General features: G+C 41.0%; 8 protein-coding genes and 2 long non-coding RNA genes across 46 annotated transcripts; 5 read left to right on the forward strand and 5 right to left on the reverse strand.

Moving 5' to 3' along the window:
- Positions 1 to 42,919: 42,919 nt before the first annotated feature.
- MSRA (methionine sulfoxide reductase A) lies at positions 42,920 to 590,688 on the forward strand. Of its 17 annotated transcripts, none has more exons than XR_006708415.1 (9): positions 42,924 to 43,436; positions 221,380 to 221,448; positions 267,652 to 267,771; positions 343,891 to 343,995; positions 386,912 to 387,018; positions 578,602 to 578,654; positions 583,082 to 583,160; positions 584,541 to 584,692; positions 585,935 to 590,688. XR_006708415.1 is itself a non-coding variant. In XM_045462022.1 (9 exons), exons 3-9 carry the CDS (start codon positions 221,436 to 221,438, stop codon positions 584,546 to 584,548), a joined length of 582 nt encoding a protein of 193 aa, XP_045317978.1. In that variant the 5' UTR covers positions 43,331 to 43,436; positions 90,059 to 90,289; positions 221,380 to 221,435; the 3' UTR covers positions 584,549 to 584,563. The 17 variants fall into 17 exon arrangements, 16 of the variants coding, with proteins under 16 accessions (XP_045317914.1, XP_045317883.1, XP_045317897.1 ...); XM_045462022.1 differs by lacking the exon at positions 585,935 to 590,688 and adding an exon at positions 90,059 to 90,289 and having other exon boundaries at positions 43,331 to 43,436; positions 583,082 to 583,257; positions 584,541 to 584,563; XM_045462033.1 differs by lacking the exons at positions 42,924 to 43,436; positions 585,935 to 590,688 and adding exons at positions 43,767 to 43,784; positions 90,059 to 90,289 and having other exon boundaries at positions 583,082 to 583,257; positions 584,541 to 584,563.
- LOC123589654 (serine protease 52-like) lies at positions 562,093 to 570,819 on the reverse strand. Of its 2 annotated transcripts, none has more exons than XM_045462083.1 (3): positions 569,899 to 570,819; positions 568,432 to 568,574; positions 562,093 to 564,085 (listed from the first exon to the last, which is right to left on the reverse strand). In XM_045462083.1, the coding sequence occupies exons 1-3, from the start codon at positions 570,080 to 570,082 to the stop codon at positions 563,960 to 563,962; spliced, it is 453 nt and encodes a 150-aa protein (XP_045318039.1). In that variant the 5' UTR covers positions 570,083 to 570,819; the 3' UTR covers positions 562,093 to 563,959. The 2 variants fall into 2 exon arrangements, with proteins under 2 accessions (XP_045318039.1, XP_045318033.1); XM_045462077.1 differs by lacking the exon at positions 562,093 to 564,085 and adding an exon at positions 564,624 to 565,007.
- On the reverse strand, positions 581,287 to 649,151 carry LOC123589567 (serine protease-like protein 51). Of its 6 annotated transcripts, none has more exons than XR_006708401.1 (8): positions 649,037 to 649,151; positions 620,474 to 620,678; positions 611,053 to 611,245; positions 610,160 to 610,419; positions 609,026 to 609,168; positions 582,164 to 582,210; positions 581,519 to 581,640; positions 581,287 to 581,412 (listed from the first exon to the last, which is right to left on the reverse strand). XR_006708401.1 is itself a non-coding variant. In XM_045461880.1 (6 exons), the coding sequence occupies exons 2-6, from the start codon at positions 620,655 to 620,657 to the stop codon at positions 582,184 to 582,186; spliced, it is 807 nt and encodes a 268-aa protein (XP_045317836.1). In that variant the 5' UTR covers positions 620,658 to 620,678; positions 649,037 to 649,151; the 3' UTR covers positions 581,946 to 582,183. The 6 variants fall into 6 exon arrangements, 4 of the variants coding, with proteins under 4 accessions (XP_045317836.1, XP_045317807.1, XP_045317799.1 ...); XR_006708399.1 differs by having other exon boundaries at positions 582,109 to 582,210; positions 649,037 to 649,150; XM_045461880.1 differs by lacking the exons at positions 581,287 to 581,412; positions 581,519 to 581,640 and having other exon boundaries at positions 581,946 to 582,210.
- On the forward strand, positions 619,925 to 625,344 carry LOC123589671. The gene is made up of 2 exons (XR_006708429.1): positions 619,925 to 620,177; positions 625,230 to 625,344. It is a non-coding gene; the product is annotated as an uncharacterized LOC123589671 (long non-coding RNA).
- Positions 646,958 to 669,293, forward strand: PRSS55 (serine protease 55). Of its 4 annotated transcripts, none has more exons than XM_045461916.1 (6): positions 646,958 to 647,111; positions 651,210 to 651,402; positions 652,707 to 652,957; positions 654,353 to 654,495; positions 663,823 to 663,879; positions 669,144 to 669,293. In XM_045461916.1, exons 1-6 carry the CDS (start codon positions 647,033 to 647,035, stop codon positions 669,147 to 669,149), a joined length of 729 nt encoding a protein of 242 aa, XP_045317872.1. In that variant the 5' UTR covers positions 646,958 to 647,032; the 3' UTR covers positions 669,150 to 669,293. The 4 variants fall into 4 exon arrangements, with proteins under 4 accessions (XP_045317872.1, XP_045317865.1, XP_045317846.1 ...); XM_045461909.1 differs by lacking the exon at positions 669,144 to 669,293 and adding an exon at positions 667,731 to 668,005; XM_045461890.1 differs by lacking the exon at positions 669,144 to 669,293 and having other exon boundaries at positions 646,959 to 647,111; positions 663,823 to 664,172.
- Positions 669,294 to 748,852: 79,559 nt separating this feature from the next.
- RP1L1 (RP1 like 1) lies at positions 748,853 to 815,113 on the reverse strand. 7 transcript variants are annotated; one of them, XM_045462102.1, is made up of 7 exons: positions 815,014 to 815,113; positions 814,628 to 814,919; positions 800,146 to 800,257; positions 765,233 to 765,348; positions 761,884 to 762,511; positions 756,059 to 756,200; positions 748,853 to 754,819 (listed from the first exon to the last, which is right to left on the reverse strand). In XM_045462102.1, exons 5-7 carry the CDS (start codon positions 762,490 to 762,492, stop codon positions 749,664 to 749,666), a joined length of 5,907 nt encoding a protein of 1,968 aa, XP_045318058.1. In that variant the 5' UTR covers positions 762,493 to 762,511; positions 765,233 to 765,348; positions 800,146 to 800,257; positions 814,628 to 814,919; positions 815,014 to 815,113; the 3' UTR covers positions 748,853 to 749,663. The 7 variants fall into 7 exon arrangements, with proteins under 7 accessions (XP_045318058.1, XP_045318076.1, XP_045318067.1 ...); XM_045462120.1 differs by lacking the exons at positions 814,628 to 814,919; positions 815,014 to 815,113 and adding an exon at positions 784,737 to 784,750 and having other exon boundaries at positions 799,917 to 800,149; XM_045462111.1 differs by lacking the exons at positions 814,628 to 814,919; positions 815,014 to 815,113 and having other exon boundaries at positions 799,917 to 800,149.
- An 80-nt stretch (positions 815,114 to 815,193) lies between these two features.
- Positions 815,194 to 843,056, forward strand: CB1H8orf74 (chromosome B1 C8orf74 homolog). The gene is made up of 4 exons (XM_045462156.1): positions 815,194 to 815,291; positions 816,835 to 817,027; positions 839,763 to 840,166; positions 842,682 to 843,056. Exons 1-4 carry the CDS (start codon positions 815,244 to 815,246, stop codon positions 842,916 to 842,918), a joined length of 882 nt encoding a protein of 293 aa, XP_045318112.1. The 5' UTR covers positions 815,194 to 815,243; the 3' UTR covers positions 842,919 to 843,056.
- Positions 843,057 to 868,527: 25,471 nt separating this feature from the next.
- On the reverse strand, positions 868,528 to 875,713 carry SOX7 (SRY-box transcription factor 7). The gene is made up of 2 exons (XM_045462170.1): positions 875,259 to 875,713; positions 868,528 to 871,343 (listed from the first exon to the last, which is right to left on the reverse strand). The coding sequence occupies exons 1-2, from the start codon at positions 875,494 to 875,496 to the stop codon at positions 870,421 to 870,423; spliced, it is 1,161 nt and encodes a 386-aa protein (XP_045318126.1). The 5' UTR covers positions 875,497 to 875,713; the 3' UTR covers positions 868,528 to 870,420.
- Positions 875,714 to 913,389: 37,676 nt separating this feature from the next.
- On the reverse strand, positions 913,390 to 1,001,101 carry PINX1 (PIN2 (TERF1) interacting telomerase inhibitor 1). Of its 4 annotated transcripts, XM_045462207.1 has the most exons (9): positions 1,000,952 to 1,001,083; positions 1,000,295 to 1,000,401; positions 996,867 to 996,972; positions 994,860 to 994,969; positions 993,100 to 993,192; positions 991,211 to 991,289; positions 976,690 to 976,782; positions 969,837 to 969,913; positions 913,390 to 914,081 (listed from the first exon to the last, which is right to left on the reverse strand). In XM_045462207.1, the coding sequence occupies exons 4-9, from the start codon at positions 994,890 to 994,892 to the stop codon at positions 913,614 to 913,616; spliced, it is 843 nt and encodes a 280-aa protein (XP_045318163.1). In that variant the 5' UTR covers positions 994,893 to 994,969; positions 996,867 to 996,972; positions 1,000,295 to 1,000,401; positions 1,000,952 to 1,001,083; the 3' UTR covers positions 913,390 to 913,613. The 4 variants fall into 4 exon arrangements, with proteins under 4 accessions (XP_045318163.1, XP_045318173.1, XP_045318140.1 ...); XM_045462217.1 differs by lacking the exon at positions 996,867 to 996,972; XM_045462184.1 differs by lacking the exons at positions 996,867 to 996,972; positions 1,000,295 to 1,000,401 and having other exon boundaries at positions 1,000,952 to 1,001,101.
- On the forward strand, positions 985,621 to 1,050,922 carry LOC123589718. Of its 3 annotated transcripts, XR_006708440.1 has the most exons (5): positions 985,621 to 986,202; positions 991,177 to 991,317; positions 1,003,191 to 1,003,297; positions 1,037,104 to 1,037,225; positions 1,046,001 to 1,050,922. It is a non-coding gene; the product is annotated as an uncharacterized LOC123589718 (long non-coding RNA). The 3 variants fall into 3 exon arrangements; XR_006708439.1 differs by lacking the exons at positions 985,621 to 986,202; positions 991,177 to 991,317 and adding an exon at positions 1,001,184 to 1,001,602 and having other exon boundaries at positions 1,003,188 to 1,003,297; XR_006708441.1 differs by lacking the exons at positions 985,621 to 986,202; positions 991,177 to 991,317 and adding an exon at positions 1,001,191 to 1,001,602.
- Positions 1,050,923 to 1,052,846: the final 1,924 nt, after the last annotated feature.

The raw sequence follows: 1,052,846 nt of genomic DNA on the forward strand, positions 1-1,052,846 counted from the left end.
CAGACAGAGAGAGAGCATGAATAGGGGAGGGTCACAGAAAGAGGGAGACACAGAATCTGAAACAGGCTCCAGGCTCTGAGCTGTCAGCACAGAGCCCGACGCGGGGCTCGAACTCACAGACCGTGAGATCATGACCTGAGCTGAAGTCAGACGCTCAACCGACTGAGCCACCCAGGCGCCCCTGAACAAGAGTATTTCTTAAACCACATCTTTATCTGCTATGAAGAATGTGCTTTTCTTTCTAGCAGAATCCATGTTGTTATCCATGATGATGACATCATAATGGAGGAATTCATGAATAAAGTTTCTTAAACTGTTAAAAAAACTCATCAGAAAATTTTACCTTCTTCAAAATCTCAAACATTGAAATATAATGTGTTATTAATTATTTTGTATAATCACTAAGTAGTACTAATATTTGGCCACTTGAAAGAATTTCCTGAAAATTCTAGTTTTCAGAAAGTAATTTTTCAATTCCAGTGAATTCTTCAGATAGTTAGTATATAGTAAGACCATACACCTATTATATACCCATATGCAAATAAAGTTCACCTGAACAAATGGGTTAGACTCTTGTGCAAACTTTCTGATGCATTGTGTGGCATTAGTAAATGAGCAGGAAAAACTGTAGATCTGACAAGGGGTTAACATCTGAACTATATAAGAGACTCCTACAACTCAATATCAAAAAACAAACAACCCAATTAAAACATGGCAAAGGAACTGAATAGATATTTTTTCCACAGAAGGCATACAAATGGCCAACAAGTACATGAAAAGGCGCTCAACATCACTAATCATCTGGGAAAAGGAAGTGAAAACCACAATGAGATATCACCTTGCACCTGTTAGAATGGCTGTCATCACAAAGAGAAGAGCTGGGAAGTGTTGAGAATGTGGAGAAAAGGGAACCCTTGTGCACAGTTGGTGGCAATGTGAATTGGTACAGCTATTATGGAAAACAGCATGGAGGTTCCTCAAAAACTAAAAATAGAACTACCATATAATCCAGCAATCTCCTGTCTGGATACTCAACAGAACTGAAATCAGCACCTTAGAGAGGTATCTGTGCTCTCATGTTCATTGCAGCATTATTTGCAGTAGCCAACATATGGAAACAACCTAAACATATGTTGATGGATGAATGGACAAAGAAACTGTGGTATGTATATAGAATATTTTTCATCCTTAAAGAAAAAAGATCTTACCCTTTGTGACAACATGAATGAAACTGGAGGGTGTTATGCTAAGTGAAATAAGGCAGATACAGAAAGGAAGAAACTATGTGATCTCACCGATATGTGGAATCTAAAAAAGTCAAATGAATATAAAACAGAGAGTAGAATAGTGATTACTAGTGTCAAGGAGTGAGAGGTAATGGGGAGATTTTGATTAAAGGACATAAAGTTGTAGTTATATAGGAAGAATAAGTCTAGAGATCTAATGTATAGCACGGTGACTATAGTTAATAATATTGTACTGAATACTGCAAATTTTCTAAAAGAATAGATTTCAGATTCTTTCACCATAAACAAAATCATGGAGACTATGAAAAGGAGATACATTCATTAGCTAGACTGTAGTAATAATTTCACCATATAGATGTAGGTCAAATCATCATGTTTTACACCTTAAATATATATAGTTTGTATTTTAAAATGTACAGGAAATAGAATTTCCAAATTCATGACAGATATGAGTATTTAGAATTAAAGAATGAGAAGTTAGAATCCCTGGGGATTTCCAGGAATTCCCAAAGCCAAACCTTATATTGTACTTTTTCACAGTTTATTTATGAGTTTAAAAATAATAAGCAACCATAATAATAAATAGTGAATTTCTGTGATGGTGTTATATATAGAGAGGTTTTCTATACAGAAAATATACCCCATGTAATAAATGACTGTTTTATGTAAACTGATATATTATTAACAGATTATACATTTCAATAACACACAGAACAATGTTTTCTTGATATGAACATTTGATAGTAGAAAACACCAAAAGAAGGGACCATTGACACCAAATAAAGGCCAAAAAAACCCCTCTAACAGTTTGAAAGATACTACAAATATTTAATATTTAAAAGCTATCATCCTAAAATAAAAATTTTAAAGCACACTACACATGAATGTCCTTTCCAGTAGTTTTGATCTCTGTTTTAGGACAAATATTTTAGACGTAGAGAAATTTCTTTCATTTTACATCAATATTGGTAGGAATATTTAAGGGTGCATCCAAAAGCATCTCCAAGTTGGATATCAGGGTTTGTGCTGCTTCATTTAAACTCATTTCCTTTTTTAATGTTAAAAAATAATTTGTTTTTCCCTATTTTGGTATTGCCATTGAAATCAATATTACTTTTGCGAATTTGGATTTGAGATCAATTTCTAATTTCATACTTAAATATTCTATGACAATTTTCACATCTTATTCTCTTTGCATTTTTTTTGTAAAATATTTATAAAAAACTGTAGTCTGGGGGTGTCGATTAAGCATTGGACTCTTGATTTCTACTCAGGTCATGATCTCACAGTTCTTGTGAGATCAAGCCCCAAATCTCCTTCCTGACAGTGCTGAGGCTGCTTGGGATTTTCTTGCACCTCTCTCTCTCTTTCTCTCTGCCCCTCTCTTACTCTTGCTCTCTCAAAAATAAAATAAAATAAAATAAAATAAAATAAAATAAAATAAAATAACTTAAAAAGAAGAAAAAAACTATAGTCTGTAGATAATATTCAACTGTTGGAAAACATCAGTCAATATTATTGGGGAGTGTTTGAATAGTATAACATTTGGATATCCTAGTAAGTTTAATAGCACTACACAGAATCATGTGTTGGTATTGCCAATTTAAGGACTTATTTGGGTTTCAAAACTTGTTATTTCTTAGAACATCACTCATAGGATATTTATAATGTATTCTATGTGTTAAAATTTAGTAATATCAATTTTATTTGCAAGAATGATTTACCTACCATTAAGAGCAGCAGCAGAAAAAGAGGCTGTGCATGTGATCACTGATCATCTCGAGACTGATTTAGCTTAAGAAAATAGGTGTCATCATAGAAATGTGTGTATCAAGAAACTGAAAAGAACAAAACCATGCATTTTAAATGACTATGACCCTTGGCATACAGGGCTCTTCTCTCCCTTTATGAACAGAAGACTTTACCATCTCCATGTTATCACAAGTGCTGGGTATAGAAATGCTGGGAGAGTCCCCTCATACTACTCTTCATGGCCAGGAAAGATCTACTGTTTCCCTCAAGGTTTTGAGATGGGACTAGTAGTATTTTGAGTTATCACAAGAAATCTCTGATAATCTTGAAAGACTTCTCAGGTGAGACTGTAAAATACCTGGGCACATTTGGCCAAGATTTTGGTATAACTTCTCAAAAAAAAAGTTGATCCCCATCATGGATTATGCTGAGCAGACTACCATGTTTTACCCTTACATGTAGTCTTTGGCTGTAAAAGTCTGTTTCAGAGCACATGGCATAGTCTGTACCCTCTTTGTTAAAACTATTTTCAGCACTAACTATTGCTTAGTATAAGCAAGGTTAATAGGGAACTGTTTTTTTAGGAATGACAGTGTGATTGCCTCATACAAGGCGATGTGTAAGTAGTCATGTTGAAGTCTTGTGTATGGTTTCATCGCCTTAAGCAGTTTCTTGTAAGGCATTTCAATATAGCATTCCTTCCCATTAATCCTTCAGGCTTGATCAACATGGAAAACAAAATGACCTATGGAAGTGACACCTTATAAGCCAGTGTATTCAATAGCAGATGATTCAATCCATTCATATTCATAATACTGTAGACAGGCATATAGATCTAAGTACCAAGCTGCATATGTAACCCACACATGTAAGAAGGCATGAAAGAGTAAAGTAGTTAAATCCCATGGGGCAGCAGGTGGCTGCTTTTAACTCTAGCTGCAGTGAGGGAAGGGGGCGGGGTGATGAGTGAGGGAAGTTTCATGGTGGGAGAGACAGGGCATAATCATAGAAAAACTGGCTGCTGTGTGATGGGGCAGTCCTTCAGGCTGCACTTGGAATTAAAGGCCATTACACCTGAGGACATTTGGAGGCTGGGCAGAGTGAGGGCCAGTAATGGAGTCCTCTGGCATTGGAGGGGAATTACCTCCACAACATTTGTGGCATTTCTTGGCTTTTTTGAAAGGCAACAGAGAAATTACTGGAGCAATAAAAATGCCCTTAATGTTTTTGAGGCACAAGCAGGTAGAGTGATTTTTGAGCAGTTGCAGACAGCAACCAAGAGCACTTCAAAACCAAAAAGCAAATGGACTCTTGTGGGACCTGCAGGGAAAGCAGGTGGCTAGGCAACCCTGTGCACCCAGCTGCCCCAGCCCAACCTGGATAAGTCATTCTTGACCCTTTCAGTTTCCACCTCTCACCTTCCAATGAGTTGTTTCTAGTTTTTTTCCTCTTAAGAACCATATTGCTATGGACATTTTATACATATTTCCTGGTCCATTTGTGCAAGAGTTTTATCAGGTAATGCTAAATTGTTTTTATTAAAAAATTTTTTTTATTATGTTTTTGAGGCAGGGGAGGGGCAGAGACAGAAGGAGAGAGAATCCTAACCAGGTTCCTCACTGTCAGCCCAGAACCTCATGTGGGGCTCAAACCCATGAACCATGAGATTATGACTTGTGCTGAAAGCAAGAGTCCGACACTTAACTGACTGAGCCACCCAGGTGCCCCTGACTTTTAAACTTTTTAATCTGGTGGGAGTTTTCTTTATTTTTTTAATGAAAAAATTTTAAAGTTTGTTTATTTTTGAGAGAGGGAGAGAGACAGAGCACAAGCAGGGGAGGAGCAGAGAGAGAGGGAGACACAGAATCTGAAGCAGGCCCCAAGCTGTCAGCACAGAGCCCGATGTGAGGCTTGAACTCATGAACTGTGAGATCATGACCTGAGCTGAAGTCAGACGCTTAACCAACTGAGCCACCCAGGTGCCCCTGGTAGGAGTTTTAATATGCATTTCTACTCAGCCTTCATGGCGAGCTTACGTGTTTCTTCCTTGGAGATGCTATCTCCAACCCTAAATCAGCGTCTCCTGCTATACTCTTTGTATTCCAGATTTCTCCTGCATTGCACTCCTCACAATTAATAATTATATATTCATTTGTGAGATTATTTGATTAACATCAGTCTACTGTGCCGTTGTGTAAATCCACCAGGTGGGATACAGCTTTGTTTTCTGCTGTATTTCTAGTGCCCAGCACATTGCCACACACATAGTAAGCACTCAATTTACAGACTGAATGGATGGATGAAGAAGGATCATATATGACACCAATCCTAAGCATATAAGAAGACCTGGGTAGGACTGAGAAGTCATTTCTGGGTGAGAGCTACGTCAGCCACAGTGGTGGTAGGGGTTCATGCCAGAACCCCAAGAATTGTGCCATATTTTTGTAATTTGTTCTATATATTTTTACAATTTCTTATAAATATTAACTGTTAATAAACTGCATGTAATTCCTTCTGAGGTAGTGATTCATTCACAATCAATGGGTTATGAAATCCAGAATAAGAAGTCCTCTAGTTGGGGTTCCATACAAAGAACTAGTAGCTAAACTAACTGGGGCCACATGCATGGTGACTGCCAATTCTGAAATTTTCAAGGACTTGGGAATTTCGGTGCTAAAGTAATGAAACTCCTGGGCAAATCCAGGGTTGGATTGCAAAATATCATTTGCAGTTACCACCCTGGGTCCCCACTGGGAAGTCCTAAAAGCATCAGCCTTTAAAGGACAGGATCTAACGTCATAGGAACACATTAAGTCTTAAACCAGAGATGTTGCTTAATTTTAAGAGGCCTGTGTTCACAGGCCTATGTTTGTGCATGCATGCATTTTGGAGGGATTTTTATTTATTGTTTGTATCTTCTAATATGTATGCATGATGTGACTGAAACAATCAATAATTTCCAATGGAAAATGTTAAATATTTAATGGGAAATGATAAAAACTCCCCTGAAGAAAGAAACCAGGCCAATGGTAAAGGTACAGCCATAGGAGCAGGGAAGGTTTTGGTCAATTTGTGCATGGGTGACCCTGTAGTTGTATAATAAGCAATGGACAGTGTAGAGGTCTATCATTTAGGGGCCACACCCATTTATAACACCAGAAAGGAGAGCTATTGCTTATGAGACACAGCACTTGTGTTCATTGACATAGACTGTCATGGACCAAGAAGTCAGCAACTGAGTTTCCAGAAAGCGTCTTCAGGCTGTAGAGTCAACCAACTCTATTGGATGATGAAGTGGTTCAGTAATGGCTGCATTTTGTGGGGGGTAAACTCAAGGGCTTTGTGAAACAATTTTGTGAAGTTGCATTTACGGATTATATATTGAATATCCAGTTGATTCCATGGATGACCATTTACTGGTGTGGTGGCAAACATTGCCATGTTGAGAAACCTCTCCCTTCTTTATGAAATTCTTACCTCTACTGACTTCTGTTAATACCCTTCCCTCCTGGTTTTAGTTCTGCTTCTCTGGTTCCTTCCTTCCTTCCTTCCTTCCTTCCTTCCTTCCTTCCTTCCTTCCCTTCTTCTTCCCTTCTTACTTTCTTTATCATATATATATATATATATATATACATATATATATATATTTTTTTTTATTGTGCTAAAAAACACACAACATGAGATCTGCCCTCTTAATAAAACAATGTCGTACATCAGATCTTTAGAACTTTATCTTGCATGGCTGAAACACTATACCCTTTGAACACCAGTTCCCCATCCACCCCCCCCCCCACACACACCCCCCAAGCCCTTGGCAACCACCATTCTACTCTGTTTTCTAACTGCTCTTTCTTGTCCTTTGGGCTCCATTTCATCCCAAGGGGCCTATCCTTGCCATCAGGGCCATTTTGTCCCTGCTTGTCCTCTTCTCATGGAACACACTCTTCCCAGGGTGACCTCATTATAGTATCATTTCTAATAGCAAAACCATGATTTTGAAACAACTCAATAGTTCAACAGTACAGGATTGGATAAATATGGGTTGTTATTTAAGTGGAATACTATGCACCATTTGTTGACAATTGCACTGTACAAGTACATTTATTGACATAGATGTTCATGCTACTGCTTAGTTAATAAACCATGTTATAATATTGCATGTGTAATGTGATCCCATTTGTGTAAAAAATAGGTAAATATACAGTGACACTTGAATGAACATTCACCAAATATATTAACAGTATTTATCTCTGGGTGGCAGGATTATGCATGATTTAAGCATTATTTCTGCTTGTCAGCAGTTTCTAGTTTTTCTACAAGGAACATATATTTCTAGCATAATGAAAAAGAAATATATGTTTTATGAAAAAATTCTCTTAGGATCTGAATCCTGGTCAGCCAGTTGACTGCATAAAACTCTGCAATAAATACTCAAGCAATCACTTCAGGTGCAGAGCCAGCCCCGCTCAGGGAAGGAGGCCATGCTCAGTTACTTACCAGTCCTTTGTAAAGACACACTTTTCTTATTGTAATAGAGGCCCAATTCTTTTTTTTTTTTTTTTCCTAGAAACTCATTGTGCTACAGAGCAGTAATGAACATATAAGAAATGATCAGGACTTGAATATGGCATTATTTTATTGTTGCAACTATTGTAAGAGCCAACCTCACTGCAAAGTGTGGGAATGCATTCAACCCACTGGAATGCAGAAGACACCAAAGCATTCACTTGGAACTGCTTGTCCTGCCCCTGGACCCGTGTAACAGGTACCAGAGCTTAAACACCTAGATGAATGTTCTGGAGTCTATATCTTCAATTGTGTTATTATTATTCAAAAAAATTTTAGAAGCCTTTTTAAAAAAATGTTTATTTATTTTTGAGGGCAGGGGAGGGGCAGAGAGGGAGGGAGACACAGAATCCGAAGCATGCTCCAGGCTCTGTCAGCCCAGAGCCCGACGTGGGGCTCAAACCCATGAACTGTGAGACCACGACCTGAGCCAAAGTCAGATGTCTAACCAACTGAGCCACCCAGGCGCCCCTAGAAGTCTTTTTTGATCCATAATAATAATAATGATCATATTCCTTCTGCCTGGCTCCAAATCCGGTGCAGATACTTGTCCATGCTGTCTCCAGATCCAGCCTGAAATCCTGTATCTTTATAGCCAACCACATTTTTGACTGAAGACATTAATGACTAGTTTAATCATCTGCTCAGAAAGACTTCAGAGTTAAAGATTAGGCACCAGAAATCATACTTAAAAGGATGTCCCTCAGGTTCTGAAGCCCCGAATCTTCAAAGAAGCGTTCCCCAAATGAAATGAAGAGCCACAAATCATCAGAACTGCTATTTAATTTTCCAAGGGATGGCTGTGAAGAACACCACCCATTTGAACAAGTGATTCCAAGTCTTCTTGGGAAAACCAGTTGGTTATTTCCTTTAGAATTCTGTCACTTTGAGAGTCTGAATGCAGCTTTTAGAAAAAACCATGGCTTTTAGTCAGAGACATTGGGCTCCATCCCTTAGCAGCTATGTGACCTTGGGCTTGTCACTTAACCTTGTTGAGTCTCAGTTTCACCATCTTTGAGGTGAGTCTTATACTAACTTCATTAAGTTGTTTTGAGGATTAATGATCAGACACCCATCTCTCTCACCTGGCCTGCAGTCATTCTTCATAGGATATGAGCTCTGAGAGTCCTTTGTACTATAGTTTTGATCTTTATATGACTGATTAACTCACAGAGGTAGTATCTTTCAATGCAAGTTTTATACATGAAATGAGGTGCCAAGTTAACAGCCCAGGAAAACAGAAGGCTTATGTTTTTCCACATAATAAACTGTGAAGAAATGAATTGGGCCAGCTCTCTGGCCTCTCTGTGAGTGCAGCGTGCCTATAAAACACACTACGTACACACAAAATCCTCTTTGAGACCCTGGGTGGCTCTAAAGAATGGAATGCTATGATTATCCAGAAATTTTCTAGAATCTGTAGCCAGAATAGAATAGCCAGGTTTGTTTAGTGCAGCACTTGCACAGAAATCCTATTATTTACCAGACACTGGGTATTGGGAGTTCAGAAATAAGACCACCCCCACCAGGATCCTCAGTCTTGGGGGATGAGAGAAGCACAAGCCAGTCACTTCAATAGCCTGGGGCAGAGCCAAGAGTGAAGTTTTCCCAGGGTGCTCTGGGAGCACAGAAGAGACATGTTCAGCTCATTCCCTTAGAGAAGATTGGGACTGACACATTTCGATATCATCAGTAGCAATACAAGCCCCAATGAGGCTCCCAAGTGGCCTTCGAGAATATAACACAGACATAGAGGGAGCAAAAGACTCTTAATTTCCCAGGGAAATGGAACCCCATTTCCTACCTAACACTTGTATGTCAAAGGAGTTGCTTAGTCAACACAGGGCTGGGGCACAGCTTTGGGGAACTTGTGAGTAGAATAAGTGCTTCACTTCCTCTGGCTCAGCGCCTTCCATAAACAGACATTGAGGGGGAAAGTGAGCAAGGTATCGCCTGATTGCCAGGAACGTATAGTCTAGTGGAACGGATTAGTTCCCCAGGGCCGCCATGACAAATTACCACAAGCTGGATGGCTTAAAATAGCAGAAATGTATTCCCTCACAGTCCTGGAGGCGAGAAGTCCCAAATCAAGGTGTCAGTAGGGCTATGCTCCACCTGAAATGATGGGTAGAATTTTTCTTGCCCCTTTTAGCTCCTAGAGGTGACCAGCAAGCCTTCCCATTCCTTGGGTTACAGCTACATAACTCCAGTGTGCCTCCACCATCACATGGCATTCTCCCCCTGTGTCTCCACTTCATGTTCCCATGTGGACACTAGTCATGTTGGATCAAGAGTCCACCCTACTCTGGCATGCCCTTGTCTTAACTAGTTATATCTACAATACTCTATTTCCAAAGGAGGTCACATTCTGAAGTACTGGGGATTCTGACCCCAGCATATCCTTTTGGGGAATACAGTTCAACCCGGGAGATAAGGTGAATGCACCAATGTGAGGCCATGTCAGCAATCCTCCAGAGCTCTCCAGAGCCCTCCCGTCTCTGTTCCCTCTCCAGCTTCTGTGTGCCTACAGGTACTCTGCCTACATTTGCAGAGCTCCTTGCCTGGGATTTCACATCTCTCAGAGCAGCCCTTAACCTCTTGCCCCAAGAAGAACAAATTTAGGTATAATTTAGACTCCAAAGGTCCCTGGGGATGAGGCTGAGCCTGGGTCTTTGCCTGAAGCTACGCATTGATTGGCTTCTTATGCTTTCCTCTCCTATCCCCAACCCCACCCATTCCTTCCTTTAATAAATGAATTGTACCTGAGTCATCCTCTAGGGGGTGTGCCTCTGGGGAACCAAATCTATGACAACAAATTACTGTAATACAAGGCAGAATAGAGCAAGGCCAGACAAAGTATGTGGGGACTTTAGAGGAGGAAGGGTAAGAGCATACTTGGATGAAAGAATCAGGAAACTGGCTGGCAAACAATTTTTAAAAAGGTGGAGGAAGAGGGAGCATGGAGGGGATTATGTGCTTTTCAGAAGAGAAGCAGCCTACTGTGAGGCATCTGGCAGCCTCTAGCATTTGGAAGAGCCACCGAACAGTTTCCAATGATTCTCTAAATGCACGTCTCTGGTTCAGCTCTAAGAAGCCAGAGATGAGAATATAGGAGCTGGGGATTTTCCAGTCTTTTTGCAGGGGACAGTTCCCGAAGCCTGTGCTGTTGGGACCCATCATACTGTATGGTAAAAGGAATGTGGATATAGAGATGGAAAAGCCTGGGATCCTGCCTCACTCCCTTGTGCTGCTTACCTCTTGGGCCTGTGTCTTGCATCAGTGAAATGAGATGGTGGGGCCACCTGCCTCCTAGCACGTTCTGAGAACTTTGGTGAGCTCCATTCCCATGACCGAGTTGGGCCTCAGCACGCACAGTAGAAATATTGCAGTGCATAGTCTTTGTGTCTAGTGGAGAGCACTGTGCCTACTTTTTGAGAAGTTATTAAGTTTTATCAGGTTTGTCTCCCAACTCTTACTGCCCCCCCCCACCCCCAGCTTTTGGCACCTCTTCTCTAATTGCTTCCAGTTAGAACCAAGAAGAATAATTTAGAATTGTCCATCAACTGTTAATTACTCTTTAGGGTGAAGGAATTACCTATCCTAAACATTTGAAAATAAAACCTTCTGACTCAGTGTCTTAAAGGAATTGAAAACACCTGCAAGCAGGCAGGCACGTTCTTTGTTTCAATTCAGGAGATTTGCCATCATTTCTGAAATCACACTTTGAGGGGCGCCTGGGTGGCCCAGTCAGCTGGGCATCTGATTTCTGCTCAAGTCGTGATCTCGCAGTTCATAAATGAGTACAAGCCCCACATCAGGCTCGCTGCTGTTAGCACGGAGCCTGCTTCGGATCTTCTTCTTCCTCTGTCTCTGCCCCTCTCCCACTTGTGCTCTCTCTCTCGAAAATAAATAAACCTTAAAAAAATCACACTCTGATGATCATCAGAGAAACCTGAGGTTAACCTACTGAAACCTCCTGGGATAGCCAGAGTTGGGTGGGGCGGGATGGCCTCCATCCACCCCTTCTCCTCTTTATAGAGGCTGATTTGCTGCACCTTTGGGGGTCTGGGGCTCAGACACCTGCAGGTGTGAGGAGCAAGTTTTCCAGCTCCAGGACCTGGTTCCTAGCTTGGCTGCACTTGGGATGGCTGGGCAGGCCTCTCTCTCTGAAGCCTCCCTGGCCAAGTCCCTGCTTTTTGTCTGAGCTTAGGGACAGACCATGTCCTTTTTCACTGTCTCTTGACTCTGATTCTGGGAATGCAGACAGAGCCTTTCTGGAAGTGCTCGCTGAAGTTGGGGAAGGGTGCTCTTGATTTCTGGGGAGGCCCCACACACAGCCTCAGGGTTCTAAGTTTCTGTTGTCCCAAGTCCCCTGCTACTCAGGACATCACAGACAAAAAGCAGAGAGTGACTGACTCTGCTGCTTGTCGACATCTCAGGTACGAGGGAGGCCATGGGATGTGCAGAAAGAGGCTTCTTTCTGAGCAGCCAGGAGACTGCGTTTGTGGGAGCTGAATCCTTTACCTCATGTGAGAAAAGGTTCTCAATATTGATGCTGACTGTTGTTACAGTAAAGTAAGGAGATGCTAAGTAGAAACATGTGCTAACTGGAAAAGCAAGCCTGCTCATGCCATTTACGTTGATATCATTCCAGTTGCACCAAAATGCCCATCATACTTATAATAATACTGATGTGTATTTTTTAAGGTTTATTTATTTTGAGAGAGAGAGAGAGAGAGAGAGAGAGAGAGAGAAAATCCCAAGCAGGTCCCACACCATCAGCACAGAGCCCAACTCAGGGCTTGAACTCACAAACCATGAGATCATGACCTGAAACCAAGAGTAGGATGCTTAACTGACTGAGCCACCCAGGCACCCAATACTTATGTGTATTTTTACGTGTTTTGGATTAATGTGATTTATACTTTATATATACTCCCAGCTTTCTGTTGCTATTTATTATTCCCCCTTGCTTCATTGAAGTATAATTTACATACAAAAACATTCCCCAAGATATAGAACATTTTAGTTATGCAAAAATGTTTCCTCCTATCTTTTCATGGTCAGGCCAGTTCCCCAATGCCTGGCCTAAGGCAACCATGATCTGCTTTCTGTCACAATTCGTCATTTCTAGAATTCCATGTAATTAGGATCATACAGTATTTAGCGTGTCTCACTTACTTAGTGGAAAGTTTTTGAGACTCACCCATGTTGTATGACTTAGTATTATGTTCCTTTTAATTGCTAAGTAGTAGTCCATTTCATGGATGTATCACAATGTATTTAAGCTATGTATCATTGATGGATATTTGGGTTGCTTCAAGTCTGGGGGGCAGATAGACACATTCAGGTACAAATCTTTGTGTGGGCATGTGTTTTCATTTCTGTTGGGTAAATACAGGGCTGTACTCATGGGTGTGTAACATGAGTAGTGGCAGTTAGAAAGGTCTTGTGCTTGGTTGGACGTTCTCCTTTGTGTCTTGAGCAGTTGTGCCATTTTTGCTTCCCCATCGGCAATGTACAAGAGTTCCAGTTGTTCTATACCTTCATCGGTTTCTGTTACTTTCTACTGTAGTTATCTCTTCCCGTCTCTAAAACTAGAGAAGGGATTGGTATGTTGTGAAAATGTTGATGCTTATCCATGAACACCTTTACCACCTTCCCACCCTTTGCCATCTCTCCTTTGGACTTTGGCTTCCATGAGTTAATAAGAGGCTAAATAAACTGGTGGAGAAACTAATAGAATTCATGGAATCATGAAGTTACACAACTGTGGGTCTCTCTTTGTTCTCAAGCTGACACTGTCATGTTGTCTAATATCTACAGTTTATGGAATTTAGGCATACGAATGTTTTCCAAGCAAAGAGACCAAGAGAATTAAACTGCTTTTTTGTCTGTGACCAATAGCAACTCTGAAAAATGCAAATTGAATTGTCCTATAAGAATAATGTGTGTTTGCCATGGGCTGGTTGTCTTTCAATTTAATAAAGACACATAGAGTTAAAAAGATAGCTCCCTTTCAAGTACAACTTCTCCTCCAACAACGTAGCCAGCACCAAACAGTTCACTACATTCTTTGTGATAGAATCATATTTGTTAGAATAAAGGCTTCCTGAAATCCAGACACTTTACATATAATTCTTTGCCCTTATCTAAAAGTCAGTTACCCTGCTCTAGAAGAAATCAGATTCATCTGACATGTTGTGCTCTTCAAAAAACCACATTTGCTGCAGTCACATTGTGATTTTATAGGCATTTCCTTAAAGCAACCAAAATATAACTTGTAAGATGAGCCATTTCTTCACAACCAAAGATGACTGTGATATTTTCCTCTATTTCCTGTGATTTCTTAAAATGTCATAACAGAAACATTTTGTTATCTTTTTCAAAAAAATTTTTAAACATTTATTTATTTTTGAGAGACAGAGAAAGAGCATGAGCAAGGGAGGGGTGGAGAGAGGGAGACACAGGATCTGAAGCAGGATCCAGGCTTTGAGCTGTCAGCACAGAGCCGGATGTGGGGCTCAAACTCACAAACTGCAAGATCATGACCTGAGCTGAAGTCGGATGCTTAACCAACTGAGCCACCCAACTGAGCCACCCAGGCAACCCTAAGCATTTCAGTTTCTCAAACATTCTGGTAAATATGACACTCTGGATTGCACTTCTGGACACATTTTGTTGCAAGTTGTTATAAAGTAATAATGAATCCATTTAAGAATTAGGTAGACCTATGTGAAGAAAATGCTAAAATTCACTGAGGCAGAAATTTAAAAAAAGAAATGGGGAGACCTATCACTTTAATGGATACAAAGACTAAAGATGTCTGTTTTCTCCACCTTATGACATAGGTATAAAAAGATTCCAATCAATGGAGCGCCTGGGGGGCTCAGTCGGTTAAGCGTCCGACTTCGGCTCAGGTCGTGATCTCGCGGTCCATGAGTTCGAGCCCCGCGTCGGGCTCTGTGCTGACAGCTCAGAGCCTGCAGCCTGTTTCAGATTCTGTGTCTCCCTCTCTCTGACCCTCCCCCGTTCATGCTCTGTCTCTCTCTGTCTCAAAAATAAATAAACATTAAAAAAAATTAAAAAGATTCTAATCAAAACCCCAAAAGATTTGGGAGGCAATTGACAACTTATTCAAAATCAGTCAACAAGAATGAATAGGAAGTAAAATGATGACATTTTTAACAAGAATATTAACAAAGAAATACCTCACTAGATGTCAAAGCATTTTATTTTATTTTTATTTTTAAAGTTTATTTATTTATTTTGAGGGAGGGAGGAGAGAGGGAGGGAGAGAGAATCCCAAGCAGCTCCTTGCTGACATAAAGCTCGATGTGGGGCTCAATCCCATGAACCATGAGATCATAACTTGAGCTGAAACCAAGAGTTGGATGCTTAACTGACTGAGCCACTCAGGTATTCCAGATGTTGAAACACTTTATAGAAAGTGCTTGGTGTCACTGAGAAATCTTTATTTTCTTGTTTATCTGACCATGCAGGGTTTGGTAAAGACAATAGTAAATATTTCAGCATAAATGTGGTAAAATAGGTTTATATTTTTTACTTTTTTAATGTTATTTTTTCATTTGAGAAAGAGAGAACATGTGTGTGTGGGAGAGGGACAGAGAGAGGGAGGGAGAGAGAAAAAGAGAGAGAGAGAGACAGAGAGAGAGAGAGAGAGAGAGAGAGAGAGAGAGAGAGAGAGAGAATCTTAAGCAGCCTCCACACCCAGGTGGGAGACTGATACAGGGCTCAATTCCACAATCCTGGGATCATGACCTGAGCCGAAATGAAGCAACTCAACCAACTAATCCCTAGTTTTTTTTTTTAAGATTTATTTATTTAAGTAATCTTTATACCCAGTGTGGGGCTCGAACTCATGACTCTTGAGATTAAGAGTTGCATGCTCTATCAACTGAGCCAGCCAGGTGCCCCTATATGTTTTACTTTTGAACATTTCTATAAGGGAAAACTGAACAATAGCTTGCTCTGGTTGGGCTGAGGGTTTTTCCCACAAGGGTCAAATTCATTCCAATACTATCCTTGTGTGGATGTCATGCTTTCCTTTAAGATGGTCCCTGCTGATTGCCTGAAGGTGACATGGTGCTTTTAATATTAGTAAAGGGGCACAGTAGCTTTCCATTAGTGCATTCCTCATAATGCTAGGATGTTCTGATTGGTTCCAAGAACAGATGGATACTGAGAGCATTTAAATGAGAGAAAAATAAGCATATTATTGATACCTAGATTAACAGACAGACTTAGTGAATTGCTGGAGCTGCATCCGTAAGCATCCTTCATAACTCTGGCTTCTCATTTTCATATTAACTGGCATGAATTTCTTCTAAAATATGATAAGTGGGAAGATGAGAGGGGGGAAATGGACTTATTAATGGAAGGGGAAATAATCCCCTCCCCCAAGAATTAGGTAGCTTTTTAATTTCAAATTCCAGTAGATGAATAACACTGATATTTCCCCAGGGTGACCTTGATTGGAATTCTCACCCAGTCTGAGATAGCCGAGGGAAAAGACAGAGGTGGATTTTGTAGCGCTGCATGCCAGGGGGAGTCTCCCATTCCTCCCCACTTCCCATCCATAGCACTGATCAGGTCCAGAGCTCAGTGCTCCAATCAAGGCTGAAGATAATGAGTGATGGCTTGCCCTGGACAAGAATGACTCAGCACGGTGACTTCAAGTGCAGGATGTTAATGCAGCGAGATACATACTTGGTGGAAATAATTATTTTTGAAACTATCCATAACATCTTCACAAAACCAGCCCTTCACCTGGCTCTGGGTCTGCGACCCCCTCAACTCCAACCTCATTTCAAGGCACTGGTTTGCAGAGTATGTTAGGTCAGTGTCTTCCTATTTGGCCTGCCAGGTTATCTGTAAATACTCAGGTGGATGTAAGGACGCATATTTAGTCATCTGACATTTATTTAACACATCTCTTCCAAATGTGAGTACTATAATATCGTGGTCTGGAATAATCTCTTTCTTTCCCATAGCACTGATGCTGATCAGTTCCAAATTTATATCTCTGGCCCTGACATCTTATCGTATTTCAGACCTGTATTTTGTGCTGCCGATGGAACATAGGTTTATAAGCCAGATATCTGGCAATCATCCCAAACTCCTCTATGTATCTAATCTCTTATATCTAAGTCACAAAGACCTGTTCATTATAACCTCTAAATATTTATCAAGTCCATCTCCACTTGTCCCTCTTTTGGGTCACTAACTTCATCTAGAAACCCTCATAATGTCTTGCGTGGAACATATTAGCAGCCACCTAACTGGCCTTGCTGTGTGTCCTTTCAAGCTAATATCCATCACGCTTCCAGGGCAGTCTCCCTAAAATGCAAATGATTTTATTATCACCCCATTTAAAGTCCTTCGGTGGCCCCATTAGCAGCGGGGCTAGAGGCCCATCTCCTGAGCATGCCATGTTCCACCCTCGGGAGTGGGCACTTGCTTACTTCCCCAGCTGCAGCGTTCACCATCCCTGTTCACAGTGGCCTTTCGGGCCCCACCAAATTACCTGCAGATCCCCAAATAAGCCTTGCGTTTTTAATCCTTTGCATTTCTGCACATGTCTCCATCAAATGGAATGGCTTTACCCCTGTATCTGTCCGGTGAATTCCTATGCATTCTGCCACATTCAGCTCAAACTTAATAGCCTCTCAGGAACCTTCTCTGACCTTGCAAGGCAGAATGTGCTCCAATAACACTTTGTTGCTCAGGGGTAATGAGATAGAGCTAGAGGGGCACACCTGCAGTCTGGAACACAGGCTCAGACTCCTTTTTGCTGTCTTACCTCTTCCGAAAGCTGAAGGTCGGGAGGTGGTGTTTAAGTTAGGTGGGCACCTGGAGCTTATCTACTGACCCTGGGGTCCCTGGATCTGCAACTGTGATCCCATTTAGGGTAACATGGCTTTAAGGTTATACATTATGCAGAAATATGAACATTTTTGGCTTTTGAGGAAGGTAGGATACAAACTTACACAATACACGTATAACTCCATTATTTTCTTTTTTTCAACGTTTATTTATTTTTGGGACAGAGAGAGACAGAGCATGAACGGGGGAGGGGCAGAGAGAGAGGGAGACAAAGAATCGGAAACAGGCTCCAGGCTCTGAGCCATCAGCCCAGAGCCCGACGCGGGGCTCGAACTCACGGACCGCGAGATCGTGACCTGGCTGAAGTCGGACGCTTAACCGACTGCGCCACCCAGGCGCCCCTAACTCCATTATTTTCTTAATCATTATTTTCAGTTGATTCCAGAAAAGAATTTTTATTTTCTTTTCTGGTGTTTTGCCTATTCCATGAGGGGATAGAGTCCATTCCCTCGTGTTCAGTGTGGGATAAAAGAGCCTCTGTCAGGGTTTTTCCAATCTCCACCTCAGCAAGCTGATTATAATACTGTTCTATTTGTTCAGATATCAATCACTTTGCCTGTATTCCCTGAGAACATTAGCCTCTCGTATTGGTTTTCATCACCTAGGCACACTGGCACGTGGTAGGTGCTCAGTAAAGCTTGTCTTAGCATACAATTACAATAAAATAATATAGGTTTTCTTATTTCATCACTCATAGACTTTACTATGTTGCTCTTGATATTAAAGTGGCCCCGAGGTTAGAATTATGAAGATTTCTCGTGGATTTTTAATATTCTCATATCACGTACGTAGCACTTCATCGTAACACATCTTGTAAGACACACAGGAAGAAAAGGACAGTCCTGGCGTTTGTTGAGGAACGCAGAATAATTTCCATGTTTGGCCTTTCACTGATGTTGTAGTTACAAGTGAAAGCCACCAGATGGCTTAAGGAAATGAATTTATTTCCAATCGAGGTTTTAGCTTAGAAATCTGGGACCAATAAAAGCATGAGTGGAGGGAGATCAAAAGGCTCTCCATAGTGAACCCCAGATAACTGACTAGTACCCGCTGACTAGTATCACCTGATACAGAAGTGGGGTGGGTGTGTAGGGGTTTTGCAAACTTCACCAGTGAAAAACGCTAAACTGTATCATCCATCCAGTGTCCACGTTTTAAGAATTACCGAATAATTACCGAAATTCAGTTCAATTCCACCTATATTTATTGAGTGCCTAAGTTCCAATTAAATCTTATGAAAGGCCTATTGAAGCATATGCCACATGGAGCATAGCTTCCTACACATGGAAAAATGTACGGCTGACTAGGAGAGACAGACATCTTTTTCTCATGAGTGCACTGGTGATGGTTAGGTTTTCAGGGAGAAATGCTGATGGAAAAAATAATTATGACTTGGAAAATTTTTGCGTATTATCTACAAACAGAAGAGGTAAAAGACAAAACAAAACAAAGCAAAAATCTAAATGACTATAGCATTTATAAATCAAAACGTACTGTATATGGTATTTGCATATGAAAACCAGAGTTGAAATTAGATTAGATTAAAACATTTTAATGAGGTAATTAAAAGCAAACCCATATATAAAAATATCTGGGAGGATATACATCATTGGTAGAATATGTTCAAGTGGCTCTTTTACCGTATCCTCCAGATGCTCTGTACTGCATGAAGGTTTTGGAATGAGCACATGTTTATTTATAATTTTGAAATGTAAAGAGTGAAATATCAGCCTAGTTAAAGATAATTCCATTCATTTATTTGACAAATATGCTATGGGGTAGGCACCGTGAAGGAAGCATAGCTCAAAGATAGAGTCGTGAATTAGAGATACTAATTTCTATTTACACTAACAGATAGTAGGCTTCATTAACCTTTGCAGACAATTAAAAAATTATGTCAACCTTCAGGGGCATCTGGGTGGCTCAGTCAGTTAAGTGTCTGACTTCGGCTCAGGTCATGATCCCACGATTTGTGGGTTCAAGTCCCACTTTGAGCCCCTGGAACCTTCTTCAGATTGTGTGTGTGTGTGTGTGTGTGTGTGTGTGTGTGTGTGTGTGTGTGTGTCTGCCCCTCCCCCTTCATGTTCTGTCTCTGTCTCTCTTTCTCTCTCAAAAATAAATAAATAAACATTAGAAATAAATAAATAAAATAAAAAATTACGTCAACCTTCAAGTCTGCTTTTTAACATATACATTAAATATATATTTAAATGTGTTAAATATATGGGGCACCTGGCTCACTCAGTCAGTGAAGCATGTAACTCTTGATCTCAGGTTGGTGGGAATGCAAACTGGTGCAGCTGCTCTGGAAAACAGCATGGAGGGTCCTCAAAAAGTTAAAAATAGATCTACCCTATGACCCAGCAATAGCACTGCTAGGAATTTACCCAAGGGATACAGGAGTGCTGATGCATAGAGGTATTGTACCCCAATGTTTATAGCAGCACTTTCAACAATAGCCAAAGTATGGAAAGAGCCTAAATGTCCATCAACTCATGAATGTGTAAAGAAATTGTGGTTTATATACACAATGGAATACTACGTGGCAATGAGAAAGAATGAAATATGGCCTTTTGTAGCAACGTGGATTGAACTAGAGAGTGTTATGCTAAGTGAAATAAGCCATACAGAGAAAGACAGATACCATATGTTTTCACTCCTATGTGGATCCTGAGAAACTTAACAGAAGACCATGGAGGAGGGGAAGGGAAAAAAAAGTTAGAGAGGGAGGGATCCAAAGCATAAGAGACTCTTAAAAACTGAGAACAAACTGAGGGTTGATGGAGGGTGGGAGGGAGGGGGGTGGGTGATGGGTATTGCGGAAGGCACCTGTTGGGATGAGCACTGGGTGTTGTACGGAAACCAATTTGACAATAAATTTCATATTAAAAAAAAATTTTTTAAATAAATAAATAAAATAACTGGGTAAATAAATAAATAAACATTAAAAAAATAAAAAAAATAAAAAATAATTTAAATAAAAGAAAAATAAAAGCCCTTCAGAAATATTCACTATCAGGAGCACCTGGGTGGCTCAGTAGGTTAAGCATCCAACTTTGGCTTAGGTCATGAACTCACGATTTGTGAGTTCGAGCTCTACATCAGGCTCTGTGCTAACAGTTCAGAGCCCTCTTTAAATTCTGTGTCTCCCTCTGTCTCTCTCTGCCCCTCCCCTGCTCATGCTCTGTCTCCCTCTCTCTCAAATATGGATAATAAAATATTTTTAAAAATTAAAAAAAAAGAAGTATCCACTATCAGATCATTGTTAAACTTCTGAGCAAAGTTTGAAGTGGGTACAAAGGAATTCAGCAAAGACCTCTGAGGGTATAACAATTTTGTAATTGTTGGTTAGCGATTTAAAAATATTTATTTGCTAGTGAGAATTTCATAAAAGAAACCCAATAAATACCCTGTTTTCAAACATGACCTAAAAGTGGACAGTTAACTAAAGCACTAATTTCTTCTGAAGGTGCAGAAAGAAAAAAAAACCAGCTTATTTTCTTTAGACATCTTATCTTTCTATTCTATTCAGGCCATGAATAAACCAAAGGAGAAAATAGCCTACATTAATGAGGTAACCCAGTTGAGATTAAAGGAATAAAGTTGAATTGGTTATGATAATTTACTTGCGTTTTCATTTTACCAATCTACGAGTCATCATTGCACTGATACTTTTTGGTTAAATAAGTTGCTTGCTTCCTCATTACAAAAGTGATGTATGTTCATTCTAGAAAACTTTTAAATAGAAAAATGTGAAGAAAAAAAATAAAAATTATCCATCCACATTTTCATTACAGAGTAAAAACGGCTATTGGCATTTTGGGTTATTTCCTTTCATTCTTTTTCCTATGAAACTAAAATGACATTTATGTAACTGGATGTTGAGGGAAATCTCACCTGTTTCCCAGGAGGTGGCAAAGAGGACCCAAAACTTCAAAAAGAGAGCATCAAGTACTCCATCAAGTACTCCATTTAGACATCTTGAAAAAGATCTTCAAGCAGTAAGGGTCTCACTGCTCTCCCAAAGTTTATTAAGAAGTGGTCAAACTTCTCCAATGTCTATAAGCAAAAGGCTGATGGGGGGGGGGGGGGAAGATGCATCAGAGTCTAGAATGGACTGCCCCATGCAGAGGACTCCTCCACTCCTCCCACCAAAGCTAAAGGGACTCTTGGCACTTCTCCCTGGGGAAATGCTGCTAGCACCCTATCTTTGTAGACCCACTCTGTACTCTTGCTAGTAGGGAAAAGGAGAATGAAAAGGTGAGACAGGATTGAGAGATAAGTGGTCCCACTCTTCAGTAAGAAGAGCTTGAATAGGCTCCTCTGGGACAAAAGGACAGCTTTGCAAGGCAGTTTAGCCTGATTCAACTTGCTTCTAAAACACCCAAGAGGGTTTCCTAAGGGAGCGGGGGTTGGGGGGAGAGACAGGTCCTAGGAGCCAGACACCATGGAGTGTACCTCCAGGCCAGGAACTAGAGTGTGTTTCCTGTCTGTGGAGCCCCCATATTAAGGTGCCATGCTAAGGTGCCAAGGAGGCTCACTTGGCCATCCAATCAAAGCATCTGCAAGTGACACTGCTACATGGGAGCTTCTATGCCAATGGGTGTGACCTGAGAAGCCAGTAGAGAAACCCCCAGAGAATCACACTGATGGTCCACTTGAGGAAAGGTGCGTCCCGTTTTTCCCATCCTTCTTCTCAGTTCCCAGTCCTAAAGAAAAGCTTGATCCTAGGAAAAGGGAGACGATAGAACAAAAGTGATCCCTTCCCTCTTCATAGCTTTTGGGATGGAAGCCAGGTTTGAGACTGGGAAAGGGAGTAAGGGGGAATTAAAATAGATATGAGTGAAATCTCCAAATATGGACTGAACTGGACTGAATTTTTAATAACTGGAAATGAGCAGAAAGTTTGGGGAATCCTCTAGACATCCATAAGGGTTGGGAAGGGAGATTTGGCCTAGTACTTTATGAGTAATTTGTTTTCTCCTTTACATTTGAAATTTTCTTTAAGAAACTATACTCTTTTTATAATTAGAAAGTAAAGGCAGTTAGTTAACCATGTTTATATCCCCTATGTTCAGAATATTCAATAATTACAAGACAGAATTAAAAAAATACACATGCAAACACCTTCAACAAAATATTAACAAACTGAATTCAATAGCACATTAAAAGGATCATACATCATGATCAAGTGGGATTTAGTCCAGGGATGCAAAGATGGTTTGACATCTACAAATCAATCAACATGGTACACCACCTTAACAAAATGAAGGGGGATGGGAGGGAGAGGAGGGTGGGTGATGAGTATTGAGGAGAGCACCTTTTGGGATGAGCACTGGGTGTTGTATGGAAATCAATCTGACAATAAATTTCATATATTGAAAAAAAAATGAAGGGGGAAAATGATATAATCATCTCAGTAATAGATGCTGAAAAAGGATTTGATAAAATTCACTATCCGTTTACAGTAAAAACTCTCAACAAAGTGGGTATGGAAAAAAGCACCTCAACATAATAAAGCCCATAAATGACAAACCCAAAACTAGCATCATACCCACTGTTGAAAAGTTGAAAGCTTTTCCTCTAACATCAAGAACAAGACAAGGATGTCCACTCTCACCTCTTTTAGTCAACACAGTATTGAAAGTCCTAGTCAGAGCAATTAGACAAGCAAAAAAATAAATAAATAAAAGGCATCTAAATTGAAAAGGAAGAAAGAAAACTGTCACTATTTGTAGATGATTTGATACTATATATATATATATATATATATATATATATATATATATATATTCCACCAAAAAGCCTGTTGGAACCAATAAAGGAATTCAGTAAACTAACAGGATACAAAATCTGGTGTGCTTCTTTACATTAATAATGAGCTACCAGAAAGACAAATTAAGAAAATAATCTCACAGTTGCATCAAAAAGGGTAAAATAGCTAGGAGTAAATTTAATCAAGCAGGGAAAAGACCTCAACTTCAAAAGTTTGTGAGTCAGTGAATTTAGAGAAATTGTGTCTTCTCTCCCTTTCCCTTCTACTTTACAGATGAGAAAAACTGATACATTAAAATACTAGGCAAAGGTCACAGAACTCATTAACCCAGAGCTGGTTAATCCTAAACTAGTACTACAATCCAGACCTCCTCTTTTTTTTTTACTCATTCCCTTTGCCACCTATTCATTTAATTATCAAATGTTTATTAAGTCTCTCCAATGGAAGTCCAGGGCCAGGCTTCTCATGTCTTACCATAAAACCAAAAATAATAAAATTAAAGCTGTTAGGCATTTGGCACTATATGAAGTATTTTCACTAGCATTCTTTTGTTTATTGGTCCCATAATGTTAGCAAGCACTTAGAGAAAAAAACATAACGTTGACAAATTGTAGTATTCTCAAAAAACATTCTGGGGTCAAGGGGAGAGATGAATTGGCAGAGTATGGAGTTAATTTTTAGGGCAGTAAAAGTACTCTGTATGATAATATTAGATACATGTCATTATACATTTTCCCACATTCATAGAATGTACAACACTAAGAGTGAATCCTAAGGTAAACTATGGACTTTGTGTGATTATGATGTATTAATGTAGATTTATCCTGTAGCATTCTGCAGAATGATGTTGATAATGGGGGGGGGGTTGCTATTCATATGTGGGAACAGAGGGTATATGGGAAATCTTGGTACTTCCCTCTTAATTTGTTGTAAGCCTTAAAACTGCTCTAAAAAATAAAGTCTTAAAAAAATTCTAAAGCGGTATCTATACTCCCGTATTCACTGAAGCACTATTCTCAATAGCTAGGACATGGAAACAATCTAAGTGTCCATCAATGGATGAATGGATAAAGAAAATGTGCCATATACGACACCTGAAACTAATATTACACTGTATGTTAACTAACTAGAAGTTAAATAAAATCTTGAGAAGGGGTGCCTGGGTGGCTTAGTTGGTTAAGCATCTGACTCTTGATTTTGGCTCAGGCCAGGATCTCATGGTTTCTGAGATCAAACCCCTAGTTGGGCTCTGTGCTGACAGGACAGAGCCTGCGTGGGATCCTCTCTCTCCTTCTCTCTCTCTGCCCCTCCCTCCCCTCAAAATAAATAAATAAACTTAAAAAAAAATCTAAGGGAAAAAAAAGAAAAAAGAAAATGTGGCATATACATACAATGGGATATTAGCCAGTCTTGTAAAAGAGGGAAATCCTTTAATTTGCTACAGTGTGGATGAAACTGGAAGACATTATGCCAAGTGAAATAAGTCACAGAAGGACAAATACTGCATGATTCCACTTACATGGGGTATCTAAAATAGTTAAACCATAGAAGCAGACAGTAGAATGGTAGTTGCCCAGGGCTGAGATGAGGGGAAAATGAGCAGTTGTGCTTCAGTGGGAACAAAGTTTCAGTTATGCAAGATGAATAAATTCTAGAGAGATCTGCTGTACAACACAGTGCCTATAGTTAACAATATTGCATTGCGCACTTAAAATTTTATGAAGAGGGTAGATTTCACGTTAAGTGTTCTTGCCCTACAAGAACAAAACAAAAGGGACACAGGATTTTTTTTGAGTTTTTTATCAAGTTTTTTTTAATTAAAAAATGTTTATTTATTTTGAGAGAGAGAGAGAGAGAGAGAGAGAGCAAGCTCAAGTGGGAGAGGGGCAGAGAGAGAGAAGGAGACAGAGAATCCCAAGCAGACTCCATGCTGTCAGTGCAGAGTCTAACTGGGGGCTTGATCACAAGAACTGTGAGATCATGACCTGAGCTGAAACCAAGAGTTGGATGCTTAACTGACTGAGCCAGCCAGGTACTCTAAGTTTTTCTAATTTTAATTTCAGTATACTTAACATACAGTGTTATATTAGTTTCAGGTATACAATATAGTAATTCTTTTTTTTTAATTAACGTTTATTTTTGAGAAAGAGAGAGAAAGAGTGCAAGTGGGGTAGAGGCAGAGAGAGAATCTGACACAGGCCCTGGGCTCTAAGCTGTCAGCACAGAGCCCGACATGGCACTTGAACCTACCACCCATGAGATCATGACCTGAGCTGAAGTCGGACACTTAACTGACTGAGCCACCCAGGTGCCCCTACAATATAGTAATTCTAATCCAATACATTGTTTAGTGCTCATCATGATAAGTGTACTTTTTAAGTCCCATTCCCTATTTCACCCTTCCCTCCACCCACTTCCCCTCTGGTTACCATTAGTTCTCTAAGAGTATGTTTCTTCATTTGTGTGTGTCTCTCTTTTTTCTCTCTTAATTTGTTTTGTTTCTTAACTTCCACATATGAGTGAGATAATATGGTATTTTTCTTTCTCTGATTTATTTTGCTTCACATTAGCTCCATCCATGTTGTTGCAAATGGCAAGATTTCGTTCTTTTTTATGGCTAAATACTATTCCAGTGTGTGTGTGTGTGTGTGTGTGTGTGTGTGTGTGTGTGTATCACCTCCTCTTTATTCATTCATCTATCAATGGACACTTGAGCTGCATTCATGGGCTGTATCCATAGATTGGCTGTTGTCAATATGCTACAATAAACATAGGGATGCATCTATCTTTTTTTTTAATGTTTGTTCATTTTTGAGAGACAGAGAGAGACAGAGCGTGAGCAGGGGAGGGTCAGAAAGAGAGGAAGACACAGAATCGGAAGCAGGCTTTACGCTCTGTGCTGACAGCACAGAGTCTGATGCGGAGCTCGAACTCACAAACTGGGATCATGACCTAAGCAGAAGTCGGACGCTTAACCACCTGAGCCACCCAGGCTCCCCTGATGCATGTATCCTTTTGAATCAGCGTTTTCATTTGTTGGAGGTAAATACCCAGGGTATTTCTACTTAGAACTTAGGGTAGAACTTAGGGTAGTTCTACTTTTAAATTTGCTAGGAACCTCCATACTCTTTGCCACAGTGATGCATCAGTTTGCATTCCTACCAACAATGCATGAGGGTTCCTTTTTCTCCACATCCTCGTCAACACTTGTTGTTGCTTGTGTGTTTGAGCTTAGCCATTCTGACAGGTATGTGATATCTCATTTCAGTTTTGATTTGCATTTCCCTGATGATGAGTGACATTGGGCATCTTTAATGTGTCTGTTTGCCATCTAGGTATCTTCTTTAGAGCAATATTTGTTCATGTCTTCTGTCCATTTTTAAGTTGGATTATTTGCCTTTTGGATATTGAGTTATATCAGTTCTTTACGTATTTTGGATACTAACCCTTTATTGAGTATGTCATTTGCAAATATCTTCTCCCATTCAGTATGCTGCCTTCTAGTTTTGTTGATTGTTTCCTTCACTGTGCAGAAACTTTTTGATGTAATCCCTCAATATCATTTCTTTACCAGAAAATGAGTTGGCTAGATGTTACTTAGACAAATTCCTCTGCTCTTAATCTATTACTTAGAGGGATTTTTTAAAATCTAAATGTAGGGGCGCCTGGGTGGCTCAGTCGGTTAAGCGGCCGACTTCGGCTCAGGTCATGATCTCGCGGTCCGTGAGTTCGAGCCCCGCGTCGGGCTCTGTGCTGACAGCTCAGAGCCTGGAGCCTGTTTCAGATTCTGTGTCTCCCTCTCTCTCTGCCCCTCCCCTGTTCATGCTCTGTCTCTCTCTGTCTTAAAAAAAAATAAATAAGCGTTAAAAAAAATTTTTTTTAATTAAAAAAAAAATCTAAATGTAAAACAGAATGGAATGATTTGGGCAGAAGGTAAAAGTTTCCTTTAGGGTCTTTCCTAAAAGATTACCAGTTATCTCCCAATATCCATTACCCACTTCTTCAGTCAATAACTCCACCTCCACCCAAAGTTGTAATTAGGCCCAAGATATAAGGTAAAGATGACCAGGTATGGTCATGTGACTAGGTGGATGTCAACAAGATTGGAGTGGAAGTAATATGTGCAACTCTTAGGTCATGACCCTAGAAGGAAGAAGAATAATCTCTTTTTACCCTCCTTTCCCACTGGCTAAAACTCAGGTGTAAGAGCCAGACTTGAGTAACCACTGCAGACCAGGAGATCGGAGCTGCATATTGAAAGGAACAGAGTGACCCTAGGTCGCCAACCTCATGGAACTGCCAATTCATTCCTAGACTAATGTATTAGTCTAGGAATGAACTTCTATTTTATTCAAGCTACTGTGGTTTTTCATAGCTTAGTGGTTCTGAAGTTCAGCATATATCAGAATCACTTAGAGGGCTTGTTAAAACATAAATTTGTGAGTCCCACCAGAGAGTGTCTGATTCAGTAGTTTTCTGAGGGGGGTGTTGAGGCTAGCATTTCTAACAAATTCTCAGGTGATGCTGACACTGATGGTCTAGGCACCAAATTTCTAGAACCACTGTACTAGGAGGTACTATACTTCCCACTACCTAACTACCTCAACCCTCCATAAACATGCCTCTGGTACCCCCAGAGTCTAATGATATTCTCAACTGCTTTCACCCACATCAGATCACACACTGAACCCTAGATCAGTATTAATTTCTCTACAGCTATCATTGCTAAATCTAAAGAGATTTGTAACATACCAGAAATCACACAAAGAGCTAGAAAACACAGTATATCCAATGGCATCTAAGAGAATCTGTTGGACCTCATAATCTGCATTCTAGAATCTAGATAATTTCAAACTTCTCTTTGTCATAATCCATCATTGTCATGAATTACAACTGGAACTTCAAAAACAAAAATTTTAAATTCACTTTTTGTTTCCTATCAAATTAAATAAGGCTCTGATTTTCAGTAGTTCATCTTCCTACACCAAGCACATCTTGAATAGGATCAGAAGCTACAGAGAGGGTAGAGCATATGAAGCAACAGCCCAGTGATTGAATATGAAAAATGAGAATCCCCAGGGGAGATTCTTAAAGTTGTAAGTGGCAAGAGTGCTCAGCAGACAATACAGGCAGTGACAAGCTGAATGCTTGGGAAACAAAGTATCAAAAGATGCTATAAGAGACTATGCAGGGAAACATTTAGGTGTGTAACAAACATGTAACTCAACCTTCCACCAAGCCACACTGGCCTTTAGAAGCATCTGATGAGAGGGGCGCCTGGGTGGCGCAGTCGGTTGAGCGTCCGACTTCAGCCAGGTCACGATCTCGCGGTCTGTCAGTTCGAGTCCCGCGTCAGGCTCTCAGCTGATGGCTCAGAGACTGGAGCCTGTTAACGATTCTGTGTCTCCCTCTCTCTCTGCCCCTCCCCCGTTCATGCTCTGTCTCTCTCTGTCCCCCAAAAAATAAATAAACGTTGAAAAAAAAATTAAAAAATAAAAAAAAAGAAGCATCTGATGAGAGATATCTCTGAGCTTTTTCCCTGGCAGCATCCCAGGTGACTTGTGAGCTTGCCTCAGCTGTCACTGGTGTCCCCCCACTGCCACCACAGATGCCACTCTCGTACTGCCACCATCAGAGCATCTGACACTGCCAACTCCATGCTGCTGCCACTCCTTAGGGTTCAGGGGTCACCTCATTTTAATTAGATACCCCTATGGGTAGCCTGATGCACTTTGTCTCTGAACCCCCCTCTTTAAAGAACTCAGGATCAGAACTTTCAAGTGAGGTCAGAGAATAATTCAGGAATAAGGTTCGGTACTGCACAGACTCCGGCATATAGGAAGCAGTATGTAACAAATAAATGTTCATTTCCCACTATCTTGCCTCCTACTAACAATTCACTAATACCCCCAAAAGAGCATGCTTCCAGCACTCCCCTACTGCTTGTGGGATACCTTGCCCACCTCAGGAGGTGAGGCAGCCCCGATAGTCTTTTCTCAGCCTTCCTTGTCCCCCGGCTAGGTTAGTTCTCTCAGAGAATGATTTCATCTCACCATAAACCTTTCCTTCATAGCTTTTATCAGATATACAACTGGGGACAATAATAGTAACACCGAGCTCACAGGTCTTTTGGTTTTGTTTCAGTTTTTTCTTGGTGATGATTAAATAAGTTAATACAGGAATAGTGCCTGAAATTATGTCTGACACATAGGAAGCCCTCAATAAATATTAGCCGTGATTATTATATACATTTATTTGTGTGATCATTTGAAATACGTCTCCTCCACTAGATGTAACTATAGGAAGGCACGGATTGTGTCCATTTTTCGTTTTTTATTGTATCCCATCTGCTTACTCAGTGCCAAGGGACATAACAAACACCCAGCCAATATTTGTTGAAGGACTTCATGAATCACTCATAGTTTCTCTTGAGCCAGCCACATAAGTCCCTGTAAAAGTCTTTCCTTACCCCTTCTCCTGGGTGTCTGCTGGGTCTCTATTCAAATAGGACTTCTTGTTTTGTTAGCTAAGTGTTCTCTGGTTACTATATAAATTAAATCCCTTCATATACACACATGTGCGTGCACACACACACACACACACACACACACATGCCACAAAAGCCCCCCCCAAAGCATGTAAGTGGATTTTTTTTGTATATTTGTTTGTTTTAATAACTTTACTGAGAAATACTTGATAAGCTGCACATATTTAATGGATAAATCTGATGAGTTTGGACATACGCAATCACCTATGAAACCATTACCACAACTGAGGTAATACACATATCCACCACCTACAAATATTTCTTGGGTCCAAAGAAGGCATCTAGATGGAAAACAGACACATTAAAGATGCCCAACGTCACTCATCATCAGGGAAATGCAAATCAAAACTGAAATGAGATATCACATCATACCTGTCAGAATAGCTAAGCTCAAACATACAAGAAACAACAAATGTTGACGAGGATGTGGAGAAAAAAGAACACTCATGCATTGTCGGTAGGAATGCAAACTGGTGCATCACTGTGGCAAAGAGTATGGAGGTTTCTAGCAAATTTAAAATTAGAACCACCCTAAGATCTAGTAATCACACTACTGGGTATTTACCTCCAACATATGAAAACACTGATTCAAAAGGATACATGCACCCCTATGTTTATTGCAGCATTATTTATGATAGCCAAGATATGGATGCAGACCATGAGATGAATTGATAAAGAGGTGATACATATACATGTACGTATATATATGTGCGTATAATCTACAATGGAATAGTATTTAGCCATATAAAAGAAAGAAATCTTGACATTTGCAACAACATGGATGGAACTAGAGAGTATAATGCTAAGCAAAATAAATCAGTCAGAGCCCAAATACCATTTATTTCTCACTCATATGTAGAATTTAAGAAACAAAACAAATGAGCAAAGGAAAGAGAGAGAGAGAGAAAGAGAGAGCAACCAAGAAACAGAGTCTCAACCACAGAGAACAATCTATAACTATAACTTAACTATAAAGATAGCTACCAGAGGGGAGGTGGGTGGGTGGATGGATGAAATAGGTGATGGGGATAAAAGAGTGCAACTATTATGATAAAAGATAAAATTACTTTAAAAAGATTAAAGGTACATACCCAAACACACAAAAAGAAAAAAATGACCTTGAACTTGAGAGTTAAGAAAACTCAGGTTTGAATCCAAGTTCTTCTTAGTAGCTCTCTTTGCTTGGGTTTCTTCATGTATAAAACTGACAATAGGTCAGAGTGAAGGTTAGAATAGTGTATGTAAAGCTCCTAAATGGTAACTGGAGGTTAACAGGTGCTCAACACCTGTTCCTCTTAAAACTCAGTGAAATAATCCATGTAATTAATTAAAATGCTTAAGATAGCTTTGTATCTTCTACAAATACACTGTAAATAAGGCCACATGGTTTTTAGTATGCTAATGTAAAGTGTCATACTAAGCTTTCATTTATTCACTTATAAAGGTGTCTGTACCTAGTTAAGTGGATTTTTATCCAAAAAGCCTGATTTCATTTTGAGTATGCCAGGGTATCCCCGCAGTTTTTCAGGGTTTTAAAAGAGCATGGAAATAAGATCTGAACTGTCTCTTGGAGGGGACAAAGACTTGCCTTTTGCACAAGCTGTCCTTGACTTCATTTCCTGCACCTGTGACAGCTCCTTTTTTTTCAGTCCTGATGCATGGCCCTCCTTATCTACTACGACCTGCAACTTCACAAGTTGAGGGTCTGATCTTCTCTCTCGAAAACCCCCACAGCTCTTTGTCCAGGGCTATGCTACGGAGCACTCGTTGGTCTGCCTTGTGGGGTCCTGTGGCTGGCTGGGCGTGGGATGTCTCCCCACCACACTGTGCACCCTTGGAGTCCTGGAAAGGCCTTACTCTTTGATGTTGTGTGCCATCCGCTTGGTGCTTTGCATATGGCATGAGTTCAATAGTTTTTACTAAACAAATGAGGGTTTCAGCAGGATCTGCATGTAGGAGCAATACAAAAAACACTCTTAAAGACTACCTCAAAAAAAATAGTAATAACATTTGTCCGAGAAGCAGACATGTTCTCTATAATTTAGTTAATGGCATTCTGCTACCTTACATAACAATTGATTTCCCAATTCTTACTAAATGAAAATGTCTTCGTGTATTATCTGACTTTTCAGGGAGTATGTTTTTCTTCCTTATTTTTTTAGTAACCCTGGCACATAGATGGTTTTATAAAAGAAAATTAATTGACAAAATCACTTGGCACTGAAGTTTCTAAGTTTCTAGAAGGGTGTCAGTATGTAATTAGGCTCATTTTGTCAGTGCACAATTAGTATCAGGAGGGAGCTTAGAAACTGGGTAGTGACACAATTTTATAGATGCTTCTGGGCTGGCACCTCTTCTTGCCCTCCTCTTTGCCGAGCACTAGCAATCCTCAGCTTCTTCCCCATTCCTATGGATCTTTCTAGGATTCCATCCCCAGGTTCATGCAAGGGCAGGAGGAGGCTTGGCCTTCTCTCTCATCCCTTAAGCCCTATCTTTTATAACCTTTCTAGTCCACCTGGGGAGAGATGGCTCAGAAGAATGTGTGGTTAGGAAAGCTGAGAGGGAGAAAGAGATGGAGCCCGTGAGAAAAAGAGCAACAGCTATGTGTTAGGAAGTGGGATGAAGTTGGGAGGGTGGATGGTAAAGACTGGACAAGGGAGGAAGAGAACTTTTGTTAACGGAATACCTATTCTGTGCCAGGGACTGTTATACACAGTACTTCAGTGAGTGCTATGCTTGCATTTCAAGAGTCAGTAAAATGGGACCAAACCTTTTGGAAGCCAGCATAGGTTGTCCATTAAAAAAAATTTTTTTTAATGTTTTGTTACCCATTTTTGAGAAAGAGAGAGAGAGAGAGGCAGGCATGAGCGGGGGAGGGACAGAAGGAGAGGCAGACATAGAATCCGAAGCAGGCTCCAGGCTCTGAGCTGTCAGCACAGAGCCCCATGTGGGGCTGGAACTCATGAACCATGAGATCATGAGCTGAGCTAAAGTTGGACGCTTAACTGACTGAGCCACCCAGGTGCCCCATGGGTGCTCATTTTTGACTTTGCCAAAAAAGGGCCTTAAGAGAACAACTGCTGTCTCTCACTACCACAATATAAGAAGGGTGTTTTGACAGCAGAAAAGTCAGAGGTATATTACTTTAGAATAAAGGATAGCTTTTCAAATTGAATACATTTAGCATTATGAAAAGAGTTGTCACATTATCTTTTCGCCCTCTAATTTGGCCATTTTGTTGTAGACTGTTACCATACAATATTTCATTTGTTTACAAGATATTCTAGGAAGTAGAGAGCATCCCTTACTCGTAGCCAGGGGTAAATACCCCTTCCGTATGCTTTGATAGATCACATGTAACAATGCCAAAATATAAACGACATAACTCAGATGTATGAAAAAATGTTAATTGCCCTGTTTGCTATAACTGATCTCATCTTGCTCTCATTATTCCTAATGATAGAGGAAAACACTTGATCTTGCCAAACAAAAGTGGCTTTTTGGTGGTTTTTAGTTTTAAATTGCCTATTTGGGCAACTGCTCAGTCCTTCAGGAGGAAGGACTCCTTTTCTCCTCTCTTTTCTCCTTTTCAAGATGACATCTGGGTACTGGGAGAGCTTATGTGTCCTCCTGGCCTAGTCGCCTCCCATTGAGGTGTCTCTTGGCCTTGGCCTCTGTCCTAGTGTATCTGCCTTGGTGTGGTTTGGACTCCTGGCCACTGATCTGCTGTACTGCTGAGACACAGCTGCTCTTGCTCCCATCCTTTGGGCATCATGCTGGCTCCTGCTACTGAGGACTGAGGTCTTTGTTTTTGCATCCCATCACAAGGTCTGAATACTTGGGTCTCCTTGTATATAAAGTCTCCAACTCCAGACTTTATTGGGGTCATTGGTTCTCTCAGTCCTTCCATATCCCCAACCCTCTTGTGGGACCTGGGAATATTCTCCTGATTTCTCCACAGTCATGTGCAAGATCCTGTGAGGTTGCCCTCAGGTCCATTAACTTTGGCCCCTGCTCTCAGCCATTGCTTTGCCTCTGCGCACACATCACGTTGCATGCCCTCCCAAATGCAAGACTCTTCTGAGAGATTTATAGTCTCTCCAGACCATGGATTTCCAAAAATTTTTTTTTTATCAGAGGCTACACTAAGAAATATATTTTATATCTAGGTACAGTGCATATATAGTACACACACACACACACACATATATATATATATATATATATATATATATATATATATATGCCAGAGAAATATAAATTTCCCCAAATTATATTTATCCTCACTACTTATGGATGCACTCTGATATCTTCTAATCTAGGCTACTCTAAGTCATTTAAAAACATGCTAATCCAATCCATTAGACTGATTTATTTATGCACCAGTGGGCCACTTTCTGAGGATACGCCCTAGGAAATGAAACACTAGCTCCCAAATCATCAGATTCTTCCCCAACTCATACAGGATGTTTTGAAGTTTCCATCCCCAAGTTCATCACAGGGTAGGAGACTGAGATAAAGATGTTTGATATTCTTTCTTATCTCTTAAGTCATGTCCTTTATCCTTTCTAGTCTAGGGTTTATTTTAAAGTCAGTTCTGTATACTTTGGTTCTTATGTATAGTCAGTTAAGAAAAACCCGTTAACTCTGATAAGCCTGATTTTTAAGAATGTTGTCTCCTTATCTCACCATGTCTTTAAAAAAGAGTTAAAAAAAAAACAAATATTTTTCATCTCATGGTTTCTGTGGGTCAGGAATTTGGAGGCACCATGGAAGATGGCTGGTTGTGGCTCAGGGTCTCTTATGAGGTTGCAGACAAGATGTCATCTGAAAGCTTGACTAGGGCTGAAGAACCTGCTTCCAAGATTGCTTACTCACCTGGTTGTTGGCAGGAGAACTCAATTCCTCCCCATGTGAACTTCTTCATAGGGCTGATTAAAGATCTTCATGATGTGACAGCTGGCTTCCCCTCCAGGGGGTGATCCAAAAGCAAGGAAGAAGGAAGCTGCATTGCCTTTTATGACTTAGTCTCAGAGGCCACACACCATCGCTTCTGTCTTATTCTATTCATTAGAAGCAAACACTAAGTCCAACTAAAATGTAAGGGGAGGGGAATTAGGCCCCACTTATTTAATTTATTTATTGACTTTATTTTATTTTATTTTTTTATTTTTGCATTACCAGGGTATTGTTAGAAGTTTTTTTTTTTTTTTAATATAATTTATTGTCCAGTTAGCTAACATAGAGTATACAGTGTGCTCTTGGCTTTGGGAGTAGATTGCCACGATTCATCACTTACATACAAGACCCAGTGCTCATCCCAACAAGTGCCCTTCTCAATGCCCATCACCCATTTTCCCCTCCACCACACCAACCTTCAGTTTATTCTCTGTATTTAAGAGGCTCTTACAGTTTGACTCCCTCTCAGTTTATAAGGGAGTGTCAAATAATTCATATACATATTTTAAACCTCCACAGTAACTTGCGTATCTTTTCAGATAATTATTAGCACAAGGCAGTATACGCTATGCGCTGAGTGGTGTAAATAGTGAGTTTTATGGGAGAACCCAGACTGCATGAACAATCATTGTTTTCTTGTGCAATCAGGGTAGGTTGCACAGAGAAGATGAATCTTGAATTGAATGGTGAAGAATAAGGTCAGAAAACTAGAGAGAAACAGGCAGGGATTCCAGTTGGTATAAACAGAATGAGTAAAGTTGTGGAGGAAGGTTCGAGAGCCCTGAGAGTGATCCATATTACTCACTCTGGTTTCCCATCCACCACAGTAGACTCTTAACAGCAATTCACACTCCTGGCATCCAACACTCTCTTTAACAAAGCTTGACTGTCCTATGTCTCATGACTTCTGGGCTGCTTTCTGAAGAACAAGAGGCAGTTATGTAGGTGGATCTGGGCTTAAGCATTAATGTATTCACTCCATCCACATAATAGAAACACACTTTTAAAAAGTGTGTATAATTCAACAGTGTTCTAAACAGGGATACACTTGGGAAACCATCACCACAATCAAGCTAATGAGCATATCCATAACTCTCAAAAGTTTCCCTGTAAACCTTTTTATCCCTCCCTCCCATCCCTTACCCAAATTCTCAGGCAACCACAGATCTGCTTTCTATTACTACAGATTAATTTGTATTATTTTAGGATTTTAAATAAATGGAATCACACAATTCTTATTCTTTTTTTTACTTTGGTTCCTTTCACTCAATATAATGGATCATCTGTGTTATTGAGGGTATCAATAGTTCATTTACCCTTACTGATGAATTCCATTGTAAGGATATACCACAATTTGCGTACCCCTTCACCTGTTGATAGTCTTTTGGTTATTTCCAGTTTTTGCCTATTACAACAAGACTGGTGAGGGGGGTGTGGGTGGTGCAGTCCATTAATCGTTTGACTCTTGACATTGGCTCAGGTCATGATCTCACAGTTTGTGAGATCCAGCCCCACGTCAGGCTCCACACAGTGCTGAGCCTGCTTAGGATTCTCTCTCCTTTGCTCTCTGCCCCTCCCCCACTCTCCATCTCTCTAAATAAATAAATAAATAAATAAATAAATAAATAAATAAACTTAAAAAATTAGACTGCTATGAACATTTGAGTGCAAGACTTTATATGGACACATACTTTCATATGAAATTGTTGGGTCATGTGGATGATGAGTGCTTAACTACTTAAGAAATTGATAAACTGTTTTCCAAAATGGTTGTATAATTTTGGATTATTACCAGCAGTGTATAAGAGTTCCAGTTCCTCCACATCCTCATCAACACTTGGTATGATCAGTCTTTTAAATTATAGCTATCCTGATGGGTGTGTAGTGGCATTTATAGTAGTTTTTATTTGCATTTCCCTAATGGCTAATGTTGTTGAGTAGTTTTTTTTTTTTTTTAAATGCATGTTTGATGGGCGCCTGGGTGGCTCAGTCAGTAGAGCAACCGACTTCAGCTCAGGTCATGATCTCACGGTCCGTGAGTTCGAGCCCCACGTCAGGTTCTGTGCTGACAGCTCAGAGCCTGGAGCCTGCTTCGTATTCTGTGTCTCCCTCTCTCTCTGTCCCTCCCCTGCTCATGCTCTGTCTCTCTCGGTCTCAAAAATAAATAAATGTGCATGTTTGAAATCCATATATTTTTCTTGGTGAAGTGCCTGTTTTTGTTCATTTTGCTCATTTGAAAAATGTGCTGTTGATTTCTTATTATTGAATTTTGAGGGTTGTATATTCTGGAGATAAGGCCTTTATCAGAAATATGATTTGTAAGTATTTTCTGCCCATCTGGAGCTATCTTTCTATTCCCTTAAGAGTATCTTTTGAAAAACCAGAAGTTCTTAATAAAATATAATTAATCACTTTTCTTCTTTTATGGATCATGCATTTTGTGTTATATCTAAGAAATTATTCCTACTCTAAGGTCACAAAGATTTTCACCTATGTTTTCTTTTATAAGTTTAGAAGTCACTGTTTTAGAAGTCTCAGGCTTTGTACCTTGATTGAAAATTAATTGAACACATGTGTGTGGGTTTCTTTTGGGACTATTTTGTTCCATTAATCTGTTTGTTTCTTGTGGTCAATATCACACTTTTTTTGGCTATTGTAGCTCTGTAATAGGTCTTGAACTCAGGTAGTGAAAGTCTTCTAATTTTGTTCTATTTCATATTTTTTGGGGTCAAATTGTCAGGTGTTGGGGTGGTCAGCAAAGAAAACAAGCAAAACTGAAAGTTACAATCAAGTCTTTATTCACTTACTGTGATAGTGTAGGCAGGAGGCCCAAATGGAAAGTGCTGGCTCCTTCTGTTCCATTTTTCCCCCATGGAATAACATTGGGTGCAAGGATCAATCATATGACTGCAGAAAAAGTGGGTGAAATTGTCTCTCTGCTGAAGAGCATTGGACAGAAGTCTCTTATATGGAGGGTAAGGTAGGGTATGGAGAGAGAAACCTCTCAAGGAGGCTTCCAAATGAAGATGCCTGGGCTAGAAAAACAGTTCTGATTATGAGCATGGCTGGTGTGGGGTAGGTCCTAAGTCCTTGACTGCAATTCCCTCCAGGAGACTGCAATTCATTGCCTGTGCACCAAGTTTGGTGTGAGGACGGCAGTTTTCCCTTATGAGGCCTGTCAGGAAAAGCTTTTGTAATTGCCTGTTGTTAGCCCTAAAAGATGACATGTAGGATTATGGCCTGGAGCTGGACTCCTCAATTTTTGCTACTATAGGTCCTCTATCTTTGCACTTGAGTTTTAGAATCGGCTTGCCAATTTCTAGAAAAATATCTGTTGAGATTTTCATTGGGATTTCATTGAATCTATACATCAATTTTAGGAGAAGTGGCATCTTAACAATACTGAGATGTTGAATCTTCTGATCCATGAACATGGTATATCTCTGTATTCATTTAGATCTTTAAATATTTCTCTTAGCAGTGTTTTGCGGTTTTTGGCATAAAGGTCTAACACATATTTAGTTAGGTTTATCTCTAGATACTTACTATTTTTTGAATGCTACTTTAAATGGTGTTTTTAAAATTTCCATTTCCATTTTTTCTTCACATAGTAATACAATAAATTTTTGTGGATAGGTCTTGTATCCTGAAGTGTTGCTAACAACATATTAGTTCTAGCAGTTTTTCTGTAGAAGCCATAACATTCAACTAAACTATAATGAATTGGTTTAATGGCAGGCAGCAGACAACGACACAGATATTACAGGCTGAAGAGTTGGCGTTCCTTTTTATGCTGCCATAAAACATTTGATAAAACTGTCAACTCAATACCTTGGAAGGCAGACCACATGCTCTTTGAATCTGTAACTTTAGGGAAAATGGTGAGAAGGATGATTCTCCGACCAATGAGAGAGTATTGGCTATTGCCTGCCTCCTTCAGCAAAGTCCTTTGAGAAAGATGGACTCAGGTAGATGCTAGCCATTTTGTTAACAGAGATGAAAGGAAACAAAACTCTACTAGGACTGGAATTCTCTGTCTGTAGCCTGCAATACAAATTGACTGAGGGTGGTTATTTAGGGCCTTCTAGTTTTGATTAAGCCAAAAGCTATTATACTCCCAATAGCAGAAGATAAAACTGCAACCCAAAGCCCTTCTCAAGGGCCATTAGCAAAGTGTTGTCTGCCAGATGATGGAAGCCAAGCATGGGAGGCAAGCGGTGAAGATCATATTAAGGGGATTGCCTTTCCAACCAAACCTGCTGTTTTTGCTGGCTGCAAGGGCACTGTAATTAAGTTAATAGATACAGGATAGATGGGACAAACAGAGCCTAGTAAATAAAAATGAAGAGTAATTAGGCATAAGAAATATGACTAGCTGAGATCTTTAGCTGTGGTTATTTGTATAAGGAATTGTAAAAGGAATAAACCAGAAATATATCCTGTATTTTTTCAAATGGAATTGACAAAAAAGCTACAAGTTTAGCTTGCTGATACCTGTGTATATTTGACCCTGAAGTAATGCATAGTCCCTAAAAACTGCACCAGTAAGAAACCGGGCACAAAAAGATGTGTAGCCTCCTAGGAGGGCATACTTTTCAATATACCCTTTAAATGCAATCACGGAGGATCATGAATAAGAACCTCCCAGAGGTAAAGCCAGTAACTTCAAATGCAACAAGCAGGAGAGTTCCTTCTGGAAAGCAGAAATGGGGTCTAAGAATTTACTTGACTTCTTGGGCAGTCTTTGAAGTTTCCCTTTTGCAACATTTTGGTAGGCTGCAGACCAGTGATTACTTTTTCCACGACCATTTTTTTTTCCCCAAATAGTTTTCCATATTCCTACCTCACCAGGTGTGTGAGGGACGACGTGGGAGTGGGGAGCAGATACCTCATCTTTTAGCAAATAGATCACTGTGTCATAAGGAATTACATCCAAACTTGTAAAGGACTTTACATCATCTCCAGATCATGGACTTAGAGCTGGATTCAAATACTGTTGGAACTTAGGCTTTTCTCCCTTTGGAATACGGTGTGTTCTATGTTAGAAGAGGGGCATATATATTTAGATGGCCAGAAAAGTGGACTGTGATGGAGTTGTCCGCCAATGTACATTCTCACCTTCTTCCTTTATTACTAGAACTGCTAATTATTAGCGGTATCCATGATTGCCCAGCTAGAGAATTTTATTTCCCACCTTCCAGTTATATGTGGCCATGTCTTAAATCAGGTCAATGGAATTAGTAGAAACAAGTGCTACTTCTGGGACACATCCCCAGGACTACTGAGATGTACACCTCTTTCCTTTTTGCTGGGTTAAGATACAGATATGATAGGGGCGCCTGGCTCAGTCAGTTAAGCATCTTGACTTTTGCTCAGGTCATAATCATCACGGTTCGTGAGTTCAAGTCCTGCATTGGGCTCTGTGCTGACATCTCAGAGCCTGAAGCCTACTTTGGATTCTGTCTGTCTCTCTATTTGTCCCTCCCACACTCACACTCGGTCTCTCGAAAATAAATGTTTTTTTAAACAAAGATACATATATAATGGGGGTGCCTGAGTGGCTCAGTTAAGTGTCCGACTTTGGCTCAAGTCATGATCTCAAGGGTCCGTGAGTTCAAGCCCCACACTTGGCTCTGTGCTGACAGCTCAGAGCCTGGAGCCTGCTTCAGATTCTGTGTCTTCCTCTGTCCCTCCCCCATTTGTGCACTCTCTCTCTCTCTCTCTCTCAAAAATAAACATTAAAAAAAAAAAGATAGATATGATGGAGATTATGTAGGAGGATAGCAACACTGCCCTACTAGTCCTGGACCACTTACCTCTGGACCAGTATGTGACAGAAAAACCCTAAAACTGTTGTCTTGTTTCAGACCCATAAATACACAGAACAAACTGATGGTTTTGAGGGGAAGCAGGTGGGGATGGGTAAAATGGGTAAAGGGGAGTGGGAGATACAGGCTTCTAGGTATGGAATGAATAAGTCACAACATGGGGAATATAGTCAATGGTACTGTCATAACATTGTATGGTGACAGATGATAACTACATTTGTGATGAGAATAACTATAGATTTGTTTAGTCACTAGATTGTAGATCTGAAATGAATGTAATATTGTGTCAACTATACTTTAATTAAAAAACCTATCTTATTTCAGATACAATATTTTCAGGTCTCTGTTAAAGCAACCTAATCTATATCCCAACTAAAACCTAGGCCTAGATTTGGGATAGAGTATTAAGTATTCTTGTCTCCAAGGGTCAAGGCAGAGCTGTTCTTAAACAAATGGGAAATAAACTTTTGTTAATCTAAATCAGGATTTTGGCCCAATTAAACCAATACTAACCACTGGGCACTAATGTAAGCTAATTCAGTATGAGATAGAAGAAAATACATGGTCCTGTCAGTACTTAACTACTAGTTACTTACTAGATTGTATGTAAAAGAGAAATAAACTTCTATTTTGTTTAAACTGCTGTATTTTGAGTCTTTGTCTTATCAAAAAGGATGCTTAGGCTGCAGCCGAAGAACATACATGGTTAGAATTGTTGGAAAACCAGTGCATAATCACACACACACACACACACACACAAACAAAAACAAATTAAAGCAGTGTGTGCCCAACATGGACAAAAAAAAAAAAAAAAAAAAAAAAAAAAAAAGTGTGGAGCTCAGAAGGGATTAGGAGAGTCTGAAGAAAAGGAAGTCCTGGTGGTGAAAATGGCATCACTGAAGGCAGGAATTTTTAATTTTCTCCTCCAACCAACCAACCAACCAACCAACCAACCAACCAACCTCCCTGCGTGTAACTTTTCTTGCAACTATTCTGGTAAATGAGATAAGAAGCCCCTGCTTTATGGGAGGGAGAAAGCTTTGAAATAAATCAAGGTATTTTTCCTTTAAAAATATTTTTTTTTGTAATTTAAGTATCAGGCATTGGAACACTTGAGAACACTGTAACAATACAGACCATTTTAAGAAAGTGACAATCAGCAGACCATTACCTTGAACAACAACAAATCTACAATCATTATTTAAATTTTTTTCTAGTCTTTCCTTTGCGGGTATAACAAGTGGAAGTATATGCATTTTTGTATGTACTACATAGTACATATACACATACTGTAGCTCTGCAGTGCTTTTTAACTTAACATTATATAAGTACTTTGCAACATGAAAAACTCTTCAGTTCTTGGTTTATTTCTAATGTTTAATTTCACACAATCAACCACAAGACATAAAAACAGAAAATCAGTATGTATTAAAAGGCAATAATTGAAAAAATACACATACACAAAATATTTCCTCTGACAGAAAAGTGATCTTAATTTTTCAAGTGCTTAGCAGTGACCAAACATGGAAGGGATTACCTTGGAGTGTTTTCAGGAGGCCTGTAGAAACTACTTTGTATAATCTCATAGGATAAACAAAAGTAAAAACTGAGGCAAATTGCCCAGACGAAATCTAAATTACAAACTAAAGAATTTAAGCTTAATGTTACATGTCTGACTTTATTCTACAATACTGTAGGGCCAGTTCTCCTGTCCTTGTTTCAGTCCAGACCACATTAAAACAAAAAGGTAACTCACTCACAGGGGAGGTCAAGTCAAAGCCTTCTCATTTCTGTGAGTGCTAATCTGAAGTTCCTTCCCTCGTGAGACTATCTGCCCATTCTGGCAGAACATTTGTGTGAAACCAAAATTTCACATATGGAACTCCCAAGTCACCCATCTGGCTTCACCCACCTTATTTTTTGGGTTGAAAATTTGTCAAAGAAACAAATGTTATCTCCCACGATTTGAGAAACAAGAATGATCCAACAGCAGCGTTAAATTCACGCAAACTGCGTTAATGGTGGTATTAGCGCCGAGCGTCTCTATTTTCTTCCTCGCAAAATGGGCTTATCACTGTATATGTATGTGTGTATATACATAAAACATTATTTTGAATTATCTTCCCTATACTGAGCTTTTTGAAAGTTGTGCTTAGTTTTTATTTTGGATCCTCATCTTTTTGATAATTTACCATTACAATGGCTCCAGTGGAAATACACATACGTCCTCGTTGCTTGTAAAGTAGGTCGTCTTATGCCTTATTGGGCATACTGAACAACTGCTAAGGTTTTTAAGGAGGGAACGAACTTTAAAATCAAAGGCTAGGCATTATTTGTTTTTGACCTATGCCGCTTCACGTACTTCGTATCTCAATTAGTACATTTGTTCTCTCCCCGGGAAGTTTGTACTGAAGCCGAAGCCGAACCAGAAACACTAGCTGATGGCCTCCTAGGACCAGGCCCCCCGCAGACGCCTACCCCACCCCCTACCCCCGGGCGGAACACGCCCTCAGTTACAGCCCTTCGGCCAGAGCCTTAGGTAACCTTGATTCCGGGTCGGCAGCGGCCACAGCCCGCAGCGCTAGCGGCCTCGGCGGACCTCCTGCCGGCAGCGCGGCCCAGTGCACGCCGGTCCCACTGCCGGGCGCCAGCCGCCCACTCCGCAGCAGCCGCTCCGCTCTCGACCGCGCCGTTCCGCCCGTCGGCCAGCGGCCCGCCCATGCTCTTGGCCACCAGGAGAGCTAGCCAGCTTTTCCACAGCCTCTTTCCTGTCCCGAGAATGGGCGACTCCGCCTCTAAGATCGTCAGCCCCCAGGAGGCATTGCCGGGCCGGAAGGAGCCGATCCCCGTCGCGGGTAAGGACTCAGGCACGCGCAGACGGCACGGTCTTCGTCGCTGCGCATGCGCGTCAGCGCCCTGTGGCTCCGCGTCCTCCGCCCTCCCGGAAGAGAGCGGAGGGCCGGCTTCGGGCGGATTAGCTAGGTTGGGGTCTGCGCAAGCGCGAATAGGATTCGCTAGGGAAGGGGGGGCGGAGGGGTGTTCGGTCCTCTTTCTTTGTTTGGCTTCTCACTCTCTTAAACAGCATGTGTAGCACGTTGATGGAATCTAGTATGTTGGTAAAACTCACCTAGAGTGCAAATACCCCGGTGGCTCCCAACTTTGGGTAGGAAAAGCGCTGACCCGATTTCCGATCTTGCTCACAGGTGCGTGTGCCCTCAGTGCCGGCTTCTGTGCCTCCTTTTCTTTTGTGCACGGTTCGCTGGAATAGTGGCCACTTGCAGCAATGGTGCCGTGTTGTCACTAGAAGCAATGGAATGATACAGAACGATGAAAATTGCAGTTTTGAAATTGTATCTCAGTCCACTGTACTGGTTGCAAGAATTACCCTCGGGCTTCTGTTATTCTCTATGACTGCTCGGTTTCTCCTAATTGGCGGAAGCTGCCCCTAGCCCCGTCCTCGCGAGTCTGCCCGTGTTTGAGTCAGTAGTGCGGAGGTGTCCGCTTTAGAGCTGTGCCTTACAAAGTTAAACATTTTCCAATCTCATACCAATACTTTTGGAAAATACAGTAAGAAAAAAAAAGTCAGAAAAATGCTTGGGTGCCCAGTAATGTTAAACTACTCTAAAGGTTCTTTTCGTAAAGCTTAAGCCTCATTTTCTGTTGCAGAAGGGGACCATACTTTAAGTAGAATTACCTTGGTGCAGTGCTTCTCAGAGTGTGGCCCTGGCAATTTATACTTTAAACAAACACGTCATAGTTTGTAAACCACTGTCTTAAGAGTTGTTGAAGGATTAAAGGGTGATTAGTCCTTTACATATGGCTCAATGCCAAGATAAATCCTGCATTTAAAAATTTTTAGGAATTCTGTTTTTCTTTCCCTTAAAGAATTATTGGGTATATATAGGAGGAGGTCACAGCGAGGCTCTGCGTATAGTACACACTAATCAGTATGAGAGGGGGAGAGGTAGAGTTTTTTTGGATTTGAGGCGGTTTGGAAACTGACACTGTGTGACTTGTTTCTCCATCTACATTAGCAGTTCTACTTCTTAGGCTTCCCTCACTTCAACCCCAACTCATAGCCAGCCCTAAAAATTTGTTTGTTTTTTGGCTCAGAGAATTAATTTTAAACTTTTATTTTAAAAATAATATTTTTTACAATTTACAATTTTTTTTACAATTTTATTTTTAAAAATAAATTATAATTTTTTTTACAAACCAGTATTCATAAATGGATACTTAAAGGCAGTGCTTTTTCAATGTTGCACGTCCTCAGCTTGTCCTGAACTTACTCTTTACACACTATGGGTGTTTTGGTATGCCCTCCCAGAAATCTAAAAAACAAACAAATGAACACCAACATCTTGTTCAGAGCTCCAAACTGGTTCAAGAATAGCTTTGACCAAAATTTAGTTCTGCTTAATCTTAACCAAAGTGTTCCCAATCAATTACCTGGTACATAAATGACACTTTTGGCAAAAGATTAACCAACATGACGGAAATGAGCCAATGATTTATTTGTCATATCCTCCTAATAAATCTAACAGAAAACCTCAGGGCCTGGTTCTGTTCCAGGCTCTTCCATCTTGTCTTTTTATATAATCATGCATATACCTCTGTATCTAGACCAGTGAACTGCTTTTTTTGGGTGTAGGGCTAAGCCTACAATGCATATGTATATGCAGTGCATATGTCCTTATTGCTTTGCTGTTGTAACTCTTCCCCCCCGCCCCAATATTTCAGTTTTAGATTGCAGCCGGTCCAATCCCCACTTCTTGTACAACTCCTGCTTTGACAGATTTTTGAAGGTTCTCGGATTGGCCCCAGAAATGGGCAGGATAGTATTACCTCCTTGGTAGGTTTTGGTGGCTGTAAGCTTGAAGCTTATGGATTTAATAATATTGTTTTGAAAGTCAAATTCATCTCTGCTCCAGCCTCCAATCTGTTTAACAGCCCTTCACTTCTCTTTGTTGTTTTTGTGTCTGTTATTTGTGCCCTGACTCTCAAAATTTCTGTGATAAAAGCATCACCTTTTGATTTTAGAAGATAAGTCTTATTTAGTGTCTTTGGTTCAGCTTAGTACTAGGCTCTGTCTTTGTGCACTATTACCAAATATTTTTCGTGTGAAGAGTTACATCTTAGCCTTAATCCTACCTTTTTTTGATATTCGTAGGGAAACTTAACACTTTTTTTTTTTTTAAATAAACTGTGGCCTAATAGTAGATTTCTACTTTGCAAGAAGGTTAAGATTCAATCCTTCAAACTTCTTTAATGCTTAGTTTCTCCCAGGCGACCTGTAGTGGATCAAAACATGAGTCGTACTATTTTGGGTGATTGGTTACAACTAAACTTGGACTGGACTGCCTCATTTGAAGCACACTCTGTTCAGATTAGTGGTGGGTCCTGGACAGCACTGGCTGGCTGGCAGGGCATGTGAGCAGTTTGCCTGATCTTCTATGTGGAGGCAGTCTCTCTCTGTTTTAGTGCCTGACTAGACAGCAATACTCAGAGAACTTTGGGGAAAAGTGGAATTCATGCTTGTTGAACTGAAATGGTGGGCAATTAATTGCTAGAGACAGGCAGAGGTGGAAGGCTTATAATTAAAACCTCAGAGTGTCTCCTATGTTGTTAAAATGTGAATTTATTATAGTTAGAACTAATCTTATTTCCAGTGAATTAATTACTCTAAAAGCCCAGTTTTTTTTTTTTTTTTTTTTTTTTTAATGGCACTTTGTTTTTGGTTTGTTTTGCCTATTGGAGATATTGCTAATCTGTTTTTTTGATCAGATGTTTGGGATTTGGCGATATCATTCAGGATAACATTGACAGCTCCTATGTGATCTCTACTTTCTTGCCTTTATATTCTTAGTGTTCACTAGGTGAACACTGTTCTATAGTCTTCACTATATTACTGTGGTTTTTTTTGGAGAGAGGAAGAGATGTAGAACACCTGCCCATGGTGTCCTCTTTTAAGAACTTTAAATATAAATAGAAAAACAGTAGAACAATATGAGTAGTCCAAAAGGCGCCTCTTTGAAAAACAGTTGAACTATGACAATGAAATTTATGAGCTGTAGCTGTCTAATAAAGAAAAAAGGGAGAAAGTACAAATATACAAAATTAACAACTGAAAGGGGGGAGTAATAGAAATTGAAAATTTAAAGACTCATGAGAGACCGTTTGTTTAACTCTTTGAAAATAAATTTGAAAACTTGGATGGGGGGCGCCTGGGTGGCGCAGTCGGTTAAGCGTCCGACTTCAGCCAGGTCACGATCTCGCGGTCCGGGAGTTCGAGCCCCGCGTCAGGCTCTGGGCTGATGGCTCAGAGCCTGGAGCCTGTTTCCGATTCTGTGTCTCCCTCTCTCTCTGCCCCTCCCCCGTTCATGCTCTGTCTCTCTCTGTCCCAAAAATAAATAAACGTTGAAAAAAAAATTTAAAAAAAAAAAAAAAAAAAAAAAGAAAACTTGGATGGAATAGATAATTTTTAGGAAAATATAACTGACCCAAACTAAAACCAGAAACATTTAGGAAATCTAAACACAATGATTTTTCTAGCAGAAATGAAGTTGTCAGAGTTGCCTCCTCTCAAAGCATCATGTTCAGACAGTTTTACACTGACATTTCTACTAAATATTTAAAGAGCAGGTAATTCCAATAGTATTTAAACTAAAAGAATTGTCAGATTCTTTTTAAGCAGTAAGTATAATATTAAAACCAAACCTGATAAAGATTGCACAAAAAAAGAAAACTGCAGACCTGTCCCACTTATGAATATTGATGAAAAACTGCTAAATAAATATGAGTGAACAGAGCCCAGCAATGGGAGTTAGTTCCAGAATGTAAGGATGGGTCAGTATTAGGAAATCTATTAATATAATTCATCATTTAATTGATCTATGAAGAAAAATGATATAACTGTCATCTAGATGCTGAAAAGTCATTTGACTACCTTTAACAACTATTCTTGATAATAACAGAGATGGCTACTTCCATAACATGATATAATAAATCTATTTCTGCTCAAAGGCCAACATCATGCTTAATGAAGAAACATAGAAATTCCCACTGAAGTCGTAATCAGGGAAAAATGTGGAGATGGTCCACTCTTGCTCAGCCTAGTAGCTGGTATGCCCCATTACTAAATGCTTTTGTTGTTAAGGTTATCATGTTAGCTTTAATCTCTATAAAATTTTTTTTTAACATTTTATTTATTTTTGAGAGACAGAGCAAGACAGAGCACGAGCAGGGGAGGGGCAGAGAGAGTGCAGGGGGACACAGATTCTGAAGCAGGCTCCAGGCTCCGAGCTGTCAGCGCAGAGCTTGGTGCGGGGCTCAAACTCATGGACCATGAGATTATGACCTGAGCTGAAGTCAGATGCTTAACCACTGAGCCACCCAACTGAGCCACCCAGGCATCCCTATCTTAGCTTTAATCTTAACTTTTTGTGTTAAGAAAATTTTCATGTTTAAAAATTTTTTATTTAAAATTTATTTTAATTCTAGTGCAGTTAACATCTAGTATTATATTAGTTTCAGGTGTACAATATAGTGATTCAATAATTTAGTACTTCACTCAGCGCTCATCTTAATTGCCTTCACCTATTTTATCTCCCCCGCCCACCTTCTCTCTGGTAACCATCAGTTTGTTCTTTACATTTAAGACTCTGTTTTTTGATTTGTCACTTATTTTCTTTGTTTTGTTTCTTAAATTCCACATATTAGTGAAATCATATGGTATTTACCTTTCCTTGACTTACTTCACTTAGCACTATACTCTCTAGATCCATCCATGTTGTTGCAAATGGCAAGATCTCATTTATTTTTTAAATTTTCTTTTTTTTATTTTATTTTTATTTTTATTTTTATTTTTTTTTTAATTTTTTTTTTCAACGTTTATTTATTTTTGGGACAGAGAGAGACAGAGCATGAACGGGGGAGGGGCAGAGAGAGAGGGAGACACAGAATCGGAAACAGGCTCCAGGCTCTGAGCCATCAGCCCAGAGCCTGACGCGGGGCTCGAACTCCCGGACCGCGAGATCGTGACCTGGCTGAAGTCGGACGCTTAACCGACTGCGCCACCCAGGCGCCCCTAAATTTTCTTTTTTTTAAAGTTTATTTATTTTGAGAGAGAGAGAGAAAGAGAGAGAGAGAATGAATATGAGTGGGGGAGGGGCAGAGAGGGTGGGGGGAGAGAGAATCCGAAGCAGGCTCTGTGCTGTCAGCATGGAGTCCGATGTGGGACTTGATCCCACAAACCCTGAGATCGTGACCTAAGCTGAAATCACAAGTCAGATGCTTAACCGACTGAGCCACCCAGGTGCCTTGATCTCATTTTTTTTTTGTGGTTGAATACTATTCCGTTGTGTATATGTGTGTATATATATAAAACCACATCCTCTTTATCCATTCACCTATTGATGGATACTTGGATTGGTTCCATAATTTGGCTATTATAAATAATGCTGCAATAAACAGAGGACTGCATATATCTTTTTGAATTAGTGTTTTTGTTTTCTTTGGATAAATACCTAGTAGTAGAATTACTGGATAATATGGTAATTCTATTTTAATTTTTTGAGGGATCTCCATATGGTTTTCTCTAGTAGCTGTACCAGTTTGCATTTCTATCAACAGTACTTGAGGGTTCCTTTTTCACCACATCCTCACCAACACTTGTTTCTTGCATTTTTGATTTTAGCCATTCTAACAGATGTGAGGTGGTATCTCATTGCAATTTTGATTTGCATTTCCCTGATGAGTGATGTTGAGCATTTTTCCATGTGTCTGTTGCTATCTGTATGCCTTCTTTGGAGAAAAGTCTGTTCATGTCTTGTACCCAATTTTTAATTGGATTATTGTAATTTTTTTTGAAGTTGAGAAAATTTTCATCTTTTTATAGGCTACTACTGTGGCCTAATAGGTGAGATTCACATCTTCAAACTTCTTTACTGTGCAACTTTTCCAAGGCTGCCTAAAGTGGGTTAAAGCATGACTAGGCCTACTCTGGGTGATTGGTGTTATTATTTAGCATTGTTTTGTAAGTGGTAGCTAATGCATTTATATAGGAGAAGGCAATTATAAATGTACAAATTGGAAAAGAAAAGGTAAAACGGACACTAACTTGCAGATGATGAGATTATATACCTGGAAAATCTAAGAGAATTAATAGTATGGTATCAGGATATATACTAGACAACAACCAAGAGTTTTACTCTGTGTAAACAACTTGTTAGAAAATATATGGAAGAAAACACTCCATGTATAATAGCAACCAAAAAAGTTAAAATTTATGAATAAACGTAGCAAGAGCTGAGGGTTCCGAGTTCAAGCCCAGTGTGGGGGTTCTGTGCTCGGTGTGAAGCCTACTTAAAAAAAATTAATAAAAATTCATAGGGAAAAATAAACAGGAAGAGTTACAGTAACTGTTAAAGAAGAGCAAAGAGGGGCAACTAGCCCTACCATATAGTAAAAGTAAAGTTCAATAATTAAATCAGTGTGATACTTGTCCATGAATAGGTAGGTCAATGGAGCAGAATAGAAAGACGAGAAATTCTTAAATACCTATGGGGATGTAGTATATCATAAAGGAGATATCTTAAATCAGTGGGAAAAAGATGGAATATTCAAAAAATGGCTATGGGACAACTGGGTAGCCATATGGAAGAAGAAAGTTGGATCTGTATTTCACATCTTAAACCAGGATAAGTTTTTTTTAATTTTTTTTTTTCAACGTTTATTTATTTTTGGGACAGAGAGAGACAGAGCATGAACGGGGGAGGGGCGGAGAGAGAGGGAGACACAGAATCAGAAGCAGGCTCCAGGCTCTGAGCCATCAGCCCAGAGCCCGACGCGGGGCTCGAACTCGCAGACCGCGAGATCGTGACCTGGCTGAAGTCGGACGCTTAACCGACTGCGCCACCCAGGCGCCCCAAACCAGGATAAGTTTTAAAGAGATATTTGATAATAGCTCATGCTTATTGAGTGCTTACTGTATGTCAGACACTCTAGTAATTACTTTTACCAAGACATTTAATCCTCACAATAACCCCCCCCCCACCATGTGGTAATTATTATTATCCTCATTTGTTGATCTGGAAACAGGCCCATAGAGATAGGTGACTTATCCCAGGTCACATAGCTAATAAATGGTGGATCTGGAACAAGAATGTGGGCGATTTGGCTCTAGAGTTTGTGATGTTATCTACTCTACTGTTTCTCCATTTAGTTACATGTAAAAATGAAACAGGGATGCCTGGGTGGCTCAGTTGGTAAGTGTCCGACTTCAGCTCAGGTCATGATCTCACAGTCTGTGAGTTCGAGCCCCATGTGGGCTCTGTGCTGACAGCTCAGAGCCTGGAGCCTGCTTCAGATTCTGTGTCTCCCTCTCTCTCTGCCCCTCCCCTGCTCATGCTCTGTCTCTTTCTGTCTCAAAAATAAATAAAAATTTAAAAAGAAATGAAACAAGTAAATGTTAGAAATGGAGAATTCCTATAAAATTCCTTTATAATCTTGGGGTAAGGAAAGCCTTTCTAACTATGACTTGAAAATCAGAAGACTTAAGAAATTGATAAGTTAGATCACATCAAAATAAAAATCTTCTCATGGCAAAAATTACCATAAACAAATTCAAAAGAAAGACTGGGGTAAATATTTGCAACTTATAAGAGAAGGACTATTCTCCCTAATATGTAAGAAGCTCCTAGAAATGAATAAGAAAACACCAACATCCATTATAAAAATAGGCGGAGGTTATGAAAAGATAGTTTATAGAAAAGGAGGTACAATTGGCTCTTAAACATATAAAAGAGTGAGCAACTTCTCTCATAATGAGGAGAATGCAAACACCATTTTTCATTTTTCAGATTGGCAAAAATCCAGAACTTTGATGGTACACTCTGTTGGTAAATCCTTAAGGAAAAAGGCACTCTTGTACATTGCTGGCGAGAGTGTAAATTGGCTCAACTCTTACAGAAGGCAATTTGGCAATATCTGTAAAAAATTTAAATGCATATACCTTTTGACCCAGGAATTCAATTCTGGGAATTTATCCTACAGATACACTTGCACGCATGCCAAATGATGACTATACCAGGTTATTCACTGCAGCTTTGTTTGCAGTAGCCAAAGATTGGAAACAACCCAAATGCCCATCAATAGGGGCTAGTTAAATAAATTGTGGTTCGTCTTCACAATGGAATATGCAGCTGTAAAAAAGAACGTGGAAAATCTATATGAATGGGTGTGGAGCGATTGCCAAGATATAGTGTTAAGTGAGAAAAGCAAGGTCAGAACAGTGTTGTATGGTATGCTAATTTTTGTGTGAACAGGGAGGAAAATAATAAGATGTATGCACAAAGAAACTTTGAAAGGATAGCTAAGAAACTAAAAGCTGGGGAGAGGGCTGTGCAGTGAGCTGAAGATGGATGGGACACACAAGTGGGAGATTTTCCTTCAGGCTTTCGTGTAACTTGATTCTTGATAAGTGACTGCTTATTGAGTTAAAGAACTCTACTATGAGGATGATCCTTTTCTGCGGTTTTTAGTTTAATTGACCACCTTTCTGTCATCTTTTGTCATCCCTATTTCAAATTCTGTTTTTTAAATTTTGTTCTCTTTTTCTTGTCAAGTAAGTCTTTTTTTTTTTTTTTTCTTTTCCTTCCCAACTTGCTTTTGTAATCAAAATCTACATTTTGGCGTGATTTAAAAATCTAAATTTAGAGGGTGAAATTGGAATAAGTTAATCCAAGTCATTTTACATTTCATAAATATTCATTTTTATTGAAGCATCAATTGTGGTGGCATCATTTATACAAAGAAAAGATCTTTGGGGACAAATTCCTTCCACTATTATGTAGAAGGCATTATGTGTATTTCTTTTATTTTGAGTGATGTACATAGACTTTTAAAAGAAAATGATAGAAAACAATTTTCCTTTTAGAAAAATTTTCCCCAATGTGTGATTAATTTCTAAATTGTAGGACACAGAGCTATTATTTCTCCTCTTTGCATCTTGTCTACAGCTCTTTATTTTACCCTCTGTTTCAGAACCCTCAGTGTTTCCCTGAAGTCCCTGGCATAAGGGTATTCCATAACTCTCCTGATCTGATCCTTACTGTCCCAGCCTTTCTTCCCACCCTGCCTCTGGCTAACATGTGTTTCAGTGTTTTGTCTTTCGAGCTGCTCATGTGATTCTACCCAAGTGGGTTTCATATACCAGTGTTTTCATTTAGCCATTCATTAAATGTTTGTTAAATGCTTGCCCAGGTGAAATATTGTTTTCCATATATCCTTATGCTACCTCTTCCTCAAAACTTGCCCTGGTTCCCTTTTCTTTACAACCTAAGTGATCCCTTTCTTTTCTTCTGGACAGATAATTATGCACTATTTCATGAATCCTCCTCTTGGATTTCACATTGTTACTTAGATATTGTTCTACTACCCAGGTTGTTAAATCAATATCTTTTCTCCTCATATGAGGGAGAGCTACCTCGAAAGATGGCTGTTCTGGGGTGCTTGGGTGGCTCAGTTGGTTAAGTGTCCAACTTTGGCTCAGGTCATGGTCTTGCAGTTTGTGGGTTCAAGTCCCATAGCAGGCTCTCTATTGTCAGTGCAGAGCCCGCTTCAGATCTTCTGTCCCCTTCTCTCTGTGCCCCTTCCCCACTCTCTCTCACTCTCACTCAAAAATAAACTTTAAAAAAAAAAAAAAAAAAAAAAAAAAAAAAAAAAAAGAAGGCTGTCCAGAGGGAGGAGCCATGTTTCACTCCTTAAAGGGAGGCACTGGCCATGGTTGATCCTGTTTTATTCCTTAGTCTGTAACGGTTCACAGAGGACACTACCCACATCAGGCACTCAGTTATGGTGTATGGATATCAGGTAAAGTATGGTTAATGTTGGCTAAAGGTGGTCTTTTTGTGTGAACGTTGTGTGACCAGGATGACACAGAGAAGCTAACATAGCTGATCTTTTGTCCCTGCGGTATATACTCTAAATAATTTTTTCACTAGCGGTGATAGACTTGGGCTGATTTCAGACTGTCTTACCAATCATTCTTGTGACCAGTAGTAAACTCTTCTACTTGCCAGGATAAATGATGAGGAGCCCCCTCATCTTTAAATCTCTAAGCTGGGATTTGTTAGGAATCTGCAGCAATGGTTGGGAAAGATGCTCTGGGGAGGGGAGGAGAGTGAGGACAGCTGAGGCAAGGAATGGGGAGCTAGTTGGGTGAGGAGACATCAGTTTGTGACATGGGCCCCAAGAGTGCCAGAGGCCTCCAGGCCTTCAGCAAGGACCAGAGTGGAGGTCTCTTTGCTAGGCTTGGTCTGCCCCTTCATAGACCCCAGTGTCCTGCCAACCCGGCAGATGGCCGGATCCCTTCCCATGCCACAGCAGCTGGCCGACCCTGTCATCTTGTGCCAGCCAAAATCTTCGAACTCTGATGAAGTATGAGAGACTGAATTCTGCAAAAGATGGGTTCAGAGTGTAAATGCATGATGAGTGAAAGTCGTGGGGCCTCTATCCTATTCTTTCGTCTCTTTTCCATCATAAATTCCCAGTTTGAGAGCATCAGACACACCCATAAAGAAGATTTTACTCATCATCTGGGTATCCCTTAGCCAGGTCAAGTTGACACATAAAATAACCATCACACTTTCCTTGGTCTCTGCCTTTATCCTTCTCAGTTTACTGTGAGCACCGCTATTAGACATCTGTTTAAACCTCAAATTTCATACTACCACTGGGTAGGAAATAACAGTGACTATGTGATCGGTGTGATTGTCACTGAACTCAAGGCAAGTTCAGTTGCACTTTGGCTGCATCAAGTTGAACACAACCCAAAGAAGTGTTGAAAGCAGAGAACTTTTTATTGTTATAAGTAAGGAGACAGAGTCATAGCTCTCAAAGTACTTTCTCCCCATGGGGTTAGCACAGGAAGCTTTTATTTGGTGTATTGGGAATGGGGGCAGGGAGCTAACATATACATAAGGAACTTACACATATTTTATTAATTAGGCACTTCGGTTCGATTGCACATGCCTAGCATGTCAGTATGGTAGTGCATACAATGTATGTTCAAAAAATGGCAGGAAACTCCACCCACAGGAGGAGGTCTTAGTAGTATAATGAACTAAAAGGTAACTTCAGGATAACTCAGGGGCTTCTGCACAGGTCATTAGCTCCAACCCACTCAAGCTGGCTCACGTGAGGAGCAATTGGGCAAATGCGTATCTGGGCATCTCCTTGGCAGGAACTGCTGATTTTCAAAAAACGGAACACATTCCTTCCTTGCTTTTTTCTTTTCCCTCTCCTCCCTTCTACTGATAGCTTGCAGCCATCTGATTTGAGTAATTTCTGTTGCGTCCTAGCTAACGTGATGACACTTTTCATCCTGGAGTTAGAAACTTCCTGTAACTTGTTAACCTCAGTGTTCCTGAGCTCCGCACCGCCCCTGTCCCACACCCTCAGCTGACTCTCCTCTTAGTTCCTTTCTTCCAGGACGTTTGCTTTCTTCCTCACAGCCCATCTAAATCTTCCTGGGTCTTTCAAGGCTCAACTCACTTCTTCCCCTTCCATGTTGCCTTTTGGGAGCAGTTTCAACTTTGATTGTTCTTGGAGTTTGTGGTGGAGCTAGGGCTTTGGGGCCTTGTTTTGCACTTTCATTCCACTGTGTCTCCCTAGGGAGGTGAAAGTTGAGTTCATGTAATATATGTGGAGCTCAGTGATTGCTATTTTTCTCCCTGGTGGTTCCTGAACTCTTAGTCTGCTTATGGTGCCCTGCTGGCATGGCCAGAGGTCTTGCTTAGATTACAGTGGCTAAGCTGCTTGGTTTTCTGGTATCTTTCCCCCAGATGTCCTATCAAAATGTTCTTCCCATTTGATGAGATACTTGACTACTTTGACTCATGATCCTGTTAGAAGATAAACTGAGACATATTAATTTTTTTAAGAGTTTATTTGAGCAAAAGTTGACTCAAGTTGGGCAGCATCTGACCTAGCAGATAGAAAGGAGCTCCAAGGAGCTTGTACACAAATGAAGGGCTTTTACAGGCGAAGGGAATGGGAACAAGGAAGTTATACTAGGCAAAAGAGCGGGTTAGTTATTGCAAGGATATGTTCCTCTAGGCAATGGCAAACTAGTTAACTAGTGCTGATCAGGCAATTCCTGATTGACTGGTTTAAGATTTCATTTCTGGGACAGCCATAACTGTAGGTTAAGTCTTGGATTGGTGGTGTGGGGCTTTGCATAAGCGACTCCATTTTGAGCCAAATGTCTTATTTTTTTAACAATGCCAAATGCTTGATTTTACCTTGACCAAAGATCACCATATCCTCTGGGTTAGCTGGGATCTCTTCTGTAAGCTGGGTCTTTTATGAGAGGTCAAATAAGGTTATTGTCCTTCATAAAGAAAGACATGATTCCTTAGTATGAGCATATCTGCAGTGTTTCTCAGCAGGGTATATTTCTAATCTACTAGCTTGTTGTTGAGTAAGTGTATTAAATTTGCATTATAATATAAGAAAGATTGGTAATAGTGAAACTGGAAGAAATGCAGAGTTACAGTATGTTCCAATGAATGTATTATCATTACATTTTTATAAAATGAAGAATAACATTTAGAAACATTGAATGTCTTCCCCGAGCATATATAGAAAATGAATTCTTTTCACCATGTTACCATGGTAAAGTAATAACATTAGTGTTGAATTTTCTTCTGTAACTTTTTCCTATTTTACCTTTGATTATTTTTGTTAGTAGTTTACGGTTAGGTAATTTATACTTTGCTTAGGTCAAATGCACTGTGAAGAATTAAAAAGCATTGTTCACATGAGACCAAAACTTACTCTTTGGCCAACTAAAAAAATAAAAAAGATATTTTAACAGATTTTACCCAAAAGGCAAGAGTCATGAAAATGAAATACTGTGAGGGAATGCATAACTTTCCAGCTGGAGAAAATGAAAACTAAAGTGAAAAAATCCTGAATGTACTGTAGTTAGCAGATGAAAAGAAAACCACGTTAGGGTTTGCAGAATGGAGTAGCCAGCTGTCAAATAGAGCCCCGGAGAAAACACTGCATTGCCGAAAACCTCCATTTCCTTATCTCTTTTTGAGAGCCAATTCATAAGGAGCTACGTCATCTAGCAGTAAGCCCTCTGCAGCAACTCCTGCTGGTCCCCAGAGTTCCTAGCTAACCACTTAGCATTCCTTGCACACCGAGACGTGTGCACTGGCATGAAGAAGCGCTGCGCAGAGCTCCCGACTCCCCCCACCGAGGACTGCAGCGGGCCTGATAACAGCCCCGGCTCAGGCGGGGTCTCTCCCTGACAACGGGAGCCAGGTTGCTGGGAGACCGCAGACCTCCAAGAGTAGAAACTGCACCCAGCTGCCTCTGCATGTAAAAGGAGGGCTGAGGAGCCCCTTGCAGATAACTTTTTATTTTAAGAAACTGAAAAAACCCTCAAAAACCAAAAACATTTCTTCTTCTTCTTCAGGATTAGGCTGATACTACGAAGCTCTGTGGATTTATTTTGTTAAGTGGAATAAAAGGGAGTAATTATTTTCTGGTGAAAATTAGGAGTTGGACGAATAAGATTAGGTCGCTCTCTGCTGCAGTACTTACGGGGCAATGCACGCCCGATTTAAGGAATGAGCTGCATAAATTTAAATATGCATTTCCAGGGGCAAGATATGAACCAAGGGATTTCTATTAATATAATGCTGGAACCTAAGCCTGAACTATTTTGGTTCATTAAAAACCAGACAATTTTTTTTTTTTTTTCCGGGCTAAGGGGATTCGTTAAAGAGCTGAAATCTAGGCTTCATTTTATGTATATGTTTGCTTTGGAACTTGTAGGATGGTTGACAAACAAAATTGATAGAATTTAAAAAATGAGGATTCTCTATGGTTATCTCCATATGGTTATATTAAACTAATTAATAAGGAAACAAGTGGTCTTTGCTCTGTCTCTGGTTTCTCCAGCCAGTGGGTCTGGTACCAGGTTCTTCTTACTGCTCCAGAGTGGGCTGGTCCTACCCAATCTATGCTGAGATGGCTTCTCCTTGCTTCAGGGGCTTTTTTATTACTTCAATCTCAGATTTTTATTTATAGTTTCGCTTAAGGTTTGATCTGTCAGTGAGTTTTTTCTTTTTTTTTTTTTTTAACATTTATTTAATTTTGAGAGACACAGAGAGACAGAGCACAAGTAGGGGAGGGGCAGAGAGAGAATGAGACACAGAACCCGAAGGAGGCTTCAGGCTCTGAGCTGTCAGCACAGAGCCCAACGGGGGGCTGGAGCCCACAAACTGTGAGATCATGACCTGAGCCGAAGTTGGGACGCTCACCCAGGTGCCCCTGTCAGTAAGTTTTTAATTATTTTCATTCTCTTCTCCCAACTTCCCAAGTAACCAGTGTCCAAAATGTTGGTGTGATTATAAAAATGAATCAGCTTATAGTCTGCATCTTATTCTTCTCACTTATTAGTACATCATGGAAATATCTCCAAGTAGCTGATATATCTTAAAATATTCTTTAAAAAAATTAATATACTTTATTTCTTTGAGCAGTTTTAGGTTTATGGGAAAATTGAGTGGGAAGTACAGAGGATTCCCATATATATACATGCGCCCTACTCTCCAGGTTTACCCTGTTGTTAACTTTTGGTATTAGTACGGCACATTTGTTGTAATCAATGAGCCAGTATAGATAACCAAAGTCCATACTTTACATCAGGATTCATTTTCTTGTACATTCTATGGGTTTTGAGAAATCTGTAATGTGTGTTTGCAACAGTTATAGTATCTTACAGAATAGTTTCACTGCTCTAAAAGTCCCCAGTGTTCTGCCTGTTTATCTCTTCCTCCCTCCTGAACCCCTAACAGCCACTTATCTTTTTAGTGTCTTCATAGTTTTGCTTTCCCAAGAATGTCATATACAGTATGTATATGGAATGGGATTATACAGTATGTATCCTTTTCAAATTCTCTTCTTTCACTTAGCAGTATGCACCTAGGGTCCCTCCATTTCTGGATAGCTCATTTCTTTTCAGTGCTGAATAATATTCAATTGCATGGGTGTACAACAGTTTGTTTAACCATTCACCTATTGAAGAATAACTTGGTTGCTTCCAAGGTTTGGTAATTATTAATAAAGCTATTATAAACATTCTTGTACCAGTTTTGTGTAGACCTGCTTTTAACTTTGGGTAAATATCAAGAGCCATGATTGTTGGATCATGTGGTACGAGTATGTTTCATCTTATAAGAAACTGAAAAACTATTCCAAAGTGGTTGTACCATTTTGCATTCTTACCAACAGTGAATGGGAGCTCCTGTTGCTTTACATCCTTGTCAGCATTTGGTGCTGTCAGTGTTTTGGATTTTAGCCTTTCTAGTAGGTATATAGTGCTATCTTGTTGTTACAAATTTTTTTTTTTTTTTACATTTTTTTATTTTTGAGAGACAGAGTGAGACAGAGCACAAGCAAGGGAGGAGCAGAAAGAGAAGGAGACACAGAATCTGAAGCAGGCTCCAGGCTCTGAGCAAGCATTCAGCACAGAGCCCGACATGGGCTTGAACCCATGAACCATGAGATCCTGACCTGAGCTGAAGTTGGTCACTTAACTGACTAAGCCACCCAGGCGCCGCAAAACATTTCTTTTAACATTTCTTTATTTTTTGCGAGAGAGAGACAGAGCATGAGTGGGGGAGTGTCAGAGAGAGAGGGCATCACAGAATCTGAAGCAGGCTCCAGGCTCTATCTAGGCTCTGAGCTGTCAGAACAGAGCCCAATGTGGGGCTTGAACTCAGGACTGCGAGATTATGAACTGAACTGAAATCGAACGCTTAACTGACTGAGCCACCCAGGCACCCCTGTCCATTTTTAAATTGGATTTTTTTTTCTTGTTGAGGTTTTTAAAGTATTTATTTTTTATTGTTCAGAGAGAGAGAGAGAGAGAGAGAGAGAGTTAGCTGGGGGAGGGGCAGAGAGAGAGAGAGAGAGAGAGAGAGAGAGAATCTTTTTTTTTTTTTTTTTAAATTTTTTTTTCAACGTTTATTTATTTTTGGGACAGAGAGAGACAGAGCATGAATGGGGGAGGTGCAGAGAGAGAGGGAGACACAGAATCGGAAACAGGCTCCACAGCCCAGAGCCCGACGCGGGGCTTGAACTCACGGACCGCGAGATCGTGACCTGGCTGAAGTCGGACGCTTAACCGACTGCGCCACCCAGGCGCCCCAAGAGAGAGAGAGAATCTTAAGCAGGCTCCAATTCCTGGTGTGGAGCCCAACATGGGGCTCGGTCTCATGACCATCAGATCATGACCTGAGCTGAAATCAAGAGTTAGACAATTAACCCACTGAGTCACCCAGGTGCCCCTTGTTGAATTTTAAGAGTCCTTTGTGTATTTGGGATAGCAGTCCCTTATCAGATGTCTTTTATAAATATTTTCTCCCAGTCTGTGGCTTGTCTTCTTATATGCTCTTTACAGTGTCTTTTGCAGAGCAGACGTTTTTAATTGTAATGAAGTTCAAGTTACCAGTTTTTTCTTTTATGGATTGCACTTTGAGGTAGTATCTAAAAAGCCATTGCCAAACCTAAGGTCACCTAAATTTTCTCCTGTGGTACTTTGTAGAAGTTTTATGGGTTTACCTTTAAAAGTTTGAGTTATTTTTTGTGAAAGATTAAGATCTGGGTCTAGATTTTTTTTTCTTTTGCATGTGAATGTCTGATTGTTCCAGCACCATTTGTTAAAAGGCTATTTTTCTTCATTGCATGGCTTTTGCTCCTTTGTCAAAGATTAGTTAACTATATTTGTATGTGTCTGTTTCTGGGCTCCCTACTTATTTCCGTTGGTCCATTTGTCTATTTTTTTTTTAACCAATACTACACTGTCTCAATTATAGTAGCTTTATAATAAGTCTTGAAGTTGGGTAGTTTCAGTCATCCAACTTTGTTCTCAATTGCATTGGCAACTCTGGCCTTTTTTCCCACTCTAAATATAAACCTTAATATCAGCTTATCAGTATCCACAAAATAATGGGATTTTGATTGGGATTGTGTGGAATCTATAGATCAAGTTGAGAAGACCTAACATCTTGACAATATTGAGTCTTTTTACTCATGTACATGGAATAATTCTCCATTTATTTAGATACTCTTTAATTTCTTTCATGAGAATTTTATAGTTTTCCTCATATAGATCTTCTGCATATTTGGTTAGATTTATACCTCAATATTTAATTTCTTTTGGTGCTAATGTAAATGGTATGTATTTTTTAAAATTTCAAATTCCAGTTGGTCATCACTGGCATGTAAGATAGAGTTAATTTTTGTATATTAACCTTGTATCCTGTAATCTTCCTGTAATCACTTTAGTTCTAGGATTTTTTTTGTTTATTTATTGATTCTTTGGGGTTTTCTACATAGACAGTCCTGTCCTCTGTGAACAAAGACAGTTTTATTTCTTTCTTCCCCATATGTATATCATGTTTTTCCTTTTCTTATTGCATTAGCTAGTACTTCTAGTATGATGTTGAATAGGAGTAGTGAGAGGGTACACCCTTGCCTTGTTCTGATCTTAGTGGAAAAGCATCAAGTTTCTCATCATTAATTATGTTAGCTGCAGGTTTTTTGTACATATTCTTTTATCAGGTGGAGGAAGTTCCCCTCTATCCCTAGTTTGCTGAAGGTTTATATGTTTTTTTTTTAATGGCTGCATACTATCCCATAGTATGTATGTACTATAGCTTATTAGAATAAAACAAAATAAAGGTGACCTCTATATCAGTTATTAAATATTTGGCTCCAGTAGTACAATAGATATGTTTAGTAATCATGGTATGTGGTATATGTATGGTAATAACTTATGAATACTTTCCTTGTAAAATCTAGCCAAAGGAGATAAAGTTTGTGTTAGGTTATGCAATGCCTTGAAATCATCCGAAGTAAGGAGTTTGGATCAGAATGGAGAATGAAAAGAATGTAGCTTCTGTGATGATGCATGCTTTGGGGGGAATCAGAGGTTCAGGCAGGCAGATGATGAGTATCTTGTCCATAAAGTATAAACATCCTATGAGTCTTTGATGCTTGCCAGTGCATTTGGATTGCACTAGGTACAGCTTGGCAGCCAGTTATGGTATTGTTTGTTCTGAGAACTTAAAGGTCAGTTTGCATCTAGAGTTATGACCCAATTACATTCGATGAACTGGACTAAAAAGTTTTAGCACCTTTGCTATAAACCAGAGGTTGGCCAAATAGGCCTGTGGGCTAAATTTGACCTGCAGCCTGTTTTTGTTTTTTAATAGCAGTGCTGCATTAGGGGAAAATTTTAATTTATCTTTTAATTGAAGATGATAAAGGACTCTTAAACCTGATGAATTTTAAGTTATACCAGTAGTCAATCTAGTTCATTATGGCAAAATGTCATGTAACAACAATGATGTAACAATATAATAAAAACAATGACAAAACCCCCACATTATCTGAATAATCCTCACTGTTAGTATGAACAGGCACCCAAGTTATTGGATTGTTGTGAAACTCTCTGCTTTGCTTTGGCAGGGTGGGTGTAACATTTTGCAACATTTGGTTTCCCTTTCTGATTAGAAAGCATTAATAATAGGGGCACCTGGGTGGTTTAGTCAGTTGGATGGCTGACTCTTGATTTCAGCCCCCATCATGATCCCAAGGTCATGGAATTGAGCCCTGCATTGAACTCTACACTGAGTGTGGAGCCTGATTAGGGTTTTCTCTCTCTCCACCTCTGCCCCTCTCCCTTACTTGGTGTTCTCTCTCTCTCCCTCTGCCTCTCTGTCTGTAAAAAATAAAAAAATTAAAAAATATATAAAAGAAATCATTAATAGTATAGTATACTTATCTTGACAGTAGAGAAGTGATTTCATTGGGAATTATTAGAGTTTACTTATCAACCCATGAACTAATTTTACATGATCCTGAGTCCAAAATTAATCATTACTACCTCTGCAATCTTGTGTTTTATTTATATCTTCTCCTAATACTTATATTTTGCATCATAATTACATGTGCTCATGTCTATCACTGCCACTAAATTATGAACCCCTCAAGAGCTGAATCTAGATTTTATTTATCTTTGTGTTCTTGTCAGGGTATAAGGTAGAGTTTTGTGAATACTAGATGTAATAAATGTTGAGTGAATGAACCAATTGTCCAGAAATACTAATAACAGCCCTACATACTGTCTGTATAGAATGTGTTCCAATTGACACATAGAACACATAGAATGTGTTCCAATTGGATTCCATGTGGATCAAAGGAAACCAACCATGATCTAAGAGTCCTTCAGTATTTTATTTATTTATTTAGTGTTTATTTATTTTGAGAGAGTGAGAGAGAGCACAAGTGAGGGAGGGGCAGAAGGAGAAGGTGACAGAGGAGCTGAAGCAGTATACTGACAGCAGAGAGCCCGATGTGGGGCTTGAACTCAAGAACCGTGAGATCATGACCTGAGCCAAAGTCGGACACTTAACAGACTGAGCCACCCAGGTGCCCCAGAGTCCTTTAGTATTTTAAATCTGTTGTAACAATTTTATTTCTCTCCAGTCTACCCCCGCTCCCAAACTCCTGTGAATGGCATATTTGATTATTGTGAATAACTTTTCAACAGAAACATCCATTTACGTAAAAACTGGCAAATTAGTAAAAGATGCAAAGTAAATATAATACAATATTAAGTATCATAAAGAAGATACAACAGAATTTGCTCATTTTTTTAAATACTTTATAGCATTTTTCTTTTTGTGAAATATAGTTTGTGTTAATCTCTTTAAGAGAGGATGTAGGGTGGTAAATTTTCTGCCTGAAAGTTTGTATGTCTGAAAAATTCCTTTATTTCACCTTCACATTTGAATGCTAATTTGGCTAGATCCAGAAATCTCCATTAAAAGCCCTGTTTTGTTTTGTTCTGGTTTGTTTTTCAGCACTAGAGGTTCCTGTTTCCAGAGAGGTTGATGAGAAAGAATTATGCTTTAAATCAGATTCTTTTTTAAAAAATATTATATATTGGGGCACCTGGGTGGCTCAGTCAGTTGAGCATCTGACTTTGGCTTAGGTCATGATCTGCGGTTTGTGGGTTCGAGCCCCGTGTCAGGCTCTGTGCTGACAGCTCAGAGCCTGAAGCCTGCTTTGGATTCTGTGTGTCTGTCTCTCTGTCCCTCCTCTGCTCGTGCTCTTTCTCTCTCTCTCAAAAATAAATAAACATTAAAAAAGTTTTATTTATTTATTTTGGGGGGTGGAGGGGCAGAGAGAGAGGGAGAGAGAGAATCCCAAGCAGGCTCTGTGCTATTAGCACAGAGCCCGACACGGGGCTTGATCCACGAAGCATGAGATAATGACCTGAGCTGTAATTGAGTGTTGGACGCCCTACCGACTGAGCCACCCAGGTGTCTCTAAATCAATCAGATTTTTGATTGTTAATAATATTTTTCTTCTCTGATAACTTTTGGGATTCTTTTCTATGTTTTAAGTTTCTAAAAATTATTATACAGCTTAGCATATGGTAACCCTTTCATTCTGAAGTTTATGTCCTTTTTTTTTTCAGTTCTAAGAAATTCTTAGATATTATTTCCTTAACCATTGGCTCCTCTGCATTGTCTCCAATTCTCCTTTATAAACATCTGTTTGTTAGATAGTGGTAAGTCTAGAGCTATTTTCTCTGATTCTTTTAAACTTTCTATCTCTTTATCCTTTCATCTTACATTCTGGAAGAATTCCTTAGTCTCGCTCTCTTAGCTGACTGATTTTGCTGTTTTTTTCATTCTGCTCTGGAGCCATTTTATGAAGTTCTTAACGGCCACAATTCCATTCCTTCATTTTTCAGGTCTCGAGTCTGTTTTATAAAAATGAAGATCCTGTTGTTTCATGAATGCAATACTATCTTTTACATATGTGAAGATATTAATCACTCTTCTAAACTTTGGTTGTGAAGCCCTCCAAGCTGGAAAGCTTCTTATTCTGGTCTTTCTCCAACTTGGCAGTCCACATATTTCTAGTTGTTCCCGACTGTGAGCTCATCTTTTCTAGACTCTCAGCCATGGGCAGCTGGTCCTGGAACAGGGACTGAGCAGCTGTGGGTTCTTGTGTTCCTTATTGTTCTCAGGGAGAACAGGGGTGGGCACAGCTGAGGACAGCAGCTGGCCTTCAGAGCTTGTCTGGTCCCCAATTTGTCCTGGATATCATCAGCTACCTGGGGCCCTTCCCTGTTTCTCTATACCAAACACTCACCTAAACATTGGCTGGAGAAGGGAAGAAGGAGCACGTAGGGATTCACCGGCCAAGCTGTGCCCACTTCCACATCTCTGCCAAATCCTGGCAGGCTGTTCCTAGCTACCACCCATGGTCACGGAACTTTCATGGCACTACACTCCTGTCTTGGTCTGTCTTTTCCTCTTGCTCATCTCAACCACACCTTTCTGTCTGCTAGGGATTCCTTGAAGCCTCTAGTCTCTTGAGAAGTTTACGTCTTATTCTTGAGTGTGGCTAGAGGCCTTCAGCCTGTTTAAAAATTTTTTAAATTAAATTTCTTATTTTGAGGTCATTGTAGATTTACTTGTAGCTGTAAAAAAAATAATACCCTTCAATCAGTTTCCCCAGTGGGGGATCTTGCAAATCTGTGGTACATCACATCCAGGATATAGATGGTGATAGAGCCAACGTATGGGACAGTTCTATCACCACAAGGACCCCCTGTGTTGCCCTCTTATCACCATGCCCCACCTCCTTCCCCACTCTCAGCTGATCCCTAACACCTGACAACCGCCAGTCTCTTCTCCATTTCTGTAATTTTGTCACATCATTGTTATATAAATGGAATCATACAGCATGTAACCTTTTGGGATTAGCTTTTCTCAATCAACGTAATTCCCGGGAGAGTCACTGAAAGTGTCATATATGTTAATTCTTTGTTCCCTTTAATTGCAGAGTAGTATTCCATGGTATGGCTCTACCACACTTTGTTTAGCCATTCACCCATTGAAAGACATCTGGATTATTCCCAATTTTTGACTATTATGAATAAATATGCTATGAATTTGTGTGCAGGTTTTGAACGTAGTTTACATTCTCTGGGATAAATGGCCAAGAGTGTAACTGCTGGGTCACATGGTAGCTGCATGTTTAGTTTTATAAGAAAGTGCCAGAATGTTTACTGAGTCGTCCCATTTTTACATTCCCATCAGCAGTGTATGAGCAATTCAGTCTCTGCATCCTTGTCAGCATTTGATGTTGTCACTCTTATTTTTTAGCCATTCTGATAGGTGTGTAATGATATCTTATCATGGCTTAAATTATTATTTCCCTAATGGTTAATGATTTGAACATCCTTTCATGTTCTTTCATGTCATTTATATGTCCTCAATGAAATGTCTTTGATAAAATGTTAGACATTTCTAATTGGATTTTTCATTTTTTTTTTTGTTTTTACTGTTCAGTTTTGTGAGTTCTTTGTATGTTCTGAATACTAGTTCTTTGCCAGATACATGGCTTAGAAATGCTTTCTTCTTGACTGTAGTTTTTTTTTTTTAATCTTCATAATAGGGTCTTTTGCAGAGTAAAAGTTTTCAGAATTGATGAGTTTATATTTATCGTTTTTTTTCTTTCATGGTTTGTGCTTTTTGTGTGAAGTCTAAGAACTCTTTGCCTAGCCTTGATTCTGAAGATTTCTCCTGTTTTTTTTTCCCTAAAAGTTATATATTTTTACGTTTAAGTCCACAATCCATTTTGAGTTAAATGCTTGAAGTTTGAGATTTGGTTTGAGGTTCATTTTTCTTAAGCCTATGGATATCCAGTTGCTAAAGCACCATTTGTTGAAACCTTTCCTCCACTGAATTGCTTCTGCACCTTTGTCATAAATCAGTTGGACATATTGTGGGTCTACTTCTGGGTTCTTATTTTCTTCCATTGATCTATGTGTCCATCTCTCCATCACACTATCTTGGTTACTATAGCTTTATAGTAGTCCTTAATATTGGGCAGAGTCATCCTTCACATTTTGTTCTTTTTCAAGATTGCTTTTAGTTCAGGATTGTTTTTAGCTATTCTAAAGCCTGTGCTTTTCCATATAAATTTTAGAATAAACTTGTCTGTATTATGCTTCTATTTATATAAGGTATTGAGAGTAGTCAGAATCATAAAGTGAGAAAGCAGAATGGTGGTTGCCAGGGGCTTGTTGGGGAGGAGAGAATGGGGAGTTGGTATTTAATGGGTATAGAGTTTCAGTTTTACAAGGTGAAAAGAGTTATAGGAATGGATGGTGGTAATGGTTGTAGAACATGTAAATGAATGTATTTAATGCTATTGAACTGTGCACTTAAAAATGGCCAAGATAGCACATTTTATGTTATATGTATTTTACAATAGTAAAAAAGAATAAGTACACAGAAGAAACTTATCTATGTTTACAGAAAAATCTTGCTAGGATTTGATAGGGAATGTACTAAAATTATAGATCAATTTGGGGAGAATTGTCTTTACTGTGTTGAGTCTTTCAATCTATGAGCATTTATTTCAGTTTTCTTTGATTTATAAGTGCTTTATACTTTTTAGTGTATAGATATTGTACATGTTTGTTAAGGTCATACCTAAGTTTTTGAGTTTTGTTGGAGTGATTGTAAGTGGTATCATGTCTTTAATTTTGGTTTCCATATGTTCATCGTTGGTATATAGAAATGTGGTTGATTTTTTGTGTGTTCATCTTGTATCTTCCAATATTGATGAACCCACATATTAGTTCTAGGAGAAGTGTGTGTGTGTGTGTGTGTGTGTGTGTGTGTGTTATGTGTACATATTACTTAGGATTTTTTACATAGACAACCATATCATCTGGAATTAGACAGTTTTATAACTCATACGCCTTTTATTTCTTTCTCTTGACTTATTGCAGTGGCTATATCTTCCAGTACTATGTTAAATAAGAGTGGTGAGAGTAGACATCTTTACCCGGTTCCCTATCTGAAACCCTTCAGTCTTTTCACGATTAATTGTGAGGTTAAGTGTGTGTAGGTTTTTTGCAGATGTTCTTTATTGAGTTGAGGTAATTCTCCTCTTTTCTTAATTTGCTGAGAGTTTTATCATGAACAGGTCTTCCACCACCTGTTTTTATAAGTAAAGTTTTATTGGGACACAGGCACACTTAATTGCTTCATTTATTGTCTCTGTCTGCTTATGCATTATAACATAGGACCTGAGTAGTTGTGACAGGGATCCTATGACCCTCAGAGCCTTTTTATAGAAAAAAGGTTTTCTGACTCCTGTTGTAGTTTCATGAAGTCTTTCTTTTGGTTTGCCTTTTTGCTTTTTTCTGTTAGAGTTACTCCTATCCCTTGATATCATAAGATGATTGCAAACTCTTAATCACTCCAGATGTGCATCTTCAATTAACTGAGACCTAGACCCCGAGTTGTTGGCCAGTGTCCATCTCAAAAGAAGGCAAAGTATGGATGTGTGTAGATCTAGCTGACTTCCAAAGGCCCTTCCTACTCAAACCTGCCTGTGTTTCTATCAGTGGTGGTATTTGGGTAGTTCTTAGCCTGATAACTGCTGTTAACTCCTTACCTTGATCATCAGCCTGAACAAAGTACTTGAACTGACTTACTTCACAGCCTGACCTTTCCTGTCCAGATTCCCTGACTTTTACCGTAGTCTGCATTGCTGTGTTTCAGAATGTTTACATGATGGCAAGATACATGCTTTTAGTGATTTCTAAAGTGTCCAGTGGAGTGTAGCATTCTAAAGTTGATGACTCTTTACACTGTGGTTACATATTTATTGTATTTTGTCTTTCTGAGGGAGTTTTCAAGTCTTTCACTTTGACAAGTTTGTTGTTTTGGCTGAAATGAGCTGGATAAATGGTGGCCTCAGTCCTTAAGTTAAGAAATAAGCATATGTGCTCCTTTGATCTCTGAAAGGTAAACTTATTGTGGTTTTGTGCTTATTGATTATTAATTGTTAGAGATATTATGTCCTGAATCTCTCTACATACACATTTTGTTCTAGCTTGCTTGATCTACACTCTCCAGGGCCTGGCTTTACTAATAATATCCCTTTGTCTTCTCTTTGTGGAGCTTCCTTTTACCCAACTGCTTCCTCCTTTCTCAGTGATGCCTTTCCTTACTCTCCAACACATTTTGACCCTCCTCTCTTATAAACTTCTAGCTATTTCTTTTCTTTGCTCTACTCATTTGGCACATAATGAGACTGTTTGAAGACATCTTGCATTGTTGTCTTATCATTGTTTAACTTTACAGCAGTGATCTAATTTAATATATGCATCTATTTTCTTTATAACAGCATTTAAAGCTTCACGAGGGCTTATTTGTATACCCCCATGCCTATGCATGTTGATTTTGCACAGTAATTATTAGATGAATGAGAGAGTGATTGAGCGTGTACTCTGTGTAATATTGTGTTTGGAAGTTGTCTGTTCAATAAAATCCTTTTAGTAGTGCAGGTCAATAGATATTAATATTAATGAATTTCGATAAGTGGACATTCTGTTTTTAACTTTTCTTCCAGCCCAAACTATCTGTCTTTAGAAATTTGATTATGACTGCTTGTGTGAGCCCAATGTCTGACTTTTCAAATAGTTATTAGAGGAGATCGGAGCTTTTACATACGATTTGTGTTTAATATTTATGGAAGAGAAGTCTTTCTCCAAATATGTAAAAATATTGGTGAGTGAAGGAAATGGCTCCCGGAGTGACAGAAGAAAATACCTTAAAAAGATCTGCAGTTACCTGCAGTTTCCCCAAGGTTGTATTTACATAAAAAAGATACTGTTTTATGTTCTAGAATCCAGAAATGATTTTATGATTTAACAAGTTCCACAAAGAACCTTTGTAAGGTTATCAGTACCAGCATAACTACTATAGAGATCACACAGCAATACTAGTCTCTGGATTTATTGACTTTTCCGCGTTCCTTTAGTATCAGTCATATTTTTCTCCCGAGGGTACCACTTTCCTCTCTTGACTTAATACCAAGATATGGAGACCTATTTGTGCTGCCGTGTGTGATCCTGGGAAATGGATGCGTGTTTATCATCTCTCTCTACAGGACCTTTCGTGACCATAGGTATATGTTTGCTGCTTCAGTATAAACAGGCAGCATTCAGAAATGTATTCTCTAGAGAGGGACAAGTTGGTTTGGTGGAAAGCACAGACATTTCATGTTTGGACAGTGATCATTGAACTTCAACTTCATATGGTTACTGGCTATGTGACCTTGAACAGATTTACCTCAATTTTCTCATTTGTAAAATGGAAACAGTGGCACCTGCCTCAAATGGATGTTTCTGGGAATAGATGAGACGATGAAGAAGGAGCCTTGCATGGTACCTGGCTCCTGGCTTATGTGCAGAATGTTTTTTTGCAGTATGGTGTGTTCAACGGGGACGTTTAGGGGACAGTTTGCTGTGTCATTGACCCCTGTTCTGTAAAATTGGCTGATGGCTGTGTCATAACATCACACCCACCAAAAGAGCTGCAGTGTGGGACAGGGAGGCAACCAAGCCACAGGCTCATTGTAGCCTTAATTTCCTTTCCTGGGCCAGCCTTCCTTTCAGAAGGATTGGCTGCTGGATCCAGCTATGTGGCAGGGCAGCCGATCATTATTTAAGTCCATATTCTTCTCAGCTCTTGGGAAAACAGGGTCTCTCAGATGACTTTGAGTGGCCATCATGGGTGATGGGTGTGCATTTACTGAGTCTCCATTTTTCCCCCTTCCCAGAGATGGCATCCTTCCTGATTAGCCAACACCAGTTTCTCACAATTGAACTGTGGGTCATCGCACCCTCGGTCAATAGAGGAGTTCAGGTAGAGCTTGGGTAATTCTTTTTTTTTTTTTTCCTTTTCTAATTAAAAAAAATTATTTTTAACTTCATTTTTTATTTTTTAAAATTTACATCCAAATTAGTTAGTATATAGTGAAGCAATGATTTCAGGAGTAGATTCCTTAATGCCCCTTACCCATTTAGCCCATCCCCCCTCCCACAACCCCTCCAGCAACCCTCAGTTAGTTCTCCAAATTTATGAGTCTCTTTTGTTTTGTCCCCCTCCCTGTTTTTATATTATTTTTGTTTCCTTTCCCTTATATTCATCTGTTTTGTCTCTTAAAGTCCTCATATGAATGAAGTCATATGATTTTTGTCTTTCTCTGACTAATTTCACTTAGCATACCACCCTCCAGTTCCATCCATGTAGTTGCAAATGGCAAGATTTCATTCTTTCTGATTGCTGAGTAATACTTCATTGTATATATCTACCACATTTTCTTTATCCATTCATCCATCGAGGGACATTTGGGCTCTTTCCATACTTTGGCTATTGTTGATAGTGCTGCTATAAACAGAGGGGTGCATGTGTCCCTTTGAAACAGCACACCTATATCCCTTGGGTAAATGCCTAGTAGTGCAATTGCTGGGTCATAGGGTAGTTCTATTTTTAGTTTTTTGAGGAACCTCCATACTGTTTTCCAGAGTGGCGGCACCAGTTTGCATTCCCACCAACAATGCAAAAGAGATCCTCTTTCTCCGCATCCTCGCCAACATCTGTTGTTGCCTGAGTTGTTTATGTTAGCCATTCTGACAGGTGTGATGTGATATCTTATTGTGGTCTTGATTTGTATTTCCCTGATGATGAGTGATGTTGAGCATTTTTTCATGTGTTGGTTGGCCGTCTGGATGTCTTCTTTGGAGAAGTGTCTATGCATGTCTTTTGCCCATTTCTTCACTGGATTATTTGTTTTTTGGTGTTGAGTTTGATAAGTTTTGGATACTAACCCTTTATCTGATATGTCATTTACAAATATCTTCTCCCATTCTGTTGGTTGCCTTTTAGTTTTGCTGATTGTTTCCTTCGCTGTGCAGAAGCTTTTTATTTTGATGAGGTCCCAGTAGTTCATTTTTGCTTTTGTTTCCCTTGCCTCCGGAGACGTGTTGAGTAAGAAATTGCTCAAATTTCTTTGAGGTTTTTGCCTGCTTTCTCCTCGAGGATTTTGATGGCTTCCTGTCTTACATTGAGGTCTTTCATCCACTTTGAGTTTATTTTTGTGTCTGGTGTAAGAAAGTGGTCCAGGTTCATTCTTCTGCATGTCGCTGTCCAGTTTTCCCAGCATCACTTGCTGAAAAGACTGTATTCCATTGGATATTCTTTCCTGCTTTGTCAAAGATTAGTTGCCCATACATTTGTGGGTCCATTTCTGGGTTCTCTATTCTATTCCATTGATCTGAGTGTCTGTTCTTGTGCCAGGAGATTCTTTATCAGGGTGTTTATAGAGCCGCAGTGGTGGCTGCAGTTGTTGGCATTGAGAGTGGCTGCCGTCTCTGTGTTCCATTTTTCTTGAGTCCAGTGTCTTTTCCCCGATGTCTCATCACAGGTCCAACAAAGCATATAGCATCGGAAGAGGAGAGGAGGGCCGAGGGATGAAGTGTGGAATCCCAGTACCTAAGAGCAGAGGAAGAAGAGCCACTAGGGAGATCTAGAAAAAATAGTCAGAAAGGAGTACTCACGAAACCAAGAGAGGAGAGAATATCAAGAAGAAAGGGAGAATAGGCTGTAACTATTAGATTTGGTGAGTGTAGAGATGAGAGGCCAGAGGCCAGTGAAATATGGGCTATGTGGTGAGAAAGTGGACACCAGAATAGATTACATTTCTTTCAACAAGCTTGACTGGAAAAGAAGGGAAATAGGGCAATAGTTAATGTTCAAAAGGGATATAGTGTTTAAAGATGGGCGATATTAAAAAAATGTGTGTATTTTGAAGGGGGAAGATATGGGAGGATGTTGGAGAAGATAAATCCATTTAAATTTGTACTACTTTTGTCATTTTGCATGTGGATTCTGATCTTCTTTACTGCCTGTCCTCTTTTGTGTTTTTAAAATTCATTCATGGTTTTTTTCTTGGTCTGTCTGCCTTCCTTGCTCTCTCCCTGCCTCCATCCTTCCTTTTCCCTCTCTCCTCCTTCCTTCCTCTCCTCCTCTCCCCCCTTTTGAGATTTCTGACAATTTGTGTATTCGATCCTGTTTCTTACTCTCCTGTCCTTCTGGATGCCATCAGTACCACATGGGATCTGGGTATGGCAACTTCTTACTGTACTTTTAGGAGGAGACTCATGTAGTCATTTTGTCCCCATTCATCCATCCTCAGCAATATGTTAATCCTTCCTAATTATCTTTAAATTGTTACTGCATGATTTCTGTGTCACAGAGTATCTCAGAACATTGTATTCACCCTCAATTATTTACTAATTTTTCCACCTTCATGCTTAATTCTTTCAAGGTTTTGGGATGTAAGCCTATCCAGTTTCTGTCGAGAATTGTGGCATGGGAAATGAAACACACGAAACAGTTTCTTGATTTAGAGATGATACAAAGCCAGTGTAGGAAAATTTAGTTACTGTTCCCTAATAAGTATATTGTAACTGGTTTTTAGAGGGGGAGAGGTGAGTGCACTGAAGATGTCTGCGGTTCTGAAACTTCCTTTTTGTTCCTCTGTTCCCTCCCTCCTCCTCCTCCCCACCCTCTTCTCCCTCCCCCTTGTCTCAGCCAGTTTGGTACTGAGTGTCTTAAGCCATGTTGGAGATAAGAATGGAAGCTGAAATATGAGATTATATGCACCGGCAGTTCACATAGGCATATGCTTATGAACAAACCTGCTACCCTGGGGAATACATAGAGATGGGGGTAGCTGCTTCATGCTCACACAGGCTTCGCTACCAGGACTCTTGTCTGGGAGCCCTTTCAGTCCCCTTCACGTGGCTCCTGTGAGAGCCAGACTGTCTGCTGTGGCTGCCCTGGCTCTGCTGGTTCCTGCAGTGGGGTCTGACCCATCTGGGCTGGGCCTTCCTCCCAGGGCCTCTTCTCTGGAGTGAGGAGCTGTAAACTGTACAAGTCTGGAGCTGACTTAGGACGGCTGACGGAGATGCTGTGAAGCTGCTTCTTTGGAGAAGGTCTGTTTTCACTAGGAGAGGAGGAAATTCCACGCTGAAGGAGGCAGAAATGGCAGGCAGACCTGGTTCCCACTCTGCTTGCTTCTGAGGTCTAACTGCCTTCCCGCCCTTCCTGCGGTGTCACTGTTCAACATTTCTTTGGGCTCCTTGAACCAAAAACCAGGTTCTCTATCTTTCTCTCCCTGTCTCTCTTTTTGTCTCAGCCTGTTCAAGTTGGATGTTGTCACTTGTCACCAACTGATAATAGGTGCCTTTCTTACACTTAACTCCAGATTTGGTTTTAATGGGAAATGAATGAGAGTTGCCTGTCTCAAGGCAGTGGCCTCTAGCTAGCCCTTCCCAAGAGCCATAGTTGGAAGGCTCTGATAGAGCTACATGTGTGCTAAACATTTAGACTGTTCCAGTTTTCCCTGTTGTTTTCAAACATCCTGCCACTGGTGGGGATTCCTGCCTAATGCGTCACTGGGAAGCCCACCCCACAGTGGTGCCTGTGGAAGCTGTGGATTTGCTTCTTCATGGCGTTGCCCACAGATTGAGCATTTCCCTCCAGGCCGTAGCATGTAACATATTTAGGTTGCCAGAACCACATGAGTGCTAGAACCTCGCTCATCAATGTGATTCGGTTACTTCCTTTTTTTTTCCCTAGAAAAATAAAACACTCTATTAAAGTAGCATTACTGGGGCACCCTGGGTGGCTCAGTTGGTTAAGTGGCCAACTCTTGATTTTGGCTCAGGTAATGATCTCATGGTTGTGGGATTGAGCTGCATGTTGGGCTCTGTGCTGGCCGTGGGGCCTGCTTAACATTCTCTCCCTCTTCCTCTGCCCCACCCCTGCTCATGCTCTTGCACTGTCTCAAAAAAAATAAATAAAAAAGCATTACCAATGATTGCCATTCTTCCTCACTGCAGGAGGTAACATTTATAGATAGGCAAACTCCCAGTATAAACTAATAGCTTTGTTGTTAAGCACAACTGTTAGCAAGTATTATATCATAAAAGCTTGGCTCTTCCCCTTCACCTCTACTTTAAAGAAAACTTTTTACTAGTCTTCCACATTCAGCATTTCAGAAATTAATGATCACAGAGTTCATGCCCTATACAATGACTCCCATAAGCCATGTAAATCTTTTCTCCAATGGCCAATCTCCAATGGCCAAACAAGGTGAGAAGTTGTTGTGGCCCAGTGGGATGGCCACTCAGGGTGGGCTCATGAGTTCTGGGTTTTGCCTGTGCTGCTGTGCTCTGAGCAACTTTGTGCAATTTACTTATCTCCTCTGGCTTTTTGTTTAATTTTAAAAGAATGCTTGCAAGCCAAGTTCCTATAGGTTCTTTTTCCATTCATGCAATGATTTTAAGTGGTTTCTTCGTATTATGCTTAACACTTCCTCTCTTCCCTTCACAATGAATCTCCTTTCCTCAGAAACTTGTTAACTTGAGCCCTAAGCCCTTCATCTTTCTTGCATTGTCGCACTTGCTTTTTCTTTTTTTTCTCCTCTCCTCTTCTGTTCTTTTTCTCCCTTGAGGAAAAGGCTGAGAAAGAGAAAGAAAATGGAGGCATGCAACATAGATGCAAATATAGTTACAACTTTTCCGGATAGTCTCATTCTCAGTCTGGAGGAAGTTGCTTTGGCAACAGTGAATCTCTCTTTCTCTCTGCCTCTGAACTAAGTTTATCCTTCCTTATTATTATTTCATTTCCATGGAATATGGCTACTTACAGTTTTCTTTTAAATTACAGTTTTCTTCTTGAAATTTCTTAGAGACCATTTTTTTTAATATATCTGAATGTTTGAAAGTACAATTGAAGCAAATCCATGGGCTGTTTAAGAGTAGAACCCCACCATGATTTCCCCAATGAGCAAAAATTCTTTCCACCAGACCACATGTGGACCTTGTTCTTTGCAGACTGTTAGGTCCTATCAGCCTGCAACTCTGTCTCCTAAAAGTGAAATTTGTGTACAATTTTGACTAGTGTCCTCCTAATTACTGCAAACCAGGTCTTGCACACTGGCCATGTAGCAAGCCATTGTCCTATAAACTGTGAGTCAAGAAAGAGAAATGGCAAACAGAATGCACAGGCAGGTTGAGGTTGGTGCTGGGGAAATGCTTGGGCAAGATGTCACAACAAAGTTTGAAGCAGAAGTAGTTCTGGGGGCAGAAGTAGTCAGGAGAGGGCCTGACACCAGAAGGAGGTAGCAGACCTGGTCAGACCTGCCCACAAGGTCTAGTCTTAGGGAAGTCTCAGATTGCCATCAGGAAGGGGTTGATCAGGAGAGACCCATACATGGGTGGTCTCTGATCCAGAGACCATACATGGCCAGCCTGGATGAGGTGAAGTGCAGGAGTCCTCCTGTGAAGCTGCTGGCACCCAGTTGCCACTTGAGGCCTTCTGCTCTTGGCTTAAGCCCCAGGGCCTAATTAGGGAAGTCCAAAGCCATCCTTAAGATTGGAGTGTGTGTGTGTGTGTGTGTGTGTGTGTGTGTGTGTGTGTGTGTTGTGTGTATAGGATGCTTATGTTCACTTGGTTACCTCTGCCTCTAGGTTCCTGCATCCCCAAACACTCTTTTTTTTTTTTGCACTGAATTGACCCCTTTAGCATTGTATCGACCAAACCCCCATTCATGATAAAGGTGGGAATGTTCTAGATTTCACTGAAGACTGGGGAGTGACAGAGGAGTGACTGAGTGCATATGGCACAGCACAGAGGTGCGATCCAGCCTTGGATACACCTGATCCCAAGTGCTGCTGGCTGGCCCTCCAGTCGCAGTTCCCCGCAGCCTGTTTCAACGTGCAGGGCGAACCTCGAACCTCGTACCTCTCAGGATCCAACCTCTCACCTATCCCCGTCCTCATTTTTTTTGCCCCCACCCCCTTCCTGAGAAAATGTAAATCTTTTCTTACGCAGAACAGATTTAGCACTTCTCTTTGACATGGGTTCTAGTTAATACCCATGCTTTAAGGGCCTCACCTTCTATTTTAAAAAACATAGCAAGTTATTTTCCCAGAGATGGTGGACTTTTCCTACATTGACCTAGGATTACATTTTGTGATGTTGGAGCTTGAACTGGATGCCAAACTAAGTAGGAGAGAGAATGGGGAGACTGAATGGTAATGAGTGATTTGGTTTGGAGGGCCCTTTTTTCCACTAAGGGGTATGTGTGAGCTCCCTTTGTCTTGTCACGTGTATTACATTTTAGTGGATGATTATGTATGTACGTATGTATTTTTAATGTTTATTTTATTTTTTGAGAGAGAGAGAGAGAGCGAGAGAGAGAGAGAGAGAGAGAGCACAATGGGGGGAGGGGCAGAGATAGAGGGAGACACAGAATCTGAAGCAGGCTTCAGTCTCCAAGCTGTCAGCACAGAGCCCAATGTGGAATTCAAATCCACAGGCCATGAGATCATGACCTGAGCTGAAGCTGGACGCTTAACTGACTGAGCCACCCAGGCACCCCTGAATGATTTAAAAAGTTAATAATCTCTTAAGGAGTTTATAGTTTTGTCAGGAAGGCAGACATAACATAGATGAGCATAATTAAGCCATGAACTTTGTGGCACTGTTGAGGGGGTGAATTTATCAAGAATTTGGAAATGGTTAACTGAATTTATGTTGTGTACACAGTATTTAAATGAAATTTGGACTCCCATCTAACTTATCACTAATTCAGATACAGTTATTTTTCCAGATTAAAAACAAAAATGTAAAGGGATATTTTCAGAGATTTTTAAAAGGCACCAAAGATGACTTAATTTCATTTTAGCATCAGCAAATGACAATCCAGTTTTAATAGTTATTTTGAATTTAGTACCTCTAAAACTCAGGGTGGTTTTGTTTTCTGGCTAATTATTCTACCGGGGAAACATTGCCAGGTTAGGATAAAATATTGTTTTTGGACATTTTGTTTTGTGACATATTTCCTTGTATTTTAAAAATCTCTTGGGTATTTTAAGGGAAATTTAATCCATCTGCTTTTGATCTAAATGTAATTCACTCAGAATAATGGAAAAATATTTGATATGCAGAGAAATCTATTGATGCTCTTAAAGCTTTTCTCCTGGGGAATAAGAAATCATAGTTTTTCCACGAGTAAATCACAAACTTATAATGTCTAATTTTTCTGTTTATTTAATGAAACCTGAGTTAAGCATCAATTGGGCAGTCCAGATCAGTTTTTAATTTTTTAAAACTTCCTTTTCAAACCATGCATAGGATATTTTCTTCAAGGAGGTTTTCTTTTTCTCTTATCCTGACAGTTTTATCTACTACCCTATTTTTTTTTTCAATGATTTTGGAAGATTTAAGGTAATAAAATGATTTTGATGTCTGTGGATTAATAGTGTCTGCATTTAAGATGTTTCAGACCTGTCAGAAGCCTGGAAATGGCATTTGAATATATTTCTTAATTTTAATTTTAAAACACTTCCTCTGAGATTTAGCTACCAGTCCTCAGGGAATATTTTGAATTTGAAAGAGGAAGTTCAGGCCAAGGTACAGCCAAACTCTGTACTCTTGGAAGACCTGAAATCCAATTACAAATAATAAAAGAGGTCATGATATCACTATTATGGTTTGTAAGTGCCATGTGAAAGAACTCAGTGGGGAATTAGATCATAAGAGGGTCTTGGGTGGCCACTAATTGAAGGGCAGGGCCTGGTGTTTTAGCCACTTGGCTGCTCCAACACACTGTTCTTTCCGTATCTGTTTTCAGGGGTGGGGGGTGGGGGCCTTCATCCCACTTTCCAGGACTGACTTCTTCTGACCCCCTAAGGACAGTGGCTCTCACAGCTCTAATCTTCCAAGGGTAGGCTCTGCATCTCTGATTTGGGCCTTGGCCTTTTGCCTTCATATTCCCTTTCTCCACTGGAAGCCAACCTGCCGGAAGTCTGGGCAGGAGCCTCTCTCCTGCTCCACAGCCCTCTGCTGCCCTCTGCTGCCCACAGCAAATGGCAGTAAACCCTCCTGTCTCAGGGGGCCTGTGGGATCTGATGCCTGGGTGGTTGCAGTAGTCTTCTGGCCTCTTTCCTGTAGTTCAGCAAGCAGATCATAGCCAGACAAGTCTTCCTCAAATATCACTTCACATGAGAATCAGCTCAGTTATAGCGATTAGGTGCACAGACTGGATATAGACTGCCTGGGTGAAGCTCCAGCTCTGCCCTTTATTGCCTGTTTGACCTTGAGTAAGTTGTGCGACCTTGGGCAAGTTTAGTTGAAGTCTGTATGCCTCAGATTCCTGGCCTGAAAAATGGGTTGATAATGCTCGTATGAGGTAAGTATTATTTTACGAGGGATAAATGAAAAAAGTGTTTAGAGCAGTGGCACATAGTAAGTTCTAAATAAATATTAGTTATTGTTATACTTATCACCCTGCCCCCCTTTATTTAGGATTTACTGTAGACCAGCATTTCCCAAAATGTGGGGGCCCTAACACAAGACGATATTAGATGGTTCAAGGGTATGGCATTGAATGACATGGACCACAGTGAGAAAACCATTCCTTTTTTTTCTACTATCTTTCAGTTCTTCTGATTGTATCAAGGTACGAATGTCAGTTTGGTGCTAGAATGCTTTTAATCCTCCAACACTTGTTAGAGGCCTCATGCTTACAGATTGCTATAAGCATTGACAATTTAATAGCACCCATTTTAACAGTATTTTTTATTTCTGGCAAATGATACTGGTTTTCATTTTACAGTTGTATTATAAAATTTCCTTTATAAAGTTAATAATAAATTATAAATTTTCTTCAAAAACTAACATAGGTTATAAAGAAGTTAGTTTAGGGGTGCCTGGCTGGCTCAGTCAGGGGAGCATGTGACTCTTGATCTTGGGGTTGTGAATTCGAGCCCCACATTGAGTGTAGTAGAGATTACTAAAAAAAATAAATAAACTTTAAGAAGAAGTTAGTTTAAAGAATGTTAAGTAAATAATAAATCATGCTATGATTTCAAATATGGCAAAAATCATGAACATGGTGCCTGAAGTTGAGGAAACCCCATGAAAGAGCATATGACTTGGGACTTTGTAGTTGGTCCTCAGCTGGCCTGGGGCCCTTCCTGCTCCCCTTGTGGACCCTCTGCTTTGTCCACACTCTTTTGCTAATTGCTGCCATGTCTAGAGAATTCCTGCCCTTGATTTTTTTCTCAAGAATGCCCCCCAGGTTCTGCTTTTTGGATTTTCAGTCGTCCTTCAAGGCCCCATTAAAAGTAATATCCTCTGTAAGGCCTCCTTGAACCGCTGGCTTTAGTCTTCTCTCCTTCCTTCAAACTCTCATTCTTTGTTCCATTTATTGGCAGTCATTTTTTGGCATATGATATTTGTTATTTCCATTTCCCTGTCCTGTTTCTGCAACTGGAAGAAAAGGACTGGAAGCTCCTTGAGGGTGGGGACAGTGTCTTAGTCATCTCGTATCTCCTTTAGGCTTGATACAGTGCCTTGGATGCAGTAAATGTTGCTTAATGCTCTAATTGTTGTGTGTGCACATTGAGGTGTCATTTATATAGCATAAAATTCACCTTTTCTGGGTGTGCAGTTTGATGATTTTAATACTGTATGCAGTTGTGAAGCCATTGACACAGTCCCATCTAAAACACTAAGATTCCCTCCAAAGTTCTCTCCTGCCTATTTGCAGCCCTCTCCTACCCCAGTCCCAGACAACAAGCAGTCTCCCTTCTCTATATATACTTTTATCCTTTTATCGAAATGGAATCATACAATATGTAGTCTTTTCTGTCTAGCTTCTTTCACTTAGCGCAGTGTTTCTGAGGTTCACCCATGTTGCTGCATGTATTAGTAATCTGTGCCTTTTTGTCCTGTAGCAGCAATAGACTATAATTTGTTTATCCATTTACCATGTTGTGAACTTTGGGACTGTATTGAGTTTTTGGCTATTAAGGATTGTGTTTTGACGAATGTTCACATGCAGGTCTTTGTGTAGACATATGTTTTCTCAAAGATAGACTATGGTGAGTATAAGTTGAACTTTTAAAGATCCTGCCAGACTGTTTACCATTCTGTATTCCCACCAGCAGTGTGTGAGGGTTCCAGTTTCTAGCAGCCTCACCAACACTTTATATTATCTCATTCTTTCCTTTTAGCCTTTTTAGTGGGTGGTGAAGGATGAATCAAGGATGACTCTTGGATTTTCAGGTTGAGCAGCTAAGTGTTTGGTGCTACTATTAAATGGAGGCTGAAAGAGGAATGAAATTTTTTTTTTAATATTTTAATTATTTTTGAGAGTCAGAGAGCATGAAGGAAAGGGGAAAAGGGAAAGGGAAAGGACAGAGAGGGGGACAGAGGATCCAAAGCAGGCTCTGCACTGACAGCAGTGAGTCTGATATGGGGCTTAAACCCACGAACGGTGAGATCATGACCTGAGCTGAAGTTGGACACACAACCGACTGAGCTACCCAGGTGCCCCCCAGAATGAACTTCTGTGAGAAAATCATGAGTTCTGGTTTGACAAGGTAGATTTTGAGGTATCTATTAATCATTCAAAGGGAATGTTAAGTAGGTAGTGGGATGTATGAAGCTACCTGTGTTCATTCTGTTTTCCTGAACTCATTAAATAATGGAATCTGGAATAGTTGCTTCAATTACCTGTACTCTAAACATGTGTTTAATGGTCTGGACAAGTCACATAACTTCTCCTGATGTCAGTTTCTCATCTATAGAGTAAAATAACACCTGTCTTCCTCCAAAGATTGGGTGAGGAGTGAATGAATTAAGGAATGTGAAAGTGCTTATTAGCATAATTATTATTAATGCATGATTACCTTTTTATTTCATTGCTGTGTTCATTGTGCCTTCTAACCCTACTTTTTGTACATAAGCACATACTCAGTAAACACTGGCTTAGTAAATCAGTAAATGCAGATAATGACTAAGTGCATAATGGGGAGAAGGAAGAGAGGAGAAAGAAGAAAGAAAGAGGAGACTGAGGAGAGGGAGGCGGGGGAGGAGAGGAGAGCAGAAAGAGAGAATGGGTAGGATTTGGATGGGCCTCAGAAGGGATGGTCATCAAAATTCCACATTTGAGCTTTGTGGAAACACAATGTTCTTTTATTTTATGACATCAGGAAGGAACATGAAAGAGTTAGGAATTGGGGAGCTATTTAAATAATAACACTTATTATGTAAAGTGTGGTATTTCTTAAGTGTCTTTATATTAGACTTTAAGCTTCTTGAGGGCTGGGGTGATTTCTGATATGCCTCTGGATTTTCTAGAACCTCAGCTTACTGCTTTAAGCATAAATGAACACGTGTAAATGTGTATAAAATGAATGAATAAACCTTTTAAACTTCTCTCTTTGTTCTATCTAAAGTGACATGTATTTGATATTTGGTTGGTCAGTAGATGACCCTTCAGCTTACTTCCTTCTTGTGTTCCTAGGATGTTGTGAACGTGCTTCTGCCATAGCTGATGGGTGACCTGTAGTTGTAATTACTTGTTTACAAACCTGCTCCATGGTGGCAGTGGTTCCTTATTCCCGTCATATGCCTGGCATGTGGTGGTTGTTTAGATAATGTTTGAGAGAATTATCCCTGAGTGGATATCAGTATTCAAAACTTAATGAATATCTGGGAAAGAAGACCAGATCCATGCCCTTTGAGGTTTCAGATTATAGACCTAACAATCTAAATCTAAGGAGGGAAAGAGGGTGGGGAAATGGTTCAATAATTCTATTTTCCCTCATTAAAAAAAAAAAAAAAAACATTTAAAAAAGTTTATTTAGAGAGAGAGAGACGGAGAGAGAGAGAGAATCCCAAGCCCCACATGGGACTTGATCTCACGACTGTGAGATCATGACCTGAGCTGAAATCCAGAGTCACATGCTTAACTGACTGAGCCACCCAGGTGCCCCTATTTTCTCTCATTTCTTATTTTAAAAAAATGTTTATTTTCGAAGAGAGCGAGAGACACAGTGCGAGCAGGGGAGGGGCAGAGAGGGAAGGAGAGACAGAATCTTTTTTTTTTTTTTTTAATATATGAAATTTATTGTCAAATTGGTTTCCATACAACACCCAGTGCTCATCCCAAAAGGTGCCCTCCTCAATACCCATCACCCACCCTCTCCTCCCTCCCACCCCCCATCAACCCTCAGTTTGTTCTCAGTTTTTAACAGTCTCTTATGCTTTGGCTCTCTCCCACTCTAACCTCTTTTTTTTTTTTTTTTTCTTTTTTCCTCCCCCTCCCCCATGGGTTCCTTTTAAGTTTCTCAGGATCCACATAAGACTGAAACCATATGGTATCTGTCTTTCTTTGTATGGCTTATTTCACTTAGCATCACACTCTCCAGTTCCATCCACTTTGCTACAAAAGGCCATATTTCATTTTTTCTCATTGCCACGTAGTATTCCATTGTGTATATAAACCACAATTTCTTTATCCATTCATGAGTTGATGGACATTTAGGCTCTTTCCATAATTTGGCTATTGTTGAGAGTGCTGCTATGAACATTGGGGTACAAGTGCCCCTGTGCATCAGTACTCCTGTATCCCTTGGATAAATTCCTAGCAGTGCTATTGCTGGGTCATAGGGTAGGTCTATTTTTAATTTTCTGAGGAACCTCCACACTGCTTTCCAGAGCGGCTGCACCAATTTGCATTCCCACCAACAGTGCAAGAGGGTTCCCGTTTCTCCACATCCAGGAGAGACAGAATCTGAAGCAGGCTTCATGCTCTGAGCTGTCAGCATAGAGCCCAATGCGGGGCTCGAACTTACGAACCGTGAAATCATGACCTTAGCCGAAGTCGTATGCTTGACTGACTGAGCCAACCAAGTGCCCACCCATCATTTTCTGTCTAATGGACGAAGTAGATATATTCTTAGTATGGTTAGGGAGTACCTTCCCACTACCATCTCACATTTTAGGTGACAATATTAGCTCATGTTGTAAATATTCTGAGAGAGTCACAACCTCAAAAGTTCTTGTTAGTTTAGCTCATTAGGAAGTATTTTTCTGGACTGGCCTAAAACAAAGTATTTTAAACATTATTTTTTAATAAAAACATTTGTTTGTTAAAATCTGGTATGAACCTCGTACCTATACATCATAAAAAAAGAGCTACTGTGGTTGCTGCAGGTGGTGATGTCCTAGAACCTTGCCTACTTATTCTTTCTTTGTCTAGTTTGAACGCCCTGCAGCCTCTGGGGAGCTCCAGGGCTCCCTGGAAGAAAGTTTGAAAATCCATAGGTTTACACGAAGTTTGTACATTTTGACCCCCTATTTCTTCTCTTACTCACATAGATTGTGCTAAGTCGGTAGGAACACTTAACCATGCTACCATCAGCAACCACTAACTTACAGGCTATGTAAAACTTTTAAGAATCAGCCTTTTCTGGTTGTATTTTCTGTCTGAGAGCTTGAATCAAAAGAAGGTTTTGAGGCTCCAATAAATCATAAACAGTACACACTGGGAAGAAAATTCCCCGTGTCTGTGAATTTACCATAGTGAGTTTACAGTCTGGGGTCGGTGTCCTGTGTAGGTACAGAGTGTGCCCTGTCCAAATAGGTGGCTGGGAGAGGGAACCACAGAGGGGTGGAAGAGAGACTCGGATTAAAGTGGAGTCAGATCCTGGGTTAGTATTGGGGAGGCCTCCCTAAGCCTGCTGGGCTCAGGGTGCCTGTGAAGAGCTACCCGAGTTGTGGGAAGAGAAGATTTGCTAACATGTAGCCTAGGTGTCCGTCAAAAGTTTGAACTCCCTAGGGCCCGGCAGTTAGGGAAAGAGGACAGAGTGACTGCGTGCTTCAAGGAGGGCCTGGAAATCCAAGAGGGTGCACAGAAGGGAGTATTTGGAGAGGCCAGGAATGCTGGTGTTGACTAAGTATATCCAAGAAGTCAGAACGAAGTAAGGCACTAGAATGTGCTGAGTGGATTCCTGAAGCAGATTCACATGGTCAAGGTTTTAGGTAATGTGTAGTATTTTTTATAAGAAGGACTTTGGTAGGCTTACCTTGGGCTGTAATCATTCACAACAATGAAAAATACTGGAGAGATGGATTGCAACTTTATTTTTATTGAGATATAATTCATGTACCATAAAATTCATCTTTTCATAGTAAACAGTTGAACAGCTTTTAGTATATTTACGAAGCTGTGCAACCATCACCACTAGTTCTAGAACATTTTCATCACGCCAGAAGGAAACCCCGTACCCAGGAGCCCCTCCCCATTCTTCTCTCTGCCCTGGCATCCACTAGTCTGTTTTCTGTGCCTATGGGTTTGTCTATTCTGGACCTTTCATGTAAATAGGAATATACAATATGTGGCTTTTGTGTCTGGCTTCTTTCACTTAGCATGTTTTTTTTTTCAGAGATTCATCCATGTTAAAGCATTGTATCAGTGTTTAATCCCTTTTTATGGCTGAATAATATTCCATTGCATGTTTACACCACTTTTTGTTTACCTGTTCAACTGTTGATGGATATTTGGGTCACTTTCACTTTTTGGCTGCTATAAATAACACTGTTAGGAACATTTGTGTACACGTTTTTGATCCACTCTGACAATCTCTGTCTTCCTAGGAACATTTAGACCATTGATGTTCAAGATGATTATTGATATGGTTGGATAACTATCTACCATATTCATTACTGTTTTCTATTTGTTGCCATTGTATATTTGTTCCTATTTTTGTCTTCTACTTTTTTCTGCCTTTTGTGGTTTTGAGAATTTTATATGAACTCATTTTTTCTCTTTTCTCAGTATATCAGTTACAGTTTTTTAAAAGACTTTTTTTAGGGGCACCTAGGTGGCTTAGTTGGTTAAGTGTCCAACTTCGGCTCAGGTTATGATCTCATGGTTTGCAAGTTCAAGCCCTGCATCAGGCTCTGTGCTGACAGCTTAGAGCCTGGAGTCTGCTTTGGATTCTGTGTCTCCTCTCCCTGCCCTTCCCTCACTCACACTCTATGTCTCTCTCTCTCTCTCTCTATCTCAAAAATAAATAAGCATTAAAAATATAGAAAAAACCTTTGTTTAGTGATTGCCTTAGAGTTTACAGTATACATTTACAACGAATCCAAATCCACTTTCACCTAACACTGTACTACTTCAGGGGGTATCTTATAATAACAAGATAATCCTGATAACTCTCTTCCACCCTCAAATCATCACTGTCTTTCATTTCACTTATAAATAAGCATATACTTATACACACAGACACAGACATACACACATATGTATACACATAAGCATAAATAAGTACATTGCTGTTATCTTGAACAAACTCTTATCTGTTAGATCAATTAAAAATAAGAAAAATAAAAGTTCTTATTTTACTTTCACTTTTTCCATCTTCAGTGCTCTTCCTTTATGTAAATACAGCTTTCTAATCATGAAAAGGTATTAGGTTATTTACCATAAAAGGTAAAAGGTAGTATCATCTCAATAGACACACATGCTTTCTGTGTGTCTATTGAGATGATCGAGTAGTTTCTGTCCCTTCTTTTATTAATATGCTATAGTACATTGATTTTTTTCTGTGTTGAACCAACCTTATATTTCTGGTTAAATCCCACTTGGTCATAGTTTATAATCCTTTGTATATGTTGCCAGATTCAGTTTGGTAATACTTTGTTGAGAATTTTTGCATCTATATCCATAAGAGATATTGCTCTGTAGTTTTCCTGTAATATCTTTGTCTGATTTAAAAAAAATAGTTTTTTCTGTTCTCAATTTCATTTATTTCCACTCTAGTCTTTATTGTTTTTCATTGGTTATTTAGGAGCATTTTTCCCCTTGTATTTGTGATTTTCCCAATCTTTTTATGTTGTTATTGATTTCTACTTTTCTTCCATTGTGGTTGGAGAAATACTTTGTATGATTTGAATCCTTTTAAATTTATTGAGGCTTGTTTTATGGTTTAATATATTGTCTGTCTTCGAGAATGGTCCATGTGCACTTGAGAAGAATTGCATTCTGCTGTTGTTGAGTGGATTATTCTGTAGTTGTCTCTTTGGTCTAGTTGCTTTACAGTGTTGTTCAAGTCTTCTGTTCCTTGCTGATTGTCTATATTGTTGTTCTATTATTGAAAGTAGAGTCTTGAAGTTACCACCTATTATTGAAGAATTGTCTATTTGTTGAATTGTCTGTTTCTTCCTTCAATTATTTTGTATTTTATTTATATATTTTAGAGCTCTTTTGTCGTGTATATATGTTTATAATGCTGCATCTTCTTGATAAATTAACCCTTTTATGACTAAAAACATTTTTATTTGTCTTTATTTAAAATTTTTTTAAATGTGTATTTATTTTTGAGAAAGAGAGACACAGAGTGTGAGTGGGGAAGGAGCAGAGAGAGAAGGAGACACAGAATCTGAAGCAGGCTCCAGGCTCCGAGCTGTCAGCACAGAGCCTGATGTGGGGCTTGAACTCACAAACTGCGAGGTCATGAGCCGAGCGAAAGTTGGATGCTTTACCAACTGTGCCACATAGGCACCCCTATTTGTCTTTAGTAACAATTTTTTTCTTAAAATTTATTTTGTCTGATATTAATATAACCATTTCAGCTTTCTTTTGGTTGATGTTTGCATGGTGTATATTTTTTCATTCTTTTACTTTCAACCTCTTTGTGTCTTTGAATCTAAAGTGTGTCTCTTGTAGACAGCACATAGTTGGATTATGTATTTTAAATCCATTCTTCCAGTCTCTGTCTTTTAATTGGAGTCTTTAGTTCATTTAAGTTTAATGTAAATATTGATGAGACTGTATTTATTTTTGCCATTTGGCTGTTTTCTGTATGTCTTTTGTCTTTTTTGTCTCTCTCTCTTCCATTACAGTCTTCTTTTGTGTTAGATATTTTTGTATGATAACTTTATAATTCCCCTGTTTTCTTAGTGGTTGCTCTTAAGTTTATGTCTTTTTTTAAGTTTATTTATTTATTTTGAGAGAGAGAGAGAGAGGAGAGAGGAGAGAGAATGAGTGGAAGAGGGGCAGAGAGAGAGAGGGAGAGAGAGAATTCCAAGCAGGCTCCACAGTGTCAGTCCAAAGCAGGAGTCCAACACAGGTCTTGATCCCATGAACTGTGAGATCATTAACTGAGCCAATGACAAGGGTTGGATGCTTAACCAACTGAGCCACCCAGGCTCAGCCCCTGAGCCCCAGCCCCTCTTTAGTATTCCTTATAGGGCAGATCTACTAGCAATAAGTGTTCTGGTTTTGTTTATCTAGGGATGTCTTAGGGTGTCTGATTTTTGAAGGAGATTTTTGCTGATGTAGAATTCTTGGTGGATGGTTTCTTTCTTTCAGCACTTTGAATATGTCATCCCACTGCTTTCTGGCCTCCATGGCTTCCGGTGAGCAATCGGCTGTTAATCTTCTTAAGGTCCCTGATATGTGAGGAGTCACTTTTCTCTTGCTGCTTTTAAGACTCTTTCTTCGTCTTTCATTTACAATCAAACTGTTTATTATAAATTGCAAATCCACCATCATCCTGCTCATGTTTCATCACTCTTATTTGGAAGGATTGCACAGAACACTTGTTAGTGCTTTAATTCAACACTTACAATATCTTGTAGCATTTCTTTGATTTATCAATTTGTGATTTAGTAATATGTGATTTTGTTTTTCATGATCATATATCATAGTTTTATGGAACTTTAGAATAATATTTATGTGATCCATAGCCATAATTTATTCTCCTTATAGATTCATTGAGCACCTGCATAATATGGAAGCCTTATGCAAGACTTTCAGTTTTCTTAGATTAGTGACACAGCATGGCACAGCCTGAGAATGACACATCTGGTTGATAAAAGACATACTCAACTAAGTCCTGTACAATTAGAATGAAGGTGTATTGGGTTTAGACAGAATATTTTGGGACCACAGAAGAGGAAGTTACTGATTTTTATATTTGCTAGATGAGCAAACTGAGGAATGTATAGATTAAGCAATTTGGGACCTTGAGGTTAAATACCTTAGAGCCAAGGACTAGAACTTGCTGTTCTGGGCTCTTTCTATGAAACCATGGGGATTCTAGAGTATAGCTACCCTGTACTTTCAAGCATCAAAGGTCACAATGATATCTTAAATGAAATAGCAGAAAATGGTTTATCAGAAGTCAATGCTGTTGGTGCGAGGACTTGGGTACCATACCGTGGCTTCTTGTTTTCGCATGTATTAACTGGGCTGCAGAGGATGAGGCTTTAAAAGATGTGCATGCTATAAATAAAAATAAACAGTATTTATTTATACTTACTAAATTGTAGTGGTATGAATTTAGTAAACAAGTGACTGTGTTGAAACTTGAGGTTCAAAATATGAAAATATACTTAATTTTACTAAATCCACCCCTGAGTTTGTTCTTTCCCTTTTAATTGATATTTATGTTTGCAAAGAATTCTCTCCCCCCCTTCATATCCAGGAAAATTTTGCATGGGTACAGCTTACATTAGAATTTCCTTAATAATAGGATTCGCTGTTCAATCAGAACTATGTTCTTTTCCCATAGGGTAAAGCATGACTTATTTGGGCATACAGTTTTAATTTTAATCTGCATGCCTCCTTTTCTATCCTCCCATGATTCTTTGCAGCAGGGCAAGGAAAAGCAAGTCTTATAAAAAGAAATACAGTATGTGGTGCTTATTAAAGTTACATACATCTCTTCTCACAGGAGAATTTTGATTTACTGCAGGTTGTGCATATGTCGCATATGGACATTTCTAGGGAACAGATTCCTTATCGCTGAACAGTGAATGGCTTCTAGTACTCCATTATTGCTCCGGGAACATGTTAGTAATGATTATGAAAGGTAGGATACCATGAAATCTGTAAGGTGATTTGGCAGAAGTCGATGCTGTTGGTGCCAGGATTTGGGTACCGTACCACAGTTTCCTGTTTTCAAATGTATTAATTGATCCGCAAAGGACATCTTTTGGAGACAAGGATTCAGACAGACTGGCACAGGCTGGACCTCCGCCAAGACTGCTCGGAAGGTTGCCATACTGGGAGCAAAAGAGTGAGAGAGAAAGAGAGAGAGAGGGAGAGGGAGAGAGAGAGAGGCAGAGGGAGAGCTGAGGAAAGAAAAAAAGGCAAGACTTGGCACAGCTCAGTCAAATCAGCTTCTTTTGTCTGCTTTCTCGGCTTGAGCTTCAGGAAAGAAAACCGTCCTGGGGTACAGAAAAACTCAGAACTTTTTGGTTTTCAAACTTAGAAGGCTTTTTAAGTCTCTTGGGCTATTTGAAAGTGTTGGTACATAACAATGACGTTTAGTCACCAGTATTAAGGGAAATAAAAGCCTTTTTCAAAATGAAGCTTCCACAGTGTCCATGCATTTGGGAAATATTGTATTTGATTTTTTGCATGTATGATTATACCATGAGAGACAGGATTAATATAGAAGATGGCAAGGCAAATTTCTAATTAGAGAGAATATTAATTTTCTACAAAATAAAGTTTGTTCATCAGTACAAACCTGCTTTCAAATCAAATCAGACATCCTTCGGAATGTGTTCAGAACGTAAGTTTTTAGATTTTATTTTATTTTATTTTTTCCCATTTGTAGACATTCACGTTTCAAGGAGCCTTTCTAAGATTTTATGCAACCCAGCCAGGAAGTCAGAGTAAAAGTTGTTTTATCCATGTGTTTAAGAAAACGTTTTCTTAAAGCAACAGCTTTTATTTCTGCTGCTTCATGCTGTCCTAAACTACATCCCCCAGCAAATGAGTGACAACACTGAAGACCAGAAAGGCAAGCTGAAGACACCAGACTTCGTTTGAAGGGCAAACAAGAAATGTGAGCTTGGTCATTATTTTTGTGTGTGTCTTTGCTCTGAACCAGTTTTTGGAGGTGGGTGGGGAGGTGGGTGGGGAGGTGTCTATGTCTAAAAGATGTGTGCGATTAGGGAATTCTCATTGTGAGAAGAAAATGATAAAAGGTAATTTTTATGATGTTGGCAGAAATGGCTGGGAATGGTTGAGAATAGAAATTTAATCTTTTAGATAAGAAGTAGCAAGCTGTGTTTGCAATACTTGGAGAAAAATTCCATTATTTTTAGTTGATTAGATTGTATAATTAAACGATTACTGTAGCTTGGCTTTCTCAAAATGTTTTAAGTAGAAGGAAAATCTAGAAAGTTCATGGATTTGCTTTTCAGCACTACCCAGTATTTTACTTAGATGTACACTTTGTATCTAATTTCTTAATAATAAAGTTTCTATTAGGCCTGCTTATAGTTGGATTGTGATAGTTCTGCTCTTAAAAATCAGCATTATTGTAGGAGAGGGTAACTGTAAGGCACGTATTTTTGTGGACCACCCTCATTGTCAGTAAGTAATCTGTTTCTAAAGAAGAGAGTTTGAGTTATAGCATTAGGTTATAACTTACTGTGATAATATGTGTTCTTTTTATTTTATATACTAAAAGAATACAGGGAAATCGTATATTCACATAAGTACTAACCATTTTGGGTAATATAAAAGACTGCTCCATGATCTTTTCTTTTGTTTTGAGTATGTAATCATGGATTTCTTAATCCTTTCACAATTTTTTTTTTTTTGTTTATAGCTTTATATTACCGCGCGCCTTAAATGATCAATTGTTTGAAGTGGTTTTTATGGTATTATAATGACACACATCAGCAATTCTGAGAATGGCATTTAATATACAAATACGAGTTAAAAATATGTGAAATCTAATACAGGTGTTTGCAGAGTTGAGCTTAAGTATTTTCTTCAACTTTTTTACTAATCAACATTTTGATCTCCAATAAAATGAAATCACTTAATGTTCACGTGGGTTGCCAAAGTGACAACCTTTGTTTTATAAGCTTCTTTATACACCACCTCGCTGATATTCCTAAAATGGACGCCAAGACATAAAAGACATGCTGATAGGCACTGGAAAGGAGATGCTTGCATGGCTACAGTCTTCTTGTTGAACTGCTCACGGGATCATTCACGCCTATGCTAGCAACCAACAATATATGACACAAAAAGAAAGTTCAGCAAATAAATTTAAATTAGAGCTACGTTTTCATTCTGACCGTCTTATTACCGATTTATATTTACTTTCATTTACTTTTTAAACCTTTAACATAACCCCGTGTCATTTTTAGGTTGCCTAAATATGTGACTTCTTTAGTTTCTCTAAGACCATCTCCCTTAAAGTTAAAAGGATCATTTGCTAGCTTATTTCATAACTTCTTTGCAGCGAACTCAGTGAGAATAAACTGATCTTCAATCCAGACTATTTTATGTCCAATTTTTTCTGACAGGATAATAAAAAATAAGCGAATTAGAAAACAGAGATCTCAGAACATACCTTAAGAAATATTAAATTTTTTGATACTGCTAAAGCTCCATTTTATGGTGTTTAGTAGACTTAAGATTTGATAATAAATATTAGCTGTTACACCCAGTAAAAGTTTCTTACTAATATATTCTCTCCGGCCTACTTGTTACATATCTTAAAATGAAAAAAGTCCCATATTAAAATGTCCCTTGTTGACTGAGTGTCACAGACACTCCTTTGTACAACCTTTTAAAAAGTTAGGTTTAAAATTATTGATTACATTTTCAAACACATACATTTAGACTTAACTTAGGCACTTTGCTTTGCTTCTAGACCTTATATTTTACAAACACACTGACATTTAGGCTGTGAATTATTTCCATATCAGTATTAATATTTCAGATCTTATTTTGAAGTGTGTAAATACTAGTAGTACGATTGTAAATGAACTCTATCTCAGCGTATATCACCATGGTTTGAATTATATATTTTGAAGTAGAATTATTAAGATAGAAATGGATTAATATTTAACTGCTGCTTGATACCTATTATTTAGTCCCATTTAGGTATGTATACCTGAACATGCAAGCACGTAATTCTGTAAACTAATGGAAACCTCTTAGGGGGCCTTCGTCCAGGGTTTTATAATTATTCAGTCATTTCTTCATTCATTGAACAAATGTTGATTGAGTACCCACTTAAGCATGCTAATATTTTATTGACGAAGTTATTTTGGGTGACAGGGAAGGATACCACATGCATAGATGGAAGAGAGAATAGATTTAAGATAGAAGTACAAAAGCTTAGAAAAGAGCAGCACTGTAATGAGATTTATTTCAGCAGATTAAAGTATGTTAACTTTTATTGCACAATGTACGTATTCTAGAGTGTTGTTATGAAAACTCAGGAGATTAGTTGTAGTCCATACAGCTATAGGAACTTTGTTTTACCATTATTTAGGTTGCCGTATCTTATTGGCCAGAAAGCTTCAGTTGTTCAAGTCTTCTGATGGACGTGTACAAAAAGCAATTCAAATGTTGTGAGAAATAAATTAAATAGGGAAGATTGAACCACTGCTCACGTGCTAGATTTTACAGGTATCAAAATAGATGTCATTGAACCTTTGAAGATATGGCTGCAACATGAAACAGTGGCCTGTTTATGAGGGATTTTTTTTCCTTTTTTTTTTTTTTCTGACAAAGAGAAGAGGAGGTCAACCTCACATCAGTAGCCCTTAGGAAGTAAGTTTGCTGGGGGGTGGTGTATTTTAAGTGCACCAATCAGCCCACTCTCCGTGCTGTCTGGTGTTTTGTTTCCTTAGTTTTGTTCACTAACATAAAGACTCATAGGCATAATACATCTCTTGACTCTAGACATTAGTGAGCATTTAACTTAGTGGGCTAACTTTATTCCATGTGGTTGTTCTGTCATCTGAAAAGAAGGTTCATATTCTTTTTCTTAAAATTTTTTAATGTTTATTTATTTTTGAGAGAGAGAGAGAGAGAAAATGCAAGTGGGGGAGGGGCAGAGAGAGAAGGAGAGACAGAATCTGAATCAGGCTCCAGGCTCTGAGCTGTCAGCACAGAGCCCGACGTGGGGCTCGAACTCACGAGCTATGAGATCATGACCTGAGCCAAAGTCGGACGCCTAACTGACTGAGCCACCCATGTGTCTGTAGAGGGTTCATATTCTTAAGAGGAAATAAAAGTCACATGAACCAGGGAGGTGAGCTTGGAGGTTTCTCTGGTGGCCAAGACCTGTGTCAGGGCTGGTGGCAGATAGAATGAGACGAGAAATGTTTCAGCTGCAGGTATGCGCTGCTGAGATACTCAACAAATATTCCCAGAGGGCCTGCTATGTGCCAGGCCCCATGCTGGATGTAGGGGAGACAGAGTTATAATTTCTGCCCATTAGGAATTCAGAGTTGCAGGGAGAGGAAGGATAAGAATAACCAATGTGTATCTCTCTACAGTTTGCCAGTGCTTTCACCTGCATCTCATTAATTCCAGCAACAGTGCCTCGCACTGGTACATTCACATTGGATGAATCCACCCAATAAGGACTCATTGAAGGAATAAACCAAGTTGTGAGGCAGATTATTATCTTCTTGAGTCTTATTTGATTAAGAAAACTTTTCCCCTAATGGTTGAGGAACAGAAAGTACTATGTTTACTTTTAATCTGAGTCTGTGTTGCTGGTTATGAGTTTAGAGGGAGTAGCATGTAGGGCCACAGTCTTTGTCACTTTGTCGCAGGTTAGAATCCCCTGAGGTAACCATTGGAGACAATATAAAATAAGGACTCGACTGGCATACAATGGCGCCAACTGCTCATTCCTCCCATGCCAGCCCTTCATTGTCTTACATTCTCCCTCTCCTCATTTCCCCAAAGGATCCCAGAGCTGTTGGCATTGGTGGTGTGGCCTAGGCCAACTGATTGTCTAACAAGTTGAAAGTCTTCCTTATGTGCTCCTGTGGGAAGAAGGCTGAGGGGATCGTGGTGAGAGAAAATTGTGGAGAGCTGAGGGTGCTGCTCAATAGCTGGTTTAGTCCTGCCAATAACTTCTCTGAGAGTGTGAGAGTTGATGTGGGATCTTGAGGCTAGACTGGACTATCCAAAACAGTCAACACTGAGAGTGTGATAAGACGTTATGAAGGTTTGCTCTGGCCAGTTCAAAGGTCTTTCTGTAGAGGTGTTTTGAGGCCCAGGAGAGGGCGGGGCAGAGTCAGGACTGTTGTGTACAGTTATGAGGGGGTTGACATTGAGGCCCAACTTTCCTGCTTTAGGAAGGTACAAAGTCACCCCAGATGAAGTGGTGGCACTGAAGAGAGAGAGAGCATGGGGAGTGAATCCAGGCTTGGAATCAGGACAGCAAGAACCAAAGAAAGTCTGAGGGTCTGGGGCAAAGGAGGGCAGCATTCCAGTGTTTGCCTGTAGGATCAGGTCAGATAGGAGATGTGATCAGCAGGGTTCCAGAGAACATAGTGAAATGGGGTGAGATGGATATGTAGAAATTCTGGTAAGGTGAAAAAAAGGTTCAAAAAATACTGAAGTTAGGAATTTATTCTGAGACCAAGCAGGTCATGAGTAATAGCACCAACTACAAGGCTTGACTTAATTTGGTCATTGGTTGTGCCAAGGTTATTTTATTTCCCTAAAAGCAATTGTAGAAAAGGAAAGAAGTTACCTGTTTGTGTTCTGTATTTCACAATGTTCTAAGAATTAAAATTTTCTTTTCTGTTTTATAGTTAAGAATCTCTTGCTTCAGTATAATTATAATGTCTCTAATGTATGGATCTTGAGGTTTTGTGGAAAATATGGTATTAAAGTTTGGGGTTTTGTTTTTTGTTTTTTTTTGTTTTTTTGAGAGAGCGAGCAAGCGAGCAGGAGAGGGGCAGAGGAAGAGGGAGAGAGAATCTTTTTTGTTTTTTAATTTTTTTTTAACGTTTATTTATTTAAAAAAAAATTTTTTTTTCAACGTTTTTATTTATTTTTGGGACAGAGAGAGACAGAGCATGAACGGGGGAGGGGCAGAGAGAGAGGGAGACACAGAATTGGAAACAGGCTCCAGGCTCTGAGCCATCAGTCCAGAGCCTGACGCGGGGCTCCAACTCACAGACCGCGAGATCGTGACCTGGCTGAAGTCGGATGCTCAACCGACTGCGCCATCCAGGCGCCCCAACGTTTATTTATTTTTGAAGGAGAGAGAGACGGAGTGTGAGCAGGAGACAGAGAAGGGCAGAGAGGGAGACTCAGAATCCAAAGCAGGCTCCAGGCTCTGAGCTGTCAGCACAGAGCCCGACGTGGGACTTGAATTCACAAACTGTGAGATCATGACTTGAGCTGAAGTCAGACACTTAACTGATTGAGCCACCCAGGTGCCCTGAGGGAGAGAAAATCTTAAGCAGGCTCCACACCCTGCACAGAACCCAATGTGGGGCTCAGTCTCCTGACCTGGAGATCGTGACCTGAGCTGAAATCAAGAGTTGGCTTCCTAACCAACTAAGCCATCCAGGTGCCTGTAAAGTTTGGGTTTTGAAGAATTAGCCCTTCTGTAGTGATGCCATCCTTTTCATTTCAGATGCCTAGTGACATTCATATCTCCTTTTTTGCTAGGCACTGTAAGTTACTTTCCCTTACTTAGAAAGGTTGAATTGTTCCCCGGGACTCAGGAATACTTTATCCTGGTCCTTTGAAACAAATAGTCCTCCTCATGATGGGTTAGAGAAAATGGGTTTCAGAGTCTCACCAACCTCAGTTTGAATTTTGACTCCATTTTTTACTTGTTGAACTTTGGTCAAGTTATGTAAACCTAGTTTCTTCATGTGGAAAACGGAGATCATGCTATCTTCCTCCAAGTTTGTTGGGAAGAGACATAAGGAAATATATGCAAAGCTCTTAGTGTACTCCATGATCCAAAGTAAGTGCTCAATAAATGATAGATACTGTTCTTTTTTTAGTTAAAATTTAACAAAAACTGTAGTAAAAATACATAACATAAACTTTACCATCTTAATCATTTTTCAGTGCACAGTTCGGTGGCATTGAGCATATTCACACTGTCGTGCAGTCATCACCACCATCCATCCATAGAACTCTTTTCTTCTTGTGAAACTGAAACTCTGTACCCATTAAACAGCAGCTTCTATTCCCCCTCCCCCTAGTCCCTGTCAGCCACCATCCTACTTTCTGTCTCTATGAATTTGACTGCTCTGGGTACTTGATGTAAGTGGAACCATATAGTATTTGTCCTTTTGTGACTGGGTGTTTTACTCAGCCACGATATAGTCTGTGTCAACATTTCCTCACTTTTTAAGGCTGAATGATACTTTGTTATATATATATGTAAAATCATGTTTTATTTACCTGTTATTCTGTCCATGGACACTTGGGTTGTTTCTACCTTTGGCTGTTGTGAATGATGCTGCTTTGAGCATGGGTGTGCAAATAATCTGTATGAGTCTTTGCTTTCAGTTCTTTTGGGTCTGTACCCCAGAGTGGGATTGCTGGATCAATAGGCAGTATTAGCACTCATCATAGGATACATTTTTGAAAAAGTTGTAAACTACAATGATATGAGTTGAATTTGACTTTTCAGTATAGATAATGATAGAAGGTTATAGACTTGACTATGAGCTCATAATGTCTACCTTTTTTTTTTTTGTAGAAATAACCCAAATATTACATTCATCATCTTTAAATTATTTTACAGTATAGAATTTTTCATGGTATGTTAATCAGGGCAATATTCTAATTACTCACATAAAATAGTATTTATACAATGTCATGGGATGTAATAGTCGTATTTCATTTTTAATACAAAGTTGTTTCTTAGCCTTCTTACCATTTCTGTTTAGAAAACTTCCTTTTGCCATTCTAATAGGGTCAGTCTGCTAGTAACAAGTCTTTTAGTTTTCCTTCAGCTGAGAATGTCTTGATTTCCCTTTTTCCTGGAGGATATTTTTGTTGGATATAGAATTCCAGGCTGATAGTTCCTTTTTTTTTTTTTTTTTTTAAGCACTTGAAAAATGTGCCATTTCCTTCTGCCTCTGTGGTTTCTGGTGAGAAATCTGCAGTTATTCAAATTGTTTTTCCCTTCTAGGTAAGATTATGTCTCTCCCCCACTACTTTATTTTTTATTATTTAAATTTATTTATTTAAATTCAAGCTAGCATACAGTGTAGTATTGGTTTCAGGAGTAAAACCCAGTTATTCATCACTTACATATAACACCCAGTGCTCATCCCAACAAGTGCCCTCCTTAACACCCATCACCCATTTAGCCCTTCCCCACAACCACCTCCCCTCCAGCAACTCTCAGTTTGTTCTCTGTATTTAAGAGTCTCTTATGGTTTGTTTCCCTCTCTGTTTCTATATTATTTTTCCTTCCCTTCTACATATGAGTGAAATCATATAATTTGTTTTTCTTTGACTGACTTATTTCACTTAGCATAGTACTACACTCTAGTTCCATCCATGTTGTTGCAAATGGCAAGATTTCATTCTTTTTGATGGCAGAGTAGCATTCCATTGTATATATATAAATACACCATATCTTTTTTATCCATTTGTCAGTTGATGGACATTTGGGCTTTAACCACACTTTGGTTATTGTCAGTAGTGCTTCTACAAACATTGGGGTGCATGTGCCCCTTTGAATCAGCACTCCTGTATCCTTTGGATAAATACCTAGTAGTGCAATTGCTGGGTTGTAGTGTAGTTCTATTTTTAATTCTTATGAGGAACCTCCATACTGTTTTCCATAGTGGCTGCACCAGTTTGCATTCCCACCAACAATTCAAAAGGATTCCCTTTTCTCTGCATCCTTGCCAACATCTCTTGTTTCCTGAGTTATTAATTTTAGCCATTCTGACAGGTGTGATGTGATATCTCATTGTGGTTTTGATTTACCTTTCCCTCATGATAAGCGATATTGAGCATCTTTTCATGTGTCTTTTAGCCATTTGGATGTCTTCTTTGGAAAAGTATCTATTCATGTCTTTTGCCCATTTCTTCACTGTATTATTTCTTTTTTGGGTGTTGAGTTTGATAAGTTCTTTATAGATTTTGGATACTAACCCTTTATCTGATATATCATTTGTAAATATCTTCTCCCATTCCATTGGTTGCCTTTTAATTTTGCTGATTGTTCCCTTTGCTATGCAAAAACTTTTTATCTTGAGGTGCCTGGGTGGCTCAGGTGGTTAAGTGTCTCACTCTTGGCTTTTGGCTCAGGTCACAATCTCACGGTTCGGGAGTTCAAGCCCCATGTCAGGCTCTGTACTGATAGCACGGAGTCTGCTTGGGATTCTTTCTGTCCCTCTCTCTCCGCCATTCCACTCCCTCATAAATGTAAATAAATAAACATTTTAAAAAAGAAACTTTTTATCTTGACAAGGTCCCGATAGTTATTTTTTCCTTTATTTCCCTTGCCTTCAGAAACAAGTCTAGTAGAAGTTACTGTGGCCAAGGTGAAAGAGGATGCTGCCTGTTTTCTTCTTTAGGATTTTGATGGTTTCCTGTCTCACACTTAGACCTTTCATCCGTTTTGAATTTATTTTTGTGTATGGTGTAAGGAAGTGGTCCAGTTTCATTCTTCTGAATGTCGCTGTCTAGTTTTCCCAGCACCATTTGCTGAAGAGATGGCCTTTTTCCATCGAATACTCTGTCAGGGGTTCTTTATTCTGTTCCATTGATCTATGTGTCTGTTTTTGTGCCGGTATCATACTGTCTTGATGATTACAGCTTTGTAATACAGCTTGAAGTATGGAATTGTGATCCCTTCAGCTTTGGTTTTCCTTTCAACTTTGCTTTGGCTAATTGGGGTCTTTTCTGGTTCCATACATATTTTAGGATTATTTGTTCTAGCTCTGTGAATAATGCTGGTGTTATTTTGATAGGGATTGCATTGAATGTATAGATTGCTTTGGGTACCATAGACATTTTAACTATATTTGGTCTTCCAACCCATGAGCATGGAATGTTTCTCCATTTCTTTTCGTCTTCGATTTCTTTCATAAGCTTTCTATAGTTTTCAGCATACAGATCTGTTATCTCTTTAGGTTTATTCCTAGGTATCTTATGGTTTTTGGTGCAATTGTAAATGGGATCAATTCCTTGATTTCTTTTTCTACTGCTGCATTATTAGCGTATAAAAATGCAACTGATTTCTGTACATTGGTTTTGTATCTTGTGACTTTGCTGAATTCATGTATCAGTTACAGCAGTGTTTTTGGTGGAGTCTCTTGGGTTTCCTATGTAATGTATCATGTCATCTGCAAAGAGTGAAAGTTTGACTTCTTTGACAATTTGTATGCCTTTTGTTTCTTTTTGCTGTCTGAATCCTGAGGCTGCAACTTCCAGTACTATGTTGAGCAACAGTGGTGGGTCTCTCTCACAACTTTCAAAATTTTTTCTTTCTTTAGTTTTTTAAGAGTTTGATTATGATGTGGCCTTGGCATGGATTTTTTTGGATTTATCCTGGGTTCACTCAGCTTCTTGAATATGTAGGTATATGTCTTTTGCCAGATTTTTAAAAAAAGTTTGTTGGTGTGTTTATATATTTATTTATTTTAAAGTTTATTTATTTATCTTGAGAGAGAGAAAGTGAGAGAGAGCACGAGCAGGGGAGGGGTAGAGAGAGAGAGAGAATCCTAAGCAGGATCTGCACTGTCAATGCAGAGTCTGATGTGGGGCTCGAACCCACAAACCCATGATATCATGACCTGGGCTGAAATCAAGAGTCACCTAACCAACTGAGCCACCCAGGCACCCCAAAAGTTTATTTATTTTTTTGGTAATCTCCACACCCAGCATAGGGCACATGCAACTCATGACTACGAGATCAAGAGTCGCATGCTGTACTGACTGAACCAGACAGGTACCCCTGTCTTTTGCCAGATTTGCAAATTTTTCAGCCATAATTTCTTTAAGTAATTTTTTAGGTTTTCCCTCTATTTTCTTTTCTTCCAGGACTTGGGATGACATAAATGATAGATCTTTTGTTATAGTCCTATGGGCGCTTGACACTGATGCCTTTTATTTTTTTTATTTTTTTATTTTTGTTCTGTTTCTTTCTTTGTTTTTCAGACTGGGTAATTCCTGTAGTTTCTATCTTCAGGGATACTGATTCTTTCCTCTGTCATCTTCATTTTGCTATTAAGCCCACCTAGTGAGTTTTAATTTCAGTTAATGTATTTTATCTGTTGTTTCTTTGCTGAGACTTTCTAATTTTTCATTTATTTCATGTCTGTTCATAACTGTGGAAACATTTTTATGATGGCTGCTTTAAAAATTGTTCTCAGGTGATTCCAACATCTTGGTGTGGGCATCAGTTGATTGTCTTTTCTCTTTCAAGTTGAGATTTTCCTTGTTCTTGGTATGATAAGTAATTGTGATTATATCCTGGACATTTTGCTATTACGTTATGAAACTCTGGATCTTATTTAAATCTTCTTTTTTAATAGACCTCTCTCTCTGACACCATGCCTGTAGGGGAAAGGGGGCACTTCGTCATTACTGCAAGGTGGGATTGGAAGTCTAGGTTCCTTATTGGCTTTTATTTACAGCCCGGAGTGAGAGGAGTGCCTGGTTACTGCCTTGTGAGATTCAAGTTCCCTATAGGTGATACTGTTATTTAGATTGTCAGTTTTGTACTTGGTGAAATAACCTGAACAGTCCCTGGAATGTGTATTCCTTATAGTTAGCTTCTATTGTTTGTGCTCTTTGTGTTTGATAACTTATTTCATGATGTGTATGTTCTCACTAGCCCTTTCTAATCACCAACTTCTATATGATTAGTGTTTACCCTTAGCACAGTGAATAAAAGATTGGAAGCGAAGAAACAAGATTATAGTTTCTACTTTATTAACTTTGAAAATTTATTTTTTAAAGGAGGGAAAAGCCTGTCTGTGCAAGGTTTCCATTTTTCCCACTAATAATATGTAACATATTGTAACTTATTTTTAGAAGAGGTCGGTGTATTAAAAATAGAAGAAATGGATTTGATGGGGGACTTGAAACATTTCAGTGATAAAATATTTCATTTGCTAACTCACACCTATGGTTTCAAGTTTATAACACTGATCTTAAAGATGATGCATATGACTTTAAAATAATAGATTTTTGGGATTCTTAATGGTCATCTGTGCAATAGTAATGACAGTACCAGATCCCAGGACCGAATCACTTACTAACTGGTTGATCTTAGGGAAAAACTCCGCAACTCTAAACATTGACTTTTCCTCTCAGAAGAATGGGTGTCATAATACCTAAATCGGAGGTTGTTAGGAATATTAAATGAGGTAGTACACCTGAAGCCATTTAACTGAGAGCTATTACACAAATATGAGAGATAATTATCTAGTCTAGCTACTTCAAGCATATGACTGTGATGGGTAAAGATAATGCACCTGATTCTGTATGATTTGCAGGGCTGTGTACCCATAGAGTAGGGGTTATATACATATACCTTTAAAATGCTTTAAAAGGTCTTAATTATGAAAACTTTCAAACATATCGTGAGGTACTGAATAAAACAGAGTAAATACTCAGGTACTCATTATCCCAAATTAACAAATGCCATATTTATTTGCTCCAGATCTTTTTTTTTTTTTTTTTTAAAGAAAATGAAACATTAGGAATATAAATAAAGCCCCATTCTTTCAACCCTGAATTGGTGTAGAACATTTCTATGCACATTTTTGTAGTATTACTATGTATATATGTAACTATGTTTTGCATAATTTAAAATGCATGTAAAATGATCTTCTGCAGCTGTCTTTTTCCTGGATAGAATTAGATATTTCTGAGATTGGTCCATGTTGTTACTACAGGTCTGATGCTGCAGAGCATTTCATTTTAGTTTATCCATTCTTCTGTTGTGGCCATTTCACATTTGTCTTGTGCTAACCATGCGATGATGGACACCCTGCACATGTCTTCTGTACATATTTGTGGTCTCAAGGGGAATTACCTAGAAATGGAGCTCAGTTGCCAAATATGTCAACTTTACTCAATAATACCAAATTATTCTCCAAAGCATTTGTACCAGTTAACATTCCTGCACTATTGTATCTCTGTATCTCCTATACCTTTGCCAGTACTGGTGGTATCAGACTTAGATATTTTGGCAATCTGATGTGCAAGAAATATTTTGCTGTTATTTTTGTTCATTGATTACTTAGTGAGTTTACCCATCCTTTTTTTTTTAATTTAATGTTTATTTATTTTTGAGAGAGAGACAGAGTTTGAGTGGGGTAGGTGCAGAGAGAGAGGGAGACACAGAATCTGAAGCAGGCTCCAGGCTCTGAGCTGTCAGCAGAGAGCCTGACGTGGGACTCCAACTCACGGACCATGAGATCATGACTTGAGCCAAAGTCGGATGGTTAACTGACTGAGCCACCCAAGTGCCCTTTACCCATCCTTTAAAAAAAAAATGTTTATTTATTTTGAGAAAGAGAGAGTTTGTGCGCCCACATGAGTTGGGGAGGGGCAGAGAGAGAGAGAGAGAGAGAGAGAGAGAGCATCCCAAGCATTCTCCGTGCTGTCAGAGCAGAGCCTGACACAGGTTTCATTCCACGAACCATGAGATCATAACCTGAGCCAAAATCAAGAGTTGGACGCTGGATGCTTAACCAACTGAGCCACCCAGGTCCCTGCACATCCTTTTATATCCATAATTTAGGTTTCCTTTTCTTTATAGTCTCTATTCATACTCTTGGCACGTTTTTCTTTTAGTTTCATTCTTACTAATTTGTAATATATTTATTACAAATATATTACAGTTCTTTATTACACGAGTTAAAATATCTTCTTCAATCTTTGACTTGTTAATTTTCCTTATGGCAGCTTTTGAAATCAGCCATGGTATATGTTTGACAAATTAGAATAGTTCCATTTTTTATTTTCAGAGATGATTTTAGTGGTACTACTTACAATCCATGCTTTTGGATGTGGCAGGGAGGGCTAATGAGACTAACATTTCTTTTAATGTACCAGAATTGTATCTCCTTAGTTAACATCTGGAGGATAAAATTTCTTAATTTCCACATAGACTGTTGGTCAGGTGAAGTCATGGGACAGTTTCTGAGCTTCTGAGCACCAATCATTGAATTAATGACTATTGTGAAGTTTTATTTTGTTATTTGCATAGCCTCTTATAGCACACCGATAACATGGGCACATTCCCATTGCATCAGCAGCCTTAGCAGATAGGAGTTCTCGAGTCTTTAGAATGTTCTGTTGATCTTATTACAGTGATTTCTATACAGTGAATAATCGCGGTGCAGTAAGCACTTTCTCCTTTCTCTAACCAGTCATCTTGCCAACAAAATAACTTAATTGAGAAATGCAAACTGTTGGGGCAAGTGGAATTGAGTTGTGGCTGAGGCTCTTTGGGTATCTTTTGTTGTGCAATCAAGTAGCACTTATTCACCAACTTCCCTTGCTGTCCTGCCTAAAAAAATCCTACCTAATCTCCCAAATCATTTTGTAAAACAAAAGAACACACAGAAGATTGAGAAACCAGGAGGACTGGGGGAGTGCTGGGTAGTAGGGCCCTCCCTCTTCTTTCCTTGCTAGTTACTATTTATATGTGAACTGCTTTGATAACTATATATAATCATATCTCTGTTTTAAAATCTGAGTGTGAAAGTATGCTCTCTTCACTATACTGGCAGGCATTTTGCTTATTCAGGCCATTTGGCACCCATGCCCATAAGATGATAGTTTGTCGTAACCAAGGGTCAAGTTCTAGGTAGAAATGAACAACTGATGGAAAACTGGCCTGCAATCCAAATCTTCTTTTCTTTTTTAATTTTATTTACGTTTATTTATTTATTTTGAATGAGAAAGAGAGCTAAAGTAAGGTAAGGGCAGAGAGAGAGGAAGGGAGAAAGAGAATCCCAAGTAGGCTCTGTCCTATCAGCAAGGAGCCCGATGTAGGGCTTGACCCCACAAACCATGAGATCATGACCTGAGCCGAAATCAAGAGTTGGTCACTTAACTGACTGAACCACCCAGGTGCCCTGCAAGTCCAAATCTTAAGGAAAAGCTCCTGGTCTGGATTTTGCAGATTTGCCTTTCTTAAGGGCAGTGGCCTTGTGCTTCCCTCAATGCATGTTCGCTTTCTTATACTTGCTTGCTATTTAGTGCAGTGAATGAGCCTCAGACAACACAGAAGGAAACCAGCTGAATGTCCTGTCACTGGCTGAACTTTGATCAAAGTCTTCCTTCTTCCATTTACTGAATTCTTCCCTGGAATCAGCAGTTGGCACCAGTCACCATCTCTGTACAACTCCTTCACTATTTAAAAGTTTTATGGAAAACTTCAATAAAGAATGTGTGAAAAGATTATCCTTTGTTTAATTGCAAACTCTGTTTTTTCTATGTTACTTATGTTACTATAATCCTCTGAGACACACACACACACACACACACACACACACACACACACACACCATATTTCAGGTGTGAGAAAGTTGAGGCTCAGCGAAGTCAAGTGCCTGGCTTAGTGACAACCTCAGGGCTCAAATCAAGTCTTCTGCCTCCAAATTCCTTGTTCATTCCATCATATGGCATTTGTTCACCCTGTGATGGGCTCGCTAGGAGAAGAGCAAGTTGCTACTATTATTAGCCCTTCCCATATACCACTTGGGACTGTGTGCTTAGGTCAATCCCCTGCCCTCCGTTCATTTGTTCAAGTGGTCAATCCATTTATGTAATATCTGAGTGTCTGTTAGAGCTAAGTGATGAGGATACAGTGATGGACCTACACACTGCCTTCATGGGGCTTCTTTACTGGTGAAGAAAGACCACACATAAATTCAATCAAGTGTAATGACAGGTATGACAGGAAAAGAAGAGGATCCTAGTTTAAAAAGCCTCTTTTCCTTCTTCAACATAAAGAGAGAATAAAAATTCAAGTATTTTAGAGAACATGGACCTCTTGGAATGTGAGAGACTCTTTTGCAGTTTTTTAATATGACACTGACTAGAAAGCCAGAGAATAAACAAAGAGTCCAGAATTTTAGAATGCTAGATATCATGTAGTTTGCTTCTTTGTAGCTGAACCAATGGGAGTCTCCTTTTTTAGCCTTCTGAGAAGCAGACCTAGAATTTCTGGGCAGCTGTTTCCCATACCAAATAGCACCTAGCAAAGAGGTGCATAATAAATTATTCTGTGGGTCTCTGACTCAGAATATTCTCCTCACTTAATCTTCCACCTGGATTCCTTTTAATGCTTTGGAATAACAGATCAGTGGAGATGAGCTTTGTTTGGCTATTTCTGGATGTGAGTGTTAGGAAAGAAAAAGAAAAAGAAAACCACAAAAACCCAATGTGCAGTTTAAATAAAGAAAAATGAGTTTTATTTCCAAGAGAGCTTTTGCCATTTTATTAATGCTTATTCTCCTTTAGAGAGCTCATTATTGAACGGAGTGTGACAGTAGTTTACCATGGTGAATGTGTCTTGTCTGGGCCAGGGGATGAATTAGAGCGTTGATAAAGGCCAGAGGAGGGGGCGGAACTGTACCTAAATTACCCCTAGATAGTTGCCAAGCTATTCTACTTTTTTAAAGACCTCTAGAGAGCATCCTTAATCGCCTCCAGTTTCCCTTTTCAGTGTTTAATACCTTTGCTGTCAGGAAATTCTTCCTCATATTTAACCCAATTTTCCCTTGCCACAGCTCGATCCCATTTCTCTTGTTGTCCTTGGCGGTGACAGGATAGCAGGTCATTATCTTGTTGGTAATATCCTTAATGTCCTTGAAGGGCATCAGGAAGTTTCTCCTAAGCATACACGATCCCCAGTGAAATGAAACATGTTCCTTTTCTCTCCCCCCCTCCCCCTTCTCAAGGGTCCTATTTGGAAATATAATCTTTGGCATTTTGCACTTAAGTATCTGGTCTAAATATTCACACCAGGCCTGTCTTGAGACATCCATTGGTTCCATTCTTATTGCAAGAGCAAGATTGTTTGGTCGCTTCCCTTGCTATTGGTTCATTCCACTGGCTGATCTTTGCTGCCTGCCTTCTAGGTGTGAGGTGCCATTCTGGAGGCTGAAGGGGGTGTGACAAGGAGTTTCTGTCTCTGACTTACAAAGAGGGACTGTGGTGCTTCTCACCATTCATAATCTCACTGCAGACTGACAGTTCATGGATTGGGCCTGCTCTTTTCTCTTTTCCATGAAAATATTTTATTCCAATTCACATTTTGGTACATTTAGTACCTTTTCCTCAGAAATATACGGCGTGTCAATGAAGTTGGCAGTATCAGGCTATTAGTGTGCTCCTCCCTCTTGATTTAATTTTATGAATGCCACAAGGGAAGTTGGAACATACAAACTTTGCTTCACAAGTGATGGGTGAACATGTGTGTTTCCCATGGGATTTCTGAACCATCCTCACAAGGGGGTGTGATTGATCTTTTATCTCCCCAGCACTTCTCAGAAACATGTGACATGTTTTAAGCAAACTTCATGACCGTTGGTTGGTTGTCAAGTGAGTTGTTGGGAAATTTACTTTATTTTGTGGTTGTTGGTTTCTGTCTCCTTATTCCTTTCACCTAAACACAAAAGCAGCTCAGAGCTTTTGCCTGGCTGCCAGTGTGGGCAGCCCTCCCACCTCGGCTGCCAAGCTTTTAGCAGATGAAATAAAAATCTATTTATAACTGGTCTCTGATGGGTTTCCTCCCTACCTGTGGTAGTGCTCCATCAGCAGGTGTACTGAACAGATGGAGAAAGGTTTTAATTTTTTCAGTTCAATTAGATCAACTCTCCAGGTTCAGACCAGCACATTCCCTTTTCTTACTTAGTTTCTTCCTCTTGGCATTAAAATTGTTGAGCATAGCAAAACACAAATTAAGACCAGGAGATGAAATGCGTATAGTGCCTGCCTTTAAAATAAATACTCTGGCAAAGGAACCACATTTGACACTGGACAATATATCAGTTTTAACCCTTCTCTCCCTAGCACCTAATTTTAATGTTATTTCAATTAATATTTGGAGTACGAAAATGCTGAAGTGTACACATGCTTTCTGTTTCCTTATCATGTGCTTTTAGCGTTTGAATTTACACATTTTGAAAATCTATCATGCTGTTTTTGAAGAACAGTTTGTCTCTGATGATAATTCAGTAAATATTGCGTAGAATTGAAATGAGGAGCTGAAGTCATTAATTTCATGACGTTCACTTGACATCTTTTTTCGCTGATGGTTGAGTTGTCCAGGATGTGATGAAATGGTAGCACGTCTGAACGTGACCTTACCTAGCTCTGGATTTTACCGTCACTGGCCAGTGTAAGATAGGTTGCCGTCATTTCAGACTTCAGCATACTTCTAGGAATGTTCTGCTTACCACATTTGCCCTTAGTAGGTTCTATCATCTCTTATTCACAAGATCCTAGATTGCAGTTAATCCCTGGCCCTCGGATGTGAGGCCAAGGCTGACTGCCTCACTGAATGACTCACGCATTCAGCAGACATTTACTAAGCTCCTGCCCAGTGTTATGACATTGCTGTCCCTGAGGCCCACATTTGGGCCACACTGTTTCCTCCAGCACCATCCCAATTATTTAGTTAATATGTATTTGTAGCTGGGTTTGAAACAAGCAAGATTCAGCCTATTTCAGTATATTTTTTATTTAGATATTAATAGAAACAGGCTCCTCTCCCCCACCCCCTTTATTTTGCTCAGTTCTTAATTGTTTTTGGGTAATTTTTTTTCATGGATGTGGATTGCCCAGATTTATGGCTTGCTCCCTAGCCTCTTTTCCCATCTTCTTGAAGGCCCAGTAAGATTCATATCAGGGGTGTCTGGAGCGAAGAGAAATTCAAATAAGTTACTGCTGGCTAGAAATAGGGTGAACAGTTTAGTTAGGAGAGACAGTGTGAATGAGAACCACCACCGTTCACTCATGTCATTGTCGGATGAGTGTATTTGAAGATTCTCTTTAGTTGTTTCCTGTACTTTTTAAAATGCCTCTCGTATTTGGACAATAACTTAAATATTATCCAGCAAAACCACTCCTCTGATCCTTCTATCTCCTTTGCAGAATCTGTGTCAAGTGACTGTCTTGGTTTTCACAATAGAGATCTCGCTTTCTTCAAGGCTGGCTGACCTGTGCTATCTTTGGTAGGTTTTTCTATTAAGCTGTGATGCTGTGATCTTTCTTCCTATTACTTTCATGTGCTGATCCTCCTTGTACCTTTTGGGGTCACACAGAACAAAATCTAATTCCAACATGTGGCAGCCTTTCACACATTTGAAAAATATCCCTCTGTATTCAACCATTTATATATGACATGATTTAGTTGCGTGGCTTTCCTCTTACCCGCTCCAGTTTAGTGACTTCTTTATTACGGAGTGGCGTGCAGAACAGGGGGCAACATTTTAGCCAGGTGCAGTCTGACAGGTGCCGGGAAAAGCCAGATCATCACTGTCCCAGTCGGAGGTCAAACAAGGCTGAAAGTTTCTTATTTGCTTGATTTGACTAAATAGAGCATCTTACTCCCCCAGTAGGACAACAGAGTTTCTCTCATATCCAGGGACAGGAGGAGTGTTTCTGGGCTGTGATGGATTCACTTTGATCATCTGGACCTGGCTTCTGTCATGCCTTGGTACCTGCTTACATGGCTGTATGATCATGGTATGCGGATGTGTGGTGAATGATGTTAAATGGGTGCTGAATGACAAATTTGGGGCCATCCGGAATGCTTCTGTGGCCTGTGAACATAAATCATTCCACCTCCCTCTGGCTCCTTCCTTCATTGCAATGCTACACCACTGCATAGTTTCTTTCTCACAGGGCCACTTAATCTTGTCTCTTTTTTTAAATACTTTGTAAAAACCAAAGCAATGGGATGCTAGGCTCTCAAAGTATATAAAATAGGTTCCCAGGTTAACTCTATCCATCTCTTCTCCTGTAGCAAGAAGAAACCTCATAGGGAGGGACCATCAGACAGGCTTCTTGGTAATTTCTTTCTTTTTTTTTTTTTGCTTAGCATTAACATATCATGCATCATTTCCAAGGGGAAGGCAATATGACTGGGATGGGAGTATCTTAATGTGGAAATGGTCAGCCTTTCCAGAGGTACCTGGCACAAGGTAGGCACTCTAAATGTTTGCTGAAGGAGTGAATGAGGCAGAAGCTTTTGTTCCATGTCATGGATACTATTGTTTCAAAAGCTACTGTGCCACGAAAATAGCAGAGTGTCCTTCAGCCTCCTTATGGGTCCTCACCTAATTACCACATTTGGGTGGCTCTAGAATAAAGATGTCTCAAATCTCTATTAAATATGTCAAATCCCCAAGCTGCCGTAGATTAATACCATTTCTCTTTCAAATAGTTGCCTAATGGAGATTCAGCCATACCTAGTTTCCTTTAAACAGTACTCATTTAACAGATAGGTTTTGAATATTTTCCATGTGCTAGGTGCTATGCTGAGAACTGGATGCGGTGGAGAGCAAAAAATTCAGATCTCTGTCCTCAACACAGTGGGGGGAAAGACCAAATATCTATTACATAGGTGTGTGTGTGTGTGTGTGTGTGTGTGTGTGTGTGTGTATGTGTGTGTGTGTAATATATCACCACAAATTGTAAAGCACAAGTGCCAGGAGCTATGAGAATATATATATGTATATATATATATATATATATATATATATATGTATATATATGTATATATATATTTTATGTATGTATATATATATATTTTTTAATTTTTACTTTTTGTATTTCAGAGAGAGAGAGAGCGAGCACCTGAGTGGGGGAGAGGGACAGAAGGAGAGAGAGAATCCTAAGCAGGCTCCACACTCAGCATGGAGCCTAACGGGGGGCTTGATCCCATGACCCTGGGATCATGACCTGAGCCAAAAACAAGAGTTGGACCCTCAGCCAAATGAGTCACCCAGGTTCCCCAGGGAAGATTGAGAACATATTTTTGAGCTACTACTATGTGCCAGGCATTTTGCTAAGTACTAGGATTAGATAGAGCAAGGATGTTAAAAAGGAAAAGAAATCTAACTAGGTAGAGTCTATCATAAGGAAACTAAAAATCCAGGTGCAGAGAAATAGAAACCATTATGGCACAATATGAGAAGTCCCATGAGAAGTATTATGAGAAAAGGGCTATCCAATTACAGAGGTAGGAATGACCAATTCTGTGCTTCAATGAACTTGACATTTGAATCAGATCTTAAGTGATGAGTAGAATTGTATCAAGTGTAGAAACCAGAAAAATATATTCCAGGTTCCAGGCAGGGAAAAGCGTAAGTGAAGACAGAGCCAAAACTATATGGGATACCTGGGGCCTGGCAAATAGTTCTGGGGGCTAGAGCATAGAGTGATGGGTGGAGTTCTAGAAGGTAAAGTGGGAAGGAGGTGGTGTACTTTGTTGAAGACCTAGAAAGTTAGGTCCTTGCTGTAGAGGTAAACCTCAGATGCACAACCTCAGATACAGAGGACATAACAAGGAGAGTGCTATGTCAAACTCTGTAATTTGAAAATACTAGGTTAAATGGATGATTTTCTAAGAAAATAGAAAGTACCAAAATCTCCTTTAAAATAGGTAGGAGAGGGGCGCCTGGGTGACTCAGTCGGTTGAGCGTCCGGCTTCGGCTCAGGTCATGATCTCATGGTTTGTGAGTTCGAGCCCCGCGTCGGGCTCTGTGCTGACAGCTCAGAGCCTGGAGCCTGTTTCAGATTCTGTGTCTCCTTCTCTCTCTGTTCCTCCCCTGCTAATGCTCTGTCTCTCTCTCAAAAATAAATAAACATTAAAAAAAAATTAAAAAAAGAATAAAATAGGTAGGAGAACATAAGTAGGTAAAGAATAATGAAAGGCATAGAGAAAGCTGTTAAGAAATTAGGATCTAAAATGCCATTGGGATTATGTAGGTTATGAAAATCTTCCAGAACACAGGGAAAGAAGGAACATGTTCTTACTCATGTTATTAGATTGGAATAGCCTGTTAAGGACAGTCAGGATAAAAGCCCAAATGTAAGATGTTAGGAGTTTTAAAAAGAGAACTTTTAGTTTCTTGGTGGAGCCAGCACTGTGCTCCGTGTGCTATGTCCTTTGAACACACCATCTCATTTAAGCCTCACACGGCCCTCAGTGACTGCATATTCTGTGATTACTGGGGGAAACTGAGGCTTTAGTGAAGACTGGCTGGGCTCATTTCATCTGAGCATACAGCCTTTATTCCTCTTGTTGTATTTTTGTGGTTGTTCTTTTTTCTTGGTCAGATTTGTCGGCAATTGGTCTACTTTATTATTCTTTTCAAAGACTCAGTCCGTAGGTTTATTTATTAATCCTGATAGATTTTTTCTTCTTTATTTGCATTTTGTTTGTTCTCTAATTCATCAGTCAGTTCTGATACCTAAGTCCCAGCTTTTATCAACATTCCTAGACTGCCTACTTATTTGAAAAGAGTAATTTGCCACTATCAGGTAGAGTTTACTCCAGAAACACAAGGATAGTTCAATATCAGGAAAGCTAGTATTGTAATGAATCATATTCATTCGTTAGAGGGAAAATGCTCTATGATCATCCTGATAGTTACTCAAAACCATTTGATTTAATCCAACATCTACTTTTCCTTACAAATAAAGAAACAAAAGCTCTTTGTAAATGAGATCTAGAAAGTGACTTTCTTCACACAATAGAGTATCTATAAAAAGTCATTAGCAATGTCAATTCCTTGGTGAAAAAAAACATTCCTACTAAAGTCATGACCAGATAAAATGCCTGGTATCTTCATAGTTATTCAACCTTATTTTAGAAATTTTAGCCTATGCCATAAACAATAAAAAGAAGTAAATACAAATATTGGAAAGGAAGCAAACCTTTATTTTCAGTTATAACTACCTGGAAAGTTTCTGAAAAGATACTTGTTGAGTGTCTATTGTGTGCTAAGCTCCCTCTTGCAAAACTTACAGTGTGTTGGGGAAGACATTCAACTAAATGCAATTCCAATTGCATTACATTAATTAAATGCAATTAATTATTAAATTTGGAAGTAATATTACATTTAAATTATTAAATAATTAATTAAATTCCAATGAAATGCAATTCTAGTATAGTGTTATAAATTCCATGATGGAGAAAACAAAGTGCTATGGGAACTACCATTTAGTTGGGGCTTTCTTACCTTTGGAAGATTGGGGAAATTTTTCTGTTCTTCAAATTTGCCAAGTTCATTATTGCTTTTCACTGGTACCATTTCCTCTGTCTGGAAACTATTGTCCTTGAACTTTTATGGCTGACTTCTTGGAATCCCCCAGGTCTCAGCCCAGGAGTCTCCTTTTCAGAGAGGTCCACCTTATTATCTAAAGCAGCCCCTCACCTCTACCAGTCACTCCTTCACGTCACTTTTTTTTTTTTTTTTTTATTCACAACAAAGTCACTCTCTGTAGTGGTCTCATCTATTTGTTACTTGTTTATTGTCTTTTTCTACTCCCATCACTTAGAATGTAGGAACAGCACAAGAGTTTAGGAACCTTGTTGGTCTTGCTCACTGTTGTATCCTGAGTGGAGAACTGTGTCTTCACCTAGTAGGTACTCACTAAATATTTGCTAGGTGAATGTTCTGGAAGACAGGAGGTGGAGATAGAGATGCCAGTTGGCAAAGAGAGCAGGGCCTGGGCTGGGTTGGACTGAATGTTTGTGTCCCCTCGACCCCCACCAAATTCATATGTGGAAGCCAAATCCCCAATGTGATGGTATTAGAAGGTAGGGCAGTAACCTTTGGGAAGTAATTAGGTCATGAGAGTAGAACACTATATCCTTATAGGAAGAGACACGAGAGAGCTTGCTTCCTCTTCCTCTACTCTTCACCACGTGAGGATACAACAAAAAGATAGCTATCAGAAAAGTGGGCTAGACTCACCAGACAGCAGATCAACTAGCATCTTGATTTTGGACTTCCTAGCCTCCAGAACTGTGAGAAATGAATGTTTGTTGTTGAAGCCACCCAGTCTGTGGTATATTTGTTATAGCAGCCTGAGCTGGCTAATAACACAGAATATATGGCATTGATGAGGATAGTTTTTTTTTTTTTTTAACAGCTCTGTTGAGATATAATTAACATATAATATTGTATAAGTTTAAGATATACAAAATGATGTTACATGTTAGTTAACACACATAAGGCTAATTAACACATTCATCACCTCACATAGTTACCATTTTTTTTGTGTGTGGTGAGAACTTTTAAGTTCTATCTTAGCAACTTTCAAATATACAACACAGTACTGTAAACTATAGTCATCATGCTGTACATTACATCCCTGGAACTTATTTTAAAACTGGAAATTTGTACCCTCTTACCTCCTTTGCCCTCTCAACCACTCCCCTCACCCTGTAACTACCAGTTTGCTCTCTGTTGCTATGAGGATTGTTTGTTTGTTTGTTTGTTTTAGAGTCTCCATGTAAGTGAGATCATACATACTTCGTCTCTCTCTGTCTGACTTATTTTACTTGGCATAATGCCCTTAAGGTCCATTTATATTGTTTTAAGTGGCAGAATTTCCTTTTTTAAATGGCTGACTAATGTTCTGTTGTGAGATAGATATATAGATATTTTCTGTCCATTGATAGACACATAGGTTGTTTCCATATTTTGGCTATTGTAAATAATACTACAATAAACATGGAAGTGCAGATATCTCTTTGAGATAGTGATCTCCTTTCCTTCAGGTATATACCCAGAAGTGAAATTGCTGGATCATACAGTAGTCCTATTTTTATTTTTTTTTGAAGAGCCTTCATATTGTTTTTCATAGTCACTGTACCAGTTTGCATTCCTACTCACAGTGTGTTAGGGTTCCTTTTTCTTCACATCCTCATCAACACTTGTTATAGCTTGTCTTTTTGATGACAGCCATTCTAACAGGTGCAAGGTGATATCTCATGGTGGTTTTCATTTTCATTTCCCTGACGATAGTGATGTTGAACACCTTTTCATATACCTGTTGGCCATTTGTTTATCTTCTTTGGAAAGATGTCACTGGCTGTTTTTAATCGAGTTATTCCCTCATTCATTCATTTATTCGTTCATGCATGCATGCTATTATGTGAGTTCTTTATATATTTTGGATATTAACTCCTTATCAGATATGTAGTTTGCAAATATTTTCTCTCATTCCATAGGTAGGTTTTCATTTTGTCGATGGTCTCCTTTGCTGTGTAGAAGCTTTTTAGTTTGATCTAGTCCCATTTGTTTATTTTTGCTTCTGTTGCTTCTGCTTTTGGTGTCATATCCAGAAAAATCATTGCCAAGACCAATGTCAAGGAGCTTTTTCCCTGTGTTTTCCTCTAGGATTTTTATGGTTTCAGGTCTCACATTTAGTCTTTAGTCCATTTCAAGTTAATTTTTGTGAATAGTATAAGATGGGGTCCAGTTTCATTCTTCTGAGCGTGTTGTTTTGGTGCCATGTGTTTGTGAGTTTTCCAGCTTTTCTCTTCTACTCATTTTTAGTTTCATACCATTGTGGTCAGAAAAGATACTTTATATAATCTTTTTTTGTCTTCTTGAAAATGTTGAGACTTGTTTTGGGACTTAACATATGATCTATCCTAGAAAATGTCCCATGTACGTTTGGGAAGAATGTGTATTCTGCTATTATTGGGTGGAATGTTCTGTATGTGTCTGTTACATACATTTGGTCTGTAGTGCTGTTTAAATCTGCAGTTTCCTTATTGATTCTCTGTCTGGATGATTTATCCATTGTTGAGAGTGGGGTATTAAAGCTCCCACTATTGTTGTGTTGCTGTTTATTTCTCCTTTTACTTCTTTTAGTATTTTGCCTCTTATAATTAGGTACTCTAATGTTGTGTATATAAATATTTATAATTGTTATATTTTCTTGATGGGTTGACCCCTTTATAATTATATAATGATCTTCTTTGTCTCTTTTGATCATTTTAAGATTAAAGTCTATTTTGTCTATATAAGTATAACTATCACTGCTTTTTTTTGGATACCATTTGTTTGAAATATCTTATTCCATCCCTTTGCTCTCAGTCTATGTCCTTAAAGTGAGTCTCTTGTAGGCAGCATATCATTGGGTGTGTTTTTTTAATCCATTCAGCCATTCTGTGTCTTTTGATTGGAGAATTTGCTCCATTTGCATTTAAAGTAATTATTGATGGGTAAGGAATTACCACTGCCATTTTACTAACTGTTTTCTGTTTTGTAGATCCTTTGTTCCTTGCTTCTTCTCTTGCTATGTTTTGTGTTTGTGTGTGTGTGTGTTTTGATGACTTTTTGTGGCTGTATGCTTTGATTCCTTTATCATATTCTTTTGCGTATTTACTATAGGTTTTTCCTTTGTGGTTACCATGAGGCTTACATAAAATATAGCATCCTATTTTAATCTTATAACAGGTTAACTTCAATGGTTTCTGGTCTGCAGAAACATTATACTTTTATTTCTCCCCGTCCCCCCCCCCACTCCCACATTTTAGGTTATTGATGTTACCATTTACATCTCTTTTATGTTGTGTATCCAATAACAAATTATTGTAGTTGTGGTTATTTTTAATATGGTTGGCTTTTAACTTTTAAACTGAGCTGTAAGTAAATTACGTACCAGCATTACAATATTAGGGAATCTGACTTTGACTATGTATTTACCTTTACCAGTAAATTATACAAATTCCTATGTTTTTAAGATGTTAATTAGCATATTTTATTCCCATACAAAGAATGCTTTTTAGCATTTCCTGAAAGGCTGATCTGGTAGTGATGAACTACCTTAGCTTTTGTTGGTTTGGGAAAGTATCTCTTCTTCATTTCTGAAGAACTGCTTTTCTGGGATAGTATTTTTGGATGATAGGTTTTTTTCTTTCAATATTTTGAATATATCATTCTACTGTCTTCTGGCCTGCAAAGATTTTATTGAGAAATCTGCTTATAGTCTTATTGGGGCTCCCTAATATGACAAATCACTTTTTCTTGCTGCTTTCAACATTCTCTCTTTGTTTTTGACTTTTGAAAATTTAATTATGTGTCTAATTGTAGCCCTTTTTGGTTCAATAAATTTGGAATCCTTTGGGCTGCACGAACCTGCATCTCCATTTTGCATCCCAAGTTTGGGAAGTTTTCAGCCATTATTGCTTTAAATAGTTGTTCTGTCCCTTTCTCTCCCTTTTTGCCCTCTGGATTCTTATAATGTGTATATTGTTTCTTTTGGTGGTATCTCCAAATCCTATAAGGTTTCTTCATTCTTTTTCATTCCTTTTTGTTTTTGCTTCTCTACTGGGTCATTTCAAATGACCTACCTTCCAGTTCAGTAATTCTTTTTCTACCTGGTCGAGTCTGATATTGAAGCTTTCCATTGAATTCTTTAGTTCTGTCATTGTATTATTCAGGACTAGGATTTTCTTTCTTTCTTTCTTTCTTTCTTTCTTTCTTTCTTTCTTTCTTTCTTTCATGGTTTCTATTTCTTTGTTGAACTTCTCATTTTGTTCTTGTGTTATTTTCCTAACTTCGTTTAGTTGTCTGTGTGTTCTTGTAGTTCACCAAACTTATTTAAAAGGATTATTCTGTTTGTTTATTTGTTTATTTAAGTTTTTGATTTTAATTCCTGTATAGTTAACATGCAGTGTTATATTAGTTTCCGGTGTACAATAATAGTGATTCAACAATTTTATACGTCACCCAGTGCTCATCATGATAAGTGTATTCTTAATCCCCTTCACCTATTTCACCCATCCCCCCACACACTTCCCCTCTGGCAACCATCAGATTGTTCTCTATAGTCAAGAGTCTGTTGGGGTGCCTGGGTGGCTCAGTTGGTTAAGCATCCTACTTCTGCTCAGGTCATGATCTCACAATTTGTGGCTTCAAGCCCTGCATAAGGCTCTATGTCAAGAGCTCAGAGCCTGGAGCCTGCTTCAGATTCTGTGTCTCCCTCTGTCTCTGCCTCTCCTCCACTCTCTCTCTCTCTCTCTCTCTCTCAAAAATAAATAAACATTAAAAATAAATAAATGAAAGTATTCTGTAAAAAAAAGAGTCTGTTTCTTGGTTTCTCTCTCTCTCTCTAAAGGATTATTCTGAATTCTTTGGTAGACAGTTCATAGATCTCCATTTCTTTTGGGTCAGTCATTGAAGCTTTATTAGTTTCCTCTGGTGGTATCATGTTTATCTGATTCCTTGTGATCCTTGATCCCTTCCATGGGTATCTACACGTTTGAATAAGTAGTCTCCACTTTCAGACTTTACAGGTTTGCTTCAGCAGGGAAAAACCTTCATCAGTTAGCTCAGCTTGGGGTACTGAACAGGTCAGCTGGTAACGTTCATAGCAGGTGGAGCTTGCTGTTTTGGTCTCTGCCTGTGTTCTCAGGGTGACACTGGCTGGGCTATGTGGTTAGATAGGCCTGTTGGCTTGCCTTCACACTCAGGCAGGGGCCACTGGGTGGGCTTCCTGATCTGGCAGAGCTGCTGGCTGCTGTCAGGTGAGATAGCTAGATAACTAGTTATACTCTGCAGTTACTTCTGGTTGAGCAAGGTCACAGACTTTGTTCCATGGCAGGGTAGTTCCACTGGTTGAATTGTGTGATTGGGTAGATATCAGCTCAAGTACAAGGAAGTGTGTGCTGCCTGGAGGATTCATTTACTCACTCAACATTTGGGAGCACCTCTATGTGTCAGAGGTGGGGAAACAAAATGAACAGAGCACAGCGTACACCCCCATCCTGCAGCAGAACAGAGCCTACAGCCTTACTCAACTGCTTAGCATAGCCTATCGCCTCACCTAGGCAGGCAGTCCAGCTAGAGACCCTGCACATTCTCGGATCATAGCCTGCAGCCCCATGCAGTAAAGGAGCCTGGACAGTTTCCCTGCTTGACTGTGAAGCCCAGCCTCTAGACCCACCCAATTTCAGGATATAACTGAGGGCTCCTCCAATCAAGGAGCTCAGCCAGTGACCTTGCCCAACAGCAGAGCATGGCCAGCAACCTACCTGGCCATCCCCAGCCTATAACCCACCCAACTTTGGGGCATAGTCTGCAACCCCACCTGATTGCAGAGAAGAGCTTGACTTCCCTTCCAACCGGAAAGCCCTGCTGTAGCCCTGCTTAAAGATGGAGTCCAGCCAGTGGCACTCTCCAGTCATGTTGCACAGCCTAGTACCCCACTCAGCCAGAAGTGACTGTAGAAACCAAACTAGTGCACATGAAATGGTATCTCATTTCAAGCTGAAGAACTTGGACTGAAGCTGAGAACTTGTATTGATCCATAGTTGGGATTTTTCTAGGAGGATCCATGGAAAAAGAAAGCCCTTATGCATGAGAGTGATGGCAAGTATCACTTGAATGAAGTGATGGGCCAGGGAATGAGTTAAAGAAATTAAAGAAAGGACATATATGAAGGAACTATAAAACTCCACTAAGGGGCATAAGGGAAACCTTAAATTAATGAAAGAATCAATATTGTAAAGGTGTCAATTCTTTCAAAATCTCATATGCAAAGGAAATATAAATCCAGTAAAAATCCCAATGAAAATTTTTTTGAAGGATTTACTAAAAGAATTACAAAGTTCAGATGAAATAATAAATGCATGAGAACACGCAATGAAGATGAGGACTTATACAGGAGTTATTAAAACTTACTATAAACTTAGTAAACAGTGTGGTTTTAGTAATGGGATAAGCCAGTGGGCTGTTGGAAAAGATGACCCAGTTTAGATAGGAATTTATTTTAAGATAAAGATGACATTGTATCCTCAGAGTTGAAAGCATGGATAATTTCATTAATGGTGATAAGGCGATTGGCTAACTATATTAAGAAAGTGAGGTTATGTTCTTGTCTCACACCTTCTAGCAAAATAGAGATGGATTAAGTATTTATGAGGAAAAACATATCCATAGAACATTAGAAAAGAGACTTTGCAATCATGTGGGGTTTAGATTTTGTGGGAGGGGAGGGAGATCAGAGATCCAGAGAAAGCCATGCAAAGACACATGGGACAGAAGGCCATGTGGAGAGACACAAGGAAGACAGATCATGTGAAGATACCCAGAGAAGGAAGACTATGTGAAGATGGAGGCAGAGACTAGAGTGATGCAGCTATAAATAGAGGGATAGCAAGAATTACCGGGACACCAGAAGGTAGTATGCAGGAAGGAATAATATTTTCTCAAAGCCTTCAGGGGAGCATGGCCCTACTGAGACCCTGATTTTGGACTTCTGGCCCCCAGAAGTGCAAGAGAATAAATTTCTGTGTTGAGGCCACCAAATTTGTGGTAATTTGTTATCACAGCCCTAGGAAATGCATGCAGTGACTAATCCGGTTTGATTTGATAGAGGGAGTAGTCAGAAACATTACTGAGTTTTCTAAAAAATTGATACCATAACCTGTATTCGATTATTCAGTTCTTGGGAAGACAAGAGGTTCAATTTCATGGTTAGGGGAATCCTCATAGATCTGTATGATGAATTTGAGATATCTGGACTGGTCCCACGGGGACAGGAATTTTGTCTTAGTCACCCCTGATTCCCCAGCATTTAGAACACTTAGAGCAGAACATAGCCTACACCCGGTACCTCCTTAAGGAATGAATTAATAAATAGAGAATATACAAAGATACAAACTGTGTCAGTTTTTAAAACGATGGAGTCTTTGGTTTTGGAAAAAAAAAATCAACATGTGGTGGGGACAGGAGGACCAGAATAGCTGCAATTCCCTAGGTCCTGCACATGTCTTTAGTCTATAACCCATGGTGGCTTAGAGGGGAAGGAAGTGTCAGTTCATAGTTAGAGCCACTGCTACAATTCAGTGCTGCTGAAATAGTACCTTTGCTCTCTACTGTCCTGACATATGGCTTAAAGCTGCATGTCAAAGAGGGAAAGAACCATCCTTGCAACTAATGACATTAAAACACCAGTTCGATCACAGTGTTAATGCACCAAATAATAGTTCCTGAATTTTACACATTGAGTAAAAATGTATTCATCTGGCAGTTATTGGAAAACATACTTATTGTATGCTGAGCACTGTGCTAGGCTCTAGGGTACAGAGACTAAAAATGTATCTACAGGTTGTTGGGGGCAAGAGTCTAGACAGATACATAATTTTGATATAGTGTGATAACATGCCATTGTTATAAGCTTAGGATCCTGAAGGAGACTGGAGCAAGGTCTGCTTAGGTGGAAGTAGGCATCTTAGAGTTTAAAATAAGAATAAGTTCTATTTGGGCTGTATTTTGTATTAGCAAAATAGTTGGTTTACCTCATGAAATAATTTGAGGGTGCTGAATATTCACAGCTGCCCAAAATAACTCTGGCTGAATAATGCCTGAACTTCTATCTTGGAATTTGTCTTGTATATTCCAGGAGTTCTCTTAAAAAAAATTTTTTTTTACACTTACTTATTTTTGAGAGACAGAGATAGAGCACAAGTGGGGGAGGGGCAGAGAGAAGGAGACACAGAATCCAAAGCGGGCTCCAGGCTCTGGGCTGACAGCTTAGAGCCTGACGTGGGGCTCGAACCCACAAACCGTGAGATCATGACTGAAGCCGAAGTTGGACGCTTAACCGACTGAGCCACCCAGGTGCCTTTCAGGAGTTCTCTTTTAGAACCGGATCGTTCTGTAGGACTTTATGAGGCGTCTAATTAGGCGTCTCTACTTTGTTGGGGATTGATTTCCCAAGTTGGTCTTGAAGGGAAGAGCAATGACAAAGGATGGAACAGAGGATAGGTAAGTGTAGAGGGAGAGGTTAGAGAAGAGGACTCTCTGGGACCAGAGAGAGCACTGGGCATTTAAAGAGAAGGATTGCAAAGAAAGAGAGGACAGAGTCCCTAGAAGAAGCACCAAAGATAGTTGGGGAAAATCCACAGCTTTCCCTTGGGCTGGGTCTGCACAGTGCTCTCACCCAGCATGCTGGCCAGCCACAATGTACATAGAAAGGGGACCGTGGGCTATGCTGTCCTGAATAACTGAACTCTTGGCTCTTCTCTTTGGGAGTGGAGAAAGAGACTAGATTTCTATAAATGTAAGTTTCTATATTCTGGGTATTAGAATGCATTTTAGTTGTTGGGACAATATCTTTGTTAATTCAGTGAAGTGTCTTATACATATGGATAATCAATAATTTGATGGTGTGATGGGAGTACAATCAATACATGTGCTTGCCCATTTACTCTTTGTTGATAGCTGTGAATGTTACTTGCTAGTATTAAAATATTTTAATTTTTGATAACTTGGACTCTCTTTGCTCTGATGAACCAGTTAGAAGTATTGTCAGAGAAAACCCAAATTTGCTGTCATTTTCAGTCATGAATGAATCTCTGATTGCCACAATAAAGAAAAATCCTGGGTCCCTGCCTTCTTGCTTGAATTCACACAAATATAACATTCCGTCTTGATCAGAAGATACCAAAGGTTGAACATAAACAAAAACGTACAAAGCACTTCATCACTCTGAGGAGATACTTAATTTTCATCAGTCAGGAAAGACACAGACACCAAATCAAAAGTGTTTACAGGATTTTAGTGAGTTTCTGGTTATTTTATTTGTACTGGCTTTTAACTATATCCCCCGAGCTACTGTTGGTTGGCAGATCTCGAATATTAGCTTTAGCTTTTCTTATTCCTCACTCCTGCTTTGGAGTAATGTCTTCACTTCATTGCCTATATAGCTTTGGTAGGTACAATTAGTCATGGGTATGCATTCTTGATTATAGGAAAAACTTCATAGTAATGACACTGTTATTCATTTATTCAGCAAACATCAACTGAGTATTAGCTACATGCAGAGAACTATGGGAAATGCTAAGGGGAAACAAAGATATGTAAGTCATGGTTCCAACTATGTGTAAAGGCCCTTGGATGGCATAAATAAATCATAGAATACCTGTCTTTACCTCAAGATGTTATAATCCTACTGATTAATACTATGGGCCTAATCATCACTTCTCTTTTCAAAGACCTCCAGTGGCTCTCCATTTTCCCCACAGTTAAGTCCATATTCCTCAGCGGGATACTCACATTTCTTCATACTCTAGTTCTATGCCACCTTGATATACTCATCTCCCAGGTCTTCCCATATACTGTGTTTGAATTTTTTTTTTTCCCTTTTCCCAAATTCCATGTTCTTCGCTACATTTGTGCTTTTAGTACTTTGTTTTCTCTGCTTAGACTTACCTCCCTTATTTTCACTGACTGGTAAACTTGTACACATTCTTTGAAACCAGCTCCTCTGTTACCCTTTTTGTAAGACTTTAATCCAATCTTCTCCCTTCCCCCAGGGGCAGAGTTGGCATCTGGGCTTGTGCTATAACAGCAGGGATGCAGGACCATTTTGGGGAAAAGTCATTGGTGCCCAGAGTATTGGCTTTTCTGGCTTAGCCCAGGCTGGCTTGGCCCTCTCTAAAACGATGTTAGTATTCATAAAGGTGAATTTTAGAGACCCTTAAGGAAAACTCCCCCTATTTCTGAGGCCTCTGGAATCCCCTGTGAATGTGAAGGACTTGGAGTGTGGCTTTTAGCTCTTGTACACCTGGGTAGGCTCTTGTTCTGGCTCCTTATATTTCATAGTTCGTATCTATACAAACACTCTCTGAGAGCATGATAGTGAATTGTAGCTATTAACTCCATGGAAATGCATTGTCCTGGATATTATTTCTGGTATGTTTTAATATTGCTATGTAATTTGTCCATAAAATGCACGTGTTCATAATAAAATATGAATGGGTGTCTGTTGAAGGAAAATGATTGTTGGTGAACAAGATGACGACGGGACACTGTAGGAGCTTGTTGTTTAAGTCTTCATTGGGTCACCTTCTTTAGGATCTAGAGGAGATAATGAAGTCGATTTGGTTAAGGTGTTTTCTGTTGCAACCCCAGAGAACAGTGATTAAGTTAGAACCACTTAAGTGGTTTGTAGTGGACTAAATGATTGAAGTGTGGAGTTACTCTAGCATGGAAAAGCAATCATGGCAAGGTATTTCTTTTTTTTTTAATTTTTTTTTAACGTTTATTTATTATTGAGAGACAGAGACAGAGCATGAGCATGGGAGAGCAGAGAGAGGAGGAGACACAGAATCCAAAGCAGGCTCCAGGCTTTGAGCTGTCAGCACAGAGCCCGAAGCAGGGCTCGAACTCACGAACTGCGGGATCATGACCTGAGCCAAAGTTGGCTGCTTAACCAACTGAGCCACCCAGGCGCCCCTGGCAAGGTATTTCTATATGTATATGGTTCTCTGATAAGCACTCGGGTACTGAGGTGATTAATATACAACTTTGTCCTTTTGGAGAGAAAAAAATTCAAAGAAATATGTGATAAAAGTGTTGAGTGCTCTAATAGAGGCTTGTGTTTGATTCTTGGGTAGTACCAGGTTGTCAGTGGAGAACAGCATTAGGGTATGAGAAGAGGTGGGGTTGAGTGAAGACTTTTTAGAATTTGGGCCTGGAGTAGAGTACTGAGAGCAGTAGAGCCTTGGAATTATCTCTCTGCATAGTGGACAAAGGGACTGTTTTGGTCAGGGTCAAGAGGGATAATTGGAGAGTTGAATGAAGGCCTGGTTACAAAGGTGGTGGGCAGGGCTAAAAGAAACCAATGGGAGATGGCAGAGCACCCAGGAGCTGGAAACAACTTTACTGCTACTAAATCCAAAGAGGGGCAAGAGGAGGGGGCTTTATGAGAATGGAACTGTGGCTGTAGGAGAGAGGATCACCCCACAGCAATTGTGCCCTTCAGTAGAGGAACACAACCACTGCCAAATTCTGGCCTGGAAAGGAGATAGAGCCAGAGGAATACACTTCTAGACAGTTTCTCTATTGTACCTTCTTCTGCTAGTGTCTCTCATTGGCCCAACCCAATCAGAAGCCTGAAATCAAGGGAGCCCTTAATGCATGGTCCATACAGGACAAAAATAGGGCAGAGAATGGTGGATAGTGATTCTGAAAGAGCAAGTAGAGTATCCAGCACAGGAACTGATTAGGCATAAGTGAACATAGTATTTAGAAACATTGAGAGTTCTAAACAATGGAACAATGAATTTGCAATTGTACCAGATAGGAGGGAGATAGACTTTACAGTGTGTCAGCAAGAAGAGCTTTCTCTGCTAATTGGAAGAGATGCCTCGCTCTCTAAGACCTGTTACCTGCCAATCAGTGTATGGTTTGTTAGCATTATGGAATGTGTACAAAGGGGAAAGTGACACCAAGCTTTAAGGATTTACTTCTCTCTGTATGACTTAGTCATACAAAACATGCATCTACAACTTTTTGGGTGTTTATATATTTTAGCCAGTATTACCTCAATTAAATTCATTTCGATTCAAGTCAAAACATTTGCTGAAAATCTGTAATTTCCTTGGAACTGTACTAGATTTGCTTAGGATACCAAGAAGGCACAGAACCTTTCTTCAGAGAGATTATAGTGGAAAAGATGGTTATGTAAAAAAAAAAAATTGTATAATTAAAGGACAGAATATGACAGTGGAAGCTCTCTTGACTGATTTTCACCTAATAGACTCACTGTACTAATTGATAAGCCTTATTCTCTCCTTAACTGTTGTGGCTGATGTGTTGCTAGATGGAGTGTTTTTAGCTAGTAGGCTATGTCTCTGTATATTGGTGTACTTCTGTAATTTTTATGCTTTACCAAGAGTCTGTTGTGTTTGTTCTCAAATGTTTTTTATGTCAGTTGGGCTTGTTACTAAATTTACACAATTTAATTATATATACAGTATTGGGCAAACCAATGAAATGGAAGTACAAAACAGTAAGATGTTGTTTGCATTAAAATCAGATCAAACATTTTGGAAAAACATAATAAAAATTAGTCACTTAAAAAATGCCATTGAAGGGGCTCCTGGGTGGCTCAGTTGGTCAGGTGTCCATGGTTCAGGTCATGATCTCATGTTTCCTGAGTTCGAGCCCTGTGCCGGGCCCTCTGTTGTCAGCACAGAGCCTGCTTCAGATCCTCTGTCCCCCTCTCTCACTTCCCCTTCCCCGCTCATGGTTGGTCTCTCTCTCTCTCTCTCTCTCTCTCTCTCTCCCTTAAATGTTTAAATAAACATTTTTTTAAAAATGCCATTGAAATAGTTATAGATAAGACAGTCCCTTATCCTTTGAACCTGGCTGTAAGGATGATCTTGACACAGATAATTTTGTTGATAGTGGGCAAGATTAAGACAGTATCTTCTTGATGGTTTCTAGATTTTTCTGTGAGGTACCAGTGGACACTGAAATGAGGAGGGGGGTGCTTGAGGAGGGTGAAGAAGGTTTGAAATAGATAATGTGGAGAGTAGAGAGGGAGCTCACTGTAGGCATATAGAAGGACTTCTGGGTGGGACTGATGGTGTGCCTGAGGCTGAAGACCATGACTTTTTCATGGCACCAACCGAAATGACTATGTGACTTCCTCTTCCTCTAGGTGTGGGATTTTGTGGGGCAGGTATGGAAGAAGTTTAAAGGAGAGTTGGAGGTTGGGACAAAAAGTGATTTAAGCCTTTTGTTTGGAATCACCATATTCTAGTAATTTGCCAAAATGATGAACATAAAGGAAAAACAGACAGGTATTTGCTGTACGTTCTCTAGGCTTTTTAAAAACAGAGTTGTTCCTTTGGCCACATACATGTGAATACACAATAAAGGTGATATTGTAGATAACCAAAACGTGGCCCACAAGTGTTACTATGGCATTGTTGTAAACAAACAAGTTAAGGAAAAGGTTGTTGCCAAGAATTTTGATAGAGAGACGGCATGTGTGCCAGAGCAAGAGGCAGCCTATTAAACACTCTAGGAGCCAGGATAGCTTCCTGAAATGCATGGAAAAAAAATCAGAAAAAGAAGAAAGCCAAAGGGAAAGGTACCTGGGTTCAACTAAAGCACCTGCCTCCCTTGCACGCAGAAGCATGGTGTGTATTACCAGAAAAGAACTTGAGCTGCTGGAGCTTATTCCTTATGAATACATTGTGTGATACATATGTGAGAAAAACGTACATCCAGATTGTTAAAGAAAAAAACTGACTTTCATGATGAGTTGTGATGTGTAGTCTTATTAGGAATGTTAGTGGATCCGGAGAACATAGTGATGCCAAGGGGATGGAAGTCTTGATGAAGTTAGAGAGTAAGTGTGATGAGAGAGAGAGAAAGTTCTGTGAAGGTGTGGTCAGAGAATGGTTCATTGACATTTGGGATTGCAGGGACAGGATTTCTTGGCTTAGGTGTGGCTGCAGATGTGTGTGGTATAAGTGGTGGTGAAGGTCAATAGAATTGAAGACATTTATGAACTTAGAGGCAAGCGGGTTCCAATGTCTTCTTTGGGGACATTGAGACCACTCTTAAATAATGCCAGGATTTGGGATGGAGAAGTGGGTGGTAAAAACACGGAAAAAGTGGGAACACTTCCAAGGAGGTCAGTAGGTAAGGTGCATGACCCTCAAAGGGTTTTTCACTAAGGAAGGAAATGATGGTGTCCCCCTTCTGATTTCTGTTTCCTTTAAAAAAAATTTTTTTTAATTGAAGCATAGTTGACACACAATGTTACATCAGTTTCCGGTATACAACATTAGTGATTCAACAACTCTATATGTTATGCTGTGCTCGCCACAAGTGGAGCTACCATCTGTCACCATACGACACTATTACAGTACCACTGACTATATTCCCTCTGCTGTGTCTTTCATCCCCATGACTTATTCATTTCGCACCTGGGAGCCTGTACCTCCCAGTCCCCTTCACCCATTTTGCCCATTCCTCCCGGCTTTGGCAGCCACCAGTTTGTTCCCTATATTTATGGGTCTGTTTCTTCTTCTTTTTTTTTTTTTGTTTGTTTGTCTATTCCTTTTTAAATTAAAAAAAAAGTGTTATTTATTTTTGAGAGAGAGAGCACAAGTGGGGGAGGGCAGAGAGAGGGGGACAGAATATCCGAAGCAAGCTCTGTGCTGGCAGCAGAGAGCATGATGCAGGGCTCTAACTCATTGAACTGTGAGAGATCATGACCTGAGTGGAAGTGGGACATTTAACTGACTGAGCCACCCAGGTGCCCCCTATTCCTTTTTTTTTTTAAAGATTCCACATATTAGTGGAATTATGGTATTTATCCAAAGAAAATGGAAACACAAATTCAAAAAGATATATGCACCTCTATGTTTGTTGCAGCATTATTTACAATAGCCAAGATATAGAAGCAACCTCAGTGTCCATCAATAGATGATTGGATAAAGGAGATGTGTGTGTGTGTGTGTGTGTGTGTGCACATGTATGTGTGCGTGTGCGTGTGTGTGCACATGTATGTGTGTGTGTGTGTGTGTGTGTGAGAGAGAGAGAGAGAGAGAGAGAGAGAGAGAGAGAGATGGAATATTAGCCATAAAGAGAATGCAATCTCACCATTTACAACAGGGATGGATTTACTTATGCTAAGTAAGTCAGACGGAGAAAGACAAATACCCCTTTCTGATTTCTTTGTGACAAACAGATCTTTTCTTTAGGCACAAAATGTATGCTTTTAGTTGGGCAAGGTATCTGCTCCCATTTAAGAGGGCATCTGCCTGCTATATTTGTGAATCCTAGGGAAAATCCAAATGTGACTTTGGTGCCATAATTGGAACTAAGACTCATTTCTTGCTTCTGTGATTCTACTTTGGTACTAAAAAAGTTTTCCTTTATGAGACATCAGTTAGTAGATAGAACAGAATGTATGGTTAAATAATTAAAATTTTTTTCATCATTACAATTATAATATGCCTTGCCATTTCAAATACCAAATACATGCTTATCTTTCCTGAAATTTTGCAAGAAATCTGTTACTCAAGGGTGAAGAGATGATTTTTTCAGTTGAGTTAAACATTTTTATGGATTAGATATGAATTCAATAAAAATAATTGAATTAAATTGGATGACATGAATAATTCATGACATGTAATATCACATCAATTCTAGCATAAAAATAAAGCTATTGGTTTATGTGCTGGGAAAATATATTTTATTATTTAGAAAGGTAGTGAATGTTTATTATTTTGGAAGATAATTCACTTTATGATTAAATTGAGATACTAAATTATAAGATTGAAAGAAAGTATAAAATTGAACTAAGAGCCTTTGATGCAAATCACCACTTCCATCTACTTGATGAACCACTTGTTGATATGTCTTAGTCGTTAATAATTTTAGATGGTTTACCATGATAGTCTTCCAGGTCTTGAGGACAAGTCCAGTCATTGTGCCAGAACATTCTAGAGTGTGTGAAGGCTGCCAGGTGTTGCCTTTGAAGAGCAGAGGGCAGCTTTCTGGCTAGGTCTGTCCTCCGGGGCTGGGCTCTCAGGTCCTTGACTACCTGGGAGACTTCCTTGCTCCTTCATCCTACTTCCTTATGTGTGGGCCAGGTGCCCCTTTTTTCCTGGTTAAACTTTAAATCCTTGCTAGGAGAGAGCATACAACTGGGCTGTTGGGCTTACTTCTGATGTAGGTGGAGAACTGGCCTTTTCACACCTCTCATTTGATCTGAATCTAGTACTACTTGGGACAGCTTGTTAGAAAACCTGACTCTGTGGGAGTTGTCATTCTTCTTAACATTAGTTCCATGATATCACTCATTCATTCAAAAAAGTTTACTGTATGCTCACTCTGTATAGCCCAGGATCCTGGGACATTTGGGTGAGTAAGGCTCAGTCAGAGGGTTTCTCACAGGGTTGGCAGGGTTGGCATGGTGGGGCTGAGGGTCAGGAGCAGGGAGGCCCAGGTAAAAATTTTAATAGAAAAGTGAACTTGGAGAGTCAAAGACTTGGCCTGAGTCTTGTAGGGGGAGTAGGAGTTAGCTAAACAGAGAGGGGTGAGAAGTGGGGAGATTCCAAGGGTGGGAATAACCTGTACTGTGGTACTAAGGTGAGAGGCAAACAGTCTAGAACTGCTGGCTGTTGCTGGAGGGAAGTAAAATGGTGGGAGATGAGGCTGGAGAACCAGGTCATAAAGGCCCCCAGCTACCAGGCTAACAAGCCTGAACTTGATTCTGAAGGCAAAGCAGGGAACCGTTGAGTGACACTGAATGATACATAACATTCTGTGGGCTTCAAAGTCATCTGAATGTCTCTAATGAAAGTTCTTCCTCCTAAACATTTTTGGTTGTTCAAAATATCAATTGATCCACAAAGGTATTATATAATAGATGATGCAGTATCTTTAACCTCTGCCATCATTTAATGAGGACAAGAAGTTCATTCTCAGAAATAGATACCAATACATGTTACTACTTACAGCAATGTTTCAACCTCCATTAGGCTACTAGAGCCTTTTGGCCACTTTATAGTAAGATAACTATATTTCTTTTCAAAATGCCTTTGCCAAAGCTTTTATGATTTGAGATTAATCAAAGGAACGAAGGGTCAGGTTTTTTACAGAACTCAGCCAGATTTTGGAGGAAAGCTCCGTATTTATCCATCTTTAAATGGAAAGAAAGGAAACCGTGGAAATTATGCTACTTTTTGTCTTGGAAGATTATCTCCTGGGTAGGAGTCTAAAGTTCCTATAATTAATAAGTTAATAAATACTGCCTGATGAGTGGGATTGTGTCTCAGGTCAAAGTTGTTGAAGCCAGATAAAATGGAGGAAGACGACAGACAAAATGGACTCCATTGCACAATGTTTTAGTTTTTCTTTGTGAAATAACTATATTTATATTGCCTAAGTTTTTAGTTTAGTTCCAGTTAGTTAACATACAATGTTGTATTAGTTCCAGGTATACAATGTAGTGATTCAACATTTCCATACATCACATGGTGCCCATCACAACAAGTGTGCTCCTTAATCTCCATCACCTCTTTAACCCATCCCCCCCACCCCCTTCCCTGTGATAACCATTAGTTTGTTTTCTCTATAATTAAAAGTCTGTTTCTTGATTTGTCTCTTTCTCTCTCTTTTTTCCCCTTTGGTCATTTGTTTCTTAAATTCCACATATGAGTGAAATCATATGGTATTTTTCTTTGACTGACTTATTTTGCTTAGCGTTATACTCTCTGGCTCTATCCATGTCATTGTAAATGGCAAGATTTCATTCTTTTTTATGGCTGAATAATATCCCATTGTATATATACATACTACATCTTCTTTATCCATTCATCAGTCAGTGGACATTTGAGCTGCTTCCATATCTTGACTGTTGTAAATAATGCTGCTATAAACATAGGGGTGCATGTATCCTTTTGAATTAGTGCTTTCATATTCTTTGGATAAATACCCAGTAGTTGCATTTACTGGATCTTGGGGTAGTTCTATTTTTAGCTTTTTGAGGACCCTCCATACTGTTTTCCACAGTGGCTGCACCAGTTTGCATTCCTACCAGCAGTGCATGAGTGTCCCTTTTTTCCCATATCCTCACCAATACTTGTCATTTCTTGTTTTGTTGCTTTTAGCCATTCTGACAGGTGTGAGGTGTTATCTCATTGTAGTTTTGATTTTCATTTCCCTGATGGTAAATGATGATGAATGTCTTTTCATGTGTTTGTTGGCTATCTGTATGTCTTCTTTGGAGAAATGTCTGTTCATGTCTTCTGCCCATTAAAATTGGATTATTTGTTTTTTTTGGGGGGGGGTGTTGTATCAGTTCTTGGATACATATTTTGAATGCTTTTTATTGGGTATGGCATTTGCAAATATCTTCTCCCATTCAGTAGATTGTCTTTTAGTTTTATTGGTTGTTTCCTTTGCTGTACAGAAGCTTTTAAATTTGTTGTAGTCCAGTAGTTTATTTTGCTCTTGTTTCCCTTGCCTCAGGAGACATATCTAGAAAAAAGTTGCTACAGCCAATATCAAAGAGGTTACCGCCTGTGTTCTCTTCTAGGATTTTTATGATTTTAGGTTTCACATTTAGGTCTTTAGTCCATTTTGAATTTATTTTTGTGCGGTGTAATAAAGTGGTCCAGTTTCTTTCTTTTGCATGTTGCTGTCCAGTTTTCCCAGCACCATTGTTGAAGAGACTGTCCTTTTCCTTTTTTTTTTTTAATGTTTATTTATTTTTGAGGCAGGGGGAGTAGGGGCAGAGAGAGAGAGACACAATCCAAAGCAGGCTCCAGGCTCTGAGCTGTCAGCACAGAGCCTGATGCCAGGCTTGAACTCACAAGCTGTGAGACATGACCTGAGCCCAAGTCAGACGCTTAATTGACTGAGCCACCCAGGCGCCCCTCCACTATCCATTTCTAGAACTTTTTCATCATTCCAAATAGAAACTGTATCCATTAAGCAATAAGTCCCCATTTTCCCCTTCCCCGAGCCCCTGGTAACTTCTATTTTACTTTCTCTATGACTGCCTATTCCATGTATCTCATGTAGGTGGAATTATACAGTGTGTGTCCTTTTGTCTCTGACTTACTTATTTCATTTAGCATAGTATTCTCAAGGTTTATCCCTGCTGTAGGATATATCAGAATCTCATTCCTTTTTAAGGGTGAATAACATTTATTTGAATGTATGTACCACATTTTGTTGGATAACTCACTTTTTGAATTTGGTTTAGAGTTCATATTTGTGTTTGGTGGTCATTTTACAAGATAGATTTATTTCACAAGAGTAGATGTCACTAGAGACATCACCCAGAAGGAATAAACAGAGGATGATATATTAAATGATATTGTCTAGGGATCTGTCCTGAAGCTTACTATTTAGCATTAAAACAATCACTGAATATTTGATACTGGGGTTAAGGACATTTGTTATATTTACGATAAAAGAGAATTGAGTAAATTAGCAAGTACTTTAGCTGACTTGATTAAAATTCAAAAGGTTGTTGTTAAGTAGAATAAATACATAATTAAAAAATGCCAGAGTTTGAATAAGTACAAGTAGAGAAGTTCAGATATGAAAACCAAACATTATTATCTCTATGGTGTTGTAGGAATTTAAATCTTATTTAATTCCATATTTTTTCTCAGACATTTAAGAAGAATGGGTTTTTGTATTGTCCACGTGTGGAATGATGTCTCTTTGCAGGCAGGCATGCTGTCAGCTGTCTTTTCATCAAAGGGCAGTGTTTCTCAGACTGGAGTGAGTCATGGCCGCTCCTGTGGACTGTGGTGCCCTGGGGGAGAACAGATCTATTCTCCCTGTGTGTTCTTCAGGAGATCTTTAAGAATGTTCTGTTTTAGTTCCAATGATAATAAAGCATTAACATAAACATATTAAAGATCATGTGGCATTACTGGGTTTGCCATTTCTGACTTTGACTGTCTTTTAGTCTATGTGCACTTCGTTGACTCATATTAATTTACAGTTCTCCCGAGGCATCTCTGTTGAGGCTGGTGTGGCTCCCTTAGCTAGTAGCTGAGCCCAGAAAATGAGATACTCAGCATTCACCTCTCAGCCTGGCTTTGTTGTCTGTGCAAGTACATTTACGAGGGAAATTCTGCCTGTGGTGGTATTCCAAATTTAGGCCAGTCCCCAGAAAGGGAAGGGGCCTGTATTGTATCTTATTCCTTTAGATAGTGCTAAAGACCCACTGAAAAGTTCTTTGCTGTTTAACTCCTTATGTTTTATTAGCGGTACTATTCATTACCTCATTTATTCATCCATCTCACAAATATTTACTAAATGTTTACTATGAGATGGACATGTTATAATGAATCGTATCAAATGCTTGTTATGTTAATTATATTTAAATTGATTTTTCTTCCAGGACAGGAGTTGAGGAAGACATTCAAGTCTCCTTGGTAAATTTTCAAATGCTTTTACTGTCAGCCTTGCTTAGGCGGCAACATCGCATAATATGCTCTGTCTGTAAGTCTTCATTTTCTCACTAGTTTGCAAACCCCTTGAGGGGAGAAGACTCTATCTAACACTATCCCAATTTTGTTCTGCACAAACAGAGGTACTTTGGGGCTAATTGATGGATTCTATCAACCAGAACATCCTATTCCTCTAGCTTCTGATTGCCTGAAACTTACTTTTAAACAGGCAGACACAAATTTGCTGCATGTTCTTTCCTGCCATGGACACTCAACAACAACAATTGGCATTATTGTTATTATTGTTATTATTATTAGTGGTAATGATGTTAGTGGGGTATTGTAGAGGCAGGATGTAAAGAGAAGTGAGCATAGCTTTAGAGTGAACAGATTGGCTACCCTACTTGGAAAATTCATTTGACCTTAGAAATGAGAATTAAAATATGCATCCTTCAGGGTTGTTGAGAAAATCAAACAAAACAGGTGTATATAAAATGACGAGGTGAAGAAATTGCTGTGGCGGTCACTTGGAACAATGATTTCTCTTCTCTTGCCCTTAAGCAGATTCCTATATCCACCTCCCCCACCCCCCCGCCCCCCAGCCTTGGGTCCAGGGGAACCAGAAAGCAGGACTTCGAGTAGGGGAAGGAGAAAGGCCAGTTGAGAGAAGGAAGCCTGATTGTAGTAACAATTAGAACACAGTATTCACTGGATAGGACCGCATGGGTCAGAAAAGGTAGAAATATTGTTAATTGGTGTATTTGGGTTTTCTTTTCCCATTCTGCTATCCTTGAGTCCCAGGAAGGTAACAAATGCAGAGATACCAGTGACTAGGAAATATAAAGACGTTCTGTGTTTGTAAATAGTCATGTTGAATCTGTGTCCAAACCTGCTTGTGCTTGTGAAAGAGTGCACATCTGGCTTGCTCACATTTGGCATTTGGCAAATGTTAGTTCCACTCTCTACATTCCCTTTTCCTTATTTCTCTCTCTCTCTAGTGATACATGTATACATATAACCCATAACATACGTAGTAGCAATATGGATTATAAAACGTGTATGCATGTGTGTGTCCCCATCGGTTTAAGCACTAGCAATACTTACTTGCCTTAGCAGTAGCTGGGTACCGGGATGTGTTGGCAGGTCCATTGCTGGTAATCGTATTGACTGGGGATGGGTACTGGTGTTCTCAGGGATGTAAAATATTCAGCAGAGTTAGGGATGATCCCCCACAACAGAGAATTGCCCTGCCCCAAAGTGCCAGCAGAACCCCCATTGAAAAACGCTGTGCGTTTGCAGTGTGGAGGAATCCTCAGCAACTTTGAGAATTAGAGACTCTTTATAATTCTGTCATAAAAGATAGCTGCTTTGCCTTAACAAATGGTGTTACTTGATGAGAATAGTGACTGTATCTTGATTCTTGTGAAATTCTAGGTATGTTACATTCTTCCCTGTATGTGAATATTATTTTGAATTTTAGAGCATTGCTTTCACTGTTCTCTTAATACAGGTATATGGCGAAACAAAGGTGGTTACTGTTTGGATTCCTCCCCCGCCACCCCAGACATTCTTTCTTTGGGAAGCTATTAGATAAAAATTGGGTAGGCTTTGCGGACAAGGCATTTCACCAGAAAAATAATCTTAGCATCACTGTGCACACACACAGAGGCTACACACACAAAGAAACTTGCAGGGCTCTTTTGATATGACATAGGGAAACTGACAGTGCCAATAATAGCACAGGGCTGTATCTCTCACGGTGCTTTTGAAGGCATAGAGAGCAAATGGCAATTCCAGCGGTAGCTGAGATATATTTTGCAGTGGCTAGAAAGAAACTGGCATTCTTATAGGAGTCCAGGAAATTGTCTTTGAGCCTTTGAAGGCACACAGAAAGCTAATGACACCTCAGAGGAATAGTGTTCTCAGGTTTTAGATGCCACAGATGCCAGCAATGCTAAAGCCAGGATATAAAACCTTTCTTATAGGGCCTTTAAGAATCCTCAGTGTGCTTTTATTAGCAGGCTGAGTGTGTATATAGAAATGTTAATGGTCTGTGGAGCAAGCTCAGCTTGTTTTTGCAAACTACAGAACTATAAAAGTTATCAGAAAGGACACACATTCTCCTTCCTTCCTTTGTTCCTTCGTGTTTTCTGTTTGTTTGTTTCCTTTTCTGTATAATAGAGCACCTATCATGTGCTGGGTTCTGTGGATACAAAGGTGAATCCCATGCGGATTCTTCTGTCTAGAAGCCGACCACCTAATATGGGAAGAAATGTGTGCTCTAATATCTACAGTGCAAGGTAGAAGATGATAATGATGCAAGTAAAGTGCAAATTAAATGGAAATTTAGCCACAGAAGAAATTACTTCTGGCTGATAGGATCACAGGAAGCGACATAGAGGAGAGAGTGGAAATGGTATTGAACTGTTTTCAAGAATGTGTAGGCTTTGGGCAGGTAGCAATTAGCTTGTAAGGAAAAAGAAGTGAGCATTGTAAGGGAGGACACTGCACGCTGGTGAAACAGCATTGTACAGGTTAGGGCAGGAGTGGTACAGAGTGGGGAACAGGGAACGGTTAGGAGGTTCTTGGTATGTACTTCTGATTATTCAGACAATGAACCTCCCTTTATTCCTCGTTAATTAATGATCTGGAATTCTGGTCCTTTACATTTTGATGTGCTATAGAAATTCCTATGGAGCTTATTAAAGGGAGCCCTTCTGCACACCTTTGTTTAGAAGATCTGAGATCCTCGTTGTCCCTTACTGCCCGTGGCCAGTGTGGGCCCAGCAGCAGCCATTGGGCACTCTAGCCACGTGTGTCTCCGAGCTGGGACACAACGCTGGAATGCGGGGGGGGGGGGCAGGAGGGAAATGGAAATTATTTTTCTAAGAAGTAAAATCCCCAAATCTCCTCTTAAGCAACTGCAATAACACCTCATCTTTTATTTAATTTTCTTTTAATGGAAAAGCCAGTAATGCTAAATGAAAGCAGATGACTGGTAAAGATTTGGATGTTGTTTATAAGTCTTTTCTATGATTTTTTTATTGAGTTTTTTGGTTTCCTAATTGATTAATAAAGGGAAGAAGGGGGAAGACTGACGTGTGTTATATTCTATCAGGGTTCAGATAGAGTGAAATTATTCCCACCTTGCCAATAAAATTCTCAAGGTTGATTGCTATTTTTAATTTATCTGAGCAGTGTTTTTCAGTGAAGGGACATTGATCCTGATCATTCTGTCAATAGGGAGTTTACCCAAGGAAGTGAAGTTTCCCCTTTTCCAAATTTGAGCTTTCAGATTGCTTATGTGACATGAATGATGTCAGACCCATACTCCACTGCGGTCCTGCCCAGGCCTGTTGTTTTTGTCAGTAGATTCCCTGAAGTGGTTTTGGCCCTAACTGGGTGCCCTGTCCCTAAGTGCAGGGTCTGGCTGTCATGGTGTACCCTCTGTGACCCACCGAGAGGCGTGAAGAGCATTCTGCCAACAAATAAGCCCCACAGGCACATCTGAAACATCAGGGGCTGCTGCAGTAGCTTGCCTTACAAGTTCCCTGCTGTCCCGCTCACTCTAGCCCACTTTGCTCTCTCCTGACATTTCTATACAAGGCAGTTGCCCACACATTTAAAAGCCCAACCCACAATCCTAGGAGGTATGTAATAGTATTAAGCATACTGGTTACTATTTACCAAGTGCCTGTTGTATCTCCACAGCAGGGCTGGCCTCACGTCAATTGTACTTTACTCAGAAGAGGTGCAATATGGGATCCTGGGTCACAGCTGAGTCCTACAGGAGTGGCTTTTAAAGGCCTGGAACTGTCCAACTCTCAGAGAAGCAAAGCCATATTGGGTGTGGATGTTCTGGGAAGTTGCCAATGATCCCTGCATCCATTGTCAATGAGACCTACATTTTTCATCCTGTTTTTCATGAACTGTGTGGGGAGGCGGTGAGGGTGGTTGGAGGGGAGAGACTACCGTTGACTGAGCCTCAGCCACATGGTGCTAAGTGTGGTACATTCTCTTCTAGCTCATTGGGTCCTCACGACCACTCTGTAAGATTCATATTATTGACATGTATTAGAAATGAGGACAGTCCTGTGGGGCACTCTGGCTCCTGTGTTCCCCAACTCAGGGAGGTGTGTGGTCCACAGTGAGGCCCTGCTTTGCTCTTGCCTCTGTGTTTCAGTGCTTCAGACAAGGTCCTGGTCATGAGCAAGACTGGATTGTAGGGTTCTCCCTTCTGGCCCTCCAGGGAAGATGTTTTAGAGGCAGTCTACATTAGGGTCAACTAGCCTAGTAGGTGGGCTTTGCTGCCCACTAGCCGTGTGGCCTTTCCAGCCTGAAAAGATCCAGACGTTAGTTTTATTATCCCTAAGTTAGGGGGGGAAAAAAACCCAAGTCAAAGAATTATCATTAGGTTTAAATGAGAAAATTGATATAAAGTACTAAGCACATGGCCTGGCATGTGGTGAGTGCTCAAGAAATGGTAGCAGCTATTGTTATTGTGATTCTTTGAGGCTGATTCTTAACTGGATACATATCCACACCCCTAAATCTACCTCTTTAGATCCTGTCTTAAAAGAGTTTATGTCATGTTAAGTTATAAAATGTCTTTTCCATGCTGTCTGTTTTCTGCATTCACTCTTCCATCCCCTACTACCTTTCCATGGTTCTGTTGAGGTGAGTTTCACACTCCCAGGTGCTCATCAGTAGCTATTACCATATAAGAAAATGAGAAAATAGCTTACTGCTTCCTGGTATTGTTCGTCAATTGGAAAACACAGTATAACACTTTAAATCTTTTTCTTTTAATTTTTTTTTTAATTTACATCCAAATTATTTAGCATATAGTGCAACAATGATTTCAGGAGTAGATTCCTTAGTGCCCCTTACCCATTTAGTCCATCCCCCCTCCCACAACCCCTCCAGTAACCCTTTGTTTGTTCTCCATATTTAAGAGTTTCTTATATTTTGCTCCCCTCCCTGTTTTTATGTTATTTTTGCTTCTCTTCCCTTATTTCATCTGTTTTGTATCTTAAAGTCCTCATATGAGTGAAGTCATATGATATTTGTCATTCTCTGACTAATTTCACTTAGCATAATACCCTCTAGTTCCATCCACGTAGTTGCAAATGGCAAGATTTCATTCTTTTTGATTGCTGAGTAATACTCCATTGTATATAGATACCACATCTTCTTTATCCATTCATCCATCGATGGACATTTGGGCTCTTTCCATACTTTGGCTATTGTTGATAGTGCTGCTATAAACATGGGGATGCATGTGTCCCTTTGAAACAGCACACCTGTATCCCTTGGATAAATACCTAGTAGTGCAATTGCTGGGTCGTGGGGTAGTTCTAGTTTTAGTTTTTTGAAGAACCTCCATACTGTTTTCCAGAGTGTCTGCACCAGGTTGCATTCCCAACACTTTAAATCTTTTAATGTTGAACTTGCGTGGAGTTTGCATTCAAACTGGAGATGAATTCTTTTCATGCCTATCTAGGTGGTACAAATGGAGATTGTAATTAATACCTTGTCTGTGTTGTTCTCCAATACCCATGACAGTAGGACATATCCATGCCTGTGTCACACACACACCAAGTCACTGTCAGTGCTTGTTCTGGCTTGGTGACCCTTTGCTAAGAGGTTCATTTTCTTGCACAATCTCTGGTCTAATTTTACCTGCGGCCCATTGATAATTTCATGGCCAGCACTCCAGGCCAGACTGCGTGTGCCATGTTGGATCCCTGAAGCCAGGTGGTGGCAGAAACAGCCCAACTGCTTTAGAATGAAATGTTTAGGAGGGAAGTCGTTTCCTATGGCAGAACAGAGCAACTAAACTGAATGTTTGGTTGAAATGTGTCTGCCATGAACCCACTTTAATTTTGGTTGAAAAATGTCATTCATTACATTTTTCTGTTCAACTGTTTTACAAGCTGTGTTCTGACACAGGCTTTCTAAGAAATCAATCCCCAAGAACTCTTGCTGGAGTGTTCTGTATCCAAGGTAGGCTATACAAGTTAAAGCTGTTGCTAAGGGAATGAGCTGAGGAATTTGAATGTATAAATCTTGCTATTATATTTAAATTTTATGTACCATCTTACCCAAGCTTTACTTTAGGGTGACTAGGGGAACGGAGTGGGATTTATAGCTGGCGAAGACTAACGAGATAGGCACCATCTTGTCAGAACTCTCTACCAGTAGTGTTTACATTGCACTCTCTCCATAAACAAAACATTCTATTTTTCTTTTTGAAATGGTCCTCGATAATCTCTACCTGCAAAGCTACTCTCCATTTCAGGCCATGCCCTCGAAGATACAGTTTCCATCACTAGGGGCTGCTTACTTCAGTGAGAGGAAAGTGATGGGGGAGGAAATAGTTTTCTTAATGTTTTAACCACTGAAACAGATCTCTAGAGTGACAAAAGAAATTACACAGTTTACTGGGTGTGATTTTTTTTTTTTTTTGGCCAGTTCTTTTCTACCTGAGTCTTGCCTATTCCATTCTACCTAAAATGCTTTTTTGACTCTTTTATATTCGATAGAGAGAAAGAATTTTCTTATACTGAAAAACAGTTAAAGCAATTCCAATGGGTAATATGACTGATTTTATTTGTAATATTGATATATGACTAATGTGCCAGGTATTGTGTTAGGAGTTTAATATACATTATCACACTTAAGTTTATACTGTGGCAGACAAAGGTGTGGTTCATGATCCCAAGCATATGAAATGCCTAGCAGCTGAATATAAGATGACAACAATATTCTCTGCATTTGTGTGCCCCTGTGCTAAATATATTTAGATTGAACCACATGACATTGCTCTTTCGTGAGCAAAAAGAGCCAAATGTTGGCAGTGTCTTACGGTTCAACCCAACACGTGTGTGTATACTCCTGCCAGACATAGTTCTAGAATTTCTTTGGGACATACCTGACATGTTTCACAGGCATAAAAATGTGGGATTTTTGACAAACCTATAACTAACAATGCAGAGAAGTAAAATTCTTCAATGCTTTCTCTATTCGTCCCAGAACCGAAGAGCCATGAGGTTGTGTGGTGGCCCTGCCTTGTTTTACAGAAGTGAGGCCCCGAGAGGTGAGGGGACTTGCTTGTGGTCATGGGGTGAGTTAGTGCCGGGTGTGAGGCTGGAACTTAGGCCTTTGTGGCTTCTGGAACAATGTTTGACCTTCCTCTATTGATTTTCAATTATAGGCCTTCAAAGCCCATTTTGCATGTGATGTCTCTAACTTAGAAGTAAAGTAACTGGTATAGTCCTGCGGCTCTGCTAGGCACAGGCGTTCCAGAGGGTAGGGCATTCTGTGGTGCAGAGAAGAGCGATGGGAAAGAGTAAGACATTCCATGTGGAGGTGACAGAGAATGTTGGGTAGTCAGGTGGGAAGGGATGGGCAGCACAGAGCAGGGGCCTGCATGTGCACTCGGGAGGGCCACAGGAGAGACCGTTTGCAGATGAGGACCAGGCCTGGCTGGCTGAAGTGACTGCCTTGGGCCCTTTGGTGGTTCCTTCCTGCTGCCCTATTAGAAGTGCTCTGGGTTCCTTCACATGGCCTCTTGGCCAGACACAGGCCTGTGCTGCATTGTTGGTCAGGAGTGGCCCCGCAGTTCTCTTTTTCATCTCTTGGGGGTTTTACCTCAGGGGGGGTCTTACTGTCCTTCCCTGCTCCTGGCACCATCTTTGTCCATCTCAACAGGCTTCAGTAATTTTGAATTTTGGGGAGAAAAGGTTCAGTGCCCAAGGCCTAACATTTCCTTTTCTCTCAGAAGGGCCTCTGCACTGCAAATTTGCTCAGCCTGTGTCAAGCAACTTCCAAGTTCCTCACGTCCATCCTGATGCTCACACGTACAAGAATAAAGTTCCACTGCATTAGACCACTAAATTAAAATGTGTAGAGAGTAAGTAGACGTGTGGAATATGTATATCTCGGCTGGGACAATGGGCTTGTGATTTTTAAAAGTATAAACAAATTTAAAAATTGAGACAAAGGTAAACCTGTGCATTATATGAGCATGTTTCTTTTTACATAGTAGAAACCAGTGCCTATCAAGTCTAGGGGCTCAAACAGACACTGGCACACATTTTTCTGGAATTCTGTGGCTGGGGCAAGAGAGCGCAAAGAGTTTAATACTGGATCACCTCTCCTTGTCATACCTTCAATTGCCTCTGGAGGTTTACCTGTGACTCTGTCTTTGCCTTTGTCCTTCACCATTCTCTGTATGTCTTTCTCAAGATTAGGAATTGCCTCTTCTTTTCTCCCCCACTGGATTTCCATCCGTGGTGGAAGGCATACTGTCATATCAGAAACACCGCTAAGTCATTGTTCCCAGGGATCTGAGAAGACTGTTTTCCTCTTTCCTCAGATAAATCAAATATACATTTCTCTTGAATTCTCCAATAACCTGTGATGTGTGCTGGTCTGAGAAAATCTGCTTCCATCTCGAATCTTTGTTGTATACTGAAGAGGGTATACATTTAACAATACAACCAAGGTCATTCTCCTCCCTGGGTTTATGGGTATCTCAATAAATTATTATTGGGGTCTCCCTTACTCTGACAGCAGCTTCAGAAAATAGCATTTCTGCCTTTATTTCCTAAGTTTACTTAAAAGTACATTTTTAAAAAATTGGCTTTTAGTATTTGTGTATAAAGAAGTTGTTTTCTGGCTTTATCTAATTGAGGAACTTTGAGGTGCCTGCCATTTTTCGTGGCAGATCCTTTTGACATTCAGAAATTAAGTGCTCTTTTCTGACAGCAGAAAGGGCTGTCTCAAATACACACTTGGAATTGGCATTTATTATTATTATTTTTTTATTCTGTGCCTGTTTCATTGTAAGGGGATATTGTGGTACTCTGGGAAATAAAAAAGTCCCATGAAAACTCATTTCATAGTAAATGAGCTAAGCCATTAGGAAAAATTGACCATGAGCTTAATAGGAACCAGTCATGTGATATTGGAACGAAAACAGTTAGTGCAGTAGGTTTCAATCTTTTATAAAGTAGAACTCTTTTGTCAACGGAAAGTCTGGAACCCTATGCTTAAAACAGACAGAGGCACTGAGTGGTGGTGGTGCAGCTGTGAGGAGCCCAGTGCTATCTGCTCTAACCTTTTCTGCCTTTAGTAATTTCCTTCTCAGAAACTGGAAAACCATTTTGCTAATACATTAATTATACAGGTAGAGTAATCCTTTATGTAAATAAAGTGTTACAATTTTAGAGGCATGTTTTTATACATCATTTTATTTCCATTGTCCTCATTTCTTATAAAAGGAAACTGAGTATCAGAGAGGGTAGTAACAGGTCCAGGGCCACACAGCTAATCTGTAAAGCAGCAGGATTGGAATGTAGTTCTTCTGACTCTGAGTTTAGGGCTCACTTCACTGAATCCTAGGGTTGTCTGTTAATGACGTAAAAGTCCAGGCTTCTTTGAACTGGTGAAACTCTTTCTGGAATGTTTTGTTCAGTGATGGATGGTAAATGGAAAGATGTCCAGAGCAGGGTGACTGGGGTACAGCTTTTCACATTACAGATAGAAGCAAAAGACTGTAAAAATGGAAATCTCTTTGGGAGTTCATTCACTGGTGTGACTTGGCTTTTAGTAAGTGCATGAGATGCTATGCAAGGAGGGGCTAAAGGCTCTGAAGGCTTGCAAGGTTTTGGATACTGGGTGTAGATGTCATAGCAAAGGAAGGGAAAGTAAGAGGACAGGAAGGCTTAAACTTCCTGTAACTTCAGAGATAAGCAGTCTGTGGCTCAGGGGACACATGTAGCCCACGAATTTTCAAAATACAGCCTTTGTTCTTTTTTTCAGGGTAAAAATTAGAAGGCTGCTTTCATGTTTCTACTTCTCAAATATGTCAGTTTTTTCAATGACAGTCTTTTATTCAATATAGTAGGTAATCTGAATTGTAAAGAATATTGTATGTTTCCCCATGGGACTAAATTAAGCTATTTGCATTTTGAATGGAATAAAAAGCTCTAAAAACATTTTCTTTCCCCCTTCTGAATCATCTTTGGAAAAAGAGGTTGCTCACCACTGATTTATTTCATAATTTTATCTGGGTAAAAGCTGCTTTGCAGAAAAAAAAAAAACACCTATGTGAGTGCAATGATGCTAGCATGGAATTAAGCCCAAAGGGTGGAAAATTCAGTGAGGGAGATTTGGGTTCAACCTGTCAGCAGCAGCAGCAAAATCACAAGAGCAGAGCTAGTCACCCGGAGCAGGTGGCCTAGAGGTGCCAGGCTCCCCATCACTGGAAATGTGCAGAGGCTGAGACTGAGAACCGCATCTCTAGGTCAGGGCTACCTTAGACCACTCTGTTCTTTTGAGATCCAAGATTGTGTTATGTTAAAGGTTTTCACTGAGCCATCACTTCAGTATGAGTCATTTGACTTTCTTGCATTTGAGTAGATGATGCCGAAGAATGCTTAGGTTTGAACACTCTATTCGAGTTTCAAATGGTTAGGTTTCTTATGTTGAGTTAGGTTTCTTATGTTTTGTGAATTTCTCACTCTTGAAATGTTCTCAGAAGCAGTCCGAGAATGTTACAATGTTCACTGGGCCAGATTTGTTAATATATTTTAAGAGTTTGTGATCCGTGAATAAAAACTGATCTGAATATTGTATGGTAAAACAGTAGTCTACGTACTTTTTATTTTAAAAATACCACCTGTGAGTCTTGGGATGACCCTGCGGTTGGTAAATGTGTCCCCAGTGCAAAACATACAGAGCTGTGTTCCTGAAAGTTGTGTATTAAGTGACCATATTTTCCATTTATTTGCATAGGTTCTCAAAGATTTCCCATTTTTATTTTTGATTCATCTTCAGATTTCAGGTAGTTTTTCATAACTGTTTATTTAGCTTTACCTTTCTCTATCAGCCTTAGGACTTAATGGTCTGTAATAAATTCATGTTTTAGTGTACTAAGGGCATGATATTACAAATGAAAAAAATGAACAAACCAAAAAAAAAAAAAAAAACCTAAGTGAACTCTTTTGTAATACACATAATTTCCCAATTTGCCTATTTTATAGGTGCTCACTTTTTCTATCATAAGTCACTGATCCACAGGAAGAATGAATCAAGGTCTGCTAAGCAAAGAAAACTTAATTTCTTTGAGAAAAATATATCCTACTTCTCTGCCTTAAAAAAAATAAGAACAGGGAACATAAAAACTGTATTTAATAAAAGGGGTAAAAATTAAGAGAGTCTGAGGATGAAAATAAAGAGGTAAGAGAGCTCACAGAAAGAAACACCCACACCGACCCACACCCAAACACACACACACACACACACAGGAAAAAATGAGGACCTGGAGTAAGAGGTAGAGACAAAATGAAGCAGACGCCCAAAGATGAATCTATAGGAACATGTGCAAGGTTGTAAGCTGAAACCCTTTTTGAGGGCCAGGCAGGTAATAATGTAACATCATGAGAAGTGGAGGCAGATATGAATTGTGGAGTGCCTGGCCCGCCTAAAAGCACCCAAATCCAACAAAACAAAACACTGTGCTGACCAAAGGAAATCCATTCGTCACCTGCTGGCCACCAGGGTAGACCCCTAGGTTATGACCACCCACGGAAATAAGAGCTAACATTTACTGAGTGCCAGTAATGTACACTATGTGCCAGGCCTCGTTCTCTGTGCCTTACCTATAATGACTCCAATCCTCATAGGGTCCTTGGAAGCACATACTGCTGTCATTATCCTCACTTCAAAGATGAGGTAAGTGAGGCTTTCAGTATTCAACTGAGGTTATCGTACTTCCACAACTGGTAAATGGTGTAGCCAAGGGTTGAACAGTAGATACCCTTGCAATTGTCAGGATGTATTTACATGCGGTATTTTACTGATCATCTTGGAACCTTCTTGCGGTAAGCAAGGTAGATATTGTTATTCCCATTTTACAAATGAGGAAACTAAGACTCGGAGGGCTGCTTTGACTGAGGGCTTCCAGCTGGCAAGTGATGGACCTGGTACCCAAGGGCTTCTGCCTTTAAATCCAGGTTTTTTCTACTAGACTGCACCACCCTGCAATGATTTAAACCGAAAGCCCCGGGTCAATCTTGAGGAGTGGTAGCATTTCTGAAAAACATGGAGCTCTGACTTATTTTTTCTACCTTGGGGGAGGAATATTAAATATTTGCAGTGTTTAAATTCCCTTCACCCCCTTTCAGGCCTTGAACCCCTCTCAGAGGATGTTTAGGGCTATCATTTTCCTATTTACTTTTTAATGTCACACTTTTTGTTCCTCTGCAATTGAAAGAGGACGTGGAGTATGATATTTTCGTGCAGAGTTTTCCTAGGCTATTTGATAAGATCTGCTTTCTAAAGAAAGGTTCACCGCCAAAGTCAGTTACAATAGTAACTGTAAGAGTTTTTAAGTGATATTTACCAATGCACATTTTCCTGTTGCACAGTTTTTGAAATTATTTTGAGTAGACATTGGAAAATAGCACTATTTTAAAACTGTGTTCTCATTTTTTAAAATCTTAATTGAAAATTAAACATCATTGGGAACAAAGGAAATACTTTCCTTTTCCTGATCCCCGTTCCACTCTTCCATTTTGTGCCTCCGTCCTGTAAATTCAGAGAACTTTGTTATATGGAGTGAGAGCTGGAATATTTTACTGGGACATGCTTCGACTTCCCTCTCACCCTACATCAAGAAACTAAGCATGATTTTATCCAAAGAATGATATGAAAAGAAGATTCCCTTTCCCATAATTTTGTTTTGTCCTTTCCTTACAGGGGAGAGAGGGGCCAAAATGTGCTTAATTATTTGCTACATTTCCTGTGCCTACATATTTATCCCTCATATTATCTGAGACCAACTGAAGAGGGAGTGTTTAGAAAAGAGAGGAAAGCTAATACAAGTTGAAAGTAAGATGCTTGCATCTTAATTTTAAGAGAACACAGAAAGCCAAATGCTTTCAGAAAAGGGCCCCTTCATGGAGTAATTTGCCTGGTATGGCATCACAGTTTGCTGTATAATTTCAGCCCTGTTACTATGGAAACCTGCTTTAGTGTAGCAGTGATTGTTAATCAGGATTTGTCGTTATTCCCCTTTCATCACGAGGCTCTATATCCTTATGGATTAAATCACAGTTCTCATTGACAATGGCATAGATCAAACATTATTGCCACACATAAAACCCTGGGCCGCTCCCTGTCATTTCCCCCCATTACCGGCAGCCGTGAATGCCAGCTGAAGTCTAACTCTTACAAGGAAATCAAGGCTCCTCTTGGCTCCTCTGCTCTCTACCCTCATGACAGAATGCCAAGTAGGGGAGGAAGAGGGCTACTTTCATTTGAACTCAGCCTGTGCCTATGGGAAAGGCAAGCATCGTTTCATGTCATTGCCAAACTGAGTCTGTAGCTACAAATCCAGGCAGGAAGTTGGTTTCAGTGTGACCTCTGACTTCTTCTTCAATACTTTATCTGTGTTTGCACATCAGGCATTTAACAGAACTCTTTTTTCTTGGTGCAACCGTCTTTCCCTTTCTTTCCAGTCGGTCTTCTGGATTCCTAGCTGCTGCTTTTCCATAGGAAGGCTGTCAAGGTGGGGAGGGCAAGCTGCTACCCCAGGAGTTGTGGCTGTCCTGCCATAAACCAGACAGTGCTGTGGGGCTCATAGGGAAATGGCTTCCTCTTCCCACTTGGGAGAGTTGGGTGATGACAGTAGCTGGATTTAGTAGTGCCAGATCGTCCCCATATTCAGGGAAATCAGCTTTAAGGAATATGGGAATGGCCATGCTCTAGTTACACAGTGTTATGGTTTAGGGCCCATCACCAATCATGGCCTGCCTTCGGATTGCTGACAGGTTTGTTTGGGAGCAAGAACCTTTAACAGCCTCTGCAGCCAGTCTACCTGGATTCCATTTCTGGCTCTCCTGCTTACTAGCTGTGTGACCTTGGTAAGACTTCTAACCTCTCTGAGCTTCTGTATGTAAAGCAAGGATAATAATAGTACCTACCTCATGGTCTTGAGGATTAAATAAGCCAATATTCCTGACGTGCTCAGACTGACGAATGGCACATTCATTGTGAGTGCTGTATAGGTGTTTGTAAATAAATGAAAAAGAAACAACATTGTGCTTACATGTATTCAAAATATATTCCAGATTGGATTACCCAAATATTAGTGAGGTGTTGAAAACAGCACTCCCCTCCCCCTCTCATCTCATCCCCCCTTCTACTCCCTGCTTTCTCTTCTTCATCTCTGCAATGTGCCCAACCCCCAAGTATAATTCTGATTGGCTAAATTAATTCTGCAGCATCCTGCTGTGAATAATTATGTTGATCCAGTGTGTATTCTGATGCCTTTTTTTTTCCCTTTGCCTAAATTATAATGTGACAATTGCGGCTCACAGCTGGCTCATCAGAGGTGGGCAGTTTGGGAATTGGCGCATCTGAATGTGCTTCTCTGTTAACCCTCTGCCTTGATTGCTTAAGACAAGACATATGTAAACCCCATGATTATTGTCATTTGTTTGGACTTTGCAAAGACTCTGCCTTCAAACATAAAGCTGCTGGGTTTGTTTTGGGGGAGGGGGGCCATATAGAAGTCCCCTCCCCCTCTCCCTTCCCCCCCTCTTCCCTTTCAGACAATAAATAGCTGTCAGGCTTATGTCAAGGATGAAATTATAGGTGCACATGAGGCCTTGATTACATTGTTTTGGAGAGATTGCTATTAGCATACTGAAATGAAGTCTAATTTTTCACTGACGGGGCTGAGTCAAAACTCAAGTGACAGAGGCTGGGCATCTATGGTATAAGGGAAGAAAGGTCCGAAAAGAGCCTCTGTTTTATACCGAATGGGCTTTCTCCTTATTTAAAACAAACGACGAGAACAAAATAACTAATGTGAAGAATATCGTGTTGGAAAAGAAAGGCCAGCTGATCAAGGATGAAATAAGACATTTGGGTTAGATAAGGCTCTTTGTGAAATTACTGTGTGTGATTTTCAAGTGTATTTAATCCATTTGGAGGCAGCATCTCGATTCTTAAGCGTATGTTTTAGCTGAAGAATGCACCGTCTTGATTTTTTATTTTGCTTGCTGCCTGCATAATTCATTTCATACCGCCACATCCCCCATGCACGCACCCTCTGAAGATGCATGCTTATGATCACCCCATCTGCAGGGTGAGTGCCCTTGTTGTACTTCTGCTGTTTACACATTCTGAGGATGTGAACATGTGGCTTGTTCATTTTCAAAATCCTTCATTTAAAGAAAAGTTCTTTGCATGTGGTTCCCCTGCAATGTTTTATGGAGTGGTGTCTCATATGATGGTAGGTTGATAATTATACGTGTTTTATTATAACTGTCCCTGCTCGCTGTGATGGAAATTTAAAAACTATAGACACACATACACATACACAGGCACATACACCCACCCACGTAGGGTGCATATTCATGTGTATGTATATAAAGGTTTTGGCAATGTAATTAACTTGAAAGGTTATTCCATACCATTGTTTCATTATGATTGTTATTAGAGGAGAAACATGAAGATTTAGTGTGGAGGGGGAGAAAAGAGGGTGTCCTCCAATTTGAAATCTTGTAACAGTGGAGAAAATTTGTAGACAGATCCTATTTTTATTTATTTGGGATATCTATTTTCAGAACTTACTGAGTAGAAGACACTGTACTGTGGTTATTGTGGGGATTCAGAGGTGGATTAGTGATGGTGCCTGCAGTTCAGGAATGTGTGGTGTAGAATGCAAGAGAACACATGCCCACGTAGCTCTAGTAGAGCAAAGGATAGTGGGACTGTGGAGGAAGAACTGATGTTTGCTTTGCTGTTCTGCTGTTACATGGTGCAAAGGTAAATTGAGGAAGAGGAGGGATCGGTGAAGGTTTAATGGAGGAAGTTGTATTCGAAGTGCAAGGAAAATTTAAACTTGGAAATGGAAGAAAAAACATCCCAAGCAGCCTGAAAAACATAGAAGCCAAAGCTGGGAGCTAAACTAGTGAGGGCTCTGGCTTGGTCAGAGCTAATCACCCCTGGCTGTGCTTTGGCATTGCCTACCTGGTAATAAAAGTGCCTGCTGCGTGGGGTGTCTGGGTGGCTCAGTCTGTTAAGCAGCCAACTCTTGATTTCGGCTCCAGTCATGATCTCATGGTTCGTGGGTTTGAGCCCTTCATCTGGCTCTGTACTGACAGCATGGATCCTGCTTGGGATTCTTTCTCTCCCTCTATCTGCCCCTCTCCAACTCACACTCACCGTTTCTCTCTTAAAATAAATAAATAAACTAAAAAAAAAAATGCCTGGTGCCTGAAATCTCTAGAGACAAAATTAGTCACTTCCTAGGGCGGGGAGCTGCTAATGGGTATGGGGGTTCCTTTTGGGGTGATGAAAAATGTTCTACAATTGAATGTGGTGATGGCTGCATGATTCTGGATATGCTAAAAACCACTGCATTATATACTTAAAAAATTTTTTTAAATGTTTATTTATTTTTGAGAAAGAGACAGAGCGTGAGTGGGGGAGGAGCAGAGAGAGAGGGAGACACAGAATCTGAAGCAGGCTCCAGGCTCTGAGCTGTCAGCACAGAGCTCGATGCGGGGCTTGAACTCACAGACCGCGAGATCATGACCCGAGCTGAAGTCAGACGCTTACCAACTGAGCCACCCAGGTGCCCCTGCATTATATACTTTAAGTGGATCAGTTGTATGGAATGTGCTGCCTGGCTCCCACATCAGACCAACGAGATCAGAATCTTGGGCCTTCTGTGACAGGTCCTCAGGTGACTAAGCTGTGTCAGGTGCCCCTGGACTGCAGCATGGGCTAGATAGGGGAGACAGTGGGAGTGCAGGCTGGAAGGAAAGAGAGTCTGTTTATCTTAGAGACTCTCGAAGGTCATGCTGCAAAGTTTGTGCTTCTCCCAGCTCAAAGGAACCATTGTAAATTTTAAAGTAGGGGCTTGGTACATTTAGACTGTTTTAAAAAGCTGCTCACAGACATATGGAGGATGGTTTCTGAAAGCTGGGATGCCAGCTGAGGCTATTTTGGGCTACCAGCGGAGAGGCAAAGTGGCCCTCATCAGAGCCAATGGGGGAGAGGTTGCAGTGAGAATGGAAAGGAAGGAGCAATCGAAGAGATGCTGAGGAAGCAGAAGCCAGGCCCAGTGACTATGTGGGCAAACGGGAGAGGCTCTGAGTTGGTTTTCCAGACTGTGTTTTGGGGAGGATGGGGGAGCGAGACCAGATGAGGAGCAGAGATGCAGAGAAGGGCAGGTTTATAAGAAATGACGTGTAGTTTTGCATCTGCTGGACTCAAGGGACCAGTGGTCCGTCCACAAGCAGATGTCTGGCAGAGAGTTGGAAATGTGGCAGTGGTCCCAGTTTTCTGAGGCAGGTCACAGAGGCTTGGGAGTCCATGTACAGGAGGTATGGACAACCTGCTTCCACAATGCCTTACTCACCTGGCTGTTGGCAGGAGGGCCCAGACTCTCATGATGTGAGTCTTGCCGTTGGCTGCCCGAGTATCCTTACAACATGGCAGCTGGCTCCCCTGGAGTGAGTTACCCAAAAATGGGCAAGTGAGAGGGTGGAACAGAAGTCTGTATCTTTTGTGAAAGCCTGGGGAGTGACATCACTTCTGTGGGATGCTCTCGGTCACACAGAGCCGGGTGGTGCAGGGTCAGGGAGGGAATGCAGGAGGTGTGAGAACCCAGGCCCACAGGGGGGCATTCTGGAGCCTAGCTACCACACTTGATTCCTGACACTACAGAATAGTAACAATAAATGCTGTGTCCACTGACACTGCAGTGTCTGTGAAGGGAAGGACTCTGAGATGCAAGGTAGCTACAAGCTCAAGGGCAAGGAAGCATGTGTTACCTGGAGGATTCGTTCACTCAGTGTCTGAGGGCAGCCCTGTGTGTCAGAGGCAAGGAAACAAAATGAACAAGGCCTTGTCTCTTGGGATTGTCCCTCCTGGGAGTTTCTTGTCCCCGGACTCTGAGGGGCCAGAGGGGTGGGGCAGAGATTCCTAGACCCCCCCACACTGTCCCCAGTGCCAGGCCATGGAGCAAATCTCCAGAAAGGAAGGAAACATAATTTGGAGGGAACTGGAGAAGAAGTAAGTTTCTTCATCATCTGAAACATGCTAAAAAGTGCCCATCCATCTAGGCCCATTGCCAAGTGACTTCACTAAGGACACTGCTATAGAGGGTATCTGAAAGGGCTGCACGAATGATCCCAGGCCAACTTCAGATCTAAGCCCAGGTAAGTCAAGAACTAGGGTGGGAATGGACATAAATGAATCTTTTCAGTTCTGTAGTGTATTTGACTTTATTCCATGAAGCTGGAAAGGAAAGTTCTTTTTAGAATAAGGGTTATAGATAATATTCTATTTCTGGGAACACAGGGATGAGATGAACCTTCTCAAATAATGTGGCTTCTGATCCATTAACAAGTGTGTTAAAATTTATTCCCTAAAGAAATTCATCCTATTTTATATTTTATTTTAGAGAGAGAGAGTGAGCAGGGAAGGGGCAGAGGGAGAAAGAGAGAATCTTAAGCAGGCTCTATACTCAGTGTGGAGCTTGACGCAGAGCTCGATCCCATGACCCTGAGATCATGATATGAGCCAAAATCAAGAGTCGGATGCTCAGCTGACTGATCCATCCAGGCACCCTGAAATTTATCCTATTTTAACTTTGCGGTTGGGACTGAAGAATTTGTTTTTTTCAGAAATGGAAAATGTTGCTTTTAAAATTAAGAATAACGGGGCGCCTGGGTGGCGCAGTCGGTTAAGCGTCCGACTTCAACCAGGTCACGATCTCACAGTCCGTGAGTTCGAGCCCCGCGTCGGGCTCTGGGCTGATGGCTCGGAGCCTGGAGCCTGTTTCTGATTCTGTGTCTCCCTCTCTCTCTGCCCCTCCCTCGTTCATGCTCTGTCTCTCTCTGTCCCAAAAATAAATAAACGTTGAAAAAAAAAATTTAAAATTAAGAATAAGGAATTTAATTGTATTTTTAAAAATAACAAATTCTAGATCTTTAGTTTGATTATAATTTATTAAGATGAGGAGAGGTAATTAAGGAAAAGCAGGAGTGGAGAAGCAGAAAGACTAAGAGTGAGTCTCAGAGAGAGGACTTTGCATGTGTGAGGAGGGTGGGAGCAGGTGATCCATGAATGCGTTAGTTGGTGGTAAATTCTGTTTACATCAATTTCTGTTTGCCTGGTCTAGATCTCCAGGTCTCCTTAGTCCTTCTGCTCAATGAAAGGAGGTCACCTTAGCTGCCCCATCAACACTTCTCTATTACTTGTGAATTCCCCCACCTTTTTTTTTTTTTTTTAAACAAAGAGAGAGGAAGCCTTCACTAGGCCAAATTTTAATGACACTGTTTGGTTTTTATGGTATTTATTATGCAGCTACCTTCTGTTTGTGGGCAGTGATACTTGGCTTTCCATTTATGATGGTGGTATCTCTTTGGAAAATAAATGAATGTACATCTAACCAGTGGTTTACATGAAAGATACTATGTAAATAATATTTCAACTGGCAGAAATCATGAACTGTGGTAGTGAAATGACTAACAATTAGGAAACACTACCAGAGGGCATGCTAGTTTGGCTTTGATTTATTTAGTCAAAATCTGGTTGTCTTAGACATGTGGGCTGCTGTAACAAAGTAACACAGACTGGGTGGCTTAAACAACTGACATTAATTTCTCTCCCTTTTGGAGGCTGGGAAGTCTAAGATCAAGGGACTGGCATGGTCTGGTTCCTGGTGAGGACCCTCTTCTGGTTCACAAATGGCCACCTCTGTGTCCTCACATGGCGGAGAGAGCTCTGGTCTCTTCCTCTTCCTGAAAGGATGCTCATCCCATCATGGACACCCTGCCACATGACATCATCTAAACCTAATCATCTCCCAGAGCCCCACCAACTAATACCATCACATTGGGGGCTAGGGCCTCAAACATGTTTTTTTGGGGGGGGGTGGAATGCAAACGTTCAGGCCATAGCATGGATGTTGTGATATCTTTGTGTCATGAGAAATGTCATTCTGTCAGCAGTGCTGAAGTTGGCATCATCACATCTTGGGTGTGTGGCTACTGGCAGATCATTTAGCCTCAGTTTCCACATCCCTAAGGTGGGATCGTAACCCCTGTTCCCCTTACATCACAGGACTATGGTGAGACCCAAGTGAGATAATATTTGTGCAGCTTGTGTCACTTAAGGCTGGTAAACTGCCCTTCTGTTAAACTGTCTTTTCATTATGCCAGATGACTGCTGAGTAAGCTGTTTTATGTTGTTATAGATATTTGGAAAATATTTAAAAACACATTTTAGAATAAGATCAAGTGTTACAGTTTAGTTTTGTCATCTTGATTTTCAGATGATAATACTGATCTCCAGGACTAACTCCTTTTCATGTAAATGAAGGAAGAGTTATGGCCTCCTCTCCCTCACACCCCTGGCTTTTTCTATGGTTCTGTGATTGCTTTCTGGCCAATCATATTCTTGTTCTCCAGTCTTTAAGTTTATTAAATTAGGATTTTACTCATGCTTGCTCATTCATTTTATTTTTACCTTGTGAAGACAGTGAGTTCTGGATTGTGGGGGGATGTCTCTAAAATATGGATTATGTGCAACCTGGGATGCTGTGGCCAGGGAGAGCTGGGATGCTGTGGCCAGAGAGGCTACCTCTCTTCCTCTAAAGAGGGTGAGGAGTGGAGACATCCACATTTGTTGATGGAGTCACATCTTTATTCCACCACAGGTGCCTTTTTAGTTCCCACCCTGTGCTGAGAGACAGGAGCAATGAAGGCAGAGGAAAGGATCCAGAAGGGCAAGCACAGGGCCTTTTTTTCTGGCAGCATCTGGCTGCCCTTTGGGAGATACAGGAACAACCTCTTCTGTGCCCACAATTTGGGGGAGCCCTAGACCAGTATGTTTGCTGGGACATACCAGGTGTTTCTGGAACCCAGTGGGTGGAGGAGACCTAGGTCTATAATAGCAATTTTGTTGATGGACAGACAGGTAGCACTTTAAAACTGAGCCCGTAGTATTCGTGATTACTTCTTATGAGTTTTTTTGTTTGTTTTTCTTTCTTTTTTTTTTTTTTTTGTAAGGAAAGCAGTTTAAAAAAAAAAAACACAACACTGAGTTTTTTGCCACCTTCCTCTGTCAATTTACAAGTAGTGATAACTCAGTCCATTGGTGAAGTGCTATGATTTTCTAGCAGATGTAGTTAAATCATGATGGGAGGCTTTACCACTCTTGGATTATGACTACTCTGCTGGGCTGGGGTAAAGAGTACCCTAATAATACAGGAATGTTTTAATAAAAAGGTTCAATTTAATACTGAGGGAATACTTTGAGCTGACTAAAAATGCAGAAGAGCTCTCTCTGTGAGCAATCTGCAAAGAGGCAAAAATGGAGCTCGATGTGGCTTTTAGGATGTCCTTTGTCCTTATGGCTTCTCAAAGCTCTTTTCAGATGAAGCAAGTGGCTGACACAGAGATGTTGCTAATTACATCTGTGAAGGAAGTGAAACAGTGTGACCAGCTCAGAGCAAAGACCAGAGCAACTTTAGAGAGAAAATCACTCTGTCATATTTGTACAAATATGTGCACTTCAATGATAATTATCATCATCATTGTTTACTATTGCTACACTATATTAATTATCTATTCAATGATAATTAAATACATAATTCTAAACATCATCCCCAAACAAATTACCTTTTATCAATTGAAACAAACCAATTAAAAATTTCAAAATGCAACCATGTAATCAACAGCTTAATACATGTTAATTATGACCAAAATTTCAATTAATGTGTTAATATATGACCTCAAATCTCCAGAAACAAACAACGAAAAAAGCAGCCTCACATAGCAATTATGGCCTCATTTGATTGACAGATATCTGTGAGTTTGTTTTGGTGTCTGACTTGGTAATTTGACTTATATCAAAAGAGCCAGCCTATTCTCTCTGCTGTTGGAAGTGGCCACGTAAAAAGCGTGCAGGGTTTTGAAACAGCTCTCTCTTCTCTTCAGCTCCTGCGTCGTCTCTTCCCTGCACTGTGCTGTCAGTTGTGTTTCTTTAGAGCGTCATCTCAGCTGCCCCAGGAGCCTGTGGAGTGGGTAGCACAGGCTGTGATCCCTTCATTTTATAGGTAGGGAAGGCGTGGAATGGACAGGTTCATGCAGCTGCCTGAGCCAGTGCAAGTGATTTCAGGGAGCTCAAGGCAGCTTGGACATGGGTGTGCTTGGAGGGCAGAGGGGACAAGACGTGGTGGTAATCCATCACATTTCCTTTGTTCCAGTTGGGAGCCATAATGAGGAAGATTAGAGCAGGGAGGAATCATGCTGTGTATGGAGGTGTCAGAAAGGGTCTCATGGAGGCTGGTGGATGGAAAAGATTCAGACAGGAAGAGATTGGGGGTGGAGAACACTCTAGCAGAAGGAAGGGATTAGAGTTTTTCACGGGGTCAGGACACAAGTTTGGCTAGAACTTAAGAGTCGCTGTAGAAAAGCAATGGGGAGATAAGTTAGGCTGGGGAAATGAATCTATCAACCTTGTTTCTTTTTTAATGTTTATTTATTTTTGAAAAAGAGAGAGAGAGTGAGTGAGAGAGAGCACATGCACGTGCGTGCACAGGTTGGGGAGGGGCAGAGACAGAGAGGGCGATAGAGAATCCAAAGCAGGCTCCAGGCTCTGAGCTGTCAGCACAGAGCCCAACACAGGGAGTGAACTCATGAACTGGGAATTCATGACCTGAGCCGAAGTCAGATGCTTAACCAACTGAGAGCCACCCGGGTGCCTCTGTCAATCTTATTTCCTATTCTAAATTGTGCTGCTTGGCCAGAAGGCCACGTTCAACCTGAACTCAAGGACAAGGTCATTTATAAAGGTTGCCTCACCTTCTTATCTGACTTAAAATGTGTAACACAAATTTACAATCTTGGTGTCCTATCACTTGACCCTTATTTCCTTGGTTTCTTATGACCAATTCATCAAGAGACTGTGTTTTATTCAAAAGGGAGCTGGATGTGCTTCTAAAATAGTTCTTTTAAAAAATATGTACATACCTCTACTCTGAAACACGGCTCACTTAATCGCACTGGCAATTTTATTATGTGCAGTTAAGTTGTGAGTGTATTTTTTTGTGTATTGAAGTGGAAATCCCCTTGAAAATTCAGCAGATTGGACTTGAGTTTGAAAAGGATAGATGAAGAATAGAAGTCTCTGTGTGTAAATAAATGTATGTGTGTGTATAAAAATAAGATATACATACACATATATAAACACGTATGCATATGTATGTGTATATAAATAAATAAAATTGGATTGAGTCATAAAAGTATAAATATGTCAAATGTAAAATCTATTAGAGAAGGAGTTTGTTTTTATGACTCAGAGGGAAGGTGTAATACAGAGGTATTTTTAAGACCAAGAACTAATGCGTGTCGATTTCTTTTTGCCCAATTCCTCATCTTCTTGACAGGAAGATGAGTCACTGGATTTGAATCATAAGGCTGTAAAGAATCCTGGGGCAAACTTATTTCAGGCTGGATATTTAGAAACATTGGCTAAAGCAGTGATTGGATATCTGGGTGGATTGAGGAATCATCAGAACAAATCTTTCTCTTCAATTTTTTAGATTCTGTAGATCTCCTGCTAAGGACAGAAGTATCTATTTAAAAAAAACATATATATATTTTAGAGAGAGAGAGAGAGAGAGCATGAGTTGCGGACAGGGGCAGAGGGAGAGAGAGAGAATCTTAAGCAGTCTCCTTGCTCAGCATGGAGCCTGACATGGGGCTCAATCCCACAACCCTGGGATCATGAGTTGAGCCTAAATCAAGAGTTGGATGCTCAACCTACTAAGCCACCCAGGCACCTCTGAAAGTATATTTATAAAGAGGTAATAATGCTGTATGTACATTTTGAAGGAGGTTGTTAAAATCTATTAGAGGTGGAGGAGCCTGAACACCCATGTTTGTGCATTATTCACAATAACCAAAAGGTGGAAACAGCCAGATCCACTGATGCATGAGTGAATAAAAAAGTGTGGTCTGGGGGCGCCTGGGTGGCGCAGTCGGTTATGCGTCCGACTTCAGCCAGGTCACGATCTCGCGGTCTGTGAGTTCGAGCCCCGCGTCAGGCTCTGGGCTGATGGCTCAGAGCCTGGAGCCTGTTTCCGATTCTGTGTCTCCCTCTCTCTCTGCCCCTCCCCCGTTCATGCTCTATCTCTCTCTGTCCCAAAAATAAATAAACGTTGAAAAAAAAAAAAGTGTGGTCTGGGAGCCTGGGTGGCTTAGTCAGTTAAGCATCCAACTCTTGGTTTCGGCTTAGGTCGTGACCTCATGGTTCATGAGTTCAAGCCCCACATCAAGCTTTGTGCTGGTAGTGTGGAGCCTGTTTGGGATTCTCTGTCTCCCTCTCTCTCTTTGCCCTCCCACTCTCTTTCTCTCTCTCAAAATAAATAAACTTAAAAAAAAAGTGGTCTGTACACACAGTGGAATATTATTCAGCCTTAAAAAGAAGGAAATTCTGACACATGTTACAACATGGAAGAAAGTTGAGGACATTATGTTAAGTGAAATAAGCCAGTCACAAAAGCATAAATACTCTATGACCCACTTATATGAGGTACCTAGAGTAGTCCAATTCAAAGAGGCAGAAAGTAGAATGGTGGTTGCCAGGGGCTGGGAGGAAGGGGGAATGGAGAGTTAGTGTTTACTGGGGGCAGATTTATAATTTGGGAAGATGAAAAAGTTCTGGAGATGGATGGTTGTGATGGTTTCACAACAGTGAATGTACTTAATGCCACTGCTTCACACTTAGACGTGGTTACGATGTAAATTTTATGTTATGTGCATTTTACCACAATTTAAAAAATGAGTGGAAGATTTTATTCAGAACATGAGGAAGCAGAAGCCTGGTGAAGCTGTTGTGGCCAGATTCTTGTCTGGTATGGAAGCACTGATGAGCAATGAGGTGAGGAAAGAAGGCAACTAGGCTTTCTTCCAACTGAATCATTCTTCCCTCCCTGTCTTCCACCTTCACTTCCCTCCTTTTAATGTTTATCTATTTTTGAGAAAGAGGCAGGGGGAGGGGCAGAGAGAGAGGGGATTCCAAGCTGAGCTTTGTGCTGATAGACAGAGCCCGATGTGGGGCTCAAACTCACGAACTGTGAGATCATGACCGGAGCCAAAGTCGGATGCTTAACCTACTGAACCACCCAGGCGCCCCTTCATTTCCCTCCTAATAATTAATCTTGTCTTCCTTACTTTCCCACTGTGTACATTTTCTCTTTTCACCTCTTCATTCACCTAGGCTATTTTTACCCCCTCACTTTTACTCTTCTTTACCCTGGGAGAATACTCACACCAGCTTCTTTCTTCTGCTCCAGCCTTCTAGGCTCTTTTTCTCTTTTTAATTTTTTTCAATGTTTATTTATTTTTGAGAGAGAGAGAAAGAGCACGAGCGGGGGAGGGGCAGAGAGAGGGAGACACAGAATCTGAAGCAGGCTCCAGGCTCAGAGCTGTCAGCACACAGCCTGACAAGGGCTTGAACTCACAAACTGTGAGATCATGACCTGAGCTGAAGTCGGATGCTTAACCGACTGAGCCACCCTAGTGCCCCTCTTCTTCTCTTTTTAATGCATAAGATCAACATAGGGGTAGCGATCTAGTGAGGACCATTTTTGACTAAAAGTTAGGTTTTCACTTTGGTCACTTCCCAAAGCCACAGCAGTTGATAGCACAAGTGAAGATGTTGCTGATCATCAGAAAAACATATGCATTGGATGCTTTTCCATAATGAGGAGTGTGCTATGGTGTTACTAAATATTCTTCTGGAAGAAACACGTGAAACAGATTTAGAAGAAATTTGAGAACGAGGACATGAAATTAGTTTTGAATCTTGTATTCTCAACTTCAGTCTAAAATTCATTTTCATTTAGGATCAAGGTCTTAGGATGCTTCTTGTTGACTTCATTAATTAAAAATTATTGAGATGTTTAACCTTGTACAGAAGGAAACACAACAATGGTGTTTTGACCATTTTCATGTGGGTAGTCAAAACCACTCAGTCTGCACTTTCAGAGATAGTCATGGAGGAGAGCAAATACTAGTCTGGGATCCTCAATACATAATGTAGGTTTTATCTATTGAAAGTAGAATGCAAGGAATAGTAAGACCTGATTTTCTTGAGGGATGAGAAATGGTCAAAACACATTTACTAATGAAATCTGTATGGGTGGGGACACTTGCTTTCAAGTCTTGGAGAAGAGTAGCCATCTTACCAAGGTTATAGCAGATGTGATAACCCAATTAAAAGCACTAACTAACAAGATACTAGCAAAATCCCTCAAGGCCATATTTATGTTTTATAGGAACAATAAATTCCATTTTAAATAGAACAATTTCACTTATTTCTTGTGAAATAACGTTAAAGCATGGGTCAGACCTGTTAATTGTTGGGGGGTCATCTTAAGAAAATTACTTATGTATTGAAAATATTTTAATTTTTTTTTCTTGGAAATAGTGATCTATTGTTTCTATGGAAATTGGGACCATGGTCTTTAAATGCTCTGCAATGTTGATTCACAAAAGCTAACATTATCTATTTAAATACCACAGGTACTGTAAAGCTTAGTGTGAAGGCTAATTTTAATACAAAGAGGTTGATTTTCATATGTACATGTATTGATATTATCTTAAATTCATATTGGAACAAGCTAATTTTATAATCAATGGAATTATTAAAAAGATCTCTTTATTCTAAGCTTGCCAAAGGGTCCTGTATTTAAAAAATTATACCCACACTGGATATAGTCTAATGACAAAAAGAAGTATAAAGAAACATTGAAGTTTTTTTTCTTAAGTTTCTTTATTTATTTTGAGAACAAGATAAAATAAAGTTACAGCAGTAACCTTATAGTGCAGAGCCTGACACAGGGCTTGATCCCATGAACCCCTGAGATCATGACCTGAGCCAAAATCAAGAGTCCGATGCTTAACCGACTGAATCACCCAGGTGCCTTGAAGTTTTTTTTAGTAGACTTGTGTTGGTAGAGATATTGGTGGTGAAAATCAGAATGTATTTTGTTCCTATTTAAGAGAGAGCAAATAAGTACATATAATGATGTGTTGGAACCAGAATTTTTACTGCAAATGAGGGTGGGGCACAAATATGGAAAAGGGGAATGTAAGGAAGGATCTCAGGGTATTAGTTTTGAGTGAAAAGTATCAGTATCAGCTGATGTTATGTATATTCACACACACCCCCTAGCTGTGATTACTGTAAGAGCCTAGAAGCTATGTCATGCCACTAGTAATGAGCATCTCCAATGCCCAGATCTTGGCTTCTAAATCCCATATTTCAATAGAAGAAACCATTGGAGAAATTGTGAGCCTGAGGTATTTGTGCCAGAAGCAAGGAGGTGCTGAAAGACTGATGAGGTCAGGTCAGTGGACCAGCTGAAAGAGACTCTCATTAGCCAAACTTGGAACCATTGCAGCATCAAAAAGAATATTGAAGATTATGGATTATGACATATTAAAAATTTAAAAACTTATGAACCCACAGTGATGAGAGAGGGTCAGGCAGGTGTAAGTAGGGAGAAGCTCTGCTTTGGAGAGGAAAGTAAGATAACAAATACACAAGGAATTATGGCATTAAAAAATCATCACTTTGTAACACCAGTGTAAGCATGGACTCATGGATGCTAAAACTCTTGGGAGATAGGTTATTGATGGTCAAGAACAGAATATTCTCATGTTCTCTAGGTATCACTCCACAGATTACTTAAGAGAAAGATGTGCCTTTGACAAGGAAAGATTGACTCTCAACGCATTAGCTAAATGGTCAGGTTTGGCATCCCAAACAGTGAGAGTCTTGATGTGATGGAATGGGGGGTACCTGACTTCTGCAGGATTGGTCTGGACCCCTTAAATGATTTAATGTCATAAAGAAGAAGTGCAGAAACTGTTTCAGATTAGGGGAGCCTAAGGAGAAATACCAGCCAACTGCAATGAGTGGAACTTGGTTGGATTCTGGAGCAAAACAAACAAAATAAAGGACATTTGTGAAACAAGTGGGGGAAATTTGAGCATAGGCTTCATGTTGGGTGATAATATTGAATTAATGTTCACTTTTTAAAAAGGCATGGTTAGACAGGAGAAAGTCCTTGTTTTTGAAGGATGCTTGTTAAAGTAATTAGGGTGAAATTTTATCATGTCTTAAGTCCACTTTTGTATAGTGTAGCAAAAGGAAAATTTGTGTATGTATACATGTGTGTGCATGTGAGAGATTTGTCGAGATGTTAATAGTTGATGAACCTGGGTGAGGAGTATGTAAGTGTTCAGTGTACTGTTGTTTCAACATATCTGTAGGTTTGAAGTTTTTCAATTTTGAAAATGAAAAGTAATGAAAAATAAGTAAAAAAGATAACCCATTAGTCCTCCCCTGCCACAGAAACATAAAGATATGGTGCTAACATGGTGTCTGGAAAATACTTTCCAATAAGACAAATATGTTCTTTCTGTACTACCCTTCACCATAGAAACATGAATGCTGATGGATTTTTTAAAGTGTTTATTTATTTTGAGAGAGAGAGAGAGAAAGAGAGACAGCATGCATGCACATGCCCAACCCTCCCCCCCCCATGTGTGTACATGTGAGGTGGGGGGGGCAGAGAGAGAGAGGAGAGGGAGAATCCCAAGCAGGTTCTGCACTGTCAGCAGATGCTGACCACCTGTTGTGGGGCTCGAACCCTTGAACCTTGAGATCATGACTTGAGCCAAAGTCAAGAGTTGGAGGTTAACTGACTGAGCCACCCAGGCACCCCACTGGTGGATTTCTATTGACTAGTGGTAATGGAGTAGAATTTTCCAGTAGTGCAGTTGTACTTATTTTCTTCTGGTTCTGTAGCAGTAAATTTAATTCTTTATAAAATTAGTAGATTATTTATATATTAGATCAAAATAGATATTTTTTTGCATTTGTTCCAGTGAATTATGGCAAGTAATAAAGGAATTACTCAGAATGCTATCATTGGTGGAATGCCTACTATGTGCTTGGGGATGTGCTATGCTTTTTACTGAAGTTGTCTCCATTCTTCATTATCTCCATATTATGTGGAAATAGGCTCAGCGTGTTTAGTGCCTTTCACAAGGTCACATGGTGAATAAGGTGTTCAAGTTGAGATTTAAGCCCAACTCTGTCTGATTCTTTTTTTTTTTTTTAACATATTCATCTTACAACATCAGCCTGCTAATACCTGAAAGTAAATGGTTTCAAATGGTCTCCAAAGTGATGACATTTTTTGAGAAAATTCATGGTAGTAAAGATCAAGTTAATACTTCTTGAATTATGTGGTATTTAAGTAAGCAGACAATGGAAATGGAGTTGTACTAGGATTAAGAAGCCCTGCTCTAGTTCCAATTCTGTGCCTGTCTAACAGTGTGACCTGAGGGCCTTAGTCTTCTTGGATATAATCACTGGTTGGCCTAGTTGATATCTCTATTGATTTGAGGAATTAAAATACCATGACACTTGCAAAGGATTTCTAAAAAGATCATTGTGGCTGAAATAAGGTTTACAGGTGGGGCTGATAAAGAGGGCTTGGGAGTATACAGTGGTGGGAAATGGCTGCAGAGAGACGCAGGGCTCAGCTGTTAGGGGTCTGGTACCCATCTTTAGGAGTTATAATTAATTATGGGGCAAATGATGGTTCTTGTAGGGGTTTTTTTTTCTCACTCCAAAAATTTAATAGTTATTCTCTAATTTTAATATCATTAAATATTAGAGTCAGAATCAAATTTTCTTCACTTTGTTCAAGTCAGGATCTTAAAGAAGGGCCATTTGTTGCAATTGCTTGGTAAATCTCTCTCTCTTTCTTTCCTTCCCTCCCTTTAATAACAGTTTTATTGAGATATAATTCATATACCATGTGGTTCACCTATTTAAAGTATACAATGTAGTGCCCTACAGTTGTTCAGTCATCACCACAATCAATTTTAGAACATTTTCATCAACCCCCAAAGAAACCCTGTACTTGTTAATAGTCATTCCTCATTTCCTCTCACCTCATCCCTAGCCCTAGGGAAATACTAATATGTTTTCTGTTTCTGTGGATTTGTCTGCTGGGGAAATTTCATATAAATGAAATAAAATCATGTAATATGTGGTCTTCTGGCATCTTTCACTTAGTGTAAAATTTCAGGGCTCATCCATGTTGTGGCATATATTGGTACTTCACTCCTTTTTATTGCTGAATAATATTCCATTGATGGACATTTGAGTTGTTTCTACTTTTTGTCTATTATGAATAAAGCTGCTCTGGTCATTTGTGTATGAGTTTTTGTGTGGACATTTGTTTCTCTTGGGTATATTTCTAGGAATAGAATTTCTGGGTCATATAGTAACTCTGTGTTTAACATTTTGAGGAACCATCAGACTGTTTTCCTGTACCATTTTACAATCCCACCAGCAATGCGTTCCATCAACAGAGGGGTACAATGTCTTCACATCCTACCCAACATTTCTTTTTATCTGTCTTTTTTATTATAGCCATTCTAGAGGGTGTGAAGTAGTACTTAATTATACTTTTGATTTATTTAATTATACTTTTGATTTGCATTTTCCTGATGGTCCTTGGAGGGTTTTAAGCAGTGGAGTGATATTATCTGGTGTGGATTTTACAATGATTACTCTTACTGCATTGTAGAAAGTGGATTAGATGGGGATAGGAGATAAGCAGGTGAAAGATGACAGTGGACGGACCAACGTGGCAGTAGTGAGGGTGGTGAGAAGCAGATGGATCACAGGGGTGTCTAAGAAGTATAGGCTATAAGGATTTGTGATTGGTTGGATGTGGGGATTGCGGGGTGCTTGTGGCTGGATTTCCTGCATGGGCAGCTGGGTGTAGGGGTAATGCCATTCATTGATATAAGGGTCAGAGCTGGGTGGAGGAGGAGAGTGATGTATTCAGATTTGGATAGGTAGAGTTTGAGGTGAAGTGCCTATTGTCAAGAGAGGACATCTGGAGAGATCTCTGGGCTGGACATACACTTTTGAGAATTGTTGTTTTTTAGAAATAACTCAGGATGTGGGAATGGGTGAGACTGGGAGAGTGAGAGATCAGGATTTGGACAGAGTGTGTTCTGGAAATGCAGAGGGGAGGGATAGAACACTTCAAGATGGAACCAGTGCCTGGCGCCATTAATAAATGGTTGAATAAAAGAAATCACCATTAAGTTTCACTGGATTTAGCATCAAGAAGGTCGAATTAAGGAGAGATGAGGCAGGGAGTGGCCTAGTCAAGTGCAAGTCAAGTAGTGAATGTAGCAAGATAAACTCTTTTGGGACAGTGGCTTTGAAGAGAAAACAGAGTGGTAGCTGAAAGGAGATGTGTTAATTTCTTCTTAAATTGGGGATTTGTTGGAGCATCAGTTTACATGTTGATAGGAAGAATCTAGCAGTGAGGGAGCCACGGAAGGTACAGGAGAGAGATGGCAGCATCCATTGAGTTGGGTCCGTGGGAGGGGAAAGGGATGGGTTGACATCTGGTACCCAGATATTCATAGGCAGCAGGAAGGTGGCTTTCATTGTTATGGTTTAACCAGCCACCACAAAATTTTTGCTTTGGGTTATGGAGATGAACTAGTAATATAAACCACTAACTCAGTGTTCCAAATGGTGAGCTTCAAAAGTATGCTAAGAGCCACTGCCTTGACAACTTGGATTAGCTGACTTAATCTGGTGAAGCAGATTAATCTTTCCAACTAGCTTGATCTAGTGCATCACTATTTAACTAAATGCTTTTGTAATAGTGGAAGAATGAATAGAGGCTCTTCATTAGATACTGAAGTGAAATCTAAAATATGAACTCAAATTGGAGTTGTTGTTTTTTTTTTCCTACTCCAAAAAATTGGTCCTGTCTGGAACATTTCAAATTAATTTGACAAAATTTGTGGTGTGTCTGCTATATGGTTAAAAAGTACAAAGGAAACTAGTGGTATAACACCTTTTTCCTACCCTCAAGGAGGAGAGATGTGGAAAGGGAGGCATGGCATTGTCTGTGCCAGGCTGTAGTAATTGGTGCTAGAGCACAGAGATGGGGAGGACAGGATGCCTGCCCTCTGGGTTCCATAGCATCCTAGTGGGAGGGGGAGAAAGCAGGAAGAGTGAGGAGGGAAGGAGGAGAGGATGAAGAGAGATATGGTATAGGTAACTCAGCATCTACCAAAATCCACTCATTCAGTTAATATTTACTGAGTGTCTTCTGTGTGCCAGGTGCTGTTCTAGGCACTGGGGATCCAGCAGAGAACAAAAGATAAAAAAAAATTTTGCCATCATGGATTTTAAATTCAGTTGGGGAGGGTGGGGGTGCCAGACTATAAACATTAAGTAAATTACATATTATATGAGAAGGTTATAAAACAAGGAAAACCTAAAACTGTAAGGGGGTGGGAATGTGATACAGTAAGGTGGGGGGTGGTGGTGGTGTAGTTTTAAATAGGATGACCAGGTGTGAAGGTGAGTCATTCCGGCAAAGGCTTGAAGGTAGCAGGGGAGACTGCCATATAAATGTGTGGGGGAAGAGCATTCCACGCAGGGAAAGTTGGTGCAAAGATCCCAAGGCAGGACTGTGCCTAGAAAGTTCAAGGAACAGCTGAAGGCCAGTGTGGCCAGAGTAGAGTCAATGGAAGGTAGAGTAGTTGGAGATGAGTTCAAGGAGGAGGCTCAAGGGGGTGGGTGGGGGAGAAGGGGAGGCACGGGATTATGCAGGTTATCTGGGCCATTTTAAGGATTTTGTCTTCTACTGTGAGATTGGAATTTACTGGATCAGAGGGGCAACAGGATATGGCTTAATGGCTTGAAAGCATCATGCTGGCTATTGTACTGAGAGTTCATTGAGATATGATGGCCAAGGTGGAATCAGAGAGGCCAGTGGGGGACATTAGTGCAGTAATTCTGATGGGAGATGGTGATGGCTAGGGCCATCATGGTGAGTAGTGGTTGGATTTTGGATTTACTGGGAAGGTACAGCCAATGGGATTATGCAAAAGATTGGTTGTGGGCTTTGTGACGTAAATGAGGAGTCAAGGACGACCCCTGGGGAAGGAGAAGGGATGGTACTGAGTGAGTGAGGAGAAAGTTTGGGCAGAAGGCTTGCCGGCTCCAGTTGCCATGTCTGTTACAGGTCTAAGTGCAGATGCTGGACGGGTTGGGGTGGATTGAGCAGTCAGCCCACAGGAGCGAGGATTTCTGAGGAGCCAGAGGTATAGATGTGGTGCACGTTCCCACCCCTGCAGGCAGGGGCACGGAACCCACACAGATCATGCTCCCTACAGGAAAAGAGGGTTGTGAGACCGCAATCTCTGCAGCCTGTTTCTCTACCACTCTGTCACCAAATCAGAGACGGTTCAGGCTGGATGTGATGAACTCTAAATCCTTGCCAGGTCTCAGATACAAGGATCGGGGTGGGACTTCAGACCCTCGGTTCTGGGGTGCATGTGGAAGGATCTTAACTCTCATTTCTGGAGCCTTGTGATGCCTTGTCCTTTAACCCTTTTGAAAAATACACAGAAGAACTATTCTCGCTCCATACAGAATTCAGTAAGAATTGCAGTTCCTTCAATTCACAGAAATTTGTTCGGGGATAACATCTCAATCAAAGCTGTCTAGTAAAGTATGTGGTGAGGAAACTGGAGAGAGGTTGTCTCTTCTAAGGCAGAATTTGATTGGCATTGCCTCTTAAAATCGTTATTTCTAGCAAAAACCTTGTTAACATGCTATTTGATATAAATGATGGGGGAACTGTATTTCATGAAAAGGTACACTGGCAGAAAATTGTCTCTGAATATGTAACTAATTGTTTTTTTAGGAGATGCATTTGTAATTTTAGAATATTAATTCTTAATGGACATTTCACTGTTAAATTTGGCAGAAAATGCTCATAAAGTTTCCCTTGGTTTTTCCCAGGAAGATACCTTTATAGCTTGAAATCTTTAAAAAAAAATTTTTTTTTCAACGTTTATTTATTTTTGGGACAGAGAGAGACAGAGCATGAACAGGGGAGGGGCAGAGAGAGAGGGAGACACAGAATCGGAAACAGGCTCCAGGCTCTGAGCCATCAGCCCAGAGCCTGACGCAGGGCTCGAACTCACAGACCGCGAGATCGTGACCTGGCTGAAGTCGGACGCTTAACCGACTGCACCACCCAGGTGCCCCTGCTTGAAATCTTTTAAAACCCTTTAGAAACACTAGTCAGTATAATGCCGTGCAGGGTGTTAAAATCAAATGCTTTCCTTTGTGTTCTTTGCATTTTGTCAATTGCAAATGTGCAAAAAAGACCACTTGAAATTCTCCTTGGACCACTTAATTCAGCTTTCATTACAGTGGGAGTGAGATAAAAACAATATCAAACAAACCTAACAGGTGACTAGAAATATAGTTGGGGGTGAATCAGTGGCTCATCCTTAAAATATCTTTATTTTTCCATGTCATGAATTTAGCCTGAGGACCATTTTAGCTAAAACTCTAGACAATGCAGGGGCGCCTGGGTGGCTTAGTTGGTTGAGCGTCCAACTCTTGACTTTGGCTCAGGTGATGATCTTGCAGTTCCTGAGTTGGAGCCCTGCATCGGGATTCGTGCTGTTGGTGTGGGGCCTGCTTGGGATGCTCTCTCTCTCCCTTGGTCTCTATGCACCTCTCCTGCTCTCTCTCTCAAAATAAATAAATAAACTAAAAAAAAAAAACAACAACAAAAACCAAACTTTAGACTCTGTAGGCTTGGTTAGAGAGGATGGGCAAATAGATTTTAGTTTTTAAAAATGTGAATCCAATAAGTCACTCAACTTCCAAATAGATAAATTTATAAATTCACTTATGTTCTAGAATAAATGAAAGTAATTATGACTGCATTAGTACATCATTAATTAACATTGCTAATTCTTTTGTATGTAATTATGTCAAATAATAACACTAATAAAATGTAAATATCAAATGACTGGGAGAGGAGCCTCCCTCCTCTTTTTAACACTACCATATTACAGCGTCAGATTATGAACACACAATATCATCAAGCTTCCAGACACCTACTTCCTAAATACAGGCTGCATGAATTCTAATGAAAACATGAAGTCTGTAGTATAAATCTCTGATGCCTGGTTCAATGAGGGGCTGCCCAGCAAACCAATAATTCCATTCCTCAGAGCATTGCTGAGAATATTTATATAATTAAATATCATCTGTTTCCCCATTTAATTCCTGGTGGCTTTTTTTTCTTCCCCCTGGCTGTTTTTGCGATTTCCTTGGGTGGGAACGGCCCAATAATGTTGCACAGCTCTGATGGATTATCTTCATTAGCTACTTGGGGTGATGAGTCCCTGAATAATGCTGAATTTGATTTACCACGCACAAAAGCCAAACCTTACGTGGAAGTTCTAAGTAGGGCAGGTTTTATGTAGCTTTAAACTAGTTTCTTTGAAGAAGAGAGAAAAAAAATAAAGTTCTCTTAGGAGACAATTTTGGGGACACACAAAATCATTTTTGATGAAGAAAAGGTGAACGAAGAACACCATGTGCCAAAAAGAACGCAGGCGGCCTGGGCCCTGAATCTAGGGGTACTGCTGACGTCAGCACCGATTCTTCGGTCTTGGTTTCTGTGTGTGGGAAGCAAGGGAAATGGATGGGCAGCTCTCCAAGGCCCCCTCCAGCCAGAACCAGGTTAGAGTGGACAGACCTGTGTGTGAATCCTGCTCTTGGCCTCTTACTGTGTCTCCTGGGCAGGGCACCCAGTGTCTCAAATCCTCCAGTTCTGCCTCTTTAAAATGGAACATGTTACTCACTTGGTACAAGGTACTTGTGCAGATTAAATAGGAGAGACTCTGAGAGCAACTGCACAGAGTCTGGCTTCCAGCAGGTACTCACAGAACGCTGGTTCCTTGCCCTTCCCTCCTGTCCCAGAGTCTAGAAGGCACAGTGTGTACGACTTTAAAGCAGGGTCTTAGGACTTCTGACATGAAGTGATTCAATAATCAAGTGACGGATGTGGGCCTGAGATGGGGAAGGGTCTGCAATGGAACAATGCTTGAAATATTCCTGTTAACTCTGAGCCAAAGCTCTTATGTATATTTTTGGAAGGGGTGCTGGCAGAATTGAGGCTCTGCATCCTGCTATCATTTTGAGTATTTGAAACACCCATTGAGTGCCAACAATGCTTCTCCTTTAATTCACAAGTATTTGCTTTCTGTGAGTGCCCTGGTTCTGAAGGTGCTGGAAGGAGCCTCCTGCTGAGCTGGCTGTGTGATAAATGGAGGGTCAGCTACCACGGAATGGGTGGGGGAGGAGGGTTGAAGGGCTTTTATTGCAGAGCTCCTTAAACTATGGCAAAGGGGAAATCTGTAGCAAGATGGTTGCCCTAATGAATCAAGTACAAGACAAGACCAACTAAGAGAACAATTTTCTTTTATATTCCCAGGCTGGATCCAGCATTATTAGCCTCCCTTGTGGGTTCAGAATACACGGTATATTCTAGCATGTGAATATATCTGTTCCTCACCCCAAGGCCATTGCTCCAGAAAGAGTCACTTTGTTGGTGCTGCTGTCATTTTTTTTTTTGCTGCAGGACATCCTCCATTATTTCCATAGTTATGCCCTGCCCTTCTTTCCTCAGAGACCTTGGAGAAGGGAGGGAGAAGGAAGGCAGTGGCCTGGAGGTGGGATTTGGAGGGTGGGAGGCAGTGGTGCAGCGGTTTCTAAAGAACAGAAAAGAAGGAATGCAGAATTCAGCAGTCCCCTCAGTGAATGGCCTTGTAAAAGGCATTCGTGCAGACGGCAAGAAAAATCTCCAGAGCCTGACTGAGAACCATATGTGTGAGTACATATACTCCCAGATATACACATAAAGGTAATAATAACAATAGTAGCTTATATTTATTGACTGATTTCTGTGTTTTAGACATTATACTGAGGACTTTATATATACCATTTTATTTAATCTCACAACCTATAGAGTAGGTATTAATATCATTCCCATTTGTAGCTTAGGGATTTTAGGTGGCTTGACCAAGGTCATCTAGGGAAGGGGGGACTGGGATTCAAAAACAGGCATAACTGGAGTCATGTGCAGTGGGAGTTCAAAAGGTCTCCCAGAGCCTTAGAATCAGTAGACTGGTACAGTAAGTACCTAGGGTGGATCCTTAGCTGTTACTTGACCTCTCCAAGGTAATCTGTTTTATCTTCAGCAAAGTGGTACTTACCTTTTGGGCCTCTGTAGAAGAAACTGAGTCCAGGTGAATGAAACTGTTGTGTGTACTGTTAAAGGAGCTATAAATGTTTGTTCCATTTAAACTATCATGAGGCTGTTGATCATTGACCATAGCTTCTGCCATTTCCCTTGGGGGTGTGGTGTTAATACCTGTGGAGTTGGAGAGAAAAATTCCTGTTTTGGTGTTACACTAGAAAGTCAGATTAAGTCAGCACATATCCTGAAGTTGCAAGGATAAGTGTGAAATCAGTATGGTGTTGGGTAGAAACAGAAGTCTCTGGCATCCTGGTGTACTCTGAGATCAGAGGACCATGTGTCCATTGGATGGATGATGTGGGAGCCAAAGGCATCATGAAGAGGAAGGTGGGCCTGGGCAAAAACCTCATCAGGGACCACAGACCCTGCTGAGACGGACACTGGATGTGGTGTGGCAGCAGATGGCCCATTGAGACAGAACAGGTGGAGGATTGCCATTACCAACATAGCATCCTCTGCCATTTTGCCTTGAGTCAATGTTGTCCGCTGCCACTTTTTAAAATATGAATACTTGAAGTATTTTATAGAACTAGCTTTTCCATTTTCTGTGTTCTGAATCCATAGGGGAGATTCATATTTCCAGATCTACTCCTAGAAATATAAAAGGAAATCATTCTCTTAGTCTGTCTTATCTTGTACTTGATTCTTTAGGTCCTTAAGGTTTTTGTTTCTTGCTTTTTTCCACTATTCTCCTCTTAAGAAATCGGGCTTTTCTTTTTAAAACCATATACGTACCACAGCTAAACTTCTATATCACGGAGTAGTACTTTTACTGGAATATAAAGAGAAAATAAGTCTAAGGTTTAGTAGTATTTTTTTCACTAGTCCTGAACTATTATCATTCATAGTTTAAGGTAATCCTTCCTGACCTCATTTTCCCATTAGAATGTTTCCATTAAATTTTCTTCTTTTTTAATTAAAATTTTTTTCTATTAAATTTTCTGTAAATACTTTCTGGGCGAAAAGATCCCTCTGTGGCCTGTTTACAGCCTTGGGGCTTCAGTGTATTCGGCACCAGATCCCTTCTCTTAGCTGCTGCTCCAGGTTCCCTATCTCACTGCTGTTTAGGGCAACCAAAGAGATGGCCCTGGTTGGCTTCTTGAGTTTTGTGGAAATTTTATGCTGTGCTGGTTCTGACCATTCCCCTCTTTTATAGGACTCCTCCATAGGCCAAATAAAAGTGAAATACATTTTCTTCCACTTTATTTTATTTTATTTTATTTTATTTTATTTTATTTTATTTTATGTGTGTATTTCACTGAAGTATCGTTGACATATAGTGTAATGTTAGTTTCAGGTGTACAACATAGTGATTTGACAATTCGGTACATTATGCGGTGCTCACCACAATAAGTGTAGTTGCCATCTGTCACCATACAGTTATTAATGGTATTATTGACTATATTCCCTATATACTGTACTTTTGATCCCTGTGACTTACTTAATTTTAAACTAGAAATTTGTACCTGTTAATCCCCCTTACCTGTTTTACCTGTTCTACTTTTTCCCCTCTGGCAACTACAAGTTCTCTGTACTTATGAGTCTGCTTCTGTTGTTTGTTTGTTTGTTTGTTTTAGATTCCACATTTAAGTGAAATTATATGGTATTTGTCTCTCTCTGTCTGGCTTATTTCACTTAGTATAATACCTACCAGGTCCATCCATGTTCTTACGAATGGCAAGATTTCATTTTTTTTTTTGTGGCTGAGTAATACTCCATTGTATGTATGTATGTGTGTACATACACACATATATACATATATATATACCATATATATACCTTATCTTCTTTATATATATATGTATATATATATATATTTATATATATATTCCATATCTTCTTTACCCATTTATCTATCAATAGACACTTAGGTTGCTTCCATATCTTGACTATTGTCAATAATACTGCAATAAACATATGGGTGCATAAATTTTTTGAGTTAGTGTTTTTTGTTTTCTTTGGGTAAATACTCAGCAGTGGAATTACTGGATCATATGGTGTTTCTATTTTTAATTTTCTGAGGCACCTCCACATTGTTTTCCATAGTGACTACAACAGTTTACATTCCTAACCAACACTGCATGAGTGTTCCCATTTCTCCACTTCCTCTCCAACACTTGTTTTCTTTGTCTTTTTGATACTAACCATTCTGACTGGTGTGAGGTAATATCTCCATTGTGGTTTTGATTTGCATTTCCCTGATGATGAGTGATGTTGAGCATCCTTTCATGTGTCTGTTGGCCATCTGTATGTCTTATTTGGAAAAAATGACTATTCATATCTTATGCCCACTTTTAAATTGGTGTTGAATTGTATGTGTTCTATGTATATTTTGGATATTAACCCCTTGTTGGATATATCATTTGTAAATATCTTCTCCCATTCAGTAGGTTGCTTTTTTGCTTTGTTGATAGTTCACATTGCTGTTCAGAAGTTTTTTATTTTGATGCAGTCCCAATCATTTAATTTTTATTTTTTAATTTTTTTTTAAAGTTTATTTATTTTGAGAGAGACAACAGGGAAGAGAGTGAGTGCAAGCAGGGGAGGGGCAGAGAGAAAGGGAGAGAGATGATCCTAAGCAGGTTCTGTGCTGGCAACACAGAGCCTGATGCAGGGTGAGATCACGATCTGAGCCAAGATCAAGAGTTGGATGCTTAACTGACTGAGCCACCCAGACTCCCTCCAGTAGTTTATTTTTCCTTTTGTTTCCCTTGCCTGAGGATTCATATCCAGAAAATGTTGCTAAGGCGAGTGTTGAAAGAGCTTGTTTTCTTTTAGGAATTTTATGGTTTCAGGTATTACATTTAGGTAATCCACTTTGAGTTTATTTTTGTGGTGTAAGAAAGTCCAGTTTTATTCTTTTGCATTGTATATTTTTGCTTCCTTTGTCATAGATAAGTTGACCGTATACACATGGGTTTATTTCTGGACTATTATTCTGTCCCATTGATCTATTTGTCTGTTTTTGTGCCAGTACCGTACTGTAGTTTTGATTACTAGAGTTTTGTGGTATAGCTCGAAATCTGGGATTGTAATACCTCCAGCTTTGTTCATCTTTCTCAAGATTGTTTTTGGCTATTTGAGATCTTTTATGATTCCATATAAATTTTAGAATTATTTGTTCTAGTTATGTGGAAAATTAAAAAATATTTTTAATGTTTATTTTTGAGAGAGAGAGAGAGAGACAGACAGAGACAGAGTGCAAGCAGGGGAGGGGCAGAGAGAAAGAAACAGAATCTGAAGCCTGCTTCAGATTCTGAGCCATCAGCACAGAGCCTGACACAGGGCTTGAACTCATGAACTATGAGATCATGACCTGAGCCAAAGTCAGGCACTTAACTGACTGGCCACCCAGGCACCCATAGTTGTGTGGAAAATTCTGTTGGTATTTTGATAGGGATTGTATTGAATCTGTAGGTTGCTTTTGGTAGCATAGACATTTTAACAATATCAATTCTTCCAATCCATGAGCGTGGTGTATCATTCCATTTGTGCCGTTTTCACTTTCTTTTATTAATGTTTTATAGTTTTCAGAGTATAGATCCTTTGACCTCCTTGGTTTACTTTATTCTTAGGCATTTTATTCTTTTTGATGCAATTATAAATGGGATTGTTTTCCTAGTTTTTCTTTCTGCTACTTTATTATTAGGGTATAGAAATGCTACAGATTACTGTATGTTAACTTTTATATCCTGCAACTTTATTGAATTCATTTATTAGTTCAGTTTTTTTGGTGGTCTTTAGGATTTTCTATATATATGTCATGCCATCTGCAAATAGTGACATCTTTACTTCTTCCTTACTAGTTTGGATACTTTTTATTTCTTTTTGTTGTCTGCTTTCTTCAGGTGGGACTTCAGTACTATGTTGAATACAGGTGGTGAGAGTGGGCTTCCTTGTCTTTTCCTTATCCTAGAGGAAGAACGTTCAGGTTTTCAACATTGAGTAATGTATGTTTGTCATATATGGCCTTTACTATGTGAAGTTATGTTCCCCCTAAACCCACCTCTTTAAGAGTTCTTATCATGAACAGCTATTGAATTATGTCAAGAATTCTCTGCATGTATTGAAATTATTATGTTTTTTTAATCTTTCATTTTGTTAATGTGGTGTATCACAGTGATAGATTTGCAGATACTGAACCATCCCTGCATCCCTGGAATAAATCCCACTTGGTCATAGTGAATGATTCTTTTAATGTATTGTTGAATTTGGTTTGCTAATATTTTGTTGAGGATTTTTGCATCTATGTTCATTAGGGATATTGGCCTGTAATTAACTTTTTTTGTAGTGTCTTTGTCTGATTTTGGTATTGTGGTAATGCTGCCCTCGTAGAATAAATTTTGAAGCTTTCCTTCCTCTTCTGTTTTTTTGGACTAGTTTGAGAGAGATGCTCTTTTTACATGTTTGTAGAATTCACCTGTGAAGCTATCTGGTCCTGGACTTTTGTTTATTGGGAATTTTTTGATTACTGATACACTTTTGTTACTGATAATCAGTCTGTTCAGATTTTCTATTTCTTCCTCATTTATTCTTGGAGGATTGTATGTTTCTAGGAATTTACCCTTTTTTTTCTAGGTTGTCCAAATTTGTTGGCATATAATTTTTCATAGCAATCTCATATAACCCTTTCTATTTCTGTGGTGTCAGTTGTTCTCCTATTTTATTTCTGATTTTATTTTAGTCCTTTCTCTTTGAAAAAGCAAAATATTTAATAAACAACCCCATGTCACAGAGAATGGAGTAACTCTTGGGATTACATGCTTGTACCCAAACATTAATACAATTCTTATTTTTAAAGAAATACATTTTGATTGTTTTTAATGTTTATTTATATTTGAGAGAGAGAGAAGTGCGAGCAGAGGAGGAACAAAGAGAGAGGGAGACACAGAATCTGAAGTAGGCTGCATCTAGGCTCTGAGCTGTCAGTACAGAGCCTGACACAGGGCTTGAACCCACAAACTGTGAGATCATGACCTGAGCCGAAGTCGGACACTTAACCAAGTGAGCCACCCAGGTGCCCCTAGAATTCTTTTTTTTTTTTTATTTAAAAAAATTTTTTTTAACGTTTATTTATTTTTGAGACAGAGAGAGACAGAGCATGAACGGGGGAGGGGCAGAGAGAGAGGGAGACACAGAACCGGAAGCAGGCTCCAGGCTCTGAGCCATCAGCCCAGAGCCCGACGCGGGGCTCCAACTCAGAGTCCGTGAGATCATGACCTGAGCTGAAGTCGGACGCTTAACCGACTGAGCCACCCAGGCGCCCCTAGAATTCTTATTTTTAAAGTTAATAATATATTTGAAAACAAAATGCAGTACCTGGAACATAGAAGGACTTAAAAAAAATATTAGTTTCCCTTCCCTTCAGAATGTGATCCTCAACCCTGGCTGCTCATAAAAATTGAGAAACTTTAAAGAAAATACTGATGGCTGGGCTCCATCCTAGACCAATTAAATCAGAGTCCCAGGGGGTGAGGTATAGGTGTAAATATGTTTAAAAGCATCCCAGATAATTCTAATGTGCAGCCTAGGTGGAGAAATGCAGCTCTTAGAACAATGCAACTGGCCTTTTTTTTTTTTTTTTTTTTTTTTTTTTTTTTACCCTCTTTATACTTCTCAAGCTGCTGGTTTCTAATTAGAATTGATATTATTACAATACATAATGCAGTTGTTTTGCATTAAACTTATTGAGAACTAGTGCCCCTCTTTCCAGCTTTCCAGTAACATCTCCCCTTACTCTGGCTTAAGCACTCATTTAAAAAAAACAAAAAAACAACTGGGTTTCTTTTTTTTTTTTTTTAATTTTTTTTTAATGTTTATTTTTGAGAGAGAGAGAGAGAGAGAGAGAGAGAGAGAGAGAGAGAGACAGAGCATGAGTGGGGGAGGGGCAGAGAGAGAGAGGTAGACACTGAATCTGAAGCAGGCTCCAGGCTCTGAGCTGTCAGCACAGAGCCTGATGGGGGCTCGAACTCACAAACTGTGAGATCATGACCTGAATCAAAGTCAGATGCTTAACCGACTGAGCCACTCAAGGTGCCCCAAATAACTGGGTTTCTAATTAAAAAAATCTAAGCTCATACCAGAACAGAACCTTTGAACTGCATTCAAATAAGACTTTAGATTGTGGGTTTCAAATGGCTTTCTGGCAAAACCAGCCTGAAGACAGGAAAGGGGGTAAGAGAAGGGTGGAGAGAGGAGGATAGGCTGGCAGTGAATTCACCCCTGGATTATTTGCCAGGAAATGAGGGGCAGTTTATGTAGGTGGCTTTAGTTTCCTAATGATACTTTATAAGGATTTTTAGGTTTTTGTAGGCTCATTCAACTTTCTAACCCCCAAATCAGGGCACACTGTCTTGTAAGTGAGAGAGGACATATGAGGACATTGTCATTGGAATCTGAACTTCAGTTTTCTTATTTGTAAATTGGAGGCATTGAGGAGTCCCTTAGGGGACTGCAAAAAGATTAAATAATTGCTAACATTTACTGAGTGCTTACTATATGTCAAAGGCCATTGTAACTTAAAAAAATGTATGAAATTATTTAATTCTCAAAACAACTTTGAAAAGGTATCATCATCACCTCTCTTTTACAGATGGAGAAATGAAAGCATAGAGGTGCTAAGCAACTTGCCTGAGATTGCAGGGCTGGTCTGTTGGGTACTGGGATTTGAATCTATCAGTGTGATTCTGGAATCTGTGCACATAAAACTCTCTGCTGCTTTGCCTAGGACACATGAGTTTGCCTGAGATAATGCCTGGCACAGGATAGGCCCTTGAATGAATCTGGGGCTGGTAAAATTGGAAGGAGCAGAAGTGATTTTGTCTACACTCAAAAGAGCCAAGGCAGAGAATTGGCACCTGGTGGGGGGTAGTCTGGTTGTAGGCTTTTTAAGAAGTTTTGGGGGGTTTGGTTACCTAAGTTGCAGGGGAGGGTGAACTTGGAATGTTATTAATTAATGAAACCGTCAAAGGTTGACATGCATAGGAGATGCATTTTAGCATAATGGTATGTGTGTGCGCATGTGTATATATGTTTGTACATCTGTGTATGTGCCCTTGTATTTGTGTGTGTGTTTGTCAGCATTTATGTATGTGCATGTGTGTTTATGCACATGTGTGTTTGTGTGTGGGAGAGTTACCTGACAAGTGACCTGGCCTCCGTTGTAAACTTCTCATTATCTGAGCTGGGGCTCTATGTTTTATCTTCTGGCATCTTGTATTACCCCAGCCCAGTTACTCACTTGCTCATACTTTCAGAACTGGATGCTAGTTTTGCTGACTCAGCCTTGCCCACACTGTGGTATAAAGGGTTCAGCCCACATCCTGAGGTTGTGAGTAGCCCAGATTGCCAGCTGTGTGGCCTACCTGGCTCTCAGTTATCTGCAGAACCCACGGACTTGCCTCCAAACCACAACCACAACCCTAGGTGCATGTTAGCATCCTCTGGGACCGGTGTCCAAGTTGTTCACAGTCTCCCTGCCAACTGTGTACCCCCTTACCCCCCACATTAAATCAGGCTCTCTGTAGGAGGGACCTGCATAAATCTAGTGTATTCCTAGGGTTGAGAAATCCTGGTTGTATTTACCTCACCTATGTGAAGACGACATGGCTGTGTGGAGGAGTTAGTTTTCTAATCACTATAGAAAAGCAGTAGGGCCAAATACCTTAACTCCAAGTCATTATACCTTTTCCATTCTCCCCTTTCTCCTCCTCCTCTCCTTTCTATCCTCTTCCAACATTGCCCTTGCCCCGAAGCCCCCCTCTCCCTCACAAGGAATTAAAATGTTTTGTCTGGAAATAAGCGGACTTGGCAAACACAGCCGGGGCTCCCACTGCAGCTGTGTTCAGCATGTTTGGATGCCAGCGACGTGAGCTTTAACATGGAGATTGGTGTCCAAAGGCACCCGATATCGCTGTGTCCATTTCCATTGTGCTGAGCATCACGTGGTCAGCAATCAAATAATGATCTTGGGAATGAAATATTCAATATACAATGTTATTAACATATAAAAGACTTATGGACAAATCACTTTTAAGTATGACAGGGCTTCAAAATGTGTTTCATTTGAGTATAGGGAAAAAAGATTTTTGGGGGTTGTTTATCAGCAGTGCCATGAGGGAGGCTTATTTTTCCCTTTAAATCTGGATGAATATGCATGTGTGCACTGCATGATAATAACAATCATGCCAGCCAGGAGATTAGCCGAGCTTTTGCTGGAGTAATTCTAGCATGCAAATTCAAAGTATGCAGAGCAGGCAGAGGAGGCACGTGTGGCATCTTTTGCTTGTCTACTTCCCAACCTTTGTGCTGTGTCCTAGGGGTGCATCGGGGACAGCTGAATATGGAGCTTTCCCAGTGTTAGAAGCCTGCGTCATTGGGTCCTTGAGTGGATGCCGATCCATTTTCCCTTCTTGGGAGATACACACACAAAAAAGTACATGGAACTTAATGACTAGTTACAGAGATCTATGTAACTAGCCCTCTCCCAAGGAAAAGAATATTGCTGATACACTAGAAGGCCCCTCACGTACTTGAGGTCGTTTAGGAGAACCAGGCATATTGAGCAGGCAGATGGGTTGCCAGGAATGGAAAAACTCTTTTAGGATGTGGCAATTGACACTTCTTGACCAGAAGACAGTTCGTTTCCTTTCTGATCTTTCGGAGACAGTAGGGATTCTGGAACCCAACTGTGGATTTGCATCTCATCTTTGTGACTAGTTTTATGACTTCGGGCAAGACCCTATTCACCCTGTGGCTTAGTTTTTCTATCTGTGAAATGGGGATAATAGAAGTACCTACCTCATAGGATTGTTGGGAGGATCAAGTGTGTAAATACAGGGAAAACACTACAGTGTCAGGCACTTATGTATTTACTGCTACTACTTTTATTATTATTAATACTCTTGAGTCTCTATATTTGTCTGATTTTATGTCTGGAATTCTCATTTTGGCAAATACCATTAACATATGTAGATTTCTGGATTATTCTGGTCCATCTTCATCATCCCACGCTAGCTCAGATGTCACTGGGTAGGTCTCAAGCATCTGCAATTTCTCCCTCCACTTTCATGCAAAACATTTCAGCTTCACACAAAAATAATTTTTGAAAGAATTCTAGACTATGAATTGTTGAGAGGTAGGGAGGAGAGATCCAGCATTGACTGAGTATCTAAACAGTTCCATTTAACCCCAGAGAAGAAACCCTGTATGATAAGGACCTTTTAGTTCATTTTACAGACCAGGAAAATGAGGCTCAGAGAAGTGAATCAACTCGTTGATGTCATGTAGCTGGTAAGTAGTTCAGCTGAGATTCGAACATGCATCTGTTTTCAGGGAGGACTTTAAGCTCACTCAGTTCAACCTCCCACCCATGCAGGAATACTTTTTTCCACATACCCGCAAAGTGATAACCCAGACCTTGCTTTAATAAATCATAAATTTGGAAGAGCGTGACATCTCAAATATGCTAAGTACCCATCAGTATACCCGATTAATTGTTTCTAGTCACTGGTAACGCTAATTGACTTCAAGGCATGTGTAGATATTCATGATCAAAAGACAGACAAATTATTGGTGATTAATCACCATGTGGTATGGGCAGGATTATAGGTCAACCCTAATAAAGGGCATGTTATAAGGACTTTGGCATTTGTAAACTTTTTATCATAACCTTCTCTCATGGGGGCGGGAGATAGCTTTCTTATCCAGTTACTTAAATTGAGACATCAGCTGTGACAACCTGCTAAGGCTTCAACGTGACAATGTAGTAAAGACAGTGGTAGAATTCTGAGTCTGTGGCTTTGCATAGGGACTGCTGTGCTCTCTTACTTTATCTGTCTAACTGTCCAACTGAAGAATTTATACAACAGGAAAACTGGTGAAAACTTGAGCCTATTCATCAAGCTGCATTAGTACGTAAATAAAGCACAACTCTTTGCCTCAACTAAGGGAAATTAGCAGAAAGGGTTATTCTGAGTTTTGTCTGTGTCTCAGTTTCCTGTGTTCTTGCCACTTTATTAGTATTTGTTTATTTCAGAACTACGTACCTTTCACTCCATATGAAATGAACTCAAAATGGAGCATAAACCTCACTGTAAAACAAAAAACCCATCAGATTTCCTGAAGAAAACATTGGAGATATTTGTGACCTTGAGTTAGAGAAATAATTCTTAGGACACAAAAACCCCAAATCATAAAAGAAAAAAAAAAACAACCTTGTAAGTTGGGACTTTATAAAAACAATTTAAAAAGTATTCTTCAAAAGACATTGAGAAAATGAAAAGACCAATCTTGCACATATTAATTTCTAATGATTTCATTTTGTTTGATGCTGTTATAGGTGGTATCTTAAAAACATTTCAGTTTCTAACTGCTCGTTGTTAGTACATAAAAATTAACTTAATTTTTGTATATTGACCTTGTATTCTGAGACCTGTTAAATTCACTTATTAATTCTAGTAACTTTTTTTGCCCATTCCTTGGTATTTTCTATGTGGCCTGTCCTGTCATCTGTGAATAATGATGGTTTGATTTCTTCCTTGCCAATCCAAATGCATTTTATTTCCTTTTCTTAATCTTATTGGGCTGGCAAGGATTTCCAGCATTATGTTGAACAGAAATGGTAGAGAGGCGCCAGGGTGGCTCAGTCGGTTAAGTGTCCGACTTTGGCTTTAGGTCATGATCTCGGTGGTTCACGGATTCGAGCCCTGCATTGGGCTCTGTGCTGTCAGCTCAGAGCCTGGAGCCTGCTTCAGATTCCATATCTCCCTCTCTCTCTGCCCCTTCCCCGCTCATGCTCTATCTCTGTCTCAAAAATAAATAAACATTAAAAAAAAAAAAAAAAAAGAAATGGTAGATAGAATAGAGTGGATAGCCTCACCTGATCCTTGATCTTAGGGGACAAGTATTCAGTCATTTATCATTGAGAACAATTCTGGCTATTTGCTCCCAAGCATCTAGCTAGCTTTTCTGCCATTCACTTTTACTTTAGGCATATTGATGAGAAGGCTGTGCCTCCCCACTGACTTTTTCTCTGTATCTTTAACATTCTGCTGAAGGGTAGAGAAAGAGAAAGGCTGGGGCAGATGTAGTCTAGTTAGAAAAAGCTGCTATATGGGAGTCAGTTTTAATTTGTTTTAGAAATATTTGATCTTTCTTTCCTGTGGACCAGTTCGGGCAGATACGCACCCCCCTGCTCCCCCTGCCCAGTGTGTCCTTGTTCTTTTGTCCCTCTACTCCTTAGCCTGTGAAAAAGTGTCAGGGGTAACATGTTGTGAGGGTTACTCCAATTTAAACCTTCCTTTTTGAAAACAGAACTTTATGAAAATGAATTGCTCTCTGTATTTCCTTGTATTTGCAACAAGAATTCTTATCAACTTTCACCCTCTAATTTCTGTGAGTGAAAACAAGGGCCTTAGATCTTCGTTGATAAGACATCAAATAAATGTTGTTAATGAGCAAAACTATAAGAAGAAATATACTGTTTAATTTGTCAGCGTTGTACTACCCCCAGTGACTAAATTGCAGCACATTCGATAGCACTGGCAGCAACCACAAACTCCTGATATGGAATCACCCAGTTAATTAAATAAAGATTATATTACTGGAAAAAGCTAAATCATCAACTCAACCCTGTGAAAAACACTTTTAAAATTATCTTTAAAATGTCTTTGCAATTTGTTTGGCTGGTAGTGGAATTTGTGCAAAGTATCAATCATTGTAAGAGTGTCCTAGTTCTAGCAATAACTACTTGAAATCAGAAAGTAGTATATCTGTTGTTTAAATTTGCCGAAGTATTTCTTTTATAATGCTGTGAGGTGCGTATGTGTCTCTTATTAAAAAAGATAGCAGAGTATCTGAAGTCTGAAGTAGGCAATGGAGTCAGAAGAATTTAGGTTATGGGACAGGGCGTGTATAGGTAATACCCCATACACAGCGATAGCGATAATGATGATAGTAGTGGTAGTAGTTGTAACAATAATAATAAGTAATAATAATAAAACTAGCAAACTTCCTCCTAGATTTCCACCTGGACTAGTTAGGGAATACCCTCCGAGGTTGGTGGGATCAGAGGGACAGAAGTGTCACAGGACTGTGGACATACTCTTCTTCCATGCCAGTGTCTGAAAGGGAGGTGACAGGGACAAAGGCAGTGGGATCTGGGGAGGAGGGGTGGCTGGGGTGGTGGCCACTCTGCATGGGAGATGATGCGGGGCTACTGGAGGAGTCATGCATTTCAGGATAGCAAAGGAATGGCATTTTAGAAGACCCAAGGAGGTGTCGAATGAGGTTGGAGGGACAGAATAGGCAAGAAGTGGAGCTAGTTGGAAGCTCATGGCTGCTAGAGTTACTTCTGGGGTTGACTCTGAAGCTTGAGCAGAAAATGTTCCAGTTGCAGTCAGTTGAGGGGATGGGCAGGGAAAGAGGGAAGAGACAAAGAGGACACAAGGCTTCTACTTGGAACACTAGCCAAATGGCAGACTATTAACTGAGAGGCAGAGGTTAGAGAGTATGCCAGTCAAAGAACTAGTTGATGGAATGTTATCATTGACCTGAAACAGAGGAGGAACAAGAACTCAGGCCAAGGAAGCAAAATAGCCCAACTCAGTATTGGGAACGGATGTTAGGATGAACTGCTAAGAGAGAAGCTGCAACCAAAAGTGTTTTCTTGGGATACGAGGAACTGGCTCACTGGAGAGGGGGAACCAAGGAGCCTTGAAGGAATAGAGTCGTGCTCTACTCAGAGGCAAAGTCATCAAGCAGCCAGAGACTTCGTGCCTGCAGCTCACTTTCTCCTTAAGTAGAATTTTTTTTTTTTTTTTATTAACTGACCATACATATCAAGCACTTATCATGTTCCAGGCATGGTTGCTGTGTCACAAAGATGAATGAACGCATCTTGAGGTTATGTGTGGGAAGGGGACAGACAGAACAGCTGCTTACAAATATTTCCAAGTGGAAATTAACACAACAAAAATAGGAGTAAAGGAAGCTAACATTTGAGTTGGGTCTTTAAAGAGTTTAGAAGGTGGCTGGGGGCAGGGGTGGGGGAGGGGAGGAAAGGGAAGAAGAACATTCCAGGCAGAAAGAAAGCATGTAGAAAGGCCTTCTAAAATAGTGCACTACTTGTGCAAATAGATGAACGTGGAGGGAGAGTTGCTTGTTTTCCCACAGCAATCTCTGTCCCTTATGAGCCCTTTTTCTGTTCAGAGTCTTCCCCAATACAAGCTACTTTATTTAAAATCTTAGTACCTTTGGTTCATATATGTGGGTTTTCGCTTTTCAGTTAAATGCCAGGGCAGCTATGAGCTGAAGGTTCTCTGTGTTTGACTCCATTTAGTCTTTGTTCTCTGCCACATGAGAGATTAGAAATGGTAGCAGCGCTGTCACACCCAGTTATTTGGAAATCAGGAAATCTGGTGAAGAATGTGAGACCAGTAGAACCCGCCTACCTTTATGGTTTAACTTTGTTAAACCTCTCTGAGAGAGAGGTGTCTGGTCTCAGGGGTTGGGTTCCCTGCCTTCTGCCCTGGGCCAAGCAGCCTCTCTCCATCCCTGCATCTGAAAGAGTCCACCCCCTCTGCACCCTTTTGCAGGCACTGCCCACAAACTGAGGCTCCAGCGGCCCTCCAGGCGTCTCCCTGACACCTCAGGCTGAGCTCTCCTTGGGCTCCATGCCCAGCAGTCTTTCCGCTTGTCTCCTTCCTGGGCTCGCAGCCAGGCTCAACTTTTCAAGATGTTGTCATCCAAATCCCGCCTTGATTAACTCAATCTGCAGCCCCTTCTTTGTCACTGTTTTCTTGTCACTCTTTTAGTTTTGCCTGCAGTCATCTGTGTTCCTAGTCTGTCCCGTCTCAGGCATTTGCATTTGCAAATAACTACATTTACATTTAACTCCCAGGAGGCAGCTTGGGTCTGCCATAGAAAGGAACACACCTGGACTGCACAGCATACTGAGGAATTGGGTCGCAGTCCTAGGGTGCTGTGGGTTTGATCGACGGGGCTCAACCTCCAAACCAAAGAGGATTAGCCCGGGCACATTTCCAAAACAAGAGCTAAGACGGAGGGCTCCATGGTATGGAGCCACATGGTTAACCCAGCCACGTGGTTATCTGCAAAAGGTTTTGGGGAAGGGAGTAGGAGCAGTCTTAACTCTCCATGCATCACAAAAAGGGATGCTGGTGCTTGTTAACAGCTATCTCAGTGAGGGTGTGGAGAGGTAAAGTAGGGAGCTTGTACCCAACCCAGTAAAAGGGGAGAAGGTGTGAGAGAACACAGATGGAAGAGTTTATGTGGCAGCTAGAAAAAAGAAAGTGGGCCAAGCAGTCCCAAGTAGCGCATGGGGCAGGTAGGTGATGACCAGAGGTGGACTCCGGATGGGGGACCCCAAATTGACCAGTAGCAAACCAGTATGTTTGTATTGTGCAACTGTTCTTTCCCATAGATTTTCCTTCCTGGATCTTAGGATGTTATTCTGGCTCTTGTCCTGCCCCCTCACGGTTTCTTCTTTAGCTCACCTCGCCTCTTGCTTCCTTTCTCAAAATCAGACCCCAGCCCAAAGTCCTGCATTCTTCTGTTTCTCCTCTGGAGCTCATCCACACTCCTGGATTCAGTTATTACTTCTGTGGCGAGACTCCCATACCTATGTCTGTCTGCTTGACCTCTTATTTAATCCTGATCCTGTTTTTTATTGCTTGTTGGACGTTTCCAATGGCTGCCCCACTGTCACTTCAGACTGAGTGTGGTATACTGACATCTAGTTGGATGAGTCTAATTGAATGACTTCTAAGATCTCTTCCATTTCTGAATTTCTGTGGCTTATTGTCAAAAAGCAAACTCACCATCTTCATGTCCTTAAATAGCATTTTCTTCTGTTTTCTTATATCTGTCAGTGGAGTAGCGCCTCAGCCTGGTAGGCTTCAACTGTCTCTGGTGTTTCCTCTCCCTTCTCTGCCTTGTTGATCTTGCATCTAGCTCTTCCCCTTGGTCTGTGCAGTCACCACCAATTCTGAGTTTTATTCCTAAATGTCTGATCTCTGACTCACTTTCTATGATCCACCCTTTCAGCCCCTGTGGCCTTTCAACACAGCTTTTGCCATCTGCATGACTTGGTCTTCTCTACCTACTGAACACTTTTCCCAACAACTTTTATGCACTTATCTTCTTACACTCCAGCCATGCCAGAGTTCCTCCAACACTCTAGAGACCCTTCCCTGCGACATGCACGAGAGGCCATGATGCTCACAACCTCACTGCCTCCTGGAAACCTTTCCAGCCTGTTATCGATCATTCTAGCTTTTCCTTTGCTCCTCTAGAACTGATAATCTCTACTACACAATTTAACATGTAGTCATATATATTTAGCATTTGCTGTTTCAAGTGTATCAGCCTTAGTTCCCTAACTTAAACATCTACTGTTATCAGATTACAGCGATCATTATTTTCGTATTCTCCCAAGTGCCAAGAATGTGAAGAGTGCTCAACAAATGTTGGTTAATTGATAACTGAGATTCTGGATTAAGGAAAAATTTTAATCTAATGAGCTTAAAACTGGGAAGTCTAAGTGGAAAATACCCTTAGTTTGTGTATGGTTAAAATGACTATCTTGAATCTTTCTTCCCCTTTCCTTCCTCACGCCCTTTCCATATTACTGTAGATACCAGACAGTCTCCTTATTGTCAATTTCATGTCTCCTCACTCAATTGGTAGATGTTTCTATCAATTATGTTATGTTGCTTAAAAACCAAATGATTATAGGATACAATCTAAACTTTTTTTTTTTTTTTTTTTTTTTTTTTTGAGAGAGAGACAGAGAGAGAGAGAGAACATGAGAACTGGGAGAGGAGCAGAGGGAGAGAAAGAGAATCTTAAGCAGGCTCCACGCTTTGTGTGGAGTCTGATGCGGGGCTGGATCCCATGACCCTGGGATCATGACCTGAGCTGGTATCAAGAGTCTGCCTACTCCGGAATCATAGGTCTTCAAGACTCCCTACCCTTTTCCAGTCCAGGCTCATACTTCTTGCCCATCCATAGGTAATGGTAACACTCCTTCCATGCTCTGTCTTATCATTGTGTCCATGTTGTATCCTCTCCCTGGAATGTTGGTAGCCCCTTTCTTTACCTGGCTTAATGACCCTTCCTTTCAAGGCTCATCTTTGGCAGGCATTCCTTCCAGAATCTTTCCATGACTTCATCTGCTGTGGGTTAGATGCTACAGTACTATGATCCAGTTCTGCCCTGTGTATATTTCTTTTTTTTTTTTTCCAATATATGAAGTTTATTGTCAAATTGGTTTCCATACAACACCCAGTGCTCATCCCAAAAGGTGCCCTCCTCAATACCCATCACCCACCCTCCCCACCCTCCCACCCTGCCCTGTGTATATTTCTATCAAACATGTATCACATTGTGTTGTAATAGTTGGTATATATATATATATATATATATATATATATATATATATATGTGCTTAATTGTCCTAAAGCTCTTTTCTTTGCTGGCAAGGATAGTGTCTCATTAACATTTGTACCCTCAATACCTAGTATGGAGCCTGGTTTATTAGCAGAAGTTTATTAAATGAATACTTGACTAACTTATTTCAGCTTTTCACATTGAAGATATTTGGCACCACTTGGATCCAGTCCTTGTAGTACTTATGTAGCATTGTAAGTGATGATTGAAGGTCCTTCAAACCTGTGATGTATTGAAGGAGGCATTTTGCTTTCCTTTTTTTTATCTAGGTAGATACAACTCTTTTATATTTTTAATATTTACTTCTGGACTTATCATTCTATCAAGTTTGTTTTATTTTATTCATTCCTTACAACTGATGTAGCAGAATGGATAAGGCGGCAGCATTTTGTTCCATTCCATTTTATCTTTTATCAGCATTTTGTTCTTCATGTGTAGCTTTGCCTGAGTCATCAGTATTGGGCTAATGGACTGGAACGGCCCAAGTTGAATGGTAATTACTTACTCTGTTGCTGATAGCTCAGATGAGAATAGGACTTATTAGATCTGTAATAATGGAAATCTGTGTTTAAGGCAGATCTTTGAAGCAGTTTGAAACGATCTCAAATTCATCTCTCTTTGCCATATGTTAAAATGTCACATTATGGTTTTAAAATTCAGGATAAGAACTGAAGTTTCAGAAGAAGTCTGCCTGTGGAAAAGTTCTCAAATCTGTCCTTTCTAAAATCAGAAGCATTTGCTCATCTCAAATCAAGTCTTCTCAGAGAAGCAGGCGTAGCTGAGCAGTTGCCCCAAGGGTGGGGTGATTCCTGGAAGAATAGGGCCTCAGTTCACAAGGACCCAGGACAGTCCGGGATAAAGAGGAACTGGCTATGGAGGCCTGGAGGTGGTGCCTGGAGGCCTTCCTAGAGATTTAGGCCAGAATCTAGTGAATGTATCCCTGTGGGGAGTTCCTTTGTCTCCGTTGTCAAGCTGGGCCCCAGAAGGGGTGCTCATACTTGTGTATCATCAGCCCATGTGGAAGACTTCAGCTTCTCCACAAATACTGTTTTCTTCTATCTCCTTTTTATGTGAAGAATAAAGATAGAAGAACTCTGACTTCAGAAACTTCTGTGAAAAGGTGTCCCATAATCATAGTCCATCCTCTTCATTTTGCAGAGCTGAAGACAGATTAGTGAAGTTACATGGCTTACCTGAGGTCATATGACATTAATGTTGCAGCAAGAGCTGGAGGCAGAAACTAGTCCCTCCCCAGGGCTCCTGCCATCTCTAGAAGTATGTTCCAACAGGGCCTGTGACCAGCCCAACAGCTGTTTTCAAGTTATTTCCACTAACCTGTATCCTTCTTCTTGACTGGAAATGGCCCTAAATAATTTAGCGTCCTCTCTTAGAATAGAGTCTTGTCTAGAGACTTATGAATGGGGGCTATAACCTCACCATATTTCATAAATGACACTGGGTCATGACGGAGCCCTTGTTTCCCAATAAAGACCTTAAGGTGAGAAACGGTTCTGCACACTTGTCCAGTTTATTATGTGCTGCTCTTCTCTTTGGTTCAGTGAGCCTCATGTGTCTTTGTAAATGGTGGATGTCCGGAGTGGTGTCATTATGGTGCTAAAGAACTTGATACTAGTGAAATGCACCAAGTATGTACCTCTTCTGGTTTTGAAAACTTCACAGCATTCATAGGCAGATTGATGCTGATTCATTGGTGAGGGATTGATTTGGATCTTCTGACTCTAAATTATTAGGTACTTCAACAACTCAATGGACCTTGCCAGGTACTCTGATGGATATAGTAGAGGATAACATATATGATTCTCTGAATTCAAGGTGCTTATATTGTATTTCCTTGTATAATGCTTTTAAAAAATTTATTCTTGAGCTTTGATACTTTTTGTTGATAGATTTCTCTGGTTTCAGTGAGCTTGGTAGGTGCACAGTGCTTTACAAGTATGTTTTTAGCAACCCTTACTTTGGGAGCAAATGCTCGCATTTCAGTACTTACCATAATGGCTGTAGAAATAATGGTTTTATGTGGTATATCAGCATTGACTTAAAAGATGCTTATAGTTATTTGGCACGTGTTTTAGTGATACAGTGTGCACCATTAGAGAAATTTAAGATCGTTTTTGGTAACAAAGTTCTCAGCTTATTATCTGGTATTTATAAATTGGTGAACTTTTTCTAACAGTGATCTATGAATAGCCTTGAAATTTCTTGTAACCAGTCTCAGAAAGGAGAAAAGCTATGGACACCTTGGATGCTTGGTTGAAAATCACCTGCATAGTATCGTTTCCATTCGAGGATAAGTCTATATATAGCTGAGGTAGACTGAGATTTTTAAGAACTAGAGGGAGTCTTCTGGTTCCCAGTAGAGAAAACTCAAATAAAGAGGCAAAGTGACTTCTCCAGAATCACTTAGAATTAGGTCCAGAATCTGGGTCTCTTCACTTCTAGGCCTGTGCCCTTTCCACCATGTGTCACCCATTTATTTTATTTTAGAAACATAAACAAATATTTTACATCTGATCATTTCCTAATGAGTACATGTATTCCCGAGACTGGCAAACTTTGTGATTCTATCAGAGCAAGCAATCTTATTTGTAAAGATGCTGGCTAATTATCCATGACATTTCTAATGTCTGCATTGTGCTTGAGCTAAGAGTGTGAAAATCAGAAGACTCAGGGGTGCATACACTTCCTGGTAGATTTCACTTAGTTTAACACACTCTGACAGCAAAAACGAAATGAATCTTAGCTGTTCAAAAACAATAACATTCTAAGTGGGAATGCAATTTTAAAAACCTGTTAACTGTAATATTGCTAATTTTCTATCATAGAAACTACCACAGAGTTAAAAGTGTAGCAACAAAGGTGTAAAAGCCATATTTTGTCTCAGAAAAATGAAAAAGACATATATTCACTTTGCATAGATATCAGTGACAATAACGGTCATTTTACTACCTCAGGTTTTCTTTCATCAGTTGAAATTTGAAGTAACCCAGGAGGATGGGAAGGCTATGTAGGTGGAGGATTGGAAGCTCTTGATTTTATCAAGGATTGGAACCAAGTTGAGCTGCTGAGATGTTTTACTAGAGAAAGAGGCAGGGGAAGGAGGTGCTGTTGTGTGTGATTTGGGAACCACAGATGGCACCAGTATCTGGACTGATTGCTCAGACCTGCTGCCCAATGAAGAGATTCCTTCAACAAGGCTTTTGTTTCCTGGTAATTCTGTTTTTAATGTTTTACTAGAGGGACATGACTCAGTACTTATTAACCTGGTTGCAAGTTTCTGGATATCCTGTTGATTCAGGGACATTAGAGAGAGTTAAAACACGCTCTTCATCACAAGTCCCACTTGGTGTTTCTGGTTAACTTTGAGAACTGTGGTAAGTCCATGCCCCATCCCTTGTCAATGCTTCCCCATGGCTCAGTGGTATCTTTTAATAATTGAAACAAGTATTAATATTTGCATTATTTTTTGGCCCCTCTAGTATTTATATACTTATAAAATTATTATTTTTGCCTATATGGTAATGTGATGACAAGACAGAATCATCATCTATTTTTAAATAGGAAAATTTTCACGTTTTGAATCAATCAAGTTTTTTTTTAATTTTCTTTTTTATTTTTAAAAATTTACATGCAAATTAGTTAGCATATAGTGAAACAATGATTTCAGGAGTAGATTCCTTAATGCCCCTGACCCATTTAGCCCATCCCCCCTCCCACAAGCCCTCCAGTAACCCTCAGTTTGTTCTCCATATTTATGAGTCTCTTCCGTTTTGTTCCTCTCTCTATTTTTATATTATTTTTATTTCCCTTCCCTTATGTTCATTTGTTTTGTCTCTTAAAGTCCTCATATGAGTGAAATCATATGATATTTGTCTTTCTCTTACTAATTTCACTTAGCATAATACCCTTCAGTTCCATCCACATAATTGCAAATGGCAAGATTTCATTCTTTTTGATTGCTGAGTAGTGCTCCATTGTATATATCTACCACATTTTCTTTATCCATTCATCCATCGATGGACATTTGGGCTCTTTCCATACTTTGTTGTTAATAGTGCTGCTATGAACAGAGGGGTGCATGTGTCCCTTTGAAACAGCATCTGTATCCCTTGGATAAATGCCTAGTAGTGCAATTGCTGGGTTGTAGGCTAGTGCTATTTTTAGTTTTTTGAGGAACCTTCATACTGTTTTCCAGAGTGGCTGCACCAGCTTGCATTGCCACCAACAATGCAAAAGAGATCCTCTTTCTCCGCATCCTCACCAACATCTGTTGTTGCCTGAGTTGTTCATATTAGCCATTCTGACAGGCGTCAGGTGGTATCTCATTTTGGTTTTGATTCATATTTCCCTGATGATGAGTGATGTTGAGCATTTTTTCATGTGTCAGTTGGCCATCTGGATCTCTTCTTTGGAGAAGTGTCTATTCATGTCTTTTGTCCATTTCTTCACTGGATTATTTGTTTTTTGGGTGTTGAGTTTGATAAGTTCTTTATAGATTTTGGATACTAACCCTTTATCTAATATGTCATTTGCAAATATCTTCTCCCATTCTGTCGGTTGCCTTTTAGTTTTGCTGATTGTTTCCTTCACTGTGCAGAAGCTTTTTATTTTGATGAGGTCCCAGTAGTTCATTTTTGCTTTTGTTTCCCTTGCCTCCGGAGATGTGTTGAATAAGAAGTTGCTGAGGGCAAGATCAAAGAGGTTTTTGCCTGCTTTCTCCTCGAGGATTTTGATGGCTTCCTGTCTTACATTTAGGTATTTCATCCATTTTGAGTTTAGTTTTGTGTATGGTGTAAGAAAGTGGTCCAGGTTCATTCTTCTGCATGTCGCTGTCCAGTTTTCCCCGCATGAATCAATCAAGTTTCTTATAGGAACTGCAAATGTTTGGATCTGTACACTGAATAGGTACCAAGGACAGAAGACAAAGGGTTCAGTTGCTGTCTCCAACTGTGGGACCCTGGGAGTTGGCCTCTTCATCTTTCAGGTAAAGGAATGGGACTGAGTAATCTCTCTGGTTCCTTTCAGCTCTAACAATCCATCATTTATAATTTTAATGCACACTGCATCTGGACATTTCAGTCCTTCTGAAACAAAGAAGGTTTTTGTCTTGCATTTGTTTTGTTTTGAAATGGCACATATATTTTTGTTGAGTGGATGCTTTCTGCCTCGTTCTGGCATGGTCTTGTCTTGCTTTCTTCTGTGTTGACATTCCTGGTTTCCAGTCCAAGCCTGAATACACTACTCAGCTGATGGGGCACATTAGTTAGCGATGCTGCCTTTGGAGTTAGACATACCTGGGTTCAAGTCTTGGTTCTAAATCCCAGTTGAGCTAGTTTACTCCTATGTGAAATGGAGGTGATGCTGACTTTGTGGATTGAAGTGAGCCTCACACCGGACATGCCGGCTGAGTACCCTGGACCCTCCTCCCCAGGAAAGATTTTTATAAGCAGAAGTGTGAGCCCCCAAGTTGTATACTATTTATTTGTTTAGTATCAGACACTGTTTGAAATTGTTTTGTAGCTTTCTTCAGTTGACTGCATTGAAGAAATGGACAGGAAATCATATGTTATCAAAAGGCACTGGATCAAGAGCTGTGCTAATATGCTCTGCTTGCTTCTTTACTACCTCCAAATATTGCTGTCATTTTGAACCTACCATATCCCTTCACTTTGGCTGGCTTCCTGAACTTGACCTCTCGTCTATGATGTCTATCTTGCTATCTTTCCCTTCCAGTTTTTCTCTAGACTTCCCTATCAAACCCACAGTCAATCCAGTAAATATTTATTAAACAGTAGGCACTGCCCTAGCACTGGTGATAAGTGAGAACAAGATGAATAGTATCTACACTCACAATAAACTTGCATTCAAATGGAGGAGGGAACAGAACATAACCAGTGAACAAATATATAATTTCATATAGTGCTAAATGTTATAAAGTAAAATAAAGCAGGGTGGGTATGAGTAGGGAGCAGAGGGGTTGCTGTTGTAGAAAGGCTGGCCAGGAAAGGCCTCTCTGTAGAGGTTATGTTTGAGTAGAAACCTGAACAGGATGAGGTAGTGAGTAAAATAGGTATCTGCAAGAATATTCCTGGAAAGACCTTGTGGGGGCAACAGTCTTGACATGTTCAAAAGACAGAGTGCAATGTGGCTGTGGAAGAGTATGTAATGGGAGATGAGATGAGGCTGAAACTGGTCATGGACAGATTCCAGGGGGGCCTTTACGCCCAGGCCAAGACTTTGGAATATATCCTGACTGTGATGGACAGCCTCCAGAAACTGAAACTGGGGAAGATACGATTGTATTTACTTTTTTCTTTAAGCTGAGATATAATTGACATATAGTATTGTAGGAGTTTAAAGTTTACAGCCATTGATTTGATACATTTATCATCATCACAGTAGTTTGTTAGCTAACACTTCTATCATATCACATAATCATCATTTTTTTTTGTGGTGAGAACAATTAGAAACTAGTGTCTTAGCAGCTTTGAAGTTTATAATACCATATTGTTAACTATAATCTCTATACTGTGCATTAGATCTCCAGGAGTTATTTATGGACTGGTTGCAAGTCTGTACCCTTAAACAACATCTCCCCAATTTCCCTTTCCATCCCCCACCCTCTGGTAGCCACTATTCTACCTTCTGTTTTTACAAGTTCAACTCTTTTGGATTCCACTTGTAAGTGATACCAAGATTGTTTTTACATTTAAGACAATTGCTGTCTTAGTTTGGGATTTTATAACAAAGTACCATAGACTGGGTGGCCTAAATAATAGACATTTATTTTTCACAGTTCTGGAGTCTGGGAAGTTCAAGATCAGGTGCTGGCAGATTTGGTTCCTGATGGGAATCTTTTCCTGGCTTATAGATGGCTGCCTTCCCATTTTGTCTTCATGTGGAAGACAGAGAGCCAGCTCTGGACTCTTCTAAGAACACTAATCCCGGGACACCTGGGTGGCTCAGTAGGTTAAGCATCTGACTGTTGATTTCAGCTCAGGTGCTGATCTCATGGTTGGTGGGTTCAAGCCCTGAATCAGGCTCCAGGCTATCTGATAGTGCAGAGCCTGCTTGGGAGTCTCTTTGCCCTCTCGGGCCTCCATGCTCTCTCTCAAAATAAAATAAAATAAAATAAAATAAACAAAACAAAACAAAACAAAACAAAACAGAACACTAATCCTACCATGGGGGTTCTACCCTTGTGACCTCATCTAAACTTAATTAACTCCCAAAGGTCCTACCTCCAAATGCCATCATGGGAGAAGGAGAGGAAGAAGGGAACAGGACACAAACATTCAGTCCATAACTACTTCAATTGCTTAGTAGAGGGTAGACTAGGGTGGAGGGAGCCCACGGGGAGGGTAGTAGTGGAATGGGTAGGTGTTTATTACTAGAGAAGAAAATTAGATGAATTAGTTGAGTAGTGATGGAACTGCTGAGAGATGGTCATACTTCAGATATATTTTGAAAGTTAAGCCACTGGGACTTCTTGATGTCAGGTAGAGGTAGTCCGACAAGAGCATTAGTGCCCTGGAGGCCTTACTTCTAACCTGTGTTTATGCTCCTGCATGTGAATTGCCTTTCCTCCATGCTTCCTGTTCCTTGGCCTGACAATGTGATTGGTGTACATTTTGGATAAAGGGGTGGCTGGGGAGAGATTGAGAATATATTTTCTCTTCTCCTTAAACTATGGACATGTAGGTGAAATATAAAGTTGGTTGGGGAGAAGAGATAGAATTATCTTGGCACATGACCTCGCCTACAGCTTTGGAGCTATTTTCTTAACCCTACCCCCAAAGTTTTTGCAGCTGGGGAGTGGATAGGGAGGTGGTTGAGGGGCTTCCATGACTTGCCTGGTTTATTTATGAAGCTGCAGAAACTAAGTCAGGTTTTCTGATTCTTGACCCCAAATCCAGGTGATCCTTCATTTGATTTATAGGATGCTATAAGAAGATCTTTTTTTTTTAATTTTATTTTGTATTTTTATAAATTTACATCCAAATTAGTTAGCATATAGTGAAACAATGATTTCAGGAGTAGGTTCCCTAATGCCCCTTACCCATTTAGCCCATCCCCTGTCCCACAACCCCTCCAGTAACCCTCAGTTTGTTCTCCATATTTATGAGTCTCTTATATTTTGTCCCCCTCCCTGTTTTTATATTATTTTTGTTTCCCTTCCCTTATGTTCATTTGTTTTGTGTCTTAAAGTCCTCTTATGAGTGAAGTCATATGATTTTTGTCTTTCTCTGACTAGTTTCACTTAGCATAATACCCTCCAGTTCCATCCACGTAGTTGCAAATGGCAAGATTTCATTCTTTTTGATTGCCGAGTAATACTCCATTGTATATATATGCCACATCTTTATCCATTCATAGGATGCTATAAGAATATCTTAAGTGAGAGGCAGAGGTGCAGTCTGTCAAAGCCATGGGTACAAACAAAGCTGAGTGTATTAGTTACCTATTGTTTTGTAATAAATGATTCCCAAACTTGAGTGGCTTAAAACAACACACATTTATTATCAGAGTTTCTGTGGGTTAGGAATCTAGAGACACAGCTTTGCTTTGTCTTTTGCTTTAGGATCTCTCACAGGATGCACTCAAGATGTTGGCCTAGATTGAGGTCTTTTCTGAAGACCCAACTGAGGAAGGATCTGCCACCTAGTTCACTTATGTGGTAGTTGGTAGGATTTAGTTCCTCAGCAGTTGTTGGGCTGAGGGACTCACTTTTTGCCTAGAGGCTGCCCTTGGTTCTTTCCCACAGTGTCCTGTCCATGTTTTATTAGTTAGAAGTAAGGTACTCAAGAATAAGGGATTCCACAAAGCCATAAAGAACAAGAGGTGAGGATATTTGGGGACCATCCTGGAGACTGCCTGCCACAGCTGTGTATCACAGATTCACTCATAGACTATTAGAGCAGAAAAGACCTCAGTGATCACCCTTGACCCTTCTCATTTTTTATAGATGAGGAACCTAAAACTCAAAGAGGTGATATGATTTACTCAGGGCCATTGCTCCTCTGACATAGAGCTGGGACTTCTGAGTTTCAACCCAGTGGACTATAAGATGATTATATTTAGCCTGCCACAGGCTGGCAGATTGTGGTTTTTAGGTCTGCAGTATCCGTTTCAAGTAGTTTTCTTCTTCTGTACATTTTTAAATGCATTGCTACTGTGTGGTGATCTCAGGCCTGGATGTGAACAGTATTTAAATGGTCCACCTTGGGCTTTGTGTGGGATCCAAGGTATAAAGCCTCTGCCTAACTTCATCCAACTTAAATCATGTGTTTTCTTTTTTTTTTTTTTTAATTTTTTTTTTTTTCAACGTTTATTTACTTTTGGGACAGAGAGAGGCAGAGCATGAACGGGGGAGGGGCAGAGAGAGAGGGAGACACAGAATCGGAAACAGGCTCCAGGCTCTGAGCCATCAGCCCAGAGCCCGACGCGGGGCTCGAACTCACGGACCGCGAGATCGTGACCTGGCTGAAGTCGGACGCTTAACCGACTGCGCCATCCAGGCGCCCCAAATCATGTGTTTTCTATCCTATTTCTTCCCTTTACATTAACACGTCTTTAAAGCATCTAATATAGTTTACAGCATGTCTTTGAAATAACCACACTCCATGATCCAATTAGCCATCTCACTTATTTCTGACCTTTCCTTTATAATCTTTTCCAATGCTATAGATTGACATGTTCAAAATTCTCAATACTATAGTTTATCTTAAATCTTAACTGTACATTTACTCTTAGCTCTTGAGACCAGCTTGGTTCTCTAGAGTTGGTACTACCGTCCTTTTTGTCCTGGCCTGTTGTTTTAGACTGTTGTCACACCAGGATGTAGGACGTGATAGAGATAGATTATTTATGCTCAGGACTGGAACTGTGTGAGGACTAACACAAGACAGACCTGCAGCATGTCACCTGGTAATTACAGGGCCAAATGTGAATAATGGGTCAGGAAGTGGGAGGTTTAGAATATGGCTGTGATGCCTCCTGGGATCTATTGGTCAAAGATCCTAGAGTGAAGAAGCAGATCAGCAGGAGTCTACTGAAGCCTCAGTCAACGGCAGACCGAAAGTTCGAAGCAGTGGAAGTCAAGGAAGAAATGGTTTAAATATAGAAATTCAGATCCCACACTGATGAGCACAGAGTAGGAGGCAGGCCAATCCATGGCAAGAATATTTGTCCCCAGAGTTTCTTTTTTTTTTTTTTTTTATTCTTCAGTGGAAGCCTAGGCCCGGATGTAGAGGCTGTGTCCTTTCTGCTAAATGGGGAGAAGGTGTGGCAGTAGAGGAGGCAAAGCTGAGGCTGGCACTGTCAGAACTGGTAGTGTTATTGTCGTGTGTTGTTGTTGGTGGTGGTGGTGGTGGTGTTGGTGCCATTTTAGTACCCTCACTGCTCTCCGACACTGTCAGACTCTGAAATAATTCCTAACCTCTAAGGTCTCCCCTTCTCCCTTGGAGATTTATAGACACCAAACCTCTTCCCACTGAAGTAGAAAGAATCAGTTCCCTGTTCCTGGGAACAGTGCATGTTAATAACTATACTTCTAGATGTAGAAGGCTTGTCTAGCACGTTATATTCAGTGAAAAACTCTCCACCCCGGGATTAAATGGTTTAGTTTAACATTGGATTCTCTTCTGGTTTACAGTGTGTTTGTGTGTGTGTGTGTGTGTGTGTGTGTGTGAGAGAGAGAGAGAGAGAGAGAGTATGAGAGAGAGAGAGAGAGAGAGCATTTTTAAATACTTCCTTGATCAGCTGTTTTAGAAACTGGCAAGAAATCTTGAAGGATGAAGACACATTTATCCCTTAGATTTGTCTGATGCTTTAAACTTACTCCACCCATCTTCTCATATATTTTCACCTGCTCCACTTAAATACCTTGGTGGGCTGGTGGAGCAGGCATGGACCAGATTTGATGGATGAAGAGATCTAGACTCAGGAAAGTTAGTAACAAAAAGTTAGGAGTCAAAGTACACACAGATGTATGTAGTCAAGTTTCCTACCTCAGTCTTCCCTCTCCAAATCCAACACTCAAACTGAACAGAAATTGCCAGATTTTATTAACCAGCCTATGAAAGAAGAGAGAGCAAGGGTAAACGAAGGGAAAGGCAGCAAATGATTTTGAATAAAACATGAGAATAAATAGTTCGCGTATGTAGCCTTATGATTTTTATTGCAGGGCTGAGACCTGTATCTTAACTGTTCTTTCCTTGTGCCTTCTGCTTTTTTGTAAACATTCCCAACATTTACCATGAAATCCTCTATCTGAAGGCCAAAGGGCTGCCGTTCTCTTTTGCACAACCCCTGCTGCTCTCTCATCTCTGGAGATTGTCTGTGCCCTTAGTGAATAGGAATCCCCCTGTGGACAATTGGTGATTGAGGGACAGCTGGCTGCAAGGGACAGTTCATCAATATGCATCATGACTGGGGCCTGGCAGTCATTAGAACTCATTATAAATTACTCAAAGTCCCAGGAACCTCATTTAGTTCTCATTCAGCAGCTGGAAGATGCTACCAGCTGTGGATCTAGGGTTTCCCCCAAAGATTTCACCTAAGTGTGGGGGGCAAATAGGTCAAATGATCTGGTGACGAGTAGGTGGGTATAAAACAGAAAAGCCTGTTTCTGCCTCAGAATAGATGCTCTAAAGATGCCACTGGGGGAGTGAATGGATCTGTGGGCACAGATTAACCCTTGGTGCCTGTGATGAGCCAAGGAAGACTCAGCAGTATCTTTGGGAGTCATTGGGAAGAGGGCTATGAACAGAGAAAGGACATGAATAACCAAAGGGAGAGTGGAGGAGAGAGTTGTACTTTGGTACTTTATGATCTTCAAGATCTGGCCTCTGCCTTTTCTGCTTCAGCTACTTTGACATGTTTCACTGAATCTCAGTGGCGGCCACCTAACCAAACACTTGATCCTCTGGACCTTTGAGTCCTGTGTTCTCTCCATGTCAGATGTCTTCCTTCCTTCCCATTTTCTACCCGTGGGAACCTATGTTCTTTCAAGGCTCAGCGCTAACGTGGATCAGGTATTGTTGTGTGGGTGACCCCTCACAATTCACACAGCAGCGCTCTCAGATAGATACTTCCATTCTTTTTTTTTTTTTTTCCCAGATGAGGAATTTGAGGCTCAGAGAGGTTATGTGACTTGCTCAAAGGCACAGTCTTGGTGGTAGGACGTGGAGCCCTCCAGCCATAGCTCTTTCCACATTATACTGCACCAATATCTTACTGGTGCTCCCTTCCCTCATAGTATCCTGTAGTGGCCCCTACGCTGTGGCAGGGTTAAGCCACATTTGACTTCTGTGCCCAGATGTTTCATCATGTAGCCCTTCTCCTGTCATATATCTGTCTTCTTACTGAAGAGGAGGCTTCCCCATGACTGCACATTCTTATCCCCTTATACTCTGCCTCTTGGAGCTTTGTTCTGGGACAGGGGTTGGAAAATTTTCCTATAAAGGTGCAGATGGTAAATATTATAGGCCCTGCAAGCCATACGGTGTCTGTCACAACTAAGCAACCCTGCTGTGGTAGAGTGAAAGCAGCCACAGACAATAAATAAATGAATGAGTGTGGCAGTGTTCCAATAAAACTTTATTTAGTGACACTGAAATTTGAATTTCATATAATTTGTAGATGTCATGAAATATTTTTCTCCTTGTGATTTTTTTCTATGATTAAAAAAATGTATATATAGAAATCACTTTTAGCTCAAGTGCCATATGTACAAAAAGAAGTGGCAGGCTTTGGCTCGCGGGCTGTAGTACACCAACCCCTGCTCTAGAGCTAACTGGGTAGTAATCATTCACTTCTGGTAAAATTGTCGCTGTGTTGGTTCTCTTGGAAGCATTGACAATTTAAGCCTTTTACTGCAGGTGAAAGGCTTTGTCACCTCCTAAAGGGATTTGGGGCAACTGTTGCCATGATGGCAGCGGGGTGGGCGAGGTGACACCAGGGGGATAGCTGCCTCTGTGTAAAATAAGGTCAGTCCTGCTGTGCTCCTATTGTCTTTTCAGTGAAAATGTTAGATTTAAATCCTATATGTCATTTATCTTTGAGCTCTGTCTAGAGAAAAAGGTCTTGCTTTGGTTTTGTAAAAATACCACGCTTAGATCTTTTTGTGTGAGCTGTCATCAGCCATTCCGATTGTTGATCTTGTAAATTCATGCCTTTTAGTGCTGGCAGAGGGATTGCTTTTGTTTCTGAACAATTTCATGAAGTGTTTCTTTCAATAGGGACTTACATTGAATTTCAACTTGAGCTATATTTTTTCATCTCAACTAGATTTTAAAAAGACACAGGCAACTGCCATTATACTGTTGAGGAGTGCTTTGGAATACTTTCACGTGAGAGCTTGAGCAAAGGGTACGGTTAGCCACGGCTATCTGCTTTTGGCCGTGAAGATCACACAGTTGAGCCCTCTCCACATTTGGTCTCCACGTGACCCACAGTGACCATGCATTTTCTGAAGTCTGGCCAGTGATCTCTGGAGTGTCTTGAAGGATTTGTTTTTTATCAACTCTTGGGTACATCCTACAAAAAGAGCTTTCGTAAAATGTTAAGCCTATTTGTGGAATTTGGAAAGAAGCATAGAGAAGGAAATAGAGACTTACTGAGGAACTCAATTCTCAGTAGTACCCACCCCTGCCCTGTGTTGTGTGTTAGGACGTATACATGCAATGTTGCACCCAGGATAATAGGTAGGTGTCTTGACTTATATGTGCACCCCTCCAAAAGACCAAAAGGCCATTTACAGCCCAATGGAACATCTGTTTAGATTTCTGTACAAATGAGGACATGGTAATTTGAGAAATAAAAAATTAGGTGGATTATCCATTATAATAACAGGACACAACTTCTTCCTCTGTATTTGTGCCTAAAATGTTTTGATTATACTATTCATAGCACGTAGTCATCGCTTACTATTATTTTTAAATTAAGGTTCCTAATGAGATGAGGTTCTTCAAGTGTGTTAGGTATAAATCATGTTGCCTGTCAGCATGGAGCTTATACTCTCAATTTCTGTTCAGAGACCATTCTAAGTAGTCCTATTGTACTAAAGAAGTAGCACTATCATTATTCAAACACTCGAAATGATTACCCAAGTGAACTTCAGACACTTGGAATTTAATGTAAATGAGTGGTTAGTACCCTGGAACTTTGAAAATTATGTTCTGGGAAGGACAATCTTTTCAATTTGCTTTGCAAGCCCTGAGTATTCCTAATTTTTCCTTTCAGATAATTAAGGAATATTGATGTGTCTAGTATTTCTCATAAGATTAAAAAATACTTTAGAATAGTTTAAGAGTCATGGGAAGTTGCAAAAATAGTACAGAGTTCTGATGTGCCCTTCAGCTTGCTTTCCACAATGATAACATCTTACATAATCATAGTACATTGTCATAACCAGGAAACTGACATTGGTATAATGTTATTAACTCAAACATAGACCTTATTTGGATTTCATGTTATTGCATGTACTATTTTGGGTGTTTAGTTCTAAGAAATTTTATCATGCATTTAGATTTGTGTAGCTATCACCATAGTCAGGATATAGAATATTCCATCACTACAGAGAAACTCCCTTGAGTCCCACTTTAATAATCACTTGCCCCTCATAAGGATTGTTCAGAAAGCTTTCTTAGGATGTGAAATGAGCAATGAAAGCAGAGGTAGATTTTGGGAAAGTGTTTACTTTCCAATTGACTTCCACAGTGGTATATTTCAAACAAAGGAGATAAAAATGGGGAACCATATCCAGGTTTTGAGCACTCCTACATTTACGTCTACAACCCATTTCAAGCTAAATGTTGCGTAAGGTATGAGGTAAGGGTTGAAGTTTATTTTGTCTCATATAGATGTCAAGTTGTTCCAGCACCATTTGTTGAAAAGTCTATCCTTTTCTGATTGAATTACCTCAGGACCTTTGTCAAAATGCAGTTCTACACTCCCCATTCTGTTCCACTTATTTATAGGACTCTCCTTATGCCAACACCACATTGTCTTGATTACTATAACTTAGAATAAGTCTTAAAATTAGGCAGTGGAAGTCTTCCAACTTGGATTTCAAACTTGTTTTGGTTATTTTATTTACTTTTTCCAGTTTTGTTGAAATGTAATTGACTTATAACACTGAACTAGTTTAAGGTGTACGACATAATGATTTGATATATGTATATATTAGGAAGTGATTACCACAATAAGTTTAGTTAGCATCTATGACTTTACATAGTTACACTTTTTTTCTTGTAATGAGAACTTTTAAGATTTACTTTCTTAGCAACTTTCAAATATATAATACAATATTGTAAACTGTAGACACCATGCTATATATTATATCCCCAGAAGTTACTTATCTTATAACTGGAAGCTAATACCTTTTGACCACCTTCACCCATTTCCCAACTCCTTACCCCTTGCCTCTGGCAACCATCAATCTGTTCTCTGTTTTATATGAGTTGGTTTTTTTTTGGGAGGGGGTGGGGGGTTCCACATATCAGATCATACAGTATTTGTCTTTCTCTGTCTGACTTATTTCACTTAGCATAATGCCCTCAAGGTCCATCCATATCACAAATGGCAGACTTTCCTTCTTTTTTATGTATGGCTGAAAAATATTCCAATTTATATATACTCTATCTTCTTTATCTGTTTATCCACCAATGGACAAATTATTTCCACATCTTATCTATTGTAAATGATACTGCAGTGAATATGGGGATGCAGATATCTATTCAACATAGTACTTTCACTTCTTTTGGATATGTCCCCAGGAAGTGGATTGTTAGATTATGTCATATTCATATTTTAAAAAAATTTACATTAAAGTATTTTTAATATTTTGAAGAACCTCTGTACCATTTTTCACAAGGCTGTACCAATTTATATTCCCATCAACAATGCACAAGATTTCTTCTTTCTCCACATCCTATCAACACTTGTTATCTCTTGTCTTTTTGATGACAGTCATTCTAACACATGTAAAGTAGTATCTCATAGTGGTTTTCTTTTTAACTTTTTATTAATTTCAATTCCAGTATGGGTAACATACAGTGTTATCTTAGTTTTAGGTGTACAGTGATTCAACAATTCTGTATATTACTAGTTCTAATCATTTTAAGTGTACTCCTTAATCCCCATCCTCCCCGCCCCCCATCTCCCCTGTGGTAACCATTAGTTCATTCTCTGTAGATGAGAGTCTGTTTCTGGGTTTGTCTGTCTTTTTTCCCCCCTTTTTCATTTGTTTTGTTTCTTAAATTTCATATATGAGTGAAATCATATGGTATTTGTCTTTCTCTGAGTGACTTATTTTGCGTAGTATTATACTCTGTAGCTCCATCTATGTCATTGCAAATGGCAAGATTTCATTCTTTTTTATGGCTGAATAATATTCTGTAGTATGTATGTATCTATTATCAATTGATGGACACTTGGGCTGCTCCCATAATTTGGCTACTATAAATAATGCTTCCAGAAACATAGGGGTGCATATCTCCTTTCAAGTTAGTGTTTTTGTATTATTCTTTGGGTAAATACCCAGCAGTGTGATTACGGGATTGTAGGGCAGTTGTATGTTTAATTTTTTGAGGAACCTCCATACTGTTTTCCAGAGTGGCTGCATCAGTTTGCTCCCACTATTCAACTACTATTGCAGTATTCCCACCAATAGTGTACGAGGGTTTCTTTTTCTCCACTTCCTCTTCACTTGTTGTTTCTTGTTCATTGTGGTTTTGATTGCATTTTCCTGATGATTAGTGATATTGAGCACCTTTTCATGACCTGTTAGCAGTATGCATGTCTTTTTTGGAAAAATGTCTGTTCAGGTCCTCTGCCTATTTTTAAATAAGATTGTTTTTTGCTGTTGAGTTTTATGAGTTCTTTATATATTTTGGATATTAACCTCTTGTCAGGTATATATGATTTGCAGATATTTTCTCCCATTGCTTTTCATTTTGTTGATGGTTTTTTTTTTGCTGTATGGAAGCTTGTTAGTTTGATGTAGTCCCACTTATTTATTTTTGCTTTTGTTGCCTTTGCTTTTGGACTCAGATCCAAAAATTCAACTCAAAAATCGATGTCAGGTAGCTTACCACCTATGTATTCTAGGAGTTTTATGCTCTGAGGTCTTACATTCAAGTCTTTAATCTATCTTTAGTTAATTTTTGCATTTGGTATAGGTAGGTAGGGGTCCAGCTTTATTCTCTTGCGTGGGGGTCTCCAGTTTTTCTAGCACTGTTTATTGAAGAGACTATCCTTTACTCATTAAAGACTCCTTTATTTTAAATTATTTGACCATCTATGTGTGGGTTTATTTCTAGGCTCTCTATTCTGTTCCATTGATTTTTGCATCTTTTTTATGCCCACACCTTGCTGTTTTGATTGCTGTATGTTTATAATATAGTTTGAAATCAGGAAGTGTGATGCTTTTAGCTTTGTTCTTTCTCAAGATGGCTTTGGCTATTTGGGGTCTTTTGTGGTTCCATACAAATTTTAGGATTATTTATTCTACTTCTATGAAAAATGCCTTTGGAATTTTGACTAAGATTGCATTGAATCTTTAGATTTCCTTGGATTATATAGACATTTAACAATATTAATTTTTCTACTCCATGAGCATGGAATATCTTTTCATTTATTTGTGTCTTTTTAAATTTCTTTCATCAATGTCTTAAAGTTCTTGGTATACAGATCTTGTTTGGCTATTTTAAGTCTTTTGATTTTCTATTTACATTTTAGAATCAACTTCCTGGAGTTTTTATTTGCATTATATTAAACTCTAGATTTATTTGGGGAGAATTGACATCTTAAGGATACCAAGTCTTCCAATCCATGGACATGGTATATCTCTCCATTTATTTAAGTATTTTAAAATTCTGTCAGCAGTGTTTTCAGGCTACGGGTTTTATACATATTTTTATTTATTTTTTTTTTTAAATTTTTTTTTTTCAACGTTTATTTATTTTTGGGACAGAGAGAGACAGAGCATGAACGGGGGAGGGGCAGAGAGAGAGGGAGACACAGAATCGGAAACAGGCTCCAGGCTCTGAGCCATCAGCCCAGAGCCCGACGCGGGGCTCGAACTCCCGGACCGCGAGATCGTGACCTGGCTGAAGTCGGACGCTTAACCGACTGCGCCACCCAGGCGCCCCTATACATATTTTTAAAAAATCTCCCTAAGTATTTCATGTTATTTGATGCTATTACAAGTAATACTACTTAAATATTTTTTCAGTTTCCATTTATTTGTTGCAACTATATAGAAATATAGTTTATTTTTGTATATTGACCTAGTAGTCTGTGATGTTGATAAACTTACTTATTAACACAAGTAACTTCTTGATAAATTCCTTAGGATTTTTTATATTCACAATGATGTTGTTTACATATAAAGATAGTTTTTATCTTTCCTTTTTATATATTAGCTGTAGGATTTTGGTAGATTTTCATTATCAAACTCTTTCTAGTCTACTGAGAATTAAAAAAATTCATGAATAGGTGCTGAATTCTATCAAATGCTTTTTTAGCAGTTGTTGAGCTGATCATGTATTTACTTCTTTTTTAGTCTTTTAGTATGGTAAATTACATTGATTGCATTTTTTGAATATTGAAACAATTTTGAATTCCATTGGTAACCCCACTTGGCCATCATTTCTATACTTTTAAAATATATTCCTTCATTTAATACTTATTAAAGGATTTTTGTGTTCATAAGGGGGATTTGCCTATAGTTTTCTTGTGTCTTTGTCTGGTTTTGTTATCATCATAATGCTGGTCTCATAAATGAGCTGGGAAAAATTCCCTCCTTTATTTTTGAAGGAATTTGTGGAAATTTGGTATTATCTCTTTCTAAAATGTATGTAGAATTTCCCAGTGAATGAGTCCAGAGTGTTCTACTTCAGGTTTTCTGTTCAGATTTTAACATTTCTATTGTCAGTTTTTGTAATTTGTGTCTTGTATGGTATATTATTAATTTATTGCCTCTCAGCTCTGAATACATCATTCTGAATATGTTCTGTGATGAACAGGAATTTCTTTTGTATTTTTCTTTAATTATTTTTAATGTTTATTTATCTTTGAGAGAGAGAAAGAGAGAGAGAGAGAGAGAGAGAGCGAGAGAGAGGGAGAGGGAGAGAGAGATACAGAATCTGAAGCAGGCTCCAGGCTCTGAGCTGTCAGTATGGAGCCCGAAGCAGGGCTTGAACTCATGAACCATAAGATCATGACGTGAGCCAAAGTCAGACACTTAAACCAACTGAACCCCTCAGGTGCTCAGCATTTTTCTTTTAATGTGAACATGGTGTTAAGCTTTCTCAGTAGAGGGTACCTGGGGAGACTTTGTGAGAGGAAGAGGCTTTCCTGCCATTTCTGGTGTGGGCCAGGGTTGACTGGGGGAATGTGAGGACCTCTGGTGGAGCCTGTCCCAGCCACTGGCCCAGAGCTTTAGTCCTTGTGTGACTTTACAGCCTTTGCCAGGTGATAACTTTTCTGCATCTCTCTTGATAAGGAAACCAGGGCTCCCGTGCTGTCCATGGCACTCTAAAGGCCTCCTGGGCTGCCTGGACCTTCACTGCACACACACCATTGGTTTCTGATTGCCTGCATTCTGGAAAGTGGCCTGTTGCTTGCTTAGCATCTCCAGATCAGCTCCGGTCTGGCCCAACCAGTGAACTTCTCTGCTATCCATTGGTTTAACTGCAACTTCTCCAGTGAGGTTTGAGCATTTCAAGTTTGTCATTCCTTGGGTAACCCCAGCCACAGAGTACCATAGAGAATTACCTTAGATTGTATAGTTGCTTTTTAATCGTAATTAATATTCTTTATGTTAGACTTTTCCTGCTCAACCTACTGTGTGGTTTCTATCTCCTGATTGGACACAGACTTCTGCATAGGAACTTTCTGAGTTGAGACTTTTGTGACCTGTGGATTTTGTAGGAGACATTGCTATATATTTAACTGGTACTTTTTCATCTCCTCTCACTCACACTACTGCCCATGTGTTTTAACCTGGGTATTAACTAAAATGAGGGAAGGGAAGACCAGAATGTGATGAGTGATATTTCTGTAAGAACTGAAATTTGGCAAACAATGAGCCAGGGACATGGTTTCCTGCACCACTGAAATGATCAGTTTCAGCTTGACTCTTCCAGTGTTTTGTGGTTGTTGGCAGAGATGTTTAAAGAATTTCTTGAAGTACAGTAAGCACAGGATACAATAGGATCTTACTATTTTTCTGTTTAGAATAGAAGTACTATGACCTTAAGCTATTTTGGATGAAGTATCCAGGCCAATAAAAATCCTAGTTTAATATCAGCAACAATTTTGATTTTTAGAGTTGATTTTTATTCTCATAGAAAAGAGGAAAACCTGAATTTCTTATAGGTGCCATGGTGAATAGAAATGATCCAGCCATCTTCTTACTTCCATGCAGTCAGAGAAAAAAGCACCCAGACTCAACCAACCAAACAAAACTGCATCAAAATACAGAACACTTTCTCCATTGCAGTTAGGGCCTTTGGCATGAATTTAAATTTAGCTTTCCTGGGAATTTTGGAAAAACATTTTTCTTCATTGTGTTTGTAAGCCCTATGAGGCAGAGATATAACTTCTCCAAACAAAACAGCAGGAAAAGCAACTAGCAGTTCTCTGGATAATGCAAATGAATAAAAATTGCCAGAGTTATTTCAGAAGTGCTAAGAGCCTTACTCCGATACTTTATACACTATTCCTAGGCTTTAGTAGTTCAAGAATGCCTGTTTTAGCAATCCCAGCACACTAGGGAATAAAGTTTGTGGAGAAAATAAATTACATAGAAATTGTCTCCAACTTAGAAATGGATCACATGCCAAGAGTTGACTTGGAAATCAGCTACTGGAAATATCTTTGCTGTGTGTAGAAAACAGCTCTATGAAAGATGGTTTGATTTCCTGGTTTATGTCATTAGTTGTCAGTTGCTACAATTTATGTTATTTTTTCTTTATTAGAACATATTAGTGTATTAGTTATCTACGGCTATATAATCAATTGTCCCCAAGCATAGCAGCGTAAAAGAACAATCGTGTATTATCTCACAGTTTCTTTGGGTCAGGAATATGGGTATGGTTTATCTGGATACCCCTGGATAAGGGTCTCTCATAAGGTTGTGATCAAGATGTCAGCTGTGCTGCATCTTCTGAAGGCCCAACCAGGGTGGGGGATCTGCTCTCAAGCTCACTGAGGCCTGCATACAAATGAGCTTGAGAATAGTCCTGGCCTGGTTGAGCTTTTGGGTGAGAGTGCAGCCCCAGCCAACACTTTGATTCCAGCCTGTGGGAGACCTTGAGTCAGAACTACCCAGCTTTACACTGTTATCTGAAATAAGACCACTGCATTTAGAATGTATTTTGCATTTGAAAGTGATTCTTGTGCAACAAGGGACTTATATCCTCTTCTCCTTGGGAGGAAACTTCCTCTCCATAGTGATGAATAAAGTGGAGATTTTTTTCTATGGTTGAGATAGCAGTTGGGCAGCTTGGGAAAGTAGGAAAATGTTTTCTTTTCTCTGTTTGTGGCCTGTAACCAACTTGGCCAGTATAAAAGGGTGTGTTCTTGATGTTTGTGGGGTAGAATGTAGAGTATATTTTCACATGGAGACAGTATCCCATAAATGGGTGGTTAGAATCCTAGGAAAGAGTTCTACTTGCGACTCATTATAAGTTGAGTAGGCCCTTGTGGGCTAGCTTACCACCATTTATAGCAGCGTGTTCATAAGAAAATGGATTCTATATCCCAGATGTCCATCTTATAAACACGCTTTTGAAATGTGACTCATTTTTAAGTTGGAGACTTGCCTGTGTTTCACTGCGTCCTCTCAGCTACCTTTCCCAAAGTAGTTTACATTTTGAACTATCAGCCTTTTGGGGAGATAAAGTGACAGAAAATAGAGATTACTATAATTCACTCTTAGCATTAAGAGCCTGGCAGACCTATCAAGACATATCTAATACAGATTTCCTGCAGGGCCTGCACTGAAGTTCCTTTACAGTTGAGTTATGCCAAGCCATAGTCATCTCCTTTTATAGGATTCTGGAGTCTCAATCAGTTATTTCCAAAAACAGATTGATTTAGTACATGGGAAACAGTTTTGGCCTTACACCTCCTTTAGCCCATATATATAGAGAAGCTGATGGCCTTCCACCATTCAGACCTCTGCTTGCTTTGGCCTCCCACATTCTTGACATTTTCAGACATGGCTCTTGTTGGACTCAGCAGTACTGCAGTCAATCATTAGAGAATTCATCTAGAAATCAACCCATCACTTGAATATCCAAGGGGCTGCTTGAGCATATATTCAAGGCAGATAACTAAATAGGGCTCTGCACTGCCAGCTCTAAATCTCTATCCCTTTATTAAGTCAGATGACCAAAGGCATGTTTTAAGAGCCACTCTTATTTCCACTTAACTCCCCTAAGTTAAGATGTTCTGTTTTGCATCACTCTTTAATGGGAGACAAGTATTAAAAAGAAGTCATAAAATGCCTTTCTGTGTCATTTGTAGAACCATAGTTGAAGATTGTGTCTACCATGTTTCTTAATGTGAATATGTACTTGGTTATTCAGTTTCCCTTAATCAGCCATGTGACCAGGCCTGCTCTTTCCCAATGACAGATCCTTCAGTGAAATTTTCACAGTAGATAAGTTTCATGTACTGTTTATCTAATAAGAGCTGGTTTAAAAAAAATTCACTGACTTATTGAAAATCAGTTGAAGGCTTCATAGTAAAAACTTCATTTCCCTTTTTTGAGGGCAATGTAAAATGTTTCAACCACATTTAAAATTAGGAATAGTGAGCATAATCTCTATTCAGTAAATCTAAGATAGATTTTAAAATACCCTTATCTTCTATTGTGAAGGAAAATTACAAGGGAAGGAGAAACAGGATGAGAAGCAGGAAGCACAGAGAAATGATTAAAATATGTACCAAATTCCAGAAAGGCAAAATACTGGCTGTTGTGTTGGTCTTCCTCCCTCCTTCCCTCCTTCCCTCAGTCTCTCCTTCCCTTTCTGGAAACACCTTGTATTTTATTTTTAAGTAAATAATGTTTAAATTTCATCCAAACTTTGAAATGATTGATCCTCTTAAAATCCTTTCCCTCTTAAAAAGAGGACATTTAACATATTGCTTTGGAGAATGCTGATCAACTTTAAGGAGGAAATGGAGTGATATCTCTATCTTGAGGCCTTTTGGGATGCTGTAAACTACTGAGAATTTTAAAGCTGGTGCAAACAGTTCTGCTGAGATTCAGGTGAGATTGTCTTTGACATTTGTCCTGGGTCTAGATAAAATGTAAGTGTCACGCTGATCCAAGCCCAGGGGCTGCTAGCCTGCCACTGGCCACCGTGTGTCTCAGCATGGCACCTCTGCCCTGGGAAGAGGTTCTTGGGTTGCAGGGCTAATCACCGAGTAGCAAAGACTGGGGACATTTAAAATACTTTTCTATTTCTATTTTTGAAAATGTATTACATCACATGGACCAAAGTTCAGAAAGTAAAGATAGAATGTTGGAAACAAAAATAAACTGTAGCGCATTATACACGTTACCCTACTTGTTGATTTATTCCCCCCCAATGAATGGTGTGTCTTATAGGTCCATGTCCTTACCTGTAGAGCTGCCTTATTCTTTATAATGGGTGCATATTATTCCATGGCAGAGATGATTTTATGCAAAAGTTGGTGCCAATCTGTTTATAGACAATCCTGAAATGACTTTGTACATGAGCTAAATGTACTATAGAAGCTAATCTCTGATGAATCTTGCTAATGTTCAGTGTCAATGTTCGGTCTCTTTCTCAATATTTTATTCCCCTTAGAATCTTTTGTCTCCTTCTCCTTACCCCCACCAACAGATAATAATTTAATAAGTGGAAAGCTTATTGATTTGAATGGAAGTTAAGTTGACATTTATGTTTACATCTATGACTATTCCTCTTTCTTCTTAAAGTTCCATATTTAGCTGTATCTCCTTCCTTTTTAATGTAAGGAGAGAGTTGAGACAGGTTTCCTGTAAGGTTTACAACAACATATTCCATTTTTGATTAGGAGCTTCCATTTAGAAATAAAGTCATAATTCCTTTTCCTGAAAGAACAGCAATAAGAAAGCAAACAGATCTGACCTTAACCCTGTAGCAGGCCCCTTTGTAGTGCTGATGGGGGTTGTTGGGGGGAAAGGTTGGTGTTGGTCTGGAACAGATTGCAAGGGGAGGTCTGGGCCCGTCAGGCTCAGCTGAGCAGAGGGCCTGATCATTTATCACTGTCAGAGGGGGTGGGGGTGGAGGGAAGGGGGAGGTACTGGACTGTTCCTGCCCATTGGCTGACTGACAGCTGACTGTGCCTCTTGCAACCTTCAGGCAGCCTATGTGCCATTAAGGGGCAATGTGCTTCCTGCTGAAGGCTGCTGACACATTCACAAGGAAGAAGAAAGAAGGTCTGCTGCATGCTGTGGCTGCTGCATTTCCATGTGGTGTACACAACCATTTGTAAAAGCCGACTTAATAGTATTAGAGGCATACAGTTGGGCCCCAAAGTGATCCTAGCACTCTGATGATGGGTTGAGAAAACATCTCTGTGGTCTCTTGCCAGAATTACATTCATAGGACTTGGATACTCTGCACAACATTGATTATTTTAATGTGGCAGAATTGACATTGACAAATGCTGGGGAAATTGTAAATAATTTTGCTTCATCTATGAGTAAGGGACCAAAGCAATAGCAGCCAGGGAAGCCAGGGTCCCCTACAGGTCTTTGAAGGGCAAAGTTTTTAAAACAATACTAAAAAGTACGATTTCTATGTGATCCTTTATAGTTATGTTTAACACTCATCTTATAAATCCAAACATGTTTTAGGATCAGTAAGAAGCATGTACTTTAGAATAAAATAAGATCATTTTGGTGTACAGTCCCATTTTTTAGTACAACTGTTTTCAACTGTCCTATTCACAGAGATGTCACATTCATCAGGATGGCATATAGATTTTAATCCTTAAAATAACTTTATTTTAAATGGAATTTCAGTTCTCAAAATTATCTAATTTTGGTAGTCACTAGGAATTACATGGCTTAAGAGGGGGCGGGGAAATTTTTATAAAAGTCAGGTGGAAATTTTCCATCAGTTAATATTATATACATATCACAGATGCCTAAGTTAGACATGGTTCCTAAATGTGGTAACTAATAACACCATTACAAAGGTAAAAACGGAATTCTTCTAAAAATGAAATGAACGATAATGGAATGCTTTTTTGGGATAATGTAGTGTGGGAACTCATGTAGTCTGATAACAGGATGGATGCATTAAGAGCTGTAGGCAGTGCTGCTAACACAGAAGCCTTGTCTAGGTAAACCTGATCAGCAGCCCTAAGAAGGGGGCTGGTTGGTGGTCAGTGAAGGATAAGGAGAAGGCAGGCATTGTCTTACCATGTTTGTTAAAGATTTAAAAAAAAATCTTTTAAGTAGGCTCCATGCCCAACGTGGGGCTTGAGCTCACAACCCTGAGATCAAGAGTCACATGCTTTACTGAGCCAGCCAGGCACCCCTTGTCTTACTATTTTTGTGACACCGACGGTAAACCCAGTGCCTGGCACATGACTGGTGTTCAGTAGTTGTCTTCTGAACTGTGATGTTAATGGGGCAGGATGTAGATCCCTGTGCCTTGACTTACTGGGGTGGATATACCCGCCCTGCCCCCCGTTCCTCTGTCAACCTTCATTCACCTTTTCTCGCATGCCTTCCTATGATTTCAGTAGCTCATGAGCCCTACCCAAGTGAGGGACAACGTCTGAGATGGCCCTCATCAGAGAGAATCTAACAGGCCTGAGATACAGCTGACTTGAATTAGTCTGGTAGCCCCAGGACAGCTCCAGCGATAATCACTTAGGGGGCAGTGTCTTCAGGAGCAAGCCAGAGAATTCAAGGTATTTAAAACTGCAGTGAAAAGGGCCCTTTGATGAGGCCTTATGTGATTAATCAGGAAATAATCTGCTCATTGGCTATTTTCATTTAAGAAGATTTTATGCTTTCTCTTGCTGTTTCCACTCAGAGAAAACGTTTAGATTGTTATAACTTGAAAGTATACCTGATAGGATCTCGATTTCTTCTTTATCAAGTTTCCCTTTTAGTTTTTTTCTACTTTTTATGGTTTACTGATTGTCAAAGAAGTATTTTCTCAAGAAAAATTTGGAAGCATAAAGACGGAAGAAAAATCAGCCATAACTCAGCATATAGAGGTAGCCACTTTTACCTTTGTATTCTGTTTCCTTCTGATCATTTTTCTGTGCCTTTATTCTTGATTAAGATCCTTTTTTGTATCTTGCTTTTTTTCCCACTTAACTTTACCTTATTACTCTTCTGATGCCATGAACAAAACCTATTTATGATCATACTTTTAAAATTAGTATGCAGTATTCTACCTTAGAACTGTGTCTGATAATTTACTTCATTATCTCCCTTTTGTTGGGCCACTTAGGTTGCTTTACAATTTCTCATTATTATAAGCAGTTCTGTTGTCAGCATGTTTGGAAACCTTTGTCTCAGTTCTGATTTCCTAAGGTAGGTACCTACACTTAGAATTACTAGGTTGGGGATCTAAATGCCTTTGACGCTCTTGGCATGTATTGCCAGATTGCTTTCCAAATAGATTGTATTTTGTATTGTGTCAAATTCTCACTTCAGTGAGTAGTGCGTGAGAAGGCCCATCTCCCTACACCTTCACTGGTACCTAGCATTGCTTTGTAAGGGTCACTACTTTCATGAATTAAAAATAGTATCTCGTATGGTTGAGCATCTATTAATGTATTTTACTTGTTGTTTACATATTTAGAATTTTTTATGTGTGATGCGTGTTCTGTCATTCTCCACTTTCTCTAAGGCAGTGAGATGGCTGTCTTTTACAGAATTGTGGTAGCCTGCTTGGGACATGTGCAAAAATCTTTCTGATGCTGGTTTCTGGGGCCTCTGGCTTGCCTCCTGAACTCTAGTTGCAGGTACCTCTGTGTTCACTTTCCTTCACTCTCCAGGACACTCTTGTGGCCCCAGGGGACACAGGAACACAGTAGGACCATTCTAGGCCAGTTTTTCTAAGGAACAGAAAAGGGCTCGTGTCTGAGGGTGCATGCATTTGGTGTGTCTGTTCCAGGTTTGTAGTCACACTTGTGGTCTTGTGCACTGAGCAGACCTCAGAAAATACAGCAGGCACTTCGTGAAAAATAAAAATGTCCCATGCTTGCATAAGGCCTTACTCTTCTTAAAACACAGCCCTATCCTCACTGCCTCGTTCTTTCAACTGGAAATCTCCCCTTAGGGCTCTCTCAACAAGTTTGTTGGTTAAATGGAGATCCTTAGTGTAGGATCTATGAAATTTTCTTTGTTCCCACAACACCTAGTATCCTGCACATACTAAACACTCAAGATGTAATTGCCTGTGGATACGAGCCAAAGACCCCAGCCATAAGTATTAGCTTATGCTTCAAAATGTGTTATTGCGTGGGCTGGGGTTTAGGCCCTGCCTTGTGCTGCCCTGTTCTGCTCTGACATTGTGAAGTTCAACCTTTAGCAGAGGTACACTGGGAGGTGCAAGAGCTGCTTGACCTGGGGTGTCAGCTCCTTTCCTGGCTAAGACATGCAGCTTAGGTTTGCAGCATGTGGAGTGAAAGGAGAAGGGAGACTGGAGTTGTGTTGGTAGATTGGATTCAACTGAAGGAAGGACAGCAGTCAGGGCATGAGGATAAAATCCTGAATGATAAATGAATTTTTTCCTTAGAGCTACAATCATAAACTGTTGCATCTGATTTTCTTCTGCTTTTTGTGCAGCTTATCTTTTGTTTTTAGAACAGCTCCCATTCATACATAGTTGTTGGTCACCATGTGAGGAAGACATTGAGGGCTGGCTTCCCCTCCTCCTAGAGCAACGAGAGGAAAGTTCACCTCTTGTTGCCCATGTCAGTTGAGGACTTTTGTCTCATTCCCACCATTGCCTTTACTGGGGGCTCCTTGCTAGCCTCTCCTAGCCACAGATTCCATCTGCCTCTAGTAGTACACCTCACCAGTCGATATGAAAGACACAGACTTCTTTGGACACAGGATGCATGGAGAGCAGAGGCTGGCCCTCAGGCTGAGCAGTGTCTCAGTAGCATTCCCACTGCCACCTCACTTCCCAGTCTTTCTCTCCTCACATACAGAGTACATTGTTGGGGCCAAAACCCACTCTGGCTTGACTTTCACCTTAAAACACCATAGCTAAAAATTATAGCAAGTGTAAAGGACCACAATGTATAGGAACAATACAGAACCACAGTGCCTCTGGGCATAGGTGACTAGAAGCATCATTACCTCTCTTTTTCTAGTGCACCTGTCCTATATTTCAGTGACCTGGTGACAGGCACACCCTCAGGACTCCCAACTCCTCTTTCTTTAAAAACCAACAGTCACAGTTGTCAGATCATCCTTAAAATGCTATAGAAGGCAGCTTGGCAGGACGTAGGGCCCTGAATCCTCCGTCAATGTGATCCAGGGCCCCTTTACTGGAGACAGGAGAGGCTGGTCCAAAGCTAGGACTTGGGGGCCAAATATGAACCCTGCTTAATTCCAGCCTGACTTGTACCTTGAGAACCCCAGGAATTTGTGACCTGGCGAAAGAGCCACAAAGAAACAATGAGAGGGAATGTGAGACCATATATTGCTTTGGGGCTTGACAGATTTTTATTACCATATGAATGAAATAAAGGTACTCTTACTCTGGGCCCCAGCTGAAGCTAATCATCACCAATAGGTTTTGTCTCGGCATGAATGATTGATAGTAACACTTGACAAGTATGGGTTGGGTTTTTGCAGGATTAATAATGTGACTGGGACACAAGGCTGTTCCAGTCCTGGGATGGTTCTGGGTCCAGTAGCTGACCAGGACTCCCAGGATAGCAGAAACAGTTCCTGGAGTCTCGAATTCGGGAGTGTAACCATGGTCACCCGGAATGGAGGGGATTGGCCCTACAGGAGATAGGGAGGGTCTGGGGGCCCACCCTGCAGTCCCCCACTTCCTACCATTTACCTCTCGTCTCTGCACTCTCCCCCTCACCCAGAAGATACAAATTTTAGCTCTCTCGCTTTGAGCACAAGACATGGAGCTAATCACTGTTGGTTTATGTCTGAATTTGTATTATTGCAGGTATATTATTGAACAGTTTCATTGTATTATTTTCAAGGAAGAAAACAGTCACAAAGTTTGAAGTGCATTAGATATTCATAAAACAAAAGAAAAAATTGTGTTAGTATCATCTTCTGAAGCTTTTAAACGTGTCCCCCAGATCCCCTTCAAAATCTCTCTGATAGTTGACTTTGACCCAGTCTTGCTCTAATTAACCTCGCTGTTCCACAAGCACTGGGCTTTCAAGATAAATGAAAATCTATTCCTTGTCCTCATATACCCTTGACTGAGGACACGTCATGGCCATCAGCAGAGGTTGTCTTCCTGGAGCATGTGGCTTTGGAACGTGCCCCCATGGAGTGGGGGCAGGGACATCTGCCCATCTAGCCAGATTGGAAGCATCCACCCTGCTGTGGCTGTGCAACAGATGTCCCTGTCAGTGACCCTCTCCCGTCTCCATTTCATGCTCTGCTGGTAATCAATAGTTAGTACCCAATCAATGAATGACTTTTCTTTTTAGTCAGTGTGATTGTTTCAGTGGTGACATGTGCCACCAATTTTGGAAAAAAAAAAAATAATAAATGCTCATTAGGTCCCCAAGTTAGCCCTTCTCCCCCCCAATCTTATTTGACCTATCTAGTGTGTTTAAAGGATCTCTGGTTCTTTGTCCCCCAAATACTTGCCTCAGCAGAGCTTCAATAGGAAAGTGCCCTTGGGAGCTAAGCCTCGGTTTCCAGGAGTAGAACTGCCATTGCTTGGTTTTTAAGAACTCACCATTCTCGCATTATGGAATGGAAAGTAGCAGTCAGATTTCCCCCTGTTCTTTTATCCCTAAAGCTGTATATAGAATTTTGGAGATTTTCAAAGGATCTTTTTTTTCTTAATTGCATTTTTTCATATAGAAACGAGAAGGAAAATGGCTTCTTTTTTGGTCCATTTTTCTGTTTTATTCACTTAGACCAGGAATGACAAAAGAATTTCATCATACATACACATATATCTAAATAATAAGAGACTCTATGGGATGCTAGGTTGAGAAAAGATTCTGTGGTCACATTTGGGGACCAAGAAAGTATGCTTTGATTGATTGGTGATGTCTTCCATGAGCATGGAAATGGAGGCGAGGTACATCACGTGTCATGTACTTGTCATTCCTGACTTGGATCTTGTGAAAAATAAAGTTCACACATATGATAATACTAGTGTAACAGTTAAGAGGTGTTTACCAAGTGCCAGGCACTGATCTAAGTGCTTTAAATATATTAACTAATTTAATTCTCAAAGCAGCCCACAAGGTAGTACAAATGAGGAAACTTACAATGAGGAAACTCTTACAAATGAGGAAACTGAGGCACAAAGAGGTTAAGTAACTAAGCCATATTCCAACAGCTAGGAAGTGGGAGCACTGAGGCTCAAAGTCAAGGCAGTCTTGCTTCAGAGCCTATGGCCTTAGCTGCTGATACTGTGCTATGTCTTTTTGGCTGATGCTGTGTCTTTGCTGTCTAGTAACTGACTCAGCTGCAGTTCAGAAGAAAATATAAAATCAGGGACACCTGGGTGGCTCGGTTGAGCGTCCAACTTTGGCTTGGGTCATGATCTCATAGTTTGTGAGTTTGAGCCCCCTGTCAGGCTCCATGCTGATAGCTCGGAGCCTGGAGCCTGCTTCGAATTCTGTGTATGTCTCTCTCTCTCTTTCTCTCTCTCTGTCCCTCCCTTGCTTGTACTCTCTCTCAAAAATAAATAAATATTTAAAAAAATTCAAAATCAGGTTTATGGACCCTGTTATCTTTGGGCCTCAGGCGCTAGAATAAAAGACAGGGCCCAAGGGAACCTTAGCATTGAGGTGAGAGTTGCATATGAACTTCCTCCTTCCTCTCCAGTTCAAGTAGCATTTCTAGTCTTCCTGCCTCTACCGGCACTGTCGCCTTGTCAGATGGGAGAAGATGAATGGGGAGGGAAGAGGGGCAGACATTTATAGAGTAGAACAGAGAGGAGTTCCTTGGACTCTGGGCCACCTGGCTGGGTAAACTATTTTTGAATGGCCATTTTCAATGATCATTTTTGTGTAAAGGACATGTACGTATAAAGAGAACTACATCATTACTATAGCAAATAATAAAGCTTTCATAATGGCTGAAGAAAGACTTTTTAGTCTCTCTTTTTATACTGTTTCTTTCTTCCTTCATTAATGTAACAGCTATTTATTGAACACCTATGCTGTGTCCTTGTTGGACTAGAATTATAGAAATGGTGAACCAAAGGAGCTATGAGCCCTGTCCTCCTTGTGCTTATAGTCTGCTTGTCCAGGTAATGACTAAATGTGAGGTGCAGCTCTGGTGAGTGTTGCAGAAGAAGGCCTTTGGTCCCAGGAAAGCAACGTGACTGTGGTAGAAGGAATGAGGGACTGAGGTGGTCATACCACATGGGTCCTTGAAGGCCATGTTAGAGTTTTCACTTTAGCATAAGAGCATGGGGAAGCCATGGAAGGTGGGAGAAGGTTGGGGAGTTTGTGTCATGCAATCAGAATTTTTCTTTCTTTTTTGAAAGGTAATTGTGACTGCACTGGGAAGAGTGAATTGGAGAGGGGACATAGATGAACTAGAGGCATTCATAGGAGTCTGGGCAAAGAGGCCATGATAGTTTGGATTGGAATAATTTGGATGGTGAAGGGAAGAAGTAGAAGGATTCTGGATATCTGGAAGGTGAAACTAACTAGATTTGGTGATAGACTAGATGTGGGTAGTGAGGGCTAGAGAATGGGCAAGGATGCCTAGAAAGTAGAATGGCAGTCTTATTCCCAGGGTTGGGGATGCTGGAAGAGCACCATGTTTAGAGTGGAAGGTCATCTTTTGTTGGAGGTGCTTTTGAGCTGTCTGAGAAGAGATGTCAAATAGGGTACGCTTTTCATTGTAAATGTGTAGCATTTCAACTGGCTATAAATAAGCTTTGTCCTGGGAAACCAAGTACTTACTGTGGCAAAAAAAATTTTTTTTAATGTATAATTTCATTGATTTTTAAAATTCCAAACGTATTTTCATTTAGAAAATAAGAATCTAACAGTAACAAAGGAAAATACTAAAGGTAAATATCGTGCATAATCACCCTGGTCATTTTTATTTTTGTATGTTTCTCTGCCAGAGGAGCATTTCTCTATTCCTATAAGCATTCATATTTTAATTAGTTGTCATTATAATCTACCTCCAGTGTTGTAATAGGATTGTATTCAATTACCATTATCCCAAGTATTTTTTTCACATTTCTCTATATATTTCTATATAACTCTCAAATGCTGTATTTAAAATATGTTACATCAACCCTGGTGGCTTGATCAATTAAGTGTCTGACTTCGACTCAGGTCATGATCTCACATTTGTGAGTTCAAGCCCCATGTCGGGCTCTGTGCTGACAGACAGCTCAGAACCTGGAGCCTGCTTTGGATTCTGTGTGTCCCTCTCTGCCTCTCCTCCTGTTCACACTCTGTCTCTCTCTCTCAAAAATAAACAAACGTTAAAAAAGTAAAATATGTTGCATAATATTCCATGGTTTTTTTCCATGCTTTTGATAAATCACAAATTACAATTTTCTAAGCAATTTTAGTACTTTTAGATATTAAGTTGATTTTAAGATTTCATTATTGTAAGTAATAAATATTGCTACGTGTGTCACCTTCCCCCCCCTCCATGTTTCTTTAGAGTGAGAGTTTCTTATGAGTGAGATGAGTGGATTAAAGAGTTTGAATGGGTTTAAAGCTCTTGATTTGTGTAGAGGCAAACACTTTTAGAACCGTTGGCAGGGACTGTGGGGAGCTGACCATAGAACAGAACTCTGACCTCGACATCAAGCCTCATCACACTTCTTTGGATTTAGCAACCAATGGGTGCTAATATTAATGAGTGCTTGACAAGGTCCCATGGCTACCTGGGACTTGGGCTAGCCTCTTGCCTTCCTCCAGGTTTTCTGTTCCTAGGATAGTGCCACCATTACTTAGGAACCAGTGAGAGCCCCTGAATTGATGGTATGCTGAAGGGATTGTCTAAACTTGGCTGAGCCTCCAGATTCCAAAAGACTTTCAGTGTGCTGCAGGGTCTGCCTTGGGTTCCTTTGAGCTTAGATGGGGTTCTCAACACCTTCCATGACCTGGTCCCTGCCTACCAATCTGTCCTTCTTTGCCACTGCCTCCCAACATATCACCTCGGCAATGCCCAGGCTAGACTTTATTCTGGCCCTGGATGATGCCTTGGTTACATCCACACTCCTGGCTTTCATTCAAGGTGCTTCCTCACCCTCTGCCTTTCCAAACCCTGCCTCTCCTTTAAGATTCTGCACTAGTTATAATTCCTCCAGGTTGCTGGCTCCCACTTCCCAGCTTGCTGTTCCTCTGCCATGAACTTTTACAGTACCTTTAGTCTCCATTCCAAGACTTAGCACATAATTGTAAGCTTTCTGGTAAAGTTTGACATTTATACCTCTTGAGGATAATTATACTCTCCAAGAGGGCCGTGTCTTACTCTCCCCAGTCCCCTCAGAGCCTAGCTGTGGTGCTAAGCCCTTGCCAGTGCTCCATAAATCTAATGTGACCCATGAAATCAAAATATATGTGCTATGTGATGCGGTGTCAAAGCTTCTGAGCCATTCTTATGTATTTTCAACATAAATACCCACATGCAAAAATTGCTGAGGATATTTTAAAAATACTCATAGCTGGACATACTCAGATTTTCTCTACCTGAATGCATTTTGGGACGTTTTGAGAACAAGTTAGTGCTGGAAAACCAATACCTGGTCACATTTTATTTCTAAGTCCTTGATATGCACAGGGTGGGAAGGATGATTGGTGGAGGGAACCAGGGTGGATGAAGGGTAGGTAGTAAGAAGCACTGGGACATCCATCTTATCTTTAAGAAGCCAAGTGTCTGTGGCTCCTGGAAATAGTACCAGAATTGTAGTGCAGTGATGTGTTCTGCTATTCTATTTTTTTGAAAATTGGCCCTGATGTTATCCTGCTGTCTTCACGGCTCACTTCCTTGACTGGGTCAATATTGTGATCATCAAGAGTCTTCAGACGAAGCCTCCCCAATTTTCCCTGGAACCTGGAGCTTCCTTGTTCTTTAGGACCTGGCCTGGTGCAGTGGGGCCCTGTGGCTAGGAGTTGGGAGCTTTGGGGCTGGGCTGGCTCTGTGGCCACTAGCTGTATGGCTCTGCACGAGCTTGGGCCCTGGCACCCTTCTTTGTAAAGCCACACGCTCAAACTAGATCATTTCTAGGCTCTTCAGTCACTGAGACTAAAAACAAAATTATTGGAGCTCTCTTAAAAAGGGTAAGCTTTGGTGCCACTTCTAACTAAAAATGAGAAATAGACTCTTTGACACATTTAATGACATGTGTTAGTATGTGTGTGGAACTTTACACTTAACTTGTATTTCTTTCTTTCCTTCTCTCCCTCTTTTTTTTTTTTCTAGCCAAACATCATGTCAATGGCAATAGAACAGTTGAACCTTTCCCAGAGGGAACACAGATGGCTGTATTTGGTAAGATATCAACTCTGAAAGAAAACCCAAATTGTGTGCAATGACTAGTGCCAAATTTCTGAGTTTTAGCAAGTGTCCTCAGGGCTTCAAAATCTGGGCTCTTGTAGATATTTACAAGTCATTGGAGCCAAAAAAAAAAAAAAAAAAAAAAAAACAACTATTGAGTTCCTAGTATTTCTGGGATCAGAAAAGATTATTCTATAGAATTTAATATGCTTTCTTTTCTCACTTTGCAAACCAAATATCAAACTGTGTCTTTGCTGTTTCTTATGTCCACACTGTGAATTAACCTGATAATTTACAGTTTGAGTTTTTCTTTCCTTGAAGGCTCCCCCCACCCGCCACATTGATACGTAACTTTGTCAAAGGCTGGGATTCAAGTAGTTTTGAGTTGTTATTCCACAAAAATCAATCTAACTGAATAATCTCTTTCTCCTCCATTATGAATTCAGCATATTCCTTAGAAAAGAAGTTGATTAAAATGTTTTAAACAGAATAAAATCTAATCTCTGAGTATATATTTACCATATACAATTATGTGGTTGAGCAGAACTTCTCTGTTAGCTTCCAAACCTTTTGGTGATGAGGTCCTTTTTAATTCATTATTCCTTACCTCCATATTTAATGTCACCTAAACTTCCTTTAAAATGTCCCTACACTTGGCACTTTCTTGGCCTACCTTCCTCCTTTTCTCCCGCCTTCCCTTTTCTTGCTGACGTCCTCTTTCCTCTTGTTTTTGCCTTCCCCCCTCACTCTTCCCTCCAGCAATGCCCTGGGGTCCATCCCTTATCATCCTCTCTGGGGTCACTACCTCTGTCCCCTGAATTTTCGTTTTCTTGTAGCTTCTGGATCCTTCCCCTCAGCCTTTAGACAGGTTTTATGATCTTTCCCATCCTAAAAACCTGAAGTCCCTGATTTTATGCCTTCTTCTAGCTCCCATTCTACCCTGGTCTTGATGATCCTCTTCTGTAAGGCTTTTGATGTAAAGCTGCTTTAAAGCATGGAGTTCTCCTTGAGCTGCAAATTAGCTTCAGGATCACCCACCTCTAAATTAGCCTATTCAGCATAAAATATTAACTTATTCACAGAGATGGAACCAGAATTAGTAATCAATAATGATTAACGGTTGGAGAGTTATGAAATAGGGAACTAATTCTGCCTGGGTATTTGTAAATCTTGCTCCATATGGGCTAGCACCCTTTAAAATGTACTTATCAGTGGTTAGAAGTTATTATGCTCAGAAATTTAAACAGAGAATTTGAATTTTGTAGAAAAAAGCATAATGGACACTCTAAAAATGTGTGCTAAATATTTGCTTTGTTACTTTTCTTCTGTGTACTTATGCTCACACGATGCCATTTTTCTGGAGTTGTAGGTTTGAAACTATCAGGGGACAGTTACCAGGGGACAGCAAATGTCACATCAGTGTGCAATGGGTTATTTTGATAATTTTTTTTTTTGTATTTCAGATTTTTCACCCCCCAGACATGTTAGACACTCAGTTCCATGTCATATTGGGCAATATAAAATAAGGCTAACCTATCTTAGCAGGGTTTCCTCTGTTTTGCTATTAGAGGAGAGCTTCCTTCCCAAGGGACAGACCCAGCACCAGGCAGGTATGGATGTTGTTTGGCCACAGAATTGGAAATATCAGTGAATAAAGCTCTGTGATGAGATTGTTATTATAATTTGTCACAGTTTTGGTTTGTAGTGGCTTTCCTAAAAATCCTAACCCGTGGCCTTCATTGCTTGGCTTTGGGCAAGCACCTTTCCCTTTCCAAGCTTTAGCATTTTTCACCAATAGGATGAGAATTGACTGCTCTGAGACACTTGCCTTTGCTTCTCCATCTTACATATTCAAGACCCAAAGCTCATCTGGCGGTAGGCAGTCCTCAGGAAACCCTCTGTGAGTGGCCAAGGTGTGTGGTTTTAAGAGGTGAATCGTGTATCATTTCTGCAAGTGCAGAAATATACAGATTGTAAACTAGAATATCTTTTGACATCTAAGAATGTTTACATTATTAGAACTTCAGTTTGACTCTTCCAGATGCTTAAATTAAGGCCCTATTTGGGTTAAGTAGGTGCAAGCATTTTATATTAATGTTTTAAAAACTGTTCTCATTTTATATAACTTGTCCACCTGGCCTGCAGTGAAGAGAAGGAGCAGATGGCTTTTGGGGTGGGCTTCTCTCATTCTGGGTTGTTTATAGCTCTACTGAAAAGGTTAAACCAAGTATATAGCACTTGGCTCTTTGACATATGTTGGACATTTAATCCTCCTGGCACCTTGCAAGCCTGGTATGAGTATGTAATCCTCTTCTCAGAGAGCTCATGTGACTTACCCGAAGTCACTCAGCCAGTGATATAGTGGAGGGAGAATTAGAGTCCAAGTGTAACTAACCCTGAAGCCCACGCTCTTCTTATGACGTCCCCTGACTCTTAGCACTGGTTGAAGAAGCCGTGGGCAAGTCTGGTAGATTCAGAAATGGCTTTCAGCTGGATCCATGCACAAATGCACGATTTCCAGCCAAGCCAATTTAGCAAATTGATTTGTGAATTTCTATGCATTCCCAGAGTGTGCTGAAGGACTCTTGACATATAACTTTTGCTGGGAAAATACTGCTTGGAATGACATCTCCTACTACTTATCACTTTTACCCATTTGATTTTAGTAGCATGTGTTAATATACAGGGGAATGTCTTACATCTACTTGACTGTGAGCTCACCAAACACCAGTGGCACTTTCTAGTTGTCCCAACTTACTCTTCAGCCTTGGAGGTGTTAATATTTTATGACAAAATAGTATCACCAGTTGCAATTTTATTATCTATTGGTTAATCATTTGAAGATGCTTTACAGAATGCTATCTACAGAGGAACTTTTAAATTAAATCCACTCTGAAAGTGGTCGTTGAACTGCCATTAGGCATTTAGAGTGGATAATGTAAGGAAGTATAAAGGACAGGGTACGCTCCATTGTAAAAAATACACAAGTGCGTCATTGTGTCACGTGACCAAAGAATATATAGGTGTTCCTTAATTTCTGGCATGTAATCTTCACAGATTATTTTTAAACTAAGATGTTTATTTTTTCAGATTTTCTTTCGTAGCCCATTTGTTAGTCCTCGTCTTGTTTTTGTGTGGCCACAGTTCTTAAGCTTCTTTGTTGCTCTTTCTCTCCTCTGTACTTTAGGACAATGATAATGAAGGTAATAGGCTCTGCTCTCCCAGTGGGCTTCTCCTCGTCTGTGTATGATGCTGTCTTTCAAGTCAGTGGGAGCCCTTTTTCCACAAGCTGGAGAAGCAGAACCGAACATTTTGCAATTACTTCATGCCTTTGTTCCCGGTGGCTGACAGTGCCCTATGGCTATCATCCCTTTAATCCTACAACAGCCCTGTGAAGTGGGCATTATTGTGCTCTGTTAGAGACAGAGAAACTGAGGCACCCAAAGATGAAAGAAATCTGGTCAAGTGGAGGGAATGCTTTCTCGGGCATGAGGACACATCCACATTACATTTGCCAGCATGCTGTGCCTGACTTAGAAAGGTTCTCTCCAGCTCTCAATAACTTAATGAAAGTGACATCCCATTGGCAGTGAGCCACTCCATCCATGCAGAGAGCACAGAGGCTCCAGCCATTCTGTGGTGTTTTTTTTTTTTTTAAAGCACAGAACAAAAAAATAAATAAATAAATAAAGCACAGAACAGCTATTCATTTTATTAAATATACTCTGTAGTCAAGAAGATTTATCATTTTCAAATAAAATAAAAACTTATTAATTGAGGAAAATGCAGAGAAGCTGGGGGTTGGGAAGATGTGTGAATTTGCGAAGGTTTTTAGTACAACTTGAAAAAATGAAATACAACTTTTAAAAACTTTAAAATACAGTACTGTGCCATAAAATTTGTCATCCAAAGTAGTACACTTTTGAGAGTGAAAGGGTGCTGTTAAAAATTACATTAGATAATGAGGTACAAACCTGAAGGGTTTCAGGCAATTGGGATATAATGTTACCCTATAACAAGAGTGTATATTGTAAAATATTGTGCCAAGAGTAATAAATACACATTGAGTCAAGTTGAAATTGAACTTAGATATATAAAATGAAGTAAACAAGTGAAAAAAAAAAAAACAATGCAGACTATACTATATTATATATAATGTAGTATCAGCACCAATAGTTTCACTAACTGCCAAGATTTTCCTCAGTAAATATTGTTATATCTTTCTGAATGACTTGAAATTAAAAGCTAATTCATATTTATAAAACCAGGTTCACAGCTCTTTCATAAGAGATGGAGAATTGATCATCACAGGTTATGCCTTTGCAATTTTAATATTGTACTTGTAGTATCCAATAACGTAGGGTGGTGAGTTCTCCACCACTAGAGGTATTTAAATGATAGAGTGGTCATTCCTAACAAATTGGAAAATGGGACTAAATAGCATATAAGAGTCTTTCTTCTCAATTAGTGAGCATTTACTTTATTTCAGAATGTTAAACCCTTTTGAAAAAATTCCTTCTAGCAAGAAATTCTTTGATCCTATCATTTAGAAACCCACACCAAGCCTGTCTGCAGAAGGGTAAGGTTCTGTAGCAAGGAATCTTAATGTATAGGAATTGATATCAGTGACAACACTAGAAGTATCTCCATGAATTCTTAGGGTGGGTTTTTAGGCTCTCAGTATCCTGACAGCAATGGCTCTGTGATCTCAAACATGTTTTCTTTGTCAGGTTCTCTTAGGGCTTATCAAATGAGAGGGAGCAAAAGACAATCCAAGACATCATGAAAATGTGCTGATGACCTTGTTTATCTCTGTTTATAGCCAAGGTGCCAAGAATTTACCAGACTGTTTCTCAAATAGGTGTGTGGAAGGGCTGATTCCAGAGCAAGGGCTAGTGACTGTTTCAGGGCCACAGATGCACCCCAGTCCAAGTAACTCACCTTGAGCACTCCAAAGGAGAATGAGATCCATGTCTGTAAGATGAACCAATCATAAGACATTTTTTCCCCCTGACTTCAATTGGAGGTGAATTTTGAAACAGCCACAGTTATTTTGTCTGCTAGCCAAGAAAACAGCATTGAAAGCAGCAGGCAATATGTCAGACTTCAAAGGAAAATATATTGGTGGCTCATTGGCTTGAATCCAACATTATGTTGGTAAATAATCAAATCCCGGTGTGGCATATTTCTCCCTGAACCTTGACTGAAAACCATTGAAGACCATTCTGTGAGCTGTAGAGTGGCAGTCACTCATTCTAGGAAAAAGGCCAGAAAGAATGACTTTGAAATGTGTTTATAATTAACTAAACAATCTAAATTCACAAGACTGTTAGAACAGCAGGCTGCTAACTGGTGCAAACTTCTTAAGTGATGAGGCACTTGGGGAAACAAAAATAGGCCTTCCTCCCATGATAATCTGAAGCACCTTCAAGGGACAATAATTGGTCATTTAGGGACATGTTTTAAGATATATTTTATTTTATTTATCTTTTGTGTGTGTGTGTGATGTTCTCAATTTTTATTTCCTTTTTGAGCGTGGAGAGGTCAGATAATACAGGGAGAGGGGAAGAGACCTCCCTGAAAATCCCATTTGGATTGTATGACATTGCTTGTTATGGCACAGCACACCTGGTCCCAGTCTGGAAGAGCACAGGTGTGGAGTTGGAGAGGGTATCCTGGGGGCGGGGAGGGTGTGAGAGGAGGATATATTTAGAATAGGGAAGCTGGAGTGTGGGTGGGGATTTTTGTGCTTAGAGAATGGAACTGAACCCATTGTAGAAAGGAGTAAATCCAAATCCAGTAATGTTTGATAATCGTGTATCCACCAATCTCAATCATTTGGAATGCATGTGAGAACCAGAAAATAAGCTCTACCCCCCACCTCCCACCACACACACGAAAGTTGTGGAGGAGTCTATAAATAATTCTGAACTCACAGAGGCCTTTGCAGTCAGATAAACCTTGGTACATGACTCTAGACAAGTACCTTACCTGCTCTAAGCCCCATTCCTCATCTGTAAAATGAGGTGAAGAATGTCTGCCTCACAGGGTTGTTTTCAGAATGTCATGAGCTAATGCCTCAAGGCATTTAGGGTATGGGGGACAGATGGGACAGATCTCAGGCACTGCTGCTCATAGGACAGCCTGTGCAGTGTTCCCCGGGAGGCCACCTGCTCTCCTCAGCCAGAATGCGCTGTGATCCAGGCCCCAGGCGATTGACCCCAACATTAGTCAGTTCCATTTGATCCATAATCTCTCTTGCATAATACCTGATGAGCCCTGTAACTCAGGGATTTTGAAGGATAACAGATTGCATTAGTGGAGAACTCAACTAATACTGGCCCAGTACTGACCAGCCCTTGTTAAAACTTTCTAGTAGGCCACTCTCATTATGGGTCTCAATGAGACTGGTTGCTTCCTTATGAATCAACACAGAGCTCTCAGAAAATGCCATGATTTCTCTTTTGGCCTCACCTATTGAGTTGATCAGTTGTGGCTAATTATTTCACTGTTCTTGCTAGTATATAGTGACCATCCAATTGACCAACTTTTTGTAAACTTTTGAAAATGAAGAAGATTTATAGAATTCATTTTACCTATATGGCAGTAATTTCTTAAATTTCTACCGAGAAAATATGCTCAAGAGGATGTGCTAGAGAAACAATTATGTATCTACTGCTTCTCTGTGATTTAGCTTTTTTAGAAGAAAAATGTAGATATGGAGAATGACAAAAACTGAAGTTAATCGTTATTCAGTTTAGCTCAACTAGCATTTTTAAGAAAAATACTGAGCCCCATGTTGCAGATGATATAAGACAGCTAATATATTCTCTCTTGCTCTTACTCTTCCCAATCATTTATCTTTGGCCTTGTTATAAAACAAAATAAAGGAAAATTAAAATAGATACAAGACATGGAAAAATTGCACACTTTAGAATTAGCTAAATGTTAGACCAAAGAAAAATATGAGAAATGAAATACAAATAGTACGTGCCATGATACAATATAATTTGTTAAAGTTGGCCACAGATTTGGCTCTATATTTTCTAGCAGCATTGTGAAGACCAGTTAGTTGTATGATTGGTTTCCATTTTTAAAAACTGTGGTAAAACACATAATATAAAATTTTCCGTTTTAACCATCTTTAAATGTAAAGTTCAGTGGCATTAAGTACATTCGCATGGCTATGCAACCATCACCACCAACCATCTCCTGAACTTTTTCATCTTCCCAACTAAAATTCTGTATACCTTAAATAATTATTCTCCATTCTGTCTCCACCAAGCCCCAGCAACCCTCATTATACTCTCTGTCTCTGTGAGTTTCACTACTCTAGATATCTCCAATAAGTGGAATCATTCAATATTTATTCTTTTGTGACTGGCTTATTTCACTTGGCATACTGTCTTCAGGGTTCATCCATGTTGTGATGTGTATCGGAATTTATTTATTTTTATTTATTTTTGAGAGAGAGAGAGAGTGCGAGTGAGCAAGGGGCAGGGGGAGGGGGAGAGAGAGGGAGGGAAAGAGAATCCCAAGCATGCTCTGCACTGTCAGCATGGAGCCTGAGGTGGGGTTCGAGCTCACCCAGTGAGGGGCTTGAACTCATGAACTGTGAGATCATGACCTGAGCCAAAGTCGGATGCTTAACCATCTAAGCCCCAGAATTCAGGTGCCCCAGAATTTCCCTCCTTTTCTAAGGCTGAGTAGTATTCCACCAAATATATATACCACATTTTGTTTATCCATTCATCTATCACAGGACATTGGGGTTGCTTCCACCTTTTGGCTATTGTGGATAATACTGGTATGAACATGGAAGTGCCAGTATCTCTTGAAGACCCTACTTTCAAGTCTTTTAATGAGTATACCTAGAAGTGGAATTGCTGGATCAAATGGTAATCCTCTGTTGTACTTTTTGAGGAACTGCCAACCCATTTTCTACAATGGTTGAGCCATTTTACAGTCCCACTGGCAAAGCACAAGGATTCCAATTTCTTCACCTCCCTGCCAACACTTGTTATTTTGTTTGTCCATAGCCATCCCGATGTGTGAAGTGGTGATGGGTTTCAATGTTTTACTTAATGATATTGAAAATCTTCATGCTTGGGGGAATCTTAAAATTTCCTGATTCTAGAACCAGAAAGAAATTTCTTTTAAGGGTAGGTGTAAGGAGAACACTGTAATGTGAGACAGTCAACAGTACTACTGCTAACCCTTTAGGGTGAGCAGCATGAGGAGATTTGTGAGCTGTTGGTCACACTGCTCTTTTCTTTGGACTGCTGACACACACCAGGGAATATTTAGGCCACACACTGTGACGGGTTGCACAGTATGCTTCTCTGGCTTAACCCATAAATTACTTGTAATGCATCTAAAGCAATCAATAGACTGGTTATCTTATAAGGAATTTTCTATCAATATTATTTCTTTAATGGATTTTTAAAAATATTTACCTTTTAGTTTTTTATTGTGAAAAATTTCAAACATACTAAAAATAAACTGATATAAGGAAGCCTCCCTTATTCAGCTTCAGGTTATCAGTTAGGGCTGAGTGTTTTTCATGTATATTCTCAGTTGCTCTCCACCATCTCAGGTTATTTCAAAGCAAATCTCACATATCATCTAATTTTTTAAATTTAATTTTGTTTTGTTTTGTTTTGTTTTATTTTGTTTATTTTATTTTATTTTCTTTTATAGAAAGAGAGAGAGAGAGAGAGAGAGAGAGAGAGCATGAGCTGGGGAAGGGCAGATGGAGAGGGAGAAAGATAATCTCAAGCAGGCTTCACGCTCAGTGTGGAGCCCTATGCAGGGCTCAATTCCACAAACGTGAGACATTATGACCTGAGCTGAAATCAAGAGTCAGACCCTCAACTGACTGAGCCACCCAGGTGTCCAACATATCATCTCAGTTTATCCGTGAATATTTGGGTACATATCTCTAAAAAGAGCAGCTGTATGGAAAACATACCATAATGCCATTATCACACCAAAAAAATACAATTATTTAATATCATCAAGTATGTCATGAGTCCATATTTCCACTATTGTCTCATAAATGTTTTTTCAAACCATTTGTTTGAGTCAAGATCCAAATGAGTCCATACATTGTAATTGGTTGATATAAATATTTAGTCTCTTTTAACCTGTAAGTTCATCTCTCTTTTTTTCCTTGTAATTTATTTGTTGAATAAATTAGATAATTTATTCTGCACTATCTCCTTCAGTCTAGTTTGAATGGCCATATTTGTCAATCCTCTGTACTTCCTAAAAATTGGGAGTTAGAGTCCTGATCCGAATCCATAGGTGGGGTGTGTAAGCCATTCAGGAGGCATTTAATAACTGAATCATTAAATTAGCAGCCCTTAATGATCATTGCCTAGGTCCATTATTTTATCCAAGGCTATAGGATGGTGCTATTTTAATTCTAACATTTCCTTTTACTTATGAACTAGCCCTTTTATTAACTACTTGGTTATCTTGACATCCAGTTTGATTAAGAAAGATGTGTCATTCCCCGCCCCCCCCCAATCTATCACTTTGCTCCATGGATCTGAACATGGGTTAAAAGTATATTCATGAGTTAGAAGCATATATAAATACAGTTGCTTAAGTCAAAAGTGATTTAACAAATGATGGAAACCTCTTTAATTTGAATGACCATTTTCACTTGGGCATTTAACCAAATTATTGAAATTTGTGACCATTTGGCTAAACTTGAAAATGCAATCACAATAGACAGATTGCCTCAACAGATTTGGGCAAAACAAAGTAGCAGACACATACATAGTCAGGTGGCAGAAGGTATGTCTCCGGCAAGGCTGGATCTGGGGAGCAGCCATCTTCTCTGCTGTTCTCACCCAGGTCTTGTGACCAGGGGACATGTTGCCTTGTGGGTTCTAGTCCTGAGCCTCAGCAACCCAGGATGAAAAAGCCAACTCCAGAGAGGGGGCCATCTTGTTTCTAGATGTGGAATGCTGTGAAAATATTGCAATGATGAGAATGGATAAGCAGCCAGGAAATGACAAAGCCTCCTCAGGAATGCTGCCCACTGTGAAGACTAACAGCTGAGCTATCTCACCTGCAGCGCTTTTTCATGCTTTGGTTTAATATTGTGAATGCGTTTGAGGGTAGCAGAAGACATATTTTTCAGAGTGCTTTTCCCTTGTCTCTGCCTTCCAGTTTTCACAGATAGAACAGGTAGGACTATCTGCAGTTTCACTACCAAGTATTTTGGGAACTGTCTACTGACTCACTTATTTTTTTAATCTCATTTTGTCTTTATTATTTATTATCTTATGTATATATAGATTTTTTTTTTTTTTTGGTGAGTTGTCTCAAATTTTCCTTTTGGAATGATGCTGTGTATAAATAAATAAGAGTAAAATAATTCCTATGAATGAAATTTCTTAGGCCTAGTACAACATACAGTTTTCTTTTTAAGGCATTAAAAATCAAAAATGCCAGATCTGTTTTTTTCAGAAATAACTGGAATGTTATCACCAAACCCTAAGAAGTGGGATTCTGTTGAAGCAACATGTTTGGTTCACACTGAGAAATGATCGTTTAGCTTTGCCTGCCTTTGGCCAAAATAGCGTGAATGATGATGAAAGAGCCCCTGTGAACTTTTCATGAATTCTTGTGTGTAAGTGTCAGCAACATCCCAGGTGTCCTTATATACCAGGAGTTACTACACGGAATATCTTTCATCTTCCTCTTATGTCATTGGTACCCCAGGATTTAGACAAAGGATTATAGTTGGTCAAGACCAATCACATTGGGACCAAAGGTGGTGCTTGCCAGATGGCTATCTTTCTGGTACAAGTCTGACCATAGATTCTTCCAAGCCCCAGCTGGGATGCCAAGACTCATGATAATATGGTGACGATTAATGATAGTTCATGATAGGCCTTATCGTGAATGAATTCAAAAAGATATTTTAAAAATATACTTACTTTAAGATGATTGAGGGGCACCTGGGTGGCTCAGTCAGTTAAGTGTCTGACTTCAGCTCAGGTCATGATCTCATGGTTCATGGGTTCAAGTCCCACATCGGGCTCTGTGCTGATAGCTCAGAGCCTGGAGTCTGCTTCTGATTCTGTCTGTCTGTCTGTCAGTCTCACTCTCTCTGCCCCTCCCCCGTTTGCCCTCTGTCTTTCTCTGTGTCTCAAAAATAAATAAACGTTAAAAAAAAAAAAGGTGATTGAAAACACTTTCAGGGGCGCCTGGGTGGCTCAGTCGGTTGAACATCCGACTTCGGCTCAGGTCATGATCTCACGGTCCGTGAGTTCGAGCCCCATGTCGGGCTCTGTGGTGACAGCTCAGAGCCTGGAGCCTGCTTCAGATTCTGTGTCTCCCTCTCTCTCTTTGACCCTCCCCCGTTCATGCTTTGTCTCTCTCTGTCTCAAAAATAAATAAACATTAAAAAAGAAAAAGAAAAAGAAAACACTTTCAGATGTGGCTTTCCAGAATCAAGCTTACTTAGTGGGAATCAGTGCCGTCTGTTTTGTGGGAAAATAAAGTTTAAGTTTTTTGGCCGTATCTCTGGACTCCCCTGAAACCCCCTCTTGCAGTCATTTGAATCTCAAATGTCTTTCTGTGATGGTCCTTTCCCAGTTTCTTAGTTTCCATCATATTGTCACTTAGGTCAAGATGAATCCCCTGTGGAAGCCTGGCATTCATCTTGCTTCTAACACTCATGCATTCATTTAGTACTTGGGAGAATTTCTTGTCACCCTCTTTGCCACCAGCCTTCCCTTTCCTTACCATAAAAGTTGTCCAGGTGGCATTGACATTTGCATTGAGAGGAGTGGAAGAGTTTGTATTCACCTCATAGGGAATATTAAGAAGGAGGAAGGTTTGGGGAAGGTCACCTGGGAAAATTCAGGAATATGATGATACTAGGAGCTTAGAGTGAAAACAACCTGTGTATCAAATGAACTGTCAGGAATGCATAGGAACTGCTTCTTAGCATTCCTTTTGGCCGAAGAGCTCATGTTTGGCAAGTACATCCTTTGACCAGGCCTCCCCTTAACAGCTTTGTTGTAGAAATGTACACTAGCATGACCATAAGATGGAGAAGGCCCAATACGCATGGGTTCAGCATTGGCCTTGCTTTCAAACCACCTGTAAAAGTAAGAGCTGGATTCCCAAGCAAATCATATGTGCTTTAATCCTGGTGCCAATACATGGGTCTTCAGTGACACATAATAAATAGGTGGGCAGGTGTACCGGCTGAATGACAAATAGCTTCTCAGTTGCTGTTGATGCATTCGTAACTGGACTGAAAGTCTTTTTTTTTTTTTTTTTAATTTTTTAATGTTTCTTTTTGAGAGAGAGAGAAAGCCAAAGCGTTGGTGGGGGGGGGTGGGCGGGAAGGGGCAGAGAGAGAGGGAGATGCAGAATCTGAAGCAGGGTTCAGGCTTTGAGCTGTCAGTACAGAGCCCGACGTGAGGTAATGGACCATGAGAGGTAATGACCTGATCCGAAGTTGGGGGCTTAACTGACTGAGCCATCCAGGTGCCCCTGGACTAAAAGTTTTGTCCCTGTTTTTTTTCCTTCCATGTAGAACATTTTTATTCTACCTAGCAATGAAGTGACTGTAAAAACACCACCACTTATAACTAGTTAGTTATAAACTAACTTTTATATTGAATTGTAATTTTTATACTTTAAAGTATTTTTAGGTATATTATGTTACTTGTTCTTTGTATTTAGCTCTGAGATGAGAAAACTGAGGCCTAGAGAGATTAAGGGACTTTCCTGGAGTCAGGCTACTAGTTAATGGTAGAACTAAGTCTAGGACTCAGATAATTTATTCACTTATTTATCAAGTTGTTTATTGCAGCAGGAAACAGGAAAAATATCTCCCCTCAAAGAGTTGATAAGGTAAAAAATAAGATAAATATCTAAAGTGTATGGTACAGAATATCAGATTGTGATAAGTGCTGTGGATTTATATAAAGCAAGGGAAGAGAATAGGGAATGCCAGGTTGGGATTGGGGTGAGGGCTTGCAATTTAAAATGATAGTCAAGGGACACCTGGGTGGCTTAGTCGGTTAAGCCTCCAACTTCTGCTCAGGTCATGATCTTATAGCACGTGAGCTCAAGCCCCACATCCGGATCTCTGCTTTCAGCATGGAGCCTGCTTGGGATCCTCTGTCTCCCTCTCTCTGCCCCTCCCCACCCTAAAAAAAAACACATTAAAAATTGTTTTAATAAAAAAAATAAAATGATGGTCCAGGAAGGCATCAATGAAGTAATATTTAAACAAAGCTCTTAAAGAGGTAAGGGGGTTGTTATACAGAGATCTGTGGAAAAACCATTCTAGGCAGAAGGAATACAAGTGCAGAGTCCCTGAGGCAGGAGTGCGTGTGACACAAGGTCCATATGCTGGAGTGTAATAAGCAAAGAGGGGAGGAACAGGAGCTGAGGTCAGAGATTAAGAAGGAGTTAAATCATGAAGGGCCTTGTGGTTACTGTGGGGACTTTGACTTTTATTTTGCATGTTATGGGAAGCCTTTAGAGGATTTTGGGCAAAGAAATGAGATAATATGACTCATTTTTTAAAACAATCACTTTGGCTCTGATAGTAAGAAAAGAAGCAGAGATACCATTTAGGAGGCTGTCTTCTCTCTGCCCAGTACTTGTTGTGTGAACACACACTGCCTTTAATTGATAATAATAATAAAAAGCCTATACCTTTGTGTATCTTTCCCAAATGCAATATCTTCATAGTTTTAGAATATTTTCTTTCCCTGGGTATTAAGCATTTAAGTGCCCCCCCCCCTTTTTTTTAAAGAGGGGAAGATTTAAAAAATTTTCTTTCTTTTTTTTAACATTTATTCATCTTTGAGAGACAGAGAGAGACAGCATGAGTGGGGAAGGGGCAGAGAGAGGGAGACACAGAACCCGAAGCAGGTTTCAGGCTCTGAGCTGTCAGCACAGAGCCTGACACGGGGCTCGAACTCAAGAACTGCGAGATCATGCCCTGAGCCAAAGTCAGACGCTCAACTGACTGAGCCACCCAGGCACCCCTAAGTGGCCCTTTTATTTATTTATTTTTTTTTAATTTTTTTTTTTCAATGTTTATTTATTTTTGGGACAGAGAGAGACAGAGCATGAACGGGGGAGGGGCAGAGAGAGAGGGAGACACAGAATCAGAAACAGGCTCCAGGCTCTGAGCCATCAGCCCAGAGCCGGACGTGGGGCTCGAACTCACGGACCGCGAGATCGTGACCTGAGCTGAAGTCGGACGCCTAACCAACTGCGCCACCCAGGCGCCCCCCTAAGTGGCCCTTTTAAATGACACATTAGCTAAGAACAGATACAAATCCTTTGTAGAGAGTACAGTTGACACTGGAATAATATAGATTTGAACTGCGTGGGTCCACTTGTATGTGGATTGTTTTCAATAAATTTATTGGAAAGTTTTTTCGAGATTTGTGAAAATTTGAAAGGACTTACAGATGAATGATGTTGCCTGGAAATATTGGAGAAATTAAGAAAAAGGTATGTCATGAATATGCATAAAATATATGTAGATACTAGTCTGTTTTTATCATTTACTACCATAAAATACAGACAATTCTATTTTGAAAAGTTAAACTTTATCAAAACTTGGACACACACTTAATGGGCCATGCATGGTGCCATTTGCAGTTGAGAGAAATGTAAACAAGCATAAAGATGCAGTATTAGATCATAACTGAATAAAATTATAGTAATACTGTACAATTGTCATAATTTTGTAGCAACCTCCTGTTGGCATTGTGGTGAGCTCAAGGGTTGGGAGTATCCGCTTAAAATGCCACTTGATACTAATCATCTCTACATGAACAACTCATCTGTTTTTTAAATTGCATATCCCGGTTAAGAGTGATCTCTCATGGTTCTTGCGTATTTTTCATCGTGTTTAGTGCAATACCATAAGCCTTGAATAACACCACAGGACTCCTACAAAGTGCCGCTGGTGATGCTGGAAGTGCTCCCAAGAAGCAGAGAAAAGTCATGACATCACAAGAAAAAGTTGAATCGCTTCATATGTGCCATAGATTGAGGTCTATAGCTGAGGTTGTCCCGTCATTTCAAGATGAATGTGTCCAGTGTTAGGACCACTGTAAAAAAAAGAAAAAGAAAGATGTGAAGCCAGCAGGTACAAAAATCTTGCACTTTTTGTGAAATACCTATTTATCTCATATTGAAAAGGCACTTTTGGCTGTAAGAAAGGCCTCCCATTAGATTCAAATATGATTCGAGAAAAAGCGAAGTCATTAAACTTAAAGCAGAAAGATGGTGAAGGATCTAAAGGTGGAGAATGTAATGCCAGAAAAGGATGGTTTGATAATTTTAGAAAGAGGTTTGTGTTTAAAATGTCAAGATAACTGGAGAAGCAACTTCTACAGACCAAGAGGCAGCAGATAGGTTCTCTGATGCCATTAAGAAAATCATTGCAGACTGTTGGTGGGAATGCAAACTGGTGCAGCCGCTCTGGAAAACAGTGTGGAGGTTTCTCAAAAGATTAAAAATAGATCTACCCTATGACCCAACAATAGCACTGCTAGGAATTTACCCAAAGGATACAGGAGTGCTGATGCATAGGGACACTTGTACCCCAATGTTTATAGCGGCACTTTCAACAATAGCCAAATTATGGAAAGAGCCTAAATGTCCATCAACTGATGAATGGATAAAGAAATTGTGGTTTATATACACAATGGAATACTATGTGGCAATGAGAAAGAATGAAATATGGCCTTTTGTAGCAACATGGATTCAACTGGAGAGTGTTATTCTAAGTGAAATAAGTCATACAGAGAAAGACAGATACCATATGTTTTCACTCCTGTGTGGATCCTGAGAAACTTAATGGAAGACCATGGGGGAAGGGAAGGACAAAAAAAGGGTTAGGGAGGGAGGGAGCCAAACCGTAAGAGACTCTTTAAAACTGAGAACAAACTGAGGGTTGATGGAGGGTGGGAGGGAGGGGAGGGTGGGTGAAGGGTATTGAGGAGAGCACCTGCTGGGATGAGCACTGGGTGTTGTATGGAAACCAATTTGTCAATAAATTTCATATTAAAAAAAAAATAAAAAAAAAAAAAGAAAAAGAAAATCATTGCAGAGAAAGAGTATCTGCCTGAATAGATTTTTAATGCAGACAAAAGTGCCCTATTCTGGGTGGGGGGGGGGGGGCGGCAAGACACAAAGGACTTTTATTAGTAGGAAAAAGAAGCAAGCACCAAGATTTAAGGCAGGAAGGGATAGATTAACTCTACTGTTTTGTAGAAATACAGTTTGGTTTATGATCAGTATCTATAAATCTGCTAATCCCTGAGTCTTGAAGGGAAAGGTAAGCACCAACTGCCTTGTTTTGGTTTTACAATAAGAAGGCCTGGACAATGAGAACCCTTTTTCTGGATTGGTTCCATTGATGTTTTGTCCCTGAAGTCAGGAAGTAATTGCTGGTAAGGGACTGCCTTTTAAAGTTCTTTTGGTACTGGAAATGCTCCTGGCCCTGCAGAGCCCCATGAGTTCAACACTGAAGGCCTCAAAGTGGTCTGCTTGTCCCCAGACACAATGTAATTCAGCCTCTAGATCAGGGGGTCATAAGGACCTTTAAGGCTCATTATGCATGACACTCTGTGTAAAGGATTGCCAATGCAGTGGAAGAGAACCCTCATGGAGAGAACATCATGAAAGTCTGGGGGGATTACATCATTGAAGATGCCATCATTGTTACAGGAAACGCCATGAAAGCCGTCAAGCCCGAAACAATAAATTCCTGCTGGAGAAAACTGTGTCCACATGTTGTGCATGACTTTACAGGATTTACAACAGAGCCAATCAAGGAATATCATGGCAAAGATTGTGGATATGACAAAAAAGGTGGGGTGTGAAGGGTTTCAAGATATGGATATTGGAGAAATTCAAGAGCTAACAGGGACACACTGGAGGAATTAATAGAAAATGACTTGATGTAGACATGTGGTTCAGAAACAGTATGCAATGACGAGGAAGATGTAGAAGAAGCAGAGAGAGAAAACAAACTGACGTTGGAAAATCTGATGGAAGGTTCCAATTATTCAAAGGTGTTTTTGACTTTTTTTTTAAATGACTTCGACCCTTCCATAATATGAGCACTGAAACCAAAGTGAACAGTGGAAGAAGGCTTGGTACTGTATAGAAACATTTCTAGAGAAAAAAGAAGCAAAGTCAGAAATTACAGTATGTTTCTGTAGGGTTACATGGAGTGTGCCTGCCTCTTTTGCCTCCCCTTAACCTCTTCTATCTCCTCCACCTCTTCCACCCCTGGAACAGCAAGACCAACAACTCCTCCTGCACCACCCCCTCCTCCTCTTCCTCCTCATCCTCCTCCTCCTCTGCCTACTCAATGTGAAGACAATGAGGATAGAGACCTTTATGATGATCCACTTCCACTTAGTATTAAATAATCATCATGCTGTACAGTTAATAAGCTCATCTGTGTGTGAGTGAATTTGTGTGAAGATCTAATCACTGTAGGCAAGAACTGCATGAGATGTTTTTGTGTCATAGTCACCTAAGTATTCATCATGTAGAATATCGTGCGAAAGACTTGCATGGAAATGGATAGCCTATCTTTACAGAGGCATAAGATGAATGATATATAATGTAAAGTTAATGTGCCAGCTTTCTTACTGTTATAACTATGCTTTCAAAGAGTTATATTGCCATATAGTATGCTTCTCTCTCTCATAATTGGAGACACTGCATATCAGCCTATCATCACAGGGAAGTGGTTTTTTTAAAGGTAACAATATTTCCAATAGTATATTATGAAGACTGTAATACTGTATGCCATAAAAATTTTATAATAATTAACTCATTAGTGTGTAGTCTAGGCTACCATGAAGCAATCATACTGCTGCTTCTTTGTTATCAGTGCATGAATTGTTTTACCTGTAAATAAATATGCATTTATTTTTCACATTATCTTTTCCTTTTTGATATCTAGTGTTAGTAATATGTGTAACATCAACAGTGTTTTGTATCATATAATACCATATTGATATAAGTACTGGTAGACAATTTATTTTATAAACAGACAGTGTAAACAGATAGTTACGGTATCGATAAATACAGCAGTACTGTTTTTTGTTCCTTATGATTTTCTTAATAACATTTTCTTCTCTGTAGCTTACTTTATTGTAAGAATATATACATATAACATATGTATACATATAATATATATACATACATATATAATATATAATATATATATATTATACATATAATACATATAATATAATACATATAACATATAAAATATGTGATAGTCAACTGCCTATATTATTGATAAGGCTTCCAGTAGACTATTAACAGTTAAATTTGGGAGAGTCCAAAGTGATACCTGGATTTTTTTTTTTAATTTTTTTTTAACGTTTATTTATTTTTGAGACAGAGAGAGACAGAGCATGAACGGGGGAGGTCAGAGAGAGGGAGACACAGAATCTGAAACAGGCTCCAGGCTCTGAGTTGTCAGCACAGAGCCTGACGCGGGGCTTGAACTCACGGACCGCGAGATCATGACCTGAGCTGAAGTCGGACGCTTAACCGACTGAGCCACCCAGGCGCCCCATGGATTTTCAATTGTACAGGGGCTTGGTGCCCAAACCCCTGTGTTTTTTAAGAGTCAACTGTATGTAGGTATTATTATCACTCTACTTACAGATTGATGTTCTTGCATCTTTAGATGTAATTGAATTAAACCACTTAGAATCAAGTTGAACGAGTGCATAGGAGTCCTTTCAAAATGATTGTTCTACAATACATTAAACAGTGTAGAAGTACTTCAAATTGTACTTCTGGTATACACAGAATACGGAATGGAGCACAGGTCAAAGGAATGTGGTGATGTGATTTAAAATATGATATCACAGGATTGTGCATTCAAGCCCCATGTTGGGTGTAGAGACTACTAAAAATAAATAAAATCTTAAAATAAAGTAAAATAAAATAAAATAAAATAAAATAAAATAAAATAAAATAAAATAAAATATGAAATCAATGCTTACAATAAGATTAAGATTTATCAGTAAAATAAATCGGTATTTCCCTAAACCTCTTAACTCTTCCAGCTCCAAAAAATGTTGGGATGGAATGTCAGATATGTTATCATCCAAATTTGGGTTTAAATTCTAAGTAAGCTGATTTCTGAACTTGAATACGTTTCTGAAGCTCCATCTGATAACAGCTTTGACTGTGGACAAAACCAAACAAACAAAACCAAAAAACAGTTACTTGAAGGAACTGGTGAACAACAAAATGTTGTTGTCTGGGCAGAATCTGGAGGGAACATAGCTCTTAAAATAAGGGAAACAAACCTGAGAAGCACCACATTTAACCAGGTTTTTCCTTGAGGGTGCTTTCCAGTAGTCAGTTGCTTAGGAACTGCTTAGTCAGTTGCTTAGGGAATAAAGAGAGTACAAATAGAAAGTAACTATCTTACCAGGCTGAATAAAAAGAGGTCAAATCCAGGGCCTGCAAGACTAGCTAGAAATCAATGCAAAACATTCTGGAAGGAAGGAGCAGTAGAGGGAGAGCCCCCACAATCTCTTACCAATTCCCCTTCAAATCTGTGGCTGCCTCTGTCTGTACATGCACAGAGTGAGATTCCAAAGAAATTCCAGCAGAAAGCAGCTGCTAGAAGGGTGAGTCAGTGGCAGCTTGGTTCTGGGAGAGAATTGGAGTTCAAGGCTTGCTAGGTTAAAGAGACTTTTAAAAACTTTGGGCTTTTATTTTAAACTCTAGGAGGGCCATGTCTTAGAAGTAAACCCAGGATAAAGGGTTACATCCTAGGGCTAAGGAGAAAAAGCAAAATAAACCTATTCTTATAACTCTAAATCTAAGCCTTTATAGGATCAAGATGACCCATAAATAATTTACTTGCTTGTTGGGACAAAATTCAACATTCTTTGGAGAAGAATCACAAAATCTAGCACATATCATCCACAGGGTTTAGTATGCAATAAAAAAATGATCAGATATGTGAAGAAACAAGAACATATGGTTAAAGAAGAAAAAAAGTAAATAGAAGCAGGACCAGAGATGAGTCAGACATTGAAATTAGCAGACAAGGACCCAAAACATATTATAAATACCTTAAAGAATTTATGGTAAAGGATGGACTGAATGAGTTAATAGATAGGGAAATATCAGCAAAGAAATGGAAATTATAAAAAAGAATAAAATGGAATTTCTAGGACTGAAGAATACAGCATCTGAAATTTAAAAACCCCACAACTATTCAATAGACTTAACAGGAGATTCAATATTGCTTAAGAAGGGATGAGTGAACTTGAAGACAGGTCAATAAAAATTATACAAATTTGAGAAATTTTTTTTTAAATGAACAGAATCTTGGTGATTATGAGATAATGTCAGTTGGTCTAATATACATGTAATGGAGTGTCAGAAGGATCCCAGAGAGAGAGACTGGGACAGAAATATATATAATAACCATAAATTTGATGAAATGTTTTTTGGGGTTAGTCAAACTGAGTGCCAAATCTAGAGAGTCAAAGGTAGGGATCTAATGAGGACAATGGAATAAAGAGTTTTGAGTGGGAGTAAAGATTAAATAAAAATGACTGTAAAACAGGGAAGGTCCATCTTGCCCAAAGACCACCCCTATTCCCACATCTGTACTCAACTCCTGTACCCAACTCCTTTTAGAACACTTTGTTTCTTCTCCTCTGGTTCCATGGTGACATTGTTTTGAAATGGACTCACTCTTGGGTTCAAACCCTAGCTACCCTAGCTTTGCCTCACCAACATATCCTTACGGTCTTCATCCTGGGATCATCCCTTATCAAATGAAAATAATGATAACTTTCTCAGAAGGATTCCAGATCCCTCTGGAATAGACTATGTACATTTTATAGGGTAGTGCTGGCCATATCATAGTCAGACCCTTGGTAGTTAGTAATTTCCTTTTCCTACTTAACTTGTTCCTATTGTGGTTTTCTAACATCACTACCTATCCAGTTAGCCCCGTGAAGGAAATTGTACCTTATCTTAAGAGCAAGAAGAACCATAGAAATGATGGGATCATGGTTGAATTTTAGAAAGATCACACAGGCTTCAGTGTGAAGAATGGACTAGAAAGATGTGAGATAAGATTTGAAAAGATCAGATTGGATGCTATTGAAGGCCATTTCTCATGCCTTCTTTTTGTACTCTTTTTAAAACAGCTGCATTATCCTCTTTTCTTTCACAAGAGACCCTACTTTGCCCATATTACAGCTTCTATCATTACCAGTAAAAATAAAATCAGGTTCCCCTTTCCTCAAGGACAGGGATGCTCTGTCTTTAAATGGTGTGAGATGATGGTTATCTGAACCAGGGTGGTGGCAGTGGGCATGCAGTCCAGTGGACACATCTGAGGTTCTCTCTGCAAATCTGTCATTGTCTTTTTGTCTTTTTGTCTTTTTTTCCCCAAGAGATTTGATCACATACCTGACAGAAATACTTCTCAAAGTACAAGTATGATTATACCATTCCTTTACGGGGGGATCTTTGTCTCTAGGAAGATGTGTCCCTTCCTTAGTGTAGCATTTAAGGCCTTGTAAAACCTACTTCCAATCTGCTCAATAAGCTTTCATTTTTAATGTGACTTTTCACCCAAATTGTGAGGGGCCTCCTCCTAGTTCTCTAACCGCTCCGTATATTTCTACACCTTCAGTTTAAACCCTACTCTTCTTGGAAGTCTTGGCAACTTTTCCCCAGTTTTCCCCCCCAGATCTTTGTGCCTTTGTACATCACATAAGATTTGTCATCTTGCATTATGATGAGACATTGAATTGACAATCTCCCTCTGTCTACCTGCTTTCTGATGAAAGGGAGCATGTCTAGGTATCTTTGTGTTACCAGGCCCTAGTCTTTAATATAGACTTTCAGTAAAAATAGTTGTTAGATGAAAGAATGAATAATAGCAGAAGGTACTTGCAAGGCAGAAAAATAGCAGAGGGATAGGAAACTGAAGGAGGGAGTAATATAACCATGCCCACCCTGCTCCCTGCCCTCCCCAAAAAGAAGAAAAAGTGTAAATGACGGTGAAACGCCAGAGGAAAGATGGAATGTCTTAAATTCCTCAGATTCACTGTACAGGCAACCTGGGGAGTAGCCTAGGATGCCATTCAAGTTATCTAGTTGCACCTGGATCCTGTGGATACTGTCATGAGATCTGGTGTAATGTGGTGGCAGAGACCCATGCTTCTAGTGTGTTTTCACACCTATTCATAGAGCAAAAAAGTACCTGACCAAGTCACTAAGGGTCACTTTAATACTGCTTAGTCTAGGGGTGCCTGGGTGGCTCAGTCAGTTAAGTGTCCAACTTCGGCTCAAGTCATGATCTCCTGGTTCATGAGTTTGAGCCCCCCATCAGGCTCTGTGCTGATAGCTCAGACCCTGGAGCCTGCTTCGGATTCTCTCTCTCTCTCTCTCTCTCTCTCTCTCTCTTCCTCTGCCCCTCCCCCACTCATGCTCTGTCTCTCAAAAACAAAACAAAACATTAAATGCTGCTTAGTCTAATGAAATCACTTAGTATCTCAAACTAGTTGTCTTGTCTAATCCTCACTTTCATACTGGTACAATGAAAGCCTTGGTTTTCACTAACATCCATCCCAGCTACACCGTTTCTTCTTGATAAAGTGGAATGATCCAGGTTGACCCTGGCCTCTCTTTATTGTCTTTCTGCTTCTCAAGAAAAATAAGAAGAGGGTCACATTGTGGTTGCAGATTGTTTTGGAAGTTTTCTTCATCTGGGACCTCTTTCCACATCCATATGTCTTCTGTTTTCTCTTAGGATTGAGCTGGAACTGAAAACATTCTACTGTGTTAGTCAACACCCACTGGTAAATGTCATGGTCATTTATTCGTTAAAACTCTAGAACTCTCCTACCCATTTTAAAAAGGGAAATACAATTTCAGGCACCTTAGAGAAGGCAGGGACCATGAACAGACAAATCTGGGAAATTAAAAAAATACTTTGCCTCTTGGGAAAACTGAATGCTATTTTTTTTTCTTCATGGCTTTCTTTTCTTTGCCCCAGCCAAACTGTTAAACATATTTGTCAGGTTTTGATAAAAATCCCATAGCTCACTCTTACCATGCCTTATCTCTAGCCTCATCCTCATCCTCAGGAGAAGTATGGTTCTCTTGGATCAAGGTGCTATTCTCTTTAATTATGATCCCCTAGTCTAGCTAGCAACCACTTTCTTTCCAGTAGCTGAAAGAACTGTGCTGTTTCTAGCAAGCTCGGTTTTCAAAGCCTGGTGTTTCACAGTGCAGACACATCCAATGGTCATCCTTCACAGAGGAATCCACTGCCTCATCAGCGTGTACCTGGGGAACAGTTGTGGCTTCACGGTCCTTAAGGGATACAGACACACTTGTGCACATTCTGATGAGAGCAGTTAGTGAGTGAATTCAAATATATGTCTAATGAATGGATGAAGGAACTTGTACTCAGCTTGGACAAGAGGAACTCAGTGGAACTGTCTTCAAATGGCCAAAGTGTTGTAGGGTTGTCATGCAGAAGAGGGGCTAAATTTGTTCTTTTATAGCCTCAAGGTAGAGGATCAGAACAAAGGAGGGGCTCTAGGGTTTCTATTCAATGTAGGGAAGACCTAGCTATCATTAGAGGTAGACTGGACTGCTTCAAGAGGTTGAGGGCAATTCAGGCTTTGACTGGACAACTATTTGCTGTGATACTAAGGGATTTTTTACTCTTCTCAGGGCATTTAAGCTAGATGAGAGGTAAGGTCCATTCCAACTTTGCAATTCTGGTTCCTGAACTCTCTAGGTGAATAAAGATCTAGTGCTCTTTAGAGACTATGCCAAGGTTAAATGCTAAACTACAGCAATGTGTAGAAAGGTTGCAGGATGGTATCAATCACAGCACAGAGGTAGAATGGCAGATGCATGTGTCCATATGGGCATATTTTAAGTTAGGGAAGAAACTGCAAAAAATAATCAAATTAGAGAAGCATTAGGAATTGATGTGGTAATTAATTGTCATCAAATAATGAAAATATTAATCAGAATCTAATTGCCATATGATTTCTCTTTTAACAGAAATTACTTTGAAATTTTTTTAGTTTTCTTTTTTTTTATTTTATTTTTTATTTTTTAAATTTTACATCCAAATTAGTTAGCATATAGTGAAACAATGATTTCAGGAGTAGATTCCTTAATGCCCCTGACCCATTTAGCCCATCCCCCCTCCCACAACCCCTCCAGTAACCCTCAGTTTGTTCTCCATATTTATGAGTCTCTTCTGTTTTGTCCCCCTCCCTGTTTTTATATTATTTTTGTTTCCCTTCCCTTATGTTCATCTGTTTTTGTCTCTTAAAGTCCTCATATGAGTGAAGCATATGATATTTGTCTTTCTCTGATTGACTAATTTTGCTTAGCGTAATACCCTCCAGTTCTATTCATGTAGTTGCAAATGGCAAGATTTCATTCTTTTTGATTGCCGAGTAATACTCCATTGTATATACATACCACATTGTCTTTATCCATTCATCCATCGATGGATATTTGGGCTATTTCAATACTTTGGCTATTGTTGATAGTGCTGCTATAAACATGGGGGTGCATGTGTCCCTTGGAAACAGCACACCTGTATCCCTTGGATAAATGCCTAGTAGTGCAATTGCTGGGTCATAGGGTAGTTTTATTTTTACTTTTTTGAGGAACCTCCATACTGTTTTGCAGAGTGGCTGCACCAGCTTGCATTGCCACCAACAATGCAAAAGAGATCCTCTTTCTCTGCATCCTCACCAACATCTGTTGTTGCCTGAGTTGTTAATGTTAGCCATTCTGACAGGTGTAAGGTGGTATCTCATTGTGGTTTTGATTCATATTTCCCTGATGATGAGTGATGTTGAGCATTTTTTCATGTGTCGGTTGGCCATCTGGATGTCTTCCTTGGAGAAGTGTCTATTCATGTCTTTTGCCCATTCCTTCACTGGATTATTTGTTTTTTGGTGTTGAGTTTGATAAGTTCTTTGTAGATTTTGGATACTAACCCTTTATCTGATATGTCATTTGCAAATATCTTCTCCCATTCTGTTGGTTACCTTTTAGTTTTGCTGATTGTTTCCTTCACTGTGCAGAAGCTTTTTATTTTGATGAGGTCCCAGTAGTTCATTTTTGCTTTTGTTTCTCTTGCCTCCGGAGACGTGTTGAGTAAGAAGTTGCTGGGGGCAAGATCAAAGAGGTTTTTGCCTGCTCTCTCCTCGAGGATTTTGATGGCTTCCTGTCTTACGTTTAGGTCTTTCATCCATTTTGAGTTTAGTTTTGTGTATGGTGTCAGAAAGTGACACCATACACAAGATCATTCTACATGTCGCTGTCCAGTTTTCCCAGCACCACTTGCTGAAGAGACTGTCTTTATTCCATTGGATATTCATTCCTGCTTTGTCAAAGATTAGTTGGCCATACATTTGTGGGTCCATTTCTGGGTTCTCTGTTCTGTTCTATTGATCTGAGTGTCTGTTCTTATGCCAGAAATTTTGTAGTTTTCAAGTAAGAGAGTGATAAGGAAAGTATCTTGTTGAGTTATTTAACATGATATAGGTTTGCTAAAAAGTAAAACTAGGAAAGAAAATATACTGAGGCCCCGTTTACATTTCTAACACCTCTTTTCATCTTTGGGAGATAGTCATAGCATTTTAGAACTGAAACTGTCTTCAAATCCCTCTTCTCCACCTTCCCCTCTGCTGGATAGCTGACCAGTGGTGATTTGCCCCAGCCAACACACAGCCAAGGTTTGTAAATGTGTGTCGGTGACCAGTGCCTGGCCACCTCTTGTCTTAGGTCTGCTGAGTTACCTTTCTAGAATGTAGTCTAGGACATTCCCCATCTCTGCCCAGGTTGTCATATTGTGGTTGGAACCTGGGTTTGTTTATTGCCCTGGTTTGAGCACTCATCTAGACCAGAGCGACAACATTTAGGTGTCATCCCTGTGCTTTATAAAGGATAGGGACCCATGGAAAGGAGTGCCTTGGAAATGTGTGAATAGTGCACTGTGTCTTTGCCATTGACTCTTTAGATACTTTATTTATATCTAGTAAAATCCCATTACAGAAAATGCAGTTCCAGCAGAGTGCTCCATAAAATCACGCTGCTTTTACAAGATTCACATGAACTGCCTTTTATTTACCAGGTGCCACTGAATACCCTGTAATGAATAGTGTGGTAGATCAGAAGCATCCTTCAAACCCTGTAACTGTAATAGGGAGGATCTTAATTCAGCTTGCTTACAGGTCTACACAGTTTTCTACAAAGATAAGCTTGTGATGTTGTTTCTAGGAAAGCAGCATAGCATAATGGAAAGAACACCAGCTTTGAATTCCAGGTATACCCAGGTTGGAATCCTGAGTGTGCCTTGGTTCTGTGTTTTTGGGCAAGTGACCTACCCTTTCTGAATCTCCATCTTCTCATTGCTAAAGGGGGGCTGATTCTGCCTTCCCTGAACAGTTATTGGGGGATTCCATGTGTACAAAGATACTGGTACAGTGTGTGGCTCACACCAGGAATGTGGCCTCCTTAATTCTTTCCCTTTCCTTCCTTTTCTTCCAGGCATGTAAGGAAAAGGATACCAGGTTATGTGCTGTTTGTAGGAAAGATTTTATTTGCCCACTGATCACAGTCGTAAAATCACAGTTAAAGTTAAGAAGAGGAATATAGATTTCAGTTCTGCCTCTTATTCTCTCTACAGAGCCATCAGATCATTCAGTGATCAAGCTGGATGTTAAAAATAACTTAACTCATTTTTCAGATGACAAATGGATGCTTAAAACATCCCAGTGAATGGCCCAGAGGCACACAGCTCTGTGCCCCTGGTTGAGGCTAGCCTTCTTTGTTGCTGTGGCATGATGAAGACCTGGCTGATAACATTGGGCAGGAAGGAATCAGTGAGCAGGCAGAGATGTGAAGAGATGTTAAGCTTAAAAAAAAAAAAAAAAAAAGAAAGAAAGAAAGAAAAAAGTGATGCCTTCAGAAGTAGCTGTTAGAGAAGGGATGTCTGAGTTGAGTAGTAACTAGAGAGTTATATGCTCAGGAAATGGGGAAGCTAGCTTAGAGAATTCTGTGGGCAGAAATCCAGAGAGGCTACTTAGGAGACCATAATGCAGTCTGTTTCATTTGAGATCAGAGGGGATGGTTCTCACATTTCACCATGGGACAGTGTGACACCTCAGGGACCAAGGGTGTCAGGAAAAGTAGCTCTCACCTTGGGTGAACTGAGAGAGGGAATTTTGAATGTGTGCACACATTGGTACCATACTACCATACTATCCACTACCATACCCCACATTGGTAGTGGGACATGGAACAAGCAGGGAAAATGAGAGAAGAGAATGGAAATGAACACTTATTGAGGACCTACCATATGCTTGTTGACATGTTTTATATGTTATCTATGCACTTTTTTCGATGACTCTGTGATTAGTACTGTTAATCTTCCTACTTTATAGATGAGGAAACTAAAACTTAAAAGTATAAGGAGCTTTCCTGAGTCCACCAAGGTGGTGAATGTTTCAGCATACAGGCCTGGTTGAAATATCCACCTTTGATGATTCTGAATCTGTCTACAAAAATACAGGAATTTGGTAGAGGAAAGAGAAAGTGAAATGAGAACTTTTTTTCTTTCTATGTTAATGCTCTATTTTTCTCCATATAATCACTGAGTTTCCACTTTAGAAGCCTCAAAGGAAGATCTGAGTAGTCCATAACCTGGCACTGTGATTTCTAGGAATACCTCCTTTATAAACACCATGATAATGATCAAAGATGGTCCGTTAAATTTCAGTGAATTCCAGTTCCATTCAAAAGATTACTCCCCTGAGGGGCCCACCATGCTAGGTGATAGGAGGAAAACCAACTCCAGAGAGATAGGCCCATCTTCTTAGTTCATAGTGTAGGGAGGAGGTCACAGCACAGAAGTCAATAGTCATTACATAGGGCAGACTATATAAATGCCTGAGGTAGGAGGGTGGAAATAGTTTGGGTTCTAAAAAGAGATACTTTATATCTGAATGGCCTTCTGGAAATACTTAAGGGAGGAGATGATATCTGAAATTATTCTGGATAGATAGGATTTCCAAAGGTGGAGTGGGGGTGAAGGATGTGGAGCACGAGCAGGTAACATGGTAGTCGAGGACAATGGTATTGAATGGTATTCCAGTTTGGCTGAGGATAGGGTATGAGTATTAGAACTTTAACAATTACCTTAGTTTTCTTGGTTATAAAAGTGTCACAGGGGCACCTGGGTGGCTCAGTTGGTCAAGTGTCACCCTTTGGCTCAGGTCGTCATCACATAGTACGTGGGTTCCTGTCCCACATTAAGCTCCATGCTGACAATGCAGAGCCTGCTTGGAATTCTCTCTCTCTCTCCCTCTATCTCTCTGCCCCTCTTCGATTCACAGTTTCTCTCTCAACATAAATTAACTTAGAAAAAAAAAGTGTTAGAGAGAATTTGGAAAATATATAAAAACACAAAAGAGAACATGAAAATGCAACTATTATTCCAACATTTTGTTGTATTTCCTTACATATTATCTGTCAATCTATATAAACACCTAAAAAAACCCCTCTAGTTTTTGATTATGACACTTGGAGTACATATTTCTTTAAAAAAATTTTTTTTTTTATGTTTTTATTTTATTTTTTAGAGAGACAGAGTGCGAGTGGGGGAGGGGCAGAGAGAGACGGAGACACAGAATCCGAAGCAGGCTCCAGGCTCTGAGCTGTCAGCACAGAGCCTGGTGTGGAGCTCCAACTCATGAGCCATGAGATCACAACCTGAGCCAAAGTCTGATGCTTACCCAACTGAGTCACCCAGGCACCCCTGGAGTACATATTTCTTATAGAAATTTGGAGAATACCAAAGAGTATAAGAAGAAAATGAAAATCACTTGTAATCTTGCTATTAATATTTTGGTTTATTCCCCTTGAGTCTGTTTTTCAAAGTGTATACATTAAACCAAATGTGAACCCATTCTTCATGTAGCTTAATACCCTGAATTTTCTTCCTTAACATTACATTTTGAATATTTCCATGCAATTAAATAATCTTAGAAAAATGGATGAGTAGTACTCCAAATTATGGGTGGACCATCATTAAATACTTTCTCTAATATTGATTATTTAGGTTGTTTCAAATACTTAATGGTTATAAATAATGTTGTTAAAAACATTTCTGAAAAATCAGTATTTGTTAATTAAAAGGACTTCCTTAGGACTTCCTTAGGACTGCTTCTCAGGAGTGGAAGCATAGGATAAAAGAGTGTTATGACTTTTAAGATTTATGCATATTACCTACTTGTGGTTTTAAAGAAGACAAATAACATGTTGGAAAGTATAGGTGAGGAAGATCAACCTGAAAGCAATGTGAAATATACATGTCAGTGAGGGAGCTGAGGTGGGATGACAGTTGAGGGGGTTGTTGTCATCATCTAGCTGGTGAGTTACTGGACCAGGGTGATGGTGATGGGAAGGGAGTGAGAGTATGAAGGACTGACTACCAGGAAACTGGTTAGGTTGAGAAAAGTAAAAGTGAAGAAACAATGGGGACTCTCAGTTTTCTTACTATGGTTTTAGGAAGAGGCTGATGCAGTTAAAACAAATAGAGACATCAGAAGAAGATGCTGGCTTGGTTGGTCTATTAGACATTAGATATACTGAATTCAAGGCATCAGGGAATCTTCCAGGTGGACATACCAAGCAGGGAGTTGGAAATGCATGTCTTTCTAAAGCTTTCTTAGGTGGATGGTCAGGGGTTAGACCTATGGATTAAGAGCCATTTTCAAATCGGTGATATGTGGTTTGAACAATATAGAAAAGGGCTGTTTAGGGGCGCCTGGGTGGCGCAGTCGGTTAAGCGTCCGACTTCAGCCAGGTCACGATCTCGCGGTCCGTGAGTTCGAGCCCCGCGTCGGGCTCTGGGCTGATGGCTCGGAGCCTGGAGCCTGTTTCCGATTCTGTGTCTCCCTCTCTCTCTGCCCCTCCCCCGTTCATGCTCTGTCTCTCTCTGTCCCAAAAATAAATAAACGTTGAAAAAAAAAAAAAAAAGAAAAGAAAAGGGCTGTTTAAAAGTGCAAACAGGAAAGTATAAATGTGTACCTCACAGTAAGCTGAACCAGGCAAAGTGATCTGGGGACACTGAATTGTCAGAAACTATAAGTTGTTGCGGGGAGAAGTATGCAGTCTCAGAAGTGGGATGGCTGTGTCAGTCTTCTTATTCTCTCTAACTTTCTGGGATTCTAGTAGTGGAGGTAGCCTTGGAAGTGATTGTGAGCACAGCTGTTTTCTGTGTGAAGTCTAGAAGTTGGGAAAAGAGCTGGAAGAGAGGGAACATTTGGATAAAATGCTAAAGGAACATGTGATGACTGCACATGTTCTATTGAAAGCCTGGCCTCCCTGTTGGTTTCCACTCTGACAGGACAGACCGCTCTTCCTATCCCATCTGTTGTCTGAAGGTTTGCTATTAAGTGACACCCCTTGCAGGCAGAATTAGGAGAGTGGGGTATGCTAGTTAACAGAGCATGGAATGCACTGGTGAGCAGAATTTGCCCTAGCCACTCTGTGCAGGGTCCCAAGGCAGACAAGTGAGAGCACCCTTCAGGAGTGCCCAAGTTGTAGTGGTCAGCCTCTCACTTGCTTTTAGAAAAATACCATTTCAACAATCACATATCTTTACTAATCAGGTCAGAAGTTGCAGTGTGAATGTATAGGGCTTTATGAAATTTTGAGCTTTCTTTAAAGTTCTTTCTGAAGATTTTAGCTGAGGTATCATAAATCTTAAGGGAAGATAATGTAATTCCCACAAATATAAAAAAATCCTGTAGCCACAGATAATATTCATGAGAAATGACAGATAAAAAGTTTGACCAAAAATGCAGGAGTATCAAAGTAATTCTTAACAAACAAAACAAAAAAATTTTTGAAAAAATTTTTAATGATAGTGTAAAAAATGTAAATCTGATCCAATGACACAGTTGTAATTTTGATATGATCTTTAAATCTCTTAGATGCTTAAATTATGATATAAATTGGAATCTTCATTTCCCTTCTGTTCAAAATTTATTTCTACTGAATGCAGAATAGATGTCTTTCAGAAGTTCTGGAGTGATGGTGGTGGTGACAAATAAATTCACTGAATTCATGACTTCCAAAGATCAGTCTGCAAACCACGGGCATCACTATTGCTTTAGGATAAAATATTATTGTTTTATATAACTAAAGAACCATTTGGTTATATTCTTTAAAAGAAAGGTGTTGCACTCCAGGAATCTAGGATTTACCTTTCTCTTATAGCAGGTCACTCTCAACAGGTTTCAACAGAGTATAAGAAAGATCACATAGTCTAAGCACAGTGCAACAAAATTGCATCAAAATGAGAAGATAGTCTAAAAAACATACCATATGTTTGAAAACTAAAATGTACACCCTTGAATAACTTATGGGTTAAAAAGAAAATAACATGGAAATCATAAAATATTTAGAAACAAAAGACAAGGAGAATACTACATATCTAAACATGTCTAAATATGTGGATATATCTAAAGCAAAACTTAGAGGTAAATGTATAGCCTTAAATGCATTTATCAGAAAACAAGAGAACTTGAAAATAAATAAGCTAACTATTCAAATTCAGAAGAAAGGAAGGAACAGATCAAGAGTAAACTGCACAACATAATAGTAAAGAAAGGACAGAAATAGAAAACAACAACAGAAAAGAGGATCAATCAAAGTCAAGGTTTGTTCTGTGACTGAAACCTCAAAGAACAGAAATAGAAGTAAGAAAACCTGAATAAACAAGTAACAGTGAAATCATCTCCCCCATTTCTTCCTTTCTCTCTAAAGACACAAGGTCCAAGTAGCTCAGAAAGTTTTATTTAACTTCAAGGAACAAATAATCCTTTTCTAATGCAATGTTATGTAAGAGGGGGGAAAAGTTAGCTAATCCATTTTATGAGGCCAATATAACCTTGAAACTAATTCTTGACAAGACAGTACAAGAAAATAAAATTATGACAAATCTTCCTTAACATAAATGAAAGAATTTGAAGTAAAATATTAACAAAAGTAATTTTTCAGTATCAAAATGCATTGTAAGTAGGTAAGGTTTATTGAAGGATGGCTCAGGAAAATATATAAATGTAATATACCACTTTAAGAGATGAAAGGAGGGAAACCATATGATCACCTCTAAAGAATGGAGTTTTGTTAAAACTCAAAACTCATACATGAAAAAAAGCTATTTACAAACTAGGAACTGAAGGAAACGTTTCTAATCTGATAAAGAGTGTCTAACCAAGAACCTACAGCAAAACTCACTGGATCATTCTCACTAAAATTAGGATGAGACAAAGATTCCCACCATCACCCTTATTATTCAGCATTGTGTGGGAGGTCCTAGCTGATGGAATAAAGTAAAATAAGAGAAGAATAATTGGACAGGGAAATATGAAACTGTCATTTGTACGTAATATGATTCTCCGTAAAGGAAGTGGAAGAGAACATGGAGACAAGCCGTTAGAACTAATGAGAGAATTATCTGAGTTTTCTGACCATATGGAAAGCATACTAAGATCAATGGTGTTTTTGTATCACAACTATAAGCAGTAAATAAGTGTGATAAGAAAAGTAGTGTTTATAACAGCAGCACAAATCATAGGATACATAAAACTCTATGCAATACAAATGTACAATACCTTGATGGAGGAAATGACAATGTAGTATTAAAGGATGTATACATGGAATATTTATATATGGACATATATATTTGGACAGCTGAATAATGGACAGCTGTAATTGTGTTCATTGACAGACTCGTTATTAATATGACAACATATTTTTTTCAAATTAATCTATAAGTTCAATGTAATTCTAATCAAATTCTGAACAGGATATGTCATAGAACTTGACAAGCTAATACTAAACTAAATTTAGAATAGAAATGGGCCAAGAATAGCAAAGAAAATTTTGAAAAACTGTAAGTTAGGAAGACTTGCTAGACTGGATATTATGACTCATTAAAACTAGAGTAATTGCAACCCTTGATTTTCCCCTACAAACCTGCTCCATCCACAATTCTCCACTCAAGCCAACAATTTTAGAGTCAACTTTGACTGTTTCTTTCAAACCCTGCTTCTAAATCGGTCAGGAAGTCCTTTTGGCTGTATCTTCAAAATGTATCCAAAACCTGACTTCTTCTGCTACCACCTGGTCTAAATAAACCATCATTATCTCGCATTTGGATTACAGCAATAGTTTCCTAACCATTCCCTGCTTCTGTGCTTGGTCTACTCCAGTCACTTCTCAGCAGAGGACAGCCAGAGAGATCCCTGTAAAATGGAAGATCCTGGTAAAACATGGCATTCCCTTTCCCGCTCAAAACTCAACAATGGCTACCCACTTCAGTCAGCGTAAAATTCATAGCCCTTCAGTAGCCCAAAAGGCCCTACACAATCTGGCTTTCTTGATTTATGTTCAGATTTATCTTCAGTCAAGCCATGTGCTTCTTTCCTGCCCCTTAAACATAGGAGGCATGTTGTTAGTGCCTTTGTAGTGACTGTTTCCTCTGCCTGAAACACCCATACCCTGCTTGTCCTTGGACATAAGAAGTCCAGAGTACCTAGAAAACAGCTTCAGCATATAGTTCAATGGATTATTGCTATGTCTCCTGATGAAAGTTTACTATTCTGGGGGATCAGGACCTCTAACTTTGCAGAGCCAAGAGTTGTGGGGACAGAAGTACAAAGTTCCCCAGTGGTCATTGGGAATGGTAGTAAGTAGAGCCAATTCTGTTTCTACCTTTTGTTTTTTTAATGTATACATTCATTTTTGGGGTCTCTCATTCAGTGCATATTCAGTTTTCTGAAAGATAGCTCCCCAGTCTCCCAGAGTATTATCTCTAAACTGGTGTTGCAGCTTTGCCTCTGGGCTGTTCCAGTGCTGTATTGGGATGGCAGCTTCTGGGTGGTGTGGTATTCATGGGTTTGTTGCTGCATCTTCTACACTGTAAACTTGGTTCTCTGGTCTGATGCAGTGTTATATGGGACAGAAGCTGACTGAATTCTGAAGGCAGGAAAGTGAAACCCATACATGGAATATGTGTCTGTTACTGTGAGAACACACCAGTGGCCCTTTCAGCATGGAAGGAGCCCAGTATTTCCCCCTTGGCACCTAGTGGTTGCTTGGACCCCTAGAGAAATGGTAGTATATAAGGTGCTTGGAGACTGTCTCTGTTGCTGGCAGGTTAGACATCGGTGGTGGCAAAAGTGGATAAGATTTGGTAAGTGGGAGTCCATTGTTGTGCCCATGTATGTCCTCCATCTTTGTCACCATGGCCATTTTGTTCCTGTACCCGTGATACTAGTACTGGGGTGGCCAATGAAACAGGCTGACTGATGTTCATCAGCCAGGTCATTTGGTCAGTTTTGTATTTAGTGCCCATTTCTTGTCAGATGCTCTCTACCTGGCATTAATATTAACATGTGATGTAAATATGCTTCTACCTTAGATTTCCTTATTTTTAATCTTTCAGGGTTTTTGTTTATTTGTTTGTTTCTGGATTCTCACTAGTCAGCCAAGCCATTTGCTACTGCCTATGAATTTATGTATGTTATAAACTTGGGCTTTTCCTTACACATTAAGTGGATAACTGGTACACTTCTTGAAGTGTCCTCACCAGTTGGGAGAAATTATCTTTTATGGCCACTCCTGAGTGAGACCACAGTGTGACTGCTATGCATTTTTGACTTGCATCTGTACACAGTAAGCCAACTATCCATAAACAAAAATCTAGCCTTTTTCTTGTCCTTCAGCTGGTTGTATAGAAGCTCCACTCAGACATAGGTTTGAACTGAGGGAGTGGTGTTGGTGCAATCCTGGTGGATGCTGTGGAGGTCTGACTACCTATTCATGGAGCTTATGCCCTGTTGTCCTGCTAGTGTATGATTCCAGATGTATAACTCCTATCCTATGATGGATTGTTGTTGCACTCTATTGACCTTATGATTTGGTAGGTCTGACAGGGCTTAGATTTTGATGGACTGTTCCAGCCACATGGTTTCTTGGTGTCCCATAGCTGGCTGTCTTTGATAAGCATCACTAGTACCCAGGTCATGGTGTTGAAATCCCTTTCCTCATTTAAAGAAATCAGGCTTCTTAGAGAAATGGCTGATGGCAGATATGGGGTAAGAAATGTACAAGATGAGCCTGGAACATCCTGTCATACCAGATAGCAAGAAAGCAATAGAAGACTATGGAGGATGTTTCAAAGGAACTCCCAATTTGAAGTTCAAAGGAACTTCAAAACAATTTGAAGATAATTTTTCTTGCCAAAGATATGTCAAGTGGAGTTTATGTGAAAGGAGTGATGAAAATGGTGAAACACAGCAAATATGTTTAAATAAATGATATAAATATATTATTAAAAATTGGTCAACCTTGGAATGGAGAAGTTCATCATCTTAAAGACTGCTAAATAAATGGACATAATTAAATACTTATTTTCCCTTTCTTTTATGAACTATATCACTGAGTAACAAAGAGTAGTTGAGAAAAAGTATTCTCTCTCTCTCTCTATATATATATGTATATATATATATATATATATATATATTCTCATTATAAAGACATTTCAACTAATAAATGTAAAAGAAGTGATAGAATTAGAAGGTCACCATTTCACAATTAACATATCTGCTAAGCATTGAGTATCAATGGATGTTAACATCACCAAATGAGAGACAACTAGACATTATGTGCTTCATGATCAAAGAACATGGAAACCAGTCTGTAAAGGCTAGAAGAGGTAAGTGCTTCTTCAAATGCACAGACACCAATGCAAGGCTATGTGAATTTTGAAGAATCAGGCAAATATGAGACCACCAAAGGAAGCTAATAAAGTTCTGACTGCAAATGGAGATCTATAATTTGCCTGACAAAGAATTCAAGATAATTATCATAAAGAAATTGAATGAAATTCAAGAGAACATTCATTAAAAAACTAAATGAAATTGGGAAAAAATGCATGAACAAAATAAGAAGTTTAATAAAGAAAGAAAACCATAAAAGAGAATTAAGCAGAAATCCTGGAGCTGGAGAATACAATGACAGAACTGGGAAATTCAGCAGAGAGCTAAATGACCAATTTGTTCATGGATAGGAAAAATCAGCAAACTCAAAGACAGATCATTTGGAATTAGCCATCTAGAGGAACAAAAAGCAAAAAGAGAGGGATGTAGAAAACCTCTGTGAATTATGGACACCCTCAAGTGAATGAACATTTGTATCATGGTAGTCCCAGAAGGAGAAGACAGAGAGAAAGGGGCAGAAAGATTATTTAAAGAAATAATTGCTGAAAACTGCCCAAATCTTGGGAAAGATAGGGACATCCAAGTACAGGAAGCTCAAAAAACTGCAAGCAGGATCAACCCAAAGAAGATTAATCTGAGCCACATTATAATTAAAATGTTGAAATTCAAAGACAAGGAGAGAATTTTGAAAGTAGCAAGAGAAAAAATGACTCATCACACACAAGGGAAGCCCCATTAGGCAATTAGTGGATTCTTTTGCAGAAGCCTTGCAGACCAGTAGGCAGTGGGATGATATATTCAAAGTGCTGGAAAAAACCCACAAACCTATCAACCAAGAATACTATACCGATCAATACTGCCTTTCGGAAATGAAGAAGAAATAAAGGCATTCCCAGACAAACAAAAGCTGAGGGAGTTCATTACCATTAGACTTGCCTTGCAAGAAATTCTAAGGGGAGTTCTTTACATTGCAATGAAAGAATACTAAATAACAACATGAAAACATATAAGAGTATAAAACTGACTGGTAAAGGTAACTATGTAGTCAAATGCAGAATAATCTAATACTGAAATGTAGGTGTGTAAATAACTTTAACTCTGGTATATAAATTAAAAACCAATAATAAAAATATAGCTATAATAATTTATTAACAGGTACACGATATAAAAAGTGTGACATCAATAAAATGTGAACATAAAATATGAGGGGAGGAGAAATCAAGTGCAGAGTTTTTGTAAGTAATGTAAAGTAAGTTATTATCAGCTTAAGATATTTTGTGTAAGCCTCATGATAACCACAAAGAAAAAAAAACCTATAGTGGATACACGAAAGATAAAAAGAAATGTATTATAATATACCACTACAAAATACAAATAAGGAAGACAGTAAGGGAAAAGAATAAAGGAATTAAAAAAAATAGCAAACAATGAACAAAATGGCATCAGTAAGTCTTTACCTATTAATAATAATTACTTTAAATATAAATAAACTGAATTCTTTATTCAAAAGACCTAAAGTGGTTGAATGGAGAAGAACACAAGATCCAACAATATGCTGCTTTTAAGAGACTCACTTTAGCTCTAAGTACACACATAGGTAGAAAGTGAAGGGATAGAGATATACCACATAGATGGTAACCAACAGATAGCAGGAGTGGCTATACTTATATCAGATAAAATAGTCTTTCATTCAGAATTGATCACAAGAGACAAAGAGGGTCACTAAATGTTGATAAAGAGACTAATTCATCAAGAGGATATAACAATTATAAATACACATATACCCAACATTGGAGCACATAAACATTTAAAGCAAATAACAACAACCGAAAGGAGAAATAAACAGTAATACAATAATAGTATGAAACTTCAGTGCCTCACTTTAAACATTGGATAGATCACCCAGACAACAGGTGAAAAAGTAAACAGCAGATCTGAATAACACTCTAAACCAAATGTACCTGACAGACATAGAACATTACATCCAACAGCTTCAAAATACACATTCTTTGCAAGTGTACATGGAACACTCTCCAGGATGGGTCAAATGTTGGACCACAAAACAACCTTAACAAATTTGAGAAAATTAAAATCATATCTGATATATTTTCTAAAAATAATAGTATGAAAATAGAAATAAATAACAGGAGGAAAATTGAAAAATTAAAAAAATATATATGGAATTTAAACTACAGACTCCTGAGTTAAAGAAGGAATCAAAAGGGAAATCAAAAGTATTTTGAGACAAATTAAAATGAAAACACACATACCCAAACTTATAGGATGCAGCAAAAACAGTTCTAAGAGAGAAGTTTATAGAGATAAATATCTCAAATAAACAACCTTACTTTACACCTGAAGCATTTAGAAAAAGAACAGACTAAGCTCAAAGTTAGCAGAAGGAAGGAAATAATAGGAATCAGAGCAGAAATGAATGGAATGGAAACTAGAAAGATAATAGGAGAAAAATAAATGAGACTAAAAGTTGTGTTTTTTTAAAGATAAATAAAATTGCCAAACGTTTAGCTAGGGTAATGAAGAAAAAAGAGAGGGATCAAATGAAGGTATAAATGAAAGAGGGGACATTACAATTGATACCACAGAAATACAAAGGATCATAAGAAACTACTATGAAAAATTGTATGGCAACAAGTCAGATAACCTAGAAGAAATGCATAAATTCCTAAAAACATACAGCATCCCAAGACTGAATCATGAAAAAGTAGACAATCTGAACAAATCAATATGACTAAGGAGATTGTGGCAGTAATAAAAAATTTTCCAACAAGAAAAGCCCAAGATCAGATGGCTTCACTGGTGAATTCTACCAAACATTAAAGAAGAGTAATGCTGATCCTTCTCAAATTCTCCCAAAAAATTAAAGAAGGAATACTCGAAAACTCATTTAATAAGGATAACATTACCCTGATACCAAAGCCAGGTAAAGATGCTATAAGAAAACTAGAGGCCAGCATTTCTGAAGAATATAAATGCAAAAATTTTCAACAAAATATTAGCAAGCAAAACTCAATAGCACATAAAAGGATCATACACTGTGATCAAGTGGGACCTATTCCTGGTATGCAAGGATGGTTCAACATATGTAAAGCAATAAATGTGATATATCACATAAATGTCCTGAAGGATAAAAATCATATGACTCAAAGATGCAGAAAAACGGTGTGCCAAAATTCAACACCCTTTCATGACAAGAGCTCTCAACATATTTGAGAAGTTATAGAGGGAACATACCTCAACATAATAAAGACCATACATGACAGACCCATAGTTAACATTGTACTCAGTGGTGAAAAAGCTGAAAGTTTTTCTGCTCAGATCAGAAATAAGACAAGAGTGCTCACTCAAAAGTCCTATTTAACATAGTACTGGAAGTTTTAGCCAGAATAATTAGGCAAGGAAAAGAAGTAAAAGGCATCCAATCAGAAAGGAAGAAGTAAAATTTTCTCTGTCTACAGACCACATTATTTTATATGGAAAAAACTCTAAAATCTTCACCAAAACAACCTGTTAGAACTAATCAGTGAATTCAGTAAAGTTTCAGTATATAAAATCAACATACAAAAATCAGTTGCATTTGTATACACTAACAATGAAATATCTGAAAGAGAAATAAAGAAACTCCCACTCACAATGACATCAAAACCAATAAAATGCTTAGGAGTAAATTTACGTGAGGTAATGGAATAATCTGTGCACTAAAAACTATAAGATATTGATGAAAGAAATTGAAGAAGACAGAAATGGAAGATATTCCATGTTCATAAATTGGAAGAATTAATATTGTTAAGATATTTATACTCCATAAAGCAATCTATATATTTACAAACCTAATATCAAAATTCCAATGGCATTTTTCACAGAAATAGAAAAACAATTTTAAAATTTGAATGGAACCACAAAGGACCCCAGATAGCAATTCTGAGAAAGAAGAACAAAGCTCTAGGCATCACGTTTTATGATTTCAAGTTGTACTACAAAGCTATAGTAATCAAAACCGTAGGGGACTGCCATAAAAACAGACACATAGACCAATGGAATAGAATAGAAGGCCCAGAAATAAGCTCACACATATGTGGTTAACTAATAATTGAAAATCAAGCCAAGAATACCCTATGGGGAAAAGATAGCCTTTTAAATAAATGATGTTGAGAAAATTGGATATTCACATGTTGAAGAATGAATCTGGACCCCTATCTTACACCATTCACACACACACACAAATAACTTGAAATGAATTGAAGATTTCAGCATAAGACCTGAAATAATAAAACTTTTAGAAGAAAACTTACAGGAAAAACTCCTGGACACTGGTATTGGCAATAATATTTCGGATACCAAAAACACAAACAACAAAAGCAAAATCAAGTAAGTGGGATTACATCAAAATATGAAGTTTCTGCACAGCCATAGAAACAATCAGCACAATAAAGAGGCAATTGAATGGAGAAAATATTCACAAACCATGTATCAGATAAGAGGTTAATATCCAAAATGTATGAGGAACTCATACAACTCAATATCAAAAAAAAAATAATTTGATTGAAAATGGCAGAGGACCTGAATAGACATTTTCCCAAAGAAGGCATGCAAATGGCCAACAGGAACATGAAAAGGCAGTCAGAATCACTAATGACCAGAGAAATGCAAATCAAAACTGCATTAAGTATCACCTCACACCTGTGGGAATGGTGGTTACCAAAAAGACATAAGGTCACAGGTGCTGGCTAGGGCGAGGAATAAAGGAGACCCCAGTGTGCTGTTGATAGGAATGTAAATTGGCACAGCCATTATGGAAAACAATATGGAAATTCCTCTAAAATTAAAAATGGAACTAGCATGTGATCAAGTGTACTACTTCTGGGTATATATCTGAGGAAAATGAAATGACTATCTTGAAGAGATATCTACACCCCCATGTTCATTCCAACATTATTCATAGTAACCAGGAAACAACCTAAGTGTTCTTTGACAGACTAAAGAAAATGTGGTATGTATACAGTGAAATAATATTCAGCCATAAAAAGAAGGAAATCCTGCCATTTGTAACAACATGGACAGACGTTGAGGGCATTATGCTAAGTGAAATAAGTCAGACCAAGAAAGTCAAATACTGTATAATCTCACTAACATTGGAATCTTAAAAAAAAAAGCAAACCAAATTTGTAGGAATGGAGAGTAGAATGGTAGTTTCTGGGGGTTGGGAGGGGTGGGGGAAATGGACAGATATTGGTCAAAGGGTACAAACTTCTGATTATAAGATGAATGGGTTCTGGAGATCTAATATTTATTATAATTACTATAGTTAATAATACTGTATACCTGAAGGTTGCTAATAGATCTTACATATTCTTACTACAAAAAATAAATTGTAATTATGTGAGGTGATGGTTGTGTTAACTAACTTTATTGTTGTAGTTATTCATAATATGTATGTATGTATGCCAAATCATGTTGCATACCTTAAACTTACACAATGTCATAGGCCAATTGTATCTCAATAAAACTGGGGAAAAATTCAAAGTTACATAAAAAGGAACATAGTACCACCAGTAGTTTTTTCAAAAGGATGAAATCTGAGCCTGATCATGGTTCTTGATCCAGCTGCAAATTTTCAGGAAATACTGAGGATAGAGGAACAGGTTGAATTGCACTATGAGAATGCAGTTGGCAAGATCTACATTGTGGGAAGCTCTGCAGGTCAGTGACCCTTGTTTTCTTCAATGGATAAATTAGAAGGAAAGAAAGGAGAGGGCACATGTTGATTAGAAGAACTTAAGGATGTATCAAATTTTTTAAATATGAGCACCACCAAACTATAGAATTGGGATGGACACCTTGAGTGATAAAAATATTAAAGAAACACAAGGAAGTGAATATTGTAAAAGTCAGATAGCAGTTACTTTTAGAGGGAGGAAGGGAGTTGTGATTGGGTTGTGACATGAGGAAGGATATCTGAGGGCAATGGCAAACTTCTATTACTTGACCTGGGTGGTGGTTACAAGGATGCTTGCCTAATAATAATGCATTGAGATATGTATCTGTTCTGTGTGGCTTTTCTCTACCTATGTTTTCCTTTATAATAAAAAGTTAAAGTATAAAATATCTTAAAGAATATAGCACGTATTCTGTCTTTTTTGTTATTTATGTTTTTTGCTAGATTATGTTTACTAAAGTTAGTCTAGTAATGTATTACTAGATTGTGTCTACTGAATTCTGAGAAATTCTGCCATACACTTGTTTTCTTTAAGTGCATGCACACACGCACACACACACACACACACACACACACACACACACACTCAAAACCAAATAATTGAATGCTTAGGTTATACTGGAAGCCACCAGAAAATATCTGATTGCTTCAAGGAGGAGTTTTATTCTTATAATAACCCTTATTCTAAGCTAAGTACCTCTCCAGAAATTTTGACATTGATTACACACCAGGCCCCTGAGGCATTCTTTCAGCCACACATGACCACCCCCTGCAGGCCTTTGCCCAGCTGGAGTTGGGTCATCCTCCCTCTAGCAGGGGGTCTCTTCTTGATCCCTATTAAACATCAAAAGGAGGTTAAATAACTTGCCACAAAGATTTTGTTTGGTTTGGCCAAGATCCATTTTAAGTGTTATAAATCTATAAAGCATGAGGATATAGGGAAGATATAGGGTCTGGGCCATCAGTATGAGACTATAGACAATGGTCAGGTTAGGCTGATTGCTAAAATGGCCCATCATTTACATTGTACAGAAAATGCCGAAAGCTTGAAGTACCCTTTTGTACCATTAATGTTAGTCATTGTGCATGAAAGAAGTATTTTATTCAGTGAACTTAGCAGATTTCTGAACTTCAGGGTCTAGAGTGCCTTCAGCGTATCACACTACTCAACTCCTGGGTGTGTTTGAGCTCAGTAATGCTTCCCAGCTTACTTTTTATTTATCCTCCAGAGGTTCACTGTCGTCATTCCTGTGATGGTTAATTTTATGTGTCAATTTGACATGGCTAAGGGATGCCCAGGTAACTGTTTCTGGATGTGTCTGTGAGGATGTTTCTGGAAGAGATCAGCATTTGAATTGGTAGATTGAGGAAAGAAGGTCACCCTCACCAGTGGGGTCATCATCCAATCTGTCAAGGGCCCAGATAGAATAAAATGCTAGAGGAAGAGTGAACTTACTCAATCTTTGAGCTGGGACATCCATCTTCCCCCGCCCTCATACTTCATTGTTCCTGATTATCTGGCCTTCAGACTTTGGACTGGGACTTACATCATTGAGCCTCTTGGTTCTCAGACCTTTGGGTTTCAACTGGGGTTATGGTACCAACTTTCCTGGGTCTCTGGCTTGCAGACTATGCATCATGGACTCCTCAGCCTCCACAATTGCAGGAGCTAATCCTCATAATAAATGTCTCTCACTCACCCTTTCTGTATATCCTATTGGTTCTGTTTCTCTGGAAAATCTTGACTAATATAATTCCTTCATCCCAGAAATGCAATGAATAAAATTAATAGTGAATTCTTGTTCCAGAGATTTGAGGATAGTCAATTTTTCAGTAAATATTTAACTATATTCTCTAGCAGCAAACAACTTGCAAACAGGGAAGATGGTCTAGCAGTTGTAACTCAAACAATGCATATGGTTATGTTTTTCTTTGAATTTTTTCTTTTTTAAAAATGTGTATACATTTTTCATTTTTAAAATAATATGAATCTATTACAGAAAAACTTGAAAAATGAAAAAATTTCCTGTATTCTCCTATAAAACAATCATGGTTATAACTTTTGTATATTTCTTTCTAGTCTATTTTGGTATGGATGTTTTTTTCATAGTTGTAATAAGAACGTGCATATATGTATGTTTTTTTCCTTTTAAATTTAGCCTTAATTATAATGTAATCATATACATATTTCCATGTTGTATTGTTATCACAACAGTAATTTTTTACTGCATTAATTTTTATCACTTGGCTCTATCATATTGTTTAACTGTTAATCTATTCTTAGTGTATTTCCCCTCACATTGGAGCAAATATATTTTTGTATAATGTATAGCATTATGCACAATGTGTTTTGGTTATTACTGCTCTGAATTTTTAAAGTAGATTATTAACAAATGTCAAAAATTTCAGTAGACTTCCATCTAATTTTTCTTTCAGCTCTGTCATCAAGTCTAACAAATCCAGTGATTGTAGGAGTAGGAGGCATATATTAATTTGCCAACTGTTAGTCTACCCAAGATCTTAATTATATATGACTTAATAAAGCCATATAAAACTTGAGCGAGGCAGTAATCTTGTTTACATCTAGATATTGGTCACAGAATAGTAGTTGTGGATGGTTTAGAAACTTCTGGTAGAAAATTAGGGTTCTTTATTTGAAGCCCAGGGAGATGGAAAGCAACATTTTGGAAGTGTGTAAATATGTGCATTCTTGGGAGATTGGTCTTCATTTTTACCATATGTTCAAAGGAATCCAATAACTAGTGATATGAGCACAGTGTTTGCTAGTTGAATAGAATACTATTTTTTTGTGAGTTTCTTTGTATATTTGTCATCTCTTTTTTCTGCCTTTCCCCTTCTCTCTCTTTCTTCATTCATTGTATTTTGTAATAGAACTCAGAAAAATATTCCCTTTCGTGAGCACTGATTTATCACAGGAAAGTTTATAGCGACTTAAATATTTTTGAAGAAACTGAACGTGTGTAAAATTGTTAATTGAAAACTGCATCAGTCTGTGTTGATTTTGCTAAGTTTTCCTACTGAAGTCAGTAAGTTAGTGTTACCTTTATTTTTTTGTTTGTTTGTTTTGAGAGAGAGAGAGAAAGAGAGTGCATGTGCACATGCACACATGTGCATTGGGGGGGGGGGGTTGGGGAGGGACAGAGAGTGAGAGAGAAAGAGAGAGAATCCCAAGCAGGCTCCACAGTCAGCACAGAGCCCCACACCGGGCTGGAACACACAAACCATGAGATCATGATCTGAGTCAAAATTAAGAGTTGGACGCTTAAGTGACTGAGCCACCCAGTTGCCTCAGTGTTACCTGTCTTTGCTAGAATTAAAAAAAAAAAAAAAAACATAACCATAACATAACTCAGTCAGTAAAGCATCAGACTCTTGATTTCAGCTCAGGTCATGATCTCATGGTTTTGTGAGTTCGAGCCCCGAGTTGAGCTCTGTGCTGACAGCTCAGAGCCTGGAGCCTGCTTGGGATTCTGTGTCTCCTTCTCTCTTGTGCTCACTCTCTTTCTCTCTTTCAAAGTAAAGTAATAAACTTAAAAAAATAAAAATAAAAAAGCATAACTAGGATGCTGATCATTAAATAAATTTATGCTATTAATATAGGTTATTATGTTTTGGGAAGTCCAAAATGAATTGAGTGTTGAAATCATTCATCAAATGCAGTTATCTTTTTACTCAGTTATTTGGAAAGGTATGCTTTACTAACTTCATTAAAATTTGAGGCTTCCTAGGTTTTTGCACAACTAAAGCAAATAGGCATTCTATGCAAATAACCTTAAATAAAATTATTTTTAGGCGTTAAAAATTCTTCTTAATTAATTTTTTTACTCTTCTAACATGTTTCATTTTTAATTTGAGTATAGTTGACACACATGATACAATAGTTTTAGGTGTACAGCATAGCAGTTCAGCAAGTTTAGACGTTATGCTGTGTTCACCACAAGCACAGCTGCCATCTGTTCTGAAACATTGCTGTTACAATATCGTTGACTATATTCCTTATGCTGCACCCTTTATTTCTATGACTTATTCATGACATAACTGGGAGCCTGTATCTCCTACTCCCCTTCACCCATTTTGCCCAACCCCCTTCCCCCTTCCCCTCTGGCAACCATCAGTTTTCTGTATTTATAGATCTGATTCTATTTTTTGTTGTTTGTTCATTTGTTGTTGTTGTTATTAGTTTTTTGATTCCACTTATGAGTGAAATCACATGGTATTAGTCTTTCTGACTTATTTCACTTAACATAATACCCTCTAGGTACATTCATTTTGTCTCAAATGGTAAGATCTCATCCTTTTTTTGTGGTTGCATAATATTCCTGTGTGTGTGTGTGTGTGTGTGTGTGTGTGTGTGTGTGTGTGTGTACCACATCTTCCTTATTCATTGTCAATAGACAGATACTTAGGTTGCTTCCATGAAGCTTTCCTTCTTTAAAAGATAACATCTTAGTTATTTTTGATTACCAAATGACATGAACAACTTCTCTTTTCTAGGATAACAGAGTTTCTAATATGCAATTACTAGTTGTTTTTGACAAAGGACTAATCAGTATCTTATGTTTTTCTTAGGAATGGGCTGTTTCTGGGGAGCTGAGAGGAAATTCTGGACTATGAAAGGAGTATATTCAACTCAAGTTGGTTATGCTGGAGGCTACACTTCCAATCCTACTTATAAAGAAGTTTGTTCAGGTACGAAGAATTTTTTCCAACTTCTATTATAAGGAGCAAGAAAGGGCTTGTCTCTTCTGGCAGGTGACAGGATCTTTAAAATGCAAATATCATTTTTTGTGTTTCCTCAGTCTTTTCTTTCCCATTTCTATAAATATGTTTGTTGGCCTCTCACTTTATATTTAAGAAGATAATAGATTTCTTATGGAATGTATCGTTTGGCTATTGTTGCATAATAATCACCATAAAAATTCTAAAGCAATCATTTATCAGCTTATGATTATGTGGGTCAGCAATTTTAGCTGGGCTAATCTTGGTGGTTCTTCTGCTGGTCTTGTCTGAATTCACTCATGTGACTCCAGTCAACTGGTGGGCTGCCTGGGGACTAATTGGTCTAGGATGGCTTCACTGATAGGTCTGCATTTGGTGCTGGCTGTTGTTTTTTGTTGGCTGGGGTAATGGGAATGATGGACCATGTCTTCAGCACATTCGCTCCGGGCAAATTCACATGGCGGGTACAGAGATTCCCAGGAACAGCAAGAGAGGATAAGCCCCATTCTGTTAGCACCTTTTAAGTGTCTGTTTATATCACATTTACTGTTTCCATTGGCCAAAGCAAGTCACATGTTCTAGCCTAGAGAAAATGTGGGAGGGATCCCCTAAAGGCAGGACTGCAATAGTCTATTACATGGGACAGACATATTACACACCATAATTGTTTGTCTGTGGGTAAGACATTAAAATTTAGGCTATAATGAAGGGATAGCAAACTGGCTTATAAGCTGCCTACTGCCAGTTTGTGTAAATAAAGTCTTATAGAAATACAGCCACACCCATTTATTTATATATTATGTGTCAGTGTTTTCATGGCACAATGGCAGAGTTGAGTGGATATGACAGAGATGGTATGGTGAAAAGCCTAAAATATTTATGATCTAGCCCTTGTCAGAAAACTATTTGGCTACCAGGATAGGCAGATGCCCCATGGCAAATTCTAGCTCAAGTACCAGGTAACCATTCTGGATTTGGTTTTTGTTCTGGCCTTCAAGGATTTCCTTTACTTCTCTGCCAGCTCAGTTAGCATTTATTTATTTATTTTGAGGGTGTGGGGCAGGGTGGGGGGAGCAGAGAGAGAAGGAGAGAATCTCATGCAGGCTTTGCACTGTCAGCACAGAGCTGGATGCAGGGCTTGAACTCATGAACTGTGAGGTCATGACCTGAGCTGAAATCAAGAGTCAGACACTTAGCCAATGGAGCCACCCAGGAGCCCTATCAGGTAGCATTTAAAGCATAGTTTTTTCTTTTAAACACTTTTTCTCATTTTTCAAAAAAAAATGGTATATGTTTAAGGAGTATGACATAATGTTTTGCTATACATAGTGAAATGATTACTAATAGTCAAGCTAATTAACATTAGCTTAACTAATGTTCATCTCATTATCATCTCCTCATCCTCCTCATTATCATCTCCATCATCCTAACACTATTATTCCGCATACTTTTCTTTTTGTAGCAAGAGTGCCTGTGTTCTACTCTCTTACCAAATTTCAAGTGAACGATACAGTATTATTAACTACCATCACCATGCTGTACATTAGATCTCTAGAACTAATTCATCCTACATAAGAGAAAGTTTGTACCCTTCAACCAACATTTCCCTGTTTCCTTCTACTCTTGTCCTGGTAACCACCTTTTTATTCTCTGCTTCTATGATTTTTTTTTTTTTATTTAGATTCTACATACAAGTGAGAACATGCAGTATACATTTTTTTTTCTGTGTCTGGATTAATTTCACCTAGGATACTTTCTTTCAGTTTCATCCATGTTGTTGCAAATGGCAGAACTTCCTTCTTGTGTAAGGCTGAATAATATTCCTTTGCCTATATGCCATGATATCTTTATCCATTCTTCTGCTGATGGACACTTAGATTGTTTCCAAACTGTGGCTATCGTGAATAATGCTGAGGTGAACGTGGGGAATAGCTCTCTTTGAGTTCCTGATTTCATTTCACTAGGATATACAGCCAAAAGAGAGATGGCTAGATCATTTGATAGTTTTATCTTTAATTTTTTGAGGAACATCCACACTGTAAAACACATTTTTTTGAAAAGAATATTTCATTCAATATTTTAAGAGTTCTTGATAGGGAACATTTATTATCTAGATGTGTAGTATAGATAATATTGATAAAAATTGGATTTTAAAAATACATAAATAGTTTTATCTTTTAAAAATAAAGGGTTGAATTGGTGTAATTTGGGGAGGGCCCTCTCAACTCTCCAAGGGTACCGTGGATGCAGGTCAGGGAGGAGTTGGAGTACGGGAGTTTGTTCAACAATGAGCATGTTGGTTTGTTTGCTACAATATTAATTCTGATTTGGAAATGAAATTTGAGCTGTGCAATATTGAAAATATCATGAAAACATGCATTTTCTTGCTTTACTTGCCTTTACAGAAGAATTGAAATATATTCATTAGTGTTGAGAATGTGGAAGATCGAACCAATACTTTCATGGTTCATCCAGTTTTTTTCCTTGCATCTGTTTCAAAATTAAACAAATGCTTATGCAGAGCTATAAATAGATTCAGACGAACCCTGGAGACTGCCCAGGTGTATCCTCTTAAGTCTCAGGAATGGAAATGAAGAGATTCCTTCCATGATTGCAGACATGACTTAATAACCTAAGAGAAAAGGTTGCTAAGAAAACCTCCAAATATCTACTGCTTATGCTATTATTCTCCACCAGCAAAATGTTAATAATCAATTAGAATACTGTGGTTGCTTATTTGCTCAGACTTGGTCCCATTCAACTCTTTATGTTAATAAGAAAAGCATTCTAATTGCCCTTTGTTGAACTCCTACTATGTGCCACTGTAATAAGCACTTTTTGCATTTTTCCTTTCATCTAATCTTCCAAAGAATTCCATGAAATGTCTCAGTTTCTGTCTGTTACAGAGGGAGTGTTGAGGCTCAGAGAGGAAAAGTAACTTTCCCAAGGCCATGTATAGCAGGAATTCCAAGCTCATCAGCTCTCAGCTCTAAGTTTGTGCCACTGACCAAGGTGTCAGTCACCCACTTGTCATATCCCAGTGATTCTCCATTCATTCATTCATTCATACTTTCCTCCACCAAGTCACACAGTCTCGTCATGTCAACCCTTCTGCTATACTTTTGAAAAATTGGTGTGCTTTTTAATGATTACAGTAAAGAAAATACCAAGCAAAATTTTTTTTTTGTCTTTCTGATGTTTAGAATGACACAGAACAAAACTCTTTTAAGATACAGTTCATGCAAACAGCTGGTATCTTAGAGTCTTATACAGAAGCCACGGAGGTTGGTAAAGAACTCTATTTGATATGAACACTACCTGCTAAGTTAGTGGTGGCATTGGGAAACATGGTTGTCATGGAAACTTGTTCCTGATTGGGAAAAGATGGTTATGGGGTCTTATCCAGACACAGAAAGAGATGATTTCTTTCCTTGGGCTTTTTTTTTTTTTTTTCGTCCTGATCATGAAAGGAAAGGACCCGCTGGCACAGAAGTAGTAGAGCCTTCAGATCCCTGGAAATAGCAGGGAAGGAGAACAAACAAGGTCCTCAGCTAGAGTAATTATGGCAGCCAGCTAATTAAAGATTTTTGACCGAGGAGAGGATGGGGGAGACAGAAAGCAGGTTATACCGGCAGGGCTTCCCTGCTGAAGCCGTGGGTCCTCAAAGCCTTATTGAAGGAGTCAGCCCTGGAGAGGTCTGACTTGCAAGGAAGAAAAACCAAGGCTCCACTAAGATGCATAATAATTGCTGAGGTTTCATATGAGAGAAACACTAGTCTGTGCTCCAATATTTGGATTTATTTCAAAATGGCTTACTCTTGTGTTTGTAATTAAGTTTGTAAAATTTTGGTCACAACAAAAAGTATTTTGTAAACATATTCATTCATTCATTCATTCTTTCATTCTTTCATTCATTCATTCATTCATTCATTCATTCAAGATATGAAGCCTAAGGACCTGGACTGTCTGCCAAATTCCTTCTCTCATATAGCAAGTACACTTGAGCCTAAGATACCATTTGGTTTCTTGGGGCAGGTGCTAGAATTAGAGGGGTAGCACTTGCAGTGGGGGTGGGAAGCAATTTTCAAAATCCAAAAGAGGTAGAGCTAGCCATTCCCCTCTATCACTTCCCCTCCCCCCAGCCCAATTCATGACTAATGGCAGAGCTTCCACATCACTGTCTTGGCGCACAGATTGGTGATCACAAGCCATGGAACCAGAAACTTTGGCTGAAGTTTGTCATGACCACATGCTGGTGGGTAGGCACTGCCTCAGGGGATGAGTGAACAAGCTAGGGTGTGTGTGAGTGTAAAAGCTGGTGTGTATCCAGGTAGGATGCATATTAATGTTGGAATGGTATTTCTTTGAAGCTATTGATGCCCCTGTGATTCTGAAACCCGAGCTTTAGGCACATAGAAAAGCTGTATGACTTCTAGTAACAACCAGGAAAAGAGGTGATCCCATGGTGACACATGAATAGAGTTGACTCTGACCTGTCAGTAGAACATTCATTGATGGCTCACTAATAGGTATGTTACATGCCGGGTGATCTGTGTGATACTTGAGCCTGACATCTATACAAGATACAAGGGACAGCAATTCCTCAAGGCAATAAAGTTGCCCTTTGGGAATAAAGTATAAAATAAGCCTGCAATGCCTCAGAGTGGAGGCAGGAAGTCGCTTAGAAGAGAGCTTTACTTCCTGGTCTGTAGGACCTCTAAGTAACCCAATGGAATGCTCTGCCCTACGTAAAAAAGGATAAAAAAGAGGGCCTCTGCAGGGAGGCTGTTCAGCCAGGCCAGCCTGGGAAAGGGGAAGTCTGGCGGGCACCCTCCAGGTTGTTCTGTAAGGTTTGGCTGCTGGACAGACTCACAGAGCCTGATACCTGAGGCTTTTAAGTTTTATCAGTAACTCCTCTTATTCTGATCCACACTCTGTAGAAGCTCCTCATCTTTTGTCCTCCTGTGGAGATTATTTACAGAAAGAAAATGCAATGAGACCAGGTTGGTCAGCCAGACAGTCCTAATTCTCATTTCAAATTCAATTAAATGCTATTCTAAGATGTATATCTCAGTTTATTGTGAGTTTAGTCTACACAGGTCATTCTCTCCATATCACATTAACCTTGGGTTAAATTAAATGATAAAAATGGAATTTTGGCCTTCAAAGCTGAGAGAAGGCAAACCACAGTGATTTTCCAAAGGCTGTGACTGCCTCCTTGCATTTCCTTGGAGATTCCTGCCCCTCCCATGTGTCCATCATTTCAATTAAACCTGTTTTAAAAGTGACCTTTCTCCTGGAGCAGGTACTTAAACTTCCCTTCCTTGGATTCATCAATTAGCACTGAACCCAGAGCCACAGGCTAAGAAACTTGCATCTCCTATAGCTGTTCCAGGACTGAATTCTGAGCCCTTGGAGAGCTGCCTACCACCAGCTCCTGCACTGGGAACCCCAGTCATAGCTTGGATATGAGGTGGCATTGTTCATGGCCGCTGCTCAGCCACTATTTCTTGTGGTGTTTCAGATCTGTTTCTAATAGTGTGCTGAGAAGTAATCTAAGTCCTAGTGGCCACCATTCTAATCCTAAAATGACTTCCAAGGAGTTATTCATTCATTTGGTGTTCCTTAAAAGCTCAGTATATGCCTAGTACTAGAGAACCCATAGAAACCTAGAATGGCGTAACCACGAGGAGCCTAGATTTCATGTAGCCTTTCTTGAATGAATTAAATAGTACCTGTCTTCCAGAATTCTTTCTCTGAAGTCAAATGGAGGCTTGATCTTTCACATTTGTTTTAAAGTGTTGTGCTGACCCTGGATTTCTCTTTACACACACGCATGTGTGTGTGTGCGTGCACGCACACACACACGCACACACACACACACAGCAACTCCCCCAAACATTTGTTATGCAAACCGACTGATTAACTGGCATGCTGTTGCTTTACTACATTGATTTTAGAAGTAATTGAGCTATTCAGATTCCTGAATACCCTGATAGAGAATTATTCTTACATTTCATAATAATGACTACACAGATGAAAATATGAAAAGACATTCTGCAATGGGTAAGCATTCTGGGTTAATTTCAGTGCATTAGCCTAATACACAAATAACCCCATTTCTGGCTAGAAAACCCAGGATGTTCATTCACTGGGTAATATCTTTTCGTATTTTGCTTACAGATGTTCAGAACAATTCCATGTTTATTAGTCTATTCAAAAGCTTTTAGAAATCTGCACAGCCAAGTAGCACCAAAACCAGAAGCATGAAAGGGGCTGCATAACTTTTTCTCAGAAGTGACATTTACACAATCACCACTCAGAAGCTGAGGCCCAGATACTTTCTTTCAGTGGAACACTCCAGTGGATTTTCGGGCATCATGTCCAAATGCAGTCCTGAGCTGGAGCCTAGTCTGGGAGGAACAGAGTGTGGGAGTCCTCATTTTACCTTCCAGTGGTGTCGGTGTTGAGACAGTTTTGCTTTCTGGACTGTTTCCTCTCTTGTAAAATGGAGGCAGTGCTATTTTAGGAAGCCAGTATTGTTGTGGTGAGGTTCTTATTTGAAATTAAAATTATTTCAAATTGGAAATGTTCTAGAAAACTGAGGATAACATATGCTTTCTACCACTCTAGCTCTTGGGCATTACACATCAAAGTGAAGGAGCGCCAGAGTGGCTCAGTTGATTAAACATCTGACTTCGGCTCAGGTCATGATCTCATGGTTCGTGGGTTTGAGCCACGTGTCGGGCTCTGTGTTGACACCTCAGAGCCTGGAGCCTGCTTCCGATTCTGTGTCTCCCTCTTTCTCTGCCCCTCCCCCCCCAAAAATAAGTGAAAACATTAAAAAAAATCAAAGTGAAGGATCATGAAGCATCGCTTGATAGTGGACTGGGGTCCGCCCACAGAATGTGCACACGACATAACAATGGAAGCCGTTTGCTCCTTTTCCTCTTCTGTGTTCGTTGTAGGTCATAGCCACCCCCTCTCCAAATGCAGATCCTTATTTCCTTGAGCTGGAGAGCTCTAACAAAGCATTGAATAATTTCCTCATTAATATAAAGCAACTCAGTATACTTTTTTAGTTTGACTTAATTTCTGAAGTGTTTGGGTGGATGTACATGTCTATGTATCTTGCATGAGATTAATGATCCCATTTTTCTTTGAAGTAGTGATGAGTTCTGTTATTAGCAGATTTTACCAAGCAATGTAAAACTCTTTCTAAATTCCTTGCAGACTACATTAAATCTCTTTTTAGTGTGTAGTCAGTCTTATTGTACTCATTTCAATGTCAGTCAAGGTAAATTACTAAGTTATTGGCATATCCCTAAAAATTCAAGAATTCCGGTGTTCAGTTCTTGCTATAAGCGATTTGATCACTTTTTGTTCCTCAGATGTCAGACATAAAATTGACCTTGAACTTGTAACAGGCAGGATGAAGATGCTTGTCTGTCTCAAACCACCTGGCAGAAACCAAGCCCCGAGGTCAGGGGTCCTGTGACTCAGAGTTATAATTCCTGGGACCAAATATAGCCCCTCCATCCAACCCATCCACAGAGCTGTTCAAGACAGATTAGTTCGGTGAATGGACCCACTGCCTGAATGGACAAAGTATAGGTCATGAGAAAACTACTGTTTTTATTTATTTTCTAAGCCTCGATCACTAGAAAAGACAAGCGTGGCTTCTTGACAAGAAGGGCTACCCCTCTGAAATGCTGACATCAGTTCTGAGGCATAGGTCATGGGGGGCATTTCAGGCCTGTAAGAGACCATCTTCTAGTCCTGTGGCTTTCAAAGTGGGTGACTGTAGAACACTTGGGCTCCAGGAAGGTGCTTCACGGTTCCACCAATAATGAAGAATTTTCTAACTAAATAACAACGACTTAAGCTGCTCAGAGAACTCATTCACCCTTTTAGTTATATTATATGTTGCAGTCTTGACTAATGTTTTATTGCTTTAAAAAGTTTTTGAGAATTTTTGAAAACCACTGAGACTACTTTGTCAGATAAGGAAACTGAGGCCGAGAAAAAATGATTGGGGAGATAGATTTGAGAAGGGTTGAAAATTTGTCTTGCCAGGTCACTGTGTTGCTGGAATCCTAAAAGGAAGTTGAAATCTGTGTCCATTATGTTTTTTAAGTGAGAATGGGGATCAAGAATTCAGAATGGAGGCAGCTTTTCAGTTTGAAATGTTGAGATTTCAAGATATCAGTATTTTGTCAACTAGATCCTGGTTATCTTTTTAGTTAGGCTGGAATTCTTTTTTTTTTTTTTTTTTTTTTTTCTAAAAACTGAATACTGGGATTTTCTAGTAGACCATTCTAATGTCTGCTAGATGTGCTAAGTGCTGACTGCTACAGCCAGGAGCAGAGCTGAGGGTGTGACAGTGGAGCCTGCAGGAGCCTCTCTTGTTAACCACTGTGTTGGTACCTTGTTTCCCCTAGACCTACAAATGAGAAAAGAAATCATTCAACAAGAGGACATTGTGGACTCACTCTCTTTCCAAGCTTCTACAAATTTGGTTTCCAGCCTGGGCTGTGGACCTGCAGGGTCTGCAGCGTTAGGACACGGAATCTGCAAATTGATTTGTCCACTGAGCGTGGCCTCATGATCTGAATAATCACCTCGCTCATGTCTACTTCCACTTTTCAATCTGTAAGGGAGCTGACACTGTGATAAATAAAATCTACAGTCATCCAGCATTACTGACCTCAGAACAGCTCTTTGTCATCAGAGATGCTCTTCATCCCTGGATTCTAAAATAAGAGCGACTATCCTGGGAGCTCTCATGCAGAATCTTGACCAAATCACTTGGTCTCTCATGCTGATATAGTGATGGGATCACCATGCTAAAGGGTTGTCCTAAGTTCCCAATGTGAAATGAAATACACACAGGTACACTTTGCTAGAGACATTTTGAGCTTGACAGAATACTTCAATCCAGCATTAGACATCACAGAAGATAGGTATTTTCTATAGATCAAAGGATTGCTAGCTGCAAACACCAACAGATGAGGCAACACAAGACCTCTGTCCTCACATGGTCAAGGAAGTGTTGGTGCCTTTCCTTCATGTTGGATTTATTGGCCAAAGATCCTGGTTGTGTCAGGGTCTATTCTTTGTCATTTAAGGGAAGGGGTAGTGAATACATTTTGATGGTTTATGGATCCTCTGAAGACTAGAGCATGTTCCATATATTCTTCGTATGACCTTGATATTTTCATGTTCTCTAGCTTATTTCGCTGTTCAATCCATCTTTCTCCTTGAGCAGCTTAAACCACTGCTGGGAACAGGTGTGGTGGTCAAAGGTCAACAGACCGACAGACTTTAACTAGTTAAATGTGCCAGTATTTCAGCATATCTGATAGTAAAATTCTCATAGGCTCTTCACATGGAAAATAAATTAAATGAAAAGGAACAATAATAAAAACATTCTTTACATTCACCCAGCAGTAGAAATAGGTTCTTCTTTCATTGTTTCAGGATTATATTCTCAAAGATTTAGGAGGGAGATTAAAAGGAATTTGCCATAGCAAGCAGTTCTTAAAACATAATTGCAAAAGCAATTGATGAATGTGCCTACACTGATATTTTCAAATCACATAAAATGGAGCCATAATGTAATATGAGAAAATAACCTTATAGGGGGTTGAGCTTCTCTAGGAATTTTATGTGATACTCTGGGTCTTAATCACTTCATAATGATGGACAATTTTTAGAGCCTTCGAATGAGCTTTCTTTCTTTTTTTCTTTTTTCCTAAGTTACATTAAAAATAAATATCTGGGTCAATTACTGCCCCATCTGCCAGTTACAATTTAAACAAGAGGGACCCATATGAAAACACGGTCACCCATCCTGTGAGCTACTGGTCTAGTAGGAACAGAGCAGCTTCAGAAGAGTTCACTGCTGTTTTGCCACGCGGACACCTCTGATTCGCCCAGGCCTCATCGGCATGTGACTCAGCTACAAACCACTGAGTCCCTTCAGCTGTGAGCTAGGCTTTGCTTAATAAATCCTGGCCTCTGATGGTAGTATTGCAGTCTATCAGGGAGCACTGAGGGACCAAAGTGATCTCAGCGCCTTTACTCTTTGCAAATGGGAGCTAGTGTGGTTTCTGTGTGGCGGAAGCTTTATCAGGAGGACTGCTTACCCACAGTGGGGCGGGACCCTGTTATGTGTTGCTGTCCCCTTCCTCTTCTTTTCGGTGATTTCCTCTTCCCCTCCTCCTCCCCTTCCCTTTCTTTCTCCTTCTTTCCTCCAGTTAAGGATACCTTGCCTTTATACTCCAGTACTGTTATTATTACAATAGTCCTAAAAAAAAATCACAACAAGTAGTGACTTACACAGTGCCCATCTTAGGTTTAGAACTGTTTGTAACTTAATATTGTCCACAGGTGTTCTAGTAGCTCATATTAATCACTAAATTTATAAAATCTACAAAACATTTTCCTGGGATGATCTTTGTCATGGGCCTATGAAACAGTTGCATTGTCGCTCGCACTTACAACAATGCCAAGTACTCAGAAACAGTGAGTTGCTCAGTGTGACACCTGATAATTAGAGGTACCCACAGGCTCTTCTGATAGCATTTCTTTTGAAAAGGAAACAGAGGTTGTATTTCAGACTGTCTCCTTCTAAGCTTTTTCTTTATCCATTTCCAATAAATGCTTTGTCACATGTCCTTCTTGAGCATTTTACGATACTTTGAAAGAAATTAAGCTTGTGAAGTTGTTGTAGGAATAAACTAGAATTTTGAAAATGGTTTGTAAAAAGTGTCTGGGACTTTAGGTGAACCTGATCTATAGAAACGTAGATTTCTTTTTCTTTTTTTATTGAAATACAATTAACGAAGTTCTATTAGTTTCAGGTGTACAACATAGGGATCCGACAATTCTATGCGTTACTCAGTGTTCACCATGGTAAGTGTAGTCGCTATGCAATGTAATTATAATATTATTGGCTATATTCCCTATGCTGTACTTTTCATCTCCATGACTTAATCTGTTTTATAATGGGAAGTCTATACATCTTAATTCCATCCCCCTACCCATTTCTCCTCTGGTAGCCACCAGTTTGTTCTCTGTATTTAAGAGTCTTTTTTTTTTTTTTTCAAATTTTCTTTTTAAGTTGATAGATCTTAAAGGTCATCTGTTCCAGTAAGTTTTGAAGCTTCTAATAAGCATTAAGTATTTTCTCCAGATAAAAAATTTGCACAGGTGTCTAATATTGAAACCATGTCCAAGATACTCTGAATGAAAGAGGGGGCTTCCCCCTACAGAATCCTCATTCTTTAGACCAAGGAGCTGCATCTCTGGAACGAAGTCTAGAAGCAGTTGAGGATCAGGGACAACTTCACTCTGGGCTGGAACACATGGAGGAGGAGGAGACCTCCCTCACCTCGTTAAATCCTCAGGCCTGCTTTAAGCCTGCACACTGGAAGTTATGAAAATCCCCAGGATTTTGAGGGGGTCCATCCAGAGAAAAGTGCCGGAAGGCATGAGAAGGGGGCCTTTCCATTCTCCAGAGTCTCAGAGCTATATCTGGGCACCTAGCTGTATCTAGGTTCCGAAAGCATAGATGTTTTTACATGAGTTTCAGGTCGCAAAGCAGAAGGGCCCAGAGCATCCAGTTTCTTCCAATCCACTTGTGTTCCTTTCGTCTTCAGTTTCAGTTCTGGCTCCTTGAACATGTTTATTTGAAAGCGCTCCCTCCCCTCCTTAGTTCTGGAGATGAGGAACTGTTAGCTACCGTAACACCCATGCCCCTGTCAGCAGACCTGCTTTGCTCCTGAAGGGTGGGTTGACAAAAAGTCATAGGTGCCTGAACTTGCGTATCTTTGTACACAAGAAAAAAAAATCTGTCACCTTGTTTAAGGCTTGTTAGGTTGTGTTTGATAGTTTGAAAATGCTCCAGGGAAAACCATCTGTCTACTTTTGAGAGTCAGGTTGTAAAATGGCTAAGCCACATACTGGGGGTGGGGGGGGGGGCGGTGACATCAGGAAGAAGCCATCTTTTTTTGGATCTTCAACAACATTTTTAAATTAATACATTTTTTTTAGGGCAGTTTTAACCTCACAACAAAATTAAGAGTAAGGTACAGAGATTTCCCATATATCCCCTGTCCCCCCTCCCCAGTATGCTTCCCCCCTCACCACATAGACTCCCCTACTATCAACATCCCCCTTTATAGTGGTACATTTGTTACAACTGATGGACCTACTTTGACACACAATTATCACCCAAAGCTCACAGTTTACATTAGCGTTCACTCTTGGTGTGCATTCTACAGGTTTGGGCAAATGTATAATGACAGGTATCCACCATTATACTATCATACAGAGTAGTTGCACTGCCCTAAAACTCCTGTGCTCTGCCTATTCAACTCTTCCTCCCACCCCCACCCCAGCAACCACTGATCTTTTTACTGTCTCTATAGTTTTGCCTTTTCCAGAATGTCCCATAATTGGAATAACACAGTAGATAGCCTTTTCAGATTGGCTTCTTTCACTTAATGATACACATTTAAGTTTTTTCCCGTCTTTCCATGGCTTGACAGCTCATTTCTTTTTGGTGCTGAATAATATTCTGTTCTCTGGATGCACCACATTTATAAAGCCGTTCATCTCTTGAAGGGCATTGTGGTTGCTTCCAGGTCTTGGCAATGATGCATAAAGCTGCTATAAACTTAGGAAGCTGGTTTTTTAACCACACGGCACAGGGATTAACTCTGGGGTGAGGGCATCCTGGAAGGCTGGACTAAAGGGACACTCTGCCAGAGAGGATTGCTATTAGATAACTTTAGGCACTTGGGGGCTTTATCCACCAGAAACACACCTTTTGTTAAATTCTCTACTTAAATTTGTGTGTGTGTGTGTGTGTGTGTGTGTGTGTGTGTGTGTGTGTACCACATAGGTAGCAAGAATTTGGACATTGTGCCTGTGTCTGGGTGGCTGGTGGTTATAAGATCTCAGAGGAAGTAGCTTTCCTCTCTCCTCAGAGTACCCAAATTCAGATAGTCCTGTTTTCATGCTGCACTTTTGATGGGCCCAGTGTCTTTCTCTGTTCACCTGTACATTGAGGATGTTGTTCCATGAAGTTCCACCTCTATGGGGGTGGTTCCTATTAGAGTCTTCATCTGGGGGAGGTCCCTAGGCCTCACCTCCTGCCCTCCTTCCCCCACCCCAGGTAGCTACCAAAGTAGGTTCAGAAGAAACTCCCAAGTGCTTTTGAGCTTGTGCCCCTTCTGGGATTCTTATTTCACCTTGTTTTTAGCTCCTACATGCTTCTTTCTTTCATAGCAGCTTTGTGAAGAGTTTTTAGTATTTTATTGTTAAATGTAACATTTTTTTATATATGTTTTAAATATGGATTTTACCCAAAGTTTTAGTTTTACCAAATAGGGAGGTTGCATAAGATGTTCATCTGCTGTATTCTTGGCCAGGGCATTCTGAGGACTGGTTAGTGGTCAGAGACAAATGGGGGTTGTTGGAAGTGGGAACACCATTGCTTGTTGGTGTGGCTAGGCACCTGTCTGAACAGATGGAAGGAGTGACCTGGAAGGGTCCTTGGGCAGCCTGGAGGTAAAGAGGAAGATGATAGGCCTTTTCCAGCTATAAGCAGAAACAGTGTCCTTAAACATGGAATACCTTACATCGGTGGAATTGAGCTTAGGGGTGTTGGGCATCTGGCCCACTTAGAGAGTGCATCAGGCAACTGAGGTCCTCCATCAGCCCATGTATTCTATTCAGTATGTGTCCAAGAGCCTTTTTCATTTATTTTAAATTGTTGTACCCCTATGATCTTCCATTTGAGTATAGTCAAAGGAACCTATAAAAATGGTCGGAACAAGGTTCATAATCATCCAGATGGTAAAGTACAGACTTCATGGTGAAACCAGGTCCTTAGGGACTCATGTCATTCTCAAGTCTGTAGTAATGTTTCTCTCTCTTCCCTCCTGTCACGAGATACATAAGTCATGTTCCCTTTTCTTTCCCTTCCTATATGTATCGAGTCTCCACTAGCTGAACAGCATTCTTCTGGGCATCTGAGAAAGTTAATAAAGAGTATATTGAATATTCTTCTCTAGGAATATATACTGTGGTAGGGGATATAGGACTCAAGGTAAGTGATCTGGGCATATGCTGAGGAGAGAAGCCAGGTGTGGTGTTTTCCATTTTCCTGGATCTTATCTTCCACATCCCTGACTTTGTCTTTGCAGATTGTGACAGCTGCTCTCCCGGGCTTTTCCCTTTAGATTTGTAGCTTTGGTCTGCTCATTGGTGTTCTGGGCATTGGTTCCTTTAGGTTCTGCCTGCCTCACCCCAGAGGCCCTCATGACAGGTGGTGGTGTTGCTAGTGGTCCTGCTGTGATGTATGCCCTCAGAAAACCTCGACACAGCAACTCCAGGAAAGGGGCCTGGCCCTGTTGCCCTGAGATTCGATAACCTACAGACATTCCATAAAAGAAAATACAACCTAGTTATTTAGGTCGGTTTCCAAATGTGGATTGGAAGCAAACACTGCCGAGACGAAACAGACAAAACAACTATAAGATCTGTCAGAACGAATGGTGAGTAGATAGGAGAAATCAGCGGCTGTGTGTAGGTGAGCCACTGATGAATGAGGCTCACCCTGTAATTTAGACCAGTTGCAGCAGAATGAAAGCGCCACTTCTAGATGAGGAGTCACACATGACAAGCAAGTGAAAGCAATTTAACACCACCATGCCTGGCTAGTTGTATGGGGCACAGAGTTCAGGTTAGTGATGCAACTGCAGCAAAAAAGCCACAGGTAGCCCACGGTATCAGTGGAACAGAGAAGGAACAAAGTTTCCACAGGTGTGTGTGTGTGTGTGTGTGTGTGTGTGAAGGAGAGAGAGAAACAGAATGTGTGTGTGTGTGTGTGTGAGAGAGTGTGAATGTGTGTGTGTGTGAAAGAGAGAGAGAATGAGTGTGTGTGTGTGTGTGAGAGAGAGAGAGAGAGGGAGAGAGAGAGAATATGAATGTGTGTGTGTGAGAGACAGAGGAGAGAATGAATGTGTGTGTGTGTGAGAGAGAGAGGAGAGAATATATGTGTGTGTGTGAATGATAGAATGTGTGTGTGTGTGTGTGTGTGTGTATGTGTGAGAGAGAGAATGTGTGTGCATATGAGAGACAGGAGAAAATGAATGTGTGTGTATGTGCGTGTGTGTGAAGGATATAGAGAGAATGAATGTGTGTGTGTGTGAAAGAGAGAGAATGAATGTGTATACGTGTGTGTGAGAGAGAGAGAATGAATGTGTGTGTGTGAAAGAGAGAGAATGAATGTGTATGTGTATGAGAGAGAGAGAGAATGAATGTGTATGTGTGTGAGAGAGAGAGGAGAGAATGTGTGTGTGTGTGTAAGTGACAGAGAGAGAGAGAATATGAATGTGTGTGTGAGAGACAGAGGAGAGAATGAATGAATGTGTGTGTGTGTGTGTGAAAGAAAGAGATTGAGTGTGTGTGTGTGTGTGTGTGTGTGTGTGTGAAGGAGAGAAACAGAATGTGTGTGTGTGTGAGAGAGAGTGTGAATGTGTGTGTGAAAGAGAGAATGAATGTGTGTGTGTGTGTGTGAGAGAGAGAGAATGAATGTGTATGTGTGTGTGAGAGAGGAGAGAATATGTGTGTGTGTGTGTGTGTGAATGATAGAATGAATGTGTGTGTGTGTGTGTGTATGTTTGAGAGAGAGAATGAATGTGTGTACGTATGAGAGACAGGAGAGAATGAATGTGTGTGTATGTGCGTGTGTGTGTGTGTGAAGGATATAGAGAGAATGAATGTGTATGTGTGTGTGTGTGTGTGAAAGAGAGAGAATGAATGTGTATGTGTGTGTGTGAGAGAGAGAGAATGAATGTGTGTGTGTGAAAGAGAGAGAATGAATGTGTATGTGTATGAGAGAGAGAGAGAATGAATGTGTATGTGTGTGTGAGAGAGAGGAGAGAATGTGTGTGTGTGTAAGTGAGAGAGAGAGAGAGAGAGAGAATATGAATGTGTGTGTGAGAGACAGAGGAGAGAATGAATGTGTGTGTGTGTGTGTGTGTGTGTGTGTGTGAAAGAAAGAGATTGAGTGTGTGTGTGTGTGTGTGTGTGTGTGTATGTGAGAGAGAGAGAGAGAGAGAGAAAACACGTCACAACAGCACATGCACATGAGCAGGGCAGCCCATGCTGTCAGGAAGCACAGATGGACTGGTCACATGGCCTGGAGGTAGGGCAGCAGATGGATGATTGATTGCGTAAAGTGGACACCCACAGACTACAGCGCCTGCTAGGAAATCCAAGGACGGATCAGGTTGACCCAGTAACAACAACATACCTGGGCAGAGATAGAACCAGGGTGCCCATGATCTGAGAGGGAAGTGTACAGTAATTTACACTGATGGGGAGAGAAACAAATGAAATTCACTAAGGGAATAAAGGAAGCCCTAACATCTGTATATGAGTGTTTTAAAATGGTTTTTTTGTCTCTTCATAAGAGGACTCATTGTCTTTCATTCATCTTTAGAAGACTTCACATTATGATATCGCTTCTGAGTACTGTAGTCATATGACATTCAGTTCTGGAGGAGGAACTAACATTTAGGTATTTCACATATATATTTGAAATAAATTTCCTTGGTGCTGAATTTTACTCTAAAAATAAAGTGCAAAATAATAGCTTTCTTGAAAATAATTACAGAATATGGTTTGGTTTTTAAAATACACCATAAAATGCAAGATGAAGCCTTCATTTAAAGCCAAATAGTATTAAACTAAAACAAAAATCATTGTGTCTGTCATATTTGAGTCATTTTAATAGTGTACCACAAAACCTGTAGTCTGTGCTGATAGTACTGATAACGTCTCTCTTAATTTGATGAAAAAAAAAAAGAGTGAATTGGCATGTTTTTAAGTGGCCTCACACTCAATAATACATTTGGTATATACATACATTCATGTTAGGAGTTCTCTTTTGAAAAGTTTTCTAAAATTTAGTACCTATTCTGTGAAAGTAACTGTGTGAAGTGTCAGATACAGTGGTAGGCAGGGCAGATTTCTTTTCATTTTCATGAAGGTTTGCATCCATTAGGTTTTTTGTGTTTTTTTTTTTTTTTCTCTTTAGGCTTAGAGAAACATGAGCAGGAAGTACAAAGAGCTCTTGTGTCATTATCCCTGACCCCAATCCCACACACAGATTTTTGCCTTTTATTAACACCTTGCGTTGTGTGATACATTTGTTATACTTGATGAGTTAATATTGATACATTATTTTCTGCTGAATCCAGAAATTTACATTAAGGTTCATTCTTTGTGTTGTACCTTCTATGGGTTTGGACAAATGTATACTGACGTGTAGCCACCATTATGGTATCATACAGAAGAATTTCACTTAAAAATTCCCTATGCTCCACCTCTTTATCCCTTCCTTTCTGCCTCTGAATCCCAGGCAACCACTGACTTCTTACTGTCTGTATTTTTACCTTTTCCAGAATATACTTGGGAGTATATGCTACACAGCCTTTTCAGACTGGTGTTTCACTTAGCGATATGCATTTAAGGTTATTCCATGCCTTTTTGTGGCTTGATAGCTGATCTCTGTTTATCACTGAATAATATTCCATTGTATGGATGTATAATAGTTTATTCCTCTATGGAAAGGCATTCCAGATTTTTGCAATTATGGGGAAAGCTTTTATAATCATTTGCATGCAGGTTTTTGCATGCACGTGAGTTTTCAACTCTTTTGGGTATGAGCCTAGGAGCGTGATTGCTGGATCACACGGTAAGATGATGTTAGCTTTGTAAGAAACTGCCAAAGTTCTTCCCAAGTGGCTGTGCCATCTCTCTTTCCCACCAGCGGTGAATGAGAGCCTCTGTTGTTCCACATGTTCACCAGAATTTGGTGTTGTCAGTGTGTGGGGTTTCTGTCATTCTAATATATGTGTAGTGGTATCTCATTGTTTTAATTTTCAATTTCCTGATGATATATAATGCTGAGCATCTTCTCATTTGCGTTTTCAATTTGCATATCTTCAGTGAAGTGTCTACATATATCTTTCATCCATTTTTGTATTTGGGTTTTTTGTTTTCTTACTAAGTTTTAAGAGTTGTATCCATTTTCGGATATATGACTTGAAAACATGTCCTACTCTGTGTCTAGTCTTTTCATTCTCTAACAGTTTGTTTTACAGATCATCCATTAAGTTTCCAGTGCTTGGGTCAGGCACTGGTAGACCAGAGCTGGTTTTGGTGTGGAGTGGGGGTGGCGTGAGAGTTGGGACTTCAGATCAGGCTCTGTTATTCCAGGCTATTCTTCCAGAAAAGCGCTTTGGGCTGTACCATACCTGAATCCTGGTACTCTTATCTTTCCTTTTCACTTGGGTCTATTGACCTTGACACTGGGTTGTACTGAAGTTTCCATCTCTCATGTTTTGCTCTCTCGGACATGTTGTCCTTCTGCTGATTATGGTAGCTGACCCTGGCTATGCTCCCTGATGTCACGCTCATTCTGTTACCTGACTGTGACTGCCCACCTACCCTTGGCTGGTGCTGATAGTTTTGTCTGCTGATGGTTTTGGCTTTGTTGATACAGCTCATCATGTCCAACACTGATACCTAGTGTCTAGAGCAGTTATCGTAGTTTCAGTGGTTGATTATGAAACCACTTTTCAGCAGCATATTTATTGTTTTACATGCTAAACCCAAACCTTTTATCACTCTCACTCCCAAATTAACTTCTCTTTCTGACATTCCCATTTTCCCCCCTGTCAATGGCCTCACTTTTCTAGCAGTCACTCAAACTGTAAACATCACAGGGTTATCTTTGATTTATGCTTTGCCTTTATCACATGTAGACAATCAATGGTCTTGTTCTCCAGCCTGAGTCCTTTAATGCCTACTATTTACTACGTCAAAGGACCTGGCTTCTACTGCAATAAAGAAAAAAAGGTTACATTGTCCCAGAAAGATATTTATGTCCAGACATTCTGTTAATGCTGTATACATTTTTATAAAACACTGTGTATCTTCTTTTCTGTGACAACCTCCAAGAGCCTTTTTTGAAAACTTTTTTAAAGTTTATTTATTTATTTTGAGAGAGAAAGAGAGGGAGGAGGGGCAGAGAGAGAAGGAGAGGGAGAATCCCAAACAGGCTTCACACTGTCAGCACAGAGCCTGATGTAGGGCTTGAACTTTTGAGTTGCGAGACCATAACCTGAGCTGAAATCAAGAGTCAGATGCTCAGCCAACGGAGCCACACAGGCACCCCTCCAAAAGCCTTTTCAGTGCTACATTCTGGAAGGATTCTTTGGCTTTTTTTTTTTTTAAACCTAAAATGTTTCCAAGTCTTATCTTCTCTTTTTTTATTCCAGCTCCCACCAGTGTGGAAGTCGCTCCGGTTTTAAGACTGGCCCATTGAAGGGAGCCTGTCCAGTGGCAGGAATAGAGATGGATGGAGCTGAGTAGGAGAATAAGACAGAGAGGACCAGATACATTTTCAACCCATCTTATAGTGATGAGTTTGCATGCCTTTACAGCATGATTTTGTTACTCTATTTGAAGTGACTATCCAGTGCTTTTAGAAATCAAATATAGATAGAAAACACATTATAAAACTAAGCTTTAATAGTTTTAAAGCCTTTGTCATTTGCTTATTCATACTGTGGTTGCCTCCTTTTTGTTCAGACAAATGATGATTTGACTTTATGTATTTTTTTTTACTTTAAAAAATATTTCCTTAAAACTTCAGGTCTCTGTGTCTACTTTTCATGAAAGTCTTTTTTTCCTTTAATGGGCTAATGTTTATTACAACTTTGTACTAAAGGATGACTTCACAGTTTTGACTAAAGAGCTACCTTTCTAAAAGCCAATCTTTTAGAAATCCACCCTTAAACTTTCCCTGTGTCATTAAGTCACAGCTAAAATGATCTTCTCATTTCCACTAGCTTATGAAACTATAGCTATTAGCATGTAGCATTTTCACATCATGTGATGTTAGGACATTTGGTGTCCTTAAATGTCCAAAACAATCTTATCACTGAATATAGCTATTACAAATTATATGCACCTAGTTTAAAATAATTACAAGATCTATTTGGTTCCAAGTTTGTTTTAGTTTTTTTCAGAAACTCAACATTGAATGTTTTCAAATTTTTTGATTCTGCAACTTTTCCAGATACATTTCAACTTGTTTGTTGGAACTGTGGTTGTTTGGGCTAATGCTAGAATTGCCAGGCAAAACTGCTCCCGGTTGGGACCAGGTGGGTACAGCAGGATGATGGCTGTTGGGCTGGGCCTAAGCTGCTTGGATAAGCAGGAGTGAACAGGTGGGCATGACTAAGGGCATGGCTGGAGTGTCCAAGGTGAAGAAGGGGTACCTTCTAGAGTACATGGTTATTAAGTTGACTAATTGTGAGGAACCTTTTACCTTGATGAATGGACCGAAGATACAGTCCTATATGTCAGGTACAAGGAAGTAACCTGGGAATAAAGTGCACAGCCAATGAGGAGGGTCCTAGGAAGTCAGTGGAATAGATAGATAGGCTAGTATGTGGAGGAGGTTGAATGAGAGGCCAGTGGGGGAAATGGGGGCCAGGTCACCCCATAGGGGGAAAAGAAGCTTTAAATTCACTTCTGACAAAGTGCTGCCACAGGAGCTGGAGTAAGGTTGAGGGTTTGGTGGAGTCATAGGTGGCCACTCGGATTAATCCTGACAAACTGAGGTTTTTGACTTTGATTCGAGGAAGCAAGAACCTTGAGGGTTATTACTCACTTTTCACCTGTGGCTGATTTGATGCTTTGACTATCCTGGTGGTGTTTACCCAATTAAGTCCTGGATGTAGGAGAAGCCAATCCGTATTCCAGAAATCAGACCAGATGCTAAGGTACCAAGTGGCCGGCTGGAGGAAAGTCTGCTCAAACACCAAGGGCCGGGGGAGCTGGGGTGGGGGGGGGGCGGGGAGAGAAGAGAGGAGCAAAGGAAATAGGCTGGTCTGGAGCAGCCGCACGGAATCAAGGTTGACTTTTGGTTCCTGGAAGAGGTATATGCTTGTGTACATTACACAAGATGCCAACCAATGGGTGTTTCAGGCAAGACAGATATGTCACTGGGGCTTCCACGCAGCGGGCAGCTTGGGGCACTCCCTCTATGTTGGGTCTTTAGGCTGACTGAAAGCGCCTGAGGTTGTCACAGACTGTGATGACTGCTGGAACAAGTGACCCATGCCTCAACCAAATTAACAGAGCTGGAGGGGACTTTGGAATCATTTCTTTTCACTCAGTGGGAAATAGAAACTCAAATAAAGTTAATGACTTACCATTGTCAGACAGCTAGACTATAGCAGAGACTAGAGCAGGACCCTGGTCTTTTAAAAAATATATTAATTTTTTAGAAACCGCTCTCTTGAGATGTAATTGACATATAGTGAAATACACATATTTGAAGTATATAATTTGACAGGTTTTAACATATGAATATACACTGTAAAACTATCACTGCAATCAAAACATTGAACCTATCCATCACCCCCAAGGTTTTCTCACGTACCTTTATAATCTCTTATCCTGCCTCCCTCATCCGCCTCACCCCCTGCCATGCCTACCACTGGTTCCCCACCCCCCATGCCTAGGCAACGTCTGATCTGCTTTCTGTCACTATAGATAAGTTTGTGTTTTGTAGAATCTTATACGGTATCATACAATATGTGCTCTCTTATCTCTGGCTTCTTTCATTCAACATAATTGTTTTGAGGCATCCATGTTCTTGGATGACTTTTTATTGCTGAATCATATTCCATTGTGTAGATACATTATTCATTTACCCGTTGGTGAACATTTGGATTATTTTTGTTCTTGCCAATTACAAATAACACCACCACAAACATTCATGTACAAGTCTTTGTGTGGATATATATATCTTCATTTATTTTAGAAAGACACCTAGAAATGGAATGACTAAGTCACATGGTAGGTACATGTTTAACTTTTTCAGAAACTTCCAAGCTGTATTCCAGTGGGAGTTCCAGTTCCTCTACATCTTCACCAACACTTGGTATGGTCAATCTTTTTAGTTTTAGCCATTCTAATAGATGTAGAAGATACCCCTTTGGTGATTTTCACTTGTATTTATTTAATGAATAAATGATATCAAGTATTTTTTATGTGCTTACTTGCCATCTATGTACCTTCTTTCATAAAAATGTCTGTTCAACTCTTTTGTACATTTCTATGGGATTTTCTTATTTTAGAGTTTTGAGAGTTCTATATGTATTAAGATTACAAGTCCTTTAGCAGTTACATACTTTGCAAGTAAGTTTTCCAAGTCTGTGGCTTGTCTTTGCGTTCTTTTAACAGTATCTTTTGAAGAGTAGAAATTTAAATTTTGATGAAGTTCAGCCTATCAATTTATTCTTTTAGATCATCCTTCTAGATATAGTATCATGTCTAAGAGATCTTTGCCTAACCCACATTCACAAAGATTTTCTCCAGTTTTTTTTTTTTCTAGAGGTTGTATAGTTTACCATATGCATTTGTACGTGGGCCTGTGACCCATTTTGAATTAATTTTTGTTTATGGTGCAAGAACCCCATACTCTTATGACATACGTGCAATATAGTAAAAGACACGTGGAGTCTTTATTCACACACGATGACAGGAATCTTCTACCAGCACTGTCATATGTAAATGCAGAGGTCAACCATACATTAAATATATACATCACTCAAAAAACCCACTAAAATACATTGCCCAGTTTTCATAATACATTTAATGAAAGAATAATAAGGTCATTAAGGGCAATCAGTGTTCTGTTATATTCTTGATTATATTCTTGATTATAGTTTGTTCTATTTCTTGATATGAACATAGTTGTAGTAAGAAGTGTGCCTCTTCCCTTTTAATGGGGACCAACATAGTTCTGGATTGAAGTTTAAAACCTTGTCAACATCTATGATTGCACGTTGTTTACCTCCACCTCCTCCTGTTGTGGTAATTATGGCACTTTAGAATTCCTGGAGAGGATGCGGTGCTTAATCAATCATATAATTATGTCCCAAGCAATGTGGGGCATTCTCTTTGCCATTCATAGGAACAGCCAAAAGAGAAGTTTGTTTTGGTTCTTATTGTGAAGACCCAGCAGGAGGGGAGCCGCCAGTGGCTCATGAGAACAGCTCATGGACAGAGAAGGAGTTGATTTGGAGAGAATGAATAGGGCCATGTAGGGATATCTGGGGTTTTATCCGTGCTTGTCTTTGTAATTATGAAAGGAGGAGGAGGAGTTCTTAGCACCATCTTCTTGACCATAACATACAGTGTATGACTCAAGTCCCATGACACAGGTAATTGGTATTGGAGCTAGTCATTTCATCCCTGGGGATTCTTTATAGTCTCTAGTATTCAGTCTTCCACTGCTCTCTGGCCATCGGGGTGTGCTTGCTTTCTGAAAGGCAATAGAGATGTACAGAAAGGGGGAGTAGGATAGGTGTCAGAAGATGGAAATGCTTGTGTTCTGACCTTACACCTATGCACGACCATGAGTAAGTCCTTTAGCCTCTCCCAACACCAATTTCTTTATCTGCTAAATGAGAATATCTTTTTAGTGCATGCATGGGCATGCTAGGAGAATGTGTTCTATACATGTACAGTGTTACTGTTAATGGGTCGGGGCCATGCATCCTTTCATTTGGACAAAAATGCTTGCATGTATTCTTTAGGAAGGCATCATGAAAATGTCCTTACCTCCTCCGGGGGTCTTTCCTAACCTCACCCCCAGAACTCGAGGCCAGGTTAGGTCTGTCTCCTTCTCATTACTTATTGTATATCTTCCTCTACATCTCAAAGATTATCTTCCTCCTTATGTGGAGCAGGAGTTCCTTCAGAGCCAGGACATTAAATTTATCTTTATAATCTGAGTGCCATTTAATAAATGTTTGATGAATAAACAACTGAGTGAATAAATGTAGAGATGAGAAGGGCATTCCTTGTATTAAAGGAATTCATAGGAGAGATGGGAGAGATGGATGTGTATATGAATACCTGTATCACACTGTTCCAACTATAACAAGCCATTCATTTATTCATTGTTAAACAGAATAGGAGCACTCCATTTCTTATCTAACAAAATAGCTTTTATTGGCACTCAAGACATTTGGGTGGAAAGTATGCTGCTGAAAAATGATTTCTAAAGAGAGTAGAAGAGATGAGGAGAGACATTATTCCATTATTCCAGGCATTACTCTTAAGTGTTTGATTTGTGTGGCACCTCCCCATCTACTCCCTAGATTAGATTAGGTGCCCCCCCATTGTGCATTCTCACAGCACCGTCCTTCTCTTTTCTGACAAATTATTTGTTTAATATCTACCTTAGTAACTGCTTTGTTCACCACTCTGTCCTTATCATCTAGAACAGTGCCTGACATATAACTAAGATCTCTGTAAATTGATGTTGAATAAGATTAGTAGACATGCAGACACGTTCTGACCATAAAGTATTTTAAACAAATGACATTTCTTCAAAACTGTTAAGGCCTTGAGTTCTTTTACATCATCATGGGATTTTAATATGGCTGTGACCCAGTATTCCTTTTGAGCAAGACTACTGGCTGATTTTCTCAGTAGACCACACTAAGCCATTAAATGGATCTCCATATACCTAGTTGAGCTAACCTATGGAAGAGAATTATTTCATGTTATCCTCCTGAAATTTAGGTACAATTTAACTTCTTGCTGTTGTCACACAACTTTATAGTAGTAACCTTTTCCCACCTCTTGGGACCCTTATTTTTAGTTTTTCTGGAAAAGATGCAGATTTGAACACAATTGCTACAAATAGATAAGGCATACCCCACAAACCCTTTTGCAGGTGCTCCCTGTGTTTCCTCACACAGCCATTTGTCTCCAGGTTTGAATGCTTCTCCTGCTCCTTTATTGGCAGTGGAAAATAGAGTTCTAGCCAATGTAGATGCATTGTTACCACAAAATGCAATTTGCTGCCACACGTTGTGTTCAGATAATGGGAAAGAGTAGAATTCATCCAAACAATTGTGCTCAAACAATTGTGCTCAAAGAAATGATACCACAGAGTGAGCCATTCTCAGTTTTTCTGAATCATTTAAATGGTTTCATTGTAAGATATCCCTTTGTCAACTATTTTTCAGTGGGAAAATAAAGGCTTAAAGGAATTTCTTTTCTTAAAGAAACAGAACTTACAGCAGAATCAGAAATATGTCATGACATATACCCATTTATGAAAAAAAAAAGTTACCAACGATTACAGGATCACTTTTGTGAGGCTAGGACTGCACTGTTAATTCTTTGAGTTCTCTGGATGCATCAGGCATAGGCTTGTGTGGAAAACAGAGGACTGTTACCTAGGGGGAACCAGGAGGCACAGTGACCATAGCATGGGGTTTACAGGTGGAAAACTTGGCTGTCAGCCTTGTGGCTCCCACTTGTTCTCTCTGTGATCATGGAAAAATGAGCCTCTTGGTCACCATTATGAGTTTGTTATGAGTGTCAAAGAAAACAATGCAGATGTACATAGTATTGTTTGGAGGATGAAGGAGGAAATTTTTTTCATTGCTATAAAAGTAATATATTCTTCTGTGAAATGAAAAACTCATTGAACTTTCACATCGGAGGCTTGGTCTTTCCTTAATGCAATACTATTAGAAAAATTAGTTTTGTTATGTATCTATATCTGGGCATTTCACTATACCAGATTCTGTTCTAACTAGTAAACTAAAGGCCTTTCTATCACTAGCTATTTTTGTTTCAGGGTAATGCACCCAGCTGCAAGATTCCATATAAAAGGCAACCTGATATCCTTTGGGAGGCCACATTTCTTTTCTTTTTTTTTTTTTTCTTTTTTTTTTTTAATTTTTTTTTTCAACGTTTATTTATTTTTGGGACAGAGAGAGACAGAGCATGAACGGGGGAGGGGCAGAGAGAGAGGGAGACACAGAATCGGAAACAGGCTCCAGGCTCTGAGCCATCAGCCCAGAGCCTGACGCGGGGCTCGAACTCACGGACCGCGAGATCGTGACCTGGCTGAAGTCGGACGCTTAACTGACTGCGCCACCCAGGCGCCCCGAATTTCTATTTGTTTTTCACAGAAATGATGAGTGTGGCTTTTTTGGAAGAAAATCCATAGAAAAAATAATGTATGATCTACTAGTTGCCTTATTCATGTAATAGAAATTTTGAATCCAGGTTTAATTATAAAAAGTAATAAAGAGAATTTTGCAAAGTGGCAGCTACCAAAAGTCATATGTAAGATTTTCATGGACTGCTAGCAGGGTCACTGCTAGCATAAAGTCACTAAAACCATGTCACCCGGCTTTAGTTCCAAACACTTGTGAGGGATGCTGTCCAGGCGAATCAAGAGTCACGTGGGAGGGTGTGTCTGAAATTGTCTGATTTTATGAGCACTTATATAAAGTATTGACACAATATATATCATTAGTTCATTTGTATATGATCTAACCCCATGAAGAATTTAGGAAAAGTTTGCTTTCATGGTGTATGGGTTTTTCTTCAAAAGGAGAAAATTGTTAAGCCAAGCTGAAGGTACTGCAGTGTGGGAATCCGTGAAGCAGGAGACGGGCATCCAAACAGAATAGAAAGCCAGGCGTCTTTCCCCACCACTTGGCTTTACCACTACAGAAACACTGAGTTGGCAGAGATCTCATTTCATCCCTGGAAGAGGGCTTTATTTTATTTCAAACCCCCAGCTGCCTGGTGCACATTTTTGTTCTGGCAGTAAATAGCTTTAAGCTCATTTATGAGTTCTCTCTCTTTTTCTATTCCATAAAGAATAAAAGTTTTTATATAAAGAATAAGGAAACAAACAACTTTTAAAAAGTAGGCAAGAGATTTGAATAGACATGTCACCAAAAAAGACATACAGATGGCATATAAAAAACATTTAAAGGTTCTCAACATGATTAGTCATCAGGGAAATGTGAATTAAAACAACACTGAGGTACTATAACTTAGTAGAGCGATTAAATCAAAAGTACTGACAATACCAAGTACTAGCGAGGATGCAGATCAACTGGAATTCTTCATATGTGGCTGGTGGGAATGTCAAACGGCACAACCACTTTGGAAAACCATTTGGAAGTTTATCGTAAAGTTTAATATACATTTCCCATATGAACTGGCATTCTCACTCCTGCGCATTTACCCAAGAGAGATGAAAACTTACATTTATACTAAAACCTATACAGGAATGGTTATAGCAGCCTTATTCATAATAGCCCCAAATGAGAAGTATCTCAAATGCCCATAACAGGTGAATGTATAAACAAATTTTGGTACCTGCATTCAATGGAATATTACTCAGCAATAAAAAGGAATAAACAACTGATCCACATAATAACATGGGAGAATCTCAAAACAATTTTGCAGAGTGAAAGAAACCAGACAAAAATAATATAGACAGTATGCTTCAATGTATATAAAACTCTGGATATACAAACTAATGTACAGTAACAGAAATGTTTGGTTGGGGCCAGTGAGGGATGGGAAGGAAGAATTACAAAGGTGAATGGGGAAAAACATTTGCGAGGGATGGGGATATGTTCATTATCTAGATTGTGGTGATGGTTTTAAGAGTGGATATATATGTTAAAACTTCTCATGTACATTTTAAGTATGTGCAATTTATTGTATGCTAATTATAGTAATTCCTATTTTAGATATTTTTAATTCTTCTACTTTATGACTGAAAGTCATTTCTATAGAAGAATTTGAGCTATTAATGTAGAGGTAATTGGAGAACTAGCAAAATCACCTCTAATGAAGTAGTTTCTTTTGGCAACGTTCACCCTGCTGAAACCATTAGGATAAACATTTCTGGGAACAGGTTAGATGGCTCTCACACCCTGAATCCTCTGATCAGTTTCAGCATTACTGGAAGTGGAACAGCCACACATTATACATCTCCTGATTTGGTGCAAGATGAACTACACAGTACCATCTATGAAGAATTCTTGCTAAGATAGTTGAACCTAAAAAAAACCAAAACCTTAGATCTGGCATCTATTTAACATGAAATAAGAGGCGATAAAGAAACAGCTTGCATGATACACATACCATTCATTAGGAAGCAATGTTGCAAATATAGAACGTAGGATATGCTAAGGACAACTGACCTGATTTCTTAAATATATAAGTAAGTTAAAAAAGCATTGTCAATTACATAATATTTAAGAGACATAACAATCAAATAGGATGTGTGGACCATGGATGGAAATTGATTTGAAGAAAACAACTCAAAAAGGACATGTTTTGAGGGCAAACATGTTTTGAGGGCATGTTTTCAGGGAAATTTGGATACAGACTGGAAATTAGATGATGCTAAGAAGTAACTAAGTGCACTAAGTACACTATCTAATTTTGTTAGATTAGATAATGAGTTATGAACAAAAATATCCTTATTTTTCTTAGAAATTATATAGGAAAGTATCTAGGTGTGAAACAATGTGAGAAAATTTGCTTTAACATACTACAAAATAAAGGAAAAAGGAAGGGAGAAAGAAAAAGTATGTATGTATGCTCAAGTAAGTATGCTCAAATGTTGGCAATTTTTGCATCTGTAGGATAGGTGGGTAAATGGGGTTTATTTTACTATTATTTTCACTTTTGTATATGTTTGAAAACTTTGATAATAAAAATTCTTTATAACCATTTTTCTAGGAATTATGCAGAGTATAAAATATGAGTAAATAGGCACATAATTTTTGGAATAGATTACTGTTCATTTTACATACAAGAAACACCTGCCCGTAAATTCAATTAAAAATGGTTTTATCTCTATTAAAAAACTCAGATTTATCAACTGTCTATTAGCATTACAAAGGGGATTTTTTCTTTTATAGAGTGGTTAACCATGGAACTCCATTACATGATTTATTTAATTTCCATGAATATTCTCTTCTAAATCCTCACAATTTAACCTTTCTCTTTCCTCAGTTTCTTCTACTCGCTAGCCAAACATACCGAGTCTCTCATGTCTCCAAAACTTGATGAAATCTTGTTTCCTTTATCTGAAATTATTTTCTTCACTTTGTACTTCATGAAGGCTTATTTTATTTATCAGGGTTTCCCAAAGAAACAGAACCAATAGGATGGTGATCAATCGATTGATCTAACTATCTATCTAACTAAGAAATTTATTATAAGCAATTGGCTCACAGGATGATGGTGGCCGACAAGTACTAAGATCTGCAGTGGGCAAATTGGAGACCAGGAAAGCTGATGTTGTGAGTTCCAGTCTAAAAGCTGGCAGACTCTAGACCCAGGAAGAGTTGATGTTTGAGTGTAAGATTGAAAGCAGGAAAAAACTGATGTCCCAGCTTGAAGGTAATCAGACAGGAGGTGTTCCCTCTTAACTCAGACTTTTTGTACTACTCAGGTCTTCAACTGATAGGATGAGGCCCACCTGAATTAGAGAGGGCAATCTATTTTACTTGGTCTACTGAATCAAATGTTCCTATCATCTAAAAACACCTTTACGGATACACCCAGAATCATGTTTGACCAAATATCTGGACACCCTGTGGCCCATTCAAGCTGATACATACAATTAACTGTCACACTTCTGCATGTTTTTAGATCTAGCTCAAATACAAATTGTGTAGTAAAGGCTCCCAATGTCTATAGTGTATAGATTTGCACATCTGTATTTTGTTCTAGGCTATACATTCCTTAATGCAGAGGTTGTGTCTTACTCATCTTTCAGTCACTAGAGACTAGATGAGGGCAAGGCATAGAATAGCTGTCAAATAAATGTTTGTCGAGTGAATGAATGGATGAATGATTGCATATGCAGTAGATTTAGGAGAAACTCCATAGGTTAGCAAATATCAAATTTTAATCTTCTGAATTTGAATACGACTTTCTTTTTAAAAAAAATTTTTTTTAACGTTTATTTATTTTTGAGACAGAGACAGAGCATGAATGGGGGAGGGTCAGAGAGAGGGAGACACAGAATCTGAAACAGGCTCCAGGCTCTGGGCTGTCAGCACAGAGCCCGACGCGGGACTCGAACTCATGGATCGCGAGATCATGACCTGAGCTGAAGTCGGCCACTTAACCGACTGAGCCACCCGGGAGTCCCTAAATATGACTTTCATAAGTGGATGGGTTAGGGGATTGATAGAAGTAACCCTGAAGGATGATGGTCTATTCAAATGTAGACAAAATACTTGTTCAGTTATATTGCTTATATAGAGGAGAAAGCAGGCCACAACCTCTTTGACCTCAGCTGCAGCAATTTCTTACTCGACACATCTCCAAAGGCAAGGGAATTAAAAGCAAAAATGAACTATTGGGACCTCATCAAGATAAAAAGCTTCTGCACTGCAAAGGAAACAATCAACACAACTAAAAGGCAACCGACAAAATGGGAAAAGATATTTGCAAATGATATATCAGATAAAGGGCTAGTATCCAAAATCTATAAAGAACTCACCAAACTCCACACCCAAAAACCAAATAATTCAGTGAAGAAATGGGAAGAAGACATGAATAGACACTTTTCCAAAGAAGACATCCAGATGGCCAACAGACACATGAAATGATGCTCATTGTCACTCATCATCCGGGAAATACAAATCAAAGCCACACTGAGATACCACCTCACGCCAGTCAGAGTGGCTAAAATGAACAAATCAGGAGACTATAGATGCTGGCGAGGATGTGGAGAAACACTGTTGGTGGGAATGCAAACTGGTGCAGCTGCTCTGGAAAACAGTGTGGAGGTTCCTCAAAAAATTAAAAATAGATCTACCCTATGACCCAGCAATAGTACTGCTAAGAATTTACCTAAGGGATACAAGAGTGCTGATGCATAGGGGCACATATACCCCAATGTTTAGAGCAGCACTTTTAACAATAGCCAAATTATGGAAAGAGCCTAAATGTCCATCTACTGATGAATGGATAAAGAATATGTGGTTTATATACACAATGGAATACTACTTGGCAATGAGAAAGAATGAAATCCTGCCATTTGCGGCAACGTGGTTGGAACTGGAAAGTATTATGCTAAGTGAAATAAGTCAGTCAGAGAAAGACAAATACCATATGTTTTCACTTATATGTGGATCTTGAGAAACTTAACAGAAGACCATGGGGGAAGGGAAGTAGAAAAAATAGTTACAAACAGAGAGGGAGAGAGGGAGGCAAACCGTAAGAGACTCTTGAATACAGAGAACAAACTGAGGGTTGATGGCGGAGAGGGGAAAGTGGGTGATGGGCATTGAGGAGGGCACTTGTTGGGATGAGTACTGGGTGTTGTATGGAAGCCAATTTGACAATAAATTATATAAAAAAAGTAGATGAAATAAAAGCAAAATAAATTCATGAAGTTCATTCTTAAAATAAATACAATTCCTGTATAGATTTGAGGTTATAGGTATGATCAGGTTATCACTCAATTGAATGTATTTGAATTTGTTTTAGTCTTACAGTGAGTTATTTTATATTTATATACAAATGGATAAAAATCAATTATCATTTAAAGTAAAAGCAATATTCATCTTCCTTATTCTACTCTACCTTAAATCCTGCTCCCCAGAAGTCTGTACTTTATTTTAGCTGTTTCTTCTACTAGTGACCTCCATGTCTTAAAATAATACGTTTACACTGCTGTTTGTTAGTTTACCATTTTAGACATTAATTCCACTCCCTAGTAGGTATAAAGCTTTGGACAGGTTATTTGACTTTGTTATGCCTCAATTTCAAGTTTTGTAAAGGAGGGAAAATAATATTACTGTATCTGCCAACATTCTTGTAAGGATTAAATGAGTTACCATATGTAAATTGCTTGATATATGGTAAGAATCATGTAGGCTTTAACTATGATAATAATGGTAATTATTATAGTTGCTAATAATAGATGGAAACTTAGATTTCTTATATCAGCCTCCCACCATCTCATCCCCTCTCATTCTTCCTATATAACTATAGCAGAGTTTATCAACAAATCAATACAAAATGTTATTATGATTATGTAAATGTGTTGTCAACTGAAATAGATAATATATTCTATATGTTAGGGTTCATTTGCATTAACAAAATGATTCACATTACCTTAAGTAAAACCTGATGAAGTTAACTGGGGGCTGACAGTGTGATCACAGCCAACAGTTGGGTTTAGCAGCTTTCTATGGGTAGATGAGGTGGCAGTTTCCCTAATAACCTTGAGAGCAAACCCTTATATAGGAGGTGAAGACTGGAGAGAGTCCTGTCCTGTCCGAGGAGGGAAGCACAGGGGAATCTGGTAGAGAAAAACTCTTTCCTCCTCTAGGGCCCCTCTGACACCCTCTAGTGACAAGGTTGAACATCACGGCATCTGGCAAAATAGAATATTTTTTACAAAGCCCACCTCCATTATCACAGAGCAGGAAAGAAGGGTGGATTTGGAGCTAAGAGGCCATGACTTAATAACTGCCACTTCTATTATTCTTCTATTATTATTATATTATATATATTATAATTCTTCTATATTCTTCTGTAATTCTTCCATATTCTTCTTCTTCTATTATTCAGAAACCTTTTAACATATTATTAGGGTTAAGTTCCAAATACTAAGTCAAAGGCTTGGGTATGTATGGTGGGAGATGGGGAGTTAGTTGTTTTCAAATATTTGAAGAACTGCCACATGAGGGAGGAAATCATTACTGTGTGTTGTTCAGAGGGAACAAGACTAGTGAAAGGTATTGGAGGGGGATTTTGGCAGATTCCCTGAGGAATTTGGACACTTCTTGCCACATGTTGTAATTATCCTGACACTAAGAATGATCCAACAGAAGGTAGGGTGACTCTCCACATTTGGGAGAACAGCTGGGGTAGGACGTTGAGATAGGTGATTTCCAAGCCCATTCCAATGTGGAGAAACTATGGACTTTTCAGGAATACCTCTTTTCCTAAAGTGAGTGTGCACGTATATCCATCCATCAGTCTCCCTGTTTTATCTTTCTATGCATTATGCCCACCCATCCATTCTCTTTTGAGTTGTCCTAAAAGCCAATGAAGTAATTTCACTCAGAACTAATGTCATATGGACCAGTGTTTATTGTTTGGCTTCCCAGAGCTATTATATTAACAGTGGAATTGACATTACACACAAAGGCATTATTTTTCTCGGTTTAAATATTAGAATAGGTTTCATTGTTGTCTTTTATATTCCAGGTGTACTTTTTATATTTTTTATTTATTTATTTTTTAAAGTAAGCTGTAGGCCCAACAGGGCTCAAACTCACAACCCTAGGATCAGGAGTTGCATCCTCTACTGACAGCCAGCCGAGTGCCCCACAGGTGTCCTTTTTCTAAAAATTTCTTTTATTTATTTATTTGTTTATTGATTTATTCAGAGAGCAAGCACGAGCAGGGGAGGCACAGAGAGAGATGATCCCAAGCAGTCTCCACTGTGTCACTACAGAGTCCAGTGCAGGACTCGATCCCATGAATCGTGAGATCATAACCTGAGCCAAAATCAAGAGCCAGATGCTTAACTGACTGAGTCACTCAGGCACCCCAGAAATTTCTTGTAATATGCCAAAAAGATAGGAGCAATATCAGCAAAGAGACTGAATAAACCATATATAACCAGCGGCTCAGTCGGGTAAGCATCCAACTCTTGATTTCAGCTCATGATCTCACAGTTTATGAGACTGAGCCCTGCATTGGGCTCTGTGCTGACAGTGGGAGCCTGCTTGGGATTCTCTCTCTCCCTCTCTCTTTCTCTCTCTACCCCACCCCCCACTCGTATGCTCTCTCTCAAAATAAATAAACATTAAAAACAACAGCAACAAAAAACCGCATACAACCAAAGCAATAAAATGAGAAAACAGCATATTGTACAATAAATTAAGGGGCTCCAAGGTAATTCCCCCTTACAAGTTTCAGGAATGTAGTCCACAGTTTTCTCAGCAGAAGAGCTGGGCCTACGATCTTGGATCTTCTATGTCTCTCATGGCTTATTTTCTGAGTTCAAGCTTGGTCTGAGAGAGTTAACAGGATGATTTTACTTTTGGAAACTGGATGTGTTTTCTTTTCTGACACGTGGGAATTTTAGAGAATTGGGTTGCTAAAACAAATGAGATCATTCAAAGCAGTTCCTTGGTAGGGCCCCTTTATTGCTCCGTGTCGAAACGCGTACTAATGATGCCCCGCTCTTTGCCGCTGTGCGGTAGTATCTCCCGATATGTTAGAAAAGATGGAAGTGTAAGGGGTGCGATGGCAAATACGCAGTTGGTCAACTCTGTTGCTCACAGAGCCATGTAACATGAAGCCAGAACCGTGGCTTGATTCAATGAAGAAAGTAGGGCCCAGAGAAAAAAGTGGACTGCCTAACATCACACGACAGAGTTGCACATCTGGGATTAGAAATTAGATCTCTTGATTCACAGCCTGGAACTTTTTTTTTTTTTGACCTACTTTTAGTTTTGTTGCATAGAAAATCATTAAGATAATTGCTCGGGAAAATAACAATCCTCCTGCTGAAAACCTGTTCTCTGGTACTCAGGGGTCGGTCCCTTCTGTCCCTCAAATGCTTTGGCATCATTTCCTTGCTGTTGCCTATCCAGCCCCTCTGTCCCTGTCTGGATCAGCGCAGCCGCCATCTCAATGGAGGAGACAGGCGGCATGTGTGAGCTGGGCTCCACAGTCGTGCTTCCTCCGCTTCTCTATGGACAGGCCTTTTTCTAATCAGTAACCCAAAGTAGTGGCTCCCCGACGATGCTTCCTGCGGCAGCTGTCTGGGGCTCACCGTCTGGGGGCACGGTCGCAATAGTGCATACCACCCCGTCCTGACAGTGAGAGCTGGTTAATCACATACAATCCACCAACAGTGGGCCGCCTTGTAATTGTTACAGAGCCCTTTCAATTTCTTGCAATTTCTTTTGTCTCAGCAGTTTTGGTTGCATCCTGAAAACTGTCAGGCTTCCTTGTTTCTGTAAGGACCTGACAATTCCGGCCTCACAATGCAGCTTAAATTGGACCAGCTGCTGCCTCAATGGAGCAGTCTGCCCATCTCCAAGGCATTAAGCCCAAAATTATTTCGAAAATTGAAGCCTTTGACTCGCTCTGGATTAATGTGATTAAGCAGGGCTTGCTTTAATTTGTAGCCATCTCTTCCTTTATTAATAACATCTCATCAATCGGAGCAGCATGTATGTATGCGAGACAACAGAAAGTTAGGTTGATTGCAATTTGTCTGTAAGAAGTCTTTAATGTTTCAGTAGCAACTGTTACAAGGCTTCAGTTGTGGGCAGATTTAGATCTGCTTGTTATTCTTAATTTTTTTATGGAAACCTAATAAGCAAATGAGTCTTCCCTCCTTCTCTTTGTCCCCACCCCCCCTGAGGTCTACATTTGATTTACAGCTCTCTTTAAGTAATAAAGAAAGGATCTTTTTTTCATCTGAATTGTATCAGCTGGTGAAATCTGGAAGAAATATCATTCAGGGTTAAGAAAGGTAGAATTAAAAGAGATTTGATTTTTTTCCCTCTGTGTAATTGAAAGTGTATAACCATTATGATGATTAAAAATAATCTGTTAGCTTTTCTAAATAAGAAAGTACATACCTCACTACTTGAGACCTAGATTTTAATAATAATAATGGTGGCTTATAGTGGAAGGAATAAGGGCAATGTTTAAAAAATGTCTTTAATAATTTCTTTAAGCTCAACTAAGTTATTCTTACAAAATGTATCTTGGCCAACATCCGATAGTTCTAATTTTAGGTCGTACCTCTTTTCCCCTTAGTATAGTTTTACTAATTGGAAGTATAGTTCAAGTCTTTTTTTGAAGTTGTGTGATCTTCCTTTTATACTAACAGAGACAAAGAACCCAGGTCTGTGAGTCAGCAAATCTGGAGTTACTCTACTTTATTTTTTCCCCCCACCAAAAAGCTGTGCCACCTTGGGAAAGTGAGTCAACTTCTCTGTGCCTAAATTTCCTTGTGTGTGTGTGAGAGAGAGAGAGAGAGAATGAGAGAGAGAGAGAGAGAGAGAGAGAGAGAGAGACTGCACTCATGCATGCATACAAGTTGGGGAGGGGCAGAGGGAAAGGGAGAATCCCAAGCAGGCTCCATGCCCAGCTCAGAGCCCTGTGTGGGGCTCGATCTCACAACCATGAGATCACGACCTGAGCCAAAATCAAGAGTCGGACACTCAGGTGCCCCTCCTCATGTTTAATTAGGATATCTAGGAGGAAGCTTTCTAAGATCCCATCTAGTCCTATTCTTCTATAGATCCAACTTTAAGATTTCTTACCCTGTTTAAAAAATACAGTTCATGGGTCTGATTCCAATGTAGTGTTCTTGCCTTTCCCTTTCAAAGTATAAAGTATAAATGATCAAATTTACTGATATTTGGGTCACATCCTCAATTTGGTAATTTCTGGAAGTCAAAGAGTCTCAAGTAACTCAATATCATTCATATACTTACAGTTTTATCTAAAGCCCCAGACATGTGTCTTCCCTACAGTTTTCATTACATGTACACATAAATCAAGCTTTTTATTCCTTCATCCTGTTTCACTTGAAGGTGTATATCTAACAATCCTCACTTAGGAAACCTAAAAAGGAACTTAATACTTAGAGCTATCCCTGCTATAAATCAATGGTCATCTGAATTATAGTTTCTTGGCTCCTTATTGACATAAATTTGATTTGTATTATGAACTGTTTAGACGGGCAATAAAAACCCATATCAAAGAGCAATACATATTTTGCCAAGAAGCTCTAAAAACATTCTTCATTTCTTCCTCTTATGTTGCCCAGTATTTTGATATATCTTATAACTCAGATGTTCACTGTCCTATTCAACACTTTATAATCTGCTGAATTGTTCTTTTACTTATTCTTTAGATCTCACTTCCACAGATGCTATGCAGTAGTACCCCTGGACTGAGGGAGGCTGGCCCTGGGCTCCAGGCACAGCAGCAGGTAGCACCTTGGAAGAATTCACAAGTTGTGCTGTGGAGTTTCCGTGTGGTCAGTCACAGTCATCTGTTTTGTAAATCTCTTTAGTATATGAGAGGCCTCATACCTGTTTCTTGACCTGGTTATGCCACCGTCTATGGGATTGGACTCCCTTTGTGACAGATAAACCCTAAAAATGTGCAGTGGCTCAGACACAATACATATTTAGTTTTTGTTCATGTAACAGCCCAAAGCAGGCATTCTTAGTCGGTGGGCAGCTTTTCTCACATGGTGATTCAGAGAATCAGGTAGCTTCCATTTTGTGACTCTGCTGCCCACTCCGTGCTTGTTGTCATTTACTTCTGGTCTACCAGATGGGCAGAGAGAGCATGGCAAGGGCGAACATGTTGCTGAAAGGCCGTGGCTCCAAAATGGTCCACATCGCTCCTGCTCATGTTCTTGGTAGAACTCCATCGCATGGCCACACTAACTCCAAGGAAAGCTAAGAAATGCAGTTAAGATGGGCTTCCCAAGATGCAGAAGTAGATTTCTGGAGCAGACCTGGCAGAATCTGCTGCAATCTTTAAGTCATTTTCATCTCCACCTTCCTGCAATTTCATGGTAACTCCTGGAAGAAAATGCCAAAATGGTTATCATTTGTGAATGGAGCTCTTTATGGAACTTTAGACAATTCTGGTGCTCTTCTTGAGTTGATTTCAAAGGACCTAAGCATCTTTTTTTTTTTTTTTTTTATTAAAGCATTTAAAAAAAATTTTTTTTTTCAATGTTTATTTATTTTTGGGACAGAGAGAGAGACAGAGCATGAACAGGGGAGGGGCAGAGAGAGAGGGAGACACAGAATCAGAAACAGGCTCCAGGCTCTGAGCCATCAGCCCAGAGCCCGACGCGGGGCTCGAACTCACGGACCGCGAGATCGTGACCTGGCTGAAGTCGGACGCTCAACCGACTGCGCCACCCAGGCGCCCCCAAAGGACCTAAGCATCTTAAGCCCCCTTCTGACTAATTTGACCTCTGGCTTGGTCCTTTGAAGTTCATCAGAGCTTTAAGCCTTATTGGTACCATTTAGGTGGCAGTCAGGTAGTCTTCATTGAATGCCCAGAGTGGATTTTTGCATTCAAGTAGAATTAAATTTTCCCCACTTTGTTGTTGTTGTTGTTGTTGTTTTAACAAAGAGCATGTAGGTCATTGATTATATGGGGGTCATGCTGTTGTTTTCTTCTTCTTTCCTACCGTATTGTTTTCCAGTCTCTGTTGCTAAATGGCTACATAATTTTGGGTATCTGTTTGAACCTTTACGTCTTCATTAGTAAAAGTGGGAATACTAATTCTCACCTTGATGGATGTTGTGATTATTAAAGCATGCATTACATGTTTTCTGTGTAGCTACTCAACATAGCCCTGTTAAGAGAACTAATTAAAATAAAATAGCTGGCTCTACAGACATGTGTAATGGGTGAAAATGGCCAGGGATCGAAGTGGAGGAGTATGAACACTCATTTAGAAATACACGTTCTTAGAGGTTTAAGAAATCAGTTATATTAAAGCTATTCCCACTGAGAACTCACTTTAGCCATTTCCTCTTTAGGGCAATCTGCCTTGACTTCACAAGTTGGGGTTCAGTGTCTCCCGTGTGCTGATACCTCACTCTGTACACAAACCCCTATGGAACACTCATCCATTGTATTGCTCTTGCCAGTTCATGTTCCTACTCTTCATAACATCGAAAGCTTTTTATTTTCTGCTTTATCTCTGGGTCTAGCAAGGTTGAAATGCACAGAATTGCCATTTTTTTTATAGTAGAATAATGTTGGATGTTAGCAATTTCATATGGCTGAAGCTACTAATACATAAGTAGCATGAGATGTTTTGTTGGCTGTTTAGTGACATTTGATACCTAAAAGTGGGATCCATGCTACTTTTGAGTTTCGTGCTGTTTAATATTATGGCATCATCGACATCATATGGGCTAATATATGATGTAATTCTTAGTGTGTTTCTTCAGCTATTTCAAGTACTTATGACTCAGATTCTCAGGTGAACAACTTCCTTAAGAACAAGCTAGTGTCTGGTTTATTGTGTAGCTCCCACAGTGCCAAACAGTTGTAAGCGAATGGTTGGCACTTTAATATTTTCACATTTGTCTTGAATTCACTTGTTTTAAATTTTAGTTGAAGAACAAGAGTCTCCTAATTGAGAAATGTTAAGTGATTCAACCATAATACCAGAGTCTTTGACAGAACTAGTGTTTACACTCAGTGGCTAGTCTGTTTCCATGATGGCTGCCTTAGACTTACTTGTTAAGGATGTCAGGATGATTTGACAGTATGTTTTCTTGCTCTAGGCTTTTTTGTGTGTGTCATCAGGTTTCATGGGAAGAAACACCAAATTTGGAATCAGACCTGGTTTCAGATCCAGTTATGCCATTTATAGACATGTGACCTTGGCATAGCCATTTACATATTTGCTATTTTATTTGCTTCATTTGTAAAGTGCCTGCTTCACACCATTGTTGTGAGAATTTAATGAGATCCAATATGTAGATACTTTTGGCAGGGAGTAACAGAAATCTCAACTAAAATTGGCTTAAAAATAGGAACATGTACTGTTTTTTTACATAACTGGAAGTCAAGAAGTTCCAGGGTAGTTAATTTAGTGATTCAAAAAAGAAAAATCATCAAGAATTCAGGTTCTTCCTATCTTTCTATTCTGCTATTCTCAGCTTTGGCAGCATCCCTCACTGGCCCTGGATGGCTGCCACCGTTTCAGGCATCCAGGTCCTCAACTTCAATATCCACTGTCAAGAAAAGGGAGTTAATGCTTCATTTTTGTGTCCTTTTTTTGTAAGAAGGGGAGGAGTTTCTTAGAAATCCATCAGAAGACATCCCTTTATGTGTCTAGAGCTAGAATCATTTCATGTGCCTGGGCCTAGACCAGTCACTGGAAAGTGGAATGCAGTGGCCATGAAGAGTAAAAACCGTCAAAACTTACCCCTGGTGTGTCAGAAGGGCCCAGCCTGCCCACTGTTGCCTGACCGCCTGCCATTATCGATATTCTGTAAGCAAAGAAAACATGGGGAGTTGTTGGACAGCTGACAATGTGTGCCATCCCATGTGACAGTGCTTGGCTAACCATAAAGTATGATGTAAATGTAGGTTTAGGATTATAATATTTAACTGCATGGTTATTGGTGTGTGTCTAAAACCCCAGAGGCATTCCTTCCCTGTGTTTTCATTTCATACACACAAGTTGAAGTTCTTGTTCATTAATCCTGTTTTTTCATTTGAAGGTATATGTCTAAGAACAATCTCCATAAGAAAATAGAACTTCAAAAATGTAACAAGATTTGAATACTTAGAGACGTCAATTTGATAAAACGTGTGCTTTCTGAGACTTTGCCAGAAGAATAAACAAGTAGCTGTATAGGTCTTCAGACATTTCATCCAATTACCATACAAAAGTAAAAACAAATTAAAAACAAAACCAAACACTTGTCATAATAAAGGCTGGGCTCACAAGAGAAGTGTTGCCATAAGATGATCACATTTATCTTACTCATTGTTGTAGACTTGATATAAGATATGATTTGCTAATGGGAGAATAGCAGATTTGCAAAAACGTTTGTAAGCATTTATCTGCATATTTTTACTTTCCAAAAAAAAAAAAATCATGACTTTGTTTTACTGTTCAGCAACTGGGACCAAATGTATAAATCAAAGGTATGAGTTAACCTTCTTTGTCAGTGTCTTCCATCACTGAAGAATAACGTATGTACATTGTTAAAACATACACGTATACAAAAATTCTTTCAATGCTTGTTAAGTGCTATTCTACATATGTGTCAGTGTGGGTGCTGTGAGGGATACAAAGGTTCAGAAGATAGAACTTTATGGTAATTCAGGTAGCAACAATGATTTCAGGAGTAGATTCCTTAATGCCCCTTACCCACTTAGCCCATCCCCCCCACAACCCCTCCAGTAACCCTCTGTTTGTTCTCCATACTTAAGAGTCTCTTATGTTTTGTCCCCCTCCCTGTTTTTATATTATTTTTGCTTACCTTCCCTTATGTTCATCTGTTTTGTCTCTTAAAGTCCTCATATGAGTGAAGTCATATGATATTTGTCTTCCTCTGACTGACTAATTTCGCTTAGCATAATACTCTCCAGTTCCATCCACGTAGTTGCAAATGGCAAGATTTCATTCTTTTTGATTGCTGAGTAATACTTCATTGAATATACATACCATGTCTTCTTTATCCATTCATCCATCGATGGACATTTGGGCTCTTTCCATACTTTGGCTATTTTTGATAGTACTGCTGTAAACATTGGGGTGCATGTGCCCCTTTGAAACAGCATGCCTGTATCCCTTGGATAAATACCTAGTAGTGCAATTGTTGGGCTGTAGGGTAGTTCTATTTTTAGTTTTTTGAGGAACCTCCATACTGTTTTCCAGAGTGGCTGCACCAGCCTGCGTTCCCACCAGCAGTTCAAAAGAGATCCTCTTCCCCTGCATCCTCATCAACATCTTGCTATTGCCTGAGTTGTTAATGCTAGCCATTCTGACAGGTGTGAGGTGGTATCTCATTGTGGTTTTGATTTGTATTTCCCTGATGATGAGTGATGTTGAGCATTTTTTCATGTGTTTGTTGGCCATCTGGATGTCTTCTTTGGAGAAGTGTCTATTCATGTCTTTGCTCATTTCTTCACTGGATTATTTGTTTTTTGGGTGTTGAGTTTGATAAGTTCTTTATAGATTTTGGATACTAACCCTTCATCTGATATGTCTTTTGCAAATAGAGGAGATAATTCTAATTGAAGGTAGAAAGTGCTGAGAGCTACAGGGCAGACCCAGGTGGATAGCTCTGAGAACTCAGAAGATTTCAGTGAGAAAGGTGTCATGTAGGGGCTGACACTGGACAGGTTGAGGATGATGGGGAGGAAGTGGTCAGGGTAGAAGTGTGTGAGGGACAGTGTCAGGAAAGTGGTGGGAAAGGCTGGCAGGAAAGGGAGATTGAGGCAAAATCCTGTGGCTCACACACAGCATAGAGTAATATTATGACATTGAATAATTTCCCATGGATACCAAAATGCGTTTTAAATAGTCAAAAAGATAATGAAAATTCATCAGTTGCCTTCTATTTTCACTAGTTTCTCCACAAACCCCAGGGTAGTCAGACTCTTAATGGCTCATATTTAGAATTCCATTAAAGGAATGTTCATTTGCTCCATGGAAGGCACTGACCTTAGATGCTTGGAGCTCAAAGGCAGAATGTGATTTAGCTCCTACCCTTGAGAAGTTAGGCTCCAGGTTTCTTCCATCACCTAATCCCAGGCTTCATCATTCCTTGGCCTCTATGATTATTCTAAAATTTCTCTCTTTGAGAAACAGGCTAGTTCTTCTACCTTGTTACATGGGGAGTTGGGAACAGCTACACTCCCTAGGGGTAAATCATCCAGCCGAACTGCAGGGGCTAAAACTTCAGAGAGGAAAAACTGTGGAGAACCAGCCTGCACACCCCTGTGTCAGCCTGTATCTGGCTTCTGCCTTTCAGTCACTTCTACTAATGGATTCCTTCATAGCATCCAGGCAGGGAGGCAGAGCAAAAGTCAAGTGGAACCGGATGTTAAATTCTACTCACCAAGGTCAACAGACCCCCCAGAACCTAGAGCAATGGAGGTGGCACCAAGCCCCACATTCTGCAGAGAGGTTTTAGACCACCTCTATAGGACATTCTAGGAAATTGCTAAAATGCTTTATACCAGCATTATACCAGCTTTATATCAGGCTTTTGGAGAGTTGAGAGTGAGGATTTCTTTGGAGGATGTGTTGGAAAATGAGGCATTCTCTCCCACTCAGTACCTAAGAAGAGCCAGTAAAGTGGATACCTTGTTGTTACCTCAAGCCAAGTGAAGGAGGACTCAAGGAGATGACCTGAGGAATTTCACATCTGCTCCTAGAATTTGGGAAGTGTAAGGATTGATGTATAATTCCTGCCCATGGAGGGCAAAGGCTAAGGCTGCGGCAAGAGCTGGCTGGCTGGCAATGGAAAGAAGACACAACCAGGGATATCATGGGATGGAATCTGTTGTGCTTCTCCCATCATGGTGGGGCAAAGGTGTGTGTGTTTTCCAGAATTGGACCTTGTGATAAGAAGCCAGTCTGGGATCTTTTACAAAGTATATCTCCCAAGAAGACCACACAGAGGTGCAAAAGGAGTCCTCCAGAGAAATCTATGGGGTGGATTGCTGGAAGCCCAGAGGTTAGGAGCAGGTAGGGGCAGTAGTAAGCAGCTGGATGGAGCAGTGGTCACCTCCAGGGAGCAGTGATCAGAGGTTCTTAGAGGGAGGATCCCTGGAAACCTACAAAATTACCCAGTGAGGAAAAGAAGTTTAAGTTACCCATTTACCATATATAGAGGGAAACTCAATACCAGATGTATTTTATAATTTCATAGGACTGCTATAGCAAATTCCACAGACTGGGTGGCTTAAACAATAGCAATTCATTATCTCACAGTTCTGGAGGCTGGAAGACCAAGATCAAGGTTTCTTCTGAGGCTTCTCTCTATAGCTTGTAGATGACCACATTCTCACTGTGTCTTCACTTGGTCTGCCCTTGGATGTGTCTGTGTCCTAATCTCCTGGTTTTATAAAGATTCCAGGCATATTTAGGGGCTTCCCCAATGACCTCATTTTAACTTAATTACCTCTTTAAAGACCTACTTTCAAATATAATCACATTCTGAGGACTTGGGGGTTAGGACTTCAGCATAGGAGTTATGAGGGGACACAATTCAGTCCATAACACAGATTACAAATACCACCTACCATATATGGCTGAGTTCTTTCTCCCTTATCCTCTCTCTCTCTGGGCTCAACCATGGAAAGGTCAGGGTGACAGAGAAAGGGGATAAAGCAGAGCATGAAGAAGCTAACCATGTCCTCCCCATCCAACTCCAAGGTTCCTGGCCTGAAGCTGCCCAAATGAGGAAAAGAAGTTAGAGTGTCCTCAGAAGGCTATCATCAGGAAGCCTTTGAACCTTGCAAGCTATGAACAATACAGCCCTCCTCTCAGATCCTGATTTTTAAATTAACCCAATCATTCCACGAAGGCATCGTCTGTGGTAGGAAAACACCTAGTTTATTTTAAAGTTTATTTCAAAAGGCAACCATATTTAACATCCTAGAAGAGACCTCCCAAGAATCATTGAACATTGTCCAAGCCACTTTTTGAGTTTTATCATTTACAAGGCTTCTGAAGAGTAGCTTTTAATAGAATAGGAAAAAGAGTTTTGAATCCTGGCCTTTCTAATGAAAATGATTATTTTCAGTTCTAGATTGACACAGTACAAGTTAAAAAAAATTAGTAGACTAGTAATTAACTTGTGTGCTTGTATGTATAATTAAAGTTAAATACTCAGATGAGGTATTCAGAATAACTTGCTCTTAAAATGAAAAATAAAGGTTAATATCCATAGGCTTTTTTTTCTTCAATAAAAACAGATGTAAGTCTGATGTAAGGGACATTACAGATATTCCTTTTAAAATAAAATTAAGTATTTGATCCATGAAAGGTATTATATAAAGTGAATTTAATTTGTAAAGCTTAATAGAATGAACCCATCATTCAACTTAAGAACTAGAACTTTACCAGTAACATCCAAGCCCTTGGCATGACCCTCCCTAATTTTATCCCCAAGCCTTCTTCCCAGCATTGTCTACTATCTGAATATGGTTTTGATTGTTCCTTTGCTTTTCTTTGTAGTTTTGTCACATGTTTGTGTATCCCAAAGCAATATATTATTTAGTTTTGCCTGTTTGGACCATTTCATAAGTGGTGTCCTATTGTATGGATTCTTGCATGAATTACTTTTCTCAGTCAGCATTTTATTCCTGAGATTCATCCATATTGAGCCACATAGCTGTAGTTCATCACCTCTTTTCTGCTGATGGCGTATTATTATATGGCCATGCTGTTATTTATTTTTTCATTTTTCTATAGATGGACATTGAGTTGTTTCCATTTTTTCCTCCTATTATAAAAGATGCTGCTTTGTGCATCCTTACATATTTCGTGGTATCCTTGTGTTAGAGTTACCTACAGGTCATTCTGGAATTTTGAGTTGTAGAGTATTGGTAGCTTTTGATTTACAACGTAGGCTAGACCTTTCTCAATGTATGATTTTTTTTTTTTTGCCAAATCTATTGATATGAAATAGTATCTTGTGGTTTTAATTTGTGTTTTGTTAATTACTAATGAGTTGTAAGTCATTTTCATATATTTATTGACAATTTGTATTTCTCTTCTATGAAATGCCTATTTTGATCTATTGCTAATTATCCTATTGAGATTTTTGTCTTTTTTCTTCCTCATATAAAGTTGTTTTGTGTGTGTGTGTGTGTATTCTTGATGCTAATCTTTTGATACTTAGATGTATAGCAAATATTTTTCTTATCTTTGGTACCTTTTCTTTTAAAAAGTCTTTATCTTTTGATGAGAAGTTCTTAGTCTTAATGTGGTTGAATTTATTAATCTTTTTCTTTATGGTTTATGAATTTTGTGTCTTGCATAGATTCCTTAACCCAGGATCATAAATATCTTTCCCACTGTTGGTTTCTAAAAGGAAATAAAGGAGTTTTGCCTTTTACATGAAAAGTTTTAATGTAAATACAATTGATTTTTGTTTTTTATGTGAGGATCTGATTTTATTTTTGTCTTTATGAATAATCAGTTGTTCTGGGGGTTCCATAATGTAACCATTATCGTATAGTAAGTTTACATACTTGCATGGGTCTCTATCTGGGCTCATTGTTTTCTTCTTTAGCTTTATTTATTGTTCAGTGTGCCAATGTATCACCTTAATTATTAATTATATATTTGGTAAGACAGGTTTTTGTCCACTAGTTTTTAAGGAGAGTCTTGGCCATTCTAGCCTTTGCTCTTCCATTCTGACTTTATCAACCTAATGAAAAATTCCTGGTCATGATTATGATTACATTTTTGTGATAAACCTAATAAGTTGGCCATGAAGTTTAGCTTTTAAATGTATCATTGGGTTCAGTTGCTATTAATTTTGGTTTGGAGTTTGCAGTCAGGTTTGCATTTTGGTTCATAAATGAGATTGGCCTATAATTTTCTTTTTTAAAATACTGTTCTTATCTGATTTTAGTATAGAATTATACCAACATCCTAGACTGTTCTGGAGAGCATTCTCCCTTTTGTCTAATATTTTAAGAGATTGTATAAGATTTGGATAATCCATTTCTTGATTGTTCTATTCGAATTTACTTGTAAAGCTCTCTAGGCCTTATGTTTTCCTTTTGGAAAGATTTAACTAACAATATACATATTTTAAAGGCTATTAAAGAGAATCCAGCCTTTCTTTTTATTTATGGGCCAGTTTTTTTAGTTACATTTTTCAAAGAAATTTGCTGGCATGAATTTTAGTGTTTTTCTCATCTTTTGAATCTTTGTTGCATCGGTAGTTTTGGCCACATCTTACTTGTAATAAATTTATTTGTGCTTTCTCCTTTTTCCCTGATCAGTTTTTGGCTTCAGGATTCTTTACATTGAAAATTTGTTTTATGTTTCATTAGTTTAGGCTTCTATCTTGTAGTTCCTTCCTTCAAATATTTTTGTTATTCTATTGTTCTCTAACTTGTTCCTTTGTTCATTGGTTTTTAAAATTTTTGCTCCTTCCTCATAATGAAAGTTATTACTATCCAACAAAGAACCAGTTTTACTGCTTCCCAATAGTTTATTTACTTTTTTAAGTTTATTTATTTTGGGAGAGAGAGAAAGAGCATGAGAAGGGTTGGGGCAGAGAGAGAGGGAGAGAGAGGATTCCAAGTAGGCTCCATGATGTCAGCACAGAGCCTGACATGGAGTTCAAACTCATGAACCATGAGATCATGATCTGAGCTGAAATCAAGTCAGAGGCTTAAACTGACTGAGCCACCCAGGTGCCCCCCGATAGTTTTGATACTACAGTTGACCGTTGAAGAACGCAGAGGTTAGGGGCACCGACCCCCCATGTATAACTCTTGACTCCCTCAAAAGTTAACTAATAACATAGTGTTGATCAGAAGCTTTTTTGGTAACATAGTTAACACATTTTGTATGTTATGTGTATTATATACTGTGTTCTTACAATAAAGCAAGCGAGAGAAAATTAATTTTAATTTTTTTTCAACGTTTATTTATTTTTGGGACAGAGAGAGACAGAGCATGAACGGGGGAGGGGCAGAGAGAGAGGGAGACACAGAATCGGAAACAGGCTCCAGGCTCTGAGCCATCAGCCCAGAGCCTGACGCGGGGCTCGAACTCACAGACCGCGAGATCGTGACCTGGCTGAAGTCGGACGCTTAACCGACTGCGCCACCCAGGCGCCCCGAGAAAATTAATTTTATTAAGAAACTCATAAGGAAGAGAAAATACATTTACTGTATGCATGTAAAAAATTTGCATGTAAGTGGACCCATGCTGTTCAATCCCATGTTGTTCAAGGGTCAATGGTAGTATTTTCATTGTAATTTGGCTTTAAGTATTTAAAAAATTTTATTGTGATTTCTTCTTTTTGACTTGTTTAATTTTCAATTTTTTTTATACTGATAACCTAATAGTCTTAAGTCAAAAAAGCATTTGTAACCCTCATACCTTGCTGGGGGGAAGGGGAAGTGGTGCAGTTACTTTATATTTTTGTTATTCTGTAAACAATATTTTGTTATGCTGGAAACTTTGGAAAGCAGTCTGGCAGCTCCTTGGAATGTTAAACGTAGATTTACTGTATGACCTAGCAGCCCCACTCCTAGGGATATGACAACCTATGTCCACCCAAAAGGCTATGCATGAATGTTCATACCAGCATTGTTTGGCTATTCAGCATAGCTAAAAAGTGGAAACAACTCAAATGTCTAGCAACTGGAGAATGGATAAATAAAGTTGTGGTGTATACATAAAATGGACTATTATTTGGCAATAAAAAAGAATGAAATACTGATACATGCAACAACATGGTTGACCTTGAAAAGATTATCTCAAGTGAAAGGAGCCAGACACAAAAGACTGCATAATGTATGATTCCTTGTATTTGAAATGTATGTATTTTCAAAGTATGGAAATCCATAAGGACAGAAATTAGATTAGTGGTTGCCTGGGACTAGAGGAAATGGATGATTTGGAGGATAAGAATGAAAGGGTATGGGATTTTTCTTTAGAGCTATGAAAATGTTTTAAAATTGATTGTGGTGATGGTTGCCCAATTCTTTGAATATACTAAAAACTGTTGAATGGTACACTTTAAATGGATAAATTGTATAGTGTATGAATTTTATCTCAACAAAGCTGCCACCAAACAAAATTGTCAATGCAAGAGTTTTCTTTCTTTCCCTTTTTAAAAAATGCTTATTTATTTATTTTTTTGAGAGAGCGCGAATGCACGCATGCACGCATGCACGCACGCACACACACAAGTGTAGGGAAGGGGCAGACAGAGAGGGAGAGAGGGAATCCCAAGCAGGTTTCATTAGCTCAGAGCCCAACGCAGGGCTCAATCTCATGACTACAAGGTCACAACCTGAGCTGATATCCAAAGTCGGATACTTAACCAATTGAGCCACCCAGGTGCCCCAAGAAAGCATTTTTCTATCAAAATTGCCAATAAATTATAATAGGTCTAAGCTACTAAGTTTAAATTTGTATGTGCCAATTCTTATTCTTTCTCCTTTCCCTTTACCAGTCCCCCTTATTCTTCCTCCTTACCCTCCTCACCCCCACCTTCTTTCCCTCTCTGTCACTGGAAATGTTGAATAACAAAATTTAACTTATTTATCAAAAAGGATTGATTTAACAAAAATTAATGGAGAACACTGACGTGAACATAATTTTCCAATTTCCACCCTCATGGATAATTGTATACAAACAGACTGAGATGACTCAAACATGGGGATATGAGTACTTACTAACTAGCACACAAGGCTTAGACTCAATGGTTTTGAGAAAACAGAGTCCTGAAACGATACAAGCACAGTGAATGTAGGAACAAGTAGGCCATATATAACATACCTTAGAAAGTGCTATAGATAAGAAATGATCTTTAAGGGATGATTTCCGGCGTGTGCCACAGGGGAAAATGGTATCAAATCTACACAATGACCGGGTTCTATGGAGTGACTCCTCTGTGGAGAATTTTACTTTATTCTCTGTGTCAGAGACCTTGACCCCACCCTGTCTGTGAAGTAGGAGCCTGCTTTGTAAAGGGGCCTGATCAAGACGATGGCCATTATCGAGCTGGGATCCGAACATCTGAAGCATATAGCCAAGCACAATAGTGAAGGCTTCTTATCCACGTTTCTAATTATATTTTTTCTGCTTTTTAGATAAAGGGACAAAGAAATATGGGACTTACTTTTCAGGGTTTTCAGGCTGCTCTGAAGTGTTCTTTTTAAGGTAGAGGGATGTAGTTCTGTTTAATAGCGGTGCTGTGAACAGGGTGTGTTCTTCCAGACTGTCCCCTTGTGTATAATAGCACGTGGATGTCCGAGATGCATTAGGAGTTGAAATAGTTCATTTGTTCTTTCTAATGAATAGTAATAATTTACAATTTGTCCTAATCAGAAACCTTTCATCCACAAAACCCAACAAGCTTTCCAAACATTATCCTCTCACGAACCTCGAAGTAAGTGTCTGGCAAGTACAATTATCCCTAATTTGCAGAAGGGCTAAGATGGAGAACACAGTACAGAAATAGTTATTGATGTATCTGCAGCTTGAAATTTATATTTTGAAAGTCACTTTGGCTTCTTTTCATCAGTTATTTTGGTGCTTAAGGAATATAATTTATACTGACCTTACATAATGGCTATGTACCAAGGTGAAAACTATAAAATTCATTTATCCCAGGTGTTTTTAATATTAACAGACCTAGAGAAGCTCACATTTGCCAACACCATTTCCATTCGGGGGATGGGTGTCTATTCTGTGCTCCACTCCTGTCCGGTCCAATTGTCTGCGCAGTCCCAGACAACAGAAGCAGCCATGGGGGTGCTTGCATCACAAACAGCCTTCAGCACATTCTAGTCTATTCTCTGAGCAGTGAGTGATGGTGACATGGGTGAGGGTAAACCCAGAAGAGTGGAGATGCCTTTTTAATCACAATCTTTGCCTCTAGACCCCATTCCCACCAGAATAGCCCACACGGGGTTGAATATAATCTTTTTTTTAATGTTTATTTATTTTTGAGAGAGAGAGAAAGAGAGAGAGAGCAAGCAGGGTAGGGGCAGAGAGAGAAGCAGACAGAATCTGAATCAGGATACCGGCTCTGAGCTATCAGCACAGAGCCTGATGTAGGGCTTGAACTTGTGAACTGTGAGATCATGACCTGAGCTAAAGTTGGACACTTAACCAACTAAGCCACCTAAGTGCCCCTGAAGTTAATTCTTTAGTGCAGCTCTCACCAACTCACTTTCTTGCCACCAAATCTGTACTTTTGATCCTGGAATTCAGAACTCTCCATCAAAAACATAGAAAAACATACTGGTTCCATTGCTCTGATCAACTCCTCTCTATAGTTTGTTAAGGAAAAGACTTGGATTTGATTTAACTAACATGCTTCCACTCCCTCTCCTGCAAAAGAAGAAGAAGAAGAAGAAGAAGAAGAAGAAGAAGAAGAAGAAGAAGAAGAAGAAAAAGAAAAAGAAATTAAGTCAGTGCTGACCCTCATAAAATTCATAGCACTTGCAGACTGCTTTTGAAGACAAAGGATGGAAAATCCCATTCTTGGTTCCAGGAGCTTCCTTAAACCTAGCCCAGAAGGCTTCTCTGAAAGTCCAGCCAATTCAAATGATAGATGCAGACATATTGTAGATGCATATATTCACACCACACACACACACACACACAGACACACACACACACACACACAGCTTTCTTCTTGCTTGGAAAAGGTTTCTTACAGGAGTTTCTATTCTTATAAACCATGTGAGATGCACCCAGATGTTCTCTTAGGTTCCAGTGGCACACAATGAATCTAAATTTTGTCATATAAAAAGTACACATCATTATCAGCTGACTTCAGAGCTGTCTCTGTAGTCTCTGTGTTTGTCAGGAAGACTACTGGCTCCTGTCATGCTCAAGCAGCTGAAGCCATTCCTTCCTGTGGATTACCAGTGTGGGCTGACTGCTTGCCTCCTGGGCTGCATTAGTATCTGAGACTTGAGTTAGGATGAATATAGCAGAAATGTCTTAGCCACTGCTTTTTGGGGGATGATAATTGTTTAAGTAGGAAAATTGATTAAAGGGAGGGTGAATCATTTAAAAAAAGGTTTATAGAAACCTTAACTTTTTAGACTTAAATAGACATAATTCTTGTGCCGACCTTTGGTTGTGGGGTCAGTGTCTTTCCTTTCATGGTAAGTCTCTTTCTGGAGTGCCTCCTTATCTTCCTTACCTAGCCCGGTGGGGATGGGGGTGGGTAAGAGTGCATACTCTGGAGCTAGACTCTAGTCTGCACTGTGACTCTGTCCATTATTGATGCTGTGATCCTGGCCATGCCATTTAACCTCTTGTGCCTATCTGTCCTCATCTCTAAAATGGGTATCATAACAGCCCCACTCTGATTGGCTTGTTGGGAGGATTAAAGAAGTCATATGTAAACTGTCTAGAACTGTCTTTCATACAGAATAAGCCCTGTTTGCCATTATTATTATTATTATCTACAATTTCTAGTTTTGTCTTCTTTCAAATTAAGACACATGTCTATGTGAAGCAACTCTATGTGAAGCAATCTGAACATAGAGTTTATCTAGATTTTTATGATTTCCTCCCTATTTTTTTTCTTTTTTGTTTTTAATTGTGGTAAAATACACATAACATAAAATTTACCAATGTAACCATTTTTAAAATTTTCTTTTTTCTTCTTTAAAATTTACATCCAAATTAGTTAGCATATAGTGAAACAATGATTTCAGGAGTAGATTCCTTAGTGCGCCTTACCCATTTAGTCCAGCCCCCCCTCCCACAACCCCTCCAGTAACCCTCAGTTTGTTCTCCATATTTATGGGTCTCTTCTGTTTTGTCCCCCTCCCTGTTTTTATATTATTTTTGTTTCCCTTCCCTTATGTTCATCTGTTTTGTCTCTTAAAGTCCTCATATGAGTGAAGTCATAGGATTTTTGTCTTTCTCTAATTTCACTTAGCATAATACCCTCCAGTTCCATCCTCGTAGTTGAAAATGGCGAGATTTCATTCTTTTTTATTGCCAAGTAATACTCCATTGTGTGTGTGTATGTCATATATATATGACATACACACACCACATTTTCTTTATCCATTCATCCATCAATGGACATTTGGGTTCTTTCCATACTTTGGCTATTGTTGATAGTGCTGCTATAAACATGGGGGTGCATGTATCCCTTCGAAACAGCACACCTGTATCCTGTGGATAAATGCCTAGTAGTGCAATCGCTGGATCGTAGGGTAGTTCTATTTTTAGTTTTTTGAGGAACCTCCATACTGTTTTCCAGAGTGGCTGCACCAGCTTGCATTGCCACCAATAATGCAAAAGAAATCCTCTTTCTCCACATCCTCACCAACATCTGTTGTTGCCCGAGTTGTTCATGTTAGCCATTCTGACAGGTGTAAGGTGGTATTTTGTTGTGGTTTTGATTCATATTTCCCTGGTGATGAGTGATGTTGAGCATTTTTTCATGTGTCGGTTGGCCATCTGGATGTCTTGCTTGGAGAAGTGTCTATTCATACCTTTGCCCTTTTCTTCACAGGATTATTTGTTTTTTGGGTGTTGAGTTTGATAAGTTCTTTATGGATTTTGGATATTAACCCTTAATCTGATATGTTATTTGCAAAGATCTTCTCCCATTCTGTCAGTTCCTTTTAGTTTTGCTGATTGTTTCCTTCACTATGCAGAAGCTTTTTATTTTGATGAGGTCCCAGTAGTTCATTTTTGCTTTTGTTTCCCTTGCCTCCGGAGACGTGTTAAGTAAGGAGTTGCTGCGGGCAAGATCAAAGAGGTTTTTGCCTGCTTTCTCCTCGAGGATTTTGATGGCTTCCTGTCTTACATTGAGGTCTTTCATCCATTTTGAGTTTATTTTTGTGTATGGTGTCAGCAAGTGGTCCAAGTTCATTCTTCTACATGTCGCTGTCCAGTTTTCCCAGCACCACTTGCTGAAAAGACTGTCTTTATTCCACTGGATATTCTTTCCTGCTCTGTCAAAGATTAGTTGTCCATACGTTTGTGGGTCCATTTCTGGGTTCTCTGTTCTGTTCCATTGATCTGAGTGTCTGTTCTTGTGCCAGTACCATACTGTCTTGATGATTATGCTTTGTAGTATAGCTTGAAGTCTGGGATTGTGATGCCTCCCGCTTTGGTTTTCTTTTTCAAGATTGCTTTGGCTATTCGGGGTCTTTTCTTGTTCCATACAATTTTTAGGATTATTTGTTCTAGCTCTGTGAAGAATGCTGGTGTTACTTTGATCGGGTTTGCATTGAATATGTAGATTGCTTTGGGTAGTATCAACATTTTAACAATATTTGTTTTTCCTATCCAGGAGCATGGAATCTTTTTTCCAATTTTTTGTGTCTTCTTCAATTTCTTTCATAAGCTTTCTATAGTTTTCAGTGTGTAGATTTTTCACCTCTTTGGTTAGATTTATTCCTAGGTATTTTATGGTTTTGGTACAACTGTAACTGGGATCAATTCCTTGATTTCTCTTTCTGTTGCTTCATTGTTGGTGTATAGGAATGCAACCGATTTCTGTGCATTGATTTTATATCCTGCAACTTTGCTGAATTCATGAATCAATTCTAGCAGTCTTTTGGTGGAATCTTTTGGGTTTTTCATATAGAGTATCATGTCATCTGTGAAGAGTGAAAGTTTGACCTCCTCTTGGCCAATCTGGATGTCTTTTATTTCCTTGTGTTGTCTGATTGCAGAGGCTAAGACTTCCACTACTATGTTGAATAACAGTGGCGAGTGTGGACATCCCCATCTTGTTCCTGATCTTAGGGGGAAAGCTTTCAGTTTTTCCCCATTGAGGATGATATTAGCATTGGGTCGTTCATATATGGCTTTTCTGATCTCGAGGTATGCTCCTTCTATCCCTAATTTCTTGAGGGTTTTTATCAAGAAATGATGCTGTATTTTGTCAAATGCTTTCTCTGCATCTTTGGAAAAGATCATATGGTTCTTGTCCTTTCTTTTATTGATGTGATGAATCACGTTTTGCAGCTATTGAACCAGCCCTGCATCCCAGGTATAAATCCCGCTAGGTCATGGTGAGTAATTTTTTTAGTGTATTGTCGGATCTAGTTGGCTATCTTGTTGAGGATTTTTGCATCCATGTTCATCAGGGAAATTGGTCTATAGTTCTCCTTTAGTGGAGTCTCTGTCTGGTTTTGGAATCAAGGTAATGCTGGCTTCATAGAAAGAGTTTGGAAGTTTTCCTTTCATTTCTATGTTTTGGAACAGTTTCAAGAGAATAGGTGTTAACTCTTCCTTAAATGTTTGGTAGAATTCCCTTGGAAAGCCATCTGGCCCTGGACTCTTGTTTTTTGGCAGATTTTTGATTACTAATTCAATTTCCTTACTGGTTATGGTTCTGTTCAAATTTTCTACTTCTTCCTGTTTCAGCTTTGGTAGTGTATATGTATCTAGGAATCTGTTCATTTCTTCCATATTGGTAGCGTATTTGTTTCTAGGAATTTATCCATTTCTTCCAATTACCCATTTTACTGGCATATAATTGTTCATAATATTCTCTTATTATTGTTTTTATTTCTGTTGTGTTGGTGGTGATCTCTCCTCTTTCATTCTTGATTTTATTTTTATTTTTATTTTTATTTTTATTTTTTTTTATTTTTTATTTTTATTTTTATTTTTTTTTTCAACGTTTATTTATTTTTGGGACAGAGAGAGACAGAGCATGAACGGGGGAGGGGCAGAGAGAGAGGGAGACACAGAATCGGAAACAGGCTCCAGGCTCCGAGCCATCAGCCCAGAGCCCGACGCGGGGCTCGAACTCACGGACCGCGAGATCATGACCTGGCTGAAGTCAGACGCTTAACCGACTGCGCCACCCAGGTGCCCCACATTCTTGATTTTATTTATTTGGGTCCTTTCCTTTTTCTTTTTGATCAAACTGACTAGTGGTTCATCAATTTTGTTAATTCTTTCAAAGAACCAGCTTCTGGTTTCAATGATGTGTTCTACTGTTTTTTGTTTGTTTGTTTTTGGTTTCTATAGCATTAATTTCTGCTCTAATCTTTATTATTTCCTGTCTTCTGCTGTTTTTGGGTTTTATTTGCTGTTCTTTTTCCAGCTTCTTAAGGTGTAAGGTTAGGTTGTGTATCTGAGATCTTTCTTCCTTCTTTAGGAAGGCCTGGATTGCTACATACTTTCCTCTTATGACCGCCTTTGCTGTGTCCCAGAGGTTTTGGTCTGTGTTGTTATCATTTTCATTGGTTTCCATATACTTTTTAATTTTCTCTTTAACTGCTTGGTTACCCCATTCATTCTTTAATAGGATGTTCTTCAGTCTCCAAGTATTTTTTACCTCTCCAAATTTTTTCTTGTGGTTGATTTTGAGTTTCATGGTGTTGTGGTCTGAAAATATGCACGGTATTATCTCGATCTTTTTGTACCTCCTTAGGGCTGATTTGTGTCTCAGTATATGGTCTATTCTGGAGAACATCCTGTGTTCACTGGAGAAGAATGTATATTCTGCTGCTTTAGGATGAAATATTCTGAATATATCTCTTAAGTCCATCTAGTCCAGTGTGTCATTCCAAGCCATTGTTTCCTTGTTGATTTTTTGATTAGATGATCTGTCCATTGCTGTGAGTGGGGTGTTGAAGTCTCCTACTATTATGGTGTTACTATTGATGAGTTTCTTTATGTTTGTGATTATTGATTTATATATTTGGGTGTTTTAACATTTGGCACATAAATGTTTGCGATTGTTAGGTCTTCTTGGTGGATAGACCTCTTGATTATGATACAATGCCCTTCTGCATCTCTTGATACAGTCTTTATTTTAAAGTGTAGATTGTCTGATGTAAGTATGGCTATTCCAGCTTTCTTTTGTTGACCATTAGCATGATAGATGGTTTTCCATCCCCTTATTTTCAATCTGAAGTTGTCTAGGTCTAAAGTGGGTCTCTTGTAAACAACATATACATGAATTTTGTTTTCTTATCCATTCTGTTACCCTATGTCTTTTGAGTGGAGCATTGAGTCCATTGACGTTTAGAGTGAGTACTGAAAGATTTGAATTTATTGCCATTATGATGCTTGTAGAGTTGGAGTTTCTGGTGGTGTTCTCTGGTCCTTTCTAATCCTTGTTGCTATATATATATTTTTTTCATCTTTTCTCCCCTCAGAGAGTCCCCCTTAAAATTTCTTGCAGGTCTGTTTAGTGGTCACAAACTCCTTTAATTTTTGTTTGTCTGGGAAACTTTTTATCTCTCCTTCTATTTTAATGACAGCCTTACTGGATGAAGGATTCTTGGCTGCATATTTTTCTGATTCAGCACACTGAATATATCCTGCCACTCCTTTCTGGCCTGCCAAGTTTCTGTGGATAGGTCTGCTGCAAACCTGATCTGTCTTCCCTTGTAGGTTAGGGACTTTTTTTCCCTTGTTGCTTTCATGATTCTCTCCTTGCCTGAATATTTTGTGAATTTGACTATGATATGCCTTGTTGATAGTCTGTTTTTGTTGAATCTAATGGGGGTCCTCTGTGCTTCCTGGATTTTGATGTCTGTATCTTTCCCCAGGTTAGGAAAGTTTCCTGCTATGATTTGCTCACATAACACTTTTACCCCTATTTCTGTCTCTTCCTCTTCTGGGACCCCTGTGATTCTGATGTTGTTCCTTTTTAATGAGTCACTGATTTCTCTAATTCTTAAATCGTGCTCTTTTGCCTTAATCTCCCTCTTTTTTTTTGCCTCATTATTCTCTATAAGTTTGTCCTCTATATGGCTGATTCTCTGTTCTCCCACATCCATACTTGCTGCCGTGGCATCCATCCGTGATTGCAGCTCAGTTATAGCATTTTTAATTTCATTCTGGCTACTCTTTACTTCTTTTATCTCTGCAGAAGAGATTCTAATCTGTTTTCGACTCCAGCTAGTATTCTTATTCTTGTGATTCCAAAATTCTGGTTCAGACATCTTGCTTGTATCTGTGTTGGTTAAATCCCTGGCTGTTGTTTCTTCGTGCTCTTTTTTGGGGGGTGAATTCCTTCATTTTGTCATTTTGAAAGGAGAAAAGGAATTAATGAGGTACAAAAATTGAAATTAAAAAAAATTAAAATAAAAAATATTAAAATTAAAAATTAAACACACACACACACACACAAAATCAAATAGATGGTGCTAGATCCTAGGTGTGTTTTGGTGTAGGTGTTGAAAGTGGCTTGACAGATTAGAGGAAAAAAAGGTGGGGGGAGGAAAAAAAAAGAAATTGTCTGAGAATTTGAAAAAATGAATACACTGAAGTAGACTAAAATGAGATGATGGGGGTAAAATAGAATTTGAAAAAATATACACAAAACAAAGAATATAGTAGAAAAAATTAAGGAAAAATAGTTTTAATAAAAATTAAAAATAAATATGAATTTTTTTCTTTTACTGTATTTAAGAAAAAAGAAACAAAAAAGAAAAAAGAGAAAAAAGAAAAAAAGGAATCGTTTGAAAATTTGAAAAAGTGAATACACTGTAGTAGACTAAAATAAAATAATGGAAGTAAAATAGAATTTTTAAAAAATTTACATAAAAGCAAAAAATATAGCAATAAAAATTAAATAAAAATATTTTAATAGAAATTGAAAGTACAAATGAAGTTTTTCTCTTTCTGAATTCAAGAAAGAGAACAATGAAAAAGAGTAAAAAAATAAAAAAAGAAATTGTTTGAAAATTTGAAAAGGTGAATACACTGAAGTAGACTAAAATAAAATGATGGAAGTATAATAGAATTTGAAAAAATTGACACAAAAGTAAAAAATATAGTTATAAAAAATAAAAATATTTTTAATAAAAATTGAAAATAAAAATGATTTTTTTCTTTCTGTATTCAAGAAAAAGAAAAGAATTGGAAAAGAGAAGAAGAAAAAAAAAGAAAGAAAATTGAATAGATGAACCTGCTAGGAGATTGAAGTAGGACTGAAATTGCTTCGTTTACTCCTAGAATCAGTCTATGTAGCTCTTTATAGTCCATAAAGTAAGCCAGTGGTGAGACTTGTGTTCTTGAAGAGCGAAGTTGGCCCAGTTGGGCGGGCGTCAATGTAACAGCTCTGCTCTCCACTAGATGGCGCTGCTAGCCTACTGGGGTGGATTGTGAGCTCGTAGGTGCGCATGCGCATGTGTGGGAGCGGTGAAAATGGCACCACCCAGCTACCCAGTCTGTTCTCTCTGATCAGCAGTCATGCACCTGTCCTCTGTCTTCAGCTTTTGTCCACTCCCTGCTTCTTCACTGTCTGTGACCAAGCCCCAGGCAGTACCTCTCTCCTGAGTTTTGTCTTACATGCGGCTGTTTTCCCTGGCCCCTTACTTCTGAAGCACTGTGGCTTTGACCTGTTCTGCCCCTCTGGGGGAGGGTCTCCCCGAGAAATGGCCAAATGTCAGCTGCACCCAGGAACGCTTGCGGGACCCTGCTGCTGCTGATGCCCTGAGGCTGCAGCCAGGTGCCAGCCCGCCCCAGGAAAAGTTCACGAGATAGTGTAGCAGCAGCATTTTAGGGATTATGGAAAATCACAACACATGTCTGGCACCAGGCTTCACCCTTAACGACCTTGTTCCAGCACCAGCAAATGTGGCCGTTTTCTGGGGTGTTCTGGGACTAGGTGGCTTCAACAGTCTCTACCAAATGTCCTTCCAGCAGTGGAACCGCTTTTCCCCATGTGGCCCGAGACCCTCCTGGACCCCACTCTGTTCCTGGGGATGCTCCCTTCTCACCAGAGCGCTGCCAGGCATCGAGCTGTGGAGTTGCAGCCTTTGAGCTCCCTTTGTTTACAGTCTTAATGGAATTTAAACCCTCTCCTTTCTCCTCTCTCCCTTTTTAGTTTAGTCCCTGCGGTTGTTTCCAATTTTCCACTTTCTCTCCAGCTCCTTTTGGGGAGGGTTGCTTTTCCCATATTCTCCCCCGCCCCGTCTCCATCCTGTCTCCACTGCAAAAGCGGTGCCCTACTGTCCGTGGCTTCTCGCTCCCCAAATTCACCTCTCCACGCCACATGTACCTGCTGAATTCTGTGGTTCAGGTTGTGCAGATTGTTGTGTTAATCCTCCAATCAGTGTTCTAGGTGTGCGGGATGGTTTAGTGTTGGTCTGGCTGTATTACATGGACGCGAGACACACAGAAAACTTCCATGCTGTTCCGCCATCTTGGCTCCTCCTCCCCAACTTAACCATTTTGAAGCGTACAGTTTTGTAGTATTAAGTTCATTCACATTGCTGTGCAACCATCACCACCATCCATCTCCAGGACTCTTCATCTTGCAGAACTGAAACTCTGTCCCCATTAAGCATAACGCCCCATTTTTCCCTTCCCCCAGCCCCTGGCAACCACTCTTCCCAATCTTATGTAGTAGTCTTTCCCACACTTAATTTCATAGTGTTTTTTTTTTTAAAGAGACCCAGTGTGGGGCTGAAACGTACAACTCTGAGATTGAGAGTGGCATGCTCTACTGATTGAGCTGGACAGGTGTCCCTTAATTTCATTGTATTTTTGAATAATTTTCTTTTATTGCCTTTTTCTAAAGCCTTCAACTTAATTCTTAATAGAAGCAAAACTCTTTCTTCTGTATGTAATATTTAATTAAATTTGTAAGTACAACAAAGAGTAAATTGGTCTAAACAGGTTTGGGAACAAACATAACCAACTTGGTAAGGCTTCCTTCAATTGATGGGAGCAGAAGGGTGCAGGTGTACCAGAGAGAGTCGCACGTATTCTGGTGCTGTGGTCTTTGGCCACCATGTTTGCCAGAAGGAATGATGTGGATCAGTTCATTGGAGACTTTGTGTCAATTCTGTGGTTTACCTTCTCTGCTGTATAGTGCTTGTCATTTTCATCATCTGAAATACCTACATACCCAGTTCTGTATGTCTAAATCGTACCCACTTTTCAATGTCTAGTTCAGATGCACCTCCTATATGAAAACTTCCCTGTTCTTTCCTTTCAAACTTCTTTCTTTTAATGTTTATTCTTGAGAGAGAGAGAGCAAGAGAGAGACAGAGCGTGAGTGGGGGATGGGGAAGAGAGAGAGACACACACACACAGAATCTGAAGCAGGCTCCAGGCTCTGAGCTGTCAGCACAGAGCCAAGTGTGGGGCTTGAACTCACGAACCCTTGAGATCATGACTTGAGCCAAAGTCGGACACTTAACTGACTCAGCCGCCCAGGTGCCCCAAACTTACATCAGGGGCACCTAGGTGGTTTAATCTCCTAGTGGAGAGTGGCCGACTCTTTTAATTTTTATTTCTTTTCTTTTCTTTTTTTTTTTACTTTGAGAGAGAGAGAGAGTGCAGTCAGGGGAGGGGCAGAGAGAGAGGGAGGGAGAATCCCAAGTAGGCTCCACAGTGTCAGCACGAAGCCCGACACCAGGCTTGAACTCATGAACCGTGAGATCATGACTTAAGCCGAAACCAAGCATCAGACACTTAACCAACTGAGCCACCCGGGCACCCCTTTCCTTTCAAACTTCAAAGGCACTGACTTGTACCTCTACAATGACATCTAACACTTTCTACCTTGCATTGTTAGTATTTCTGTGAGTTCCCCAAGAGCAGGCTCTGTGTCACATTTCTTTGGATTTCTCATATCATTGGCTTAGTGCTGTGCATGTAGTCATATCTCAGGCTCACATTTATTAAATTACTGCCTTGCCAGGATGGGACAGAGAGAATGAGAAGGGGTAACTAACTATTGGAGCACTTTTAGTTAACAAAACCTGTGTGGGTGTGTGTAATACAGTGTATTTTTTGACACTTTTATTGTAACTGTTTTGTAGATGAGGAACCTGAGACTCAGAGAAGTTAAATAATTCATCCAAATCAAATATTCTGACTGCACTATCAATGCCCTTGGCATAGTGTCTCAGCACTTCATTGTTGAAACCATTTGGTTGTATTTAGGGTAGTTCTCTGGGTTCATAAATTAATTACTAACTGTCATCAAAGAACTGCTAGTCAAGACTAAAAGATTCCCAGTATCAATCAAATTCCAGCTGAATTGGATCTGTAGGCAGTCATAGGCAATAATCATTTGGTGGTTACCCTTAGGATCAGTGTTTATGGGCAAAGAGCAAAAGGCTATGGAATCAATAACTGGGTTGGAGCCTTGGCTCTGACCTATGTTCTGGGGCACCTGGGTAGCTCAGTTGGTTAAGCTTCCGACTTTTGATTTTAGCTCAAGTCATGATCTCATGGTTCATGAGTTACAGCCCCATGTCAGCCTCTGTGCTGATAGCACGGAGCCTGCTTGAGATTCTTTCTCTCCCTCTTTCTCTGTCCTTCCCCTGTTCACACTCTATCTCTCTCAAAATAAATAAATAAACTGTAAAAAGCAAACAAACAAAAAAACCCTACTAAGTTCTGCTACCTACTGAGTGACTTTAATTCAAATAATGTGACCTCCTTGAGTCTTGGTTTTCTTATCTATAAAGTGGATGTGATAATACATGGAGTTACCATGAAGATTTAGTTAATGCATATGAAAATATTTTGTGCTCTATGAGGGTATTACACAAATCCAAAGTATTGTTGTCATTAACCTATACTTACTGAGTACCATTGATCTCAAGGTACAAAAAGTCCAGTGCAGAGTTTGGGTTAATATGGAACAAAGTACCTTCAGTCCAAAATCAGGACTCTGGTGTTAGTTACTGTAGGACCCCTATGGGGACATATACCCATCTAATATGGTGTGGCTAGTATTAGTATCCTGTACTGATGGATTTTTTTGCTCAGGGACTTGTTTCCCTTCACAGGCTAAAATAACTATAAGCAAAGGCATGTAGTCTAAGGAAATGCTCCCCATTTGTGTTTTGGATTGCCGGGATATCCAACAAGTATGAGGTTGCCAAGAATGAGAGAGGCCTAGGGGTCAAGTTTGGCTATGGTAGAGCTTAGTATTAAGAGCACTGGAGTGATCCTCTCCACTGAGAAATCTTTCCTGAATCTTCAAGGCTGACCTTGGTACTCCTCCTGTGTGCTCCCATAGAACTCTGAGCACACCCTTCTCCAAACAGCAGTTGCTTTATCCTGTACATTTCCATTTACACATTTCTCTTCCCTCTTGGACTGTGTGCTCCTGTAGGCTGGCAACTGTCTTATTCATTGTTGTCTTAGTTGCACCCAAAAGAGTGCTCAGAGTTCAGGCTAGCTGTGCAGTAAGTACTTGTTGAATGAATCCCTCCTCTGGCAGTCGTGTTCTATTACAAGCCCCATCCAGAAGTGAAAGTGAGGTGGGAGTTATGGTAAATTGCTTCACCATTTTGATTGTACTGTTGTATTAATTAAATTAATTAGATCAGTGTTTCTCAATCTTTTAAAAATTATAGGCACCCTTTGGCCCCATTTTAGCCATTTCTTTTTAAATTTTCTCCCCCTATTCCCCATTAAAATTTAATCTCACAGATATACTATATGTTAGTTTATATACTGTGGCCCTTTGAAAGGCCACAACATTTTGATATGTAGATGGTTTTGTCCCTTAAGAGACAACTTTTTTTCCCCTAGGAGTGATATCACCCCATTAAGAATGTCTGAATTAGATTCTATGTGACTAAATGTGTAGAATCAGCTGGTTTGGTATTGTGCAGATATTTTCTACTTGGTATTTACATAGTTATAACATTAAGATTAAGCCTTGGTTGCTCATATTATTGATATGCTTTCAAGGTAAGGCTGTGGGATTGATTTTTTTTGTACAATGTAACTGGTGCCTTTGGTGCTATTTAAATAAGGAGACAAAGCCAAGACTTTTCCCAGACCACCAACAGTATTTCAGTGTGGGGCTATTATGCATAAATCTGAAGGCTTGGTTCACAATTCCATTCTTCTCAAAAATATTTAAACTAAACAAAAAGTTATATTTATTGCTAATGAATGTAGACATCTAAATAAGTCAGAGCCATGCTGCTTGGACGATCTTGCCAGATTGTTCCTGGGCGGGTTATTTATAAATAATGTACCATTCAAGTTGGGAGAATATGCTACTACCACATGAGCTTCAAAAGCAACTGTCATGTGGTTTATGTTCAAAATGAATAGGCAATTATTATCTTTGTATGACTTAAAGCAACTCTTCTGGAAATTCCATGTAAGCAGCCACAGTATTAGCAATGACAAGCTTCAACTGGGTTGCCTTTTCTCCTCCGTGTTATTATAAGTAGAGAATAGTTTTTGAAGACTATAAAAAAAAGTCTGACTTGGTTTTAAAGACCTTTCAGTTCATGATTTCAGGGGTTCTCTAGCTGTCTTTTCACTTGGATTCAGAGCACATGCACTTTTAGGAAAGCATACCCTTGGCAGCCTATGCAGAGAAACCCATCTTTGCTTGGAAAGCAGTCCATGTTGTTCTGTTTATATTAACCTAGATCCTAACGGTTTGGAAGTTGTTGACTTTTATAGTGAAGTTCCCACGATATGTTCATCAGTAGTATGTGGCTATGGAAGCACTAATTGTGATATAGATTTGATTACTACCAGTAAGTCCCCAGAGTGCTTTCCCTTTATCTCTGTTATTGAATGCTCTCAACCATACTCAAAGATTGATAGGGACAGGTCTTAGTATTCCCATTTTACAGATGAGGAACTTGTGAGGAAGGGGAGTTAAACAGCTTATCTGGCAGATTATATATGCTCCACATTAGGTTTTTTGACTCCAAAGGCAGTGCTCATTTAATTGAACCACGATGTCCTATGCTTTCAGCTTTTTCAAGGGTCATTATGGACGAGTGACTGGATGTCAAAGGCATAACCTGGACCAGTGAGTAGAAGGAAGTAGACTTGACTCAGTAAAGGCAGAACTTTCCAGCAATTAGAACAGTCCAACAATGGCATGGATACTTTGGTGAAGTAGTGTGTGTCCTGTGACTTGAAATGGTCATCTGAATGTTGCAATGGGGTAAAACACAACGTGGCATTTGGCTAGATGATCTTTTTCAAGTCTCTTATAATCCTGTACATTATTTTTAAAAATCTTATGTCTTATTTCCTCTCCCTTGATATAGCTTCATATATCAAACACCTAATTTCATAGTTCTCTTTCCCAACTGCACATCAGAAGCACCTGTCAAGCTTTGTGAAGATGCACGTGCCTAGGCCTGACCCCACGCCCCCTGTGTCAGAATTCCAGTGTGGGGTAGAGTGGGAGGTATGAGAATATTCTTTAAAAAGTGTGATTAGAAGGCATAGGCATAGGGTCGTGAACCACTCTTCTGGTGTAACCCACTGATAACAAGGTACAGATGGGCCTCATTTTGGACTTGGTGTCATTTAACAGCATCCAGAAGGCATAGTTTCTAAGCATACAATATCCTTTTAAGTGTTAATCAGACCCTTAATAAAAGTGTGTTTGTTCCCTTGGCTGCGAGAGTACCATGATCCCTTGTTGGCAGGTTAGTTTTACCAATATCTCATAATGCTTGTCCCCCTCATAGTAAGTTGGGAGTAGGTGCTGGTCCAGGAAATGGACATTCGATCAACCCACCTACAAGAGCCTTTCATATACTTCTTGTTCTGGAAAAAACACCTCAAAGGGTGTGAAGGTCAGCCTCTATAATCAGCATGTTGGATACAGAAACTAGTCAGCTGCTCACTCCTAGACTGCTTACCCACTAGTTAACTTCATAGCAGTGAGAAACCTCCAGCGCCACAAAGAAATGAATGGTTGTAGTTTATTGCTTTCTTGAGGAATTTTCTTAGCAAGTACTCAACTATGTTTATAGCATTCCTCTGAGAGAATAATCTCTGAAGAATGTGCCTGTATTACATACACACCAGAGGATTATAAATTCCCCACTATGTCTCCCCATGGTGGACCGGAAAAAAAATCGCAGTTATTCCAACAGGATTTTTTTCTACTTTTCAATCAATAGGATGCTTTTGAAAGCTTATATTTCTCTTTGGACACTTTAAGTGACTGAAGAGACAAAAGAAAAAAAGCAAAGATAAAATGACAGTATAGACACTCCTCAAATCCTATAATGAACTCCACAGGGCACCCAATTTTGATGTATTAGGATTTTTTTTATAATGAGTACATTGTTGGAAATCACATTTTCTATCTGCAGGAGCTGGAGATGAAACTGAGCTGACATCTTACCTCTTTGTAGTTAATTAGCAAGAGGGAAGGAGTGTTTTGAATCTTGTATGGGAAGAGGGAGGTATTAGTCATCCAGTACTCCCCCTTTCCCTTCAAACACCTGGATCTTTTTGTGTGCTCTTTGATTTGGTTTAACAGTTTGGATGGGTCTTGTTGGCTGGGAAGAATGAGGGGAGTTGGAAAATGGTTATTATTTAATGAAAAAATAACTATAGCTGACTTCTCCCTGCCATCTTCCCTGTAGGATAAATAAAATAGGTCAGGTCGTTTTCTTTAAAGAGGAGTTCCTTACCTGGACCCAGACTGTGGGCAAAATCCAGGCTTCCAGAGTTTTTGTTGTTGCCTTATTAACACTTGTCATCATTGAATCCCCAGCACTTAGTGAAGTGCCTGGAACTGAGTAGGCATTCAAGTATTTATGAGTTTAGTGAGTAAATAAAACATTATGCTGACCCACACGGTGAGGTAGTTAAGTTGTGTTAGTTGTATCTAATACCTTTCTCTGGGTAGGTATGGCGAGTTTTACATAGAATTCAGCAGTTTGGGACAGAGAGGCAGAACAGAGCATTTATATATAATTCCATTTAGGAGACTGGTCCTTGGGCAGGTGAGTGAGCAGTGCTGGGGCCAGTGTGGACACTCATCCAGATGAAGGCTCGATAAGTGGCAGAAAAAAATCAGCACAAAGGATCCTCCAATCTGTGTGTATTTATTAATATCAGATCATGTGCCCAGTCCTGGGGGATGATAGAAAAGAGCCAGTGTCATGGTTCCTTTTCCCAGGAGAACTCTGTATACACGAAACACTTAGCAAGCGCTCAAAAACAGTCAGGACTCAAGTGTTACAAGGTGAGGGACTGATTCCCAGTGGAAGAAGGAGGCTGGATCGGTGGTGTTTGGAAGACAAAAACCATTTTCTGAGTACCCTCTATGAGAATCACTAGATCCTACCTGCTACATACATCTCTTTTCATCACAGGGATTTGGCGAGAGACCTCAGGGGACCTGACTCAGTCAGCAAGCCTGGATCTGAGCAAAGCACATCCCATTGGAGCCCACTGACTATGCTTTTTCCCCTATATCGTGCTTCTTGTCCAGGTCCTATACGCAGGGAGGGCTTCCTGGAAGAAGCAGCACCTACAGGGACCTTGAGAGTAGTGGAGGGCTTTGATTTCAGGTGGCTGGAGGGTGTGTACTGCAGGCCGGGGGACTACAGCAGCAAGGGGTGGGGATGGGGATATGGACTGTCTGGATCAGGGAGAGTGTGTGGGGAAATGAGATTGGAGACATGGAGAGGCCGGTGGCCAAGAAGGGCTCCTGTAGGCCCCTGGGCAGAGGGCAGTTGTGGGGGAAGTGGCTGGGAGTGGAGCCCATTGACAGTGGTCAGATTCTCGGTTGTCTCAATTGCTTACAAGCTCTGAGACTTCAAGCAAGTTATTCAATCTCTTTAAGCCTTGGCTTTCTTGTCAATAAAATGGACACAATAGTATTAATCTTACTAATTGCCCTGGGAAGGTGGCTGTGATACTAAAATGAATTTGTGGAGCCAGAAGCACTTTGAAAATATAAAGTGCTGTGTCCAAATGCAGGGGGGTTTGTGGTTATGTTGGGTTGAGCAGGGGAGCTTGGAGGGTGAGCCAGCTAAGAGGCTTTTCCAGTTACAGCGCATGATAGCAGGTCTGTGGCGTTGCAGCAGAAAAGAGCTCCCTGTCTCTTTGCCTGTCCTTTTTGAAATCTTGTTTTTGTTTATGACCGTGGCCGTGGCCTGGATGCACCCCCCCTCTTCCATGAAGCACCTCTGACTTCTTCTGTCCACAATGGCCATTTCCTTTCTCTTGTACCTGATGTCTTGATAAGGATGTTGCCCGTTCACAAACCCACCTTACTCACGCTGCCCTCTAGTCTGTGAGCCATGTCATGGTGGGCTCAAGTCCAGTCTCTGCCACTTAATCTTTGACTTTGGGTTCTTTTACCTCTTTGCATCTTAGTTTCCTCCTTGAAAAAGTGGGAATAATAATATTACTTATCTCAGGGTTTTTGTGAGTGTTAACTTCATCAATTTGTATCAAGAGTTTAGAGCAATGTGTGGAGTTTAATAAATGCTACATTTATTAAAGGTATTTTGCTATTCATGTTTTCCTATCACCCACCTCCTCCTCATTCATTCCACAGATCTTTGTAAAGAGTGTTAAATTAATTAAACAAGGAGGTCATTAGACTGAGGTGGGTCTATTAGCGTGGCACCAACATAAGCAAATCACAGTCTAGGCCTGTAAATACCTCAAGGTTATGAAACCAAAATGCTAAGGACAGCCAATCACAAACAGCTAACTAACAGCTTTAGCCAGTCAAATAATTTCCTTTATTTGCTTCCACAATTTCTCTATATGTTTCTCCCCAGCTCCTGTCTTTGGAGTGCTCCTAGCCCCTTCCTGTTTGTCACTGCCCTATTTTGCATAGATGTTTGCTCAGATAAACACTTAGGATGTTCAGTATCCTTCAGTTTATTTTTTTTGATGTTTATTTTTATTTATTTTTTATATTTTAGAGAGAGAGAGAAAGTGATAGGGAAGAAGGGCAGAGGGAGAGAGAAAGAGAGAGAGAGAATATCCCATGTAGGCTCCACGTTCAACACAGAACCCAACGCAGGGCTTGATCTAACAACCACGAGATCATGACCTGAGCTAAAATCAAGGGTTGGACGCTTAACCCACTGAGCCACCCAGGCGCCTCCAGTGTATTCTTTTAACAGGGGTTAATATCCTTCCTCCTTTCCTCTGTGCTCCTCTCCTTCCCTCCTTCCCTCCTCACCCATTCCCATCCAGCCTGCCTGCCTGCCTGCCTTCCTTAAGGACTGTGGGACTCCCATGCACCTCCTGATAACTAAGACAGTGAGCACTGAGATCCAGGAGAGGGAGGTTGACAGCTGGCTGCTTAAGGGGTGCACTGGGCTCAGGATGAGTGGTTTTTACACTTTTACACTTAATAGTAACTCTGTTAAGAATCACCTGGGGAATCTTGTAAAAATACAGATTCCTGGACCTTCCCCCCCAAATTATGAAATAACAGTGGCAATAGTAAAAATAACAATACTAACCATACTGTTATGAATAAAGCTAATATTGGGTGGGCCAGACTATTCTTAGTGCTTCCTGTGGATTATCAAACTAATCCTCACAGTAGTCCCTGAGGTGAGTATTATGAATATCCTCATTTCACAGATAAGGAAACGAAAGCTTAGAGAAGAAAGAGCTTGGTCAAGGTCACACCACTGCCAGGTGGCCACGAGGCAAGCCAAGGAAGCACAGTGCTGAATGCTTCCTTGGGCTGAGTGGTGCCCAGCAGGCTGGGTCTAGACAGGCACCCTGTCGACTGTGATATGTGGCTCATGGCTGGATCACAACATGGGGAGAGGAGCGAGCAGGCCTGGAGGTCTTTCATTGCCTTGCAGATACAGCAGAAGCCCTGCTCACTGCAAGGGGTACCCATGTGGCTATACTGTCTACTGGGGGACCAGGTGGGCGACCGTTCCCCGACCCTCCCCACAGCAGCAGCAAAGGGCCCCAGGAACCTTGATACTAGGAGCGGAAACCATGTGCACGGGTCTTATCTGCAGCCTGCTTTCCTTGTCTCCTTTCCATCTCTCTTTGCTTTCCTCCTCTCTGCCCTTGACAGGCCCCCTTCTAGAGGGCAGAGTCTCTGCCCTCCCAGGCTTTTCCTCCCACCCTGGGACCTAGGAATCCACACAAACCATGCAGGTCTGGGCTGCTCAGCTTGCCTTTGGAGCCCCTTTTGCTCAGGCCAGACGCCACACCCAGGAGCCCCTCACAGGCTCAAGCTGCCCTTGGCACGGATGGTCATGCTTATTCGCCTTATGGAAATCTCCTCTGCATCAGATTTGCCCATGCTATGGGGGAAGGAGCCACCATTTCTACTGAGAATTTGGAATAGAACTCAATTCACTTGCTTAGCTCACTTGCTTATCATGCCAGCGGTGTGATTCTGACCACTTGTGACTGCCGCCTGCTGGCCTGCAGCCATTTGGCTTTGACTTGAGAGAGGTGGCCTCACATATTCTGCCCTGGGGACAGTGGGAGGGCCTTCAGCTCTTCTCAGTCCAGGTGGCTCTTCACCATCTCCTGAATATCATGGACTCTGATGGACATAGGTTCTTGTCCAAAAGAAGTTGTTGACAGGTGTGATGGCATAGTAGGAAACAGTGTCTCCAGGGAGGCAAGATTCCAAACTGCTTCCAGAGGCTTCTTTTTACCTGAATTAAGAACTCTCTCATTAAACCCATGTCTTTTAGTTCTGATTCTAAGGTGAGGAATCACACTTGATTCATTATAGTTCATCAGAAGAATGGGAATCTGGGTCTTTGCCTGGTGTGGATGAAGGCCTGACTACAGCTCCCATCGGGGCTGGAATGTGTCGGCTGGGACCTCACCTGAGCACCTGATTGAGTAGATGTAGACACTTAGCTGTTATTTCTAGAATAGATGCATGAATGAAATCACAATTAGACACTTACAGAGATAAAATTTAGTTTGATGAACTAGAAGCTTCCTTGTATCATATGTTTTCTCCTGTGATTTAGTCCTTATGGGGAAGGCATCCCTTTTAAGAAAGCTCAAAAGGGAAATAACAATAGAAATCTTATTTATGTATAGAGAGCTTTACTCTTCCCCAGTACTTTCCCACATATGACCTCATTTAATCCTGATGAGTCTTCTGTCACAGAGGTTATTTTTATTTCTATCCAAAAAAGAAGACTTGGGATCACAGTCAAAAAAGTGTCAAACTACTTGTTAGACCTATGGTCTAAATTACTTCTTGTGACTTTAATTCCAGTCTTTTCCCCTTCTACCCCAGCTGAGTAGAGAATAATTATAATAATACAACTTTTGATAATAAGACATAGAGAATTAGAGAGACTTACATCCTATGTGGAGGCATGTTCTAATTCCACATTTAGCAGATGAGGAGACTGAAGCAAGTTTCCTCAAGTAGCTGAAGCAACTCAATAGATAAAAGGGCCTCCAAAAATGCATGTGGGCCCCTTAGGGAAGGCATGGCTCATATGCCATGGAGCTCTGATTTGAACCACCCTTTTCTTCTGTCCCTGGCCATGCCAAGGTCAGGCAGTTGCCACGTGGCTGACTCAGAATGGTAGCCCAGGCAGTGTGTGGCTTCTGAGTGGGGGCTCCCCACGAGCACACAGCACTGCCCTCTGCTACGCTCCCCCTGCCCTTGCATCTCACCAGCTTCCGGGCTGTCTCCTGTTTTTATCTACTGGGCAGACCACCTTCTTGCTCTCTCCCCCCTTTTTACTAGCCTGAGTATAGCAAAACAAATCACACTAACCTGGAAGAGTTGAAGATAATGTTTTCCCCATGGGATGGAAAGCCATGACATAGAACTTTGAAGACAGGCTAATTATCTTGGGATTCTCCTTTAAAAACACCTGGTTCACGTGGCTTCCACAGAGGTCTAGGTGACTGCAGAGTGCCAGATTTTTCAGCGCCACTCCCCCCACCCCAAACATTCCTTTAGGTTTCTTCTGGGATCTTTTGTTTTATAAGGAATGACTGCCCATAACCTACTTCTCTGCATTCATTACTTTTCTTTGGGCTCATGGGGTAAGGAAACACTGGGAAATGCTCAGAGAAGACATTAGTCCTTTTCATTTCAAGACATTTTTGAACAACAATGTTAGAACCCCTCTGATGCTGCTGTGAATTGTTAACAAGCATGTTTGCACATCACATCTATCATGGTATTTGCACGATGTTATATGAAGAAACAGCTCAAAGTATTTTAAGATACAGCCTTTTATCTCTGGAAGCACCAGAAAGTATTTGCAGATTGGTCCCGGGAATCAAATTAGCCTAGCACATTGGTGAGTTCCTGGAGGCGTGGGCATTTCTGTAAGTGGTTCCTAACCCCTTAATCCTTTTGATCATTTGCACTGTGTATTTTTACACAGACTCTTGTACTTTGGAGAAATAAAATAAAGAAACTTAAAGGTGAGTTTGATGAGGGCTTCTCCCCACTGTTTGTCAATGCAGATGGATCTTGAATTTTAATGGTAGCAGTTTCTTTTAAACCACCAAGCTTCTTTAAACCTCTCCACAAATAATGTCCATGCTTAGATTATGTCTGAAAGTGTTTATGGAAATCTTTCCTGACCCCATATTCCTACCACAAAAGAAGGGCCTAATCCTGTAAAATAGTCTTGACAGCCTGGATGTCAATTACTCCACAGCTGTGATTTCTCATATAGAGCCACTGTCTATATGACATTTGCAGCCACTTGCTGACTTCAGCGGTCTACAGTCAGGAGCCTGGCTTACGGGCATAGAATGAGCACCTCACTAGATCCTCCTGCTTATTGGCTGTGGGATGTTGTGTGAGAAAACTTGTGGAGAGGACTTAGCTGTCTTACCTTTAAATGGGGACTGCATCTCTCTTATAAAATTGTTGTGAGACATATTTGTATGCCCATGTTTATAGCAGCATTATTCTCAGTAGCCAAAAGGGGGAAGCAACCCAAATGTCCATTGACAGATGAATGGATAAGTCAAATATGGCATATCCATACACTGGAATAATACTCATTCTAAGAATGAGGGAGGAAATTCTGACACTTGCTGCAACATGGGTGAACCTTGAGGATTGTGCTAAGTGAAAATTGCACTTTTCTGAAGTGTCTAGAGTGGTCAAATTCACAGAAACAGAAGTGGAATGGTTGCCGGGGGTTGTGGGTAGGAGAGAAACGGGGAATTAGTGTTCAGCGGATACAGTTTCAGGCTTGCAAGGTGAAAGAAGTTCTGGAGATGGATGGTGGTTGACAGTAGCACAATGGTGTGAATGTAGTTTATGCCACCAAACTGTGCACATGAAAGATGGTTAAGATGGCAAAGTTTGCTGTGTGTATTTTCCACAATAGGAAGAACTCGGGAAAAAACTTGTTATGAGCATTAAAGAAGGTCAAGTAGGTAAAGTGCCTACCGTTTTATCAGACTTCAGTGAAGGTAACACTTTTTACTAGGGTTAGGACATTGTATTGTAACGGTCACATGATACTTCACCATGAGGTTATACCATAATTGGTTTCTTTAAAAAAATTCTTTTAATGTTTATATATTTTGGAGAGAGACAGAGCATGAGCAGGGAGAGGGACAGAGAGAGAGGGAGACACAGAATCTGAAGCAGGCTCCAGGCTCTGAGCTGTCAGCACAGAGCCTGATGTGGGGCTCGAACTTAGGAACCGGGAGATCATGACCTGAGCTGAAGTCAGACGCTTAACTGACTGAGTCACCCAGGTGCCCCAATTGGTTTCTTTTTTTATTTGACTTTTGGATATCTTACAGTACTCCAGCATTGTAATGATGGAGTAAAAAAAATTTTTTTTTTTGCATGTACATATCTTTTCCATTATTTGGGGTTGTATCTTTGAGATAGATTTTCTGTATCACTTAGTGGAGGTGAGTTAATCTTTGTGGCTCTTGATACATATGCCTGTGGGAGTTGGTCATTTATACTGTCACCAGCCAAGTAAAGATGCCAGTTTCATAGTCTCCTCATCAGCGCTAGTTACACTTTTAAGCAGTTTTATAAAATGTAATGCGAGATGGTATGTTCATGTTTCAATATGCCTTTATTTGCTTTTATCACTAAAAATGTTGAGCATTTTTCAATCTTGACTTACATTTATTTCTTCTTACATGCACTGCCTGTTTACATCTTTTACCTGTATTTCTAGTGTGGTTTTCTTTGCTTTTGTTACCAAATATATTTATCATAATTGTTACACATTGTTGCTACTTTTAATATTTAGAGAGTTTAATTCTTATTTAATTAAATCATTCACTTAAACATTTCAAAATACAAAATAATAATAAGATTTTAAAGTAGGATCAAAAGTGGTTTATAATAACATTATTATACTTAATGTATCTTCTTCCCATAATTCTCCCATAATTCTTTTCATATCTGTTTGTATACGATCTGTCTTTTGCTTACTTACATGCCTATAGTATTTGAATTAAAATTATGTAAGATGACCAATTCATTTAAATATAAATACATTTTATTTATTTATTCATTTATTTATTTATTTTTAAGTGTTTATTTTTGAGAGGGAGAGAGAGCACAAGCAAGGGTAGGGCAGAGAGAGACAGACAGAAGGTCTAAAGTGGGCTCTGCATTGACAGCAGTGAGCTTGATGTGGGGCTTGAACCCATGAACCATGAGATCACAGCCTGAGCTGAAGTTGGATGCTTAACTGACTGAGCCACTGAGGTGCCCCTAAATATCTTTTTAAAAAATAATAAGAAAAATAAAAATATAACCCAATATAAAAAGGATATTGCCAAAATCAGAGCAAATAAAGTTATTAATAAACATGGCCTTTTTCTTTACCTTACTAATAATTAAATTCATTGAAAATAAACTGATAGGGTACAATTGTCCAATTGGTAAGAGTTAAAAACATTATAATAGTGACTGAGACTGGCCTTGAAATATACTGCCAATAGGGAGAGAAAATTGGGTCAACTTTACTGAAGCATTTAAGCACTAGATATCAAGAAACTTAAAAATGTTTGTAAACATTGGTTTAGAAATCCCACTTATGTAACTGTGGCTTGAGACAGTCTTGGAAATGTGGAAAGATATTTATGTTGATAGATAAAAATAGGATTCAGTCTAAACTCCAATGACAGGGAGTGATTGAATAATAGTACAACCATCTTTGGAGTGTTATATAGTCATTATAATGGCTTTTTCTAAAAATTTTGGTGATATGGGGACAAACAATATGCTGGTATGTAAAAGAAAAGCATGATGACGAGATTACAATAAAGCAAATTGTGCATGGTGTGGTGGTGTGTGTTGTATGAGCACATGTGCACTTGTGTGTATTTGGTACATATCCAGAAAGAATTGTGTAAAAAATGTTGATAGTACTTATTTTATGTGGTCAGATTACAACACATTATTTTTTTTTCTTTTTTATACTTCTGCACATTTTCTAAGCTTCATATTATTTGCAAATTATTATTTCTACCATCAGAAATAAATTTAAATATTAAAAAAGATTAAAGATAATGAATAGATTTTTATTTTCTTTTTCTGGATTCATGTTCACTTTGCTTTCTTTGCTTTGTTTATTGGACAGAATCCTGGACAAAACACCAGAAGGTTTTTAGGTTATGGTCCAGAAATTCACTAGCTCTATGTGAATTTGGGGCAAATCTAACTTCTGTGTATCTCAGTTTTCCAATGGTAAAATGGTTGAGAATTAAGGTGAGATTAACAACCTATGGGCAAACACTTTGCAAACTAAGCTGCAAGTTCAAGGGATTCCTGGACCACCGTGTGGTCTGAGAATTTGTTAGGACTCAGAGAACTCACTGAGAACAGTTATCCTCAGAGTTACAGTTTATTATAGGGGAAGGGTATGGATCAAAATCAGCCAAAGGAGGAGATGCATAGGGCAGGGTCTAGAAGGGTTCCAGTGCAAAGTTTCTGTGTTATCTTCCGTGTAGTCAGGATGTATTACCCTCCTGGCATCCATGTGTGACAGTATGCAAAAAGTATTGCCAACCAGGAAGCTCACCCATGCTTTGATGTCCAGAGTTGTTATTGGGGCTTTTTTACACAGGCATGATTGATTGATTGCCCACAAGGTTGAATTCTGTCTCTGGGTCAGCTGATGCTGTGTCACCCAAAGACCCTACTCTCGGCACAAGGTTGGTCTGTCTGGCATGACCAGCCCTGAACCTAACTAACACTGTTGGGTATGGCCAACCCTACCCTATGATTCAAAGTGGCCAGCTCCCACCCTAGGACTGTTGGTGTGGCCGGCGCCACTTTAAAGAAGGACATTCCTATCAGGTATGACATAAATTACCTTCCAGGGGCCAAGGCTAAGGCCAGATATCTCTTTAGGCAAAGCTAAATTCTTAACTATGCATAAGGTGACTGGAAAGAGATGGAAAACAAATTTAAATATAGAAATGATATGTATGGAGGCTTCTATCACTTACTGCACTCTAACACCGTAAAATAAGGCAGGGTATGAATTCTATAGATACAAGTGCAAATACCCACTTCCCTGATCTACAGAACCTTGGGGACCACCTCTGAGAATGTGCATGCTAACAGAGACACATTTGCTGCAGCGGTTGTTTACCACGAGACGAATTAGACTGAGAAAACACTTACCACCCCGCTGGGTATGTGAACCTGACCCTTGCCTCTGTGTTAACAGCACAGCAAATATGTCCCCCCATTAATGAATTTATCTGATGCAATATAAGCCTGCTTGTTACAGGTTTCTTGATCTGGCACCATCTCATTCTGTTAGTGCAGCAAAACTTACTGCATATAGCACAGTGTGGTGATGATAAAAATAAATTGGCTCATTCCCCTCACAGAGTTTCAAACCATGAGCACTATGTCAGATTGGATGCATAAGGTTTGATAAGAGTGAGATTAAAAAAAAAAGAAAAGAAAACCCAAGTTTGTTTTCTCATGAAATTAAAAAAAATAATTAGAGCACAATGACAAGAAGTCATCATCCTCAGGAAGCTTGCCAGAGGACAACTGTGTGCTCTTATGGAAAAAGAACCAGTGACAGACTTACTATGAAAGCATTCGCTAATGTAGTTATGCTCCCACCCTTCCTTCGGAGGAGGGAAGAATTTTAGCCCTTGTCTGGTGATTTTTTGGAAGTGAGTAACTTGTAGTAAATTGGTGTTGTCAGTAAATTTTGGTTGTATGTTCTGTTTCTTTCAAGGAAAAACTGGCCATGCAGAAGTAGTCCGAGTGGTGTACCAGCCAGAACGCATCAGCTTTGAGGAACTGCTCAAGGTCTTCTGGGAGAATCATGACCCGACCCAAGGTAGATGAGTGAGCCAGTATTTAATTATCTTACTAATTACAGCTGGGATAATTAGTGTTTGAGCTGCATGGAAGAGATGAACCTTGAAATCACACAGGAGCTCAAGAATATGATTGCAGACATTTATTGACGGAGAAGAGGAGGGGCTGGGGAGCAACCGGGGGGAGAGAATAAAGGCGCAGCCACAGTCTGCACTCCTCCCCCCTTTACAGCTGTCAGGGGTGGGAAAATTCCCACAGAGAAAGACGCCAGACAATAGAGATTCGTTCACCTTTGATTATTGCATTATTCCTCCTTAATGCAGTCTTTTGTCTACAAAATTAAAGTGTCTTTCTAGCAGCTCCAAAGTTTTCCTGATTTATGGTTCCTTTATTTCCCTGAATTTAGCCTTTCTCATCTTTTGACATTATCAGGCTCTTTTTTTTTTAAATGTCTGTGGGTGATAAAAAAAAAAAGAACATAAAGGTAAAATGCAATATTCAATGGGTCCACAATGCTTAGGTTATTTACATATTTCATTTGTCTTCTTTGAGATTTGTTATATGGAGACATTAATATGTTTGGGCTATAAACAATGGTGGCCAGAAATTTTATTTGAATGCACACACAAGCACAAATCCCCTGTTGGCAAATATCATTTGTAATATTCAATAATGAAGCAATTTCCAGATTTCATCCTAACAGCCTTACAAGCACTGCCTTGCCAATATGATGATCTGATATTATGAGGCTTATGAACTGAAAAGTCCTATATAATAGATGTGATTTTCACAAACCCTGTTCATTTAGCAATCAGTCTATTTAACAAAAATATTTTCCCTTTGGTGTCAGGTTTTTGTGTAGCGGGTATGCTCTGTTGGCTGTTTCTGAAGAAGGGATCGGTTTTTCCAAATGTGCATTGTGCTTTGTGGTGGAATTTTAATATGACCCCAGCAGCACAGGATGGTGGGCCCTGAGTTCTGGTTCTAAGAACCACTCAGTGCCTGGGTGATTTACTAGAGGGCAAAAGTCAGAGCTAAGTATAGTAAAATGATAAATAAGCCAGGGGACTGCAGGTACAGGATCCAGGCAAATCCATCAGGGTGGGTGAAGGCCTAGGAAGGAAGCCAGGAGCAGGAGTTCCATTATAGTGAAGTCTGGTTTGACATAGGGGGATGAGTCCCTAGCAGTAGAGGGATAAGGTATGGGGCAGGGGAGGTAGAAGACTAGTAGGGCAAGAATACTATAATGAGATGATTCAGATGTCACCCTGGTCTGGACTACTAGACTGGCCTATTATATGAGAAAGGCAGGTCTGACAAACTCAGTCTTGGCTCAAGCAGGAGGCTCTGACAATGAGCATCATAAACAAGAGTGATGATGGCTAAGAGCTTGTGCTGGTGGGCCTTTGACCCAGGTGGAGCAGGCATTTGGCTCTCAAAGCCAAGGGTCATGGCAGATGCTGAGAGCTCCAAAATTCTCAGTGAAGATACACATTAAGAGCCCAGGCAAGCCTGAAGTCATGTAGGAGACAGGATCCCCACAGGCTTACAAGGTTAGGTACATGGCCTTTGGCCTGGCCATCCATAATGTCCTGTCCTGATAGAATCACTTTATGCTTAGCCCTGGCAAGATTTCAGAGGGTGAAGTCTGTCATGCACTTCTCTCTTCTTTCTTCTCTTAACTCCTTACCTATTTTATCACATCTTTACCAGCACACCTCAGTTAATTATATCACTAGTACTGGCCCCTAAATCTTAGAGGGAATTCTACTTTTAAAAGAACCTTAAAAGAACCTCTTGTTCTCCCCATCCCACATATCAAATTTGTCTCAACTGTGCTTCAGCCCTCTTTCAAATTCTTTGTTTGCTGTGTATTCTATTGTTTGCTAATAACAAGGTACCACAGATCCGGTGGCTTAAACAACAGTAATTTATTTTCTCACAATTGAAGAGGCTAGAAGTCTGAGAGGAAGGGGTCGGCAGGGTTGAGGCTTCTCTCCTTGGCTTGTAGATGTCTGTGTTCTCCCTGGGTCCTCACATGGTCTTCCTTTCACATGTGTCTTTGTCCTAATCTCTTCCTATAAAGACACTGTCGTGTTGGATTAGAGCCTACCCAAATGACCTGATTTAATCTTAATCTTTAAAGACCGTCTCCAAGTAAAATTATATTCTGAGGTACTAGAGTTTAGGGCTTCAACATATGAATTTGGGAAAGATATAATTCAGCCCATGACACTGTTCCATAAAGTATAGCTTGGTATACTATTCTTCTAGAGGTATTTTGATTCTAACAGAGGGTTTGTAGATTCATAGACTAGAAGGGATGTTAGAGGTCATCTGGTTAATCTTCAGCTTCAATTCTGTAAGTCAAAAGATGAAATTGCTACTGACAGCGTTCACAGACAATAGGATTTGATTGTTGAGTACATATTTTTTTCACTGATATTTTAGAAAAATTATGCATGGACAGGAATAGTTTTTCTACCCTCGCATATGTCTGTTTCTACTTACAATATTGCTTGATGCAGTATATATAGTCACAGGTATTAAATTGCAAGATATCTGATCTTCCCACATTATTACTAGGATTACTTTTGTTGGATAGTTTAATGTAATGGGCCATGGTAACAATCTTTTTCTGTATTCCAGAGTTTCCCATGACACTTCTGGAAATAGGGTGAAAGGAGTGATCACATGACCCAGGCCTGGCCAGTCACAGTATCTTTTTCTATTGCCAACAGTGTTTGATTCAGGGAATGGGCATGGGACCCAAGCATGACCAGTTGGAGCCCTTCTCTGGGACTGTTGTGTGAGAGAAAAAGGTGTTCTCCCTTTTCTGGGGAGGTGGAGGTGCTCTGTATGTGGAAAGAGCTTGTCCACAGAAGAAGCAAGGGAGGAAGATGGGAAGAGACACTGGGAGACAAGAGATAGGAAGAGAGAACCTTCAGGAGACTGAGGTCCTCTCAGCTATGAGAGCTACTAGGTACCTACCCTCCGTCTCCATCTTTTTTTAACTTAAGCTAGTTTGTTGGGTTTCTACTACTTGCCACAACAACCACCACAAAAATTACTGCTTTGCCACTCATTCAACTTAATCATTGTGCTTATTATATCCAGCCACTGTTAGTTAACCATGTTCATGGTCAACCATGACCTCTATGAATTAGAGGTTTAAAGCCATTTGGTTAATAATTTTGTCATTGACTCAGACATGAAGTGGAGGACATTAAAGATTGTTTTCTCAATACCTGTTGGTGGTTTGATTCTGGGGTTCCTTGGTAATTCAGATTGAAGAATTGGGGTTTAAGATTTGAGATACATGGCTTGAATATATACCAAATCATCTCAATGTTTCTAAACTGCTATGAAAGACTATCAGTCATTAATGACACTTATCTTGTATCTACTCTGTTTGCCAGGCACTTTGTTAGGTGGTGCTAAATCACCAAGTTGTCTATAAAATGCAGCAGTATCCAGCCTCTTGGCTAATGCATAGAGAAAATAGATTTCTATAGGCAGAAAATAGTTTAATCTGAATGTACCTAGATCAAATGAGCATTCAGATAAATGTGTGTAAGACCAAAATATTAACCTGAAATCATTAAAACAAGTATATGCTAACATTGGAACTTTAAAAGCAAAAACATAAATTCAGAAGAAAGCGGGTGTCAATGAATTTAATATTCCCAGGGAACCCAGAGGATCCAAAACATGCAGTCACATGTACTTTTTCTGAGGTAAGAATTTGAAGCCCACTCCCTGAAGGATGGTCACAAAGCAGGTGAACTTGGCCATCTGAACACAACTTCTGAATTCTCTGCTTAAAGTCACATGGTGACTCCTGTCACTTTTCCTAGTGCAAAGTGGCCCAGAAAAGAGAACCACCCAGTAGAACAGAGGAGGGACAGAGAGAAGTGTAAGACTGACTGGTGTTACTCGGAAAGTGGATGTTTCAGAAGACAGCAGCATGTTGGCTTTGGAGAGACTCTCATTGATAAAGCAATAGCCAAGTCTAGGTTGTTTTCTGAAACAGGAGTGATTCTTAAAACTGTGTAAGGAATACTCTTGCCTATGCCAGAGTTGCTTACCAGCAAAATACAAAACTTGAGTAAAGTTGAGAAGACATTGACCTTTGATGTGAAGATATGCTCAGGAAACACATGATTCTCAACAGTAATATGGCTCAAGAGAAATGTGTTTTAATTAGCATGCTTGAAGACTTCAATACTTTGCTTACAGAGTCGTTAAACATTTGAAGGAGTCACTTAAATTTTTTAGGTATGATTTACTTCATTTTGTGAGAGAAGAAATATCCTAGAATAATATTTGCAAATGTGGAGACTCTTGCTAATGTTCAGGGTTTACTATGGTAGCAATGGCATGAATTTAAGTGTAAAGTCCCTTTCAATTAAATTAGATCTTCATGGCATAGGCCAGACAGAAAAAATCCTTCAAGGTACTGAAGCAGCTCTCACGGTATCTGCCCTAATGGCAAGAAAGAACTTCCCATGGTCTGCATTTGGAAGGGAGCAGAGCTGGAAAGAGAACCATCAGAAAGTGTAGGCTTTTCAAGGTACAGGTGGGGCCAGAGACCTACTATTTCACAGCCAATAGGCAGTGGGTCCTGAGAGAGTGCTACTCAGTGGATTAGCTTCAAGTGAAGTAACAGACCTAATAGCATCATTATACGTTTGGCCAGTAATTGGAATAGTCTTTTCTCTTAATTTACCAATTACCACAAAATCTCTATTTTGCTGAAGCACTCAGATACCACTGTTTAAGCTAATATGACTTGTTCCGGCGTTCTGTCTTACTCATGAGACAAATATGGTCCCTCCAGGTTTCTAAGGATAGACTGGAGCATGCTCATTCCTGACTGTGTGATCTCCAAACCCCCCAGTCTCCAGGAAACATGGCAGAGCCTGAGATTTAGGAGACTTGGGGTCTGGGCCCACCTCGCCCCTTCCTAACTGTGTGACCTTAGCCAAGACACTTTATTCAATCTGAGCCCTCTATTTTCTCATCTGTCAGAAGGGGATATTAATGTCTATACTGCATGGGTCATAGGTTGTCATAAGTGTTAAATGAAATAATGTGAAAACTTGAAAATGGTCAAGTATCATGCAAGTGCCAGGCATTGTCCCTGTGTCCTCCTCAATACAATACAGTTTCACTGGGTTTATTTATTTTTATATCTACAATTTCCATGGGAAAATATTTACCCTCTGCCTACAAAAGTGTGGGTTTTCTACCCACAAACTTTCTTTTGTCCTTCCTGTTAGTTGAAAAGATTTCAGCATTGTTGATGTTGTCATTCTGTGATGAAACGGCTGCTGTCGCTGCTGCTGGGGGTGGTGGCTGTGAGGCTGATGGACAGGTGGCTCTTTAGCTTTGCAGAAGCAGATCACATCCCAGCCTCTCATGCTTGATCTGTTTCCTGCCTGGTACCCTCTGTGCATCAGTTACACCATTTCAGCCCTGTTCCTGCACCTACCCATACCTTGGGCCAAGCCACAAGGACACGGGCACAGAATGTAGAGATTTCAACTTCGTCTCACTTGATCCCCCAAGTCTGACTTCTCGGTCCCAACCTGTTTTATTCTCCTCAATCCTGGGAGAAGGGATAGCAACATTTTCTAAGCACCTTTTATGGGCCAGTCTTAGTGATAGATGTTTTATATTTATAATTTCATTTAATCCTTACCATAGCCTTAGGAAGTGGGGTTCATTGAAACCCCATTAACTGAAGAGAAGAAATAAGGTTCCAAACAACAATCTTGTTTGGTATTGATGGCAGTATTTGGACTCGGCTCTGTCAAGTCAAGGCTTGACAAGCTCAAGGCTGTTTTCTTTCCCCTTTACCAGAGGGGTCCAGACTTCCAGACTAGGGGAAATTCTTCCAAGGACAAATGATTTTATGGATCCCCTCTCCCCATGTGATCTAGTTGTGTTCTTAGTAACCTTTTTAAAGCAAATATGTTAAGATGCCACTATGAAGTTAATTACACTTTAAATTGAATGCTTATTTTATTAACCACCACAATCACATACCTCTGGAAAATAGAAATGCCCACACACATAATGCATTCTACAGACTCCAGGCAATGCCTGCTGCATGGTTGGATTTACGGACTTCTTGTAGTAGCTCCAAGCCTTCTCAGAGGACTGTGGCTATAGGTGGAAGCTCCTCCAATGTGCTCCTGAGGGAGCAGTGGCCCTTCTGCAGATGCCTGCTGGCTGAGACTGCTCATTGACCCCAGTATCAGTTTCCCCACTTCTGTAGGATTGTAATTTTAACTAGATTGGTAGCACCAATTGAAACTAAATTTCTCAGACTCCTTATGGCTAAGTATGGCCACGTGTCAGAATTCTGACTATCAGGGAATGAGCACACATGATGGTTGCAACTTCTGGGTTGTATGTACTTAGAGCAAGGAGTATTCTCTTGCTCTTCCTTCCTTCCTACAAGTTGCCTCTAAAGGTAGTGGTGAACCAGCCTGGAGCATGTGGATGGGGGTCTCACCCTTGTAATGGAGGCACTACAAACTAGAAGGCTCCAGAGTCACTATTCCAGGCTGAACTGTGTGTAAGAACTATCTTCTTTAACCAATTGTTATTTTGGTTCAGTTAGGCTTTCCCCACCCTCCCCCTCCCCCCAACCTTTTCTACAACAGCTGAACTTATATCTTTACTAAAATAGCCTTCAACTAGAAGCTGGTGATGAACTCCCAGTCACTCTTCTGAAGATCTTAATTAAAATGTTTCCTTAATTAAAGCATCTTTAATTAAATCTGTTAAGAGTATGGACCCTGGGGTTAGAGAAGATATGGCTTTAACCAGGTCTGCTGTGAACTAGCTGCATGACCTGGGGAAGTTACAGCACATCACCAAGTCTCATTTCTCTGTCTTTACTTGAACTCCTGGGTCCGATCTATCATTATCTCTCATCTGGCTGCTACACTAGACTCCTGACTGGCCTGTCTTGCCCTTTCCCAATCCAGTCTCCTTAATGACCTGTTAAAAACACATTACAGAGTATGTCCCTCTTCTGCTTAAAGCACTGCGCTGGTTGTCCATTTTGGGGTAGGATAATATACAGTCTCTTTACAATGGTCAGCCTGACCTGGGATTAACTGATTGGCACTCACCTGTGCAACCTCAGCACCTGCACTTCCATGTAGCTCCCTGCCTCACCCCCGCATCCTAATCCACTGCACGTCTGGTGCTGTGCCCTCCTTCACTCCATTCCTGGAAGACTCAAGTGCTTTCTTGCCCCGAGGCCCGTACCTACTGCTCACAGTCTGCCCACAGCTCTAGGCATGACTGGCTCCTTCCTTTTCTTCAGCTTGAAGTGTCATATCCTCAGAGAGGTCTTCCCTGACCCACTCTAACTGAAGTAGTACCCCAAGCCCTCACTCCCAGGTTTCGCTTGCCTCCCTAACATTTGTCACAAGGTGTGGTGATCTAACTGTTCACTTGTTTACAAACAATCTCCTCCTCTAGAAAGTAAGCTTCACCTGAAATATTTTGTCATTGAACAAATGGATGAAAACCTCCATTTTCCCATCTATAGAACAGTTCTTACCCCGTAAATGTGTGTTGGGATGTATGAGGAAATGAAGTCTGTTGTGTGGAGGCCAGGGCTAAGCAGAGTAAGCATATCATAGTTAATAGCCACCTACTCACCCTGCCTACATACGAGCCATTTCACCAGTTTTTGTTTGCCTTGCTCCTTCCTGAACCCCAGTATTCCTCCAGTTTTTCTCTATCATTTTTCCCTCAGCTTATGTTCTGAATATCTTTGATCATTTCCTGTGCTTGGTTCATACCCTTTATGCTCAATCAACTTTTCAATACCCCTTTCCCTCCCACACCCACTCTCCCCTTCCTGCAGTGAGTCCCCACTTGTCCTCAGAAAGCTTTGTCTAATTCTCCCCGGTTGGCCATACTATCTATGGTATTAGGCTTCCTGGGGCCCCAGGACTACACACCCTGGGCCTGCTGCTTAGCCCTCAGAGTCATGAGTAGGGGATTAATGGGACTCTTCAGCCCATGGTTAGAACTAGCGACCCCCACCCCCCACCAAAGACTCTTTTCCATTCAGTGACCTTGCCCTCCCTCCCCACTCCATGTTCCAACACACTCACCATGAAACATTACTTTAGGTGGGTTATTCCCAAGAAGCCCGAGAATTGTGGGTGGGGTTGGTCCATTCCATCTTCAGCAGGTTTTCTTCATAGCCTCCTTCCAGGTGTATGGTAGAGAAGAAGCCCCCTCATGCTGTGTAGTGGGAAACATTGATTGCAGAGAGAAGAAAATCTTATTTCCTTCTGTTTCTCATCAAGTTGGCAATTACATGCTGGTGTTCATACATTTGAACTTGCCAAATTAATATCTGAACTTGGTTGTGCTGACCCTTTTAAGTTAGTTTTTTTTTAAATAAGTCACCAGTTTTGAAGGACTCTTCTTTTTTTAGACCATGCACAAGGAATCTATCATCTGCAAATAATTAGACAGTGGGAATTATATTGTATTGCTAATGAGCAGATGTGCATACTTATAGTGGAGGAACAGCTGCACACATATAAAATGCAAAAACGACCCAAACCCAGCATTATGAATTCTGAAAGGGATTTCATTCTTTTAAGAATTTCAGAAACAGAGAAAAATGAAACAAAGCATTTAACTGATATTTTTCTTTATTAATTGTTCTTTCAATCGTACTTTTCCTTGCATAACATTATCGTACATGTACATTGTATCTTTGCTATTTGCAAATGTGCTATTTGCACTTTTAAATCCCTCTCTCATGTAATACTATAGAGCTTATATTTAACATTTTTCCTTTGCTTTCTAGTTCTGTAAGGGTTTGGTGCCTCCATATTGAAGAAAAGACTCTTCCTGGGTGTTTTTTCTGGGCTGGGCATTGTGCTAGGCACTTGAATGCTTGTGATCCCGACCTGTGAGTAGGTGGCTTTAGACCCATTTTACAGATGAATAAATAGGCCCAGAGAGGTGAAGAGATTTGTTACAAGGAAGCTATTGTATGTGACAGAGCTGGGATTTGGACCTAAGGGCTTACTTAATTCAAAACCTTATTTTCTTTCCATTGTATGGTCCACAGTCCCACATTGTTAAACATTAGTATATGAGGCAATCAGCCAACAGAAAACACAGCGCACTATGAAAACAGCAGTGCATTATTCAGTGAGAAGTTTCTGTCCTCATGAGCTCCTTGTAATATCCATTACATTTTTATAATCTTGTTAAGCAAATGCAAGATGAAGGAGATCAAATAGTTTGGCTTTTGAAAACTTGCAGCTCTGAAGAATTCCACATATTTTAGACAGAAATAGTTAGGTCATTTAAAATTTGAATAAATTGCTGAAATTGTATAAAATCAATAAAAAGAAATGAACTCAGAAGAATTACATTACTTAATATGAAAGAGAAATTCGAAAAGAGAAAAATCAGTGCTCAGCTAACATTGGCAGGAATTAGAATTTCCAGGTTCTGGTAGTAGCAGGCTAGGTTATTCAGATCAACCCTTTCACCGAAAGCAACTCAAAATGTTGGGTGAGATAATAAAGACATATTTAAAACATTACATCAAAGATGTAATTCCTAATTATTAGGAATTACCAGGTTAAAATTGAAGGGAACACAGGGACCCAGACAGATAAGCAGAGGAGAGAAATTTCTCTGAGGGAATTTGCGAATCCCAGAAAAGTTGTTTTGAGGACCTCATTGAGGATGTAGAGGATGTGGCCAGCACAGTTAAAGGACTTGACCTAATGGATATATGTAAAACATTGTACCTACATCTGGGCACTGCACCTTCTTAATTACACATAAAACATATACTAGGCCATAAAGGCTCAAACCTTTCAAAGGGATTAAAATCCTATAGATTGTTTCTCTTACCATAATGTAATTATGTTAGAAAGCAATAGCTAAAAGATATCTAGAAATCCCTTTTATGTTAGAAAATAAGAGATTCTCTAAATATCTTCTGGGCCAAAGATAAATGGTAATGGAAATTAGAAATTATTATGAACTGACCAGTGATTAGAATACTACACATAGAAACTTATAGGGCATAGCTAAAGCAATTCCTAGAGAATATTGAGGCTTAATTCATATACTAGAAGAGAAGGACTGAGCTAAGCATCCATCTCCAGAACTTAGAAAATCAACAACAAAATAAACCAAACAATGAAGAAGAAAGAAATAATAAAGACCAGAAATAAATTAAATGAAAAGTAAACAAGTAGTAGAGAGGATTAATAAAGCTGAAAATTGGTATTTCAAAATGGCTAATAAAATTGATAAAACTTTGGTAAGTTGATCGAGAAAAAAGTAAGAAGACACAAATATCCAATATCAGGAATAAGAAATGCTCACTACAGATGAGCAACCTTATGTCAATAAATTTGAAAAGTTAGATAAAACAAATTTCTTAAAAATATAACTTGAAGCTGAATAGATCTATAGTCATTAAGAATTTGAATCAGTATTTAAAAAGCTTCTCATAAAAAAAGTTCACATGGCTTCATTAATGAGTTCTACCAACATTTGTTGTTGCTGTTGTTGTTGTTGTTGATTTTTGAGAGAGAGAGAGAGAGATACAGAGCATGAGCAAGGGAGGGGCAGAGAGAGAGGGAGACAAAGAATCCAAAGCAGACTCCAGTCTCCGAGCTGTCAGCACAGAGCCCGATGCGAGGCTCAAACCCACAAACCGTGAGATCATGACCTGAACCAAAGTCAGACGCTTAACTGACTGAGCCACCCAGGCGCCCCAAGTTCTACCAACATTTAAGGAAAAAATTATTGCAATCTTCCACACACTCTTCTAGAAATTAAAAAAATGATGTGAGAAAAGAAATGAACTCATATGCATAAATCTTAAAGTATTAGTATACCAAGTTTAGTAATATATGCAAAGTGTGTGTGTATATATATATGTATATATACACGTATATATGTGTGTGTGTATATATATATATATCACGACCAGTTCCTTCAAGGAGTGCAGGGTTAATTTAGCATTTTAACATCAGCCAATACAATTTACAACATTAATAGATTAAAAGAAAAAATCATATGATTATCAAAATAGATATAGAAAAGGTAGTTAATATAATTTAATATTCATAAATGACTAATATATCATAAAAGATAATTTTCTTAGTGTGATAAAGAGTATGTACAAAAGCCTGCAGTAACATACTTAATAGTGAAACACTGACAAGCTACAACAATGTCATTACAGCTTCTAAACAGCATTGTATGGGGGGGGTGGTTCTGCAGTAAGTCATAACAAAATGCATGTATGATGGCTGAAAAATGTGGCAGATACCTATTTGCCCTTCCTCACCTGGTCCATTTTCCATCCTCCCTTGTCATGGCCACATGACTGAGTTCTGGCCAATGCAGTGTGGACAGAAATGACATATGCTACTTCTAGGCTTGGCCCGTTAACACCTCCTGCATGATCTTTCAACTTTTCACCTGTGTGCTCCTGAATGTAGATGCCAAGGGAAACCTTTGTAACAACATACTGAAGATGATTAAGCTTTGGTGAGCCTAGGTCTCTGAGGAGTTCATGAAATAAAACTGTTCTGAACTCTTTTTACTAACTGGACATCACATGATCAAGAAATAAACTTCTAGTAAGTTGTCACTAGAATTTCAAGGTTTATTTATTTACTAGTAATTGGCACATTGAAGTAGAATGCTACCAAAATTTAAAGAAATGTGGCATTAGCTTGGTGGTTGGGCAGCTAGAAGATACAATATCTAGTCTTGCTTATGGTTTGTGAAGATTTCACTTGTCTACAAATTATTTTATAAATTCAGTGCAAATCCAAATGAATGCATTTGCGTGGATCTTCAAAGCTGATTCTAAAGTTTACATGAAAATGCAAAAAACTCATGAAAAGTAAAGGATACTCTTACATAAGAACAAGAGAATGGAAGGACTTATTCTTCTATGCATCAAGACTTATTATAAAGCAACAGTTATTAAAACAGTGTGAAATTGATGTAGGGACAGATGACTAGGCCAATGCCATGGAATGGAGAATCAGAAACAGACCCACAAATATATAGATATGACAGATGACACACTTGGCATTTTAGGGAACAGGAAAAGAATGACTTTTTAATAGTGGTGAGATGATTTGGGTTTTCATATGGGAAAGCATGCAATTGGATTTCTACCTTGTATCATCGCAAAAGTCAACTCTGAGTGGATTAAAGAACTAACTAAAAACAAAACTACAAAACATAAAGGTTTTCTAATATTATTATCATATCACCTTGGGTTTAAGAAATGTTTCTCTTTTTTTTTTTTGTTTCAAGTTTTTATTTAAATTCCACTTAGTTAACATATAGTGTAATATTAATTTCAGGAGTAGAATTTAATGATTCATCAGTTCCATATAACACCCTGTGCTCATCACAAGTGCCCTCCTTAATACCTATCGCCTACTTAGTCCATACCCCGCCCACCTTCCCTCCAGCAACCCTCATCTTGTTCTCTATAGTTATGGCTTGCCTCTCTCTTTTCCCTTTATGTTCATCTGTTTTGTTTCTTAAGTTCCACATATGAGTGGAAACATATGGTATTTGTCTTTCTGACTTTTTTTTATCCCTAACTTATTTTGTGAAGCGTATTACATTGTACCTCCATCCACACCATTGCAAATGGCAAGCTTTCACTCTTTTTTTGATGGCTGAGTAGTATTCCATTTGTGTGTGTGTGTGTGTGTGTGTGTGTGTGTGTGTGTGTATGTGTACACCACAACTTCTTTACCCATTTATCAGTTGATGGACATTTGAGCTCTTTCCATAATTTGGCTATTTTTTTTAATTAATTTATTTTATTTTATTTTTAAAATTTTGTAATTTATAATTTGGCTATTGTTGATAATGCTGCTATAAACATCAGGTGCATGTGCCCCTTCAAATCAGTAGCTTTGTATCCTTTGGGTAAATACCTAGTAGTGCAGTTGGTGGGTCATAGGGTAGTTCTTTTTTGAGCTTTTTGAGGAATCTCTGAACTGTTTTCCAGAGTGGCTGCACCAGTTTGCATTCCCACCAACAGTGTAAGAGGGTTCTCCTTTCTCTGCATCCTCACCAACATCTCTTGTTTCCTGAGTTGTTAATTTTAGCCATTTTGACAGGTGTGAGGTGGTATCTTATTGTAGTTTTGATTTGTGTTTCCCTGATGATGAGAGATGTTGAGCATTTTTTCATGTGTCTGTTGGCCATCTGTAGATCTTTTGAAAAATGTCTATTCATGTCTTCTGCCTATTTCTTCACTGGATTATTTGTTTTTTGGGTGTTGAGTTTGGTAAGTTCTTTATATATTTTGGATACAAACCCTTTATCAGTTATGTCATTTTGCAAATGTTTTCTCCCATTCTGAGGTTGTCTTTTAGTTTTGCTGATTGTTTCCTTCGCTGTGCAGAAGCTTTTTATCTTGTTGACATCATAATAAATGAGAGGTGGTTCAAGACGGTGGCATAGGAAATTCTTGCAGTCACTTCCCACAGACACACCAAATACACAGTTATATATGGGGCAATTCTGTTTTAAAAGAAACTGAAAACTAGCTGAACAGCTATTTCATAGCAAAGGATCAAAGGCCACATCAAGGTGTGTAGGAAAGGCAGATATGTAGTCTCACCCCAAACCCCAAACTGGTCCAGGGACACAGTATTGAGAAAGGTCCCATAAATATGGAACTCCTCCTTGAGGAGCAAGGGGCTTGTGCCTCACGTGAAGGACCTGCACTATAGAGATGGGCCACAAAAACTTCTGGCTTTGATAACCAGTGGGGCTTACATCCAGGAGAAACAGAGGGCTATAGAGATTGGAGGTTCTGCTCTTAAATGACTTGCTCGCAAACTTACTCACTTTGGGACCACTTCAAAGGCAGCAGTTTGAAAAGACCCTAGACCATACGTGAAGGAGATGCATTTGCTAATCTTAAGGTGTCTTTTGAGGGGCAGAAGTCTTTTGGGACCTGCTGCAGGGACAGAGGCGCCGTTGGATGCCATTTTAGCACTCTCACTCTATCCTTCTAGCACCTGCCTGCTGAGCTGCTGCTGGGCCCCACCGGAGGTGGTAGGTGAGCACCCTATGCCCCTGCATTGTTGGAGCAGCCCTGCCCCTTCACGCCACCACCTTGGCCTGCCTGAGGTGGGAAGCAATGGCTACCCTCCTTGGTGCTGCTGTAGCCCTGCAGATGCAGTGGGCAAGCACCCTGCATCCCTACAGGCCCCCAGACTAGCAGGTTCATGTAGCCCACAGGGATGTTCAGTGAGTAGTGGGTTCTGGTGGCCAGAGGGGGTTGCTGTTCTGGGCCCCACAGGTCTGAAACAGTCAGAAAGTTTGAGAGACAGTCAACAATTAGGGCAAGGTTAAAGGATAAGGCCACCCCTTGGAGACGTGGGGGGGTAACTGTTTCATGTAACACATAGAAACAAACAGAATCAAGCAAAATAAGGAAACAGAGGAATATGTTCCAATGAAAGAACAAGGTAAAACCTCAGGAAAAGACCTTAATGAAACAGAGAAGAGTAATAAATACCTAATAAAGTAATGTTATAAAAATGTTAACCAAACTCGGGGGAAGAATGGATGAGAATTGAAAAGACTTCCACAAAGAAATTGAAAATATAAGAAAGTACCAAACAGAAGTCACAGAACTGAAGTTCATAATAACCAAACTTAAAAATTCACTAGAGAGGTTCAACAGCAGACTAGCTGAAGCAGACTAGATGAATCAGTAATCTGGAAGACAGGGTAGTGGAACTTACCCAAACAGAGCAGCAAAAAGAAAAAATAATTTTAAAAGTGAAGATAGCTTAAGGGATCTATGGGACAATTTCAAGTGGAATAAGACTCACACTGTAGGGGTCCCAGAAGGAGAAGAGAAAGGGGCAGAAAACTTACTTGAAGAAATAATGGCTGAAAACTTTCTACCCTAGAAGTAAAATGAATATTATTTGTGGACGAATTTTATATATGGAAAGCCCTAAAGCCTCCACCAAAAAAACTGTTAGAACTAATAAATGAACGCAGTAAAGTTGCATGCTACAAAATCAATGTGGAAAAATAGGTTGCAATTTTATACACTAACAAGTAACAAAAAGAGAAATTAGGAAAACAATTCCATTTACAATTGCATCAAAAAGAATAAAATAACCTAGGAATGAACTTAACCAAGGAGATAGAAGACCTGTCCACTGAAAACTACAACACATTGATGAAAGATATTGACGAAGACATAAATAAATGGAAAGATATTCCATACTCATGGAATAGAAGAGTTGAATTTATTGAAATGTCCATATTACCCAAAGAAATCTACAGATTCAGTGCAATCCCTATTAAAATATCAATGGCGTTTTTCACAGAAATGGAACAATCAATCCTAAGACTTGTACGGAACCACAAAAAAAATCCCAAATACCCAAACCAGTCTTGAGAAAGAAGAACAAAGGTGAAGGCATCACACTCCCTAATTTCAAACTATGTTACAAAGCCATAGTAATCAAAACACTATGCTATTGGCATAAAAACAAACATATAGCTCATGAGAACAGAATAGAGAGCCCAGAAATAATCCCATATATGTGTGGCCAATTAATTTATGACAAAGAAGGCAAAAATATACAATGTGGAAAGGATAGTCTCTTCAATAAGTGGTGTTGAGAACACTGGGAAGCCACATGCAGAATAATGAAACTGGACCACTGTCTTACACCATATATAAAAATTAACTCAAAATGGATTAATGACATGAATACAAGACCTGAAACCATACAACTCATGGAAGAAACATAGGTGGTAAACTCTTTGACATCATTCTTGGCAATACTTTTTTGGATCTGACTCCAAAAGCAATGGCAGCAAACACAACAATAAACAAGTGGGACTATATCAAACTAAAAGACTTCTGCACAGCGAAGGAAACCATCAACAAAATTAAAAGGCAGTCTACTGAATAGGAGAAGATTTTTGTAAGTCATATATCTGATAAGGGATTAATATCCAAAATTTATAAAAATCTTATAAAACTCAATAACGACAATAGCAGAATCTGAATTAAAAATGGGCAGATGATCTGAATAGACATTTTTCCAAAGAAGACATACAGATAGCCAACAGACACATGAAAAGTTGCTTAACATCACTAATTATCAAGAAATGCAAATCAGAACCATAATGAGATATCATTTCACACTTGTCAGAATGGCTGTTATCAAAAGGGTAAGAAATAACAAGTGTCAGTGAGGTTGTAGAGAAAAGGGAGTCCTTGCGCATTGTTGGCAGGAATGTAAATTGGTACAGTTACTCTGGAAGACAGTTTGGAGGCTCCTCAAAAGACTAAAAATAGAACTACAATATAATTCAGCAATTCCACTTCTGGGTATTTTTCAAAGGAAATGAAAACACTAATTTAAAAAGTATATGTACCCTTTTGTTTATTTGCAGCATTATTTACAATTGCCAAGCTATGGAAACAACATAAGCATCCATCAACAGATGAATGGGTAAAAAAAAAAAAAATGTGGTGAAATTATACAATGAAATACTACTAAGCCCTAAAAAAAGAATGAAATCTTGCCATTTGCAATATAGATAGACCTTGAGGATATATGTTAAGTGATACAAATCACTCAAAGAAAGACAACTATCATATGATTTCATTTATATATGGAATCTAAAAAAACAAATGAACAAAGAAAACAAAACAAAATTAAACTCAAATTGTACATAGAGTAACTTGGTGGTTACCAGAAGGAGGGGAGTGGGTATGGGCAAAATGGGTGAAAGGGATCAAGGGGTTTAAACTTCCAGTTATAAAATAAGTAAGTCATGGGGATGTAATGTAAAGCATGGTGGTTATCGTCAATAATACTGTATTTGCAAATTTGAAAGTTGATCAGAAAGTAAATATTAAAAGTTTGCATCACAAGAAAAATTTTTTTGTAACTCTGTATGGTGAATGATGGTAATTAGATGTATTGTGATGACCATTTCACAATGCATACAGAGGTCAAATCATGTTGTACACAGGAGACTAATATAATATATGTCAATTATACTTCAATTAAAGTCATACAGGAAATGTAAGAACAGAAAAGTTATATTTGACAAAATATTAGTATCCAGGATATATAAAAATAGATTTTAAAAATATTTTCAATAGATATTTTATTAAAAGGGGCTCCTGGGTGGCCCAGTTGGTTAAGCGTCTGACTTCAGCTCGGGTCATAGTCTCGTGGTCTGTGGGTTCAAGCCCTGCGTTGGGCTCTGTGCTGACAGCTCAGAGCCTGAAGCCTGCTTGGGATTCTGTGTATCCCTCTCTCTTTGCCCCTCCCCCATGTGTGCTCTGTCTCTTTTGCTCTCAAAAGTAAATAAACATAAAAATTTTTTTAAATATAATTAACCTACAGTGTTATATTAGTTTCAAGTGTACCATATAATAATTCAACAATTCTATACATTTCTCAGTGCTCATCAAGGTAAGTGCACTCTTTTTAATTGTTTTTTTAAATGTTTATTTATTTATTTTGAGAGAGAGAGAGGGTGAGAGAGAGCAGGGGAGGGGCAGAGAGAGAGGGAGAGAGAAAGAATCAAGCAGGCTCCACACTGTCAGTGCAGAGCCCATTGCGGACTTGGACTCATGATTTGTGAGATCATTACCTGAGCCGAAATCAAGAAGCAGGTGTTTAACCGACTGAGCCACCCAGGCACCCAAAATAAGTGTACTCTTAATCTCTTTTATCTACTTCACCCATCCTCCCACCCACAACCCCCACTCCTACAACCACCAGTTTGTTTGCTATATTTAAAGGGTGTTTTTTTAAATTTCTTTTTTCTTTGTTTACTTTGTTGAAGTTCCACATATAAGTGAAATCATATGATATTTGTCACTCTCTGATTGACTTATATCACTTAGCCCCTTATACACCCTAGGTCCATCCATGTTGTTGCAAATGTCAAGATTTTATTCTTTTTATGGCTAATATTCATGTGTGTGTGTGTGGGTGTGTGGGTGTGTGTGTGGGTGTGGGTGTGTGTGTGACATCTTCTTTATCCATTTATCATTCAATAGACAATTGTATTGCCTTCATATCTTGGCTATTGTAAATAATGTTTCAGTAAACATAGGGGTGCATGTATTTTTTTGAATTAGATTTTTCATTTTCTTTGGGTAAATACCCAATAGATTTTTTAAAAGATATACCACTGATTAGAAAAATGGACAAAAGATTTGAATAGCAGTAAGGAAACATATGAAATGATAATAGATGTCATCATTAGTCAGGGAAATGCAAGTTAAGATCAAATCAGATTCTGTTACACACCAAATATACTGACAAAAAGTAAAAAGCCTGACATTAACAGGTTTTAATGAACTGGCAGACTTTTGGAGATTCAGGAACTCTTAGGCATTGATGTGGTTTTGTAAACTGGTACAATTACTCTGGAAAATGAATCAGCATCTAGTTAATTTGAAGACATGCAGACTTTATAAGCCAATGATTTTATTTCTAGATATGTATTCAAGAGAAACACATATATGTGTATAACAGAATACATGGCAAGAATGTTCTTAGTAGCCCCTAGCTGGTAATATTCATCAACAGCAGAATTGATAAATCACTAGTGGTCTCTTCATGCAACAGATAGTATGAAGCAATGAAAATGAAGAAAATAGAAGAATCTCATGAATGTAATAGTAAATGAAAGATTAAAATAACAGTACAGTTTCATTTATATAAATTTCTCAAGTGGGCAAAACTAAACTATGTCTTTTCTAGGTGTGCCTATGCACCAAAGAAATTATTGTCACAAAAATCAGGCATGCTTACAACTAGAAAGACAGAAGGTATTGTCACCAGAAGGGACGCATGGAGGGCTTTCAAGGATGATGGCAATGATGTATTTATTGGACTGAGTGGTGGTTATATGAGTGTTCTCTTCATGATAAATATTTTAATGTTATATATAGCAACATATTCTATATAATACATATTATTGATGTGAACACTTTAATAAACTGCATTTGTTTTATGTACTTTTGTAAATTTATGTACCTTTTTGTAATTAGATCTAGAAATTACAAAGATTAATATGTTCATTTCCACTTCTGCTAATAAACAATGTCCATGAACAATGTCCATGCTGAAGGAATGTGTGAGCATGTGTGGTTGGTGCTGATTCACATGTAAACATCTTATAAATCTCATGTACGTGCTTAATGTTCAGTAGTGGAGTACTTTGGTGGTCTCATTGCTATGAAACTTTAAGATTTGGGCAAGAAATAGTGATATAGAAATTTGAAAAATTTGCAAGTTTTCTTATGCATTTTTATGATAGTTTGAACATTTCAGGACTCATTATTTAAACTTGGGAGTTAATTGCATAAATGGATATAAAGTCCCAGACAGTCTAAGAAAGATATAATAATTTAAAATATTTCCTCTTGCCAGACACAAATGGAATTTCCCTTTTATGGAAGCAAAATCTATACTAAGATAACTTTTTACCTTTCAGGGAGAAATCACCACATATCTTTTCAAAATAATTTATTTATGAGTATAGAAGTAATGTTTCTCATTATTGAAAATGAAAATCTTCCTTTTAGGTAGAGTGAATATTTGGCACTTCTGTTATATAGCAATATCATTGTATCTCTCACGAGATGCATTGCATTAAAACATAGGAAGAATATTGTGAAAATGATAGGGAACACAGTGTTTCCTTTTAGAAGAGAGGCACATAATATCTTTCATAGTTCACTACATCCTACATCATTTTATTTTTACTTAAATTATGTATTATTTACAAATTGGGACCGTATTGGCTAAGACATGGGGTTTGGAGTTAGCTAGTTCCAGATCCAGCATTGGCTTGGGTCAATGATTAATCTCTGAGTATCAGTTTTATCTTCTGGGAAATGGGTTTGATAATAATACTCCACATACTTAAAGAATTGAATGAACAGTGTAAAATGTAATGGCACATGGTGAAGGCTCTAGGATCATTCGCTTTTTTGTTGATCACTTGAATGAAACATTAGTTGCATCTGTAGTTAAGATATGTTTAGTTTAATAGGCATTTATGTGTATAATTGTAACTAACTGGGAGAACTGTGTATTTTATGCATAATGTTCAGACATGAGAAGTGAAAAAGATCAGTTCGTTTTTCTTAACTGATATGGCTTGTATTCTTGTCAGGCAGAGGTTGAAATGGGCCATTGGAGTTGTATGAAATCTGGACTGGCCAGCTTCATAGTGGATCATTTGTCATATTTTCTCTGCCCCAATATTTTTTCCTCTGAGAGTTATTTTCACAGTCCATAGGAAGAAGAGAGTACTTGAAGAATAACATTTGTCTCCTTCTCTTCCTCCTTCTCTCCCTTCCTCCCACTGTCTTTCCTTCCTTCCTTCCTTCCTTCCTTCCTTCCTTCCTTCCTTCCTTCCTTCCTTCCTTCCTTCCTTCCTTCCTTTTTTTCAATGTGTTTCAAATTCAAAATGAGATGTCATTTAAAATTGACAGAATTAATTTTTCAGTCAGGTAAAGTAAGGTTGTTCCATATAAATAAGGCTTATCTCAAACACCCGAGTTTAAAGGCCAGGTATGCCAGTAAGTGTCATGTGGTGATGATAAGAAGGGCTGTCTATCACCGTGAGGGATGCAGGCTCATCTATCTGTTGGAGGACCTTAGGGCTCTGTGATTTTTTCCCTGTGGAGGACCTATTTAGCCATACGCTAAGGAGAGTTGAGTCGAAATAAGAAATCTGAGTCCTTGAGGACCATGGAGCCTACCTTAGTAGCTTTCACTTATTTTAAGTGAAAAAGAAATATAATTCTATTTTGTTTAAGTCAATATTATTTTTGCCTCTCTGTTAAACTGATGGCGGTTCCTAATTAGTGTGGTGAGATAGGACCATACTAATTTTTGAGAGATATGAGACTTTATGAGAGATGTGAAAAGATGCTGTAGTCACCAGCAAACACATTATGACAACTTTAATGTTTCTTTTTTTGCCTGCCCAAACTTTTAAGTAAGTAGGAAAACAGACTTTTTTCTTTCTTCTTACAATTGAGAACTTTATCTCTTTGCAATTGTATACATGTTGATTTCAATTCCTGCTTATTCATTTAAAGACTGTAATATTCTTCCCTTCTTTTTAGATTTTCAATGTGTAACTTACAGTACTATTTTACCTGAAAAATTTTCTTTTTGCTTTTTTAAATGTTTATTTATTTTTGAGAGAGAGAGAGAAAGAGAGAGAGAGAATGTGAGTGGGGAAGGGGCAGAGAGAGAGAGAGGGAGACACAGAATCTGAAGCAGGCTCCAGGCTCTGAGCTGTCAGCACAGGGCCGGATGCAGGGCTTGAACTCACAGACTGTGAGAGCATGACCTGGGCCAAAGTCAGATGCCTAACTTACTGAACCACCCAGGTGCCCCTGAAAAATTTTTAAAAGAGGTCTTGTATTCTCTAATGCAAACCTTCATTCTCTTGAATTTGGGGATAAGAAGAAAAGAAAAGAGAAGAGATGGGAAAGGAGAAGAGGGGAGGGAAAAAGGCAGAAAGAAAGAAAGAAAGAGAAAGAAAGAAAGAAAGAAAGAAAGAAAGAAAGAAAGAAAGAAAGAAAGAAAGAAAAAACCATAATGGTAACCACTAAAATTAGTGGATACAAAAGAAAATATGAATACCAAAGATGTGTAATACTCTTTTATAGCCATTGGTTTTCACTGTCCTAAAGCTTTCACTTCATTCATGTGTTGCCTTATTTAGCTGCCTTGAAAAAGGAGGCTTTAAAAGTGATGATATCAAAAGATGTTGCTCACTAATATATAGCAGTGGGTCTCAGGTGGGGGCAGTTTTGCCCCCTAGGGGATACTTGGCAGTGTATAGAGATATTTTTGGTTGTCACAACTGAGCGGATGCTGCTGGAATCAGTGGATAAAATCTAGGAATGTTGTTACACGTGCTACAATGCACAAGACAGCCCCTCACAGCAAGGAATTACCCAGCCCATAATATCAATAGTACCAAGGTTAAGAAACCCTGGCAAAGAATCCTTCTATTTTTAGTTTAGTTGCCTAGCAGTGTCTTTAAAAACACCTCAATTTCATTTATAGTATGTATATTTATTTCTTAGCATTTCCTTCCCTCTTTTTAAAAATGGCTCAAGTACTTATGCCTCCTTCAAATGGTCTAGATTACAGTTTCCCTTTCTGGTAGTTCATCATCTCCTGGTACGCAAACGAGTGGCTGAAGGTTTATGCTTGACCCAAATCACATGGAAGTCCAAATTTCAATGTAATGTCCTAGGGTGGCTTGACTAAAAAGTCATGAATTGGACATATTTATATTCTAAATCCAACAGATTGTTTAAAGGAAATTTTACTTTACTTGCCTTCACTTTACTTTTCAAAAGCATCTTCCTTTAGTGAATATTGACATGGAGAATAACTGATAAATGTATTGGCTTTTATAAAGTTTAAGGGGATAAGTTAAAACTATAAGTCTAGCATAAGAATTATGAAATTGAGTATGTTTCCTAGGAGGGAGTTGCAGACCTGTTAGCTTTCTGAATTATATTCACTTTGTTCTGAAGGTGGAAAATCTGAAAAATGATACCCTTAGGCTTTGTACATGGGAAGAGGAGTGAAATATTAGGCTTGTAGTTCTAGAAGTCATAATAAGATTATGTAGTGAAATGATCCACTGTTACAAAGAACTACCAATTCGCTTATTGGATAGATACAGCCAAAAACAACCCAGAAGCATTTATCAAGCAACTCTGAATTGGGGCTCTACAGAAGATCCAAGTATTAATCTTGGCTTTGTCATCATGCTTGATGAGGTATTGGGTTTAGATCAGAGTGGAGACAGCGGAAAGGGAAAGATTAGCGAAAGGTTTTACAGAAAAAAAGGTAAAGTTAAGTGACTGCCTGGCTTAAGGTATAAAGGATGTTTAAATGAAACATGGATTACTACAAGATTGAAAGCTTGGGTTGCTAGGAGAAAGATCATGTCAATTGATAGAGATGAGCAAGGTGGGGGACAATGAAAGATAAAGAGGTCAAGTTGAGAACTGAGACACAAGGGAACCTAAGTATGTAAGTGTTTAACAGGAATGTGGTTCTGCGTGACTGAAACCCGGAAGAGAATTTGGATCACAAATTTAGATTTGTAAGTTCTTATCACAGAAAAGGGAAATTCCATTGGAGGGCACATGGAAAGGAAGGAGATGGCAGAAGACTGAACCTATGAACAATTGTTGTCAGGACGATGGTGAGGGGAGTGGAAAAGCAAATAGATAGGGACTATTCAAGTAACAGTGAAAGTCTTAGGTGAAGTGTAGTGTTACAAGGCCAAGGGGAAAAGCCTGTAGGGAAGGGAGGTACTGTTAACACTGTTGGATGGAGCAGGGATCAAGAAAAATGAAGACAAAAGGGTAAAAAATGGAGGAGGAAATTAATTTTTTGATTAATGATAGAAATTTTAAAATATTTGCCACCATCTAGATGCCATTTATATACATTTTTAATTTGAATTATTTTGCTGAAATAAATTTACAGAACCCATTTGTTAACAGAATATAAACGTAAAACAAAAAATTTAAAAAAAATGCACCCAGACATCAAAGAATTTTCCGGCCTAGCTACTTGTGCTCCCATGCCCATTATTTTAGCTTTAAATAATATTTTTTGTAATTAGAGCTAGAAGATATTTGGCCCAAAGATTTCTGCTTGGGATTTGAAAAGACTAAAATAATTAGACAAAATACGTGAAATAATGGTTCTCAAGACATTGGACATCAGAGAAACAAGTAAATGCTGCACTTGCCCCATCTGATTTCCTAGAGAAAAATTTCTAGGCTGCAAAGCAAGGAGGAGGAACCCAACCCAGGCCTAGCCTCACAGTCTTGAGGGGTTGGGGAGATGGAAATGGAAGTCTAGAGATGCTGAGAAAGGCAGAATTTATAGAGTGGAAGAAGGGTGGAGAGAAATGTTGAGAGAGAGAGAGAGAGATATCTCTGGAGATCTGCAAAGTGTTTAAGTGATTGAGTACTGACCAGTATATTATGTGATTAAACAACCCGAGGCCAGCAAAAGAACCACCTTGAAGAATTCAATGGAAAAATTACCAGAGCTCACACAGGTTGGGAATACTGCCTGTTCTCACCAGCCAGAGTAGAGAATATCAAAATACAGCAGGCATCAATCAGAGTACTTAGAAAGGTTTACCTTATTAGTAGGAAAATTAACCTAGATTAAAATCTTCTCTGGTCCAACATAACAGTGCTTGGAAGTAAAAACCAAAAGGATATGTTAAATTGTAAAGCATTTTTTTTAACTTTAATTCCAGGGTAGTTAACTTACAGTGTTATATTAGTTTAAAATGTGCAATATAGTGATTCACCAGTTCCATACGTTACTCAGTGCTCATCATGATAAGTGTACTCTTAATCCCCTTCACCTCTTTCACCCATTCCCCCACCCACCCCCCTCTGGTAACCATCTGTTTGCTCTCTATAGTTAAGAGTCTGTGTCTTAGTTTCTCTCTCTCTCTCTCTCTCTCTCTCTCTCTCTCTCTCTCTCTCTCCTTTCCTCATTTGTTTTGTTTTTTAAATTCTACACATGAGTGAAATCATATGGTATTTGTCTTTCTCTGACTGGCTTATTTCACTTAGCATTATACTCTAGCTTGATTCATGTTGTTGCAGGTGGCAATATTTCATTCTTTTGTGTGGCTAAATAACATTCCTCTGTGTATATATACCACATATTCTTTATCCATTTATCTACTGATGGACACTGGTGCTATTTTTATAATTGGCTATTGTAAATAATGCTGCAATAAACATGGAGGTGCATATCCCTTCAAATTAGTGTTTTTTGTATTCTTTGGGTAAATACCCAGTAGTGCAATTACTGGATCGTAGGGTACTTCAGTTTTTAAGTTTTTGAGGAACCTATATACCGTCTTTCACAGTGGCTGCACCAGTTTGCATTCCCACAATGAACAAGGGTCCCTCTTCCTCCACATCCTCACCAACCCTTGTTCTTTCTTGAGTTTCTTATTTTAGTCATTCTGACAGGTGTGAGGTGCTATCTCATTGTGATTTTGCATTTCCCTGATGATGGGTGATATTAGGCATCTTTTCATACGTCTCTTGGCCATCTGATGTCTTCTTTGGGGCAACATCTGTTCATGTCTTCTGCCCATTTTTTAATTGGAATATCTTTTCAGTGTTGAGTTTCATAAGTTCTTTATATATTTTGGATACTAACCCCTCATTAGATATGTCATTTAATCTTTCATTCAGTAGGTTGTCTTTTATTTTTGTTGGTTGTTTCCTTTTGCTGTACAGAAGTTTTTTTTATTTTGATGTAGTCTCACTGCTTTATTTTTGCTTCTGTTTCCTTTGCCTCAGGAGACAAATCTAGAAAGATGTCGTTACGGCCACTGTCAGATTATTGCTTATGCTCTCTTCTAGGATTTTTATTGTTTCAGGCCCCACATTTAGGTCCTTAATCCATTTTGAGTTTATTTTTGTGTGTGATGTAAGAAGGTAGTCCAGTTTCTCTTTTTTGCACATACCAGTTTTTCCAATACCATTTTTTGAAGAGACTGTCTTTTTTGCATTGGACATTCTTTCTTGCTTTGTTGAAGATGCATTGACCATATAATTGTAGGTGTATTTCTGGGTTTTCTGTTCTATTCTGTTGATCTATGTGTCTGATTTGATGCTTGTATCATATGTTTTAATTACTACCACTTTGTAATATAACTTGAAATCTAGAATTGTGATACCTCCAGTTTTGTTTTTCTTTTTGAAGATTGCTTTGGCTATTTGAGGTCGTTTGTAGTTCCATACAAATTTTAGGATAATTTGTTCTAGTTCTTTGAAAAATGTTGTTGGTACTTTGACAAAGATTATATTAAATCTGTAGATTGCCTTGGTAACTATAGACATTTTAACAATATTTTTCAACATTCCATTTCTTTGTGTTGTCTTGAATTTCTTTAATCAGTGTTTTATAGTTTTCAGAGTACAAGTCTTTCACCTTTTTGGCTAAGTTTATTCCTAGATATGTTATTGTTTTTGGTGCAGTTGTAAATGCACATATTAGTGACCTAATATGTTATCTATTCTGGAGAATGTTCCATGCAGACTTGAAAAGAATGTCTATTCTGCTGTTTTAGGATTGAATGTTCTGAATATATCTGTTAAATCCATCTGGTCCAATGTATCCTTCAAAGCCACTGTTACCTTCTTAATTTTTCTTCCTGCTGTTTCATTATTAGTGTATAGAAATGCCATGGATTTCTGTACATTGATTTTGTATCCTGTAACTTTACTGAATTCGTTTATTAGTTCCAATAGTTTTTTAGTGGAATCTTTAGGGTTTCCTATATACTATCATGTCATCTGCAAATACTGAGAGTTTTACTTCTTCCTCATCATTTTTATTTCTATATATGGCTAATTGCTGTGGCTAGGGCTTCCAGCACTATGTTGAATAAAAGTGAGTGGAAATCCTTGTCTTGTTCCTGACCTTAGTGGAAAAGCTCTCAATTTTTCACCATTGAGTATGATGTTGGCTATGGGCTTTTCATATAAGGTCTTTATTACATTGAGATATGTTCCCCCAGACCTACTTTGCAGAGAGTTTTTATTATGAACGGATGTTGTACTTTGTCAAATGTTTTTTCTCCATCTACTTAAATGATCATATGATTTTTATTTTCCTCTTATTGATGTGCTCTATCACATTGATTGTGTTATGAATTTTGAGCCACCTTTGTATCCTGGGAATAAATTCCACTTGATTGTGATGTATTATTTTTTAATGTATTGCTGCATTCAGTTTGCTAATATTTTGTTGAGGATTTTCACATCTATATTCATGAGAGATAGTAGCCTGTAGTTAGCTTTTTTTTGTGGGGTATTTATCTGGTTTTGATATCAGAGTGATACTGGTCTCACAGAATGAATTTGGAAGTTTTTCTTCCTCTTGTATATTTTGGAATAGCTTGAGAAGAATAGGTATTAACCCTTCTTTAAATATTTGGCAGAATTTGCCTGTGAAGCCATCTGGTCCTGGACTTTTGTTTTTGGGGAGTTTTTTGATTACTGATTCAGTTTCATCACTGGTAATTGGTATGTTCAAATTTATATCTCTTCCTGCTTTAGATTTAATAGGTTATATGTTTCTGGGAATTTATCCATTTCTTCTAAGTTGTCCAGTTTGTTGGCATATAGGTTTTCATAATATTGTATCATAATAGTTTGTATTTCTGTGGCATTGGTTGTTATTTCTCCTGTTCATTAGCAATTAAGCTTATTTAGATCCTCTCTCTCTCTTTTTTTTTAATGAGTCTTGCTAAAGGTTTATCAATTTGGTGATCTTTTCAAAGAACCAGCTCTTGGTTTCATTCATCTGTTCTATTATTTTTTAGTTTCTATATCATTTATTTCTGCTCTAATATTTATTATTTTCTTCCTTCTGCTGGTTTTGGGTTTTGTTTATTGTTCTTTTTCTAGCTCCTTCAGTGAAAGGTTAGGTTGTTTATTTGAAGTTTTTCTTGCTCCTTGAGGTAAGCCTGTATTGCTATAAACTTCCCTCTGAGAACCACTTTTGCTGAATCGCAAAGATTTTGGACCACTGTATTTTCATTTTCATTTCTCTCCATGTAATTTTTGATTTTTTGATTTCTTGGTTGACCCATTCCTTGTTTAGTAGCATGTTGTTTAACCTCCATGTATTTGTGGTCTTTCTGGATTTTTTCTTGTGGTTAACTTCTAGTTTCATAGCATTGTGATCATAAAAGATGCATGTTATGACTTCAGTCTTTTTGAATTTGTTGAGACTTATTTTGTGACCTAATATGTTATCTATTCTGGAGAATGTTGCATGCAGACTTGAAAAGAATGTGTATTCTGCTGTTTTAGGATTGAATGTTCTGAATATATCTGTTAAATCCATCTGGTCCAATGTATCCTTCAAAGCCACTCTTACCTTCTTGATTTTCTATTTGCATGATCTGTCCATTGATATAAGTGGGGTATTAAAGTCTACTATTACTGTAATACTATTGATTATTTCCTTTACGTTTGTTATTAGCTGCTTTATGCATTTGGGTGCTTTCATGTTGCATGCATAAATATTTATAATTGTTATATTTTCTTGTTAGATTTCCCCTTTATTACTATATATGGTCCTTCTTTGTTTCTTGCTACACTCTATTTTAAAGTGGATTTTGTCTGATATAGGTATTGCTACCCTGGATTTCTTTTCACATCCATTTGCATAATAATCCCTCACCTTCAATCTGCCATGTGTCTTTAGATCTGAAATAAGTCTCTTGTAGGCAGCATATAGATGAGTCTTTTTTTTTTTTTTTTTAATCCATCCCATCACCCTATATCCTTTGGTTGGAGCATTTAGTCCATTTACATTCAAAATAATTATTGAAAGATATGTATTTATTGCCATTTTGTTATTTGTTTTGTGGTTGTTTTTGTAGTTCTCTGATCCTTTCTTCTCTCGCTCTCTTCTCACACCCTTTGCTGGCTTTCTTTAGTGATATACTCCAATTCCTTTCTCTTTATTTTGTTCATATCTATTGTTGGCTTTTGATTTGTGGTTGCCATTATGTTTTGATATAACATTTTCTGCATATATCAGTCTATATTAAGCTGATGGTCACTTAAATATGAACACATTGTTTACTCCTCTCCCCACCCCCCTACATTTTAGGTATATGGTGTCATGATTTACATCCTTTTATTTTGTGTGTCCCTTGACTGATTTTTACAGATACACCTATTTTTACTGCTTTTGTGCTTCCTACTTTTCTTACTCTTACAGTCTTTACTTTCCTCTCAAAGAGTCCCCACCTGACATTTTTGTAGGGCTACTTTAGTGGTCAGAACTCCTTTAGTTTTTGTTTGTGTGGGAAACTCTTTATCTCTCCTTCTTCTGAATTATAGCCTTGCTGGTTAGAGTATTCTTGGCTGTAGATTATGCCTTTTCAGCAGTAAGAATATATCATTCCACTCTCTTCTGGCTTTCAAAGTTTAAAATGAAAAATCCGCATATAGTTTTATGGAGTTTCCCTTGTATGTAATTATTTTCTTTTCTCTTGCTGCTTAAAAAATTATCTCTTTATCACTACTTTTTGCCATTTTAATTACTATGTGTCTTGGTGTGGACCTCCTTGGGCTGATTTTTTTGGGAGACCTTTGTGCCTCCTGGATCTGGATATCTTTTTCAGCTGTCAGATATGGAAATTTGTCAGCTGTTATTTCTTCAAAGAAGTTTTCTGTCCCCCTTTCTCTCTCTTCTTCTTCCAGGATCCCTGTAGTGTGAATGCTATTATGCTTGATGGAGGTGCTGAGTCCCTTAAGTCTATTATTTTCCATAATTTTTTCTCTCACCTGCTCAGCTTGATTACTTTCCATTACTGTGTCCTCTAGGTCAGTGATTCATTCTTCTGCTTCTTCCAGACTGCTATTTATTCCATCTAATGTATTTTTAATTTCATTTATTGTGTTCTTCATTTCTGTTTTTTTTTAAATCTCTGTATTAAGAGTCTCGTTGATGTCCTCCATTCTTTTCTCAAGTTCAGTGAGTACCTTTATGATAATTAGTTTAAATTCTCTATCAGGCATATTATTTATATCTGTTTCACTTAGATCTCTTGCTGTGATTTTGCCGCGTTCTTTCATTTGGAAAATATTCCTCTGTCTCTTCATTTTTTCCAATTCTCTGTGTCTGTTGCTGTGTGTTAGGTAAGTCAGCTGTGTCTCCTGCTCTTGAAAGTAATAGCCTTATGAAGAAGAGATCATGTTGTGCCTTGTAGTGCAGTGTCTCTTGTTCCCCAGAATCTGGCACTTCAGGGGTTTCTCCTGTGTGTGTTGCATGAACCCTGCCATTGTGTCTTGGCTGCTTTTTCCTTTGGTCCAGTTGTCTTTGGTGGTACTCTTTGCCTGTTGTGGGCAGTGTTTGATCCCTATGGTGTTAGTGGACCAATCTGGGGCTGCCATGGGCTTAAGTTGATTCAAAATAGACATTTGCAGTAGCACCAAACTGCAAGGCACTTTCCCTGTATTGTCCTCTGAGAAGTTTTCATTGGTGGGCAGGGCCTTCAATCACACCAAATGTCTCCAACAGCTGACTGATGTATGTGGTTATCTTCTCCTCACTCCAGGGATGGACCCACTTTGGAGTGGTGCTAGCCCCTTTCAGGGCCACATCCAGGCCTATAGCCCCAGCTCGAATGAGCCCTAGCCAAGAGCATGTTGGAAGGGGGTGAGTTGAGCAGTGCCCATGGGGTTTGTGTGCCAGTGAGAGTGGGTGTGCCACTGCTGCCACCACTGGGACCAGGCAGCCAGGGTGGTCATGCAGTCGGAACAATGTGTGCAAAGCATGCATGGGAAGGACACATAATTTTAACAAGTACAATGGTCTTCTGGGGGAGGGGACCCACAATACTGGCACTAAGGCAAGCATGACTGGAAAGGGTGGATCTGGGGTTTGGGGTCAGAGCTTGGTATAAGCAAGTTAGGTAATGAATGTCAGCTCCATGTCAGTTCCCACAGGTGGCTGGTGGTTGTGTGTTTACACTGGAGGTAGGGGAGGGAAATGGTACCTGCCAGCTCCTTTGTTCCTAGAGAAGTCCCTCAATGAGCATTGCCCTTCTGGGACATACTCTGAGATTGGTACATAATTCTCTCTCTCATATGCCTGAGGCATTTTTCAATCTGCTGCTTCTACTCTGTATCTTTGTGAGCTATTTATTGTGCTGTCCCTCTAAGGGCAGAGAATCAGCTTCCTTTCACCCTCCCACAGCTCTCCCAGAGCCTAGCCCACTGATTTTTTAAATTTCAAGCTTTAAGTCCTATTGGTTGTAAGAACTCACAAAATTCAAAATTGGCCTCTCTAGTTTTCAAAGACAAATGTTATGGAGCTATACCTTCCCTCCCTTCCCAGTATAAGGTCTGTTTCTCTCCCTCTCTACACACACGACTGCCCACCCCCCACCCCCTGCCCTGCCAATGGCCTGGTCCCTTTAGCTCCCTACCCTGTCTCTGCCCTTCCTACCCTCTTCAATGTGGCGGCTTCTCTACATTTAGTTGTGGAGTTTGTTCTGCTAGTCTTTGGGTGGTTTTCTGGGTTGTTTTCACCGATGTGAGTGTTCTCTAGTTATATCTGTGGGATGAGATGAGCTTAGGGTCCTCCTACTCAGCCATCTTCCCCCAAGTTCAAGGATATATTACTTCTGCCAAGTAACAACCTCATTTTATAACAAAGAATCTGAATATATATGTAGAATTACAAAATATCCAGCACCCAGCAAGGTAAAATTCACACTTTCTGGAATCCATTAAAAATAACTAGACATTCAAACAAGCAGAAAAATACTGTATACAGTGAGAAAAATTAATCAATGGAAAATGACCCAATCTTGACACAGATAATGGAACTAGCAATAAGAATTAAGGTACTTAAAACTGTATTCATTATGTTTAAAAATCTAAAGGAAGTATTGAACACATTAAATAGAAGGATAGAATATATTTAAAAAAAGGCCTAACCCAATTTCAAGAGATGAAAATTGTAAGGTCTGAGATGAAAATAATTTGAACGTCAAAAAAATTTCCAAATTTGATAAAACAACAAATCTATAAGAAATTAAATGAACATCAAACACACACACACACACACACACACACACACACACAAAATGAAGAAAAGGACATCATGACACATGATAATCAAATCATTAAAATCCCTGATAAAGAGAAAATCTTATAAGTAGCCACAAAACAAAGATAAATTTCATGCAAGGCAGCAAAGATACAGAAGACAGCAGATTTCTCATCAGGAACAATGCCAGCTATGAGGCAGTGGAGCAATATCTTTTAAGCACTGAAAGGAAAAAAGGAACTGTCATCTTAGAATTCTTTGCCTGGTGAAAATATCTTTCAAGTGTGTTTCACGTGTATAGAAGCTGAATGAATTTATCACTAGCAGACCTGAGCTAGAAGGAAATGTGAATGGAAGTCCTTTAAGCAGAAAGGAAGTGATACCAGCTGGAAATATATATCTACACAAAGGAATAAAGAGTACTAACAATGTTAACTACATTTGAACTAAACACAAAGACTTTTAAAGATGGAAGTTTCTTTAAAATATCACCCACTGTTTAGAGTCAAAATAATAAGTGTATTTTGAGGGTGGTAAGCTATGTAGGAGTTCAATGCTTTGCAAACACAGCACAAAGTCTGGAAGGGGAGACTGTAAAGTGGAGAAAGGATAATCTTTTCCATAATGGTGCTGGAACAATTGTATATCCTTCTGCAAAAAAGCAACAACAAAACACAACAGCAATAACAGCAAGGAAACCAAAACAACTCTGACCTGTACCTCATGCCACATACAAAACACACAATGAATCATAGCTCTAAATTTAAAGCCTAAAATGATAACACTTCTGAAGGGAAATATAGGAGAAGATCTTTGTGACTTGGGTTAAGTAAAGATTTTTAGGTATAACACCTAAAACATGACCCATAGAAGAAAACATTGATAATTTAGATTTCATCAAAATTAACTTATACTCTTGGAAAATCACTAAGAGAATGAAAGACAAATCCAGACTTGGAGAAAGCAGTTTCCAGTTATATATCTGAGAAGACCCTTGTAACCAGAATATATAAAAAAACTCTAAAAATTCAACTATGTGAAAACAAACAACACAATTTAAAAATGTGTGAAATATTTGAACACTTTATCAGAGAAGATGTACAAATGGCAAATTATCACATGAAAAAGACTCAACATCATTAGGCATTAAGAAATTCAAATTAAAACCACAATGAGGGGCGCCTGAGTGGCGCAGTCGGTTAAGCATCCGACTTCAGCCAGGTCACGATCTCACGGTCCGTGAGTTCGAGCCCCGCATCGGGCTCTGGGCTGATGGCTCAGAGCCTGGAGCCTGCTTCCAATTCTGTGTCTCCCTCTCTCTCTGCCCCTCCCCCGTTCATGCTCTGTCTCTCTCTGTCTCAAAAATGAATAAAACATTAAAAAAAATTTTTTTAAACCACAATGAGATACTACTACACATATATCAGAATGACTAAGATTAAAAGGACTTAGTGTACCAAGCGTTCATGTTAATATGACAACTGGAGTTCTCATACCTTGCTGGAAGGTAATGTAAAATATTACAACCACTTTGAAAAAAGTTTGGCAGTCTTAAATGAAACAAAAATGTACCAGCCATTCCACTCCCAGGTATTTATCCAGAAAAAATGAAAGTATATGTACATACAAAGACTTGTGCATGAGTATTTATACTTAGCTTTATTTTAAAAACCCAAGGCTGGAAAGAACCAAAATGTCCATCAATAGGTCAATGAATAAACAAATTGTGGGATATCTGATTAATGGAACACTGCTCGGCTATTAAAAGAAGAAATTGTTGAACTTGTAATAACATGGCTGAGTTACCAACCATGTACCAACTATGTACCAACATAGTACATGCTGTTATTCCAGTTGTATAAAATTCTAGAAAATGCAAATGAATCTATAATTATAGAATGTAGATCAGAGTTTGCCTAAGGCTTTGGGGTGGGAACTGGGAGTGGTGGGAAGGAAAGATTTAAAAGGGGGTGTGAAGGGGTGCCTGAGTGGCTCAGTTGGGTAAGCATCCAACTCTTTATTTTGGCTCAGGTCATTACCTTGCACGGTTTGAGAGTTTGAGCCGCGCATCTGGCTCTGTGCTGACAGTGCACAGTCTGCTTGGGATTCTCTGTCTCCTTCTCTCTCTGTCCCTCCCCTGCTCGCTCATTCTCTCTCTCTCTCTCTCTCTCTCAAAAATAAGTAAATAAACATTTAAAAAATAAAAAAGGGCTGTGAAGAATATTTTGGAGGTATTCATGATCTTGATTGTGGTTATGGTTTCATGGTATATATACATGTCAAAACTGATCAAATTGTACACTTTAAGTGTATACCATTTATTGTATGTCAAATTTACCTCAGTAAAACTGGTTTTAAAAGGATCTAACCCAAATCCTTGATTGTACAGATGATGAACTGAGGCCAGAGTCGTTAAGAGTTATGGATTCTAAACGGATCTCTGTTAATTCTTAATGAGTACATCTTGCTTCTCTTCTTGCTTATTTGTTTGGTGATACATTCAATAAATTTTCTGAGAACTGAGATCAGGTTCATTGGTCTGTACGTTAGTCCTAGCAAGATTCCTGGATTGAGGTAGATTCTTAACAACTCTTCACTGACTTAGGAATTTAATTCTTAAGTAGTATGTTGAAAATATCTCCTCCTTGAATTTCTGCATTAGAAGTCTTGAGGGGATGGAGGGGTTATGTTTACTAAGCTCCTATATAAGATACCTAACAACCCTGTGAGGTATGTATCATCATCCTCATTTTTCCAAATGAGGAAGCTGAAGAGTGGATGGGTTTAATGACTTGGCTGACAGTACACCGTTAGTAAACCACAGAGCTGGGATTAGAATTTAGAACTGTCACATGACAAAACCTGATTTCCGGGCTTTATGAAGCAGACTATAGGTCAGGATCCATTTTTTTTCTTAGCAACAGAATATGGATTCATATCCTAGAATATGGATTCATCCTAATGGAAGTCACCCTATCTATGCAACCAATGACAGTCCTCTAATGAGATTGCTCCTTTGAAGGTTCCTACCATGGTTAGTAATTGTAGGCCCTTATAAATGTGTCCTTCTCCACCCTGATGTTCACTATCAGCTGGTGAGTCCTGGAATTTCTTGAAGAAATCACCTTGCAATAAGTCATAGTGTGAACTTCCCTTTAAAATTCTCATGTTCAAGCATATTTCTCCTCTCTCCAGCTAAAAGGTAGGTATAAAATAGGCCTGGTACCCAAAAGTTAACTAAGGTTTAGAAGGCCCACTAAGCATATGAGAACTTCCATCTTTTTTTTCTCATTATAGATTATTTCTCTGTTTTCTAGTGCTTTCTGTGGCTCTGCTGAGAGAAATCTTAGCACATATCAGGATGGTTTGTCCCTTGCAAATCTTATTGGAAGAAGGTGGTTGGAGAAATCTCAAATAGTTGGTAGCTGCCAGGAGGTCAGTCCCCTTCAAGAATGCCCCAAAGCCCACTCCTCATTACTTAGTTTAGAGAGCGTTATGGGAGAATGTTCAGCACAAGATGTTGTTTCTCAGCCAACTATTTTCATTTTACCCACTGCAGCAAGACCATTGCTTGCTTTCCTGGGACATGAAAACAGCCAAATAGTGTCAGTAATTTATCTTCTTAGTTTTTCCAAAGCTAGCACAATGAACTTTGCAGCACTTAGTGAATCTGTATGAAAGAGAGTTTTGGATTTTGGAAGATTATGCTTACCCAGGGTTCTACATAACCCTGAGACTTCTCTGGGTTGATCTTCCCTGAGACTGATCTTTCCTGAGACTGATCTTTCCATACATATCAGGTCCCTGATGTGTCCTGTCAAGATATCTATGCAGCCTTATGCTCAACCAACCAGCTTCCTTTCCTTCCAACCCCCTTGTCAGAACCCAGCCCTGTCTCTTCACTGTCTTCATCACATACCAAGCTTGTTCTTACTTCTGGACCTTAAGTGGTGATGCTCCTCCCCTGATGCACCACTGACAGGGCACTTTGTTCCATTGTCTTTAATTGTTTTGCTGTAACTTCTTGTACAGCAATTTTGGTATTCGTTGGATCTAGCTTTAAATCCTAGGACAGCCATTTACCAGCTCTGTGACATCAGGCAGGTCACTAAATGTCTCTGATTCATAGCTTCCTTTGTGTCACAGAAAGTTAAGAATGCCAACTGAACAGGGCTAATGTGAAGATTAAGGACAGCTGTCTGCAGTATGAGGAGGAATGTTGGCAAAAACTCAGTTTGGTGAAGTGTAGGGTCAAGCTTATAACCGTTCCTTTCATGCTTTCCCTCTCTCCCTTTTCCAGGCTATTTCTTGGGATCGAGACTCATAATTTAATTCTTCTGTGACCTCGATAGTGCTGAGTACACAGTTGGTACTATGTGAATACTTGATACTGGAGAGAATGTATTTGTTTGCAGAAGAAGGAAAGGCAAGTAGGGATTCTCTGTCTCTCAGTGACATTTTTCTGTCCTTTCTCACAATGCAGTTTAGGTTACTTTTGCCCTCTTGATAACAGAATTATAAAGGCTGTTTAGATCAGGTTGTAACAGTTAAATATGTCATTTATTTTGTTTCCCTGAGTTGGACCACTGCTTTCCAGTAGCTCCTAACTGCTGGTTTTCTCATGTGGGCTTCAAGCTCGATGGTAAAGTGTTCATCCTTCTTGAGAAGATGCGCCCTAGGACTCTGATAAAAATGCTTACCATGCTGCTGATGCTTTTGCAAATTGTATTGGTTCCTTCCAAGTCTTTGAAGGCACCATGCTGTTCCATAATCCTTACTTTTGTCCTTCCACTTTCTGGAGAATGCCTTTCACCCCTTGTGCCCATCTACTGCTCTTTCAAGACAAAGTCACTTTCTCTATACAGCCTTTCAGGACTTAGGCCTTTCCCATATTGATCAGGTGAACTTAGCCTCTCCCTTCTCTGAATCCCTGTATTTTTCTAACTTACATAGATTTTTTCCCATAGCACCTTGTTATGGACTGAATATTTTTGTTACCCCCAAATCCATACGTTGAAAGCTAATCCCCAATGTAATCTCCAATGTGAAGGTAGAGCCCTCATGAACGGGATTAGTGTCCTTTTAAGAAGAGGCTAGAGAACTGGTCCTTTCTCTCTCTCTCTCTTTCTCTCTTTACCATGTAAAGATAATGCAAGAAGACAGCTGTCTGCAATCAGAAAGAAGGCTGTCCCCAGGCACTGAATCAGCCAGTACCTTGATCTAGGACTTCCAGCCTCCCAAACTGTAATAAATAATGTTTTGTTGTTGCTAAGCCACCCAGTGTGTGATATTGTGTTTTAGCAGCCTGAATTAAGACACCCCTGTATACTTGATTGTGCTTACTGGTTTCCATGTGTTTCCCCTTACTGTCCTGGGAGTATGACCTACTTGAAAAATAAGCCTTGGGGTACCTGGCTGTCTCAGTCAGTTAAGCGTCTGACTTCAGCTCAGGTCATGATCTCATGGTCCGTGAGTTCAAGCCCTGCATTGGGCTCTGTGCTGACAGCTTGGAGCCTGGAGTCTGCTTTGGATTCTGTGTTTCCCCCTCTCTCTGCCCCTCCTCCACTTGCTCTCTTTCTCTCTCTCTGTCTCTCTCTCTCTCCAAAAATAAATAAATATTTTAAAAATATTTAAAAAAAAGAATGTGTCTTATTTCTGAATCTCAGTACCTAGTACCTTGCCTAAGACAGGACAAAATGGATGGATGGGTGGAAGGCAGGAAAGCACACGATTAGAAAGAAGGGCCTTTTAACTATTTTTCCAGTGATTTTAACTATTTCTTTCAAACACTCTGCAGATCTTTCCCCTTTTGCAGTACCCCAGTGGCCGTGAGCTCAGGAGATACAAGATAATGCTGAAAGCCTGATTTTTCCAAACTTAAGTTCAGAACTCAAGAGTGAGACATTGCTTTGGAAAGCTCTTCATGGGTAGGGGCAGGTATAGGAGAATTCACTCAAAGAGTTTTTCCCTTTCTTGGGTTTGTTTTCCACTGAAATTAGCAGAGTTAAAGTTTTCATTAGGAAGATACTTCTGCTAAAAAATGTAATAAAGAGTTGAAAGCTAGCACATTTCTCCCCACATAAAAATGGATTTTGATTCTCTCTTTGGATTTTTCTGTGTGACTTTTACTGCATGGGTATCTGAGGGAAGAGTATTATTTAATGCTTTTCAGGGGATGAAAAGGGTTGTGCCTAGAGTATCTTGTGTGACATCATTTATTATTTTTATTTCAAACTAGTAATTCTGAAACATTCCAAGATTCTTAAAAGTTGTAAAAATGAAAGTGCTTATCACCTACATATTTTTTTATACTCCACAAAGTGTTTTACAGGTTTCATCTCATTTACTCCTCACAACAAACCTATAGTTTAGGTCCTTATAATCCTTATTTTACACATGAGGTTTGGAGCTCAGAAAGATTAGGTAATTTACATAAAGCATGTCAGTGGCAGAGTCAGACTTAAAAAACAAGGTCTTGTTGCTCTGAGTCCTAGGCTTCTTATGAGAGATTTAGTGAACAGGTTTTTCTCACATGTGAATTACTGTTTTGTGTTCCTAACATAAACCAATGGAGGTTGAAAGAAATGATGAAAAATTTAATGATGCTAAACATCTGTAAATGCAATGTATTAAAAATAACGAGAACAGAAAATCCATAGTTCTACAGGTTTTTCTAGTTGTTGAGCATCAAATCATATTTCCCAGTGAGCTATCTGTTTCCAAATTTTAAGCTCCTATCCTTCTAATAAGCCTCTTCATCAGTGAACTGAAAGGTACACGCATTGGATTTAACCAAACACACACACAAGGATGTCGATACGTAGGCATGGTTTTAAGATATTAATATCTCCTCCTCAGGATGAATTTTGATGGAAAAAAAATTTCGGTCAAATTAACACTGTTGTTCATGAGTATACCAGAGCATTAATGCCTTATCCAGTATCACTCAAAATTCAAGAGTGTCTGCATAAAAGCTTTGATATTTTCTCTCTATCCCCTACTGTATCACTTTAGCACTTTCTTGTCTTCCTTCCTGGCCAGGCAGGGGTTTAGCCAGAGTGACTGGGAGGAGAGCATGCATTGGTTCTGATGTGGGGAGCTGTCAGTTTTGTTAGAACATCCAAGAAGAGTGGGGATCAGAAGGTCAGGGCTGTAAATTCAATCTTTAAGACTTGAAGATGGCAGCTGTAACAGTGTGAATAATTCCCATCTTTCCAACGGATGAATAGTCAGTTTGTGTTAGTGCAAATGGGAAAGGTGCGAGGAGTCTGGAGCAGAGCTGTGGATAATACCCACTATGTTACTCCTCTCTATAGCTGTCTGGGGTGAGTTGAGGACAGCCCAAATCTGCACAAAGAAAACAAGGACAACACTGACAGGAGCCCTATTGGTAATTAGCAGGTGATCAACTTAGAATTTAATTCAAGGGATCGTGGCTTCAGGGAAGGACTTATAAACCCCTATCCTGGATTGTAGTAGTAGTATAACCCATAATTACATAAAGAATGCATGGATTGTTTTTTACAAAAATGCATTGCCTTACATACTTGCCTAGAAATGACAGTCATGTGCATCTTTTCTGCTCAACCGCACAATTTTATGGAATCTCCCAGATGTCTCTACCCCGTAGGCTGTCATGTCACTACAAGAGAAGCTCTAAATGTGGTTGTAAATCTAAATGTTTCATTGTGCATTCTTCTATCAGACTACCTGTGAAAATATGATCAGTGGAAGAGACTGCTGTTATACAGTTTCCTTGGAATAATTCTTAACTATTCCCATCTTGTTTGCTAAAAAGCCAGTTTTTATTCATAAGCAACAATTCCTCATAATCCTAGGATAATTCAAGGATCTTCATCCAAATGCAGAGATATTTGTTGTCTTCAATGTACAAGGCATATGGAATCTTAGCAAAATTTGTTGAAAAATATACATAAATCACACCTGCATGTTCTCTTTTACTCACATACTAGTTTATCTTCCAAAAGAAAGGAAACTTGAATCGATTTAACCAACTCCACATGAAGACCCTACTGTTGTGCATCTTGTGCTGACTGGAGATGGGTCAGATTTTACTAAAAATCAGCCATCCAGCAATCTTTTTCTTCATGGAGAATATTTAAGAGGGGACAATAATGCTCCATCACGGCATTGTGCACAAAAGGATGTGAAGTAGTCATGCAAGAAAAGCCTTACTTATAAGTGAAGGAGGGAATATTGAAGAAGACAAAGAAAAAAATATTGCCACTGTGCCATTCTGGAATGTATATTTATCCAGTGTCTTAAATTATACTAGAATGTGGAACCCTGGGGTTTGCTTTTATTCATTGCTGTATCCTCAGCATCTGGAAAAGTACTTGGCACATATTAGGTGCTTAATAAATAATACTGTAACAGTATTTATATAGCATATCCTATAAAAATATTTACACTGTAATAACACTTATATATTGTATAGTATAATAACCATACCATGATACTTATGTGAATATATAACTTATACAGAAATAGGTATTCTAATGTGGTATTACACAGTGCTTATTGGAGGCATGGGCTGGCTTATTATATATTATTAAATTAATATTTTGGTGTCATTGGTATTGGCTCTTTAAGCCACTAATTAGTTCCTGGTCCCCACGTGGCCTTTGTGTATCAAGGTGAGGATGGGACTCTGAGGGTGGGAGAATGGAATTTCTAGGAAGTCAGCCAAGCTGGCGTGTGAACAAATAGGTGCCAGAAATACCTTCCACCCTATGCACAAGTACACGTTACACACCATAGATAGCCATAGGCTTGACCCTAAATCCTGCTAGTTTGTTATTATTTAGACCTCTATTTTTAGCTTGTAGTTTTGATCATGAATTCTAGCTTGTCAATTCATTTACCGCCATAGTGAACCTTTGGTGTCTTCAGCTACTGCCCTTCCCTCTACTAGTCAAACGTATTAGCTCATTGGCAGCTTTTTCCTAGAGTTCTTAAGAAACATGATTTTATTTACGTTTGAATTAAAATTTTATTTACAAAGGAAAAAGCACTTTGATTAATTGATTTGGACTACAGTATTGATTGCAGGGCCTTGGGTCACAAGATATAAACTCATACATTCTTCATGCAACAAATATTGATGGAAGTGTATCCATCAGTCTGATGCTATACCAGGTACTATGTCTGTAAGGCTCTGCCCTCTGGAAGGCTCACAGACGAGGAAGAGGGACAACCACATAATAACAATGTAGCATGATAAAACCTCTAAGAGAGAGACCTGCCCAAAGGAGTCAGTGATTGGCACAGCTGTAAGGAACACTCAGGGAAACTTCTGTCAAGTGAAGATGCTTCAACTAAGTCTTGAAGGCTGGATAGGAGTTCAGTGTAAAAGTGTGTGCATCCCGGGAGAATTGGGGGCAGGTGGAGGAAGCATTGTACACTACAAACCTCAGAAATGGCAGAGTCAGGTTTTCCTCAACACATTATTGGAATTAAAAATGTTGCTGATGTGTTACACAAAACCTTGAAAATATCTGAGCAAACTCTAAACTCTTGCTACTCAAAATGCGTCTGGTGGTCAGCACCACCCATGAGCAGATTAGAAATACAGAATCTCACTCAGGCTCACCATAGACCTACCAGACCAGAATCTGCATTTTAACAGTATCCCCAGGTAATTCACATATACATTAACATCTGTAAGTACAAAGGCAAAGCCGTTCTTTTTGGAAGATTGAATCTTCTGTCAGAGGAGTTTTGGGCACTTTTAAAACTGAAACTGATAATTGAATAATGCAGTAGACATGTGTGAAGTTCATTTTGACAACAGCATGGAAATCTATAGGAGATCTATAGTAAGCCTGTGGCTGTTTAACTTTGGGGACTAAATTTTTCAGTTAGAAATTGATCACTATCTACACTTTAGCTGCTGCAAAGGGGTGGAAAATGGGCTAGGCTCACCTCTTTTCCTTTAAGGAAAAGGCCCACGTTTTCCTTTGATTGGATGGATGACCTTAGGCGAACTCTTCAAACTCACTGAGCCTCAGTTATTTCATCATTTATAGGCATCTCCTTATTTGCCAAGTGAGGGACCATGGTACCTGCCACACAGGTGTCTCAGTAGGATCCAAAGAAATAATGTGTGGCACAATGCTTTGCAAGTGAGGAATGGAATAGGTTATGATTTAAATATCTGCATAGAAAAATACATATTTGTAGAGCATTTACTATGATCTAAGACCTACAATAAACTTACCTAAGTTCAAATATATTTGTTATAATTAAAATAAGCAAAGCAGAACAGATATATTTCATGCTTGTTTAAGGAGAGTAGTGTCAAGAGGAAATTAAAACAAGCACTTAGTAATGTATGCATCCCTGTGTTTTTGCAGTGTTATTTATAATAACCAAGATATGGAAGCAATGTTAAGTGTTAATTGATGGATAAATGGATAAATGTTATATATATATATATATATATATATATATATATATATATATATACACACACACACACACACACACTATATACACACACACACGCAGACATATATACACATGTGTATATATGTGTGTGTGTGTATATATATATATATATATATATATATATATAATGGAATATTACTCAGCCATCTAAAAGAATGAGATCTTGCTATCTGTGACAACAGGATTGGGCCTAGAGGATATTATGCTAAGTGAAATAAGTAAAACAGAGAAGGACAAAAACCATATGATTCACATATTTGTGGAGTCTAAAAACCAAAACAAAGAAACAAACAAAACGCAGAAACAGATCCGTAAATACAGAGAACAAACTGATGGTTCCCAGAGGGGAGGTGTTGTTGGAGATGGGTGAAAAGTGGTGAAGAGGTGCCAGCTGCCAGTTATGGAATGGATAAGTCAAGGGCATGAAAGGTACAGCATAGGGAATATAGTCAAAGGTGTTGTAATAGTGTTGTATGATGACAGATGGTAGGTACACTTGTGGTGAGTGTAGCATAAGGTTAAGACTTTGGTAAATCACTAAGTTCTATACATGAAACTAATATAACATTGCGTGTCAACCATACTTCATTAAAAAAAAAAAAACAAGCACTTAGTACATGAATCATAGAAAACTTGTGACACTGGCCTTGTTGCTCAGTCTACTCCAGTAATCCTTTCTGATCTCCACTTTCCCAGGCATGCGCCAAGGCAATGACCATGGTTCTCAATACCGCTCAGCCATCTATCCAACCTCTACCAAGCACCTGGAGGTGGCCCTGAGATCTAAAGAAGACTACCAGAAGGTAGGGTCTCCTCTTGGTCCCAGATGCCCACTGTTGGCCCCCACCAACTCAGACCCCACCTGTAGAGGGAGAGTCTGGTTGTTTTCACCTGGCACTGTTCTATTTACATAGTTTTTGGAAATGTCTGTCATCTTCTGCTCTATAAATATGCTACATCATATTTTAGGAGTAGGCCCTTGTGCATTTCTCATAAAATCAACTCATCCAGATGAATATGTATCTTCTTTTCTCTCTATCTCTCTCTGCCTCTATCTCTTGCTGGATCTCATTTTTTCTTTCTTCTGTCTATAATTATTTGTTCAGGATGCTGTAACAAAGCACCACAGACTACCACAGACTAGGTGTCTTAAGCAACAGAAATGCATTGTCTCATGGTTATGGAGGCTGGAAGTCCAAAATCAAGGTGCTGGCTCTGCTGAGTCAGTTCCTGCTGAGGCTTGCCACAGAGGGCTCTGCCCCAGGCCCCTTTCCTTGGCTTATAGATGGCTGTCTTCTCCCTGTGTCTTTTTTACATTGTCTTTCCTCTATCATATCTGTTTCTGTGTCCAAATTTCCCCTTGTTTTGACAATTCCAGCCATAGTGAATTGTAGTCCAACATAATGCCCACATTTTAACTTGATTACCTCTGTAAAGACAGTATCTCCAAATAAGCTTACATTCTGAGATACTGGGTGGGGGGGGTGGAATTTCAACTTATCTTTTTTGGGGAACATGGTTAAACCCAGAATACTCATTCTTTCTTGCTAGTAACAGGAGATTAAATTATAATAAAAACACTTCTCAGAAATATAGATACTACATCATGAAATAATTATTTTTACTATTGTATAATACTTAAAAAAATCCAATAGAGCTTTCGTTTCTTTTAAAAGTAACTTGAGTTGCTTTAATTCTTAGAACTTTGTGATATTGTTTACATTTTAATTATTGTTATATTTTCTGATTTAGATTTATGCTTAACAATGAGGCCATTAGCTACTGTAATGCTGGTCTATTTTAGTATTAATATGAAAAGTCTGATATGTAACAGTTCCCAGCAATCTGTGGGATCTCCATCTAACCCCCATGGTGGCAAGGTGGCAGTGAGGAAGAGAGAGAGACAAGAGTGTATCTACTGATAAAAAATAGCAGGACATGGGGCGCCTGGGTGGCGCAGTCAGTTAAGCGTCCGACTTCAGCCAGGTCACGATCTCGCGGTCCGTGAGTTCGAGCCCCGCGTCAGGCTCTGGGCTGATGGCTCAGAGCCTGGAGCCTGTTTCCGATTCTGTGTCTCCCTCTCTCTCTGCCCCTCCCCCGTTCATGCTCTGTCTCTCTCTGTCCCAAAAATAAATAAACGTTGAAAAAAAAAATTAAAAAAAAAAAAAGTAGCAGGACATGAAGTTCATGGTCAGTTCAACTCTGGAAAGCAGAGAAGGCTAAGGGAGATGCTGATAGGGCTTTATTTATTTTCAGCACACCTCCTCCCTCCAGGGCTATGATGTCTGCTTGGGGATAATAGTCAGCAGCCTCTGGGATGGCTCTCAGTGGTTTCTGCCCTTGTGTAAACCCCTCTCCTTGAGTGTGGGCTAAATTTAATGACTCATTCCCAATGAATGACAGAAGTGGTGTGATGTTACTTCTGAGATGAGTTTATTAAAAGATCCGGGCTTCCATCTTGGAGGCCCTCTCTCATTGTCTCTTGGATCACTTGCCCTAAGGGAAATGAGCTGCCATGTTGTGAGGCAGCCCTGTGTAAAGGTCCCTGTGGCAAGGGGCAAAGGCTTCCAAGAACGACATGAGTAAGCTTAGAAGCTCCTCAGCCCCAGTCAAGCTTACTGGTGGGACGGCATCTCCAGTTGACAGTTGGACTGCAACCTCATGAAAGGTCTTAAGCCAGAGGCACCTAGCTAAGCAGTGCTACAGAAACCACAAGATAATAAGCTTTTGTTGTTTTAAGTTGCTAAGTTTTGGAATAATTCATGTATACTTATATTGCCATTCTCAAAAGCTTTTCACCGCAAATTATCCTTTCTTATGTCTCTTTTCATCATGACTTTTCTGATAATCGTGGGCTTACCTGGGCATATGTGGTAGTGGTTAAGCATGTAGCCTCTAGCACCAAATAGTCTCAATTCATATGTCAGCTGTGGAACTTTTTATCAAGTCACTTAGAAAACTGTATATCTTACTTAACTCAAACAAACCTGTAAGGATGAGAGACCTCATTATTATCCTCATATTTCAGATGCCCAGAGTCATAATGTTAAGTCAGTAGAGTAACTAGAATTACAGAAAAACAAACCAAATGCAGGGAGATGAGTCGGACAGCTGATGCAGGGCTCTAGGACAGAAACAATAGGAGCCTTCTCTAGGGTGCTGCCAGTCAGAGTGGAATAAGGGATATTTAGGAAGTAAAATAATAGATCTTGGAACTTGATTAGAAGTGGAGAAAAAGTGAGTGGGAGGAGTCCAGGGTAATTTATACGTTTCTGGCTTGTGATATTGTATATGAAGGTATGGAGGTGCAGAGGTGGATTTGTTGTGAAGGTAAGTTAAGTCTGAGCATGTGGAGTTTAAGGTACCTGTGATCTGGGCATCCAGGTGGTTTTTAGGAGAAGACATGGGCTGTTCCTTCCTTGCAGGGAGGGTTGTTGTGACTGTTAACTGGGTTAATGCTTATATGGCACATGGCTTCACACATAATAAGTGCTCAACAAGTGGTAGCCCTTATTATTATTGGGAGTTATCAACTTGGTTAGTGAAGCCCTAGTTGCTGGTACAGTCACTTCGGGGAAGTGATAAGAGATGAGAGGAGAAGGCTCAGGACTGGTGGAATACCAACATTTGAGAGGTTGGGTAGGGAAATGCCTATGGCAGGCAAATGACGTGATATTCTGGTGTTCACAGTGAGGATTTTAAGTTCCAAAGGTCAATGCCTTCCAGGTGATGATGAAGAAGTTAACATGATTTTTTGGTTTCTGCCCCAACATAGTTTCTTACCCTTAGCTGTGAGTGGAGCCCATGTTGATTTAGATAACTGATACACATAGGAAATAAAATTTAGATATTAAATATTAATAAACTTTTAATAACTTCTCCATTATTTTTGTAGATTTGGGGAATATTAATGTTATATTCTAGATAGTTTTTCTAACCACATGCTTTTTGGGTGTTTTGTACCTAAGCATATGGGATACCCATACATGTACACCTTTTTGCTTGGTTTTTAAAAGTAGGGTCTTTTTTTTTTTTATAAAGATTGGGGTCTTCTGTCCTCCCAGTATCCAAATATCCATTGCTGTTAATGTAACCACATATAATTGCTTTATTATCAACTCAGAGAACAAATACTCTCATGTTTCTTTTATTTTACCACATAAATAAAAGTGGCCCTGCATCCCCCCAATAGATGAGTGGCAAGTCCAGTACTTGTCTCCTGGCTAACTGGCTAAAACCCAGAGAGTCTTGACTCTAGACCAGCACCTCCAGTACAACTTTCTGCCACGATGGCCAGTGGTCTCTTCTGTACTCTCCAGTACAATAGCCACTAGCCACATGTGGATATTGAACATTGAAGTGTGGTTAATGTGACTGAGAGCTGAGTGTTTTGTTTTGTTTTATTTTAATTTAATTAATTTAATTGTATATTTAAATAGCCACGTGTGGCTAGTGGCTACCTGATTAGACAGCATAGCAGTCTATGAGGGGTGTGTGTATCTATGTTGAAGGGAGCATGGGGCATGCCAGTCTGGCTCCCTGCCTGAAGACTCTATTCCAAGCCTTCTGCTCTTGTGTTGGCTTATTGCAAGAGCATGGGACTGCCATGGAGCACAGTCCTCATGGCCATCAGAGATGCTGCACCAGGAACTGCTCCCTCCCTTTCTTTTTGGAGATACACAGCATGAGGGTCAGGTAGTTTTCCTTTCAGTCACCACAGGAAAGAGCTGAATACTGAAAGCCACAACCCTGGGGACCTTGGCTGAGCTCAGTCAAGTGCAGAGGTGTCTTTCCATTCTTGATACAGTCCTTGCCCAGGAGTCCTGGGTCAGGATTTATCCTTCTGTCCCACCTTGAGCACCAGGAACTACTGTCTCCTTTCCCCCTTTTCAGATCTACACCATGAGGGGTCAAATCATTTTCCATTTTGGGAACCAAAGAATGAAGGCCCTCATTGTGTCACCTTCCTTGGTGAACAATAGGGCTAATTGCATATACCTGCACTCGGTGACCACTATAATTTTTATCTTAGTCCAGATCCCATGGAAAACAGAGCCTGTGACAAAGGCTTGTGTGTGAGGACTTACTTGGGAGTGCAGTGCCATGGAGGAGGAGTAAGGGGCAGGGGGCCTGGAAAAGTAAAAGAGGGAGAACCAATATAACTCGGTCTGTGCTATCAGTGATGGGTTGTTTGGTCCCTGTGAAATGACTAGTCCTTTTGGGAGAAGAAGGGAAACATATGTCTGTTGGATGCCATTCCCCACGGGTTCACTCTGTGCTTCTGGGTCGCACGTGGGTGGACTTAGGAGACTATGTCCCTGCAGCAGGAGGCAGGAAGCACATGGCATGAGTGTGAGACAAATTGCTGGAGGGCTCACCTGCATAAAACTAATCAGAGTCCATCCAGAGCTGAGCACTGCAGTGGGAACTGGAGGAGAGACAGGTGAGGCTGAGAGGATCTGAGCTGGTGCATGAGAGGTGGCTGATGCGACCGTCTACAGAAGGTCCTTTAGCCACTCCACCTCATCCGGGCCAGGCAGCTGACCGACTACAAAGCCTTGAGGATGATCTACCATGATTTTGTGCTTTCTGGCACCTCTGTTAGAGCAGAGAAAGAAAAAGACAATTTTATTTTTCAACAGACATCCTGTTACAAGCAGATAGTTATATACTATACCATTACATGTGTAGTGTATATATTTACATATCGTTTATGTATGTAGCTATATAATGACGATGCTGCTGCTGCTGGTAGACAGCAACACCAGAACCAACTGAGTGCTTACTCCATGCTCATTACTATTTTAAACACTTTATATACATGAAGTCATTTGTATATCTCTGACTCTATTTATCTATATACATACATAGATATAATGGATATGTTTAGATATAGGTATGCATGTATCTCTTAGTACCATTATGTAGAATTGTATATATTCATGTGTTTCTTGTTCCTAGTTTTGAAAGTTGTATAAATTTCTAACTGTCCACTCAATTGGTATAATTGATAATATACACACCAAAAAAAATCACTAATTTGCAGTGCCTGTGAGAGGTGATATAATTAGCTTTTGCACCATAAAGAACTTGATCTGTGCTTTTGAATTTACCTTAAAAAGTAAATGTGGTTGCTAATAGATCCCACAAAGCAGGAAGAGAGTCTCAGATATCACCAGTTGCCTTAACAGGTGAGTAAAGGAGAGGAGAAAGCTAAAGAGTTGACTCCTGGAACCTGGAATTGGCTTTCCTGGGTTTTCTACCTAAGGTAACCTTGCACAAATTCCTGAAACAACAAGGTGTTTAATCTAGGGAGAGTCATTTCTTAACAGTACTAGACTGAGGTCTAGGATTTGTAATCTCATCACAAAAATATAGGTTTATTTCTGAGATTGGAAGATTCTGCACATGACTCATTCCATGCATTTTATGTACACTCATTTCCCCTTTAAGAGTTGGCATTTCCAGCCCTGTCATTACATTCTGGGAATTCATCTTATTTGAGTCCTGGTGGGACCCCTATGCACTAACTATAACATTGACTTAGGTTACTAATTTAATAGTCTTCACTAGTTTGCCCCCAGTGACCCCCTAGTAACCAGCTTCTTCAGCAACTTCTTTATACTTGGAGTTTAGAGTGACAGTATTGCTTACCACGGAGCAGCCATTTGAACATAAAATTAGCTGATTTTATCACAGGGACCAATTGTTGAGCTAATTAGATGTGCAGTACTGCTGATGAGCCAGAAACCCAAAGTGATTTTCCATCTAAACTGTGGTTTTCTGCAAAGTTGGCTGGGTTGTAGATACCAGACTCACCAACGACCTTAGGAAAGGAAAAATGGCTGAAGAAATTTGTGAATTTTCATTCTTAAAGGAGTCTGGAAAACCTTACAGAAGGGGATCTGAGTGAAAATCAAACATCACACTGGACTCATTGACCTTGGAAGTGCTGGATTCTGTTCACAGAGTAGGACAGCTGCTTCATGTTCTTCATGAGCCAAAGACTTCGCACAAAATATTAGCTTTTCTTAACTGCATTTTCATATTTTTTTCCTTGAGTTTCATGATGGAATTATTTCCTCATGGTCTTAAGTGGAGATAATCTAATGTATTATTAATTGCTTTTGGAATATCAAATATAAACAGCTTATCTCCCAAGTGGACCTGTCATGACATGTGCTAATATTCCAAACTGAAATGTGGCCTCTTGTGGGAGATGGGTGTTCAGATGCAATTCTCATACCCTGAAAATGCAACTCCTCCTCATTTAGGAGTCAAATCTTTTGATCACTGATAGGTTTTGTTTCTTGAAATTTGATAGAGAATTAAAAAGTCTGAAGATAGTTTTCCTGGTCACATGACCTATCTCTTTCTCAACCTCTCAAAACTTCATGAACAGCCTTTCCTCTGGATAACCTTTTTGGGTGAATGCTAAATTATCAACCATGTGCCAAATATAAAAACAGTGTTTTAAAATCTGTCTCTATCAGTCTCTCAGTCTGTTTGTTCATCCATCCATCCACTCACCCACCCACCCATCCATCCATTCATCTGTATCTTCAACATAGCTATAATCTCCAAGTATTTGCCATATTTTATCTTAAGTTTCAGTTATCCTGCAGTCTGTCATCTGTCATCTATACTCCATATAGTGTCATTTTAAAGAAAAGTACTCAAAGTGAAAGATTAAAAACAGTTTGCAATGATTGGATTACACCAGCATTTTTTAGGTTTGCTTCAGCTTTGATTATTTAATTTTCTTTCCCAAATTTTGAAATCATAGTAGAATTTTGTTCAGGTCTGATTATTCAGTTTTCTTCCCTGAGCACTTAGGCTATAGCCAGATAGTCAGTGACTGCCCATGCTCTCCAGTTAAGCCCTGACAAGTTGTGGTTTGGCTGCTCAGTGTGTGTGCCTGTGAGAGAGAGAGAGAGAGGGAGAGAGAGAGGGAGCAGATTTCGTTTCCAAATAACCTATCTACCTGTGCTACCAATTAAATTTTTGCTTCTTTTCTCTGGCATAGTTTAAATGCCATCATCTTTATACTGCTGACTCAAAATTTCTGGGCCAGAACTACTCCCTGGGCTATAGATCCCCATATTCCACTGCCTACTTGTTAATTCTCCTTACTTGTCAGCATAATCTTTCCTAAACTGGGAGGCTTGATTCCCACCCCTCCCCCCACACCATAACAAGCCCCACAGCTTTTTTCTGACACCGCCCCCAACCCATTGCCTGTCCTCCCAGCCATCATCTTCTAACTTGCTTAAGCAAGATCTCTATGAGTCCTCACTGATTCACCCTTTCCCTTACTCCTCACCTCTGGTTAATCAGATTAACCTACCGTCTGCTTCTCAGATATGTCCCTCCTGTGCCTACTTCTCGCTCATTTTCATATTCACTGTCATAGTCGGGCTACTGTTATCTGTTCCTAGACTACTGGGCTATGTACCTCTCCACTACTAGCCACCCACACAGGGCAGCCAGAGCGACTTCCTAAATCTAATTCCAGTCATTTCCTTGCCCTGTGTCAAACTCATCTGTGGCTTCCCTACTACATTGAGAATGAAATCCAAACAATCATTTTGCCATCTTTCCATGAGACATCTTCTAGTCAGAGTGCCTAATTACCATGGTATATCTAAGAATTAACATACAATTCTTGCTCAGAGCTCCAAACCTTCTAATAAAGCTCAAGAACTTCTGGAATTCTGGGGACTTAGGATGAGAACCATGGTCACTCATAGAAAATTTTACGGCTATTCAGTGAACATTATAATAAATGTTTTTATGTTTCTTTGTATTTCAAAGTTAGTTCTTTTTTTTAAATTTTTTTTTAACTTTTATTTATTTTTGAGACAGAGAGAGACAGAGCATGAATGGGGGAGGGGCAGAGAGAGAGGGAGACACAGAATCAGAAGCAGGCTCCAGGCTCTGAGCCATCAGCCCAGAGCCCGATGCGGGGCTCGAACTCACGGACCGCGAGATCGTGACCTGAGCTGAAGTCGGCCGCTTAACTGACTGAGCCACCCAGGCGCCCCTCAAAGTTAGTTCTTAATGCAGAGTCACCGTTTCCACAAATAGACCAAATCTAGAGGTTTGAGGAATTGTTGCTTTGTCTAGTATGTGTTATATACCAGGAGGAAATAATTATTGAGTTAACCATAGTGTTCTTGACCCCAAAGCCTATCTTGAAAACTCTCTTGACAGAAGAAATTACTAAATGTCACATCGTAAAAGAATATTTGGTAAGATTAAGTCAGTGGTTGGTACATAAAACCATCTTCCTTTCTCTAATTTGCCATATCTCTGGCTTTTTGTCTCTGTCTTAGTTACAAATGGCCATTGCAGCTAGTTACCACAAACTTGGTGGCTTAAAACAACAGAAATTTATCTTCTCATAGTTCCAGAGCCCAGGAGTCTGAAATCAGTTTTGCTGGACCAAAATCAAGGTTTCATCTGGGCTGTGTTCCCTCCAGAGGCTCTCATGGACAATCCCTTTCTTGACTCTACTCCTTTAGTGACTGCTGACATTCCTTGGCATGTGGCCACATCACTCCATTCTCTGCCTCAATGGTCACATTGCCTCCTCCTATTCTGTGTGTCTGATCTTCCTATGCCTCTTATAAGGACACGATTGTATTTAGGGCCCACCTGATAATACGAGATAATCTCCCTGTCTCCAGATCCTTAGTTTAATCACATCTCTGAAGTCTTTGCCATATAAAATAACATTCACATGTTCCAGGGATCAGGCCATCGACATTCGGAGGTGCTATTATTTAGCCTTCCACAGTCTCCAGATTTGGTTTCCAGATTACCACTGTCACGTGTCCAGCCTTAAATGGGAGACTGAAACGGGGAGCTCTTCTCTTCTGGGCTTCTCAGGAGAGTCAAGCCATGTTCGTTGAGTGGGCACCCATCTGGGTTCTTCTGGATCCCGGAGCTAAACACAGAATACACTCAATTCTCCAGAGAGGATGGGGCTTGATCTCTTTCTTAAGGTCCTTGTCTAGTTTTGAAGGGAGATAAACATTCACATAAGCTTTTCCCCTTTCAAATATATCTACCTTCAAAAAAGACCCAACTTCACCCCTATACTACTTACCAAAATAAAGTAACAGACCAAAAATAACACCAGAAAAAAAAAATCCTAGGAGCTAGATTTTGGGGACAAAAGTGTGTGTGGTGTGTGTGTGTGTGTGTGTGTGTGTGTGTGTGTGTAATCAAAATAATGTTTGAATGGTTGGCAAGAATGTTCTAGTACTCTCTTAGTCACTTAACATCAATGAGTCCTTGACTTCTCTGGTCTTCATTTTAAATTACCTAACAAAATTTCCTCAAAGGTTTATTGTAGGAATTAAATGAGACTTTATATATATGTAAAATACTCCTTATTATGGACTGAATATTTATATAAGTAAATTAATACATCCATCATGCATAGTAGCACACATACATACTGCTAGCATGTAGTAGTCAGCCAATGTATATTAATTGAAGCTGAGACCCTTCAGTTTTCCAATCCAAAAAACAGTGTTTTTTTTTTAATTTTTATGTATTTTTGAGAGAGAGAGAGAGACAGAGTGCAAGTGGGGAGGGACAGAGAGAGAGAGGGAGACACAGAATCTGAAGCAGGCTCCAGGCTCTGAGTGGTTAGCACAGAGCCCTGTGGGGGCTCGAAATCACAAACCAGAGAATATGACCTGAGCTGAAGTCAGACGCCTAACCAACTGAGCCACCCAGGCGTCCCCAGAAAGCAGTTTTAATTATGTCAACTCAACTGAAGAAGTTAAATATATTCAATAAATATCCAGTTATGCTATAATCATCATCCTGTAACTGGATCTGATAATTCCCTACCAGGAGATACAGATCCTTTGTTTCCTTGTAAGCTTCTATAAGTCTGAAAATTTGAAAATATCCTTCCTTCCTTGTTTGACCCCATCTTCCTCAGGAAATTAATACATGGATTACCTTATCAAATATTAACTATGTACTGATTAGTTGTCATATTTGCATTACAGTTGTTTCAAACATAGCTATCTGAAGAAGGAACTCATGAAGTTGGTTATAATAAACTATGCTATACACAGTCACAAAAGTCCTTATGTCATAAATGCTGTCCCTTGTAGAACATTTCGTAGAACTGTCCTAACACTAAACTCTTTGGGGGCCCCTAGTCACCCTTGTTTCCCCTAAGGCCCGGTACTGTGCTTGGCACCTAGTAGCAAATATTTGTTGTCCTGAACTGAAGATATGGAGCAGGATAAAGAAGCCCATTGTTACCCCTTGTTATGGGCTGGATATTTGTGTTCCTCAGACGTTATATGTTGAAGCACTAACCTCCCAGTGTGACGGAATTTGGAGATGGGGCTTTGGGAAGTAATTAGGGTTAGATGAGGTCATGAGGATGGAACCCCACCATGGGATTAGTGTCCTTAAAAGAAGAGACATTGGAGTGCTCTCTCTCTTTCTCTCCACGTGCACACAAAGAAGAGGTCATGTGTGCCCACAATGAGATGGTAGGCTGTCTTTAAGTCATGAGAAGAGTCCTCACAATGAAATCTCTGCTGGCGCCTCCATCTGAGACTTCCCAGCCTCTAGAACTGTGAGAAATAAAGGTTGTGTTTAAGTGCCCCAGCCTGTGGTTCTTTGTTACAGCAGCCTAAGCTGACAGTTACCTTGGAGGGGTGGGAAGAACCACAGCTTTGGATGAGAACACCTGGCAGCCTTGCTCTACCTTTACCAACCATGACCTTGGACAGGTCTTTACAGCTCTAGTTCCTTGTCTATAAAATGAGGAGAATAAGAACAGAACTCCTTATAAATCTTGAGTTTTCAGTGCTTTGTGTCATACTACACAAGTGACCCTTGTCCTTATACTGGGAGGTAGTTCAGGATCTGTTCTCCTACCTGCCTTAGGAAGAAACCAGAGCTCAAAAGGCTTTATTCACATTTTCAAAGTGACCTAGATAGTACTTTTATTATTTATATATTTTTTAATATTCACTTATTTATTTTGAGAGAGAAAGAGCACATACGTGAGCAGGGGAGGGGCAGAAAGAGAGAGATTGAGAAAGAATCTCAAGCAGGCTCCACACTGTCAGTGCAGAGCCAATGCAGGGCTCAGACCCACGAACAATGAGATCATGACCTGAGCCGAAATCAAGAGTTAGATGTTTAATCAACTGAGCCACCCAGATGCCCCAGAGTTAGAGTCATTTGATTATGAATGCCTTGCTCAAATTTTGTGTGTGTGTGTGTGGGGGGGGGTATTTGGTAATCTGTCAAGCAGTTTACAAATATCAGGGTTTCATGGGGTGACTCCAGAGATGAGGCTGACTTCATTCTGCTTTTCCAAAGACCCCCCAATTCCAAACCATTGTGAAAAACATTGGATCAGAGAATCTTCCTTTCTGTCACGAATTGAGAAAGTGTCAAGGTTATTTCTGTGTCTTTGTTTATAGAGAAATGAGTAGGTTATCCATGGTTGGGAGTATCCCTGCTCGTTCTATTGTATGCTGTATGCTGTGATGTTAAAACCAGTAACTGCACTAAAAGATTCTGCTTTTACAAAACATCAAAAATCATTCCTCTGCATCAAAGGACCCTGAATAGAGTGGGTATTTTATAGTTTGGGGATTAGCCAGTTGTTGTTCTTCTTTTTAAATTTGTGGTGTTGTTTAAAGTGTGGAGTTATGGGTTTTAAATGTCCATGGAAAGACCCTGAATAATTCATTCACTTACCTTAGTCGAAGAGAAGAATCCCCCTTTGTATGCCCAGCAGTAAAGATGAAATTCCTCTTACACCCCTCTTGTACCTTTGCAGTTATCATTATAGGTATTGTTAAGAATTCTTAATAAGAACTTATGAAATAAATGTTTTAAAAATGCCCATTTCTGGGAGGCAGGCATCTATATTTCCATGTATGCAGCCATAGAGACAGCTAAATCTTTAGCCTTAATGGTTTAGTTGCATCTGGGTGATTATTTTCATTTCCACTTATCACTGTGTGTTAGACTCCCTGTGTATGAGTACAGATTGCCCTTTCTTGCACTGTATTTAGAAATATCTGCATTACCCCTGGGCATTTGTTCATTAATAGGGGGTGGGGAGAGGAAAAGCTTGTAATAATGGGCTTTACATATTATTAAACTGTGTGCATCCGCATTTGGATCCAAATGAAAAATCTGGTTGTGTTACTGCCCTCTGGTGGTTCTGGCCCATTGCTGCAGTGGCAGGAAGTTGCGGCCCCCAGGGCGGAGTTGGGCTTGTGGTGGCAGCTTCCAGGAGCAATGCTGACTGTTGGGCATTGCTGGGCCATCAGTCTTTCATTCATGTTCTGCATTTCATTCAAGTGCACTGCAGGAACCCTACGATTCCACTTACTGGCCAGAATAATGAGAGAAGAAAGCATTCTTGTGAGGACCAAGAAGACATTTTCATTTCAGTGGAGGTATATGTGCAAAATAACCATGACCTACATAGGATGAGAGTTGAGTGAACTCAAACTTTCCACGGGTTACACTCCTCCTCATCTTTCAAGGCCAGCATGGGAAAATGCAGGGGCTTTCAAAGTGTGACATATGTATCCCTTGTGTTATACAGGATTACTTTAAGGTATATCTAGATGAACCTCTTCAATTTTAATAGTTGCATGTTTATTTTAATATGTACTGGGAAACAAGCGGCGAGTGTTTGAAGTCCACAACTTCATGGACGCCATTGCGTAGACCAGGATATGGTGCCTACATCCACAGCTGCGTTCTTTGCAACAGGGTGTCACTTCTGCTCATTGGTTGACAGAACAAAAGCCCGTGGAGGTGGGTGGTTGACATGGATCACCAGTGGTTCTGCTGCTTGCTTGCGGTATGACCTTTGACTGCCAACCTCTCTAAGCTAGGGTTTCCTGATTTGTTAGGATAATAGCGACTACTTCTTAGGGTGTTAAGGCATCCTGTGATCTGGTGTATGTGTTGAGTGTGTATCACAGAAGAAGCTGTCTCGTTTCCCCACACCCCAGGACGCTTCTCAGAGCCTGCCTCCCTCCAGGTTCACATCATGCTTTGCCTGCTACACTTATTTCATCTTACCCATTACAAGCGTTTCCACATTTCTTTTCACTCTTGATTATAAGTGGGGCATCCTTTGCAACACTCCCGGTGGCACGTTGCACAAAGCAGCCACCCTGTGAATGAATGTTTGTCAGGGGACTTAAGCACAAGTGCAAAATAATTCTCAGCAACATTTTCCTCCGACGCATTCGGTGCATTTCATCTGTCAGATTAAGACTGGATCTATACCTTGTCCCTTATGCCTCCCTGATACATGTGGTCTGATAACAGGAACGAGATTAGGTTCCTGCCCATTGGCTGCAAGCAGGGAGGGAAAAAAGGCCTGCAGTGTCTTGTGTTTGCCTGCCACTAATATCCCCTCTTATCTTACCAACTAATATATAGGTTTATTCCGTGCACCCACATGCTCACACTCTACTGGTTAATTTCAGTAGCAGATAAGCGGAAGGCAGTGGAAACATTTTAAATACAGTATTTTATCTAGAATAGGATCTATTTTAGAGACAACAAAAGAGCCTTTGTTACTCAAGCAGGTAGATTTGTAAGGCTTGCCCTGGTTTAGTCTATATAAAATGGCCTGAGGAATGGTAAGATCAGAGAAACTACCCGTGGGGGAGGATAGTAGGAGCCCTCGCATGTTGGTGGTAACAAGAGTGAAACAGGGTTTGTTGTTTGCCTACAGAGGCGGTGCGTTTGCCTTTAAAATTCCTGTGGATTTTATCTCGGCTCCGTGTGGTTCTAAGTTTCCCCAATCCCCCTCCACAGAGCTTCCCAGCCTGTTCCTAAATGGCTGCAGAATGCCTGCTTGCATTTCTGCAGTGAAGGCGATGTTCATTTAGGCTTCAAGAAATCAGAGCTTTCATGTTTGCCATGAAAGCCAGAGAGCCGCAAGCACCTCAGTAGCGGAGATAAAAGGACATTCGTGTTTGTGCATGTGTGTTTAGAACTTAAAGGACAGGGAAAAGAAAGAAAATAGCTGTTACAGCTTTGCACTTACTTCAAAATATGCCTCACTCCCTCTGGTGGGACCATTTAACTCCAAATGCCTCCCCTATCCCCCTCCACCCTCACCACATGCTCCCCACCCCCACCACATTCATCTTGGCTCATGTGACATCTGTTCTGGGCACTGCAGAGCAGTCTTCTCGTTGCCATGGCAGCCGGTGGAGAGAGCCCGCCCATTGGCTGCTCGCTGAGAGGAGGAAAAAAAGGCCCGCAGTGTCAGGGGTCATGTGCCTAGTGCCTGCCTGCCACTGTTTTCAGTCAGCTGCTGGCTTGGCCACATTAACGGTGCGTGCTGCAGCGGGCAGGGGCCCTCGGGGACCGCCTGCCACAGCTGTGTGCACCGCCGGGCAGAATGGGGGCCCGAGGTCAATGTCATTAGTTTCTCCCTCAAGTGTGAAGTGTGTGAAGGACAAAAGCAGAGCATGTAAGGAAAAGTGGGCTGCTGTTTCCTTCACCTTGAACTCCTCTGAGCTCTTTTCTTCTGTTTGGATTTGGAATTTGGTAAAATGAGCCTTTCTACTTCCAGCCATCCTCATAGTGAGAGGGCCTGAGCCCCAGTCGAGCTGTCAGCATAAAACCTCTATTAGATTCCATTTCCTTGACCATTACCCTGTCACTCTAAAACGAAAAGAGGACAGCATTCCATTTCAAAATGGACACCCGAACCTGATTGTTTCTAAAATCATTTTCCTCTTGTTGGATTCACTTTTGAATTTAACAGTGCAACTAGAATCACGTTTCTGGCGTCAGAGACCATGTTCTACATAAGCAGGTGAAGACCAAGTGAATCCGTGCTCCCTCCCAATGCCTGACCTTGCACCTGGCCAGTCAGACAGGTATAGAGAAGTAACAGCCGTGAAAGCCTTCTTGGCTGAATCCCGGCTGCCTCCCTTGGGGTTTGAGGTCCCCGCTGATGAGTGATGGGGGTGTCTGTGCACCAGCCATACCCAGGGCCTTCAACCTCCAGAGCTGTGTACTAGTTGGGATTTGGCCGTGGCTGGTGACCTTGCCCCCTGGCACCAATACCAACATCACCAGTCAGCATAGTGGAGGGTGGAGGAGGAACTTTTGTGAACATTCTCTCATCTGTGCCTCCCGTGAAGCATGTGAAGTGGTGATTCCAAATCCCTGTTTTATAGGAGGCCGAGTCTGACAATTTCCAAGATCACACAACCTGTACATGAGTGAGGTCAAGATTCATACTCTGGTTCTTTGCTTGCAAACTATGCATACATTTTTCCATTCTGTCACACGGCCACAGTAGATTCCTGGACGTCGAACACCCCCACTGATTCATACATGGGGAAGTTGGGCTATGATCAGGTCATTCCTCCCATTTCTACCCATGCTTTATTATAATGATTTTACACTTAATAAGAATGTGTCATTAGAGGCGCCTGGGTGGCTCAGTCGGTTGAGCGTCCGACTTCAGCTCAGATCATGATCTCGCGGTTTGTGAGTTTGAGCCCCACATCAGGCTCTGTGCCGACAAACTCGGAGCCTGGAGCCTGCTTTGGATTCTGTGGCTCCTTCTCTCTGTGTCCTCCCTTGATCATGCTCTGTCTGTCTCTCTCTTGAAAATAAAATTAAAAATTAAAAAAAAAAAGAATGTGTCATTAGTGTTTAATTTGTCAAGATCAAAGGCTAAGGGCTTGAGGAGTTTTAATTGTTCCTTCCAGTGGCTGCTTGTGATTATGGTCTGACTGATAGCACTGTATACAGTGCACCATCGCTGAGCAAAAAGGCTCTAGGCTCAGGACAAGGAGGGGATTTGTGCCAGAGCCAGTGAGACCAATTTAAAACTTACTGTTCTCTCTACTTCCTTCTCTCAAACTTATTTTGGTCACTTATTTATTTTGGGATGGTTCGGGCATTATCAAAATAGAAGTATACCACAAAATCATGACAAAGAAGGTCTGTATTATTAATGTCTACCTCTCAGCCACCTTTGTTTATTCCTTTCGTCCTGAATCTAGAAATTTTAGGATTTAGTCCCAAATCATTGAAAGGACTAAAGAATAGAAAGAAGCATTATGTCATTTTGCATGATTAAATGAGAGTGGTTTGCTGCTGCATCTTGGCAAAACCAGGACTGACTGTCAGTGATTCACGTACTAGTCTTTTCTATCCATATGCTGATCAGAGCCAGTAAAGTTAACAGACATTGGATCAGTTTGGAGCTGAGGCAGGGAGTCTCCAAAAGCTTACTCTCAACTCTAGTATCCTAATGTAGCAACAGCTTATTAAACCTGCTGGTAAACTGAATTCCTTCCTTTCATCCCTCGTACACTGGGTATAGCATCCACTTAGGGGAATTTAAGCAAAAGTAGGAGCCTTTGCTTATCTAGAGATAGGACCTTAGCAAGCATTCAAAAGAATGTACCTTGGTGGCAACAAGAATGCTAAAATATGTCACATCATAACTCAAATGATGCTTTTATTAAAGCCTGAGTGGCGAAGCTACCATAAGGAATATTATGCCCCAAAAGATAGGATGAAGTCTGTAGAGCAAAGATACAGGGACTATATCTTGACTTAAGAACCTACACACAACTGTTCTTCCAATTATACTTTCCATTTGTCAACCCCCCCGCATTCATTGCTAATCCTCCTATTATTGTCCTTGATCAGTATTTATAAGACCATAAGAAACATATAGTGAGAAACAGATTTTAACAATGACTTTTCCAGAGAGAAAAATTGAACAGGTAAAGGCCAGAGAAGTTCCTGATGTCTATTTAAACACCTGGAAATGAAATCAGTATGAACTCTGGATTGGTTAAGAAATCTCCATGGTCTATGATCATGATTTACTAGAGACACATAGGAATAAGACCATTAGCCAGCAGTACTCCAAGTTTTTCCTTTTTCTCCATTTTCTTATCTATAATTATAGATTCATCTACCTAGAGAAAGTCCTGTAAGTCATTTAGTTCAATGTTATTTAGCCACAACCATGTGGGTTAATGGTTATATAAAATGCCCTTTAATTTCCTAATTCTCAGATTGTAGAACATAATAGGAGTAAAGGAATATGGAGTGGGGTTAGAACTTGATATTTTCTCAACAAAGACTTATCGGGCACCTACTGTATACCAGGAGATGAAATGACAACATTTTCTTTGATCTAAACTATTAACTTTTTACACCTCTTTAAAACTTTTTTAACATTTATTCATTTTTGAGAGACAGCATGTGAGGGGGTGGGGCAGAGAGGGAGAGAGAGAGGCAGAATCTGAAGCAGGCTCCAGGCTCTGAGCTGCCAGAACAAAGCCCGACGCGGGGCTCGAACCCGCGAACTGTGAGACCATGACCTGAGCCAAAGTCGGACGCCCGACCGACTGAGCCACCCAGGCGCCACTTCTTTGTAGGTTTAATAGAACATCAGGCCCTTTGCCAGGTAATAAACGCAATGGACAAAATCCTCCAAATGTAGAGCTAATGTTTATTTTATTTAGACATTTTCATTTCCTTAAGGAAAGCACCAGACCCTTGTGCCACAGTTATTTTGCAAATATAGAAACACATTTACCAATACAAAAAGTTTATTACACAATAGCAAGATTTACTAGACAAGAAAAATAATTGGGTGAGAAAAAAGGAACCTGCATTTGGGGATATCATTGTTCGTGCCAAAGACACTTAGCTGAATGAAACACTAATACATTATTTTTTTATATATTTGCACAAAGGGTGTGGTGTGGTTTCAGGAGTCCACTGACTGTAACACCCAAGCACTCGTGACAGGAAAATGTTATTAAAGCATTATTAGTATGCAGTAAAGTGCCCTTCCTCCTGCCAAATCAGTTTGTAAAGTGGTCCTAAAAAACGCACACATCCTTTGTTGTGACTGCAGGGTTTTGTGTGTCTGATGCAAGACTAAGACTTGAAAGTAGAGAGATACATTAGGTAGCCTAGCAAGTCAGCAGCTAGAGGAGTTGGTGAAAGATAAGAGAAATGAACCGAAGGGATACATGAAGAGCAGCAGAAGAAAAATGTGTCCTTAGGTAGAAGGGAAAGGCAAATAGGATGTGTAGGGGATCAGGCGACTAAGAAAATGCGGGCCACTGTATGCACATCACGTGTGGAAAAGGAGCCTAGAAGGGTAGGCTGGATAAAGAAATCCTAGCAGCAAGTGAAAGGTGGCCAGGAATAATTGTGTTCTGGTAGAAAGAAAACCTAAATATTTTAGGGTTGACTAAACACTGGAAAAGAAGTCACACAGACAAAAAAATAACTGAGAAGTTCCTCATTTGTCCCAAAAGTTTCTAACAGCCTTGGATGGTTTTTTTCTGTGGCTCCAACCACTCAGACAACTTTAAAAAAATAATTTCCTAATCTGCAAAGTCGGGCTAGTGATCCTCGCCCTGCTTGCTCACATTGTGGGGGCCGAGGATCTAGGGAGATTGTAAATGTGAAGAGGGTTGGAATCTAGAAAATGCTGCCCAAATGTAAGGTGTTAGCCAGATTGGGGTTGTGGGGAGCAAAAGATAGCCCCGTGTTCAATCCTTGCCAAACTGCAATTTCTAACTGGTGAAAGATCTGACATTTTACCCTTTTCTATTGTTCCATAGAATTTGGGTTATTACCTTATTCTTGGGAAATGAGTGGACCCTACTGCAGAGGTAAAATTGAGGGTGGCTTGTACATGAAAATGTACTTTATCTGTCCCTTGTCACAGTGGCCCCTCAGCTTTAGCATAAAACCCTAACTCATGGACCCTCCTCACTGAGGGGCTGCATTTCGGTTGGACTCTGTAAAATTCTCCCATTACTGTCCCTTTCTTTGAGTGGGGAGACGGGCTCTTTTCTGTAACTTTCCTGGCTAAATAACTTTTTTGAGAAGGCACCTCGCTCTTACAATCAGAGTTGAGTTTGTATCATGAATCACCATAATTTAGGATTCGGTCCTAAATCGGCGACTTTTAAATTGGCTTTGTTCAGAAATTGAGACAGGAAGTCTACAGAGCTAAATTCAGCACCTACCCTGTTCCTGGCTGTCTGTTTTGTTTTGTTTTGTTTTCCCCTATAAAGCGATGGTGTTTTCACTGCAGGTTGTCAGACATTTTAAGAGAGGAAACACAGGGACTCTCATGGCCTCCCCTCTTGTGTCTCCATAGGCCCTGTCCCACCCAGGCCTCTGCCCTCCCTTTCTCCAGCTGCGGCTGGATTTCAGAAGCAGCAGCATTGGCTGGCTTGACTACTCTTAGGATGATAGCTCTTGTCAACATGGCCCCATTACCTGTCCTCTTTGGTATGAGAATATGAGTGGCCATTAATGATGTCATAGACCGCAAAGAGACCACAAAGGGAGTATGTGACTACCAGAGACCACGTGGCCACAGCTGCCCACTCCCAGTGGGGCTCTGTGCAATCCTTAGTTCTTCCGAGCAGAATCCAAAGTACCCAGCCTTTTCCAGGTCAGTACCAGTGGGTTGTTGATCCAGATTTTGGTGACTGATAAGCATTTATATTCCAGTTCTATTTACTGTGGAAAACCCATCAGCCATCACATTCCACATTCGGAATTATTAAACCTGCTTAACAGAGTTATGAGGATTATCTGCGATCACATTTCAATTTAATTTAAAGGTGTTTACCAAGGACCTGCAAATTGCTGGGAGAGAATTGGGAAAGGTGTATGCACGGTTGCTTAGAGCTGGGAAGAGCATTCTGCATCAGCTTCTCTGTGGGCTTCATCTCCAGTTAGTCATGGGTAAAGAACAATTCTCATTGTATAATAAAAATACTATTTCTTCGAGAAAAGAAAAAAGGGCCCTGAAAAGAAAGCCAACCAGTAGTGCCGGTGTGGAAAAGGCTTTCAAATGTGAAATCATTCAGCCAACTAATCATATAGCTATATAAAAGCCAAGGTAGCAGTCGACAGTTGGTAGGGCTCTGTGAATTACGAAGTCACACCCAGACTCACTGAAAGAATCTTCAAGGTAGGGCCAGGGAATGTGAAAAATTGGAAACTTTCCAAATGATTGATGCACAGCTAGGTTTGGGAATGTCAGCACAGTGGATGAATCCTTAGTCTTGGGTGTGCTTAGTCCTTAGTCTTGGAACTTGGTCTTGAGTGAACCTCGATAACTAATTTAGCCACTCAGCTTCCATTTCCTAATCTCCAAAATGGGTCTAATAATATGTACCTCAGTAGATTATTGTGTAAAATAAATGAGATAATATGTACCAAGCCCCTGGTTTGTAGGAGGGCATGATCAATATTGGTTGTTTTCTCTCCTCTTCATGCCCTTTCTTTCTGTCTAGCACATCGTATTCAGTTTATATTAAAGTCTTCAGGGGGCCTGGGCGGCTCAGTCGGTTAAGTATCCAACTTTGGTTCAGGTCATGATCTCACAGTTTGTGAGTTTGAGCCCCAAGTCGGGCTCTGTGCTGACAGCTTGGAGCCTGGAGCCTGCTTCAGATTCTGTGTCTCCTTCTCTCTCTACCTCTCCTCTGCTCATGCTATGTCTCTCTGTCTCTCAAAAATGAATAAATATTAAAAAATACAAAGTCTTCAGTTGCATTGGCAATTGATGTACGGAGGCAAATGATCGGCTCAAAGGACTTGGTATTGACACTCAGCTGTTGATGAGGAAGGTGTGGTCAGGACAGGTTGCCAACTGAGGTATGATTATAATGCAGTTTTCTATCAATACATTTTCTCCCCTGACGTAAGCTGCACCCCCTGAGTGATGGGCTCTTCACCCATGGTTAAAGATTTTGGGCAAGAGTTAACCCACGATCAAACAGCTTTCTTTCTTCCTGTGCTGTGTGAGTCAGCTGGCTCTGCTCATTCAAAGAATTAAAAATCACTTTAGTAATCAGCTGTTCAAAAGCAAAACAGGTCTTTTTGGTTTTAAGTTCTGTTTACCAGTATTTAAGATTTCAGACTATTTTGTTTTGATTGGTCCTAAATACATGATCTCGAGCAGTAGTTCTCAGATTTTTTTGCTTCAGGAATTCTTTAAACTCTTAAAAATTATTGAGGACCCCAACAAACTTTTGTTTTCGAGGATTTTATTTATTTATTTATTTATTTATTTATTTATTTATTTATGTTGACCATATTAGAAATTACAACTGATATTTTTGAAACACAAGGACACATTCCATTAGCCATCAGAGTGCTGGTGTCATCACACTTCATGTAGCTTCTGGAAAATTCTATCTATATTCATGAGAAAATGAGAGTAAAAGAAGGAAACATCTTAGTATTGTGAAAAGAGTTTTGACCTTGTGGACCCTGAAACACATCTTGGGAGCCCTCAGGGGTGCCCAAGCCACACTGAACTGTTTATCTTGAAGTTACATCTTGCCATGTTGATCTATCTCACAGAGAAGCACAGAAATCGAAGCAGAGATCATTGAATCACTTGCCGATACAGCTGTAAAGGAATATTAGAGAGGGCCTCAGAGCCCAGTTGTTGCCAGACTGAGTTTGTAAGAGCTTCTGGCCACTTGGCTTGCCCTGGGTCTTAGTTTAGTTGAGTGGCTTAGGGCACAGGCTTAAGTAAAAGACAAATGGGTTCTAGTCCCAGCTATGCTGTGTGACCTTAGGCAAGTTTCTGAACTTAACTGGCCTCAACATCCTCTTATATAAAATGTGGATAATACAAATATGTCATAGGCTTGCTGGGAAAATGAAATGAGATAATGTATGAAAAAGGATTGGCCTCTCGCATAAGCATCCAATAAATAGCAGCGGGAACTACACTCTGATAGAACTCTCTGACTTGTTGATCACTTTTATCTTCTTCCTTTAGCTTCAAAACAACTAACTCTTGGAAGTATACATTTGTAATATTGTAGCAGTTACCACTCCTAGGAAGTACTACCAGCTTTTCCCCATCTCCTGGTTCCAATTGTTCCTCTTTCTGACAACATTCAGGCTTGTTCAGTAACTGAGCAAAGCAAGGGGATTCCAGGCTTCATGGTGAATGCTGTATCTATCTGCCTTCCCAACGGGCTGAAGGCAGAGCTAAAATCAGATATAATTAGTTTACATGTCAGACCCAACAATCCATGCTGTACGTCATGCAGGCGTGATCAGTGTTTTCAAGGTTGTATGAAACCTCATAATGAGCCAACGAATAGTATTATTACAGTTGAATAAACTGAAGCATGATTTATGATTAAAATTTGTAGCCTTTGTTTTTCTTTTTCTTTTTCTCCCCACCCACTCCCCCACAAAGTGGAACATGTGCTTCTGTGGCACCATCCATTTGCAAATTGCATTGCCAAACCACTTTTAATTGTCTACTAATCAGTTCAGGAGAGAGCTTAGTGATGGTAGGTGACCCAGTTCTCCTTTTTGACAAATGTAAATGTAAGTCTTTGTTCCTTGGTGGTGGTTGTTGCGGGGAGGTGGGGGGTGGGGGGAGGTCCCTGGTGGCCCTCACATATAAGCCAACAAATTTCTGCTGCAAAAATTTTAATGTTATTTTAAACAGTATATATGAATTTGAAGACTTCACTAGCAAACAAACAACAACAAAAAAAAAACCCAGAGATTTTAAAATAATGCCTGATAAATAGCTAGTTCTATGTATCCAGACAAATGAAATAATCTATAATCCATGATTCTGCTGTCTCAGACCCTGTTCAGACAATAATGAAAAAATAAATTAATTCCTACTGTAATACTTGTCCCTGCAAGACACCTATTGTGGCTCTGTTGCTCACCTAAAGGTCTTTGAAGACATGTGATCACTATCTCTACACCTTGGGATTGGAGCTTAGTAGTAGCATGCATCACCCAAAAGATAATTGGCTTTGGAGTGAGACCTGGATTCACGTCCTGTCCCTTGTACCAACAGCTTGTGATCGAGGCAAGTGCCTTTGTCTCTCTGGTTGTCCTTTACTCCATCTGTACAAAGATGTCTCAGCAGCTGTCACCACTAATGTCGGTCTAGAGAGTAGTGGCAGTCCCTCCACCCTCAGGCATACCCAGTGGCTTTGAGGGGAAGAGTGTATTGCATAAGATGAGAATCAAAAATTGTTAAGCAGTTGGATGAGCTAATCACAGAGATTTTGAGTGAATTTTGAACTTGGAATCTGAAATTTCCAAGTCAAGGATAGCTCTGTTCACCAAGACATTCTCCAATTTTGTGTGAGATGGTCGACTCTGAATACTGCTCTTGGGCTGGAGAATGACTGCTGTGGGCCAATCTCTTTTTTCTCTAGGGTATTGGTTATCCTTTGCTGCATGACAACCTACCCCAAAACTTAATAATTTAAAACAAAAATTATTTTCTATTTTTCATTGTTCTGTTAATTTTGCCTGGGCTCATTCATGTGATTACATTTAGTTGATAGGTCACCTGGAAACTGGGCTCAGTTATGGGAGCTGGGGAGTCTGAACTTGTTTCTCTTCACATAGTCTTTCCTCTTCAGGGAGGTTAGCCAAAGTGGTGCATGCTGAGCCCCAATTGCAGATGCTTATGGAGCCTCTGATGACTTTGCTGATGTTCTACTGGCTAAAGCTAGTCATGTTGAAGGCTAAAGTTGATGTGGGAGAGGACTGCACAAGAGTGTGGATATCAGCAGGCATGATTCAATGAAGCTATTTGTTTAATAGTCTACTCCCTCCCACACCTTAACCTCAGTCTTCTGGTCAGTGAGATGGGAATCAGGTTACTAAGAAGGCATAGAGGGCAAGTCTGAAGTCAAAAGATGTGTTTTTCCTGTCCAGTCTCTAAGTATGTGAGTGATCACAAGCTCCATTTTCCTCAGGAGTAAAGGGAAAATCTTGGACCAAGTGATCCAAGAGCCCATCTATCAACACATATATATAAACAACACACACACACACACACACACACACACACCCTTTTCCATTTCCCATTCAATGTGGAAATCAAATGTTCTTGGTCAAATGTATCTTGAAAGTGGTAAAGAGCTATACAAAAGCAATATATTATTACAAATAATACTTGTAATAATTCTGATAAATTTATAAAGAATTCTGATAAATATATTTTCAAAAAATCTTATGAAAAAAATCTTATAATGAGATTGTAATCATATCTATTAAAATATAGCATAATTAAAATAAGCACCTTACTCAAGGTTCCATTTATTTTCTTGTATTTTAAGTTCACTCTAAAGATGTTTGGCAAATCAAGGTGTGTTTGCTTAATGTTAAACATCATAAGGGGCGCCTGGGTGGCTCAGTCGGTTAAGCGTCCAACTTCGGCTCAGGTCATGATCTCACAACTTGTGTGTTCGAGCCCCACATCTGGCTCAGTGCTGACAGCTCAGAGCATGGAGCCTGCCTCGGATTCTGTGTCTCCCTCTCTCTCTTCCCCTCCCCCACTCATGCTCTGTCTCTCTTTGTCTCTCAAAAATAATAAACATTAAACAAAAACATCATAGGAGGGGCCTAAAAGGTCCAATACACCATCTGGTTGTAGCCTTTGTTCAAAATGCAGGTGTTTTAGCTAATCCCAGTTTTTATTTACTCTAACCATTTGACAGCTTACTCTGATATGGACTCACAACTCAGCCATTCTCTCCTGTTTTGTGTTTTGTTTATTAGTTTGGTTCACTGAGTTGTGTTTGGGTTACATGTGTGTGTAGGGCAGCTCATGTGTCATCTCTTGCTTAGTTTTCCAAATTTTCAGAGCCCCCAAAGGGTTGCAGGGCATCTGTGGACCCCTCACTTCTTATATGATGGGCAAAGACTTAATGAGTTTGAGTCACTTCAGTAAAAGTAGTCTTGTCCCACCCATTCCTATTTTCATCCTCTGAAAACTAGTCCTGAGAAGGTGGGACTAAAGATTCAGAATTAGCTCTCACCTCTGCACAGATGGCTTTACACTTAGCATAGACATTGTACTCCTTCTCCTGGCTTAAAAAATCATTCCTAATATGGCTGCTGATTCCCCACACTGCTTAGGAGAAAGAGCTCAAACTCGCTTCTTGGTTCCACTGACCTTTCACCCCTACATACATCCACTACAGTCCAGCCCTATACAATCACTTGCTGTAGTGGAAATAAACAAAGATCACCAAATGTGAATGAGCTACAGCTATCCATTCAGAGCTTACTGTAACAAAGGAGTCAGCCATTTTCACTTGCGTTTGCAGAGACTCAAAGGCAAGCAGGAGGAGGAGAGCTTTATAGTGGAAGAAAGGGAAGGCTTTACGTGTGTTCTGATTGGAGGCTATAGGCATGTAAGAGTTGCAGGTGGGCTAACTAGAAGTGGGGTATCCTCTGAGTAGTTAGGGATATATATTTGGCTTTCTCTGGTTGGTCCTAAGTTAGGAAAGGGGTCAAAATATAGGAGAGGGGTCAGTTACTAACCAAGTCCTGGCTGTTTGGGGACAATTGTTATATGGGTTATTGTTTGGCTTCCTGGGCTGGTTACTATAGGTAGTAGGTTGGCTTCCTGGGCTGCTTGCTGCCCACATACTGTGACATCATGACCTGAGCCAAAATCAAGAGTCAGACACTTAACAGACTGAGCCACCCAGGCACCCCCAGAGTTCTGTTTTTATAGATTGTCTGGCCATTGTCCATCTGTGTGTTCAGTTGCTCACCATTCTCCTAACTGAAGGTGCTGGTCTGCTGTTCCTTGTTGTCCTTCCTCACTCCCTTTCTTGACCCCATAATTCTGCCTTAAGTCCTCCTCCAATGTGTTTTCATAGTGCTTGCATTTTTATGACACTTAGCCCCCTTTTTACATTGATACTGGTTTATTTCCTCCTTCAGTTCAAAACCTCTTTTAGGGCAGGGATTTTGTCTTGTTCATCATTGTATCTCCATTCCCTAGCACAGTGTCTGGTACCCAGTCAGCTTACAGTAAATGTAAATGTTAATTAAACAAATGATGGAGGGGCACCTGAGTGGCTCAGTCAGTTAAGCATCTGACTTTGGCTAAGGTCATGATACTGCAGTCTATGAGTTCGAATCCTGCGTCAGGCTCTGTGCTGACAGCTCAGAGCCTGGAGCCTGCTTTAGATTCTGTGTCTCTTCTCTCTGCCCCTCCCCCACTCTCACTCTGTCTCTGTCTCTGTCTCTCTCTCTCAAAAATAAATAAATGTTAAAAATTTTTTTTAAAAAAGCAAATGATGGATGACTCTCTAATACAGCCCAGTTTATCCCCTACTTTCTACCTTCTGGTCCAATTTTTCCACTGCTTTATGGATATTTTCAGTTGGATACCCCATTTGCTTCTCAAAATTAACATGTCTATAATTAAACTTTTGGCCTTTCTCCCAAGCCTCTTTGAGATGCCCCCATTTTTTTAAAGTCCCACCATTCTCCTAGTACACTCTCTCTCGTCCCCTATAGTTACTTAGTCACCACTGGATCTCGTTCATCTTTACCTCTTCCATTTCTGCCCATGTCTTTTTCATTCCCTCCTCAACCCTTGTTCTGGCTTGGACTGTTACCTCAACCTCCTACCTAGTCACTGGGTTCCAGTCTCACCCTTTCTAATCAATCGTCCACATTGTTCCAAAGTTCCATTTTGGTTATGCTTCTCTCTTATGGGAAACCCTTCTTTGGCCTCGCACTTTATAGCCTGGCATTTATAGGTCTGTACAATATGATCTTAAGTGATTATGTCCATCATAGTGCTCACTACTACTTGACACATCCTTGACCTTCCAATCAAATTATCCTAATTATTATTTCTCGGACAGGCCTTTTCTTCCCCCCTCTATGCTGCCTTATCATCACTCCAGTGTAAATGAATGACTAAACATTCCCTGTATCATTCAGATGGCACTTAGATATACTGCCTGTATCATAGTTATCAAAGCAGATATCTTCTGTCTTTTACTGGACTAAGCTCATTGAAACATCCACCCTACCTGGTCTTTGCCTTGTATATGGAGTAAACACAAAACAAATATTTGTTGAATGAGTGAATGTTGCAGCTAGTCTGTGCATCTAGAATAACCCTCACATAAAATGGGCTCATCTTTAGATTGATTTGGGATTGATTAGTGTAAACCTACACTTGAGGGTTTGCTTATAAGTCATGGAATCATATAGACAGAGTATCAGAATAGTTGTGTCTGAACTATCAGCATTTACTTTGTGCTTCCTTTTGTAGTGCTAGTAAATTGCTTTGTATTTGAGTAAGTGCTAGGGCCCTCTCCCCGGGAGATTTCTTTTTTTCAAGGTCTATAACAGCAGCATGGCCAAATGCCTGTTTCCCAACTTATATCCAGAGATAATTGGCTTCTCTTTAGTAGAAGTTCAGTTCACACTACCGAGGCATCTAAAATATTGATTTCCTTACTCATTAACGCTTTGCAGTCATGTGTTGTACTGGAAAGGGGCAGAATTTGGGACCAGCAGGTATCTGGGATCTGAGAGGTATTAGGGGAGAGAAGGCTTGCTGAAGAAAAGGAATACATAATGAGTCTCAGAGACCAGCATGGTAGAAAAGAAAGGCATGGCTGCTCCATGGCTTGTGCTATCTGAAAAAAGCTTGCCAACTTCGTATTTTGGTTCTTGGATTTTTGCATCTGATGAAGAGAATGACAGCACTGTGTAAAATGCCAGCCTAAGAAAATGGAATAAAAAGAATGCCTTCAAAATCTGAATAATCATATGCAATACATCTATTAGTTTTAAAACTTGATTAGATAATGCAAATTATACAAGATAATCATAAATTAAAACAATTACAAATAAAATGGAATACATTCATGTTTAAATCACTCAAGTTTATATTTAGAAATTGCTTTTGGTAGCATCAACGTTTACACTGTCAGCAGATTCACCTTTGCTGTCATAAGGTGCAAGGCAGCCATTTCAAATGGTTTTAATAACATGCACAATATGTACTTCTGATGCAATGAAATATTTCTCTGACCTGCTACACTCCTCTCCATTCTCCTAGGTTTCATCATTGTATGCCTTTTTACATACAATTCCCTCTGCCTAGAGTATCTTTACCCCTTCTCCGTTTTTTTTATTCTTCAAGATTTAATTAAAACCCCAACTCTTCTGTGATGCCACCCTAACTCCCTTTGGCATTGCTCTTTCCTCTGCAACCACATGGCATCCTGCTCATTTGCAAAACATTTGCACATTTGCACCCATGACCTTGCTAATGTACCTTGAGCATGAGTCTCTCCCTCCCTCTAACTTCTCAAAGATGGAGAGGCCTTGTCCCTCTATCAACTCATGAAGTCCCTCCATGCTACGCCTAGCTATTTGCCTGACACTGATTGGAGATCAGCAAATAATTTAAATCAAATTGGACTCATACACCATTAGATAACTAGCAGTTTAGTTCTTAGAGAAATGCTACCTCTTTATTGCTGTTAATTTGGCCTTCTAGCTCCACCGCCCTTAATGTCTATGACATGTCATTCCTGAGTTCTCTTTGCGAGGCCCATGGATGTTAGAATGTTAGAGCCTAAGAGGACCAAGGGACCTTCTCATATAACCCCATTGTCTTAGTCTGTTCAGCTAAAGCAAAGTACCTCAGACTGAGTAGCTTATAAACAACAGACATTTATTTCTCCCAGCTCTGGAGGCTGGAAGTCCAAGGTCAGGGTGCCCTCTTATAGGTCACAGACTCTTCATTGTACTCTCACATGGCAGAAGGGACATGGGAGTTCTGTCAGCCTTCTCTTATAAAAGCACTAATCATGTTCATGAGGGCCCCGCCTCATGACTTACATTTCCCAAACCCTAATCTTGGGGTTTGGGTTTCTAAAATGAGAATTTTACGGGAAACAAACATTCAGACCACAGGACCCCTCATTTTATAGGTACAAGTCCCAGACAGGTAAAGGGACTAAGTGAAGGTCACGGGTTCCCTTCAAGCTGCTTTAAGCTTCTTGCTTTAACACAAGCTTCTGTAAGGAAGAACTTTGGACTCCAAGAATCAGGAGACCTCGGTTTTCATTTTCGACCTTATGTTAACTAGCTGTGTGATTGGGTCCCTTCCCTCTTTAAAAAAAAAAAAAAAGAAAGAAAAACAGTCACAAACCTGTGACTTGTAAATGGAATTTGGTCCATAGTCCTTTCTTTTTCTCTAAAGCTTGAATCTAAACTCCTTTCTAAAAGTCATCCACTTTGCAGTTAGCTATAGTATCTATCCTTCCCCATTGTTCTAGACTGGCACTCTCCCACAGAAATATAATGCAAACCACAAACTAGTGTTACATATGTAATTAAAAATTATTTAGCATCCACATTAAAAATATTAGAAAGAAACAAGTGAAAATAATTTTAATTCATTAACCCAATGTAATAAGATTATTTTCATTTCAACATGTAATTAATATAAAACTTACTAATGAGCATTTTACATTTTTTCTCCTTCTATACCTTTGAAAAGCTGTATATTTTATACTTACAGCACCTCTCATTTTGAACTAGTTACATATTAAGTATTCAGTTGTCACCTGTGGCCGGTGGTTACAGTATTGGACAGTGCCGTTCTAGATCCTTCTTGCTTAACTCGTTTTTACAGTCCTTGATGGTTTCTAAAGGCATTTGAATCTGAAGCGTCTGGATTAGAAGGTCATATAAAGTCCTTCCTGGTCTAACATCCAGTGAGTCTATACTGTTAAGGTGAATTTCTCAGTTAAATTAGTCCAGAACCACTGTGGTTGTTTCATCAAATTAGAACTCATTTATCAGCAGCCATAGTGTTGGAACTGAAACTGGAAATCACTTCTCAAATTTGCACGGTCAGATTTGCTGGCCTCTGGCTGAGTGGGCTTGTCGCTACTTCACCCTCTGTCTCTGGGTGACCTATTAGCATGATGACCTATTAGCTGCCCTGTGCTCAACAGCACCAAGGCCAACACCCCAGTGACTCACCCCCTGTAGCAGCACCCACAGGGGCCTCTGCCTCCACCTCCACAGCAACGTGCTTTCTTTCACATGCGCTTCCTCTGGATCTCTTCTAATTCCTAGGATCCTTTCAGACATTCTTAGCCATTTGCTATAGTCAGCTGGTGGGGAAGAGACAGTGGCACCATCTTGAGCTGCCAGAGGCGTTCTCACTGTCCCCTCCTGCCTGTCGCCTCCCTTAAGGTGACAAATAGTATGTGCTCATTTATTTAATTTTGAGAGGGACAGAGAATGAGTGGGGAAGAGGCAGAGACAGAGGGAGACAGAGAATCCCAAGCAGGCCCTGCACAGTCAGCACACAGAGCCTGATGTGGGGCTTGAACCCATGAAGCCATGAGATCATGACCTGACCTAATCTGGACACTTAATTGACTGAGTGACCGAGGCACCTGAGTATGTGTTTTAAACCACCACACAGAACTATTACTTCCTGTTAATTCTAAGCAGCTGCTCCAGAATTGGCTGGAAAGAGAACCTCATTTAAGCTGCCTAAGGAGGAGAGAAGACTGTGAGTCAGAAGATATCTTACCACAGGCAACTGGAGATGCTTCATTGGAAGTTTGTTTCTTAATAGTGACACTGTTTCCAAGCTCATCCATTCAATTAAAAAACACTATATACTTCCCATCCCTTGTGCTAATCTGTACAAAGAACACTTTGTAATGAAGAGTGAATTTTTTTTCTTCTAAACAATGGAGTGACTTCTATTTGTATGGATGATCACTACAAAAAAGTCAAAGGATTTTGTGAAAAAACCCTTTAATCCCTGTAAAGATAAATCCCTATAAAGATATTTTACAATATCTTTACAGGGAGGGGTTCTAGATTAGTAAATTACTTGCCTGTTAACACAATACAACATATGGGGCTCCTGGGTGGCTCAGTTGGTTAAGCGTCCGACTTGGTTTTGGCTCAGGTCATGATCTCACGGTTTTCCTAATTTTGAGGCCCACCTCGAGCTCTTTGTTGACAGTGTGGATTCTGCTTGGGATTCTCTCTCTCCCTCTCTCTCTCTCTCTGCCCCTCCTCTGCTCATGCTCTCTCTCTCAAAATAAATATATAAACTTAAAAAAAAAAGTCAGTGCACCCTGTAAGAACACTTGTGATCTGGATGCAATTGTTATACATAATTAGATGAATGTAAGACAAAGCTTCTCAAACTTTTATCTATACATGGATCGCCTGGGTGGGAATCTTGTTAAAATGCAGACTTGGATTCAGTAGGTTTGGGGTGAAGCCTGAGACTCAGCATTTCTAATAAGCTTTCAGGTGAGACCCAGGTTTCAAGGCTATAACAAACTTTGGGCCCTGGATATCCCATAGTCATAGTCTATGAGGAAAGAACCCAGTGGTGCAGTTGTGGGCGTTGCTGGAAAAGAAGGAGAACTGCACTGACTTGTGAAGCTATGATTTTAATGTTCTCAAGCTGCGTGGCTGAGATTTAGCAGAACACAGGAAATGTGGGCGTTTAGAGAAGGGAAGACGTGAGCTATAGGAAACAGCTTCCTGTTTTCCTAATTCATTATTAATAGTGAACTATTTTGTTTGCTGATGCCGATGAGCAGGAAAACACTCTGTTGAGCAAAGTTCGATCACATTGGGACAAGATAGAGATTTTGTAGAATTAATTTCATGAACTTTTTCTGAATCCTAAAATTGTCATTACATATAAGGACATGGAGATAAGAATACCTCAAAAGAAAAAAAAGATTCTATGCATATGTTTGTGTATACCCTATGACAAATGTTTTTGCTGGTATGTAAATGAGAAAATCTTATGTTTGGAATGAGTTCCACATTGTGCTTTGGGACTGCAAGTTTATCTTGGAGCAGAGCAGAGGGGTTGGAGAGGAGAAGGGTAGGACGGCGGGATGGGGCCATCATTCCTGTACAGTTCATAGCATATTACTTTAATCTCGGTCAGAGAATGATCTGAGAGCTGGCTTATCAACGTGTGGAAGATTGCAGCTGTAATTTGCTGGTTAGTCTCTGTTCTTTTAATGCTTTCCTGAAGTGCCATTTTGTCTCAGTAAAATGCTCCGGAAAAATACTCAAATATTTTTAGTTGTAGAGTACAAATCAGATTGAGCTGCACATTTCCCTGGTGAGCAAAAGTGATGAGTTTGTGTTCATTAACTCGAGGCCATCTGGTGCAGACACGCAGCAGTCTGTGAATCAAACGTGCATCAAACTCCAGGGATCAGAACCCGCGCCAGACCCAGTGTTTTGGAGAGTCAACAACAACCAGGGGGAGAAAAGGGCCTCGACTATCTTTTTCTTTTATTTTTAAAAATCGGTTCTGCCTTGCAGTATATCAGAGCATTTCGCGCTGCTCAGCTGGCGAGCCACATTGCTTTCCCTTCATTGCCCATCGGAGCTGTCTTTGGGGTGTGCTTCTGCAGTGGAAGTCATTCCTGTCACCATCTCTGAGTGGGTGGGGGAGGAGAAGGAGAGCATTTGCGTCCCTCCCTCTGCACGTTCTGTAACCATAGGCCAGAGCCGCCCACATGTGTGTGTGCTCGCACACATTCTCACTGTAAGACAAAGAATGTGGAAGCACAGCAGCAATCGAGGTAGTGGGCACACAGCGGAACACGGAATGTTCTCCGGAGAACTGCCTTTTGCAAACAGTCCATGGCTGGAGGAGGGAGTGAGAGCTTCTCGCAGCCTTGCTAATAAAAAGCCATTCAGCAGCGGCTACCTTTCTGTTTAAGTGTGCTCACCACAATAGAAATAAGGAAAATAAATTGCTGTGCTGAGTGGTTACTGATTGCCACCAGACCCCTTAATGGAGTGGATAGAGAAGGACCTTGTGAGCCTTCGTGGGGCTGGCTTTCACCTCAGAGGCTGCGATTCTCCTATTTGAAAAGCGGGGTCAGTTGCACTGCAGAGCAGCATGGCTGACTTTGCTGTGATTTAGACGCAGTTTCCTGGATGGCCTCTGTTCAATGCTTTTCTGAGTACTGCCTTCCTTGCGATGCAGTACTCTTTAAGGCACCCATATATGTTTAATTGAGGGGACTAACTCGACAGAGGTGCCCCCTGGGGAGGCTGTGACTAGTGGTGATCCCTCTCTGTCCCAGCATCTAGCTAGTGTCCACCCTTCTGTGTTCTAAGATGCCAAGCAGATGACAGAGTTCCATTTGGAAAATTATTTTGAATCCCACCTAGGACAATAATAAACAGAAATAACTAAATGGCTATATTCTCCATGCTGGTAACATGTCTTAGGAAACTTGGTATTTCAAAAATTTTAAAAAAAAACGATGAGACAAAGGACTTTAACGACGGATACAAACTTTATTATTAACAGAAAGCAGGAAACAAACATGTAATAAAATTTGCCCAAGTGCTGTAAAGAAAACTAAAAATAATTCTTTGTCTTTTTCCAATGAGTTAACTTTTAAAAGTACATATTATTCAGTGCACTGCACTGCAATGTTTCTTTTTTTAAATTATTTACTTTTTAGGTATACAGCTTGATAATTTGACATCTATATACACTACAAAACCAGAATTCTAGGCTATCTCTCAACATGCAATTGCCCCTCTTTATCCATTTTGCCTACCCCCACCTCCAACACCCTGCCCCTCTTTTAACCACTAGTATATTCTCTGTATCTATGAGTTTGTTTTCATTTTATTCTGTTTGTATGTTTCTTTTTTATTTTTTTTAGTTTTCACATATGAGTGGAATCGTAGGGTATTTTTTTTCTCTGACTGATTTCACTTAACATAATACCATCAAGGTCCATCCATGTTGTTGCGAATGACAAGATTTCATTATTTTGTATGGCTAAGTAATATTCCATTATATAAATATCCTACATCATCTTTATCTGTTCATTTATTGGTGGGCACTTAGACTGTTCTTGGCTACTGTAAATAATGCTTCAGTGAACATGGGCATATATCTTTTTAAATTTATGTTTCTATATTCTTTGGATAAATACCCAGAAGTAGAATAGCTGGGTCATATGGTAGTTCTATTCTTAATTTTATGAGGAATCTCCATACTGTTTTCCACAGTGACTACACCAATTTGCAGTCCCACCAGCAGTGTTCAAGGGTCCCTTTCCTCACCGTCCTCTCCCACACTTGTTATTTCTTGTCTTTTTGATAATAGCCATTTTACTAGGTATTAGGTAATAGCTCATTGTGGTTTTGATGTACATTTCCCTAATAGTGATGTTGAGCATCTTTTAGTGTGCCTGTGGATCATCTGTATGTCTTCTTTGGAGAAACATCTATTGAGATCCTTTGCCCATTTTTTAATTGAGTTGTTTTGTTGTTGTTGAGTTGTATGAGTTCTTTAATATTTTGTATATTAACCCCTTACTAACCAGATATATGCATTGCAAATATCTTCTTTCATTCAGCAGGTTGCCTTTTCATTTTGGTGATTGTTTCCTTCTCTGTGCAGAAGCTTTGAGTTTGGTGTAGCCCCAGTAGTTTATTTTTGCTTTGTTTACTTTGCCTTTGGTGTCAGGTCCACAAAGATGTCATTGAGATCAATGTCAAGGACTTTACCACCTATGTTTTCTTCCAGGAATTTTATGGTCTCAGGTCTTATATTCAAGTGTTTAATCCATTTTGAGTTAATTTTTGTGTATGGTGTGAGATAGTGATCTACTTTTCTTCTTTTGCATGTGGCTGTCCTGTTTTCCCAACACTACCTGTTAAAGGAACCGTCCTTTCTCCATTGTGTGTTCGAGGCTCTTTTATTGTTGATTAATTGTCCATATATGTGTGAGTTTATTTCTGGGCTCTCAATCCTGTTCCATTAATTTGTATGTTTGTTTTTACGCTAATAACATACTGTTTGATTAGTACAGCTTTGCAGTATGGTTTGAAATCAGGGCGCATAATACCTCTAGTTTTGTTCTTCTTTCTCAAAATTGCTTTGTCTATTTAGGGTCTTTTGTGGTTCCATAGCAATGTTGGGATTATTTATTCTAGTTTTGTGAAGTATGCCATTGGAATTTTCATAGGGATTACATTATATCTGTATATTGCTTTGGGTAGAATGGACAGTTTTACAATATTAATTCTTTCAGTTCATTAGCACAGAATATCTTTTTATTTGTATTTTTTTCAATTCCTTACATCAGTATTTTATAGTTTTCAGTGTATAGTTCTTTCACCTGCTTGGTTAAATTTATTCATTGGTATTTTACTCTTTTTAATGCAATTATAAATGGGATTATTTTCTGAATTTCTCATTCTGTTGTTTAGTTATTAGTGTACAGGGATACCACAGGTTTCTGTATATTGATTTTTTTTTTTAAATTTTTTTTCAACGTTTTTATTTATTTTTGGGACAGAGAGAGACAGAGCATGAACGGGGGAGGGGCAGAGAGAGAGGGAGACACAGAATCGGAAACAGGCTCCAGGCTCTGAGCCATCAGCCCAGAGCCCGATGCGGGGCTCGAACTCACGGACCGCGAGATCGTGACCTGGCTGAAGTCGGACGCTCAACCGACTGCGCCACCCAGGCGCCCCTCTGTATATTGATTTTTTATCCTGAAATGTTCCTGAATTCATTTATTGGTTCATTTTTTGGTTTCTATCTGCAAATAATGACAGTTTTACTTCTTTCTTTCTGATTTAAATGCTTTTCTTTTCTCTTTTCTTTTCTTTTCTTTTCTTTTCTTTTCTAATTGCCGTGGCTAGAACTTTCAATACTATGTTAAATGAAAGTATAAGAATGGACATCCTTGTCTTATTCCTGTCCTTAGAGGAAAAGTTTTCAGCCTTTCACCAGTGAGTTTGTTAGCTGTAGGATTGTCACATATGCCCTTTATTATGTTGCGTTGCATTTTCTCTATACTCATTTTGTTAAGAGTTTTTATTGTAAATGGATGCTGAATTTTATCAAATGCCTTTTCTGCATCTCTCAAGATGATCACTGATTTTCATCTTTCATTTTGTGAATGTGATGTATCACATTGATTAATTTGCAGATATTGAACCATCCTTGCATCCCCAGAAATAAATCCCACTGGATTGTAGTCTATGATCCTTTTAGTGTATTGTTGGATTCAGTCTACTAATATTTTGTTAAGGAATTTTGCATCTATGTTCATCAAGGATATTGGCCTGTAATTTTCTTTGTTTCTTTTCTTTGGTGCTCTTGTCTTGTCTTGGTATCAGAGTAAAGCTGGTCTTATAAAATGTGTTTGGAAATTTTCCTTCCTTTTCAATTTTTTGGAAGAGCTTGAGAAGTATAAATATTAAATCTTCTTTGAATGTTTGGTAAAATTTGCCAGTGAAGCTGTCTGGTCCTAGACTTTTGTTTGTTTGGAATTTTTTTAATTACTATTTCAATTTCATTACTAGTAATTGGGCTATTCAGATTTTCAATTTCTTTATGATTGGAATCTTGGAAGATTGTATGATTTTAGGAATTTATCCATCTCTTCCTATTTGTCTAGTTTGTTGGCACATAATAGTTTCTAGTAGCCTCTTATGAACTTCTTTATTTATGTGATATCAGTTATAACTTCTGTTTCATTTCTGATTTTATTTATCTGAGTCCTCTCTCTTTTTCACTTAGTCTCACGAAAGGTTTGTCAATATTGTTTATCTTTTCAAAGAAGGATTAGTTTCACCTATCTTTCCTATTGTGTTTTTAGTCTGTTTCATTTATTTCTGCCCTGATCTTTATTATTTCCTTCCTTCTACTAATGGTGGGTTTCATTTGCTCTTTTTTTAGTTTCTTTAGCTATAAAAATTAGATTGTTTGAGATTCTTCTTGTTTCTTGAGGTAAGCCTACATTACCATGAACTTCCTTCTTAGAACTGCTTTTGCTGCAGCCCTTAGATTTTGGTGTGCTGTGTTTCCATTTTCAGCTGTCTCTAGGTATTTTTTAAAATTTTTCCTTTGATTTCTTGGATGTCCCATTGGTTTTTCAGTAGTATGTTGTTTAGTTTCCACATTTTTGTGGGTTTTCCCATTTTCTTGTAATTAATTTCTAGTTTCATGCCATTATGGTTGGAAAAGATCCCTGTTATTATTTCAGTTTTCTTGAATTTATTGAGACTTGTTTTGTGACTGAACATGTGATCTATCCTGGAGAATAGTCCATGTACACTTCAGAAGAATGTGCATTCTTTTTTGGAAGAAATATTCTATATTATATCATGTGCATATGATCTAATGTGTTATTTAAGGCCAATGTTGCCTGCTTAATTTTTTTGTCTGGATCCATTGATGAAAGTAGGATATTAAAGTCTCTTACTATTATTGTATTGCTTTCAATTTCTTTAAGTCTGTTCATATTTGCTTTATATATTTGGATGCTTCTATATTGGGTGCATACATATTTATAAATGTTATATCTTCTTGCTGGACTGACCCCTTTATCATTATGTAATGTCCTTCTTTGTCTTTATTACAGTTCTTAAAGTATGTTTCATTTTATATGAATGTAATTACCCCTGCTTTCATTTCATTTCCATTTGCATGGAATATCTATCTGTGACTCTTCACTTTCAGTCTATGTGTGTCCTTACTTCTGAAGTGAGTCTCTTGTATGCAGCATATAGATGAGTCTTGTTTCTGTTATCCATTCAGCTACTCTGCATTTTTTGATTGATGAAATTAGTCCATTTACATTCACAATAATTATTAATAAGGACGTACTGACTGTCCTTTTGTTAACTGTTTTCTGGCTGTCTTTATAGTTCCTCTCTGTTCTGTTCTTCTCTTTGTCCCTTCACTTGGGCATTGGTGGCTTTATTTGGTGTTATGTTTCGATTCCTTTCTCATTTTCTTTTGTGTGTAAGTTTTTTCCTTTGTGGTTGTGTTGAGGTTCATACCAAATATCCTATGTAAATAGCAGTCTGTTTTAAGTTTGATAGCTTAATTTTAAAAACATTTCAAAGCTTTACCTTTTTACTCCTCCCACCACACTTTGTTTTGATGACATATTTTACATCTTCTTATTTGCCATAGTAGTTAATTTTACTACTTTTGTCTTTTAATCTTTATGCTTGCTTTATAAGTGATTGAGCCACTACCTTTATTATATATTTGCCATTTCCAATGAGATTTTTTGACTTTCATACGTTTTCTTATTAATTAGTGCCATTTATATTTTTGCCTTAAGCAAGTCCCTGTAACATTTTTTGTAGGGCCAGTTTCATAGTGATGAACTGGCTTTTGCTTATCTAGAAAGCTATCAATCTCTTCTTCAATTCTGGGTAGAAAATTCTTAGGTGGACTTTTTAATTCCTTTCTATGCTTTGAAAATTCCATGCCACTCCTTTTTGGCCTGTAAAGTTTCTGCTACAAAATCTGGTGATAACTTCACGGGATTTCCCTTGCATATAAGAATTCTGTCTTTTCCTTTAATTTTCACCATTTTAATTATGTGTCTTGGTGTGGATCTCTTTGGGTGTATCTTCTTTGGAATTCCTTGTGCTTTATGAATGCAGGTATCTGATTTATTCTCCAGATTAGGGAAGTTTTCAGCCATTATTTTTTCAAATAATTTTTCTGGCCCTTTTTCTCTCTCTTCTCCTTTGGGGTCCCTACAATGTGAATGCTATTCTGCCTGATGCTGTCCCTAACATTCCAAAAGGATTTTTTTTTCCGAATTCTGTTTTCATTTTGCTGCTCTGTTTTGGTGAGTTTCCTTTCTTTGTCTTCCATCTTGGTTATTCATTCTTCTACTTCATCTATTCTGCTGTTGAACTCCTGTAGTGTTTTCTTTTTTTTTTTTTTTTTTTTAATTCAGTTACAACTTCCGTATGGTACTTTCTTAGATTTTGTATTTCTTTGTTGAAGTTCTCACTGTGTTCATCCATTCTCTTCCCAATTTGGTGAGAATCTTTATAATCATTGCTTTGAACTCTTTTTTTTTTTTTTCAACGTTTATTTATTTTTGGGACAGAGAGAGACACAGCATGAACGGGGGAGGGGCAGAGAGAGAGGGAGACACAGAATCGGAAACAGGCTCCAGGCTCTGAGCCATCAGCCCAGAGCCTGACGCGGGGCTCGAACTCCCGGACTGAGAGATCGTGACCTGGCTGAAGTCGGACGCTTAACCGACTGCGCCACCCAGGCGCCCCTGCTTTGAACTCTTTAACAGGTAGATTACTTTTCTCCATTTCCTTGAGTTTTTTCCTGTGTTCTTTTGTTTTGAACACAGTCCTTTGTCTCCTCATTTTGCCTACCTTTCTGTGTTTGTTTGGATATTCTAGATAAGTCAGCTACCTCTCTCAGTCTAAGAGAAGTAGCCTTATATAGGTGATGTTCTGTAGAGTCCAGAAGCAGAATCTCCCTCAGTCACTAGCAGCAGGTGCTCAATGGGTGTCACCTATGTAAGCTATGTGCACCTTTCTGTTGTGGTGGGTCACAGCTGTGGAGTGTTGGTGGGCAGGGCTGGGCCCCATCCTAGCTCTGAGGTGGGGCCATGACTGTTGGGGCATATTTGTGGGTTGAGCTAGTGCCAAGCCTGTCTGCACATCTATATGGAGTGTCCATGCAATGTTTCTTACAACAACTTACCAGCTTTGGTGCTTTTTTTTTTTTTTAATGTTTATTGATACGATAAGCCTAAAATAGCACTTTATTTTGTTTTTTATATCTTTGGTTGGCACTAAAGTTTCAACTTACTGTTGTTTTTAAGCCCTAAGTAAAGTTTTTTCTTGTACTTAGGAAAGCTCATCTTCTAATATGCAGAGAAGGTAGCTCACTGAAGGTCTTGTTAAGACATTAATTGAACTATAATGCATTTGCTTTGGACTGTATTTCTAAGTTGGTGGAATCCACATTGTTTGCAAGATCAAATTGTAGAATAAGAATACTCATTGAGAATGAGTAAGTGATACGATCAGATGAGTTTTGTTTTTAAGGAGTTTTCTGGAGGAAGAAATGTATTATTTTAGAAAATATAAAGAAAATAAAAATTACCTTTAATAATCATATTTTAGAACATTTTGATATATAAACTTTTGCTCCTTTCTCTGTGTGAATAAATACCTTAAACAATAGAATCTTAGTGTATGTTCAGTTTTTTAATATGTGTTTTCATAATCAATATTTCATGAGTATCTTTTCATAGCATTACATGCTATTTTCCCATATTATTTTTTGCTACATAGTTTCCACCGAATGGTCACATCATAATTTAGCCAATTCTATATTATTTGACATTTGTGTTGTTTCTAACTATTTATGATTGTAAACACTGCCATGATAAGCATAATTGTAGCAAAATCTTTTCATGTAGCCATGATTACTTCCTGAGGATAAGTTCCCACGAGGGGAATTGCTACATATATGGGCAGTGCAGACTTTTATAGCTTTTTATAGCTTTTTCACATGTATGTGTCAATAGCACCATTCCTTTCTGTACTATGCCACTTGTTGAGGATGGTAAGGAAGACTTTATTCAGTGGGGGCATGGTGATAGGTATAGGGGCCACTGCAGTGGGGTCGGGCAGTGGAGGGAAGATATTAGACTCAGCTTCAGCTATAGCATGGGCAAGTAGGAATTTATAGCCAAGGATCAGGGTGGAAGTCCCTGGATGGAAAGCTACTAAGGGGAAACATCAGAGTTAAGGGGATTCTGGCTAAACCAGCCTACCAGGATTCTTTGCTGGAGGCAAGCCAGTACAACTGGATATCATCTATGGGTGATGGGAGATGAGGACCATGATCAGATGTCAAGGGTGATCACATATTGACAGTGGGGGATTCTGGATAAAATGAAACAATACAGACGTGAACACAGAAGTCCAGAAGCCAGGCTTAGTTGAAAAAGAGTTTTGGGGAGTCTAAATAGAGTTTGATCAGTGAGAAAATCTGTGTCTTCACTTAGCATGTTCTATAGTAACTTCTTGTTTATTTTCCTCCCCATAAATCTGTATTTGTGTTAGGGAAAGACTGTATGTACCTTGTTCATCAACCTATAGCACCAAGTTGCCTGACCCCACCCCTCCCCAGCACCATCTCCCCCTGCCTAGCATCATTCCTGGCACAGAGCTAATGGCAACTTGCATGGAAGTGCTGAGTATTATTAGTACATGTTTGAAAAGAGACAGTGGATAAAGATGGATGGATAGGTAAGAGGGATAAAGTCATTGTCAGAGAATCTTGGGTTCTGGTACAAGCTTTGACACTGGTAGATGTGGGTTCTGCCAAACCAGCTGTCACTTTTTTGATGCTCAATTTCCTACCAAAAGCAAATGAGGTAATTTCAAAAGATAATCCGGCAGAGGGCATTTCCAGCTCAGCAAATATATGAGTCTTTGATTGTGACTCATGTGTAAGGGACAGAAAAATTCCGGCTTGGATGTTGTGCTGTGTTGAAGAAAAAGAAACTTCAATGAAGTTGGAGAAGTTGCCTAATAGATAAATTCCTTCAGAACATAAATGATAGCAGAAGGGCCTGGGCTGAAGCAGAAGAGTCATTCTTTGGGAAGTCATGCCATCAGTCTGACTCTTGGAAATAGGCAGCACCTAGCAGTCCTGGCTGGCTGGAGACCAGCCTCAGATTCCTGATAGGTACCTGCATAAGGCAGATGATTGGTGATGGACCCAGGTGGTGTATTCCAGAAGCAGGTTATGGTCAGAGGTCTAGCCAGGCAGAGGGACTGAGTCAGGGAGACCCAAAAGCCATGGGACTAGGATTCAAAGTGGAAATCCAATTTCTTAGAGATTTGGAAATGATAAGGGCTTGGCAAGGAACTGGAGTTCTATAGTCTTGGCAAAAGGAAAACTGGTATCTAATGCTAAGACTGAGATTTGAAGAAAGGGACTGTTCACAATGTTCAGGATGGGGCCAGCATCCCAGACCACTGAGCTGTTCACCTGAAGCTCCTCAGTTTATCTGGGGAGCTGGGATTAAGTGGCTCCAGCTATGAAGAAGGAGTGGTTAGAACCAGGAAATCTGGACATTCACTACTATTAACTCTTTAGTTGACAGTCTTATCTCTTAGTTTGCATCTAGATAGAGCCCAGAGCAGTCTGAATATCCTTTAAAACTGATCCCTATTGGAATTTTTAAAATGTTGTCTTCATCTTTTTATTGTAAAATTGAACAGATACAGAAAGCAATACTAAAATCTATAGCTTAGTGAATTTTTATAAGGCAAGCACTCTTGTTATCACAGAACTTTGCCAACCACCCTAAAAGCCCCTCTGTTTGTTCCATCACATTCCTACCCTTCTCTATCTTTGTAGTAATTAATTACTCTCTTGCATTTCTCTGTGGATTTGTCACCTAAGTTTGCAATCCTCTCTGCTATTTTTTAGCAGTTTAGGAGTTTTTGTCCATTGAAACAAACAAAAGATGTGTCTTTAAGTCTCTTTTAAAAGCTGCAGCATCTCCTCCATCCCTTTCTTTTCCTTATAGTTTTTCTATGGAAGGACCTAGGCTTTTTTTAATCTGTAGAATCCCACGAGCTTGCATACTTGTGGTGCATTTCAGCATATTCCTCTGTCTTTTGTACCTTCTGCACATTGGCAGCTGCATCCAGAGGCTTAATCAGACTTGGGTTCAATCTCTTTGGCAAAGGCAATGGTGTTTTTCATTAGGAAGCACATAATGTGTGATTTTTACTTTGTCATGTTAACACTCAGTGATGCTTAATGTCTAGATCCCCCACTTCACGGAAGGCTGCAAAATGGTGTAATTCTACTCCGTAATTTTGTTTTCATTTAATAGCTGGGATAATTTTTCAAGGAGAAGCTTCAATTTATCTATCATTTGGTTACCCAGTGGTACAATTCTTGTAGGAAAGGGAGAATAAATATTCAATGCATTTATATATCCAGTTTTTAAGATTTTAAATTAGGTTCCTGTCATCCTCAAAATGTAACCAATTAGTTCTTTTTAGATAGTATTATGAACTCATGGGTTTGCACATATTTGATGGGTTTCAATCCATTGCCAGTTGGAACTTCTTCAGTTGGCTCCTACGTCCTTTTTACATGACCTCAGGAAGTTACTGATCTTTCTTACTATCTTATATATGAAGACACTCCAGAATCCCATTGTGTATTTCCTTTCCCAGACCCAGAATTAACCATTTCTCCAAGAAGTCTGGTTTCTTGTAATGGGAAAAAGTATTTTAAGACTAAGTACTATAGATGCTCATTCTTACTGGGTTGGTCATTGTTTCTAGCTTTTTCATCAGATATAACATATACTTGTGTGTGTGTGTGTGTGTGTGTGTGTGTGTGTGTGTGTGTAATGTGTCTGGTCAAATACTTTGTGAGTTCAAACTATTTCAGACTCAGATCCAAAACAATAGTTTTTACTTAACTAATTTTATATTACATTTATATCTCCTTTATTCCAAGCCAAGAATCTTGGTTCTTAAAAACAGAATTAGAATTAGAATATCCCATAATTATTATAAAAGTCTCAGAATAACAATAATATAATAACAAGACTACCACCATAAATTATAATTACTGAAAACAGTTAAAACATTTTTATACTCATATTCTCTTTCCTCCCCCCAATTTTTAATAGTTGTATTGTATTTGTGTTACCAAATCATTTAGCCAAATCTGTCCCTTTTAACTGTCATTTAGGTTTTAGTTCTGAGCTGTATATTTAATGCTATTCTTAATATTGATGCCAATTTAGTTATTTTGGTTGCCTGAAGCTAAGTCTCTAGTAGATTCTTTAGTAAGAGTTCATATCATAGGACAATATTCTCTTGCTTGTTGATAACCATTTGTGTTCTTTATATGTGAAGTCAGTTTTGCTGGATATAAAATCCTTAGTGCACATTTTTTTCTTAACTATCATAAATATGAGTATTAAAAACATAAGAAAATAGTTTCTTCTGGCATAAAATACTGCTATCAAAAGCATGTGATAATCTAATTTTCTTTCCTTTATAAGTCATGTATTATAATGATATTTTATTTATCTTTGAAGTCTAGTAGTTTTACAATATAACGTCTAGATGGTGATCATTCTGGGTTGATAATATTAGATATGTGGTATATGCTCTTTCAATATGCAGTTTTGAATCTTTTAAAGAAAATTCAGGAAAATTGTCTTGATTCATACATTTTAGTATTTTTTTCTTCTCTTGCCTCAATTTTCTTCCTTAGAGACTGACTTCTATTCTCTACTGGCTTGATCTTCTTTTCCTATCTTCAGTATTTATCCCTTTCTAGAGATGCTTTTTATCTCTTTCTTTCTTTCTTTATTTTTTTTTTAATTTTTTTTTTTAATTTTTTTTTTAATTTTTTTTTTCAACATTTATTTTTGGGACAGAGAGAGACAGAGCATGAACAGGGGAGGGGCAGAGAGAGAGGGAGACACAGAATCAGAAACAGGCTCTAGGCTCTGAGCCATCAGCCCAGAGCCCGACGCGGGGCTCGAACTCACGGACCGCGAGATCGTGACCTGGCTGAAGTCGGACGCTTAACCGACTGCGCCACCCAGGCGCCCCATCTTTATTTTTTATTTAAAAACATTTTATTAATTTTATCTTCTGTTTCCCCCGTAGGCATCATTTATGTGTTAGCTTCTGTGTTCCATCTAGTTTAATTTTCACTTCTACAATTTTTTTTAATGTTATGTCAGATTTTGCAATCATTTTCTTAAGGCCTTTAGCTGATTTTGATATATTGCTACAATTGTGATAGTTTACTAAGCCCACCTTTCTTTTATGCCTTCGTTATCTGTAGGGATGATATTCGGCTCCTAATTCTTTTTCTTCCTTTCTTTCTTTCTTTCTTTCTTTCTTTCTTTCTTTCTTTCTTTCTTTCTTTCCTTCTTTTTTTCGTAATAGATTTATATAAAAGTCTACTTACATATACACTACCATAGGAAGATCCCTTTTTCCACTTCCCCTACTAAACTCCCCAAGAGGACGGTGACCTTAGGTGTGGGTTCTTTTGTAAAATGTGAATTTTTATGTGAATTTACTTATCCTGAATTTTTAGCAGGAAGATTGGTTTATTTGGCTTCCTAACTTAATGATGCTTCTTCTTCTGTTGTTTCACTTGGTGTCAAAAAAATATGGCAGCTTTCTTTTTAAGATTCCTGTTTCTGTTCCCCTCCTCTATTTTTATCTAGACTGCATCTTTCCTTTATCTCTGTAATTTCTACCTGATCATTTTTTATTCCACACTCAGCAGTGGAGCCCTGGAAGAGTTCATTGAATGTTCATAGGGACCGTGTGCTTCAGATCTTCTAATACAGGTCCTTAAATGCTTCTATGAGAGTGAGTGAAACTGCTCCTAGTTTTAGCCTGTGTTTTAAACTTTGCCATCTGTGCTTTCCAGTAAATTCCTGTTGGATATTTTGGTGTCTTGTTCTCAGGTCCATCAGATTCCCTGCTGTTTCCCTCTGCCTTCTCTAGCATAGATGTCCAATGATACACATCACATGTCTTGTAGCTATTGGTGGTTTTGACCATTGGCTTGTATTTTGGGGACTCATGGGGATACCTTGTCACCTAGTTTTGTTGTAAGTGTTGCCCATGCATTCTTGGTTTTGTATTTAGTTCCTCTGTATGTTTTTTTATATGAGGCAATGGGAGAATGTCACTGTATCTGTTCTCTTCCTAGAATATCCCATCAGGGTTTTGAGCTGGTAGAAGGCAGGACTCATTGTTGAATCTCTGACAGCAATGCTTCACACTGTCCTGTGTATAACATCAACTTGATAAATGTTTGTGGAGTGACATGAAACTGTCTACCTCTAGATTAGAACCCCAGTCTACACACAGTCCTTTTGCTAACTCATCCTATTTCCAAAGAGACTGGCTGTTCATTGGGGTGCCACGGACATAGGATCTGGCCCTGGTGTGAGTGGCCTCACCGTCTAGTGGGATGAGAGTGTCTCTGCTGCCTGCTACATGGAGATAATGAGTTGCAACTGTTGAATTGGCTTTTAGAGTTCACAGCCTGCCACTTTGAACCACAACCAGGATGGAAATAGTTGGGTAAGCTTGTGACTTCCAGTGCCTTTGTCTATTAAAGCACATTATATAGCAATAACTTATCTGCTTCTTTGCTAGGTCCCTAATTAAAGCTTTTTTCAACCCAATAAACAGCCTCACCCCAGCTAATAGAGTTGGACAACTCCTTGGTGACCTCTTCTTTTGTCCTCTCGGGCTCTGTGGCTCTGGGGTTAAGTTCCTGCCGCCTTCAGCAGGGCCACCCACTGAAACATTTAATGAGGAGAAGAGTATTGTTTCTTGGAGACATAATTACAAGAGACACTTAATGCAACCTTTTCTGAGATAACAGGCCTTTTGAAATGCAATGTGTTGGGGGAAGATTTAGCTCAGATCAGTGACTGTCTTAGCTATTATGAAATAAATTAATAATGCTGTGTTTTTGCCTTGGCCAAAAGGCTCTGGGGTCTGTCTCTAAAGTTTATTAGACTTTTGTTTGAGAGACTTGTACTTGGGACTTGGGTTCTAGATCTTTTATTTCAGCTCTTTAGGCTGTAACTTTAGTTTGGTGGACTTTTGAAATAGGTAACTTCCCCTTTGAATCTTCCATTATTATCAAGCACATAAGCCTATTTTTGTATCTTATTAGGATTCCTAAAGACTGGAAACTCTGGGTGTGAATAAAAATTACTGCTGGGAGACACATTTGAGATATTTGAGGACTCATATTTTCCTACCTTCTCAGGAACCTACCTGTCTCCCTCAAGTACATGTGAAAATTTTTCATTTGGATCTTAGCTTAGAGGTACTTGGGAAGCTGTCTACTTAAAGTAACCTAAGAAAATCACTTTGCCAATCAAGTAAACATGTCTTTTGTAATGTGAAAAATATTTCCCTAATTTATCTGTTTTAAAATTTCAACTTTTTAATATCACCCTGTCATCCCTCAAGGCAAAACCGTGTTTTCTTTTTCTCGTTTTTTCTTCCCACCGTCTTCCCTTCATTTCCTGGTAAGGGAAATAGTTTCCTTCGCACAAAATACATGGTTTGTCTTTCCTAGTTCATAGTTTCACTGTGTTTGAACCTCTTGTTTGTAGGGAAACAGAGGAGAAATCTTGGGCTTTCTTGGATTTGGAGTGAGAGGGCCTAGGGTTTCTATCCTGCTTTGTTCTAACTTGCTGCAAGCTAACTAACATCTCTGACTTGTAAGGTATAATAATCCCTGCATCATTTTGTTGATGTAGGATTAATGTGATAATATAAAGCATTTGGTGTGTGGTACAATGTAGATTCCCCATGAATAATTACCCTTAATTGGGAGCTCTCCTGCCAATGGAAACATGACCTCTCGCCAAAGAGAAACACTTTGTGATACTTGTTCTCATTCCCTCTGTCCCCTCTGGGTGGAGCTTCATCTCTTTCTTCTTCTGCACTGTTGAGGATGTGTCTCTCCATACAAATTTTCTATAGATACTAAAACAAATCAGAAATATCCATTCACAGTGATACTGTATGCAAAGAAATCAAAGCCAAAAATGTGGGTGTGGAATCTTTAACAATGTGGGTGGTGAGATGGGGGAAGGGGTCACTGTGACATCTCTTGCCTCCATTCCTATTTCTGAGTTTTTCATCCCTCAACTGTTATCTCTTCATATATGTGATGGGCTCTTTTCATAGACATGACTTCTAGCCAAGCAATCTCCTTAGAGTCCAGGTTCCACAGAAAAGCCTCCTCTCCCTCCTCCCCCACCATTGTCTCCCAGGGGGAAGGCAGTCTCAAATTTTACAAAATGTTGCTTGAGAGACTAGAAAATCAAGTTTATGCATGCTAGTCCTGATTTCTCTCCTGGCCTCGTGTCCCTTCTTTTTTCCTCCTTGTCAATTTTAAAAACACAGCACCCTCCACCAGTCTGTGCTGTCCTTGATATGCCCCACCTCTCCTGGCCCCCAGCTCTTTTGTTCTTCTGTCCCTGCCACTGCCCCCTCACCCCCACAGTACACTCAGCTTCATTGCTGCTTAAATGTCATTTTTGAAACAACAGAAGGACATGCTGTTTTTGCAGCATCTCAGAGAAAAAAAAATTTTTGATCCATTTGGTGTTAAGAGCACTTACAAGAAATATATTCAGGGACCCTCGCCAGCCTCTTTCAATGGTGTGGTTTGCATTTGATGGTTGGTGATAAAACAAGCACATTTTCCCCCCAGAAATGTCCATTCTCCTATCGTCTGTTTCCTTCTTCCTTTAGATTTCTTTGTCTTTGGGGTAGTTTTATATTTGAAGCACAGCAGCTCCCAATTTATTTTCAAGCTGGGGACCCATCTTGATTTCTCAGGATTTCAAACCAGGTTCTCAGGAATACTATGAGGGAACATGGCCAAGTCAGGTTTACTTCTCCAGGCCATAAGATGGAGGGAAAGTCTTGAGACACTTTGTCCCCACCGTGACCCATGAGGCCAATGTAGAGCATGAGAGGAATCTGTCAGACTCATGTGTCGGGCCCTCTCTTCCAAAAGGGAATAGTGAACCTTCTCAGAAAATGAGGAATTCGGAGCCCCCTTTGTTCTTTATCTGTCTTTCCTCCAGGCCCTACCGTGCTCCATCTGTGAGTCTGTATATTCACACTTTATTATTCCTCATAGACTGGAAAGTTCTTTAGGGTAGGATTCACATCTGAGTCATCTTCATGGCCTCCAGTGCCTAGAACCACACCTTGTAGATGCTACACATTTGCTGACAGGAAGAGAACCACACATAGTCACTCAGCTCAGTGTGTGAGGAGGAAGCAAAGAAAAGTACACACTTTCTCCAGACTTCTTCCTGGCAATGCTCTGTTGAAGAAGTGGTGCACGATACTTGTATTATTATTTTAAAACCCAGAGACCCTTTGCTCATTACTGAAGGTCCAGATGAGCAATTAAGTTATGAATTGGAAGTTTAATTAGCTTGTTTTTCTGGCCAAAACACCTGCATGCAATATAGTGACCGGGATTGTCCGTGCCATTTGGGTTATTCAATCATTAGGACTGTGGTGCTCTTAGTTAGGTTGTAATCCATGAACATCCAAGAGTGGGAGATTTGCTACTTTCCAGAATCATCAAAGCAAGCTCTTCAAGCCTTGAATATACCGTAGGATCCTTAATGCAAGAGTAGTTTGGGAGATATTGTTAGTCTCAAATTTTTACCTGATGGATCTCCATTCCAGTTCCTTTGCCAGGTCTCCTTCACCTCTGATACCCTAGGAAGACTATAGGGCACTTAGACACTCTCCTTCTAGCCTTCTGGCCATCAAACGAATTTGGAGGAAATAGGACATACCTCAATTTCCATGTGTGTGCACGCGTGTGCGTGCACACACACACACACACACACACACACACACCAAGAGTTCTTGTTCTAATGACTTGTTTTGACATTCCATTTGATGGGAGTTCTGACAATTTGAGGTTTGCAGCCTGAATGACCTTCTTTAAAAGGATACTGTGTCTTCACTGAATTTGAATAGACTTTCACTGGTGGGTGTGTCTGGGCAGAGTTCAGTCCCTCTAAGATGGGTATGCCAGATGTCATCTATACCACCTAGAATGTAATTGAAATGCATAGTAGACATTACCTCCCTCAGACTCTGTTTTGGGAAATTCCCTGGATGTAGAAATACTAGAGTTGTCCATTTCATGTGTGTAGGTCTTTCCTAAACTGTGAATCTTTCCTTCTTGACATATCATTAATTGATCCTGTCTTAAAAATCAGCTCAGAGGTGGGCTTCTTTTGTAACATCGCTCTTGGTGCCTCTCTGTTGAAGAACATGTTTGAGGTTCTCTTTATCAGCTTTTTCCTCACCTTTGGATTCCTCGTTGAGGCTGAGCTTTGCTAAACAGACAGCTATAGAGCAAAATTAGAATCTTTTTGCTGGACTGACTTCTAAGGGTCTTCCTGGTTTTCTAAGAAGCAACCAAAAAAAAAAAAAAAACAAGAAAGAAAAAAGAAAAGACAAGACAGAAAGAAAGAAGAAAAAGTAGAGACTGGAAGAAGCAAACTTTCAGCTAATTATCATCTTTTTTTCCCCTCTGAGCTCAGAGTACTGTTCTTAATTTCCTGACCAGCTTGTGCCCCTCCCCCGCTCCCTCCGAGCATCTGTGGTGGTTTCAAATTGAACTGCATACCTGCTGCTCTGAATTTCCAACATACCATACCAGTTGGTTTGCCAAACAGTGAACTGCCAGCCATCTGCCATCCAAAGTCAGAATTTACATTGTTTCATCTTAAAATAACGCCTCCGGAATAGCAAGCCACTCTATGCATCAGGTTTTAAAATTGACAATCAGCCAGAATTAAAAACAAATACCAAATGGGCATAAAAAAAGAACATGGGGCGGGTTGGGGGGGGGGGCTGGCATTTGACGGAGAGTTTATTTTTCAGCATTTTTACCTGATTTTCCACCAAAATAGCCATGCCATTTAATTTTATCTGCAACAGCAGGAACTACTTACAGACTGAGAACATTAACTTTTTACTTGCCTGGCTCTAGATAGAAGAGGATTAGGACTAGGGGCTGGAGCAGTGGCCCTGGTCTCAGGGAGAACAGATGCCTTTATAATCTCTGGCTGAAGGGAAGGGAGACCTGTCTTACCCTCTTCTTGTCAGGCTTCCTGTTTGCTCAGATGAGAAAGCTGAGCTGCACGAAGGTGGGATGCCTGGTCCGAGGTCACATGCTACTTAACGGAAGGATGAAGTCATAAACCCAGAACTCCTGGCTCCCAGGCATACATAGCCTTCTGCCACCTCCTCCCCACCCCCATCTCAACTAGTCATTATGGATGTGGGAGACCCTCCATCACCCATTAGTTCTTAAGTGACTATAGCAGCCTTTCCTGACTTATTCCCCTGCTGCTTCAGGACAGACAGAAGGGATTTCTACAGGGTTTGGAGAACACCTGGGGACCTGTGATGTTGGCCCTGTGGAAAAGCAACCATTGAATCTGGATGACTTTCCAGAGCAGATGGGCTCAAAGGAGATTTTTTTTTTCCAAGAGAAAAAGAGAAGAGATTTCATGTTTCTTTTAAGGAAGCTGTTCCAGGCGAAGGCAGCTTGGGGAGAAGTGTGAAGTTATGAGTGGGCAGAGGAAGCAAAGGGCTCTAAATTTATACCAAAGCCACCTGCCTACAGTTTGGCACCCTGTGCCATGGGCATGCCAGCCTGAGCTGAAAAGATGCAAGGAATGTTTATACCTGACCCTGGGCTGAACAGGGCACTGGGTGATGTCTGAGCCAGGCCTTGCAAGCCTCTTTGGAATTCTGCTTGAGCTAATGGTGGAGACGGTGGCAGGCATCACCTCCATATGGACTTAGACATTCTGGGATCTAGGCAAGCTGCCTTTCAGTCTAGGTCTTAATGTGAGTGTCAGAGATGGGAACTGAGGTCGCAGTGCTAGTTAGGTTTGGTTTTTGGCCAGATGGTGGCATCTCCTAGAAGCTTCTCTCAACCCCAGCTAGACCCAAGGTCCCATCTTCCATGCTCCCATAGCCCCTTGCCCAAAGCTCTGACTTATCTACCCCACCAGCCATTCTTCATTTCTGGGACTGTACGTCTTTCCTGTAGATCCCTTGTAGTCAGAACTTCTGACTCTGAGCACCACTAGTATTTGCTGAACTCATGCTCACTTAATGAATGAGTGGATCAATGAGTTGCTGAGATAATACAGAATGAAATTGGTTGTATTGACCTCTGAACACAGCCCCACTGTACTTCATCTGTGAAAGCTGCTTTCAATTTACTTGAACTCCTGATTTTGTTGTGTTGCAATTAGCATTACTGGTATTAGCTACAAGTCACTGAGAGTATACTCATGGCCATCCACTGTACCTTATGTATGTTCTTATCCAATATGATTTAATTCCATTTATTAATAATAACCCTATAAGGTCACTGCTGTCATTATAGAGATGAGCCAACCGAGGAACAGAGGTGTTAATTTTCCCCACGTCACACCTCAAGTAGGTATCAGAGGCAGATTGGAACCCAGGAGCCCAAGAGACCTCCTTATAGATGAACCCCATTGCTCTGTATCTGGCATTGATTAGGCCCCTTTGTGCTTCTGCACACTGGAGTATTGTTTCTAGTACTTTGACACCTGATATGCCCTGACACCCATAGCACACTTGGAAGAGGGAACCTAAGAGGAAAGGGGCCTTGTGAGGAAGGCTTAAGAAAGCAATTCTGTTTTGCTTGAGAAGAAAACAATGAAGTAAGATATGAAGGTTGCATTGAAGATTCTGATAGGCTGTCCTTGGAAGAGAGAAAGGATGTGCTCACTTACTCTGGTGCTCACTTACAAGGAGAGGACTTGGGGGTGAGAGGCAGATGTTGGCTCATCAGAAAGAATTTCCAAGTGAATGGAGCAGCGTATTAGTAGACTTCCCTTCCCTAGAAAGGAGTGAATGCCCCACACAATAAAGTTAGGCAACAGCTGTTGACCATTTGTCGTGAAGCCATAGAAAGGTCCTTTACTGATATGGAGCTTTGTACAAGTGTGTTAAAATGTCCATTCCAACTCCAAAATTCCTCAGTTGTGTATTCTTAGTTTAGTACAATGGTGAAACATGATACAACGGTTATTATGATAATATAACACTGGTGATTATGATGATACATTTTTGAAACTTAAAATACTCTCAACTCATTTGTACATAATGGGTCAATTTTAGGCCTCCTTTCCTTCCCCTGCCCTGAAAATCTGATCAGAAGAATCCCACTTTTCAAAAGACTGAGAAGTTAAAACCAAGATCAAATGCAACACTATCATTTTACTTCCTAAAACGTATTTTCCTTTGCAAAATTGGAAGATGAACGAGTGGCCCCTCCTGGGACTGTAGATGTTGATCTGCCTGAGTCCTGGAGGGAAGGCTGCAGACAACGCTCAGGAGAGGGGCTGAAGAGGGTACCACTTAGGGCCAAAGCTGCTGTAACAAGGTCTTGCCCATGATTGCCTCTAGTGATGGAAACCTCTAGATGTGAGTTTAAAACCCTCTACCTATCTGTACAAATGCTATTTGCAAGATGTACTGTTTTGTGATAAAAGATAAAAGCTCTTTTATAAAGCAGTTGTGAAACAGTTTGTACCTGACCCTGAGTTAGAGTCGTTACTAAGGGAACCACAAAGAGAGAGAGAGATGATATTTAAATGAACCAACAGCTCCAAATTCCCCTGGGCAGGAGGGGTGTTTCTCCCCTAAGAAAAGAGTGAAACATCACTTTCTTCCATGTAGTGAAAGGATTTGTGGTGTTTGCTGCCCACGGGCGCTTGTACCTGTCTGTTACTGCTTTTCCCTTCTGCCTGGGAGATGGGCCAGGCAAGTCTGAAGGGCTGTAGAGCTGATGGAATAGCCAGAGAAACAAAGCAAAACTTCCCCTCAGGTTGCGTCTAAGAACTAAGTAAGAAAATGGAATTCTTATACTTACGGGGGCACAGCTGTGCTATCAAGAGAAGATGTCCCACAGGTGTGTTGAAGCAAAGAGCATGAAGTTCAGAAGCTAAAGGAGTGAGTGTCAGAATACAAGTTTAGGATTTGTAGTGAGTTTGAGATAAACTCTGCATTCAGTTCTGGAGGACAAAAAATTATATTAATTAGTAACTGAGTAAGGATGAATAGTTGATGTCAAGTTTATAATGGTTTGATACTACTTCATATTAAGTATTACAAACTAAAGTGGTCTTTTCGATACTGTTAAAATGTGGCTCTTTTCATAAAGAGCTTTTTTCCTTTTTTTTTTTTTTTTTTTTTTTTTTTTAAGGAAGAAAAATAAGTTCTCCCTCTCAGGTAAGAAAGCATCTTTTGTAGACAAAATCTTATTTGAATACAGCAAGACTATAACACTACTGCCACCTAATGGGGGAGTGCCTTAATTGCAGACCAAGTACCTAAAGAAATGTGCAGACACTAAAATTTCAAGAGTAAATGTAATTTTAGCAGACCAAATACCACTTATGGAGACTGGTCCTACATACAGTATATAAATTACTTCCAGACACAATTAATATAGGGTCATATTTTGACCTTTTCTTGCCTTTGACTTGTACTTTCTGCTTTACAAGTCCATCTGAAATGTAGGCAATATAGGAATTTGAGGAATTTAGAAGAATTATAGGAATTTATGGTATATCAAAATTTGACTTTAGAATGAAAGCTTCTGTTAAAAGTGAAGTGTAGAATAAAATAAGTATTAAATTGTGCTAAGTAATGGTTTTCAATGGTCATTCTATTTATGCATTGTCAATAGCTCAATAATTTCTTTAACTTAGTTAGGGCCAATTAATCACAAAACTGCTTTTTAAAACACTTATGGGAAGAAAAATACATATGTGAGAATTATGCATCATATTTCCAGGTTTAAAATCGTCCTTATATAATTCATAGTAGATAAAAAGGGAAGACAGCCATTCACCCATTCTCCTATGTGATTATGAAACCATGAATTCATAACTGAAGTATCCACACATGCAAAGTGCCAAAATATAATCCTTGATGGAAACCCAGCACATACATTCAATTCTTGTTGATGAGGAAACATGTTGAGTCCCCAGTAAGAGTAGATAAGGTCTTAAACTTGTGTTAACTGTTTTTGCTTTCTGGTTTAATAATAACCAACATTTTGCAGCTGCAGAATATTTTCATGTGTTGTTTTCATGGTCTCAACAACTAGATAATTAGTACCTTTGTTTTACTGCTGAGGAAACCGTTACGTTTCTAGAAATGAAATGACTTGCCCAAGATCACATAGTAAGTGGCAAAGGTGGGATATAAATCTAGATTTTCTGGCTCTAAATTTCATGCTCCTTCTGTTATATGGCAGTGTTTCCTAAGAGAAGTGAAGATGTGTTCCTCAAGATAGAAATCTTTGGTTTTGTTACATATGGTGGCATAGCATTCGTGTGTTGAGAAATAGCAAGATAGGCAAAGAATCATTCAATGTCTGAGGCTTCTAAGGAAAGAGATTTCACATTGAAACCATTAGAAATACTCTTCTTTAATGAGATATCAGTTATCATTAATTCATGTATTCATCCAACAGTAATTACTGTTAAGAAGAGAAACCACACCACCTACCCTGTCAGCACTGAGAATGAAGGCCTGGCTATAGCCTGAAGGGGCCCATATTTTAGTGACTTGTAAATGCCTCTCCCTTGTTGTAAACACTTTTTCTCTTCTTCACTTACCAGTCCATGTTGGGAAGGGAAAAATATCAGTCCCCTGTCCAAGATCGAGTTGGGACTCTCCATATCTTCTCCAGTCCATGTTATGTACCCAGAATATCAGAGGAATGTCATTGCGTGTCACAGTGAACAACAAGAAGGAAAATGTGCTTTGTTAAAAATGCCTTTGGTTTTTACTTGTGAGGTCTTGTGGGTCAGCCTATGGATTGGCACGTGGATCTATTCTCCTGCAAAATGAGCCAAGCAGTGTGGGAACATTTTCTTGAGCAAATACGTGGCCAGGAGAGAATTAAAGGTTCTGGCATTTTGTTCTGGGATGTACCAACACACACACGTGTGTGCACACTCACCGGCTAGTCATTAGAAAATGTATCTTAAGTATGATCCAAGGTTCCTCTCCATAATTCCAATCGTTTCCTGACTTTACACCTCCTAAAAATGAGGATTACTTGTTCACCATCCTAATGCTGCTCTAACTGGGGACTTCATAATCATCTGGGGATGTTTTCAGGCCATACACGGCCCCTGTACCCTCTCTGCAACCCCGGCTGAGAAACAGAGCTCTCTGTGTCATGATCAGTGGCTGATAAAAACTTAATTCATTGGTTCTTTTTAGGGTATATTATTTTGGGACAAGATCAGGAGGGAGATAAATACCAGAAGGCACTTGAAAGTCAGAAAGGAAGTAATTTGCCATGTAAGCCGTTAGAGGTGGTGCAGATTTAAGACTGGGGAAGCACATACATTATGGAGGACATCTGCTTCGGTGGACTGTCCTCCATGTTGGACACAGGAAGAATGTCATTAGCCCCCAAAGCTCTCTGCTGGCCCTCACCTCATTCCCCAGTTTCCCTGACCCGACATGTGATGAATGCAGCATTGGCACAAGACGTCCCCCAGATGGCCCCTACGCTTTGGGAGTGACATAATTGTTTGTGTCTTGTTCTCAGCTTTTTGCCTGAACAAACTAAACAGCAGGAAGGAGATATATTCCTACCAGTTGGGAAGGGAGAAAAGGAGATTGGTCCCCTGGCCATGATAGAGTTTGGGCGCCCCAACATGACACGTAAAGCTGTACACAATTTGCCAGGCTACCTTTTCTCTGCCAACCCCCATGAGCTTCTTTGTTCCCTTTGATACCTCTGCACATGGGGTTTCCTCTGCTTTGGGAGGGCTCTGTGAGCTGTTCTCATCCAGGCAATGGGTCCTACCACCTTTCACCTCCAGCTCTGCTTGGGGCTTTCTCACTGGGTGTCATTGGCCCTGCTGGGCAGCCGCTGCCATATGAGCCAGAGGGGTCCAATTAGGAATTAAGAAATAGACTATTACAATCACAGGCCTCATTGAGCTGAAAGTGTTTGGAGTAATTTTCCAAGTGAACTCCACAGAGATTATCGTCACCACGCTTGCAAATAAGATAAACAGATTCCTTAGACATTTGTAGTGCTTTGCAGCTATAACATGCTTGTACATATACCACTATTTTTTTGCTCCCTGCAGTAACATTATGAGGTAAGTAGAGCAAGTGCTATTTTCCCTATTTCTAGATAACTAAACTGAATCCCAGAGAACTGACTTAGACATCCACCGGGTTCTTAGTGACAGAAATGATCCAGTCGACATGAATCTACCCCCACCTCCCTCTCTCTGGATGTGAACAAAGGGAGCAAACCTACAATTAGACAAAGCTAAGGTATGAAAAACCGTAACGAATATCACTGAACGATATGAGACAGACTATAGGTGCTATGGGAATTTGTAAGAGAAGGTTGGAATAGGCAGGAAATAATAATTAAAATAATAGCTGCCATTTATGAGGGTTTAAAAGTTGAGGTAGACAACTAAAACTGGCTTAGACTCCTTTAAAATTAAAACTGGGAATGCCTATAAAGGTTTAACTGTGTGCCAAGCACTGTGCTAAGTGCACGTTTGCAAGCACGATCTTATTTAGCAGCCCGCATCCAGTCCATGAGGCACTTACTATTGTCATTTTCCAAATAGTAGACGGAGGACTGGAAAGGTTAGGTAAATTGTCCACAATTAGCTGGTTAGCTGGAGCTGGGTACAAAGCTGGGCCTACCTGACTGTGCTGACACGGCTCTGTGCTGCTGCCTTGGTGGGCTTCATGGATGAAGCAGGGCAGGACCTGGCCCTTGGCTGAAATCAAGTTAGGTTTTTCTGGGGAGAGGAGGCAGGGTGCTCCAGGAAGGAAGCCAGTAGAACAGGAGGCACAGGGACAAGACATATGCGGTTTATGGAACTCTGGGGACACCAGGAGAGAAGGCAGATGTCAAGGGGCTGTGGGGATCAAGTGGGAAGCAGTGAGAATGGGTCAGATCATGATGGGCCCTCATAGTCAGATGGAGGAGTGTGGCCCTGATGGGATACTGGAGGCTATGGAGAGTTTTGAGCAGGTACAGGGCATGAGGAGGGGTGTATCTAAGGGCCACTGAAGTGCAGCCTTGGCTGTGGATCAGTCTTGTGGCCAATGGCTTTCAGAATCCATAGAAAGACCGAGGGCCAGACCTGAGGGCAGGTGTGTGACTCCTGCCACCTTAGCATCCTTGGCCGTGGTATTTGCCCTCCCCCAGCACACCGCACACCCTGTTCCTGGCTTATCTGCAAACACAGGGAACAGCAGTGGAGATGTTTCCCCTGCTATTAGGCTGATTGATGGAGAAGTCAAGCCTCCTTCTGTTCAGTGCGGGTGAGCTGATGGGCTTTTGTTCTCTAGGCCAAATTCCTAGGATCCTTTTGGTCCCAGAACACTTTGCCTGTGGAGTTTGTGATAAGAAAGTGCAGAAGTGATCTCACAGAATTGAATTTGGGGATTACGGATAGGTATAGTATAGGAGGAAGTAACAATTCTTCCAACTCCAGGGCCTTTGTGGTATGGGATCGGCTGGCTGCCTCAGGGGAAGTGGGGAGACCCCGACATCTTTGCTGGTCTGTGTTAGACATGAAATAAAAGCAACTGCTAATGTGCAATCCTGTGCTCCAGGACCCAGACTGGGTGCTTTACATATATGTCTTATAGAACTCTATGACGAAGGTCTTACAAGTCCAGTTTACTAGATTAAGTCTCGGAAATATTAAATCACTTGCCTCAGGTCTTATAGCTGGTAAATGACAAGTGAAAGTACAATGTAGGTCTTTCTGTGCCCTTCCCACTGTACATTGGCAGGAAGAGGATCACGGAGATGTAGCTGGCTGGGTCAGCGGTCTTTGCTTGGAAACATTCAGAGACCTTAACCATTTAGTTGGTGTTTCTCCCTCAATTTTATCTTTGAGATTTCTTGTATATTTGAACAGACAAAAGACTTTTAGAAATTGGTTTGTACAGACACATATCTGCTCCTCCACTTTCTGCTATTTCCTCTCTTTCTGATATCTTCCCGCCTCACCCTCCACAATAAATTTAGAAAAAATTAACTAGCTGGGGCACCTGGGTGGTTCAGTCAGTTAAGCATCCAACATTGGCCCAGGTCATGATCTCATGGCTCGTGAGTTCAAGCCCCGTGTCAGGTTCTGTGCTGACAGCTCAGAGCCTGGAACCTGCTTCAGATTCTGTCTCTGTCTCTCTCTGCCCCTCCCCTGCCCACGTACTGTCTCTTTCTCTCTCTCTTTCAAATATAAATAAACATTAAAAAATATTTTGAAAGGACAAAAATAAGGCTAGCATCAGCTCTGTAGCAATCTGACTTACTGTTAGAGTTAACCCAATCAGGAGTTACTGGTATGCACACCACATGTGGTCATGTGGGGTGGGTCTTTGGCCCTAGAGGTGGGTGAAAAGCTCTATCTCTGGGGCACTACCGCATATGACTTTATATGCTTGTGTGTTTCTCTGAATGCCTCAATTGGATGGTGTTTTGTGGAGCCAGAGATTCTGTGGGTGCCTCAATAGGAACAGGACGTGTTTGGGGAAGTAGAGACTGAGGGCAGGGCGCACATCCTTAACAGCCGAATAGCAGCAGGGAGTCAGGATTAATGGGTGATGCCCATTAACCAGCAGCAGGTCCCTTGCCTTTGGATTTTTCAGAATGGCAGCCTGTTGGTAACTCAGGCATCAAGCTCTCTTCTGTCTCTTTGCCTGCAGGAGGCTGCATCGCTAATGGGAACAGGGGAACACACACAGGTAAAACCCTGCAGGTGTCTGCCACCCCACAAAGACCAACATCAAGCTGGGGGTTGGGGGCCAAAACCAAGTCCTTGGGATTTCTACAAATGTTTGGTCAGAGTCATTCCTGTGCTTGGCCACTGCAGGAGGAAATTTCCTCTCACTTCTTTATATAGGAGTGGACTTGAGTATTAGGTCAACAAAATCAGCATTCTATAGGAAGTTTTAGTGTGGATTTTCAGACGGGGGCGGTTACTAACACAGGTTCCTACTTAATAATAGTATTTACCGGGGCGCCTGGGTGACTCAGTTGGTTAAGCGTCCGACTTCAGCTCAGGTCACGATCTCGCGGTCCGTGAGTTCGAGCCCCGCGTTGGGCTCTGGGCTGATGGCTCAGAGCCTGGAGCCTGCTTCCGATTCTGTGTCTCCCTCTCTCTCTGCCCCTCCCCCATTCATGGTCTGTTTCTCTCTGTCCCCAAAAAAATAAACGTTAAAAAAAAAATAATAGTATTTACCGCTCCCCACCCCCCCCCCCCCCCCGCCCCAGTCAGATTAAGGCCGTGCTTCTGAAGGGCCCTGGAATGATTATGTCTTCCTGGAACTTGACTTGATTTGTTCTGGCTTCTGTTAGTGACATCCCTTTCTGGGTTGCAGACTTACACTTCCGATGGCCTCAGCAGCCCATTGGTGCTTAGCAGATAGATCATCTATTCCTTTAACTGAATCATTTGGCAAACATTAGGGCAACTTGTACACATAAGATGATGTATTCCTTAGGGCATTGATGTTTCTGGCATGGTTTGGGGGGATCCTCATAGCCCTCACTCCTACAGTCTGACCAGGAATAGCAAAAGCGTCTTGGCTTGCTTAACAGCAAGACACCTTCAGGACTGCACCTACCTTTCTAGTCAGGTGCATAACCAGGGGCAGTATAGCAATGTTAGTATCACGGGTTCTGCTGTTATATGGTCTGGGCTCAAATCTCTGCTGGGCCACTTAGTATGTGCTCTTCAGTGTCACATGTTCCTTCTCTACTCAGCCTGACTTACCCAGTCTGTAAAATGAGGACAACTATAGCACCTGCCTTCTAGGATTTGGTAAACAGTATATAAGTTATTCCATGTAAATTACAGAAGAACAGCCTGATACACAATAAGTACTCAATGCATATTAGCTATTATGGAGCACTTCAAACCCCAAGGAAATCCTATTTTTCACTTTATTGGAATTTTAAACCAGTTTTAGCTTTATATCAACTTTGATTGAGGTTAGAGTTGTCAACTCTTATAACTACCAGCATTCTGTGTTTGTATACAATGAGCTGGAATAAGCCAAGTGCTGAATATATTAAGGCAAATAATCAAAAGTCCTTTTCCTTAAAGATATCATATTCTAGTGGAATCAGATATTCCTGGGGTTAGCCACAAGCAATATGGAGGTGCCTTCTTCACTGTATCATTGCACGTGGGTTTAAAAAAAAAAAGACTTTTCTGAAACTTTGAAAAAGAAGTAGAAAGGTGTGGGGCTCAAGAGGACTGAGTCTAAGCCCAAATTTATTCACTGTGAGATCATGGGTAAGCCTTTCAAGCTTTCTGGATCTGACTTGGGTTCCTCATCTGTAAAATGGGGCTACAAAGTTATGCCTTAACTTCTAGTGACAGTTCATGTTATGCAGCTGTGTGAAAGGTCCATGGTGATCCATCTTACTGAAACTAATGATCACAACATTGTTTTGGGGAATAATTCACCTACTATACAGGTGGACCCAGCCAGAGGGTAAAAACCAGGCCAGTTTGCCTGCATGGTTTTACATTAATTACATTTGACATTCTTGGCTGGCAAAATCCCAAACCTGAAGGTGGCCTGAATCCCCTTTAAGGAGATTTCTGCCAGCATCTATGTGGGGCCTCTGATTTGAAGCACAGTTTGACCTATTAAGAACCAGATTCTCTGATAATACTAGTAGCAATGTTTTTCCATTAGCAGATATTGATTCTTTGTTCACTTCGGCAAAAGTTTATTACAGTAACAGTAAAGGACTCTGTTAGAAGGTATGGTTTCTCTGTATCCTTTGGATGGGTGAAAAATGGGGCTGGGGGTAAATGAGGTAAGGAATGCAGATATTTTTACCCAGAAATGCACTCTGCACTTACAACCTTTTGGGTTTGCATCTACCCAGCAAGATATAGTACCAAAATGTCTCATGGAGACCCCTGGAGGCCTGTGAACTGGAGCTAGGGGACAGCAGGCAATGTGTGCCTTTCAGAACACTGGGCCAACTGATTTCAGGCTCTGAAATCAGATTTGAGCGTCTGCTGAGTCTCTCTGGGTGGCTTTAATTATGGCAAGTTCACAGGGCAAACTCCTGCTGCCAAAACGCCTTTTCAAAGGAGGGTCATGAATACCAAAGTGCTGGGTGAGGAGGGGGTTCAGAGTCTCCCAAGGGCCAACCAGCTGGACGCCGCTTAACACAGACCCCAGGAATAAGTTTCCTGGCAGCGCTGGCACTTGTGGTCCAGGAGGGTCTCGGTTTGAACTTGGGCAGTGGCAGCATGCATGTGACCCCCACACTGGGAGTGCTGGCCCCAGCACAGAAGCTTCTAATCAGCAACACCTGCTCAGGGTGAAAGGCTGTGGGTGGCCGGGCCAGCAGATATCTTTATCAGTGACTGAATGTTGGCAGAGGAGCTCCGCTGGTTTTTGAGAGCACAGAGCATAATGGGAAAGAAAGAGCTATGGCTCAGGATCCAGGAGCCCTGGGTTCTAGTCTCAGATCTGCCAGGAGCCAGCTGCATGGTTTTCTACTCTGGGCCTTGGTTTCTTCCCATATGAAAGCTGGCAGTGGGGGTAGATCACTCATGGGCCCTGATGTTGTGAAGCTCCATGTTCTGGATTCTAGGGGACTGCAGAGAAGAGCAGATGTGGAAAAGCAGTCACCCGGCGAGAGATTCCTTAAATGAGCAGCTGCCTTAAAGGAGTATCTACTAGGGAGCCCTGGAGTCAGACACCATGGCACCCCCAGAAACTAGGGGGCCTGGCACCTCACCCATCTGTAGCAGTCTCTCGGTCTCTGTGAGCCATGAGGGACTTTCTGATCAGGGTGGCAACGCTGGAGACCTCACCATATTGGCTCCTGACATCCTCCTCAGCAGCTCAAGGTTCATACTTTCATAGAGACCACACACTAGCCCAGTGGTTCTCAAAGCATGGGCCCACAGCAGCATCATTTGGGAACTTATTAAAAATGCAAATTCTTCTTTTTAAACGTTTGTTTATTTTGAGGGCGTATGGGGCAGAGTGAGAGGGAGGGAGAGAGAGAATCCTGAGCAGGCTCCACATTGTCAGCACAGAGCCTGATGCGAAACCAAGAGTTGGATGCTTAACCAACTAAGCCACCCCTTTAAATGTAAATTCTTGGGCCCCACCCCAGATCTACTGATGCAGAAACCCCGGGGATGGGCCTAGCAATCAGTTTAACAAGCCCTATAAGTGATCCCAGGGAGGCCAAAGTTAGATTACTACTGTACCAGCCCAGCCCTGTAGTTTGAGAACCATTGTGTGTGTGTGTGTTTCTCTCTTATGTAAAACTGGATTGCAATACTAAGACAACCCTGTAAGAATAAAGATACTTTGAAAAATTACCTATAGCCCTCTGCCCCACTGTTTTTATCTTTCTGAGTTTTCTTTTGTCTTTGTCCATTTGCATACGTCGTTTTTACATGGATGACATTATATACTTTTTTGTGCTAGACTTTTTCCACAACATTATTAGTACTTTTTTCCCCACATTACTTTGTAACCTTCATACTTGTCGTTTTCAGTGAGTGCAAAACACTTCCTTCATGTGACTGGCTTTACATGCTTGACCACCTGTCCCTAGACATTTGGCAACTTGCTGCTTTCCACTATTGGAGAAGCTGCCCGCCTGTCCAGGGAGAAGTCAGCTTCTGGGGCATTGTACTTGACCTCCTGTTAGCTCAGCATCTGACCTTTCTGTAAGTCCTCAACGTGAGATTATCAGAAAAAGGCTACTTAATGGAAAAAGCAACAAGAAACCCAGAACAGATACTAAATCTGCAGTGATGTATCACAACGGCAATTCTCCTGAGTTTTGTTAACCTGAGTAGCTTCTCATGTCACTCGCAGGTGGCATCAGCACGGGGGGCATGGTGTCGGGGTGGAGATGGGAGCTTCTCCTGCTCTGACGGGCTAGAAGCCTGTGGCCTTGCCCTGTGCCAGGCCTGCTGTCGGTCATTTCCTGACCATCCTGGTCCCCAGCAGGAAGGCCCCTCCTTCTTTCTTGGGCTGCCTCCACCTTCTCCCTCTTCCACACCTGTGCACCCTCTTGTTTCCTTCTTGCTCCCAGCCTGGTATAGTCCTTTTGGAGTCCGAAACACGTAGCTTGACCGGCATGGCCCCTAGTGGTAGTCCCTTTGTTGTGACAAACCCACTGATCATTCTTCGGCCGTATAAATAATACTGTATCTTATTAAAAGTGATTTTGTTAGAATAAATCCGTGGATGCGGGATTGCCAGGTCTAAGAGAAATCCTTAGGGTATCTTTTGTGAAATCGGCTGTTCTGTGAGTGCCGGTCTCCATTTATGTCCAGTCAGCAGCTGCGCATTACTCCTCGTGATGTAGCAAAGTAGGTTCTTTCTTATTTGGCTCACAGATCACAAACTGAATTCAGATGCCTAGAAGGGGCAGGCTGGTACCATAATTTTCGACTGGGCCAGTCCATAGGAAAGAGCGGGCCTATAACGAACTGGAGAGCCCACCTAACCTGAAAGCATTCATGTGCACTGGGGGGAGAAAAGTTCCAGTGAAAAAAGACACATGATGGAGAATGCTGGTTTCGACCTTGATTTTGGTCTCTCTCTTCAGTTTCCTCTGCCTTGCATCTCCCAGCATGTTCCAGCCGTAACTGGGCCGTGCTTGCTCTTGGCTTGCTTTGGGTTCTATTGGGTCTTGTTTCCCTGCTTAGAATGTGTCCTTCTCCTTTGTCTGTGGATATGAGTCTTCATGATTTAAGACTCAGCTAGAAGGGTCACCTCCTGCCAGAAGCATTTCCAGAACAATGTCTACAGGGCTCGGAAGAGGCCTGGCCTTTTGCATGGGCAACTGGAGAAAACACTCCCTGCACTGTGTATGGAAGGTCAGGCCACAGGGCATGAACCTCACTTCCCTTTGACGGCATTGTTAGTATTCAGTTTTGCAACTGCTTTCTTTAAGGCTATTCCAAGGGACCTATATAATACATTGATGGTATGGCCCTTTCCTGTGCAGCTATCCTGGTTAGCCCATGCCGGTTGAAATGCCCTGGATTCTTGACCCTCCTAGGGACAGCTCAGGATGGTAAAATGCAATTACATGTGGCCTACATTTCTTTCCTTTTCTAGACTAAAGACTGTGTTTTTTTCATCTCTGTCTCCAGAAACCAGAAAGATGCTTGACTCACAATACATACTTGGTAATTTTTTGTTTGGATGGATGGATGGATGGATGGATGGATGGATGGATGGATGTCCTGTATCTGCCTGCCCTATGGCCCCTGAAAGGATGCTGGGATGGCATCTTCTGCAGTGGGTCTCTCCCCAGCCTCTCCCTTGCTCAGCTTTCCCGCCTTTGTCCTCCTTTCTTCCCACCTCCCTCTGGCCCATGCTCATCTTCCAGCTTTACTTTGGTATAAGATTTTTTTTTCTCCCTCCTTCCTTTTCTCTTGGATCCACCCTCTTCCTAACATAGAACAGTTCATTCCCTCCCGTCTTTAGCTTTTTTTGCCCTGACCAAATAAATCGTCAGCAGGTGTTTTGTTTAGGGCTCATTTCCAGAGCCTCAGAAAGGAAGTGGCCTGAGTTGCAGAATTCCTGGAACATTTCAGAAGAGTGGGGAGGAAGGGGGCCATGAGGCTTCTTCCATCCTGGAGCTGGGTCTGTCACACTGGTCCCTCTCCAGAGCGTTTCCACCACCCTTCTTCACATTGGAGTCAGGCCCACGAGCTGTCCTGGAGGCCAGGCTGGTAGGTGGGAACACGCTTGCTCCCACCCCTGGGGCTAGATGCTGTAGGTTCTGGCATCCTTTCTGCAGTTGCTAATCGAACCACCAAGGGGAACAACTTGCCCCACCCTCCCTGTAATGATCGAGGTACTAGATTCTGTTCCACCCTGCAGTGTTAAAGCAGAGCCAGGGCAGACCCTCAGGAAGCTAATGAGACCCATGCTTTTCCTTAGAGATCTAGGAACTATTTCAGAGAGCTCTGAAAATAGGACCATCCCTGGGGGCTGGAAAAATCACCCTGGGTTATTCTGCTTCCTGCCCCACCTCAGGTACTGCCATTGTTGTGATCCTAGATGCCCAGGGCAGACCTGCAGGGCCCAGATCACCAATAGGTAACTGAAGAAGTAACATGTAATTGGAGAATAGTAATGCTGAGAACCACTTCATTCTGTGAGATAGGGGTCTCTCTGCCTACACTATAGTTGAGGAAACTGAGGCCCAACGAGATTAAGTGGCCTGCAGTGACCGTTGGACTAGGACAAGAACTGTTGTATATTACTTGGTTGTGGGTTTTTATTTTCACTCCAACAGATGGAGCAACCTCTTTCCCCTCCTTTGGCTGCTTCTGCAAGTCACTGAACACTGCCAGCAATCAGGAGCCTTTGGACTAGGAGACAGCTCTGCCCATATGCATCCCCTCCCCTGCGTTGTGGTTCTCTCGTGTCTTTAAGCTAAGAGTCCAGGGCCATGCCTCCTTACTCTTTATCCCTCGACCCACACTGGTTTTGAGGAGATGCTTGTCACCAAAGTCTCCCATGAACTGCTTTTAGTGCCAAGACCCACTGGTAGCAGCTGACGTAGAGGCTTAGCTTGACCTGGGAGGGTGGCACACCTTGAGTGCCGATTTGCAAAATGACCAGAGGCTGTCATTCCACACCTGCCTCTCATTTGGAGACCTGGAAAAGAGTTGTGAAGGTGGTGCCAGGAGAGGGCTTTGCCAAAGCATCTCATGAAAATCTGGCCAGTGGGCCTTTGGGGGCCACTAGCCACATTTTCATATGGCAAACATCTCAGCTCTTTTTTTCATATTTGGCAGCTGGCAAAGGTCTTGAGGGGGTCATTCAAGGGCTGGAATGGTATTTCTTCTTTTTAAGTAGATACACCCTCCCAGTCATAGAAGACAAAGCCATGCTTGGAAGAGGTCCAACTCTGCCACCAACAAGCTGTTAGTACAGACTGAACTCACATAGTCAGCCCCCTGCTGACTTCCCTGTTCCTACCCACCTTAGATCCCACTTCCCTCCCTTCCCAGCCAACCCCCTTGTAGGTATTCAGCTTCCTAAATACATTTTCCTTCTTTAGAACTGCCGTCTTCTCCTGAGCTGCTGGGTGTGAGAATAGAATTCCCAGACCAGCCCTTTCTGAAAAGGGGAGAGGTGTGGAGCTTTCCTAGAACTATGGTAGTATCCATGAGAGAAAACTTATTTCAGTCACCTGTTCTGTGAGGCAGAATAGTCGAGCCCTGAGGTCCTCAGAGCCAGTTGATGGCTGGGTCAGAACTGTCCAGGGAAGGGTTCTTGCCAATTCTGTTGCCATCTACGAGGCAAGAGAGCTGCAGGGAATGAGGGTGGGGTTCAGGCCTCAGCAGGATTGCTTCTGTGCTGTGGGTCAAGGGAAGCTCAGCATGACAAGTAGGGTAAATGGGGTCCTGTGATGGAAAAGTGTTCTGGTTCATTTCACACAGGGTCAGTTTTTTTTTCAGTTGAGATCTATCTGACGATTAGGAATTGTATGCATTTAAGGTGTACAATTTGGTGATTTGATCTACATATATACTATGAAACGATCACCATATTCAAGCTGATTAACACATTCATCTCTTCAGATAGTTACCATTGTTTGTATGCATATGTGTATGTGTATGTGTGTGTGTAAGAGAGAGAGAGAGGGCAAGTTTTGTGGTCTATTCTAGCTCAAGCAGCTTCTGGGATCTACTGAAGCAATACCAATTTGGTTCTTGTGGCTTAAAAGGTCCCTGAAACACTTCAGCAAAATTATAGCTCCTTAATTTAGCTGCCTGTCAGTTATTTTTTTCCAGGTGGTTTAGGGTTGACAGGGAGTTTGACATTTGCAAGAATGTTTTGGAAACTGTATCAGACACCTTGAAATCAAAAGGAATATAAAGTACATTATTTCAGGAAACATGATTGGAATTATTCTTCTGACCACCCCAAGTCATACCTCTCTTCTTTCAATAATCTTCACAGACAAAGCCCAGTGATGGGTTGTAAAATTGCAGGCTACTTCTGAGCCTGGTTGCCTTTGTGAATTTCCTTCCTGATCACTGTCACCCTCATTTTGATAACTTCTGCTTTATTTATGCACCACTAAGGACAGGCATTTCTATTTTGTTTGTCAGAGCACTGTAGGATGTTACAGATGGAAAGAACTTTAGGGACCTTCTACATCTACTCACCCCAATTCCTTTCCCACGGGTGTGGAGGGCAGGAAGTGTGACTGTGTTCATGTGACTGATGCCTGCAGAGCTGAGATCCACCCCCAAATCAATGACTCTAGACCACCCATGTTTCATGAAGCTACACATTAAAATGCTAACTGTGACATTTACCTGCAATTTAGGACAGCTATGAGCCCAGAGCTTGTACCTTAAATTGAAAATGCCTGCCATGTAGGGTTGTGTCACCCTGGAGAACTATGTGACAACTCCTGTGCCCTTGTGAATGGGAGAAGTAGTAGCAGCTTGCCTTGAAACTGGAGGCTCTTCCTCTACCCCAGCCTACTTGCTCTGACTCCTGCGAATCAGTTCAAAAGCATTGCCAGGCATCTTGCCACCCACTTTGGGAATCCAAAGACTGAAAAGCCAGAATCCCTGCCCTCTGAAAAATGATGGTACAAGGTGATAAACACCCTAATGATGGTCAGTGTGGCCTCTCAAAATAGTATCTGCAGAATTGATTTGTCTAGGTGGTGATGTTCTCAACTCTGGCTGCTCATTGAGGTCACCTGTGGAATTTAAAATACTTCCTGCTCACTCCCCCACACCTATTCTGATGTTTAACTAGTCTGAGGTGGGAGCCAGACATAAACAGACTTTTTTTTTTTTTTAAGAAGCTTCCAGATATTTCCAGGATGCAACCAGGATTGATTACTGCTAGTCTATGTAGGACTCACATTTGAGTCCTATTTGGGGAACTGTTGAAAAATAAAATTATTCATGATACTTATAAAGATGGTAAGGAAGAGTTTATTCAAAGTTGGCCATTATGCAGTAGGGGAGAGAGACAGGGCTCATCTCCAAATACAACAGGAAAAAATGGGGATTTATAGCTAAAGAGCCTGGTGGGGGGTCATTGCATGGAAAATGACTAACATCAAGGGTAAACACACCCAGTAGTGTGAGGGTGATCACATATAGAGGGTGGGGGTTCCAGCTGAACTGACTTAGCATGGTTCTTGCTAAAATTGGGCAAATAGAGACGAACACAGAAGTCCAAAAGCTAGGCCTAGCTGAGAGGAGTTCAGAGCAGCCCAAATTGAGTTTGCTTGAGGAGAGAACCTGTCAGAAGGGTGGGTGGCATATCGCAGGTAGAAGGTGCCAGATGGGGGGAAAAGAGGAGGTGGGAGATGTGACAAGATGGATTTGATTTATGACTGGGGCAGGGTGGGGCAGGGGTGTGAGAAGATCAGTTCTGCAATTTTAAAAGATTATTCTCTTGTTAGGAGATCGGGAGTGCTGGCTCTCAGAGAAAGGGACTGTGTGGGCTGTGTGGCATCTGGGGTCCTCACTGGACAGTCCAGGTGGAGACTTCCAGAAGTCAGTGAAATAAAGGTCTGAAGCTGGGGATGCAGTGAAGAAGATTCAAAGGTAGGAGTGGTTAGCATTTAAAGACTGGTTGAGTGATGTGTGCACGTGTCACACACCGCAGGGGAGGTGTCCTACAAAATCAGGCGAAGGACAGAACATCAACAATTGTGGAGGGAGCTAAAGAAGAGGAACTTGCAAAGGTGGTAAGTGTAAATAGCGATGGAGGAAGACAATCATCTGTCATGGAGACCAGCAGAGGGTGGCTTTCTGGAAAAGTGTTCCTCCCTTCGTCATAACCCATTCCTCGGTGTCTATCTATGGGTATTTCAAGGAAGGTGGTGATGGAGGGACAGTCTCATGTCAATTCCTCTTAAAATTTCAAAACATAGCTGCCATTCAAGTATATTTCAGTATTGTTGCCTATTTATTAAAAATAATGATAAATGAGTATGTACTGAAACAATGGTTCTATGAGGTAAGTATTATCATCTCCAGTTTACAAGTGGAGAAGCTGGAGCTCAGAGGTGAAATAACTCACCAGAGTTTCATAGCTAAGTGCAAGAGACAATCTAGGCCTGTCTGATTCCAGACTTTTCCACTGTCTCACGTTATTTTTGCATCAATTACTTTTCTCTGATTAGTCTTTGGGAAGATGTGGACAGCAGCTAAAGAATGGGTGGGGGTGAGATAGACATGCTTGAAGCAGAAAAGAAAAAGAGATTGTCATAGGATGATGTTCGTTAGGCATATTAGAACATGACTGACAGAACCGTCCAACAGCAGAGGAACGGTTCTTTCCTTAGGAGAGATTCTCAGAAGTGGTGGCACCACTGGATCAAAGGCTGTGAACATTCACATCTGTGGGCATTCATATCCGTGTTCATAAGGGCTATAGGCTGCCCCGTGGTTTTCAAACTTTAGTGTGGATTGCAAGCACCAGGAGGGCTTATTAAATCACACCAGGTGGTTGGGAACCACCTTGAATGGACTGGGCCCTCACCCTAAAATTTGTCTAACAAGTTCCCAGATGATACCAATGATCCTGGGATTACACTTTGAAAACCGCTGGTCTAATTTAACACGTGCACGTGGTTTTATTTCCAAAACTATGGGGTGAAATGCATTTGGCTTTGGATCTCTAAACTGTGTTAGATGCCCTTCTCCAGAGGAGAATGTGATGCTCACCCTTTGAGGAGAGTCTTTTTAGGGTTTATTATTTTTTTTAACCAAGCCTTCAGAGTCTGCAGTGGCATAAACTGACCTGCAAGCTGGTTGAGCCATGCCGCTCAAATGTTAATGTGCATGTGAATCATGGGGGGGGGGGGGGGTTGGGAAAATGCAGATTCAGCCGGCCTGTGGGGGGCAGCCTGAGTTTCTGCATTTCTAGCAACTGCTGCCCTGCACAGCTGATCACCCTACGCAGCCAGGCTAGAGGATGCTCCATGGCACTGCTACCTGTGAGTTCTCATAGATTTACTGCCCACCCCCACCCCAGGGAACATTCTAGACATATGAACATCTCTGTTTGAAAGCTTGTAAGGCCAAGAAGGTAGGTGAAGCAGAGCAAATGCATCATAGTTGTCGGGTTAGCTTGAAAACAGCCTGTAAGACAGGAGAGAGTATCTCCCACTTTTCTGGTGATAAAACTGAGCCTCCAAGAGGTGAAAGAGACCTGCTCAGTGTTCAAATCTTGGTTTCTTTCCACTCCATCGAGCTCCAGATAGCACACACAACACAGCCCTCAATATTGTATTTAAGGAAAGTGGGACTTCTCAACAATTGACATTTGGAGCCAGGTAATTCTCTGTTGGGGAGTTGGGGGGCTGTCCTGTGCGTTGTAGAATGTTGAGCGGCTACCCTGATCTATCCTACCAGATGCCAGCAGCTCTCTTACCACCACCTTGCCCCAGTCACATCAACCAAAACTGTCCTCAGACGTTATCAAATGTCCCCTAGGGGACACTTGTCTCCAGTTGAGAATCACTGAACCGGAGCACTGGTTCAGATCGGTGACAGTCTGTCAGAATCACCTGGGTCGCACCCCAGACAGTCCAATTAGTGTTTCTTTGAGAAGGACCCTGTCGCTTGTAGTTTTTCAAGTTCCCCAGGTGATTTTAAATGTGTAGCCTGGCTTGAGAACCACTGCAGTAGCTTCTGAATCGAGGAGTGATGTACTTGTACCAGACATACTTTGGGTTATTTTGGAGTTGCGGTGAGAGAAGGCAGTGTAATTATAGTGTAAGGGTCAAAAAGTATATTCAGTTCCTTTTGCAATACATCATTTTAAATTTTTTTAATGCTCCTTTATTCTTAAGAGAGACAGAAAGAGAGCACAAGCAGGGGAGGGGCAGAAAGATAGGGAGACACAGAATCTGAAGCAGGCTCCAGGCTCCGAGCTGTCAGCACAGAGTCCGACACGGGGCTTGAACCCATGAACTGAGAGATCATGACCTCAGCTGAAGTCGGATGCTCAGCCGACTGAGCCACCCAGATGCCCCTGCAATATATATTTTTTAAAGTAGTTATTGGGCGCTAAAAACCCATGGAATTAATTTATCAATGTTTGTGTTTTCCTATCTTCCTAACTTTTTTGTTACTGCTTCAGTAATCCCATTATTCTCTTTAAAAAAAAGTGTTTGTGGGGGGGGGGGGGGGGAGGGGGAGTATAAGAGTCCAGACAGATTTCCTTCCTAATGTGTCTTTTCTCTTCCTGCTACTTCCTGGGATGGGTTGGAGGAGCCCCTGCACCCCCTCGTCTGCCTGCCTATCTCCTCCCCAGTCATCTGGCTTTGTTGCTTGATTAACCTTCCTCAGCATCCTGGCACTTCTTTTTTCGGAAAATTTTTATTCCCCGCGCCCCACCCCCAGAAGTCTTTTTTCAGAAGACTTAACTGATTCCCATTGCCAACAACCGGACACTTTTGCCTGAAATTCAAGGTCATTCACAGTGTACCCCTGTGTGCACACCTCAGCTCAAGCCAGGCAGGTTCAGGTGCTCTGACTCCCCCATACCTGCTCCTAAGGTTTGCTCACATTGTCCTTCCTGCTGCAGGCTGGCTAGTTACCACCTCTGCTGTATCCACTGGTCAAATGGAGTCTCTCTCTCTCCTCTATATTCCTGTGGTACCTGGCTGGGCCACTTTCAGAATTTCTCTGACTTGGAGACTGCTCTGGGCCTGTGTGTTCAGGATAGTGCTCCACAAAGGGTCTTGCTGTGAGGAAACACAGGCATCCATCCATGTGGAGGGAGGGTGTCCAGGTTGAGTCAAGGGGGGTCCTTCTATGGTCATGTGTTGGCAGTCTTCTGTTTCCTTGTGCAAAATCGAGGGCATGACAATCATCTGGTTAATGGGTCCATCAAGGACAGATGACCAGCCAGACTAGTCTGGTTAGCTGTCAGCTCTGATCAGGCTCATCCATTAGGGTTCTTGCCTTTTGGGTCTCATGGCCCAGCTCCTGCTTGCTTTCCCCACCCACTCAGGAAGCCAGGGACATCCCTGTGAGTGCTGAGGTCACCGCAGAAAGCAAAATGAAAACTTCTACTTAGATCACATTGTTATACATCTAACCATTTGTCACATGATGATTTGGGAAACTTCTTAGATGCTTATCAAAGCAAAGTCATAATTACAACAATGAAATAACACCTTACATTTGTTTTATGAACTGTGGTTATCAGTTTTGTACATATTACCTTACTTGAGCCTTTGAAGAGGTGTGGACGTACATTAACTCCATTTAAAAGATAAAGAAATGAAGGATATAAAATTATATTTTAAAAACAGTATGAGGTATTGTGCTCTGAGGTTTTTTTTTTAGTGTTTATTTATTTTTGAGAGAAAGAGAGAGACAGAATGCAAAGCAGGCTCCAGGCTCTGAACTATCAGCACAAAGCCTGATGCGAGGCTTGAGCTCACGGACCACGAAATCGTGACCTGAACTGAAGTTGGACACTTAACCAACTGATCTTTTAAAGGTGCATCCTATTCATTCTCAAATGTAGCTCATGTTCTGGGACTTCAAAAAGCAAAAACAGAGGGAAGTATTTCTTGAATTTACTTATATTTTAACTCCATAATAATAACACTTTAAAAAAATGTTTAGCCTAATTTTGCATTTCACTTTTATTTTCCCCTGAAACCTTTAAATCATCCATAACACAGCCCAGCTTAACCCAGTTAGAAAAGAGGTTTATTCCTCATTGTTGTGACTGAAAACCTAGATTCCAGTCCTGCTCTGACACGTAGCTCTCTTTTTTGCTCTTGGCAACTTCTGGTTTCTTCATCTGAAAATGGGCATGATTCTTTATATTGGCCCTGTCTGGGGGAAGTTACTCTGCTTTGTGAGGCATCTTAGGCACTGCCTGGGACACAGCAGACAATTGTAGGTATTTGTAGCATTCTAGATGATAAAAACCAAAATCGTATCTTTAATTAGAACGCTGTTAAAATGTTTTTCATCACTCATTGATGATTCTGTGGGAATTTTACTAATTGTAAATCCAGTGAGTCCAAGAAAGTTTGCTGGAGATCATGTAAAGCCAATGCTGATGTGACACGGGTGAGGACACTGTGTTCAGAAGAGGCGGGTGTGTCCCCAGGGCCACACTTCTGATCTCTGGCTAACCATGCTTAGAGGTCCATTCTGCTATGTGACCACACCTACCACGTCTGTCACCCACTGTCCCAGCCTGATGTGCCCTTGAGTCCAGGAAGACTGATTCACAGCCTTATTTGTTCATGGCTTCATTTGTCCCACGTGAAAGGAAGTGACAGAACAGTGAGTGGGAAGATGGTGATGTCTTTAAAATACTGCATTCCACTTACTAAGGACTTGGGTCGCTGGCCTAGTTTTGCTAGAGTGCTATTCATGCAGTGAACATTTCCTGATCTATAGAAACGTCTGAAACATTTCTCTACATTTCTAAAAATTGGTGTTTTAGGCTTAGTTTTGAGGCTCTCAGGATTAAAAGAACTCACTGCATGAACATGGAGCAGTCCGAAAACAAGGATCACAGCCTCCCCTGTTGGTTTTGAGGCAGAAGGTTCACCTCTGTGAAGGGAGGGAGACTGTGAGGACTGGCCTTTCTGTGTGATGATGACAGCTGATCTGAGACCTTCAGAACCAGGGAGAGGGGAATGAAGATGTACCATCTAGGCTGGCCACAGCTCAATGGACAGACATGTGTCTGCTTTGCCCTTAAATTTCAGCAGCCTGTATGGCAGGCTTCCTTACACATCAAATGGTGCTGATACCTCCCACACCTGTCTGAATTGTGAATGTGAGAAGAGACAGTACAGGCCAACCCCCTCCTTTTATAGCCCAAGAAGTGGTCAGCGAGAAAGGGAAGGTGGCTTCCTCTAGACCTTGAGGATGGTCAGTGTCAAAGCCCGTGTCAAAGCTGGGCCCTGAGCTAAGCCCTGCCCCCAGCTCAGTGTCCCTCCCTGCCAGTGCCTACCTCCAACCTTCTCTTGAGCTCTACTTTCCACCCTCACCTCCCACTTCCTTCCTCTCGCTGGATCTGGCCATGATGTTTTTTTTGGTTATTAGTAAATATGCTCAGTAGCCAAGTATTCTCTGTAGTGAAAAATTAATCTGGTGGTGAAGTATGTCACTGTGAATATACTTTAGCCTTTAATCAGTGGTGTGGCTCATGGCCATCACCTTACCCCTCAGTTTTTTCACCTGTGGTGTCGGGAGAGTTGAATTAGCTGACCTCAAAGGAACATTCCTATAGTAGAGAAATGTTCTGTAATTCCAAAGCCCTGAGCCCTGGCCATAGCTATTCCCAAGTCCTGGGAGAATTGGGGGAAAAACAGAAAGCAGAGGCTCCCCCCCTCCAACCTCATTCCAGGGTTTCCATCCACCGTGTCAAGAGGAGTTAAAGGCCCCTCCTTTCTTCTTTTAGAGCAGATGCAACTACAGCTTGAGGTTTGTTTCCTTGCCATTGGTCAGGCTTTATTTTACATTTCTCTGCATTATTTTTCCATTGAACTTGCCATAATGGAGTTTTTCAGACTTCAACCTAAAGTTATTGTAGCAAGTATGGCTTTATAGCTGGGAGACATTTCTTGGCTTTAAATGGAGGCGAGTCTTGTATTCTAGACAAAAGCATGCCACCTTGAAGGGGAGTGGCACAATAATTCCGTGCCTGACACACGGTCACTGTGTGACAGTATCGTGACCAGCACCTGGGTATTATAGATACGCAACCACTTGGCAGTTGTATAGACATGGACAATGTAGTTCTAGATGACAGAATGTATATGGAAACATTGTGTATATTTGATTTTAGCATGGGTATTATAAATATTCAGGACTGGCTAGTATGTAGCCATCCTGTATTGTTTATGACCTGCACAGGAGCAACATGAATCTCTACCTGTGTAGTTAGCACATGGGTAGCACACATGTGCCATGAAAAACTATATGATAACAGGTGAGCAGATAGGTGTGTTGGATCAAGACAGCTTTGTGACTGGCCCCTGAACATCATGTGTGCCTTTCTATATGGTTACTATGCATGTCATGTATAGGGCTGGCGTGAAGGTGCCATGTGAGTGGTTATATGGTCTGCAGGCAACCTAATGTATGCATGGCCACAGGGCCAGCCCACAGGCTTGTGTCATTTGGGCTTTCTGCAACTGGTGGTGAAGTAAATGGCAGATGGGAGCGACCCTAAGACAACACATCTAGTGTTTGCATTGGGTTTCTGGTGATTTGATAGGAACTATTAGCTAGATGGCATTTGCATCTTGTATATTTATAATTATATTTAAATATCTTACCAGTCTCTTTATCTTCCTTGTTATGATAAGTTTTTCTCATTGACCTTTCCAAAACTAAAAGAGATTGTTCAATGCTTTTATTGTAGAGAAACCAGATTTAACACTATGTATCTGTATTTTTGGTAGCCAGAAGCCTGTGGTCCCCCAAGAGAATAGTTTGTATTTTCAAAGGAGCTATCCCAAAGTATCAGACCCTTTACCAACACAGGGGTGTGAAACCATAAATAGTGCTTTCCGCTCTTTCCAACTCATCCCTGCTTTACAGTCCAAAAAAGGGGATAAATCATATATTAACCATAAAAATTTTCTTATCACAGTAGGATTTCCAAAATAATTATGTAAGTTTTCTCATTTGAATAGCACATTTTATTTCTGAAGTCCCTTGATATATATTATCTGATTGATTCTCTGAGAAGCCTTGTTAGACTGGCAGAATTCTTACATCCATTTTATAGAAGGGGAATCCAAGGCTCAGAAAGGCTGTGCAACTTCCCCAAAGTCACACAGCTGCTAGGAGATAGAGCCATTTCCACAGTCAGTTTGTTTTCTACACCTCCATTGCTCTCAGTAATGGCCTGGGACCTCTTTCTTTCACAGTTTGCTGTAGTGAATGGTATGTTACTTTCTAAATAGTTTGTACTGAGAGGTACAAATATGAGTTGGCTTCTCAAATTGCAACCTAATATTGTAGGTTATTTGTCTGAATTGCATCCTAATTTCTTTCAATAATATCCATACTTACTGGTCATAAATCAATGATCTGCAATTACATATTCAGTTCAATCAAAACACAGACTATCTACCATGTTTAAGACACAGCCTTAAAATGAGAAAGAATGATATATGGCCTTTTGTAGCAACGTGGATGGAACTGGAGAGTCTTATGCTAAGTGAAGTAAGTCATACAGAGAAAGACAGATACCATGTTTTCACTCGTATGTGGATCTTGAGAAACTTAACAGAAGACCATGGGGGAGGGGAAAGGAAAAGAAGTTACAGAGACGGAAGGAGGCAAACCATGAGAGACTCTTAAAAACGGAGAATAAACTGAGGGTTGATGGGGGTGGGAGGGAGGGGAAAGTGGGTGATGGGCATTGAGGAGGGCACCTATTAGGATGAACACTGGGTGTTGTATGGAAACCAATTTGACAATAAATTTCACATTAAAAAAAAAAAAAAAAGACACTGCCTTAGGCCCTGGGATGCATGGGAGGCAGGTGGGACCAATACAAATCATTTCAGCTCAATCTCTGCTCTCAAACTGGCTCACAGTCCAATGGCAGAAGACAACACACATACAGCAACCTAGGACAATTTGATAAGTGTGACAACAAGGACAAGCTCAGGATGCTCTAGGAACACACGTAAGAGGGTACTGAGTTCTGACCTGGGGGAGATGGGAAGGCTTTCCAGAGGGTGCTCCTCTGAGAGTGTGTCTTAGAAGTTGAGCAGGACTTTTAACCAGAGTGTGTAGTTCTGTGTGTATGTGTGTGTGCTCTCGTGCACATGTGTGTCTACAAAGGGCTGTGCTGGGTAAGGGGAGAGGGAATGCATTCCAGGGAGAAGCATGTGTGATTCTGAGAAACCATGTGTTCACTGGGGCAGAACCACAGGATGTGTGTAGAGAGGGGGTAAGGAGTGAAGGGATTCAGATTGCAAATTTGGGTGAGGGAACATTTCACCATATTTTTGAGTGGAGGGATGACATGGCCAGAGATGTGTTTTTAAAAATCACTCTAACAGTGGCAAGGTGAAGGGAGCCGAGGAGGAAGACACTTACAAACTGCTTTGGAGGCTGCTTTGGAGGCCCATGCAGAAGACTTGGCAGAGAGAAGGATTGGGGTGAGAAGGGTTATTGCTGTCACCCCCCTCCCCCATTTTTAGTGAAAATTTGAGACTGCTTGCACGTCCGCGGACCCTGGGTCCACCCAGGCTACAAAAATTACCTTTAAGCACAGGACAATTTGAAACTCCCCCTGATCCAATGAAAATGCATTTGCATGCTTCTAAGAGTGCTTTTCAGCTTCCTTTGCCCTGCGTCCTCGAAAAATGCTGGAGTCCTTGAGGTTGTAGATGCCCTATCTTGTATGGGTCTCAGAGGCACATGTCTTTAGTAATAATATAAAGTGGTTCTCCTACGTGCACAGCCCCCTTCTCTACAAAAGCTGAAATCAGAAACAACATTTCACAAAGATTGCTATTTCTATCAGTCTTCACAAGGCCCTCCAAGTACGGTCAAGCTCAAGTGGGTGATATCTTGTCTGTACTTTGTACTGCACAGCTTCTATTGGAATAAGCCAAGTGTGATGCTGTTTGCTCCCTTCCCCCTTCCCACAAGGGCCCATAGCTGCAACCTTTCATTCATGTCTCAGGCTAGCATCTCCTCAGTACAAGGCCTGATACTCCACCTTCTTTTCCTTTAAAATGCTTTTTTCCACTTGTTAACTGGGACGTTGGCCAGTTGAATTACAGAGACAGGCAGGAGGTGTTGTTGTTATTGATGGTTTCTGTCCTTGGTGTAAGTACCAGGCCTCCAGAAAGACACCATTCATGCACTTAGCTGATGATGTTGTTCTTCAGATGAATCTGTATATTTACACATTGAGTGGCAAGGGCCATGAAAAAAGATGCAGCATTTCAATGGAAGAAGATATAACATTTCAGTAACTTCTCATGTTCTATATTTGGAGCTTCGGTGAGAGGCTGTATCACTAAAAGAAAATACTATTTGGAGGAAAACCAGATAAGTATTCCAGTAAAAATGGGATTCGTTTTTGAAGATTATGCACTGAGATCTTACACCGCATTCCCCTGAAAAAGTATCCTGGCTGTTAAACCTTTTGGGAATGATTGTGGGTCATTGCAGATTCCTTAGAGGGTAAGGTATAGGTTGAAGGTACGAGTTGAAGAGATTTTCTGGTCTAGAACTTTCTAGAAGGATAACATGTTCCTGCCTGTTGAGTGATCTTGCCCCTTTAGGAACTGCCACTAGTAATATTTCAAGACTAGTACCTCCATGTACAATCTTGAGGTTGTTAAGTGAATGAAATCCCCCAAGCCAATGGAAGTTGAGGATCTGGGGTCTGGCTCTGAAACTGAGGTGCTTCCAGCATACCCTGTTGCTTGAGGAATTGTGTGGCATTTGTCTTCATAGTACCTTGTGCATTGTACTGTCAATGGCAACAGTAAGTACTGGCCTGGTGCCTTTGGGCAGTTTACCCTTCAAAATAGCCCAATTTACATGAGACCTTCCCTGACCCTCCCAGCCAAAGGGATTCAATTTGATGTCCATGCTCTGAGGTACAACCTCTTGGTACTGATGCCCCCAGTCTGCATACCAACAGTGACCACTTAGAACACCTGCTGTGTGCCAGCTTCTATACTTTTATAGTCCAGACATTGGTATGAGTTCTCCATCTCTAGACAGCTTGGAGACCATGTCCTATCCAGGGGTCAATTTTGCAGTTCTATTTTAGTAACCATGTAAGACTTAATGACATGTGTACATTCACCTTTGTCTCCTGGCTTGATGTTCCCCTAGAAAGGACATTTTCCCTGGTCCTGTTTTATTTTTGTAAGCCATCTCTGATGCTTGGGGAATAAATTGAAGGCATAAACAAATGGACACATATTTAGAATCTATTCACCTTTGAACACTACTCCTGCAAGGCCCTAACACTGGCACTGGTGCTTTGTGGGAGGTGAACAAATGTTGCTTGGGTTGAGCTCATTTGTAACACAAGTAACCAGAGGACAAGTCTGTTGACCTGCAGAGTCCACAGGGCTGTGCCAAGGGTGGGCGGGGCTGGGCGGAGGCTGGGCGGGGCCTGGTGGGGAAAGAGGTGAGAATAGCAAGGTGTGAACAGGGTCCTGGTATGAGTGCCATGGAGTGCATGGGCCTCTCTGAAAAGTGCTTACTCTGCCAGGCTTCAGTATGTTTCTGAGAAATCCCTGATGGGCAGGGGCCACGGCTTTTGTGTGCCTTTATCCATGATGGTAGTTAAGGTAGAGCCTGACGCACAGCAAGTGATCTCTGGATTTGGACAGGAAGGCTCTCTACAAGTGAAAATTCTTTTTCTTCTCTCTACTTCATGTTCTTTCGCTTTAGATTTCCATTTAAAAATACTCCACATTGAACACAAAGATGTTTTTGGAGTACTGGATATATGGATTGAATATAAATGGAAAAAGTTCCTTTGAAGAACATTCTGTTTTCTTGTAGTCCTTAGGACTTTTTATTTCTGTTGTTCTAAGTTACCAAAAAAGAAAACAGCAGAAGTGAAGAAGTGAGCCCATTGTAACAGCTCAGTGAAGAACAGAAGTGGGTAGGGGCCCTCTCTTCTCTCTTGTGTTATATGTGGAAAACCTTGAACCTGGGACATAACATCAACATTATAAAAGGTAGTGTGGATTCAGCACAAAGTAAAGAAGATTGGCAATCACTTGGGGGCTTTAATCAAAGCAAAGAAAAAAATGTAATTTAGTATAAAAATCCACTTTGGAGTCTGTTGAAATGTTGGCATCCTCTTTCCAGTTGCCTGTCCACAGTGATAACATTTGAGCCCTGACTAGTCTGCACTGGCCTTTCTGACTTTTAAGAGGCTAAGTGCTTTTCACTTTATCCAGGAATCCCTGTTACAAAATCGTTTGCAAACCGTCAGTCAGCCAGACTCTGTTTGAACAGTTCTGGAGCAAGCCATCCATCATGAGAGACCTCTCTGTGGAGGAGAGTTTTCTTCATAATGAAAGGACTAAATTCTGTGCTTCTGCTGGTCCTGGTCTCAGGTTTAGAACAGGACAGAGGAGGTCCTCCTTCTCCCCTTTTCCAAGAGAGCTTCCTCTGAAGCTGGCAATGAAATTCTGCTGGAGTCTCCTTTCTGGAGTGTTGAGCACCCCTTTCTCCTCAACGGGTCCCTCAGAAAGTCCTTGACCACAGGGGTTGCCTGGGTCCCGAGACAGTCAGATTTGTCACTGTCAGTGTAAGAGGAGGGCACCTGGGCCTGGACAGGGGTGTTGTGCCCAGATGGTGTCAGTGTCCCACACACTGTGCAGGGGAGATGCTGCCTGGTGCCAGCAATCCCTCCACCAGCTGTTCGACCAAAAATAAGTTCTCAGCTGCTGAGGGCTGATCTTTCCACTCCCTTTCTCCTCGGAAGCTGAGAGTCCAGCGGTCTGCCAGCTGGAACTGGGAGATTGGGGACTTTTTTCAATTCAGCTGAAAGGAAATGCAGCATGAGGTTTTTTTTCTTTTTTCTTTAACCTTATTCTGTCAAAGGATTTGTCTTGTTCTTAAGGGCAAAAAATATCACCATTGCCTCTGAATTTGCTTTTAAAATAGCGTTGCGAATGGTGGGGCTCCATGGAGCCTTTCCTAGTTCCCTGGCAGGAACCCCTATCAGGAGAGTCAGATGTGGCTTCCACTTGAGTGGAGGGATGGCTCTGGGAAAAAGCCTGAGGGCTGAGTTCGGCTCAGCAGATCTGCTGCCAACCTTTGGACTGATAAACTGCCTATTTGCACAGAGGACATGAGCAGCTGCCCAAACTGGAATTTTCCAATGGCTGCAAAACTTTAAAGTGGGAGCTTGAAGTCATTCCTTTATTTAGCAAATATGTATTAGCACCTGCTGGGTGCGAGATACTGTGCTGGGGCTGCAGAGATGAGCAGAGGGCAGTCCCTGTCCTCAGATCTCTCACCATCTAGGGCAGGAAATGGACAAGAGAACAAATGAGTACGGTGTTACTCTGGTATTTTACAAGTGTCCCCCATAGTGTTGGAGCAGGAGAGCCCTGCAGTAAATGGAGGTGGTGGAAGCATTGATTATTTCTGTTGTTGTCATCCTTAAACCACTTGGGATGTGCAACACATATGAAGGAACAGCCAGCTCTACTTCAGATGGTCTTAAGGAGTAATCTAGAACTCATCACAAAGGAGGAGAGGTCTGATTTGCTTTGGAACAGTCAGGTGAACAGTGGGAGTAGGGACTTGGCTGACAAGGGGAACATAATGTGTAAAGGCATGAAGATTAAAATGGATTATTTAGGGACCAGCAGCAGCTTCAGTATATCTAAAGCGTTCTGTATGTATTGGCCATGGGGAGCTGTGACAAACTGTACTCCCAGAAATGGGGAATCTTTGAGGAACTCCAAGCAGCAGAGACAAAGTCCAATCTGCATGTTGCATGATCACTCTGGAGGAACTGTAGGGACTGGACGGAAACTAGGTGGGGTAGGGGCAGCGGGATGGGGTAAGGGTGAGAAATGATGAGAGAGAGCTTGGATTAAGGCAGTGGATGGAGAGGATGGAAGAGAGGAGAGAGAGATTTAAGCAAAAAATCAGAGAGAAAATCAGGAGGACGTCATGACCTATGACCTATTCAGTCTGTGTGTGGGGATGGGGAGTAGTGGTTACAAGCAATGAGTGAATGAGGGCTGGAGCTCAGGATAGTATTAAGGTTTCCTTCCCCTTGTATGTAAGGCTGGCGTTGGAATTGAGATAGGGAAAATAGGGATGAGAGCAGATGTGGGAGAACAGAGAGAGAATTATATGGATCCATGCTGATTTTGAATGGTGCACCTGCTTTCGGGGTCTGCTGCCTGGAGGCAGTAACGATCTGGTTAAAAGATGTAGGGGATGGGCAGCCATCAGCCTTTCAGGGGAGTCACATTGCTGAGGTGGTGGCAGAAAGAGAAGGGCAAGGGACAGTATTAAAAAGAAAAGCTGGACCCTTACATATATGGCCAATTGATTTTTAACAAGAGTACTAAGACCATCCAATGGGGAAAAGATAGGCTTTTTAACAAATGGTGCTGGGAAAACTGGATATCTAGTTTTGTGGCTGAATGAAAGTGCAAAAGGATGAAGTTGGACTCTTCCCTTGTACTAAATATAAAAATCAACTCAAAATAAATGAAAGACCGTAAAGGCTAAAACTATAAAACACTTAGAAGAAAATATAGAGGAAAATCTTCATTGGATTTGGGATGGATTTAATGCATATCTGCATCAGATATGGCAGTGATTTCTTGGGCATGACACCGAAAGCATGGGTAACAAAAGAAAAATAAATAAGTTGACTTCAACAAAATTAAAAACTTTTGTACATCAAAAGACACCATAAAGAGAGCAAGAAGATAATCAACAGAATGGGAGAGAATATTTGCAAATTACATATCTGATAAGGAATTAATATCCAGAATATGTAAAGAACTTCTACAAGTCAACAGCAACAAAGCAACCCAATTAAAAAATGGGCAAAGGACTCGAATAGACCTTTCTCCAAAGAATGTATCCAAACAGCCAATCAGCACATGAAAAGATGCTCAACATCATTAGTCAATAGGGAAATGCATATGAAAGTGCAATGAGATGGTAACCACTTCATACCCATTAGGATAAATACTATTTTTATAAAAAAGAGGAGAAGAGCAAGTATCCCTTGTGCATTGCTGGTAGGAATGTAAATTGTGCAAATGTGGAAAGTAGTTTGGCAGTTCCTCAAAGGTTAAATGTAGAATTACTAAAAGACCCACCAATTCTACTCCTATATATACATATATATGTATATATGTGTGTATGTGTGTGTGTGTATATATGTATGTGTGTGTGTGTGTGTGTGTGTGTGTGTGTGTGTGTGTGTATATATATATATATATATATATATATATATATATATATATGCCCCAAAGAACAACCCAAGGGTTCATCAAGAGATGAATAGTAAACAACGTGTGGTATATCCATACAGTGGAATACTGTTCATTCTTGGAAAGGAGTGAAATTCATCCGTGCTACAACATGGATGAACCTTGAACACATTATGCTGGGTGAAATAATCCAGATACAAAAGGACAAATATTGCATGATTCCATTTACATGGGGTAGTCAGAATAGGCAAATTCATGGGGAGAGAAAGTAAACTAGAGTTTACTAGGGACTCTGGGCAGGAGAAAATGGGAAATTATTGTTTAAAGGGTGTAGGACTCTGTTTGGGATGATGAACAAGTTCTGGAGATGGGTGGTGGTAATGGTTGCACAACAATGTGAATGTACCTATTAATCCATTGAAGTGTATAAAGTGCTTAAAATGGTAAATGTTATGTATATGTTACCATTAAAAAAAGAAGAAAGCAGCAGAGCAGGCCCTTACCTTAGGAGGCTCTTTGCTCAGGTCCCCATAGTTTCTGAGCATGTTTTGAGCTTTGGCATGGCTGAGGGTTGCCGTTCATTCCCCTGTACAACTCCCATTACCCAGGGCTGTGCCATAGGTTCATGTCCTGCCATTCCTAGACATCTGGCTGAGAAGGAGTTGTCTCCAAACTGAGGGAAGGAGGTGAGACTACTCTCAGGGGTCCTGGCCTCTGATTTCAGCTCCTGCTGGGATAGGACAGAGAGAGCCTGGAGGGCTGACCCAACTGGGGTTCATCTTCTACAGCCACTAGCTGTTTTCTGGGCCAGGATTCTTTGCTGCATTTACAGCTTCCTCTTACCCTGCTTTCCTCAGGAGGAGAACCCTGAGGCTGCATTTTGTGTGTCATCATCCCTAAGGTACAAGCATTCAGAACCCCTGCAACATGCTGTCCCATAGCTCATGATGCTCCCTACAGGCACCTATATGATACTTTCTAAACATGGCTCCTAGCTTGCAGGGAGATGTGGGAGAAGGATGGAGAGGTAGTGAAGGAGTGTTAGTTATGGAAACAGTATCCCCACAGAGGCATGGCCACAGTTGTGTCTAGATGTGCCCCTTTCTTTTTTTTTTTTTTTTCAACGTTTATTTATTTTTGGGACAGAGAGAGACAGAGCATGAACAGGGGAGGGGCAGAGAGAGAGGGAGACACAGAATCGGAAACAGGCTCCAGGCTCTGAGCCATCAGCCCAGAGCCTGACGCGGGGCTCGAACTCCCGGACCACGAGATCCTGACCTGGCTGAAGTCGGACGCTTAACCGACTGCGCCACCCAGGCGCCCCTAGATGTGCCCCTTTCACAAAAGGTTTAGTTGTAGATGGCCAAAGTATTTTTAAGAGGATAATAGAGTGGCACTTCTGAGTGGTATTTATGGTAACTTTCTTTGGCAATATGGAATCAGTAGTGAATTTTGCAACCTTGAGGTTTAAACACAGAATTGTATTTTCCTTGCACTGAATGGCCCTGATGTTGGTGATGAGCTTCGTTTCTCCTGCTATTTGGAGGAGTTTATTTCTGAGAAACAAAGAGTATACCGTGACTACCATGTTCCTGGCCGCTGAACCCATGGTCATTGTAAGTACCTCCTAAGTAACAGAGTGGTTTCAAATATCTGAAAACCAGAGGAGAAAAAAGCTTTTGAACAACCAAAATATAAGTCACTAAGTCCCTGCACTAAAGCCAGTACACTCTACCCCTGTGTGGCTCTGGTTTTAGGCAGACATACATGTAAGCTTTGAGATTCTTGTTTATTGGCCCCTATAATTTAGAAGCCACAGATTAAAATATCTTGGAACTGGTTTGAGAAAGACCCTTTGAAGGCACTAGTGAAGACTCTGGAAGCTTGGCAGCTGGAGAGGAAAGAAACAGCAGCCAAAAAACAGGGAAAAACAGATGTGAAGATTCCAGAAGCAAGGTGCTTCACTGTGAGACATCACAAGAGAAGAAACAGGAAAAAGTCCCACTGTGCTATGTGAGCAGGCAGGCGTGACATCTTATACAATCCGCCAAGCTTATGGTGCACCTGACTGGTCTCTGCTCCCACAGAGCTCCCAGGCCACTGGAAGGGTGCCATGGGTAATTGGGTGGGATGAGGGAACCTAGGAGGGCTCTGTGAGCCTGGGCAAGGAAGACTTGCAACTGGGGTTCCTGAAGTGCTCTTGAGCTGTCTTCCAACACTCAGGAGAAAGGCTGTCAGGTGGCCCTGTGGAGAAAAGCATTCCAGGAGAGACAGCAGTGTAGGCCTCATGTGTGTTTGTGGTCCACAGAAGCCCAACATGTGTGTGCTTTGTGAATCTTGGGTGTTCAGGAAGGCCTTCCAAAGTTGAAACTGTTTGGGGAACACATTGCAGTGTGGCCAGTGGGTTTCAAGCTCAGGGGCTAGAGGCACACAGGCAGACTGGAGCCCCAGGTTTCCCATACTGGCTATGTGTCCCTAATGAGAAATGTTGCCTCTTTAAGCCTTGGTCCTCCAGTCGGGTGGTTAGGGATAAAAACCACACCTACCATATAAGATTATTGTGAGGATTAAAGATAATAAAGTAGTAAGATGTCTGCAACTAATAAGCATTTCACAATGGCAAATACTTAACAATATGGTGGGCAGGGGACTCACTTTAGAAAGCTTTCACATTAAAAATTATTAGATCTATTTTTATTTTATTTTATTTTATTTTATTTTATTTTATTTTATTTTATTCTATTTTAATGAAGGAAACTTTGTTTACCTGAAAAAAAATGCTTCAGAGGACCCATTCCCAAGCCACATCACCCTCTGATGCTCATTCCAACCTGTCACCTCAGCCCCCTGGTTGACACAGGTGGAACATCGTGTTCCCCACAGGGCCAGAGAAATGGAGTGTTACTGTTCTTTTTCCAGTGAAGGGAAGGTTTTCACCATGGGAGTCTCTGAGCTCATCCCCTCAGAGAACAGTTGCTGTGGAATTTTTCTCTTCCCTCCAGGGAATCCTGAATGCATTTCTCCTCAGCCCCTGTGACAAGCAACTGTCTTACCTGGTACTGAGGCAGCAAGGATGCTGGTGTTCCTCCCCTCCTTCCCGTGAGGAAGTAAATGAACAGCGAGGGATTTCATCACACCCCCTCCTAATGGAGATGGGCTTCAAAGTGAACAGTTGGCATTCCTGTGGGGACAGGCCGTGCGCTCCCTGCAATAGGCCATCCCGGGGTGGGGCTGCTTCCTCCCTCACCTACGATCTGCCATCAGCAGCTGTTTCCGACAGGTGCTCGGGCTCTCCACGACAGATGGTGACCAAAATGGGCTTGTTGGCAGGTTTTACCACACTCCGCCCTCCCATCACACACACTGATGTGTGTACAAACACACATCTGAGCGCATGGCTTTGTTCTAAAGGCACCTGCCTTGGGTTTCTGGTGGTGCCAGAGGGCTCATTCCAGAGGACACACTTGGTCCCCCAGGCCATCCCTATCAGCCTTAGACCCTTCAGTATTTGGCCACCAGACTGTGAATGTGGCTTGCGCCTGCTCCCAGGCACGGCTTTCTCCCTTTTCCATTCAGCAGCCACATGTCTCCTCTCTCCTCACTGGTGTGTTCACGCAGGAGCGTGGCTGTTTTCCCAGGGCATCCATGACGGCTTTGGGCTCGGCCTGGATGAAGCCCACGAAGGCCAAGCTGCCATGGCCATAGTCACAGAACTCCAGATGCACAGGCCACCCTGCACTTTGCCCTTACCATCTGCTTCCTGGAGAGGGGTCTTGGGTACACAGGATGAGGAGACCTACAGGGAACAGGAGCTGCTTTCCTGTTGACTGGATCCCATATGTGCCAGGAGCCTCGTCTTTGTAACATAGCAAGACATGTCTGTGTCCCCGTGCCGGGGGGACAGGATCACACAGCTCACCCTCAGGAGAGAGACAGAAGGGAAGAAGTGCACGTGTGGCCTTCCCAAGGGCCCCTTTGCCTTCCGCTGACCCTGCACCTGAGCAGAGAGCTGCCCCATAACCAGTGGTCCCCCAGCCCCCAGAGGGTTGGGGTGTCGTGAGGGCTGGCGCCCAGCTCCGCCGCCCACATCCCTGCAGCAGCCCCGCCTGCACGGTGTTTGGGCTGCTCATTCCAAACAACTCACCAGCCAAGGCAACCAGATGAGGGTGACATCTGGCTTGAGATTGTTGCCAAGTCACTACTGTTCCATCTCTGGCAGGAAGGACGTGAGCTCTTCGTGCCAGATTCTTAAAGAGAGAGAGAGAATAAAAATGTGTGTTCTACGCCCCACATAACACTTTTTTTCTTCTTTTTACCCTGATGCCTCAACTGTCACTTTTCCTTCCCTAGAACTTGGACACCTAAGGACCCAATATCCGTAACGATTGTAGAGCAGACATTTACCACCTGATGGTGATTAAAGCATTGGAGTAAATGACGTGAATGGGGGTGGAGTGGAGAGGTTTAGAAGTGAACTCAGCGAAAATGCACACAGGCGTGCATGCATGCACACACGCTCACTCATATACACATACGTGATGGATCATAAGGGACAGAGGGTGACGAGAGGAACCATTCACTGAGTGATTTCCATGGGTAAGACTCCCTACTGTCAGGACCTTTCTAGTGAACTGAATATAATCAAAATAAGACAATAGCAGCTATAAGTATCATGTTTCCTGCTCTTTCTCAGTATGGAGGAGAAATGGTAATGGTTTTCACTACATCTGATTCTTTATAGAGTGGCAGGCACAGCCAGGCTGGAACTGTACACAGGACTCAGCCCATGTGTCCAGAAGGGGCAGGGGAGGGGGGGGGGGTATGTGCCCAGCCAGGGGGGCAGAGAGAAGGTCTAGCTGGCAGTATGAGGATGGCATAAAACACTCCCAGCAACTTGTTAACTGTGTGATGCTGGGCTAGTTCCTTAACCTCTCTGGGCCTCTGTTATTCATTTGGAAAATGAGAATTTTGTGGACTTCCAGCAAACACGTCTACCACACCTTTATAAGAGACTGTCATTTTTACTTTAGAGGTGAGGAGGCTGGGGTCCAGAGAGGATGAGTGGCTTGGCCAGGTTGGGAGGTAAGTGGGGTGTCCATTATAACAGGTAGTTAAGGCACAGAAAGGGCACAGGTGGTGTGGGGGATGCGTATAAATAGACTGGCCAGACTTTATTTCGGGAACATCAGGTGGCAGTTATGGGCAGCAAAGTCAGGGCATGTTGGCATGACCTCTGCTGCATCGGCCTCTACGCATTGCTTGCTTACCTGCAAAGCCTCCACTTTTCCCTCTTGGCATAAATTAAACTGACAGCCTACTCCCAGTCACACGTTGTGTTATTTTTTTTTCACATGTGAGCTGCGTCTCCCTGCTCTGTGCTTGTTCCTTTGGTTTTTTTGAAGCACACAGGGGTTTTCTTTCTCTTCTTGCAACCTCTTGCTTGGACTTACTTTTATGGCCAGCAGAGAACACCTTGAAATACAGCCAGCTCCAGGCACCAAAGTGAGATTCATGCTGAGGATGGCTTTGAGTCTTGCCTTGTTGGATGTGACATTTTCTTTGTCATTTGTGAATATGATAAACAAGAGTTCTATATTTCCCAATGCAGAGGTTGGTGTAACACACCTGTGTTCTCACACGCAGCTTTTCATTGGCTCCCCTTGCTCCGTGCCCAGGGTGGGGGTTAGATTTTAGGGTTGTGGCATGAGTCAGCAAGACCAGACGGAGGCTTATAACAACAGTCCAGACAAAGGCTGGTGATGACTGAGCCTGGAGAGTGTCAGTCTGGGTGGGGTGGATTCAAGATTTGCTTGATAAGTACGATTTGCTGTAAGACATCAGGGAGGAGAGGGTTGACAATAGCGATGAGATGTATAGCTTGGGGGATAGGTGGCTGATGACATTGTGTACCAAGAGAGGGCACAGAAAAAGATGAGCAGCTTTGGAAGAAGGAAGAATAGTGTCTTGTTTCAGATATGCTGTGTCTGAAGCTCTGAGAGGGTGAGCAGCAGGACTCAGTAAGCAAGTAAAGAGAAGGATCAAGAAATGGTGGGGAATAGAAACACAGAGAGTGAGTCATCTGTAGTCCAAACAGCACAGTACCTGGAGTATAGGATAATTTGGACTTTTATTAAAATTCCTACTTATTGTTCATTATATTTATATTTTAACACCTATTCTGCACCCTATGATGATTGCATTCTGAGTCTTGATCAGATATCCATTCTCAGAGTTTTGTCAGGGATCACTTAAATCTATGAGTTCGTCTGGCAATGTGAAGATTCTTTGAGTGGATTAATAAGATTGCAAATAAGAACCAACAGATATAAACTTCTTAAACTTTCAATAAGAAACACTGGACATGCTGAAAAGCTTCTACACCAAATTCTAATTTTGTTTCAAGGGTAATCAGGAGATCAGGAGCACAACAGAAAATCTGTGCTGTCACAAACAGGAAGCTGGTTTACGGACAGGAAATAAAAGCCAGAAAGAAAAGGTCACATCACTGGGAGAAGTATAAAAATCAAGGTGTTCAGGGTCATTAACTTGCACCAGTCTTATTCTACATATTGACAGTGATATTTCAAAGGGGATATGTAATCAAAGCCCCCAGATTTTTAGATGACGTTAATAACCTCTTCCATCATATTGAAAGCAGATAATGTGAGTAAATATTCTACCAAGAGCCAGGTATATTGTCACATAGTGGACATGAAATACTTTTTAGTTAAGAAGGCAGCTATAGTGAGTGGTTAAGAACATGGGCTCAGGAGTTGGACTGCCTGGGTTCAAATCCTGGCCCCCTCTTCTCTGTGCTGAGTGCCCTCCTCATGGAAATAATACTACTTTTGGCAGAAGGGCTGTTATGAGGACTGCATGGGTAACACACGCAGTGCCTGGCAGAGTCAACACTCAAGAGAAGTCAGCTCTTAGTTCCTCACCATCACTACCCCATCCCCCTATATGTACATTCTATTCCTTGTTTTCCAGAAACATGGCTTTTCCCTGGGGTCTTTTTTTTTTTTTAATGTTTATTTATTTTTGAGAGAGAGACAGAGAGAGACAGAGCATGAGCCTGGAAGAGGCAAAGAGAGAGGGAGACACAGAATCTGAAACAGGCTCCAGGCTCTGAGCTGTCAGCACAGAGCCCAACACAAGGCTCGAACCCACAAACTGCAAAATCATCACCCGAGCCAAAGTCAGACACCCAACCAACTGAGCCACCCAGGGGCCCCTTGCCTGGGGTCTTAATAGACATTATGATGATCTTTCTTCATGGAGAAAATCAAAGGAAGAAATATTATCTTCCAGGGCCTGTGTCCAGATTCTCTCCCATGGCACTACCTATCTCACCCACTGCCGTGCAGTTTGTGGCATTTGTGTATAGACCGAGTGCTCAGCCAGGGCCACCAGCCTGCTAACGTGGGGAGTCTGGGCCACAGGCTATGTCTCCAAAGTACCAAAAGTCTCCGTGACATGGGAAGTCTTGAGTCACTCATTTGGCTGTTCGAGGGATAAACAAGGAAGGCTGGAAAGAGGCTTCCACTAGTCAGGCTTTGCTTTTCTCACCTTCTCTGGGCATGATCCCTGCACCTCAAGTTCCCACAGTGTGACATTCCAAGGGCTTTAAAAGATCATAACATCTTCAAAGATAACTACCACAGTATGAGAGTGCTACTGAAGTGGAAAATATTATTTCAGATATAAAACCTCATCTGTTCCTTCAAACAACACTGAGCGGTAGGTACCTTATCCCCACTTTACAGAAGAGAAGGCCAAGCCTCAAGGTCATATGGTTGGGTAGAGCTGAGAGTGGAACTCAGACCCCTCTCACTACTAACATCTGTATAAACCCAGTCTACTTGAGAACCCCTGGAGATATAAGGAAGTTATGATACTTAGAGATACAGAGTGCTGCTTTAGATATACAGCATCATTGTCTTAACTCCAGTTAGCATAGATTTATATTGCCTTAACCGGAAACCGTGCCAATTATATTGTATTACCAAATTTAAGTTGTATAATTAGCTTATGTTCCTGCCACCTTCTCTTGAGGGAGTTCCAGTTCTTCCACTGGTTCTGAGCCCTGGAGAAAATTAAAATTATGTTTTGGCAAAGAACATCCACAGCCTATTTTGGATTCTTTCTTTTTTATTTCTCCATTTCTTTCCTCCCTCCCTTCCTCCTTCCCTCCCTTCCCCTTCCCTCCCTTCCTCTCTTCTCTCAAAACAAAACAAACCAAAAAAGAAATCCTGTCTATACTTCATTACTAAGAAGCTTAAACAGCCTGAATAGAGAGTCTTCATTAATGCAGACCCCTCTGTCTTATCTCCAGTCGGGTTTTCTGTGTCCCTTTGTTATTGCATTAGCAATTAGAAGAAGTGAAGAGGCAAGAGTCCTCCAGTGATGCCTGCTTAGAAGTTTAGATGATGTTGCTGAAACTAGGAAGTGATACATGCCCATCACCTCCAGCTTCTGGGCCACACACTGACAGTATCAGAGGGAAGCAGCCCTTTGCGGGCCATCCTCCATTTACTCACACTGTGTCGTTTTTAAGCTTTAGAGGAAACCAACAAAAGCTCCTTTTCTTTCTTTATTTAACATCATCGTCTATTCTCTACCATGTGAGGCTGGAAGCTAAAGCATTAAAGCAAAATATATCCTAAATGCATTTTCCCTTCCAGCTTGTATTTTATTTTATAGTCCTATTTTTAGTTTCCTTTGATAATAAAAAAAATTCCAATCATTTCATTCTTAGCCCTAGACAATACAGTGTGAGGTTATACATATTACAGCCCCGGGGAGAATTTCTGCACGCAAGCTGGCCAGCCTGTTTGCCGTTGACAGATGTAACCTACTCCAGGGCAGAGAAAGTCTCAAGGGAGGTTTTAATTTCTTAATATTGAAATGAGCACAACTTTTATCGTCTTAATCAGTGAATAAAAAAACAATAAAGTTGCTAAGTCTCATTTTTTTAAACTCTGTGTAAGAGGATTTTAAGAAACTGCAATAGCTTTTTAAGTTACTGTTGAAAGTTAATTTTCTCCATGTTCAAAAAGATTCTTCCAGCAGCTCTGCAGATAGTCAATGCCGCAGTTGAGTGGGATACTGTTCTGCCTGTTCTGTAAACACCTCTCCTCGGCAGGGAAAGGGTGTATGCTAAGATGTGTGCAGAGTGGTCGTACTCTGTCTTTGAAGAGAATGTGATTTGGCCTTCATCACATTTCATGAGCTCAGAATACAGGAGGATCCATTTAAAATTGCAACAGAAATCTTTTAAGGCATGCTGCATTCTTTCAGACTGCGTGCTGCTTTAGGCAAGGAGCTGTACTGAGGAACATTTCTGACGATGAATAAAGAAAGGATTTACTTGTGATAATTAATGGCCTTTATAAAGTTCTAATGAACATGTTTCAGCTGTTGGTATGAACAAGTAATTTTATACACTAAAAGCTGATGTGTTACATATAGTCATTCTTATGTATTTTTTAATGTAATCCAATTTAAATTCACATTTCTTAAAAGAGAAAGCTTCTCAGTTGCAGGGGCCATATGCTATTCGATTCTGCTTCCCTGGTATCTTGTACAGTTCCTTAATAGGGACACAGTAAATGTTTCTTGAATAAAACAAAAAGGAAAATTGCTTACAGAGCTGTGTGTGTGTGTGTGTGTGTGTGTGTGTGTGTGTGTGTGTGATAGAGACATACAGAGATATTATATACAATATAAAACATTATGTTACAGATGTAGAGCCATTTAAGATGCTCAGTGGGAGCACACCAGAGTCTAAGGGGAATGTTATGTGTTTGAAATCAAAACAGAACTTGGGAATATATAAAGAATTCTCAAAATTCGACAAGACCAGCAAATAAATCAATTTAAAAAATGGGTAAAGGAGTTAAACAGACGCTTGACCTAAGAAGATACACAGAAAGCAAATAAGAACATTAAAAGATGCTTAATGTTACTAGCCATTAGGGAAATCAAATTGCAACCACCTTGAAAGATGACTCCATACGAGTTAGAATGACTATATTAAGAAATAATGGCAACACCAAGTGCTGACATGGATGCAGAGCAGTAGGGACTCCCCCGCATTGCTGCTGGGAATGCAAAATGGTATGACCAGTTTGGAAAACCACCTGGAGATTTTTTTTATCAAGTTTTATATAAATTTGCCATGTGACCCAGCAGCCCCATCTCTAGGTTTTTACCTAAGAGAATTAAGACTTATGTTCACTGCAAAACCTATTCTTGGATGTTTATTTCAGCTTTATTCATAATAGCCCCAAACTGGGAACAACCCCAATGTCCTTTAGCTGATGAATCAATAACCAAACCACAGTCTGTATATATGTGAAAGGGCCCAATCTCTCACCTCCTTGTGACCTTGAGGCCCCGTGCAAAAGAGAGAGAAGGAGAAACCAGGGTTGAAAACTGCTGTAGCCATGAGGTTATGTTTGCTCCAAAGCACACACACAGGGCCAAATGGAAGACCATTGCTTCATGGAATTTAAGGAACCCTGTGCCCACTCATTAGCTGGTTTGTCAACCAAGCAGAGACTGCAGTGGCTACACATGAAAGGGCCACACTGACTTTATAGAATTGGTTTAAGAAAGTCACTAAACAAATGAACTGTAGGCAAATGAACAGCAATATACCAATGGGGAGGGAGGGTAGCCCAATTTTCAGAGTTGCCCCAGTAAATTATTTAAAATGCCCAGTTGTCAAGAAAAAAGCATAAGCTAAGGAAACATGGGAAGTAAGACTTACTAGATGAAGACTTGAAATAAGCTATTGGAAATATGCCCAAAGAACGAAAGGAAACCATGTCTAAAGACTCAAAGGAAAATACAAGGACAGTGTCTCAACAAATGAAGAATATCAGTAAGGAGATAGAAAACATAAAAAAGAAGAAGAAGAAAGAAGCCAGACAGAGAAAGACAGATACCGTATGTTTTCACTCATATGTGGATCTTGAGAAACTTAACAGAAGACCATGGGGGAGGGGAAGAGGAAAAGTAAAAGTTACAGAGAGGGAGGGAGGCAAACCATAAGAGACTCTTAAGGTCTGAGAAAAACTAAAGGAAGGTGGGGGGCAGGGCAGAGGGGAAAGTGGGTGATGGGCAGAGAGGAGGGCATTTGTTGGGATGAGTACTGGGTGTTGTATGGAAACCAATTTGACAATAAATTATATTTTTAAAAAAAGAACTAAATAGAAATTCCAGAACTAAACAAATTCAAAGGAACGGTAACTTAAATGAAAACAAAACAAAACCTCACTAAAAAAAAAAAAAAAAAAAAAAAAAAAATCCCTAAAGGGGCAGAAGCAAGAATCAGCAAACAAAAATTCATTGAGATTACGCAATCTATGAAACAGAAAATGGAGAAAAGAGAGAAGAAAAGAAAAAAAAAAAGAAAAGAAAGATGGTGATGGTTGCACCACTCTTGAGACTGTGCTACAAACCACTAAAGTATAAACTTTAAAAGGGTGAATTTGGCGACATGTGAACTATATCTCAATACAACAGTTACCTGGAAAAAGGAAGCACAATTCAGAAGAGGTTCTGGAACACATTGCTCAAAGAGAGACGGCATTCCACAACAGGAGGGCGACCTCCTAGGTTAGCCTCGTTTACAGTTGGGGGATCTGAGCCCTGGATGAGTGGAATAGACATGGATTTCTTTACCTATTCCACGATTACGGTGACCAGCCAGACTTTCCTGGGTTTAGAACTGACTGAAAAGCCCCTTCGCCCTGAGCGAACGAGGGCAGTTGGCCACTCTGCCTGCAGTTCAAATTGGGATGAATCTCCTTTCCTGCAGCTCTGAGTCCCCAGAGTCATACATAAATGAGAAATGGTGATATTCAGAAAAGTTCCTTTACCTTGCTGAATTCAGTGTTCTAAACTTACGCAGCTGGCATTTCACTTTAAGTTCTTTTCTATTCAACCTTTAGGAATGAAGGATCTTTCCTTTTAATGAAATCTGCATTTCATCCCCAAGGTGAAAGCCAGTGTCCTTGGCTTCCTCTGAAAAGTGACAAGTGGATTCTTTTGTATACTAAATGCTAAGAAGATACGGGGAAAAAAGAGGTTGAAGTTAATTGATTTCAGATATGAAAAAGCAGATTATAACCCCTTAGAGATATATACAGAGGAGAGAGAGAAAGAGAGGAGACAGAGAAGGTGCACGAGAGAGAGAGATCCATTTCCTGTAAAACTAAAAGCCATGAAAGTAAAACTCATATAGGAAAAGTCATTTTAATTCCTTTTCAAAACCATCAGACCTTAAAGGAAAGATCAAATCAAGAGAAACCAGTAGTCTTTGAATGTGTGATTGATGTAAGTCATCTCATGGATGGAGGAATACTGCATTGGCTGGAGCAAATGGGCAGTGGCACATTTCAGCCATACAACCCTGAGCTGTTTCCCCTGGTCCCAAGCTGAAATTCCCAGATCAGCCTCTTATTCCTTTCCAGGCCAGGGCTGCAGCCCAGCCCTACCAGCCTGGTGGGGCTCCATCTTCCAAGGCACAAAATAGAGAAGAAGGAAGGACCCAAATTCTTGCACCCACAAAATGGTTCTTGGAATTGGTAAGGTATGGGGAAGTAAAAGATAACAACTAAGTAATGGGAAAATAAACAATAGCTATATCCTTCCCCAACATCCCCAACTTGGCTCAGTTGGACTTAAAGGCATCACTGCAGGCAAGCAGGTGAACCTCAGAAGCATCTGCCAGCTTTGCCTGGGTTCAAGTGGTTCTTTTAATCTTACAAGATTACAAGACACTTTACAAAGTGCCTCTGCATGTCACCGTGGCTGCAGGGCAGAGGATGAACAGAAAGTGTGTACTGAGTTACCTTAAATGGGAACAGACAGAAAAAAGAACCATAACCTTGATGCCTCCAGAGCCCACTGCCCCATCTACTTTCATCTCTTCATGCTGTTCAGCTAGGTCCTTTTCAACTTTCCCACCCTTCCTCTCCAGACCTTTCAGCCAATTCCCAGTCCGACATGCGCCCCCTTCAGGACCCACCTTCTCAGCTCGATTAATCTTTCCTTCCTCCATGTGTTCCAGCAGAGTCCCTCTGCCTGTGCATGTATGTCCTGTCTGTTCTGGCAGAATTCTGACCTCCTGATGATGAATGGTGGTCCTCTTCAGTCCCCAGCATGTGGGCGTGGCTCTCACTTTGTCACATTTTAGCCATCCCACCACACCCTCAGGTGGTCACATCCTCATCATATAACATGACTCCATCTCTAAACCACGAACTCATCACAGGGAGGTTTGCCTTCTTCATTCCTACATCGCGGTGCCTGCTGCATAGTAGGCACTTGTGTTGTGATTGCTCACATACCCTGTCATTCCCCTGCCCTGGGGAGAGCCACCCCAGGCTGCCTGTATATGCCTAATGCCTTGCAGAGTCCATGGGACATAGTACGTGCCCCACAGTGATTGCCGAAGTTGGCTTCTTAAGTGGAATTACAGAGTTCAAAATGTATTTGCAGAGAAGTGACCAGCCTACACGGAGCTGTGCCTGCCTTCCATGACCCCTCAGCATCATACCCCACACAGGGAAAACCAGGCACCTGTAATAGAGGAAATACAATATTCAGTGTGTGGACTCTGCTCCAGATTGTCATTGTCCTCACGCCAGGATCTGGGGTGATGGAGCCACCACCAGCTGGAACAGTGCTGGCCACTGTGGCTGAAGGGGAAAATCTCATGCTGGATGGTTTCTGCCCAGAAATGACATAGGTCCCTTCCGCTCACAGCCTGCTGACCAGTCATGTGGGCAACCTGACTTCAAGAGGCAGGGTAGGGGATGTTGGTGACCACTGATACAGTCTGCCACGCTTGTCTGCTAGAGCACAGCTTCTCAAATTCTAACATGACCATGGATCACTTGGAAATGATTTTAAAATTTGGACTCTGATTCAGTAGGTCTGGGGAAGGGGCCAGATTTTGCATTTCTGACAAGCCCCTGGCCCATTGTTCACACTCTGAGGAGCAAGGATAAAGCTTTGAATCCTTCCTGGCCAAACCGAGCTCTCTCTCTTTTCTCTTTCTCTGCAGAGACAAAATTCATCTTGTAGCTCTGTCATTTTGTGTTGCAAACCAAGAAAAATATCCTTGCTGGTCAGAAGACACTTGTGATTTACCACGAGGGTGAGGGGGACACAGAGAGATAGATAATGAAAGCCATTAACTGTTCTATACAACTGCAGGGTCCAGGGGGGGAGACAGACCACAGGAATGCTGTAGCTGTTCTAAGGCCAACCTCATTCCATCCAGAGGCCACCATTTGCATAAGCAGGTTTTGTAAATGCACCAAATTAGATCTAATTATGTCACCTTTTTTCGACTTTTCCTCCTTAGTTTCATAGGAAGGGTCAGTGCAGCTCTGACTGGATCTCGTGAAGCCTCCAGCCCCTCTGAGCACTTGCCTTGTCTCGTCAGTGTCACATCATTGTCCCAGGGATCCTTCACTAGCTCTGACTTGTCTCCCCTGCATGTGATAACAGCCACTGATTGACTCACAGGGGTGAGTCCACGGTGCCAGAGTCTGGAGCCCCTCTTGTTCCAGGGTCCTCTGTGGTGTGGGACATGAGCAGCCTGTCCCTCTCCTCCTTGTGGCCAAACCACTAAGGGCAGGGGCAACCTCCCCACACACCTGCAGTTTTGTGGGTGCTCTGTGCTGTCCCGAACTGGAAACACACGAGTCTCTGCTCAGCTTGGAATAGATGGTATTTTTCTTTCTAGCGGTTTTATTTAAAAGCCATGCCAGTCATTTTGCATCCCTTCCCAGAAGTTTTGATTGATGGCAATCTGGTCAGCTAGAAGCTGCCAATGGAATAAAACTGCTGACTTGGGCATTGGCATTGGCTGAGCTTGTTAAGCCTTCACGGGGTGTGTGACTGTGCATGTGTGTGTGCGCACAGGATGGAAACATAGCGAGGGATTTGATGGAATTAGGTCTGGAAAGAACTGAAGGGGTCTCTCAGTTCAGAAGGAGAAAGCAGGAACCAAGGAGGCTATGCCTCGTATATGCTCCCTGCTGCCACTAGAGGGCAGAGTGAGGAATAGAATCCAGGTCTTCTGTGTTTGCTTGGATCAGACTTAGTAAGTCTTTAAAAAATATGAATCAAATAAGGATTGAACTGCAGTTACCTTCCTCCTTTCCTGGTGACTTTCTCATCAGTGACACAGCCATTTCTCAATGGGCCTTCAAACTATGATTGAAATTAAGGACATCTGTCTTGAAAATGTTCCTTGCTGATTGGATGCAGACCTGCATGTTTCTAGAACCCTATGGATGGGGAATGGGCGGTTACCATGATGACTCTGGACTTGGTGGCCCCATCTGAAGCTTCTGAATGTGGGGCTCTTTGGTAGACTCCAGAGAGTCATAGAATCCTTTGAAATTATAACCAAATATTTGATTGTGAGTTTATGTGGAAAGAGTGTCCATAGTGTTTATTGGATTCTCATGTGAATCTGTGACCCCTTAAGATGTAAGAACCGCTTACTACTACAGATTCAAGTTTTTTTACAGTGGTACATTTTCTAAAAAGTGAAAAGTGTCTATAGGTTACTCTAAGGTGGGGGTTGAATGTATACCACAGAGCATCCTATGTGCACTTATATACACATGCATATGAGTGCACACTCACATGCATAAGCATGCACCCACACACCTCTCCCACATGCATGTGCACATACACACATGTGTTAGAGTCTCTAGATCCAATGCACTCTCCTCCCTCCCTGCCCTGCTGTGTAGGATTCTAATACGAGGTTCTTGGTGGGTGCATATTGACTGTTTCTGCCTCAAACATGCTACAGACTCAGCCCTCTGGGGTCTCACTTATCCTACATTCCCAAATTCTGGGCACAGAGTGTATGTGGGAAGGAGGATGGAATCCAGAGCCAGACAGACCTGTGTTCTTGTCCCAGACTCAAAACTAACACTCTGGGCACATGAATTTGAGCATGGTGTTTAACTTCTTTGGATTTACTTGTGGGTAAAGTCAGAATAAAGATCTCCCTGCCCCTTCAGGGTTGCTGGCATGATGAGATGAGAAAATGAGAAAAAAATCCCCCTAGAGCTCATAACTGCCCCATTAGAGGGGCCCTGCAAACCTCTCCTCTGACATCCATTACAAATCGATACAGAGCCTGGTACTTGAAACACAAACTCTGCCTTCCTTGACACTTTGAGTAGGTCTTCTGTCATCTCTTGGAATCAGATAGTGCTTGGGAAGTTTGTGGAATTTGCTATTGGGAGGGCATCTGTCTGTCTGAGTAGATGAGAGGCAAGCAACCCCAGCTCTCTGTTAGGTGACCTTAGATGACCACTCTGTGTTAGTTTTCCATCTTTATCACACAGCCATTAGTACATGGGATCAGCTGAGGTAGGACAAGAAAAAGAATAACCGAACCACATGTTTGGAGCAAGTCTTTTCACTGTTTTTCTCCTTTGGCCCTTCTTTGGAGGGGTTTAACCTCATAACAGGAGGCTATTGATACAAGCAGGCCAGGAAGTATTTAAGTAGCTGTTGTGGGATGTGCTTGTTATGCAGCAAAATAATTATTTGACAGCTAACAAAACAATGGGAAACAACCTAAGTTCCACTGATGAATGAATAGATAAACAGAATGTGGTCTATACATATAATGAGTGTCATTCAGGCCTTAAAAAGGAAAGAAGTTCTGACACAGGCTACAATATGGATGAACCTTGGGAACATTATGCTGAGGGAAATAAGCCAGACACAAAAAGGCAAATACTATGTGATTCCACTTACGTGAGGTACCTAGAGTAATCAGATTCATAGAGACAGAAAGTAGAATGGGGTTGCCAGAGGCAAAGGGATGGGAGGAACGGACAGGTATTATTTCACGGGTAATGAGTTTTAGTTTTGTAAGATGAAGAGTTCTAGAGATTAGTTGCACAACAATGTGAATGTACTTAAAAATGGTTAAGGTGGAAAATTTGAAGTTATGTGTGTTTTACCATGACTTAAAAAACAAAAGTCAATGAGATGGCCTGAGAAATCTACATCACACATTTTGAGTTCCAGGGATGTGAGCAGGGTAGAGAGAGAGTATGATCCAAATATAGGATGATTCATGGTTAGAACTCTTTTGGAAATTTTGAAATAATAAACATCCCTCTCTGACGGAAAGGTACATCTTTATCTGACCACCTGGGACAGTGTGCCTTATTGTAATAATGGATATGATCAGGAAACAGGGGTTCTAGTCCTATCTCTGCAGCTTACTGGCAAGTGGCTTGAGACAAGCCTCCTCTTTCCCTGGGCTTCACTGTCCTGCACTGAGAAATAAGAAGAATAATTCCTCCCTTTTACAGTTAATGAAAACCCCACTTAGACTAGAGTGTGTGAGGAAGCCCCTTGGAGAATCTGCAACTTGGGACAAATGCAAGGGCTTGGGATTAGTGCTGGCCTCTCTGCTCTGTTGCACTCCTAACCTGATCTGTTGATGCTCCGTCATAGACTGTGTTGCCGTGACCGCCAGGCTGTGCTTTTTCAGGGTGGTGTAAGAGTCATTTCCATGCAATATGTTGAGTATACCTGGAGACTCAGGAAACCTTGGTGAAGCTAATAATAAGCTTGTTAGCAGGTTGCAGTAAGCAGAGCGGCCACTTGTTCATTAACTTTATTAAAAGAAAGGCTTCCTGTTGGTAGTTCTGGAAAGATGGGTTGGGCCCAGGGTGCTCCTGTGGGCAGAATGTCTGTAAGGGAGTGGCCCAGTGACTTCCTCGGGTACTTGTGCTTGGCAGGAGTGGTGGGAACTGGAGACACCTGTTGGGGATGGAGGGGAGCTCTGCCATAGCTTATTGATGACCACCTCTTTTCCTTGCCCCACAGAGCTCAGCTGCACAGCTGTAGAAGTAGGAAGTCCATGGTGGGTGTACGTGGAGGCCTATTTTAGGAGAGGAGGATGGGTGGGCCAGCTTTCTTCCAGTGTGCATGGGAGCTGATAGCAAAGGAAGCCAGTACTGCCAGGTGGTTAAAATATGCCAGAGTGCCATGCACTTTGTGTCCCTTTTCTGGGATCCTCATAAGAGCTGTGAGCTAGGTATTGTGCCCATTTTACAGATAGCAAAGCTCCTTCTGGGAAGAACATGATATGAGAATAAAGGCATAGAAGAATTTGTGGGGTCATCTAAGAAAAGGGTGAAGTAAGAATCTGTGAGAAAAGCATGACTGATCAATTTTATTAGGTGACCTTCCAGAGATTTCCTGATCAAGATGTCACACTGATGTAGGTTATTTTAGATAGGTCTCACTTACTTCCCTCCAAAAAATCAGCAAGAAAAAAAATGCCACAAACAAGAGGCTTTGGTTAATTATATTGGAGCCAATAAGAGTAGGCAACAGAAAAATGAGGTGTATGGAGGGTCAGGCCTGATCATTTCTTCTTCTGGTGCTGGTCTTGGTTGAGGAACCCAGCAGAGGGGGCATGCAGGTCTTGGCTTTCCATGTGGCAGTGAGAGACCAAGCCCTGGAGCCTGGAGAAGGCAAGGACTAGTGGAGCCCTGAGGTTTGACCAGCCAGAGAGTGGATTTCCTGGCAGTGTCATCATGGAGTTTAAACTTTATTAAATGAGTGTAGAGGACACTCAGTATTACATTAGTTTCAGATGTACAACATAGTGATTCAATAAGTTTATACATTGTGCTGTGCTGATCACAAATGAATCTACCATCTATTACTATACAATGCATCATGATTTCATTCACTGTATTCCTTAACTGTACCTTTTATTCCTGTGACTTCCTCATTCCATAGCTGGAAGCCTGTATCTCTCACACCCCTTCACCTATTTCTCCCTGACTCCCCATCCTCCTCCTCTCTGGCAATCATCAATTTGTTCCGTGTTTATAGGTCTCATTCTCCTTTCTGTTTATTCATTTGTTTTTCTTATATTCCACATATGAATGAAATCATATGGTATTTCTCTTTCTATGACTTATTTCACTTAGCATATCTTCCAGGTCCATCAATGTTGTCACAAATGGCATGATCTCATCATTTTTTATGGCTGCATAATACTCCACTGTATGTATGTACATGTGTGTGGACCACATCTTCCTTACCCATTCATCTATTGATGGACACTTTTAGGTTGCTTCCATATCTTTATTGTTGTAAATAATGCTGCAATAAATATAGGGATGCGTATATCTTTTCAATTTAGTGTTTCGTTTTCTTTGAATTATTGGATCATATAGTATTTCTATTTTTAATTTTTTGAGGAACTTCCATACTGTTTTCCACAGTGGCTACACCAGTTTGCATTCCCACCAATAGTGCACAAGGGTTCCTCGTCAACACTTGTTATTTCTTGTCTTTTTTATTTTAGCCGTTCTGACAAATATAAGGAGATATCTCATTGTTTCTGATTTGAATTTCCTAATGATTAGTGATATTGAGCATCTTCTCATGTGTCTGTTGGCCATCTGGATGTTTTCTCTGGAGAAATGTCTTCTTGTCTTCTGCCTATTTTTAATTTGATTATTTAGGGGGGTTTTGGTGAGTTACATAAGTTCTTTATATATTTTGGATATTAGCCCCTTATGAAACTGGACCACTTTCTAACACCATACACAAAAATAAACCCAAAATGGATTAAAGACCTAAATGTGAGATCTGAAACCATAGTGAAGTTTTGAGCCAACCTGGCAGTCACTTTGACCAGGCAAGTCCTTGATGACCTGCACTCATTCCCCATACCACAGGGCGGCTCTGTAGACCCTGAAGGAAGAACACAGTCTTCTGGGGTGGCATCAGCCTGGGGCTGGAGGCAGGGCCCCCTAGCCTGGGGGCCCCTCAGGGATTCAACCTGTCAGGATTTCTATGCTTCAGGCTAGAGCATTTGCTGCACTTACTTTCAACTCTTTATCTGCCCCATGATTTTCCTATGGACAACCCACTTTCATGAGTACAGCCTCCTTTTTAGAAGCTACCAGAAACTTTGCAGGTGATGTGATTCATCATTTCTATAATCCGGAATGCTACATCATCAGCATGGGCCCCCCTTATAGACCGTGGAAGAGACCACAGAGGTTGTGGATTATGTGCTGCCCCAGTTTAGCTCTCCTGACACTCCCGTCCCTTCCACAGTAGCAGGCCAAGAGAGCCACAGTGATGCTTGGATTGAGATAGCCCTCTATCTGTCCTAATTCACTGAGGAAAAGTAAGTTACACAGAAACATTGATACAGGGGCGTCTGTAGTTAGTTAGTTAAGTGTCTGACTCTTGGTTTCAGCTCAGGTCATGGTCTCATGGTTCGTGAGTTCAAGTCCTGTTTTGGGCTCTGTGTTCACAGTACAGAGCCTGTTTGGGACTCTCTGTCTCCTTTTCTCTGTCCCTCCCCTGCTCTCTCTCTCAAAAATAAGTAAATAAACATTATTTTAAAAAATAAACATTGATACATTAGCCATTATTCATAACAAATTACTTATGACACCCCCACTACTGAATAGACCACCTGATTTAGGAAAAGACTGAGGTTCACCCCATCAGCACCCACACTGCTTGCACATGGCCCAAATTGACCAGTGGACTTTGGAGGCTAGAAGGATCATCTGTAACCTGGTCTTCATCTTTCACTTCCTCCTGCTCCTCCACCCCCCCCCACCATCACCCCATTCATCCCCCTCCCCAGAAGAGCTAACAGGCTTTTTCAAGAGCTATCAGAGATGCTGAGGTCATCCTTCTATGCAAGATGATTGGTCCTCCCTGTATGGACATGGCCACTGAAACAGTCTAAAGAGTAATCCTACCTATGGAATTGGCCAAGGGTCTTTGACAAGGAAAGTGAGAGCCTAAGCACCCTGCTCCCCAAACTCCCTGAGGTCCCCAAGGATGTGCTTTGGCTTGAAGCAGCAGCAGGGACCCAAGTGGAAGCCCCTAAGGTGAAGTGAATCCCCAAGACTCATTAATCACTGAGATGAGGTCGAGAAATGAGAGTCCATACCCTCAAGGAGCATATGGATCTGTATGTGTATTGTCAGAAGGGAGTGGAAGTGGCTTAGAGAAACAAAGGACAATTAGAATGCAATGTAATAAGTACCAAAAAGGATAGCCCTTTTGTGGGAGCCTAGACGTTGGAGTAACTCCTGCCTTATAGATTCAGGAAAGGTTTTATAGAGGTGGGGGCATTTGATCTCCATGCTGAGAGATGGGTAGCAGCTCACCTGATCTGGAAGACAAGAAAGAGCATTCCAAGGAGGTTGTGTGCAAGGGAATGGAATGTTCAGGAAACGTATAAAGTTCTATATGACCCACAAAAAGAGTTTTCAGAGAGGAAGGAAAAGGAAAGAGTTAGGAAAGGACCAGGGACGTGAAGCCTAGGATGTGGAGTGAAACCCAGCACGGAAGGGCCATTGGGTTCTCCTAAGGGTTTGGGGAGGCTTCACTTCACGGTTTAAGGATGTGCCATTACCAGCATGTGCTCTCCTGGCTTCTGGGGACAATAATCAATCCCAGTCCTGAGTCCTGTTCTCTTTAACCCTGTAGCTCAAATAGTACAGTGGAAGGGCTGGAACAAAAGAGTGATGAGGGTTGGCACAGCTGACTGGCCCCAAACCAGGTCTGAAACAAACGGGCCCCGGAATCCCCAGTACTGCCTCCAGCTCTGCGTGTCCGGCAAAACCTCTCCAGGAGATGGGCCTGGGAGGGCTGAGGACAGTGACCTGCTCCTGAAGCCATGTGTGTGAGAAAGCAGAGGCAGGGGACGTGGGGGAGGAGGAAAAGCAGATACTAGTTAGGATTTCTGTTTTCTTCTTCCCTTTTCTTTTACATACAGTTTCTTTCTCATGTGTTTGTCCTCCCTCCCCAGTTTTAGAGCGAGGGTTGAGGACAGCCACAGCCCTGTGCTCAGGGACGGCTTCAGCCTCGAGGCTGGCCATCCCAGCGTGGATGGGACAATGTTGGCCCCAGGCCCAGTGATGCCAGTGTGCATCTCCCAGCCCAACGAGAACTGACCAGAACGTCCCAGCTTGTGCAGGAGGACAGCAAGTGCAGGAGGACAGCTTGGAGCTGTCTTCTATGGGTTTTCCTCACTGTTTATTTTAGTTTCTTCCTCTCAAATAAAAGTGAAGTGTCTGCCATCTTGTGGCAGAGGCCTGGTACTGCTGCCTGGGCCCCTACAGTCACCTTCCCACTGCTCCCCCAGAAGGGATGCTGGCCCTCTGGGGTGGTCTGTGGGCAGGGGTCGGTGGGAGCTGGTGTGGAGAGGAGGAGGGAGCCTGGGCAGTAGTGCTCACTGGCACAGTCCTCTTCGCCTTGGTAAATAGGCTTCTGGAGACAGTGGCTGTGGGCTCTGGGGCCTCGGAGGACAGCCTTTTTTGAAAGAGAAATAGGGCGAGTAGTGTGGGAGGAGTCACCTTCAGAGAGGACAGGGCCTGGAGGGGGATGAGGCGAGTGAGTGGAGACCCTGGGAGACCTGGGGGCTGGGTCCTAGCCCTGAGGGAAGGGGGCAGAGGAGCTCAACAGCAGGCAAGCTCCGGTGCAGGGTGGCCACAGCCAGGAAGGTCAAAATATGTGGTCACATCAGCATATGAAAGACTCATGTCAGGACTCATGCATTAGCTCAAGTGAGAACCAGAGGGGAGCGTCTCTTGTGAGTGGATGAGCTCTCTGAGGGCAATCACGTGTGCACATGATTTCTGGGCTCCTGACCAGTGAGGGTGTCAACTCCACTCATAAATCTGGAGCCCTTTTATTTGGTATTTGAATCCAGCTACAAGAGACAGAGATCATGTGAAACCAGTCCTAGAAGCTCTGTGCCTCTCAAGTTGCACCAGGAAGGTCAAGTCATGACCTTACATCCTGTCCTTTCCACAAGTTCTTGAGTACTGCCTAAAGCAGCCAGGAAACTCCACAGGCCTCGTGCTTACCGTCTTCCCCAGAACAGTCCACCACCACAGCCACCCCATGTCCTGAAGTGGGCACTTGCCTCACAGGCAAATACTAGCAGTAATTTTAGTAAATGTCCAGTACATACCCCCCTGGGCACTGACCCATTTCCTATTGACAGTGATGTCATTTCTAACTCTAACTCTAACCAGGACAGTTAACCATTCCAGATTGTCATTCTCACTGAGGCTTTGGTTCCTGGAAACAATTGCTGTGTTAGCTGGAGTTCGGTCACGGAAACAGAGTGTTCAAGGTATTTCAAGCAGGGAGGTGGATTTTAAGCATCAAAGGGGTTTTGATGCTTCCAGACTCATTAGAAAGGCTGTTTGAGTGAGGATTGGGGAAAAGCACCACTGCATTTCAGGATACCAAGAAGTTACAGAAATTGCTGGGGATCACTGCTAATGACTTTGCCTGAAGCATGACTGTCAGTGATTGTCAGGAAGAGCTGGTGGAGTCTCCAGTCTGATCTTTGGAGACATTCACGGCTGCACCTTCCAAATAATGGCTTCTCCTAAGCCTGCCAAATTTCACGTGTGCTTCTCTCATTGGTGGACTCTAAACTGGCGTGCTGTTGGCAATAGAATCTGGGAAGTGTATTTTCCAAGCTTCCAGCCTGTGTGGTATTAGGGCGAGCTGAGAATGTCAGGGATCAAGACACGATATCTGACACGCACTTTTAAATACGGATGATAATAATAGTACTTCCTTCATATGGCTGTTGTGAGGCTAAAATTAACACTGTGAAGTCTTTGCACAGAGTGTGGCATATGGTAAGCCCTCGATAATTGCTCGTTTACAAAAAATTGTCAAAACTGAAGTAGGAATGGCTCCTTGTTCTCATTTCTAACCCCTGTAAGGAAACTGGCTGTTTCCAAGCTGTGGGGTCCAACCCGCCCGCCTTGGCGAGGATCCTGTTCCTTACCATCCTGGGCCCGTTTGGCATCAGATCCTCAGTCTGCCTCATTCTGGCTCAGAAGGCTGGATGGAGATGCAGGAGGAAAGGGAAAGTTCTTAGGGAAATAGCGCAGCAGTGAATTGTGCTGGATTAATACTGGATTCCCCCTGCTCTACAGAGGGAAGGACTTCATTTCAAATGGACCCACAGTCCATTTGACCAGAGACTGGTCACTCCCCTCCTGGAAACACGAGTCGGGGCTGTGCCTTGCACTTCTGTACCAAATGGAGTTCGCAAACCCGGGGGTCGAGTCTCTGTAACGTTGTGCCCAAATGCTCCAAGCAGCCTGTAACAAGAAAGAATCAGGGCACAGCTGAAATCCAAAAGGGAAAGGAAACAGGCTAAGATCCATGGGGAACAATGTCTATTTCTTAATCTGTCTCCTGCCCCAAATAGCTCTGCTCTCCTCCCCCACTTGTGTTTATGTGTCTGTTTCTTTCCCTGGCAGCAGATGCCACCAGGCCTTAAAGTAGGTCACAGAGGGCGAGGATGAGCTGACACAGGCCCTCAGGCCACGTCCTCCCTTGACCTCACTCCCTGGTTCCTGGGTCTGGAGACCCACAGGAGCCCGTGCTCTCCAAGGCATCCTGGCAGGGTCCGTGCTTCCTAGAACCCAGCAAGTCAAGGTTCCTCTGTCCAGCCTGTGAGTGGGCAGGGGGCCTGTTCAGAACTGGCAGCAGAGGGGACAGCACTGAGTTGGGCTGTAGCCCTCCCCGCCTCATCCTGCCCCTGCCCTTTCATCCCCTCCAACCGCAGCCCTGCTTTACCGCCCTCAGGGATGCCCATTCTTCCCAGGGCAGCCAGAGAGCCCCATGTCCCTGCTGTTTACCCTGAGAAGCACTGGGGTCCCTTTCACATAGACCCACAGTTCCAAACCAGGGCTCCTAGCATGTACCAGGGGCAGCAGTGGTGGGATGGGTATAGTGCACAAATTAGAGTCAGGAAACCAGATTTCAAACCCCAGTCACCTGAGGCACAGGCTAGTGAGAGCGTGCCCAGAATAACCCAGCTGGGAAGCCACAGGTCCCGGGCCTGCAAGGACCCACTGCACACCCCAAGCCACATGTGCCTGCCTCCCTCACAGCCTGGCCTCCCATCCCTCCTTGGGACCCTCTCTGCCCAGCATCCTGTCCTCATGGTGCCTTTCTCTCTACAGGTACTTTCAGAGCATGGCTATGGCCCGATCACGACCGACATCCGGGAGGGACAAACTTTCTACTATGCGGAGGATTACCACCAGCAGTACCTGAGCAAGAACCCTGACGGGTACTGCGGCCTGGGGGGCACTGGTGTGTCCTGTCCACTGGGTATTAAAAAGTAATTTCTCCCCATGTGGTCAGCGCTTGAGGTCACAGCAAAAATGCTTTCAACAAATTGGGCAATTCTTTTGTGGTTCAGGTCAGCGGCTTTTCAAAATACACAGAGCACAAAGGCATTCATAAAAATCTGGTTTAATGAGGTGTAATTTACATGAAGTGCAATGAATGGCAAGTTGAGAACATGCAGTTTATCTTCTGATAAATTATGGTGGGACTAGAACTGTGACCTATTGGGGTCTGAATGAGGATAATGAGTATGCTGTGTTTCCCCTGCTTGGGCCGGGACGCCTGCCACAGAAGCTGGGGAAGGAAGCTGGGAGATTGTCGGACAGGATGAGGCACGTCGGACACCCTTTATCTGTGCCCTTTCTCACCTTACCTGCCCTCTGCCCTCCAGTGCCTTAACATCTGCAAACATTTATAGCCTCAATGAATCATTCACTGCAATACTTTGCTCTTCTGATCCTGTATGTGTAAGGGGCTTTCTCTTCTTTTCTGCCCTCCCACGGCAGAGAAAAGATGTGAGTTAGCTTCACGAATTCAAACACTTTGCTTACAGCTATGAGAAATGCTTGTTCTAATAAAAGTTTACAATCCAATACAAAATGCCTCATGTCTCATCTCTCTTTTACTTTTAGGTAGGATATTTCTAAGTATTGTAAGACAAAACCCTCAAAATTCCTTTCCCCCAAATGGAGAATATGATTGAAATTTTCAGGAACCATGTACACTTCTGGCTCCTTTCAACTTCAGTGATAATAGCTGTTTTCCACACGCCTGTTCTGTTACAGCCATCACAACAGGTACTATTCTAATTAGACATGTGCAATTCTTGCCCTTAAGAGTCTTTATACCCAAGACAAAGGATGGGGGACGTAAGCAATGTCATCACATGAACAAATCAGATAATCACAGGTCCTGACAAATGATATGAAGATGGTAAACAGGATAAGCTGTATCTAGGGGCTGTGGAGTTACACACAGAGGGGTATGGGTTACATTGGTCAGGGAAGGCCTCTGTGGGGTGGAGAGACAAGTTAACTGATGCAAAGAAGAAATATAAACACAAGGGAGGAGGGCAGAGCTTTGGGGCAGGAGACAGATTAAGAAATACATTGTTCCCCATGGGTATAGCATATTTATTTTCCCTCTTGGATTTCCTCTGTGCCCTAAGCCATTGTGGAAAAATTAAAAATAGAAATGTCATGTGATCTGATAATTCCACTCCTGGGTATTTACCCATACCCAAAGAAAATGAGAACACTAGTTCAAAAAAGATGTATATACCCCTGTGTTTATCACAGTGTTATTTATAATGGCCAAGATACAGAAGCAATCTAAGCATCCATCAATAGATGAATGAATAAGGAGAATGTGATTGATGCCTACGCACACACACATACACACACACACACACCTACATACACATTGGAATATTATGCGGCCATAAAAAATGATGAGAGCTTATCATTTGCAACACATGGACAGACCTAGAGGGTATTAGGCTAAGTTAAATAAGTATTATGCTAAGATAAATACAAATACCTGATGATTTCACTCATATGTGGAATGTAAAAAAAACTAATTAAGAAGCAGAAACAGACCTATAAATACAGAGAACACAATGGCAGTTGCCAGAGGGGGAGAGGATACAGGAATGACCAAAATGGGTGAAAGGGAGTGAGAGGCTTCCATTTATGGAAAGAATAAGTCATGGGGATGAAAGGTACAGGCATAGGCAATGCAGTCAATGGTATTGTAATAGTGTTGTATGGTGACAGATGGTGGCTACATTTGTGGTGAGCATTGCATAATGTATAGAGATGTGGAATCACTGTGTTTTACACTTGAAACTAATGTAACATTGTGTATCAACTATACTTCAATTAAAAAATTATTGGGGTGCCTGGGTGGATCAGTCAGTGAAGCATCAGGCTCTGTGCTGACAGCAGCAGCCTGCTTGGGATCCTCTCTCTTCCTCTCTCTCGGCCTCTCCCCCCACAGGCTCTCCCTCTCAAAATAAATAAATAAACTTAAAAAATTGTTATTAAAAAGAAAAATACATAAGTGGAGTAGATATGCCTAATCAGTCTCAACGTCCCCATTTTGGTTGCCTGAGGGAAAACCTTTCCAAACAGAAGGGCCAGAAGGTGTAAATTCCTTCCTCCCCAGAAGGGAGGAATTTGTAGTGTTTGAGAAATGGACAGGCCTGTAGAGCTGGGATAGTGTGAATGAGAAAGAGTATTGAAGAGAGGTATCTGAGAGGTAGGAAGAGCCAGATCATGCAGAACCTTCGAAGGACATGTTAATGGGACTTGTTTGTTCATTCTATTTAATAATTGATGGTCATTGGAGAATTTTTAAGCTTCTCTTTTTTTGTCTAGGCTGAGCAGCTAGAGGAAAGGTGGTGTTATTTGCTTGTGAAGGAGTAGACAGAGGAGACATAAGTGAATCAATCCATTTTGGCCACTCAAAATTTGAAGTTCATCATCCTCATGGAAATGTGGGGGAGGGTAGTTTGCTGTTCAGTTTTGGAACCAGGAGGGATCCAAGGAAGAGAAATTTAAGAATCACCAGTGTATGGATGACATTTGAGGCATGAATCTAATTTAGATCATCTGGGGAAGGAATGTAGAGGAAGAGAAGAGGTCAGAGGATTAAATGCTGGGGTGTCCTGACATATGGAAAGATGGTAAAGAAGGAGCAAAGGAATTTGAAAAGTGACCTGTGAAGGAGGCACATAAAGGAGATGTGTCCTTGCAGTGGAAACTAGGCACAGACATATGCCCCAAGAACTGAATAATGATCTGAATGACGCAAAAGTGAAATGCAAATGATACATCATGAGTCGGGGTTAAACTCAGACCAAATTTTTTCTACATTCATATCAGACCATAATGAAAAATGACAAGGAAACCAGGTCCTTTTGAGGAAGGATCTTGCAGCATTTCAGGAGGTATATGCTTTGAATTTTGCCCTAAACCTTCCCCAGAGGAACATGGGTGCCTTTTACCAAAGTGACTCTTTATTCAAGAAGTGGAAATAACCCAGGCTCTCCTTGGAGTTATTACTTCCTGGCTATAAACTGACGTTTTGGGAGACCTGCCACCATGGTCCTGAGAAGGGTGGGATTTATAAAGACTGATGGAGTGTTATTCTAAGTCTATCTCACAGTGTGTCTAGCGAGTGTGAATAACAAGCTTGAAGTTCTTTCCTCACTCCCAGTATGCCTAGTGTGTATTAACTATGTTTATATTAACTATGTTAATTATGGAACATTAACTATGTTCCTAGCTTCTGTAAACTGAGATGCTTTAACATCTCCCTGCATGCATATGTTAGACATGCCTTGTCTGGACAACACTATAATATGCTTGAGCCACCTTGCCTTGGCTTCCTGCCTCCTTTGTCACTCTGCTTCTCTCTGGGAGGAGTCTTCCTCCTGGAGGTACTTTTCCACATATAAACTGACCAAGCCAGAGTTCACACCCCATTCACTGCCTTTATCAGGCTCTCACACTGAAGACCACTGTCTACCTGCCCTAATCAGGGTCACCAGGTGCCAGACAACTAGGGACAGCTCCTGTGCCCCAGAGCTAGCTAAAATTATTAAAATGAGCTAACCCTAAGTCAGCTCACCCTGCTTCACCCATTCCTTCCCTTGGGAACCACAATAAAGACTCTAGTCTACATTTCCCCCCTCTCCCTCTGCCTCTGCCTCCTGATAGACCCTGATGCTTATCCTGGTAGCCTCCCTATGGCATTTTAGTTCCCTGATTCATGGAATAAAGATCCCCAGACTTATCCACTCCCAGTAAAGAAAAAATAATATCTGTGAGGGAATTTAAAATAGTAGTGGCACCAGTAGCAAAGTTAAATGATTCAGAGGTTGAGATTAGTGCACATCCTGTTTTGTTCCCGTTTGGCAGATATTAAAGCTAAATAGGTCTTGGGAAATGAACGTAGATTATTATACACTTAATGATGTGGTACAGCAGATATATCATACTTACTAGAACAAGTTAACGTAGCCACTGGCATCTAATACGTAGGTATTTGCCCAACAAAAACTTCTTCTCTATCTCTACAAGTAAGGATCATCAGAAGCAGTTTGCCTTCACATAGTAGGGTCATCACTGTATCTTTGCTGTCCTGTTTCAAGGCCATGCCAATTCTACTTCATGTCATGTTTAGTCCAAAGAAGCCTTGATCATTTTGACATCTCACAGAACATCAACTGATTCACTGCACTGTTGACATTAGATGAATTGGATTTGGCAAGCAGGAAGGAACAAACAGCCTAGACAGTGAGATATTTTACCCCAAAAATTGGTTAAGTTTCTAAGTATCTGGTGATCTGGAGCATGAGAGACAAGTTACTATATTTTGGACTACCCATCATGAAAAAAGAGACAAAATATTTTGTGGACCTCTTTGGGTTTGGGAAACAACAGATAACCACATTTGGGTGATTTGAACTATGTACTGGATAACTCACCAGGTTTGAGATGGACCGAGAACAAGAAAAGACTCTTCAGAAGATCCAAGCTGAGCTACCAGTCACCTTTCCAACAGCAGTCCTTAATGTATTGAACATATCTGTGGCAAACAGAGATGTTGGATAGAAATTCTGGCAAACCCTAGTAGGAGAATCACAGTAAAGACTTTAGGGCATGAAGAATATAGCTGTGTCCTCTTCCCTTCTGCATTGAAAAGTAACTCCTGACTTGCTACTAGGCCCAGGTAGAGAAGTAAGCAACTCAAGTTATCTATCTATCAAATCCTAGGTACTCTCTGATTATCTGAATCACAAAATTGAATGTGCACAGCAGTAATTTATTGTTAAGTGGAAATTGTAGATATGAGATTGGGCTCCGGAGCAGATTTAGAAAGCATGAATAAACTGCAAGATGGGTGGCTCAGAATCACATGATGCTTACTTTAATTTATTCATTACCTTACCTTTAATCCACACCTTTGACCTCATAGGCTGTTTCCTCTGACTAGGAAGGAGAAAATTGTGTGTCTTGTTTATAGATCGATTTTACTGTAGGCTGGCTGTAGCCAGAAGCAGTTGCTGCATTGCAACATCACTTGCTTTGCTCTGGACGATAGAAGTGAGAAAATTCTCCCAGGGGCAGAAATTTGAGCAGTGCATTTGTTCGTCTACTTCATATGGAAGGAGAGATAGCTGGAGATACATATCTATATTGATTCATGAGCAGTGGCTAATGGGAAGAAAATAGGAAAGAAGAAAATTGAAAGATAGATGACAGTGAGTTCTAGAGGCAAATGATATGGATAAATCTCTTAGATTGGGCACAAATATGAATGGGACTAAATGCCTGTGAGAAACCACTTTGGAGTCAGTCCTGTGAATCCCCAACCACATGGCTGCTTGCTTAACAACCTCACAAACAAAATGGCCACAAGGTAGAAATGGAAGCTCTGCATGAATTCAGAAACATAGACTCACTAAGTCTGATCTGGTTCCCCACCTAGTACTGAGTAGCCAAAGGAGAATACCCCAGTATGGTCCTAATCATCTGTGGTAGCGTACATGTGTGGAAGGGAGGAAGGGGCCAACCAATCACCTGGTGGCATGTTAATTATTTTGCACCCTTTGTATTGGAGGAGATTATGATTTGTGCTCATAGGGTGGACACATATTCCATATGTTCATTTGTATTACTATTCATAGAGCTCCTTTAACTACCCCCTGTGTGGAGTTACAGGATGTCTTATCCATAGTTATGGTATAATGCTCCACAGCAACTCCTCCAATCAGAGGACATATTTTGTAGTGAAAGAAGTGTGGAATGAGTTTCTTCTAATAGAATTCACTGATCTTGCCACATTTCCCATCACTCAGAAGCAGATGACTTGACACAATTATGGAATGGCCTGCTGAAGCCTTGGTTACTACATCAGCTGGGTGGCAACGTTCCATAAAGTTGAGATGTTGTCTTTTGGATGTGTTGTATGACTTAGATCTGCATCCAGTATTTGGTACTGTCTCCCCTTGAGCCAGAATGTATAGGTCCTGGCACCAAGACATGGAAGGGGGAGTGATTGGTCTCATCATAGCACTAAATAATCTGGAGAAATTTTTGATTCATATCCTCAAGACTTTTGACTCAGTAGATTGAAAGTTCTAGTGCTCTAGGGGTCAATGCTTCCATTAGAGAATGTTCATGATTCCCTTTGAATACGGAGTAGAAAATCTCCTCTGGACATTTTTGTCTCCTCTTGTTGATGAACCAATAGATGTATAAGGAAGTTTCTGTATTAATCAAGATGGAGGATCTCAACTTTCAAGGGGAAACAGTGGGAGTATGGATTATATGTGGATGCCTGGACCCACGAGGAGTAGGTTTGGATCACCCAGCAGGCAGAAAACTTTGCCCATCTGATTTGCTGGCATAGAGAAAGGAGATCATGAAATGGGTGGTACAAGAAAGAAACTGTGTTATCAACTTAGTTCTCATGCTATGTTTTAGTGCATTAATTGTCCTCTTTCCCTTCCATTTACCCCACTACCTTAATTGAAGAAATTATGTATGACATATGATAAATTTGTTAATGGGATTTTGTGTGTAGAGAACATGTGTGTGTGTAAAGAACATGAATTCTTTACCCAGACAAAAGATGAGGGTGGGTGTGGATGTTGAAAGACAAAAGGCAGGGGCGCCTGGGTGGCGCAGTCGGTTAAGCGTCCAACTTCAGCCAGGTCACGATCTCGCGATCCGTGAGTTCGAGCCCCACGTCAGGCTCTGGGCTGATGGCTCAGAGCCTGGAGCCTGTTTCCGATTCTGTGTCTCCCTCTCTCTCTGCCCCTCCCCCGTTCATGCTCTGTCTCTCTCTATCCCAAAAATAAATAAACGTTGAAAAAAAAATTTTTTTAAAGAAAGACAAAAGGCAGTGTTATAGATTGCATGTTTGTGTCTCCCCCAAATTTATAAGCTGAAACCCTAACCCTCAATGGGATGGAATTAGGAGGTGGAACCATTGGGAGGTAATTAGGTTTAGATTAAGTCATGAAGGTGGAGCCCTAATGTTGTGATTAGTGCCCTTATAAGGAGAGAAAGAGAAAGGAGCTCACTCTCTTGGCTACTTGAGGATGTGGCAAGAAGGTGGCTGTCTACAAGCCTGGAAATGGGCCCTCGCCAGACACCAGATCTGTTGGCACTTTGACCCTAGACATCTCAGCCTCTAGAATTGTGAGAAATAAATGTTTATTGTTTAATCTGACCGGTCTACAGTATTTTTGTTAAGGCAGCTATAAGTATGTGACTAAGACAGCCTGTACTGAATAGTTTTTATATTCAGATCCAGATAACCCTTCTCCATCTTTCTCTGTGTCCTGAGAGTCCTGAATGGGCTGTAACAAACAAAAGACTTCCTGGCTTTCTTGCTTTTAGGTCTGGCCCACAGAGGCACTTGTAGGAGATTGAGGGTGGGAGATGATTAAGGTCAAGACATTTGTTTTCCCAGCAGGTCCCCACAGGTTGGCTGTGAATGGGTGATAATTGCTCCATGCTGTTGTTGATTATGGCCCACAACACTATCTATTTAGAGTTCTCCTAAACCCTGTTTACTTTGTAAATATTCCTTATATGAGCCTCTTAATTATCCAGATTGAGTGTGCTATTTATTTCCTGGTAAGACCTTCAAGATACAAATGGGGAAAGTAAACTTTCTTCTACAATTAATTCCAAAAATTCATATAAAAAGACATTTCTATTCTAAGGTTCATGCTAATTAAGTAAAAATATTTTTAACTACTATGGTTTTGCATGTAAAATCACAGCATTTTAGAATGGGAAAGAGTCTTATAGATTATTTAAATGGCTGCTTGTTTTATAGGTGAGAAACCCGAGGACACCAGAGGCAACTTTTTCACTATTAGAAAGTGCCACAAATCCATTTACATATCAAAAAGAAATCTTCCCCCTGATGTTGAGATCACTGGCTCTGGTTCTTCCCTCTGGGGCTACCAGGGCCTCAGGAGATAGATACTTGAGGATATTTGAAGACAAAATAAACTCTCCTCAAATGATCTTTTCTAGGCTAAATAACTTTCTATATCCCTTCTAAAACCTTAATTTATACCTGTTGACTACCACTACTAGATTTCCCAGGTTCACCAATGAATGCCATTTGTTTAAGATTTCACTGTCCAACATGGTACCCACCAACCACATGTAGCCATTTAAAGTTAATTAAAATTAAATATAATTAAAAATCTAGTTCCTCAGTTGCACTACCTACATTTCAAGTACTCAATAGCCACAAGCATCTAAGTGGCCACCATATTGGATGGTGCAGATTTAGAACATTTCCATTACCACAGAAAAGTTCTATGGACAGCACTAATCCAAGGAAAGAGTTTGATGGGACTTGCAGGTCCTTCAGTCCTTATCATGTCCTTTTATTAATAGAGCGAAGTCATTATGTTGGCCCAAAGGATCAATGAAAGGTTCATATGAACTACCTTTAAGCCAGGGATTCCATTCATATTCTTATACTCTCACTTTATTATTAGCCTCTTAATCTTAGTTATAATAATTTACATTCGTTTGTTGATTTTTGTTCTGTTTATTTTAGCCCTGCACTTCAGTTTGTTAAAATAATTTAATTTAGACTCTGACATCTGGAATATTGTTTCCCTTTCCCAGTTTTGTCATGCATGGGCTTCATTAGCATGTCCTCAGTGTCTTCTTGAAAGTCATTATGCAAAATACTAAACTGGGCAGTTCACTTAGAAAGACATGTCCTTTGTTTAAGGTCTTAGAGCATGTATTATAATTGGCGTGCCTTTTCACTCTGCTGCCACTCCTGACCCTCACTCTCCCCAGCCTCTAGCAGAAATTATTGGTGGATTTCATGCTTTCTCCTGCTGAGCCCAGATGCACCTTCAGAATTCTCCACAAAGGACTTTGGGCAGCCACAGCCAACTATCAGACTTGGTTTTCCAGGTGAACTTTCTTTCCAGACCTATACCTTTTGACAAATGCTGTGGATATAATGCTTCAACTAGTTGTAAGTTTACCTATGAGAACAATCATACAAACAACATACCATTATTTTACCCACAACCTGATGATCAGAGAAAGGGGCAGATGTTTTGCTGAAATACAGAAATACCACTAAAGCTGAAGGAGAGATCAATTACAGCCTGACAGATCCAAGTGAAAATGCTATATATGCCTCTTATAGGTTGAATGACCTTGAGAAGAATCACATGATCTCTCTGAGACTCAGTTTCTTGGAGTGTAAAGTGGTGATGACAATACATACATTGTTGGTTTTTTGGGAAGATTGAATATTTATGTACACATAAAGGTCATTCCCTAGAAATTTTGTCAGCTATTCAAACAAACTAATCTTGTTTGGATAAGGTCACTGATTATTCTTGGGGCCAGGCTGGATTCACAAAAGTAAATGAGATTAAAAGCCTCATCAAATAATCTCCTCTTCATAAGAAGATTTAAAAATAATATCTGCAATGCAGGGAGCACTTACTATGTTTCAGGATCTGTACCCAGTGTATATATAATACATAACATATATATTATACATACCATATGAAAATATATCATATATATACTGTATTATATATTCTTGTTTATATACATATTATATAATTTGTTATTTGGTGGGACTTAAAAATGTTTTTAATGTTTATTTCTGAGAGAGAGAGAGAGAGAGAGCAGGGGAGGGGCAGAGAGAGAGGAAGACACAGAATCTAAAGCAGGCTCCAAGCTGTCAGCACAGAACCCAATGTGGGGCTCGAAATCACAAACTGCGAGATCATGACCTGAGCCGAAGTTGGATGCTTAAGCTTAACAGTCTGAGCCACCCAGGCACCCCTTGATGAACTTTTAAAATATCATTTACTCTTATGAATCCACCCTGCCTCAGAATGATCGTGATGTTTTCCAAACATTATTAATTTGTAGTAATATTTTATAAAATTTCAAGGGAACAATCTTTTTTTTTCTACCTTATATTTGATTCCAAGATGCCTTTTTTGCCCCCTGAAAATCTAGATATTTCCATCTGAGCTCAAGCTATAGGTTTATGGCAATACCTATGTTTTGAGTTCCAATTGAGACATTGGGACACCAAGAACACATCTTCTCTGATATAAGCAATGGCTGTGGAACAGATATTCCTGGACACCCGCAGTTTATTTACTGGTGTTACTTACTGGTGCATACAGGATGCAACTCTATGGGCCATCTACCCTATCCTTGCTACACAGGTGTTCTACTGAGTGGCCCCCTTGGAGGTAGGAGTAAAAGGAATAGCTCTGGACTGAGGCTCCTGGATCACCTGTAAAAATCACTTGTGCATTAGAGAATTCCTTCCTTCTTCCTTCCTTTCCTTTCCTTTCCTTTCTTTTCCTTTCCTTCCTTCTTTCCTTCCTTCCTTCCTTCCTTTTCTCCCTCCCTCATTCCTTTTCCTTCCTTCTTTCCTTCCTTCTTTCCTTCCTTCCTTCCTTTCCTTCCTCCCTCTTTTCTTTTCTTTTCTTTTCTTTTCTTTTCTTTTCTGTCTTTCCATTAGAAGATTTCATCCACGATTTTCCTCTCACTGTTCATTCATTCATTCATTCATTCTATCAACCTGTATTTATTGAGTTCCTAGTATGTGCCAGGGTCTATGATAGATGATGGGGTACCATGTGAGCCAAACATGGTTTCTGGCCTCATAAAAATCAGACTAGTGGGGAAAATAGACATTAAACTAACAACATCACAAATATATAATTACAAAATATGGACAGTGTTCAGAGGGAAAATTATGGTGTGTTATAAAAATGTAAAAATGAAGAGTTCTGATTCAAGCTGACGAAGTTCCATAAGGGCTGACTTTTGAAAGATTCATGAGAATTAACATGCAGAGGTGAAGATGTGGTCAAGAGAAGGGGCACAGTCCAGTCAGAGGCATGTAAAGACCCTGAGGTGGGAAGGAACAGAGTATTTTGGGGGAACTGAAGAAAAGATGGGAAAAAAGGATATCTAAGAGCAGTGGTGATGGTGATATATGTGTGGTAATGATTATTTTTTTTATAGCTGACCCGTATGAGCAGGAGTCTGAGGGATTAAGTTAGCAATGCCAACAAAGTAGGTTTCTGTCTTTTTGAGTATCCATAATTGAACTACTGCACTATGCACCCTGTTTGCATGAAGCTGCTACCTCTTTTGTTTTGTTTGTTATTGATTTTGTTTTATCTATCTTCCAGGGTCACATCTTGAGGGCCCCCTGGGGCCTTTGGTTTTTATTGTGGATGCTTTTCTTAAAACTGCAATTAGCTATCAGATTTCCTTTTTTTTTTTTTTTTTAAGATTTTTTTTATTTGGTGGTGCAATCTCTACACCAAACATGGGGCTTGAACTCATGACCCCAAGATCAAGAGTCGCACACTCTTCTGACTGAGCCAGGCAGGTGCCCAGATTTCTTTTCTTTAAAAAAAGATATTTTGGGAAAAACGGGTACATTGAGATGTTATTGACACACAAAACCCCCCACAAATTTTATACTTAAAATATACTTTGAGAAATTTTTATAAGTTTCTGACATGCACATAACCATGAAACTATCACTACAATTAGGATAATAAATATATCCATCACCCCATGCCTCTTTGACTCCCTCATTTCTGGGCATCCTTCCTCCACCCAATAACCTCTCCTGCACCCAGTCCTGAGGCAATCAGCTTTATGTCATTACAGTTAGTTTGCATTTCTAGAATTGCTTATAACTAGGCTCATATGGTATTTACTCTTTCTTTGGCTTCTTAACACTTGGTGTAAGTGTATTAAGATTCATCCATGTGGGTGCATGTTTTTTTTGATTCATTCCTTTTTATTTCTGAGTAATATTTCATTGTGTGATTGTATCACAATTTGTTTATCCATTCATTTTTTTTGAGGGGCATTTGAGTTGTTTTCCATCTGTGACATTAATACATAAAGCTCCTATGGAATTCATGTGCTTGTCTTTGTATGGATATATGCTTTTATTTCTCTTGCGTCAATAAAATGGCTAAACCGTGTGATGGATGAATGTTTAACTTTTTAAGAAGCTGACAGACTCTTTTACAAAATGGTGTAAGATTTTACATTATCACCAGCAGCATGTGAGATTTTCAGTTCCTTCATATCTTCATCAGAACTTGGCAATGGCCAGTCTTTTTGACTAAAGACATTTAAGATGGTGTGAAGGGGCGCCTGGGTGGCACAGTCGGTTAAGCGTCCGACTTCAGCCAGGTCACGATCTCGCGGTCCGTGAGTTCGAGCCCCGCGTCAGGCTCTGGGCTGATGGCTCAGAGCCTGGAGCCTGTTTCCGATTCTGTGTCTCCCTCTCTCTCTGTCCCGCCCCCGTTCATGCTCTGTCTCTCTCTGTCCCAAAAAAAATAAATAAACGTTGAAAAAAAAAATTTTAAGATGGTGTGTAGCAATATCTCACTGTGGTTTTAATTTGTATTTCCCTAATGGCAAATAATGTTGAATACATTTTCATGTGTTTATTTGCCATGTCTTCTTTGGTGATATGTCTGTTCAAATATTTCCCCCCTCTTTTTTTTTTTGTTAGGTTGTTATCTTAATACTGAGTTTTGAGAATCCTTTATGTATTGTAGATACAAATCCTTAATGGTGTCTCTCAAAGATGGAAATTCTTAATTTTGATAGAGTCCAATTAATCAAGTTTTTCCTCTATGGATTGTGCTTTTTTAAATATAAATTTCAGTTAGTCAACATACACTACAATATTGGTTTCAGAAGTAGAATTCAGTGATTCATCACTTACATACAACACCCAGTGCTCCTCATAACAAGTGCCCTCCTTAATACCCATCACTCATCTAGCCCATCTCCCACCCATCTCCCTCCATCAACCCTCAGTTTGTTCTCTATTGTTAAGCATCTCTTGTGGTTTGTTTCTCTTTCTTCTCTTCCCCAATACCATATGTTCATCTGTTTTACTTATTAAATTCCACATGAGTGAAATCATATAATATTTATCTTTCTCTGAATGACATTTCGATTAGCTAGAATGCTAGCTCCATCAACATAATTGCAAATGGCAGGATTTCATTCTTTTTGATGGCTTAGTAATATTCCATTGTGTATATATACCACATCTTTATCCACCAGTCGTGGGCATTTGGGCTCTCTCCATAGTTTGTCTATTATTGATAATGTTGCTAGAAACATTGGAAAGCATGTACGCCTTTGAATCTGTATTTTTGTATCCTTTGGGTAAATACCTAATAGTGCAATTACTGGATCATAGAATAGTTTTATTTTTAGCTTTTTGAGGAACCTCCATAACGTTCTTCAGAATGGATTGTGCTTTTGATCACATATCTAGGATATCTTTGCCTAGTGTTAAAAGTTTTATAGTTTAAGTTTTTACATTTTGGCCTGTGGTCCATTTTGAATTGATTTTTGTATGAGGTATAAAGTATGAATTGAAATTCTATTTCCCTCCATACAGATATCTAATTGTTCTAGTGCCATTTGTTGAAAAAACTATTCTTTTCAACTGAACTGATTTTTCACATTTGTTGAAAATCAATTATCCATAAATATGGGTCTATTTCTGGACTATCTATTCTATTTTATTGAACTATTTGTCTATATGCCAATACTGCACAGTCTTGATTGCTATGGATTACCAGATAAGTATTAAGATCAGGGAGTATGAACAGTGAAAATAAGTGAAGGTTAAAAATCAGAAGTTAAAGTCCCTCTCTGGTTTCAAATCAGGTACGTAAATGGTCTTTTTCTCATACTCAGCATGAATACTCCCTAAATTTCTTTAAAATTTGATTTTGTTCTTTATTTCAAGATAAAGTGCTATGAACAGTCAGAACCTATTTTCCCTGATCCTGACAAATTCACATGAAGCTACTTCACAGGAATTGAATTTTCAAAGCAGCCCTTGGAGGGGCCATGTGGCCCTACAACAGTAAGATGCCAGCAGCCCTGGGAGCCAGACTGATGTGGGCATCTGGGAGGGAACATGGGAAGGATCTGCATGCAAACTGGTTGTGAATGCAACTGTTTTTAAGTATCTCTCTGGAAACTTAAGCATTAGTAACTTACATCTTCACTTTATAGCATATTACATCACTTTATAATGTTTAGCAAATTCAAGTAGTGTAAGTTCTCCAATTTTCTTCTCTTTTAAACTTGCTTTAGTTATCCTCGGTCCTTTGCATTTCTGTACAAATTTTATAATCAGCTTATCAGTTTCTATAAGAAAGAATTCTGTTAGGATTTCAGTTAAGATTGCATTGAATCAGATCAATTTGGGAAGAATTTACAGCTTAAAAAATATTGTGTCTTTCAATCCATGAACACAATATAGCTCTCAATTTAACTAATTAATTTGTCTTAATAATGTTTTGTAGTTTTCAGTGTATAGGTCTTACACATATTTTTTAGATTTATCCCTAAGTATTTCTTTTTTTTTTTAGAGTTGTTACAGCGTTTTTAAAAATTTTGCTTTCCAATTGCTCGTTGCTAATTTATACAAATGCATTTGATTTTGGTACACTTTTTTATTTTATTTTATTTTTTTAAATTTTTTTTTCAACGTTTATTTATTTTGGGGACAGAGAGAGACAGAGCATGAACGGGGGAGGGGCAGAGAGAGAGGGAGACACAGAATCGGAAACAGGCTCCAGGCTCTGAGCGATCAGCCCAGAGCCTGACGCGGGGCTCGAACTCCCGGACCCTGAGATCGTGACCTGGCTGAAGTCGGACGCTTAACCGACTGCGCCACCCAGGCGCCCCTGGTACACTTTTTTATACTACCACCTCACTAAATTCACTGATTCTAGTCTCCTTTTGTAGTTTCAATGGGATTTCTTACATAGATGATCATGTTATCTGCAAGTAGACACAGTTATACTTCTTCATTTCCAATCTATGTACCTTCCCAGTCCCCAGCCCTTGCCTTATTGAACCTGATCTCCAGTACAATATTGAATAGAAATTTTAAGAGCAGATGTATTTGTCTTGCTCCTGATCTCAGGGGGAAAGCATTTAGTCTTTCACTATTGAATATGATGTTAATTGTAGATATTTAATAAAAGCTCTTTGGCAAGTTTCCTTCTATTCATAGTTTAGAAAAAATTTTGCTTTGTTTGGTTTTTGTGTTTGTTTGTTTTTTAATCAGGAGTGGAATTTGGTTTCATCAAATGCTCTTTTACAACTAGCAGATAATATAGATGTTCTGTATTAGTCTGTGAATGTGGTGAATTGTGTTGATTGTTTTTGCCTTGTTAAATCAATCTTGTATTCCTGGGTAAATTTACTTGGCCTTGATATAATATCCCTTTCATATATTATTGGATTTAATTTGCTAAAATTTTCCTAAGAATTTTTGCATTTATGTTTATGAGGAATATTCATCTGTAGTTTTCTTGTAGTGTCTTTATCTGGTTTTTGGTATTAAGGTAATGCTGGCCTAGTAAAATTAGTGGAAGGTATTCCCTCTTTTTCAATTTTCTAAAGAAGTTAATTAGAATTAGTATTATTTTTTCCTTAAATGTTTCATAGAATATGCCAGTGAAACCATCTAGATCTTTAGTGTTCTATGTGAGAGGGTTTTTAATTACAAATTCAATTTGTTTCATAGACATAGGACGATTCAGATTATCTATTTCTTTCCGAATTTGTTTTTCATAAAGTTTGTCTATTTCATCTAAGTTGTTAAATTTATAGACATTACATTTGATAATCTTTTTAAGAATCATAGAATCTCTAGTGATGTTTCTCCTGTCATTCCTAACATTGGTAATTTGTTTCTTCTCTCTTTTCTTCTAATCAGTCTTTCCATAGGTTTATCAATTTTATTGGTCTTCTAAATGAACCAACTTTTGGTTTCATTGAGTTTCTTCTAAAATATTTCCTATCCAATTGATTTATATCCTGAGCTTTTTTATTTTTATTGTGTTTACTTTAGCTTTACTTTTCTCTCCATCTTACTGGTTTCTAGTTGGAAGCTAAGATTGTTGGTTTGAGACTATTTTTTTCTTTCATAATACAGGTATTAGGTGCTATAAATTTTTTTCTACTGCCACAAATTTTGCTGTGCTCTATTTTCATTTTCACTTAGTTAAAATACTTTTTAAATTTCTTCTATTATTCTTTGATTTGTGAGTTATTTATAAGTGTATTTTTTAATTTCCAATCCAAGGATGTGTTATCAATCTCTAATTTCATTCCATCATTGTCAGTAAACATACTTTATGTATTTTGAATGCTTTTAAATTTGAGACTTCTTTTATGGACCAGAATATAGTCTATTTTTAATGTTTCAAGTGAACTTGAGAAGAATGTATATTTTGCTGTCGTTGGTTGGAGTATTCCATAATTGTCAATTAGGTCAAATTGGTTGATTATGCTAAGTCTTCTATACTTTAATGATATTCTACTTACTTGTTTTATCAATTATTGAAAGAGCAGTAATGAAATATCCAACAGTGGTTGTGACTTTGTCCATTTCTCCGTACAGTTTTGCTTCATGTATTTGAAAATTCTGTCACTAGGTGCATAAACACTTAAGGTTTTCATCTTTTCTTGATGAGTTGACCCTTTTATCATTACAATAAGTTTAAATTTATCCTTGGTAATATTCTTTGTTCTGAAATCCACCCTGTCTTATATTAGTATATTAATTCCAGCTTTTTTTAGATTAATGTTCACATGATATATAAGTTTCCATTCTTTACTTTCAACCAATTTGTATCTTTATATTTAAAGTGAGTTTGTATGCAGCATATAATTGAGTTGTGCTTTTTAAGTCAATCTATCTCTGACTTTACGTGTATAAATTTAAGTTTGATGTGATGATTTATATAGTTAGGTTTATATCTTTTATATATTTATTTGTCTTCTACTTGTCCATTTGTTCTTTCTTCCTCTTTTCATTTTTCTCTCTTCATTTAAGACACTGAGTGTTTTTATTCTATTTTATCTCCTTTGTTGTCTTGTTACCTATATTTTTCTGTTGTATTATTTTGGTGGTTGCTTTAAGGTCTTTATATTTTTAACCTATCACCATTTACTTCAATTGATATTGTATCAGTATATACTACAAGTACCTACAAACAGTGTACTTCCATTTCTCTGCATCTGGTCACTATGCCATTGTTATCATACATTTTATCCTGTACATGTTATAAACTCCACACACATTGTTATTTATTTAAATAATTTATTTTTTGAGAGACAGAGAGAGACATGGTGTGAGCAGGAGAGGAGAAGAAAAAGAGGGAGTCACAGATTCCAAAGCAGGCTCCAGGCTCTGAGCTGTCAGCACAGAGCCTGATGAGGGGCTCGAACTCATGAACTGCGAGATCATGACCTGAGCCCAAGTCAGATGTTTAACTGACTGAGCCACCCAGGTGCCCCTGTTATTAATGCTTTAAACAATGATTTTATAAAGAGATATACATAAAAATAAAAATTAGTTTATATTTACCCACATAGTTACCATCTCTAGTGCTCTTCATTCCTTTGGTTAATTCATATTTCCATCTAGTGTCATTTTCCCTCTGCTTGGAAGACTTCCTTCAACATTTCTTATAGTAGTGACATAGTGATGAATGTTTTCAGTATTTGCATGTCTTAAAAAGTCTTTATTCCACCTTTGTTCATGAAACATATTTTTTTAGTTTGATGTCTTTTTTTTTTCCTCCAGGAATTTAAAGATGCTGCTTCCTTGTCCTTTTTTTGGCTTGCATTCCTTTCAATGAAAAATCTGCTATCATTCTTTGTACATATGTACACAATTTTTTCTCCCATCTGGCTGCTTTTAAGATTTTCTCTTAAATTACTAGTTTTTAGGTAAGTTGATTATTATAGTGTGTGAAATTGTGTTGCCCCACATAATATGTTCAAGTCCCAAGCTTTGATATCTGTGAATATGACCTTATTTGCAAATAGTCTTTGTAGATGTAATCCAGTTAAGATGAGATAATACTGGTTTAGGATGGACCCTAGTCCAATGACTGGTGTCCTTATAAGACAAATTTGAACACAGATACACAGAGAGGAGACCGCCGTGTAAAGACAGACACACAGAATGAACTCCATGTGATGATGGAGGCAGAGTTTGGAGTGATGAAGCTAAAAACCAAGGAATATCAAAGGTTTCTGGCAGTCACCAGAATCTAGGAAGAGGCAAGGAAGGATCTATCCCTATAGCTATCAGAGACAGCATTGCCCTGCTGGCATTTTGATTTCAGACTTCCAGCCTTCAGAATTGTGAAATAAATTTCTATTGTTTTAAGCCACCCCATCTATAGTAGTTTGTTACAACAGCCTTGGGAAACTAATACAATTATAATGTGCCTTGGTGTAATGTTCTTCACATTTCTTGTGCTTGGACTTTAATGCACTTGAAACTATGGGTTTATAGTTTTCATGAAGCTTGCAAACTTTCTGCCATTAAATTTTAAAATATTTTAGCTGTCCCCTCCCTTTCTTGGGGATTACAATTAAATGTCCCACTAATAACTGATCATTTTTTTCAGGCTTTTTGTCTCTGAGTTTTATTGGAGGATTCAATTATCCTATTGCTTTCTAGTTGTCTTCAAGTTCACTAATGTTTTCTTTTGCAATCTTTAATCTGCTGTTAATCCCATATGGTGTATTTTTCATCTCAGATATTGTGATTTTCATTTCTTGGTGTTTGGGGATATCATCTTCCGTGTCTCCACTAACATGTGTGATCTTTCCTCTAAGCTTTTTGAACATATTGAATACATTTATAACAACTGTTTAAGTGTATTCATCTACAAACAATATCATCTGTGTTACTTCTGAATCTCTTTAGGTTTACCAAGTATTCCTATTATGGGTCTTATTTTATTAATTATTTGCTATGCTTAGTAACGTTTGATTGAATGCCAGAGACATTGTGGATTTTACCTTTTGGATGCTGGATATTTTTGTACTCCTATAAGCATGCCTGAATTTTCTTTTCTTTTCTTTTCTTTTTTTTTTTTTTTTTTTTTGAGAGAGAGGGATTGAGAGAGAGAGAGAGCATTCACACACAGGAGAAGGGCAGAGGGAAGCAGGGGGGGAGACTCTTAAGCTGGCTCCATGCCTAGTATAGAGCCCAACTTGGGGCTGTATCTCATGACCCCGAGATTGTGATCTGAATGGAAAATAGAGTTGGATGCTTAACTGACTGAGCCACTCAGGCACCCCAGCCTAAACTTTATTCTGTGATGCATCTAAGTTACTTCTAAACCATTTAATCCTTTCAGGACTTATTTTAAGCTTTCTTAGGTGGGACCAAAGCAGCATTTAATCTAGGACTAAGACTTAACCCACTTAGGAACCTTCTACTTGATGCTTCAAGAATTATGAGATTTTCTACTCTGGTTGGTGGAAACCAGAACTATTTATTCACCAGCCTGTATGAGCTCCGAGGCTTATTCTAACTCTTTCAGACAGTTAAATCACAGCTCAGGAGAATCATGTGTGCAAGGGCCTACTTATTCATTATATAGAATAGGCACAGTGCCTAGAGCCTATAATACTTTAAAGGAGCTCAAAAAACTGTTTCGATTTCTTTTATGATTAAAAGAAAAAATTCTACAGAAAATGTTTTAATATATACTAACATTTTTATCTTTATACCAATGCACTTATAAAATACATGGATATATAGAGAAAGTGCCTCAAGAAGAGAAAAATCCCCACAAAATCATAAGTGGTCTTGCATGTAGATAGGAGATCACATCTAGGTTAAGAGCTGGGAGTAAAGATTATCTCTCAACAAGTAGTAATTGAAACCATGTAATTGGGTGAACTCCCTAATGGACTGGTTTCCTGGGAAACAAGAAGAGAGCAAAGTCTGAGCCCTGGGTTTAGTACACAGTGTATCAGCACAAGGAGAAACAGGATAGATAGAGGGAGAAGAATAGTGAGAGAGGCTCTGTGGGGTGGTGTCGAAAGCAGGGCCTTTAAAGTCAGAATACCCAAGGCAAGTTCACTTACATTTCTCAGCTTGAGTTTACTTGTCTCTAAAAAGGAGTTAGGGGGCACCTGGGTGGCGCAGTCGGTTAAGTGTCCGACTTCAGCCAGGTCACGATCTCGCGGTCCGTGAGTTCGAGCCCCGCGTCAGGCTCTGGGCTGATGGCTCAGAGCCTGGAGCCTGTTTCCGATTCTGTGTCTCCCTCTCTCTCTGCCCCTCCCCCGTTCATGCTCTGTCTCTCTCTGTCCCAAAAATAAATAAACATTGAAAAAAAAATTTAAAAAAAAAGGAGTTAGTGCTACTGCATTACAAGTATCTGTGAGAATTCTTGACTGTCTGTGAAAAGATCTGTGAGAGATCTTGACTGTCCTCAGGAGATATCTCTGAAAGTTTTGTGTAAAGGACAAAACTCTGCAGGTATTTTCTTTTGGAGAAACAAGAAGGCTCTAAATAATGGAAACCAAGGTTATGGAGGGGTTGATGGTACTAAAGTCATCAAATGATAGAACTGAGAGAGGCCCTTGGGGCCACTTAATCCAACTTTACACAAGAAGAAACCAAGGAGTCAAAGACATCAGAGACATTAAAGTGAAGGAGACCATGGACAGGGACTCACCTGCTACAGATAGTGTGGGAAACAAGGTTTCTAAGATGTCAGTCACTATAAGCCTGGGAGAGGTTAAGAGGGCCAGCATGATGCTAAGTATCAAAACCAGTATCTAGCACACAGAATTAAATGTGGATAACAATGTAGTACTTCCCCATTTAGTTGTTAGGATGATAAAATGACATAACACTTGCAAAGAACTTAGTTCTCAGAATTTGCTAGCTTACAAAGACAATTTTCTCAAAGCATACTTAGAGTGATTGACCACTCAATCCCTATTAGGGAACTAGATAATTTGATTCAACCTGTTTTGGCCTTGATCAGTTTTCTCATTTTATCATCATAGGCCTGTTGGGTTTTAGGACCATTAGTCTCCCTTATTTTAGCTCAGAGGGTGAATGAAGAATCAGGAGTCCATGTGAGTGCTCAGGAAAAAAATGCATTAAGGAAATAAGCTCAATGTTGAGACTAGATCTAACATTCTTAGAAGACTTTAGTTCTTCACTCTAAGCAGAATCAGTTAGAATGTAATCAATTCCTGTATGAAGGCACAAGTCCAGGACCTACCTTATCCCCTCTGTCCCAAATGGAATTAATAAAACTAGAGTTGAGTCTTTGTCATCCTGTGCTCAAATACCCTAGTTGCCTGGGAACAAGAAAGAATCAGGGCATTGCTCAAATACAAAAGTAGAAAAAGAAACAGGCTAAAATCCATAGGGAAAAATTTCCATTTCTTAATCTGTCTTCTGTCCCAAATAGCTCTGCTATCTTCCCCCCAATTTGTTTTTATGTGTTAGATTTCTTTCTCTTGTAGCAGATGCCACCTGACTGACAGTCCCTAAATTAGGTCAAGGGAGTGGTGATGAATTGACACAGGCCTTCAGGCTATGTCGTGCCTTGTCCTCACACTCCCTCCAGTTCCCTGGCCTGCTTTACATGGCATCTTAGAGTGGTTTTCTGTTCCTCAGAACCATAGGATCTTGGGTAATCCTCTGTTCACCTTCAGGACCCTCAACTTGTGGATTTTCAGCCCTGTTAGATGGAAGGAGAGAATAAATAGATCTTGACTGTCCTCAGCCCTTTATGCCTTCCCCTAACCTTGAGTCCTCTCATTTTTATTCCATTCTAGCACTGACGAAATAATTTCAGAGGACAATTATCCTTTTTTCATGGCAGCCAGAAAACCACTCTTCTCTTCTAGGACTTCCACTGCATTAGGGCCTATTTCAAACAGATCCAAGTCAGGGATCCCCTATGTGCAATTGTGATAACATTGGTGTAGTGAGTAAAATATAGGTTTTAGAGTCAAATTCCAGGAAACTGAGACTGAGAGAAGTGGCTTGCCCAGTATAACCCAGTAAGAGGCAGAGTCCTGTGTCAAACCACACCCTTACAAGTCTTACTCCAATCCACCTTTTGCTACCTCACTTAAAAGTTGAATTTTAAACCTGAATACCTTCCTCCTTCCTTGATAATCTCTGTTAAGAACCTAAGGCCAAATTTTCCCTTTTCCTCAAGATGTTCTTTAAGAGAATAGCTATGGCATGCTTAGGACTAATATTTGAGAGGAAAAATCTAATATGCTGAAGATGCTCGTCAGAGGTGTTGAAGCAAGAATCCTGATGGATACTGTGGCCCTGTGAGCAGGGAATTTTCCTTTCTAAAGGTATTAAAAAAACAAATAGGGTCTTGATTTTCACTTCTGGACAGTATGCTGTAAGTTACGGTAGACCAGTGTTTCCATTGTATCAACAGAAAAGCCTGGATAATTTTTTCTTTAATTACAGCAAAGGAAAGCTGTGAGAGCCATGAGGACTAAATAAACTAAAATTTCAGAGAACCAACACTGTTAAGAATGAGATGCATCCCTCCCCTTTTTGGGGGCCATTTGCCACCACTGGCTGTAAGTTGAGAATCAGATTTGCACCAGAAAGAGACCATCCACAGGAGCAGAGGAAACCACTGATGCATTAATAGCAGTTGTCTGGGTCTGGAGGAGAGATGAGAAACTTGAGAGGCCCAAATGCACAATTGCAAGATGAATGTATGACTGGCAAGCTAAACCAGTATTTTCTTAAAAGCCAGAGAGAAGTATATGCAGTCTCTAAGATCTACCAGTTGAAGGAATCTGCCTCAAGATCACCACTCATGTCCTCCTTAGGACAGGTGCCAGGTGGAAGCTATCTGAGAAGAGGCTGGAGACGTAGGCTGGGAACCCCAGATCTCCTGCAGACTTTCAAAGCTGAGAAATTTGAGACCTCCAGGCTGTCAATGAGAAAATATGGATTGGTGAGAGAAATACTGATTTTATCTGAGGTTTGACTGCAAAACATTTATAACCCAACTAAATCCCTAGTTGGTTTGAGATGGTCAGCCCTTTAATTTATCTACCCAACAGAGAACAAGGGATTCCTCTCATGTGGAAGACAACAGTAAGTGGAACCTCTCTTCCTTTTCTTTTTCTAAATACATAATGTTGTGTATTTGAATTGATTAAACTTAATTAAAATTTATAAAATTTAAATTAACCATAGAAAGAAGCAAGAAAATATAGCTCCACAATCTAGACACTAACATTGCCAGTATGGAAAAGAAAAACAAGTATATGCTACTTACATATATTAAATATAAGAGCACAGAAGGGTTGAAAGAAAATAATATGAAGAAACTATGAAAAAACACTAACCAAAAGATGGCTGGTGAAGCTATACTAATATCAAAGTAGATTTTAAGACATGAACAGAGGTAGAATCACATAGGAGTCACACATTGGAGGTAGCAGACAGGGGGGCTTTAGATTAACCATAATTAATATGTTAAGTAAAATGGAGACAAGGTAGATAGAATAAATGAAAAAAATTAACTAAGAAATGTAAATTGTAAAGAGCCAATGGATCTAGTGGAATCCCCCAAAATAGTATCTGAAAATAATAATTAAATGGGTAGTTTCAACAATAGACACAGCCAAACACGAAATTAGTTAACTAAAAGACAAGTCAAGTGCCAAGATGAAAAAACAGAAAACATGCACAGCAAGGAGTCATGTGGGACACATTTATAGTGCCTATTATATCTATAAGTATAGTTTCAGAAGAAGAGTAAAAGAGAAAGGAATGAGACAAAATCAATATTCAAAAAGTATTGAATGAACACTTTTCAAAACTTATGAATATCAATCCCCATATTCAAGGTCAGAGAACCTCAAGGAAGAGAAACACAAAGAAAACCACAACCATATCATAGTAAAACTGCTGAAAACCAAGACAGTGAAAATCTTTAAAGCAGTCAGAATGGGGGAAAAAAGCACAGTATCTACAAGGAAACAGCAGTAAAAATGAGAGCTGACTCCTCAACAAAAATGGTAAAACACATAAGATAATGTACTATCATCTGTAAAGTGATGAAAGAAAAATAAGAAACAATCTAGAATCTTAGTCCAGTAAAATATCCTTCAAAACAATAAATTATATTTCATAAAAAAATAACGATGGTGAAATAAATTCTTTGAAGCAAATGGAAACTGAGAGAACTTGTTGCCAACAGGCTTTCATGAAAAGAATAATGAAAGGGAATTTTTTGGGTAGAATAAAAATAATCCTGCATGGAAATATAAAATATAAGATGGTGGAGGGAGCCAAGATGGCGGAACAGCATGGAAGTGTTTTGTGTGTCTCACGTCCATGTAATTAATACAGCCAGACCAACACTAAACCATCCTGAACACCTAGAAAACTGATTGAAGGATTAACACAGAAATCTGCACAACCTGAACCACAGAATTAAGCAGGTACACAGCATGGACAGGTGAATTTGGGGAGCAAGAAGGCATGGGAAGGGAGGTGCTTTTGCGAGTGGAGAGAGGATGGAGACAGGGGGTGGGGGAAGGGAGAATATGGGAAAAGCACCCCTCTCCAAAAGCAGTTGTAGAGAAAGTAGAAAATTGGAAACAGCTGCAGGAACTAAACTAAAAAGGGAGAAAGGAGAGGGTTTAAATTCCATTAAGACTTTAAACAAGGGGAGCACAAAGTCTGCAACTCCACAGCTCAATACCTGGCAGTACTCTGGTGAGAAGGGTGAATCTCCAGGAACAGAGTGGGGTCTGGGAGGCTCTTAGGCCACACGGGGAAAAGCGGTCCCTCTGCTGGAAGGACATTTGGTAGAGACTGTTGAAGCCACCTGGTCCCAGCAGACCCCAGAGAACATCCACATTTTCTGGCTCTGGAACAAAGTCATTAAGGGTGAAGCCTGGTGCCAGATGTGTGTTGTGATTTTCCATAATCCCAAAATGCTGCTGCTACACTATGTCGTGAACTTTTTATGGGGCAGGCTGGCACCTGGCCGCACTCTCGGGGCACCAGCAGCAGCAGGGTCCTGCAAGCATTCCTGGGTGCAGCTGACACTTGGCCATTGCTCATTCAGCCATTGCTCGGGAGACCCTCCTACAGAAGGGTGGAATGGGTCAAAGCCGCAGTCCTTCAAAAGGGGCCAGGGAAAACAGCCACATCTGAGACAAAACTCGGGAGAGAGATACTGCCTGGGGCCTGGTCATGGGCAGTGAAAAAGTGGGGAGTGGACAAAAGCCAAAGACAGAGGACAGGTGCGTGATTGCTGATCTGGGAGAACAGAGTTCTGATACTAGAGACTGGGTAGCTGGGTGGCGCTATTTTCACTGCTCCCATGCATGTGTATATGCACCTGGGAGCCCCACGAAAATCCACCCCAGTAGGCTAGCAGTGCCATCTAGTGGAGAACGGAGCCATTACTCTGAGCCCCACCCAACTGGGCCAACCTCGCTCTTCAAGAACACAAGTCTCACTGCCTACTTAGTTTGTGGACCATAAGCGCTACATCGTCTGACTTCTGGGGGGAAACGAAGTAATGTCAGTCCTATTTCAATCTGTTAGCAGGTCCACCTATTCAATTTTCTTTCATTTTTCTCTTTACACTTCTTTTCTTTTTCTTGAATACAGAAAGAGAAAAAATTCATTTTTATTTTCAATTTTTATTAAAAGTATTTTTCGTTATTTTTTTACTGTATTTTTTACTTTTGTGTAAATTTTTTCAAATTCTGTTTTACTTCCATCATTTTAGTCTACTACAGTGTATTCACTTTTTCAAATGATTTCCTTTTTTTTCTTTTCTCTTTTTCATTTCTTTTCTTTTTCTTGAATACAAAAAGAGAAAAAAATTCATTTTATTTTTAATTTTTATCAAAAATATTTTTATTTAATTTTTTTCTACTATATTCTTTACTTTTGGTAAATTCTTTCAAATTCTATTTTACTCCCATCATCTCATTTTAGTCTACTTCAGTGTATTCATTTTTTCAAATTCTTAAACAATTTCCTTCCCCCTCTTTTTTTCTCTAATCTGTCAAACCACTTTCAACACCCAGACCAAAACACACCTAGGATCTAGCATCATTTATTTGATTTGTGTGTGTGTGTGTGTTTTTAATTTTTTAATTTAATTTAATTTTTAAAATTTTTTTAAAGTTTATTTTGAGAGAGAGAGCAAGCAAGCATGGTAGGGGCAGAGAGAGAGGGTAGCGAGCGAATTCCAAGCAAGCTCTGCACGATCAGTGCAGAGCCCGATGTGGGGCTTGAACTCACAAACCGTGAAATCATGACCTGAGCCAAAATCACAAGTCAGACGCTTAATTTGAAGGACAGCATAATGGAAAATAAGCTGAGCAGATGAGAGAGGGAAAAAAGAGTAAACAAAATAAGAATAGACTGAGGAAAGTCAATGATTCCATCAGGCGTAATAACATTCATATTATAGGGTTCCCAGAAGAAGAGAGAGCAAAGGGGGCAGCAAATTGATTTGAAGAAATAGTAGCTGAAATCTTGCCTAATCTGGGGAAGGAAACATCCAGATCCATGAGACTCAGAGAACTTCCAACAAAATCAACCCAAGGAGATCCATTCCAAGACACATAGTAAATAAAATGGCAAAACAATAGCGATAAAGAGACTTTTAAAACCAGAAAGAGAAGACAGTTACATACAAGGGATACCCCATAAGGCTATGAGCAGAATTTCAGCAGAAACTTTTCAGAAGGGAGTGCATGATATATTCAAAGAGCAAAAACGAAAAAAATCTGCAGCCAAGAATACTCTATCAAGCAAGGCAATCATTCAGAAAAAAGGAGAGATAAAGAGGTTCCCAGACAAACCAAAAGCTAAAAGAGTTCATGACCATTAAAGCAGTCCTACAAGAAAGTTTAAAAGAGATATGAGTGGAAAGGAAAGACCATAAGTAAGAATAAGAAAAGCAGGAAACACAAAAGGAGTAAAAATAAGCATATCTGTTAAAATCAGTCAAAAGACTCACAAAATAAAAGGATATAAAGTATGACACTGTATACTAAAAATATGGGGGAGAGGAAAAAAGAATGGGTTCAAACTTAAGTAACCATCAACTTAATATAGACTGCTATATGCAGAAGATGGTATATATAAATTTAATGGTAACCACAAGTAAAAACCAGTAATAAACAAAAAATAAAGAGAAAGGTATCCAAATATACCACTAAAGAAAGCCAGCAAACTGTGAGAAAAGAGAACAAGATAAGAAACTATCAGATAACTACAAAAACAACCAAAAATACTGGTTTGAAGGAATACATGCACCCCAAAGTTTATAATGGCATTATCAACAATAGCCAAATTATGGAGACAGCCCAATGCCCATTGAATGACAAATAGATAAAGAGGTTTTGGTATGTGTGTATGTGTGTGTATATTACTCAGTCATAAAAAAATAATAAAATCTTGCTATTTTCAACAATGTGGGTGGAACTAGAGTGTATTATGCTAAGTGAAATAAGTCAATCAGAGAAAGACAAATATCATATCATTTCACTCATATATGGAATTTAAGAAATAAAATAAATGAATATGGGGGAGGTGGAGAAAGAGAGGGAAACTGTAAAACAGACTCCTGACTATAGAGAACAAACTGAGGATTGATGGAGGGGAGGCGGGCAAGGGATGGGTTAAATGGGTATTAAGGAGGGCACTTGTAATGAGCACTGGATGTTGTAAGTAAGTGATGAATCACTAAATTCTACTCCTGAAATTAATATTACACTGTATGTTAACTAACTGGAATTTAAATAAAAACTTGAAACTACAAAAAAAAAAACACAAGTAACAAAATGGCAATAAAGGCATGCTTATTGATAATTACTTTGAATGTCAACGGACAAAATGTTTCAATCAAAAGACATAGGGTGACAAAATGGCTTAAAAAAATGCCATGAGTCTGAAAGAGTCATTTCAGACTTAAAGACATATGCAGTTTGTAAGTGAGGGGATGGAGAAACATTTATTATGCAAATGGCCATCTAAAGAAAGCTGGGGTAGCAATACTTATATTGGACAAAATATACTTTAAAACAAAGATTATAAAAAGAGACAAAAGGACACTATATAATAAGAAAGGAGACAGTTCAACAAGAAGATGTAACAATTGTAAATATTTATGCACCCAACATGAAGCACCAAAATACATAAAACAGTTAATAACAAATATAAAGGAACTAATCAAAAGTAATACAATAATAGTAGGAGACTTTAACATCTCACTTACATCAACAGACAGATCATCCAAACAGAAAATCAAAAAGGAAATTGTGATTTGAATGACACACTAGACCAGATGAATTTAACAAATATATTCAGAACGTTCCATCCTAAAATAGCAGAATACACATTCTTTACAAGTCTGCATGGAACATTCTCCAGAATAGATCACATATTAGGCCACAAATCAAATCTCAATAAATCAAAAAGATTGGTCATACAATGCACTTCTTCTAATCACAATGCTATGAAACTAGAAATCAACTACAAGAAAAAATCTGGAAAGACCACAAATACATGGAAGTTAAATAACATGCTATTAAATAATGAATAGGTAAGCCAAGAAATCAAAGAAAAAACAAAAATTACATGGAGAAAAGTGAAAATGAAAACACAACAGTTCAAAATCTTTGGGATGCAGCAAAAGTGGTTCTAGGAAGAAAGTTTAAAGCAATACAGGCCTACATAAAGAAGCAAGAAAAATCTCAAATAAACAACTGAACCATATACCTAAAGGAACCAGGAAAAGAACAACAAACAAAACCTAAAACCAGCAGAAGGAAGGAAGTAATAAAAATTAGAGTAGAAATAAGTGTATAGAATCAAAACAAACAAACAAGAACAGATCAATGAAACCAGGAACAGACTCTTTGAAGAGATCAACAAAATTGATAAATCTCTAACCATACTCATCAAAAAAAGAGAGAAGACTCAAATAAACAAGATCACAAGTGATCTTTCACAAGTGAAAGAGGAGAAATAACAACCAACACCACAGAAATAAAAAGGATTGTAAGAGAATATTAGGAAAATTATATGCCAACAAATTGGATAACCTAGAAGAAATGGATAAATTCCTAGAAACATATAAACTACTAAAATTGGAACAAGAAGAAATAGAAAATTTAAACAGACCAATTACCAATGAAATTGAATCAATAATTATAATTAAAAAAAAAAATACTCCCAACAAAGAAAAGTTCAGGGTCAGATGGCTTCACAGGCGAATTCTACCATATGTTTAAAGAAAAGTTGATAACTATTCTTAAACTTTTCTGAAAAATAAAAGAGGAAGGAAAACTTCCAAACACATTCTAAGAGGTCAGCATTACCCTGGTACCAAAATAGAGAAAGACACCACAATAAAAGAGACTATAGGCCAACATCTATGATGAACATAGATGCACATATCCTCAACAAAATATTGGCAAACAGAATCCAACAATACATTAAAAGAGAAATCATTCACCATTATCAAGTGGTATTTGTTCCTGGGATGCAAAGGTATTTCAATATTGCAAATCAATCTACATGATTCATCACATCAATAAGAGAAAACAGATTTCAACAGATACAGAAAAAACATTTGACAAATTACAACATCCATTCATGATAAGAACCCTCAACAAAGTAGGGAGAGAACATACCTCAACATAATAAAGGCCTTATATGTAAAATATCCCATCCTCAATATGGGGAAAAGTGAGAGCTTTTTCCCTAATGTCAGGAATAAGACAAGGGTGTCCACTCTCACCACTTATATTCAACATAGTGCTGGAAATCCTAGCCACAGCAATCAGATCACAAAAAGAAATAAAAGGCATTCAAATTGGTGAAGAAGAAGTAAAACTCTATTTGCTGATGACATGACTCTATACATAGAAAACCCTGAAGACTCCACCAAAAAAACCCCTGCTAGAACTGATAAGCAAATTCATTAAAGTTGCTGGACACAAAATCAATGTACAGAAATCCATGGCATTTCTACACACTAATAATGAAGCAGCAGAAAGAGAATTTAATAAAACCCATTTACAACTGCACCAAAAATAACAAAATACCTAGGAACAAACTTAACCAAAGAGGTTGGAGACCTGTATTCTGAAAACTATAAAATATTGATGAAAGAAATTAGAGATAACACAAGGAAGTGGAAAGATATTTCATGCTCATGTTTTGGAAGAACAAATATTTTGTTAAAATGTCCATACTACCCAAAGCAATCTACAGATATAATGCAACCCCTATCAAAATACCAACAAGATTTTTCACAGAACTAGAACAAATGATCCTAAAATTTGTATTGAACCACAAAAGACCCTGAATAGCCAAAGCAATCTTGAAAAAGAAAAACAAAACTGGAGATATCACAATTCTAGACTTCAAATTATATTACAAAGCTATAGTAATCAACACACTATGGTACTGGCACAAAAATAAACATATAGATCAATGGGACAGAAGAGAAAGCCCAGAAATAGACCCACAATTATATGGCCAATTAATCTTTGATAAAGAAGGTAAGAATATGAAATGAGAAAATACAATCTCTCCAACAAATGTTGTTGAGAAAACTGACAGCTACATGCAAAAGAAAGTAATTGGACCATTTTCTTACACGATGCACAAAAATAAACATAAAATGGATTGAGGACCTAAATGTGAGACCTGAAACCATAAAGATCCTAGAAGAGAGCATAAGCAGTAATCTTTCTGATGTCATCCATAACAACATCTTTCTAGATTTGTCTCCTGAGGCAAGGGAAATAAAAGCAAAAATAAACTATTGAGACTACATCAAAATAAAAAACTTCTGTAAAGCAAGGGAAACAACCAACAAAACTAAAAGACAATCTACTGAATTGGAGAAGATATTTGCAAATGATATATCCAATAAAGGATCAGTATCCAAAATATATAAAGAGCTTATAAAACTGAACACTGAAAAAACAAATAATCCAATTAAAAACTGGGCCAAAGACATGAACAGATATTTCTTCAAAGAAGACATCCATATGTCCAACAGACATATGAAAAGATGCCTAACATCACTCATCATCAGGGAAATACAAATCAAAACCATAATGAGATAACACTTCACACCTGTAAGAATGGCTATAATAAGAAACTCAAGAAGGAACAAGTGTTGGTGAGAATGTGGAGAAAAAGAACCCTTATGCACTGTTGATGGGAATGCAAACTGGTACAGTCACAATGGAAGACAGTATGTAGGTTCCTCAAAATATTAAAAATAGAACCACTCTATAATCCAGTAATGGCATTACTGAGTACTTACCCAAAGAATATGAAAACACTAATTAAAAGGGATATATACACCCCTGAGTTTATTGCAGCATTATTTACAATAGCCAAACCATTAATTGATTGATGAATGTGCAAAGGAGAGGTGGTGTATATTATACACACACACACACACACACACACTGGAACATTATTCAGCCATAAAAAATTGAAATTTTGTCATTTGCAACAACATGGATAGAGCTAGAGAGTGTAATACTAAGTTAAATAAGTCAATCAGAAATTGACAAATATATTATTTCACTCCTTTGTGGAACTTATGAAACTAAACAAAGAAAAAAAGAGACAAACCAAAAATCAGACTCTTACCTACAGAGAACATTCTAAGTAGTAGCATTCTAAGAGCAGCAGATCTTTTAGGAGCAAATTCAGCTGCTTTCTCAAAGACTTCTGGAAATATGGGAAAAAGACCATCCTCCATGGCAAGAGTACCTGGCCCCACAGACCTAAACTCGTGTCCTGGCTTTCGGGGAATTGATCTTCCAGGGCCAAATCCATCTTCTATGTCCAGGGCACCTGGCTCCATAGGACTCTAATTCAGTTCATTTTTCAAAACCTGCTGGGTGCAAAGGGGTAAATGCTAATCCCTTTCCAAGGGGGACAGATTCATGGGTGCTGAATCCATCTGCCTTCTCTGACTTCTGGCACATTGGCTTCAAATCCAATTACCTTCCAGAGGTCTGCTGGCATTCAGGGTACAAGTCCAGCAATTTTCCTAAGAACCTCTGGGCCACTAGGCCTCAACCCAGCTAACCTCCCAAGGGCCAGTGGCTTACAGGATCCAAGTCCCACTGCCTTCCCAAGGTCTACTGACCCACTAGGCTCTGGTAAGGTTACTTTCCCCAGGTCAGCTCCTGGGCCCCTTAGCTCTTCTCCAGCAGACCCTGTGGATATCAACCAAGTTCCTTTTGCAAGGCCAGCTAGGATCCTGTGTCTAAACCCAGCTTCCTTTCAAGGGATGAATGGCTCTGTAAGCAAGACTTTAGTCCCATTTCCTAGAGTGGGGAGCCTACCTGGCACAAACACAGCTGCTTTCCCCAGAAATGTACTCAAATGGTGTGGAGCACTCCTGGACCACTTTGGTTTCCAAGCACTGTGGTTCTGGGAAGGGGCTGTGTTTTAGGGTAAAAGGGTAGATATGGAGTTTCACTCTGAAGTATATAGCTGGGGCTCAAGTTCAAATGAACCATCTTTTTCATTTGCTTCTTTTTTTAAGTATATTTATTTATTTTGAGAGAGAGAGAGAGAGAGAGAGGCAGAGAGAGAGAGGGAGAGAGAATCCCAAGCAGGCCCCATACTGTTAGTGTAGAGCCTGATGCAGCGCTCAAAACATGAGCTGAGAGGTCATGACCTGAGCAGAAATTGACTCGGATGCTTCGCTTAACTGACTGAGCCCCCTAGGCACCCCCCCCCTGCTTCTTTCTTGACTGAAGGCGAAATATTATTTGTGGGAAATGGACTATGACAAGTGAGAATGATCCTGACCTTGAAAGAAAGGATCTCCAGGCTTCCAGAAGCCTCCTGTGCTTTTGTTTCACAGCTTTCTGTCCCTTGCTTCTTACTAGCTTCTTGAATTATTCTTGTGGACTTTTCCACAAGGGAAAAGTATCCACAGGGATACATTGGTATGCAGGTCCCAATTCATATGTAGTCCCCTGCTCACCACTGGAGAATCAGCTCACTTCTATCTAGAAATGTTGCATTGGTGAATGGACCATACTTCAGCAGCTTTGACCTGGACAGCTTGGACCTGGTCATCCTCTACTGCCATACCTTTCCCTGGGGACTTGAACACAGAACAGGGAGGTGAACAACCACTTCAAAGACCCACCAAATACAATTTGTGCTTAATTGACTGGGCCTACAGTGTCCTTCTCCTGGGACTTAGAGGAGACCAGAATCAAGGCTCCACAACTCATCTAACTCCCTCTCCACTCCCAATCAAAGAACCTCAAAACTTAAACTGATGTGGATGGGAATATGGGAATTGGGGTAGGGGGTGGGGGACATATGGAAGAAATCAGGTGCTTTGCTTTGTTCAGCCTGACGTGAAAGGATGGTTGATGTTTTTCCTGAATTGTATCTTTTCTTACCATTCCTTTAGTAAATGGGATGGGGCGGGGGGGAATAATAATCTTAATGTAAAAATTCTCAACAAAATATTAGCAAACCAAATTCAAGAACTCATGGAAAGGATTACATGCCATGACCAAGTGGGATTTATGCCTAGATGCAAGGATGATTCAACATATGCAAATAAATAAATGTGATACACAACATTAATATGATTAAATATAAGAATCATCTGATTATCTCAATAGATGCAGAGAAAGCATTTGACCAAACACAACATCCTTTCATGATAAAAACCCTTAATAGATTGGGTATAGAAGGAACTTCCCTCAATATACAAACCCACAGATAACATTATACTCAATGGAAAAAAATTGGAAGTTTTAGCTCTAAGATTAGGAAAAAGACAAGGGTGCCTAAATGTCACTACATTTATTTAACATAGTACTGGAAGTCCTAGCTATAGCAATCAGGCAAGACAAACAAAAGACATCCAAATTGGAAGGGAAGAAATAAATTTGTCATTATTTGCAGATATGATCTTATATATTAAAAATTCCAAGATTTGGGGCACCTTGATGGCTCAGTTGGTTGAGTGTCCAATTTCGGCTCAGGTCATGATCTCACAGCTCATAAGTTCGAGCACTGTGTGGGGATCTGTGCTGAAAGCTCAGAGCTTGGAACCTACTTGAGATTCTGTGTCTCCCTCTGTCTCTGCCCCTCCCTCACTTACGCTCTCTCTCTCTCTAAAATAAATAATTTTTAAAAATTAAAATTAAAAATAAATAAATATTCCAAGATTCAACTCAAAAATCATTGGATCTAACCTATGAATCCAGTAAAGTTAGTTGCAGGCTATAAAATCAGTACATATAAATAAGTTGCATTTCTATACAATCACAATAAAACATCTCAAAAAGAAATTTTAAAATTATTCTATTAACAATAGCATTGATAAAAAAATACCTAGGAATAAATTTAAGCAAAGCATTGAAAGATTTGTACAATGAAAACAGTAAGACTTTATTGAAAGAAATCAAAGACACAAACAAATGGAAAGACATCCCATGTCCATGGATTGGATGAGTTAATATTGTAAATATGTCCATATATATAGACTCAGTGTAATCCCTGTCAAAATTCCATGACATTTTTCACAGAAGTTAAAAAAAATCCTAGGGGCACCTGGGTGGCTCAGTCAGTTGAATATCTGACTCTTGATTTCAGCTCAGGTCATGATCTTACAATTCATGAGAGCAAGCCCTACATCAGGCTCTGCACTGATGGTGCAGAGTCTGCCTAGGATTCTCTCTCTCTCTCTCTCTCTCTCTGCCCCTTCCCCATTCATGCATACACACACACTCTCTCTCTTTCTCAAAATAAATAAATAAACTTATAAAAATCTTTATAAAAAAAGCAATCCTAAAATTTATACGGAACCTACAATTTGTAACCCCAAATAGTTGAAACAGTATGAGAAAGAAGAACAAAACTGGAGGCACTATACTTCTTGATTTCAAATAATACTACAAAGCTATAGTAATGAAAACAGTATAGTACTGGAATAAAAACAGACACATAGGCCAATAGAACAGAATAGAAAGCCCATAATTTTTAAAAACCATATACAATTAGTTAATACTTGATAAGTAACCAAGAATATCCAGTGACAAAAGGATCATTTCTTCAATAAGTGGTGTTAGGAAAACTGAATCAAGACATTCTGAAAAATGAAATTGGATCCCTATCTTATGCTACAAAAAATAACTCAAAATGGATCAAAGACTTAAACATAAGACCTAATACTACACAATGCTGAAAGAAAGTATAGGTAAGAAACTTCCTTGGCATTGATCTTGACAATGATTTATTTTGCTTATGGCATCAAAGGCACAAGAACAGAATAACACAAGAAAAGTCAACAAGCAAAACTACATGAAACTTAAAATCTGCACTGTAAAAGAGACAATTAACAAAATAAAATGGCAACCTATGGAATGGGAGAAAATATTTGCAAACCATTCAGATAAATCCAAAATTTATAAAGAATTCATACAACTTAACAACAAAAATTCTATTGAAAAACACGTAGAGAAAACTAAATAGACATTTCCTCAAAGACATACTAATGCCAACAGATATATGAAAAAGGGCTTTACATCATTAATTATCATGGAAATGAAAATCAAAACCACAATGAATATCATCTCACACCTGTAAGAATGGCTGTCATGAAAAAGACAAGAGGTAAGTATTGGCAAAGATGTGGAGAAAAGGGAACATTTATGCACTGTTGGTGGGATGGTAGACTGGTTCAGCCACTATGGAGAACAATATGGAGGTTTCTCAAAAAAATTAAAAATAAAAGTACCATATGACTCAGCATCCCACTTCTGGGTACATATTCAAAGGAAATGAAAACAGGTTATTGAATAGATACATGCACTCCCATGTTTACTGCAGCATTTTTTACAATAATTATTTACGATTATTTACAATAGCCAAGACAACCTAAGTGTCTGTCAACAAGTGAATGGGTAATGATGTGGGACACACACACACACACACACACACACACACACACACACACAATGGTATTCAGTTATGGGGGAAAAAAAAGGAAATTCTGGCATTTGCAACAACATGGATGGATCTTGAAAATATGCTTAGTGAGATAAGTCAGATAGAGAAAGACAACTACTGTATGATATCCTTTATATGTGGAATCTTAGAAACCAAATTCAAAAAAACCCAGAGAGTTAAATAGTGGTTGCTAGGGATGGGGGTGGGGGAATGAGAGAGATGATGTTTAAGGGTACATACCTACAATTAGTATGTAGTTAATTCTTGGAGATATAATATATAGTATAGTGATTATAGACAACAAAACTGTATTGTAAACATTAAATTTGCTAAGATGCTAAATCTTAATTGTTCCTGTCACTAGAAGAAACGTTAATTATGTGGCATGATGGAGGTGTTAGCTATCATTATGACGATCATATTGAAATATAAATGTCCCAAATCAATATGTTATACACTTTAAACTTATGCAATGTTATGTGTCATTATTTCTCAATTAAAAAATGATACCACATATTAAAATTTGTAGGATGGAGGTAAAGCAGAGAATTTGTTAGAAAGAATCTTTTAGCTTTAAATGCACGCATTTGAATTAAAATAGTAAAAATAAAGTTTCTATCTCAAAAAGCTAGAAAAACAAGAGCAAATATAATATAAGGAAAGTAGAAAAAATAAATAATAAAAGCAGAAATTATTTAAACCTAAAATAAATGTAAAATAAAATAAATCAACAGAGTCAAAAGTTGGTTCTTTGAAAAAAATGTATAAAATTATTTGCTGCTTGTAAAATCAATGATAATTCAAAAAGAGAAGAAATTTCCATAACAGGAACTAAAATAACAGGCTATAAAAAGGAACTTAAAAAACAGAGCTATAAGTCTTACAGATATTAAAATATAAGATGTTATAAATAACATTATTACAATAAATTTAACAAGTTGAAGAAATGAACAAATGACTAAAAATAAAAATCAAATCTAACAGAAGAAAAAAATAGAAAACCTGAATTGTCCATATCTACTAAATAAATTGATTCTGAGTATAAATAAAAAACATTTTCACAAAACAGCCCTTACATTCAGATAGTTTCATTGGTTATTTCTTTCAAACACCTAAGGAGAAAATAACAATCTTGCCCAAACTCTTCCAGAAAATAGAAAAGGAGATAACTCTTCTTCAGTCTTTTTATGAAGTCAGAATAAACTTGATTCCAAAATATGACAAGGATATTATGAGAATGAAAAATGACAGACTAATCCATCTCATTATCATATTGAAAAATCTTCCACAAAATGTTAGTAAATGAAATCTAGTATTATATGGAAAGAAAAATGCATTGTATTTTAGTGGAGTTTATTCCAAATATGAAAGGATGTTTCAAAAATAAAATACAAATAATTATACTGCTAATAATTACAACATTAACAGAAAAAGTGAAAAAATCATAATTATCTCACTAGGTGCAAAAAAACTGCATTTGACAAAATTCAACACTTTTTTGATGATACAATAATTTTTGCAAATTAGGAATAAAAAGAAACTACCCTATTCTGTTGCATAATGCCTGTCCCAAAAGACTCCATAGCAAACATACTCAATGGTTAATATTGAAAACCTCTCTCATGATATCAGGAATAAGACAAGTTCTATGTATCTTTATCACCACTACTATCCAACATTGTATTGGAGGCCTAACCAGTGCAACCAGGCAAGAAAAAAAAACCAACAACAACATATGGCATAAAGATTGGAAAAGAATAACTAAAACAGCTTTTATCCATGAATAACATGATTATATAACTAGAGAATCTGAAAGAATCTAAATACATATGGTTAGAATTAGTAAATAAATTTAGCAAGGTCATTGTATACAAGTTTAGTACATAAGAAAATAAGCATTTCTATACCCCTGAGACAAAAATGAAAATAAAAAGTACAATTTATGACAAAAGAGATACTGATATGCAGCAGTAAAAAAATGGTCTTTTAAATAAGTAGTGCAAGATTATTTGGATACTCACATGGAAATATATCTTGACTTTTATTACTAGGCACAAAATTCCAGATTGATTTCAGATTTAAATATGAAAGATAAAATAATAAATATTTGGAGGAAAATATAGGACAGCATTTTCATAATCTTGGATTAGGCAAAAGTTTTTAGTGGCCTCTGAGACAATAGTTTGCCAAAAAAATGCTCTAGCAACTTTGAAAATTTATAGGCACTGTGTGGAGAAATCTCACTGGGTATGACTGTGAGTGCATGTGTGTGTAGGGGGAGGCAAATGTCTTTCTTACGTATCAGAATTCTTCCATAGTTGTCAATGGAATAGGGAAACCACTTTAGAAACTAGGATAAATCCAGCAGTCCAAAATGCTAAGAAGCTATGCAATGCAGTTATAAAGGTAGTATGTGTAGTGTGGTGGTACCAGGGGCTGGGGTGGAGAAGGAATGGGGAGATGTTGATCAAAGAATACCAACTTCCACTTAAGTAAGTTCTGAGGATTTAATATATACCATGGTGATTATAGTCAATAACACTGTACTGGAAAGTTGCTAGGCAAGTAAATCTTAATTTCTCACCACAAAAAAGAAATGGTAATTATGTGACATAATGGAAGTGTTAGCTAAAACAATGGTGGTAATCATTTTGCAATATATAAGTATCAGATCAACACGTTGTCCACCGTAAAATTACACAACACTATATGCCAATTATATCTCAGTAAAGCTGGGGCGGGGGGAAGGGTAGTGTGTAATCCTAAAGATTTTTTAAATTTTTCGCTTTCATTTTGTAAACACCCTGAAGAATGTTTCTGATCTTCCAGGTTAGGGATTTGAACCTCAATAACCTTACCAGCATTAATATTCTAAATCAAAAGTCATAATAAACAATAACTGTGACAAGGTCACGGTGTAAATAAATCAACTAGCACTGAAATTATGTTTTTCTGGTTCTTTCCTGAGAAGTCATGTAGCTTTACCTGCCAACTAACAAATGTTTATTGAATGCCTAGCTGCACCTAGAGATGCCTTAGGTACTCAGGAGGAATAGGAAAGAATAAGATCTTACCTTAAAGAACCCTTACTTTCAAGGAAGATTTGGGTGCAAAAACAATGTACAAGTTAGTAAAAAAAAAAATGGTTCAGGATAAATCTCAGGTACTAATAGTATTAAGAAGGTAAAACAAGATATGCTACGGAGAGACTGGGGACTATGTGGGAAATGTTGAGTCACAATGTCTGATGCAGACAGACTAGTTAAAGGTAGGAGATGTTGGGAATTTTGATTAGTTTGTGGCAGTGGGAATGGTGAGATGTAGTTGGATTCTACATATAATTTGACTCCAGTGCTGATAAGAGTTTCCAGTAGAGCACATATGGGGAGTGCTAAAAGAGAGTGATCAATGATAGATTTTAGAAATTTTTGTCTGCACAACTGGGTGGATGGTAATGCCATTTCTGCATTGTGGAGGACGTGTGTTGAGGGAAAAGATTTGGGATGGAATGGAGAAATCAATAGTTCAATTTTGTCACTTTGATTTGAGATGACTCTTAGACATCCTCGTAGAAATGTTGGTTACAGCAGTTGTATATATGGAGCTGAATCTCAGACGAGAAGTTCAGGAACTATACTTAAATTTAATAAACATACATATAAAGATGGTATTTGAAGTAGTCACAGTGGGGGCGCCTGGGTGGCGCAGTCGGTTGGGCGTCCGACTTCAGCCGGGTCACGATCTCGCGGTCCGTGAGTTCGGGCCCCGCGTCGGGCTCTGGGCTGATGGCTCAGAGCCTGGAGCCTGTTTCCGATTCTGTGTCTCCCTCTCTCTCTGCCCCTCCCCCGTTCATGCTCTGTCTCTCTCTGTCCCAAAAATAAATAAATGTAAAAAAAAAAAAAAAAAATGAAGTAGTCACAGTGGATGAGATCATCTGGGGATAAACCTGGAAGTCCTTCAACATTTAGATGTGTGGGTAAAGAGGAGGAATCAGGAAAGAAATTGAGAAGGAATGACACCTGAGATAGATGCAGAAGTGTTTTCCCAGTGAACACTAAATTCCTCTGGGCAAGTGTATTCTCCCAGTGAAAACAAAGCAAGGAAACATGCTCTATATTGCACCATGATTCAGATGCAAAGTTCCAACTGTCTGACTTTACTCTGCTTTGCCCACAGCAGAACAGACATATAGTCTAAATGAATGTGTTGTTGGTAAGTACAATGAAGGCATTATTATTACTTTATCTTCATATTTAAAGTCTTTAAAAAGTTAAATTATTGGCATAAGGTCACATGGCTTGCAAGTAACATACCCAGAGCCAGCACATGACTGGCCAGCCAGTCAGGACTTCTGACTAAATTATATACACCCAATGTCCCAACTCTGCCACCTAGGCCAGAGCAGGTAATTTCAATGTTTGAACCACACTGGTTTCTGCAGACTTGATTTCTGTCTCTCTATTCATGCTTCTCTCATTCTCATTTTGGAAAGTATTCCTTCAACTGAAGGTCAGAAGCCAATGGTGAGAATCTTCAGGGAATAAAATGGCACCGAGGGAGGAAGCCAACTGTATTCAAAAAACTGACATGAGACCTCTTTGGTTCAAACCGTATGCTCTTATGGCATCCCATGTCCTGGCTAGATAGTCATTTTGGGAAAAATCTGTACTCTGGAATACTCTAATTATAGAGAGGACCAGAATCCATCAAGAGGCAAGCTTGAGGTAGGTCTTAGGAGATTCTGTGACTCTTTTTTGTCTCAGAATACCAGGCATCTGTGATCTCACTTTCTGCTTAAAAGCTCCAAACATTTGGGCTTCCTGGAAAGTCACAATCATAGCTCTCAAATTTTATAGGACAGAGCACAAAGTTAATGTAATTTCCAATGAAAGTTAATCATTAAATGTGTATAACAATATTGTTATTTCTTCATAAGAATTTTAACTTAAAAAAATTTTTAACCACTTTATTAAGGTATGATTTACATACCTTAATATCCACTCATTGTAAATGTAGTTAGATGATTTTTTACTTTAGTAAGTTTACAGTTGTGCAGTCATCACCACCATCCATTTCCATCATCCCCCAAAATTTCATCATGCTACTCTACAGTTAATCACTGCTCCCACTTCAGCCTCTTATCTACTTTTTGTTTCTTATTTGCCTTTTCTGAATAGTTCATGTAAATTGACTTATACAATAGGTAGCAATATGTGTCTGGGTTCATTCTCTTAGCATAATGATTTTGATGTTCATCTATGTCATTGAATGTATCAGACGTTCATTCCATTATGTTGCTACATAGTATTCTATTGTATGGATATACCAAATTTTGTTTATCTATTTACTAGTTGATAAAAATCTGGGTTATTTCCAGTTTGAGACTATAATGAATAAAGATGCTGAGAATATTTATGTACATGTCTTTGTGTGAACAAAGGTTTTTATTTTTCTTGGATTCCTAAGAGTATAATTCCTTAATTATATAAATTTTTAATATTTTAAGAAACACCAAACCATTTTACAGTGGCTATACTATTTTACATTACCACCAGCAAGGTAGGAGAATTCCAGTTTCTCCACTTCCTTGTCAGTATTTGTTACTGTATCTTTTTTTTTAATTACAGTTATTCTGGTAGGTGTGTAGTGGTATCTTATTATGTTTTTTTAAGTTTATTTATTTATTTTGAGAGAGAGAGAGAGAGAGAGCCTGAGTGCAAGGAGAGGGGCAGAGAGAGAGAGAGGGAGAGAGAGGGAATCCCAAGCAGGCTCTGTGCTGTCAGCACAGAGCTCAATGCGAGACACAATTTCACTAACCATGAGATCATGATCTGAGTCAAAATCAAGAGTTGGACACTTCGACTGAGCCACCCAGGCACCCCTCTCATTATCATTTCAATTTGTATTTTCCTAATAGCTAATGATGTTGAGCACATTTTCATATGTTTATTAGTCATTCATTCATCTTCTCTAATGACATATCTATTCAAATAATCTGTTAGTTTTTTTCTTTCAAATTGTTGTTTACCTTCTTATTGAATTGAAGAGTTCTTTATATGTTCTGGATACAAGTTACTTATCAGATATGTGATTTGCAAAATTTTATCTCAGTCTGTGGCTGAAGTTTTCATTTTCTTAGTGGTGACTTTTGAAACACAAAAGTTTTTAATTTTTATGAAATTAATATATCAATTTTTAATGGATTATACTTTTGGCCATGTATCTAATAACTTTTTGTCTAACCCAAGGTTATGAAGACTTTTTCCTGTTTATTCTAGTTTTGCAGTTTTGTAGGTTTACCTTTCACATTTAAGCCTATGAACCATTTTGAGTTAATTTTTATGTATGGTTTGCACTAAGAATCTCAGTTAATTTTTTTTTCATTTTTTTGCATATGGTTGTTCAATTGTCCCAGGACCATTTATTGAAAAGATTGCCTTTTGCTTTATTGAATTATCTAAGCATCTTTGTCAAAAATTAATTGACAATAAATTTCAGAACTCTTAATTCTGTTCCATTGATTAATATTTCTATCCTTGTACCAACCCTACACTGTCTTGATTACTGTACATGTATAGTAAGTTTTGAAATTAGGTACTATAAGTCCTCCAACTTTGTTCTTCTATTTCAAAATCATTTTGGCTATTCTAGGTCCTTTGCATTTCAGTGTAGAGTTTAGGATCAGCTTCTCAATCTTTTGGTAGACCAAAAGAACCTACTCAGATTTGGATAGGGGTTATATTGAAGTTATAGATAAATTTGGAGAGAACTGCTATCTTGATCATTTTGAACCTCCCTATCTGTAAAATGTCTCTCCATTTATTTAGATCTATAATTCTCTTCACACTGTTTTCTAGTTTTCAGTGTACAGGTGTTCTACTTCTTTAGTTAAATTTGTTACTAAGTGTATTACTTACACTGTTGTAAGTGGAATTGTGTTTTTTTTTTAATTTTATTTTCAGGTTGTTAATTAGCAGTGTAAAGAAATATTTCTAATTTTGTACATTGATCTTGTATTTTGCAGCCATACTACACTCCTACTAGTTCTTTTTTTTTTTTTTTTTTTTTTTTTTTTTTTTTTTTTTTTTTCCTGTCTTTGTTTTTGTTTATTTTGTGGCTGCCTTGGGATTTTCTACATCCAGGATATGTAATCTGCAAATAAAAAAGTTTCACTTCCTTTTTCCAATTTAGATGCTTTCAGTTTCCTCTCTGTCTCTGGCCCTCCCTACAGCTCTTTTTCCTTATTCAAGTGCCAGAACCTCCAGTATATTGCTGTATGGCAGTAGTGAAGGCGGCCTTCTTTGTCTTTTCTCCTAAGTAGAAGTCATTCACTATTACGTGTGATGTTAGCTATGGGTTTTTTATAGATGCCCTTTATGAGGTTGAGAAAGCTTCCTTCTATTCTTACTGTGTTATGAGTTCATGACCATGAATGGGTGATGGATATTTTCAAGTGCTTTTTCATCATTTATTGAGATGATGTGTGGTTATCCTCCTTCCTATTAACATTGTGAGTTAGAAAAAAAAAACTATTTTATACCTTCTGGATAGGGAAAAAAACAATTTTTCCTTCCTGAGTTTCTCCTGTGTTTCCTTTACTTCTCACATTACGACCACACTCACACAGAATGCTACACTTCTGGTCACCAAATGTGTGAGATTTTCCCCCTGACACCAAAAAATTCTCTACACTTTAATTCAATCCTGAAGATAGTGTCATCCCACGGGTTAAGGAGTCAGGCCCATGAGACTGTTCCCAACTTCAGATACCAATCACAAGTGGTAGGTCCCCAGGTTAACCACAACTTCTGTCTGACTTGGCTACAAATCAGAGATTCCCATGATCAGCTCCTCAGGTTTGATTAATTTGCTACGGCAGCTCACAAAACTCAAAGAAATACTTATATTTACCAGTTGATTAAGGGATATGATAAAGGATACAGATGAACAGCCAGATGAAGAGATACATAGGGCCAGGTGAAAAAACACAGACTGGATGGATCACCCTGCTGGTACATGGATGTGTTCACCAACCTGGAAGCTCCCTGAATCCCATACTATTGGAGTTTTGTGGAGACTTCCTTGCATAGGCACAATGAATTAGTAGCTCCATTTCTAGCCCTTCTCCCCTTTCTGGAGAAGTAGGGGTGAGGCTGAAATTTCTAAGCTAATCATGGCTTGGTCTTTCTGGTGACCAGACCCTATCCAGGAGCCCACCCAGTGTCACCTCAATATAACAAAAGATGCTTCTGGTGCTCTTATCACTTATGAATTTCTAAGGCTTTTAAGAGCTCTGTGCCAGGAATTAGGGGCAGAGACCAACATATATTTTCTGTTCTCTCTCACATGATTAGCTACATGATTAATTGATTTTGAGATTTTAAAACAATGTTTGCATTCCGTGGTGAATCCCACTGTGTCATGTTGGATTTGGTTTGCCACTATTTTATCCAGTAGTTTGCATCTATGCACATATTGATATTGATTTGTTTTGTTTTATTTCTTGTGATGGCTTTCTTTTTCTTTTTCTCATAATATCTTTATCTACTTTGGCAACAAGGTAGTAGCACTGTTTCATAAGTTAGGAAATATGCCTTTTTCTTATATTTTCTCAAACAATATGTGAAGTATTGTTTCTTCTTTAAATGTTGGAGAGGATTAATAGTGAAGCCATATGGGGCTTTTATTTGTGGAAAAATATTTTGTTAGTAAATCAATTTCTGTACTTGTTATTAGATATATCTATATTTCCTATTTCTTTTTGAGTCAATTCTGTTCATTTATGTCTTTCTAGCAATTTCCCAATTTTATCTAAGTGGTCTAATTTGTTGCATAGCCTTGTTCATAATATTCCATTAAATTCTTTGAATTTCTGGAAGATTTCTAGTGATGTTCCCATTTTTTTCTATACTGATTTTATAATTTATGTATTCTCTCTCTTTTTACGTTGGATAATCTAAATAGGAAGTTATTAATTTTGTTGGTCTCTTCAGAGAATAAAATCTTTGCTTAATTGATTTTTCTTTTCTTTTTGTTTTTTTTTTTATTTCATTGATTTCTGTTTTTATCTTTCTTAAGTCATATCTTATGCTTTTATTTGGCTTAACTTTCTCTTATTTTTCTAATTTCTTAAGGTGGGAAGCTTTGATTATTTATTAGAGAACTTTGTTCTTTTATACCATAAGAGTTTAAAGCTGTATATTTTCTCTTAAGTTCTCCTTTAGCTGCACCCCATAAATTTTGACATGCCATGTTTTCATTTTAAGTCACTGTAAAATATTTTAAAATTGGCCTTGTAGTTTTTTGACAACTCAAGGTTTATTTATAATGTGTAGCTTGATTTCTAAATATTTAAAGTTTCCCATATTTGGGGCTCCTGTAAATTTCTAATATAATTCCAATTTTTTCAAAGCATCTATTTTGTATGTTTTCACTCTTTTTAACTTTACTGATATTTGTTTTATGGCCTAGAATATTTTAAAGAATGTGTATTCTGAAATTGTGAGATGACTTGTTTAATATATGGCAATTAGATTTGCATCAGTTATTAGTGTTGTTCAATTCTTCTATATCCTAACTGATTTTCTTCCCAGTTTTCTCAATTATTAAGTTTCCAACTATTACTGTATAATTGTCTATTTTTTCCTTTCAATTTTGTTAATTTTTAACTTTAGTGACTTTATTAACTTTGTTACCTTTATTGACTTTATTAACCTTACTAAGTTATTATTAACTTAATTGACAAATATAATTGAAGATATTTATAGTTCACAATGTGATGATTTGATATACATATACATTTTTGCTTTATGTATTTTGAGACTCTGTTGTTAGGTACAAATGCTGTTGTAATTTGTATATCTTCCTGTTATATTTACTCTTCTATCATTATAAAATTTCTACATCTCAAGTAATAATTCTGTCATAAAGGCTAGTTTGTCTGATATTAATAGAAACACTACAACTCTTATATAGCTATACCAGCATATCTTTTTTAAATCCTTTTACTTTTAACCTACTTGTATCTCTGAATCTAAGGTGTGCCTCTGGTAGATTGTATAGTGGGTCTTGCTTTTTAAATCTTGTCTGACACAGCATGGTATTGGCACAAAAACTGACACATAGACCAATGGAATAGAATAAAGACTCCAGAATTGGACCCACAAAAGTATGGCCAACTAATCTTTGACAAAGCAGGAAAGAATATCCAATGGAAAAAAAGACAGTCTCTGTAACAAATGGTGTTGGGAGAACTAGACAGCAACATGCAGAAGAATGAAACTAGACCACTTTCTTACACCATTCACAAAAATAAACTCAAAATGGATAAAGGACCTGAATGTGAGACAGGAAACCATCAAAACCCTAGAGGAGAAAACAGGAAAAAACCTCTCTGACCTCAGCTGCAGCAATTTATTACTCGAAACATCTCCAAAGGCAAGGGAATTAAAAGCAAAAATGAACTATTGGGACCTCATCAAGATAAAAAGCTTCTGCACAGCAAAGGAAACAATCAGCAAAACTAAAAGGCAACTGACAGAATGGGAAAAGATGTTTGCAAATGACATATCAGACAAAGGGCTAGTATCCAAAATCTATAAAGAACTCACCAAACTCCATACCCAAAAAACAAATAATCCAGTGAAGAAATGGGCAGAAGACATGAATAGACACTTCTCTAAAGAAGACATCCGGATGGCCAACAGGCACATGAAAAGATGCTCAACGTCACTCCTCATCAGGGAAATACAAATCAAAACCACACTCAGATATCACCTCACACCAGTCAGAGTGGCCAAAATGAACAAATCAGGAGACTATGGATGCTGGAGAGGCTGTGGAGAAACGGGAACCCTCTTGCACTGTTGGTGGGAATGCAAACTGGTGCAGCCGCTCTGGAAAACAGTGTGGAGATTCCTCAAAAAATTAAAAATAGATCTACCCAATGACCCAGCAATAGCACTGCTAAGAATTTACCCAAGGGATACAGGAGTGCTGATGAATAGGGGCACTTGTACTCCAATGTTTATAGCAGCACTCTCAACAATAGCCAAATTATGGAAAGAGCCTAAATGTCCATCAACTGATGAATGGATAAAGAAATTGTGGATTATATACGCAATGGAATACTACTTGACAATGATAAAGAGTGAAATATGGCCTTTTGTAGCAACGTGGATAGAACTGGAGAGTGTTATGCTAAGTGAAATAAGGCATACAGAGAAAGACAGATACCATATGTTTTCCTTCTTATGTGGATCCTGAGAAACTTAACAGAAGACCATGGGGGAGGGGAAGGAAAAAAAAAGTTAGAGAGGGAGGGAGCCAAACCATAAGAGACTCTTAAAAACTGAGAACAAACTGAGGGTTGATGGGGGGTGGGAGGGAGGGGAACGTGAGTGATGGGCATTGAAGAGGGCACCTGTTGGGATGAGCACTGGGTGTTGTATGGAAACCAATTTGACAATAAATTTCATACAAAAAAATAAATAAATCTTGTCTGACAATCTTTGCCTTTTGATTGAGTCATGTAGGCAATTAATAATTAATGTAATTATTGATAGTGTTGGATCACATTTGCTATTTTGACATTTGTTTTTTTATATCTCCTGATTTTTTCCCTCAATTTTTCCTTTACTGTTTTCTTTTGTGTTAAACAAATATTGTTTAGTGAACATTTAAAATAATCTGTTGATTTTTAGTAATACATTTTGAAGGTATTTTTTTAGTGGTTGCTCTAGGGATTGTAATATATGTCTTACTAAACCACAGTGTAGTTCTGGTAAAATATGGGAACATTGCTTCATATGTATTGCTTCATATGTATGGCTCCATTGCCCCATTTCTTTGTGCTATTGTTGTCATATAGTTTGTCATAAGATAAATTATAAACACAACAACACAACATTGTAATTATTTCTTTTTTAAAAGTTTATTTATTTATTTTGAGAGAGAGAGAGAGAGAGAGAGAGAGAGAGAGAATGCATAGAGGAGGGGCAGAGAGGGAGAGAGAGAATCCTAAGCAGGCTCTTCACTGTCAGAGCAGAGCCTGTTGCATTGCAGGGCTTGAACTCACAAACCATGAGATCATGAGCCAAGATGAAATCAAGAGTCAGATGCTTAACTGACTGAGCCACCCAAGTACCCCTGTCATTATTCCTTTACACAATTCTATGTATTTTAAAGAAGGTAAGATACAAGAAAAAGTATATTCTCGTATGTGGTTCTTCATTCAATCTGTGGTAATGTCACTTGGTTGAAGTATATGAAGAAAATCTGTCTTTATACGTATAGGTGGAAGAGAGGATTATTTTGATAGACAATTCAGATAATCATGGGTAGTCTTTGATACTAGACCAAAATTTGACAATTTCTTATTGCAATTTAAGTTGCAGTGTGGAATCTGCAAACAAATCAATGAACTTTCTGTACTCTGTTACATTAATAGCCATTGGGTTTTGAGTGGATTTTTTACTTATGCTTTATTTTGTATTATCAAACATGGGTCATTTGGAAAATGTTGGTTCACTGTACGCAGATTTACCAAATGTCCACATAATTTGTTATACAATATCAAAGAATCAGTTTCATTTGTAATATCACCAATTTCATTGTAAAAATCTTTTTTGGGGAAGCTGTCAAGCTCATAGTAGTGGATATAAGTATCCCAAAATTTTAATTTTCATTTGAAATATGAAATTTTATCATTGACAATAAATAAAATCATTTTGAAAATATAGGATCACTTTATTAATTTTCAAGAAATGTATTTAAAATGTCCACATCTGAGTAACAATGGTATGTCTATAAGTTATTCCTTCCAGGAAAACAACGGTGTTCCATAAAAAAATGTGTCTAGTTCAGCTTGCAACTCAATCAATTCCACATGTGCTTTTCATTAGGATAATCATCACACTTCAGTGTATATCAGAAGTGCTTTATGTGTGCTTCCCATTTCTTCCCATAGAATATTAAAAAGATAGGGGCTTGTGGATGGCTCAGTTGGTTAAGTGTCCAACTCTTGCTTTTCGTACAGGTCATGATCTCACAGTTCTGTGAGATTAAACCCCTTGTCAGGCTCTGCACTGTCAGCACAGGCTCTGCTTGGAATTCTCTCCCTGTCTCTCTGCCCCTTCCCAGTTAACATGCTCTCCCTCTCAAAATAAATAAATAAATAATAAAAATAAATAATACAGGAGGAGCCAAGATGGCGGAACAGCATGGAAGTTTTTTGTGTGTCTCACATCCATGAAATACAGCCAGACCAACACTAAACCATCCTACACACCTAGAAAACTGACTGGAGGATTAACACAACAATCTGCAAAACCTGAACCACAGAATTCAGCAGATATGCGACGTGGAGAAGTGAACTTGGGGAGTGAGAAGATACAGGAAGGGAGGTGCTTTTGTGAGCAAAGAGAGGACGGGGTGGGGGAAGAATACAGGAAAAGCACCCCTCCCCAAAAGCAGCTGGAAAGAAAGTGGAAAATTGTAAACAGCTGCAAGGACTAAACTGAAAAGGGAGAAAGGATAAAGGAGAGGGTTTAAATTCCATTAAGACTATAAACAAAGGGAGTGCAGAGTCTGCAACTCCACAACCCGATACCTGGTGGTGCTCTGGTGGGAAGGGCCAATCCCCAGGACCAGAGTGGAGTCTGGGAGGTTCTTGAACCACACGGGGAAAAGCGGTTCCACTGCTGGAAGGACATTTGGTAGAGACTGTTGAAGCCACCTGGTCCCAGCAGACCCCAGAGAACGGCCACATTCGCTGGTGCTGGAACAAGGTCCTTAAGGGCGAAGCTTGTGCCAGATGTGTGTTGTGATTTTCCATAATTGCTGAAACGCTGCTGCTACACTATGTTGCGAACTTTTTCTGGGTCAGGCTAGCACCTGGCCGCAGTCTTGGGGCACCAGCAGCAGCAGGCTCCAGTAGGCATTCCTGGATACAGCCGACACTCGGCCATTGCTCATTGGGCCATTGCTCGGTGAGATCCTCCCACAGAGGGGCGCAACAGGTCCAAGCCGCAGTAAGGGGCCAGGGAAGGCAGCCGCATCTAAGACAAAACTTGGGAGATAGGTATTGCTTGGGGCTTGGTCACAGAGAGTGAAAAAGCAGGGAGTAGACTAGAGCTGAAGACAGAGGACGGATGCGCAACTGCTGATCCAGAACAGACTGGGTACCTGGATGACGTCATTTTCACCACTCCCGCGCATGCGCATACGCACCTGTGAGCCTCACAACAATCCACTCCAGTGGCTAGCAGTGCCACCTAGTAAAGAACAGAGCCATTGCACTGAGCCCCGCCCAATTGGGCCAACCTCTCTCTTCAAGAACACAAGTCTCACCTCCTACTTAGTTTACAGACTATAAAGCACTTCATAGTCTGACTTCTAGAGGAAAATGAAGTAACTTCAGTCCTATTTCAATCTGTTAGCAGGTCCATCTATTCGATTTTATTTTTTTTTCTCTTTTTCACTTCTTTTCTTTTTCTTGAATACACAAAAAGAAAAAATTCATTTTTATTAAAAATAATTTCTTTAATTTTTTTACTATATTTTTTACTTTTGTGTAAATTTTTTCAACTTCTATTTTACATCCATCATTTTATTTTAGTCTACTACAGTGTATTCACTTTTTCAAATTTTCAAACGATTTTCTTCTATTTTCTTTTTTCTTTTCCTTTTTTTCCTCTTTTTTGTTTATTTTCTTTTTCTTGAATATAGAAAAAGAAAAAATTCATTTTTATTTTCAATTTCTATTAAAAATATTTTTCTTTAAATTTTTTCTACTATATTCTTTACTTTTGTGTAAATTTTTTCAAATTCTATTTTATTCCCATCATCTCATTTTACTGTACTTCCGTGTATTCATTTTTTCAAAGTATGAAATGATTTCCTTTTTTTTGTCCCCTCTTTTTTTTTTCTAATCTGTCAAGGCACTTTCAACACCCACACCAAAACACACCTAGGATCTAGCATCATTTATTTGATTTGTGTGTGTGTGTGTGTGTTTAATTTTTTAATTTTAATATTTTTTTAATTTAAAATTGTTTTTTATTTTAATTTTTCTACCTCATTAATTCCTTTTCTCTGTTTAAAATGACAAAACGAAGGAATTCACCCCAAAAGAAAGAGCATGAAGAAACGACAGCCAGGGATTTAACCAACACAGATACAAGCAAGATGTCTGAACCAGAATTTAGAATCATGAGAATAAGAATACTAGCTGGAGTTGAAAATAGATTAGAATCCCTTTCTGCAGAGATAAAAGAAGTGAAAAATAGCCAGAATGAAATTAAAAATGCTATAACTGAGCTGCAATCATGGATGGATGCTGTGGCGGAAAGGATGGTTGCAGCAAACAGAGAATCAGCCATAGAGAGGACAAACTTATGGAGAATAATGAAGCAGAAAAAAAGAGGGAGATTAAGGCAAAAGAGCACAATTTAAGAATTAGAGAAATCAATTCCTCATTAAAAAGGAACAACATCAGGGGCACCTGGGTGGCGCAGTCGGTTAAGCGTCCGACTTCAGCCAGGTCACGATCTCGCGGTCCGTGAGTTCGAGCCCCGCATCGGGCTCTGGGCTGATGGCTCGGAGCCTGGAGCCTGTTTCCGATTCTGTGTCTCCCTCTCTCTCTGTCCCTCCCCGGTTCATGCTCTGTCTCTCTCTGTCCCAAAAATAAATAAACGTTGAAAAAAAAAAATTTAAAAAAAAAAAGGAACAACATCAGAATCATAGGGGTCCCAGAAGAGGAAGAGACAGAAATAAAGGTAGAAGGGTTATGTGAGCAAATCATAGTGGGAAACCTTCCTAACCTGGGGAAAGACACAGACATCAAAATCCAGGAAGCATAGAGGGCCCCCATTAGATTCAACAAAACCCAACCATCAACAAGGTATATCATAGTCAAATTCACAAAATACTCAGGCAAGGAGAGAATCATGAAAGCAGCAAGGGAAAAAAAGTCCCTAACCTACAAGGGAAGACAGATCAGGTTTGCAGCAGACCTATCCACAGAAACTTGGCAGGCCAGAAAGGAGTGGCAGGATATATTCAGTGTGCTGAATCAGAAAAATATGCAGCCAAGAATTCTTTATCCAGCAAGGATGTCATTCAAAATAGGAGAGATAAAAGTTTCCCAGACGAACAAAAATTAAAGGAGTTTGTGACCACTAAACCACCAAACCAAATTCCTGCAAGAAATTTTAAGGGGACTCTCTGAGGGGAGAAAAGATGAATATATATATATATATATATATATATATATATATATATATATATACACAGAGAGAGAGAGACAGAGAGAGAGAGAGAGAGAGAGAGAAAGAAATACCAAAACAACAAAGATTAGAAAGGACCAGAGAACACTACCAGAAACTCCAACTCTACAAGCATCATACTGGCAATAAATTCATACCTTTCAGTACTCACTCTAAACCTCAGTGGACTCAATGCTCCACTCAAAAGACATAAGGTAACACAATGGATAAGAAACAAGATCCATCTATATGCTGTTTACAAGACACCCACTCTAGACCTAAAGACAACTTTAGATTGAAAATAAGGGGATGGAGAACCATCTACCATGCTAATGGTCACCAAAGAAAGCCAGAATAGCCATACTTACATCAGACAATCTAGACTTTAAAATAAAGACTGTATCAAGAGATGCAAAAGGGCATTATATCATAATCAAGGGGTCTATCCACCAAGAAGACCTAACAATTGTAAACATTTATACACCAAATGTGAAAGCACCCCAATATATAAATCAATTAATCACAAATATAAAGAAACTCATCAATAGTAATACCATAATAGTAGGAGACTTCAACACCCCACTCACAGCAATGGACAGATCATCTAATCAAAAAATCAACAAGGAAACAATGACTTGGAATGACACATTGGACCAGATGGACTTACAGATATATTCAGAATATTTCATCCTAAAGCAGCAGAATATACATTCTTCTTCAGTGCACATGGAATGTTCTCCAGAATAGACCATATACTGGGACACAAAACAGCCCTAAATAAGTACAAAAAGATCGAGTTCATACCGTGCATATATTCAGACCACAACACTATGAAACTCGAAATCAACCACAAGAAAAAATTTGGAAAGGTAACAAATACTTGGAGATTGAAGAACATCCTACTAAAGAATGAATGGGGGTAACCAAGCAGTTAAAGAGGAAATTAAAAAGTATATGGAAGCCAATGAAAATGATAACACCACAACCCAAAACCTCTGGGACACAGCAAAGGCGATCATAAGAGGAAAGTATATAGCAATCCAGGCCTTCCTAAAGAGGGAAGAAAGATCTCAGATACACAACCTAACCTTATGCCTTAAGGAGGTGGAAAAAGAACAGCAAATAAAACCCCAAACCAGGAGAAGACAGGAAATAATAAAGATTAGAGCAGAGATTAATGCTATTGAAACAAAAAAAAATGTAGAACAGATCAGTGAAACCGAAGCTGGTTCTTTGGAAGAATTAACAAAATTGATAAACCACTAGCCAGTTTGATCAAAAAGAAAAAGGAAAGTACCAACAAAAATAAAATCAAGAATGAAAGAGAAAAGATCACAACCAACACTGCAGAAATAAAAACAATAATAAGAGAATGTTATGAGCAATTATATGCCAGTAAAATGGGCAATCCGGAAGAAATGGAAAAATTCCTAGATACATATACACTACCAAAACTGAAACAGGAAGAAATAGAAAATTTGAACAGACCCATAACCAGTAAGGAAATCGAATTCATAATCAAAAATCTGCCAAAAAACAAGAGTCCAGGGCCAGATGGCTTTCCAGGGGAATTCTACCTAACATTTAAGGAAGAGGTAACACTTATTCTCTTGAAGGTGTTCCAAACAATAGAAATGGAAGGAAAACTTCCAAACTCTTTCTATGGAGCTAGCATTACCTTGGTTCCAAAACCAGACAGAGATTCCACTACAAAGGAGAACTATAGACCAATTTCCTTAATGAACATGGATGCAAAAATCCTCAACAAGATATTAGCCAACCAGACCCAACAATACATTAAAAAAATTATTCACCACGACCAAGCAGGATTTATACCTGGGATGCAGGGCTGGTTCAATAGCTGCAAAACAATTAACATGATTCATCACATCAATAATAGAAAGGACAAGAACCATATGATCCTCTCAATAGATGCAAAGAAAGCATTTGACAAAATACAGCATCGTTTCTTGATAAAAACCCTCAAGAAATTAGGGATAGAAGGAGCATACCTCGAGATCAGAAAAGCCATATATGAATGACCCAATGAGAATATCATCCTCAATGGGGAAAAACTGAGAGCTTTCCCCCTAAGGTCAGGAATAAGACAGGGATGTCCACTCTCGCCACTGTTATTCAATGTAGTATTGAAAGTTTTAGCCTCTGCAACCAGACAACACAAAGAAATAAAAGGCATCCAAATTGGCCAGGAGGAGGTCAAACTTTCACTCTTCACAGATGACATAATATTCTATATGGAAAACCCAAAAGATGCCACCAAAAACTGCTAGAATTGATCCATGAATTCAGCAAAGTTGCAGGATATAAAATTAATGCACAGAAATTGGTTGCATTCCTATACACCAACAATGAAGTGACAGAAAGAGAAATCAAGGAATCAATCCCAGTTACAGATGCACAAGAAAATCATAAAATACCTAGGAATAAATCTAACCAAAGAGGTGAAAAATCTACACACTGAAAAGTATAGAAAGCTTATAAAAGAAATTGAAGAAGACACAAAAAAATGGAAAAAATTCCTCACTCCTGGATAGGAAGAACAAATAGTGTTAAAATGTTGATACTACCCAAAGCAATCTACATATTCAATGCCATCCTTATCAAAATAACACCAGCATTCTTCACAGAGCTAGAATAAATAATCCTAAAAATTGTATGGAACCAGAAAAGTCCCCAAATAGCCAAAGCAATCTTGAAAAAGAAAACCAAAGGAGGAGGCATCACAATCCCAGACATCAAGCTATACTACAAAGCTGTAATCATCAACACAGTATGGTACTGGCACAAGAACAGACACTCAGATCAATGGAACAGAATAGAAAACCCAGAAATGGACCCACAAACGTACGGACAACTAATCTTTGACAAAGCAGGAAAGAATATCCAATGGAATAAAGACAGTCTCTTCAGCAAGTGGTACTGGAAAAACTGGACAGCAACATGCAGAAGAATGAACCTGGACCATTTTCTTACACCATACACAAAAATAAACTCAAAATGGATGAAAGACCTCAATGTAAGACAGGAAGCCATCAAAATCCTCAAGGAGAAAGCAGGCAAAAACCTCTTTGATCTTGCCCTCAGCAACTTCTTACTCAACACGTCTCCAGAGACAAGGGAAACAAAAGCAAAAATGAACTACTTATCAAAATAAAAACTTCTGCACAGGAAAGGAAACAATCAGCAAACTAAAAGGCAACCGACAGAATGGGAGAAGATATTTGCAAATGACATATCAGATACAGGGTTAGTATCCAAAATCTATAAAGAACTTATCAATCTCAACACCCAAAAACAAATAATCCAGTGAAGAAATGGGCAAAAGACATGAATAGACACTTCTCCAAAGAAGATATCCAGATGGCCAACAGACACATGAAAAAGTGCTCAACATCACTCATCATCAGGGAAATATAAATCAAAAACACCATGAGATACCACCTTACACCTGTCAGAATGGCTAACATTAACAACTCAGGCAGCAACAGATGTTGGGGAGGATGCGGAGAAAGAGGATCTCTTTTGCATTGTTGGTGGCAATGCAAGCTGGTGCAGCCAGTCTGGAAAACAGTATGGAAGTTCCTCAAAAAACTAAAAATAGAACTACCCTACCACCAGCAATTGCACTCCTAGGCATTTATCCACGGGATACAGGTGTGCTGTTTCGAAGGGACACATGCACCCCCAAGTTTATAGCAGCACGATCAACAATAGCCAACATATGGAAAGAGCCAAGATGTCCACTGATGGATGAATGTATATAGAAGATGTGATATATATATATACAATGGAGTACTCGGCAATCAAAAAGAATGAAATCTTGCCATTTGCAACTACGTGGATAGAACTAGAGGGTATTATACTAAGTGAAATTAGTCAGAGAAAGGCAAAAATCATATGATATCACTCATATGAGGACTTTAAGAGACAAAACAGATGAACATAAGGGAAGGGAAACAAAAATAATATAAAAACAGGGAGGGGAACAAAACATAAGAGACTCTTAAATATGGAGAACAAACTGAGGGTTACTGGAGGGGTTGTGGGAGGGGGATGGGCTAAATGGGTAAGGGTCACTAAGGAATGTACTCCCGACATCATTGTTGCACTATATGCTAACTAATCTGGATGTAAATTTTGAAAAATTAAAAATAAAATTTAAAAAAACAATAAATAAAAAATAATTAAATAATACAGTCCATCTTTATAAAAAAAGAATATTAGGTTAATAAAATTAATGATTTTTCTAACTCAGGGACATTCTTAAGTAGAAGTAATATCTTTTTTTATTTTACTGTGAATGATTGGCAGTGAAGAATTCAATAATATCATAATTTGTTACCAATGCATTGGTTCACGATAAAACATACTGTTTTTTTAGACTATTTATTAATGCAGATATCAGTACAGTGAAAAATGGCAAATGTATAATTATAAAATAGTTTTTACCTCTTTAATCCACTGAAAAATCTCAGGAACCCGATGGGTTCAAAGACCACACTGAGAATCACTGTGTTTTTTTTTAATTAAATTTTAATTTTAATTCCAGTATAGTTAACATATAGTGTTATATTAGTTTCAAGTGTACAATATAGTGATTCAACAGTTGCATACATTACCCAGTGTTCATGACAAGTACAAGTCTTAATTCCCATCACCTATTTCACACACACCCCAACCTCTTCCCCCACGGGTAACCATCAGTTTGTTGAGAAGCCACTGTTTTAATAAAACTACTTGGTTTAAAGAAAAGGAAAAAAAATCATTCGAACATCTAGGCAAAAAGGAAAAGGAAAAGAAAATTAGTTTGACATCAGACTTGTGACAGCAGTCCTTTTTTCTAGAAGGAAATGGAATACTATATTTAAGATTTAAAGAAATAAGGGGTGCTTGGGTGGCTCAGTCAGCTGAGCATCTGATGCTTGATTTTGGCTCAGGTCACAGTCTCATGGTTTGTGAGATCTAGCTCCAAATTGGGCTCTGCCCTGACAGCATAGAGCCTGCATGGGATTCTCTCTCTCCCTCTCCCTCTCTGCCCCACCCCTGCTTATGCTCTCTCAAAACAAATATTTTGTAAAAACGATTTAAAAGAATAAAATAAGTGCCAAATATTTTTATCCATCTAAACTTACCTAAGTTATAAAGGCCACATCCAAACTTTATGAACATATAAGAGCTCAGGAAATTTTGTTGCCTTGAGCCCCTTCTGAGGAACCTACTGTAGAACAAACTTAAACCAACCAATGTAAGAAGCATCAGATAAGAGTGGATCCTGGACACCTAATATACTTGTAGTAGAACCAAGAGTATATAATGGAAAATGGAAGATAGTATAGTATGTAATTATATTTTGACAGTATAGCTAGAACACAACCATAAAAATTTCAGAGAAAATAGAACTGTCTAGAAAAAAATAAAATAAACCTCCTGATTGCCTTATTATTAATTGGGTAAAGTAATAGTACTTCCAATTAGATACTGGGGGGAGAGGAAGGAAGGAGTAGGAGGAAGTTTGTAGACCACTTCAATTTTGCTTAAAGGAGGAACTAACAAAGAGTCACCAAACAACAACAACAACAACAACAACAACAACAACAGCAGCAACAACAGGAATGTACAAAGGACATTATAAAAAGAATTGGTAATAAATAAAATAACAAATATTGGCAAGTATGTAGGGAAATGAGAAAAATAGAAGCTTGTTCCCTTGTTGATGGAAGTGTAAATTGGTGCAAACATTAAGGAAAACAATATGGAAGTTCTTCAAAAACTTAAAAATAGAACTATTGTATAATCTGGCAATTCCACTTCTGGGTGTTTATCCAAAGAAAACAAAATCACAGTCTTGAAAATATGTCTGCACCATGTTCATTGCACCATTATTTATAATAGCCAAAATTTGGAAATAATCCAAGTGTCCACTGATGGATGAACGGATAAAGGAAATGTGACACACATACACACACTCACACACACACACATATGCACACACTCACACATTATGGAATACCATTCAGTCATAAAAAAAAAAAGTAGGATATTCCGCCATTTGCGATAGCATGGATAAAACATTGACATAATGCTAAGTGAAATAAGTCAGAGAGAGAAACACAAATAAATGGTCTCATTTATATCACTTATGTGTAAAACCTAAAAGTAAAACATAGTACTAAATTCAGAGATACAAAGAACAGACTGGTGGTGGTCACTCGACCACTAATGCTACAAGAGAAAAGAAAGGTCAGATGAAGTTTCCCTAATAATTTTGAATTTATTTATTTATCTAGGGAGCCAATGTGCATGTGCTTGTGGGGGAGTGGCAAAGAGAGAGGGAGACGGAGAATCCTGGCTGTTAGCATGGAGCTTGATGCAGGGCTTGATCTCACAAACCGTGAGATCATGACCTGAGCCAAAATCAAGATTCAGATGCTTAATTGACTGAGCCACCTGATAATTTTGAATTCTAAGAAGGCATTAACTGAACCTTCTTAAACGCAAAAACTAATAGAGATAATTTGGAGTTATTAAAGACAAGAAGATTTTTGCATGAAGGTAACCATTAGAATTGAAAAGTAAATTTGTATTATATATAAATAAAATATAAAACAACACATCAAAACTGAGACCAAATAAAAAGATCATACATCAGTTAGTGTATATTGACATAATTAAGCTCTTAAAAGAAAGAAGTACAGATCAACCAAAAACTGAAATCCAAGAGTACGCTGTATTCAAGAGACACACTTAAAGAAATATGAAAAGCATGATAAAAGAATGGGCAAAGACATATGAGGCAAATTCATAAGAGCTAAGTATAATGATGTTGATATTCAACATGGTTAAATTAAGACCAAAGTAATTAAAAGAACAAAGAAAAAGACTTCATAAAGTTTACTGTTACAGTATGCAATGAAGATATAACAGTTATTAATAGTTTAGACTATTTTAAAATACCTCTCTCAGACCTATAAAAATCAAATGGGTGAAAAAAATGAGTAAGGATTTAGAAGAACAAACACCATAATCAATAAGCTACACCACATAAATATATATTAAAACCTTGAAACCCAAGAATAGAAAATCCACCCTCTTTTCAAGTGCACATTGAACATTAATAAAATTCAACATATTTGGGCCACAATGAAAATCTCAATAAACAAAAAAAGAAAATAGAAATAATAAATACAACATTCTCCAATCACAAAGCTAGAGATTGGTAACAAAATGAAATGATAAAACCCAAGTCTTCTAAAAAGAAAATCTGTGAATTTTAAAACATGCTATTAAAGCACCATTGGATCAAAATGGACATACAGTTCCAAATTGTGGAATGTTTTAAAAATATCAATAACAAAAACAAAACAAAACAAAACAAAACAAAAAAACCCAAGATGGATACCTCTTTCTCTGCTTTGAGCTTGCAATGTGTCATATGAGGCAGTAATCCCGGCTGTCTAAATTGCAATCATACACCAGCACTATTGTGTCCATCATTCTGGTATATTGTGTTGCTTCTATTACACCAATAATTACATTGTCCCTTGTCTCAAGTAGTTGTCCTTCTCTACCTTGTGGACAAGGGTGATGATTCACATGGGGTCAGCAGTCCCTGCACTGGCACCAACTTGGTTTCAGCTGTGCCCATAGACTGGTTAGGCACACAGAGACTGAAGAGCAAGTGAAGAGGCCAGGGTTGTACTTTCTTCCACCTCTGTCATTAATCAGGCTCATGACCCTGAGATTATACAGGAAGTTCTATTTTTAAATTCTCTTTGTGATCATCCAATCATGCAACCATAGCAAGGGACATTTTTAAAATATAGTTTAAGGGGATCTTAGCCTGTGTATTGGAATTTCCCTCAGCATATGGTTTTGCTCCAATTGGAAAAGGCAGAAGTCAAGGCCAGCATTCAGGTGGAAAGGGTATGTCAGCTTGGAATATGTTATGCTTTCTAAGATAGCTTTGAGGTGGTTCAGAGGACCAATCCAGAATATGCTGATGTTTTTAATTTCACTGGAGGAAAATGCACAAGAACTTTCTAGAAAGGCAGAGATAGAAGGGTCCTTCTTTCCTCTGGCAGATGAGGCAACTTCATACTTGAGTAAAAACAGAAGGCAGGTACAGAGGCTGGAGTAGGTGAGAGTAGGTGAGTATTCCATGGAGTTCAAGAAAAAGAGATTGATGCAAAACTAGAGGAGAAACTAATTTTCTCAGGAAGGAAAGCTGGAAGAGCTTTCATGTAGAACTGAGGGCCTAGACTCTGCCCTCAAGTCATACATGAGGTTTCTCCTTTTAGGCATGCAAGCTTGCCCCAAAGTTATCACCAAACTCAGCAGAGCGAGTATGTGTTGGACACACAGAGGGACACTAGAAGTGCACGTGTACAGAGGGAAGACCAGGAAGGACACAGCTAGAAGATGGTCATGGGGAAGCCAGGGAGAGGGGACTTACAAGAAACTAAACCTGCCAACACCTTGATCTTGGACTTCCAGCCACCAGAATTGTGAGAAAATAAATTTCTGTTGGTTAAGCGACCCTGTCTGTGGTATTTTGTTATGGTGGCCCCAGATAACTAGCAAAATCCCTAATAATTTTCAGATATGAGAAGACATAACCCTTCTCCTTTGTTTTCATGTCTTTGCAATTGTTCTTTCTGCCTTAGATACATCCCTTGTCCATCTGAGAAACTGTGTATCTTTTGTGTCTTCTGTGAATCTCTAGTGGACCATATTAGGGAATTAGTTGTCCTCTGTGCACTCAAAGCACCTTAAACAATACATTTTTGGAACATTCATCAAGGTGAGTTAAAAATACTTATTTACATCAGTATTTCCCCGATTAAACTATACACTTCTTGAAAATAGAGATCATCTTTAATTGAAATTCAAATGCACAGAAATATAATAATCAAAATCCTTTGTTCATAAGCATGTTTTGCTGGTTCATGTATGCTTTTAAAAAAATAGGTGCTTTTTAATTTTAAATAATTCAATAAGCAATATGAACCTTGCTATATATTGAATGTTTGCATCCCTCAAAAATTCATATATTGAAACCTAATCCCCAATGTGATGGTTTTGGAGGTGAGGCCTTTGGGAAGTGATTAGGTCATTAAGATGGAGCCCTCACGAATGGGATTAGCATCTTCATAAGAGACCACAGAGAGCTTTTCCACCCCTTCCATCATGTGAGGACACATCAAGAAGACGGCTACCTATGAACCAGTAAGCAGGGTCTCACTGGACACCAAATCTGCCAGCAGATTTATCTTGCACTTCCCAGCCTCCAGAACTGTGAGCAATAAATGTTGGTTGTTAAAGCCACCCAATCTATGGTATTTCTATTAAAGCAGCCTGAACTAATTATGACAAATCTATTACCTAAGCCAAAACTAGAATGTAATATCTAACTGTGTCATCATTACCATCACCATCTTCAACCCCCACCCCCTGATAAACATCATCCTGGTTCCTATATTCATGATTCCCTTACCCTTGATCTCTTTTTAATTTTTTTTTTCAACGTTTATTTATTTTTGGGACAGAGAGAGACAGAGCATGAACGGGGCAGGGGCAGAGAGAGAGGGAGACACAGAATCGGAAACAGGCTCCAGGCTCTGAGCGATCAGCCCAGAGCCTGACGCGGGGCTCGAACTCACGGACCGCGAGATCGTGACCTGGCTGAAGTCGGATGCTTAACCGACTGCGCCACCCAGGCGCCCCACACTTGATCTCTTTTTAATATGATTTAGTTAGCACACACACACATGTGTAAATATATATGTGTGTATATATATATATATAGTAATTATCTATATCTTGATATCTTTTTAATACATAGTATATATCTTTTTAATATATAGTATATATTAATATATAGTAATTATCTATATCTTGATATCTTTTTAATATGATTTAGTTACCACACACACACATACATAAATATGTATATATATATATATATATATATATATATATATATATATACACATATATATATAGTAATTATCTATATCTATCCATCTGTCTTATATTCTGGACAAAAGGTGTATCTAGTGTATGTACTGTGTGTGTGTGTGTGTGTAGTGATATAATTACTACACACACACACACACTACATATATCTATATATCTATATCTATCTATCTATCTATAGAGAGAAGGAATATATGCCTATTTAGATGTGCTTATAATAAAATGAGTATTATGCTGTATGTATTTTTTGATATAATTATAATCCATTTTACATTCCAAAAATTCATCTATATAGTTGCATATAGCTGATTATCATGTAATTGTGTGAACATGCATCAATTTATTCATCTAGTACTCAATTATTGGACTTTTGTTTTTGTTTAGATTTGTGCTAATCTGAATTGTCCTGCTATACACTTTATTGTATATGTTGTCAACATGTAAATGTTTACATGTGTGTAAGTTTCTGCAATGCCTCTCACCCTCCAGATGGCCACATTCTAATTCTCAGAAACTGTGTATACATTAGGTTACACAGCAAAGGGGAATTAAGTTCGTAGATGGAATTAAGGTTGCTAATCAGCTGACCTTGAGATGAGATTATTTGGATTAACTAAGTGGGGCCACTGTCATCCTAAGGGTCTTTATTAGTGGAAGTTCGAGGCAGAAGAGAGAACCAGAGAGATGACAGCTTGAGAGATGACAGCCCATTGTTTCTGACTTTGAGGATGGAGGAAGGGGGCCATGAGCCAAGGGTACAGAAGGCTTCTAGAAGCTGGAAAAAGCTATTTAACTGTCAGGGGCATTATGTAGGAACATATATATTTTGTGGATGATGTTGGAACTATATGTGTGGAAAAATATGTGCCGGCTCAGAAATGAAAAGAAGACTTTGATCTCTGGAGGTATTATTACAAAGAGGGGGAGCCTCCTGAAAATCATGAACATGAATATCTACCACAACTTGGTAGAATTCAATCCCAGATTCAGGTCCTCTTGCAAAAGAAAGCAATGGCATTCCCAGATATGACTGTTCAAGGTTCCAGCTCCTTTTCTCCACCCTTCACAAGCAGAGGAATGACTAAATAGAGAACATAAATTATTAATACCCACCCCCGTAGGTAAGGAGGAAAGATCATAATAGCTATCAAGAAAAATAAGTAGGAAAAGATATCCCATATTTTTTTTTGTTTTAAGACTGAAAGGCTGATCTGGGTAGAACTAACCTGAATTCAAAGATAAACAACAAAACAAAACACAGAAACAACAACAAAATAACATGAGTAAAATATAGCATTATAGCTAGCTAGATGATAGATTGAATGGTGGATGGATGGATATAGATATAAATATGTGTAAAACATGAAACAATAAATAAAACAAAAATTTGTGTTGGATGTGCTCTAGGAAATAGAAAATTTACCTTTATTTTATCATCTTTACTCAAAGAAATTAAAGTTGACTCTATAATACATGAGTTCAAAAAAGAAAAAGAAAAGGAAACCATTAGAGATACACAAAGTGAGAGAATAGAATAGAATTGATGAAATTAAAACCAAACTAAAATCAGCAAAACAAAAAACTAGTATCTTATGAATGAAAGTGAGGGCAAATACAAGGTAAGCATGCAGATGCAGATGAATTCATTGAGAAGACAGGATGAACCCTCTCAAGGAATGGAGAATTTACGTCTTGCATATGAACAACCAGTATACCCCAAGTAATGAAAAGGAAAAAAATGGAACTGAAAAAAATTTCAAATCTATAATAAAAGAAATAAAAACAATGACTGACATGACTGCTTTATTTAATGCAGGCCCCTTTTAAATACAGGTTTTAGTGCACCAACCAAGCTAACTATTACAGCCACTTCCAGCTGTTAAGACTAGTTTATTGAATCCAGAATTTGTGGTGAGTTAACAATATTGAAAAATTTGGTCCAATCTCGTGCTTCATCCATTCCTTCCTGTTCTAGCACCCTTAGATTTTATTTCAACAGTATTTTGCAGGTTTATTCTGATACGTTAGCAAAATTCCGCCACCCTTTTGTTGTTTAATGTCCCTCCAGATCCAATGTTTGTACTATTTCTTGTGGGATACTATGAAACTAAACTGTATTTAGAAACCTGGAGTTCGGAGGCACCTGAGTAGCTCAGTTAGTTGAGTGTCCGACTTCGGCTCAGGTCATGATCTCGGTTCTTGAGTTTGATTCCCACATTGGGCTTGCTGCTGTCAGCGCAGAGCCTGCTTTGGATCCTCTGTTCCCCTCTCTCTAACCCTCCCCCACTTGTGCTCTCTCTCTCTCTCAAAAAATAAACATTAAAAAAAAAAGAAACCTGGAGTTTGTGAGTGTTGGTGGGTTGAGCCTTGAGGCAAATTAGCATTCCTTGTAAGGAAACTGCCTCATGTGAGGTCCTTATAGTTCTTTCAATCTGGAAAGGGTTTTTCTGCTGGCAAGTGAGACTCAGTGGGGTACACGAGGTCAAAGTACTCAGATACTGTATTAATCATGCCTTTTTATTGAACACTCACACACTGAACCATAATCTTTCTGTCCCAATCACCTCAGAGCCAGGCATCAGGAAATTAAAGGCAATCCCTACACCCCAGAGCTTGTTGAAATCATCCAAATTAGCCAATCCCAAACCTGCTTAGCTCACTTAGCCTGCTTCTCTCATTCCTTCTGGCAAAAGCCACAATAAAGTCTCTTGCCCACATTCTCCCTTTGTTCCTTCTGCATCTTCACCAGTCTTGTTGTTTCCCCATGTGATCCTATGTGATCCCCCCTCTTCTTCCAAACTGTAACAAACTGTCTTTTCAGTGACAGTCTTTCTGTTGACTTCCATATGTGAATAATGATGCTAATACCTCCATTTAAAAATAGGTGCATGTAGGGGCACCTGGGTGGCTCAGTCAGTTAAGCATCCAACTTCGGCTCAGGTTATGATCTCACCTTAATGAGTTCGAGCCCCACGTCAGGCTCTGTGCTGACATCTCAGAGCCTAGAGCCTGCTTTGGATTCTGTGTCTCCCTCTCTCTCTGCCCCTCTCTCACTCATGCTGTCTCTTCCTCTCAAAAATAAATAAACATTTAAAAAATTTTTTTAAATAAAATAAAAATAGATGCATGTAAAAACACCCAAATATTCCCCATTTCAAATTTTCAGGTTTCCCCTCTTTCCCCAGTCCTACCTTTTATATGAGAGACCTATAGAGGCTATAAATTCAATTTATACTGTATGTATGCAACCAATGGTACATTATGTATTATGTACCATTAGATTGGGGGTCTACATTGGCTCTGCAGTTACAAGAGGGAAGATACTTTTTGAATAGCAGACATAGATACTCTCTGGTTGTTTGACCACGGCTTAAGCCAAAAACCTAAAACCCTGAGTTTACTAATTTCTTTAAGCTTTATTCTAAGCAGTTAGCTTCCCTCTCCGCCCCTCCCACCTCACAGCCTACCCCATAGTCCTTGTGTTTCTCATTCTATTATAATGGTCAATTGCAGCAACATTTGATCTGCCAAAAGCTTGCTTTCAATAGTTACTTCATTCTAAGGTACTATAGGTGATAATTAACTTAGAACATGCTACAGACTACCTGTATCCTGTTTTCAAGTGGTAATAAAGCTATCAAGATCAGATATCAAATAAAATCCAAATTAGACATCTAATCCTTCTACTACTCAGGAGAGCAAAACACAAAACAGAAAAAGTTCATAAATGGAGCCACACTTATATTTTATGGTCAGCTGATTTAGACCAAGACACTAAAGCTGTTCAATTGGGGGGAAGGAAGAGCTTTTCAACTTAATTGGCTATATATATGGAAGAAATTAATCTTGATCCATATCACATCACACATGGAAATTATTTCAAGATGGATCACAGACCTAAACATTAAAGCTAAATAAATAAATCTAAATAAATAATAAATAAAATTATATATCTCTAAAAAGGGCACATAGTCAGTATAAAAGCAACTCCAATAACTCAATAATAAAAAGACAAACAATCCAAATTAAAAATGGGAAAAATACTTTAATAGGCATTTCGCAAAAAGAGTTATACAAATGGTTAGTAAGCATATGAAAACATTTTCAACCCCATTAGGGGGAAATGAGATACCACTTCACACCCACAGAATAGAGAAATTAAAAAGACTGATAATACCAAATGTTGGCAAAGATGTGGAGCCACTCGAATTCTCGTCTGTTACTTGGATTGCAGGGTGGACAATATAAAATAACTGTGATATTTACCTGGTAATTTCTCATAAAGTTAAATATACACCTATTCTATGACCCAGAAATTTTACATCTTGTTTACCCAACAGAAATGAAAACATATACACAGAAATATTTGTTACAAGACCCTTTGTAGTAGTATTTTCTTTATAATAGCCCCTAATTATAAGCAACTTATGTGTCCATCAAAATGGAATGCATAAATAAATTGCGGTACGGAATACTACTCTACAGTAATAAGGGGAGAGCTACAGATACATGCAACAACATAAACGAACCTCAAAAATATGTTAAGGTAAGGAAAACAGGCACAAAAAAAGTATATAACATGGTGTTCCATTTTTAAAAAAGTTCTATGACAGGAAAAACTAATACACACTGAAAGAACTGAAAGAAACCAGAATGGTGTTTGATCTGGTGGAAGGGAAAGAGGGTGGGAGTAAGTTGGGATTGGTAGGGGAAGGGCTTGGAGTGGTCTTTCTACGGTGGTGGAAATGCTCTATACCTTTATAGGGGTGTGGATTACATGGCTATAAGTATTATTAAAAACTTATCAAACTATAAAGTTAAGGTCAGGGCATGTCTCTCTATGTAAATTATACCTCAGTTTGAAGAAAAAAATTACTAGTTTGAACTCTTATTTCTTCTTTACGGAATTGGCAAAAATTGGAAAGTTTGACAACCTGCTTTGCAATGGAGGCTAAGCAGCCCTCTTCCAGCACACACTCCCTTTCATAGGATCCTGGCTGAGAGGCCAGGCTGTTTCAACTTCTCTGTCAGCCGCTGCCCTGAGCAGAGGGCACAACACTGTGACCTCTCAGTCTCTCCTAGACTCTACCTTCTGAACTTGAAGGCCAAATTGCTGTTACTTCTTTCACAAAAAAGAGGAAATTATTTGTAAACCTACCTTTCTCAGGAGCAGTAACCCATCTACTTGTAGTCGTATTTCCCTGCTTACCAACAGCCAAAAGTTTGGGGTAACACTGCAGTTTTGGCAAAACAGCTGTATATCAATTCTCTCTGCCCTCATCCACTGAAATGCTTCTTCACCTCACTCTCTCTAGATTCGGATGGTGGCCAACCTGTCCTGTTCTCATACAGCCAATGAAAGTCAGCAGAGAGAAACTTTTTTCATACTTTCTTTTCTTCCCTTTCAGAATGCATATGCAGAAAATATTTCTCCTTTTTGTTTTATTTTGTTGTTATTCATAGCTCAAGGAATTCTACTTAAGGCAAACTCATATAAAAACACCCATCTTTTTGAGTATATTTTTCCCTTTCTCTTCAAAAATGTGCTGAGTTGCCTAGAAAAGAATGCTACTTATCATGTCTTGCTTGGTTGGAAAAATTATGCTCATGACTGATTGCAAGAAGGATGGTCCGCCCACTCTTCCAGATGGTACAAAATGTCATCTTGGACTAAGTCAAACTTTCAGACAACTGTTTACTAGAATGGTAATTCCTTTGGTTCTGTGCTACCCCAGTATATTTATCATTCCCCCCCCCCCTTTTTTTTGCTTCAGGTTGAGTTTCTATTGTTTGCATTCAAAAGTGTCTTGACTACTACAACTCATTTAGCTATGTGTATCTTTACCACCTCTCTTTAGGACATTTCTACTTCAATGATTTCCTGATCCTCAATCATAGCATTGTTGCACATGATCTCTGAGAGCTCAAAGCAGTATTTACTGAGGCTCTGGACCAGGTGGTAGGTATGGAGGTGACAGGATCTTTCTGAAGACCAAATCTGTAGATCTCAAGGATTAGCTACAAATGAAGGGAGAGAGAAGAGTTGGAATGTTCCTTATTTCTAGAGCAAAAAAAAAAAAAAAAAAAAATGGGGAGCTGTCTACTCCTTTTGGAAAATGAAAGAATCTGTGGAAGGATACTTGTTTGTAAGAGAGAGAAGAATAGAAGTTATGTTTCAGAGACCCTTGGCATGCCCCTTTCCATGCAAAGGTGCTGCATCCAAACTTCTGAAGAGGCCTCAAGCTGAAATTGGTAAACTGCCTCCAAGTTCCAGGGGAATAATAGGCCATGTAGTAGATCCCAGGTACACTGTAAGCACTCCTATAGGTATATGACTATTTCAGGAACAACTAATAGTATGAGAACCCTCTGGACCCCACCCTTGATCTTACTCCACAAACTGAGGACACTTGTTTTTTTAATTTTTTTTTATTTTAAGGTTATGTATTTATTTAGAGAGAGAGAGAGAGCATGAGTGGGGTAGAGGCAGAGAGAGGGAAGACAGAGAATCCCAAGCAGGTTCCATGCTATCAGCACAGAGCCCAATGCAGGGCTCAAACTCACAAAATGTGAGATCATGACCTGAGCCAAAATCAAGAGTCGGACGTTTAAGAAACTGAGCCACCCAAGTGCCTTGAGGACACTTGGTTTTGAGGCAATACAGTGTTTAATCACAGGGTAGTAGAAGTATCACAAAATACAATAACAAGATGGCCCAAGGTGAGAGAAGCAAACTGTACCCGGAGTCTGGCTCATGCACATAGGGCTTTCCTGACATCGCGGTCTCTGTGTCAATCCATGACAGATAATTAGACACCTTCGTGTACACTCCAGGCAGTTTCTTCCGGCCACAGCCCACTCCCCAGCTGACAATGCCTAGTTGGTACCATATGCTTTGGTGGTTGTTTTTCTGGCAAACCAGAGGACTCCCACTGTCACCCTATGAGAGAAAAGTTGTTTGGGAGTGGAAGGGACAGTAGCGAATAACTTCTATAGCCTACTGAGGTGTGGGCAACTGGCATAAGGCAAAAAGCACTTATGGTCTTTTGACAAGGGAACAGTTTACGCTATCCAGCCACATGACTATGCTTCCCAGCTGCATGACTGTCAAAGTTGCAAACAATTTGGTCAAAAGCAATGGTAATGAATGACAATTTGATTTACAAAAATCAGTATCCATCATCATCATTATCATCTAGTCATATGGGTTCATTTTGATGTACCAAGAACTGGTTTTCTAATCCATTTTGCCTCCAAGCACTTTTGTTGTTTTTCAGAATTCTTCCAATTTCCCTCATACCTTTTTACTCTACATCTATTTTCAGCCAACCCATTTTGGTCTTTCTGTATTGTTCATAATTGCAAAAAGTAAAAAACAAACACAAAAGTCTAATATGCCTCATAATAGATCATTGGTTGAAGACAGCAGGCAAGCAAACTGATATATATAAAACACATATGATATAAAATGTGGTTCAAAGCATTACATTTTAAACAATTTACAAATTTTAAAATGTCACGAAAAAGATTGCCAAATAAGCACAAGTAAGGGGAACAGACATCATTGACATGAAACTTGAAGAATACATAATCTTTCAATGCCTTCAAATATTTGGGCCCATTTTTTAAATTTAAACTTTTATTGTTTAAATATAGTTGACATACAATGTCATATTAGTTTCAGGTGCACACCATAGTGATTCGATGATTATATGTGTTACACAATGCCATGATAAGTGTAGTTACCCTCTGTCACCATTTAACATTATTGCAGCACTATTCACTATATTCCCTATGCTATACTTTCCATCTCTGTGACTTATTAAATTCTACTGAAAATTATGTGTCTTCATCTAAAAAATTAGAAATCTCAGGTATGGAAAAAGAACATGAAGAATAGTCATAATTATACAAATAAATAAATTTATATATAAACACACACGTATGATTGTGTATAAAAAGAATATTTCAGGAGGTGCCTGGGTGGCTGAGTCAGTTAAACATCCAACTTTGGCTCAGATCATGTTTCATGGTTCATGAGTTCAAGCCCTGTGTCAGGCTCTGTGCTGACAGCTCAGAGTCTAGCTCCTACTTTGGATTCTGTGTCTCCCTCTCTCTCTGTCCCTTTCCACTTGCACTCTCCCTCTCTCTCTCTCTCTTTCTCTAAAAAATAAATGAACATTGAAACATATAAAAAATAATATTTCAGGAAATAAGGCAACACTGTAAAAATGGTTTCTCTGGAGAGTGAACAGGAAAACAAGTTTAAGATGTAAACTTCCTCTTCACTGTACTTCCAATTTGTACAATTCCAAATGACTTAAAAAACATTTCTCATTCCAGCCATACAGAGCCAACCCCTTAGTCAAATATAATTTTCCACATCCTTGAATATGCAAATATGAATACATCATTATTGTTTTACAGAAGTAGGTTTGGGTGGTACATATTGTTTCACAGCTTACAAAGATTTATTTTTGAAAATGTTAAGTGACACCCCAAATGTTGAAAAGAAGCACCATTCAACAATATGCCAAAAGTCCAAATCCAAAACAAAACAAAAAATGATATGGGTTTATTGGATTTTTTAAACCAGATTGTTATCATGAACAAATTGCTGTGCCCATCAACTTACTTTGAACCAAACTGTTCTTTACCAAATTCCTTGAAGTCATTGCTAAGTCCCATGACCTATCGCTAAAATAAAGAATTATAATCCCTTCTGTGGATATGAGGGGATGTATGTGAAAGATGTCAGGCAGAACAGCAATACAGTTAAGATTGTAAATTTCTGGAGCCAAACAGATCTTGGTTGAAACTCCAGGGAGAAGATTTAGCTGAGGGAATGTGAAAATTTTCTTCAGCATTTTAAGGCTCAGCTTTTATGCTGGTGATAATAGCTATCTTTCCTGCAATACAGCTGTCTGTATGGAAGGAAATGACAGCTGTGAAGCCCTGTGCACCATGATATATGGCAACCCTGTACTCAATGGTAGCTCCCTGCATTTCTGTGGCCATTGAACCAGCCAAATCTGTGCATGACCAGGCTGGGCTGCTAGATTTGGTGTCCTGTTTCCACTGGAACCCAAAAGATGGCTTCAATCTCAGAAGATAGTGTGCCTTCATTAGAATTCTGAGTCTGACATGTAACTTGTTCCTGTGTCGTCTGCAAGGCTGTCAGCTTCCCTGATCCTCAGTTTCCCCATCTGAAATAGGCCTGCTTCCTAGGGCTAGTTTGCAACACTTTCGTGTATTTGTGGAAGTGGTTAATGTGCTACTAAGCACTGAACATGCATAAGAGATGGTGATGGAGAGGGGTGCCTGGGTAGTCCAGTAGGTTAAGTGTCCAACTTTGGCTCAGGTCATGACTTCGGCTCAGGTCATGATCTCACGGTTCATGGGTTCGAGCCACGCATCGGGTTATGTGCTGACAGCTCGGAGCCTGGACCCTGCTTTGGATTTTGTGTCTCCCTCTTGCTATGCTCCTCCCCCACTCACATTGTGTCTCTCTCTCTCTCTCTCTCAAAAATAAAGATTAAAAAAAATTTAAAGAGATGGTGATGAAGAAAATTATATTTATAACATTTAGTATGACCATCATCTGCTCTGCATCATTTTAAGTGCTTTTGTGCATTGACTCACTTAAGTTTCACACTAGTCCTAAAAGGTAGAAACTCTTAATATTCCATTTTGCAGATGAATAAATCTGAAAAAGCACAGGCACAGAGGGAAGTCACAAGCAATAAGTAGAGGAGCTGAGAGGGGGGATCTAGGGGACCCTCCACCCCTAATCACTATCCCACAGAGTCTCCCTTTGGTTACAGAGCATCTGTACAGGGCTGAATAGCATCCCTCCCAAATTTATGTCCATATGGAACCTCAGAATGTGAGCTTATTTGGAAATAGGGCTTTTGCAAATGTAATTAGTTAAATTAAGATGAAGTTCTACTGGATTATGGTGGGTCCTAATCCGACAACTGAAATCCTTATAAGAAAACAAGAGATACACATACAAGGGAGAAGTCCATGTGAAGATGGGGGTAGTAACTGGAATGATGCACCTGCAAGCTAAGGAATGCCCCTGATTGCTGGAAACTACCAGAAGCAAGAAGAGGCAAAGAAATATCCTTCCCTAAAGCCTCCAGGGGGAACATGACTCTACCAATGCCTTGATTTTGGAACTCCAGTTTCCAAAACTGTGAGACAGTATATTTCTATTGTTTGAATCCACCCTGTTTGTGGTAATTTGTTATGGTAGCTTTAGGAAACTCATCCAGAAGAGGAAGAGGGGAGCCAATTATCCTGAAAATATTGGCCAGCCCTCTGTAGCGACCCTTCTCCAAGCAAGGGACAAGATCCATTACCTGGCAGGCGTCCTTCCCACCTTGAGGGCTCCCAGCACACAGCATGTTCCTAGTGAGTATAGGCACCTTATGGGAGCATGTTTCCCATTTGACCAGCTTGATGTTGACTTTTTGCAGCCGTGAAGTCGTATCTTGCATAGGAACTGACACAAAGAAGAAGCAGATGGGGAAAGGACCCTGAGCTCAAAGTGGTCCCTTTGGGTTGAGGTCAAACAGCCACCCACCATCATGTCTTTTCAGCTCAATAGCAAAGGAGCTACTGTGTGACCCAGAGAACTACCCAGATATGGAATTAGTGAGGAGAGAATTGAGAGGCATTCAGGAGACTCTCAAGCCTATCTTCTCTGAATCTAGAGCTCCTCACAGCTGGGTCTTTATTGGATCTCAGCCTGAGTGCACTCTTCTGCAGAAAGTGCCAACTCCAGGTACAGTCCTAAAAAGGTATTTCATTTAAATCCATAAGCACGTAAAGAGGACCCATTATGACAAATTCTGTCCAGGGGTCTATGGATCATAAAGATGGATTTGAATCATGTCAGGGCCTTTAACATGGAAGAGATGAACCTAACACCTAGAATGTTCACACCCTGAAGATGAGGACATTTCCCTTTTTTGTATATTGCTGAATTCCCAGAGCCTAGAACACTGCCTGGGTCATAGAAGAGGTTCAATGAATATGTGCTGAATAAAGCATGAAGAACTCTAAGAAGGTGGCCTTTTTTGAATTTCATGGAAAGCTTCCAAGGGTAATTCCCAATGAGGAATTCTAAAACAGCTCCAAGCTTTGGGACCATGTGGGAATCAGTGTACTGCCATCTGTGTGCCTACTTAGAAGAATGGCACTAAGATTTTTCTTCTGTTCTTTTGATTTTGGACACATTTACCAAGAATAATGACAAAAGGGCACCATTTTATGGGTTGGCAGGGCAAAATGGTGGAAGTAGGTTACAGATTAACTCTATAAGAACAAATTTATATTCAGTTTATCCCCTTCTTCTTGGCCTGGATCTGTGGTTTTCAAATATTTGGGCCAGCAAGCACTTTTCACAGGGGAGCAGAACTGACACCATCAACCGGAACAGAGTTGCTCTGCTGACATTAGTGTGGACTTCTTGCAGCCTAGTCAACTTTGCCACCCCTTTGCCCATTAATATGTTCCTCAAAATTCTCCCAAGTCATCCTTAGATTCTGAACACTTCTCCCTGGGTTATTACTGAGGCCCTGTTTAGGGTTTGTGTTCTATAATATGGACATAAAACTTGGTATAGGAGCCCAGAAAGGCCAAGGAAAGATGATTCACATGTTGACTGAGGAGAAGGTTCATCATGGGTTCTTAAATGAGAAACTGAAGTTTCCAAATCCACTAGACAGACTTCCCAGAGCTAGAAGAGCCTCCAGAGTTTTCTTTCTCATTGCCTACATCAACCAGAGTGCCATCTCCCATTGGGTTGGGCTATAGTAACTCACTGGTAATGCCCCATCCAGTCACCCAGCAGTTTCTCCATTTCTGTATGTCATTAACCTCTGACAGGCAGATGGGTACTTCCTTGACACCCAATTTAAATGGAGATTTGAGTAAGAGCAAAGCAATGTCATTATCCAAGAACCAGCTGTCAAAATAAGGGTGAATAATTGACTTGTCCACTTTCATCCTTGTCAAGTTCTTGGTATCAATGTTTCTTTCACCATGTATAACCTCCAAGCCAGATTTTATCTCAAAACAAAAGAAGGAGAAAAAAAGGTAAGTTATGGAAGGGCAAAAAAAAGGTGAGCCTTAAAAGAAAATAATTCCACCAATGCAAGGCTGTGATCCTGAGAGCTGGAGGGGTGGAGGCAGCTGGGGCCAGGTACTTGGGCCCTGACCAGGCAAAAGAAGACTGACTTGAGCTCCATTCTTGCACTGTTGCCAACCAGCTTTTGACTTGATGGCTTCTTGGGCAACTTCACTGGTAAATTTTATTAACAAATATCTGGAAGTCATACTATGCACAAGTAATTGAGGGACTTGATCTTTATTTGCAAGAAGGGGTAAACTAGCTATTAACAAACATCTGGGAAATTTCTCAAACATATTGATGTATAGACTTAAGGTAAGACAACATCTCAGGAGCTTCTGTCATGCAAACAGGACTGGTGCCCTGCCCTTGGGGACCAATCCTTTCTAGGATTCTCTGACTCTGTGGTTATTGTTAGCCTACTTTCTCCCCAAGTGGCATAAAATGCTTAGGAAAGTACTTTCCAGAGTTTTGGATCAGGACAACGTGCACTTGACAAGATGCTAGGAAGTCCAAGGAACATCTGTTCTGCCATTTGAGTCTCACACAATAAGGTGTAGAATATCCTAGGAGGAAATCAGTGTCTATCCCACCTGAAAAGTGTGATATTCAACCACACAGGCATATATTTAGCCTCCTGGTATTTTGTTCTGTAATTGACAAACCTGGATGGAGGTTCCAGGAGAATAATGAGCATGTAAGGACAAGTATTCTACCACATTGGTTAAAAAAAATCTGTTGGCAATACTTACTTATTTCTGTTTATGAAGCAATGGGCTGCGGTTAAAATCCACCACTCGCTGAGGATTGATCCTCCACAAAGATGTCTCCCTTGGTAAAGAATCCTCACCTGCCATGGAAAATCTATTATGTCTGCAGATACCCCACCTGTGATTTCCAAAATTTCTAACTTCTCAGGTTTGGTACTTGTTCTTTGGCCACATGTCCCTAAAAGCAGAAAGAAGGAAGAAGGACAAGAGATCTAGGGCCCAACAGTCAAGGTTGGTTGGTTTGGAAGAAATGTGAGTACAATGGCCCCTTCTTTTTGCCTCCCCAACACACAGTTAGCAAAGGCTTAGCCAAGTTAACATCAGATGGGAGATTCATCAAACAAAAATTATGTCTCTTATGCCTACCAAAGGCATTACAATTATAATAATGTGCTTATGGGAAGCAATGGCTGCTTCCTTCATTGTAGCATTGATTTTTGGAAGGGTCTCCCTCTGAGGGCTTGTGAGGAGGGAGACACAATCACAGACCTTGGACCTGAATCTTGCTATTGCATCTCAGTAAGGAAGCCCAGACAGAAACATTCATTTATTCAAACTTAGGCCTCAGCGTCCTCTGAAAAATAGGGCATTGGTGTGGTATCTTGGCATAGACAATAAAATCCTTCTCCTCAGCTCTAGACTCATATTTTCATGGCTTCTATACCTCGATGACATGGACACCAGAAATTCTACAGGCAAAGGGAAACTGATTAGCCCTTCCCTTCCTAACTGATTGCTCTCCTGCATTTCTTACTGTGATTAGTGGCACCATTTTTCACGTACTTTTAATTCTAAGGATTCCAACTGAACCTAGAAAGGAATAAAAATTTTGGCATTTCCTATGTGATAGGATTGTTTTGACATCATTTGGTGTTTTTCAAATGTCATTTGAGTAATGAGAAAAGTAAATATAAAATCTAAACTGTTGAGCACTTACTATTTGCCAGGCACCATTCTATTTTGCCTAAAACAATTTAATTTAACACGAACTCCATGAGATAACTGAAATTATTCTTGCCCATTTTAAAATATTTTTTTTCAACGTTGATTTATTTTTGGGACAGAGAGAGACAGAGCATGAACGGGGGAGGGGCAGAGAGAGAGGGAGACACAGAATCGGAAACAAGCTCCAGGCTCTGAGCCATTAGCCCAGAGCCCAACGCGGGGCTCGAACTCACGGACTGCGAGATCGTGACCTGGCTGAAGTCGGAAGCTTAACCGACTGCGCCACCCAGGCGCCCCTATTCTTGCCCATTTTAAAGGTGAGACAATAAAGGCAAGTGTAAGGGTTAGCACATCTGGCCAAGACCCAACAGCTAATATATAACTGAGCTAAGATTTGAACCGAGGCACTCTGGCTCCAAAGTCTGTTTTCATTACTATTAGGCAAACTGCCTTCAAAGTATTAACCATGCTTATGCATCAGAGAAAAGACAGTGACATTCAAAAATTTCCCCAGACAAGTATAATATGAAAGGTTATTCATATTATGAATTTAAAACCATCTCCACACCACACATCACTACCATCCGTATGTTACCATCACCAAACATCACCATAACCATACAACCCTGCCACCATACAACCCCACCACTACATATCCCCATCACATGTCCCCACATCACAGGTCACCATACCACACAACCCCACCACCACACAACCTGGCCATCACACAGCACACCATACAACCCCACCACCACATGTCCCCCCTGTCCCCCTCTTCATACTGCTCATTACCACTACATTTTACCACAACCAGTGCACATCACCACTGTTGCCAATCACCACCACTGCCACTGCTTATCTCTGCCTTTGGGTTTCTCTCCTCCAACTTTCCTGGCCCTTCAGCTCCCCAGAAGAGCCCTGCTCCTTCCTATCTCAGGGCTTTTCTCAATGCCTCTGCCAGAAGGACAGGCTACTCTCTCATCTGTCTTGCTCCTCTTTGCCTATTTAATTCCTGTGTGTCCCTCACATTTTAACTCAGTTATAATGTCCTTTTAGAAATCTTTCTTGCCTTTCAAGATTACATAAACTACCCTCAGTATAACTTTCTTTTCTGACACCCTCCCTTCCACACAGAACACTAACAACAGAAATAAAACATTTGTGAAACTTTCATCTAGATCTAAAGCCTAATTATCTATTCTTCTTGCTCACAGCTTTCATGGTATGTCTATATTTCAACAAAACCTATGCTCAATTATTCGAGAATATTATTTGGCTAAAATAATGGTATGTAGTTTGATGATTGCTAAGGTGAACATCAAACAGGTTGAGACACTATTTCTAAAGCATTGATCTTCAATTCTGTATGCACCTGCAAGGGAAGCTTTCTGGAGTACATGGAGAGAAGGTTTTACCTGGAGAGCTAAGTCTGATTGGTGGACAATAACTACCAATCTGCAGTACTCTATGTAAAACAAGTCTAAAGGTGCAGCTAAGCTCAATGGAAAAGAGGTCTATGACCTATCAATAGTTTTTGCTGAAGGTCTGAGAGCGTTGGATTGGCAGTAGGATACCAAACCAGGCTAGCATTAATAGATACCTTTAAATTTTAAATGGGCAAAAAATCATCTTAAACTTGGGGGAGAAAGTGCACAAAAATGCATGGCGTGAAACTGAGAAAGAACCAATATTAAAGATTACAGAATTGAGATTGAAAATTATCTGGCTAGATCTGAATACTGGACATGAACCATCAATATCAAACTCAACGAAGAATAGATATAAAGAAAGTATTACAAATCCAAATAGAAAAATAATAGATCCAAATCTCTAGATTGTGAAGGGAGACTTGGCTTGGAAGTTTTCATAAGAACATATCAACCATAAGATGCTGACAACATGATACAACTGCTAAGCTCTCTATCTCATAAATGATAGCATTTGGATGGTTGTTAGTCTGGGGCCACAAGGTGCAAGAATGACATTAACAAATGGAGTATATACAGAGGTGTGTGGCCAACATATTGAGAAGCCTTAGAAGGAACATAAAAAGAAAGAAGACTCAGATGGGCCTTCAGACTCTTGCAGGGTTTTCTTAAAGATGAGGCATCAGACTTGTTCAGATGCAGCATCAGTGGGTGGAAACAGGGTGGTTTAAAAAATCTTACAGAAGTAGAAAAATTCCTCCATATTGTTATATTCTACTTTGTTGGTAATTATGCAGATTTGAGGCTGACAAGGACCATCTGAGACCTGTGGATGTGAAATTCAGGAGAGCCCCTGGGAGCCCAATTGCATATTCTTTGTATTGGATATTTGTAAATTCTTTAATATAAAAATGAACTTTGTGGAATTTCTCTATAGTGAAACAGGCTACCTGTAGACTGTACTTGTTGTGATGAGCACTGAGTGTTGTATGGAAATGTTGAATTACTATATTTTTTGTACACCTGAAACTAATATTACATTGTATGTTAAGTAACTGGAATTTAAATAAAAACTTAAAAAAATAAAATGAGAGGATTCAATAAAATTATCTCTAGGATTCTTTCCAGTTCTAAAACACTGTACTTTTATAGTTCAAAATGGTGACAGGGAAATACTTTTACTTGAATTACATTAGGTAAAAATGTCATCTTTACTTAAATTCTTCTAAACCATACATTTTAACCATCTTCTTCTGAATTTTTCCTTAATATATTATTTCAGTTACATTTTAAATGCTTTATTGATATTGATGTCAGGCTGACATTGGTCATGCAAACTGAAATATCAGTGTAATTACATAAGTCTCAGGCAAATGCAGAAATTTTCCCATATTTTCATATGCTAATGGCTCAACTTTGTTGAAAATTACCTAGAATTCAGACTGACTTGGAAAATAGGAGACCTGTGGTTGTGAATTTCAGGAAAGTCCCTGGGATCCCAAGTAATTGATATTTTTTGTTGATAAAGAACTAAATGAATTTTGGGGTCAGCACCACAGAGCAAAATTCCTGGTGGGGGTGTTCAGAAATATATCCTTGCAAGTCCCACCTGAATGAAATCACTTTAGATCCTAGATTTTTTCCACATGACTGGTTGATCCAGACCCAGAGATGTGACCAAACAGACTAAGATAAGAAAGTTTCATTTTAGCTTTTTACTCCAGTGTTTTCTCTCTGCCTGTACTATCAGGGTATCTCAAAAATAGTCTTTCCCCCTAAAGATTCCATTGATATGTTGTTGACTATGAGAGAAAGAGAATTACTGGAGAGACAGAACTCGTCAGCATAAAGCACTGTGTTCTTAGCATGAAAAGTTCCTGGCTCTGTCCAAGCTGGCAGGGCACCTGGTGCAGAGGGATGGAGGTAGGGTTTTGGAGTCAGAAGTTCTGAGTTGGTTTCATTGTTTGCTGGCTGTGTGACTTACAGCTACTGATTTAACATCTCTAAGCTTCAATGTTCTCATCTTTAATACAAAGGTAAGTATTAACATAGCCTGCTGCTGTGTTAATGTAACATTTCATGTAACATTGATTTATAGGGATGGCATTTGGCGTCATTCCACTCTGGGTCAAGGAGAAAGAGGTCTGAATTTTGCCCAAGATGCTTAATCAAATCTGGGGTCACCTCCCACCAAAGTTTTAGTGGGAGAATGCACGTGCTGTTGGTCTTCCTACATCAGTGGCCATTCTTAAACTCTTTTGCTGAATCCTCCTGTCCTTCCAAAACCCAAGGCTTAAGATCTTCAAACCACTTATCTTTTTTTGCACTTTAGCTAGAGTATCTTCTCCCAGCCATAACTTCAAATATCATCTTTATCCAGAATATCTCACATTTGACCCCTCAGACCTCTCCACTGAGCCCTCAACTCTTTTAACCAACTGTCCTACTCAATGTCTCATAAGAATATCTAAGAGACATCTTAAACTTGATGTGGCCCAAACTGAAATACTGACTTACCTGACCCCTGTCCAAATCTGCTTTCCCATAAGCCATCCACAGTTCAGTAAAAAGTACCTATATGCATCCATTTGCTTAGATGAGAATATCATCTAGCAGCTATCCTTGACCTCTTCTTTTCTCTGTCTTCTGACATCCAATGCATCAGCCAGTCCATTCAGGACTACCAAAAGATATCCAGAAACCAATCATTTCCCTTCATGCCTGCCACTATAAACCAATCCAGGCCATCATCCCCTCATGCTCACTAACCCAAGGCCTGCCCCTGCACACTCTATCCTCTGCAGCAGACAGTGTCTCTTCCTTAAGTACCTCTCATTTCTCACTTTTCTGTATAGACTCTCTGATGACTTCCCATTGTAACCAGAATAAAATCCAAAGTCCTTACTCTGCCTTTATGAGGCTTAGCATGATCTGGGCCCCACCAACCCCTCTTAACCCATCTCTCTTCAGTGCCCCCTTCCCATTCACTTTGCCCCAGCTACACGGGTCTATGTGCCTTCAAAACATACTGAGCTCATTCACTGCACAGGGCCTTTGCACTTGCTGTTACATCTGCTTGGAAATATGTCTCCTTCTCATCAGATGGGTCTTGACCCAAATCTTATCATCTCAGGAAGGCTTTCTGTGACCACTAGAACCATCTCAACAACCACCAGAGGCCTTCCATCATATAAGCCTATTTTCATGCTTCATACCATTTAGCAGGAACTAAAATTAACTTACTTATTTACTCATTTTATATGTTTAATATGTCCTTCTCCACACTACATAGTAAAACTGCAGGAAGGAAGGAAACAAGTATGTCATTCTCTGTTATAAACTGAGCTCCTGGGGGCACCTGGGGGGCTCAGGCAGTTAAGTGTCCAACTTCGGCTCAGGTCATGATCTCACTGTCTGTGAGTTCAAGCCCCGTGTCAGTCTCTGTGCTGACAGCTCAGAGCCTGGAGCCTGTTTCAGATTCTGTGTCTCCCTCTCTCTTCCCCTTCCCCACTCATTCTCTCTCTCTCTCTCTCTTTTCTCTCTCTCTCTCTCTCTCTCTCCTTCTCTCTCTCTCTCTCTCTCTCTCTCTCTCTCTCTGTAAAAAATAAATAAACATTAAAAAAATTAAACTGAACTCCTAAAACAACTCCTGGCACATGGTAGAGGTTTAATATTTGTCAGCCAACAACTGACTGAACAGAACACAAGTCTCCAGAAATTCTCAGGACCCAGAGAGATGAATCCATAGTAGCTATTAATACACTGCCTTTACTATAGTTATATCATGGTACTGTTTTGCATTAGGCAAGTTAGGCTCCACATGATGCTTTAGAATGCTTTAAAAGAGAAAGCAACCTGACTTGTGGTCTTAAAACTGCAGGATTTGGCTAGCTGGTATCTCCAGCTTGATGGCTGGTTACCCCTCTCAAAGGGTTTTCTTACATCAACCATTCACTATGGAAAACTCTGGGACCTAATGGAGACATAAAATATGCACACGCGTGCACGCACACACATACACACTCACCAGGCTCCTCCACATGTAACTTTAAAGTTGAAGGTGTTCTGGGAGCAATGATCTGAAAGTCTGGTCCAGGTGCCCCCTGCACCTAAGGGGCTTACTAAAAGTGCAGTTCCCTGGATCCCACCCAGAATTGTGGAACCAGAATCCTAGAACTTGACTTTTTGAACAAGTTGCCCAGGTGATTCTCCTGCCCCCACCCCCACCAAAGTGCAAGGGTCCTGGTGAGGCACAGACACAAGAACACCATGAGAAACCTACATGCTGGGGAGCTGTGTGCCTGGGGAAGCAGCAGGTTGACCAGGAGCAGAAGTACTGCTCTTCCATCCCTCCATCCTGTCATCAGCACTGGTCTTTACTCAAGCCGATGGAAAGCCTTCAAGTGATACTGTGCTGATTCAGTTCAGAGGGATTGAGTCTGGGCTTTGCTCTCTGTGCCTGCTATCTGACAGCCCAACCTGACCATTGAGGTCACAATTGAGCACCGGGTAGAACAGTCATGGTCCAGACAAGGCAACCAAGTGGCATCATGCATCCAGGACCTGATGATTTCTGTGAGCCATTTCTCTGGGATGTGGAGGTCAGTGTGGAACTGGGGGCCAGAGGCAGGATGGTGGGAGAACTTCACACCAGTTGGGCTCCTGCAAGTTGAGGCATCTCAGATTCTCTCAGATCTACTAATACATCAGGACAGGAGAGCTAAAGGCACTCCCCAGGAGAAAGGATTCAAGGCTTCTGGTCCAAACAGTCCAGATGATACAGCAGAGCAACGATAACTAAAGGACTCCTAAAGAAGAGAGCTCACATTACCAGTGGGACCTTAGGGGAGCTACTGAACTTTGAGCCTCAGATTACTCATCTGCAAAATGGACATAATAATGCATCGTTATATTGTTGGGAGGATTAATGAGATAATGTGTGTATCCTAGCACTGGGCTTGGCAAACACCAAGCCCATGGTTTTAATTCTCTACTAATTTCATCTCTACTAATGTCATCTCTACTAATTGCATCTCTACTGGCTTCCAGCAAAGGGAGGAACATTAACCAGCAGTGTCTATAAGCAAGACATGCATAAAGTACAGATCCATGCATAGATCAGCTGCAGGGTGGTTTTTGTTGATGCAGTCTATTCATTTGTTCAGTAGGTTAGCTAGCACTTTATGGGACATGTTCCACATGCCAGGCTTAGAGGATGATGCAAAAACGAACATTATTTGTTCTGTCTCGTAGAAGCACATGCCCAACTGGGAGAGACCTGTGACCAAAGACAACAACACAGTGGAGTAAGTGTATCACCGTGAGCTATGGAGGGGCACCCAACCCAGTCTGGGAGGAGCATGTGTATGTGGTGGGTGGGAGAAAGAGGTTATTAGGGAAGATTCTCTAGATGAAATAGGCCCTGTCTGGGCCAAGTCAATCTACAAAGAGAAACGGTTTTAGAGGAGGGCAGAGAGGCATTTGTTATGGATAGAATGGTGTCCTTCAAAAATTCTTCTTTTGAAGTCCTAAACCTTAGTACCTCAGATTGTGCCTTTATTTGGAAATAGGGTCATTGCAGATACACTTAGTTAAGATGATGTCTTCCTGGAGCAGGGTTGGCCCCTAATGCCATATGACTGGTGTCCTTATGAAAAGGAAAAATTTGGATACAGAGAGAGAGAGAGACAGAGAGAAAGAGAGAAAGAGGGAGGGAGGGAGGGAGAATGCCACATGAAGATTGGATTTAGACTGCCACAATTCAAGGAACTACTGCTTCCAAGGGAGTATGGCCTCCTGATACATTGATTTTGGACTTCTGGCCTCTAGAGCTCCAGAACAATTTCTGTTGTTCTAAACCACCCAGTTTGTGGTACTTTTTATGGCAGTCCTAGGAAAGTAATGATGGCATTCTACATGGGCAGAAAACATTTGCAAACATATGAAGGTGTGTGGGACCTATAGGAACTTTTAAGTCAAAACATATATAATTGCTGTTTTTCTAGCTCCAAAATATTGGCAATTTCAAAAGGTCCAAACTAAAATATTGAGTTGGAATAATGTACAAGTTTAAGCAGGAGACAGAGGTTAATTTATTGAACAAAGCTCAAATCTGAATCAACAGCCACTTAGTAATTCTCATGAGTGATCACCATGGATGTGACAGCTATGTGGCGGACAGCATTATTCCTAAAGACCTGCAAGGCAGCGATAGAGATAAACATTTTCCAAAATTGTATACATAATGGATTTCCATTTCAGGGGAAGTGACTATGGGGACTGTTCTTTTCCTAGCTGTTTTGAGGCTTTAAAATTTATCTTTTTTTTTTTAATTATTTAAAAAAAATTTTTTTCAACGTTTATTTATTTTTGGGACAGAGAGAGACAGAGCATGAATGGGGGAGGGGCAGAGAGAGAGGGAGACACAGAATTGGAAGCAGGCTCCAGGCTCTGAGCTATCAGCCCAGAGCCTGACGCAGGGCTCGAACTCACGGACCGCGAGATCGTGACCTGGCTGAAGTCGGACGCTTAACCGACTGCGCCACCCAGGCGCCCCTAAAATTTATCTTTAAAACTCTTGGAAATATCCTGTCAGAATAAGCAAAAGGCAGATGAAATATTAAGAAGTTCATGTTATTGGGTATAGACTTTTCACACAACAAGCATTTCCAATACTTCTCATAGCTGTAAGCAAAGCATCAGAATTCACCCACTTAGCTCATATTTTTCTATGCCAGGAAGGGGGCTGAAATGGGGAAGCTTTCTCATTGCTGTGCTTTGGAAAACAGCGTGGAGTTTCACTAAGGCTGTAAATGCATACTTTGGGGGCACTGGAAAGCATGTGTTCATATGAGGTGGAAGAGAGCAGAGATAAAGAATTTCCAGTGTCACTCACAATCCTGCCTAGCTTAACCACAATGCTTCTATGGCTGGTCCCAGAGTCCAGAATGGGAAACACAGCATATGCATTATCTTCATTCGGACCCTAAAGAATCCCCAAATCTCCCAGCACATCAATGGATGAATTCACACTTTTATCAAAACACCTTTGTATGAAGACATGCGTCCACACTAAAATCTCACAATGTTTATGGTCACTTTATTCATAATTGCTAAAAACTGGTAACAACCTACATGTCCATCATTGGGTGAATGGATAAATAGTGGTACATCCAGACAAAAGCACTACTCTTCAACCATGGAGGAACAAATATAGATACATGCAGCAACACGAATCTCAAATACATTATGCTAAGTGGAAAAGCAACTGCATTCGGTATGATGCCATTTAGATGGCATTCTAAAATGACAAACAACAGGCACAAAGAATACATCAGTTGTTGCCAGGAGCTGAGGTTTGGGGGAGAGGATGGGTTCCCAGGAGCATGGGAAACATTTGGGGGGCGGGTAGGAAGTTTCTATGTCTGCATCGTGGTAGTGATTACACAGACATTTGAATTTGTCAAGATTCTTAATTTAAAATTTTTTTTAGTGTTTATTTATTTTGAGAGAGAGACAGGATGCAAGTAGGGTAGGGACAGAGAGAGAGACACTGAATCTGAAGCAGGTTCCAGGCTCTGAGCTGTCAGCATGTCAGATCATGACCTGAGCCGAAGTCTGATGCTTAACTGACTGAGCCACCCAGGCGCCCAAGATTCTTAATTTTTTTTTAAGTTTTATTTCTTCATTTTGTGAGAGAAAGAGAGAGAGAGAGAGAGTCTGGGAAGGGCAGAGAGGGAGAGAATCTCAAGCAGGTTCTGTGCTGTCAGTGCAGAGCCCGATGTTGGGCTCGAACTCATGAACCATGAGATCTTGACCTGAGCTGAAATCAAGAATCGCACACTCAGCCTACTGAGCCACCTAGGTGCCCCTGTATTTGTCAGGATTCTTAATACCATACACCTTAAAAAAGTGAAATTACTAAATAAATATAAATTATACTTTTAAATCAGACTTTTAAAAACGACTTTATACTTTGTACACTTCGAAAAGCCACTGATGTGAACCACAAAAGACTTGCCCAGTTTGTTGAAAGCGTTTCTGCTGTGATCTCAAGGGCCAGCCCTGTGGGGGGAAATGAGTTTTGTTAATACTGTATTAGTCTGTTCAGGCCGCCATAACAAAATGCCACAGACTGGGTGGCTTATGCAACAGAAATCTATTTTCTCACAGTTTTAGAGGCTAGAAGTCTGAGATCAAGGTGCCAGATTATTCTGTTCCTGGTGAGGGCCCTCTTCCTGGCTTGCACATGGCCAACTTCTCACAGTGTCCTCAGCTGGCGTTCCTCAGTGACTGTTTATGGAGAGAGAGAGAGATTCAGAGAGAGAAAAGGAAGAGAGCAGGAGCACATGTTCCAGTGTCTCTTCTCATAAAAACACTAATACTGGGGCACCTGGGGTGCTCAGTTGGTTGAGCATTGACTTTGGCTGTCATGATCTCATGGTTCATGAGCTCGAGCCCTGCATCAGGCTCACTGCTGTCAGTGCAGAGCCCGCTTCATATCCTCTGCTCTCCTCCTCTCTCATACTCTCTCTCAAAAGCAAACATTTTAAAAAACACTAATCGTACCACATCAAGGCTCCACTCTTATTACCTCATTTAACCTTAATCAGTTCTTTACTATTACTTGTAATTACTAGCCTTACTTAGTGGGACCCATCATCAAATAACAGCCACACGGGAGGCCAGGGTTCCAGCATATAAATTCTGAGCCCATAACACAGAGCAGACAGGACTCCAGTGCCCCCAAGGCCACAGTACCCATTGGGGTTCTTGCTCAGGTACTGCTGGTGGTAATCCTCCCAGTAGTTTGTACCTCCTGGATGTCAGTAGTGATCAGCCATAGCCATGCTCTGAAAGAACCTGTAGAGAGAAAGGCACCATGAGGACCGGATGCTAGGCAGAGAGGGTCCCAAGGAAGGATAAGAGGCCGGGCTGTGAGGGAGGCAGGCACATGTGGTTTAGGGTGTGCAGTGGGTCCTTGCAGGCCCGGGACCTGTGGCTTCCCAGCTAGGTTATTCTGGGCACGCTCTCACTGGCCTGTGCCTCAGGTGACTGGGGTTTGAAATCTGGTTTCCTGACTCTAATTTGTGCACTCTACCCATCCCACCACTGCTGCCCCTGGTACATGCTAGGAGCCCTGGTTTGGAACCTGTGGGTCTATGTGAAAGGGACCCCAGTGCTTCTCAGGGTAAACAGCAGGGACATGGGGCTCTCTGGCTGCCCTGGGAAGAATGGGCATCCCTGAGGGCGGTAAAGCAGGGCTGCGGTTGGAGGGGATGAAAGGGCAGGGGCAGGATGAGGCGGGGAGGGCTACAGCCCAACTCAGTGCTGTCCCCTCTGCTGCCAGTTCTGAACAGGCCCCCTGCCCACTCACAACTGGAAGGAGGAACACTGACTCGCTGTGGTTCTAGGGAGCATGGACTCTGTCAGGATGCCTTGGAGAGCACAGGCTTATGTGGGTCTCCAGACCCAGGAACCTGGGAGTGAGGTCAGGGGAGGACATGGCCTGAGGGCCTGTGTCGGCTCATCACCGCCCTCTGTGACCTACTTTAAGGCCTGGTGGCATCTGCTGCCAGGGAAAGAAACAGACACATAAACACAAGTGGGGGAGGAGAGCAGAGCTATTTGGGGCAGGAGACAGATTAAGAAATAGACATTGTTCCCCATGGATCTTAGCCTGTTTCCTTTCCCTTTTGGATTTCAGCTGTGCCCTGATTCTTTCTTGTTACAGGCTTCTTGGAGCATCTGGGCACAAGGTTAAAGAGACTCGACCCTATTACGCTGACTCCCATTTTGGACAAGGGTGCACGGTGGGTCCTCAGACTTGTTTTTCCACGAGGAAAACTGCCTGTTTGCCGATAGCTCATTGGTATTTTGGAGGTGAAGTCCTTACATCTGTCAAAAAGGGTGGGTGAAGTCTTTGTGTTCTGCATCATTCCACTGCCAGACTTTCCACTGAGCATTGTAATAACTTTCTGAATTTCCTTCCAGCCCTCTGTTGGCTCTAAAACCACAGGCCAGCTATTAAGGGAGATAACCCTGAGCATATCAGTTAGGAAGAGTCCCAGAAGGAAACAGAACTCCACTCAGAAGGTTCAAATGAAGGTACTTAGTGAAGGAACTAAGAAAGAGTTATGGGCATCTTAAAGGACCCACATGTAGAAGGCGTTCAAGAGACAGGTAACAGCAGTGAGTTACAGGGGCAAGGAGAGAAGGTATACTTACTGGAATCCAGTGAGAACAGCAGGTGTGGAGGAGGGGCACAGAGCAGGAACTGAGTCAAGGAGGGTCTCTGCCACTGGCAGCACAATGTTCAATGGGAAGGGAGAGGGAGGAAATACCCCTAACCCTCTCACTTCCTGCCAGTATCTCCCATTGCTGAGGGCAAGCCAAGTGACCTTTACTATCCCAAGTGACTCTGCCTAGAAGTCAGCATACCAGGACCCAGGGAAGGACAGTCATTATATCTGCAGTAGGGAAATGGGGTACAAACGGAAAATAACTATACAGAGTCATCTAGTGCTTTATCCCAGAAAGCAGAATTGAAAGCTACAAGGGCATTCTTATTTTAGGGCTCATAAAGATATCAAGCTACTCATTAAGCTTTTTCATGTATAATATACTGTGCTCAGGACTTTGCCAGTGTTATATTATCTCATTTAACACTCATAGCAATTGTCTAAGGGAATTACTCTTCTTGCTTTCCACATTCAGTAGAGGATATGCCAGATATTGCATATTGATATTTAGCATCATCTCTGCCTTTCTAAACTCTCCCAAAAATTATAGAGGCTGAAACCTTGGGGTTACATGTCTGAGAACTCCAGCAGCTTTCAAATTTGGATCCTTAGCCAAATTTCAGGAGGCAGAAAACAGGGAGAAACCATAATTTTCTCATAGCAGCTGCGTACAGGCATGCAGATTTTAGCAGATGATAGTTGTGAGGTTTTTGCCATCATCTTTGGGTATCCTCCTGAAAATTGTCACTCTAATGCTGAAGAGAATAGTAAGATCATTGATTTGGGGGAACAGTAATTTCCCATGATTTTTGAAGTTTGCTAAGCTCTGGAAAGCAAGCAACTGTTTTTCCTGATGTTTGCACTCAAGCCCTTTTAATTGTTCTATAAACATCTATGTCTATGTCCTAAATCCCTTTCTGCTTGAGATAGTGTTTTCTGTTTTCCTCATAGAATCTTGACAGATGCAGCATTTGGTACTCGAAGTGGTTCCAGGAAGTTCAGCTACAAAGATGGAAATCTAAGATGCATTGTCAAGGCCTGGTTTGATTTGAATGCAATAATGACCTCGTCACTAGCAGAAAATGGGATTCAGGAAGTCCATGGTATGCAATGTCAGAACAGTTTCTCAAGTCATTACTTGTCATTCCTGGAATCAGTTACCTATTCAAAGAGACCAAGTGAATTTTGTGATGGAATGCTCTGGTGGAAGAGAGAAGTGCCAGGGTTAGTGTAATGGAATCCAATGGATGGCTTACAGAAAAAAAAAAAATTGCCCTAAAAGAATCTCGTATCTATTGTATCAAAAATATGATCCAGAGTAAGTCCTGTAGGTGGCAGAATTACAATACAACTTGAATTCACAACTTTTTTAGATGCTCATGTGAAAAGTGATTAATTGGTAAAGAAGATGACCACAAAATTTTCCATGGGATATTTGGATGCATAAAGATAAATCAGTGTACTTCAAAACCCCAAATCCCACTGAGTATGCCTTTCTATCAGAGGCAGCACCTCCACGCCCTTCTGGGAAGGCCTTTTGAAGCTGGTAATGACTTAGCTGAAATAATTCTTTGTCCATGTAATGCTGATTCTCTACAACCCACTCCTACCACTTTTGGTCAGAACGAAAAGTAGAATCATCCCAGTAGACTTTATAGGGGATAAGTTCAAATCTGACCCAGAACATAGTATGCACTAAAAGAACTATGGGCTCCTGGGTGGCTCAGTCGGTTAAGCCTCTGACTTCAGTTCAGGACATGGTCTCATGGTTCGTGAGTACAAGCCCCACGTCGGGTTCTGTGCTAACAGTTCAGAACCTGGAGCCTGTTTCTGTCTCCCTCTCTCTCTGCCAATCCCCTGCTCACATTCTGTCTCTCTCTCTCCAAATATTTTTTAAAAAACTGCAACATTCTGCTAATGTATATCTGTAGAAACCTGAGGATTATATGTGAGAATGGATTCTAAAGAGGTTAGGAGAGGGATAAAGTAAAATATGATTGGATCAAATTTACCAGTCTAGATGAACTTGAGAGAAATTCTATATTCAAATGAGTTAGCTGAAGCAGCTGGAATGGCTCTGGCTGTTTGGTTGGAGAACTAAAACCTTGGACAAATGATGGCCTGTATGAAGTAGAAAATCCTTTGCAGAATATAAAAGAAAAAAAAATGAAAGCCTTGGATAGGAATATCAGAATGGATTTATTAAGTGTGACCTGATTAGCCATCCTCTAACTCTATCCCTTATATGAGTCCTGAGGATTCTGTGTTTAATTAGGCATTGAAAAATAATTCCCATGAGAAGCATCAGCATCTTCATAATACCTTGTTGTGACCATCATCTGCAGGCTGAAGATGCTGTGACACATGAACCATCTGGGGAAGATTGACTACACTTGGCCCCTTCTTCTGTGGAATAGGCAGCGATTTTTTATCATAGTAATAGAAATTTATTTTTGTATTTGGATGTACCCACCTTGACCACATATTTCTGCCACCCCATCACACATGACTTACTAAATGCTTAGTTATTCAGCATATGGTTTTCCATTTGGCATAACTTCTGACCAACTGGTTATAATGCAACAGAAGCGATGCCTGTGAGATTCACTGATCTTAACATGAATCCCAGCACCCAGAAGCAGCATGCCTGCCAGAACAGCGGAATGGCTTACTGAAGTTTCCATAAGTGAGCCTGCTGAGATCTAACAACGCATGAGGTTGGAGTGCTCTTTTACAAGGTATAGTATATATTAAAAACTAGTTTCAACAGATTGCACCAATTCTCCTATGGCTAGAAAACATGGGTGTGTAAATCAAAGGATAAAAATGGGCCTGACTCCAATCACTAGCTACCTAATGATCCATTCAAAAAATGTACTTTGTTTCACACAATGTTGAGCTTTGAAGGCTTAGAAACCTTAGTTCTCAAAGGAGGAGTGCTTCTGCTTCCAGGAGACACAATGGATCTATTGACCTGTGAATTGAGACTGCTACCTGGCTGTGTGGGGCTCTCCATGTCATTGAACCAAGAGACAAAGAAAGAAAGAGTTAATGTGTAGACTGAAATGATCGACCCCGACTATCAAGAGAAGAACTTTATTGCAAGTAGAGTTTAGACAAGGAGGAGTCTGTGAAATCCTTCAGAGATGCTCTTAGAATTTCATTATCCAAAAGGAGAAATGGAAAACTATAGCAACTCAATACCGGCAAAACCACCAAGAGCTCAGAAATGAAAATTTGGGTTACACCACCAAGCAAAGAACCACTATCAGCTGAGCTTCATTCAAGTTGGATGAAGGAATTCACACATACTGGCTATGGCCCAGGTTGTATACTCAAGAAATGTAGTATCTGCCTACATTTTCATATTTGTATATGCCTATTTCCTTTTTTCGTTCCTTTTCCAGGTGTTGGTGATCATTAAATTTATTATTTAGTCTTTAGAAACAAGATTGGGATGGCCAAGGAGGTGCACCATTCAGATCTGCTTTGAGAGAAAGTGGTGCAGGGAGTGTAGTTGATAACAGCTCTCAGCTGCTACTCCTTTGAATCCATCATGGCAGTCAGGGTGAGAACACCCTTCTTTTGGGCTGCACCCAAGCAATGGCTGAGAGTGACATGCAGAGGATGCTAGATCAGGTCCATTACTACTACTCAGTGTGGCAATCTTTGCTCAAGATCTCCCATCAATTTTATCAAGACTTTCTCAGACCTGCAAGGGGGTTTGAAGACATCCTGCCTACTGTCACTTCCTCGCTTTTTATTCTTCCTAGGTACTTTCCCCAATAAATCCCTTTCACATATAATTCTGCATTAGCACCTGCTTCTTGGCAGATCCAAAGTGACACAAAGACATAAGTGGGAATTTCTAAAGGAGAAATGATTATCACCCAGAGATGGATGATGTGATTTATGAGACTTTTGCTTCCCACTATGGGGAAAAGGATCAGATTGCTTTTGTTTATATGAAGCATATTTGTATTATGCTTAGCAAAAGACTGCTATTGTTTTTATTCTTATTTTCTAGAATTTTTTAACATAGTAGAAGGTTGCATGTGTATGCTGAGAAACCAAAGTGGTGTGGGTTTGCTAGATATAGTGTCTAGTAGCATTTGAAATTCAGTTTCCTAAAGCCTAAATCTCCATTTTTGTGTGTCATGAGATCTGGAAGCCTATGAATTGCTATTCCCAGCTCCCTTGCACTGACAGTTTCGATGTGATTCAAGGTCCAATGAGGTACACTTGCTAATACTTGAGATGCAGAAGGAAGGCAGTTGCAGTGGCAGCTGAAACTGGACTCCAGTAGAGTCTAGTTTTTACAGTGGCCTAACTCTGCATTCCCTTCTTGTCTTTAGCCTCAGAGCTACAAGACAGCTGGGCAGGTGAAAGAGGAAGCTGTTTTCTGCTTCTTCCCAATTACTGGCTGCAGCACCAGCCTCTTGGTCTCAGGTCAGAGCCACAAAGATGTGGCCTGAAAAGGAGCAAGAGACCCATGACTTCTGCTTATAAAATCATGGGATAATTGGAGAAACAACCCCATAACTAAACCTGCTTTCGTAGTGAGTTTCTATCTGCTACCTTTACCCCGCACTGTTTTATTCTCTTATCCTTATTTTCTCTTTAACCATCTCTCATAAGTACTAGTTTTACCATTCCATATGCATTTTGCTTTCAAAATGAGAAGAGATTATAAACACTTCAAATGTCTTTCTTTTCTCCTTTTCATTTACTTTTATAAATTATGGTAAGGTGTTGAAGACAAAAATGGGACAAATAATAATATAATAAACATCATGTATACTTCACACTTTAAGAACAAAAACACTATGAACCCACTTGAAGGTCTCCGTGGGTCTCTCCATCTCCTCCAGTCATAGTAAATGGCCTGAACTGTGTATTTATATTTCCCTTGAATTTATAATTTTTCTATATCTGAATATATACTAAGCAATGGTAATGTCTTGCATATTTCAAAAATGTATAGAAAGGGTTATCATAGTTAGCATATTCTTCTGCACCTTGCTTTTGCCTGTGATTGTGAACTATGTTGATCAGTTTAACTCTAGTTCCTGTATGTTATCACCTAAATGGTATTCTGTTGTATGGCTATACTAAAACTCAGTTATTTGTGCCTATGATGATGAACATTTATGTTTTTCTCTAATTTTTTATTACACACTGTGATGCTGTAGATATACCTACATAAATGCCTTCTAAGTTTTAAATTATATGCTTTTAAATATTAAAAAATGTTAGTGAAGATCTATTAATGATAAACCATTTTTAAAATCTGTTTTACATTAATGATTTTGGTTGTCAACAATTTAAATACTTTTTGGTGTCAACAATTTAAATATGGTGGTTATTTTCTCTCAGCACTTTGGTGATTCCATTATCTTTAGGCTTCCATTGTTGCTGCTGAGAAGTCTACTGGTTTGCTGTATTTTTATAAGTACATTTTCTCTTGTCTGTGCTGATTTTAAGATTTTCTCTGTCTCTGTTATTTTGCCATTTCACTAAAATGTGTTTGTCTATAAATTCTGCTGCAGGTTTGAGCTTTCCTGAATTGGTGGATTAATTTCTTTCATCAATTACAGGAAATTCTTGGTCATTTGATTCATTGACTATTTCCCTTTCTCCATCTTTTCTATTCTCTCCTTCTGAAAACTTCAGTAGCCATATGTTAGAGCCTTTCAATTTATCCTCCTTGTTTTGTAACTTTTTTCTCACATTTCTCATGTGTTGTTTTGTTTTTTTAGCATTCCACATAATTTCTTTAGATCCATCTACTGGTTTACTGATTCTATTTCTTTTTTCTATTTACTTTTTTTAAAGTCTGTTTATTTTAAGAGAACGAGCGAGACAGCACAAGTCGGGAAGTGGGGAAGGAGGAGAGAGAGAATCCCAAGCAGGTTCCGCACCACCAGTGCAGAGCCCAATGTAGGGCTTGACCTCTCAAACCATGAGATCATGACCTGAGCCAAAGTCAGATGCTTAACCAATAAGGTGCCCCAACTGATTCTACTTATTTCCATAAATTCTATTTGATTCTTTTTTGATTTTGCCTGGCCATTTTTTGTAGTATTTTGTTTGTAGTCTCAAGTTTTCAATTCCTTCCTTTTTGTAATGTAATTATTTATATTCATTATCTAATAACGTAAATATCTGAAGGCTTTAGGTATACAATCTTCTGTTTTTCCTGCTCTTTCTCATGGTGGCTTATTTCCTATATGAGTTCAGCAACTTTGCATTTTGAACTCATGACTGGCTAAACTTAATCTGTGGGCATCTGTAAGGAACTCTGATTAGAGCTGCCAGTTTAGGGGGAAAAAACAAGATACCTAGTTAAGTTTGATTTTCAGATAAACAACTAATACTTTTGTGTGTATTTCTCAGATATGTCATGCTGCATACTGAGACATTTTTTCATTGTTTATCTGAAATTCAAATTTAACTTTGTGACATGCATCTTATCTGGCAGCCCTACCTATGCTGAACATACAAGTCTCTAGAGGAGAGTCGTTCTTCTTTCTGAGAGATTTCCTGGGATACACACAACTGGGACCACTTTAATTTTTCACTTTGGTATTTTCTGGGCTATGTACAAAGTTAACTTGGAGCTGTAACACACTTATGAGGATAGGGTCATGTTTACCATTTCTCTGATAACCCTTCCCCATCTGTTACTGAAGCTAAAACAAAGAACAATCTTTTGCCAGAGGAGTTTTTTGTTTTCCTAGCCTACACTTTCCCTGAGCTTATAAGTGTCCATTCTTTAAGTGTCCCTGTAAGTGTCCTTTCTTTGCAAATGGTTCTCAGTTCATACAACCTACCTTCCAAAAGCTCAAGTCTTTGTCCCCCACATGACCATTAAAATTCAAGAGTCTAGATTTATGCAACCTGTTCATATAATGTAATTCTCTAGACCTCTTGTTGGCCTTTAATTCTGGATAACAACTCTGGACTCCTTCTGTTTTGTGTTTGACTTCCTAAACTCTTCCTTACTTTCTTATGGGATCAGCTATGCACTTTGAAGGATGTTTGTTGAATTTTAGCCTTCATTTTTAGATGTTTGCTAAAAAGAAAGTTTTTCAAATTTTCTTGTAGCCCTTATCACCTCAAAAATGTTTCCTTTTTATTTCCTTTAACAAATGTGAGAAAGATGCCAAAAAATGAAATTGATCTGAGAGTCAGGAAACATGAATTTTAGTCCTGCATTTGCTAATGATGTTTAACAAAGCTTTGCCTTTGTTTTTGAGACAGAGACAGAGCACAAGCGGGGGAGGGGCAGAAATAGAGAGAATGAGACTCAGAATCCAAACCAAGCTCCAGGCTCTGAGCTGTCAGCACAGGCTCTGAGCTGTCAGCACAGAGCCTGATGCAGGACTTGAACTCACAAGCTGTGAGATCATGACCTGAGCCACAGTTGGACGCTTAACTGACGGAGTCACCCAGGCACCACAAGCCTTGCCTTCTTTGGAGCTCAGTTTCCTTAAATGTAAAAGGAAGGTTGGGATTGATTTCCATTAGTGTTTTTCAAATGGTGATTCACATTTCACATCCTATTATTGAGTCATGGTATCAACTTAGTAGGTGGTAACTAGCATATAGGAGGGATATGTATCATTTCATGAAACTTTAGCTTCAGGGGTGTGTGTGTGTGTGTGTGTGTGTGTGCACGCGTGTGTGTGCACACACACACGCATGTGTGTGTTCTAGGCCACGATACTCCATACTGTGGGTTGCTCAGGATACCATCATAGGCATCGATTCCCTGTATTGATTAGAATCTCCACTGCAGTGAATACTCTCTAGTGCGCATTTATGTGAAGCACAAAGGTTTCTCCTCGGGTCCATCCACCTCCTTTTTAGACCTAGACCTTTTTACCTTAGGTATTTCAATCTTGCCTTTTCCAAGCCCTTGACCAGCAAGCTAAGCTGTTCACCACTGCCCATAAGGCCTTACTTAACACTATCTATTTCTCCATACAAAAGGAGATGACCAAGTGTACTATTCAAAGCTCTGCCACAGGGTTATTTCCCCTCCTTGTCACATCAAGGCCAGCTCTGAGCAGATCTGTATTGCAGCCTAAGCCCATCTTCAGGGCCCTCTGTGGAATGAGGACTGAGGGTTTTTCCTCTGTCATCATCTGGCATAGGGCTTCTTATTAAGTCAATATATAAGTTGAGAGAGCAGTTTTGTTGCAACAGAGGTAAGTGACATAAAGACACAAGTAACCTGTTCATGTTACTTAGACTTGTTTGAGCTCAATCCTGAAGTTTCATCAGAAGATGGAGTGTTTCTGGTCTGCCAAACCATGTGAATTGGTAGGTTACGATAGGCAGTTCTTGTCTCACAGTTACTTGGTGTCCAAGGCTAGGTGCTCACTCTCTACTAGGACTCCGTAGCACAGCAGGAATTGTTTTACAAATTCTCTGCTGCAAGAGGCAAATTGCTTCAGATCCATAACAGTCTACAATTCTCCTGTTCTGGCTTGACAGAGACTCCCTACAATGTCCATATCTACCGTAGTAACATGAGCACACACAGATACTAGACTGGGGTGGGGAACTTATAGTGGAGAAGTATTAGAATACATACAATCCCCTGAACCCTCATTACTTTAGGCTGGACACAGTAAATAGTATGGTTAGTGTTCCAGGAGAGAGGAGTTCCATGACCATAATTATCTACATTTTTACAGAATGGGGGAAAGCAAGGAACATCTCTGGGATTATGTAACATTGGAAGCTTCATGGGTTGAAAAGTGACCTTGTTTGAAAAGAGGAGTTTTAGGAGTTTAGTAGCCCAGTAAAGAGTTAGCTTCTTCCTCATTGAGCTAACTCAGACCTACTAACCCAGGTCTCTGTTGAGCTCCCAAAAACAGGAAGAAAATGAGCCTTCAGGGCCATTCAAAATTGGATCCAGGGCCATTGGATCTATTGGCGATATGACCAAAGTGATAGGTCAGTTTGTACTGCATCTTGTACTGCATCCCTTGCTTTGAGCCCCACAATCAACCGAAAACCTTCTGAGGCACTGATAAATGGGTTGGATCATTATTTTCAACTATATTATATGCTATCTACAAAGTCTAAGGAGGACCCACCAACTGCTGGTGATAGGAGCAGTGATAGGAGGTGTACAGTGCAATAGGTTGTCCCTTCTCTTAGAGTGGATTCCCCAAGGATGTCCAGATCATTGGACCCCTAAAAGCTTTACCAATGTATCAGGCCACTGAATCTTTATCTTTCATCCTCTGGAGTGATATGTCTCATTTGGGCATTCAAAGTGCTTTCCACTTCCTATTTCCCAGGTCTGATAAGCAAGATGACATCAATATAGTAGGTTAATGTGATACTTTATTTGTGACAGAGAGCAAGACAATTAACATGGTCTTGGGCCAAAACAGTGGATGTGAGCTACTATACTTCTGGACCTGGAATCAATGCAAACCAATTTTAATCTTCCTTCTTAGAGGAAATGGCAAAGAAGGCATTTTCCAGATCAATAACTGCATACCATGTGCAATGTAATAACGATGCCACATGAGGCATAACAGCTCAATTGGGGCTGCCAATTGATAAAATGTATGACAGTACATCATTGTCTGCCATGATTCATCTGGATTTCTGCAGAGACCATATCTGTGAACTGAAAGGCACTGATATTGGCAATTCCACCTAGGATGCAGTACTACTTCTGGTTAACTACCGTAGTGGACATTGTGATGTGATGCTCAAATTCCCCCTTCAGGAATCTCTTTGACTTATTTCCTCGACTGTCAAGCCTCTTTGGGAATTGCTGTGGCTGAACAGAGCCTCTTCACCCAAGGTCATGATTATTTTCCAAAGGAACCCCACATTGAATGACTGATCAATGCAGGGGATATAAAATTCCAGCTTCCTCATCTGGAAAACTGTGGAAGGTGATCCCAGCTTCAGAGGACCTCATGGGGTTGCTGAAGCCTTCACTGAAATTGTATCACAGCCCAAGTTTTCCTTTATCTGTTCCTGCTTCCTTCCTTCTTCTGGTGTTTATCTTGAATGCACTCCCTAATAAATCTCTTGCATAGTCTCATAGTCTATGTCCTAGGGAGCCCAAACTATGGCAACTATCTTGATCAATAGGGGCATTATCAGGTTTTTTTTTAAACTATAAATAAAGGTTCCAGAGAATGAATAGAAGGATTCTGCTGGCTATTAAGTATAACCACCTTTGTTTGCACCCTGAAACCAGGAAAATGAATCTATTGGTTGGGGTCCATAAATGTGTTATACCCACTTTGACTCAGACTTGGCCAGGACCATAATGACATTTTGGGTCCCTAGTAACAGTATCATCTCCGATGACTTATCCAACAGGCTTTGAAAGATCTGAGTATTCTTCTTTCCCCCAGAGTATTCACTTTCCCCCTGGTAAGTGAAAAAGGTATTGACACAGGAAGGGATGAAGGACAGGGCCAATAATTAAGTCTGACACAATAAGCATGAGAGTGTATAAAAGAACTAAGGGTAGGAGGGAAACTATTTTATACTGAGTGGGCAGGGAGGTTCCCTCTGAAGAAGTGATGTTTGAAATGAGACCTGGCTAATAAGTAGGAGTTAGCATAGGGAAGACTGGTGTAAAGAATGCTTCAGGCAAAGGACAAGCTTGTGGAAAGGCTCTGGAGGAGAAAAAGAACATAGCCCATTAAAAGAATGAAAAGATCAGTGTGGTCAAGCCTGGTAAACGAAATGGAGACAGCAGTGGAGATATGGGATTTGTGGGCTACACCAGGAATATTCAGAGTTACTGTCAAAAAGTTTGAGTTAAGAAAAGGTTTAGGATATCATAAGCCTTTGAGAAATGTGTATAAAATAAAACATTTGGGCAAATGTCTGTTATCCAATTTAAATAAAGCTCCATTACTTCAACTTAAGAGCTCCCCTATTTAATGACATAATAAAGTATGAATAAGCCTCTCTTAGAGAAGCTGCAGCTTCTACAAAACCCTAATATTTCCTTTTGGGTCATCTTCTTAAATATCATCCCCCAAATAATGTCCATTTTCATATTCCACCTATCCTGAAAGCAACACATACTTCAGGAAAGTCTCTCTCCTTCCTGGCCTTTAATACATGATACCCGTGCCTCTCTTAGTATACAGAAGACTTCATACTACGAAATGATTTATTCATATACATGTAGCACAACCATTCTTTTTTTTTCCAATATATGAAATTTATTGTCAAATTGGTTTCCATACAACACCCAGTGCTCATCCCAAAAGGTGCCCTCCTCAATACCCATCACCCACCCTCCCCTCCCTCCCACCCCCCATCAACCCTCAGTTTGTTCTCAGTTTTTAAGAGTCTCTTATGCTTTGGCTCTCTCCCACTCTAACCTCTTTTTTTTTTTTCCTTCCCTTCCCCCATGGGTTTCTGTTAAGTTTCTCAGGATCCACATAAGAGTGAAAACATATGGTATCTGTCTTTCTCTGTATGGCTTATTTCACTTAGCATCACACTCTCCAGTTCCATCCACGTTGCTACAAAGGGCCATATTTCGTTCTTTCTCATTGCCATGTAGTACCCCATTGTGTATATAAACCACAATTTCTTTATCCATTCATCAGTTGATGGACATTTAGGCTCTTTCCACAATTTGGCTATTGTTGAGAGGTAGCACAACCATTCTTACATGAGATTTAGAACTGTCTACTTATCTCCCATTACAAAAGAAGATTTAAAGTTACCCAGGAGTAAACCCTGAGCACAGTCTGAAGTTCTTTCCAGAAAATATCCCCACCCTCATCCCATCAAATGCCATAGATAAGGAAAGTAAAGTTTTTCCAGAAAGTACCTTCACCCCCATCCTATCAATGATGAGGGTGGGCATAGATGAGGAAAGACTGAAGCAAAGAAGCTAAGAAGAAAGTATGTTCATCCCTATATTTTGACTCCATTAAAGCAATAAACTGTTCTCAAATATCAGCTACTGTGAGTACTGCTAAATGATAGCTCATGATTTTGTATTTTTGTCTCTTTAAAAGATAACTATTTAAACAGAATTAGAAACCATTCTGTCTGTCTCTCTCTCTCCCTCCCTCTCTGGTTTATAACATAAATAAGCAAATTGTATGACAACAATAGAATAGGGGTTAAAGGTGAGGGGAAGAAGTGTACTATTATAAGGATTTTTATACTAAATATGAATTGTTATATTATATAACAGTAGTCTGCCATAAGTTAAAGATGGATACTGTAAGCCAGGGTAGCAAATTTTTCTTTAAAGAACAGATCGTAAATAGTTTAGACTTGTGGGCCATATAGTATTTATCACAAATGCCCCACTTTCACTGTTTTAGCTTGAAAGGAGCCATATGCAATGTAAATGAATGGGTGTGGATGCCTTCGAGTAATAGTTGATTTACAGAAACAGACCCACAGGCCATAGTTTGCCAACTCCTACTATAAACATTAAATCAGTCACTAAAATAAAATTTAAAAAAAAGAGTTCTAGCTAGTGATCAAAGAAAGATAATACAATGGGATCATAATAAATACTTAACTCAAAAGAAGCATTTTAAAAAGGACAAAGATAGGAAAAACAAATTGTGCAAATAGAAAACACATAGCAAGGTGCTAGACTTAAACCAATCATATCATTATTCACATTAAATATAAATGGTTTAAATACATCAATTAAAATGTAAATGTGGCCAAATTTGGGTAAAACAGTGACACCCAAGTATATCCTGTTTACAATTAAGTCACTTCAAATATAAAGACAGAAACTGATTAAAAGTAAAAGAATGGGAAAAGTTATACCATTCTAAAACTAGTCAAAATACAGATAGAGTGGCTATATTACTATTAGAGAAAGTAGATTTTAGAGCAAAGAATTTAGCCAGAGTAAAAGTTATTTCATAATTAAAAAGTGACAAATTAAGAGGGAATAACAGTCATAAACCCTGTGCATCTAACAACTTTAAGAGACCCAAAACAAAAACTGATAGAATTGCAAGAAGAAATAGAAAATTTTAGTCACAGATTGCAATACTCCTGTCTCAATAATTGGTAAAATAAGTAGACAGAAGAAAAATTTCTATATGAAAAGCATTAACTATATGATCAACCAACTTGGTCAGTTGGCCAGTGACAAAATACATTTTCCCCCCAATCACCCCAGAGCATTTGTCAACATAGACTATATCCTGGATCATAAAAATAGTATCAATGAATTTTAAATAATTGAAGTTATACAAAATGTATGTGCTATGACCACAGTGGAATTAAATTAGAAATCAATAACACAATAATATCTGGAAAATAGCCCAATAGAAACCACATAACACACTTCTACATAACTCACAAGTCGAAGAAGAAACCAAAAGGAAAAATAGAATGCATTTTGAACTGACTGAAAATGAAACTACAACATATTAAAATTTGGGGAAACATGCTAAAACATTATTTAGGGGAAACCTATGTACTAAATCTCTATATTAGAGAGTAACAAAAGTCTCAAACCAGTGAACTCAGCTTCCAATTTATAAAATTAGAAAAAAGCAATTGAAAATCCATATAAGTAAAAACTAGGAAACAATAAATATAATATCAAAAATGAAATAGAAAAATAGTAGAGAAAATCAGTAAACCAAAGCCTGATTCTCTGAGATCAATAAAATTGATATACCTATAGTCAGACTGATCAGGAAAAAAGAGAGACAAATGGCACAAATCACCAACATCTTATGTTAAAAGGACACATGTTAAAAGGAAAATAAAGGTCATACAGATATTTAAAAGATAACATTATGAAAACACTTTATGCCAAGAAATTTGACAACTTAGATGGAAATAGACAAATTCTTTGAAAAATACAAATTACCAAACTGCCAAAACTCACTCAAGAATAAATAGATAATCTTAATAGCTCTATATCTATTAAAGAAATGAAATTTGTGCTTAAAAACCTTACAACAAAGAAACTGCCAAGTCCAGATGACCCCACTGGTAAATTCTACAAAACATTTACGGAAGAAATAATACCAATTCAATACAAACTCTACTAGAAAGCTGAAAAGGGGGGATTATTTCCCAACTCGTTCTATATGAGGGTCAGCACTACCCTGGTATCAAAATTAGACAATTACAAGAAAACTTCAGATCAATATCCCTCACCAGCATAGATGTAAAAATCTTAAGCAAGATTTTAGCTAATTGAATCCAACAATATATAAAAAGGAAAATAAACACAGTCAATTGGAGTTTAGCCTAGGAATGCAAAGTTAGTTTAACATTCAAATTCAACCTTTGAAACTACACAACTCTGATTAAAGAAACAAAAGAAATCAAAGAAACATAAAATATATAAAGTGGAGAGATATCCCCTGTATGTGGATAGCAAGATTCAATAGTGTCAAAATTTCAGTTCTTCCCAACTTAATCTATAGATTCAACACAATTCAAATCAAAATCCAAGGAAGTTCTTTTGTAAATATTGACAATCTGTTTCTAAAATTTAATTGGAAAAGCAATACACAAAGTTGAAAAATGGAGACTACTGGACTTAAGACTAACTGCAAAGCTACAGTAATCAGCACAGTGTAGTATTGACAGAAGAGTAGACAAATAGACCAATGGAACAAAAATAGATCTGTGCAAATACAGTCAACTGGTATTGAAAAAGGAGCAAACAATTTAATGGAGAAAAGAGAGTCTTTTCAACAAATGTTGCTGGAAACACTGGACATTCAAAAAATACAAAAATATCAAAAATACCAAAAAACTGAATCTAGACACAGACTTTATACCTCTCACAAAAATTATCTCAAAATGGATCATAAGCATCAATGTAAAATGCAAAATTTTAACATTCCTAGAAGATAAAATATGAGAAATCCTAGGTGACCTTGGGTTCAGTGATTACATTTAAGGTACACCAAAAGCATGATCTGTGAGAAAAAACATTGATTAAAATGGACTTGAGTAAGATTAAAAACTAATGCAAAAGACACTGTTAAGAGAATGAAACAACTCACAGCCTGGGGGAGTGGAAGTAGACATCTTTGCAAAGCAAACATCCGATAAAAGGCAGATAGCCAAAATATACAAAGAACACTTAAAACTCAACAATAATAGGAGGAGCCAAGATGGCGGAACAGCTTGGAAGTTTTTTGTGTGTCTTCTGTACATTAAATAGAGCCAGACAAACATTAAACCATCCTGCATACCTAGAACACTGATTGGAGGATTACACAACAGTCTGCACAACCTGAACCACAGAATTCAGCAGGTACGTGGGGCAGAGAGGTGAACTTGGGGAGAGAGAAGCTGGGGCAGGCAAGGAGCCACTTTTGTGGGTGGAGAGGAGGGAGACCAGGGGAAGAATACAGAAAAAGCACCACTACCCAAAAGCAGCTGGAGAGAAGGTAGAAAATTCAAAACAGTCGCAGGGACTAAATTAAAAAGGGAGAAAGGAGAAAGAGAGGGTTGAAATTCCATTAAGATTATAAACAAGGGGAGCACAAAGGCTGCAACTACGCAGCTCAAAACCTGGCAGTGCTCTGGTGGGAAGGGTGAATCCCCAGGAATAGAGTGGGGTCTGGGAGGTTCTCGGGCCACAAGGGGAAAAGTGGTTCCACTGCTGGAAGGACATTTGGTAGAGACTGTTGAAGCTACCTGGTCCCAGCAGACCCCAGAGAACATCCAGACTGGTGCTGGAACAAAGTCATTAAGGGTGAAGCCTGGTGTCAGATGTGTGCTGTGATTTCCCATAATCCCTGAAACGCTGCTGCTACACTGTCTCGTGAACTTCTGGGGCAGGCTGGCACCTGGCCACAGTCTCAGGGCACTTGCAGCAGCAGGGTCCTGCAAGCGTTCTTGGGTGCAGCCGACACTTGGCCATTGTTCATTAGGCCATTGCTGGGTGAGACCCTCCCATAGAGGGGTAGAACAGGTCAAGCCACAGTCCTTTGGAAGTAACGGGCCAGGGAAAGCAGCCGCATATGAAACAAAACTCGGGAGAGAAGTATTGCCTGGGGCTTGGTCATGGAGAGTGAAAAAGGGGGGAGTGGATGAGAGCTAAAGACAGAGGACAGGTACGCGATTGCTATCCAGAACAGACTGGGTACCTGGATGACGTCATTTTCACCACTCCCGCGCATGCGCATATGCCCTTGTGAGCCTCACAACAATACACCCCAGTAGGCTAGCAGTGCCATCTAGTAAAGAACAGAGCCATTGCACTGAGCCCCGCCCAACTGGGCCAACCTCGCTCTTCATGAAGACAAGTCTCACCGTCTACTTAGTTTACAGACTATAAAGCACTTCATAGTCTGACTTCAAGGGGAAAACGAAGGAATTTCAGTCCTATTTCAATCTGTTAGCAGGTCCATCTATTCGATTTTCTTTTTTTTTTCTCTTTTTCACTTCTTTTCTTTTTCTTGAATACACAGAAGAAAAAATTCATTTTTATTTTCAATTTTTATTAAAAATATTTTTCTTTATTTTTTTTACTGTATTTTTTACTTTTGTGTAAATTTTTTCAAATTCTATTTTACATCCATCATTTTATTTTAGTCTACTACAGTATGTTCACTTTTTCAAATTTTCAAATGATTTCCTTTTTTCTTTTTTCTTTTTCTTTTTTTTCTTTTTTGTTTCTTTTCTTTTTCTTGAATATAGAAAAAGAAAAATTCATTTTTATTTTCAATTTCTATTGAAAATATTTTTCTTTAATTTTTTTTTTTTAATTTTTTTTTTCAACGTTTATTTATTTTTGGGACAGAGAGAGACAGGGCATGAACGGGGGAGGGGCAGAGAGAGAGGGAGACACAGAATCGGAAACAGGCTCCAGGCTCTGAGCCGTCAGCCCAGAGCCCGACGCGGGGCTCGAACTCACGGACCGCGAGATCATGACCTGGCTGAAGTTGGACGCCCAACCGACTGCGCCACCCAGGCGCCCCTCTTTAATTTTTTGATACTATATTCTTTACTTTTGTGTAAATTTTTTCAAATTCTATTTTATTCCCATCATCTCATTTTACTATACTTCAGTGTACATTGTTTTCAAAGTCTCAAACGATTTTCTTTTTTTTTTCATCCCCTCCCTTTTTTTCTCTAATCTGTCAAGCCACTTTCAACACCCACACCAAAACACACCTAGGATCTAGCATCATTTATTCAATTTGTGTGTGTGCATGTTTAATTTTTTAATTTTAATATTTTTTTAATTTAAAATTTTTTATTTTAATTTTTCTACCTCATTAATTCATTTTCTCTGTTCAAAATGACAAAACGAAGGAATTCACCCCAAAAAAAAGAGCATGAAGAAACGAAAGCCAGAGATTTAACCAACATAGATACAAGCAAGATATCTGAGCCAGAATTTAGAATCATGAGAATAAGAATACTAGCTGGAGACGAAAATAGATTAGAATCCCTTTCTGCAGAGATAAAAGAAGTAAAAAATAGCCAGAATGAAATTAAAAATGCTATAACTGAGCTGCAAACACGGATGGATGCTGTGGTGGCAAGGATGGCTGAGGCAGAACAGAGAATCAGCCATAGAGAGGACAAACTTATAGAGAATAACAAAGCAGAAAAAAAGAGGGAGATTAAGTCAAAAGAGCACAATTTAAGAATTAGAGAAATCAGTTCCTCATTAAAAAGGAACAACATCAGAATCATAGGGGTCCCAGAAGAGGAAGAGATGGCGTAGAAGGCTTATGTGAGCAAATCATAGCAGGAAACGTTCCTAACCTGGGGAAAGACACAAACATCAAAATCCAGGAAGCACAGAGGACCACCATTAGATTGAACAAAACCCAACCATCAACAAGGCATATCATAGTCAAATTCACAAAATACTCAGGCAATGAAAGAATCATGAAAGCAACAAGGGAAAAAAAGTTCCTAACCTACAAGGGAAGACAGATCAGGTTTGCAGCAGATCTATCCACAGAAACTTGGCAGGCCAGAAAGGAGTGGCAGGATATATTCGGTGTGCTGAATCAGAAAAATATGCAGCCACGAATTCTTTATCCAGCAAGGATGTCATTCAAAATAGAAGGAGAGATAAAAAGTTTCCCAGACGAACAAAAATTAAAGGAGTTTGTGACCACTAAACCATCCCTACAAGAAATTTTAAGGGGGACTCTCTGAGGGGAGAAAAGATTGAAAATTATATATATATATATATGCAACAAGTATTAGAAAGGACCAGAGAACACCACCAAAAACTCCAACTCTAAAGCATCATAATGGCAATAAGTTCGTACCTTTCAGTACTCACTCTAAACATCAGTGGACTCAATGCTCCACTCAAAAGACATAGGGTAACACAATGGATAAGAAACAAGACCCATCTATATGCTGTTTACAAGACACCCACTTTAGACCTAAAGGCACTTTCAGATCAAAAATAAGGGAATGGAAAACCATCTACCATGCTAATGGTCAACAAAAGAAAGCCAGAGTAGCCATCCTTATATCAGACAATCTAGACTTTAAAATAATGACTGTATCAAGAGATGCAGAAAGGCATTATATGATAATCAAGGGGTATAGCCACCAAGAAGACATAACAATTGTAAACATTTATGCACCAAATGTGAAAGCACCCAAATATATAATAAATCAACTAATAACAAACATAAAGAAACTCATCGATATTAATACCATAATAGTAGGAGACTTCAACACCCCACTCACAGCAATGGACAGATCATCTAATCAAAAAATCAACAAGGAAACAATGGCTTGGAATGACACACTGGACCAGATGGACTTACAGATATATTCAGAATATTTCATCCTAAAACAGCAGAATATACATTCTTCTTCAGTGCACATGGAATGTTCTCCAGAATAGATCATATACTGGGACACAAAACAGCCCTAAGTAAGTACAAGAAGATCAAGATTATACCATGCATGTTTTCAGACCACAACACTATGAAACTTGAAATCAACTACAAGAAAAAATTTGGAGAGGTAAAAAATACTTGGAGACTGAAGAACATCCTATTAAAGAATGAATGGGGTAACCAAGCAGTTAAAGAGAAAATTAAAAAGTATATGGAAACCAATGAAAATGATAACACAGCCAAAACCTCTGGGACACAGCAAAGGCGGTCATAAGAGGAAAGTATATAGCAATTTAGGCCTTCCTAAAGAAGGAAGAAAGATCTCAGATACACAACCTAACCTTATGCCTTAAAGAGGTAGAAAAAGAACAGCAAATAAAACCCAGACCAGGAGAAGACAGGAAACAATAAAGATTAGAGCAGAAATTAATGCTATTGAAACAAACAAACAAAAAAAATGTAGACCAGATCAATGAAACCAGAAGCTGGTTCTTTGAAAGAATTAACAAAATTGATAAACCACTAGCCAGTTTGATCAAAAAGAAAAAGCAAAGGACCAAAATAAATAAATCAAGAATGAAAGAGGAAAGATCACAACCAACACAGCAGAAATAAAAACAATAATAAGAGAACGTTATGAGCAATTATATGCCAGTAAAATGGGCAATCCGGAAGAAATGGAAAAATTCCTAGATACATATACACTACAAAACTGAAACAGGAAGAAATAGAAAATTTGAACAGACCCATAACCAGTAAGGAAATTGAATTCATAATCAAAAATCTGCCAAAAAACAAGAGTCCAGGGCCAGATGGCTTTCCAGGGGAATTCTACCTAACATTTAAGGAAGAGGTAACACCTATTCTCTTGAAGGTGTTCCAAACAATAGAAATGGAAGGAAAACTTCCAAACTCTTTCTATGAAGTCAGCATTACCTTGGTTCCAAAACCAGACAGAGATTCCACTACAAAGGAGAACTATAGACCAATTTCCTTAATGAACATGGATGCAAAAATCCTCAACAAGATATTAGCCAACCAGATCCAACAATACATTAAAAAAATTATTCACCATGACCAAGCAGGATTTATACCTGGGATGCAGGGCTGGTTCAATAGCTGCAAAGCAATTAACATGATTCATCACATCAATAATAGAAAGGACAAGAACCATATGATCCTCTCCAAATATGCAGAGAAAGCATTTGACAAAATACAGCATTGTTTCTTGATAAAAACCCTCAAGAAAGTAGGGGTAGAAGGAGCATACCTCAAGATCGAAAAGCCATATATGAACGACCCAACGCTAATATCCTCAATGGGGAAAAACTGAGAGCTTTCCCCCTAAAGTCAGGAACAAGACAGGGATGTCTACCCTCACCACTGTTATTCAACATAGTATTGGAAGTTTTAGCCTCTGCAACCAGACAACACAAAGAAATAAAAGGCATACAGATTGGCCAGGAGGAGGTCAAACTTTCACTCTTCGCAGATGACATGATACTCTAAAGATGCCACCAAAAAACTGCTAGAATTGATTCATGAATTCAGCAAAGTTGCAGGATATAAAATTAATGCACAGAAATCGGTTGCATTCCTATACACCAACAATGAAGTGACAGAAAGAGAAATCAAGGAATCGATCCCAGTTACAGTTGCACAAAAAAGTCATAAAATACCTAGGAATAAGTCTAACCAAAGAGGTGAAAAATCTATACAGTGAAAACTATAGAAAGCTTATGAAAGAAACTGAAGAAGACACAAAAAAATGGAAAAAGATTCCATGCTCCTGGATAGGAAGAACAAATATTGTTTAAATGTTGATACTACCCAAAGCAATCTATGTATTCAATGCCATCCCTATCAAAATAACACCAGCATTCTTCACAGAGCTAGAACAAATAATCTTAAAATTGGTATGGAACCAGAAAAGACCCCAAATAGCCAAAGCAATCTTGAAAAAGAAAACCAAAGCAGGAGGCATCACAATCCCAGACATCAAGCTATACTACAAAGCTGTAATCATCAAGACAGTATGGTACTGGCACAAGAACAGACACTCAGATCAATGGAACAGAATAGAAAACCCAGAAATGGACCCACAAATGTACGGACAACTAATCAACGCAGAAGAATGAACCTGGACCATTTTCTTACACCATACACAAAAATAAATTCAAAATGGATGAAAGACCTCAATGTAAGACAGGAAGCCATCAAAATCCTCAAGGAGAAAGCAGGCAAAAACCTCTTTGATCTTGCCCTCAGCAACTTCTTACTCAACACGTCTCCAGAAGCAAGGGAAACAAAAGCAAAAATGAACTACTGGGACCTCACCAAAATAAAAAGCTTCTGCACAGCGAAGGAAACAATCAGCAAAACTAAAAGGCAACTGACAGAATGGGAGAAGATATTTGCAAACGACATATCAGATAATGGGTCTGTATCCAAAATCTATAAAGATCTTATCAAACTCAATACCCAAAAAACAAATAATCCAGTGAAGAAATGGACAAAAGACATGAATAGACACTTCTCCAAGGAAGACATCCAGATGGCCAACCAACACATGAAAAAATGCTCAACATCACTCATCATCAGGGAAATACAAATCAAAACCACCATGAGATACCACCTTACACCTGTCAGAATGGCTAACATTAAGAACTCAAGCAGCAACAGATGTTGGGGAGGATGCGGAGAAAGAGGATCTCTTGCACTGTTGGTGGCAATGCAAGCTGCTGCAGCCAGTCTGGAAAACAGTATGGGGTTTCCTCAAAAAACTAAAAATAGAACTACCTTACCACCCAGCAATTGCACTACTAGGCATTTACCCAAGGGATACAAGTGTGCTGTTTTGAAGGGGCACATGCACCCCCCTGTTTATAGCAGCACTATCAACAATAGCCAAAGTATGGAAAGAGCCCAAATGTCCATCAATGGATGAATGAATAAAGAAGATGTGATATATATATACAATGGAGTATTACTTGGCAATCAAAAAGAATGAAATCTTGCCATTTGCAACTATGTGGATGGAATTGGAGGGTATTATGCTAAGTGAAATTAGTCAGAGAAAGACAAATATCATCTGACTTCATTCATATGAGGACTTTAAGAGACAAAACAGATGAACATAAGGGAAGGGAAACAAAAATAGTATAAAAATAGGGAGGGGGCAAAACAGAAGAGACTCATAAATATGGAGAACAAACTGAGGGTTACAGGAGGGGTTGTAGGAGGGGGATGGGCTAAATGGGTAAGGGGCACTAAGGAATCTACTCCTGAAATCATTGTTGCTCTATATGCTAACTAATTTGGATGTAAATTTTAAAAAATTAAAAATAAAATAAAATAAATGTTTTTGCAGAATTGAGGTGCTTGGGTGGCTCAATAAGCTGAGCGTCTGACTCTTGATTTCTGCCAGGTCATAGTCCCAGGATCATGGGATTAAGCCCTGTGTTGGGCTCTGCACTGAGCATGGAGCCCGCTTGCTTAAGATTCTCTCTCTCTCTCTCTCTCTCCCTCCCTCCCTCCCTCTCTCTCTCTGTCTCTCTTCCCCTCTCCCCTCCCCACGCATACTCTCTCTCTAAAATAAAAAATTATAATAAAAATAAAATAAAAACAAAAATTTTAAAAGAATGACTCAGAGAACTTCTTAATGAATATGCCCTGAACCTTACCCCTAGAGCTCCTAATTTTGTAAACCTGAGATAAAGTCCAGGAATCTGCATTTTTACCAGACATCCAGGTTAATTCTAGTGGGTATCTGAAACACTGTCCTAATATATAAGCAGCAAAATTGAGAGTAACCTTATAGATGCAAACCCCAAAGACCTTCCAGGGAAAGCATAATAGCCTGAGAAGACTAAAAACAGAACAGGGAAGTATCTCTCAATGGCATGACAGAGAAGATCTCACAAGTCCCTCCATCTGTAGGATAAAGGGCATCAATAAGTGTGGTGTTTTAGTATTATAAGGGCATTTCAGATTCCTTCTTTTTTATCATTTAATATTTGGTGTGAGTTACATTTTGTTGAACTCCAAAGAGAACTAGCCTATATTATGTTTTTCTCAGCAGCTCTAAGAGATGACACTTTATCAATGTGATGATTTCGTCTGTCAACTTGGGTACCTTATAGTACCTAGTTGTTTGGTAAAGCACAAGTCTAGATGTTGATGTGGAGGTTTTTGGTTTTTTTAAGATATGATTAACATTGAAATCAGTAGACTTTGAGTAAAACAGATTACCTTACATAATGTGGATGGGACTCATCTAATCAGTTAAGAGAAAATACTTAGGTCCCCTGAGGAGAAAGGAATTATTCCTTCAGACTTTCCTCAGACTCCTGACTGCAGCATCAATCTTTCCCTGGGCCTCCAGTCTTCTGGTCTCTCATACAGAGTTCAGACTTACCAGCCCCCATAATTGCATGTGCCAATTTATTCTATTCTATTCTATTCTATTCTATTCTATTCTATTCTATTCTATTCACTTATTTGAGAGAGAGAGAGAGAGAGAGAGCAGGGGAGAGGGGCAGGGGAGGAGGAAGAGAGGAGAGAGACAGAGTGAGATAGAGAGAGAATCTTAAGTAGGCTCCACATGTAGCACAGAGCCTGATATGGGCTCAATCCCACTACACTGGGATACTGACCTGAGATATAATCAAGGGATGGATGCCCAACCAACTGAGCCAAACAGGTGTCCCCCAATATCTTTCTTTTTTTTAAATGTTTATTTATTTTTTAGAGAGAGAGAGACAGAGTGTGAGGGGGAAGGGGCAGAGAGAGAGGGAGACACAGAATCTGAAGCAGGCTCCAGGCTCTGTGCTGACAGAGCCTGAAGCGGGGCTTGAACTCACAAGTGGTACCCAGGGCTCGAACTCACATGCCTGCGATCATGACCTGAGCCGAAGTCGCATGCTTAACCAACTGAGCCACCCAGGCGCTCTCCCCCCACCCAATTTCTTAAATAAAACTCTAGCTTTCTCCCTCCCCTGCCCTACACACATTTTTTTTCTATTTTTCTGGAGAACTCTTAGTAAAATAATAATATCCCATGAAACTAATCACTATGAGACCCTCTAAAATATTTTTAAATTTGGATGTGGCCATATGATTGTGACTCATACACATTTGAACACATGAACTTTACATCATTTACATCCTTCTATCTTTCCAGAGCCTGATACACGTTCAGTATTCACAAGGTATCTGAATGAACTAATGTGTTTCTCTTTATGGACTCCAGTGGGACTGCATGTGGTTGATTGTTTTCTTTGCATCTGCTAATTCTGATCATGTCTATGCCAGGTAGACTTAACCAAGGAAGGACCTAGAAAAGACCCTATTACTCGTCCCTGATTTCACTTTATAGCCCTGATCTTTAAACATTGTCTCACAATTTTCTAAAAACAAATTCTTATACTTTGTATTATAATCTGGCCACACAAGCTATTCTGTTTCCTCTGACTTTCTTGCCTTGAATTTTTATCCTTTCTCATTTTATGAGTAATGACTTTGGCTACTCAAGAGTGGCCCTTATTCAGTTATCCATGTCTATGGAAAGGGAAGATTTTGCTGATTCCTCCAAGCCACTTCATTATGCTAACTTTTTATTTGGATATATTAAGGGGAGGGAAAGAAAGGTGTGGTCTTTAAGTCCCAAGTTATAATCATCCCACTTTCAACTCCAAACAGGACAAGAAACCCCTGATCATAACTCTACCATAGACCTTCCTTCATAAATGGCCCAGTAGATGAAAGCATTTGTACCTCAGATGGGGAGCTCTCTGTGTTGGGGGGTCTATGTAAAGCACTGAGCTGACAGAATTAAAGCTGGTCATTAGCTAGGTTATATTGTGTTCCATAAGAGAAGTAAAAGAAGTTACTTAACAACACAAAATGTTGGGGTGATGAAAGACCTCTTTTTAGTGTTGTATTTGGTCTTTATTCATTAGATTTGTGATATTTGGGAGAACTGAATCCATGTCTAACTTCCAGGGTCTAGCATAGAAGCTAACTCATAGTCTATGCTCCATTGATGCTTGTGTAAAGATGGGAGGGAAGAAAGGAGGAGGAGAAGTGAGGGTGGGTCTAAAGCTTAGTGATTTCATTTATCACCAGTAAATATGGTCACAAGCAACATTTGAGAACCCAAACCCAACAGTAAGGGATACTGTGGAACATGAGGCAGAGAGCTTCTCCAGGCTCCTGAGATGGTGTAGGCTTTTCTCTCCTTTTCTGTCTCTTCCTGGATCCATGGAATAAATTGAGCCACAGACACAAACATACCAGGCCTCCCCCTGAAGCCAGATCTTATGCCCCAACTGAAGACACCCACTTGGAAGAGCCTCTGGGTTCCATGGATAGTACAGACCATAGGTGCCCCACTGTCTCCCTGAGAATGAGAGAATGAAGAAGGTACAGTCTGCAAGGAATCAACAGTAGCTCTAGCACGAGGGCAGGATAAGAGGGTCCTAGTGGCATGGGTTAGGGGCTTCACTCCTGGGCTTTCTCCTGAGAACCTAGAAAGTGGAGGGGCATATGGAGGATGGGGCTGAGGTAGGGGCCAAGTACCTGGCAATTGCCTTTGGTGCCTGGTTCCTTCCAAGCACAAACCATGTTCCTGGAGAGCTGATCTACCCTCTTGCTGCATTCTCTCCAGCTAATCTGCAGCACTCTCATCTTCTGCAGGTACATGTTTAAGTTGTCATGTTGGTCTGGGAAATGAGGAAGCTAGTGTGAGAATGAGTGCCAAATCAACCACTGAAGGTGACAAGCCTATGAATGATCAGGGTTGAAGTCATGGAATGATGCAAACACTTAGCAAATCACAGTGTAGGAAGGCCTTAAAGGTGACCTAATGGAATGCTCCACTCAATCCAATAAGTGAATTCTTCATTTATGCTTATATTTATTCCTTTTGGGAAACTCATTTCCTCTGGAACAGCCTACTAACCCCCCTAGCACCAGCTCCTGCCATAAAAACATAGGATGAGTTTTCTCCATGCCCCGCCCCACCATCTCCCCACAGCCATGCTTGGTTCTTGTGCAGAGATTCAGAATAGCCCAGTTTCTTAGTGTTGTCCAATGTCTCTGCCAGGCCAGTGGAGGAACCAGGAAAATGACACACCTGTAAGAGCCAACTTGTGGAAGGTAAACAACTAATTCTAGAGGAACTTCTGGTCTTCTCCCCATCCTACTTCCACCCTCCCAGAGTTTCTCCCTGTTTGGCCAGCCTTGTGACCTGGGAAAGGAGTGGAGTCATTGATGACAAAGATTGGTTCGGGAATCACTGGCTCAGTTAGCTCAGGATGATGGTCAACATGGACTTCATCAAATGATAAACATATGGGGAAGTGCACATTGTAAAATAGTCCATGGAGGAAGAATCCAAACTGGCTTTCTAAAGGCCTCTGAGCTCCAAAAAATGATCACTCTCATGTTTTGAGATTCTTCTATATTCCAGGGTTTCATTAGGGACCTTACAAGTACAATTGCATCTAATTTAATCCACATAATGGATTTGAGGGTGACATTGCTGTCATTATACAGATGAGAAAAGGTAAAGGTGAGTAAGGTGAAGGAGCCAGCTAGCTCAAGATCGCAAAGTTAGAGTAGTGAGGCCAAAATCTTCCAGAGCAACATGCTTTCTAGCCCAGGGAAGCCTAAATGTAAGCTTTCTATGGACTTTTAAGGGAAGGTGCATACCATATTCATAAGCTGTCACCCACTCTGCCATCCAACATCTGTCCCAGATCCTTTCCTTCTTCTGCAGGCAGATGGGCATTTTGAAGTTAGTGAATTTTACTGGTGTGGCAAGCAGGAGCAGGGAGAGATCACTGTCAAGGTGGGGTGGTTTATAATCTTTGTGAATAATTATCTTCTGCACTTGCTTTCTCTCCAAGCGGACGTCGCTGAATATTCTGGTTCCCATGACCACAGTAACATTTCCCAATGCCATTTCTAACCTAAAAAATGAATATAATAACTCCAAACTGTAATAATACTTACACTGTATTTCACACTTGTAGACAAATTTATCAACAGTACAATTTACAACTGAATACTGAAAAATCCAAAGCAGTGGATGTGCAGTGGCCTAGAGAGTGGCTAGAGACAAGAGTGGCAGAAGTCAGCAGCCCAGACTCTGAGCTAGTGAATAATCAGCCCAGGGAAATTTCCTGACTCAAGGAAATGGAATGGATCCATCCAAGATAATAGAATGTGAATTCCTTGACAACAAAGAGTTTGACTGTCTTGTTTACCACTATATCACCAGCACTTGGACTAGCACAATGGTAGGTGTTCATGAGTGTGTGTACAATGAACAAATACAGTGTATTGTCTACACATGTGGCAGACAGAAGGGAAGACTTGTACTTATTTTCCATTACTGGGTGCATAGCTACAACTAGAAGTCAACCTTTGGATATGGCTCACTTAGAAGGAGAAAGTGGGTATAGAGAAGATACTTTCTGGTACAAAGCCAATGGGAACAAACTGGGTTCATAAGCCTTGTGCACTAACCCGTTAAGCTACCCGACCCAGACAAAAGGTAGAGAAGATTTGATGTAAATTAAGACAACGCTTCAGAAACTTACAGGGTTCTTGGGAAGCAATGTGCGGCTGTCAAAACCCACCACTGATGTATGATTGAGCCTCCACAGAGGTGTTTCCGTGAGATCTGGATACTCACTTGCCATGGGAACTCACCTTCCTGGACTTCAAACAATTCATGGAATCGTAACAATGATGAGTTTGAAAAGGCAGGTCGGTGGCCACATTGAACTTTGTCTGAAAGAGAAATGGAAGAGCCATTTGTACATAATGAGCACTGAGAAATCCTTTCTATCTAATATTCCCAGCATCTTCCTAGCTTAGACTAGTGCTAAAGTTGAGTGAAATAAGTAAGCAGGCACGGAGGGGACAGGTCTCAGAAAACACTAACAAAACACACCTCCAATGTCTGTCCCTCACATTCAAAAAGAGCCATGAGACCTGGAGAAGTCAGGGTGGAGATTCATTAGAACTGTTAAGGGGTTGAGGTGACAATATGAAATGGCTAAAGATATGCAGGATCCATTCAGGAGATTGCAACCATGCAGAATTGGAAAAGGAAGAGTTAATACCAAGAATTTTAAACTACAACAGAGGAATAACTACAAAGGGCCAAGAGGACTCCAAGAATACCATAAAGTTAGGGGAGAAGGAAAGGACTCAACTTGGCAGGGGAGCTCCTCCCCAAAGTTGGGGTTCAGAAATCACTAGAGAATGTGTTTGCAGCCCAAGGGAAAATAGAAGTTTTTAAGTCCCTATTGCTATTAAAGCAGGAAACACCCCTCTGAAGTACAGCTGGAGTGAGGCTGGAACGTCCCTTCTAGTAACAAGTAGGCAAGAGCAGGTGGGAACTTAGGTGTCAAGAGACTGTTCATCAGCCAGGGGTGTCAATGTCTATGTTGGAATTGCTGCTGTGAGGGGGTGTAGGAGATAGGAAGGATTGGGGGAGCTGATCAAAGAAAAAGATATGACCACAAGGTGGCAGTAGCACACACATGCTTTATTTGAACAGGTCTGCATGCAGTAGAAGCCCATTAACAGTCTGAGACCATCCAGAAGCTAAGGTATGAGAGCTACCATCCAGAAGGGGAGGAGGACAAGGGAACTCCCAGGTGAAAGAGATCAGAGAAAGAGCTTAACATCTAGGTAATATTGCTCAGCGGCACAAATGGGAGTCTCTGAGTCAGAGAGCAATGAAGGGCAGCAGTGGTGTGGGGTGTTTATAATCACAGGCTTTATCATATCTATGACTACCAGATATTGGATGCAGTTTCATGGGGTATGCAAGACAGGCAGGCTCTAAACATCTAAACTGCTTAGTTATGTTGAAAATAAATGGATGTGTAAAAAATTAAGTTTGGGACCAGCAGGCTTTGAGCTAATGGGTATCAGCTTGATATGAAGAAATAAACAATCTATGGTCTAGTAGACAAAAGCCATTTTGGGGGCCATTGATATAACAGCAGATCACTAAACAGGGGACAGGGCTCAAGCTTATAGAGGGACCCATGGCAGGAGCCAAGCACTATTGGATGTCCTTTTCCTCTAACAGTCATATTGTAGGAGCAAGGAAAAGCAAACAGAAGCATGCCAGACAGAACCAGGAAAAATCGCCTTCCTTCTGCAGTATCTTTCTAGTACTTTCTACTGAGGATAATTTTTGTTTTACAGGTTAATTAAGATATAACTGACATATAGCAGTGTGTAAGTTTAAGATGAACAGTGTGCTGATTTGATACATTTATATATTGCAAAATGATTACCACCATAGCGTTAACATCTCCACCACGTCCCATTATTACCATTTCTTTTTTGTAGTGAGAACATTTAAGAGCTCCCCTCTCAGCAACTTCCTAGTATATAATACAGTATTATTAACTATAATTACCATGTTATACATTATGTCCCCAGAATTTATTCATCTTCTAACTGGAAATATGTATCCTTTGACCAACCTTTCCCCATTTCTCTCACCCTAGGCCACTGGTAACTACAATTCTACTCTGTTTCTATGAGCTTGTTTTTTCCAGATTCCATATATAAGTGAGATCATAAAGTATTTGTCCTCCTCTTATCTGAATTATTTCACTCAGCATAATGCCTCAGGGTCCATTCATATTGTTGCAAATGGCAGTATTTCCTTATTTCTCGTGGCTGAATAATTATCCATTCATCCATTGAAAGACACTTAAGTTGTTTCCATAATTTAGATATTGTGAATAATGCTGAAATGAACATCAAAATACAGACATCTCTTTGAGATCCTGTTTTCATTTCCTTTGGATATATACCTAGAAGTGGGATTGCTGGATCATACAGCACCTCTATTTGCAATTTTTAAAGAAAACTCCATTCTGTTTTCCATAGTGGCTGCATTAATTTACATTCCTCCCAACAGTGCACAAGGGTTCCCTTTTTTCTACATCCTTGCGAATACTTGTTATCTCTTGTCTTTTTGATAAAAGCTATTCTAGCAGGTGTGAGGTGATATCTAATTGTGGTTTTGATTTGTATTCTCCTGATGATTAGTAATGTCAATGTATCTATTCATGTTTCATGTGTCTAGTTGACCATTTGTATGTCTTCTTTGGGAAAATGTTCAGTCCCTTTCTCCATTTTTTAATCGAAAAAATTTGGCTATTAAATTATATATTTATATTCTTTATATATTTTGGATATTAAGCCCTTACTGGATATTTGATTTGCAAACATTTTCTCCCATTCAGTAGGCTGTCTTTTAGTTTGTTGACTTTTGCTTTTGCTGAAGCATTTTAGTTTGCTGTGTAGTTCCTCTTATTAATGTTTCCTTTTATTGCTTGTGTTTTGGGGGTTACAACCAAAAAATTTTTGTGAAGACCAGTGTCACAGAACTTTTCCCCTTTGTTTTCTTATAGGAGTTTTATTGATGTTTAAGTCTTTAATCCATTTCAAGGGAATTTTGGTGTGTGGTATAAGGTGTTCATTCATGTAATCATCTAGTTTTCCCAGAACCATTTATTTAAGAGACTGTTTTTCCCCCACTGAGTATTCTTGGCTCCGTGTCAAATATTAGTTGACTATATATGTGACAGTTTATTTTTGGGCTGTCAATTTTTTCCCACTGGTCTTTGTGTCTGATTTTATTCACTATAGCTTTGTGTGATGTCTCCAACTTTATTCTTTCTCAGAATTGCTTTAGCTGTTCAGGGTCTTTGGTGATTCCATACAAATTTTAAGATTTTTACTATTTCTGAGAAAAATGTTGTTGGAATTTGATAGAGATTACATTGCTTCCATAGATGATTTTGAGTAGTATGGACATTTTAACAATATTAATTCTGATCCATAAAAATGGGCTATTTTTCCATTTGTTTGTGTCTTCAATTTTTTTCATCAAAGCCATAGTTTTCAGTGTAGAGATATTTCACCTTTTTGGTTAAATTTATTCCTATTTTTTGATGCTACTGTGAATGGGATTATTTTATTTCATTCTCAGATATATTGTTGTTTGTCTATGGAAATGCAACTGATTTCTGTGTGTTGATCTTGTATCCTGAAAGTTTACTGAATTCAGTGATTGGTTTTTTGGTGGAATATATGTATTTTCTATATATAAGACTACATCATCTGCAAACAAGACAATTTTACTTTTTCCTTTTTAGTTTGCAAGCCTTTTATTTTATTTTATTTTATTGCCTGATTTTTCTGGCTAAAACTTCCAGTGCCTTGTTGAGTAAGTGAGAATGGGTACCTTTGTCTTGTTCCTGGTCTTAAGAGGAAAAGCTTTCAATTTTCCTCCATACTCCATTGAGTATAATATTAGCAGTGGGTTTGTCATATATGGCCTTTATCATGTTGAGGAATGTTCCTTCCATACCCAATATGTTGAGCATTTGTATAATGAAATGATCATATGTTTTGTCAAATGCTATTTCTGCATCTATTGAGATTTTTATCTTTCATTCAATTAATGTGGTGCATCACATGTATTGATTTCTGAACCTTCCTTTCATCCCAGGGATAAATACCACTTGATCATGGTGTATCCTTTTAATGTGGTATTGATTTTGGTTTGCTAATATTTTGTTGAAAATTTGTATATCTAAATTCATCAGGGATATTGGTCAGAAGTTTTTTTTTTTGTTTTTTTTTTTTCTCTTATATCATCCTTATCTGGCTTTGGTATTAGAGTACGCTGGCCTTGTGAAATCAGTTTGGGAATATAATGAAATAATACAACTAGAGTTTTAAATAATTTTTTTCAGATGAAATTTAACTGAGGTAAAAATGGCCCTCATAAATTAAATAAAAAGTATTATGTCCCTGTGTCTAAACTTTGTCAGTGTTTCAAGTCTTAAAAAATAGTTTATCTGATTTAGGACAGTTTGGGATCTTGATACGTGAGTTCAGCTGATGTAACTTAAGCAAAGTCATGTCCCATACTTGAGGACCTTGTTGGGTGCTTATTCCCCAATAAGTACCTCTGAAAGTCACTTCTTGTTTTTCATGTTAGTTGTAGAGGCCACCAAATACATGACCTAAATATGTGTGTAAAATTCATACTTAAATTTATAATTTTATGCTAAAACTTTATATTATTAAGATTCTAGATTCTATTGTGTGTTAATAACCACTGGGAATGGATTAAAATTATCTAAAAATTCCTTACAAAGTTGTTGAAGCATCTAAATGTGATTCAATGTAAAATTCAAACTAAAGTATTTTCATCAAAATATGTCAGTATGCTTTATAAGTTCTTATTGAAATCCAGAAAATATTTTAAAAATAGAAACCTATTACTCTCATATTAAAGTTTTTTTTTAATTTTATTTTTTATTTCGTATGGAAGTTTTAACAGTCAACTGTTTTAAGATGTGTGTTCTGTTAATTCCAAATATTATTTAGGTTACGTTTTATGGTATTCTTAATTGGCTTTTAATATTAGCTTACTAAGGGTGCTTGGGTGGCTCAGTTGGTTAAATGTCTGACTCTTGATTTTAACCCAGGTCATGATCCCAGGGTCATGGGATTGAGCCCTACATCAGTCTGTGCACTGAACGTGGAGTCTGCTTAAGATTCTCTCTCTCTCTCTCTCTCTCTCTCTCTCTCTCTCTCTCTGTCCCTCCTTCGAGAGGGAGACACAGAATCTGAAGCAGTCTCCAAGACCTGAGCTGTCAGCACAGAGTCTAACATGGGGCTCAAACTCAGGAGCCACAAGATCATGACTGAGCCACCCAGGTGCCCTGATACATTGCATTTCCATTTTTATTTGTTTTGAGATTTTAAATGTTCTCTTTCGATTTCTTCTTTAACCCATTGGTTGTTCAGAAATGCACTGTTATTTTCCACATATTTGTAGATTTTCCATCTTTCCTCTTCTTCATTTCTAACTTCATTCCATTGTGGTCAGAAAAGGTAGTTGATATTATTTCAATGTTCTTAAAACTTCTAAGATTTTTTGTGTGTTTTATCATATAATCTATGCTACAGAAGGTCCCCTGTGCATTCTGGAAAAATATGTGTTCTGTTGATGTTTGATAAAAACATTCTATATATGTCTATTAAGTTTATTTGTTCTGGACTATGATTCAATCCAATGTTTTCTTTTGATTTTGTCTGGGTGTCCTATCCATTGTTGACAGTGGGATGTTAAATTCTCCTATTGTTAATTACATGTCTATTTCTCTCTTTATATCCATTATCATTTGTTTAATATATTCCAGTGCTGCAATGGTGGGTGCATATATATTTACTATTGTTATATCTTCTTGATGTATTGACTTTTTATTTTTATTTATTTTTATTTCTTTATTCTTTTTTCTTAATTAAATATAATTTATTGTCGAATTGGTTTCCATACAGCACCCAGTGCTCATCCCAACAAGTGCCCTCCTTAATGCCCATCACACACTTTCCCCTCTCCCCCACTCCCATCAATCCTCAGTTTGTTCTCAGTATTTAAGAGTCTCTTATGGTTTGCCTCCCTCCCTCTCTGTAACTTTTTCCCCCCTTCCCCTCCCCCATGGTCTTCTGTTAAGTTTCTCAAGATTCACATATGAGTGAAGACATATGGTATCTGTCTTTCTCTGCCTGACTTATACTTTTTAATCATTATATAATACCCTTCTTTATCTCTTGTTATCTCTTTTGGCCTAAGGTATATTTTGTCTAATGCAAGTATGGCTACCTTCACTTTTCTTTTGTTTTCCACTTGCATGAAATCTCTGTTTCCATCCCTTTACTTTGAGTCTAGGTGTGTCTTTAAAGATAAAATGAGTTTCCTGTAGGCAGCATATAGTTGAGTCTTCTTTTTTTTTTTTTTTAATCCATCCAGACATTCTGTGCCTTTCCATTAATTAATTTAATTCATTTCATATTTAGAGTGACTATTGGCATATAGAGACATACTACTGCCATCATATCATTTACCTTTTGGTTGTTTTGTATCTCCATTGTATCTTTTCCCCTGTTTCTGTCTATCTTTGTAAAGTGGTGGTTTTCCCTGGGGATTTGGTCAGTCTCCCCTTTTTTTATGTTTTGTGGCTCTACTCTAGGTTTTTAGTTTGTGGTTACTATGTGGCTTACATAAAACACTTCATATAAAAAATGTTGATAGCACCTAATCTTCATTTGGCTATAAAAGTTCTACCTTCTTACCCCTTTAATTTTATATTTTTAATGTCACAATTTACCTTTTCTTATTCTGTGAAATTCATTGAGAAATTATAGTAGCTATAGTTATTTTTAATGCTCTTTTCCTTTAGCCTTTATAATATAATTAACACTGCATTCTAATATAGAGTGCCAGTTTCCTGATTCTGACTGTTTGTTTTTCACCTTTGCTAGAGTATTGTATACTTTCATTTGCTTTTATGGCACTGATTAGCATTTTTGTTTTTTTCATTTCAGACTGGAGGACTCTTTTCAGCATTTCTTACAAGGCAGATCTAGTGGTGGTGTACTTTCTCAGATTTTGTTTGTCTGACAAAAGCTTTATTTCTCTTTCATATCTGAGGGATACCTTGCTGGATAAAGTATTCCTGGCTGGCAAGCTTTATCTTTCAACACTTTGAACATGTCGTTCCACTCTCTCCTGGCCTGTAGATTTTCTGCTGAGAAATCTGAAGATAGATAAATGAGGGTTCCTTTGTAGGTTACTTTCTTCTAAAAAAAAATCTTGAACTTTACCTTGTTTGTACATAAAATTTGAAACTAAATGGGTTGCATATCTAAATGTAAAATATGAATAATAAGTTTCTAGAAAATAACATAAGAAAATATCTTTATCAACTTGGGATGAGGAAAACATTAATTTAAGACAAAATCATACAAATGCTGGAATAATGGCAGCTAACAAATTTTCAGTATTTACAAGGTACCTGGCACTGTTCTCAGAACTTTATGCATATATAATCCTCACAGTAACCTTAATATTACCATTTTACAGATGGAGAAATGAATACAAAGATATTTAGTAATACATTCTGAGATGACATAGCAAGTATGTGGAGGAAATGTAATTAGTTGCAGAAAATCTAACTTCAGAGCTCACATTATTCTACAGGTCTGATTGTGTTTATAATCTGGGATGAGAAGATCTTTCTAGCACATCAAATAAAAGCCAAGAACCATAAGTAAAAATATTGATGAACTTTTACATAAATTTAAAACTTTTACATTTTGTCCAAAATAGAGTTTGAAGGGGCGCCTGGGTGGTGCAGTCGGTTAAGCGTCCGACTTCAGCCAGGTCACGATCTCGCGGTCCGTGAGTTCGAGCCCCGTGTCGGGCTCTGGGCTGATGGCTCAGAGCCTGGAGCCTGTTTCCGATTCTGTGTCTCCCTCTCTCTCTGCCCCTCCCCCGTTCATGCTCTGTCTCGCTCTGTCCCAAAAATAAATAAACGTTGAAAAAAAAATTAAAAAAAAAAAAAGAAAACAAAATAGAGTTTGAAGAGTGTTGAAGAATTAGGAGAAAATGTTTTGCAGCACACATAAGAGACAAAGGGCTAATGTCATTAAAATTTTTTTTAAAGTTCTTACAAACCAGTTTACAACACCCATTCAAGTAGGAAAAATGAGAAAACTATAGGAACCGGTAATTCTCAAAAGAATAAATTTAAAATGTTACAAATAAGGAAAACGTTACAAATAGGGGTCTAAAGGGTGGTCTTGTGACCAGATACATTTCAGAAATACCAGATTAAATAAAATTATTCTATTTTCTCTACAGTGAGATTTCTCATAACTTTTACTATGTGAGTATCCACTGTGACTCTACAGAAAAAGTAATGAAGAGAACATTTCTAAATCTTGTCTAACCATAAGCTTCTAATAGGACAAGGGGTCTACAGAACATACTTGAAAATGCTGCATTCATTCACTTGTTCTTATAATAATAGTCCTATAACTTTTCCCACTTTATGAGATTACATAATCTAATACAGGTTGTCTAAGTTAATAAGGTCTTTATTCCACTGTGGTCCCAGCACTATGCTGGGCTCACAAAGGTGCTTAATACATTTACAAAGAGGGGAGTGGAGCCTGGAGAAGCAGAGGCAATTGCTAATGTTACTCCAAGTCTCCTGTATTTCCAGATCCTGGGGGATCATTTTAAATGGCATTATTCACTCAGCCCAAAATATCTACTTTGGTTAATCAGTTGTGATCTCCTCATTTCCTGAGCCATTTGCTCTAACACAACCTTCCCTCAGAATTCTACATCAACTCTACAGGAACCAGGTAAGAGGTTGCAGGCCTCTCTCCATCCTCTGCTCTGTTAGCCTGGCACAGACCTGACTCTTCTTGGGCATGCCCCTTGAGTGCCATGAGCAGTGGAATTAGAAGCTGGAGCATCTTCTTTTCATTCCAGTCCAGAATTGCTCAACCTATGCCTCTAGCCAAAGCTGATAAAGTGCCAGCTGCAACTGTTTCAGTTGGGGCCATCACAAATACCAAGCTGGTCCTGGGTGACATCATAGTAAGCCTGGGGTTAGAGAGGAAACAGGGGATGCAGGAAAGCCTGGCTTAATGAATCTGTGTGGCCAATCCTCCCCTGTATTCCCTGTGCAGTGGGGAATAAAGAGATACCATGTTAGGCAAACTTTAATCTGCACACTCCCTTCCCACTTTTGACTCTGAGCCTCTTGAGGAGCCACATAGTCTACCATTTGCTTTGGCATCAAAACTTCCTTAGGTAAGTTTTCATATGTTTTATCTCAAAGCCTGCTCTGACTTTTTAGGATATTTAACTGTCTTGTGACATTAATGAGGAGAGTGGTGGAGTGAAAGTACGTCATATAGTCACATATGCATGAAAAGATTACTCTGAGTATAACACAGAGATTATTTTAGAGAGGATGAAACTAGAAAAGAGAATAAAATTTAAGAAGTGGCTCCAGAAATGCAGATGAAAGATGGTGGTGGCCTAAAATAGTAAAAAAGGGTGGGTGTATTAGCATGCCAAAGTTACCATAACAAAATATCACATACTGGGTGGCTTAAACAGCAGAAATTTCTCAGTTCTGGAGGCTGGGAAGTCCCAGGTCAAGTTTGTCAGCAGGATTGGTTTCCTTCTGAGGGCGATAATGGAAGAATCTGTTCCAGGCATCTCCCCTTGGTGTGCAGATGGCCACCCTCTTGCTGCCTCTTCACATGGTCTTCTCTCTGTGGACATGTACTCCTGGTATCTCTCCCTCTTTTTGAAAAAAATTTTATTTTAATTCCAGTGTAGTTAACATACAGTGTTATATTAGTTTCAGGTGTACTATATAGCAATTCAACACTTTTAGACATGATCCAGTGCTCATCACAAGTACACTCCTTAATCCCCATCACCTCTTTCAACCATCCCCCACCTATGTCCCCACTGGTAACCATCTTCCTCTGTTTATAAGAACACAAGTCATATTGGATTAGACCTAATTTTAACTTAATCATCTCTTTAAAAACCTTACCTCCAAATATGGTTACATTCTGAGGTACTGGGGGCTGGGATGTCAACATACAAATTTTAAGAGGGACACAGTTCAGCCTGTAACAGTGGAGTTACCAAGAAACAGATGCAATTGAGAGATACTAAAGAGGTTGAATATAAAAGTAATGTGATTGATGAGCTATACAGGATTAACAGGCAGATACAAGTACAGATTTGAAAATTAGGGGTAGAAGTATCAGTTGGAAAGTCATCCATCTATTGAAATCACCGGAATGAATGAGATTGTCCACTCAGAAGGTGTGGAGAAAAAAGCAAAGAGGGACTAGGTCTGAGCCTAGAAGAACTGCCCACATTTACCATCATACAGAGGAAGCAGAGCTGGAAAAGGAGGCTGGCAATTGTCCGAAGTACCATAGGAAAATAAGAAGAGTGTGTTTACTGTGCAAAATAGGACTAGAATGTTCCAAAGAGGAGCAATGCCTCCTGATTAAAGATAACCCCTCCACGTGTACTCTGAACCTCGCCATCCTCCCACATCCTTAGGAATCTGATATTATCAACTATATACTCTCTTCCTCGTCCTCATGCTCCTTTTCTCTTCCACATCTTTCTCATCCCCATTTAAATGTGTTCAAGTCATTTCCACCTTAAAACCTTCTAAATAAACTACAGTCTCAAAATGCTCTCCCTCTACTCTGACTTACTCTATAGCTACCACACTATCTCTTCCCAGGTACAACAGTCTTTGTAAAGAATTTAAAGAATGACTATATGAGAGGTTGAATAAGGAAGTGCCAACTGCCTAAAGTAGCTGTTGTCTACAAGTAAAATAAGAACTCCTATTTTCCTTTATTCTCACAACAGTTCTGATATCAGATGTGTGGGTTTTTCCACATCAAGTACTTCTCCAGTTTTTAGTGGATATTGAATGGGTGTTCTACAGTTGAACTCAATTCTGACAACTAACTACCTGGAGTTAGTGCAGACCCCACAGGTTAAGGGCCAGTCCCACAACACTGCATCCACTTCAGATGCCAATCACAAATCTAGGTTGTCACTTACACTTCTGACTGACCCTCTATATATAAATCAGGAGTTCCTACGACCCCCCTCCTAAGTTTCAATAATTTGCTAGAATAGCTCACAGAACTCAGTAAAGTGCTTTACTCACTATTACTAATTTATTATAAAGAATACAACTCAGGAATAACCGAATGGAAAAGATACATAGAACAAGGTATGGGAAGGGACATGGAGTTTTCAGGCCCTCTCTAGGTATGCCCCTGTTCCAGCACCATCATATGTTCACCAACCCAGATGTTCTCTGAGCTCCTTCAGTTAAGGTTTTTATGTTGGCCTCATTATGTAGGCATGATTGACTAAATCACTGGCCACTGGTGATTAATTCAATCTCCAGCTCTGGGGCTATAAGTTCTAACCTTCTAATCAGGAGATCTTCTAATCAGGAGATCAGTTCTCTATCCTAAGGGGTTTTTCAAGTCACCATATTAACATAAACTCAGATGTGGTTGAAAAAGGCTTGTTATGGATAAAAAAAGAGACACTCCTTTCTTCTTTATCACCTGAGAGCTACTTTAGGGGCCACGACGAGAAGCACATATTAAAACAAAGATGCTTCTATTGTTCTTAGACTTAATAAATTACAAAGATTTTAAGGGTTCTGGCCAGGGACCCAGATGAAGACCACAACATATATTTCTTATTATATTACAAGATTACAACAATATTCCTCAGTTACCTACAAGAATCCCCAGTTACCTACAAGTCTCCCTAGCTACCTAGAAGGCTTGCCAATTATGTACAAGTCTTGCTCCCTCCTTCATTAAGGTCTCTTCTGTCACCTTGTCAGTTAGACCTCCCCAAACACTCTGTTAAAAACACCTGCTACCTTCCCCAATCTGCACTCCCTATACTCTTTCCCTGCTTTATTTTCCTATAGCACTTATGATCATCTGATAGAGTCTATATCTTCAGGATTTATTTAATTTCTGTCTCTTCCACTAGACTATAACCTTAGTGAGGGCAAGGGCTTTTCATTTTGTATTTACTCCTACATCCCTAGTTCTTAGAGAATTTCTTGGTACATATTAGACAATAAATAGTTGGAATGAATGAATGAATGAATGCCCTGAGAACAAAGGCTGGCCTCCCACTCAAGGTAGTTTGACATGGGAATGGTGTGCTTTTCCCTGATGAGTTGTATTATCTTGAGCAAGTCAAAGTTTTTTTCCTCTCTCCTCATGGGTTTTTCCAGAGGATGAGACAAAATAATGTGAAAATTAACTATGGTTATATGTCTAAAAGCACAATGTGGAGTAGTAATGGACTTGGAGCTGGGAAGAACTGGGTTTGGATCATGGCATATTTAGAGTAATTAATCAGCATTCTTCAGGTAAACAGAACCAATAGGCTATTATATATCAAACATGTAATGATTTATTATTATAAGGAATTGGCTCATGCAATTATGTAGGCTAAGAGGTCCCATTATCTGCCATCTGCAAACTGGAGACCCAAGAAAGTCATTGATGTAGTATGAAGCCAGAGAGCCAGAAGGCCAATGGTGTATTTCTAATCCAAGTCCAAATGCCTGAGAAACAAGAAAAATGGTGATGTAAGTTCTACTCCAACTCTAAAAGCCTGAGATCCAGAGGGTTAATTGTGTAAGTCGGAGGGCCGAAGGCTGATGTCACAGCTCACATAATCAAGCAGAGAGAAAAATTTCCCCTCTTCCACCTTTTTGTTCTATTCAGGCCTTCAAGTGATTGGAAAATGTCTGCCCACATTGGGAAGGGCCATCTTCTTTATTCTATGGACAAATTCAAATGCTAATCTCATCTGACAACACCTTCACAGACACACTCAGAAATAATGTTTTTTGTTTTTTTTTTAATTTTTTTTCCAACGTTTATTTATTTTTGGGACAGAGAGAGACAGAGCATGAACGGGGGAGGGGCAGAGAAAGAGGGAGACACAGAATCGGAAACAGGCTCCAGGCTGTGAGCCATCAGCCCAGAGCCTGATGTGGGGCTCGAACTCACGGACCGCGAGATCGTGACCTGGCTGAAGTCGGACGCTTAACCGACTGCGCCACCCAGGCGCCCCAGAAATAATGTTTAACTAAATATCTGGGCACTCCATGATCCAATCAAGTTAACACATAAAATTAACCCCTAGACCCAGTAACTTGTGATCTGGTCTGGTTCTTTAACTTGTCCTAGGTTGCTTTCTTCGCTGTGAAATGAGGAAAGGAGATAATTTGGTCTAGTTTACAGAGTTGTTCTCCAGATTAAATGTGATGGGAAATGCAAAACCTTGACATGCAGGAAGCCATCAGAACAAGCCAGTGCCTTATCCTTCCACAACGCCAGGTACCTCACTCAGAATCCAAGAGGGTTAGATGTAAAGATGACTTCAGAGACTGTATACCTAGGACAATGATCATGATCTTCCCCTGACCAAAAATGCAAAGTTGGTGATTAACTTGTAAACTGGGCTCCAGAACACTACTGCGTCATCACAGCAAGCATCTTTGGGATGCATTACAATGCAGTTGTGGACTACATGTGTGTATCCCCCTCCAAATTCATTTGTTGAGACATAACTCCAATGTGACAGGATTTGGAGGTGGGCCTTTGAAAGATAATTAGGTCATGAGGGTGGAGTCCTCGTGAATTGGATTAGTGTCCTTATAAGAGACGGGGAGATATCTCTCACTTGCCATGTGAGGACCCACTGAAAAGGCAGCTGTTTGAAAACCATGAAGAGAGCTCTAAGAACCAACCATACTGGCACCCTGAGTTTGTATTTCCAACTTCCAGAACTATGAGATATAAATATCTGTTTATTAAGTCACTCAGTCTAGGGCACATGTGGGCCTTGAATAACATGGATTTTTAACTGCACAAGTCCACTTACACATATTTTTTCCAATAAATGCTGTGGAAAAATTTTTGGAGATTTGCAACAATTTGGAAAAACAGACAAATTGCATAGCCTAGAAATATCAAAAAAATTTAAAAATTTGGTGTGCCACAAATGCACAAAATATATGTATATACTAGATTATTTTATCATTTACTGCTATAAAATACACACATATTTCTTACAAAAGGTTAAAATTTGTCAAAGCATAGGCACAAAAAATTATAGACCATACACGGAACAATTCACAGTCAAATAAGAAATAATAAGTAAACATAAAAATGCAGTATTAAATCATAACTGCACAAAATTAACCATACTGTACTACTGTAATAATTTCATAACCATCTCCCATTGCTATTGCAGAGAGCTCCAGTGTTGGGAGTATCCACTTAAAATGTTGTGATGCCAATTATTTCCATGTAAGCTGTTGTCTTTCCAGTAAATTGTATATTGCAGTAAAAAGTGATCTCTCATGGTTCTTGTGTATTTTTCATTATGTTTAGTGCAATACTGTAAACCTTGAGTAACACTATGCACCCATATGAAGTGTTACTAGTGATACTGATAGTGATCCCAAGAAGCAGAAAAAAAGTCATGACATTACAAGAAAAAGTTTCTTTCAAATGTATCATACGCTGACGTGTGCAGCTGTGGTTGCCCGCCATTTCCAAGATAAACGAATCCAGCATTGTTGCATCCACACAACTCCTGAAACAGAATGCTACGGGCACCAGTGACAGTCACAACAAAGTTTATTACAATGAGAGGCAAGGCCGACCGATCGGGACCAACACTCTTGATAAGAGTGTGGCCCCGAACAGCCGGGGTACAGAGTTTTTAAAGCCGATCACATCGTTTTATCATTATCTGGGAACAGAAGAGAGAAACAGTTCCCAGATGAGTTAGAAACAGTTGCCAGATGAGTCAGAAACAGTTATCAAATGAGGTAATTATTTTAGACTTTCTGCCGCTAAGTTGCAACCAGTGGATCTCCTTGACCTTGTCTCTGATGCTCTTTTTGAGGTTTTGTTTCCTTCATTGGTAAAGCCTGATTCACAAGAGTATGAAGTATGATTTACAAGAGTAAAAGCAAGGTTATTATCTTTTGACCTTCAGTGTCAGAACAAAGTTGTTATCTTTCAAGCTAAGCATTAGCCCTACACTACAATTTAACCCTTACAGCATAAGGACGTTTGTAACAAAAAGAAAAGGAAATCCGTGAAGACATCACTGCAGCTATGCCAGCAGGTGCAAAAACCTTGAACTTTTTGCAAAGTGCCTTTTTATCTCATATTAAAAATGCAGCTTTCATATGGGTGCAGGATTACTATAAGAAAGGCATGCCTTTAGCCTCTAATATGATTTCAGGAAAAGCAATGTCATTATATAACACCAAAGCAAAAGGAAGGCGAAGGATCTAAAGCTGGTGAATTTAATGCCAACAAAGGATAGTTTGATAATTTTAAGAAGAGGTTTAGATTAAAAAATGTCAAGATAACAGGAGAGCATCTTCTGCTGACCAAGAAGCAGCAGATGAGTTCCTAGATGGCATTAAGAAAAGGACACCCACCAGGAGCCAAGATGGCGGAACAGCATGGAAGTTTTTTTTGTGTCTCGCATCCATGTAATACAGCCAGACCAACACTAAACCATCCTGCACACCTCGAACGCTGATTGGAGGATTAACACAACAATCTGCACAACCTGAACCACAGAATTCCCCACGTATGCGGCGCTGACAAGTGAACTTGGGGAGTGAGAAGCTGCGGGAAGGGAGGTGCTTTTGCGGGTGGAGAGAGGATGGAGACCAGGAGGAGAACACAGGAAAAGCACCCCTCCCCAAAAGCAGCTGGAGAGAAAGTAATAAATTGGAAATAGCCACAGGGACTAAACTAGAAAGGGAGAAAGGAGAAAGGAGAGGGTTGGAATTCCATTAAGACTGTAAACAAGGGAAGTGCAAAGGCTGCAACTCCACAGCTAGATACCTGGCAGTGCTCTGGTGGGAAGGGTGAATCCCCAGGAACAGAGTGGGGTCTGGGACGTTCTCGGGCCACACAGGGAAAAGCGGTTCCACTGCTGGATGGACATTTGGTAGAGACTGTTGAAGCCACCTGGTCCCAGAAGACCCCAGAAAACGGCTACAATTGCTGGTGCTGGAAAAGGGTCCTTAAGGGTGAAGCCTGGTGCCAGCTGTGTGCTGTGATTTTCCATAATCCCTGAAATGCTGCTGCTACAAAATCTCTTGAACTTTTTCTGGGGCAGGCTGGCACCTGACACAGTCTCGAGGCACCGGCAGCAGAAGGCTCCAGCAAGCGTTTGTGGGTACAGCCAATGTTCGGCCATTGCTCATTCGGCCATTGCTCGGTGAGACCCTCCCACAAAGGGGCGGAACGGGTCAAAGCCACAGTCTTTCAGAAGTAAGGGGCCAGGGAAGGCAGCTGCATCTGAGACAAAACTTGGGAGACAGGTATTGCCTGGGGCTTAGTCATGAGAGTGAAAAAGGGGGGAGTGGACGAGAGCTGAAGACAGAGGATGGGTGCGCGATTGCTGATCCAGAACAGACTGGGTACACGGGTGACGTCATTTTCACCACTCCCACGCATGCGCATAAGCACCTGCGAGCCTCACAACAATCCACCCCAGTAGGCTAGCATCGCCATCTAGTAAAGAACAGAGCCATTGCACTGAGCCCCGCCCAACTGGTCCAACCTCGCTCTTCAAGAACATAAGTCTCACCTCCTACTTACTTTACGGACTATAAAGCACTTCATAGTCTGACTTCTAGGGGAAAACGAAGTAATTTCAGTCCTGTTTCAATCTGTTAGCAGGTCCATCTATTCGGTTTTCTTTTTTTTTTTCTCTTTTTTACTTCTTTTCTTGAATACACAAAAAGAAAAAATTCATTTTTATTTTCAATTTTTATTAAAAACATTTTTCTTTAATTTTTTTACTATATTTTTTACTTTTGTGTAAATTTTTTCAAATTCTATTTTACTTCCATCATTTTATTTTAGTCTACTACCGAGTATTCACTTTTTCAAATTTTCAAATGATTTTTTCTTTTTTTTTTCTCTTTTTTGTTTCTTTTCTTGAATATAGAAAAAGAAAAAATTCATTTTTATTTTCAATTTCTAGTAAAATATTTTTCTTTAATTTTTTTTCTACTATATTCTTTACTTTTGTGTAATTTTTTTCAAATTCTATTTTACATCCATCATTTTATTTTAGTCTACTTCAGTGTATTCACCTTTACAAATTTTCAAAAAATCGCCTTTTTATTTTTTCTTTTTTTCCTCTTTTTTGTTTCTTTTCCTTTTCTTGAATATAGAAACAAAAAAAATTCATTTTTATTTTCAATTTCTGATAAAAATATTTTTCTTTAATTTTTTGATACTATATTCTTTACTTTTGTGTAAATTTTTTCAAATTCTACTTTACTCCCATCATCTCATTTTAGTATACTTCAGTGTATTTACTTTTTCAAAGTCTCAAACAATTTCCTTTTTTTTCATCCCCTCCCTTTTTTTCTCTAATCTATCAAGCCACTTTCAACACCCACACCAAAACACCTAGGATCTAGCATCATTTATTCGATTTATGTGTGTGTGTGTTTAATTTTTTAATTTTAATATTTTTTAATTTTAAATTTTTTATTTTAATTTTTCTACCTCGTTAATACCTTTTCTCTGCTCAAAATGACAAAATGAAGGAATTCACCCCAAAAGAAAGAGCATGAAGAAATGACAGCCAGGGATTTAACCAACACAGATACAAGCATGATATCTGAACCAAAATTTAGAATCGTGAGAATAAGAATACTAGCTGGAGTTGAAAATAGGTTAGAATCCCTTTCTGCAGTGATAAAAGAAGTGAAAAATAGCCAGAATGAAATTAAAAAATGCTATAACTGAGCTGCAATCATGGATGGATGCCGCAGTGGCAAGGAAGGCTGAGGCAGAACAGAGATTCAATGATATAGAGAACAAACTTATAAAGAATAATGAAGCAGAAAAAAAAGGGAGATTAAGGCAAAAGAGCACTACTTAAGAATTAGAGAAATCAGTGACTCATTAAAAAGGGACAACATCGGAATCATAGGGGTCCCAGAAGAGGAAGAGACAGAAATAGGCGTAGAAGGCTTATGTGAGCAAATCATAGTGGGAAACTTTCCTAACCTGGGGAAAGACACAAACATTAGAATCCATGAAGCACGGAGGACCCCCATTAGATTTATCAAAACCCGACCATCAACAAGGCATATCATAGTCAAATTCACAAAATACTCAGACAAGGAGAGAATCCTGAAAGCAACAAGGGAAAAAAGGCCCTAACCTACAAGGGAAGACAGATCAGGTTTGCAGCAGACCTATCCACAGAAACTTGGCAGGCCAGAAAGGAGTGGCAGGATATATTCAGTGTGCTGGATCAGAAAAATATGCAGCCAAGATTTCTTTATCCAGCAAGGAGTTTGTGACCACTAAACCATCCCTACAAGAAATTTTAAGGAGGACTCGCTGAGGGGAGAAAAGATTGAAAATTATATATATATATATATATATATATATATATATATATATATATGCAACAAGGATTAGAAAGGACAAGAGAACACCACCAGAAACTCCAACTCGACAAGCATCATAATGGCAATAAATTCATATCTTTCAGTAGTCACTAAAAACATCAATGGACTCAATGCTCCACTAAAAAGATATAGGGTAACAGAATGGGTAAGAAAACAAGATCAAGGGGTCTATCCACCAAGAAGACCTAACAATTGTAAACATTTATGTGCCAAATGTGAAAACACCCAAATATATAAATCAACTAATCACAAACATAAAGAAATTCATCGATAGTAATACCATAATAGTAGGAGACTTCAACACCCCACTCACAGCAATGGACAGATCATCTAATCAAAAAATCAACAAGGAAACAATGGCTTGGAATGACACACTGGACCAGATGGACTTACAGATATATTCAGAATAATTCATCCTAGAGCAGCAGAATATATATTCTTCTCCAGTGCACCTGGAACGTTCTCCAGAATAGACCATATACTGGGACACAAAACAGCCCTAAGTAAGTACAAAATGATCGAGATCACACCGTGCATATTTTCAGACCACAACACTATGAAACTTGAAATCAACCACAAGAAAAAATTTGGAGAGGTAAAAAATACTTGGAGATTGAAGAACATCCTACTAAAGAATGAATGGGGTAACCAAACAGTTAAAGAGGATATTAAAAAGTATATGGAAGTCAATGAGAATTATAACATCACAACCCAAAACCTTGGGGACGCAGCAAAGGTGGTCATAAGAGGAAAATATATAGCAATCCAGGCCTTCCTAAAGAAGGAAGAAAATTCTTGGATGCACAACCTAACCTCACACCTTAGGGAAGTGGTGAAAGAACAGCAAATAAAACCCCAAACCAGTAGAAGACAGGAAATAATAAAGATTAGAGCAGAAATTAATGCTATCAAAACCAAAAAAACAGTAGAACAGATCAATGAAACCAGAAGCTGGTTCTTTGAAAGAATTAACAAAATTGATAAACCACTAGCCAGTTTAATCAAAAAGAAAAAGCAAAGGACCAACATAAATAAAATCAAGAATGAAAGAGAAAAGATCACAACCAAAAAGCAGAAATAAAAACAATAATAGGAGAATATTATGAGCAATTATATGCCAATAAAATGGGCAATATGGAAGAAATGAAGAAATTCCTAGATACATATACACTACCAAAACTGAAACAGGAAGAAATAGAAAATTTGAACAGACCCATAACCAGTAAGGAAATTGAATTCGTAATCAAAAATCTGCCAAAAAACAAGAGTCCAGGGCCAGATGGCTTTCCAGGGGAATGCTACCTAACATTTAAGGAAGAGGTAACACCCATTCTCTTGAAGCTGTTCCAAGAAATAGAAATGGAAGGAAAACTTCCAAACTCTTTCTATGATTCCAAAACCAGGCAGAGATCACACTACAAAGGAGAACTATAGACCAATTTCCCTGATGAACATGGATGCAAAAATCCTCAACAAGATATTAGCCAACCGGATCCAACAATACATTAAAAAAATTATTCACTACGACCAAGCAGGATTTATACCTGGGATGCAGGGCTGGTTCAATATCCGCAAAACAATTAACATGATTCATCACATCAATAAAAGAAAGGAAAAGAACCATATGATCCTCTCAATAGATGCAGAGAAAGCATTTGACAAAATACAGCATTGTTTCTTGATAAAACCCTCAAGAAAGTAGGGGTAGAAGGAGCATACCTCAAGATCAGAAAAGCCATATGTGAATGACCCAATGTTAATATCATCCTCAATGGGGAAAAACTGAGCTTTCCCCCTAAGATCAGGAACAAGACAGGGATGTCCACTCTCGCCACTGTTATTCAACATAATATTGGAAGTCTTAGACTCTGCAGTCAGACAACACTAAGAAATAAAAAGCATCCATTTATTTTTTATTTTTTTTGTTTTTTTTTATTTTTTTAATATATGAATTTTATTGTCAAATTGGTTTCCATACAACACCCAGTGCTCATCCCAAAAGGTGCCCTCCTCAATACCCATCACCCACCCTCTCCTCCCTCCCACCCCCCATCAACCCTCAGTTTGTTCTCAGTTTTTAAGAGTCTCTTATGCTTTGGCTCTCTCCCTCTCTAACCTCTTTTATTTTTTTTCTCTTTTCCTCCCCCTCCCCCATGGGTTCCTGTTAAGTTTCTCAGGATCCACATAAGAGTGAAACCATATGGTATCTGTCTTTCTCTGTATGGCTTATTTCACTTAGCATCACACTCTCCAGTTCCATCCACGTTGCTACAAAAGGCCATATTTCATTTTTTCTCATTGCCACGTAGTATTCCATTGTGTATATAAACCACAATTTCTTTATCCATTCATCAGTTGATGGACATTTAGGTTCTTTCCATAATTTGGCTATTGTTGAGAGTGCTGCTATGAACATTGGGGTACAAGTGCCCCTATGCATCAGTACTCCTGAATCCCTTGGGTAAATTCCTAGCAGTGCTATTGCTGGGTCATAGGGTAGGTCTATTTTTAATTTTCTGAGGAACCTCCACACTGCTTTCCAGAGCGGCTGCACCAATTTGCATTCCCACCAGCAGTGCAAGAGGGTTCCCGTTTCTCCACATCCTCGCTAGCATCTATAGTCTCCTGATTTGTTCATTTTGGCCACTCTGACTGGCGTGAGGTGATACCTGAGTGTGGTTTTGATTTGTATTTCCCTGATAAGGAGCGACGCTGAACATCTTTTCATGTGCCTGTTGGCCATCCGGATGTCTTCTTTAGAGAAGTGTCTATTCATGTTTTCTGCCCATTTCTTCACTGGGTTATTTGTTTTTCGGGTGTGGAGTTTGGTGAGCTCTTTATAGATTCTGGATACTAGCCCTTTGTCCGATATGTCATTTGCAAATATCTTTTCCCATTCCGTTGGTTGCCTTTTAGTTTTGTTGGTTGTTTCCTTTGCTGTGCAGAAGCTTTTTATCTTCATAAGGTCCCAGTAATTCACTTTTGCTTTTAATTCCCTTGCCTTTGGGGATGTGTCGAGTAAGAGATTGCTACGGCTGAGGTCAGAGAGGTCTTTTCCTGCTTTCTCCTCTAAGGTTTTGATGGTTTCCTGTCTCACGTTCAGGTCCTTTATCCATTTTGAGTTTATTTTTGTGAATGGTGTGAGAAAGTGGTCTAGTTTCAACCTTCTGCATGTTGCTGTCCAGTTCTCCCAGCACCATTTGTTAAAGAGGCTGTCTTTTTTCCATTGGACGTTCTTTCCTGCTTTGTCAAAGATGAGTTGGCCATACGTTTGTGGGTCTAGTTCTGGAGTTTCTATTCTATTCCATTGGTCTATGTGTCTGTTTTTGTGCCAATACCATGCTGTCTTGATGATGACAGCTTTGTAGTAGAGGCTAAAGTCTGGGATTGTGATGCCTCCTGCTTTGGTCTTCTTCTTCAAAATTCCTTTGGCTATTCGGGGCCTTTTGTGGTTCCATATGAATTATAGGATTGCTTGTTCTAGTTTCGAGAAGAATGCTGGTGCAATTTTGATTGGGATTGCATTGAATGTGTAGATAGCTTTGGGTAGTATTGACATTTTGACAATATTTATTTTTCCAATCCATGAGCAGGGAATGTCTTTCCATTTCTTTAAATCTTCTTCAATTACCTTCATAAGCTTTCTATAGTTTTCAGCATACAGATCCTTTACATCTTTGGTGAGATTTATTCCTAGGTATTTTATGCTTCTTGGTGCAATTGTGAATGGGATCAGTTTCTTTATTTGTCTTTCTGTTGCTTCATTGTTAGTGTATAAGAATGCAACTGATTTCTGTACATTGATTTTGTATCCTGCAACTTTGCTGAATTCATGTATCAATTCTAGCAGACTTTTGGTGGAGTCTATCGGATTTTCCATGTATAATATCATGTCATCTGCAAAGAGCGAAAGCTTGACTGCATCTTTGCCAATTTTGATGCCTTTGATTTCCTTTTGTTGTCTGATTGCTGATGCTAGAACTTCCAGCACTATGTTAAACAACAGCGGTGAGAGTGGGCATCCCTGTCGTGTTCTTGATCTCAGGGAAAAAGCTCTCAGTTTTTCCCCGTTGAGGATGATGTTAGCTGTGGGCTTTTCATAAATGGCTTTTATGATCTTTAAGTATGTTCCTTCTATCCCGACTTTCTCAAGGGTTTTTTTTTTTTTTAATTTTTTTTCAACGTTTATTTATTTTTGGGACAGAGAGAGACAGAGCATGAACGGGGGAGGGGCAGAGAGAGAGGGAGACACAGAATCGGAAACAGGCTCCAGGCTCTGAGCCATCAGCCCAGAGCCTGACGCGGGGCTCGAACTCACGGAGCGCGAGATCGTGACCTGGCTGAAGTCGGACGCTTAACCGACTGCGCCACCCAGGCGCCCCCTCAAGGGTTTTTATTAAGAAAGGGTGCTGGATTTTGTCAAAGGCCTTTTCTGCATCGATTGACAGGATCATATGGTTCTTCTCTTTTTTTTTGTTAATGTGATGTATCACGTTGATTGATTTGCGAATGTTGAACCAGCCCTGCATCCCAGGAATGAATCTCACTTGATCATGGTGAATAATTCTTTTTATATGCCGTTGAATTCGATTTGCTAGTATCTTATTGAGAATTTTTGCATCCATATTCATCAGGGATATTGGCCGGTAGTTCTCTTTTTTTACTGGGTCTCTGTCTGGTTTAGGAATCAAAGTAATACTGGCTTCATAGAAGGAGTCTGGAAGTTTTCCTTCCCTTTCTATTTCTTGGAATAGCTTGAGAAGGATAGGTATTATCTCTGCTTTAAACGTCTGGTAGAACTCCCCTGGGAAGCCATCTGGTCCTGGACTCTTATTTGTTGGGAGATTTTTGATAACCGATTCAATTTCTTCGCTGGTTATGGGTCTGTTCAAGCTTTCTATTTCCTCCTGATTGAGTTTTGGAAGAGTGTGGGTGTTCAGGAATTAGTCCATTTCTTCCAGGTTGTCCAATTTGTTGGCATATAATTTTTCATAGTATTCCCTGATAATTGTTTGTATCTCTGAGGGATTGGTTGTAATAATTCCATTTTCATCATGATTTTATCTATTTGGGTCATCTCCCTTTTCTTTTTGAGAAGCCTGGCTAGAGGTTTGTCAATTTTGTTTATTTTTTCAAAAAACCAACTCTTGGTTTTGTTGATCTGCTCTACAGTTTTTTTAGACTCTATATTGTTTATTTCTGCTCTGATCTTTATTATTTCTCTTCTTCTGCTGGGTTTAGGCTGCCTTTGTTGTTCTGCTTCTATTTCCTTTAGGTGTGCTGTTAGATTTTGTATTTGGGATTTTTCTTGTTTCTTGAGATAGGCCTGGATTATAATGTATTTTCCTCTCAGGACTGCCTTCGCTGTGTCCCAAAGCATTTGGATTGTTGTATTTTCATTTTCGTTTCATTTGTTTCCATATATTTTTTAATTTCTTCTCTAATTGCCTGGTTGACTCACTCATTCGTTAGTAGGGTGTTCTTTAACCTGCATGCTTTTGGAGGTTTTCCAGACTTTTTTCTGTGGTTGATTTCAAGCTTCATAGCATTGTGGTCTGAAATTATGCATGGTATAATTTCAATTCTGGTAAACTTATGAAGGGCTGTTTTGTGACCCAGTATATGATCTATCTTGGAGAATGTTCCATGTGCACTCAAGAAGAAAGTATATTCTGTTGCTTTGGGATGCAGAGTTCTAAATATATCTGTCAGGTCCATCTGATCCAATGTCTCATTCAGGGCCCTTGTTTATTGACCGTGTGTCTAGATGATCTATCCATTTCTGTAAGTGGGGTGTTGAAGTCCCCTGTAATTACCACATTCTTATCAATAAGGTTGCTTATGTTTATGAGTAGTTGTTTTATATATTTGGGGGCTCCAGTATTTGGCACATAGACATTTATAATTGTTAGCTCTTCCTGATGGATAGACCCTGTAACTATTATATAATGTCCTTCTTCATCTCTTGTTACAGCCTTTAATTTAAAGTCTAGTTTGTCTGATATAAGTATGGCTACTCCAGCTTTCTTTTGGCTTCCAGTAGCATGATAAATAGTTCTCCATCCCCTCACTCTCAATCTAAAGGTGTCTTCAGGTCTAAAATGAGTCTCTTGTAGACAGCAAATAGATGGGTCTTGTTTTTTTTTATCCATTCTGATACCCTATGTCTTTTGGTTGGCGCATTTAATCCATTTACATTCAGTGTTATTATAGAAAGATACGGGTTTAGAGTCATTGTGATGTCTGTATGTTTTATGCTTGTAGTGATGTCTCTGGTACTTTGTCTCACAGGGTCCCCCTTAGGATCTCTTGTAGGGCTGGTTTAGTGGTGACGAATTCCTTCAGTTTTTGTTTGTTTGGGAAGACCTTTATCTCTCCTTCTATTCTAAATGACAGACTTGCTGGATAAAGGATTCTCGGCTGCATATTTTTTCTGTCTAGCACACTGAAAATCTCGTGCCAATTCTTTCTGGACTGCCAAGTTTCAAAAGAGAGATCAGTCACGAGTCTTATAGGTCTCCCTTTATATGTGAGGGCACGTTTACCCCTTGCTGCTTTCAGAATTTTCTCTTTATCCTTGTATTTTGCCAGTTTCACTATGATACGTCATGCAGAAGATCGATTCAAGTTACGTCTGAAGGGGGTTCTCTGTGCCTCTTGGATTTCAATGCCTTTATCCTTCCCCAGTTCAGGGAAGTTCTCAGCTATAATTTCTTCAAGTACCCCTTCAGCACCTTTCCCTCTCTCTTCCTCCTCTGGGATACCAATTATGCGTATATTATTTCTTTTTAGTGTATCACTTAGTTCTCTAATTTTCCCCTCATACTCCTGGATTTTTTTATCTCTCTTTTTCTCAGCTTCCTCTTTTTCCATAACTTTATCTTCTAGTTCACCTATTCTCTCCTCTGCCTCTTCAATCTGAGCCGTGGTGGTTTCCATTTTGTTTTGCATTTCATTTAAAGCGTTTTTCAGCTCCTTGTGACTGTCCCTTAGTCCCTTGATCTCTGTAGCAAGAGATTCTCTGCTGTCCTCTATACTGTTTTCAAGCCCAGCGATTAATTTTATGACTATTATTCTAAATTCACTTTCTGTTATATTATTTAAATCCTTTTTGATCAGCTCATTAGCTGTTGTTATTTCCTGGAGATTCTTCTGAGGGGAATTCTTCTGCTTGGTCATTTTGGATAGTCCCTGGCTGGTGAGGACCTGCAGGGCACTTCCCCTGTGCTGTGGTGTATAACTGGAGTTGGTGGGTGGGGCTGCAGTCCTACCTGATGTCTGCCCCCAGCCCACCGCTGGGGCCACAGTCAGACTGGTGTGTGCCTTCTCTTCCCCTCTCCTAGGGGCGGGATTCACTGTGGGGTGGCGTGGCCCGTCTGGGCTACTTGCACACTGCCAGGCTTGTGATGCTGGGGATCTGGCGTATTAGCTGGGGTGGGTAGGCAAGGTGCACAGGGGCAGGAGGGGCAGGCTTAGCTCGCTTCTCCTTAGGTGATCCACTTCAGGAGGGGCCCTGTGGCAGCGGGAGGGAGTCAGATCCTCTGCAGGAGGTTTGGCTCCGCAGAAGCACAGAGTTGGGTGTTTGTGCGGAGCGAGAAAGTTCCCTGGCAGGAACTGGTTCTCTTTGGGATTTTGGCTGGGGTATGGGCGGGGGAGATGGCGCTGGCAAGCGCCTTTGTTCCTCACCAAACTGAGCTCTGTCATCCGGAGGCTCAGCAGCTCTCCCTCCCTTTGTCCTCCAGCCTTCCCGCTTTCCGAGCAGAGCTGTTAACTTATGACCTCCCAGACGCTAAGTCGCGCTTGCTGTCAGAACACAGTCCGTCAGGCCCCTCAGCTTTTGCAAGCCAGACTCAGGGGCTCTGCTTGGCCGGCGAGCCGCCCCTCCACCCCGGCTCCCTCCTGCCAGTCCGTGGAGTGCGCACCGCCTCGCCGCCCTTCCTACCCTCTTCCGTGGGCTTCTCGTCTGCGCTTGGCTCCGGTGACTCCATTCTGCTAATCCTCAGGCGGTTTTCTGGGTTATTTAGGCAGGTGTAGGTGGAATCTAAGTGATCAGCAGGACGCGCGGTGAGCCCAGCGTCCTCCTACGCCGCCATCTTCCCTCATCCCTCAGAAATAAAAAGCATCCAAATTGGCCAGGAGGAGGTCAAACTTTCACTGTTTGCAGATGACATGATACTCTATATGGAAATCCCAATGGATACCACCAAAAAACTGCTAGAATTGATTCATGAATTCAGCAAAGTTGCAGGATATAAAATCAATGCACAGAAATCGGTTGCATTCCTATACACCAACAATGAAGCAACAGAAAGAGAAATCAAGGAATCGATCCCAGTTACAGTTGCACAAAAAACCGTAAAATACTTAGGAATAAATCTAACCAAAGAGGTGAAAAATCTATACACTGAAAACTATAGAAAGCTTATGAAAGAAACTGAAGAAGACACAAAAAAAAAAATGGAAAAGGATTCCATGCTCCTGGATAGGAAGAACAAATATCGTTAAAATGTTGATACTACCCAAAGCAATCTACGTATTCAATGCCATCTCTATCAAAATAACACCAGCATTCTTCACAGAGCTAGAACAAATAATCCTAAAAATTGTATGGAACCAGAAAAGTCCCCAAATAGCCAAAGCAATCTTGAAAAAGAAAACCAAAGCAGGAGGAATCACAATCCCAGACATCAAGCTATACTACAAAGCTGTAATCATCAAGACAGTATGGTACTGGCACAAGAACAGACACTCAGATCAATGGAACAGAATAGAAAACCCAGAAATGGACCCACAAACGTATGGACAACTAATCTTTGACAAAGCAGGAAAGAATATCCAATGGAATAAAGACAGTCTCTTCAGCAAGTGGTGCTGGGAAAACTGGACAGCGACATGCAGAAGAATGAACCTGGACCACTTTCCTACACCAGACACAAAAATAAACTCAAAATGGATGAAAGACCTCAATGTAAGACAGGAAGCCATCAAAATCCTCAAGGAGAAAGCAGGCAAAAACCTCTTTGATCTTGCCCTCAGCAACTTCTTACTCAACACGTCTCCGGAAGCAAGGGAAACAAAAGCAAAAATGAACTACTGGGACCTCATCAAAATAAAAAGCTTCTGCACAGCGAAGGAAACAATCAGCAAAACTAAAAGGCAACCGACAGAATGGGAGAAGATATTTGCAAACGACATATCAGATAGCAGGTCTGTATCCAAAATCTACAAAGAACCTATAAAATTCAACACCCAAAAAACAAATAATCCAGTGAAGAAATGGGCAAAAGACATGAATAGACACTTCTCCAAGGAAGACATCCAGATAGCCAACCGACACATGAAAAAATGCTCAACATCGCTCATCATCAGGGAAATGCAAATCAAAATCACAATGAGATACCACCTTATACCTTCAGAATGGCTAACATGAACAACTCAGGCAACAACAGATGTTGGGGAGGATGCGGAGAAAGAGGATCTCTTGCACTGTTGGTGGGAATGCAAGCTGGTGCAGCCAGTCTGGAAAACAGTATGGAGTTTCCTCAAAAAACTAAAAATAGAACTACCCTACCACCAGCAATTGCACTCCTAGGCATTTATCCATGGGATACCAGTGTGTTGTTCTGAAGGGGCACATGCCCTCCCCTGTTTATAGCAGCACTATCAACAATAGCCAAAGTATGGAAAGAGCCCAAGTGTCCATCGATGGATGTATGGATAAAGAAGATGTGGTATATATATATATATATATATATATATATATATATATATATATATATATATATATAAAATAGAGTATTACTCGGCAATCAAAAAGAATGAAATCTTGCCATTTGCAACTACGTGGATGGAACTGGAGGGTATTATACTAAGTGAAATTAGTCAGAGAAAGACAAATATCATATGACTTCACTCATATGAGGACTTTAAGAGACAAAATAGATGAACGTAAGGGAAGGGAAACAAAAATAATATAAAAACAGGGAGGGGAACAAAACAGAAGAGACTCATAAATATGGAGAACAAACTGAGGGTTACGGGAGGGGTTTTGAGAGGAGGGATGGGCTAAATGGGTAAGGGGCATTAAGGAATCTACTCCTGACATCATTGTTGCACTATATGCTAACTAATTTGGATGTAAATTTTAAAAAATAAAGCATAAAATTAAAAAAAAAAGGACACCCGCCTGAACAGATTTTTTCATGCGGATGAAATTGCCCCATTCGGGGAGTTGGGGGAGCCACAAAGGACATTTATTACCATGGAGGAAGAGCAATCACCAATATTTAAGGCAGGGAGGATAGGCTAGCTCTACTGTTTTATGTCAACGTTGGGTTTATAATCAGGACTGCTATTATCTATATACGTTGCTAACCCTGAGTCTTGCAGGGAAAAGATGAACACCAGCTTCCAGTTTTTTGGTTGTATAACAAGAAGGACTAGACAACAAAAACCTTTTTTCTGGATTGGTTCCATAGATGCTTTGTTCTTTTTTTTTTTTTTTTTTCAACGTTTATTTATTTTCGGGACAGAGAGAGACAGAGCATGAACGGGGGAGGGGCAGAGAGAGAGGGAGACACAGAATCGGAAACAGGCTCCAGGCTCCGAGCCATCAGCCCAGAGCCTGACGCGGGGCTGGAACTCACGGACCGCAAGATCGTGACCTGGCTGAAGTCGGACACTTAACCGACTGCGCCACCCAGGCGCCCCAAAAGTTACTGATGCTTTGTTCTTGAAGACAGAAAATACCTTGCCAGTAAGGGACTGCCTTTTAAAGTTCTTTTGAGACTGGAAATGCTCCTAACCATACAGAGGCCCATGAGCTCAACACCAAAGGCCTAGAAGTGATCTTAACATCAAACACATCTGTATTTTAGCCCCTAGATCAGGAGGTCATAAGGATCTTTAAGGCTCACTACACATGGTACTCTGTGTAAATGATTATCAAAGAAAAAGAATCCTGATAGAACATCATGAAGGTCTGACGGAATTACACCATTGAAGATGCTATCATTGTTAAAGGAAAAGCCATGAAATCCATCAAGCCTAAAACAATAAATTCCTGCTGGAGAAAACTGTCCACATGTTGTGCATGACTTTACAGGATTTACAGCACAACCAATCAAGGAAATCATGGAAGAGATTGTGGATATGGAAAAAAAAAAACTGAGGAGTGAAGGGTTTTAAGATACAGATCTTGGAGAAATTCAAGAGCTAATTGACACCACACTAGAGGAATCAACAGAAGACAACTTGATGGAGATGGGTGCTTCTGAACCAGTGCCAGATGATGAGGAAGAAGATGTAGAAGAAGCAGAGCTAGACAATCTGGCAGAAGAATTCTTATTATTGAAGACTGCTTTTGACTCTTTTTCAACATGGACCCCTCCATGACACAGCCACTGAAACTAAAGCAAGTGGTGGAAAAAAAGTATTGGTACAATATAGAAACATTTTTAGAGGGGGAAAAATAGCAAAAAAGTCAGACAGAAATTATGTTGTATTTCCATAAAGTTATACCAAGTGTGCCTGTGTCTCCTGTCTCCCTTCCACCTCCTCCACCTCTCCTGCCTCTATCGTCCCCGGGGACAGCAAGACCAAACCCTCCTCCTTTTCCTCCTCAGCCTATTCAATATGAAAAACAATGAGGATGAAGACCTCTATGATGATCCACTTCCACTTAATGAATAGTAAATAATCATCATGCCATATAGTTAACAAACCTTCAGTGGTGTGTGTGTGTGTGTGTGTGTGTGTGTGAAAATCTAATAACTGTAAGGCAAAATCTGTACAAGACATTTTGTTTTGTTCATCATCATTGCCTAAGTATTCATTGTCTAGAACATTGTGTGCAAGACTTGTATGGAAGTGTATAGCCTCTCCTACATAGCCATAAGGTGAGTGATATTTAATATAGATTAATCATGTGTTAGCTTTGTTACTGTTTTAAAACTTTGCTTCAAAAAATTACATTTCTGTACAGTATTCCTCTCTCATAATTGGAGAAACTGCATATCATCACAGGTAAGTGGTTTTTAAAAAACTGTAACAATGTTACTAATACTGCATTATGAATATGACTATAATACTACTTGCCATAAAACATTTAAAACAACTCACTCATTAGTGTATAAGCAACCCTACCATGATACAATCATATCAATTATACTAGGCTACAAAGCAATCATATTGCTGCTTTAATGCATGGATCATTATACCTGTAAAGAAATATGAATTTATTTTTCACCTTATACTTTCTTTTTTGATGTCTAGTGTTAGTAATATTTATAATATTTACAATGTTTTATATCATATAAGACAGTGTTGATGTAGGCACTGACAAATAATTCATCTTGTAAACAGATGATGTAAACTTACAATATTAATAAATACAGTACTGCACTGTCAACATATATTCTCTTCCGTATGACTTTCTTAGTAAGATTTTTTCTGTAGCTTACTTTATTATAAGAATACAGTATATAATATACATAACATACAAAATATGTATGTTAATCAACTGTTTATGTTATTGGTAAGGCTTTCAGTGGACAGTACATTATTAGTAGTTAAGTTTTTAAAGAGTCAAAGTTATATGGGGATTTTTGGCTGCAAGGCAGGTCTGTGTCCCTAACCCCGTATTGTTCAAGGGTCAACTGTATTTGTTATAGCAGCCAGAAGTGACTAAGACACATTGTGACCGTAGCCCGATCCTGTCAAACCTAATAGATAGGTCCTCTTAAACCCTGTGTAGAAATAAGGAAAACTCTGAGAGGAGAAAGAACTTGCCCAAGACCCTTTATAGAAGTGGAGGAGGCAGGATTTGAAGCTAATTATGTCTGACTTCTGAAATCACTTTCTTTTTTTAATATGAAATTTATTGTCAAACTGGTTTCCATACAACACCCAGTGCTCATCCCAACAGGTGCCCTCCTCAATGCCCATCACCCACGTTCCTTTCCCTCCCACCCCCCATCAACCCTCAGTTTGTTCTCAGTTTTTAAGAGTCTCTTATGTTTTGGCTCTCTCTCTAACCTTTTTTTCTTCCTTCCCCTCCCCCATGGTCTTCTGTTAAGTTTCTCAGGATCCATATAAGAGGGAAAATATATGGTATCTGTCTTTCTCTGTGTGACTTATTTCACTTAGCATAACACTCTCCAGTTCCATCCACGTTGCTACAAAAGACCATATTTCACTCTTTCTCATTGCCAAGTAGTATTCCATTGTGTATATAAACCACAATTTATTTGTCCATTCATCAGTTGATGGACTCTTAGGCTCTTTCCATAATTTGGCTATTGTTGACAGTGCTGCTATAAACATTGAGGTACAAGTGCCCCTATGCATCAGCACTCCTATATCCCTTGTGTAAATTCCTAGCATTGTTATTGCTGGGTCATAGGGTAGATATATTTTTAATTTTTTGAGGAACTTCCACACTCTTTTCCAGAGGGGCTGCACCAGTTTGCATTCCCACCAACAGTGCAAGAGGGTTCCCATTTCTCCACAGCCTCTCCAGCATCTATAATCTCATGATTTGTTCACTTTAGCCACTCTGGCTGGCATGAGGTGGTATCTGAGTGTGGTTTTGAGTTGTATTTCCCTGATAAGGAGTGACGTTGAGCATCTTTTCATGTGCCTATTGGCCATCTGGATACTCTGGTTTCTCTTCAGATCGCATAAATCTTTCACCTTTTACTGAAATCACTTTCTAGTATAACATGAAGACCACTTCCTGAATTATATAGCACAATATAAATGGAGGCACAATTTTTAGGGGATGCAAGTCCCTGCATGGATATCAGATAGGAGACCAGATAACATCCTCCAAAGTCTCTAACGATGTCATTACTGGATATTGGTGAGGTTCTTGCAACCATAAAGGTCATAGTCCAACAATGACAATGGGTTTTGTCTGATCACCTGGTAACAGCTGCCTAAATGGCCCCATTGTGACCAAATCTTGGCTCAGCAGAGAGGAGTTATGATCAACTGGCCATATCTGTCATAAGAGCTGGGGGCTGTGGGTGGCAGTGGGTGAAGCATGGCAGTCATACCAGACATCAGCCTCCTTGACTGAGGTGACTTGCCCATGCTTGTATGGATGAGTATGTTCCCCACAGTCACTGTTCAGCAAACTGGTGTAAATGGAGAAATCATGAAGCTTCAGTCAGACCTTTCCCGCCAACTGTAAAGGCAACTGAAGAACACAATGGGTAATGCAACTGTTATGTTTGAACAAGTGCAATGCATGAATTGTGATCAAACCACAGCTTTATTTGTGTCCCCCACCATTTTTAAAACTCCATTCAGCAGGGATGATTTGTTCTTCCCTGATAAAAAAAAAAAAAAAAAAAAAAAAAAAAGCTCTAGGTACACATTCTGGTTGTTCAGAGATGATAGTCCTACAGGCACTTGAGTCCCAAACCCAGTTTCAATTTAGGCATTAGAATATATAAACCCTTGTCACACTCCAGAGGCTGAATCTGACTGTTAAGTCTCCTTCTCCCAGTCTGGGTCCAGTTAGGGACATGGGCCTTACTCACCTCTGGTTATGCTCATCTTCCCCCATCTTGAGCTGCTCGTTCACTCCTGGCAGGGATCAAAGTTGGGGAGAGTGTGCAAATAAAGGTGAGCTAGCCAAAACATCAGCTTCCTGACCTCTGGGCCTAGGAGGCATTCCTTGCTGACTCTTAGGGTGGTGTTTTCATGGGCTCTTCCATGGCTCCCTGCTGGCCTCCTTTCTCCTGCAGCCCCTAGGCCTGGTAGCATATCCCAGCCTCTTTCCTTGGGGGTCCCCTTGCCTCCTCCAGGAAAGCCCATGGGTGGGTCCCCTGTGCAATCCATACTGCACAAACTGTACACATTCCAGAGCCTAAGTTGTTGGTCAACCACTGTCTCATTTCCAGAACTCCCAGGTGGAGTCAAACTCCAGCCTCAGCTTCCCAGGGACTCCAGGAAGCTCTCTATCCTAGTCTTAACTGACATTTCTCAATGTGGTTCAGGATGATTCACACTGGAATCATCTGGAAGCAACTGTTAAAATGCTTAGATCTGGCTCCCCACCACTTCCCAATCCACTGGATTAGCATCTGAAGGAAGAAGCATGGAAATCAACATTGGAGTTACCAGATAAAATACAAAACTCCAGATACATTAGGATTTCAGACAAACGATTTTTTTTAGTGCATGTATGCCCCAAACATTGCATGGGGTACATATACTAGAAATACATTCTTTACCTGAAATTCAAAATTAGGGCACCTGGGTGGCTCATATGGTTAAGCATCTGACTTCAGCTCAGGTCATGAGCCGCGGTTTGTGAGTTCAAGCCCTGCATCGGGCTCTGTGCTGACAGCTCAGAGCTTGGAGAGTGCTTCAGATTCTGTGTCTTCCTCTCTCTCTACCCCTCCCCTGCTCATGCTCTGTCTCTCTCTGTCTCTCTCAAAAATAAACAAACAAAAAAAAAACAATCAAACAAACAAAATTAAGTGGGCATCCTGTATTTTTATTTGATGAATCTTACAACCCTAATCTGCACTGAATGAGCTCCCCATGCTGCACATCAAAGTCAGAGATCTATTGGCCAGGACTGGGGTAAATAAAGTTACTATGATAATGCCACCCTGGGAACCTCTGAAGCATCAACCAGGCAGTAGTCCCATAAGTAACCTATGTCACCATGTGCCATATTTTCTCTTTGGACTTCTATAGATTCCTTATAGAAAGCTGAGGTTTCTCTCCACATCTGGGCCCCCATGTTTGCCTAATTCAGGGGGAGGTATTTCAATTGTAGTCTATAGGAATAGTACCCACTGGAGATGTGGCTGTGTACAGTGGCTCTGTCCCCACCTGTTCCCCTCCATCAGTTCAGGCATTTTGTAATCTCCTGTTATAGTGAAAAGGCTTGACAAAAGAGAAAAAATGCTGGGCAGTGAATGAGTATTTCACAAGAAACAGGGCCCAAGTCATATTAATAGGAAAGATATAGACCCAGAAGGAAATGGATCTTCCTAGAGGTGAGCTGTGCTTTTGTCCAGATATTTTTGTAGAAAGTGAGCAGCAGTTTAGGGGATGTGCCCATCATACTTGCCTCCCCACAAGTAGAGATTAGCAGTAAGGGTCCAGTTTCCTCCCTTCTACATCCACATCCCCAGAACCTGAGCAAAAGGGAAAACCACCAGCATTCAGTAGCGGTGTGAGTAGCAGGGCCAGGGGAGGAGGAAAACTGAGTCTAAAGAAAGAGCAGAGGGAAAGCAGGAGCTTCCCAGTGAGTAGGGCCCAGTGACCCGGTATGCTTTGGTACCTTTACCGATATGCAAGTAAAAGAAAAAAAAAAAAAAAAAAGGTTAGCCCTTCATCAGGCCTCCTCTGTTTGAAGAGGCAGATTATCTATCATAAAGAACAGATGGGGAATGCACCATCCCATGGCCACAAAACAGGCCCTGGCCCCACCCTCAGAAAGGACACCTAGATGCTGAGGAGCAGCTATCTACAAGGGTAGGACAAGAGGAGGAGTGAGTGACTTATCCTGGAATTTTTCCCCTCAGGAAGTAGCTGGAGTCACATTCTTGGTATAGTAAAGAGAGGCCACCACCCAAGTCACGTGATCTTATTTTGGGTTTTATAACTCTACTGGTGGACCCTATCATTCCTTTTTTGCTAGTAAGAACACCAAGGGAGCAGGCTAGACAGAGTAGACACCGTGGTCTGGAAAATGACCTGTGGTCACTTTGGGAACTGAAATTAGTGAGATTCACTTCCTAACACTGGGCCTGGCCAGTGGCCAGGAAGGCAGTACTGAGGATGGTTAAGTAAAGTCCCAAATAAGTGTGCTGAAAGTTCAGGGAAAAAATAGTAAGGTCTAAATCCCATGACTGAGGTGTTGACATAAGGAGAAGCCATGGACCAGGAATTTACACCTCAGATCTGACCTTTCCATCTTTAGAAATGGACAGGGGCATATCTGGAGATTTGGAGGCCATGCATAATCAACCCAGAAAGTGGTGGGAGCAAGGATTGTCACTGGCTGGGCTGGGCATGAGGGGACGCCAGAGCCTCTGAACCCAGCATGGGAGGGTCACACCTGCAACTTCAGATCAGAGGCCTGAGCAGAAAACCTTAAGGGCAAATGTACTGGGTAGACCATTAGTGCTGGGAGAGGCCTCTTGGCCTCCTGGAACTTCTGCCCAATCTATAGATCCAGCCTGGCAACCCCTTGCTGATGTCTTATACACAGATCCACAGAGAACCCTTTACATGACCAGCTTTGTGGAATAGGCATTTGAGCCTTTAAAAAGGGTGGGAGTGACAGAGACAAAAGCAAGGTGCCTACCAAGGACTCAGTGAGGGACAGGTCCTGCCCAGATCAGCAGGAAGGGAAGCTCAGACAAGAAGGCTTCAAGGATGAGGTCCTTCTGTGCAACCACCTTGAAAACAAAATGGCAGGAGGAGAAGGCTGCATGACCTGACTGAGTTCCCAAACTCACAGCCCATTGTGACATCACCAGCCAGGGACTGGCTATAAGAAGGGAGGATCTGTCAGCATCATTTCCCTCAGCCCTGGCCTCCATCACCTCCTATGCCAACATCAAAGTCAAGGGCCATGCTTCTGTTATCAATTCTGCTGCTCATGTCCCAAGCCAAGGGCGTACATCTCGGTATGTGGACCCCTCTCCCAGTGGTCAGAGTAGCTCTCCCAGGTGGGGCTGGGCATGACAATGTCCCTGCTCACATCACTTTCATCCAGTCAATGGTGAGCATTAAGGGCTGAGGTAGAGATCTGGTTAGCGAATTCATTGATTTGCTAATTGGCCACTAAGAGGTTGGCCCAAAAGAGCACAACAGCAGTTCCTTCAGGTTTTCCCACAAACCCTTTCTGAAAATACTTCCCTTTCTTCTCTTCTCTTCCTCAGCCCAAAGTTCAACCTGTCTGACCTTAAGTTTCAGTTTTGAAATCCTAGAATTTATCCCTGAATGAGTAATGGAGTACCTAGAAGCAAATGCCCAGAATGAGCTGAACATCAGACCTCTAAATCAGAGGAAGAAGAATGTGGGGGTTGGGAGTATGACAGAGCTCCCATGAACTGCAGATGCAGAGCAGAAGCATAGCTAGGCACACTCACATGTGTGCAGGCGGGCAGGCGGGCAGGAGGCCAGGGTCTTCTGTTATCAGTAGGCAGCTCCCTCATGGGTTTTCTCTCCAAGGGTGGCTGAGGTTAGAAGGAAGGGTTACTTAGCTGCCTTTATGGGTCACGTAATTCTCCATGTTTAATTTACACACCCCCACAGTGGGGTCTCCACTCTCATCCCCATGCATGTGCTAGGAACTCTGAGCCTTACAAAGGTTGAAGATTTGTCCCAAGTCACACAGTGGGGAAGTGAAAGAGCTGGGATTTGCGCCCATCTGACTCCAAGGCTTACATTTCCCTCTCTGCACACTACCCCATGAAATGAACACAGCCTATTCACCTGGCCTCCCTCGTTCTAGCCTGGGGTTGACTGAAATATGATTGGGGGATGGTGCATGGTGTTGGGAGAGAATCAGCAGAATGCACCCCTCTGCCAGTGTGTTCAGTTGCAGCTGATTCTCACCCATTTCAGCACTGCCTCCATCATAGCTTAGGGGTTTTGTGCTCTGGTATTAATCTACAAGTCCACATGATTCTACACTGGTGATATTGGTTGTTCTCAGGACAAAGATGGAGAATGGAGCCCAGCTGCCAGTCTTGTGGAGACTTTGGTACAAGAAGATAGGAGAAATTCTGACAGCTAATGTGGCTTGAGGATTTACTCTATGCCAAGCACTGTGTTGGGCACTTTAACACCCATTATCTCATTTAATCTGTGCATCTGGGTTTGTTTTTTTTTTTTTTTTAGTTTATTTATTTTGAGAGAGACAGAGACAGTACAAGCAAGGGAGGGGTAGAAAGAGGGAGAGAGAGAAAGAATCCCAAGACTCCACACTGTAAGCACAAAGCCCCACATGGGGCTCAAACTCACAAACTGTGAAGTCATTGCCTGAGCTGAAACTGAGTCATATGCTTAACCGACTGAGCCACCAGGGACCCCTGTGTATCTGTTTTATAGGGTAGGTCCACTTTAGGAATGAAGAAAGGGAGTATAAGCAATGTTTTTAAGTTTCCTCCAAATCATTCAATCAGTAAACAACAGAGTCACCATTTGGATCTTGGGCTGTGGGAGCCCAGGGTCTACCTCTTAGCAAATGCCATATTCTGCTTTTCAGAGATGTCACACAATTGGCACCCATAGCAGTCATCCATCATTCAATCAAACCTGAAGTTCATAGTCAGTCTTAGTACTGTGACACATTTCTTCCTACATGCATAAGGCCAGCTTGTTCACATGATTGAAACCATAAGTTTGTATATGATTTTTTTATCCTGACTTTCCCCCGTAACATTGTCTCATGACTCACATCATTTGAAGCTCTTCATAAGCATAATTTTCATGGCTGAATGGATATGCCCTACTTAGTCATGACCTTGAGGATGTCTTCAATCTCTTGCCATTATAGAGATCACTGTAGTGAACATCTTTATACTTCTGCATTCCAGATTCTTACCTTAGGTTAAGTTCCTAGCAGTGCAGCCACTGAGTTAGAGGATCATTCACCATTGCTGAGTGTCTCTTGCCTGCCGGCTGTGGTTCCACTAGCAACAAGGCCTCCATGTCTCCTTCCCCAGATGCTTCTTATGTTCTGATGTCATAGTCAGGCAAAGAGGGATGAATAATGTCTGACTTAACACAATGATAAAGCAATGAAGAAACATAATGCAGGGTAGGAGATAAAGAAGGGCCAGGACAGGAGGGGCTGGGAAGACCTGTCCAAATAAGTGATTCTTGAACAAAGGCCTGAACAAAGTGAGCCATGCAAACATAGGAGAGAAGAATACTCCAAAGAGTGGCACTGAGTAGTGCTAAGAGAACCAAGCCTGAAGCCAGACTCTCTAGATTCAAAACTTGGTATGGCCATGATTAGCTGTGTCACATTGGGCAAATTAAACTCTCTGTCCCTCAGCTGTCTCAACTGTAAAATGAGGATGGTAATAATAGTACTTACTTCATAGTATTGTTATGAAAATTAAATTGGTCTTTGTAGAGTGCAACTGTGTGTGACATATGGTAAGCACTCTATGTGTGTTTAGCAAATAAAAGAGGAAGTACAGATTCAAAAGTTCCACAAACAGGGGTGCCTGGGTGGCTCAGTCAGTTGAGTGTCTGACTTCAGCTCGGGTCATAATCTCACAGTTTGTGGGTTTGAGTCCTGCATTGGGCTCTGTGCTGACAGCTTGCTCAGAGCCTGGAGACTGCTTTGGATTCTTATCTCCTTCTCTCTGCCCCTCCCCTCCTCACACTCTGTCTCTCTCTCTCAAAAATAAATAAATGTAAAAAAAAAAATTAAAAAACAAAGTTTTGCAAAGAGCCTTAATAGATTCCTGACAGCTGAAGTTTCTTGACACATATTGCTAAATTTTCACTCTAGCTTTTTTTTTTAAAAGCAAAACAAAACAAAACAAAACAAAATAAAACTGACCACTATAGGTCACTCCAACCTACACTACAAAATCCTCAAAATGTTCATTGAGTGAAAATTTGGGAAAGTGGCATTGAGAAAGAGACAAGAGGAGGGCTTAGGCTCCTTAGAGTCAAACTCATTCCTTGTTCCAGAACACAAGGTGGAACTTCAAGTCAACAAATATAAATGGAGTATCCCCTCCTCCTGGGGCAAGGAGCTGGACACATATTCTCTCCAGAGGTGAATTCTCTTCTCTGCACAAGCAATCACAGCCTTTGCTCTCAGCTTGCTGGGGCATGGAGCTGCTTTGCCTGGAACACAAATGTTCTAACCTACCACAGCTCAGGGTTTGCAGTAGGTCCCAGCCCTTCCTGGGCCACCTTTCTGGTTTCCTGCATGTATGTTTCCTGTGGCTGCTGAAGCAAACCACCACAAACCTAGTGGTTTAAACAACATGCATCTTTCATCTTACAGTTCTGTAGGATAGAATTCCAGCACAGTTCTCACCAGGTGAAGATCAAGCTGTCACCAGGAATTTGTTCCTAATCTGAGGCTTTAGGGGAGATTTTTGCTTGCTTCAGCTTCTAGAGGTCATCTGTATTCCTTGGCTTGTGGACCCTCCATCTTCAAAGCCAACAACGTTGCATCTCTGCATGCTTTTCTTCCACAGTCACATCTCTCTCTTGCTTCCTTCCACCATGTTAAGGACCCTTGTAACTGCATTGGGCCCCCTACCATTATCCATAAATAACCACCCTATTTTAAGGTCAGCAGATTAGCAACTTTAATTCCATCTCCCAAATCCCCTTTGCCCTGGAAGGTAACATAGTCACAAGTTCCAGGGTGTGGTCCATTAAGACATGGACATCAACAGTGGCGGGGAGGGCATTATTCTGCCTACCACTCCAGGGATGGCTCTGGGCCAAATATTTTACTCTGATTTCTCTTGGACTAGAGCAGAAATAAGCTCAGTGAGTTGACTTGCCTGAGATCACAATGCTGTGAGAGGGGACAGAGCCAACACTTCTGACCCAAGTTCCAGACTCTGTTTAACAAAATAAACCATCTGTTGGCTTACTCATCTTCCTAGAGATGCTTCACAGGGCCAGCCTCAGTTTCCTCATCTCTAGAATGGGTCTAGTGATAGCTACTTATAAGCCTCTATGGAAACTGACCAAATGTTTCATCTTTTCCCTTTTTGTCTCTTTCATTCTACCAGAATGTGGTAAAAGACCCATTTTTGAGGAAGGAACTCAGAATTCCAGAATCATAGGGGGGATGGAGGCTGAGGTGGGTGAGTTCCCATGGCAGGTGAGTATCCAGGCAAGAAACGAACATTTCTGTGGTGGCTCAATCATCAACGAGTGGTGGATTGTCACTGCTGCTCACTGCTTATTTTATGAAGAGCTATCGTGAGTATCAAGAGCCCATTGCTTCTGACAATGTTCACCCCCAGGACACACCCACACTCAACAAGACTCAATTTCTGAAGGAAATCCTAGACCTGGTCAGTCCTGAATCAGACAGGAGTGACTACCACCCATGGAAGATAAGACAGTGAACCTGAGGCTGGCATCTGCTGTGCCCTCCTCATGGTCACCTAGAACTAATAACTATGGTTTCCCTGAGGTCACACACTGTCCTTTTCAGGAAAATTTGTGGTTTGGTGGAATCAAAAGGCTTGGTCCATTCACCTCTTCTAGGACATTTAAGTCCTTCTAGGAAGAAATCCTCCTAATTCTGGAAGTCTGAGATCCTGGGCTGACACCCTATTTACTTGCACCTTGTGGAGTTTTCTCTGCACTCCAGGAGACTGGCTGTAAATCTAGTGTAATCATGATTCAGTTACTTGCTAAGAAACTACCTGCATTAACTTATTCATTCAGACACCAACCCTGAAGAAGGTAGATGAATAACCCCATTTTAACTCATTCAATCTTACAACAGCCCTCTGAGGCAGGTAGAATGAACAACACTATTTTACAGAGAGGGAAACAAATCCAATAAGGCTAAGTGACTCACCGAAGATACACATAAACAGAAATAGGATTTGAATTCTGGTTCCAGAGCTTATACTTTCTGCTATATCTGCTACACTACCCCAAGAAAGTTTGAAGATACACAGGAAGATTGACTTTTAAAAGTTAATAAAAAACAGGGGAAAGTTTCACCATGGCATAACCAAGGAAACTTGTTGCATATGCTTCCATAATATACTTAAGGATTGGCTATTGGGAAGTTTCTGGCCATTCTGCTTGGAGGGAAGTCCTAAATTATTATTGAATATTCTTTCTGCTTAATCAATGGTAGGTCTAGATTAAATTCCGTGCTGGGTCTGTTAAGTTGCTGGTAGACAAATCAATGCAATAACACCTTACCTATCTGAAGCATGTTTGATCTATGCCAAGTGGTCTTTTCTGTATCTTTGGAGTCTCCAGAGCTAAGAACTTTGTCTGTAGCATTAGGCAGGAGTATCTCATTCACATCTCTAGGACTGTGCTGGAGCAGCGATGTGGCTGTGGTCTGCCACCCTTGCTGTTTCACTTCCCTCTACCTTTTTCAAATTCTCACATCTTCTGAAGAACAACCCCAAGAGGACAAGTCCTAGTGGCCCCTAGAGCCATATGGGATTAGGTTGTTTGGGCATAGCAAATTCTTTGTACCTTGTGACTTCTCTTCTCCTCCCACCTCCCCCTGTCTGGTTCTGTGCCACCAGTCCAATGGACTTGAGTGTTGTGTTGGGAACAAATGACTTAAGAAGCCCATCCTTGGAAATAAAGAGGGTTACCAGCATAATTCTTCACAAGGACTTTCAAAGAGTCAACATGGACAACGACATCGCCTTGCTGCTGTTGGCCTTGCCCATCACTTTCAGCGGTTTGAAACAGCCCATCTGCCTGCCCAGGAAGCTCAGCCCCTCCATGTGGCACAAATGCTGGGTGGCAGGATGGGGTCAGACCAACACTGGTACGTGACTGCTCAGCATTTCTTGAGAGTTTCTGGGGGAAAAGCCATATCGTTGGCATCTGAGGATGGGACAGTAAATCAAAAGATATGGGCAGGAGCATGAAAGGAGAGAGGGCCAAGGAAGGAGGGAGGAGAAAAGGACTTGGATTGGAGCAAATCCCTGCATACCTGAGATTCATAGATGCCAAATATCAGCTCTTCCTAGTGCCAAGGAAGCATCTCCTCAAAGCCCCAAGCTGAGATGTTAGGTCCAAGCCAAACCCTGGGTGTGGTCATATTCAGCCAGCACAGAGCAGCCTTGTTTGTTTGTTTAACTGAATTTAAACTCTCCGGTTTGCCAGGGGCCCCTACACTTTTTATTCACTCACATCTCCCTTGATTCACACATTGATGTTTCTTACCTGGTTCCTACGGGCATTTAAGATGCCTGCCCTGGCCCAGACTTTTGATGGTCCTGGAGTGTTGCCCAACCATTCTTAGAAATGAATCTGTTGTTACTTGTTACATTGTTACCTGGCCAAAATAGGAGAAACTGTACCAGGGTAGAAAGGGATTATGAAAGCCTCATTGGATTATCCCCAAAGAAAATAGGTAAGGGAAGGTATGGGAAGAGTACAGCATAGTCTCAGGCCTGAACAAGACTCAAGGTCCATAAGGAGCTTTGCAACCAGCTGGGGTCTGGAAGATGGTATTTCAGGAGTTTGGTAACTATAGAACAATTAGAGTAGCACTGTTTCTGGGCTCTGGGCACTACTGGAGAGTTAGAAGTGAAGAGGTTGCAGATGAGTACCTTTAAGATTAAAACTAGTCAATAAGGAGAATAATTTGGAAATCTGTGTGGTCTGCGTTAATGAGATAGAAGTCCAGACAAATTCCTGAAAGCTGGCAGTCCAAAGAGGGCCTTGGCAAATCCCCTACAAAGGATCTTAACCAACCTACCCCTCATCTGGAGGACTTGAAAGCGTTTTCACTGGGAGTGCAAACCCACTTTCAGCAGCCCTGTGTTGGGGAAGTGCCATACTCACATATTAAAAAAGTAGCAATAGGTACACATGCTGAAGAGGCAGGATTATGCTAAGAAATGATCAATAGCCAGTTCCAAGAAGTCAAGTCTGTAAGGCTGGTTGGAGTCAAGCAGGAAGCCTGCTTAGAAGCAGGAATATGATGTTGCATAAGAGGAATAATTCAAGTAGATGGAGAATTGTTTAGAAAAGCCTGGGGTGGCAGAGTGAGTGAACTGCATGGGATTACTGGAAGGAAGTGGAGAATGGAGGATGTGGTGGAAGGTGGACAAGTGGCTGGTGGGACACGGGGAGGCACAGGGTGATCTAGTTGCATTATCAGCACTGGGATGCTGTCTAATGACTTTTCTAATGTGCCTTCTCTGTGGGCTAGATGACAAAAACTCTATGAAAACTGATCTGATGAAAGTGCCAATGATCATCATGGATTGGAAGAAATGTTCAAAGGCATTTCCGAGACTTACCAAGAATATGCTGTGTGCTGGATATGAGAATGAGAGCTTTGATGCTTGCCAGGTAATTAGGAGGTAACCCCACCCTCATCCTATAGGGTCCTGTCATCTCAGGACTGCCAATGCAGGGGTATCCTTTCCTCACTGAGAATAGACAATAAGAGTCTGGACAATGTGTAGGAATCAGGGCTCATCCAGGGCAATGTGGGCATGGACTGTGGAGTACTTTTTGCCAGGTCTTTGGAATATTAGTGCATGCCCATGATTCAGTACGCAGCAACACTGCATAAATATTTCTGCTCTTCTACAGATATACTACATAAATAAGACTCCAAGATTTTTCCATTTCTTGGACTTCTTAAAAAACAGAATTTGAGATTCATATAAGGAACTATTGTATTTTCATTAATTTAGCAACTACTGTTGTGCACATTAGGCCCTGGGGAATCTATCCATAAATGAGATATAGTTTCTCACCTAAAGGAACCAATAATCTCCTGGGAAGGAAGTTGAGTAAACATATAATATTTAGGATGATACATGTGGGTGTCACTGAACTAAAAGCTGATGACTTAGCTTTAATAAAATGAACACAACAATGTAAAAAGAAAAATATTTTTGATTGATGCTAGAAAAAATAGAGAAAAAACTCAGAAATTAGTTTTTTATAGCTCTAAGGATGAATGATGGGTTTTGTCTTTAAAGCTTAAGGATGCGGGGCGCCTGGGTGGCGCAGTCGGTTAAGCGTCCGACTTCAGCCAGGTCACGATCTCGCGGTCCGTGAGTTCGAGCCCCGCGTCGGGCTCTGGGCTGATGGCTCAGAGCCTGGAGCCTGTTTCCGATTCTGTGTCTCCCTCTCTCTCTGCCCCTCCCCCGTTCATGCTCTGTCTCTCTCTGTCCCAAAAATAAATAAACGTTGAAAAAAAAAAAATTTAAAAAAAAAAAAAAAAAAAAGCTTAAGGATGCTCTCTTTGTCTTGGGAGATGCTTTCTTCATAATCACCTTGATGAGCCCACTTACTCCTACTAATTTGCTAGGCAATGGATCTGGTCACTCGTGTAAAACTATGAATGCAGATGTTAAATATTCTATGGAGTAATGAAAAGCTGTCTCATGGAAGGGGAGAGTATTTATCTACAGAATTATCTATTATTGTTTAACCCTGGTAGGCTCTGAGATAGGGCCTTAGGAGGGAGTTGCTGGGATAGGGTTGAAGAAATCAAGGGAGAAGAGAATGGAGAAGGGGCTCTGAGGTAAAAAGAATGGCCTCCAGCAGCAATGATGCCGAATTTATTTTTTATTTTTTAAATGATTATTTATTTACTTTGAGAGAGATAGAGCAAATGGGGGAGGGGCAGACAGAGAGGGAGACAAAATCCCAAGTAGGCTCCACACTGTCAGCACAGAGCCCGATACAGGGCTCAAACTCACAAATGAGATCATGACTGGAGCTGAAATCAGGAGTCAGATGCTTAACTGACTGAACCACTCAGGTGCCCCAATGATACTGAGTTTAGGAGTCGCCCATGTGGTGAATACTGTGAGGACCAAAAGGAGAGACAAAATCCATGTCACATTAATCTTGTGTTTTCTTCACATTCTGGACAATTTGAAACATTTTAAAACAAACAAACAAAAAGAATTGGAACTTGTGGTTCCAGACAAGATGGAGTAGACACATTTACCCCAATCTCTCCCACTTAGTACAGCTAAAAGTACTGGACATTATATTGTAAAACAAAAATAAAGACTGAAAGGTAGAGATGGACTGACTAGATATCCCAATGCTTAAGGAATGACACAACAGTGTGTTCCTTGGGTTTTCTTTTTGCCTCTTATATATCCCACACTGGATGCTAGACAAACCTGCAACCCAGAATACCAATGATCACAGATAAAACTAACAAAACAAGAAAGACTTCCCTCTCTTTGGACCAGGAGACAAGCAACCTAGCAAGACAGAAACATTTTTGACAATAAATATTAAACATTGTATTCCAACAAAAAAAAAAAAACAGGAAAAAAACTGATAGCCCCTCTACCCCATCAACCAAGGTCAAGTGGACAACCTCGACTTCCTCCCTTCCCCTGCCCTCCACGGTGGTTACAGAGGAAGCTAAATGGGGCTTAGCTTTAACTATCATCTAGTAGTAACAAACCACCCTCTTCCTCTCTTAATGTCAGTGGAGGCCACCTGAGGAACTTGAGCTTCCACCACACCCAGGTGTGCCACCCAGGTATAACTGGACACTCCTGCTCCTCCCCTGGCTGTGATCGCTGGTCTGCTGGGCTTCCACTCCAATCTAATGGCAAAGAGTTGCTATTTCCCTTCCCCTGCTCCCAATCTCAAAGAGCCCTGTTAAAACTGAATATTTAAATGAGAACCAGAGTGTTATAACCTAATACTCAAGGCAAGATCTGTCATCACTAGAATAGAGAGTTGGATTTAATCTATTGATAAACCTGGGATAAGGAGAATAAAGAAATAAAGAAAAATAAAGCCAAAGTCTGAGGAAAAAATCTTTTTAAAATTGAGAACCATTAATTCCTAGAATAAGTTCAATTAAAATGTAACTCAAAGTGTATTGTGCACTAAAACTATAGTTTTATAGTAAAAGTATAAAAATGTATAGAAATATAACACAGGAAATCTTTAAGACATAGAGTGACTTCAAAAACAATTCATAAAAGGAAAAACTGATAAACTGGACCTCATCAAAATTAAATATTTTTTCTCTGTGAAAGACCCTATTAAGAGTTTTACCAAATCCAAATTCAGCTGCCCTGTCACTTGAAAGGCCATAACTCAAGAGATGAGTTTTCGATTGGGAAGAAATTTGAGCTTTATCCAGCAACCCAGGGGGAAGGTGGACTCTTGAGCAAAAGCCAAGTCTAAGGTTTCTACCTAGCCCAGGGATTTTTAAAGGGTTTGAGGGTAGTTAATCAGCAAAGGGAGTGCAGTGGCTGGCAACGTTTCTTGATTATGTGCAGACTCAATGATGCCAGCTATAGATGTTATCTCAGTGCTTGGAGGTTGTGCAAGGGGGTCTGGTTCTTTTTTTGTGATGTACAGGAGTACTCCATTCTTTCTGCAAAAGAGGACCAGATCTACAGATGCACAAAGGGAGGTTAGTAAAATCACTTGTGTGACCTAAAAAAAAAAAAACAATCATTTGTAGGGCCTAAAACAACAACAACAACAACAACAACAACAACAACAAAACAAAAAATGCTAAAAAACCTATTAGCTAATCAGAAAGCCAAGTAGACTTCAAACAGAATTGCTGGCCTCTGTGGCCTGGGAAAGTTCTAGTCCTTTAACTCCTCAAGATCCATGGTCTGCAAATCTCAAAGAAAGTAAATTATTTCTGCTACACATCAAGGGACTTAGGTCAGCAAGTAAGGAGTATGTTAACTTGAAGCTAGTCAACCCTTATGACTGGCTGGATTGCTCTTACAAGAGGATGGAAATAAAACTACAGATTGGGAGATAATACACAACAAAGGAATTACCTAGAATATATAGAGAACTCTCAAACTCTCAAACAGTAGGAAAAAAAATCCAATTAGAAAATGGGCAAAAGACACGAACAGACATTTCACTAAACAGGATATATAGGTGGCAAATAAGAACATGAAAAGAAGTTTAATATCATTAGCCACTAAGCAAATGCAAATTAAAACTACAATGAGATATCACTACATACCTCTCAGAACGGCCAAAATAAAAAACAGTGACACCCTCAAATGCTGACAAAAATGCAGAGGAACTGGATCACTCATACAGTGATGGTGGGAATTTAAAATAGTCCAACCACTCTGGAAAACAGTTTGGCAATTTCTTTTTAAAAAAAACCGGATGCACTCCTGCCACACAACACAGCAAATGCCACTCTTAGGCACTTAGTTCAGAGAAATGAAGTCATATATTTGCATAAAAATCTGTACAGGAGTGTTTATAACATTCATAATAGCCAAAAAATGGAAAACAAATGTCTTTAAAGATGTGGACGGTTAAACTGTGATACACCAATACCATGTAATACCAGTCAGTTATGACAAAAAGAAACTATCGGTACATGTAACAATGTGGATGGATCTCTCGAGACTTATACTGTGTGAAACAAGCCAATCCCTAGAGGTCCCACACTGAATGATTCCATTTACATAACATTGTAGAAATGACAAAATTATAGAAATTGAGAACAGGTTCGTGGTTGCCACGGATTAAGAAAGGGTTGCAGGTTGGAGGGAAGTGGATGTAGCACAAAAAGGGTAACATGAGGGATCCCTGTGTCAATGTCAAAATCCTGGTTGTGCTAATGTACTATACTTTTGCAAGATGTTATTATTGGAGGAAACATGTAAAGATGTTATTTTTGGAGGAAACATGGGATCTCTTTGTATTATTTCTTACAACTGCACATAATTCTACAACTATATCAAAATTAAATAATGAAGAGAAGACAAAGCTTCCCAATAATAGCAGTTACAGAAAGGTTTTGAAACATAGCCAGGCCACAGACTCAGACAGCAACCATTTCATAGTGAAGCAGGAGGAAAAGGACTCCAATATCAATAGAAAAGGGGAAATAACATTTAATAGATAAGATTGGAAAGGTAAAGCATTTGGAGAGAATGTGGGAAAAATCACAAAGGCTTGAAACAACTCATATGCTCAGGGAATTTCCAATATGTTAGAAGCCAAAAGTCATAAAAGGTAAGTCTGGGGAAGTGGACAGAGCAAGATCACCAAGGGAGGTGTGTGCCAGGCATGAAAGATTTGCTTTTACCCCAGGAGTCCCTCCTACTGCTCACCCAAGAATATAAGAATCAGGACCCATGGGCACTCCCACCTCCTATTTCAATCTCTTTATCCCACATTCAACATTATCCCACATTCAAAGGGCCAAAGCCAACTATGACAAAATTTAAAATAATCAAGTGCCATTTTTGAGGACATTTTTGGTATCCAGCTTCAATGGCTGGATCTACCATCTAGAGTCTAGGATTTTTGCTTTAATACCTCTCCTATGAACATATACTTTAGTGAAAGCTTCTAAAATTAAGTATCTATTACCTAAGAGTGTTATAAATGAGTGTGCTGTTATCATTTTAGGCCTTGTTTTTAAAATTGTGAAGTGAGAAGCCTTGTTCTCTGTTCAGATAGCTTTCTATTGCTAACAATAAGCTGACAGTGATGCGTCAAGGAAATTTTTCTGAAAGTCTACAATATTATCATCACTTAAATAGATAAACCAGGCAGACCATCCCCTATGGTTTAAAAATAATTGCCTTTAAAAGGAAAATCATACTTTTAAATTTAGCAAATTTCTAAAAAAACATGCCATCACATAACTCAGGGAAATGATAATTTTATAATGAAAATATTTAAATCTGTTCAAAATAATAGCAATAGATCATGCTATACTTAAAATACAAATTAAAATCAAATGTTACAGGGGTGCCTGGGTGGCTCAGTAGGTTAAGCTTCTGACTTTGGCTCAGGTCATGATCTCATGGTTCATGAGTTTGAGCCCAGGATCGGCCTCTGTGCTGACAGCTCGGAGCCTGGAGCCTGCTTAGGATTTTGTGTCTCCCTCTCTCTCTGCTCCTCCCTCACTCAGGCTCTGTCTCTCTCTCTCAAAATAAATAAACATTAAAAAATTTTTAATTAAATGTTATAATTAAAAACAACTGAATTTTTTCTTTATTCTTCCCAACACTTTTCCTATTTGTAATACGCTTACAAAGATTATACTATGAAAAATAAAGAGTTTAGTTAAAAAATAATTTTTAGGGGTGCCTTGGTGGGTCTGTTGGTTGAGCATATCACTCTTGATTTCGGCTCAGGTCATGATCCTTGGGTTGTGGGATCAAGCCCCACATCAGGCTCCACATTGAGTGTGGAGCCAGGTTAAGATTCTCAGTCTGTCTTTCTCTCTCCCTCTGCCCCATTCACACTCTCTCTAAAATAGTTAACTTAAAAAATAAAAGAAAGAAATGCACTGTTTTCTTATATGTCTTGGCTCCAGCAGAAACGTTGTCTTATTCATGTGTAAATTCTCAGTGCCTAGTGCAGTGCTTGGCACGTGAAAAATGCTCAACAAATGTTTGTCAAATAGATGAACTTTCCAAGGAAGCCAGGGACTATGTATCAGTAAGGTAGCACTAGTAGAGGGGACGTCTGAGAGAGGTCCTCAAGGAGGCTACGAGTCTGCAGGTGGAGAGGAGATAAAGAGCTGGCAATCAGCTGGGCTTTGGGAAGTCTGGTCATGGGATTGCCAAACTGACTTGGATTTAGACCTGAGCTGCTTTTTTGTTTTTAACTGCTTTATTTTTTTAGAGCAGTTTTAGGTTCACGGCCAAATTGAGAGGGAGGTATAGGGATTTCCCATTTACCCCCTGTCCCCACAATATGCTTAACCTCTTGTACTACCCACATCCCCACCAGTACCAGGGTACATTTGTTACAACTGATGGACCTACACTGACATGTCATTATCACCCAAAGTTCGTATTTTAAGGTTCATTTATGGTGCTGTCCATCCTCTAAGTTAGGAGAAAAGTATGATGACACATATCCATCATTATAGTATCATACAGAGTAGTTTCACTGTCCTGTGTTATCTTGAACTCATCACCCATGACACTTTAACAGAAGTCTTATTTCACTCCACAGAATCTTTGACTTTTAGAATCACAGACTTTTCAGAGCTGGAAAGGAATATACAGAAATATTTAATCAAGACTCTGTTTCACAGATGACAAAACATGCTTATTTCAATCATCAATCATTCCCTTCACTATCTGAATGGATCCAAAGCAGTGTAATAACTTCCTAGCTCTTTTACACATATTCAATAATTTCATTTTTTCCATTACCCTGTACCATGGGCTGGGCAGTGCTCACTATCTCTGTTTAACAGATGAGAAAACAGGGATTTAGAATTTAAGTGATTTGCCTGAAGTCCAGGTGGTAATGTGGCCATGCTGGAAGTCAGGTCATCTGGTTCTACCCCAAAACAGACAGGAGTGATCACATGGTGTAATTTTCTCACTGTGGTGAACTTGAGAGGCTCCTGTGGTCAATATGTTTCTTACCAGACAGGTCCCTAGCTATCGGACTTAGTCCTTGGAAGAAAGTCCCCCTTAGTCACTTAACTATTGTTAATAAGATGACAGTGATGCAGCAGCAATCTTTGCTTTTTCTTTCCAATAGAAAGAAAGAAATTAAGTTTATGCATAAAATGACATGTATTTATAGATGTCCCTCTTGGTCCCAGGAGTCTGTGAAGAGAATCTCTATTTCCTAAATCTACAAGAAATGTTTGTAATACATAAGCGTAAAATAACAATATTAATACACTTCAAGGCACTTACTACATAGCATTTACCCTGTGCCAAGTGATCTATAGATTCTTAAATTTTCATCTGCTAACAATCACGGGAAGTGGTTGGTATTATCTCCATTTGAACAATGTGGAAACTGAGGCTTAAAAGAGTTGCTTGCCCAAGGACTGTTCTCTCCATGTTGTGTAAAAAAATAACAAATAACCAAGGCAACATATTAGTCACATTTTTTATAAATTCATCCCTTCATAAATGAAGAAAGTTATAAAAACAAAATTTATGGAAGGAGTTATTTGAGTGGAAGTCCTGTTGATCTGGTTCTTGCCCAGTGACTGAAACAAAACTACCACAAAGAAAAACACACACCCACAAAAACCAAACAAGTGTTAGAGGTAGTGTTTGTACTGGAAAGGACAGTTTTGGTTTTGACCCACATTTACTGGGTATCCTTGAACCTTGACCTCTTTGTTAATTCTCTGTATATCCCTCTGCTTGGGGATGTGCTCTTCAGTCAACCCAAACTCCATTTGAACACATTTATTCATTATCTTCCTCTGCACTTTATCTCTGTTATCCACACCCTATGACCTTGGAACTAGTCCTCATCATTTATACCCCCAAAGTCATCCATGGTTCAGATCTTCATCATTTTCATGTCCTCTTAACTAGTCCCTCTACTTCCTGTCTGACTTCCCTCCAGTCATTGCCACACACAGTCTTCTTGTCAAATTCCTATTCATCCTTCAAACTAAGTGCTTTGAAGTCTATCCTGACAGACCTTCCCATAAACAGAATCAATTTCTTCCCCACTTTGTACTGCTTTTATATTGTGTTCATACTTCTGTCCAATCAAACACAGTTTATCCCATTGGTTTACATTTTTCTCTCTTCCATAGAGCATAAGGTCTTGTATTCCGAAGGCCTGACAATTAGTTTTCCACAGTGAAGATTTGTTAAAAATTGATCACTTTTTGATAAATTCTGACCAATTTTTGAATTATAAAATGGGCATCAAAATACCTACCTCATGTGAGTAGCGGGGTTGATGAGAAACAAAAGTCAAGGGGATAGCTCTGTGCCTCACTTATTATGTCTGGGAAACATTAATCTTCCACCTCCACCTGTTAGAACTTGTTATAAGATTCCATTCATTCTAGTCACCTGTTTATGACATTGGTAAAGGAAGCTATGTCTCCACTGAAGAAAAGCCTCCTGAATGATTGTAGCCACTCAGCAACTTCCATGAAAGGCAAGTAGCAAGGTGGAAAGAAAGTGTGCTTTGGGATCAGGAAGTTCTCGTTCCAACTCTGGTTGGGCTACTCTGTACCCCTGATCAAGCCTTCATTCCCACTTAAGCCTCATTTTCCATGTATCAAAATGGATAAAAGGAAGCCATATATATGTGTGGTACATGTTAGGGACGTGGTATATATTTTCTATATATATAATCATGTGAGTCATGGACCCATGGGATTCCACACCAGAGGGGTCACACATTCAGAAAAGCTTAGTTCACTTGTGCCCTGAAGACACCCACACCAGAGAATTAAAAAGGAACATCATTCTCCTTCATGGCTCTGGAAGTACATCAAAGGAGACTCAATTCATTTCCACAACTCTAATAATATTTCTTGTATCCTATTTTCATTCCTTTCTTTTATAGCCCTTCGTGGAGCTTCTGATTTGATAAGGCCTCACTCTTCTTCATCTGTGTAGCATTCTCTCTGTCTTCCATCCCCTCTCACTGCATTGTGGATGCAATTATTTTTCTCATCAATTCTCTGTCCTCCTCCCTCTTCAGTGTTATCCTCTCCACTGTCTATAATTTACACCTGCAAATCCCAGAGCCAGCTTGACAGCTGCATGCTACTCCCTTGGACCCAGGAAAGGGGTGGGCATTGGTCAACAATGGCAAGATTTCCTTTGGCATCCAGGAGCAGGGGAGACCAGTGCATTCTCTCAATTCACAAGCTATGCTTTGTATCAAATGAACAGTCAAGAATTGTACTCACTATTAAACTGTGTTCTCTGTCCACAGGGTGACAGTGGGGGGCCTCTGGTGTGCACCACAAAATCTGACAAGAACTGGTACCAGGTAGGAATCATCAGCTGGGGCAGGAGCTGTGGACAGAAGAACACTCCAGGAATATACACCTTGTTAGAAAATTACAACCTCTGGATCAAGAATGTGACCGAGATAGAGGGAAGGCCCTTTAATACTGAGGAAATTCAATCTCCTCCCAATAGGAAACGACTGAGGTCCCACGCTGCAGAATTTCCAGAGACAGGCAGCCCCAGATTCTGGCTCCTGATTTCCCTTCTGCCCTATATGCTATTCTAGGTCATTTTCTACTGATAATAAAGCAGATGCTATTCCTTACAAGGAAAGTGTGTGAAAGTGTGCTACCAGCAGAGGGACTGGCTATGAGATTAGATCTAAGGGCCAGGAATTGAGAATGATATTAGAAAGTAGGACCAGAAAGACAGACTGGATCACTGGTTTGGGGAGTGGGCTTTGGGTCCCCCCATTAGTCAGGATTCTTTCCATTGCAGGTGAGTTATCTATCTCAAACCATCTAAGGGCAAAAACAGTTATTTACAGATGTACATAAGAGAAAAATACCTAGAGTGGTGTTTGGCTTCAGGCATGGCTGAAACTAGGGGCTCAACAGATGTTGACAAGGACTTATTTATAGCCATCAGAAAGAGCTTCCAAGTGGTGGCCATAATGACAACCAGTATGTCCAGTTTGCATCCTACTAACTTAACATCCCCAGTAGAAAGAGAGAGACTGTTTATCATACTTCCAGCAAAAGTCTATGGTCTAATTCTTGTGACTTATAAGCCTATAGTCCATCACTGTTCCAGTTACTGTGTCCAACAGTGGCACTCTCCAAGATGAGAGGCTCAAGTCACAAGTCCATTCCAGGAGCCAGCAAAGGGCCAGCCATTCAGAACTATGTTCACTGATAGTGGGTGCAGGTGGCACTCCACACAGAAATAAGGGTGATATTAACAGGAAAAGGGGACTGTGTACTGAACATGTCCTTTGATGGTGGACATTCTGGCTGGCTGGCCTCCAAGGCAACCAAACCCCAGGCTCCCAGGAGCTTGTGAAGAAATTATATGGCCAGAAATTGCTGCTTCGGGACCACTGGAAGAACAGGGTTAGAGTGGGGGAAAATAGAACTAGGAGGTGTTTTGTCTCATAATCTATTTCTAAAGAAGTATCAGCCATGCTGTAGATCATGGAAAAGGTCCAGCCTTCCATTTAAAGCTTTGAATTTCCTAAATTGCCACTGTATCTTTAGTGTGGCCCAGGGAATCCAATGGAGACCAAAGCCAGAGGAAAGAGGCACATAGCAACACTCAGTAATTCAGTCTTAGATTGACAGCTCACAGTGTCAGATGTTGGAAGATTTAGCATAAGGCAGGACCCCATCCTCAAGAAGCTTCTTGGCAAATAGTTAAAAGTCCCACACCTGCCCCTCCCAATTGAGTGCTAGAAAGGACCTGGGCAGAGGGGGCATCTTCACAGGCTGGCAGGATCTAGAGGTGTCCTCAGAGAGACTGAAACAGCTTGAGGGAGAAGTGAAGTTCTTCCAAGCATGGAAAGGAGAGCAAATGAAGGACTAGTGTGAGATGAGCATCATTAATTTGATTCAAGAATAAACTGGAAGTGAAAATTGGTAGCAAGCTGGAAGCAAGGGGGAAAGATAGTAGACCCTTCTGTCATGCAAGAGAGCAGTTCCAAGGTAGAAAATAAAAATATGATTTTTAAAAAGAGGGTCCTAAGAAATAATTAAGGTTGCTCAAGAAAGGGATAAAAATGGGGTGCCCAGGTGGCTCAGTTGGCTGTGTCTGACTCTTGATTTCAGCTCAGGTCATGATCTCACTGTTTGTGAGTTTGAGCCCTGCCTCAGGCTCTGTGTTGACAGGGAAAAGCCTGCTTGGGATTCTCCCTCTCTCTCTGTGCATTCCCTGCTCTCTCTCTCTCTCTCTCTCTCTCTCTCTCTCAAAATAAATAAATTTAAAAAGAAAGGGGTAAAAATGAGTGTCCTTAAAGTACAGGGGGAACTTTAGTCACTCAACTGGGAAGTCTAACCATAATGAGATTAATTGGGACCTGGGGTGGCAGATACCTAATGGTGGCACTCAACTACCCAAGGCAAAGGAGAGCATGGGTACCATAATAGACAGCAGAGTCAACACAGTGATCAGAATAGGCCGACATGCACAGACCTGCAGTGTTAGCTAGTTGATCATGGTGTACCTAGAAGTGAAATAGATAGGAAGCCTACTAAAGTCTTACTTGTTCTGTATAAGCAGAGAAGTTCTAGGTCAAGTGAACAAAGTTCTAACTTGAATCATAAAAACAGACAGTTGTGTCTCCTTAATCAATTCTCAGACTTTAACAAGTTACAGACCCAGAACTTCTTAAATTAAAGGGAAGCTGGGTATCCTTGATGAAGGATCCTAGTATATTACCAAATATTTATACTGTTAATTTTCTCAGCCTTTCCCAAAGGGATATACAGCTTTTTTACCAGGATAACTGTACACTGGGGAAGAGAAAATAATCAGCCCTTTGGGGGACTACTAGACACTGGCTCTGAACTGACACTGACTCCAGGAGGCCCAAACGTCACTGTAGCCGTCCAGTCAGAGTAAGGGCTTATGGAGGTCATATGATCAATGGGATTTTAGCTCAGGTTCATCTCACAGGAGGCCCAATAGGTCCCAGAATTCACCCTGTGGTTGTTTCCCCAGTTCTGGAATGCATATTTGGAATAGACATACTGAGAAGCTGGCAGAATCTCACATTGTTCCCTGATCTGTGGAGTAAGAGATATTATGATGGAAAAGACGAAGAAGCCACTAGCACTGCCTCTACCTAGGAAAATAGTAAACCAAAAGCAATACTGCATTCCTGGAGGGACTGAAGATATTAGTGCCCCATCAAAGACTTAAAGGATGCAGGGGTGGTGATTCCCACCATATCCACATTCATCTTTTCTATCTGGCCTGAACAGAACACTGATAGATCTTTGAGAATGACAGAGGATTATTGTAAGCTTAACAAGGTGGTGACTCCATTGCAGTGACCCTACCAGATGTGCTTTAATTGCTTGATCAAATTAACACATTGCTTAGTATCTGCTATGCAGCTATTGATCTGAAAAATGCCTTTTTCTCCATCCTTATCCACAAAGTCGACCAGAAGCCGTTTGCTCTCTACTGGCAAGGCCAGAATTACACCTTCACTGCCCTGCCTCAAGGGCATATAAACTCTTTAGGCCTATGTCATAATTTAATTCATAGGGATATTGGATCATAAGATCCTTTTCTCTTCCACAAGATATCACACTAGTCCATTACATTGATGACATTGTGATAATTGGACCCAGTGAGCAAGAAGTAACAATTATTCTAGACTTACTGGTAAGACTTTTACATGCTAGAGGGTGAGAAAAAAAAATCTAACCCATTTAAAGTGCTTCCTACCTTGGTGAAATTTCTAGAGATTAAGTGGGTGGGACATGGTGAGATATCCTTTATAAGGTAAAGCATAAATTGCTGCATCTGTCCCCTCTTACAACCAAGAAAGAGGTTTAACCTAGTGGGCCTCATTGGGTTTTGGAGGCAACATATTACTCATTTGGGTGGAATGAGGAATCTGGCCTATTTACCAACTGACCTAAAAAGCTGCTGAATGAAGCCCAAAACAGGATAAGGCTCTGCAACAGATCTAGCCTGCCATAAAACTGCTCTACACTTGGGCCATATGATCCAGCAAGTCAAATGGTGCTTGAAATATCAGTGGCAGATAGGGACACTGTTGAAAGACTGTGGCAGGCCCTTAAAGGCAAATTATAGCACAGGTATTTAGGGTTTTGGAGCAAAGTACTGTCATCCTTTGTAGATAACTACTTTCCTTTTGAGAAGCAGGTTTTGGCCTGATACCGAGACTTGTAGATACTGAACATTTAACCATGGATCACCAAGTTAACATATGACCTGAGTTGCCTGTCATGAACTGTGTATAATCTGTCACACCAAGCCATAAAATTGGGCATGTACATACGGTAGCACTCCATAATCCAGTGGACACTAGTATATATGAGATTGGACTCAAGTAGCCCTTGAAGACACAAGTTACATCGAGAAGTGCCCCAATGCCCATGGTTCACTCCAACCCAGCCACACTACCTTCTCTCTCCCAGTCTGTACCTATGACCTCATGAGGAGTTCTCCATGATCAGTTGACCAAAGAAGGGGAAACTCAGATTTGCCTTACAGGTGGTTCTGCATGGTATGCAGGCACTATCTGAAAGTAGACAGCTGTAGCATTATAGCTCCTTTTTGGGATATATCTCCTTTTTGAAGGAGAGTGATGAAGAGAAATTCTCCCAGAACTTTGAGCAGTGCACCTGGTTCTTCATTTTTCTTAGAAGGATAAATGGCCACATGTGCAATTATATACTGATTCATGGCTGTGGGCAATGGTTTGGCTGGAGAGTTAGGGACTTGGAAGGAACATGATTGAGAAAATTGGTGACAAAGAAGTCTGGAAAGAGGCATGTGGATAGACCTTTCTGAATAAGTGAAAAAGTGAGGATACTTATGTTCTATGTCAATGCTCACCAAAAGGAGACCTTGGCAGAGGAGGATTTTAATAATCCAGTGGATAGGATGACCTTTTCTGGGAATACCAGTCAGCTTCTTTCCTCAGCCACCCTTATCATCTACCAATGACTTCATGAACAAAGTGGCTGTGTTGGCAGGGATAGAGATTATGCATGGGGTTAGCAACATGGACTCCCAGTCACCAAGGCCAACCTGGCTATGGTCACTGCTGAGTGCTCAGCATGCCAATGACAGAGACCAATAATATTCCCAATATGGCACCAGGGTGATCAGCCAGCTACTTCTCTCAGGTTGGTTACATTGGATTACTTCCATCATGGATGGGGCTAGAAATAAAAGGGGCATAACTCACCTGCTAATAAAATTTTTGCTTCCTATCCCCACAACTTATACCTAGAGGTTGTAGTTATAACTGGAGGAATATTTCCACCATGAGACATAACAATGATTTCATTGAACTGGAAGTTAAGACTGACATCTGGCCATTTTGGGCTCCTCAAAATGGATGCCTCTGAATCAACAGACAAATATGGGTGTTACTGTGCTGGCTAGGGTAATTAATCCAGATTACCAAGGGGAAATTGGACTACTACTCCATAATGGAGGTCAGGATGAGTATGTCTGGAACCCCAGCAATCCATGAAATTAAGGTTAATGGAAAACCAAAACAACCTAATCTAGACAAGATTGCTGATGGCCCTAACCTTTCAGGAATGAAGATTTACCACCAGGTAAAGAACCATGGCCAGCTGAAGATCTTGCTGATGGCAAAGGAACTACAGAATGGATAGTGGAAGAAGGTAGTTATAAATACCAGATATAACCATATGACCTGTCACAGAAATAAAAACTGTAATTGTATGAGTATTTTTCCTTTATTTTGTTATGAATGTGTATGTATATATCAAACAAATATCTTTGTTTTCTTCCTTCTTCTCTTCTTATTATGTAACACAAGATGTATTTACTTTATATCATAGTATTTAAGTATAGTTAACTTTATATGGAACTTTATATGAAAGAGCACTTAATTACATGATATCAAGAGAAAACTAAACATCACAAAGACATTACATCCTCTTCTGGAGAAAGACTTAGTGTATTTTCTATTGTATGTAGAATAGTTGTACCATGTTAGATGGAAGTATGAACTTGTTGCCTTTATTTGGAGACTAGGTTTGACTTAAGGAGATATATGTGAGTGATAAAGGGTGGACTTCTGTTGATTAATTTTATGTGCCAATTTTGAGGATATTTTGGATAAAACTAACATTTAAATTAGTGAACTTTGAGTAAGTGGATTTCCCTCCATGATGTGGGTGAGTCTGAATAGAAAAAAAAAAAAGAAAAGAAAAAAAGACTGACCTCCCGGATCAAAAGGAGATTCACCAGCAGACTGCCTTTGGACTTCACCTGTAGCATCAGCTCTCCTGGGTCTTGAACATGCCAACCCCACTGCAGATTTGGACTTGCCAGTCTCCAAGTCAGAGGAGCCATTTCCTTATAACTAATCTTTCTCTCTCTTTCTTTGTATATGTATGCATTTCCTTTTGTTTCTGTTTCTCTAGAGAACCCTAAGGAATACAGTGAGGACTATCTTCAGTATAGTAAAGGGAGCTGCTAAGAAAATGAGGTGGAAGCAATGTTGCCATTTAACATTTAACCAACCAATGCAATGCTTCCTCCTGATACAGAGACTATAAGTTTAAACATTATCCAGTCAACTGACTTGTGATTAGTTGTGCTACATGATTGTCATGTATGTCCCATCAGAATTTTGAAACCTTAGACTGTAATTCCTAAACTGTACTGAGGTGCCCCAGGGCACTACTACAAACTTGTAGGGAAACAAGTGGAAGCAGAGACATCTGTGGGACAATGAGCAGGCTACTACTATTAAGTTATTTGGACCCAACTACTTAATAAGTGCAGTCATTAGGTATTTCTTTTGGCCTAGGAGTGCTGTGAAAAAAATTACTAAGACACCAAGGGCCCATGAACTGGGGAAGTTTGGGAACCTCTGATGCAGTGCTATGTGAATATTTTGTTTTAAAAGTATGAGCTCTCTTAGTAATATTGTGCACCTTGGCCATGCTGGTCAAGTACATTGTTGAATGTCATTCTATTGGAATTTATATTATCTTTTTCTCATGATTATACTGGAGCTATGGATTTTCGGGAGGAAGATCACAGAGGTTAAGTATATTTTTATCATATCATAACAAGAGGGCATACTATCAACACGATTTTTTGACTCTTGATCTTGGCTTTGATTACCTGGCTGAGGCAATGTTTGTCAGGTCTTTTTACTATAAAGTTGCTCTTTATCCCCTCCTTTCCATACTGTACTCTTTGAAAGCAGTTGCAATACATAGCCCACTCTTAAGGAATATGGAGTTATACTCCACCTCCTATAATGTAGAGTGTATTTTTTGGAATTCATCTACACAGGAAACTTGCCTTTTGTACCCTGTATACTATTTTATTTAGCCATTTACATATACCAATATGGACTCACTCTTTACTTTGGGTTTAATCCAAAACTTTTTTTTTTTATTTTGTTGCTCAAATTATCCAGCTGTAATCACTGGGAACTCTCTGTTGGTTTCTGTGCTCCTATGACATACCTTTATCAATGCGTGTGTGTGTGTGTGTGTGTGTGTGTGTGTGTGTGCTGCACACTTCATCCTGGCACTGCAAGATGCTAGAAGAGAGCACAGACTTCTTTTTATTATGAACACATGAAATTCTTTTTGTTAAAGTTTGATTTCTGTGTCTTACAACTAGAAGGGTTCTGACTGATACAAAGGGGACCAGCCTTACTCTTGCGCATTATTTTAAAAATATTTTTATTTGTTTTTGATAAAATTGTATATATTTAAGGTGGACAATGTGATATTTTGATATTTGTGCACATTGTGAAATTATCACCAAAATCTAATGAACATAGCCATCACTTCCCATAGTTACCTCTTGGTGTGTGTGGTGAGAATACTTGAAATTCACTCTAAGCAAATTTCAAGGGTAAAATATATAGTTATTAACCATAGTTACCATGCTTTAATTTAGGTCTCCAGAACTTATTCATCTTGAGACTGAAAATTTGTATTCTTTAATCAATACCTCTCCTTTCTCCTGTACCCCAGCTTCTGGTAACCACCATTCTACTCTCTGTTTCTAAGAGTTTGACTTAAAAAATTTTGTTTTTAGATTTCATATGTAAGTGAGATCATGTGATATTTGCCTGTCTGGCTTATTTCACTTAGCATAATGTCCTCCAAGTTCATCCATATTGTTGCAAATAGATATCTTTCCTTTTAAATGATGAATGATATTCCACTGTATACCACATTTTTTAATTCATTTATCTGTCAATCGACACTTAGGTTGTTTCCATATCTTGGCTATTGTGAAAGGTGTTGCAATGAACGTGGGAATGAAGATATCTCTTTGAAATAGTTATTTTATTTCCTTTGTATATATATACCCAGAAGTGGATGCTGGGTCATTTTTAATTTTTTGAGGAGCCTCCATACTATTTTCCAAAGTTATTGTATCAGTTTACATCCCTACCAACAGCGCACAGGGTTTCCTTTTCTCAACATTCTTGCCAACACTTGTTCTCTTTAGACATTTTGAGAATAGCCCTCCAACAGGTCTGAGGTGATATTTCATTGTATTTGATTTGTATTTCCCTGATGACTAGAAGACTAGTTAAGCATCTTACCATGTATCTGTTGGCCAATTGTATGTCTTCCTTAGAAAGATGTCTACTCAGTTCTGCCCATTTTTAAACTGGGTTACTTGGTTTCTTGCTATTGAGTTGTATGAGTTCCTTATATATTTTGGACATTAACCTCTTATTGCATATACGGTTTGGAAATATTCTCTTCCATTCTTAGGTTGCCTTTTCATTTTGTGGATTGTTTCCTTTGCTTTGCAGAAACATTTAGTTTGATGTAGTCCCACTTGCTTAATTTTGCTTTTCCCTTAGGTGTACTTCTAGAAGTTTTACAATATCAGTCTTATGATTAAATCTTTAATCCATTTTGAGTTGATTTTTATGTATGCTCTAAGGGTCTAATTTTATTCTTTTTATATAGACATCCAGTAATCCCAAAACCATTTATTGAAAAGACTATCCTTTCCCCCATTATATATTTTTGTCTCCTTTGTCTAAAATTTGTTCACCGTCTATGCATGGTTTTGTTTCTGGCTCTCTGTTCAGTTCCTTTGGGCTCTGTGTCTGTTTTTATGGAAGTGCCATACTCTTTTGATTATTATAACCTTGTAATATAGTTACAAGTCAGGAATGTGATGCCTGTAGCTGTGTTCTTGTTCAAGATTGCTTTGACTATTTTCTGGTTGTTTTGTTTTTTCTGGTTCCATATGAATTTTATTGTTGTTTTTCCTATTTCTGTGAAAAACTCCATTGGAATCTTGATACAGATTGCATTGAACCTATAGATCACTTTGAGATGAACAGACATTTTGACAATATTAATTCTTCCAGGCTGCACACTTTAAACTCAAAGGGTTTTCCCATGACACTGAACTGCAGGTGCTGATAAGATAGGAAAATCCCAGGTGCCATTTGAGTCTGGAAACCATGACAAACCTGCTAGGCAAGATGTAGGAGCCTTCAGCACTTTAAATCTAAGCAAAGGCATCTTCAGCCCCAGGCCCTTTGCTGGCTCTGTGTTAGGCTATTGTTTGAGCATCTGGGGGAATTGAAGTTCCCATTCCACTGATTGAAGGTGAGTGGGAAGGCAGGAAGGGGAAAGGGAGGAGAAGAGATAAAATGTCAAGTTCATATTTTAATATATTGAATTTAAGCTCTCAGTGGGACCTCCAGTAGAGATGTTTAATAGGCATTTGGATATATGGTTTGGAGTTCAGGTGAGAACACAGAAGAGGAGAAATTAAATTTTACAGTCACTCACATAAAAAGTCAATTGAAACCATGACAAAGGGAAGATTGTCAAATCAGTTTCATGACTCAGATCTTTTACCCAGTAACAAGTTACAAGTTTTACTGATAATTTCAAAGATACAAGTAATTGAAGGGCACAGGCAAAGCATGACAATCTGAGGATGCTTTCCAGATCTTTTCTGGCTGCCATGAGATAAGCTCTGGCCTGGATTTAACATATAAGTTCTCTAAATAATATCTGTAGGAACATTACTTACACAACAAAGAACTATTTCATTAAGAAATTTCTCCATTTTCTATTCATTTAGGTACATGATTTACATGATATTTTCCAGAGCATCATGCCTATAGATTCTAGGTTTATTTACTATAAGTAATACTAGATAGACCAGGTGCATCCTACCAAATGCATTCAGTAGAAAATATCCCACTAGAAAATATCACTAGTGTATTTTCCAAGAGGTCTGGCATTACTCTGTTTACAAGGGGACTTGACATGAGCATCCATCTTTCCCAGGGTATCCCCACAGTAAAGAGAAGATTGGATTGCAGACTCTATTGAATAGAGTGAAAGATATTGTCAAGGGAGAATATAAATGAAAATAAATAAGGGCAAGACCAGAGTCCTAGAGAAAAATTAACATTTGAAGAATGAGCAGTAGAAGAAAACTTGGTAAAGGGGACTGAGAAGTGGCCTCCAGGGCCAGGAAAGTGACAGGAGAGCCAGGAAAATGTGCTGTCCGAGCAGCTAGATGGAGGGAGTTGTCATTTCCTCCCAATGTGGATGAGAGACCAGAGAATATACGGACTAGAAAAATGCCCATTGGACTTAAGGAGGTCATTCATGACCTTGGGAAAGTCAGTTTTCATGGCATGGTGGGGACAGAGCTACATTGTGGTGGATTGAGGAGTGGCTAGAAGGTGAAAAACTGGAGACCGTGTTGGTGGGCAACACAAGAACCTTGATTGGTAAGGGCAGGAGAGAAACAGAGAAATAACAGAGGTAAATTTTAGATGAAAGAGTATTTTCCCCTTTGGAGAATATGTTTAAATTCTCATATGAATGTATCCATAGGTATCGGAATGGGGATAATGGATAGAACAAGAGTACAGGTGGCATTTTAACAAATGGTCCCTCTGAAAAAAGAAAAAGCACTGATTTGTTGTTTATGCTGATTTCTGTTATGTAATACTACCACATTGGCTGATTTTAAAGCAACCAGGTCTCAAAATTCTTGCGTATTTTTTTACAAATGACTTTCACAGGTCAGTAGGAACAAGCCCCAGCACATTGCTGGGCGCAAAGGTAGTATTCAGGAGCAACTGGGGAGAGGAGTTGGTAGCCAGTGTGTCCAGAAGCTGAGGGAATTCTCACCTAGTGGCTTCTAATCTTTGGTGAAGTAAGAGCCAAGATACAGCTTTAAGAGTAAAGGGTAAGAGAGTGGGACAGGAAGTTTTAGGAGAATGGGAAGTTTTGAAATAGCTACTGCAGAGATTAGAATAGAAAATTGGCAAATGAGAGAAGAAATTCAGGTACCGTTGACCACTTAGTAGAAGTAGGAAACTGTGTAGGGGTGGTTCATTCCAATGAGTCTGAGTTTTTTCAGCAGGGCTCAGAAGGCCAGGTGCATGAACTTAAGTGCCTAAGTAATATCTCAAATCCCACACTAAGATAGAACACTTTACTCTCCCACCAAATGTGTTACTTCCCCAGTCTCCTCAAGGTAGGTAAATGGCACACCATTATTCACTCAATTGCTCAAAAATCTGGGAAACATTCTTGAATGTCTCAATCCCCATGTGAAACCCATTTTCATATATTTTAGATATTTCTTCCAAAACAAATTTTCCATTTCTTTCCACCTCCACCACCAACCTAAGCTAAGCCATTATTTCTTTCCTGGATCACTCTGGCGCGCGCGCGCGTGTGTGTGTGTGTGTGTGTGTGTGTTCTGTGTTTCTACTCTCTTGCCTTTCATTTACTACATACCGGAGGAATTTTTTAAATGTCTTTATCAAGATATAATTTACATACCACACAGTTCACCTATTTAAAGTGTATACATCAGTGATTTTTAGTATATCCACACAGTTGTGCAACCATCACCACAATCCAATTTTAGAATATTTTTGTAACCTTAAAGAATCCACATGCCCAATAGCAGTCACACCCCATTCCCAGCTGCCTTCCCTTTTCAGCCCTCAGCAATTACTAAATGGGATCTTTCTGTCTCTATAGGCTTTTCTATTCTGGCATTTATTGTAAATGGAATCATAAAATGTGTGTTCTTTTGTGACTGGCTTCTTTCACTTAGCATAATGTTTTCAAGGTTTAATGATGTTATCACGTGTATCAGAACTTTATTCCTTTTTATTGTGGAATCATATTCCATTGTCATGATATGCTACATTTTGTTTGTCTACTCATAAATTGATGAATATTTAGGATGTTTCCACATTTTGGCTATTGCAAATAATATTACTAGAACATTCATAGAGAAATTCATGTTTGGATATATTTTCATTTCTTTTGTGTATATACCAAGAGGGGAATAGCCGAGTCATATAGCAAATCTATGTTTAATTTTTTGAGGAACTTCCAAACTGTTTTCCAAAGTGACTGCACCATTTTATATTGTTACAGGCAATGTATTAGAGTTCCTGTTCTCCCACGTTTTCATCAACACTATTATTGCTCATCTTCTTGATCTTACATCCTAGTGTATGTAAGTGGTATCTCACTATGGTTTTGATTTTCATTTCCTTGGAGACTAAATAACATTGAGCATTTTCCCATGTGCTTATTGCCCATTTAGATATCTTCTCTGGAGAAATGCCTTTTCAGATGCTTTCCTCATTTTTAAGTTGAGCTATGAATTTTTTCTATTATTGAGATGTAAGGGTTCTTTATATATTCTACAAGTCTCTTATAAGATGCATGATTTGAAGATATTTTAAGATATTTTCTTATCTATTTTTTTCCTTTAGTCACTTTTGTGTCTAAAAAACCATTGTGTTGTATCTAATAAATCATTGCCTAAACCCCGTTCACAGAGATTTACTCTTATTTTCTTTTTAGGAGTTTAATATGTTTAGCTCTTACATATAGATTTATAGCCTGGTTTGAGTTTATTTTTGTGTATGATATAAGGAAAGAGTCTAACTCCATTCCTTTCTGTTATCCCAGCATCATTTGTTGAGACCCTATTCTTTTCCTATTGAATTGTCTTGGCACCCTTGTCAAAAATCAATTGAACTCAAATGTAAACGTTTATTTCGAGCTGTCAGTTTCATTTCATTGATCTATATATCTATCCTTAGGCCAGTACAATATTGTCCTGCTTACTATACCTTTGTAGTATGTTTTGAAATCAGGAAGTATAAGTCTCTCAACTTTGTTCTTCCTTTACAAGATTGTTTTGGCTGTCTGAGTACCTTACATTCCCATATGACTTCAAGGATCCGTTTGTTAATTTCTGCAGAAAAGGCATCTGGGATTTTGTGGGGGGTGGGGGGGTTTATATGAAATCTGCGGTAGAGTAATGCCATCTTAACAGTATCAAGTCCTCTGCTTTATGAACATAGTATGCCTCTCAATTTATTCAGATTTTCTTTCATTTATTTCAACAATGTTTTATAGTTTTCACCAACTCTTGCACTTCTTTGTTAAGCTTATTCTTGAGTATTTGATGTTTTGGTGTTATTTTAAACAGAATTATTTTCTTTTTTTTTAATTGTTTTTAAGTTTATTTATTTATTTTGAGAGAGACAGAGAAAACGAGTGGTAGTGGAGCAGGGAGAGAGGGAGAGAGAGAAAGAATCCCAAACAGGCTGCTGCACTGTCAGCACAGAGCCTGACATGGGGGTTGAACCCACAAACCCGCTGTCAGCACAAAGCTCGACATGGGACTTGAACCCACAAACCGTGAGATCATGACCTGAGCTGAAACCTAGAGTCAGACACTTAACCAACTGAGCCACCCAGGTGTCCCCAGAATTATTTTCTTAATTTTATTTTCAGATTGTTCATTCTAGGATATAGAAATACAATTGATTTTTGTATACTGATCATATATCTTGTAAGCTTGCTAAGCTTGTTTGTTAGTTCCAATAGTGTTTAAATGGACTTCTTAGGATTTTCTATATACAAGATCATGTCATCTACCAATAGTATAGCTATTCCTTTTCCTTTCCAATCTGGGTGACTTTTATTTCCTAGATTAAAGGAATAATCTCTGAATTTCCCCAGTGAGAATATAATGGTAAAGGCATATAATGGTAAGAATGAGCATCCATGTTCTGTTCCTGATCTTAGGGAAAAAGCACCCAGTCTTTTATCATTACATATGATGTTAGCTACGGGGTTTTGTAGAGGTTTTTCATCAGATTAAGGAAGGTCCCTTCTATTTCTAATGTGTTGAGTGTTTTCATTATGAAAGGGTGTTGAATTTTGTCAAATGCTTTTCCTGTGTCTATTAAATGATTTGTTTTTGTCCTTTATTTTATTAATATAGTGCATTACATTGATTGATAGATATTAAAGCAAACATGCATTCCTGGGATAAATCCCACTTGTCATGGTGTATAATCTTTTTGTGTATTCTTTGATGTGTTTTTCTAGCATGTTGTTGAGGACTTTTTGTGTTTATATGTATAAGAATTATGGCCTGTAATTTACTTTACTTGCAATATCTCTTTTTTTAAATGTTTAAGTTTTAATTAATTTTAATTCAGTAAGTTAACATACAGTATTATATTAGTTGCAAGCATACAATACAGTAATTCCAGAATTCTATATATTACTCTGTGTTCATCAAGATGAGTGTACTCTTAATCCCCATCACCTGTTTTACCCATCTCCCCCATCCACCTCCCCTCTGGTAACCATCTGTTTGTTCTTTATAGTGAAGAGTCTATTTAGGGTTTATTTCTTATTTTTCCTTTGTTTCTTAAATTCCTCATATGAATGAAATCATAATGGTATTTGTTTTTCTGTGACTTGTTTACTTTGCCTAGCATTATACTCTCAGATCCATTCATGTTGTTGCAAATGGCAAGATTTCAAAATGTTTTACTTATTTTTGACGGGGTGGGGGGTGGGCAGAGAGAGAGGGGACAGAGGATCCCAAGAGGATCTGAAGCAGGCTCTGGGCTTACAGCAGTGAGCCCAATGCAGGGCTAGAACTCACAACTTGTGAGGTCATGACTGGAGTCGAAGACTGATGCTCAACTGACTGAGCCACCAGGTGTACCAAGATTTCAGTCTTTTTATGGCTAAATAATATTCCATTGTGTACCTATACCACATCTTCCTTAACTATTCATCTATTTATGGACACTCGGGCTGCTTCCATAATTTGGCTATTGTAAATAATGCTGCAATAAACATAGGGGTGAATATATCCTTTCGAATTAGTGTTTTGTGTTCTACCCAGTAGTGTGATTACTGGATCATAAGGTGGTTCTATTTTTCCTTTTTTGAGGAAACCCAATACTGTTTTCCATAGTGGCTGCACCAATTTGCACTCTTACCAACAGTGTACAAGGGTTCCTTTTTCTCCACATCCTCATTAACAATTGTTCCTTATGTTTTTGATTTTAGCCATGCTGACAGGTGTGAGATGATATCTCATTGTGGTCCTGATTTGAATTTCTCCGGTGATGAGTGATGTTGAGCATCTTTTCATATGTCTGCTGACCACTGGATGTCTTTGGAGAAATGTCTGTTCATGTCTTCTGCCCATTTTTAATCAAATCATTTAGGGTTTTTTGTTTTTTTTTTTTTTTTTTGGTGTTGAGTTGTATAAGCTTTTTATATATATTTTGGATACTAACCTTTTATCAGGTATGTCATTTGCAAATATCTTCTCCCATTCAGTAGGTTGTCTTTTAGTTTTGTTGATAAGTTCATTTACTGTGCAGAACCTTTTTATTTTGCTATAGTCCCAATAGTTTGTTTTTGCTTTTATTTCCTTTGCCTTGGGAGACATATCTGGAAAAATGTTGTTATAGCCTATGTCTGAGGTATTACTGCCTGTACTCTCTTCTAGAATTTTCATGTTTCAGGTATCACATTTAAGTCCTTAATCCATTTTTAGTTTGTTTTTGTATGGTGTAAGAATGTGGTCCAGTTTCATTGTTTTGCATAAAGTTGTTCAGTTTTCCCAACACCATCTGTTGAAGAGACTGTGTTTTTCCCATTGCATATTCTTGCCTCCTTTGTTGAAGATTAATTGACCGCATAATCATGCTTTTATTTGTGAGCTTTCTGTCCTGTTTCATTGATGTGTCTATTTTTGTGGCAGTATCATACTGTTTTGATTATTACAGCTTTGTAGTATAACTTGAAATCTGGAATTGTGATACCTCCAGTTTTGTTTTTCTTTTTCAAGATTGCTTTAGCTATTCAAGTTCTTTTGCAGTTCCATGTAAATTTTTGTATTGTTTGTTCTAGTTCTGTGAAAAATGCTGTTCATATTCAGATACAGATTGCATTATATCTGTGGATTGCTTTGGATAGCATGGATGTTTTAACAATATTTGTTCTTCCAATCCATGAGCATGGAATGTCTTTCCTTTTCTTTGGGTCATCTGTAATTTCTTTCATCAATGTTTTATAGTTTTCAGAGTACAGGTCTTTCACCCCCTTTGTTAAGTTTATTTCTAGGTATCTTATTATTTTGCTGAATTTGTAAATTGGATTGTTTTCTTAATTTCTGTTTCTGCTGCTTCATTATATGGATATTTAAGTGCCACGAATTTCTGTACATTGATTTTATATACTGCAACTTTACTGAGTTCATTTGTCAGTTCCATTAGATTTTTTGGTGGAGTGTTTATGGTTTTCTGTATATAGTATCATGTCATCTGCAAATAATGAAAGTTTTACTTCTTCTTTACCAGTGTGTATGCCTTTTATTTCCTTTTCCTTTTCCTTCTGGCTAGGACTTCTATATTGAATAAAAGTTGTGAGAGTGGACATCCTTGTGTTGCTCCTGACCTTAGGGGAAAAGCTCTGTTTTTCCCCATTGACTATGATGTTAGCTGTGGGTTTTTCATATATCGTCTTTGTTACATTGAAGAATGCTCCCTCCAAACCCACTCTGTTGAGGATTTTTATCATGAATTGATGTACTTTGTCAAATGCTTTTTATTCATCTATTGAAATTATTATATGGTTTTTATCCTTTCTCTTATTGATGTCATGTATCACATTGGTTTGCAAATATTGAACTGCCCTTGTATCCCAGTAATAAATTTCACTTGATTGTGGTGAATAATTTTTTAATTGTATTGTTGGATTCAGTTTGCTAATATTTTGTTGAAGATTTTTGCATACATGTTCATCAGAGTTATTGGCCTATAGTTCTCTTGTTTTATAGTGTCTTTATCTGGTTTTGAAATTAGGGTGATGCTGACCTCACAGAATGCATACAGAGGTTTTCCTTCCTCTTCTAGTTTTTGGAATAGTTAGAAAAGAATAGATATTAACTCTTCTTTAAATGTTTGGTAGAATTTGCTTGTGAAGCCCTCTGGTCTTGGAGTTTTGTCTGTTGGGAATTTTTTTATTACATATTCAATTCCATTGCTGATAATTGGTCTATTCAATTTTTCTATATCTTCCTGACTCAGTTTTGGGAGGTTATATGTTTCTAGGAATTTATCCACTTCTTCTAGGTTGTCCAATTTGTTGGGATATACTTTTTCATGATATTCTTTTATAATCCTTTGTATTACTGTGGTGTTGGCTGTTATTTTTCTTTTTTCCCATTTATGATTTTCTTTATTTGAATCTCCTCTCTCTCTTTTGATGAGTCCAGCTAAAAGTTTATCAATTTTGTTCATCTTTAAAGAATCATCTCTTGGTTTCAATGATCTGTTTTATTGTTTTTTTTAGTTTCTATTTCATTTATTTTTCTCCAATCTTTATTATTTCCTTCCTTATGCTTGTTTTGGGTTTTGTTTTTTATTCTTTTCTAGCTCTCTTAGGTGTAAGGTTAGGTTGTTTATTTGAAAATTTTCTTGCTTCTTGAGGTAGACCTGTATTGCTATAAACTTTCCTCTTAGAACTGCTTTTGCTGCATTCCAAACAGTTTGGATCTTTCTGTTTTCATTTTCATTAGCCTCCATGTAAATTTTAATTTCTTTTTTGATTTCTTGGTTGACCTATTCATTTTTTAGTAGCATGTTATTTAACCTTCATGTATTTGTGCTCTTTCCATACTTTTTTCTGTTTTTGCTATCTTTTCTAGTTTGGGCATCAGGGTAACACTGGCCTAATAGAATGAATTAGAAAGATTCTAAATTTTGGAAGAATTTGTGAATAATTAATCTGGATTTTAAAAAATGTTTGATGGAATTTACCAGTGAGGCCATCTGGGCCTGCTCTTTTCTTTGTGGAAATTTTTAAGATTTCTCTTTCAATCTTTTACTTGTGATAGGTCTTTTCAGATTATGTGTGTCTTCTTGTGTAAGTTTTGCTAGTTTGTGTCTTTCTAGTAATTTCTCAATTTCATCTAAGTTATCTAATTTTTTGGAATATTGTTGTTTATAGGATTCTTTTATATTTCTTTCTATTCCTATAAGGATAATAGTGATGTCTTATCTTTCCTTTTTGATTTTAAAATTTGAGTCTTCTCCCTTTTTTCTTGGTCAATCTTGCTAAAGTCCTGTCATTTTTGTTGATCTTTTCAAAGAATGGCTTTCCCTATTTTTTTCCATTCTCTGTTTCATTCATTTTCATCTGCTATTTACTATTTCTTTTTCTTTTCTTTCTCTGGTTTTAGTTTGCTCCACTTTTCACAGTTTCTTAAGGGAAAAAGTTAGACAACCGATTTGAGATCTTACTTCATTATTAATATACATAGTATTTACAGCTATAAATTTCCCTGTAAGTACGCCTTAGTTTCATCTCATATGTCTGTCTTAGAGAGCGTTTCTTGTAGAAACTGTAGGGAAAACTGTGTATTCTGCTTTTATTGGGTGGAGTATTCAATAAATGGTTGTGAGATCTAATTGGTTTATAGTGTTGCTAAAGTCTTCTATATCTTCATCAATCTTCTATTTGTTCTAGCTACTATTTAATATGAGATATTTAATTCTTCAACTTATATTGTTAAATTGTTCTAATTTTTTTCCTTTTAATTCTGTCATTTTCACTCCAAGTATTTTGTCTTCATTTTTGAAAGATAGTTGCTAGATATAAGACTCTTGGTTAGCAATTTTTTCTGCCACTTTTAACATATTATCCCACTGTCTTCTGACCTGTGTTGTTTTTGACAATAAGTTATTAAATTTGGTGAGATTTCCTTGTGTGTAATGAGTTATTTTTCTCTTGCTGCTTTCAAGGCTTTCTCTCTGCCTTTGACTTTCAGTGTTTTAACTGTGATGCGTCTGGGTGTGGCTGGTAATTTTAAACTATTAATTTTTTGAATACTTTTTCTTTTTCTTTTTCTCTGTCCTTTCCTTCTGATACTTGTGCCCTTAATGGAATTTCACATTTCTCTGAGACCCTGTTTATTTTCCTTCATTATTTCTTTCTGTTTTTTCGGATTTTATACTCTCTATCAACCTATTTTGAAGTTATCTATTATTTCTTCTGCCAGCTCAAATCTACTGTTGAGCCCTTCTAGTGAATTTCCCATTTTGGTTGTTTTACTTTTCAACTCTAAAATTTCCATTTGAGTCTTTTAAAACATTTCTATTTTGTTATTGATATGTTGTATTTTCTGTTATATTGTCTTAATGCCTTCCTTAATTATTTAGATATGATTTCTTTTGGCTTTTTGGACATATTTATAATAGCTACTTTGAAATCTTTGTCAGATAAGCCTGACATCTGGGCCCTCTCACAGGTAGTTTCTATTGCTTGTTTTGTTTTTGTGTATGTATAATACTTGCTTATTTCTTTGTATGTCTGACAATTTTTTTGTTGAAAATTGGCCATTTTAGACAATATGTTATAGCAACTTTAGGTACTGATCCCAGGGCTTACTGTTGTTTGCTTGTCTGCTTGTTTCTTATTGACTTGGTTGGACTTCTTCAGTGAAGTCTGTTTCCCCCATAGTGTAAAGCCTCTGATGTTCCTGCTCAAAAGGTGTGGACTTAACCATGAGCATAGTCTGCCTGGGGCCTCTGTTAGTATCACACTCAGCTATTAGCCTCCATGAACTGCTAACTGGTTTCTCTATTGTTTTTTGACAACACTCTAGGACATAAAATGTTCCACAGTCTCATTCAACAAAAGTAGATCCCTTTTGCAGAGGTGGAATGTTGCTAGTGTTTGAACTGCTCTGACTCCAAGAAGGCTCTTCCTTGCTGTTTCTTTTTCTGGTTCTGTCAAACTTCTGGTCTGTACCCTGGTTCACTTGTTGCTATGAGTACCATGTAATTATAGCCTCCTTAATTGTTTACAGCCAAGATATCCATTGTTTTAAATGATGTTCTTAGGCAAGAACTTCCCTAAATTCTGTTCCAAATAAGTCAGTCCTATCAGACAGAACTGTTCTTAACACCTGCCCCTCTCTGGACAGAACCTCTGTGCCACACTGTAAGGTAGTGAGGAGTGGTGACAGTGGCTTGCTTCTCCAAGAGTGACACCCCTGCTCTATAAGCAGGATTCTGGATGGGGATAGTAGTCTCTGGTTCCTTGGCTTCCCCCTCCCAGAATGGAAAATTTGCCCTACAAATGATCTGGGGTGGGTTCCAGTGTTCTCAGCCTACTGCACCTGGAGTAGAGATTCCACACTGAGTGAGGATTGGGTGGGAGAAGAGACACCAGTCCTCTCAGCACATCTAGCCAGAATAGTTCCTGCAATGTAGGGATCAAGAATTGGAGATGCCACTGGCCTGCCTTCCCAGTGTGAAACCATAGCCCTAGACTGGGAGCTAAATAGAGAGGGAGCCCCAACTTCTTGGCTGCATATTCTGGAAGTAGAATTCCTGTCACACTGAAGGTGTGAAGGAAATATAAGTAGGTCATGGTTCAAAGGTCACAGACTCTCAGGGTTCTTAGCAAGATTTAGTATATTTCCTTGAGTAACTTTCTCCATTTATGGTATTCCTTTAGGACCATTTTGTGAAAATTTTAAGTAGCTGGATTTTAAAGAATAATTTTTAGTAGTTGTACTGTTGTTTTGCTCAAGGAGAAGGTTTGTCATACTTTTCATGCTACAATTCTGAAAGTCTCAGAGTTATATTTTTTAATGTAAATCAGACTATGTCAGTCCCAAATTCAAAACTTTCTGATGATTTCCAAATATGCTTAGCATATAGTCCAAACTTCTTTCCATCACTGTCTGTCCCTGCTCTGCCTGGTCTGAATCAGCTTACACCTCTATTCCAACTCACCCACAGTACTCCAACCACATTGTTTTCTTTCCACCCCTTGAACACAGTCAGCTTTTTCCTACATCTTGGTTTTTGAAGACATTTGGCCCTTAGAATGTCCTCCTTCCACCTCCCTGCCTGCCTTGCATCACTGGATACTTCTCACTCTTCAGTTGTGATATGTCACCTATTAAAGGAAATGTCTCTAACTGTCCTATCTAACTTGGTCCCCTTGTTACTCTTCGGTTAAATATCCTCTTATGGTTATCGTAGTATTGCACTTACTTATTGATCATCACCTTCACTAGACTGTAAACTTTAGTGAAGGCCCATGAGGGCATAAACCATGTTGGTTTTTTTTCACCACTGAACACTCAGAGCCCATCCTGGCACTTAATAGAACAGGTGCTCACTAGATATTTGTTGATTAAATGACTAAATAAAAGAAAAAAGAAGAGAGAGATGGGAAAAGTGGGAGGAAGGAGTGACAAAGAAAAAGGAAGAAGGAAAGAAGGAAGGAAGGAAGGAAGGAAGGAAGGAAGGAAGGAAGGAAGAAGGAAAGGAGAGGAGACAGTTGAACTGGTCCAGAATTGGATTTTTGCTGACAAGTAAGATGTAAAGACAGTGGTACAATTGAATTATGGATATGGATAATAGTGCAATGGGGAAGATTTGCTGTGAGAGACAAACTGACCAAAGGCTCTGAGAAGTAAGAGGATAGTCAGTCTGCCTTAGGTTTCAAGGATCAAGGAAATCTTTCTGGTGAGGAGGTAACATTTGAACAAGATCTTGAGGACCAGCATTAAAGACTGAGCTGAGCTTCTGTGACTGGATTAACTTACAGAATTGTCCAAGATATACAGTAATTGAAAAAGCAGTGGGTAAATACACAACATTTATTCTTTTTGTAAAGAAAGTCTGGAGATAGGCAGTTTATGGTGGATATGCCCTCTAAAACCCAGATTCTTTCTTTCTCCCTGTACCATTTTCTTGACTATAGGAAACCAGGTATCTGAATTTGTTTGGCTTGTGTGACACAGGGTTCTGAGAACCTCTTCTATGTGTTCCTCCCTCCTTCAGCACATAAGCTGATATCTGTGTTAGAAACCCAAGGCTAGTTCTAACTGGAGTTACTTAAGCGTTTTCTTTTTTTTTTTTTTTTTTTTTTAATTTTTTTTTTTCAACGTTTATTTATTTTTGGGACAGAGAGAGACAGAGCATGAACGGGGGAGGGGCAGAGAGAGAGGGAGACACAGAATCGGAAACAGGCTCCAGGCTCTGAGCCTCTGAGCCATCAGCCCAGAGCCCGACGCGGGGCTCGAACTCACGGACCGCGAGATCGTGACCTGGCTGAAGTCGGACGCTTAACCGACTGCGCCACCCAGGCGCCCCAAGCGTTTTCTTTTTCTATGCCTCAGTTTACCTGAATTAATTTTCAATCTTCATGAGTTCAATATTCAATGATTCATGAGTGGAGTTTCTCAATTAGCTCCAGAATATCTGTCATTATAATGAAAACAAAACGAAACAAAACCACAAAACCTAAGCAGCGCAATCCATATGGATTGAAGCATATGTCATGGTGTGCAGTGGATACTCAGCTGTCCCATCTTCCTTTATGATGAGCCAGCTGTACTGCTCAGTACAAAATCTCTCTCCATTTTGTTTGTTACCTGCAGAATTAAGGTCAACATAAATCTCAGAGGTATTCTTCATTGATTCAGGATTTAATAGTTGTTGATAAAATGTTAAAGGCCCGTTGTTCAATTGGGGTACTTTCCAAACAATTTTTTTTCTATGATTCTCAACCTAATGGGGACTTTGCAGATACCTCACCCCCACCACCACCCACTGCTGCCCCTGCCTTCAGGAGGCACTTGGCAATATCTGGAGACCATTTTAGTTGTCACGACTGGGAACTGGAGTTGGGATACTACTGGCATCTATCTATGGATGCTGCAACACACAAGACAAGCCCCACAACAAAGACTTATAGGGTCCCCAATATCCATCGTGCAAAGGTTGAGAAACCCTACTGTAGACTTTCATTCTTTTAAGTGGTCAACAGATTGGTGGTGTGGCTCTTCAAAGTCAGGTAGGTGCTGTCGGTGCTGGAATTCAGAGCCCTCGCTCTTGATATCCAGGCCAGCCTTTGTTCTAAGGAACCCCTCCCCCTGCACCCCAGCCTTTTCTCTCTTTACACTTATCTTTTGGACGGTCCCCAGTAACTGCCTCCAGCCTTCACATTTCCTTCCTCCCAGCCATATGTCTCTGCCCTTGTCCAGTCTCTATTGCTGCTCACAGCACAGTTGTGACCATTTGGCCCCCCAGGAAAATGCACTCTGCTGCCAGGCGTCACAAATGACTCGGACTAGGGTTGGCACCTTTCTGGTCACAGAGATTCCATTACACGCAAGGGAAATAACTCCTTTTGAAACAACGTGGTATAATTTTGAGCCCAGACAGCATTTGTGGTTAGGGAGCGAGGAAAGACAGAGTGAGAAGTGGAGTGAAGTAGCCTGGGGAGGTAGCAGAGGTCAAGGGAGAGAGACGAAAGCAGAGAGCCTTCACAGAAGAGTTGGAGATGGGATGGATAGGGAGTGGAGGGAAGGAAGTGGCCATGTTTTCCACTATCTCCTGCCATCCATCATCCTTTCCTGGAGGGGAAATCAGTATTCCTGTCTCTTGTTCTCTCCCCAAACATTCTGAATTTAGAAAAGAAAGAGCAAAACCCTGACAAATGCATCTGCTCCTGCCTGCACACAGATGTCACTGCCTCTTCCCGGCTGCCCAGTGTCGGTGTCACTGGCCTGGGCACTCTGCCACCTCCACTGGCAGTGCCCACCCTGGGCACAGATGTAGCCAATGAAATGAACTGTTAACTTGCCACTCGATATCATCTGGTTTCCTAAGAAGCAGATTCACAGCAATTTCTTCCAGGAAGAGTATTTTAGACTCAAAACTCCGTTGATATTTTCCCCTGACAACTTGTTTGGAAAAATGATTGTGAAAACTTTCATTTTTCCTGTTTAAAATCACCTTCTCACCCATCTCTGTTGCCCTTGTAGGTAGCAGGGCAGAGATGACCATTTCCTCCTTTCAAATGAGGAAACTGAGGCTCAGAGAAAAGAAGGTATTCACTCAGAGTGAAGTGCTAAGAATCAGGATTATTGAGGGACAGCCATACTTAAGCCCTGAAAACACCCCCATGAGCCTCAGTTTCCTAAGTCCTAATTCAATCTCTCACTTGCCACTGAAATCAGGAATGTCTCAGATTTCATCCCCTCCAATCACTGGATTGAGTGGCTCTGAACAGACTAAGAAATACCACGCAACCCTTTTTGTTAATAACAGATAATATTTGCATAGTGTTTCCTATATGCCAAAAACACTTCTAAATACTTTTATATGTTTTTCAATACCCATCAGTCCTCAGTAGGTATTATTGTTATGCCTTGTTTACAGATTGAAGAAACCAAGCTGAAAAAGGTAGAGTGACTTGCCCAACGTCATGCAGGTAAGAGGTGGTAGAGCTAGTATTCACACACAGACAGTCTGATCTAAATGGAGGCAGATTTAACTACGGGGCCACACAGCTTCTGGACACTGTTCAAGGTGAGGACTCTGGCCTGAGGATCTGATACCTGGGTTCAGGTATCATTCTCAGGCATATGTTTAAACTTTGTGTCCTCCTTGGTAAAAGGGATCTTTAGAAAAACTCTAAAAGCCTCTTACAGAGTAAAAATTCATGACTTTACATTTGAAAATAATGTTGAGGCAGAACCTCAGCTCTTTATTGGGTGGGAAGCCATTTCCTCGATCCCTGGAAGAGCAATGGGAGATGGAGGAGACTTCTCATTCCTTTCTAGACTGTGGCTCTTCCACCAGGAACATAGAAGGCATCAGTCAATAAACTATTCAGTTAACACACATTTATTAAGCATCTATAGTGTCTCTAGGTATGAGCACATCACCATGATTAAGGTAAGCATTGGTGAATGCCTTCCTGCAGCTTGTATTGGTAGGGAAAGCCAACATTGGACAGGCAATAACAGAGTGGCAAATCTCACTGAAGGGAAGTCCAGTGTTCTATGGCAAATTTAACCAATTCTAGGGTTAAAGAAGACAAACCTGAAAGATGAAGAGTAAGACAAGTTCCCAAGGTAATAACCTGTCTTCCCCCTGACCGTAATTCACACATGGTGTTCTTCAGACCAATGAACTTACTGTGTGCTAACATATTCCAATTTCTATAGCACTCCAGAAAGAAGTCTTTGTGTTTTAAGATATTTGTTTGCAGTCTGCCGTCATGTGTCTGAGCATCGTTAACAATGGGAATTGTTTGCTAGGTTTTTTGGGGTAATAAGCAAATGTGTGGAAAGCAAGAGGACAAAATGATCTACATAACGAAAGGCATGTGGTCACATGGAGAAGAAAAGATGGAGTTGGGGGGCAGAGACTAACTGCTTAATGCTTTCTTTAGAAATAACTGGTTCCCCCACACTTATTCCCCAGGCAATATATATAATACCTGACTATAGGCTTTTTTACAACAACGTTCAACCAACATTCGATGAGAACATATGAAGCGCCAACATTTCCCAAAAAAGAGACAGACAAGATCCCTGCCCTGATTCAAGAGCTACTCACCATCCACCATTGAAGCTTTTTGTAACCTGAAAAAAAGGGGCTGCCTTGAGGCCAACTTCAGCATACTGTTGCATTCAGAATAAATACAAATCTGACTCCAAAATTTTGAGGTGCATCAAAGGTCTTTACTGGAAATTGTCTTGAAAGGGAGATGAAGAAGAGAGAACACTATATGCACACATTAAAACTTGCAACGGATCGTCTGGTATCAGCTGTCTCTTCCACAAATACATATTTCACAAAAACTGCTCAAATTAATCTCTCCTCCTCTTCAAGTCCTTGGACTGTTTGGTCTTCCTCCTCATTTCTGCCTCTCCTCTGTTGGCAAACTTCCTTTCCTACCCTCTTCTTCTCCTCCTCTGGTATCTAGAAGCCCTTTCTTATGTATACCACTTTAAATCTTTCATTTTGTTCAAATCTGCTTGTGCACACATCTCCCTGGCCAACATCACAAAAGTCAAATACAACAATTTGAGCTCTCATCAGGCCTCCATGTTTCCCTTCTTCCTCTCTCTGGCTGGGGGTAATCATTCCCTCATTCTTCAGCCCTTGGTCTCTTGTTCTTTTCATGTCCTCTACAGACTTGATCTGCACTTCATGTAACAGAGTCCACCAGATCTCCCTTGATGATTTCACCAAACCTCTTCCCTTGGCTATAGTTTCTCTGGATAGTTGGTAGGGACAGTATGAATCTCATTTGTCCATATTCTGCTGAAGTTTTCCACTTATCTTTATCATCATCTCCTAAAGTTCAATAGACCTGAAATTATGCACACTGTCCTACTCACAAAAAGTATTCCACCTTCACTGGACCTATTTCTGCCACTGGCACCAGCCTCATCATCCTTTTCCAGGCCTGGAAACTTAAAGCTTATGTTCTTCACCTGGGTCCATGACTAGGCCTCAGTCACATGGATGACCTTATAGAGAGTTATAAAGCTCCTTGAAATTGTACACGATCAAAAAACTGACGATCAAGTGTTGGAACTGGGAGAAAATACTTGCAACATGTATGTCAAACAAAAGACTTTTATCCAAAATATGTAATGAATTCTTGCAACCAAATTAGCCAGTTTAAAAATAGGAAAAGAGGGGCGCCTGGGTGGCGCAGTCGGTTAAGCGTCCGACTTCAGCCAGGTCACGATCTCGCGGTCCGTGAGTTCGAGCCCCACGTCAGGCTCTGGGCTGCTGGCTCAGAGCCTGGAGCCTGTTTCCGATTCTGTGTCTCCCTCTCTCTCTGCCCCTCCCCCGTTCATGCTCTGTCTCTCGCTGTCCCAAAAATAAATAAATGTTGAAAAAAAAATTTTTAAATGGGAAAAGATTTAACAGACAGTTGACAAAAGAAGATTTACAAATAATCAATAGGCACATGAAAAGATGTTCAACTTGATTAGTCATAAGGGAAGTACAAATTAAAACCACACTGAGATACTACTATGCATCTTCCAGACAGTTACAATTTAAGACCAGCAGTACTGAGAGTTGACAAGAGTGTAAACCAACTGGAATTCTCAACAAATATGATGGAATTGTAAAATGGTACAACCCACTAAAAAAACAGTTGGTAATTTCTTAAATTGTTTAACATATACCTACCTTATGATCCAGCCATTCAAATCCTATGTATTTATCCAAGAGAAATAAAAGCACATGTTCACACAGACTTTCCATATGAATGTTTAGTAATATTCGTAATAGCAAATGCTAGAAACAACCCAAATTTTATCAACCAAATTTATCATTAACTATTGAGCAGATAAAATGTTGTGGTATATCCATATAATGCAATAAAAAAGATTGATGCACACAGCAAGATGGATAAATCTCAAAATCATTATGCTGAGTGACAAAAGACAGGCAAAAAAATGTACGTACCATGTGATTCTATTTATGTAAAATTCTAGAAAATGCGACCATCTGAAGTGACAGAAAGCAGATCATTGGTTGCCTGGGGCCTAGAGGTTAAGGGGAAAGAGGATTTTGGAGGGGCATAAGACAACTTTTGGAAGAGATGGAAATGATCAGTACACTTAACCCTTGAATAACATGGGTTTGAACTATGCGGGTCCACTTATATGAAGATTTTGTACAGTATAGAATTGTAAATGTATTTTGTCTTCCTTATAATTTTTTAATAACATTTTCCTTTCTTTAGCCTATTTTTATGGTGAGAATACAATATATAATACATATAACGTGTGTTAATCAACTGTTTATGTTATCGATAAATCTTCCAACATTAGACTACTAGTAGTTAAGTTTTGGAAGAGTCAAAGTTATACACAGATTTTCAACTGCTTGGTACATCTAACCCCTGTATTGTTCAGGAATCAACAGTATTTTGGTTGAGATGATAGCTTCACAGGTGAATGCATATGTTATAATTCACCACAATATACACTTCAGATATGTGCAGCTGTTATATTACATTAAACCTTAATAGATGTATAAGAAAATTTGAGTGTTGGATGTCAGTGATTCTTCTGGGCCTAGGTTGAGAAACTGCTTTCAATATGCTGTGAGAACTTATTTAGAAATATGGCCTTGAGGGTTGATTGGGTGGCTCAGTTGGTTGAGCATCCAACTTCAGCTCAGGTCATGATCTCACGGTTCATGGGTTTGAGCCTTGCATAGGGCTCTGTGCTGACAGTGCAGAGGCTGGAGCCTGCTTTGGATTCTGTGCCTCCCTCTCTCTCTGCCCCTTACCGGCTCACACTCTGTCTCTCTCTCTCTCTCAAAATTAAATAAATATTAAAAAAAATTTTTTTAAGAAGTATGGCCTTGATTTTCTTGTTTTAAAATGGACATCATGGCGGTTCCCAAGGGATGTTGGAGTCATAGAATGAAAGAATGGGAAGGGCTTTTGAAATGAATTTTTTTTTTCATTTTACAAATGAGAAACCTGAAACCCAAAGAGAGAAGTGACTTGGCCAAGGTCAACCAATCACTTCATGGCAAAGTCAGGATTTTGAACTTTGATGACCTGATTCCGTGACTGGTCTGCAAGCCCCAGGAGGACACTGTGGCTCCAGGAAGATCAGCTGTGGTCTTGAGCTAAGGGGCCACACAGTTGGTGCTCAGCACCGAGAGCCTCACAGTGAATGCAAGTCACAGCCCTCCTCCCCAGGTGCTTGAACCACTGCCTGCCACCTTGCAGTAACTGGGACTAAGAGTCATGAAGTTGACCATGTGCTATGCAGAGTCTGCAATGAGCAGGAAGGACCATGGCCTGGACCCACACTTCTTAGACCATCTGTGGGAGAAGAACAAGGGTTTTTTTTTTACATTTTAAATTGCTAACTTATTGCAAACCAATATTGTCATAAAACATAATAAAATTGAATTACTAGAAAAATGAACTAAAAAACAAACATATAAAATGCAAGCCCAAACTTTCATTATTAGATTCCACCCACACAAAGTCACTCTGTTAAATTATTATAAAGGCTTCTAAGCATTTACTCCCCATTTCTGTGCTTATCTCTTCATGGACCAGGAAAAGTAGTTTGCAGACCAGCAAGGGTCCATGTTTCACCTTTGAAAGGAATTTTTCTAAAAGAGCCAAACTTTAATCATCAAGAAATAGAGGGGCCCAGGCTGCGAAGCCTAGGGTTTTTGAAGTAGAGGAAGATCACATCAGAATGTGGACAGGATTGGAAGGAAGCCTTCGGTGTGACTGATGAGTCATCATTTGAATTGAGACTGTACAGACTCATGTATTATTCATTGTCTTGAGCAATAAAAACTCACAAAATTCCTAAGTGCCCCTAGGCCCCAGAATAGCTTAATTAGGCACTATTGCTCTGCAATGCAAAGTGCCTGTTTAATTCTGAGTTCTGCATTTTTACATCAGAACAGGCCCAATAAGAGGCATTTTCTATCTTTGGTTCTTGGCTCATTTCTCTCTGCTTGCGTGTGTGAATGGGCTGCCCCTCCCTGTGGAGCAACTTTCCAAAGCACTGTCCCCAGATCACCCAGGGGCTCAGATGCTGTGTGAGCAGCTGCTGGCACAGATGTGGAGAACAGAGCCAGACCTCAGTGTGACCCACCCCAGGGGAGCTGGCAGGCCTGGGCTCCTTTGTCCTGAGTTGGCCTTGGGAATAGTAGTGGGCAGTGGACCTGCGCTATTGGGTCAGGTCCAGAATCACACTGGCCAAGGTTTAGGGCTTATCCCCAAGAACATAAGCATCTAAGCCTCACATTCCTTGCCTATAAAATGGGAAGAATTGTCACATGGACTGCGTAAGGCCAACACCAGGGTATAATGATGCAGATGAAGTGATGCACAAAGACTGGCACACAGTTAACACTCAGTAGAACCAAACCCCCATCATAGGGCAAGCTGAATGACAAGATCTCAGACTGGAGTGGGTCCTTACTGAGTTTCCTCTCCTCCCCTCACTCCATCCCTGGCCTGGACTTGGGTCCCCTTGAAGTTCTTTATATCAACCCCAGCAAGCAGTTATTCAACTTGAATGTCACAAATGACAGGGAACTCACCACTTACAGGCAGCTCTTGTCAGCTTTACACAGCTTTGAACAAAGTCCCATGCTGAACTACATCAGCCTCCCTGTAGCTCTTTAGCACAAGCACTGGGTGCAGCTCCTTGGGGACTTTGCAGCTCCTACAGGGGCAGCTCCCAGTAGCTCATGTGGACAGTGTGTGTGTGCCTGAAGACGATGCTTCTGGCTTCACAGAGTCTTGACCTCACTAAGTTGCACATCCCACATCTCCTGTTTATAGTTTTACAATCTGAACTATTCTGTCACTCACCTGGGAACAAATCCCCATGTGAGATAGCCTCCCAAAGTGAGACCCATACCTACCCTGCTCTTCTGGGATTCTCTTTCTAGACCCCAAAAGTGAACTTCATATGCATGGAATGAGCCCTGGAATGTGCAACACCTGACTTAGTGCCCTCGGCTTCCTTGTTTTTCTGTTCCTGACCCCACTACCAACACTCCCTTAAATCCTGGGACCTCCTTGTCCTTCTCTTCCTTCTTATTGACTCCCAATTAGTAGGCATCATCCACACTCAGAGGACACACTCATGACTAAAGTCCTAAGCTACTATCTTCCCTTTCACAAAGAACTATTTGGTCATGAAGCCATGATGTGTGATGGAGTACCTACTGTGTCCTCAATTCAGGGACAGGACAGCCACAGTCTCAGAGCTGCAGGAGACCAGTGAGGAGGACATGCACAAGGAAAGGTGCCTGGCCAGGGATGGTGGAGCCAAAGCCAAGCAATGAGGATATCTTCAAGGAAAGGTGATAATCAGAGCCTGGAGGGGGTAACAGGCTGTCCATGCAGCAGGATGAGTGATGTGGGAAGTCAGAGTCCAAGTGAAGTGTCCCTGTGAAGGGGGGCTGGCAATGAAGAACATTCTACAAAATAACTGGGCTGCAATCTTCAGAAGTATCAAGGTCATGAAAATCAAGGAAAAAATGGAGGTATTGTCCCAGACTGAATACGACTAAATAGAAGTGACAACCTAAGGCAGCACATCATTCTGAACGGGTCTTTTTGCTTTGAAAGATCTTATTGAACCAATTGGTGAAACGTCAACGAGGTCTGAAGATTACAATGATAGCAATGTGTCGATGCCAATCCCCTGGTGCTGAGAGTTGTGTTGTACTTATAGAGGCAAATGTCCTTGTTTGTGGAAACACACTTATCTCAAATGTGATCAGGAAGGAAAAGGTTTTGTTATATAACTGTACTTCCTATGTTTTTGTAAGTTTATAACTGCTTGAAAATATTTTAAAACAGAGAATTTTAGAAACAGTGCTGAATTCCAGATTACCTGATCCTACTCTTTATCTATGATGTGGATACTAAGTTGCAGAGAGGTTAAGTGACTTGATCAAGGTCATACAGTTAGCTGGTATTGGAGCTGGGACCCAAACCTTCCTTTTAAATCTTACTGTTAGGTCTAGTCCAGGCCCCTCACTTTACAGGTTAAGAAACTGAGGTGAGGGTCACAAAGAGGTTTGCTCCAAAATAAGCTGAACAAATTTCAGGTGCCAGTTAATTGGAAAAAATTTGGAGAGCTCCTTAGTTCTCTAAAATTAAATTCTGAGTGCTTGCCTCCTCTGTGCATGTGCACAGAAAGTTCTAGATGTTGGCTCTAAGGCTTTCCTCTTAGAAGGAAAGTACTCTGTTACTCAGGATGTTAATTTGTTGGCAGGCAAAGTGGTCGTAGTTTACAACAGCTGATTTTCCTGCAGGGGTCTCTTGGGTTTGTGGGGTTTTCCACCCTTTCAGCCACTGGCATCCTGGGATCTTGTCCTTCCACAAGCCAGTAATCAGACAACCAGCCACAATTCTGAACAGGCAGGAAGATATCCAAAGACTCTCCAAGGAGTGCACAGACCTGTGGAGAAAGAAGGTGATATTTGTCTGATGGAGGTGAGTACCAGGGGTGGAATATTATGGGCTGAATTGCGTGCCCTCAAATTCATGTGTTGAAAGGCCTCAGAATGTGACTATATTTGGATATAGGGCCTTTAAAGAGGAAATTAAGGTCAAATGAAGTCACTAGGGTGGGCCCCAGTCTAATATAACTGGTGTCTTTATAAAAGAAATTAAGACATGAACACACACAGAGGAAAGACCAGGTGAGGACACAGGGAGAAGGTGGCTGTCTACAAGCCAAGGAAAGAGGCCTCAGGAGAAACCAATTCTGTGGACACCTTGATCTCAGACTTCGAACCTCCATAACTATGAGAAAATAAATTTCTGTTGTTTAAGCTTCCCAGTCTCAGGTACTTTGTTACAATAGCATATTAATACAGCAGAGGCAAGGAATGCTAGAGAATCAGCTTTTCTACAGATCACAGGCCCTTTGTACAGATCTTCTCTGTCCACATTGTGATGTCACATTTTCCCAACAGCCTCATCTCAGGGACAGTCTCTCCATTTTGATGCTAATCAAGAAAAACAGGGAACAGATGTTCAGTCTGGAGTCAGAAGTCCCAGCACATCCACTCAGGAGCTGTGTGATCTTGGGCAAGTCATTTAACCTTACTGAGCCTTAAGTTCCTTATATAAAAATAAGATTCGTAATTCCTATTTTTAATCTTTTATAGAATTGTCGAGAAGATCAAGGATAGAATCTATAAAACAGATTATAAATGTGAAGGATTATTATGAATGATAATAACATGATCATATTCATAATAAATATTTATTTATTGAGCTTCAGTTTCAGTTAGAAAATGCAAACATAATATCCTCCAGAATTTGCAATCCAGGAGAAAATATGAGATTACATACTTAATGCTATGTAGATAGCACATAATGGAATACAGTTCACAGACCTGAAGTCAAGTGTTCAAAGAAAGCAAAATCATGGACTAGTGTGTATTTGGTACTGTGTATTCATTCATCAAACATTTAATGGGAGCCTTTGTGTGCCAGTGCTGTTCTAGCCACAGGGATAGAAACTTGAATAAGACGTACACCCTCAGAAAGCCTACATTCTAGTAGGGTGGACAGATGCAATAAACAAACAGATGTTATCAAAAATTACAGGATGTGACGGCACAGTGAAGGAAAGGAAAGAAGGTAGAGAGGAGTGGGGAGGAGGATGGGGTTCCTTCACAGCAGTTATTAGGGAGGACCTCACTGAGAGCTCAGACCTAGAGGAGGTGAGGGACAGAGCCAGGCTACTACATGGGAAAAGAGCGTCATTGATGCTGCTAGGTATCTTTACAAGATAGAGCTTCACAGAGTTTGCAGAATGATTGGAGTCCTATTATGTTGTTGGAGAGGGCTTTGGAGGTGGGACAACCCAGCCAACAAGGATTCTCTGGGATTGGCCAGGATGGGGATGCAATTCCTAGATATTGCCACCAGGTGGTAGGATGGCTTCAGACAAAAGGTCTACCAGGTGTCAAGGAAGAAAGTTCTTTCTTTCTCCAAATGAGTGCTTGGACAGGCCCCAAGGTATCCCAGAAGCAACGAGGGTGAGGCCTGAGTCAATGTCTAGCTTTCATCCCAGCACTCTGAGGTCACACAGGAGCTCACCAAGCCCTGCCAAGTTCAACAGTGGATGTGACCATGTGGATAATCAAAAGAAGCCCCTCATTCAAAGATGGGGAAATGAAGTCTACAGTCAGACCTCCAGCTGGTTAGTGGCTATGTTAGAAATGCCAAGCAGGGGCATCCTGAAGTCAGTGTCAGTGCTCTGCTCTCCCTTTCTGGTTGCTTCTCTCCACCTGATGGAGTACTCAGTATCTTCCAAGAGCCTCCTAACCAGTGACAAATCATAGGCCTGTCAGGATGCCCTATGGGTGGGACCAGGGTTTGTGTGAATTCAAGGAGTCTTGAAAACCCAGCACATTCCAGTTTAAGTCATGTGATAAAAGGGAGAGAAAGCAGAGAAGAAGTAGCCTGTTTCCCCCAGAGTGCCCACAGTGACACAGTGGAGATAACAGGTGGACTCTGTTATTCACAAGACTTCCACAAGTATGAGGGGCTTCTGAAGCCTCAGGTTTTCTTTAAAATTCAGGTGATTTTTGCATTCTGTTCCATAATATATCTTTTGTGTTTTGACATAGAATAAACTTTTAAATTACTTGTTAAAAAACATGTTTCAGAAGAATGTTCAGATTTATTGTGTAGCTCTAGGTATCCCTGGCTTAACCATGTAAAGGAGGCTCATTTTGAAAAAAGACTGGATCCACGGTGTGACAATGAGAATGTGGCTGCAGCCCTGAGGAACAAGGTCCCAGAAGAGAGAGGGCCCAGCTCTTTGGGGGCCTTCCTGTCCCTATGCCATAGAGATAGGAATCTCACTCTAAGCTGGGTGATACAACAGCAAGATGGGTGATCAGGCTCAAAGCTTCATGACAGCAGGTACACACTCCTTCACCACTGGATCCCTTGAAACCCCTGATACAGAGCCTTTACACATTGCAAACACACCTCAGATCAGTGAGGAAAAAGATAGAATTCTCAGGGCCATGAAGCAGCTGAAGCATGGCCAGGCATTCCTTTCCTCTGTGATTTCTCTAAACTGCAATTTTCTTGCCTACAAGATGAAAGTAATGACCCCACCCTGTTTAACTGTCAGCCTACTTGCAATGAGGTAGAGCAAAAGCAAGCACCTGATAAACTACAAGGTATTTTAGATATGCAAAGGATCATCATTATCCCATAGAGATTCACTCTAGTAAAATCCTAACATAAAGCCGTAAGTGGAGGCTGAGAAACCCAAGCTCCTAAAATGCAAGACTGAGATGTTGTGAAGTCAATGAATGCTTGGGTGCACCTCAGATCCATGGCACTGTGCGGTCTGTTTCAGCCCAGGCTCTGGTTTGACACCACTGGTGGCAGATATCTGCTCTGGCTTAAACATCAACAATGGTTTGGGGTCCTGGGACTTTTGGTGGGAACCTCAAGACAGATGCAGATTCCAGGACTCCTAATTCATACCATTTTGTTAGCCCTTTTGGAGAAAGCTGAAGTGCAGGAACCCATCCTCTGCCTCCTCATTTTGTAAATCAGGATTACCTGTGGTTTGCCCATGCAGCTCTTCCTTCTCCTCTCAGCCTGCCCCTCCATGAGAATAGTTGATGTTGACTTTGTTATATCCAAATTCCTGTTACCCTAGGCTATGTTTTCTTGGGCTCTTAGTGTATTAACCTATTCTGAAGAAGCAACTTTCCATTAAATACCTGTGTCTACCACATGGTTTACTTCCCAGAGGACATGATATGTTTATATTTATTGTGTGTGTGTGTATGTGTGTGTGTTTGTGTGTGTGTGTCTGTGTGTGCTTGCATTCATGTGTACACATAGGTACACACAGGTGCACATATTTGCATGGGGGTGTAGGGAAAGCTTGAGGGAAGGGTATTTTCTCAGTTATCCTGTCTTCTTTGACATTCAGTTGGCTGTCAATGAATCAGCTACTTCCACTAAGAGTTTTTCCTACCCCATCAGCCCAAATGGACCCCGCCTCCCTCCAGGACTGCTTGGAAATTCCCTACTGCTGTCACCTTCCCTTATTATCTTCTTATTTCAGAGAAGGTTAAGAAGGCCCTGAAAGTGGTGGGCTTTGAGAACCTAATCTAATTTCCCCTTCCTTCTAGGAGGGCAGTGGAAGGATATCCTTTAAAAGCAGTCTGTGCTCAACAAGCAGTAAAGGTCATGCTTCATAACTCAAGGTCAAAAGGCACAGGAAGCAATTCTGCACACAAGACTTCTTACTGATCTCTTTCTTATTTGCTTTCTTTCCTCATAAGACAATGACTTTGTGAGACAAAAATACCTTTGTCATTAAAATTCACTCATTCATCCATCCATTCATTCATACCTTCATTGTGTTATTGGATCTAACTAGTGTTGAGTGCCTTTCTCTGTGCTGGGAAACCAAGTGACAGGATGTCCATGATTACCATCTTGGGGGAACTCAACGTCTGGTGGGAGAGGCAGAATTACTGGCAGCATCACAAGTCAATGGATGCAGTAATAGAAGCACCAAATCTAAGCCATGAACTAAGGGCAATGTGTCCCTGGACTGAGGCTAAGGTCTCCTGTGATTGTGCTTGCCTTGCTTGTTCAAGACTCAGGAACTTCACAGAGGGCCTTCACTTCCTAATCCTGGTAATGCCGACCAAGGCACAAACAAGAGGGGCTGAAGAGAACTGCCAAGAATGATTGCAGTGTCTCTTCATCCTGCACTGGCCCAGAGGCTCTCAGTGACTAGATAGAAGACCCTACCCCATCCTTTCAGGAAGCAAACAAACAGTTGCATATTGCTTTGTCCTGGTCAAGTCCCCAACTATCCTCACTATAAAGCATTCCAGATTCCCTTTTCATTCAATGTGTTTGTTTGATAGGTACCAACAAATAACTTCCAGGAGCAGAACCTTTGCAAAATCCCTGCTTTCAAATGTTCTTACCCAGAGGGACAGTTAAATGACAGAAACATTGCACTGGATAATTGGGTAATGGAGCAACCAAGTGGTGGAGCACTGGAGAAAATGGCTGGAGGTTACCGGGAAAAAAGGGTCGTTCTCCTGCCTTGCCTCAGTAAGCCTTAATGTGAGTTGTGCAAAAGAGAGTATCTTCTTGTGTTAGAAGAAAATGTATTAGAAACTCCTGAAGAAGCTACCTAGTATGAAGGCTAGGGACTATTTAATTTAAACCAGAGACCTCATTTCTAACTTACTAATGCCCTAAAGTTGGAACTTTTGAGAAATCCCTTTCTTTGAAAGAGTGAAATCATGAGAGTGTTAATAATGGCAAAGCCAGTGATGGCTGGAGGGGCTCCAGGGAATATCTTCCTACTATAATCTACCAAATATTGGCTTGAAAAAGCAAAGCTGTTTTCCCACTTTACAAGAACTAAATCCAGGAAGCTAGCAAACAAGGGCCTTTTGGATCCCATGCCTTTCATCTGCAAATTTTGTGCTTTTCTTTTTCTTCTATGTGAGCTATTTTTCAGGCAGAAAACACATTCCTTAGGCACAGTCTCAAGTTGAAAATCTTCAAGAACTTCTGTCCAAATGAATGGAAAAATCAAGTAAAGCCTCTCCATTTTGATAATGTTTGTACTTTGTGGGAAAAGTAGCTTAAAAGTGTAAAAATGAGGTCATTTTTCGTGCCTAATCATGGAATTTCACACAATTACCAAGAAAAGGAACATGTTGCACTGATAAGGAGAATTGGGTCTCTTCAACATTGTGACTCTATTGGTTTTGGTCCACTGCAAAAGAGGGGTCCAGGAACCTGTTTTGATGAACCTTTGGATAGTGATTAATGTAATAAGGATATTTGTTGAACACAGATTATATGTACTCTTAAATACCATGTGTGCTATAAAATCTCTTTGAAAGTTCCATATGACCCTACTATTGATCTCCATTTGACAGATGAGGAAAATAAGACACATAAGTCTCATAACATGGCCAAGGGCACACAGGAGCAAGTTGAACTTGATGCTCCTAGGCCATACCCATGAGGTTGCTGAGAACCACCTAGGAAAATGCAAGCCCTACAGAGCTGGCCAGTCTTTGGTTCAGAATTGCATGTGGTCTCCCACCTTAGGGAACGGGGCTCTAAGAACTCCTTCTGCCCTTGTTTCATGGTCTTTGTTCCTGTGGCATCCCCTCAGCCTCCAGATCCTCCAACTGAGATGCACACATTGAAAAAAACATTAATATGTAACACTGCATCATGCAGAAAGGAAACCAACAATTATTTTTAAAAAGGATCTAAGAGAGAGAGACAAGTGCTAATTATAATCCCTTCCACTCTAAATGTTCACCCCTGCCTACACTGCCCATTTTATTTGTCCTTCAGAACCTCCATTTTGTCTTTCACCCATTTAACAGATGTCTGCTGAGCAAGCTTCCACAGGCTAGGTGTTGGGGAATTAGTGAGAAAAGAGCAGCAGCCATTACTCTGTGCAGCTTGTATGGGTGTGGGAGAGAGAGTCATCTTAAAATGGTTGCAACTGTGATGCTGGAGAGACAACCGATGACAGGGAGGAGAAAAGATGAGGAACTGCCCTGTAGGATATCCTGGAAGCCTTCCTGCGTGAGTGACATTGAAACTGAGATAGAAGGGAATGAGTCAGAGAACACTGAAGGAAAGAGCAATGTGCACAAAAGGCTCAGCAAGAGGGAACATGATGAACATGGCGAGTCCTGGAGTCTGAAAGAGGTCAGATGGCCATGGAGAAAGAACTTAAGGATGTGCATGGTTCTGGCCAGGCTTGACAGCTGGGCAGAGGCAGAGCAGGCAGGACCAAGAAGGCATAGTCAGTTTTGCTCTCCTCTTATGAGCCAGAGGAAGCCACTGATGGGGTTAAGCAGAGGGTGATGTGATGGAATTTTTATTTCAGGGGAGGCCAGTATGGCTATAGCAGGAGGGGGTGGTGTCAGGAGTAGAGTACGGTAGATGCCTGTGGGTTAGCCAGGTGCTGTGATGTGGACTGAGGAGAGGCTGATAGCTTGGAGGGGTGTCAGTGGCATAGGGGGAAGTGGGAGGAGAACACTCTAGGTGAGGGAGTGAGGTTGATAGGCTCAGGAGATAGTCTGGAAGCCAAATTGATGGGACTTGATGATGGGCTGGACAAGGGTTGAGGGGCAAGGAAGTAATCTAGAGTTCGGGATAGAGAAGGATGCAATTCTGTGATACAGGGAAGAAAGAGAGTGAGCTAGACTGCCTCTGACTTTCCTTGAGAGAGACAGAATGCACACCTAATCTGGTGCAAATTTACCTGGCCAGCCTGCTTCCCCATTGGCAAGCACAGCCAGCTGTTAGCAGACTCTAATGCCTTTCTATTTTGAGTGACTTCAGGAGGGTTTTAGAGAAACAAGTCTACGCATCCAGAAAAGGCCCTGGCCACTGCTGAGGTGTTTACTGACTAGATTCCATCCATGGGTCCTCAATCTATTTCCATGATGTTTAGCATCTTCTTGCTCCCTGCCAACCCCCCACCCACAACCAGGTACATGCAATAAAGTACTATATGCAACATAAAGGCAGATACTAGGAGCAGAGAAGCTTACATTTTTGGAAAATTCCTGGACTCTTATCAAATTCTTTTGAAATCTATCAAAAATCCCATGCCTCCACGTTCTCTCAGGGTTGAAAGGAAAGACAACAATGTACAGAATCCAAGCTGGGTGATTGGCACCCCCTGTAGGTTGCTGTGGGAATTCCTGGTTGAGATTTAAAATGTCAGAATTTTGAGGCCATTTGTCCCAGTGAACCCATACCTGGGCTCACCTGTGTCCACAGGCCCTGACACCTCCCAAGACCTCCAGAGCTGCAAGCCATATTCTAGGGTCCCAGCCAGGATTAAGAAATTAGGTCTCAGCTAACTTCAAGTTCCAGAGCCTCCTTCTGTTCATGGAGTCCTGCCACAAGGTCAGTGTAATTCTCTGACTCCTCAGAGAGAAATCTTATTGCGTCCATCTCCTCCCTTTTCCCACCCATCTCCAAGAGCTTCTTCCTAAAGACTAGAGGAATTCAGGCCTGTGGCCTAATAGAAGGCACAGAATCTGATCCAAAACAAAAAACAAAACAAAAAAAAACCCAACAACTTCTGTCCTGACCCAGGGAAGTCCCAACAAAATCTTGTTAGGACAACCTCTGCACATCAACCACTCTGAACACCACAGTTACTGGAGCCTCTGAATCCAAGGTCAAAGTTCCCACAGCCAGAAGCTTGGCCCCTGCTAGGTGCCCAGGCCCAAAGGAGTCTCATCCCAGCTGTGGTCAGGCCACACCTGCAGCTGGCACAGCAGACCCCACAGCCTACCTGAACCTGGAGAAACTTGAGAAAGGGCCCCTAAGAGCAAGTGACTGCTGCCCACCCCAGCTCTAGGAGGAAACAAATGCTGGAATTTCTCTAGTGCTGGAGCACCCCACCCCCACACAGACCCCCATCTCTTAGCTTGTGAACCACCTCCTGTTTTAATCATCTCCTCTTCACTCTGTTGGGGAAGGAGGGTTTCCCACCCCAGAGTTATGGGGAAAACCTTACATAACAACTGACATGAACTGATGAGATTGACATAGACTCACAACCCCAGGGAAGAAGGAGACCCCCCCACACCCACAGCGGCCACACTGACCAGAAACAGCATCAACAATCAGGGGCTGTGGGAGGCAGACTTTGTATCAACAAGAGGGTTGTGTGATCCCTGGTTCTTGAAGGAGGGTGGGATTGTGTTGTTCAAGCAGAATACCATTGACTGGCTGGCTTATACAAGAAATTTATTTTCTTATAGTTCTGGAGGCTAGAAGTCCAAGATCAGTATGGTTGGTCTCTGGTGAGACCTTTCTTCCTAACTTGTAGATGGCCACCTTTTTGCTGTGTCCTCACATGTCCTTTCCTCTCTGCACACATACCTCTGGTATCTCTTCCTCTTTTCATGAAGACATCAATCCTGTTGGGTTAAGACCCCATCGTAATGACTTCATTTAACCTTAATTACCTCCTTAAACTTCCTCTTTCCAAATGCAGTCACAGTGAGGGTTAGGGCTCCGACATATGAATTTGGGGGCAGGTGGGAGGACAAATTCAATCCATAACAGGAGCACATAACATTGAGCCTCAGTTTTAGGCCTTATACCACACCTTTAGAGCCAATAAAGCAGCTTAACATCTGGTAGCACTCCCCCAGTTGCTCATAATGAGAAAGAGTTCCAGAACCAAGAGTCACCATTTACTGAAGAACTTGGCCCCATGGTCACCAATGGAAGCAGGTCAGGTTGGCCTCCCCAGCCCATAATCTTGGTTACCAGTGGAGGCCCAGACCTGCCAGCTTTATGAGTTCTTTAGGGCCTGATTCAAAATGTAATCTGCACCTGAATTCCACCTGAAATCCTGACAGCTCTGACATGATTGTAGAGAAGGGGTCATTTGTTTAGCTTAAATCCCAAGCTGGGAAATGAAGTCTTATGGCCAGGCAAGGCCATTATTAAGGAACTCATAATGCCCTCATCTTTTCAGAGCCCCATCTGCCTCCGCCTGGAGTGAACCACTGCACTGGCCCCATAGGTAGCACCAACTGGTAGCACCAACTATTTCCCTAGTTCCTATCCCACCCCATGTGCAGGCCTAATCCTAACACTGGGCTCCTTCTTGTGCTCCTTGTTCTGCTCTAAGGGGTGGATCAGCCCCTGCACCTCCCAAGCTTCATCTTGAAGCCAATGAGCAATTGCTGGGTTCCATCTATAGTATGCAGTGCCCTGCATAGTACTGGGCACTTTCAAGAACCTGGCCTTATATACCCCTCCCAGCAATTCTGCAAGCACATAGTATCATCATCTTTATGTGGTCAAGAGAGTAATGGCTCCAAAAGATATCAGGTCCTTATCCTGAATCCTGTGAATGTAATCTTAGTTGCAAAATGAGTCTTTTCACATATGAATAAGGTAAGGATCCTGAGGTGGGAAGATTGCCCTGGATTATCAGAGTGGCCCCTACATGCAATCTTAAGTGTCTTTACAGGAGGAGGTAGGGGAATATGTGACAAACACAGAAGAGAAGGGGATATGAAGGCAGACCAGAGAGAGATTTAGAAGATACTGGCCTTGATGATTAGAGCCATAAACCACATACCCAGGAATGCCAGCCGCACCAGAAGCTGGAAGAGGCAAGGAACAAATTTTGTCCTAGAACTTCCAGAGAGAGCACAGCTCTTCTGACACCTTGATTTCAGCACAGTGATACTGATTTAATTATATATATATATGTATGTATATATATATATATACATATATATACATATATATATATATATACATATATATATATACACATATATATATATATACCTCCCACTCCCCTTCACCTATTTTGCCCATCCCCCCCACCACCCTCCCCTCTGGCAAACATCAGTTTATTCTCTGTATTTATGAGTCTGTTTCTGTTTTTTGCTTATTTGTTTGTTTATTCATTTGTTCCAGTGAAACAGGTTTCAGATGCAAATCTACAAAACTGTGAGAGAAAAAATTTCCATTGTTTAAAGCCACCCAGATGTGGTCATTTGTTACAGCAGCCACAGGAAACTCATACAGACATTTAACAGATACTCCCAAGTGCTGACCTCTTGTAATCACCATCCCATTTACAATTACTTATCCCCATTAATATCCAATCATTATCCTCATTTACATATTGGGAGACAAGGATCCAAAAGATCCCCAGACACTGCAGTTGGTTCTTCTCTTCAACTACTCTCCAGTGGGGCCTCCATATCCTTCTAGTACACTCTCCTAATTCCAGCTGCCTGCCTGGGATTTTAGTTGGATGGTCCTCTTGTTTTCTGGCCTTTTTCTGATTACCTGGAGCTATTCCACTCCGTGCCCCTCTGGCTTACCCTTGGGAATATCTGGGTACAGAAACTCTCTTCCCAGACTGACTTGGCCCTTGGCTATAAGCTTCCTCTATTATGCCACATGCTGGCCATACACAGAGCCAGAAGTTTGGGACCAGCAGAGAGGCCAGCATGAAATGACTCTTAGGCTTCACATGGAGCAGTCCTGTGGTACAGAACAGTTCCTACTGATCCTATGTCCCAGGGGTCAGGTGTCTGCTCCCATAGAGTGCTACACACCCCCATCAGTGCAGAGTCCCAGGTTACCCTTGGAAGGCCTGGGCTCTCTGCTCTTCCAGTGGGGGAAGTGTAAGACTCACAGCCTCTTGGAGTGCAATGTGTGTGTACTAGAGAGACAACAATTTCTTGGCTGCAGCTCTTGAACCTGAAGCCCCCAGAAGGGTATCAATGCCTTGCTCACTACAGAAACACTTGGCAAGGGGATGGATGTCAGAGACACCACCATGCAGGAGGCCTGTGAGTGTAACAATTGTATCCTGGGCCAGGCCTTTGCTGTTCTAGGGAGGGAGGAAAGGGACAATTTTCAGAGGAAAGAATACATTGATACGTCATTGATTTATAATAAAAAATTGTTCCAGGTTGTTCCACGGGTTGCTCCTCAAGATTATTTAAGCCAATCTTCAAATTTTATAGATGAGGACACCAAGACCAACAGAGGGAAAAAGTCATGAAATTTAGGGGAGGAAGCTCGCATTGGGAGTCAAATTCTTAGGTTACCAAACCCAATGTTCTGACCCACACTTCAGATTCTTGCATGCACAGATTTCTCCAAGGAGATCTTTAGCTAGTTTATCCAGAAGCCTGTATCTTTAATCAACCCATTTAGACGGGAACTAGAGAAGCCATCAATACCCACCTTCCCCAATTTCCCATCTGTTCCATTTCAGAAGCCCCATCTTCTGGAGAAGTCCCAAGTGTCCTACCAAGTCTTGTGTTACCCTCAGACCATAAGATTCTTTAAGAGATATGTTCAAGTTCAAGGCCATTAAAGACTTTGGACCATTCAGGTGAGGTCTCCAAATTTCACCAAGACCTGCCTGAAGACTTGCCTATACTTTCAAGAGGAAAATAAGGAATGCTGCTCAGGTCAGCCTCTGCACTCTCACCCATGAGATCAGGCTCCTGGGAGTTCATATTCTTTTTTAACTCTGCCGATCAACTGGGAAGAGCCTGCCTTGACAATCTTTTCTCTCCTTCCCCAGCTTTTTGCATGCCTGGCTGCTATTCATTTTTTAGTGTCATCTAGGACGTCACCTCCCTTTGGAACCCTGTATAGTCTACCAAGACTGGTTGGGTGCATTTGCTCCAGGCCTCCATAACTGGGCATACCTCTAGTGTGGCTTCTAGCACCCTAATTGTAACTGCTTATAAATTTGTGTTCACTACCCGATTGTCCTTGTTTAGGACTACTATCCTTTCTTCAGCACGCCACTCCTGGTAGGCATGCAATAAAAGCATGGATGAACAAATGAATGGGTGCATGAATGAAGTATTGTTGCTTAAGGCACAGTGAAGGGTACTTGAAGAAGGTGCTCCCCAGGTCCAGCTAGGCAGGTGAAGAAGCAAGTCTCCTCACTGGCAGAATTTCATGCTGTGCTTTCATCAGTGGCAAAACCAAGGAGAAGAGCCATATCTCCTAGTGATTAACTACAAAGAAAGTCTCCCAATACACTGGCAAAGAACTGAAACTAAAACCTGGGAACTAAAAACTTGAAGTACCTTCAAGTCTCCTGGCATTCCACAGTGGAAATATAGGTTGATAGTTCCACTATAATTGGGTAATTTTTATGGAGAAAAGAGAGCCCAGAGCCAAGAAGGCCTTTTCCTAACTCCAACATCTGTACTAGGAGCATATATTCATCACCCAAGAGGACTTTGGAGGACAATAAAGACATGAGATCTCCGTTGAGTGAACCCCAGAATTAGTGGGAGGGCTTGGGACATGGACTCCTGGCCTGCCTGCTCCTGAAGAGTTTTGGATTCCTGTGAATCCAAGGGGCTAAACACAGAAGGACAAATGGGGATATACAGGTCTGGGAGTAAGCAGTGCCATTCCCAAATGTACTGATGCTATCATCTGGAACAGATCAGCAACTCATAATTGTGCAGCAGATGCCTTGCATTAAATAAGATTCCATTAACCACATGAAATCTGTGAAATGTTCATTCGCAGTATGCAAATCCATTGTCATGCAGCATTTTTCTCAGCCACTAGGTGGCAGATGTTCGTGGTTTCTGGGACTTCCTAGGAGACTGGGGCTTACCAGGAAGGGAAGATTCTGGTTCAGATTGGGAATCAGGCCTCATGCTGCCTGAGCTGTTAGAAGCTCTTCAGCTGAGGAAGCCTCTGCAGCTACCCCGGAGCTGTCCCTTCTTTCACAGATTCTCTATGTTCAACAGTTGTGACATTTACGCTCCTTTTCTGGTTCTTCCTTAGTTGACCTCCCCTCTAAGCCAAACTTTCTGTCTAATCCTTGTCTCATAGTCCCCAAGACCCCAGGGGGAAGAAGAAGTCTCCTCCTCCAAAGTACTCGGGATGCCTCCCTGTTGCTTTTAGGTCACTTGTCCCAAATCCCAAAAAAATCTCCTAAATGACATTTTGTCTTCCTTTACCTATCTCTTGCCCCTGACCTGGCCACCTGACCCTGTCTGTTCTTCACATGAGCCTGGCCTCTCCTGAGGTCCAGAGTCAGCCCTCCCTTTTCCGACAGATCTTGTCGTTGGCAACAGAAAACATTTCCCAAAGAGTGTTCCAAGGGTCTCATGAAATGCTCTGTGTTCAGATGGGTTTGGGATATTCCTCTGACTGCATCTCCAACCTGGGGCTACATGGTGCATGTTAGCACAGTAAAGGCTCTAGAGAGTCCTATACAAAGGCTACTGTTCAACTGGGATGAACCGGGCTTCCCTAGATATCCCAGGCCCAGTACTCTGCAGGCAAGGTGTCAAACTCAGCTTGTCTGAGTCTTGGCAGAGCAGGTCGTGATAGTCCATGGATGGAAGCCTGGGAGGAGCTGCTACAAGACTGCCCCACATCCCTTGTTGCAGTCATCCCTCCTCTTTTGTATCCATGTTGTCCTTCCAGTGTGTGGGACAGGGCTCTCTAGGAGATGACATCCTTTGCTTGTTCTTCTTTTCACCATCATTTCACCAAGAAATAAACAAACAGTGGATTTTTATATTAGTTGGGTCTTGACCTTGTCTTATGTGTCTGCTTGACAAGCATCTGACTCAATGGTAGAGATGAAGCCCAGAATGTTTCATTTTTTATTGTGATTTTAATTTCTTATTTTGGAAACAATTATAGATTCACAGAAAGTGGCAAAACAATGTTCAGGAGGTCCTGTGTACCCTTCACCCAGTACTCTCCAGTGATAACATCATTTAACTACAGGACAATATCAAATCTAATATGTTGACATTGGTATAATCCACAGAACTTCTTCAGATTTCACCAGCTTTACATGCATATGTGTGTGTGTGTGTGTGTGTGTGTGTGTGTGTGTGTGTGGTTCAGTGCAATCTCACCCCACGTGTAGATCTGTGTGACCACCACCATCAAGATACAGAACCATTCCCTCCCTGGGAGGCTGTCATGTGCCATCCCTTTACAGACTCACCTATCACTGCTGTTCCTTCCCCTGGCAACCACGCATCTGTTCTCCATCTCTATAGTTTGGATATTTCAAGAATGATACAAATGGAATGAAGCAGTCTATTGAGATTGGCTTTTGATGGTTAGAGAGGGAGGGAGCCAAAACATAAGAGACTCCTAAAAACTGAGAACAAACTGAGGGTTTATGGGGGGTGGGAGGGAGGGGTGGGTGGGTGATGGGTATTGAGGAGGGCACCTGTTGGGATGAGCACTGGGTGTTGTATGGAAACGAATTTGACAATAAATTTCATAATAAAAAAAAAGATTGGCTTTTGAGATTGGCTTCTTTTACTCAGCATGATTCCTTTGAGGCCCTCCAAGTTGCTGCCTGTGTTGATAACTCACTGTGTCACTGACCAGTATCCCATGGTGTGGACGTACCACGGTTTGTTTACCCATTTGTCCATCAAAAGTCATCTGAGTCATTTCCAGTTTGGGGCTATGATGGATACAGCTACTAGGAGCATTCATTTACATGTTTTTGTTTTCATTTCTCTGGAATAAATGTCCAGGGGGAGTGCAATTCCTGGGTCACATGATGGTTCCATGTTCAATTCTATAAGAAACAACTACCAAACTCTTTTCCAGAGTGGCTGTCTAATATTTGGTTTTTCCTCTCATATGACTGTACTGTGCAGCCAGGGCTAAGAATCATGGCTCTGGAAGGAAACTGAGGCATTCCCAGGAGCCACAGGCACTTCAGCTAATGGAGTGGTCTCACACTCCAGTTTTTCAAAAATAATTCCTGGGAAAACTTCCAAATTGTTCCCTGAGGACAAACATGGGCTGTTTCCTTCTTAATTATTTATGTATGTCCTCTCAAATAGGAGCTCAAGAGAACATCTATTACATCTATACAAACTTCAGTATGTGGTAGAAAGCCAGCCTAAATTCTTCTGATTGGGGAATTAGGTTGAACTTAGCAGCTGGGGGCAATTGTTTCTTTGACTCCTGCCACCATCTCATGGTGGCTAGAAGTTTTCTAGAAAATGGAGCTCTTCTGTCATAGCTGAGCCTCTCAGCACCCTGAGCCCCACCCTGGAGCTCTTGTAGATAATTAAAATCAAGGAAGTTTCTCTCCCAAGTGGTGTGACTTCTCTGGGCACCCTTGGGTGCTCTGGGATAAATCTACCATGTCTGTCTCAGCCACAGGGAGCACGCAGGGTGGCATTTGCAGTAGGATGTTGGCAGGGCTTCTCTGGACCCAAGCATGGAACCAAGGAGTGACTGAGTCACAGACCCCAAGACACTTCCAGATGTCCCTGCAGATAGAGCTCTTGGCCCTGCATCCCTCCACATGCCCTTCAGCCAGTCATCAAGCACTTACCTTGTGTGTGGTCTTTGCCCAGGGTCTCAGGTACACTATCCAGAGGCCCTCACAGGTACAGCTCGAAGGCTGGGTCTATCTGGCATGAAAATATCTGGTGACCATGTCCCAGCATCTTACTCTCCTGGCCTCACAAAGCCCTAAAACTTCCCCTCACAAAGCCTCCCCACAAAAGCTACTGCTATCCCCATTCCTATGTCAACTCCCTGTCTGCTCCTTCAGAGAGTTCTCCAGTCTCTCCTGCTGGCATCACTGCCCCTCCACACTCTAGAGCCCAAGCCTGGGGCTAGCCAAAGGCCAAACAAAAAAAAGGGAAACAAAAGCAAACAAAAGAATTCCCCTGACCCCCCAATAAACACACACACAAAAGAGCAGGCTTGTGGGAAGAGGAAGCTTGCACCAGCATCTACCCCGAGGGGGGGTCTGGGGCTCCCCTCATTGTTCTCCCTCCCCAGGCCTTGTGATGACAATCCCAGCCCCAGACAGGTTGCAGCCCCCCTGCCCCACAGCCAGCACCCCTCCTCTTTTCCCACCTTGGGCCCCCTGAGAAAGACGCCTTGAAGCAGATGTCATAGCCCCAGGAGTGGTTCCCACAGGAGGAGGAAGTAAGAGCTCACAAAAGCCTGGGCCTTTCCCTGAGGAAGTAGCAGTGGCTTTTCAGTGACAGACTCTTGCAAGGATGAGGGACAGGGCAGGCTGGGGGCCCAGGGGACCAGGGCCAGGAGAGGAGCTGGCTCTTGGAGGAAAGGAGGGCATTGTGAGCCCTTGTTTACGGTGCCTGGCGGGGGCCCTGACCTTGCTGCTTGTCAACAGACCCGCAGCTCCCCCCACCCCACATCTTCAGTATTGTTGTGGAGGCAGCCCATTCATAATTTTATTTGGGGGTGGTTGTTTTTGCCTCCAGCCCCTCCCCCCAACTGGCTCACTTTCAGCATTGTAACCCGGATAAAAAGGCAAGATATCCTTCCCCTTTCCTGGAGCCCGCTTCCTATCCTGACCTTGTTGGCTGGGGACTCTGTTAACCCTTAGGAGAGCAGGAGAAGGGGGCTCTCCTGCAACAATGGGCCTCCCAAGCAGGACTGACACCCCCCACCCCATCACCCCAGTATTGTTGGAGACATAACCACATGGTTCCAGGAAAGGCCAGGGAGAGAAGCAGTTTGGGATCACGCATTTAGACACTGAAGTGCCAGAATGCTGGGACATGAGGATGGGATATTAGGGACTGGGGCTATCCTGAAAAAGGGCTGACATGTCACCCATCACAGGACTCATGAGGAGAGCACATACACTTTCAAAGGAACACTGACCAAACAGGGCAATGCAGGAAGGCGCTGCAAACTAAGAAAGGCCTGGAAGTTGTGTCAAGGGCAGGGCAATTGAGTGGATATGGGACTTCCAACCTGGAGAAGACTAGGGAGCCATATCAGGGTTCTCTGGCATATTGGGGGCTGTCACAAAGCAGAGGGGAGAATTTACTGTAAGTAAGGAAAGGGCAGAATTTGGGTTAGGGAGGGAACTACTGGAGGTCTACTTTCTGTGAATAAAGGACACTCCCCAATGTTGGAAGTGAGCCCTGGGAAAGTAGTGAACCTCATCACTAAAAGCACAGCCTAGGCCAGGGAAAGACAGAGGGTGCTGTGTACCATCGAGACCAGGCATCATGGGGCCAAGAAGCAGAGGCTCACCCTGTACATGGGCCACACGAGGAGCACAGGGCACAGGGCACACAGGGAGCTCAGGGCCACACAGGGAGAACAGGGCAGAGTCAGGACCCAAAGTGAGGGCTCTGGACTCCTGGAGCAGAGCTCTGCCTCACACATGTTCAGACTGAGGCTGGCTGCCCTTGTGAGGTGCAAGCCTGCAGATGAAAGAGAGTCCCAAGGGAGCTTAGGGCTCCTTCCATACTAAGATCTGTAGCTTCAATGACTCTTTGGCTTCACCCTTTTACTCTGCTTGCTCTTCCTTCCTAACACCCTGCACATTTATATCCATTCTTCTCTGACCTGGTCACTCATCTCTCATACCTTCTCTCCTTGCATCTTGGCACTATCTCAGAAAATGCACGGGCTTTGGACTCACAGCCCACTTGTTCCACCTTCCACCTGCCAACACTCACACCCCCCAACCCCCTGTCTGAAAGGCTCTGAGAATTTCTTACCTCTGTGCTCTGTGACAATACAACCCCCTTTTGCAATGTATTATTTCTCCTGACTGAGATTGTGTCCCTGGTGCTCCTGAGCAGTTTCTGACATTTAGGTCTCAACTCTGCAGCTGAAGAGAAAGTTTTCAGAAGATAGAGCCTCACTTCCAATCATGCATTTGGGGGCTGTGACAGGACACAAGAAAGACAATGGTCCTACCTTTATGGAGTCCACAGATCAACAGCATCCTCTGTGCTCCCCATAGAAGTCTGCACAGTGCTGAGCACACACCTCAACAGCCTTGTTCCTCACATGATGGAGTGCACATCCTGAGTCATCCATGCATTCCGGGGTGTACTGATCTGCTTGGGCAGCCATAACAAAGTACCACTGTGGGGCTTAAACAACAGACATTTATTTCCTCACAGTTCTGGAGGCTGGACATCTGAGGGTCAGCAGGATTGGGTTTTTCTGAGGCCTCTCTCCTTACAGGTGGCCGGGTTCACTCTGGGTCCCCACATGGTCTCCTTTCTGTGTGAGTCTGTCCTGTGTGTGTCCTGATCTCCTCTTCTTATAAGGACACCAGTCATCTTGGATTAGGGCCCGTCCACATGGCCTTATCTTAATGTAATCACTTCTTGAAATGCCCTATTTCCACATATTGTCACATTCCGAGGTGTTGGGAGTTAGGACTTCAACATACAAATTTTCGGGAAACACAGCTCAGCCCATAACAGTGGGATTTGGAGTGCCCTTTTTCTTTAAGATCATCTCCAGGAGCTCACTGTTTCTGTGAATAGTCAAGTGGCAAGAGAAATAGAACAATAAATAGAAAGAAAGGACAGTGGGATCTGAAATTGAAGAACAGAACCCTCAGAGAAGCATGTCTCACCACCTCAGCTGTCTCTTCAAGCATATAGCCCATTGGCATCATGGGAGCCCAACATGGCCATCCACAGACTCTTGGTTAAGGTCTCTTAAGGTCTCTTAACATTCATGTAAGTCAGTAAGGCCTGGGTGCAAGGATAATGATATTTGTGACTGTGATAGAAACAGGCTGAATGGAGGTCAGGGCCACTTTTGGGAAATGGATAGTACATTGAGAAAAGTAGCCTAGCTGGTGGCAGGGAGGGACATATGGGGTTGGTACATTTAGGGATTAATGATACCCAGTAAGTCTGCTAATTCTGACCCATAGAGGCCACACAAACCATAGGGTAAGCAAGATTTCCCATGAATGCCCAGATGCCTGATGGGGAGCCAGCCTCTCCCCCAAAACCCTTGCCATGAGTGTGCATGTATATGCCCACATATGTGTTTGTGTGTGAATGTGTGTTTGTGTGTGCATGTGTGTGTGCATGCATGTGTGTGCACATATATGCGTGTGTGTGTGTGTGCCTTTGTGCACTATGAGTGGCCAAGTGCCCTGGATGAGGTGAGGAAGGGACTTGGGCCCAGCCAGAATTGGGAGGCTGTAATTCGGGACACAGGAGTCTTTGCCACTGAGTGGCCATGGCACACCAAGTACCTAGTTTTACCCAGGAACAGGTAAGGGCACCCAACTCCCCACATTCCATTCTTTCAAAGGTTTCCTCTGGCTCCTTGTTGGCCTGTTTGATTTTCTCCAGGAAGCCCCTGTTTTACAGTGACCGAGACCATCTGTATTTGAAAGAAGGACTGCATTCTGCTCAGGCTCAACATGAGGGATTCTGAGAAGCCCTTACACACAGCACATTGCTCTAGAGCTCAAAGACTCACTCTTATGAGTTCCTTCATGTGATTTTCACAATGGTACTGAAAGTGGACTACAAAATCATCCCCATTTTGCAGCTGGGCTGGGGAGATGTTGGTCTAGGACTTGGGAGCCAGGGGAAACCAGGCTAGGATCCTGCTCAGTCACTTAGGACATGTGACTTAGGACAAAGCCAAATTTCCTGAAATTCAAAGTAGGGATATTAATACTCACTGGAGAACTTTTGTGGTGGTTGATGAGTTAAAGCATGCAAAACATGAAGCACAACTCATAGTAGGTACAGTAACCCCTCCTCTCCTCCTTTCCCCATCAAAGGTGGCACAGGGCTGGCTCAGGGTCACTGAGAACACAGCTGGACTTGACTCAGCAGCATGTATTTTCCACTGTCCCTCTGTCCTTAGAAATCTCTTTGCCCAGCTGTCCCACCTCAAGGCTGCTTCCTTTCTGATCTTCCAAAGGCTGAGAAGTTGGGTTGACCAGCATATTGTTTCCAACTTTTCTTCACTTCCAGTGATCCCCAAACTAATAAAATCCCAGATCAGAACTAAGAAGACAAGACAGTGTAACTTGGATCCATTTCAGAACCCATGGTGGGCCAAGGGTCTCTCAGCCTCATAGAACTTCACCTCCCCAGGGGTGGGCCAAACAGTGGCTCAGAGGCCATGAATGGCCCACCACCCTGTTTCGCCCTCATCTTTATCTCTGTACATGGGTCCCTCACATATTCACATATCCACAGATGCATTCACATACTGCTCACTGAGCCCCTACATGGGTAAGCAGCAAGGTCCTGGCACACAGCAGAGAACAAGCCCCATGGCCTCCCAGGCTCCCTGGAGCTAACAGTCCATGTGGTTCCCCACCCAGCCACAAGCAATTAAGTGAGAGGAAAACGATGAAGAACAGCAGCAAAGGTCAAGTTACCCCTGCGTTGCCCTGAATGGAGGGAGGAAACCCAGCAGCCCTATATATGTCATTCCCATAGCACTTCTCCAATTCTGGACTCAGGATCAAAAGGCAATTGAGTCAGGATGTAGACTAACTCCCACTCAATGCAGGGCCTCTGTCCAACCAAGAAATAACAAGGAGAGAAGTCATGGATAGCGGGCCCTGGGAGTCAGGGTCAGTGAGACCCCAAAGAGGAAGACATGATTTGCCCTTGGCAAATCCATGTTCCATGTGCGAGGTATGGTATGATAAAGAATGTCTCCTTGACCAAACTTTAGACAGGTCCTCTGAGCCCTTTTTTCAAGTAGCCCTCATCCTTGTTCATTCTCTCAGAGTCCAGTTTTTGTTAAGAGTCCTTGTAAGTCAGTTTAGAAATAATCCTGTATCCTTGGTATCTGATGACCCTCAATATCTGATCAATTCCTTCATTCCCCTCACCCCACCCCAGGTGAAATCTGAGTACCCTGACCTGCCTTCTGCAAGAGTCTTCTTAGGACTTTTTAGCAATAATACCCTACCTTGATGTCTCCTCTTAGTAATTTCCATCTAGTTATGCCACAGACTGCTCCTTGGTTATTAATCCCCACTTGTTCCAATTGTATTTGGAGCTGAACCCCATCTCTGTCATCTCAATAATCTTGACACCTATCATGGTAGTCCCAAATAAAGTCTTTCTTACCATTTTAACAAGTGTAAGAATAATTTTTCTTAGTTACTTAGTTAGTTAGTTAGAAGTATGGAGGGACAGAGAGAGAGAGAGAGAGAGAGAGAGAATCTTAAGCAGGCTCCAATGCCCATGCCCAGCATGGAGCCCAATGCAGGGCTTGATCTCACAACCATGAGATCATGACCTGAACCAAAATCAAGAGTCGGATGCTTAACTGACTGATAATTTTTCCTTTAACAGGAAATATTAAGAGCAAGCAAACAGATATCTGCTTTTTTCAGGTTTTACGCATATGAGTTTTACAAGCTGCCTAGCTGACCAACTTTTACAGAATAATCGTGAGGATTATTGGCAATACACAGAATCGTGATCAGATGGAAGATTCCAGGCTATTGGATTTATCTTTCATAGAGAAGAACTTAGGGACATGGGCAGAAGTGTCAGCAGCTCCAGGCACCATCCCTGGAGCCAGTCCCCTGGCAGAGTGGGGCCACCATTTGTTGGTGACTGCTGAAGCCAGAGCCTGAGCTCATGGCCACCCTCTGACAGTCTCCCATCATTATGTGGTGCTAGCCAAGTGACTTTTGGAACCTGTGATATCTATAGTTTTGGCTGCTTCTTGCATGGGGAGGAGCAACCACCTAAAGTCTGGTCTTTTCTTCTCTAAACAGAGATTCCCCTCCATGGGCCACGTCCAAGAGGAATGTACACTATTTGTATTCACAACACCTGATTCTAAAAGAATCCTAGATACCTGGCTCACTTTCTCACTAAGCAGTTGGGGCTCAAACCATTGGGTAAAATCCCTCACCCACCACCAACCAGTGTGGGCACAGCTGGGGTTTGAATCAAGAACTAGAGATAAGAAGACATTCCTTTCTAGTTAGCGGGATCCCACATGATCCATGCCAAGTGAGTCCGAACAGATTTCAGTTATTTTTCACCCTTGAAGTTGGGAGAAAACTACCTTCTAAAGTTTTCTTTGTGGGAGGAGGAAAAAATAAGAACCTGTAATTCAGCAGGGAATACAATTTTAAAAATAAGCCTTTGGGCCAGTGTATTTAATGCCCGCCCCTTGGGGATCTTCAGCCCATAACTCAGGAGCACAATGGCTTTTCTTGTTATGAATGAGTGTGAAGTGCCAGCAGAGGAAATAGGAAGCCCCCAATGTAGTCTGAATGGACCTGTGAACAGGGATAATAAAAGTTGTCCTGGATTTCCGTTACCACCAGGTGTTTCCGCTGGGGGCTTCTATTCATTCAGGCTTTGGGATGGCCATGGTGCCAAATCTTCCCGGCCGACCCCGGCCCCTTGTCCATGCCCCTGACCTCACCACAATCACTAGGGGCCACCCAGGCCTGGACTCCTGGGACTTCTTGATGAGCATGTTCTCACTCCTGGGGCACCAACACTGGGATTTATTCTAGAGTAAAGGTGAGGGGTGAGAGAGAAGAAGGGGCACCAAATTACAGCCCCCAGACATTTTGATAAAAGAAGCTCATGAGAGGGAATGCAGGTGCACATGGAGACAGGTGATCACGAGCTATGGGTGACAGAGACACAGTGAGGGACTTGGGCCAGGAGCCAGGAGGGCCCCAGCAATGGCGAGGACTGGGGTTAGATGCCGAGAAGGACACCCATCTGTAAGGAAGGGCTAAGAGAGGTACACATCAGAACAGCTGGAGGCAGGCCCTGGAAGCCTGCCTTGAAGTCTAACCCTAACTTACCCTGTGACGTTGAGCATATCACTGCCTCACTGAGCCTGTTCCTTAGTTCCCAAACAAGAAGATTGGAACATGCTGCTCATCTAGTGCTACCTTCTGTGATCTGACATCAGACTGTGAGACAGAAATGCTTCCAATTGAAAGGGAAAAGCAGGCTCCAGTCTCAAATGCCCACATGAACTAGATAAGAGTGCAGATGAGTGAGGTCAGCCTGGTGCAAGAAGAGGGACCTGGAAGGGTGGGCTGGAGTCACTTGCCTGTCACATATTCCAACAGGACACAGGCCACAGAACACACACCTGCCTCCTGCCAGATGAGAGACCCTGTCAAGGCAGCCTTCTTGTCTCCAAATGCTGAGGAAGCCATTGGGATGGGCAATGCTGCCCTTTAACCATTTTAATTAAACAGATGCATAGATATGCTGCCATGGCAGGGGGTGGGGGCCTTGTCATTCTAAAGTGGAGAGAAGTATTTATTCTGTTGGGGTAGAGAATATATGATAAATGACTTAGCTTTTTACATGGGAGATGGTTTACAACACACACCAGCTGGGTGAATGAGAGCTCTTGGATCAACCATAACCCTGACCCCATCACAAGTAGGAAGAAGGCCCACCTCCTCCAGAAAGCCTGTCATGGTTTCCCAATCCTGGGGAACACTGTCTGGAACCCATGGATAGCTGACTACATGGTCACTGGAACATATTAACTGGGATTGTTCCTCTCTGGCAATATCACTATGACAGGTGGAAAAACTTCCAACTGGGAACCCCAAATCCTACCATTTCTAGTCTTTCTTCATTCCATCTTCAGGGCAGGTGGGTGAGCCAAACAATAAACATGTACTAAGAACCCGGGAACCTCGGTGGCTCAGTCGGTTGAGCATCCGACTTAAGCTCAGGTCACAATCTCATGGTTCTTGAGTCCACACCTCGCATTGGGCTCTCTGCTGTCAGCACAGAGCCTGCATCAGATCCTCTGTCCCCTTCTCTCTCTGCCTCTCCCCTGTTTGTGTCCTCTCTCTCTCTCTCTCTGCCTCTCTCTCAAAAACAAATAAACATCAAAAAACATGTACTAAGAACCTACTTGGGCGAGAGCAGCCCTCTGGTTGCCATTGTTTGGAGAGCAAGTTCTGACTATGGACAGACAGTCCAGGTGTTTGACTGATATCTTTATTAGTCGCCTAAGGCCTTTGGTAATTAGTAATTAAAGTATGCATCATGACATCCAAGATAATGTATATCTTCAGTTCCTCAGGCAAGATGATGGTGATAGTGGTGATGTTGATGGTACATAGATAAACAGCTTCAGACTAAATACTCAACTATATACGTTCTGTATCCCAGTTTGCATTTTTGGGTCTAGTAACTAAATGATGCAAGAAGGGTGTATATTATAATACAAGTAAGAGCATTGAAGCTCATCAATGTCAGAGATCTTGTAACTAGTAAGTGGCAGAGAAAACCTTGTTTTCTCAGCTAAGAAAGCCAGGTCTGCAAAGCACTGTCTGCCACAATGGCATCACCCAGAAGATGCTGAGTGGGCTGAATATTGCTGTCCACACTGGGGAAACACCCCTGGGACTAGATGACTTTAGTTTTTCTTACAGCAGACATGAGAACCCTGGTCCTGCTCCAACTCCTAGGGAAGCCAAGTGGACCCACAGCTTCAGCTGGACCTTGAAAAATGGTGATATCCATCCTTTAGTCTGTACACACATGCTGGGCACAGGACTGCCAGGCACAGAGGGGATGAGAGGTGTGGGTAGTAAAATGATCACCAAGCTAGAATCCAGAAATCTACATTAAATTATAAGGCATTCACCTGCTAGCTGTGTGATCTTAGGTAAGCACCTTCCCCTCTGACCTTCAGTGTTCTCATCTACAAAATGAGGGAATTAAATTAGATGCTCTTTTGTAAATCCCCTGTTGTATTATTGAACAATTCTACAATGGCTCCCATGTCCTTTGGGACCCACTAGCACCTTCCAGAAGCCCACCCAATGGAGGCTGCTAGGAACCCATAACTTTACCTGGAAGAAGAGAAAATTGAGAGCAGGAAGCAGGTGTTTCTCTGAGTGGAGGTTTTTTCCATTTGCTCTAGCCATCCAAATCCCAGCCACCCTTCAGGTCAAGACTCAGGTGTGAAACAGCAAACGCAGCAGCCACTGCCTGTCTTTTCCCACCCCCACTTCCCTGCTGGCCCCAGCTCTCCCTCCTACTTCCAGGGCACCCCCTCTCTGAACCTACTACTAAACCATATCACTTGCAGTTTTGCAATTTCCAAACTGAGCTCACTTTCCAGAAATCCCCACATGCAGAAACTTTCACCCCTCCAGGCTCCCCTTGGCCTAGAACTTACCACCCTACTTTGGGCCTAGCTATGTTGGTCATGGATTTATTTATGATGCTCATGCTTCTTGGAAGGGTGCAGGAATGGAGGTGGGGGAAACTGGAGGGTTAGGATTGCCGTGGTTTCATGCAGATTTTAAAGTTTTGCACCTGGTCTCTGACTTGGCTCACAGTTGCTGCCAGGGCTGGGAGGTGGCTGAACCAGCAACATAGCAACCATGCCCAAGGCTAAAAATCCAGCTATGGAATCCCCTTGGAAAGAGAGCAAGAATATGACCACCAGCAAGACCACCATTTACATGCCTTTGGGGCAGGGGGCAGCAGGCAAACAGAAGAAATGTAAAGCCTCAGTCATGTCAGGCTGCTATAACAAATTACTAGAGATCTAGTGGCTTAAACACTAAAATTTATTTCTCATGGATATGGAAGCTGGAAAGTCCAAGATCAAGGTGTTGGCAGATCTCATGTCTGGTGAGAGACTGCTTCCTGGTTTTCAGATAGCCTCTTCTTACTGTGTGCTCACATGGTGGAGAACAGAGAGAGGAAGCCAGCTCTCTTGTGTCTCTTCTTATAAGGGCACAAATCCTATCATGAGGACTCTACTCTCATGACTTCATCAACTCCTAAAGGCCCCATTTCTTTTTTTCTTTTAATTTTTTTTTTGTTTTTACTTATTTTTTGAGAGATAAAGAAAGAGCTACGAGCGGGGAAGGAGCAGAGAGAGAGGGAGAAACAAAATCTGAAGCAGGCTCCAGGCTCTGAGCTGTCAGCACAGAGCCCGACGTGGGACTCGAACTCACAGACCATGAGATCATGACCTGAGCTGAAGTCAGACACTTAACTGACTAAGCCACCCGGGTGCCCTAAGGCCCCACTTCTAATAGCATCCCATTGGAGGGAGAATGTTAGCATATGAATTTGGTGGGGGGACATGAGGAGGCAAATAATGGTACAGTTATGGAAGAGTGCTCTCCTGGCTCTTGCCAAGGCAGAGGATAGAGTCAGTAGAGACAGGCCCCTTCATTCCTCTCTCTTTTTTTCTCTACCTTGTTCATATTCTCCATAACAGTTATCAAGTTATCACCACCTGAAAGGATCCTGTGTATTATATCTTTACTGTTTCACTTTCTGCTTTTTCTCATGAGACAGAAAGTTCCTCGAGAGTAGTCCCTTGATTGTCACGTCTGCTGCTGTCTTTTCAGAGCCCAAAAGGGTACCAGTTGGTACTCAGTAAATGAGTTAGTGAACAAAGAAATAAACCCTTGTTATCATTAGCATTATCCCCAAATTATAGTTAAAGGAAATGGAGGTCCAGGGAGGTTAAATTACTTGCTCATGACAAACAGCTAATAAAAGAGGTGAGAACCCACCCTAGGTCTTAGAAATTTCTAGTTGGTTAACACTCTCATACATCATATGAATTGTTTCATTGTCCCTGAAAGCAGTCACAAGCCCAAGTCAGATGTCTAGAGGCTTTCTCAGCTCTCAAGTCCAGAAGAGTCAAGGAGGTTGCAATACTTTTAGGGCTTGATATATACCACTGATGCCATACATTTTAGTTGGGGGAGCACCACCATGTTTTTCTCTCTACTTAGGAGTCTAGTTCAGTAAATATTTTTTGAGGTTACCACACATATGTGGTATCAGATAGATGTTATTCAACTGAGCCCAGCTGTGGTTGACTTACTGACCCTTCCTGAGAGTTAGCACCCTAGGGCAGGTTCCGAGTCTCTCTCATTCCTCAACCACCATGGTTTCCAGAATAGGCTCAGTGTGGAATTGTGTGTGTGGAATTGAACCAAATTATCTTCATCCTTTATTGGTGCCCCTCTTGTCTAGTAGGCTCCTTACGCAGGGGATCCCAGCCTGAGCCTGTTTCCTTGACAACAAAGTTCCCACTTTCTTGCAGGCCCTAGGCACAGTTAACACCTGCTCTAAGAAAGGTGTAGAGAGAAGACTCCCTTTCTCCAGGAGTCTTTTCCTTTGCTTCCCAAGAAGTAGAGGCTAGAGATCAGCTGCTGGTGTCCAGTCAAGGCCCTAACTTTTACATGCCAAGCCTGAGAGCACACTTGGTGAAATTTCCCAGCTGAGGGAATGTTCCCTTCTCCACCAGCCTCCTCCAGCCTACTCCATATCTCCAAGCACCAGAGCCTTGGTCCCTGGGCCCACACAAACTCATCTTTACCTACTGCTCCACATGAGATCTTTCCCCAGAATTCTCTGTTCTCTAAATGGGCACTGCACCTGCCCTCATGTTTCGCATCCTTCCTCTACTCCATTAAACAGTGGGAACCACATTCAAGCCATACGAAGGTCATAGTTACTGATGAGCATCCAGTCAGAGCTCCTGCCTGGAGGGTCTCCATCTCATCCTCCATCCACGGGGGCTGAACTGCCCCAGTTCCCCAGTGGGACAGTTATCAGACCTGGGCTTTAACCCAGCTCTGCCATGTTCAATGGCCAGTGGCTGGAATTCTTTGAGCTCCAATTATGCCAACTGTAACACAGAAGTAAACACACTTCACACAGTTGTTATAAAAACTAGTGGGAAAAATGCCTAGCTTAGGTGGGTTTTCTAAACACCATCTCCTTAAGAAAGTGGAATAATAATACCTAACTTAGGGGGGTGGTGAGGATTAAATGAAGTGCCATATTTAAAGTTAGCAGAGTGTACCATACATAGTTGTGTCTCAATAAACGGCAGCTAATGTCATCAATATTGTGGTCTCTAACAAACGGACTGCCTTAACACCCAACCTGGGCTTGACCTTATTTGCATCTTGTGCTTCCTGTCTTCCAGCAGAACCTATAAAGCTTTGGCACCTCATTCTTGGCAGTGCATTAAGTATGTTATCCCATGTGTTCCTCCCAGGAAGATAGGATTCAGTAGAAAGACCCTTGATTTTGGAGTCTGACAGGCCTGGCTTGAAATCTGTATTTCACCACTCACTGGCTGTGTAAACTTGGGCAATTAATTTAATTCTACTGATCTCCTATTTCCTCTTTTGCAAAATAGGATCATTAGGAAAGGCTTTGCAAAGAAGCCATCATTTGAAATGTGCCTGGAAGGACAGGTAAGATTTGGAGAAATGGAGGGGATGGGAGAGCCCATGATGGGACAGATGCAGATGAGTGGGGGAGACAGAGGGAGGGGGACAACAACTCTGTGTCACAGGGCACAGGGGAGCCAAATCATGAAGGCCTTGACTATCAGGCAGGCAGGACTTTACTCTGTAGGCAAAGAGGAACCACAGAAGCTTTGCAGGACAATGAGGCCACCTGCACTGCATCTCTTGGCCTGTGTTAGAAGTGAGCTCATGCTACTGGTTTCTGGGAATATGGAGATCCCACTTGTAGCACCTGCAATGGGGGATCCATTCTTGGCAGAATGAGTAAGGACCCCGGGCTTGTCTCATGTTCTTTCATGTCTCTCTACAAGTATGTGTAGTTTGGACACATGCTTGCTAACTGGGATTTTGTTCTCATTACTCCTACCATGTGGATGATGCCCAGAAAAGTAGAGGAAGGGATACGAAGTCACCAAAAGTTGTACCCCTGAGAATATGCAAAGAGTGACTACGAGGAGTGAGTGAGTGGAGTCTCTAGTCCAGGTGGAGATATGCGATTTGGCCATTCTGAAAGGTGGGTACCAAAGCTCATGAGAGAAGAAGAAGGCCAGGCCAGAGGTCTGGCTGAGCTGGAAGGACCAAGAGCTTCCTTGGGCCAATACCAGGATGGACCAAAAACCATGGAATCAGGCCACATGGTGTGCTAGAAAGAGCACCAAACCTAGAGTCCAACAATTCGGAGTTCAGCTTCTGTTCCAGCCATTGATTAGCTATGGAATCAGCGTGCAAAGTGAAGTCTTTATGAGCTTTAACTTGCTGCTCTACATAATAACAACATTGCCCTCTCAGGGCTGTTATGAGAAGCACATGAACACACCTAGGTGGTTGCCATAGGAGGCACTGGATTTAAACGCCTGATATGAACAACACAGAAGAAAACATAGGCCAGTTGTAAAACTGGAATCTGATGTCTGTGATTAGCAAAATCAAGGAGCAGCACACACATGTGGTATCCAGGCCCTGTCCCATCCAGGAACCCTACAAAGAAAGAATAGGACTGTGACACCCAGTTCTACAGCAGAAGCTGCTTGCTCTGTCTTCCAAGTCACAGAGCTGATTGTGGCTAATAAAAGATCAGAAGCTAGGGTCCAGCAAATGACCTGCTTGGATGGGAGGGAAGCATGGACAGAAGTGCTTCTTTTTCCTCTGGTCCCTTGCTCAGGGATGACATCTTTATTATTCTACATAGTTGAAGGTAGCTGGCTTCTCCACCATGGAGAAAAGTGGACTATAGTGTGTCATGTCAATTCACCTTGTTTGGGAATGAAAACAGCACAGATTTTTATTTTAGGACTCTTAAGGACTTTAAATTAATAGGACCACAGATTTCAGTCTGAACCCACAGCAGTTGAGCAATGGTATCTAATATAGGTTCAAAGGTTACCACTTGTAATGAACATAGGCAAACAAATAAACGCTCATCCTTGCATCATTGGATACTACGTTGTGTTTAAGCAGAAGTTTTGTGGATTCAGGGCCAGGGAGATTTGGTGGAACAAGCATTGGGCTTAGAGTCAAAGGGCCTGAAAGGATCCTGAGTACAGGACTCACCACTGGGTCCTTGATTGTGGGGAAGTTACTTAGCCTGTGGGCATTCACTTTTCTCATTTGTAAATGGAATAATGGGATACCTTATGCACAGGGAAGTTGTTGCAGTTGAATGGGATGTAGACGTGAATGTGCTTTATATACCTTGAAGTGCTATAGAAGTGGGAAATGTTTGCTTGTTGGGTTCTAGAATTGATTTACTTGGCCTGAAGATTCTCTTGCTCAAAGTGGTCATCCATTGGCCTTGGCTGTCATCTTCCCACTCTCCCTGGGTGTAGGGAAGGCAGAGCTGCCTGGAATGATGTGCAGTAGTAGGTCAGAGGCTTCTCCACCCTGGTCAGATCTTGCTCTTAGGGATTGGAGAGAGTGCCCAGGGAGCCTGGCTCTCCTCCTTCCCACTTAGAGGCAGATAGTGCCAGGTGAATGCAAGATTCCTGAGCAGGACCCTCGGTCAGGCCTTCCCGGCTCTTGAAAAGCCCTGTGGATCACAGGGCATCTACTACCATGGTGGTCTCTATGGGATGAGGCAGTGAGGTGTGGTGGGAAGGATAGACTTAGGAAGTTGAGCTTCTCACTCCTGCATTTCAACTCTTCTGCAGCCTGGGTGAGTCACACCCTCCCTCTGAGCTATGTTTTTGTCTTGGAATGATCTCTAAGATCTTTGCCATCTCTGAAAAGTAAATTCCTGTCCTTCAAAACTATAAATATATTGCAATGCCTTTGCTCTTAGATCTTGGAGTTTATTGATCACTTTTTGTCCTCCCCTCTGTCCCACTGAACATTTCCAAAAGTCCACATCGTCATAAGTTAGCCTTCTTTGTACCTTCGGACACTAGAATGTCCCATCCAGGCCCTGACAGTACTTCATACCACCCTCCAACCTCCCAGGCCTGTCTTTCCTGCCCTCTCTTCCCAGATGAAGAAATTCAGGCACAGAGAAAGCCATGGGATACTCCAGTGGCCCTAGATCTCCTTCTCAGGATATGTCCTCACTGACATGGACTCTCCTGACACAATGTCCCTACTCACAATGCACCCCAACTTTTAGATTAACCCAACGAACTTAAACAAATGATGGACACTTCCTTTCAGATAGAAACAGGGTGATAAGTGAAAGATTTCGGAGTCAGGAAGACCTTCCAGGGTCCTCCGTGTCAGAACACATGGGGTCATGATCACCCAGCCTACCTAGTTGGAGGGTGATACCTAATTGTATCATGACCAGGGCAGGTTAATATGGGCATGTGTTGAGTAAGGATTGATAGAAGGCCAGGATGCCTGTGCTGATAGAGCAGTTTGGAGGGCAGAAGATAGGTCTCACTGCAAACAGTTTTGCAATTGCCCAGTGCTCAGATACTTTATAAAACAAAGCCATTTCTGCTACTTCTTCTGTAATCTCAAAGCACTGCCATCTATGTAGCCCTCAGAGGAAACAGAGCAGAGTAGTCAGAATTCATTATTAGGATGGCCTTTTATAGATGGGGAAACTGTAAAAATTTCCAGAATTCCAGGACTGGCTTGGATGAGCTTACTTTTATGAGTGGTAAGACCTGGAGTGTGACACCAATCTCAGTGTTGGCAAAGACAGGACACCTGTCCTAGCACAGTGCCCCAGGCCTCCGGAAGGTCACCCAGGGAACCAGACACACAGCTCCCAGCAAGCCACCTAAAAATAACATTGAGATCTGTACCTGCACACTCCCAGCCACCATGTGCAGGGCGGTGTGCACAAGCCCAGGGCACAATGAATGGGGATTGTTAAGCAGGAGATGGCTTGTATTCATCTGCATTGCTTGGGTCTGCGCCAGCCCCTTTTCTCCAAGTAATCCCATTTTGGCTATTGTGCCCATTATGGCTGATCATTATCTTGGTTGTTTATCCAGTTGCTGTATAGATTGACTTTCTGAATGTTAGGGTTTGGCTGTTTCCATAACAGGAAGCTGCTTGCTGTCTTACTGTGTTAAGAGACTCCAGTCTACACAATAGAATCCCAGCAAAACCCTAAACACTCCATTTGCTGGGGAAACCTCATTGAATCTAGCTTATTGTTTCTTTTATAGGCTGAATCCTGTATTTACAGTCAGAGTGCTGTGTGTGTGTGTGTGTGTGTGTGTGTGTACGCATGCACAGGATATTCAGTATTCAGCCTGGCTTTTCACTTTCCACCTGAGCCTCAGCACAGATTAGGGTGTGAAGATTCCCCAGCGCAGACCTACTAAAGTTGAGGGTGTGGGGAACACAGGCAGGACCTGTTCCTGCAGAGTTTCTCCTGCTTCTCCTCAGGTTGCCTTGTACCCAGAAGGAAGTTGGCGTTTGTGTTGTCATATCAAGACACAAACAGCAGAACAAAACACTCAAGTCTGCGTTGAACCCAGGCGCCAAGACCCCTATGGAGGAAATAGAAGATCAAAAGGGAGACATTTGGTCCTTGTTGCTGTGTGTCACTATTATTTATTATTTTCTGAGATGGTTCCCATGCCCATGAGAGTTTTCAACAACTCCACTCTAGGCATCTGGTTAAATATAATGAATTCATTTTTTATTTGACCAGGTTCCCTCCTCTCATCTCACCTATCAAGGAGCTTAGAGAAGAAATCAGGTGGAGCACAATTGGAAGAATCTAGATTTCCATGGAGAGCTGCCTCCTTCAGAACAGAGACTTGGCACATCAGAGAATCAGGTGTATAGAGCTTGGCTGGACACTCCCTGAGAACACAGTCCTCAGCCTGCTACCTGGTGGGGTAAGCCTGCCAACTTGACATTTTAAGGACCTTTATGAGCTTGCAGTTCTTTGGGATGCAGTTCTAGGTAGAAAATAAGCCTAGATCCCTTAGGGTACCTTTAAACCTTGTAGATCCCATAAATACAGATGATTTTAGCATTTTACCTGATGTAACCAGTGAAGCTAGTGAAAAAGCCTGTCAAATCATCCATAATGGTTAAGTGAGTATGCAAACTGTAAAGAGAGTAGTAAGTATCACAGATTACAGAGGCTACCTGCAGTCAAACACTGCCAGGACCCTTTCTCTGCTTCATCAGTAGAGTGCAACTGGTTTACCCATAATGAGCCAGGCAGAATATTGAGGTAAAATGAAGTGAGATTACTGGGTATCAGAGAAAGCTGGCAGATAATGCAGACATCACCTAGTTCAATCCACTTCTTCACTTTACAGTAGAGAAGAGTAAGGTCAAGGAAGTAAAATACTTGAGGTCAAGTGACTAGTTAATGGCACAGTATCAGGGGAGGATGCCCTACTCCCCCAGTTCACAATGAGGGGCAACAGAGAGAGTGATCATTCCCCTCAAAAACCCAGGTGGGAAGGGATGGCAGCCACACAACCCAGAAAGCCAAGGCACCAAGAGAATGTGGACACAGGGCTTTGTCTCAAATGATTGGGCCTGGGTTACTTTATTTTTTTTAATTTTTTAATGTTTATTTATTCTTGAGAGAGACAGAGAGAGAGAGAGAGAGAGCACAGATGGGAGAGAGGCAGAGAGAAAGAGAGAGAGAGAGAGAGAGAGAGAGAGAGAGAGAGAGAATCTGAAGCAGGCTCCAGGCTCCAAGCTGTCAGCACAGAGCCCAATGTGGGCTCGAACTCACGAACTGTGAGCCTAAGTCAGCTTAGATGACTGACCTGAGCTTAAGTCAGATGCTTAACCGACTGAGCCACCTAGGCGCCCTGAGCCTGGGTTACTTTAAATCACTACATATATTGTAGCTTCCAAATGTTTTTAGAAGAAAATGCAAGAGAAGGAGAAGGAGAAAGAGGAAAAGGAGGAGGAGGGGCAGGGGAGGGGAAAGAGAAGACAAAAGGAAAAGAAAACTCAAGTTTCCTGGGGAGATATTTCAAGTTACATAAAGCATGGGAGTCAATGGTTTTAGCGACTTTTTAAAAAAAAAATTTTTAACATATATTCATTTTTGAGAGACAGAGAGAGACAAAGTGTGAGTAGAGGAGGGGCAGAGAGAGGGAGACACAGAATCTGAAGTAGGCTCCAGGCTCTGTGCTGACAGGCTGACAGCAGTGAGCGCAATGTGGGGCTCGAACCCACAAACTGTGAGATCATGACCTGAGCTGAAGTCGGACGCCCAACCAACTGAGACACCCAGGCGCTCCTAACCACTCTTAAATAAAATTGGAGGCCCCAGTGGCAGAGGCTTCCAGTGGGGAGGGGTGGGGGGTTGGGCAGAGAGGGGGAGGAGAGAAGTGCTTTAAACTCTTGACTCTTAGAATAAGTTCTGAATTTCTAAAGCCTTCTGTTCTGCTTGCAAAGAACTGATCTGGTGAGATAGCTATAAACACTAACCAATCCATCTGATCCAAAGAGGTAGAAAAAGTGTTTGCTTGTGTGTGTGTGTGTGTGTGTGTGTGTGTGTGTGTGTGTATGTCTACTCTTTCAAACAAATGTGAAAATGTGAATATTCTTGTATCTGGGTGCTGATAGAATTCTAAGGGACCCATAATCTAACCTCTACTGGATGCCTGAATCTAGATCTTAATCAGAAACCTCTCTTTTAGTTGAAGGCTCTTGGTGTCCCATGGATCTAACACTATTTCCACCTTGTTCCACTCCTCTTTGGGGGTTCCTGTAGACAGAGCCTCCTCAGGAAAGCCATCACCCAGAGAGCTGTCATGAGAGCTGTTTAGCAGTAGAGGGCGTTGTTTACCTAAAATCCAAGCATGAAGTTGTCCTACAAGACAAACTTCGAATTCTGATGCCTTAAGCATGGTCATCTAGTCATCTAACTGGTTCTCTTGTCTCCTCCAAACCATGTACAAACCAGCCCAACAGATAAGAAGGTCGTAAGTTCACAAAGTGCTCCCTTGTCTTACTCAGGAGCTCAGTCCTGTGGTAGCAATTCTCCTTGTCTGCCTGCACCCATTGTGTTACATTTCCTTTTGTTCTGTTCCACTGACTTTGAACCTTGTGTTCATACTGCCACGGATCGAATTACTTCCCCAAGATGCCTTCCCTCTATTATTCTCGTTTAGCTAGCATTCAGTACCATGTTAACATCCTTGGGGTGGGACACAGGGTAGGGTTGGGCAGTGCAAAGTGGGCCTAATCTGAACATGGCAGATTAAATCTAACATTGTCTGAGAGTCTGGGATAAAGCTAGATCTTGTAAACAGTAAATAAAGAACATTTGCTTATTTACTGGGCTTACATGTCAGAAGCCTGGTTTCTGTAAAACACATATAAAAACCAGAATCACTCTTACAGGACTATGCTTCTTGGAAAAAAAAAATGCCCCCAAGACATTTGGAACACTGGAAATAACCAGACATCCACAGTGTTATTCTCTAAATATTAGCCATATTTCTGTGGATAACATTAACTTTACTTGTGTTGAGATTTGGCCTTGGTATGTATAAGGTTAAGCCTTGGGGCCCCCCATTCTAGCCAAAGTGCCTTAATAAAGCCATGTCCTTTGTGAAATTTGCAAACGTGAGACATATTAATCACAAATTGGTTAAGACTATTGATTTTTTCCACTCTGCTTTCTCCTCTGTCATACTTGCCATGTATATACATGCGTCAGTCACTTCTGTGTAGTTAATCATTGCTAACCATCCAGGTATAGAAATGGCTTCCAGGCAACACCCAAGGGACCCAACAGTGCCATGAGGTGAAGGTGCAAGGCCAGAAGTCTTGCTTCAGTGAGCACATGTCTTAGGGCTCCCAGCACTGAAAGTATGTACCAAGCAGAAGAGACCCAAGATTTGAAGTACACAAAGCCAGAAGCTTGTATGGATTATTCTTCTGGTTTTGTGATATTTGTTGAGTTTTTTTTCTTTTAGAAATATGCTATTTGGACAAAACTATGGAGAACATAAAAAGATCTGTGATTACCAGGGGTTAAGGAATAAGGAGGGTTGAGTAGGTGAAGCACAGAGGATTTTTAGGGCAGTTAAACCACTCCATATGGTTCTGTAAGAGGAGATGCATGTCACTATACATTTTTCTAAATCCACAGAATGTACAATACGAGGAGTGAACCCTAATATAAACTATGGACTTTGGGTGATTATAAGGTGTCAGTGCAGGTTCATTGATTGTAACAATGTACCTCTCTAAAGGGGATGTTGATAGTGGGGGAGGCTGTGCATGTTAGTGGGCAAGGGGTCCATTGGAAATCTCTGTACCTTTTGCTTTATTTTACTGTAAATATAAACTTGCTCTAAAAAAATAAAGTCTATCTTTTAAAAAAATAGATAATTTTTTGTGATTCATTTACTCATTCCAATTAAATATTCACTTTTGAGCTTAGATATGCATTCACAATCTTGTATTCTATTTCTTTAAGAGGCTTCCAGATTGTTGAGTCCCCTAAAAAACCTGCTGCTGCTCTGGTTATAGATAGCAAATCCTTGCAGCTATATTAGCTCACACTTAATAACTGTCATTTTCCACTCAGAGTATAAATATCTTTTTAAAATTTTTTTTCACACTTTTATTATTTATTTATTTATTTATTTATTTTTAATTTACATCCAAGTTAGTTAGCATATAGTGCAACAATGATTTCAGGAATAGATTCCTTAATGGCCCTTACCCATTTAGCCCATGCCCCCTCCCATAACCCCTCCAGTAACTCTCTGTTATGGTATACCGTATTTAAGAGTCTTTTATGTTTTGTCTCCCTTCCTGTTTTTATATTTTTGCTTATGTTTATCTGTACTGTATCTTAAAGTCCTCATATGAGTGAAGTTTTTAATGTTTATTTATTTTTGAAAGAGACCGAGACAGAGTGAGCGGGGGTGGGAGGGGCAGAGAGAGAGGGAGACACAGAATCCAAAGCAGGCTCCAGGCTCTGAGCTGTCAGCACAGAACCCGATGTGGGGCTCAAACTCACGAACTGTGAAATCATGACCTGAGCTGAAGTCAGATGCTTAACTGACTGAGCCATGCAGGCGCTCCCAGATTATAAATACCTTGATGGTGAAAAAGTACTATTTCTTGCATTCCATACATGAAGTAAAACTATTCATTGGCTGGAGTTAATAGACCCCTCTTAGTATACTCCACTGGCTGTTATCTGTAGGAATTGTGTTACTGGCCTGTTGAGTACAGCATAGGAAATTTTGTCCTGAGATTTCTGGTCTCTCGGAAGTATCTTGAGCTAAAACAGAAGAAGTATCACAGGAAGCATCTAATTATCCATGTCAATAGAAGGGAACAGAAAATTGTGAACTCCACAAGCCAGTGACTTTAGAACTGAGTTCGTGGTACAGTGAATGTGATAATGGCATCCTGCCCTGGTGAGCTAGGTCAAGAGGAGATACAAGCCCCTTCAGTGTGGTCATCCCATACTCCTGTTCTCACCGCTGTTAATGACACTGAGAGACATTACTTCGCAGAATGTTGCATACTTTTTTGTTTCTAGAATTTCCCAAGTTCACTCCTTATGGGAGACAAAACTAGTGAAACTTTAGTTTGTTTTCTCCAAGTTCCTTCTTGTCTAGAGTGGGAAAAATTTTCTTCAACAATCGAGATTTTTTCAACAATAAAGATTCACAAGGGTGAATTTTTCTTCACAGGAAAGCCATAATTCAGATTCTCCCAGAGCAGATAAAGAACTGAAGATAAGCTGTAAATTTGGCTTATCTGGTAATTCTCCCAGAGACCAACTCTGAAGGAAAAATCCTGTCATATCTGCATGTGCCAGCAGAGGGCGGGACATCCCTGCAGGTGGGAACAAAGTTGGCTCACCAGCTAGGGGTCTTCCCTTGGTCCATCTCCATTACTGGGCCAGTTCTGCAAACTTCCCCTTATGCACCCACACCCCCTGATGAGGTGCCGCCACCTGAGGAGGTTGCACAGAGTCCTGGGCCTGAACATCTGGCCGGGGCTGTTCTAGGGGCCATAGACTTGGAAGATCTTCTGTCCTGGAGATCCACCTGCAGGCTACAGGTCTCCTTTGGAAAAGGTGCTCCAGAGAAAATTTAGGGAATGAGACAGATATGGGAAAACCCTCCCCCATCTTCCCAATCCTGTCTAAACTTTCCAAAGAATGCCCTACAGCATTCTAGACCCCACACTGGGGGTCTTAAGTAGCATCGCTAGATAAAATATAGGACATCCAATTCAATTTGAATTTCAGACTTAAAAAAAGAATAGTTTAGGGCACCTGGGTGGCTCAGTCAGTTAAGTGTCCGACTTCAGCTCAGGTCATGATCTCACAGTTCGTGGATTCAAGCCGAGCATCAGGCTCTGTGCTGACAGCTCAGAGCCTGGAGCCTGCTTCAGATTCGGTGTCTCCCTCTCTCTCTGCCCCTCCCCCACTCTGTCTCTCTCTTTCAAAAAAATGAATAAACGTTAAAAAAATTTTTTTTAACTAGTTTGTTTAGTATAGTTATGTCCCAAATATTGCATGGGACATACTTATATTTTACAAATCATTTTTTTATCTGAAATTCAAATTGAATTGGGTGTCCTATGTTTTTACTTGCTAAATTTGTACCACCCAGCTCTCCTGAGATTCCTAGAATATTCTACCCTGGTGCAGACCAAAAGTATGAGTTTTTTCTCCTTTCCCACAGCCCCATCTCCCCCAAAACTCTAGATAGGAGCTGCTTTATTGGTCCTTCTCTAATCTAAACCCCTCACTTCAGAAAGGGCCCAGGTACTGTGGGCAAGGTGTGCCCTTCACACTTCCATTTCCTGGGCCTCATTTGATCCTGTTAATAGAACAGGCAGGCCTGCACTTAACAGAGTAGGAAACAGAGACACAAGGAGAGAACAAACAGGTTCTGACAGATGCAGGACATTGATACTGATGGAAAGAGGTAGAGAGACTGCATGTACCTCCTGACATCACAGCTGAGCCCAGGGTCTCCTGCCCCCTACCTCAAGCACAGAGAACCAAGATACCCATAGAGAGCACAGCACGTGCCATGTTCTCCAGCCGGCCAGGACTCTGTCAGCCCCCGCCAACAGGACACCTGGGCCCTGTCAGCCGGCCTCAGCAGCGGCTTCAGCGGCAGCCACGCTTTCCTGTGCAGCCGCTGCAGCGTGTAGGATGCTGATAACGGGAACAATGCGGCAGAGGAAAAGTGGCAGGAGTGGGACAATGAGCCGGCCATGGGGACTCTCCCAGGCCAGGCGGGATCAAGGAAGGATCTGCAGGTCCCAGGGGCCCGGCTGGAGACTGCTGTATGGCGGGGTGGTTAGGGGGGTGCCCAGTGCCCTAGGAAGGAAGACTGGGGGCAGCTGTCCCTCCTCGGGGCAGCCCTGGCATTGCTCCAACCCCCCAGGAGACCCCTCTCTTTTTGTGGGTGGGCCAGGTGCAGATAAGGAATCATTAACTCCAGACTACCCCAGGGAGAAGGGCAAGCATCATCCAGCTGGAACAAGGAGAGAGAGGCTCCCAGGATGACCACAGCTCTGATGACTAACTTACTCTCTGGCTCTCCTGCCTGTTTTATGCCCAGCAGCAGGGGCTCTTCAATACCCCCTAGCCCATGCAGAGAGGCTGGGTACACACACAGGACACCCAGGCAGACCTGCCAATAGCTCAGGAAGACCAGCCACCAGGGACAGCAGACAGATATTTGCTGAGGGGCTGGCCGAACAAAGCAAGTTGTCTTGGTGGCTGAGTGCCTAAAGGTGCTGGCGAAGTCATCCTAAGAGTTGTTGCTGAGATGTCTCAAGTGCCACCATCACTTTGTCTATGGCTCATGCCATATGTGGTAGGTATGGAGCTAATGTGTATAGAATATATACTCGGATCTCCCCAGGCCAGAATTGGAGACCACAGGAGGCAGGCCCAGGAGATCAATAATGAGCTTTGAGAAATATTTGCCTCTTTCCTATACAAAATCTAGACCACAGGTACTGAGGCTGTGTCATTGCTTAGTCCACCTTATACGGAAAAGGACTTACAGCAATCTGTTAGATGCAACAATATAACAGGATAGAAAGAAAACAAAGGAAGGAAGGTAAAATGGAGCCAGGACTGGGGCTAAGCCCCAGTGGTGCTTGTGGCCAAAGGGAGCCCTGAATGCAGCAGTCCCCATGACCTGTCACAAGTTACCTTTTGAGAGGAGCAAAAACAAAACAAAATACCAGAATATTATTTCTGATACTAAAACCAAAGACCAATTCTTGCCCAAAGTCCTCATGGAGAGAGCTCAGAGCAAGGCAATGGACGCCTTCCCCTGCATGGGGAGCTTGCTTCTCAAAGCTTCTCTTGGTGTTGGGCAGGGATCAGTCAAGAAAGGCCCCACCTAAGCGGTTCAGTCAGTTGAATGTCCCACTCTTGGTTTCGGCTCAGCTCATGATCTCACCCTTTGTGAGATCAAGCCCCATGATGGGCTCTGCACTGACAGTAAGGACCCTGCTGGAAATTCTCTCTCTCCCTCTCTCTCTGACCCTCCCCCACTCTTGCTCTGTCTCACTCAAAATAAAGGAACTTAAGGAAGGAAGGAAGGAAGGAAGGAAGGAAGGAAGGAAGGAAGGAAGAAAAGAGAAGAGAAGAGAAGAGAAGAGAAGAGAAAAGAAAAGAAAAGAAAAGAAAAGAAAAGAAAAGAAAAGAAAAGAAAGAGGAAAGAAAGGCCCCAGAAAGGAGACCACTGTGGTATGGCCCATGTATCCAGCTATCTGCTGTTTCTGTTTAATTTTAAGGCAAGGGTTCAGGGGCAAATTTTAGTGTATCGAGAGAAGTGGATGGGTGTTTCTCCAGTCCCCAGCCAATCCTCAACTAACCCTGTTTGTCTCGGTGGAACTCTGGTTAGGGATTGGATCACATGGAGCAGGAGGTGTTCCTCTCTGGCAACACACGGGAGGGCCCTTGTATGTGTTCCTGGTTCTGTGCAGTCCTCTCTGCTAGCTGTGTGCCATGGCTGTCACCCTCTTGTGAAAGAGGAGATGTTTGAGAGGCCACTCTGCCCTCTCCACCCTGGAGGTCAGAAAGGCCAGCATGGCCAGATTGGGCCTGATCTAATGCAAGTTCTCCCTGGTCACGAGCAGGTGACCTGGCTTTTTCCCACCTAAGCTCAGCCCTCTCCCAGACCCTGTTCTGGCCACCACTTCAATCTGTATTTATAGATGAAACTCATTTAACCTTAGGTGTGTCATCTGTACAGGTAAAGGATAGCAGCTTTGCTGGCAGGAGCCGGTGGACCTCTCGAGGGTCTCCACCTCTACATCACCAGGATGCTGAGCAGCCATGGACTGCACTGACCAAAGACACGTGTGTCAGGCCCCAGGTATAGACTTGGAGGTGAGTCATGGATCCCAAACACCAAGCTGCATCAGTTTAGAAAGTTTCTAGCACATTCTCCAGGTTGAAGCCAGGATACTTTTGCACATGCTCCCATCTAGTCCAGCTGGGCCAGCTGCCTGTCTCTGGTTACCCCCAGAGAGTTTGGGGGCCACACAGGGTCAGCTCCCGGCAATTCCCCCACCCACACAATCAAGGGCAGCCACTGGAGCTCCCTATTATGGACTGTTTTGTCAGCACTTGGCATGCAATCAACAGAGGTGACACCAATTACTTGTGTCACAGCTTCTGGGGAAGACGGAGATGTATGAAATCCAGCATAGGAGCCATCCATCAAGGCCTGAGAGGGGGCTGAGGGTCTGTCACCATGACAGGAAGTTGAGGGAAGCCAGAGTCTCTCAGGACAGCTGGTTGGCAAAGTGCATTCTATCATCAGAATTGACACCCCAGCAGTGGAGCAGAGCCCAGTGTGAGGCACTGGGCCTTTCAGAGCCAGGCATCTGGGCCAGAGTGCCCACCCCTCCCCCACCCGCCTCTGTTTGGTCAAGCTGGGCCGTCCCTGCCTGCTAAACCTCTGAACTTTTGACTATTTGTCCCCTGCCCTGGAATCTCCCCTACCCCAGCTCCCAAATCCTCAAGTTAAAACCCTGCTCTTTCTTCAAAGCATTGATCAAACGCAAACTCTCTTGTGAAACCTTCCCAAATTTATGCTCCTCCAGCTTGAATGTGCTTTCTCTCCCTGGGCTGATCTGTGGTAGCTTTCAAGTCTTCTCAAGACAATTTCCCACCCACCAGGGTAGTAAGTAATCTATGAAATATTTACTATGGCATGTCCACATTTATTACACCACTTCATTCTCTCAAACACTTAGCTAGGTATTGGGCCTATTTTGATACAATGGTAAACTGAGGCTCAGAGACATTGGTAACTTGCTCCAAATCACACTGTTGGTAAGCAGAGTGTGGCAGCTGAACAATCTGTAGGTACAAAGGAAGGTACGACAGTGGGGTCTGTGAGCAGAGGCTTCAAGGGCTACTGATGTGCCATTGGAGACCCTGAACCAGAGGGAGGCTGAGAAGGGGAAGCCAGCCTCAGGAGGGCACTAGGCTTTAAGGAATGCCTGCCAGCGGAGAGAGAAGCCAGACCATGTTTGTTGATTGTGGGGCCCAGGCTCCTTTCTGGCTGCTGGGCCCCCGCTGCACGTCACCCCTGCAGAGTCAACCTAGGATGGTACTCATAGGCCTAGGGAATGTGAGTCTGTCTTGTAAAGCATGATGTCTTCAGGCTCTCTGAAGCCCCCCACTGGCTATCACAACCTGAGGCTCTCCCCACGTGAGATCTTTTACCAGAGGATTTCTCCAGTCCTCCTGTTCATTCTTCCATATCAGTTTCCCCCACCATCAAACGGGTAAAGCAGACTTTGCCTTTCTTCTTCACTGGGTTGTTCTGAGGGTCAAAGGAAACCAGGCTGTGCTTTGTAAAATGCACAGTGCCACTCACATGTGAGGTGCGGGCTGGGGGATTACTACTATCTGCTTTGTGCAATTGCTGGGGACAGGAACAGAACTCTGAGCTATGGAGAACTTTATTGTCCTAGCCAAGGTTGGAAACATTTGAGGCTGGTGGATCCCAGGACCTAACCCAGGACTACCTAAGAGATTTTGCAGAACCATCAGCATGTGGCTCTGGGTCTGGATGGGAAATTCAGGGAGGTGACTCAGCCCCATAGTTCAGAGCTGGAAGGGACTCTAGGAATGTCGTAGATGAGGAAACAGGCCCAGAAGAGTGAAAGGTCTGACCTGAGGTCACCCAGCTCAAGAAAGGAGAGCTGAGGCTCAGACTTCTTCCCCCTTCCCCACACTGCCAGGACAGTCCCCCTTCTTCCTAGGAGGCAACAGTTAGCTAGCCCAGACTTCAGTGTAGATCTTGCATCCAAAAAACCACTTAATTGTGGCAGCTTTAGGAGCTGCTCAATCCACGTGGCCTTCAAAGAATTCATGGAGAGTGGCATGTGACTATTCCCCAGTCTGTCTTTTCTAACTTCTGCTTCCCAGCTGAGGAAGCTGAGGTCAAATATAGGTGACTGGGCCAATGTCTGGCACTCAGGCCTGGGAGGAGGCTCCCCTGGCTCTCTGCCTCATTGTCACCATATCCCTGTGCTGTCCCATGTCACAGGCCACTAGTCAGCTGGCCTACCTTCTTGCTTACTAATTTTCCTTCAATCCTCATTCTTGATTGGCTTGATACCATAGGTTACCCTCAAATTATAAAACACGTGTAATGCACCCAAATCTTAGAGCCCGGCCAGCTAGACTGGGAGCTCCCAGCTGCCTCCTGCAGAGCACAGGCACACCAGGGACTAGAAGGTGCAGCCATCAGCATTTTTCTTATTTAAAGTGACACTGTTGCATTAATTAATTAAACCTCCTTAGCCTCTGAGAGAGAGAGAGAGAGAGAGAGACCACAGTTATTCCTACTTAAAGTTGTGGGTGAGGGGCAGGTAGGCAACTCCATCCTATCTGTTAAAAGGGGAAGTGGAAGCAGAAATGTAGGGTCCCAAGAAAGGGACCTGAAAGCCTCCCCTTTGGTCATCCCTCCACAGGCCTGAATAGAACCACAATGGCTAATGGTAAATCTGCAAAGGTTTCACACTCCCATCCTTCCAGGCTCAGTGGGCTGTGGGGGAGGGGCTTCAGAGCTGCAGCAGAATGTACTGGAAAGGGAGGGAAAAAAAAAACAGCCTAGAAAATGCGAATCGGCTCAGGGAGCGGCATAATGGGAAGATTTCAGCGTGATGTATGGTGCTGGGGATGTTATTAATGGTTTGCTGATTTTTACCTTTAAAACCTTTGGGCAGATTATTTATTATGTCCTTGGCGTGCCTATGATCTATGGAGGGGGCGCTAATCTGCGAGCACGGCCCCCCATGTCCCTGCTCCTCTACAGCTTCTAATTAGGCTGGGATGCTGCCCTCCCTGCCCGCCACCCTCTCCGCCCACATGAGCAGAGGAGGCAGCCCTGACTCTGAGGCTCAGGTTCAGGCTGTGGAGCAAACTCAGGCCTGCAAATCAGGGAACCCCGTTTCTTGGCCTGATTCTGCTTTGACTTGCTGTGTGACCTAGGGCCAAGCCAATACCTCTCTGGACTTCTGTGCTCTTATCTTTCAAACCAGGCCACTGGGCTACATGAGCTCCAGTGACACACGGGTATAGAATGCAGAGCCAAGAGGTGGTAGGTGCATGGCTCTCCTGGTCTGAAAGACTCATGCTTCTGTGACACAGAGAATAGGAAACCAGCAGCGCTTTCCAAAAGTTCACTGTTAACTACCCCTAGAAGCCAAGTGTCTCTGGGTAAAACTGGCAGTCATCCTTTCTTTTTCTGGCTCTCCTGTTGTGGCAGGTAACCACAAGGAGGTCTTGACAAACCCTGGCTCCCATAGCTAGGAAGGGATGGCTGGGCCCTCCAAGCACATGGGTGTCCCGAGTCATTCTTCTGGTTAGGTATGGAGCCAGGACTAGAAGTTAGGTGCAGCAGGAAGGCCATCTTTATGGTCAGAGTACATGGCCTCAGGCAGAAACACCTGGAATAGAGAAGACCACAGTCCCCATGGTGGCCTGGCCCCCATGCCCCAGGAACCCAGGGGTCCTGCTCATCCTGGCTTCTCTCTGTCGTGTCGCCATATACTCCCCAGCACAACATTATCCCTCACCTCTCTTATATTCCCAGTCACTCCTTCCTGGATCTGTGGTGTGGGGCCCTGGTGGCTGGGTGGTCTTTGAGCCAGGGCCAGCCTTGAGCTGCCAGATGGGCTGGCTCAAGCCTGGTCCTCCTTGAAGCATGAGGAGACACTGCTTCCCATTGGCCAAAGCTCCATCCTATTTCTTTGAAAGTGCCTGAGGAGGTTCAAAATCTCCACGCCCATCCTCCTCCATTGTAATGAGTCTCTTTTGTCTTCCAGAACAGCTGTCTCTCAGGTCACACTGGCCTGGGAGTCATCAGAGCCCCCTCCTCTCTCAGCTCCTTCTCTGCCCTATACCCACTACCCACAGAGCACCCCACACACATACCACATGACCCCCTATGGTTCTTCCTAATTGCTGTCACCCCCATCCTCCAGTCCCCTGATCTCCAGTCTCAGCTCATGGGCTCACTTACCCCATCCTGGCTCCAGTCCTTTCGGCCTAGAAGTACCTATCCCACCACTGCCATGAGTCAAACTAACACATGCAACCTGGCCTTTTTGGTGCCATAGTTGCTCTTGAGGCCATTCCTGTTGTACCTCCCAGTTTTCTCAATTACCATCTGGGTTTTCTGCTGTTGCTGCCCCAGTGGCCACACAGAGTAGAAATACTGCCCTGTTATTCCACACTTAGACGTTAAGAGGGCAGCACTGCTAATCGATAAACCCCAGGGAGGGGCCACACAGTCAGGTGCAGGGAGGGGGCACATCAGGCGCACCAGTTTCATCTCTGCATCCTCAGCAGCTGGCACATGGCCTGGCATGAATCAGCTGCTCAACACATGTTGGGTGAAAGAACTAACAAATGTCAATCATCCTGGTGTGTAGTGTGCTCTAAAATGCTGGTGTAAGTAATGCAGGAAAATTCCATCATAATGAGTCTTTGTGATGCTGTTGTGACATCCGGTTGCAATGAACCCATTGGCAGAAAATCATAACCTCCATCTGCAAGACCAGGATGAACCAGACACCATCTACTTTCATAGTAGGGGCAAAGAAAGGAGCCCTAAGCCCAGGAGGGAATAAAGTCATTTTATCCTGTAGATGTTTTAGCTCCTTACCCCTATCCTTTAAACTCAGAACTTTTTACGGGTTTATTCAGGTATGCATTTGGGAAGTTCAGGTGTGCTTGGAAGGCTGAGGTCAAAGAGGGGAAAAAGGATAATTGCTCCTTGATCACAAAACAAAGGAGCTATAAAGCATTTTCCTTACCCCGGGTCCCCAACATTTTCTGGAGCTGCCTGTCTTGTCAGAACCTGTCTCCCATAGGGCAAGAAAAAGCTCACCATGCTGGGGCAGAACAAAAGAGGATGTGGGGCTTAGCCTTTTCCAAGAAAATGAATCACTTTTCAAGTCTTACCTTTCCCATCATTCCATCCATTGAACCCAATGGATGAGTATCTGTCCCTGGGTTTGTCCTTTCCCGGAACAACTATGGTTGATGGAGCATTGAAAGGTCACCCAGTTCATCCCTTTGCCTTGAGGCAGGGTGCTCCCAAGCCAGTCTGGAATGTTAGCAGTGATCTCATTCTTTATGGGATAGAGTGGGAAGAGTCAGAAGTCAAGAGAGGAATGTTCATCCACTCTTAGAGCCCCCCCCCCATGCTTCTGATGAAGCCACTGTGCTCGTGGACTTCAGTCTCCACAACTGTAAAATGCAGCAATAATAATACCTGTGGCAGTCAATGTGAGTCTACCCATCTTTGTGAGGGACTAGTCCACATGTTGCAAGACGTTCAGCATCCTGGCCCTGCACCCCAAACTTCACTAGTGCTCCCAGTCATTGTCACTAACAAAAGCATTCAGTGCTTTTCCAAGGCTATCGACCTTTGGAAAACCATAGGTTCCCTGTTCCTTATCAGGGACACGCTTGATGAATGGAGCTGTCAGGGAGGCTATGAGGAGGGTGAGCCCTAGGGTTGGGAGACATCAGCTGGGACAAGATGAGACAACCTGGAAGGTTCAGCCCAGCGGACCAAGGCAGGACTACAACATGGCCAGAGGTGCAGCTCAGCAGAGTGTGGCCATGCTGGCCTGCCTCCATCCTGAAGCTGCAAGGAAAGATGGTGGAGCTTGAAGCCCAGCCTAGGGGATGTGAGGCAAGAGGATGCTCAGAGCATGGAGTTCAGAGCTGGACTGTGTGGAAGAGGGAGCCCACGCTTGAGAGATTCAGATTCGAGTTCAAATCACAACTCCCACATCTACCAGCCATATGTCCTTGGCAACTCACCTCTGAACCCATTTCTTCATCCACAAAGTGGCAATACAACAGCCTTGTAGGGTCGTGGCAAGGATTAAAGGTGAAAATGTACATAAAAGCCTCTTCCTGATACACATTAGGAATGCGCTAAGAGATCCCAGATTATTTGGGGAGAGGGGGAAGTTGTACCTCCAGAAGCAATGTAGACCCTCCATCAAAAGGTGCCCCAGACAGAGCTGAATTCCCAAGGCAAGGACTCAAGCCTAGCTGAAAGACAGCAGTCCAGTTACCAGAATGCAGACCTAGAGCAGATCCAATTAATCCAAGGGCGGCTTCAGTGCCTCTGCGAAAATGTCAGGGCTGTCCAGCAACTGAGGGATTCAAGTCGCCTCCACTATGGGGCTGTATACATGACCATACTCTCTCTGTTCACTCATGCTTGACTCCAGAGACCCTGACTATTCACCATTCACCATTCACTATTCACCATTCAAACCCATATCTGACTTCTCTGTTCCTTTTCTCCTGTCATCACCTCCACCTGGAATGCCCTTCTCTTCACCTCTCTACACTACAGCTCATCCCTCAAGATCCAGAACAAGTGTCAGTGTCCTCTTGGTGCTTTTCTGGACAGCCCAGCTGGAAAGGACACTTGCTCATGTCAAGTGTCCATAATATTTTACCCGCATGGGGCTCTCCTCCAACTGCACTGTGACAGCCTCTATTTTAGGGGAAGCTCCCTCACCCTTCAAATAAAAACGCCTTAGGTTGTTTTTCTTTGACCAAATAGATGACTCTGCTGAATAAAAAGAACAAAATGGTGGTGAAACAACTGAAGGTTTTTATTGACAACTTTTGGTTGAGTTGGCACCACCATGCTAATTGCTTTGTTTGTTCTCTCTGAACCATCTCAACAACTCCAGGAGGGGAGTACTATTATTTCCTCAATTTTCACATGAAGGAGGTTAAGTAAATGGTGACTGATGGTGGAGGCGATATGAGAGCCCCTCAGTCCACCACTAGAGCCTATACCACTAACCACTGTGCTCTGCCATTTCTCTGGTGCTGCTCTCCTTGCAAGGAGAGTCCAGACTAGGATGTGCTGTGGTCACAATCCTGGGAAAAGCAAATAAGAAGAAAATGGCCTTCTCCCAAAGCTTTAGCAAACTATTTTAGTAAAAGCATAAGATTTTTCCAAGTTGTTGACCAAAAGGCCTTTGATCTGTGATCTGTGGCATAATTTGTGAGCAGTCAGGAAGATCATTCTGGGTGATGAGAGACTCTTGCCTAGTTATAACTGGAAGCAACATGGTGCCCTGTTAGATAGGGGATGGTGGCCATGGTGAGGATAAACTTGAGTGGAGCAAGGTGAGAAATGGGGACACCCTCTCTGGAGGCAAATGGTAGTAATGGTGAGGACTGAATAACCAGGCCTGGGGAGTTTTAATAGAATAAAGAGAGAGAACTTGATGGGATTAATAGAAGAAGAGATAAATCTAGTATGGATAATGGTTGTGCCATGGGCATGGCGGGGGAGAGATAGTCTAAGATGGATGATAGTGGTACCATGGGCACAGTGGGGGAGAGATGTGTCTAGGATGGGTGGTGATAGTACCATGAGGGTGGTAGGGGAGATGTGAGTCTAGGATGGATGGTAGAGGTGTCATGGTGTGGCTGGGAAGAGAATTGTCTAGGATAGATGGATATGGTGCCAGGTCTGAGCATGTGGTGAAAGGAAAAAGCTGAGAAAGAGAGATGAGTTCTGCTCTGAATGTGTTGCTCCTGAGGAAAATGTAGGGGCTGGAAGCCCAGCGAAATACGGGGTTTGATGATTTGGAAGTCATCAGCCCAAAAGTTGGAGCAGAAACAGCAAAAGTGAGTGAGATCATCCAGGGAGATGAAGGGGGGAGAAGTCCAGTGGACTTCTCCAGTTCACATGCAGGCCATGGAGAAAGCACCAGAGCTGGACTAGTGGGGGACCATGAGGATGAGACATTGTCATGAGCCAGGGGGGCATCATTAGGAGAGTGGGCCCTACCAGTCAGGAAGTTGATGACTAAAAAGTACTACATTGTTTGGAAAACAGGCCACTAGCTGTGATTTCAGGGTCAAGAGTGAGGTGCTAGACAGTGAGTTGAGATGGGAGGGGGGTATAGATGAAAGTTGGGGAGGAATAGCAGCTGGGGCTATGGTGAAGCTCCTGACCTGTGGGGGCTTTGACCAGTCTTCTCATCAACAAACTTGACACCTTGGGTTATGATCACCTCCAAACCAAATCTATAAATTTAAAACCCAGGAGGCTCTGGGATAGGACTTGGTAGACCCCACGAGGAATGAAGGCACAGGTAAGGGTGTTATAAGTGCCTCTGGGGTGAGCGTGTGGAAGCAATGGGAGAGTGGAGCCTCCAGAGGAGGAGCATCAGGAGGCAGTCACCCTCTCCCCCTGGATGCCGGGGCTCAACACAAATGCTGGGAATGGTTGCTGCACAGAGGTTTAGAGACCCGAGGCTGATTACCTTGGGAAGCCAGGTCTGGGTGGCTCTAGTGGAAGTCACAAAACAAGTGTGGGTCACTTGGTCTGGGGTAGTGAGAAGGCATGAACTTGGGGACCTTTGCTGCCCAGGTCTGCGTCTGCCCCAGGTGAGGACTGTTGACAATCAGGGGGCCACGGGCTGCCAGCTGTGCCTCTGGATCCTAGGGATGGGTGGGACGACCAGCAGAGGGAGATTTCTCTTTACCCACCCTAATTGCTTCTCCAGAGAGGGAGGCAGACAAAGGTTGCTGTGACTTACCCACACTGTCCCCTGGGCAGACTACATAATGAGAGAGAAACTGTGTGGGGGTGAGGCTGGGGAGCTGGTAAGGCTGGGGAGAGGTGCTCAGCCTCTCTGAGGAAACCCAGTTCTGATGGGATGGCCAGACCACAGAATGTAGGAGTCAACTTGGTAGGAGTGGTGGGAGGCGGGTATGTGGGGTTTCTTCCAGGGGTTTGTTAAAATGCATATTCCTGAATCCCACCTCAGACACACTGAATCAGAGTTTTCTGAGTAGAACTGTCCATTTTAATGAAGCTCTCTAGGTGGAATCCCTGGTCTATGATTTCTTTGGAAATCTTTCAGGATGTGTCCCTTTCCAAGCTGCACTTGCCTGGAGAGTTTTGCAGAGGAAGATCAGGTTACTTCTCCCCTGAACACCTTAGAAGGGTCCTTCTGGACATATAGCCTGGGTCTCAGGTACAGACTCAGATGCATGGAATTGGGGAGCAGAAGGTGGGTGGGTGGGCCTGCAGGTGACATGAGCACAGGTCTGGGTGACAAGGGAGTGGGCTTGCTGCTTGTCACCTTCCTCTGCAGGGCCTCTCTCAGCTCTGGGAAAGAGGAGTCTGAAGTGAGATATGGCATCTGATCTCAGCATGGCCACTTATCCTGCTGTGTGATTTAGGCAATTCCCTTTTTTCAGGTTTTCTCACCTGGAAAAAGGAAGTTGGACTAAATCAGTGATGAGCCACCTGACTGAACATTGTATACATCTGAGAGCTTGACAACATAGCAGTGCTAGATCTCTAGCCAAGACTGATTAAGTCAGAATCTCTGGGCAAAGGACCTGGACATGGAGGTCTTTGGCTCCCAGCCACTGAAAGGCTGTCGTTTGAGCTGGAGCCTCTGATCCCCATCAGCTAGACACAAGGATAGAAAGGAGAGTTTGGTTTCTTTTTACTACTGCTCACTTGTCTCTCCAACTTACTTCAAGGAGAAATCCCTAGATGGAAATGTTTGCATTACCACTGAGACTATAAAGACTTTGGTATCACTTTGAGTGATGAATGAATCAAGTTTGGAATCAGGGATTTGGACTAAGACTACAGGAATGCCAACATTTTCCCAAGGTGCTAAATGTCAGAGGCCTGAGCCAGGCTGTGCAATACGGTTGTTATAGAGAAGGGGTAGGGAGGAGGAGACACAAATATCCCCACTTTAGGTGATGGCCCTGAATTCTTTATCTCCAAGTCAGAAGAAAACACAGAGTTTTCCATTAACAGCGATTTTTTAAATGTAAAGGGCAGAAATATTTGGGAACTTAAAGCAGATGAGGTTGTAACTAAAAGGAAAATCCCATGGAGAGATAACTTTCCAGTTTAACTCTTAGCTTTATTAAACCAGCTTATCTCTAGCTCCTGATATCTATATATATGCAGAACATTCCTAAGGACATAATGCAATCAGTTGAGCAAATCAATCCCATCTAATTTACTTTTCTAAGTCTTAACTATTTTGCAGTAAGTTCATCCAACAAAGTGTTGATCACCTTTAGTTGAGTTATTTATTTATAGGGTCTGAATCGAAATGAAGAAAGTATGATACAATGGAAAAAAGACAGGGACTTTAGACTCTGAAACATCTGTGTTTAAATCTTGGCTTTTCCCCTAACTAGCTGTGTGAGCTTGGAGAAGTTTTAAGCCTTCTCTGTGCTGGTTACCTCATTTGTGAAAAGGGGATGACAGTGTGGTCTTGCCTACTTCACAGACATGTTGGAAAGAATATACGGGGTCACATATGTCTAATATGGTAACTGACACATAATAGGCACTGAAAATGTAGCAATGCTAATGAAAATATTGATATTTTCCCAACATGAGAGTGTAACAAAGTTTCATATGCTATCTCATTTACTTCTTAACAATGCAGTGAGGAAAACATTACTTTCACAGATGTTGAAACTGAGGTGCCATCCCTGGGACTAGAGCCTATATAGGTCATAGAACTCCAAGTCCTGTGCTCCTTCCATTGCATTCTCATGATTAGAGACAGACAATGACATTTCAATGAAGTTCCAGGTGAGTGAATGCCAGGATGGCTGTCTCTCATTTGGGGAGGTCAGATTAGGAATCAGAAAGGTTGGAACATCTCTTAGGGGATGACTGGGGACCTCAAGTCACAGAAAGAGGTGCATGATGTATGCGTCATGTCAACTAATAGCAACAAGTTCCAGACAACCTTGCATGTCACCGTATTTAAACTAAGCTCACAATACAATCTGTTCCACTGAGGGTTCCTGGCTAGGACACCAGTGCATGTAGGTGTGTGTGTATGTATATATATTTCTAATGTAAAAACTTCAAAGAATCATCTTCACAGAAAATTCTACAACACATAAAATTTTATTAAGAATATCTCCAGCACTCAGAAGCAGAATAGATGACTACAGGTGTGAGGACACAGCCCATATACAACATTCACTTATTTTTTATTTTTTTGCTTATTTTTAAAAATTTTTACTTTAGAGAGAGAAAGTGAGTGGGGAATGGGCTGAGAGAGAGGGAGAGAGAATCGTAAGCAGACTCCATGCTGCCAGCACAAAGCCTGATGCAGGGCTTGATCCCATGAACCATGAGATCATGACCTGAGCCAAAATCAAGAGTTGGATGCTCAACCTACTGAGCCACCCAGGCACCCCTTTTACTTATTTTTATTTTTTATTATTTTTGTTATTAATATTTACATTTAAACAACCAGGGGGGAGTTCCATTTTAGTAATTCTGAATACACAAAATGGTCCTGTATGAGTGGAACACTGATGAAAACCAGTCAAAGAAATTCTGCCTCATCAGGCAGCTCCCCACTCAGACAGGGCCCCATCCTAGGCTTGCTGTGGAAGGATACAAAGAAAGGGTATTTTTTAAATCTCAAAAATGATGAATAGAATGTTAAAAAAAAATTGTAAAGGGCACAAGTAAATCAATTTCTCAAAAAAAAAAAAAAAAGCTAGGATCCCAGTTGAAAATGGGTAAAAGGCATACACATAAAATTTATATGCAAATAGCTTTTTAATAAACATAGAAAACTCTTTAATCTCACTAGCAATCAAACACATCAAAAATAGTACCACATTAAAATCAGGTGCCATTTTTTGCCCGTAAAATTAGCAAAAGAGTTCTCATCTTTAATGGCTATACCAAACACTGATGAGTGAGTGGTGGGCCAGGTGATGTTTATTAGTACAGACCTTTAGAGAAGCAATTTGGCAGCAAGATATCAAACCCTCAAAAATGCTGGTAGTTTTGGCTAATTCCATGCCTGGGAATCTATTCTAGAGAAATCATCCACAGTTCAGGAGGGAAAAGGTTAAGAAAAAACATGAAACCTATCTAAATGGTCCATGCTAGGGAAAGGAAATGATGAAGTAAAGTATTTTATATTTGCATAATAAATTATTTAGGCATTAAAAATAGTTTTATGAAAAAAATAGTTTTATTAAGATTTTGAGATAAATACAGGAAATTCTTATACTGTTAAGTCAAAAAAAAAGGAGCATATAATGATGAGCTCAATTATCAAATGGTTAGGAAAAAAAGGGCAAGGAGCCGCATCAAAATGCTAACATGAGTCAACTCTGAGTGATGGGACTGTGGGTGACTACTTTTCTTTCTTCCTGCTCTTTTTGCATTTTCTGTATTTTTCCATTACCGATATATATATTCATGAATATATATACATACGAATTAAGGAAATACACTTGGACTTTTGGGCTGAGAACAAACTTTGTCCAATGACCCTGAATTTATTCATTTTTTCCAAGTATTCACATCTGCAGAGTCGCCAAATACATTCAAGATTAGAAAAAAGCACCTCAAAGTCAAATGAGGTGAATGCCAAGAGAGGCCAAGGAGAAAAATAACTGGAGATCAATAGGCAAAAGAATGAGAGCAAAAAACAAACACATAAACAAAATGCTCCTGGAACATTTCCAGTCAGGTCCATCTTCTTGGACTCAAACAGGAAAATGGAAGAGTCCAGTGGCCCTCAGGTAACAGGGCAGGTCTGAGATAAGCCTTCTTCACAATGTGCATGGGATTGGCCAGGGAGGCCTTGGGAAGCTCCAGAATTTAGAACCCAGGGACAGCGTGGTACGACCATGTCCTTGGCAAGCCCTGATCGTTCTCCATGATCTCTGTGCATCTGTAGGGGACCCAGCCACGCTCAGATTTGTAGACAAACTACTAATAAAAACAGACTTGTGACCACCTTGCAGCTGGATCTCTAGAAATCTAAGTCATCTTGGCCAACGGCATCTGTCCTGTCCTTGGTGAGGTTTTTAGACCTCATTTCTGTGAAAGAGAGACTTTCAACTACATTCTCATCTTCTAGGCCAGAGGCCTCACCTACCTCCTGCTCTGGAGTCCTTGGGCCCAAGGGTGCCACTTCTTGCTCAGAAGTGGAGCTTTCTGGATACATGCCTGTGACTTTTCTCTCTGGACTAGGGATTCCCTTGGACTCATCTTCGATGCTCCTCATGTCTCCATTCGAAGGCTTTTCTTCAGAGCCTTTCTGAGAGAGCTGAGAGCAATTTCCCAGAGAAAAGGTGCTAGAGGCGGCAAGGCCTGCTTTCCAGCCTGACCTTTGGCAGGGGGTGTCTCCATCTGGGGTAGGGAGCATTGCTGACTTCCCCTCTTGGTCTGGGCTGCTGTTTCCAGAAGTTTCACCTTGTTGGCCCTGTACCCAGACAACTTGTGAGCTACCTTCTTTCTCACCTTGATCTCCTCCCCCTGACTCTGGCTTTCTGTCTCCCTCTGTAGTTACAGCACCATCATTCTGTCCCTCTGGACTTTGGTCACCTTCTCCCCAGGCTTCACCTTCCAAACTGCCCTCAGCTCTAGAGTCCTTCTCTGTGTTTTCATCCTTCTCACCAAAGCCCTGCTCCTCCCTGCCCACTCCCTCGAAGACACTGCCTTGCCCGGGATCTGTTTTCTCTTCTCCATTCTGAGCAACTTCACCCTCCTCTCCCACTTGGGGGTCTCCATCCCTGCCAAGGCTCTGGCTGCTCTCATCCTCACCCCCCTCCTCTGTCCCAGGATCCTGGCCTAACCCCAGCTCCAGGCCTCCATTGTCAATAGTCCCTATCCCTGAGGCGTCCCCCTGGAGAAGCTCCATCTCTCTCTTCTCTGGGACTGTCTCTGCTGCCTCCCCATTAGCACACCCTCCTTTCTTCTTTTGCAGAATGTGCTGCAGGTCAAAGGCCTTTTTGATGGGTGCACTGGTTACCCCCTTTGTGTCTTTCGGGGATGTAGGGATCACTTTCTTTCTCATGCAGGCCTCACAGGGACAAAACTCCTCCCCCTCAGGCTCCCCAACCAGCCAGGTCCCCAGGGCTCCATGGAGGGTTGGCACATCTTCCACAGGGAAGGACAGGAGCCCCTGGCTTCGAGCCTGCTCGGAGAAAGCCGAGAGGTTGCGCAGGTCCCGGAGACGACGCCTGCGCTGCTCTGTCTGCAAGGACATCTCCCACCTGAGTGCTTCCCTCGCTGGCCCTGGCATCCTCCCCGCTGCCCGGCTCTGGATCTTGTGGAGTTCTTTCTCAGTGCTATCCTGGAGCCGCTGGCCCACGTCCTGCTGTAACTCTGCCACCATTTGGTCCAGAAGGTCATTGCTCTGCAGGCTCCAGCGGGCTCGGACCTCGGCTGTGGCTCTGGCAAGGTCAGCCATGAAGGCTTTCTCCATCCTCTTTAGCAACTTGGTCACCCAGAGGATGTCAGGGTCCAGGGACACTCTGCAGGCTGTAGAAGAGCTCTTCTCCCCAGGCCCCTGCAAGAACTTGGTCTGGGTTTGCTCATGGCTTGTCTCAGTTGTTTGGGGTGGCTTCTCCAAGCCAAGCTCATTGTTGGGGCCGCTATGACTTTCGCTGGCATCTGGATCCCTCCTGCTGGGGCTCCTAGGGGGCTCTGGTGGTTTCTCTCTTGTCCCTGGAGGGCAAAGTGTGGTGGAGGTAGGGTCTCCTCCTGCTTCCTCTTCCTGAACACTCTTATCTTCCTGTGCACCTTCCCCATCGTCAGAGTCAGCCTCTGACAATTCTTGTCCCATAACTCTTCCCTCTTCTGGAGATCCTTGGACACCCTCTCCTGGCAGTTCTGCTATTTCTTTTTCTTCTTCAACTTTCTCTAGTTGTACCCCCTCTTCTTGCATTGCATTTTCAACTACTTGATCCAGGTTACTGCCCAGCACCTGCTCCCCACTGTTTCTTTCTGCCTTGTCTTTCCTGGTGGCACAAGCCCATTCTTGGGAGTTTGAAGAGGCTGTAGAAACACTGGACTGTTGTTTTTCTGGATCCTCTTGGTTCTTGGAGGTTCTAGAATCAGGCCTCTGGGAAGGGATTTTCAAGGGCAGCTCTATCCTCTCAGGGACCAGGGTGCTGTCCATGGCACAGGGTCCACTGCCCTCCCCTGAGCCTCCGGAGCCACTGCCAACATCGACACCAGATGAGGACGTTGGTGTGAAGTCCTCAGTCATGACATGGGACCTGAGGCCTGGCAGAGCCTTGCACCAGCCAAGCTCCCAGGGGCCAGAATCCAGCTCGCCTTGCCTGCAACCACACCCTGGCCACAGAGCCTGGAAGGTGCTCAGGAGCTCCTGGTACCGAGGAGACTCTGTGAACCTCACTTTGTCAGTAGGAGACTTAAGGTCTTCATCAAAGAAGTGGAGCCCAGCAAGACAGGTGATAAGGGCCCGGGCAGAGTGGCTAAGCCTCCTGCCCACTGCACTGGACACCTCAGGCAGGCTGCTGGGCCGGCCCTGCTTGGAGCCCATCAGCACCTTCATGATCTGTATGGAGGCAGAGACCTTGTGAGGAAGCACACACTGACCCACACCACAGTCCACAGCCATTCCTTTGCCTGATCCAGTCTCCCTGGGGACTTCTGAAACTCTGCTACAAGGATGGCCCTCTCCTGACTTGGAATGAGCATCACTAGTCACTGGGAGGGCTCCATCTGATTCTGCTTTCTCACTGGTGGCCCCTTCATGGGACATTTGTCTGGCCAGAACTGGCTCCCCTAGACCTTCCTGGGAATGTTTGTCAGCATTGTCCTCCTTGGGGCCTTCTGGATCACCCCCCACCACAACTGTACTCTCATCCACCGTCTCACATTTCATGGGTATGGGCTCCTCCGGGATGTTGCTCAGCCATTCACGGACCACAGCATCTGGTGAGGCTCGGGGTAGGGCACCCAGCATCATTCTGCCATCTTCCTCTTGCTCCTCCAGGCTTTCCCCTCCACCAGCAACCTTCCCCTGTAACATTCTCCCAGACCTGGGACCACAGCTAGAGCTGCCCTTTCTCAAGGTTTTGACTGCTTTCCCCATGGCCCCTGACTGAGACCCCGGGGGCCGCGGGGGCCGTGCATCTAGCTTTTCCTCCTCCAGCTTTCTCCCATCTGGCCCCCAGTCAGCACCAAGGCTACTGCTGCCTGAAGGGTGTTTCTTGACAAAAGGCCATGTCCTTGGGGGGGTGGGACAGTACCTGCTGCATACCAAGGAGACCTCAGAGGAGGGCCCCTGGCTGCCTGATGGCTGGGAGGTCTGTAGGGTCTTAGTGTTATCACTGGGGGTCTCATGGAACAGGGGTGTGCTGATTGGTGAGCAACAGCAGTCTCGGTGGGCTCCTGGCATCCCTCCCTCAGGCTCTCCAACTGGTGGAACTAAAGGCCAGGAAGGCTTGGGAAGGTCATTCCCTGCCTTTTTGTCCAGGCCATCAGCTTGGATGCTCAAAGGGTCTGATATGTTGGAAGGTGAGGGAGCTGGTGACCGTGCCCTGAGCTCAGAGTGACCTTCAGTCCCAGCAGAGGGAGAGTATGGGGGATAGAAATTGGAAGTACAGTCAGAATTGCTCACAGGGGTCATGAGAGCACTGCTAATCCCCTGTACATCCTGGGAATGAAGAGAGGCAGAGGAGGGAGGCCCTGCGTCCCAGGAAGCCTGGTTCCTGGCACTAGGTGAGCTTCCAGAAAGGTGTGGCGCTGGGTTATCTGAGCAGGCCCTGCCTCCGCTAGAAGGCCCCGGCACTTGCCTGGGAACAGCTGAGTCAAGCGGGCAGTGGATGTCCCTTCGGTTGGGGTGCTGCCTGGGGTGGCCTATCCGGGCCCCTCGGCTGTGGCTGGAAATGCTGAGAGAGGACACAGCCCTGGATCTGCCCTTCTGCTTTCTTCTGCCTGGGACTAAGGCACAGGCAGAAGGCAGAGAACAGCTTTCTGCAGTATCCCCAGAGCCAGATTGATCTGAAACCAGGGGCGATCCCATCCCATACCTACCCCTAGCCTGGGGGCACCTGGAACCCTGTCTACTTTCCTCTGCCTGTGAGTCCTTGTTCCTCAAAGATGAGGGACTCACCGTGGGAGGACTGGGGCCTTTCCTCTGAGTGGCCTTTGGCCGGGAAGTAGTCATGACACTTGTCTTGCTTAGGCAGCCCTGGTGCTGCTCACCCATTTCACTGGACTCCTCATGAGACCCAGCACTCCCTGAGGACTCACAAGTAGCACCTGCCGTGCCTCCACTCCGCTGCTTCAGGCATCTATGGTGCTCTCTGTCCTGCCCTGTTCCCTGTGGACCCGGGTCTTTACTAGTCCTGCACATGCTGCCAGCTTCCCTCCCTGCTTCTCTCTGGGAGGCAGCCCCAGAGGCTGCATGTAGGTCACAGCTGTCCACGCTGCCCTCCAGAGACCTAGAGCAGCAGGAGGAGTTGGGCTCAGAGTCTTTGGGGGGTCTGTCACTGGAGTCAGGGCTGACACTGTCTTTCCTGCTTCGTTTCCTTCCGGTGACCCCTTGGCTCCAGGGCCTCCTGGAATAGGAGTGTTGGGTCAACCTGGATCTCCTCTGAGAGGCTGTCCCCTCTTCCTGGGCAGAGTACAGGGGGTTCATCCATATCTCATATCTAGACCCTGGCTTCCACCGGCCTCGGCCAAGGGCTTTCTCACATCCTGCCTCACAGGTCCCTGGTCCTTGTGCTCCAGGTTCCGAGGAGCCCCCAGGGTGACTCTCACACACACAGTGGAGGGGATCCACCTCCCCCAGAACAGGGACCTCTCCATTGGCTCCCGTGAGGACACTGGCCCTCCCCACCCTCCTGGACCACAGAAGTGCATCCTCGCCAAGTAGGTGGAAACGGACTTTCATCTCTACAGACAGGCTGCCATCCTCATTCATGTGGACCTTTTTCTCAACATCATCACTGGCCACCAATGGGCCAAGCTGGGTGGGCGTGTCCTGAGGATATCTTTCAGAAGCAGGGCCCATCTGGGCATGATGCAGGGACGCTGGGGGGTCACTGAGACCAGACCTCTCCGACAGCAAGGAAAACCGCCGTGGCCGACTGCCCGACCTGGACCTTGAGTGGATCACACTCTGCTTGGCCTTTGGCCCCCAGCTTCCTGGCACATAATAAAAATAAGAAAAAAGAGGAAAGACAGTGAGCTACTAGGGGGAGCTTCAGAGTAAGAGAATAAAGGCTGGTCATGAGCCTTTCATCACCTCAACACCCCTACCACCTCCCAAAACACAAAGTATGGGCAGAAACCACTCTAGAATGAATATCCAGTCTGCAGTTTGTGAAACAGCAAAGCCTAGTGAGATGAAATTGAAGTCTGAATTCAATCTCAACTCTGCCACTTCCTTACTGTGTAGTTTTTGGCAGAGCCTCTTTACTGAGTTGTAAAATAAGAATAACAGTAGGTTTGTTTTGATGATGCAAGGCAGTGCCTATAAAACTTTCTGTAGACGTTCTAGCACAAAGTAGGTTCTTGGTAGATAGCAGAGTTGGTAGGCAGAGCAGCAGTGCCCAGAGCTAATTCCTGGCCCTGCTCATGCCCACCCCCGACACAGAAAGCAAAATCAATAAGCTGCTGCACAGGTGTCTGACTGGAAACTGTAAAATGCTTTTCAATTATTAAGGGTGATTTATCATCCTAACACTCATCAAGCTTTGGGGTTGATCCATGATTTCAAGGAAAGACCTGGACACACAATAGCAAGTCTTGATAGTCAACCCTGCACCCTAGCCTTGAAAAGAGAAAGAAAGGGAGCCACTGAGAGAAGAAAGAAGGGATACCAAGAAAGAATAAAGCCCTTAGTACTTTCTCATTTCATCTCTTGAACTAATGCATGCCAAAAGGAAAAGACTAGTGGGGCTGAGGCTACAGCCAGCAAAAGAACAGATCTCCCCACTTGAGTCCATCTGGACGGAAGGTTTTTCCAAGCTTTCCTCTTCCATAAGCACCTAATGAGACTGAGGGCTCCTCCAAAGGGGAGGTCTGTGGCTAATAGGTCTTTGTACCTCTAGCACCTGGCATGCAGCGATCACCAAAATCATTATTGTCATTTCTTAACAGATTTTCACGATGGATATTATTTTGTTTATTTAGCAAAGATCTCCTAATTCCTGTTTTCTTAAATACCAGACTCCTTTCTCCATACCCCAGTCAAATGTTCAGCCTGATTAAGGTTGATGATGATAATAAAGAGGAAAAGGCAAGAGTTACCCAAAAAAAACTAGGATACTCCAAAATTGGGGCCAAAAGGCAGGTTTTTAAAATTATATGGAAGGGATATCTTCCCAGTCCTACTGAACCACTATCCAGTGAAAAATTGAGGAAACACCAAAACTAACTCACCAGTTTTATTTCTTGAAGTCTGCCCAGATAAAGTTTCAATCCCATATCTTCTGGAATCTTCCATTGCCAGAGGTTTGAAAGACTCATAACCAGCACATACTAGCACCGAGGGGCTGTGCAGCAGACCGTTCCAAGAGTCCACCTGAAGAAGGAGAGTGTTGAGTTTTAGGAAGCTTAGCTTGCAAAACCCACCTTCTTCCCGAGGAGACATAGGTACCGGAAAAATCCCCTCACACTGGACCTTTCCTGAGGTTTGCACATCTCACCCCAGAATTCTGATTCAAGGAAAGGATCCTATCCACTTGCCATAATACCTCCATAACTAGCTAGGGCCTGAGGTCCTACCACTATGACCTTCCTTTCTACCTATACCCTCTCCCTCCACCTCGAATGAGGCCTGTGGTTTAAGGGACTATTCTGGATGTCTCAGGTGGGAAACACTTCAAGAAATCTTTGGCCCACTTCCCTGCTTGCACTTGCACCCTCCAGAATACGTATTTTTTTAAAACAACCAGAAGGTCCTACACCTTCCCTATGGAGATCTGATTTACTATCTCACTCTTTTCCCACACAGAGTTCTCTCCTGGGTCCTATCTGTGCTTTCCAATATAATCTTGAGGCCATTGCTTCTACCTTCAACCCTTCTGGAATGGAAAAGGGCAAGGCTGTTCTCTCTACAGGTAGTCATTCTCTTCCAGGCTTCTCCATTGGTTTTCTAGGCTCCTGCCCAGAGGCTTGTGGCATCCTTTCCCACCCACCCCAGGACATCCTGGGCTGGGTACCTATCAGGCAATATTGCATTCCAGGAAATAGGACCCTGCTTTTAGAAAAATCTCACGTGGGCCTGAGGCCCCTGCATATGTGAGACGTTGCACTATTTATGACATTATATTGTAAGTAGCAGTGTTGGGGTATTTAGTTTCATCTTCAAAGGGCTGTATATGTTCTTTTTTATTTTCTCAAATTAGAAGGGTATGTTCATTAACAAGGAAATGGAAAAAAAAAAGACCTTTTGCATCCTGTCTCCACAAATGACATTAAATTAGCTGTACATCAGATCTTTCAACCTAGTTAATTAGAAGTTTGTTTCAAACTACTGGGTACATTTCTTGGTTGATTTGGAGCTCTAGTCAATCACAAAAATACAAACATGACCCAAGTCTATCAATTTATAGATGTAGTCATGTTTCTAGGAAGTCAGACTTTTCTAAGGGGAAAAAAATAATTGAGGCTAAATGATGCTCCCATTCTGGAAAGAGGTTGAGGTTTAGGATCCACACACACAAAAGGAGAGTTATTGAGAGTGTTAATCCAGTTGAGGACCTGAAAACTGAGTTATGACCCAAGCCTGCGCTGGGGAGATACAACATCCTTTTGTTAACAGAAACTCTAATAGTTCTGCAGTAATTCTATATGAAATTACACTAATATTTTTTTCTCCAACTAACTTATGTTTGTACCTCTCCCTCTCACCCTTCCCTCTAACCTGTAGCTAATTGAAAGCAGGGACCTAGACTTATTTCTCTGTGTACTCTGCATGTAGCACATGCTAGTACATAGCAATGTGCCATAATTCAAAAGTTTTCTTACATGATGACTCTTAAATCATTAATGCTGACTGTATCATTTGCCAGCCATGCAACCATGAGCAAACTACTTAGCCTCTGTGCCTCAGTTTTCTTACCCATGCAAATAAAAGAATGGCATTAACCTCCTCATGAGTTTGTGCAGATGTCATGTCCTAAATTAGTCAATCTCTATTTTACTCTTTCTGCTATAATTTCCAGTACTGCAGAGCATACAAAGCTCCCTAGACAACTTTGCAGCTATAATTCTAACCACAAAATAGTTTCCAACAATTAGATGCACTTGTACAAGGTATGGAAAATGACAATGTAGCAGAGGCCATCTTTCTTTTGATTTTGATTGTTGTCACAAGAAAAAAAAAGTCAAAGGTACAAAGGAGCATGTGCAGCTGAGATGGCAAAAGTCACACTCATTGTTCCAGTACCTAGTCACCAGCTTTCTGGATACCAATAGACAGTAGTGGTATATCACCTGCCTGATTCTGGACCACAGCAGTGGTGAGCTGATACTGAACTCAATTATTCTAGTGACAGCCCCCCAAAAACCCACTTGCTTGATTGTGTGAGAGGTATCTACCCAGATAGGTCAATGATGTTCTCAGAACTAGTTCCAGAAATCAAATGTATGCTCCTGCAGCTTCCCAATCTTTAAACACAAAACTCTCTGTGTATAATTTCTTCGTGCTTACGATACCTACAGAGGTTTTTGTTTCCTGTACTGAATCATAGCTGATTAAAAGTGCGGTATCAGAGATTGTTACATGCAATAGACACTCAAGAATGGGAATCTAGGATTAGTTATCTGATTATCTGACATGATTGGGTTTAAAGGCAGTGATAATCTGGTTACAATGGGACACTGGTGGCCTATGGCACAAAGTGATAAAACAGATTCTTGAATGATCACCTCTGATAGTAGAATGTAGTGCTTACTGAGAGCAGGATTTTGACTATCCCTGGCTGCCTTGATAATGAGAGCTGAAAGGATTATACAGTAGGCTGACTTCTCTGACTTAAAGAAAATGGCAAGCTTAAGGTCTAAGCTCTCAGTTCTGGGATGGCCAGAGGACCTGGGTGCTTCTACTACTACTGTAAAAGAATCTTTTTCTCTTGTAGTCAAACATCAGATGCAGAAACTGATTCTGCTAGTTGTTGAAATACAAATGAAATGGTTGTTGTATGATCCATCAAGCCACAAAGCAGGTATGTCAAAGCAGCACTCCATCATCAGGTGGTGGTGACATGTACTATATCAGGCTCCAGATGTTTGCACTGAAGGTATATGTAAATTGCATGAACCACACTCTCAGTTCACGTGCTTCTGCTGCATTGCCATCTCTCCTCCCCACACACCTACAACTTCCTGAGGAAGTTCCCTATGACCAGTTAACTGAAGATGAAAATATTTGATTCTGGCTTTCAGATGGTTTCACAGGGTATGCTGACACAAGTCAAAAATTGACCGCTGCAGCATGACAGACCCACTTAGGGGGGCATTAAGGGCAGTGGTGAAGGAAAGTACAAGGAACAATGTTGTTGATTGGCTACTTTTCATGGAAGGAGCAAGGGAAGGAGGTTCTATGGCAATTTATGGGCAGTGATTAGCAGTTCAATATGAGAATCAGGGACTTGGAAGGAGTAGGACTGGAGGGTTAGTGACAAGGAACTCTGGAGAGGAATCTGTGCCCAGAGAGAAAGAACATTTGTGTCCCATTGTATGCTCACCAGAACGTTATAATCATGTGGACAAATGACCTGTACAATAGATGTTAGTCATTATCTTCCTCCAACCACCCCAAGTTGTGCTCAATTGGCTCAAACAAAGTGGCAAAGTAAACATGAACTAGAAACATAAACTACCTTATTCATGTGGATCTGACTGCCAACTCTGCTGAGGCTCCAATCTGCCAAGAACAGAGATCCATGCTAAACTTATGCCAAAATACTTGCAATTTGCAACATATCTTGAGGTATTCAGCCAGCCATCTCTTGTGAAGATAATGACATTGAATCCACCCCTCTCCCTCCATGATGGAAATGTGTACTCATTGGAATAGACACTAATTTTGCTTATATATTTTCTTCCTTCCCAACATCCTTCTAGTATCACCATCCTTGGACTTACTAAATACCTTACTCATCATTGCCATAATCCATGAAGATTAGTTCTATCCAAAGAACTGATTTTATAGCAAAAAAAGTGAGCCAATGCACTAACACACATTTAATTCACTGTGTAGACATATATACCATTGCCCCCAAAGTAGCTATAACTTATAGAACAGTGGATCATTCTATGGGAGGCTCAGTTTGAGCACCAGCTGAAAGGTATCACTTTACGATGTTGAGGCATTGTCTTGCAGGATGTGATACGTGCTCTTGACTGGCAACCAATATACAGTATAGTGCTGTTTCTCCATAGGCAACAGATGCCTAGGAATTAAAGGTGGGAATGAGAGCAGTTCCTCTCACTGTTACACCTATGACCTAACTGAAAATATTTTGTTTCCCATCCCAACAACTTCAGGCTCTGCTAGTTTGGAAGTCCCTGGATCTAAGGGGAAATGTTCCAACCAGGAGACACAACAGTGGGTCAGTGAAGTTGAAAGTTGAGACAGTGCAATTGAAAGTTTAAAGGATCCGTTACCTGGCCATATGGTGATTCTTGCAACAATGAACCACAAGGCAACAAGGGGGTTTCTGTGTTGAATGGGATGATTGATGCTGATTATCAAGGGGAAATAGGGCTGCTGTAATGCAATAGGATCGGGGAAAAGTCATCTATTGCTCAGGGAATTCCTTGGGTGCTTTCTGTAGCTGTCATATTCAGTGGTAAAAATTAACCCAGAAACTCATGAAGAACCTCCAAGGGCTCAGAGTCCACAGGAAAGATACAGCACATGCTAGCAAATAGTAAATGCACCATAATTTAGATTGTAGAAATGGTTCAGTCACTCTACCACATCCATAACCACATTAAGCTGAGGTGCTGGCAGAGGTCAGAGGGAACACACAAAATGGACAGTAGAAGGAAACCTAATACCATCAATGGCCTTGCAGTAGATAACCTGGTTTACTTCACAGCTTTGGTAGGTGTGAAACAATTTTCTATGTTTTGCCTTTGCCTCCATCTGGCACTTTATACAAGGTATTTTTGTGGTTGTGGACTTGATAGCTAAATCTTAACACAGAGGCTACAAGGTGGGCTTGTGCCCAGAGGATGGATGGTACAGTCCTAATGTGACCCTGATGTGACTCAGAGTTGGGAAGGAAGTGCATATGTTCTGACTGTAGGAAGGACAGCTACATTCTTAGGTGAGAACCTGCTGCTGTATATGCTGCTTATAAATTTAAGTAGTGGCAGAGTTGTATATACGGGTGTTACATAGTGATAGGAGTGGATTATGGGGAGACTGTGGATTAGATCAATCCACCTCCTTCCCCCATCACGCCCACCTACAGTGCACATTTATGTTCTGCAGAATCTGGAAAGGCAAAAATTACATTCACTAGCCTTCTTTAAAGTTAGGACTGTATGAAGATTGGGTTCTCCATCAATTAGACGTACTTGATCAATTCTGGGAAAGAAAGTGAGACAGACACTATCTCTTCTTGATTCTTGTTGTTGTTGCAAAGCAAATGTGTGGGTACCAGATGGCTACAGTAGCCCAGACAGCAGTGTCTGGACTCGGCACCCCAGTGTTACTGCATGTCAAGAATGTCAACATGCAGCTGTGGCAGTTTCCTGATCCCAGCTTTACAAACTTGGCTGCCACTGCAGAGAAGTACTCTTCAATTCAATAATCACAGTAGCTTAAAGCAGGGTAGTAGCTTCCTGCAGACCAGCTCAGAGCTCATGCCTCCAATTGTTCAAAGATTTGGAAATCCCCTGATGCCCTGTATTAGATTGCTTTCTGCTAAAGGTACTTTGAGTAGTTTTCATGTTTTGCACTGAATTCTCACCGAAATAGGTGGGATTGGATAACAGAAGGATTGGATGAGGAAATAATAAAATTGTGCAAGGCCTGGTGTCTGGCACTTACTAAGTGCTCACTAAATGGTAGCCAGAATATAAATAATAATTGCTTGTTTAACTGACTGCATGTCTCTATTCACCTTTAATTAATAGCAGGGCAATCTGTGCTTCATTTTAAGGGATAACTTCCCCATTCCATCAAAGTATTTCGATCTGAGGGCCAAAGAACTTTTTAGAGGAAATATCATACCCAGGCAGCCTACCTTTTCTCCACTGGTCGTATACACCTGTTTCACAGGAAAGTGCAGAAGATCTGAGGCTTTGCTGAGAAAGGCCGTCAGGTTCCTTGTATTTCTGTGACTGAGAACCACTGTCTTCTGGAACCTAGGGTCCCCATTCTTAATCAGCATTATCCTCCTTGGGGCCTTAAGACCCTTGCAGGAAGAGGATGTTCCTGGCGCCTCACCCCGGCTTTCAAATTCCCTTGACTGCTGAGCAGATGAGGCTCCCCCTTGTGGCCAGCCTGGTCCACTGGGTGTTTTGGGGGGCTTCTTATCAGAGCAGAGGTAGCAGCCACCATCTTCCAGCTGTTCCAGGGCACTGAGGCCATGCAGGCCCCGGGGCGTAGTGACAGAGCGCACCCCAAATGAGAGAGGCATGCGCTGAGAGAGCTCATCCATCAGAGCACCAAAGCTCTTGAAAGCGCGCTGGTCAACAGCCAAGCGAACCCCAGCAAACCGGGGATCCCCTCTCTTGAGGAAGGTTATCTTCTTGGCTGGTGTGATCTGGGTGACAGAGGGAGTCCGGGCCACAGAAGGCAGTAGGCACTCCCGGTGGCTCGGGGCCTGGGCATCTCTCAGGATGCTGTTCATGGCGTGGAGGTCCAGGCAGCTGAAAGGGATCAGAGGAAGAGGAGAGTCAGAGAGAAACCTGCGAGAGTTTGCATTTCTCTCTCCTTTGTTAGAGAGGCGCCTCCTGGCCATCCCAAATTTGTTCCACTCGGCTACATAGAAGCTGGTTAACCCATTTTGACAGGAATAGAAGGAAGGCCAAAGGTTTGGCACCAGACAGATACGAATTCAAATCCCAACTCCCCACTTAATACCCAGGAGGTTAATGACATAATCTTCATCTTGGTGGATCTCACCTCTAAGATGCAGCCATGTTCACTCTGCATAGTGACTATAATGATTAACTGAGTTTACACATACAGAACACCTGGCATAGAGTAAGCATCAATAAATTCTTCTTCCTTTCCTTCCTCTTGCTGTTTCTCTTACCCTCTTCTACCACCTTGAACTCCTTTAATACTTTAGAGCTTGTCTCCTAAAGAGGTGGGTAAATAAAGAGAAGACCATATAACACAGGCATAAGAACATGGGACGGGCATTCAGGAGACTCGGGTACCTTGCCTGCTCTCTCAGGGCAAGGTTTTGTGTGTAACCCTGGAGGGATTCCCAGCAATCTGGATTCACATCTTCTAGGTACCAGGTGAGCAGAATCCCTTGGTCACAAACCACTCAGAGATGGGAGGGTAGACGAGGAGACTTGTAGCCCAAAGAGGATGCCACCGTGTCTTTTCTTTACTATATGGTAATGTTTGCATTAATGTAAAAAGAATGTCCCCCTCCTTGCATCCCTCCAAAGTCTTTGGAAGATGTGTAATAAACCCTATGGGAGAATACCCCAGCCCACTTCCATCGATGTGGAAGATTGGTGGCTTAGCCTAGCTTTGATAGGATCAAGCCCATTTGTCAAACTGTTCATTTCTATTCCCACCTCAGGGGAACCCCCATTGTCTTGCCCGGGACCCTTGGAAAAGCCTCCCACAGGCTCTTCCTGTCCAGATCACCCTGCTCTGTTCTGTGCACCTGCTGGTCAAATTGTCCTAAAACCTAGTTTTTACCTAGACATTTCCTATGCTCCAAATCCTTCAATTGATTCCCCAGTGTCTGAAGAAGAAGCTTGGGCCATTTACCCCCACAATTAAAGGGCTTCTTAGGCTTACTTCTGGCTGCCCCTTGAGCCTCAGCTCCTGTATCTTTCCTGCAGGAATTCTCCACTCCCATCAGGCTGCCTGGCTCAGAGGCTCTCCCTGCATGGCAGCCCCTATCCTTCTGCAACCTGCCTTGGCTTACCTCCTTTGTGGAGCCTGCACCAGATCCCTAGTCCGGGGCAACCTCCGTTTTCAGTATATCTCCTCCTGATATTTCCAATATTCTGGGCCTGTATCCCTTCTGGCCAAGTACCCCAAGCCTGGGAGGCAAATCTGTACTGCCCAGGGCTCCAAGCCCCATGCTTGACACAGATCAGGGGCCCAGGAAATACATACCAATTAATAACACCCATATTTCACAGAACTCATAACAACGCTCAATCCTGTCAGTAAACTGATACTTGATGAATCATGACCAAGTGAGGAGTCTTCCCTGCTTCCACATGGTTCAGACCATAGCAGGATCCTCATAAATGTGCACACGGCAAGTAAACATGATCTTCCCTGCTGCAGCCATTAATCCTACTTACGGCTCAGTGGTGCCCCCATCTCCCTTTCTTACCTTTACTCTCTATTTATCCGCATTCATCTTAGGGAAAGAACTCTTCTCTCATTTTCAAAATCTTGGAGCACAAAGAGGCCTTTTAATCCACTCTCATCTCTGATACAAACTTTGTAATTAGGTTTTTCAAACTCCTCCCTCCCAGCTAATCCCTTTAAGCTGCTTTCTTAGACCTCCCACTAACATCCCTGCAGTGGTCATAAGCTGTTACCCAGGCATGTCTTCCTGCAGGACTAACTTTTCTTCCTACTTGATTTCCATTTTCGCTTATGATAATGCACATCCTTCTTGGCCCTTACAAAGGGACTGAGAGAGGGGCAAGGAGGGTCACCGTGTCCCCCAGCATCACCATGTCCCCAAGGTCAGTGTTCTCCACTGTCACTGCATTCTTCAATGTCACCACGTCCCCCAGCATTGCCACGTTCCCCAGCATTCTGCTGCCTCCAAGGGCTTTTCTGCTTCTTGAAGCCTATTTCTGGGCAGAGAGAGCCTCTCTGGAAACCTCTGAGACAGCAACTCTGCAGTGAAAAGGGGAGCCTTCAAGCAGAACCTGGCCTGCAGCACAGGCAAAGACCCTTCTGTCACTCCTTGAGGACCCAGGCAAAAGCTTAACATTGCAACATATGCTCAAGTGGCTGACTGCCCCTTTCTTCTGGCATTCTTCTAGAAAATAACATCTTTTTGAGTTAGAATTCTCAATATCCAACTAGGTTTTTGAAATAAAAAGAGAAATGGATCCTAAGTACCGAAGATCAGGCTAGCAGCAGTCACAGTTCACCATGAAGGCTCCTTCCCAGCATGAGACCAAGCACACATGAGACCAAGAAGCTGAGGGAACTTACTGGTCATCCCCTGCTGAATGTACCTGCACTCAAATAACTGGCAAGATGCTGCATATACATAAACACACACACACAGACGTACACACACATGTGCATGCACACATATACAGGCACATGTTACAAAAAAAATTTAGGACCCAGGAGAATGAGCTGAAGAACCCAGGGTGGCCTAGATATGTGGACTATGAAAGGTGAGGGCATATATGACTCACACTGCTCCTTGCAGGAAGGTGAGGCAACTGCTTGCTTTCCAGCCTCATTGATTGAAACAAACAGGTTCAACTTCATCTCTTGGCAAGTCTCTGAGAAGCATGACCTTCTCTTGCAGCTACAGGGAAGGGAGAAGCAAATCGATTTTCCTTTTCAAGGAGGCCTAATGAACTTTTGATTCATTCACCTTCAAAACAACCTGGCCATACCAGGTTATTGATTCATTCAATTACCCATTCGTTCACTCATATGTGTACCCATCAAAGATTTCTGAGCATCTAGTGGGTACCAGGGTCCATGTTGGGTCCTGGAAATATGAAGATTGCAGCGACATTTCATGAACCTTCAAAAAGTTCACATTTTAGTGTGACAAGCAAGGACATCATTAAAATGTAACATAAAAAATGTTCTGAGATATATAGATATAGATATATTATACACAGGGTGTGACCAAAAGCAGATTAAGAGGAACAGCAAATTAGGGAAGACTTCCTGACAGAGGTGACATGCAGCCTCCTGAGTTGAGACCTAAAGGACAATTTAAGGATTAACCAGAGAAGGAAGAAGTTAGGACCAGCATGACAAACAGATATGGCCTTGGTGCCAATTCTGAACAACCAGGTGGGCAGGTGGAAGGACTGGAGGAAAGGTGTCCAGGCTTCCTGTGTGTTGCAATCAGCTAGCAATGTTGCCATAGCATCAAGGCAGAGACGGGCCAGAGAAGTACCAGACACTTGCCATCCCTGCTCTGCTCAGGGCATTTGGGATGGAGGAGTATGTGCAAAGTTGCAGCAGAGGGAGAAAGCTTGGGCATTCGAGAAGAGCCTTTAAGGGTGTCATCCTAATATTTTAGAAAGACCCCTCTGGCAACAGTAGGGAGAATGGGGCCTGGGAGAGCAGGACGGTAATTGGTGAGTGAAGGTCAATTGCTGTGGACTGATCCTGCAGAGGCTGAGAAGGCACCAGAGGGACTGGTGACCAACAGGCGGGCTGTGGAGGGCGCTGCAAGGGAGGACGAGGTCCTGCGTGGCGCTCGGGGTTCAGGCTCAGGGACTTGGGTGGGAGGTGGCACTGTCTAGTCATCCAGCGAGGTTGCAGAGGGAGGAGCAGTTTTGGAGGAAGGGGTGAGGGGGCAGTGGGAAGGGTCATCCTCTGGGCGGGAGCAGGTGCACCGCCCAGGAGTGCATCTGACATGGCTTTATTTAGGGAGCCGGTGGATGCCCCGTGAGGATAAAGTGGCACAGACACAGCTCTGGCACCAGGTACCTCAACAGCAGAACCCAAAGTCCCCCTCCGCTGAAGCTTAAGAGACCAAAAGTGGCAAAAGCAAACTCGGGTTCCCTACGTTAGATCTAAGAACAGGTAAGTGAAGAAAAGGAGGACAGTATCCCAGTCTGGCAAAAATAGTGGGGAAATAAGAAGCAGATGTCGTTGCAGGCCAAGGTGACCAACTGTTCCAGCTTACCGGGGACATCTTGCCTAGTTTTATTTTATTTTTTTTTTTAATGTTTTATTTCGAGAGTGAGAGCAAACGAGCAGAGGAGGTGCAAACCCTGACCATTCAGAATCCCATAATAAATACATCCCATGCAACATTCTGCCAACACCATCCCCTAAAAAGAGGGAAATCCCACAGGGTTTTGTTTTTTTTTTTTTTCTTCCCATGCTGTTCTTTCTACTTGAAATGCTTTTCATCTATATTTACCAAGTTAAATGTCATTTACCTTTTAATATTTTTTTAAGTTTATTCATTCATTGTGAGGGGGGGACAGGCAGAGAGAGAGAGAGAGAGAGAGAGAGAGAGAGCGAGTCCCAAGCAAGCTCCACACTGAAGAGCTTGACATGAGGTTCAAACCCACGAACCATGAGATAATGACCTGAGCCCATGCTTAACCAACCTACTTAACCAACACCCTGGGACTGTCTTGGTTTTAACATTGAACCTGCCCCCTCAAATGCTGGGACCCATTTGCCACCCCCTGTCCCCCAGCTAACCGGACAGTTGGTCACCTTCAGTGTGGGGCCTGTGCGGTTTCCCAGGAGCAGGTGTCCTCTTCCTGGCACTGGCCCTGTGTCAGTGAGGCCTCGATAATCTGGTCTTGCCATGAGTCGACTGGTGGAGCTGGTTGAGCCCCTGGATTCAGCAGGGCCTAAAACCAGAACCCAAACTGGAAAGCCAGACTCTTTAGTTATGTGAGCCAACCATTCTCTCCTGAGCTAGGTTTCTGTCATTTGAAATAGAAAGGGACTTGGACCCACCAGGGAGCAGGACCAGTGAGTATCCTGCATTTTCTGGATTCCAAAGCTGGGTTTCTGAGTTCAGAAGACCCCTTGGGTGGGGAGGGTGGCCCTCAAGCCCCTCCCAGATCCTCCCACTCTACCCCCAGTATGGGACAACTGCCTCATTCCTACCTGCCGGTGACGGTTGGAGAGGGGAGAATGTAACACAGGCCCTCAGATGTGGGACAAAGGATTAATAATCAGCTGATACACATAGTTGCATATATCAGTTTGTCCTTCGTTGCTTTCCTCTTGGTAAAATCATGAGGTTTCTCTCCCTAAGTGGAGGGGGAGAGGATATGACCTCCTAAACAGACAAGCAAGGAAGGACTCCAGACCTGGCCCAGAGACAGGGTAGCCTGAGTCCATTAAGGTCCTCCTTACCACATGAAGCAGACTGGCCACACAATTCTAAACCTGCGTCATGGTAGAGGGAAGACAGCCCTTGCCCCAATACTTGATAAAAAGGGTATAAAGGAAGAGAGGAGCCTGACATTTCTGGATGCAAGGAATAGTGGGGGGGGGGGGGGAAGGGGCAGAGAGAGTAAGGGGGCAGAGCTGGAAGACAGCAAATAAGGCTTGCTTTCCAGCTTTCCACATTCAGTTCCTAGCTTGTGGTCCAGTGGAAGGAATTCTGGTGGCTGAGGGGGTGCAGCCAAGATAAGGTGAGAGACACTCAAGCAGCAGAGGGCTTCTGTCCAGCCAAGCCCCATGACCGAGCTCTAAGAGAGACCTCTTCTTGGACTCCCTACCCCACTTCCACTGGGGAAGAACCTCACCAAGGTATGCTGGGCAGAGTGTATTGGAGGGGACTCTGAGTCAGCTTTCCCAGGTGACCAAGCTGCCATGCGTGTAGACAGGATCATGCAAGAGTTCAGGGCCCAGCTACCAAGCTATGGTGGGTAGTTTTGGTGAGCACAGAGACAAGAGGGTGAACCACTTTTCTGGCCCAGCAAACCCCAGGGCCCACAGCACCAGTCAGTGCTATTGTGGGATTGGTTTGGGGCAGCAAAGGATGGGGGAGGAGTGTTAGGGGATTTCAGGAGGAAGCAGGGCAAGAAAGCAGAGGAGGCATTCCAGCTGTGTGTGGGAGGGGGAGGGAAGCAGGGAAAAACAGATTAAGGGGCAAAAGGAGAAAAAAATAGAAATCACAGGAAATGCTCAAAACGGTGACAGCCCTGGTGGACGAATTGGAAGGGCGGGCCTGCAGGGGAGGAAACAGTGTTGTCTGCAGTCCTGGAAGCAGGCTATGCCAGGGTGAGGAGCTGGAGGCAGGAGCAGGCAGCAAGAGTGATGGATTCAGGAAGAGGATAAATAGGGTGAAGTCTGCAGGCAGGGTGGAGGCTGGGCTTTGCAGGAGAAAAACTACAAGTGGCAAGGACCCCAGAGCTAGATCTAAGAGGGAGTGAGCAGAAAGCAGGGAGAGCACTGTGGCCGAAGCCTTGAAGTGTTAATATTACAATCAACAGCTCAAAGAAACAACAATGACGTCAGTAGTACATGTCCCAGAGAAAAGTGTTTATAGCACGTAGCCTCCAGAGAGAATAAGAACCACCGATATTCCAGGCAGCTAAGACCTTCATAGGTTCCTCCAGGTCCACAATGGGTCCATACAGGATGTATGGAGTCTAGAGCCATTTTCAACACCACCTTTCAGTGACTCCAGTTTCCCAAGGAGCAGCATTATTTTATGAGTCAAGAAGGAAGGAAGGAAGGAAGGAAGGAAGGAAGGAAGGAAGGAAAGAGGAAAAAGAGAGAGAAAGAGAGAGAGAGAAAGAAAGATTGTGAGAGACTAAGACAAAGACATGCTATTAATTGCAGGATACATCCTGATTTCAGAGATATTAAAACATGGGAGAACCTCTGTGTATTAAAGTCAGTGAAATACAGTATGACAAAGAGCCACGCATGGGTTGTACACATAGTTGTGATAAAGCCACAGTGCTTACTTGAGTTTGATTTCTACTGATTTGAAGTGACAACAGCATCAGGGAGTCAGTGTACTAAAACCTGATAGTCATGTCATGGTGCTCAGATGGGCAAATGTGACTCATAAAAGAAGGAGGGGACCACAATGACATATACCACCTCACACCCATTGGGATAGCTATTATCAAAAACAAACAAAATCAAAAATCCAGAAAACAAGTGTTGGCAAGGATGTGGCGATTTTGCTGGTCAGAATGTAAAAACGTTTAGCTGCTATGGAGAACAGTGTGGCGGTTCCTCTAAAAACCAGATATATGGGCATTTGGGTGGCTCAGTCTGTTAAGCGTCCAACTTCAGCTCAGGTCATGATCTCACAGTTTGTGGGTTTGAGCGTCAGGGCCTGTGCTGACAGCTTGGACCCTGTAACATGCTTTACATTCTGTGTCTTCCTCTCTCTCTGCCCCTCATCCACCCTCTCTCTCCCTCTCTCTCTCTCTCTCAAAAATAAACATTGAAAATCATATATAGAATTACCATATCATCCAGCAATTTCACTTCTGGGTATACACCCAAAAGAACTGAAAGCAGAGACTCAAACAGATATTTGTATACCATGTTCATAGAAGCATTATTCACAATAACCAAAAGGCAGAAGCAACCCAAGTATCTATCAACAGATAAACAAATAAACAAAATGTGGCAGAGACATACAAATGACTATAATTCAGCCTTAAAAGGGAAGGGAAAACATTATGTTAAGCGAAATAAGCCAAATACAAAGGGAATAATATCATATGTATCATATACGTATCACTCTACTCATATGAGGTACCCAGAACAGTCAAATTCATAGAGACAAAAGTAGAATGATGACTGCTGGGGCTGGGAGGAGGAGGGATGGGGAGTTTGTGTTACTCGGGATGCAGTTTCAGTTTGGGAAGATAAAATGAATTGAGATGGATGGTGGTGATGGCTGCACAGCAATGTGAATGTCCTTAATGCTGCTGAATTGTACACTTAAAAGTGGTTAAAATGGTACATTTTATATATATTTTACCACAATAGGAAATGTAAAATGAAATAATAGAAAAAATGTAAAGGAGGTGGTAAGGAGAAGGGTGATTTGGTGGGTGGAGACTTCCCAAATCTGGTGCTGAGGTGGAGAAGGGTGATGGCGAACACCACACTGGCTCCCCAGCAGAATAGGTCCTCTCTAGAGGTGCTCAAGGCTCTGAGTGCTGGATTCAGGAAGAAAATCAACAGTGCGAGAGGGAAAGCAAGTGTAACAAGAGTGGTGGTTGTGATTAATGGCAGTAAAGCAACCCAAAGGCAAATGCTGAGACCTGCTATGTGCCAGAAATTTGGTTAGACACAGACTGAGGCACAGCATGGAGACATGGGTTTATGTCTACTAAAATTTATAATGCAGGGAAGGAGACAGAACGTCTGCACCTGGGTCCTCACCCTTGGGCCCATGAGTGTCCTTGCTGTTTCCAGGGGGACCCAGGCTCATGAGCCCACCTTGGCTCTTCTAGTAACTAGCTGATGGCTCTGAGAAGATTAACCTCTCTGAGCTCAGTTACTTTAATCATAAAAAGAAGGTGACAAACTAAAGGGCCACTGAAGTTACACGAGGAGTTTGTAGGAAAGGGTAGCACATAATGCTATGCTATGAATGAGTTACCTTGAATCGTGAAGACCTCTTGAAAAACTACTGGACTCATTAGTTCCTAAAATTGTCCAGGTAATACCCTCCCTTTTCAAAATTATGGTGAAAACCATGAAGAACACCCCAGAAAAAATGAGTACATCGCCATATTCCTCATGTCCAATAATTATATGCACATAATATTGCATACAATTTCAGGGGACATGGGCCTCTGAAGCCCACCCATAGAAGCCCCCCAAAGATTCACAAAGTCCAGGTTAAAATTTTCTGATCTAGGTCTGAGGATCTAATGTAAAACATGGTGATTATAGTCGATAACATTGTATTTGTTTCATTTGTGAATTGTAATTGTATTGAAATTTGCTAAGAGAATAAAACTAAAATGTTGTCTTTCATACACAAAGAATCTTTGCCTAGTTACTGGAGATGAGAAAACTGAGGAGAGGAAGGATAATTGACAGAAACACTGTGGAGCTCTGGATTGACCAGTATATGCTGGTGGTGGGATTTAGGAAGAAGGAAAGAAATTGTGTTTGTGAATATAGATACTCTTATTCAACTTGTAGCTACAGAGAAAAGTTTTCTAAAGATAGTTCCCTTTCTGCCTGATGATAAAGGAAAGACACATTCATGACAAGTCAGGAAAAGAGAGTTGGGATGGGAAGAACCCTGATATTGACATAGGAAGTAAAATCCTTGGAAACTGAGTTTAAAAAAATACAAACAGCATTAGAATATGTTCCTGCCCCCCACATCCCATGCACACACTTGCTAATATTTTCTAGACAGCTTATCAACAAGGGAAGTAGGCTAATGAGATGGCCAGGATTTATAGGGCTTAAAATGCAAAGTGGAATGTGCAAAGTGGAGTTTCTGAGCTCCAAAGAAGGCAGGAGGTGCTTCTGGTTCTGTCCCTGCTGTCCCAGGCAGTGCTTGGCACATCACAGGTGCTTGACAAATATTTGCAGAATAAATGATTCTTGGGAGACCATGCAGTGGTAAGAGTACAGTCAGCAAAGAATAAGATAACAGTAAAATTGCGGCAGTATAGCCCAAGGTCAGAAAGTTTGCCTGCCCATGGGCCAGTGCATGGAAGAAACAAACAGCCAAAAAAAAGTGCGAGTCCAACAGATACCATGGGCTGGAGACAGCTGGGGGGGGGGGGGGGCGGTGCACAGACAGGACAAACCCAGGCAGCTAAGAAATGAACTAAGGATCCTGAGATCCAACAAACATATAATCTCAGGTAAAAGAGATGGAGTAAGGATCAAATTTAAAAAAATCAGTGGGAAGGAACTGGGCAGAAGCTGGGGAGAAGGAAGGGATAGACTTCTTTGGGGGCAGGCCAAGAAGGCAGAACTAGGGGTTGAGAATGGCCAGAGCTTTCCTAGGACACTGAGGCTACTCTCAGCTGACTTAGGAAACAACTTTTAAACAAATGGAGTCATCAACAAGATGACTGTAGTATCAGAAATTGCATTTGGCTCCTAATAACAGAGACCCTCATCCCCAAATGACTTTAATTAAGGTAGTTGTTTATTCTCTCACATAAATAAAAGTCTAGAGATGGATACTCTTGAGCCAGTACAGAATGTCCCTGACAATTTCCACATGTCTGCCTTGTTACACTTACTCCTGACTTCTCTCTTCAAGTTCCCTCATAGTTACAAGATGGCTGCTGTCGTTTGACCAGAATCCATTCAGCCCAACACTAATGGTCTGCTTCTTCAGGCTCTGTGCTCACCAAAGCCACTTGCTACAGCTTTACTACCAACCCCTGAGCTCTTGTGTTGTTCTGTCCATACCCTAAGGCATACAGGTAGCTCAGAAAAGTAACCATGAGAGTGCCTACCAATCCACTCTACCCAGCCTACCTTGATGAGGCCCTACCCCAAGTGGGAATCAGGTAGGGAGTCCAAAAGGAGATCTTTAGAGCTCGGTCATGGGGCTTGGTTGGAAAAAGGCCCTTTGCTCTTGACGTGTCATTCATCTGCAGAGAGTAGAGAGCTAGGAACCAGAGCTAAGAACCCTGTCTTGCTTTTTTCCAGCTCTGCACACTTCCTGTCTTTGCCACCCATCCACATTTTAGGAGGAGGAAGGGGGAAAGTCAGAGGCACTTACCAACTGAGTTAACCCCTTAGAAAATTGACCTGAAGCTGTCATCTAACAACTTCTGCCTACTTCCTGTTGCAGAACTTCGAGGGCCATTGTGACCTGCATGGGGGCTAGCAACAACTGTAGCAGCAGGTGGAGAAACCAGGTCTGGCAGCAATGACCGACCACTCTGGGCCATCTTTGGCTTTCGAGTGGAGAAAGAGGATGTGATATAAAGTTTGAGAGCTATAAAGGACAGATTGAGAGAAAACTTCAAGACAAGTTCTGGAGAATGAAGCATTTTGGTTTTGCTATATGCCCATATTGTTTCCCAGGAAAATAAATGCCTGTCTACAGGGTAGCAGCGTGGGTCAGAGAAAAGAGCTCTGCACTATTTGACAGGCAGCCTGCAAACATGGGCTTGGCCGCTGCCTAGCTATCTGACTGTGTGCAGATCACTTGCTACCTCTGGGCCTCACTTTCCCATCAGTAAATGACACCTCTATTCACTTCCAAATGCAAAATCCAGTGGTTCTTGAATGGTCCATTTCTGGGGGGGAAAAAGTGCTCTCCTGGGTGTGATGGTCCTGAGCAACAAAAGGTGTGTGGAGGTGAGTGAGCCGTTTGGCAAGGTTTTCTCCTGCATGCACAACAGGAGAAGTGAACAGAAGGATGAGCCCAGAGAGAAGGAAGATAGTCCAGGCCAGTAGCATTCTTGAATAAGATTCAAAATCCTACTGGAAATGGCAATTCATTGGTGCCAGTGACAGTTATCTAACCCAGTAGACCAAGCATAGGCCACATAAAAAGGTCAGAAAAATCAGATGTTTACTCAAAATAAGAGAAAATATTAAACATGCCAACAAAGGTCAGGATCCCTGGATTAGAAAAAGGCCTTTTACAGAAAATCATAGATGTAAAAGTGGCCAAGATGATAAGCAGAAAATCACTGCTAAAAAAAAAAACAAAAAAACAAAAAAAAACTTCAAAGCATCTCTAAGTACAATGGTGGCATAAAGAGTAAAAAACCAGAAAGAGGGGCACTCGGGTGGCTCAGTCAGTTAAGCATCTGACTCAGGCTCAGGTCATGATCTAACGGGTTCATGATTTCAAGCCTAACATTGGGCTCTGTGCTGTCAGCAGAGATCATCTGTCTTCTGCTGTCTGTCCCTCTCCAACTTGTGCATGCACTCTCTCTTTCTCTCAAAAATAAATAAACATTTTTTTTAAAAAACCCATGAAGAGATGCACACAGAAGCCACGTTCTATGATATAATGAGCTGTTACCAATGGGTCAATAGCCAGGTATTATACCAAGGGAATCAAAAGGTACAGTTCCACCACCGGCCTCAGGGAGATTATGATCCCACTGGGGAGGTGGGAGGTGGAGGGACATGAGTGTGGCTAGCAAAGGGCTGCACTTGGATGTGCAACTGAATCACCTGGGTATTTTCTCCAGCTGCTGTAATCTGGTACCACAGATTGGACATCTCCAAGTACAGAAACTTACATTCTCACAGTTCTGAAGTCTAAGATCCAAGTGGTTGGCAGAGGTGGTTTCTCCTGAGGCCTCTCCCCTTGGCTTGAAGGTGGCCACCTTCTCCCTGTGTCCCCACATGGTGTCCCCCCTATATGCATCTGTGTCCTAATGTCCTCCTCTTTGCCAGTCATATTGGATTAGGGCCCACCTATATGTCTTCACTGAACTTCATTACCTCTTAGAAGACCTTATCTATAATCATATTCTGAGGTACTGGGGGTTAGGATTCAACATAAGAATGTGGGGGGGGGGCACGATTCAGCCCATCAGCCCATAACCCCTAGAGAGCTTTTGAAAGTACTGATGCCCAGACTGCACCTTCAGATATCCAGAGTCTTTGGTTTGGCCTGAGATCCAAACAATTTTTTAGAATTTAAAAATGGTGTTCAATTTCTTTGGGGAACAACAACAAAAAAACTCCCCAAGTGATTCTCAGCCAGTGTTGAAAACCACTAAGCTAAAGTAACACCTGGAAAATAGTGTATGGCAATTGCAGACCAACCCAAGTGATGTTAAGTCTAGGCACAACAGAAATTCACAGGGAAAAACAAACCCTGGAACTGCATCTGGCAGAAAATCACTGTTAAAAAAAATCTCCAAAGCATCTCTAAGTACAATGGGGACATAAAGAGTGAAAAACCAGGAAGAGGGGCGCTTGGGTGGCAGAGTTGGACCAAGACTTTCCAGTGTCCCTTTGGGGGAGTGGGAAGATGTGCACTGACAGAGCAGGGTGAGCCCCACAGCAACTTTGTGGGTGGGGCCTTGTTTGAAGGAGTGAGCCTGACTCTCCAGAGTGGTGACATTGCTTGGTGACATTACTCGCCCTTATTTGGGGGAGGAAGTGTTGTATATAAAGCATCTGCACAGGCAGGAGCCATGGGGGACTTCTGAGTAGGGGCATGATGATCACCCAAGATGAACCAGCAGGATGAATAGGAGGGCCTGTGGTGAGGATATTGTCATGGCAACAGTACATACATACACACACACACACACACACACACCACAAAATGGGCAAGGGGCACTGTACATAATGAATATACAAGCACAGCTCAGCAAGAGTTCACAAAACCTAAAGAACCCTTAACTGTACACAATAAATCATACAGTAATCTTTTATATAGTTCAGAATAGACTTAATGGCTGTACTGTTAGAGGACAGTGGTTCTATGTATGGGGGAGGGGATGCAGGGATTGAAGATTGGTAGCACATTTGAGGACAATGGCTCTGGAACTCTGGTAATTTCTGATTCTTGAGCTGGCAGTGGTTACATTGGTTTGCTCAGTGATAATTCAGTAAGTATAGCTGGCTAATAACTCCTGATTTATATACTTTTTTTGTATGTATGCTATACTTCAATAAAAATCAAGTTTAATGTTAACAAATGTTTTGTGATACCCCATTGAATAAACTTACCAAATATATTTAGCCACTACCCTACGGGTAGACATTTCTTACTATGATTACTACAGACAATACTGACATAAACACCTTTATAAACATAAAAGTAAAAGAAGAAAAGAATGCTTTAAGGCAACATGTGTAAAGCTCTTTCCAGTTTACAAAGTGATTTTATATATAGGCATATATGTTTAAATGCATACATAAATATATTTAAATATATACATATATATACAATAATAGTTGTATGTATGACCTCACTGTTCCTACCATAACCTATAAGGGAGAGGGTGGGAAGCCCCACTGAACAAAGGAGAAATCCAAGGCCAGGCACAGTTCCAGGGTTTGTTTGTCCCTTGGCCTCTGGGTCACAAATGACAGAGGCAAGGCTTTGTCAGCCTTCAAACTGCCAACACCACATCTCTCCCTCAGGGCTGCCTCAGCCCATTGATGAGGGTTGGTTGCAGGCAGAAGAGAAGCAGCCCATTCTTGATGAAGTGAAAACCAAGGGCCACAAGCCCATAAATACTGCACCGTGGGGAAGACACTGTGACCGCAAGTGTCTGGATTCAAAAACAGGAAGGGGGAAACCAGCACAGAGCAGATTTGGAATCAGTCCATGGAAGTTGAATGAATAACTCCAAATCCTGCTTTCTCAGACACTTACTGTGGCCTCTGTGAGCAGGACTGCTCATTTCCTTGAGAATGTTTTTGTCATTTTGTCATCATGCTTCACATGGTGGGAGTGGTGGGGGAGGAGCCTTCAAGAGGCCACCAGAGGACGGATCCTACTGAGGAAGAAAAGGGAGCAAAGACAGGGGACAGACCTGGCCCAAGGAGAGGGCATAGTGATGTAGGCCAAGTGGTTTCTCTTCCCACAGTCCTATCATTGTGTAGTAGTCAGGGTCCTCCAGGGAAATGGAACCAACAGAACGTATGGAGACAGATACATAAAGATTTATCTTGAGGGACTGGCGCATGAGACTTCAGAGGCTGAGGGGTCCCACTGTCCACCATCTGCAAGCCTGAGGCCCAGAAGAGCCAGAGGTATAATTCAATCTGAGTCCAAAGGCCTGACACCCAGGGGGAACTGATGGTGTCAGTCCCAGTAGAGTCTGAAGGCCCAAGAACCAAGCATGCTGATGTCTGAGGACAAGAGAAGATGGAGGTCTTAGATCAATTGATCAATTAGAGAGCAAATTCTCCCTTCCTCTGCCTTTTGGTCCTATTTGGACCCTCCATGGATTAGATGATGCCTACTCATGTTTGTGAAGGTCTTCTTTATTCAGTTTACTGATTCAAATGCTAATCTCTTCTAGAAACACCCTCACAGACATACCCAGAAATCATATTTTGCTAGCTATCTGGACACCTCTTACCCCAGTCAAAGTGACATGTAAGGTTAACCATCACACACTGGTCATAACAAATAATGTAAAACAACATGGGGCAACCCCAGTGTGCAAGAACAACAGGCAATCCCTGTCTTTCCTACTTAGGTTCAGTGACAACTGGCTAGCACTCCACTCTACAACCCATCATCAGATGCAGATGCAAACAGAGCCTTCATTTTTTCTCTGGGAAATGGATAGGAGCAGTTGTTCTGTAATATGTGGATGTAGAAGAGACTGTGCAGATGCAAACCTTGATTCTAGAACCTCCTGGGCAGCCATCCAACCCTCATAGCTGTTTCCTTCCCTGCACAGTTAAGATAATCGTGTTTACAAAGAGTTTTGAGATGATGGTTGTGAAGCCCATGGCACTTGGTAGGTCTCTGTTTTGGCTTAGCTTGTTGGTAAACAATCATCTCTTGGCTATACAATCCAATGTATTGATTTATGGGGTTATCTCCACCCCAGATCCAGAGGAGGTTATGATCTATCTTATCCCGATTTCCTGTCTCTTCCCTGAGCTCTTGCAGTGCTTTATCTCTTCCCCCTCATTTTCATGCTGACTGTATCATTGACGTGTATGCATGCAGCTTATTTCTCCTACTACACTAGGAGACAGGGTGGGAGCTAGGTTACTTATTTTGGGGTCCCCAGTGCATAGCACATTGAAGGTGCTCAGGAAATGTTTGCTGAGTGCCTAAATGAGTACAATTGTCCCTGCTCCTTACCATGGTTTCTGTTATCCCCCATCAGCAACCATCCAAAAATAGGTGATCCTTCTTCTGACCTATTATTGTCAGAAAGTCAATAGTAGCCTAACACATTGCCTGCATTAGTCATCTCACTTCACCTCATCGTATAGCCATCTTATCATCTCACATCATCACAAGAAGATGGGTGAGTACAGGACAATAACATATTATGAGAGACAGAGAGAAAGAGACCACCTTTACATAACTTTTATTATAGTATATTGTTATAATTGTTCCATTTTATTAGTAGTTATTGTTGTTAATCTCTTATTGTGCCTAATTTATAAATTAAACTTTATCAAATGTATGAATGTATAGGAAAAAACAGTATATATAAGGTTTGGTACCATCCATGGTTTAAGGCATCCACTGGGAGTCTTAGAACATATCCCTTGTGAATAAGGGGGCACTACTGTAAATAGGTGAACATTCATTGAACAGAATGGTCATACGATTCTCAATCTGAGGCTGACCTGATACATGGTAAATGAGGTCGATGTTCGGATTTAAAAGCATTTGAGGACCCTTTGATGTTCTGACACTATTTGGAGCCAGTTGTGACCTACTCTTTGAGACTGCTCAGCCAATACTCAGAGTTAAAATAAAGTTTATAATCACTCCCCCTTGGGCTAAGACTGATGTATAATGAGTGGCACCCCAGCCACTTCTCTTGCTTGTCTGTTATGCTGGGCTGGCCCCCCACCAAAGCTCAGGGCCTGGAACCACTGAACCCCAGGAATCACTTTGAGAAAGAGGGTCAGCATCTGATGGTACCCACCTTTGTCAGTCAGGGTTGGGAAACACAGAGCACAGTCAAAGGGTTGACTGAAAGAGTTGAGAGAAGAAACATGGGTAGAGGGTCCAACAAGGGACTGTGATGTGCCTATAAGATGACAACAGTGGGAAGTCATTATTACCCCTGTGCCTGAGGGGTGATGGGGAAAAAGCATTGCGGGGTCAGTAAGAGGTGAACCTACAGAGCAATCACCCATTGGCCTTGAGTAAAAAAATGCAGATGTTGCCAAAGGTATAGGCCTGGCAGGGGATGGGAAAACAAATAGCCCAACCTCTCTCTTCTCACCCTCTGATCTGCTGCTGGTGCCTGCCATTGGCCAAACCCAACCAGAAGACAGAGGGTGCAGGGGTCTATGAGGCAATCCTTATAGGTCAAATGTCTAAGAATGGATCTGGAGGGGCAGACAGAGATTTAACTAACCAAATACCCCAAATAACATCTGCTTCCAGCCAAAGGAAACCCTGGACAGGGGCACTGGTAACATGTCTGAGACCTTAGTACATTTTTGCTCCAAAAACCCTCTCTACAACCCTCCTATGTGCCAGGCTCCAGAGAGTCACTGGGGAGTCATAATCCTGCCCAGAGGAGTCTACAGTCCTGGAAGAGAAACAAACAGTCATCTTTTTTAACCTTCTTGAATTTGGTATCACCTAGAGCACTGGAGGGGCTTCAAATCTCCAGATTGTGACCCAAGTTACTCCAAAATGTTCTCTAGACCCACATAGAATTCATATGAACTTCAGTAACCACTAGTTCATGGTGGGTCACTGTTTACAAAACATTTTCATAGTATTGTATATAATCTTCACATTGTATCATGAGGAATGCAAGAACTAATATTCCTTTTTATACTCCCTACTTTTTTTCAAATGAGAAAACTGACAGATGTAAAGGGAATCCAATCTTCATGACTCTAGAAACCCTGCCCTCTTACTGTAAATAAGGGTGGCTAAAGGCCTAGCCAGGCTCCCAAACTCACCCTGCCTCCCAATCAGGCCTGAGGCAGCCTCAGGGCCCGGAGGTAGAGAAGACAGGGCTCAGGGGATCAGGCCAGACCATACCACAGTTGTCTGAGCAGAAAGAGAGATGATAGGGGCATGAAATGGGGAGGAGTACTCATGCCACAGAGCACCTACAGAGGGAAGAAAGTATCTTTGGCTCCTGTCCAACATCTTAGTCACTCACTCTTGTGCAAATAGTTCAGAATACATGCTCTTCCAGTATCCAAGAAAGAGAAACCACCATGGTGGGCAAAAGCAGCAAGATTTTCAGCACATAGACCACAGGACAAGATGCACCCTACTGTACAACCTCATCTTCACTGGCAACTTCAAGATTTCTACAAGCATGTGCACTGATCCTTTGTGATAGCAATGAGTTGAGGAAGATCAAATCAAAGAAAGCAGAACAGTCAAAGCATAGATGCAAGGTAGTGGGTCTGGGGAGAACTTGGTTTCCATGACTGTTCAGTTCTATCCTCAAAGTTACCGGCATTGCTCAGGTACTGCTTGCTGGAACTGAAGGTACTGCTTGCTGGAGCTGAAGGCGGCTCTGGATTTAGCAGGGAAGCTGGCAGAAGAGTACCAACTCCCTGGGCTCTTGCTTAACTAGGAGGTCATCCAAATAATTGAGGGACATCCCAACAGGAACTGAGTCTATAGACACAGTGGTGGCTGCTACATTTGCCACTACTATCAATGTCACTGAAGTCCCTACATAGGACCATCTGGCCAGGGGGCCCCACCCCATCTATTGGCAGAGCAAATCTACCTCCAAGCATTATGTCTCTTTCACCTGTGAACTCACTAACCCCCAAGTAGGATTCCTCTTCCTCAAGGGACACCAATAGGCACGGCCTCTCCAGTTTCCTTGGGACCCTCACCACCCAGAATTAGGGGCCCCACCTCCCTCAGGAATACATCCACCCAAGCCTTAGGTACTGTTGAGTCTTCTTAGTCACTTTTTCTGCCATGCATAAGTAAAAATATGTAGATTGTGAGCTTTTTGTCTTCTCTTGGCTACATTAACATGAGCTAATAATAATAAATTCACAGAACAGTTGAACTGTGGAATGGAGGGAGACAAGCAAAGGCTTGGGAGTCAGTAGACTGATTCTTCATCCTAATTCTGCTATGGACCAATATTCAGCCTTGAGGAAGTCAGTTTACTTCACGGGGTACAAGTTGGTGAGGGGATAAAAGCCCATGTGCTTTCCAAGTGACCCTTGATCCATAGTAGCCCATGATTATTATCTCCTCCAAGAGGAGCCCCTTCTAGGCACCCAGAATACTTTCATGTTAATCTCTGGGTTTTGTTCACCCTACCATGCCTTGTTACTCCCAAACCACCCCCAGATACCCAATGCCTCATGTACTTTCTGTTTTCTCTTGGATGTCCTAGGGAACATAATTAATAAAACTCATGTTATTCTATGAGACCAATTCATTCCTTTGTTCTGCAAATACCTATTGAATATCTATGAAATCCTTGGTGTTGTCAAGAAAGAAGACTAGGTAACCTTTTGGGACAGGGTTCTTCAATGTTCTCACTGGGTAAAGGAAAACCCTTTGATTTACACACTAAGATGTCCAAGATGAACATAGGGGAAGGGAAGGAAAAATTAGATAAAATCAGAGAGGGATACAAACAACAAGAGACTCTTAAATACAGAGAACAAACTGAGAGTTGCTGGAGGAGAGGTGGTGGGAGGATGGGCTAAATGGGTGATGGGCATTAAGGAGGGCGCTTGTAATGAACACTGGATGTTATATGTAAGTGATAAATCACTGGGTTCTACTCCTGAAACCAATATTACATTGTATGTTAACTAACTTGTATTGAAATAAATGAAAAATAAAATAATAAAATAAAATAAAATAAGCAACACTAAAAGCTTCCCATTTCCTCTGCTCTTCTCTTCCCTTCCCCTCCTGGCACAGAGCTATTGGTTAAGGGAGTAGTTGGTAAGGGTGATTGGGTGCCTACAGGGATCATGGAGGATTTGGGAATTTTTTGTACTGTTCCTGCAACTTTTCAGTAGGTTTGGAACTACTTCAAAATAAATATTAGTTACTTAAAAAGCATGAATAGTGAGTGGAGAGTCAGGAACAGCTGGAGGCCAATGGATGGAATGCTTGGAGGCAGCAGAAGTCCCCCCAGGTTAGGCCACTGCATTGACCTGTGGACAAAGGTCCATTGGAAGAGGCCAGCACAGACTGAGAACCAGATGGGGATGGGGCTTGGGCTCATGTCCTGCTCTGCCACTAATTCCATCATTTAATCAACAACTCCCTATGGATGACCGGTCCTCTGCCAGGCACAGTGTTAAGTGCTATGTGGGCATGGAGGAGTTGCTTCATCTCTCTGGGCCTCAGTTTTCTCATCTGTAAAATGGGTTATTTGGACTAAGTGATGCTTTTGGGTCCTTCCAGTTCTCACCCTTTCTGAGTCTGTAACAAGAACTCTAGGATGCCTTGTGTCAGGGCCTTGAAGAGGGGCACTGGGGGCATTTGGGGTAGGTTAAGTCTATCAGTATGAAGATGGCAACATGAGGCAAAAGGAAGAGAAGCAGGTTTGCAGTCAACCAGAACCCCTCAAAGTCCCAGTGCTACTCTTTAGAAGCTGTAAAGCCTTGAATTTGGACTAATGAATTAACCTATCTGAGCCTGGTCACTGCTCCTATGTAATATGGAGACATCAACACCTGCCCTGCACAGTCAAAGCCTCTCTTCTTCCCCTTCCCCCTCGAACTGCATCTCAGGGCCCCACCAGCCCCAAGAAGCCTGCTTCATAATGACCTCCTTGGATGACAGGCACTGAGGCAACAGGAAGGACTGTTGTTTTAACTGCTCTGGGTTTCCTCCTTTTGTCTCTGGCATTATAAACAAGCCTATTCCCCAAAGCCACATCTGATAATCCAGCTGCAGGAGGTCAGCGGTCAAGCAATCAGAAATGCTTTTAGCTGGGATTAGGTAATTCAAAGCTGGACCTGATGCCCGCAGCAGGTCAAAACTAACCTATCCTCGCTGTCACTCAGGCTGCCTGGGCATAGATGCCCTTTGGGAAGTTGACTGCCGCCCAGACAGAGTGGGAGTGTCCAGGGCAAGGCTCAGCCTGTCCACACAGCTCCCCTGAAACAGCTCCAAGCCTGAGGACCTTGGGCCATGACAAAAGGTTCCTGTTAAGGGAGGCTCTTTGTGGCATACAAAGCACTTTCACCCACTCTCAGTTATCCTTGGAAAGCATTTACAGTGAAAGATCAGGGGCCCAGAGAGGAGAGGGATCTGCTTAGGGTCCAAGGAGCAGGTAAGGAGAAAACAGTTTGAGTCTGGACTCAAACTGAATGCTCACACAGTTAAAGGCATCAGTTCACGTTCCCCAACCATCTGGGCTCATCACAGCATCTGGTGAGTTACTGTGCCCCCTTTCACAGTCCGAGGAGAGCACAGTATTTCCTTCTGTATTCATCTACTATATTGAAATCAAGCTAGTTAGGTGATAGATTCAATGAGGTGATAAATTTACTGTGTGTGATGTTATGCAGGAACCAGAAGACTTTTCTGGGTCTTTTTGGTATTAAATAGAAGAATAAATATATCGGTAAAAAATATAGTCCAAAGAACTCCCCCTTAGTCAGTTGACCCACTTAAGAATATACTAGATGCTCTAGATAATGTGCTCAGTTGAACTTTCCTGCAAAGAAAGAGTTAATGTAGATGTTATTTGTGGTAACTTATCTCCCATATAGGCACTTATTTCCCTAAGTTGGTTGAGACAGGAGGGCAAAGAGACGGGGGGAAATAGGAAGAGAGAGAGGAAAAATGGGTTCGTTTCAAGATCAAAAGATGCTCAGAGATCCAAAAGGAAATACAAACTCTGGGGGTGGGGGGATTTTCAGGACTCTGTATCCTCCTGATAAGGAACGAATTCTTAGGATGGCTCCACCCTCCTGTCTGCAGCCCCAGGGCCAGGTCCCCTCTCCAGCAAGAGCAGGCAATGGCACCCACTCCTGGAGCTGGTGACCAGAGGCCAGAGCAGACACAGACCTGGGGAATAATATCTCCTAAGTCCACAACAGGAAAGAACAATTGGACAACACCTGCTTTGTAATATTTCATTAGTTTCAGGTATGGCTTATGTCAATTACACATGTGAACACAAAAATACTGGCTAAGTTTACCTATTCAAATTAAACACACATTCAAACAAGTTTACACTTATTTGTAGGCATTAGTGACTCTCACTGAAGTCTAACCAAATAGTAAAACAGTTTGGTTCATCTTCATGATAAAAGTTTAAACAGAAGCGTTGAGATAGGAACTTCCCATGGATAGTGCAACTTAAGCAGAAATTTAAGACAGTTTCACACGGAAATAAAAAATTGAAGGAAGAAATGAAATAATTCCCTCCCTTGATTTTTTTTCAAAATATTAGATAAAAGTTTCTACTCAAATCATTTGAGAGTGGGAATTATTGAGATTAGAGCTGAGGCAAATAAATGCGATCACCAGACAGAAGGACACAGATTAAACCCATTATCTACTCAACAGATTAATGGAGGAGCTCCAGCAGGGCAGCTGGGGCCAGGTGTTCTTGCTGCTGCTTTCTGACAGAGCAAGCAACACATTAGCTCTGCTGAAGGCCCTTCACTCACCCTCAGTTTTTCTCCTTGTAACCCCATCAGCAGCAGGAGAGAAAGAGAAACAGGACATATAGACATTGTATTATTCACGATTCAGGTAATACGATTCTAAGTGTGTCAACCTGACCTACCTGTTTCTCTTTGCTTCCTGATGATGTTTTCAATTTATTTAACAAACCATGCTATTTGAGCATCTTACTATGAGCCTTTCAGTTTCATGACAGTAGAGAAAACGTGGCCAAACTGTACTTAGACTACCAAGGCATCAAGGTATCCACCCCATAACAAATCAAATCTAAGAAATGAATGAAAATAAACTTAGAATATATATATATATATATATATATATATATATATGTGTGTGTGTGTGTGTATACATACATATATATATATATTTTTTAATTTTTTTTTTTTCAACGTTCATTCATCTTCGGGACAGAGAGAGACAGAGCATGAACGGGGGAGGGGCAGAGAGAGAGGGAAACACAGAATCCGAAACAGGCTCCAGGCTCTGAGCCATCAGCCCAGAGCCTGACACGGGGCTCGAACTCACAGACCGCGAGATCGTGACCTGGCTGAAGTCGGACGCTTAACCGACTGCGCCACCCAGGCGCCCCTTTTTTTTTTTAAAGGGGTGCCTGGGTGGCTTAGTCAGTTAAGTGTCCGATTCTTGATTTCGGGTCAGGTCATGATCTCACAGTTTGTGAGATACAGCCCCACATCAGGCTCTGTGCTGACATTGCAGAGCCTGCTTGGGATTCTCCCTCTCTCTCTCTTTCCTGCCCCCGCCTCCCTCAAAATAAATAAATAAACTTTTAAAAGTATTAAAAGATGAATGACAGTTAATTTGGTAAAGATAGATGAAAAGCATTTCAAGTAGAAGGAACAGCATGGGCAAAAAAAAAAAAAAAAAAAAAAAAAAAATCCCTGTGGCATTTCCCTCTTTTTAAAGGATGGTGTTGGTAGAACGTTATATGGCATATATTTATTACAGGGTTCTAAATCCTGAATAGTCAGTGTTGGTTGTTGTTGTTTGTCTTTTGATTGTACTTTAATCTACTTAAAAACAAAACAAAAAATAAAGCTTCCTTGGAATGACACCAGTCATAGGAAAGAAACTACGGAAACTGGAGGATTTTGGAGTGAGGTTGACAGGCTGGCCCAGGAAAGCTGCATGATTTGAACTGCTTAACCCTGTTCCTTTCACTTCAGAAATGGTACTCTTTTAACAGTGAAGTCTCATATACCTCAAATAGTTGGAAAATGAGCCATTTTGCATAAGTCAACTTTCCAAGTAACAAAAGTTTTACTTCTGTGTAACACCAAGATTTTTTTCTATGCTCTAAATCACTAAAATTTTTTTAAAAGAATTTATAAGAGACAAGAAAAAGACTGTTGCAATATTAACTATAAAATAAAATACAACATTTTTCATATGATATGGAGCAGATGCAATGCCATGGCTCAACAAATCCTATGTCATATTCCACCTTCCTGAGTATATGACCACACTTTGTTTTTGTTTTTTGCAGTCAGGTGGCCTATGTGATCAGCTCTTTCCAATGAAATGTGAACAGATATGGAGGCCTCAAGTTGGAACAGTAGAGCCAATTAAAACAGCTTGGACCCCTTAGTCACCACTTAAATGACAATAGCCCCAGAGGGTTGCCTGTGTAGGTGAGAAATAAACCTCCATTGGACTAAGCCACTGAGATTTGGGAGTTATTTGTCAATGCAGCCTAACCTAGCCTATCCACACTAATGCATGATATAAAAAGGAGAACAACAAAAATAAAAATATTTTTAAATTACATGGAAAGAAAGTACTCCAAATTTTTCTAATTTTTCTTAGGTGATGGTACCTACAGGTAATTAAAAAAAATGGCTTTGTATATTTTCAATATTCTATCATGTAATACATTATTTTTAGTGGAAAAAAATTAATTTTATTTTAAAAGCCCCAAAAGTTATTGGTGGAGGGATAGACACATAGATGAATGGAATAGAATAGAGAACTCTAAAATAGACCCACACAAAGATCTCCAACTAGTTTTTGACAAAAATGCAAAATGAGAAAGAATAGTTTTTTCGGTAAACAGTCCCAGAGCAATTGGGCATTCTAAAGGAAGGAAGGACGGAAGGAAGGAAAGAAGGAAGGAAGGAAGGAAGGAAGGAAGGAAGGAAGGAAGGAAATTAATCTCAACCTAACCCTCATGTCTTATACAAAAATTAACTCAAAATCACAGACTTTAATGTAAAATATAAAATAATAAAGCTTTTAGAAAAAATAGAAGGAAATCTTTAGGATCTAGATAAAAGTTCTTAGACTCAAACACATGATCCAGAAAAAGAAAAATTGATTAAATTTAACTTTATCAAAATCTAAAACTTCAGTTCTGTAAAAGACCTCATTAAGTAGATGAAAAGACAAACTACAGAATGGGAGAAAATACTTGCAAACTACATGTCCAACAAAGAATTGTTATCTGGAATATATAAAGAAACCTCAAGACTCATAAGGGAACAAAGAATCTGATTAGAAATTGGGTAAAAGACATGAGCAGATACTTCACCAAAGAGGAAATATGTATTGCAAATGAGCATGTGAAAAGACGTTCAACACCATTAGCCATGAGAAATCTTTTTTTTTTTTTTTTTAAGAAGTTTATTTATTTTTTTGGGGACAGAGAGAGACAGAGCATGAACGGGGGAGGGGCAGAGAGAGAGGGAGACACAGAATCGGAAACAGGCTCCAGGCTCTGAGCCATCAGCCCAGAGCCCGACGCGGGGCTTGAACTCACGGACCGCGAGATCGTGACCTGGCTGAAGTCGGACGCTTAACCGACTGCGCCACCCAGGCGCCCCGAGAAATCTTTACCTACCTATCAGAATGACTAAAATTTTATATGCCCACATTCCTGATGGGAATGTGAAATATTGCAGCCACTGTGGAAAACAGTTTGGCAGCTACTTATAAAACTAAACAAGAAGCTACCATAAGACCCGGGAATTGTACTCTTGGGCATTTATTCCAGGGAAATGAAAACATAGGTTCACACAAAAGCCTTTACCTAAGTGTTCATAGCAGCTTTATTTGTAATAGCCAGAGGCTGGAAACAACTCAGATGTCCTTCAATGAATGAATGCTTAAACAGACTGGTGGTACATCTATCCCATAGAATACTACTCAAGCAATGAAAAGGGAACAAACCATTATTGATGCACACCACAAATTGTGAGGCAAAATGTTGCATATTCTGACTCCATTCATCTTCCTTTCTTGAAATGGCAAAATTATAGAAATGGAGAACAGAGGAATGGTTGCCAGAGTTAAGGAGGAAAGTGGGTGTGGCTATAAGAAGGCAAAATGAAGGATCTTTGTGGTGCAGGATATGTCTATATCTTGACTATATCAATGTCAATATCTTGGCTGTGATAGTGTACTATAGTCTGATGAGATGTTACCATTGGGGAAAATTGAGTAAAGACTATAGATCTCTCTGTATTATTTCTTACACCTGCATATAAAACTACAATTACCTCAAAATAAAAGACTTAATTTTTTGAAGAGTTTTTAAAAGTCCCAAGAGGGAGAGTGATCAAAATTTTTACCATGTGTGGCAAAGACTGTTAATACCCACTCTCCCTTTCTTCTTACTCACAAAATCCTAAATATTGGAGGCTGCAATATACCTAATTAATAAAATGACATTTCCTAAATTCTTTTTTTCAGGTGGGGATAACCAATGAGGGTTTTTTTTTAATGTTTATTTATTTTTGAGAGAGAAAGAATGTGAACAGGGGAGGGTCAGAGAGAGGGAAACACAGAATTTGAAGCAGGCTCTAGGCTCTGAGCTGTCAGCACAGAGCCCAACATGGGGCTCGTGAGATCATGACCTGAGCCAGTCAGAAGCTTAACTGACTGAGCCACCCAGGCACCCCAGGATGACCAATGAGTTTTATGCAGAAGTCATTTGGAGGAGTTTCTAGGAAACCTCTCTCAAGGGTGCTAAAACATTTTCCCCCTCACTCCCTTCTCCTTCCAGATGCCTGGAACATGTACACAATGACTACAGACACCATTTTGTCATTGCGATGGAATCTAATACTAAAGATAAGAGATAGAAGGAGCCTACATACCAATGGCCACAGAACTACCATACCAGCCCTGGACTGCCTCTGAGTTTTTCAATTAAGCCACTGAAACTTGATTTTCCATCATTTGCAGTCAAATATATATGTGCTACTGAAGTGAGCATACCTGCAGTCAAATGTAATCCTACTTGGTGCACCATACAATTTACCACATCTCTCAGTGCCTCACCTCCCCCTGTCCAGTCCCAAACATTCCCATCCCCACACAGAGGAATGGTGACTTGGCTTGGGGCTTAGTTGTACTTAAGGAGCAAGAGGAAGTCTGCAGAATTGAAAAACCAGAGATGGCTTTGATTCATTTACGTTAGAAAACTCTCAAGAAACTTAAGAAAAACAAAAATAATTGGGTAGTTAAAAGTAAGAGAGGGGCGCCTGGGTGGCGCAGTCGGTTAAGCGTCCGACTTCAGCCAGGTCACGATCTCGCGGTCCGTGAGTTCGAGCCCCGCGTCAGGCTCTGGGCTGATGGCTCAGAGCCTGGAGCCTGTTTCCGATTCTGTGTCTCCCTCTCTCTCTGCCCCTCCCCCGTTCATGCTCTGTCTCTCTCTGTCCCAAAAATAAATAAACATTGAAAAAAAAAAATTAAAAAAAAAAAAAGTAAGAGAAAAATGGAGAGTAGTACTGGCTAAAATCAAGAGAGAAAAAATTTGGAGGGAAAACTAGAAAAAATCAGGAGGGAGGGGAAGATAGGTGAAGATCTGTTGGATATTTTGCTATGAAATGACCCCTTGGGGCTTCTTAGGGAGGTTTTAGTAAATAATTGGCTTTGGAAAAAAAAATTTTTAATATCAGAATGAGTTTCTCTGATTCTACCAGTATGCTGCAAAATGCCAACAGGCAGCTCAAGTATATTTTGGTTATAAAAGAATTGTCTATGTGCCCAGGGTCCCCTAAATTAAATGCTTAGTAACTTAAGGGAAAGATAAGAAGAATGCAGGGTGCTCTTAGGAAGCACAAGCAGGAGAACATCTACTCTAGCCAAACCATGATCAACTTTTAAAAATTACAAAAATATTTTTGAAGAGGAATGTCACAGACATTCTATTTCTCTCTCTTTTTTAATGCAGAGCTTCAAGCAAGACACAGTGAAGCTTATGGTTACATGGGTGCAGTTAAATTTTGGTTCTTTTCCCCACTTACTAGTTATTTATGTAATTTTGGCTAAATTAACAAGTAGCCCAAGCCCCAGTTTCCTCGTCTGAAAAAAAAAAATTACCCCAAGTTCTACATGAAAGCATAAGTTTGAAAATGCCTGGCACCCTGTAGGTGCTGGATGTTAGTTCTTCCACTCTTCTGATGGTTCCTAATCTGGCTTCTGCCATAGGATGATGGGTAGTCTGCTATGGGCTCCCCAAAGACCCGAGGATCAGTGATGAGAGACACATTCTTGGCTTCTCAGAAAGGAAGGGAAAGCATTTAGATTAGTGTCTTGGGCAGAGGGGAACAGTGTCTTTCCATCTGTCTCTTTTGCCAGGTAATAAGGTAACAAAGAGTCTGGAAAAAGCTGGAATGTGATCCAGTAATCCCTGCACAAGGAAAGAGAAGATCCTGGTTCAGCCAAGAACCTAATGTGAGTGCTGGAAAAACACTCCTTTCTCGCCTGGGGGCTTGCTGGCTACTTCTCACCTGGGCAGGTGGTGGTAGGTGACAAAGCACCCAGCTCCCAAAACATGTTGATGGAGTCATGAAAATTCAGAGAATGGAAGCAACTGGTATGTTACAAGAAACTGATTTACAAAACCAGAGCAATAAAACTCTATAGAGTCTGTCATTCTGGCAAATGTGGCCAAGGGTGGGTGAGAGGAGATTGGGAGATGATCAGAAAGGGTAGCAGAAACTTCCAGCATCTGTCAACAAAGGGGCATGTTTCCAGGGATAAGTTTGGGATGTGAGAAGGTCATGTGGGGTCCTGAGAGCATCCAGCCCAATTCTGCCCTCTGGGAAAGCTTATGCTCTGCTCCTTGACCTTCTTCTCCAAGAAGACCCAAGGTCTATTCAAGGTCTAGGAAACTGGACTGCTCAGGACTTGGACCAGGTGACTGAGATGCTGTCTCACTGGGGTAATGAGGACTCAGAGATTTCACACCATATCTCTGGACTTCTGATTTCTTCTCCAAAAAATGGGGAGGCTGGACAAGTTGGCCCTTAAAGACGTTGTCCATCCTGAAAGTCTATGACTCTACAAGAAGCCAGTGGCTCTCCTGAATTGTAGCTTCCAAAGAAAAGCAGCCCATAGCAGACCATCCCTGTGCCACCCTCTGCTCTTTGAAGGGCACTCAAGGTCACACAGGTCTGATTCACCCCTGCTCTCAACTAAACAGAAAAATGTAACAACTAAGAGTTGACTGGGTCAAGGTGAGCTAATAGCATCTATAAACAAAGACCACCTCTCCCTCTCTAGCTTCTGGCTGGTTCATTCACCAGTCTGGGCCTCAGCCTATTCATCCTTTTTCATTATTAAAATAAAAACAAAATCCCTTCCTATTTTGTAGGCTTGCCCTGAAGATGCCATGAAGCTGGTGAGTAGTGGGAGCTCTGGCAATGCCGTAGCTGGAGTTCTCAAACCTGGTTACATGTAATAATCTACCTAGAACCCGACCTCAGAGATCTCTACCAAACTGGCACTTTTCTAGTGGTTCCTGTGGGACTCTAACATATAGCCAGGAATGAGAACCACTTCTCTCCAACTCTGAGTAAATACATGTTATTGCTAATAAAAGATGAAAAATTCAGGTGAGTAGTTATTTAGCTTATACAACACTAACAACCCATTTGACTGATTTTTATATTAATGACCATTTATTTTAACATTGGATCTCTTGGATTTCTTTTTTTTTTCATTTTTTTTAATGTTTGTTTATTTTTCAGAGAGGGAGAGAGAGAGTAAGAGAGTGCAAGCAAGGGAGGGACAGAGAGAGAAGGAGACACACAATCTGAAGCAGACTCCAGGCTCTGAGCTGTCAGCACAGAGCCTGACACGGGGTTCAAACCCACAAACTGGGAGATCATGACCTGAGCCCAAGTCAGACACTTAATCAACTGAGCCACCCAAGCACTCCTGGATCTCTTGGATTTCTATAATGTCTTAAATTATTGTGGGAATGAAGAAATACACAAATAGAAGAAATAAAATCTTAAATTAATTTCTGTAAAGATCTTCTCCAAACCAGTGGTTCCCAAACCTCAGTCTTCAACACCAAATCATCCAAACCACCAGAGGTTTTGGTTGAAGTCCCAGATTTTCCAAACATCACTTCCTAGAACTGAATCCAAACCTTTGAGGGTGGGAATTGGTATGAGCCATCATTCTAGGTGATTCTGAAGCACAGCCAGGTTAGAGAATCACTGCTAACACATTCTGGGATGGGCACATCCTGCCAGGAAAGAAAGCCTCCAGGAAGGGAAGCAGTCATGTGCCCTTGAGCCTTCAGCCTCTGCTGACTGGGTCTCCACGTTCCCAACTATAAAACTATGGGCTCTGGAAATACTCAGAAACATAACCCACAGGCTGTTTCCCACTGTTTGAGGGAGTGCAACTCCCATGTCACTACCAGGCCAGGTGGAGGACACATTCATTATTGGTCACCAGTGCAAGATTCCATACTGTGAACCCAAAAGGCAACTGCTGATGTGGGCTTTCTCCTCCTTCCAGCTTGCATTTTGTCTCACTCATAAAGCCTGGATTCCTTCAATACCCTGTTGGCCACCCTGCCCCATCTTCATTCTGTCATTCAGCAGATACAGACTACACCCCAGGCTGGGCATTGAGGCCACCCCAGAGAGCATGACAGGAGACATCCTGCACCTCGGAGCTTAGAGCCTCATCTGGAGACAGGAGAGAACCAGGCTGGGTCAGGAGAAGAAGAGGGTGCATCAGACTCAGCAATGTCACTGGGAGAGCCTGCTGTAATGAGGATCTCATAACACTAGCACCTGCTTATGTTACACTTTCCCTGACAATCTGATCCCCACACACCATGTGGGACCCACCACTATCATCTCCATTTTGTGGTGGGAAAATGGAGAAGTTTAAATACATAAATACATAAATACATAAAGAGATTTAAATACATAGAGACAGGCAGAAGCTGTGAAGGGAAGCTGGGGTTTGAACCCAGAAGCATGGACACCAGTACTGGTTTTCTGAATGGCTAAGTATCTTACCTGTGTGTGCTGTGTTAAGATATTGTCTTTCATTTATTAACCTGTTAAGGATTTTGCATACCTTACTAGGAGCCTTGGGAGCATGGACCCAGAGAAGAGACAATGCAGGCTCTAGAAATTTCCAAGGACTCCTGAGTCCCCAGTATGCACTCCGGGTGGGGCACATCCCCTGGTGTCTCTGGACTCCTCATCTCCTAGGAAGGAGTGTCAACGGAGATGGGCCAGGGCCAGCCCCTCTAATGTCCAGGGCTCAAGGTGGAGCCTCTATTACCTGCATCTACAGGTGGCAGGTGTGGACAGAGTCTTGGACGTAGACAGGAGGTTGGAGTTCTAAACCAGCTCAGCTACTTACCAGCTATGTGGCTAGGCAAGTGACTTAACTGCTTAATGCCTTACATACAAAACAAGGAGACATGCTTTTCTCAGAAAGTTCTAGGAAGGTTGCAATGAAAATTTAAAAATGGGTGTTGAAGCCTATTATGGTATGTATGCTCTTAGGCACTTTGCACCTATTCTTCTCAAATGACAGCCCTCAGTGGTTAGCCCCCTTAGGTACTGCTTCAGCAGAAGGCAGCTTGGCCCTGGGCTACATTTCTTGCAAGGTAGTGCACCTCCAATGATGGATCTGTGCAAGCCCAGCCATAAAGTCCTGGTCATCTTGCCCCTAGTCAAGGAAGCAGTCAAGAGCTGTCTACTTTCAGAACTCCCTGCAAAATTGGTTGAGTCTCCACCCAAGACTCCATGGCAACCCACTTCTGCCTCTGCCAGTCCTATTTATTCCCTCTAAGGGCACCTCCTAATAAACCTCAGTACCCTAACCTGCCTCTCAGATTCTTCTTCCCAATGAACCCAATCTGTGATAGCTGAGAGCATATTTTCATTGTTCTTGCTGCTATCAGTTTTTTTTTTTCAATTGTGGTAAAGTACACATAACATAAAAGGTACCGTCTTAACCATTTTAAGTGTATAGTTCCATGGCATAAAGTATATTCATATTGTTGAGTGGTCATCACCACCATCCACTCACAGATCTCTTCATCTTGCAAAACCGAAATTCTGTCCCCATTAAATACTAACTCCCCATTCTCCCTTTCCCTAGCCCCTGGAAACCACCTCTCTACCATTTCTGATAGAACCACCTTTTTTGTCTCTGTGAATTTGATTCCTCTAGGAATCTAATATAAGTGAATTCATGCAGTATTTATCTTTTTTATGGGTGGCTTATTTCACTTAGCACAACATCCTCAAGTTCATCCATGTTGTAGCAGGTGTCATAATATCCTTGTATGTATATGTATACCGCATTTTCTTTATGCACTCATCCATTGATAGATACTTGAGTTGCTTCCATCTTTTGGGTATAGTGGATGCTGCTGCTTTAAACATGAGTGTACAAAAAGCTGTTCAAGACTCTGCTTTCAATTATTTGGAGTATGTACCCAGAGGTGGAATTGCTGGATCGTATGTTGATATTATGTTTAATTTTTTGAGCGACCGCCATGCTGTTTTCCATAGTGGCTGCACCATTTTGCATTCCCACCAACAGTGCACAAGAATTCCAGTTTCTCCACATCCTCACCAACCCTTGTCATTAATTGCTTTTCAATGTCGGCTTCCAGGCCTTCTCCTAGAGGAGCCATGTTTTTTAAATGCCTTGGGCAGTTTCACAACAAATAGATTTGAGAACCACAGTTCTGAAATCTAGTAGCCACACCATCCTGCTCCTGCATGGATCTGATACACATCTCCAAAATTTTAAAACAAATCACAAAGAATGGTGTAACAGGCATGGACCCTGATGTCCAAAGCCCTGGGTTCTTTGTCTTATTTGAAGTGACCTCCATGTCTTTGCCAGTAAAATGAGACCCTCAAAGCAGAAAAGCAATAAGGTCCATCTGACTCTTGTGCTAGAGCTCCAGGTAGGATCTCATTTAGAGAAATCATTTTTGCTGAGCATGGACAGACACTACACACACAGGGGAACTGGACACAATCTTCCACCTTCTCAGTGTTTATCTTCCTCAACTCTGCACATATCTCCCCTATAGACACCCCTTGGGATCTCAACCTCACAGCTTTCCTATGTCACTTACTAAGGATTAAGTAGGGAGCTTCAGGAGCAAGAGCATCCACCCCATGGTCAGAAGGAGCGAGGGCAGTGAAGGCTGTGGCCAACCGCTCCCATCCAGGATTTGTTTCCTTTCAGAGCTGTTGGCCATCCCTGAGCCTAGATAGGAGTCTGTTCCTTAAAACAGAAACCTGTTGGGGTGGGGGGGGCTTCCCTTCCCTCAGAAAACCCTTGTATTCACTACTCCAATGGGTTGACAAAGCTCTTACAGAGGAAGAAGAATGAGATTTTAAAATTCCACAGACATGACTGTCTTAGAATGCTAGCAAAATCTATTCCACTATGAAAACCTTCACTTTCCCCAAACCTGTTTGCTGACCAAACTACTTTAATTGTGGCAGTTAGAGTATCTTTCTTAAGCACTTAGGTGTCTGTCAGGCACATGCTCTAAGTACTGGCACTGTGCTAGATTCAGGAGGAAACACCACACACAGTAGTAACGCTGCAGTGCTGATTTGTGAATTCTCAGGGTCAAGCACTTTGCCTGGGAAAGACTCTGTGGCCACTGAGTCTGTCCTTCTAGATCAGTAACCTCCCTGCTGGGAAAGGGGGATGGATTGCTCCCCTGACTCCCGGAGAGCTCCGTTTCTCTTATGAAGGATGGCAAATACCTGTTTAAACTTCTTTTTGATATTCTGGTGAGGGGCCTTCCTAGCTGTGCCCCAGGTACAGGAAAATCTCATAATGCTGTGGGGAGATGTGCAAGTAAAGCCTTATGGACATGACTCTGATTGGAAAGGGACATTGCTGGTCACCTCCTCTTTCACACTTGCTGACTTTCTCACTTGCTGACAGAGGCCTGATTGGGTGACCACATGTTTCATGAATCTCTTCCAGCCACAGAGGTTGAATATTTGACTAGTCTAAACTAATCATGTAATTCCATTTCCCTTGTCAAAGGACATGTGATACCACCCTGGCCAATAAGAGGCTTCTAAAAAGGTTTTTTTTATATACATTAAAAAGAATACAAGTCAGGGATTCGTCTCTTCATGCTTTTGATTGTTGTATGTGGATGTGAGTTTTGGCACTTCTACAGCCACCATGTGACCACGAGGAGAAAGCCAAAAGAATTCTAGAGTCTTAACTTGGTCAAGCCATTGAATTAATCAACCATGAAATCACTCTGCCTCTGGGCAACAAAATCCTTAACTTAAAAACACTTTTAGCTGGGAATTCCTTTTCTTGTAGCCAAAAGCATCCTAACACAACAGTGGCCCAACATGGAGCTTTGACCAAAGGATCCAACAGGACACAAGGCAGCATCAGCAGGGTATTAACTACAAACCTGCATTATCCACATGTAGAATAATGAGCTACCGCGTGACTTGGCACATAAGATAAACTCACTGAGCACCTTGTCATATTATGGATGAGGAATCTGAGGCTTAGGGAAGTTATAAGAACCAAATTCCGTGGTTCTTTATATTTCATAAATTGCTTTTATATTGGTCACCTCACTTAATCATTATAAAAATTACTATTATTATCTTCATTTTATAAGTGAGTAAGCTAAAGCTGATGTGGAATATTAAACTATTAATAGTTACATTGTGTTTTATAGTTTTATGCAGTTTTTTGCTCATCATAATTTCTCTAATTATTACCTTTAAATTGAATCTGTAAGGTAGAGGTTTGTAAATAAAGAAACGGGCTCAGAAGGGTCAACTTGGCCAAGCTCCGCTAAGGTCCAAAGCTGTTCTTCCTACATCAGTGACTCTCACAGTGCAGGCCCTGGACCCACAGAGTCAGCATCACCAGTGAATGTCTTAGAAATGCAAATTATCAGGTTCCACCCAGACTCACTGTATCAGAAACTCTGGGATGGAGCTCAGCAATCTGTGTTTGTTTACTAAGACCTCTAGATGATTTTGGTGCACACTTATATTTGAGAAGTGTTTGCTTTGTACTACAGCTTTCTCTTCAGTGACCTGTCCAAAGTTATCCTTCAGGTTAGCCAGAGGTCTTGGTCAAGGGCCAAGTGTTCTTTCTAATACAAAAAGTCAAGGCTAAACTGAAAAAAGAATATGGACTCCAACCATAAAGATAGAAGCTATCTATCTGTGATAGATCACAGTTGTTGATCTCAGACTATAAAATCATGAAGCATATGCTATACTATAAGTAAAATATTGCCCTTCAACCTTGAAGAAAATTATTTTAGGATCAATAAGCAAAGATGATACTGTTGTATACTGTATACATCACATGATCGACTCATAGAACTTAAAACCCCAACTAGTGGGATGGCCAAGATTTAACCAAAGGAACTGAAGACTGCAGAAACTGATCCTTAATGAGCTGGTGAGAGGAAGGCAGACTATAATATCAGTCACCTACTATGCACCAGACCTTTGACAAATGTGATGTTGTCTCATCTCAAACAATCCCTCTTGGTAGGTATCACCCTGCCATGTAAAGTACCTGAGACTCAGGAACTTAACTAACTCGCCCAAGGTTCACCCAGCTAATGAGGAGTGAAATCATTGTTCAGATAAAAGCCTGGTTTCCTCCAAACTCTGAAATATTTTGGCTATTTCACTTTATTGTTGATTATGCTGCATCTGGGAGAAAAGCTTTCAAAGCAGCCCACATTGAGCACCAATGTCCTATCTGCAGCTGAGAGATTGGCTAGGTCCTCAGGACCCACTTACCCCTCTTTGCTTCTGAATCCACCCTACTTTGTACTCTGTGCAGGTGGTCAGGGAGCATCACGCTCATTTTTATAACCCTCAAATTGTCTAGCACAGGGCTCGGAACAGAACAGGTGCCCTTAAGTGTTTACTGAAAACATTCTCAGATACTGCTGTTGAGGCACAGCCCTGAGCTTCTGGAGATGATGTTATTGGAAGGAACAATATCTTCCCAGCATGTCTACTATGCCTCAGGCCACTGCTGGACAAACGAACCCTTGGTCTGAGCAACAGTGAAAAAAATCTTTCTGTTCCTGTGTGGTTGGATTGTATCAGCCCAGCACCTCCTGCAAGCCACAGGGTGGTTGCTCAAGAGATATTGTTGACAGATTGATTTACCGACTAATTTATACGACATACTTATCCAATGACATAGGTATCTTGGAGAGAGTTCAGAGGAAAATAACCAAGATGATTAAAGGATTGGAAAATGTGCTTTACAGGGAAAGGTTATGGGGACTGGGGTTATTTAACTTGGAGCTGAGAAAGCTGCTGAACACTGCATGCATAGGCTATTGCACTGGAAAGAAGATATGGCTCCTTTACTCCATCCTGCTAGCTTTCCACCTAGAACACCAAAGCCCAGAGAGCAGGGGTACCATGCAGTCAGCAGGTCTAGGCGTTGTGACCACTAGTCCAGTGGTCTCTCAGCAACACCAGGTCCCCAGCATCAGCACACACACACATGCATACACACACACACAAACCTATGTGCATACACATGCACAAACACACACCCAGTCACATACAAACACATTACAGGCATGAACACACACAGACACGCACATATAGACATGCATACACACACACACATACACAAACATACGTTTAAGCACATTGGTGCTAAAAATGGCAACCAGCTCTCCTATTTCCCCCAGCTTAGATAAGGAAAGCAGGCCTGTCTGAAACCACCATAATAAGAGGATTTCTGGATGATGTTTACATATCTAAGAGCATAAACAAAGAATAATGCAGGTTATACTTCTCTAGAAATTTCTCAGAGCAGAGGATATTCTCACTGTCTGAGGTGTACTTCTGGGCTGTGGGAAGGAACCAGATGCCCTCCCGGGCCTCCTTCATGGTTACACTGCCAGAAGGCAGTGGCTCATGCCCCCTTGCCCATCACTATGGAGTGGACCTCCTTCTCCAAGTAGAGGATGAGTCTGCAGTGGGGTGGAGCCCAATGGGAAAGTGCAGAACTGAAGCACAGAGATAATTAGTGTCAGTCACGCTGGACTTGGCTGAAAGTCTGCCCTCACTGGCTGTGTGCCCTCTGCAAATCACCCAGTTACCCCAAGTCTCAGTCTCTTTGTCATTAAATCTGGGACAGGAGGATGGCATTTGCCTCAACCAGGGATGACTAAAAAGAGCAACAAGGAGGAAAGAGGTTTGAGGCAGACCTGGGTTTGACTTAGTGGTGCTTCCATAATTTAACATCTCCATGCCCCATTTTCTTCTGTAGGAATGGGTGCAACGATGCTAACCCTGACACCAGTAGAGGAAATTCAATAATGTAATTCCTAGGGACTCCTGACCCCTTTTCCTGCCAATCTCTATATTCGCCCTGGCTCTTTATAGCCTTCTCTTGAAGTCTTGATCCTCTGAGAAGCAAACATGGCCCCTGAATCACCCCACCGTGGGCCATCCTCACCCTGTAGGAGTGGAGGGGCAGCTCCCCTCCACCCTAAGAGACTGAGGAGGGTCCTCAGGAGGGATTTCTCCCTCTCTGGCTCCAGTGACTGCATTGTTCACCCCCTCGGTGCAGGTGGGAGAACCAGACAGGCTATATAATATTAACATCTTGTAAATTAACGAGCAGGAACCTGAATCTTAGCAGCACCGTGTTTAAACATGACCTACCACCAAACAGCCCAGCAAGCTGGGGGAAGAGAACCAATCTTGCATCACCACATGCATCCTGCTCAAGACGTCCCTCCCAGAGTCTCAGGCTGAAACACCTCCCTCTTGGCTGTGACTTCCCAGAGCCAAGATACTCTACCCCTGGGGAGGCTGACCCTAAGAGACACATACCTACTGAGACTCAAAAAGACTCACCGTCCTCTGCAGAGCAAAAGAGCATGGCTGGCTCCTCTGAGCCCTCTGAGACCCCAGGGAAGTGGCCACTGGAGGAAAGTCAGACCACTGTGGATGCTTGCCCCTCTCTCTGAAGCTGATTCAGCCTCCCGGGGCCACAGGACTAGTGGCCTTCTTCTGGACAGCCCTTGCGGCTGCTCTCCTTGGCTTAAGAGCCCAGAGCCCCAGCCCCACAGAGCAGGTGACCTACCTCCTCTGCTTAAGCAGACAGTCCTTTTGCATGAAAGCCAGACACCCAGCAGCTCTCCTCAGAACAGAACTGGATTATGACAAACTGAGAGAGGATTAGTGGAGGACACCATCTGCAGAGAGAATAATTAGCTTAGTAGGTTACACAGATTGTTCCTGGCCCTCTGCCCAAGGCTGCACTCTTCAAGACTGTTAAACACAGCCCCCATGGGCTTTCAGGGAAGCCCTCCCAGCACCAGGGGCTCCCACCTGATTCCAGCTGCTTGGGTAGGCCATGAGCAGCCTGCGCTGACAGGGGATGCTCCATGGAAACACAAGTACTGAGCTGGAAACACCAGGGGAGAAATGGTTAGCTGATTCCCATCTCCCTGAATAAATCAGAAAAGGAAATATGATGTCATTGCAAGAGATAGGAATTCGGTATATGAAGTCCTAACAGAACCATCTGACAATTACACATATCTATCAGCTGTTTTCTGTACCAATGCTGAATAACCAGTTTCCCCCTTGTAAGACCCTACTTACTCATTTTAGACTGAAGTGATCATTTTGGCTTTATGTTGACAACACTTCTGGTGAAATTTTGAAGCCTGGAATTATCAAATCCTCTCTCTCTCTCTCTCTCCCTCCCTCCCTTCCTCCCTCTCTCTGAGGGCAGGAAACTATTCTTTCTTAGAATATTCATGTTTAGGTTCAGGGTTGCTTAGAGGCAGGAATGAACTATGTAACTTGAAACTTGGTGGTTTCCTCAATGGAATTTAATGAGGTTAAAGAGTCACCTGCAGAAACAACTGGAACTGATAATGAATTGCCATCAAGAAACAAAGACTTGGCCAATGTGTGTTCAATATAAATATGATCAGTTCTACAAATGAAATCCCTCAAGGCTTGCTTCTGGCTGACAGATACAGGGTTTAGTCCAATTAGATGTGCACAGATGTGTGTTACAGAGTGGAGATCACTCTGTATTTGAAATATAAGTGTATTAGTCAAGATCCTCAAGTGAAATACAACCAATAGAATATTTAGAGATATAGATATGTAGAAATAGATTATGAGGGATTGGCCTATGCAATTATGGAGGCTAAAAAGTCCCACATCTGCAAGCTGGAGAGCCAGAAGGACTGGTGATATAGTTCCTTTTTTTTTTTAATATGAAATTTATTGTCAAATTGGTTTCCATACAACATCCAGTATTCATCCCAACAGGTGCCCTCCTCAATACCCATTACCCATCCTCCCCTCCCTAATCCCAGCCAGAAGGCCTGAAAACCATCTGATGATGCAAGTCCCAGCCTGCATCCAAAGACCCAAGAACCAGGAGAAATGATGTCCAAGGTCAGGAGAAGATAGATGTTTCAGCTTATACAGAGAGAAAAAAATCACCTTCCCTCCACTTTCTTCTTCTATTGGGGCCCTCAGCAGATTGTATGGTGCACACTCACATTGGGGAAGACAATCTGCTTTACTGAATCTACCGATTTGAATATGAACCTCTTTCAGAATCACCTTCAAGACAAGTCCAGAAATGATGTTTTACCAGCCATCTGGGCATCTCTTAGCCCAGTCAAGTTGATACATAAAGTTAATAGTCACACTGGGCTTGCCCAGGTAATTTTAATAAGAACAAATATTTTCAAACACAATAGTCATTGGCTGAAATCCAGATTTTTTTATGCCAACTGTAGAACATAAGAAGCACAAACACATTTCAGATGGTATGTATTGGTTCATTGAGTACCCGAAAAGTGTACAACATTCATTGGTATTCAGTAAATGCCAATTCATCTACCCTATGAAGTAGGTATTATTATCATACCAATTTTTGAATGGAGAAACTGAGTCCTGGAAAACTTAGCTTTCCAAAAGACATTTGGCTGGCATGCAGTGGGGTCAGAATTTGGATCCAGGCTGCTTGGCATCAGCCTCCATGTGTCTAAGAACTGCACTTTACTTTTTGTGGGGAGAACAGCATAGGCCCAGAGAAGGAATGATTTTATTAAAGGAATAAGAAAGAGAAGGAAGTGTCAAAAGGGAATGAGAAGAGCTAAAAAGAAAGCGGGTGCAGAAAACCAAGAAAAGAATGTTTCAAGTATGGAGGAATCCAGCCAAAGGCTGTTGAGACATCAAGGAAGAAAAGGTGGGGAAATGAATGGCCCTAGTTGCTGGCAGTGCAGAGAGGCTTGGTGGCTTCACAAGAGCTACTTTAGTAGACAGGTGAGAGCAGAAGATAGACTGTATGTAAGAGCGTGGTAGGCAAATAGAGGCAGTTATTGGGAAGTTTGCAGTGAAAGATAGGAAAGAGAGAAGATGGTAACCAGAGGAGATGGCCTCTGTGTGCCTGAAGACAGAAGAGATAAGCCAGTGCAGGGGGACATGGAGAATGCAGGAGAGATGAGACAATGAGCGGAGAGTGGGGGGAGGGGGAGGTCACAGCTCATTATGGGACTTGGGACTGGCATGTAAATTCAGCCATTCAGACACAGAGTAAAAACTTCAGCAGGTTTCCACATCACCCAGACAAGGAAACCTGTAGCCTCTGGACAGTCATCACTCCCAAGAGTCTTGTCTCTATGATTTCCAGCGACGCAGTAAAATTTGGGACTCTCTAGTCAACCTATCTTTCACCTTTGGCATTGTTCATACCACTCTGTGTTTCTTTTTGCACTTATTCTTTCTTTCACTGCTTTGTCTGTGCTGGTGCTTGCATTGTGTCTTCTGAAATCTACATCATCAACCTTTTCATGGAGCATTGCCTCTGCTTCCTTGCTGTAACTGAAGCCCAACCCTCCTAATCTCACCACTTCCTCTGCAGCCCTTGAGGGAATGCTGTGTCACCTCTCACACCTTCCTAGGAATGGAACTGGCTTTCCACAAAAACTGCTATTCTACCATTTCTCACTGTCATACAAAGACCCTTCTCCCTTTGAAGGGCTTGCCATCAGGCTTAGCTACTACCCACCACTCCTCATTACTATCATCTCATGGACTCACTCTGTCTTCCTCAGTCCTGGGGAATTTGGCACCCAATGATGCAGAATCTCCCTTTCTGCTTCATTCCAGCCAACATTCTCTGAGATCTAGATGTCTCTGTCACACCCAGCCCACAAGCTGGCTTCAAATGCCCTTGACTCAATACTCTATGTCTATACCCCACGTCACCAGCTCACTCCCATGTCCATTCCCAAGGTCTTCTCTCCCAGACATGCTTGGTTCTGGAAACCTCAACTCTAAGATGTCAGTCTCAGGCCATGGTCTTCTATCTCTGGCTCTCTTCCTCTCTTCCCCCTACTACAAGTGTTCTCCATGCTCAGCAGAACTTAGTCATTCTCCTCAGATTCCTTTGCCCCCTTCCTACCTCTGGATCACTTTGTACCCAGCCCAGTGCCCATGGGACATTCTTTCAGCCACTGTCTTGCTGATCAATACAGCCATCTCCTTCTTCTTTTCCACCCTCAGGGGTTGGAAGCTCAGCTGAACTTAGTCACTCTCCTCAGATTCCTTTGCCTCCTTCCTATCTCTGGATCACTTTGTACCCAGCCCAGTGCCCATGGGACATTCTTTCAGCCACTGTCTTGCTGATCAATCCAGCCATCTCCTTCTTCTTTTCCACCCTCAGGGTTTGGAAGCTTCTGAAGGAATTTACTCATTCCAGTGGATTGAAATTTCTGCCAACTCCTGGTATCAACATTATCTGGGCATCCAATGCTACTCCTCAGTGCTTCTACATTTCTCTGGTCAGGTCCAGTCCTCACTCTATCTACTCCAAACCATCACCAATTTTTCCAGGTCACTGCCTCAACAGACTTCTGACCAAGATAATAGGAGCTGGGCTTTTTGTCCATAGGATTAAAATCATTCCTCTGCTACTTGTCCCTCTCTAGGTGTTGACCTCTTTTTACTCCCTCCTCTCCAAGAAAGACCCTCAGGAAAGCTTTAGACCTGGACCAATATGCATTCACCAAGTGTGGTAAAGTCTTTGATTGAATTATGTTTTCCACAGCTTGGGTTTAGGGGATATAAGGCTATCTTTGTATCTATCACTGTCCTACTCTCTACAGCTATTCTTCCAAACCTCTGCTTTCCCCACCTGCCCAAACCCCATTAATGCCCCCTCACCCTTAGCAACAACATCATCTGTGCCCTACTATTGTAAAGTAAAAATCAGAATGTGATCACTTTTTTCTCAAATAAGCAGTTAAACAAGTTCCAACCCCATCCCACATAGATGGGAAACTCAGTACCCTTCCCCATGTCTCTGAAGGGATTCGGGGGACTAGAACTTTCATCTTCATGCACCAGAATCTCATTTACTGCTGCCAAATTCCCACTCACTGAGTAGCTTTTTGTTACTTTTCTCTGTCCTACATTGATCTTAATTTCTTCATAACCAGATAATTGTGCATACTAGATGTCTGTGATGTAGGGGGTAAAAATGGGCAGTTCAGATTATGTCACAGCCCAGTGAGGAAGGACAATTTAAAGTGACTCTGGTACATCCCTGTATGCCAAAAGGGATGTATGCCTTGGTCCTCACCCCTTCCCTCCAGTGAGGACTTTTCATAGTGGCCCCTCCTCTTGGACACTAGCTTCCTCCATTGTTCCCTCTTCTTCAAATTCCTCCTTGGAACTCCCCAGATTCCTCACCTCTTCTACCCCTAAGGCTTTGCTATTTCTTTTTCCCCAACAAATGTTTTATTATCCTCAGGCAAAAAGACTTTGTTGTTGGGGCAGGTGAGATCAGTTGCTTACCTAACTGCCATGTCTGCTTTCTTCACTGCCAATAGGACCCCACTTTTTGAGGCTGAATATTGAATGTCCTGTCCACTTCTTATGCAAAGCCATTTATGTGTCCTTCTGCCTTCTGCTCCAGTATTCCCCAAGAGCTATCTTGGCACAACCAAAGAAGCCAATTAAGTTATTCTAAAAAATTTCTTCCCAAGATGATCTCTCCCCTGGCCCTAAAGCTAACTTCCACATCTGTCTCTCCCACATTGAAGTTAGGGTCCTGTTGTATAATGGCCCTTCTCAACTTTCTATCATGACCCCACACCTCTACCTGTTTTTGTTTCATCATCCACCCACTTCTCTTGACCTAGAGGGAGAAGTGGTCCCCAACCTGGCTAATCTACCAGACTCCATCCTCTTTCTCTGCCTTGACCCTCAGTCCCCAGTTAGTCCTGCTCTGTCTCCACAAAGTCATTTTCTCCAGGCATCCATCCCTGTCTGGACTGGGTGTCCCTCCTCTCCTCCTGAGTGCTCTGCCCTTATCTTCAAACAGCACTATTGTGATTGGTCTGCTCCTCTTCTAGACTGGAGACTCTGTGAAGACAAGGCCTGTGTGTTCATTCATTCAGTTAATATGAAGTTTCTGCTCTATGTTAGATGCTGTTCTAGGGACATGGTCCCTACAGTGAGCAGAGCAAAGATCCTGCTCTCATAGACATTCATTCTAGTGAGGGGAACAAAAACACATAGCAAATAAATACATGACAGGTGGTAATAAGTGCTGTGAAGCAAAATAAAGCAGGATGAGGATACAGAGAGTGAGAAGAAGGGACTGCCTTTTTAGGGACATGGTCAGGGAAAGCATCTCTGAGGATGTGACATTTGGTTGAGTTCTGAGTGAAAAGAACTAGTCAGATAGGTACCTGGGAGAAGAGCTTTCTGGACAGAGGCAAGAAAATGTTCAAAATCCCCAAGAATGAGTTTGCCCCAAGGCCAGTGCAAGTAACAGGGGGCACATCATAGGAGATTTTATAGGATATATCTGTATCTCACACCTGCAGTGGAATGGCTTCTCTCACATGCTTCATAAACATTTTTTTTTTGAGTGAATGAATGATTGCTTAGAAACATGCTGAGGCTTACTGTGTATGTCTTCTACTTTCAGGGGTCCTTGCCCAGGGAAACTAAGGGTTCCCACCCATCTAACAGGTTGCATGCTCACAAAGCCTAAATTTACCTTCTGACGAGTGTCCCCTATAGGGTAAACCTTTGGCTTACATGATAATTTGTCTTTAATGGAGCTCCTTTTACATTAATGAGCAGACTTCCTGCCCCCACTCCCCAGGCCCAAAAAAGTTTCCCAAGATGACTGATGACTGTCCCTTTCTCAGGGCCCTGACAGGAAGTAGGACTTGCAATGCACATTGGTGACCAGGGGAGATATCCTGCAACCTAAACTCCCCCACTTCCTGGTTCTGGCAAATCGCTTTATTTCTGTGAACAAGAAACCCCCATTGCCTGGTCCATCTCATGACCTGATTTGACCCAACTTGGGCCTCAGAAATTAGTTTCTATAGCAGTTAGAGACTGAATGTCAATACACATAACTCTAAACCCAAATACCAGTGGCTTAAGAAGTGGGTGTTTTTTTCTCTCATGTCACAAGTCCGGAGTCCAGTAGTCAGTGGCTGGTGCAGTAGCCTTAGCTGTCATCAGGGACCCCAAGATGGGATACTCACTCCTGTGCTTGTAACAGGACTGCTAGTGCTCCTGTGATCATCTCTGCATTCCCAATCGGAAGAAAGAAAGGGATAATGGGCAAATGGGCTTTCCAAAGCCCAGAAAACCTACCCAGGGACTATGTCACATAACCATTCCAATCTGCAAGGGAGGCAGGGAAATGTTTTTCGATTGTGTACATTGCCCCTCTGGGAAAATTGAGGTCCTATTGGTAAGACTAGGGGAGAATAAATCTTGGATAGACCACAAAAAGTCTCTCTCAGAATCAACCCTCTTGAGCTACCCATCATCCATGAATATCCTTTTTCATATTCATATTCATGCCCACTAAGAGTGATGCTTTCTTTCTGTTATGTCTAAATGTGGTCCCTGTAGCCCAAAGGTCTAAAAACTAAAAGTCAAAGATTCTACCTCAGCATCCCCCATATGCAATGACAGAAAAGGAAGATAACTGTCTTAAAACCCCCATCAAGGAAAGAGAATAGCGGGAAACTCATTGCAGTCATTGGTCCATAACAATTCTGGAATATTCTAAACAGAACACAGAATAAGCATGGACTGTTGGTCTTGGCCATGGACTGTATTCCTGGCCAGTTGCTTCACCCTCTGGGAGAATTTCTCTTAAGCATTTTCCTCACTGTTTCCCCTCTAGGAGGTTTTTCCTCATCCATTACTCCCCTTCCTCCATCTCAGAATGGTCTTTGGAAGAATGACTTTCCTTAGAAATTCACAGCTTTTAAAGCTCACCTCCTATTTGCTTCTGTCTGGAGGTGCAGGAATCATTTTTAAGAATCTTGGGATGTTGCAGGTCAGGTTCGGCTTTTGATGGTAATATTGTTCTCTCAAAACTTAACTGACTTTGGTTCTAATTGGCTCCAGCCAATTCCACATGCAAACAACCACACAGAACCAAAGATCCTATCTAGACTTAATTTTTAGGGCTGCTTGCCTTATTCTGTTGGCCTCTATGTAATCCCTTAGCTCATAAAATATGACTACTGACCTGAGGTAACTTCTAACAATAAGCTCCAATCAGAAGGTTTAATCCTAATTTTATTAGGAGATCAATACTTTTGCCTGATGGGATAGCAGTCCAGTCTTATCTTACTGTGGCTGTCATTCTCAAGTCCTTATTTATAAACTGTTTAATTTGAAGTATAGAAAGAGTTGGGTTTTTTGATCCTGTAAGACTCCAAATTACAGTGATCTCTTTGGACACCCATGTGGATAGCAGGCCAAAAGGTGGAAGCAACCCAATGTCCATCAGTGGATGAATGGACAAACAAAATATAGTCTATCCATACAATGGAATATTATCCTGCCTTAAAAAGGAAGGAAATTCTGACACAAGCTACAACATGGATGAACTCTGAGGACATTATTCTAATGAAATAAACTCATCACAAAAGGACAAGTGATTCTAATAATATGAGGTGCCTAGAGTAGTCAAACTCATAGACAATTAAGATGGTGGTTGTCAGGAGCTTTGGGGAGAAGAGAATGGGGAGCTATTGTTTGCTGGGTACAGAGTTTCCATTTGGGAAGATGAAAAAGTTCTGGAGATGGATGGTGCTGATGGCTGCATGACAATCTGGGTGTACTTAATGTCACTGAACTGTATACTTGAAAATTATTGAAATGGTAAATCTTATGTGCATTTGCCATAATTTTTAAAAAATCATCTTTAATAAATTATAAGCAAAAAAATTGCAATGTTCTCAGCATAGATTGTAGACTATAGGTGAAGGGTATATCTCTAAGATGTATTTTCATCCATCTCTGCTTGCAGACTGCCCTACTCCAGTCTGAATTTCTCTCTCTTTCTCTCTGTATTTTGCTGTCAGAAGTCTGTATTTTTCTTACCATATTCCCTGATGCTACAGCTTTGTTTGGCATATGGCATACATTCCAAGGTACAGTAGGTGACAGTTTAAAATGTCTTCAAATGCATCATGAGGTTACTAGTTTTTATTCTGTAATATCTGATATATTAATATCTCTCTACCTATTTTCTTCATTCAGTTACTTTCAAATATTAGGTTGTCAGTCCCACTCCTGTCTGCCTCAGGTAGGAATTGGTAGAATTGTGTGGTAGAAGCCACCAAATTATGGCGGTTTAAACAGAAATGGGTTTGTTTTCATTGTCTAACAAACAGTCTAGAAGTAGGTAACTGATGGTGTTGGTTTGGTGTGTAAAGGTTAAGACCTCTCTGATTTGAATAGCCTTTTTCTTAGGGTCCAAGATGCTTCTGAGATCTCAGCCATGTCATCTATCTTCTCGGCAGGAAGAGCAAATGATAAAGAGAGACAAAAATGTGTGTTCCAGAGGTGCCTGGGTGGCTCAGTCAGTTAAGTGTCCAACTCCTGATTTCAGCTCAGATCATGATCTCACAGTTCATAAGTTCAAGCCCTGCACTGGGCTCTGTGCTGACAGCATGGAGCCTGCTTGAGATTCTCTCTCTCATTCTCTGCATTTTTTCTCTCTCTTCTTTCTCTCTCAAAATAAGTAAATGAATTTATAAAATGTGTGTTTCAGGTGGATATGCTCCTCTTAAAACACTTCCCTGATATACCAGCTAAGAACTGCTACTTATATGTTATTGGAAACAAACTTTATCAAACAGCCAGCCCTCTCCAAACATGAGAATTCTGTTAGTAATGCAAAGGAGGAAGGTAAATGTTGGAGAACAACGAGAATTCTCTGTATCTCTACTGACGAAATTCAAGTTCTCTTGAAACCACAAGCCAGCATCTCATAGCCAATCTGTCAACTGTCCTATTAGACTGCTGTCACCTTACTTTGGTCATTCTTAGTAGGTAGAATAAAGTTTTTGGAAATTTTATTTTTATGTATTTTCTTTCAATGTACCTATGCTATATATATGTAAATAAAAGTTATGTGTGCCATATAAGTTCCTTTAGGGAACCAGTCAAGATTCTACAGAAAAACAGAACCAAGAGGAGAGATAGATAGATGATGATTTTAGATAGATAGTTGATAAATGATGGTGATAGATAGATTTATAGATTGATAAATTGATAAATGATTGACAGATGATGGTAGACGATAGATAGATAGATAAATATTAAGAAATTTATTTTAAGAAATTGGCTTATATGATTATGGTATGTTAGTATATTAGTCCAAAATCTATAGGACAGGATGGCATTCTAGAAACTTAGGTAGGAGTTGGTGCTGCAGTCTTAAAGCAAAATTTCTTCTTTTTCAGGAAGTTTCAGTTTTTTTCTTGAGGCCTTCAGTTGATTAGAAGAGGTCCAGCAACAATATCAAGAGTAGTCACCTTTACCTAAAGTCAACTAATTACAGCTGTCAATCACACTTGGAAAATACCTTAGCAAAACCTAGATTAGTGTTTGATTAAATAACTGGGTACTATAGTCCTGTCAAGTTGGCACATAAAACTGACCATCATAGACAGGTAACACAACGTAGATGAAATGGCACTAATATCGGGTCAGAGCCTTGGGTTCCAGTCTGAACTCTGATATCTAGTGATGTTCCCTTTGCTATGGGCCTCATTCCATTATCTGGAAATTTAAGGGCATGGACAAGAATACCTTTGTGTTCCCTTCCAGATGTAATATTTTTAAATATTAAATATTTTAAATATTCTGATTTTAATTTAAATATTAAATATTTTAATTTTAATATTTGATATGTTAAAATATGACTTTACTGTGTATTTTTTTGTACTTCTAGGATCCACAGTCATGTCTTAGTATGATGATGAAGGTGATAAAAACAATGTTGATCAACATTATAGAATATGAAGATTCCCCCCCAAAATTAAAAATAGAACTGCCATGTATGATCCTGAAATTTCACTTCTGGGTATGTACCCAAAATAAATAAAACAGGATATCAAAGAGATATCTGCCCCTCCATGTTTATTGCAGCATTATTCACAATAACCAAGATATAGAAACAACCTAAGTGTCTACTGATGAGTGAATGGATAAAGAACACATGATGTGTGTGTGTGTGTGTGTGTGTGTGTAATGAAAGATTATTCAGCCATAAGAAAGAAGGAAATCCTGCTGTTTGTGACAACATGGATAAAACTGGAAGGTATTATGCTAAGTGAAAAAAGCCAGACACAGAAAGACAGTTATTGCCTGGTCTCACTATATGTGAAATCTAAAAAAAAAAAAAAAAGTCAAACTCATAGAAAGAAACAGAGAGTTTAAAAGTGGTTGCTGGGGCTGGGGTTGAGGAAACAGAAATAGGGAGAAGTTGGTAAAAGGGCACAAACTTCCAGTTATATGATGAATAAGGTCTGAAGATCTAATGTTGTAACATGGTAACTACTACAAAAAAAGTTGGTGATAAAGGATGAAAAGAAAAAGTAATGATCAGATCTGCCCTGAATCACTCAAACATAGCCGAAATCTCCAGGTTATAGTGTATATCATAGCCTTCTGAAGGAAGCAGTTATGTAAACTCTACTTGAACACTAACTGGAGTCTGTGAACCTAAACATCCAGGTCTTATCTAGAAAATTCTTGAATCCGGCAATCTGCAATGGCTGTTAGTATGGCCAACTGTTAAGGTCAGGGTTTCAACACTAGTTTTGTGATCTTGTACAAAGTATTTAGTCTCTCTAAGCCTCAGTTTTCTCATATGTGAAATGAGAATGACCATTATATCTATCCTATGGAATTATTGCAAGGATTAAAAAGAGATAGTTAAAGCTCCTGGAATATAACTCTATTTACTAACGGAAAGTACTCCAGCATTCCTTGGTAAGTACATGAAATTGTTTTGTTTTTTGTTGTTTTTATGACCAAATAGGCCTGTAAGATAGATGAGCTGAGATACATACATTCATTCCACAAACAGTAAATAGGAAAAGGCGCATCAAGTACCATTAAGTTCAAGAGTGCTGAACTCTGTGGCTTTTGTATGGATCTCATGGGAGATCTGAGAAAAGTCCATGTTTAACTAAAGAACATTGGGTGTGGCCAAAATGAGCCACGTTCATAGGTAGGTCCATAACCTGTTTCTCTCCTGTCAATATCACCTCATGATGCTTTCAATTATTCAACTAACAAACACTTACTGAGTACTAGCCACCATCCAGGCCCTACACAAGGCATCAGGGCCCCAGAGAGGAAGAAGGCATTGTCCATGTCTTTGTGGGACATGCAAGCTATAAGGAGAGGCCCTCAATAAACAGGTGAAATGTCCTGTCATTATGATAAAGATAGTCACATTCATTCAACAAGCCTACTATGGCTTGGAGAACAGGGAATAAAATAGTCATCAATAAAATGAAATACTCTCATGACTTACAATCTAGGGGGAAACAGTCATTAAAACTAATCATTCAAATGGTTAAGTGAACACTTACAATGTGCAAAGTGCTGCTGGTGATGCATTTAGTGCCATAGACCATGTCACAAGGGCTCAGGAAAGCTTTCCCCGGGCAAGAGATGATTAAGCTGAGACATGAACCAGAATGATGGAGGCAGAATGAGGGAGGAGAGAGTGCTCTAGGAGAGAAGACAGTGTATGCAAAGTTCTGGAGGGAGGACAGAGGAGGACTGGAAAAGTGTGGATGGGTAAGGCCCGGAGGCAGTTGGTATAGCCACCAGGATGGACTGGACAAGAAAGAAGAATCCAGATCATTACAGTGCCTTTTAAACCTCATGAAGTCTTTGGGGCTTACTCTGTGAGCAACAATTGTATTGCAAGTTTGAAGTAAGAAACTGACATAGTTCAACTTTATGTATGTTATATATTTGTGTGTAGCAAAAAGGGAAGATATAATTTACATAAAATAAAATTCAGAGATCTTAAGTGAGGATACATGCTGGAGTAAGTAACCAACCCTCAAAACAAGATGCAGGACGTTATGATCACTTTAGCAAGTTCCCTCCTGCCAACGTCCATCCCATAATCAGATTTGTTTTGTATGTTTATTTACTCTGGCAATAGTGTAGAGAATGGGTGATGGGGGTGGAGGCAAAAACTGATGAGGGATATACTTGGGTAGTAGCAATGGGGATTGAAGCGAAGGAACTCAATAAATAGAAGAAAACGTTGGTAGAGCTTGGAATGTCTGGGAAGGAACAGGGGAGGGGCAGTCAGAATGACCCACAAGTTGCTGGCTGGAGTAGTTGGAGGGACGCCTAACCACCCTGGGGAAGAAGGATCTGGAAGACTTTCCAGAAGAGCTAATGTGCAGGCTGAGTTTTGCAAAATCAATGAGAGTTAGCCAGGTGAGGGGAGTGAAAAGTGCATTTTAGGAAGGGGGTGGCAAAGGACAATCTCAGGGAAGATCCTGGGAACGAATACAGATGAGAGCACCTGGATCTAGCCTCACCTTAAATATACCCTAAGACATTTTACTTCTGTGCAACAATAAAATTTCACTTGGTCTAAGCTAGTTTGAGCTTCTGATGTAACAGAGAGTTGTGGTTATGAGGAGAAAATTGAGAGGGATGGAAAAGGAGGTGAGAGCAGCCTCTAGGTCCAGGGTGTTGAGCCCCAGATCAATGCCACTTAGGAGAGAAGTCAAGAAAGAACACCTGAGTTTCCAGGCACAGTGACTGACCTGTAGGACCTACCCCAGGACTGTGGGCAAGGACAGCTCCCACCCAGTGGGTCTAGACTCGGAAACTCACCGCCTCAAACCACTGTGTCAGGATCCACTCCCCCTGGCAAAACACCCCATGAAAATCCTGAGCCCCCAAGGACCCCAAAAACCTAGCAAAGCTCCCCAGTCATCCATTCTATGGGAGAAGACTGAGCACTTTAACACTCCCCAGGCTGGGGATAGAGGTGAGAGGACACATCCATTGCATAAATTTGGAAGTCATTTGCAATAGATGGACATTGAAGTCATGTGGCTAGAAAAAAAAATCCCTCAAGAATATGTGACCCGTGACCATTGAGGACACTATGCTGGGTGAAAGAAACCAATCACAAAAGGGCAAATACCGTATGATTCTGCTTATATGAGATGTCTAATGTATTCACCCTCATAGAGCCAGCATGTAGAACAGTAATTGCCAGTGACTGGAAGAAAAGGAACACGGAGAGGTGCTCATCAATGGGCATAATGTTTCAGTTACATGGGATGGATAGGTTCTAGAGACTTGCTGGATGATGGATTGCCTGTAGTTAACAAGACTGTGCTGTGCACCTAAAAATGTATTGAAGGTAGATCTCATGTTAAGTGTTACCATAATAGAGCTTTTAAAAAGAACATGTAGTTTAAAAAGAGAAGAGGGTAAGGATCGAACAATGGATGACACCAACATGTCAGGGACAAATAGAGGAAGAGAAGTCTTCACAGAAGGCAGAGAGTGCATGTATGGAGAGAGAGGTCATTCAGGAGAAAGCAGCTTATGAGAAACCAAGAAACATCAGCCAAGGATGACAAGGATGGAAAGGGATCCATGATGCAGCAACCACATGTTGCAAAATGACACCCTCTGTGAGATTAACAAGAGTGTGAAGGTTGCCAGAAAGAGAATGGGTAAGTTGGAATGAGGAGCCCGAGGCCCTCGTGGGAAGGAAGGGCACCCCCTCCCCATTCCTTTAACCCTAGTAATTTGCAGGAGTGGAACAAAGTGCCCTAACCAAGTTTTTCCTCATGGTGGGAAAGACACCAAGGGGCCCTGAAGTAATATGACCATGAGGGTAATGAAAGTGGTACAGAACAGAACTAGCTTGATGGAGTCACTGGGCTGATGGTAATAATACTTTGAGTAGTTGAAGCGGTAGATGCTAGACGCTTGGGCTCTCTTACTTCTTCCCTGACTCAGGGAAAAGCTATAACCTGGGAGCTGTCACTCCTGGCCAGGAACTCCCTTGGTAGGCCCTAACGCAAAGACACAAGGAGACCTGGGAAGGTACCAATGGAGGAGGCTACAGGATCAGACAGTTCAGCCACCAACCTAAGCCAGCATCCAAGGTTTTCTTCATGGAGGCTCCTGGGCAAGGAGTCATGGCTTACAGTCAAGGAGGCAGGGAAAGCAGGACTCACCCTTGTCAGTGGGCACCAGGGCTTCCAGGATGCAGAGGGCAAAGCTAGCCAGGAGAAGACTCGATCCCTACTAATCTCAGCATGTGGATGCTTGGGCACCGTGCTAGAGGACACCCCCACACAGCTGTTTCCTGCACCCCAAAGCAAAGTCAGGATACAGGGAACAGGAAGTCGCAGATGATACAGGCCAGTGAAGAAGTGGGATGAAACTAGACCTTGGTGGGAAGAAAGTCCAAAAGCACATGAAGACAGTAAATGGAGGTCAGTCTTTTCATGGAGATAAATCCTTGACCTTGAAAGGAAGGAGAGAAGTGGGGCTTGGGTTAGAAGGATATGTAAGATGGGGGCATTCGTGAGTGTTTATAGGAAAGCCTGAGAAAGCTCACCTCTGTGAAGAGAGGTGGGACAAAGGAAAGGGACGAAGGCCCCTGAAGCAGGTGTTGGGGGATGAGACCCAGAACCCAGCTGGAAAGGAGGGGCCAGGAGAAAAGAAACCTGGAAGAAACCACCTCAAAGCAGACCCTATGACCTCACAAAGCTGGCACACTCATCCCCAGGGTTCCAGAAAATCTGAGTCAGTACTGGCTAAGTCTCCTAGCAACTGGATGCAGGGGGCATGGCACTCTTAACACCCCAGGGAGTAAAAAAAGTCTTCCAATTTCAGGTGAAGAGAAAACCCAACTTTTAAAAAGGAGTTTGCTCGGTGATGTAAGAGTGAGGTGTGTGTGTAAAGTGGCCCCTCAACAGTGCTTCTTCAGATAGACACCTTGGACATGACTCCTTGCCCAGAAGGCCCACAATGGGGGGGGTGCCAGCTGGAATGCCAGGCCAAAGGCTTACCAGCCCTTGGAGCTTGGAGGCTGTTTTCCCAACCTATAGGGACAGAGCCTGCCTGAAGGGAAGGAGGATATGGCCATAAAGGCACTGTGCCTGCCTCCACTCTGAGGAGGGCCAGGAAGGCCCTAGGGGCTAATCACCATGGGATGCTACCTCTTATCAGTCAGCCTCAGGGCCCTGTGAGCCCTTTGGGCTTATATGCCAAAGTGTGTAGGGAATGTGTGTGGTTGTGGGGGTGGGGGAAGGGGGCTGTTGCTTTAAGGCAGGGAGGGGGCAGATTTCATCAATTTCCTAGACCCAACTCTGTGGTGACTGGTGTGAGTAAGGAGGAGCCTGGACCTTCCAGAATAGGGCTCCTTCCAGAATAGGGCTTTCTACAGAGGGGTGTCAGGGCACTGTTACAGAGCTCAGGCAAGAGGAGTCATGCGACTATGTGCACAGGTTAGCTTCTGACCTTCAGCCATGAGCTGATGGGCAGGCACCAGGCAAAACTTTCCTGGTGGGGCCTCCCTCCCCGCCCTGGGACATGTGCTTTCACTGGCTGCTCTACATCTCCCAACCAGCTGACACCAACCTGGGGATCTGTGAGCGCTGCAAGGAATGGCTGCCTGGGTCAGGTGGTGAGAGAGGAATCCCTGGGCTCTGAACCTTCCCCTGAGAGCAGTTTTCCCACAAATGCCCACCCCCCCAGCCAGGAACCTCCCTCACCCCAAGGGAGCAACGTTCCCATGTTCAGTGGCTCTCCACTTCATGCCGCACCTTTTCTTACTCCCTCCTTTAATGACACTTGCTTCTCCTACATCTGTTGATGACCTATAAAGAATCTTTCTGGAAAGGCCAGACAAACTCTCAAGTGTGAAATGGGTTCTTTTGGCTAGTTCCCTGATCAGGTTTCCCTGCCTGACCTGCTAGAGTGCCCAAATTTTCACCAAGTAAGGCGTATTCTTTCTTTTAAAACATAGGCTCACCAAGCTTCTTTGTAGTCATTTACATTTTAGTATGAATTCCGTTATCAGATCAATACCTCTAGGGCAGTTAGTTGAGAGTGGACTCACAGGGCAGTCAACTTTTGTTTTAGAGAAGAGGAATGAAGAACCATAATTCAGGACATGAAGCCTGCTGAAGCTGCAATGACTAGCATGAGAACTCTGAGAGGAAGGAGCAGTGCTAGAAAGAACAGCGCATTCCCAGAAAGGGGAAGGAGAGCTGTCCAAAACTGAAAGCATGATTCTCCCCAGGCATACTCACATTTCTGGTCACTCTTCAGGACAATGCAGAGCCCTGTGAGGACTCCAGTGGTGATTTGCTCAGTGAGGATGGCATCTTGATTCCTCAGTCTCACTCTCCATCCCTCATATCATGCCCTGCAGAAACCAGAAGGTAGGGAGCACCTACGGAGACTGTTGAACTGGGAAGAGTTTGATGAAGTGAGAGACTCCCGCAGAAGCATTCTACTGGATACCCTCTATGAAAGCATCATCTTTGCCGTGGGCAAAGGTTTTCCATGGGTGGAAGTGGCCAAGGTGGTCAAGTTCACGGAAGAGCTGCTCAAGGAAACCAAAGGTATGGGCCATCCAGAGCAGGGGTCAGCGAGGCTTGCAGGGGAATGCAGGGCACAGGACCCCCCTGCAGTCCACAGCCTCAGGAACCCTGTGAGGAGCTGGAAGTCCCTTTCTTTCTTTCTCTGACATTTAGCATCCTCCCATGCTCATAAACAAACTTCCTGTCTAGGCTTTCTGGAAATTGAAGCAAACTGAGTGTCCATGCTGCGTCTTTATTTTTATCTCCTTGGCTTAAAATTTCGCACAACTTCAAGCTGTTCACACAGCAGCCAGGATGTTTGTCTCTTGGTCAGTCAGTCATTTATGCTTAAATATTAATTTCCTTATCTGATCAGTACCTCTGAGGCAGCTAGCTGAGAGTAGGCTCCGAATGGAATCAGATTTTATTTTAGTGAAAAGAGGAGGGGCCAAGATTCATAATTTTTGTTTTGTTTTCACTTAACAGAAATCAAACGTGTCACTCTACTGGTTCACTGACCCCTCCCCACCCCCCACTGCATTTCTGAAAGACCACAATTGTTCCAAGTATCAGGTTTTGGTCTACTGAATGTCTTGGAGGAATCCTTTACAGGCAGCAGCTTGCTGGCAGGGATGAGGGGAAAAGCAGTAAAGTGAGTTTGTAGAGGGAGCATCTCTCCCACCTCTGCCCTGTGCTGGACTTCATGAGAAGAGGAAGAATATCTCTCCCTGTGACTCCCTGGCACAAGGGAATGTGATCACACCCATCCTCATCTTGGGCTGTGACATGCAGATTCATTCCTTAAGCAAATATTTGGAGCAGCCCCTCTTTGGCCAACATCATAGTAATACTCAGACAGGAATAATCAATAAGTACCACAACCAGTAGGTAGATGCTTGATGGGAAATGGGGCATTTACATACTCCCTCCCCACAACATTCTTACTGATCACAAAGGGGAAAAGACTACTTCTATGTGAGTGAGCCTGACAGACACCTCCTTCATGAAACGATCCAAGTAGACATCATCAGTAAAGGGACACACTAAGAATCACGTTCTACCTGGTAGAATGCAAAAGAAGAACCCAGCATCCTTCTGTGATGGTTCTAGCAAAGACTCAGAACCTGATCTAATCACGAGAAAGCATTAACTTAGCGTCACTGAACAAAGTGCCTCTCCTGTGAGCTTCAAAAACATTAAGGTCCTGAGAGCCAAGGTAAGACAGAGGAGCTGGTTTAAACTGAAAGCCACCTAGGAGATGTGGCCACTAAACGTGACATGTGGCCTCAGTTTGGGTCCTTTTGCTATGAAGGGATATAAGGGAATACTGGAAAAACTTGGATGAGGTCTGGAGGTTAAACAGTAGTGGTGTGTCAAGGGAGATCTCCCGAACCATGGCTGTGGTTATGAATGCCCTATGTTAGGTAATTTACATGAAAACATTCTGAGATGATGGGGCATTTTGTGGGCCACTGATTGTTTAAGTACTTGGAAAAAATTTCTTTGTACTATTTTTTTCCAGTTTTACTGAGATACAATTGACATATAATATTGTATGAGTTTAAGGTGTATCACATACTGATTTGATATATGTATATACTGCAAAGTGATTACCAAAGTAAGTTTAGTAAATATCCATCACCTCACATAGTTACAATTTTTTTGTGTGATGTAAATTTTTAAGATCCACTCTCTTACCAGCTTTTAAATATACAACATGATATCGTTAACGGTAATCACCATGCTGTGCATTAATCCCCTGGGACTTATTTCTCTTATGACCAGAAGTTTGTACTGACCACCTTAATCCATTGTGCACCCCCCCCCCCCACCTCTGGGAACCACCACCTGTCTGTCTCATTTCCATGAGTTTAGTTTTCTTTTTTTAATTCCACATGTGAGATCATATAATGTCTGTCTTTATGCCTTTAAGGTTTATCCATGCTGTTGCAAAACGTAGGGTTTCCTTCGTTTTTATGGCCAAAAAATATCATATTTTCTTTATCCATTCACCTGTTGATGGACCATAGGTTGTGTACATGGCTTGGCTTGGCTACTGTGAATAATGCTGGAGTGAACATGTAGGTACAGGTACCTCTTCAAGAGAGCAGTTTCGTTTCCTTTGCATATATACCCAGAAGTGGAATTGCTGGATCGTATGTCGTAGTTCTATTTTTAATTTTTTGAAGAATCTCCATACTATTTCCACAGTGGCTACACCAGTTTACATTCCCACTAAACAGTGCATGAGGGGTCCCTCTTCTCCACATTCTCTCCAACACTTGTTATTTATTATCTTTTTCATACTAGCTATTCTAACAGGTGTGAGGTGATATCTCATTGCGGTTTTGATTTTCATTTCCCTAATGATTAGTGATACTCAGCCTGTTTTCATGGATCTGTTGGGCATTTGAATATCTTCTCTGAGAAAATGTCTATTTAGATCCATTGCCCATTTTTATTAGATTATTGGGAGTCTTGCTATTGAATTGTTTGAGTTCCTTATATTAACACCTTATCAGAAATGTGTTTTGCAAATATGTTCTCATATTTCATAGTATGCCTTTTAATTTTCTACAAAATTTCTTTTTCTGGGCAGAAGCCTTTTACTTTGATGTAGCTCTACTTGTTTGTTTTTGCTTTTGTTGCTTGTGCTTTAGGTATTATTCCAAAAAATCATGGTCAAGACCTATGTCAAAGAGGTTTCCCCCTGTTTTCTTGTAGGAGTTTTATGGTTTCAGTTGTGCTGTTTTTTAGTAGACTATTTCTTAGAGCAAAATGGAACAGAAGGTACAGAGATTTCCCACAGAAACCGTGTCTCCCCCACCCCCGCCCATACAACACACACAGCCTCCCTCACTATCAACATCCCTCCAAGAGTGGTACATTTGTTACAACTCATGAATCTACATTGGCACATCATTATCACCCAAAGTTCCTAGTTTACATTAGGATTCATTCTTGGTTTTGTGCATTCTATGGGTTTTTTTTTAATTTTTTTAAATGTCTGTTTATTTTTGAGACAGAGAGAGACAGAGCATGAAAGGGGGAGGGTCAGAGAGAGGGAGACACAGAATCTGAAAAAGGCTCCAGGCTCTGAGCTGTCAGCACAGAGCCCGACTCGGGGCTTGAACTTAAGGACCGCGAGATCGTGACCTGAGCTGAAGTCGGAAGCTTAACCGACTGAGCCACCCAGGCGCCCCAACCAGTTCTTCTTTTATGGGCCATATCTTTGTGTTGTATCTAAAAAGTAGTCACCAAACCCAAGGTCATCTAGGTTTTTTTATGTTATCGTCTAGAAGTTTAATAGTATTGCATTTTAGATTTAGATCTGTGATCCATTTTGAGTTAATTATTGTGAAGAGTATGAGGTCTGTATCTAGATTCCATTTGTTGGCATGTGGATGCCCCGTTGTTCCAGCACATTTGTTGAAAAGATTATCTTGGCTCCATTGTGTTGTCTTTGCTCCCCTGTCAAAGATCAGTTGCCTATATTTGTGTGGGTCTATTTTTGGACTCTCTTCTGCCTGCCCCATTGATCTCTTTGTTTTTTCTTTTTCTTTTTTTTTTTTTTTTTTCAATGTTTATTTATTTTTGGGACAGAGAGAGACAGAGCATGAACGGGGGAGGGGCAGAGAGAGAGGGAGACACAGAATCGGAAACAGGCTCCAGGCTCTGAGCCATCAGCCCAGAGCCCGACGCGGGGCTCGAACTCACGGACCGCGAGATCGTGACCTGGCTGAAGTCGAACGCTTAACCGACTGCGCCACCCAGGCGCCCCTCTTTGTTTTTTCTTTTGCCAATACCACACAGCCCTGATGATGAACTCTTTTTGAAACTTTTCTGTGATTCTTTATTTTGAAATTTTTTAAGCATAATATTTTCTTTAACATGTGGCACATTTGAAATTCTCTGGATTTCTGACCAAGGTCTCCAACAGCTGCCAAGCAAATAGGACACATGATGCTTTGTCCCTTGTGCATCAGGTCCCCATCCCTTATGTGCCCAGAGCTCATCCACCAGTCAGTCAACAGTGCCTCAATGTCCTTCCCTAAGCTCACCATTTTTCACCAGCTCCTTGTCTGCCACCCTTTCTAACCCACCTCCGTCTCTTGACCAGCCCACTGCTTTCAAATCTTATACCTCTGCAGCCTTTCACTGAACTGCCCAGTGATTTTTTTTTTCAGGCACAAATAAAATCCCATCACTCCTCTGCTTCAAGCCATTTAGTGGCTGCCACTGAATCGCACATCTTATGTGCATGTGGATCAGCCTCTTTTTATTTTTTATGCTGCCCATGTGCCCTTTTACTTCTCTCCTCCAAACCAGTGATCCCTGTCTGAAGGCTTGAACCAGACATGGCATTGCTCCTGGGCTGGCTTCAGAGATTCTTGGGAAACTTCATCTCCCACCAGCCACCCCCTAACCCCCACCCCTGGGGCCTTCCTGGAATCCCTCTGGGTCCCACTCCCTGCTGCTCACAGCAATACACAGGTACCAGAGTTCATCCCCTTCGGCTGAGCTCTGCAGTGGCTTGTGGCCAGAACAAACACTGACGAGCGGGAAGAAGAATGTCTGCCCCAAGCAGGTGGGAACTCGGGCTCTTTCAAGTTTCCATCAGAGCCTTCCACAGGCTGAGCCCGTGAAAAACAGTCAATGACGATGCAGACCCATCTTCACACTGAGGAGATTAGAACACCCTGGAGCTTTCATCATATCTGGTTAGTGCATGCAGCCAATGCAGCCTATATATGTCTTGTGGACTCCTAAAACCTTGCAGTTGGAAGGACACTCAATTCCCTCTACTGTAGGGAGACCCTCAACCAGCCAGCAAGGTTCTTCCAGCCTCTGCAGACACCCTGCAAGCAACAGGGTGCTCCCTCTTTCCAAGGCCACTCATGCCTTTGTAAAACCATACCAATTATTTGAAGGTCTTATTTATATCTAGCTACATCTGCCTTCTGCACCTTTTACTAGAATGTTCAAAGTGTGTCGCCTGGACCCAGAATGCAAGTCCTGCAGATATTTAATCTGCTTTATCTAATGTGACTATCAACTCCCAGTTGCTTTTATCACTTTTTTTTTTTTTACTTCTTGTAATATTTATTTTATTTTTGAGAGAGACAGAGCACAAGTGAGGAAGGGACGGGGGTGGGGGTGGGCGGGGGACACAGGATCTGAAGCAGACTCTAGGCTCTAAGCTATCAGCACAGAGCCCGATGTGGGGCTTGAACTCATGAACCAGGAGATCATGACCTGGTCCAAAGTCAGTGCTTTACCAACTGAGCCACCCAGGCAGCCCAATTTTATCATTTTAATGTGACATCATTTCCACAGGCCCTTTCCTCCTACCTTCCCATCACTGCTCTCTTTCTTGCTGTCCTTCTCTGGGGATACTTGTGATTGTCAATATTGTTCTTAAAATGTCATCCAAATACAAATACAAAACAACCTCGGGGCGCCTGGGTGGCTCAGTCAGTTGGGCGGCCGACTTCGGCTCAGGTCATGATCTCGCGGTCCGTGAGTTCGAGCCCTGCGTCGCTCTCTGTGCTGACAGCTCAGAGCCTGGAGCTTGTTTCAGATTCTGTGTCTCCCTCTCTCTGACCCTCCCCCGTTCGTGCTCTGTCTCTCTCTGTCTCAAAAATAAATAAATGTTAAAAAAATTAAAAAAAAAAAAAAAAACAACCTGAAAATCGGTCAGTGAAGTGGTCGGGGATTTTATTATCTCCTCTGTCCTGGTGATGATGCTCCTGTTTATATAGTATATAGGTGCACTTACTTTATCAACATCAAAGTCACACTGATTTATATTGGGCAGGCAGTTCCACGCGTGAATGATTTTTCCCATCCTGCCCTTGTGCAATGGCAGTTTTGAGTGAACTTGCAGGACTTTACAATTATTTCCATGGATTCCATCTTGTCATTGTTGGCCCATCTTTCTTTCTTCCTAACAACTTTTAAATCTTGGTCTTGGGCTCTCCACCTTACAAGTTCTTTCTCTTACCTTTAAATCATCTCAAAATTTAAGAAACATGGTTGGTACAAACACTGAGTGGGAACAAGCACTTAAGTGGGCCCCTCATGCCTGAAATTTGACTCACTGAAGATAGAATCCATCAGGAGGTTCAGCACTCAAAGCAAACATTCCAGTCTTCGTTCAGTCCCTTACTGGATGTGTGGTCCTCGTCAAGTCGCATCGCCTTTGAGCTTCTGGCTACATATCTAGAAAGTGGAAAAAGCGAGAGCACCCACTTGCTAGGGTTGTTTTAAGGATTAAACGAGGTTACATACATAAAGCCCATAGCATGGCATTTGGTGCCGCGTAAGTACTCAGTGAGAGTCAGCTATTGTTCTTAGGAGGGGACCACAGGGACAAAGACCCAAGGCTTGAGAGAACAGGATGTGATTCAGAGATGGCATGATCAGATGTGGCTGCATGTACTTTATGCAGCATCCACGATGGATCAGCCTTCAGATGTACAAAAGCAGCATCAGCTCCTGTCGAGGGCAGCAGAGAAACCCAGCTGCCAGCACTGCCTGGCAGATCCTGTGACCTGGGGAGTGGGCAGGACAATGGACTGAAAGCAAGAAGGCTGGCACTTCAGCCAGAGGCAGGCCCTGGAGGTAAAGTAAACTGGCAGGCTTGTCCGGGAAGGGGGGGCGCAGGAAAAAAGGCAGACAAGACTGTTCCCAGCTTGGCTCCCAGGTAACTGACTTATTGTGAGAGCTGACTCGAGAGCAACACCAGGCTGGCTGTGGGTTTGCAGGGAGTAGACAACGGTGTGCAGTGGAAGCACCCAGGGGTACAGAGCCACACTAGAACCAGGCCTCCTGAGCTAGGTCCTGTTCACCTTGGGCCCCTCATGGTGCCATTCAGGATGGTGGCTGTTGCACCCGAAGATTGTCAGGTTGGCCCAGATAGCATCTCCATGGCAGCCATGCCCACAATGCTTCCTGGAAATCCAGCCCAGGGACACTAGCAAGAGCATGAACAAGTTCATCAATACCCCCAAAACAGGGGATAGAATTTCATCTGAAGCCTCCTTACTCCCGGGGATTTTCTTCTTCAGTCTGTAGTCAACCCCAGTGTCAGGCTGGACTGGTCCTCAACATTGCTGGGGCCCTGCTTCAAGGCTTGGTTCTGCCATTTCCTCACTGTGTGACTTTGTGAGAGTCCCTTAACCTCTCTGTGCTTCAGATCACTCATCTGTAAAATGAGGACAAAAATGGCACCAACTTCATGGGATCTTTGTGAGGATTAGATGAGTCTATTTATGTAAATCACTTGGATCGGTGACTGCTACATAGGAAGCCCTGTGAACGTGCAGTGGGTTGACCGCTAATATTATAATACCCATTCCTCGGGGGTTTTAGGCACTCCCATGGGTTCAGCTGTCCTTCCAGAAATGTAGGTCTTACACCTGCAGCAGGAGACAGCCATTCAGTCCTGTTCATTGAGGGTGCCTGGTTTGTTCCTCTTGACTTTGCTCCCAAAACCCCTGCCTTTGCTTACTTAGTCCTGTTCCCATTCTACCCAATTCCTAACCCAATCTTGATCTTCTCTTTCTCTCCTATCTGGTGTTATCTGAGCCACACTACCCAGGTTTGGACCATATTCTCTAAGGAGTTGGCCCACTTTGCTCCTTCAGGTGCCTACCAGCTCTGGGTAAACTCCTCTCCTAACCTTGGATCCAACCCCAGTAGGGGCCAAATGAATAAGTGTCCATCTGAACAAAGAGGCACCTGACATCAGTCCCACTTGCTGGAGGGTGTTTCCAAATCCTTTCTCAACTTAACCTGCCCCTCCCCAGGCCCTGTCCACCCATGCTGTCCATTACCTCTGAGATGCCCCCTACATTGATCTCTGAGATCAGCCCAGGGCCTTCTCACACTCTCACACCCTATCCCATCCCCTCACCCTCCAGGTACCCAGACTTTGCCACCCAGAACCATCCTTAGAACCTCCCACGTCAAGCCCACTCCCAGCCATGGCCACACCTTCCCAATGCCCTCAACACTTTATACCTGGATGTCTGCGGCTACATCTCTCTGGGCACCCACATGCCTGCAGGCACCCTCTTGCTTGTGGTGGCCACCTTGTTCATCCTTCTCAAACGCTGTTTATATCAAGGTGTCTTCCTTCGTACTCTATTCATATCTAAACTCTTCCCCCAAAGAGCTATAGTTAGACAGCAAGGAAGGCTAGACCCTGGGGAGGCTGGATCTCCTGGAGAGGGGTCTATGCCCACTTCACTTTTCTCCCTTTATTAATACCCCCATGCCAAACACAGTATATGGCACACAGTGGGTGCTAAATGAAGAAAATGAATGAATGAATGAATGAATGAATAGATACTTGATGCCCATGGAGATGATATGCCCTGTATGCAGAGAGGAAGTTAGGGTGCTTGACTCATCCAGGGTGACCTCATTGAGTTGCATGTCCAGGTGATATTAGAGGCTGCACAGTGGGGTGATTAGCACCAAACTCTGCAGTCAGAAGATCTGGGTTAAAATCCTACCTCTACCACTTACTAATGTGTTACTATACCTCTCTACACCTTCATTTCCTTGGCTCTAGAATGAGTGGCATAATAGTTCTAACTCATAGAGCAGTTGGGAGGATTAAACGAGACAGGGCCTGCAAAATGTATAGCACAGTAACGTGCACATAGTGAGTGCTCAACAAGTGTTAGCTCCTGTGTGCCCATCACACATGGAAGGGAGGTGAGATGAATAGAAGGTGCTGGAAGTCCAGGACTAGAAGCTGCTACATGCTGCCCCTCGGAGAACTCGCTGTCTGTGCCATTTATTGTCTTCCCCTCACCTTGCAGGCAGGATTGCAGATGCATTCAAATCATGAGCCAACAGAATGGAGGTCCAGAGAACCTCAAACCTGGCCCCTAATGGAGACACCCAGTATCCATGACCTGCCCTTGGGCACATATGTGAGGAAGCGCCACTGCCCAACAGCATAGGGGAGAAGGCATCTGTTCACTGCCCTTGTTAGGGGACCCAGACAGCAAGGGGCAGGAAGAGCTGGTAAGACAGCAAGTCAGTTCCTCATAGGTCATGGGATACAGGATGCAGACAGCAGGGTCCTACTGACCAGCCAACTTATGTGCAAGCTGATTTCCACAGTGGATTGTCACTCTTCTTGGAAGGGAGATTCTCCAGGGATTTGTTTATTTGTTTGTTCTTTGTTAATCTGGGGCTAAGGATGGTTGAGTTCTGTTTGCATACTAGATAACAAAGCTGGTGGACAGTATTTAAGGAGGGTCATGTTTGTACAACAATGATTCAGAGCTTTGACAGGCCAGCTGCCAGCTGGGCTTATTTCCTGGCCCAATCAGTCCTCAGTACCAGGAGGGAAAGAGTGGCCCTTTATTCAAAAGCATAAGCTGATTCTGCCCTGGCAAATGGCTCACCAGGATGTTCTGGTCTCAATTCCAAGCTAGAAGTGAGAGTCCTGTCAACTGCACCTCCTTTGCCAGCCTCCAGGAAGCCCTGGGCAGATCCCATCCTTCTGTCTCTGTAGGGCCTGGGAGGAAGTCACCAGGAACAACACAGAGGAACAGAAGGCTGCCAACTCTGTCCTGGTGGGAAGAAATCGCAGGAAGTGGACAGATTTTGCACACCCTGTTGAGTGTCTGGAGAGAGGCGTTGGGACATATGGGAACCCTGAGGTCTCCCACTTTGCATACAGGAGTGGAAGAGATTTAGGGTGCCCAGAAGGCCCTGCACATCTTATCTCTGACTCACATGTAGCAGCAGGTGAGGGGTTGGAGGGGAACAGCCTCTGTGGCATCTGTCATCAGCAGTGTCTGGCAGGCCCTGGTCTTCTCTCTGATACTTTACCTAGACTTCTGGGCTAGAAGTACCTCTTTCCTTCTGTCCTGGCCCTCATATCTTGAAGCCATGAGGAAGTGGGCCTTGGCCAGTTGGTAGAGGTATGAGGTGGCCAGGGAAGTGGGTCATAGCACTGTATCTGTAGTTCCATCCATGGCCACTCCTGATTCTCCAGAAAATGTCATCTGGGCAGCCATAGCATAGAAGGCAGCCACCCCACCTTCCCCCAGCAGCCTGGGGCTGGCAGGACACATTACTTGCCTAAGCTCATCTATGTGAGTTCTTCCTACCAGAATACTCATGGCCATGCCCAGGGTCTACTCCACCAGCCCCCAAGTACCGCATCCCATGTGGGAGGGCCTCCAGCAATTCAGGACCAGCCCAGAGAGAAAATGCACCTTCACTCTTCTTGGAAGGTAACTTCCTTGGGGCAGCCTGACTTCAATGCCTCTCCCACTAGACTCTAAGGAGGGGCCTTTGGCGGCAACTTCCTTGCTGATAGAGAATGGAAGCTGCCACAGAGGCCACTGGTTGAAATCCTGAGAGAGCATTTTGTGGGGGCAAATGGGCAACTGCCATTTCATAGATACCTCCCTGAGCGTATCAGTCTGTGAGGACCATCATGACAAAATACCACAGATGGGGCACTTGCAACAACAAACATTTTTGTTCTCACATTTCTGGAGGCTGGAAGTCCAAGATCAAGGTGTCAACAGGCTTGGTTTCTTTGAGGCCTCCCTCCTTGGCAGATGGCCATCTTCTCATTGTGTCCTCACATGGCCTTTCCTGTGTGGATGTATGTGTCCTAACCTCTTTTTGTAAAGATCCCAGTCATAATGAATTAGGGCCACCCACATGACCTCATTTAATCTTAATTATTTCTTTGAAGATCCTATTTCCAAGAGCAGTCCCATTAAGAGGCACGGAGTGTTTGGATTTGAACATATGAATTGTGTGGGATGCTGTGCTAATTCAGCCCATAACGCTAAGTAAGGTCAAAGCTCTCCAGGTGAGACTGTGCCAGCTAGTAAGCCAGAAATCAAGACTATGCAATAGAAACCTTCCCCAAACTTCCCTGGAGGAGCATACATCCTGTAGAGGGAGGAACAGTGAGGACTTTATGATCCTGGCATTTTTGCATGTAGCATTTATAATCCTCACCATGATCTTGCATCATACCCATTATTTTAATGATGAATTGAGGCCCAGAGAGGTTAAGTAACTTGCCCTAAGTCACACCCCCAGTAAATGGATTTGAACCCAGGTCTGTCTGACAGCAGAGCACATGCCCTGCCATGTGACCCTTCTATCTTGACTAAAAAGATCTGTACACAGAGCACATGAGGGTCTGAGGAGCATGAAGCCTGGGAAAGCACCCTGCGATGAGAAGAATGAGGCTGCCTGCATGCAGGAAGAGGGAGACACCTGGAAGAACCAGGTGTGGAACACCTGGGGGTGGGGTTCCTAAGTGGGTCACCTGGAGTTACAGCATGTACCTGGGATCCTGACCCTCAACAGGATGGCTCCAATGTGGTGGGTGGCACAGGTCCAGCTGCAAAGAGGAGCCATGCCCTTTGAGTAATGTGTTCTGGCCTGGATGTGCCACCTGTGTGCGGGTGGGTGGTTCTGGTGCCTTAAACCCAACCTCTGGCCCTTTGGAGTGACCTCATGCTCTACCTCTAACTTCCCATGTCCTTCTTCAGTCAGCTGGACATACTGGTCAATCTCAGAGCCCCCAACATTAAAGGGGACACGGTACAGATACAATATAGTCTATTTTTAGTCTAAGTCCCTGAGACAGTGGGATTCCTTGGTCGTTTTCAACTCAGGGATGATGACAACAGGATGATGATGAAGATCAAAAAGTCAGGACTCCTTTCACTAAACTTGAGACAGCTGCAGAGCTTGGCCACGAGGTACCCACAGTGCCCCAGATGTGGCTATGGAGGACCGTCAGCTCCACGGAAATAACCATAACATCTGAGAATCAAAAAGAAACCCAAGATCTCACCTGATCCAAGCCCCTATTACCACCACCACAACAAACACATTATTCAAGAATCCTCTTACCAGCCAAATGCCTCCTAACTCCTCAAGATAGACTGCTCTGCTAATAAAGCTTTTGCTTCTAGAATGTTCTGCTGCTGAGCTGAAACCTGTCTCTTTGAGACTTCCATCTGAAGACTTCTGTTCTGCCTTCTGAACCTTCCTCCCTGAATCAGCCTAATCCACTGCACTCAGTCAGCCATCCTCCAGCAAACATTTCCAGGGCACTGTGCTAGGGGGTGAAGGAGATGAGACATCCGCTCAGCAGTCCCTATGTGCTGAGCTCTTCTCATGAATCATCTCCTTTAAAGTCCACAGCAACTGTAGGTGGATTTAGCAATGATGCAGCTGAGGTTCAGAGAGGTTAGGTAACTTGCAAATTATCACACAGTATAAGGGCAGAACCAGCATTAACCTTGAGACCTTCTGGCCCCAGATCTGTTCTTCCTGCCAAAGCTCTGTAGCATTAAGCGTGCCAACTTCTTAAACAGACTCTTAACTATAGAGAACAAACTAGTGGTTACAAATGGGGAAGTGGGAAGGGGGATGGGTGAAATAGGTGATGGGGATTAAAGAGTGCATTTGTTGTGATGAGCACATGGTGTTGTATGGAAGTGTTGAATCACTATATTGTACTCCCAAAACTAATATAGTACTGTATGTTAACTAATTGGAATTAAAATTAAAACTTAAAAAAATAAAAAATAAAAACACTTCCTTTTCTTTTAAATTTTTTTTTTCAACGTTTATTTATTTTTGGGACAGAGAGAGACAGAGCATGAACGGGGGAGGGGCAGAGAGAGAGGGAGACACAGAATCAGAAACAGGCTCCAGGCTCTGAGCCATCAGCCCAGAGCCCGACGCGGGGCTCGAACTCACGGACCGCGAGATGGTGACCTGGCTGAAGTCGGACGCTTAACCGACTGCGCCACCCAGGCGCCCCAAAACACTTCCTTTTCAGTGAAAACAAAAAAAAGCATTCCAGGGGCGCCTGGGTGGCTCAGTTGGTTAAGCATCTGACTTCAACTCATGTCATGATCTCACAGTCTGTGGGTTCGAGCCCCAGGTCAGGCTCTGTGCTGACAGCTCAGAGCCTGGAACCTGCTTCACATTCTGTGTCTCCCCCTCTTTTTCCCTCCCCCATTCACACTCTGTCTCTAACTCAAATATAAATAAACATTAAAAAATGTTTTAAAGTAAAAAAAAATCATGCAAACTTCTTGAGGAATGGAAGTGAGGAACAGTGAGGGGTGCATTTACTAAACAGACAAGGTCAGGGGACCATTTTAAGCAATGAGAAGAGCTTCGGCCAAAGTTCATGACAATCTAAAATACATGGCCCTGTGTTTGCCCTTTTTGAGTCCCAGAACTTTGAATAGCAAGGAAATCTTTAAAAGATCAACATAATCTTTCCAGTCCTGCTGTTGAAGTAGATTTTTTTCTTTAAGGTGACTCTTGGTTTATCTTAAAAACAAAAACAAAATACCATGGTCAGGAAAATAGTAGGGAGACTCCTCAAAAAATTAGACATAGAACTGCCACATGACTTAGTAATTCCACTTCTTTGTATAAAGAACTGAAAACAGGGACTTGAACAGCTACCTGCACACCTGTGCTCACAGAAGCATTGTTCACAATAACCGAAAGGCAGAAGCAACCCATCTGTATGGGCTACTTGTCCATCAACAGATGAATGGACAAACAAAATGTGATCTATGCATAAAATGAAATATTTCTCAGCCTGGTGAAGGAAGGAAATTCTGACACGGATGAACCTTGAGGACATTACCCTAAATGAAATAAGCCAGCCACAAAAGACCAAGTGCCTTATGATTCCACTTATGTGTGGGTATCTAGAGCAGTCAGGTTCATAGAGGCAGAGAGGGGTCTCAGTTTCCCATCTCTAATATGAAAGGACTAGACTAGCTCAATAGTTGCTCAAATATGCTCCTTGGTCCGAAAGACCATTTACCTCAAATAAATTTGAGAAATATTGCAGATGCTCAACCCCTTTGGGCCATTTGCTGAGCCCACTAGCATATTAAGGGCCTTGTTTCATATCTTTTGATCCAACATATCTTCAAGGTCTCTGGCTTTGAAGTACTGGTTTCTATGTAATACCTATTGCAAAACATCCTTTGGAAAACTGTGTCCAAAAGGATTGGGGGCCTCTTCCAGTGTCCATCTCTAAGGGTCTACAAAGACAGCCCAAAGCTGCTTAGGACTAGATGGCTGTGCCAGGCAGCAGCTTGAATTTTGGCTTCCCCACTCCACCAGCTGTGTGTCCTTAATCAAATCCCTTGAGTCCTTGAGCCTCAGTTTCTCTCATGAGTAAAGTGCCTGTACCCCTGCCTCACAGAGCTAGGAGGGATTGGGTGGAACGAGATGACCCAGGGCATGCGGCACCCAGCGGGAGCTCCCTCAACAAGAGTCCTCCGCTGCCTCAAGGAAAGCAAGTGAGCTGTCACTGTTATTGGCACCTTGGTGTAAATGAGTTTGGCAGAACCTTACCATGAGCAGAAAGATGGGCAGGGGGCAGCTTTCAGGATGCAGGATGGGGGCGGAGATGAAGGTTCTGTGCTTTCATCTGCTTTCCACCATCCCAGGTCAGCCCTGGTAGGTGCACAGAAAGGTAAGCAAGCCAGGCTGCAGCCTGACTTGTTCCTCCCCTTTGAGCCAAGGCGGGGGCAACCAAACTGGTTTGTCAGGGGGCACTGGTGGCACCTGGATCCTCCCCCTCACACCCACCCAGAAGGAACAATGCCTCTTCACCGTTCCCAACCCTTCCAGGACATGGCACATCTCCCCTGCTGTCATCCAGCCCCAGACCCCGAACATGAGGGGCAGCGGGAGGCGGGCGCCCAGAGTGCTTGGTCCAAGCCCAGTGCCTTTTTACCCTGATTCTGGAGCATCTGGTATTGTCATCCCACCCCCTGCTCTTCCCCTCCTCATTGCTCTCCTCCTCTCCCATGCCTGCGTCCCCGTGCAGGTGCTGGCCTCCAGGGGCTTGGGGACTGTCTTCAGGAAGTTCCCAGCAGCCAATGCAAATGAAAGCCACTCCCTGTTATTGAAGAGCAACTTGCACGTACAGATCTGTCCCCCGGCAGCCAGAGGCTTCTCTCTGAGACTTAATCCTTGGCTTTCTGAGTCATCGGAACTTCTCAACCTGCGGCAAATAGAGAATGGTCTGAGGGCCAAGAAAGTGTGTCTCATGAGCCAGCTTAGGATGATCTTTGCTGAAAACCAGAGCTGGCCAAGGAGTCTTGGGGCTGGAAGTTAGAAATCAGCCCAGGGACTCTTTCCCCAGTGACCCTGGATGAGGTCCACTCTTGCATTTTATGACCTTGAGGCTAAGGCCATAGCTCATACCCATAATTGGGCACCTGCCAGGATGACAGGCAGCTGGGAGCACTTGCCAACATTTGCTGAGGTCACTCAGCACAACTGGGCCCTCAGACTTCTTGATTCAAACCTGGCCTCTATGCATGGCTGCCCAGGGGCTGAATAGAGAAAACCATGGCCTTGACAAATGAGGCAGTTGTGGCCACCCACATCTGGAGGATGCAGGTGATCCCAGCCCCGTCCACTCACAAGCCAGGCTGGAGGAGGGACGGCATTTTCCAGTATGTTTGTTCGGCTCTGCAGAGCCCAGAGAAGAGGCAACGATTCACCTCACAAATTTCACACAGTCGCCTCCACACCAACCTGGAGTCCAGCTTTGATTATCAGAAACCAACCCTGGTCCCCCAGTCTCTGAGATTCCTTTACTGATTATTTTTGCCATCACACACCACCACCATCCCTTTTAAATGCCCATCTGAGCTCTCCCTTCTCGGCTTAAGACCTCTGAGTGGCTCTGCCCCTCTTGGCCACGGTTCTTAATTTTCCTTTCAGAAATCTGATTATTCTTTCTATGCACACACCCCACCCCCAGGGGGAAAAAAAGTGCATGTGAAATTCTGGATACAATTTCAGAAGATGCCAGTTGCTCCTGAAGCCCAACATTGGGGTCCATGAATCCTCTTTAAAGAGCCTGGTTTCTGTTTTGAAGTCCAGCTCTTCCATGTGACATATATGAGTTTGCCCTTTGCAAACTGATGATGCCAAGCCCTTCTGTCCCCCTGGGGGAGTCCCCCAGACTCCAGCTTTTCTTCCCAGAAACTCTGAACCATGTGGATCAAGCACATGCCCACACTGTACCCTATTTGCTTCCAGCCTTTATTCTGCAGGCTCTCCACCTGGAGGGCCCTTCCCTACCATCTTCTGCCAAACTCCCCATTCTTCCTTTGGGCTCCAATGTCCTCTCTGTGGGAAACCTTCCCTGGCTCCTTGTCCCCCCACATCCTGCGTCAGGATGCCTTCCCCATGAGAGCACCTACTCCATCTCCTTGTACTTTCACTTCTTCCTCTCTGCACCTCGGTGCCCAGTTTTATCCTAAACATGGGTACTTGCTTGCATGCTGCTTTTAGAGGAATCTTCAACTCTTGTTATATCTTTATGTAATGTATTTGAGCACCTTAAAAACAACAACAACAGAGACTTGTACGTTCTGTGTCATTTTTAACCAACCCTCTCCAAAAGCGAAAGAGAAAAGAACAAAATGCCCACGGGATCCCAGCAGCACAAAGCTCACATCTGTGCAGGAAGGGACCTGACAACCATGTGACAGGTGAGAGGGTCCTGAGACAGGTGTCTTGTGTAAAGGTCACTCAGCAGAACAGAGCATCTGGGGGCTTTGGTTTCATCCTTTTGCCAGTTGGGCATTTCATAACTCCATAGCCCCCGTGTGTCAACATCTGAGTTCTTTCGGCTCAATCTGGCTCATAACTGAGGAGCAACAATTCCCAAGCCAATCCCACCCTGGAATCAGCACTTCCTTCTTTTGAGATGTGGGGTGCTCTGTATTTTTAGAAAGATCCAGGTGTTTGTGGAACACAGGGCTTCTGCTGGCCCTGGGCCCCTCCCCACTATTCAGTAATGAAAGGGTCTTCAGGATCAGCCACCTAGCCAGATATTTCCCAGTGCAAGAGAGAAGTCAAGGAATGCCTAGGTCGCTGTCCTGGTGGCTGCAGAGTATCTGTGACACAAGTGAGAAGCAAAGCAGAAAATGGGGAGAATGCATTTCACACCCTACCATGCAAAAGCAGCATCTCTTTTCTTGCCATTATTGCCTCCCCTAGAAGCTGTTTTATTTGTTTCCTGAATGTGTGTGTGTGTGTGTGTGTGTGTGTGTGTGTGTGTGAAATACCCCCTCCTTGCTTTCCTGAGGTATACCTGACAAATAAAAACATTGAAAAATAGGGGCACCTGAGTGGCTCAGTCAGCTGAGCATCCAACTCTTGATTTCAGCTCAGGTCATGATCTCATGTTTCATGGGCTCAAGCCCCACATCAGGATCTGCTCCATGCTCGGTGTGGAGCCTGCTTGGGATTCTGTCTCTCCCTCTGCCTCTCCACTCCTTCCTCTCTCTCTCTCTCCCCCTCTCTGTCAAAATAAATAAACATTTTTTTAATATTGAAAAATATTTAATGTGTACAAACATAATGTTTTGATATACATTGTGAAATTACTACAATCAGGCTAATTAACATAATCATCACCTGACATAGTTACCACTTTTATTTGTAGTGAGAACATTTAAGATCTACTCTCTTAGCTAATTTCAAATATGCAAAACAGTATTGCTAGCTCTAAGCACTATCTAAGTAGATCCCCAAAACTTATTCATCCTGCATAACTGGAACTCTATATACCTTGATCAACATCTCCCCATTTCTCCCTCCCCCCAGCCCTTGGCAACCATCATTCTACTCTATGCTTCTATGAGTTCCACTTTTTTTAGATTTCACATATAAGTGGGATGATGCAGTATTTGTCTCTCTGTGTCTTGCTTATTTCAATTAGCACAACATCCTCCAGGCCCATCCATGTCATTGCAAATGACAGGATTTACTTCTTTTTTCAATTTATTTAAATTCTAGTTAGTTAACATATAGTGCAATATTGATTTCAGGAGTAGAATTTAGTGATTCATCACTTACGTACAACACCCAGTGCTCATCCCAACAAGTGCCCTCCTTTTTTAAGGCTGAATAATATTCTAGATAAATGATAGATAGATATAGATAGATAGATAGATATTCTCTCTACATATCCTATATAGAGAGAGATTATATAGATCATAGAATAGAATTCTATGTATATTCTATATCTATATATCTCACAATGTCTTTAACTATTCATCCATTAGCACACTTAGGTTGTTTCCATATCTTGGCTGCTGTAAATAATGCTGCCTTGAATATGGGAGAACAGATTCCTCTTAAAGATCTTTAATTCATTTCTTTGGGGTATATATTGAGAAGTGGAATTGCTGGATCATACTGAGGAGGCATTCTAGACATTTTTCCCTAATGACCTACTCTTTAAAGACCTACTATCTAGTTTTAATATCATAAATATTTTGTATATCTGATTTTGTGTTGTATGTATGTCTGCTTTATACACATAAAGCTTACTCTTTGTATGTAATGCAGGGTTAAAGATGACTAAAGAAAATTTTTAAGTTAAATTCAAAATTAAAAAGCTATCAACATCTAATTTAATGTTACAACTGTAACTTCTAAGTAATTTTAATATAATTTATTCACTTATGTAAATTGTAATTGTCAAATTACACATGCAAAGAAGCAATTTATGTAGATGCATAACGATAATAGCAATGCAATCAAATCTTAAAGTGTCATTCAAAACTGCCATTTCTTTGACAAAAAATTTACAAAATTAATTTTTTAAACTGTTTTCAGTAAGCTTAACTTTCAACTTTTCCTTCATACATTAAATATTTGGAGGATGGGCTGGGGGTAGGGTGGTCTGGGAGGTGTCTGTGAGAAGGTGGCATCCTGGGAGTGAAGAATACGTCGTCAGCCAGGAATGGCATCCGAGCCTAAGGCCTGGCACAAGGGAATACAGGGTATGGTGGAAAAATAAGGGAAGGCCAGTGTGCCAGGCAGAAGCAGAAGGAGAAGAGGAAAGGAGGGTTTTATGTAGAGGAAGACCAAGATCTGACTCATGTTGCGAAAGGGTCATTGTTTTAACATCACTCTTAGGCTGAAGACCAAATTCCTCCCATAGGGTCTTAGGAGGTCCTGCACCACTGGGCTGCTGTCCACCACCCAACCTTTTCTAGAACCAGGGAATCTCTCACCAGCTGCCTTCTAGCCTGCCAGCCCCTCACCCCCAGTCTTTTGGTTTCTCAAATGGGCCATGCTTTCTCCAACTGCAGGCACATGATGTTGCCCTTGCCTGATTCATTCTCTCCTACCTCTCTTTGCCCAGTAACTCCTCTGACACTGTTCATCTCAGATTCTTCATCACCCTCTCAGAGAACTGCTCTTTGACTTCCCTAACAAAGTCACTTCTTCTTATTCCGTGTCCGCCCAGACTGCAGAACCCTGAACAGAGTTATACTCTGTGTGTTTTCTCCCTAGCCCTTCACTGCCTCCCTGGAACCTGGAACAGGTCTTAACACATGAAAAGTCCTTAATACTTGTTGGATGTATAAATGAATAACTCTGTCACTGCACTTAATATCAGAATTTGCTCATTTACTCACTAGCTACCCATTGGCTCCAACTGTGCACAAAGCCTTGTGCTGGGGACTGAGCATAAAAAGGGGAATGTCATCTTTTTGTCACCTCTTCTACAAATTGAAATCTCTCTGAGGGCAGGGGTCATGTCAGAGGTGAATGTGCCACCTGTATCATATTCTATTGGTGGTCCCACCACTCTTTTTATGTAAGCATCTGCAGGTCGCTGCCACACTCCACATCGGACCATCAGTCCTGCCACTCAAATCTGCCCGCACCTGCTGACTTGGCATTCTCAGGCCACAACAATCCCATCTGGACCGGACAATGCGATGCACCAACACCACATGACCATCAATGTTATTTAGCTCAAGGCAAGCATGGCCATGTATACAATCTTCCTACAATGCTAGGCAGACTCTGCACTTCCTACAATGCAATACTTCTGAATGCAGCATTCAAGGCCCTCCCATCTGTCTTCTGCCTACCTTTCCACACAACACTTGCCGTTTTCTGCTTCCATTTTTATATGCCAAAAATAACAAACCCAGGCTTGTTCCCCACCCATGCCATACAGCTTCTTGCCCCAATGCTTTCACCCAGACTGTACCCAGAAAATGCCTCCCTCACCATCTTTACTGGCTCAGTCCTCCCACTAAGCCTCTGAGATGTAGCTCATGCATTATCTCCTCCAGGGGAATCCCTATCCTCAACTGAACCTTCCTCTCCACCTGTTTCTGTTTCTCTTTACACACATATCATAACATTTACTTGTTTGTCTTTCCTGTGAGCACTTTAGAAACAAAGAATGTGTCTTATTTGTCACAGTAGTGCCATAGTATTGACTTAGCATAGTTCCTAGTAATTAATAGGCACTCAGTAACAATTGACAAATTAATTTTGAGTGGATGGTTGGGTGGGTGGGTAGGAGGATGAATGGGAGGGTGGATGGGCAGATGGATGGGAAATGGATGGGTGCATGGATGGGTGGATGGATGAATAGATGGATGGATGAATGGATAAATGGGTGGATGGGTGGGTGAATGAGTGGATGGATGGGTGGATGGATGGATGGATGGATGAATGAGTGGATGGATGGGTGGATGAATGGGTGGAAGATGGATGGAAAAGTGGATACATGCATGCAATGCATGGAGGGTGAATGGATGCATGCATGCATTCATGGATAGATGCATGGATGGGTGAATTGATAGGTGGATGAATAAATGGAGAAATGGAAAGAAGGAAAGATATATGTGGCCAGGAGAGACTTTTCTCACAGGGCAGAAACAAACTCTTCTTTCCCTACACTGTTTATTGATCACTACCTTGTAGCATGCTCTGTATCAGACACTTGGACAAGTCATCCCATTTGATCCTCATAAAAATCCTATCAACTAAATATTATTATCCCTCATTTTACATCTGTGGGTATGAAGGCCCAATGTCACAACTAAAACGGGACAGAACTGTCTCAGGCCTCCAAATCCAGTGCCTTCCCTCTACACCATCCTGAATCAGAAGCACTCTCTTGGACCTCTGAGCCTGATGATTTGCCTTGAAAGAAGGGGAAAACACAGCCTACCAACCTCCTGTTCTGCACATTGGAGAGGCCTCTCTTCATCCCTCGCCCAGAAGACTGAAGTCTAAATCCAAGTGACACTCCCAAGCACATTCTAAATGAGGCTAAAAGTGGAGTAGTTCTCCATCTACTAATGTTTTTTCTAAAACAGTGATAACTTACCATCTCAGCACTCTGGGAAGATTTGAGGTAAATATTCCCATACAGAGCCAAGAGTGAGAAGCCAAAATGAACATACAATGTTCATTGTGTGGGTGGGGTGTGGAGGACTTTACAAGCAACTACAAGGGCAAGACTGAGACAGCTCCTCCTAAAGGAGAAAGGAGCCCTCTGGCTAGGAAGGTAAGAGACTTCACTAGGGCCCTATGGGAGCCTCACATAGGAGAGACGAGGAGGGGGATCTACAGACAGGTTGGGCCTCCACTCCAGGAGGAAAGCCAGGTTCCCTGCATGCAATACTTAATCTCTCCCTTCAGTAGATAAAACTGAATCCCCCAAATCATGTGACTTGGTGGTCAGCTGGCCCAAGCTCCTATTCTACAGAGGTAGACACTGAGTCAGGAAGCAAGAGACACTTGACTGAATTTACAGTGCACTTCAGGGATGGCATCTGTGTGAGGACCCAGGTCTCCTTATGCTAAGGCATGTTCTTTCTCTGTTCCTTGTTTCTTGCCCCTCTCTCTGCCCAACGTCTGTTCATCAAGGCATACCCATCATTCAGTCATGACCCTTTACTGAACCTCCCCCTGTGTTAAGACCCAATCACATGCTGGGAAGAGTCCTTCCTCCTTGATCACACTACCCTGAGCTTTTGATAAAGTTGTGAGCAAAAGGAGTGTATGGGAGGGGGTGAGAGAAGATGGTTTGCTCAGGAGCATTGCCCATGGTGTAACCCCAGAGCTGATCTTTGTTTGCATGATAGAAGCAACATTTGCCTAAATCTGTGACACACATCTCCAAGATAACAGTTGTCTGGACATCTTTCTCTCCAGCCATCTCATAGCCTACTCTTATCAGAATCCCTTTTTTTACACCCTCATTTCCTTTCCAAAGGGTTTCAAGTGGAAACAACATAAAGAACAGCTGAAGTAAACCTTCAAAATAAGAGTTAAAGGTCAAAATATTGGTAAGGGGTGAGATAATCATATTAAAAAATGAGATAAAGGTAAGTTACTACTTAAATTTGGCTTTGAACTTCCTAGAAGCCAAGGTAAAAGGAGAAATGTGATATACTCCATAGCCTTTTTTAAAGATTTTTTTAAAATATTAATTCATTTTTGAGAGACAGAGCATGAGCAGAGGAGGGGAAAAGAAAGGGGGGAACAGAGGATCTGAAGCAGGCCCTGTGCAGACAGCAGTAAGCCTGATGAGGGGCTTGAACCCATGAACCATGAGATCATGATCTGAGTTGAAGTCAGACTCTCAACCAACTGAGCCACCCAGGTGCCTCTACTCCATAATTTTTAAGAGCTGTTAAATGGTAATATAGAATAACTAGTAGGACATGGGCTCTGGGGTCATGGTTGTCATGGATGGGTGGGTGGGTAGGGGGATGAATGGGAGGATGGATGGGCAGACAGATGGGAAATGGATGGGTGCATGGATGGGTGGATGGGTGGATGGTGCCTAGATTCAGAACCTATGTTGATCACCTATCGATGCAGCTTTACCTCAGTTCACATTCAATGCTCAGCCCCTCTGTGCCCACAGGCTGCTCCATCACTGAGGCGGTGACAATCCTGGGGAACAAACTCAGAGATTACCAGGGGCAGTTCAATACCACCCACCTGCTGGCCCTCTGTGACTACTTCCACAACACCTTCATCCGCCACTACAAACTCTACCAGTATGTCCTGGGCCAGGACCAGGAAGTCAACCTGACTGTCAACCACCTGGAAGTATGTGCACCGCCCCAGCCCCTCCCGCTGGCCAAGGGCATGGACAAGGACATCTGGCAGCTTGAGCAGCAGATGGCGGAGCTCCGTATGGCTGAGGTGCAGAAACGCACCAATGTACTGCTCCTGAAGGAGGCGCTGCACCTGGAGCAGGAGCACAAGCTACAGAAAACGTTCTCTGAGGTGTCTGAGCAGCCCAGCCGGGTTCTAAAGAGGGAGGTAAGGCTGGACCCATGAAGTGGGAGGATGCTCACCTACCACATACAAATGCGCATTCCTACCAAGAGCACATCAAAGCTGGAGTCAGACTCACAGACAGGACTCCATGGTCTGCACACATGGGACGGGGCAGAAGGGGACAGTCACTGAGCTTTAGCCACAGGCTTTGCATGCATGCTTCACAAAACATCTCTGTGAGGTATAATTCTTGTCCCCATGTTAGTAATGAGACAACTGAAGTTCAGAGAATTTAATCCACTTGCCCAAGGTCACCAAGCTAGCAAGTAGAATTGTTTACATTTGGACTGAGGCCTGGTGGATCCCAACGTCTAATGAAGAGCCCAGGATCTGAACCACCACAGATGGTCTCAGTGCCCTTCATCTACTTGCAGAGCTGGCATCCATTGAGGCCTGGGGGTGGGGGAAGATGACAAAGGAAGGTCCACTGGGGACAGCCCAATGTGGGTGATATGCTGAGGTAGGCAAAGGGGTGGGGCTAGTGGTCCAGGGAGAACCTAGAAGAGTCTGTCATGGATAGAAGAAATCAGGTTGCCCTCTTGACCAGTCTTAAGGCCACAGAGGCTCGAGGAGCCAGAGTCTCAATGACCAGCTCTTTACTAAATGGTGACTATCTTGGCCTCAGGGCAATCAACTTCTTAAGGGCCTGGAAGAGTCCAAATTTACTTTTTAACTAAACATAGGCACTAATATCATCATTGTTGCATTATCTTTGAACACAGAGACAAGTATTGCATATGTGTACACATGAGGGCGTATGTTGGTATATGCTGGGGTGGGGGTGGAGAGTCACAGGGCCTGTGTGTTTCGAAGTCAGCCAAAGAGTGAACAGCCCTGTGAATTATAACATAGGTAAAATCTCCAAAAAGCAATGAACACAATAGAATAAATGATACTCTTCTAAGGTTAAGTCAAATCTCCCAGAGAAATAGCACATTGGGCTGCCAGGTAATCTTAGTGCAGTAAGATGTCCAGCAAAGAAAGACCCAACAGAACCTAGACAACAGGGACTCCTGGGTGGCTCAGGCAGTTGAGTGTCCATCTGACTCTTGATTTCAGCTTGGATCATGATCCCAGGGTCATGGGATCGAGCCCTGCGTATGGCTCTGGCTGAGCATGTAGCCTGCTTAAGATTCTCTCTCTCTGCCACTCTCTCTCTCTCTCCCTCCCTCCCTCTGCCCTTCCCTTGCTTGTGCTTTCTATCAAAAAATATTTTTAAAGAAAAAAAGAACTTAAGCAATAGCCTGTCTCCTCTGGGGGACCTTGCTCTAGAACATGTGGACAAGGTGATGGATGGGAGGTGTTGCCTTCCCTCCCACTCCTGCTGTTCTTCCCTGCCCCTCCCAGGTCCTCTTCCAGCCCCCATTACTTTGCTGCTGGTCCCTGCCTAGTGGAGCTCGTGGACTAGAGTCCCTTCCACTGTGTGCCCCTGGTTGTGTGCCAGAGGTGGGGACACTGAACACCATAGGATAAACACAGTACATCCTCTTGGAGCACAGTCCTCCCCAAGGACTTAGGGGAAGAACACTACTTTTATATAAAACAACCAAGGAGATATTCTGAAGCAAATATAAGATTTTACACTAGGTTTTAGTTAAAATAAGAGATCTCAAAGAAATGTCTTCTAGGCATCAGCTACTCTAAGTATGTCCCCTGACACCCTCAAGACAAGCACAAACTCTCCTCTGCTGTTTGGTTCCTCAAGCAGGAAATTTAGAGACACACAGTTACATGGTCCATGTCTCCAGGATTCCATGGTGCCATAATCCTGATTGAGATGACAGACAGGGTCTCATTTTAACATGGCAGATGGTGATTGAGTTTCCATTCTTTCCATGGCTGGCTGGCTGGAGGACATTCCCACTCTGAGCAACTTGCACTGTCCCTTCTGACAGTGCTGCTACTAGGCTGCTACTAGAACTTTGAGATGTAAAAATGAGATGAGGGCAGGAGGGGAAGGAAGGGGGGTGATATCCAAATGGAAAGTTCATTGACCAGAAGATAGGAGAAGATGGGACTAGCCTATGGGCCCAGAACAATGTTAATAGTCAATGACACAGTCCAACAGGGTTGTTGCCACAGTAGGCCTGATGGGAGAAGGAAAGAAACAGTCACTGGAATCCAAAAAGAGAGCTGTAGGAGAGGGCTGTGGGTTAGGAGGCTGTAGGCAGAGGGTTAGAGTCATGGCCAATCTACAGTGGATCCTGAAGGAGGTGAGAGACTTCATTCTCTTCCCAGGCTCAGATCTCCTGCCAGTACCTCCCATTGGCTGAACTCAACTTAAAGCCATAGGTCAAGGTAGCTGGTTGAGGCAGCCCTTATAAGTTAGCCTCTCAGAGCACAGAGTAGGGGTGAGAAGGGTGACCAAGAGATCTGGTGGGGGAAATGTAAGGTTTAGAACACAGAAAAAGGAGTGGATGTGTTCAGAATTGGATATCTGCAGATAGCCTCAGTCTCCCCAGAGTTCTGATCACCAGCCATGTTCTATTTCTTCCAGGAGTTAGAAAAGCTCATTGATGAGGTCATTCACATTCAGACTGAATGCCTGAAGGAGCTGCTGCAATATGAGATACAGATAACTTTTGATATTTTGGATCTGAAACTTCAGAAGACTTTGAACCTCAATGCTCCTATCCCTTCCCCCCTCTCTATCACTGGCCAGCCAGGCCAAGATGAATCTCTTAAGTTCTACAAAACAAACAAAGGAAAGAAAGCAAAAGCAAAGAAGAAGTAGAGAGCTCCTGGTGTCCACTGACTAAAGACTATGATTGAGGAAAAGCCATTGACAATTATGAAAGTATTATGTGATGTGCTCAGCACCCAGTAGATTAGAGCTTTCTAGTGGTTAAAATAAATAAAATGGCAGTCATCATATCTCCTCTCTCTTCTTTCTGAAAACCACCTTCTACCCCCTGAAAATCCAACCCAAATGAATTTTCCCTGCATCTTGGAAGAAAGCTGTCTTTCTCCGCTAAGCACAGAGTTTATGCTCAGACAGGCAAACATCACTTGTTGACTAAGGCTGAGCTTAGACACTAAAGACAGAACTACCACCAGTGGGTTTAAATGGATAAGGGTGAGGGTGACACCAGACACCAGGAAAGACTTCCAGCTAACAAAGTGGTTCTCTGGCTAGTGTGGGAACAGGTCCTGGGATTCTATTTCCTTTCTGCAATTTGTACAATAGGATTGACCTCCTACAGCCTGTTAATTCATGTGCTGGTCTCCCTGCTAGAAGACCTAGATCTACCTAGGGCCTCTAGAAAACTCTTCCTTTTGTGAGGACCTACATTGCTTAGACTGAGGCAGGGGAACCAGCGCTGCCCGAGAGGCCAGAAATCTGGTTGGGAGCACAGCTCTGCCTCTGGTCTGCTGTGTGACCTTGCCCATGTCCCTTCTGTCTCTGGACCTCAGCTCTCTATCTGTGTCAGGTGAGGGCATTGCTGGCTGGTGTCTAAATTCTCTCTCTCATTCTAACCCTGGGAGGTCCCATCTCCCCTAGAAGAGAGATGAAGCAAGGTTGGCTATACTCATTTTTCAAGGAGCTCAAGGTTCAAAGAAGTCAAGTACCTATCTCAAAGTCACACAAGATGCAATGAGAGAATCACGACTAGAACTCGGGTACCTGGACTCTTATTTCTGTGCTGCTTCCCCTACAGCATCATGCCTCATCCACACAGTGGCACAAATCCTGTAGTAGTCAGCTTATCACAGCTGTGTAACTGACAGGGGACTGTGGCCCCCAGGATTAAGACAGAAGAGACATTACCACTCACTGATTCTTCCCAGGCCAGCGGTCTGCTCTCCCACCTCTGTGGTCTGCCCTATTTATTTGCTGATGATGGGATGGGCCACAGTGGATCACACCCATCATCTCACCATTGCCACTGCTGCCTTCTGGGTCTTGCCATCCAAAGTGTGCCTGGTTCCATGTGTTTCCATGCAGTCAGCCTGCTCTTGGAGGTCAAGCTGGATTCAGGTAGAGAGAGGGAGCCCCAGAGCAGGCATGTCACTGTCCTGGAGCACCTTCTGAGAGAAGTCCAGGAGACAGGTGTGCCCCAGCTGAGAAGGCGCCTCACAAGGAGCACTGCCCCACTCTTTTCCATCTTACATTGAGGCCACTGGGAGTGTGCCTTATATCAGAAATACAGTAAGCTTTCCCAGACCTCTTTGGACAGAGGAAGGAGGTTCCAGGTTCTTCTTAAATTTCCATCCCTTCACTCACTCACTTATTCATGTATTCATATTTCACATTTTTTTTAAACATCCACATCTACTATGTGACTGAAACCACTATGACCTAGAGGGAAATATGAGAGCTGCCATCTTATCCTGCCCAGGCCTGACCAGAATTGCAAAACACTCCTGCAGCCTGTGTGGATGAGATGTGTGTGTGTGTGTGTGTGTGTGCATGTGTGTGTGCGTGCACACCCACATGTGCATGCGTGAGTGTATGTATGCTTAAAATATATGTGTGTGTGCGTGTATGTGTGTGTGAGTATGTATGTGTGTTTGGGGGGAGGGGGAAGGGGCAGATGAGCACTCTTCCAGGCCATACGCTGGAGACAGTGCTGGAGCAGGAGAGAATCAGTAACCCTGGCCAGCCTGGGAAGAAGCTTTGCTGAGAGTACTGTTAGAGTATCCAGAAGACGCTGGAAGCAGTGGTCAACACTAGGTTGGGTCAATCAAGTATAAAAGGATTAATATCTCCCTCTTGCCTTGCCTTTCTCCCAAGTCAAGGGGGGTTGTTCAGCCATCCCATCCACACCCAATGTCCCAGCCTTGTCCTGCCAGTGCCCCAACCGACCCTCAGGACCCCTGAAGCTTTGAACCTTTTCAGTTTCTGGCCACTCGGACCCTGAGCTGTTGACAGGGTTCTATTGGTGTTGTTGCCCCCATTGGACTTGGACCTTCCCCAGCTCTCCTGCCAAGAGAGCCCCTAGTCACCACCCCCATTGGTGGACCCACAGATTGGCCAAGGGTCCTCCTCCCAGCAATAGTCAGGCCTCTAGCAAAGAGATGGGAGCCATAAGAGTTTCCTGTACTGGCTGTGAAGGGGGAAGAAGTGGTTCTTAGAGCCTTGTGTCCACACAGTGAGTCTGTAGGGCCCTCCTTTGCCCTCAGGGGCAGCTCTTCTCCTTAACCTGGAAGGGTTGGCATCACAGCTAGCATTTCAGCCACACATTAGGTGTAGATGTTAAAAAAGTATTTGCGGGGTGGGACACCTGGGTGTCAAGCATCCAGCCATTGGTTTCAGCTCAGGTCATGATCTTGTCATTCATGGGTTCAAGCCCCAAGTCGGGTTCCATGCTAACAGTGTGAAGTCTGCTTGAAATTCTCTCTCTCTCCCTCTCTCTCTGCCCCTCCCCCACATTCTCTCTCTTTCTCTCAAAATAAATAAATACACTTTTAAAAAATGTTTTGAGAGTTAAGGAAGAATGAATGAATGAGTGAATGAATGAAAATGTTAAGAAAATCCTGGAACTTACTTCCTCTGCCCAAAGAGGTATGGAGAACCTATCTTATCAAACTCCTCAGATACAAAACAATCCTCCTTCCTTCCAAGGCCAAAAGCAGAGTTGTAGCCTCTACCGTATGACAGAGGTAGAAAACTCTCTTGCCCTGGCCTTCCCTATAGAATCTTCCACGGGCTCAGCCTTGTGCTAGAAGTTTCTGCCTTTAAGTTGTCTCCGATTAGCAGGGAACACCCTTATGCCCATCTGACTTCCACAGTCATTTGGTGCCTTCTATTCAAGGACAAGCAGAGGAGGCCTAGAGGTTTGATGTCTGAGAGGGAGGGGACATCCTAAGCAACCCTCCCCCTTCAGCTCCTACTCAAACATACAGAAGTTCTGGTTTCAGTACATGTCTGTTTCATGGGTAGTTGAGTTGCACTTATGAAGGAGGCTGGGACAGAGAAGTCACAAGGATCAGAAATGAGGAGAGATACCACAACAAGTGGATTTAAGGCCTCCATAGGGACAAGAGTGGAGGTCTCAGGCCCCATATAGGCCAGGAGTTAAAATTGGGCTTTCTGCATCAAGGTAAGAACAGAGAATGGGTGGTCCCATTGGGAAGCACTTCCCTCCCAGTCACCGAGGAAGCATCACTGAAGAGCCTTCGGCAGCAATTCTTGGAGGACCCCAAGTCTGCAGGAGGGCAGAATCCCCATCTGTGCCCCCACACTCATGCAAGTCCTGGTTACTGACACCACACAGATGTGGAAACTCCAAACAGAGAAACGACCCTAAAAACTAAGTTGAGATCAGAGCATCCCTTAGAGTCCAAGGATAAAGCACCTATAGGTAGGGTGACCAAATGCTCTGTCATGGATGGTGACTGTTGACCCATATTGTCCTAGTGCCCTGCCTAGTTTGTCATTGTGTAATGGACTCTTCTTAAGAATTGCTTTAAGGGGTGCCTGGGTAGCTCAGCCGATTAAGCGTCTGAATTCAGCTCAGGTCATGCCCCTGCAGTTTGTGGGTTCGAGCCCCACATTGTGCTCTGTGCTGACAGCTCAGAGCCTGGAGCCTGCTTTGGATTCTGTGTGTGTCTCTCTCTGCCCCTCTCCTGCTTACTCTCTCTCTCTCTCTCTCTCTCTCTCAAAAACAAAATGAAAACATTGTAAAAAAAATTGCTTTAAAAGAAGCCAAGATAGGATTGGTGCCCTTTCACTTGTACTTCTGGCTTCTGCCACAATTGCATCTCTTGGAGTGGGAGTCACATGTGCAGTGAGTGAGTTCTCACTTCAACTCCAGGATACATCTGGAAGACAATGAGGACTGACCTGCCTCTCCTTCCCAATCCTTTCCTGACTCAGTGCAGCCATCTCAGAGACACTGCGTGCAGCTCACCTCTAGACGTTGAAATGCACATAGACACAAGCCACCAAGGAGAGTAATTCCCCCTCTGGAGTGGTGCTAAGATACAGACTCAGTATTTCTGTTCTTGCCAGTTGTGCCGTGCCCTGCAAGGTGCAGGAAACCACAGGCCACCAGCCCCCCCGGGTCAGTGGGGAAAGTCAGGGTGAGAGGTATGATGTGCAGAAGCTAGAAGGCAGTGGTCTTGCTCAAGGGCCCATAGACAGTAATGGGAGCAGCCTTGCTGCGGCAACTTTTCCACATTCTGTGCAGTATAAATCTAGAACTATTTATTTTAGTGTTTGCTATGGCGTTTTCATTTTACAATAAACCTTCAGTAGCAATAAGTTCAACAAAAAAGAAACTGCATGAGTAATGGAAATGTAAATATCTTTTTTCAATAAAGTTAACGATAAAACTGTAACATGCACAAAATGGTTATCAGCATTTACCATCTTCCCAGAGAACCGTGGTGATAGCACTGACTACATAAAAAGCAGGACACAGATCTGCTCCAGAAGCATCAGCATCTACCTCCAAGGTCATCAGTGATTTTAAGAACACTGTCTAAATCCTGGTCAAATGTTACTCTGGTGTGTGTCAGAGCATTCTTGAATGAGACTAATATTTGAATTAGCAGACTAAATAAAGTAGATTGTTCTCCTTAATGTGGGTGAGCCTCATCCAATCAGTTGAAGGCCTGAATAAAATAAAATTCTGCCTTCTCCCCAAGTAAGAGAGAATTCTCCCTGCCTGGAAGCATTTGAAATGGACTGTGAGCTCTTCCTGTTTCTACAGCAGCCTGCCAGCCTAAGACATCAACTGTGAAGATTTTGGACTTGCCAGCCTCCATAACCATGCAAGCCAACTCCTTATCATACAACTCTTAAGTAAATATATATAATCTTCTATCGATTGGTTGTGTTTTTCTGGACAACGCTGTCAATACATTTGTCAATTCCAAGTTTTCTTGCACACATGCTAGGAATGAAGTGATAGCTGTTTACCTGATAACCACCACCAAGGGAAGAATGGTAAACATGATTAAATGATGCCAGTTTTATATTATTGTAATCAGATGTATCGATAGGAAAAAATCTCTTAATTCCAATAACAACTCACTTTTTTTCATCTAATCCAGACAATCAAAGTAAAGCTTTTAGAAGTTCATTCTGTTCAAAGTGAAACATCTCTCAATATTGTGAATACTACTTGGAATGTGCTTTTTTTAAAGTTCCACATGAAAGACAAAAGTAATTGATTTTGAGGTGATATCATTTGAAATATATAAGTGTTGGTAAGAGCACTGTTCTCACCACGTTAAAAAACTATGGAACAGAAATGTACCTAGAATTGGCTGCTGGGCATATAGAAGTCAGACCTGCACTGAGAGAGTCAGAAAGCAGAAATGATGGAGAAGGAGGGATGTGGGAAAGTGATGAGCAATTCAGTTGGACAGAGTCAGACTCCTCCCACAAAGACACTGATGTCAGAGCCAGTTGGAACTTATTCATCCCCCAAATATCACTTGACCAGTTGTTCAGACGAGACACTGTTAAGCACTAGGGACTCACATGTAGACAAGATAGACAAGGTTCCCATCTTTGAGTTCACGTTCTTGTTGTGGTTTTTTTTTTTTTTAAGTTTATTTATATTTGAGAGAGAGAGACAGAGTGTGACTGGGGGAGGGGCAGAGAGAGAGGGAGACACAGAATCTGAAGCAGGTTCCAGGCTCTGAGCTGTCAGCACAGAGTCCAACGTGGGGCTCGAACCCACGAGCAGTGAGATCATGACCTGAGCCAAAGTTGGATGCTCAGCTGAGTGAGCCACCCAGGCACCCCTGAGCTCATGTTATAAAGCAGAACATGAATAAGCAAGTAAATAAGCAAGATACTCATGGGCTGGGATGTGAAATATGAAGGCCATAGCAAGTAAAGGACTCCAATAACTTTGAGGTGACAGGATTTGGGGTAACTTTGAGGTTCTTCAACAAGCACATATTAAGCACATATGAAGAACATATTAGGTTCTTCAACAAGCACATATGAAGATACAAAAAAGACACAGTTAGTGCCCTGAATAAGCTCCGGCTCCGGGTCTAAACAGGAGGCAGATGTATACCCCCTCCCCCCAATGCTAACACAAGGAAGAACAAGACAAATGCCAAAATAGACACACCAAGGGGAGAAATGTAGTACTATAGGAGAGGTCAAGGAGAGGCTCTCAACTGAAAGACAGTGTGAAATGGACTGTGAAAGAGAATTACGATTCTAATTGAGGGGGAAATAGGGGAAGGCACGTTATACAGAAAGAAAATAAAAGCATATGTAAAGGCTCAGGTTGGAGGAGAAAAAGCAGGAGCTAGGACAGTGGGTAGACTGTGCCAGGTGGTTGTAGGGATTGGAGCAAGAGAAAGTGACAAAGCTGTCCACACAGGCTGAAGCCAATTATACAGAATAGGAAGAGTGTGAACTCTTGATTTGTGGGGAAAGGAGACTTTATTTCTTTTTTATTTTATTTTATTTTTTTAAATTTACATCCAAATTAGTTAGCATATAGTGCAACAATGATTTCAGAAGTAGATTCCTTAGTGCCTCTTACCCATTTAGCCCCTCCCCCCTCCCACAACCCCTCCAGTAACCCTCTGTTTGTTCTCCATATTAAAGAGTCTCTTATGTTTTGTCCCCCTCCCTGTTTTTATATTATTTTTACTTCCCTTCCCTTATGTTCATCTGTTTTGTCTCTTAAAGTCCTCATATGAGTGAAGTCATATGATATTTGTCTTTCTCTGACTAATTTCACTTAGCATAATACCCGCCAGTTCTATCTACGTAGTTGCAAATGGCAAGATTTCATTCTTTTTGATTGCTGAGTAATACTCCATTGTGTGTGTGTGTGTGTGTGTGTGTGTACCACATTTTCTTTATCCATTCATCCATCTATGGACATTTGGGCTCTTTCCACACTTTGGCTATTGTTGGTAGTGCTGCTATAAACAAAGCATATGTCCCTTTGAAACAGCACACCTGTATCCCTTGGATAAATATCTAGTAGTGCAATTGCTGGGTCAACATGTCTCCAGAGGCAAGGGAAACAAAAGCAAAAATGAACTACTGGGACCTCATCAAAATAAAAATCTTCTGCACAGTGAAGGAAACAATCAGCAAAACTAAAAGACAATCAACAGAATGGGAGAAGATATTTGCAAACGACATATCAGATAAAGGGTTAGTATCCAAAATCTATAAAGAACTTATCAAACTCAACACCCAAAAAACAAATAATCCAGTGAAGAAATGGGCAAAAGACATGAATAGACACTTCTCCAAAGAAGACATCCAGATGGCCACGTGAAAAAATGCTCAACATCACTCATCATCAGGGAAATACAAATCAAAACCACAATGAGATACCACCTTACACCTGTCAGAATGGCTAACATTAACAACTCAGGCAACAACAGATGTTGGTAAGGATGCGGAGAAAGAGGACTTTATTTCTTTTGAATTAAAGTTAACATACAGTGTTGTCATGGCTTCAAGAGTAGAACCCAGTGATTCATCTCTTACATGTGACACCCAGTGTTCATCCCAATAAGTGCCCTCCTTAATGCCCATCACCCATTTAACCCATCCCCCCACCTACTTCCCCTCCAGCATACCTCAGCTTATTCTCTGTAATCAAGATTCTCTTATGGTTTGCCTCCTTCTGTGTTTTTATCTTATTTTTCCTTCCCTTCCCCTATGTTCATCTGTGAGACTTTATCCTTTTTTAATGTTTGTTTATTTATTTATTTATTTATTTAGAGAGAATAGGGAGTGAAAGCAGGCTCCGCATTGTCAGCACAGAGCTGACACAGCTCAATTGCACAAATCATGAGATTATGACCTGAGCTGAAATTAAGAGTCAGATACTTAACCAACTGAGCCACCCAGGAGCCCCAAGAGCCTTTAAAAGATTTAGGCAGGAGAGCAAAATTATTGGAGGGATATAGAGGCTGGGAAGAGGTTACTAAAATATTTCAAGCCAAGTATACTATTAGCCACCTTACATGCAATACACAGGTATTTAGTAAGTGCCTGTGTGCTAGCACCTCTTCCAAGCCCTGAGATTGTTACACTAAACAATAAAAAAATCCCTCCTCATGAAGGTTATAATTTAGTGGAGAGAGAGAAAGACAGACAGAAAGAGAGAGAAAGTGAACAAGTAAATATTGAATGTAACACATGGTGACATGTGTTGAACATATACTGTGTGTCAGGCACTCTTGTAAGCACGGTTATGTAGCAACATCTTATAATTTCATGACAATCGTATGATGTAAGCACGAGTATTATCATCCCCACTGTGTAATGAGAAAGCTGATGAGCAGGGGTTAAACAACACCAGGCGGGATAGATGGAGCTCATCCTCTTCACCTCCATGTTTTACTGCTTTTCCATGTGCAGGGGAGCAGGGAGGGGAACTCCACAAAAGCAGAGACCTTCGTCTCCCCAAACCAGGCATCCCAAGCTCCTCTACCCCACCAGCTCTTGAACATTCATCCTTCTGCACTGTTGTTGCTTGTTGGCCAGCTGTGCTTCCAGCTAGTCTGTAACTCCTTTGAGAGCCAGGAGCCATTGTACCTCTGTTATGTCTTCTTCCACCTCACACATTTGGGCATGTTGCAGACCCATAGATTTGAGCGTTGCCAAAGACCACCTGTTCAGGAAAAAGTGACTATGTGGGTGGAGTAGAAAAAGAGAAGCATCATGAGGAGAAGCACTCATCCTGTGCTCTCAGTTTTAAAGGGGAGAACGGTTTTATTTAAATGACATCAGCATTTTCAGTGATGGGTAAGAAATTAAGTCCCCATCCTTCTTGGCCTAGGTACTCACAGTGGAGCAGGGCCCCAGTCCCTCTTCCTCCTCATAGAAAGTCAGATACAGGACTAACAACAGAAGCATTGATGGCACTTTACACTTACCTGGCTTACAAGTAAGCTTACAAAGTAGCTCCATACCTCAGTGGGCATTTACAGTTTTGACTGCCCAAATCAATAACTCCTTCTTTGAAGAACTATTTTCCTCCTGCTACTCCAATCAAGTGTTTGTGATGGAGGTTCCTAGACACAGTGCCTCCCTTCTGGGCCGAAGGATGAACACACAGTACTCCATTGCACTTGGCCACAATGGTTGAGCCATGCATAGACACATGACTCAAGCTGGACCAATCAAAATGCTCTATTCTCACCCTACCCACCATGCCCCCAGCCTTGGTGAGTGATTCATGGATTTTTCTAGAGGGCAAGCAGGGTTCTGATCAGAGCAGCCAGTAGCTGTGATTCCAGCCTGAGAGAAGGAAGACAATATACACAGGGAACCAGAAAAGAAAGAGGAGAGATTGATTGAGAGTTTGTTCCTTTATCCAGTCACCCTAGAGGCATCTCTCCCCTGTCAGTGGTTTGAGCCAGTGTGCACACACCCTTTATCTGACTGAGGTCAGTAAGACAGGCAGGGCAGAGAATGCTTCCCCATGACAGATGAGGAAACGGAGCCAATAGACAGGTGAAATGATTGCTCAAGGTCACGTGGTGAAGTCTTAGCAGAAGCGACCAGAATTTCTACCCTCTAAATGAGAACTCTTGTCTCATCCGCTGCCTAAAAGGGCACCGTCCCTGTACACATGTATACTACTCTGCGAAAATGTGTAGTGGTGTAAGAGTGACAGCCACTCTTTATTCTGGACTTGGAATGAGACCACAGCATCCACTCTTTGATGCTGGAAAACCATTCAGGGTCCAGGGGACAGAACCTCTGCTCTTGGAATTTGTGCACACAAAGTCAAAAGGAGGATTTGAGAAACACTGGACAGAATTTACCCCACCATTATTCCCTCTTCAGAAAATGTCTACCCCAACAGCAGTGTCATCACCCTCTACTCATTCACTAGGGTGTCTACCACAAAATGCATTACATCCAAACTTCTATCAACCGTAAATGCTTTATTATACCTCTTCACAGTGGTACTTGTAAAATGTCCTCTGAAGAACTCAAAGGGCTTTCTAACATTTCCTATAAAGTCCTTTTAACCTATTCAAAGGATTGAGAAGCCAGAGGCCACTCCCGGTACCCACATGTTTGAAATGAGGAGCGAGGTAACCCTTAGATCCTTTCTGAGGCTCCTTCCTGCTCTAACACTCTAAGAACATGGCAACATGGCTCCCAGTCAAGGCTCCAGGGCACCTCGGCCAGAGTGAGAACAGAGAAATAGTTTTCTGAACCTGATACAGTAAGACTATGTTACCCAGTCCCCATCATTCCCAAAGAGTTTCCCAGGATATTGTTCTTCCTGTGGGTTTCAGACTTCCAGCAGAACCTGGAAATGCCACCTCCATGACCCCCAGAGAAAAGGAAGTGGCACAGCTCAAACCGGCCCAGAGCCTCTCATGTAAACCAGCCTTGGGTGTTTTCTTATGGAGGATTCCAAATGTCCTTCATGCATTTGCGAATGACTTAGGCCATACAGGTAGACAAAGGTTTTGGAAATTTTCTAGCAAAAAGATAGAGCTATTGGTGCAAGTCGAGCAGTGCTGCTCAAGACTCTGCAAGAAGCACTAACTTGAGTCAGTGCTGTCTGTCTTCATGACAACACCGTCTGACCATCTTAGTTGTCTAGAGGCACTTACTTTCAAAATCTGAACCAGGAGATAGTTGGTGGTTGGGACTCAAAGCCCAGAATAAACCCCAGCCTTCAGGGGCAATTGAGATAGCCTGACAGCTTCATGGAGTAGCCACTGCCGTGTGCTGAGAAGGGACACTAGACAGATCCTCAAAGGTCCTGTTATCCTGGATACCTCTTATGAGCTACATCCTCTTCTCATGGTCTCATCTCTGATTTGAGCCAGGGCTATAAAAACCTCTTCCATACAGATTTTGTCCACTTCGTGCTCACAACACCTTATCTCCAGCATATGCCAAATGTCTCCTGTTTCCTGCCTGGGGACTTCTCTGATGTCACTGCATGGGGCACCGTCAGGAACTAGCACAGCACTCATGCATGCACATCCTGGAAGTACAGGGGGCTTAACATCCATGGAACAACCCAGCCAGTTGGAAGTAGGAGCTGTGGATAAATGCCTCTCTCTTCCATCTCAGGCAGACAATTCTGAGACACAACCTGTAGGACTCCTCAGAAAGTCCCAGGGGGATCAAGCATCAGTCACCCACAATGGTGGACAACTCAGAAGCACACCTTAGATTGGCTTTCCCTCCTGTTCCTCTATTTTGTCTTCATTCCTGCTCTCTACGATCACTTTCCAAACCACTACATGCTTCCAGCAAACCTTTGTCTTGGGTTCTATTTTGGGGAGTTGCATAGGCTGAGACACGTCTTTATCTTTGGATCCCCATATACCAGCACCAGCTTTGCCTATTTCTGTTCTTTATTGCTGCATAACAAACTAACCCCATATTTAGAGGCTCAAAAAAATAATCATGATTTTGCAACTTGAGTAAGGTTCATGTGGACAGCTTTTCTCTACTCCACATGACATCGGCTAGGGCAGCTCAACTGGGGCTGTAGGATCCATTCCCAAGATGCTTGAGCTCCATAGCCAGTAAGTTGATGATCAGCTGACAGGGAACTCAGCTGAGACTGTTGACGCAGAGCTCTGATTCTCCTCCACATGGACCTCTCCATGTGGTTGCTTGGATTTTCTTGCAACATGGTGGCTGAGCTCCCAGAAGGAGGAAGTAGAAGCTGACAGCCCTTTTAAAATGAAAGGGGCACACAGAGCATCACTTCCATTGTATTACACTGGCCAGAGCAGTGTTAGGTCCAGCCCAGAATCGAGGGAGTAGGAAAATTGAGCAGGGAGTGACAAAGCATTTTTAGTCCTATTTGATCTGCCACATTGGCACAGAACACTAGGTAAATGAGGGTTAAATAAATGGTTAATTAATGCTGTCAACCATTACTCAACAATAATCTTCCCTGCACCCATACAGCCACTGTCACTCTATCTGAAATTTTAGAATATAATATTACCTTGACATTAACTTATTTGGGACTAGAAGGTTTTTTTGACTTAGGAGTCATAGAATGCCAGAGCTGAAGGGAGCCACTTCAGCCACCTCACAGTACAGCGGAGGGAAGTGAGTCCCAGGGAAAGGAAGGAATTTGCCCAAGGTCACTATCGTGGCCATTGACAAGGAAAACACCAACCCAAGGCTCAACTCTCCAGGCCCGCTCTTCCTACCACACTGTGCTGCTGGCTGGGAGAGTGCAGGAAACTCTGCCTATGATCCCTATCCAGTCTCTATCCCTGGACATGCCACACTCCAATCTGTGTGAACAGCTATTGGAAACTCTCCAAACTGAGCAGGGAGGGGAGCCCGTGAGAGGGCTGAGGGTGCCAACGTGGGGGAGGAGCTCAGATTGGATCTGATCAGGTCTCCCTGTGCATTTGTGCCCATCACGACCTCCCCAGCCCCTAACTGGTGCCAGCTGCCACCCATCCACAATCTGCTGCTTCCTCATTTCTGGAGCAGCTGAGGAACCCCTGGAATGTGCAAGGACCAGAGGGGATGCCAAAATAGTGCAATAAAAGTCATCTCTAACTTAATACTGAGTACCTACCAAGTGCCAGGCACTTTATCTCATTATCCTCACCTTACAGATGAGGAAACAGGTTCCAAGGAGATGGGGAACTTCCCTATAGTTCCCGCCTGAGCTGATAAGTAACTTTCCAAGATTCAAACCCTGACCTAAACTTAACTGTCCACCCTTTCCTCTAAATCAGCCATCACACTGATTTGATCTCTCTCCTCTAGAGGGTTCCATCTGGAGGAGAGGCCAAAACACCACACGGCAATATGTGATGGAAGGCGTCAGGCCCATAGGCATGCAGGGGCGGACCGATCACAGGAGAGGCAGGACGCAGGCCCAGGAGGGCCCCAGAGGGCAGGCTTCAGGGATGCAAGGGTTCAGAGAGTGGGAAGGTGGGCAGGCCACCTGAGTGGGCATAGCAGCAGCCTGAGCAAAGGCTCATTGCTGGGAGGAAGGGTGGATGGGAGGAAGTGGTGTCAGGTAAGGCTGGCTGCTGGAATCCCAGGGGCTCAGAAAACTGTGTGGGAATGCTGGGGGGCTCCTGTACTCCAAGTTCAAGAAGGGGAAATAGAGACCCTGTCCAGAAGCTGCATCTGCATAGCAAGCTCTTTGTTTTATAAATTGTGTGCTCCCTGGGGCACCATGACCCCTTCACAAAGCCTTGGTGCAGACAAGGATTGGGAGGAGAATACGGGAAAGGGTACTCAACATGAGGCTGTGACTTCAGAGCCATGTTTCCAGGGTGGGGAACCACTGTGATTCCCAGATGGGCAGTGACAAAAGGAACAGTGCTCATTTGTTAAGAGCCTGCTTTGAGTCACTAGATGACAGCATGAGATTTCAGTCCACCTATCCACCCCGTGGTGGAGTGGAGAGGGGTCCCCATTCTTCTAGCTGAGGAAACTGAGGCTCGAGGAAATGAAGTGACTCACACTGCCTCTCACAGCTAGTGAGTGGAGGAGCTGAGAGCCGGGTCCCAGTCTCTGCCCTCTGTGCACACTTTCTCTCCCCTGCAGCAATGGGCTGGAAGGAGTTCAACCTGGAAAGGTACAGGAGACAGGAAGGCCACGTCCTGCACAGTCACAGTCTGGCTGGACAAAGAAGACGCACACAGGAAAATACCACCCAGAAGCACCCTGTGCAGTTTCTAGCAGAGGGAGGCATCTCCAGGCTCAGGGGCACCCCAGGGCCTTTGCCCCTCCTTCCCAGGAAGAGAGGTTTCCGCCCTGAGCAAGACAGCACACGTCAGAGGTTAAGGCCTCACAGCCCTGGGCCTGGGGCTGATTCCCAGCACTCTCAGGGCAGCTGGGCCAAGCTGCTGACTCACTAAGCAAACCTCAGACAAGTCACTTCCCTCCCAGGCACCGGCGTGGCATTGAAAGTGGGCATCCCTGTGTCCCTCACCGCCCAGATCCGAGCCTACACTCCCTGCACCATTGAAGCCCTTCCCACAAGAGCTGACTGGCAGCTGGCTGAGTGGGGAGGGGGCTGGATGATATGGGAGAGGAGGGAATGTGATGTTTGAAAACCGACATTCAACGGGAAGATATAACCCATACTTAGAAAGTGAAACCGGTGCTGACTTGTTTTCATAACACACACCACTGGAAAGAAAGTTCCGCACACTTCTTGGGGAACATGCACAGGAGGGAGTCCTAGGGATGGCTCTACTTCTGGAAAGGGGGTCCTGCTAAAGGTTGAGAAAGCCTGAAAAGTGAGGATTGTACACTCTGCTCATCAGGTGTGACGAGCAGGTGAACTGCTCTCTGAAAGAAGAGATGGGTCCTCATTTAGGACAACTCGGACTTCATCTCTTCATGGGGGGGTGATAGCATAGGGAACAGAGAAGCGCTCCAAGAGCCCACACTAGAATGTGTATCATCCATGTAGAGGCACATGTTGATACAGAAACATATGTGGGTTACGTTTTCACTGGTATAAATGGTTTACAAAGCAATGTAATCCCAATATTCCAAAATAAAGTTTAAAAACACATTCATGTGAGTGTACACATACACCTAGAACAAAAAATGTCTGACAGGAATACAACACAATGTTAACAGAAGGTGTCCTTTGCTTGGAGATTATAGGGGTGATCTCTCTCTCTCTCTCTTTCTGTTGCTGCGTCTATGCATTTCCAAGCTTTCCGTATGTACTTCTATAGCATGGTTCATAAAGGGAATAATTAAAGGTTTTTTCATTAGGCCTGGAGAGGGTAACTTACCAAAGAGCTAAATTTACTCCTAAAACAAATCTAGCATCCTTCTTACTATAAAATTAGCAGCCAGCTCTTGCACACACACACACACACACACACACACACACATATATATGTATATATATCATTTTCCCACATGTGGCACCAATTTTTTTCCTAATCTGCCCTTGTGGGGACAATATTACAAATAGTTTTCATTCCTGACCCATGGCCAAGGGTGGGGTCTGAATGCAAGCTAGGAGGTGGCAGAGAGCCAGTGTAGAATTAAATTTTTCCAGGGATCATCAAAAGGTGACTGTCTTAGAAATTTGTACCGCACCATTGATCATCTCCTGAACTATTCTTATGGCTTCTCTTTATTACCATATTCTGAAAACCCTTGACATAAACCAGCACTAACTGGCAAGAAAACTGAATCACAGAGAAATGAAGCAGCTTGTCTAAGAACACCGAGCAGAGGACAGACCTGTAAGTGTCTGAACCCTGAGTAGCTGTTCTATCATCCAAAAGATATTGATTGGACACCTACTATGTGCCTGACATGAAATAGGTCCCATGGAATCAAAGATAAATAAGATGTCTTCCCAGATAAACACGTTCCCAGACTAGTGGGAGGATAGAGGCTTAAAAACAGAGAGATTGCCTCATCACACCACGGGTGCTGTGTGAGAGGGCTGTGGGAATATGCAGACGATGGGGTTGCAAACTCACTTGGGGTGAGGACTGGGTGGAAAAGGCTTTCTGAGAGGGGGAACATTTGAGCTGGGTCCTTAAATGTGAAGAGGAATCCACAGAGCCAAGATGTGGAGAAGGACATTCCAGCCTGAGGAGGCAGCTTGTACAAAGGCACTGGGGTATGAGGAAACAAGTCCTATTTAGAAATGTGTTGTGCCCAGAACATAAGGTGTGCTATGGAAAGTGAGTTAGGGCAGAAGGGGCTGGCCAGGAGAGTAGGGCCTGAATGTCTTCTGAAAAGTTTGAGCTTCACCCTGTAGGCCAAAGTTTAAGCAAAAGAGTGATCTAACTTACGGAACCTCTAACTGGATTGAAGGGGGAGAGTCTCAGGAGGATAGCCAGTGGGTGGCTGTGGTGAGGGCCTAGAGTGGGGTTGAGGGGACAGCATCCAGGAGTCTCTACAGACTATGGTGGGATCCCAGCATCCCTCTGGAGACCAGTTGTAGCCTTTGTACCAGGTCAGACTTGACAGGGAGGTGCTTCTCAGTGTCAGGGTTACATGAGGACCTGCCAGGCTAGGCTCAGATGACAGAGGCTTCTTACCTCATCCTGTCTGGCCCAGCACCCTGTGTGGAGAGGTAGAAAGATCAGGTGATGTGGGTAAGGTGGGGCAAAGTTCCAAGGAGGAGGGGCCAGGGCTGGGTGACACATGGAAATGGGGCCAGACCAGGTATCTGGGGGCCTCATGAGGTAGCCTGGTGACAGAGGGTGGGCAGCAGCCCAAGGCAGCTGAGACAGGACTGGATGATGTGGTAGGAGGTGTTCAGGGCCTGGATGTCAGAGCCATAGCTCTGCTCAGGGTGACCCCTGCCTGGTGACACCCCACCACTGCCACCTCCCTAGAGACAACTCTGGGCTGAGGCCAGGAATACAAAGGAGGGGAACTCCCCCCCCCTTTTTTTTTTGTTTCTCTTTCACAGGCTCAGAGAAGCAGGGTATTCTAGCTTGTGAAAACTGTTGAATTGAATTTATGGAAGCCCAGAGAGGGAAAGTGATTTACCCAAGGTCACACAGCAGGTGCGTGGCTGGGCCAGCTCTGCAGAGCATAAAATGAAAAGGTGTAAATCCCAGTCTTCCTGCCTTCAGCCACCTCTCTCATCTCCAGGTATCCCATGACCAGACCACATATCAGAGAGGACCGCAAAGGTCTGACAGCTTGGGTGGCCCTGTGCTCTCCACCAGGATGCTGGTGATCTCGCTGCCTAGCGGATTCCTTACCTCCCTGTGTTGCACCTGGGTTACTCAGGCTCAACTGTGATTGTGTGGATTCTCACCTCAGGAGCAGGCTGAGAAATAGCCCACACTCCTGGGCAGGAACAAGAAAGAGCAAATTTGTCTCCTGCTCCTTCAGCAGGGTCTCTGCTTACCAGTGATGTGACCTTACTCAGCCCCTTTGCCCCATCTGAGCATCAGCTCCAGGACCTGTGAAGGGACGTAATCATTCCTATGTCAGGATTGCTGTGATGATCACATGAAATACCAAACATGAAAGTGCTTTTTTTAAAACAATGTTTACTGGGGCGCCTGGGTGGCTCAGTCAGTTAAGCATCCAAATTCGGCTCAGATCATGATCTTACAGCTTGTGAGTTCAGGCCCCACGTCAGGCTCTGTGCTGACAGCTCAGAGCCTGGAGCTTGCTTCGGATTTTGGGTCTCCTTCTCTCTCTGCCCTCCCCTGCTCATGCTCTGTCTCTCTCTCTCTCAAAAATAAATATTAAAAAATTTTTTTAATTAAAAAAATGTTTTTAAATGTTAATTTATTGAGAGAGAATGTGTGTGAGCAGGGGAGAGGCAGAGAGAGAGAGGGAGAGAGAGAATCCCAAGCAGGCTCCATGCTGTCAGCACAGAGCTTGATGAGGGGCTCGATCCCATGAACTGTGAGATCATGACCTGAGCCAAAATTAAGAGTCAGGCACTTAACCAACTGAGCCACCCAGGTGCCCCAAAAGTGCTTTATAAATGGCAAAACACCCCCAAATGTGAAGGTAGAGGGGCTGCCTGCTCATCCACATGAGTGTGCATACTCAGATATCTGTCCACACCTGTGTAAATGCTTTCCCCTAAGCAAGTACATGTTTATCTGTACTGGGCATTAAATACTCCCTTTGTACACTTTAGTTACCAAAAATCAGCTTCCCAATGAAGGCAGGGTCCAGGGAGTGGGTTGGGAAGCTGGTCTGGGGTCCAGACTGTGAGGAAGGAATGCTTGGGCCATAAGCTTACAGCCCCTCGTGGTGGGGGCTCAGCTGCTACTGGTGTTCTGAGGTCCTGGTGGGCCTTGTGTCTGTGACCGTGGCTCTGAGCAGTGCCCTGGCCTGGGACTCTGTCCTCCTTTTGAAACGATGTTCTCCGAGAAGCATCTCTCCCTCGCCTTGGGATCTTGGGATCGTACACACAACCCTTGCCCCCAACCTGGAGTCAAGGCACACTGGCTCCCAGGGAGGAGTCTAGCCCTGGGAGGACAAGATGGTGGGTAGGAAACCAGAAGAAGATGCTTTTTACGGGCAAAAGAGAGGGGAACATGAAGTGGGATCAGCCTGGAAGACAGTGAAGGGTGGGTGTTCTCCCTCTGGCCTCCTCCCCACCTCGGTAGGGACGGACTGCCCTCACGGTGCCCAAACTTTCTCAGGGATGACCACCATTCCTGCTGCTCCGGAAGTACCCCAAATCCAGTCCTCAATCATGAATGCTGGGAGGAAGGGAGGCCTTTCACTTCTATGTGACTCTCCTCTCCTGGTTACAGGTGGGGAGCAATGCTTAGAAAGGGTCAGAGACTCACCCCAGCCACACAGCCTGTCGGCGCAGAGCAGGGCAGGGGCTGGTCTCAGAGATCAGCCCAACATCTTGCCTCCCAAGCCTTCTGCACTCTGCCCTTGGACAGCTGGCCGGGTGGGAGGGGGCTGGTGTGTGGACTGACTGTGAATAAACTGACCAGTTTTCTAGGCCCAAACTCCAGGCATGAGATCTGACAAACACATGAAAGCTTTGCCCCCCTTGGAAATGGTTGACTTTGGAGCAAGAAGGCTTCCGTTCTTGGGGGACTTGGACGGTAGGGCCCCGAGACAGACCGGAGTCCCTGGGCCTGGAGCCTGAGTACTCTGAAGGTGGGGACCTCTGGGTTGCTGGGCCCCAGCCTCATTTCCTGTGGCTGCTGCAGGGATAGGGGCGGGGGAGGAAGGCTCAGCCTGGGCGAGCTAATCTGGAGAAGTGATTTTCCTCCTCAGCCAGTCCCTCCCTGGGCAGGACTCTGGGCAAGAAGGTAGGGCCAGCCAGGGCTCCCAGGGAGGGGCTGGCTTATCAGGCAGGAAACACTGGGCTCCGGCCACATCCTCCTTCTCCTCCTGGTCTCAGCAGCTCCCATGGGCAGGAAAACACTCAGCAGCCGGCTACTCCTCTGCCCTCTCAAGGCCCCTCCTACACGCCTTTTCTCTCCTCTTCATCTTCCAGCCCACTGGCGAGGTAGCGTTGAGTGTTGTGTTATGCTGCCCTCAGAGCTCTGCCCAGGCACCTTGGCTTCCAGCCCGTCTGCTGCCCCTGACCTCCCTGCTGCCTCTCGGGGTCCCTACAACCTGGACACAGGGTAGGGAAGGCAGGGATGGCAGAAACGCAGCACAGGTCTCCAATGTCTCCAAGAGATATCTGGGTAGGCTCATTGGGTCCCTCTGGGCCAGCACCTGGCCCTCGGAAGCCACCACATGTTCCCTGAAGTGTCTGGTAACCCTAAAGCCATGTGCCTACCTCCCATCAGAGTGCACCAGAATTCTGTCCTGTGGGAGGCTTGTTCCCAGCCTTCCTCTCCTGGGCCAGCACCCATCAAGACCTGCTGGGTTTCAGGAAGCACAAGAAGAAACTTCTTTGGAGGTCTCCTAAAGGCATGCTCATTCCCACGGCCACTTTTTCCCATTACCCTGCATCCCTTCACCTAGGCCACTAGCCCCTGACCACTGCCAAAACCCCTGATCCATCAGAGAGCCATGGGGGTAGCCTCTCAACAGCCCCATCCCAGCCACCCTGCTTGTCTAAGGAAGACTGACCACCTCAGTCCTGAAGGGTTTTGCCGCCCCCCCCCCCCCTTACAGCTCTCCCTTCCACAGCCTTGCACCAGCTTTTGCTCTCAGGCCAGTCCCCTAACCTCTCTGGGCTTCCTTTCTAATCAAACCTGGGGGTTGACAACATGATAACAATGATTCCCTCCAGCTCTGACCTCCAGTGATTTTTTTTGAAGGTCACAGAATTGGGGCAACAATCTCCTAATTCCAAGCCTCATGTTCTTTCCAGTAAAACAGAACTATTCTGTTTATATGAGGGTACCTGGATGGACTGACGGCCATCATGAGGACAAATCAGCTGATCACACTCTGTGTTGCAGATTTTAAGGCTGCACACTTTCCCTGACCTTCATGGCACCCTGGGATGTGGGGGTGGTGCTTCTGCTTTTCAGGGAAGGGAATGAAGAAAAAGCACATTCTCAGACTTGTCAGGTAGGAAGGGAAGAGCCATCTATGCAGCTCTCTGGATTCTATGACATGCTAAGAACTAGTCAGCTTGGAGAGACACAGGCTGGAGTAGGTGGACATCTGTGGCTACTTGACCTCTTCACATGACCCGTTACCCATGGAAGTCACAGCCCCACCTTTAGATTTTGTCCTCAGAGCTTCTAAGACCTAACAGCCAGCACCCTGAGGCCTATGGAGCTTGCAAACACTTCATTCATCAGAATCCAGTGGTTTTTCCAGAATCCAGTGGAACGTTGTTGTTGTTGTTTTTAAAGTTCATTTATTTTGAAAGAGAGAGAAAGCAAGCAGGGGAGGGGTAGAGAGAGAAGGAGAGAGAATCCCAAGCAGACTCTGCACTACCACCATGGAGCCCAATGCACGGCTCAATCCCACGAACCATGAGATCATGACCTGAGCCGAAATCAAGAGCTGGAGGCTGAACCCAGCAGGGCCACCCCGGCACCTCCATATTTGTTATTTTAAGGTTCCACCCACTGTCCCACTGAGCAGCTCCTCAAAGTAACGGGAGATGAGTGACCAGTGGAAAGATGGTGAGCAGGGCCAGGGAACCCACCATTCAACCCAGCTGTGTGACCCTCTGAGAATTGCCCACACCCTATGCCTGCATGCGGAACATTCATCAAGTGCCCAGAGCTCACACTCCCACTCCTTGGTGAAATTCCCCACCTCTCTCGCACAAGGAACCTACAATGAGACTTTCCTCCTCCTGCCCCTCCCACATCCCTACAACATTCACTCTCTGATTAAGGGGAATGCAGACCTCAGGGAGGACCTGAAGGAAACCACACCCTACCCAGGCCTCAGATACAGCCCCACAGCAAGTGAAAGAGTGTGGCCACCAGCCTGCAGGATGAGGACTAGCTGGGCAAGACAGGGACAAATGTGTCCCTCTCCACAGGTGATGCCAAGCCCACACAGACTTGGACTGCAGCAAGAAGGATTTAGGTGAGGTAGGAGAAAGAACTTTCTGATGGTGGATGCTGTTAGACTAGCTTCCAGAGAGAAAGATCCCTTTTTCTAGAGGACTCTCAGATCAAATGGAAGCTCTCTGCCAAGAGTGTCCAGACAAGGAAACTAAATGAGTCATCTGTGATCCTCCTAGGCATATTATGGGGGTCCTTTCCCCTTATTTCTCCCACACAAGCAAACCCCAGTATGACAATCACATGGATCCAGAGTTTTCAAACTAGTACCAGCCTAAAAAAAAATCTGAATTGTTTAAAGAAATCTAAAATAGGGGCGCCTGGGTGGTTCAGTCAGTTAAGTGTTCAACTTCAGCGCAGGTCACGATCTCGCGGTCCGTGAGTTCCAGCCCTGCGTCAGGCTCTGTGCTGACAGCTCAGAGCCTGGAGCCTGCTTCACATTCTGTTTCTCCCTCTCTTTCTGCCCCTCACCTGCTCACACTCTGTCTGTCTCTTTCTCAAAAATAAATAAACATTAAAAAAAATAATAATAATAATAAAATAGACAATAGGTATCCTGTACATGCATATAAAGTTTACAATTTCTCAAGTGCCTACAAATTCACCATCTCCTTAGGTGAGAGAACAGGTCCAGGGATTTACTCAAGTCTCAATTAAAATCCAGTGATGGGGTAAGATCAGACTCTTCCCCCAGGTCCAGAACTCTGAGTGCCCTCTGAATGCAGCCAGCAGTGCTGATGGTGATCTGAAGGACTCTGGAACCAACCCAGCTGCCTTGCTGATAGAATAATCTGTTCCCCTATATCGGAACTTGATACTCAGAGAAGGGCATGCCATCCATTGTGGTGTCTGGGGAAAGGAACACTCACAATTTGCCAATGGAAACCAGCAGTGAGCACAAAATAGGTCCTCAGGAAGACAAAGCCACCATGACAAGTAGTGTCAGTCATATGTGGTCTTCAGGGGTTTTAATTCTTCTTGCTAAGAAAGAGTCAGTTCATTCTGGGAATTGAATGGAGTCATTTTGTGTCTTCGCTACCAGTTGAGGCTCTTTGAGAAAACCAACAAACAAGCGGTTTGAAGGAAAAAGCTATAAACTTGTTCATTTGTCTACCTGGTGATACCCTGCTGGAAATGTAGTCAAAGACATGAACAAGTAAATGTTCACTGCAGTGTTATTTATAATGGAAAAAAATAGATAATCTAATAGCAAGGAGGCAGTCAAATAAATTAAGCTACATCAATGCTCTGAAGTACTGAGCCATCATCAGAAATAATAATACCAAGACACATATCAATATGGCAAAAATTCTATAACAGGATTTTGAGAGAATAAAGCCAAATACTAGTGGTATCTATATCTACACTATGATCACATGAGGCACAATTCTGAACACATAAATATAAGACTGGGGAGTTCTGTATACCAAAATGAATATATTCAAGAAATAGTTATGTCAAAGTCATGGAGTGATCAATTTTTCTGTTTTTCAAAAATGTTCCATATTGACTTTTCAACTGGAAAAAAACAAGCTTTTGCAGAAAAATTAAGCTTAATATCATAGGAAAATGTTTACTTAATATTAATGAATAAAAACGTCTATTGTGAAAGATATATGTACATGTAGAACTAGACAAAAAAAAATTTAAAGACTGGATGGACATATGTAAAAATTTACCAGTAATGTCTCAAAGTTGTGGATAATAGATGATCTTTTCTTCTCTAAATTTTCTACAAAGACTGTCTCTTTTGAGAATTTCAGTATTAATAGAAGATAGATGATAGATAGGCAGACAAAGATGGATGGATGGATGGATGGATGGATGTAAAGATGATAAATGGGTATGTGGGGTGGGTGGATAAGTGGATGGATGGTTGGTTGGATGGATATATTAAAAAGATGACAGATGGATAAGTAGGTAGGTAGATAGGTAGGTAGGTAGGTAGGTAGACAGATCTCTTTTCTTCCTTCCTCTTCCTCTCCCTCCCTCCCACTCCCTTCCTTCCAAATCTCTTTCCTTGAGATGAAATAAAGAGCATAATTTTCAGAAGGAAAGTAGGCAAATTACAAATGTTACAAACCATCTGTCCTCAGCTCTTTTCAGTGCTCTAGAATGGAATGGGAGAAGAGATTCCCCTCTGGTGCCCTTGTGCCCATTCCTAACCTGTTTACTACAGGCTACATTCTAGCAGATAAGAGTGAATAGCCATGGATGCATCATATCCAGCCTCAGAGCCTTGAGAACTACACACACAAAGACTCCAGGGTATTGGTGTCCAGGGAGATGGGCGGGAAAATTAGGGACCAGGAGGTTTCAGATCTTTATCACCAAGATTAACTGGAACATCTCAGATGCTTATGCATTTATCCATTCATGTTACTGTTGAGCAGCTACTATGTGTCTACCATGCTGGGGAAGATGCATATGGGTGGATGATTCCATTGCCAGGCACTAAGTGCTGTAACCAAGGCCTGCTCAATGAAGACAGTGACTGGCCCCTCTGCCAGGCAGGGCTGGGGACATGTAAGCTGAATTTGGACAGCAGACAGGTGATGGGAGTGAGGGTCTCCCCCGTTGGGGAAGATCACTGGGATAAACACAGAAGTATCAGAAAGGAAAATATTTCAGAGAACAATAGGCTTTTCGTGCAGCAGGTACACCATGGTGGGGGGTGCGGGGGATGCTGTGAAAGGCTTCTGGAAAGAGGAAGAAGGTTAGCCATACGGGCACTCGCATGGGGCCAAGCCAGGTGTTGTGGATCCTGAAGCTCACACAGTTGGAAAGGCGAGGGGGCAGGGGATGTGAATACATTACCAGGGCTGATAAGTGAGAAGCCCGGAAGTATGATCCTCATTGCATTCACATGACCCCACTTCTGTGCTCACCCTGGGCGCCATGGGAGATGAGTAGGTACTGAAGTATCTTAAGGAAGAGTGAAATAGTAACATCTATATTTTGGGGGAAAAAAATGGACAACCGTGCATACCCATCAATTCTCATAAGGCAAAGAAAAAGGTGCTCTTGTTACTGGGGGCAGGTGGGTTCTCAGAATGAGCAGCTAAAACTCTAAAGTAATCCTGGCTTCTGGAGCAGCTAAAACTCTAAAGTACTCCTGGCTTCTGGAGCCAAAGTGAAAGAGCAGTCCTGTCGCCTGCCTGTTTCCTGCCCTCCCAGAGGCAGGGACAATGCCCCCACACCTACCGTAAGTCCTGGAATGAAATATGCCCATTTGGCAGTGCTGAGGGCCGATGTCCTGTGCAGACACTGCCCGAGGAGTCCTCCAGCCAGCTGATGACCCTGCAGACTGCCACTGTTAGCCAGCCACAATGACTGGGCCTGGATGGCAATGAATTCGGGCCTCATCTAACTCTGACCCCATACTTCCTCTTTGTTCATTCTCTCCTTCTCTGGGCTGTGAGAGGCATGAACTGGACTACATGTAATTCCATGCCATGGTGAAGCGCTAAAAAAGGCATGAAGCCTCTAGCTATGAGACCATTTGGCAATGCTGCCAATGAACAAAGGTATCTATGAAGTGCTGGAACCCCAGCCTCCCCTAACTGAGCGGGGTGAGCTAAACTGCACCCCCTCCCACTGGGCCTCAGTGTCCCGGGCTGCACAAAGGGGCGGATGGGTGACAGGGCCTCACCTGAGATTGTGGATGAGAATTAGCTCATAAAACCTGCCATAAATCTCCCTACAGCTATAAAATGCTATTAAAGTAATGACTATAGATTATGATTGGAATTGAAGGACAAACATATGCCCATTTTGGCCCTCCCAGAACCCACTTCTTGGCCCAGAGAGCCTGGGAGAACATGAGGCTGCCCTTGAGTTGAACAAGTTACAACTGCTTCCCCACGGAGAGGAGCCAGGCATGGTGACCCGCAAGGGGACTGAGTAATCATCCGTTTTTTTCCAGGCACTTCTTGGCTGGGATTTTAATCCTAAACCTCACAAGATGTTACATCCTCTAATTACCAATCTGAGTGCTTCTCTGCCTTCTCCACAACATTCCACCGGGTTTGGGGGAGGCTGTGGTGTCTTGTTATGCCACATCGATAAATGCATAGGAAAGAGGGAAGACTAGGCATTTTTCTAGATTATTTTGAAGAAGGAAAAAATGTAGCCGCCTTAAGGAAGCAAGTAATTGGGCAGAACTTACGTCCTATCTTGAGAGCGCCTGATAATCACCTCATTCCACTTTACAAGTGTGAAGTCATCCTGAGGAGAAAATTATTCTGCAGGTAGGTTATGAACTATCCTTTTCTTTCAAAGTGAATCATAACAATATTGTTTCCAACATGTCAAATTAGGCTTTATCTCTTCACCATAATTCATAAAATAAAATAAACCACCCCTACAAGATAATTTAAAAAAAAAAACCTTGATGTAGAAAATATTTTGACCAATACCATAAAATAGAACTGGGCATAATATCTATGCCTCCCTTGAAAACCTTTTCTGTTCACAAAACTCTATTTCAAATGATAGCGTGGTCATGGTACAAAAACATTTATTTAAATTAAATATTTTAAACAGATCAATATCTACAACCGTTCCAAAGCATGTGTAGTTCTTACTAAAAAAAAAAAGGGAGGGGGGGGAACAGTTTAGCTTAACGTCTGTGATAATGTTTTACAAGATTATTAATATACATTCTGGACTGCACCAGCCAATCATATTGTCAATGATTTACTATTTATTACCAAATGTATATACAGCAATAGCATAAAGATTAATTATATCTTATAAGTAATTTTACAGTAGGACTCCTTGGAAGAAAACAAAGGATCTCTCAACAATATAAAATATAAGCTGAAAATAGGAGAATATATAAAACACTTACATATTTCATACAGGCAATAATAATATGCTGCAATTAAAAGAAGACAACTGTCTTCTTGCTTGTTGCTAGTTATGTTCCTTCAAAGGAGTTTTGAGAAAAGGATGAAAATGTTTTTGGGGTGGGGTCAGGGCTCAGAAACATTTTGTGGATCACAGTGCGTTTCTGTTCTTTGGGAAGTAAGTATAGTGAAGGAAGTTGTTTTGAAGTGTTGGCTGAAGGTGTTACCAAGAACCAGCTGGCTGGCGAGGAGACCAAACTCCCACCGCAGCCATAGGAATCATGCTTAGGATTTTTAAACAGGGGATCTTTGAATTCATGGCCAATTCAGGGGTGGAGGAAGAACAGTGAAGAAGAGAAAAAGAAATCCAGGAAAGGAAGAAGGGGACTCAGAGACAGAGAGAAGGAAATTCCTTTTGCACCTGCAGAGGGGGAGAGTATGATGAAATTTCGCTCAAGAAATCAACATATCTAGATTGGAGGTAAGTGACATTGCTCTGTAGGTTCCCAGCTCTTTGGGTCATTAGGAACAGGGAGTTGACAAGAAGTTGCCAACATCAACAAGAGTATCTGATTTAGGCTGCACAGACATGCATTTAAGGGTGTGCATGAAAGTGTGTGTGTTGTACGTGTCCCACAAACACTATATATTCAGGCTGTGTATATTCTCTTGAAATGTGTGTGTAATAAAAAATAATTTATCTTTCAAAATATGTTTAAAAAACAATAGCTTGAATTCAATCCTATTTTCGGTGACTCAGGCAACCCTAGTGGTTAATTTTCCAAATCAAGATGGGTGTTGTTTCTCAAGTGGGAGGAGTCCTTTTGAAAGACTGCGATCATTTTGAAAGGCAGTGCAAGCACAGAAAGCCACGTGTTCTTGGGCTATGCACACAGAATTATCACCAGGTTGGCCGTCAATGAACTTATTAAGTCAAACTTCGTTTTCCTTTTAATTAGCCTTGAAACAATCCTAGATCAGAAAACCTTGGAGCGGAAGCGGCCTTAGATATCAAGTCTGTGCCCCACTTCCTAGATTGGGGGGGGGGGGGGGCGGAGGGGTTGGAAGGGGAAGGGAGACGAGTGGGAACCAACCCTCCCAGGCAGAACTGGGACTGGAGCGGGGATCGCCTGGATCCCAGGTCAGGTATCTCCTCACCGGGAGGACCCATAGATCAGGACGGCTGTGCCCCATGCGGCTGTGTCAGAAGCTGGAGATGTATGAAAGCCGCTGGGATTTCACACATTTGTTTCCGTGACGGGGACCTGGAGAAGGAAAGGAAAATCTACCGGGAAACCATCTTTCAGCAACTAACTTGCCTTATTCCCCGGGTGCAGTCAATGAGAACCCATTTGAAGGAATACCCTCAAAATGCAGGCTGCCGGGGCACTCAGATCCGCAGAGCCCCGTTCTGCCACGAGGATAGGTCAGACCTGCACACCCGGCGGCTGGAGGAAAGCTGCTAGCGCGGCGCCATCGGCTCTGCTCAGTGCGCGGGAAGGAGAGGGCTGCGGCGAGGCAGGGCTGGGCTGGCTGCCCCGGACTCTATGACACGCTGTAGCTGTTGTAGTACGTGGCCGTGGCATCAGCCAGTACGGAGATAAGGCTGGTCTCTGTGGGGCCTGTCGATGTCACCTGGGAGACCGGGGCATGCCCACTGAGAGCCACAGCCCCCGCAGCAGAGTCTGGGTGGCCAGGAGTGTTCAAGTACTGGTCGAACTCATTGCGATCCATGTCCCCCAGGAGTTCCACCTGGCTCAGCTGATCCAGGGCATCAAAACCGGGGTGCTCGGGAGGAGGGGAGAGCTGGCCCAGGTGGGCGTGGAGGTTGGAGTGGAGAGGGTGGTAGGTGGTAGGGGAGTAATAGGCAGGAGACGGGGGACAGGCGGGTACAGTGGACATCATAGAGACGCCTGGGGACTGGCCAAGGGCCAGGGAGCCCAGGGGGTGACCGCAGTGGAGGGGGTTGGGGGCGTACTCCGGTGAGTAAGGGGGCCCCGGCAGGTGGGGGATGCGGCGGGGGTGCGCATGCTCCTCCTGGCAGGGAGAGGAGAAGAAGGTCTGCTCCGGCTCCAGCACGTCCAGGGGCGACATTTCCGGGGGCGTGGGCAGCCCGTAGGGGTAGGTGTCCACGCTGCCCGGGGTGCCGCCGCCGCCAGCCGGCCCTTCGTGGTAGCAGCCCCGCAGGCTGGGCAGGGCGGAGCCCGCGGAGTACTCACCGCTGTCCTCCTTCTCTCCTAGCGCCCCCCGGCCGCCGCCCCGCTTCTCGGGCAGAGCGTTCTGGTCTCGGGAGAGGGAGCTCAGGAGGAAGCCTGCGTCCACGCGCTTGCAGAGGCGCTTGGCCTGCTTCTTCCTGCGAGGGCGGTACTTGTAGTTGGGGTAGTCCTGCATGTGCTGCAGGCGCAGCCGCTCCGCCTCGTCCACGTAGGGCCTCTTCTGGGACAGCGTCAGCGCCTTCCACGACTTTCCTGCTCACATAGGTCAGAGAAGGCCACTTTCAGCATCCGTGCGACTTGGGGAGGCCGGTGCCCTTGTCCCAGGCACTCGTGCCTCCCAGCATCCACACTGACACATGCCCTCAGCCTCCGGCCCTCATCCCACCCGCGGGTTCCCCCACTCCACAAAGGACACAGAGGACACCGCGCCCCTCGTACCCCCTTCCTAGCACCCTAGCACTGTGAGGCCAAGCCAATCTCTCCCGCTTGCATCCTACAAAACCACTCAAGTGAACAGCGGCCGCCAACACATCACCTCTCCTATAAATGTGCGCGATGTGGGATTCACGTGAAGGACCCACCAGACCCCGGGGTCAGACACAGGATAAAAATATATAACGACTACATTGATTTGGGCTCTTTTTGACCCTTCGTGGACCAAGTCCACAAATCATTTGTGCATTTTAATGAAAACTCTCTGCCTTTGCTGATTATTGCTGCCTCTCAGGAAATAATGCTATGTTTATTTATGGCATAAATTTCACAGGTCTTCTTGTGAAGGAACTCAGGCTCAGTCAATCGTTTCACATATGTAAGTAAATTACAGGATCCCACTTAGGGTAACAGACCATTATCCCTCATATCTGAAGGTCAGTTATGACTCTGCCATATAAAGACCGTGGCCAGAATGCTAGCATCTACCTGCAACATGCACATATACATGCATGCACAGGCACGTGCACCCCCTTGTATGCACACACACACACAGTGCATGCACACACCTGTATGCACAGGCACACACACACACACACACACACACATGCATGCACAGGCACACAGGTGTGCCAGCACACACTCATGTCAAGGCCTCCTGCCACCTACTTAGTACCCTTGCACTATGGCAGGGGGCAGCTGCTCAGTCTTTGATTCTCTTTGCAGAAGCAAATTCTTTAACTTCCCTGGGACTCTATTTTTCGCACTATAAAATGTACTGTGATACTATCCAATGCAAAACTCTCTAAGAAGCATCCCATGCTTGTATCCCACGGATGCTAAAATGCTGGTTTCACTTGTATTTTCTATTCATCCTTATTCCCTTTTGTATCTTTTTGTAAATTGCTTTAGCACCTCTCTCATCTGTCTATATTTATTGCATATCCCTCTGGCTGCTGGTTTTCTGAAAGTCATTTCTGGACCCCTTAGATTGTTACCTCCTAGGGCTGACTTGGGATTCTGCAAATTTAAAAGTTCCCCACATGACTCTGATGTACCCTAAAGTTTGAGACCTACTGGTCCAGAGGGTAAGCATCCCCATCCCCAAGCCCTGTAAGGAAAGGGGCCACATGTCCTGCCCCAAGCCCTCTGCACAGGGCCCAGTGCAGAGGTGTGTGTAACTGCTGCCTGGGTACCCGCACTGGCTGACTCTGGATGTCTGGCCCTCAAAGGCACTGGAGGATGACAATTGTTAAAGGCACTCTACCACTGGGATGAAAGTTTATAACTGTTGTGACAGAGTCATCAATTAATATAATTAGCTGTCACTTAAAAGGGCAACTTGAAAAGTGTGAGGAACTCTGGATTTGGGGTTGGTCAGCAGTTCACAGCCCGTGGCTGAGACTGCAAAGTTGTTGCAAGAGGCCCAAGATCCAGGCACACCCCACACCCTGTCTGTGGACTGACTATAAAATGGGACTCTAGTTTCTAAGTATACATGGATGTCATAGTATTAATAAAATATTCACTGTAAATACCACTAAATGTAAAACTGTCTTTATGTTCCTTCTCATTCATAGTATACTGAAAATGGGTGCTACTGGGTGACATTTTTGATGTTGAAGATGGGAAAACTTACAGTCAAAAGAGTTGGGACTCTTTCCTAGGTCAGAAAGGAAAGGGCTGGGCAAGATCATAGAGTAGAAGTAGATCATCCTGCCACCCCCTTATTAACAAGTGTAGAAAGTCTGCATTTTAAAAATATGTTGGTTCCTCTTGCCCAGGGCCAGGGGCTGTGTGGTTAAGCAGGAAGGAATCAGTGTCTTTCCTGCAAAATGAACTATAACCTCTGGAAGTCTAAATGCAAATTGCCAACAGGCATCAGCTCGCTAGAGGCATTTGTCAGGCAGGTCTTTCTGCCTGCCCTTTCCCTGGGAGCAGGCAGCCTGGGTCACAGAAGGTTCCCCAGCCTGAGTTCCTCTCCCATCTCTGGCCTGGGCCGCAACAGAAACCTCACTCTGTCGTGGTCACAAGAGCTTCACTTCAGCAAGAGGCACAGTACCTGGGCCCACTGAAAAAATGTGGAGAGGTCCACAAAAAAAAGTGTTTTCATTTCTTTAGAAACCTGGAGAAAAAGGGGTGCCTGCGTGGCTCGATCGGTTAAGTGTCGGACCCTTGATTTCAGCTCAGGTCATGGTCTCATGGTTCCTGAGTTCGAGTTCAGTATCAGTTCTGGAGGTCAAGCCCAGTATCTGGCTCTGCGCTGACAGTGGGGAACCTGCTTGGGACTCTCTCTGTCTCCCCCTCTCTCTGCCCCTCCCCCACTCGCACTGTGTGTGTCTCTCTCTCTTAAAATAAATAAATAAACTTAAAAAAAAGAAATCTGAAGAAACAAATGAACTTTTAGATAAATACTTTACTGTTGTGTATATTAATATGTTTGTCTTTATGCCACCGGAGCATGAAATATAATTTTAAATATTTTTATGAAGAAAGCGGCTCATGGAGACACTGACCCACCAGTGTGTCCTAAACACATCTAGCCAGGGGGCTGGGCCATGGGTAGCAGGCTTTTTGAAACCAGCTGCTTTGAATGGACGCCTGGACTGCAGGAGGGACCCTCTCTGCGGACCAGCAGGTTTAGCCAGCAGGAAGATGGGTGTCAGCCCTCACCGCCACAGTTCTGAGCTCTAGAGGGAAAAGGAAAAAAAGGCTCAGTTCTGAGCAGGGTGGGGTTGGGGAGGGTCGGGGCAGCCTACGGTGATCCCTACTGTCCCTTCTCTCAGGTCCTGGCACCCACTGTGCCTATGAATGCTTTGAAAGGTTTCCACCACTTAAAATGAATAAAAATAAATCGAAAGGCAAAAAGGTTAGGAGTAGAGCAGCAGAGCGGCGCTGAAAGTGCTCAGCTCCAGACGTGGGAGAGAAGAAGCCCTGACGAAACCCGACTGGAACTCCAGTTTTTCGGATGTGACCTAACATCCTTTCTCTGGGCTCCCCCGGTCTGGCGTGTCCCTGTCCCCAGTCCGACTGCCCCTGCTGGGACTGCGCAGCAGCCCTGGGAAATTGGCGGGCCCCGGGACAGACCTCGCTGGCGGCCCTGAGCATCCCAATCAAATTATCTACGCTCCTGCGATTGAGAAATACATGATCGAATCGAGTCTCTGCGTACTTTTCGCTCTTGGTTTAAAAATTAAGTTAAAGAAGGGCTGCGTTCCCACAAGCTCTCTTTTCACGAATATTCGTTAATAATAGTTACAACCACCTTCCGTGATTGTGCCAGTGGTAAAGTGAAGGGGATGGTGGGTTTCCCGCTTCGACATTCCCAGCAAACACCGGTTCCACCCGGCCTCCCCTGCGTTTCGGTTCCAACCCGTCCGTGCGCGCGGGTTTCCGCTATTCCCTGGGACCCCAAATTCTGCTCCTGTTACCGCCAGTGGGCTTCCTGGCCCACCCTAGTGGGCCGCGCGGTTTCACTTTGGGCCTCGTCGAGGTGTCCCTGCTCTGAATCCCGGGCACTGCGCGCACACCCACGCTCGCACAGATGCCCAACCTCGCCCGCACAGACAGCGCCCGCGCTCCCCGCGCATACCCACTCGGGGGCTCCTACCCACGCTCCGCAAGCTCGAGGGCCCCCCGCCCTGCCCGCAGCCGCGAGCCCCCGGCCCGCCCCCGCCCGAGCCCCCAAGCCTGCCGACCTCCCGGGGCGCCCCGCCCGCCGGCTTGCTTACTCACCCAGCATCTTGCTGAGCTCGGCGTTATGCAGGTCCGGGTTCTGCACGGCCAGACGTTTCCTCTCGTCCTTGGCCCACACCATGAAGGCGTTCATGGGCCTCCGGATGCGGCTCTCCGAGCCCTTGTCCCCCGGAGGGCGGGGGGCGGCCGGTGGAGACAGCCCATCCGACAGCTCGGCTTCCAGGGCCGGGCACTCGAGCCCCTCGGGCCACGGGTAAGCTCCCAACAGCGAGGCCATGGCCGCACGGGGGGTCCCCTCGTTTCGCCTCGCCGGGCAGGCGCTGACCTGGCCCTCGCACGGGTCGGGCGTCCAACTTGGCTGGCAGCCGCGGCCCGTCCCCTTATTTATCAGCTTTGGGCGGTCGCGTCCTCCAATGACTCTCGAAGGCGGCGCGGCCCCTCCCTCCGTCTCGGCGCGGGCCCACTCCCAGCGTCCAGGGCCACCGCGTCCCCGCTCCGACCTGCCAGGAGGGGGAGATGGGAGGGAGGGCCACTTCCCGGCGCCCTCCCCGGCCCGCCCCTCTGCCTCCAGAGTCCCTCCTGGGAATCCTTGCCTGGACGCCCCCAGGAACGCCTCTCGTCCCGCCCGCTCCGGGTGCAGGTGTCGCAGAGCCGGGAGGCTGGCGCCCCCCGCAGTCACCTCGCCCCGGACCGGGAGCCGGACTCCAGCCCCTTGTCCCGACTCTCGATAGCCTCCCGGAGCCAGGCTCCACCAACTCCTCTGGCGCCTGGAATCCCAGGAAGAACCCAAGCCAAACAGGTTTCGCTGGTCAGGGCCAGGCACGAGAGACATTGACCATGAATCCTCCCAGAGCAGCCCGTGAACTGTTCTTGAGAGAACATTTCTACTCTTTTTCTAAAACGACCCAGGCTTCACCAGCCTCTCCCCCAGCCAACTTTGGCGGCCAGAGCCTGCAAGGGTTGGGTCTGCACTCTGCATGGGATTCTATGCAGCGCTCATCAAGGACCTCCTCGACACCCCGAGACTCCCTGGCTGTCCCGAGGGCTTGTCTGCGTTCTCAGTTCCCCTTTATTCACTCCGCCACTAAGGTCTCTTCTTTAACACCCTTAGTGTCACAACACCCTTGTCTCCGATGTCCTCAAGGTCTCCAGCCCCCTCCTCTCTAGCTCTTCTTCCCTCAGGGAATTTTCTTCTGGTTGTATTTTCTCTTTTCTCCGTGCTGCTCCTTAGAATGGTTGTCCTGGCCCTCCCCTCCCGCGTTCCCCTATGACTTTCTGAGTTCTTCTCTTGACACCCTAGAGATAGGCCACTGGTTCTGGGCTTGAGCTCAGCTCCGAGGGTTGAAGTGTGGGAGCTTGGCAGTCTCTCCAAGATGCCAGATGCCTGCCCCCTGCCCCAGAGGACAGCTCTTTCGATACCCAGCTTCGTGTGGGCAGGGCCATCCTGCTGGCTCTTACTTCAGCTCCCACACACAGTAGGCACTCAGGAACTGCCGAATAAGTGAATGAATAAGTGAGTGAGTAAATAAGGCTTAGACACACCCTACTGTAAAAAATGCGGCAATCATAAAGCTTGATCAGATCCTGGAATTCAATCTACAAATATTTTCAGAGCCCTATCCCTGTTCAGGGCTTAGCAGAGGTGACCCTGAAAGGAGGTAGCATTGTCGTGGGAGGACAGTGGGAGGACCTTGAGGTCTGAGTCAGGACCTGTATTCCGTGTTTGATCACTTAATGTGTGACTCTGGGCAAGTCAGGTATCTCTCTAGGCCTTTTTTCCTAAATCTAAAATGAGGACGATGATAAGACTTGAACTAACAGGGTTGTTGTGAAGATTTGGTGAGATAATATATGTGAAAAGTTAAGTTCTACATGATGCTTGATGTTAATATAACTCTAGACGTAAAGCCCTGTAAATTCTAGGACCAAATTCAATGTCCTAGTGAGCACTGAATTCACAGGTGCCTTATGTGCAACGCGTGCTCCTGGACGGGCCCCACGAACCCCAAGGCAAGTGGATAGAGAAATGCAACTTTCCGTGTTTAAGTCCCGGTTTTAACCTATAGAGCCCAGGATAATTTTTATCCCAGAACGGGCCTCTCCTTTTTGGGCAGAATCCAGGAGCAGCAAGCTAGGCCCATGTGCTCCACCAGCTACTCTCACGGCCAGTGTGGTCAGCAAAGGGAGCAGGGCGCGGTGCTGGCTGGAAAGTGGGTGACCAGCAGCTGGGAGAGCATCCTGGAACCCAAGGTGGAGCGCCGGGGCTGGCTGGCGCCAGAGGCAGAGCAGGGAGCGGGGGAGAAGGCGGGGTGCGGAGAGAATGTGTCCACGGTCTAGGCGGACTTCCCTACCCCGGGAAGCCTAGGTCATTTCCCGTGTTGGACCCCTCTGCCAGAAATTCCTCAAGAAAAAAATCCCCAGGCCAGAATACTCTAAGAGCCGTGGGGAGCTAGGGCAGCGCCAGGCCCGGGGAGGGCAGCTCGTTGGGGAAAGGGGGTAAGGAGAAGGGATCTCATCTGGGGTACTTGAGCTGCAGTCGTGGACTCTGGAAGAATTCGGCTTCCACCCTTTGTAAGCCCACAGCCGCTGCTGGGCGCAGACTGTGCTCCGCTGGGTCAGCGGCCTCTAGTGGACAGCGCCCCCTTGCCGGCCGAGGGCGTTCCCGCTCCCGCCCCCCAGCCTCTGGCGCGCTGCCAGCTGGAGCTGAGCGCACACGCAGTGGGGCAGCGCCCAGGCACCAGGTTAGGCAGAGGCGCGGGCCCCAGGTAGCGCAGAGCGGTCAAATTGGATTCCTGATACCTTTGGCAAAATTGGAGAAAACAGTAAGGGTGGGCACAGAGAGATACAAGTTGTGATTGTTGTTTCCAGTCGTTTAATTTCTTGCATTTTGTCTGGAGGGAGCGCGGGAGACCAAGTTCCCCAGAACCTGGGCATTAACTGCCGCATGGCTAGCACGGGCGCCGCCCTCCGCGTGTGAGCTATCTGCTCACGGGAACCTGAGCTCTTTTGTTCGCTCCATACCTTCACATCTTAATTTGTACGCACGTATTGATTCACCTGGGTAACTTTATGGGAAGATGCCCTGGTGCAGGCGGTGCTAAGGGATGCAGGTCCCTGTGACCCCTCTGCCTTTCTGGTCACTGCGACCTTCGGTCCTCCAGAACTCCGTGTAGACCTCAAGCATCGCCAAAGCCCAGGGCTCGGAGGGCTGAGCCGGAGAGCCAAGGCGGGCGCCCTATATCCGCCAGGCATTCCCGACACCTGCTCTGGCCCGCGGTGGGGGGCGGAGGGGACAAGGCGAGGCCAGTTGTTGGTCCAGAGGCTGAGACTCATCGGTAGAGGCTCCGCTCAGTGAATCTGCAAGCAAACAAACCAAGGAGCCTCCAGCAGAGACAACGGGATGGGATGGGGGTTTCAGCAGAAATCGAAGAGCGGAGAGTTCCAGCAGCAGTCTGTGTGTGACGACTCAGGGACACAGTGGACACTGTGCGAGTACCACGCAGCAGACCTGTCGGGACACAGACGCAAGTGTTCCTTTTCCTGCGTGTATTGCGTGAACTGTGCTCTCTGCTCACTCAAAAGACTTTTGCTTTCTTTCTTTCCTTTTCTTTTTCCTTTCCTACTTCTGTGCTTCCCTTCCTCCCTTCTTCCCCTTCTTACTCCTCTCCTCCCTCCTCCCCTTTTCCCTTTCTCTGCCCTCTTTCTATGTCTTTCTTTAGCTCTGTAATTCCTTGAACTTGGGTTTCCAGAAACACAGAACCTAAAAGTCTGAAACCCCGAGCGCAAATTGCTGCAACTTACTAGCTGTGTCATGAGAATTCATTTACTTGATCTCAGCCTCGATTTCTTCATCTGTAAAACGGGGATAAAATCAGGATTACTGATATAGTATTTGTGAAATCACCTCCTATACTTTAAAGAATTGTGAAATGTTGCAATAAATGGATGACATTTTAAATGAAATTAATTGCGCTGGGCCTTTAAAACTTTCCCCTCAGGTTTTCCTTAATCGCTTCCAAATCTATGAATTTTGGTTACTCTAGGAGAAGGAGAAGGGGGGGGGGGGATCAGGTACACATTCCCTGCTCTGACCCGCAGCTCTGGCACCAGAGCTCTGCCCCTGGACCAAGCATAGCCCTGGGCTGGTGAAGCCACCAGCTTTCATCTCTGCAGTGGTTTTGTGTGTGTGTTTTGCTGGTGCTCTTTGTCCCTCACACCAGGCTGGGGGTTGAAATTATCATCACCACCATCATCTTTGCTCACACTAATTTATCTGTCCTTGATTGACAGTGTTTGTAAAGGTCACTTGCTGACTCATTTGGGCCACCTCACAAACACTCTGCAAAGCAGGCTGCCCAAGTTGTATTATTTTTTTAAATGTTTGTTTGTTTATTTAGAAAGAGAGAGAGAGAAAGCACCAGCAGGGGAGGGGCAGAGAGAGAGGGAGACAGACTCCCAAGCAGGCTCCACACTGTCAGCACAGAGCCCAACACGGGGTTTGATCTCATGAACCATGAGATCATGACCTGAGCTGAAACCAAGAATGGACCACTTAACCAGCTGAGCCACCCAGGTGCCCCACCAAGTTCTATTATTAAGCCCTTTCCCTGATGAGGCAGGTGAGGCTGCAGCATGCCAGTGGCAGAGCAGAGACTGAAGATGCATCTCTTGCCTTTGTGCCTTTGCTCCCTGGTCCCTGTGCTCCCCAGGGTCAGCTTCCAGCTCCCCCTACCCTCAACAGAGCCCCAGGCCAGAGAGAAGGGCTTCTAACCAGCTGCTGTGTCTCCGTCTGTCTTTGTACCCTCTCCAGTCTGATCTCTTGAAGTTCCACTGGAACTTTCCTCATCCAAAGGGTGCCTGAAGTTCAAGGAAATGTGAAAAGCAAATGAGCAAACCCTGTTGGCCATGGGTGAGGTACACGCTGGAGAGCCAGGAGACCTGCCCAGGCCTGCCAGCTGTCTCTTCTCTGACTCCTCAAGGCTGGTCCAGCAACAAGAAACCCTGACTTCCCTCTCAAAAGCTGCACTCAGAGCTTCTCTTTTCCAACCCAGAGGGATCTCTTCATAGTCATTTCGGAGAAGTTCATCAAGGTCCCTAATTTAGAATAGTTGGGGGGGGGTGGTTAAACTACACAACATGGATTGAAGATGTACTTGATTTAAGATGGCTTACCGTAGTGGAAGTAGGCAGGGCATAGACAGAGCTTCACTGCATCGTAAACTGTTTTTCTACAGGAACTAGGAGGAAGAGGAATAGGGTTTCTAGCCTGTGTTGTCCCTGAATGTGGGTAGTGTCCTGACGATATCAAAACCCCTTTGTAAGAGGGACTTAATAGTACCAAAACACTGGGCTACAGAAACCCAAGTTTTCTTGGGATGTCCTATGCACAGAATCCCCTCTCTACATAAATGGGCTCATCTCTGATTACTCGTGTCTCCCAAGGAATGATGAGAAGAACTCTGACTTGGAGCCAGAAGACACTAAGTCCAGTCCCATCAGCTTCTACTGGCTGCACACATTTGAGAAAGTCACCTAACCAATGCACAGGGTGGAGAGTCACATGAGACCAGTGAGATGAAGGGCTTGCCCTGTTGTGTGCACTCTTGACGGCTGGGCAGAGAGATGCCAGTGATCATTCTGGGATTTGTGTTTGCTTCTCCCTAGCAATGAGGGCCGGAAGAGTTCCAAGCCAAGAACACACCTTTTCTACATTAATTTTCTCCTACTCCACTATGAACAATGACCAGTTTTTCTTCTGTAAGGTAATACGTATGTAGGATTTCTGCACTGAAATGATCTTTATTTAATTAGTCAGACACTACACTTTCAGACGTTAGATGGAAAAACCAACAAATTACTAACAGTTCAAGGGGATATGTTTCTATCTCTTTATCCTATTGCCTATTCTTTCTAAATGCCTAAGAGGAAGAAGAGAAACTGACTAGAAGTCATCTTTAAATAATAAAAAATGGAAATAGGAATAAATAGGAATAAGTCTTTTCTTAGGCTATCTGTACACAGGTCTGATTTCTGGGTAAATAGTGTCAGGATAATGACCGACGTCATGAGGTAATACTGGTATAGATCTTGTCATGGAGAACTCTATAATTAGCCAACAATTCTGTTGTGAGAAGCTGAGGATACATCTTGTTTATTTAGCTTATGATATTGTCTTGATGGGTCTCAACCTACCATCATTTTATGTTTTGCTTTTTAATAAAATGTTCATTGGAGTATAACATGCCTACAGAGAAGTGTGCAGATGGTGACTGCTGGCTGAGATTTCACAAAGTGAACACACCTGCATAAGTAGGGCTCAGATCATGAAATAGAATGTTACTTGCTCTACCATTTTAAGGCTTCCCACTCCCCACTAAACTGTAAGTTCCCTTACGGCAGGATTGAGTATCATTCTGTTTTGAAATATAGTATATTAATAGAAAAAATCAGGAGATGATTGCCATTGAAAAGCTAGTAACTCACAGTTCCCAAGAAGGCACTCTACACTCTGGGGTACACATGGGAAAGGAATGGCAGAGCAGCAAGAGCCTTCATTGTGATTTCCTCAGGAAGGACAGGTGAGCAGGGAGGGGAAGCAAGTTTAGGATTAATAAGTCTGAATAATTTGAGTGGACTTTGGAGTATAGGAATTGTCCCTGATTGTCTGGTACCTGGCCTTGAGGTGATTAGGGCAGGTGGACAGTGGCCCAGAATGTGAGAGCTCCATAAAGGATGTGGTTGTGGGTGTGGGTTTGTATTTGAAAAGTGCACAAGCAGTTGCACTGTTCACTATCTCTAGGGATTGGCTAGACTTGGGAGGGGCAGTCCCTCCAGAGTCAGCAAGGCTCCTGATGTCAAAGCACCAAGATATAAACATAAAAGACTCTGTTAATACACAGTTATCTTTGACACTCCAGAACCTAAAATAATGGGTTGCACATAATCAGCATTCAAGTAAAGGGGAAAGATGGAAGGAAAGAAAGAAGGAAGTGAGGGAGGACAATGGGAACAATGTGCGGTGGGTAGGCTAGTTGGGCAATAAGAGTGCTGCTTTCAATAGCCTCACTTCCCATAAACACTGAAGTGAGTTGCCCACAACTCATGTGAAAAGACTGCATTCAACAGCTCCTGGATTTATATTCAGAAAGATGGGATGTCTCAGCAGTCTTAGATGTCCCTTTATGAAGACTTCACTGGGAAACACGCCCCTCATTCAATATATCCATTCACACTACCTATCTAAATTGGTCCTTGAATAGTTTGCCCTGCATTTCCACTATCATTTGACAGTGATCTAGGAAAGGATGTGCTTCAGTTTTCTATTGCTGTGTGATTAACCATCCCATTATGATAGGTATTTGCATAGTGTACAGTGAGGTTGTCTTCTTTATGATGTCTGAGGTCTCAGGTGGAAAGACATGAATAACCTAAAGTAACTTGAATGGCCAGGAGCTGGAACTATTTGGAAGTCTCTTCAGCCACGTGTCCAGCACCAGGGCTGGGATCACTCAAAGGCTGGGCTAAACTGAGACTATTAACCAGAGTATCTATCCATGGTTTTTCTATATTGTTTTGGCTTCCTTTTAGCATGGTGGCCTCCAACTAGACAGACTTCTTAAATGTTAACTCAGCTCCAAGAATGAGTGTTCCCACAAACAAAGCAAAAGCTGTATAGTATTTTATGACTTTGGCCCAGAAGTCACATGCATTACCTCTGACCAATACTCCATTGGACAAAGCAGTCACGAGCCTGGCCAGATTTAAGGGGAGGGAACATAGATCCATAACTCTCAATGTGGGAAGTGTCAAAAAATTGTGGCATGCTTTAAAACCAGCACCAGATATATTTCTGTGTGAGATGATGGTGGTAAGAACACCATAGGTCTAAAACTGACAAATAACTAAGTAACTCATAACAACACTCCTTCCCACCCCGAAGTGCCAAGGCAAAGAAATGTGTCACCCTCTTCTTCTGTCTTCTGTCCACACACATTACACAATGCCATTCCTTCAAAAGGTTTTTCAAACCTCCCCCAAAGAAAATAATAGAAATCAGGCAATAATAATTTCATTTTTAAGATGGAGGATACTGAGGCACAGGGTGTGTCTAGGGCCATAAAATAATTTAAAGGATGGGACTGGGTCTGGATATTGAAGCTGCATTTGAGAAAAGCTTAATGAGTTATGGATCCACATTTAGAACTGGAATATGTAAAGTTTTATTGGAAGGGGAAGTTGGGGTATTTGGCAAGAATTGAAGTTCAAGTATGGAAAATGGTTTCTAAGGCCTTCTTCAACTGGGTTTTTAACTGTAGTCATCCTGTCACTTTTGACACTGGATCTAGTCAACAAAATGTTTGGAGCAGAAGTAATCACAGTCTTGTTTACTTGTATAAACGGGCATTTTACCTGTTTATTTAAAGTGCTATTACAAATCACATCTCATTTCATCTTCAAACAAAGAAAGCAAAGAAGGTATATTATTATAACCTTTATTTTATAGATGAAGAACTAAAGCTTATAGAAATTAAAAGACAGCTAGTGAGTGGCAGAACAGGTAAAATACTAAGCCCTAATACTACAGCTCTCTCAAGAAGACCCATTCATTGCTTAATTCTCCACAAGATGTAGGGTTTGAGTGAAATGAGGATGGACCCAAACAAACAATATAATATGTAAGAAAGCAAACTTTAAATTACAGAAACTTCCACTTCTTCCCATGAAGGAAAAACAGGGATCAGATTTATCTTCCCACCCTAAACCATTACAAAACTAGATGAAATATATAAAACAAGAGTTTCAGACATTGTACACAGAGTGGAACAATAATCCTGGAAAAGATAAATAAACAAGGTGAATCCAATAAGTTCCCCTGCTCACCATCTGAAGAAAGTTTCCAGACCATAGCACAGGAGGGAAATTGAGACAGAGACCGCAGGGTTTTGCTGTGTCAAGGAGACAATGTTTTCAGCTCAAGGAGGACAAAGGAGAGACTGTAAAAAGGAAGGGCCTCAGAGATTTGCAGAAGAGTATCCTTGATCTTTGGCTGAGTACTCAACTGCACATTTTGTGAAAAAATACTAAGGCTATGTGGGGAAAAAAAAATCTGGAAAAAAGCAGGAGGAATAATCTCCTGAGCTCACACAGGGCTAGAAAGTGTTTCCGTTCCCATCAACCAAGGTGTAAAGACCTCTTAATACAGGGGGCATTAGGTATTGTCCCCAGAAGAGTATTGCATCATAAAAAAAGTACAACCCATTACCAGGATAAAAAACAGTCAATAGAAATAGAACCAGAAATGATAATGGAGCTGGCAGTTAAGGATATTAAAAGAGCTATTTTTAAATACACTCCATATGTTCAAGAAGGTAGGAGAAAACAAAAACATGATGGGGAGAGATATAAAAGTTCTAAGGAAGACTCAAATCAAAATTTTAAAGGTGAAATATACAATATTTCAATACAAAAGACACTAGCTAAGATTAATATCAGATTAGAGATTACAGAAGAAAATATTAGTGAACAAGAGACAAACTACCCACAATGAAAAGCAGAGAGAAAAAAAGACTGAAAACAGAGAAGCAACAACCTGTGAGACAATATTAACTGGCCTACCATAAAAGCAATTGAAGTCCCAGAAAAAAAAGAGACATTAAAATACATATTTGAGAAAATAATGGCTAAGAAAATTTTCAAAGTTAATGGAAACTATAAATTCATTGTTTCAAAAAGATCAACAATCCTCAACCAGAAGTAATATAAAGAAAGCACATAAATACACATAATAACTGAACTGAAAAATCTTAAAAGCAACCAGAGTTTAAAGGACACATAACATATAGAAGAACAAAGATACAAATTATGGTAGACTTCATGCTTGAAACTATGCAATCCAGAAGACAATGGAATAACATTTTTAAAGTGCTATAAGAAAAAAATTTAAATTTTCAACTTATAATTCTATATCCAGCCAAAATATCTTTTAAAATGAAAGCAAAATAAAGGCTTTTCAAACAGGCAAAAGCTTAGTGAATTCATTGTCAGTAGGTTGGCACTATAAAGAATTTCAAGTCCTTCAGGCAAGGGAAAGTGATACCAGATGGAAATTTGGACCTACATAAAGGAATGATAATATGGGGTAAATATAAAAGACATTTTGTCTAACTTAAAGACCTCTTTGAAAGATAATTTATTGTTTAAAGCAAAAATAATAACAATGTATTATGCCATTTATAACATATTTAGAAATAAAATGTTTAACAATAGCCCAAAGGCCACGAGGAGGGAAATGAAAATATACTGTTGTGATGTTCTTATTTTATAGGTGAAGTAATACTACATTATTTAATGGTAGACTGATCAATTAAAGATAAATATTGTAAACTCTACAGCAACCACTTTAAAAAAAAGAGCAAAGAGACTTAATATAGATAAAAATTATATCATGAAAACTTTAATTAATCTAATTTATCCAAAACATGAAAATAGGAAAATATAGGTAAAGAACAGGACAGATAGAAAACAAAGTAAGATGTTAGATTAAAACCCACCTATATTGATGATCGCATCAAAGATTTATGACCTAAACACTCCATTTAAAAGGAAGAGATTGTCAGACTGGGAAAAGAAGCAAGACTCAACTATATGGTGCCTATAAGAAATTCACTTTAGACACAAATACACAGATAGATTAAAAGTAAAAGCATGGGAATTCTAATTTCCAATCTGGCATGTAAGGATCCTGGAAATCATGAATCTATTCTAACAAGAAAAAAGATAAACTGAAAATCAACAACTCTTTTTAGATCCATTAGAGAATTGAGGTCATGAAGGGTCGTGAATATGAGATAATAAAAAAAATACATTGGTCTATGCCTCTGGTTCCTAGGACAGAGCTCCTAAAACACTTGCAATTTCTTAATAAGAACACTAGGAGAATATTTTGTTCTCTTGAGGGAATTCTGGGTGGGCATCTGGATGCTTCTTGGATGGGGGTTGGTCAACAGAAAGACCAAGCTTGGAATTTTCAAGCCCACTCCCTACTTCCCCAAAAAGGGTAGAAGGGCTGGAAATGGAGTTAATAATTAATCATGGCCACATGAGAAAGCCTTCATAAAATCCCAAAAGTATGATGTCCAGAAAGCTTCCAGGTAGGTGAACACATCCATACCAGGAGAGTGACACATTCCCAACTCCCTAGGGATAGAAGCTCCTGTGCTCAGGATCCTCCCAGACCTTACCTTATCTACCTCTTCATCTGGCTGTTCATCTGTATGTTTTATCATATCCTTTAATAAACTGGTAAATTTAAGAGTTTTCCTGAAATCTATGAGTCACTCAAGCAAATTGGTTGAAACCAAGTAGAGGGTCATTGGAACCTCTGATGTATAATCTGTTGTTCAGAAGCAAAAGTGATAAGCTGGGCTTGCAACTGGTGTTTGAAATGTGTGCACTTAGGAATGGGGTCAGTCTTGTGGGACTGGGCCCTTAACCTGTGGGATCTGATATTATCTCTGGATAGACAATGTCAGAATTTAGTTAAATCATAGGACAGTCAACAGGTGTTTCAGAGAATTGCTTGATGTGGTGAATAATTTCCACACATTTGGTGACCAGAAGTGAAGTTCTTTGTGTGAGTAGTAAAGGAAACTCACAGGGAAGAAACATACAGCAGGGAAGAATTATTTTTCCCCCTATACAAAAGGAAGAAAACAGGTTTTTCCAAACATAAGGCTAACTGCTGTCCCCAAGATTGGAGAGCCAGATAAGTGGATACAAAGAATCACAACTTACTAGAGCAGAAACCCAAGAGAAGAAACCTCCATAGGAACCAGTACCAGGTTCCTTTTACTCAGTATGTCATATCTGGCTTTCAAGAAAAAAAATACAAGGCATACTAAAAAGGAAAGAATACTGTTTGAACAGGTAGAGTGAGCATGGGAACGAAATTCAGATATGACAGGGATGTTGGAATTATCAGACTAGGAATTTAAAATAACTATGATTAATATGCTAAGGAAAGAACAACATGAAAGAACAGATAGGTAACATAAACAAAGAGATCAGAATTCTAAAAAAGAATAAAAAAGAAATGTTCAGAATCAAAAGCACCATAACAGAATTGAAGAATGCTTTTGATGAGTTAATTAGTAGCCTGAATACAACTGACCAAAGAATCAGTGAGTTTGAGGATATGTCAATAGAAACTCCCCAAACTGAAAAGCAAGGAGAAAATAAAAATGGTACAGAATATTCAAGAACTGTGGGACAACTAAACGCGTAGCACATGTTTAAGGGAATTACACATATCCTCATGTAGCAGAATAAGAAGACAGAGAAAAAAGAGCAGAAAAAATATTTGAAGCAATAATGACCAAGAATTTCCCAAACCACATATTCAGGAAACTCAGAACACCAGGAAGGATAAATGCCAACAAATCTATACCTAGGCATATCAGATTCAACCTGCAGAAAATCAAAGACAAAGAAAAAATCCTGACAGAAGCCAGAGGAGAACTTACCTTACCTATAGAGGAGCAAGGATAAGAATCACATTGGACTTCTCTTTAGAAATCATCCAAGCAGGAAGAGAGTGGAAGTTGGTCCACTTGGAAATAGTCCAAGTTTTCCACATCCTCACTACACTTGTTACTTTGTTTTTTTTTCCCCCCCTTTTTTTTATAAAAGCCATCTTAGTGGGTGTGAAACAGTTTCTTGTAGTTTTAACTTGCATTTCCTAATGAAAATGCTGAGCATTTTCTCATGTGCTTCTTGGGTACTTGCATATCTTCTTTGAAGAAATATATATTCAAGTCCTTTGGGCATTTAAAAAATGTTTTATTTATTTTTTAGAGAGGCAGCACAAGAAGGGCAGGGGCAGAGAGAGAGGAGGACAGAGGATCTGAAGTGGGCTCTGTGCTGACAGCAGTGAGCCCGATGTGGGGCTCAAACTCACAAACCATGAGATCATGACTTGAGCTGAAGTTGGATGCTCAACCTACTGAGCCACCCAGGTGCCCATCTTTGGGCATTTTTAAATAGAGTTGTGTTTTGTTGTTGAGTTGTAGAATCTCTTTATATATTATGGATATCAATTCCTTAGCAAATATATTATTTGCAAATATTTCCTCTCATTTCATGAGTTCCATTTTCATAATGTTCTTTCATACACATTTAAAAAATATTTTGATGAAGTCCAACTTATCTATTTTCTCTTTTCTTGCCTATACTTGTGGTGCCATACCCAAGATATCATTGCCAAATCTGGTGTCATGAATTTATCCCATATGTTTTCTTTCAAAGAGTCTTAGAGTTTTAGCTCTACATGTACGTCTTTGATCCACTTTGTAAATTTTTGTATATGGTGAAAGACAAGGGTCCAACTTTACTTTTTGCTTGTGGATATCCAGTTTTTCAACATCATTTGTTGAGGAGACTGTCCTTTCCCCATTTAATGGTCTCGGCATCCTTGTCAAATATCATTTGGCCATACATGTGAGGGGTTATTTCTGGGCTCTCTATTTATTCCATTGGTTTATAGATGTGTCTTTATGCCAGTACCACAGTATTTTTGGTTACCATAACTTTGTAGCAAGTTTTGAAAGCAGGAAGTGTGAGACTTCCAATTTTGTGGGGTTTTTTTTTTCAAGATATTTTGGACTATTTGAGTCTCTTGAATTTCCATACGAATTTTAGGATGGAATTTTCTATTTTTGCAAAAACCTGTCACTAGGATTTAATCAGGATTTCACTGAATCTGTAGATTGTTTGGGTAGTATTAACATCTTAAAAATATTAAATTTTCCAATCCATAAACATGGAATGCCTTTCCATTTATTTGTCTTCTTTAATTTCTTTCAGCAATATTTTATAGTTTTCAGGGTACTTAACCCAGCCTCCTGGGTTAAGTTTACTCCTAAGTATTTTATTCTTTTTGAGGGAAATTATATGAAAAATTCTCTTCAATTTCCTCTTTGGATTGTTCATTGTTAGTGTATAGAAACAAACTAATTTTTGTGTGTTGATTTTGCACCCTGCAACTTTGATGAATTTGTTTATTACTTCTAATCATCTTTAAAAATACGTGTGTAGGGGCGCCTGGGTGGCGCAGTCGGTTGAGCGTCCGACTTCAGCCAGGTCACCATCTCGCGGTCCGTGAGTTCGAGCCCCGCGTCGGGCTCTGGGCTCATGGCTCAGAGCCTGGAGCCTGCTTCCGATTCTGTGTCTCCCTCTCTCTCTGCCCCTCCCCCATTCATGCTCGGTCTCCCTCTGTCCCAAAAATAAATAAACGTTGAAAAAAAAAATAAAAAAAAAATACGTGTGTAATCTTTATGGTTTTCTACATGTAAGATCATGTCACCTATGAACAGAGAAAGTTTTATTTATTCCTTTGAATTTTGGATACCTTTTTATTTTTATTTTTATTTATGGCTAATTGCTCTGGCTATGATGTCCAGTCCTATACTGAACAGAAATGGTGAAAGTGGACATCATTGAACTGTTCCTGATATCAGAGGAAATGCATTCAGATCTTTCTCCATTGACCATGATGTTGGTTGTGGATTTTTCATACATGGCCTTCAGTATATTGAGGTAGTTCCTTTCTATGCCTCATTAGTTGAGTGTTTTTACCATGAAAGAGTGTTGAATTTTATAAATTATTTTCTGTATCAGTTGAAATGATGACATGGGTTTTCTTCCCCCTCATTCTGTTAATATGTGTGTTACATTGATTGATTTTATATATTGAATCATCCTTGCATTCCAGGAATAATTCCCACTTGGTTATGGTGTATAATCCTTTCAATATGCCGTTGAATTCATTTTGCTAGTATTTTGTTAAGGATTTTTGCATCTATATTCACAAGGGGTATTGGGCTGTAGTTTTCCTTGTGTCTTTGTCTGGCTTTGGTATCAGAATAATGCTGACCTCATAGAACAATTTCAGAAGTTCCCCCTCTTCAATGTTTAGAAGAGTTTGAGAAAAATTGGTATTAATTCTTTCAATGTTTGGTAGAATTTGCCTGTGAAACCATCTAGTTCTGGGATTTTCTTGGGAGATTTTGGTTACTAATTCAATCTCCTTTATAGATCTGTTCGGATTTTCTATTTCTTCATGTTTCAATCTTGGTAGTTTGTGTGTTCCTAGGAATTTGTCCATTTCATCTAGGTTATCCAATTTGTTGGCATACAATTTTTCATAATACTCTCATAAGAGATTTATTTATATATAATCCCTTTTATTTCTGTAAAATTAGTAGTAGTGTCATCTCTTTTATTTCTGACTTTAGTTATTTGACTCCTCTTGTGTATGCATGCTCTCTTTTTATTAGTCAGTCTAGTTCAAGGCATGCCAATTTTGTTCGCCTTTAATGAGAACCAACTCTTGGTTTTGCTGGTGTTCTCTATTGTTTTTCTATTCTCTATTTTACTTTTCTCTGTTCCAATCCTTACTATTTCCTTCCTTCTACCAGATTTGGATTTAGTATTTTTTTTCTAGTTCCTTAAGGTGTAGAATTAGATTGTTGATTTGAGACCTTTTTTCTTTTATAATGTAAGCACTTACAGCTATAATTTTCTCTCTTAGTGCTTTCTTTCACTGCATCTGATAAGTTTTGGTATGCTGTGTTTTAACTTTCATTTGTCTCAAAATATATTATAATTCCTTTTATAAGTTCTTCTTTGACTCATTGGTTGCTTAAGAATGTGTTTTTTAGTGGGGCGCCTGATTGGATCAGTCGGTTAAGCGTCTGACCTTGACTCAGGTCATGATCTCACGGTTTGTGAGTTTGAGCCCTGCATCTGGCTCTGTGCTGACAGCTCTGAGCCTGGAGCCTGCTTTGGATTCTGTGTCTCGTTCTGTCTCTGCTCCTTCCCCGCTTGTGCTCTTTCTCTATCTCTCAAAGATAAATAAATGTTTAAAAAAAAGAATGTGTTGTTTAGTTTCCACATATTTGTGAGTTTACTGTTTTTTCTTCTGCTGTTGATTTCTAGTTTCATTCAATTGTGATTGGCAAAGAAATGTCGCATGATTTCAATTCCCTTAAATGTATTAAGATTTGTTTTGTGGCTTAATATATAGTCTTTCCGAGAGAATGTTCCTTATGTACTTGAGAAAAATCTGTCTTCTGCTATTGTTGGGTAGGGTGATATGTATATATCTGTTAGGTCCAATTGGTCTATAGTGTTATTCTAGTCCCCTGTGTCTTTATTGATCTTCTGTCTGGCTATTCTCTCCATTATCAAAATTGGGGCATTGAAGTCTCTCATTATTGTACAGATGTCTATTTCTCCTTTCAATCCTGTAAATATTTGCTTCATATAGTTTAGAGTTCTGATGTTTGGTGCATATATGTTTATAATTGCTGTATCTTCTTGGTGAATTGACCCTTTAATATTATATATCCTTGTCTCTCGTAAATTTTTGATTTAAAGTCTACTTTGTCTAATATTAGTATAACTCCCCTGCTCTCTTTTGGTTACTATTTTCACAATATATCTTTTTACATCCTTTCACTTTCAACCTATGATCCTTAGGTCTAAAGTACATCTCTTATAGACAGTGTATATATAGTTGGATCCTGATTTTTTTGGTGTGTATCCACTCTGCCATTCTATGTCTTTTGATTGAGGAGGTTAGCCAGTTTACATGTAAAATAATTACTGATATGGAAACACTTACTTTTGACATTTAAAAAAATGTTCTGTATGCTTACAGCTTTTTTTTTTTTTTATCCCTCATTTCCTCCATTACTGCTTTCCCTTGTGTTCAGTTGACTTTTTGTAATCATTTTGGTGCATTTTGATTCTCCTCTCATTTCATTTTTGTTTATTCTTTAGATAGTTTCTCTGTTGTTACCCTGGAGATTAGATATACATCCTGAAGTCATTACAATTTACCTTGAATTGATAGCAACTTAATTTCAATCATATACAAAAACTCTTTCGCTTTACAGCTCTGCTCCTCCCAACTCTGTTATCGATGTCACAACTTACATCCTTATATATTGTATAACCATTAACACAAATTTATATTTCTTTCACTTTTAAATACTGTAGAAAATAAAAATTAAGTTACAAACCAAAATTACAACACTATTTTTTATATTTGTCTGTTTATGTTTATTAGAATCTTATATTTTATATGGCTTCAAGTTATTCTCTAGTGTCTTTATATTTCAACTAGAAGAACTCCCTTTAGAATTTCTCAAAGGACAGATGGCACTGAACTCCCTCAGTTTTTGTTTGGGAATATCTCAATTTCTTCCTCATTTTTGAAGGACAGTTTTGATGGGTATAGAATTTTTGATTAACAGGTCTCCCCTGCCCCCATTTCATCATTTTAAATATATCATCCCATTGCCTTCTCCTGCAAGGTTTCTGCTAAGAAATCTACTGACAGTCTTATTGGAGATCTCTTGTATGAACAAGTCACTTTTCTCTTGCTGCTTTCAAGATTCCCTCTTTATCTTTGGCTTTCAACAGTTTGATTATAATATGTCTCATTGGGTCTATCTTTCTTGGCGTTTGTTAAGCTTCTTGGACTTATATCCATATATTTCCTCAAATTTGGTAAGTTTTCAGCCCTTATTTCTTCAAATATTCTCTCTGTTCCTTTTTCTCTTCTCCTGGGAACCTCACAATGCTTATTTGGTATGCTTGTTAATGTCTCACAAGTTTCTTGGGCTCTATTCACTTTTATTCTTTTTTCTCTTTGCCCCTTAGACCTGATAATTTAAAATGTCCACTCTTAAAGTTTAGTGACATTTTCTTTTACATATTTGAATCTGCGGTTGAAACCCTCTAATGAAATTTTAGGTATTGTATTTTTCAGCATAGAATTTTCTTTGGTTCATTTTTATAATTTCTAACTCTTTATATTGTCATTTTGTTCACATATACTTTTCCTGATTTTCTTTAGTTCTTTGTGTTTTCCTTTAGCTCTTAGTATGTTTAAGACAATTGTTTTAAAGTCTTTGTCTAGTAAGTCCACTGTGTGTGTTCTTCAGAGACTATTTCTGGAGATGTATTTTGTTCCTTCAAAAGGGGCACATTTCCATGTTTATTTGTATATCTTGTGAGCTTTTGTTGAAAACTGGGAATTTGACAAAATTCTTGTCCTACCAGTCTTTGCAGATTGGCATGGGAGACCTTTACTAACTAGCAGATCCCTGAGCCTGAAGATCAGCACAGAGTGAAGATTTAAGAGTTTTTTAGGTCTTTTCTGGGCATGTATCTTTCTGGGCTTATATGCATATGCTCTCCTGTGTTCATCCTCCCCTCCCCACCCCATTTTCTTTTGCTTTTAAAATAAACTTTAATGTTTATATTTGAGAGAGAGAGAGAGAGAGAGACAGACAGAGAGACAGACAGACAGTGCGTGACTGGGGGAGGGGCAGAGAAAGAGGGAGACATAGAATCCAAAGCAGGATCCAGGCTCAGAACTGTCAGCACAGAGCCTGACGTGGGGCTCAAACTCATGTGCTGTGAGATCACGACCTGAGCAGAAGTCAGATGCTTAACCAACTGAGCCACCCAGGTGCCTCTCCTTTGCTGCTTTTAACTGTCTTAATTTCCCTAAGAGTCTCAGGCCAGCTTCTTCTCAGGGCTTTAGATGTTGTGTTATATTCTTCTGCCCACAATCTCTTTCCTTCCAGGCATCTGTATATCTGCAGTCCCCCTAAGTTTTACATGCCATGGCACCTACCACTTCCTTCCATGGCTTCCAGCCTAAGATCCAAGCCTTGCTGCTATTTCCTGTCTGAGCTCTGAGTCAGGCAAGACAGATATGAGTTCCTTGGTCAGTCCACAGATAGGCTAGAATGTTACAATTTCCCCTCTACTCTTTCTCGCCTAGGGGACAGAACTAAAGATTGGGTCACTTCCTCTTGATTTCATTGTTGGGGTGGGGTGGGATGAAGGCAAGTAAAAACATCATGAAATCTCCTAGCATTTTGAGTATAGTTTTTTCTGGATTGGGTGTTCATTTGGTTTCTGTAGATATTTGGCTGATTTCCAGAGCTTCTACAAAGTTATCTTAGTTAGCTTATAGTTGTTTATTTAATGGTTTTGTTGAAGAGCTGGGGCCTGGAGCTTCCTAGTCTGTCACCTTGCTGAGGTCCCCAGTACTTGATTTTTTGACTGATGGTACATGATATTGTTTTTTAATTTCTATTTCCAACAGTTCATTAAAAGATAAAATGTAATGGTGTGTTGCCCTTGTATCCTGTGAGCTTGTTAAACTCTTTACAGTTCAAAGATTTGGGGATAGACTTCTTGGGGATAGTTTTATGTAGACAATTATCTCACAACTCAATATAAAGAGGAAAATACAATAAAAAGGTGGGGAAAAGATTTGGACACTTACAAGGGAAGATATAAGAATGTCCAATAGGCACATGAAAAGATGCTCAACATTATTAGTTATTAGGGGGAAATACAAATTAAAACCACAACGAGATACTGTTATACATCATTAGAATGGTTAGAATTAAAAATACTGAGAAAACCAACTGTTGGTGAGGATGTGGAGCACACAGAGCTTCATAAACTGCTTTAGAGAATGTAAAGTTGTAGCCTTTGTAAAACTGGCTTTCTAAGTTAAGCAAACATTTATCATATGACCTGGCCATTCCACTCCTAGGTGTTTCTCCATAAGAAATGAGAGCATATATCTAAATAAGGACGTGTATTTGAATGTTCATAGAAGCTTTAAGCATGAGAGTATACAACTGCAAAAAGCCCATATGGTCATCTGATGAATGGATAAACTGGTCTATCCTCAAGTGTAATTTACTTAGCAATAAAAACGAACAAACTACAGACAAATACAGTAACATTGTTGAATGCCAAACACATTATGCTAAGTTGAAATGATTCCACTTTTATGAAACTCTAGAAACAGTAAAGATATAATGAAAGAAAGTAGATCAGCAGTTGCCAGAGGGCCAGGGCACAGGGGCAGGTGACTGATTGTAAAGGAGCACATGGAAACTTACTGGCTGATAGAAATGTTCTATAAGACAATAGTTGTGGTGATTACACATCTATATCCACTTCTCAAAACTCATCAAATTGCACACTTAAAAATGGTGAACTTATTGTTTGTAAACTACACTTCAATCAGTCTGACTTTAAAAATCCAACGCAGAGCAAAAGACATGGATTTCTTTGGGCTACAAGTGCCCCCTGCCCCCAAATACAGAGAAATATGGGAATAAGAGGAAATCATTTCATTTGCTCATGTGTTATCTATAATTTATTCAAAAATATTTCTTAAACATGTATTAGGGAATAGGCACTGTGTTAGGTGTTAGGGATGCAGTGAGAAAAAGCTTCTCTCATGGTAAGTATAGAAAAAAGCACACAGTGCCAAAAGGAACACAGAAAAGGGATATGTAACCAAGGCCAAGAGTGATCAGGAGAGCAGGGGACTGTGGGCTAAATTTTGAGTGATGAATATATTGTGTTTCTTTCCAAACATGTTCACATAATGATCCTCAGGGATAGCTAAGAGGCTATGTAGCCTAGAGGAAAACAGCGGGGGCTTTGGAGTCAGGCAGATGTGGGCTCCAGTAATGGTCTATTTATTAGCTGTGTGACCTTGAGAAAAATGCCCATCAAGCAGAATCTCATTTTTTTCCACACTCAGAATCTGGGTAATCATTATTACCTATGAGTTGTTTTGAGAATAAAGAGAAAATAATTATAAATCTTCCAGCTTAATAAAGGATGCCATTAATAACTGATAATGAGACACACATGTCAACCACCCTCCCTGGTTATTATAAACCTTTCTACCATCCTGGTAAAATACTAAGAATGAGTAAAGAAGGGACTGGAGCCCCTAAACTCAAGGTTTTCAGAGTGTCACACATGACCAACAGAGTTGGCATAGTGATCTTTGCAGCCTGAGCACCTTTCAGGAGCCTGTCAGGAGAAGGACCTAGCCCAGAAACTGGAAGAGGACACAGGAACTCATCTAATCCTTCTCCTTCTACCCAGAATGGTTCTGCACCAAATTGCTGCTCTGACTTGCATTTTTCTGGTGAAATTTCTTTTCCTTTTTTTTAAATTAAGCTTTTAATTTTAATTCCAGTACAGACAACATACACTGTTATATTAGTTTCAAGTGTACAATATAGTGATTCAACAATTCTATACATTACTCAGTGTTCATCATGATAAGTGCCCTCCTTCTTAATCCCTATCACCTATTTTACCCATCCCCCTTCACACCTCCTCTCTGGCAACCATTAGTTTCTTCTCTATAGTTAAGAATCTATGAATCTCTTTCTTGGTTTGTCTCTCTTTTTGTTTTCTTTTGCTCATTTTTTTGTTTCTTAAATTCCATACATGTGTGAAATCATATGGTATTTGTCTTTCTCTGACTTATTTCACTTAGCATTATCCATGTTGTTGCAAATTGCAAGATTTCACTTTTTTATGTCTGAATAGCATTTCATTGTGTATATACGTCACATCTTCTTTATCCAGTCATCTATTGATGAACACTTAGGTTCCTCCATAGTTTGCCTATTGTAAAAAATGCTGCTCTGAACATAAGGCTGAATGTATCCCTTTGAATTAGTGTTCTTGTATTCTTTGGGTAAATACCCACTAGTGTGATTATTAGATGGTAAGGTAGTTCTATTTTTAATTTTTTGAGGAACTTCTAGACTGTTTTCCACAGTGGTTGCACCAATTTGCATTCCCATTTCTGGTGAAATTACAACAGTTCCTTCCAGTTCTAAAACTCCAAGATCCATGAAGCAAAACTCAAAATAAAAGTCTGGGTCTAGCAAAAAAATTTCAAGGTCACCACTCTTGACTCTGAAGAGCATAAACTGGCACTAGCTCTAACTCTGACTTGTCACATGCACGCCTGTACACAAAGGTGTCTTGCTACCCATGGACACCAAATAGGTATTTCTTGGCTTACAAAATCTTTTAAGTTGACAACTTTCTCCCGAATTTAGGTACATAAAATTGTAAATATCCAACTTTGGCTTTAGTTCTTCCAACTTTCAAAACACAGTTCACTAAATGGTAATCTTTGTAAGGCCAGGGATCATGTCTTTGTCATATCTGTATTCCTAGCCCCTAGCATTGAGCCTTAACCACTTAAGATTTGTGGAATGACTATATGAGCACCTCTGATGATGCTCTCCTGCATCATTTTGTGTATCTCTCCTCTTATCTGTGAATTACACTGTAATTGCTACGAAGGCACCTTCCATCCCCAAATGGACTAAATCACACATTGAATTAATTCAATTATTAAAACAAAAATCAAACATAGTATCCAAAACCTTTCCAGCAGCAAAAAGGGGTTGGAGCCAGGGGAGATAACCATTCCATCTGCCACTTTATGAACTGGTTACCTTGGTCAAGATACTTCATGACTCTGAGCCTATTTCATCATCTATAAAATGAGGAATGTAATGATATAGCCCCTACAGGATTGAGGTGAGCAGGGTTGCTTGTCTCAGGGATAAGCATTTGGAAGGATCCTCTGATTTGGAAGAACCACTGGGCTATGTGGCCAGAATACACCCATTCTCCTTCTTCCAACCCTGTTAACATTTGTTCACTGCAGGTTGATAGTGCCTTGCCTCATCATGGCAGGATTTTGTAAACCCTCCAAGCGAAATTGCAACAACTTGCTCCACTCAGAGCTGCCTAGGAGACCCAGACGAGGGCAGGATCCTGAAACCTGTCACCTCAGAAGTCTGAGTCAATGTGACCACACCCCACCCTGCCCCAGGGTCTGCTCACAGGTTACCTCCTCCAGTGAGGAGCCCTAAGCATTCCTGGGACTCTCATGTCTTCAGGATGACCTGACCACACCTTTTGTTTCATCCTGGAGCTTGTCAGTCATGAGAAAGAATCACTGCAGCACATAAAAAGTGGTTCTGGAGCCCCAGTGATAGCTCTGCAGAGCACTGGCAGGACCGCGGCTGCCATTACTTCCTCATCTGAGAGGACACCAGTTGCGTTCCCATGAGTGGGGTCCTCGGCTTTTTGTAAGAAATGCTTTTTCCCCCATGTGCTTGGAGGAAGAGAGAAAAACGCATGGAAGGGCTTTCCGTCAGGTATTTTGGTAGGTCCTTTTTTCATCTAATACCACAACTACCACTCAAGGAAGGGAGGCTTGCAAATTGGGCCCTGGGAGGAGGTCATTTGAGATCCGAGTGGCAAGGTGACAGTCATAAGGAAGGCCTAGGGGAGAAGTGGGGAATTCACAATTAAGCTGTCAAGTTGGGTGAGCAGGTCTTTACATTTACCATATGTTGTAGTGTTGAGAATCTGAAGGAAAGTAGAAGCTGTGGCCACAGCAGTGCACCCCTGATTCTTCATCTTCATCCTGGGATACACTTCAGGCTTTCAGAGCACGGGCCCTGTTCTAGCTGTAGTTTGTTCATTTGCTTCTTCACTTAAGAGTCCCTCTGTACCTGCTATGTGCAAAGCATTGTCCTGGATGCTGTAGGCACACAAAGATTAACTTCACCTTCAGAGGAGTCAGACTTGAAGGGGAAAAATCATACATCTAAAAGTTCTAATACAGGATAGACATTGATGAGTCATGATGAAAGCAGTATGAAAATTCAGAGAAAGGAGAGATTGCTTCTGGGAGCTTTTTGAGTAAGGGCTGGAGAAATTGTTGATGACATCTGGGGTAGGTGTTGAAGGCCAATAGGTAGAGAAGTTTCAAATCAGCTGAGAGAAGAGCTCAGTGAGCATGTCTGCATTAGCCCACACACTGCAACCATCCACATTTTGGCAACCCAAATGCAACTTTGTTCCCACATACCCTTTTTCACATGCTGTCTCTCTCTCTGGCTCCCCCCAACCCACCCACTTCCCCTTACTGGTCCCTTACAGGCTTTGTTGATGTCATTTTAGTGTATTCAATATTTCCTAATAGATAGGTATACTTTTTACGCAAGGAGTCTAGTCATCCACTTTATTAGGACATGACACTAATTTGCTCACTAATAACTGAACACTATAAAACTATACATCAGAGCACCTAATCTGACCTTCCCATCCCTACACGTCAACACAACAGGCTCCAAACTGCAGTGGCTGCAGAACCCGCAAGATAAACAGGGTGACAGTGGGGAACTTCTTACTTAAATCTAAATACAGCTGCTGCTTGCTAGTCCAAGGGCTGAGTTTGTTTGGGCAGATTGTGCTGAAACATTTCTCTGACACTTTTTAAAAAACAAAACAAAACAAAACAAAACAAAACAAAACAAAACAAAGCAAAACAAAAAAACAGGTCCTGGCTTGCTCCTGCTGGTCTCAGCCAATAGGTGAAGGAAGAAAGAAGCAGAGGTATACACTGTGGTCTAAAACAAATGCTCATTTTGGTTTCATTTTTCAGAAGCATCAATATTTTCTGTAAATTAGAATTTTTTTTAACTGGCAAATAGGTTTTATGAATTTGAGTGACTTATCCAATTTTCCACCAACCTTTTCACCAGGTTGGAAAGGAAAATCCACTGAATTTTTTTTTTTTTCCTCAGACTGGTGGAGACAGCAAGTTGAGCCAGATCTCCATTGAGAATTTCTAATGTGCAGTATACACTGAAGTATTTTATACAGTTCATAGTAATACTAACTCAAGCTAATTGTAAAACTCTTTACAGTTTGCCAGTTACTTTCAAATATAGTCTCATTGTAGATATAAGTTGTTATGTGTAAGCCTCATGGTAACTACAAAGCAAAAACGTATGGGAAATACACAAAACGTTAAGAGAAAGAAATATTAAGAGAAAGCTTACCACTGAATAAAGTCATCAAACCACAAAGCAAGAGAGCAAGAGAAGAAAGGAACACTTGACAAGAACTACAAAAACAGCCAGAAAACAATTAACAAAATGGCAATAAACATATACCTATCAATAATTACTTTAAATGTAAACAGATTAAATTCCCCAGTCAAAAGACATACAGTATCTGGGTAAAAAGCAAGACCGTCTATATGCTGCCTACAAGATATACACTTTAGATGTAAGGACACACACAGACTGAAGGTGAAGGGCTAGGAAAAGATATTCCATGCAAACGGACACCAAAAGAAAGCTAGAGTAGCTGTACTTATATCAGACAAAATAGACCTTAAAACATAGACTCTTGTGAGAGAAAGATAATGATACAGGGGTCAATTCAACAAGAGGCTATAATTTTGGATATATTTATACAGCCAACAAAGAAACATCTAAATAAATAAACATTAACAGACCTGGCAGCAATACAATAATAGTAGGGGACTTTAATACCTCACTGACATCAATGGATAGATCATCCATACAGAAAATCAGTAAGGAAATATTGGCCTTAAATGACATGTTAGACCAGATGGACTTAACAGATATATGCAGAATATTCCACCCAAAAGCAACGGAATATACATTCTTCTCAAATGCACACAGAACATTTTCCAAGATAGATCCTATGTTAGGGCACAAAACAAGTCTTAACAAATTTAAGAAGAATGAAATCATACCAGCATCTTTTCTACATGAAGACAACTGTAAAGGACTACAATGAACATTTATATGCCAATAAATAGGACAACACAGAAGAAATGGATAAATTCCTAGAAACATACAATGTACCAATGTTAAATCTTCATGAAATAGGAAATCTGAAAAGAATGATTACTAGCAGAAAATCTGAACAAAATGATTACTAGGAGATTGAATCAGTAATAAAAACTTTCCAACAAACAAAAGTTCAGGACCAGACAGCTTCATTGATGAATTCTACCAAACATCCAAAGAATAATTAATACCGATCTTTCTCTAACTATTCCACAGTAGAAAAGGACAAAACTCTTCCAAAACACACTTCATGAAGCCAACATTATCCTGACACCAAGACCAGATGAGGATGCCAACAACACAAAAATAATTACAGGCCAATACATTTGATGAACTAAGATGCAAAAATCCTCAGCAAAATGTTAGCAAACCAAGTTCAACAATACCTTAACAGGATCATACAACATGACCAAATGGGATTTACTGCAGGAATGTGAGAATGGTTCAACAACTGCAGATCAATGTGATACACACTTCATTAAAAAAATGAAGGATAACAATCATAGGATCATCTCAATAGATGCAGAAAAAGCACTTGAAAAAATTCAACATGCTAAAAAAATGATTAAAAAAAAACATGATAGAGGGAACGTATCTCAACATAATAAAGAACATATATGAGAGGGCCACAGCTAACGTCACACTCAACAGTGTACAACTGAAAAGCTTTTTCTCTAAGATCAGGAAAAAGATGGAGATGCCCACTCTCACCATTTTTATTCAACACAGTATTGGAAGTCCTAGCCAGAGCAATTACACAGGAAAAAATATATAAAGCACTCAAAATTGGAAAGAAAGTAGAACTGTCATTATATGTATGCTGTATATATTATATACAAAAAACCCTTAAGACTTCACCAAAAAACTGTCAGGACTAATAAACAAATTTGGTAATGTTGCAGTATACAAAATCAATACACAAAAACTGTTGCATTTCTTTCCACTAATAACAAATTATCAGAAAAAGAAATTAACAAAGCAATCCCCTTTACAACTATATCAAAAAGAATAAAATATCTAGAAATAAATGTAACCAAGGTCAAAGACATGTATTGAAAACTACAAGACATTAATGAAAAAACTAGAAGACACAAATAAATGGAAGGATATTCCATGTTCATGGATTGGAAGAATTAATATTGTTAGAATGTCCATACTACACTACCCAAAGCAATGCACAGATTCAATGCAATCCCTCTCAAAAGTCCTATGGTATCCTTCACAGAAACAGAACAAACAATTCTAAAATTTACATGGAACCACCAAAGACCCTGAAGAGTCAAGCAATCTTGAGAATGAACAAAGCTGGAGGAAAACACTCCCTGATTTTAAAGTCTAGTAACAAAGCTATAGTAATTAAAACTGTATGATACTGAAATAAAAACAGACACACAGGTCAATGGAACAGAGAGCCCAGAAATAAGCCCACACAGGGATGCCTGGGTGGCTCAGTTGGTTAAATGTCTGACTCTTGGTTTTGGCTCAGGTCATGATCTCACAGTTGTGATATTGAGCCCCTCATCGGGCTCTGTGCTGAGCATGAAAACTGCTTGGGATTCTCTCTCTCTCTCTCTCTCTCTCTCTCTCTCTCTCTCTCTCTTTCCCCCTTTACCCCACCCCCCCAATAAACAAACATTAAAAAAAAATAAGCCCACACATATATGTTCAATCAATTTATGACAGAAGAGCCAAGAATATACAATTGAGAAAGGACACTCTCCTCAATAAATGGTGTTGGGGACACTGAATAGCCAGATAGAAAAGAAAGAAACTGCACCACTATATTATACCATACACAAAAATTTAGTCAAGATGGGTTAAAGACTTGAACAGAAGACCTGAAATCATAAAACTGTAGAAGAAAACATAGGCAATAAGCTCCTTGATGTAGATCCTGGCTATGATTTTCTAAAAATCTGATACCAAAAGCAAAAACAATAAAAGCAAAAATAAACAAGTATGATTACATCAGACTAAAAAGCTTCCACACAACAAAGGAAGCCATCAACAAAATGAAAAGGCAACCTACTGAAGGGGAGGAAAATAATTGAAAATCATGTATCTGATAAGGGACAAATATCAAAATATATAAAGTTTCAATAGCAACTCATACAACTAAATAGCAAAAAATAAAGAAAGAAAAAGATAAAAAATATGATTAAACAATGCGCAGAAGATCTGAATAGACATTTTTCCAAAGAAGACATACAGACGGCCAACAGGTACACAAAAAGATACTCAACATCATTAATCAGGGAAATGCAAATCAAAACCACAATGAGATTATCACCCCACACCAGTTAGAATGGCTATTATCAAAAAAGACAAGAGGGGCACCTGGTGGCTCAGTCGGTTAAGCATCTGACTCTTGGTTTCGGCTCATGTCATGATCTCACGGTTCTGTGGGTTCGAGCCCTGCATTATGCACTGCACTGATGGTGCGGAGCCTGCTTGGAATTCTCTCTCCTTTCTCTCTGCCTCTCTTTCTCTGTCTCAAAATAAATACATAAAACTTAAAAAAAAAACTCTAAGAATTAAAAAAAAAAAGAAATTACATGCGTTGATGAAGAAGTGGGAAAAAAGGAACCCTTGTGCACTGCTGGTGGAAATGTAAACTGGTGACCCATTATGGAAAGCAGTATAGAACTTTCTCAAAAAATTAAAAATATAACTACCATAAGATCCAGAATTTCCATTTCTGGACATTTATCTAAACAAAAACACTAATTTGAAAAGATATATGCACCCCCATGTTCACTACAGCATTATTTACAATGGCTAAGATAGGGGGGAAAAAACCTAAGTGTCTATCAATGGATGAATGGATAAAGAAATTTAAAAACACCCAGGGAAGAATATTGTTCATCCATAAAAAAATGAAATCTTGCCATTTACAAGAACATGGATGGACCTTGAGGGCATTATGCTAAGTGAAACAAGTCAGTGAAGACAAATATCATATGATCTCTCTTACATGTGGAATCTAAAAAACACAAATAAAGAAAAAAAAGAAAACAAAACAAAACCAAGCACATGGATACAGAAAACAGACTGGTGGTTGCAAGATGCGTGGGTGGAAGAAATGGGTGAAATGTTTTTTTTTTTTTTTAAATAAATCAAGAATAAATAAAGTAACAGTGACATGTGATAAGTGGGCCAGCAATAGAAAATTTTGCTAATGACAGGTGAAACTGGATGTGGCAAAGGCAAGGACCAAAAGGGGTAAGGGTTTGTGACCAGTGTAGAGAGGGGACTGAAGCATCTGGTTCTCCGGCAGCAGCATTAATCTAGTTAAACAAATTGAAAGAGGTCCTCTTACAAAACAGAATTTATCTGTAAAAGGCGATTACATTAACGGTTATCTTACTGGGTGGTGGGAGGACTAAATGAGTTGTCACATAGGACTTCATATAGTAATAATCATTACTATTAAATTAACAACAGGGAACAGGGAAGATGGCAGCATAGGAGGACGCTGAGCTCACCGCGCGTCCTGCTGATCACTTAGATTCCACCTACACCTGCCTAAATAACCCAGAAAACCGCCAGAGGATTAGCAGAATGGAGTCTCCGGAGCCAAGGGCAGATGAGAGGCCCACGGAAGGGGGTAGGAAGGGCAGCGAGGTGGTGCGTGCTCCACGGACTGGCGGGAGGGAGCCAGGGTGGAGGGGCGGCCTGCTGGCCAAGCATAGCCCCGAGTCTGGCTGGCAAAAGCTGAGGGGCCAGACGGAGTGTGTTCCGACAGCCAGCGGGACTTAGCATCTGGGAGGTCATAAGTTAACAGCTCTGCTCGGAAAGCGGGAAGGCTGGAGGACAAAGGGAGGGAGAGTTGCTGAGCCCCAGGACGACAGAGCTCAGTTTGGCAGGGAACAAAGGCGCTTGCCAGCGCCATCTCCCTAGTCCATCCCCCAGCCAAAATCCCAAAGGGAACCAGTTCCTGCCAGGGAACTTGCTTGCTCCGTGCAAACACCCAACGCTGTGCTTCTGCGTAGCCACCCCTCCGGCAGCGGGTCTGACTCCCTCCCGCTGCCACAGGGCCCCTCCTGAAGTGGATCACCTAAGGAGAAGCGAGCTAAGCCTGCCCCGCCTGCCCCCGTGCACCTTGCCTACCCACCCCAGCTAATATGCCAGATCCCCAGCACCACAAGCCTGGCAGTGTGCAAGTAGCCCAGACGGGCCACGCCACCCCACAGTGAATCCCGCCCCTAGGAGAGGGGAAGAGAAGGCACACACCAGTCTGACTGTGGCCCCAGCGGTGGGCTGGGGGCAGACATCAGGTCTGACTGCGGCCCCGCCCACCAACTCCAGTTACACACCACAGCACAGGGGAAGTGCCCTGCAGGTCCGCACCACTCCAGGGACTATCCAAAATGACCAAACGGAAGAATTCCCCTCAGAAGAATCTCCAGGAAATAACAACAGCTAATGAACTGATCAAAAAGGATTTAAATAATATAACAGAAAGTGAATTTAGAATAATAGTCATAAAATTAATCGCTGGGCTTGAAAACAGTATAGAGGACAGCAGAGAATCTCTTGCTACAGAGATCAAGGGACTAAGGAATAGTCAGGAGGAGCTGAAAAACGCTTTAAATGAGATGCAAAATAAAATGGAAACGACCACGGCTCGGATTGAAGAGGCAGAGGAGAGAATAGGTGAACTAGAAGATAAAGTTATGGAAAAAGAGGAAGCTGAGAAAAAGAGAGATAAAAAAATCCAGGAGTATGAGGGGAAATTTAGAGAACTAAGTGATACACTTAAAAGAAATAATATATGCATAATTCGTATCCCAGAGGAGGAAGAGAGAGGGAAAGGTGCTGAAGGTGTACTTGAAGAAATAATAGCTGAGAACTTCCCTGAACTGGGGAAGGAAAAAGGCATTGATATCCAAGAGGCACAGAGAACTCCCTTCAGACATAACTTGAATCGATCTGCACGACATATCATAGTGAAACTGGCAAAATACAAGGATAAAGAGAAAATTCTGAAAGCAGCAAGGGATAAACATGCCCTAACATATAAAGGGAGACCTATAAGACTCGTGACGGATCTCTCTTTTGAAACTTGGCAGGCCTTGGGGCGCCTGGGTGGCGCAGTCGGTTAAGCGTCCGACTTCAGCCAGGTCGCGATCTCGCGGTCCGTGAGTTCGAGCCCCGCGTCGGGCTCTGGGCTGATGGCTCAGAGCCTGGAGCCTGTTTCCGATTCTGTGTCTCCCTCTCTCTCTGCCCCTCCCCCGTTCATGCTCTGTCTCTCTCTGTCCCAAAAATAAATAAACGTTGAAAAAAAAAAAATTAAAAAAAAAAAAAAAATGAAACTTGGCAGGCCAGAAAGGCATGGCAGGAGATCTTCAATGTGATGAACAGAAAAAAATATGCAGCCGAGAATCCTTTATCCAGCAAGTCTGTCATTTAGAATAGAAGGAGAGATAAAGGTCTTCCCAAACAAACAAAAACTGAAGGAATTCGTCACCACTAAACCAGCCCTACAAGAGATCCTAAGGGGGATCCTGTGAGACAAAGTACCAGAGACATCGCTACAAGCATAAAACAGACAGACATCACAATGACTCTAAACCCGTATCTTTCTATAATAACACTGAATGTAAATGGACTAAATGCGCCAACCAAAAGACATAGGGTATCAGAATGGATAAAAAAACAAGACCCATCTATTTGCTGTCTACAAGAGACTCATTTTAGACCTGAGGACACCTTTAGATTGAGAGTGAGGGGATGGAGAACTATTTACCATGCTACTGGAAGCCAAAAGAAAGCTGGAGTAGCCATACTTATATCAGACAAACTAGACTTTAAAGGCTGTAACAAGAGATGAAGAAGGGCATTATATAATAATTCCAGGGTCTATCCATCAGGAAGAGCTAACAGTTATAAATGTCTATGCGCCAAATACGGGAGCCCCCAAATATATAAAACAATTACTCATAAACATAAGCAACCTTATTGATAAGAATGTGGTAATTGCAGGGGGCTTTAACACTCCACTTACAGAAGTGGAGAGATCATCTAGACACACGGTCAATAAAGAAACAAGGGCCCTGAAAGATACATTGGATCAGATGGACTTGACAGATTATATTTAGAACTCTGCATCCCAAAGCAACAGAATATACTTTCTTCTCGAGTGCACATGGAACATTCTCCAAGATAGATCATATACTGGGTCACAAAACAGCCCTTCATAAGTATACAAGAATTGAAATTATACCATGCATACTTTCAGACCACAATGCTATGAAGCTTGAAATCAACCACAGGAAAAAGTCTGGAAAACCTCCAAAAGCATGGAGGTTAAAGAACACCCTACTAAAGAATGAGTGGGTCAACCAGGCAATTAGAGAAGAAATCAAAAAATATATGGAAACAAACGAAAATGAAAATACAACAATACAAACGCTTTGGGATGTAGCGAAGGCAGTCCTGAGAGGAAAATACATTGCAATCCAGGCCTATCTCAAGAAACAAGAAAAATCCCAAATACAAAATCTAACAGCACACCTAAAGGAAATAGAAGCAGAACAGCAAAGGCAGCCTAGACCCAGCAGAAGAAGAGAAATAATAAAGATCAGAGCAGAAATAAACAATATAGAGTCTAAAAAAACTGTAGAGCAGGTCAACGAAACCAAGAGTTGGTTTTTTGAAAAAATAAACAAAATTGACAAACCTCTAGCCAGGCTTCTCAAAAAGAAAAGGGAGATGACCCAAATAGATAAAGTCATGAATGAAAATGGAATTATTACAACCAATCCCTCAGAGATACAAACAATTATCAGGGAATACTATGAAAAATTATATGCCAACAAATTGGACAACCTGGAAGAAATGGACAAATTCCTAAACACCCACACTCTTCCAAAACTCAATCAGGAGGAAATAGAAAGCTTGAACAGATCTATAACCAGTGAGGAAATTGAATCGGTTATCAAAAATCTCCCAACAAATAAGAGTCCAGGACCAGATGGCTTCCCAGGGGAGTTCTACCAGACGTTTAAAGCAGAGATAATACCTATCCTTCTCAAGCTATTCCAAGAAATAGAAAGGGAAGGAAAACTTCCAGACTCCTTCTATGAAGCCAGTATTACTTTGATTCCCAAACCAGACAGAGACCCAGTAAAAAAAGAGAACTACAGGCCAATATCCCTGATGAATATGGATGCAAAAATTCTCAATAAGATACTAGCAAATCTAATTCAACAGCATATAAAAAGAATTATTCACCATGATCAAGTGGGATTCACTCCTGGGATGCAGGGCTGGTTCAACATTCGCAAATCAATCAACGTGATACATCACATTAATAAAAGAAAAGATAAGAACCATATGATCCTGTCAATCAATGCAGAAAAGGCCTTTGACACAATTCAGCAATGTTTCTTAATAAAAACCCTTGAGAAAGTTGGGATAGAAGGAACATACTTAAACATCATAAAAGCCATTTATGAAAAGCCCACAGTTAACATCATCCTCAATGGGGAAAAACTGAGAGCTTTTTCCCTGAGATCAGGAACACGACAGGGATGCCCACTCTCACCGCTGTTGTTTAACATAGTGTTGGAAGTTCTAGCATCAGCAATCAGACAACAAAAGGAAATCAAAGGCATCAAAATTGGCAAAGATGAAGTCAAGCTTTCGCTTTTTGCAGATGACATGATACTATACATGGAAAATCTGATAGACTCCACCAAAAGTCTGCTAGAACTGATAACATGAATTTAGCAAAGTTGCAGGATACAAAATCAATGTACAGAAATCAGTTGCATTCTTATACACTAACAATGAAGCAACAGAAAGACAAATAAAGAAACTGATCCCATTCACAATTGCACCAAGAGGCATAAAATACCTAGGAATAAATCTAACCAAAGATGTAAAAGATCTGTATGCTGAAAACTATAGAAAGCTTATGAAGGTAATTGAAGAAGATATAAAGAAATGGAAAGACATTCCCTGCTCATGGATTGGAAGAATAATATTGTCAAAATGTCAATACTACCCAAAGCTATCTACACATTCAGTGCAATCCCAATCAAAATTGCACCAGCATTCTTCTCGAAACTAGAACAAGCAATCCTAAAATTTGTATGGAACCACAAAAGGCCCCGAATAGCCAAAGTAATTTTGAAGAAGATGACCAAAGCAGGAGGCATCACAATCCCAGACTTTAGCCTCTACTACACAGCTGTCATCATAAAGACAGCATGGTATTGGCACAAAAACAGACACATAGACCAATGGAATAGAATAGAAACTCCAGAACTAGACCCACAAATGTATGGCCAACTAATCTTTGACAAAGCAGGAAAGAACATCCAATGGAAAAAAGACAGTTTCTTTAACAAATGGTGCTGGGAGAACTGGACAGCAACATGCAGAAGGATGAAACTAGACCTCTTTCTCACACCATTCACAAAAATAAACTCAAAATGGATAAAGGACCTGAATATGAGACAGGAAACCATCAAAACCCTAGAGGAGAAAGCAGGAAAAGACCTCTCTGACCTCAGCTGTAGCAATCTCTTACTTGACACATCCCCAAAGGCAAGGGAATTAAAAGCAAAAATGAATTACTGGGACCTTATGAAGATAAAATCTTCTGCACAGCAAAGGAAACAACCAACAAAACTAAAAGGCAACCAACAGAATGGGAAAAGATATTTGCAAATGACATATCGGACAAAGGGCTAGTATCCAAAATCTATAAAGAGCTCACCAAACTCCACACCCGAAAAACAAATGACCCAGTGAAGAAATGGGCAGAAAACATGAATAGACACTTCTCTAAAGAAGACATCCGGATGGCCAACAGGCACATGAAAAGATGTTCAGCGTCGCTCCTTATCAGGGAAATACAAATCAAAACCACACTCAGGTATCACCTCACGCCAGTCAGAGTGGCCAAAATGAACAAATCAGGAGACTATAGATGCTGGAGAGGATGCGGAGAAACGGGAACCCTCTTACACTGTTGGTGGGAATGCAAATTGGTGCAGCCGCTCTGGAAAACAGTGTGGAGGTTCCTCAGAAAATTAAAAATAGACCTACCCTATGACCCAGCAATAGCGCTGCTAGGAATTTACCCAAGGGATACAGGAGTACTGATGCATAGGAGCACTTGTACCCCAATGTTTATAGCAGCACTCTCAACAATAGCCAAATTATGGAAAGAGCCTAAATGTCCATCAACTGATGAATGGATAAAGAAATTTTGGTTTATATACACAATGGAGTACTATAGGGCAATGAGAAAGAACGAAGTATGGCCCTTTGTAGCAACGTGGATGGAACTGGAGAGTGTGATGCTAAGTGAAATAAGCCATACAGAGAAAGACAGATACCATATGTTTTCACTCTTAAAAATTTTTTTTTTTTTTTCAACGTTTATTTATTTTTGGGACAGAAAGAGACAGAGCATGAACGGGGGAGGGGCAGAGAGAGAGGGAGACACAGAATCGGAAACAGGCTCCAGGCTCTGAGCCATCAGCCCAGAGCCTGATGCGGGGCTCGAACTCACGAACCGCGAGATCGTGACCTGGCTGAAGTCGGACGCTTAACCGACTGCGCCACCCAGGCGCCCCAATATGTTTTCACTCTTATGTGGATCCTGAGAAATTTAACAGAAACCCATGGGGGAGGGGAAGGAAAAAAAAAAAAAAAGAGGTTAGAGTGGAAGAGAGCCAAAGCATAAGATACTCTTAAAAACTGAGAACAAACTGAGGGTTGATGGGGGGTGGGAGGGAGGGGAGGGTGGGTGATGGGTATTGAGGAGGGCACCTTTTGGGATGAACACTGGGTGTTGTATGGAAACCAATTTGACAATAAATTTCATATATTGAAAAAAAAATAAATTAACAAAAAAGAAGGGTAATACAAGACAACGTTTGGAACCTCCTTGCTGGATAAATCTCCTAACCTACCTTCCCTCTCAAAACTGAAGAAAAGTACTTAAGAATACGAAATATATTTTTACTGAGATAATTTAAGTTAAAAAATAGGATTCGTATGTTAACAACTTAAAAAATATGCCTATGAAATGCGATTCTCAAGAGGATTTATTTCATAGTTCTGACTTCCACTTAGATCCAGAAAACTCCGTGTTCTGAGACACTTGGGAAAAATGGAAGCTGAAGATGTCTGGAGAAAACAGACTCGTGTGCTTCAAAGCAAATGGTCACCCTGTCTGCTATTTGCTGAAAACGTGCCTTATACTCAGGCTACCCATTTGTGATTAAAACCATTTAGAAGTTATTTCTGCAGCCCAATAAAATAATAATCATCACAGGGGCGCCTGGGAGGCTCAGTCAGTTAAGTGTCTGACTCTTGATTTTGGCTCAGGTCATGATCTCATGGTTGTGAGATGGAGCCCTGCCTCAGGATCTATGGTGACAGCATGGAGCCTCCTTGGGCTTCTCTCTCCCTCTCCTTCTGGCCCTCCTCCTGCTCATGCTCCTTCTCTCTCTCTCAGAAAATAATCATCACAGTCTACAGGCTTGCTCTATGGAAGTTGTGCTTTATCTTGCTGTGTGACTACCTTGGAATTCCAAAGAACGTCCCTTCAGCACCTCTGGCCTGTGGTCTTCCAGCTGCCCCTTCACCCCATTTGACCCAGATGCATTGTACTCTGCTTCCTACATAGCCATTTGCTTCCTCCTCCTACACACAATTCAGTATATTCTCCTGACACTCATTTTTATTAGTAAAAGAAGTGAAAGTTAATAAAAAAGAAAAAAAGACATATATATATATATATATATATATATATATATATATATATATATATACTTAAAAGATAGTTTCCTTTAGGTTTCATACATTCCCACTCCTTTCTGGAAGTACAGTTTCATAAACAAGATAGGACAAGAAGAGATAACTTGAGCATGTGTCTCCGTAAAGAAAACTGACTTTAAAAATCTTAGGTGTTTGGGGCACCTGGGTAGCTCAGTCGGTTAAGCATCTGACTCCTGATTTTGGCTCAGGTCATGATCTCATAGTTTATGAGATCAAGTCCCAAGTCAGCCCCCATGCTGACAGCGTGGAGCCTGCTTGAGATTCTCTCTCTCCCTCTGCCCCTCCCCTTCTCACACTCTCTCAAAAATATACTCTGAAATGCAAAAACTGTTTTATAAAAAATCTTGGGTGTTTTATTAGACTGGACCATAGCCTGAGATTCTAAATTCTGGGGGCCAAGATAAAACTGAGAAACTAGATCTCGGGCTCTGAACTCCTGAGAATTTTCTCTGTGGGGTGTGTGTGTGTGTGAGTATGTTTAAACAATTAGCAACACTGTTCAGAATTCTTAAGACTTAAAACCAAATGTTATGTATTTTGTCAATTTTAAGCATTTCAGGGCCATGGTTCATGTGTAACATGTAACCTGAGAGTTAGAATCAAGGGCAAAAGGTCATCAACCTGTGTGGGAGTTCTGGTTCCTACTACCCCAGAGCAATCTAGAAATCAGGTGGAGGACGCATATAGCCTACCCCACCCGCCACCCCTCCCAGCTATGCTCACAGGTCTGGCAGAGCGGGCCAACAGCAGCAAACTGCAAGAGTGACACAGGGAGTAGGAAGCTAGAAAGGGGGTACAAGAAAGTGGGGGAGCAAAGATAAGGAGAGAGCAGGGAAGAAAGAGTAAAAGGGGAAAAGGATGAAGAAAAGAAGGGAGAGATGAGGAGAAGAAAGTAAGCAGAAGAGGGCAAAGACGCTGGGAAAACAGTAGGCCTGGATCTCCAAACCTTTTTCACTTTGTGTCCCAAAGAGGGCGTGAGGGTGTCTGAAGCAAAGCCGCACAGAGAGAGCTTAACCAGCACACCGGGAGACTTGCCAGGGTGTGGGAAGAGAGAAGGATAAACACAACGAGGTGACACCTTTTAGTTTGAGCAGGATGGAAAGATACCTTTATTATATGTGTAATAATTATACTTTTAAGAACTTTCATAAGGCAGTCCCAATCTAGAGACTGCCTTCCAGAGGAAATTAATTTCATTACCTTATATTCTAAATATTTTTGAAACTCCTGATCATTACAAATAAGGCAGAGCCCACGACAGGGGACTATCCCCAAGCACGACCACATGGAAATAGATCTGACGGCCCACACTGGCTGAGGAACGGCTGAGGGGCATCCTGAGAGAATGGGAAGGTTACACTATCCTTAGAGTCTCAGTTCACTTCCTAAACTCTGACGTTCTGGGGAGAAGACCTCAGAACACATGGCCATCATCGCTCAGTGGAAGAGAGGGTATTAAAACAATTTCCCCATCAAAACCAAACTAAACCCAACAACGCTCTGATTTGGGAATGTAATCACATAATACCTGCTTGGCAAAAATGTATGGTTGGCTATAGAACAAAAAGAACTATCTGAATCTAAACTATTGCCTCTTAATCCTTTAATTAGACTAAATCCTTGAGAAGGAAGCAAAATTCATTGTTACTGAAGGAAATCAAGAGCAAATACAGACTGTGACATACCTACATACACATGTGCACACACACATAACTATGTGTTCAGATAAATATGAATAAACACTCATGCTGAAGGGCTCACAGTCTAAAAAGAAATTTATTTGTTTATGAGAGCCATGATTTGGAACATTAGAAAGTTCTCTGGATAAACGCTGGGAAAAACGTGGTGAGAGGGCGAGACTCAGCAACCCCTGGGCATGTCAAAGCCCTCTTGGGTGAACTCTGTTCTGACTTCAGGCCAAAGGTGTTTGCTCGTGGTGCCCTGACATCTGAGTGGCTGGAAGGCCCTGGCTCTGGAGAACTTATTTGGGACCTTTCTTCTTCTTCTTTTTCACTGGTATTTCATCTAATATAGCATCCACTGCTACCTCAACTTGCTTTTGTAGCTCTTTCTTTTGTTTCCTTTTTTTGGGCTTTGGGGCAATGTCCTGGTCATCAGGCGGCCACACACAATCCTCTCCATCCTCAGCAGAAACACCAGAATTCTCGTCCCAACAAGGGTCCCTGAGCTGCCATTCAACTTGGTCTCTCTTCTTCTTGGCCTTGGGTTCGGTGTAATTCTCCACATTTTTATCTTTTGCCTCCTTCTTTCTTTTCTTTCCCCTTTTTCTTTCCATTTGGGTCTCTGTGAGGTCAGGCCCTGCAGCTATGACCTGTGGCTTATTCTTTAGCTCTGCCATCCGCTTGGCAAAGTACTCCTGGATGGTGAAGGCACTGGTTGTTGTAGTGGAGGGTGCATTCCCATCTGGAGTGGCAGGGCTGGAATCATCCTAAGGTGGGGAAGAAAGTTAAAATCAGTTAGGCATCAGCTGGTTACTCCTCACAGCATCCTGGGGGCCTGCACACGGAGCTACTCTCACTCACCAGTAGACCAGGCTGAGTGCCTGGCTTCCCCCTCATCTCTCTCTCCCCGTTGGTAGAGCTGAACTGCAAAGCACAGAACGAGGCGGCCAGACACTGGTTGAAAGCTGTATTCGACCAGACAGAAGCTAACTTCATATGTTAGCTTCGTAAGTCACCTACCTGGAATTCTGAGTAAACAGCTCCTTAGCAACAATGTTATAAATGATGACTAAGTAACCAGAGTCTCCCTTAAAAAACATGGACACTGAAGTCCTCTAGCTTTGTGATTTTGTTGGACACCTATTTCAGCTCTGTTATCAATTAGACAAGTCTCTGTGCATTAGACCTAGAAACACAGATGACACATGCCTATGTTAACCCTTCCTATAACAGGAGCCCAACACCAACCGGAAGCTGGTGTGTCAGGAACACCTGTCTCCTCTGAAGGCAGAGGGTGGCCCTCCAGGAGAGGACACACCGTGACTGGAAGTGAAGGTGTTCCTTCCTCTTCTCAGAAAGAACAGGTTAGCATGAGGAGTCGTCTTTCCCTCGGCTGGGGGCGGAGAGAAGGGAGATGGCCCCATCCCTACGCTGACATGGATTAGATACTCATGGGTGTGTTAAGTCTTTTTTCCAAATGTGAAGAATTTACTCACTCATAACAGCTGGGATTAAGTGGGGTTTATATTTTAATTTTAAATAAATACATTCAGCTGTAAGGCTTTAGAAGTGAGAAAATTCCTAATAGGCTAGAATAAAAAATGAAATGTTGGTATCACCATATGGGTTGTGGCTGGCTGGCAGTAAGGCAATGAAAACATGTGAGAGGAAAGAAAGTACCTACAAGATAAAGAATATAAGGACTATGCTTTAAGTCATGTCAATATCTAGAACTGTGCCCACAGAAAATTTTAAAGTAATCAAGCCATTAAATAATAATGCTAAACTTAGGTTTCCATAATTACCTGGCTTCTTCCTTCATATTTACTTATTTTCACAGGAAGAGACTGGTTGTCTGACCCTTTCATGTTGGAAGGGTGGGTAAACGGTTTTCTGAATAAATCAGTTTGAAAACTAGCATTTTACAAATTATTCTGAACTTGGCAGGCAAAGTCCTGCCCATGCAGCGAACTTTATCACAAACCAACACATATAAACGGACTATGCATTTTCTTGATACAGAACTCAAAAACCAGCTCAGTGGAATTAACGTAGCATCCAGCAGAATTAATATTCCATCAACGAACAATTGGGCTTTGAGTGTCCACTACCCCAGGGAGCTCTCCAAAGGGTATCTCACCTTGTATCACAACGTATCCAATCAACACACACCTTATTTTACTCAAGACCCAAAACACAAAATTGTGTGGCCGATTTTCAAATTTTGAAATGTAAAATGCAGAACATATAGAATAAACCAACTAAGCCTTGGGAAGAAGTTCAAATGTTACCTATCAGCATTCAATTCTGGCTGCAATCCCATTGGGTAATTGTGCAAAAAAAATTAAAAATAGCTGCCCCAGGAGAAAAACACAAGGTCATTTGTCTTTTTATTTCTTAAATGTTGAAAAAGCTGAAGTTCTGCACAGCAGAACAAAAAGTCTTCTCAAGGTCTCCTGGTGTTAGCTAATCCGGGTTTAATGGACAAGAACGGTCTTGCCTTCCATTTAAGGGCACACAACCACACCCAGACAGTAGATAGTCTGTGAAGGTGGCCCGTTTATGTAAAACAGATCTCATTTAGTTTCATGGCATTAAAAGGAGTTTATCTTATGTGGGCCAACTCTTCTGTGTCTGAGGAACTCAAATTTAAATTATATCTTATGGCTCCTTACCTTGCTCACCTATTTATTACCTCCTGAATTCCTGCTGTTAACAGTTAAATCACAGAACTAGCTGCTGGTATTAATCACACTTTTAACTATTAGGAAATATAAGACTATTTTTGAGTCACTTGTTGAATTCAGCAGGCCTTTCTAATCCCAGAAAATAACTATGCTCATAATTAACTCCTTATGGTGATAAGGATTTTAATAACCATGGGCTACTGCACACCAAGCTTAGCAGGGCATGGAGACAAGCAAGAGGTGCCAGCACCCAAATCCGATTTATCTCAAAGAAAGTGTAGGCAAAACAAAGACTTGATGAAGGGAGCCATTTAAGGCCAAGGGCAGCCACCCTCCCACACTACAGGAATGTATCTGTTTTAAAAACCATGGTAACAGCAGGAATCAGCTGCAGATCTGAATTCCTGTAGGAGCAGTGCCCAGGATTCATACTTCATAAGTCCATATTTTATGATTTTATAAATTATAAACCTAGTTTTACTAGAGTGATTGTAATCCCAGTTTCTACATTCTTGTCCGTGAATATGAAAAATGTACAGCTTTTCAAGAAAACAAGGACTTTTCATATTTTGTCTCTACGTCAAAGTAAGTACCGAAAAAAGCAAGAGTTACTTTCTAGTTGTTTGAAATACAAACAATTTGCACCTTTCCACATTTCCATTAAACACACAATACAACCTCAAAAAAAAAAAAAAAAAAAAATCTGTAATACCAAATGTCACTTTAACTACTTTGTAAACTTTGAGAATGCACCAGTTTGCTAACAATGTTCTAAAAACGAGTAAAATAAATTTACAAATAGGTTGAAAACTTCCAGTTCCATATTAAACACTACCAAAGGAGATATGGTTAGCTAGTCACCTTAGTAAACATTTGATTCAAGCTTTGGGTTCAGAAACTTTTTTGTTTTTTTTAAAATTCTAATTCTTTCTGTTAACTAATGGAGGTCCTCAGGTAAATCCCATAACCTCTCTAGGCTTCAATTACCTATTATCAAGCCAAAGAAGTAGGTCAAACAAAGTAACTTCATCTTTTTTTTTTTTTTTTTTAAGATTTACTTTTCAGCGAGAGAGAGGGGGGGGGAGGGGCAGAGAGAGAGGGAGACCGAGAATCCAAAGCAGGCCCCAGGCTCTGAGCTGTCAGCACAGAGCCAGACGGGGGGCTCGAACTCATGGACCACGAGATCATGACCTCAGCTGAAGTCGGATGCTTAACTGACTGAGCCACCCAGGCGCCCCAAAATGAGGTAACTTCTAAGGTCCCCTGAAGGCCTAAAATTTCCTGATCTCTGAAGAGACACTTGTGGCTGGCCACTTCTCTATGATATAAGAGAGGAGAGAAGGCTCAGTGAGACAGTATACAAGCAGGCCGATCAACTCTGTTCATTGAAAACTACCACCCCACTGCTAAGCCAAGCAGTGAGACCAATCTACCTACAGTCTACCTGTGGAAACTTTTTTATACCACTTGTAAGAACGCATGTAGCAGAAGAGCAGATCCAGTAAGACCATTCAGAAGAGGTGAAAGAGCCAAATACTGTTTTGTACTGAACAGCTGTTTAGAATTTGCTTAAAAGAACGGACACTATATAGAGGCTCAAATCAATAAAAACAAAAACTGGAGGATGCATCTATTTTACACCTACATCCTAGAAATCATCCCAAATTCAAAGGAAGGTAGTAAAAATCTAAAACTTTAAAAAATAATAAGCTCTCATTTTGTACTTAACAATTTTGAAGGTTCTCTTTTTCTAGACCTTGGTTTGAAAATCTCCACTGATCTTTCACATACCCTAACCTTGTGTTCTCCAAAGGCACAGCAAGGGAAATGCTAATGATTTTACCCGACTAGAATAAAAAATGTGGTGGGCTTCTGTAATGAATAACCTGGCAACCTCTCCCTTGGCTTTTATGCCTCCACAATCCAGGATTCTTTAAGTCCCGGCTTGAGAACGGCATGTGCAAGAAGAAATGCGGGCTTTCGCTGGGGTCCAGTGACACATGCAGGTGGGAGAGTCGTATGTGTTGGAGCTGGGCTCTGACATGGGCACCCCTAGCCTTTGTGCCGACCATGACCGGTCAGTTCACAAGATTCCACACTCAGCCAGGGCAGGCACGTGTCCAGTGTAGCTGTGCATGCCCAGGACTTAAGATGAATAAGCTTTTCAAAGAAAGAGGTCTGTGAATGAGGAGGGGAAATGGTAATGGTAATGGAATTAATAAAACAGTTTAAAACACCTCTTCCTAAATCTGTAATCTACCCACTGTACTACCTTCTTTTTTTGTCAGTCAGAAAGGCCCAAGGTACATTTAGAGACTTTAAATATTTTTGATGTATTTTAGAAACTACTCTTGTGTTGCTCTAAAAACTGTTTCATGAGTTAATACTGTCTGTTCCCAGAAAGCCTCAGTGTTCTCCTTTCTTTCAGAGCATAGAAGAGTATGTGTTGAAAAAACATTTGATAATCAGTCTTCCCAAATGATAGCTAGGGACTTAATTTCTACCCAATTAATAAATACTCTGTGGGTGAGAACTCAGGAGGACCTGTTTCTCACTTCACAGAACCTCAATGGGTTCAAGCTAGAAAAACCGTGTGGGAACACTCCATGCAATCACATACGGCAACTTTCCCCAAAGTGGCCATACCTGGGGGTACTGAAGGAAGCAGCTATCATTTCTTGGATGCCTTCAACATGCCAGTCACTTATTATCATAAGTCATCTCATGTGACCCTCAAAGCAACCCGAGGAGAGGCATTCTCTCTATTTTACAGAGGCAGAAATGGACACTCAAAACACTTAACCGTGCAGTAGATCTTGTGGCAGGAACTGGCAGCAGGGGAATTCAGCCCCAAGACTGCCAGACACAAAGCCCTTTCTCTTTCCACTCGGCATCCTAACTTTTAGCCTGTCACACAGACTCACTTGTCACTGTTCCTCTCCTTCAGAAATCATCCTAAAACTGAAATATACGTTCGTTGGTCATATAACCCATGGACTCAGCTTTGATGAGGGCAGAAATTAACTGATGCAAAGCTTCAGTGTAGAAAAAAATGTCACCAGAAATAGACACTACTTTCGAAACAGAACAAAGACTCTTGTCTAGTTTGCAATTTATAAAAATAAAAAATAGCCCAAAGCCAGGTTGAAGAGTTTTTTAATTAGTCACATTAGGATGTAAATTCACTTAGCAAAGTGTGAGTGTTTTGAAGCAGGAAGTAAAAGCCAAGTCCAACCTTCCACCTAAGGCAAGACTCCCTCCTGGACAAATGTCTTACAACCTCCACCTGGACACTTCGAATGCAGACAGCAATCACTTGGTGAGGCAGGCGGCCCCTCCTACTGTTGACTTGCTTTGTCTGTTTTCTCTCAGCAACATTTAGATCAAGTGGTTCAAGACTGCATACTGTGTGCCAATTACACCGAATTACCAGTTCCCAATTACCACTGGCAGTTCCGAACAAAACAGTTTTTGTTTTGGCGGTTCTAAATTACCACTGGGATTAGGGACGGTGGGGCAGAATGGATGCAAAGGAAACAAGACCTTGCAGAGGGAGATTCTGAAGACATCAATTATAATATAACGCAACCATCTCAGGTGCCTGGAAGATGCCCCAAGCTATGCATGTCAACTTTTCTCAAATGTCTACAGAATTATGAGTTTGTTCTTTGTTTCTCTTAAGTATTTCTCTCTAGAGGCTCTGCAGCTTAATGAGCTATGTGCTCAAGCACTTCTGGGTTCATAATCTGTGCCTTTCAAACATGTGTACTAAACTGGATTAACAGCAGAATGCCCAAATAAAGAGTATTCTCTTTATTGCTCTCAGAAGAATGTTGTTAGTCTCTTGCAGGGCAGGAAAACAAAGCAGTCTGGATTGAAGATTCAGTTAGGTGTTTGGGGGCAAATATAAAATCTTAACTCATGGTAGCCGACTAGTCCAGGGGTGAGGTTTCAAAGGCAAAAGCCTTTCAGCTCACCAGCCTTTCTCATATGTCACTGCTGATCTTAAGTGATAAGATGACTGAAGGCTTTTGATTTCCACGTTAAAACACAGAGAGCATGCTGCAACAGTAATCCTTCAATGAACTTTCCTCATTGAAAGAAAAAGTAGACATCCAGAGCTCAAGAGTAATGGATTTAGCCACTGGAGTTATTAGCTCTGATAGCTATTGCCTGTGATGAACTCACGTTCACTTTCAGTCTCATCTGTCTGTCCTCAGCTTGTGTTGGATTAGTCTGTGAAAAGTTAAGACAGCTTGGCAAGTGAGTGGTTTGAAAGAACATTTTGTATCTTTTCCAAGTTTTCACCAGGACAGTTCTGACAAACACAAATTATGTCTTGATCTACTCTTGGGTTGTCGAAATTGCATCCATTCATTTTGGACAGGTATAAATTCATGAAGTAGTTTCATCACTTGTCAAGATGAAAGTCCTGCCAGAATGTGTATGCACTAAACCCTCTGCCAATGGAGGGGGCAGGGTGGGCTGATGCAGTCACTCGGTATGTGGGCCGATGATGTCCTCGCAGATTTTTTACACATAGTCAGGTGCACCACCTTCTTCTTCTTCTTTTTTTTAAGTTTATTTATTTATTTTGAGAGAGAGAGAGAGAGAGAGAGAGAGAGAGAGAGAGGCAGAGACAGAGAAAGAGAGTGGAGGAGGGCCAGAAAGAGAGGGAGAGGGAGAATCCCAAGCAGGCTCTGCACTGTCAGCAAGGAGCCTGATGTGGTGCTCGAACACGCAAACTGTGAGATCATGACCTGAGCTGGAACCAAGAGTCGGACGCTTAGCCGACTAAGCCACCCGGGCACCCAGGTGCATCACCTTCTTGAAGACCAAGTGCAAAACTGCCTCTTTCAACAAGCCCGATCCCTTGTGGAACATCCTGTCTTGTTTACTGTCTGTGACTAGCAATTAATTAATGACTTCTGTTTTCTGATTTTGTGTATTTGCTTTGTAAGCATCTTCCCAAGGAAATGTTAAGTTCCTTGAGGGCAAAGACCATTATTATTTCATTTATATTCAGCACACATACTCTCTAATAAGGAACAACTGCATGGTGAGTGCTCAAGGAAAGCACACAAAACACCAGCCTACAAGGCTTGAAAGATACCCCCCACTGCCACCCACTGAGCCATAAGCTTTGTATTTGTTGGTACCGATATGTCCGCATGCCAAGCAGGCCTAATGACTAGAAGGTGCTTGGAAGAGTAGGAAGGAGACAGTTAGCATTTTGCAGTGTATATTCTTTCCATCCAGATGAAACCATTCCCTTCTCATCAGATGCCACCAGGCCTTCTGGTGCACACTGCTTCTCTAACTACTGCAAGGTACAGTGAGTGCCCTTCAGAGTGATCAGCCAATTACTTCCTGTGGCCCTTAGTGCTGTGGAGGAGCTCGGTCAACCAATCCACACACTTCTCTGGTCTATTACTACACGTTTCCATAGTCACCTCCCAGTTGGAAAAAAAAAAAAATAGGTCCTATTGTATGAGAACCGTCACATGCACTCTGTGCACTGGGTGAACACAGCAACAAAACCACATGCATGGGCTGAACTGTTTTTGTAAAAGAAAAAGTTGGACAGCAAGAAAGTTCTCGGGCATATCAGAGGCAAAGGTAGGGGCTTATTCTGAGAAGACAAATAGCTGGATGAAAGTTCCACTAGAAGCCCCTGGTAGCAAGCTGTTAAGGTACAGGTATGTTGTATCTTGAGCAGAAAATACAACCTGGGAAAGCCTCTGATTCTAGGGAGTCAACTAAATGGGTCTGTCTCTAAAGGGTAAGCTAAGCAGTGGTCCATACTGTTAGATAGAAAGCAAGAAGTGTGCCACCACACTGGCATTTCTTTTGCTTTCTAGGTACCTTTTTGGTTTCCGTATAATTGGAAACATTCAGTGTTTTACTGACAAAGAGCTGTTTGCACTCACAAAAGGTTTATTGAAGTGTGAAATTCTGTGTGTTTTTTTTTTTTTTTAAGATCTCCATCACTCACTCTGGAGTTAGGCTAAACATACCAAGTCTCAGCTGTAACCAGTCTTAGGGAATCTACCTGGGAAACACAATTGTTTTTAGTATTAGAAAGCATCACAAGGGTTAAAAACAAATGTAAAACTCCACCTGATTGAAGAGAAGTTTTGATTAAAAGTTGGGGTAAAAATAAAAAATATAATGGGGCACTTGGGTGGCTCAATTGGTTGAGTGTCTGACTCTTGATTTCGGCTCTGGTCATGATCTCAGGGTCATAGGATCGAGCCTCATGTTGGGCTCTGTGCTGTCAAGCCTGCTTGAGATTTCCTCTCTCTCTCCCTCTGCCCCTCTACGCTGCTCGTGTTCGTTCTCTCTCTCTCTCTCTCTCTCTCTCTCTCTCGGGGTGGAGGGGAGGTTTTTACATTTTATTTTTTAAATTTATTTTTGAGAGAGACAGCATGAGTGGGGGAGGGGAGGGGGAGGAGAGGGAGAGAGAGAGAGAAAATCCCACGCAGACTCCATACTGTCAGCACAGAGCCCAATGTAGAGCTCGAACTCATGAACCATGAGATCATGACCTGAGCTGAAATCTATAGAGTCAGATGCTTAACCGACTGAGCCACCCAGATGCTCCAGTTTTTACATTTTAAATTGGGGGGAAAATCAAAAGAATATGTCATGACATGTAAAAATTATGTGAATTTCAAATATCAGTGTCTATAAATAAAGTTTTGAATTTCATCAGTAAAATATCTGTAGAAGTGTGTTTTCTCTCTAGTATATAAATAAACATAGATGCTAAGTAAATATGTGCTGAACAAAGAAATGAATAAATTTATCATAAAATATGATCTGCTGTTTGGAAATGTTGGATAATTTTGAAGTATACACACACACATACACATACAGACTCATATACATACACATATATATGGAACTGGGGGGCTTTGGATTTGATGGGAGTTTTCAATCTCTTGTCTCCTGCTAACTTCCTGAATTAATGCTAGTGAATGGTGGAGAGGCTGCTAACTGCTGTCTGACTTCAAGTAGCAAAGGATGGTAGACAAGGAGAAAGTCTGGTGATGAAGTGACCAGATATCAAAGAGAACTTTCAACACCCTATAAGCCTATAGATAACTTCCTAATAATTAGGCATCAGAACTTTGCTTGGAATTTACAAACTCCAACAAATAAACTGGACATCTCAGAGAAGATAATGGGGAACTGGAGGGGACAAAATATCTCACTATGTACTGGACAACTGTAGAGCAATACAAATAACGCCAAATTCCTCATATGAAGGCCAATGCTAACAAAGCTGTTCATTTCTTTTTTTTTTTTTTCCAGTTGCCTTGTCAGCTGCTCAAATTACCATTCATTAAGAAAAGCCAACATAAACATGTTTTAAAAGGATGGTTCTCTATGGCAACAACTTCTCAAGTAACTGACATCAAAACTATTGACAAGAGTCATACAGCCTCTGGGGAAAAAGAGGGGAAAGAAAAAAGGAGCAGGTTTCCTGCCTCCCTGAAAGGTCCTAAGGCTTGGAAAGTTGCAGTGACTCATGTGACAACATTTCACAACATACTGGCCCTTATAAGATAAACGAGGCTCCTCCAAAGCTAGAAATGATCAATGTGACATAAGCACCAACTTCTTTGAATGAAATCTAAAAATAATCCAAATTGACTACATTTTATAATTCTAGGTCAACTGGTTCTCTTCGTTGCTCCCTGGAGGCAGGACAAATAGTTTTATCCACAGTTGAAGGCTAGTATCTGAATCTCAAAGAACAGAAGCAGAGGCTAACAGAGAATGTCTCTTCCATCTTTACTCCACACAAGACTTCAAAGTTGCTAAGGAATCATGAAAACTCAAATTTAGGCCCCTTATTATAGAAAGAATAGCATTTTTTGAAGAATTCAGAGAACCTAGTATTTTGAAACTAGGATTAGAACAGAAATAGTTATCTGGAATACTCAAGATTATTTTAAAGAGAGAGGTAAATTAATTTAGGTAAGTGAAATCATTAAAAAAAAAAAGCCCTGGGGCGCCTGGGTGGCTCAGTCAGTTGGGCGTCTGACTTCAGCTCAGGTCATGATCTCATAGTGAGTTCGAGTCCCACATCAGGCTCTGTGCTGACAGCTCAGAGCCTGGAGCCTGCTTTGGATTCTGTGTCTCCCTCTCTCTCTGCCCCTCCCCTGCTCATGCTCTGTTTCTCTCTCTCTCAAAAATAAATAAAAACATTAAAAAAAATAATTAAAAATAAAAAAAAGCCCCTTCTTCAATTCTTGCATATTATATCAGATTAATCTTTATATATATATTTTTAATGTTTATTTATTCTCAAGAGAGAGACAGACGAGACAGAGTGTGAGCAGGGGAGGGTCAGAGAGAGAGGGAGACACAGAATCTGAAGCAGGCTCCAGGCTCTGAGCCATCAGCTCAGAGTCTGACGCGGGGCTTGAACTCACAGACTGTGAGGTCATGACCTGAGCCAAAGTCAGACGCTTAACTGACTGAGCCACCCAGGCGCCTCTATATACTCTTTTTAATTGACCAGAAATCAAAATAACAATGAAAAACATTTAAAAATACTTTTTAGGAGTAAATTTGGTTGGACAAAATAATTCTGTGTTTAAAGGATATTTAAGTTAGTAAGAGTACATTAAATAAAATTCTGAACTCACTGAGTCATGTAATAAAAGTAAATTACACAAGAATAAGATCTTAAAAAGGCTCAGGTCTAAACATTTGGTCCATCCAATCCCACATGAACATTCACCAGGCAGCTACTATTTACCTGACTGGGACTGGTCCCTTAGGGACTGACCCTTTAAGGAGGTCCCTTAGGAGCTCCTGTTCTAAGGGAGACAGACTATAAAACAATAATAATAATACTGGTAATAATAATAATAATAATACCTGAATAGATCTCATGTAAGTAATCTTATCACAATAACAATGAAAATTAAAATAAAAAAATACATTGGGAGAATTTATTTTTAGAATAAAGAGAAACTAAATGGTAAGAAAACCAACTATGAAACTCGGTTCAACAAACCCATAACCAATTAAATTGAGATCATAATTCTAAAGAGCTCATAAAAAAACATTACTATTAAAAATATAATCCTCATATTATTATACATATTAAATACACAATCTCTTAGTTTTATACAAGCTATAATAATTTTTACTTGATAAAGAAAAATGATACTATATTAAAAGTTTAAGCAAAAAGAACAAGTAAAGCTGCCTTCCTACCTGCTCAGAATCCAGAAAGGTTCTGTAAAGACCTGCTTCTTGTTTGAGGCCCCTAACTGGCTTCATCTCTCTAGAAAGTCAATGCCCTATATCACAGTGCTTCTCAGACTATCGGGGTTCATGAAGGGCCATTTATTTTTCTTTTTAAAATCTCCAATCCATTGTGGACCAAGATTTTTGCAACATACTAAGTAAAATAAAATAAAATAGTATGAAATACTAGGAAACTGACATTCTAAAAAGACATAAAAAACCAAAATTCCAATTTATAGAAGTTAATATCAAGGAATATAAAAGTTCCTAAATGTTTACTCTAATTTCTGTCCTTGTCCTGGGCTGGTCTGTGGACCATCCTTTGAGTGGTGGTTGTATACAGTATTAGCTACCAAAGGAACAAAAAGAAAGGTGCTGAATTCAATGTAGTACAAGTGGCAATCACCTGAGTGTCAAAAAAACCTGACTCACATCTGACAGAATATGTGATCTTGGATAAGTTATTGGCCTTTCTGGGCCTCAAAGTGAACTTTGTGCAAAGCAAGGAAGTAGGGCTACTCAATGACTTTTCTCAAACACGGTTTTGCTCTGTGTGATACTCTTTAAATGCAATCTTAAACAGGGGCCAATATGTAACGCATCAGAATTGTGGTGGAGGTGGGGCTAGGGGGACCCAAAGCTCATGTCCTAAGCCTACTGTGCCCTTGTAAGGCCCCTGAGGCATCTCTGAGGAACTCCTAGAGCTCTATGAATAAAGGTGCAAAAATGGCAGCTATGTTTTTTAAGGTCCATTACAATTCTAACACTGTAATGTGTAGTCTTGATAATTTCACAGCTCAGAGTCAGGAGACGAAGAAGCTTTCAAGAATAAAATCAAGCTTCTCTCTCTCTCTGTGTCTCTCTCTCAAAAATAAATAAACATTAAAAAAAGGGGCAGGGGGGACATTGTCTGGATGGCTTAGTTGGATAAGCGTCCGACTCTTGATTTCGGCTCTGGTTATGATCTCACAGTTTGTGGGATCAAGACCTGCGTGGGGCTCTGCACTGATAGCGTGAGGCCTGCTTGAGATTCTTTGTCTCTCAAAAATAAATAAACAAACAAACAAACAAACATTAAAAAAAGGAATAAAATCAGGCTTTTGCTATTATATAATATGCACAATTCTTAAAGTTGTCATTCGCTTTTAAAATTTCAACAATTAGCTGTCTATCAGAACTGTCCAGTGACCAATTTCTCTCAAAAATGGTAACGAGGTATCAAGCCTGGTCTCCTCAATACTGTAAAGTCTTACGTTGCAAAGCAGGTCCTCTCCTCTCTGAGGACCCGATGATTCAGAATGTTGTCAAGGTTGGCTGACTCTTCTGACTTTATGTGGTTTAGCTCCAAAGAAGGCCCAGAGGGGATGGTAATGCTCAGAACCCCATCACTGGTGTCCCTTCAGACTATAGCAAGAGAAGCAAAGCATAGCTTGCTCACCAGTCAAGGCTGCACTCTAACCCAAAGGAAAGTTGCTCTTCATCCTATTTTCATAATATCACAGCATGAAAATCTGGGAGAGAATGTTATTTCTGTTTTCCTGGCAGGACAGAAGGATAGAAGGAAAAATGAGCCAATATTTCACTCTTCTCTTCCAACACTGGGCCATCTGTGTGTCAATTTCTTATTATCACAAAGGCTCTCAAAACCATGCGCTTGATCTGTCAACAAACAAAAAGCCAAATCTAATCCACTCCGTACAAACCTACGCCCTGGCAAAAGTCTAACCAAACAAAACAGTCCAACGACTTACAACTCTTGGGTTGTTTTGGTAGTCCTTCCCTTCACTCCCCCACTTCTTCTTCTTCTTGTTTAATGAATGTCTTCTTATAAATTAGTTTGTTAACTATTAACTGGTATACATTTTTACTGGTACTAAAACAACTTTCAAAAAAGCAATGACCCACTTTCTCCTTTCTGGCTCTTATAGAAAGTAGAGGCAGGCCCCCAAGCCCTGTTTGAAGTCCTTGCTGCCAGGAGATGGTCGGTTTATGTCTCTTGTCCTAGGACAGGAAAAGGATGCACTCTCAGCACTGTGTGCTAGGGAGAGATAAGGCCAGAGATTTCTGTCCTCAGCACCTTATCAGCTTTTCCTGCTACTTTCCAGAGCAGACAGCATCATGACTGGCAATAAACTAAACTAGTCTAAGGGGGGCTGGGTGTGTGAGCAGCTTGAGATTGGAAGGAGTGAGGTAGGAAGGGGTACAGAATGAAGAGATGAGGTTTTTAATATATCTTAAAATGGTGTGGCCCAAATAAAACTGTCCCCCTCCTTTTACTAAACACACACATTTTACATCTCTTTTTGCTAAAACTGCAGTAACAGGAATAAAAGTTTTTGTAAGAACTTCCTTTCTGGTTGGAATGCACCACCACTTTCCTTGCTTTGGGCCCTGCCCCTAACTGCTTTGTGCTACTGGCTCCTGGGCACGTAGCACAGGACCCATCAGCTGTCTATGCTCTGACAGGGGCCTGTAAACCATAGGCTGCAGACAGAAGGCTTTCTATGGGCACACGTGCCTCATTTAGACAACCAGTGTTTTCTGGGGCCAATTCCATTTCCATATTGCAAAGGAACAAGCAAGGCTATGAGACAGTCCTCCAAATATACAAGGATGTCACTGGTGACCTCTTTCATTCTGCAAAAAATGACACCTCTGAATCCAAGAAGGATTCTATGCTTCTTCAGAAATCCTGGTCTTTTTTGGGCTGGGAAACAAAGATAGCTGCTGGAGCAGAATCTAGACCAAGTAGGAAAATTTAAAATTAGTTATGGCCTCGTTATTTCTAATTTAAAAATTTAGCAGTCTTCTTTTTAAACCTTTTACCACGCAAATTGTCAAACACAGAGAAGCAGAGAAAATAGTAAAACGAACCAATACCCATTACCCAGCTTTAACAATTATCAACACATAACCATTACCAACTCTACTCCCATTAATTCAAAGCAAATCAAAGATATCATATACTTTCATCTATAAATGTTTTAGTGTGTCTGAAAGATAACAGCTCTAAAAAAAATCCCTAACTTTAATATGATCACACAAAAAGATTAATAGAAAATTCTTTAACATCACTAAATATTTAGTCTGTGTCCACAATGTTTTTATTGTTTTTTAAGTTCTTACTACAGTTCATTTGAATCAGCTTCCAAATAAGGTCCATATACTGTGATTAGCTGATATGTCTCATCTTTTAGGCTATTGGTTCTCATTCCCTCATTTGTTTTTCCAACTTCTTATTGATGACACCAAGGTATCTGTGCTATAAAGTTCTCCCAGAATCTGAATTTTGCTGAATTGATCCCTGTGGTATTGTATGGGTTAGCACATTCCTCTGTCTAATGCATGTCCTGTAGAGTTAAATCTAGAGACAGCTTTATTTTCTAACGTAGCACTTCTCCAATATGGCATGCTCCTTTATGAAAAACTGGGATGGATTCATGGTTAAGTGAACTTGTGAAGCAAACTTATGCTATTCTTCCCTTTGATTCATAAAGCACTCTATCATCTGATATACCCAGTAGCTGTTAAACTTCAGAACTTCCCAAACTATTTCACACTGGAACCCTTTTTGGTATAAAATCCATCAACAACCCGCGGAATTAGTGTTCTGCTGAACCTGCTTTAAGGTCTATTCGCATAGACACCCTATGATCTGGATAAGACGAGTTCTCCTGATTAAATCCTATAGCTTAATCTTTCATTTACCTTGTTCTGTCTAAGGGGGTGGGCTTTCTACCAATGAACCACACATTTTATGCAAAACTGGCAGACACCTATTAGGGAAGTGAAAAGAAGACCAGACAAGTATTCCGTTATGAACAACCAGCTTGCCAGGTGGCCTTGGCAGAAGAGGCTAGCTCTTCCCTAGATATCCCATTATTGAAATGGGAATATCCATTCCCAGGCTTAGTTAGAAATATCATTCTTTCACCTGGGAATGGGAGATGGCAGAGAAATAACATGTCCTAAATCACACAAGTATGTGTGGCTCAAGTTTTAAAACGGCATGTAATCTAATCACATTTTGTTTTCAGGATTATGTAAGAGCTATATATTCTGACCAGTGGGATAACCAGAGTGAAGAAAGATCTTAGGACCAGGTTCCATTTAAAAGTCTGTGTAGGGGCACCTGGGTGGCGCATTCGGTTAAGCGTCCGACTTCAGCCAGGTCACGATCTCGCGGTCCGTGAGTTCGAGCCCCGCGTCAGGCTCTGGGCTGATGGCTCAGAGCCTGGAGCCTGTTTCCGATTCTGTGTCTCCCTCTCTCTCTGCCCCTTCCCCGTTCATGCTCTGTCTCTCTCTGTCCCAAAAATAAATAAACGTTGAAAAAATAAAATAAAAAAAAATAAAAAATAAAAAAAATAAAAGTCTGTGTAAAGTTCAAACTACAGAATTGTAAATAATTTCTAATATGATCAAGAGGATAAAAATGGAGAACATAATCAAGAATCAATAAACATTAACAAAATTAAAATTTAAGAAAATCCTAAAAATAAAATGGAACAAAAACACGTTGACTTTGTACCAGTTGTTGCACCAGTTGTTGGATATCTACACAGAACAGAATTCCAAATAACTTTAAAACACTGTAATTTGATTGTACATACCCTAATAGGATATACCCTAAAGACAAAAAGAACTGGTAAAACAAAACAACTCCTCAAATCTACTTTTTTTTTTTTGATAATCAAGTTATTGGTGTTATTTTGTGACTATCATGTATGTAATGAGAAATAAGCAAATGAGTAAAATAACAGTTTAATGCTTTTATTTCTAGACTCCATAGATTCCAGGAATTATTAATTGTAACTTAATAATAATTCTACTTAATAATAATTCTAACTTAATAATGTTAAGTCCTGTGGTCCTGAATTTTGAATCAGTAATATGAGTAGAAACTCAATATATTTTATCATTAAAAAAAAATTATAGTTCTATCCATGTAACAAGAACTAGAATAAAGACAAACCTAATATCAGTTAGCAACCCTACTGCCCAGATTGTGGTTTCTAAATATCATTTACCATCAAAAGGAACCAGGGAGAAATGGATGACTCCAAGTCTGGGGCAGCAAATGTACAAAGTTAAGTCCAGAAAATCTTTCACCAAGTAGGAAGGAATGATCAAATATCATTATAGGGTCATGTCAAAAGAATTCAGGAACCAACTTGAAGAGGCTTCCACTAGGCAAAGATGGAAAACATGATCATCAATAAAAATAATAAATGTAATGTACTGAAACGTAACAGATATATTTCACTCCATGAGTGATGCACAAAGGAAAATTCATTGGTCCACATTCAGAGAATGCTAGAGAACCTCCCCTATTTGAAAACTGGTAAATAAAGAAAACAAATAAAATATCTATCATTTATTTATTACCTCAGGGTAAACAGTTAGTGGGTATGTGAAAATTTCTATTCTAAATTTCATTCTAAAATTAAAAAAAGAAAAAAAAAAAAGAACGAGATTTGGAGAGAATCCACAGAATGAAAGAAACAAAACCTATATCAACCAATTGTTAGATGTGACTCTCATTTGGATCCTGAGTCAAACAAAGAGATTTAAAGAAAGACAAAATTTGTAACATTTACAAAAACTGCAACTGAACACTTATTATCGATGATAGCACACAATTATTATCAATTTTTGTAGAGTATAATAGTCATGGAGTTATGTAAAAAAGTCCTTTAACTTTTAGACATGTAGGCTGAAGTACTGAAATATTTATGATGAAATGTTATGAGTTCAGGGATTTATTTCAAAGTACCACAGCAGGTAGAGGTGTCTGGGGTATGTACCCCTCTCTATCCACCTTCACAATGTAGCCATATCAGTATGCCAGCTGTCCCCCAAAAAGGCCCTTTGCTTTTTCAAGGATGTGTGTCTTTGTGGAGATGCTCTTCTTTCCTCCTTGTGAGGCCTTTCAGGCTGGCCAACTACTACCTTCTTTAATCTGTGCACGCTGAATTCATCACTACCTCACATACGTCCCCAGTCCTCTGGCAGACCACGTCCCCAGTCCTCTGGCTCACCTCTTCTCCAGTTGACTGTATACATCTTGACTTCCCAACTAGACGGTGAGTAGGGGCTGTGTCTTACTCAATCATTTGTCATGCAATAGTGCTACTGGGTGACAAGGACAAACATCCAAAATAGAAGAAGGAACTGGAAAAGTCTCAAGCAGGGGAAGTACATAGGAAGAAAACAATTATGATAATATTTCTTAGAAGAATGATGAAATAATGAGAGATTATTACACTGCAGGAGTCAGGACCAAGAATCTAGCCTCATGTAAAGACACCGAGTAGGCCTCAGCTTGATCCTGTAGCTTCAAAGTACAGATAAATGGAAAGCAGGCTCTGTTTATGGCTCACTCATTACTTCAACTAACTGACCTATAATTTTATCTATTAATTTTAAGAAAGTGCCAAGGTGTCATTTCTAGATCCTTATAAGGAAAAAGGAGTCTGAAATAAAATGTGACCAATGATGATAATGTGTCATGCATCATGCATAATAGAATTCTAAGTAACCAGGATCCATTAAAAACAAAGTAATATGAATGCCATGCTTTTGTTTCCCTAATAATATATTTATCATCTTAAAAGGGAGGAAAGGATGGGTTGAGCATTAAGGATGATAATCTAAAATTAAATGATTGGATTTAACTAAATTAATAGGGTCAATATTTAACTTTAAAAAGTATATCATAAGTTTTTAAAAAGATTTTCTTAGGATCACAAAGTAAACAGGCACACAATTTCCAATCTGGAACTTGAACAATTATGGAATACGAATTAGAAAAATATCTAAAGCTAACACTCTATTTACAAGTTTCACTGATATACAGAAATAAAACTAACTTTACTGATTTCCAGAGTCTATCAACAATTTCCTATAATATAAAGCCACCTTCCTTTTAGAAAGGGTGTTGATACGAATGTTCAGATTTTACTTAAGTATTAAGTATCTCCCCCAGGTCACCTTTCCTGTTTGTAGAAACAGAAACCCCACCAAATTTAAGTTATTGAAATCAAGATATAAAATAAGTTTAGGCACTTGTGAAAAAGTAAGTGATTTGGAATTCAGGCTAACAAAATGTTTCAGTATCAGTCAAGTAAAACTTAGAGCCTCCACATGATTTTAAGAGTTGGAATGAGAATTACAGAAGGGGTCCTAGATGTCAGGGGACAGTAGTGACTGGAGGCTGGCTGTCATTACTGCTACTACTCTGTTTGAAACAACTCTCTCTGATGAAGAAAAGATAAATAAAAACCCAACCATTGTAACCTTATGCTGTTTGCAAAGTGTGAGTGCCATTAGAAGAAATAAACCTCTGGGTGAACTTCCTAGAGGCTCAGATAAGAATGAACAGAACCTTGGCAATCAGAAAGACCTACCAGTACTGTGATTTCTGACACACACACTGAACTTCTAATTTAAATCTTATGGAAGAAAAAAATAATTATTTGGAAAATTCCCATAAAGTTTTAGGTTAAGGACTGAGTTTTAAACAGAATTTTTTGGTTGTTATAAAGCAGTTCCAATGGAATTACATAAGATTACAATTTAATGACTGATAAGCATCAAGAAATATGCTAAACTACACTTAGAGCTGTTAGTGAGATACTACTAATTTAGGGCTGGGTTTAAGTTTCTCACATTATTTCTATGGAAGAACTGGCCCTATGTGTGGCCACTATGAAAAATATGGAGCATCCTCAAAAAATTAAAAACAGAACTACCATATGAGCAACTAATTAAACTTCTGGGTATTTATCTAAAGAATAAGAAAAGACGTATGTACTCCAATGTTTATTGCAGCATTATTTTCAATAGCCAAGATACGGAAACAACCTAAGTATTCACTGATGGATTAACTGATAAGAAGATGTGGTATATGCAATGGGATACCACTTTGCTCTAAAAATGAATGAAATTGGGGCACCTGGGTGGCTCAGTCAGTGGAGCATCCGACTTCGGCTTGGGTCATGATCTTGCAGTTGACAAGTTCAAGCCCCGCAATGGACTCTGTGCTGACAGCTCAGAGCCTGGAGCCTGCTTCGGATTCTGTGTCTCCCTCTCTCTCTGCCCCTCCCCCACTCATGCTCTGTCTCTCAAGGATAAATAAATGTTTAAAAAAATTAAAAATTAAAATGAATGGAAAAAAAAAAAAGGACTGGCCCTAGTAAATTAACAATATGAATCCTCCTTAAAAGTTTACCTTAGAACCAAAGTCTAAAAAAAGACAAGATTATTAAGCTTGATCCAACAGTGTTTCAATGACAAATTCTCTAAATGACATGATTACAAAATAGGCTGAATTACAAAGAATTCCTATGGCCAAGGGAAATACTTCAATTACTTAAAAGAAATTCTTTCAGGTAGCTTCAAGCAATTTAATGATCTCATTTATACAAACAATTTGCTGTACTAATTACAATTAGTTCTCATCAAGTAAGTGTTTTTTTTCCTGTGGAACACAGGCTCTTAAACTCCAAACTTCAATAAGAAATTAAAGAAAATCTTGACTGTAAATACTTTTCACAACACTGAAGAAACTAGTGTTGAAAGGTCAATTTTTAGGTACCCAATTTGGAATGTATGTTGCTTGTCTATGTACATCTACATCTATACACACACACACCCTATGTAAGGTTAGAGTAATGCATTGTTACAAAGGAACATAAACAATGCACTGTGACTACTTCTTTCCTCCTCAGACAAGTACTGAAATTTGTTGCTAGGCACACCAAATTCCAGATGGCAGAATTAGTTACCTAAAAAGACTCTGGAATGTGTCTATCACTAGATTAAAGGATTTTACCTGGTTAACTCGGCAGAACTAGAACACAGTAAGTAGAAAGATAAGGCTGTCCATTTTATTGCTGAAGGTGCACAGATTCTCTGTGACATGAAATGTTCAGATTGTACTTAGGTAAAGTAGCTTCCCCAGGTCAGCATTTCTATTTATAGAAATAGAAACTCCACCAAGTTTAGATTACTGAAGTCAAAACATAAGTTTAAGCATTTGTTAAAATGCTATTTGGAGTTCATGATCCTAGTGATTTTTTCCACATTTTCATTAACCCAAAATACCCTGTAATGCTATACAATAATCCTCTGTCCTTTGTTTCTTCGTCAATATATCTAAAGAGTCATTGAAAGTAATCAGCCAGCTGAAGTTTTTGATGGCCAGAGAAATCTAACATTTTCTCAGTTTCTCTGTTGTTTTGTAGTAACTAACTGTGTAAATTTGTGACAGTCTGATGGAAGGGATGAATAAGTTAGGTATAATTTATCACGTGCCACCAAGGGAAGCGCCTTAAACTGCAGGTGAATTTCTCAAGGCAATTGTATCTGGTAATTAGTTGCCAAAGGCAAGTGTGAATGGTGTGGACACTTTCTGCAGTCAGTGAAAATGTGAAGAGGCCCTGATGCCATTGCTTACTCTTCTCAACTAGTCCGTTCTGTGACATCTGTTTTTCACACCAAGTAGCTCATCCATCGCTGGTAAACAGGGGACTAGTCATGGTAAAATGTGGAAGCCGTGTATTTTTCCTAGACCAGAGGAACCAGGACCATGTGGACAGAATCACACCCCCAGAAGGCAAGAAAAACCCCAAAATCTCTCAGTTTGGCTGCTGTGCAGGCAGGATCCCTTTAGTTCTATTTTCAGAAAATTAAAATGAGCACAGGTAATGAATACTGTGCTGTACCCCCAAACCCACCCTTCAGACTAAAGGGTCTGCTCCCCAAGGGCTGTCAACTCTCAGCTGTCAGTCCTCTCTGGGAATAGCCACCTGACCTAAGGTCATGCCCCCATTCCTGGAGAGGGAAGCTGAACCCAGTGACTGGCCAATGCAGGGCCACAAAGACCCAGCCTCTAGGGCAGCTTTGAAGAGGGCCCTGTGGAGTCAGTTGAGGATATGTGACTATATAATAGCAGGCCAACTTCTCTCTTTGCCCAATCCTGCTTCCTCTGTCTTTGCACACGCCCACCCCCAGCTAGTAATCCCGAAAACACCTCCCAATACGCTTCCTACAATGCTAAACTCGCATCCATTTTTAGAGTCTGCTTCACCCAGATCTGCAACCACACTGGCATCCAGGGCTCTTGCCCCAAAGAGCTCTCAGCTGGTAGCAGATTCCATGCCCCTGTGTTCACCTAAATGGTGGCCCACAACTCAGAGCTCCGCTTCCATCCTTAGTAACTGAGCACCAACAAGCCAATGTGTTCACTCTATTTGTTTCTGAGCATTTTTAAGATCTCCTAAGTAGTCTCCCTGGTCTGAGTGAATTACCATGAGCCAACAGCTACTGTGTGTGTGTGTGTGTGTGTGTGTGTGTTTGTATAAGAGAGGAAAAGAGATGGTGGGGGAACAACGTGTGTTTTTAGTTACAAAACTGCATCGATTTATTAATCTGCCTCTTACCTGTCTTTTCCCATAAGCTCTACTCTTTATAATGTGGAATTTGCAAAATGTAACATTTTTCATGAACACATACCTTGTGTTATAGCAGAAATGCCTCTACTTGATATTATTTGTATTATATTTATACTTGACATTATCTTGGAAGAGCTTACAATACTATCTATTGTGTCTCAGATTACATTGTAAATTACATGAAGGCAGGAACCATATACCTGGTAAAGAGCCATGCAAATAAAATTAATGATAAAAGGGGGGCCAGCAGGGATGGTAATTTACGTTATAAAATGATTCAGTGTAGCATTTCTTTAAAAAGTGAATGTATTAAAGGACACTCTAAAGATAAAAACAACATCCAGAATATGGAAAATTCTGTAAGACAAGGACCCAAAGTATCTTCAAAAATAACCTGCAAGGGGGGCGCCTGGGTGGCGCAGTCGGTTAAGCGTCCGACTTCAGCCAGGTCACGATCTCGTGGTCCGTGAGTTCGAGCCCCGCGTCGGGCTCTGGGCTGATGGCTCAGAGCCTGGAGCCTGTTTCCGATTCTGTGTCTCCCTCTCTCTCTGCCCCTCCCCCGTTCATGCTCTGTCTCTCTCTGTCCCAAAAATAAATAAACGTTGAAAAAAAAAATAAAAAAAAAAATAAAAAAAATAAACTGCAAGGAAAAAAGAAGAAATGAAAACCTATAGGTTAAGAGTAAAAAACATTATAAATCTCTTTGTGTTTCATATCTGTATCCCCATGGTCCTAGGATCATGTGTGACGTGTGCTAGATATTCAGTAAATATTTGTTGGTTGAATAAGAAAAACTGAAAAGGCCAAATGACTAAATAAATGAATAACTATTAGTCATTAGTATCCCCAATTATTTTCTCAAAGCCAGAGTTTTGGCACATCAGATACAGTATCACATAAATATTTACGATGAATAAAAATTTCAATATCAAATGGCAGTTTATAATAAAAAAAATTACCAATCACAATATACAGATCTTGTTAGAATCCTAATTCAGACACACACATGCATACTAAAAGATTATGAGACAGCTGGGGAAATGTGAACACTGACTGGATTTGATAAGTGATTGCGGTTAATTTTTTTAAGGTATAATAATGGTACTGTGGTTGTGTGTTTGAGAGTCCTTATCTTTAAGAAAAGAGTCTTTATCTTTGAGAGGTATATAATGAAATGCTAAAATAAGAAACTAAGATAAAATGATATGATGTCTGGGAATTGCTTTAGTAACTGGGGAGAGAATGGAGTACAGCTGACACAAGACTGGCCATGGACTGATCGCTGTTAAGCTGGGAATGAGTACGTAGGAACTCTTGTTACTTGGCTTTTATTACATTTTAAGTTTACCACTATGAAATGTTTTTAAAAGTGAATGTACGTCTGCTAGTGTATAAGGACAATTTTTCCTGGAGTGCAGTAAGTAACCCAGGGCATCTGTGCATAAGTGAAAGTGATCACTAACTGGCCTGACACTGGCAGGTCCATTATCATAAGAGAAAAACCATCGTGGACTCCTACAGAAGAGACCAGGCAGAGGGGAACCCAAACAAGGCAGCAAGGTAATCCCATCTGTGCGCTGACTCAGACGGGAAAAGAGAAGCCAGCAAAACGATGCGTTTCCCATATGAGATCATGGATTGGCCACCAGCAGCCACTACTAATGTTAGAACAGGGTTTTTCCCTGAAAGAGTCACAATTCCTCTCGCTAGCAAAACAGGAACTGATCCTAACAGGAATATTATGTAATACCAGGGAACTGAGGACACTGGGGGAAAAGCAGGATGAGGGGTAGAGAAGAGTGACAGGATGAAGGTGGAGGCGGGAATGGAAAAGCCTCTCAGCAGCCCTTAAAGGGATCCAGCCCAGGACAACTTCCTGCAGCCTCACCCCTTTCAGCCAGTTTCTTCTTTCCCTCGATTACCAGGTAACTTCTAGGCCATCAGAACATGACAAGGGAATCTTCTCCACAAAGAATGAGCAGAATTAAGGAGATGCTAGGTAAAGGGAAGAACAATGGGCCAACGAGAGGGGGGACATGCTGGGCATGTGCCCTTTCACTGCAGAGAGAGCGGCGGTCATTCCTAAAAGCAAGGAGCATTTTAGGAATGCAGCCAACCAGCACACAGCCCGCAAGCAAGCGACACACTTCACAGGCTTAGTGGCAGAGCTAAAAAGGCAAGTTCCTAAAGAGACCTGAGCCGAAATCAAGAGTCAGACATCCAACCGATTAAGCCACCCAGGCACCCCTGTTTTCTACCTTTATAATAAAAAAATCATTTGAGGGGCACCTGGGTGGCTCAGTGGGTTTAGTGTTCGACTTTGGCTCAGGTCATGATCTCACGGTTCATGGGTTTGAGCCCTGCGTCAGGCTTTGTGCTGACAGTGCAGAGCCTGCTAGGCATTCTCTCTCCCCCAGTCTTTCTGCCCCTCCCCCACTCATGTTCTTTCTCTTTCAAAAATAGACATTATAAAAAAAAAAAATTTTTTTTAATCATTTGAAATTCACCCCCTGCCCCCAACACACACAGGAAAAAACCTACAAGCTTAGGGCAGATTGCTCTTTCCTCCAAGAGGATCATGTTTGGGTCAGACTACAGTCATGCCCACGTGGCAGGCGAACTAATCAGAGCAGGCGGCATCTTGGAGCTACCTATGCCACCAACTCCATGCTCTTTCCCTCATTCTTTCACTTCCAGATGGTCCTAATGCCTCTCTCAAGGTCCTCCCCCCCATCATACCACATCAGCTTGAATGTATAGGGATTCCAATGAGGCCAAATGAAAAAGCCTCTGTCACATGTAGTGATAACAGAAAGTAGCCAAATGAGAATAAGGAAGCTGACCAGGAAGACAAGGTTCGAGGGGAGAATGGGTTTGGCAGATGTGGATGGATCCACGAGAAAAGCACTCACAACATCAAATAAAGTGTGTGTGGGGGGGAAACACAACTAGTTAACAGTAATAGCAAGGAAATGATAAGCAAGTGAATATACAGTGAGTGAGAATAAAGTAAAAGCGTGACTGCATGGAAGGCCCAGGTGGCAGACACATTCTGTTAACTACTGTTTCATTGTTGATCAGTAGCCACAGACTTACTCCTCCCTTGTATCTTTCTAAATTGCAAAAACAATCACACCCCTCCTATGCTTCAAATCCCTCAGTTACTTCCAAATGCATGCAGTGAATACCATTTAAGCTCCTAGCATGTATCTTAATAGGGTTCCCTAGGAACCCTCTTCCAACACCCAGTCCAAAAGTCAAAGCTAATTTATAGCGAGGCTTTCTTTTCTGTGATACCAACACCTTAATAGTGGCTTCCAACTCTTTTTAGTAGAGTGCATATTGGCAATAATACATATCTGGCATCCAAGGGTAAATGCATGCAGTAGCTTGCTGGGGGCAGCTAGCTGCAGGTGACCAACCCAGGGACATCAGCTACTCCAGGCCCCACCGGGCTGCTCCAAGGGTTCAGGGGATCAGTAACTCAGCACACATGCAATGCATTCATGTATGGCACACTGGCTGCTAAACTCAGCCTTAGAAATAAAGCAGGCTGGTGAAACTGCTTGTCAAACTACAGTTAGAAATTAGGGTTCAGTACAAAGTTGGAAACATACTATACTCTTTTAAAAGAACCGGTAGAGTATTTCTGTTTGGGGAGCCCCAGCTCTTGTCTTTGTGGCTACCCCTGCTGTGCTTAGGAAATCGTTGGCCCAATCTATGAGTTTCCAGTAAGAGAGATTTGCAAATGTTGTGCCATATGCAGACCACAGGGACTCATGTAAGGTTTAATGATATTTTTAGGATCTTCAGGTTAATGGTAGTATCAACGGGTGAATGCATTAGAAAAAAAGGAATCAGTTAAAGGACAGGATTGTTTCAATGTTGTGATTTGTGACCCACAGTACACACAACTCTGAATTAGAAACAAATGGCACTCAAAACTATATATATATATATATATATATATATATATATATATATATATATCTCTGTGTATATATACATATACCATATACACATACATATGCATACTTATACATGATATAGCTACAACCTGCATTAATTACTTATATTGTAATGTGTTTTATGCATAGTTGTAACATATAATATGCATGATTAACCAAAATAAACCATTTTTTTATTTGAGACTCCCATCTCAATGAGACTCTCACAGCTCAGCTCATTCAGGGTACTGCTCAACCTTTTCCCCAATTAGGGATGTCTCGCTGTCACATGAAAGCTGACTTTCCATTCATACTCCCAGCTCTATTTCACACCGTCTTTTTCCTACTTAACATGTATCTGCCAAATCATGCTATCTACAAGTGTATCTCAGTGGACTACCCCAACCCTTGTTGACATCTCTTGAGCGCATACTATGTGCCAGTACTTTGCTAGGGATGGAGATCTTAGCCTTGAGGAGCTTCTAGAAGCGTTAAGATTGAGTAGTTCCTGCCCTCCAATATCTGAGTGTCTGCATTCCTTCAACTATTTTAATGGGTATATTATCTATATAATCCTCTATTTGTTGATTGACAAAAAAACTTTAAGGGCACCTGGGTGGCTCAGTCAGTTAAGCGTCTGACTTTGGCTCAGGTCATGATCTCATGGTTCGTGAGTTTGAGCCCCTCATCGGGCTCTGTGCTGACAGCTCAGAGCCTGGAGCCTGCTTCTGATTCTGTGTCTCCCTCTCTCTGTCTCCCCCACTCACATCCTGTCTCTCTCTCTCTCTCAAAAATAAATATTAAAAAGATACTGAAAAACTTCAAACCAAATTATTATTTACGGTATAAGACTTTTCTGAACAAAGAGTGGTGCTCCTGAGCTTGGTTTGTTCAAATGTTTTGACCTAGACAATTATGTCTCCAACAAAAAGCTCCATATGGGCTAATGCTAAAGGAAGAATACTTGTGTCCAGTAGAATGTAGGCACTTCTTTTACCTTTTATTACTAATTTCAATAATCAAACAAAAAGAGCTCTACTTTCAAAAATAAAAGTAGGGTGTGTTTATAACTCATTTGGCCTCAGGGATATCTGCCAAAGCAACAAGAATACAGTGAATACTGTTATAACCAATCATAATAACGTGAGTCACTCACATATGAGCATTTTAGTATATTCCTCAATACCTGCAGAGATTTAACTTAAGATAAACGTAAAACAAATATTATTGCAATGAGTATCTATTAACAGATTCAAACAAGAGGCAAAGATAATTCAGCTGGAGGTGTGTGTGAAAGCTATGCTGCCTAGAACAGCTTCATATATAAGCACAATGACATCCAAAGCTTTAGGAATGCTCTGAAATTTGAACAAGTGTGAGCTGTTAAAAAATGGATTTGCGAATTGCTTAGCAGTTGTTTGTCAACATAATAACTACTGATTTTTCTCTTCAAAAATGGGAATATTATGGAAAGGCAATGAAGGGGTATTTCTAGGAATAAGCTCATAAGGAGCAAAATATTAATGCCAACTCACTGCGTAATTAACATCAACTAAAATCTGTATTTACAAATATATTTTAAAACACACAGATCATATAAAACATCGACACACTTCCATTAACCTATGAGGAAAGCAACTTTTGTTTTCTCACAAAAAGTAGCTTTATTACCTATTTGCTTAAGGCTGAAACAATATTACAGGCACACTTTGTTTCACTATATTTCACTTTGCTGCACTTCACAGATATTGTATTTTTTTACAAATTAAAGGTTTGTGGCAACCCTGCATGAAGCAAGCCGATGGGCACCATTTTCCCAGTAGCATTTGTTCACTTTGTGTCTCTGTGTCATGTGTTAGTAATTCCTGCAATATTTCAAACTTTTTCATTATTGTATTTATTATGGTGATCAGGGATCAGTGATTACGACTCACTGAAAAACTCAGATGGTTGTTAGCATTTTTAAGCAATATTTTTTAAATAAGGTATGTAAATTTTTCTTAGATGTAATGCTTTTGCACACATAATAGACCACAGTCTAGTGTAAACATAACTTTTATACGCACTAGAAAACCAAAAACTTCATTTGACTGGCTTTATAGTGATATTTACTACAGTTTTCTGTAACCAAACCAAATCTCCAAGGTATGCCTGTACAAAGAAAAAGGATCTTTTTGCTTGTCATTACTTTTAAATGAGTGAAAAGATAATGGATGCCTTCTAATTAGACTTTTAGAATTTAAAACTAAAATCTGAGTGCCTAAACATTTTTAAGGAATTTTGTTTTTAGTGACATCAACTACAAAAAGTGCTCTGAATTCTTCCCAGGAACAGAAAGACCATTTATCTATTGTATTTATTCAGGGCAAGCTTCCTTGTCCATGTCAGAATGGGAAATTTAACATTACTGAAGAGACATGGCTTAATAAAGAAGTTAGAGGGGCGCCTGGGTGGCTCAGTCGGTTAAGCGTCCGACTTCAGCTCAGGTCACGATCTCGCGGTCCGTGAGTTTGAGCCCCGCGTTGGGCTCTGGGCTGATGGCTCAGAGCCTGGAGCCTGTTTCCGATTCTGTGTCTCCCTCTCTCTCTGCCCTTCCCCTGTTCATGCTCTGTCTCTCTCTGTCTCAAAAATAAATGTTAAAAAAAAAAAAAAAAGAAGTCAGAAATGAACACATCACATGTTCCCAAATAATGTTATGCTCATCTCGAAAGTGGATATTCACTTAGAGAATCAGAAAATAAAACTGAAGTATCTTGATTTTACAAGTGCAAAATTCTAAGATCAATTCACTCAACAACACCACAAATCACATGGGTTGGGTGAAAGTGCTAATATCAAAGTAAGAAAATTCACCAGACATGCATGGATAAGGGCTATCAAACCTCCACCTTAGCCAATGAAGTTCACAGCATTTCTCTGATGCAGCCACAAAGGACTTGGCTTACTCCCATGCTTTCTTAGCTGCTATAATCAACGAGGCAGAAACGGTCCTTTTTAAAAGTGACAACAAAAATTTTCAATAATCAATGTCACCTCAAATAAAAAACAAAGTCTTTACCTTGTAACTTCATGACTTATTTTATAGTCACTGCTTTCAACAACAACAACAAACTCAAGACTCTTAAAGCATATTTTATTACCTAAATAGGCAAAGTTAAAATGAACATGATCTCACTTTTTTTTAATCTACTCTATGGCAGGGAGTTCCAGATATTATGACAGTCACCAAAACCCAACAAGAGGACCTTTATTTATTCATAAATATCATTTGAATCTTTTCCATATTGCCTAAGCAGTCATTCCCTTTTAACTGAACAAAGAATTTGTATGGGTGAATAAAACAGAGCCACTGCTTTAACTGCCTGAGGGGAGTTTAAAAACTCATACCCTCACAGAAGAAAGGTAAAGAAAGGTATTTCAGGGAATTGACTGATGCCTTTGGATGCCAAGTAGTGAAAGAGTTCTGAAATTCGGAGAACTCATGGGTTCAAATGAGAGTGAGACAGAACATTTCTAGGGTTACAGATAATGATGGTGAGAAAAAGCACATCCATTAAGTGCTGAATGCATGGAAGTAGCTTGTCCTTTCACATAAGGCTTCTGAGGAACTGCCAGTAAAAACCAGGTATCAAGCTGAAGAGTGTTCCCACTTGAAGTCAAAGGCCGCAGGCAGGTGAAAGGCACAGGCATCCTCTGAGCCAAATAGGGCTTAAAGGAATTTTGATTTGGTTAATTTTAACCACAGTGGAGATGATCTGTAAGAATCTGGTGCACTATATCTTTCCTACCTTGTATTCCAGCCTCCATCATAGTATCACTTGGGCCATTGTATCCAGTTTCAGAGAGTAGTAGGAGAAAGAGAATGACAGTAATTCTCTAATATATTGATGACTCAGCTAGCCAAGCATGCCTTCTACACTGCTGTTCTATCTGTTTAGTGTTGTCCTGGCAACATATTATCCTTAAAACCATAAAATGTTTAGAACATAAGGAGTCCAAGAAAACCAACTTGACTTCTGATAGGTTGTAAAAACTCATTATTCTGCCTAAATTTTTAAATTTCTTCTTAGTGACCTAGAGAGCTTTCCTCAACTTGTTCTAAGAGATGTACAGAGGTAGTTTTTCAAAAGAGGGATCCACAGTCCAATGAGTAACAGAAGCTTTGGAGATGCACCATGTTCATTACCACATAAAGGGCTCTTAAGGATGCAGTTTAAACAACAACAGCAACAAACTTGTTATATAATTATGTTTAATCCAGTGTTTCCCAAACGTATCTTAACATGTGACATGACAACCATCAGCCTCCTCCCCTCCCTTTTCCCCACAATGTCTATTAATACTCTCTTGTCCCATTGAAAATCTTTGGAAAACCCTGCCCTACAGCAGGGTTGACAGAACAATGCTGACAGACCAATCAGAAGAAACCACAGCACAACTTGAACTGAAGTTGATCCAATCCCTGTCTCCCTGACCCCACTGTGGCCCACCTATATCAATCTGCAGCACAGTAAAGCAAGACAGGAGCAAGAATGCTACTGAGCTACAGTCAAAAACATCTGGTTTTTGAACAGTCATGACACAAGGTACTTCATTTAAACTCTCTGAATCTTCCTCGTATTTAATACCTGTCTTGTCTACCTCTCAAGGATTGTCTAATAGTCTAGAATGAAACCATGTTGAGACTGTACTCTCTAAACCAAAATTATTATACTGTTAAGCCACTTCCTGTCTAATAAAAAACCTCCAGTTTAACAATATGAACCTTCTGCATTTAGCTCAAACTTAACCAGGCAGAACGTGAAGTAGCCTATAGCGGTGCCCTACCAATCTCAATTAAAATCTGAACACATGGCAACAGGAGATTATAACAACACAGTTGTTAACGATTTTCTAAAGGCAAACAGGGTCTAAGTCATGTAGATCATTGCAGTTTGGAGAGTATTAAGAAGCTATTATTTTAATCACAATAAAGAGAACCTCTGAATCAGAGATTGAGAAAAAAATCTTCTTAGCACAGATATCTAGGAAAAGGGACACATGAAAATCACTTTTATTTGTAATGCTTCATCATCATGACAAAAAGCTCCCCAAACCACCTTTTGGTATCTTCTAATAATTTGCATTTTAAAAAAAACCCTAATAGCACATAGAATAGTCATAGAAAGAAATTCATAACTTCTTTAAACATTTGGTCATTAGGAAATGGTACAACAGCAATTAATGTCCTTTCAGTTTCTGATGGAGAGAAGAAATATGCAATAACATATCCATGTCAGAGAAATGTCAGTCATCTTAATAATGCAATGAAGTATACAATTCTGCTAAATGATGAATTAAGTCAAAACAACAACTGCTATTTTATTTAGTAAGAAATAAAAGCCAAGTATTTTTGGCTTTTAAGGAGAGAAAAATGAATCTACCTTGATTTTTCAGGTATAAAAGCTAAACTAGAAGTGAAGAAGAGATTAGGTGAAGCAATCCATTCTGGATCTGTCCCATCAACAGATGTGCTTCTGAGATCACTGCAGACACAGGTAGGCCTTCTTTGAATAAACTAGTCAGCCAAAATCTTGGAAAACTTAACTTCTCCCAGAGTACATCTGACTTGGGTTGCACTTAAGTGCCAATGAAAATGTATGTGCGTTTGTGTGTGTGTGTGTGTACCGCTGAATTACGAAGAGAAGCATAATCCTCTGCTTCAAGGAGTTACCACTTAAAGTTGACTTCCACGCCTTCCCAAATCTATTTGCCTTCAACATCACTGGAAACAACTCAGAATGAGTTCTTGTGGCTACATATTACTTTTACCAATTTTTAAGTAGCACTAGTTAAAATGCCAATATGAAGGCATACTCTCACTTGGTATATATAAAAGAAAATATGAAATGAAATTAGTGAAGAAGAGAAAAATATGCAATTTCTTGTTATCAATCAAGCTTGCAGCTGGTACTCCTGATTAATAAAAGCCAACCAGGAAATTCAAAAGCTGTATTCGTGGGTATTTAGGAAAAATCCTTTGGCAGTAAGCTGGTTAAAACTAAAATCCTTCCACAACCCCATCAAATGCTTTTGTACCTCTTTCAAAAAGGGAAAGCCACCCTTTCTAACTTCTTAGACGTAAATTCTTTTGAGTCTAAAGGCCTAGTCAAGTGTTTTTGAAGTTGCACATCACAGTTAACTGGGGCTTGTTACAAATGCCTATTTCTAGAGTCCACCCAGAGCCTAAAATAGGCATTTTTGACAAGCTCATCAGGTGATCCTTCTGCCTAAGAACTGGAGTTAAGTTCTTACTGGAGGCAGTGAATAAATTCCTGCTCAGTAGCTCCTCCTAGTGTCAGCTTTTCAGAAAATACTCAAGTTTTCCCGAATTGGGCACAAGAAGCAATGACGGTAGTGCCCCCTCATCTGTGGGGGGCTACTTCCAAGACCCCCAGTGGATGACTGAAACCGCAGACAGAACCAAACCCCACATATAGGTGTTTTTTCATATACTTGTGACGAAGTTTTATTTATAAATTAGGTATAGTAAGAGATTAACGACAAAAACTAGTAATAAAATACAATTATAATAATATACTGTAATAAAAGTTACATAAATGTGGTTCCTCTCTCTTTTTCCCTCAAAAGACCACACTGTACCGTACTCACCCTTTTCTTCTTCTTGTGAGGGTACGAGATGACAAAATGCCTATGTGATAAGATGAAGTGAGGTGGATGTGTGACAAAAGCATTGTGATGTAGCATAGGCTAATTTCTGACCTTCTGAAGATGTATCAGAAGGAGGACCATCTGCTCTGGAGCTGCAGTTGACCACGTATAACTGAAACCATGGAAAGCGAAGCCACGGATAAAGGGGAACTACCGTATTTGATGTCAGAACAACAATCAACACCCCTTCAGTTACCAGTGGTCACAGAAAAGGGTATCTGTTTGCACTAATGGGGAAAAATACCTTCCCCTCTTCTTAGCTATGTGGTTAGGGAATATGTATGATGTTTGAGTTATAGGTTTTGCCTGTACATCATTTTCTGCTCTCTTTGCAAGAAAAGCTGTCCCTCTCATCACATGAATTGTGAGAAAGTGAGTTTGTACACACTTTCACAAAAAAGAAATCAGAGATGAAGACCCTTCCGACTTTTTTAGAAACCTGGTATGTGCACCAGGATATTTAAAATTCTTTTCAATAAAATACAACATTTAGAGAAAGGTCTTCTGTTTTTGTCTAATTTTTAAAAATTCTATTATATTTGGACAGCAGAAGAAACTACAGAGAAACAATAGGTTAATCTTCAGTTAAATGGATGATAAACATGCACTTACATTTTCTACTATTAATGAATTTGAATACGGTATTGATGTAAGATAGTATTAATAAAACTGACAAGACTTTAAAAAGGTATGTTCATTCCGGATGTGTTCTGATGTTGTTGCTTTTACATTACTAGACAAATAGTGCCCTTCAAGCCCCAGAGGCCTGACAGTTGCTGGGGAGATGATGAACAGACATGTCTGCTCCTGTTTCATTTTTCTCCAGCCTGGCTCTGCCATTCACCTTATTCTGCCTTCAATAGCTGCCAAAAAAGACTCCAGTGTTTTCCCAACCAAATCTGCCTGGCTTATAAAAGTCCATCTTTGATAAGGTCTGAAATGCACAGGTGACGGGCCTAACCTGAAGCAAGCATGCAGGGAACAATACAGCCACTTGGGCTAAAGCCGAGTGGGCAACACCACAGCTGTCTAATACCGCTCACTGCCTCTCTCTCAGCTGGGGTGCAGTGGATGAAAAACATGATGTCCGCAAAAATCTGAATGAGGGTGCGCAGCAGTTGAGTAAGCAGTCATGGGCCATGAGATAAGAAGAGTCGACTGGCAAGAGATCAGACAGCAATTTTTAAGGACTATGGATTTGAACATGGATCTTAGGAATTTTACTGGGCAAAGCAGGTTTTCTCCAAGTTAGGGTGACTTCTGACAAGCTGAACAGGGAACTCATTCTGAATTAGGGTCAAGGTTAGTCGTTGCTGGGCTATTTGTCACTAGCTGACTCTCGAGGCTCAGAAAGATTAAATTCCTGCCCACGACTGCGTGAGTCATGAGAGCCTAGTCAAGACTGAGTCCCAGGCACACATAGAGCCTGTATTCTTCCCACTATCTTACACCGTTTTTTGCATTTATCACTTCTGTTCTTTCAGATTTTTGCCCTTTCTAGTTTTGGTTTAAATTACATTTTTCTATATCTACATTGTCACTTGCACAAAGTGAGACCCTGGATTTGGGAACATTACCTATTAAGAACTTGACATACAGAATTTGGTACAGGTCTTCAGGTTTAATGAATATTTTAACACTGCGCACTTATAAACCTACCTGTCCAATTTAAGGGTGGCCCTGTTGCTACATTGCACTGATGCGATCAGATGTTACTGAAGGGTTTTACACAATGTCAATGATAATTACCTTGTGGTTCTTTAATTGAACGTGTTGTTATGAGTAAATTGGATTTCTCTTGGTCATGGTTAACTAAAACAATAAAATGGAGTTTATCTATATGATCTGGTTGAGGATACAGTACAAATTCCTAGTGTGACACTAGTCTCAAAAGAAAAAGACACTATTCTCTTTTCTGTGCTTTCCCACAGCCTCCAACCACAGCACTTGACCAAAGCACTGACTTAGTGGGACCCATCTCTCTAAGTAAGCGGACAACAAATCTGGCCCCGCTCTCTTTCTGCACTGGCAAACCCTAAGCGTATCTAAGATAGTCACCTTCTTGCTGGATCCTTGGCATAGATCTCTTTAGCTCTATATTTTATCATCACAAGCTCAGCAAGATAGATATAAATATATGTTATGTATATACTGCTACTAAAAAATGGAATCCTAGAACATACGAAAACTTAAGTGAATTCTTCCTAGTATCACAGATTAATCATGCCTCATCCTGCAGACAGGAAGGTAAGGCAGGAGGAAATACAGGAATGGAATGGACTTCCATTGGCAGCTTGAAGAATTGCACCTTAAACTCTATTTCTCACACACTTAAAGTAAGAGAAAACAAGTATCACTCCAGGTATTTGCTTGTACTTCCTTCCCATCCTTTCAAAGATAATTAGACTTTTTATGTTTGCTTCATGACTTAATGAGTCTCGCAGTGCTTTCACACAAGTTATTTTATCCACATTTTCCAGATGGAGAGGCTGAAGCCCAGAGCAGGTAAGTCACCAGATAAGTGGTACGATACCTTTACCCAAAAGTTAAAACTGGAATTCTCTCAGCCCAGCACTTAGGTGGTCAAGCTCAACCTCTATGGTCCTCAATTTCCTTTTTTAAAAGTCAAAGAAAAACCCAGATCATCTCTTTCAATTCTAAACTTTACCCCTTGCCCAAAGTCACAGTGAGGGCTAGTTAACTGACAGAACTGTGACTTTCATCTAAGTACTCTGGCTTCTAAAACAATCAATACTCACTGAACTATGCCAAACCACTTCTAATAAAATAAAACTTCTGTTATCACTGTAACCTGACTCTTTGTCCGTATGATCAGTAGCTCAAGAATCCTAACTGCTAGACCAATAAGTATACCTACCTTTGAGTATGGGTATCATCATGAGTCCCATGAGAGACTCTGCTGGTCACAGACTGAAAGTGGTAAAGAAAACATCATGTCTTATATAAGAGCCACTGAAATATGGCCAATCTATAGTACTATTCCTCCAAAGTGGAAGGGAAGTAAAAGACATTCTGTATGCCTATGAGTCACAACTGTGTCCTACCAATAAACTGAAAAATGTACAATGAAAACAAAGAAAAGAACCCACAGACTTCAAGGACATGAACAAACAAAACGGCAGGTTGGGGCATTGAGGAGGGGAGGAATAAGATTTAGAATAATCAAGAAACTTCTTGGAACAAGTCATAAATCCCATAACATACATCTCTGGGCATCTTGCTTCTCCAGAACATACAGAATAGCTTCTGGAATAAGCTCATGAAGCTGACAACACCAGGGTCACCTTGGCTAGTGAGACAAACCTCTGTGACTTACACACAGTGAGTTACTCATACACTAAAGACAACTTTCTCAGAATTCCTCACTCCACATACAAGGGTAAACCTCACTTATGAAAATAACTCTCAACCTTGGAACACCAACTAAATTTGGATATTCCAGATCTGGAATAGTTTTGCATTACACTCCTTTTTTTTTTTTTTTAATTTTTTTTTAAACGTTTTATTTATTTTTGAGACAGAGAGAGACAGAGCATGAACGGGGGAGGGGCACAGAGAGAGGGAGACACAAAATCGGAAGCAGGCTCCAGGCTCTGAGCCATCAGCCCAGAGCCTAACGCGGGGCTCAAACTCACGGACTGCGAGATCGTGACCTGAGCTCAAGTCGGACGCTTAACCGACTGAGCCACCCAGGCGCCCCATGCATTACACTCCTTCATAAAGGAGTAAATCTGCTCCACATAACCACTCCACTACATACATACATAACCATACTCCACTACAACATAAAACAACCACTTTTTGAACCTGATCTCATTCGGGGACTGCTGTCTCTGCCAGAACCCAGATGATGACCAAAACCTATTAGTTATCCTATATTCCTTAATCTTCCCTCCTGCTTGCTACTCCCAGATCTAGATTTCCCAAGCACTCATGAGTAGACAAATGATAATGGACCCAGGAGGAATCAGGCACTCTACTGTCTCCACGCCTCATTCTCTGTCCCGTGCAATCAGGATGATGAACCATAAGCAAGGAATATGACAGACCTATAGGTATGAGAGGATGAGGTGTTCAAAGAACAAGGAATTATGCTCTCTGAAAGAATCAAGCTAGCCATTCTCTAACGGCAATTCTCTTTCTTCCACCTTTATTCTCTCTCTGTTGGCTTCCATCCCTGATTTCTATTAATATTAATATAAATGACAAGAAGACTTATTGAAAGGATCTAAGGAAGGAGTAAACTAGGACATATGAGGACAAAAATAAACTGGGCACTAACAACTTTGCACTTGAAGGATGACCATGATATTTTGAACCTACCACACAAAATAATCATACCATTCTTTGAGCAGAGCTAAATAAATGTTAAAGAATATTATAATTAGTAGATTCTTTACCAAATTTTAGATTATGAAAGCTTTCAAATATATACATAATTAGTGAGCCCCCAATATTCTTATCGATAATTAACAAGGTTTTACCACATTGTTACAGCATTTCTTTGTTCTTCGTTTATGTATTTCTTTACGTATTTCTAAGCAAATTTCAGATACCAAGTCACTTTAGCCCTACTCCTTTCAGTATAGATCTCTTAAAAAATAAGGAAATTTTCTTACACAATCACAATGCCATTAGCACACCGAACAAAACTGACAAGAATTCTTTGGTATTATCTAACACAAATCCACAAGTAGATTTCTCAACTGTCTCACGTGTATCTTCTCAAGGTTCAAATCAGGTCCCACACTAGGCCTTCATATTATATCTAGTGACATATCTCTTAGGGTCTTTCTAGAGTCTCCTTCCCCCTGAAAATCCCATGTCTTTCCATGCCATGACTTACTGTAGAAATAGGATTAATTGTCTTAACAATTTTCCACATTATGGAATTTTGTTTCCTTAGAAAGTCATTAAGCTTGTACCACCATACACTACTTTTTGAGAGTGAAAGTTACTTTTAGAGATTTGAACGGATTTTGATTCTACTTTTTATAGCAAGAATACTTCATAGGTTGATATTGCATATGTGAGGTGCATGCAAGGTCTAATCTAAGATTGATTTTAACATTACTAAGATTGATCAGTGACAGATTCTTTATCAGCACTGAAAAATATTTTTTGCTACTGAAATAGATTTCCATAGATTACTATGGAAGTAATTTTTAAGTAACTCTTAATAAAGCAGAAACGTAAGGTTGTTAGCAGTTAACCAAAACTTAACAGTCCTTATATTTAGTTATCAATTAAGAAGCAGGAAAATTAACCTGCAATTAAAACCATACACTTGATTCCCATGAATATTACAAAAGTTCAATCTATCTATCCATTTAATTATACCAGCTAATTCAGAGTTACCTAGTTTCCTAGTGAGCAACTATTAAAGACACTGAGCTAGGGTCTATGAAGGGACACAAAGTCATGGCCGTAGAACAGTAAGACATACACTATTAAAAGGATAATAAAAGAGGTAACAAGTGAAGGTAACACACAGTGACAGCAAACTCAGACGAATGCAGAGTTCAGTGAAGGCAAGACCACCATGGGGAACCCTTTCATGAAATTTACTCCTAGAGGGCAGTGAAATCCTTATCTGTTTTGCTGACTGCTGCATCATTAATATCTAGACTAGTGCTTGGCCCAGAGGCATTTAATAAAAATCTGAATACATGAATGAAACAGGATTTAAATACCAATGCTTATTCGACTGAACAAGTGTGCATTCCTTCTCTTCCTTCAATGGCGGGAGGCTGGACTTGAGCTACAGTGGAAGAAGTGGTCAGGCGGAGTGGACAAGGCAAGGGCAGTGAAAGTGGTGGCAACGGTGTGGGGAAACAAAGCTGTGAGAGGACAAAAGATGTCTGGAGCTGACTGACACGGTCCTGGTGATCTTTATTTTAGATCAGTTGGCATTAGCCCTTGGAATACAGAGCCAGGAGGGTTGGTGGAGGTACGCTAGGCTAAAGGGCAGTGCATTCGTTAGACACGGGGGACTACTGGAACTATAAGAAGGAGATTTCATGAAAACAGATAAGAGGATGCCCTGAAAATAAGAAAAACTGCTGTCAGGCAGACCAGTCAGGAGAGTAGTTCAGTGGTAATAACAATCAGAAGTAATAACAGCCATGATAATATTGGTAAAAATGGAAAAGCAGGATGAATGCCACAGGTATTAAAAATACCAAGTCAACAAGAGTTGGTGATGGTCTGATTGCATATGAAGGTCAAAGGAGAGAAAGAAATCAAAGATCATACTCAAGTTCATTATCCAACTTATGTTGGGTAAATACAACATACATTGATGGAAAAGGTAGTCCGCGGTTTTACTTTTTTCTCCACAACTCTGGGTACATTTAATCCACTCGCTGTCATTCTCACATGAAGCCACCCCACAAATGCTTCCATCTAAACTCAGGACCAGAGAAGTTAAGGCTTGGCTCAAAGTCACAAGGGTAGTTACCAACAAATCTAACACTGAAATGGAAATCTACTCCTGTCTCTCAGTTCATTACTCTTTCCACTTCGACAACATAACTGGTTTCCATTAATCTTTCTCAAGAGTGCAATTATAATTTCTAAGAAAGGCAAACCTGTCAGTAGGTGAGGCCTGTCTCTCCTGGTTAGAACACCTTTCATTCTTTCGGTGGGAGAAGAAAATGGGAGCAAGGGGCAAGATGTCTGACCTACGGCCTCCTTCAATGCGTGTTTGGAGAAATGATATAATAGATGCAGCTTGCTGACTACAGAAATCACACCCAAAGACTTCCATGTCAAGGTGTTAACAATGTATTTCTGGAAGCTCGGGGTACTTTCTGCAACCCACTCACACATTGGTATATAATAAATTAGGAATAATATATTTCTATGATATACTTTAGACAACAGAGACACTCAACAAATTACTTGCACTTAACCTACATGAAGAACCAACACTAGAGCTGAGGGAGAGAGGTGAAGACAAATATGCCCCCTCCTTCACTTCAAAGTGGGGGCATCTTCAGTCTTCCTCAGACATACATTCCAAAGGCTGAAGTAGGAGACAGTCATGAGGAGGAGGAGGAGAATGAGGAAGTGGAGGAGAAGTCCACATGAGAGACCAGGGATAATGTAAAATTTAGTTGATGTCCAGGCCAATCTTGTTTAAGTGCATCTTATAAGAAAGTAAATCTGAGTAGTGAGTGTTTTGTGTTTTGTTTTAAAGCAGGAATAATGCTAGGCCCATGATTTGAAAGCAATCCCCACCCTCACCAGGCCCAAGTCTTTTGAGATAAAATAGTTTACATTTGGAATTAATGGATGAGAAAAAGGGTTGCTAAATTTCCAAAAAAATATTTCTTTTGAGGTGAAAGGGTTTCATCTTAATGTTTCCAACCTTCTCATTTAGTGATGATTTGCTGAATATCCTGTACATTAGGCCCTATCTACTTACAGAATGGGTAACTTCTGTAAAAATGGACATTTTTCCCTCTAAAATAAAAATGTGCGAGGAGACAAGAGCTTTCATCTCTGGAAAGACTGACCTTGAGAGGTTCTGCTGGTACAACCTAACTTGCAGCTGGAGGGCAGGGTGGATGCTCCACTGACAAGGAGGCCTGAGTATACAGCAATGACCTCCCCACCCCATCCCTTACCAGAACCCAGGCCACGTTCTCTAGAAAGCAACAGTGCCTTTCTAGAGAAACTGAACCTCACTAAAAGAAAGCAGTGGTGCCTATGCAAACAGAGCTCTCGATCAGCTGTTCACTGATTGACTCAAATGAGGGCTGGAGAGCAAAGGAACATCTGACTACGGAGAAGGTCTCCAACATGAAAGAAACCACACCCAAACTCCAACAGAAAAAAAGGAGCTCAGAGGAAGAAGAGAAAAACAACCTGTAGCTTTCATAAAATAATGCACTGAGAGATACAGGGGCACTCTGCACCCATGAAACGAGAACAGGATGCTACTAATAAATAAATAAATAAATAAATAAATGGAACAATCAAATGATGAGAAGCAGCTCTTGGAAATTAAAAATATGAAAACAAAACTTAAAATTTAATAGAAAGATTGAAAGAAAAAATATCAAAGAAAATCCAAAAGTGAATTCAGATACAGAAAAATAGGAGACAAAAGATGAAGAAAATCTGAAGAATAATTGAAGATGCCCACCATGTAACTAGTGACTTCCAGAGAAAAAGGAAAGGAAGAAATTATCAAAGAATGAATAAAAGGTATTTCCAGAACTGACAGAAAGACATGAATCTTCACAGTGGAAGGCTTATCAAGTATCTCATGACTAAAAACTCCCAACCAACTCACATTTCCATGAGAATTTAGAAATCCAAGGATAAAAAGATCCTAAAAACTCCTGAAGACAAAACAGACACATGTAGAGGAACACAATAAGAACAGCAGCAATAGAAATCAGAAGAGACTAGAGTAATACCTTCAAAAGTCTGAAAAGAAACCTTCTCAGAAAGCTGGAGGAAGAGGAGTGAGGAGACACAGGACAAAAGAGAGAAGAGGAGCAGGGTGGAAGGAAAATTTGGGATGACAGGGCTAGAGCAAACCCAACGGCCAAAGTAAGCAGAATGAAGGCAATCCCTGGGGAAAAAACTGAGCTGAATGATTACCCACTATGTTCGACACTGCAGAAAAGTATTCTATTAAAAGGCTATTAAGGAAATAGAAAAAGTTACATGGATACACCCTTTGTCCCAGAAAATGCAAAATTATAAAAGGACATGTACACTTATAAAAGAAATAACAGTACACTACTTGGCTTAGCAAGGAACAATATTTACATAGTCATAAAAATATAAATACCAAATTTTAAATTAACTAATAATTATGTCAGTACAGTTCTCTTCAGCAACCTACTGAAAGAGAAGTCCAGATGATGTTAAAAAAATTAACTCATCAAGAATGTCACTGTAGGGGCACCTGGGTGGCTCAGTTGGTTAAGTGGCCGACTTCGGCTCAGGTAATGATCTCACGGTCCGTGAGTTCGAGACCCACGTCGGGCTCTGTGCTGACAGCTCAGAGCCTGGAGCCTGTTTCAGATTCTGTGTCTCCCTCTCTCTGACCCTCCCCCATTCATGCTCTGTCTCTGTCTCAAAAATAAATAAACGTTAAAAAAAAAAAAAAAAAAAAGAATGTCACTGTAACAGACATCTTTAAATATGAAAATAAATACCCTATAATTTTAAAAGACTTTGAGGTTCTGGAGGGAACACTTGGGAGATGGAGCAGCACAGGATGTGAATGCAGAATGCTGCTTTTCATTATAAGCTGTTCAGTGCAGCTTAATTTTTAAAATCAATGTGCAGGTATCACTTTGAAAAATAACAAGGAACAAAACGAATGCTCACTATCACTATGTGCCTGGGACTATTTGAACTGCTTTCCAGATGATCTCATTTAATCTCCAAACTAAGAATCCTTTTAGGTAATACCATTATTACCCCATTTTAAAGGTGAGGAAATTAAAGCACAGAGAGGTTAGGTAATTGGCCTAGGAGCTCACTGCCAGCAACTGATGAAGCCAGGGTTCAAACTTAGGCAGCGTGGACCACAATCTGGAGATCTTAACTTTGAAGAAAGCCAGGAAACTTTAATTTCATAAATTATTTTGGAGAAAGTGGATTTCCACCTATTGATAAACCCTAGACAGGCACAACCAATCAGACTAAGAGACATGAATAAGTAGAAAGCATTTATTTTCTCATATCTAAAATCCCATATTTTTTTTATCAACAATAAAAAACGCAGCCCAAACAGCAAGAGCAGCAGAAAAGAAAAAGTTGGAAAAAATTACAGTCACACAAACTATAGTTAAAAAATGACTAAGTTTCCTTGATATATGAATTTGTTGGAAAACCATTTATCAACAGCCTGTTTCTCTCTAGCAGAGTCCCTCAAGCCGAGAGCCATGTCATTCCCCTTTGACTGATTAATTAGCCAATCAGGGGACATTTTTCATTGTGAGGCATGATGGTTTATTCCAGCTAATGTTTGGTCTCTAATGGCGACATATTAAAGCCAACTCGGCTATTTTAGCCTTGTGGAGTGACCAAAAGGAAACGATAGAAGATAAATCAAAAGAGCTCCTTTCAGTTTCCCTTCAGTCCTTAACAAAACCCCCAAGGAGCAAATGGCTGGAGGAAAGATCCTCTACCAATAAAGAGAAAAAACAAAGAAAAGAAAGGCGGAAATGCCTTCAAGCCAAGGGGATCCTTTCCTGTTTCTGAGGAGCAATAATTTATCCTCTGTTGATTAACAGACCACTGATAGAACAGGCACCAAAAAGTCAATATCTAGCTCTTGTTCTTTTTATCAAAAGCTGTGCTCAATAGAAAATCTAGCTCTGCAATGCTTCTTACTCACTTGGAATGATTTCACCTGCACGCTGAGTTAGACGAGGCCACGAGCAACCTCATCTCAGGCATTATTTACACTCAGCTCTCACTCCAGTCAAGCAGCCGCCCGTGGTGCTGCAGGCTCTTCCAGTTTCTTAGCCTCTGACAGGCACCACAAAGCATGAAGAAGTACAAGTTCAAATATCAGAGGAATACAAGTTCCACAGAAGATTGATGTGAATCTTCACAAATGCAGGAGATAGGAAGCACCTCTTATATATGTGTCGTATGCTGCCTAGCCTCTGCAAGGTGGTCCTGAGCAGCTGGTCTTTGCTCAATTCCACACTTGCACACTTACTTACGTACATAAAACTCCCTGGCTTTCTCACCTCCAGCTAAGCCAAAGATTCCAAACCAGCAGTCTGTGTTACAGGAGATCACAAACACGTTTCACTTGTCCTGAACAAGATCTACTACCACTACCATCATCAACATCATGGTTATTATTTTATGAATCTTGGAGACTTCCAGACAGGATATCAATTTCCCTGATTCCCTATAATCTTACAGTTAGACTATTCACACATTTACAGTCAGATGCCTAGATCCTATTGACATTTGAGTTTGAGACCCAGGATAAGGTGTTCATGTTACACCTTTTTTTCTATGCCTTGTCCATTCAGACACTCCTGCCCTTTGGGCTGAGATCAATCACCAGTTCTTCTCTGTAGATTTTTCTGACATCATGGTAAAAGTTAATGGTTCTCTGGTCTGTGTTTCCACAATGTTTAAAACATACTTCAGTAACTGAGTTCAATTCAACAAAACCTTCACTGAGAACCTACTCCATGCCAGGCATGTTTCTAAATGCTAGACAGTACAAAAATTCCTGCCCTCACGGGGGTTCCAATCTACTGAAGAAAGATGGTAAGTAAACAATTTAGTACATCAGATGGCAGTGACTGCTATGGAGAAAAACACAGCAAAGGAGAAGGTATGAGAGTGTCACAGTTTTTTGTTGTTATTGTTTGTGTTTTCAATTATATATAGGATAATCAATGAAGACCAACTGAGAGGACATTTGGACAAAAACACAGAGGAGGCAGGGGCAAGCCACTCCACACAGAGGAGCCACCAAGTACTTAAACTTGAGGTGGAAGCTTTCCTATAGAGAAACAGCAAAGCAGCCAGTGTGATGAGGGCAGAGTGGGTACCAAAAACCCAGAAGATGAGGTAGGTTGGTAGTGTGTGTGTGTGTGTGTGTGTGTGTGTGTGTGTGTGTGTGTCTGTATAAGAGAGAGGGCCGGGGTGGGGGTGGGGGAGCACAACATATAGGACTTTAGGCAACTGTAAAGATTTGCCTTTTGCACTGTGACAAGAAAATGTGGGAGGGTTTTAAACACAGTAGTAACATGCTCTCAATTACATTTTCAAAAGATCACTCAGGCTGCTATAGGAAAAATACACTGCAGAAAAGACTCTTTATACTCTCTTATAGAATTTATTACATTATATTCAAGATATCTTGACATCTATCTCCTCTAGCAGAGGACCGTGAATTCCATGAAGGGGACCAAATCCTATCATCTTCGCAGCTTCAGCAATTACAGTAATACTTGGGATACACTAGGTAAATTTTTATAACCGTTGAAGTTTTCCCAGCTTTCCAATTATTAAATAAGTGCCAACAAACTATGTTTATTATGGAAGAGAAGAAAACAACTGAACATATCCTGTAAGAGGATATCTTTTGTGTCTGGTTTCGAAAGTATTAATACAGGGGTGCCTGGGTGGCTCAGTCGGTTAAGTATCTATCTGACTCTTGATCTCGGCTCAGGTCATGATCTCACGGTTTGTGAGATCAAGCCCTGTGTTGGGCTCTGTACTGACAGTGTGGAACCTGCTTGGGATTCTCTCCCCCTCTCTCTGCCCCTCCCCCATGTACACGTGTGTGTACGTGCTCTCTCCCAAAATATATAAATAAACGTTAAAAAAAAAAAGGATTAATAGAAGTGAAGAATGTACTCAGGTACAAAGGATCATCTTGATTTAAGTTTAATATCCTTGGTAAACTATTTACTATTTTGTCCTTTCCTATCTCCAGGATGTCATGTTGCTCAGATGAACTTTAGTGAAAGAAAAGGGGAGGGTAATGGTCTCCTGGTGCTTCCTAAATGGACTGTCCCTCAATTCTCTTAGTTGGCATTTAATTCCACTTGCAAGTATCTCCAGAAGTTAAATTTTCTATGACCTCTCTAAATAATTTGTACCGTCCACTTCCTCTTTAAAGAACATTCTCTATATCTAACTTAATCTCTGAAGCTCACATTAAAAAATCGTTTTCTCTTTCTTCTGATAATGGAATCACACTAATTTCCACAATGATGACAGAAATAGTCCTGCTTGATACAGGGGCATAAACTAGATGATCTTAAGAGTCTATCTGTCCTGAGATCCTATTATCTTTTCATAAACAAACAGACTCTAACAGTACTAAACCACTGTAAATCTTTTGGGAATAGGGATAGCATCAAATACATTTTGAAACTTATTAAATTCAGTACCATCATCTCCATGAATATTTAACAAATGTTAATGGTGATAAAGAGCTTTTACCTCAGTTTTCTTTTTCTCATGTTTTTTAAAAGCAATGAATTCTTTACATGATAAACAAATGCTAATACCTCTACCCAAATTGTACAGGACATCACATTACAAGGAAGATCACTGCCTTAGTTATTACTCATCTTAAATATTAATTAAAACAAAATCGATATGCTAAGAAATCCTCTATAATTGCTACAATAGCAAAATGATAACAAAAAAGCCTCCCTGCTGGAGGACTTTAAGGAAGGGCTTATTGGCAATGAGTAAGTTTAGTCAGTACATTTATATTAAATATTGCTCAGCATGTGACTGTGTGCAAATGGATTAAAATTTTCTCATTTCTATATTAGGTTTATTTTTACCACCTTAAATTTGAGTGTATTAACAATTATAATGACAGTGATCTTAGAGGCAGCAACAAAGATACGTTGGGCACTTATTGCATGCAAGAGACTTGCTGAGAACTTTACACGGCTTATTCAATCTTGCTAGATGATTTACTATGCCAATTTTATGAATGGAAAAGCTGAGGCTCAGAGAGGTAAGTAACTTGCTCCAAATCACACAGTCTTCACACTACTCATGGATCAAACACAGGCTTATCAAACTCTGAAGTGCCTGCTCAATGCCATATTCCATTGATTGAGCCTCCCTTTAGAAGAAACCAGAGAGGGGCGCCTGGGTGGCGCAGTCGATTAAGCGTCCGACTTCAGCCAGGTCACGATCTCGCGGTCCGTGAGTTCGAGCCCCGCGTCGGGCTCTGGGCTGATGGCTCAGAGCCTGGAGCCTGTTTCCGATTCTGCGTCTCCCTCTCTCTCTGACCCTCCCCCGTTCATGCTCTGTCTCTCTCTGTCCCAAAAATAAATAAACGTTGAAAAAAAAAAAAAATTTAGAAGAAACCAGAGAAACAAAACAATTCATTTGATGACATCATTTCCTCATTCCACAGGTTAAGACAGATCTACCAGGTTCACCATCAATGTATAATCACAGAACCACAGAATGACAGATCCTAAGAGAACCACTTCAGTTATCTGGGCAACAAATCACTGCAAAACTTAGCAGCTTAAAACAACAATCCTTTCATTACCACATGCTATTTCTGTGGGTCACTAATTCAAGGAAGAGTTTGGCTGGGCAAAGAGTCTGGCTACAGTTCTCTCTAACGATCAAAGGGTGTTGACCAGAACCTCTTTCTCTTCATGTACTTTTTGGGCACCTGCATAATTCTGTGTGCCATGCTCTCCACGTGGGCTAGTCTGGGCTTTGGGCTTTCTTACAGCTTGGGGGTTCAGGGCTACTGCACTGCTTATATGAAGGCTGAAGCCTTCAAGAGTTAAGTATTTTAGCCAGCAAGGCTGCTGAAGTCAGGCAGCATCCCCCCTGCTACACTCTATCACTATAAGCAAGTCACAGTCCTGCCCAGATGGAAGGGGAGGGGACTGGGCTCCACTTCTCATCCACTGTCATGATGAGACAGTGGCAAGGGTCAATCTAGAAGAGTATGTGGAATGGGAAATATCACTGAGGAGAATCTCTGGAAAACAGAATCTAGTTGAAGGACATACAATTCAACGCTCTCACTAAATAAGAAAATGGAGTTTACACATTAAAAAACATCCAGGACGGTTAACTTCACCTTGACACTCAACATTTCTAATAACTCCTTTAAGGCTTGAATTGTTAAGACAACTTGCTATTCTACCTCAATATTATGCAATTTCTTGCTTAAACACACCAAAGACTTTTTACATTCATCTCCTGGGTAAGGAACAGAAGTAGATAAAGCCAAAATTGTCCCAAGTACAGGAGAATCAAGAAGAGGAATCCAAGTAATGTTTTTCCTTTGTAGTCTAGGACAACATAAAACTTATTTCAAATGTATTTCATGTGTCCTCTTTACTTCAGAATCAGGGAACCTTAGAGTTGGAAGTACTCAAAAGCATTTAGTTCAGACTCCCTCATTTCAAGAATTCCTCACACAAACCACAAGGTACATCCTACAGCTGATCAGCCCATGTTGCTTCTTTTCTCTAGGTAGATATCTATCAATTTCATCCATCAGTACTAGTTTTTCCTTATGAAGCATAACAAACAAATCTGTTCCTTTTTGAGACGACCAGTAAAACTATTTAAGTTCAAGTCAGGATTTCTCAGAATTCAGGCAGAATTTCCTAACTGGTCATTTGCTAGTTCTGTGCATAACCTGCTTTCCTGATACTTTGGTCCCTAGGGCTCATGTCTGAACACACTCTTAAAGTATGGCACCCAGGCCTGAACAGACTAGTTCAAATATGGTCACCAGTGCAGAAAATAAGCAAAAAGCCTGCTTCTTTCAGCATGGAGGCACAATCATTCTGACACAGCACAAGCCTCCATGCAAGATAGTTGCCATACTACATGCTTTGGCTTATGTAAAACTGTGGTCAGGTTGCATGTCCCGGCCTCTAAGTTAATTCTCATCTAACTGCTACCAAATAGGATCTTTTCAGGATTAAATGAGGCTTTACATATCTTCACAAATTTTCATCTATTTAGTTTGGTTAAATAAAGTGTTTTCCAGCTTAGACAGATTATTTTGGATCTGTTATCAGTAGTCAAAATGGTGACGGGAATTACTGAAGTCATCAATGCCAGCAAAAAAATAAACTTAATATAGACTTAAATGTATTATTTGGCTTGTTTGTGGGCTTGGTTTAAATTTATCTCTAACTAAAAGGTTCTTCATTAGAAGATGGCTTTACCAAATACTAGTATAGGAAAACTGCCCAGCTTTTGAATGCTAATGCCCAGATCAAGGGTGAGGAGGGGGAGGCAGTGACAGAGGTTGCAAGAAGGGGGAAACATTCAAATTTAAGAGTTTGTATTCTGGAAACAATTTATAAAACTCAACTTAATTCATGAATATAGGTAATTAAAAGGAACATTTGGAACTAAGGAGAAATAGCCCTCAAGGACATTTCAAACAAAAATTAAAAAAACAAAAAACAAAAAAAGACTCTCCTTTTCCCAATGATCTTCCCTTAAGAGGTACTGAGGGCAATTTATAGAACTAATGGAAAAATTAGTTCAAAAATACCTCCGTGAATTCAATTAGCTAAAAGAGAAGGGTCTGCTTGGAAGTGAGTTTTTAGATTTGACAGTCAGAAATGGGAAAGAGAGGGAATTCATGATAACTGACAAGAAAGGGACATAAACCACAAAAGTCATGCTTTGGTTCAAAAGGCAAAAACCATCAGATTATTCAAGCGAAGTGATCATTAACTGGGGTATCCTGGGAGCATGTAAGAAATAACAAAGTTTCTAATTCAATCAGATTATAGAGGTGAATAAATACACAATTATTTTGTCAAGAGACTATGCCAGAAACACGCTGTTTAGAGAAACAAAGTAGGAATGCTGGTAACACATTCTCAATCCTTGATATGGTTTAGGAGTATTTTCTCTAGTGATAAGGCTGAATCAGGAAACAAGCTGGATAGAGGAAGGAAACTGGAAAGGTGGGGGGAGGGAAAAAATGAGAGAAGCAAAAAAAAAAAAAAAAAAGAGGAGTATCAGGAAGTTCAACAAGATAGGAACTAATGGAATTTGTTTTTTAGCGTCTCCAACTCCCACTTGCACACCAAGTGAGAAAAGATACATACACACACATACACACACACACGTATCTGTAACTCCTGGCAGGCACTGGCCAGCACAAGTACATGCTGTAGGTCTCAAGGGGCCCTAGCAATCTCAGTTCAATATATTCGATCATTTCTTTGTCTCCATAGAAAGTGCATACATCTCCAATTTAGGTGCACTCCAATCCAGAGTCATTGTCTTCCTATTACAAAGATGATGGGGAAAGGAAGGACTTGGAAATTAGAAATGTACAACCAACCATTCCCATACACAGCAGTTTACTAAAAGGTTTCTGACTACTCGGTAGTGTGTGAGGATCTTTCACTATTTAAGCAAGTAGTTCTGAATAGCCAGATTCAGATAGGGCAACAGTGCCGCTAGATTGTCTCTGCGGCTTGAGAAAACACTGAGCACTGAGAAAGTCAGAGGGTAGTTCCTAAAGAGACAGGAAGGGTTTAATTTCTTTAAAAATACAACACAGTTAAGCCTATGAAACACTATTCCAGAGTGAAATGCAATGTCTAAAGGCCAATTTCTGGCAAATGGGATTGATTTTTAAAAACACAAAATGGCATAAGCAAACATTCATTCAATCAATAATCCTTTCTTGAGAAACTACTAGGTGTACCAGTGGATTATGCTTGGCGTAGGACTGAAAGTTAACTGATGAATATTTCCTACTCTCAGAGAAGAGACAGTTATTTATTAATTAAAACATTCCAAAAGGAAAAAAAATATTTCTTTTTTTTAAATTTTTTTTTTTCAACGTTTATTTATTTTTGGGACAGAGAGAGACAGAGCATGAACGGGGGAGGGGCAGAGACAGAGGGAGACACAGAATCGGAAACAGGCTCCAGGCTCTGAGCCATCAGCCCAGAGTCTGACGCGGGGCTCGAACTCACGGACCGTGAGATCGTGACCTGGATGAAGTCGGACGCTTAACCGACTGCGCCACCCAGGCGCCCCCAAAAAATATTTCAAATATCAACCTTGAAGCTATATAAACCATTTTTAAGATGAGAAACAAGTCCATTTTTAAAAAACAGAAGTGCAAGGAGATTTTAATTTACTGAATTCCTACCATGTGCCAAGCACTGACTCAAGGCCATGCCAGAGGCCCAGAGATGAATACAACACAAATCCTCTCTCTTTATGTAGTTTACTGTCCAGTGTGTGTGATGGATGAAAAACTCCATGTGTAAAAATACAGGAGATTGATTTCTTCGTTTGATGTGTCAAGATCAGAGAGAGGATAAAAGGCATAATCGAAATTTCATCAATGTGTCCCAGACATCTTAGGTTTAGCTTAGATTGTTATTTTGATGTGTTTTTTTTTTCCTACATATTATATTCAAAATAATTAAAGAATCAGATTCCTGGTCTGGCACAGTTTGCTCCTCTACATAATACAAGGCTCACTACTACTACTACCCTCACAAAGAAAATGTTCATTTTATATAATTTTTTTTTTTAACTAGGAAGAGATTTTTTATGCACACTCCTGGATTTTAAAAATTCCTTTTGGATCAAGGACTCCCAGGAAAATCTGATGAAAGCTCTGGACTTTATATATCCATACCTACATGTACATAAGCCCACAAACAAATTCTGCATGCAACTTAGAGGAGTTCACCAACCCACTATAATGAGTGTACCCAGAGATACTGTCCAAGGACCTCTCCTGCACTGACATGTTGCACAGAACAAACCTGTCATATAATAATGATACCACTTTATATTTATCATCACTTTACAGTTTCATGTACTTCTGACATTACTAAAGTAAAGGACTTCATCAATACATTTGGATTTTAAAGACATCAAACAATCTGATTTCTACAGGGCATTTTCTAAAGTTCCACAAGATAGAAGACATACAATCTAGCAAAAGACATAAAAGCTAGCAAGCATTAAGTGTCCAAGGTAGATCATGGAAACTACAATAAGCCCTTAAAATCTGGGTACTGAGGGGCGCCTGGGTGGCGCAGTCGGTTAAGCGTCCAACTTCAGCCAGGTCACGATCTCGCGGTCTGTGAGTTCGAGCCCCGCGTCGGGCTCTGGGCTGATGGCTCAGAGCCTGGAGCCTGTTTCCGATTCTGTGTCTCCCTCTCTCTCTGCCCCTCCCCCGTTCATGCTCTGTCTCTCTCTGTCCCAAAAATAAATAAATGTTGAAAAAAAAATTAAAAAAAAAAAAAAATCTGGGTACTGATTGTTACAGATGTAAGTGGACCCAGCATGTAACTGTGAGAGATCAAATGGCTGATACATAGAACATTCAATCTTGAATCAGACAATTGTGTTGACAGCAGCAGTTGCTGAGGTTGGGGAAGGTGCAGGGAAGGGAGTTGACTACAAGTGGAGGTAGTATGAGGGAGACCTTTATGGTGAGGGAATAGTTCTGTAATTAACTGAGACAGTGGTTACAGGATCCACAAATGGGATAAAGTGGCATACACAGAACTACACACACAGACTGTATGAATGTCACTTTCCTGGTTTTCATCTTATGCTATAGTTGTACAAAATGTAATCACTGGGATAACTGGGTGAAGAGTACAAGAAACCCCTCTGAACTATCCTTGCAACTTCCTATGCATCTGTAATTATTTCCAAATAAGAAGCTTTAAAGCAAAAAGCCAAAAAAAATCTGTTATTAATTAAGGGTTGCAGATATTTCTTGAATATAAATGTATTCAGATCATTTGATGCATATGAGAAACCAGAAAATGCACAAGTAACACAGCATCTGTGCTCCAGAAACTAAAGCTAGCTCTTTCTTTTTTTTCTTTACAGCACAAGCGGGGAAGGGGCAGAGAGCAAGGGAGAGAGAGAGAATTCCAAGCAGGCTCCTCATTGCCAGCACAGAGCTCGTGGGCTCAAACTCACAAAACTGTGAGATCATGACCTGAGCTGAAACCAAAAGTCGAATGCTTAACCGACTGAGCCACTCAGGCGCCCCTGTCTGGCTCTTTCTTAATTCAGCTCCCACCAGCACAGTAAATTGTTCCCAAAGCTGGCCCAGGCATTTGTAATATGCTTCTGAACCCACCATAGTTCAATTCTGACTGAAGGCAAGGCAGTGAGGTTTTGGAAGTTAAACCATTATTTTCAGCAAAATAATAGCCAACCATTTCCCCACAAAATTATGATGACGTATTAACTGCTTATGTCTCTAACAAAATCTCAAAGAAAATTTCTGAGGCATAACTGGACTCATTTAAACATAGATTTTTTTTTTTTTTTAATGCACAAAAGTTAATTAACATTGTGGCAGAGGGAAAAGGACAAGGACTTTGGAGTCAGAGGGACCTGGATTTAAACCCCATTTGTGCTGTGTTGGACCTTCATAACAAATCCTTCTGAGCCTTGGTTTCCTTACTGCTAAAAAGGTGATAATAATGCCTACTTCACAGAAGTGTTGTTACAAGGATTAAATGAAATACTATCATATATGTCTCTCACAGTGTCCAGCACATACATGCTTCATAAGGTTGTAGTTTCTTTTCTATCACTACAATAGTCAGGGGTTATAGAAATCAGTAAGTCAGGCTAAGTTGTGAGAGAGACAATGTTGCCCAAGCCAGATGTGGTCAATGCCCAAGGTTCTTTAAATCCAGATGCAAAGACATGATTACCATCAGCACCTTAACCAGAGCACCCAGGGAGGATTACTACTTCAACATTCAACACTGCCATGGTGTCTAAGATTCTTTAGGTATTTGACTTCCAGCAGCACCTTTACCTTGGCAATGCCAAATATAATTTCAGGCCAATACTGTTAGGGGGTCAAGGGAGTAAAAACAAGTGATCCTACTTCCAACTGCAAACAGGAACCAAAAGAGGTTGTATTTTCAAACAAATCTCATCAAAGGCCTCCTGCCCTTGGCTATAAGGACCGTTGTAACTAACATGGTAAGGTTTCATAGCAACAATTTATTCAGGGAAGGTACAGGTGTGCCTCAATGAGAGCCAACTCTATATATGAAAATCCACACATATCTAAAACTTAAATTTAAAAGTGATTCTGCTTTAGAGAGAAAGGCAAACCAAGAAATAGACTCTTAACTATTGAGAACAAACTGAGGGTTACCAGAGGGGAGGTAGGTGGGGGCACGGGTGAAAGAGGTGATGGAGATTAAGGAGGGCACTTGTGATAGCACCGGGTATTGTATGGAAGTGCTGACTCACTACATTGTACACCTGAAACTAATACTACACTGTACTTAATGCTAACTGGAATTTAAATAAAAACTTAAAAGTGACTCTGCTTTACAGAAATACTTCTTAGTTGGTGTCTTAAAATGTGATTAGATTTAAATACATTCCATGTAATATGCAAATACGTACAGACGTATATTAAATGTCAAATACCACCGGGGCCCAATCTACTCCTTGTACTGCATGCAGCAGAGTGTGACCAGCAGCATCGGCATCACCTGGGAGCTTCTCAGAAATGCAGACTCTTGGGCCCCACCCCACCCTCAAGAACCAGAACCTGCAGTTTAATAAAATTCCCAGACGGTCTGTGTCCAGATTAAGATTTCAGAAGCCCTGTCCTAGGCAATATTCGTAATTCTAAAGTCAGAAGCTCTCCCAGATGTCACATATGACAGGGCTTCTACTAGTGGCTCTCAATCCTTACTCCCAATAATCACCTGTGTCATCTGGGTAGGCTTTATTTGATATTAAAACGATTTTTCTTTTTCTCTTTTTAATACCTATTCCTGGACCCTAACCCCAAATTAGGATTTAACTGGCCTGGGGTGGCACCCTGGCATTATCATTTTTTAAAAAGCTCCTTAGGTGACTGAGTGCAAGAGATGCTGAGAACCACTGCTACAGACCAAGTGCTGCGTCCTGATATAAAACTTCCTCAGCGAACAATCAGGATGTTCAATGCGTCAACAAGAGGAGGACCGTAAGCTGGAATGAGAGATGAAGACACGCCTGGATATAAATCTTGCACAAAGCACAGGATCCTATAAGGCCGGTCTTCTCCACACCAACTGCACCAAAATAGATTTTCCCTGGGTTAGTACCAGAGAATTGTTTCCGAAGCTCCTCAGATACAGGCTCGTCAACGTGGTCATGAATGACATCACCGTCAAAAGGCCAAGTAATACCAGACAGTGTTGAAAACCTCAAGGCACCTAACATCAGTAGTCCTCAGGCAGATGCCTGCCAGAGGATTAGAAACCTCTAATTGCCTTTAACAAAAAGCTTTCCTGTGCTTACCACAGAAGTTCTTTTAAAGTTCTACCAAAAGTTTCCTTCCCTGATCTGTTCAACCATAAAATTTCAAACAGAGTGCTACAAAAGACCACGGCTTCAGGCAGCAGGGAGAAAAAGGCAGGCCAAGTAATCCAAGAACGCAAAGACCCAGAAATGCCAGCACAGTAAGAATGCAGGATTGACAGAGCTGGAACAAAAAGGTTATTTTCAGGGGTCCAGGATGGACTATGGGGCCGAGGCAAAGGTGCCAGGTGTGGCCATGGGAGGGCATGGTTAGGTCAGTGCAGAGGTGATAGAACATCCTTGAGGATACTCAAATTATGGAGCATGATCAAAGGACAGTGATTAAAGAGGAAGACTCAGATAAGACAAATGCAGTCTTTAGTGAACAAGGCAGGGGCCTGCCTGAGCCAATCCAGGTCATACAGTCACCACTGAGGGGCAGAGGGGTGACCAGAAGCAGGGCTGTCTGATGATCCTCTGCTCTTTCCAACAGCCTCTCTGGGAGTGAAACATCCAGTGTGGCCTGATGGCAGAACGCCTCCTCCCTAACGACCCACCTGCCTTTGACATGACTCAGCAGAGACCTATAAACACCGCCCCTCAGCGAGCCAACGGAGCACTGCTTCCTCAGTCCTCACTTTAAAGGTGTAGGGGCAGAAAAGCCCTGACAAATGGAATTTAGTCCCAACCTGCAAAGGAAATCACCGAGCAAAAATTTCTAATAACTGCTTATTCTAGAGTCTTCGGAAATAATATGAAGTAACAAAAAGCTACTACCCTGGAAAAATTCCTGTCAGTCTAGAGAAATGTCAGAAAAAATTGCACCAGGGCCTTGGCTAGAAACCAATAAAGAAACCTAAGTAGGACACACCAGATTAACTGAGTAATAGTTATAGCAACCATACTGCAGATTTTTGGAGGCAACACCAATTTTAAATTTTTACTCCTATATCTCCAGAAACCCCTATTTCACAAATTCTATTTTGACATCCAAACTCAGGACTGCCTCTTACTTTGGAAATGGCACAAAAAACTCCATACTAAATTACAAAGCCCAATTTACTAATGAAGCTTATGAATTATGGACTCATCTCATGTAGGGTACGGTGTAGTCACCCTGCTCTCACCTAGTTTTAAGACAAACACTATTGTACAATGGAGGAAATACTACATCCAAATCCCTTACAGATTCTTGGTGATGATCCTACACTTTCAAAATGTTTTTAAAAGGAAGCAGACCAGGACAGGACTATGTAGATGACATTGTCCCTCCCAAGCCATATCCCAAACAGTTATGCAGTCTGAGCAAACAAAACCGCTGCAAGCATCCTCGGATGGGAGAGACATTTTCCCCATTGAATATGTCAGCAAAGGCATTCTTCCCAGAGTTTACTCTAGTCCTCACACAAGGGAAAAAGCAGGTGACACATACTCTTCTTTAGAATCCTTGTATCTTCCAACTACTATTATTAAGAAGGTCACATTTAGCCTTTGAGACTTCTCACATCTTTTTTTTGGAGCTTTATCTAAAGAGTACTATCAGTAATAGATATAAATAGTTCTACGCACAGCTGAAAACCAAGCAGTGTTGAAACAGAACATATCAATTGTATGTGGCTTAATACCTCAGGAGTCTTCTTACTCTGTCTTTTCCCAAAAATGCAGTCAAGATCTGTTTTGCTCCGAGATGATAGATCCTTCCCTAGAAAAACAACACGGTGCCTTTCAGTAATACCATTCTTTCTAAAATAAGGGGCACAAATATAAACTATGAGAATCCTGAAAGCAAAATGGATTTTGGAAAAGAGACAATTTTGTAAACTACTTTCTGCCTCCCTTCACAACAACTCCTTAGTTAACAAGTAAAATCAAATAAATTTTAAAATGACTTAAAACTCAAGACAGTGTTTCACAACCAGAATCCGTGATGTTCTCTTCTTTATGGTAGAAACAATCAAAAGCGTGTAGCATGAGAGGAAAACTGAATTTCAAAGCTAGCTCTACTACTGGTATACCTTTCACTTATGATTTCTGGGTCTCTGGGTTTCCCATTTATAAAACAGATATTTTTTTTTTAATTTTTTTTTTTCCAACGTTTATTTATTTTTGGGACAGAGAGAGACAGAGCATGAACGGGGGAGGGGCAGAGAGAGAGGGAGACACAGAATCAGAAACAGGCTCCAGGCTCTGAGCCATCAGCCCAGAGCCTGACGCGGGGCTCGAACTCACGGGCCGCAAGATGGTGACCTGGCTGAAGTCGGACGCTTAACCGACTGCGCCACCCAGGCACCCCTAAAACAGATATTTTTTACTTCAAGGAGACATGAGTTACTCAGGATTATGAAATGCAGAACAAAAAATGCTGGTAGCTTTACAGCTTTTAAACACACACGAATGAGAGCATACTGTATTGGACACATAGGAGCTCAATAACTAATTGAATGAATGAGAAAAAATTTAAAAAGAATAAATGCAAACAAAAATTACTACATTAGGGTGAAAGGATATCAGATTTTTCTCTTTAAAATGTTCTTTACTGTTACAACTATATCATCTTTAAATAAAAGGATACATAATAAGAGCAGGAAATGAAATGGCTTCTGGCAAAGCACTGTCCAAAGGACCTATGCCTCTTATTAAAAACACTAAACTCTTTAACTTAATTTCAAACCCACAAACCAACTAAGTTAAAATTCACTTCTTTGGAATTTCCACTTCTACCAATAATACTCTGTGAGCAGTCAACTGAATCTCTTCCCATTTGTCAACTACATGGCAAATGCACTTTAAAATGTAACTACTACATGTAAAGTCTTGAGGCTCCGGGGGAGTTAGGCTCTAGGTTAGACACAGGAATTTTTGTTTTGAGTAGGAAGCCTAAGTTCCAATGTCATGGACCCACTGGTCTTCTTAGCTTCCTGTAGCAAACTGACTTGGCAAAGTAATGGCATGACCCAGAAAGTTCTAGTTCACTGACAATCACTGGGGCATTCAAATATGATATCGCTCAGTGACTCCATGAAATTAAAAAACAAAACACCCTTGGATTTAATGCAAAGGCAGGCGCCATAACCAGTTTCATAGGCAGCAGTACCAGATTCAATGGTCTAGTCAATACGACCTGTTTCTATCAGGAAGGACATGTTCCTTCGTGGCTCTGTGTTACTCTCTCCTTTCTTCCTGAGCTAGAAACAAAGCCCTCCTGGTTCTGATTATTAAGCAGACCCATACAACAGACCCCATAGGAAACTTACTTAAGAACAAAATGAAGCATATCCCAGACAAGAACTCAGAAAATGAACCAGAAAAGTGGGGAATAACACTGCTCATAGTGGGGATAAGTGGACAAACCCTCAGGAGGAGGTCTAGAGATCTATTCTTAGCTTTGTCATCAGCATAACCCATTTTGCACGGCAGAGCACATTCAGGGTGGCAGCTTCTATTTCAGAAAAAGGAGTTATACTTAGTTCAAAATATGTATTCGCCATCTATCCCTAACCTATCTTCTGGAATGGAACAGAAACCCTAAAAGAAATGCAAATTAAGATCTCTTTTATAGCAATTCAACTAAAAGGAATGCTGAAGGGATTAAAGAAGGCAGGGTACATGCAAGATCACAATTCTAAAACAGGATGTCAAACTATGAACACGCAGAGATTGAAAACAAATCTAAACATCAAAGGGAAAACTGCCAAGCTGGGAGAGAGAGTAAGCTGTACCAATGAAGGTGCAAGTGTTTCTAAGGTTTTGGTGATGGGTTCTTGTATCAGAAATTTTTATCCTTTAGAAAGTTCACTTAAGTAAATGTAGAAACCAGGATTGTTACAGGCCTTGCTCTGGATTTGATCTGGAAAACAAAACACAGAGAAGAATTAAGAGTCAGAGACCAATGGAAAGGGACTTAAAGATAGATCAAAATGTGAAGATGGAAGCAATACTGAAATAGTTATTAGTCAATGGTCTTGGGTGAAAAGTTTATCAACGTTACAAAATTATGGCCATTTTGGAATCAGGTATATATATTAAAACTGAGTTTGAAAGCTTACTGGTCTCAGTTTTGAATTAAGGTTAAATCAAAACAAATACTGTTGATAAACTTAGATGTTAGAGAAAATGACAATCAAAAACTAAAAGGAAATATGTGTTCTCTGTCTGAATTTGGGTCATCTATCTATTAGTCTTCAATTGGCCATAACATTTTGAGAACCAGGAAAAACAGCTTCCAGTAGCCAAGCTGATAGAACTTAAGTCCATAAAAGGATAAACAAGTACTTTCAGAAAAGAGTACTTTATGATCTTTTTAGCTGTTTTTCTAGTAATCATGATTATTAGGTTTTCCAGTCTATCCAAGTGGCAATTTGGAAAGGAGAGAAGTTACCACTATAGTCAGATACACTTTACAACACCAAGGAGTCCACAAGGGAAGCAAATGAAACTACAAAAAAAAAAAAAAAACAAACCATAACAATTGAAGAATCACAGAGATTTGGAGGCTCTTACTTTCAGGGTAAAAGTCATATAGAACCCAACAAGTTCTAAGGAAAAAAATGTATTACAGCACTGTATTGTAACAAAGACTTAAAAAAAACCCTGAGTTTTCTACTCAGAGTAAAGGGGCGAGGGCAAGGAAATGCAGGTCTGAGAAATACGTTTGTTAAAATTTAAAAAAACCCAAAAAACAAACAAAAAAACCACTGCAGGTGTATGTAGGAAGCTTCATTTGCTTAGAAATTTCATTTGTGTTCCCCAATAAAGGATAAAACACTGCATTCTGATTTCTGTTTTTAATGAAAATACATGGGACCGATAATAATCCTACGACCAAAGATTATGGCAACGTCACTGAAAGGGTGATGTCAGAAAACCAGGAAAACTGAAGGAATCAGAGTAGGGAATGAAAAGAAGTGAGACCCTCACAACCAATAAGACAGTCAGGATTCTGTAAAAGCCTGCCATGGTGCTATTTTATATTTAAATGGCAAAAGAATCAGAAGAGGAAACTGGATGCCCGTCACCAGCAGAGTCCGACATGGGGAGGAGGTCACCACGCTAGCAGTCCTACAGTCTGGTGTGTCCAGGCTAGCAAACCGGCTACCAGGACCTGTGCTGTCCGCACAGTTTCCTTGTTTAAGAAGCAAATACTGCAAACTGTCACAGGAATAAGAAGGCTGAGTAATATTACTAGGGTGAAGCTGCACAGCTTCAGTTCGTGCGACCTTTCTTCTAGCCACCGCATGATGCGGGGCAGTGGGGGGGGGGGGGGGGGCGGGAGAAGCAGCGTTCTCTTGATAACTTCCCACTGCATATACTAAACACTTCAAAAATGGTTTTGTAGAATTTCACATTCTCCCTATCTTTTCCTCTCTGTAGATGAGGCCTCAACAAACATTTTTCAAATTAAAAGAAACTGCACTGAAGTTAGGCTTGTTAAACAAATACAGATGAAATTAACTTTTAAGTTATATAATAAATTGTTTCAAAATAAAAGCAGAAATTTGGGACCAGAAAAAGGAATAATTATGTATTAGAACTAAAATGATATAGCCAGTATTTAGGCAACAGTATATTTTACAGTGATATTCACTACTGGAATCTCACTGAAGTCAAATTTTTATCTTCACTCTTCAAACCAAGCTATGTAAAATGCCATTTTCCCATGATTTGGTCTCTGGACCACACATGGGAGTTACAACATGAATCACCCTCATCAAATAAGCAAATTAGTTACTGCGGGGCATACCCGCAGGCTAAAATGATTATTATTTAACATGCTGAACAATCAAAAGTTCCATAACATGGGTCATATCTGAAAAGTCATAAAATGGAACCTACTTTAGAACTTTATAATGACTGAGAAATCTTTCCTCATTTTACCTACTTATTTTTCAATAGGCTTCACGCCTAGCATGGAGCCCAATATGGGGCCCAAACACACAACCTTGAGATCAAGACCTGAGCTGAGATCAAGAGTCAGACGCTTAACCAACTGAGCCACTCAGGCACCCCTGAAATCTTTCCTTATTTTTAAGACAGGAAACTGAGTCTGAAAGAAGGTAAGTGCTTAAGTGATGTGAGAGACTAATGGCAGAACCCAAGTTTCCTGTTGATCTAAGAACATCCACCTTAGAGTGTTATGCTAAGTGAAAAAAGCCATACAGAGAAAGACAGATACCATATGTTTTCACTCTTATGTGGATCCTGAGAAACTTAACAGAAACCTATGGGGGAGGGGTAGGAGGAAAAAAAAAAAAAAAAAAAGAGGTTAGAGTGGGAGAGAGCCAAAGCATAAGAGACTCTTAAAAACTGAGAACAAACTGAGGTTTATGGGGGGGCTGGGGGGGCGGTGGTGGGAGGGAGGGGAGGGTGGGTGATGGGTATTGAGGAGGGCATCTTTTGGAATGAGCACTGGGTGTTGTATGGAAACAATTTGACAATAAATTTCATATACTGAAAAAAAAAAAAAAAGAACATCCACCTTAGAGAAAACTGAGGGTTTATCATTCGTAACCAGGGACAACAATTGTTGTACAAGAAAAGATTTATTAAATGAAAGAACTTTAGAACCTGCTTTCACTGTGGACTGTTAAGATGAGTAGTAAATAATTATTTTCTTCACCACCTGGATTTCTGCCTCCTTTTCCCACCTTTTCCACTTATTCTCAATCCGCATTTCCTGTATCTTCCCACTCAATCTCCTCTGCTTCCTTTCTGACAATATATCTTGAAAGGATATATCTTTTCCCTGTATACCAATGCCCTCTTTCTCCCCAGGCAAGGCTAATAAATCAGCAAACCTCATTCAGAGAAAACGAAGGCACAACACATCAAGCAGGCCGACAGGGTCACCTGGCAAGGAAGTGGCTTAACTAGAAATAGAAAGCAGATACTCGCAGCATCCATTAGATTAAAGCAGATTAAAGAGGTTTATCCCAGCTTCAGCAAACACTTCGGGTGAAATCATGCATGTAGTTAGATACTAAAGGAAAACTAGATTTGCAAAAGTGAAAGCTTCAAAGGCTGACATGCCATCTAAAAAGTTACAGGCCACTTTTCATGAATTTGCTCAGCATATTTCTGTGATACGTCTTTTTTTTCCTATAGGTTATAATGAAAAAAGGAGGGATATTTAACGACTGGTTATAAAGTGGCAATTTAGCCTCTTCTCAGAAAGACTGAGGAGGTAACAGGGACTGTTCTTGTTCCAGAACAGAAGTGGAGTGGAGAGAAACCCCAATCAGAAACCATAGAGGACAACAACAAAGAAGGTTCTAAACTGAAAGAAGAGGGGAAGACATGAAGAGCCATGCAAACCACAGCAGCTGGAAGAGGGAAAGGGGAAGTGCCTGTTTCTCTTTGTACATGTTCCCAAAGCTATTCAGCTCCCGACTCCATTAAACTCTGCCACGGGCTCTCACTTAAACCAAAACCAAACCCAAACCTTTGGGGTTTTGACCCAAGTGAGAACCATTAATTGCCAAGAGGAATGGGAATTCCAGCTCCTACTGCTGTTGAGGCAAGTTCTAGGAATTAGGGAATTCTCAATCATGCCAACTAGACTAAACCAAAGAAATGTGTGCTTCCTGGCATATAAAGATAGAAAGGTACATCCCATCTCCCATAGAAAGGCCATCATATGGTGACTAGATAGCACAACAGGATTATCATCACATTTATACTTGAAGTATAGTATGTAACAAATAAGCTTTTGTGCCTGGAAAGTGTACTTAATGCATAATATTATTCTATGGGAAAACATCTGGGAGAATTGAGGAGTTCAAGTTAAATTGTTTCTTACCAATACAAGACTGCCACCTGGTGGTTACACAGGACAACTGCACTTGTAATTGGCGGCGTTTATTGGGAAGGGAGTAGGGAGGTGGTGATGGAAGAAGATGGGATTCACTACCCAGTTCTCAGTTTTCTAATGCTACTTTGCCATGACCATGGAATGCCTAAGTTAACACTCCATTCAATGAAGAAATGGTGTGAAATAATATAAATCAGTTTAGGAGGGAGATTTCTCATACTGGAGATCTCAAGATAGAACACAATTCTGTAAATTGGAATAATTTAAGAGTTATTCAATACCAACATTAAACTTCAAAAACTAGAAATTGTAAGTAAAAATGCTGAGCAATAAAATTATTTTCTGACTTAGTGACATAAAGTCACTTTTCTCTTTTACATAGCAAGTTGACTTCTGCTTCCAGCTTTGCCAAAGGACTTGCATGTAATCTAAAACCGAATGTGGGGCCCTACCTCAGAGCTAACGGATCTGCAATTTAACAAGACCTCCAGGTGACTCACAATAAATGCTGAAACTTTAGCACTGCTGTACATCAAGCCAGGCAGGCCACCCATACTTGTCCATTCTGCACATAAAACAAGAAGTAATGTTGGAGAGAGCTAAAAATGCTTTAAGAAACCTGGTATGAACATGGGGATTTCAACAACAAATACAAAAATGCTTAATTTTACCTTTTGTGAATTTCATATAATGAACACGGTTTTTGGAGATCTTGGACTTTTCTTCAAGGCTGAAAGTTTTCTTTTCTTTGTTGTCTGAGGAGTCTTTAAAAAAAAAAAAAAGAAAGAAAGAAAAGCATTAAACTCTCTGAAACCCATCCCCTCATTCATTCTCTTACCATGACATGGTCTTTTTTAAATAAAATCTTTAGAAGCCCTATTATTTAATACTGAGCTCTACTCATAGGATTAGTACACACTGTGTACTGTGGATCAGGCAAGGCTATTCACATGAAATTTATAAAATCCTCAAGGAAGAGAAATGAAAACTTGTGTTCACACAAAAGCCTACAAACGAATGTTATAACAGTCTTATTTATGATAGTAAAATACTGGAAATAACCCAAAATTCCTTCAATGGGCGAATGGCTAAGCAAATTCTGGTACATCTTTATGCTGAAATGCTACTCGGCAATAAAAAGGAATCAAGCTATGGATACATGCAACAACCTCATTGTGCCTGTGAAAAAGGTGGACCTACACACTATATGTTCCATTTAGAGAACGTTGTCAAAATGACAAAACTATAGAGCCAGAGAACACATTCATGGTTTCCAGGGGTCAGGGATGAATGGGGAGTGCTGGAGGATGGAGGGCTGGAAGGTGGGTGTGCATGCAAAAAGGCAGCATGAGGCAGCTCTTCTGTGGTAATGAGACAATCCTGTATCTTAACTTGGTGATGATTACATGAATTTAAACACACGATAAAATTCCACACAACTTACACATACACACATACACACACGCATGCGCGCACAAATGAAGGCTAAAAAAATGATGAAAACTTAATAAGATCTATGGTCTGATTAACAGTCCACACAAGTGTCAATTTCCTGGTTTCAATGTTACGCTGTTGCTATATTAGATGTCACCCCTGGGAAAAAGTGGGTGAATGATACTCAGGACTCTTCGTAGTACTATTTTTGCAATTTTCTGTATGTTTATAATTGTTTCAAAATAAAAAATTCTTTTAAAAATTGAATAAAGGTAATTAAATGATAATCAAAAACCAGATCAGAGATGACAATCAGAGTGTGAAGGAGCAGAGCTAGCACTGAGCCATAGCCTCAAATACCAGATTTCACTAGAGACTTACCTTAAGGACAAAACAAAAACACAAACATATTGAGGAAGAAACTCAGGTTTATTCTTTTGATAAAAAAGGAAAACGTGAGCCAGAAAGGACCTTGCCTAAAATATCAGAGCAAGTACAACTGGGGTTAGAGTCAATTATAGTCAATTAGTTAACTAGCTGCCTGTATTCCCTCACCTTTATCTATGTGTCAAGGTCAGGCAGCAGACTACAACAGAAACAGAACACCACAGGTAGAAAAGAGCCTGAATTTTCCATAAAGAAATACAGATATGAGGTTAGAGAAAGTGGGGGAAAGGAAAATTTTGCCTTAGTACTGGAGCAAAACCAGCACATGTCCACTGACTAGGTTATAGGAGTTAGCTGTAATCCCTCCTAGAAATCAGCAATTTTAAAAACAAAGTGTGAATTACATAGTAAGGCTCCAAAGGATGTATAGATATCTCAAGGTTTCAGACTATGCTTAGCATGGGTTAATCATATCAGCAACCCAAAACATTTTCTCCTGCAGCCACTTCTCACAAACAGCTTGGAGTTTTTTTCAGACATCCCACGAGTGAATTTTTCTTGTCTTTCGGAGGTCAAACGCTTCTTAGGGTACGTAATATTCTCAATTTTGATGTTCCAAACACAAGTCACTTAGTAAGTTCTGAGCTTAGATAAGTAGTTATGATCAACTGAAAGTTTATGAGGCACGAGACCCTGGACTCCAGAGCTTTCTATGCATGTCCTGCAAAGGAGGGGCCATGATGACTAACTGTACTTCACAGGACACTGAGGCACAGAGGGATTAAACAAGGCACATCTAGGAGGTGGCTATGAAGGGATTCAAACCTAGGCAGAGATGAGTGACAGTCCACATCCTTACCCATTACACCATGTCCCCATTAGAGCTGCTCTTGCACTTCAGAGGACACTAAGCCTCACCGGGAGAGCTTCTCACCTGCCGAGGACACAGGCTTCCCACAGTACATGGAGCACGGACAGATCTCAGGGGAATCAGTCCCTAGCTTTTTCCCCACACTGCTCTGACTATGAGCGGATGCAGCAATGTGGCTCTCCTTCTCCACTTCTCCCATGGGTCCTTCCCTCACTTTACAAGAGGGGCACAACTCTCCTCTCAGCAAGGACATAAACAAGGCACAAACCAAAGGACTGGGAAGTATCTTTTAATCAAAGCAGCAAAAGCAGCCCCCTGCCCGCACCAATCTATCTACCTTACCAAGAGACGCACTTTCAGAAAGGTTGCACTATTATAATAATTATTTTCAAAATTTGTAATATATTTCCCAGTTTTATTCATTGCCATCTACTGATACAATGACAACTTCATCCAAAGAAAAATATTTACACTTAAAATCTTGGGGTTACTAGAAATAAAGCAACCTTGAATTGCTCAAATTCTTTCCTCTCTCTCTCTCTGTCTCTTTTTTGGAGAGGTATGGTGGCAAATCCCACTCTAGGAACAGAGACTTTTGGGGGCTGATTTACACAGGAGCAGTCTTTCCCAGGAATGGTGTATTTATATGTATTTGTTTTGTGGTAGAGAAATAGAATAGGATGATGAATTTTAAAAAGTTTAAACAAAAAGAAACATATAAGCATAAAATACTATGGGGTATGTGCAATGGAAACATTATTTCAGAGGAAAAGGAACAATGAAATATAACATTTCTGACTACTAAAGACTTGCTGGTGTATTTATAAATACGTGGCAATGAATATCAAATTGTACTGGTATATAGCATCCACTGGATACATTTAACAACGTAATGGTATTATTTTAAAATGCTAGTATTTCCCAAGGCCAGAAATTATATTTTTTGCAATGATTTAAAGCTATGATTAAAAACCTTACAAAAAAATAAATAAATAAAAAAATAAATAAAAACCTTACAAATGTTGTTCTCAAAAATGTGAGGCGGAGGTGGGGGGGTGCATGTGTGGCTCAGTCGGTTAAGCATCCAACTCTTGATTTAGGCTCAGGTCATGATCTCACAGTTCGTGGGTTCGAGCCCTGTGCTGGGCTCTGTGTTGACAGCGCGGAGCCTGCTTGGGATTCTCTCTCTCCCTCTCTCTGCCCGTCTCCAGCTCACTCACTTTCTCTCAAAAGAAGTAAATAAACTTAAAAAAAAAAATGTGAGACAGGGTATACTGTTTTTCAAAGTGCAAAAAAACTTGAAGACCCCTGTCCTAAACAGGTGTTTGGCATCCCAGTTTATTTTCAAAAATATTTAAAATCATAAGGGACAAAATATCTGCTGGAAGTAACAAACGTTTCGTAAAACCATGAAGTCCACTGAAAAGCTAAGTTGAGTCTGGTAGAGAGAACTAATTAATAAAATAATTCCAAAAAATGAAATTCTGAAGAATACACCGAGTTTTATGTCCCACAAGAAAATAAGGGTTATTTCTAGAATCTTTGCAAGACATTCTATGAAGCGAGCAGTATGGAACCTCTACTTAGTTAAAACAATACTGTATGAATTGATACACAGTCTTAACGAACTAAAAATATTATAATAGAAAAATATGTTATTGGGTTATTGTGTCATCTGCTTTTCAGCTTTAATACAAGTAATATGATAAAAAATTCACTTGGATGAAGATACTATATTTACCAAGGATGACATGGCAGAAAAATAACCTGTTAGTTGCCCAGGTCCATTCCTTGGATAGGTCTTCCCTTACAGGAAGATTCTAAAGGCTTTTCAGTATTGGGAGCAGCAGTTAGCAAGGCCTGGTTTCTACTGGGCAGGACAGTAAGCAGTGAGCTGCTCCGTCCCATTTGCAGAGCTACCAGCACCCTCTACGGGTCTTGAGGTGGAACTTAATCTACAGATGAGGAACTCTTCAGCTGTCTTCTGCTTGCTTCATGCACAAAAGAATCAGCCTGCACAGATAAACATGTGGGCCGGACTGCATGAGGACAAAGCACTACCACTTGGAAGCTGTTACACACTCACTACCTTCCTTACAAATAATACAGGGTCCCCTGGGTCACTTTAAACATTTCACTGACTGCACTTCTAGGAATACATCACAAAGGCCCGACCACACTGTGCCCAGCCTCAGCAATCAGCAATAGAACAAAGTACATCTGTCCCCAACCAGGGTTTTTGCAACTACGATGGCATTTCTCAGAAAAGAGTAATCACGATACCATCAAAGAGAAAAAGTAACTTTCTAGCTAGCACTGTCAAATCTCAAAAGCAAACAACTGAAAACTCTGCTTTCTTTTCTTAGTACCTACAAAAATGAATCTCATAGCTCCTTTCTTTATGAATCTTGGAGTTGATGATTTCTTGATAACCCTATCACCTAAGAAATTACAAAGTTTTCTCTAATTCAGTACATGAAGGAGGAAGTTATGATACCAAAGTGCAAAGTCAACTCATTTTCCCTCTTCAAGAATGTGTGGATGTCTCTAAGAAAAAAAGCCCCAGACTCAAAAGCTTCTGCCTCCATGACCATGGTCATGCAAGGTCAGCTCAAGTCTATCTAACACCCTAAGCACGTCATTGAATGTGTGTAGGAAAACTGACTGCCATTTACAGTTGATACCCTGATAATGAAACTGCTGCACGTTACTCTCAGTTAACCTTCATTACAGGTTTAATATTACATAAATTACTCAAGTAATTAAGTCTACCAGAAAGGGACCAAGTAATTTTTAGATTTATTGTGACACATATCATCAAACATAGGAACATCTGAAGTCCATACAGTTAGTTATAAAGAAATTCCACCACCACCACCACTCCCTGGATTAGAAAACAGAACACTGCTTGCACCCAGAAGCATCCAGCACCCCTGTGCCCCCTCCTCCTAGAATAGAGTTTGTCAACCTCTGAGCTACTGACATTTTGGGGTAATTATTTGTTCGGGGGCGGAGGGGCATGGCTGTGCTGTGCACTGTAGGATGTTTAGCTGTCTGGCCTCTACCCACTAGATAGAATTAACATCTCCCCAGCTGTGAAAAACAAAATTCTCTCCAGACATTGCCACATGTCCCACGAGTGGCAAAATCACGCCCAGTTGAAAACCACTGTCCTAATTGTAATCATTATCCTCAGTTTTGTGATAATCACTCTTCCTCTTGCTTTTGGTTTTGGTTTTGAACCATTTACTTTCAGGAGGGTGGGAGAGTAACAGCCACAGAAAGTACATATAACATAATGTTCACAAATAACCTATGTAATTGCCAACCAGGAAAAAAAAAAAAAAACAGAACACTAATATCACCCTAAAAGTTCCCCGTGAGCCCCTTCTCAATGCCAACTCCTTGCCTCTCCCCCAAAGTAATCACTATTGTCTTAACATAGTAATCACTTCTTTGTATTTTAAAATAACTTGACCTCCCAAGTATGGCACCTAAATATCAGATTTTCACCTGCCCTCTCAATTTTTATACAAGTGGAATCATACTGGATATTATCTTTGTGTCTCATTTCTTTCTGTCAACATGAAGTTAATGAGATTCTTCCACACCAGGGAATAAATAATAGCCTGCAGGCCAACTCTGATCTGCCACCTGTTTTTGTAAATAACATTTAAGGAGAACACAGTCACATCCATTTGTTTATATATTGTTTGTTGCTGATTTTACAGTCCAATAGTCAAGTTGAGTGGTTGTAACAGAGCCCCTATGCTCTGCAAATTATTTCTATGTGGCACTCTACAGAAAAAGCTTACCAACCCCTGCTCTCTACTCTTGCATGTAACCATACTTCATTTCTTTGCATTTACAAACATATAGCAGTTTACTTATCCAGTCTTTTGCTGATGGACAGTTGGGTTACCGCCAGTTTGGGGATACTGCAGATGATAAGTATTCTTTCCTCCTGACTGAAATACATCCTTTAAAATTTCCTTTATCAAAGGCCTACTGGTGGTAAAGCTTTATCTGAAAACTTTTTCCATCCACTTTCATGAAAAATTTATTTGCTGGGGGTAAAATTCTAGGTTGCCAATTATATTTCCCTCAATATATTACTCCAATGTCTTTTGGGTTCCACTGTTAAGAACTCTGCTTTCATTTATAACCGTTGCTTCTTTGCAGATAATCAGTGTATCTTCTCTGGCTGCATTAAGAGTCTCCTCTCTGTGAATATGTGTGTGTGTGTGTGTGTGTGTGTGTGTGTGTGTGTTTATGCATGTGTATGGCGTTCTGCTACACTGTTACACAGTTACATCTGCTATTATGTTTGTAAGTGAAGATTTCTTTAAATGTAATCTGCTCGGATTCATTAAATTTTTTGAATCTGTGGATTTATCACTAATTCTAGACCATCTTCAGCCCTTATCCCCTTAAACACTGCCTCTGTCCCATTTTCTCTCTTCTTTGTGCTGCTGGTCTTCTCACTTTAAACTTCTGTTTCATATTTCCCAGCTTTTCCTCTTTCACAGCTGCATTCTGGGTCGCTGTTTTCTAGTCTATTTTCTAGACTTTCTTCAGCTGTGTCCACTTTGTCATTACACCCAATAGGGGGCGCCTCGGTGGCTCAGTAGGTTAAGCATCCATCTCGTGATTTTGGCTCAGGTCAGGATCTCACAGTTCGTGGATCAGGCTCTGTGTCAGGCTCCATGCTGACAGTGCAGAGTCTCCTTAGGAATCTCTCTCTCTCTCTTTGTCTGCCTCTCCCCTGCTTGCACGCTCTCTCTCAAAATAAATAAACATTAAAAAAAAAAACAAAACAACAACCCAATAGCACACTTAGTATCCAAGCCTAGGTGTGCTAGAAACCAGCCACAGTCATCAGTAATACAAACTTAGCGATACCTGATAGGAAATAAAAAGCTTAGAAAACAAAGAGATAAGGATAAATTTTCAAAGAAGACCCTCACCATCCAAAGCTTTGCTACTCTCTCTCAACTATTCAGGAACTGAAAAAGTTGGAGAATCAAATTATTTTGGTATTTATTTCATTTCTTTCTTTTGCACTAGATTTTAAGTTTCTTCAGACAACGGGATGAGTCTTTTAACCTATTTCTGTATCCTTAGTCTTCAAACAATACTATCAGGAAAGTGAAAAGACAACCCACAGAATTGGAGAAAATATTCGCAAATCATGTATCTGATAAGGGACTGGTACTGGAAAATATTAAAAAGTTTACTAAACAAGAATAAAGACACACAACCCGATTAAACATTGGGCAAAGGCCTGAATAGCTATTTCTCCAAAGAAGACACAAATGGACAATAATCACATGAAAAATGGTCAACATCATTAGCCGACATGGACATGCACATCAAACCACATGTAGATGTTACTTTATAGCCACTAGCATGGCTATAATAAAAAAGACAGATAGTAACAAGTGCTGGCAAAGATAAAGAGAAATTAAAATCCTCATACACTGCTGGTGGGAATGTCAAATAGTGTAGCTGTTTTGGAAAAGAAGGTGGTGGTCACTCAAGTCAAGTTAAACATACAGTAACCATACCACCCAGCAATTTCACTCTACGTCTGTACCCAAGAAAAATGAAAATACAGGCCACAGAAAAACTGATAGTGTTCACAGCTGCATTATTCATAACAGACCAAAAAGTGGAAGAAACACAAATGCCCATTAACTAATGAATGGATACACCATGGTATATTTCTACAACGGAGTATTACTGGGCAACAAAAAGGAATAAAGTACTGATACATGTTACAACAAAGATGAACCTTGAAAACGTTATGCTCAGTGAAGGAAACCAGTGACAAAAGACCACATGTTGTAAGATTCCATTTACACGAGATGTACAGAATAGGCAAATCTTTAGAGACAGAAAGTAAATCAGCAGTTACCTAGGGTGGGTAGGGGGGTCATGGGGGATGACTGCCACCGGGTAGAGTTTCTTTTAGGGGTAATGAAATGTTTTAAAATTGGTTCTGGTGAAAAGTCTGTGAATATATTAAAAGCCATTGAACTATACATTATAAATAGGTAAATTATATGCCATGTGAATTGTATCTCAACAAAGCTAAAAAAACAACAACACAGCAAATTCCCTGCCCCATCTCTCTCCATTCTTAGTTGGTTCTCCTGGGTTTTACTTCCTTCATATTTCTAAATAATATCCTTATACTGCTATTTCTTACCAATTTCCAATTGGCTTCCAAAAACAGAAGCAATTTTAAACTGGCAGTAAGTGTGGACCTTGCTAAGAAAATGCATAGAAGCTAACTGGGGAAAGAGCGTTCTAGAGAGACAGAGAATCTAGTGCAAAATCCTAAGGCAAGAGGATGCCTGATGTATTCACAAACTGGCACAGGGGTCAGTGGCTAGGATGGAATGAGTAAGAAGAGGGGTGGCAGGAGATGAGGTCAGAAAGAGAAAAGGTCCATATTATATATGGCTGCAAGTCCACTGAAAGGGCTTTGGCTTTTGTTCTGAATGAAAAGGAGGAAACAGTGGCAGGGGTGGGGGGCGGGGAGCTTTGAGCAGGAAAGCAGAATAGCACAGACTTAAACTCTGAAAGAATCACTCTGTTATGCAGAAGGAGACCACGGACGGATGAAGAAAGATCACCTGAGAACAGTGCTCTCAACCAGGGGTATTTTGCTCAAAGGACATCTGGCAATATGTGCAGATACCTGTGGTTGCCACAACTGGGCGGGTGGGAGAGGTGCCAGTGGCATTTAGTGGATAGAGGCCAGGGATGCTGCTTAATCATCCTATTTGCACAGGACCTGCCTCACAGCAAAGAATTATCTAGGCTAAAACTTCAGTAGTGCCATGGCCGAGAAAACCAGCTTTAGAAGCTGTTATAAATCTAGACAAGAAAAAATGATTGCTCAGATCATACTGGATATAGTGCAGGTGGCAGGAAGCAGTCAGGGTGTGGATATATTCTGAAGGCAGAACCAACAACATTTCCTAGTGGACACAGGTGTTGAGCTTGAATAACTAGAAGGATGGAACTGACATCAACTGAAATAGGAAAGACATTGGATAAAACCGTCTGAGGGTAGGTGTGGGGAAGTAGTCAGAACTGGAGTTTGAACACGTTAAGTGTGAGAGGTTGATAGCTGATGACACCCCAAATGAAGAATACTGAGTTGGGGGTTCAATACAAGTCTGGAATTTAGGAGAGAGGGTGACACCATAGCGAGCAATATGGCCGTTGTCACTGAACATCCCAGCCATGTTGTTACATCCGACCATGATGTAATAAACAATTGGTGTAGATAACAGATGAAGGCAGTCCTAGGACTGAACTGCTGGGCCCCAGACATGATAAGCCCGGGATAAGAAAAATGTAACAGAGATTAAGGAGGAGTGGCTGGTGAAACAGGAAGAAAACCAGGAGATGGTGGGGTCTGAGAAGCCAAGGAAAATGAGTGCTTCAAGAAGCAGTGAACATCTATGTCACGGGCGAGGTAAGATGAGGATTAAAAAATGCCCACTGGAGGGATGCCTGGGTGGCTCAGTCGGTAAAGTGTCCGACTCCTGATTTTGGCTCAGGTCATGATCTGAGTCATTGAGATCGGGCCCCTGTCAAGCTCCATGCTGGGCATGGAACCTGCTTGAGATTCTTTCTCCCTCTCTCCCTCTAAAAAAAATTTTTTTTAAGTACCCACTGGATTTGCTAACATGGAAGTCACTGGTGACTTTGGCAAGGGCAGATTCTGTGGAGCAGTGAGGCAAAGTCTGACTGACATGGGTTTAAAAGAGACGGCAGGAAGACTCCCTGTCTTCTGCCCACAAAAGGTAACTGCCATGGGGCACGCCTCTCTACTATAAACAATGGGAAAACAAAAAATATGAAACAACTCATGAGATACTTATGACAGGCAGCACAGGACTGTCATCCTTGACAGAGGGGCAACAAAGGACGTGAGCTCAAGGACTGCCCTGGATTTCTGTCAAGAGGCAATTTCTGGATATAGCACAAGGAAGGGAGCACAGGGCTCTTGCTGAAATGAAAACATATGCCCATACGAAGATGTGCACAGAAATGTTCACAGCAGCTCTGGGTATAGTAGGCAAAAACTGGAAACAACCCAAATGTCCATCAGCAGGTGAACAGATAAACAATTATGGCATACGCATACAATGGCATACTATTCAGGAATGAAATGAGTTACTGATAAACGCAACATGGATAAATCTCCATGGATAAAACACAACATGGATGACTTGTGCTGAGAAAAACAAGCCAGGCAGAAAAGAAAATACAAAACCAGTCTATATAGAGAGATCAGTGGTTGTATGGGGCCAGAGAATGAAGTGAGGGGTGGGGGGAGAGTGGCAGGGGGCTGACTCGGAAGTGACCCAAGATAATTTTTTATAATAATGAAAATTTATCATGGTTATTACGATATTATATATTAGAGGTATATTCATTTGTCAAAACTCATGGAACTGTACTCTCAAAAATGGGTACACTGTATATATGTAAATTATACCTCACTAAGGTTTATTTAAAAAAAAAAACATTCTAGCCAGAGTCCTGCTTCTAGTAATGGTGAACTGGCTCATTTCAATGGTCTCTCTTACTAAGAAAACCACAACAAAATATTGGGGAGGCAGGGGGGGAATGACTCCAAGATATTATAGTGGAGCAAAGCAGAGAATTACACAGTCCCAGTTAAGGCTAAGAAAATCCAGAGAAGTGAGTGTGATGTTTGGGGTTCCCCGCCCCACACAGTGAGTGTCTGCCAAGTCTAGAAGAGGCAAAAGAGAGGCAGAGCAGCTAAACAGACTGTCTGAGACTGACTCAATCCATGTTAAAAGTTTTTAAAAAGAGAGAACAGAACTGAAATCAATTTGTATAGAAAATTCGAGTTCTGTGGCAAAGGAGAGCAGAAGCATCAGAAGTGGCCGTAAATGAGGGAAATGGACTCAAGAAACAGTTTTAAACTTAATTTTTTTTTTAATTTTTAAAAAAAAAATTTTGTTTTTAACGTTTATTTATTTTTGAGACAGAGAGAGACAGAGCATGAACGGGGGAGGGGCAGAGAGAGAGGGAGACACAGAACCAGAAGCAGGCTCCAGGCTCTGAGCCATCAGCCCAGAGCCCGACGCAGGGCTCGAACTCACGGACCGCGAGATCGTGACCTGAGCTGAAGTCGGACGCCTAACCGACTGAGCCACCCAGGCGCCCCTAAACTTAATTTTTAAACCATTTTTTGAGTAGGACAAAACACATGTGGTACCAAGTCATGAAGGTACAAAAGGACTATAGCACAAGCTCAATTTCCTCTCATCCCTGTTTCCCAGCCACTCAGCTCCCTTCCCAGACGCAATCACTCTTACCAGTTTCTTCAGTATTTTTCCACAGATATTTTATGTATATAAAATATGTACAGAATAGATATTCTGGAGCTACTCTATGTATATCAACCTCAGCACCACTAATATTTGGGGCCAGATAATTCTTTGTTATCGGGGGCTATCCTGTGCACTGTAGGATATTAAACAGCATCCCTGGCCTCTATCTACCGGTCACCGGAAGCACCTCCAGTTGTGACAAACAAAAATGTCTCCAGACACTGCCCTCAGTTGAAAACCACTGATGCATACCCAAGCACACACACATGTATTTCCTCTCTATATTTTCCTACAAACTCATGCCATATATACGGGTTTTCATCGTTTTTTACCTTATAATAATTGCAGATCATCCATCAGTCATACAAAGATTTCAAATTTTATTTATATCTAGCTGCCAACAAGTGAGGCTATTTATAATATTCATTATCTTAAGAGCATTCTTTTTTTTTTTTTTTTTTTTTTTAATCTGGGGAGAAAGCACATTATTGCCTTTGATTTCATTAATGACACTTAGGAACAGTCTCAGTAATGAGCTCAAATCTATCCACCTGAAAGGTAACACACTTTCTTGGTGGCACTATATTCTAATTACTAAAAGTAATCAAGAGGAAATATTCTACTATGGAGTTCTATCTCTACAAATAAAAACAATCATAAAGATTATAGCAGCTAATACTTATTGAGTACTTACTATAGGTTAGGCAGTGTTCAACGTGCTTTAATTATATTAATATATCTAATTCTCACAACAACCTTCGGAGGATGGTACTATTATCTGCATTTCACCAAAAAGGAAACCAAGGTACAGAGATGTTCAGTAATGTACTCAAGGTCAAGGTCACACAAGTAGAGCTGTCAATCTGGGCAGTCTGGCTCTGGTGTTCATCTCTAAACCATGACACTCTATTACTCTTCAGTCAAAACCTGCAAGTCTTAGATGATGATGTTTACATTCATATCTGTGGTTCTACTGATTTCAACTAAAATCCTGAATGTAAAGATGTTTTTGTTTATAATTAGTAAGGGTTAAATGTCCTTGAGATTTACTACTGCATATATCCCGCATTTCCTGATACCAGTCCAGTTGGTGTTTTCACAAAACATTTTCCTTATGTTTTTCTCTGGCTAACAGACTGGCATCTTTTTTATTAGGACCATATATCTCTTTATACAGAACTATTAGGATAGTTCTGATAGTTACCCAATGGATAAGAAAACTGTCCAAGTTATAGATTCTAACAAGGAATTAGGGAAAACACAAACACAGCACCTTTCCCTTCATGCTTTTGGGCTCAGTCCTATAAGCAGTACTGCAATAAATCTTCCCAGAGTTGAATTTGCCCTATAATTTTACCAATTACCAGCATATCCTCTAGCTAACTCTTAAGGAGGGACTGTCTCATACATCTACATATCCTCAAGTCTAACTCAGTACACAGCTCAATAAATGTTTGCTGAACTTGGTTGATTTTTAATTCCACAAAGTTTTTCCTCTTCCAATTTAACAAACATCTTTTGACAGTTCAGTGTATGCCAAACATAATCACAGGGAACAGAAAGAAATTCCTTACAAAAATGTTTGCAGAATATAACTCATCATCATCAACAACAACAAAACAATTCAGAAAGGGGCAAAGGAATTGAAGAATTGAAGACATGTTTCCAAAGAAGACATAAAAACAACCAAGTATATGAAAAGATGTCGGACATGACTAATCACTAGAGAAATGTAAATCAAAAGCCTATGAGATATCCCCTCACACCCATCAGGTTGTCTCCTATCAAAAAAACCAAAAAACCTAGAAAATAACCAGTGTTGGCAAGCATATGGAGAAACTTGAAGTCATGTGCACTGTTGTGAATGTAAAATGGTGTAGCCATTACGGAAAATACTGTGGCAGTTCTTCAAAAACTTAGAATTTCCATGAGATGACCCAAGTGTCCACTGATGGATGAATGAATGATAAGCAAAATGTGGTCTGTAATTACAATGAAACACTACTGAGCCTTAAAAGGAAGGAATGATACAAAACCGAATGCCTGGAAATGGTATAACATGGACATTCTGTTCGGTGAAATGATCTGGACACAGAAGGACAGATACCTTATCATCCCACTTATATGAGGTACCTAGAGTAGTCAAATCCAGAGACAGAAAGTAGAATGGTGGCTACCAAGGGCTTGAGAGAGAGAAGAATGGGGAGTAAGTATTGAATGGGGACACCGTTTCAGTTTTACGAGATGAAGTGTTTTACGGATAGATGGTGTGATGGTTGCACAACAGTATGAATGTACCTAATGTCCCTGATCTGTACACTTAAAAACGGTTAAATGGTTAATTTTCTTATGTGTATTTTACCACTATTCTTTTAAAAAAACTGTTTGCCAAAGAGCTAACAGTCTAGATTTCTTTAAGAATTAGCTGACATCATGTCCTTGCTTTCCAAATAGCCACGTGACAAAAAAAACTTCCTTTAAACTCTAAAATTAGACCAAAGGCTCAAAAGTCTGAGGACTATACCATCCATGTCCCCTTAACAGTACTATTTTTTTGTTAATATGGAATGCCCAATATTCAACTGTTTCATTTCCAGTTCCTATACCTTAGGTACACAATTTCTAGTACTGAGCCCCTTGTAACAAATTTTACTTTACCTGAGTATTTTGAATCTCTTATATACATTCAAAGGTAAAACAAATTTCACTAAGTAGTATCAACACAAAAAAGGCTTTTCTACTAAGCCTTTGCTGGCTGCTGGTTTGTGGTCCCACTTGATATTTCTTGCTTTGTATACGTATTTGTTTTTGCTTTATATTTTAAAAACGTGTTTTTAGTCACACTCAAGGATCCCCAGAAAGGTCACTTTACTATTTGAGATTGTGAACTGAACAGATTTATCTTGCCATTCTCAAACTATTACTGGGAAAAAGTGTTTGCTTTTGATGGGGAGAGCACCATTAAAATGTAAACAGAAATGCCTATCTGTAATAACTTCAGTCAATTAACTTTCAGATATATAATGCTTATAGTAAAAAGAGTTGGTAAAAAAATTTAAACTGAGACGTGTCTTCTATAGATCCAATGGACAACAAAGCAAAGGTTTCCCCTACCTGCTGTTTCTTGCCCATGGCAAGTGTTCAGCTCAGCCAGAAGCTGGTTAAAATCATCCTGATGAGCAATCCAGTTATCCTGAAAATACCCAAAAAATCAAACAAAGGTAAGCTTACAGTTTACTTGCACCAGTTGAGATAGATTTATTTTGGAGTCAAGGAAATCTAGTGGTTAATGTGAAACTTTAAATGTTTCATCAAAATATTATGACATAAATTTGAATGAAGAAATAATATAAATTTAAAATGTAATTTATCTGTGTCAGTATTAAAAATGGGCTTATTTGAAGCCTGAGTCCTGATTTCAAATGTGGATAACTTATCAACAGTCCACTTATAATCAAATAATCAACAGGCAACCTGCGTGCTAAATATTAAAATAAAGCAAAATAAAATCATTACCTCATTATGGAAATATTATGTGGGTCAAAGGAAAAAAGCAGTGACAGAGTTCAGGGCTCTCTTTTGTGCTCATGTGAACTTAAAATACTTTGCCCAATTCTACATGCTTGCATTGACCCCCAATTTACAAAACCACACTGAGGAAGGAGTAAGAAAGACTCCAATTTCCCTCAGTCGGCACCTTCATGAAGTGGTGCTAATATGTTCATTGTAACAAAAATAATCTGACTTTAAAAGGGAATGCGCATCTCCGAAACAATCTAACCAGTGGGAAGCAAGTATCAATGCAGAAATTTGCCTTATACACACTTTTTTAAGAATGCTGAAGGTTAAGGCATGTTAAAAATAGGTTTACTGGGCAACGCTTCTCCTAAAAACTAAGTGTATCTATACATCTATCTTTTAACAACTACCTTCAAAACCAACCTCATATAAACTCTTTAGTGGTTTAAAATTTTAGCTATTAGTCCGAAAAATTTTAGCTGCTCTATTCTATCACTCAGCACAATTACTATTTCTAGTCCATTACTCAGTATATCATATCAAAATAATTTGGTGTAGTTCTCCAAAATAATAAGTAGTTCTCCAGATTTCCTATCAGATTCTGTTGGCTGTAAAAATTTAAGAACTAAGTTTTCAGCTCAGACACTATAGTAATACTGAATACTTATACACTTATATATACTTATACACTTAAAACATAGACACTATAGTAATACTGAAAATGAAAGGCACAATAGGCCATTAATTTTTAATTACGGTGTTATATTTTCAAAGCACCAGTATTTAAGGAGAAACATGAATAAATTCAACTGCTATATACCAATAGTTGGAAACAGACAAAAGGGAGGCGCCTGGTTGGCTCAGTCAGTTAAACGTTCGACTTGGGCTCAAGTCATGATCTCACAGTTCGTGGGTTCGAGTCCGGAATGGGGCTCTGTGCTGACAGCTCACAGCCTGTAGCCTGCTTCGGACACTGTCTCTCCCTCTCTCTCTCTGCCCCTCTTCCGCCCACACTTGGTCTCTCTCAAAAATAAATAAATGTTAAAAAATGAAATTAAAAAATAGACAAAAGGACAGGAAAAGGTCACCACTTTCTTGCAGAAAAAACTTAATTTCTCTCCGAAGTTAAATGCCACTAACTTTTAATAGTATAAGCAAATATTAGAAAAAAGATAAAGATAAAAATTCCTTTCTATACTGAAATGAATATTTCTATAAAAAGAATATTTTTTTCAAAGTTTAGGAACAAAACTAATTCAGATCTCTTAGACATAATCAAGTAAAGAATCCCATAAGGACAACAAGGCAAGGTGAAGGCATGGTGTGTGGTGAAAAGCCTGCTTAGTTATGGGCTCTTTAGTCAACCACAGCATGAAAGATACACACGTGCATAGTTAAAACCTCATCAATTTGATGAAATATGTGTATTTACAAAAAAAGCCAATCATGCAAGGAAAACCCCCAGCAAACACACTGTTGCTCACTTCATTATTGATTGTAGCTCCAAGTCCCAGGTGGTTATTTTTAACTTGAACTTTAATATGATCTGTGGCTCCTTGCTCCTGAGCCCCTAAACCCTGTGGAGGTCAAGCACAAAGAGAGTTAGTATTTTTATCAAGTATAAAGAGAGATCACATCTTTCTTCCTTCATCAACTATGCGACTAATTATGAAATATCCAGGAGTGAGGCACTATCCTTATCCTCAGAGAGGACACAGTCTAATGGATTCTTACAAAGTATGTCCGTAATACCAAGGATGCACTTACAATAATGAATGCTAACTCTTCAACCTGAGACCTATTTCACGGCCCATGTACACACTATGCAGGACATGCCTTTTTGTGATGCTCGAAATCAGAGTACTATTACCAAACTAATGGAATCCCATTGGAGATATTACAAATCTATGGCTCTCTCCATTACATAATTTTACAAAACAACACTGAGAGAGTGGAGAAAGGATACCCCAAGTCCCTAAATCAATCAACACTCATTTGAAAGGTGTCTCAGAGAGGCTGCTGTACTGAAGAAACTAAAAGGCAACCAGGGTGGCTCTAGGTGAGTGGACAGAGAGAAAATAAGATAAAATAAAGGGGCTAGACCTCACAGGACCCTAGAAATTACAGTATAAATTTGGATTTAATTTTTTAAAATGACGGGAAGCCACTGAACTTTTAAGCAAGGGAATGCCATGATCTAATTTCTGTATTTCAAAAGATATTCTGGCTATTGTTTGGCAAACGGCCCAGAGGAAGAAAAGGAGGGAGGGAAGCAGCTGAGAGGGCAGGTGGTGATGGTGTGTGGACCAGGATGGGGCCCCGGATAGAGAGGAATAATGACTGGCGATGCGAGAAGTTAGAGAGGTACAGGAACCAAGCAAGACCATTTACAAAAATGGGGAAAACTTGAGACGGAAAAGACTGGAAGGTGGGTATCAAGAATTTTACGACAAAAATTATAAAGTTGAGATGCTCACTCAAGTGGAAATGTCAAGCAGGCTGGTGAATTTACAAACCTGAAGCTCAGAGGACAGATCTGGACCAGATAATTCTCAGAATTTAGACCATTCAAAGTATGGTATGGAATCAAAGAGCTCACCTTTCAGAATACAGAAAAGGCCTGGGGCTGAGGAGCTCCAGAGCTCAAAAGGCTGGAGGAGGAAGAGCCAGCAACATACTTAGGAGTGGCCAATGCGGTAGAAGGAAAAACAGGGGGGAGAGCAGTACTGTGGAAGCCAAGACACAAGTATTGCAAGAATAGTCCAGTATGTCCAATGCTGCTAAGGGATTAAGTAACGTGAGAATAAAAAAGGATCCACTGGATTGGGAACAAAATCATTAAAGGCCATCACAAGAACCATTTAAATACAAAAGTATCACCAGAAACCCATTTCAGCCAGGAATAAATAGTGTGAGGAAAATGGGAAAATGTATATTCTGAGCTATAAAGGGGAACAAAATATTACTCTTAGCAATATAAAAACACTGATGGTTAAGTATGATTCCAAGTGCAGCTAATTAAAAGGCACAATCTATGAAAGATGCTAATCACAGCAATTTAAATGATAAACGAAGAGAACTGACCTTTATGTTCAATTCTAATTTTATCATGACAATTTAGTTATGTCTCCAAAATCACTTACTGATCAAAAACACAAATTTCTCCCAGTGTCCTAAGAAAGATGCATTCTCCTGATTTGCCTTTATGCATGGCTCCAATTTCTTTTGCTCTTCTCCAACATACCTTTCCTTTAGACCACCCCATCTTCTCTAGCATCCTCTGGCCAAACTTGGAATCATCATTGCTCCAGGCAGTGTTTCTCGGATCCACAGCCCACTTCTGCTTCCGCCGACCTGCAAATGACAAAGTATCTTATCAGCAATTTATCTTTTAAACCTGGAAAACACTACACAAATACACACAAAACCTAATACGTACACACATATTTGCATAAAATACGACAAACAATATGTTTTATTAAATACAGATATCACATTCAGCATTCAATGAAATATCATCAGATTGGATCACTTACCCTGGTTTTCCCAGTAACTGCTATATTCTCAATATACAAACTGGCCTAAGATAAAAAAAACAGTGTTCCCTCCAAATGTGACAAATAGAAATACATGACATACCATCAGTTGGCCTTCCACACTCAGCTAAAGGCAGCAACTGTAAGCACTTGTCAACACCAGTGTCATCATCACCACCAGCAGCATCAGCCACTACAGCTTCCGGTGCCATACGTTATGTACCAAATGTTATCCATATATTGTATTCGATTTGCACAGTAACCCAATGAGGATGGAAATTCTTACCTCCATTTTTCAGATGAGGAAATCTGAGGCTTAGAGAAAGAAATGTACCTAATGCCCCCAAACAAATATCAGAGCCTCTATACAAAGCAAGGGCCTACTGACATCAAAGCTTATATTCTTAATCCACATTATATAACGGTCATTATGATCTTGGGGAGAGTCAACTGTACCCTCCACACATGTGATCTACACATAGTTATGATGTCATCCCTTATTACTGAAATGCCCTAGAGACACATGACCCCTTCTCTGAACTTCCAAAATAAACTATCTGCTTCTTTTCTGGCATTGAACACACATTCTTCTGTATTATGACTACTAATATCCTTCTCTTATGTTTCCTATGAGACCATCATCTCCTTACAGCTTACATTTGTGTGCTCTTCTTTTTCATGCTTCATTGCAAGAAGTAGAAAACGCTATGCCCACAGCAGGCACTCAGGAAATATGTGAATGAATGTATGAGTGAATTCAAAAGAAAGAAGGAAGAAAAAAGGAGACAAGAGGAAAGGAACGAAGGAAGGAAAGAACATAATTAAGGGAACTGCTTTGAATCTCTTCGTATTAAGTATTTTTTAATGCATACAAATAATTGACTGTTGGGAACTCAAATTTATCAGTATAGGTTTATGGAAAATTGCTGCAGAGATACAGAACCTCAAAAAGTTCACAGAACAAGAACACGAAGTCCTAAAGTAAATTGTGGCCAATTGAGAAATTTGGAGGTCAAGGTGTGCTTATTGTTCACCTACTGCAGCAATCAAAGCACAGTATCTCACTATCAACAACAGTCTTATGCTTGGCAGTCTCTTAACTCCCTGCGTCCCCTCCTCTTTCAAGGAAGGCAGAGTGTCACATGCTGCACCTCATTTGGACGTGTCTAGAGTCTTGGAAGCTTGATTACCCTACGTTCTACAAACGGACCTTGGGTTGAAGGTTCTAGAAGGGGAGCACAGCTACTAGTATACCCTTGACAGAAGAACAGTCCTCCTCTATCCCTTTTCTAAAGGGGAAGGTCACCCTCTTCAACCTATTGTGCAGCTTCAGGAGGGACACACATAGAGCAGTGGGGAAGGGGACACCCGCCTAACCAGCCAGGTCAGCCAAATCGACCCTGGCAATCAATGCAGTGACAGATGTCACAGCCAGATCACCCTCACATCTTCACAACATAATTTAAAAATAATACAACCTCCAGTGAGAGGCTTACTGTATAACATGTAAAATCAATAAAGGGACCCAAAACTACACACATCCAAACAAAAGTAAACTTTTTATAAGCATGCAGAAAAAGCAAAACAAGTTGGGCTCAAATCTACAGTTTTGCAAGAAAAAGGTGACCCCAAAATGTTAACCATGACTAAGTTACCACTTTACCTATCTTAGTAAATACAGAGAATAACATTGCCTCTGCTAATGAACAACATACCAGATATGAGCCTTCTTAGCCATGTTCTCTTTGTAAGGCTGCTTACTGGTAAGTGTCAGCGTTCATGTCTCTCCACAGCGGTGCCTGCCAGGGATTCTAACTGGGGCTTATATGAAAAAGACATTTCTGAGAACGAATGAACCCACCTTATGCAATAAGAACTCCAACACTTTATGTTACATACACATACACAGCAGACTGTAATAATACTTATACAAAAGATCACCAAGGTCAGTCCCTCTTCCTTGCAGAAACGTCAGGTATCCTCAAATAAAGGGGTAGGGCAGGGTTTCCCCAGTGAGAATGTTAAATCAGGGGAGCTTCCCATTAAAATAAAATAGAGCAACACTGTGTGAAACAAAATTTAATAGTGTTCCATATTAGAGACTTTCCCAGAACATTTCATATGCAGATGTGTAGATCCTCTAAGGGCAAAGCAGGCATGCTATGTTTCCCAAATTTATTTGATCCGAACCCTACTTCACTGGAAGGCTTTTCAGGCTCTAGTGCTGTAGAATTTCCAGGTTTGGGAAATCCTGGCAAGGAAAAGACTGTCACTGGTCTGTTCAGATTGGATCAACTTTTACATGTGCTTTGTTATTCTTATTCCACAATCATTCTGCGCTTAGATGTCAACTTTGTTAACCCTGTGTGCAGAAGAGAACATAGCAGGCCTCACTACTAACCTTCAAAAGGCTTGCTTACAAGGCTGGCACCTTGGCTGGGAACCTGGCTTTCAGGAGGGTTCCAAGCATTCTCGGAATTGGTGAGTGGCTCACTATGCCTAATTGTTAATACAAACAATATGGTTTATACTGTATACTTGGCTTTCCTTCTGGGAGTCTGGAGCACTGGGCCTCAGGGTTGAGTACCCTGAATCTGCAGAATCACTATTTAGGATGATGTGTTCTGCCATCCGCTAGCCAGACTCCTCCTATTTGGAGTTCTAACTTTAGATGGTTCCATCAAGACTTTTTGGGGGTAACCCCAATAAATAACCCTTTTCTTTTTTTTTTTCTGTTGAAGCAAAGTTTAATAGCATTTTTAATAGAGAAATTATAAAAATAATTTATAATCAAGTATATAAATCATTTTTTTGCTATATTTTTTACCTAGGTCACATTAGAAAGCCTTATTTGACTCTAGATTATATAAATATCCAACTATATTTTCCAACTATTTAATCCTTAAGTATTTTTGTTGAGATATAATTCACAAACCATAAAATTCACCCATTTAAAGTGTAGTATTCATTGGTTTTTAGTATATTCATGGAGTAGTACCATCACCATTACCTACTTAAAGAATATTTTCATCACCCCAAAATAATTACATTTAAATATGATTAAATATAATTAATTTTGAATTAATTTTTATATACATGCTAAATAAGAGTACAGCTTCATTCTTTTGCTTGTGAACATCCAGTTGCTTGAGCACCGTTCTTTGAAAAAACTATTCCTTCCCCATTGAATTGTCTTGGCACTCTTGAAAATCAATTGAGTATAAATATAACGGTTTATTTCTAGACTCTCAATTCTATTCACTTTTCAATTACTCCATGCCTAATACCACATGACTTATGCCAGGATTCAGCTTACTCTGAAAGGTGTGTTGAGTCCCAAAAGCCAGGGACAGAAGTTTTGTCTTTTTTTTCTTTTTCAAAGGACACTTTCAGATATTCAAGAGCTCAAAATATACCATCCATGTACCATGTATTCCTATTAAAAAATTATTCAAGACATAGTCAAAGTTAAAGAAACTGCAGTATAAAAATCTCAATGCGATGAGCACTAAAATCCATTAACTATAGTGTGATTTGACTATAAATATGACTAGAAGTGTCAAAAATTGTCTCGAAAAGGAAAGAATCTAAGAAAAGAGTAATATCTTGATAAAAATCCAGGTCTAAAACTTCAAATGATATAAAGACTAGGAAGTGAGATCAATAAATTAAATTCTTGTCTTACATAGGGGGAAGTTTCGGTAAGCTAGATTTTTTGTCTTACACAAAGGAGACCCAATAAAATAACACTTGATAATTACAGAAATAATAAATAAAAAATATATTTCAGAAACACAAAGAAAACTACTAGATTTTACAAATAGGTTAAGTGCCTATAGCAAAAATAAAACAAAATATAGTATATATGGCAAGGGAAAACAGAGGAAATAGCATGTGCTTAATGAATTGAAAATGTTCACTAATGTTAAGTGGAGGAAAAACCAAAACTGTACCTACAGAATTAAGAATCACCCCAATTTTATAAACTAACAGAAAATAGAATTGCTAGGCAGTGAAATTATGAGTATGGGGCTTTTCTTTGCTTCTATTTTCTTACTTCTAAAATGAGAACATCAGTCCTAAATATCTAATCACAAAAGATGCCACAAACTATACTTAGCAAGTTATTTTAAAAGATAACACAAAATATAATATTATGCCAAAGATTTGAAAATTTGGGGTGCTTGGGTGGCTCAATCAGTTAAGCATCTCACTTCAGCTCAGGTCATGATCTCGCAGTTCTTGGGTTTGAGCACTGGGGTATGTGCTGACAGCTCAGAGCCTGAGCCTGCTGGGATTCTGTGTCTCCCTCTCTCTCTGGCCCTCCCCGGCTCACAACTCGTTTCAAAAATAAATAAGCATGAAAAAAAACAAAAGATTTGAAAATTTGGAGTCATGGTGGGGAGAGAAGAACTCAAAATACCCTTGCAATCATGCAACTTGAATTACTGATGTCTACAGACACTATTTCATGCATCTACAGCAAGCATTTCATACTTTGAAATATTTTCACATTCACCACTTCATTGATTTTTTTTAAGCCAACCTAGTAATGAAGATAATAAAAGTAGTTTTTAATAGTCCCACAGAAACTGATCATGGAAAGAGACATAAATGAACAGCAGAGCCAGGGCCAACGTGCATGCTGTATTAAGCACACATCAGAAAATATTAAAACCAGAAAAGATCTTAGCAGCCCTAGTTTTACAAATGAAGAAACAGCCCACAGAGTCACGGTCTAGAACATATCCTTTTCTGTAAGTCCCTATTTAAAAACAATAGAAAACTGCTGGTCCTAGTGACAAAAAAGTTAAGATACGAGATAACTAGATCAAATTTGTCACTTTCTAGCTCAGTGACTCGGGGCAAATTATTTTCCTCTGCACCTCGATTTCATCCCCTGTAAAACTGGAACTCCCTGTAAAACTGTTTAATCCTTGCGTTTTGTGTTCCCATTCCTCCACCTTCTTAGATAAGAGGATGCTGATAACATTTATTTCACAGAATCCAATGTGGTTGCTGTAGGTCTGTTCAAGCGGTTTCTGTTCATTGCTCACTATACACTTCCAAAAAGTTATGGGCCATGTTTTCATGGCCAAAGCACGACTGCCATCTGGTGGCAGGAAACCTTAGCTACAGATACCGCTCAGAAGTCAAATAGCCTCTCCAGAGGGAGGGAATTGATGAACTTCACAAAGTGGTGATGTCAGAAGCAAACTGAAGCAGGACGCGGCGTTACAGCCAACACTCCTGTCACACAAGAATGTTAACATTTCCAACTAAGCCCAACTAAGCCAGTCTTACTTAGAATCACTCATTAGCCCTGCATCCCCTAAAAAAGGCTAACTTCCTGCGTTTGACGCTTTTAACCCCTTTGCTTTTCTTTTTCTGGGTTCAATAAACCTTCGAGAACGGGATTTCACTGCCTGAAGAGATTCTGCTGGCCCAGCCGCCTCTTTTTAACCAGAAGAAGCTGAGGGCCGGCGAAGTGAAAGACCAAGTCAGGGTTCCTACGATCGGCGTTCTGGCTCCCATTCGAGCCCACCGCGCGCGTGCCCAGATCTGAGCTTGAGGACAAAGTCCCACGTGGACACTGGCAGTCTCTTTCACTAACCGACCGGTAGCTAACCTGGGGAAGGCTGCGCCGGGAAATCTCTGCGGCAGGCAGGGCGAGCCGAACCGGGGTTACCCAGTCCCCTGGCATCCCCCGCCCCGCTGCGCGCCGGAGACCCGCACCCCGCACCACTTGGTCTGGCCGGGCGCGTCACCTGGAAACTTCACCCTCGCTCCCTCCACTCACGCTCAGCCAGCATTGACATGTCGAGAGCCTGTGACGCCACGAGCCTCCGGACCTGAGAGGTGGCGGCGACCAACCTGCCGGCTCGCGGAGAAGTTGCAACCACCAGACTCGCAAACCAGGTGGACTGCAGCGGCCGAGGCGCGTGCTGGTGACGTCAGTGGGCCGCGACCGGCCCTCAACCACGTGGCGGCGAGTGGGCGGGACACGGGCCTTCTGGGGGAGGGGCGGGCCGGGGAGAGTATATTCCGGAAGGTGCGGGCTTGCGGACACCCAGGGGGAGAGGTCAGAGGTCTCCGGGTCTAAAGCAGGTGGAGGGGAGGGTGTGGGTTTATTCGCATGAGCAAGTTCCTGAACTAAATGATTGCCTACGTGTAAACGCTTCTAAAAGCGTCTGCCACAGAGCAAGCGCTCAATAGGGTTACCTGTGTCACTCTCAGTATTAATAACTAAATGCCAAGAGTGGTGGTTTCTGGAAGTAAAACATGAACTCTGCCTTCCGCTCAGAATCTCCTGAGGAAAAGAAACATGTAAACAATAGTTCTTAGGGCCGCCTGTATTATTAAAACGGTGTGTATGAGGAGTTTGACAAACTCACCTGGAGGGGAGGACTTTGCAGTATGGTGTCCCACCTCTGCCCTCTGAGGTAGATAGGTAAGTAGACACATAACTACGAATCTATCTGTGGGATCCCAAGTTAATAAGATAACTAAACGTGGCTAAAATGTTGTCTGTCTTTAACATGATGTCTTCAACAAGACTAATAGTTTTTTTCAATATATAATCCTCATAGAGATGTCATAGACGCAAGAAATGGTGGAGTTGAAACAAACCATGGAAACCATTAGTCTATCCTGCATTCGTCCAAATGCAGTCCCTTTTATAGGATTCCTTTTTTGTCTCTGACTGAACATCTCCAGGAAAGGCAGCTCACCAAATCACAAGGCACAACCATTCCTTACTATTCACTGCCACACTCAACAATCTGAGTTTAGTTTTGACCTAGACCACACCAGCAGTGATGCAAACTTCTGTCTCAATGTTTCTGACCATCAAAGAGACAAAATTATCTTCCTGCAATCATATACCAACGTATGTGGTGCTTGAAAATGCTGACTTCCTGATCAATTCACTATTGTCCACTCTCATGTAACTACCTTCTATCTTCTCCTATCTTATCAAACAGATCAGCTAATTATCCAAAGACTTGGGTGATCCTGCCTTTCTCATTTGGAGCAAGTCCAACTCCCTACTTTACTCCTGTTTTCTGCGTCACAACTTATGTGCTCCCTGACTTAGTTATAAAAGTTACATTGATTTTGCCTCTCCTCTTTCCCCTCGGTTCCTGGGTATTCACTGCTAGCAGCAACTATTCTTTTGTATTTCTTTTTTCTAATGTTTATGAAACTAGGTAAGTTTACCTTGATGGTCTAGACCCCTAGTTAAAGGGAAACTTCATCTAGAACAGGAATCTAGTCCTTCATACAGCTTCTCTTGGCACCTAGGATGCTCTCTTTATGTTCTACTCATGAGAAGAAAGCCTTCTATCTATATAGTCACCTGAAATTTGCGGAGAGTCACATGTCCCTCCTCTCTTTCTGACAGTCTCCTTGCCAGATTTTCATTAGAACTCCCCTGGAGACTGAGACACTTCAGTTAAAATTCACAAAACGGCCCCTACCGTACTCAAACTATTCTGCTAGGTGTCTATGTGCATACAGAGATGATTATGATAAAGGCCAAGTTCCAGAGTGCATGTTATAATGGGAAAAAACTATTGTTAAGTTTGGGCTTTAAAAAATGTATATAGAACCCTATGTGTATTTTTAAATTGTCAGTTGGGAGTGGATACTGTACTTTTAAGAACAAGGTGATTCAGGGGCACCTGGGTGGCTCATTCGGTTAAACGTCCAACTTCAGCTCAGATCATAATCTTGCAGTTCACAGTTCGAGCCCATGTCAGGCTCTGTGCTGACAGCTCAGAGCCTAGAGCCTGCTTTGGATTCTGTGTCTCCCTGTCTCTCTGCCCCTGCCCCAGTCATGCGCGCACTCTCTCTCAAAAATAAATAAAAACATTAAAAAATTTAAAAATAAATAAAAATAAGACACATCAGTATAAGACATTCAGTCTTATTCTTCAGTCTCTTTCTTGGCAGACCCTCTCAGAGCAGTGCTTCTCAACCTTTAATGTGCATGTGAATCATCTGAGGATCTTATTAAAATGCAGTTTCTCATTCAGCAGGTCTGGGATAGGACCAGAAATTCTGCACTTCTAACAAGCTTCCAAGGATGTGGGTGCCGATGATCCACAGACCTTCCTTTGTGCAGCAGGCCATTAAACAACCAAAGGTATGAATGAACGCAGGGTTAAAATATACCTTTTTTTTTTTTTCTATTCAAGAAAAGTACTTTGCGAAGAATACCTTTAGGTAACAAATGCTTTCAATATACGAAAGAACTGAACCTAGAAGTTACTTGGATAAGTCATCTGACATAGTCCCCCACCTTCAGGCAAGCAAAGACCAATGTCAGAGATAGATGATTGCTACTTCTTTTCCTTAGCTCTGGCAAATCTCAGTCAACACCCCACCCCCCCCACACACACACACTCCACATACATACAATTACAAAAGCTAGTTACACATTCTGTACAATCACAAAAAGGAATTCTCATATGCTGTACTACATCTTTATATATCAGATGTATCACTAAAATTTTTATCTGTAAAAGAAATAGAACTGAATCTTGCCAGTTAAACTTAGCCCAGTCCTAAGAGGCACCAGGCTGATAACAATGGAGGAAGAAAAAAGCAGTCAGAAAATATTACAGAGCCTAAATTCTGCTACCAGCTTGGAGTGTGATCTTGAGAAAGTCATCTTGAAATGACCTCTTTTTATAACACTGATCCAATCTATGAAAAAAGAATTATCACTGAGATTATTTCCATCTGAAAGACTTTCAGAAAATTACTTTGATCAGAAAAGCATAAGTCAGTGATATGAACATTAAAGGGACTATAATATCATAATATTTGAGATCTAGGATTCTTTTTTTTTTTTTTGATGTTTATTTATTTTTGAGAGAGACAGAGACAGAATGCGAGTGGGTTAGGTGCAAAGAGAGAGGGAGACACAGAATCAGAAGCAGGCTCCAGGCTCTGAGCTGTCAGCACAGAGCCTGACGCGGGGCTTGAACTCAAGCCGTGAGATCATGACATGAGCCGAAGTTAGACGCTCAACCGACTGAGCCACCCAGGCGCCCCAGAGAGCTAGGATTCTGAAGCCACACTTTCTGGGTTCAAATCTTAGCTCTGTCACTTACTAGCTTTGGTAACCTGCTGTGTATCTTGGGCAGATTACTTTACCTCCCTATTCCTCTATTAAGAGAAATAATGAGATGATACATGTCAAGTGCTTAGAAAGGCACCTGACGCATAGGAAACACTCAACATAATACTCAATAAGGCACTATTATAATTTTAAAGGAAATAGAGGTTAGGATGATTATTTCAACAAATATTTATTGTTTCAGAGATTGTGCTTGGTGCTGGAATTACAAAAGTGAACAAAACAGTCATGACCCCTACCCTCATTGAGTTTGCAAAGAAGAGAGACATTACCATAAATATAGAATTAGACCTGAAGGTAAATGTTGTGAAAGAGAAATACATGTGGCTAGGACAGAATATAAGAGGGGATTTAACTTAGGAAAATTAGAGAAAGCTTCCACAAGGAAGTGACAAATGAATTAAAACATGGACTATTCCAGGACTTGATGTGGCTAGAATTCAGAGCAAGGGAAAACAAGGCCACAAAATTGAATAAGGGGCCAGTTCTTACAAGGCATTGTGGGTCATAATAACGGTCTGGGTCTTTGTCTCAAGAGCTATGGGAAGCCACTGAAGAATTTTTAAGTAGGGGAGTAACACACATTATAGCTTCTAAAAGTTCCCTATGGCTGTTGTAGGGGCCGAACACATTGAAGGGAGAAAGGTATATATGGGAAGACTGATTTGGGAGTTGAGAGAGAGAAAGTTGTCAAGAATAATCTCAAAATTTCTACAACTGAAATGGTGGTATTTGGGAGTGAGGAATAAAATAACTCAGTTTTAGATATGAGATGATTGACGTGTCTTTGAGTATGAACCTCATCAGTTAGACATAGGTGTCCAGAGCTCAGAGAACAGGTTGGGCTAGAGATAAAAATTGGGAATCATGCAAATGTAGATGTTAAAGGAAGCCATGGACCATAATGTGTGCACCCAGAAGGCACATGGAATGAGAATAGCAAAAGGCCAAGCTTTGAGGAAGTGTAAATTTAATAGCCAGAAGAGAATAACAAGACTCCTAGGAGAGATAGAAGGAGCTGCTGTAGAGGTAAGAGGAAAAGCAGGGAGGGAAATGTTTAAGATAACGATGAAGTGATCAGCAATGTTGAAAGCAGCAAGAGATCAAGTATGAATACTGATGATTTTTATGTAGCAGTGAACCAATTTCAATGCTTCTGAAAGTCTCCTTTGGAGACTAGGTGATTAAAAAAATAAAAGAGGAGATTTAGAGTTCTGCAAGCAAAAGAGAATCCTAAACAATCAAGGAATCTACATTTCTTTTCCCCAATTTCCCCTCCACACACACTAAAAAGAGAGCTACTGTTTGAAAGGGCACTTTGCTACACTGAGAGTAAGTGGCACTCTTGCACTACGCCTTAGCCAAGAGCCTGTCCATGAAATTAATAAACAAAAATAGTCTTCATCTATACAAGGCTTCTATGAGAAGAAAACAGAAAGTGGGAATTGAAACATTTCAATGGATGAAAATCTACCCCTGTAAAAACAACCAAAACCAGAAGAAAAGTATAGATAATACCCCATATCAAATTAATTACTTGGTGATGTGGAGGGGAAAAAACAACTCTGAATTGGAAATTCAGACTCACAGGAACAAAAAACAGAAAGAAATCAAATGAGAGTTGATTGTACACAGGAAAGAAATGGAAGTAAAAAGGCACAACCGTATCAGAAGTGATGACAAGATTACAAGATGCCCAGAAGAAGCTATTCAAATTAAAAGTTAATAAGAGATATTGAAGAAAGCTAAGAGAATGAAAATAAAATTTAAAAAGGAATTTAAAAAACTGTCAGGAAGCTGTTGAAATGGAAGAGAGGCAAAGAAGATCTAACAGACATATATAAAATTGGAGTTCCTGAAGAAGAAAAAGAAAACAATGGAACAGAACTAACATTTACAACTATAGTCCATAAAACTTTCCAGAAATAAAAGAGGATCTGATTCTACATATTTAAAAAGTCCATCAAAAAAATTTTTTTTTCAATAAGATGTCCATCAAATACTTGGGAAAACTAAGCCACAACAATCAACTCCAAGACATATCCTAGCAAAACTATTAGACTTTTTCAAAAAGAAAAATCTTGGGGCGCCTGGGTGGCTCAGTCGGTTGAGTGTTCGACTTCGGCTCAGGTCATGATCTCATAGTTCATGAGTTCAGGCCCTGCATCAGGCTCTGTGCTGACAGCTTAGAGCCTGGAGCCTGCTTCTAATTCTGTGTCTCCCTCTCTCTCTCTGCCCCCCTGCCCCACACACACTCTGTCTCTCTCTGCCTCTCAAAAATAAAGAAAACTAATAAAAAAATTTAAAAAAGAAGAAAAATCTCTAAGCAAGGTAATAATAATAACATGTAAATAGTAAGTTAATTAATGAACATAATTGCTTAAAATAATAAAGGCAAAAGATTAAGTCAACATAAGGCCTCTCAATATCAACGTAGAAAGCAAGACAACCATGGAGCAGCAATTTTAAGACACTCAAGGAAAGAAAATATGAATCAAGAATTTTATATCCAGCCTAGGTACCCTTCAAGTGTCAAATCTGTAGAAAACCAGTTTTAAACTTGCCACAACTCAGGGAATACTACACTCATGAACCTTTCTTGAGAAGTCTATTAAGGACAAGCTTCATCCTACCAGGAGATGACTGGGAAAACTTCGTGAAAAAGGATAGTAACCCTAGATGTAATGTGTGAGTGATGAATCAGTAAATTCTATTCCTCAAATCATTATTACACTATATGTTAACTAACTTTAAATAAAAAAGAAAAAAGAAAAAGGATAGTAAGTACGTATATTCAATGACATAGTAATTGTATGCACCTATAGTAAATACTTACATGCAATTACATATATGTAATTGCAAACAGGTACTTTCCTTGGTGCATTGACCTTATATCACCTGAAAATCTTGGAAATGGGCTGTGAGTCCTATTTTAGATCATACCTTGGATGAAGAGAGAGGTTGTGGGATCAGGTGAAATAAACCAGAGGGAAAGTTTCTCACTTTAAGATGTTCTGAGGCAATTAGGGCCAGTTCATTCAAAACATTTTACACTTTTACTGTATGGTATGGAAATACCACAAATCTGAGTCAGAAAAACTTCTGTGGTTCCTGTAATACAAACTCATGGAGACTCTCCTAACTTTGGTCTGAATGTGCTGTTTATCCATCTTTTAGTTTCTGCATTGTGGTCTAAATGTTTTTATGTCTGATTTTTGTCTGTGTGAACTGTGACAGGGATAAAGTTGGGTAGGTTACTTCCTAAATGTTTTCCTCTCCTCTGTTTATTATATAACCTAGGTGTCATATTAATAATTCTATAATTTAGAGAGGGCTTTACTACTTTCAAAGTCTTTCACAAACATCTCATTTTGATTTTGATTTCAAGGATGCTAATGGAAAAATTTAATTTTAAGATCTCTGTTTATGCATTTGTGACACTGTTTGAGCTAAGCCAAGCCATCCAATCTTCCCTCACAACCTCCTTCCACTATCACCCACCCCAAGGAAAATTTGGATCAAGGGTACTTAATGACAAGAGGAGGTATAAAATGCAGGCGTGAAAAATTACAGCTATTGCTTATCAAAAATTGAAGCAATAATCAAAAGTTAGGTGGCAACTAGTTTTAAGTGTCTGCCAATAAAATTGGGGGAATTGGGGACAGCATTAATACTGCAAAGCAGAGAATAACAAGGAAATTAGGTAGGTGGCAGATTATTGACATAACAACCTTTTTTTTTTTTTTTCTTGTTTGGAAACACACTATTCGTGCTTAGCACTTTAGTGCCTATGAAGATAAACAATGCAAAACCTGACCTTATGGAACTCTTATTCTAGGGAGGAAATGGATATGTGCAATTTTAATTGTAACACAATGCAAATTGTGTTAAATATTTTAAAGTAGCAGAAAGTGGCTGTAGAAGCATTAGAAGGAAAGAAAAATTCCTCTTCCCAGGTCAGCATCACCTGGGAATTTGTTAGAAATGTGAATTCTCACGTCCACCCTAGACCTTCTGAAACAGAAACTCTAGGATGGGTCCCAGCCCTGTGTGTTTTAGTAAGCTCTGCCCGTAATGTTCATGCTGAAGTAGGAGAAACACTGATATCAGATACTCATACCTGGTAATATGACTTCTAGGGGGTCTAGAAAGAAATATTGCCAATTTTATGCAAATATTTGTGTTTCAAAGTGTTTTTTGCAGCCTAAGATGTGAGACAAAAAATTGAAAACAACCTAAATATCCAACAATAGGGGAATTATTAATCATTATAGTTATATGTCAATTAAAATGCCAGCCACATCTACCATCCTTGCTATGGGAAACTGCTCAGCCAAGAGACACAGCCCTCCAGGTTTCCTTTATAGAAGCCCCATCTCTACCCTATGAACCACTTTGCCTATTAGATGCCTGTTAGATGAGGCATGCAGTCACTCCCTAGAAGGCCCACACCCACTGGCATGAGGCCACCTTGAAAAGCTGGCCAGGCATGAGGTGATGATCAGCTGAAATGAGTCTTCCTCTTGGCAGTTTGAACCAGGAAGTAGAAAGAAGCAGCCAGGTAGTAGAGATAGCTGTGTAAAGTATGTTTTTTAAAGTTTTGTTTGTGATGATCTCACTGTGAAAGTAAGGGAAGGGCAGGAGAGGGAGAGACGTTTCAGTGGAGAGAAGACAATTCCACAGAACGTGGTTATAATTATCTCTCCCTGGTAAAGAGAAGTAAAAGTAACACTGATGCCTGGCACCTGTTTTTTTTTTTTTTTTTTCCAACGTTTATTTATTTTTGGGACAGAGAGAGACAGAGCATGAACGGGGGAGGGGCAGAGAGAGAGGGAGACACAGAATCGGAAACAGGCTCCAGGCTCTGAGCCATCAGCCCAGAGCCCGACGCGGGGCTCGAACTCACGGACCGCGAGATCGTGACCTGGCTGAAGTCGGACGCTTAACCGACTGCGCCACCCAGGCGCCCCTGGCACCTGTTTTTTATTGTTTATTTTTTTATAGATTTAGAATAAAAGTAAAAATAAGCGTACCCCATGACCCAGCAATTCCACTTCTAAGTATTACTCAAGAGAAATGAAAACACAGTTTTACAAAAAGACTTGTACAAGAGTGTTCTTAGAGGCTTTATTTACGATACTTAGAAACTAGAAGCATCCCTGGTGATCATCAGCTGGCAAATGATAAATAAACTGGCACATTCCTACCATGGCATCCTACTCAGCAGTGAGGAGAAACAAACTACTGAAGCACACAACATTTAATGGGGTTGGCAAACCATGGCCTATGGGCTGGCTACCTGTGTTTGTAAACAAAGTTTTATTGGAACAACCAACCCCATTTGTTTATCTAGTGTTGGGCTGTTTTCTGGCCACATCAGCATAATTGAGTAGTTTTGGGGGATTGTATGGCCCCAAAGGCTAAAATATTTCAACTTAGAAATATTAAGGGGACGCTTGGGTGGCTCAGTCAGTTAAGCATTAGACTCTTGATCTCAGTTCAGGTCCTGATCTCAAGGTTCGTGAGTTTGAGCCCTGCATCAGGCTCTGCACTGCACTGAAGGTGCAGAGCCTACTTGGGATTCTGTCTCTCCTTCTCTCTTCCCCTCCCCCCGCTTTGTGTATGTGTGTGTGTGTGTGTGTGCGCGCGCGCTCTCTTTCTCTCTCAAAATAAGTAAACTTTTAAAAAGATATTAAGAAAAAGTTTGCTGTGCCCTGAATTAATCTCAAAAACATGATGCTCGGTGAAAGAAGTATATGTTCTGTGATTCCATTTACATGAAATTCTGGAAAGGCAAAGGAAATCTAGGTGTAAAAAATCAGAACAGCTGTTGTCTCTGGGGACTGGGACACAAATTGACTGGGAAGGGGCACGAGGAAATTTTCTGGGGTGATGATGGTGTCATAGATTTTGATAATTATTTGGGTTACCCAGTTCAATGTGTTTTTTTTTTTTTAACTCAGGGGTGCACTTTTAGGATTTTCACGTTTTATTGCGTAGACATGGAAAAAATGTTAGCAAACATTGAAATTTAGGTAACAGCATTCATGCTGAGTTATTTAGGGGAATGTATTCTGATATCTACAACTTACTCTGAAATGCACCAAACATAGGTAGGATTAATGGATGGAGAGACGACAATTATGTGAATGTATGATAGAGCAAGTAGAGTAAAATCTCGATGGATGTTCACTATAACATTCTCCCAGCTTTACTTTATTCTTGAAATTTTTCATAATTGAATAAAAACAACACTGACAATGTTTAAGATAGAATGTTGAGGATGTTTTCATTTACATAAATACAAGGGCTCAAAGATAATATTGTACCAACCTCTAAATAAGATAGAGCAACAAATCCAATAGTAAACAGACTCTCACTCCTTTTACAGGGTTTTATGGAGAAATGACCAATGAAAAACAATTCTCTGCTTCTAATAGAGTAAACTTGCTTGATGGGGATAGCCCCGTTTTGATGGCTAAGAGCTGGAAGTTGAGCCCTGTGGTCATGAAGGAAGTTACTGTAATCTGTGTATCCTTCCTGTGCAGTTGATGCTCAAATATATACCCCAACATTTGACTTTTTCTTGGATGTGCAGGCAAATTTTGACTGAAGAAAGCTCACCCACATTGCCTCTGCTTTCAGCCATAGCTTCCTGAATGGAGGCAGTGAGAGAAATGTCCTACCTGTGCTCAGGTCCTATCCTGGGACCACAACCAAGAGAATGAATGTCATTGTCATCTCTGTTCTCAATCCCTTAATGTAAAGTGTTCTCAGTTTGGTTAAAGTCAGGTGGATGTTCATGGGTTTGAATGATCCAGGCCAGAAACCATTGTGTACAACAGAAGCAACAAGGTGATGTACAAAGAGAAGGAATACTGAGTTCATGGGGAGTGAGGCTTGTTAAGGTGGGGCATCGGAGGGAATATTTAAGGCTCTTGCCGACATGTGGAAGCTGTTCTGGTTCTGAGCAATTCCCATGCCTTCACTTCCTACAAGGTCCAATTACTTGTCTTTTGTTCTCCCTTGGCCAATTTAGCTGAGAACCCTCTTTCCTTATTAGCTAGTGTTCTCCTTATAATACACTTCCTATTTGAGGTAACCCAAATGAGTGTTGGTTCTTATCACCAAAAAAGAAAGAAAAGAAAAGGAAAGAAAGAAAAGAAGGCAGGAAGGCAGAAAAGTTCTCAACCAAGTTAAGTTGTACCTATATTTGATCAGCCATAGTTAATGTGACTTCAGTAACTTAAAAAATATGTACCAAATAAAAGCCTAAAAGGTAATAATAACCTGAATCATTAAGATCATTTATTATTGGTAAGGTCATGGTTATTTTTTGATCTTCTTAATGCTTTTTAAGGTTTTCTCCTGATTATGGTTCATATGTTCCTGCTTCTTTACTTACCTACCTGATAACTTGTTATGCCATGACAAGAATTCTGTGTTATATTATTGGGTTTGGGAGGATTTATATTCCTTTAAATATTTCATTCTGGGATACAACTAGGTTTTGGGGGGAATAATTTGATCTTTTCAAGACTTTCTTTCAAGCTTTGTTAGGTGGGAGGCTAATAGTCTTTTAGTTTAGATGTAATCTGGTCCCACAACTGAGGTAAGACAATCTTCTGAGGATTCTATTTAATGCTCCATGTGTTCGGAGTTCTTCCTGCTCAGGAAGTTATTCTTGACCCTGCATAAGCTCTGGGGATTTTTTCTGCCTGTTTCTCTTGGGCGGTTCTTTCCCTGTAGATTCTGTACATGTGTCCCTTGCTCAGTGCTCACTGGAAGACTGGAGGGGACCCCTTTGATGGTATGTGGAGCCATCACTTGGTATAGCTCTCTTCTCTCCAATACACAGCCCTGTGGATTCTAGCTACTTTGATCTGTGTCTCCTCGGCTCAGGGAGACCCTCTGGGTTCTGTTTGGGGGCTCCATCCCCGTGTACAGCCTGGAAACTCTCTCCAGGCAGGACATAAGGGCAATCAGAGGGTTCACACCCTTTACATTCTATCTCTTGGGGAGCACAGTTCTTGACTGCCCACTGCTTAATGTCTGAAAACCAGTATTTTGTATCTTTCATCCAGTTTTGTGTTGTTCAAGATGGATGATAAATCCAGTCCCTGTTACTCTCTTGTGGCTGGAAGCAGAGATTCCTAATACTTTGTGAATGTTTCAAGTTTTATGTAGTTTATATACTAGCTATGTAGACACCCCAAAGCAAGTCTTTAAAAAGTAAAATCGTCCTATACAGTAACAAGCAAGTTAGAACCATGGAAGATTTAAGCCAACAAACCCAATTTTATCTTCAAATCAATTTTTCACTAGTGAAAACACATGAACCTAAAATGGCATAAAGCAGAAATGAGATATCATTTGCTCTGAATGACTTCTATTAAAAACAAAACAAGAACAAACAAACAAACAAACAAAAAAAAAAAAACTACCCACCACCACCACTGTCACCAAAACAAACTATAAACATCTCAGAGAGCATTTTGAATTTCCATAGAGCTGCATATTGTGGTGGTTGGAGCAGGGGAGCCTGGGAGCAGGCTGAGGGAAATAGCTTTGTTTTCTCACTTATTTAAAGCTAATTCTGCCTTGGAAGTTCACTGCTGGCCTCGGCTCCGCCCTTCCCCCACCAACCTTGGGGGATATTTTGCCCAAGCAGGAATGACACAGCCCACGGAGTCTGTTCTTGTCAGTTATCAGGGGAGCTGTATCTATTATAAACTCTCTAAATGTGCCAATCTAGTGGCTGTTACCCAAAGCATGGAGGGCGCATCCCTCCCTGAAGGGTTTCTCCTGCAGTGCCTGCTGAAGCCTGCCTCAGACCACAAGCTGAGGAGCACCTTCCCACTCTCAGATCCAATACACTAGAGATGGGTGCTTGATATGATGTCTTCCTGAGATTTATCTACCCATTCCCTGGCCGATGTGGAGGGAGGGGGGAGAGGAAGTATCCTATTTTGCTAGGCTATTCCCCCTGTAATCTACTTTAAACTCCACCTGGTTTCTGTTGCCTATGCTTCTGAGTCTGGAAAATGTGTGAGTGATCCTTTTTTCCTTAAGTTGACATGCTCAGCTAATACCAACTCAGGGCCTCATCTTCAAAGCCTCCTGTAATCGATTTTCTTGTCCTCTCTTGCAGTATTTCTATGTTATAGAAGCTCACATAGGAAGACAAAACCTAGCCAAGAGCAGTGTGAAGGGAAGGCTCTCTATTGATACTGGTCCAGAAATGCCTTCTGGCTTCCTGGCAGCAGTTCCGGCATGAGATTCCTCCTCTGTTTATACTTCCTATCAAAATGTTAGGACTTCAAGCTTTAGACTTCACAAAATCTGTAAAGCTCAACGGTGGAAAGTCACATCCAGAGATCAAATTCACAAAATCATGTCAAAAGAAAAAAAAAAAATCCGATTTCCTCACTGCCTTACATTTTTTTTTTTTTTTATTGTCTTAGATTAGCCTTCTCTAGCCTTTGAGTGAGGTGGTGACACTTTAGTTTCTTATACCTTGAGGTGTTTTCAAGGCTGCAGGTGGTAGAGGGGAGGGTGATAGGGATGAGGTCAGGGAGATGCCTGCAAAGGGAATGAATAGACCCACAGGGTGGGAGTTGGGGTGATGAAAAAGGATGGTGTGGTGGCCAACTTAGTGGCTTGAGAGGGTTTCCAGACCTGAGCTGCTAGCTGAGGCCCCCAGTCCTGAGAGAGGGAAAGCATCCCATCAGGCAGGGACCGTGGCAATTTTGAATGGAGATTCTGGAATCACCTAAGGAAGTTTCCCAAGCCTTACTATTGCCTCTCCCTGACCCCTTCTAGAATCTTTCTGGCTTCTGCTGCTCTCTAGGTAAGTAGTCCACAGCCCATGGAACTCTGCTGGTGTAGTCTGTCCTCACCATGATGATTTTCTTTGGTGCAGTAATTAACAGAGTGAGTTCCAAAGTTAGAGGGTTCAAATCTAGCTCTGACGACTGCAACTTATGTCCTCTCTCTGATCCCGCATCTGCTATCCCAGGGGTTGCTGTGAAAATTAAGTGGAAGACACACAGGAACGCCTAGTGAGCTATAGTGTTGTAATACTGCAAGTGGCCTTTGCTGTTTACCCTGAGAATTATATGCAGTTCTGGGGGCTGAATCTGCCCCTTCCTTATTCTTCCTGTCCCTCTTTCATCTTTTTCTGCCATTTACCAGTTGCTGACCCTGGGCAAGTTACTAAATATTCTGTGCCTCATTTAAGGTTGATACTGGTACCTCCCTCAAAGGATTGCAATGCTGGTTGAAACAGCAATTTAATGAATGTCCTAAATGAAATCCTCAAGTAGTTTACCACAAGGAGAAGGAACATAAAGAAGGAACTAAAGAAATGGCTGTTTGTACTGGAGTGTGCACAGTTTTGTTTTTTAAGTGTGCACCAAGGCCACCATCTTGATGTGTCCAGTAGTGATCTCAGCAGGGTAACAGATGAGAGAGATTCCTGGGTGGTGGTTGTCATTAGACCTCGAGTCCCAAAGAATTGGAGACCTATTAAGCCACTAGCCGAGGCCATTGCTGATTGAGGAGGTGGTGAAGAGGAGGCCATGATCATGAAGCACAAATCCTTACATCAGGGGATATTACCTAGGAAATCTCTAGAAGTCCTTTCAGACATTTTTGACTTATACAGAGTTAATTCACGTTTAGTCCTTTTAAAAAACTTGATTATGAGAGATATTAAGTAATACCATTTGCACAGTTATAGACACCCCATTTTTTAAAACCCCACTTTTAAAAATAAAAAAGTATATGTTGAGGTGTCTGAGTAGCTCAATCAGTTAAGCATCCGACTCTTGACTTTGGCTCAGGTTATGATCTCACAGTCGTGAGGTCAAGCCCCATGCTCTCTCTCTCTTTAAAAAAAAAAAGTGGGGCACCTGGGTGGCTCAGTCGGTTAAGCATCCGACTTCGACTCAGGTCACGATCTCGCACTCCGTGAGTTTGAGCCCTGCGTCGGGCTCTGGGCTGATGGCTTGGAGCCTGCTTCCGATTCTGTGTCTCCCTCTCTCTCTGCCCCTCCCCCTTTCATGCTCTGTCTCTCTCTGCCTCAAAAATAAACATTAAAAAAATTTTTTAAAAAGTATATGTAATAGTGTACATATACATACATACACAGTTAGCATATACATGGAAAAATCTGAGAAGCTTGTATTCCAAACTGCTAATATTGGCATTTTCAGTAGAACAGGAAAGGAATTACAGGAGACTTTTTATTTTCTGCAATGTATATTTCTATATTGCCAAAACTTTTAAATTATAATGACATATTTTTTCTCTGTTATACCAGAACAATTTAAATGTATATATTCTATTTATTAATATGTGAAAGGGGCATGCATGCTCCCTTTAAAATTATTGTCTGTATATGGAATGGACATAAGTATTTTGCTTGGACACTTAATTCCACCTTATCCACTCAATCCAAGGCATGTTGGAAACTCATTTTAGGCACAGATGACAGAAATCTGTCCGCATTTTGGAAACCACTGGACACATTTAGCATTTTCCTGAGGCAGAAACGTGTGAATGGGAACCACCAGGAATGACATCAGCTGACTATAGCTGGGGTCCCATATGGATGCCCTTGCTCCTAATACACACTGCCTGTTCCTAGCCACTCTGCCCTGCCACCAGTCCATGTTACTTCCTGTTCCCACAGCTTTGATTCTTGTGACTTCCCAGTTCCTACTTCTGAATGTGTCCCTTTTAAGGATCTTTGGCCTCTAGGCTCCCACTTCTTGATCCTGGTTTGACTTTCTTTTTTGTTTTCTGGTCTAATCTCTTGATTGCCTCTCCTGTCTCAGGCTTTCAGACACCATGACCACATTTCTAGGTCCATTTGGGCAGCCCTGCCTAGCATTGGCAGACACAACTCTAGGGAAATTTCTAGATATCTTAGAGGGGAGCTCTGAAGTTAATATGGCTAAGTCCCTCCTGGTGAAAACGACAAGTGCAGTATTTGCAGACAGGCCGGTCATTTATGGCCTTAGGTTTTAGATTCATCCAAGCTGTTGTGTGTATCAACAGTCTGTACCATTTTTTATTGCTAATTAGGATTCCAGGGTGTAGGTGTATTACTGTTTAACCATTCACCTGGTAGAGGATATCTGGGCTGTTTTTATTTTTGGACCATTACTACAAACATACCTGTACAGGTTTTTGTGTGAACATGGATGTTTATTACCTTGATACAAATGCCCAAGAATGCAATTCCTGAGTCAAGACATAATCGCATGTTTAGATTTGTAAGAAACTCACAAAATGTTTTCGAGCATAGCTGCACCATTTCACTTTCCCATCCATAATGTATTAGTGGTCTAGTTTCTCGGCATCTTTTCCAGCCTTTGGTGTTGTCACTATTTATTGGTGGGGTGGTGATATCACGTGGCTTTAACATGCAATTCTCTGATGGCTAATGATGTGAACATCTTTTTGTATGTTTATTTACTACCTGTATATCCTCTTTGGGGAAATGTCTGTTCAGGTCTTTTGCCCATATTTAACCACTTCTTAAAAGTTAACCCTATAGAGGGATGCCTCGGTGGCTCAGTTGGTTGAGCATTGGACTTCAGCTTAGGTCATGATCTCATGGTTTGTGAGTTTCAGCCCTGCATCAGGCTTGCTGCCATCAGCATGGAGCCAACTCCAGATCCTCCAGCCCTTTCTCTCTGCCCCTCTCCCACTTGTGGTCTCTCTCAAAACTAAACATTAAATAATAATAGTAATAATAATTGAGTTAACTCCATAGAAAGTCCAGCAATATGAATCACAAAGCCATAGGAAGCACCATTTTACATTTGTTGGCAGCTTGTGGGGGGTTGAAGAGGGGACCAAGAAGATATATACTATGCCCTGCTCTCCAGCTTCTTCCTCCATAAGAAAATTAAAGTTATACTGAACTGATGGGGTCCAGGTTTCAAGATACCAATTAGACAACATTTCCTAGTGGTCAAGGTTGCTGTATGTGGTGAATGTCATGTGTCATACACCGATGTGGCTTTCTCTCTGGTAGTGGAAGGAACGAGCTGGGTCAGGGTTGTCTCTCTGGTGCAGGCTTGCCCATATTGCTTTCTCTCTCTTCCTCTCTGCATGTGCCCATGTAGCCTTGTAGATCTTCAGCCAGCTAGGGTAGGAGTTAGACTTAAGGCAGAGAAGAAGCCTCACTTAGAGGCATGGGCTCCAATCTAATTTACCAAACATGGTGCATTGGGGTGAACACTACATTCCCAGGTAATAATGAAGCTCAGTTAGGAGAAGAACCTGATTCCATGCTAATAGGATCTTGCTAGGACCACTTCCTTTTTTCATGGAGCTAATGATTCTTCAAAGTCAAACTCAACATGGGGAAGCCCAAAGGCCTTCCCCAGCTCTCACTGCCTGACACATGCTAAGTGCTTTCTTTGTCTTATTCTGTTTTCCCCACATTTTATCTTCTCCCCCTTTGCTACCATCTTCCTCCAGATGTGTAACATTAGCTATGCCTAAGCTGTTTGATCTCTCCTCCTCTCCCCATGTAGCTCCCTTCTGGGGCTCCTTCTTTCTCATGATTTCAGCCACCCCTCCTTTTAGATGTCAACCAAGAGGACTTCCTTCCTGGACTTGTGGCTTCTTTCATGTTCTCTGCAGTTGTTTGCCTTGTTATTAGTATGTCTTCAATGCTTTTTCTGTCCCAGGAGCTCTTTTTCCTGGTTTTCTGTTCCTAATACTGACAAATCCATAGTTAACTAGACCCAAAAGAGTTCTATTCAGACCCCTGTTGCAGTCAATGCATTCTTTTTTGCTTTGGTGGGGAGGAGGACTGTTAAGGTTGAATGTGTACATAAGGTGGTACAGTGACAGTGTGGTGTGGTGGGAAGAACACAGGTTTGGGGGGCTGATAGTCCCCAAAATCAGGTGTGGTTCTGCCACTTACAGGGCAGGAGGTCAACTGACATCTCTGTGGCTTAGTTTCCATATCTATGAAATGGAAGACAGGAATACCTAGCCAAGTGGGGCAGTATGCTTGAAAGTGAGTTATAAATGGTAAATAAGTACTAGTAGCTGATATAATAGTTGTGATAATGACTGTGTTTAACCCAGTCATCACCCAGAATGCCTTAGCTAAAACCCAAGTCTTTTTCATCTTAAACTTTTCTTCTCCTTGGCCCAGGGATCCTATATGGTTTTACCCCTTGTCTGTATAACAAAATGTGGGTGAATATTGAGTTCAAAACAAGAGGGCAGGTGGGAGTTTTCCATTTGGACAAGAACTGCCTTTGGCATAGTTACAAGCGTTGTCTGCAGCTTTTTTTTTTTTTTTTTTTTTTAAGAATAAAGGCTAAGGAGGGAGTCTATTGGGTGGGAAGGGAGGAATGCTGGGATATCAGCTGAACTAGTGCTGAACTCAGCATATTTTTACACTCAAATAATGCAGAAAAAAGGACTGGGTGGTAGGGAAGGAAATTGGGGAAGAAATCTCCGTGGTACAAGAGTGAGCTACACTAGCTGTGTAGGTGCTCCATTGGACAAGGAGTATTAACTCTCTTTATTCAGAGTAAACTAGAGGTTGGTTTCTGTGGCATCCTTTATGTCTCTCAAGTAGGTTTCCTTTTTCTTGATTTCTTTCTCCAAATCCATGAGCTTTTGCTTAGTTTTATCTCAGTGAGCCCCAGGGAGCTGGCAAAGGCAGAATGTCAATTCCAGGGGAGAAGGAAAGCAGCAAGGGACCATCTCTGAATCACATTGTTATGTAGGAAAAGTAAAGCACAGGGTAAGTGGTGACTCCCCTGTGTGACTTAGTGACTTCACAGACAGAACCAAATCTAAACACACACAAATTGCTCCTGAAACTATAGCCTCTGAAAATGGTTTCTGGCTTTTAGACCTCATGACTTCTCATCCTTTTTTTTTTTTTTAATGTTTACTTATTTATTTTGAGAGACAGAGAGAGCATGCACAAGTGGGGGGTGGGAGGAGAAGGGCAGAGGCAGAGGGAGAGAGAGAATCCCAAGCGGTCTGCACACCCATCCAGGAGCCAGACATGGGGCTCCATCTCACAACAGTGAGATCATGACCTGAGCCAAAATCCAGAGTTATACACTTAATGGACTGAGCCACCCAGGCGCCCCATGACTTCTCATCTTTATTAGTTGGTTCTAACTATATGGTGAGATGGGGAGGTGACAAATATTAAGTTTTCTTTCTAGGTCTCAACCTCCATAATGTATTTGTAGAAAGCATAAGCAAATATTCAAACCCACAAAAACCCAGCTTTGAGCAATTGATCTTCCTGCTTTCTATATTTAATTTTTAATATTTTAACTTTATTTTTAGAATATATTGCTTCCTTCATCAGGAAAACCTGAGGTGGTATGCAAAAATACATGGGTCACAGAAATTTTAAAAATATGAAGAAGTCCAGTCAAAGGGAGAAAATATAGGTAAGCAAAATAAGATAATTCAAGGGTGAGGTTAGTGTATAGAAATACATACCGTAAACTTGAGCTAAAGGTCAAAAGTGGCCTAGAGCTTGTAACAGTCAGTCAGAAAGGAGAATATTATATAGTGCTAAATGATAATAACAGTGGATAACATTTACTGAGTGCCAGTGTGTAGCATCAACAATAAACAAAGCTGGACAGTATTTGAAGTTGGTCAGGACAGATTTTAGTCAGTAATATATGCATGAGGGCGATAGGGCAAAGAGTCCACATGAACTGAACTCAACTTTGACTTGCACTTGCATTTTAAAGGGAAGATGAGGGGATAGGGAGGAGGATTAGTGGGGTCTCAATAGAGTCAGGGAAGTGAAAAATTACAAAAATCAGGAAGGGGGTTGGCCCATATGAAACCCATCTGGGTTTGCTAACTGCAGTGTATCCAAGTTAGGCTCCTCCCCTTCCACAAAGGCTGGCAAACAGGGCCATCTTCAGGTGTTGGCTGGAACACACAGTAAATTCTTTGGGCAGCCTTGAATTTTCTCAGGCAGGCACTTTTAGAGGTGGGCTAGGGTCATCCAGGAGATGTAAACTTGAGCTGTTAGAAACTGTGTTAACATTTTGTTCACATCTTTATAGACCAAGGTTGAAGCCCAGCAGATGAGAGGGCTCAGAGGAGCCTGGCTACAATTTAGTCAAGGAGAGAATCTTTGTCAGGAGCAGACATTGTTCAATATTTTTTACATGTATTATCCCGTTTATTGTTCACAAAATCCCTGTGAGATGGGTTGTTATTGTCCCCACTTTACAGATGAGAAAACTGAGGTGCAGAGAGATATTAATAAGTTTATATGGACAGTGAGAACCAAGAATTAAATCCAGGCATTCTGATAGCACAGCTGAGATCCAATATTTTAATAATTAACTATTGGCATTACAAGGATAGGGCTGCCTCTGTGGATTTGGGGTCTCACCTAAAAGGTGATATTATCCCCTGCATCAGTCACCAGAGAGAAGAATTGTGTCTCTCAAAGGAAACAGAAAAGGGGCAGAGAAACTCCAGGAACACTTCCCAGGGGGATTCAGCTCTCTTGGCCTTATTCAAAAAGTTGGCAAGCTTTTGATAAGGGACCTTGTAGGCCGTGGCTTGTAAGACGTCCTCTGCACGGAACCAGGCCAGGAACTTAGAAATGAGAGATTCTAGTATGGTCTCTGGAGGCCATGCCAATCTACTAGGACCAGAGCTGAAATAGCTCAGATCACCTGTAGAATTCAGTGGTGAGAGACACAGGGGCTCAGCTATTTGTGTTTTACTGCCCGATAGTTATTTGTTTCCCTTTTATTCCTACCTGATATTCAGTAAGGACATTTGGAAAGCAAATCTGGGAATATCCCTCACCAAGCAGGAGAATCAAGTGGAAGAAAACACCACTTGGGAGTCTAGGCTCTGAGCAGAGCTGATTTTCCAGAGGCAAATATATGTTTTCTTTAAGTCATCCAACATCATTTTATGATTCTGTGCTCTTGGTTCACAGTCTATAAGGGAATAGCTACTCCCAAAAAACAGAAAATGACATTTTTCCTCCATGTTTTCTTTCCTTCTCTCTGTTAATGTTTATGTGTTATTGCTAGGCAGAGGGCAAGACACAGCAGATTTTCCCTATTCCTAGTGCAGCTTTTAATTCCTCCACAAATGCCCAAGGCCCTTCCTCTTCAGAAGGGTACAGGTGGGGAGAGTTACATAACAAGATGAGAGTGTAATTCAAATAGAGCTGGGGGGTTTCAATGTACATATTGAAATGTAAATATTTTTAACTATTACTTTGTGTTCTATATTTTTCCTAAGTGTTGTGTCATGTGTCCTTAAAAGGAGCCTCCTAGGGGATCCTGGGTGTCTCAATCTGTTAAGTCTCTTGATTTCAGCTCAGGTCATGATCTCACAGTTCATGAGTTCAAGCTCCACATCAGGCTCTGCTCTAACAATGTGGAGCCTGCTTGGGATTCTTTCTCTCCCCCTCTCTCTACCCCTTCCCTGGTTAAGCTTGCATTCTCTCTCAAAATAAATAAATAAACTTAAAAAAAAAAAAAAAAAAAAGAGGAGCCTCCTTAACTTTTGCCTCTGTTTGTGCAGAAGACCAGACCAGCTCCCATTGGCCGGAAGCCGCACAGGCTGCAGTCTGGTCTGAAAATTGAACGCTGAGTTAGATTAGTGCTCCCTTTCCGGCATCTGAGGAGGGGTACATGTAGGGGACCTGAGAAGCAGCTTTGAAGGATGAGGCTGTCCCAGGTAGCCTGGTGATGTTTACTGAAGATTCCAGGGACCTCCTTCCTTTGCATACATTTCTCCTGTGCCCATTGCAAGCCTCACATTTCTGCCATCCCTGTGTATATGGGTGGGAGATGGGAAGGGGGGTTCTTTTCCTGAAGGTGCTATGGCAGCATATGTGGTTCCTAGGCTTAATATATATTAAGTGAGGGGCTGGTGTGTGGGTCTCCTCATTAGGAGAGGACCATGAGTTTATTTGAATGAATATGCCCCCAAACCTACCCTGCACCCAACAAAAAACCTCACCTAAGGATGGAGAATATCTCAAGGCAAGGAAATAACTGGAATTCTACTCTCAGAGGTCTTTTGCCAAAGAGTTTTCAGATGAGGACTTCTTTTCTACTCTGCCCAAGTCTGGCAGAGGGAGGATGAGGAATTTTACTCCCAGTCCCATGGATGATCTCTTCCTTCTTGTGACACTGAAATTGTGGAAAGGGATCATAAGTCAAATCAACGGGCTAAAATCTGGGAGCAGAGGAAATCAGGTAAGGTCTGAGAGAGAGTAAGCAAAAGAAGGGGCCAGAAAGGAAGAAAACTAGGTTAAAAGATGAAGGGCAGTGCAGGGCACAGAGGAAGGATGGCTCAACGTCTGCCTCTCTTGGCTTTAGTGCATCCAAACAGGTCTCTGTAGCCCTTGATTGGATGCCTGGGTCCAAGGGCTGATGGGTGGTGCTTTGGGACCTCCTGGAATTGGGGTATCATGAACATGGGTGTGCATGTGTCTGTGGATGACCAGCAAATGTGAACTGGACAGCAGTTAGCTATGGGGATTGTTTACAATAGCCTATCACCCAGCTCCAACTACCAGGGACCGATGTACCCCAGACTTCTCTTTACAAGTTAAGGAGAAAAGAGGGTCCAGAATCACAAATCCCCAAATGCAAATATACATTGGCATAGGGGAAGAATCTGAAATTTTGGACTACTATTCCCAAAGAGCAATTTTCCCATATATCTGAAAAGGGTCTTCTATGTTGCCTGTGATGAAATGGTTTGCCAAAGCAGATCAACTCAATTTAGAAAGGATTTTAGTTTAAGATAATAAGTGCCTCCCACATCCTTTCCTTAGAACCCAAGCTCTCTTTAAACAGCTAAATCCCCTGCAAGCTAAAGATTACCATAAGTTTAATGGGAGTTTTGGAAAAGAGATTTGGAAAAAAGTGGATGGGAGGGGAATTTCTATGTCTTTCCTGGTAGCTGAGCCTCTGTAGGGCTGAAGAGCTGCTTATTTTATGTAATTGGCAACTGATCATTTCTAAAGTATTGGTTTAGGACTTAAAATAATCCATTAATGAATCTCCTGTATGGAACATACAAATGTTCCCAGAAGAATAGGCTGAAGATGGTGTGGGGGTGATGAAGGAATCAAAGGGAGGTCCCTTGGCTCACTAGCCAGAGTTGTCTTCTAATGTGTTCTTGCTGGCTGAGATAAGCTTGCACTCAAGGAGCCTGGGCCAGAGAGGGAGGTGCCCAAGAAGGGCAGTTGTAGAAAGTTGTAGGCTTAAAAGTTGGGAGAAGGAAAAGGGAGGGAATGGGGATGCAGAAGATCAAATGACTGATTGTTGAGAACATCCATCTTTCCTCCCAGAGTCCTAGACATACCCAAGACAGACCTCTCAGAGTCCTAGACATAAAATCTGTCTCTCAGTCTCTTTCTCTCCTCAGAGGAGTCTCATGTGGAGCCAAACTAGGAAGAAAGGGCTGATAGATTCCTTTCAAGTAGCATTTCTCTCTCTTCTCCCAGATGACATCTTTTAAATAAAAATAACATGTTCAAACATATAGAGAAGACTAGAGATTAATGTCATGAGGCTCATGAAATTACCACCCCCTTTGCCAAATATGCTTGGAAAAAGTTTTTAATAAAGCCCTTTGGATGTTTGGATGCAATTGCATTTGACACCTCCTCCCTCTTTCTCTGGTTGCCTGCTTCTGGAAACCTGCTTCCACTTGTCACCACCCCTGCCCACCTTCTCACCTATCTTCCAGTAAAGAGCCAGGAATGAGTACAGTTGTGTTCAATTTTGTGTTTATACTACTATAGCCATAAGGAATTATACTAAGGAAGCAATAGAAACCATTTGGTTGGTTGTCAGTGGGCTTTTTGAAGGCAACTTTCCCCAGGGATTCATTTGCAGCATTTCTAGCATAAGGTTCTGGGGGGTGGGGGTGGGGGTTGTATCCAGAAAATATAACACAGAAGTCTTCTGTTTCTTCCTACCCTTCACCCTCCAGCACTTTTAACACTGAATTTTCTCCCTAGCTTCTTCTCATTTTATCTGCTTTGGGTTTTCCCATATCTGGCCCCTATGCCAACCTTTGATTGCCAGCCTGCATTCAGGCTCCATGGGTAAGTAGAGGCGTCTCTATGGTGCTCCCTATGTGCAGAGGTGTGTCAGTATATCAGCAGGCAGTTGATGCCTGGAGAGCCTGCCCACTTACCTCCTTGTTTCCCTTGTAAAATCTCTGCCACTCCCAGGGGTCTCCAGCTGCTGCCAAGAAGCCTTTGGTTGACTCAGAGGCAACGCTCTGCTCACACTGATGCCAATAAATCCCTAGAATTTTTCACTCCGTGATTATTTGTCCCTCCCTGACCATGAATAAATGAAAAGCCACACACACACACATGTTATTAAAATGAACTGTTTATATTATCTCAGTTGAGTCAATACATTATAATGTATTAAAATGGAAAGGTACAAAATTGAAATAAATACTTTCTGATTCATGTATAAATCTTTTTTTTTTTTTTGTCAAGATGACTTTTATCGTCAGTACATGTCACAAGAAAACATTTAAAATGACACTGAAACAATCATTTAAATCATGGTGCATGGAGGAAAAAGGTAAAGAAAACAACTTTTGGCTTGTTTTGGCATGAGACCTTGATACAATTTGGGTTCCCCAAAACCATGTGAAGGGTGGTAAAATAGAAATGCTCAAAACTGACTTAAAAAAATAAACAGGCTTTACAAAAACCCTCTTTTTGATAAACCCAGCCACTTCTCTACATGGTCTGCACTTACAGTAGATACATTCATTATTGTCCATGGGAAGACAGCAACTGCCTTTCGTTTTAAAGAGCTTGGTGGAGAGGCTGAAGAAATACGCTGCAGCTGAAGGTGAGTAGAATGTTCAGGAGAACAAAAAGTCTAGATGGTCTTCAGGAACGGCACTGAGAATGATGGGGTGTGGAGGGTCTCTGGAACAAGAGATGGAGGAGAGGGAGCGTGAGGAGTCCAGATCTGAAGCAAAGCAAGTCTGAAGGACAGAAATGGTTGTCAGCAGTGAAAATGTGATGTGGGGATCTCTCCCCGTCTGAGCAGTCCTGGGTTTGTCCTTGGCATGGGTTTGTCTCTGCCTCAGCAGAGGCTAACCCAGTGCTTTGGAGATAGGGTTGGGACTCATTTCAGGCACAGCAGCACTGGGGAGACAGGGACAGGTGTAGGGGTTAACAATGAATGCCAACAAAGGGGCTTTCTCTTCTGGTTCTGACTGCTTATTAGGTGGTTGTTAAGGCAATAAGGACTTTAGCAAACTAGAAGTTAAGGGCAGCTAAATTCAGCCAGATTGAAGGTAAACAAAAGGTGAGAAGGAGTCCCTTTCTCCTCAGCTACCTTTCCCCCCAAGCACAGGAGGCCTCGGCTCCTGAAGCGCTGAATTTACAGTACGCAGTAGCAGAGGGCGTGCCCTTTGGAAGGCTCCATGGAAAAGAAGGCTTATCCCTGACTTGGGGCACTTTATTCTTCAGACTCTCTTTGTTGAAGTTCTTTCAGGAGGGCAGGCTATGCTCACCCAGCTATTGAGTGAAAAGTGGAAGCACCAAAGTTTGTGCAGTTAGAATAAGTCCTTTGCTATAGACCATCTGGTCCATTTCAATGGCCTTGAACACCATCTGTCCTAGAAAGGCAGGCCTGATGCTCACATGCTTCAGTGAGACCTATGCTCACCTGGAAAACAGGACTAGCCTTTCAAGCTTCAGGAATATTTCTCTTGCATCAGATCAAATGACAGCTACAAAGTCCATGGAAGTGTGAGATCCTTGGAAGGTTTGTGAGCCCATAGGTGGATTCTTAGGGGAGTAATAGAAACTCCTTTGACTTGAATCCGCTCACAGAGAAATGTACAGAAGACGGAACAGAACAGATGGAAGAATCTTTTCTTTTCTTCTTGTTCTGGAGTAAAGGAGATGGACCTTGAAATGCTATGGGAAGGATAAACCTTGAGAGTTGCCTGCCATTCTGAGCAGCTTCTGGCAAGATGCTGGGTGATCCGACCACTGAGACCCTAGAATGGAAGAACTGGCTCTCAGGCAATTGCTAAAAGGTATAACTACTTACTCCAGCAAATGAACCACATGTGCTCTCTGTGAACAAGACAGAGATCCCTCATCCTGTAAAATTAGATTGCAGTCTGATACAAGAGCTCTGCATGAAATGCCTGGGGCCTAAGGATGCAATGTCCTGGACACGATGGTTGTGCTCTAATTACTCAGGACCACCTCCAATGGGGGCATTTGTGGGGACAAGATGTTCAGAAAGAGAAATGCCAGTTGCAGTGTCCAGCCATCTGGGGACCAGTGCTCTGCCTGACCTCTCTCTCTGGTAGAGCTGTCTTGTTTTGGTCCTGGAATCCAAGGATTATGACAAATCTGTAATAAAGCAAATGTGATCATTAAGCTGTGGGTGTACAGATGAAACAAGATTGGCCATGAGTTGATCATTACTGATGTCGATTGGTAGGTCTGCAGGACTTGGCTGTGCAATTTGACTTTATTATGTGTTCAAATATATGGGTTGAAATTATCCACAATACAAAACAAGGCCCCTTGGAGATTATCTAGCTTACTCCTTCATTTTACAGACAGAACCCAGTGGTTTAGTGCCCAAAGTCACATGAGGAGTTCATGCAGAGCCAGTACTAGAACCCAGCACTCTTTCTGCAGGGATTAGGATATTTTGGTTAGCATTGCACTCTTAAATAAATGTCATATTCTTGATCTCTACTCTCACCTTGAAAAGCAGGTCGTTGTTTTCAAAATTCCTGTCAATTAGCTTAAGAATTACCCTTCTCTCATAAAGCCCCAGGGGGACACTTTCTTTGAAGTCTCTCTTCAGCTCCAACACTTCAAAGGGAGACCCCTACCCCCAGTGACAAACCAGTCACTGTAGCCACTTCTTCTTAGGGGAACCACCACCAAGAAGGAAACTGAATGTTATTCCTGGGCCCCTGGCAGCATTCAGTTTTTTCTAGAACCTGATTGAAGGCCTGGTGGAAGGAGGGGAGCATCACATTTATGACAAGGGTAGGGGGTAAAGGGCAAGAATAGCAGCCATTTAAGGGAATAAATTTCTATAAAAATCTTCAACTAAAGGTATTGAATCTCTTTAGAGAAATATCACTATAATCTAATTGGAATCAAAGACATTTCTCAATTGAATAAGAACAAGACTTTTAAGAACTAGCTGCTTCGGGAAAGGGAGGACCCTCTGGGCCCTTCTCAGTGATGACACTTATAGGGAATGAGGGTTCAGTATAAAACTATAAATTTTATTTTGATAATTAAAATATAAAAATTCTAGATATATTTTTATAAGCTTATGAGGACAAACCTCAAAGAGTCCTCCCAAAGGAAAACAGACCAGAGAAGCCAGGTGCTTCTAAGATTCTGTAGGGGAAAGGTGAGGTCAGAAAGCCTCTGAAAGAATGACACACAAGGAAGTCCCTGGGCCCACCATTTTGCACGAGGAAAACACCCTTTAGGTTCTGGTAGCTTGGTTGAGATTCAAGTTGTTAGCAGAGATGGGCACCTGACCAGCTTAGTTGGTGGAGCATGCAACACTTGATCATGGGGGCCTGAGTTCAAGCCTCATGTTGGGTGTAGAGTCTACTTAAAAAAATAAAATAAAAATAAAATAAAAAGTTAGCAGATAGAGGTGTACATATTTAAAAAAAAAAACAAATTATGAAGACTTGCTTGGATTAAAAAGTTGTGGGCTTCCTGAAACAGATAGCCAAAAGCAACTGTGGAAAGTTTTTTCTGGAGACATCAGATGCCCTGGGAATGGAAGAGATCCAAAAAGAATGGCTAAATGAAGAGATGGGGTGGCAGGGTGGATGGACAGACCACTCTGATTATTTAGAAAAATCTGTTCTAGCAAGAGACTTAGGGCAGTTTATAGATTATAGAGTTAGATTCTGCTGTTTCTTATTCTCATTGTTCTTCCTTGCCCCTCAAAAATATAGGTATCAACTCATTTCTTTTTCAAAATCCTAACTATCTTAACTTGGCTTACAGAAAGGTAGACTTGGAGAGGGAGTGTGTACATGTGTATGTTCACATTGCCTGCAGTCATGAAAAAATAAACTCTTCTGTCTTCCAGAGACTTATATAAAGCATGACAGCATGGGACATATCTGAACTTTACAAATTAAAAGAGGGACTCTGAGCTACTGGTTATAAGTCAGGAGAGGATGAAAGAGCATTTTGATGTGGAATCTGATTCTGAGTCTGCAAATTTCTAGCTGCATTTCTTTGGGAAAATTATTTCATCTCTGGTCTTCAGACTCCTCATCTGTACAGGGAGGAGATTTGACCTTTCTGACATTTATAATCTGTGGATCTAGAGAACTGATTATTGGCCTAGAATAGATATGAGGTAGGGGCTGAATTCTAGGATCAAGAAGGTATCTATTAGCATTGTATCAAAGAGAACAAATCTTGTTCCTAGGTTTGGTGAGTAAATTTTCTAACAGGTTCCTTGGGACTCCTGGCTAATGTCACTGTGTGTGTGTGGGGGGGGGGGGAGGTAATTGAGAAAGAGAAGCTCATCCCCCTGCACAAGGTCAGCATGTTCATGCTGCTCCATCTAGTAAATTCTGGCCTTGGAAGAGCCAGGGAGGAAAAGAGCAGTACCATCCACATCTCCATGGAATCCTGCCCCTTTGCAATCAACCTTGACTCTGAAGAAAAGTAGCAAGTGCTATTCAAGCCTAATGAAAATTTCAATATATTTTGAAGTTGTCCACTACCATGGTCAGTAATGAGATCAATACTCATGGTCACAGACATTACAGAAGGTTAAGTGCCTATGACAAAATGCTTATGAAGTGTTTGAGGCTCTGAGGTCTTCCCTCTGAAGAGTGAGAAAGGCAGTACTTGTCTCTACCTGGTTGGCTATCAGGATTGACATTTCACTGCAGAGCCAAGAAACCCGAAGACCTCAAAGTACTGGATAAGTCTCCAGATTTGAGGAGGAAGGGAAGGCCCACTTGGAGACAGGTTGCATTTGTCTGCCAAAAGACCAGTGTCTGCAAAACCACAAATACTGGAAATACAGGTGCTTCTAATACAACTATGTATGCTGGTTCCGAGTAATGGGCGTGGGTTGTCTATCAAAGTATTTGGTAGGAAAACAGAGGATGGAAAACTCTTTGTGTGCCCTGGATAAAACAAGCACACAGATTCTGATTGGATTAGAGAAAAGGTAAGACTCTAGGAAACAGAAGCTCAATTTCATTTGCCACAGATACTTCCTACGAATCCCATCTCCTTCCAAGATGTGCAGGAAGGAGCCACCTAGCCGAAGAGAAGACTTTGGATGCCAAGGTAACCTCAACCCAGAATAGCTCATGACTTTAAAGATCTGTCTTTCCCCCTAAGCAGGCCCAGATGTCCTGAGGAGGAGAGGGGATGTTGCAAGCAGGGTCTCCAAATACACATCAATTAAATCTCTTGGACTGTTAAAGACCTACTCTTGCTCTAAATGCATTGAAGACTCAAGAAAGTGTAGCTGCCTCTCCTCCCTGAAAACTCTGCACTTCCTCATCTTACATATGGTGAAACTGAGGCACAAGGAAGGACAGAGGGTTCTTGCATCTCTCATATTGATCTAGTGACATACCTGGGAGGAAATCCCAGGACCTCCATCTCTGAATCCTTCAACATCTTCCACTGTCTTTCTACTTAATTCACAGTTAAAGTCTGTCTGCCTGTCTATCTATAATATATTATATGTACTATTATGTATAAAATATAAATAATTCTCAGATTCCTACTTAACTTCCTATCCTCCTCTCCTCCTTTATATAACTAGGTTTGGGGGAGGGAGGGGTAACAAAGATCCATGATGAGGGAAAACCACAGTACTGCTCAAAGAAATAGACTTCTGGAAGGAGAGATGACAGGCTTTGTCTAGGGGCCAAGGGGTGCTTCAGATCTGGACTGTACAGCAAATTAAATGGAACACAACTCAACGGAAATCAGCAATGTAGACATCTGTGCCAGACGAAGTGAACTTCCACAACCTGGTTTTAAGGAACAGTAAATACAATAGAGATAGATAGATATAATATGTTGAATCTTGAGTAATAAAACAAGTTATAAATAGAATTATGCTAAATTAAAGACGGACATCATAGGGAATAGTCTGGTCAACAACCAATCACCATTAGAATTAAAAAGTAAACCGGCCTTTTCACTGAGTACCTCCACAACGTTTCTCAATGCACTAAGTACATTTTAACCATGCAAAAATACACAAACATCTTAACTAGGTTGTTTTTTTTTTTTTTGTAAAAAAAATCAAACACCAACATTATGCATTTTTGTTAATTATATTGGTTAAAGTTACAGCCAGTGGCTGCCAAATATCAGATACATCATATACATATTTTTATACAGAATCTGGACAACACAACATTACACATCAGAGAGAGAAAGAGAGAAAAAGAGAAAGAGATTATTTGTTCCTTTGTGGGTTTGTTGTTGTTGTTCAGTAAAGAAATAAAGTAAAATATGAGAAGCAATGCTAAGAAGGAAAACACTTCAACAAGTCGGGAATACAGAGGGAGAATTGCTAATCAGAAATACAGGAGGAAAAGAGTTCATAGTTAGGTCTGTGTCTAGAATTTTCTTCACTAAGAAACAAAAGAGCACAACAGGTGTATTGGTTTGGAAAAGCAGAAAGAGCGATAACATCATGCTGTCTGGTTCCCAGCACGTTTCCAGCAAGAAGAAAAAAATCATAATCACAAATTAATTTCACAAGTTTTGTTTTCAAAAATGTCCTCCCTTACCCAGGAAGCTGGGTAGTGCAGGGGTGGGGGCAGCTCAATTTTGAGAGTCCTTGGCAAGGGTTTGGCCAAAACCGTTGGCCTGAAATAAGTTGGAGATATGAGCTGTCTGTGGAAATTCACGCAATGAGATGCGACGTCAACTTGCTCCAGTCTAGGCAAGGTTCCCGTTGCCAGCCAGTGATCTGGCGGAGGAAGGACACACCCCCATGACAGGTTCTCCTAGCAAGGCCCCAGTCCTGCCCCTTAAACATTTGGTGTCAACACGATCCTAAGAATTCAACCTGGAAAGAAACAAGACCTTGAACACAAGCTATGGAAGCACTACCGTGGTCACGGTTAGATACAAAAATGTGAAAATTCAGATGTAATCAAAAATACAAAATCAGTTTCAATAAGATTTGCTTTTTTTTTTAACCATTACAGTGCAAGGTTTTTCAAATTACAGTAAAAGTTATGTGTCTGCTTACAGTAACTAGAGTAAGTAGCTGATTTTGTTCTGCTAGAATCAGAGGTCCCTGATAAGTGGGAATGCACCAATCTGAAATCAACCCGGCACAAGAAATGGATATCTTAACAAAAACACAGTTCACTACGGTCTTTACCCCTTCAAATAGTAACAAAGGAATGGTGTCATTTGCACAACTCATTAGCATGAGGTTCTTCCTCCATTAAAAATAAAAATAAAAATAATAAACAGATGATATTAAAATTCCAACAGAAAAAGGACTGGAAATCTGGGGCTGAAGGATGGAGCATCTGAAGGGAGTTTCCCACGTCACTGAGCTTTCCCACTGTAGTTAAAAATAAAAAGAATTGTTTTAGCATGAGCCTCAGTGGGCAATGCTGCTTTGTGCTTCTGCCTCCTTGTCCCGGGCAGTTGGGAAAGGGAGTTTCACCACCTCGTGGGATCAAAGGAAACCACAATACAGTCACGCCTCATTGTGCCGTCAAGAATCACCCCCCAGGAAAGAAAAATAACCAGTTACAGGGGCTGGGGGGCTCAGAGGCTTGGAAAGGGACAGAGGAACCTTCATCTGGCAAGAGAGTATCCCTCATCAAGACCATTGTGACACTCAGAGCCTTGTGTTCTGGAAAGGAAGAAGAGGAAAGAGTCAAGAGCCCCCAAATTACATGGAAGAAAAAGAGCCACCATTTTCCCAGAGCCTTGTCTTTGGGAGTGGGCATATGACTGAAAGAGAAAATGTGGCTAAATGAAGTGATCAGGTGACAGTCTTCATGTTCATGTCATGGAACATGAGAAGAAGCAAGGGTGACTGAGGAATTGTCCTCTTTTGAGGTTTGTAGAGCCAACCAGTCCAGGATGGGTTAGGAGAGGCAAGAAAACTTCAAGGAGCACTTCTCTCCATGTCCAAGAGAAAGAGGCAGATGTTTGGCAACCTTGGGCACAACCATAGGTCCAGAAGCCTATTCTTCATACAGCCCCTCTTTAGCCTCATCCTGGTGCAGATACCCATGAGAACTACTCTTTGATCTATTTGACTGGCCCCTTACTTGGTCCCTCTGAGGTCCTACAAATGGTATATGGCAAACTCTTTCTGGGTTTGTTGAAATTAAAAGGGGACTATTTTAGGTAGCCAGTGGCTTATTATTTAGGGTCTGGAATCTGCCAGTCCTATGTAAGATGTGCAAACACCCTCTCATCTGTGGGATGTGATCATGTGCTTGGATCCACCTGCCTCACACTAGTGACCTGAACAGAAGAGCAAACGCTTTACTCACACCCACAGCCTGAGAAAGGGAAGAAACACAAATTCCTCTACCATGTTTGAAAGTTTCCCTGCCTTTGAGATACAATGTGAGGTGCTGTGTGCCTAGAAAGCACTCAATAATTTGTTTCACAATCTGGCCATTGGAGGACATTCAGGCTTCCTCTACAAATTTCGCTACATTTCTCAAGGAGGAAAGAAAATTCTGGCAGACATTACTTCCACACAGTTCTGGTTCATGCTCTCATGGGTGGAGGTGGACAGCCATAGAATGTGGCTTCCTACAGCAGGTGTCCCATGGTTTGTTCTGCCCCAGGGTGTTGTGGAGTCAGGCAGAATATGGATGTGTGTGTCTGTTGTTTTTGCATGAGGTACTTACATTTTCTCATCCCTTTAGCCATATGAGATCCTGCACCTTACCAGGCTTCCCAATCTCATTACCTACCTAGCTTTGCCAGAGTTCAGTACCCATTCTGCACCTATCAGAGCAAAGTAGTTTCCCTGGAAACATTCTTGTGCTCCCCACCCAGCTCTGACTCAAAATACAGCCCAAGGCCTGGTTCTCTGGGGGTACAGAGGTGGTAGGCCCCAAACAAACCCTCAAACAAACCCTATGCTCTTTGCCCTGGGTGCCACTAAGTGGTTGTTTCCCTCCAAGTCAGCCGAGGTGTACAGGCTTCGCTGACTATGAGTCTCCCCTCAAATGGAGGATTTTTTTTTAATGTGCAAGCTGGTTTGCCTGAATGGCCCTACAAACACCTATGTTCTTCTTGAAATAAATCCCCAAACCTCTGCCTAGATAGATGTGCTTTCTCTAGATGGTGTGTTTCTGATCTGGCAGTTGGTGGTTGAAATAGCATTTGAGGATATGTGATCACAGATGTATTCACATGAGTGAAGCAACAGTGAAATTAGGGAATGACGTGATACATAGTGTGCCTTAAAGGCTTAAGCAACATGCCAAGATTCCTTTATGCTAAGTTCCTGTTGCTGTCCCCAGACAAATGTGAAGCCCAGTGAAAATGCCCCGTAACTGGGCTGTGATGCCCCCACTTTTGGTATCTGGGACTATTTAGTACTATTTACTATTAATTATGGAGCTGCCTCTGGCTGAAAGAAATCTCCAGGAATGATGTTTTGGAGAGCAGGCACATTTAGTCCAGGGACATTGGTGGGATGCAATGTTGTTCTCCTACTTCCCAGGAGGATGGGGATTGGACATCACTGACTAGGGCATCAGATTCCCAGGTCATATCCTCACTTCTTTATGATCTTGGACAGCTTAACCTCTCAGAACCTTAGTTTCCTCTTTTGCGTGTTGGATGTGATGCTACTTTACTCAGGGTTGTTGAGAAGATCACATGAGACACTGTATGAAAGCACTCTGCAGACATATGCAGATGTGGGTGTATAGCCTCATCCACCTCTATGAGAGAATCATACCTTCCACATGAAACGAATGAGATAGTTTTCTGTGTCTAAAGCATGTTCTTAGTAAGGTGGTAGTCTGCTGTAAGTGGAGCTCCAAAAGGCAGTAGGGCTTGGGGGAGTTCTTTGCTTGCTTTGGTTTTGATTGGTCAATAGTCTCTGTGCATCCAATATGGCTGATTCTCATCTCATGACGAGTGGATGCTCTTGTCTTTACCCCACTCCACTTAAATCACTTGACACAAATAATAAAGAAGGGCTAGAAGGAAGAAAATTCTTTTTACCTTTAAGATATATATTTTGAGAATACTTATTAAGATGGTGAGAAGTTGGCTTCATCTTTTCTTTCAAAGAGAAAAGTATAGTTGATTTAGGAGATGCTTACCTTTGATTTAAGGATGATCTCCCTGGATTCTTATATTCATAACAATTAGGTTGGGTTAAAAATGGAGGAGCTAAATTTTTTCTCTGGGTTTCTTAGAAGTTCATAGTCTGGAGACAGATATTTGTCTCGTGTTGAATGAGTGTGTGCATTTATAATAGGATTTTAGGGTCAGAAGGGAGCTTAGGAAGTGTCATCTTCATGTTGCAGAAGAGGGAGCTGGTGCAATGGGATAATGGTGAATCTGGTGCTCCTGCTGCTGCAGTGGATTGCAAGAAGGTGTGACCAGCTTGGAGGGGAGGCGGGGCTGGAGGACAGCTCTCTGTGGCCCTGTGATGTAACAGCACAGCTTCCTAAACAATCCATCTTTCTCTTACAGGAGTCCTTCCAACCTAGTCTCACCCAGGCACCCTTAGAGAAAAACACTGGGTGAATGACTGGTAAACTTCTTGTGGTCCGGTTTGGTGAACTGAACTAGGAGATTAAGGAATTACTATTTCTTAAAGGTTAAAAAAAATAACCCTATTTCTCATCACTGTTAAACAATGAGGACTTTTTTAAAAAAATCACTACCAATGAATATAACTTGTAGCTTTAAAATGGACCTACTTTAAGATTATATATGTAATTTAAGGTAAGGTAATATATATATTATATATGTGTTATGTACTGTATATTTAATATTTTGGAAATGGGCACATGGTGAATGATGAATGTGATAGATGTGATATGTCTTGACTTCAGAAACTCTTTTGACAATGCACCTCAAGACATATCAGAATTCACCATGAGAATAGAGCAGTGCCAAAGAATTGTTCTTAACAGAAATTAAGGATAATTCACTGTTGGCCTAATTGGGCATTATGGGAGTGTTTTGGGGGGATGACCCAGGGCTTCTTGTTTCACAAGGAAAACTTTACAGGTTAGTTGACTGATACAAGATCTGTGTCATGCTATTTGGCCCCATTTCTCTCTTGGCTGTCCTTAAGAAAATGGCCTTCTCTTGAGTTCTCTGTAATCCATGTACATGTTTATAGCATATTTCTTAACATAAACTCTGTAAGTCCATGAACTCAGGATGGAGGCATATGCTCTGTGGATATAAAGAAATGATGGCTAAGAGCAATAGTTAGAATGGTGTAGGGGTGTTGAGTTTCAGGTCTTTCATAAGTCCTGACCATAGGGTCTACTATGGATGGAATGGTTGTGTTCCCCTAAATCCATATATTAAAGCCCTAATTCTCAATGCAGTGGAATTTGGAGGTGTGGCCCTAGAGAGATCACTGGATTTAGATGAGGTCATGAGGGTAAAGCCCCCATGATGGGATTAGTGCCCTTGTAAGACAGAAGCCACCAGAGCTCTCTCTGCCATGTGAGGATAAACCATAAAGCAGCCATCTGAAAACCATAAAGAGACCCCTCACCAGACACCAGATCTGCTAGCACCTTGATCTGGGCCTTTATAGCCCCTAGAACCATGAGGAGTAAATGTTTGTTGTGTAAGCCAACCAGTCCATGTTGTTTTGTTATAGCAGTGGCACTACGGCAGAGTGCATTCCTAACTTCCCTGATATACATCACTTTCAAGTCTCCATCCAGATCAAGGCTAACATAATTATGGGTGAAGCACCCTCTTTCTTTCTAGAGCAATCTATCTCAAGGAAAGGGGAATCATCTCAATACTCTCCTCTCTTTGTCTCTTCTTTCTTGTCAAGCCACTTTTCCTAAGACAGGATTGATTTTGAAAAGGGATCTTGGTGATCTTACATGAGGAATCTAAAAAAAAAAAAAAAAAAAAAAAAAAAAAATGCTATTAAGGGATCTAATATATTGATACACACTTATTTTTAGGGAGAAGAGAGGAAGAAGAGGGAATACTTTGTATTCAGGTCCCAAACCCAGGTTGTGCTGTCCATGAGGAATGCTTAGCAGTCCTTCAGAAAGATAAATGAAAGCAGAGACCTCTCAGTGCCCCATGTCTTCACCTCTTCCTTTCTGCTCAAATAGCTGTAGACCTGCTCATCATTTTCAGTCTTACCTTTCAGCCCTGGATATATAGGCTTTAGCTCCTCAACCAGACTGTGAATTTCTTAAGGACAGGAACTAGTCAAGTCTCTGGGATCTTTGCTGGGTGAATGTTGAGTGAGTAAGAAGACTAAATTAATGAGCACAATAAAGAGACTGGGCATGAGCTCATGAGTCTAGCTGGGCCCTTGGTTCTCAAGGGAGGAAATCTCCTTTAACCCCAGGAGAGATTGCTTTGGTTTTGGGAGCTGGCATGAGGCAAAGCAAGATCTTCACAAGCTTTCTGAAGGAAAGTTAGAGCCAGGACTCTCCCAGTTCTTCAGGTCATTCAGTTTGTAGTAATCTAACTCTTACTAGATGCAAAGTGTTGCTGTTTGCTTTCTATTCAGCACCTTGGGCTTCAAAAAATAATGGTGCCACTCAATGCCCTGATTCCTTCTCTACAACATGGATGGACCCTGCCCAAAGAGCCTCCTGGGAACAATCAGATGGACACCAATTCACTTAAAAAGTAAGTTCTCATAGTATATATTTGAGGCATTTTTTTTCAGGGAAAACTGTTGGAAATCAGGGAAAGTGTTTCTTTTCCAAATGTCAGATGTAAGCTGATTCCTCAAAGCCCCTGTTCTTAGGCTATCTCAATATGAGTGGTTTATGCACTGATCAAGCTATTTGAAGTTGCTGTAGGTTTAGATAAATGTGCTATTGTAGGGGTGAACCCTCAAAGTTTGATAAGGCAGCAGAAAGAAAAGGAAGGTAAGATGCCCTCACCAATTTAAGATGGGGGTACACTGTCAGATGGGATGGAAAAGGCAGGGACTTTTATTCAAGACATCGGAGCTTGCATCATGGTTTTGTCAGTAATTAGAGGAAGTTGGGCAAAACATTTAACCCCCTAAGTCCCATTTATCCTTTGTGAAATAAAGCTCTATATTAAATCCCCCTGGATAATAAAGTTACTATGAAAAATAAATTAGATAAACTAAATAAAAACATATAGAAAAACACTGAGCAAATTTCCTGGCATCAGCTAAATCTGAGATGAATGAAGATTTGGACGACACAGATGACAGGAGTGTGAGGTATATGAGAGCCAGTGAGTGTCTGGATGTCACCCTCAACCTGGGCCACACAGGCAGTCAGGCTCAGCAGAGCCACAACTAGTGGGCGGGAAAGGGAATACTCAAAATTTAATAACTTGAAGCTTAGAGTTAAAAGTGAATTGTGTAGGGGCGCCTGGGTGGCGCAGTCGGTTAAGCGTCCGACTTCAGCCAGGTCATCATCTCGCGGTCCGTGAGTTCGAGCCCCACATCGGGCTCTGGGCTGATGGCTCAGAGCCTGGAGCCTGTTTCCGATTCTGTGTCTCCCTCTCTCTCTGCCCCTCCCCCGTTCATGCTCTGTCTCTCTCTGTCCCAAAAATAAATTAAAAAAAAACGTTGAAAAAAAAATTAAAAAAAAAAAAAAGTGAATTGTGTAAAATAGAAGCCACCTTTTCTGAATGGATACTGGGCTGATACACTTAGTCTATCAGCCCAGGGATGCAGGGGCTCACCATCCCACCTGTTCTAAAGAGATTCTGGGTCATGGATTGGCAACGACAAAGTTACTTTATGGAGGTTAAATGACTATAATGAACCAGATCAAGGGAATTAGGGATTTCCAATTGAAAACCCTGTGTATTTTATTAATTGGTTCTAGTATTCAGAATAGCCACCCCCTGCATTTCCACTGAGACATGCTAAGAGTCCAAAGTCTTTATAAAAGGCCAGCCCACTCTTTGAATGGGAAATATGAATTCCAGGAATAGATCCATCTGTGAGTAAGTTCTCATGCTTGCTCTGCTTCTTTGTACCTTGCATCTCTCATCCAATGTCTAAATGTTTATTTATTTTTTTTAAATCTCAGAACATGAAGTTTAGATGAACAAACTGGGGCAATCTCTGTGTAGGGCTGAGGGAATTAGGTGCCATTGGGGAAGGAGCTGAAAAAAATCAATTTTTCATAGCCTCCTTTTCCATCTTTCCCATATTTTTGTGGTACTTGGAAAGGCGCAGAACCACTGTACTAGTTATAAGAGAAACTGGGTCTTTGCCCAGACTCCAAAGACTCAGTCCCCCATTAGTGCATATGCTCTGCCCATAGTGACCAATTCCTGGGCTGCTACAGTGAGTGCCCAGGGCTGACTGAGGAATGCAGAGCTCGACTAGCTATGGGAAGCTGCAGTGGTCTCAAATATTCTGGAAGGTTGGCATGACCAGGGTTAACTGAAATCTTATTAGAAACAGAGTAGGCTCCTCCCTGTGTCTCTTGGGAAGCTTTGGGCTTTAAGAAATTCCATTCATTATTCAAGAATTCCTTCTGTTTGGCCTTAAAAACTCAGTGGTTCCAGACATCAAACCTAGAATGGCCAATTGACACCTTCCAATCCTCTGGTTTACCCTCACCAACAGAGATATCCAAATCACCACCACTCTAAGGCTCCATTCCACCAGGCTTCCACCATGTGGGAACCACCAGATGAATGGGTTTTATACATTCACAACAAAGCTGCAGGGAACTAACTTTTGAACCAAGCCATGCACATCAACACATCAACATCTACAAGCCCTGCTGTGGGTGGGGGGGGGGGGGGGGGCGGTCCCTGAAGCTTCGGAAGAAGGAGGGAGGTTACCCAGAAGGGGGAGCTACTCTCTGGATCACATTACTGAACAAAGAATAACTGGCTGCAGCTTGAAAGACCATTCTTTCAACCAAATTGGGTGAATGGTAACAGACAGTGAATGATGATGTTAACAGACAATATAGTTTAAATATAAGTTTCTGGAAATTGTCTTGGACCCTCATAAAAAAAAGCAATCAATGTGAATGAATAATGTAACATGACTACAAGACTGACCATCTTCATGCATTCTATGCATCCTTCAAAACCCAATTCAAATGCAAATGTTAGTGAAGCCTTCTCTTATACCTCTACTTGAAAGTATCGCTTCCTATTTTGGAAGCTCATAACACCTCTTTTAGGGCTTTATTTTTCACTGTATTATGGTAATTATTTATGTACATTTCTTGCCTCATATTTAGTTCCTTGGGGTTTGTATCATCTTTAAAACCCCTCCAGTTCTAGCTCTGCACCAGACATAGTAGGTCTTCAATAAATATTTGATAGCCAAGTGAATGATTGAATTTGAAATGGGAATACTGTTCTGGCAGGAAAGCTCCAGTGGGATAAAATAAATCTATTATCTGCCACCTTGTTCATGCCAAAAGGATCAGGGCATGGCAGACCCAGTGCTCTGAGAAATCCAAGGTCAAAGAGTCTCTACCATGGCTGTGCCACATCTCAAATTCAGGTATCATTTGTACCATTCAAATTCTTCTATCATTTGCCACATCCCATTGAAATATACCTCCTACCTCTGATTTCAAAGCTCCTCAAGCATAGAAGTTGTTCCTGTTCAAAGCAGGGCATCCAGAAAGCAGCTAGCGAGTCAGAAGTGAATTCCAAATTGAAGATTTCTCTGGAAGTTTAAGACGAAGTAACAACCATAAACAGAACTAAATGCATCTCTGTCTAGAATACTCACATCCCAAGACAGCCTTCTCCCTTCAAAGGGGGCAGACTAGTAACAATGAAAAAAATATCACATCCAGACTAGTAACAATGAAAGAAAGATCACAGCATCCTCATGGCAGTACAAAAACTTCCCACAACAGCCCTACAGCAACAGTCAAGCCCCAAAATTAACCCACTTTGCAGAGACCTGGTCTCTGCTCAGAAAAGAAAGGGGAGAAGATACAATACCTTTCCACAATGAGGTGATGTTCTACACCCCTTCCCCACTCCCATGCTTGTTCTGACATGTCCCAGATTCCCTCTCAACCAAGGGAGTTATGCTCATGTGTCAGCAGTGGAGCACTACATGGACAAAACTGGCTCGTCTGGGTCAGAAGTCATGTCATGTCCTCTACTAGGTTTACTTTTAAGAGTTTGATCCACTCAGATCCTTCCCCTCTAAGAAAAAGAGTAAACCCAGTGCTTAGGGCTACCAACACATACACCTAAAAAGTCTCTATTTTTGATGCAGCAAGTTCCTTCTGTTCACTCTGAAATCTCCTACTTATCTCTGTCTTAGTAGTGATTTGGAGGTGCAATAGGTGTGGGCATCCAGGAAGGGTGGCACCAAGTGTGGAAATGGCCCATAACCTGCCTGCAAAGAGAAGTCAGCCCAGTATTCAAGCTTCAGAAAAGTCTCCAGTAAACAAGGTGTCCCTTGTGGGAGAACCGGGGACTCTGAGATGCTAGGAAGATGGAGCAAAAATAGGATGGTGTGGATAGCTATGTAGTGAACTTTCTCTTGGCACTGGGTGGGCTGGAGGGTAATGCTACAAGAAGGAATCCCACAGAACCCCACCTAAAAACTGGCTTCTCTCAATCTGCAATAGTTATGTCAACAAAAGAACAGGGAATAATAAGAATTGTGCTTTATCGTACCTAAAAAAACAAATCAAAGCTTTTCTTAAGCATTTAATTATTTCAAAAGAAATCTTGTAATCCGGGGAAGCTCAGTGAGATGGTAAATTCCTCAGAATCAAAAACCAAATTTGGAAGCATATTGTCATTGTGCCTCTGTGTGTGTGTGTGTGTGTGTGTGTGTGTGTGTGTGCATGTGAGTGAATATATCATATATTCCCACTCACCTACTTACAGATATATATAGAAATACATATTTATCAATGGATTTTCCTCCCTTCAAGTCAACACCAGTGTGTTCCACCTTCAGTACACATGTATTATCTGCATTCCAATTCATAGACAGACCATTAATACCATAAAAAGAGAGAAATAGCTGAGAATAGGCAAAGTATAACCTAGCAAGAATTGTTTTAAGTGCCGGTTCAGCATTGTTAAAAAACAGAGCAAACCTCCCCCAAATACAAGCTAAAATGTCTGTTATTAATACACACTCGCAATTCTTTAAGGTCATCAGAAGAAAAAAGGGCAGAGAAAAAGACATATTATGAAATTGAATCTTAAGTGTTTTCCTTTTTTGTAGTCTTTGTATGTATTTTAAGGGAAAACTCGCCATTTGTAGAAATGATTCTCCCCCCTTCAGTTACTTTTCCCTAGCTCTCTCTAGAGCTAGGGAATAATAAAAACATGTACAGAGTTTTGCTGATTTATCATTTTTAAGAATCTTTCATTCTAACTTATAGATCTTTCTTTATCCTATTTAAAACATTTAATGAGTTCGAGAAATGTCTTATATATTTTGGCAAAAGACACAGAAAAACAAGGGTTGTTGAACTATACAAAGTATCTAGGGCTCACGACTTAGATGTGCTTAGCTTAAGGAAAATAATTGTGTTTAAACACATAGAAAAAGGGAATCAATTGCAGACAATCCACCTTGCATTTTCTGTTTAAGATGCTTTCACCCTGTACTGTAATTGGTCAGGATTCTTCCGAAATTTTGAGTCTTTATGGCATCGCTGGCTTGTAGATTACAAATGTTTCCAAATCACCATCCCTCTTAACACATAGTATGGAAAGAGTTCCAGAAAGTTTAGAGAAGATGTGAGGGCTGGGCACAAGGTAGTTCACCACCAAATAGCACAACACACAAAATCAACCTAGAGAAAACAGCAAAATCAAAAAGTTGAAAGCAGCCAGGTCAGACTAGAATGCTAGGGTGTCAGTGAGTACCATATTCCATGCCAAGAAATTGAAATCAAAAAAAGAAAAAAAAAAAAGTTGGACATAAATCAATATTGAAAGCTTCAAAAAGTCAAAGCCAAACCAATGTTTCCTTTTTCCCCCTATGCACAAACCTTTTGTTTTAAACCCAATGGCATTGAGATCAGTAATTTTATCTGGAAGATTCAAGTCTGCAGAGACACTCCCCTTCCATTGATCACTTGAGTCCACAGAAATAAAGCACCTTTGGAACCAAGAGTTGTTCAAGAATCCTAGTGTCTTATTCAATGTGTTGAAAAAGTACAGTTAAAATAATTAGAATAATTCATCAAATGACAAACACAATTATATTGACTCTAGTGAATAGGCAAAAGGGCTCCCCAGGACAATTCACAACTAAGGAGATAGAGCACAATAAAAGGCTATGACATTTTATGAATATTCTGTGTTATAGCTTTGAACTTTATTGCAAAGCAAAAAATATATATTTTTATATATATATATTTTTATCTACATTTCACCTCTGACATTGTACACAACACGAAAGCACAGAAAACCAAAAAAATCATAATGAGGTAGATACATAACACTTACAGATGGAGGAGACTAAAGAGTTTAAATTTGGCTTAATACTGTGGTCACCAATGTATGCATTTTCAACACAGCAGCAAGCATTGATTCACAGGGCAAGAAGCCCAGTGATCTCAAACCCAAAAATAAGCCCCATTAAAAAATACCTGCTTCAAAATGAAAAAAAAAAAAACATTTTTTTAAAAGTCAGGGAATCAGATGTGTTCAATCGCAAACCCTGGTGAAATAAAAAAGAAGGGGGGAAGTTGTTTTTGCTTTTGTGCCAGGAGAAAAAAAAAAGTAATTTTCACCTATCCAATTAGGAGTAACCTGTCCCATAGGTTTCTTCCGTGTATTCCTGCTCAGTGGGGTTGGGTCAGCCTCAGGAGCTCTGTAGCCAGCTGTTGACGGTAAGGAAATAGGGTTTCCTTCTTCCTTTTCCCTAGGGTAATGCTCACCTCTGCAGCCACAGTGACACGGACCACTAGCCTTTGAGGGCTCCTGAAACATGCCAGGAAATGGCTAGAAATCAATATAGCTGTGAAGTCTCTAGTATAGCTCTACCTTTCTAGGATCATGTGCTCTCTTGGTGGGTGAGGCAAGGGTTTGGGACACTGGGATCACCTCATTCCCCTATCAATCCCTCTTATACCCTTTCCAATGGAGAGCTGAGAAGGCCATCTTCTGCCATCTTCAATTTTACTTATGAATGCATTTTCACTGTAGAATGTGATGTCAGGTGGTGATGGCTATGGCAGAGACCACCTCCTTCCTTGTATGCCATCTTGAATGGAAGGAGGACGGGGTGAAGAGAAGGGACCTGGAGAGGACACTTGGCTGGTTGAAGCAGCAGCTGGGAGAGCCGAGCAATGAAATGCCCAACTGAGGAAGGGGCAGATCAGGCAAGTGCAGTTGGCCAATGGAGACCTAAGGGGGTCCACCCAGAAAGCCAAGGAGTAACTTGGGTTTGTTGACAGTGCCTAGAAAACCCTGGAGACCCTAAAGAGAATGTGAGAGAAGCAAGGCCCAGAGACATTAATGGGGCTAAAAGTGGAATAAAATCAAACTCCCTTGGATTGTTTAATAGTTATTTTTACGGTGGACATGATCTGCTTTTGGTAGGATTTGCTCTGCTCCCAGAAATATCTGGGAACAGTTGCAGAACAGGTCAGCCTCAGGCAGGAGAGGAGACAGAGGGGTCCCAGAGGAATGGTTGGTGAACTGGGGATAATGGAAGGATGGGCAAGGAACTGATAAGCAGCCACCTGGGAGAGATTTGTCACATGAGCATATTGTACCTTCAAGTCAGCCTATGCTGGGCAGGGCCAGGCGCTGTTTTCTGGAAGCCAGAGTGTGCACAGTACTGTCCCATGTGTTTGTGCATCATCTCCCCTGCTGGACCATCTTTCCTCTTTGTCTTCCCAATGCCTACCCCAGGGCCTAGCCAATAGAGGGCATCATCATGGTTGAACTGCATTTTTAGAAAATGGAGTAAGAGAATGGATTGGGAAAAAAGAGAAAGTGTCCAGTGTCATAAGGGTTTTGAAGACCCCATATTCCCCCTCAAGGCAATAGCTGGGTGTATTTTTGCCTGCCTAGATGCATCTCAAATGAATACTCACATTCTAATTTTGAACATAAAACATACTTAGAGGAAATAATACAGTAGCAGGGCCCAATGGGAAAGGAACTGAACACAATTCATCTGAATATATGTCAAAACTGAGGTCTCAGCAAAGCTGGGCAACTGCTTCCATCCTGACTGGACTGGAAGATCAGCGGGGTGGGGGTGGGGGCAGTGTGTGCAATCTGTCTTGAGTACTTAATTCCAGAAGGCAAAGACAAAGTGAACTTGCAACTATCACTCTCAAGTGATTCCCAGTCTTACCTTACAGGAGATCCTGGGCAAGGCAAGGCCATGGGCACTTCCAAACATCCCAAAGCTCACTAATCCAGAGTCTAGATCTCTGTCCCCTCAGAGACCCAAAGCAAAAGGAATCAGTCAGGATTGTAAGACGCATCATTCAAGTCATTATAAGGTGGAGACTATCTGACTACCAGGCATTCAACAGTGAATGAAGACAAGGAGAATTTTTTTCCTTGGAGACCCTTGAGAAGAAGTTTGATATTTTCTTGTCTGTGTCTGTGAGGAGGAGCAAAAATTAGGTGATGTCTGAGTCTCCTTCAAACCCTGAGATTCCATTGTTTCTTTGTGCTCTGAAGAAGCTCCAGCTTTGCTCAAGGACTGAGGGATTTTTCTTTGTGTATAATTGCTGGGACTATGGCAGGATTAGGATAGGGTGTGTGCACATGTGTGTGCATGCATGTGTGTGCACATGCATGCAGGTATGCTCAGAGGCTGTCCAGTAGGCATTAAGCTGACATAATTGTAAGCAAACATGTAAAGCATGAGGCTGCCTCAGAGAAACAATAAGTAGGGTGCATTACTCCCTTCCCCTGACTCTCTCTAATCTGCCCTTTCCTGCCCATTTCCTGTCGTCCCTTGTGCTCTTCCTCTCTCATTTAGATAGTTTTTGTCCCCTTTGTCAGTGCACATGACAGTGACAATCACTTTCTTAAGCCTAATATTTTGATGTTGGTCATTTCATTCCCTGGCTTAGGAATTCACAGTGTCTTTCAACGACTTCTCATCCCAAATGACTTTCACCAAATGCAATAACCTGTCTCATTATTTTATTACTTTTCTGGTTTGGATTGATCATAGAGATCACCAGGCTCACCCTTGTGTTTTAGATATGGGGAAACTGAAACTTACAGAAGGCAAGCTACTAGGCAAGGAATGATGGGTACAAGAGCAGAATGCAGGTTCCCAGGCTGCCCCCACCACCAGTGCCCTTCCCCTGGCCTAACACAGGCAGCTTCTTGCCATGCCTGGCCTAGAATGGCTCTTACTCTCTGCCATGTCATAGGCATTGTGTTCAGAAACCTACTCCGAATTTACCCTGTGAGGCTTACATTTCTGAATCTGCCCTAACTCCAACCATTCAACTCTTTTTACAGATCCTTGGAGAAATAACCCACTTATCTGGAAATCTCCTCACCTTTTAAGACCACACACAAAAGTAACAACAACAAAACCTACAGAAAGAAGACACAGAAGTTCTCAGGCCAACCAGAAAAGACATCTCAAAGTGTTTATAGGGAGGCTCCCATTCCATGGAAGTCTCCAAGAACTCATACTGTACAGGTCATGCTCAGGGTGACCTGTGGGAAACAGGCATCATTTTTCCTGGGGATACCTTATTGCATAAATGGTCACTAAATTTGTAAGTGCCCTAAAACCTCCCACACTCTCTTAGCCTCTCTGGCCATCTGCAAGAAAACAAAAATGCCAAGACTGCCTTCATCCCAGCTGGTCCTTGATGGGTGCTCTGAGCTACCTGGCCTTTATGAGCTGTTGGGAAAGGACATGAGTGAAGCCTGGATCTTGAAGAAGAGTGGGACCAAATATCCAAGCCCATACCCCCTGCCCCCAGCTGTACCCCTACTGACCATGAAACCCTGTGCAATCATGGAGGTTCTCTGAGCCTCAGTTTCCCCATTTGTAAAATGGGGCAGAGTTTCTTGCCTTGTGAGATTCTTGCAAAGACTTAGTTGAGATCACTGTATGAAGGCATCTGGGACAGAGCCTATAAATCACTGGCACTCAGTCAGTGTTAGCCGAGTCTCAGTTCTCCTGTCCCCCACAAAGGGCTCTGCTCCATCATGGCTGATGTCACCTGCCACAGGCTACATTGGACTTACTCTGACACCCCTACATTCCTGAGACTCCAGTAATCCTAAATACTTTTTTCCTCTAAAGAAACTGCCCCGTTTCCCCATGAGAGGAAACACAACATCTCTAAAGGGACTTTTTCTTCAGAATCAGCCAGCCTGAGAGAGCTTGGGGCTATACCTGATTTTTCTGGCCCTGGCATCTGGGACTCTATACCTGTCCCCTGCAGGGTCTCAGGTACCAATCAATGGCAAGAACCCAGCTAACAAAGGGTCAGCCGACATACCACAACAGGACCCTTCCACTCTGATGGGGAAGGTTTTCGTCAACAAAGGTTCTGTCTGTGCTGCTGCTGAATTGTCAGGCTTCATGATAGACACATTCCCTGGGTCTAGATTTATGGTTGCAACTCAATAATGCCACCTTTGCAGCTGTGGCCTCAGAGGTGGCCCACCCCTTCCCAGAAAGGCAGGTTGTCATAACCCCAAAATAGGTATTGGACACTCTGCTTCGGCCCTGGTGAAGGAGCAAGGGATCTAGAACACTTCCACCCTCTATCCCCTCTTCATTTTGCCCTGAGCTCTGACCCTAATGGAAGACCTGCAGCCTCTGGGTCCCTGAAGCCATCTCAGGGCCTGAGAACCAGTGGGCCGGCCAGAGAAGAGTGGGCTCATGGGGCTGGACCTTGGCAACCTCTGAGAAGCCCCTACCAGCTCCCCAGCCACTTTTTGGGAAGGGCCAGGAGTTGGAAAATCACATGGTGTTCTGGAAGTGATTCCCTTGATATTTTCTGAGCTGTAAAGACAAGCCGGCTTCTGGGAAAGACTCCTGGGTCTGTAGGCCTAAAGTTCTCCAGAATGCTACCTTTTCAGGAGCAGAAAGAATGAGTGATACATTCCTGGGATGGATCGTAGCAGGTATGACCTATGGAACAGGACAAAAGCAAATGAACAGCACTTCATTAAGATCCCCTGAGTAGCTAAGAGTATGTGTAGGGTGGGGGAGGAGTCGAGGAATGAGGCCAACAGAGAAAATGCATTCGTGTCAAAGGACCGACTTCCTTTTTCAATCCAAAGGAATTCCATCTAAGCTCCCACCAGCCAGAGAACTGAAGCGTGTTGTGCTGGAGCAGTTTAGGCAGTGTCGGAATTAATCTTTTAAAAACTGTCTCGGATGGCTCGGCCACCTTGTGCGAGATTCGTAAACCGTGTGCAAAACTCAGACTTGTGCAGGCAACCAGAGAAGGTAAGAACCTGTCTTCTGCACGCAGGGCTTCCCCTGCCTGATTTGTGCTTTGTCTAACCCCAGGATCTCTCTTCTTCCCAGTGGCTCTTTTTAAAGCCTGGTGAAGGCAGGCGAGGCCAAATTGGCTACAGGGTAGAACCCGCTATTCTCCCTCTTGGTGAGCTGCTGAACATCTATTTCAAATACCTCTAGAGGATGGACAGCCTGAGGGCTGAGTTCCCGAATGCTTTTGATGCTGGGCTCTTGAAGATTCTCTCTATGTCTGACTTTCAGAATGAAAGCAGATGCAGTAACCCCACCCAGGCACATTGCAGTCACTGGCTGGCAAGGGAGGAGGGGTATTAGCAAAAAGTAGTGCAAAGGTAGGGAGGTGGGATTTGGCACTAGGTAGAGCACGTAGAGTCAGTGGGAAGGAGGCATTGGCATAAAGCGAAGGTAGAAAATATTCACCCTCTGGGGATAGGTTACTCCGTATAGATGACCACAAATATGGAACAAAAACACCTGGGTCAAATCCTTCCCAGAGTATGCCAGCTCCCTGCCAGGGTCTGTATTCAGGACCAAGGTGTAGGTGCTGATTTAGCTGAAGGTCCCTGTCATTCCCCCAGCCCCCAATCCCAGAGGTCACATGCTCATTGTCCCACTTAAGCCAAATTTTTTTTTCTTGCCTTAAGCCAACACATCCCCAAAACATATCCTATAAAAGTAGATTTCATAAAGAAGATAAATATTTTGAATCAAGAAGAGGATGAAAACAAGTTGTAAACATGTAACTGAAACATAAAAATACACATCAGTTCACTTACAGAACCAAACAGGGTTACATCGAATCATTTAAAATGAAAGCAAAGGAAAACTCTTCTCGGGAGCTCTTAAATTTAGGAAAAGAATCACTGTAGCATGCTCACCTTGAACCAGGGATTGGATATTGTGGTTCTTGTACAAAGGAAAATCTGGGAGGGAGGTGGAGGTCCGAGGTGAAGGAGGGAGGAAGATTGCATAGTTGTGAAACAGTGGCTTCTCATCAAGGTGAACAAGTGCGTCCTCTGATAAAATAGCGTTTGATTTTTTTTTTTCTGTTCATTTCTGTTCACGGTATTTTTCTCTGTCCACCAAACATGTCATACACTGACACATATATACACTACACACACACATGCGAGCGCTAAACACCTGAATTACACAGCCATACTTGAAAACGCCCCCGCCCCACTCGTTCTGCGCAAAGTTCCTATTTGCTTTTGCTACATCCTGACCCGTTTCTTGTCAAAACTCCTGTTTCGGATTGTTTCTTTAGCAAAAGGGATTGAGAGGGGGTAGGGGGGCGGCGGGGGGGGCCTTCGAGGAAAGCACCGGAAATGGTTCTATTCTCTCACTGAATTTCTGTGGCAATGCCTCGCATTTTGGTTAGGGGCTCACTAGTTTTTAAGAGATAGGAAACAACTGCCTCTTTTTTTTTTTTTTTTTAAGCTTTCTTGAGGTAAACATTATTTGCTAACACCTTAGGCAGCAGACACGTTTTATAGTGCTGTTGAGAAACTTTGCAAAAAGGAGGAAACACCACCAAAGTGTAACATCGATGCTTAAGAACATTTAGAAAGCAAGTCCCCGTTTTAACTCATTTCCCCTTCCTCTCATTCGGCCAACTCCTTCTAGTAACATATAGAGCAGAACAAAGCTGATTAATTGTCTATATCATACTGGGCATCCCATATCCCAACCCACGGTAAACCTCTCTTGCTCACATACTAAAAATTGTGAGTCAACTGAAAAATTAAAATAGAGATGAACACACTTTACATTTTTTCATCCTTTCTATCTGCCTCAAGCATATATATATATATATATATATATATATATATATATATACACATATATATATGATAGTTTACATTAATATAGGAAATAGCAGAGGTTTTTAGTTACATTTTATACAGAATCACTGCATCTTATCCTTATTTTCTATGCCCTCTCTCTTTTTGGATAAACAATTGGCTATAACAATCTATAGTAAGGCTTCACAGAAAGAATTCTGCATGTTTTGTTTTTCTCTAAGAACCAAGGTTTGTAAAATGAGGTTTGATTCTAGCACCTTATGCAGTATTAGTGATGTTGTTCCCTTGGGAGAAATTAGCAGTACCCAACACCTCAGGTGAATCTCTATCGGTTACGCAGTTCTCAAAGGCATTGCCAAAGGGAGGACGCTCGACACGGCAGAGATGCAGGGGCAAGTAGGGACAAAACAAAACCCCAGGATTAAAGTCTTAGCATCGTACAAATAAAATCTTAAAACCGTGTCAAGTTGCTGTCTCCAAATTAATAATGACTTAGTGTTTCAGGGCCACCAATGAATCCCTTTAGGTTATCCTTCCCCATGAGGTAAGGAAATATACTATGATGTCCATTTTAAATGGAGACTGAGTCTGGGAGACCGTACACAGGTCACAGAGGAAACTGGGTAAGAAACAGGGTGGGGGGATGCCCAGCCTCTCGCCTCTTACTACCAGACTGTTCCTTGTCACCTCTAACTGGTGACTTGAGATTTTGGAAAAGCAGCTTATTGGCCACTGATGAGGAAGCAAAACAAACAAACAGTTTTTGTTTTTGTTTTTTTTTAAATATCAGCACCAAAGGAAGTTCAAAAGAAGCTGCTCTTTGCTCCCTTATCAAACATCCCATATTACGGAGACAGCAACTTTCACAAGAAGGGAAAAGAAAATTAGTCACAGGAGTAACCCATCTCTTTTGTGGGTGCCCTTCCCCAAAGTCAAACGCTCCACAGCGCTGTTAGTTTCAGTTGAGTAGCATCGATTTTTGCAGAGGAATGATCAACTCCCACCAAAGCTGCATCAGAACCTCAATTATATAATTATATAACTATAGTGATATCTCTATCTCTATATCTATTTATATATGTATACATTAAAGTCTTTTACTGCACTGGCACGTGATACCAAGGTAACGTACTGGCATTGCTGTTTGCTGCAAGTGGCCGCCTTGACTGGAGTTACACGAGAGAGAAGCACCACGAGAAAAGGCACCACAAGGTTTCAAGAAGTTAAATTGTTTGTTGTCACCGCCCTGACCTCGCCATGGTGGGGAAACAGAAAAGTCTTTCATCTTTAGCAAGGACCCTGGAACAACTGATTCAAAGATTATCCCAATCCACATACATACAACTCAACTCAACAGGGAGAGAGGGAAGAAAGAGCCGGATGTGGTTTGTTTTACCGCTATTTCTTTTTGGCTACTGGAAAAAGGAAAGCATTTTCATTTTTAAAAAGAAAAGGCGGTGGGGGTGGGGGAGGGTGGGAACTCAGACACTGGAAACCAAGCCATCCTAAAAAAGGGAGAATAAGAACAAAAGTCTTGTGCTAAGGAAAGTCCTACATGGAAAATCTGTCTTTCTAATATGATTCCTTGGTGGCAATGCATTAGGGAAAAAAGAGAGAGAGAGAGAGAGAGAGAGAGAGAGAATGATGGAATTACATCCATAGGCACCATTAGCCACAAATAGCACCGGGTCTAGATTGATGAGGACACATAGATGTCCACATCTGTCCACAAAGCTGAGAACCAGGAGTGTTGGCTTAGAATCAACATTACTTCATCCTTATAGTCTGGCCAAGAAAATAGGAGGTCATTGGCCATTCGGAGCACCAAGAATCATGCGTGCCACTGATGAACCAGAAAAAAAGAGGGGGCAGTCAAGGACTGCAGAGTGGATGTTAAATGGCATTTTTATTTTTATTAGGTACTTGCCAGCCTTGAAATATCCCCTCCTACTTCTCATTCCAGGTGGGGGAATACACTCCACACGGGAACAGAGAACCTATAATTTTTGCAGAAAGTCTCAATGGGTGAGTGGTACAGAGTTCTCCTCACCAGCCATTTTCCTTCCTTTGCTCCTGGTCTGTGTCCAAAAAAGGGAAGTCAGCCAGCCATGCTGGTGTGATCTACAAGGCTCCTAGGACTTGCTGTCTAAGTGCATGGTGACTGGATGGGGAGGCCTGAGATCAGGATCGAAATGGCTTACTGCAGGGACCCCTCTTCCCAAACTCTGGTGAATGCTCCCACTGAACACAGAAGGCTGGTTGGGGGCAGGGGTGGTGGTGGTGGTTCTGATACATCTCTGTGGCATCCTTATTTAAATTGAATTATAGCTTTTCTTTCTGGTTTCTTGAGCTAGGGGGTTTTAGCTTAAGTTATTTATTTACTTATTTTGAATTGTGATGCTTGTCTATACTGAAAATAATACTCCCATTTCAGCACAAAGAAAAATAAATCATTCCTACCACCTTCTAGCAATCTAACTAATTTTTCCAAACCTACTTTTGGGGTGTGGACAACAGGGGCAAACAAAAGACTTCTGCCAGAGGAGTCCCCCATTTGCAAAGGATCTCCTCTAGAACCTTCCTGGGACAGAGGAAAATCACCAGGTTACACCACCTGCCTTGGCCCCTTCCCCCACGTCTCCTTTTTTGCTGTTTCCAATCATGTTTGCCATAACAGACCTGGGTGTTTGGGAGTCTCTGCCCATGATTTTAGGAGAATGCTCTCGGTCCATTTATTTCTAACAAGGGTTCCCAGAACTTCCTCCTAGACAGGACATGTATCACTGGCCTCCAAGCCCCTGCCTCTCCATTGACCTAAGGTGACTGGTGTCCTGGCCACGGTCCCAGCAAACACAGTAGGTGAAGTCTAGATGGGAAAGTGCAATTCTGAGCTGCTAGGACAGGGAAGGTGGACTCTCCCAGCCTTCCTCTTTAGCTCCTCCTGCTGCTGCTGGCCAGCAGAGATGGCAGAAAGAAGGGAAATCCAAATCTGTCATTATAACCTGTGGAAGGCACAACCTGTTGCTGACCAGGCAACCAGAAGCATTGGTT

The sequence above is a fragment of the Leopardus geoffroyi genome, chromosome B1 (genome assembly GCF_018350155.1).
Source record: "Leopardus geoffroyi isolate Oge1 chromosome B1, O.geoffroyi_Oge1_pat1.0, whole genome shotgun sequence".
In the NCBI taxonomy this organism is placed as follows: Eukaryota; Metazoa; Chordata; class Mammalia; order Carnivora; family Felidae; genus Leopardus; species Leopardus geoffroyi.

What these genes read in the sequence shown, in the direction of transcription:
- SOX7 (XM_045462170.1), bottom strand. Translation starts at nt 875,496, where the DNA reads ATGGCCTCGCTGTTGGGAGCTTACCCGTGGCCCGAGGGGCTCGAGTGC. An exon ending in CGAGCTCAGCAAGATGCTGG is followed by an intron (nt 871,344 to 875,258) that starts GTGAGTAAGCAA and finishes CTATGTGAGCAG; the next exon opens with GAAAGTCGTGGAAGGCGCTG.
- PRSS55 (XM_045461890.1), top strand. Translation starts at nt 647,033, where the DNA reads ATGCCAACATCAAAGTCAAGGGCCATGCTTCTGTTATCAATTCTGCTG. An exon ending in AGCCAAGGGCGTACATCTCG is followed by an intron (nt 647,112 to 651,209) that starts GTATGTGGACCC and finishes TCATTCTACCAG; the next exon opens with AATGTGGTAAAAGACCCATT. An exon ending in ATGGGGTCAGACCAACACTG is followed by an intron (nt 652,958 to 654,352) that starts GTACGTGACTGC and finishes TCTGTGGGCTAG; the next exon opens with ATGACAAAAACTCTATGAAA.
- LOC123589654 (XM_045462077.1), bottom strand. Translation starts at nt 570,082, where the DNA reads ATGAAAGTGGACAAGTCAATTATTCACCCTTATTTTGACAGCTGGTTC. An exon ending in GACTGGATGGGGCATTACCA is followed by an intron (nt 568,575 to 569,898) that starts GTGAGTTACTAT and finishes TCTTTGTGTCAG; the next exon opens with TTCCTATGCAAGATACGACT. An exon ending in GTGGGAAGGACGCCTGCCAG is followed by an intron (nt 565,008 to 568,431) that starts GTAATGGATCTT and finishes TTTCTCTCATAG; the next exon opens with GGTGACAGTGGGAGTCCTCT.
- LOC123589567 (XM_045461851.1), bottom strand. Translation starts at nt 620,657, where the DNA reads ATGTCCACAGAGAGAAGACCATGTGAAGAGGCAGCAAGAGGGTGGCCA. An exon ending in CATTGCTTCCCAAGAACCCT is followed by an intron (nt 610,420 to 611,052) that starts GTAAGTTTCTGA and finishes TTCATTTTTTAG; the next exon opens with GTTAGAAATGGCATTGGGAA. An exon ending in GGTGACAGCTTATGAATATG is followed by an intron (nt 609,169 to 610,159) that starts GTATGCACCTTC and finishes CTCATTTCCCAG; the next exon opens with ACCAACATGACAACTTAAAC.
- CB1H8orf74 (XM_045462156.1), top strand. Translation starts at nt 815,244, where the DNA reads ATGGCACTCTTAACACCCCAGGGAGTAAAAAAAGTCTTCCAATTTCAG. An exon ending in AAAAAGTCTTCCAATTTCAG is followed by an intron (nt 815,292 to 816,834) that starts GTGAAGAGAAAA and finishes CATGCCCTGCAG; the next exon opens with AAACCAGAAGGTAGGGAGCA. An exon ending in GCTGCTCAAGGAAACCAAAG is followed by an intron (nt 817,028 to 839,762) that starts GTATGGGCCATC and finishes CTGTGCCCACAG; the next exon opens with GCTGCTCCATCACTGAGGCG.
- PINX1 (XM_045462184.1), bottom strand. An exon ending in TGGGGTGGTCTAAAGGAAAG is followed by an intron (nt 993,193 to 994,859) that starts GTATGTTGGAGA and finishes TGACCTCCACAG; the next exon opens with GGTTTAGGGGCTCAGGAGCA. An exon ending in CCATGGGCAAGAAACAGCAG is followed by an intron (nt 976,783 to 991,210) that starts GTAGGGGAAACC and finishes TTTTTTTTAAAG; the next exon opens with ACTCCTCAGACAACAAAGAA.
- MSRA (XM_045461927.1), top strand. Translation starts at nt 43,301, where the DNA reads ATGCTCTTGGCCACCAGGAGAGCTAGCCAGCTTTTCCACAGCCTCTTT. An exon ending in GGAGCCGATCCCCGTCGCGG is followed by an intron (nt 43,437 to 221,379) that starts GTAAGGACTCAG and finishes TTTTTTTTCTAG; the next exon opens with CCAAACATCATGTCAATGGC. An exon ending in CTAAAGAAGACTACCAGAAG is followed by an intron (nt 387,019 to 578,601) that starts GTAGGGTCTCCT and finishes TCTGTCTCGTAG; the next exon opens with AAGCACATGCCCAACTGGGA.
- RP1L1 (XM_045462102.1), bottom strand. Translation starts at nt 762,492, where the DNA reads ATGAACAGCATCCTGAGAGATGCCCAGGCCCCGAGCCACCGGGAGTGC. An exon ending in ATACGACCAGTGGAGAAAAG is followed by an intron (nt 756,201 to 761,883) that starts GTAGGCTGCCTG and finishes CTCCTTCTTCAG; the next exon opens with GTGGACTCTTGGAACGGTCT. An exon ending in GACTTCAAGAAATAAAACTG is followed by an intron (nt 754,820 to 756,058) that starts GTGAGTTAGTTT and finishes ATTATGTGCCAG; the next exon opens with GAAGCTGGGGGCCAAAGGCC.